The 1153433-nt window shown below is 47.6% G+C and overlaps 3 protein-coding genes across 7 annotated transcripts in view; 1 reads left to right on the top strand and 2 right to left on the bottom strand.

The window, feature by feature from the left end:
* Positions 1 to 185500: 185500 nt before the first annotated feature.
* LOC138525928 (protein LDOC1-like) lies at positions 185501 to 185887 on the bottom strand. Its single transcript, XM_069636215.1, has one exon. The coding sequence runs from the start codon at positions 185885 to 185887 to the stop codon at positions 185501 to 185503; it is 387 nt and encodes a 128-aa protein (XP_069492316.1).
* An 88273-nt stretch (positions 185888 to 274160) lies between these two features.
* On the top strand, positions 274161 to 915247 carry VPS26C (VPS26 endosomal protein sorting factor C). 4 transcript variants are annotated; one of them, XM_069636086.1, is made up of 8 exons: positions 274161 to 274334; positions 316260 to 316403; positions 412961 to 413110; positions 503827 to 503907; positions 648024 to 648098; positions 719479 to 719629; positions 780705 to 780857; positions 914800 to 915247. In XM_069636086.1, exons 1-8 carry the CDS (start codon positions 274176 to 274178, stop codon positions 914880 to 914882), a joined length of 996 nt encoding a protein of 331 aa, XP_069492187.1. In that variant the 5' UTR covers positions 274161 to 274175; the 3' UTR covers positions 914883 to 915247. The 4 variants fall into 4 exon arrangements, with proteins under 4 accessions (XP_069492187.1, XP_069492189.1, XP_069492190.1 ...); XM_069636089.1 differs by having other exon boundaries at positions 274254 to 274357; XM_069636087.1 differs by lacking the exon at positions 274161 to 274334 and adding an exon at positions 280624 to 280830.
* Positions 915248 to 1147678: 232431 nt separating this feature from the next.
* TTC3 (tetratricopeptide repeat domain 3) overlaps positions 1147679 to 1153433 on the bottom strand; it is a 2698168-nt gene continuing 2692413 nt past the window's right edge. For both annotated transcript variants that reach the window (XM_069636090.1, XM_069636092.1), the window contains exon 46: positions 1147679 to 1153433. This exon is cut by the window's right edge and continues 3248 nt beyond it. The gene's annotated coding sequence lies outside the window, so the exon portion shown is untranslated.

Raw genomic sequence — 1153433 nt, forward strand, 5'->3', positions numbered from 1 at the left:
AGGAATGCTTTTTTGAAGGCTGCGAAGTCATTGAGAATGGGGCTATTGGCAGACACCAAAGGGGCTGCCCATGCAAGTGCGTTCCCGGTCAAGTTACCCAGAATATACCCAATCTTGGCCTTGTCTGAGTTGAAATAGGAGGATCTGAAGAATAAATGTATCCTGCAATGGTTGCAAAACTCGGCCACATGTCTCGAATATCCATCAAACTTGATAGGTGCGGTATGAGCCATTACGCCTTGAACCTGAGGTGTGGCCCCGGTACCTTGTGCCACCATCTGTCTTAGACCAATGTTTTCTTGACAGAGCGCAGTCATCTCGCCTTGAAGGGCCCGCATCTCTTCCCAAAGTTCCTGGGCTTCATCCATCTCGGAGTCAGAAGGCAGGCGTCTCAATCTGTTAAGGAAAGCGTCTTGTGGGCGCTGAGTACCTGAAATTCCGGTTGATGGTCGTGGTGAAGTCGCCAAGCTGTTCGACTGATGATTGCTGAATGTGCAACACGAGGAACCGGCGCAACACCCACCCGGGAATCAGCAGGGTCAGAGGTGAACTGGCTCCCAACGCCACGGATGCGCAATTCCCTGATTTACGTGACGTTGGGACAGTGCAAGCACTGACAGGGAAGGCGGGTCTTGACTAAACGGAGATGGTCCACAAAAGGATTCAGCAGCAAACACTCCAAGAAGTCACAGCAGACTGAATAAGAGAACTGGAGTAGGCAGGAGCAGTAGGCAGGCTATGGAGGCAGAATGACCCCTGAGCAGGCAGGAGGGCAAGCACTGAGCAGAAGGCTGAGAAGGTCTGGGGAAAATCAGGAACCCAAGGGCAGTCAGGAAAGGGTGTCTGGAGTCAGGTAGGGAGCAGAGAAGGAGAGCCCCAGGGAGAACCAAAAGGCAAGGAAGGGAGCAGAACACTACCCCCTCAGGAACTGGCAAGGGAAAACCAGGAGGGAAGGCAAGGGAAAACCAGGAGGGAAGGCAAAGAAAACAAGGCTGAAGGCTGGCAAGGGTGCAACTCAGGGAGCTGCACAGGCGAGGACGCGATCAGGAAACAGACCACGTTGAGACGCGGTTTGTTCCAATAAACTGGCCCTTAATATAGGGCAGGCAGCACCCGGGAGGCTTGGAACACAAGCCGCGCTGTCCTCGGGTGCTGACGCGCCCAAAACGAGGCTTGGGAAGCAAGCTTGTGGTTTCCCAAGTGCTCTGTGGACAGCGCATGCGCGGAGGGCCAAACACGGCCTCCCGCGCATGCGCAGGCCCACGCAAATGGGAGACCCGGAAGCGGAAAGAGCCGTGAAAGACTGTGGTCCCCCAAACCTGAATCCGGGGTAGACACGCCAGGACGGGGCGTGCCGGGACCGACAGGCGCACCCCCGCACCCCAGGTAAGCGGCATGACACCAACGCAGCAGCAAGCAACAAACTTCTGAAACTTCTGGGAGGTGAACTCAAAAGTTAATAAGAAGAGTAAAAAGCCACCGTTTTCAGAGACGGCCAAATGTGGGCCTTGTCAAAACTGCATCATCAAGGGGGAGTGCCCCAGGCAATGTGTGAGAAGTCAAGGGAGGCTCCCTCCACTCTCAAGGGGTGTTAAGGTTAAGTCTGCAGTATGGTCTTGAGTTGTGGGGGCGGCCTCTGTGCAGGCAAGGATTCTGTGGGTCCTTGGTGGGGTGATAGGCCTGTACAGTACCCCTGACCTTAGTGACACGATCCTTAGCCAACAGCTGCTTCAGAACGCTGTTTACTTCGTTTTTGGAGACAATTTTGTAGTCTTCTCCACCGTGGGAGAATGAGTGTGAAAAAGGGAACCCCCAGCGCTAACAAATGCCTTTCTCTTGGAGCCATTGCGTTAGGGGCCAGCAATCCTTTTGTTCCTGCAGAGTCAATGCTGACAGATCTTGATAAATGTGGATGCGGGACCCCTCAAATGAAATCTCCCCCCGCTCCCTGGCTTTCTGCACAATGTCAATTTTTTGCGTTAAGTAGTGCCATTTGTCGAGCACGGATTGTGGGCCGTTAGGGGGGTGGCTCCCCCATACCTCCCTGTGAATCCAATGAAAAGAGATCTCAGAGGGTGGGGATTCTGTAAAGAGGCTCCCGGTGAGGGCCTTCACCCTGTGTTCTAGGGCCAAAGCTGTTTCTCCTTCTGATTCCTTCAGGCCCAGTATATGAATATTGGAACTGCGCTCCCGATTCTCCAGGTCATTCATTTCAACGCCAGGTTCAGCTTCTCTGTTCTAAGTCTATGAAATGGGCATCCACTCTCATTTCCATTAGGTTGGCGGAGAGTTGGTTATTCTCCAGGGACTCAACTTTATCTAAGACCTTGTCCATTCTTCCTTTAAGTTCTGTAACAGCCACAGCTAAGCCACTCGTCACTGATTTAATTTCTTCCAGGATCATTCAAATGTCTGCCTTAGTGGATGCCTCATGAATAATCAGCCCCCAAGGGAGACAGCCTTATTTCTGCGGCCTATGGCGCAGCCATGTCAGGGGCTCGCTGAAAGCTGTGCAGCTTTGTAGCTGTATTGGGGTGAAGCATCTGCTGCAAAGACACTCTGATCTAGGGAGTCATCACGTGTACCGCCCTGTCTGCTGCAGGGTATTGTGCCCCGAAAAAGAAGATCGTGCCGGACACTCCGGGCCTCATTACGAGAACGGCGGTAACCCGCCGGTACTACTGGCGGGTTGCCTCTGTCCTCGTAACACTGAATCTGACGAATCTGCCGCTTGACTTCACAGTGCCACCGGGACATTACAAGTCAGGCGGAAGTCAGGTGGCTGATTTGGTAAGTCCCCATTCCTGTGGAGTCCCTTAGGACTCCACGGGAATGGGTTCATGGAAGCACTGGCACCGTTGTTAAGGTCAGACCTGCTGGGCGCAGAGTTGTAGTGTGGCGGTCTGCAAAGGGGGTGGTACGGTGCGACCGGCACCCTTATTTCCAAGCCACCACACTTAGAATGAGGCCCAAGCCACCACACTTAGAATGAGGCCCAATCTGTCTCTTTGATATGAGCTTGCGTACCAGGAGGGGGCTTTGTCCCTGCGACTTGCCTCCAGGGTTGCTGGGGGGCCCTTATTTTGGTTAGATTAGGTTCTGGGGTGGATTGATTCCCCCTTAGTGAGTCACTTCTCTTTGTCCCTGCTGGGTGTGTTTTTAGGGTATTAGCTCCACTTCGTTGATGTGTTTCAGGTACTGCATGGCTCCAGGCTACCGCCGACCCCCTGGTATGATTGCGGGAAATAATTAGCTGTCCAATATATGCCACACTGCTTAGCACTGGCCCAAGGGGACTGTTGAGTCATTGTGGTTAGGATTCGTGTCCCTGTGGTGGCACAGAGCCAGGAGTGCTGTTTTTACCCTGGCACAGGGCTGTTGTGTGGAGGGCCACTGTCTGTAGGACCGCGGGTTCCGTGATATGGATCGTACCTGCTGGCCTGTTTCCTCAGCACAGTGGCGCACGCAAAGTCCACATTTATGAGTGGGGTTGGGAGTGCTCTGGTGCGTTAGGTCGGCAGCTGGCCTCTTATGGGAGCTTCAAACATGCATCAGGTGTCATCTTGATAAGCCCCTCGTTGGCGGGCCTGGGTTATACGAGCTGAGTTGATTCAGCAAATGGGGTCAGATCGGAGCCACTGATCCCATTCGGCCCCCTGACACCTTCACCCATACTACGCCTCGCTTCAGGATTGTGAGTTGTCGGCCTGTTGCTTGCTGTCCGCCATTTCTCCGTGTTGGGCAAGGGAGGCGACAGATCATGTCACCTGCGCCCCTTTTGGTGGTCTCTGGGTTATACATTTTTATTAAATGAAAAAGGGGTTGGAACGTGCCTGTCACGTGCCTGCCTTCCTGGCGCTTATGGAACAGGTAGAGGCTTGGCCACCATTAGAATGTTCCGTGACGTTGTCCACGCAGCCCAGCTTGCCGGACTAGTCTTTTTGTCCTTCCTCTTGTTCTCAGGTATTTAGCCACGCCTCTTACTTTCACGTTGCAACCCCGTCGCTAACTTAGCTTCGGGGTTCTGACTCTAGTTTTCCACTTTCTGCCCCCGGCTGCTTTAACTTTTATTACTCTTTGCTTTGCAAGGGCTTTTCTGGTAACTTGCTTTCTTTTCCCTCCTCTGCTGGATTCCGCTCAGTTCCGTTCAAGGTTACATCATTCTTCCTTTTGCGTCCTGTCCGCTGGTATTTTTCTCTTGTGCTTTCTGCTGATACCTCTGACATCCGCTTGCCTTTTTTCCGCTCTTACCTTTTTCTTTCCTGTTCCAGCTTCGCTTATGCTCCTCTACAGCTCTCGCTTGCTCAGGATCTCTCCTTTCGCTGCTCATTTGCCTCTCCCTCTTCCTGGATCAGCAAGACTCATTCCGGATAAGGGTTTCCACGTAAACGGAGCCATTAAAACAACAAGCTTGCCGAGATTGCGGTTTGCAGACTGCGCAGCTCCAAGGAAGTCACCTGTACACCGCTCAACCTTCCATCGGACAACTACACAGCTTTTTCCTCTTGCACAGGCGTTCTCGGGCGGGGGTCCGGTGTCTGCCCTATTTGATACAGTGACAATGTGGCTCCCATCCGGGGAAGGCAGTATCTCTTCACCAAGAAGAAGTCGGATCGGAGAAGGAAGGGCAAGAAGCCGCAGTCTTCAACTGAAGAATCAGGTGAGGAGGAAGGGGATTCAACAGTGCTTAGTGGCTCAGAAGCAGATATTACCGACAGTCTTGACAGTGCCTCACTATCCAAAATTTAGGAGGTATTTCCCTACCTGAACCGAAACAAATGGGTCTGTCCATCATCAAGATGTCTAGTATAAATATGTCCTGTGTCCGAAATCCTATTCTAGTCCTCACAGTCTAAAACTAACACTAAGGTGGAAAAGGGACAATGGAGGTCATTATGAGTGTGGCGGTAAGGGGTTAATGGCGCCGGTAAAGGTGCCAGAGCCGTCAACCCCTTACCGCTGCATTATGAGTCTGCTCGCGGGGACCTGCTAAGGACGCCTGGTTTTACCAGGTGCCCTTAGCGGGTCCCACGAGCAGACCAGGGTGCTAACAACGGGCCCGTTGTTAGTACCCTCCCCATTCCCATTGAGCCCTATGGGGGCTCAAATAGGAATGGGGATGGGTTCCTTGAATGAGGAATTACTGGGCCCTCCAAGGTCGGAATGGCCCGGTAATTCCCCATTCAAGGAACCCGGCCCGGTACCCGGTAAGGGGGTAACCATGCCGCTAATAGCAGCATGGTTACTGCCTAACTCGTAATGACCCCCAATGTCTCTGGTTCTAAAAGTGCAAATGTTCAAATTCAACAAAGGAATAAATCCAACCAAAAGTTCCATGTGAATGATACTCACAGTTCCAGGGAATTCTCCCTTCCCCAAATTTCTCTTTACCACAACTAAAGTTCCAACCAAGAATCATTAAGTTTCTTATAACCCAAGAGGGCAGTTCCCTCCTCTTGGCATGTCCACAGTTCTGGGGAATGCCTCACTTCCCCAGGTTTCCTCTTTACCACTTTGAAGACAGTTCAACAATTCCAAGGGCATATATCCTCTTGAGTTTCTCTTTCATGATATCACAATTTAAGTGCGGGTTCCAGACTCACAGGTTACCTGATATACTCCCCTGCCAGGTTCTCCTTTACCTTCATCACAATTCACAAGCTCAAGGGCATTGATCTTCCCTGAGATTCTCTTCTGTACTGAGGTTTGTTACATGTACTTGACTTGTCCTGGTATACTTTCCTGACAGGACTGTCACTTGACTCACAGTCTCTTTCAACCTCTTGACTTTGCCTGGTATACTCGCCTGCCAGGGCTTCTATGAAATCTCTCAAATACTTGCTCTCAAACACTTGGCTTTTCCTGGGATATTCTCCTGCCAGGACTTCTATGCAGTTTCTTAAAATACTTGCTTTCAAATACTTGATTTGTCCTGGTGTACTCTCCTGCCAGGACTTGCATGAAATTGCCTTTCTCTTCATCCATACAACGATATTTGCCAAATGTTGTTTTATACACTCTTGTTTGTAAATTGTAAAAAGTCTTTTTTAATATTCACTTTCCTGCTTTGGGCCTCTGCCCTTTTCACCAGACCATTTAAATATGAGGGATTCTCCTTCTTTATATATGGTTTCAATGACCTGCTAGCGGCTGCCGTCCCCTGGCCACATGGGGAGAGGCTATCCCAAGGAAAGGAGGGATGACATCATCAGATCATCACAAAAGTAATTTTACTATAACATGCCAAATTAAAAAGAATTATAAAAGTTAAAACAGTGATGGCTGTTTAATTAAGCATGTGAAACCAAGTTTAGTCAAACACCAATAACTAACCTGTGTTTCATTTGAGAAAGAGGAGCTGTGTTACTATTACTTACTACATCTGTTGTAAATAGGAAGGCAACCCAAACCTGAACAGTAAAAATAATCCAAAAGGCCAAATAATCACTGCAGCTTTTTGCAAGGTCACATAGAACCGAACTGACACAGAGCTTGTCACTTCCCAAGAGGTTACAGGTTATATAGTGGTAAACCGCAAAATCTGAATACATAGGTTACAATGTTACCCCACCACCCTCATTGACTACCACCTATAGAACATGCTAATACCCCCCCCTATAGACTCTGGACCAATTGGCCACACCTTATCTAAACCCATTCCCCTAGACATGTGGCCTACTAGAGCATCACTGTTGAATCCAGATACGGGATTGGTTGTTTGAACATATTGACATACTAATAAATTGTGACCATCATGTGATGTGCCCCCCTCTGATCCAGACGCGTTCAAAGTAACCTGGCGAAGCTAACTCTGCTTTGATAAGATAATAGACCTTCTCATTATGCCAGATGCTGCGGTGCCCACAAGCAGCATCCCTGAACTTGTACTGAATTTATTGGCATCACCTCTGCTCCTCCTATCCCAAATCATGAAACGTTCCAGACATGGATACCCCTTTATCGCCTTCAAATCCGTAGTGCCCAGTTATAACATGATGGGGGCACCGGTCTTGTGACTGAATTTCAGGGCTTTATTTGCCTTAGCTGTGCGTCTACTTGTATTTCAAATGGGAAGACCACTCCTTGGGTGGTGGCAGTAGTGCAGTAAATCGTCTCCTTGACTATTGGCATCACAAAACCTTCTGTCCTATTCTCATGAATGTGTCCTTCAAAGGGTGCATCCCTTCCAGCTCTCACCACAGTAAATACTCTATTCCAACCACGTCCAGGCCCTGCAGCTGGATACAATTAGCATTTATCTGTGCACCGCGGTTGTAACGCTCACCTGATTCCCGCAGAGGCGCCGGTCTTGACTGGGTGAATGCCGTATCTTCAAAGGTGATGAGTAACACACGGTTGGCTCTTTGGGCTGGACCTCTGTGCACTGTATGTCTGACTCGAAGAGTAAGATGTCTGCAGATAGAAAATATGGGATTAATGAACTGGGGTTATTGGGTGCCTCTCTCCTCTTCCCTTTCTCTTCTCCTGTAGAACCCCAAATGTTAACACCCTCACCTTAGGTAAGTGAACGCCGAGCTCTCCATCTGCCTCGGGGCAGGGTGCCGTAACCAGTTTCTTCACTGGATAAGGGTGCAGGCCTCTTGACCTCAGAGGACTGCTGTCCGTCGTTAACTGCACGAACGGTAAGTTCTGGGCACTTCAAATGTCTTAAAAGTCTTTTGTAATGATATCTCTTGTTTTGCAGGGTTCCGGCGATGGCGGATGGCGGGCTGATGAGAGTTGAGGATCGAACCCGCGTGAGGAATAGAAGCGCCTGGAAGCACGTAAGTAAGCGCTTGTAGCCTGCTTCACGATGCGCACTAACTGTCCCTTTTATCTTGCAGGTACAAGTTCGGAGCTTTAGAGAAGCTGAAGGGTGCTGGAATACCCACTGGATTCGGCGTGGGAAGGAGTAATGGCACGTGAGTAATAAAGTTGCCCAATGTCTTTAAACGCACCTTCTTTTGTCTTTCAGATGCGGGATGCAGCGCCGAAGGCCTCCGGAGCGTGCGAAGAGCTGGTAAGCTTTTGTCTTTCAGATGCCGGAATGCAGTGCGAAGACCTCTGGAGCATGCGAAGAGTAGGTAAGCCTTTGTCTTTCAGATGCCGGAATGCAGCGCGAGGCGTTGGTGACAGCCGATGGACCAGGTAAGAGATGCGCTGCCACTGAAGACCGTAGTGCTAACCTGTTCTTTCTTTGTCTTTACAGGTGCTGCTGAAGACTGGATTCCAGGATGGTAAGCCTTTGTTCCCTTAGGCCCAGGATCAGAAGCAGAAGACACGATGAGCGTTCTGCTGCAGAGAATGCAGAATAACGCAAAGCAAGATTCATCCATCGGGTGTGGTTTAAATAGCCTCCTGTAGTGCTTAGGTGTCTCCTTCCACAGCCACGCCTAAGAAAAGAGTTCCTGCTTTCCAGAAGAGTTCCAGTGTTCTGAACCTAGGGAGTGGCTCCTGCCCCACCCAACAGGAAAAGTAGTCCCAAACAGAAGAGGATCAGGGGTTCAACTGGCAGGTAAGTAAGCAGCATGGTCTGCTGCAGGTAAGTCCACCCAAGCATTATGAGCCCGGCGCTTCCAGCGCTGGGACTGGGCATCTTTATGAGCCTGGTGCCACTGGCGCCAGGACAGGGTCCAAAAGGTCCCAATTGGGACTGGCTGGCACTCGGAACCGGGGTTATGGGTCTGCTTCCAAGGGAGTCGGGCAAGTCCTGATCTTTTGGAAGCAGAGATCATGACAGCGGTTGCCTCTGACATTGGCTTCTCTCCTGGGGAACAGGAAAGGGCTTTCATTTTTGGAGCTGACCTAAACAGAGCCGCAGCTCCAAATCAGGCCCTGCGTTCTATTCTTTTCATCGTGTACTAAGCCTTAACCTCTGCTATAATAACACTCTGACCTCACTTCCACCACAGTACCTTTCGGACTCCATCTTCCACCTTTTTCAGCTCTTTTCCCGGATGTATACTAATTGACCTTTTCACAATTGATTGCGGGAGAATTGACCTTCTGCACAATTGATTGTGAAATGAAGGTCAATTAGGAAATATATGCGGGGGAAACCCCCCCCGCAATCCCCCAATCAATCCAAAAAGAAACGCAACCCATTACCCAATCCCACATTATATTATTTATTACCCCAAACCCACCCCATATATAAAAATAAAGGTAAAGGTCAATTGTGCAGAAGGTCAATTAGGACCACTATTATTAGGTCAATTAGGACCAAAGATAAATTGTAAAAGGTCAATTTGGGGGGTGGCTTGGAGCCATGATGGCTGGAGAGGCTCTCTAGGAGCTCCCGGCTCGCGCCACGCAACCGACTATGAAAAGCCGCTGAAATAGCCGGTTAGAAGCAGTAAAGGAGCGCTGTCCGTTCCCCATATGCAGGGGCCCACCCGGAAGCGCTTTCAGCCCTCTGCATCCCCCAGAGCCCGCGGTGCCGCTGAGGCAAAAACCCGCCCGCCAGCAGAGACAAGATGGTGGTCCCCCGAGGCATAGCACTAGCACCGGAGCCGAGACCCCGGAGCTAGCAACGGCAGCTGGGATCAACGGATCGGCTGCCCCGGATTGCCCTGATGCGGGTGTGAAATCATCTCCTCGGAGCTCCAGCAGGCCGGGTCAGGGGTGCCCTGCTCCACCAACGGGCGGTGGTGCTCACAGGCAAGGTGGACCCCTGGAGGGGTAGGAGGGCGCCGGCGGTTGGAGCTCGCCTGCTCTCCCTCTAGCCCGCAGTCTTCCTCACAGCCTTACCTGATCCTCCGGTGCCCCTCCTGCAGAAGCCAAAAGCAGCTGCCTCGGGGGCTGGGGAGTCGCCCCCCCCTGCACTGGACCACAGCCCTGCCTGACCCCCCCCGTGGTTCCGGGCAGGCCCAGCCTGGAGCGCGGCAGGGCCTGCGGGGGCCCACAACAGCTTCCGCAGCACTGTGTGCCGGCCGCGAGGAGGGAGCGGCAGTCAGGCACGCCAAAAGAAAGCAGAGACAGCGGCTCGGCGGCGGGTCCGTATCACGGACCAACATAACCATCACTGGGCTGCCTGGAGGGTCGTGTGGTGCCCTGTGGCCCCTGGGCGGCACCCAGCAGCACCGGCGGCGGCCGCAGCACCCCCAGCGGCACCTGTAGCACCCCATCAGCACCCTCGGCTGCATCTGGGGCTCCTACAGCACCCCAGCGGCACCTGCAATACTCCAGCAGCGCCCGCAGCACCCCCAGCAGCATCTGCAGCACCTGCTGGGGGGCTGCCGCGGACCAGCGGAATCTTCGCTGGGCCTCCCGGAGGGTCTCGTGGTGGCGGGGCCGGCCCGGGGCCCCATCAGCAACCAGCCACAGGTGGGTGAAGTGCCGAAACCCAACTCCTCTCCCAGGAACACTACATCTCAGCAGAGTCATCTCCAGGAACAGCCATAGCCACAGCTGAACCCCGGGAATTACGCAGCTCCGGGAACCCCAACCTTGCACCTCTGGGCTCGCCCCACCAAGCACCGGAGTGACTCCCCTCTGGCAGGGAATTAAGGTCCCCCCTTCAGCATTGTGCCCAGTTTGAGCGAGGTCTGCGGGGGCACAAGAGGCTGCTGTGACTTAATCTCCCTCCTGGGACCCTACACTTCCGAAGTGTTTACTCTCGTGCAGCCACTATCAAGCCTCAGCCAAACTCCAGGGACTGCCCAACCCCGGGAGACACAGGATTAGTCCCCCCGGAATCTCATCCTCCGAGGACCCGTCGCCAGGCCCCAGGGGCGGCCCCAAGGTGCTTGGGACTAGCCTTCCGGGACCCCATCTCTGCACTTTCAGGATCTGCCGCGCTAAACGCCTGGTCGGCTTTCCAACAACAAAGTTAGGACCCCCCCCCGAGGGAGGCCCAAGCCAGACAGAACCACAGGGGCATAAGTGAACCCCCCCAGAGGGGCCACAGGAACTCTTACTTTGCTCCACCCAGCATGGCCAAAACACTGAAAGCCACAAAACAGACGGACATCTCGACCCTGTTAGCAACCCCGAGCACAGACAAACCCAAGAAACGGGGCCCGCTCAGAGACACTAGCGGTAAGCACACACGCAGAGGCGGACCCGACCCGCATGGCGCAGGCAGTAACCAAGTCAGATTTGCAGGAGCTGCTGCAGGCCCTCAGAAAGGAATACCAGAAGGGCACAGAGGAGGTCATGAAAAAGATCACGACCCTGGATAAACGAATGGGGGAGGTGGAGGCGAGAACGGAGGAGGTGGAGATGACCCTATGCGAGCATGGCCATGAGATTGGGGAGGGAGCGGACAGGATCACAGCATTTGAGGCCAGATGCGAAGCCCTCAAGCTTCAGCAGGAAGACGCGGAGAACCGTTCCCGCCAGAACAACATCCGTCTGAGAGGGATTCCAATGGTGGTCTCGGACGCAGAACTGGGCCCCTACGTCAACGACCTGTTCCTATTCATATTAACCCTCCCGGACGGGGCTCCACTCGAGCTGGACAGGGTGCACCGAACAAGAAAAAGAGCAAACACGGCCACCCCACCCGACGTCCTAGCCAGAGTACACTTCTACAAAGTCAAGGTGGAAATTATGCAGGAAGCAAGGGCCTCCCCCCGCATCCTCTTCAGGGATGCCCCCATCTCCCTGTACCAGGACCTGGCTACCACCACGCTAGCAAAGAGGAAGGTACTGCGACCCATCACGGACTGGCTCAGAGAGAGGAAAATCACCTATCACTGGGCGTTCCCCACGGCCCTGGCTTTTACCTGGGAGGGCACTCCCCGCCTAATCCGCACGTTACAGGAGGCTGAAAAGCTCTTAAACCCGGAAGCGGACGACAACGATCCCGACAAGGACGCACCCCCCAGATCGGCCCGAACTGGAAATCTGAATCCTGCTTGGACGCGCGTGGAGAGACGATGGAGGCTCCGGGGCCCACCGCCCTAAAGCAAGCCGAAGGGCGCGGGCTGAGCGCACCTCACACAGTAGGGTCTAAACGATGAGCTCCGACCAGGGGTCCACGACACCACCTACCCCCCATGCAGAGCACAGAACATGCAAGCAGCAGAAGGCACGAGGGGCACCTGAATATCAGACCCCGCTATTTCACCACACATCAGTTGAGGCGCTGTTGCCTCCGAATTAGACAGTTGCGTTGGCCTTGCCGGATACCCCGTTGGTCGAAGGCTGGCCCTAAAGACCTGGTTTGAGTTGGGGAGGGGTGGGGGAGGGCGGGATCATGGACAGGGGATCAGGAACAAGAACTTGATAATCCACAGGGAGACCGGTTCACTGGCGGAGCATCAGAAGAGGCAATTAAAGGAACTCCTTTGCAGCTCCTCCCCGGACTATGGAGGCCACTAAAGAACTCACCATGATAACATGGAACGTACAGGGGCTGAATTCACCCAGAAAACAAAAGTCTGTGGAGCACAGACTGGCTCATCTGGAAGCAGATATAGTGTGCCTCCAAGAAACTCACCTCCTGGAACCGGATGAGAAGAGAGTGAACTTTCAACAATACCCCACAAAACTCTTCGCCTCATCGGGCCAGAAGAAAAGAGGGTTAGCCATCTTCCTCAGCCGTGCGGTGCCACTAACCCGAATCCCGGTCAAGCGAGACCCAGTGGGGAGATACCTTATACTTAGGGGGCTCCTGGTCGAACTCCCAGTAACCATAGCTGTGATATACGCTCTGAACACCGAACAAGGCCACTTTCTTAGCAACATCCTCCCAGTCCTCACCTCCTTCGCAGAAGGGCGCCTACTAATTGGAGGAGACTTCAATCCCACCCTGGACCCGAACCTAGATAAAACACTGCCGCCCTCCAAGGAGGACTTTTCCCGGGCGCTGGGGATGGCAGAGCTCTTAAGGGACACAGATACCATCGATACCTGGAGGTTGGCTCATAATGGGGACCGGAACTATACATTATACTCCCACGTTCACAGAGGCCATTCAAGAATAGACCTTCTGCTGGTGTCCAGTGCACTCTTCCCCTGTATTGAGGACATACAAATCGGCCGTAGAGTGATATCCGACCATGCCCCAGTCATAGCCCGCCTGCGAGTCGAAGGCCTCCCAGCACCTCCGCTGAGGTCCTGGAAACTACAAGACTATATTCTAGCAGATATAGCTTCCAGCAGCGAACTCCAGGACTCCCTTACAAATTACTTTAAGGAGAATGCGGCAAGAGGCACCTCCCAAGCCATGGTCTGGGACGCAATGAAGCCAGTCATCAGAGGAGTGGCCATCAGCTGCGCAGCGGCACACAAGAGGAGGCACCAACGCAAACTCTCCAATCTGGAGGCAGAGGTGGAGGAATTAAAATCCCAATTCAAGAAACACCATTCTGTGAAAATAGGCAGGGAATTCAAGAAAGCAAAGGCAAAGCTTGAAATGCACCTGACAGACCGGACGGCCCGGGCGTTAGCCTACACAAAACAATACTACTATGTAAACAGCAACAAGGCCAACCGACTGCTAGTGCAGAAACGGAAGAAGCTACACTCCCAGAACAGGATACTAACCCTACAAGACCAGAACATCAAGCCCTGTTGTACAGAAACAGAGAAATTGGAAATCATCACCGCGCACCACACAAGGATTATGTCTGGTCCCCCCACGAGTAAAGGAGCACAAATTCAGTACCTGCAAGCAACCCGACGGGCCCTCCCGTTCCCGCAGCTCGACTTCTTAGAACTCCCCATCTCTACGGAAGAGGCATCAGACAGAATTCGATCTTTGAAGAACACAGCCCCAGGTCCTGACGGATTAACGGCCCAGTTCTAGAAAAAATATGCCCACATCCTGGCCCCACATCTCGCATCGCTGTATAACTCTTTCCTAACCTCCAGCTCCATCACCTCCTCCATGGAGGAGTCTTTAACGGTCTTAATCCTGAAGCTGGGGAAGAATCCGGAGCTTTGCTCATCATACAGGCCAATCACCCTACTGAACAATGACGCCAAAGACTTCTCGAAAATCCTGGCTCGCAGACTGGCAAAGTCCTCCCGGAACTAATCCACCCAGACCAAATCCACCCAGACCAGACGGGGTTCATCCCAGGCCGCAGCACCTTTGACAACATCAGACGCACCCTAAATGTCATCGAATCAGCGGGCAGGACGGGGGAGCGGATGGCAGTCCCGTCGCTCGACGCGCACAAGGCATTTGACATGCTGGACTGGGGATACATAGAAGCTACGTTAAAGCACTTAGGCTTCAGCCCAAAGTTCCGGAAATGGACCCTAGCCAACTACCAGCACCCAACACAACACTGAGAATGAAGGGCAACAAATCACCTAGTATTCGGATCACCAGAGGCACGCGGCAGGGTTGCCCTCTGTTCCCGCTAATTTTTGCCCTGTCTATGGAGCCGTTCGCCTGCAGAGTCCGCGATAACCCCTCGATAGGTGGACTGACGGTGGGGGGGGGAGGCTTACAAAGTAGCCCTGTACGCCGACGACGTCCACCTGACCCTCTCCAAGCCCGAAACATCCCTGGAGGCCCTGTGGAGCGAATTGGCTTACTTTGGGGCGGCCTCTGGGTTTCCGGTCAACCTCGAAAAGTCAACGGCCCTCGGGATCAACACCTCAAGAGCAGTGGTTGAGTCGCTGGCCGCCAGCCACCCCATCCAATGGGTCAGCTCACACTTCAGCTACCTGGGGGTCCACATCCCAAGCAAAATAGAGAAAGCATACAGGCTAAACCTCCCCCCTCTTCTCAAGGAGCTGCAATCAGACCTGAAGAGATGGCAAAAGCAAGAGGTGTTGTGGCTGGGAAGAATAACAGCAGTCAAAATGAATCTGGTGCCTAGACTCCTATACCACTGCCAGGCCCTCCCTATCTCCATCCCCAGGAAGGACCTACAGAAACTCCAAGCAAACATCCTGAAGTTCGTCTGGGGGGGCGGGGGAAGAAGCCACGAATAGCCAGGAGGGTGATGCTCCGAAGCAGGGGAACGGGAGGCCTGGGGGTCCCAGAGGTGGACAGGTATTGCCTCGCGGCACAGCTCACACCGGCTTTCACCTGGACATTAAACTCCAACAGACCGCGCTGGATAAAATTAGAGGAGGACTGGTGCGGCGGCCCCCTAGAGCCACTCCCGCACACCGTCAGGCCTATTGAACCCCCAAATGCGTGACTACTGACCGCGACCAAGAACACTGTGGAAAGCTGGAGGAATGCAGCTAGACGATGGGGCTGCAGATCTGCAAATGGCCCACTGTCTCCAATCTGGGACAACCCAGACTTCACCCCCGGCAAGGCACGGAACAATTTCGACCACTGCAAGGTGGGAGGGCTGAAGCAGGTAGGGGACTTCTACGCAGAGGGAAACCCGCTAACCTTTGAGGAATGCAAGAGCAAATTTGGGGTGCCTGAAGCGGAAAGATTCCGCTATGCACAGCTTCGGCACTGGCTCTCACAGGAGTTGATGAAGTTGCATGGCAGCAGAGAACCGACGGCTTTGGAAAGAACTTTCACAGCACCACCCCCTGCAGGGACAATATCGACCATGTATAGACTACTGGACAAAGGAGACCCCAACAAGAAGGAGGCCTATATGCTGAGATTGCATCCCCGTCCCTGTCCTCACGCCGGGGAACGGACGGAGCGGTGCAGCCTCGGGGAAGCGGACGTGCTCTTGGCCGCACAGCGGGCTCTCCCGCCGACCATCGGGCAGGGGTGGCTGGCTGAGCCGGGGAGGAGGAGGAGACCCCGGGAAAGGAGGTACCTTCGGGACACACTGGAGGAGCCGCTATCGGCCCGGCAGCGTAGCCTCGGATCAGAGGTCTGCGGGGGCTGGGCGCATGCCGGGGGGCCCGCGCAAGTCCTTTGGAGCGGTGGCGATCTCCGGGCAGGAACTCCAGCCTGTGAAGCGGAGTACGGCCCCGGGCGGCGAGTGGATACTACCAGAGCAGTGCGGTGAGCGCCGAGGGGAGCGGGACCCGGGCCACATTTATGCTGGGCTGCTGGGCTGGTGTCTGTGCCCCGCGTGGCCTCACAGAGGTACTGCCCTACTACACGCAACCCCAACAGGCCCCAAGGCAACGTTAAGCACTGCAAGGCTGGGGATTCAGGCCTGGCCAGGAACAGCGAGGCAAGGAACTCAGACCCGGTCAGGAGTGACTCCCTGGGGAGGCACGGGCAGGATCAAAGGGGACCCCCGACCTTCGAGCCACAAATATGGCGGCTAAAAACAAGGGCAAGGCCAATAAGAGCGGCCAGTCACAGGCGTACGCCCCAGGCCCCATCATGGCCCTCTGGGCAAGCAAGGACGCAGCCGAGGAACGCAGGGCCACACAGGGGGGAAGTATGGAGCAGGAGCACACCGAGACCCTGGAAGCGTATGCTCAGATCTCACGCCAGGACCTGCACGGGGAGCTGCTTTCGTTCCAAGCATCTTTGGGGAAAACCTTTCAAGAGCAGGGAGGCGGGTGGACCAAGTTTTGAGGTCATTAGGGGTTAGGAGGGGGCGGGGGAAATGGGGATAAGGGGGGCGGGATCCTCAGGTGCTGTACGAGGGGCAAACTAGAAGTGATCCACGCACCCGGGTAACAGACATGGGGCAAATGAGTGGGAGTGGGGAGCTGTTGGGGGGTCTTGAACGGCAGGGACAAGTGTCTAATTACAATTCAAATGGGTAACGCATAATGTTAGGGGCCTAAATTCCCCGCTGAAAAGGAAAAAGCTGGAGCAATTTACGAAGCGGGGAAAACCGGACTTTCTGGGATTACAAGAGACACATCTGCTTCGCAAGGACCAGAGTCGCTTAAGGTTGAGAGGGTTTGATCAGGTGTTACAGGCGTCTGGTCCCACGAAATCGCGGGGGTGGCGCTGGCCATCAGGGGCACAGTGAACTTCCGCTTGCAAGACACCCTAAGGGACAAGGAGGGTAGGTTTGTTGTGGTAAAAGGCACAATTGCGCAAGAGATGTATAAAATAGGGGTGATTTATGTGCCCAACACAGGGCAGGACTCCTTCCTCTGCGATCTCATGGGGAAAATAGGTGACTGGGCAAGAGGCCAGATAATCATAATGGGGGACCTGAATATAGCTTGGAACAAGGTTAAAGACAGGTCAGGCGGGACTAAAAGCCGTGGGGGAGGGGCGGTAGCCTCAGCGGAACTCCGGGACAAAGTGGAGAGCGTAGGGTTGAGGGATGTCTGGAGGGAATTGAAAGGGGACGAGGTGGGCTACACATTCCTTTCTGAAGTTCATGGGACCCAGTCCAGAATTGACTACATCTGGATCTCGGCTAATCTGTTGGGTAAGGTCAAAGAGATAGAGGTTGGGCCCATGGGAATAGCAGATCATAAAATATTGTCGATGCAGCTGGAACTGGGAAAGAGGAGGAGGGGGCTGTGGGGTTGGAAATACCCGGAACACCTGCTGAGGGACCCTGTGGTAAGAGAGGAGATAGAGGGCAAGATGAGAGAGTTCTTCGATAACAACAAGAGAGGGGACACGGGCGAAGATATAAGATGGGACGCATTCAAGGCCACATTGAGGGGGGAAATTATAGCAGTTAAGGCACAGAGACAGAAACAGCTACAGGCCTTGCAGTCCCGGCTAGAAGCGGAAGTTGAGGAAGCGAGAGGCAGGGTAGCGGCGAACCCCAGCAGGATTAACCAGAAGGACTACAGGAGGGCAGTAGGACAATTGGGGATCCTTCGGACCAAAAAAGCGGAGGGGGCCTTGCTTTTTGTGAGGCAAAAGTTTTATGCAAGAGGGAATAAGGCGGACGCCCTGCTGGCTCGCCTCCTTCGGGGAGCTGCCTCTAGAAACACAATCACGGCTCTAAACACAGATAGGGGGGAAAGGGTTACTCGAATAGAAGATATCCAAGAGGCCATGGCCGAATTTTACGAGACCTTGTATGCTTCACAGCACCCCTGCGGCCAAGCCCAAGAGAAATTCCTGGAAAGGGTTAACCTGTGTAAAATTGAGGGGGACGCCCAGATTGGTTTACAACAAAAGATAACGGAGGAGGAGGTGAGGGGGGTTATTCAGAAGCTGACCGCCGGTAAGGCCCCTGGCCCTGATGGGTACACTGCGTCCTTTTTTAAGACCTTTGCGGGAGTGCTGGTTCCACACTTGACCTACCTTTTCAATTCTTTTTTAGGTAGTGGGCAAATCACTGCGTCCATGAAAGAAGCCAAGATCTCTCTGATTCTGAAGGAGGGCAAGGACCCCCTTGAAAGATCCTCCTATAGGCCAATAGCGCTCATTAACGTAGACGCAAAAATCTACACTAAGATCCTGGCGAATAGGCTCGAGGGGCTCCTCCCGGATTTGATCCATCAGGATCAGGCGGGATTCGTGAAGGGGAGGCAGACAGTGGATAATATTAGAAGGGTGGCCCATCTGGTGGAAAAGGCGGAAAAGACTCGTACACCGGCAGTACTTCTGTCCTTAGACGCTGAAAAAGCGTTCGACCGGGTGGAGTGGTCCTTCCTTTTCAAAACCATGGAAAAAATGGGCTTAGGAGGCGCTTATTTACAGATGGTCAAGGCGAACTATGAGGGCCCGCGAGTGAGGGAGGTGGTTAATGGGCCTTTACTAGATCATTCCAACTCCAAAGAGGTTCAAAACAGGGATGTCCCCTATCACCCCTGCTATATGCAGTTTACTTGGAGCCCCTCCTGCAGGCAATTCAGGAATCTGAAGGAATACAGGGAATACCGTTTGGGGGCAGGCAGCACAAGGTGGCGGCCTTCGCGGACGACATGTTGCTTGCCCTGACCAATCCCATAGAGTCGAGTACGCAATCCAGGCTACTACTAGAAGACTTTGAGGAAGCATCCGGACTACGCATTAACATGCACAAGTCTGAATTGATGGACCTGACATTGGCAAGGGAAGAGAGGGAGGAGTTAAAGGGGACGACGCCCTTTGCCTGGCGACCGGGGGGAATTACGTACCTGGGGGTGAGAATCACTCCGGCTCTACGTGGATGGTATGCAGCAAACTACCCCCCGCTCCTGCAAAGAATTAAGAAAGACCTCCTTAAGTGGCGGAACTTGCGGATCTCCTGGTTGGGTAGGCTGGAGGCACTTAAAATGGTTACCCTGCCGAGGCTGCTCTACCTCTTCCATGCTATCCCTCAAGCAGTCCCGGCCAGCTTCTTCAAGGAGCTCCAGGTGATAACAAACGAGTTTATATGGGAGGGAAAAAGGGCAAGGGTGAGTAGGATGCAACTTATGGCCCCGAGAAAAGGGGGGGACTAGCTCTTCCCAACTTCCGTCAATATTACGAAGCAGCCCAACTAAGGGTGATTAGGGAATGGCTGCGGGAGCGGGAAGGAAAACACTGGGTTCAGATGGACAGAGCGGTCACGCGACACGAACTGGGGGAGGTTCTGTGGCTACCCAGACAGCACCGTCCGGGCCATATGTACCTTAGCTCGATCACCAAACTAGTTGCAGATAATTGGGACAGACTGGTCCAACGGAAGGAAATTACAACCTATCCGTCCCCCCTCACCCCCATCTTCAATAATAAAACGTTACCCCGGGGTTGGAAAGAGGGGCATTCCGGAACTGGCGGGAGGGAGGATGCCGTTGGATGCGGGACATGTTTATAGGAGGGGAGATCAGTTCTTTTGTAGATTGTAAAAGGGATTTCGCACTGGGGGAAGGTGAACGGCTGAGATACTCACAGCTGCGACACTGGCTTCTATACCCCATAAATAAGGAGGCGGTCACTAGATCACCGACCCTTTTTGAGAAATTCCTGATGACCAACGACGGCTCGAAAGGCCTTATCTCGCAGCTTTATAAGATCTTGGATGAGGCTACCCCGAGGACGCAATGGGCATATATGGGAAGGTGGGAAAAAATTCTGGGCAGGGACATAGAGAAGACAGAGTGGGAAAATCTATGGAGGAAAATCCCCAAACTAGCGAGAGCCTTACAAACCCGGGAGGCCTTGTATAAGATATTATATGGGTGGCACTATACTCCAGCTCGGCTGCGCAGGTTCTACCCGGACTTGTCGGGAACTTGCTGGAGGGGATGCGGCCAGGAGGGCACTGCGGAACATATTTGGTGGCGATGCCCAAAAATAGTCCCGTTCTGGGGAGACATCAAGCAGGCGATGGAACAAGTGTTTGGGGCAGAGGGAGGCATACCCCCGGAATGGTCACTATTAGGCTTGAGGCCAGCAGAAGGGCCGGCGGGTTCGAGGGGCAGGGAAAGAGCGAGGGTGATGCTCACTCTGGCAGCAATGACAATCATAGCCCAGAGATGGAAGAGCTCGAACATACCAATGTTTCAAGACTGGCTTCGTAAAGTCTGGGAGATAGTAGCGATGGAATGGGCCTCCTACGCAATGAACAATACAATACAAAATTTTGCGGGCGAGTAGGGTGAGGTCCTTTCCTTTCTCAGAGACGATTTCAGGATCGGGTGGCACCCTCAAGGTTTAAGACTTCTGGACCTGGTGACAGGGAGCTACGGAGACTTTGGAACAGCACCGGGGGGAGGGGGGAAGGGACGGAGGGGGAGTTATGGGGATTGTTAAAGCTGTTGAAAAATTCAATAAAGAGAATTAAAAAAAAAATAATAATAAAAATGTTACAGGTGGTACCTAACCCCGGAAACTCTAAACAAGAGCAACCCAGCAATCTCCCCATTGTGCTGGAGGGGATGCACAGACACAGGCACATTGTTCCATTTGCTCTGGTCGTGCCCGATGGCCACGAAATTCTGGAAAGAGATCCTGGACCTTACCAAACAAATCACCGGCCTGTCAATCCCGTGGAACCCAGGGATAATCTTACTAGGTAGCACAGGGGACGGCCAACTTCCGCTGACCGGTAACCTGGCAAACCTATGCACCCAGCTCCTCACGGCGGCAAAGATCACAATAGCCAGACTGTGGAAGCATCCAGAGGGCCCAGCATTGGCCCTGTGGTGGGCCAAATGCTGGGACATCGCAGTGGCCGAAAAAATAACAGCCATCCGCCTGGGAAAGAGGAACAAGTTCTATGATACCTGGGCCCCCTTCTTGGACTACGTGGACCAGTTCCCCGGCATGGCAAGAATGCCCCCGTCCCTCCGCTGGCTGTCCAAATATGACTAGTGGCTCCCAAACCCCAGCCAGAGGCCCTCATGGAACACTCCCCCCGGGCCCCGACAATACGTTGCTGATGCACCGGCGCTCAGCAAGCACGCCCCGAGGCGCTCCTACCTCAGACGCTCTTCAGCCAGATCTCTCTGTGGAAATTAGCAGTTATCCCCCATGACGTACAGCATCCCTGCCCGATTTTACTTTTTCCCCCCTGCTCCCACTGTCCCCCCCCGATCCCCACTTGGTTATGTTCTTAATTTGTTGCGTTTCATCTCTGAACTCACTTTGTCTTAACCAAACTTATGCTTATGAGATGCTTGTTTATTGTCAAAATCAAATAAAAAGATTTGTTGAAAAAACAAAAAGTGGTCAACTTGGGTAATACCCCTGTCCACACACCTCACTAAGGAACATAACTTCAGATACAACAACTAAACACAGGGCCTATAATACTGCCCTACCTATAACCTCTACAACTTTAACATTAATAGGTGTGTTGCTCTTTCTGTGTTGCTATACGTGAGTATCTAATATGTGTCAAACCTAACTAAAAACAATACATGTTCCTTCTTCTGCGTAAAACTCTTCCTGCTCACATGGGGGCACATTTTTATAGGTTTTTCTCAGCCTGAATCTTTTTGCCTGGCTGGGACACTGTACATGCATCCCAACATTCTCCCATTTAGTTAATACTCCATTAACTAACCCTGCTGCCTCCTTCCTTCTATAGTCATCATCCTTGGGAACCCACGTCCTACACACATAACATAAATCCCCCCCCCTCGGGCATATTCTTCTGGGCTATGTAAGGAATTCATGTTGGCAACAGTAAAGACAGACATAAGTGATCACAGTTCAAGGTTGTTTATTAAACTGTATATGCGGGTTGGAAAAACGCCTAGTGTAAGCCTAAATCTAAGATGGGAGCAAGCTACGACCATCAAATAATAATAAGGTAGTCCTAGTGGCGTCTTGTGAAATATAAGGCCCTGTACTAAGAAAAAAAACTATTGCCAATCCGTACGCTAAATACAAACAAAGAGTGTGGGACAATTGTACACAAATAATAAGTCAGGACGCGGTAGTCAGGGTCTCCCTTCCCCAGGTTATGAGCACGGTACAAGCGGGACGCTGGAGGACAGCACATGCTCGAGCTTTCCTCAGCACAAGCCAACAGTTCCGTTCTCAGCTATCAGAACCTTCGATGGCTAAGTCTCTTTTCTACAAAATGTCTCTTGCCTCAGAGGACCTGAGGTGTTCTACAATCTCAGAACTCAAAGGGGGACTCTCAGAACTTACTGAAAGAACTCCCTGTTTTATGCCCGGACAAACCTCCTCCTCCTCCTCCTCACCTGTATTAAGGTCCTCCGAGGAATCCTCTGAAGATATGGTCCTCCTTTCTCTCCAAGCAGTTTCTGACTTTTTTATGATGTTCTTAGGACGAGATCGACTGGAGGCCACTTTGCCAAAAAAGCTGACAGCTTAGCAGAGGGACCCCCAGGGAGCAATTCCAATACCAGGGAAAAGCCACGCTAAAAAACCCTGGTGATGCGCTGGATTACTGTACCCACATGTTGGATGACTTGCATAGCGAACGGGAGCTTCAGGTATCCAGTAGCTGACATAATGCTTGAGCGCACCGTAAACAAACTGCTCCATCGATGCAGGGAGTGCCAGATAGAGTTGCAGAAGCAGCCGGAGGAATGAGGCTGGCAATGACTTGAGTATCGAACGGGAGCTTAAGGTATCCGGAAGCTGCCGTGAAGCTTGAGCGCAATGTAAACAACAGCTCCTTGGAGGCTGGAACTGCCGGTAAGTATAGCAGCAGGGGGAAGCACAAGAAGAGCAAGAAGGAAAGCAGCCAAGGTGGAGTCACTGGCTAAGCAGCAGAAGGCACACAGGACAGGATGTAGCAAAGGGAAAGGAAGCACGCAGGGATGGAATGCAGGATCGAAGGAAGTCGCTGAAAGCACCGGTAGACAAGAGCGGCGAACAGTGTGTAAACCCAAAGCGGACAAGGTTGCAACGCGTCGCCGCGCTGCGGTGGGTGTGTACTTGTACTGCCGGGCGCGCTGAGGAGCAACAAAAAAAAACAAAACTAGACCGCTGCTTCAGCTTCCCGCGGCAGCCGTTCAGTCCCTTTTCCATGTCGTCCACAGCCACCATGGTACACGCGTCATGACACACAAATAATAAACAAAAGTTCTGTTCTCCTTGCACATTTGGTGATGCGTTTTTACCTCTGGATCCCCCTCTTTCGGGCTCAGACCCCTCTAGAATGTCAGCCTCCCTCGGTCGGGTTTACTATGGCTTTCAACACAATCTCATCTGTGCCATTCACAAATCTTAATGTCCTTTTAAACAGTTCACTGTGGACACCCCTCTTCTGGGTTTATACTTGTCAACACACTGTATATTGGGACTTCAGATTCTGCCCCCTTTCATTGGCATCCCTCGGTTCACTCTTGCCAACTTTTACAATTCATATAGTTCCTTGAACAGTTCTTATGATGTGGGTATTCAATTCCCTTGGCATACCTTCAATTATCGGTCAAAGACTTTCGAATGTACAGAGAATTTTACTAGGCCCCTGTTTGACAACTTTGACCCTCTTCTCGCTCCGTTCCCAGTGCCTTCTGGTAATGGTAGTCACCCTTAAGGTACTCGACCAGAGCTTCTCAAGAGAACACCCACGTGGTGTCTACCTCTCCTGCCCGATAGTGTCCCAAATTCTTTTAGAATACCAAAATTCTGGTGGGCTCCAAGTGAATAAACAAAAAACTGTATACTTTCCAATCCAGGGGGGAGACGTTGCAATCCCTGAACATTGCCCGTACCCCATCTCGGTCAGAGGCTTCATTTATTTGGGTATACGTATCAGCCCACTCTTAGATGATTTCCTCCAGCTCAATCTACAGCCAGTGATAGACAGATTCGCATCCGATGTCTCCCATTGGCAGTCCCTCCCATTGTCACTATTGGGTAAGGCTGCACTGTTTAAAATGATGACACGTCCACGACTGTTATATGTCCTTCAGAATGCCCCACTCCCCATCCCCCATACAACCTTTGTAGCAATAGACAGGGTCCTTCAGGGACTGCTTTGGGGTGGGAACCAACCCTAAATTGCCCTCACGACATCACAGTACTCGGTATGGGAGGGTGGCATAGGACTACCAAATCCTTGCATTTACTATTGGGCCTCGCAAACGGGTGTGGTGAATGAGTGGTTACATGGGGATTCCGCGCTCCCACATATCAGGGTAGAATTAGACAACACAGGTCCGACCCCCCCCCCACTATGGATACTATAAGATGACCGTAGGAATATGGCAGGAATATCAAGAATGCCACTTCACATCCGCCAAGTCTGGAGGGAGGCCCACCAACACATTGGATGGTATGCATGACCAACACAGGCCCAGCCCCTATGGCATAACAAACACCTCCCGGAAATCCAGAAAAAGGGGCACCACGCAAACTGGAAAACACGGGGCATATGCACTCTAGCAGATATAGTGCAGGAGGGACGCCTTCTTGACTTCGAGACCCTGAAAGGGAAACATGGGTTACAACCATGGATCAATATAGGCACATACAACTCAAACATGCCATAAAGTCCAAATTCCCAAATCTCACCGAAGTGCCCAACTACTCCCCCCTGGAGACCAATGTTCTCCCTGACCGCATTCTGACTAAAGTCACCTCCACACTCTATCAAGTACTCAATTCCTTTGGAACCCGCGAACTGACTAGGCTGAAGGAAAAATGGGAAAGGCTCCTGGGCCCACTGGAAACGGAAGAATGGGTGGAAGCATTGATGTTCTCTTGAGAGATAGGTATTGATGCAAGGCTCTGACTGATCAAGTTTAAAATACTGCACCATTCATACTATTCCAGATCAATGATGGCCCGATGGGGGGTGGTGGATGACGGGGAATGTCTTTGATGTAAAGATGAAGAGGGCACCTTCTTCCACATGGTGTGGGAGTGTAGTGTACTACAGAGATTCTGGAAGAAATGCACTTGCAGGATCACCCGGGTACTAGGGTCCCCGGTTCCACAAGACCCAAAACTGATACTACTGGGAATATGGGGAGAGGTAGACTTTACTAAACATGAAAAAAAGTTCCAAGCAGTGGCGTTGGGCGCGGGGAAGAGGCTGACCGCCGCAATGTGGGGCTTGGCTGAAAAACTGTCACACTTACCTGTGCCTCTGAAGGAGCGATGGACGAGCCTCCCTTGACCCCGGGTTTTTACTTCCCCTGTTTCACCCGGAGGAATACCTTGATCTTTAGTAGGGTGTGCACTACATTTTTTTTTTATGCCTTCACAGCGAGGCCGAGAGTTCAAGGTGCCAGTTTCGTCACTGGCTAGAAAGTCCTTCCCACAAGTGAACGTTGCGTGGAGAATGTTGAGTGTCCAAAATTGTCTGTATTGTCTTTGTTTGCCGCTATTTTTGTGGGTGAGTAGCGCTGCATGTAGAAGCTAGCTGCTGATAGGTTTGCACAGCGCCTTCAATTCTAGCGCGCCTGGTAATGTCTCTCCCTTTCCCTTGCAGGAGAAATTATGTGGTATTAGCGCCTCGAGTCTGGGTTCAGCGCTACTGGAGACTTGGTGGTTAGATAAGTTTGCACGGAGGCTTTTGATAAGTATGCACCGCGTAGAGAGAGAGAGCGCAGTGAAATAAGTGTCCTCGTTATTGGAACGAGCGCAATGAATAATGTCTCTTCTTTCTTACAGGGGTTTGTGCGCTTGTGCAACTTACCTGGATTCCAGCGTCGCAGGAAAATTCAGTGAGTATGCGCAGCATTACTGATGTGTGCGTTTTAACGCTGTTCTTCTTTGTTCTTTCAGGTGCCGGTGTAGAAGTCCCGTCTTGACTGGAGATAGCTGCGGCGTGGAGTAACAACCAGGTAAACTGAAGTTGAATGATCCGGAGCGGTTAAGCAGAAATAGGATGATCCGGAGCAGGTAAGCAGATGCTGGCTAATCCAGAGCACGGCAAGTGTGTTGCTGATACAGCTCACAGTAAGCAACACGAAGCAATGGAAGAATCTTGGGTGTGGCTTATATAGCCAGCCACACCCAAACACTAGAGAGCTCATGCGTTATCATGCACTTCCTGTTTGGCAACAGGAAGTGGTAACCAGGAAGTTACTACAAACACTAGGAAGGAATGAAAGGAGGGATTTGTTATGGGTTCTTTGTGTGCCTATGCCAGGCCTGCCAAGCCTCCACCCAGCTTGCCCAACTAGCTGCCTGATACCCATGAAAGTCTTCCCCCTCAAGACCCCTCCCAATGGTGTGTTTGAGGGCTTTGATTTCTCAGGATGGTCCCGATGGAATTTCGGCACCAACCGGGGGGCATGCACGTGCGTGCTCGGTTCACATGATCTTTCCTGGGGTCCATACCCCTTCCAGTCAATCAAATAATCAGGGTCTTTCGTACTTGTTTGGAATCTAATATGTTCTTTACTTCATATTCTGGTGCTTCTTCACCCACTTGTATGGGTGCGGGAGGTGTTGAAGTTCGGGTTCCTGGGTGTGCTGGTTTTAATAGTGACACGTGAAATACGGGATGTATACACATATGTTGAGGTAAAGCCAGTCTCATGGCTACTGGATTAATTACTTTTTGTATTGTGTACGGGCTGATGTATCTAGGCTGAAATTTCTTGGGACCCTTTAAAGCAATGTGTCTCGTTGCCAGCCAGACCGAGTCCCCCACTTGATAATCTGGGGCTTTTCGTCGATGGTGATCAGCGTTGCTTTTCTGTGTTTCTTTGGCTTGCTGTAGGTTCCTGCTGGCTTCTCTGGCTGCTTTCATGATGCTGGCATGTAGATATTTTACTGTGGGCATTTCAATCTTTTCTGGCGGATCATAGATCGACGTTCTGGGGTTTCGACCATATATAGTAAAGAAGGGTGTTGCCTGGGTTGATAAATGTGTTGAGTTGTTGTAGGCATACTCTGCCATCCATAGAATTTCTGTCCAGCTTTGGCTTGTTTGGTGTAATAGACAGCGCAAATACTGTTCCATTGTCTGGTTTGTGCGCTCGGTTTGGCCGTCCGTTTGAGGGTGGTGACTAGAAGACAGATGGACTCCTACTCTTGCCAGGGCAAAACATTTTTTCCAAAAACGAGATGCAAATTGGCTGCCTCTGTCAGAAATTATTATGGTAGGGAATCCATGTAACTTGACGATTCGGTCTAGAAAAACCTGCGCCAGGGACTGAGCTGAGGGAATACCTTTTAGAGCTATGAAATGGGCCATTTTGGAGAAGAGGTCCACTACTACGAGGATGGTATTATAACCTGAGTTAGGAGGTAGATCAGTGACGAAGTCCATTGATACTGTGTACCAGGGCGCTTTGGAATGGTGATTGGCTGAAGGAGGCCGGCTGGTTTTTGCTGGATGTTTTGTATTGTGCACACACCTCACAGGTGCCTATGTAGGTGACTATATCTTCTCGCCAAGTTGGCCACCAATAAGATTTGCTTACTTTCTTCATGGTTTTGACTATACCCGGATGGGCTTCTAACAGCGAGTCGTGGTAGTCTGATTTGATTGCTTGTTGCAGATCCTTAGTTGGAACGTAGAGGCGTTTTTGGTAGTATGGTAGTTTGTCTTGAATGGTAAACTGATCTCCCTTCGTGTCCCAAGCCAGTAAGTCTTCTTCAGACATATTTTCTTTTATTGTTCCCTGCAGAGTATTTAACGGAGATGGGCCGATGCAGAGGCAGAGAATTTTATGGCTGGGTATGATCTCCACCGGGTTAGGGGCATTGTAGACTTCCTCTCCTGTGCCAATGCGGGTTAACACATCCGCTTTCGCGTTCTTAACTCTGGGGCGGTAGGTGATTACAAAGTCATATTCCATTAAGGATAGGGCCCAACAGAGCTGCCTAGAAGACTGAGCTTTTGCTGAGCGTAAGTATTGCAAGTTCTGATGATCTGTTATTATTGTGATGGTGTGTTTTGCTCCTAGTAAGTAATGTCGCCATTCACACAGTGCACTTTTGATTGCTAGGAGTTCTTTCTCAGAAATTGCATAGTTTAATTCTGCTGGGGAAAATTTCCTTGACCAAAAGGCAATGGGGTGAAGGCATCCGGTTTCACGATTTTGTTGAGACAATACGGCCCCCATGGCAATGATTGAAGCATCTGTTTCCACGATGTACAGTAAATCGGGCTGTGGGTGTTACAGAATTGGGGCTGAGGTGAATTTTACCTTGAGAGCTCGGAAAGCTTCTTCTGCCGCTGGTCACCATTCGAACTTTCGATGTTTGCGCAGCAAGGACGTTATTGGATGTACAATATGTGAAAATCCTGGTATGAAGCGTCGATAAAAGTTTGCAAACCCTAGGAAACTCTGTACTTCCTTTACAGACGTGAGTGAGGACCAAGTGAGGATTGCCTCCACTTTTCTATTGTCCATCTTAATCCCCTGCGGTGTCAGTACATATCCCAGAAACTCCACCTCAGTGACGTGGAAGGAGCATTTTTCTAGCTTTGCATACAGTTGTTTTTTACGCAGTTTGCAGAGTACAGTTTTCACGTGGGTTACGTGCTCTTGGGGAGTGGTCGAGTACATCAGAATGTCATTGATGTAGACGACTGCGCAGACATCGAGGAGTTCCCATAACACATCATTCATAAATTGCTGGAACGCAGCCGGGGCATTGCAAAGCCCAAAGGGCATGACCTGGTATTCGTACAAGCCATAGCGGGTACGGAACTCAGTCTTCCACTTGTCCCCTTTCTTCATGCGTACCAGGTGATATGCGCCTCGTAAGTCTAGCTTGGTGAAAATCTTCGCTTGTCTCACCTGGTCTATGAGTACTGGTATCAGAGGTAACAGGTACTTATTTTTTATGGTGACTTGATTTAGGGCCCGGTAATCATTACACGTTCTTAAGTCCCCCTCTTTCTTCAGTACGAAGAAAAATGGGGAGGCGGCTGGTGACTTAAATGGTCTAATGAAGCCATTGGCCAGGTATTGATCCAAGTAGGTCCGTAGATTAGTGTTTTCTTCCTCGGTTAATGCATAAATGTGGCTGCACGGTACTTGTACCCCTGGTTGCAGGTTGATCTGGCAGTCGTGAACTCGATGTGGTGGTAGTGTATTAGCTTGCTCCTTCGCGAACACATCCTGGAACTCCTGGTATTCCTCTGGTAAAGTGCCCACCAAGTCTAAACCTGCTATCTTTTCCTGTGAAGCTAACAATGGGCTTCCTTTAATGTCGTAACAAGAGGCGCATTCCGTGGAAAAGAGTAAAGTTCGAGCTCGCCAATCTATCTTTGGGTTGTGCGTCTCTAGCCACGGTATCCCAAGAATCAGCTGGAATTGGGGTGCAGCGATAAGGTTGAATCTAATAATTTCTCTGTGTCCATCTTGGCAGATTAATGTGATGGGTGAAGTACACTGTGTTACTGGTCCCGAAAGGAGTTGTGTGCCATCCACAGATGTCACGCTTTCTGCGGTGTCCTTACGGTGGAACGCTAATTCCAAGGTTTTTGCGGTGTGTATGTCCACGTACTTCCCAATAGCCCCACTGTCTATGAAAGCCTTGAGGGCATGCATTCAGGTGGGCTGTGAAGGGTCTACCAAAACCACAGTAATACTGAAATGTGAGATCTGAGTGCTCCGTTTCTGGTTCGACAGACCGACCTCTACATCTGCCGGGCGTTGGAGTTTTCCGCTGCCGCACCTGTGTCTTCCCCTGTGTTATCTAGTACCCCCATTGTCTTCTGTGGGGTTTTAATCGTGCAGTTCCGGAGGAAGTGACCAGATTGGCCACAATATAAGCAAAGTTTTTCCTGGTGCCTCCGTTCTCTCTCCACCTTGGTGAGTGGTCCCCTCAGATGCATTCACTGCAATCTTCGAGAGGATTAACTACTTGTGCCAAGACATCTTTTAATTCTCCTCTCAGTTCTCGATAAAATAACGTTATTCGTTTCTCCTCTGGCCAACCTTATTCGGCTATTAAGCGATTGAATGTGGCGACATATGAGATAAGATCCTGACCACCCTGTCGCAGAGAGAGTAGCTCATCATCCATGGCCTGATCTCGAGTCCGATGGGTAAATAGTTTTTCCAGTTCACGCTGAAAACCTGGGTAATTTCTCAGTAAAGGGTCATCCTTAAGCACTAACGGGACAGACCAGTCCGCCGCGTGCCCTCCTAAATAGGAGATGACTAAAGCTACTTTAGCTTGGTCGTTCAGAAAGGTGTCTGGTTTGCATATGAAATGTAGCCGGCATTGATTCTTGAACGCTCAATATTTCTTGGGATCCCCAGAGAAGCGTTCCGGGGGTGCCAAAGGGATGTTGCCTGGAAGCAATACCTGAACGGGTGTGGCTACAGGTGCCACGGTAGGCTGCCCCTGTGGAACTCCATCTGGTAGGGGTGCTAGACCAGCTTGGGTCTGTAGGAGCTGTCTTGCCAAATCATCTGTTTTATCCCTGTTGACTACCAGTTCGCGCCTTAAGGCATTTGTCTCTGAGCGGGCTGCATGCACCTCGGCCCGTAGTTCACCTAACAATAGGGAAAGCTGGTCTACCTCAGAGGTTTCCATCGCTCGGGCAGAGGTATTGAGGAGGCTTCGTGTTCTGTCGCACTCACCTGTGTCTCTGCAGGAGTGATGGACGAGCCTCCCTTGACACCGAGTCTTCACTTACCCTGTTTCACCCGGAGGAATACCTTGATCTTTAGTAGGGTGTGCACTCCATCCTGCATTTGCAGGGGCGCGATTCACTCATGTGATTGGTGCCAATGTCTGTAGGCTGAGTTCAGATGCCAAACGCCGTTTTATGCCTTTACAGTGAGGCTGAGAGTTCAAGGAGCCAGTTTCTTTACTGGCTAGAAAGTCCTTCCCACAAGTGAACGTTGCACGGAGAATGTTGAGTGTCCAAAATTGTCCGTATTGTCTTTGTTTGCCGGTATTTTTATGGGTGAGTAGCGCTGCGTGTAGAAGCTAGCTGCTGGTAGGTTTGCGCAGCGCCTTCAATTCGAGCGCGCCTGGTAATGTCTCTCCCTTTCCCTTGCAGGAGAAATTATGTGGTTTTAGCGCCTCGAGTCCTGGTTCAGTGCTACTGGAGACTTGGTGGTTAGGTAAGTTTGCACAGAGGCTTTTGGTAAGTATGCACCGCGTAGAGAGAGAGAGCGTAGTGAAATAAGTGTCCGCGTTATTGGAGCGAGGGCAATGAATAATGTTTCTTCTTTCTTACAGGGGTTTGTGCGCTAGTGCAACTAACCTGGATTTCAGCGTCGCGGGAAGATTCGGTGAGTATGCGCAGCGTTACTGATGTGTGCGTGTTAACGCTGTTCTTCTTTGCTCTTACAGGTGCCGGTGTAGAAGTCCACTCTTGACTGGAGATAACTGCGGCGTGGAGTAAGAACCAGGTAAGCTGAAGCTGAATGTTCCAGAGCGGGTAAGCAGAAATAGGATGATCCGGAGCAGGTAAGCAGATGCTGGCTGATCCAGAGCACGGCAAGTGTGTTGCTGATACAGCTCACAGTAAGCAACACGAAGCACTGGAAGAATCTTGGGTGTGACTTATATAGCCAGCCACACCCAAACACTAGAGAGCTCATGCGTTATCATGCACTTCCTGTTTGGCAACAGGAAGTGGTAACCAGGAAGTTACTACAAACACTAGGAAGGAATGAAAGGAGGAATTTGTTATGGGTTCTTTGTGTGCCTATGCCAGGCCTGCCAAGCCTCCACCCAGCTTGCCCCAACTACCTGCCTGATACCCATGACACAAACTGTGCATAGACCGAAGGTCCAACGATGTGGACAGATGCGCCTCCCTGGAAAGAGTGATCTATAAGGCCAGAGTATGGCCTACGAAATTCCAGAAAGTTTGGGGGAAATGGGAGGACTCTAGATGAGCCCCTGAAGGAGGATGCCCGGGCACTCCACATGCTCGTAAAGAGGACCTGAGACTCACTCCCATGGGCCTGAACCTAGACCACTGGAGCTACCCCTGGGATACTAAGATATTGTTCATGGTTGACACTGTGTATTGCATATCAAGTGACCTTGCTGATTGTTTATATTGTTTAGTACTCTCACAACTGTTTATATTGTTTAGTACTCTCACAACAAAATTAATAAACAGAGTTATTAAAAATAACAATGGCGATAAGGGGGTTTGCCTCGGAAAAACAGGGTGTTCGGGTGAAGGATAGGCCGTTCCGGCATATAGCGCGGCAGATGCCGTGGATTAACGCGTTCTCACACGCTCACCGAGCGCTGACATGGCGGTAAGGCACACCTCATTCACATGTGCCCCAGAGGTTGCGGCTCTCATGTAGAGTGCTCGTGCGCCTCCTGGGGAAATTTTTGAAGCGCCAATCAGACGCATATGACAAAGTATTATTTTAGGTCAAGTTCAGCTACATAAACATTTATCCCATGATACCACAGACTGGAGACATTTCACCTGCCTAACAAAGACAGTGTGGCCAAGATCTGAGTGGGAGGCCCTGCACCATTCCAGTGGGGAGGTACAGAAGAGCGGATTATCCTTGCACGAACAGCGTAGACACCTGGGTTGCGGCCTCTGTCAACGTAAGGGGTGCCTGTGCGCTCAGATGGGGACCAACATATGATGTGACACTGGTGTGACATCGTGGAGGCAAAACAAGGTGACACCCAGGCAGCAGCGGCAGGAAATGGCCCAAATTGATTCAACTGGGGCACTGTCCAGTCTGGGACTGAAGTGGAACTTAAGGATTGAGCAGCTAAAAATGTGCTTTAGGGCCACTGGTGAGGTAAGCAATGAAGCAAAGATGTTGTCCCTCATCTATGCGGCCGACCTAGCGGCGCATAAAATCTTCAAAACCCTGAGGCCGATAGATGACTCCTATCAGGCAGCGAAAACATGCTTAACAGAACACTTCATGTCACTTGCCAACCTAGACTATGAAAGGTTTGTAATGTGTGCAGCGAGGCAAAAGGATGACGAATCGCTGGACAGCTTCTGCGGATGCCTCAAGCATTTGGCATCCATGTGCACTTGGGACAACGAGGACAGCATGGTCCGCAATAAACTAATCCAAGGGTGCACATCTGGAACAATGAGACGGCAGGTATTACGAGAACAGGGGCTCACCCTATCATGGATTCTCTAAATGGGACGGTCATATGAACTAGCAGATGTGCAGGCTTCAAAAATGGACGCAGCAATCCGCTTGGTCAAAATTGATGAGGTGTGTACAGTGGATTGCCCCCAAGTGACGAGACTGGTAAAAAAAAGGATGGGCCCCCAGGAAGGAGAGAGGGAAGTGTTAAGGAGAATTCTCTGATAAGGCTAATTTCCCAAACCTAGTGAGTCCCCCAGCAGCTTTGCTGGATTTTTGGGGTTTGTTTTTTTCTCCTGCTAAGAGTGAGACTCTTTTACTCCCATTCTTAGACATGATTTGAGGTATGTTCTTGACTTGTTATGTGCTATGGGGTTCCTTTTTACTCCATAGGGTATCATCTGTTTTTCTGTATGTGTGGTACACAGCACCCTCAGTGCAGTACCACAGGGGTGTCACAGTGACCCCCAAACATAGACTCCATACCCTGAGACTGACTACTGTCTCCCAGGGCATGTCAAGTCACCATTGGCTTTACTAGTCCAAAATTGTGAACAGAACCAGTACAAACCATCATATTGTGGATGTACTGGTAAGTGGTAATTCGATTGCCCCTGGGTCTGTTTTCGAGGGGGCACTGTCCCGTCCCCCCTCGTCGAGTTTCTGGCTGGTGGCAGTGGTTACCACGCGAAATATTCCTCTGGAATATTCCCTATGGGATTTTCCCATTGATTTTAAACGCACCACTTTTTGGTGCAATGTTAAAGATACCGCCGGTTTATTTATTTAATATTAAATCACCTGTTGGGTCTTTTTGCCAGAACTCGATTCTAAAATGGCGTTTGTGTCCGTCTCTGTAACTTTGACCAAGGTCGAGCCCTTTGTTCCACTATTTTGGCGGGCTTCTCCACAGAAGCCCTCCAAATGGCGCCACTCTGTCTGAGTTCCACAGGAAGGTTGGAGGGGGGGATTGGCACCCTGGACTGCGTTGCCTTAGCAACCCAAGTCGCACTCTACTCTGATTGGCCCAGTGGTGAGCCGCCCGGCTCACCACTTAGCATGTGTGATTGACAGCTAGGCTTTTCTGCATAAAAGCAGGGCCTTTGGGACTGGAACTTCAGAAGTCGCCACAGGACCTAAGAATCCGAAGAGGGAAGAAGCTGACCCACCTGCAACCGACAACACCACCGGTGAAGCCCTGCTGAAACAAACTCACCACTTTTCCAACGACAGGAGAAGATCTTCTGCTGGAGAGTCTTCTCCCTTTGAGCTGGTAGGACCAACCAGTTCGCCCTTTTTTCGCTTCCAAAGAAGTCACTTGGTCGAATCGCCCGTTCCAAGCACCCCGGCGGCCAGATAGCCAAGCTCACCACTTTGGACCGCGAATAAAAGGACTGCACCTTTTAATCGGGAACTCCGCGGCTGGTTTCATCCTTGTGCAGTGCAACAACTCCCCGTTTCCTCCTCGACAAGATATTCTCTTCCCCTGGTCGGAACCATGAACCTCAACCACTGCCAGGAACAACTGCCCCCGCTGGAGCTTCCTTTCTCTTTAAGGTACTGTGTCCTGCCTGGCCTCCTTTTCTACAGATTGCTAAAGGGGACCCTTAAATCCTTGGCTTCTAAACTGGGTTGGCTCCAGGCCTTCTAACTATATGTTTTGACTTACCCCAACCTCTTTTGAACACTCTGCAAAGACTTTCAGTGCACTTTAAACCGTGTGATCCTGGGCACATTTGGCTTTGCTCCATTTAAAGTGGGCCTGGCCTATGAACTTTGACTCTACAGTATAACCTGCCTTTCTCCCCTTGCTCTGAAGTCTTAAAAGTGTTGGGAACTGTTTTATTTTATGCTCTGCCTTTTCTCTCCCTTTTTAACCTAAACTATTGGAGTGCCATCTAGGTTAAGTGCTCACTTCTGTCTTGACAAATAGTTGTGCTTTAACCCTGACTTGTCTGATAGTTATCAAGGGAGGTGTGTATACTTACCTGACTGTGTTTTAGATTACTTTTCATTGAGCGTGCTAGTGTATTGCCTAAAGTGTGTATTAAATAAATAACTATATACTTTTTATACAAAGCTCTGGTCAGTGTTTGTTTGCTCTACTGTGTTTTGACCCTATTGTGTATACTCTGCATACTGCCCTACTCTTCTTGAGAGAAGTCTGACTGGTCAGCCACAGCTACCAGGTAAATCTGGGTGGTGCAGACTGCTACCAATTGGGGTTACTGCTGCTCCTTAATCTTTTTGCAGTGTTCCCCAAGGGAACTGCACAGGATTCTGCCTAACAGGAAGAAGCCACAGACGCCATGCCCTTGGGAATGTCCAGCAAAGGGGAAAACCTGAGGGAGGTGCGGTACACCGGATCACTTAAAGCAGATGTGCAGGGCTCCGACTCCTGTCATAATACCAAGAGGCCCAGGAAAACAGAACTTCGGCACTCAGGGACGGTCTCAGAGTGTGGGGCAATTGGAACAAGAGGAGCTCCATGGGGACCAAGACATTGCCGAGGAGGAGGAGGAAGAAGTGGATGGAGAGATAGTTATAATTTCCAGCATAAGTGCACTGAAGATGAAGAAGCAGAAACAACCTGGATGCACCTTGAGTGTGGGTGGGTCGGACATACCGGTACTCATAGACACAGGCACCTCGGTGAACGTGATGGCTCTAAGAAATTATGAATTGCTGCTGGGTCTACCGGCCCTGAGAACATCTAATGCCAAGATATTCACATTCGGGGGAAAAAAATCCATCCCACTAAAAGGGGTGTTCATCTCAAAAGTTAGCTACGGAGACAAAGCCATAAAAGCATATTTTTTTGTCACGGACATTGGTAGCAACACACTGCTCAGCTGTGCTGTGGCAGAGGTGCTTGAAACTGTCAATTTTGCATACAGAGTATATATTGAAGACATTCACGCATTGCTCAAGATATCACATGGGTCTTCGAGGGCACTGGAAAACTGACAGGAGAACCAGTCAAGTTACACATAGACCAGTCCATTCGTCCAGTGGCGTTGAAGCATCGCAGGGTACCCTTCCATCTCAGGGCACAAGTCGAGAAAAAAACGGGACAACTTGGCACGACTGGCCATCCTTGAAAAGGTAGAGGATCCCACCCTGTGGGTGTCCCCTATCATCGTGCCAAGAAAGCTGAAACAACCAGACTCTGGTGGACTCGACTTCGGGTCCACGGGAAGGGACTCCCACTTTCTGCTACTCATAGACTAGTGGCTGTGATACTCTGAAGTCGATTTGGTGGAGTCTACCTCGTTTGACCACATATTACCCGTAATGGAAAAGGTGTTTGCTGCCTATGGGTTCTCCAGAGGAATAGGTTCGGACAATAGCCCTCCTTTTCAAAGGGAAAGTTTTGATGAGTTTCTGCGGGAATGTGGAGAGAGAAAACCGCAAGATATCCCCGGTGTGGCCGAGGGCAAATGGGGAAACAGAGTGTTTCATGCAAACTCTTAATAAGGTCTTCAGGATCACTGAAGGACAGGGTCAATGTTTGAAGCGCACCCTCTATCAGTTGTTGCGAGAATATCGATCCACCCCACACAGCTCGACGGGGGTGGCGCCAGCAGAGGCGCTATTCAAAAGGTGCCAGAGAGGCCTGCCCCCGACAGAGAAGGGAGGGATCCAGGGGAGATCAATTACATGCAGGTGTTTGAAGAAAGAAGAGCCCGGAATGAAAATGTGAATGTGAGGTGGAACCTCCAACCCCATGACATCTCTCTGGGTGACGAGGTGCTTGTGAGAAACAGGCACCCAGAAGGGAAACTATCTCTAACCTATGAACCTCACCACATGGAGGTGGTCAAGGTAAAAGGATCCAAGATTACTGCTGCTGACAACCGAGGGACAGTGACCCAACACCCAAGTGACTATGTCCTACATGGGTGATGTCTGGCTGCAACCGAGAAGCTGGAGGACTTGAGGGAGGGTGGATAACCCTGTGGACCAAGGTTAGTTGTGATCACCTGTTGTGCTCGTCTGTTTGTTGGTTTTTGTTAAGAAAAAGGAGAAATGCAATGGTGTCATGTGACCTTGCGCGACCGATTGATGTAACTCCGCTGCACTGTAATAAACAGGGTGTTTCCAGCACCCGTACAAAGTGCATTGCGTGTGCATCTCTGTGTGGGGGAGGGGGACGATGCTCACGGGCCCTGGCCTGGTCCATCAGCCCGCTAACAGATAGCAGCAAGTCCTTTGACCTCTGCAGTCTCTTTCCTTATAACAATGAGAAATGGCTCAATAGGCACCCACTTTACAAATACTCCAGACTATACCACAGCTAAGGGTACTGCGATTGAATGATATTGAGTGTGTGATATTGAGTGTGTGGAGTTGCTGAAAAATGCCAAACAAAACACCTTCATCCAAGGTTTACTGTTACGCAAGTGCCACAGTAGATTTGGTGCAAGCTTTCCAGTACACCATCTTAAAAATGGGATACGATGTGTAAGTGAAACACAAGGTGAGAGAGTCTCACAAGCAGAGCCCTGGTCAACTCTTTTTACAAAATATACCAATTAGGCCGCTTCAAGGGCCGTCTAAAGGATCAAGTACGACACAACCCACTAAAGATACAGTAGGATATAAAATGATTATGGGGGCACTAGGAAGATTGGTCACTTGGGATCAGAACATTCCTGGGCCACATATTGGTAAAAATAAATGGGACCGTCTTAGTTTATTTCTACCTGTTAACCCTCAAAAACAGCCTTGCCCACTTATGTCTTGGAATACTACTACTTGAGTATGACAAAAATTACAGGAATAAGAACAAATGGTACCTCTAATAATTATTAAACCGGAAAAAAAACATATATCTTACAAGAAAAAAACATATAATTCATTAAAGACCTTCCAAACAGCAAGATACTTGTCCATTCTTTTAATTCGTTGATAACTGGTTTTCTCTCTACTTGATAAAATGGACAGATCTTGTAGCCAGCTATCAACCCTTGGACGAGCAACGCTTTTCCAATTCTTCAAAATCAGCTTTTTAGCTAAAAAACGGCTCTGTAAACCCAGTAAGATTGATCAGACAAAAGATGGAGACACAGAGGGAATAACCCTAATGCACACATACGGAGAGAGCGAGGGAGTGATCGACCCAATACCTGCTCCATTTGTTGCAAGATCTACTCCCAAAAGTTCACCACCTTTGCACAGGACCAGAACATGTGCAGATAGTTGCCATCCTACTTCTTACAATTCCAACATAAATCTACCTGCAACAGCTTACATTGTTTCATCCTTGTGGGTGTCCAATAAATACCATGATTAACTCTCTGTTGGGTGAACCGCAGGTTCAAGTCAACCTTGTACCTAGAAGGTCCCGCGCAGATATGACTCCAATCTCTGTCTGAAAATTCAGACCTTTTGACGTTTTTTCTTTCATTCAATCATTAGCAAAAAGGGGAAATGCAGGTAGACCTATGGGGGTATGCTAATTGGTGCTGCAAGCCATAGCACGCTGAATAATATAGAGCTGAAAGAAAATAGTGCTAACATAATTGCCATTGAAATTAAGTTTCTGACCTTTGCCGGTTTGGCTGCACTAATGGTGATTAAGGTCTATGACCCTCCTGGTGGTCAACTAACAAGCAGTATTTGTTGTAGTGCTTCTCCTTAGGGGAGGAGTCCTTTCCATATGAAAGAGTATTGTAAGAAGCCTCTAGTGTGACGAGGCCATACATTATGATGTCATGGAATGTTGGTGCATGTTTCTTGTTTGGTTCTAGGTTTGTCAGTTGGAGGAGAGAGCTGAAGGGAAGGGAGCCCATGAGATGTGGGGTCTTCTCTTCTGATTTATTAACCTAAATAAATCCATATTTCTGACTTACCTGCCTCCGCCTCATCTTCATAACAATGGCGACGAGGATGGGATGAGATGCCATGGAAAGCAGGTGAAGAGAAGACCCCAGCCGGGATACGCCGCTCCGACGAGCCCCGTGTTGAGCGAGGTCCTGTGAACTGGTCCCCGCTCCCGCCGTCTGCCTTGCTCTCCAAGTCCACCCTGCGTGTGCCGGCACAGCGCTATAAGGCCAACCCATTTTGCCTCCCGTGTGCGGCCTCTGAAGTGGAACGCTGTCCACACGACGGTCGCTAAGAGGACTGTCCTGTGTCGTTCGTTGGCTGCCCGCTCAATTCTGTGTGACCGGCTGATGCGGAAAGCTGTGGAGATCAGCTGGCTATGCGAGCGTCTCAGCCCGGGCAGGGGCTGCCGCGAAGAAGAGGTTTGCCCGGCATCAGAGGAACGTTCCTTGCGAACTTTTTTGATTAGCCCCGAACTTGTTTGATTAGCCCCGGCGTATCGTCCACTGTGTTGCCGGGCATAGACAGTTGATGAAAGGCGTGGGGAGCGGACCCTGAACCAGAGTACCGTATCAGAGGAACGTTCCTGGGAGGGCCGCTCCGCTCTCCTGTAGCATCGAGCGGCCACCGTGCGGAGGCCTGAGTGTTGGCCGCTCCGCTCCCCTGTAGCGTCGAGTGGCCACCGTGCGCAGGCCTGCGTTTCTGCACCTCCCCAACGCAACAAAAGTAAGTGTCCGTGGTGATTTCTTCGCTTATCTGGGGTATTTATGCGAACTTGTTTGATTAGCCCCGAACTTGTTTGATTAGCCCCGGCGTATCGTCCACTGTGTTGCCGGGCATAGACAGTTGATGAAAGGCGTGGGGAGCGGACCCTGAACCAGAGTACCGTATTCCTCCTAACGGAGGGACAAGTGAGCAGTGAACTACCGTGGACTATAAAATAGAGGAGCATTCCCAATTTCAGTGAGGCGTCAGAACCCCTCATAACGACATTTGATGCCTCAAGGCAACAAGGAGATAACTGAAGGTGTTAGGGAAAAACACTTTTTGTTATCGTTAAGGAGGAAGAGCGGGACACTACTGCACGTGCACAGCCCTCAGGCAGGTAGACATCAACAATCACAAGAAATTGTGATAGTGAAGCTTTGCAGTGTTAGTCCTGACTGCGTGGACAAGCGAGCTGACAAGGGAGCATTATAAAAGACATCTAAAGCGCGGAAAGTCAACAGAGCACTAGTAGTACCCAGCGCAGGGAGAATATAATAAGTACACATCAAGTGACATTTTGCAATCAGAAGATATGGCAGCTTTGCCAGGGATATCTGGTCCCCCCATTTTTATGCCTGCCCCAGGCGCGGCAAGAATTGCGTGGCCCCAATGGCGCAAGGGTTTCCTGCACTACATGAAAGCAGCCGGCGGAACGGCCTATTCCAGCGAGAGGAAGTTGGCATTATTGTTACATTTTTTGGGTTTCGAGGGCCAAAGAATTTTTGAAACTCTACCTCAACTTGCGAGTGACGGAAGCGGGGATGAATTAAATGAGTTTGAATCCACATTAGTGAAACTGGATAAGCATTTTAACCCAAAAAGGAGTACAATTTTGGAAAGGTATAATTTCCGGATGCGCACACAAGCCCAAAGTGAATCTGTTGAGGATTATGTGACAGTGTTGCGACATCTGGCTCTTACATGCAAATTTCAAGGAAGTTTCGACGAACATATTCGTGATCAATTCATGACACATTGTCGATCTAATAAGATACGAGAGGAATTGTGGCTAAAGGATGAGCCAAGTTTAGATGAAGTATTGGACTTGGCGAAACGTGTGGAGCATTCCCTGGCATGTGTGGCCAAACTTTCCAAAACTGAAGGAGGGGAGCCCAAAGAAAGTAAACCGGAGGTGTTGTCTGTGGTCGAGGGAAAGAACAAAAAGAGAGGAAGAAACAGACAGTCAGGGAAGAGCAATCCGGAAGAAAGGAAGAGTCAAGATTATATGCAGAGATATGAGAAAAAAGAAGATAGGAAGGACGAAAGGCTATGTTATCGGTGTGCTAGTGCAACACACTTTGCATCCTCTGTTGTGTGTCCAGGGCGAAAGAGTACGTGCTCAAAATGCAAAAGGAGAGGACATTTAGCATTGTGCTGCAAGAACTACCAATTTGGACAGTCAGGCCAACGGAGGGTCCTGTATGTAAATGAGGAAGAAGATGGGAGGTCATCAGAAGACGAAGTTGTGGTGCCATTACAAAATGTTATCGTGAATACTGTTAATGTTGTTACGAATGGTGGGGACCTTGAGGATTGTGAACGGCCTTATGCTGTGATAACAGTGAATGGGCGTAAGGTATCAATGATGGCTGACTCAGGGTCGAAAATAACTTTAATATCCAGGGTTGCCTTTGAGTGCAAAATGAAAGGGGTAGTATCTGAATTATCAGAGCCCGACATAAATCCAGGAGGGTACAACCAAGATCGTATTGATTTACTGGGTTATGTATGGAGTAGATTTGAATTCAAGGGACGCAATTGTGATGGCAAAGTGTATGTTACTAAGAAGGGGCAATCTTTGTTAGGGTGGAGAGAACAAAAGAATTTAGGGATCTAACTCGATCCCAATCACCCAGAGCAAGTGCTGCAAATTTCCGAAGTGTCCGCGAGTCCCGATAGGTACATGTCGGAGTTTGGGAAAGTGTTCAATGAGAAGTTGGGAAAGGTGAGAGGGTTTCAGCACCAGATAACATTGAAAAAGAGTAGTATGCCCATCGTGGCGAAACTCAGGCCGGTGCCTCTTGCTTTAAGGGAGAATGTGAAAAAGGAATTGCAGAAGCTGTTGTAGTCAGGTGTGATTGAGAGAGCTGGGGGGGTTGAATGGGTATCCCCAGTGGTGATTGTGAAGACAAGTTCAGGAGACATAAGGTTATGTGTTGACATGCATGAGTTAAATAAGTGTGTGTTGGTGGACAGACATCCTCTGCCCAACATGGGTGAACTGTTGACCATGGTGGGTGGGGGAAGATATTTCTCTAAGTTAGATATGACGTCAGCTTATCATCAGGTCGAATTGGTGGAGGCGTGTAGGAAGGTTACGGCTTTTGTAACGCATGAAGGTGTTTTTCAATTTAGGAGAATGCTGTTTGGGCTGGCGTCCGCTTCATCAGTATTTCAGAAGATCATGGATCGTTTGTTGAAGGGACTGAAGGGAGTGTTCTGTTTTCAGGATGATGTATTGGTGAGTGGTGTGACAATGGAAGAACATGACAGGAATCTACGCAAGGTTTTGAGGATATTTGAGGAGAGAGGTATTACTTTGAGAGGTGAGAAATGTATGTTTGCGGTGACGAAAGTGGACTACCTAGGACATGAAGTGTCGAGGGATGGAGTTAAGCCCAAGGAAGATATGGTAAATACTATTAAGAGTATTGAGAAACCGAAAAGCAAGAATGAGCTGCGCTCTTTTCTAGGAATGACGGAATTTTATCACAAATTTGTGATAAATTATGCTGACAAAGTACAGGAGATGAGAAAGATCCTTAAGAAGGGCGCCGACTTTGTATGGAATAGCCAGTGTGACAGGGAGTTTAACAGGATAAAGGAAGAAATAAATATGGCCGGTCCATTAGGATGCTTTGACACGAGGAAGCTAACCATTATCACAGTAGACGCTAGTGAGAGTGGACTGGGAGCCGTGCTATCACAGAAGCAGGAAGATGGTTCTGAAGAGGTAATCGCCCATGCCTTGAGGGGTCTCAAGGGAGCGGAGTTAAGATATTCGGTACTAGAGAAGGAGGCTTTGGCATGTTTTTGGGCTGTGGAACGCTTCAGAAATTTTGTGTGGGGAGTAGAGTTTGTGTTGCGAACGGATCATAAACCCTTAAAAGCCGTTTTTGAAAATAAGGGCCTTGACAAAGTCTCTCGGAGAGTGGCAGGATGGGTTACCAGAATGCAGACACATTGTTTAGGATGGAGGTCATACTGTAACGCTCACCTGATTCCCACGGAGGCGCGGGTCTTGGCAGGAAGCTGTCTGTGACTCGAAAAGTGATGTGCAGGACTCGATTGGCTTCTGGGGTCGAACCTCTTCGCACTGTGTGTCGGACTCGAAGAGTGAGGTTTCTGCAGGTGAAAGAATATGGGGGTTAATGGTCTGGGTTGTTGAATGTCCCTCTCTCTCTCTCTCTCTTCCCAGCTTTTTCGTAGAGCCCCCAGGTCAACGTGCTCACCTTATATAGGTGAATGCTGGGCTCTGCATCTGCGTCTGGTGCAGGGTGCCGTTGCCAGTTCCTTCACTGGTGAAACACAGGCCTCTTGAATTCAGAGGATGGTTACCGTCGTTATCTGCACGAGCGGTGAGTTTCTGGACACCTTTTGTCTTTATAGTCTTTACATGCGTGGCACGTTTATATGCAGACTCTGTATAATGCCTTTCCCTTATGTATTGCAGGGCTCTTGAGATGAAAGATGAAGTGAAGCGCTTGGAAGTTCGTAAGTATGGCAAGCGCTCTAGCTGTCTCTTTCCTTGCAGCTTAGTTCGTGTTAAAGAGACGCCGGAGAATTCGCAGGCGTTTTATTGCGACGAGCGTGATGGACGTAAGTAAATACCTGCTTAATGTCTTTTCTTTTGCCTTTCAGATGTTGGGTTGCAGGGCCGGAGTCCGCGGAATGCCAGTAAGTTGTTAACGATACTTTGTCTTCACAGGCGGCGATGCAGAACGAAGAAATCCGGAATTCACAGCGTGCCGGTAAGTATGGCAATGCTTTTGTTCTTGCAGGTGGAGATGCGTCGTGAAGAAACGGCCGCAGCCGATGGATCAGGTAAGTAAGCACTGCGTGTAAAGTTCGCCTTGCTAACCTGTTGTTTCTGTTCTTTGCAGGTGCTGATGATGTCTGGATACTGAAATGGTAAGTAGGATTCTTGCAGGTCCAGGATCGGAAGAAGAAAGGCCGGAGCAGACTCGGTGAGCGTTCTGCTGCAGATGCAGAATAACGCGAAGCACGCTTCATCTATCGGGTGTGGTTTAAATAGCCTTGGAGTGATGAGGCGTCTTCTTCCACGGCCCCGCCTAGGTAAGAAAAGAGTTCCAGTTTCCAGAAGAGTTCCAGTGCTGTATCCAGGGAGTGGAGCTGCCCCACCCAGGTAAGAAAGTAGTTCCTGTTCTCAGATGGCTTCTAAGTGGCTGGTAAGTAAGCAGCATGGTCTGCTGCAGGTAAGTCCACCCAAGCATCTTCACACCTATTATGAGCCCGGCGCTTCCAGTGCCGGGACCAATGGTTTTGATGAGCCTGGTGCCACCGGCGCCAGGACAAGGTCCAAAAGGTCCCAGTGGGGACCGGCTGGTGCTTAGGATTAGGGTTAGGGGCCTGCTTCCAAGGACGTTGGGCTGGTCCTGGCTCCTTGGAAGCAGTGATCATGACACATACCCGGGAGGGAGAATGTTTTAGCTGACAGTCTCTCAAGGATAAGGGCGGCAGGACCTGAAAGTATGGAAAGTGAGGAAATGGAGTTAGTGTTTGTCAACACTGATGGTATTGTATCCAAGCAGGAGTGGTTGGATGAAGTGGAAAGAGATGACATCATAAGGAGGGTAATCACATATGTTGAATCTACTGTATGGCCGAATAAGGCGGAATTGGCGGAAGAAGTGAAACCATATTGGGAGGTGAAGGATGAATTATCTGTTAATGATAATATTTTGTTCAGATGGGGTAGGGCTGTGGTCCCGATAGGTTTGAGGAAGAAAGTGGTAGATCTAGCACATAGCGGTCATATTGGGGTTACCAAAACCAAAGGAGTGTTAAGAGAAGATTATTGGTGGCCGGGTTTTGACAAGGAGGTGGAAAATTGTTTGGCAAATTGTCAGTTTTGTGTTAAGAGTGGAAAGGGAGTAGTGGCCAGAAAACAACCGTTAGTGGACGTCGGTCTCCCGTCCAGGATATGGTGTGATATTGCCATGGACATACTTGGTCCCGTGGAACTTGGTTATGCCCGGGGTAAGTATATTGTTTTGGTTGTGGATCTGTTTTCCAGATGGGTGGATCTTAAGATCGTGAGGGACATCATGGGTGAGTGTATGATAAAGGTTCTACAGGAAATTTTTGCAAGTGAGGGTTTGCCTGAGACTGTATTGACCGACAATAGTCCCCAGTTTATTGGAGGAAGATTCTCTAACTATTTGAGGAAGTGTGGAGTTGGTCACAAAAGAACTTCATTGTACCATCCCGAGTCAAATGGTGTGGTTCAGAGAATGAATAGGTGTGTGATGGAGAGTGTACGTATGGGAGAGGAGTGTGGTTTAGACAAGCTAGCTTTGATACAAAATAGAATGTGGGCTTTGAGGATGGCGCCGCATTCTACGACTGGTATATGCCTGTTTGAACTCATGAGGGGAAGGAAGCCATATACTATGGCTTGTCCGCCATGGCTTGGAAGGTGTAGGGAGACCGATCTCGTTGTAGACGAAGTGAGAAGATCATTAGTGAGGAAGAAGTCAGATTGGGTCAAACGTGAAAACTTGAGGAGAGGAAAGAAGGAGTTACGTGTGGAGTGTGGTGACTGGGTCAGGATAAAGAGAGGAGTGATAAGGAGGAAGGGGGAGTCCCTTTATTCGGATCCTGTCAGAGTTGTGGCAGTCATGAAAGGGGCAGTGCAAGTTGCTGGAGGGCAAGTGTGGAATAAAGATAGAGTTGCCTCGGTGAGGAGAGGCCATATGTGAGAGCCATATGTGGGGAGATGCCCAGGAGAGGAAATTAAGGAAATGGCAACTGAGCTGCCCATGGCGCTTTGTTTTAGATCAGTTTTATGGAATGTTACCTAGTTATTGTAACATACTGAAAAGGAGTAAAGCGATCAGATGATATATGTATATAAAAAAAAAAAAAAAAAAAAAAAAAGAAAGGGGGGAGATGTGTTGTAGTGCTTCTCCTTAGGGGAGGAGTCCTTTCCATATGAAAGAGTATTGTAAGAAGCCTCTAGTGTGAAGAGGCCATACATTATGATGTCATGGAATGTTGGTGCATGTTTCTTGTTTGGTTCTAGGTTTGTCAGTTGGAGGAGAGAGCTGAAGGGAAGGGAGCCCATGAGATGTGGGGTCTTCTCTTCTGATTTATTAACCTAAATAAATCCATATTTCTGACTTACCTGCCTCCGCCTCATCTTCATAACAGTGGCAGAGAGGTGGGGTGGGGAAAGTGGTCACTCTGGATTACTTTTTGATGAATAGAGCTGACACAACTAATATACAATCTATGTTGGTACAACACACCAACTTTAGCGATCACCCAATAATAATGGTAAGTGTGCAAACTGATAGAATTCCACAATGCCCGAATAAAATCCGTAATATAGAAATAAATATGGGCGGTAACTGTATAAAGTGGACACTAAAAATGTTGAAAGCTATGAGTTGGATGTTTGTGAGTAATATTGATAAGATATTCCATAGGGGGCCTAGTATCCCTGCCAGTGAAATTGTTAACTGGATTTCAAAGTGTGTTGCGCAGTTCGTTGTCATGGGATATAGCTATGTATACTGTGATCCAGTAAAACATAAGCAAGCCTATGATCCAACAATACGAGAGGCCCAAATTACACTGCGCCAAGTAATTAGGAGGATTAGAAATATGACCACAGATTCGATAGAAGCACAACTTTGCATAAAGATGGTGAAATGCAAATATAGGAATTGAATAAAAAGGTGGTGACTTTCAATAAAAAACGCCCAATGGCTACGTATGATGAACATACTAAGTAAGGTGGATACTAGATGACTGTGGAAGACGCTAAACGATATTAAGAGAACCAAAGCTGCCATTGTTACTAACCCTATTAAGGAAGATACCTAGGTAGATTATTTGACAAGTATTTGCAGTGATAAGGCAAACTGAAATGCAAAGTGTAATAATATGAGTATAAAATGTATAGTCTCTTTTGATAGGTAAGAAATCATATTAATGATTAAGAAGTTACAAAAATCAAGAGTGCCGGGCCTTGACGCCTGGCTAGCATATTCATCATTGAAAACCCCTTGGTATGGAGGGAAATTCTTTGGTAACTGTTTTTTCGGGTTTGCAAGGAAGGAATAATTGCTAGATCATGGAGACAAGCAATATTAATATCCATTTATAAAAGAAATGCTTGCAATGATCCAGCGAACTATCGCTTTTTGCCCATGCTCGATATACCTGGAAAATTGGTCGCCTCAAAGATTCTGAAGGCTCTGAACGAGTGGACAAGACAAAATAATATCAGAAGCCCTTTACAGACAGGATATAGGGATGAACTGCTCTTGATGAGTACACTAATTAAGGAGGCAAAGACCAAAGGGAAACCTCAGTTATATCTCCTACATGTCAACTTTAAATGAGCCTTTGACACGGTTGATGGGGAAAGGCTGTGGGCTAAATTAGCAAAATGGGGTTTTCCCCCAAATTTGCTTTGCACATTGAGACAGTTTCATGAGGATACAAGTGTCTAGCTTAGGTTGGACAGTGCTGGTTCCTGCTCTAAAGAAATCCCAACATATAGGGGATTAAAGCAAGGATGGGTGCTGGCATCAGCACTGTTTAACTTGTATCTGGCAGACATGTCTGCTAGCCTTGAAAAGGCCCAAAGATTTCTGCAGTGACTTGGGAAGGACAGCATCCCCTAGCTCTCGTACGGCGATGATCTTGTTATTCTGGACCACACCATGATTGGTATGAGAAGAACCGTCCGGGAGCTGCACAATCAACTTTGACACAAACAACGTGATTCTAGTGGCTAGTTTGAGAGGGAGGGACCTGCTTACCCCTAATATTGGTGGTTTTATTGGAAATACCTCCCTTTATAAATATCTTAAACTCCCCATAAGGGCAGATAACAAATATACAGATATCACACACACTAAATCCTGATCTGCGTGATTTCTCCGTCACGGAACAGTCTTTGACGGAAAAGTTTGCATGGGAAATGTACGCACCACCAAAGGTTTGTACATTTTCCATGCGAACAAACACTGCAAACCACTACATACCCACACCCCCACCCACAACACACCCACAACACACCCCCACCCTCAACACACCCCCGCCCCCAACATAAACAAACCCTACTTACCTTTTTGTTCACGCTGTGTCCCTGCGGCACCAGTTCCCTTTCACTTCTGTGATCAGGAACCGGCGCCACAGGGACCTTTTCTTTTTTTAAAATAATTATCATTTTTTTTATGAGCAGCTGCAGGGGTTTCCCCCGCAACCCCCACTCACTATACTATGAAGTATAGTGAGTGGGGGACACCACAGCAGCCCCTGTTTTTCTTTCTTCTCTCGGGTGTTCTGCTGGGCTGTCCCCCGCAACACCCCGCTCACTATACCACACAGTATAGTGAGCGGGGTGTTGCGGGAGACAACCCCGCAGCCCGTTTTTTTTTTTTTTACTTACCTACAATGCATACCACCAAAGGTTCGAACTTTTTCTGTTCGGACCTTTGGTGGTATGCATTTTCAGACTTTTTGTACAGTCGGACCTTTTTTTTCGGTCCGATCGTACAATTCCCTAAATCCAGCAAAGCTGTAAACTGCACTATGGCCATGTGAAGGAATCATTGAGTGGACACAGGCACAAAAGTATTGTTTGGGCTATGCACTTTTATTTAAACAAAAAACGGGGTTGGTAGAAAGCCTAACTTGCCCTATACTAAGGGGGGATTTTCCTTCCTAAATTAAACTAAGGTTTTATGCCACTATTCAGGGCTTTTGGCAACACTTGTTTATTCACATGGCTCTTGGCAATGCTTATTTCAGCCTTCACATTAGTTCATGCTGACTCTTTTCATTTGTTTACAACTTTCTGGTATTTCCCTGAAGTTACATTATGTCAACTGTAATGTGGAAAAAACATTTCTCTCTAGAGCCCATTAAGAATCAATTTTACTCATACGCGATGTATGGCTTTCAAGATAAGGCTCAATTAATTTCACAGGTACTTCTTCATTCACTCGCGAGTGCTTCTTTTGTATTGGGCCGGTTAAATAAAATGGCTTGGGGCGGCTTTGCTTTTCCCACGGTCACATGCAAGAGCTTCTACTGGATACTGTTGCTTTACCCCATTTCAACAAAACTCCTGAGTGCTCGATTCAGTCACCGGCAAGCTCGGTAGCGACACCCTTTTAACTTCAGGAAAGTGGATTTTCAAACGGAAGGCTTACCTCACTCCAGAGACTACGGGGCACTTCTTAGACCTCTACCACCATCTGCCTCATGTCTTCTGCTGCACAATCTCTGCCCTTGGTTCTCCTGCAGATCGGCATCTTTGCTGCACGCTTACTGCTGCTCGACATCAGCAACCCTGCTTATGGGGAAGAGGCATCAACGTGGGACCGACAACCACACTCTGCTGATACCGGGTCGAGGTACTCTCATTACTTCCAGCCAGCTTCTGCGGACTGCCAGCTACGTGTCTGCTTTCATCAGCACAGCTGCCTTCTCCTCCTGTCACTGCCACGACTCTACTGGAGCTGCTCTCTCCTCCGATTTCCCGACTTCTCAGCTGAGCCACTTTTAAAGTTCCCAGCTCCAGGATAATGAGCTCAACAACTAGACCACTCATGTTGCTTCTTCCAGTCTTGCTTTGTTTTAATGGTGGCCTCCTCGTCTCAGTACCTACACAGTGTTTATATGAATAGGAAACACTGGAATGATAGGGAAGGGACTGGGAATAACCTATAAACATCTGGGGAAGGTCAGTTTCATTGGAATAGAGAAATGGGAATTCCACATCTCAACCTTGGGGTCCTCACTACAGCTCCCCAAATCTTCACTGCCCAGGTGATCTTCCTTCGAATATCCACCCCCAGTGTCAGGATTCAACAGCAATGGTCTTTCTCTGGCCACCTGGGAGGAGGATATCCTGGGTAAAAAGGTGAGGACGCCCTCAGATTCCTCACAGCCATCAAACTGTTTGCCGAGAAAACGGCTGGCTACAGTCTAAAGGGGATTATTTTAACGAATAAACAGAGCATTGTCCCAGCAGTACTTTATGGTTTGGAAGCCATGCTAATGAACACATTTGAGTGGCTCCACAAGTTAGAAGGGAAGGTTTGGCGCAGACCTTTAGGACTACCTCAGCTGTCTTCCCCTCTTTGTGCCACTGAAATGCTCGCCTCAGCGCCCGCACCTGCACCTAGCCACACCCCACCGCTGCAGCACCCCCCAAGCACTGTGACACCCACCTATCCAAAAGGGCCCTCATCCACGCTTCACGAACCTTGTACGACTCTCCCCGTACATCACACCTACTTCCAAGCCGTGGAAAGTACCGCCCTCACATCGAGCCACAACCAAGTGCAGGGCCCTGCAGCAGCATGATCGATATAGTGCACACAGCCCACACAACAAGCAACCCGGGACAATTGACTCACCTGAATCTAAGAAAACAGAACTGCAACATTCCATTGGCTCCGGCACCTCCTCAGACCAGCTTCAGGTACACCTCACACCGTACCAAGAACACACAAACCTCCAAACCCAATGGGTCGATCCCCACTTCGAACAATGATGATAGGGCTAGTTCTAAATCCAACACTTCTGATGTGCCTGTAATATGTTTGCCCTCACTATCTACCAAATGCCATGATGCTAATGCCATCATACGTAATCACGCTGCACATGTTAACCTATCGCCCACCACAGATATGGCCAACTCCACATTATGCACACCTGATTATGTTGCAACCCTACCTTCTGCCATATTCAGTAATGCCCTGTCACTGTCCTAAGAAATAATCCTAATCCTACATATGGTATGCCTGCTTGTGATGTGACCATGCCTGTCCCTACTACCCTAGCCAATGCAATGTCTACGAACCTGCATGTGCCTACTACCATAGCCAATGTAATGTCTACGACCATGCCTGTGCCTACTACCATAGCAAATGCAATTTCTACATTTTGTATAGCTGCCTGTGATATTACCATTCCTGCGCCCACCACCATAACCAATGCAATTTCTACATTTTCTATACCTGCCTATGATGTTACCATGCCTGCACCCACCACCATAGCCAAAGCAATTTCTACATTTTGTATACCTGCTCGTGATGTTACCATGCCTGTGCCCACCACCATAGCCAGTAATGCCCTGCGCACTGCCATAGCCACCACCCTCCCTACACAGAATACACCCTTGAGCTGCAGCCTCATCAATGCTCAGTCAATCAACGCTTACGTTCTTGACATCCATGACCTTATTACCACACAAAACCTGGATCTCCTCATGATAACTGAAACATGGCTACATGAAGCCTCAGGCCCTGCCCTCTCCCTCGCTCTTCCTACAGGGTACACCATTGTGGGACAGGACAGACCCACCAAGGGAGGTGGAGTCGCCATCCTAGCTAGAGACAGCCTACCCATTAGAAAATCAGAGAAACTATGGACAATAACAGGAATTACCTCCTCGCCAAACTTGACCTCTCCAATAACTGCACTATCTCCATTCACCTCGTTTACTGATCCCCAGGTCCATTAGGAGATTTCCAGTCTGCACACACCCACCTCCTCTCAGACAATTTGAAAAAATCGACCCAAGCCATTATCCTAGAAGACCTGAACCTAGGCTTCAACAACCCTAAGGATCATGCTGCAAAGTCCGTCAACACTGCCCTCTTAACACTAGGGTTCTCCAACACCACCACCAAACCCACACACTCTCTAGGTCGCACCTTGGACTGGATAGTCCACCACAACTGCCCCCTCTCTATCACTGCCAACACATAGGCACTGTGGTCAGACCACAACGTTATCCAATTCAACATCACCCCCACTAACAAAACTCACCACAAACGCCCACCCTACCACCAGCGATTGCCAGAAGCTCTCGTCAACTCACAGCTGAGAGACTACTCCCACACCTCCAAGGCCTGGCCTTCAGGCCTCCCTTCTCCAAGGATCCTGAAATCCTAGCAACATCCTACAACACCGCCTTGAAGCTTGCGGTTGACGCCATTGTGCCCCTCAAAGCGAGGAAAGCCAAACCCACCAAGCACACCAATGCATGGTTCACCGATGACCTTCTAGAACTTCATTCTAAAAAATGCACTGCACTCTCCCACTGGCAAACCACACAGTCAGAAGCAGCCAAGCAGAACTTCCAACTCCAATCCAAAATCTACAAAAAAGCCTTCACAGAGGCTAAGGCCACATCCTTCAAAGCAAGAATGCTAAATCCAATACCAAAGACACTTCTGTGTCTTTAGCGACCTTGAAACACTCCCCCCCTCAAAATATCACCAAAGACAAAACCTGGTGCGATGGAATCCAATCAGCTATGCTGAAGAAACTGGACACCCTACAAGCTAAAATCAAAGCAACTCAACTGACCTTGATTAACCCTCCCTGCACTGAACCTCCTCCAGCTAGGGAGGCCACTCCCATATTTTCCTTCAAAGAAAGAAATCCACAAGCAAGATATATTAAACATTATGAAATCAATTAAACCATCTAATTGTAAAGGAGATAGCTGTCCGGCGTCTATCATCAAGGAATGCACCAATACCCTCGCCCCCTTCCTGACAGCTTTCGTGAACGCTTCCTTCTCCACTGGAAAACTTCCCACCTGCCTCAAAGAAGCTTGGGTCCGCCCCCTTCTGAAAAACCTACTATGGATCCCCAGTCGCCCAATAACTACAGAGCCATCACGACAGTTACATTCTTGCTTAAAATATTGGACAAGGTCGCTTATTCACCAATCCAACTCTTCATTGAAGAGAATAAAATCCTTGGACTGTGACAATCCGGGTTCTGCCCAGGCCACGGAACTGAGACAGCATTATTTGATCTCAAAAATCAAATGGATGAGGCGAGAGACGCAGGCAACCATGTGCTTCTCTTACTCTTAGACCTCTCTGCGGCATACGATCTTGTCGATCACAATGTCCTCTGCCACCACCTCATCACCACAGCAAACTTCTCACAAAACACCACCACTTGGAACACATCATTCCTACAAAGGAGGTCCATGCAAGTCTTCTCCAACCTAGCATCCGCTTGCCCCACCATCATCTCATGCGGCGTACCCTAAGGATCATGCATTTCACCCACACTCTACAACATTTGTAAAAGGCCCCTCTTCTACATCCTCGACGCATTTGGGATCACATACACAAACTATGCGAACGACACACAGATCCTCCTTCCACTGACAGGGGACTATGAATCCGACGCCAAAAGCCTAAACACCATCTATGAGACTATCGAAGCCTGGATGACCTTCAATGTTCTTTGTCTCAACAGTGATAAAACGGAACTCCTCATAATTGGGTCCTCAGAAACCCTCAAGAACCTCGACCCCAAATTCAGTAATTTCTGTGTTGATAATAACTCAATCCCAGTCTCAGACTGAGTCAAAACACTAGGAGTACACATAGACTCCAAGCTATCTATGACCAGGCAAGTCAATGCCATTGCATTGGCTGCCGCCTACCATGCTAAACCATTAAATGCAGTCATACCATTCTTATCCAAAGAAAACTGCCTGACCATCGTCGAAGCTATTACAGGGTCAAGACATTTTTTTTTTATTATTATTTTTTGGGGATAAATTATTTTTATTGCTTTACAACAACAAGGCGGGCATACCCGTTGTCCAACAAGCATCCATAAACGGGATTAACCATACAGACATAGAGTTGGTCAGTCAAAATATATTAGACAGTGGTCAAAAAAGGGCCGGGTCATCGTGGATTGGATGGGTGTGGGCCAGTTCGAGGGGAGAGGCGGGTTGGCAGGAGGACAGTTCCCCAGGGGGGAGGGGTGAGGAACACAGACAATAGTATCAGAGTAGGTGGTGAGACACACTGAGTCATATAGCTCCAGTCCATTTACCCCATACTTTCAGGAATTTGCCGGGGCAACCCCTAGCGACGTATATGAGTTTTTCCATGGACGCACACCTGTACATCTCGTTGGTCCATCTGTCAATGGTAGGCCCGTCGGGCGCCCCCCACGTGGTAGCCACCAGCCTTTTAGTAAGGCCCAATGCTATGGCAAGAAATGTTTTTTCACCCTTTGCGTGGTCTGTTTCCCCCCGGATGCCCAATAGTGCAGCTTTAGGTTCTAATGGGGCTGGATTATCCAAGACCTCGTTGATTTCATGCATGCATTCCCACCAGAATTTATGAATGACATCACATTCCCAGAGCATTTGGTTAAAAGTGCTGGGTAATCTACGGCACTTGGGGCAGTGGGCGTCCTCTCTCAGTCCCCACTTGGCGAGCGCAGCCCAGGAATGGTAGGCCTGATGGAGTATTTTGTACTGTATTAACCTTAGCTTGCCATCTATGCCTATTTCGCGGGGGAACATCAGGGCCTCCACCCACTCCTCTGACTCCAGGGGGCCCACAAGGCTCTCCCATCTCTCTCACAGGCGGCTTAGGTCCTGAGCCCCGAATGCAGTAATCACCTGGTGGGGTGTCCGTCCCGTAGGACCTCCGTGAGGGTCAGTATGCCCCAGTCCTCCCAGCCAAGGAATCGGCCCATAGTGACAACCTCCGGGATGTACCCATTGCCCCACATTGGTTGGTACAGTGTTTCAGGTGGTTCAGGAGTTTTGATGTCAGGACCAACGGTCCTCTGCACACCCTCTCTTGTTGTTAGTTGGTTTTTAGCCTGCCGCCTGGCACATGGTTTGACTTGGGAGCCACTCCTAGGTTCCCAATTGGTTAGGAACTTGGTGGGGAGACAAACCTTTATTAGCAGTGGGCGCTGGCTGGGTTCGATAGTCCAATTGCGAAAAGGGTCAAATAGTAATTGTCCAGTCCTTGAGTCATGTGAGTTGTGATTTTATTGGTGTAAAAACAGCATAGATAATATCTATAGTACTTCTTGTGGCAATTTGGTGTTACAAAACACAGCCGATACGCGTTTCAACCTGGGTCTTTATCAAGGTAGTTGTCCGGTGGCAGCAGAATTGCTGTTTAGTGCTTGCGGCTGGTGGCCTAAGTAGGGGTTCCAGTTGGGGCCAGTTAGCCTGGTTTCAGGCCGGGATCGGCGCTGCGTGGTGGCTCGTTCGGTCCGAGGTGCTGTATTTTTTCACTAGAGGCAAGGTATACCCAGGCCCCCCTCCCAGACCGATCGCTGCAACGTGTTTCCCACTCCAGAGAAGTTTCCGGAGTCAATATTGGAGAAGGTCGTGGGGAGGATGTGAATGGGGGCGTTCTGAAGGACATAAAGGAACCTTGGGAGGGAAAGCATTTTAAACAGGGCGCTTTGCCCAGCAAGCCCAGAGGTAGGGATTGCCAGTGAGTGACGTCCGCTTCCAGCCTGCTCACCATGGGTTGGAGGTTAAGTAAAAAAAAATCCTCGGGATTGGGGGTCACTCTGATATCTAGGTAAACACAACTCTGGACGGACACGAGTAGGGACAGCGCAGTGGGATCGCGTTTGCCCCGTCCTGGAGCGGAAAGAAGAGTTTTCTGCCTGTTAACTTTAAGCCCGCAGAACACCTGGAATTCTGTGAGGATTTTGGTGATCTCGGGGCATGAGACCTAGGGCGGCTCATGTAGAGAAATCGTCAGCGTAAAGCGAGACCCGATCCTCGCCTCCCCAGGGCCACGTGAATCCAGACCATGTCCTAAGTCGCATTTTGAGGGGCTCGATGGCTAATATAAATAAGAGGGGAGAAAAGGGGCATCCCTGCCTGGTTCCCCTGCCCAACGGGAAGGGCTTTGAGGAGATCCCATTTTCTCAGATGGTCGCTTCAAGGGGCGTGTATAAAAGCTTGAGCCAAGACATGAAGTAGGGCCCAAACCCCATTTGCTCCATGATGTCCCACAGGGCAGACCAGCCCACTGAATCAAAAGACTTTTCAAAGTCGACTGCGAGAAGCGCGAGGGGCTCTTTGATATTGGGGGCCTGGCTGATTGCGAATTGGGCCCTGCGCAGGTTCATCCTAGTAGACTTGGCCGGCATGAACCCACACTGGTCAGGATGGACCAGGGAGCGGCAGGGTCAAGACTTGATTATTGCAATGCCCTATTTTTTTGGCACGTCAGCAAAAACATTGAGAAGCTGCAGGTTATTCAAAATAGCGCACTACGTGCAGCACTTGGCATACCCAAAAGGGAACATGGCTGCCTCCTAACCCTTACCGACTCCGCCCTGGTGAATGGAGCTATTACCGCCCCATTCCGAGGTTGGTGGGGGCAGTAATTCCCCATTCACCAGGGCCCGTCCCCATTCCCATTTGAGCCCCCATAGGGCTCAATGGGAATGGGGAAGGCGCTAATACCGTTATTAGCTCCAAAGTCCTTTTGCGGATCCCATCATTAATGCCTGGAAAAACCAGGCGTTAAGGGAGGACCCGCAAAGGGAACTCGTAGTAGGGCGGTAAGGGATTACCGGCACCGGTGCCCTTACCGGTGCCGGTAATCCCTTACGCCCACCTCATAATGAGGCCCATAGTCTTCCGCAAAGCAGTAAAGACCTTACTCTTTACCTAAAAACTCTTCAGCACCCAGCTGTCAAACATTCTGTTCACAAGGTACATATACTGTTTTACAAAATGCACTCTGCACTTATGGATCTAATCTTGTTGACTCCAACAGCATCTCCAATGCCCTCTGTAACTTAGCTTTTCATGTAACAGTGCCTCGATGACCCAGGGCTGTTTGTACACTATATCAATATAAATAAATAAATGATGTGTCCGATAGAAGCCAAAAGTTTAGAGTTAGGACTAACCTTAATGACTGGCGAAATATTGTTGAGACAGGGCCTAATATATATGAGCACTAAAAGAGCCTACCTGTCCATTATTAACATGGCTGGGTTTGGCTTTGAAGACACAAATGGGTATGCCTGTAGGGGACTGAACGAGAGACTATTTGATGAAATTGGGTGCTGCCCGAGATGGGATGATGATTTTCTTATTATAAGGAAGGACTTCTCAAATAAACTCAGGATGTGGGACTGGTCTTTAAATCATGCTCACTTGGTTAAGTTAAAAAAGTATAATGATTACTTAAGTGTGCAAGAGACAAGGGTATTTACCTCCTTACACCCTTATGCCGGGCAAAGGGATCCCTTGCCTCGGAATTAGGAATTTCCCCTACTCACACTCCCTTTTGCAGAGTGGAGGGATCCCAGGTCCTCTATATACTGGACATCACCTCTATTTTACTTGCAGTGCTGACTTTCCTAAGCAATGGAGTAGATCCTGTTTTGTCTCTCTTCTTCTTTTCTCAGAATATATACTGTGAAGTCACATTTCTTCTCGGCGGAGGAGATCCCTCTGGCTATTTCTATATACAAAAGAAACACTTTATATTGCCACGTGGTCTTTTACACTTCACACACTCACAATCAACTCACTTCACATACACACACTCTCCTCTTGTTGTTTTCTTCTGCAAAGGTGCACGTATATCTGTGCGTTCTCCCGAGGACCTTCGATATGGAGTCCCATCAATGGCCTGCACAATCTGGCGAGCAGGCAGTCCTTCTAGCAACACAGCACCTGCAAACCTCTTCACATCGTGCACGGTTGATTGGTGACTGCTGATGGCCGCCACACCCCAGGATGTGCAGCATTGACACTCCCGACTTCACAGAGAGTCTCGGATCACGTCGGGGCCACCAATTTGTAAAGCGGAAGGCAATCCAAAACCTGAATGGTCAAAATAATCCAAAAGGCCAAATAATCACTGCAGCTCTTTGCAAAGGAAAACAAGGTTAATTACATGCAAAAAGGTCTCAGACGGTCCCATAGAACAAAACTGACATGGAGCTTGTTACTTCCCAAGAAGTTACAGGTTATATAGCGGTAAACCGCAAAATCTGAATACATAGGTTACAATGTTATCCCATTACCCTCATTAGCTACCAGCTATAGAACATGCTAATACATCCTATAGTTCCTGGACCGATTGGCCACACCTCATCCATACCCATTCCCCTAGATACATGGCCCACTACATCATCACAATTAAATCCAGGTTTGGGATTGACTGTTCAAACATATTGACACTAATAAATCGTGACCGTCACGTGATGTGAACCCCTCCGATCCAGGTGCGTTCAAAGTAACCTGTTAAGGCCAACTCTGCTTTGATAAGACAATAGGCCTTCTCATTATACCAGCTGTGGCACCCAGAAGATGCACCCTCAACCTTGCACTGAATTTATTGGCAGCAACTTTGCTCCTCCTATCCCAAAATCGCAGAACGTGCCAGACACGGCTCCCCGTTATCGCCTTCAAACCCCAGGTTCCCAGTTATGATGTGACTGGGGCCCAGCTCTTGTGTCTAAATTTCAGGGATTTATTTTATTTAGTTGTGTGTCTATAATTCAAATGGGATGACCGCTCTTTGGGTGGGGGCAGTAGTGCACTAAATCGTATCCTTGCCCATTGGCATCACAAAACCTTATGCTCTAGTGGGTTCTAGCTTCTCAGCCCCAGGTTGGCTACGTGCTTGTTCAGTTCTTTTCGGTACATTTCTTCCACCCTCGTGTAGGGTCTTCAGCTTTTCAGCCCCAGGTGGGTTATCGGGCTTGTTCAGTCCAGTTTGGTGCATTCCTTTCACCCCCTTGTGGGGTCTTCAGCTTCTCAGCCCCAGGGGGTCTGTGGGCTCGTTCATCCCTGTTCGGTATCAGCCAGCGGCAGGAATCGGTACTGGAGTTGGATTCTCTGACACTTGCGGATTCACATCCTCGACTCCTCCTCAGTCAGCGCCATTGGCTGTTCAGTTTTCCTTCTCCCCATTCGGGACTTCAATGTTTATATGACGGGATGTTGGTACTTTGTGTTGCTTCTTTGCTTGCTTCCTGCGTCAGCGGCCCCTGCCTGGTTGGTAACTGGCATTTTGGAGGAAAGGAGGTGAGAATCAGTACCGTTGTGCTTCTGCCACTGTCTATGCCCTCACACCTTCAGGCAGTAGATGCTGATGCCCTCGCAGCAAAGCTCATGCAGCCAAGAGCACCAGTAGTTGGGAGGAAAGAAGGAGAGAACCAGAACCATAGCACGCATGTCCCTGGCCATGCCTACTCCCACCTTCACGGAGCAGAAGCCAGCTCCCTCCCAGCAAAGCCTGCACGGCCGAGAGCACTGTCAGTTAGGAGGAAAGAAGGGTGGAACCAGCGCTGTAGTGCCCCCACCTTCATGCAATAGGCACCAGCAGCCTTGCAGCGAAGCCTGCACAGCCAACTGCCCCAGAGCTTGGGGCAGTTGGCATATTGGCGAGTATTGTGAGCACCAAAAATTAAACATGTGACCGATGCTGTGACTGATGCCCTGGTGGATTTAGCTGTTCATGCCTGCTGCCTGGTATTAGTTACTGTTTAGGCTCATCAGGTTCGCATGCTCATGCTCCTGTTATTTGTTGTTACAGAATTTGCTGACTCTCCCTGGATCCTCTGCCTTTAAACTAAGATACACCTGCCTGGCAATATTGAATTTCTGGCACCCCAAGTTCTGGCGGGGGCACAAGTTCATACCCCAGTGCAGGGTACAAGAAACAATACCCCAAGGCTATGTACAAGAGATCAGGCCTCATGGTGGGGTGCAAGAAACCATACCCAAGATGGGGCCCAAGAGCTGGCACCCCAGGGCAGGGTGCCAGAAACCATACCCCAAGTCAGGGTCCAATAACTCATACCCTAAGGCAGGGTGTAAGAAATCATACCCAAGGTGATGGCCAAGAAATCATATCCCAGGGTGGGTGCAGAAAACCATACCCCAAGGCAGTGACCAAGAAATCATACTTCAGAGTGGGGTGCAAGAACCCATACCTCAAGGCAGGGTCCAAGAGATTATATCCCAGGGCAGAGCAAAAAGAACCATAGCCGAAGGTGGGTCAAAAGGAGCCCATCCACAACAAGAAACCTGATCCCAAGATAGGGTGAACTGACACTTGGAGCACTGTATGAACTGCAGATTAAAAATGGGAAGATACACCTATCAGAGCATGGAGTGGGGTTAGGAACCAGCCAACATTCACCAATTAGGCCTGAGAGCCGATATATATCTTTGTTTGGTTTGCATGTTTGGTTATAAGTGGCAGCGGCAGAATGTAGGTTAGTGTATGCTTACTGTTAGGACTTTATTATTTGTAACGACATCCTGACAAACACCCTTCAGACTTTCTGTTGTAGAAGAGTGTTGTGGCCCCTAAGGACGACAGGACGCTTAGGTGGGTCTTAAATGTCTTTATTAATAAGACAAACTGGTGGGCATAACTTGCACTTGAGTAGGGCAGGGGATTTACTCACAGTTCCAGTCTGGGCCTTCCAGTTGCTTCACTGGAGGCAAGGTGTGCTCATGGATGGCACGCTGTAAGCTTCCAGGGCCCCCAGGTGGCCTCCTGTTGCCTTGGATTTATGCCCTGGAAGCTGGCACTTAGAGGGTACTTGTGCCTCCTTTATAATGGCTCCTCAATAGGAGCAGCGCTGTGAGCCGACCTCTTGGTCTGGCGCTCTGCCAGGATCTGGCGGCAACGCTCTCTAACCTTTTCTTGGGAGCGCGGGCTCGCAAGATCTCGTTGCATCGATCACGTGTCGTCCCCACAAAGAGGCCAAGATCTTAGGTCTAGGGACAGAATAGGTTTATCATTGTGAATAAAAGAGAGACAGCAAAAGGTCACCTTGTCCGTCCCCTGATTCTGTGTTACCCCAGTGCCCAATTTCGCTTCTGTTCTTTCTCTCTCCTGGCTCCTAAAGTCTGGAATTATTTTCCTCTATTTGTTCTCTTACCTCATATTCTTCTTTCCATATATAGTTGAAAACGTACTTTCTTTTTTCTTCCTAAACAGACAATTGTAAAATAAATATATACCTTATTTGTACTATTGTTATGATCTATTGTTAATTGTTTTGGCAGTAAGCGCTAAATAAGCACAAATAAAATAAATTAAATAAATTAAATACCTATATATACTAGCCATGGATAAGCATAAAGCAAACACTGGCAATATACCTGTTCTTCTCGTGTGTAGTCATAGGAGTCATAATGATGACTGCCCATTACAGTACCATCCTTCAGTACAAGTGAATAGAGAAGTGAACAAAAATAAACATAATGTACAATTGCATGATGTTATACTTTCTAAGAGAAGTATGGATAAAAAAACAGACATAGCCTACTGACCGTATTGATTACTCCTCTCGATTTTCTTTTTTCTTTTAGGATATACGCAGAATCTAAATGCTTATCAAATACCTGTTGTTCTTCTGTACTGTCATATGGTACTGTAGTAAGAGTAAGTGCAGCTGTTTCCTCCTTGTTGGACAAAGAAAAACCATAGCTGATTCTAACCAATATTTATTATTGTAAAGAGCTTGTTGATAATCTATGGCCAATCTAGTGAGAATACACACACGTACATTGGTTAGATAAAGGAGGATGTCAGAAAACCAGTAAAACCCAAATAAATAGAAATGCATACCTGCTCACCATGGTCCATGCCTGATGAAATGGACCACATAGCTGACTTGATGATTTCATCCTTGTGAAATAGGTTGAAGATAGACAAGAACAAATGTCTTACATATCGATTACAACAAACAAGATGTATAATAAATGTGCATCTGGCAACACAGAATCGAGACCTAAAACATTCAAGATTCGAAATACACACAAAAGACACCTAAGAATACAAGGTGTCATACCTCTAGGTCCTGAGCAATTTGCAATGATGCTGTCACAGATAGACATCTCCCGTATAACAGACATCGAAAATGTCAAAATATATATTGTTCCTTCTGCCTTGTTTTTCGTTTGTAATTTTTCCATAATTGAAAACCAAGAAAGTGGCGTGGTTTTGTTCAAATCTATTTACAAAAAATAAAAAGTATAGCTCCTTCCAGAACAGTCATGCTCATGTGTATGAATCCAAAAAACAGTGGCTGGTAATGCACTCAGGATCAATTCATGAAAATTCCCAAATTTGATTAAACATGATTACTAGGTAATTCTATAGTAAAAATAAACATACTAGCTTAAAGGGGAAGTTTGCTCAGAAATATTATTGTCCCAATCTTTAGGGCATGTCTTTTTAAGCATACTGTAATAGATCTTAAAAAAATGTCCTATGCATCTTACCTTAGTTTTCCTCACATTTACATATGCAAAAACAACGGATTGGGCGCCGCCATCTTGTGCTTATCTTATCTGTTGATAAATCGCCCTAAGTTCAACAGCCCTTGCGTCAAGAATATAGATTGCCCGCCACTCAAACTGACATCACTTAGCCAATCGATATGCTCCACCTATTTTCATGAAGTTCGTGGCCAGCCCAGCCCAACGTCCCCTGTCATCACCCTCGCCATAACGTTACCTAACGCAGAACCGGGAAGATAAACACACACATCCTCTCAAAGCGCAAAACTTGTATTTCTTTTCACAAATAGAAGAAACATTTATTTTGAAGAAAATATCAATAGTCTGTAATGTTACAAGTACCTTTATTTTTCACATAACACTCAAAACAGAAGTTTTTGTCCACAAAGAAATGTATATATTTAGTCAATAGAAGTTATAGCTATCGAACATTGCATGCTTTGAATATTTTATTTAAGTTTCTCATGAAACGCTGATTGCGTTCAGCGATCGATTAATCCCTGTGTTTCATTTCTTCTCGCTTCCTTTTGTCCTTCAGTCCCATCGCCGATTTATTTTTCCGAACACACATGGTGTTCCATTATTCAGAAGATAAGGAGTCATTTCACTTTCAAATGCAACGCCTTGACATCAGCTCGTTTTGACATCATAAAAGCTGACAGGGTGCTCCTTATTGCTGCGACCGCTAAAGGACATATCGGTCCCTGGCGATCGTCCCACATAATGTTTATCACAGAAGTGCTGTTGATTATTATCGTCCGATGTTGATTGAAGAAGCCATCAGACGGGAGTTGGAAACTATGGCATGCGCAGAGCGGAAGAATATAGCTATGGAAATGACAGAATTAAAGAATATATTTCAGTAGCTGTCATGATGCCTACCTCCAAGGTGCCAGACAAGACCCAGCTACCCCAGAGGCAGACATCATGTCTTCAAGGGAAGTCACAACAGCCTCAAGTAGGGGCTCTTTGGACTCAGTCCTGGCGCCTTTGACGCCAGGCTCATATCGGGCCTCAGTCCTGGCGCCATAGACGCCAGGCTCATAAAAGGGGACTTTGTGTTAAAGGTGCTTAGTGTTATCTTACCTGATGCAGACCATGCTGCAACATCCAGGCCTTCTGAGGCCTGAATGGGACTACTTTATCTTTGGGACTACTTAACCACACGGGTGTGGTCAGGGGAGGAATACATACCTGAGAGGAAGGATACATACCTGGAACTACTTTGAAGGCTATTTAAGCCACGCCCAAGCAGCAACTCACGCTTCGCGTTGTTCTGCATCTAGCAGCTGGACGCTCACTGTGTTTGCTCCTGCATTCTGTCTTCTGCCATTCCTGCCAGCATCCTGGAACACCTGCAAAGAGAGAAGAGAAGAGAAAAGGGTAAAGAAGAGTCCTTACCTGCTAAATCCGCATTCCGGAGACATCTCGCCGACGGTCCTGAAAAGGAAGACATCCATTTAAAAGCACATCGCATCGATCGCTGCAGCGCCGCATCTCACTCACCTGTACAAGGTACCACCACGTTCTACGGCGACATCTGGACTCGCAGCCACATCACCGTGCCTAGGGAGAAAAAGACAAGAATAAAGGTGAGAGGGGAAAGAAAACAAGGAAACCTTAATTTCCATTACAAAGCTTACCTGTTGGGTTATTCCAACTTCATTTCGGGTCGGTGCCGCATCCTGGCATTTCCGGACCCCGGCCCCTAAGGGGAAAAAGAGACATCAGCGTTAGTGGGCGCATGAAAAGACGTTAGCCAACGCCCATTAAAGACTTACCTGATTTCTTTTGGATTGATCTTTGTTTCGGGTCGGTGCCGCATCCAGGCATTTCCGGACCCCAGCCCCTATGGGGAAAAAAGACATCAGCCTTGGGAGGGGGTACTGTCATGATGCCTACCTCCAAGGTGCCAGACAAGACCCAGCTACCCCATTGGCAGACATCATGTCTTCAAGGGAAGTCACAACAGCCTCAAGTAGGGGCTCTTTGGACTCAGTCGTGGCGCCTTTGGCGCCAGGCTCATATCGGGCCTCAGTCCTGGCGCCATAGACGCCAGGCTCATAAAAGGGGACTTTGTGTTAAAGGTGCTTAGTGTTATCTTACCTGATGCAGACCATGCTGCAACATCCAGGCCTTCTGAGGCCTGAATGGGACTACTTTATCTTTGGGACTACTTAACCACACGGGTGTGGTCAGGGGAGGAATACATACCTGAGAGGAAGGATACATACCTGGAACTACTTTGAAGGCTATTTAAGCCACGCCCAAGCAGCAACTCACGCTTCGCGTTGTTCTGCATCTGCCAGCTGGACGCTCACTGTGTTTGCTCCTGCATTCTGTCTTCTGCCACTCCTGCCAGCATCCTGGAACACCTGCAAAGAGAGAAGAGAAGAGAAAAGGGTAAAGAAGAGTCCTTACCTGCTAAATCCGCATTCCGGAGACATCTCGCCGACGGTCCTGAAAAGGAAGACATCCATTTAAAAGCACATCGCATCGATCGCTGCAGCGCCGCATCTCACTCACCTGTACAAGGTACCACTACGTTCTACGGCGACATCTGGACTCGCAGCCACATCACCGTGCCTAGGGAGAAAAAGACAAGAATAAAGGTGAGAGGGGAAAGAAAACAAGGAAGCCTTAATTTCCATTACAAAGCTTACCTGTTGGGTTATTCCAACTTCATTTCGGGTCGGTGCCGCATCCTGGCATTTCCGGACCCCGGCCCCTAAGGGGAAAAAGAGACATCAGCGTTAGTGGGCGCATGAAAAGACGTTAGCCAACGCCCATTAAAGACTTACCTGATTTCTTTTGGATTGATCTTTGTTTCGGGTCGGTGCCGCATCCAGGCATTTCCGGACCCCAGCCCCTATGGGGAAAAAAGACATCAGCGTTAGTGGGCGCATGAAAAGACATTACCCAAACGCCCATTAAAGACTTACCTGATTTCTTCTGGATTGAGCTTCGTTTCGGGTCGGTGCCGCATCCAGGCATTTCCGGACTCCGACCCCTATGGGGAAAAAAGACATCAGCGTTAGTGAGCGCATTGATACAAGGACACTGAGAGAACTCTCATCAAGCTCACCAGAGTCTCATTCTTCGGTTCCACAGCTCTTCTCGGAATAGTTTCCGCACCTGAAAAAGAGACAACGAACAATTATTATTGCGGAATCATACTCATTAACAGAATCCTTACGGTACTATACCGGGAAAACAAAACTTGAACCCTCTACAATCAAAATCCCAGTGAAGTAAATGGATACAACGCGCCCCTGCATGAGAAGCAGGATGGAGAGCTCAACCTTTCAAACCCTAAGGTGAGACTTCACGTAGGGGTCGCAGGAGGGTTTCGTAGAGGGGTGAGAAGGGAGCCGGAGGCTTATACTTTCTCCCGCAGATTGTTAATACTCCCATTTCACATACAGAAAGATATTCCTGCGAGCCAGACAAGCCAGATTCGAAGGTCCGGTCCAGTCCATCTTCCGGGTCCTGCGCTTCACCATAGAAGAAGCAACAACACTCCAAACCAGACCTGCGCCTCCGTGGGAGTCAGGTGAGCGTAACAGAACGCAAAGCCTACCTACAATTTCCCACCCGGGCGCTATGGAAACTTCCGAGACAGACCAGCTGGCTCAGCTTTTGGGGGAATTAAGGGCAGAAGTACACTCCGCCCGCCAGGAAACTAATGCTCTCAAAAGAGAATTAATCTTATCCAAGGAAAGAACTGATGACCTGGCCAAACGATTGTTGCAGGGTCAAGCAGGACAAACTCCTTTACCTAGTTCTGGGGGTAATGCCTCGTCAATGGTTTCGAATAACCCGGTACAAATCAATCTACCTGGAAACATGCCTTTGGCCTCGCCTGAACGTTTTGCGGGGACCCCAAGAAATATGCCGTTTTTATGAACCAATGTCGCCTACACTTTCTATGCAGACCTGGGGCCTTCCCTAATGATCAAACCAAGGTAGCCTTTGTATCATCTTATCTCAGTGGCTGTGCTGCCGATTGGTCTGTTCCGTTGGTAAGTCAGGATGACCCAATTCTCCAGGATTTTCAAAGCTTCCAGGCGAGCATGGAAAGATTATTCGCTCGACACTCTCAGGGACAGGCCCTTGACAACGAACTACTATCCTTACGACAAGGTAACCAAGATCTCTTATCTTATATTGCCACCTTTAATAGGCTGGTTGTAGAAACGGGGTGGCCCGAAAATAAAAGGATCACACTATTTCATCGAGGCCTGCGCGGAGAACTTAAGGATGTTCTAGCTCAAATTGTAAATCCACCTCAAGCCTGCGCAGAATACATAGACTTAGTGGTCCAACTTGACCACAGACTGCAAACTAGAAAAGCAGATCAGTCCAAGTTCGAAACTCGAGTGCTGATCAAAACTCACGCTAACCCTAAGAGTACCGACGTTTCAGAACCTATGCAGATCGGCGGTGTTAAAGGACCATTGACGCAGAAGGAACGAGAGAGAAGACGGCAAAAGCAACTATGTCTCTATTGCGGGGCTTCTGGTCACTTTCTACGAGACTGCCCGGTAAAGCCACCTAAGAAGGTGGTTGGAGCCACGGACAACAATTTAATAGAACCTGATTCGGGAAACGGTCAAGCCCGACAAGCGTAGAGGTCCGCTTGCCGAGCTTGAAAACAGACTCTTTGACCTCGCATTTTGTCATGCCAATGGTGCTCGTGGACCCGAAACAGCCTCAGCGGTTGCATGCTATAAAAGCATACATCGACAGTGGAGCTATTGGAAACTACGTAGATCGTGAATTGGCCTCCAGGATTAATCTTCCTCTCCGTCCGAAAGTTAACAAGGATGTCATTACTACAGTAGATGGAACCGAAATAGCCTCAGGGCCGGTAACACATTCCACTACAGAAATGACACTAGTGGGACAGGATGGACATCGGGAAGCAATTGTGTTCGATGTAATCAAGGCCCCACAATTTCAAGTAATTCTAGGAATCCCTTGGTTAGAAACACATAATCCTCGAATTGACTGGCGAGCAAAGAGAATAACCTTTCCTGATTGTGAACTGACTTGTTATCCAAGAAATCCAGATATGGGTCTGGCCACAGTAACTTCCACCACGATACAACTACCGGTTGAATACCAAGAGTTCCAAGACGTTTTTCAAAAAGAACAGGCGAACACGTTACCTCCCCACCGGTCGTACGATTGTCAAATCGACCTGGTACCCAATGCTCAACCGCCCTGTAGTAGAATTTATGCTCTTACTGAACCTGAGAACGTTCATTTGCGTCAGTATTTAGATCAGTACCTTGCCAACGGTTTTATTCGCCCGTCAAAGTCTCCTGTTTCCTCAGCTCTGTTCTTCGTGCCGAAAAAAGAAGGCGACCTTAGAACATGTATTGACTACCGCGCCCTAAATCAAATAACGATTAAGAATTGTTATCCTCTGCCTCTGAACCCTGAACTTCTTGACCAGGTAAAAGATGCTTGTATATACACCAAGTTAGATCTCCGAGGAGCTTATCACCTGGTACGTATAAAAGAAGGCGACGAATGGAAGACTGCATTCCGCACCAAATATGGGCTCATTGAATATCAGGTGATGCCCTTCGGATTATGCAACGCACCTGCCGCCTTTCAATACTTTATGAATGATGTTCTTCGGGAACTTATCGATGTTTGTGTCATCGTATACATCGATGACATCCTGGTATACTCCTCCTCGGAATCCGAACACAGAAAACATGTCAGGGCAGTTCTTGAGAAATTGCGCCAGCACAACCTGTTTGCGAAACGCGAAAAATGCGTTTTTCATACCACAGAGGTCGAGTTTCTCGGATTCATCCTGACACCTAAAGGAGTCGCAATGGATTCGCGAAAGGTGGATGCCATCCTCAAATGGCCATCTCCTAATTCTGTTAAGGGGGTTCAGAGTATGCTTGGCTTTGCCAATTTCTATCGAAGATTCATCCCAGAATTTTCTCGAGTGGTTCAACCCATAACAGCCCTCTTACGGAAGAATAAACGTTTCGAATGGACTCCTGAGGCAGAACAGGCCCTTTCAAGACCTAAAGACCAAATTCACCTCCGCCCCTGTATTGAAGCATCCGCGCCCAGATCTCCCTTACATTGTTGAAACTGACGCTTCCAGTTTGGCCATGGGTGCTGTCTTGTCTCAAAGGGACCCAGAAACTAACCAGATGCACCCTGTAGCCTTTTGGTCCAGGAAATTCACGGCTCCTGAAATAAATTACGCAATCACCGACGAAGATTTACTAGCTATTAAGTCCGCCTTCAAGGCTTGGCGTCATTACCTCCTCGGCACAAGACACACCATTACGGTGATTACAGATCACAGGAATTTGCAATATCTAAAAAGGGCCAAAGCCCAATCATCCCGCCAACTCCGATGGCCTTTATTCTTTGCAGAATTTGATTTCATAATCACCTGCCGCCCTGGTTGCAAGAATGGCAAAGCGGACGCTTTATCCCGGATTGGAATGGATGAAACAAATTCAAACTTAGAACCAGTACCAATTATACCCGAACAAAGAATTTTAGGCTTGACCTCTTTACAAACTATAGAGGACGTTCAAACTCGAGTTAAGCAACTTTTAAATTCCACAGCCTTGCAAGAATGGACTCAAAAGGGGTCACACTTTTCCGTTAATAACGATTTACCGTACTTCCAGGGGCGATTATTTCTGCCCAACAAAGAACTGCAAGAATTGGTCATTGCTCACTATCATGATACATTAATGGAAGGACATCCTGGTATCGCAAAAACTGAGGAAAAGATCAAACGACAATTCTGGTGGCCATCCTGGAGAAAAGACATAAAATCTTTTGTGATGTCTTGCGGAGTTTGCGCCCAAAATAAAGGTCAAAAGAAGAGACCAGCCGGTCTCCTACAACCCTTGGATATTCCACCGGCCCCTTGGCACACCTTGTCAATGGAATTGATTACCGACCTGCCTCCTTGCTATGGATATAACACTATCTTGGTAATCGTGGATCTGTTCTCCAAGATGGCCCGCTTTATCCCTTTAAAAGGGAGACCTTCAGCCTCCATCTTGGCCAAGGAATTTCTGGAAAACATAGTTCGTATGCATGGTTTTCCATCCATATTAATCTCAGACCGAGGAAGCCAATTTATTTCCCATTTTTGGAGAAAATGTTGCCAACTGGCACAAATTGATGTACGCTTATCCACTAGTCACCACCCCCAGACCGATGGTCAAACCGAGAGGACTAACCAAACCCTTGAACAATATCTTCGGTGCATGTTGCATCAATCTGAAAACAGCTGGAAAGATATTCTATGGATCGCAGAGTATGCATATAACAATTCTGTACATTCTGGAACAGGACAAACCCCTTTTTACACCTTGTATGGTCATCATCCTAGAACCTCAGACCTAGACCCTCCTCAAAACCTGGAAATGCCTGCAGTTGATCATTTGCATTCTACTATAACATACATGCCAACATTCTGTGACCAAAAATCTGTAGGAATCTTAAAGTTTCAAAAATAGTCAGTCGAGGAGGTAATGATAGGAATAGGGCGCGTCAGCAGCCCATTGTCATTGAATGAGCCCGCCGCCGCGGGTGCATTCAATGACAATGAGGCGCCTGCCACGCCTTCTGCCATCACGTCAGCTCGGGGGAGCCCTTGAAAGACTCACCAGAGTTGACGTGGTGGGGGGGCTAATGGCGCCTTTTGTGAAAGGCACTCGCGGCGGAGGGGCGCCTTTAGCCCACCGCAGTGGACGCCTTTTACATCAAAGGCCTGCATGCTGCGCCTTCTCCCGCTACGGCAGCTCGGGGAAGTCCTTGAAAGACTCCCCCGAGCTGGCGTGGTGGGGGGCTAATGGCGCCTTTGACCAAAAGGCACCCGCGGTGGAGGGGCGCTTTTAGCCCACCGCCGTGGGTGCCTTTGACATTAAAAGCCTGCATGCTGCGCCTTCTCCCGCTACGCCAGCTCGGGGGAAGTCCTTGAAAGACTCCCCGAGCTGGCGTGGTGGGGGGCTAATGGCGCCTTTTGCCAAAGGCACCCGCGGCGGAAGGGCGCTTTTAGCCCACCGCCGTGGGTGCCTTTGACATTAAAAGCCTGCATGCCGCGCCTTCTCCCGCTACGCCAGCTCGGGGAAGTCCTTGAAAGACTCCCCGAGTTGGCGTGGTGGGGGGCTAATGGCGCCTTTTGCCAAAGGCACCCGCGGCGGAAGGGCGCTTTTAGCCCACCGCCGTGGGTGCCTTTGACATTAAAAGCCTGCATGCCTGGCATTCTCCCGGTACGCCAGCTCGGGGGAGCCCTTGAAAGACTCCCCGAGCTGGTATGGGCAAAAAAAAAAAATGTAAAAAAAAAAAAAATTTTTTTTTTTTTTTTTTTTTTTTACAAAAAAAAATCGGTATTTGATGTCAAAAAATCGGTAGGCGGTAGGACTGCTTAAAAAGCGGTATCCTACCGCCTAAATCGGTAGGGTTGGCAAGTATGCTATAACCCGAGCCTTCAAGGAAGCTACAACTCATTTGCAACAAGCCAAGAAAAAATACAAAGAAAATGCTGATCTACATCGGAGTGAAGCACCTTCGTACCAGATTGGAGACCAGGTGTGGCTGGCAACCAAGCATTTGCCTCTCAAAGGACCGCTGACTTTTAATCCCAGATACATTGGACCCTATCCCATCAAAGCTATAATTAACCCGGTGGCCTTTAAACTCGATCTACCAGCCAACATGCGAATTCCTCCCGTTTTTCATGCATCACTGTTAAAACCGGTGCAGCCTGGAACCAGACTAAGCAAACCACCTGAACCAATTCAAATCGATGGGGAATTAGAATTTGAAGTTAAGGACATATTGGATTCCAAAATGTTAAAATCAAAACTCTTCTATCTAGTTGATTGGAAGGGGTACGGACCTCAGGAAAGATCTTGAGAACCAAGTGACCATGTACACGCCCCGTGATTAGTGCAAAGATTCCACTGAAAATTCCCAAGCAAGCCGAAACCCCCGGAAAGGACGACCTTGGGAGGGGCCTTGGGAGGGGGTACTGTCATGATGCCTACCTCCAAGGTGCCAGACAAGACCCAGCTACCCCATTGGCAGACATCATGTCTTCAAGGGAAGTCACAACAGCCTCAAGTAGGGGCTCTTTGGACTCAGTCGTGGCGCCTTTGGCGCCAGGCTCATATCGGGCCACAGTCCTGGCACCATAGGCGGCAGGCTCATAAAAGGGGACTTTGTGTTAAAGGTGCTTAGTGTTAACTTACCTGATGCAGACCATGCTGCAACATCCAGGCCTTCTGAGGCCTGAATGGGACTACTTTATCTTTGGGACTACTTAACCACACGGGTGTGGTCAGGGGAGGAATACATACCTGAGAGGAAGGATACATACCTGGAACTACTTTGAAGGCTATTTAAGCCACGCCCAAGCAGCAACTCACGCTTCGCGTTGTTCTGCATCTAGCAGCTGGACGCTCACTGTGTTTGCTCCTGCATTCTGTCTTCTGCCACTCCTGCCAGCATCCTGGAACACCTGCAAAGAGAGAAGAGAAGAGAAAAGGGTAAAGAAGAGTCCTTAGCTGCTAAAAAACCGCATTCCGGAGACATCTCGCCGACGGTCCTGAAAAGGAAGTCATCCATTTAAAAGCACATCACATCGATCGCTGCAGCGCCGCATCTCACTTACCTGTACAAGGTACCACCACGTTCTACGGCAACATCTGGACTCGCAGCCACATCACCGCGCCTAGGGAGAAAAAGACAAGAATAAAGGTGAGAGGGGAAAGAAAACAAGGAAACCTTAATTTCCATTACAAAGCTTACCTGTTGGGTTATTCCAACTTCATTTCGGGTCGGTGCCGCATCCTGGCATTTCCAGACCCCGGCCCCTAAGGGGAAAAAGAGACATCAGCGTTAGTGGGCGCATGAAAAGACGTTACCCAACGCCCATTAAAGACTTACCTGATTTCTTTTGGATTGATCTTTGTTTCGGGTCGGTGCCGCATCCAGGCATTTCCGGACCCCGGCCCCTATGGGGAAAAAGAGACATCAGCGTTAGTGGGCGCATGAAAAGACGTTACCCAACGCCCATTAAAGACTTACCTGATTTCTTCTGGATTGAGCTTCGTTTCGGGTCGGTGCCGCATCCAGGCATTTCCGGACCCCGGCCCCTATGGGGAAAAAAGACATCAGCGTTAGTGAGCGCATTGATACAAGGACACTGAGAGAACTCTCATCAAGCTCACCAGAGTCTCATTCTTCGGTTCCACAGCTCTTCTCGGAATAGTTTCTGCACCTGAAAAAGAGACAACAAACAATTATTATTGCGGAATCATACTCATTAACAGAATCCTTACGGTACTATACCGGGAAATCAAAACTTGAACCCTCTACAATCAAAATCCCAGTGAAGTAACTGGATACAACGCGCCCCTGCATGAGAAGCAGGATGGAGAGCTCAACCTTTCAAACCCTAAGGTGAGACTTCACGTGGGGGTCGCAGGAGGGTTTCGTAGAGGGGTGAGAAGGGAGCGGGAGGCTTATACTTTCTCCCGCAGATTGTTAATACTCCCTTTTCACATACAGAAAGATATTCCTGCGAGCCAGACAAGCCAGATTCGAAGGTCCGGTCCAGTCCATCTTCCGGGTCCTGCGCTTCACCATAGAAGAAGCAACAACACTCCAAACCAGACCTGCGCCTCCGTGGGAGTCAGGTGAGCGTAACAGTAGCTGTTTTATAATCGAATATACACATTAAAATATGCTAGCTAACAAGTTACGTTATAATTCAGTACCGGACGAAAACAAATCAGCAACACCCACACCAAACGGAATGAAGACAGAGCTGTCAAGACGGGTGAATAGGTCACACCACGACGTGCAGGGAAGTGAACAGAAGTAGTCAGATGACTGAATGGGAGGGAGACCCATGTGCACCCATTTCCAATAGTGGCCCCTACCTGAAACTAAGGACAGAGATAGGAACGTCTTAGGTTGAAACACAGACAGAGGACATTATAATTAAAGTGGAAAGAGTAGTGAGCGAACAGATAACCCCCAGGGCCCACGGAGCCCAAGGGCACAGGGAAAAGGTTCTTCCCCCACCTTAGAGGTGCCCAGGGATGCAATGGTGGCTGGACACCGGGATATGCCACGGGACAAAGCAGTGTAGACATCATTAGCCTGAACACAGGTTGTGGGTGCATATGTTGGAGTCATCACCACAGTGTAGGCCACTTAACAACCCACAACTCTGCACAAAATATATGATTGCGTAAGGCACAACAAACCTCAAGTGCAACACTTGGGCGGTTATAGAGCGCAGTATAAATATTCTTCAACATAACAATGTACAATGTGCATTCTTTTCGTCAAAATGTACATTCGCCCATCACATAGGTAGTCATCAAGCGCACAGCACACATGCCATTGTGAATCGCCCAAATATTATGTAAAGTTTTACTTACTTAATTTCAGGTTGTTCCATTCTCTCGATGTCAAGCAGAATAACCGCCCTGAACAACAAGTCCCAGAAATGGAAACTGAAGTTTTCTATGTCCACTTTCAATATAGTCAATGTTATCAATTCTTTGTTACTATTTGACACATTGGGCCTGATTTGCAATGCATTTTCCTATGGGACTGTGTCATTATAAAACACTTATGTGGATCAGGCCTGTTGTGTCCTTCGAACTGTTAGTGCGTTTCATTGAAGGACAAATAACAATGCCAGCCTGTATTCAATGATCTAAGCAAGCGAGGGGCAGGTTACGTTTTGGAGAAAGAAGGCCACAAAAAAAGATACAGCATAAAACCTTGCTTCTGACACGTTGTTTAGAAAACTAAGGACAGTTAAACACAGCTTTTTGCAATATGTGCCTCAACAGGGCAGGGAAAAACACAACAGAAAAGTATGTATTGCTGTTACCTCTAGGACTATCTCTGCGGTGTAGGAAAAGGAGATCCATCCCCCCTTCCCGCTCTTCCCTCACTCTTTCATGGCCCAAAGCATACCCCTGCACCTAGTCTCCTACAAACCTACAGACCTCCATTACCTAGTCCCTGGTCCACCCTTGATTTGTGCGTTCACTACTTACATTTCTGGCAGATATTGTACGCCTCTTTTTATAATTCCTGCATGTCCGTTCATGCTCACTTGCGCACCTGAAGCAGCCCTGTGTACCATCATTTGATACTGGGTGAGATGGCGTGCTCACACTTCATATGTCTTCTGTGTGTTTATTCTCATGTTAAATAGCCACATGCACCACAAGGTGAGGCTTTAAAATACTGTGGGCCTTATTACAACTCGGGCGGTACATACCGGTCATTACCGGCATGGCGCAAGTACCATGTCCATGCTGGCAATAGACCGCTAAAAGGGGCCTATTACGAGTACACGGGCACAAGCTTTGCGCCATGCCGGTAATGACTCCACGGCCATGCCGTAAAAGGGCGAAGAATCCCCCTTTCCGGCATCGTACATAGTGCAAATAGTTCCTCCGGCATCCAAGCCATCGGCATTAGCGGTGACCGCTAATAGCGGTCACCTCTAATAGCGGTAACCGCTAATAAGCGGAACCGGAAGTAGCATCATCGCACAGGAACGGGAAAGAGCACGGCAGCCATCTTTAAAAACACAATCCATTGCCATCCACCACAACCAGGAGCCATCTGACCCCCAGAACTCTGCCACACCTCCAACACTACCTGCTGCATCTCACCATGCCGAAAGCTGTCAAAAAAACCTCAGATCGCCTGCGCAAGGAGCGCTTCTCCCGAGAGGAGTTGACCATGCTGGCGGAGATGCTGCAGGAACATGCCAATGTCGTGTTTTCTTCAGACATGTCCCGCCCTGCAGTGCAGCGCAAGAAACAGATATGGGCGGAGGTCGCCCTGAAAGTAAGTGTCGTTGGCACCACACCCCGCACTCCCAAAGATTGCCGTAAGCGCTGGGATGATCTGGGTTTACGCATGCAGAGCATCCTCTCTGCCAACCGCAACCTGGGGATGGCGACAGGCGGAGGTGCGGAGTCCCCCATCAAATTGCAACCATGGGAGGTGATATGCGCCAGCACCATAGGGACGGAGGCAATTGAGGGAGTGGGAGACATGGAGCGAGGAACCCCGTCATTAGCCGATGCAGGTAGATGTCCCAAATGAAACAATGATAATACCACCACGATGATGTCCACCTGAACTGACAGTGCAATGATGTAGAGCAGGGTCCACCAGACACATATGTACAAGACAGCCTACAGGCAGTGCACAGCATCATCTTGTCCATATGCATAATGCACCCCATATGTGTTTCAACCCAGACGCCTCCATGCATCACCCACCCAAAAGCCAAGCAATCCGTATGTCACTCCCCCAATGTCAATCGTCTGCCATTCCATATGAATGCAGCCACCCCAATGCATGCCTGATGCCTGTAGACCCATCACTAACCCTCTCCCTCTACTGGTCCCCCACAGGCATGCATTCAGACAGCGCTGACGAGGACACCAGGGAGTAAGATGCCACACCACAAAAGAAGGCCAGGAGCGAGGAGGGAGATCACCGCCCCTCGACTTCAAGGGGTAGAGGCCAACCTGCACCACTGCGGAAGGCCAAGAAAACCCCAGAGACCACAGCACCAATGTGCGCTACGGCCCCCACAACAGCATCCACACCAGCCACCATCACCCAGGAGGCAGTGGCAGAAAGCACAGCATCGGCTGCCAGCAGCACAGTGGGTGAGACAGCTGCCACAGCAGCCGTATTGGACGATGAGGCAGATGTTCAGCTGCATGGCGCAACACTCGCCACAGGCCCCCTGCTCTCACCACAACTATCCCCATGCAGCTTGCAGAACAGCAGCATGCACGGGCTGTCACCTGGTAATTTATGGCCTGCAAGTGCCAGCCCCACATCAACTGTGCATGATGAACAAAGCATGGTGGAAACCCCTCACACATCCACCCCAGTTCCAACCAGCCAAGAGGGGATCAGGGCTATTCAGAGGCGCCAGGAGGAGCTCACAGGGCTGCTGACGCAGCATATAATGGAATGTGGCCGGGCAAGGGATGACATTAGGGAATGTGCTGCATCCCTGAAAACAGCAATCGAGACCACCTCGAAGGACATTTGCGCCGAATTGGCAGCAGTGCGGCACGTCTTCTCCGAAATGGTGGCAGCAATGCAGGCCATGCGTCCCCCACAGTTGCCAGAACAACCTGGGACATCTTCGAATGCAAGTTCAACCGGGACCAGCCCTGTGCGTAGGTCTGCCCGGAACCTGCGCAGATCGGACAGGGGTGCACCTGGTGCTGGAGGAGAGGGAGGGCTGTAGGTACAGGCAGGCATACTGGTGCCATGTGGACTAATGTTGCACGCTACTGCACACCATGTGTGGGGAAGTCAAGGGGGGAGGGGGAGAAGGTGTGTGGGGGAGTTGAGGGGGGAGAGGGTGTGTGGGGGAGTTGAGGGGGTAGGGGCAGAGGGTGTGTGGAGGAGTTGAGGGGGGTCGGGGGAGAGGGTGTGTGGGGGAGTTGAGGGGGGAGGGGTGAGGGTGTGTGTGGGGTGGAGGGCTTGTGCACTTTGTTATGTTTCTTTAATACACCTGTTGGGAAATCATAATTCACATGTGCGGACATTGCTTATTGTGTATGTGTGCTTCATTGGTGAACAGTCTACCTTGTCCATGTCCCTGAAACACCCAGTGCCCTGAGTGCCACCTCCATGTCACACTCCCCGTACATGTGTGCTAGAAACATTGGTTGATCAGAGTCTGATGCATGGCACGTCCCTCCTGTGCATCGCTGCCTCCCTGAAGTGCAGCCCCATCTCCACCCTCCTCATCCTCATCGTCAGGTGGTTGCAGTTCAGCGTCAGGGGGCATAGGCACATTCCGCCTGTTGCACATATTGTGTAGCATGACACATGCCATGACGATCTTGGCCACCTTCTCATGGTGGTACAGGAGTGCACCACCAGACCTGCTGAGGTAGCGAAACCGTGCCTTCAAGAGGCCAAATGTCTGCTCAATCACCACACGGGTACGTGTATGCGCACAATTGTAGTCCTCCTTGTGCCTGTTCTGTGGGTTCCAGACTAGGGTAAGGAGCCACCTCTTCAGGGGATAGCCTGCATCACCTGGATGTGGGCAACAATGTAAATGTGAAAGTCATCACATCATATGGGACCTGTATCAATAACACCATAGCATGCATTTATTTCCTGATTGCAACCACATTTCCATGCATGAATAGATACACACGATGTGACTGCTATGTATGTATTCCACTTATGTACAGGTGTGCGTGCCATCGTCTAGTGGGTGCAGGGGGGTCCTGTTACTTGTGAGTGCTCATGCACTGTGTTTGTCCATGCCGTTTGTTACCAGGATCTGGCTGATGTGCAGTCATTTGTATGCTTTCCTCCTGTCACCATTGATGGCAGCCTCATGATGATCTCACTATGCACAACAAATGGCGACATGCAGTTTTGTTGCACCTCTGTGTCAGTGTAGTGGTGTATTCATGTATTTGACCCTCATGTAACTCCTTTGTATGCAGTAATGGAGGACAGTCCTTTCTGTTGATGGTATTTGGTGCTGTGTATTGGCCATACTAATTGCTTGCAGCTGCATTGTGCTGCGGGGGATACGGTCTGATTGACTACAGTGCACACGTAGATGGCTATGGAATGGTTGTGACACTGCATCATTCACATGGTAGGGCTGCATACATCATGCATTATGTGGTCAGGTGTCAGGTCCGGTCTGGCCTGCTTTGGGGTATGAGCATGGTCCATTCTCTCAGGCACTCGCAGCCAGGTGAAGTATACATCTCCCCCCCATCTCAGCCAGGTGAAGTATGCATCCCCCCATCTCAGCCAGGTGAAGTATGCTTCTCTCCCCCCCATCTCAGCCAGGTGAAGTATGCATCCCCCCCATCTCAGCCAGGTGAAGTATGCATCTCCCCCCCCATCTCAGCCAGGTGAAGTATGCATCTCTCCCCCGCATCTCAGCCAGGTGAGGTATGCATCTCTCCCCCCATCTCAGCCAGGTGAAGTATGCACCCCCCCCCATCTCAGCCAGGTGAAGTATGCATCTCACCCCCCATCTCAGCCAGGTGAAGTATGCATCTCTCCCCCCCCATCTCAGCCAGGTGAAGTATGCATCTCCCCCCCCCATCTCAGCCAGGTGAAGTATGCATCTCTCCCCCAATCACCTACCCACATCGCATTTCCATGAGCCTAACATGCAACTCACCGAGAAGCCAGGATCTCTGCCCTGCATGTCGTTCCATGTAGCGTGGTATCGTGGAGTTCCGCAGGACCATTGAATCATGGGTTGATCCGGGGAATCGGGCACAACAATGTGTGAGGATCTTGTTTGAGTCACATAACATTTGCACGTTGATGGGGTGGTATAACTTACGGTTGCGGTACGCTACCTCCATGGCATGTGGGACCACCAATTTCACATGGGTGCAGTTGATGGTGCCAATGCACCCAGGGATGCCGGCTATTGAATGGAAACCAACTTTGGTGTTTGAGATCTCCTGGGCAGTCCGTGGTAAGTAAATGTGGTCGCCTGTGTGCTTCAGGAGGGCATCAAGCACTTGGTTCAGCGTACGTGAGAATAATGGTTGTGATATGCCATGCATGTGCCCCACTGTGTGCTGGTAGGTGCCTGTGGCCAGGAAGGGGAGCACCGACACTACCTTCATTAGGGGTAGGATGGCAGTGCGTGTTTCAATCAGGCTGACAATGTCGTCATGTATCATGTCCACAATGGTGGTGATGGTGTTCCGGTCCAGACGGTACAGGGTGTGGATCTGCTCAGGGGTTCGGTTGTATGGACTGGCTCTGATGCGAAGGATTGGGGGCTGCCTGCGTGGTACCACTGACTGCACTGGTGGTGCATGCTGGGCCTGCCTAGCCCTCATTCTCCTCCTGCGTCTCCTCTGTGCTGCCTGATGTTGTTGTTGTTGTTGTTGTTGTAGCTGGAGTTCCACCGCAATCATTTTCTCCAGCCCCAGCATTGCTAGTAGTATGGAAATCATTTTGGTGTGTGACTGGGTGTGGGAAGGGGTGGGGTGTGCTCCTTTTGTGCTGGCCCAGTCTATATTTCCTCCACCTGTGCTGATTGTGTTCACCTGTGGCAGTTGGGAACACTGCACATGGCCGTTTACGGGTGGTCCGCAATGCCGGTATTTGCTCCATGCCGGTAAGGTACTTTTCGGCCTTCAGTGGGCCGTTATTTGCATGGCTGCCTGACTTGTGATGTCCTCCTGTTTACGCCATGCCGGTATTTCCGACATGGAGGGTCGTGTGCCCGCGCCCATGCCGCTATTAGAGGCACCGTTAATTACGGTGCCACTAATAGCGGATTGGCGGGTCATGATCGTCCGGAGTGGTAAGCGATGCCGGTAATCCTTTACTGGCATCGTTGTTCCCTTACCGCCCGGGTCGTAATGAGGCCCTGTGTGCCTCATTACAAGTAAGCCGGTCCGGAAATAGCAGTGCCGGTAGCACCGTACCGGCACCGTTTTATGGACCGGCACATTCACCACAAAGTGACCCCACGGTGCTACCGGGGTGCAGTAGCACCACGACCGTAAACATCGGAAAGAGTTGCCGGATGTCCCTGAATTACCGGCATGGTGGAAGTACGGGCAAAATCAGAGTTCCACCTACACGGAAACACCACCATAAAAATAGCAGTGGCACCGTGACCACCGCGCCTGTAATACTGGCACCGCGGACCAGGCCTTAAACAGTACCAGGTGAGCAACAACAGGCCCCAGGTGGAGTAAATTAGCCCAGATGCACACCATTTACCAATGGGAATGTACAAAAGGACCACACCCAACCCAACTCCCAACACAACCATGCTGGCAATTTCTGTAGCAGCAGTTGTGCTGAGTAACCAGCAGGGAAGCAGAGGAGGTGACGTAGGCACAGGAGGCAAATGAGGAACCAGTTGGCCATGCCTAAAGTCAATGTCCAGCAGGTAGCACCCCGCAGGCAGCCACCAATACCCCGCATCAGGGCGTAGCCCTGGAACCTGACCAGAAGCCAAATCCACACCTTGTACCGGCTTGACAGGGAGACCATATATCAATAGTTACCCTCATTAATGACGACATCAGCAGCATGATAAACATACGGACTGCAATTCCACCCTTGCTGAAGGTAGTGTTGGTACTACACTTCCTTGCAACCGGCACATACCAGTGCATCATGGGTGAGCTGCACACGCTGTCATAACCCTATTTTTCCAGGATTTTGTTCCAGGTACTGGATGCACTGCTGTGCCATGTGGCAGACCACATTGCCCCACCCCTAACCTCTGCCCAGATGAATGCCACCAAAGTGGCCTTCCATGCCCTTGCAGGGATGCCCAATTGCATTGGTGCGTTGGATTGCACCCATGTGGAGTTGGTTGCCAGACATGCCATTGGGGTAGTGCATAGAAATCGCAAACAATTCCACAAGTCCAGTGAGTGACGTCCGCTTCCAGCCTGCTCACCACAGGTTGGAGGTTAAGTCAAAAAAAATCCTCGGGATTGGGGGTCACTCTGATACCTAGGTAAACAAAACTCTGGACGACACGGAGTAGGGACAGCGCGCGGGATTGCGTTCACCCCACCCTGGAGTGGAAAGAAGATCGTTTTCTGCCTGTTAACTTTAAGCCCACAGAACTTGTGGAATTCTGTGAGGATTTTGGTGATTTGATTATGTAGATAAGCAAATCGTCAGCGTAAAGCGAGACCCGATCCTCGCCTCCCCAGGACCACGTGAATCCGGACCATGCGGGGGATGTCTTAAGTCAGATTGCGAGGGGCTCGATGGCTAATATAAATAAGAGGGGAGAAAAGGGGCATCCCTGCCTGGTTCCCCTGCCCAACGGGAAGGGCTTTGAGGAGATCCCATTCAACTGGACGGTCGCTTCGGGGGGCGTGTATAAAAGCTTCACCCAAGACATGAAGTAGGGTCCAAACCCCATTCGCTCCATGAAGTCCCACAGGGCAGACCAGCCCACAAAATCAAAAGCCTTTTCAAAGTCGACTGCGAGAAGCGCCAGGGGCTCTTTGATATTGGGGGCCTGGCTGATTGCGAAATGGGCCCTGCGCAGGTTCATCCTAGTAGACTTGGCCGGCATGAACCCACACTGATCAGGATGGACCAGGGAGCGGCATGGTCAAGACTTGATTATTGCAATGCCCTATTTTTGGCACGTCAGCAAAAAACATTGAGAAGCTGCAGGTTGTTCAAAATAGCACACTACGTGCAGCACTTGGCATACCCAAAAGGGAACACATCACTGCAGCCAGGAAACAGGCACACTGGCTATCCATTAAACAGTGCATCCTCTTCAAGACACTCGCACTTACCCACAAATGTGTACTCCAAACCGCCCCGCCTTACCTGAATCAAAAAATACACTGACCCACGTCCACCAGACCTACCAGGACTCCTTATTCCAACATGCTAACGGTGCCCAGAATCAAGAAAGTCCGAGCAGGTGGAACCAGCTTCCCCTACCTCGCAGCCCAGCATTTGAACGCCCTCGCGTCAACACTCAGGGGAGAAAACTCACACATAGTCTTCCACAAAGCAGTAAAGACCTTACTCTTTACCTAAAAACTCTTCAGCACCCAGCTGCCAAATATTCTGTTCACAATGTACATATACTGTTTTACAAAATGCACTCTGTACTTATGTATCTAATCTTTTTTTTTTAATATATATTTTTATTTTCTGTAACAAATATAGCAGAAGCATCATCTATAGCATCTGAAAGGCATATCACAATGACAGGATGACATAAACACCCAACTTCCCTTTCCCCTCCTCCCTCCCTCCCCCCCACCAAGACCGCGGTAAGTCAATGGTTCTCAGGAGTTCAAAACCCTTGGGTCGGCATCTCCATCTAGTTCCGACTCAGGTGGCTCAGGATGAAGCAAAGGTACTGTTAGGGCCACCCAGCGTTGTAGCTCCTCGCTAGAGTCCAATCTCTGCACCTGAATAGCCGTCTCCCATGCCGCTGTTTCAGCCATGATCCATTTTAGAAGGTCGCCCCACCATACGGGTATAGGCGGTCCTCTGGGGCTTTTCCAACTCATGGCTATGCCCCTTTTTGCTGTGATGTATATGAGGTCTTTGAGCTTGTTTAGTGGTTTGTTCTTCCTGCTCCGCCTAAACCTGCCCAGGATACATGCTGAGGGGTCATCTGTCTCAATGTCAATGTCTGCCCCGGCCACCCTTTCCTTTACTTGCAGCCAAAATTCCCTGAGCACCGGGCAGCCCCAAAACATGTGTGCTACGCCAGCCTTGGGTTCAATGCATTTGGGGCAGAGTTGGATGCCAGCACCAGTGAATCTAGATATAGCTTCCGGGGTGAGGTATGCTCTGTTAGTGATATACATCTGGATGAGCTGTAAGCGAGCGTTACGGGAGACTTTCTTGTGGTAGTGGGTAATGTCACCCCAATCGGAGTCTTCAAAACCAAAGCCTAGCTCGGCCTCCCATTTGTTCCGGCTTTTTAGCTCATCCGCAGTGGAGCCCTGCAGTAGGGCCTCGTAGATATGGGAGGTCTCGTGGCCCCCTTCCGCAGCGTTCAGGATCATTTCGATGCATGCGTATTCCTCCCTTTGGTCAGCTGCCACAGGCCACCTGCTACTCAAGGCCCGTGTGACCGCTCTGTGCAGCAGAAATTGCACGGTGGGGAGACCAGTGGCGTCACATAGGTCGGGAAAGGCAATGAGTTCTTGCTCCTGAATCAAGTCTCCAAGCGTGGCCACACCAAAAGGTTCCCATTGTGTACGAGTTTCAAGCTGCCCCCAGGGTTGACTGAACATGAGTGCTGCAATAGGGATCTGTGGGGAGTACGGGTCTTTAGGCCCTACCAACTTACAGGCCTTTTCCCAAAGGTGAATCCCAAGCTTAGCGAGGTAAGGGCAGTGTACGAGGGCGCCCCTTCCAGTCCAGAGCAAGTCCCTGAGCAGCAGCTGGGGGAGGGCAGGCTGAAGAAGGCGAGTATCTATTGTGTCCTCGTCAGCCATCCACTGCATCACATGTCTCAATTGACTAGCGAGAAAATATAGTTCAAAGTTTGGGATCTTCAGTCCACCCTTCTCGTATGGCCTTTGGAGGGTCTCTAGTGCCACCCTGTGTCTGCTACCCCCCCAAAGGAAGCCTCTGCAAAGTTTATTGAGGTCTCTGAAGAAAGCGGGAGGAATGTTATATGGGACGTTGGTGAAGGTGTGTAGTAGGCGAGGGAGGGCAACCATTTTGAGAAGGCCCGCTCTCCCTGCCATCGAGAGCGGGAGCCGGCCCCAGAAGTCCATGGACTTTGAGAGTGAGTCTTTGGCCCTGACAGTGTTAAGGATATGTTCTGTAGCGGGGTTCCTGTGTATAGTTATTCCTAAATATTTGAAGGAGGTTTTTTGCCATTCTAGATCAAGAGGGGGGAGAGACCCATAATGTTCACTGTGCAGCGCGGCTAGAGGGAAGAGACAGGATTTACTCTTGTTGATCTGGATCCCGGTGTGCTTGTGAAAGCAGTCCAGAGTTTCCAGAATATAAGGTAGAAGGTGTTCGGGATCCTGAAGGTACAAGAGGGTGTCATCCGCGTACATGGAGATGAGGTGAGTCGCCCCGTCAATTTGAATGCCTCCGTCCCCGTATTCCTGGCTCAGGTAGGCTGCTACAGGCTCTGCATCGATGATGTAAAGCATGGGGGGAAGGGGGCAACCTTGACGGGTGCCCCTGCACAGGGGCCACTTATCGGAGTAAGTTCTGTTAGTGCGTACCCTAGCCGTGGGGTTAGCATAGACTAACTGTGTCCATTTTAGAAATACAGGGCCAATCCCCATTTTTGCCATAGTGGCGTATAACCAGTCCCACCTCAAGGAATCGAAAGCTTTGGTGGCGTCCAGTGACGCCACTGCGAGTTTCTGTGGTCTTCCCTCTGTACTATAAATAACATGATGCAACCTCTGCAGGTTTTCAGGAATGGAACGTCCAGGGACGTAACCAGTTTGGTCTTGGTGGATCAACAATGGGATCACTCTACGTAGTCTGTTAGCAAGCAATGCCGTAAGGATCTTGCAATCTACGTTCAGCATAGAGAGGGGCCTATACGAGCCACACTCGTTTCCGTCTTTCCCTGGTTTGAGCAGAGGTATTATCACGGCCTCACTCAGGGAGTCCGGAAGGGAGCCACGCTCGAATGCTTCGTTGTAGACCTGAGTCAATATGGGGGCGAGTGTGTCCTCGTAAGTCTTATAGAACTCCCCGGGGAGGCCGTCAGAGCCTGGGGTCTTCCCGGCAGGCAGCGATCTGATCACCATCTTGACCTCGTCTGGGGTAATAGGTTCGTCAAGGGTCTCAGCCATATGCGAGTCCAGTTTGGGCAGATTAATGGCGTCTAGGGCGTCATCGATCCCTGTGTCATCGGGGAGCGGGGTTTCGGAGTACAGGTTGCGATAGAAGTTAGAGAACACCGAATTTATTTCTTGCTGAGTATGCACGGTATTGCCATCAGGTGTGACTATGTGGCAAATGGGTGGGCTAGGAGTTTCCCTTTTATAAAGCCATGCTAGGAGCTTCCCCGGTTTATCCCACTTATGTATCTAATCTTGTTGATTCCAATACCATCTCCAACGCCGTCTGTAACTTAGCTTTCATGTAACAGAGCCTCGATGACCCGGGGCTGTTTGTACACTATATCAATATAAATAAATAAATGATGTGTCCCGATAGAAGCCAAAAGTTTAGAGTTAGGACTAACCTTAATGACTGGCGAAATATTGTTGAGACAGGGCCTAATATATATGAGCACTAAAAGAGCCTACCTGTCCATTATTAACATGGCTGGGTTTGGCTTTGAAGACACAAATGGGTACGCCTGTAGGGGACTGAACGAGAGACTATTTGATGAAATTGGGTGCTGTGCGAGATGGGATGATGATTTTCTTACTATAAGGAAGGACTTCTCAAATAAACTTAGGATGTGGGACTGGACTTTAAATCATGCTCACTTGAATAAGTTTAAAAAGTATAGTGATTACTTAAGTGTGCAAGAGACAAGGGTATTTACCTCCTTACACCCTTATGTCGGGTGAAGGGATCCCAGGCCTACACAACAAAATCACACTTATTTATACAATGGTTTAGACCCTTCCTCTGTCCCCTTGCCTCGGAATCAGGAATTTCCCCTACTCACACTCCCTTTTACAGAGTGGAGGGATCCCAGGTCATCTCTATTCTGGACATCACCTCTATTTTACTTGTAGTGCTGACTTTCCTAAGCAATGGAGTAGACCTTGATTCCCCTCTCTTCTCCTTTTCTCAGAATATATACTGTGACATCACCTTTCTTCTCGGCGGAGGAGATCCTTCTGGCTATTTCTATATATAAAAGAAACACTTTATATTGCCACGTGGTCTTTTACACTTCACACAGTCACAATCAACTCACTTCACATACACACACTCTCCTCTTGTTGTTTTCTTCTGCAAAGGTGCACTTACATCTATGAGTTCTCCCAAGCACCTTCGATATGGAGTCCCATCAATGGCCTGCACAATCTGGGAGCAGTGCCCCGCTCCAAAGAGCAGGCAGGCCTTCTAGCAACGGTATACCGTTCTTTTGCCGCGGGATTTTTCATCGCAGGATTTTTCATCGCCGTTTTTTTATTGAAAAAAAAATCATATTTCTTTTTTTTGTGGGGGTTTAAAAATTAAATAAATATTTGTGGGTGAAAGGGAATGATAAAAAAAAGGGTGGTTTGGGGGGGTAACCCCCCCCCAAAAAAAAAACAACGATGAGTTTTTTTCAAGAAAAAAAAACGGCGATGAAAAGTCCCGTAACGAAAAACCCGCCGCAAAATAACGTAGAACCCTAGCAACACAGCACCTGCAAACCTCTTCACATTGTGCACGGGTGGTTGGTGACTGCTGATGGCCGCCACACCCCAGGATGCGCCGCTGGGACACTCCCGACTTCACAGAGAGTATCTGATCACGTCGGGGCCACCAATTTGTAAAGAGGAAGGCAATCCAAAACCTGAATAATCAAAATAATCCAAAAGGCCAAATAATCACTGCAGCTCTTTGCAAAGGAAAACAAGGTACATTACATGCAAAAAGGTCTAAGACGGTCCCATAGAACCGAACTGACATGGATCTTGTTACTTCCCAAGAAGTTACAGGTTATATAGCGGTAAACCGCAAAATCTGAATACATAGGTTACAATGTTATCCCACCACCCTCATTAGCTATCAGCTATAGAACATGCTAATACATCCTGTAGTCCCTGGACCAATTGGCCACACCTCATCCATACCCATTCCATTAGCTACATGGCCCACTACATCATCACTATAGAATCCAGGTTCGGGATTAACTGTTCAAACATATTAACACTAATAAATCGTGACCGTCTAAATTGTATCCTTGCCCATTGACATCACAAAACCTTATGCTCTAGTGGGTTCTAGCTTCTCAGCCCCAGGTTGGCTATGTGCTTGTTCAGTTCTTTTCGGTACATTTCTTCCACCCTTGTGTAGGGTCTTCAGCTTTTCAGCCCCAGGTGGGTTTTCGGGCTTGTTCAGTCCAGTTTGGGGCATTCCTTTCACCCCCTTGTGGGGTCTTCAGCTTCTCAGCCCCTGGCGGTCTGTGGGCTCTTTGATCCCTGTTCGGTATCGGCCGGCGGCAGGACTCGGTACTGGAGTTGGATTATCTGACACTTGCGAATCCACATCCTCGAATCTTCAGTCTGCGCCGTTGGCTGTTCAGTTTTCCTTCTCCCCGTTCGGGACTTCAATGTTTATATGACGGGATGCTAGTACTTTGTGTTGTTTCTTTGCTTGCTTCCTGCCTCAGCGGCCCCTGCCTGGTTGGGCACTGGCATTTCGGAGGAAAGGAGGTGGGAATCAGCGTCGTTGTGCTTCTGTCACTGTCCATGCCCTCACACCTTCAGGAAGTAGACGCTGATGCCCTCATAGCAAAGCTCATGCAGCCAAGGGCACCAGTAGTTGGGAGGAAAGGAGGAGAGAACCAGAACCATAGCACTCCTGTCACTGGCCATGCCTTCTCCCACTTTACGGAGCAGATGCCAGCTCCCTCGTAGCAAAGCCTGCACGGCCGACAGCACTGTCAGTTAGGAGAAAAGAATGGAGGAACCAGCGCTGTAGCGATCCTGCCACTGGCCATGCCTCCCCCACCTTCATGCAACAGGCACCAGCACCCTTGCAGCGAAGCCTGCACAGCCAACTGCACCAGAGATTGGGGCAGTTGGCATATTGGCGAGTTTTGTGGGCACCAAAACTGAAACCTGTGACCGATGGTGTGACTGATGCCCTGGTGGATTGAGCTATTCATGCCTGCTGCCTGGTACTAGTTACTGTTTGGCCTCCTCAGGTTCCCATGCCCATGCGCCTGGTATTTGTTCTTACAGATTTTGCTGACTCTCCCTGGATCCCCCCCTTTAAACTAAAATACACCTGCCTGGCAATATTGAATTTCTGGCAACCCAAGATGGGGCCCAAGAGTTGGCACCCCAGAGCAGGGTGCCAGAAACCATACCCCAAGGCAGGGTCCAAGAACTCATACCCTAAGGCAGGGTGCAAGAGATCATACCCAAGGTGATGGCCAAGAAATCATATCCCAGGGTGGGTGCAGAAAACCATACCCGAAGGCAGTGACCAAGAAATCATACTCCAGAGTGGGGTGCAAGAACCCATACCTCAAGGCAGGGTCCAAGAGATGATATCCCAGGGCGGAGCGAAAAGAACCATAGCCGAACGTGGGTCAAAAGGAGCCCATCCACAACAAGAAACCTAATCCCAATATAGGGTGAAAGGGATTCGACCTCAGAGTGGTCTGAGAACAGCCATAGCAAGGCACAGTGAGTGAAACAGAACCAAAAGGCAGGAAACAAGAAACCAAACCACAAAGTGTGGATGATAGAAACCAGAGCCCAGGGAAGGACGTGAGACAAATTAACCAAGGTGGGGTTTGAAAAAGTGGGCTCTTAGGTAGTGGGAAGTGGTGAAGGAGTAGAGACATTTTTGTTGTTTTCTTGAACTTTGTAAAGGAAATTTGAACTGACCCTTGGAGCACTGTATGAACTGCAGATTAAAAATGGGAAGATACACCTATCACAGCGTGGAGCAGGGTTAGGAACCAGCCAACATTCGCCTATGAGGCCTGAGAGCCGATATATATCTTTGTTTGGTTCGCATGTTTGGTTATAAGTGGGAGGGGCAGAATGTAGGTTAGTGTATGCTTACTGGCAGGACTTTATTATTTGTAACGACATCCAGACAAGCACCCTTGAGACTTTCTGTTGTAGAAGAGGCAAAGATCCTAGGTCTAGGGACAGAATAGGTTTATCATTGTGAATAAAAGACAAACGGCAAAAGGTCACCTTGTCCGTCTCCTGATTCTGTGTTACCTCAGTGCCCAAATTCGCTTCTGTTCTTTCTCTCTCCCTGCTCCTAAAGTCTGGAATTCTCTTCCTCTATTTGTTCTCTTACCTCATATTCTTCTTTCCATATATAGTTGAAAACGTACTTTATTTTTTCTTCCTAAACGGACAATTGTAAAAGAAATATGGTTACCTTATTTGTACTATTGCTATGATCTATTGCTAATTGTTTTGGCAATAAGCGCTAAATAAGCACAAATAAATGAAATGAGATAAATTAAATACCTATATATACTAGCCATGGATAAGCATAAAGCAGACACTGGCAATATACCTGTTCTTCTCGTGTGTAGTCATAGGATCCATAATGATGACTGCCCATTACAGTACCATCCTTCAGTACAACAAGTGAATAGAGAAGTGAACAAAAATAAAAATAATGTACAATTGCATGATGCTATACTTTCTAGGAGAAGTATGGTTAAAAAACAGACATAGCCTACTGACAGTATTGATTACTCCTCTCGATTTTCTTTTTTCTTTTAGGATATAAGCAGTAACTAAATGCTTATCAAATACCTGTTGTACTTCTGTACTGTCATATGGTACTGTAGTAAGAGTAAGCGCAGATGTTTCCTCCTTGTTGGACAAAGAAAAAACATGGCTGATTATAACAAATATTTATTATTGTAAAGAGCTCGTTGATAATTATGGCCAATCTAGTGAGAATACACACACGTACATTGGTTAGATAAAGGAGGATGTCAGAAAACCAGTAAAACCCAAATAAATAGAAATGCATACCTGCTCACCATGGTCCATGCCTGATGAAATGGACCACATAGCTGATTTGATGATTTCATCCTTGTGAAATAGGTTGAAGATAGACAAGAACACATGTCTTACATATCGATTACAACAAACAAGATGTATAATAAATGTGCATCTGGCAACACAGAATCGAGACCTAAAACATTCAAGATTCGAAATACATACAAAAGACACCTAAGAACACAGGTGTTATACCTCTAGGTCCTGAGCAATTTGCAATGATGCTGTCACAGATAGACATCTCCCGTATAACAGACATTGAAAATGTCAAAATATATATTGTTACTTCTGCCTTATTTTTCGTTTGTAATTTTTCCATAATTGAAAACCAAGAAAGTGGCGTGGTTTTGTTCAAATCTATTTACAAAAAATAAAAAGTATAGCTCCTTCCAGAACAGTCATACTCATGTGTATGAATCCAAAAGACAGTGGCTGGTAATGCACTCAGGATCAATTCTTTCAATTCATGAAAATTCCCAAATGTGATTAAACATGATTACTGGGTAATTCTATAGTAAAAATAAACATACTAACTTAAAGTGGAAGTTCGCTCAGAAATGTTACTGTCCCAATCTTTAGAGCATGTCTTTTTAAGCATACTGTAATAGATCTTAACAAAATGTCCTATGCATATTACCTTAGTTTTCCTCACATTCACACATGCGAAAACAACGGATTGGGCGCCGCCATCTTGTGCTTATCGTATTTGTTGATAAATCGCCCTAAGCCCTTGCGTCAAGAATATAGGTTGCCCACCACTCAAACTGACATCACTTAGTCAAACGATATGCTTCACCTATTTTCATGAAGTTCGTGGCCAGCCTAGCCCAAAGTACGTTGTCATCACCCAAGCCATAACGTTACCTAACGCAGAACCAGGAAGATAAACACTCACATCCTCTCAAAGCACAAAACTTTTCTTTCTTTTCACAAATAGAAGAAACATTTATTTTGAAGAAAATATCAATAGTCGGTAATGTTACAAGTACCTTTATTTTTCACATAACACTCAAAACAGAAGATTATGTCCACAAAGATATTTATATATTTAGTCAATAGAAGTTATAGCTATCGAACATCGTATGCTTTGAATATTTTATTTAAGTTTCTCATGAAACGCTGATTGCGTTCAGCGATCGATTAATCCCTGTGTTTCATTTCTTCTCGCTTCCTTTTGTCCTTCGGTCCCATCGCTGATTTATTTTTCCGAACGCACATGGTGTTCCATTATTCAGAAGATAAGGAGTCATTTCACTTTAAAACGCAACGCCTTGACATCAGCTCATTTTGACATCATAAACGCTGACAGGGTGCTCCTTATTGCTGCGACCACTAAAGGACATATTGGTCCCTGGCGATAGTCCCACATAATGTTAATCACAGAAGTGCTGTTGATTATTATCGTCCGATGTTGATTGAAGAAGCCATCAGATGGGAGTTGGAAACTATGGCATGCGCAGAGCGGTAGAATATAGCTATGTAAATAACAGAATTAAAGAATATATTTCAGTAGCTGTTTTATAATCAAATATACACATTAAAATATGCTAGCTAACAAGTTACGTTATAATTCAGTACCGGACGAAAACAAATGAGCAACACCCACACCACACGGAATGAAGACAGAGCTGTCAAGACGGGTGAATAGGTCACACCACGACGTGCAGGGAAGCGCACAGAAGTAGTCAGATCACTGAATGGGAGGGAGACCCAGGTGCACCCATTTCCCATAGTGGCCCCTACCTGAAACTAAGGACAGAGATAGGAACGTCTTAGGTTGAACCACAGACAGAGGACATTATAATGAAAGTGGAAAGAGTAGTGAGCGAACAGATAACCCCCAGGGCCCACGGAGCCCAAGGGCACAGGGAAAAGGTTCTTCCCCCGCCTTAAAGGTGCCCAGGGATGCAATGGTGGCTGCACACCGGGATATGCCACGGGACAAAGTAGTGTAGACATCATTAGCCTGAACACAGGTTGTGGGTGCAGATGTTGGAGTCATCACCACAGTGTAGGCCACTTAACAACCCACAACTCTCCACAGAATATATGATTGCGTAAGGCACAACAAACCTCAAGTGCAACACTTGGGCGGTTCTAGAGCACAGTATAAATATTCTTCAACATAACATAATGTACAATGTGCATTCTTTTCGTCAAAAAGTACATTCGTCCATCACATAGTTAGTCATCAAGCGCACAGCACACATGCCATTGTGAATCGCCCAAATATTATGTAAAGTTTTGCTTACATAATTTCAGGGTGTTCCATTCTCTCGATGTCAAGCAGAATAACCGCCCTGAACAACAAGTCCCAGAAATGGAAACTGAAGTTTTGTATGTCCACTTTCAATATAGTCAATGTTATCAATTCTTTGTGGCTATTTGACACATTGGGCCTCATTCGCAATGTATTTTCCTATGGGACTGTGTCATTATAAAACGCTTCTGTCAATCAGGCCTATTGGGTCCTTCGAACTGTTAGTGCGTTTCATTGAAGGACAAATAACGATGCCAGCCTGTATTCAATGATCTAAGCAAGAGAGGGGTAGGTCACGTTTTGGAGAAAGAAAGCCACAAAAAAAAATACAGCATAAGACCTTGCTTCTGACACGTTGTTTAGAAAACTAAGGACAGTTAAACACAGCTATTTGCAATATGTGCCTCAACAGGGCAGGGAAAAACACAACAGAAAAGTATGTATTGCTGTTACCTCTAGGACTATCTATGAGGTGTAGGAATAGGAGATCCATCCCCCCTTCTCGCTCTTCCCTCACTCTTTCATGGCACAAAGCATAGCCCTGCACCTAGTCTCCTACAAACCTACAGACCTTCATTACTTAGTCACTGTTCCACCCTTGATTTGTTTGTTCACTACCTACGTTTCTGGCAGATATTGTACGCCTCTTTTTATAATTCCTGCATGTCCGTTCATGCTCACTTGCGCACCTGAAGCAGCCCTGTGTACCATCATTTGATACTTGATGAGATGGCGTGCTCAACTTCATATGTCTCATGTGTGTTTATTCTCATGTTAAATAGCCACATACACCACAAGGTGAGGCTTTAAAACACTGTGTGCCTCATTACAAGTATGCCGGTCCGGAAATAGCAGTGCCGGTAGCACCGTACCGGCACCGTTTTCCGGACCGGCACATTCAGAGTCACAAGTAAAGAAACACCATCACCACAAAGTGATCCCACGGTGCTACCGGGGTGCAGTAGCACCATGACCGCAAACAGCGGAAAGAGTTGCCGGACGTCCCCCTGAATTACGGGCATGGCGGAAGTACGGGCAAAATCAGAGTTCTGGCTACACGGAAACACCGCCATAAAAATAGCAGTGACACCGTGACCACCGCGCCTGTAATACTGGCACCGTGGACCAGGCCTTAAACAGTACCAGGTGAGCAAGAACAGGCCCCAGGTGGAGTAAATTAGCCCAGATGCACACCATTTACCACTGGGAATGTACAAAAGGACCACACCCACACCCAACCCACCTCCCAACACAACCATGCTGGCAGTTGCTGTAGCAGCAGTTGTGCTGAGTAACCAGCAGGGAGGCAGAGTTGGTGACGTAGGCACAGGAGGCAAATGAGGAACCAGTTGGCCATGCCTAAAATCAATGTCCTGGTAACAGGAGGGATAGCCCAACTGTGGCAGAACAACGGGCTAGAAGTAATTGGTTAACAATTGGGGTCTGTTCTGACATGTAACATTTAGGGGGGCTACTTATTAATTGTAGTAGGCCTTGTTGATACATGGTGTATGAGGTCACCCTTCAGCCTGGCTATAGACAACAAAGAGTTTTCGCATCTTTTGCTTCTGTTTGGATTGTCCTGTATTGAATACACATTAATCACTTGTCACAAAAGGTGGTGGTTACACAGTGCTCTTTATAGCATTACCCAGTTTTATCATTGAATTTTTTTGTTTGCAACTTACCTTATAAATGATTGTGTAAGGGTAAGGCTAAGACTAAGAATTAACCTCCCTTCACACCTAGCATTTGTGAAGAATTTATTTGCATTTGTGTCTGCTATCTTTACAAATACCTCTCTTTTTGAATACTATTGATGCATGACTACTAAATGCATCCAGCAGCAAAATAAATTTAAAAGCTGTCTGAATTATATCTATTTTTGTCTGAATTTCTGACTGTACATCTTCACATTGAATGCGTTTTTGTACTCTCTGAGACACAATAGAACTTAACAAGGCCTACTACAATCAATAAGTAGCCCCCCTAAATGTTACATGTCAGAACAGACCCCAATTGTTAACCAACTAAAATCAATGTCCAGCAGGTAGCATCCCACAGGCAGCCACCAATACCCTGCATCAGGGTGTCGCCCTGAAATATGACCTCAAGCCAAATTCACTCCTTGTACCGGCTTGACAGGGAGACCATGGGCCTCATTACAAGTTCTCCGGTCCGGAATGCGGTGTTTCCGTGACGACGGTAATAAAGTTTCCCACGTCCACGAGGTTGCGGAAAGATCGGGCGATTACGGGCTGTCAGTCGCACGCACCACACGGACGCGGAAACGGTGTCACCGTTGCCACGTAAACACCCACGGAAATGGACATAGCGGCCCCACAAGTAGTGTAAAAACCGTGTCCGCCGCCGTTCTCACGGAAATACCATGACCACGAAAACCAGAAATAGAGAGGCAGCCATCATATAAAGCCCAATCCACTGCCATCCAGAGTCAGCACAGGCTAAATCTGCACACTGAGAAGCCAAAAAGGACCACTGGCATGGCAGCCAGGATCCCTGCCAAGAGACAACGCAAACATCGCTTCAGTAGGCGGAGCTCACTGTATTGGTGGACCACATAGTGCAGCATGCCGAAATGCTGTTTAGTGCAGACCAACGGCGTGCAACACAGCATTATAATTCCTGCATGTCCGTTCATGCTCACTTGCGCACCTGAAGCAGCCCTGTGTACCATCATTTGATACTTGTTGAGATGGCGTGCTCAACTTCATATGTCTCATGTGTGTTTATTCTCATGTTAAATAGACACATGCACCACAAGGTGAGGCTTTAAAACACTGTGTGCCTCATTACAAGTATGCCGGTCCGGAAATAGCAGTGCCGGTAGCACCGTACCGGCACCGTTTTCCGGACCGGCACATTCAGAGTCACAAGTAAAGAAACACCATCACCACAAAGTGACCCCACGGTGCTACCGGGGTGCAGTAGCACCATGACCGCAAACAGCGGAAAGAGTTGCCGGACGTCCCCCTGAATTACGGGCATGGCGGAAGTACGGGCAAAATCAGAGTACTGGCTACACGGAAACACCGCCATAAAAATAGCAGTGACACCGTGACCACTGCGCCTGTAATACTGGCACCGTGGACCAGGCCTTAAACAGTACCAGGTGAGCAAGAACAGGCCCCAGGTGGAGTAAATTAGCCCAGATGCACACCATTTACCACTGGGAATGTACAAAAGGACCACACCCTTCTCCAGCATTGGATCTTTCATGGATTCACATGCTTTGAATATTCCCCGTCGTCAGGCTGGGAATCCCCGGTACATTATATAGACCCTTTCCCGTAGGAAAACTTTTTCGACGCTTATGCGTCCTATCCACCTCGTTTTGTATCATGCGTGCCCGTGCCGTCAGGACGTCATGATATAAATACAGGCCCCGCCCCCGCGCTCCCTCAGATTTCAACCGTCTTTCAAAGCAGTGGGATCTTCGTGTTACTACTAGTGATAACTAGATTGTTTTTTTGTCTGTTTCGCGTAAGCGAAGTTCAAATCTGGAGAATTATGTCTGGAAAGGCGTTATTTCGCCCATGTGCAACCTGTGGCCTCAAAAAGGTTTATGAAGGAGACGGCCACATGGACTGTATCTACTGTCTCCACCCGCACCACACGGCGGATACATGTGAGATATGCCAGGGTTTCTCCCAAAAAACCCTTAAGGACCGTAAAAGAAGGCTGGTCGACTGGCTTAATGACGGAGCGGGTGCCTACCCGGCTTCGGAAGTTGGCTCCACGGCCTCCAGGAGCAAGTCGGAGCCTCCATCGAAGAAGGTGCGGCCAGCAGAAATTCGCCCTGAGGACAAGCATAAGGGGAAACATGCTGGATCCTCCTCATCTCATAAAAAGCCCTCCTCCTCCTCATCATCTAAGACGGAGAGGCTGGCGCTGTCTAAATCCTCCTCAGGGGACCGTCCCAGGTCTTCCGTGAGTCGAGAAGCTTCAGCCGGGAAGTCGGCATCAAAATCGACAACGAAGTCTAAAGGCTCGACGACGACGACTTCCTCGTCGACCTCGGTGTCATTGACGATGCCTATTACCGTTCAAGCAGCAGCGGTTGGGATTCCTTCGTCGACGGAAACTCAGTCTATGGCTTGGCTGCCTGAGGTCTATGACCCGATCCCCCCTGAGGTCTTACTGCAGCCAGACACGGCCTGCTCGGCGGAAGGGGAAGGTGACATGGTTCTGCAGCCATTGGATTTAGGCTTACGGCCTTCCACGTCGACGACGACGGCGACGAGTGCGAGCGGGGGTATGGTACCTATATCATCCACGTTGCTGAACCCCCAGACAGTTTTGTCTCTGGATGTGCTTAATACTCTTCAGAAGCTACTACAGCGGCTGGATACCCAGTTCCCTCAACCTGGGACGTCATCGTCACTTCTGTCTGTACCTTCCGTCGACGAGCAAACTTGTACGGCTCGCTCGTCGACGAATCACCCATCGGCTCCCCAGGCGGTAAAAGATCGTCCTCGAGCTCAGGAGGAGGGTGAGTTGTCGGAGTCCGACTCTATACATGATGACTCTGGGTCAGACATCTCCCTGTCACCGTCGAGGGACCCGACATGGAATTCGGATGTAGAATTGGAGTCTACGAGGAGCCAGACACAGCCATCTCCCCCTGATGATGTGGGAGCCTTCCATGCAATGATGGGGAAAGCGTGTTCCGAATTCGGCTTGATTCCTGAGGAGCAGAGGAAAGACTGTTTCCTTTTTGACCATATGGGTCAAAGGAGAAAATCGGTATTTGCCATCCCAATCCTTGACCACGTGTGGCAAGAAGGTCTCAAAACGATGCGCCATCCGTTCTCGGAACCAGCCATAAAGGGACGGATCGAGAAAAAGTTTAAAGCTCCGGAGTCCACTCCAAAATGTCTAACATCACAGCCTTTGTCTGACTCGGTGGTGTCGGCGGCAGCAGCTAGGAAGGCCAGGGTCCAGCAAAAATGTTCAACGCCACCGGAAAGCGAGGCTAGGAGGCAGGACGCATTTGGAAAGAAGGTGCTCTCGGTCGGAGCGACGACAGTAAGAGCAGCCAATTCCTTAGCGATCGTGTCACGATATGATAGGGAAATGTGGCACAAATTAGCCCCTATCCTAGAACACCTGCCAGACGAACACCGAAAAGCAGCTATGTTACTGGTGCGGGACGGCGAGGAGGCCTCGAACCACGCTATTAATATCGCAGTGGACCTAGCAGAGTCTGGTTTCAAACAAATCAACCATGGAGTAGTGCTTCGTCGACAAGCGTGGCTCAAATGTACTACTTTCCGTCCTGAAGTACAGTACAAAGTCCTGGACATGCCATGCGAAGGGGAGCACCTGTTTGGCGAAAAGGTTGATGAAGCGCTGAAAGGGATGAAAGAAGACACGGATACTGCTAGGTCCCTCGGCGCCCTTCAAACGGGTAGAAATTTTCGCTCTTTTCGCCCTTTCAGAGGTGCTTCTGGAAACTCCCGCTTTGGAGCCTCGAGGGACCGTGGATTTAACAGGCCCTCGTACTCTTCACAAGGGTTCAGACGAGCGTCCCAGTCGGCACGTGGAAGCAGGGACTATCAAGCCTCCAGGCGGCGAGGCTCAGGTCCGTCGTCAACGAAGAACAAGCAAACCAGCAACCAATGACGGCCTTCGGAACGTCCTGGGGGGTCGAGTCTCTCATCACTTCGACCGATGGAAATGCATCACCAAAGATCGATGGGTCCTAGACACGATTCGCATGGGTCATGCGCTGCAATTCAAAGACAAGCCTCCGCGTCTTCCTCCTTTATTCTCGACACAGCCCCACCTCCAAATCCTACGACAAGAGGCGGAGCTTATGTTGCGAAAAGGGGCGGTAGAGAGAGTTCCTGTGGCACAGGAAGGCCAAGGAGTTTATTCCAGGTTCTTTGTTGTCAAAAAGCCAAACGGCAAATGGAGGCCCATTCTCGACCTGAGGGTACTCAACAAGTGGCTAAAGAGCCAAAAATTCAAAATGCTAAAACTCCAAGAGGTTATCAGATCGGTGCAACCCATGGACTATCTCTCTTCACTAGACCTTCAGGATGCTTATTTTCACATCCCAATACGCCCACGACACAGGAGATATTTAAGATTCGTCGTCGGGAGAAAGCATTTTCAGTTCAAGGTCCTCCCGTTCGGGCTCAAGTCCTCCCCCAGGACGTTCACCAAGTGCTTGGCCCCTATAGCGGCCCATTTAAGGAAGGATGGTCATCATGTCTATCCATATCTAGACGACTGGCTAATCAGAGGGTCATCCAAGGAACAAACACGAGACAGTCTACGAGCCACAATGTCCATCTTACAGGAACTGGGCTTCGCAATAAACTTCAACAAGTCCTCAGTAGAGCCTTCGAGGACCTTGGTCTTTCTAGGAGCGGAGTTTCATACGCACACAAGCCTGGTGAAACCATCCAGCGAAAGAATTCAGAAACTTCAAAACAAGGCGTCGGAATGGAGCGGCGGTACCAGAGTCTCTGTGCGCAAGTACATGTCCCTGCTAGGGACCATGTCGTCCTGCATTCCGTTAATAAACAACTGCCGTCTGTTTATGAGGCCTTGCCAGGAATTTCTAGCGGACCGTTGGGCACAGAGCAGAGGTCGCTGGTCCGACAGACTGGTCGTCGACGAACAACTAGTTCAAGCACTCGGCTGGTGGAAAGTGTCTACTCACCTAACGAGAGGGATGCCTCTACTGGAACCAGAGTTCCAAAAGACGGTGGTGACGGATGCATCGCTGAGCGGATGGGGAGCTCATCTGGATATGTTACAGGTACAAGGCCAGTGGTCTTTGCAGGAGTCCTCCCTGCATATCAACCTGCTAGAACTGAGAGCAGTGCGATGGGCTCTGAAGTCTTTTCTTCCGCAACTGAGGGACTCGGTGGTGCGTGTCATGACGGACAACACCACTACGATGTTCTACTTGAGGAAACAAGGAGGGACACGTTCCAGGTCCCTATCGACAGAGGCACAGAAAATCTGGCATTGGGCCCTTCAACACAACATACAAATCTTAGCATTTCACCTACCAGGAGTGAAAAACGTGGAAGCCGATGCCCTCAGCAGAGAAATGAACGAAGTTCACGAATGGGTGCTGAACGACCAACAACTTCAACAAGTATTCAAGGAATGGGGACACCCTTCCATAGACCTGTTTGCAACGAAGAACAACAAGAAATGCCATCAGTACGCAAGCAGATGGCCTCAGCAGGGCTCACTGGGGGATGCGTTCTCATTCCCATGGACGAACAAATTCCTGTACGCATTTCCTCCTTTTCCCCTTGTCAGGAGGACGTTGCAATGGATCCTCAGGTACCCATGTCGGGTAATTCTGGTGGCCCCATACTGGGCCAGACAAGTGTGGTTTTCAGACCTACTACACTTAGCGGCGGCGGAACCGATGAGATTCCAGAAGACCCCCGACCTTCTGTCTCGACAGGAGGGTGTCGTTTGGCATCACGACCCGGACAGCCTCAAGTTGACGGCCTGGCTCCTGACTTCGCCGAATTTGGTCGGCTAACGATTCCGGAGGACTGTCGACGTATCCTGCAAGCGGCAAGAGCACCTTCCACAAACGCCTCATACGCGTACAAATGGAAAAGGTTCTGTCAATGGTGTGAGGATCAACCAGGTTTGGCCCCGCAATCGATTAGGCCGGAACAGCTCCTTCCATACTTGCTGTTATTAGCTCAAATGGGCCTGTCGGTGTCGTCAATAAAAGTACACCTAGCAGCCATTTCCAGGTTTACTCGTCGACGGCACTCGGCACCATTGTTCAGCGACCGCCTGATTAAGCACTTCCTTAAAGGCCTCTTTCGGAGTTTCCCTCCAGAGAAGAAATTTCCACCGGAGTGGAGCCTCAATCTGATCTTAACGTCTCTTATGAAACCTCCGTTTGAGCCAATGTCATCATCGTCTCTGAAGTTTCTGTCGTGGAAATTGGCCTTCCTGGTGGCCATCACTTCAGCCCGACGTATCTCAGAAGTTCAGGCTCTAATGGTGGACCCACCATACTTACGATTTTTCAAGACCAAGGTAGTCCTAGCCACTAACCCACAGTTCATACCAAAAGCTCCTTCGGTGTTTCATAAACACTCTTCTATCGTGTTGCCTACGTTTTTTCCGGAGCCATGCTCGGGAGCGGAGCGCATGCTACACACATTGGATGTAAAAAGGGCTCTCAAGTTTTATCTTCATCGTACGCAACCGTTCAGAGAAACGAGACAGCTGTTTGTGGCCTATGGGTTGGGTGCTAGAGGAAAAGCCATTTCAAAGCAAGGACTTTCAAGATGGGTGTCATCTACCATCTCGTACTGCCATTCCAAGGCAGGGAAGCCTCTTCTACGACGGCCAAGAGCTCATTCAACTAGAGCAGCGGCATCGTCGACGGCACTGTGGGCCGGAGTCCCTCTAGGGGACATCTGCATGGCGGCTACCTGGGCGACTACACACACCTTTACCCGCCATTACTGCCTGTCGCAGCAACATGCCGAAGACACCCGGATGGGACAGGCGGTGCTTCGACACCTATTCCAGTAAGGTAAGCCCCGGCTGCGGGGTGGCATCCTGTGGAATTTATGACTGTATGTGGTCCGTTTTTTCCCTATGTAAACTATTACTGATGTATACATAATCTTAGGGAACGGCCTTTTGCGAAGAATGTATAGGGGTTTGCATGCACACCTCCTCTTGGGGGTAGTACTGCTATGTAATCTATTCAAAGCATGTGAATCCATGAAAGATCCAATGCTGGAGAAGGGAATAGTTTCTTACCTGTAACTCCATTTCTCCAGCATTGGTATCTTTCATGGATTCACATGCGCCCACCTGCCTCCCCTGATCATGCAAACCGGTTCCCCCACTACTTTGGGGGCCGAAATCTGAGGGAGCGCGGGGGCGGGGCCTGTATTTATATCATGACGTCCTGACGGCACGGGCACGCATGATACAAAACGAGGTGGATAGGACGCATAAGCGTCGAAAAAGTTTTCCTACGGGAAAGGGTCTATATAATGTACCGGGGATTCCCAGCCTGACGACGGGGAATATTCAAAGCATGTGAATCCATGAAAGATACCAATGCTGGAGAAATGGAGTTACAGGTAAGAAACTATTCCCATACCCAACCCACCTCCCAACACAACCATGCTGGCAGTTGCTGTAGCAGCAGTTGTGCTGAGTAACCAGCAGGGAGGCAGAGTTGGTGACGTAGGCACAGGAGGCGAATGAGGAACCAGTTGGCCATGCCTAAAATCAATGTCCAGCAGGTAGCATCCCACAGGCAGCCACCAATACCCTGCATCAGGGCGTCGCCCTGAAACATGACCTCAAGCCAAATTCACTCCTTGTACCGGCTTGACAGGGAGACCATGGGCCTCATTACAAGTTCTCCGGTCCGGAATGCGGTGTTTCCGTGACGACGGTAATAAAGTTTCCCACGTCCACGAGGTTGCGGAAAGATCGGGCGATTACGGGCTGTCAGTCGCACGCACCACACGGACGCGGAAACGGTGTCACCGTTGCCACGTAAACACCCACGGAAATGGACATAGCGGCCCCACAAGTAGTGTAAAAACCGTGTCCGCCGCCGTTCTCACGGAAATACCATGACCACGAAAACCAGAAATAGAGAGGCAGCCATCATATAAAGCCCAATCCACTGCCATCCAGAGTCAGCACAGGCTAAATCTGCACACTGAGAAGCCAAAAAGGACCACCGGCATGGCAGCCAGGATCCCTGCCAAGAGACAACGCAAACATCGCTTCAGTAGGCGGAGCTCACTGTATTGGTGGACCACATAGTGCAGCATGCCGAAATGCTGTTTAGTGCAGACCAACGGCGTGCAACACAGCATTATAATTCCTGCATGTCCGTTCATGCTCACTTGCGCACCTGAAGCAGCCCTGTGTACCATCATTTGATACTTGGTGAGATGGCGTGCTCAACTTCATATGTCTCATGTGTGTTTATTCTCATGTTAAATAGACACATGCACCACAAGGTGAGGCTTTAAAACACTGTGTGCCTCATTACAAGTATGCCGGTCCGGAAATAGCAGTGCCGGTAGCACCGTACCGGCACCGTTTTCCGGACCGGCACATTCAGAGTCACAAGTAAAGAAACACCATCACCACAAAGTGACCCCACGGTGCTACCGGGGTGCAGTAGCACCATGACCGCAAACAGCGGAAAGAGTTGCCGGACGTCCCCCTGAATTACGGGCATGGCGGAAGTACGGGCAAAATCAGAGTACTGGCTACACGGAAACACCGCCATAAAAATAGCAGTGACACCGTGACCACTGCGCCTGTAATACTGGCACCGTGGACCAGGCCTTAAACAGTACCAGGTGAGCAAGAACAGGCCCCAGGTGGAGTAAATTAGCCCAGATGCACACCATTTACCACTGGGAATGTACAAAAGGACCACACCCATACCCAACCCACCTCCCAACACAACCATGCTGGCAGTTGCTGTAGCAGCAGTTGTGCTGAGTAACCAGCAGGGAGGCAGAGTTGGTGACGTAGGCACAGGAGGCGAATGAGGAACCAGTTGGCCATGCCTAAAATCAATGTCCAGCAGGTAGCATCCCACAGGCAGCCACCAATACCCTGCATCAGGGCGTCGCCCTGAAACATGACCTCAAGCCAAATTAACTCCTTGTACCGGCTTGACAGGGAGACCATGGGCCTCATTACAAGTTCGCCGGTCCGGAATGCGGTGTTTCCGTGACGACGGTAATAAAGTTTCCCACGTCCACGAGGTTGCGGAAAGATCGGGCGATTACGGGCTGTCAGTCGCACGCACCACACGGACGCGGAAACGGTGTCACCGTTGCCACGTAAACACCCACGGAAATGGACATAGCGGCCCCACAAGTAGTGTAAAAACCGTGTCCGCCGCCGTTCTCACGGAAATACCATGACCACGAAAACCAGAAATAGAGAGGCAGCCATCATATAAAGCACAATCCACTGCCATCCAGAGTCAGCACAGGCTAAATCTGCACACTGAGAAGCCAAAAAGGACCACCAGCATGGCAGCCAGGATCCCTGCCCAGAGACAACGCAAACATCGCTTCAGTGAGGCGGAGCTCACTGTATTGGTGGACCACATAGTGCAGCATGCCGAAATGCTGTTTAGTGCAGACCAACGGCGTGCAACACAGCAGCGCAGGAAGGATGTGTGGGCCGAAGCTGCACGCAAGTGCACAGCTGTGGGTGTGACTACAAGGAGCGTCAAGGACTGCCACAAGAGGTGGGACGACCTCAGACTGAGGGTGCGAAACCTGATCGCAACACACCGGCAACGCAGCAGTGGCACAGGTGGAGGGCCCCCTTCCCCACTGAGGCTGCAGACATGGGAGGAGCGCTGCAGCAGTGTCCTCCACCTTGAGGCCATCCATGGGATTGGGTATGCTGAGGCAAGAGTAAGCCCACCTGCAGATGCTGGTAAGTGCACACATATGAATGCCATATGAGTACTTGTTGAGGCCAGGAGTGCTCCAAAGGACCCATTAACAACCCCCTACCACCCCCAGCCAGTGCATGAGTGCCCCAAAGGACCCATTAACAACCCCCCCAGCCAGTGCATGAGTGCCCCAAAGGACCCATTTACAACACCCCCCTCCCCCCAGCCAGTGCATGAGTGCCCCAAAGGACCCATTAACAATCCCCCCCAGCCAGGGACATCATTTCACCAAAATGCCAGGGGTAGCGGAAGTGACATCACAATGCCACGCCCCATGTGTGACATCACAGGAAGTGATGTCAGTTGACCCCGCTCCCACGTGACGTCTCAAGTTTGGAGGCGTGAAACGACAGAAAGGGACGAGCTCAACAAAGGTTAAAGAGAAGAAAATGCCAGTTGTGTGCAGTAACAGAAATGTGAGAGGAAAAAGAGAGAAGAGTCAAATAAGATGCCTAGATTGCAGGCTGGAGAAGAGGAAAGCTGGGACAGAGGAAAGGAAAGAGAAGAAGGAGGTGAAAGTGGAGGGGGAGGAGATGGAGGAAAAAAGAGTCTCTGTTTTAGACCGGTTAAGATGGAGGAAGTGGGAAGGCATAGCAGGATTGTATAGCGAAAGACATGCCCAGACATGAGAGTGAAGGGAGTCAGTGAATTCATAAAAGGGAAAGTAAATGTGAGAGTCGTCTGTATAGAAATGACAGGATAGGTTAAAAGATGAGATAAGTGAAGAGACAGGAACAGTATAGATGGAAAAAAGGACTGACCCTGGAGGCACACCGTAGAGGAGGGGGAGTAGAGAGACTGAAAGTTTAGGACACAGGACAAAAATGACCCATGAGATAAGATTCAAACCAGGAATGGACAGAGCGAGAGATGCCCAAAGAAGAAAGTAGGGTGGGGGTCCACAGTGTCAAAGGCTTCCAGCCAAGGACAGGAGAACAAGGGTAGAAAAAAGTTTATTGTGGCGTGCCGAGAGAAGTGAGTCTGAATCATGTAAGAAAGCAATTTCAGTGAAGTGGGCAGGACGAAAACCAGACTGGCGTGGAGGGAAAAGAGCTCTCAGCAGACAATGCTCCCCCAAAGTTAAGATAAGAAAGGGAGGCGAGAGATAGGTTGACAGTTAGAGGAAAGACAGACATTGAGAGTGGGTTTTTTCAGAATGGTAATGATAGTGGCATGCTTAAAAGTGACGGGGAAGAAAGACGAAGAAAGAGAGAGGTTGATAAGAGTAGTAAGATTGGGAAAAATCTGAGGGTAGACAGAAGGAATGAGTGCAGAGGGGAGAGGGACAGAAGATGAGGCCGTAGGGTGGGCACAAGTTAGAAAGTGAACTGAGAGGAGAAAAGACAGAAAGAGGCAGGTGGGAGGGCGGGTGAAATGGTGAGGGTAGCATCCTTAGAGGTCAAGTAATCAGCAAGGTCAGAGGCAGATAAGGCAGAAGGAGAGGATCAGGGGGGCGTGGATGGTGAGAAAGCGAAAAGGGAAGTGAAGAAAAGTATTGTTTTATGCGTCAAGAAGAAAGGATGTAGAAAGTTAGATACATATAGGTAGGTTCATGGGGATAGATAGGAGCGAGGTAGAGCGATATAGAGGTGCATAGAGAGAGGTGCAGGGATAATTGCTATTGTACAGACAGTATTGGGTTCATAGCTCATATTTCACAGAAATACAGAATTGGTGTGAATATGCATTTCAACATTTGTAAACATTGCATCCTATTTGGAAAATTTCATAACGTGAAAGCAGATCGTCATACACGCTACTAATAACCTATAAAAAAAAACACTGCCTTTCTCGCTTCCTGGTTTATGTTTCCGATACATGGGTACCTTTTTGATACAGTATTTAGCTGCAATGTTTCGATGCTTACAATTCAGGCAGGCAATGGCATCGAAGGCCCACGGATGTTGATTGATCTGCCGAGGATCAGCCAGTCTGCTAAAGTACGTAACCCACTGAGCAGCTTTCTAACGGGTGCCTGGCTAGACTGGCCATTATTTCCAAATAATGGCACATTCGCTGCCATGTTTTACTTCTGACCTGCATGGCACATGCTGGTGGAAATGGGTCTCGGTTTCCGGACACTGGAGGGCATGTGGGGAGGCGGCTTAGCCAGCCTGAACTGAAGCTTAACAGAAAACATGCGAGGAAATAGTCCAATAACTAAGGCAAACAACGCTCTGTTTAAAAGAAGCGTTTCCATTGCACTGGCCTCGGGGGCCACTTCTAATAGAGGCAGTGGTTGGTTCCTGTGGCCATTCCATCCAATGCCTCTTTGCTGACACTTGGTTTGGTAACATAGTTCCAGAAATCCTTTTTGTACGTGCTAACCAGCGCATGCATTACACACACGTTTTCTTATCAAAACGTTTGGGGAGAAGGTCTGTGCCATGATCACCTTAATCGTGGCCAGTCGGTTGCTAGCTTAGTGCAGGAATGGGGAGGGGTGTTATAAAAACCGTCCACCGAGCGATTTAATTTACAAAAATAACCTGGACTAGTGACATAACCTGGACTGCCAGGCCACAGGCAGGCGCAGCGAATTTGAGACGCACACTAGCACACGCGAGACGAAGACCCCAACGCAACCGTTCCCCCCACCCAGCAGAGCAAACTCACCATCACCCCTCATTTAGTCTTACGTGTTTTAGGAGCTCGCTCCGATGGCACGCAGCCACAAGACGAGGACAGGAAAATCACACGTGCTGCTGGAGCCCAGGCACACTGCACCTTGTGCTTGATAGCTGTGGCCATGCCCCCTGCATTCTCCGAGTGGAGAAAATCCAGAGGTTGCAGAAAATTGGCAGGGGTCGCCAGCCAATTAGCAGAGGTTGCTCTTGCGACCTCTGGCGACCCCTGAATGACGTCCCTGCCCCCAGCCAGTGCATGAGTGCCCCAAAGGACCCATTAACAACCCCCCCAGCCAGTGCATGAGTGCCCCAGAGGAACCATTAACAACCCCCTGACCCCCAGCCAGTGCATGAGTGCCCCAAAGGACCAAATCATGACCCAGACGATGAGCAACATCCCTACAATACTTGACCCCCAACAATCATATGCGTGTAAATGCGAATGTTCACTGATCAGCCTGTCTGATGCATGTGATGCACCCATCAGGTACCACCACACAACTAATAGCATGCCCTCTGTGTCCCCACAGCCATTTCAAGTGACAGTGACACCGCACAACAGCCGAGGCAATCGGCACCTGCACGTGTGCAAGCCAGCGCCCCTGCCCAGGAGCAACTCTGCCACCAGCTGCATCTGGTACGCATGTACCAACCACCAGCACCACCATCTCCACACTGCCTGCTGCCACACAGGTGCCACGGGCACCCATCATGCCTACACAACCCACCCCAGAAAATATCTGCACTGCGGAGGAGGCTGCAGGCAGCGACAACAGTGCCCCAGCAGTGCAGTCTGAAGTTTGGTCACAGGCGGAGGTGCCCAACCTGGATGACTTGGCATCCTTCCATGACCTCCAGTTCAGCCCAACATCACTACGCAGTCCGATGAGGTCGCCAACCCCCTCAATGGCTGAGCTGAATGCCAGCATGCAGCGGATGGAGGACCAGCAGGCTACCCTCACCCAGCTAGTGGAAAGGCAGCATGAGGAGTCCAGGCTGCAGAGGGAGAGCTACAGCACATCTGTATGTCGGCTCTCAAGGTCAATTGGACGCTTTGCCACCACCATAGTGACCCTAGCACGCCATGTGCGGGAGGGCAACAACACTTCCAGTATTGCAGTGTCTATGTTGCTTGCCCAGCAGGCATATATGGGACATTTGTCACCAATGCCAGCAACAGTGCCATCCACTAGCACCACCCCATCCAGCTCCACCTCTGCCAGCCAACGGAGGTGCTCAAATCGCCCAACAGGGCCCTCTAGCAAGGATGCCCGTGCGCAGAAGCGCACATGCAAATGATGGCATGTGTGTTTGGCACTGCAGGACACATAGGGACAAGATGGGTGTAAGGGGGTGGGTACGTTTGGGTGGTGGGAGAGGTCCATTAGGGGGTTAGTGATTTGGGGCCTGGTTGGGGGTGGGTATGTTTGGGTGGTGGGGGAGGTCCATTAGGGTGTTAGTGATTTGGGGCCTGGTTGGGGGTGGGTACGTTTGGGTGGTGGGTGGGAACGGGTGTACAGCTTCCCTACCCAATTGTATTGCTCTCCTCTAAAAAGTGCACTGAACTACCATAAATCACCAGTGCAATTATAGAGCAAATACTTCAACCCAAAAACAGACACAATAATTCACAGCCACGCACACTTTAGAAGATAATCAGCTCTTTACGGCTATTTATTCAAAGCTTACAGGTACATAGAAATAACTCGTACAACTCACATGGGCATAGATCACAGAAAACATAAAGAAGTCAAAGAAAGAAATACATCACCGTGGGCGTAGCTTAATGGAACTTCATCTGGCCAGAAGCGGCTGAAAGACCCCGATAACAGCCAGGCCAAGAGCACAACAACCCACAGGAGTGTCGGACCGAAGCGTCCCCCCTCCGACTGAAGTCTTAGTGCTTATCCCGTCTGACCGTTGAGGGCTTCCGCATATATGCCCTCCTCAACAAGGGGTGGCAACTTCTCGAACCTTCTGGCAATGCGCTTGCGCATTGATGGGTGACCGTTGGTTGCCAGCTGAATCAACCGACAGTAACCCCAAGGAGCAAAGCACTTCTCTCTCCTAAACGCCCCGGGAAACAATTCCATAACTCATCTCAAAACCTTGGCACAGGCCGAGCAAACCCAAAACAAACTTCGCTATCAGGTACCAGCCGGCACCTGCGGATCTTAGCTTTCCCAGCGCCGTGTCCTTGGCTGGGAATGCCTGCATTCCAAGCCCATCAGCAATAACGTTGAAAACATGTTGTTTCGCAAAGCAAGTGTAGCTTTCCACTGAGGCATGGATAAATATCCATCATGGCTCTGAGTTCCCCCAGAATGCACTGCGCACCAGCGCCATGTTTTAGCTCAACCATCACAATCCACCCTTGGATATTTACTTTCCATAGCCCAGTGGCAAAAGAGGCGGTCTTTAAAACCGACGAAATGTTAGACAACAACAACAAGCTATTATGATAGCTAATATAATACAAATACAAGCGAAAGCATAACGCAGTGTACCTCCAATATCGGGAACCCAATGAAATAACCAATCCCATCAATTCCCAGTATGCTCTTGGGACACTTGAGAAAATGAGAACCCTCAAACCTCTAATATGACTTTCAATGGATCTACAGTGGTCACTTAGATTAAAGCAACACATCCCTTCAACTGCGTTACAACCTAAATTATTTTTCAGCAATAGATAATCAACAGCAGCTCTGTTTTGCAAAGTAACTCTTCTAATAACTTCACTATCAAGGAGTAACTCTTGTAAAGCTTGCGAAATATGATTGAAACTCTTAACTACTAAACATGCTAATTTCATCAAAGATTTGGAACCCCACAGCAGCTAAACCCCAAACACCTACTAATGAAAGGGTTAATGCTAAAACCCTCAGCTTCTGATAACAAATGTACATGTGAATCACAGTCAGGAGATAATCCCATAGATTCAAAAGTTGACTTTTTACCTCGAGTTATCACTGAGTGTAAAGGAAACATCATTAGTTCCAATCAAGTCAAAGCACATGTTACCACATGGAAAGAGCCATCCTGTTTCAAAGTTACCCATCTCTAATTAGAGCTCACACACTTGGCAGCATTACTACAAATCAAAGGCCTTAATCGCACAGTTAACTTTGGTGTGGGCATTCATTTTATCTCAAAATATATTATGCTCCTGCTCGTCCAACCCTGCTGCCTAAACAATTCATGAATCATTTTCTGGCTACATGCAATGTAGTAATTTTGGAAAAGGCAAAACATATTAATCTCTGGTTAAGGCAATTCATGGCAAAACATTTCATTTTCTCTTTTCACATATTAATCTCAAAATGCCTTTAAGAATCAGGTTTCAACATGTTGGCATTCAAGTGCTGTGTCACACAGCTGTATGTGGTGCATGATGTCACAGTCCACAACTCATTGTCCACAGTCCTTTGAACAAAAAAGGTAAAACATATCAATAAGGTCATTACAACCGTCGACTGAATCATTCGAATATGCAGCATCAAATGTTTGACAATATGCCAAGTCCGCACCGTGACAGTTCAGCAAAAGTTATTACTTTGTTGGACACTTCTCACAGGTTGCCGAACGAATGTTTTCACTTTTCACGCACGTTAGCAGCCTTGAGTGCGGTGCAGGACAGGTTCAAAGTTGAAATAGCATGTCGCAGTGGCTCGCTTTCTCTGAGAATGCGTCTGCTTGACTGTTCAGTGTTACCCGGCAATTGCACACGTCTACCCCTTAATCTACTTTCTTGGTTATTTGCCTAGGCAAAATACAAACAGAAAGGTTAATATTTCATCAAAAGGTACACTATCAGTGTTATCCACATTAGGATGTCATCAAGACTTCAATATCAACGTTGTCCACCCCTTCCCTTAACACCACCCTTCTGCATGTTACTGGGGGCTTATTTGCACTCAACCATACGGGGTGTAACCGCCTACTCACAAACTCATTTGTGCAATGCGATCATAGTTGGTCAATGGTACCTCAGACTGATCTGTGATTTTACAATAGCCATATAATAAGTACCCAGGTCGCACTTCTCAATGGTCTTTTTCACCAAAGCAATCACGAATGCCAGGCACCAACTTGCTTCCAGTATTTCATGATCTTGATTTAGATTGCCCTGCTGGCATCACTCCATTTCTCATAGGTAAAGTCCTTTAGTCCAATACCGCCGGCAGTTGTACAAGCAGCCTTGTTTATTTTCTCTCCATACAGGCAGTGTCTTTCAAGCCTCTGGTTTTCCACTTGTCATTTTCCCAAAGGGTGTTTGCGGGCCACCCTTTTGAGAGCGATAGTTTGAGTCAGTTCCTTTATTTGCTTCAACAAATCATTCATTCTTGCACTAAGCCGTGAGGCTTCTGGATCATGGCTAATGTGCAGTGTTCATGTTATACTCCAAAGCCTCGCTCTGCATGTTGTCTCTTGCAAAACGGCTATCTTTGTCAGTTTGCTTCCATCTGGAACACCATAATGTCTTTGTCAGTTACTCCAGCCCTGGCAATGTAACTTGCATTTTGCCGGCTGTGTGACAGCTGTGTATTTTCACTCACAAAGCGCCTAGAGGTTTCTTCTCCAGTGCACAGCGCTTTACTTCAGTTCACATCACATGGGGCACTGGAATGCAGCTTGCATGGCAATGTCTCTTGAAATGGGCAGCTGTGTCTTTTCTTAGCCCATTCACAAATGCACAGTTTTCCCCAAATGTTCATATGCGCGATGCGCCCAGTCTGCCATTTGATACTGGGCAAATTCCTTGCTTGCGTACATCATCATGTGTAAGGTAGATTGCGCTCTTTTTCATCTTCACTCACAGCAATTATTGCCTTCAGTTCAATTTCAGCATTCTGTAATTGCACCCCCCTCCTCAGTTTTTGACAGTGTCTCTCTCAGGGGATGGAATGCAGGAATGTCATTGTTTATCTTTCGCGCAGCAAGCTTATCTCTTTGCTCTATAACTCTTAAACTGTGGCGGCTTTAATGGAAGGCACTCGTTTCAGACAGTTCACTCAGATTAACTCTTTCCTGCACTGTTCCAGCAACTTAGATCTGCCAGCTTCTGTAAACACCATTTCACCGAACAGGAGTGCAGCATTTTTCTTTTTCTGCCTTCCTTCAACAGTTTTTTTTTTCTTTCGCGCACCTCGCCCAAGACAGTGCAAGCTATCTCCAAGCCACAAGCTCCGCACAGCAAGACTCCCATGTTCAAAAGAGGCACATTTTCTTGTCATCAGATTCAACTTCATGTAATTTTGCAAAATGTCTTTTTAGCCTGTTTAAACTGATGTCCCATTTAAAGGCATACATTTTTTTTTCTTTTTCCTCGTAACCTTGAAGTTTGGCTTCACAAACTCAGTCCAATGCACTGTGCGATCTTTCAACCCACTAAATCTTTGTGCTGTCTTATCACACACAGATTTTCCATTCTGTTGTACCATTGCCAGAATATAACCACTTATGTCAGTGCATTTAAAACATGTCATGTGTAGTGCAGCTCCCTGCACGTTATCTACAAAAGCAACCCACACTCTGTATTGCTTGTGGGCCGTTAATTTGTCAACAACATTTTCACTATATATCACAATCAACTTGTCCTTGTCTCGTATAAAACATACATCCCTTAATAACAACAGTACTTTTGCTTTTAGCAGCAATTCCATGGTATAGCGTGCGAACAGTCAAAATACTCTAGGGGCAATTTAGAAAATATAAATTGTCTTTTCCCCCCCAAACAATTCCAAACTGGTTCTGCAAGTTCAAATCAATATACAAAAATCGAAAATTCAAATGCCATTCACTCACTTTTTTTTTTTAAGTGAGCCTCTCACCCATTGTAAACATGGCACAACAGGCAATTTTAGTGTGTTCCTTAAACATAATGCACCGCCAGCACATGGAATTTATAGTTGCCAAAAACAAACCCTTTAAGCTTTCAACACCGATGTTACTCTTTCTCCTAAACAGGGCTCATTCCCACGTTATCTTCAGGAATGTGAACACTTCAAAAGCATACATCATAAGAAAGGCGCATCCTCGCCTCCTTGATATTACAGCCCCCCACTCGCTAGCCCACTGGGGCTGAGTTGCAATGTTTAATGTTTAAACACTAGTTCACAATTTGCTCATCAAATACTTGCAATTGTTTCTTTCTCTGCTCTCATGCCAAAATAGAGCAAGCTTTCACTTTGCAACTTTGTCAAGGGAAACCGCATGAAAAAATTCTTTCCTAATTGAACATAAATCTTTAATTCATCATTCATCGGAGCACTGTGAACATAGACATTTTTTCCTTTCTGCTCACGGCTTTTCGGCTCCTTGGTTTCATTTCCCAGCAGTAAGTCAGCCACGACTGCTTTACTGAAGGGGCAAGATCTCAACCACAAATGCTATCGGCCACGGCAGGCCAACACAAAAGGTACTGTCTATTGGCTGTCTCAGAGCTGCAGTGAGACGACCAAGGAAAGGCGACAGCCTGCTCTGCACTCTCTCACACAATCGTCATTTCACAGCAAGGGAAAAGGAAAAAACAAACCAGCTTAACACAGTTCAACACTCACTGCCCAATTAAAACAACCTTTCACTCGTTCAAACAGATTATTTGGAACACCTCATCACAAATAACTTGGCTTCAAACACATTATTTGGAACACTTCATCACAAATATCTCTGCTGCATACAGACGGATTCTTTAATATTTGGAGCAATTCATCACAAATATCCCATCCTCGTCGCCAAAAATGTATTGCTCTCCTCTAAAAAGTGCACTGAACTACCATAAATCACCAGTGCAATTATAGAGCAAATACTTCAACCCAAAAACAGACACAATAATTCACAGCCACGCACACTTTAGAAGATAATCAGCTCTTTACGGCTATTTATTCAAAGCTTACAGGTACATAGAAATAACTCGTACAACTCACATGGGCATAGATCACAGAAAACATAAAGAAGTCAAAGAAAGAAATACATCACCGTGGGCGTAGCTTAATGGAACTTCATCTGGCCAGAAGCGGCTGAAAGACCCCGATAACAGCCAGGCCAAGAGCACAACAACCCACAGGAGTGTCGGACCGAAGCGTCCCCCCTCCGACTGAAGTCTTAGTGCTTATCCCGTCTGACCGTTGAGGGCTTCCGCATATATGCCCTCCTCAACAAGGGGTGGCAACTTCTCGAACCTTCTGGCAATGCGCTTGCGCATTGATGGGTGACCGTTGGTTGCCAGCTGAATCAACCGACAGTAACCCCAAGGAGCAAAGCACTTCTCTCTCCTAAACGCCCCGGGAAACAATTCCATAACTCATCTCAAAACCTTGGCACAGGCCGAGCAAACCCAAAACAAACTTCGCTATCAGGTACCAGCCGGCACCTGCGGATCTTAGCTTTCCCAGCGCCGTGTCCTTGGCTGGGAATGCCTGCATTCCAAGCCCATCAGCAATAACGTTGAAAACATGTTGTTTCGCAAAGCAAGTGTAGCTTTCCACTGAGGCATGGATAAATATCCATCATGGCTCTGAGTTCCCCCAGAATGCACTGCGCACCAGCGCCATGTTTTAGCTCAACCATCACACCAATGCACCTTCGTCCCTGTTGTAATGTTAAAAATATATCTTCATTGAAAAAAACATTCATGAGTGGACATCCATCATTTCATTTGCAGTCCATCATTTTATTAACTGGCATTGTCATATCCATGCAATGCTGTCAATGTGCAGTCTTTCAAAATGTAACACTCACCTGGTATCCACGGGGGCGCCACCCAGTCCGAACTTTTCACCCTTGGACCTCTTTCCTTTGGACCCTCGTGTGGCTGAAGACCAGGTCTGAAACACAGTAGTTAGATTTTAGCTTGGTTGTCTCCTCTGACCCGGGACCCATCTTCCATATGGACCCAAGAACCCCCTGGCGCACTTCTCACTTTGCTTCTTGATAAGGTGCGCTCTCCGTCGAGCCACTCGGTGCAGGGGTGCGTTGGGGTTGGGCTCGTCGCTGCCTAGTTACTTCACTGGAGCGACTCTTCAGAGTCCAGACCTGCTGCGACTCCGTTCTTCAGGTAAGTCTGTCTTGACTGTGTGTTCTTTGTTTTTGTTATTGTCTCTATTTAACTCTTTCCTTTGTTTATAGGTGTGGATGCTGTTCTCGTGATGTCGCGCAGTTTGTGCATGAGATGGTAAGAAAGTGCAGTGCGCAGCGCTATATGCTTTTCTCGTGCTAACCTGTTTATATTGTCTTTCTTGCAGGCTGCGGTGCTGGTCCGGAATACGCGTGCCGAGAAGATGGAGAGCGGTGAGTAGTGGTGAGCGAACTGCTTACTGGCACCCTGAATTGGTACCAGCCCGTCGGTTCCTCTGTAGGTGTTGGAGGCCATTCTATGCAGGTAATCAAGTGTTTTTTGAATGTGAAGAATAAACGTTTACTAATGTTGTTTTCTCTGTTTCTTTTCCCAGGTAGCGGTTTTCTTGATGGAGCGAGATCCGCCGAGATGTTGACTGTTCGGGATCCTGGAGCGGAGTACGAGAGCTGATCCCAAAAGGTAAGCGAATACTAATGTTGTCTTTTGTTCTTGCAGGTGATCAGGTCCGGCGTGCGGATGAAGATTCCAGCTGACCGCGGTGAACGTCACGCTGCAGCAAGCAGAGCAACGCAAAGTATGTTCTGCAATCGGGGTGTGGCTTATCTAGCCTGCAGGTATCCCAGGTGTCCCTGGGCCTGCCACACCCAAAATGCTAGACGGCATGACTCAGTTATGGAACTGAGCCATGTGGGAGCATCCATGTTGTTGAGAAAATGCCCTTATGGCCCGGATTATTGGCTATTCACATGAGCCTGGCGCCAAAGGCGCCAGGACTGACTCCAAGTGAGTCTGGGGGCAAATATCAATGCCCTTGAGGCCCTGATGGAGGTACTGGGTGCAGCCCACATGGTCTGACACCCCAGTCCAAGGGCAGGAGTCGTGACACAAAAGTAAATGCAAATAAGTGTATCCCGTGCTCGTTGTCCATCTTGTGCACCCCAAGGAGGAGGTGCAGCAATCCCATCCCCATCTCCATCCCCATCTTCATCCTCTGCGTCTGGGGGCAGCAGAATGTTCCTGCGCAAGCACAGATTGTGCAGCATGGCACAAACAAGCGTGATTTTACCCGTCTTCACTGGGCTGTAGAGCAGTGATCCGCCAGATCAGCTCAAGCAGCGGAACTGGGCCTTCAGTAGTCCAAATGTCCTCTCAATCATGCCACGTGTGCGGACGTGTGCCCTGTTGTACGCCTCCTCATGCCTGTTCCTTGCCCTCCGTACAGGCGTCATCAGCCACGGCGTGAGTGCATATCCAGCATCGCCTACATGGGATGTAGATGTGGGGGATATGTCAGTGTTTGTTGTATCACGTCTTCATTAGATAGTGCAATCATGTGTCATTGATCATTCATCCATATGTGGCAAGCAGTGGTTGGATCGGTGGTTGATTGTCATTCCTGGGTGATTGTAGTGGACGTTGGCATCTGGACATTGACCAACGAATTGATGTGCATGTGTAGTTGCCCCTGCGGGAAATATTGGTTGGTAAGTATGGCATTGTGCAGTGATGTACACACATGGCGGAGTCAATCAATTGACTGTGATGATGTTGTCGATGCAGGATGTCTCATGTGCAGGCATCATGTGCATTGGGGGCATTGGTGCATATTGTGGGTGGATGTATTGAGTGGCTCCAGGTGTATGGGCCAGTGGTAGTATTGGCTGTGTGTGTCATGTGGCAGGGTGTGTACGGGCACACTGTGGCAACCTGTCATGTGTAGCTTTGTGATGTGTGGATTGTGCTGACTATTCACTCAATGGGTGGGGGGTGATGCATGTGCAGTCAGTCGTAGCAGCCCACTCACATAGGTCATTGCCCTGGACACACACCCCACTTCCACAGGGACTGTGCATTTGCAGTTCTACTCACCCAATACCCATGTGCTTTGTCCAGTGTAGCGTTCCATGTACCGTGGCAATGTCCAATTGTGCAGAACCATTGAGTCATGTGTTGATCCCGGGAAACGTGTGCAGCAATGTGTTATCACTTGTGTGGCATCACATACCATATGTACATTTAGTGAGTGGTACAGTTTCCTATTGCGGTACACCATCTCGATAGCACGTGGTGCTGTCAGCTCTATGTGGGTGCAGTTTACTGCACCTATGCAATTTGGCATGCCTGCTATGGCATGGAAGGCCAACTTGGTGGCAATGACCTGGGCAAGGGTACGGGGTAGGGCGATGTCTTCAGACACATGGCGCAATAGGGCATCCAGTACCTGTACCAGTATTCTAGAGAAACAGGGTTGTGAAAGCCCATGCAGCTCACCAACTGTGTGCTGATAAGTTCCGGTGCAAAGGAAATGCAGTACCGACACCACCTTCAGGAGTGGGGGGATGGTGGTGGTGATGTCAATGTGGCTGCTGATGTCGTCCTCTATCATGGTGGTGATATACATGATTGTTGGACGGTCCAGCTGGTATAATGTGTCGATCTGTCTTGGGGTCAGGTTCCTGGGTGAGGCCATGATGCGTGGTATTGCAGGCTGCCTGCGGGGTCGTGCCGGCTGCACAATAGGGTTTGGCATGGGTACAGGGTTTGCTAAGTGCCGCCTGCGCCACCTCCGCCTCCTCCTCCTCTGCACCATTACCTCCATCATGTGCAGTGCTGCCTGTTGGTTCAATAGCCCCAGTCGAAATGCTACTAGAGCTGCTGCCTGCATAGTTCTGTTTGGAGTTGGCCTGGGTGTGGACCTTTTGTAGGCTCCCAGTGGCCTGCTGGGTCCAGCTGGGCTCATTTGGTGCATCTGTGGCCTGATTCAGATCACCAGGCACTGTTTAACGTCATGTTCGCGGTGGCAGCGATACCGTCACTGTGGTCACGGTTTTAGCGCTATTTTTGTGGCGGTGTTTCCATGTCCATGCTACTCGTAATGCTCACAGTGTTTCGTATTGCCGGTAACGGGGGGGTTTCCGTGCAGGCGAAGTTTACGGGTGCCTTGACTCCGCGGTGACGGTTTATGGTGGTGATATTTCCGGGTCCGTAGGTCATAATTTGGCGATCGCGGAAATTGAGCCGGTATGGTTATAACGGCAGCGTTAAGTCTGGACCGGAGAACTTGTAATGAGGCCCCATATATCAATAGTTACCCTCATTAATGACATTAGCAGCCTGATAAACATACGGACTGCAATTCCACCCTTGCTGAAGGTAGATTTGGCACTGCACTTCCTTGCAACCGGCACATACGAGTACATCATGGGTGAGCTGGACAGACTGTCATAACCCTGTTTTTCCAGGATTTTGTTCCAGGTACTGGATGCACTGCTGTGCCATGTGGCAGACCACATTGCCTTACTCCTAACCCCTGCCCAGATGAATGCCACCAAAGTGGCCTTCCATGCCCTTGCAGGGATGCCCAATTGCATTGGTGCATTGGATTGCACCCATGTCGAGTTGGTTGCCAGACATGCCATGAGGTAGTGCATAGAAATCGCAAACAATTCCACTCCCTCAACGTGCAGATGGTCTGTGATGCTGAACGCCTCATCACCCATTGCTGCGCACGTTTTCCGTGATCCATACACAACTCAATATTCTTGCAGAACTCCACGTTGCCACGGTACATGGCACGTCACATTGGAAAGAGCATCTGGATGTTGGATAAGTAGAATGAACAATGCTTGACTCTGTGTAGTGGGTGATGGGGTAAATAGTCACTCACCAGAGTGCACCTGGCTGTTGGGGGAGTAGAATGACCAATGCTTCACCTCTGTGTAGTTGGAGGGTTAATAGTCACTCACCATAGTGCACCTGGATGTTGGGTGAGTAGAACGACCAATGCTTGACCTCAGTGTAGTGGGGGGGGTTAACAGTCACTCACCATAGTGCACCTGGCTGTTGGGTGAGTAGAATGACCAATGCTTGACCTCTGTGTAGTGGAGTACGGGGGTAAATAGGCACTCACCAGAGTGCACCTGGCTTACCGCTGCATGAGGTCCATGGCAGTTTTCCATGATATGATATGATATGACATGGCATTTATAACGCGCCTATACACCAGTGTTCCATGCCACAGGAATCCATGTTCTGGCAAATTGAAATTCCCCCTACCCATGGAGTGGCACACTATGCAATGGTGACATGTACATGGGAGTATTGCCACGGGTGACAAAGTAGCAGGTGCTCCCATGTGCACAATGCCTATTGGTCCCAGTACGCACAGCAGTGTCTTGCCTCTTGTGCGCTGCGGGTGCAGAACGCAGATTGTTAGCACCATACAAGACATGAGGCTCCTAGTAGGCAGACACACACCTTTGTGTACATTGAAAGGAATAAGACATGTACTAGCATTGAAGGCCATATCATGACTGCAGACAGTGAACAGGCCAAACAGTCTCAGTAGGAATGAGTTGCCAAACATTGGAATATAGAAAAGTTGTGACATTCAAATTTTGTAAAATGCTTTGGGTCATCTGTGGCATATACTATGTTGTGTGCTAACAAAATCCTGAAAATGTGTACATGCTATCATCACCGACAACAAATTTCAACCACAAACATCCAATCACCTTTCTGTCACTCCCATGCAGGTGATACCGGATACCCCCTCACACTATGGCTGAACGACCACGGAACATGCATGAGGAGGCCTACAACCGGGCACACATCTGTACACGCGGCATCATAGAACAGACTTTTGGTCTGCTCAGGCCAGGTTCCGCTGCCTCAGCAGATCCGGCGGAGCACTAATGTATAGCCTCATCAAGGTTGGCAAAATTGTCCTGGCATGTGCCATGCTGCACAATATGTGTATTCGACAGAACATTGCACTGCCCCCGGACGTGGACCCAGCAGATGAGGAGGATGGGGATGACGACGATGATGTGATGGGAGTGCGACCCCAGTGGGATGCCATTGATGGTCAACATGCACGGGATGCACTGATTCACAATTCATTTTTAGCAATCCTCACAAGCACATGGAGCACAATTTCACACACATAATTTTTAACACTTTCATTAAATAATTAATACACACACAGACGTAGAATGTCCACTCATGATTCAGATGCACAACCCAGTGTATTATGATATCAAGACAAATGAAAACAGGTGCAACAACAATACCCTCCCAAACATACCCTCCCGCTTCCCAGGCCCTAACTATCTATCACAACTATGGAACCCCTCCCCATCCCAAACATACCCTCCCACCTCCCAGGCCCCAACTATCTACCCCAACTATGGCCCCCACTCCTACTCCCAAACGTACCTTCCTAGGACCCAACTATCTACCCCAACTATGGCCCCCACTCCTACTCCCAAACGTACCCTCCAAGGACCCAACTATCTATCTCAACTATGGACCCCCCTCGCACTCCCTAACGTACCCTCCCACCCCCCAGACCCCAACTATCTATCCCAACTATGGGTCTCCCTCCCCCTCCCAAACGTACCCTCCCAGGCCCACAATAGCAACATGTGGATGTTAGGGAGAATTCTCATTCAGTGGCTAATTTCCCTTACCTAGTGAGTCCCTCAGCAGCTTTGCTGGATTTCTGAAGTTATTTTTTTTCATTTGGTAAGAGTGTGAGCTTTTCCTCCACTCTTACCCATGTTTTGCCATGTGTATTTCATCTGTTTTTGTGATTGTGGCCTCTGGAGTGCACCACTTCAGTAGCCCCCTTCTTTTGTGTGTTACACACACCTTCATTGCAGTGACACAGGGTTGTCTTTTAGACTTCCCACCTACTCCATTTCTGGGGCTGACTACTATCCCCCAGAAAAGGGTAAAGTTGCCATTAACTTTACCTAGTCATTTAACCACAGATCCAGTACACCCCATTTTACATGGAGTATTGGAAAGGGTTACTTCTTAGCCCTTAATATCTGTATCCCCTAGAGACTTGTTTTGCTCTTTTAACAGTTAGACTTGGCTGGTGGCAGTGGTATCTAACCTAACATTTCTACCGCGATTATACTATATAAACGTGGTATTGTTTTAGTCTATTATATTAGCCTCAAACTTAAACCCGCTTGACCAAATACTTTTTCTTTTGGCTCTGGTCGGGTTTATTCACCATTTCTTTTTGTTAAAGTCCTTCTTGTGTTTTACTTTGCGTGGCAAGCCAGGTTTTCCTTCTTTGTTCACCGTCCTTTGGCGGGCTTCTGCTCAGAAGCCCTCCTCCAGGCGCCTGGGTGTCTAGGTGGGCTGAATGTGAGGGAGGGGTGTAGTCACCCCCTGCACAGGGTATCCTAGGAAACCCAAGTCGCACTTTGCCATGATTGGCTGAGGCGGTTGTCCGGGCTAGACAACCCCCCTGCTGCATGATTGACAGCCAGGCTGTGTGAATGGGGGATTTTCGCATAAAAGACAGGACTCTTGGGCTGGAAGTCAGAGTTGCCACTGGAACTACAAGGAACCGAAGAGAAGCGGAGAAGACGGCTGCTGCAACTTTCCCGTCCCGGTGAAGCCCTGCTGCAGTCTGAGCTATCTACCCTTCGACGACCAGAGAAGATCCAGTCCGGAGTCTTCTTCCCTTGAGCCTAGTGGGGTCAACCAGCTCAACTTCCACAGCCAGAGGATCCTCTTCTTGGTCAAAATCGCTGCAAACTGCTGTATTGGTCCGGATAGGCATCCGAAGAGCCTCTCCTGTTTTTAAGGAGTGCACCTTTTATTCATCGTTGCTGCTGCCGGCTTCATCCCTGGTTCGTGCAGACCCCTCCAGATGTCCTCCTTCACCTCGAAGCTCCAGGAACCGTGGGTCTGCAGGAAACCAACAGGCACAACTGCCAGGGCACCAGCTCACCATTGAATATGGTACTGTGTTCTGCTTGAGGAATTAGGGTGAATCCCTGTTCTTCATCTCCAAGGCTTGCCCTTGTCTTCACTCCTTCTTATAACTTTTGCTTCCTCTGTTGACAATATCTAAGTACTCCTGGCAACGTTGAATCTCGAACTATCCGACTGTGTGATCCTCGACAACAGGAACCCGCTTCCACTTGACACTGGCTCCGGCCTATTGACTCTTGAATTTCTGTTGATGAGTGTTCTCTGATTCTGTCTGCCTTGACAAAAGTATTGCCTGTGATTTTTGCCCCCAACTCTCTCTGGTTAACCCAGGTGCTAAGTGTGTTTTTGCCCCGATAACAATTCTTGCCCCGGATACACGTTTCTTTAGTAAGACCGAACTGTCATTCCTGTCAAAAGGTGATTGCAAGACTATTCCCGGTAACGTCTTTTGTTTCATAACACCGGTTCGTTGAAACACAGGGTACTTACCTTGAGTTAGAGTGTACCAAAGTGAATTGGTTGGTTGTGGTATATTTTGCGTGTGGTTTTGAATTAATAGAAGTGTTGTGTTTATAACAAATGGTTTAAAAATAAATGTACTTATATTTTTTACCTGAAACCTTGAGTCAGTGTTTGCTTGAGTCACAGTAATTGTGGTCCCTTTTTGTAACTCTTCTACTGCTCTTATACTCTTGAGATAAGCCTGTCTGCTCTGCTACTGCTACCACTTTAACATAGTAGTACAGGCTTGTACCAAAGATAAAACTTGTATTGCCACCTGTAGTCTTAATTGTGTGTAGTGGTCCCTAAGGGCACTGCACAGGATTCTGCCTAACACTGTCGAAGCTGTGTTGCCCAGAAGAGGGGACCGATTGACGCCGTGCCATCGACGACCGGAGCCGCAACGCTCCTTTGCCTAAGACCTTTGATTCACGAATGCGCTCGTCCGCACCGCCGCCCGCCTTATCTCGCCAGAGAAAGCCAGGCCCTTGGCGCACCGAGGAGCATTCGCCGGTCAGTTTCCCGCCACCCAACGACCGTGGAGACGCCAGACAACTCAATGCCCTTGCTGGGCACAGTTCTTCACAAACTCTTTGCTTTCCTGAACTATCGACATCGAGGAGCCCCACACGCCTCTTCCTTGCAGGACATCTTCACTCCGTTGTCGACAAGCACCGCTGGGACCGAAGCTGCCGCCTCGACGCCAAGTTCACTTTCTTCGAGGGATCTCAACAATCTGTGGCTCCTGCTTTAAAGGGAGCCGCTCAAGAAGGATCCGTCGATGACTCATCGTCGAACTCTGCTATTCCAGGTACATTGGGGTGGTAGAAACCTTATAGAAGGAAATAAGACTTATAGAACAATATATGGACTGGGCTTGTGATATATCATTACTTTACAGGTTGCCCAGGTGGGGGGATCTCCACACAGAACTGTGTCTGGTGGTAGGGGCAAGTATTCTGTCAATTGTTCTAACCAACTGCTTTTCCTCCTATGAACTAATGATTGTTCCACAATCGGGTGCGCTGTCAGAGTACTCCTTATGTCTTATAGTATTCAACGTAGTCATAGCCAGCTAATATACAAATCATTTTTGAAGAACGTCATAAATAAATTAGGGTATTCTTTAATTAGATTCAAAGTCCATATTCCAACATCGGCAGAGTCATGTGCCAACACGTGTTTCGACCTCACAGATCTTTCTCAAGGCAAAGCTCTGCTCCGAATAATACCCAACATTCCATTACATGTATATAACCACTGAGTAATACCCAACATTCCATTACATATATATAACCACCAATTCAAAAAGGGTCAGATAGTACAGGGAAAAACATCAAACGATACAGAAAAATATACATTACCCAACCAAGTTGTTATATATGTGAATACAGCAACATGTAATCAGCAACACATATAAAGAAATCAAATAAAATAAAAATATAAATTAAAATCTTTCAACTTAAGAGAAAAGTTCATAAGTCACATAACATATTATAAAACGGTCATCTAAAATTTACATTAATCTTGCCTCAGCTATTTATAGTGAATCCATGTGTGCCACCGTTTAGAGCCCAGTGTTACCAGCTACATGTGCCTTATAACCGCACCCGTTGAGCCAAACACATGCAAAATTACCCAACTCCATGTATATAGGATCCAATCCTCCCTAAACCAATGTGCAAGAGAGATGCTCTCCTGTGAAATGATCATGCTGTGTCACCAGGTAGTTATTCATCCATTACCCGTTGGGAAGTCTTGTCGATAAGTACCCACAGCTAATCACTTTAGTAATGTATCATTTAAATGAAGTAAATGTCCTATATTATGAGAAGAAGAAACGTGGTCAAAACCAACATTCACTGTGTATTCATTTTGTTATGGTGTCACCAAACTCTTAATCGGATGCAACCACAAGTGTTACCTGCACCGTTAGGTTGTTGAAACGCATCCAATGTGTTGATTCATTCTATCAAATAGCCTGCCATATATTGACATTGCCTAATAAAGAAAGCCATAAGTATTTGTCAGAATAGAAATACCAGTACCCATGTATCCACGTATTGTCTATAATAATAAGTAGCCAGACTTACATAATAGTCCTTTGCTCTTCATCCATCTGTTACATGATATATTCAAACGTGACCGATCTCGCGTTCTGTGTTAAAGAAAACCCGGCAAGGTTAGAAAAGCGCACTTAGCGTGTATCACTGATCACATGTCACACTGATCATGTGACTGAAGTTAGTCATGCTGCTGATTCAAAATATAAATAAAAGCTTGTAAGTATTATGCCTATTCTGACTATATCCTTAGTACCCTGGTATACATGCGTTTGCAACTTGAATGAAACCGATCTCGCGTTCCATGTTAAAGAAAACAGAGCGAGATTAGAAAAGCGCACCATGCGCATTTCACTGATCACGTGTCACACTGTTCATGTGACTCAATTAGGTCATGCTGCAACTTCTAAATCTAAATAAAAGCTCGTGAGTATTTTAACTATACTCGCTTGAGACTTAGTACAATAGTGAACACGCCTTTTTTCCTTTTTTCCTTTCTCTCTAAGTGTATAGTCGCCTGGCATCACTTTTTCACTATTGGGTAACAACACGCAAAATAATGTTTTATTCTTTCACACGGATTCACGTGACCACAACATAATTTGATATAAAATATCTATCTGCTAACTGCTGACATAGCACACATAATTATCCTTCCAATGCCTGAATATCCTAAGGCAAATTATCAAGATAATAATATTCGATTGTTAACTGTAAATCACTCAATGTGACATATAGGTCCTGTTATCCTCTATTGGCGTTAATAATTCAAGTATTAAATTTAGAAATAACATTCTCTCAACATCAATTGTGGATACATATGGGCAGGTATTGTCGCTAATGCGTCAAATTGTCAAATCCAGTTTATTATTACTTTTTAAAAGTACGAATGCTAGTGTGTTTGGCTCCCGGTCGCAGCCCTGGCATTTCACCGGTCCCCTAGACTCCAGCGGTTAACACACATGGATAAAGATACATTAGGCTTTGGTTCAAACATTAAACCTCACATCTACAGGAATACATGTAATTCCGTGTCACTGTTAAGTCCTAAAGTAGTGCATCGAAGCCTGCAAATGATGCGTGCTTCCAATTGACGTAACAGTCCCAGACGGTCCCCTCCTCTGGGATGGGTTCTTGCTTGCATTAAACCAATAAATCTAATATCACTAACATTGTCCATTTGGTGATGTTCTTGCCAATGCATTGAGAGCGGTAATTTTGAGTCAAATTTTGTTAAACTTGAAAAATGTTCTCTAATCCTTATTCGTAATTCCCTTATTGTGGAGCCAACATACACTTTACCACAGACACAAAGAATCGCATACACAATGTATTTGGTCTTACAGTTCATAAAATCATGTATTTGGATTGCTAAACCATTGTGACATGAAAAAGTATCAGATTGAATAACAAATTTACAGAAATTACATGTACCACATTTAAAGAAACCATTTGGCTTAGAGGGAAGCCATGATAGAGAATTTGTAGCAGGAATCTGAGAGGCTAAATAAGAAGGGCACAGGTATCCCTTAAGAGTACGATTTCGTGTAAAAATAACCTTGGGTTTATCCGTTATATATGGTAATAAATCGGAATCAAGTTGGAGTAAATGCCAATGCTTTGCTAACAGCCTGTATAACATCTTAGAGCTTTGCACATACTTTGTGATGATTCTTACATCTGAGAACCCAGTGGATTTAGTCTTCTCATGTTCAATCAACATATCCTCTCGTGAAATACTGCTGACTCTTCTAATACCCCTTTGAATACTAGAGTTCATATAGCCTCTTCTTTTAAACCTTTCATGTATCCGTTCTACTTCATCAATAAAGTCTGATGTATCACTGCAATTGCGACGAGCCCGATAAAATTCTCCAAACAGAATATTTTCTATAACCGATCTTTTATGACAGCTGGTAGCATGAAAAATTGAATTCACCGCTGTCGGTTTTCTGAATGTATGTGTATGTATTCGACAATTTGAGATGCTGATAACAAGATCCAAAAATTCTATTCTGTCTGTACTCACATGGCCCACAAATTCAATGCCAAAATTATTGTTATTGAGATATTTTGTGAATTGTTGGAACTGATCAATAGAGCCATTCCAAATAAGTAATACATCGTCAATATATCTCTCCCATATTATAATATGATCCCTGAACTGATGTGAATTGAAGATATAATGATATTCAAAATTCCCCATAAAGAGGTTCGCTAAAGAGGGGGCATACTTAGCCCCCATGGCTACTCCTCTAGTTTGCACATAGTATTGTCCATTGAAAAGGAACTGATTATGTTGTAGCGTGAAAGCCAAAAATTCCTTAATCATAATTATGTGATCTGCATAAGATGCTGAGTGATTTCTAAAAGAAAAATCAATAGTGTCAAGTGCTAACTCGTGTTGGATAGAGGTGTACAGTGATTTGACATCAAAAGTTGCTAACATATAACATCCAGACCATTTTATGGAAGATAAAATCTGTAAAGTGTGGGTAGTGTCTCGTAAATAGGCAGGCAATGTGGGAACCAAATCTTTTATAGCGGTATCAATATATTGTGAAAGACCTTCCGTGGCCCAACCTAAACCACTCATAATCGGTCTAACTTGTGGCAGTCCAACATATTCTTCATGAATCTTGGGTAAAAAATCCATGTCGGCATGACTGGAGCCGTAGACGTCAAATATTGCTTTTCATTGTCAGTAATAAGACCCCGTGAATGCCAGTTTTGAATCAGAAGCATTAAATTTGCAACTGTTTGACTAGTGGGGTTCCCAGGTAAAGATTGATAACACCCAGGTGTTGCTAGGTGTTCATTTGCCATTTGAATATAATCATCTCGGTTGAGTATGACAATATTACCACCTTTATCGGCTTCCTTAATAACTATACTTGAATCTAGCCTCAAATTATTCAGAGCTTGTTGTTCCAATTTCGAAAGATTATTATAACGTTGAGAATTTCTTTTTGGATGATCAATGAGATAATGTAAATCATGTGTAACAGCCTGATACAATGTGTCAATTACATTTTCATTTTGTGATGCCGGGACAAATTTAGATGGCTTCTTATGTTCTCTTAATGAAAGGTTTAGTTGTTGAATACCCAATTCTTGCTGTAATTGACCTTTCTGATAATCAAAAGCTTCAGACAAAGACAACAGTAAAGAGGTATCTTCTATGTCTGATAACGTGAACTGACTCGGTGAACTGTGAGTACTCTTAGATTTGTATTGCTGTACCTGTGTATGATAGTATTTTTTAAGCTTCAATTTCCGTATAAATTTAAAAAGATCTATTTGAAAATCAATGAAATCAGGTTGGCGACTTGGTGCAAAAGACAAACCTTTATTCAAAACTGACAGTTCTGTCGGAGTGAGGACTTTAGTGGATAAATTATGCACTAGGTTTTCAGAATTTATTTGGCTTGAAGACTCTTGAGACTGGCTGTCACGCCGCGCGCTCGCTCGCGGGCGCCGGCGCCACTTACCTGGGTCCCTGGTCCACGGCCACAGCGGTCTCCTCCTTCATGGAGGCTGTACCCGCGGTGGCGACTCTCTTCACGCCGACCCGCGGTTCGGATGGGCGCCATGGACGCCACCATCTTGCGAGGATCTGCGCATGCGCGGATCGTCAGTATTCGACGTCCCGCGCATGCGCAGCATCGGAACATGCGTTCCAAGCCTCGTTTTGACCCCGGACCATAAATAGGCACCGCATACACAGGGACAGCGCGTCTCAACGCGGTTGTTACTGTGTATGCGCTGCTGGAGCCCTGGTGCTCGGTTTTCAGTCCTCCAGTTTCCAGGTCTACCTTTTCCTGCTCAGTCCTGCCTCTTTTCTTACTTCTTCTTGCTTCCTGGTCCTCCTACCCTTTCTTCCCTTATTTCGTTACTAGCCAGTCCCTGGTTCAGGGTGGAGGAGGTTTGTCTGGGTTCCTAGTTGTAGGGGGGAACCCCTGTCAGTACTGCTTCTTCTTGCAGTTTGCTTTCCTTTGCCTGTCTTGTGCCCTGCCGGTACCTGTGCCTTACTGCCTTGGAAGTTCCTGAGTTCCTCCCCGTTTTCATCGGTGATTTCATCAAGCCTTCTCAGCCAGTGGAAACACTGTCCCGACGTCACGCTAATTCTGAGAAGTGCCATCCGTGGCGTTGGGAGTTGATTCAGTGCCGTCCTGTCATATACCGTCAGGAAGGGATTTGGCTAATTTCTCGCGTTACTCTTTCATCGGCTATCAAGACTTCGACAGACTGGCAACCTCAACTCCACGGTCTACAGGAAAAAGAGGTAAACCACGATCCCGTGAAGATTCGTTTAACACTGGCCCTTGTCTGGCGTCTGTTTGCGTTGTGCCCTGTATCTGACCCTAGATCCTCTTCCTCTTCCTCCTCGGAAGATGCAATGGGTGTTGGAGTAGTCCGTCCTAAAGGGACGGCAAATCTCACATGTTTGTTAGTGGTGGGATTATAATTGGAAACATTTCCTTTCCTATGTCTTTTAATTTCTGCCATAAATCCCCTTCTACGATGAGTTGAGGAAGGTGTAGCGTTCTCTCCCTCTGTCCCTTGAATTCTATTCAAGGCTTCTTCCTCTGAGTCTACCTCTGAGGATAATGGACTCCCTGTAGGTGTTTTAACCAATGGACCAATATTATCTCTATCATACTTTGCTTGAAACGTGTACACCCGATCATTGCTGTAATCTCTCTCATCTCTAAAGAATTTCCTAAATTTACGAATTTTAATCTCATCCTGCTTTTCCTCCTATGTCTATTGTTGGTTACCTTTATTACGTGATTTGTGTGACATTTGACCAGAGAACAGTTGATGCACTTTAATGAAATCTGATAATAATTGTGGTACCACTTAGAACTGTATATATTTGCCATTGTAGATTTACTGAGCACAAAGTCAGTTATTGTGATTATGTATACAACCTTGAACCTTAATTATACAAAGACTGTGTTTTAACTAATACAGTGTGTGGACATTGCTTTGTGGGGGCTTGGGGACTACACTGTACTTAGGAACCAGCCTGCATCACCTCCTGAGAAGCTAGGCCTTGATTGCTAGTCCATTGCTAACGTAATAGAGAATCTTGGCTGGGTCCTCTGTGCCTCTCCTCTACCATATAGAGAGCAGAAATACAGACCCCCCTCCAGTCTTTACACTGGTGGCAGTGGTGGGATGCTTATGGTTTTAAGAATCAGTGTATAACCGTGCCACTTACAAAATATCTGCACTTTGTTAAATTGAGGTTTAGTTGTATACAAGATAACTGCATTACAAGCAATGGAATCTATTGCAAATGGTAAATTGACTAGGATGAGTTTAGAGGCTCTCTAGAGTGCTTGTGAAGCCAAGGAGTTAGACTTTGTGGATAAGTCTAGGGCTGAATTGATAGCTGCCCTGGTGGACTACCAGACTGATGGTGAAACCCTTGAAAGGGGGGATGCAACCAATGAGGACTGTGCCCCTGGGATTGTTGCTGAATCTGTTTCTGGGAATGCCACCATTCCTGCTGCCTGTGTTGCAACCCCCAGCAATTCCGTGGAACTTGAGTTATTAAGGATGATATTGACCTTTGAATACCGCAAGTTGGAAATAGAAGCTGAGCTTAAGAAAGAGGAGCTGGCACAGGAAGTGGAAGTCAAGAATATGGATCTTGAACACAAAGACAAGGACACTGAATGTCAGAGAATCCAGCTAGAGAAGGCTAGAGTGGAGACTTCAGCTAAACCCATTGAGAGTGTCAGGTCCCCAGCCACCAAGTTTATAAAAGATTTGCTTGGTGTGTTTGTGGAGGGTTCAGATATCCTCCAATGGATTGAAGCGCTTGAAATGGCTTGTCCAATTCATGATGTAGATAAGAGAGATTGGGCTAAGTTTTTGTTAAGCAGAGTGCCTCAGACTGGATATGACTGTATTCTGAAACTGAGTGTGGAAGAAAGGGGTCAGTATGAGTGCATGAAGTCTGCTTTGATTGCCAAGTTTGGCAAGACACATATTCAAATATTCAATACCTTAAAAGGTTCAGGGATTTTAAGAAAAGAGAGAATGTGTCTTGGGTTGACTGGGTGAGTGCTGCGCACGTGAACATGATGAGGTGGATTGATGGATACAAGGTGAAAACATTTGTTGTGGGACCTTTGTTTTTTGAGCATTTTTCTGAAGCCTGTTCACCAGAGCTGCGTCAGTATGTTGCTGACCAGAACATTTTGGATCCCTTTAAACTGGCTAGGTTGGCTGACAAGTGGGTCTCCCACCGGGTGTCCCCTAAGGACTCGAGTGGGAAGGACAAGGACAAAGAAAAGGGGACCTCTCAGAAAGCTGAGGAGTCCCAAAAGCAATCACAGTCGGTTAAACCAAAACCTTCCTCTCCTAAGACCCAAAAATCTAGTGGGGATAAGTCATCTGTGGGTGGGAATAAGAGTAGTGGTCCACCTGCTGCAAAGCAGGCTCCCAGTGGTTCCAGTACAGTACCCCGCATTCCTGGCACTTGTTGGGAATGTGGGGCTCTAGATCACAAGAAGGGTGACTCCAAGTGTAAAGGTAAGGCACTTGGAGTACAGGCTGCCAGCCTGAGCTACCCTACCCCATGCCTGAGGTGGAGGCCACTCTCCTCCCCTCCTCTACAGGGATCACAATCGGTGCTCCTGTAGAGATTTCCCTAGTATCCCTTGGGGCTACTAGGCACCAGTACGCGTAAATACTGGCGACTATCCCACAGAACACCCGTAGGTTTTTGAGAAGTGTCCTCTTGAATGGCCAGCCTTCTACTGGCTTGAGAGACACTCGGGCAAGCATGACAGTGGTGGACAGGACCCTGCACAAGCCGGAGGACTATGTAGGTGCTCCTCTGAGAACCACCAGGTTACCTGATGGGCCTCCCAAATTATCGCATGTAGACTTAGTCACACTCATGATTGGAGACAAGACAGCAAAGCTTCCTGTCCGGGTTCAGGACGTCTCTGGTAACATTCTGTTAGGAAATTATCTAGTAGAGTTGGGGTTGATCTCGGATGGTCTACCCATGACGGCTGCTGCGGTCACTAGGTCACAGCTGACACCGGGTCTGGCTGTGAGTCAGGTACCCGAGCCAAAGGCAAAGCCTAAGGCAAGAAGACGGAAGAACAAGAAGGCCACCTCTGTGAAGGAGACTCCTTCTCTTCCTGCTGTTCCTACAGCACCCATTGGGATCCATGCTCCGGGTGGGCTGGGTCAAGTGGAAAACCCAAACTCAACTCCTAAGGTAGAAGAGGCAGAAGACCCTACTGCGGGAGGACCACCCCGACCTTCAATGCCGGTTGGCTGAAGGCGGACCCTCCCGGGCAGACTTCTGTAAGGGACAGAGAGAGTGCCACTCTCTCGAGGGTCTGAGGAAACAGGCCCTGTCCCAGGCACAAGGAGAAGTGCCTAGGACATTCCGGATCTATTGGGAGGGTGAGCTCCTTGTTAGTGAGCCCAGTAAGCCTGAAACTGGTGCCCTCAAGAAGTTGGTGGTACCACAGGTTTACAGCACCTTCCTGCTGCAGTTGGCGCATGAGGTGCCCTTAGCTGGTCATCTTGGGACCAAGAAGACTAAGCAGAGACGCTCTGCCCATTTCTACTGGCCTCAGATGGGAGTAGAAATGGAGTCCCACTGCAGGACCTGCCCAACTTGTCAGTTGCCTGGCAAGACTGGAGGCAGTGTCATTGGCCACTGCAGCCGTTGCCAGTGGTTGGCACACCGTTTGAGAGGGTGGGCATCGACATTGTTGGTCCCCTTGACCCTGGTCTTTGTTGATCATGCAGGTTCCCTGAGGCTATACCCCTTCAGACTGTTACTGCCAAGGTGGTTGCCAGGGCTCTCTGGGGCATTTTCACCCGTGTTGGATTCCCTAAGGAGGTTGTCTCTGACAGAGGATCCAACTTCATGTCGGATTACATGAAAACCATGTGGAAGGAGTGCGGGGTAACCTACAAGTTCTCCACCTCTTACCATCCCCAGACCAATGGTCTGGTTGAGAGGTTTAATACAACTCTCAAGGGCATGCTAGGCGCTTTGGAAGAGCCCCTAAGGAGGAAATGGGATCTCCTCCTGCCATGCCTGCTGTTCGCTTACAGAGAGGTACCTCAAGAGGGTGTTGGTTTCAGCCCCCTTGAGTTACTATTTGGACATCCCGTGAGAGGGCCCCTTGCCTTGATCAGAGACGGTTTGAAAGCCACCCCTCCAGGTCCCGACTGTCACGACCCTCGCCCAAAACCCCCTTTGGCAAACCCATTGGCCAGGTGGAGTCAGGACTCGGGCCTCTAGAGCCTGGCATCCTCTTCAAAAGCCCTCATGGGGCCAGTACTGGCGCCTATGGCGCCAGGCTCATACACCATGAAAAACAATGTGCTTGGGAACTACTTTATTGTATTGTCAGCTGGCACCACTCCGGACATGCTGTCATGATGCCTGCTCCCGAGGAGCCAGGTCAGGCCCAGCGTCCCCAGAAGCAGACTTCATACTCACCAAGCAGGACCCAGCAAACCCCTATAGGGGCTCTTTGGACCTTGTCAGGCTCATCATGGCAGAACATATGGTAATGCTTGGGTGAACTCACCTGAGGCAGACCATGCTGCATACTCACCCGAGGCAGACCATGCTGTCTGAAGCTCCAAGCCAACTAAGGCTGGGGAGGAACTATTTTCTTTCAGGAACTCTTTTCTTACTCGGGTGGGGCCAGTGGAAGAACACTCACCTGAAGCTCTTCCAAGGCTATTTAAACCACGCCCAGATGGCCACACGTGCTTCGCGTTATTCTGCATCTGCAGCAGGACGCTCACCGAGTCGGCTCCTGCATCCTGGCTCCTGCCACGCCCACCAGCACCTGGAACACTTGCAAGGAGAGAAAGGCAAGCATTAGGACATTACCTACCTTCATCCAGCATCCGGATTCTTCACTCTGTCGATCCTGCAAAAGAAAGTCAAGGGTTAGAAACGCATCTCATCGCTCGCTGCAGCGCCGCTTCCACTTACCTTCACGTGGCGCTGTCTAGCTCTTCAGCGGTCATAGGCGACATCGGCCGCATCCCAGCACCTACGGAAAAGAAAGACAATAGTTAGAAGCGCTCCGCTTCTCACGCTGCCACGCCGCTTCCACTTACCTTCACGTGGCGCCGGCAACCTTTTCAGCGCCCATAGGCGACATCGGTTGCATTCAAGACCTACGAAGAAAAAGGACAAAACAAGGTGAGCAACGAACTAATTGCAAAAGGACAGATTACTCACCTTAAGTCGTACCTGAATTTTGTTGGGACCTCAGTTCCCTTTTCGGGTCGGAGCGGCTTTTCTGGCTTTTCCGTACCCCGGCCCCTATGGGGAAATAGGACACACTCATTAAGGTGTCGGAGCAAACCACTACGGCACACCTTCATTAAAAGTACTCACCTAAGCTTACCTCGGCGAATCCATTCCTCCACACGGATTCCTCACCTAGTCCCTGAAAATTAAACAAAGGCCAAGGGACAAATAAGACTTGATCTTTTGAACTATATACTTACGGCAGCATTTTGGTAAAGGCAAGCAGACATCGAACCCTCGCCAAATCCGAGATCCAGTGAAGTAACTGGAAATCTACGCGCCCCTGCGTCAGAAGCAGGATGGAGAGCTCGTCCATACAGAAATTAAGGTGAGAGTCTGCGGAAGGCACAGCTAGGGTTCGAGGAGGGTGAGAAGGGGAAAAAAGGGGGGAATCTCACACACAATCTAGCAGACAGTTAACTCCCTTTTCCCATCTACAGAAGGATTATTCTACGGGCCAGACAGACGAGGTTTGGGGGTCCAGTCCAGTCCATCTTCCAAGCACTACACTTTACCGTGGAAGAAGTTGTAGCAGTCCAGAACGGGTCGGCGCCTCCGTGGGAATCAGGTGAGCGTTACAGAACGCGAAGACTACCAATAACTTCCTACCCAGGCGCCATGGAAACTTCCGAGACAGACCAGCTGGCCCAGCTATTAGGGGAATTACGGGCTAAAGTTCATTCCGCTCGCCAGGAGACGAATGCCCTCAGGAGGGAGTTAATTGTGTCAAAGGAACGAACTGATGATCTTGCCCGCCAGCTGTTGCAGAGTCAAGCTGGTCAAACTCCTCTACCAAGTTCAGGGGGTAGTTTCATCCCCGTGGCGTCAACTAATCCAGTGCAAATCAATCTACCTGGAAACGTGCCACTGGCCTCGCCTGAACATTTTGCTGGAGATCCCAAAAGATTTGCAGTATTTATGAATCAATGCTGATTGCATTTCCTATGCAGACCTGGGGCCTTCCCGAATGACCAAACCAAGGTAGCCTTTGTACTTTCTTATCTCAGCGGCAGCGCAGCTGATTGGTCAATCCCATTGGTTACTCAAGACGACCTGATCCTTCAGAACTTTCAAGCCTTCCAGACAAGTATGGAAAGACTTTTTGCGAGGCATTCTCAGGGACAGGCCCTGGACAACAAACTCCTATCTCTACGACAAGGTAATCTGGACCTCTTAGCTTACATTGCGACCTTCAATAGGTTAGTTGTGGAAACAAGATGGCCCGAGGATAAGAGAATTACGCTATTCCATCGAGGTCTATGTGGAGAACTTAAAGATGTCTTGGCCCAGGTCGTAAATCCACCCCAGGACTGCTCGGACTATATTGATTTAGTGGTCCAACTAGATCACAGGCTTCAAAACAGAAAAGCAGATCGGTCCAGGTTTGAAACCCGGGTTTTTGCCAAAGCCCAGGTTCACCCCAAGGGTGTCGATGCTACTGAACCTATGCAGATTGGAGTAGTCAAGGGACCTTTGACCCAAAGGGAGCGTGAAAGAAGACGGCAAATGCAATTGTGCCTCTACTGTGGAACTTCAGGACACTTCTTACGAGACTGCCCTGTAAAACCGCCCAAAAAGGCGGTAGGAGCCACGGATAAAGATCTGGTAGAATCTGAGCCGGGAAACGACCACGCCCGACAAGCGTAGAGGTCCGCTTGCCGAGCTTAAAAACCAACTCTTTGACCACTTCACCATGCCAATGGTCCTCTTAAATCCAAAGCAGCCTGAACGGTTGCATGCAATTAAGGCATACATCGATAGTGGGGCTATAGGAAACTACGTGGATCGTGAATTGGCTTCTAGGATGAACCTCCCTCTTTGCCCTAAAACCAAAAAAGATGTCATCACCACTGTGGATGGAACCGAAATCGCCTCTGGGCCGGTAACTCACTCCACCACGGAAGTGACATTGCTGGGTCAAGATGGGCATCGGGAGGCAATGGTGTTTGACTTAATCAAGGCTCCGCATTTTCAAGTAATTCTAGGAATCCCTTGGTTGGAAACACACAATCCTCAAATTGATTGGCGAGCAAAGAGGATAACCTTTCCAGAGTGTGTACAAACCTGCTATCCACGAAATACAAGCATTGGCCTAGCTACCGTAACTCCTGTCAGTTTGCAAATACCGCCAGAGTACCAAGAGTTTCAAGACGTCTTCCAAAAGGAACAGGCCAATACTCTACCGCCCCACAGGTCATACTATTGCCAGATAGATCTACTACCCGGTGCAACACCCCCTTGCAGCAGGATCTATGCCCTTACCGAGCCCGAGAATCTTCATTTACGACAATATCTGGACCAGTACTTAGCCAATGTTTTATTCGCCCATCTAAGTCTCCTGCATCCTCGGCTTTATTCTTCGTACCAAAAAAAGAAGGCGATCTCAGAACTTGTATAGACTACCGCGCACTGAACCAGATAACTGTCAAAAACAGATACCCTTTGCCTTTGATCCCTGAACTCCTTGACCAAGTGAAAGATGCCTGCATATACACCAAGCTAGATCTCCGGGGGGCTTACCACCTAGTGCGAATCAAAGAAGGCGATGAATGGAAAACTGCCTTCCGCACTAAATATGGGTTGTTCGAGTACCAAGTTATGCCATTTGGACTGTGCAATGCACCTGCTGCCTTCCAATATTTCATGAACGATGTCCTCAGGGAACTCATCGATGTTTGGAAATCTACGCGCCCCTGCGTCAGAAGCAGGATGGAGAGCTCGTCCATACAGAAATTAAGGTGAGAGTCTGCAGAAGGCACAGCTAGGGTTCGAGGAGGGTGAGAAGGGGAAAAAGGGGGGAATCTCACACACAATCTAGCAGACAGTTAACTCCCTTTTCCCATCTACAGAAGGATTATTCTACGGGCCAGACAGACGAGGTTTGGGGGTCCAGTCCAGTCCATCTTCCAAGCACTACACTTTACCGTGGAAGAAGTTATAGCAGTCCAGAACGGGTCGGCGCCTCCGTGGGAATCAGGTGAGCGTTACACATACGACTCGCGCTGAAGAACACCGCAACCTACAAGGAGGGAAAACACAGGTTAGCAAAGGCAAGACTTTGCAGCGCTGCGCATAGCTCTTACTTACCGCATCATAGCGCTCTTAATGCACCATCATTTACCAGCGGGGCTCAACCAAGCCAGTTCGCCGCGCTGAAGCTCCGCATACCTAAGGAAGAAAAAAGAGACATTTTAAACAAAGAAAGGCATGCAGAATAGCAACAAAACTAAAGAACAGCAATACGACCTACCTGAACAATATCAAACGGGCCGGCGTCAGTGAAGTAACTGGACCGCACTCGCCCATGAAAGACAACGCGCCCCTGCGAAGAAGGCAGGACGGAGAGCACACCTAATTCTACCACAAGGCAGAACCTTCCCCGCAGACCACATCAGGGAAAATCTGAGAAGCATACCAGCGAGTAACCCGGCTGGGTGGCGTCCCTGTGGATACCAGGTGAGCGTAAAACCGCCAAGCAAGTGGGGGACTATGTGTTAGGCCTCAGACGGAGGATGACACAGATGATGGGTCAGGCGACAGTGAATCTCAAGGCCAGCCAGGAATTGAATAAGTACTGGCATGACCTTAAAGCCTTGCAAGTGGATTGGACTCCGGGACAGGAAATCCTTGTGATGGAGCCTACCAAGCCTAGAGCTTTGGCAGACAAGTGGACTGGACCCTTCAGGATCATATCCAAGATGGGCGAAGTCAATTATCTGGTTGACATGGGAGTCCCTGGGGTAGCCCCTCAGGTATTCCATGTTAACAGGCTCAAGCCTTTCCACAGGCGAGCAGAGTTCTCATGTCTCTTGCTAGCTTCAGAGCAAGAAGAGGATGAGAGCGAGCCCCTTCCTGATTTGCTACATAGCAACCCTCAGGATGGCTCAGTGGAGGGAGTGCATCTCTCTCCAGATCTGATGACAGAGCAGCAGGGGCCCTGCATGGCTTTTCTCCGGCAGTATGCCTCTCTGTTTTCACTGACACCAGGCCTTACACCGTGGTGTAGGCACGAAATTGACACTAGTGACAGTGTGCCTGTCAAAAGAAGGTGCTACCGTATGTCAGATACAGTTAAGAACCACAGCCAGGCTGAGGTCTCCAAGATGTTGGATCTGGGTGTTATTGAACCCTCAACCAGTCCCTGGTCCAGTCCCTTGGTCCTTGTCCCCAAGGCAAGTTCCCAGACAGGAACCAAGGATTGGAAGTTCTGTGTGGACTACCGAGGAGTCGATGCCGTCACCAAAACTGACGCGCACCCATTACCCAGGGCTGATGAGCTCATGGACACCATAGGTGCTGCCAAATTTGTGAGCACCTTTGACCTTACCTCAGGCTATTGGCAAATAGCTCTGACGGACCCTGCCAAGGAAAAGATGGCGTTCTCCACACCTGAGTGACTCTACCAGTTTAGGGTCATGCCTTTTGGGTTGAAGAATGCCCCTGCCACCTTCCAGAGATTGATCAATCATGCGCTCTGTGGGCTGGAGGCCTTTTGTGTGGCCTACTTAGACGACATTGCCGTCTACAGTTCCAAAGCGCATTTGACAAATCTGGATAAGGTGTTGCAGGCCTTCAAAAGGGCTAACCTCACTATCAAGGCCACCAAGTGCCAGATAGCTCTGGGGAAAGTTACGTATCTTGGTCATGAGGTAGGAGGGGGTCAAATCCAACCTCTTCCCAGTAAAGTACAGGATGTACATGACTGGGAGACTCCCACTACTCAAACCCAGGTAAGAGCCTTTTTGGGCCTCACTGGGTACTATCGCAATTTCATGGCGGACTATGGGACCATAGCTGCACCTCTGACACCTCTGACTTCACCCAAACAGCCTAGGAAAGTTAGTTGGACTGAAGACTGTCAGAGGGCCTTTGATGGCTTGAAAGAAGTCTGTGTAGGGCACCTGTGTTGTGTGTGCCTGACTGCAGCAAACCCTTTATCGTCCAGAAGGATGCCTGCAACACCGGAATTGGAGCTGTCTTGTCCCACTTAGATGACAAAGGGAGGGAACATCTGATCATATTCATCAGTAGACAACTCAAGGGTAGAGAACTTAGGTAGGCTACTGTTGAAAAGGAATGTTTCAGCATAGTTTGGAGCTTTGGCCATTTTAGGCCCTACCTTACGGGGTCTACCTTCAAGGTCTAAACAGATCATAAGCCCCTGAAGTGGCTTATACCGATGAAGGGTGAGAACCCGAAACTGCTCAGGTGGTCCATTAGCCTGCAAGGGCTAGACTTCACCATAGAGCATAGACCAGGGAAGAGTCACGATAATGCAGATGGCCTTTCCAGAAGGTATGTTGTACGTCTGGATGAGGGTGTCTATCTCGCGGGAGATTAGGCACCCTAACCTAAGTCTGGGGGGGGGCGACTGTGATCCTGGAAATGCATTGGAGGGACACGGCCTCCCTGTCCTTGTCCTGTAGTCCTTTTTCATTTGTGTTCTGTATTGTTTTCTGCCCAGGAGTCCATGTGGGACTCCTGGCAGTGCAGCTCTTCCTGTTTTTGGTTTGGTGTACAGACCCATGGGATACCCTTATGGCACCCATGGGTGGGGGGTACATCCCTGTGCCCCTAGTGTATGTTTTTTAGCACCTGTGTGTAGCCCACCGAGCAGGGACTGGGCTGGTGGCAGCTCCATGCTGAATTTGACAGGTGCTCTGAGTATCCTCCATTTTGCGATACCGAGGCCCTGCCATTGGAATATGTTGATTCCTGATAGGAAACAAGATGGCCCCTGTGGCCTCTTGCTTTCTATTGCCTGTTACCTTGTTTTCCCAAAGTCCTGGGAAGTCCTGACTCTGACCCTTCCCCCTGACTGGCTGTTGGGTGGAAGTTCCCTATATGGTGTTGTTGTGAAGTCCAGGCCAGACTGGCTGGAGCCTTCCCAGTGACTGTATGTTGTGCGTACACCCTGTGGGTGTGCCCTGGGTGAATGGAGTGTGTGACAATATGCACTTCTTGTTGTGGATGTCTGATATCTGGTGCTAGACACAATGACTGAGACAACCCTGCCCGAAACTGGTATGAATGCAGTGTGTAGTGTTGAATGGCTGGGTACTTGTCCCAATACACATTCCTTGTTGTGAGTGTCTGAGAGGGAGGAGTATGGCCTCAATGTACTGTATGCCTGATTAGCTGACTGACAGTTGAATGCACTTCTGAGTGATTGGTTGCTGAGTGTGACCCAGCAGAATGAATGGGTGATCAACTAGTATATCTGTGGCCCTCTCACTGCTAGAAATCGTTCAGAAGCTGGAGTTGAAACTAACATTGAAACTGAAGCTGAATCTCGAAGCCGAGCCTGAAGAAGAAGATTGACTGCTGTCTCCCTTTGCTGAAATCCAAAAGCCGATAGCCGTTGAGACTGATCCAAGAGAGGACCTGGTTAGGCGCCCTCTTCCCGTGCTCCGAGGGACCATCGAGCACCGCTAACCTTCGCCGAAGCGCCCTGGAAGTCAGACCCTCGACAGGCTGCCGACCGGAGACGGGGACCGGTGAGGAGAACGAAGATAAGCACTGGACATTCCGTTCACCGTCGTCGACCAGGGTTCTGTTACGCTCACCTGGTCTCCGCAGGGGCGTTGGGGCATGGTTGGAGCCCTCCCTTGACTTGACTCCTCGGAATCGCCTTCCCCTCCAGATAGCGGTTGGACCTGCGGCTCGGGAGATGAGTGTTGCCCCTGTAGTTTTGTAATGTTGAGCTATCTGTCCTGCTTATCCTAGCAGGGGCGCGTAGAACGGACCAAGTTACTTCACTGGTCCGTTGGAGTGTTGATCCAGAGCAGTGTTTTGGTATGACTATTGTTCTATTGGACTGTCTGTAGTTTGTCTGACAATAATTCTTGCAATGTCTCATTCCATTTCCATAGGTACGGAGAAGTAAATCGGGACGAAGAGAGTCCGGAAGAACTTAGAGGCTGATGGAGTTTCAACAGTGACAGGTAAGTTGATATTTATAAGGGAACTCTAGTCTCTTGTATGATGCTGCTGTGCATTCGATATGAATTTGAGTTCTCACCTGTTGTGTTCTTATTTCCCAGTAGGTGCAGGCCGACTATGAAGAATGGTGTCTGGATTCTTGATGAAGATTCGTGGTTGCACAATGAAGACTTCGACTCCGACCGTGATGGAATGCCTGTGAGAAAGAAGACTTCAGCTCTGACCGTGATGGAATGCAGGTAAGAAGAAGAGTCTGGCTCCGGCCGAGATGAGTTGCAGTTAATAAGCGCACTCAGCGATGTAGTGGCTGGGAGCAGGTAAGTTGCGCACTCAGCAATGTAGCGGCTGGCAGCAGGTAAGATGCGCGCCCAGCGATGTAGCGGCTGGCAGCAGGTAAGATGCTGTCAAATGGTCTCTCCACACACTCCAAGTCTAGTTCTATCCCCTCCTCCTCACCTGAGCTTTGGGGTGTTTCTTGATTCTTCTTTCCCTTCTTCCTTCCGATGGATCCTTTTTTTTTGTAGAGATAAGGCCTGCTCCAAGGAGTAGCCACCGTGGTAGCTGATATTCTACAGCAAACCACTGGCTGCTCTCTCGGGACCTGTCCGCAGAAGGGAAAAAAAAGCCGAAGGCTAAAAAAATAACCTTGTGATCCTAGATGGGTATGGATCCTGTTCGGTAGTGGATAGCCGGAGACCAAAGATAGTGCAATTAACAGCTCTGGTGATGGACTCCAGAGCACTTCAGACTGCCCGTATAGTGTTTAGACAGCAAGGCTTGGCAGGTAAATAATGGGCAGGAAACTGTAGGAAGGAAGGATGGAAGAGGAAACTAGGAGAGATCCTGGCAGAGGAAACGGGCAGGATGAAGGAGTGCGGGAAGGAGCGAGAAAAAGGGGGGGGATGGGAGAACGGGCACAGGAAGGGGACGAGGGAGAGACAAGGAAGAACAGAAGCGGCTCAGAAGATCCGGGCACGGAGAGACCAGGACGAGCCCAAAAGCTGGGAGGAAAAAGCAGTGTGTCACCAGGACAAGTAGAATCCGCGGTGGCAACGCGACGGCCGCCGGCAAAAACAGGAAGTTAAATCCTCCGGCGGTTGCGCGTCGCAACCACTATACTGCAGACGAACGCTGGGCCCCCGAACGTCGCAGAACGCTCAATGGCTTCCCAGCCGCCAGCTATTCCACAAACGTCAGGGAGCCCTGCGTGCGACAGATGCACGCCCAGCGATGTAGCAGCTGGCAAAAGGTAAGGAGCACCCTCCGCGATGGAGTAGTTGGGGTGAAAGGCGCGAGCGGCGATGTAGCGGTCGACTGCAGGTAAGGAGCGCTCTCAGGAATATCTTCAGGATGGGGCTGCAGGAATCCAGTGATGCGCAGGTAAGCACAGCGGAGAGTGTTACGCTGCTGAAAGCAGAACAACACGAAGCAAAGGCACGTTGATGGGCTGGCCTTATATGGGCTGGCTCAGGCCCCTCCCTTTCGCCCCGCCTACCGACTCCACCTTGCCCTTCTTTGGGACTGTAGCACATGCCTTCCAGTTCTGTTCTATGGCCACGCCCGGCCCATGGACAAAGTATGCCAAGGAACCAGTGTTATGCTTAGGGGACGTAGTAATCCTGCAGGGCTGGTCTTTTGATATTTTCGCTGTGCGCAGACTCCGCAGGTCGCAATGAATTGGGCCACATCCCTTCTCCAAGTTGGCCACCAATAATTCTTCCTGATCTTGGCCCAAGTCTTAGTAATCTCGGGGTGTCCCTCCACTAGTGAGTCGTGGTAGTTGGCGATGATCTCATTTTGGGTTTCTTTATCCTTAATGTATAGTTTCCCCTGAAAATAGGGCAAGTTGTCCATGACGGAGTACTGATCTCCCTTATTCAACCATTCTTGTTGGCCGGTCTGATCCATTTGTGATTGGAGGTCAGTCTTTAATTCTTCCCAACAAGCGGTTATTGCAATCTGGTTCTGAATTCTGGTTCTGAATTCGTTCCTCCGGAATAATGGGTACTGGCTCTGATGGTATAAATGCGTCCTTGTTATCGCCCATTCGTGATAGAGCGTCAGCTTTTCCGTTCCGCACACCAGGTCGGTACGTGATTATGAAATCGTACTCCGCGAAGAAGAGAGCCCAGCGAAGCTGACGAGATGATTGGGCCTTGGCTGTCTTTAAATACTGCAAGTTGCGATGGTCCTAGCCCCCAGGAGATAATGTCTCCAGTTTTTAAGGGCTCCTTTGATTGTCAATAGTTCTTTGTCGGTTATAGCATAGTTCTCCTCAGGTGCTGTAAACTTGCGGGACCAAAATGCTATAGGATGTAACTGTCCGGTGTCTGGGTCTCTCTGTGATAACACCGCCCCCATGGCTACATTGGAGGCATCGGTCTCAACCACATAAGGTAAATCGGGTCGAGGATGCCGGAGAACAGGGGCTGAAGTGAAAGCCGATTTCAATTCCTGGAATGCCTTTTCACCGTCGGAGGTCCAAAAAAACTTTTTATTCTTTCTTAGCAAAGAGGTGATTGGGTGGACGATTTGCAAAAATCCCAGAATAAACCGCCAATAGAAATTGGCAAACCCGAGTACGCTCTGCACTCCTTTGATTGATGTCGGAGATATTATTTCCTGAAAGGTGTGCTAATACAGTTACTGGCTGTACTTTACTTGATCCATCATCTCCTAACGCAGCACTGCGATCGCTGCTCTTGCTGCTTCACTCGTTCCCTGGAGGGGGCAGGCCTTAATACAATCACGTGACAGATCACGTGATTCTAAGGAAGCTGAAATTGCCGGCCCATTCGCCCTTGCGGCGCTGATATTGTTTCCTGGAAGGTGTGCTAATACAGTTACTGGTTGTACTTTACTTGCTCCAGCATCTCCTAACGCAGAACTGCGAGCGCTGCTCTTGCTGCTTCACTCGTTCCCTGGAGGGGGGGGAGCTTAATACAATCATGTGACAGATCACGTGATTCTAAGGAAGCTGAAATTGCCAGCCCATTCGCCCTTGCAGCGCTGATATTGTTTCCTGGAAGGTGTGCTATTACAGTTATTGGTTGTACTTTACCTGCTCCAGCATCTCCTAACGCAGCACTGCGAGCGCTGCTCTTGCTGCTTCACTCGTTCCCTGGAGGGGGCAGAGCTTGATACAATCACGTGACGGATCATGTGATTCTAAGGAAGCTGAAATTGCCGGCCCATTCGCCCTTGCGGCATTAAGCCCTGGAAGCAATAAGGGCTGGAGCCTCTGTTTAGCTGTTCGGTGTGACCTGTGCCCTGGGTACACGGGTCAATACACAGACGTGGGCGCACAACATTAGTTGCTTGTACACTCTATCCAACGAAGGTGAGTCTGTGGGGCTTTAGTGGTGGAGTAGGATTATTGAACTTTGCCGGTAGTGCATCCTCCCCGTGAGTACCCCAGCAGCCTCCCCACACGACGTTGGCCTACACAGAGATATTGCCAAATAATCCAGACTGAATAAGGAGTCTTCTTGTTTCTCTACGCTAATTGTATCTCCAGGACGGGGGGAGGGGGACGGACTCTGGCGGCTCCCTAAGCTGTCAGGCGTTCCCCGGGCCTGTGAGTCTTTGGCATTGGAGTGACACTTTAAACCCCATTTCTGCCCACGTGGCGTACAGTGCACTATATTCTTGTTAAGCTCGACAGTGTTTAGGGTGTAAAGTCACTGTTTGCACTGTTTGAGACAGCGGGGGTTTCACGCCAGTATTCTTCATATTGAACCTATCTTACTGAGCACTTTCAGGCCCGGTGGACTGTGGGGTGTGTCTGTTGGCTTCACCCTTTGACTCGGAGCCTATTGGGAGTGTTGGTATCTGCATAATGTCAATGAGATCTGGCTTGCGAAGTGGGGCTGGCCGGCTGACGCCGGCCCAGGAGCATTTGGAGGCACCAAGCGAAGTAAGACAACCCCAGTGGGTCAACAGTCTCATTGAATATGAGAAGTCCACCTATGCTGGTGAATGCAGCCCTCTTATCTGAAACAGGGGTCAAATTTGCTGCTGATGAAGAGGTAAACACATTTGAAGCACAAGAAATGGCTATTAAACTCGTGCCAGGAAACCCACCTCTTCCTCTCGAACCAGCAGTGACAATATGCAATAGGATGAAGGAGGTTGAGGTAAGGGTGCAAAGCTTTCCAACCCTGAATAAAACACCACAGGTCCATAAGAAGGGGAGCCAAGGGGCACCTATTCACTTATTAGCACCCCGAGCGTCCAATCTCACTCGAGGGCCGATTTCTGGTCAAAAGATCATGGACCATTATTTTGTCAAATCTGCCACAGCAAGTACAGAGATTAAATCTCTCCCAGCACTAAAGGGAACAGCAATGCTTGACCCTTCGGTGATGGCATCTCAGCCCAATTTTGGGGGGCTAAAAGACCTGACCGATATTAGCATCATCGAATTGGCTGATCAAGCAGAAGGCGAATTAGAGGCTTTAAACATTGATCCTTCTAAACCTCAGCATCCAAATCCATGTGATGACCCCACGTTTGACTCTCCAACTCCCCTGGTTAATATAATAAACGAAGACTCTCCCTGCCCCTTCCAAGAATAGCGACAATCATCCTTCCAAATTGGAGATGTCGCAGGAGCTTATGAAGGTTCCTCTGAGTTACATCATATTTTAAGGGAGGTGGATGAGCGTATTCGCCTGTCTCACCCTACTGTGTCAGCCTTAAATATGGCGTTAAGCTCTTTTGCAGCTCTATACGATAACATCTGGGCGGAGTTGAAATCTACTAATATCATCCTGGCCGATGTTACTTTAAAACTTGAAGAGCTTGGGTCTGAGGTTCAATTTGTTAACCGGGTGACAAGGGAGTAGGTGGCACCTGGGGTTGGGCAGCAGTTGAGGGCAAATCTTGATAATGGCCCGGGATCGGTTATCGAAATTTCAGACGATCTAGGATCAAATTATCAAATTGATAACCAAGCACGTGTTATTTCTGGTACTGATGCTAGCATCATTGACATCACTAACGACCAACCCACTGTTGGGGAGGAAGTAAAAGCGGTTTTGTAGGGTGAAGGGGGTTCACCTAATGTGCAACCCAATTTCCAGATTCCAAAAAACTACAATAGTACCAAAGGGCAAAGCGTCGAAGCGGAGAGAGGGGGACAGAAAAAATAGAATTCTATCTCTAAGAATGGCTCATTGCACACTGTTTTGCGCTAGATTGTCTCCTGTTCCGGAACAAGTGATTCCAATTGCTGAACCTGTTTTAAATGCTCAAATAATATCAGAGAATGTACCAATTGTACTTGATCGACAGGAGGGTGCACGGATTCCTTCCATTTCAACTAATGAGCCACTTGTAAAAAATGTGGAATTTTCAGAGGGCAGTGGGACCCTCGATATGAACCTTGGCCTGAAGTCGATAGGCTTCCACGCTATTCCTTTCTCTTTTCCCTGCCCTCTTGGGATGGGGGAGAACAGGGAGGGGGTCCTCATCGATGTGGCCCATTTACCAACCAATTTCAGTCTATTTGGGGCCCATTGGAGGGAGCAAGTACCTCAATGCAACCGCTAGCGAATTGTGTGGCAGGAAAAAGTGTGCCTAGCTGTATTACAATTAACCCTCCGGTTAAATTTAATGAGGCGATTAACAAGGGCTCTAGTGTTGTAAATGATTTACTCCTCCCCAATTTGACCAAAGAGGGCACTTCTAACACACATTTGTTGACCCCATGCTCCAATCCTATTTTGACTCTGGATTGGGTGATGGCAGGTTCTGGATTGGGAAAATCAACATTCCTTAAAGAGGTGGTTGACCTACCCCATGAATCCAACTACCCCAGAGTCTCTGCAGGGATGAAGGATTTATTGCAGCGTCTCCACGACCCATCTAGCACCGGTGTGAGAGAATTCACGAAAGCACCTGTTAGGAGTGGTGACTCTCGTCAGGGCCCTATAAATGCCCCACCGAATACAAATTCTTATTATGATGCCCTCAAAGGGAAATTTGCAAAACATACCGAGAAGTGTGGGGGCCGTAAAATGCACCAAGTTAAGATCCACTGCACTTTGGGCCCAGATTATCAGATCTGTATGAATCGACCAAACATCTTAGCCATCTTTGCAGCTATTCCAAGTTTGGCTCTGAAGTCATCGGCCTACATTGGGTTTCCTTCCCAGTTAGAGAGGATATGAGTACAAGTATTATGTCTCTATCCTCTCCGCTGGTAAGAGAACTTATTTTTACCCAAAGTGAAGCATTGGCAGAATTGGGTTTTGTAACCTCTCAGAAATACAAACCGAGTTTGGGAACCCATCAGGTTGGTGTGGCTCAACCCCCGTGTAAATCTACCTAAGGCCACTGTTATCCCTGATAAATTGGCCCAGAGTGGAGTGTCAAATGACATGGATTTGGCATCTATCATCTCCTCCTTATGGAAAAAAACTGGTCCCATAAAAAGGACATCTCTTTGGGTGACCACTGGAAGAGTATTCCATTATGTTTGAAATCTTGTAACACCCGAGGTAATGCCCATCTTTGTTCTAACACTGAATGTATGAAATTATTAAGAATGGCCAATTGCATTTGCCTGCAGGAGACATGGTTAATTTCAGCACCAATTCTGGATGGATACAGTGTTTTCACCCAGCCTGCGAGGGATGGGATGGGGGGAGAGCCTCAGGCGGCCTTCTGACTGCAGTGGATGTTTCCTTGGGTCTTAGTGGGGAGGCAATTGCAGGCTTGCCTTTTGGTGCATTGGGGGTTGAATCCAGGTCAGAGGACGGATCGTTTAATCTCCTATTGATCAATATTTATTGGCATTGGGGTTGTGAAGGGGCTGATCCTTTTGTAGATGGGATCTGTCGGGTGGTGGATGAGTGGATGACAACCAATCCAGAGGGTAGGGTGGTTGTCATGGGTGATTTGAATGCGGATTGTGCTTACTCCAATAAATTATGGGAATTGGAAGAGATCTGTGGTGGCAACTCAGAGAAGCAATTTGTTGGACAGAAGTGGAGAATAGGTCTTGGCAGCAGGGAGTTGTTCCCCTTGGTAGGGAAAACTAGTGAACCACAGAATATCAGCGAGTGGTATACTTGGCACAGAGGGGATAGCTCATCCTTGATTGATTATATTTTTGTAGATACTTTCCTAATGAACTCTTGCCTGTCATTTCACATTTTTAAGAACAATTGAAGTGACCACTGTATTCTTATGGCACAATTCAATTGGGTTCTGAACATCAGGAAAAGTAGGCAAAAATGACAATTTACCGCTAAGGTAGGGCGCAATGCTGTTAGATGGACCGAACCAAACATTTGCTGTTTGAACTCTAACATACACCATGCATTGAACTGCTTGACCTATGACTGGAAACTCCAGAACTTTAATGCAACTGAGTTCCAATCATTTGTGGGTCAATTGATAGATAAGATCACCTCAAAGAAGAGAGCTACTAGTTTTGGCCAAGTTAGGCATGCCCACTGTTATAACGCCTATGTGGCATCTGCAAAAAAGATCTTACGGAGATCAGTGAAGCAGATCCAGAGCACTACTCAGGATGTAATTACCCATTGGCAGCTAGTTGGGAAGCTCAAGCAATTGTATAAAAACTACTGTAAATCAGTTAAATATGCAATGTTACAGAACAATGCAGAAAAAATGCTTGGGATCCTAATAGCAGCCGATGTAAGTGCATTCTGGTATCTGGTGAATGGACAGGACCCAAATCTATTCCATCTGTCAGTCTAACTCAATATCAGAAAAATACTGGATTGAGTTCTTGGGTGACGGATTTGGGCAGGCCTCAGTAGACCCTCCATTGATTTTGGATTTAACCAGAGAGGACAGGTGGAATCCTCAGGTCGACCCCGAAACCATCTTAAAATTGATCTCAAAATGTTAGCGATCGAGGGCCCCCGGACCAAATGGTCTTACAAATAATACGTTCAAGGACAACCCAAACCTATGGGCCCAGCTCTTGTGCCTGGAGTTTAGTGATATACTATTTTCAGGAGTGTGTCCTATATCTTGGAACACAGTCCATGTTGTCCCGCTTTTCAGGTGTGGTAGCAGGACTGATCCGGCGAATTATCGCCCAATTTCCTTAATTGATGCAGACTGTAAGATCTTTTCATCCTTCCTGCTATCTCACTTGGAGGATTGGGCACACAGGTGTCACCTGCTGGATAAATTCCAGACGGGTTTTAGAAGGGGTCATTTGACCAACATTAATGGGCTTGCCCTGAAGTGCGTGCAAGAGGTGGCGTGGTTGTCATCAGGGGGTTGCACATATATGGCCTCGATCGACCTGACGGCTGCATTCGATCGGGGGGATAGAGGCAGACTATAGCAAAAACTAGCCAGTTGGGGCCTTCCCTTGGGGCTATTGAGGCTTATCAGTGGGGTTTATGAAAACTGTGGGGTACGGGTCTGCTTGAATCAAGGAGGTGATCTGTCGAGGAGAATTAGATCATTTCACGGGGTTAGACAGTGTCATGCCCCGCATTCCTGTTTCTGGACTCTCGCGGGCGTTTACTTCCAGATGGAAACTGCCCTGGCGACTGTTTACAGCTCGTGGAATCCGCTGCACTACAATGTCCAGAGTTCCATCTGCTCGCGGTCACGTGAAACGTCCGCAACGTTCCTCGCGTTTTGGAACAGATTCCAGTACTTAGCACGGAGTGTCCCTGTAACGGGTGCTCCTAAAACTGAGTATACAGTTCGAGTGCTCGCCTCTCTGTTATTCTGATTCCTGTGATATTTCTGACCTGGTTTTGTCTAAATGACTATTCTGAACGTCTTCTGCTACGATTTCTGGCTCCTGACCCCCTCGGTTGCTTCCCCCTGGTAAACGAACTCCTGGCTCCCATTTCGGATTTGTCTTCCTCCTGTTCCCGTTTGCTGTGGTATTTTGGACTTTGCAAAAAACCTCCAGTGTAACCCTCTGCCGGAAATTGAAAGAAACCTAAACTGAATTTCCATGCACATTTCTTTCTTTCTATTTTTGCTGTTACTTTTGCATGGGTTTTCCTGACTCCCTTTACCTTCACCTATTACTCAGCACACAAGCAAAACTCTTTTCTTCGGACTGATTCGCGGCCCTGCTCGCGTCACAAGAAGACAACGCTCTACATACTGAAGTGGTCAAACCGACGCTCTCCTGTTTCTGGTGGTCACTTATTGGATTGGCTGTTTTCACTTGGGGACGCTCTGCTGAATTTTCTTGGGGATTATTTTGGACACTATTAGTTGCGCCCTCGTGCCGTTCGGGTTAGGTGGATCATTACACAGACTTCATTCAACTGGGACTTCCTTCCTCCTTCATCAAGTCACCATCTTACTGGACTCTCATAGGTTGCGGGACTTCCTGTTTTACTAAGCAGGTAAGAGGGGGTAATTGCGGGTGGGCAAGTACTGTACTTGCGAAACTCTTTGGCTGCTATCTTGAACTATCCTTTTCTTTGTTCCCTTAGCTCTGTTGTCGCTGCTCCTGCCGTTCCACTTAAGCCCCTGGCCTGTTAGTTCTAGTGTACTTTCTACAGGCTGCGCTCTTGGGGGGAAAGTCTTGTTTAAACATCGCGTTCAAGATATCCCAGAACCATCTTGGTGATAGCCCAGGACATCCCAGAGTGAAGGGGCTCCCAAAAGTGGATGCTGGTCTTGTATCCTTTATAAGTCTGTATCCTTTTTCCGATTTGCGTAAAGGTTTGTGACAGACAGGGTTGCACATTGGCTCCCTGGCTATTCAACCAATATTTTTCCGATGTAGCCATTTTAAGGAGTCCTTAAAGAAGGACTTCTAGCCCCTAAGATCAGCAAGGATAAAATAATTTGGCTAGCTTATGCCGATGACCTATTGATTTTTGAAAACACCAAGGTGGGGCTACAACAGTCTCTCAATAGTTTTGAAGCATATGCTAAAACCAATGGGTTAACAATGAATCCTCTACAAACCCAGATTCTATCCTTCAGGAAAATGAGGGTAAAGACTTCTTGCTACGTCAGCAAACTGGGCGAGATCCCCCCGAAATTGACTAAGACAGTGCGATATTTGGGGTTAAATATTTCGGCACTAAGGTATTATTTGAGTCCATTTTATATTAGGCGGAACTGCTCAAAGCACAGGTGGTCAGGATTGGCCGAAAGTTTGGTAGGTTTTCCCTGAAACTTGCTTTGATCTTTTATGAGAGTAAAATAGTGCCTAAACTAATTTATGGCCTGGAATTGCTACCTGAGAAAATGAGTGTAATTTTGAATCGTATAGAAGGCCGCATTTGGAGAAGATTACTGGGTGTGCCAAATGCGATACCTACCTCCGCAATCAGGTTCAAACTGGGTATTGTCTCAATGTGGACATGGGTTCAGTGGGCCTGTGTATCTCTGTACTCCAAAATTAAAACTGGAGGGCCGAATACACTGTACCATTTGTTGGGTGAAAACCTGGATCTCTCGTATACACTGATTTCTTTAAGGGACAGGTCGGAGGCGATTCTTGAAGAGATTGGAATGTCTATAGAAAGCCTGATCTCCAACCCTTTGTCTGTAAAACGTGCCCTATTTGATCTTGACTGGTACCAAACTGTTGATAAATTTCACTCCTACCGCTCCTGATATCATTTGAATCATGAACACAGAGCGAAAGGCTCGTCCACCAAGGTTATCGTACAATTTCCAGATAGACTGTACAGAGGCATCATACTGAGGGCTAGATGGAATATCTTGCCTACCAGAGATATCCTTGTTAGAAGAATGATGATTCCGGCAGATCAAGGTAGATGCAGGTTCTGCTTGACAAATGAGGAGTCTTTAAAACATTTAGTTATGGATTGCTGTCAAAGTCTGCAGTTACCTCCCCCTGTGTCTCGTCACCTGGAACCTCCGGAGTGTGGGTTCTAATGTATTCCTTCTCTCTTCTTCTTCCCTTCTTGCGGAGCTTCTGGTCTCCTTCTGTCTCTACGACCTTCTTTCCCTTCTTCCGTTCGTAGAGATAAGGACACTCTTCACCTGAGGCCACCTTGACTAGGTTATAACTACTGTCAGGCGGACCCAAGGGAGAGGGCCCCAAGTCCAGGGAAAAAGCTGATGAAGGCACAAAAAATCCTGCAGTGTTCTATGCGGGATCAGCAGATGGAGGTCTTTAATGGTGTTGCTTGTCTCCAGAATAGGGGGCAGAAATAATGGGTAGGTTCTTGATGCCGCTGAAGATTGCGTGGGCAAACCCCACATTGTGCCAGGAGGAGAGAAGTCAACTGGGCAGAAGGCTGACTGTACAACAAAGATCCCGAAGGGTAGAACCCCGGAAAAAAAAGGAAGAAAGAACAGGATACAGCTACAGGAGAGCGAAAGGAAGGAGGAGCTAAAAGGACATAAAGAGAAGGAGGCTAGAAATACAGAATAGAATTAATAAGAAAGCAAGCGAGTTAAAGCCTACCGAAGTAAGAGGGGAGCAGATCGAAAGGAGAGAAAGCAGCAGCAGCCAGACTAAAGGTAAGTAAAGAAACTGAAGGAACAAATAAGCAGACCGAAGGTAAGAGGATCCAGACGAGGGAAGACAGCCGGAGCAAGAGCCTGGAAAGGTAACAAGAGGAAAGGCGCCGACAGAGGCGGGCGGCAGAACAGAGTGAGAAAGGAAAAAAGAGGGGGCGCGTAGAGTGCAGACGAAGCGGTAACAGGAGGGAAAAAACTAACAGGGATAACGGAGCAAGGAGGAGGTACTGAGACCGGGAAAATGCCAGGAAGGCAAAGGTTGGGTAGCAGGAGGAAAACATAGGCACGGCAAAACGCTAGGATCAGTCCGAGAAAAACTGGCAAGACGAGTTGCAGCGCGTCGGGAAGGGGGCGTGGGCGCCCTAAGTACCAAATCCTCAGAGAGGCTAGAGCGTTGCTGCTGATCCCACAATGGCTCAGTGAAGCTGCCATTTTTGCCACAACTTCCACGGTCGAACCGTGACAACTGCGTGTCATTGCATCCGCTTACGGTCAAATAACTGGAGCCCCTCAATATTAATTCCATTATATATGATGAAGAGAGGGCATGGAAACGATGTCTGAGTATTCCATCCACTCATGAGGGCTTAGCCTTATCTGGGTTTATTAAAAGCCTAACTCTGTGAACTTTGAGCAAACAATTTTTCTCTCTGTGCTTTATACCATGTACTTTGAAAGTTACATAGTGTTAGCTGGATGGTTCTAGAGATAAGATTTTATTCCCTTTTTTGACTATGTATAAAGTTTGGTTATATGGATTATCGTATTGATTGCTTTTTTTCTCTTTCTTTTCTGTATTCTTGTTTTATTTATTGATGGTATTAATGGAACAGTTGATTTGCAATCTGTATTTTACTCTGTGAATTCTAAAACATTTTATGTGTCTTGATGTTTTGTAAAGGTTTGAATAAACCAAACACAAATTAAAAAATAAATTAAAAAATAAAATAAAATTGATGTCGGAGATGGCCATTGAAGAATTGCTTCCACTTTATGAGTATCCATGTGTACCCCTCGTGGGGTAAGCATAAAGCCCAAGAACTCGACTTCTGTAACGTGGAAAAACATTTCTCTAGTTTGGCGAACAATTGGTTCTTACAGAGTTTTTCCAAAATGGCTCTTACATGGGCCACATGCTCCTCTTTGGATGTCGAATAAATGAGGATATCGTCGATATAAACAAGGACACAGACGTCTAGCAGTTCGTGGAGTACGTCGTTCATAAAGAACTAGAATGCGGCTGGTGCATTGCATAGCCCGAAGGGCATAACCTGGTACGCGAAAAGCCCATATTTGGTTCGGAATGCCGTCTTCCATTTGTCGCCTTTTTTCACCCTGACCAGGTGGTAAGCTCCTCGTAGATCTAACTTCGTATAGATTTGAGCATTCTTTACCTGGTCCAGTAGCTCAGGAATGAGTGGCAGAGGATCCCTATTTTTTACGGTAATCTGGTTTAACGCCCTATAATCTATGCAGGTCCTGAGGTCCCCTTCTTTCTTAGGTACGAAGAAGAGAGCTGAGGAGGCTGGAGACTTGGATGGGCGGATGAACCCATTAGCTAGATACTGGTCAAGATATGTTCGTAGATGCTGATTTTCCTTAGTCAGAGCATAGATTCTGCTGCAGGGAACTTGTGCCCCAGGGACCAAATCGATTTGGCAATCGTAAATTCTGTGTGGTGGTAGGGTGTTAGCTTGTTCCTTTTGGAACACATCAGCAAAGTCTTGATATTCAGCAGGCAATGAGCCCGACATTCCCAGGATGGGTTTCTCCCTGTGTTGTGATCTCCTCACATCCTTAAGGTAGCAGCTCTTGGTGCATTCTCGAGGAAAGGTCAGCTTTCTGGTGCGTCAATCGATCCTTCGGTTATGGGTTTCCAGCCATGGCATTCCTAGAATCATTTGGAATTTGGGGGTCCCTATGAGATCAAACAAAATGCTTTCCCGGTGACCATCCTGACATGTCAGCGTTACATCGTCGGTGTGTTGAGTTACTGGCCTTGAAGACAGCTGAGAGCGATCCACGGCAGTGATTTTTTCTGAGTGCGGTTTTCACTGAAGTGGAAGGCCTATCCGTGCAGCCAACCCCTGATCGATGTAATTTCCCACCGCACCACTATCGATGTAGGCTTCTAGCGCATGTACTCTCGATGGTTGTTGGGGGTGGGCTATTAATACTGGAATGACCAGGTTTGAGGTTGTTACAACTTTCTTGATTCTGCTCGACAAGTGGACCTCTACACTTGCCGGGCGTCTGAGTTTTCCGGCTCCGGTTCCTTGTCTTTGTTGTCATTGTCCGTGGTACCTACCACCTTCTTGGGGGGTTTTGTAGGACAATCCCGTAAGAAATGTCCAGCTTTTCTGCAATATAAACAAAGCAGCTGTTCTCTTCTTTTTTATCTTTCAGCCTTAGAAATGGGAGCCCGTAATCCCCCTAGTTGCATAGGTTCAGGGGTTTCATGACCCCTGGTCTGAGTGTACCGAGGCCTTATGTAGACTGATCGCCCTTCAGCTCTTGTGCAGTCCATTTTTCGGTCTTGTAACCGGTGATCTAACTGCACAGTTAGGTTGATATAGTCTGCACAGAATTTGGGTGGGTTAACAACTTGAGCTAGTACGTCCTTTAACTTGCCACGAAGCCCCCGGTAAAACAGTGTGGTCCTTTTTTCCTCCGGCCAGTTGGTCTGTGCTACGAGGCGGTTGAAGGTCGCAATATAAGTCAATAAGTCGTGGTTTCCTTGCCTCAGAGACAGTAGTTTGTTGTCTAATGCTTGCCCCTGAGTGTGTCTGGCGAACAGTTTTTTCAATTCCCGTTGGAATTCTGCAAAGTTCCGAAGTATAGGATCATCCTTAGCCACTAATGGTATAGACCAATCAGCTGCGCAGCCTCCCAAATAAGAAAGCACAAAGGCCACCCTAGCACTGTCATTAGGAAAGGCTCCTGGTCGACACAAAAAGTGGAGGCGGCACTGATTCATGAACACAGCGTATTTGTTTGGGTCGCCAAAAAAGCGTTTGGGTGGAGCAAGTGGAATCACCCCTGGGAGTACCACCTGTACTGGTGGTGAGGGCTGCGGCAACAGAGTTGGTGTAATTCTGGGTAACAGGACTTGCGTGTGCCTGAAGCATTTGTCTTGCAAGGTCATCTGTTCGTTCTCGGGCTATAATAAGGTCTCTCCTCAGGGAGTTAGTCTCCTGTCTTGAGGTATGCACCTCAGCCCTTAGCTCTCCCAATAGTTGGGGTAACTGCTCGGTTTCAGAAGTTTCCATAACACCCAGGCGGAAAGTTGGAGAGGCTTTGTGTTCTATTACGCTCACCTGTTGATCCAGACCAGCTGCGACCAATCGACTTAGAAGGTAAGTCTTTTGTTATGACTATTGTTCTATTAGACTGTCTGTAGTTTGTCTAACAATAATTCTTGCAATGTCTCATTCCATTTCCATAGGTGCGGAGAAGTAAATCGGGACCAAAGAGAGTCCGGAAGACCTTAGAGGCTGATGGAGTTTCAACAGTGGGCCTCATCACGAGTTAGGCTGTAGCCCTTAAATGTGGTGGTAACGGTATTACAGCCGCATTTAAGGGCTGGCCCTATCACGAGTTGGGTGCTAAATGGGCTGTTTTACCTCCAGCCTTTCTCTGGAGGTGAAAATCCCCTGTTTTCGGCTGTATTACCGCCGGCTGTATTAGCCCGCATAATTAGCGCTGAAAATACCCCATTGAATCCAATGGACCCAATGGGGAATGGGGATTTACCGTTAACACCCAACTCGTGATCCGGCGGTAATACAGCCGGACCGGTCGGTGCTAGGGCTATTACAGTCGGCGGTATTACAGCCGGGAATACAGCCCAACTGGTGATGATGCCCAGTGACAGGTAAGTTGGTCTTTATAAGGGAACTCTAGTCTCTTGTATGATACAGCCATGCGTTCGATATGAATATGAGATCTAACCTGTTGTGTTCTTATTTCCTCATTGGTGCAGGCCGACTATGAAGAATGGTTTCTCGATGAAGATTTGCGGTTGCAGGAGGAAGACTCCGACTCCGACTGTGGTGGAATGCCGGTGAGAAAAAAGACTTCAGCTCCGACCGTGATGGAATGCATGTAAGAAGAAGAGTCCGGCTCCAGCCGCGATGAGTTGCAGGTAAGAAGAGCACTCAGCGATGTAGCGGCTTGGAGCAGGTAGGATGTGCACTCAGCGATGTAGCGGCTGGCAGCAGGTAAGATGCGCGCCCAGCGATGTAGTGGCTGGCAGCAGGTAAGATGCACGCCCAGCGATGTAGCAGCTGGCAGCAGGTAAGATGCATGTCCAGCGATGTAGCGGCTGGCAACAGGTAAGGAGCACCCTCAGCGATGGAGTAGTTGGGGTGAAAGGTGTGCGCAGCGATGTAGCGGTAGACTGCAGGTAAGGATTGCTTCACAGGTTTGCATAACCGCTGGAGGCCCGTTGAAGCCGTGTTGCCCAGAAGAGGGGACCACTTGATGCCATGCCATCGACGACTGGAGCCGCAACGCTCCTTTGCCTAAGACTTTTGATTCACAGATGTGCCTGTCCGCACCGCCGTCCGCCTTATCCTGCCGGAGAAGGCCAGGCCGTCGGCACGCTGAGGAGCATCTGCCGGTGGGTTTCCTGCCACCCAATGACCGTAGAGACACCAGACAACTCGATGCCCTTGCTGGGCCACAGTTCTTCACAAACTCTTTGCGATCCTGAACTATCGACATTGAGGTGCCCCGCACACCTCTTCCTTGCAGAACGTCTTCTCTCTGCTGTTGACAAGCACCGCTGGGACCGAAGCTGCCGCCTCAACGCCGAGTTCACTTTCTTCGAGGGATCTCGACAATCCGTGGCTCCTGCTTTAAAGGGGGCCTCGCAAGAAGGATCCGTCGACGACTCGTCGTCGAACTCTGCTATTCCAGGTACATTGGGGTGGTAGAAACCTTATAGAAGGAAATAAGACTTATAGAACAATATATGGACTGGGCTTGTGATATAGCTTTACTTTACAGGTTGCCCAGGTGGGGGATCTCCACACAGAACTGTGTCTAGTGGTAGGGGCCAGTATTCTGCCAATTGTTCTAACCAACTGCTTTTCCTCCTATGTCTATTGTTGGTTACCTTTATTAAGTGATTTGTGTGTCATTTGACCAGAGTACAGTTGATGCACTTTAATGAAATCTGATAATAATTGTGGTACCACTTAGAACTGTATATATTTGCCATTGTAGATTTACTGAGCACAAAGTGAGTTATTGTGTATACAACCTTGAACCTTAATCATATAAAGACTGTGGGCCTCATTGCGAGGCTGGCGGAATGAGATTAACAGCGCCGGTAATGGTGCCGGCGCCGTTAATCCCATTCCGCCCTATTACGAGGGTCCCTCGCGGGACCCGCTCTGGATGTTACCAGACGTCCAGAGCGGGTCCCGCGGGGGGACCAGGGAGCTAACAACGGGCCCATTAATAACAGGCCCGTTGTTAGCTCCCTTCCTATTCCCATTGAGCCCTATGGGGGCTCGAATGGGGAAGGACCGGGTCCGTGTTCCCTGAAGGAGGAAATACCGGGCCCTCCAAAGTCAGAATGGCTCGGTATTTCCCCATTCAGTGAACCCGGACACGATTTTGGACGCAGCCATTAAGGGCATGGCTACCTCCAAAGTCGTAATGAGGCCCACTGTTTTAACTAATACAGTGTGTGGACATGGGGGCATGGCTAGGCAGCCATGGAATAGGCTGTGAGCTCCGTGAGCTCCATGATCTGGCGAACTCATCTGACGTAGAAATGTAAATTTCTTTCACCTAAATGCAACTTCAAACATTGGAGAAGGCGTGTGAAGGCACCGAGCAGAACGTATGCAGGCTGACGGCGCGCCCAGAGCTTTGGAGTGGGCGAATAGATACTTTGTTTCCTGAAGCCAGCCGCGAGATGAACACTAAGATGGCGGCGGCGGCCGAGAACAAAGGGATCCCCAGGGGCGCATCCCCGTAATGGAGCAGCTGCCCCAGCCGATGGCTACAGTTGCCGACTAATCTACTAGGACACGGCTGCGGGAACGAAGGGCCTCTGCGGGGGCAGCTGGAGCTCCGGTCATCTACCGGGGGCTCATCGAGCGTGTGTGTCTGCTAGGATGCGCCTGCGGATGAGAAGGGACGGCAACATACAGATAACGCCGTGCCCGTGGGCATGGAACACGTAGAAGCAGATACGGGAAGATTGTGTGGGCGTCGGGCGGTGCCGGAGGTAAGAGGAGCAGCCGGGCCCTGCGGCACGAAGAGCCGCACATACACTGTGACCGCGGTGCGGGTCGGAAACATCCGTGGCGAGCATTGCTTGCCGCGAACAGCTGTGCTAGCAGGCTCCGCAGAGCCGACTTGCACACGGAGGGCTGCCGCCGCAGGCCAAGTTAAAGAACAGGCCCGCAATCGAACATTGACGTATGCGCAAGTCGGAGGAGGCGCAGGTCGCATAACAGCAAACTGTGCTCAAGGACAGTCTCACGTGGATGCATTTGCAAGATTGTAGGAGAACGAACAGGCAGGCTGCAAACGACCAGTGCAATTGAGCACTATTGTATCCTTCGATGTCGCACAGGGGGGCTACAAAAGATGGACTAACGGCCAGTTAGTGAGCGTGCCTAACGTAACGTCAGAGGTGCACCCAAACTCTGCCTGCATTATATGCGCCAACAAGGATTGTATATGTTGAATACACGTGGGAGGATACAATCCACCTGGAAGCTATTGCACGCGCCGTAGCACAAGCGGAAGTTGGAGGATTACAACCCCAACGACTTGAGAACCTGGAAGTGCCTCAACAACAGCGCATAATTAGATCTAGACACATAAGAAGGGTGGCGCTATGTCAGCTACAGGGCTAAGAACCAAGATCAAACAACCGACAATGGAGGTCTTCGCAAAAGTGCAAAGGACCCCACAACATTGGCGCAAGGCACGGTCGTGACTCCCGCGGAGGAAGCCCCAGAAGGGAACAAGCATCAGATCCTGGCGGCCATATCGGAGATGGCCACCAAATGGGGCTCAGCAATGGCGGACCTGCGGATAGCCCTAGAGAACAAAATTGATGCGGTAGGAACTGAACTCACCCTTCTACGACAAGACGTTAGGGTGCTGGCGGAGAGAACGAGTGGTCTGGAAAGCGCAGTGAAGACCAATACGGAGGTCAGCACAAATAACGCAAAAGAGGTCCATGTGCTAAAACAGCAGGTTGCCAATCTTGAAAATCGTGTGGAAAAGCGAAAGGAAGGGCGAGGAGAAATAACATACGGGCGGTTGGCCTCCCGGAGTGGGAAGTAGGCCAGGACCCCACTAACTATGTGGAGAACATGATCCTCCAGGAGATAGGAGCAGACAAGCTCTCACAGGGGTTCACGGTGGAGCGAGCGCATCGCGCCCTGATGAGGAAACCACGACCCGAGGCCCCGCCGAGACCGATAATTGCGAGGATCTTGAACTATAAAGACAGAGAGAAGATCCTGGAATATTTCAGTAAGGGCGGGACAATAGAGAAAGCATCTGCCAACATCACGGCATACCCGGACTACACGATGCTGGTGCAGAGGCAGAGGTATAGCTACGTGGCCGTCAAGAGGAGGCTGCGTGCAGCTGGCATTAAGTATATACTCCTGTACCCGGCGAAGCTGAAGGTGCTGCATAAGAGCAGAGTGCTTTTCTTTGACACACCGGAGCAGGTGGGGTCATGGCTGGACCTGCAGGGTTGCCCAGAACAAGAGGCAGATCGAGATCGTCAGGTGAATGACAACTGAGGTGCCGGTGTCATGGACATTGAAGGGGTATGTGGGAGGGTGGCCCTGTTATGGGGGAAAGGTGAGACCGGATGGACATTGTGTAGTCTTCGGGCCTTGTGCTCCGCACGGACTGGAATATAGTGGATAAAATGCATGTAGGAGCTGCATAGTGTTAACATGAAGCGTAATAAAATTGAAAATAGGAGCAACGGGACGGAAGCAACCCACCCCTGAGAACTAGTAGTTGAGTGGCCACTAGGACGACTTTACCCTACTGAGCCCTGAGCACAGGCTTGTGCGAGACAGGGCTAGATGTGGAGGTGCCTGAGATCCATGGATGGAGCTGGGCAACAGTTGGGGAGGGTGTGGTTGGGGAAGGGTAGGGAGGGGGGAGGGGAGGGAAAGGGGGAGTTTGGTGTGTATGTAGTTGTTGGGAGTTTAAGTTTGAACATGAGCCTACATAGAAGAGCCGTATGGCTGGATCTGTATTGCGCGGGCGGAGGGAAGAAGGAGGCTGGAGGGAAGAAGGAGGATCTTTATCGAGCCATGGGCGATCTTAAAATAATTACGTGGAATGTCAGGGGTCTGAATAGTTATTTGAAAAGGAACAAGGTCATGCTGTATCTGCGAAGGCAGAAGATAGATATTGCACTGTTGCAGGAGACGCACCTGACACGAGAAAAGATGGAGACGGTGGCGAAGAAATGGAAAGGGGTTGTGGTGGGCTTGTCATACTCTGTCTACGGTAGAGGGGTACTTACTTGGGTGGCGCTGCACGTCCCGTTCCAACTATTACAGACGGTGGCGGAGACGGACGGGCGGATGGTCATATTGAGGGAGCTGGTGGTGAATAAGGAGATAAGTATTGTAAATACATATGCCCCCAACCAAAACACGGCAGCATATTTTAGAACTCTGTGCACCAACCTTAGTATGTGTGTGGGTAGTGCGGTGATCTGGGGCGGGGACTTTAACTGTGTAATGAACCCCAAGGTAGATAGATCGGATGGCAAGATTGATAGACCCGCCCCAGCGGCTAAAGCATTGCGGACACTGTTAGATGACTTTGGCCTGGCATATGTGTGGAGAACAAAATTCCCTCAGGAAAGGCAATATTCGCACTACTCCGCCCTGCAACAGCTACATACACGGCTGGACTATGCCTTTGCCACGTCGGATGTAATTACAGAGATTACTCAGATAGAATATAAGGCGAGGGTCCTCTCGGATCACTCACCACTGGTTCTCGGGTGGCAATATTGCCCCCCGAGAGCACGGATTCCGACGTGGCGCCTCTGAGCAGAGGCGCTCAGGGACCCAGTCTTTAGGGAAGATATAGGGGTAGAGATCACTAACTACTTTGAGGTGAACACGGGTAGCGTTGACTCGGCGGGTACATTGTGGGAAGCCTTCAAGATAGTGATGCGGGGGGTTGCCATAGCGAAATAAAAGGGCCTGCAAGGTGGGGTCCTGGCTGACCTGCAAAGAACAGAAGGGGAACTGGAAAGAGCATTAAAGGGTGGAAGCGTAGACATGGAGTGGGCACTTAAGTTGCAGCAGGAATGTGCGGAACACTGGGAAAGGCTCTGCAACCTCAACTACAAAATATATATAGAAAGACAGCAAGCTGGAGGGGATAAAACAGGATGGCTCTTAGCATGGCTATATAAGAGTGAAACTCCCAGACCCCCGATCAGAACGATAACGAGGGAAGATGGTGGGTAGCAGATACCCAAGAAGGAGTTAACAGGGAGTTTACGGATTATTATAAGATGCAATATGGGGATGTGTTGGGCGGTTTATAGTCATAATGTCGACAACAAAAATGTCGACAGTCAAAATGTCGAAAAAAAAATGTCGAAAAAAAAAATGTCGACTTTTTTTTTCAATGCATTTTTTTTTTAAATGGGGGGGTTCCCCCCCCCCCAACCCCCCTTTTTTAATTTTTTTTTAAATTTTTCCCTTTTTTTTAACTCCCGAACCCCTAAAATAAATATATAATTTAAAAAAACGAAAGTCGACATTTTTCTTTTCGACATTTTGTTGTCGACATTTTTGTCTGTCGACATTTTTTTTTCGAAATTATGACTGTCCACCGTGTTGGGCTGCAGCCATGAGGAGATAACGGAAACACTAGAAGATATAGGACTGCCCAAGATAAGTGGAGAGGAGAGGGAGGAACTAGATGCACCAATCACTTTGGAGGAGTTAGAAGAAGTGGTGAGGCAGTTGCCTACCAGTAAGCCCCCGGGGGCGGATGGGTTCCCGAGTGAATTTTATAAGGTATTTAGAGAGGAAGTGCTCCCCCCGATGTTAGAAATGCTTAATGAGGTGTTTGAGGTGGGACAATTGCCGGAATCACTCAAAGAGGGGGTCATAGTACCGTTCCCAAACCTAACAAACCAGGGCATAGCTGTGGCTCTTACCGACCTTTGTCGATGCTGAACCAGAACAGCAAAATATTGACGGCTGTCCTAGCAAATAGATTGCGAAGAATAATTAATAAATTAGTACACCCTGACCAGACGCGCTATGTCCCGAATAGGAACATAACCCATAATCACAGGTGACTCCAACGGGTGGTCGAATGGGGTAGTAAGACCGAAGGCGAAATAACGATTGTGTCTTTAGACACGGTAAAAGCTTTCGACTCGGTCAAGTGGCCGTGGCTGCTGGCGGCCCTGGAGGGGTATGGGATAGGGCCCGGCTACATTAGGTGGGCGAAGCTGCTATATAGTGAGCCGCTAGCCAGAGTTCGCACGGGATCAGAGATATCCGAAAGATGGCAACTTAGTAGAGGCACCAGGCAGGGATGCCCTTGGTCCCCGATGCTTTATATTCTAGCCCTGGAGCCCCTTGCAATATACCTCAGGCAACAATATGATACGATAGGTATTGAGGTAGGGGGGAACACCTGATATCCTTATATATGGATGATTTGCTACTATACTTGAGGTACCCGGAAGAAAATCTCCAGTACATCCTGGAGGTGATGGAGAGGTATGCGCGGCTGTCCGGGATAGCGGCGAATCCTCAAAAATCTAGCATTTTTCCGCTGGGCGGAAAGGGAACCCCTGTGGGACGGTTACCGGTGCTGCAAATACCATGGACGGTTAGCTCTTTCCGATATCTTGGGATAGACGTGTACCACACGGTAGAAGAGGAACATAAGCATAACACCGAGGTAGCTATTGTGAAAATCGAGAAATGTATGAACTTCTGGGTGAAGTTGCCCCTAGCAATGGTGGGACGAGGTGTGATGCTGAAGATGGTGGTCCTACCTAGGCTCCTGCATTACTTTAGTAATATCCCATACATGATACCCAAGAAGTTCTTTGCTAAACTAAACAGTATGTGCAGTGACTTCCTGTGGCAAGGCACCAGAAAAGGAGTGGCGCTATGGAAGTTACAGAACTTTTATGAAAAAGCGGGGATCAAACTGCCTACTTTCGAGGTTTATTATGTGGCGAACCAGCTGCAATATGTGGCCAAATGGCTCTCAGATGAAGTGACCCTGGAATTACGGTTGTTCGGGCAGGATTGCGCTCCATTTCACTTCAAAGAGTTGATCCGGCTGCCTGAGTCAGAAATGAGAGGGCGTCCAAAAATGATGATGCTTGGGTGGAAGATGTGGCATAGGGCATGCCGGATGATGGAGGACCCATTCCCATGCTCCCCGCAAGTACCGCTGGTTGCATTGGCGGGGAAGATATGTAGCTGAGGGTGATTATCAGGGCTCACTGGGAATCGGTGGGGTTGGTAACGTTAGGGGACATGTGGCAAGAGGGAACCATTAAGGATTTTGAAGTGCTTGGGGAAGAAACGGGGCTACATACGGGCCAATATATCACATATTATAGAATGGTACAAAGAATTCAGAAAACGTGGCCTGAAACAGTATTGGAAGAAGAACCAGATGCTATCATGAGGACAATATATGATATATCGGAAGGGGGGCATGAGATTTCTAGACTGTATGAGATGGTGATGACTAAGGTCGGGAAGGAGCTGACACAATTGAGATTAGACTGGGAAGAGGAAGCCGGAGCCCTGATAGAGGATGGGATGTGAGAACGTGCCCTAGGATACCACAAGAAGGTGTCAAGGAATGCGAGATTAAAACAAATACAATTGTATGTAACGCACAGAGCATACCTGACACCTTTGAGGATATCCAGGTTTGCAAATGCTGGACGACAGGCATGTCCCAAATGCGACGAGGAAAAAGCTGACATGACACACATGTTTTGGTCATGCCCAGTAATCGGGTGTTTCTGGGGTGAAGTGGCACAGAAACTAGCGGAAAAGGGGGTTACGATCATCATAGACACAGCCTGGGTCTGTTTGCTGGGAGGGTTCCCCAGATCACAGAAACTTAAACATGTTGGGAAACTGAAAGATTTAGCATATGTGCTTGCTAAAAGAAGGATTGCCATGGGATGGAAACCGTGTCACAAGCCGCGGGTAGAGGTGTGGTGGAAGGAGTTGCAGAAATGGGCGGAGGCTGAAACTATGGTATGGCAAGAGGCGAGTAACGCGGGGGGGGGGAGAAGCGGGAACCTTGATGGCATGGAGATCATTAATAGCAGAATTATTTGGAACAATGCAAGACCTGACAGAAACCACGGGAAGCGAGACCCCGCCACAGGCAGCAAATACAGGGTGCGAGGTACAAATAGGCTTGTGAGGGGGGTAGGAGGGGGGGGAGCAGTGACCATGATTAAGTAACTGACAATTGAACTGTGTAAAATGCACTGCGTGTTTGGTTTGTATTGTTGTTTGGTTTGAAAAGTAATAAAAATCTTTAAAAAAAAAAATTAAAAAAAATACAGTGTGTGGACATTCCTTTGTGGGGGCTTGGGGACCACGCTGTACTTAAGAACCAGCCTGCATCACCTCCTGAGAAGCTAGGCCTTGATTGCTCATCCATTGCTACCGTAATAGAGAATCTTGGCTGGGGTCCTCTGTGCCTCTCCTCTACCATATAGAGAGCAGAAGTACAGACCCCCCTCCAGTCTTCACACCGAGATACCCGGGCCAACTTGTCTTTTAGTTCTTCCGCTAAGCCTTGTGAAACAACTTAATGCAGGCTTCTTCTGGCCAAGCTGTGACATCTGCTTGAACTTGGTTACGTATGACAGTACATCCCAGTTACCCTGCTCAAAATCCAATAGATTATCCTGCTTCGTGTATGTCAATTCAGGCCTGTCAAAAATTCCAGAGAAACCACCCAGGAATCCATCATAATAGTCCAATAACGGACTAGGGGCTACCACTAATGGGGTAGCCCAAGCCAGGGTACTACCAGACAGATGTGATATCACAAAACCAACTTTGGATCAGTCCGTGGGAAACGCTGCTTGCCTGAAGGCATCCAGAAATTCTTTGAAGCGCTTAGGTTTGCCGTTATACTTCTCAATCTGTGGTCCCCGGTATTGTGCTGCTTCTCCCGCCGCTTCTCTCTGCAGCAGGGTTTGCTGGAGTACTGCATTCTCTGCTTTCAAAATCTGTAATTCCACTGTCAGGCCCTGTACTGCGGCCATAAGTTCTGGTGCTTGTTCCATGCTGGCCTTAGCCTTCTTCTTTAGTTTTGGGCTTTGCAGGCGGTCAGGTTTTGGTCTCACCTGTCTTGTCTTGGTACCGGTGCCTGGGTCCTCCTTCTTCTTGGACTTGCCTTCCTTGGGCGCAAAAAGGTAAGGCTGATCACTCCAAGCCGCCACCGCGCCGTCCCAGGTATGACTGGGGGGCACGGAGGCCGCCCAGAGAGCTGGGTCTCAAAAAGGGGAAAAACCCTCTGGATAGAGGGAAAACCCTGTAGTCCAATATTGCAGAATATCGAAGAGTCTGTGAGTTCAGGTGCAAGCTGGAATCTGTAAGAGAGCTGAATTCCCAAGGCTCCATGAACTGAGGTAAGCAAGTTCACAGAACTGTCCCCAATATGAAAGGGATCCGATAGTAATTTCAGGAGTATCAACTCAGAAGCACAAGGGCGTGAGAATACACCACCAGAGCAGGTAAGGGCAAGCAGGGAAAATATAGAGGGAGAGCCAGGAGACAGCAACGGCAGCTCGAGAGCCCTGTAAAGCAGTAGCGAGACGAGAGCCGAGGAGAGCCAGGAAAACAACAGTAGCAAGGAACGAAGAATACAGGAAGAGGAAACACACAGAAATGCTCTAACCGAGCAGAAGAAAACTTACAGCGTTAATCGCAACACAGAGCAGTTGCAACACGAATCTCCCTGTTACTTCCGCCTACTTGTTCCGGCTGCATCGGCACGTCGAATGCTCGACAAGAGTGATGACATTCTCGCCTGACCATGGCAACCCACCATCTTGTAAAGGGCATGCCATCCCCAACGTTGCCATAGCGACGTGGTTTTGTGGACTTGCCACAGTGTTGTTATTCCTCGGGGGAAATGCCTAGGCATGACACCCTTGGGATACCCTTATGGCACCCATGGGTGGGAGTACGACCCTGTACTCCTAGTGTATGTTTTTGGGCACCTGTGTGTGGCCCACAGAGCAGGGTATGGGCTGGTGGCGGTTCCGTGCTCAATTGACAGGTGCCCTGAGCGTCCTCTATTTTGGGATGCCCAGGCCCTGTCATTGGAATTGGTGGATTCCTGATGGGAAACAAGATGGCCCTGGTGGCCTCTTACTTTCTATTGCATGTTACCTTGTATTCCTGAAGTCCCGGGAAGCCCTGACTCTGTCCCTTCCCCCTGACTGGCTGTTGGGTGGAAGTTCCATATATGGTTTTGAGGGGAAGTCCAGGCCAGACTGGCTGGAGCCTTCCCAATGAATGTATGTTGTGGGGATGCCCATGGGGTTGGACCTGGGTGAATGGGGTGTGTGACGAATATGCATTCCATTTTATAGGTGTCTAGTATCTGGTGGTTGACACAATGACTGAGACATCCCTGCCCGAAACTGGTATGAATGCAGTGTGTAGTGCTGAATGTCATTTTTATGCTCACCTGATATCCCCGGGGCGTCTGGAAGGCTCTGAAATCTGGAACCCTGGATGCATGGTTGCCCAGTGCTGAATAATGAATCTGCAATTACAGAAGGGAGGATTTGTAAAAACTGTCTCTAGTGGGGGAATCTCCCACCTCCCTCTGACCGATCCCCTTCCACTGAGTCTTTCTCACCTTAGTTATTTGTAGGGTGAGCTATCCGTCCTGCGTTTATTGTGCAGGGTCGCTTGACATTTGTTGGCGAGCTGCCTGAGTTGCTTCACTAGTGCAGTGTGCCTTCCTTTATTACACTGTGCCCAATCTGAGACAAAACCCGTTGTGCAGTTTCACTAACCTGGGTAGCGGGCAGACTTCGCATCAGCAACAATGCAGAAAGTGAAAGCTTCCCGGGAAGCCCTGCTTCCTCCCAGCCGTTAGTTAATTCGGCTGCAGAGGAACCACGGTCCCCAGGGAAAACCCTCCGGGGAAGAAAAACCCTGTGTTGCTGTGACGGTAAACTGTGGACTCTCGGGACGAATCTGCCAGGCTTCCTTCAAGGAGTCAGGTGTCGTCGAAGCTGATCCTGGGCGAGAGAAAGGAGAGGTGAGTCTTGTCCACCTTCGGTAGTCTGGAGTCTTGGTAGAAAAGTTATGACTAACTTACTCCGGGTACGGAGTCCAGGGGCTCGGGAATGCTGTGTGAAGTCTTCAAGAAGGGGATGTGTCCTATAGAGATAGTAAGTGTGTTTCCGGAAACCAGAAGCAGAGGTTAGTGTAATTGCTAAGAGTAGGGGTGACAAAAAGGGAATTATAGACCCCCGGGAACTCACTGTTCAGGCTGACTTCGAAACCTATCGGAGAGGTGACAAGTGGACTGACGAGAGGAAAGAGTCTAAGGTATTAAAAAGGGCAGATAGAACAGGATATTTTAGTTTCAGAAAGCTGAAGATAGGAGGACGGGATAGGAACCACTTTCCCTAGGAACGAACTTACGAAGCGCCGATCTGGAGAGTAGCGACGCATCTGCTGAACTTCCTGGTTGGAATATATGGAGTCACATGATCGTTGCGGCGTGAAAGTACAGAACGTGCAACCTCTGCACCGTGGCCCGCACAAACGGATTCAGAGGCGTCGGCCATCTTGGGTGAGTAAGGCGGCATCGTATTATACACACGATGTTGTCGCCAGAGCGACCATCGGTGCAAAGGTGTAACAGTATGCCCCCTCCTACGGGGGGAATAACCCGGTTTTCCCGGGTGCAGCCTGAAAAAGCGTCGAACCAATGAGGGAGCATGAACTCCTGATGCCAATTCCCATGTCCGTTCGGCAGGAGAATAACCCTTCCAGTCCACTAGGAATTGCAAGCGACCCCGGTGATATCTGGAGTCGCAAATCCCTGCCACTTCATATTCCGGACCAGTATCGGTCATTATTGGAGGGGGACGAACTGCAGAGGTGCGTTGAAATCGATCCTTAATGGATAATTTGATCTGGGAGACATGTAAGACCGGATGAAGACGGGCCCAAGAAGGAGGCAACTCCAATCGGACTGCTACCGGACCGACCAATGCTATAACTTGAAATGGTCCAAAATATTTGGGCGACAGTTTGGACGGCACCAAATGTCTCGGGAGAAACCGGGCCGATAACCAGACAGCGTCCCCGACTTGAATGGAGGGCAGATCTTGTCGATGGCGGTCTGCTACCCTCTTGGCTCGATCTTGGGCAGCTAGCAGCGCTATCCGAGCGAGCTGTTGTCCCTTTTGAATGCCATCGATTAGACTGTCAATTCCAGGACATCTGGAGGAGGACTTTGAGATAGAAGGTTCAAAGGATGGATGGTAACCATATGAACAGTAAAAAGGACTGGTTTTTAGCGCCGAATGGCTGGCATTATTGTAAGCATATTCTGCCAAGGGTAGGAGTTCTCCCCAATTATCTTGTGCTGCAGAAACAAAACAACTTAAATAAGTTTCTAATGTTTGGTTAAGGCGCTCAGTCTGTCCGTTGGTTTGAGGATGATATCCTGAGCTGAGGGCTCTATCGATCCCTAATGCTTGACATATACCCTTCCAAAATTGCGAGATATATTGGGGACCCCGGTCAGACACAATTGTGTTAGGAAGACCATGTCTGGAGAAGATTTCTGATATAAAGATCTTTGACATTAGAGGAGCCCCTGGGAGTTTCTGCAGAGGGGTGAAGTGGGCCATCTTTGTGAAATAGTCGATAGTCACCATAATGGTGGTGTAGCCAGAGGACAAAGGAAGATCGACAATGAAGTCAGTAGAAATGACTTGCCAGGGTTTGTCCGGAATAGGCATGCAGGTGAGTAAACCAAAAGGTGGACACCTTGGAGTCTTAGACTGCAGACAAATAGTACAAGCTGATATATAATCTTGAACATCCTTAGTTAGACCAGGCCACCAGAAATGACGAGTAATTAGCTCAAGGGTGTTTTGATATCCATGATGCCCTGCTGCTTTGGAGTCATGGCACATGAACAGGACTTCTCTCCGAAGGGTTGGGGTCGGAATGAACACTTGATTCTTGAAAAAGTAGTATCCTTTCTCCTGGGTAAGCGAATGAGTCTTTTGTAAGTTCCTGCAGATCGGATCCAGACATGCAGTTTCCTGTTTGACTGTATGTAGAAAATCAGTCACTGTTGCCAGAAATTTAGCTTTAGGAAAGAAAGGCTCTGGGTGGAACTTTTTAATTGGAGGGTCCTTTCGTGAAAGTGCGTCGGCTCGAAGATTTTGATCTCCCGGAAGGAAAGTAAATTCTATCCGAAATGGTAGAAAAAAGTGAGCCCAGCGAGCCTGTCTACTGTTCGTGGTGTGGGCTTGTTGCAACACTTTGAGGTTGTGATGGTCGGTTCGAACTTCGACCTGGTGGGCCAAGCCCAGCAAAAGATGTCTCCACTCCTCAAATGCTCGCTTAACTGCCAGCAATTCTTTCTCGAGGACCGAATAATTTATTTCCGAGGAGGAGAAGGTTTTGGAGAGATAAGCAACTGGTCTTTCTTCTCCTGACTCGTCTTCTTGCAAAAGAACTGCCCCTAGAGCATGGTGAGACGCATCAGTCTCAACAATGAATGGTCGAGACTGGTCCGGGGTGAGCAAGATGGAAGCGGACGTGAAAAGGCTCTTCAGGTCCGAAAAAGCTTTCTGCGCAGAGTCATCCCAAACGAAAGTCTTCCCCTTCTTCAGAAGACTGGTGATGGGAAGCACGGTTTTGGAGAATCCTGGGATGAACTTTCTGTAAAAGTTTGCGAATCCCAAAAATCGTTGGATCTCTTTGACGTTTGATGGTGAGGGCCAATCTAAAACAGCCAAGATCTTCCGAGGGTCCATGGAAATCCCCTGGGCAGACAACACGAACCCTAGATATGTCACCTGGTTCTTGTGGAATTCACATTTTGCTAGTTTGCAGTATAGCTGGTTGGCCTTAAGTCGGTCTAACACTAAATTGACATGACCGATGTGTTCCTCTATACTCTGTGAAAAAACTAGAATATCATCTAAGTAGACGATTACATAGTGAAGGAGTACATCGGCGAATAGATGGTCCATAAAACGCTGAAAAACAGCAGGAGCATTAGCTAATCCAAACGGCATCACCCTATACTCATAATGACCGAATGGGGTCCGAAAGGCAGTCTTCCACTCGTCGCCGGGAGCGATGCGAATCAAATGATATGCCCCTCATAAATCTAACTTGGTATAGAGAGAAGCCCCTTGGACGGCTTCAAGAATGTCAGGGATAAGCGGCATGGGATACTTATCCGGGATGGTAACCTTGTTAAGCCCTCGATAGTCTATGCATGGCCCCGTAGTTCTTCTGTATCTCTCTTGGGAATAAAGAACAAAGAGGCTCCGGCTGGTGATTTGGACTCAGTTATAAGACCGTTTTGAAGATTAGTCTGAAGATAGTCTTTGAGAGCCTTTTTCTCCGGCTGTGATAAAATGTACATTCGGCCGAAAGGTATCGGTCGATCCGGGAACAAATCCAAATGACAGTCATCCCGACGATGAGGAGGTAATTTAGGGAATTCTGGCTGAGAAAATACGGACTGGAACAGTTGATGACACCTCGGGATCTCACTGACCATCCCAATCGATGGGCCTTCACTCGGTTCAACCATCATGGAAGGAGCTTGAATCCCAACAGAGGAATGAGCAAGACAATGGGAGACACAATATTCGGAACCCAAAAACAAAGTTCCCGCTGCCCAATTTATGAAGGGATTATGGGTTCGCAACCATGGTAACCCCAATATAATGGGAAAATGAGCAGTCTTGATCAAGTCGAAGACTAACGTCTCCTTGTGGGCGGCAATCTGGCATGTAAGAGGGGTTGTCTGTTCTCTAATAGGTCCGGAACTGAGGGGGCACCCATCCACCCCCTGAATGGGGGTTATACAGGTCTTGGCGGATCTAATGATTCCATACTTTGCAGCCCACTGGTCGTCTATAAAGTTGCCAGCTGCTCCACTATCGATTAATGCTGGGACTCCTTGCAGCTCCAAGTCTGGTAATCTCAAGAGCAGGGGAAGTACTAACATAGTGTGTTCCGTCATCTCCTCTTTAAGAGAAGTACCAAGTCTTTTTGGGGAACTCCGTTCAGGACCTCCTGCCGTGGTTCCCCTTACGACAGGGTCTTGGCGTTTCCCTGCATCGGATTCCTGGTCCGACGAGGAGGAACGATGGGACAATCCCTTAACACGTGAGATGAAGCCCCACAGTACATGCATAGGCCCTGACTCTTTCGTCTTTCTTTTTCTCCATCTGTCAAGGGGCCTCTGGCAATCCTATTTGCATAGGTTCGTCGGGAATCTGTGATCGAGACAAAGGGGAAGGAGAACCGGAGAAGGGTCTAGAGGGTTTCCCTTTCTTCTTCTCCTGGAAGCGCTCATGGAGACGGTAGTCTATCTGTATCGTGAGCGCAATCATCTCGGCTAGATTGGCGGGATGAGGAACCTTTGAGACTTCGTCCTTCAGCTCCTCGGAAAGACCTCTGCGAAACAGCGTGAGGAGACCATCATCCGGCCACTCTGTTTTGGCCGATAGCTGTTTGAATTGAGTCACGTAACTCATGAGATCCTTATTGCCCTGCTTCAAATCTAGTAATTTTTCCTGAGTAGAAACTGAAATTTCCTGCCTACTAAACATAGATCGTAGACTATTAGTAAAGGCTGTGTATGAGTCTAGAATGGCATTTCCCGAGGTGACTAGGGGAGTCGCCCAGGCCAATGCAGGGCCTGTCAAGTGGGATATCAGATAACCTACTTTGTCCTTATCGGACGGGAAAAAACGGGCTTTAAAGGTAAACTGAATCATACAACTATCAAGGAACTCCTTGAGTTTGTGAGGATCCCCGTCATATTTATCGGTATGCAAGGCATAAGGGGGAGTCTCCGAAAAAGCTCGAGCGACTTGTTGTCTTAACTGAGCATTGTCTTGTTTCAGAGATTGCATCTCCAAAGACATAGACTGCATGGCTGCCATTAATTGCTGCATCTGTTGCTCCATCAGAAGTCTACCGTCTGCCCAGGAGCCTTGAATCGAATATTCTCCTTATTTGGCGTCGCTAACTATTACACTGTGCCCAATCTGAGACAAAACCCGTTGTGCAGTTTCACTAACCTGGGTAGCGGGCAGACTTCGCATCAGCAACAATGCAGAACGTGAAAGCTTCCCGGGAAGCCCTGCTTCCTCCCAGCCGTTAGTTACTTCGGCTGCAGAGGAACCACGGTCCCCAGGGAAAACCCTCCGGGGAAGAAAAACCCTGTGTTGCTGTGACGGTAAACTGTGGACTCTCGGGACGAATCTGCCAGGCTTCCTTCAAGGAGTCAGGTGTCGTCGAAGCTGATCCTGGGCGAGAGAAAGGAGAGGTGAGTCTTGTCCACCTTCGGTAGTCTGGAGTCTTGGTAGAAAAGTTATGACTAACTTACTCCGGGTACGGAGTCCAGGGGCTCGGGAATGCTGTGTGAAGTCTTCAAGAAGGGGATGAGTCCTATAGAGATAGTAAGTGTGTTTCCGGAAACCAGAAGCAGAGGTTAGTGTAATTGCTAAGAGTAGGGGTGACAAAAAGGGAATTATAGACCCCCGGGAACTCACTGTTCAGGCTGACTTCGAAACCTATCGGAGAGGTGACAAGTGGACTGACGAGAGGAAAGAGTCTAAGGGATAAAAAGGGCAGATAGAACAGGATATTTTAGTTTCAGAAAGCTGAAGATAGGAGGACGGGATAGGAACCACTTTCCCTAGGAACGAACTTACGAAGCGCCGATCTGGAGAGTAGCGACGCATCTGCTGAACTTCCTGGTTGGAATATATGGAGTCACATGATCGTCGCGGCGTGAAAGTACAGAACGTGCAACCTCTGCACCGTGGCCCGCACAAACGGATTCAGAGGCGTCGGCCATCTTGGGTGAGTAAGGCGGCATCGTATTATACACACGATGTTGTCGCCAGAGCGACCATCGGTGCAAAGGTGTAACATCCTTGGGCCCAGGCCTGCTGTGACCCTGACTCTGCTAATAGGCAGGTAGGTTTGTTTATTGTAAGTCTCTTGTTCTGTTTATGGTGGGAATTCGTTAAAGTCTTTATATCCTTCTTTCAGGTGTGGAGGTCTTGATGCTGGCGTGCCGGATGGAGAGGCACGTTTTTAGATAAGACACAGCGCGGAGCGCGGTGCCTTTATTGTCTTTTAAAGCTAACCCGTGTTTTCCTCTTCTTCTCCTCACAGGCCGCTGTGATGCTGCGAGTGGATGAGAGCGCGGTGCACAAACTGGCCCTGGAATCCGTTAAGGTAAGTAAAGCAATGTGCTATTGTTCATTATTGCAAGCGAACCTGAACATGTCTCCGTTTCCTTTGCAGGATGTTGCTGCGGAAGGGACCGCGGCATAGTGCGATGGAATTCAGGTGAGACTAATGGAAATCGTTGTTTTGGAAGCACGCGCGTTCTAATGTTGTTTTGTCCTTTTCTCGTTAATGCAGGTCACGATGTTCGAGCAGCAGCTATGGCAGCGGTTCACCAGAAGTTCTTAAACTAGTACTCACAGGTGAGCGATGTTTCTTCTTCCCTCGGTTTCCACAGATTGCAGCCCTGGTTGAGATGCTGAGTGTTGGATGGTGAATTCTCAGGTAAGGCAGAATAACCCTGTTCTTTTTCTTGCAGGAAGTTGCTGAAGACCAGGAGTAGGACACAGTGAGCGTCATGCTGCTAGATGCAGAATAACATAAACATATCTACATATCTACAAATAGAACCTACTTTATGTATGTAAAATATTGGAATATATTAAAAATTACAATGCCAATCAGATGTGATGATAAATGATATTTCAGATTATGCTATGTATACCTCTGCTCTATGTGTCTCTTCCATTTCGACCGCTTCAGTGGTACATTCCTTGGACAAAACATTCATTTATTAAGAGTTAATTGTCAAGGGCATTTCATTGTACAATCTTCGTTCTCACAAAGTACTTCTCGACAAAGTGGTTTTACATAATTGTCGACCTGAAATTATAAGGTTAGTCGCTGTAAAACAATTTGAACATTCTTAGCAAGATCACGTTGAACATTTGGAACGTGTGATGTTTTCAACATACATATTTTACATTTCACCTGATAACCTTTCCGAGATGTCACATGGAGTTGATGTGATATCATCCTGCAAAACATAAATAAAATATATGATTAAAATGTTGCTTCCCAAATTAGTTTTCCCTGTAACGTTTTCATTTTAATGTATTCTGCTTTGGGTAGGAAGTTAAATGTTATTAACAAAAACAGAAAACTTTCATACAGTGAAAGGTTACACGCATTTCAGTTTCATATGATGTTTTTGGGGAGGTTTTACTTTCATTGTTTCTTGTCTATGGGTAATAAAAGCAACAAGGTTGTTGATTGAATTTTTTGCACTTTTCTAACAGTATTGTAAATTGTTTGAAAAATAAAACACTTATGTTAATATCAAACCAAATAAAGTAGATCCACAACAACCGATGTAACGGAAATTCTAACTATTCATACCTCATACACCGGACTGGTTTCAAATGAGGAAGGAATGGATGTCGAAGTTCCAGCATCCCCCTAGAGCGTCATTGTTTTAGTACGGATGCAAAAGCAAAATAAAAAGAAAACATCAGATGCAGACGATGGTCCATGTTGAGAGACACTCTACAAGACACTTCTGGTCAATAACTAATATTATACATAATAATCTTCAATAGGTTTCAATTCGGAGTATGCCACATGCATGTGTTGTTCAGGCACATTTGAAGGATTAGTATAAAATAATTACTTGATAGGTGAGTGATGTTGCTGTTGACTCCTGAATAGTGATTGGTGATGAATTTTGCTCCTTTATATTATGTATATAATCAGAAAAGAGTACAATTGAAAAGGTACATTTGTATTATGAATTTGACCACATCCAATGCTAAAAAACATTCTACGTGCATGTGGCTTGGCCTCACCATTGGGATAATCGACTTATCTGTGGTTTCCTCATTGATGAAGGTCAGTACTTTCACCAGTGAGCTTTACGTAAAGAAAGACATGTTAACCAACAAATTAAAAAAAATTAAGCGAAAGTAGGGATAGACAAAGTAGTCTAAAGGGAACATTTTTAAAAATACAGTGCTTTCAGTCACGAGCACAACCTGTGTAATATAACATTGATGTAAATATTCCCCAAAAAGTCAAAAATGGTCTTCATGTTACCTTTTCCTCACACTAATTCATTAGATTGCAAGATCATTTATAAGACATACGTATAGAGAACATTCTTTTTATATACCAACATACTTAACAAATTCTTCGTCCACTACTCACCAGAGCTAGCGTGTGCTAAAATTTAGTTGGAACTGCATTTGGAAGTAATTTGCAAAGGTGTCTGGGGCGATGCTTTTTAGTGAAGTGGGATGCTTCGCACATATCGTCTGAGAAGTGCATACTACAGACGCGGAATCGATTGCCCCTCATGTCTTTCACAACATCGTTGGCTCTGCTTTCAATCTCAGACAATGTAAATCTGCAATTTGAAAGCCATGTTCTTATTAAATCTAAATTATTTGGGAATACATGCAGGACTGTGCCAGGAGTTTTGACATGGCTCACAGTAGGGCAATGAAAACGATACATGAAGGCATTCTTGAAATGTCCGTAAGATCTGTTAAAGAAATATAAATAATTATTCAAATGAATAAATTATCACTGTGAGCAAAGCAATGATCACATAGCTTTGTTGGTAAACTTTGTTTTACATTTTTTTTAACTATCTATCCTTGTCTAATTATCACAGCAATCAAATTAGTCAGATCTTATTGTTATACCGCATATTGTAATGTATTACTAGTTCAATAAACTTTGAGCCACCAAAAGTTAACATGCATTCAAAACATGGACCACGAAACATTATTTTATTTATTTTATTTTTTTTAACATTTGTATAGCACACAAGCAGCCCTTGGGCATTGCAGCGCTGTTACTTGTGCGGAGCTTAGTTACAAGGAAATGGTATTACATCTTAGTCATATATACATAGCATACAGTTGTACATTATTATCTTACAGGCATAGATCTCATATTTGCTGGGGGGTGATAGATGCTTAAGAGAAGAGCATCGTTTTCACTGCTTTGCGAAAAGCCAGGTGTCAGTTTTCACCTCGTTGGGGTGGTGGAAGGGCTTTCCATTGCAACGCTGCTGGGTAGGGGAAGCAAGCTCCTCCTGCTCAGACTCTCATGAATTTAGGAACTATGAGCATGTTCCTAATCGGTTCCTGATTCGGTCTTGTGGAGGAAGTAAGATGAATCCTTTCCAAGAGGTAGGGAGGGGCAGTTAGTTGGATACACTTATGGGTCAAGGCAAGGGCTTTAAATGTTACTCCTCTTTAACTTGGAGCCAGTGCGCCTGTTTCCTGGCGTCAGTGATGTGTTCCCTTTTGGGAATGCTGATAGCTGCTCGCAGAGCATTGTTTTGAATGACTTGTAGCTTTGCCATGTTTTTTGTAGACGTACCCAGGAAGAGGGCATTACAGTAATCTAGTCTAGATCCTCTAATAGCTCTAACAATGGTAATGCAGTTATCCTTGGAGAGGAACGGTCTGGCTACGTTCAGGAGTTTGGCGCGTTATGCCGCTGAGGAGGCAATGGCGTTGACTTGCCTAGTCATAGATAGTTTAGAGTCAAGATAGACTCCCAGTGTTTTTACTGATTGAGCAACTGGAATTCTGATGCTATCAATGATGAAATGGCTGAATTGTGAGTCAAGGTTCTTGTGTGTTTCAGGAGAACCTGCCAGGAGCAACTCCGTCTTGTCAGAGTTCAAACAGAGTCTGTTCGTCGCCATCCATTCTTGGATGGTGGTGCAGATGTCGTTGAGGGTCCTGGAGTTAGTGTCATAGACTCCTGTCAGTGTGAGGAGGATCAGAGTATCGTCAGCGTAATTGGTGTATGAGATACCCAGTGAGTCAAGAATGTGGAAGGGAGGGCGTGTAAAGATATTGTAGAGGGTGGGCGAGATGCAGGAGCCTTGTGGTACGCTGCATAAGATGATAGTAGGTGAGGTGCAGGCAATGTCGGAGAAGACTTGCATGGTCCTTCCTTATAAGAGCGATGATATCCAGGCAGTGGCTTTTGGTGAAAACTTGGCTGTGGCGGTTAGGTGGTGGCATAAGACATTGTGATCAATGAGATTGAATGCCGCTGAGAGATCTAGGAGAAGGAGAAGGGCAGGTTTACCAGAGTCTCTTGCATCATCCATCAGATTTTTCAAATCAAGTAGGGCTGTCTCAGTCACATGCCCTGGACGGAAACCTGATTGACGTAAACCAAGAAGTTTGTTCTCCTCAATAAATTGTTGTACCTGTAGGTAGGCAGATTTGTCCAATATTTTCAGCAGAAAGGGGACAGTGGTATGGGCCTGTAGTTATTTGGTGAGGTGGGGTCCAGTGTAGGTTTTTTGATAATGGGGCGGACCCACGCTTCCTTGAGGCAGGAGGGGACCTTCCCAGTGGCAAAGGATGCGTTTACGTATGTTGTCAGAAAAGGGGTAAGGGTGCTTGCGCAGTCCTTGATGATTCCGGCAGGGCAAGTGTCTCCTTTGCAGTTAGAAGGCTGAATGGATTTCATAATATTGATCATGTCTTGTTCTTCAATTTCCTTGAAAGAGAAGGAGGTGGAGGTGTCTGATGGTGAAGGTTGCGCAGAGCAGGGGAGGGTGGTGTTCGTCAGGGTCTGTTGGCTTGTCTGGATTTCAGTTTGGAGGGTGTTCAGTTTGCTGGTCATGGCTGCTTGGATTCTGTCGCACCAAGTCTTATCTTTGGTGAAGTTCTGCAGAGGGGGCGTTGGAGTTTCTAAGTCCCTAAAGATGGAGAACATCTCTTTGGTGTTAGATTGTGCTTCACCGATCCTGGTGTCAAATGAGGTAGCTTTAGCACGGATGATTGCTTTGTTATACTCTTTGGAGAGGGTTTTGAGATCCAGTTTTGCTGTGTCCGTTTGGGTTGTTTGCCATAGAGATAACGCTGAATGTTTCTTAGACCGTAGTTCAAAGAGGTCAGTGGTGAACCAAGAGTTGGTGTGGCTGGTAGGTTTAGCTTTCCTGGGTTTGAGTGGGGCGATGTTCTCAACTGCTGATTTAATGGCTTTACGATAGGTAAGTGCAAGGATCTCCGGGTCCACCGGAAAAGTGGGCCTGAAGGCTGGTCCTAGTAGATATGGCAGTAGTCTTTCTTTGGTGAGCTGTCGGGAGCATCTAGAGAGTGCTCGGGGCAGGGGTGGCGTAGGGAGTTGCTTGTTCCTTGCAGTAGGGATATTGAAATCAGTACCATGGTGGTCAGACCATGGGGTGGTGCATTGGCAGTGATAGTAAGGGGGCAGTTGTGCTGAACTATCCAGTCAATGGCGCGGCCTTGACTGTGGGCAGGGCCAGTGATAGAGTAGCTGAACCCTAGGATTTCCAGCGCAGTGTTGAAGGACTTGGCTGCAGAGTCTTTGGGGTTGTTGAGGCCAAGGTTGAGGTCACCCATTAGGATGGCTTTGGTAGATTTTTTCAAGTTGTCAGAGAGGAGGTGGGTGAGGGCTGTCTGGAAGTCGCCTATGGGTCCTGGGGGCAGTAAACAAGATGCAAGGCAATGGTACAATTGTGGGAGAGGTTGATTTTAATCAGGAGGTAGTCACTATTGTTGTTTATGTCTTTGTCAGACTTTCTTGATAGAGAGGGCGTCTTTAGCTATCAGAGCTACGCCTCCACCTTTAGTGGGGAGGTCCTGTCTGATGATTGTGTAACCTGGAGGTAGGGCTAGGGATAGAGCAGGACCTGAAGCTTCGTGTAGCCATGATTCTGATGAGGATGTCAAGGTTGTGGGAAATGATAAGATCATGTATATCCAGGGCGTGGGAATTGGTGGAACGGGCGTTGATCCGTGCACATCTCAGGTGTGAGTTGTCCCTCTTGCTTGTGTTGGTTGTGGTTTTAGTGGGGGTGGTATACAGGTAGCAGTATCTACAATGGTATTGACATTATTTACGGAGGTCAAGGCATTAGCAGAGTGTGGCAAATAGGTGGCATCAGTAGCGGTATTCACATTGTTAGCAGTAATATCGGGCATAAAGGTATAATCAGTGGCGGTAATCACATTGTTGGCAGTATTCAAATCATACGCAATGTGGGGCATACAGGTATCATCAGTGGCAGCAATCACATTGTTGGCAGTATTCAAATCATAGGCAATGTGGGGCATGCAGGTATCATCAGTGGCGGTACTCACATTGTTGGCAGTATACAAATCATACGCAATGTAGGGCATACAGGTATCATCAGTGGCAGTACTCACACTGTTGACAGTATTCAAATCATACGCAATGTGGGGCATACAAGTATCATCAGTGGCGATAGTTACAATGTTGGCAGTAATATCGGGCATGCAGGTATCATCATTGCAGGTAATCACATTGTTGGCAGTATTCAAAACATAGGCAATGTGGGGCATACAGGTAACATCAATGGCAGTAGTCCCATTCTTGGCAGTACTATGGGGCATACAGGTATCATCGGGGGGGGTTACATTCTGATACAATTCCAGAGATAAACATACATAAAACGTCAGATAATTAGATAAATTAAAGTGAGAATACGGTTTACATTGGGGATAAAACAATACAAACTTTCCGAGCAGTGATCGATGAAACAACAGAACAAAATAGCTAACCAACCCTTACTTGGACGCACAGGTGAGCCAACTGAGCAAGCCTGGTAACAAGTAGATCGATGGAGATATACCTTGTGGATTGCAGAGATGTTCCCTAGTGAACTATCAAGGTGTTTATGAAGGCTTAGCAAAGTGGGTGTGTATGTGAATGTGTGATGTGTTCGTTGACACCCACCAAGCCTCAATGCCAATGTTTGACATCCTCATACCATGCACGCAGCCCCCCTTGGGAGTGCACAGTCATAGGTGGGAACTGCCATTGATACTGGAGGGGGATGGATGGGCGGGAGTCGAGCGCAATAGGCCCGGAACAATGTTCAAGGGATACACATTTATGTTGATTGCTGGAGTGGGGTCTTCAAAGGGGAGTCTGGAGACACCGGGTGGAAGGAGGCCATATGGCCAATGGTCGCAGTGCAGAAGATTCCTTCGAGGTGTACAGAGTGTTTGGGACCTTGATCGTCCCGATCCACCCAGTCCCCTCGGGAGAGCACGGTCATAGGTGCAAACTGTCATTGATACTGGAGGGGGATGGATGGGCGTGAGGCGAACACAACAGGCCCGGAACAATGTTCAAGGGAGACATACATATGTTGCGCGTGAGTCTAAGGCAAGTCCAGTCTTCGCCAGCCAGCTCACGGTTTTCTTGGAGAGAATTGTAAAGCACTGAATTGGAACGTTTGCTTACTTTTTTTGGTGTGGTTTGGAGAGGACGCTGAATACTGGTGCAGTGTACTCACGCTTTAACTGGTAGACCCACCCACACCATACGACATGACTGACGGCGTGTAGCGCCCGCGCGTGAGTCCGAGGCGAGTCCAGTCTTTGCCAGTCCTCGCAGAGGAGTCGCGAGGATCAATGGCGTCTGTAGCAGCACCAGAGGATGTGAATCTATCCGCAGCCTCAGGCACAGCTGTCCGCCCCCACACAAGTGCAATATCACGGCTGCCATAACACCAGCGTGAAAGAGCAGTGACTGAACCTAGACAGTGAGAGAGAAACAGCAAACTTGTACAATGACAACGATGGGGGTGGTGAGGTTGGCGGGAGGTGGGAGGACGGTGTCAATAAAGACACGGGTAAAGACTTGCCTGAGACCAGGACGCCTGCCGGGATGTCATGCAGAGATGTAAAAGGTCATCAAGCGATCGACCTGCAAGATCAAAATAACAAAGCAATAAAAGACAAAAAAACAACGACACAAACAGAGGAACAACAAGGAAAAATTATGCCAATTAAGGATGTGGGGGCAGCAACCACAACGAATTTGGAAGAAAGGGGGCGGAGGCTAGTGGGTGAAAATTCTAGTGTAAATTCTAGCAAACAAGAATTGGCAAAGCGTGTAAATAATCTTGATAGCGACAAAGAAAGTACACCGCCAAGATAGACATCAAAACCAATTGAATGACAAGTACGGATCAAAATCATTGAAGAATCCAGTGAGATGGACACGATTAACGACTCCAGAGACTTGATTGAAGACGCATCCTTCTATATTGCTGAGGCGGCAAACATTTCTATACAAAATCCCAAAGAAGGTCGAGAGAGAGAACTACAACAGTTGAAAGCGCAAAAGATTGAAAAAGCAGAAAAAAAAGAAAGTGAGAGCACATAGGTCGATTCGGATGAGGAAGATTGTGAGGAACGAAGAGGGTTCATAACAATGGATGAGAAATTAAAGTTATTAAGCAATAAAAAAGAGTGGAGAGAAGATCAAGAGAAGAAAAAGGAAAGAACAAGAAAGAACAAAAAGATATGGAACCCGACACATCCATCCATGGATCAATGACATGGATAGGAAAGAAAAAGCATGCAAACACAAAAAGAAGAGTATGGACATATGGCAAAGAAGGTCCTGATTGAAAACATGCTGGCAGAAAATGAGGATGAAAACCTGAATCGTAAAAATGTGATGCACCTACTTCACTGTGTTGCACAACTAAGAAAACTGAGGAACGAGGATATAGCGGTGGTCAAATATACCAATGAAGAATGAGTTGACAGAGTGATACTGCACTTGAAGTCAAACTCAGACAAATAACTTATATGTCACAAATATCAGATATATCCAAGTCGCTCCCTACTTCTGTCACCTCCCCCTCCTCCTCATCTGAGGAAATGTCTTTGGAGAGCTTCCTTCTTCTTTCTCTGGCGGCGGATTTCTTTTTTAGGAGATATGGTCTACCACGGAACGACGCCACAATGGTTGCCGGAGTTTCCGGGAACCAGTGGCCCCGGATCCGTAATATCCGGAGGGGAAAAAGCCTGAAAGGCAAAAAACCCCTGGAGGACTCGCCAAGAGATGATTTCAGCAGACTGCGATGTCCGGTAAGTAATAAATCCTCGGAAGTTGGCGAGGGTATAAGATACAAGGGGCGAAGAGTACTGGCAGAAGACAACAGAGGAGCAGCAGGCAAAACGGGACGCCCAAGAAGAGACCCTGCACTAAGGGAGAAGCCACAGGGGAGAGGACAATATCCTCTAGCAGGTAAGGAGAAGGCAAGGGAAACCAGACTGAGAGGAGGCGCCGAGGGGAAAGCCCCGCGGGCCGGTAGGCGGGAAAAGAAAGAAAGAGAGGAGGCCGAGGGGCCCCAAGGACAGGAGGGGACTCAGCAGTGCCAAGCAGAGCACTGAGCGCAACAACCAAAGGAAGCGAAGAGCGAAAGTTGCAACGCAGCGAGCCGGCAGCAACCGGACGCCAATATGCTGGAGACGGCCATATTGGAAAAAAACTAGACCGCTCTCGGAATGCGTCTCAAGACGTGGCGGGACATTCCATGGCGACCGAGCCTCCATTGGTGCCAATGACCGACAAAAAAGGGTCGCATGACAGTATGCCCCCCTCCAGAGCGGAAGAACCCTGGTTTACCGGGATGCATCCGATAGAACCTTCTCACCAGACGGGGGGCACAAACATTGGAGCTGGGCTCCCAAGAGTCTTCGGATGATGGGTAACCTTTCCAGGAGAGCAAGAATTCCAATCTTCCCCGATGATAGCGGGAATCCTTAATGTTCGCCACTTCGTATTCCCCCTCCTCTAGTTTTTGTTCATTGGCCAAGCGAACCAAGGGTGCAGCAGGAAGGTCGGCAGGGGCCGGCCGTAATTGGGATGCATGGAACACAGGATGGATTCTCTTCATGCAGCGAGGCAGCCGAAGGCGAAAGGCCACGGGATTGATCTTAGAAGTCACAGTATAAGGTCCTATAAACCTGGGTGACAGCTTAGACGGGTGAATCCACCTGGGAAGAAACCGGGTGGACAGCCAGACCGTTGAGCCTTCTTCTATGAGCGGAGTATTAACCCGTTTCCTATCTGCCAAGCGCTTGTATCGGTCACGGGCTTGAGCCAGGGCAATCTTGGCGGCTCTGTGTGCCTCCACAATCTTATGCAGCCGGTCATCAACCGTAGGACATACTGAGGTGGTACCGGTTGTTGGCAAGATACCCCTCAGATGTCTACCAAAGGTAACGAAAAAAGAGCTGAGACCCGTGGCAGAATGAGTACAATTAGTATAGGCAAACTCAGCTGTGGGTAATAGGTCATACCAGTTGTCTTGTGCATGGTTAGTATAACATCTAAGGTATTGCTCCAATGTTCCATTCAGTCTCTCAGTCTGCCCATTAGTTTGTGGATGGAAGCCAGAGGACAATGCCCGCTCGATACCAAGTTTCCACACAGAGCAGTCCAAAACTTGGAGGTGAATTGGCTTCCCCGGTCCGAGATGATCTTGTTGGGCAATCCATGCAAACGGAAAATGTCCCTCACGAACACCTTGGCCATCTGAGAGGCCGAAGGTAAGCTTGGGAATGGGGAAAAATGCGCCAACTTGGTAAGTGAATCAATGGTAACCATAATACACGTGTGGCCTCGAGACTCTGGAAGGTCCACCACAAAGTCCGTAGATATCTGCTGCCAGGGGTTACAAGGCAGGGGAATCTGTTCTAGCAGACCTATAGGTTTTTTGTAACAATTTTTGCTACGAGCACCGTGGGCACATGCTTGAACATACTTCCTAATGTCTGAGGTCATTCCATGCCAAAAAAAAGATCTTTGGACCAGATCTACGGTGTTCAGTATGCCCCTATGTCCAGCTGTGGGATGGTCATGACACCAGGATATGACCTTTTGTGGTAGATCGGCCGTGGGCACAAACAATCTCTTATCCACAAAACACAAACCTTCCTTCATGTTAATCTGAGTTTGGGGGGAAGGAGGAGCCGGGGACGGCGCTTTGGTGGTAGCTGATCTTACTTGAGAGAGAAAGGATGTGACCGAGGCAATACACACTCGGTTGGGAAATAATTTCTCCTTAAGGCTCTGAGAAGGATCTTCTGTAGTGTATCGGCGAGAGAGTGCCTCTGCTATCAAGTTCTGACTTCCTGGCACATAAGTGATCTCAAAGTCGAACTGGGCAAAAAAATGTGCCCATCTGGCTTGCCGCGAATTGGCACACTCCATGTTCTGCAGAGTTCTGAGGTTCTTATGATCCGTTCTAATAAGGAAGGGGTGTCCCCCTTCTTGTAAGAGATGCCTCCACTCCTCGCAGGCCAGCTTAATAGCTAATAGTTCTCGTTCGATCACCGAATAATTCTTTTGGCTGGCTGTAAGGGTTTTCGCAAGATAAGCGATGGGATGTTCTGCGCCAGCCTCTTCTTGCAGGAGAACTGCCCCAACCGCATAGGCCGAGGCGTCAGCTTCCACGATAAATCTTTTGGCTTGGTTGGGCTGGATAAGAATAGGGGCAGAGCAAAATCTTTGTTTCAGGGCAAGGAAAGCTTCTTCTGCTGCAGAGGACCAAACAAAGGGTTGGTTTTCCTTTTTCAAAAGGGAGGTAATGGGGGCCACAGTAGCAGAACATTTTTGAATGAACTTGCGATAGAAATTGGTAAACCCCAGGAACTTCTGTACTTCCTTGGTGGTCTTCGGGGAAGGCCATTCCATAATTGCTGCGACCTTCTTAGTGTCCATCTTTATTCCCTCCTGGGACAGGACGAAACCCAAATACTGAACCAAAGAGACCTGGAATTCGCATTTACTAGAAGGTGATTTTCTTGTAGGCGGTGGAAAACCTCATGAAGATGAATGGAGTGTTCTTGAGGGGTCCTAGAAAATACCAGGATGTCATCTAGGTAAATAATAACAGAGTGGAACAACATATGCGAAAATGTGCGATCCATGATTCGTTGAAAGATCGCTGGGGCATTTACCAGGCCAAAAGGCATTACCCTGTACTCGTACAGCCCGTAGGGTGTTCTAAATGCAGTTTTCCATTCATGTCCTGCCCTAATGCGCAGGAGATGATGTGCATTTCTGAGATCCAACTTAGAGAAAATGGTAGCGCCCCTCACAGCTTCGAGTATGTCAGAGATCAGGGGCATCGGGTATCTATCCCGGATAGTAACCTTATTAAGCCCGCGGTAGTCAATACAGGGTCTAAGTTCCGTGGAGTCTCTTTTGGCAATAAAAAACAGAAGAGCCCCTGGGGGAGATCTCGAAGGTTGGATAAGGCCATTCTTTAAATTTGCGTCCAAATATTCTTTGAGTACTTCCTTCTCTTTGACAGAAAGGGAGAACATTCTGCCGAAGGGAACCAAGGCATTGGGTGCTAAGTCTATGGCACAGTCCTCCGGGCGATGTGGGGGTAGATCGTGTTCAGCCTTTTCCACGAAGACCTGATGATAGACCTGAAACTGCGGAGGGATCAGATGAATACTTCTGGGTTGAGTCTCCAAGGTCTGTATAACAGCTGGCTGATAGCCCGAGGATTGCAAACAGAATTGATGGCAATGGGATGAGTGGAAACTGAGGGTATTCTTAGCCTAGTCAATCGTAGGGTTGTGTTGACGGAGCCAGGCTATACCCAGTATAATATGAAAATGGGCAGCCCGGATAATTTTGAATGAAATGTCCTCTCGGTGTTGTTGAATGGTAAGGCCGAGGAGTTCAGTAGAATGGGTAATGGGACCGGAACAAAGAGGGGTTCCGTCAACTCCCTCTACTTTAAGATCTTCCTGGTTTTGGACTCGACGGATTCCCATTTTCTCGGCCCATAAGGTGTCTACAAAATTGCCGGCGGCACCACAATCTATTAGGGCTAATGTTTCCACTGCTTGCTCTCTCTATGTCAGCTGTATGGTAACCACCATCAAGCGGGTGTCTTCCCGTTGTGAAGATGGAGTGATGGATAATGATACATAGGGACCTTCCATAATACCTCAAACCATAGTCCCCCCTAGGTTCGAGGCGCCCCGTTTCCCGGCCGTCTTGGAGGGACTTCTGGACAATTCCGTAATAGATGTGAGGGAGAACCGCAATACATACAGAGACCTGCGTCTCGGCGTCCCTTCCGTTCTTCTGGAGTAAGTGGAGACCTCATAGACCCAATCTGCATAGGTTCTTCTTTGCTGGGTGAATTTGAGGATAGGGAGGGAGACAGAATAGGCCCCGGGAGACCAGTTGTACCCTTAACCTTCTTTCTTTCTTGTCTGCGCTCATTGATCCTATGTTCGATCTGTAGAACCACTGACAAAAGTTCTGAGAAAGAAGCCGGACAGGAAACTCGGGCCGACTCATCTTTCAGTTCCTCCTTGAGACCACGTCGGAATATTGTAAACTGTGCTTGTTCTGACCAGGCAGATTCCGAGGCAAGTCTTTTGAACTTCGTGATGTAAGTCAAAAGGTCCATCTGACCTTGGTGGACCTCCAACAATTCCTCGCATGCCATATATGTAATTTCTGGCCTTTCAAAGGTCTGTTTTAACTTGGTAAGAAATGCTTCCCAATCTGTAGGACCGGATCATTACCAGTAACTAGTGGATTGGCCCAGGCCAAGGCATTTCCGGACATGTTAGACACAGCGAAGCCTACCTTGCTCAGTCCTGAAGAGTAGGCGACAGGCCGGAAAGCAAAATATACGTTGCAGGCTTCAATGAATTCTTTAAGTGACTTGGGAGTGCCATCAAATTTACCCACTGACAAAGGCATAGAAGGGAGATCGGAGTGGGTTTCCCGATCGCTCACCAATTGACGGAGTACATTGTTCTCCACCTTAAGATTCTGTACTTCTTGGCTGAGATTTCGGACTTCCAGGTTAAGTGATTGGACAGCGGAAACTAATTCCTGAATCTGTTCAGGGGTAGCCATTTCGGTGTGGGTTGGGCGTTGCAAACTGTCACAAATATCAGATATATCCAAGTCGCTCCCTACTTCTGTCACCTCCTCACCTGAGGAAATGTCTTTGGAGAGCTTCCTTCTTCTTTCTCTGGCGGCGGATTTCTTTTTTAGGAGATATGGTCTACCACGGAACGACGCCACAATGGTTGCCGGAGTTTCCAGGAACCAGTGGCCCCGGATCCGTAATATCCGGAGGGGAAAAAGCCTGAAAGGCAAAAAACCCCTGGAGGACTCGCCAACAGATGATTTCAGCAGACTGCGATGTCCGGTAAGTAATAAATCCTCGGAAGTTGGCGAGGGTATAAGATACAAGGGGCGAAGAGTACTGGCAGAAGACAACAGAGGAGCAGCAGGCAAAACGGGACGCCCAAGAAGAGACCCTGCACTAAGGGAGAAGCCACAGGGGAGAGGACAATATCCTCTAGCAGGTAAGGAGAAGGCAGGCGAAACCAGACTGAGAGGAGGCGCCGAGGGGAAAGCCCCGCGGGCCGGTAGGCGGGAAAATAAAGAAAGAGAGGAGGGCGAGGGCCCCCAAGGACAGGAGGGGGCTCAGCAGAGCCAAGCGGAGCACTGAGCGCAACAACCAAAGGAAGCAAAGAGCGAAAGTTGCAACGCAGCGAGCCGGCAGCAACCGGACACCAATATGCTGGAGGCGGCCATATTGGAAAAAAACTAGACTGCTCTTGGAATGCGTCTCAAGACGTGGCGGGACATTCCATGGCGACCGAGCCTCCATCGGTGCCAATGACCGACAAAAAAGGGTTGCATGACATTATACTCAGAGAAGGTAACCAACTGAAGAAACGAGGCTGTGAAGTACGAGATGTAAACAGACAGTCAAAATCGGAGGCAAAGAACAAAGAAACAGCTATTCAAAGACAAGTAACTAAAAAAGAGAAGGAAAATCATCAAAAAGAAAACTTTAAGATAACGGTGGAAAACCGAAATCCGAAGTTGAGGGAGGGGAACAGAGACGAAGATAGAAAATCGGAGAAAGAAAAAGGAAGTAGAAAAGAGAGTCTAAAGAGAGGAATAAGCCTACAAGAAGACTGACAATGGTTGGCAAGCTCTTTAGCAGAAGAAGGACAACGTCAATAACAAAATAAGGACGAACAAACAAAACTGGATGTGGTGATTTCCTGGAACACAGGGGGTTTCAAACACCTTATGAATAAAGAAAACCCCGAACTTAACATCGACACAATAATATGTCTGCAAGAGACGTGGCAACATGATCTACCATTATGTAGGAAATTTGACATCTGTATTAACCCAGCGAGAAAAGGAACAGGGGGAGACCCTCAGGGTTCCATGTTATTTAATTGCGGGATGTTTTTTCATGGGGTTTTTTACCGCGATTTTTTTTTCGAAAAACCCATCTAATTTTTTGGGGGAGGGGGTTTGGGGGGGGATCCCCCCGAACCCGTTTTATAAAAAATACGATGGGTTTTTTCGAAAATAAATTTCCGGCCGGTGAAAAACCCTGCGAAAAAACATCCCGCGACGAAAGGATGTCGTACCACCCTCAGCAGGGCTCATCACTCTGGTAAGGAAGGGAAGAGGATTATGAATAATAGACAAAGGCAACCCAAACAACTTCATGCAATGGACACTCATACAAAAAAAAGCAATAACGACACCGAAGAAACATCACATACACTGGTGATAAATGCATATTGGTATCCAGTAGGAATAACAACAGATTTCTTCTTAGAAGCAATAACAGAAATAATGGTGTCCAGGCTGGAAGATAACCCGCAAACCAGGATACTTATATGTGGATACCTTAATATAAGGTGTTTGAACTCAAATGGCACGACACGCCTGGAGCAACTGTTAGGGAGAATTCTCAACTATGGCTAATTTCCCTCACCTAGTGAGTCCCCCAGCAGCTTTGCTGGACTTCTGGAGTTTATTTTTTTCCTCTTTGGTAAGAGTGAGAGCTTTCCCCCCACTTACCTGTGTTTTGCTATGTGTTTCTATATGTTTTTGTGATTGTGGACTCTGAAGTACACCACTTCAGTAGCCCCCTTCTTTTTGTGTGTCACACAGCACCTACAGTGCCGTGGCACAGGGTTGTCTTTAAGACTTCCCTCGACTCCATTTCTGTTGCGACTACTGTCCCCCAGAAAAGGGTAAGGTTGCCATTAACTTTACTTAGTCAATCTACCACAGATCCAGTATCCTAGGAAACCCAAGTCGCACTTTGTAATGATTGGCCAGGGTAGGTGTCCAGGCTGGACAACCCCCTTGCTGGGTGATTGACAGCCAGGCTATGTGAATGGGGGTTTTTCGCATAAAAGGCAGGTCTCTTGGGCTAGAAGTCAGAGATTCGCCACTGGAACTACAAGGAACCAAAGAGAAGCAGAGAGAACGACGGCTGCTGTAACTACCCCGTCCCGGTGAAGCCCTGCTGCAGTCCTGAGCTATCTTCCCTTCAACGACTTATAGAAGATCCAGTCCAGAGTCTTCTTCCCTTGAGCTTGGTGGGGATAACCAGCTCATCTTCTACAGCCAGAGGATCCTCTTGCTTGGTCGAAATCGCTGCACACTGCTGTAGTGGTCCAGATAGCCACCTGAAGAGCCTCTCCTGTTTTTAAGGAGCGCACCTTTTATTCCTTGTTGCTGCTGCTGGCTTCATCCCTGTGTGGTGCAGACTCCCTTCAGACGTCCTCCTTCACAACGAAGCTCCAGGAATCGTGGGGCTACGGGAAACCAACAGGAACAACTGCCAGGGCACCAGCTGCACCACTGGAACAAGGTACTGGGCCTCATTACGACCCTGGCGGAAATCGAAAAACGATGGCGGAAATGCAATACCGCCATCGAATAGCGCTCGGTGCGACTATGACCCGTCACCGCAAAGTACGAAGCCATTAGCGACACCGTAGTGAACGCCAACGCTAATTGCACCAAGTACGCGCGCGCGCGCCATGCCAAACCGTAAATACCATCATGGCGCAAGGGTACGCGAATTCCGACCCTAGCGGACATGTACCTAACGCCATCAAGCACGGCGGAAAGTACCATTCCGCCATGGTGAGAAGTAGGGCATCGCGAATCAACCGTAAACGGCCCCACTGAGTGCCTGTACACCGCTCCCTGCCCACAAAGTACAACTCCCCGTAGGTGCAATGAAGTCACAATGCAACCAGTGAAATGCACAAGTCACCCATGCATGCCAACGAACAAAAGATACACAAGGGCGGCCAATGGGAGCTACAGGGCACAGATGGCACGAATACAGAAGCCATTCCAATGGACATGACCACAGTCCCCCCCCAAGAAACGCACGCAAACACAGGCACCTGTGACCAGCAATATTCCGAAAATCACATCATTCCACCAGTCCGCCTGGCTGACCGGCATCTGTCACACAAAACCCAATCCCCCGCCCCTGAGCATGACAACATTCAAACAGTCATATTGGCAGCCCCCATCCCTGACCTCACTGGGCTACGTAGGCAAACGCGCCCAGCACAGTACCACGCAACTAAACACCGAAGCTGGAACCCAATGCAGGTCTCCTCACAAAACATCGCTCCTCAAATAGGAATATGCCACATCACTCGCAAAGAAGAACGCTACACGGCCCATATCAGAATAGAAATTTAATGCACAACAAAATCACCAAGCCCATACAGCCATTAGGCCATGAACTCCAAAACACATTTCACCATTGTGGGCTGCATCTGCAAGAAATGACCAGCTACTACTTGTGTGACGCCCTGTTCCATCATGGTACACAGAGCCACATTCACGTACGAAAAGGCAACATGGAAGCGCACAGAACCGCAGGGCCGTCCCAATGGGGAGGCACTAGTCCAGCTGAAAGGCCGAAATGTTGCTCCGAGCCACTAGTACTGCGTAAGGGCATGTGGCCCATTGGCGATCGTCCCATAAGATCGTAATGCTGCTCCACTGATTAACACGAAGCAGCAGGTGTCGGGAGTAAAAGCCATCTGCAGGAGTGGCATACAGATGGCAGTGGCAAAAGGGGAGGAGATACCTGTCAACCAAAAGAAAAGAAAAAGAACAGAATGGCCATCAGAACTACATTCCAACAACACACTCCAATGATCACACTAAATCCACAGCCATATGCATGCTAGCCCACTCCAAAGGATCATCACCACCCCAAAACCACTTGCGACTCATAACCATCTATATCGAGGTGCAAACACCATCACAAACGAGTGTACCTGTGCATGCGTCTGTTAAAACAGAATCCATCAGATGGGATTGGTAACGTGCATGGACACAAGTGTCTGAAGGCGCGTCGAGACAGGGAGGGCTCAACAAGGCCAGATAGACGATGGTCCCACTATGGCAGCCCTGCATCACATAGCGCAGGGGAGGCGGATAGATTCCAAGAAGCCCTGTACATGGCAAACTCTGTATCAAATCATCTGTCCATGCATCCATACATCATTCCCTCATCCCGTAATGAAAACGCCTGTTTCCATACTCACATAACATGTGAAATTTCCATTGAGTCTGTGCGTTATGCAGCCTGCAAAATCCACAGTGCCCCAGCCCGTAATTCCAGTGTTGTGAAGTAACATGTATTTGGGAACGTCCGGCCTCATCGCCCACGTCGCTATTGCGCATCCCAAACTATTCATATCAATCATTGCATCCTCGCCATGGCCCCTGTCTCAAGGACATTGAACAATAGAACGTTATATTTGCAGTCAGACCTGTGGGCATCTCCTCGCCGCTAGCTGAAAACCGAAAGCGCCGCCCTTCGAATTCCTCATTTGCAACATCACGTCGAAAAGGCATCTGTGGCCGTTTGAAATCACAAATTAATCCATCTAGTGCGGCTGTGTGTGAAAATGGCAACTGCCTTCACTCACAAATGGGACGCCCCGCCCGTCGTTGCAACTCGGTACAGTGATGCATGAGGGCCCACCGTTACTCGAGTACTACGTTCCACTGACCCTTCACAAGTCTGTTCGCGACTGCAAAGATTGTATGTGAAACAATGGGACCATAGCCGAATGTACATATCAACAAATGTTACACGGCCATCGGGTACAAATACATGATTGCTATAGCAAGATGCCATTACTCGAATTGCAGCGTTGTGTGCGGGACGTGCTCGGCCAAAGGGGAGAGCAGCTTGCACAGGTGGAATGAATCACCACAGGTGGAGGCCATACAGCCTGAAAACACATAAATTGCACACCCAGTCTCCTCCCACAACCACACCCACTCCGAAATGCTACCGGCAGGACTCGCGATGTTGGGCCTGGGGGACCTGATAGCACTGCAAGTACTCCAACTCCAAGAAGAAGACGAACACCAACTACAACCGGCCGCACGGAGGGGACGCAGGAGGAGGAGGAGGCCAAGGCAGGGCCAGCAAGGGCCGCCAGCACAGCCACTACCACCACGCAGGCAGCCCGCAATCCCACGCCTCCGAGCACATCCGTTCAACCTCACTGATGAGCAGATCCACACCCTCTACCGTTTGGACCGGGACACCATAACCGCCATTGTGGACATGACACAGGCTGACCTTGTCAGCATGATAGATAGCCCAACCGCCATCCCACCCCTACTGAAGGTGGTGTCTGTACTACACTTCCTGGCCACAGGCACCTACCAGCACACAGTCGGACAGTTGCATGGCATTTCTCAGCCACTGTTCTCACGGACACTATTGCAAGTGCTCGATGCCCTCCTGCAGCACGCAGACGACTACATCTCTCTACCACGCTCGGAGCAGGAAATTACCAACACAAAAGTGGGATTCCATGCACTTGCCGGCATACCGGGTTGCATTGGTGCCATCGACTGCACCCATGTGGAATTGGTCGTCCCACATGCCATGGAGGCCCAGTACTGCAACCGAAAACAATTTCATTCCCTGAATGTACAAATGGTGTGTGACTCCAACAGGATCATTACACATTGTTGTGCCCGATTCCCTGGATCAACCCATGATTCTATGGTCTTGAGGAACTCTACAATACCACGCTACATGGAGCGACACGCAGGGAACAGATCCTGGCTACTCGGTGAGTCTCATTACATGCATGATAATGTGGGGTATGTGATTCGGCAATGACCTGGCAGGAAGGGGGGGGGTGCGTACGTAGCAATGGCATTCCACATCATACGTTTATCGTCCACATACAGGTGATGCTGGATATCCACTGAAGAGATGGCTCCTCACACCAGTCCGGAACCCACGGGACCAGCATGAGGAGGACTACCACCATGCCCACTCACGTACCCGTGTAGTCATTGAACAGGCATTCGGCCTACTGAAGACTCGTTTCCGCTGCCTCAGCAGGTCTGGCGGGGCACTCCTGTACCGCCATGTGAAGGTTGCAAAGATGGTCATGGCATGTGTCATGCTCCACAACATGTGCGTACGTAGAAATGTGCCCATGCCCCCTGACGCAGAACTGCAAGCACCTGATGATGGTCATGATGAGGGTGGGGATGTGGCAGCACCTCAAGGAGTCTGCGAGGCACAGGAGGGCCGTGACATTCGTCAGCATCTCATTGATGCATGCTTCTAGCACTCACGCCTGGTGGCTGATACATGGACACGGTACTCGTGGCACTGTGTGTGTCTGGTACATGCACAATATGGACTGTACGCCTATGATGGCCTAGTACACAAAGATAATTGTCCACACATCTCATTGGTTGATCGTGCACTGTTTATGGCATATGTGATATCATGTTGAACACCCTATCGACCCGCCACCCAAGTGAGCCCAAAACACCCCCTCCACCCTCCTACCTCCCCCCCGAACACCAGTGTCCAAAGATGCTCATTGTCAGTGGGCAGTCGCTATTGCAAGCCCCCTCTGCGGGTATCAGGGGCACCCCTGCCTGTGGAGCGCAGGTTCCTCCCGGATCTACGTTGGGGGCTGCCCTGGACGGAACTTGCAACGGATGATGTCTCTGCCTGCTCACGTCCATGCATGTCCCTAAGGGTTTGTGAGAGCTCAGTGAGCACACGGCGCACTGCGGCAAGTTCGCCACATACGTCTTTGGACGTCGCATGCAGTTCCCCCCTCAGGCTCTCGGTGCTTCTCTCCATTTGGACTCTCAGGCTCTCGGTGCTACTCTCCATTTGGACTCTCAGGCTCTCGGTGCTACTCTCCATTTGGACTCTCAGGCTCTCGGTGCTACTCTCCATTTGTGCCCTTAGTGTCTCTGTACTCCTCTCCATTTCTGCCCTAAGTGTCTCAGTTGATGTTTCTATGTCTGCCTTAGTGCCCCCACATTCATCGGCATGGTCCTTGAGGAGCGTGGCCAGTTGCTGCTGTTGCACGATTAACTGGTCGAGGGACTGTTGCCTCTGCTGGGCCATGGCCATTTGCGGGGGTGTCACAGAGGGGCTGGTGACCTCATGTTGCCTTGCCACAGGGCTTGTGGGGGATGGCCAGTCGTCGTCTTGTGGGTGCCCCTGCGTGGTATCCTCATGTTGAACGGGATGGGACAGACAGGGGGATTGGGACAGGTCATGGATGGATCTGACTTCGACATCCCCGTCTTCTGTGTCGGAGCATGCTGCCATCAATGGGGTGTCACCTATGGTGCTGCTGCCACCAGAGGCAGTGCCTTCTGTGGCATCCGTTGGGGGGACCTGTGGTGGTGGTGTTGTGGGCATGCTGGCTGCTGGGGTGCCTGTTGATGTTCCCTCCTCTGTGCTGCCACCTGATTTGTGCTGCTGCCGTGTCTTGATGCGTGCAGCTGAGGTGGTGGGTCTTTGGCCGTTGGTCTTGGCCCTCTTTGCAGGTGTGCTGGTAGGGGTGTCCTGATGCTCGTCGTTTGGATCGGACCCTGTGGTGGAGTAAAGGAGGGCGAGGGTTAATAATGGGTCTGTGGGAATTGGAATGGCATTGTATCACATGCATTGGGGTGGTACCTGAGGGTGATTTGGGTCGGGCCTTGGAGGTGCTTTCATTTGTGTGTGGAGTGAGGGTGCAGTTGTTTGGCAGCCTGCAGTTAGGGTGTGCCTGCTGCACGTGTAGTGCGTGTTTTAGGGGTTTTTAATTATTTATGTATTTATTGTGAGTTTTAAAGTGCGCTATCAGGCCGATGTGTGTGGACGTTCTCCTGGACATGTGTTTCTGTTGCACTATGTGGACACATGGTACTTCACATGATTGGACATTGTGGATTTAGCATTGTTTTATTTGGCCCACCTACCTGAATCTTCGGATGTCTGCACTCCTTTCTCCATCCCTCCGACTCCCTCTATGGTCTCCATTCCAATGGTGGAGGCACAGATTTCTTCCCAGGGGGTCAACTTGATGGGTGATTCAGGACCTCCCCCGGTGGCTGTGGCAATGTTGCGGTTGGCAGACAGTATGCTACGGACGCGTATCCGCAGGTCGTCCCATCGCTTTCTGCATTGCTGTGGGTTGCGGGGTGCGGTCCCCACCGCACTTACCCGCTGTGCCACCAGAGCCCATATGGCCTTCTTGTTCGCAAGTGCCGTCCTGGTCATTTGCGTGGAGAAGACGACGGCAGCATTCTCCTGGAGGGTCTCTGTTAGCACGGTGAGTTCCTCACGGGAGAAGTGGACCTGCCGCTTGCGGTCGCACGCTTTCTTCGCTACTTTTCCCATTTTTCTTGGTTTCGCTAGGGTGGATGACGGGTTGGGGTGTGTCTCAGGGTAGTGTTTTTAGTGGTTGTGTGGATTTTGTGGTTTTATAGGTGTACGGCGGGATGTTTCCCGTTCCGGGCCCATGTTTTTACTTCCGTTTCCGTATATTTACGGTCACCGTACTTTCCGGTTGGCGCTCACTGCGGTGTCCGCTGAGATGGGTGGCGGTATTGCACCTAGGGCGCCGTACGGCGGCGGTGTGGGCCGTTTTGGGGTCATTTCCGCCATCGCGGACTTTGCACTTCCGCCATGGCGTGGTGCTCGTGCCCGATGGGTCGGAATGGGCCGCACTTTGCTCCTTCATGCAATGGCGGAAACGCTATTTACGCTGTGGCGGTCCGGTCAGTCACTTTCCGCCAGGGTCGTAATGAGGGCCACTGTGTTTTGTTGAGGAAACTGGGTAAATCCCTTTTTCTTCATTTCCAAGGCTTGCCCTTGTCTTCCCTCCTTCTTATAACTTTTGCTTCCGAACATTGACAATATCCAAGTACTGTTGGCTACGTCAAATCTTGAACTGTCTGACCGTGTGATCTTCGGCAACTGGCCCCGGTGTCTTTCGACCCTGGCTCCGGCCCTTTGACTTTTGAACTCCTGTCTCTGAGTGTTTCTTGATTCTGCCTGCCTAACCAAAATATTGCCTGTGATTTTTGCCTCCAACTCCCTCTGGGTATCTCAAGTGCTAAGTGTGTTTTTGCCCCGGTAGCATTTCATGTCACGGATACGCGTTTGTTTAGTAGACCGAACTGTCAAAAAGTTATCGCAATCGTATTCGTGGTAACGTGTTTTTGTGCCTAACACCGGTTCATTTCAACACAGGGTACTTACCTTGAGACTTACTGTACAAAGTGAATTGATTAGTTGTAGTATATTTAACGTGTGTTTTTTTTTTAAGTTTCATAGAAGTGTTGTGTTTATAACAAATAGTTTAAAAATAAATGTACTTATATTTTTATACCTGAAACCTTGAGTCAGTGTTTGCTTGAGTCACAGTAATTGTGGTCCCTTTGTTATATCCCTAGTCAATTAGCTAAGATACGCACCAATCACATCCACAGATTATACACAAGTGTAAAGATAAGAAATCCAACCTGCCCTTCAACAGCAACCGATTGTGGATTAGAGTGGTTTACCTGGCGCCTTTCCACCGGGTGGAGAATGTCCGCACTGTGTGAAAACACCGGGGAAACTCTCAAGGGGAAGAAAACCCTGAAGATGGAGTTCGTTGAGAGTAGGACGCGGAGTGTTTCAGATGGGCGTCTTCTGGGGAAAGCTGGTCACAGTCAAGTCGTCCTTGGGATGGTAGGAGTCTTTCTGGTCCCAGAAATTAGCTATAACGAAAAGGGACAGTTAGTTTGGGAAAAGAAAACAGGTAAGTTTGATAACTATTGGGAAATACTACCCTTGATGTTTAGAAGAAGTAGGAGGTATTGTTGATTGGAGTCCAATGGTGGGAGAGAGCGGGTAACTAAAATGAGAAGATAGACCCTTAACCAAGTTCTGTAAGGAAAGAAATAGACTAGAAAAGAGTAAGGCAGATCTTTGTACCGAAATCCTAACTGGATGCAGGAAAGAAAGATTCGGGAGATAATTCCGCGATGGGGTAGAAATGGCAGTTGGTTGTTGTAGTTCGAACCGGTCCGGATCACGTGAGTTGCTAAATAAGCGGAGGAAACAGATTGGTGAATGTGTTCGGGGATAAACTGAAGTTTGGATGACAAAGGGTAAAGATAGTATGTTTACCTAAGAGGTGTGGATCTTGAGAGTGTACCGGATCAGGTACTTCCTGAAAGCTCGAACAGGGATATTCGGTCGGGGTGTATGTAATCAAAAGAGTGGGAGAAAGAAGTAAGGAGACGTGATTGACGGGTAGCGAGTTCGTAAGGTTCTAGGATTGCCTAGTAGAGATACTCACGGAGTGTAGGCTCTGAAAACAAAAGCAACGCCAAGCAGTCCTGCGTTGGATGCCGGAAATACATTCACGTTGTGGATGGGCGTAGTCAGTTCAATCGCCTTCCGAACCTCTAGACTAACACCCTGTGGTATATAGCGGCCATTTTAGGAGTAGTACTCTGGATGTTTGTGACGCGACGCCAACGGCGCCATAAGGAAAACTGTCGAAAAATCCCATGAGGGTGAGGGTTCATAACAGTATGCCCCCTTTTATGGGAGACAAACCCCGGTTTGCCGGGATGAAAATGGTAAAATGCCCGTACCAGGCGAGGAGCTTGCACTGCTGAGGCGGGTTCCCAAGATCTTTTGGCTGGTGAGGAACCTTTCCAGTCCACCAAATATTGCAATGTTCCTCGCCTATAGCGTAAATCACAGATTCCTGAAACTTCGTATTCGGGACCATCGTCCGTAAGGATCGTAGAGGTTTCCTGGCAGCATGTGGATGGAAATCGTTCCGGAGGTCAGGTGTTAGTTGAGAGACAGGAAATGTCGAATGGATACGCTTCCAAGAGTCTGGTAGTTGCAATTGGAAAGCAGCTGGACCTTTTTGCTTAATCACCTGAAAAGGACCAAAGAATTTAGGTGAAAGTTTTGAGTAGAGTAATCTCCTAGGGAGGAATCTGTTGGATAACCACACTTGGTCACCTAAGCGAATCAATGGGGCAGAGGTTCGGTGTTTGTCCGCTTGTTTTTTACTTCTGAGTTGTGCCTCTAGCAGGGCCTCTTTGGCTTCTTTTTGTCCTTCTTGTATGGTCTTTACCATACTGTCAATGTTGGGAATGGAGGATGAAGTGGACCCAAGTGTTGGAAATACTGCAGGGTGAAATCCGTAGGTACAGAAAAAAGGGCTGTGACGGGTAGCTGAATGGGTGGTATTATTGTATGCAAACTCCCCTAAGGGCAGAAGTCCTTTCCAATTATCCTGTGCAGCTGAAATGTAACACCGGAGATAACCCTCAAGTGTTTGATTAAGACGTTCTGTCTGCCTGTTTGTCTGTGGATGGAAACCGGAGCTTAAGGCTCTGGAGATTCCTAGGATATGGCACATTTGCTTCTAATACTTTGAGGTGTACTGTGGACCCCGATCGGATATGATCACTTCCGGAAGCACATGAAGAGAGAATATACGGTCTAGAAATACATGAGCCATGAGAGATGCAGAAGGGATTGCCGGCAGAGGAATGAAGTGAGCCATTTTGGTGAGGGAGTCCACAGTAACCATGATGGTGTTGCATCATTCTGAAATGGGTAAATCTACTATGAAATCTGTGGAGATGATTTGCCATGGTCTTGTTGGTATTCGTGTACTTACTAGTTTCCCAGTGGGTGCTTGTCTGGGACTTTTAGTTTGTAGACAGATGGTACATGAAGAGATATAGTTCTGGACATCCGTTATGATAGTATGCCACCAGTACTGTCTCTGAATCAGGTCTAATGTGCCTGCCCCGATGACCAGCAGCCTTTGAATCATGATAAAGACGCAACACTTCCTTCTGCAGGTCTTTGTCTGGTATGAATACCTTCTTCTCTTTACATAAAAGACCTCGGTGGGGTGTCAGATGATACTTTGTTACTAGTTCCGGATGTGAGGATTCCCAATTCTTAGTCGTTTCTTCAATCTTTTGCAAGAAGTACCGTACAACTGGGACACAAACTGTCTTGGGGAAAATAGGTTCGGGATGGAATGGAGCATCTTCCACTGGGTCTCTTTGAGATAAAGCATCAGCTTTTAAATTGGTTCTGCCAGGAATAAAGGAAAAAGCGATGCGAAACGGAGAAAAAAAATGAGCCCACTGGGCCTGGCAGCTGTTGCATGTTTGAGCATATTGTAATATGCGTAGGTTGTGGTGGTTGGTCCTAACCTCTATGGGGATTCAAGCTCCCAACAACAGATGTCTCCACTCTTCAAAGGCACGTTTTATGGCCAGCAGTTCCTTTTTCAACACTCTATAGTTGATCTCTGCCTGTGACAGTGTTTTATTTATTTATTTATTTATTTATTTATTTATAAGTGTCTATCTTAGATAGATAAGCCACGGGTTGTTTGGTGTTATTAATCCCAGGTTGCAGGAGAACGGCTCCCAGTGCCTGATGGGACGCATCTGATTCAACAATGAATCTCTTTTGTTGATCTGGCATGATCAATATTGGCGCCTTTGTGAACAATTTCTTTAGTTGATCAAAGGAGCGATGACAGATGCAGACGGAATCCCTTTTTTAAGGAGATGCGTTAAGGCTTGAGTAATGGAGGAAAAGTGTGGGATAAATCGCCTGTAAAAATTGGCGAATCCCAGGAATCTTTGGATGTCTTTGACGGATTTAGGAGTCGGCCACTCGGTGATGGCAGAGATTTTGGAGGGATCCATTGAAATGCCTTCTCCTGACAAGATGTATCCCAGGTAGGCGATCGATGACTTATGGAATTCACACTTCTCGATCTTGCAGAAGAGATGATTTTGCTGGAGACGGGAAACAACTTCTTGTACATGGGAAACATGGTCCGCCAATGAGGAAGAAAAAAACAGCATATCATCGAGGTAAATGATTACATAGTGTAGGGATATATCCGCAAAGATGAGGTCCATAAACCGTTAGAAGACGGCCGGAGCGTTGAATAATCCGAACGGCATGACTCTGTATTGGCAGTGACCAAACGGAGTACGGAAGGCCGTTTTCCACTCATCTCCCATCTTTATGCGGATTAAATGATAAGTTCCACGCAGATCAAGCTTTGTATGGATGTTGGAACCTCGAACTGCCTCCAGGATATCCGGAATGAGGGGCATTGGATATTTGTCCGGTAATCTTATTTAACCCCCGATAGTCAATGCACGGACGGAGCTCGGTAGTATTCTTCTTGGGAATGAAGAAGAGGGAAGCTGCCGCCGGGGATGTTGATTCCGTAATAAGACCATTTTGGAGATGTGTTCGCAAATATTCTTTTAGCACTTCTTTTTCTTTGGCTGACAGTATATACATATGTCCGAATGGAAGAGGATTGTTTGGTATCAGATCTATCGCACAATCGTCCCTTCTATGTGGAGGCAACTCAGAATACTCGCCGTGAGTAAACACTGACTGACACCGCTGGCATTCTGGGGGTAGTGTTGAGACTTGGTTTAGCAGAGTACTCCCAAGGCCTGAACAGTAAGTTTCCCGATTCCCATTGGATTGAAGGGAGATCTTCTTTAGGCAACGTCGGACACAATTCTCTGAGCCCAGGAATAGAGTGCCTGCTGTCCAATTGATATAAGGATTATTTCTCTTTAACCAGGGTAGATCTAAGGTGATGGGGTAATGTGCTGTCCGTATTATATCCAACTCTAGGGATTCTTGATGGGAGGCTACAGTCATGATCAGGGAACCAGTTTGGTCCTTGATGGGGCCGGAAATTAAAGAACTTCCGTCTACGCTTTCTACCGGGACGGATATGGTCTTTGGATTTCTGGGAATGTTATGTCTTTGGGCCCAAGAATCGTCAATAAAGTTTCCTGCGGTTCCACAGTCTACCATTGCGGGTACGTTCTCTAATCGAAGTTTTCCCAGTAGAGGGATACTCCTAAAACAACCATCCCGTTGTCGGTTGGCTGGGTTGGGGATTCGGTAAAAGTACTAAGGAGGGAACTGTTTGTAGATGTCTTACCCTGCACCGTTGTTCCCCTTACGGCCGGGCACTGGCGTTTCCCGCCTTTTTAGTAGGAACTAAAAGGCACTCTTTTACTGTATGTGTATTGGCTCCGCAATGCATACAAAGTCCAATAGACTTCTGTCTAAAGCGCTCCTCTGGGGAGAGGGGACCGCGAGTGGCACCTAACTGCATAGGTTCCTCTAATGTCACAGTCTTACTGGAAGATGTATACCCTTCAAGTTGTGGTCGACTGTGTTTCCCTTTTCTTTTCTCACGATTCCTTTCTTGGAGTCTATAATCCAATTGCATTACCAATGAGATGAATTTGCTCATGTTATGGGGACTAGGTACTCGTGAGACCTCGTCTTTTAATTCTTCGGATAGACCTCTCTGAAATATGGTAATCTGAGCATCGTCCGCCCAGGTGGTATCAGCTGCCTTCTGCTTAAAACGAGTTATGTATGATAAGATAGGGGGGCGTGGCTACGAAGCCATGTGAGCGGACGTGCTTCTTGTCGGGCTCGTGGCGATCCTACAATGATCCTGGAATAAAGTGCAGTTGCACTGGACTGGCGGACACAGAAACATTGGTATTTGCCCATGAACATGCTGGGATCACTCGGTGCTCATGGTGAGCGGGCGTGACACTAGGAGGAAGCTGCCGGAGGCGCGCGGAGTATGGTGGACACGGGGGACGAGAAACACAAGATGGCGGCCCGCCGTGGCGGAGAAGAAGTCACCGCCGAAGCGTCGGCGGCGTGACCGTGAGACGGACTGTAGTGCCTGTGGAGCTGTAAGGGAGCCCTGGACTGTCGCCGGAGTGTGCTGGGAGCTGCCCGTTGCCTGGGACAGCGAGGAATACCCCCGCGGGCAGAGAGACACGGAGAGGCTGCAGGCGCTAGGACCGCGCGGGAGCCGGGAGAACAAAGTGATCCCCGCGGCCCGACGGCAGGAGCCCCCGCGGCTACTGGAGAGCGAGGAGGAGAGGCGGCCCCGAGAGGACTGCCAAGGGCTGGAGCCGAGACCGAGGCGCCCGCTCGCTATTCTCCTGGGACGCTTCTGAGAGAACGTAGTGCAAAAATCCTTAAAGAGGCGCCCCGGTCTCCCGTGACACTTCAGGGGGAACAAGCTGTGTGAGAAGCCTCAGAGTACTACGCCCCGGTCTCCTGTGACATGTGTTAAAATAAAAAAAAATAATAATAATAAAAACAAAAAAAAAACAAAAAAAAAACAAAAAAAAAACATTGAAAAGCCTCGAAGAGGCGCCCGGTCTCTGGAGCGGGGATAAGACTACAGCGGGATGGCAATTGTGCACTGAACGCCCGCACAAGCAAGGTGGAAGCAGCTAATTGACACCATTTTGCCCTGTGCCGCAATACCTCTTGGCACACACATGGGCTATCCGCTGGGGTGGACCCTGGGGGCACCACGAAGTGCCTATTGAATGTGCAGCCCATTCACATAGCCAAAGGGCTATGAGTCAACTGTAGGGTGCACCGTGCATGGGGCGGACCCCTGGACTGAATGGTGGTGGCGGGGCCCATGTGGGTGGCCTGACGCTCGACACGGGGGCACACAAGCGGGACAGTTACCCATCACAAACACGGGCTAAGGGACACCCTCGGGGAAGCATAAAGGAACGGTAGAGGGGGCTCTTGCGGTCAAGCGGGAGCGCATAACCCTCTGCTGTGATTGGGAGCGGAGCCCGGAATTTCTCTAAGGTGCCCCCCCTAAAACACGTGAAACTGTAGCGAGCTACACCTGTTGGCAAGGCTGCCTATGTCCTTTAGTGGTAGCGCCATGTCAAATAAGCCTCCAAGAACAAAGGCGAAGCAGCCTACGCTGGATGAATATGCCAGGACCCCGCCGGGTCCTGAGGGGGCCAGGGGTAAAGACAAGCCCCCCGTGTGTGGCATCGCGGGCACAAGTGCGAACCAGGAGGTCCTGGCTGCGATCGCGGACCTTAAGTTGGCCTGGGAGACGAAGCTGGAACTGGCTGTGACTGAACTGAAGACAGCACTGGACCGCAAGGTAGGAGAAGTGCAGGAAGAGGTGAACCTTCTGCGGCAGGACGTCCGGGCCCTGGCGGAACGTACGGATAACCTAGAGAAAGAGGTGGGCCCTAACACGGCGGATTGTGCATCGCACAAGTCTGAACTACACGCCCTGGTGCAGCGGGTGGGTAATTTGGAGAGCAGGGCGGAGGAAGCAGAAGGACGCGCCCGGAGAAATAACATTCGCATTGTGGGTATACCTGAGGGTGCAGAAGGGCACAACCCCACGGAGTTCATCGAATCCATGTTGCTGCAGGAAATACCTGGAGGGGTGCTGTCTCAAGGATTCGCGGTTGAGAGGGCACACAGAGCTCTGATGAGGAAGCCGCCGCCAGGTAACCCGCCTAGGCCAGTGATTGCCAAGATCCTAAACTATCGGGACAGGGAAAGGATACTGGAGCACTTCCGCAAGGGAGGGACAATCCAGAGAGGAGCGGCGAACATAACGGCTTACCCGGACTATACCCTGATGGTGCAGCGAAGTCGGATGAATTTTGGAGTGGTCAAGAGGAGATTGCGGGAGGCGGGCCATAAATATATGTTGCTTTACCCGGCGAAATTGAAAGTCTTTTATAAAAATAGAACTTTATTTTTTGATTCCCCGGATGATGCCATGGGATGGCTTGATATGGTAGGAAGCCCAGGCGAATGGAGGAGATGGCGCAGATAAGTAACCGGCAGCGGGCGCGCTTGCACTGAGGGCAGCGTGGAACTATGGGACTAGATTATAGTCAGTGATGTGGCCCGGCAGGCCGGTAAAAACTGAGGCAGTAGATGATGAGACTGAGCACTGTGATTGCTGCTTTATTAAGAGCCTGGCAGAGCTACTCTGCACACCCCCATTTAGAGATTAGTTAGGTCACCAATAGTGTGGTGACACCCCCCTGGGGTCTTGACCTGGGGTTCCAGGGGAGGTCCAAACGCGGGGGAGCCTGAGATCCAGGGATGGAGCTGGGCACTTTTTGGGGTGAGGTGGGGCGGGGGGAGGAGGGGGGTTGTGTGCAGTGGTTTGGTATTTTTGGGTTAAGGGAGGGGACGGGGAGTTTTGGGCGTTCAAGTTCAAATATGAGCCTTTGGGAAGAATTAAAACCAGGAGTCTGTTTGGTGTGGGAGGAGGGGCTGACTAGAAGGGGGAAGGGGAAATTACCGATGAATCATGGGGGACCTTAAGATATTAACTTGGAATGTGCGAGGGCTCAACAGTTATTTGAAGCGAAATAAGGTCATGCTATATTTGAAGCGACATAAGATAGACGTCGCCCTGCTACAGGAGACGCACCTGACGCGGGAGAAAGTGGAGCACGTTGGGAGGAAATGGAGAGGAACTGTGGTGGGTGCATCGTACTCTGCCTATGCAAGGGGGGTTTTGGTATGGGTGGCTCCGCATGTTCCATTTAAGCTTATGGAAGAAAAGGTGGACGAGGACGGGAGGTTGGTTATGTTGAGGGGGCTGATAGAGAACAAAGAGGTGTGCATTGTTAATACATATGCCCCTAACCAAAATACGGCGGCATACTTTAGGACGCTGTGTACCAAATTGAGTGAGTGTATGGGCGGTGCGATGATCTGGGGGGGGGATTTTAATTGTGTATTGGACCCTAGGGTAGATAGGTCGGATGATAGGACGGACAGGCCCAACCCGGCGGCTAAAGTATTGCAGGCGCTGCTGGATGACTTTGGCCTGGTAGACGTTTGGAGAACGAGACACCCCGGTGAGAGGCAATACTCGCACTACTCGGCCCCGCATCAACTGCACACGAGGCTTGATTACATCTTTGCCACTCCAGACGTAGCCACTGAGAGCACCCATATAGATTATAAAGCGAGAGTCCTATCGGATCACTCGCCTATGGTCCTGGGGTGGCAGTATTGCCCCCCCAGGGCGCGAATACCGACGTGGCGCCTCCGAGCGGAGGCGCTTAAGGACCCAGTTTTCAGAGAGGACATGAGAGAGGAGATTGTTGCCTATTTCGAGGTGAATACTGGGAGCGTAAAGTCTGCGGGTACTTTATGGGAGGCTTTCAAGGTTGTGATGCGGGGGGCTGCCATTGCGAAATCGAAGGGACTGATGGGTGGAGTTCTAGCTGACCTGCATAAAGCCGAAATAGAGCTGGAGAGAGAGTTGGGAGGGGGCGCGGCTGATACAGAAGTAGTGCTCAGATTGCAGCGGCAGTGCGCGGAATACTGGGATAGGCTCTGTAACCTTAATTACAAAAAGTATGTAGAGAGGCAGCATGCAGGGGGAGATAAAACGGGCCGGCTCCTAGCGTGGTTGTACAAGAGCGAGACCCCTAGATCTCTGATTCGGACTGTGACCAACGCAGAGGGCGTCACGGTGGACACCCAAGAAGGTGTTAATAGGGCATTTGCCGAATATTACAAGGTGCTGTATGAGGACGCAGAGGGGGGCAGCAATGAGGAGATAAATGAGGTACTGGAAGATATTGGCCTGCCCCAAGTTAGCGACGAGGAGAGAGAAGAGCTGGATGCACCGATTACTTTGGAGGAACTTAAGGGGGTCGTAAGGCAGTTACCCACTAGCAAGGCTCCAGGCGCAGACGGGTTCCCCAGCGAATTCTATAAGGTGTACGGGGAGGAGGTGCTCCCCCCCATGCTGGAAATGCTCAACGAGGCGTTGGAGGTGGGACGGCTGCCAGAATCACTTAGGGAGGCGATTATAATACCGCTCCCCAAGCCCAATAAATCGGGACACGATTGTGGCTCCTACAGGCCCTTGTCGATGTTGAACCAGGACAGTAAGATACTGACGGCCGTCCTGGCCAACAGAATGCGAAAAGTAATTGGCAAGCTAATTCACCCAGACCAGACGGGCTATGTCCCGAGCAGGAACATCACCCACAATCACAGACGGCTCCATCGAGTGGTCGAATGGGGGTGCAATAACGAGGGCGAAATGGCGATTGTGGCACTGGACGCAGTTAAGGCGTTCGACTCGGTTAAGTGGCCATGGTTGCTGGCGGCCCTAGCAGGATATGGAGTGGGGCCAGGCTATATCAGATGGGCTAAGATACTATACAATGAACCGCTGGCTAGAGTTCGAACGGGTTCGGTGGTGTCCGAAAGGTGGCGGCTGGGCAGGGGCACTAGACAGGGGTGTCCCTGGTCCCCGATGCTTTATATTTTAGCCCTGGAGCCCTTAGCAATCTATCTTAGGCAACAATATGACCCAATCGGTATAGAGGTGGGAGGGGAACGACATTTTATATCCTTGTATGCAGATGATATGTTACTATATCTGAAATACCCGGAGGAAAATCTTCAATATGTTCTGGAGGTAATGGAGAGGTATGCCAGGCTGTCCGGTATAGCGGTGAACCCCCAGAAATCTAGTTTGTTCCCGCTGGGTAGCTATGTGGGAATTCAGGCAGAAGGGTTGCCGGTGTTACAGGTCCCGTGGGCAGTGAGCTCTTTTCGCTACTTGGGAATAGATGTGTATCACACGGTAGAGGAGGAACATAGGCGCAACACGGAAATAGCCATTGGAAAAATCGGGAAATGCATGAGGTTCTGGGAGAGGTTGCCTCTGGCGATGATGGGCCGAGGTGCTATGCTTAAGATGGTGGTTTTACCTAGGCTGTTGCATTATTTTAACAATATCCCATACATGATACCTAAGAAGTTTTTTGTTAAGCTGCATGGTATGTGCAGGGACTTTTTGTGGCACGGCACCCGGAATAGAGTTGCGTTATGGAAGTTGCAGAACTTCTACGAGAAAGGCGGCATTAAACTGCCTAATTTTGAAGTTTACTATGTGGCGGCCCAACTGCAATACGTGGCTAAGTGGCTCTCAGATGACGTGACCCCTGAGCACAAGTTGTTTGGGAGGAACTGTACTCCTTTTTATTTGCGGGAAATTATCTGGTTGGCTAGCTCGGAATTGAAGGAGCGCCCTAGAATGCTGTTGCTGGGGCGGAACATGTGGCGGTGAGCCTGTCGGATGATGGGGGACCCTTTCCCGTGTGTTCTGCAGATACCGTTGGTCGCACTGGTGGAGGGGGACAGGCAGCTGAGAGTAATTATTAGGACCTACTGGGAATCAGTGGGACTGGTCACGCTAGGAGACATGTGGCGAGACGGGACTATCACGACCTTTGAAGGACTCGGGGGGGAGACGGGACTACACGTGGGCCAATATGTCACCTATCACGTACTAGTACAGAAGATTCGTAGTATGTGGCCTGAAACGTCGTTAGCGGAGGAACCAGATGCTACGGCGGGGGTAATATATGATATATCGGAGGGTGGGCATGAGGTCTCAAGGCTGTATGAGATGATGATGACCAAGGTGGGGAAGGACTTGGGGCACTTGAGATTAGAATGGGAAACAGAAATGGGAGCCCCGATTGAAGATGGGATGTGGCAAAGGGCTTTGGGATATCATAAGAAGGTGTCGAGAAATGCCAGGTTTAAACAAATACAGCTATATGTTACGCACAGGGCATACATGACCCCTCTCAGAATATCGAAGTTCCGAAATGTTGGGCGCCAGGCGTGCCCTAAGTGCGACGATGAGAGCGCTGACATGATACACATGTTCTGGGCGTGCCCGGTAATTGGAAGCTACTGGGGCGAAGTGGCGCAGAGGTGAGCGGCAAAGGGGGTCACGCTCCAGGTAGACTCGGCCTGGGCCTGCTTGTTGGGAGGGTATCCCAGAGCGAAGAAACTTAGACATGTAGAGAAATTGAAAGACTTGGCATACATACTTGCGAAACGAAGGATTGCTATGGGATGGAAGGGGTGTCACAGGCCACGAGTGGAAGTCTGGTGGAGGGACCTACAAAAATGGGCGGAGGCTGAAACGGTGGTGTGGCAAGAGGCTAGTAGTTATACTGGGGATGAGGAAATGGGTTCCCTCATGGCGTGGAAACTATTGATAGCTGAATTGTTTGGAGCAGTGTCGGATCCAGCTGAATCTGAGGGCAGCGATGCCCAACCGCACGGAGCAGACACTGAAAGTGAGGAACACGCAGGCTCATAGGGGGGGGTGGGATTGGGAGTGTAGTGTTTTAGGTTGTCAAACGTGTTTAAATGAAACGTTATAAGCTTTACTGAATGCTGGTTGTTGGTTGTTTGGTTCTAATAAAAACTTTTTAAAAAAAATAAATAAATAATGTATGATAAGATATCTAGGGAACCTCGTTTGAGATCTAATAGATGCTCTTGAGCGGCTATAGTTACTTCTTGTCTTCCAAACATGTTTTTTATGCTGTTGCAAAAGGCAGGGTAAGAGTCCAATATAGGGTTACTACTTGTCACCAATGGAGTGGCCCAAGCTAAAGCGGCGCCGGTCATTTGGGATATCATATGACCTACTTTGTCCCTGTCGGTTGGGAAGAAAGCCTCCTTAAACGCAAACTGGACGGTACAGGATTCGAGTAATTCTTTTACCAGATGGGGATTGCCATCAAACCTGCCGGAGGGGAGAGGACCCGGAGGGACCTCCGAACTCTGAGCAGACCGACCAACTTGATTTTTTAAGGACAGGTTTTCTTGTTTAAGAAACTGTACTTCCGCTGATAGGTTTTGCATGGCTGCCACTAGTTGTTGAACTTGCTGTTCCATTTCATATCTTTGATACCTGTGTAGGGAGGTGAGCTGTACGTTATCCGTGCATCGGGCGTTGCTTGCTGTTATATCCCTAGTCAATTAGCTAAGATACGCACCAATCACCTCCACAGATTCTACACAAGTGTAAAGATAAGAAATCCTACCTGCTCTTCAACAGCAACCGATTGTGGATTAGAGTGGTTTACCTGGCGCTTTTCCACCGTGTGGAGGAAGTCTGCACTGTGTGAAAACACTGGGGAAACCCTCAAGGGGAAGAAAACCCTGAAGATGGAGTTCGTCGAGAGTAGGACGCAGAGTGTTTCCGATGGGCGTCTTCCGGGGAAAGCTGGTCACAGTCAAGTCGTCCTCGGGATGGTAGGAGTCTTTCTGGTCCCGGAATTTAGCTATAACGAGAAGGGACAGTTAGTTTGGGAACAGAAAACAGGTAAGTTTGATAACTATTGGGAAATACTACCCTTGTTGTTTAGAAGAAGGAGGAGGTATTGTTGATTAGAGTCCAATGGTGGGAGATAGGGGGTAACTAAAATGGGAAGATAGACCCTTAACCAAGTTCTGTAAGGAAAGAAATAGACTAGAAAAGAGTAAGGCAGATCTTCGTACCGAAATCCTAACTGGATGCAGGAAAGAAAGATTCGGGAGATAGTTCCGCGATCAGGTACTTCCTTGAGAGTGTACCGGATCAGGTACTTCCTGAAAGCGCGAACAGGGATATTCGGTCGAGGTGTATGTAATCCTAAGAGTGGGAGAAAGAAGTAAGGAGACGTGATTGACGGGTAGCGAGTTTGTAAGGTTCTAGGATTACCTAGTAGCAATACTCACAGAGCGTAGGCTCTGAAAACAGAAGCAACGCGAAGTAGTCCTGCGTTGGATGCCGGAAATACATTCACATTGTGGATGGGCGGAGTCAGTTTCCGAACCTCTAGACTAACACCCTGTGGTATAGCGGCCATTTTGGGAGTAGTACTCTGGATGTTTGCGATGCAACCCCAACGGCGCCATAAGGAAAACTGTTGAAAAATCCCGTGAGGGTTCGTAACACCCTTTGTGTAATCTCTGCTACTGCTCATATGCTCTTGAGATAAGCCTGGCTGCTCCGCCACTGCTACCACTCTGACATAGTAGTATAGGCTTGTACCAAAGATAAAACTTGTATTGCCACCTGTAGTCTTGTGTGTAGTGGTCCCTAGGGGGACTCACAGGATTCTGCCTAACACTGGTGGCAGCGGTGGGATTTGGAAGTAGAGTGATTACACTTAGAGTGCTACTATTGCTTGGGTTCAGCTAACCACAAGGCTAACACCACTAATTCTATTTGACTAAGAAATCATGTCAAATATGGAAACTTACACTGAAGAGAGTCTTTTACTCTATACTGCTGAGGTTCTGAGAACCATGTGTAAGGATAAGAATATCTCTGGTAAAGGAAAGAAATCTGAAATGGTTGCAAAGTTAATGGGAAAAAGTCTGGAGAGTGGGTCAGAAGGACCTACCACTCCAGCAAATGTGGATTTTGATGTTTCTGATTCTGAGAGTGTTAATTGTGAAGAAGTAGATGAGTCCTTGCTAGGAAACCCTGCAACTCCCTTGCCTGCTCAGAATGCACAACCTCTGTCCACAGGGACCCCCACAGGTCCTACACTTACTCCTGAGTTTATTGCACTTGAGAAAATGACACTTGAATTGGAAGTGAAACGTATTGATGCACAAACTGCCATGAAACATCAAGATTTAAGGCTCAGAGAAATGGAGCTGAACCATGAACTAGAAATGAAGAAATTGTCTGTAGAAAATGCTTCTCTCCCAGAGTCCTCTAGGTCTTCAAGCCCTAAGAGACCCCGTATGCCAAAGGAAATTATTGGTATGTAGGAGACTAAACATGATATTTTGGATTGGTTAGCAATGTTTGAGTACAATCATGGGATTCAAGGTATCTCAGGGAATCAGTTGATTCCTTGGCTGTTCTCTAGGCTCCCCCCTGTTGCAAGTGATGCTGTAATGGAGTTGGGGGATGAGGATAAACAGGATTATAAGTGTATGAAACTAGCATTAATAGCTAGGTTTGGGAAGACCCCTTCCCAGTATCTTAAGAAGTTTAGAACACTCAAAAAGCATGATGGTACCCCTTGGGCTACCTGGGTGCGTGAATGTTTGAAAAACTTAGATGGTTGGGTTAAGGGTTACAAAGTGAACACTTATGAAGGTTTGAGGAATCTTGTAATGTTGGAGTCTATTTATGATGTCTGCTCTCCTGAGCTTAGACAGCACTTGGCTGATTCAAAGGAGATAGATCCTAAGAAGCTAGCTAAGGCTGCTGACTTGTGGGTTGTCAACAGGGCCACTCACAAGGATTCTGGGGCTACCCAGAAGAAGGATGAGGGGAAGCAGTCAAAGAAAGACAACCAAGAGAATTCCAATATCTCTCATCCAGAAGAGGTCCCCAAACATAACCAGGGTAAGCCACAAGGGAAACCAAACAGGGCTAGTGTACCTCCTGGTGCCAAACCAGAGGTAAGTCAGGAAAGACCCCCATTCCAGAGAGCATTTGGTAAATGCTTTAGTTGTGGGTCAACTCACCATATGAGAGGCGATCCCAGATGCAAGGGTAACCCTGCAGGGGTCAGCACTACCTCCTTAGCCTTCTTCCCAGAGGATGAAGTACAGATGTCTAGTGCTCACTTTCATCTGTTGGCTGAAGAACCTTTAGCTCTTCAAGCAACTGTATCCTTAAAGTCCAAGGGTCTGGGTAAGAAACCACATAGTGATGTGTATGACTCCATTCCTGAAAACTCTAGGGAGTATTATGTGGACATTGTTCTTGTCAATGGTCAGGACACCCCTGCCATGAGAGACACTGGGGCCAGCAGAACAGTTGTGGACGAAAGATTTTTCAGGCCTGAGGATGTTGCTAAGGCACCCACAGGCCCCACCAAACTTGCTGGAGGCCCTGTCCAAATGGATCCTATTCTACCAGCTCTCATTCAGTATAACCACATGACAGGGAGGATCCCTGTCAGTATTCAGAGTGAGGTGCCTGGGAGAGTCCTGTTGGGGAATGATCTAAAAACTCTAGGAGTAGTATCCAGTACCCCCAGGCCTCCCAGTAGGGAGAAGCAGAACCAAACCAAATTGGCTAGAGAGGCCACCTTAAGGGACCACTCTGAGCATGTGGGAACCTCTACAGAGACCCCCACTCAAAGCCCTGGTGTTAGTAAGTTGACCTCTAACCCAGGCAGATTTCAGGCTAGTATGTTAGGGAAATGGGAGCCCAAACCAAGCTCCATCATTGTTCCCCCAGTTTTAAAGTCTCTGACTCCCCCTGCTTCTGCAGAAGAGGTGGATAGACCAACTGGACCCCTCTCTAGGCCTAAGAGAACTGGTAATGCTCAGTACTGGTGGAAAACCAGAAAAGAAAAGTCTAAGGCCAAAAACCTTCAGACTGTTGGGCCTTCTACACAAGACCCCAACTCAAATCCTAATGTTAGGAGAGAAACTCCTAAACTAGGTAAGGTTAGATCTAAGAGGAAGGGGAAGCATGTACCTTGCTTGTCCCTAGCCCCTCCAACCAAGATGCCTGAGACTCAACCTGCTCCCAAAAGAGAGGTGGTGAGGAACCCTGGAGGCCACTCTAGATCTAAGGGAATCCTTTATAAGGACCCCTTGAAAAAGCCTATCACAGGTCCAGGAGTTGTACCAACTCCTGAGGGACTGGTCAACCAGATCCCCTATAGATTCAAAAAGAAAGATGTCTCTCCAAGGGTATGTAGGTCATACAGCTTACAAAGGAAAGCCTTTGATTGTAACATTGAAAACAGAGTAGGAAGTCACCACCAAAATGCTGATGGTCTCTCTAGGATGTTTGTAACCAACTAAAGGTATGAGGTCCATCCAGGAGTGGATTAAATCCTCCTGTCCCTTAGTCTGGGGGAGGCAAATGTTAGGGAGAATTCTCATTTATGGCTAATTTCCCTCACCTAGTGAGTCCCCCAGCAGCTTTGCTGGACTTCTGGAGTTTATTTTTTTCCACTTGGTAAGAGTGAGCGCTTTCCACCCACTCTTACCTGTGTTTTGCTATGTGTTTCTATCTGTTTTTGTGATTGTGGACTCTGAAGTACACCACTTCAGTAGCCCCCTTCTTTTTGTGTGTCACACAGCACCTTCAGTGCCGTGGCACAGGGTTGTCTTTAAGACTTCCCTCGACTCCATTTCTGAGGTGACTACTGTCCCCCTGAAAAGGGTAAAGTTACCATTACCTTTACTTAGTCAATCTACCACAGATCCAGTACACCCCATCTTCCATGGAGTACTGGAAAGGGTTAATTCATATCCCTTTTTATCTGTACCTCCTAGAGCATTGTTTTGCTCTTTTAACATTTAGACTTGGCTGGTGGCAGTGCTATCTACCCTAACTTTTCTACCGCGATTATATTAGATAAACGTGGTACATTTCTTGGCTATTATATTAGCCTCGAACATAAACACGCTTGACCAAATTGTCTTTCTTTTGGCTCCGGTTGGGTTTATTCGCCATTTCTGTTTGTTAAAGTCCTTCTTGTGTTTTACTTTGCGCGGCAAACTAGGTTTGCCTTCTTGGTTCACCGTCATTTGGCAGGCTTTCTGTTCAGAAGCCCTCCACCAAGTGCCTGGGTGTCTAGGTGGGCTGAATGTGAGGGAGGTGTGTAGTCACCCCCTGCACAGGGTATCCTAGGAAACCCAAGTTGCACTTTGTCATGATTGGCCAGGGTAGTTGTCCGGGCTGGACAACCCCCCTGCTGGGGGATTGACAGCCAGGCTGTGTGAATGGGGGTTTTTCGCATAAAAGGCAGGTCTCTTGGGCTAGAAGTCAGAGAGTCGCCACTGGAACTACAAGGAACCGAAGAGAAGCGGAGAGAACGATGGCTGCTGCAACTACCCCCCCGTCACGATGAAGCCTTGCTGCAGTCCCGAGCTATCTTCCCTTCAACGACTTAGAGAAGATCCAGTCCGGAGTCTTCTTCCCTTGAGCTTGGTGGGGATAACCAGCTCATCTTCTACAGCCAGAGGATCCTCTTCCTTGGTCGAAATTGCTGCACACTGCTGTAGTGGTCCGGATAGCCACCTGAAGAGCCTCTCCTGTTTTTAAGGAGCGCACCTTTTATTCCTTGTCGCTGCTGCCGGCTTCATCCCTGTGTGGTGCAGACCCCCTTCAGACGTCCTCCTTCACAACGAAGCTCCAGGAATCGTGGGTCTGCGGGAAACCAACAGGAGCAACTGTCAGGGCACCAGCTGCACCACTGGAACAAGGTACTGTGTTCTGTTGAGGAAACTGGGTGAATCCCTTTTTCTTCATTTCCAAGGCTTTCCCTTGTCTTCCCTCCTTCTTATAACTTTTGCTTCCGAACATTGACAATATCCAAGTACTGTTGGCTACGTCGAATCTTGAACTGTCTGACCGTGTGATCTTCGGCAACTGGCCCCGGTGTCTTTTTTGACCCTGGCTCCGGCCCTTTGACTTTTGAATTCCTGTCTCTGAGTGTTTCTTGCTTCTGCCTGCCTAACCAAAATATTGCTTGTGATTTTTGCCTCCAACTCCCTATGGGTATCTCAAGTGCTAAGTGTGATTTTGCCACGGTAGCATTTCATGTCACGGATATGCGTTTGTTTAGTAGACCGAACTGTCAAAAAGTGATCGCAATCGTATTCGCGGTAATGTGTTTTTGTGCCTAAAACCGGTTCATTCCAACACAGGGTACTTACCTTGAGACTTACTGCACAAAGTGAATTGGTTAGTTGTAGTATATTTAACGTGTGGTTTTTATTGAAGTTTCATAGAAGTGTTGTGTTTATAACGAATGGTTTAAAAATAAATGTACTTATATTTTTATACCTGAAACCTTGAGTCAGTCTTTGCTTGAGTCACAGTAATTGTGGTCCCTTTGTGTAATCTCTGCTACTGCTCATATACTCTTGAGATAAGCCTGGCTGCTCCGCCACTGCTACCACTCTGACAAAGTAGTACTGGGAATCATGGGAGGATAGCTCGAGCAGCAACGTGCTTGCCTTGGAAACAAGACGACATGAAGCAACACAGGTTCGATCCCCGTGTCCGCGCTTAGAAACCTCTGGTTATTAAGCGCGTTATAAATACGCAACTAAAACAAATTCCTGTAACAGCGCCTCGATTCCCCGGGCTGTCTGAGCGCTTTAAAAATGCAAATAAATAAATAAATAAATAGTACAGTCTTGTACCAAAGATAAAACTTGTATTGCCACCTGTAGTCTTAATTGTGTGTAGTGGTCCCTAAGGGCACTGCACGGAATTCTGCCTAACAGCAACTGAGTATGGGCACCTCAAATGCAGCAAGATGGGTGCAAATGGCAAATAGACATAATTTACACATGCTAAACGGCCAAAGGATGGGAGATATACCCGGAGCAAATACTTGGTAAAATGGTCAAGTGAAATCGACAGACTATGGGCCTCATTCCGAGATTGGAGGTAGCCATGGCGCTAATAGCCATGTAAAACCAGGCGGTCTTAGCAGGACCTGCAAAGGGACTTCGGAATAGGGCGCAAAGGGATTACCGGCACCGGTGTCCTTACCGGTGCCGGTAATCCCTTTGCGCCAGCTTCGGAATGAGGCCCTATATCTGGGTATCTTCTGCAATATTATGTGAAACAAAAAGCTTTAAAGTAGTGGAGCAGGACGACAGTGACCATAACTTATTGAAAATTACATTGTGGAGAGAGGAAAAAAAAGTAGCAACACAAGGGAAAGGAAAGACAAATAAACTGGAACTGAATCCGACTGTTAGCACAGGCTTGATATTCTTGCAAAGAAGTGGAGGTAACTCTTGACAGTTGAACCCGTTGTGTAGCCGACGAGTTCTTTCTGCCAATATACCCCTCAGAGGGACTCAGAAATACCCCCTGAACGATCCATTAACCAAAATATGGATGGAGGCCACAGGAACCGCCAACCAATGAAGGATACATGGAACGCTCTTACCATCTGTATGTTTCTTGCAGAGTCGTGAAGAAAAGGAAGAAATGGAGATCCAAGGTAAGTCCAGAAAACCCTAACGCCCGCCGGCACGAGGACGCCTGTATTACACAATCCCAATGTCCGCGTAAGAAGAGTTCCGTGATCCACCTACCCACCGCTGGCACGAGGACGCCTAATCAGCACTACGAAGCGTCTCTAGTTCAACACACCCGAAGGGGCTGAAGTCTGTGATAAGCTCCGTGCAGGTAAGGAAGAAGCAGGAGTGGCCGCAACAGATTGGCAAGTAGTCCGTGGTCAAAACCAGTTGAGGAAAAGAAAACAGAATCACAAGGTAAGCAGGTCGATAAACAGTCCGAAGTCAAAAACTGGTTCGAAGCTAGGAGACAAGAGGGCAATCCAAAGGAATCCAGTAAACGAGAGTATCAAGAATCCAGAACATGAAGACAAGGCAATACAATACAAATTCAGAAGTGAGGTGCCAAGTTTGAACGGTCCATTAATACTACACAGACCGGGCACGTGATTCGCCACAACTGGGCTCAACGTGAAAAGACACATGATCCCAACAACGCAGAGCATCCGCGTTGCCATGGCAACCCCCAGTGCTTTCGAAATGAGTGAAGACGTACCCTGTGAATATGGGTACGCCTACCGTAGGAAGAAGCTCTCTTTCCATGACAGTTGGGACTGATATGTGTGGGAACAGTAGGTGAAACAGATCTCAGTGTTTAGTACCGGGCTCCAGAGTGGTTTGAATACCGGATCCCTTTACGTTTCCTGACACCGACCACCAACCGGCTACGGCTGACAAAGAAGGACATATTGACATTAAAAGGTAAACTCAATGAGAAGGGTAACAAACTGATGGGACAGCTAAATTATGAAACATTGCTGGAGATGTATGTAATAAAGAAGACTGGTTTAAAACAAGATGCCATAACTCCCATTCATATACACAGCATTCAACTGGTGGAAAGAAGAAAACAACTAAGAAAGGAAATAAGAGAAATTAAAGGATAGTTCCGGGACTTTTTTTTTATTGTCCCTACGGTTCGGCCATATGTTCTTAAGCATAAATCGGTAGATCGTAGAAAACTTTCCTATGGACCATACCCGACTTTTCGTCCATTAACGCACTCGAAATCAGCCGCCATTTTCTGATAATCCTCTCACTTGCCGCATCGCCCTGGCTCACCTGCTTTTGCGGCACTAAATCAAATCCCCCGCCCCTGTGCCTGACATCGGCAGACGCGTACCGCCCATTTCCCAACGCCAAAGCACGTTTCGTGTCAACAATCGCTGCGCCTCAGCTAATGACGTGTCGCCATGGAAATGGCAGGACGCCTCTTTCCTCAATAAGTATAAACACACCGTTTCACAACACACAGCAGCAGATTTTCGATTCCATTATTCTCTCTGTGTTACTTTGAGTATTCTGTGACTCGTTTCTGTGCTCTGGTCAGCTACCTTCGCTACTTCTAGGCCTTGTGAACACCTGTACCATCTCTGTAAATTATTTTACTTTCTTTACCACACAATGGCTACAATAATGCCGTATATGTACGAGCCCGAGTACACCGAGGAAGAACTACTGGAAAGGCAAGCACGCGAAAACGATGGGGATTCGGACGGCAGTTGGGAGGACCAGTCAACGGATGAAGAGCCTGGACCATGTCGCATGGACGGCGTCTCCACCTGGTGCACGTGCAATCGGTGCGAGCTAATGCCAACTGAGGAGGAGAACTGCTGCTGCCGTGAAAATTCCGGGTGCTTGGCCTACATTTCGGAAGGCGAGCCAAGTCCGCAATGCATCACCGAGCTGCCAGAGTTCAGGGAAGCCTGCCTCTCACGGACCGTGTTGAGGATGATGATGGTGCTTATGCACGAACTTCGCGGCACTGTTCGTCCGCGTAATCCGAGTAACGAGTAAGTATACTCTGGTTTTGATGTCAGTGATGCCACTACTATGTCATGGTCGTCTCCCACATATAAATTTACATCTAGATATCATTCGAATGCATGTAAATTGGGTCCATATTGTGCATTTTCTAGATAGAATTCTTTTCAAAGCAGAATGATAAGAAAGTTTTGTCATTTTAATACAGTTTGCATCTTTCATTTTCACAGGTGGTACAGGCTGGTGGCCTATCGTTGCTTCACTTGGTGGCTTCACGGGAGGCTCGGACACCGCGTTCGGAGAGTAATACCTGCCTGTGCGGTACTTGCCATTAGACAACATTTCCCAAGCGACAGTGGACAATACCGCAGATTTTCCCTGGATGTGCTGCAACCGGAACTTTACAATGTGTAATGTTTATTATTTATGTTCAATTGAAATTAAGATCTAAAATAAAACCCAACATATATTTTAACAATGGTTGTTTTCATTTTTTAAATGAATCTAGTGTGTCTCCATTGAATAGTCTTCCTGTGCCTTGTCTTGTCACACCACATGTCTCCAGCAAGCATCCTCCCTCACGCTGGCCGCCCACCTTCAATCCACATAACCTTTGCACCCATATATTCTCCAAGTGGAGCTGTCAGGGAGCGATAAAGGCCAAGAGGTGCCAAAGACCATGTACACTTCAAAGTGGTCTATAGAGCATGGGTTGTTGTTCCCATGTCTACCTCCAGACCCCGTGTCTCCTGCCAAGCATCCCCCCTCACGCTGGACGGCCCCCTGCAATCCGCATAATGCCACGACATATAGACGTCATTCATTCACAAACACACCCCTGTTTCGAATTCTTTATAACCCACTTCATATTTCTAATGAGCACTTCTTTGCGCTTTGCTAGTCAACCCGTGAAGGTGCTGGTTATCTGCTCTTCGTCTCTGTGAACTTCCGTGACCACTCCGAGGAAACTCCTCAGTTTGCAACCGGTGAACTTCTCCCTGTTGTACGACAAGAAAGTACTCTGATCCCTGCATCTAACTGTTTGTTCGTCAAGGTAAGGCCATGTACCATAATCATTTTGCGTCCAATTTCTTTTTGTTCAAGACAGTACATGCAAGGAACTAGTCACATGTTCTGAGTTTACATTGGTATTCATAGAGAATTGTTGATCTTTACTTTTCAGAACTTTCCACAATGCCTGCCTGTTCCATTGGCGGTTGCCCTTCGAAGACCCATAATAAATCTGAAGGTACTATAATGCATGTTTTCCCTAAGACAATAGATCAGATAAGAGAATGGGTCCGATATTGGGGATATCCACCGTCTGAGCTTGAAAGTAGAGTCCTAGAAGTCTTTGCGGACAAGAGGGGTGATCGATACCGCATCTGCAGCAGGCACTTTAGCTCAGACATGTACTCCACATCATTGCTAATAAAGAAGAACACACCGCGAGCGAGGCGAAAATTGCTCTCAAACGCTATTCCCACTCTATTCGTCCACATCCCTCCACTGGTGAGTCAAGTTTACGTATTTATCTCTCGGCCTTGCGGTAGTGTGTAGCATTAGCTAACAATAATTTCCCCATTTATGTATCCACTCAATATGAAGGCGGAAGATTCTCCATCCGTGTCGTTATTGCAGTCATCAGCCACTTCAAGCGCCTATCGGGTAATCTTACTTGGCTATTCTGCCACTGACTTTTTTTAGGCATGTAAATCAATAGATTTAATTTATCGTGTAATTATTTTACCTAATGGTACACCCTTGTACTCGTCCTCTAGTCTTTGTTTTCAGTTATAATTATTGTTACCCAAAATAATGCAAGTACTGTCTTTCAGGGAGATGCTGAGGAGTCCAACGTATTGACGACAACCGTTGATGTCACTCAGAGGCTCGAGGTACGTTTCCGGACAGTTCCATCGATGGAGATCATCAGATCTTGCATTCTTGTAGCGTGATTGTTACACACAATGTTTCTTTTGTTTTTAGCCATTGATATGTCCTTCTGTCGTCGCCCTCCTATGTGTCTTCTTTTTTCAATATTGTGTTCATTACTAATGAAAGTCCTACGTTTCAGGGAGTCGCTGGAGCATTAGTCCAAGAAGAAGGGGGAGCATGCAGTTACGGGTCGGCGCAACAGCTTGCAGAAGTGTGCACCGCAGTTACATCGTCCCTTGATGTTCTTATGCATTTCGAGGTATGGATACTGACAGTTCGATCAAGCGAAATCATATGACGTGATTACATCCGCTATACTTCCTTCTTTATTAACGCAAGTACTATGTTTCAGGGAGATGACGGACCTTCTTCTACAAGAACATCACCCCTAGTAGTTGATGCAGATCTCTGGGTGGTGACACTTCCAACGATCGAGCAAATCGAATCATATTTACATATCCATTATTTATTTTAGACAACTGATCATTTGTGCAGGTCTATTTAGATGAGCCGTTGACGCCTGCACAAAGTTTCTGTTCTTTTTATCAAAATAGAAAACCATACTAATGCAATTACTGTGTTTCAGGGAGTCACTGAAGCATCATCTTCAATAATATCATCAATGGAAGTCTATGAGGAGCCCGAGGTATGGATCTTGACAGTTCCATCTAACTAGATCAACAATGCGTGAATAATTGTCGTTTGAATGTTCTACACAAAGCGTTCATTCGTGTTTTGCTATTGAGATGTACGTGGGTATTGGTCCCCAAGTACATTTTGTGTTTTCGATATTATTATACATACTAATGAATGTTCTATGTTTCAGGGAGTCGATGGAGCGTCAGTGCGTGATGGATGTGCTTATCATGAAAATATAGTCGTTGCAGCGCAAGAGGAAGTGGAAACATGCACACACGAGTCGGAGCAACAGCGTCCTGATGTTGAAGTTCGAGGCAAGAAAGTTTCAAAGAAAAGAAAGCAAAAGAAGGTTAGTGTCCTGGTCACTATATTATGTTGTTTTTCACTGTTAATAGTTCAATACTGTAAGTTGTGTTTAAACTGAACATCCCTTTTCCAATCTGTCCTCTAGTTGCGAGTGGGTGTACGAACTAGATCTACACAGACAGTGAAGCGAACGAGAGATGTTGCTTGTCAAACCTTTTGGCAGGGACTTGAGACTGGAGATGCATCGTGCCAATGGGAAGAATATGAAGTGATTGACAACGGAGCTATACCACATCCAGCCATTGATAGTGAATGTCCTCCTGGAAGTTCGGATGCAGTCGGAGATCAGTTCACAGAATCCACACCCGCAAAAACTAAGACCGCGAGAAAGTTGAAGAAATTGTCTTATTCACCCATCGCCGGAGAAGGAACAGATGTTGCAATGGAAGAGAATGAAGTGGACGACAATGAAACACCATCAATATCACTGAACATAGCGGAAGACGATATCATAGATTCTACCTTTCATGTGAGTGACATGTCCTCAACGTTACAGGCCGAACCAGCTGGGATGCAGAGTGACAGTATAAGGAAAGAGGCCAAATTCATTGTATTCGATAGTTGTTTGATTGATATTATTATTCGGATGAAATGTGGGCATTCGGTTGGTGGGGAAGTATGTGGGGAGCCATTGATTAATGTGACTCGTGCAATTCGAGGCACTAACCTTAAAATACATGCCACCTGTACAAAATATCATCCTTTCTCATGGTCTGCACAACCCATGCTGGGGCAACTGCCAGCAGGCAATCTACTTTGTGCAGCGGCTGCACTTTTTAGTGGTTCAAGTTTTAAAAAGTTAGAGTCTTTCTTTCAGTTTGTGGGAATCCAAATCATTGCGAAAACTCAGTTCTACAAATACCAAACCGATTATCTATTTCCAGCCATTAGCGAAGCTTGGAGAATGGAAAAAATGTCTATTGATAGTACATTCGCGGGCAAACGGTTCAGGCTAGCCGGTGATGGACAGTGCGACAGCCCAGGATTTTCAGCCAAGTACTGCACCTACCACTTTCAGGACATGGAAAGTAAGAAAATTGTGAGTTCGGTGGTCGTGCAGGTGTCACAAAGTACATCCTCAGTGGCCATGGAGAAAGTTGGCTTTGTAGCATCATTGCAAGAACTACAATCGCGGGGAATGGTGATCAACCTGATAGCCACGGACAGACACGTTTCAATTGGCAAGACAATGAGAGAAGAGTACAAAAATATAAATCACCAATTTGACGTTTGGCATCTTGCAAAAACAATCAATAAAAAAATGTCTGCTGCAGGTAAAAAAAAAAGAAATGCAAGGTATTTCACAGTGGTCCAAGTCAATCAGCAACCATCTTTTGTGGAGCTCAAAAACATGTGGAGGGTCGTTGGAAATTCTACTGGAAAAATGGCGGTCAGTAATGCTACACTGCACAAACGTTCACCGTTGGAACACAAACCAACATTTCCACAATTGTGAACATGGCCATTTGTCCACAGAGGAGGCACGGAAGAAGAAGTGGTTGATTCCTTCATCACCCACTCACAAAGCCATTGAAAAGATTGTATTTGATAAAACTATAACAAGAGATTTGAGGGGACTCACGGAATTCTGCCACACAGGAGATTTGGAGGTGTTCCACAATATGTGCCTAAAGTACAGGCCAAAACGATTGCATTTTGGCATGGAGGGCATGATAAATCGGACTCTTCTAGCGGTCTTGGCACATAACCATAATGTTGGACGTCAACAAAGTAGGACGACCGGAACTTTAGGGACGCTTCGCTACAATAAGGCCTTCACTAAAAGAAGTAAACAATGGGTGATCAAACCAGTGTTTGAGGATATGCAATATGAGTTTATTGAGAGACTTATTGTTGACGTCCTAGATAGGCACATAAATGGAGTTGTGAACGAACCTGTGCAGGGGACAACTGCATTGCCACCCAACATTGCCTCTGTTCCATGTCCACCTAAAGAAGAGCTCATTGAGAAATACACATCACGGTTTAAATGATTGTAATTCGATTGTCTGTTCTCTCGAGTCTCCTCATGTCGCAGGCCCATTGAATATGTGTATCTATGTAATGTGTAAATTAAAGTGATTGCTCAGTGTACATGCAATGTGTCTATCCAACCTTGTTCATCTGCGCATTAAATTAAACCAAACAGTATTATAAATCATTTTTCAAAAAATATAGAATGTCTCCGTATTTATGGTTCTTTGGGGCTGCAAAGCACGCAGACAAAATGCAAAAATGGAGTGTAAATTTCAAGTCCTGTGAGATGGCCTTACACTGAATGTTGCTAAATAGGAATGTGCGTTCGTTCGAAGTGAAGGTCAGCTGCTTTGATTTTTTGCTCGGGTGCCGGAATGGCCCACGACTCAGTATAAGGTTGTATTGTTATTTGACCTTGACAGGCCGGGACCATCCCGAAAGACTTCTTTTTGGGGGTGTGGGGCAATAACGTAAGAAACGATAATGAAGCCATTTCATGTTCGTTCATTAGAAGAAATAACGTCGGCATAGAAGGAGTGGTATTTCGGGGCTGCCCTACGCACAGACACAATGGAAAATGCAAATATAATGTAAGTAACTCTTTAGATGAGTTTATACCGCAATTTAATTACTATACAGTAGCTTTAAAGACGGGTTAAGTTGTACTTGTTCGTTCTATGTGGCATATTGTTTTGTACCGCCACTATCTTGAGGAGAACCATCTCCTTTTACGGAAGCACCTCAAAACCTTCCTCTTTGCTTCTGCTTTCTCTCTCCCTCTCCCCTGCTACAACTGGTCCACTGTCTGCGACCTCGGTCCTGGGCCCTTCCACTCTCCACCTGCACTGCCTCCCTGTCAACCCCTGCACTGGGGGACTGTCTCAGTATCCTACAGCCACCCCTTGATGTATAATACCCAGTTGCACTGTCCTAGCTATGAAATAATTTCCCGACCTAATATATAAAATGAATAATTTTAATAAAGATCTGATGGTGAGACTAATTTCATTTTTTATGTTTTTCAAACAGGTACATCATGCATTACTGCATGTGTCACGAGTACCAGACACCGGTGGATGGTTTTTTTAACCGCCAGTTGCTTCTCCGCGTGAACAACGTTACCACCCTGACCATTTTATGGGACGATCGCCAAGTACAAGTATGCCCTTACGCGGTACTAACGGCTAGATGCAACATACAGACCGTTGTGGTGGCCTAGTGCCTCGTTGTTGGAACAGCCATGCGATTATCAGTGCGACCGAAGAGCTTATTTTATCGTAAACCAACACCCTGTGTACTGCACACGAACATCGCTTGCCTCAAGACGAACTATTTTGGATCGAGAGCAAAGAAAAATGCAAATCCCAGAATATTCTCTAAACATTTGATGTCGAATAAATGTACTTTGCCAAATGTACAATCTTGCCGTTTGCTTTTAAACCACAGTTTCATATTCCGAATTGTGGCGCTGTATTGTGAGATGATCTAAGACCCTGTGTACAGCAAAGGAACATCGCGTGCCTCAAAACGAACTTTTTGGAACGTGAGCAAATAAAAATGAAAATCGCTGAATATTCTCAAAACATTTGATGTCAAATAAATGTACTTTACCAAATTTACAATCTTGAAGTTTAATTTAAAAGTACAGTTTCATATTCCCGATTGTGGCGCGCTGTGTTGTGTGAGCTCATCTGTGTTGATTTCCGGGTTCTGTGTGGAGTCGCGTAGAAGACGCCTGGGCGCGTTTGCCTACGCAGCTCAGTCACGTCACGGATAGAGGCGGGGAATATGAATGTTTTGATAAAGTCTGTTTCAGGGGCGGGGGATTTGATTTAGTGCCGCAAAAGCAGGTGAGCCAGGGCGATGCGGCAAGTGAGAGGATTATCAGAAAATGGCGGCTGATTTCGAGTGCGTTAATGGACGAAAAGTCGGGTATGGTCCATAGGAAAGTTTTCTACGATCTATCGATTTATGCTTAAAAACACATGGCCGAACCGTAGGGACAATAAAAAAAAAGTCCCGGAACTATCCTTTAAGAAAAGTAAAATGGTCACAAAGGAAGAAAAACAAAGAGAAATAAAGAAAAGACAAAGGGGGGCGTCATTACAGGGTAGGAGGTAACCATGGCACTATTAGCACCATGGCTACCCCCTTACCGCATTCTGGGTCCGTGTTCCCGGAATAGGGACTTACCAGGTCATTCCGACCTTGGAGGGCCCGGTAAGTCCCCATTCCGGGAACATTCCCCCCCCCAAAGGGCTCAATGGGAATGGGGAAGGAGCTAATAACGGGCCCGCTATTAGCGGGCCCGTTATTAGCTCTGAAGTCCCTCAACGGGTCCCTTCCTTAACGCCTGGTTAAAGTGCGAACTGCCATTGATACTGGAGAGGGAAGGATGAGTATGAGTTGAGCGCAAAACGCCAACAAACTTCTTTCATGAACCTCCTAGACGGTTATCAATGGGGAATTTCGCGCAAATGGCTCGAACGACAGAGGCAGGTATTACTTGTTTAACACGGAATCCAAGCCTTGCATGAATCCACCATGTAAACGCACGATAGCCCACCAGCCTGTACCACCTGTAAAAGAGAAATAGACATTATTTACTAGAATGAACCAGATAACTGTACTTATTTAGTATGAAACACCCCCTAAGTTCTATAGCATTGTTACCCTTAAAAAAGTAGCTTTCAAGATAAAGTACTTGTGATCTGAATATCGAAAAATTACAAATGTGAACAGCCATTGAAGCAAGGACAGTTTTTTTGGGATCTAGGGCAATACTGTTTTTAAGTTCAAGGTGAAAAAAATGTAATGTTTGTTAGATCCAGTAATGAATACTCTGGTCTTACATTAATACGAGAAATGTATTCAATTTACAGAAAAAAAGGGCCTCATTACACGGTAGGCGGAGGACCAAGGTGCTATTAGCACCTTGGTCCATGCCGGTAAAATACCGGCACTGCCTTGGAGGAAAGGGGAATTACCGCCCTATTCCAAGGTTGGCGGGTTGGCAATTCCCCCTTCCGCCATTGCCCTTCCCCATTCCCATTTTTGCCCCATAGGGCTCTATGGGAATGGGGAAGGCGCTAATTACGATGCCGCAAATTGCGGTACCATAATTAGCACCCTGGTCCCTTTGCGGGTTGGTTTTTAACGCCTGATAAACAGCAGGTGTTTAAGTACCAACCCGCAAAGGGACCGCGTAGTAAGGCGGTAAGGGTTTACCGGTACCGGTGCCCTTACCGGTACCGGTAAACCCTTACCGCACTATGTGTAATGAGGCCCAAAGACATTCATCAGTGATCGATGGAAGTTACAATGATGTAGGAGAGCAACATCAAATTTGAGGACTCTCAGTTGTCAAGCATACATCAGATCTAGAGTAAACATACTTATTACTTGGATTACAAGGGCGAACTGTTGGTCGAAGTTTGTGCATAAGAACCATCATCATTCACATCACAGATCTTGTGAGGCAGGCTACCCTGAAGTCATGCAGCTCGGTAGCGCATAGCAGTAGTGTGTCTTCTTTGGCTATGTAGGCCAAGCATTCAGAGTTTTCTCGGCAGCAGCAGTTCTCCACCTCGGTTGGCAAAACCTTGTAACCATCGCAGGTACACCAGGTGGAAACGTCTTCCATGCGACTGGGTTCAGGCTCCGGTGATTGATCATCACGACTCTCATCCGATTCCCCATCGTTTCCACTTCTTTCTCTTTCAATTAATTCCTCCTCTGAATATTTGGGCTCATGCAGGTATGGCTGTATTGTTGCCATAGTTCCTGAATATTGAATAAGTAGAAAATCAACAGTCAGAAAAATAAGAATGTGTTTGTATACAAGAACTACTGTTAAAGAAGAAATATACACACTGCCCTGTCACAAAAACCCATAGTGCAAAAACATGAACAATAGGCACCAACTATGACATTTCACATTCACACATGTACAAAACAAGCCTTGTAAAAGTACAATTCAAATATGGTTTGGCAAAGTCATTTGCACATAATATAAGAAATGTTTAAATAAAAAGCAACTACTGAGTTTAATCAGTTCAGATAGTGTATGTACATGCTCGCTGGGCGTCAAACTAGGGCGATAGCTGAACAGAGCAGAAACAAGTCACGGAGGCTCGAAACGAAATACACTGACATGAAGGAAGAAGAAATTCCTATGCTGTGTGATCGAAAAGGGTTTGTTTATACTTGTTGAGGAACGAGGCATCTTGGCAATTCCATGGACACGTCAATTGCTTGCAGGACGTTGACATGAGACGTGCATTGGCATTGTGAAAAGGGGTGTAAGTGTCTAGTGATGTTAGTTTGAGTGGCGGGTGATCTATATTCTTGCTGCAAGGGCACTGTAACTTAGGGCGATGAATCAACGGATAAGATTAGCACAAGATGGCAGCGCCCAACCCATTGTTTTTGCATGTGTAAATGTGAGGAAAACTAAGGTAGGATGCATAGTAAGATCAATTACAGTATGCTTAAAAAGACATGCCCGATCGATTGGGACAATAACATTTCTGAGTGAACTTCCCCTTTAAAGTATATCATTGTAAACAGAAATACAATTGTTATTGATAGGAGAATAGTATTGATCAAGTGGGAATATAAAAAATGATATATAAGTAAACAACATGTAATCGAGAAAAGCATACCTGAACTCCATGCTACGCGTCTGTTGTTTCAGGCAAACTATTAGATGTCGATGATAGACCTGTTGCCAACAGATAATACAGCCGGAGAAACTGAGTCAATGATACAACAATATTAAAGACAACACACAGAGAGTATCAATCCACTCCTCTGACAATGCAAGACATATAAGGGCTCATTTTCAAGTCCCTGCATAATTCAGCGGCAGGGACCTGTACGCTTTCACTTTGGCATGCACAGGCCCCCGCTGCTGAATATTGGTAGGCAGTGTATAAGCATCGTACAAGTATGTACGCTGCCTTTTTCCCTGCACTTTTGCACTCCAACTGTGCAAATAAAGTAAACGCTGCCTGCCATGCATACATGGCAGGCAGCATTTACAATGGATCCCTATGGAGCTGCCTGCTTTTTGCCGGTGCAAAAAGCCAGTGGGCTCCATTGGGATCCCCAGAATTTACGCCTGCATGAAAATGCATGCGGGCACAAATGCTGGAGTATTTGTATGGCAGAGAGGAAGGGAGCTGCCGAAACGCATGTTGCGCCCCCCACTCCTCTCTGTCATGCAACTGAATAACAATGTGGCGTGGCATGAATGAAAGGCTTAAAAGCCTTACGCAAGGCTTTTACACCTTTCATTCACATTACACCAAGGAGCAAAATTAGCTCCATGATACTACTACCTACCGATCAACTGAAGTGTCTGTCACTTCATCCAAAGTACTTGAAAGGCCTTCCTGTTGCTCTGTCTATGATAGGAAAGAGACCAAGAGAAAATACTCAAAATTATGGATGTTGATACTTTCAGAGGTTACAATGCATCTCTAATAACGATACTGATATTGGAAATAACAAATGGAATACATCCAACTTAATGATGAGAATGAATGCATAGAACATAAGGTTTTAAATAAAGATTATAACATTATTTTTGGAAGTATCAAATGCATTATTCAAGAAATATAAAAGGATGTCATACATATAGTAGAAGTTGAAACATGTAAAATATTATAGTAATAGACAAGGCATAATACATTCAAAACATTTTTCAACTTTATATTAACATCTCGCTGCATGTGTGCTGAAATAGAGTGGGAGCAGCATTTGGCAGCAACTTGTGAGTCTGTCTGGGGCAACCATTTTTTCTAAATTGTGTAGACAGATCTTTTGAGTAAATGTGCAGCACTAGACTGGGTGTCCTCGCATGTGTACAATTAGGACATCCAATTACAAAACAGGAAGGCTTCTTATTAGAGAAATAAATAAGGTTCTGAAAAAAAGGCATCAAAATAAAACTATGGCGTGGCATGAAAGTAATTAATTTAGAACAAATCGATTAGAAAGTGGAAGCAGAATCTTAATAAGAATCTTCTTGTTATACAGCTAAACAAAAAAAATAAACATTGAGATATAACAAAAATTAAAAATGTAGATACACTTTAAGGAAGGCAACAAAGAAAAATCAATACAATAAACAATAACAGTGGGAATATCGTCTTTGTCGTTTAATTTTATTCGGCCAGAGGGACATCTAGGTACAGACAAATACATCGTAAACAGTACATAAATGGAGATGGGCATGGCCAGCAGCCATGGAGTAGGCAGCAGACCTCTGTGGCTCCCGCCAGATACGACACTGATATGCTTTAAAAAGTAGATAAAGCTGAATGCCTAAACCAGCGACTAGAATACGCCGACGTTGGAATGTGGCCGGAGTCCGTTGAGAGGGCGACCGGCTAGAAACGGAGACCGGACGGCCAAGAAACAGCCTTGCATTGTCCAGCAGTAATGCGGGCAAGATGGCGGTGCCTGCCAGATGAGCTCTGCTGGAGCCCCAGGAGAAGTGGTGGGCGGTCGCTGGAGTGGGTGCCCTCCCCCAGCAGAATATGACACTCTCCCCTCGGCTAGCGGACTGCATGCGAGCAAGCAGAAGATACACTAAGGGTGCTGATACACCAGCGGTGACCCCGCAGAAGAGCCTGGGGGCGTTGGTGTCTGCGAAAGGCAAGAGCAGAGCGAGATGCCCCCACCCCAAGAACAGTTGACAGCCCTGGGAGCCTGGTCCCAAGAGTGGAGTGAGCCGACGGCATCTCGCTGGGAGGCAGGGATGCCCGGGCCGCGGTAGCGAGCTGCAGCGGAGAGCCTGTAGGTGGCATACATTCAGGCCAGTAGAACAACTCAGAGGACCTGGCTGCGGTGCCCGCCCCGTCGCTACGGCGTGGTGGGAGAGGAAGGCATTAAGAAGGCACTAAGAGGCACACACTCTTGACGCACAGGGGAGACGGAGAAGGAGCACAGAGCCCTTAAGACCACAGGGATTGAAGCAGACAACTGTTAGCCTGGCTCTGCCAACGGGAACCGGCAGGGTGACGGCAGTGCCCTGGAAGAGGTGGCAGGCTGCCACCTGGGAACCACAGCAAACCAGTACTGGTCTGGCTGCAGCACCCGCCCAAGAGCACAAGGTGAGGGGGGCTCTGTACATCCAGAGGATGTCGAGCGAATCCATCCTACGGTGCCTAGTCTGAGGGACCCACACGTACAGAGGCTGACTGAGTGAAGGGTACATCACCCACCCTAGACACCTGGTACCCATAAGGGCAGCGGGCGCATGAGAGGACTGCGTCCATGCCGGAAGAGCAGCACAGGGGCGAGTTGGAGCAGACTTAAACAGACAGGAGGGGTTCCCACCCCACTGTAAGGACAACAAGAGAGTGCTGACATAGCGGGCAGCACTGGTGAGAGGTGGATCAGGGAATGGACTGCAAGTTGCTGTAACAAGGGTCTGCGACTGCACCGGAAGACTGGCGCAATCTGTGGGGGGGAGCCACTGCGAGAGGTGACCTTGAGAGGTGGCCTAAGCCAGGATAACGCACAAGGTTGGAGCGCACCTGTAGAGGAGTGACTGCGGGCATGCGGCACCAGCTGTGGACCCCTCTTGCCCCGGGCACCCTCTTACGCAGACTGGCTGGAAAACGGCACAGCACCCCCCACCCCAGATAGCTAGTACTCACTGGGTAACTAGGTATAGGTGCCCAAGCAGGAAGAATGGGCTGCGCGCATGCCGGACAGACAGCACAAAGGCAAGGCCAAGCAGACGAAGATGGAGGCATTCACCTGCAAAGGAGAGGGAGGTGGCGAGACCTCACATAGCAGCACGTCTGTGCAGCCAGAAGAGAAAACCGATGAAAACTAGATCCTGAAAGCTATAGCCACACTCCAAACAACCCTAGAGAGGGGTAGTGACAAAGTCAGAATAGATGTGGGGCTCCTGAGACAGGATGTACGAGGGGTGGCGGAGAGAGTGCAGTCGGTGGAAACGCAAGTGCAGGAGAACAAGCAGGAAGTGGTAGTAACCCAGTCAGAGGTGCGGGATTTGAAGATGAAGGTGGCGGTGCTGAAAAACAGGGCTGAAGATGCAGAGGGGAGAGACCGGCACAACAACATTCGAAAACTGGGCCTACCCCAGGGGGAGGAAGGCAGAGCTCCCACGACATATGTGGAAAACATGCTCCTACAGGAAGTCGGGCAGGGAACCTGTCGCAGGGCTTCACGGTGGAGCGAGCCCATTGTACCTTGGCCAGGAGACCCCCTGACACCCTGGGTGCGGCGCCAAGACCCTTGATCACAAGGCTTCTAAATTACAGGGACAGGGAGGCAATCCTGGCATTCTCAAGGCAAGGAGGGCTGATTGAGAGGGGCTCTGTCAAAATAGCAGTGTACCCTGACTACACCATTAAAGTACAGAAGCAAAGGGTAGACTTTGGTCCCACGAAAGAAAACGGCTGCGTTAGGTGAACATGAAATACATGCTGATATTCCCGGCCAAACTAAAAGTGCTCCACAATGGCACTTCACACTTCTTCGACAGCACTAGTGGAGCGCAGGCATGGATGGCCTTGATCGTCGTGCCCCCGCTATGTGGGAGACAAGAAGCCACTTCCTGAGGAAGGCTGGTAGAGGCGACCGACATAGGTTTCTGAGAAATAGAGGCAGGAACTTGAGATACAAACAAGTGGCGGGAGGAGACCGCTGCATGCTGTGAGTAAACTGAACACACCTGGCGCCAGGGTGGAGGTCAGCGGACTGGCTGGTCTGACACCTGGCAGCGCCCACGCCTGAACTGATAGTTCATTAGGAGTACCAGTTAGGAGTTACTCGCTGCTGCACATCTCCAGGGGAGGGAGGGGATGGAGATGGGAGAAGTGGATCGGCCTGAATATGCCTGGAGCTATTGTTTCATGGTTTTGGGGCGGGCAAGTTGGTCTTCCCCAATGTTTCTGGTTCTAAGTTGGGTTAGTTTACACAGTTGAAAAGGGGATGTCCTGGGGGGTACACTATTGAAATGCTGGAAGGCGCCTACAACAGGACGCAACTCGAGAAGCGATGGAGAGAGGGAAGACATGGTTCCTTGGGGTGGAGTGTGGTCTGTGGGGAATCAGGGGGCCTGATGAGTAGGAAGGATGGCTAGCGAGGTGAAAATCATCACCTGGAATGTAAGAGGCCTCAATAGTTACAAAAAAAAACTAAGGGCCTCATTCCGAGTGCGGCGGTAAGGGGTTAACGGCGCCGGTAAGGATGCCGGTGCCGTTAACCCCGTACCGCCCCATTCTGAGGTCCTTTAGCGGGTCCCGCTAAGGGACCTGGGAGCTAATAACAGGCCTGTTATTAACGGGCCCGTTATTAGCTCCCTCCCCATTCCCATTGAGCCCTATGGGGCTCGAATGGGAATGGGGATGGCTTCCCTGAATGGGGAAATACCAGGTCCTCCAAGGTTGGAATGACCCGCTAAATCCCCATTCAGGGAACCCAGACCCGGTATGGGGAATGGGGTTAGCCATGGCGCTAATAGCACCATGGCTACCTCCATACTTGTAATGAGGCCCTAAGAGTACATACGTACTTGCGCAGGAAGGGAATTGGAATAGCGCTCCTGCAAGAAACTCATCTCACTAAAGAGAGACAGAATACGCTGGGTAAAAAGTGGGGCAGGAAGTTGGTGGGTTCACCTTACTCTGCATTTGCTAGAGGGGTCTTGGTCTGGGTGGCGTCTACTGTCCCCTTCAGGGTTTTGGTGATAAAACGGGACAAGGGACGGATGGTATTGGTGCACGGTTACGTGGAGAACCGCAAAATATGCAATGTCAACACATATGCGCCCAAACATGACGCTGGTCCTTTCTTTAGTTGTCTGTACCCACGTTTGTCTGCATATAGAGCGGGCCTTTGGACTTGGGGATTGACTTCAACTGCATGCTGAACCCTTCTGTTGATAGGTCTGATGATAAATATAGAAAACCGGCGCCTCCGGCTAGGACCCTGGCAGGGTTATTGGGACAACCGGAGTTAATAGATGCATCGAGGTAAGAGCACAGACAAGCACAAGGCTACTCGCATTCTTAAGCCCCGCAAGACATGCACACACGTATTGATTACTTGTTCACCGGGGCAGAGACTCAGGGGGAGTTTGAGGGCACAGAATGCTTACCAATGGTACTTTCAGACCATGTCCCACTGGTGACTGTTTGGTAGAGGACCACACATAGGCCAAGCAAAACACCGGGGGCAGACGGGCTGCTGGGGGAATTTTTAAAAGAATACTCGGAGACGTTGGTGCCCAGACTGCTGGAGATGTTTGGGGAAGCCTACGAGAAGGGAATCTTGTCGCAATGTTTACGGGAATCCATTATTGTACCAATTCTGAAATATGGGCAGCTGGTTTGAAATGTGGCTCTCATAGGTCGCTTTCTATGATAGACTTCAGAAGGTGATAGGGGCGCTGGTGCACCCAGATCAAACAGGCTATGTCCCGGGCAGGAGCACGTCCTGGAACCTAAAGAGACTGCATCACTTGATACACTGCACCAATCGAATGGGCGAGGATTGCACGGTGGCCTCCCTGGATGCTGTGAAAGTGTTTGACTCCCTCAGGTGGGACTGGCTGTGCGCAATGCTGGGTCATTTTGGCGTAGGACCGTGTTTCCTGAGGTGGGTGTGAGTGGTCTATGCAGCGCCAACAGCGAAAGTACGGACAGGGAAACATGTCTCGAATAGCTGTGAATTGAGAAAGGGTACAAGACAGAGGTGCCCCTTGTTCCCCATGTTGTGCATCCTGGCTTTAGAACCGCTGGCAGCGTTCCTCAGGGCAGAATATGTAGAGGTAGGCATCACAGTGGAAGGTGCAAAACATGTCATATCGCTGTATGCAGATGACATGCTGCTTTATCTGAGAAGGCCGGAGGATAACCTCCCTCTTGTGTTAGATGTCCCAGATAGATATGCAGCGCTCTCTGTGATACGGATCAGCCGTGGAAAATCTTGCCTGTTCCCGATGGGTGTTCTGAGGGACTGCAACAAAGGGCAGCTGCTGGTACTAGGGTTGAGGTGGTCCTTGCAGACATTTTGGTACATGGGGGGTTACCATCTGGCATAAGCTAGTAGATGCCCATGAGCAAAACACGCAAAGGGCAATGGAGAGTCTCTAGAGAACCATGTAATACTGGAAGAAATTGCCGCTGTTAATGGCGGGCAGAGCTGCCCTGATGAAGATGGTGGCGCTCCTTTGTGTACTGTATCACCTGGTGAATGTCCCGTGTGACATTCCTAGTACATTTTTCCGGAGACCGGAGAGAGAGTCACTAGGGAATCCTTATGGGAAGGGAAAAGAAACAGGATTGCGCTGAGCATGTCCCAAAGGGACTATATTGACGGAGGGATTAGGGCGACTGATTTTGAGCTATATTATGTATCGGGACAGCTGCAGTTTGTTATTGATTGGGTGACTGACGAGACATCGCTGGATACACAACTCCTGCAGCCTTGCATGGAACCCTATTACTTAAAAGAGGTACTTTGGGTAGAGGAAAGGGATCTACCGCAGGAACCGCACTTGCTAATCCATGGCAGGAAGCTGTGGAAAAGAGCATGGAAACTAATAGGGGTCAAGGACCCCTACTCCCCACACATTCTGTTGGTAACGATAGCGGGTGGAGACCGAGAAGTGAGGAAGGCCTCAGGATGCAATGGGTGGACAGAGGGGTGGCCACGATAGGGGACATACTGCAGGAAGGGAAGCTAATGGACTTTGAGATGCTAACTCAAGAGAGTGGTGTTCACACAGGGCAATTTCTGATGTATATGTGGTTGGCTCGGAAAGTCTTGAGGAGATAGCGAGACGTGCGAACTGGCATTGACAATGACAGGACACTGGAGACTATATATAATATGTCAGAAAGGGGGCATACATTGTCCCGGCTGTATGAGCTACTGGTAGGCCAGTGGGGCACAGCAGACCTATGAGTGCGTGTGGGGTGGGAGACGGACCTGGGCAGGACATTTACTGATGCAGAGTGGTAAAGGGTCCTTCTTTACACAAAGAAGGTCTCGAGGAACACTAAGTTCAAGCTTGTACAGCTGTATCTAACACATCATGCGTACATGAAACCACATAGGATATCTTTGCTCCCAGGAATGAGCAGACAGGGCTGCCGCAGATGTGATGGGGAGGGGGCAGGAATGCTACACATGTTCTGGACTTGCCCTGTGATCAGAACATTCTGGAGGTCTGTCACGGACAGGGTGACCAGGGGAGGAGCTGGGATGCATGGTTGATCACCTGAGGCTTGCTTGCTGTGCATGTTTCCTCAGGGGAGGAAAAGAAATGAACGGAAAAGGGCACTGCGCACTTGGCAAGAATGAAAGATCTAATTTGTATACTGGCAAAGCGCAGGATAGCCATGGCCTGGAAACTGGCGGACGGTCCTAATATTAATGCATGGGTTGGGGAGACCTAAAAAGATGGTCAATGGCAGAGACAATTGTATGGCACAGGGCAGTGCACAGAGGCTTGAGAGAAGGCAGTGAAGATGTGATGTATTGGAACATTCTTGTACAGGCGATGTTTGGTACCCCACTGTAATATGATGTGCGTGCAGGGGGGGCTCACTTCCCAATTGAACAACATGGGGATGGAAATGGTAGATTGTCTAATTGATGCCCCTCGTGGGGAGGCAGGATGTGCTGTGGGTAAGCACTAGGGAGCCTAAGAAAAGAAAGGGAACCATGGCCATGCGTTGGGTCGGCCAGGTACAGGTTGTTGTGTAAATATCCTGAGAGGTCTCGACAAACCGGGCGGACTTGCCACCCTATCATGGGAGAGGGATTTGTTTGGGCCACCTGAGTCGACACTGATATAAGACCTCCCACAAGGCATGAGAAATTGTATAGCTGAAGGACAATTTGCTACAAATAAAATATCATCATATCATATCAACTTACTTAATGAGACTAGTGGTTATTTCATGTGATGCTTTGGTGCACCCTGGATCATTGGGGGTAAGGGGTGGGGGTTGGAGGGGAGATTGTTGACTGTATTTTACCATGTAAAACCAATAAAACAAATTTAAAAAAAATAAACATTGTACATAAATCATATATATTTATAATAACATATTAATAGACAACAGCTGCCCCCGAACCTCCATCGCAAGAACAGTAACTACCGGTATCTACCACCCCAGGCAGTTCTGATATTAACAGCCTCAGAGAGGTTAGGATACTACATAAATAAAATGTATCAAGTACACCCACATCCATTGATAGCCTCCTCAGGAACTAAATTGGCTCCAGAGAACAGAGGGTACAGTGACCTCGTTCACATGGGGTATATAATTCCCAATTACGTCAGCATTCTTACAGGAGGGGGAAGCACTTATTACAATTGGGCTACTTCATAGTGGGCAGCATCTCATTACAATGGCCAATAAACCAGAAGCCAATCTTTAGTCCCTTAATTCAATCCAAATGGTGTCATTGGGGCTTCCCTCATTGTGGCATTGTCTTTTACAAATTATAATGTTCTCAGCCAGTGGGTACATTTGTTCGTGAGCAAGTCTCTGGCTTCCAGCTGGTCATTGGGGCGCTTGGGTACTGTATGCAAAAATATCACCCCCCCATCCCACTTCCTCATTGTTGTTCGCCCCATTCTGTGTCTTAAATTACTGCGTGATTTGGAGCACTGTGGGTGGCCAGTCTCGGGGGCCTCCCTGTGTTCTGCTACTTTGTCTCTGCACCCCAGCTTACCACCCTGTGGATGATGCTGACCCCTGTTGCTGCCCTTCCCCATGCCAGCCCGCCCAGATATTGGTGCTGTTTTGTAATGTGGTTTACTGGCTGTGGGGGAAATGCCATGGGCAGGTTACTTCGAGGTCCCCTCTCTTACTGACCCTCTTGGAGGTAGTTCAAAATGAGCAGGGGGCCTTTAATGGCAGGTTGAGACTCATCCTTGTTTGGGGTGTGGTGGGACTGCTTCACTGTAGGTTTGGGCCATCTTGATTTGGTCTTGGTGCTTGAGTAGAGCACCCCCAAGGTTCTGTCACCTATATATCTGCAGCTATCAAGAACCTGCATTAGAAGATCCTTCATAGCCGCCAGTTCAACAAGGACAAGTGGGCATTGGCGTCCCTGTGCTGGGTCTTCAAGAGTTATAATAGGGACAGGAGTGGGTGCAGAAATCGGTGCAGTTCCTGGCGGGGTTCCCACCTTGGGAGGGTTTACACATGGGAGAATCCCCTTCTCAGCCATCAAGCCCCATTCATCAACAGCAGTACAGGCAGCATTGTTTTCCGATGTTAGTAAACTGTTTCTGGTAGACAACATCCTCCTCCCTTGCAATCCTCTTTCCAAAGGGCTGGGCATTGTTGTATGTCACCCCTCCTGGGAGCATGGTAGCTCCAAGGATGGGCGTAATGGTCACATGGTGCTAACCATGTGACCAACCTAATAAATAGGACGAGCCGTTTCCGGCTCGTCAGTCGATCCCAAACTGACTTCTGTGTCCTTTGTTTCTGTTCACCATGCTGGTGCGGCGCAGCATACCAAGGGCTTGCCACGTGGCCCGGCATGAGGACGGTGCCCCTGCTGGGCAACACCGCCTCCATTGAATGTTGATGCCGTGTGATCACAGCTACTGGGACGACTCTGGCCTGGGTGCCCCCATGGCTGGGGCTGATGTGTTCTGGGTGCCCCGTCCAAGGTACGTGGCTCTGGTGCCCCGGAGCTCAGGAGGCTGCAGGGTGCCGCCCTGCTGTATGCCCTCTTATTGTTTGATGGATCCGGTGCTCTGGATGCCATATGATGCTCCCTGTGGTCCGCCCCTGTATGACTGCAGCAGGCGTTGGCCTGGTGATCCAGGTGCACAGAGCCCTGCCCATAAGGCAATGGGCAGGACTCTAACAATGGCGACAAAACTGTCTGGACCCTGTGTATGTGCGGGCTGCTGGAGGCCCAGTTGTGGTCCTGGAGGCAGCATTGGCCGCTCTGTGGGTGGCCCAGGGCCCCATGCTTTGTGTTGGCACGGGCCGCCTGGTGACCACTGGATTGAACGCAGCGTCGGCCGTAGATGAGGAGGAGGAGGCGGTGACCGCAAGAAGAAGGAAAAAGAGGCGGCAACGGCCGCTGGTCAGGAGGAGGCAGCGGTGGCCGCGCATCAAAGGGACAAGAGCAGCTAACGGGGCCTTGGCCGAAATGAAAGGAGGACGTGGCTGCAGTGCCATGAGGCCGGCACTAAGGAAAGAAGAGGCCGCTTTGAGGAGCAGACAACGGAAGTGAGATGAAGGGCACGGGGCACTTCTGGTTATCCCTGCGAGCCTGCAGGGAGGTGCAGCGGGTCCTCGTGTGCTCACTTGGAAAAATAAATAAGCACAAATGCCGAGTGGATAGACCCTGCAGTGAAGATTGGGGGCCTGGCCTGCAGACAACGGGCCAGCGATGGTGAGGAAAGAAACAGAGCATTGGGCCCTGTGGCAGCCCCAAAAAGAAGGGGCATGGCATATTTACACCCGGGCCGGCTGTGGTGAAAAACGGAAAAAGGAAAAAAAAAAGAAAAAAAGAATGAGCCCCGATGCGGCGAAGGAAAGTCTAAGCCTTTCATGGGGCTATCAAGAATATCGACTGAGGACTGCAGCAACCCCGAAAGGTGGCAAGTGGCCTGATAACACCGGCCCGGCGGCCCAAGAATGAGGGGGTATGTCCCATCAAGTCCTGGGGCTGCCGCAGTAGAAAATAAAAAAAAACAAATGTAAGGAAGAAGGACGTTGAGGTCCTCATCGCCCCAATGTAAGGGGCATGGTGTTACGCTCACCTGACTCCCACGGAGGCGCTGGCCTGGTTCGCGCTGTTGTGACCTCTTCTAAGGTGATGCGCAGGGTTCGGAAGACGGACTGGACCGGGCCCCCAAATCTGGCTTGTCTGGCTCGCAGAAGTATCCTTCTGTAGGCGAAAGTAGGAGATTAACTGTCTGCGGGGTAATGCAATCGGCCTTCCACTTCCCCTCTCACCCTCCTTGAAACCCTTCTGTGATTTCTCGTAGCGTCTCACCTTAGGGTCTGGAAGGACGAGCTCTCCATCCTGCTTCTGATGCAGGGGCGCGTTGGTATCCAGTTACTTCACTGGATTTTCGGATTGGTGAGAACCAAACTTGCTTGGCATCCAGGTAAGTATTTTGATAAGAGGTTCCCCTTGTGTCCATGCATTAATGTACTACTGCTAGTGTCTTTTTCCCCATAGGGGCCGGGGTACGGAATGCCGGGGAACAGGCACCGACCCGAGATGAGAGGTGAAATCCTTGTAGAAATCAGGTAAGTCTTTAATGAGCGTTTTTTGGTAATGTCTTTTCATTCGCTCATTAACGCTGATGTCTTTTTTTCCCCTTAGGGGCCGGGGTCCGGAAATGCCAGGATGCGGCGCGGACCCGAAATGAAGAGGGAATGAATCAACAGGTAAGTCTTATCATGGAGATTTAGCTTTCCTTATTCCCTTCTCTCTCTCACCTTTTGTTCTGGTGTTTTTCTCCCTAGGCGCTGGGGCGTGACTGCGAATCCGGATGATCACTGCTGAACATGGAGGCGCCCTGTAAAGGTGAGTGGAATGCGGCGCTGCAGCGATCGACGCGATGAGCTTTTAAAATAAAGTCTTCCTTTTCAGGATTGTCGGCGAGATGTCTCCGGGATGCGGATTTAGCAGGTAAGGACTTTTCCTTCTTCTGTTCTCTTCTTCTCTTCCTTTGCAGGTGATCCGGGATGCTGGCAGGCGTGGCAGAAGTCAGGATGCAGGAGCAGACACGGTGAGCGTCCAGCTGCTAGATGCAGAACAACGCGAAGCACGTGTGGCTGTTCGGGTGGGGTTTAAATAGCCTTGGAAGAAGTTCCAGGTATGTATCCTTCCTCCAATCAGGTATGTATCCTTCCCCAACCACGCCCGGATGGTAAATTAGTCCCACAGGTAAAGTAGTTCCTTTCAGGCCTCAAGGAGGCCGGGATCCTGCAGCATGGTCTGCATCAGGTAAGTGCACCCAAGCATTCCCATAATGAGCCTGGCGCCTATGGCGCCAGGACTGATGTCTTTTATGAGCCTGGCGCCATAGGCGCCAGGACACTGTCCAAAGGGCCCCTATATGGGGTTGCTGGGTCCTTCCTTGGGGACTGGATGTCCGCTTTCGGGGACGCCGGGCTTGAACCGGCTCCCCGGGAGCGGGCATCATGACAGCACTCCCCCCCAAGGCCCCTCCCAAGGTTGTTCCCTCCGGGGGTTTTGGTTTGTCTGGGAAGAGTCGGTGGAATTTCCTGACTAATCGAGGTGCATGCACATGGTCGCTGGGTTCCCACGACCTCTCCTGAGGTCCGTACCCCTTCCAATCAATTAGGTAGAACAGTTTTGACCTAAACATTTTTGAGTCTAAAATGTTCTTCACTTCGAATTCGGGCTCCCCATCTATTAGAATAGGTTCTGGAGGTTTGAGTAGTCGGGTTCCGGGTACCACTGGTTTCAGAAGTGACACATGAAAAACAGGGTGAATTCGCATACTAGCTGGTAAATCAAGTTTAACAGCCACTGGGTTAATTATTGCCGTAATAGAATAAGGTCCCAGATATTTTGGGTTAAAAGTTCGAGGCCCTTTGAGTGGTAAATGTCTGGTAGCTAACCACACTTGATCCCCAATCTGATACGGAGGTGCTTCACTCCGATGTAGATCAGCATTCTCCTTGTATTTTCTCTTGGCTTGTTATAAATGCGTAGTTGCCTCTTTGAAGGCTTGGGTAATTGTAGAATGCAGATGTTCTACTGTAGGCATTCCGAGGTTCTGAGGTGAGTCAAGGTTTGAGGTTCGAGGGTGATGCCCAAACAAAGTATAAAAAGGACTGTGGCCAGTTCCAGAGTGTACCGAATTATTATGTGCGTATTCGGCTATCCAAAGAATGTCTTTCCAGTTGCTTTCAGATTGCTGTAACATACACCGTAAGTACTGTTCAAGGGTCTGATTTGTCCTCTCTGTCTGACCATCGGTCTGAGGGTGGTGACTGGTCGATAATCTTACGTGGATCTGCGCCATTTGACAACATTTGCGCCAGAAGTGGGAAATGAATTGGCTTCCCCGGTCAGAGATTAGTATAGATGGGAATCCATGTAGCCGAAAAATATTTTCGAGGAATTCTTTGGCTAGGACAGAAGCTTAAGGTAAACCTTTCCAAGGAATAAAGTGGGCCATTTTGGAAAACAAATCTACAATTACCAGAATAGTATTGTACCCCGAACAAGGAGGCAGGTCCGTAATAAAATCCATTGATAGGGTGTGCCAGGGTGCTGGTGGTATGTCTAGAGGTTGAAGGAGACCGGCTGGTCTTTTCTTTTGACTTTTATTTTGGGCGCAAACACCACAGGACATCACAAAAGATTTAACATCTTTTCGCCAAGAGGGCCACCAAAATTGTCGTTTCACCTTTTCCTCTGTCTTGGCAATACCGGGGTGTCCCTCTATTAATGTATCATGATAACCGGAAATAACTAGTTCGTGTAATTCCTTATGTGGCAGGAATAAGCGTCCTTGGAAATAAGGTAAACCATTATCTATGGTAAAGTCTGATCCCTTTTGTATCCATTCCTGTAAGGTTGTAGGGTCCAGGAGTTGTTTCATTCTGGCTTGAATGTCTTCAAGCGTCTGTAACGAAGTCATGCCTAGAATCCTCTGTTCGGGAATCATTGGTACTGGTTCTGAGTTTGTATCAGATTCTCCCATTCCAATTCGGGATAAGGCGTCTGCTTTGCCATTCTGGCAGCCAGGTCGATAGGTAATCACGAAATCAAATTCAGCGAAAAACAAAGCCCATCAGAGCTGCCGTGATGACTGAGCCTTGGCGGTTTTCAAATACTGTAAATTCCGGTGATCAGTGATCACTGTGATGGTATGTCGAGCGCCAAGCAGATAATGCCGCCAGGCTTTAAAAGCGGACTTAATGGCTAACAGTTCTTTGTCCGTGATTGCATAATTAACCTCGTGTGCCGAGAATTTTCCGGACCAAAATGCTACGGGATGCAGTTGGTTGGTTTCGGGATCTCTTTGGGACAGGATAGCTCCCATGGCTAGGCTGGATGCGTCAGTCTCGATGACATAAGGGAGATCTGGACGCGGGTGTTTCAATATAGGTGCAGAGGTAAACTTAGCTTTTAAATCCTGAAAGGCCTGCTCGGCTTCTTCAGACCATTCAAAACGTTTATTTTTCCTCAAGAGTGCAGTAATGGGTTGTACCACGCGTGAAAATTCCGGGATAAACCTACGATAGAAATTGGCAAAGCCGAGCATGCTTTGAACCCCTTTTACAGAGCAAGGTGATGGCCATTTGAGGATGGCATCCACTTTTCTTGAGTCCATTCGGACTCCTTTGGGTGTCAGGATGAAACCTAGAAACTCGACTTCTGTGGTATGGAAAACACATTTCTCCAATTTAGCAAATAGTTTGTGTTGGCGCAGTTTTTCAAGTACTGCCCTGACGTGTTTTCTGTGATCAGATTCCGAAGAGGAGTACACCAGAATGTCATCGATATATACAACAACACAACATCGATGAGTTCCCGAAGGACATCATTCATGAAGTATTGGAAGGCAGCCGGCGCGTTACACAATCCAAAAGGCATCACTTGGTACTCGAATAATCCGTATTTAGTACGGAAGGCAGTTTTCCATTCGTCGCCTTCTTTAACTCGTACCAGATGATAAGCCCCCCAGAGATCTAACTTGGTGTATATGCAAGCGTCCTTCACCGGGTCAAGGAGTTCAGGGATCAGAGGCAGAGGATAACGGTTTTTAACCGTTTTTAACCGTTATCTGGTTCAATGCGCGGTAATCGATACAAGTTCTAAGGTCGCCTTCTTTTTTGGGCACGAAGAACAAAGCCGAGGATGCCGGGGACTTTGACGGGCGAATAAAACCATTAGCTAGGTATTGATCCAAATATTGTCTCAAATGCAGATTCTCAGGTTCGGTAAGGGCATAAATCCTGCTGCAAGGGGGTTGTGCACCGGGCACCAGATCGATTTGGCAATCGTACGATCTGTGAGGAGGTAACGTGTTGGCCTGTTCCTTTTGGAAGACGTCCTGAAAGTCTTGGTATTCCGGAGGTAGTTGCATGGAGGCAGAGGTTACAGATGCTAGATTAATCTTCAGGTTTTCTGGGTAGCAGGTTTGTGTACAATCCGGGAAGGTTATTCTCTTAGCTCGCCAATCAATTCGAGGATTATGTGTCTCTAACCAAGGGATTCCAAGAATAACCTGAAACTGTGGAGCCTTGATTACATCAAACACAACACCCTCCCAATGGCCGTCGGGACCAATAAGAGTCACCTCAGTAGTGGAATGTGTTACTGGTCCAGAGGCAATTTCAGTTCCATCGACTGTGGTGATGACATCTTTGCTGGTTTTAGGACGGAGAGGGAGGTTAATCCTAGAGACCAATTCACGATCCACATAGTTTCCAATAGCCCCACTATCGATGTATGCCTTTATTGCATGCAACCGCTTAGGCTGTTCTGGATCTATGAGAACCATTGGCACAATGAAATGCGAGGTCTGAGAGTTAGTTTTCAAGCTCGGCAAGCGGACCCCCACACTTGTCGGGCGGAGTCCTTTCCCGAAACAGAGTCTTCATGGTTTTTATCAGCGACTCCTACCGCCTTTCGGGGCGGTTTTGCCGGGCAATCTCGTAGAAAGTGTCCAGAATTCCCACAATAAAGACATAATTTTAACTGCCGCCTCCTTTCACGTTCCTTTTGAGTTAAGGGTCCTTTAACACCTCCAATTTGCATAGGCTCAGAGACATCAACTCCCTTGGGATTAGCATGGGTGTTAACCAACACCCGGGTCTCAAACCTGGACCGATCTGCTTTTCTGTTTTGAAGTCTGTGATCCAATTGGACCACTAAGTCTATATACTCTGTGCATTCTTGGGGCGGATTTACAACTTGGGCCAAGACATCTTTAAGTTCTCCGCGAAGGCCTCGATAAAACAACGTGACTCTTTTATCCTCTGGCCATCCCGTTTCCACAATTAGTCTATTAAAGGTTGCAATATAGGATAGGAGGTCCTGATTGCCCTGTCGCAGGGATAGAAGTTCGTCATCCAGAGCCTGCCAATGAGAGTATCGAGCAAAAAACCTTTCCATGCTTGCTTGAAACCTTTGAAAATCGGGTCATCTTGAGTAACCAGTGGAACTGACCAATCGGCAGCGCAGCCGCTGAGATATGACAATACAAAGGCTACCTTGGTCTGATCATTAGGGAAGGCCCCAGGTCTGCATAGGAAGTGCAAACAACACTGATTCATGAATACGGCGAATCGTTTGGGGTCCCCAGCAAAGCGTTCGGGTGGGGCCAGCGGCATGTTTCCAGGTAGATTAATCTGCACAGGGTTATTGGAAACCACAGGAGCGGGGTTCCCTCCGGAACCGGGTAGAGGAGTTTGCCCAGCTTGACCTTGCAAAAGCTGTCTGGCCAGGTCATCAGTTCTTTCCTTTGATATTATTAATTCCCTCCTGAGGGCATTAGTCTCTTGACGAGCAGCATGTACTTCGGCCCGTAATTCCCCCAGTAATTGGGCCAACTGATCAGTCTCAGAACTTTCCATAGCGCTTGGGTGGGAATTTGTAGGAAGGCTTCGCGTTCTGTTAAGCTCACCTGACTCGCACGGAGGCGCTGGCCTGGTTCGCGCTGCTGTGACCTCTTCTAAGGTGATGCGCAGGGTTCGGAAGACAGACTGGACCGGGCCCCCAAATCTGGCTTGTCTGGCTCGCAGAAGTATCCTTCTTATGGTCTGGAAGGACGAGCTCTCCATCCTGCTTCTGATGCAGGGGCGCGTTGGTATCCAGTTACTTCACTGGATTTTCGGATTGGTGAGAACCAAACTTGCTTGGCGTCCAGGTAAGTTTTTTGATAAGAAGTTCCCCTTGTGTCCATGCATTAATGTACTAATGCTAGTGTATTTTTCCCCATAGGGGCCGGGGTACGGAATGCCGGGGAACAGGCACCGACCCGAGATGAGAGGTGAAATCCTTGTAGAAATCAGGTAAGTCTTTAATGAGCGTTTTTTGGTAATGTCTTTTCATTCGCTCATTAACGCTGATGTCTTTTTTTCCCCTTAGGGGCCGGGGTCCGGAAATGCCAGGAGGCGGCGCGGACCCGAAATGAAGAGGGAATGAATCAACAGGTAAGTCTTAACATGGAGATTTAGCTTTCCTTATTCCCTTCTCTCTCTCACCTTTTGTTCTGGTGTTTTTCTCCCTAGGCGCTGGGGCGTGACTGCGAATCCGGATGATCGCTGCTGAACATGGAGGCGCCCTGTAAAGGTGAGTGGAATGCGGCGCTGCAGCGATCGACGCGATGAGCTTTTAAAATAAAGTCTTCCTTTTCAGGATTGTCGGAGAAATGTCTCCGGGATGCAGATTTAGCAGGTAAGGACTTTTCCTTCTTCTGTTCTCTTCTTCTCTTCCTTTGCAGGTGATCCAGGATGCTGGCAGGCGTGGCAGAAGTCAGGATGCAGGAGCAGACACGGTGAGCGTCCAGCTGCTAGATGCAGAACAACGCGAAGCATGTGTGGCTGTTCGGGTGGGGTTTAAATAGCCTTGGAAGAAGTTCCAGGTATGTATCCTTCCTCCAATCAGGTATGTATCCTTCCCCGACCACGCCCGGATGGTAAATTAGTCCCACAGGTAAAGTAGTTCCTTTCAGGCCTCAAGGAGGCTGGGATCCTGCAGCATGGTCTGAATCAGGTAAGTGCACCCAAGCATTCCCATAATGAGCCTGGCGCCTATGGCGCCAGGACTGATGTCTTTTATGAGCCTGGCGCCATAGGCGCCAGGACACTGTCCAAAGGGCCCCTATATGGGGTTGCTGGGTCCTTCCTTGGGGACTGGATGTCCGCTTTCGGGGACGCCGGGCTTGAACCGGCTCCCCGGGAGCGGGCATCATGACACATGGCCCATCAAGACGTGGGCTTGCACCACAGTGAAAAAGAAAGGGGGAGTAGCACTGGGCCAGTTTTGCCAGCCTATGGGACACATCAGGTGAGCCTGTGGGGGGGCGTGTCCACCCCAGAACAACAACCGTTGTGTGTGAGGAGGCTGGGGAAGCCAGAGTACCCTGATTTCCCCCATGCCAGATGTGAGGTCGCCACCCCAGAGCCATGCAACAGTGACTCGCAAGGGTAAAAGAGGGGTGGAGGGTTGTAGCTCTCGCGAGTGCTTGTGCGCCCTTTTCCACCAACAGTGTCCAGCAACACCCCAGGGCGGAGGGGGAAGTGAAGATAGTGGCCGTCATCCTGCCACCAACCCAGCACCCTGCCATGGTTCTCCCCCCCCCCATTATCTATAGACTAGGCCGAGGTGGCCCCGGGAACCTCCCAGTGCGGCTTTGCCGGCCCTGAATTTTCATCTTGCCACCAGCATTCGGCCATGATTTTGTCCCAATGTTTAGGGAGTAGTGTAAAGACTGGAGAGGGGTGTCTGTACTCCTGCTCTCTATATGGCAGAGGAGAGGCAAGGAGGACCCCAGCCAAGATTCTCTATAGGGTAGGGCAGGTCGAGCAATCAAGGTCTAGCTTCTCAGGAGGTGATGCGGGCTGGTTCTTAAGAACAGTGTAGTCCCAAAGCACCCACAAAGCAATGTCTGCACACTGTATTAGTTAAAGCACAGTCTTTATATAATTAAGTTTCACAATAACTCACTTTGTGCTCAATCTACAATGGCAAATATATACAGTTCTATGTGGTACCACAATTATTATCAGATTTCATTAAAGTGCATCAACTGTACTCTGGTCAAATGTCACACAAATCAATTAATAAAGGTAACCAACAATAGACATAGGAGGAAAGCAGTTGGTTAGAACAATTGGCAGAATACTGGCCCCTACCAATAGACACAGCTCTATGTGGAGATCCCCCCACCTGGGCAACCTGTAAAATACAGATATACCACAAGCCCAGTCCATATATTGTTCAATGAATCTTATTTCCTTCTACAATGTTTCTACCACCCCAATGTACCTGGAATAGCAGAGTTCATCGAGGAGGCGTCGATGGATCCTTCTTGAGGGGCTCCCGTTAAAGCAGGAGCCACGGATCGTCGATGGGCCTCGAAGAAGGTGAACTTGGCTACGAGGTAGCAGTTTCGGTCCTGACGGTGTTCATCGATGACGAGTTGAAGACGTCCTGCAAGGACGAGGTGTGCAGGGCACCTCGTGTTCGATAGTTCAGGATCGCAAACAGTTTGTGAAGAACTGTGGGCCAGCAAGGGCGCTGAGTCATTCGGCGTCTCTACGGTCGTTGGGTGGCGGGAAACCAGCGGATGCTCCTCGGTGCGTCGATGGCCTGGCCTTCTCTGACGGGATAAGGCGGTCGGCGGTGGGAACGAGCGAGTCCGGGAATCAAATGTCTTAATCAATGGAGCGTTGCGGCTCTGGTCGTCGATGGCACAGCGTCAAGCAGTCCCCGCTTCTGGACAACTAACTTCAACGGGCCTCCAGCGGTTATAGCAAACCTGCGAACCCTGGTCGATGACGGTTGACGGCTGTCCGGTACTTCTCTTCGTTTCTCAGCGGCGGTCCCTGTCTCCGGCTGAAAGTCTTTCGTAGGCTGACTTCCAGGGCGCTTCAGCAAAGGTTAGTGTTAGGCAGAACATAATCAATGGAATAGGCTCAATCACAGAGAACATTTCACAATATATTGACACACTTCTTCAGCCTTTGACCACCAATTTAGCATCATTTGTCAAAGATTCAAAACATATCATTCAACAGATCAATCTCATTCCATGGGAACATAACTACCTGTTTGTCACCGTGGATGTGGTTCAACTGTATATAAGCATTCAACATGAAAAAGGTCTAGAAAGCACATCTTTTTTCTTGAAAACACGCTCAATCTCCTACAAAGAACAAAACAAAATGATTATAGAGATGCTGCACTTTTGCCTCTACAACAACATTTTCTTATTCAATGGTACCTAGACAGACAACTTCAAGGCACTGCTATGGGGTCTACGTTTGCCCCTCATATGCAAATCTTTTCATGGGATTTTTTGAATTGCAACACGCATGGAAAAGTAACACACCATTGATCACATTCCATATGGGGAGATACTGAGGATCAAACGAAATTGCAGCACTATTCCAACCTTTGAAGACAACATCAAAAAAACTTTTTTTTAAATTCAAAGAAAGGGGCTATGAATCGAGGAATATCAAAACAGCAATCAACAAAGCAACTCAAATACCCAGAGAATCTTTGTTAATAGACAAACAGAAAATAGACACAAGACGTTCTACTCAGTTTATTACCACCTACAGTACAGAAGCCAACAAAATTGAAAAAATGTTGTCCAAACATTGGAACATCCTCTTAACGGACACAAGTCTACAAAAACATTTGGCAATTTCACCCAGCATATGCTTTTGAAAAGCACCATCTATCAAACACATGATCAGTCCTAGTTTTCTCAGTCCACTACCTGATGAAAGAAAAGCCTTTTTTCAAATTTCCACAAGAGGGACTCACAGATGTGGACACTGCAAATGATGTCCTCTTCTACAACAAGGCAAGAAGAAATAAAGCTTCTAAATGAAGACAACAAACAAGTTCAACAATTGATTAATTGCAACTCCACATATGTAGTCTACGGCATACAATGCACCTGTAACCAATTGTACATTGGTGTTACGCTCACCTGGACCCCACAGGGGTGTCGATCGGACCCGGACAGCTGCGGTCTCCTTCAACGTGATGCGTAGTGCAGAGATGACTGTCTGGACTGGCCCGCCTAGTCTTGTCTGCTGGACCCGAAGAAGTATTTTCCTGCAAGTGGAGACAGGGATTAAGCACCTCTGGGTTTTAGTGATGGCCTCCCAACTTTTCTCGCTCTCCCCCACTAATCACCTCTGACACCCCCTTAGTAATCTCACCTTATGTTCGTAAAAGATGAGCTCTCCATCCTGCGTGTCTTGCAGGGGCGCGTAGATACCAGTTACTTCACTGGTTTGAAGGCGTTGGGAGAGTTCCGGTAAGTATTGACCCTGAAGTCCCTAGCCGGATTGGTAAGTATCAAGTTCAAAGAATTCAATGTGCCGATGTTCACTCTTGTCCCCTTCCTTCCTTAAGTTGCAACTGAGTTCGTGAGAAGAAGGTCTCGTAGCTGCTGCTCGCGTTCAGGTAAGAGTCTGTGCTACCCAACGCTGTCCGGTAACTATTGCATGCGTTAACGTGTTGTTTTTTCTCCCTCTTTACAGATGCGGCATATGAAAATGTGGAGAGTTATGGAATAATACCGCCGGTGGTAAATCAGGTAAGTCTATGGTGGTAAGAGGTTGTATTTGTTGATTCCCTTGGCTCACCTTGTTTTTTCTTGTGTCCCCTAGGTGCCGGATTACGGCAAAGAAATGATGGAGACAGTGCCGGATTGAAAGATGCTGTGAGAACTGGTGAGTATGGCGCCGTGCTGGAGCTGGCAAAGCGACGCATGCAGGACTGATGTACTTTCCAGGTCCGGAGATGAAATGGTTCCGGAATTAGGTGAGGAATTTGAAATGAATTTGTTTTCTAACCTTGTCCTTTTCTTCTTCTTTATTCGAGGAGCTCCGGATTCGAGGCGGGCGTGGCAGAAGACTGGATGCTGGCTGCAGGCACGCGGGCGTGGCAGAAGACTGGATGCTGGCTGCAGGCACGGTGAGCGTCACGCTGCTGGATGCAGAATAACGCGAAGCATGTGCTGCTGTTCGGGTGTGGTTTAAATAGCCTCCAAAGTAGTTCCAGGTAAGAAGTTCCCTAGAGCCACGCCCGAGTAAAAAATAGTCCCTGTAACAAAATAGTCCCATCCAGGCCTCATGTAGGCTTGGACTCTTTTGCAGCATGGTCTGCATCAGGTAAGTAAAGTCTATGAGCCTGACGCCTATGGCGCCAGGACTGATTTCTATGGTGAGCCTGGCGCCTAAGTCGCCAGGACTGAACCCAGACAGCCCCTAGCCGGGGCTGCTGAGGTTTAAACAAATGTTTGGATGCCTGCTCCCAGAGCTGAGGGCCTTGGTCCTGATGCCCGGGGGTAGGCATCATGACAGCACTCCCCCCCAAGGCCCCTCCTAAAGTTGTTCCTCCCCCTGGCCCTGGTTTGTCTGGGAAGTTCCGATGGAATCTTTTCACCAACTGAGGTGCATGAACGGGGTCGCTAGGCTCCCATGATCTTTCTTGTGGTCCGTAGCCCTTCCAATCGATCAAATAAAAAAGTTTTGATTTAATCATCTTGGAGTCCAGGATATTTTTTACCTCAAATTCAGGTTCTCCATCTATCAAGATGGGGTCAGGTGGTTTGGTTAATCTTGTCCCTGGTTGAACTGGTTTTAGAAGTGAAACATGAAAGACAGGATGAATTTGCATATTAGAGGGTAATTCCAATTTGACGGCCACCAGGTTGATAATGGCCGTAATGGTGTAAGGTCCCAAATATCTAGGATTAAAAGTCTGAGTTCCCTTCAGAGGTATATGTTTTGTAGCCAGCCAAACTTTATCCCCAATCTGGTATTGTGGAGTTTCACTTCTATGTTGATCAGCATTTTTCTTGTATTTCTCTTTTGCTTGTTTCAAATGTTCTGTGGCTTCCTTAAAGGCTTGTGTAATAGTAGAGTGCAAATGACTAACTGTGGGCATTTCTAAGTGCTGAGGCGAATCGAGTTCTGAGGTTCAAGGGTGATGTCCATATATGGTATAAAAAGGGCTTTGTCCGGTTCCTGAATGTACAGAGTTATTGGATGCGTACTCAGAAATCCATAAAATATCTTTCCAATTGCTTTCGGTCTGGTGTAGCATGCAGCGTAGGTACTGTTCAAGGGTCTGGTTGGTCCTTTCCGTCTGACCATCGGTCTGGGGATGGTGACTTGTTGATAGCCTCACGCCGATTTGTGCCAGTTGACAACATTTCTTCCAAAAATGCGAGATAAATTGACTACCTCGGTCAGAAACCAATACGGAAGGGAATCCGTGTAATCGAACAATGTTTTCGAGGAACTCCTTGGCCAGAATCGAAGCAGAAGGTAACCCCTTTAAACGAATAAAGTGGGCCATCTTGGAAAAAAGATCCACAATAACTAGGATGGTGTTAAATCCATTACATGGAGGTAGATCTGTAATAAGGTCTAAAGACAAGGTGTGCCGTGGTGTAGGTGGAATATCCAAAGGTTGTAAAAGGCCAGCAGGTTTTTTCTTCTGGCTTTTGTTTTGGGCGCAAATGCCACAAGACATCACAAATGACTTTACATCTTTTCGCCAAGTGGGCCACATGAACTGTCTCTTAATTTTCGCTTCAGTTTTTTCGATACCTGGGTGCCCTTCCATCAGGGTGTCATGGTAATTGGAGATGACTAGTTCTTGTATTTCCTTGTGTGGTAGAAATAGTCGTCCTTTATAGTAAGGCAGGTCATTGACGACTGAGTAGTCCGGGCCTTTCTTTACCCAGTCCTGCAGGGTTGCTGGATCGAAGAGTTGTTGGATTTTTGAATGAATATCTTCTAGTGTCTATAGAGTAGTTATGCCAAGAATTCTTTGCTCGGGAATTATTGGCACCGGTTCCGGGTTTGCATATGCTTCTCCCATCCCTATTCAGGATAAGGCATCTGCTTTGCCATTTTTGCAGCCTGGTCGATAAGTGATCACGAAATCGAATTTGCCAAAGAACAATGCCCATCGAAGTTGTCGCGATGATTGGGCTTTGGCTGTTTTTAAATACTGCAGGTTCCGGTGATCAGTGATTATGGTAATAGTATGCCTGGCACCAAGAGGATAGTGCCGCCAAGCCTTAAAGGCGGATTTGATGGCTAATAGCTCTTTATCAGTAACCGCATAGTTTAACTCAGGTGCTGAGAACTTTCTGGACCAAAACGCTACTGGGTGAAGTTGACCGGTTTCAGGATCCTTCTGGGACAGGACAGCTCCCATGGCTAAACTGGATGCATCAGTTTCTACTATGTATGGAAGCTCAGGGCGTGGATGCTTTAAGACAGGTGCTGATGTGAATTTCGCTTTCAGCTCTTGGAAGACCTTTTCAGCCTCTTCGGTCCACAAGAAGCGTTTGTTTTTTTGCAAAAGTGCTGTGATGGGGTGTACAACATGGGAGAAGTCCAGAACGAATCTGCGGTAGAAATTAGCAAATCCGAGCATGCTTTGTACCCCTTTGACTGAACTGGGTGATGGCCACTTGAGAATTGCGTCCACCTTTCGAGAGTCCATTCGGACTCTTTTTGGAGTCAGGATAAATCCAAGAAATTCAACTTCCGTAGCATGAAAAACACATTTTTCCAATTTTGCATATAACTTGTGCTGGCGTAGTTTCTCAAGGACTGCACGCACGTGCTTAACATGGTCTGATTCTGAGGAGGAGTACACTAGAATATCATCTATGTATACGACGACACAGATGTCAATGAGTTCACGAAGGACATTGTTCATAAAATACTGGAAGGCTGCTGGTGCATTGCACAACCCGAAGGGCATCACCTGATATTCAAATAATCCGTACTTGGTGTGAAAGGCAGTCTTCCATTCGTCGCCTTTCTTGACACGTACCAGATGATATGCCCCTCGGAGATCTAACTTAGTGTAGATACAAGCATCCTTTACTTGGTCTAGTAATTCGGGGATCAGAGGCAATGAGTGTCGGTTTTTTACCGTAATCTGATTTAATGCGCGGTAATCTATGCACGTTCTTAGGTCACCTTCCTTTTTTGGCACGAAGAATAAAGCTGAGGATGCAGGAGACTTGGACGGACGAATAAAGCCATTAGCAAGGTATTGGTCCAAGTATTGCCGTAGGTGACGATTTTCAGGTTCCGTGAGGGCGTAGATTCTACTGCATGGGGGTTGTGCACCGGGTAGGAGGTCGATTTGACAATCGTATGATCTGTGAGGAGGTAATGTATTGGCCTGTTCTTTTTGAAAAACATCCTGAAATTCTTGGTATTCCTGAGGTAACTGCATGATTGGGTTAACGACTGTAGCCAGGCCTTTGTTCAAAGTTTTCTCCGGGTAACAGGTGTGTGCACAATCCAGGAAGGTTATTCTCTTCTCTCGCCAATCTATACAAGGATTATGTGTTTCCAACCATGGCATCCCCAGTATTATCTGGAACTGTGGGGCTTTGATTCGATAGTCTCTCGATGCCCATCTTGACTCAACAGTGTCATCTCTGTAGTGGAATTAGTTACAGGCCCCGAGGCAATCTCAGTTCCATCAACTGTGGTGATGACATCCGAAGTGGTCTTTTTGCAAAGAGGTAGATTCATCCTTGACACCAATTCGTGGCCCATATAGTTTCCTACGGCCCCGCTATCTATGTATGACCTTACTGCGTGCATACGTGATGGCTGCCTGGGATCAAGTAGGGCCATTGGGATGATCAGATGTGAGGTCTGAGTGTCCTTCTTTAAGCTCGGCAAGCGGACCTCTACGCTTGTTGGGCGTGGTCGTTTCCCGAATCAGGCTCTATGTGGCTTTTATCAGCAACTCCTACCACCTTCTTGGGTGGTTTTGTAGGGCAATCCCATAGAAAATGTCCTGAGGTTCCACAGTACAGACACAACTGCATCTGTTGTCTTCTTTCTCTTTCCTTTTGAGTTAAGGGTCCTTTAACCCCCCCGATCTGCATAGGTTTAGATGCATCTGTTCCTTTGGGGGCAACGTTGGGTTTAACCAATACCCGGTTCTCGAACTTAGCTCGATCAGTCTTTCGGTTCTGAAGTCGGTGGTCTAGCTGGACCACTAAGTCTATAAATTCTGTGCAATCCTGAGGTGGGTTCACAACTTGAGCCAAGACATCTTTGAGTTCTCCCCGAAGTCCACGATGAAACAATGTAATTCGTTTTTTCCGCCGGCCACCCGGTTTCCACCACCAACCTATTGAAGGTTGCAATATAGGTTAGCAGATCCTGGTTACCTTGTCGTATACTGTTTTGTGAAAAGTTCTTTTGAACTGAAACACAATAAAAAAAAAGAATTTACAAAAAAAAGTTCATTGTCCAGGGCTTGACCCTGTGAGTGTCTGGCGAATAGTTTTTCCATGCTCCTTTGAAAACCCTGAAAATCCCGGAGAAGAGGATCATCCTGGTTGACTAATGGAATGGACCAATCCGCTGCGCTGCCACTCAGATATGACAATACAAAGGCTACTTTGGCTTGGTCATTTGGAAAGGCTCCCGATCTGCATAAAAAGTGCAAGCGGCATTGGTTCATAAACACGGCAAACCTTTTTGGGTCCCCAGCAAAGTGTTAGGGTGGAGCGAACGGAATATTTCCTGGTAAAACAACTTGCACAGGATTGCTTGATGAAACGGGGGTTGGGCTTCCCCCATATCCAGGTAGGGGCGTTTGCCCAGCTTGGTTTTGCAGTAGTTGCCTAGCCAGATCATCTGTGCGCTCCTTTGAGACAATCAGTTCTCTCCTGAGGGCATTAGTTTCTTGGCGAGCGGCATGTACTTCTGCCCTAAATTCCCCCAATAATTGGGCCAGTTGGTCGGTTTCCGAGGTTTCCATAACATCCGGGTGGTTATTTGTAGAGAGGCTTTGCGTTCTGTTACGCTCACCTGGACCCCACAGGGGTGTCGATCGGACCCGGGCAGCTGCGGTCTCCTTCAACGTGATGCGTAGTGCAGAGATGACTGTCTGGACTGGCCCGCCTAGTCTTGTCTGCTGGACCCAAAGAAGTATTTTCCTGCAAGTGGAGACAGGGATTAACCACCTGTGGGTTTTAGTGATGGCCTCCTAACTGTTCTCGCTCTCCCCCACTAATCACCTCCGATATCCCCTTAGTAACCTCACCTTATGTTCGTAAAAGATGAGCTCTCCATCCTGCGGGTCTTGCAGGGGCGCGTAGATACCAGTTACTTCACTGGTTTGAAGGAGTTGGGAGAGTTCCGGTAAGTATTGACTCTGAAGTCCCTGGCGGGATTGGTAAGTATCAAGTTCAAAGAGTTCAATGTGCCCGATGTTCACTCTTGTCCCCTTCCTTCCTTAAGTTGCAACTGAGTTCGTGGGAAGAAGGTCTCGTAGCTGCTGCTCGTGTTCAGGTAAGAGTCTGTGTTACCCAACGCTGTCCGGTAACTATTGCATGCGTTAACGTGTTGTTTTTTCTCCCTCTTTACAGATGCGGCATATGAAAATGCGGAGAGTTATGGAATAATACCGCAGGTGGTAAATCAGGTAAGTCTATGGTGGCAAGAGGTTGTATTTGTTGATTCCCTTGGCTCACCTTGTTTTTTCTTGTGTCCCCTAGGTGCCGTATTACGGCGAAGAAATGATGGAGACAGTGCCGGATTGAAAGATGCTGTGAGAACTGGTGAGTATGGCGCCGTGCTGGAGCTGGCAAAGCGACGCGTGCAGGACTGATGTACTTTCCAGGTCCGGAGATGAAATGGTTCCGGAATTAGGTGAGGAATTTGAAATAAGTTTGTTTTCTAACCTTGTCCTTTTGTTCTTCTTTATTCTAGGAGCTCCAGATTCGAGGCGGGCGTGGCAGAAGACTGGATGCTGGCTGCAGGCACGGTGAGCATCACGCTGCTGGATGCAGAATAACGCGAAGCATGTGCTGCTGTTTGGGTGTGGTTTAAATAGCCTCCAAAGTAGTTCCAGGTAAGAAGTTCCCTAGAGCCACGCCCGAGTAACAAATAGTCCCTGTAACAAAATAGTTCGATCCAGGCCTCATGTAGGCTTGGACTCTTTTGCAGCATGGTCTGCATCAGGTAAGTAAAGTCTATGAGCCTGGCGCCTATGGCGCCAGGCTGATTTCTATAATGAGCCTGGCGCCTAAGGCGCCAGGACTGAACCCTGACAGCCCCTAGCCGGGGCTGCTGAGGTTTAAACAAATGTCTGGATGCCTGCTCCCGGAGCTGAGGGCCTTGGTCCTGATGCCCGGGGGTAGGCATCATGACAATTGGTAGTACAATAAGAAAATTAAAAGTACAGATTTTTGAACATTTGAGATCCATCAAAAACCAAGACCTCAGATCCCCCTTACCAGTACACATTTTGGAGAACCATTCCGTCTTTGAAATCTCTGATCTCAAGGTTTTTGGCTTAGAAAAAATCAGATTACCTCCTAGAGGGGGTAATAAGGAAGAACTGTTACGAAGACATGAATGCAAGTGGATTTGTATTATGGACACTTGTGTTTCTGATCTAAATAGCGACACAGAAATGTACAATTGAGTTTAAATACTGCTGTTATGTTCACTTAATATGCAATTTTATACTTACTTTTTTGCATTTATAATGTGCCAATCTGAATACCAAGCAACAATGGATATCCGTGGTATATATAATAAGAATATTTAGTTTATTATTAATAATTAGGTTAGTTATCAATATTGCGGTTCTTTATCTATTCAATGTTTTTTCAGATAATTAATGGACACGAAATTTGTTTCACTAATATTCCATTTTCACTTTTCCAACTTATATCCTTTCTTTGCTTTCCTTGAAAACACTCTTTTCATGTACACATATTTTCCATGTTATCTAAAAACATGGAAACCTGCACTTCATCCAATGTTTAAAGATATATACGATCGCGTATTTCTGTAAAACAATAACACACAGAATACTGTGGCTGTCGGACGCCTTTCAGGAGCACGATGATGTCATTGCGTGTCACGTTGTCAAACGTGCCGTGATGACGTCCTCATGTTACACTCAAACGCGTATAAAAGCCTGCGAAGTCTAAATGAATGTTGCTCGACCAGGCCATCGGGATCCTGCTGCTTATCAAGGAATCCAGGACTTTTTTTGAAGTGCCCTCACACAGGAAATACTACATTAAAGGTAAGAAAGGCCAAAACTTTGAAATCCTTTCCATTAACCTGACTTAGGGCCTCATTACACGGACGGCGATGGACCAAGGTGCTACTAGCACCTTGGTCCATGCCGGTAAAATACCGGCACCGCCTTGGAGGAAAGGGGAATTACCGCCCCATTCCAAGGTTGGTGGGGCGGTAATTCCCCCTTTCCCCATTGCCCTTCCCCATTTTTGCCCCATAGGGCATAATGGGAATGGGGAAGGTGCTAATTACCGCACCGCAAATTGCGGTACCGTAATTAGCACCCTGGTCCCTTTGCGGGTTGGTTTTTAACGCCTGCAAAAAACAGGCGCTAAAGTCTCCAACCCGCAAAAGGACCTCATAGTAAGGCGGTAAGGGTTAACGGTCACCGGTACCATTAACGGTGACCGTTAACCCTTACCGCCATCTGTGTAATGAGGCCCTTAGTCTCCTTTTTCCATTTAGATAAATTCCTCATTTATTTTGAACAAAGAAGGGAAATTTGCGTTTAAGTGATTTTGAAGCCCAACACTAAACAGAAGTGTCCACAAATTCTTTAAAAGACATTTACAATACAGTAAATAGGGTGAGTCAAATCTTTATTTACATACTATATGTTGGCCTTACAGTCAATGAACAAACTAAAAACTTTTTTCTGACATTTATGAATGCCTTAAACAAACTTTTCTCTCTATCTTTTCTTTACTCTTTTCTTTTAGAAATTATCTTTCTCTCCTGATGAACCATTGAACTAATCAATGGGGAAACACGTGTCGAGAGCAATATTTCTTTCCAATTCAATGCAACAATTTATATTATGAAGTTCAAGAACAACGTTTTTTGAAGAACCAAGCAACGGTGTATTTTCTGAATATTTGAAACAAGAAATATTTGAGTCTGAAAATGTAAAGTGTGAAACTTAACACTGGAAATCAATTTGATTTGTATGAAAGAAATTTTTATTACTCATGGTGTGAGATTCAACACCAAGATAAATCAAAATACAAAAAATGTTTTGTTTATACCTCTGGAATCAAGTTCGTATTTTCTATAACAACAGGATACTTTGAAAACTAGCATATTTGACTCACCAACCAAGCCTTATACCTTCAGAAGTTGGCGCATTAGAGTAACCTGCTTTCCCAAATCAAATTTAATCTTTATATAGTGTTAGGCAGAATCCTGTGCAGTTCCCTTAGGGAGCACTACAGAAGATTAAGACTACAGGTGAGAGCAATAAATCCCCTTTGGTATCAGTCTGTAGCACAAAGATTTAGTTGGTAGCTGTGGCTGAGCAGTCAGACTTATCTCAAGAGGGAGATGAGCAGTATTCAGGGTTTACACAATAGGCCTTCAGTACTATGGAACAAGGAAACACTGACCAAAGCTTTGTAGTAAAAAGAATATATATATTTATTTTATACACTTCTAGTTAAACACATCTATCACAGTTATTAAGCAAGTTAAATTAGGTCAAGAAAGTATACACAACTCCCTAGTTAAATTGTAGACAAGTTTGCGCAAGAGTGAAAACTGAGCAAAACGGCACAGTGCAAACCAAACACAAATGGTAGTCTAGCGATTTCTCACAAGGGAGGGAAAGCACAAGTTATTCAGAAATATCTTCTTACACAACCTAGCGACACTCTTCATATGTCTGTGAACCAGTTTAAGCAAGACAGTGCATCAGTATAGGAAATACTTACATGAAAACTGAGCAAAATGGCATTTCACAAGTTTTAAAAGTGGGAAGGTAAGGGTGGTTATAAGAAGTAGCTCCACCAACACAGTTCTAGTTGAGAAGCAATCTAGAGAAGGCAGTTCTAACAAATTTAGCCAGAGTCAGTAAGCCTGTGCCAGTGTCAGCGGTACAAGGCAAGGGCCCAGGAGCAAAATGTTCTTGTAGCTGCAGTCAAGTCTTTGGTTAACGATTTTGAAAAGGTGGATGCAGAAGGTGAAAGACAATGTTAAGAGAGGGGGCGGCCAACCCAACAGGTAGGTAAAGGATTTGAAACACCTTTAGCTCTACCGCGAAGAAATGGCGGCCTGGCGGAACAATGTACCTTTAAAATGAAGAAGTGGCTCCTGCGGTGGCGGTTGTTCCTGGTAGTTCCTGTGGTTCGGGGATCCAGCAGAGGAAGAGAGGCTCTCGTCATGGAGGAAGGTTCGAGTTACTGCACTACCCAGGGATGAAACTAGCCGCGGTGCTGCCCGATGAATAAATGGTATGCTCCTTTAAATCGAGGTCCGGGTGGACTGGTGCCTGGCTATCTAGCCTCCGAGTACAGGGTACTGGCGATTCGACCAAGGCAGGTCCGGGAAGGCGATTGGCAAACTGGTTGGCCCCACCAGCTCAAGGGAAGAAGGCTCTTTCGGATGAAGATCTTCTCTCGTCGTGTGGAGAAAAGTGGTGAGACGCTGCAGCAGGGCTTCACCGGTGGTTCAGTCATTGCAGGGGTCTTTGGCTTCTCTCCTCTTCGGCTTCTTAGTTCCAGTGGCAACGTCTTGCTCTTCCAGTCCTCAGGACCCTGCTTTTATGCAAAAAATCCCCATTCATACAGCCTAGCTGTCATTCACACAGTGGAGTGGTCATCTTGGCGGGAGACCCTCCAGCCTATCAAGATAGAGTGCGACATGGGTTGCGGAGGCAACCCTGTCCAGGGGTCCTACTCCCCCTCCCACAAAACGGACCCACCCCAGACTCAGTGGCGCCGAAAGGAGGGCTTCTTGGCAGAAGCCCACCAAAAGGACGAACAAAGGATCCCCGACCTGGGTTAGGAGTTTAGAGAAAGAAACGAGAAAGAAGTTATATTAAAGTTCTGGCAATAAAAACCTAACGGAGTAAAGTTAATACTAATATACACCAGAGGTATGCAAGAGGCTGTCAGAAAATGTGGTAGCCTCGAACAATGGGAAAGTCCCATAGGAAAATATTTGCGGTCGAATATTTATGGTAGTAACCACTGCCACCAGCCAGAAACTTTTGAGAGAGGGACTGTACGGTACCCTCTCGAAAATGAACATAAGGGAAAAACGATTAACCCTTCCCAGTACTTCCATAGTAAGATGGGTTGTACTGGTTTAGTTCACAAAAATTGACTAGTAAAGTCAATGGGGACTTTACATGCCCTGGGAGACAGTAGTCAGTCCCAGAGTATGGAGTCTATGTTTGGGGGTCACTACGACACCCCTGCATCACATGTGAATAAAGATGGTTCCTATGGAGGTGAGAGAAACCCCATAGGCATTAAACACAAAAATAGCCTAGAACAAACATAGCAAGAATGTCTAAGAGTGGGAAAAAAAGAGTCTCACTCTTAGCAGGAAAAAGAAACAAACCCTTCAAATCCAGCAAAGCTGCTGGGGGACTCTATAGGTAAGGGAAATTAGCCATAGAATGAGAATTCTCCCTAACACTCGTCCCCCCAGACTAAGTGTCACGTCCCTCAGGGCTCCGGGCATTTCCAATGTCCCTCCCCAAAACCTCCAGCCCCCATACCTCCACTCCGCCCCATCCACTTGCCCGGGACCCACGTGTGCTCTCCTCGAACTCCCGTGTTCCAGGGCGGGTGTTTCAACAGCCCGTCCATCCCTGAAGACGCCCGCCCCATTGGCGCATTCCGTGGCGGCTGCGAGATTGGCCTTGCTTCCTGCTTCCGCGTCACATGACCAACGCCTCCCGCTCACGTGTTACTAAAACACGATCACATGATACGGGTGCGGGTCACGTGACCAGAAGACACTCGTAGCGCCACTAATTAAACACTCGCATCATAGTGTTCAGTGCTTCACAGCTGTTTCTCTTGGACCCTGTTTGGTGCTACGTTTGTTTTGGTTTGGATCGTGTGGAAACTGACCTCGGATTGCTTCACAGATTGTTTTGGATTACCCTGATTACTGGCTCTTGAATTTTGGAACTTTTGTTACAGATCACAGACTGATTTTGGACTTCCATTTTTGCTACATACCTTGGTACTACGTTTCCTGGATTTCTTGTTTGGATTCCAACTGCATGTTGGCCCAGCGCACTCGGAACCCCACCTATCCTCCTTAGCTTACTATCCAATACTGCGAGCGAGACACTGGTGGGTCCCGGAACCCCTCCATAGGTTCAACTGAATCGCTGCTGTCATTCATTGGTAAGACCGCTCCATTCTTTGTTGTTTGGTTTGTGGATGTTGTTTTGGCTTGATACTTAACCGGTGATTTCTTGCAGTGGTCCAGGGGTTCCCAGAAGTCCGTGGTTCCGGAAGAACATCTCCCACCTGTGGCCTCAAAGGTTGTACAGAGAGTGGTTTGAACTATCTCTGTGCGACACTTGTGGACGGAGGTATCTTCTGCCTACACGACAGTCAAGACACAACACTAAGGGACAGGAGGATCTAATCCACTCCTGGATAGGTCTCTTACCTCTAGTCGGTTAGAAACATCCTAGAGAGACCATCAGCATTTTGGTGGTGACATCCTGACCTGTGCTCAATGGTAAAATCAAACCCTTGGAGGCAGATTGACCATCTTAGCAGTTTTGGGTTTTCCCTTTTCATTTGCATCAACCATCTCAAGCGTTGGTGGTCTGTTTGAATGATGAAAGTAGATCCATACAAGTATGGTCTAAACTTCTTCAAAGCCCACACAATGGCAAAGCATTCTCTCTCAATAGTTGCCCACCTTGTTTCAGGTTCCTTCAGTTTCCTACTGATGAAGCAAATGGGGTGCTCTCTACCTTTCTCATCCAGTTGACTGAGTACTTCACCTATACCTATATTGGAAGCATCTGTTTGTACAATGAAGGGTTGGTGATAGTCAGGAGCTCTGAGAACTGGACCTTGACAAAGGGCTTTCTTTGGGCTTTCAAAGGCCTGATTGCACTGCTCATTCCATTTGATCTTTTAATGGAACTTAGGAGAGGAGATTAAATTCAGTGGAGAAGCTGTGGGTCCATAGTTCTCAATGAAATTCCTGTAGTATCCAGTGAGGCCTAGGAAGGCTCTCACCTGGGTTTGAGTAGAAGAGGTTGTCCAATTTTGCACAGCTTCAATCTTGCTGTAACGCTCACCTGATTCTCGCAGAGGCGCCGGTCTTGACTGGGCGACTACCGTATCTTCAAAGGTGATGTGTAGCACCCGGTTGGCTCATTGGGCTGGACCTCTGTGCAGTGTATGCCTGACGTGTAGAGTAAGATGTCTGCAGATAGAAAATATGGGGTTAATGAACTGGGGTTATTGGGGTGTCCCTATCTCTTTCCTCTTCTCCTCTCCTGTATACCCCCAAAGGTTAACGCTCTCACCTTAGGTAAGTGAATGCCGAGCTCTCCATCTGCCTCGGGGCAGGGTGCTGTAACCAGTTTCTTCACTGGATAGGTAGCGCAGGCCTCTTGACTTCAGAGGACTGCTGTCCGTCGTTTACTGCACGAACGGTAAGTTTCGAGTCATTCAAATGTCTTTAAAGTCTTTAGTAATGATGTCTCTTGTTTTGCAGGGTTCCTGCGATGGCGGATGACGGGCTGAAGTGAGTTGAAGATGGAGCCCGTGTGATGAATAGAAGCGCCTGGAAGCACGTAAGTAAGCGCTTGTTGCCTGCTTCACTATGCGCTCTAACCGTCTTTTTATTTTGCAGGTACGAGTTCGGAGCGGCTGCAGGGTGCCGGAATACCCACTGGATTAGATGTGGAAAGGAGTAATGGCACGTGAGTATTAAAGTTCCCCAATGTCTTTAAACGCATCTTGTTTTGTCTTTCAGATGCGGGATGCAGCGCCGAAGGCCTCCGGAGCGTGCGAAGAGTTGGTAAACTTTTGTCTTTCAGATGCCGGAATGCAGTGTGAAGACCTCCGGAGCGCACGAAGAGTAGGTAAGCCTTTGCCTTTCAGATGCCGGAATGCTAACCTGTTCTTTCTTGTCTTTATAGGTGTTGCTGAAGACTGGATTCAGGATGGTAAGCCTTTGCCTTTCAGATGCCGGAATGCTAACCTGTTCTTTCTTGTCTTTATAGGTGTTGCTGAAGACTGGATTCAGGATGGTAAGCCTTTTTTCCTTAGGCCCAGGACCGGATGCAGAAGACACGATGAGCGTTCTGCTGCAGAGGTTGCAGAATAACGCAAAGCAAGATTCATCCACCGGGTGTGGTTTAAATAGCCTCCTGTAGTGCTTAGGTGTCTCCTTCCACAGCCACGCCTAAGTAAGAAAAGAGTTCCTGGTAAGAAAAGAGTTCCTGCCTTCCAGAAGAGTTCCAGTGTTCTGAATCTAGGGAGTGGCTCCAGCCCCACCCAACAGGAAAAGTAGTTCCAAACAGAAGAGGATCAGAGGCTCAACTGGCAGGCAAGTAAGCAGCATGGTCTGCTGAAGGTAAGTCCACCCAAGCATTATGAGCCCGGCGCTTCCAGCGCTGGGACTGGGCATATTTATGAGCCTGGTGCCACTGGCGCCAGGACTGGGTCCAAAAGGTCCCAATTGGGACTGGTTGGCACTCGGAACCTGGGTTATGGATCTGCTTCCAAGGGAGTTGGGAAAACCCTGACCTTTTGGAAGCAGAGATCATGACAGTACCCCCCCTCAAGGCCCCTCCCAAACCGGGCTTCTCCGGGGGTTTTGGCTTGTCAGGAAATGTTCGGTGAAATCTTTTGATTAGGCGAGGAGCGTGGACATATTCAGCAGGTTCCCAGGAGCCTTTCCAGTCAATTAGGTAGAATAGTTTAGATTTGGAGATCTTGGAGTCCAGAATGCTTTTGACTTCAAACTCGAGTTCTCCATCCACTAGGATAGGTTTTGGAGATTTGGTTAGTCGGGTTTGAGGTTGCACTGTTTTAATAGAGAGACGTGGAAGACCGGATGTATCTTCATGTGCGGGGGCAAGTCCAACTTGACCGCTACTGGGTTTACTATGGTAGTGATGGAATAGGGACCAAGGTATCTTGGGTTGAATGTGCCTGGCCCTTTTAGAGATAGATATTTGGTGGATAACCAGACTTGATCCCCTACTTGATAGTGAGGGGCTTCCTTCCGATGTTGATCTGCTCCTTTCTTGTATTGTTCTTTAGCCCTTTGAAGGTGAGAAACAGCTTCCTTAAAGGCTTGGGTGATTGTAGAATGCAGGTAGTCTACTGCTGGTGTTTCAAGATCTTGGAGGGGATCCAACTCCGAGGTTCGAGGGTGACTGCCGTACAAAAGAAAAAACGGGGTTTTCCCAGTTCCCGAATGGACAGAGTTATTGTAGGCATACTCGGCTATCCAAAGGATATCTTTCCAAGTTTTTTCAGTTTGTTGCAGCATGCAGCGTAAATACTGTTCCAGAGTTTGATTGGTCCTCTCGGTTTGTCCGTCGGTCTGAGGGTGGTGACTGGTCGATAGTCTCACATCAATTTGAGCCGACCGACAGCAACTTCGCCAAAAATGAGAAATAAATTGACTACCTCGATCCGAAATTAGAACCGAAGGAAAACCGTGCAGTCGGACGATGTTTTCGAGAAATTCTCGGGCCAGAGTTGCTGCTGTTGGCAAGCCTTTGAGCGGAATGAAATGCGCCATCTTGGAGAATAAGTCCACAATTACTAGAATCGTATTGTATCCGGAGCATGGAGGTAGATCGGTGATGAAGTCCATAGAAAGCGTATGCCAAGGGCGAGGTGGGATGTCAATAGGGCGTAAGAGGCCTGCTGGTCTTTCCTTTTGACTCTTGTTTTGGGCGCATACTCCACAGGACATTATAAAGTCTCTGATATCTTTTTTCCAAGACGGCCACCAGAAGTAGCGCTTGATCTTTTCTGAGGTCTTGGCTATACCGGGATGACCTTCCATTAAAGAGTCGTGATAACAAGAGATTACTTTTTTCTGTAAATCTGTGCTGGGTAGGTATAATCGTTCTTGGAAATACAATAAGTTGTCCTTTACTGCAAAGTCCTTTCCCTGCAGATGCCAATTCTGTATGTCTGCTGGAGTTACAAGTTGCCTGGCTTTATCCTTAACTTCCTCTATGGATTCTGTGGCGATTACACCCAGAATTCTTTGTTCGGGAATGATTGGTACAGGTTTAGGGTTGACCAAGTGTTCTTCCACTCCCATCCGAGAAAGGGCATCGGCTTTACCGTTCTTTGTACCAGGTCGATAGGTAATTATGAAGTCAAACTCGGCAAAGAATAATGCCCAACGGAGTTGTCTAGAGGATTGGGCTTTTGCGGTCTTCAAATATTGCAGGTTTCGGTGATCCGTAATCACAGTAACGGTGTGTCGGGCTCCCAGCAGATAATGCCGCCAAGCCTTAAAGGCAGACTTGATAGCCAGAAGTTCCTTGTCAGTAATCGTGTAATTGATTTCAGGAGGCGAGAATTTGCGGGACCAAAATGCCACGGGATGCAACTGATTGGTTACCGGGTCCTTTTGTGATAGAACTGCCCCCATGGCAAGGCTTGAAGCATCAGTTTCCACGATGTAGGGGAGTTCGGGGCGAGGGTGTTTTAAGATTGGTGCAGAGATAAATTTAGTCTTCAAATCCTGTAAAGCTTGTTCCGCCTCGGTAGACCATTCAAAACGTTTGTTTTTCTTTAACAAGGCAGTGATGGGCTGGACTATTCGAGAGAATTCGGGGATAAACCTGCGGTAAAAGTTAGCGAAGCCTAACATGCTTTGCACACCTTTTACGGAGGATGGTGATGGCCATTTGAGAACTGCATCGACCTTCTTTGAATCCATACGCACTCCGCCAGGTGATAATATGAATCCCAAGAATTCAACTTCAGTCACGTTGAAAACACATTTTTCCAACTTAGCGAAAAGTTTGTGTTGACGCAATCTTTCGAGGACCATTTTCACGTGTTTCCGATGTTCAGATTCCGATGAAGAATAAACGAGGATGTCGTCAATGTAAACAACAACACATACATCTATGAGCTCTCTGAGGACATCGTTCATAAAATATTGAAAGGCGGCCGGGGCATTGCAAAGTCCGAAGGGCATGACCTGATATTCAAATAGCCCATACTTGGTGCGGAAGGCCGTCTTCCATTCATCGCCCTCTTTTACTCGTACCAAGTGGTAAGCTCCTCTAAGATCCAGCTTTGTATATATGCATGCTTTTCTGACTTGGTCCAGGAGTTCAGGGATCAAAGGTAACGGATATCTATTCTTAACGGTGATCTGGTTCAGGGAGCGATAATCGATACAAGTTCTAAGGTCTCCTTCCTTTTTTGGAACGAAGAACAAAGCTGAAGAAGCAGGGGACTTGGAAGGACGAATAAACCCATTTGCCAGGTATTGATCCAGGTATTGTCGAAGGTGAAGGTTCTCAGGCTCGGTGAGGGCATAAATTCTACTACAAGGAGGAGTAGATCCAGGTATCAGGTCTATCTGGCAGTCATAAGACCTATGAGGAGGTAGAGAGTTAGCCTGATCCTTCCGGAAAACATCTTGGTATTCGGGAGGTAACTGGGGAGTCTCTGAAGAAATTGCGGCCAGTGCAACACCAGGTGGAGGGTGACAAGTAGAGACACATTCTGGAAACTGGACCGTTCTTGCTCGCCAATCGATCAGAGGATTGTGTTTCTCTAACCAAGGTATTCCTAGAATAATCTGAAACTGAGGGGCCTTGATCACATCGAACACGATCTTCTCATGGTGTCCATCTTGACTTACTAGCGTCACCTCTTGAGTGGTATGCGTTACTGGCCCGGAGGCTATCTCCGTACCATCCACCGTAGTAATGACGTCCTTTACAGCCTTGGGACAAAGAGTTAGATTCATCCTCAAAACCATTTCATGATCCACATAATTGCCGATGGCACCGCTGTCGACGTAAGCTTCAATTGCATGTAATCGATCCGGATTATCAGGGCTAATGAGGACCATAGGTATCACGAAATGCGAGGTCACGGAACTGGTTTTCACGCTCGGCAAGAGGACCTCTATTCTTGTCGGGCGAGGTCGTTTCCCTGCTCAGAGTTTGTAACTTTGGTAACTGCAGCTCCTACTGCCTTCTTGGCAGGTTTCACCAGACAGTCTCGAAGAAAGTGCCCTGAGTTTCCGCAATATAGGCATAATTGCAACTGTTTCCTCCTTTCCCGCTCCCTTTGTGTTAGAGGACCTTTCAGACCCCCTATTTGCATGGGTTCCCCGGAGTCTACTCCTTTGGAAGGAGTTGGCGGTTTGGAAAATACTCGAGCATCAAACTTGGAACGATCGGCCTTCCTGTTCTGCAGCCTGTGATCTATTTGAACGACCAAGTCTATATAATCCGAACAGTCTTGTGGGGGATTCACTACTCGGGCTAAAACATCTTTGAGCTCTCCACGTAGACCTCTATAAAACAGCGTAATCCTTTTGTCCTCAGGCCATTGAGTTTCCACTATTAGTCTATTGAAAGATGCAATATAAGCCAAAAGGTCTTGATTACCCTGTCGCAACGAAAGAAGCTCATTGTCCAAGGCCTGCCCCTGTGAATGTCTTGCGAACAGTTTTTCCATACTAAGCTGAAAGGCTTGAAAATCATGGAGAACCGGATCATCTTGATTAACTAGAGGGATCGACCAGTCTGCCGCATTGCCACTAAGGTACGAAAGTACAAAAGCTACTTTTGCTTGATCAGTTGGAAAGGCTGCTGGCCGGCATAAGAAGTGCAACCAGCACTGATTGATAAATACTGCAAACCTCTTTGGGTCACCAGAAAATCGTTCGGGCGGAGCCAGAGGTACATTCCCAGGTAGGTTGATCTGCACTGGATTCATAGAGGATGTTGAAGGAAGATTTGCCCCTGATGCGGGTAACGGGGTCTGTCCGGCTTGTGACTGTAGCACTTGTCTAGCAAGATTGTCTGTTCTCTCCTTGGAAATAATTAGTTCCCTTCTTAGAGCATTCGTTTCCTGACGAGCTGCATGCACTTCTGCCCTTAGTTCCCCAAGTAACCGGGCTAGGGGGTCAGTATCCGAGGTTTCCATAGCGCCTGGGCGAGAGTTTTGCGGTAGGCTTTGCGTTCTGTAACGCTCACCTGATTCTCGCAGAGGCGCCGGTCTTGACTGGGCGACTACCGTATCTTCAAAGGTGATGTGTAGCACCCGGTTGGCTCATTGGGCTGGACCTCTGTGCACTGTATGCCTGACGTGTAGAGTAAGATGTCTGCAGATAGAAAATATGGGGTTAATGAACTGGGGTTATTGGGGTGTCCCTATCTCTTTCCTCTTCTCCTCTCCTGTATACCCCCAAAGGTTAACGCTCTCACCTTAGGTAAGTGAATGCCGAGCTCTCCATCTGCCTCGGGGCAGGGTGCTGTAACCAGTTTCTTCACTGGATAGGTAGCGCAGGCCTCTTGACTTCAGAGGACTGCTGTCCGTCGTTTACTGCACGAACGGTAAGTTTCGAGTCATTCAAATGTCTTTAAAGTCTTTAGTAATGATGTCTCTTGTTTTGCAGGGTTCCGGCGATGGCGGATGACGGGCTGAAGTGAGTTGAAGATGGAGCCCGTGTGATGAATAGAAGCGCCTGGAAGCACGTAAGTAAGCGCTTGTTGCCTGCTTCACTATGCGCTCTAACCGTCTTTTTATTTTGCAGGTACGAGTTCGGAGCGGCTGCAGGGTGCCGGCATACCCACTGGATTAGATGTGGAAAGGAGTAATGGCACGTGAGTATTAAAGTTCCCCAATGTCTTTAAACGCACCTTGTTTTGTCTTTCAGATGCGGGATGCAGCGCCGAAGGCCTCCGGAGCGTGCGAAGAGTTGGTAAACTTTTGTCTTTCAGATGCCGGAATGCAGTGTGAAGACCTCCGGAGCGCGCAAAGAGTAGGTAAGCCTTTGCCTTTCAGATGCCGGAATGCTAACCTGTTCTTTCTTGTCTTTATAGGTGTTGCTGAAGACTGGATTCAGGATGGTAAGCCTTTGCCTTTCAGATGCCGGAATGCTAACCTGTTCTTTCTTGTCTTTATAGGTGTTGCTGAAGACTGGATTCAGGATGGTAAGCCTTTTTCCTTAGGCCCAGGACCGGATGCAGAAGACACGATGAGCGTTCTGCTGCAGAGGTTGCAGAATAACACAAAGCAAGATTCATCCACCGGGTGTGTTTTAAATAGCCTCCTGTAGTGCTTAGGTGTCTCCTTCCACAGCCACGCCTAAGTAAGAAAAGAGTTCCTGGTAAGAAAAGAGTTCCTGCCTTCCAGAAGAGTTCCAGTGTTCTGAATCTAGGGAGTGGCTCCAGCCCCACCCAACAGGAAAAGTAGTTCCAAACAGAAGAGGATCAGAGGCTCAACTGGCAGGCAAGTAAGCAGCATGGTCTGCTGAAGGTAAGTCCACCCAAGCATTATGAGCCCGGCGCTTCCAGCGCTGGGACTGGGCATATTTATGAGCCTGGTGCCACTGGCGCCAGGACTGGGTCCAAAAGGTCCCAATTGGGACTGGTTGGCACTCGGAACCTGGGTTATGGATCTGCTTCCAAGGGAGTTGGGAAAACCCTGACCTTTTGGAAGCAGAGATCATGACACTTGCTGAGCAAAGGCCTTATTTCACCACCTCCTACCTCATGCACAAGGTAGACCACTTTACTCTGACCAATTTGGCATTTACCTGCCTTTATGGTCAGATGGGCCTGTTCAAGAGCCTGCAAAACATATCCTAGGTGGTCAACATGTTCTTTCCAAGTAGGGCTGAACACTGCAATGTCATCCAAGTATGCCATGCAGAAGTCCTCCATCCCATTCAGAACCTGTTTAACCATCCTTTGGAATGTTGCAGGTGCATTCTTTAATCCAAAAGGCATAACCTTAAACTGGTATAAGCCAACTGGGGTGAAGAATGCAGTTGTCTCCTTGGCATGGTCAGTCAGGGCTATTTGCCAATAGCCTGATGTGAGGCCAAATGTGCTGAGGAACTTGGCTGAACCAAGCCTATCCACCAGCTCATCTGTCCTTGGCAAAGGATGGGCATCAGTCTTGGTGACTGCATTTAGAGCTCTATAGTCCACACAGAATCTCAACTCCTTGGATCCTGCCTTTGGTACTAACACAACTGGGCTAGACCATGGACTAGTAGAGGGCTCTATTACCCCGAGATCAAGCATCTTGCTGACCTCTCCTTTGATGTGGGTTCTTACATTTTCTGACATCCTGTAACCCCTGCTTTTGACAGGTAAACAGTCACCAGTATGGATTTCATGCTGGCCCCAAGGGGTCAAGCCTGGTGCTAGAGAAAACAGAGGGGCAAATTGATTTAACAAAACTTTGCACTCCTCCTGTTGTTCAGGTGTCAGACTAGAAGAGAGATTGACTTCTTCTATTTTCTCATCTTAAGGTCTGCCTCTGAGGAGGTTAGGTAGAGGTTCGCTCTCCTCCTCCTCTTGAGGTGAAGCTAGAAGCAAAGCTCCCAGTTCTGGTCTCGAGACATAAGCTGTTAGACGGTTGGTGTGAAAGACTCTGGGAGCCTCCTTAGGATTGCCCAAGTCCACCAGATAGTTCACCTCTCAAAGTTTTCCCACAAACTTGAAGGGTCCCATCCATTTGTCCTGCAAGGCCCTCTGCCTTGTTGGGACCATAACAAGAACTAGCTGGTCTTGAGCGAACTCAACCATGTTGGCCTTCTGGTCATGCCAATGCTTAACCAGAGCCTGACCTGCTTTCAAGTTATCACTTGCCTCAGCCATCATGTGTGACATTCTCCTCCGGAGTGCTATCACATAGTCAGTGACTCTGACTGGTGTGGGGGAAGGAGCACTCTCCAACCCCTCCTTGATCAGGGCCAATGGACCTCTGACCGGATGGCCATAGAGAAGTTCAAAGGGACTGTAACCCACTCCCGCCTGAGGGACTTCTCTATATGCAAAGAGAAGGCATGGCAGTAGGAGATCCCACTTTTTCTTAAGGGGATCCTCTAAAGCTCTGAGGGTGGTATGCTGCTGAGAACTTGTAGGTAACTCCACAGTTTGTCCACATGGCCTTCATGTAGTGGGACATAAAATGTGACCCCCTGTCGGATATTACCTCCTTAGGAAACCCAACCCTGGTAAAAATACCAAGGAGGGCCTTAGCTACAGCCTGAGCTGTAACAGTCCTCATAGGAATTGCTTCAGGGTACCTAGTAGCATGGTCTACTACAAGTATAAACCTGTTGCCTGAAGAGGTTGGAGGATCAAGGGGACCAACAATGTCGATTCCTACCCTCTCAAATGGTACTCCCACCACAGGGAGAGGCACTAAAGGTGCCACGTTCTTGGAACCACTTTTACCAAAAGTTTGGCAAGTGTGGCAACTCTTGCAATACTTATCTACCTCAGACCCCATTTTAGGCCAATAAAAGTGGAGAGAGAGCCTTTCCTTGGTCTTCTTGAAACTCAAGTGACCAGCCAAAGGTATCTCGTGGGCTAGTTGAAAGAATTGGAGTCTGTTTTCTTGGGGCACTACAAGTCTTTTGTAGTCTCCAGGGATTGACTCTGTCGGTTCACTATAGAAGAGGCCATGAGGCCATCTTCCCAGTGTAACCTATACTTCCCAGGCTCTTGCCCTTGAAGTTGAGAAGCTGCCTGGTGGCGAAGACCTTCCAGATTTGGACATTCTCTTAGTCCCCTACTGCAGTCTGCCCTGTTAGGGCCACCTTCTGCCAGTAAAGACTGCAGCTTAGGATGGTCCACAGGGTCAATATCTCCAATGAGTTCCTGGCCTCGTACTAGATCTGGAACTGGTGCCCAGTTCCCTTGTGAGAAATTGCTAGAGTACCATTTGTGTTTGGTTTGCACTGTGCCGTTTTGCTCAGTTTTCACTCTTGCGCAAACTTGTCTACAATTTAACTAGGGAGTTGTGTATACGTTCTTGACCTCATTTTACTTGCTTAATAACTGTGATAGATGTGTTTAACTAGAAGTGTATAAAATAAATATATATATATTATTTTTACTACAAAGCTTTGGTCAGTGTTTCCTTGTCCCATAGTACTGAAGGCCTATTGTGTAAACCCTGAATACTGCTCATCTCCCTCTTGAGATAAGTCTGACTGCTCAGCCACAGCTACCAACTAAATCTTTGTGGTACAGACTGATACCAAAGGGGATTTATTGCTCTCACCTGTAGTCTTAATCTTCTGTAGTGCTCTGTAAGGGAACTGCACAAGATTCTGCCTAACAGTTAGCAGTGCACGATGGTCCCTCGTAGCTCGGGAAGAGGGCGCCTAGCCAGGTCCTCTCTGGATCAGTTCTTAAAGACACAGCAGCTTTCAGCTCGACAAAGTAGAGCAACAGCAATATTTCTCTTCCAGCAGGGCTTCAAGGTTAAGCTTCAGTTTCAATGTCAGTTTCAACTCCAGCTTCTGAACGGTCAAGTGGCACAGCGAGTAGAGCGCTCGCCTTGACACCCGTGCAGAGCCTGTTATCGCAGGTTCGAATCCCGGCGGGGCCAAACTCAGCCTTTCATCCTTCCGAGGTCGATAAATGAGCACCACACACCGTGGGTAATAATAAGCAGCGCTCGGATACCTGAGGGTTTGTAGCGCTATATAAAAGCCTAATTATTATTATTATTATTATTATTATTATTATCAGTTTCGATATCAGTTTCAACTTCAGCTTCTGAACGATTTCTAGCAGTGAGAGGCCCCCAGGTATACTGTTGATCTCCCATTCATTCTGCCGTGTCACACTCAGGCAACCAATCACTCAGAAGGGTATTCAGGCAGTCAGTCAGCCAATCAGGCGCACGGTGCATTTAGGCCATTCTTAGACACTCACAGCACAGAATGTGGATTCGGACAAGTACCACGCCATTCAACACTTCACACTGCATTCATACCAGTTTCGGGCAGGGCGGTCTCAGTCATCGTGTCAAACACCAGATATTAGAAATCCACAACACAGAATGTGTATTCGTCACACACTCCATTCACCCAGGTTTCACACACAGGCATACCCACAACATACGGTCATTAGTAAGGCTCCAGCCAGTCTGGTCGGCACTTCCTCACACTACCATATATGGAAATTCCACCCAACAGCCAATCAGGGGGAAGGAGCAGAGTCAGGGCCTCCCGGGACTTCTTGAAAACCAAGGTAACAGGCGATGGAAGGCAATGGGCCACGGGGGCCATCTTGTCTCCATCAGGAATCTACTGATTCCAATGACGCTCAGGGCACCTGTCAATTCAGCACGCAGCTGCCACCAGCCCGTACCCTGCTCTGTGGGCCACACCCAGGTGCCCAAAAACATACACTAGGGGCACAGGGTTGTACCCCCATCCATGGGTGCCATAAGGGTATCCCATGGGTTTGTACACCAAACCAAAAGAGAGAGCTGCACCACCAGGAGTCCTACATGAACTCCTGCGTGGAAAACACGGCAGAACACATGATAAAAAGCGGTAAAGGACAAGGATACAGAGTCCCTGTCCCTCCAATGCATTTCCAGCATCACAAGTAGGCCGAGGTGGCCCCTGGTACCCTCAGGTGCGGCTTTACCGGCCCTTCAACCACAAACTGTCCTGAAGAGTTTCTCCATGGAAGTCGGACTGGTGCCCTGTGGACCTGCAAGTAATTAAAGTGGACCCAGTAATAATACACATTGCGGCTCGGCGCTTGCAGACCTAAACTGGCCAAGACAAAACATTGTGTGAAGCTATGTTCCTGTGCTTGTGGCTTTTGTAGCGAGGGGTGCCAGGTATGAGCTATGGTGTTGTGTCAGTGGTGCAAGATCCACTCACCCAGGTTAATAAAGGGTGTGCGTGCATGTGGAGTTTCCAACGTTTCAACAGTAGCTCACCAACCCTGACTGTCACCCCGCTAACCATGTGACTAACCTAATAAATAGGATGAGCCGTTTCCAGCTCGTCAGTCGATCCCAAACTGACTCCTGTGTCCTTTGTTTCTGTGCACAATGCTGGTGCGGAGCAGCATGCTGAGGGCCTGCCACGTGGCCCGGCTTGAGGACTGTGCCCCTGCTGGGCAACACTGCCTCCATTGAATGTTGATGCCGTGTGATCACGGCGACTGGGACGACCCAGGCCTGGGTGGCCCCAGGGCTGGGGCTGATGTGTGCTGGGTGCCCCCGGCCAAGGTACGTGGCTTCGGTGCCTCGGAGCTCAGGAGGCCGCATAGTGCCCCCTGCGATCCGCCATCTTATTGTTTGATGGATCCGGTGCCCCGGATGCCATAGGGTGCCCTATACTGTCTGCCCCTGCATGACTGCAGTGGGCATTGGCCTGGTGATCCAGGTGCAAAGAGAGGACTGCCGGAAGGCAATGGGCAGGCCTCTAACAGGCATGCTATTTGAATGAATAGCAATCTTGGTTCCCTTTAAGTTTATGTATCAAGATATTATGGGAACCGCACTAGCATCATTTGTACAAGACATCATGGGCTTAATCAAGTTCTTGTGATAACCATTGGGGGTGCTGACATGAATACGAAGGGCAGATCAATTGCAACAGTAGATGTAGTAGGTTTTAGTTCGTATGCCCCTAAAAAAAATCACTGGGACAGTCCAACGCCCCGCGGCTCATCAGATATAATGAGAAAACGTCACTTTTCCCAGGCATAACTGCAAAATGGGCAAAACAACTCTTCCCAACACTGATAGTTGTAGCTGCATGATCTTGCCTTTTGTCACACTTTAACAAGATTGCCCTCTAGCATAGGCTGACTTATATTACAAACCTTCACAGTCATAGCGTTTACCAGAAAGTGGTTGATTTTGTTGATTAGGTTGTACGCATTGCCCGTGATCATGCTACAAGCCCCGCCTTTGACACATCTTGATCGGGGGCTAAGATAGGCGGATCCTGCTTCTTTGTTTTAAAATCAAAAGTTCCCTCTTATATTTGTGTAGCGCAGAGGGGCTTTGTGGTGAGCAGGGGGAGGAAGTGACAACCTCCGGAACGGGCATTGCCATCGGCATAACAGGACAGTTAAGGGATAAAGAGAATTAAAAAAGGAAATATAACCAGGGCAACACGCCTGAGGCTGTAATAGCAGGTCGGGGTAAACTCCCTTATCGCACTCCTCACTTGGGCCCGGTGAATCAGTAAACAGGCGGCGTCCTTTGCACTTTAAGGTGCAGAGGGTTCTGGCAGATGAACAAGCCCCCTTTGGTCGCCTAACACGGTACGGTGTAAAACCTGGAACAGGCTGGAACGGTACCCTATTAAAGACTAGCCTGTTTCTCTGCCTCCGACTGCCTACTTCACAGAACAACCGTTTGTGTGGTGCTTTCTACGTAGATTTGTGTTGTAGTCTGGCACATGTGGAATGTTGGTCCGCTTCATGGAGCAACATTTCAGATGTGTCAGTTTGTTTTCTATTGAAGCTTGCCGGCCGCTGCTGCGCCGGGGTCCAGGATAAAGCTGTTATTTCACTAATACCTTACCTCGTTTAAGTTATTGGCGACGGGATCTTCTGGACCTTGTGCTCCCCTCTCACGTGTGCAGAGAGAACCGCATTGGAGGTGGCGGCCCACGCGGGGTGGCATCAGTGTTACACAGGGTGCCCGGCCCCTGTCATACGTGTAATGCTACCGGCACACGTTCATGCCCTGTGTCAGGGCGCATCACTGTTGCTGTCGGCCTGGAGTGGAGAGGGGCTACGCACCGTAGCGTCCCAGCAGCGCCGCAACTTACGGCGAAGAGGAGGCGGGGAGAAGCATGCAAATACGCTTTCTAATTGAACACGGTCACCCTAGCAGTTCCTGGAGGAGTCACTGCTCAGCCCACTGATGGCCGAGAGAAGGCAGGGGGAAGCGTGCGAATTGGATACTGTGCACCCCAGCACTTCCTGCAGGAGCGGCTGCCCAGCCAGCCGGTAGGAAGGCGGGCGGGGCCGTGAGTGGTCTGGGCCATGAGCAGAAGGATCCCTCATTGGCCGCCCACCCCTGCGTGGCCCAGCCCACAGCAGTCACTCTTAAGGAAGGTGGGTGTGGTTACGGTCACGCAAATTATCCAAGTCGCAGTGGTCCACTGCAGGAGCTGTGCCTGGTGTGTATCATCTCAGCGGCAGGTACTGATGATTTCAATTTTAAGGTAAACATACCTTATGTGATGTGCTAGAGTGTTTAGGGGCTAACTGTTTACCGCCTGAAGCACTGCTCAACCGAGCTATACACGGGGCACTCAAGGATCATAAACTGCGCTGTGGCGAGCACGGTTTAATATTGCTGGTGGGTGCCGCTATCCACAGTCTTGTCATTGCATATTGCGGGGCGGCAACCAAGATTAGCCCATTCCGTGCCTATACATTAATAGCTGCCATGCTGCACACTGCTGCTAGACCTCCACCAGCCTTCTTGCCTTCACCTGGTGAGCCTGCATCTCCATGGGATCAATGCATTGATGCTTTCAAAGTATATTTAAGGGCTGCTGGTGGTGGAAATTTTAATGACGATGAGAAAGAGGCTGCGCTTCTTAATTGCATTGGCACAGAGGGACTGCGCATATTCCGTCATTTACCAGGCGAAGATGTTTATATTCCTGAAGGTGCGGAAGGGACAGAGTAGTGAGTGCTTATGAGACTGCCGTAAAAAAAATGCCTGGAGGGGCAATTTGGCAGAAGAATCAATGTGGTGTTGGAGCGGTATCAATTCTTTTCAAGAGTGCAAGGTGTGGGAAGAGTCCATTGATTCTTACGTCACGACATTACACTGTTACGCTCACCTGGTATCCACAGGGACGCCACCCAGCTGGGTTACTCGCTGGTATGCTTCTCAGCTTTGCCCTGATGTGGTCTGCGGGGAAGGTTCTGCCTGAAAATACAGGAGGACTGAGTTCAAGACTGACCGACTGGGGTAAGTATCCTCCCTCTACCCCCGTATGCTTTCAGTCCCTCTGGCGCCCTCTCCTCACCTTGTGGTAGAATTAGGCGTGCTCTCCGTCCTGCCTTCTTTGCAGGGGCGCGTTGTCTTTCATGGGCGAGTGCGGTCCAGTTACTTCACTGACGCCAGCCCGTTTGATATTGTTCAGGTAGGTTTTATTGCTGTTCTTTAGTTTTGTTGCTATTCTGCATGCCTTTCTTTGTTTAAAATGTTTCTTTTTCTCCCTTAGGTATGCAGAGCTTCAGTGCGGCGAACTGGATTGGTTGAGCCCGGCTGGTAAATGATGGCACATTAAGAGCGCTATGATGCGGTAAGTAAGCGCTATGTGCAGCGCTGCGAAGTCTTGCCTTTGTTAACCTGTGTTTTCCTTCCTTGTAGGTCGCGGTCTTCTTCAGCGTGAGTGGAATCTCTGGAGTGGTGCCAGCCGAGAGGCGACCAGCCAGGTAAGCCTTTTGAGAAGTTCGTAATTTGTAAATGTCTCTACAGCTTTCTTTAATGTTGCCTCTATCTTCCTCTTTCAGGTCGTTCTGTCCGGGAGGCTAGCAGATTCGAGGAAGCTGTTCTCAGTAGCTGCGAGTGTTTAAAGATGAAGACTGCAGGTAAGATGCTGCTGCTAATGATGTGTCTTTTGTCTCCTTGCAGGTTCTGCTTCTCCGAGGTTCGAGGGAATAGCTGGACACGGTGAGCGTCACGTTGCAAGCTGCAAAGTAACACAAAGCATGTTCTGCAGCCAGAGTGTGGTTTATATAACCCAGGTAAAGTAGTACCCGGGAAAGTAGTTCCAGGCCTGCCACACCCAAAACACTAGACCGCATAGCTTGGTTCTTAGGAACCAAGCTATGTGGATGCCTCCATGTTGGCTGACAATACAATAAAGTAGTTCCCAAGCACATTGTTGTTCATGGTATATGAGCCTGGCGCCATAGGTGCCAGGACTGGACCCATGAGGGCTTTTGAAGAGGATGCCAGGCTCTAGAGGCCCGAGTCCTGACTCCACCTGGCCAATGGGTTTGCCAGAGGGGGTTTGGGGTGAGGGTCATGACATACACACATTGATGGCTAATTGCAACTTTACAGGTATCCTGGATGAATACATACGGGATCAGGTGATGATGAAAACTAGCAGCCAAACGATTAGAGAAAGACTCTGGATTGAGAGCGATCCACCTTTAGAGAAGGTTGTGGAGATAGCGAGGGCCATTGAAGCATCGAGGGTGAGTGTGCAAATCGTCACAGAGAAGGAGTGTTCTAAGGATACTGTACAAGCGGTGTTACCCCAAAATAGGAGGGGCGGTACAGATGTTAAAAGGAGATCTGAAAAGGGGGACAACCAGGGTTGGAAGTGGTCTAAAGGTAGAGAACCGTGTAAAAAATGTGGTTGGTTCAGTAATCAAACAGGTGCAAAGGAGTGCCCAGCTATCAGCATTGAGTGCAGGCGATGCAAATGTAAGGGCACTATGCAAGGTTAATAATGATGTGCAGCCTAAAGCTGCAGTGAGTATGGTGGTAATGTGGTGTGCCAGGATGCTGGTGCAGTTGATAAACCCAATCAAGGTGTGATATTACATGTAGATGGCACAACACGAAAAGGGATGTGGGAGACTGTTTTAGTCAATGGGCAATCCCTGGAGATGTTGGTGGATTCTAGCTCACCATATACCATGGTATCACCTGAGACATATGTGGACAGACAAAATTTTAAAAGCAGTTATCCAGTTTGTGTCCTTCAGATATAAGTCTTGCGCGTATGGCCAAGCACCCATTGAAATATTAGGGTATGAGCATGCTCACATAAAAGTTAAAGGGCGACACACTGTGGGGAAGCTTTACGTAGCTCTCAAAGGGGTTAGTGTATTAGGATGGGATGAGCAGGCTGCTCTCAATATGGTGATTCAACCAGGAAGGGAAAGGCCTGTGTTGAGTATTCAGGAGGATGCTGGTGACGAAAGGAGTGGATTAACCGCTGAGGTTTTGCGGGACACATATCCAAATGTATTCTCCGATAAGCTGGAAAAACTCAAAGGTTTTGCCCATCGCATTGTCCTGAAGAAGGGAGCGATACCTAAGGTGCACAAGGTTAGGAGTGTTCCGGTGCTTGCCAGAGAAGGTCTAAAATGTGAGTTGGAGAACCTTAAAGCAGAGGGTGTTATCGAGGAAATAGAGCGCTCTGAATGGTTGTTCCCTGTGGTGTTGGTGAGGAAGGGTGATGGGGGTTTGAGGATGTGTGTCGATCTCCGGGAATTGAATTCCAGCATATGGGTGGATCGTCATCCCTTGCCAAATATTAATGAGTTGTTGTTGACCATGGATAGAGCGAAATGGTTTTCAACGTTTGACTTGTGTGCAGCATACCATCAAATTGATCTACATATGAAGTTGCAGCCTTTAACTTCATTCATAACTCCATTTGGGGCTTATCGTTTTTGCCGCATGCCTTTTGGCTTGGCATCGGCATCTGCGGTATTTCAGCACCTCATGCAGGAATTGTTTAACAGTATTACAGGTGTGAGTTACTTCCAGGATGATATCCTGGTTTGGGGCAGTAGCCGTAAGGAACATGATGAGAGGGTGGAGGAAGTTATGAAGGTGTTAAGTCAGAAGGGACTCACTGTGAAACTGCCAAAGTGCAAGGTTGGTGTGACTAGTGTGTCGTATCTGGGGCACATGCTCAGTGCTCGGAGGGTCAGTCCCAAACCTGAACTGGTTAAGGTTATGAGGGAGACACCAGCTCCCATGAACAAAGATCAATTAAGGTCTTTCTTAGGGTTAACTGAATATTATGTGAAATGTATTCCCAAGTTTGACACGGAAAAGAATGAAGTGGATGGTGCCCCATGTTTGAGATCTTCTGATCCCAAGTGTAGAACGGTGCTCACTGTGGACGCTAGCGAGGGGGGTCTTGGTGCCATTTTGGAGCAGCAGTGTGGGAGTGAGTATAGTCCAGTCGCGTTTGCTGCCAGAGCCTTGCGTGATGACGAGATCAGGTATTCAGTGATTGAAAGAGAGGCTCTAGCAGTTACATGGGCCTCCAAGCATTTCAGAACATTCTTATGGGGTATTCCTTATGTGGTTAAGACGGACCACAAACCGTTGGTACATGTGTTGTCCACCAAGGGTATGGCATCAGTTTCTCCGAGGATATCCAGATGGGTAGTTGAATTACAAGAGTACAACTTCACCGTGGCGTATGTGCCTGATAGGAAGAATGTGGTTGCAGACTGCTTATCTTGTTTACCGGTGGCAAGGCCCAGTAGTGAACAGGAATCGTGTGAGGTGGGTGTACAGGTGGCGAGTATTCTTTCTGCAGTGGATAAGGATGAGTGGACGACGGACAGTGATAAGGATGCTGAGTTAGGCTGGATCAAAGAAGGTTTGCTCAAGGGATGGGATGCTGTTAGAGGGAGACCAGAAGGTAAAGGATATGTCCAGGTGCTGGATGAGTTAGCTGTTGGACCATGGGGTGTGTCTAGGGGTGACATACTAATTCCGCCCGTGAGTGTTAGGAATAGGCTGGTGGCATTGGCCCATGAGGGTCATTTAGGTCGCTCATTAACTAAAAAAAGGTTGCGGGAGGAATATTGGTGGCCAGCCATGGATCAGGAAGTGGAGATTCTCGTCAAAGTTTGTGGTGCATGTGCACTTAGCGATAAAAGCAAGGTGGTGCATTCGCAGCCAATGTATCCAGTGAAAGTTCCCAAAGAAGTATGGTCGAAGTTGGTACTGGATATCATGGGTCCATTTGAATGTTTACAACCCGAGTATAGGTTTTTGTTGGTGTTAGTCGATTATACCTCTCGTTGGGTGGAGGTTGCAGCATATGGCAGGGTGACTGCAGAGGCTGTCATTGCCTTTCTTAAGAACATTTTTGACAGGGAGGGTGTGCCTGCTAGTATAGTAACGGATAAAGGAGTTCAATTTTTTTCCAAACAAATGAGGAATTTTTTAGAGCAGTTTGGTGTGGAGCATCATCGCACTGCGTAGAACAATCCGAGTGCAAATGGGTTAGTGGAGAGAGTCAATGGCGTAATCAAGAGTGCCATTCAGCTTGCACTAGCCAATGGTCTAGACTGGCAAGAAGTGGTTAGAGTATTTATCTGCGTATCGGAGAACCCCGTCCTTTTTCACAGGGAGGACACCTTTTGAGTTAATGAGAAGAAGGAAAGCAGGATCAAAGTTAAGGTCTATGGCGTTGGGGGGCGGTGGCCCATGTAATATGGATCTCAGTGGCGTCCAGAAAAAAGGATTAGCGCGCCATGAAGAGGTAAAATTGAGTCAAACCAGTAAGAGGAAGTTGCAAGTGAGTGTGGGTGATGTGGTTTGCGTCAGGAATCCCAGGTTTGTACCGAAGGGTAGGAATGTATTTTTGCCTCCATTGAGAGTTGTGAATTGTGGGGAAGGGCATGTTCAATTGGAGGATGGTTCAAGGTTGAGTAAAAAACATGTGGTGGTTCTGGATGGTATCAAAGATGGTGTTTTGAAGGGTAACCATGGGGTGTATGATACTGAAGGGTTGGCTTTGGATTTTCATCCGGCGGTCCAGGCAGGTCCGGTGAATGTGCCTGTGGAAAATAGTGTGGGGTCTGGTGAGAGTGCTTCTGTTGATTCAGGTGATGAGAGTTCTGGGTCATGCAATGATGCAGTACAGGGTGGAACATGTCGTCCTGTGAGGAGGTGTGGTCCGGCTGCCATCAAGCTCAGAGATTATGTGTGCTAAGTGTATGGCAGGTGTTAAGTGTATGGCAGAGGCCTCATTCAATTAATGCCACTAGTTGTAAATTATGTTCTTTCAATTTTTACTTCAAACCAATTGTTCACATGCCATGTAGGTTGTGTTATTAAGTTACTTTATTTTGTGTTGAGGTTAAGGAGGGGAAGCTATGTTGTAGTCTGGCACGTGTGGAATGTTGGTCCACGTCATGGAGCAACATTCCAGATGTGTCAGTTGGTTTTCTATTGAACCTTGCCGGCCGCTGCTGCGCCGGGGTCCAGAATAAAGCTGTCATTCACTACTTCCTTACCTGGTTTATGTCAATTTTCCAATATGAAATATGCCGATGATGAGTTACCATTGCAGCATGTTTTTGTTAAAAATGCGTAAAGGAGAAATCTCAGGGTTTATGATTTTCAAACGGTAGGGAGGTCTGATGCCCCCCTAAATTAGTCCCTGCAGACTGCATGCTTTATTAGACACTGCCAATCCGTTATTTACCCATCGAATGTTGTGTTTCTCATCGTCCATACCGTATCTGTGGATGGATGAGAGAATGCTCTACATCCCCATCTGGTGCCAGAACGAAGCCCAGCTTTCTAATGGACTATACCATCTTGGAAAAATATGCCAATATTTCTCGCCAGTCGGACCTACAGACTCCACCAGAGAAACCGACCATAGCAACACAGCGTTGCCAACGCTCCGCTTCCTATCTTTTCACGTGACTTTAAAGCACGTTACGTTCTGGATAGTGTACGTACAGTTCTACGTCGCCTTGCCACACATCTTCAGCTGGAAGATGCCGGGCTGGTATTGTCTAGTTCTCATCCGAGAAGCGGACCTTAGCAACGCCCCGCCTGCTCTCTTCACGTGACTTTAAGCACGTTACCTTCTTTGACTGACACCACTTCTCTATTATGGGGACTGTTCTGGACATCAAGATCAAGCGGGCCAACAAAGTCTACCATGATGGGGTAAGCTGCTTCACGAGACCGAGGGATGCATATTGTATGTAGCTGTCACCAGCACACTCTTGTACCTGTAGCTTAACCTTTTTATTAGCAATTTAGGGCAGTCGCACTTTAAGCCTCACAATTGTATTTTTGTTCAGTGTGTACCTTTGTCTTCTTTGTGCATCTTAAACATCAATTTGCAATGCGTTTAAATGGAAGATCCATATACGTCACTGGCACAGATATGGCGGTTGATCAGCTCGGTCACGCAGGAACCGTCAGGCAAATAGGATATCAAGCAGTCTTTACCAATGTGTCCAGGGTAGTAAATGGGCCAGAAATAGACGACGCTGTGCTCCATACTTGCCAACATTCTGTGACCAAAAGGATGTAGGATTTTACAAGTTTCAAAAATAATACTTCGTATAACAATAACATCACAGGAAAATACAAAACATACATTGTTGCCACCACTGGAGCATTCTAAAATACACACCCCATCAAACAGCACAACCTGGAAAGATGTTCAAATGTTTTAAATGTATAATTCTGAATGGTAAGTTAACACCAAATTCGACTTCACATAAGGTAATCACACAGAGCTGGTAGGCAACGTTTGCCACTGCAATGTAGCAGCAACCGGGCAGTACATATTTATTCCTGCAATGCACGATGAATAACTGAACATGGAGACTGATACCCTCCTCAGTCTGATATGCAGATGCTGTGTGTGTGATGATGCTACGCTCTTCCACTTGCTACTGGTGGTTCACCTGAGGCCTATCCCAGCCAGAGTGCAGAGCAGAGTCATGTAGCTTTGAGGTCAGTGGATTGGTCTGAGCCCATCACTCAAAGTAATCACTTACCCGCCATTGCACAGACTGTGTTGCATGCTTTGTCCTGGGCCGGTCTCAAGCAGCCTGCCTTAGAGTCACATAAATTACCTGCCCCTGTAAAAAGCAGTAGGATCTGACATCCAAATCTGTAGTTGGTAGGCCTGCTTAAAAAGCAGTAACCTACTGCCTAAATCAGTAGAGTTGGCAAGTATGGTGCTCCTGGAAAAGTTTGCCTTGCGTTAGCGCTGTTCCGTCCTGAGGCCAAAGCTCCCTCAGACTACGCTAGCTAAGCAGTCACCAACATCTGTTCCTGGGAGCAGTCACCCCCCAAGCAATTAATACTTTAGGAGACATCCGCAAGTCAAATTGAATGTTTAACCTATGAGCTCTATGCACAAACAGTCCAAGCTTGACAACCCGTGGACAAGCTGTCCAAATGGATACATCTTTTTCTGTTAGGCTGAATATTGAGAAAAATGAAAAGGCGCTTGGAGACCAATTTGCATTTCTTAATGAGAAGGGTTTCCTGCTGGAAATGTGGTTGTTATATACAGTGTCTAGTTTTATGCTGACCTTTGGCTACTTCCGAGCACTTTGAAACACTCCAAGACGCTGCAATTCTACAGGAAAGTACAATTCAGAGAGCTACAGTATATGCTGTGAAGATAAGTATAGTGGCAGTGTTGCAGAAAGTTTCTGTGTCCAGGGAGCCAGAGGGAGTAGGAACATCTAGCAGCTGCTGGCACTGCCTAAATCGACAAGCTGGCAAGCCACTGCGTTGTAGGCATTTCCCATACCAAAGGGATCAGAGGGCGGAGGAACATCTAGTTGCTGCTGATGTTGCCTAAAGGAGTGAGCAGGCAAGCATAAGCATTGCAGTCAATTCCCCGCAAGTCTAATGGGTCTCTGTGGGACTCTGGGTCTCTTTGCTTTCAAACTCCATTTTCCTTTCCATCCAGATTCAGATTTGAAGATTTGACTTTTCCAAGGTAATGTGTTGTGAATTGCCCTATTCTGCTTGAGAAATACCTATTTAATGACTTAATTGAGCAACCCAAACGCAATAGAACAACAGTTCCAAAATAAAATGTCCGATTAAGGATTTTTAAAAATATATACTTTAAACAAATCAATCGTACAACTATCGATTAAACCCTATCAAAATCCCACCCCTTTTTAAAAGAAAACCGAAGCTGTTGAATGGGAAGATGTATGCACTCTATTTACTTTGTCAGGATGACGACGAAATACAGCCCCTTGTCTCCACTATTGTTCACCTTGGTGATTGAGCCGCTGGCTGACTTACTGAGGGCAAGGCATAGTCGAGCGGGGATACCACTGGCCGCTAGAATAGAGCTTATAACCCTCTACGCTGATGATATAATGCTATATGTGAGGAACCCAGAAAAACACCTGCTAAAGGTACTAAGAGCTGTATGAGAATTCGGGGAGTACTCCAGCCTAAGGTTGAATGCCGCTAAATCTGAGGTATTTCTACTAACGGATGCAATTAAATGACATGTGGAATTACACAGACTCAAATGGGCTCCCCAGAAGATGAAATATTTAGGTGTTGAAATAGCACTCACGACACAGCTTACACGCACTTTGAATTACGGTGAACCTATAGACATACTTTGTGCTAAAGTCTCCCATTGGAACCACCTCCCGATCTCGCTTATGGGCCGCCTAGCATTGATTAAAATGATTATACTACCCAAGCTATTCTACCTGTTCAGTACGGTGCCGATATGGCCGGGAAGAAGTCTCCTCACCAAAATTCAAGGAGCATGCTCAATGTTTATATGACACGGGCAGGCAAGGGTGAGCTTGATACGGCTCACTAGACCATATGAGCAGGGGGGACTCGCAGCCCCCGACTTTGAGCTCTATTTCCTCTCAGCGCAGGCCTATTATACGGTGTACTGGACGGAGGGAGGACCCGATGCATCACATGTGACACTTGAAACACAAGTGGAGGACCCAACAAGGTTTCTATGCAAATTGGCAGAAGGGGAATCGCGGAATGACAACCAGATGAACCCTACTCTGGTCACATGTAGAACATGCACCAGGCTAACAGGCAACCCAGAAACACTGTTATATAACCCAGGCATGACAATATGGGAAGCACTATACCTACCCCCAATGCAAGATGTGAAACTTGCTACACACTGGAGAAACAAAGGCATAAATCACTTCACTATAGATTTATTTATCTATAAGCATTTAATTAGCTGGGATGATATTAAAGTAATTGTAGATGATACCCCAATGCAGAAATAACAATACTTCAGGCTGCGCTCAGCACTAGCAAAATATTTGGGAGGGTTTCCCTGGAGAGCCCCCAACGCATCCAAGCTTTGGGTATGTACTTTTCCCTAGCAAGGCAAAGAAAACGGCCTCTACACTCTACAAAATCAAGCTGTCGACCAGGGAAGTCCAAGCCCCAGATGTTAATGGAGAGTGGGAACAGGACCTGGGAATCACCCTTACAGACGCACACTGGTCACAACTATGTGGACTGACTAAAAATATATCCTGTAACTCCAGGTATCGCCTGATACATTAGAGTCCACCTCACCCCAGCCCGTCTCAAAAGCATGTACCCCTGAGCGACACGAAAGTGCCTGAGATGTGGCAGCGAAGAGGCAGGCATATTTTACATGTTGTGGTCATGTAAAATGCTCACTGACTACTGGGCTGAGGTGTGGAAAGCACTGGGACAAATGGCAGAACCGACTATAGACTGGGACCCAGGGTCATGTGTGTTGGGCATTGTGTGCAGAATGAGTCCAGTTCGGCGCAAACATCTGAATCTAGGCCTATTATTAGCAAAGCGAGTTATATTAATGCGCTGGAAAAGCAGGGATCCCCCTGTGTTGAAAGAATTGGAGAAAGGCATGATCTGGGCGATTGATAACGAAGAAGTATACTCAAGCCTGCTGCCAGTGACATGTCGCCCAAAATATATCTGGGGCGGATTCAGGCAATACCTAGTCGATAAAAGTGCGAGAAGACGAATAAGAAGAACTGTGACGATGTATGCTTGATATACTTCAACTATGTACACAATTGTATAACTGTAACAAATAAGCAACGCAACTGCTGACAGTGTAATGTGGAAAATCTGTGCAAGTTAAATACGTGTTTTAAAATGTTTTTTTCAAAAGGATATGTCTTGATGGAAAAATATGCAAAAGGCACTTAAGCAGTCTCACTTCCCCAAAAAGGGGACAGGATCACTTGACTGTACCTAATTCTAATGTTAGGCGGTTCAGCTGTGTTGGACGTGGCTTCAGACTGTTGTGATTGCGAGTCAAACTGGGTTCTAAGGTGTCAGAGTTGCGTTGATCACAGGTGGTGAGTCAAGTGGGGTTCTAGCAGGTGCTCGGTGCGGTTTGAAGGCTGCATTGAGCAATGCAGGTCAAATGGATCACTCGGAGTGGTTGGATGATCCAGCATGGTTCGAAATGAGGAAAACCTCTGGTTCCGGTCAATGCATGATGCAATGCTGCAGCTGTTCAAAGTCGTCTGAACAGTGCGCTGATGCTCAAGCTGGACGAGTGCCGAGGCTCTGCTGGCGCGATGCAGCGTTGAGCCGGTTCAATGATTCAAATAGCAGTAGTTTGAAGTTCAAGTGAGTGCCAAGGGCAGCACCAGTGGGTCCTGTTAGTTCAAATGTGTTGAACATAGTTCAAACGACAATTACATGGGTCCTGACTCACTGCAAGGTGCGCCAGGACAAGGTGAGTCATTTTCAGTCTGTGCTCGCCCAACCTATGGAGGTTTGCTAGCAGAGTGTTTGGCTTTGGTCTTTGACAAGGGTCCCCCCACCACTCTCCCCCCATGTGCTCTGGGTGTGTGTAGGGAGCAGAGCTGCCTCTGTCTTGTAGTCGGTATACCCCGTTTTGGCGCGGGCCGATTCGCGACAGGATGTTTCGGCGCTGGGATGTTTTGGCACGCCGCACACCAGTGCACATCGCCTGCTGTTTAGGGAAAAGTGCGAGTTTTAACCTCATCCGACACTATTTTAAAATGAAACAGTTCTAGAGCGGTTTCATTTTAAAATAGTGTGGGATGAAGTTGAAACTCGCACTTTCAGTGCACTGCACTGAACGTTTCCCTAAACAGCAGGCAATGTGCACTGGTGTGCGGCGCACAGGGCAGATTATATCTGCCTGGCTCACGAGGGTGGGGGCTGTGCTGCTCGGAGCATAATGCTCCGAGCAGCACAGCCCCCACCTTCGCGGGCCCGGCTGTGTAGTCTGCGTGGCTGTGGTGCCTGCATGAAGAACTCGCAGGACATTTATGTGCGGCCAGTTGGGCACGGGCTGTCGCGCCGAACCGGCTCCTGCGCCGAACCGGCCGTGCCAAATCATCTCGCGCCGAACCGGCCACGCCGAAATGTCCTGCTCCGCTTGTAGTACTCCTTCACTTTGGAAAGATCAACTCTCCCAAAAGTGAATCGTAGAAAGAGGGGATGACCCGTTCCTTCTAAAGACTAAAGGACACTTTGGATTGCCTAAAACTGGCTTTAAGGGGCCAAATATCTGTTTAGGAAACAAGTTGGCTATGCCTTATAGCATATACCTAAAGGGCTTTGTGCTGTAGGGAAGTGTAGGAGACCGGTTGGAAAGTGAAATTCAGAGAAAAGCAAGATGGCGGAACTCTTCACCAACTCTGTTGAGCACCCTCTGACTACACTAACTCTGACCCCTTCCTAAGCCCACAGCATCAAAGGCCCTTTGGTGTGCAACAAAGGTCCTTTGATGAGGCTTTGAGGCTATGAGGCTGGCCCTTATGCTTAGAGTGAACACTTTAAGGCTTGCTTCGCAGGAGTTCCCCTGCAGAGAGTTTCCTGGGTGGGAGAGGTGTTACCTGACTTCACAAATGGTCAAAGTGGGGCATAGTCTTTCAGTCTATTGTCCTGCTTGCTGAGCGGGGACAGGCTGTCTGACCAAAATGTACCCAGCCCTTCCTCAGCCGTCCTGGTTTCAGTGTTGACATGTGTATGAAATAAATTAGATGTAGCTTTGATAATTACGTTAACAATATGCCACCATAGCAAAATGCAGGTATGGCCTTTATATTTTCAGATTATCCTGCCACCAGGTTGCTAGTTTTGCATAATTATGTGGTTTGGAAACAGCGGTGCATATTTAAATGAAACCTCTCTACTGCAGTGACTTTACTGTCACAACAGCTGTCAAACAGGGCACCTGTGAGCTCTGTGCCACTGGAGAGAAGGCATTGCAGACTATGCTTTTGGGATGGAGTTTGATGAAAGGGGGTCTGGTTATCAGGCCACCCTTTCTAAGGTGGAATTATGCACTTCATCTTCTATTGAATAAATCATACCAAGCTTTTACACCGTAACAAGATGGCAATTCTTCAGTCTGCTTTCCAGCGCCTGATCTTTTTGCCCAGCACCTCCACACCTGACCCACCTTTCATCCATCTTCTCCCTGGCTGCGATTTTCTAGCCTAGCCTATCTTGCACAACTATTCCTCTGGGTTCCCATTAGTCCCCTTGGTCACCTGCTCTATGGGGCCAGTCTATCTCTGTCCATTTCCCAGGAGGTTGGGTTTTCATGTTAGTCTTTAAAAACCTTAGTAAGGCCCATCTCCTATTTATTTATTTAGTGTTTGCTTGTTAGGCGCTAATACAGGAAATACATTCTGTTTCAACGCGCCCACAGGGCAGCAGAAAGGGAAAATGGGATAGCAGTACAATTAAATACACCAAATACGGAGGGGGTAGAAATGGCCGAACCTACTATGCCTTGTGAATATTCAGAATGTGACAGTACAGGAAGGAAGAGGAAGAGGGCAGTGGGGAAGGTGCTGTGGCGTCCGTGCTTGAGGGTGAGCCACAGATGAAGTCCAAGCAATGGTAAGTGCTATGCGGCCAGGAGCCGCTTTGGGAGGAAAATGCAATCCTCCACTGAGGAAGACAGATGCTGGGTAGATTGGGTGTGAACATCCAGAGGATGCATAAGGGCCCAAGGCACCAATCACAGCAACTGTGGCATTAGCAGAGGAAGGAAGAACGGAAGGAGGAGGAAAAGAGGAGAGTCTTGAGGGGCTTTTGGAACTTTAGAAGGTCCTGCTCAAGATGCAGAGAGATGGGGAGGCTGTTCCAGATGAGGGATCCAACTGAGGAAAGCGAGCAGCCTCCTGCTCTCTGTTTAGCGAAACGCTTTACACACAGATAGTTGGTGTCAGAAGAGCGTAGAGGTCTAGAAGGATAGCATTTGGGAAGTGGGAGTTGCAGATTGTGTGGTCCCTGGCCCCAGACAGCCTTTGGTCTTTTTGGTTTTTGGTGTGTTCTCTGCTGCTGCACAAAAGTTCAGTTTCCTTGCTTCAGTTAAGTTGCTATTCTGTTTTTTTCGGTCCTTGTTTTTGACAGAAGCGGTTTGGGGTCTCAAGGTGATATGCCACAGTTAAATGATGGTGAATGCTGCGCGGTGACCCGTTTGTCCTTCAGGCTCCGGTCTTCGTTTACTTTACGATAGCCAGGGGAATTCTTTGATCTTCATTTCTGGACAGGAAACGAGATCTGGCCAGGACAGAGACTGACCGGCATTGTGGATGGGACAGTGTTGCCAGTAGATGTACATACGAGGCATTCTGGGGAATGTGACGAATCAGGAGGTTTCGTCCCTTCTTCCTGGAGGTTTGGAAAAGTGGGACTTTGCTGGGAGTGACTTCTCCACCAGGGGACAGGCACTCCCATTCTGGCAAGGAGCTCCCTGCAACTGAGAGACATTGGCTCTCATTAGCTCGCCGGCAGCCATTTAAAATCACCTACTTCCTGTTGCCATCCGGACACGTTGATACCGGCATACTGACAGCAGTCATGACATCTAGAGTCCCTGATGTGCGGCAGCGGAAGTCACGCGTACGGAGTAAAAACTTTGCGTGCTGTGGGACGACACAGTGCAACATGCTGGTGAACTGTTTGCACCGACCACAGGCAGAGTACCCAACTCCACAAAAATGCCTTCTGGGAGGAGCTGGTGCAGTTGGTCCCGCCCCATCCACACAAAGGGACTGTCATAAGCGGTGGGATGACCTCTGCTTGAGGGTCTGCAACCTGCTGCCAGCCCACAGGAAGGAATGCCTGGCCACTGGAGGTGGGTTGGGGCCTCCCCAATAAAGCTCATGCTGTGGGAGGAGAAATGCAGCAGTGTGCTGCACCTCAATGGGATCGAGGGGAGCAGCAGAGGCTGGTGCAGGGACACATGAAGAGGACGGTGAGTACAACGTGCCACACCAAAACAACCATACACAGTGGACAGGCAAATGCAGCGCACACTACATGGAAACATGTCCAAGTGCATGCCACCAAAGCACATCCAACCCATGCAGTGGTTTGGCCGTTGCCCAGGGGTACACAAGCATGCCCTCTCAAACATCCAAACACACATATGGCCACAGGAGTACTGGCCATGTGTGTTAAAACAGATTTCTGAACTCTGACCTGGTGGGCAGAGGTTCAGAAGGCCAGCCTAGTTTCTTGGAACAGGGTAACCTTCTGGACAAGCCAGACCAATCATGGTAGCATTGGTGGCGGTCAATACTAGGTCTCGGGAGGGGTGAGGGTGACTGAAAGACCTCAATGAGCACACAGAGTAGAGGGCAGTTACAAATCACTCGCGCTTCAAGGCCGATGGGCTTCAACACACAAATAAAATCACAGTAATACTTCTAAGCCAACACAATCCTATCGATATACATATATACAAGACCAGTGGGGTCTAAAGGGTTAATGCACAAAATGGATCCACAACCTTAAAGGGGAAGGAAGCAGGCAGTGCAAATAGCAAAAAGTCTTTAGGCCCTTCTGCATCAAACACAATCCTAACTGAAAGGCAGTCCAATCCCTAAGAAGAGTGGAGCCTATTGCTCAAATGTACTTGCAATGCTGGCGCACACAGTAATGCAGATGGGCAAAACAGGATCCCTTGAAGGGTCTGTAGCAGTTCAGGAAGGTGGGTTCGGTGATGCAGAATAAGTTCCCACTATTCGTGGAGGGTCTCCCCAACAGGGCAGGGCAGGTTCCAGAGTTCGGGAATAGTTTGCTAGTTCGCACTAGCAGTGAAAAGGAGAGGGATGCTCGGGGGCCAGTTGTGTGTAAAAATGGATGGATGCACTAGAGGCCACCGGTTAGGGTTGCAATTACTCACCGATCCCCGGCGCACTCCGGACCAAACTTGGGCAGCCGAGTCCACTTCGGTTGCAGGTTCAAATGCGGCAATCTCGCGGCTCTGCAGCTTTCAGCGACGAAGTTACAGCGTTGATTCCCAAACGGGACAGGTTTGCCGCCCTGGTTTGAGGTGCTTTCTGGTGTATGGCGCACCCAGAGAACGAGGGCTCATCGGGGTTGACTGCAACGCCGGGGTCTCGTGTTAGTTCAGGAGGGTCCCCCAGGATGGACTGAAGGCTCGTCGACTAGGCAAGTGAGCCGGGAGTCGTGGGTCCAGACAGTAGAATGCGAGTAGGGTGATATGGTGGAGCGGTGCTTATGCTGGAGGCGAGCTGCGCCTCGTAGAGCGCTATCGTGGGAGGCACATCTTGTCCACGTCCAACCCTCTGTCTGGGACTGGGGCACCTCTCCCTTTCAGGCACCCCCAGGTTCTGGGGTGCTGTGAGGCTGGTCTCAGAGCCTGTAATCCCTGGGAGCGTAGAGCGGGACTAGTGGAGCAAGTCTGGAGGACCTGCTGTGAAGGTCCTTTAAGTGGTTGTCTGTGTCTTCCTACTGCAAATGATGTTGGTTCCCTGGAGGTGGCAGGGTGTTGGCGGGACACTTCCCGCTGACATGATGGTATCGCGAGGCACCCAATCCCTTAGGGTCTCCCAGGGCACCCCTCCGTCTGGTTCAGTGCGTGGAGGGCTTGCAGGAAGGAGCGTCAGTAAGGCGTGGGTAATGTTTCTTATTTATTTTAACCAATCCAGTCTGGTGTTGCCAGTTGTTCTGGGGCCAGGGGGATGGGGTGGGGGCTACAGGCTCCAGTCCAGCCGCAGGAGTGCCCCTCCCCCCAGGAGCCTGATGTGGCCGAAGCGGCGTAGTGTGGTTGCAGGTCGGCGCGGGTCCGCAGGAGCCTGGGGGTATAACACGAGAGGCCCTTCGGGCGTCAGGGGCCGCCTCACACCTCAGCCAGTGCTGGCCAGACTCCCCACACGGGCACCATCCTCCCCCTGGGCTGCTCCTCGCCTCTGGATCTGCGAGTACCTTTCCCTGTGGTCGATGTAAGGTGCTGGTAACGTGGTTTAGGCCGCATGCAGGGACGTCGCGCCCCGCAGTGAGCCGCCGCCTCGCAGCGCTTCCGGATCGTCGTTGGTTGGAGGTAGGGTCGCAGGAAGGCAGGTCAGGGCGGTACTCCTAGAGCTGGAGCGCTCACCAGCCCGGCATATGGCGTCAGGCACTCTGCTGCTGCAGCAGTCTAGAGGCGGATCTCCTGCCTACCAGGCGGGTGCGGGCCCCATTTCGAGTCAGCACAGACTACGTTGCCCCGGCCCGAAGCGATCATCACTAGAGCTGATATGTGGGCAGAGGCTGGTGATTCGCCATGTGGGCTACGTCCATCCTTCCCTGGCGGCCGACTGGTCGTCCCACAGTCATCCCGGAATACAGCAATCCCCCTGAGTTGGTGGCTTAGAGTTTCTCGTTGTGTGCATGGGGGTCTCCGCGGCTTGCCTGCAAAAGATCTGCCACTTCTCGGGGGTTGGAGTGGTCGATTCACATGGTGAGATGGCGGGCTTGCTCGGAACTTCAATGACCCACGGCCCTCTTCATTCGGGCTCTCGAGCGCCCCAGTGCTATGTTTTTAAAAAATATACTTTTATTGGCATGTAAAAAGAAAACAACATTCACCCCCCACCCCCAACGTAACGCTCCCTGGCAGAAGCAGTGGTCTCATTTCTTTCCACATCTATGGGATTACACACACTTACATAATGTCCAATATCCACAAATTGTGTGGGCACCACTGGCATACAACATGCCACACATCCATTCCCTTGGTGACAGATCTACATCAAGAGCTAGTCTTTATCTGGGCCGTAACCTCTTCCCAAAATACCCCAATGGCCGGGCACTCCCACCAGATGTGTTTCCAGTTCCCTCTCATACCACAGTCCTTCCAGCATTTCTCCGGGGTCACCGGGTACATTTTTGGCAACCTTTCTGGGGTATAGTGCCACTGGACCATAATTTTATGCCAAGCTTCCCTGATCTGAATCAACCTTGTCAATTTAGGGATATTTGCCCACAGAGGTTCCCAGTGTTCACTTGGAATAACAATCCCCAATGTATTTTCCCATTTATGCATATATCCCCATGTTTGGTCTGATCCCCCTTTCATCAGAATCGAATATAGCTTAAACACCAGCTGTTTATTACCAGTATGTGTAGTAAAACATTTTTCAAAAACCGTAAGTGCTCTCCCTGCAGCAACCCACCCCCCCGAGCTATCCAATGTCGCATCTGATAATATTCCATTCTATCCTTTTCATCTAGTCCCATACACCTTTTACAATCCATGAAAGTGCGAATTTCTGACCACTGCATCATATGCTGCAGCTTTGTACACAGCACCATCCGCCATTGTCTAAACGCTCCCTGTATAGTTGTTAGTTGAAATTGCGGATTCTCAAATAACTTGGTGAAGAGGGACAGGCATCCCTTCTCAAGTAGGCGGTCCCATATATCGCACACCACTGCCAATACCTGACTACTCCGTGTGTTCTGTGGTCTATCACGCTTATGTAGCCAGAGGACACCCTCCAGGGGGCAACCCGCCACCGCCCTATCCCACCTTGTCCATGGCTTAATGAAATCTCTCGTAAACCATTCCCTCAGTACTCTCATCTGTGTAACCTTCATAGTATTTAATAAAGTTCGGGAGTCCGGCCCCTCTTTTGTCTCTAGTAGCTATCAATACACACAATACTACCCTCTGGGTTTTATTTCACCATAGAAATCTCGAGACCATTTTATTCAATGTCATGTAATGAAAACCTCTGGACGGGGGCGTGACCAGCAGTGCCACCAATGTGGCAGCTCTGTTGATGGCCTCTGTGAGAAGCCCGTCAAAATGACAAATAATTAGCGTTTCCCATCTGATGCTGGTGTACGGAATACCAGCAATTGCTGGCTGAAGGTATCGGGCAGGCTCTGTCAACGAATGATGGTTTGAAATGGCACAGAGCCCGAAAGAAATGCGGGTCTCCGAGGCAGCATAGCACCCGTGGCATCCCTCCAAAATGGCGCTGCGCTGTGGGTAATGAAGCGGACTAATGAAGTTCCCATGGAAGAGCTGGCAGGAGCTAATCTACTCGCTCTCCTCTCTGCCGACTCCCCAGGTGGCCATCCGGTGACCCAGAGGGAAGGGTAACCCCCACTCCCTCGGGGGCAACGTGCCGCAATGCGAGGGACAGGCAGCATGGTACCGCAGAGACACTGGAGCACCCATTGAGCGCTGAGGCGGCTGCTCTTTCTTCTCTTCCCTCACCGCTCCTCCTCCAGTGGGCTCCCGATTCATACAGCCCAGCCCGCCTAACCTGGCCAACGGTGGAATGTTGACACTGTAAACGTGACTTGAGCCAGCAGCCCCCGAACGAGGGCTGACCCCCCGCACCAGCGCCTGGAACCCACGGCCCTTCCCAGGAGGGAAAGGTGACCCGCAACCTGGATTGGAAACACCCCTGGGAGCCCGGCAACGCAGGCTGACCAACCCGATCCTTCTTGTGATGCCTGCCCCAGCGGGCCTGAAAGGACCTACGCATCTGCTTATCTGCTACGGCATCAGTGGTCCAGCACTGGAGGGGTAACCCGGCGTCCCTCCTCCATGACAGGCGGACCAGAGCAGACCACAGCGCCTCAATCAAGGTAGGAAGCGCATGGTGCAGGTAGCGCCCTCAAAAGCGGGACACTAAATTTGAATCCGGACAGTTTGCTTTCCCTACTCCCTTCACCATCAGATTATTACGCAGGCCACCTGCCGCTGCAGCTGATTTGCCCAAAAGATAACTTTCTCAGTGGGCGTAAGCGGAGACTCACCTGGGCCCTACTCCCATCTGGGCCACACCAAGCAGTACACAGGTGAGGGTGCTTTCCTGGAGGCTACTGACAGCCTTTACTCATGTTACGTCCCAGGTGCCCCAGGCAGTGGAGATCCTTCAGAGTGATTTAATGAGGAGCCTCCTGATCTTTTTCAGCATTCTTCGGAGAGAGCCAACTACTTGCACGGGGGGGTCTAGTGCCGCTGGGGGGCGCCTTCAATACTCCTCTCCCCCTAAGGGAGGAAAAGCAGCCTGCCGGAGATACTGTAACGGCTGGGAGATTGGAACACACATAATACAGCAAGGCTCTACATCCTCCCCCCAGACCACAGCCATGTCTAAACACACTAAAGCCCAGAAATAGCAAAGTCCTCGCCTCAAGCTTCACCAAGCCCCTCAGGGCAGTTGGCCACCAAGGAAGACATCCAGTCGTTTATGCTCGACATTAAAACAGAATTTCGCAGCTGTATGATGGAACTCGGCACTAAACTGGAACATACTGATGAAAGAGTGACGGAACTGGAGCAGAGACTGGGGGAGGTGGAGGAGCAGGCTAGAGCGCAGACAGCCACCTTACTAGAGGTGCATCAGAAGATCTGGGCCCTAGCGGATAAGAATGAGATCCTGGATTATAAGCAGGAGGACATGGAGAACAGGGCCCGAAGAAATAACCTCTGGATTAGAGGAGTGCCCTCATCAGTTTAAGACAGAGACCTACCGGAGTATATAGGGGATCTGTTCCAATCCCTTCTGCCGCACCTTGAGAAATCTCGGCTCCTATTAGATCACACCCATAGTTTGTGCACTCGCAAGGGGCTGGAATCAGAATATCCTCCGGATGGTATCACCCGAGTCCACTTCTACACAACAAAGGAGGAGATTTTAGCGGTGGGCTGTACACACGACAAACTAACATTCCAGGGCTCCCCCCACCCCTATAGATTTTTCAAGACCTGTCCATGGCAACGATGCAGAAACAAAGAGGTCTCCGCCCCCTCACTCTCTTCCTATGGGACCAAAAGATCAGATACCGTTAGCTATTCCCTGCCACTGTGCAATTCTCCTTTTAAGGGTGTTTCCAGAGCGATCTCATGCCTGGAAATTGAATACCTCCTCACCAAACAAGGGAGGCAGCTCCCCCCTGTAGTCCCTCATAGAAACGGAAAGCCTTCAGCCAAATTCAAGTCGCTTGGCCTGGTCAAAGGTCCAGAGGAGCCACAACCCAACCAAGATGCCCTCTCACACCTGACGCACAGGGAACCACCTGCTACAAAGACCTACAAGCCTTTTCCTGTCATCTTAAAACCTAAACCACTGGCATCAATGGAACACCGCACACCATAGTTCTTTAGATGGGCTGCTCACGACCTGAACCTGACCTCAAGGAGGATGTCACCTGAAACCCCTTGGGTGTTTTTTTTTTTTTTCTTTATATAAAATTTATTTGTTTTGGTAGCAAAATTAATTTACACCTTTACAAATGTTACATATCACATAAAAACAAATAAACTCGTAAGCTCATAAAACTTGATTGACATTGATCAATACTTGAACAACTAAAACAACTAAAACATGATCAAACACTTGAGCATATTTCAATACATCTTTGCTAGTGAAAAGAGGAAATGAATCGCAAGTGAAGATCTACAACATCAGGTAACATACCTAACATAACATAGCAATGATAATGTAGCATCGCAGCCCTTCACCAACTGCAAATATTCCCATAGACAATTGACTAGTGCAAACCATCATAAGGGAGACGAAATCTCAGGCACCCAAAATTACCCACTCCAAAACCTCCTGTTAGTGCCAACAATTGTTCCTCAATTATTGCAACAAGTCTGACCGTTGCTAATATGATGGAGTTTGAGTTTCCCTGCATACATCTCAACCATACTAGGTGACATTCAAACCGGGAATAGGAGGTAAGATATGCATCTAAGCAACATTGCCTGTGCTTGCAAAAAAAGTTACAGTACATGAAGAGATGTTCTAGTGTTTCGGGCTCAGTTGTATTTAGACAAAATCTGCATCCTTCCCATTTTGCCAAAACCTTATAACAGTCCCACTTCCTAATACGGGCACCTGTCTGAATAAGGTCTAGGCGAAAACGCATATAAGACCTTCTTGCTGCTTTGTCTGGGAAACATAAGATATATGGCAGCCGTGGTGTAAGTGCATGCCTAAAGCTGGCATAGGTGGTAAAGGAGGAGTAGCCTCCAATCTGATCGGAATTATGCGCCCAAGAATTTTTAAAAAAGCGCCTTTTGACTTTAGCAGGAGTATTAATCAAATCCTCCTGGGTCATATTCAATGAAGTTAAGATTGCGTGTGTCATCTCTTTCACTTTAGAGAGTGAAATTGGACACTTTCCAGCAAGCATTTCCTGGAAATCCTCATAGAGTGAATTTGGCGGCGGAGAAATCATTTTAGAAAATGCATTAACAATCCGCCAACGATATTTGTCTTCTAGTGGATATAAACCCAATTCATGTATAATAATCGCGTTGGGTAGATATCCAGGAAGCCCCAAAATCTTCTTCCAAAGTTTACCTTGTAGGAGATTTAATAGGGGCCCCAGATTCAGAAGGCACATGTCAGTTACATACAGAAGGATGGGCTCTATTTTCATGGTATAATATTGTATAAGAGGCAGCAGGGAGTAGCGACAACATTTAATGAAAATAATTCTCATTTGAGCCAACAAAGGGTTAAACTTCGCGTTCAACACTGTCCGCCACTCGCTAAAGGACGTCCCATTCGATAGGTGATAGCCCAAATAGGTAATCTCTTCCTTTCTCAGGATCGGTTGGGCATTGATTGTAAAACCAAATCTCGATAGCTTTCTTTTAGCAGTGAAGACCATTATATGTGATTTGGCTGAATTAATGGTCATATTATTTAGTATACAATATTCACAAAACAGGTTTAATTTATTTTGGAGTCCGAACGGCACTCTATCGAATATTATGACGTCATCAGCAAATGCTAGCCAGTGGAGCCGCAAGGATCCCAGTATTGCTGGAAAAGAATTCGAACCCTGCCAAATCTTGTCAATGTCGGCAAGATAAAGATTGAATAGGACCGCAGCCAAGTTGCAGCCCTGTTTGACCCCTATATACGTAGGTATGTTATCAGTTAATAGCCCTTCCGCGTTGATACGGACCCGATAAGATGTATTCTGATGTAGTGCAGCAATTAGCGCTACTAGTGAAGATGGTATCCCGTAAGCCAGCATCTTTTGCCAAAGCCGAGTGCGTAGTACATTGTCAAATGCTGCCGAAAGATCCAATGCTGCCATATATATGGTGCCATTTGAGTTGGAATGTGCATTCCGAAGGAGATGGGCTAGAATTAAAGCGTTTAATTGAGTGCCCATAGATCTCCGAAAGCCGACCATGATTTCGGAATATTGCCAGTTTTATATATCAGCTGATGGCAGGGAAGAAGGTACCTGGCCCAGAAGTGAGGATCGTCTTTTAAGACGCAAGGGGGGAGCCCATCTGGGCCAGCTGCTTTGGAAAACTTCAATTGAGAAATTGCCCATATAATATCTTTTATGTCCCAAGGACAAACCTGCGGAAAAGGCAATTGCATAGTACTACTTTCTATTTCGGAATGTCTAGTTGGCAGAGCATATTTTTGGGAAAAAAACGTCTCCCATTCCGGTCCCGAGATGGTCGCCACCGAGCGGATATCCGCCTTACCTAACGGGTTTCTTAAGATGGCCCATATCCCTCGCGTTTATTTTTTACAAAGCAGGCTAATCGTACGTTGATTGGCTAAGGCATAAGCAGCCTTACGCAGAAGCTTTATTTGCTGCTTAAAGCGCGTAATGATGTAATTTTTTTCACGACAATAGTTAGGAGGGCTAAGTGACTTTTTTCTTAATTGGGTCAATTCGCGATTTTTTTGCTTTTTTAAGGTTGCAATCTGATTCGAATTTTACTGGGCATCCTGAGGGATACCTTTACACAGGGTGTCCTTCACTAAAGATAGAAGGTGTGTCTGAATCATCTTGATGTTTATTTTATTAATTTTTTCGATATTTCCCAGCGATATGGAGGCATCATAACATGGTATGAGATCTCTATTCACTAGGAACACCAATTTCCTACACACGGCAGGATTCCAGTTGACAGAGATGGTATTTCTGTCGGGAACCGCCAAAGAGGCAGGAGCAAAAGGCATATAGGCTTCACACCCCATATGGAGTTGCGAGCACAGCATATGGTGGTCGCTCAGACCCAAGTCTAATATTAGGACTGGGTCAAGCAACCCAGAACACACTTTAGATGCAAGGACATAATCGATAAGGGATGAGGCATTGCCCCGAGACCATGAAGTATGTAGAGAATGAGATGCCAAGTGAATTGGATAAATGCCCCATTTTTCAAAAAAACATATCAGTTGTCGCCCTCTTTGAGAAGCTTGTTGTGCATAACAGGAAAGCGGAGTAGAAGAGCATAGTATATTAGAAGACTGAAGATATGAGTTTAAATCCCCTCCGATCACAATTTCATGATTGGGGCACGAGACAGAAGCATGGCCCAAAATCCTGTCCAGATCTTCCAATAGAAGAGTGAGGGAAACTGACTTAGGATTCCAGTACAATGACATTAGAAGCATGGGCATGACCTTAGAGTGGGCAAACGACAACTCCACTAAAATGCATGAAGTCGAGGTATCCAATATAGCGGCCACTGCTCTTAGACCATTTTTAATAAGAACCGCAATACCCCCCGAAGGTCGACCTGCCGCTATGCGGCATGCTGGAACAGAAAAGCTGGAATAACCATCGATAGAAATCTCATTTAAGGTCATCGTTTCCTGAAGGAATAAGATGTCTGGTTTCTTATCAGGGACAACACGCTTATGCCATCCTACCAGATTAGCCAAGCCACAGCAGTTCCAAGATGAGATAGTCAAACTGGCCAGTCATGAGCCCGGAGTGGGCCCTTTAATGGCAGCAGCTGTTTTCATCAGTGGTTCCAGCCAAGCTAGCCCACTCAATGCTTGGGTTAGCGATGCTAGTTGGAGTGACAATTGGGTAACCTGGGAATCGGACGAATCTATGCCTGCACCCACTGGACATACTGGCAAAGTGGGTGGCACCCAATCAAGATAAGCCCATGCGATATCCATATCAGGAAAAAGGCACGGAGTAAGACCAATAGAACAGAAGTCGTCAGCAAACTCCAATAACATTTTAGTTATAATATGTGATTGGACTCTGCAGAGGGCTCTATGATTGTTGAAAGTTGCCAATTTGACCCAGTCAAGGTCCTTAGATGAAAGATTCCTAAGCGCCGGAATCTGGAAAAACGAGTTCATCAAGAATGACCTATTTATGCGAGCGGGGCCATTTATCTCTGGATTACTAGTCCAACCAAGAATTAATTTCATGTCCTTTGGTGTATGCATGAAGGACAGGACGTCAGGAGTAGGTTTTCCAGCAAGTGTTTGCGGGGAGTGCACGACCTCCACAATAGGAGGCCGTACCAAAGATGCCACAATCTCAGGCGCTTCTGGTTGGGGAATAGGACAGACGTGATCTTCAACTACCACAGTGGAAGGTGGGGAAGGAATAGCAGCTACTACCGTATCATCCAAGGACGCTTCCACCTGTACGGGGGCGCTACTTGGGCTCACAGCAGATGGCAGTATTGCATTAACTGAAATCGTGGTGTTCGCCTTTCTAGGCTGAATGATGGGAAAGAAGGAATGAAGCTGAGATTGCAGCTTGACCAAGGGAATTCCTTGAGGTCCACGAGGGGCGATCTGAATGTTACTATTTTTCAAAGCTGCAATCTGTAGATGTTTCCTGCTTTCCTCATCAAGATCGCATAACACCAAACCAAGGTCATCATGGCTAATGCCAATACCCGGATTTGCTTTAGGTTCAGATAACAACTGGGCGCCAACAGGAGTTTGTGTTTTAGAAAGAGCTTTCTTCTGGCTAGCCTTGGTAAGGTTTAAGCGTTTTTGGGCTCTTAGAAAGGATTTCCTTGCTTTACGCGAAACAAAATGTCGTCCTTTATGTACCACAGGTCCTTCCTCCAAGTCCGGGAATGAGTCCGCCACCGTTGATACCGGATTAGGCAGGTCCTCAATGATGTCGACCAAGGGAGAGGGACTGTCCGGAGGAGCAACAAAACCTTGAGTAACTGCGGATCCCTCTCTTAGGGAGTCTATGGGATCCAATTGATGCTGGGTTACAGCCAGCTTATACAGAAGCTGTTCTACTTGTAATAGACGTTCATGCTGGAGGTTAAGAACCTCTACCAAGTCTATGGCCTCCGAGTTTATATGCTCCAGCACGGCTGGCTGATCTCCTTTCACAACCTGAGAGCAAGAACTCTGAGGAAAAACTGTGAAGCAACAGCCCGAATCAGTTTGGGAGCCTTGAGTAGAAGTCAGAATAGTAGTAGGGAGCTGAATTGTTCTAGCTGGGACATTCTCCAGGATTTTTTCAAAATGGGCCAGATAAAAGGATCTGGAGTGTTCTTCTGCAAGAATAAAGCCTTCAAGTCTGGCCATCTTATCTTTTATAAGAGATAAAGAAGACTGCATCTCCCTTATGGAGCAATGTGTGAGCTCATGCCCCTTGTCCAGCAAGTTGAGAATGCGTGAAAATACCGGAAAGTTGAAGGAGTCATTGCACTGCTTGTGAGAACAAGAATCCTCTGGGGTAGAAGCCGATCTAACGTCACCCTTTAGGGCTGCAGGGTCTATCTCTTCATTTACCAAAGAGAAAGGATCGACACCTCTTGAAGGAAAAGGCCCTACCGGCAGCTCTGCATCAGCCTGAATAATGTCATAGGGATAGTCGGCTCCCCCTTTCAGAACCCTGTTGTGGGAGGACGACGGAACAATCCCGTGACCACCGTCTTTTTCACTATTACTTTCTGAGGGGAGGTGAAAATGGACTTGTTCTCGGAAAGGAAAAGCAGATGACGCAGGAGACGAGGGGCCCAGGGAAAGCCGTACTCTTTTGCTTAATTCGCTGACAATAGTGGGTGCCAAGATAGAAGTGTCAGCGATACAGGGGAGGCCTCGAAGGCCTTGCATAGGAGAGCAAGCAGATTCGTGGCCATGACCAGTCACACCACCCTCATCCCCATCATATTCATTAGCTTCTTGTACTGAAAAGGTTGGCACTGCCAAAGTCGGGGGCAAACCATATAGAGATAAGGGGGTGGCTAATGGTGGTACAACCATTTTGACATTTTCATTACGCCCCTCTTGGCCCAACAATGCCCCCCTCTCTAATAGTAAGGAGGACATCGATAAAGAGGATTCGTTTGCTGCCGGAGACTGTGGGGGGAGCGTGAGTGGAATGATGCTGACCGACTCTAGGGCGGGTTCCGGCGGTGAGGAGCCGGTTTTGCAGCCACTTCTTAAGGTCGGGCTCATGCTCAACTGCTGTGCACACCCCAAAACCAAACCGTAAGACCACCCCTTTTAATCCAAGAACCGGGACTGTACCAAACAGCAAAGGGCCAGGTAATACAATAACACAGGCCCACACTTCAGGAATATCCTCTGTGAATACACCCAGAGATTTACCCACAGGTGTGCATAAACTCTAGACCCATGATGAAAAACATATTAGAGTTATGCCAGAGAGTGGTACACTTCTATCTACCCCTGGACACAGTATAGAAGACGCCCCGCACAAGGAAGCTCCCAAGGACCTAAGCCCCACTTCACAGACTAATATGCAACAAAATTCCAGTGCAGCGATTGGAAACAAGACTAGCAAATGAATTGCACCTTACTTATGGTAGAGGGAATACGTATAGACACGCCGCACTGAACCATGCAAGACGCAGCTGGAGGGTCAAAAACCAGGCTCCGCGCGAACCGCGAACAGCCAACAGTACTTAGAAGGTACTTGGCAGGTGCGTGGCGCGGGTGCGCGAGGAGGCTGGGTTTTAAGGAAACCTCCTGAGCGTCACACGGCGCAGGGGGCGGGACTTCCTCCTAGACGAAGACCTAGGGGGAAGGAACGAGGAGAAAAAACATTAACCACACCTCCAAAGTAACACTATTAACATACACAGTTAGAGCAGTAGAGCAACTAAAGAGCTATAACAAAGGAGGTTCCCTTCCCAGGGGACAAATCAAATGCGAAGAGACAAATCAAGTGGGCAGGGGCTAGTCAAGCTTTATGAGAACAGTCACCTCCTTTCCTCGTTCGAGGGCCAGGCAAACTGTGTGTCACACAGTAGTACGTCCTCCTGGCTTGCAAGGAGATCGAGCCGTCAACACGGCAACAAAAGAAGGAAGCGCGGCGCGGCACGGCGCTGCAGAAAAGGTCCAAATAGTCCAAAGACAGGGCAATCCAATCCAACAGCCAACAGTACTTAGAAGGTACTCGGCAACAAAAGAACTCCCACACCCCTTGGGTGTTTGCTGCCAATTATTGGCAATTTGACAGTTTGGAGTCCACGGTTTGGACTCGGTTTGACGTTTTGGGGTTTTTGTTTAAATAATTTGGTTGGAGCAGAAGAGCCGGAGTTCTCACACTTGGGATGGCAACCACCACTCGCCTGACTCCCTTCTTAGTCCTCCCTCCTCCTGTGCATGGGGAGAAACCAGGCATACCACACCAAACTCTGAATTCCATCTCACTGAATGTCAAAGGACTAAATTCTCCTGTAAAACAGAAATCTATTCTGAAGCGACTGAGGAACCTGGAGGGTGCAGTAATGTTCCTTCAGGAGACGCATCTTCTCCCGGAGGATTACACCCATCTTTGAATTCGAAGTAGAGACTTTCCTAAACCGTTTCTGGCCTCGAGGGGCAGGGGGGGGGCAGTGTTGATGGCGGGGTGGTTGTGGGGAACAGTGATTCTGATGGCGCAAGGCATCCAGTTTGAAGAGTTGGACACGATTAAAGACCCTGGAGGCCGGTTCATCGGAGTGAAGGGTATGCTCATGGGTCAACTATACTCACTGATTTCAATCTACGCCCCCAAATGAGGGCCAATAATGATTCCTTGGGAGCCTGGAAGCATTGCTCCTGCCTTTTTTTGGAGGGACAGGTCATCATTGGGGGCGATTTCAATGGTGTACCTGACCCAGACAAGGACAAAACGAATACCCCTTACCCCAAGAATTCAAAATAGCCCTGAGTATTCTCCAGTTTTTTAGATCGCTGTGGTGGTTGATGCCTGGAGAGTACTCCACCTGGATGAAAGACTATTCCTTTTTTTTACTCTTCATCTCGTATTGACTCGCATCAGCTTATGTCATTTATGATCAAAGTCGACATTGCCCCGAAGGTTCTCTCGGACCATGCCTGTAGCCCAGCTCGGTCGACCAGATGACAATGGCGTCTATTTGACCCAATCTTGAACGATATGGCCCTAAGGGATGGGGTAGCGAAAGTGATCAGAGACTACTTTCAGGAGAACTCCACGAAACAAACCTCCCCAGCCACAGCGGCATACTAAAAGCAGAAAAAACAAGCCAAGCCTCTCCTGGAGGGGGAAATCTCAGATTGAGGACAAATACAAGAAGGGGTGATTTCCCCCCCCCCCCAATCCAATCGGCCCTCTGTATAGCTTGGAATAAATTAGAGGCCTATATGCAGAGGAAACGGCACAAACCCTGATTTCTGTTAAACAGGGTTGTTTGGCAAAGAGCAACAAGGCCAACCGATTTTTAGCAATGAAACTGGCTCGGACCAGAAAACGTAATTTTATCATAGGTCTCAAAGATCAGCATGAGGGTAACCCAATATGGGGAGCGGGATAAACTACTGCTAGCACAGGCCAATTTACTGGAGACCATGTCCAACCCAGGTAGGTTGGTCTCGTCCCAGAGAAAGTGCATTATGAAAGCAGCCCTACCTCGTTTAGCCCATGAAGAGATGGAGGCACTAGAAGTCCCTATCTGTCAGGAGGAGGCGGAGGCGGTAATAAAGACTCTAAAACCCCTGGCCCCAGGCCCTGATGGGTTTTCACCAAAAAGCTGTAAATTCTTTAGTAATAAACTTCTTTCGCCCCTAACGGGCCTGTTTAACTCCTTTTGGAGAGGCGGGTAGTGGACCCCCCCCCCCCTCCATGCAAGTTTCTCCAAGAACCTGTTATTGAAACCTGGCAAGGATCCTAAAGAGTTTGCCTCTAATAGGCTGATCTCTCTCTTGAATATTGATGCAAATATCTACTTGAAGGTGCTGGCATATCGCATAGCCCCTCTCCTCCCGGCACTAATTAACACTGATCAAACAGGCTTTATTGAGGTAAGAAAGACTGGAGGTAACATCAGGCGGGCCCTAAACCTAATTGAGTTCACTGTGATGAGTAAAGGGAAGTTGGCCCTCCTAGCTTTAGATGCAACCAAGGCATTCGATAAGGTAGATTGGTCCTTTATTCATTAAACCTTGGAGGCGTTCGATTTTGGAACTGAATTCAGAAAGATGATAGCCACCAACTATTTCTCCCCGAGCACCTTACTTCAGGTTAACCGTGAAAGTTCTTCCTCGATTCCCCTTACATGTGGCACACGCCTCTTCTGTTTGCCCTCATTATGCAACCACTGGCGCAGCACATACGTAGGAACATGACAATTCAGGGGGTTGGGGCTCAGGATTCTTCCCACAAGGTTTCTCTGTACGCCGATGACTTACTTCTCTCCATCACCAACATTCAACCTTCCCTCAAAGCGGCCTTACAAGAACTTCAGGCTTTCGGCTTGGTAGCCAGGTTCGAAATACATTTTGGGAAATCAGTAGCACTGGGGATGGGGCTGTCATCCCGGGATATCACTTCTATCCAGGCACTATACCCGATTTCACTGGGACACCACATCTAATTGAATACTTGGGGGTCTGGCTTAAAGCTTCTCCAATGGACCTCTGTGCGGTCAATTTCCCCCCCTCCCGCCTTTTAAATCATTAGAAAAGGACCTAGAAAGATGGGCAAGCCAGGTGATCTCTTGATGGCTCGAATCACAGCAGTAAAAATTATCCTGCTCCTTCGCCTGCTCTACTTTTGCCCATCCCTCTCAGTGGTAATTCCGACTAGTATTGGATCTGCTCCAATCAAAACTTCTAGGATTTATATGGCGATGAAAGAAATCTAGGATCCCTAAAGAAGGTGATGATGGGTGGATACCAGCTGAGGGGGTTGGGGGTTCTTAATCTACGCAAATGCGCGGCCCAGCTTTATCATTTGCTTACATGGACAGCCAAGGGTCTCGCACCAAAATGGGTGATCGAACAATCTAAAAGTCCTCTTCCCCCTCTGCTTTCTGCCCTTCCCCCCCACACAATACAAAAGCAATGGCCGCAACTGCTCTCATCCACAAAGGCCACCTTAAAGGTTAGGGATGTGGCGATGAAGGGGAGGAAGATTCCCAGGGGTATGGGCCCACTTTCCCCGGTCTTTGGAAACCCCGCCTTTACACCGGGCATGCACCCTATGGTCTTCGGGAACTGGAGAAAAGGGGGCTTACTCACACTGGCACAGCTATTCAACAAGGGCCAGCCACGCTCATTCGAAGACTGTAAAAGGGTATTCCACCTCTCAGTCGGATAGGTTCCGGTACACTCAAATTACGTCATTGGATCACGCACCCGGAAATAAGACAGTTCAAAAGGGCTCAGAGCTCAAGCTGCTTTCTGACTATCTAGGAGGGCTTGGGCAAAGGTGGGATTTCAAAAATGTATAAACTCTAGAGGGACGAACCTCTGACCTCTCGTCGCCCATACTATATGTCCCGATGGGAGGCAGATCTAGGTCACCAACTGGAGGACATAGAATGGCTGGAAATTTGGGCCTGGGGACACGCCCCATCCCAGATGCGTGACCAACAATGAGTGTGCCTTAAAATCGCTGTTTCGCTGGTACTATCACCTGGCACAGATGCATCATTTCCAGACCTCGGCCTCCCCTGCCTGTTGGTGAAACTGTGGGGCCCACGGCTCCTACTTCCACATGTGGTGGGATTGTACCCGAATTCGTTCCTTCTGGGAAGCTATTATGGAGACCATAGAAGATCTCAGGGGAAGCAAACTCCCGGTCTGCCCCAAAACCTTGCTTCGGACACCCACTGGCGAAAGTAGATCTGAAATCTGGGGCACATGCGAAGCTGCTGATACACTTGCTGCTGACGGCGCGCATCACAATCACTTGACTCTGGAAGGCTGTGGAAGGCCCGGACATGGTTCTATGGTGGATCAAGGTCAGGGACGTGCTGGTGGCGGAGAAGGTGAGGGCCGCAAAGGAAGAAAAACTCCACCAATTTCAATCAATCTGGTCACCACTATTGGAATATGATCTTAAATATCCAGCTTTTTTCTTTAAACCCCACCTGGCACGACTTTATCTGTGCCCAGGTGAAAACAGATTACGGGCAGGCCGGGAAAGAGGAAACCGGACGAACTGGGTGGGGCCTGGGAGGGAAAACAATACACTGTCATCAACCAGGTGTGAGCAATGAGACTCTTGTTGATTACTGTAGCTCATATGTAATGCTTACTATGTCATGACAGATGCTAATATTGCATGCTCCAACCGATTAATAATAAAAAATATATTTAAAAAAACAAAACCCTGGACAGTTATCAGGAGCACCTGGAAATAATAGAGTACCCTTGTAAGCGTTACCATCTTAATGGTGGCCACTCTACTCCGCCATAAGATACGAAGTGGGGACCATTTCCCCAAATCTTCCTTCACTTATTCAAGCAATCTTGGATAGTTGTTCTTGTACATTGGCGGTATTGCATTAGCTATATTTACCCCTAAATATCTAGTACTATTCTTTGCCAATGCAAATGGAAAGTATAAAGGTAACGCTTTCCTCTGTGTTTGCGAGAGCCCCAGTACCAACAGCTCCAACTTTCCCATGTTCTCCTTCAGTCTCGCCACTAGTTTATTTCTATCGATTCCGCCAACAGTACCGGTATTGATGTCTCTGGGTAGGTCATTGTTATCAGCATGTCGTCTGCAAAGGCAGCGATCTTATGTGTCCCTCCCCAGCTCCCCTCCAAAAGGGATGCCCCGTATCAACGACTGATGTCAGAGTTTGACCAAGAATGGTTCTAAATATATCGCATAAAGCAGTGGCGACAAGGGACACCCCTGCCTTGTACCCCGACCTAATTGTATTCTATGGGACAATTGTTTGTTAACGGACAAGCGCATTATGGGAGCCTTATTGTTTGCCTGTACCATCTGTATGAACTTTGACCCCATCCCTATACGCTCCATGGTTGTAAACAAAAAGGGCCAGTCCACGCAGTCAATCACCTTTTCAGCTATTAGCGACCCCCGTATCGATGGGATCTGCTTTGCGTTAACCTTTTCTTTCAAACGAATAAAGCTGGTAGTGTAATCCCAGGTCTGTCTCCTTGTGATGAAACCGGATTGGTCAATTTCAATTAAATTCAGGAGAAGAGGTGCTAGCCTCACCACCAGCACACCCGTGTACACCATTGCATCTGTATTCATTAACGCTAAAGAGTGATACGACCCGCATTTGGAAAAGTCCTTGCTTGGCTTCCCAAACGCCACCACTTTCGCTTCTGCCATAGATGCTGTTACCCCTCCTTTAGCCCCCAACAAGTTAAATAGCCCTGTCAGTCTTGATGTCAATTTCTTAACATACTTGTAAAATGCTGCCGGCAAACCGTCAGTCCCTGGCGCTTTATTCATGGCTAATGCCCGGATGACTGTCTCCACCTCCTCTTCCCTTAGGTCTCCTTCCAGCCCTTTCCTATCCATAGGTATTATCTTGTGCTTTGATATATCTAACAAATATTTCTCTACTGCCCGAGGGTCTGGGTGCCCCAACGTAGATAATGATTCATAAAATGTATCAAATACTTCTATTATAGCCTCCGACTCCGTAACAATTGAATCATCTGGCTGCCCAATTTTCTGGACTATCCTAGCCGCCCCTCCTGATACCTTCAATTGCTGAGCCAACAGCTTGTTTGCTCTATTGGCCTGCAGATAATACCTTTGGTTGGTTGCTAACAAAGATCTCTCTGCTCTACGGGTACGCAGCAGGTCTAAATGTCTCTGGACTTCCTTTTAGTTTTTTGTGCAATACCCTCGTCCTATGCTTATTTATAGCAAATTGAATATCCCTTAGTTGAGCCTCCAAATCTTTTTCCATAACCATTCAAGATTTCTCTGTGTGACCACGTAGTGCAATGAGTTCCCCACACATCACTGCCTTGAAATCGTCCCAGACCCCCTCCGGTGAGACCTCTTGATTATCAATAGCCCGAAAATACCCATCTATTTTGTCCCCAATCACCTCTGGCATCACAGTCAGTCAACAATTCTCCTGGGAATGTCCAAGCCCACAGCCCATTGCACGGTCCTCGTGGCATGATCGTCACCAGGATTGGGGCATGATCAGATAGTGATATTGATCCAAACTCTATTTCCCTCACCTCTCCCATTAGCCTAGCCGTTACCCACACATAATTCTTGAGAGGGATTGATAGACATGTGATAAACGAGTATAACCCTTCTCCTCTCCCCTCCTGACCTGCCAGACATCTCGTAAAGTCAAATTTATCAAAGCTGTCCTTCAATGGTGCTGATCCCCCCCCCCCCCTCCCGGCTCCCACACTCCTGTCCTTGATGGGATCTCATGCCAAATTGAAATCTTCCGTGAGTAGGATCTCTTCCTTTGCAAAGCACTCCAGTTTTGTTACCACCTGCCGCAAAAAACTGTCCTGCCCAGAATTGGGTGCATATATTGATGCCATGGTAATTTATCTATGATCCAACTGTACTATTACAAAGAGATGTCTTCTTTCCCCATATGCCTGGACCTGTATCACCTTAGTCCTCGGTGTGTCTCTAAACCCTATCAAGACACCCAAGGTCTTCCCTACCGCCTAAGATTTGGAAAGCCCGGGAGAATTGCCACCATCTCATGACAGATTTGTCTGCCTTCTTTATGTACGTTTCTTGTAGCATGATATCCACCTTTTCCCTTCTCACCAGGGCTTCCACCTTTTTTCGCTTCACAGGGAAATGTAACCCCATCACATTATGTGATAAAACTTTGAATGAAAAACTTGGTAATATCTTCTATCCCTGCCTTTATTAATCCCATATCCACAGTTGGATCTCCCCACCCACCTGCTTCTGCCCCCTTATCCCTAAGACTCCACCACCCCAACTGCCCCACCTACACATCATCTCAGGACCAGTCAGAAGAGCCTATGATTCCTTCGGGGACCAACCCCAAAGCTTTGGTCCATGAACATGCCTGAGGTGACCCCCCATTGTGAGGTATCCTAACACCTCCCACTGATTCCAAAACAGTGCTCACCAGCACTCCACTCCAGGCTTGATAATCGGTATCCGCCCCCTCAAACACTTCCCCCTCCTTCACCTAACTTGCCTCCTTCCTTCTGAAAGGCATCCCCCTTCTTCCCCTCCAGCTCGACCCCCCCCGTCCTCTAACCAGCAGACATTTCAATCTTACCCTCCTAAATCCCCTGCACCGTAGACCAGTCCCACAGTCGCTGCCCACATAGGGCAGAGAACCTTGATCGGCTCTCACCATGTCCATCCTCTTCCTCCAAGTTCATCACAGCCAGGCCCTCTGCACACGTTGTTTTGCAATGTTGCTGTCCCTCCAAAGTGAAAAGCAGTCCAAATGGAAACGTCCACTTATAAGGGATATGCTTTGCAATAAGAGCCTGCGTCACTTGGCCCATGTCTCTCTGCTTTTGTAGTGTTATCAAAGCCAGGTCCTGAAACAGCTGTACCTGTGCCCCATTCACTGTAATGTTCCCTTCGGTTCTCGCTGCTCGCAGGATATTCTCCTTCATACCATATGAGGTGAGAGCCACCAGCACGTGTCTCTGTCTAGTTCCTGGCTCCCTTCTCCTGGGCCCCACTCTATGTACTTGATCATTCCCAATATCTTCTGGCTGTACATCCATCAATAAACTCCCAAATCATTGTTGAACCATAACTTTTAAGTTTGTGTCTAGTATTGATTCACTTAAGCCCTTTACATGAATATTGGATACCTCCGCCAGGCCCTGTTTGGTCACATCCACTCTTTTCCCCCATTGTCTTCACTCCCTCCCCCACCCCCCTTGAATTCAGTCAGGGAGGTTCTCGGTTCTTCCCGCAACGATGTAAACTGCTCCTGAACCGTCTTAGTTATTCTCCCCTCCATTTCATTGAGGCATTCCCTGAGATCCTCCTTGCTGAGAGCCATCTCATCAGTCTCTTGTTCACCCTGTTTCTTCTCCTCAATGTCCCCTTTCTCAACCACTAGCGTGCCCGCCCACCTCTCATTGCCTCCAACAGTGTTCCAATTGACCTTCCTGACCCCCTGGGGGTTGCCTCCTTAGGTGCAGGGTGCCCTTGCCTTTTGCTCCTGGCATCCGTTTGTCACCTCTCCACACGACCACCTGTATCTGGAGATTGCTACCGTACTATTGATCAGCCTTGATGAGCCTCCCCCCTCTTCTGTACTTCTTGTATGCGGATGCCCAGCTGGTGTATGTTCTAATCCCTTTGTGTGCGCTTCACAGCTTTCCCCCGCCGGTATTTCCTCTCATTATATCTTCTCCCCACACACCAGTAGTCTCCCTCCTGAGGCAGCGACACGTGGGTGCCCGGCCACACTCTTGCGCACTAATATGTTCTACGGGACCCCACCATCCTTACTGCTTCATTCAATGGGGGAGCTTCTGTCCTGCCTCAGAGCCTTCCTTCCACTCCACGCTCTTAGGTTGCACCACCTGTCTCTTCCCGGCACCGGGATCGCCACACTTTTCGGCTCCTCCTCCACCGCCCGTTGCAGTGCTGCTCACAGTACTGCAAAACTCACACAGGAAGTGCAAAGACCACTCCCTGGATCCAATATTATCCCAGCTAAGCGGCTCTCCCTCACAGAGGTCTTCTCCCGTGTTGTCCTTCCTTACCGCCAGGGCCTCTGATTCTATGCTCCCGCCCCCCTGCGCTGCCCGGGGCGAGGAGGAGAGTTTGTCAGCAGCTGCACCTCTGCTTTCGGTGGCTCTGCGGCACTTTCTACTTCTTGCCGGTGCCTTATTACTCCCTCTCCCATACCGCTACCATCGAGCAGGCCGCATCTCTTGATTCTTCTTGCTGGTGGTCTTAGGTCGCAAGATCACAGGTTCCTTTTTGAGGTATAGCCAGAACCTCGTTTGTTTGCAACATATCTAGCTAGCACCAGTATTACAGTGGTTTTCGTGGCTCACTTTTTTAAAGAATGTGTAAGGTGTGCAGCTACCTTCTCCTTCATTGATTAGATCTCCAAAGCAACGTTTGGAATAGATCTACAATTTAAGGAATGTTATGATCGAACTTAATTTTTGTAATAGTGGAGTAACTGTGGGTTGCTTGGTTCCCAGAAGGGACCGAAGGCCACCCTAAGAGTACCCAAAGGTAGGGAAAGGGCCGGGCTGGCCAAGGAGACTGTGAGGGAGCTGAAGGAGCTCATGAAAACATGTCGAACAGCCCAATGGGGGTGAGAACGAGAAGATACAATATAATACGAACTTTGCAAACTTTTTGAAAACACCCTGAAAATTACAAGAAGGTGAAAAGGAAACCAATCAAGTATACACAAACCTTATAAGTCCAATAAGAACATCCTGAAGAGCACAAGGGGGTGAGAGAGACTATACAATATAAACCGTACTGTGTGATGCAGATGAACATGTCCCGAGGGCCACAAGGAAATAACAAAAGAGGCAAATGGACAGATACAAACATTGGGAGTACACCTAGAGGGGCAATACCTGGCAGGGGAATATACCAAGTTTTTCCAAGTGGACAGTAGGTAACTAAGGGACAAGGAACCGGCCAAATCAAAGGAACAGATTCTGGGACCCATTTGAGAATGGGCAAAGCCCACCAGTGGAATACATAAGGGTCAAGGACCCACCTGAAAACCGGAAGATTTATAACCAGCGGGCTGAAGCCCAAAACACTGGGATCTCTGAAGTTGAAGGTTGTGGAAATCGAGTCTGGCAGGCAAGTAAGCCAGACTGGATACACTGTTGGAAAAGTCTATGGTAAGGTCTAGCAGGTTAGTGAACCTGACCTGTCAAAGAGACTGGGAAAGAACATTTTCTTTGTGCTATGAACTGGGGGAAGAGGAATTCCCCAGAGGATTTGGTAAAGAATGCTATTGTGAAAACAAGTAGAACCCTGGAAGAAGTTTCCTTCCGGGAGAGCGTGGAACTGAGTTATGTTTAAGTTGGATGAACAGTATACATTCTTTTTGGTTTAGATTGAACGTGTAAGGGACAGAAATAGGTTTAAGACACAGGAGGGTGGACACTTTTTGTTTGACTGATAGCTTGACCTGGTCCATAGTATTCTTTTGTTGAGGCAGGGCAACACCCTTCATATTTAGCTAAAGTTAGGCCTTCACCCAACCCATTTTCCTTTCTTTAAGACAAATAAAAGTCTATAATGATCATTTCCACCAACCTTGTGTCAAGTTTCTTACTTCTGCCCCCTTACACCTCCTACTGAGTCTGTTTTCTATTCCCATATCATGTGCATCACCAGTAAAGCTTGGAACATCTACTACACTGTTGAATCAACAAATATGTCATGACCAGACATTGAAATCTGCCAACTTCACTCTCCTCTCAGGCCCGACATTCTCTAAATAACAACTGCAGATGAACATTTGCCCTGAAAATCTGGAACTGTGTGAACTATACAAAGGGTTTATATAGGGCTTAGATGGAAATTCCCTAATCATTAACTTACATGTCACTCGATGAGATGTACGTCAGTCAATGCCCAACTATGGTACCTGCCATTAAATCTTGCCTCATGTTCATATTCAACAGAAACTTCTCGTCATCAGCATAAAGTTTCAATAACAATGCTTTAGAGTCTATTGACATATCAACTGTACGCAAGCAAGGTGCCCAATTAGTCTGGTCACTTTGTACATTGCATCAAGGACAAGATGCTCTAAATGGCAACATTGCTATATCAATTCAAACTGAAGCGTGGTTCTCTGATGTCTACTCGCAATGATGAATCCGATTATATCATCACTCCTTTCCCAGAGATAGCCTCTCCTTATGTGGCATGAGGATGGAAGCCTCTACCAGGTCCTCATGCTGGGGGTGGCTATATGAGGGAAGGCCACCTAAGTGGAGGTGACCCTCGGGGGGAATGACATGACACCATTGCAGTAAATCACATGCCTCCCATTCCCTTGTGTAGGTGTTCCCACCATTCCTCATGCCTCAATGGCATACTGTAACACTCCCCCCTCAATCACTCACCAGACACACTCTTAGTATTGGCCAACCTGACACAAAGGCCAGTATATCAATTACTGAGATGATGAAGAGGCAGGGAGCAGTAATGATCACTCCCAATAAGATCTCATACCAGCGTCCACAACATCATATAAATAATGATATGGTAACCACTGAGATGAGGAAGAGGGACAGAATAATAAAGATCACTAAGAACGGTAAGCCCACACAGCGGTTTAATCTTTGGAGATTATTCAGTTATGCCTGGAAGTTTAAAACCAGCAAAGCTGACAGCAAGCAGAGAGAGCTGCATACGCTGGGCTGCACGGCGACTTGTACAGATACCGACCAGTACACTGGGGAAAACGATGCAGCATGAAACGGTGTTGAGGCTGATCCAAACAGTGGAAGAGGAAACCGGAATGCAGTCGGCTCACCGCCCGACAGTGCAAAGCAGCGGGAACCGCACATAGCAGAAAAGGACATGATGAAGGTCTAGCGGCTGACTGGGCACACGCCAAGCCAGCAACATGGAGGAAAAACAAAGCAGAAAAGCGTGAGGGACACAACAAGCACCCATTAAACCCAGGGAAGGCAGACTGGTTACCAGGTTGCCCAAAAGGGTGCACCACTTTATAGAAACACGGGCACAACGTGAAGAGGTTTACCTACCTGTAAACCCTACCACGAATAGGTCGCTGAGCCCATATACCGAAAGAGACGGATTTCAGAAAGAAAGTCAAATAAACAAGAATTGACTTGGAAGAGGGGCAAAAGCCCATTGTATGAAAAAGAGAGCTGTTATTGAAACAAACATTGTTAAGCAAGGTATAATACAGCAACTTTGGGCTAATATTTCATGGATAAAAGGAAAAAGTAACGGTGTGAAAGCCCTGGCAAGTGAGTATACCAGGGGACCTGCGAGTCCAGGACCTACACCCAAATTGTAATACAGTAAATAAGAGAATCCCTAGGAAGTCGCACAACCTTAGGATTATACACTAGCTGAATCCTGAAGAGAAAAACTGGGGAAGGGATTAATTCCCCAAAACGTAGACGGAGCTTGATTATTCTTTGTTGGAACATTTGTTGTCGTGGAATCTGGGGAAGGGAGCCATTCGCTGGAACTGTGAACATGTGTCCACTTGGAACTTTTTGGTTGGGTTTACATCTTTTGTTGAATTTGAACATTTGTGCAACTTGAAATCCAGAAGCAATATTCTTTGCACCTTAGAGTTAGTTTTGAGTGTGAAATCTTAATGAAGGACAGACCCATTGGTTTTGGTTGAGGCAGGGAAATACCTCCTAGATCAGGGATAGTGAGCCATTTTCCAGCCCCTTTTATTATTTCAAATACAAGTGTCTAGCCAAAAGCATGAGTCCTCTATGGCCGCTCTCATTCCTGGCTCCTCACATCGCCTAGTCTATTCACGTCATCAAGCTACTATTGCCAAGGAAGGCCGGCATCGTAATGTGCTAAGTGAAATGTGAATGCCTTGCCTTGTTCAGCTGTTTCTTAGCTTCTATTTATGCCAAGAATAACATTGAATTTGCTTTCGTTTCTTGCTGGTTCACTGTGTAGGTGAATGGGTAAATCATAGGATTCTATTCAGAATTAAATATATGTGTGTGCGTGTATGTTTGAATAAGCAAAAGCAATCATCTATGTGTAAGTAATTTATACATGCACCACGTACTAGAGGCAGCTTTGTAAATGTAAAGCAAATACTAATTAATAAAGACATCTAGCACTTTGAGAGCTTCCTGTTATTTCAAAGCACTACATTCTACTAACAGACCTTGTTCTAGTCTAAGCTAGGTTACATATATGAGGGAATTCTTCAGGTCATGGCATTTTATATGCAGCTATCCTACCCCTTTAGGGGACAGAATGTGCACCCACATGACAGAAGGAACCCAACATCCTCCTTCTCCAAGACACAGAACCAAGAAGGGGAAGGCTATGATGAGGAACCCTAAAATGGGAAATTTACCAATTAGGGTTTGAAATGAAGATTAGATGAGCGGGAGCTAAAACAAGCTCCTGAATGTCTGCCATTACCCAGTAGCCATGAACTACAGCTGACGAACCGGGAGTAAGTATCCTCCGACCGCAAATCCAACTTCCACATGAGATGCGCACCTGAACTGTTAACCCATTATCTATGATTTATTATGTTTAAATGTGTACAAGATGTGTTCTAATTCTGCTTTAGTAGCACTTCTTACGTGCTAATATTTAATGTCACACATGCATGTTTTTAAGCCACCAGTTGCCCTGGAAAGCCAAAGGGAGCTCTTGGTAGCTGTTGGTTTCAAGCTAATCAGGATCTCCTAGGTTAGAAGCAGGCACTAAATGGCTGCAGCAATTTCGAACCCTAAACATAACTAAATATTTAGACAATTTCCTGGTATTGAATCTCAAAACCTGACTGAAAAAACCTAACTGAAAATTAAAATTAAAATTATCTACCTTAAGAAACTACTATCGATATGGAGATTATTTTGGAGGAAGGAAAAAGAAAGGGCAGTTATGAGGTGGGTAAAGGAGACGCATGTTTATGTGCTTAAGGATGTCCCGTTAAGGACGATCCATTGAATTTGCCTGCTATTACAAATTGCATGCTATTACAAGTAGTTAGGCTATAAAACATGAATGAAATAGAATGGTAGGCGACCAGTGTACTTAAAATGTGTGTATATATAGTTAAACATTCAATAAAAAGGTAATCAACAATGCTATATCGATGTATGTGTTGTGTGGATTTATGCAAGTGTTATGTAACATGCTGTGTATCCTTTTAGTGTGCTTTATTAACCATTTTGAAGTGGCTGGAATTAAATGGTCAGCCTTGTTTTGTTGTACCGATGGCATCATGAAGGATGTCTGATGACTGCTCTAGTAGCTCTCTGTTGAAGAAACGGGTGTGGGATCAAAAAGCAAGTGATTCTATTTTGGGTGGCAGGGCCCAGATACCCCTAGGGAGGGTTGAGTGTGGGAGTGGGAAAAGTGTTTTATCACCTCTATTATGGGTGTGACTGTTGGAAGAGAAATGTTAATTATAAGCCTGTCCAGAATCTTTGGTGGAAACCTTGAGATCACAAAGAGCTATTCAGATAATTTCAAAGCATAACCCTGATCACACTCACCTTTTATCCCTCTGTTTATGTTTTACTTTTGAGCCTCTTTGGCCTAATTTATGTACGTTAAGTAGCAGTTATTGACTTAAGATATAGTTTGATGGTTTCTATATAAAGGTTTTTTTTTTTTCATCTGATTTTCAGGAAGTTCTTTCCGGAGTGGTGGTTATCATGAGCAAAGACACAGTACAGCATCAAGGCATCTCGTTAACGATGGAGGGATCAGTAAACCTGCAGCTTAGTGCCAAAAGCGTTGGCGTGTTTGAAGCCTTCTATAACTCTGTTAAGGTAAGGACCAGAATTTGGCTATTTGAGGCTGTATTTGTTAGTGTTTACGTGAAATGTTCTTGTATCTATTTTTCCACATATCCACCATTTTTTAAATCGCCTCTAGTTTTGTATTTTCTCTGTTGCTTATTTTTTTCGAACAACTGCAGCGTAGCACAAGAACTAATTCTTTTGTTGAGAACAACATCGATGTCAATGGCTTAATGTCTGTGTGTCAGGATTTGTCCGTGGCGCCTATGGAATAGGTGGCGCCGCCATTGAAGGTGCCAAAACGTTGATGAGAACGTTCACTTCGGCGGTCTAGTTGATTTCCAAGATGGCCGCCGCCAAATGAAAACGGCCTCTGCAGTAGGATCGGAGCGTAGCAACTGTGCACTCCGCCAGAACGCTCTCTTGTGTGAACTTCTCCATTTACCTGCCAGGTATTCCTCCTCTTGTTGCTCCCCTGGCTCTTGCTTCCCCCGCTCTCCTTCCCTCTTCTGCTTGTTTACGTTGCTGCCTCCCCAGCCTCCTGCTTTCTGCCATCATCGCTACCGCTTCAAACCCTTTTCTTCCTCACTTCATATCCACCGGTGTATCGCCTCATTCTTCAAGTGCTCTCCTCTCAGTCCTATGGAACTCCTCCATTCCACGGACGTACGGCAACTTACGAGGCTCCGCAGTGGCTACAGGTTTTTTTTTGCCCACAAGGCTTTTTTTCCCTGATTACAAGAGGATTGGCTCCCCGGGGTTTCCCCTTGCCTGCAGTGTTGTACCTCCACGACCGAAAAGGGAGAAAGAAGAAGACTGAGAGAAGAGAAGAAGAAGACCCGAGAAGATACTTCAGACCCCTCATCGGATCCAGGTGAGGAGGGAATAGAAGAAGGGGATGCGAGTTATAACACTGTGACACTTTGGGTCTTCGCGCCATTTGACAATATACATTCTTTCTTAAACTTCATGTTTGGGAGGCCCATAGGGGGGGACCTCGTATGTTGCTACTGCTGCACCATACCATCTGTAAATTAACGTAGGCCGAGCGCATCCCAACACGTTACTCCCCACATCCTCTTTTTTTTTTTTCTTTTTTTCTTCAATGTTTTGTTAACATTGGGGTTGCTGCGGGCCCTTCCACTAATTATTGTTAAATATGGCAGATTATCTGAAAAACAGAGAGGTGGAGAGAGCTGCCCTTTTTGCTCCACGAGGGAGCACTTTCAAACCATTTAAGAGTACATACAACACCACGGAAACACTCGGTCAAAAATTCATTAAGCTGGAAAGATTATCTAAAAAAGAGATGAATTCTGGGAACAGGCTTCACTTACCAACTACCTAGAAAATAAGAACATACCTAGAGGTTTGAGAATTTTAATCTTCCCAAATTTTGATAAACAAGAAGATCAAGATTTGGCGAATGAGTCGGAATTGAATCTGGAACAGAGTTCCAAGAACATGATCAAATTATTAATTGAACATGCCAAGAGGGAGCACACACGAACACAAGAATCTATTGACGTACTAAAAGAGGAAATCAAGAGCATGTCAAATCCTCAATCCACTAACGATAAGAATTATGACAAGATGTACCAGATCTTAGGGGTATATCAAGATGAGGTTAAACGTCCTAAATTTTGCAAATATTTCAGAGATGACGGGGATTATAGCGAGGACCGGGTTTACACCTTCCAGTCTAAATTTGATGATTGTTCCAGGAAATCTAGAGATAACACGCCTAACACATTGACGGGCAGCTCTGACATAGACTTGGATGGGGATGGTACAAACACCACAGAACCTTTTTCAGAAAAAAAAAACCAATACGAATCGGGGCAGTTTTTTTTTTTAGAACAAATACAGGAAAGGAGCCCAACAAGGGAGGGAAACGGGTCCGATTTCAGATGCCACTTGCCTCAAATACATAAATACATCAACATGGAACAACTCCTCGGGGGTAGTCGGGGGAGGGGGAGTAGGAGGAAGCGGAGACGCAACCAGACCATTAACCAGACTATTAACCAGAGCCGGGTCGAGGAAACCATTATGGATCTGACCAACAAAAGTTTGGTAATCTATCGGACAGGTTTTTGACTGAATTGGAAGAACAAGTTCTAAATAAAGGCTTATCATTTGCTCCGTCTATAGGCACGGATTTCACTGACTTTCAGATTTACCTTTTTAAATTTACACGCAAACTTAAGTTTAAGACATTTTTTGCAACTCAGACTAGGCAGTATGTTCCTAAAGAAATTCTAGATCCTCCCAGCACATTCTCCATCAAGGATATTAAGAACACGCATCTGCTGATGTCGCTAGCTTCTGATACCGACAAATGGTTGAGCGAGACCTATTCAGACTTCGGGAAGTCCGCAAACCTAGGAGTAAAGGAACTCAAAAGCAAATTGAAATTTACACCTCAATTGGCTAATGAACATATCATTGAAACATTTCAACAAGCAGTGATGAAGGATATTCATAGCCATATAGATAGAATTGGCAAAGACCATTTATCTATATATAAAGATAATCTGACTAAAAATGAATGGATAGTCTTAGACGATTTGGCAAATGATAAGAACCTGGTCTTCAGAGAAGCAGGCAAAGGCGGGAATGTAGTTTTATTAAACATCAAAGACTATTTGAGCATGGGCAAAACGCATCTCATGACACCCGGGTGTTATAGGAAACTACCAAGTAACACAACCACAGCTACCACTAATGATTTATACTTACTAGTGGACATATGGCATGGTGAAGGGATAACTGATGATGAAATGTCATTCCTGAAAATCAAGAATCCTGTTATGCCAATTATGTATTTTTTTGCCCAAGATCCACAAAAGATTTGAAGCTCTACCTGAAGTCCGACCCATAATGAGTGGGATAAGTTGGGTCACTGAGGGATTATCTAAGTACATTGATAATGCACTTAAAGATGTGTTACGAATGCCCACCTATCTCAAAGACAGTACTCATGTTCTCCAGACTTTATCTACAATTGAGTGGAAAGATGATTTTTTTTTGTTGGCCACTATGGACGTGACTCCTTTGTATACTTCCATTAGCCATGATTTGGCCATCCATACAATTGATTGTGTCTTTCAGGATCATTCTGCTTCTTTTTAGGTGCATGTGGAGATGTTGAAGGAATTCCTTAAATTTACACTTGACAACAATATGTTTCTTTTTGATGATGTATACTATACCCAAATCAAAGGAATGGCAATGGGGGCGAAGGGGGCTAAGTACGCACTGTCCTTGGCAAACCTTTTCATGTCCATCTATGAACAAACTCATGCATTGTGCAAAGGTTGTTTTCAGGAGAATGTGGTACTTTGAAAACGTTACATAGACAATGTCGTACCGATTTGGACGGGCACTAATGTTGAGTTCCGTACGTTTGAAGAGTACCTGAACAACAATAAATTTGGTATTAGTCTCACTGCGGAATGCAGCAGAACCTCGATTGATTTCCTTGACCTGATTATTTACATTGCACAGGGCAGAGTTGAGACTAAAACATTCTGCAAAGCAATGCAGGTCAACAGCACGTTGCATGCGGACAGCTGTCATCGTAAATCCACTATTATGAATATCCCAGGGGGAGAATATTTCAGAGCACGCCTTAACTGCAGTGAAGATGATGCATATCTACAGGAGAGTTCACTCTTAGCTAAAAGATTCAGGGAAAAGGGGTACAAAGGACCCACCATTTCTAAAGCTTGTACCAAAGTTGAAAAAAAGTCAAGAGCAGACATGCTCACAATTGTCAACAAAGATTTTACATTCATATTGCAAAGGAAGTGCATTGATATTATTACAAGATATACTAGAGATGCTCATGTACACAATTGTACTCAAACATTGGGAAATTTTGCAATTGGATAGGGATATATGTCCCTTTCTTAATGAGAGACCATCATTTGTGTATAGCCGAGCTCCGTCACAAAAAAAAACAACTTTGCCCTCATTTCTGACTGATACTGGTCCTAAGGGCACTGATTGCCTAAAACCTGCTAAGGGATTTTTTAAATGCGGAACCTGCAGTATGTGCAGGTTTGCACATCCAGTCTGCTGAGAATTTGTCAACCAGCTGGGTATTAAAAGATTGATTAACGACTTTATTAATTATCGGACCAAATTTGTGGTCTATGCAATTATATGCGTCTGTTTAAAGGTGTATGTAGGAAGCACCATTAGGCAGCTGCGGACTACGATCAGGGAACGCATCTCGACTCTTAACAAACAGGATCAAAGGTTGCCCTTCGCCATCCGTTGGCAAGAGTGTCACCAAATGGACAATGTAAAGAACATTCAATTCATTGGACTGAAGAAAAGTCCAATTAGGTAAAAGAGGGGGTGACCTCCAGCTCAAGTTGCGACAGACTGAGGCCAAACTCATCTGTTACTTACGGTGTGTTCAAACTGGGCTCCATTCTGAGCACGAGATGAATGTCTTTTTGTAAAATGTGGGCTATATTTTATGTATCCAATGAAAATATGAACATGAACGTCTTGCCAGTTTCCAGCAGTACAGTACACACTGAAGTAACCACCCATCGCCAGTGGACTACATATGAGTAAACCTATTACTGTTGATGGATTTATGTCTACGTATAGCTTAGACTCACCTACCATGACATTATGTCCTCACAGGTTTTCTCAAACCTTATTTTCAATTTCCCCATTTTGTTAGGCTTGGGCATTATTCATTCACATCATGTCATTTTTACATCCATGTTCTGGTGGATGGCGGACCCTAGACCTCAGTATCACCAGGTATTGACCCCTGTTAAGTTTGAAAGTGGAGCAGCCACTTTAGTGTATGCGGTCACTATTTTACTTCTACATCCTCACAGGAAATATAGGTAAGGACACCTTTATGCACTACCAGTTGTGTACCAGATATGACTGTCCAAATATTTGCGCATTTCAATGGGTGCATTTTAGGAATTACCTATTGGGTCTCTTGGATTGTTCCTTCCAGTTCCTGTATGAGGCAATATTGCAATTGAACCTTTGGAGTAATTTGTGGTTGTTTTGATTTTACATGTCCATCAATCTAATGGGAATGTTCCCTATTCATTTTTGTCTACTTCAGAATTTACTTTGAACTGGTGAGTCTAGTGTTTTCTTTGTTTTCACTATTCCACGGGCATGTGACTCTTCACCAAATATTTTGGCACGTCCCACCAGAATAGAACTTTTAGTTCACAGTTCTCTGTTTCTACTTAAAAATGTAGGGGACCACAGCCCATGTCTAAATTCTTTTGGGGCCACCATGACTGAGCACTTACCAGGACTGATGGAGGCCACCTTTAGAGTAATCCATTTGGATTTCGACTACATTCTAGCTGATCCACAATTTTAATCATTCGTATGTGGTGTTGCAGGTCACGCTTGGCTTGGGGTTATTTTGTTTGGCTACTTATTGGAGCTATCAGAAGCCCTTAAAGAGGAAACTGGCATTTCTTTCATGATTCTCTTTTTGCTTGGAGTTAGTATGTATGTTTTCTTTTTAACTTTCACTTTTGTATCGGGCATCTAATTCGAAATCATATCCTTGCATCATGCCTGATTACTACAGGGTAGTCACCCAGAGCATAGGGAGTCTCAGATTCAACAATACATTACAATAACCAATCTGACTGATATGTCTTTCTTACTCCACTGCTCCTGCTTTGCACGTCTATCCCTGACATGCAATATGGTATGTAACAAATTTAATTTGCCAATATTACTCTGTTGATTGTTTATATATAAACAATTTTATTATGCAGTTCAACACATGGAATTTCACATTGTATGGTGTTCTATATTTATTTTATTGGCTATTGTGTATATAATAACATCCTTGGGGACGACCGACTGGTCGAAACACATGTCGGCTGCAGATTGGTTGGACTCCACCAATAAATCATGGAAAAATTTTGTTCCAGAACTAATTTGGCTTTGACTACATAAGAATTTTCACACCTGAACATAATGGCTTAATGTCTGTGACACTTTGGGTCTTTGCGCTATTTGACAACATACATTCGAAGGGATTGTGTCCTCCGACGTATTCCTTATCTTGATAGATTACATCCCAGCTTGCTGGCCTCGGAAATTTCTTCAGTAGACGGCGCTGCGCGTCGACGTCCCTCGAGCTGGTGACCCTCGACAGCCTCCGTCTCAGCGCCGACATCATCGTGCGTATAAATAGACTTGCGCAGCGACCATTGCTCAGTTCCGTTTTTCCGCGCTTCGTGGGCCTCGGAATCGTGTCGCTCAGTTCTTTCTTCAAGAAGATTAAACTTATTCTTCGAAGATATCATCTTAATTCGATGGCTTCCTCATCTGAACCGTCGACCCCACGTTCCGGCTTCAAAAAGTGTCGTGATTGTGGAAAGAAAATGTCGTTGACGGATCCTCACAGGATTTGTTTGTGGTGCCTGGGATCGGAGCATCACTGTTCGGAATACAAGGACTGTATGTCCATGACAGCGAAAGCCTTGAAGGAGCGTAAGGGGAAGCTAGAAAGGGGTAAGACTCGTAAAACTTTTACTCCCTCGAAAGTTTCTTCGGCAGAGTCGAGACATTCGTCTCCTCGCCGTCACAGGAAACATTCCCGTTCAAGGTCTCGAAGCGGTTCCCATCAGTGTTCAAGATCGAAACACTCTAAGAAGAGGCGTCGTAGATCTCCCTCTTCTTCGTCTTCTTCTGTCTCCCCGGAAAGGGTCACCTGCCCCACGAAACACAGCTCTCCAGCTAAGTGGGAGGAATTCCGTATGAAAATGCTTAGCGTCTTTGAGAAAGCGGCCTCGCCCCCCTCGGAGACGGCTAAAGGTGATACCCTGGGCGAAAGACCCGAAAAATAAAAACACAGCGAGTCATTGCACCTGGCGAAAGAAACTACCCGAGAGCGTCATGAACCCTCCAGTAAAAGCAGTAAGACCGCGTTATCGACGCCGTCGTCAAAGGTTTCTTCGACTCATAAATCTGCGTTGACGCCTTTGTCGAAGGGTCCGTCGAAGTATAAATCGGTTGCATCGACACCGTCTTCGATGCCGCTGTCGACTCGAGGATTTTGACCATGACCTCGAGGATGCCGTCGACAACTTCGAAATGGGTTTTAAACCATATCCTAGATCTGATTACTTTAGAGCTTTGTCCTCTACATATGAGGCAGGGGAGGATTCCGACCATGAGAGACCTTTTGGTTTACAAAGGACCACAACACCCATACCAGAGGAATTTATCTCTGAAGAGAACAGGTTAAAAGATCTTCAAGACTCTTTACATGAGGCAAGTGGTTTAGATACTTCTCCAGAAGTAGAGTTTGCTAAACCGGAGCATGCTGAGACCCCTTATAGGGTTCTGATGGCTAGAATAATAGAGTTCATGGGGTGGTCTACACCTACACCTTCTTTTCAGCAGGATGACCTTACTGACATTTTAGTTAAAGGTCCACAGGAAGATCCTGTTGTTCATTTTCATACTGCTCTGCAAAGAAAAATCTCTGCTAATTGGGGAAACTCCTGAAGTTATCCCTGCAGTTAACAAGAAACTATCTGCCAAATATAGGGTATCTGCTACAGACCCTGAATATTTGAGCAAACATCCAACTCCAGAGAGTTTGGTTGTCCAAGCAGCAGCTTCATTAAATAGTAGATCTGCATACCCTACTATTCCACAGGCCAAGGATGATAAAAGGTTTGATGCTATGTCAAAAAAAGTCTTTTCGGCATGTAGCATGGTGCTTAAATCTATTAACGCCACTTGCACGCTTGCAAGATTCAGCCATACACTTAGGGAGTGTGCTTCATCTGCGGCTGACTGTCTCCCAGAAGGAGAGGAAAGGGAAGCATCTTTAAACATCATCAAAGATGGGAAAGATGCAATGTGTGAGTCCCTTCAAATAGGCATTGATTCTGCTGACAGTATCAGCAGGGCCATGGCTGCAAGTACCACAATCTGCAGATTTGCGTGATTGCGGAAGTCTGGTTTTGCTCCAGATGTACACGCCAGACTTTTGAACATGCTCTTTGATAGCACTTCTTTATTTGGTAAGAAGGCTGATGACAGCCTGGAGAAGTTACAAACATCCAAGGCAGCAGCAAAATCTCTTGGGGCTGCAATCCGACAGACTCCAAATCGCCCCTCAGGAACCTCCTGGAGGGGTAGGTCCTTTCGCTTTTACTCCGCATTCGGAAAAGGCAGAGGACAGCCAGCTCAAAGGGGCCAGAAACGATTCACCTGTGGTGGACGGGTTAAAGGTACAAAAACGGCAGCAGCAGGTGCCACTTTACCCTCAGCATCTGCGTCAGCCGCTTCTAAACCCCTCTGAGGTCTCCCCTCACACGACACCAGTAGGGGGCAGGTTAACTCAACATCTGGCAGAATGGCAGGCTATTACGTCAGATGCTTGGGCATTGGAGACAGTTGCCCAAGGTTACTGCCTGCCTTTTCTACACACCCCTCACTCATCCACCGGGGAACAACTCTTTGAAGTTTCCAGATCCGCTCATTGTGCAGGAGATCGTAGACCTGCTAGAGAAAGGTGCCATAGAACTGGTACCTGCAGCGGAGAGGAACAAGGGTTGGTATTCCCCCTACTTCCTAGTACCAAAGAAGGATGGAGGACTGAGACCCATCTTGGACTTAGGAGAATTGAACAAATTCCTCAGGAAGGACCAGTTCAAGATGGTAACTCTTTCTCAGATCCTTCAGGCCCTCCAGCTTCATGACTGGTTGGTATCTCCTAGACCTTCAGGATGCTTATTTCCATGTGTCAATCCATCTCAAACACAGGAAATACCTGAGGTTTGCAATTGGCAACTCTCACTATCAATTTCGAGTTCTGCCATTTGGGCGGACCTCTACCCAAAGGTCTTCACCAAGCTAATGTCTGTAGTGGCGGCGAGTCTAAGGAGGGAAGGGATCCATGTTTACCCCTACATAGACGATTGGCTGATCAGAGCGGTATCATCGGGACAAGCTCAGATCCAACTAGATTATGTCTGCCACTTCCTTCACAAGCTGGGCTTCTCCCTTAACTTGATGTCACAGATGATACCATCACAGAGACTCCAGTTCATTGGAGCGGTCCTGGACACTTCCCTGGGGAGAGCCTCGCCACCAGAGGTGAGGGCCCAAGATATTCTGCAGATGGTAACCACATTTCAAAATGCCCAACTTCTTCCAACCTTCGACTTTTTGAGGTTGCTAGGCCTCATGGCATCCTGCATCATCCTAGTGCCAGAGGCTCGTCTGAGAATGAGATCTCTCCAGTGGACGCTGAGAACTCGATGGTTGCAATTCTCAGGTAGAATGACAGATCTCCTTCAAGTCCCGGACAGAGTGGCTCGAGGCCTTCAGTGGTGGGCCTGTCGGGAGAACATTTTGAAAGGAGAACAGTTTTGGCAACCATGGCCGGAGATAACGGTAGTCACGGATGCGTCACTCACGGGGTGGGGAGCCCATGCCAACGACTTGACCATCAGCGGTCGTTGGTCTCCATCGGAGTCCAGACTACATATCAGCCTGTTGGAGCTGAGAGCAATCAGACTAGCGCTGAAGGCTTTTCTGCCATCTGTACAGGGGAAAAATGTCCTAATAATGACGGACAACACAGTGGCCATGCACTACCTCAACAAAAGAGGAGGCGTAGGATCACTGCCACTGTGCAGAGAGGTGATGCAGCTCTGGTTTTGGGCAATTCAAGAAGGAAGCTCTCTATCGGCAGTTCACTTAGCCGGAGAGAAGAACTTGACAGCAGACGCTCTGAGCAGGCAGAGCACAGTCACCAAAGGGGTGGGAGCTAGTTCAGGAAGTCCTTCAAGAGATCTTCGCCCTTTGGGGAACCCCTCAAGTGGATCTGTTTGCCACCAGTATCAACAGGAAGTGCGATCAGTTTTGTTCAAGGGAATTTCCCCCGAGAGGAGCTCTAGGGGACGCGTTCGTAGTAGACTGGGAGTTTCCACTTCTATACGCGTTTCCGCCAGTCCCTGTCATTCCTCAGATGATCAGGAGGTTGAGAAGATTCCAGAAGACTATGATCCTAATTGTCCTGGATTGGGCCAAGAGAACGTGGTACCCGGACCTTCTGGACATGTCCATCTGCCCTCCGATTTGTCTTCCGCAAAGAGAGGATCTTCTCTCGCAGAAGGGAGGTCAGGCTCTCCAGCCAGACTTCAGAACCCTCAACCTTCACGCTTGGTTTCTGAAAGGTTGAGATACAAGGATTAGGACCTCCCGGATGACGTCATGGAGGTGTTGCTTTCAGCTAGAAGGACAGTAACAAAGATTTTATACCGCTGCCGTTGGAACAGATTTTGCAGCTGGTGAGAAAAGAATATCGAACCCTTTTCATGCAGTACACCAGTGGTGTTATCTTTCTTGCTCTATTTGGCGAATTCAGGTCTTCAAGTTGGTACGATCAAGGGCTACCTCGCAGCGCTGTCGATCTTTAAGCGCACTGCGGAGGAGCCATCATATTTCAAATTACCTCTAGTAATCCAATTTCTGAAAGGGTTAACTAATGTCTATCCCCCAAAGCCGTTCAAGTTCACTTGTGGGACTTCAATCAAGTCTTACATTTTCTGATGAGTACTCCCTTTGAACCACTCCATTCTTGTTCATTAAGATTTCTCACCGTTAAAACAGTCTTCCCCGTGGCTCTAACATCTGCCAGAAGAGTGAGCGAATTACGAGCTCTATCTTGCAAACCTCCTCATACAATTTATCACAAAGACAAAGTTGTCTTACAAGTGAAGGCTAATTTCCTCCCAAAGGTGGTCTCTGAATTTCACATCACTCGGAAAATAACCTTACCTTCATTCTATCCTCCTCCCCATCCAGGGAAAGAGGAAAAGAGGCTACATAGGCTGGATCCAAGGCGTGCCTTGAGTTTTTATATCAACAGACTTGCTAGGATAAGGCAAGCAGACCAACTGTTTGTAGGTTATGCAGGACACAAATTAGGATTGCCAATCACAAAGCAGACCATTTCAAGATGGATTATTTTAGCCATTCTAGAATGCTACAAATTGGCAGGGAAAGAGCCCCCTCAACATCTTAGGGCTCATTCAACCAGGGGTATCGCAGCCTCTTCGGCTCTCCAAAGAGGGGTACCAATTCGGGACATATGTGTGGCTGCCACATGGGCATCCGCACATACCTTTACAAAATAAAATTCTACAGTCTGGATTCCTCCTCTAGCCAGGAGACAAGATTTGGCAAAGCTGTGTTACATTCTGTTCATTCTTAAAGGGAAATATTCCAATTTTACTCCCACCTCCTCTTTCACACCACTGCTATGGGAGTCTATCAAGATAAGGAATAAGTCGGAGGACACAATCCCTTCGAAGAACAAGTTACTTCTTACCTTGTAACGTTCTTTCGATGGGATGTTCCTCCAACGTATTCCTTATCGCCCCTCCCATCCATCCCCGCAGTAAAGCTTCCCTTGTAGTTGCAGTTTACGCTCTTTCAAGGTCAATAACCAATTCATGCACAGCTAATTTCAAGCTTCAAAACGGAACTGCGCGAGTCTATTTATATGCGCGATGACGTCGGCGCCGAGACGGAGGCTGTCGAGGGACACCAGCTCCAGGGACGTCGACGCGCAGCGTCCTCTAGTGAAAGAAATTTCCGAGGCCAGCAAGCTGGGATGTAATCTATCAAGATAAGGAATACGTCGGAAGAACATCCCATCAAATGTTACAAGGTAAGAAGTAACTTGGTCTTCTTTCTTAAACTGAATTGAGAATGGTTCTCTCCAAGAAGCAGGTAGTACTTTCACCATAACAACAACAAACCAATTATACAAAGTAATTACCAGAAGTTGGCAGGGCCTTAAAAACATTTGCCAGACCCCCCAGTCCTGGTGCACTAGAGGATTCAAGGCTAGAGATTGCTGTTTGTCATCAATAGAGAAATTGATCTTCTGTGGGGTGAACTCATAATGTGAGGGGTCACTATGTAATTCAAATGTCTTTGTTTTATATTACTTTCCCATTCTGCAGAAGAGATGAGGTTTAGTTGCAAAATAGTTAATTTTGTACTTGCCTCATTTACAAGGGACCAAAATCGGCAATAGTCCCAACTATTTATAACTTGCAGCATCTTTACCCATCAGCTGGATGACCGTTGCCATTTATACTTCTAGAACCAGTTTTTAAATATTAGTTTATACCACTTAGTTTCTCTTATTTTTTCACTGTGAACTAAGCCCTGTATGGTTGGACGTACACCTTAATATACATTTTTGCGTTTAGGTTTCCTAATCAAAAGGGGTTGTGTGCAGAGTATCCTCAGATGAGATATCAGGACACTGGCCCTAGTTATTAGAAATCTCAAAAGCCCATTGTGCGAAGTACTTACGTTGTATATATTGTAAGTGTAAGAGGCCTGGTTGGTCCCTGCCTTTTTTAAGTTTAAAGATGCCAACTTGGGACCATTTCTTTGTACTAGTTCCTCTAACTCCCAACCTATGATGGCGGAAAGTTTTGATTTATTGCTGTAAATATTGTTGCAAGTACTTTGCACTTTTTCTAAATAGGGCAAAATGTACAGTACACTACTACTCCCTACTTGCCCTGGTGAATTCGCTCAGAATGTCCCCCACAACTCTGGTGTTTTTCCAAAACCAAACTCCCAAGCATCTAATGGGAAAGCATCCCATTTGAACGTACTTTGCTTTAAGTTTGGTTCAATTGGAAAATTCATGTCTTCACCCATTTCTTCTTGAGAATGAAAGGCAGATATTTTGGCCTTTATGTTCCCCACCAAAAAGACATGTTCAGCACTAAAATTTCCAGAATCCACAATTGAAGACACTGGATCCACTATATTAGCTTTGTACAAATAAGGGGGAAATCGTACACACTTCTAAAAAATAAAGTATAATTGCTAGGTTCACGGGCAGACACTGATGTTCCCACAGATGGCTCGAACTAGTGGGCTTTTACTGACTGTGCCCAATCCCAGGGAATATCGCTGTATTATGATTTCGTAATAAGATGTTGCTGTTGCCTTATTTTCTATTTTATGTGGAACTGTTATTTCTTTTGTTAGATAGCCCAAGTGGATTTGGCGATTAACACTGTAAGCAACAGTTGAAAATACATTAATTTGTGACATTTCCCTGAAACTAATTGAATTACTTTGCCATTATTTTTGTAATCTAAAGTGAGACTGATATCTGTTAAAAATCGGATTAATTGAACAATGTATTTAATTGTTCAAATTGATGGACTAACTGTTTTTCAAAATGGTAATTGTATAGCTACTAGGCATGATGGATATAGATGTAAGATCCAGAACGGCTTGTGAAATGGAAAGAAACCTCTGAAATGCATGTCGGCTAGAGACTCTCTTTAACCTGATGTGGAGCTCAAAATCAAATATGTCTTGAAACAGTTGTGTTGCTCTTATTTCTCAAATGAGTTTGTTGTGATGTACAAAATCAGAAACCAGCTCCGACGTTGGCAACCAGAAATGAGCAGGCCATGAGTTGGAAAGCCAGTGGTGACAATCTAAACTCGCTTCAGCCAAATCTTTATGCAAAAGATACTGTAGAACAATCAAGAGGGCAGAAAAGTCATATTAGGATAACCGCATTAACAAGGCTACCAATCGCTTGAGAGAAATATTTAACATCCTCAATGAATTAACAGATCCTGAAGACCGGAGTAATGCACCTAGCCCCTACCAACACCAGTGTGAAGACCTGCTCACGTTCTTTGAGTCAAAAATAACAAAGATCTTAGAGGACGTAACTAACAACTCAATTCCCAAACTCTACTCTTCTTTAAAACCACCTTCTAGATGCTCAAACCTCTCCTGATTCAGCCCAATAGATGTAGAAGTGAAAACATTGTCTGACAAAATCAAAGTTTCCAATTCTCCTGCAAAACACTAGCCTTTATGCTTCAGTGCCTACTCTCTACTTGGGCTTTCTACCCCAATTTCACTAACATTTTAATGCATCCCCCAATGAGGTTGAGTGCCTGCTTACATTAACAATTTGGTACTTGTACCCTCCTGATGAAACCCACACCCAATCCTAACAACCTTGTTAACTACAGGCTGATTCCCAACCTTCCCTTAAGTAAAATATTGAAGAGGGAAGTAATATACAGTTAAAACCATACTGGCAATTGCACAATAGGACCTCCTTATCACCTTTAATTTAGAGCACCTGCAATCCTTCGTCTGACCTATCTGGAGCCTGTAATACTGTAGACCAGGGTTGTCCAACATTTTTGAATGTGGGGCTGTGAGAGGGCGTCGGATATTTCCCCAGGGAGCCGGTCATACGCTCCAAGTAGCCAGCCCTGTGTAATACCTGCCATCCCTTTGAATCTATTACCAGTGTCTGAGTCCTTCCATGCAATGCAAACTAGTTACTGCAACTCCCGTAGTGCAATGCGACTCAGGGAACCAGCCTTGTGTTATGATTACCAACTCTAGGAGTCACCCGTGCAACACATCGCCCATAGTGCACCCTGGTCTGAGCACTACGAGTCGCTTGTGCGCTACAACGCCCATATAGCAATGCGGTCTAAGCACTGCGGATTATGTTTCAATGAGCCAGCCGTGCGTTAGACCTGCTGAACCTTTGATTCCCTTGTACGCGCCGTCTCCCCCTTTTTCCAAGCGACTCCTGGTTTCCCGATTTGAAAGTCAAGAAGCATGCACGGTATTGCCGTATAACTACTGTCAAGATGGCATCGGACATTTTTCTCTATACAGATCCCACTCTATTATCCTACCGAGGTCAGCCACCAGGAAGGTCTGGAGCCACACGGGGAAGGGGTTAAGCAACACATGGACCGTTTCTCGATGTGGCAACAGGGGCGGGATACAATCAGCTGTGTATTTCCATGTCAGAGAACGGGGAAGACAACTGATTGGATGGAATGGCGAAGGGTTGTGTTTCAAAGCGGGAGCTTTGACGCCTGTTGTGTTCTTTTTCTTTTACAAGAACGCACTGAATGCAGCAGACGCCAGCCCGTTGGTCGAGGATGGCGAGGACTACGCTGGCCTTGCTACTTAAGATAACGCTCCGAAAACATCCATACCTTCGGAATAATACATTTCTTTTGAACTTTAAATACCCTTCAAGTCACTATCCGCCTCGTGAAGGACACGTTTTGCTACCCTGATGAAAGGAGTTTTTGTTCAGGCAATCACGTCTACCGACTGGTTATTTTACAGGGACTGAGCCATTCACTTTTTGTCACCCCGGGGACTGGCGAGCCAAAATTCAATGACCACACCGCAAGCAGTATACAGTATTACATTAGGAAGCAATATTGGTGACCTTTGATATAATAGCACAGGCAGTGATGTGCCATCCAGTCCCAAAGATAGCTTTTGGTGTCAGGGGCCGTGAGCATCTAAGCAGGGGCCCCCCCATCATAAATGATCAAAGGTCAGTGGCTTGTGATTTCTTTAAGTGTGTAGGTGGTGTTATTCTCCTGAAATAGTGGGAGCGACGGAGCATAGCAAGGGAGCTATAAGGATCTAGAGATTTTGGGGGGGCCTCCCCCCAAGAATTTGTTTTCCAATATTGGGTTGAAATGGTGCATTTTACAGCAGAAAAACGGACCAAAAAGCCATATAGTTTACAATCAGCTCGATGCGTAACAAGACAATTCCATATCACCAACAGCACACAAAAACATTTTACAGCATAGTACATTTTAATGATCAATGTGTCCACAGCGTAAGCCAGCACTGCCACTGACGTAAAACATGTTTATGCTGGCTGTGCCCAATTTATGCCAGCATTCTCCTGTAAAAGCATGTTTGATGTTGCCTCTGCAGTTTGCCCAATATATATGCCAGTATAGCTCTGTAATACACATTCATTACTTCTGTGTTAATGAAAGAAGCATAATCCAATTCAACTGATGAAATGTGGAAAAGCAATCGCCCAAAGCAGAGTCATTGAAGAAAAGGAATCGGAGCATTTTAGGACGATCTTAAAGTAAGAAGAACTATTTTTTTGTTGCATGATTAGTAACTTGTTGTTAACCTTTCCTGAGCATGTTTGACCACACAATCAAAAGAGAAACCTAAGTAAACAAAAAGCAAACAATGGCCACAGTAGGTTTTTATAAAGAGCTGGGATAATTTGCTCCCAAAATCTTGCGCATATTATTAAGTCTTAAAAAAAAAAAAAGCATTCAGCACAGTTAAAATGACTGCAGGCTCATAATCATGAACATTCCAATTCAACTGGAACTACGAGGCAAATGAGAGGCAGAATACAACCATTTTAATTTCTCTAATAAAAGCACTCTTCAATGCACCCTAACTTCATACTTGCAAAAACTGTTAAAAATATAAAATTATGAAAAGTCTTCTGCTAACACTGCAATTAATTCTGTTTTTAGTGCGACACTTGGCATTGTTTTTGTTTGCACATGCTCTTTATATCTGCTAGCACACTTGAAATGGCAATGCGAAATATTCCAGATAGGTGTCCATCTGTCAAAAGTGATCTTGATTTTGTTTTTATGCTCTTGATTCTTGAGAAAAGCTGTTCACAGCAGTACGTGCTGCCAAAAAGTGCAATGAAGCAAAGTGCATGATTTGACAGATTTGGGAAAGAGTCCCATGTAACCTATTGACTATAAAATGTATGCAAGTTGTGTTCTGAAAAGGCTCTCTTCAGGTTGCCATTATTTCGGATGTCAATTCCATTTGAAACATGTCCGGGGCTTTGGTGACATTAGTACCAAATGGATCTGAAAACATGCTAAGCTCATAACTGTGCTCCATGAAATCTGAACATCTGTTTTTAAATTCATCCAACAGATTCCTTTCAGTGCAGAATACTTGTCATAGTTGATTTTGTGAGCAGATCTTGTTAAGTATTGTGAAATGGGTGGCATTTTAATTCAGCTGTTTCTGAAACAATTGCAGCTTCTGAACAAAGGATTGGATGTGCTCATACAGCCTGTTCACAAACTGATCCTTCCCTTGCAGTTTTATATTAAGGTCCCGAGAGATATGTTATGTCAGCAAGGAATGCCAATTCATTCAACCAGGTATCATCCTCAAACCAAGAAGCTGACATATTTCCCTTTGTTGGTCATCAATGTTTTAATTTCAATAAGCAGTGACCAGAATCTGTATAGAGTGGCTGCCCTACCGAGCCAACAAACCTGGCAGAAGTAAATCACATCATCATTGTCTGCTCCTATCTCTGCAAAAAATGCATGGAACTGTCAATGATTAATTAAGTCCTTTTGCCCTTATGAAATTGATTGTACAACCTTTTCCATCACAAGCTTCATCTCCAGGGCCTTTGCACACAGTTGTTCCCAGTGAGTGATGCAGTGATGCGTGATGGCATTCTGGGGAACTAACTTTGCCAGTAAACTGACAAATCCTTTGTGTTTGCCGATCATAGCAGGCGCCCCATCAGTTGTCGGAGCACAGAGTTTGTCCTCTGGCAGATTGAATTTCAACAAGACATGTTTCACTTCATTGAAAATGTCTTCTCCGGTTGTTTAACCTTTCATTGGACATAGGTCAAGTAGTTCCTCAACAATTTGCAATTGTTTGGTCAGTCCTCAAACAAAGATCGCCAGTTGAGCGATATCACTCACATCTGTGCTTTCATCAACCCCTAAACTGTAAAACGCACAGGCACTTAGTCTTTTTGTCTGTGTGTCTGCAATGTTTGATGACTGGTCATCTACTCTTCTAGCAATTGTCTGATGTGAGAGACTGGTTTTCTCCACCATTGTTTGTTTGTTTGTCAGGGAATGAATGCCACGGATGTACACATTTGTATGCAATCTTTCATGAATTCTCCGTCAGACAATGGTTTCCCTCTCCTAGCTATGGCCTCGGATATCAAGTAACTTATCTTGGTTGCTGCCTCAGAGTTCTGCCTGACAGCTTTGAAGAAAGATTGTTTCCCGATCATACTCTGCTTTAGTGAGTTGACCCGATCAATCCTAATCTGGCCAATCAGGTTGTCAAATTCAATTGCATGTTTTGTAGTATAATTCTGCTTAACGTTGTATTCCTTGCAGACAGCCACTTTTTTCCTGGCAAATCAGACGCAGGATGTTCCCGTTTTCTGTTCGAACACAAAGAAATCCTTGGTCCAACTGTCTTTGAAAAAACGACATTCAGCACTGGGAATCCGTGTAATCCGTGGAAAGTCTCTCAAATGGATAGCATCCTTCCTCGACAATAGGAACCAAATAACCCTACTCTCCACCTATGCGTCCCACGCTCGACCATTCAACACTGGAGTTCCACAAGGAGCATGCCCATCAGCCCTCCTGTTTAACCTCTATATGTCCACCCTCCAACGAATAATCCACTCGCACAATATCCTGTGCTATAACTACGCAGATGACACACAACTAATCCTAAAACTCCTGAATTCAAAACCCAACCTTCAACCCGAACTCGCTTCCTCCCTCCTCGACATAGCTCACTGGATGTCCACAAACCACCTCTTGATAAATCCCTCCAAAACTGAAATCATGGTATGTGGCAACAACGAACTTCTTCTGCACCCGCTACCCTGGCCATCTGCCATGGGAAATTACCTGACACCCTCAGATTCAGTAAAAAACCTTGGATGTACCCTAGACTAAGACCTAACCCTCTCGCTCCAAGTCAACAACGTCTTCAAGTCCTGCCACTACCACCTTAAAACTCTTAGGCGCATTTTTCCATACCTCTCCTTTCCCAACAGACTCTCCGTGGTCCAATCAATTGTTATGTCAAGACTGGACAATGCTAACCCACTCTACCTCGGAGTCCACGCGTACCAACTGACTAAACTACAAAGAGCACAAAACGCTGCAGCCAAACTGCTACTAGCCCTCAAAACTCTGCACTGGCTTCTGGTTGCCCGAAGGGTGACCTTCAAAACCTTATGCCTCTCTCACCGAGCAATGCATAAAACCGGACCTCGATATCTTCAAGACAAACTAAAACCCTACCATCCTCCACACACCCTAGGATCAAGCTCTGCCGGCCTGCTAGTCATACCAAAAACCAACTCGGTCAGGTTAGGTGGATCATCATTCTCAGCCCTGGCCCCCACTCTGTGGAACGCACCCCACATCCGACTCGACTCACCGAGGACCTCATGTCTTTCCGCAAATTACTGAAAACATGGCTCTTCCCCTAAAATCGACTCTTAACTCTAACTGGATAACCGTAATCAATGACCTTAGCCCAAAGCTGCTTTATCATAAATAACATTCCAGCATCATGATCCGAGCGAGAAATCGAAAGCTAATAACTGCCAATGTAAATTAAAACCGATAAACTGAATAGAAAGAGTGAAGTGGATGAAAGCAGTCAAGTGGATGAAATTAGGGAAATGGATGAAATCAGTGAAATGGAAGAGAGAAACGAAGAGGACGAGAGGAATAAAGTGGATGAGAAGATGGAAAGGATGAGTACATGATATGGATGGAGTGCACAGAATAGATGGAGAGAATGGAACGGATAGATGACATGGAATGACAGAGTGCATGGAATGAACGGAACAAATGGAATAGATAAATCAAGTGCATGACACGGATGCAGAGTGCGCGCGGCGGCTGATGTGTGCGGAGCGGCTGACGTGTGCGGACGGAACGGATGAGGTGTGCTGAGCGGATGAAGCGACAAGAATGAAGAGTGTAAAAAGGAAGACGTGTGGGGAGCGGATGAAGAGGGTGTAACTGATGAGGCAAGTGGATCGGATGGAATGCATTGATCGGACGAAGTGCATGGATCAGAAAGAATGCACGGAACTGATTGAACAGATGGAGTGAATAGAACTGAGGGAGTACATGTGACGGATGGAATGCATGGAACAGATAGAGGGGATGGAATGGGCATTATGCAAGAACGGTTGGAGTGCGTGGAACGGTTGGAGTGCATGGAATTCATGAAGCATGAAGGCGCTCTATTTCAAGCATCTACTGAAAACCACTATATCACATCACCACGCTTACTCTCTTCTATACACCACCACTCAACTAGATCACAGCGATACTATGACACATTCGGTATAGCTGTTCTCATACCAACACCTGCCACATACTCCCCATCATCCTAACTAAACACACCTGGCTGCACAACCGCCAGCCTAGGCGTTCTCCTCAGGCCTAACACAGCCACAATCGGTCTGGTATCACCCTGCCAGAACGAACACATACACCTGATCTCCCAACCACCACACCTACCATTTAAGAAGCAGCTATTGTACAAGTGCGACACCTACTGCTCTCTCTCTCTCTCTCTCTCTCTCTCTTTCTCTCTCTCTTTCTCTCTTTCTCCTCCCCCATCCCCCACCCCTTGAACTTCGGTTCCCAAGGGCGTTCAACCTACCAGCGCCTTGAAATCATAACAATGGTATATAAGGCGCTATATAAATGCAAAGTAACATTAATTTTTCTTTTCTTCAGATTCACCATCTTTCGAGCGTTGGGTAGGGCCTGAAACTCAGAGGATAGTGCTTTTGCCTGGTGGTGGGCAGAGAGGGAGGTCAGTGATAGTATCAGGTAAACAGGAAAAGGTGTTGCTGAGGCCGGCTGATCGAGTTGGAGGTGGCTTTGCTTACTCAGTCAATTAGGCCTGTTGAGGAGAACAACTACATGTTTTATTTATTTAGCCACTGCTAACTGGATTCACTATCTACTATGCTCTGTTTTCCTATGGCTGTTGCTGCCCCACAGACTTTAATGTTGTTCTGCCTCCCCACTGCCCTAAAACTCTGCGTGATCATTTTTTGACACCCAGTCCTATGCCTCTTGTATCCTACCTCTGGTTTGATTGCCCCTCATCTTGCAAAGGTACCCCAGAATTCATGGACTCTTCAAACATAGCTGTGTGTGTGACTGCATTAACTCTCAAGATGCCATACTTTAGTAGTCTAGCACAAGCGCAAACCATTTGGCCTCGGACCGGCCTGCCTCAGCCCTGACAAATCCATGTGAGGCAGCATTGCCCCTGTGGAGGTTCTTATTGTCAAAATTAAGGGAAGCCACTCTTGTGACCCAGGCAAATCACTTTAGTTTTCAGTGTGAATGTTGCTCAAAGGACTAACCGAAGGTTGCGGTCAAGCCATGGTGGAATCAAAAGTAAAAACAAGCACTGGCAATGCCAACAGTTTGGGCTTATGTGTGTGTTTGGGAAAGACACTTGGCAGGCACAACCGTAGTGCTGTGAAATATCTGTTGTTGGTAGCAGGTGCAAAATGCTGCAAGTACCTGGGCATCTAATAGCAGTGCTAGCCAAAAATGTTGGCTTTGCCAATGCTAGTTTTTGACAGGACTTCACAGTGAAGGACACAGAGAGTGCTTATAAATCGAGTTGCTGAATGTTTTACCAGGTCTGTTTTGAAGACCGGCCTGGAAAAACAGCGTGTTTACAACTCCAATTTTCAGAATGACACGTACCAGTTTTGCTGCTCTGCATTCTTGTGCAGATTTCGAGGCCAGTAAAAGGAAAGCACGATGAAGGTGGAAAATGAGAAAATCATTTCCTCTTTCCTGTCTTCATCGTGCTTTCTTTTCGGTTTCATGGGCAGGACGACGCAGGTAGCAGCTAGGTGGAACCTATCACCTGCTGCACCAAATGGACGTTTCTTCAGAACGTGCTCATTAGCTATGCTTTGCTGGGCTGGATTGCCTGGGCAGAGATGGGCAATTGATTGCTTCCCTAACGCTATGTAAATGTTGACTGTGGAAAGTCTTCAGACAGCATTTTAAATAAACTGATTTTTAGTATGTGCTGTACGCAAGTATATTTTTATGTGTGAGACAAAAAGCAAGTAGGGGGAATGGGGCACTGACTTTTGTTGGCCCAGGCTAGTTGCTAGCCACGGTACTGGCTGCTCAGCACTTGCACTTTGACTCCTGCACCGGCCCGTGAGGTGGTGTAGTAAGGTGGAGTATCCACACCCCAAATCTCTGCCCAGGGGCTATGGACCAAGTGGGGACTTGGCTCCCTCCTTCCTTCTGCAGCACTCACATGGTGCTGCTATCCCTGCAGGAAACAACCAGCTCTCCTCCCAAGAAAGGCTTTGCTCGCTGCCGACAGTCTTCTCGACTCAAAGTCCGATCATGGAAGAAGAGGAAGGTTCGTGGGATTCCCCATGGCCGGGGTAAGCATGCTGCATGTACCGCTTTCTCCACTGCTTCTCCCGCTCTGTCCGCCTCACCCGTGTTCTCCCCCACCACCCTCAAAACACGCTCTCCCGCCTCCGACTATGTCCAGGTCCAAGGCGTGGCCTTGCCAGTTTTGCTGCTCTGCATCTTGTGCTGATTTCGAGGCCAGTAAAAAGAACGCACGATGAAAGTGGAAAGTGAGAAAATAATTTCCTCTCTTTCTGCCTTCAGTGTGCTTTGTTTTCTTTTTCACGGGCAGAGGAGGACGCAGGCAGAGTATCTAAGTGGAACTGTCACCTGCTGCACCACCGGGCATGTTTGTTATTATCGCCAGGGCCGGTTTCTAGGGTCATCTGGAAACAATGCAGACCCAAAGTTGGTAATCAATAATTGTCCACAAGAACTGCGACAATCAACGTTTGCATGGTGTAGGTAGGTGAAGGACTGCTCGCCACGCAGTGAGTTGGATTTTGTTATAGGAAAAAAAAGCAACACTATGACGGAACGGTGGGCAGGGCGTGCATTTATAAATTTTGTGCACATTCAAGTTAGTTGCTGAAATCTGTTTTGATGTGCAAAGGTTCCAAGTTACTAACCTCCGATGATCAATCTGCAGCTCAATCGACGTGGGAGGGGCTGCCCGGGCTAGGGCAGTTGGGCTTTGGCCTGAGGAATGTTCTCCTTAGCTGAAACGGCCCTGGACCGTGCAACGCAGCGTTACAGGCCTAAATCCGCACAGTGGCAATCAAGGGAGGACCGAAGCTCAGCGTGTGCCGTTCTCTACATTGAATCTGGAGTAAGTTGCGCGCAAGACCAGCATCTTTCAGCCAATCGGATGCTTGAGAGGGAGGAACAGCAAATCCAGTTCGCCACTTGGCAGTCTAGGAGCAGGAGCTCCTCTTCACCTGTGAGCTGTAGGCGCAACCCACCAACATCCGCCATGTCTCCAGCACACCTTACGGTAAAACTGTGGACTGAACGCCACTATCTGCGTGCCTCACTCGACGACAAACAACCTAATATATACTTATGACCATTGTCTCACAGGGCTCTACTAGTCCGCTCTAACTAAGCAATATATTCTGTTTGGGTCATATACATGTATTATTGGGTGAATCTCTGCTTCCAAACCACGAGGCATGACTGTTCTAAGATGGCCGCCGTATTGAAGTCTGCACCCCCAGTGCAGGAAAGTGCCCCCGGCCTCGGATTGGCCAGCCATCCGCCTTCTTAACCAACCAAGCGCCATGGATAGGCGTGAGCCGGCATTCGACGAAGGCAGGAGAATAAGGCTCCTGACTGAGCTGACCAAGTGTGCCGAGCTTGACGCGCTCCTCCCCTTACCAGCTCTGCTCTACACCCCTCCACCCACACCTCCATTCTCTTTGCTGCCTGCTCCCCTCATACCTGCCCTTGTGCGAGGAACTCGATGTTCGCCCCAGGTGATTGATAACAACGTAGTGCTCTCCTAACACTCGGACGCACCTACGGTGAGACCTCTATTTGGTGCTGTACGCCCTCCTTTGAATCTGCATCCTAGCACCTAGGCACTCACTTCCGTGCTTTCTCCTAGCTTATGTACCAGTGCCCTATACGTCTAACATGACGGAGCTTTGCACTTAAGTGCCGCACATCTACTGCATTACCACTAGTACCTGGCTCCTCCTGGCCAACGTTCCAATCCTATACTGGAAAGATACAGTGCGCGTCCCATTAGCTGTGGCTGCCCCCACATAGCACTAAGTCTGTCGACAGAGTCGATCACTCGCCTCATTATACCCGGGTGATCCTGCTTCACAGCTCAGCTAATCTTTGTACTACTGCATTTTGCTATATGTCTGAATTTCTTTGTACCATCCCGACTATATTAACCCGTGCCAAACAGTAAATTGACACCTGACTTGACCCAAATAGCCCAGGGAAACTAATGTTACTCTGCAACTGTGTTCTAGCCGGTCCTAACGTAGCATGCTTTGCAAATGTGCCGTCCCTAATTGGATTTTATAAGTGCCACTATGCAGTTAATTACCTTGCATTATAAACCACTCTGACACTGCTCATAGCCTAATATGTATGTATAACCGCCCTTTTAGTGGCCAACTATCTTACAATGTTTGTGATTGATTGCTAGCTAGCTGAACTATAAATTGTGCCTAATCTGTATGAACATGCATTGTGCCTACACATATTAATTGCTGCAACCTACTAGCCAAAGGTCTATCTGTGCATGACTGTTCTTATAACTCACTTCCAATTATTATGTCTGTGTGATGGGCCTACATTTAGACAGCTTGGCAAGTTAATAGCCTTGTCCAACTGTGCACGACTGCTCCGACAAATGTGCTCCCACTATTCCTGACTAGTTATCCGATAGTCTCTATGCCAGCATTTTCTCTCTCTCTCTCATATATATATTCACTCAAAAAAACTTTAAGGGGACGTTATGGTTCAAAGTAAAACCGAAAAACCCTTGGCATTCGCTAGTTATGGTAAGCTAAGCCACCTACGTGCATTGCTAAGACTAACACCTAGGACATCAAAGATGACATCACTAATACATTTTATGGGTTTTTAGTAGGACAACTTAACCATAACGTCCCCTTAAAGTTTTTTTTTTTTTTACTGAATTTCACTTAATCATAACATTGCGTTAATAAAGTTTTTCTACTGAATATACACTTTCATCATGTGATTTTTGGGAGTTGTGTACGATAATTTCCTTACTTTATATACATGTAACATAGAACATACTGAACCCACTCGCTAATGATATTTGAAAGGCACGGACTGAGCGCCTGTCTGCGGATGGGCGCGGACGAAGTCAACACTACCCAAACAGTCAGGGGGTATCTGAAATTGTATTATTGTGTTATATAAAAAATGCACTACTTTGAAAAAGAACATATAAAGACATTATAAGTACTAATAAATAAATAAATGAACCTAAACGCCTGAAACATTAACCATGCATTTAATGGCCATGTAGAATTAAATGGATTGTACCATAACAAAAAAAAGGTATGCCTCCAATGTAATTACCTCACAGAAACTGTGCAGCCAGGAGTGACAGACACACACAGTACAACGAAGACCAATTACAACAAAATAGTAAGTGACCTTCATTTTTCTGTTGTTTTGACACAGAAATGTGCAGTACGTTGGAGTGGCTGGAGGAGAATTTTACGCACGGGGAAATGTCGGAAGATCGCGATAAAAAGCGTACACAGAACTTTGCATAAGCAAATTAATGGTCAGTATTTTATGGGCATTTAATATATATATATATATATATATATATATATATATATATATATATATTTTTAACAGACCAAGTACAAAAAGAAGAAACGCAAACAAAGGACACAGAGGAAGACCGGCTGAAAAGTATAGAATTGAAAATGGACATACTAAATGACAATTTTAACAGTTTAAGGCAATTTGTGTAGGAGTATGTGAGAGGAAAAATGCGATATCACTGTCCCACCTGTACTTGCCCCCCTTCTCCATTTCCTACTGAACCATCCACAAACCTTCAAGAAGAAAATAAAAGTTTTGATGAAACATCCATCCCTTCATCCCCTCACAAATCATCCCCTCCCAACAAGCCTGTGTTAAACCCCAATTCCCCTATATTCGTTTCAGTATCTGCTTCACCCTGTATTTCTCTTGATTGATGTGTGTGTGTGTATTGAAATTGTTTTTATGTTAGTTCTAGTGGAAGGGTGTGAGGCATACATTTTTTTAAAAAAAGAGTTAAAATGTCCGCGGACAGCGCGCCTGTTCGAACTGGACGTAAGCAATAGAATATGGATGGTCTAATGGCAATACACCTACCCGTACCAATCGCAACCAAGATCGATATGATCTGAGAACGGACCAGATGTTCAAGTTGTGCGTAAATTAACAGAATGCGGCGTCCTAAGGACGTTATACCTCTCTATACCGCTCACAAACAAGATAAAACATGTTCTTAGAACACACCAGGTGTCCGGGATGTCTGTAAATGAACAAAATGGGAGTGTCCTAAGGACACTACCTGTCTGTAGCGTCCGCAGCCAAGATGGAACTGTCCATAGAACAGGCGCGGTGGCCGGCATGTTCGTAAACAAAATGGAGGTGTCCTAAGGACACTGTGCCTGTCTGTACAGTCAGCAGATCATGTACTCACATGCGCACAACATCCATAAGTACTGTGAACATCGCGCCTATCCGTAACTGTCCTTGTCACTTAAGTCGCACTTTTAATTAGTTTCAGGAGCCGAACACTGTCCTTAGAACACCCGCGCGCATGCGCACGTCCGTTACTCTGCATTTGCTGTCCAGCGGGCATCCATTTCCCTCGTGGATGTGTTCACAACGTCAACATGTGACTGCAACCACACTGAGCGTGTGGACTAATTTGCGCAGTTTGTCTGCTTCCGCAACATTTCAAATGAATTTATCCAATCATGGCAAATTATTTTACAGTATAAAATCACCATTTCACATGTCCCATACAATTGGCCTACCTTTGAACGTATTGTTTAGAATTTTTGCAACGATTTTGAGTGATCGATGTGGTCACGAGCCGCACCCCTCCACCCCTATAAATGGCCACACCACCGAGATCCTCTTCATTGTGCTTCTGGCTATAGCAGATTGAGTTGTGCTGCCTTTACTGCTGTAACGAACATTAGCCGACTACTCCTTATGGCATCCATGGCTACTGTTGCTTCATTAGCCTCAGGACCACCCCCAAACCCTCCACCACCACCATCACCTCCCCAATGGCCTGCAGAGGGAAATACGGGTGAGGATTTAGGGATCGAGGAAGAAGAGAATGAGGTGGAGGAACTCCGCACTACAAGCACTCGCCGGGAGTCGTGGGTGTGGCGGTTGTTTACCGTTTTTGGGAACGTACCAAAAGCACGTGCAAAGCTGGTCAGGGGTAGCCAGTGCCAGTTCGTGCTGAGTCGCGGGAGACTGTCATGATCTCTGCTTCCAAAAGGTCAGGACTTACCCAACTCCCTTGGAAGCAGACCCATAACCCAGGTTCCGAGTGCCAACCAGTCCCAATTGGGACCTTTTGGACCCTGTCCTGGCGCCAGTGGCACCAGGCTCATAAATATGCCCAGTCCCAGCGCTGGAAGCGCCGGGCTCATAATGCTTGGGTGGACTTACCTACAGCAGACCATGCTGCTTACTTACCTGCCAGTTGAGCCTCTGATCCTCTTCTGTTTGGGACTACTTTTCCTGTTGGGTGGGGCAGGAGCCACTCCCCAGGTTCAGAACACTGGAACTCTTCTGGAAAGCAGGAACTCTTTTCTTACCTAGGCGAGGCTATGGAAGGAGACACCTAAGCACTACAGGAGGCTATTTAAACCACACCCGATGGATGAATCTTGCTCTGCGTTATTCTGCATCCTCTGCAGCAGAACGCTCATCGTGTCTTCTGCATCTGATCCTGGGCCTAAGGGAAAAAGGCTTACCTCGCGCTGCATTCCGGCATCTGAAAGACAAAGGCTTACCTACTCTTCGTGTGCTCCGGAGGTCTTCGCACTGCATTCCGGCATCTGAAAGACAAAAGCTTACCAACTCTTCGCACGCTCCGGAGGCCTTCGGCGCTGCATCCCGCATCTGAAAGACAAAACAAGGTGCGTTTAAAGACATTGGGTAACTTTATACTCACGTGCCATTACTCCTTCCCACGCCGAACCCAGTGGGTATTCCGGCACCCTTCAGCAGCTCTGAACTTGTACCTGCAAGATAAAAGGACAGTTAGTGCGCATCGTGAAGCAGGCAACAAGCGCTTACTTACGTGCTTCCAGGCGCTTCTATTCCTCACACGGGTTCCATCCTCAACTCACTTCAGCCCGTCATCCGCCATTGCCGGAACCCTGCAAAACAAGAGACATCATTACAAAAGACTTTTAAAGACATTTGAAATACTCGGAACTTACCGTTCGTGCAGTAAACGACGGACAGCAGTCCTCTGAGGTCAAGAGGCCTGCACCCTTATCCAGTGAAGAAACTGGTTACAGCACCCTGCCCCGAGGCAGATGGAGAGCTCGGCGTTCACTTTCCTAAGGTGAGAGCGTTAACCTTTGGGGTTCTACAGGAGAAGAGAAAGGGAAGAAGAGAGAGACACCCGATAACCCCAGTTCATTAATCCCATATTTTCTATCCGCAGACATCTTTCTCTTCGAGTCAGACACACAGTGCACAGAGGTCCAGCCCAAAGAGCCAACCGTGTGTTACACATCACCTTTGAAGATACGGTATTCGCCCAGTCAAGACCGGCGCCTCTGTGGGAATCAGGTGAGCGTTACAGAACGCAAAGCCTACCGCAAAACTCCCGCCCAGGCGCTATGGAAACCTCGGATACCGACCGGCTAGCCCAGTTACTTGGGGAACTAAGAGCAGAAGTGCATGCAGCCCGTCAGGAAACGAACGCTCTAAGAAGGGAACTGATTATTTCCAAGGAGCGAACGGACGATCTCGCTAGACAATTGCTACAGTCACAAGCCGGACATACCCCATTACCCGCATCAGGGACAAATCTTCCTTCAACATCCTCTATGAATCCAGTGCAAATCAACCTACCTGGGAATGTACCTCTGGCTCCGCCCGAACGATTTTCTGGTGACCCAAAGAGGTTTGCAGTATTTATTAATCAGTGCCGGTTGCATTTCTTATGCCGGCCAGCAGCCTTTCCAACGGATCAAGCTAAAGTAGCTTTCGTGCTTTCGTACCTTAGTGGCAATGCGGCAGACTGTTCGATCCCTCTAGTTAATCAAGATGATCCGGTTCTCCATGATTTTCAAGCTTTTCAGCTCAGTATGGAAAAACTGTTCGCAAGACATTCACAGGGGCAGGCCTTGGACAATGAGCTTCTTTCGTTGCGACAGGGTAATCAAGACCTTTTGGCTTATATTGCGTCTTTCAACAGACTGATAGTGGAAACTCAATGGCCTGAGGACAAAAAGATTACGCTGTTTTATAGAGGTCTACGTGGAGAGCTCAAAGATGTGTTAGCCCAAGTAGTGAATCCCCCGCAAGACTGTTCGGACTATATAGACTTAGTCGTTCAAATAGATCACAGACTGCAGAACAGGAAGGCTGATCGTTCCAAGTTTGATGCTCGAGTATTTTCCAAACCACCAACTCCTTCCAAAGGAGTAGACTCCGGGGAACCCATGCAAATAGGGGGCCTGAAAGGACCGCTAACACAAAAGTAGCGGGAAAGGAGAAAACAGTTGCAATTATTCCTCTATTGCGGAAACTCAGGGCACTTTCTTCGAGACTGTCCGGTGAAACCAGCCAAGAAGGCAGTAGGAGCTGCAGTTACCAAGGTCACAAACTCTGAGCAGGGAAACGACCTCGCCCGACAAGAATAGAGGTCCTCTTGCCGAGCGTTAAAACCAGTTCCGTGACCTCGCATTTCGTGATGCCTATGGTCCTCATTAGCCCTGATCATCCGGATCGATTACATGCGATTGAAGCTTACGTCGACAGCGGTGCCATCGGCAATTATGTGGATCAGGAAATGGAAACTAAACTAATCTAACTCTTTGTCCCAAGGCTGTAAAGGACGTCATTACTACGGTGGATGGTACGGAGATAGCCTCCGGACCAGTAACGCATACCACTCAAGAAGTGACGCTAGTAAGTCAAGATGGACACCATGAGAAGATCGTGTTCGATGTGATCAAGGCCCCTCAGTTCCAAATTATTCTAGGAATACCTTGGTTAGAGAAACACAATCCTCAGATCGATTGCCGAGCAAGAACGGTTCAGTTTCCAGAATGTGTCTCTACTTGTCACCCTCCACCTGGTGTTGCACTGGCAGCAATTTCTTCGGAGACTCCCCAGTTACCTCCCGAATACCTAGAATTCCAAGATGTTTTCCGGAAGGATCAGGCTAACTCTCTACCTCCTCATAGGTCTTATGACTGCCAGATAGACCCGATACCTGGATCTACTCCTCCTTGTAGTAGAATTTATGCCCTCACCGAGCCTGAGAACCTTCACCTCCGACAATACCTGGATCAATACCTAGCGAATGGGTTTATTCGTCCTTCCAAGTCCCCTGCTTCTTCAGCTTTGTTCTTCGTTCCAAAAAAAGAAGGGGACCTTAGAACTTGTATAGATTATCGCGCCCTGAACCAGATCACCGTTAAGAACAGATATCCGTTACCTTTGATCCCTGAACTCCTGGACCAAGTCAGAAAAGCATGCATATATACAAAGCTGGATCTTAGAGGAGCCTACCACTTGGTACGAGTAAAAGAGGGCGATGAATGGAAGACGGCCTTCCGCACCAAGTATGGGCTATTTGAATATCAGGTCATGCCCTTCGGACTTTGCAATGCCCCGGCCGCCTTTCAATATTTTATGAACGATGTCCTCAGAGAGCTCATAGATGTGTGTGTTGTTGTTTACATTGACGACATCCTCGTTTATTCTTCATCGGAATCTGAACATCGGAAACACGTGAAAATGGTCCTCGAGAGATTGCGTCAACACAAACTTTTCGCCAAGTTGGAAAAATGTGTTTTCAACGTGACTGAAGTTGAATTCTTGGGATTCATATTATCACCTAGCGGAGTGCGTATGGATTCAAAGAAGGTCGATGCAATTCTCAAATGGCCATCACCATCCTCCGTAAAAGGTGTTCAAAGCATGTTAGGCTTCGCTAACTTTTACCGCAGGTTTATCCCCAAATTCTCTCGAATAGTCCAGCCCATCACCGCCTTGTTAAAGAAAAACAAACGTTTTGAATGGTCTACCGAGGCGGAGCAAGCTTTCCAGAATTTGAAGACTAAATTTATCTCTGCACCAATTTTAAAACATCCTCGCCCCGAACTCCCCTACATCGTTGAAACTGATGCTTCGAGCCTTGCCATGGGGGCGGTTCTATCACAAAAGGACCCAGTAACCAATCAGTTACATCCCGTGGCATTTTGGTCCCGCAAATTCTCGCCTCCTGAAATCAATTACACTATTACTGATAAGGAACTTCTGGCTATCAAGTCTGCCTTTAAGGATTGGCGGCATTATCTTCTGGGGGCCCGACACACCGTTACTGTGATTACGGATCACCGAAACCTGCAATATTTGAAAACCGCAAAAGCCCAATCCTCTAGACAACTCCATTGGGCACTATTCTTTGCCGAATTTGACTTCATAATTACCTATCGACCTGGTACAAAAAACGGTAAAGCTGATGCCCTTTCTCGGATGGGAGTGGAAGAACACTTGATCAACCCTAAACCTGTACCTATCATTCCCGAACAAAGAATTCTGGGTGTAATCGCCACACAATCCATAGAGGAAGTTAAGGATAAAGCCAGGCAACTTGTAACTCCAGCAGACATACAGAATTGGCATCTGCAGGGAAAGGACTTTGCAGTGAAGGACAACTTATTGTATTTCCAAGAACGATTATACCTGCCCAGCACAGATTTACAGAAAAAGGTATTCTCTTGTTATCACGATTCCTTAATGGAAGGACATCCCGGTATGGCCAAAACCTCAGAAAAGATCAAGCGCTACTTCTGGTGGCCGTCTTGGAAAAAAGATATCAGAGACTTTATAATGTCCTGTGGAGTATGCGCCCAAAACAAGAGTCGAAAGGAAAAACCAGCCGGCCTCTTACGCCCTATTGACATCCCACCTCGCCCTTGGCATACGCTTTCTATGGACTTCATCACTGATCTACCTCCATGCGCCGGATACAATACGATCCTAGTAATCGTAGACTTATTCTCCAAGATGGCGTATTTCATTCCACTCAAAGGCTTGCCAACAGCACAAACTCTGGCCCGAGAATTTCTCGAAAACATCGTCCGACTGCATGGTTTTCCTTCAGTTCTAATTTCGGATCGAGGTAGTCAATTTATTTCTCATTTTAGGCGAAGTTGCTGTCGGTCGGCTCAAATTGATGTGAGACTATCGACCAGTCACCACCCTCAAACCGACGGACAAACCGAGAGGACCAATCAAACTCTGGAACAGTATTTACGCTGCATGCTGCAACAAACTGAAAAAACTTGGAAAGATATCCTTTGGATAGCCGAATATGCCTACAATAACTCTGTCCACTCGGGAACTGGGAAAACCCCGTTTTTTCTTCTATACGGCAGTCACCCTCGAACCTCGGAGTTGGATCCACTCCAAGATCTTGGTACACCAGCAGTAGACTACCTGCATTCTACAATCACCCAAGCCTTTAAGGAAGCCGTTTCTCACCTTCAAAGGGCTAAGGAACAATACAAGAAAGGAGCAGATCAACATCGGAAGGAAGCCCCCCAATATCAAGTAGGAGATCAAGTCTGGTTATCCACCAAATATCTACCTCTAAAAGGACCACGCACATTCAACCCAAGATACCTTGGTCCCTATTCCATCACTACCATAGTAAACCCAGTAGCGGTCAAGTTGGACTTGCCCCCTCACATGGAGATACATCCGGTCTTCCACGTCTCTCTATTAAAACCCGTGCAACCTCAAACCCGACTAACTAAATCTCCAAAACCTATCCTAGTTGATGGAGAACTCGAGTTTGAAGTCAAAAGCATCCTGGACTCCAAGATCTCCAAATCTAAACTATTTTACCTAATTGACTGGAAAGGCTACGGCCCCCAAGAAAGATCCTGGGAACCTGCAGAATATGTCCACGCTCCTCGTCTAATCAAAAGATTTCATCGAACATTCCCTGACAAGCCCAAACCCCCGGAGAAGCCCGGTTTGGGAGGGGCCTTGAGGGGGGGTGCTGTCATGATCTCTGCTTCCAAAAGATCAGGACTTACCCAACTCCCTTGGAAGCAGACCCATAACCCAGGTTCCGAGTGCCAACCAGTCCCAATTGGGACCTTTTGGACCCTGTCCTGGCGCCAGTGGCACCAGGCTCATAAATATGCCCAGCCCCAGCGCTGGAAGCGCCGGGCTCATAATGCTTGGGTGGACTTACCTGCAGCAGACCATGCTGCTTACTTACCTGCCAGTTGAGCCTCTGATCCTCTTCTGTTTGGGACTACTTTTCCTGTTGGGTGGGGCAGGAGCCACTCCCTAGGTTCAGAACACTGGAACTCTTCTGGAAAGCAGGAACTCTTTTCTTACCTAGGCGAGGCTGTGGAAGGAGACACCTAAGCACTACAGGAGGCTATTTAAACCACACCCGATGGATGAATCTTGCTTTGCGTTATTCTGCATCCTCTGCAGCAGAACGCTCATCGTGTCTTCTGCATCTGATCCTGGGCCTAAGGGAAAAAGGCTTACCATCCTGAATCCAGTCTTCAGCAACACCTATAAAGATAAAGACAAGAAAGAACAGGTTAGCACTACGGTCTTCAGTGACAGCGCTTCTCTTACCTGGTCCATCGGCTGTCACCAACGCCTCGCGCTGCATTCCGGCATCTGAAAGACAAAGGCTTACCTACTCTTCGCGTGCTCCGGAGGTCTTCGCACTGCATTCCGGCATCTGAAAGACAAAAGCTTACCAACTCTTCGCACGCTCCGGAGGCCTTCGGCGCTGCATCCCGCATCTGAAAGACAAAAGAAGGTGCGTTTAAAGACATTGGGTAACTTTATACTCACGTGCCATTACTCCTTCCCACGCCGAACCCAGTGGGTATTCTGGCACCCTTCAGCAGCTCTGAACTTGTACCTGCAAGATAAAAGGTCAGTTAGTGCGCATCGTGAAGCAGGCAACAAGCGCTTACTTACGTGCTTCCAGGCGCTTCTATTCCTCACACGGGTTCCATCCTCAACTCACTTCAGCCCGTCATCCGCCATTGCCGGAACCCTGCAAAACAAGAGACATCATTACAAAAGACTTTTAAAGACATTTGAAATACTCGGAACTTACCGTTCGTGCAGTAAACGACGGACAGCAGTCCTCTGAGGTCAAGAGGCCTGCACCCTTATCCAGTGAAGAAACTGGTTACGGCACCCTGCCCCGAGGCAGATGGAGAGCTTGGCGTTCACTTACCTAAGGTGAGAGCGTTAACCTTTGGGGTTCTACAGGAGAAGAGAAAGGGAAGAAGAGAGAGACACCCAATAACCCCAGTTCATTAATCCCATATTTTCTATCCGCAGACATCTTACTCTTCGAGTCAGACACACAGTGCACAGAGGTCCAGCCCAAAGAGCCAACCGTGTGTTACACATCACCTTTGAAGATACGGTATTCGCCCAGTCAAGACCGGCGCCTCTGCGGGAATCAGGTGAGCGTTACAGAGACCTGGTGCGTACAGCTTTGGTACGCGACAACCATGAAGTGACACCTAACTTTGTTCCACAGTGCGGACATTCGCAAGGTGGTGCCATGTGAAGAACGTAGTAGATTGAGTTCCTCCACAGCATCCTCCGTGTCCGATCCTCTTACCACAAGAGACACTCCTGTGGGGGAGCGCATCCCTCCAGCAGCCTCACAAGCCATTCGCGGTGCTGTTGACCCTTACCTTTCGAGGGTCACAATATTGTGTATTTACTGCGATGCAGTACTCTGCAGGGGGAAAGAGTCTTCGAAGTGCTTTTGAAGCTACGGTCACGGAGCACCAGAAGAACTGCGTCCTACCAAAGTAAAGGCCACCCTACATCTTTCTCTCTCCACCTGCCCTTTCTTATCCCCGTGGCTGGTGTCCCTTCCTTACCCTCCTTTGCCCTCCTCTCCTAGTGTGTCGTGTGCTGAAAAGCAATACACTTGAAAACAACAAATTCCAAAAAAAGCTCTTTTCAGAGCCGCCTTTCTCAGTTTAACAATAGAACTATCAAGTGACCGTTGTAGGCCCCCGCGCATTTTTCAAAAAGTCAGCGGACAGTGGTAGGACGCACAAAAATGGAGGGTGCAAGCGGAGCAAAAGCAATGCAATTTCGCTGGGAGTAAGTGGTGGCTCTTAAAGGTGCCTTTCGGTGGTGTTTTGTGTGTTTCAGAAACTGTGGATTCGAAAAAACGGGTTGCCAAATAGGTGACTATGAATCCAAAAAAGGTTGCAATGCATTTTGTACATTGCGAAGAAAAATCTGATTGCCAGCATATGTGAGATGGACTCCATCTCTGTGAAAAATGAAAGTCCTGCGAATCAAAATGTTTTCGTTGTGGAATGAGGGCATGCCAACATCTCTTAGAAAGGCACAAACAGCCTTATTGACATTGCGCCTCGCTTTCTCCATTTGTGGACCAAATGCAGAAGAAAGCAGCCATATTTGTCTTTGTGCAATACGGGAAAACACTATTTGGCAATTTGGAAACATGCCCATCACCTTCGCAAGACCTTCCTTCATTGCAAATTGCAAAGAAATTCCAGAGACATGGCCTAAACGGTTTCCTCCGCAATGAATGATGAGTATATCAGGATGACGCTCTGTCTGTAAAGTAGCACAGAGAGTTACCAAGTCCAGCCACCTCATTCCACGCACGCCATGCCAGTGCATCCAATATCTGCAGATAGACCACAACTTTCTGCATGCAACTTCAACCAATGTATCCATGAGTCTCCTAAATCCAGATAATCTGTTTTCGAGCACACGTGGCTGCCTGGTCCCCTGTCAGGGAAAAGACCTTCTCACTAAATTTCTCAGTTCAGAACACACCCACTGAACTTTACTGACCAATCCGTACCTTCGCACATTCTCATTTGCATGCGTCTCCACCCCAGAATCCCTGTTGGTAATACGCGCTGTCTGCAAACTACCGCCATGTCCGCGGACACATAGAGGATCACAGCGTGAGGACTGTACATTTAAATATTTTTCCCCTTGAAGGTGGGTTCTGAAAAGAACCGTTTTTTTGTTTTTTGGGCAGATGCTTTACAGAGACCTGTTATTTTGTTTAGTTTTTATATTTTTTTCTTCTTACTTTACTCCCCAACCATTACAGAACCTTCTCCAAAGCAAGCCTTACATTCCAAAAGAACATTGCATTTCCCAAAGAAGATAACGCGACACCATCTGGTTCAAAATAAGCTGCATAACTGGGAACAATGTTCTCGTGGCTGCAGGAAAACATACCAGCTCGTAACATGAAAGCACGCATGCTGCGATTGATGTTACACTTCCCAATACTTTGATCAGGACAGAAAACAGAACTGTTGTCCCATTTTCCTCTAGGGAGTAACCCAGAAAAAATTACTTTCGCAGTTGGAAAGATGTTAATGACTGCTTGCACCAACTGTTCCAAATTTTCCAACAAATTACGTGAACTCACGTAGCCCAAATGGCAAGCACTGCAGTGCAAAAGTACCACATGGGGACTGGTTATCCTATGCATGTGTCTGCAAAGTTGAAGAATTGCTGCAACTTTGCGATCAGTCTCAGCGCTCCACACCACCTCCACTCCTCTCACATCGAAATTGTGTGCCACATGCCTACTTTCGGAATAGTGCTGTAAACCATGGACATAAATATCTCCAAGCACCAAAACCCTGACTCTCTCCACCTCTGCCATCTTCAGTATACACACTGTCTTTCGACACGAAAGAGCAATGTGAACATCTGATTGGCTGATGCCTACAGTCCCCTTTCCATGCTGGATTTGCTATAGAACCCCGTATGTGACACGCCCTACCCGCGGACAAGCACTGTCTATGTGCGACATGTAACTCTTAGGCAGTCCTTCTACCCTTTCCACATCACTCGCGAATCCATTCCCTCATTGGACACAGCTAAGCAGTCACACAACCATCCACCAATCACATTCAACATCTCTACATCTAACTCCGTCATCTAAATTTCGCACTTCAAATGTACTATTGATCACTCTGAATGCAAGTCGCATATCATTCCAAAGCACCTACTTCAAAAACTACTGTGCAAGTGTCGTGGATTTCTACGTACAACTCCATGCATGCGCACATGCATGAGTATAAAGTACAGGTATGCATATTTTATTCAGAGAACATGTGCAACCTTTATGATTTCATTTAAAATCTGCATAGCCAATACATACCAACGCTCCCCCTTTAAGTGGAAGACGTACGATTTTTCATTGACAAACTGCACTACTTCTGTCTCCCGCATAGCCTATACATACGTAACAACCCTCCCTATTTAGCGCGAAATTCGATTTTCCATTACAATGTCACAATTTTTTACTGTGTACCGCCTACATTAATGCTACTTCCAATGCGATCGTATGAGAAAAATAAAAGCTCCCGATTGCTGTGGTGACCTCTGCCTCTTGAGGGTCTCCCGATTTTTCAGATTCGTACTTATAATATGAAAATAGTGACATTTTTCCCATCTAATATAATGACCTATTACTTACAAACCTCTCTGCTATGGATAACACAGCTTAAAAAAAACAAGGCATTTTCATAAACTAAAAATTGTACTCCTTTCCGAATCACGTTCAAGTAACATACTGCAAATAACATACACAGGCAGCACATAGTGAAGTGAAATGCACACATGCACTGTGCTGAGATATCAAAGGAGAATACTTTGACGAAAGATGAAAAATTAACATGTACAGTAACATCACTGCTTTAAACACACAAAGTTACTAACTTCTTCTTTTTACAATCGCAGTGAAGACTACTCTCCTGAAAGTCAACAGCATCTACACTGCAAACGACATATCCGATGAAACCTGGTCACTCTGCAAAAAAAAGTAAGTACAGTACTACCTTTTTATTCTTACTGTTCCTCAAAGAAACAGTGCAGGTTATTTTATTTAATTTGTGCATCAAAACAAACTTTGATTCCTGAACCATTCAACCCACAAATCCGCATTTATTAAACAAAGAATAACAGGCAGAATGGCTCACAAATCCCTGTGTTTTTGGAACTCAAATAACATACAGAAGCCTTAGAATGTAAGTACTAGAAAACAAATAGCTGTTTCAATTTTATACCATTACGTTTACTATTAATGCTTCTCCTCTCCACTAGCTCACTTTTTACTCTCATCTGAAGCACAGTGTAGTAGTATACAAACAGAAAAAATCCTTCCCAACTCATTGTAACAGCCCAATGCACATTCACCCACCACCACAAAGAGTATCCCCATCAAACTCATGCACACAGCACATATATATTGTACAACAGACCAAACCATGCCTTCTTTTTTTTTCAACAGACCCCAAAGAATGCCTACCAAAAAGCAAGTCCGTAGAAAGGAACCCAGAAATAGAGCAAATAAAAAAATAAGTGTCCAAAGTAAGCATGCTTCTGTAGCAGAGTTTGTAGAGAACGTTGGAACAAAATAGCTAATAGTCGTTTAGCGAAACAAAGGAAGCTTCAACTACCAAAACTTTACCTCCTCTATCAAAATGTGGCACGAAACACAAAACGCTTCACAAAAAATTGGCTACCAGTACTGCTAACAATGCCCCTATTAATCCTGATATAGTAACAAGAACCCATAGTTAAAGTATTTTAGCAAAACTGTTTCACCACAGAGTCCTTCAGAATCTAATAAGACGAGGACCGAAATCATCCTCAACCCTTAAAACCTACCGTAGAAAATTAATCCTACCAGCTCTCATAGACAGTGCAATCCTTCTCAAAAGGAAGTTGTTCATATTAGAGTTAAATAGGATGAAACCACTAACAAAACTAAGTACTAAACTACAAAAGAAACTTATCAATAAACGGAATGTCAACAAAAATAACTTCTTAAACATTTGTGGAGGTGAATGGAGTCACACAACAACCACAGAACCATATTTTAATGAAGAAGCATACAAACAAAATCAAACAAACACAATTGCCATCCATAGCAGTGGACGAGGTTATGAAAAAATCAATAATACCATCATGGAAAAAGAAACACTGCTTAGAAAAGTGTCCCCTGAAAACTCAGATTACCTCTCGATTCAACTGAACCAGACCCTCCAGTATACAAATGGCTGTGCATGTCAATGTGTGACATTCCTAACAAATCTTTCAAATCTTTACGTCAGTTCCTCAATCACTATGTGAAAGGTAAGGAAAAAATTTAAATGAAAGTGCTGCAAAATATTGATATCTGTCCAGTGTGAAAATACACAGGACTACAAGGACATTCATTAGCCTGCATTTCAGGACCTATTTGCAAAAGCACCTTCCGTGATATCAAAAGGATATCTAATACATCATTCAAAAGTAAGAAATGTAGTGTATAAAATATACTATGCTAAAAGTCCAGCTTTAGAATTAGCCAATTTAAATAACACTCTTCTGCATGTTGCACCCAAATACCTACAAGAAGAAATCGACCGTATCCAGAGAAAATATTTTGCAAGTGAAAGCCACTTACAAAATGCAATAGTTTAGAACAGACTAACAACAATTCTGCACATAACAACCTTCTATTACACACGTACAAAAAAAACACACTAACATTTAAAAGTGCGTCGGTTGAAGTACCAAACCGTGTGTGTGTGTGTGTTGCCGCAGAAGGTTTTACAAAAGGAACACACAAAATATAGACATAACATACAAAATAGAAGACAATGAAGATTCCAAATGATTTGAATTAGCTCTCTACCTTTTATCAGAAAACTAATACCAAATAAGTTGAACCCCTAATATGTTGCAGTTACTACACTACAAAACTGGACAACAACCAAACTCCTTCACGTGCTATCACAAATAATTTGGAATTGCTCCCACTACCAAAACCTGTGCAACAACTCAATTTGTATGAAAGCATCATAATTCAAACAGTTCACCCATTTCAAGCAATTCTACACCTTCAACCAAAAACAGCAAAATTACCTCCCTCTGAATTGGTGAAAGGCATTTGTGGCAAATTTAGTTTATTTGCCATTAAATCTAACAGAACATGTACATACTCTAGGAGTGCAACGTCCAATAGAGCATTCTTTAATTGTCTTGGTAAATGGTGTACCAACAAAAGACAAAAAAATTTGGCAACAACTGGTGGACTTAAATAAAGTTAGACAAGCCTTGTAATATTTGAAAGACAATAACGAATACTACAAAGAAATAAATATTGAAGAAAGCTTAAGGGAAACAACTGAAATAATTCAAGAGTCATCAGAAACTGGTCAATTCGAACTCCTGCTGCAGTATCCACTCTTTTAGACCATTACACAATTAATCCATTGTATTCCAATGAAAGCATAGATGATGCACTAGAAACTTACCAAATGCGACAAACCAAAGGGTCACCAATGAGCATATGGGAAAAAAGTATAGAAGCACATGCTTTTCCACTGCTATTTCCTACTGGCAAAGGCGGAAGATACGATGATAGACCCACTCAGATTACGGCATCAGAATACCTCTCATTACGAATGTATTCCCAAGATCCCAGATATAGACAAAATGTGGAATACATATTCCACCTACTCTTTGAAAGTGAACTAGCAACCCTATGTTACGGAGTTGCACACATTTTGAAATCTGGAACCCACTTTCAAAATATGTCAGCTACGCAATTAATACAAAAAAGTACAAGAAAAACATGAGGTTTTACAATCAAGTATAAAAAATCTGTTTGCAAACATGTGTGGTACAAAAGAATACTGGTTCCGACGGCATGGAGACATATGTTGTATGATCAGAAACCTTGGACCACTGACTTGGTTTGTTACGCTAAGTTGTGCAGAATATGCTTGGGAAGATTTACATGAGTTCCTACGCATATCAAACAACAACAAAACCAACATAGATATATTAACACCTGGAGAACTTTGCTCGCTAAATTCAGTTAATGTGTCAAGATATTTCCATCATCGTTTCATTGCTATGCTACACTTTATTTGCAATAGAACTGTTCCTCCCCTCGGAGAAGTGCAACACTTCTTTTGGAGAAAAGAATACCAAGCGAGAGGAGCACCACATATTCACATGCTTTTATGGATCAAAGGTGCACCTAAATTTGGTCACGACAGTGATGCCACTGTTTTGCAGTTCATCCAAAAATATGTCACTTGTGAAATCCCTACACAACGGACCTAGTGACCTGCATGGACAGATTTTACATTTTCAAAGACACAAATGTGGCAAATATTGTCGTCGCAAGTACAAAAGCAAAGGGAAATACTACACCAAATGCCGCTTTGGTTTCCCTAGACCAGTTACAGAAACAGGTGAAGTGAACAACTTCATGTCTTCAGTTCGACATAGTGTTAAAGGTAAATCACCTAAGGACACGTATTACATAAAAAGTACAGAAGAATCAAAATATATCAATGACTACAATGCAATCATTGCCCTCTTATGGAATGCAAACATAGATGTGCAGTACATTGCAGACAATTCCACTGCAGTTGCACGATATGTTACAGCCTACTTAACAAAAGCCAAAAAAACAGAGCTTCAAGACCTGTGGAATGACCTATCATCAGACAAAACACGATCTCAGAAATTGTACAGCATAGGCATAAAAATGCTCTCTCATAGAGAATGTGGCGCCTATGAAGCGGCAGATCGTTTAACCGGTACTGCTTTGTATGGAAAATCAGACAACATAGTATGGCTAAGTCTTGGTCCTGCTAAATCTAGAAAAAGAGTTCGGAAATCATATGAGGACATAGAAACAATTGCCAGAAAGGATCCCAACAGCCAAGACATAAAAAAAAAAAAATGCTGGACACATACTATCCGAACAGGAGTAGTACTTTGGAAAGCATGTGTCTATATCACATAGCTCAAAACTTTGCATACAAAAATAATATAAAACCCGATGAAAGCAAAGGTAGATATAGAGTGACAGATTGTGAAGGCAGCTTAGTGGAATTTACCAAACGAAGCTTAATTAATCATGTCAAATTGTCATTAAAAACTCCTCAACAGAAAGAACTATATTACTTGTCTCTGCTACAACTTTTTAAACTATGGAGAAAAGAGCAAGAGATACTAGATAACTATGACTGCTATGAAGATGCTTTCAAAGCAAATGAAAGCGCTATCACCGATGTGAACTTTACGCAGTACAAAACAATGTTGCACAATGAACAGCAAAACAAAGAAGAACTTCAGTCCCAACTAGATAAGGACACTTCCGACAGTAGTCAACCTTCTGTAACAGGAAGCCAAGAACCACTAGGATAGCCACCAATGGCAAATGAGGCAGAATTAGGTATGTCAGAAGTGGAAAACACCATGTGTCACTATCAAAAAGATATAGAAGACTTAACTGTACAACAAGCAAAACTTAACAAAGATCAGCGCACCATTTTTGAAGAAGTAACAAAACAAATTGCACATGGTGTACAACACGAAAATACGTCGGTGGTGAAGCTAGATCAGGAAAAACATTCTTAATCAAAATCATCAGCAAGTTCCTTCAACAATTGACAAACGACAAACTGTCAGCTGTTGTAACTACCCCCACAGGTTTAGCTGCCTACAACATAGGCAGTGTCTCTTTACACTGCTTACTACTACTTCCAGTAGAACGCCAAAACAAATTCGACTATTACAAACTTTCTGCAGAAGCTGCAATGGAACTACGCAGAATATTAAAACAAATGAAAATGCTATTAATAAATGACGCGAGCATGGTCTCCAACATAATGTTGGCTTTCAATTCACCTCAGATTGCAAGAAGTACTTAAAACAAACTACGAAGAACTCTTTGCAGGGAAACACATTATCGTTTTCGGAGATCTTCTACAATTGACACCAGTGAAAGGTGAACCCTTTTTTTAAAACCTTAGGACCAAAACTCTGCCGTAAAACTGTTGGCAGCATAGGAAATGTCAACCTTTGGCAACATTTCCAATACAGAGAATTAACAGAAAACATGCGACAATCTGCAGATCTCACTAACGGCAACATTTTAAAAAGTATTAGCGTTGGTGTACTATGTCAAGAAGCACAAGCAATATTGAAAAACCGGCCCATTCATGCACTTTATGGCGATAAAGCATGTGATACTGATGTTATGGAACAATTGGCACAAAAAAATGTAAATTTTATGGCCTTAATGCCAACTCTAGCAAGCTGTTTCAAATTCAATGAAACAATGTTAAAAAAAGAAATGCAACCAATAATGGAAATTTGTGACACTACCCATGTGTGAGTAAGCCACAACAAGACTAAATTCCTTAGAAAATTCAATCTCCAACACAGCTGGGTTGGAAAAAATATTACAATTATCCTTAAATTGTAGAGTAATGCTTAAGCGTAACCTTGACGTGGAGCAAGGGCTAGTTAATGGGGCACTGGGTACAGTTGTTGGCTTTCAAACGTACCCACGTGACAACAACATTCAGTTTGTCAATATTCGCTTTGACAAACTTTCAGAAGTGAAAAGGATAGGGCGCTCAACTGCTCGATTCCTTCTCTTCAAAGAGAGATGTATGTACGTAGAGAACAATTTTCTCTAACTCTTGCATATGCAGTCACCATTCATAAATCCCAAGGTCTTACCTTCGATAAAGCATTGATAGATATAGGAAACAGTCTTTAAAGAAGGCATGAGCTACGTATTACTATCACGCTTACGTACACTTGACAGTCTATTTCTAATCAACTTTGATGCAAGTAAACTGAACGCTGATATTCCTTGCATTTTAGAATACAATGGACTGCGTTCACTGTAAACCGCCCATCTCAAACCATATCCTGTTCCAGAAAAAGTAAAACGTGGTAAAAGAAAACTAATTCAAACAGAAATGCAACAGAATCTGACGGCAAATCCTTCAAAGAAAACAAAAGAAGCTAAAACTTCATCAATTACCACAAGCAAAGAACAACCTATTAGGGAAGGTAAATCAGGTACTTCAAAGAAGGAACAGAAACTCCAAAAAAACGACTCGGAGACAGAACTACCTGGTCAGTTCAAATTTTCATATCAAACTGATGTAAGTTGCTATGCAAATGTAGCAATGAATATTCTATTTCAATTGCCACCAATTGTTAACAATATTTACTTACACAGTACAGACCAATTGTGTTTGCAAATGTTAGTCCTTCATAGAAACGCAACAAACAATCCTGAAACACATACAGTGTTCACGGAATAATACAAGAATTGGACTACTGTGCTGGAATGGTGAGATTCACTATAAACTTACAAGAAGAGCCACAAGAATGTCTAATGTACTTACTACAAGTACTGGAAAACAAAAACATACCTATAAATGATATCTTCCAGATTTCATACATGTGGAAACATACATGCACTCTCTGTAACAATGTGATACAGGAGGAAATCCCAAATGAGCGATGTGTGCATGTATCCATACCTAATTGTGAATCCATTCCATTTCAGCAACTTGTACAGAATGCCAACCATGGCAGATAATGTACTATGTGCAATTCAGATAATCACTCCACCTTACTAATACAAACACATAGTAACTACATAATACTTATGCTTCTACGTTATAATGCAGATGGTACCAAAAACAACTGCAAGCTGACTGGATTCACACACGGAAAAGAGTGGTTGTTCCCAAAAGGTTTGGGAACTCTCGTCCCCTGCACACTGTCGAATAGCTGTAAATACAGATCAATAACTAAAGGGAGTTATAGATACTCGTTTTATACATTGTTTCAGGAAACATTTAGCATAAAATGTTTTGTAGTAAGCAATTTAAGTGGTACATAAACCATATTCATTGAACAAATAAATTTTTTGAAGAAACGAAGATTGTAGAAAATATTGGTTGCTTTATTGTACATAGTACATGATGGTGCCCAACGCGTTTCGAGTTATCAACTCTTCTTCAGGGGCAATGGCACAATTTTTCAATTTTTGTAAAAATAACGAAGAAAACAAATTCTATTTTAACCAATTCTATAAGTTCATATAGCCTATAAACGTTTTAAACTCGGAAAAATGACAATACAGCCATCATTTCAGCAGATGATAATGATTTGAAAAGTAATGTTGGGATACAGATATCAGATTACAAGCAAATCCCTAGACTAGACATTGTGATTTGTTGGACAAAAGAACAAAAGGTAACTCTCATTTTACTATTTAAACATTTTAAACAGATCCTGTATCTCTAGGAGAGATAGGTAATATTTCCGTACATAATCCAAATGACATATTAGTTGTTAGTCAAACATATGAAAAAAGCGCTTTCCCTATAGGGTAGAAAGTTGTGCAAGAGTAAGTTTTTAAAGAAGTGCTTCAGGTCAGAGTGTTCAAATTTCTTTCTTTGAGTCTCTCTATATTATGTAAAAAAGAGTGTTACGAAATAGAAGTCCAAGTACCGATAAAAAAGGAGAAGATAAAGATAGGCGAATGGCAATTTACATGTTGCTCGTGAATCAAAATGCTATTTAGCATATTCCATCGGATGGTTATCTCCAAAAGGGAATGGTAACAGGTAATGCCCAGGAGGCGGCAGTCGGCTGAGTATTAGAAAAAGGACAGGTAAAGAAAAGAAGATGAGTATATATAGTGGCCTATAGATTGGAGGTCAAGTATTCGATGCCGAAGAGGCAAAAGTACTTACTTAAATCTAGAGAAAAGGAGCTTGGAGTCTTCACGGTGGGTCGCGTCTACCAGGCTGGAGATGCGACTGCACCATGAGGCGTCTCCTTTTATACTGTCATCAAATGGGTTGTCACAAGAGTCATGCGCGGCAGATACGCTGAAGTGCGCATGTGTAGATTTCTACCGTCATGTTTGTTGAAACGTGGTGTGCGTCAGACGAGTGACGTCACAATCACGTTTTGCATAAGTAAATAGAAACCATCGCGCATGGGATGCTTGAAAGAAAACTGGCGTGTTGCATAGTATTTTTAATGTGAAGAAATTCAAGTAGTGAAGTTGTGAAAGTGATGTGGGCAATCCGATACTGTGGTCAAAAATAACCGTACAATATTATATATCGAGTAGTCAACTGAAGTGTGCCATTAAATGTATTATGCGAAAAGAAATAAGAAGTGAGCAGAATTGCCTGAATATAAGCGCAAATAGACATAAATGTTAACATACACATGAGAAATACATATTGATATAAATCAGACAATGCTCCATCAGTGGAGAGTAATTGTATGCTTACATATTTCCTGTCCCAAATTGGATGCACATTCTCATGGCCAGAACCTAGTCTTTAACACAGATAGTGGATGCTAAGAAATAGTACGGATTGGGAGAGTTCTTAGGTGCCAGATGGGTGGTATGTCTATTGAAGAAATAGTTTTAAAAGGAAAAAAGGCAATAATGAAGGATGGCTAATTATAAGAAAGGACCTAGATAATAATAGACCTAGATAATAATACCCCTGGCATTGAGCACACTATTCCTCTTTCAGTAAAGGCTATGGTCATGTTTAACTTACTGAGTAGGTCTCGTCCCATCAAATTGATTGGCGCGTCTTCGTAATACAATAAGGGTGCACGCACTGTTTTTCCCCCTACTGTTATATCAAGATCTTTTGTATAAGGAACTTTTAAAATAGCCCCAGAGAACCCCTGCGTCTCCAAATTTCTTCCCGAGAGCTGAAACCGCCCTTCTGTGAGGCATGATTTTTCTGCTCCAGAGTCTACCATAGAGATAAACTGCTTGTTTCCCATCTCTGCCGCCACTAGTGGTTCCTCATTTGCACTTTGTGTGGTGGATAGGACTGGACACGCAAGTGCTCCCTGTGGGCTGTCCTAGTCTTGGTATCTTTGCTGACCTGGCATTTAAAAAACGCCACCCATGACCGTTACGCCGCGGAATGGTGCAGGGGCACCGTCTGCGGTCGCTGCAAAAGGGTTATTGTTTATGTTCCCTACTGGGTTTTGCCTCGCCATGGGCTGTAGTGCGTTTTGCTGTTGTGGCTGCTGCTGCTGTTGCTGCTGTTGTGGGGCTGGCTGTCTCTGTTGCATTTGGGGGTCATAGCAGTATTGGTCCTGTTGTCCCCCCCTCCCTATTGGAGCTCCACAAGGGCTACCTGGGTGTGGGCAGCCCCACCCCTGTTCATTGTTCATGGCTGTTGTTGCTGCTGTTGAAAATACCCTGATGGTCGCATTCTACAATCTCGTGAATAATGTCCCCATCTTCCACAATTCCAACACAACCCCTGTTGTCCTCCCCTTGGTCCTTGCCCACCATACCCTCTGTTTCCCATTCCTCCGTATCCTCCCCTTTGCCCGCGGTACCCACCTCTTCCTTGGGCCGGCCTGTTCTGCCACTGTGATCCTTGGCATGGCTGTTCCTCTCTGTTCCACTGTCCTTGGTCCTCTCCAACCCACTGCGCTGCTATCCCGACGGGCCTTCCTCCCGCGTTTTCCTCTCCTTCGTTACCTCTGTCTGCTGTTGCACTGGCAGTAATGGCGGCGACCTTCACTAATTTCGTCTGTACCAATTTTGCTTCGTCAGCCAGCCTCTTTTGCGTGACCTCCTTTTCCTTCTCTTTGATCCTCCTCCAGTGGTGTACAATTATGCTCTGAATTTCAGGCCACCCTTTGGCTTCGATCCCAGCTATTTTGTCCAAGGCCTTCTGCACCTCTTTCGGCAATCCCTTTTTAATGATAAAATAGATTAAAGCTGTTGATTGATTCCATGCCGTACCAGTTTCGCTTCTCCATAAATCTTGCACTCGCAAAATTAATTGCGCAGGATCCTCGTTCTCCTCCATCGTGCACCGCATCACTGCATGTAAATCTGGAACGTCTGGAAATGCACGCCGCAATGCATCCCACACTTGTGCTCGAACATTGTTAAATGGTGATCCATCGTGTCGGTCACAGCTCATCGTTACTCCCGGGAACCCTGCCCTTTCCCAGATTGTGTCTGCTTGGTCCCTGATTGCTGAAACTAATAGACTTTTGACATCTTCTATAGCTAAAGGCACGCCTGCCGTGTTCTTCTCAAATACATGTATCCACTTACCTGCCCCTCCCGTCAGCGGGGGGAGGAGTTTTAACAAGTTGGTTTGGTCCATTTGGGCCCACGGAATGTAGTTTGGCCTACCTGCTCCTTTATGTATCAGTGGCATTTGTAGTTTTTGTTTCTTTCCCGTTCTGCTTGTCTTCCCTTTTTTCGTTTTACTTACCAATATGTTTCCTATCCTCCCTGTTCGTTGTCTTAACCTACCTTGCCATAATGGTGGCAATAGTGTGTCTGGATAACGGCGGTTTGGCAGAGGGGAACCCTCCGCGGCAGCTGCCTCTTCGTATTCATCTAAATCGTCCCATGTCTCTTCTATTTCTGACTCTAGCTCGTTATTATCCTCCCAGTTTTCCTTGGGTCCACTTCCTTGTTTTTCACCCTGGTCTCCACTTTGTTGACTCTCTGGTGTATCTGGGCGTATAATTCTCACTGGCTTGTTATTCAATTGGAACAGGAACTGTCCTGACTGCCACTCTTGTTCTTGCCTCTGCTGCGATGACGTCCCTTGCGATACTATAGACTGCCCTGATACCGAGGCTGCTGGGGTTGCATTGCTTGCTGCCCCGATCGGAGGTGTGAGATCTGCCAGTGACAACGGGGGTACCTCCCCTCCCACTGGCAGCATTTGCCCTTTGTCACATAAAGCTCTTAACTGTGTTATTTCCATTTGTGCGTGTGCTAGCTGACGGTTTAAATCACCTGTTAAACGTGCTATATCCACAGAAGGCGCACTCGTGGGGCCATACAGGCCTCCTTTGTCATATGGTGGAGGTTCGGGGGCTGTTGCCCCGCTCTGGGCAGTGGTGGTCGGAGGTATATACAGGGGTTCACTAAACCCTACCGCTGGCCTAGTCATTAAGGGATAGATTTTTGTTACTTCGTTTTCAGTTGTAGTTGTTGAGCATTCCCCTTTTGGTGTCCCGCCTACTTCTTCAGGGTTTTTCTGCTTTTCTGTCATTCGGCTTGTACCTACCTCTGCTGTGGGGGAAGCTTCCTCAAACATTCGCCATAAATCTAACACTTCTCTCCGGTTCTGTAACTGTTTCCCTTTGTATCGTGCTAGCAAATGTGTTGATACTAGGTCCAACACTCTTTTGTCAAATGATCCTCCTTCTGGCCAAATTGGTGTAACCCCGTCTCCCTTTATCTCAGTGATCCACTGATCGTGATACTTCTGTGGAAGGTGCTGGCAAATATGTGCCAGTGGTGTTATTCCCCCCATGGCAATGTTTCTTTTTCTTTCTTGTGTATTCTAGTACCTTTGAATCTCTTCCCACCTCTAACTAGGTATGTCAGTTACAATATGTGGAAATTATACGTTTTTTATCAATGCTTACAATTACCATATGTCACATTAGCTTTCTGAGAGGTGTTACCTGATCACCCCTCACAGTTTATTTCTTCTGCTTTACCTTATATCAATCACAAATTACTTGCATTAAAATACTTTAGCGTGTTCAACAAGACATATACATAAAAGCAGACCAACAAACATATAATATATGCAACATACACATGCACTGCTTGCGCGCGTTTGTTCTTTCCCTATTCCCGTTACTGTCCCTGTTTTTTCTTCTTCCCTATACTACCTACTATTTCGCATTCACGCCCCACCTCTGTCACCTGTATTATGTCTCAAGATTTCTTACTTCCACGGAAAAAGAATATTCTAAAAACGACTCCGAGCCTACACGAGACCCCTACTATTTTTCACTTTATCTCTATTCTGCACTTGGTTTGGACAAATGCTATGCGGCGCCGCCTTCTACCCCCTACGGGCTAGGATACCACCGCTCTTCTTCTTCTCACTTCTTACAACACCTAATGGCCATATAAAGGATAGATCAGAAAAGCCTCACCGTCACTCACGCAGACCCTATTCTTGGCTACCTTCCCTTTGTTGCAAATTCCCTTCTTCCCGTATTTCCCCGTACCTTCCTTTGGGGTCTTTGCAACCGGAACTCCACGTGTTCAGTCAGGTACTCTGAGGGTCGCCGCTCATGGCCGGACCTCGCTCAGGTCCGTCCCCCAACCTTGGTGCGCAGCTTTTTTCGATCGGGTATTCGTCAACCGGGAACCCTTGACCCTTTCTTCTTGGTGTGCACAGTCTGGTCAACCGCGGAGGTGATGGTTCTGCTGGGGGGCGCCCTGGATCTCGCTGCCGGGCGGCGCAGGCCTCAGGGCACCTCTCTAATTCACGTTGCGGGGTCACCAAAAATGTAGGTACCTTTCCCCGTCTTACTACGTGTGAGAGAAAAAATAAAATAGCAGACAAAACCCCTTGTCGGGGAAAGAGGCACTGAGACCCGGCTGCAAGAGTTCAAAGGATGGTTTATTTCTCCAGCTAGGAAATAACCCAAAAAACTCTCCCACATTTACATCAGTGCCAACATTTATATTAGTTAAAGTAACTTAACAAAAAATACTAAATGGACCCAATTGGCCAGACGGTGTGGTGCTGTAGGTGTGGGTAGCATCTCTTCGTCCTCCTTGACTGAGTAGCTGACGGACGTCAAACATCTTGTGCTCCATGCAGGTCAGGGTCCGGTCACTGTGGTCACTACCTAAGCTAGTATGTTACATACTAAATAACAAATTATTTAAAACATTTTATGCTACTTGTCACATTTCTACCTAAGTTACACACAATGGTTATTGTCAGTACAATTGGGTCATTCGTGGCTTTAATTGAAGGCCTTGACCTTTATTGTGCATGTAAAAGAATCAGGCTATGTTTCGCATCTCTTCTAGGTTTCAAACTCATTAGTACAAGTAAAAACATATATAGTAGTAGAAATGCTTGAGGTTAGTAGTCGGCGTGTTGGGTGGGTTTCGCAGCACAGGCGAGGGTCTGGCACTTGAAAGAAATACCTTACAGGGGGTGCAGGGTCAGGATGGCAATAAATTGTTCTAATGGGGGTGGGTGGCTTGCACGATTATGAGGACGAATCGAGCAGAAAGTGCTTAGCTCATCCTGGTTCACATACCGGTTCTCAGACGAACAGTGATCTCAGAGGAAGAAAACTGTAGCAGATTGATTGTTGCAAATTTCTCCAGCTTCAGCGTGAGAATGGAAGCGCAGAGCTTTCCTTCGCAGGGGGAATGCAAGGGTGGACCCCTCGCTCCCATACGCTAATTATAAGAAAGGACCTAGATAATAATCCTCATCCATCCCCAACGGGTAAGTGAGTCAAGGAAATGTATCCAATAAAGTTCTCTTTGTGACAGGATTTTTTGTAGGTCATCACCTCTTGGAAGAGGGTGTACAATATCGAGGATTACAACTCTCATTTGGGCCACAGTATGTTTGTGGTCTCTGAAGTGTCTGTAGACTGGAGATTTTATATTTTTGGTACGGATATTAGATTTATGCTCCGTCCAACGTTCTTGTGCTTTTCTCACTTTTTTCCCCACATAGTATAGCCCGCAAGTGCGGCGTAGAGCATAAATGACGTTTTTCGAGTCACAGGTGGCGTATTGTCTTAGTGGTATTTTTTGCCACTGTTGCCTTGTCTTATATGGTCTCCCTTTATCACAATGGAGCAATGCTGGTAGTTCAAGCAAGGAAAGGTGCCATTTTTTGGTTTCTTTAAAACGGTTTGTTTAGGAATTTTCAGTTTTTCTGTTTTGATTAACTTGTCTCGAAAATTCCTACCCCTTTTGTAGGCCAACATGGGTGGTTCTGGGAACAGCTGATTGAGCTGTGGGTCTGATTTAATGATGTCCCAATATTTGTAGATTATCCGTTTTATCTGGAAACTCTGGCTAGAGTATTTCAGTGTGTGTATCAAATTGGATTTGGCCTCCTTTGGTTTACTGTCCAGTAGGTCCGTCCGGCTGTGTGCTTATGTTCTGAGTATGGCCTTGTCGATAAGTTCAGTTGGAAAATGTCGATCTTTAAATCTGGACTTCATGATTGAATACTCTTCTTGAAGTTTGTCAGCCTCTGAGGTGATTCTCTTCAGGCAGAGGAGTTGACTATATGGTAAGTTCTCTTTTAGATGTTTCGGATGAGAACTATAGAAGTGTAGGGTACTGTTAACATCTGTGGGTTTTCTGTAAATTTGTGTCTTTAAGGCTGAGTTGGAAATTTCTATAGTTACATCCAAGAAATTAATGGATGGTTTCCCAATTTCAATTGTCAACTTGATCCTGTCGTTGCATTGGTTTAGGTAGTCCCAGAAGGTCAGTAGTTCCGATTCCGTGCCCTTGAAGATGCCAAATATGTTGTCAATGTATCTATACCATTTTTTGATTTTTCCTTTCCATGATGGATTCTCCAAGACATAAGTATGTTCGAAATAATACATAAATATATTGGCATAGGAAGGTGCCACTGGAAACTCCATCGATGTCCCTGAGGTTTGTAAGAAGTGTTGTCTGTTGAACCTGAAATAATTGTTGAATAAGATGTTAATTCAATTGCAAAGGTCTTTTGTATCTTGATTTCATGGTGTTGAAGGAGGAACCATTCTAATGCGTCAATTCCTTGGTTGTGTGGGATTGACGTATACGTTCATGTTGAGATCTTTGATGTTTTGTAGGAAGTGGGTTGTGTCCTTTAGATAAGTATTAGTTTTTTGTATTAAAGGTTGTAGTGCTGTGTCGAGGTAGATTGCAAGGGGTTGAAAAATACTTTCCGTCCCTGAGACAATAGGTCTTCGAGGTGGATCAGTTCTGTGTTTGTGGATTTTCGGGAGGCCGTAGAACACCGGAGTCACTGGGTGTTTATTAATCAAGAAGTTGCTTGTGTTCTCTGAAATCCAGTCTAGTTCTTCTGCTTTTTCCACAGTTTTTTTGAGGGTTTCCTTCATGTCAATGATAGGGTCATGATCTAGTTTTAGATATGTGTTTTGGTCCGCCAGTAATTTAAGACAACCTTCATTGTAGAAAGAGGTGTCCATGATAACCAATGCTCCTCCTTTGTCTGCTTTTTTTTATTGTAATCCGATTGTCCTCTACTAAATTTTTAATGATATTCAGTTGGTGTTTTTTGATATTTTGTTTACTTGAGGATGTGAATTTCAATTTTTTTAAAGCCATGGTTGTCTTATTTCTAAATAAGTTAACCAAAGGGTGATTGATTTGTGGGTGAAAATTGCTTCTGTTCTTCATTTCCAAAAAGGGGCATTTTTCTTTTTCTATAGTTTCAAGATTTAGTTTGTCGAAGAAAATTTTAAGCTCAATTTTTCGTATTAATTTAAAAAGATTCACCACTTCTTTGAATAGGGTTGAGTTGTTAGTTGGTATGAAGGACACACCTGAATTCAGGGTGTCCATTTCTGATTTTGATGATACTTTGGAGGAAATGTTTACAATTATTGGTTCCTTCAGTGTTTGTTCTTTTGACGGCCTTTTCTTTTTCCCTCGTTTTGCTTTTCTCCTCCTCCTAAAAAAGGTTCTGATACTGGAGTAGGTTCTCTGACTACAGGTGATACCACGCTGTGGGGTTGTTCTGCTGGATTTGTTATGAGTGGTATGGCGCTACTAGTGGAAGGCCTCTCCTCCAATTCTCCGCTGGTCACTTCACTGCTAGCCATATTATTATTGGTAGGGCCTGGTCTGGGTTGTCTTGGGGTGAAGTTAGTCGGTTTGTTGAAAAATTCCTGCTAAGAATAGACAATATCACTGGCGTAATCAAGAGTATCACGTCTGAACTTCCTGACCTTTCTCTGTTCTATTTCCTTTTTATAATTTTCCAATTTGTTGTTAGTGTCTTCTAGAATTGCCTGTAGTTTCGCTGTAGTCTTACGTTTGGATAATTGTGAGGAAACTTCCTCAATTTCTTGATTTATCTGTGTTAGTGATTTTGACAATGCTTCTATTGTCAGCAATATGAGATCCAGGGAACACTTGTTCAATATTTGTTCCCAACGTTTTACAAATTCAATATTGTCCTTACAGAGAGTAGGGCGTAGATAAATCCGAAGTCCTCTAGGTATTCTTTTTGCTTTAAAATATTGTGCCAGGGTCGTGGCATGAAGTTTTTGAGAGATTTCTCTGCGTATTAGTCTTTCAAGTTTTTGAATCAAATTTTGAGGATTGTCAGCACTAAGGGGTCGATTCATGGAAATAATGTGCGCCGAAAATTCCCGCGCAGAGGTGCCAAAACGTGCGAAAATCGCAGTGCAAGTGCGAAAATCGCAGGGAAACCAGCGCACATCGATTCATGGAAGTCCGTGCGCGAGAAAAACATTGGATGTGCGCTAAAATTGTGCGCCGCGCACGCCGGCGTACAGGTCATCCAACAGCGTGCGCCACGGCCACATAGCGCGGCTCACCTCACAAAAGTAGGCGGAACACGGGGCGTAACTCGGAATGGGGAACAACGCGTGAAAATATGGGCGTCACGGGGGAAGTACAGGAGGCAAGTGCGCGGAACGCCCACACGCTCGCCTACAAACCGTATTCATGGAATCGAATAGGGCAAACCAGCGCACGGTCAAAGACGCGCACAGGGCCAAACAAGTACGCCACAAGAAAGCAGGCGGTAGCGCCCCTGTGACTGAAAAAAATGTGTGCCAAAATGTGCGCTAACAAAAAGCACCCATATACAGCCATGATGGTGCAAAGGGGCACCGTCAAACATGGACACCCGCTGTGTGAAAAATAGCGTGTGCGTGTGTTCCTGGGTGCGCGGGAAGTTCCACACGTGGTTGGCCTGGGTACGTGTACTTCGGGGTGCGCGGGAAGTTCCAACCGCGATTAGCCTGGGTACGTGTACTACGGGGTGCGCGGGAAGTTCTACGCGCGATTGGCCTGGGTAGGTGTACTTCGGGGTGCGCGGAAGTTCCACACGCGATTGGCCTGGGTACGTGTATACCGAGGTGCGCGGGAAGATTCACACGCGATTTCAGCAGGGTACGTGTATTTCGGTGGTGCCGGGGAATGCTACACGTGATCTGGCCATGTGGGTCCTCCCAGGTGTTCCCTCTACACCCTCCATGGCCCCTGCAGGCAGCCCACACCACAGGGTACTACCCTGCACCCCTGCTCATGTCCCACAGGCAACCCATCCACCATGGCCATGCCCACCAGCCAACCCACATGTCAACTTGCACTACTGATCACCAACACATGTCTCCCATCACCCCCACCCCCAGCAGTGCAGGGGCAGCCACCACCAGGCTCCCACACATGTCCCCCTGCACCCCCACCCCCCAGCCACCAGGGGCAGCCTCCACCAGGCCCCCACTCATGTCTACCACCACCCCCACCCCCCAGCAGTGCAGGGGCAGCCTCCACCAGGCCCCCACCCATGTCTACCACCACCCCCACCCCCAGCAGTGCAGGGGCAGCCTCCACCAGGCTCCCACACATGTCCCCCTGCACCCCCAGCCACCAGGGGCAGCCTCCACCAGGCCCCCACTCATGTCTACCACCACCACCACCCCCACCCCCAGCCACTAGGGGCAGCCTCCACCAGGCCCCCACTCATGTCCAACTCATGTCCCCCTGCACCCCCACCCCCCAAAAACCAGGGGCAGCCTCCAAAAGGCCCCCACTCATGTCCAACTCATGTCTCCCTGCACCCCCACCCCCAGCAGTGCAGGGGCAGCCTCCACCAGCCCCCCACTCATGTCCAACTCATGTCTCCCTGCACCCCCACCCCCCAGCAGTGCAGGGGAGCCTCCACCAGGCTCCCACACATGTCCCCCTGCACCCCCACCCCCAGCAGTGCAGGGCAGCCTCCACCAGGCCCCCACTCATGTCTCCCATCACCCCCACCACCCAGCCACCAGGGGCAGCCTCCACCAGGCCCCAACCCATGTCTACCACCACCCCCACCCCCTAGCAGTGCAGGGGCAGCCTCCACCAGGCCCCCACTCATGTCTCCCATCACCCCCACCCTCCAGCAGTGCAGGGGCAGCCTCCACCAGGCCCCCACTCATGTCTCCCATCACCCCCACCCCCCAGCCACCAGGGGCAGCCTCCACCAGGCCCCCACCCATGTCTACCACCACCCCCCAGCAGTGCAGGGGCAGCCTCCACCAGCCCCCACTCATGTCTCCCCTCATCCCCACCCCCCAGCAGTGCAGGGGCAGCCTCCACCAGCCCCCCACTCATGTCTCCCATCACCCCCACCCCGCAGCAGTGCAGGGGCAGCCTCCACCAGGCCCCCACTCATGTCTCCCATCACCCCCACCCCCACCAGTGCAGGGGCAGCCTCCACCAGGCCCCCACTCATGTCTCCCATCACCCCCACCCCCCAGCCACCAGGGGCAGCCTCCACCAGGCCCCCACGCAAGTCTACCACCACCCCCCATCCCCCAGCCACCAGGGGCAGCCTCCACCAGGCCCCCACTCATGTCTCCCATCACCCCCACCCCACAACAGTGCAGGGGCAGCCTCCACCAGGCCCCCACTCATGTCTCCCATCACCCCCACCCCCCAGCCGTGCGATTAGCCTGGGTACGTGTGTTTTGGGGTGCGCGGGAAGTTCCACACGCGATTGGCCTGGGTACGTGTACTACGGGGTGCGCGGGAAGTTCCACACGCGATTGGCCTGGGTACGTGTACTTCGGGGTGCGCGGGAAGTTCCACACGCGATTGGCCTGGGTACGTGTACTACGGGGTGTGCGGGAAGTTCCACACGCGATTGGCCTGGGTACGTGTACTTCGGGGTGCGCGGGAAGTTCCACACGCGATTGGCCTGGGTACGTGTACTCCGGGGTGCGCGTGAACTTCCACACGCAACTGGGCCTGTGAGAGTGGGGTATGTGTATTCCAGGGGTGGGCGGGAATATTTACTTGTGACTGGGCCTGGGAGAGCGTGCTACGTGTATTCCTGGGGGGGGCGGGAAGATTCACACGTTCGTCTACGACGTGCCAAAAAATAAATGGTCCAATCCTGAAACACGTACGCCAGCATGAAGCAGGCGTACGTCGACCCGCGCAGCATAAAAGTGCGCGCAAACAACAAACAAGCTCATACGCCAGGATGAATATACCGTTCCTAGCAGCAGTGGCCGCGGGTTACAGGAGGAGGAGGAGGAGGAGGAGGAGCCTTTTTGGGATGCCTGATGACCAGGTGTATGGGAGGTACAGGTTTCCACCACACATAATACTGGACCTGGTCAGTGAGTGGGAGGATGACCTCACATCACCCACCCTGTGCTCCCAAGCACTCAGACCCCTGGAGAAGGTCCTCAATGTACTGCACTTCTTGGCCACAGGATCATTTCAGCGGATAAGTGCCATAGTGGGTGGGGTGTCACAGGCCACGCAGTCACGCTGCGTACACCAGGTCTTGAACATCATCACTGCACGCCCATCAGTCCGTAGGCACATATACCTGCCCAGGACACCTGCAGAAAGGCAGGCTGCCACCCTCGATTTCTACGGTGTGGCACAATTCCCAAAAGTGCTAGGTGCCATTGACTGCACCCATGTGGCACTACGTCCCCCCAGGGCATCTGAGCACATCTATAGGAACCGCAAGCACTGGCATTCCATCAACGTGCAGGTAGTATGTAATGCTAAGGGAATCATCACCTCAGTATTTGCCAACTATCCAGGGTCCACCCACGACAGCTTCATTTACCGAATGTCTACCCTAAGCCGGGACCTAGAAGCTGGGCGGCATGGCGATACATGGCTGCTTGGTGAGTATGAATGCCACTGTGCATGCATGTCAGATGCAGAGTTATGTCACTACCCCACTAATGATACCCATCACCTCCTCACCAGGGGACAGTGCCTACCCTCTGAGCACCCACATGATGACGCCAATTCGGAACCCCATCACGCCTCCAGAGGTAAGATACAACACAGCCCATATTGCAACCCGGGACATAGTGGAGCGCACATTCGGAGTGCTCAAGTCACGCTTTTGCTCCCTTGACCGTTCTGTCGGGCAGCTGTTATATGCGCCCCCAGTAGTGTGCAGGATCATAGTGGCAGCATGTGTCCTGCACAATGTTGCAACACGCCGGGGCCTGGCTGTGGACATGGTGGTGCCCCCACATCCCCAACCACATGCACGCCCGCTGCGCATGGGAAGGGAGAGGGCACGGGGTGAGGCAGCCCGTACGCAGCTGGTGGCTAATTACTTCACATAGAAATCACACCCCAGTGGAGTGCACACAGCCCTGGCACATACCATCTGATAAGCAATGATGACTCGACCTGACAATTAAGATGAACAAAGGGACAGTCAACTGTCAGAACCATAGCAGCCTGAGATTGTTCACCTGGAAGTGTCACAATGTGTGCATCTCTACCTACACAAACACCACCAATGCAGTGTCATCAAAAGACACTTCCATGCTGCAGAAATGAATACCCACTCGCAAAATATTATATGAAAACAGTGCCATGTCACCCAACCCCTCCCCGGCATGGCCACACAACACACCATGGCATGTCATGCTATGTGAGAGGAAAGAAATTAATCCCCACAACATGCCCCAAGTGTCACCAGCTACAGTGTCCCTAATGGAAACATGTCCACACATGAAATGCTCACAGTAATGCAGGACCTACAACACACATTACCAAATACTTACCAAGAATACCAATCACCTACACAACCTCCAACCTACCTTAAACATGACATTACAGACTTAAAAATTTGCTAGCCTCACTACCTGATGATGACAGCCCTCCGAACACTTCCAAGTATACAGTGTTAGCGCCACGCAAGAGTGTAGGTGCACTGCTTACAACATGGACTCCAGTTCCAAGGTGGACCGCATTGTGAAGACATGAGGAATGGACCTGCAAATTAGGAGGATGAGATGGATGCAGAGGCACATATCAATACACCATGCAGTGTACAATACAACAACAATATGCACTATGAATGTATACACAGTATTGACTACAGACTGCCCACACAGCTCATGGGAGTCCAATGTCACCATGTACGTCAATGTCACTTTGGCACTCCCTTTGCAAGCCCATGGAAACGGGAAGCAGGAGGGGTGTGTCACAAAAACCCAAGCATCTGAACCAAATTCATGACAAGCCTGCATGTGCCCAGCCACAATGCAGCGTATGCCCACGGGAGCCACACAAGGCAACACACTGTCCCAACAAAAAAATAAATAAATAAAAAATAAAAAAATAAAAAAAAAAATGGCCATTAATGGGCCCGGGGGGGTGGGGGGGGTGGGGGAGGCCACCCAGGAGGTCCGAGGACAGGGTGCACACCAAAACCCACCTGTGTGGATCTTGCGAAAAAAAAAACACCTCCATGGGCTCATGGCCTACACGGCAACCCTACTGTGGGAGTATCACTGCTGTCGCTCTCCTCACCCTCTGCAGCTGCATCAGGAGGTGGTGGCACTATGGGAGGCAGCCCACGCAAAGCCCTAGTCTGTTCCTCCATGGGGGGGGTGGGGGGGTGGGGGGGTGGGGGGGTGGGGGAGGCCACCCAGGAGGTCCGAGGACAGGGTGCACACCAAAACCCACCTGTGTGGATCTTGCGAAAAAAAAAACACCTCCATGGGCTCATGGCCTACACGGCAACCCTACTGTGGGAGTATCACTGCTGTCGCTCTCCTCACCCTCTGCAGCTGCATCAGGAGGTGGTGGCACTATGGGAGGCAGCCCACGCAAAGCCCTAGTCTGTTCCTCCATGGCTGCAAGCATGCGGGTGTGGTAGGTCTCGTTCTGGAGGATAAGTGTGCGGAGGTCCCCATGCAACAACTCACGGGATGCCCGGACCTCCGCCCTAGTTGCCTGCATCTCAGCTGAGAGCGTACGTGTGAGACGCTCCAGCTGCTGTTCTGTTTGTTGAAGCCTCAAGCTCAACAAGAGTCGTCCTGAGGTGAAGGAGTTCCACCCTCGGGGCTTCCCTGTGGCCCTGGGACTCAATAGAAAGGGCTTCCTGCAGAGTCGCCAGTGCCGCCCGCCTGTCCCTGTTGGACGCCAACATGTCCTCCCTGTGTGACTGGCAGATGGAGTCGGTTGCCTGCTGTAGTCGCTCCATCAGCCTTTCGGGGGGGACAATGGAAGTGGCCACCCTATCCATGGCCTGAGCCATCATCTCTGATGATGCTGCCTGTTGAGTTGCCATACTGTATATGGATTGCTCCCATCCGGTATTGCCAGGTGGCGGACGGCCACCACGTCGGCGGGCACCACACCTGTCTGGGGCAAGGCGAACTGCGCCTTGCTGTGCCGGCACTGCATGAGGCTGCAGGACTGCATTCCCCCTCTGATCTGCTGGCCCAGGAACAGGATCAGATGTCGCGGAGTGTGACCCTGTTTCCGTAACCACCAAGGGCGTACCTGCCAACACTGACATCCCCATTGAGGGTTCTAACCCTGGTGCAGGTCGGTCGGACAGAACAGAATCCCTCCCAGGAACACTCACCTGCGACGGGTCATAGGTCTCATCATCCGAATCGACACCTGAATACAGCACAGGGCAGGTGCAGCCAGAGACACCCCTTGAGAGCACGACCTGCAGCAGTTGTGGGTTCTCACCCACTGCCACACCATGTCCCTCACTGGTGGTCGGTCGGCCCTCAGACCTCTCCTGGGTCTGCACCATCTCCACAACTCCAGCAGTATCAAGTGCATCATCCCCTGCAAAGACATAAAAGAAAACACATGGAAACAGGCATTAGCACTATGGCACACAATTAGGGCTGAAAGGCTACAGAAACATTACTTGATTGACACATGTCCCACATGACTAAAACCCTCCCATGCATGCACCATCACTGCGTGTGAAGGGGAGGCAGATGGCACACATTGATGACACCAAGATGGAAGATGAACACATTTGCTGCATGCTGCCTAGCAGTGGCATCACGCATTGTCCAGTGATTGGCAGGTCAAATACACATGCCATCACACAGATGGCATGTACCCTAGCCATGAAGTGAAGAGGGAGAGGAGGTCACCAATTGTTCATTCAGTCCAGTTTGCTCATGTCATTGATTTTTTCATTGAAATGGTTCAAATGTTTAACCTGCAGCTGCCAGTCCAAAATGGTCCTATAGCACAGGGACATGTCTAAACTAATCATGTCCAGGAAACTAAGCCAGTCCACTGTACCATAGCCATGTCAGACATGTGACAATAGGACTGAGAAATCCCGAGTAAAAGTGGTGGTATGCAAACAATCTGCCTGAATAAACAGAGGTTAATAAGCAACAATGTTGTGTCAAGATGACACTCCAAGGGCAACTGGTGTGGTGTTGGGCTGGATGTCTAATGTTGGCAGAAGGGATGCTGCTATACCCAAATGCTGGTGCCAAGAATGTATAGGAAGAGGCACATGGGTGACCCAAACCACTCAGGCACACACACCCTCACCTGACACCCAAACAGAAGCCCTCCCACACACACCATGCACATGGATGACACACACATGCATGTGCACTCACCGGACAATGCCTCGTAATCTGCCAGTTCTCCCACGCCTTGGATCTGTTCCTCCGTGACGTAGGTCCCAGCAACCTGCTCATGTGGAGTGAATTCTATGTCGTCTGCTGGAGACCCACCTCCAGTCACTAAAGTTGCGGCATGACTTGAGGCCAGCTTATTCTTTGCCCTGCGCTACAGGTCATTCCAGCGCTTGTAGCATTCATTAGCTGTGCGCCTCACGATTCCAAGGGCACTTATGATGTCCGCAATGGTCTGCCAGTGTGCCTGACGTTGTGCAGATGTGGTTTAGGGTCCTGCAACAATCACCATTTCGCGGTCATGTGCGGACACATACTCTACAAGTGCATTCAGTTCGGCCTCATTGAAGCTGGGCTTCCTTGATGGGCCGGACTGTGTAGCCGTGTCTGGGGCATCAGCCTCTACTGGACGAGCACTCTTCCTCTTCCGCTTGGAAGGTGGTGGGGATCCTGAGTGTCCTACGCCGCTCTGGACACTAGGGGCAGGAGCGTGGGATTGCACACTCAGCATGGGAGTTGGTGCAGGCATTAGCTCAAGTGTGATGGTGTCAGGGGGAATGTCAGCATGATGGACTTGGACCGACACTGTCCTGGCTGGGTGTGTGAGAGGTGGGGTGGATGGAGCCGCAGCTGCCACTGCAGCCTCCCCAGCCTGCCTACGCGGGGCAGCAGATGACCTAGCTGCCCCTGATCCACGTGGCCTGATGACACCAATGTTCACCGGCGCACGTGGCCTAGACCTGCTGACCTGGAAGTCAGCCATGGAGTCACCCTGTGCCAGGTCTGGTTCCACAGTGGGCTGGTCCAACAAGGGCTGAGCATGGATGGTGTCAGCCACGTTAACCTCAACCAGGGGGGGAGGGGCATGGGTGTCCCTGACTGCTCCTCCACACATGGGGGGCTAGGGGCACCCTGCAAGTCACGGCCACGTCCCCTACCGGATCCACCACTGCCACCACTTGGGGCTCGGCCACCTTTGCCACCCTTACGGCTTGGTCGCCTCCCAGCCATGGCACTGATGTTATTGTGCGTATGGGAGTTGATGTGAACTATTGTCCTGGGCAATTGGGGGTCAAAGGGGTTGGGTACCAGATGGTAATCGTACCCTAGTGCTCTAGCAAGGCTGTATGTCACCCCTGGGGAAAGATGACGGGTCATGCAACGCACAGGCACCCCAAAAAAGGGAAGTAAGGTGCACGCAACCCCTCCTAGACCACGTGCGTGGAAAAATAAACCTGCACTACGCTGTGGCACCCAGAAACACAAGAATGAACGTATGCGTGTCACACGCAGCCTAGAATGACCTCTGAAGGGGTACGTGACACACGGGGCAAGCACAGATGTTAAATACGTGCGCGACTCACCGTCTGCCAGGAACAAAAGCATGAAAAATATATGCGCGTGTGCGCGTTGGCAACAACCCCGCCAAAAGAAGAATTGTACGCTGTCTGAGGAGACAGGACAACAGTAGAAGGGAACGCTGTTTGAGGAAACAGGCCCAGGAAAAAGAGGAAACGAGAAAAAGCTGTCAGAGGTAACGGGGAGTACGAACTGGAAACGCTGTGAAGTAAATCACGTGTGAACCGACAAGAAGTACAGATTTCACCCACTCGCTCTCCACGAAAAGCACGTACAAGGAAATGGCGTTCTACACGTACCTTTTATACACACGTCACAGATGCGCATACGCGATGAGGCCATTTCCACCATTTACGCGCTTTGACACTCGGACGTGTATCTCTTTTTTTTTTACACGCGCCATTCTCTACGGCCATGCACGTGACGTCACAGCTGCGCATGGTGGCCTTTGGGCCAATGAAATTGCATATGCGAGCACACGTGGTAAAACTGCACGTCCGAGTGTTATCGCGTGTAATCGGAGGGAAGTGAGCGTACACGCGATTGGCCTGGGTATGTGTATTTCTGGGGTGCGCAGGAAGTTTCACACGCGATTGGTGGAAATCCACGTGTGCTCTGTCATCACGTATAATGAGGGAAACCCCCGCGCGCGTCACGACACAGACGCGCTTACGCGCTAAGGGCCTTTGGTCCAATGAAATCGCATATGCATGCTGACGTGCATACGCGCTAAGGGCCTTTCCTCGATTTACACGCAGACGTGCAGGATTTTCACGTGCCAAATCACTCCGTATCAAGCTGGCCACGCGTAAGCACACGGAAGACCACGCTTCTGCCCACAAGGCCGAATTACTGCCCCCCAGAGCCCCGAGCACGCTCCCACCTGCCATCTGCTGCTGCCTGACTGCTGCCCACGTGCCCTGCCATTTGCTGCCTGCACATCAGCCAGGGGTGCTGTTGCTGTAACCACCCCTGCTGGAACCGAAGACTCCCGACTGGGATTCCATCGCTCCACAGCCCAGCCCCAGGACCCAGTTGCCCACCCACTCCTGCCTCTGGGGTTGTCATGTCGGGCACTGCAACATCTGGCACCACTGACAACCCCCGGCCAGAGAGGCAGAGGGGCACCAGCTTCAGTGCCAGGGAAGTTGGTGTCCTGGTGGAGCAAGTCCTGGGGCAGTATGATGCCCTCTACGGGAGTGTGCGCGCCGACAAGGAAGGACGGACTCGGATCTGGACGGACATTGTGACTGCCATCAACGCGGAGGGGGTGGCAGTCCGCGACTTCCAACATGTCAAGAAGCGCTGGGAGGACTTCAGGTCCAGGACCCTGAACAAGGCCCAGCACCTCTTGAAGGCAGCGGATGCTAAGGGGCGCCGGGGCCACTTGTCGGAAGATCAGATGAGGGTCCTGGAACGCATATCCCCAGCGCTCCACGTCCAGTTCCTTGAGAGGCAGACCCGTCTGGAGTCGAGCGGTAAGTGTACATGCATCATGATTGTAAGCTGTGCGTGTGGTGATGTGCCAGTAGTGTGCCGGTTGCACATCTGTTTGTATGGGGCCGAGTATGGGTGGGGGTGTACAGGACCGTGAGGCTAACACATGCGAGGGCTGTCATGTGAGACATGGATGGTGCTTGTGTGTGTAGGCTTGCATGCCAAATGCAGTTGTGTGGGCACACATGTTTGGATGAATGTGTATGTAAGTGGGCATGTTCGTGATGTCACACATGTATGTTGTTTTCAGCTGCATGTATCAGCACTGTGTACATGTGTGTGTATTTGACAAGGGTGCAACAGTGATGCAACATGGATGCATGTGACAGCGGGATGTGGAAGCCTGATTGGCAGATGTGACATGGATGCCCATCGGAACACTGCGACAGTTGGCTGAGGTGTACACATGCATGCATGTGTGGTGGTGTGCGTGCATGTGTAGTGCACTCCCTGTGTTGCATGTGATGTCTGGCTCACCTTTGCCTGCTCATGCTGTTGTATGTGTATGGATGGTGCTGGCAGTTGCGATGTGGCTGTGGTATGGCTCATGTGTGCAAGTTGAAATGACGTGTGATGCCATGTCTGAGGTTTGCCAATGCCACTCATGTACAACTGTCATGTGTGTATGTGTCCATTGTACAGTGCCCTGATGCCTGTGTTTTATTTCTCCCTGTCTGCAGCGTCAACTGATGAAGAGGGCGGAGAAGGTGCTGTGGAGCACAGCGGCGGGGATCGCACCGCCAGCCGGAGACGCAAGGCCCGACTCCCCTCCCAGGTTGTGATCTCGTCGGGGAGTGTGGAGTCCGATGCCGCGTCCCAGGCCGCAGCTGCCGGGGGGAGGTCCAAGAGGTGGATGTCGGAGTTGGACTCCTCGGCAGCAGAAGGGGCAGCTGGGACCCCACAGGGCCCAACGGGGGAAGATGGCACGGAGTCATCCAGGTTGGTGGGGGGTTTGGTGGAGGAGGAGGCCGTGCAAGCAACAGAGACGGGGTCTGGAGGTGGGGATTCCACTGGTGCTAGTGGTGCAGTGCAGGACCAGGGACAGGAGGCAGCACAGGTCGCTGCGGAGGTGCCTGTGTGCAATCCTGTCCCTGATCCTGTCACTGCATCATCTTGCACCAGCAGGGATGCCTACGTCCAGACCCGTTTTAAGGCAGGGGATGAGCTCACGACAACTGGCCTTCCTCTGCCTGCGGACGTGGCTATCCGGGTCTGGGTTGAGCCTGTCCTGACTGGTGTGGCGTTGCGTCAACGGGCCATGCGAGGTGACCTGCAGTCTTTTCATGAGGAGACTGCACGTCATCTCGAATGACTAGTTGACCGCGTCGGCCTATTGGGACAGGTCACCCAGGCCGGATTCCTCCGTTTGATGGGGCTTGCTACGACCCTCTCCTCAACTGAACCCCCTATGCGCCAGTCGTCCTCCGTGCCATCTTCCCACCCATCCGTCACCTGGGTGCCCTGTGGAGCTGCCTCTGACGGTGCGGCCAGGCTGGTGGAGGAGGCATCCCTGCCACAGTCGGGAGTCGGACGTCCAGCAGGGGTGGCCACATCAACGACTGCACCCCAGCCAGCGGAGGATGTGCAGGCAGCAGGAGGCAGTGCACGGGCAGAGGCTCAGCAACGTGGTGGGAGCCATGATGGCTCGGGGCCTTCCACATCGGAGGGGCAGGCATCGGCCGGAGGGCAGGAGGACCCAGGATGGGAAGTGTCTTCCGTGTGGCAGCGGTTGGGCCACGCCATAGATGCGGAGCGGCAGCGGGCGGAAGAGGCACGGCTCACGATGGTCAGGGCGGACAACTCCATGCGGAGGGCCCTGAGGCGTGCCGAGTGCCTCGAGGCAATCCGCAGGGAGTTTGGGGGGAACATGTGGACGGCCCTGCGGACCCTCGGGGCCATGGAGGAGGAGCGCCTCCGGGACATTGAGCAGGAGTTCGATGATGCTCTGGCCCGGAACATCCCGAAGTGAGCTGTTGGACTAGCCCGCTGCCCTTGTAAATAGTTCTATAGTTAGTGTTAGGTTTCCTTTGGTTTAGCATTTTTTTTTGACCTTTTGGACAATGGGCCACATTTTTGTATATAGTTATTTTTGTTAGGTAGTGTTATTAGATAGGTTTTATTTCTTCGGTTGGGATCATGGACCCAGGATTGTTGATCTGTACATAGTTGACTTTTGGATTTTCAATTTTTATTATGATTTCGCCATGGAGCAATGGTTTTCGATTTTAATTTTCCATTGGATTTACTTTTGTGGACTGTGACTTTGGAGACCTTTCCTTTGCATTATGATTTGTGGTTTTGCATTATTTCACGGACCTGCTGTTTTTTTTTTTTAAATTTCTATTATTGTTTGTTTATTTTTGATTCAATTTATGTTGCTTTTAATACATATTTTTTCTTCAAATTTCAATGTGTAATATCATCTCATTGGTTTCATGCATATCATGATATAGGTTTTGACATTCACTGACACCCATTGGGTGTATGTGAGGGACATGTGTTCATTTCCAAACTTGCAATTGGGCTTCTATCATGTTTTTGCCAAAGTGGGTGGATGCAATACTCGGGTGGGTGTTTGGCATTTGGAGGCTGACCATAAGGGTCAGGGATCTACATTGTGGTGACATGTTGGCTGGGGGACATGAGTGGGGGCCTGGTGGAGGCCGCCCCTGCACTACTGGGGGGTGGGGGTGATAGGGGACATGAGTGGGGGCCTGGTGGAGGCTGCCCCTGCACTGCTGGGGGGTGGGGGTGGTAGGAGACATGAGTGGGGGCCTGGTGGAGGCTGCCCCTGCACTACTGGGGGGGTGGGGGTGGTGGTAGACATGGGTGGGGGCCTGGTGGAGGCTGCCCCTGGTGGCTGGGGGGTGGGGGTGATGGGAGACATGAGTGGGGGCCTGGTGGAGGCTGCCCCTGGTGCCTGGGGGGTGGGGGTGATGGGAGACATGAGTGGGGGCCTGGTGGAGGCTGCCCCTGGTGGCTGGTGGCTGGTGGCTGGGGGGTGGGGGTGATGGGAGACATGAGTGGGGGCCTGGTGGAGGCTGCCCCTGGTGGCTGGGGGTGCAGGGGGACATGCGTTGGTGGGCAGTAGTGCAAGGTGACATGTGGGTTGGCTGGGGGGCATGGCCATGGTGGATGGGGTGCCTGCAGGACATGTGCAGGGTAGGCCCCTGTGGTGTGGGCCACCTGCAGGGGCCGTGGAGGGTGTAGAGGGAACACCTAGGAGGACCCACACGTGCAATTCACGTGTGGTGCTCCCCGCGCACCCCTGTAATACACGTACCCTGATGGAATCGCGTGTGATACTTCCCGCGCACCCCTGAGATACACGTACCCTGCTGCTTTTGCATGTGATACTTCCCGCGCACCCCTGAAATACACGTACCCTGCTGCTTTTGCGTGTGATACTTTCCGCGCACCCCTGAGATACACGTACCCTGCTGCTTTTGCGTGTGATACTTCCCACGCACCCCTGGAATACACGTACCCTGATGGAATCGCGTGTGATACTTCCCGCGCACCCCTGAGATACACGTACCCTGCTGCTTTTGCGTGTGATACTTCCCGCACACCCCTGAAATACTCGTACCCTGCTGCTTTTGCAAGTGATACTTCCCGCGCACCCCTGAAATACACGTACCCTGCTGCTTTTGCGTGTGATACTTCCCGCGCACCCCTGAAATACACGTACCCTGCTGCTTTTGCGTGTGTTACTTCCCACGCACCCCTGATGCACACGTACACAGGACAATCGATTGTGGAACTTCCCGCGAACCACTGAAATACACGTTCCCCGCTTGGCGTTTGCTGTTTGCCAGCCCTGTGAACTGGTCCAGGGTTAGCGCAGCCCTTTGCGATTATTTGGGGATTTTGAAGGCTTTTCCTTGCGCTGGGCGTTCTTGGGGGCGTAACTGGCGCTGCTGCAGGGTCGCTGCGCCACGGCTGGTTTTGGATGTGAAAATCCATGAATACGCTGTGCGCGGAAATCGATTTTAGCGCACGCAGCTGGCGCAGACTTTCGCACGGGCACGCTGTGCGCCAGCCGCGTGCGCCACTTTTGTGCGAATGTCTATGAATTACCCTGTAAGTGTTTCTTTACTAGTATCCTTAATTAGACCAAGTATTCTAATTGCTTCTTCATCCAAAAAAGCTAATGTAGTTGCCGACATATCTGTAAGTGTGTTGATTTTCGAAAAAGACATTACTTAGTGGGTCAGGGTGCCGAAATTCAAAAGAGATGCCAACCCCTTCTACAATGGAGGAGGGGAAACAAACAATAAGAGAGGTGTATAGAACCTGGAGGCACACCTGTGTAGGATGTTTTACAGTTAGGTAAACAATAGAAGTCAAGGTTTTGAAAATAAATTTGAGGTGCGGGGGGAGAAAGGCTCAACCTTGGCATCTAGGTTGGATACGTATATGGAAAAGAGTGGTTGTTCCCAAAAGGTTTGGGAACTCCCGTCCCCTGCACACTGTCGAATATCTTTAAATACAGATCAATAACTAAAGGGAGTTATAGATACTTGTTTTATACATTGTTTCAGGAAACATTTAGCATAAAATTATTTGTAGGATTCACACACGGTCAAGTGTCACTTGGAAAGAAAACCTTTACAACAATAGGTATAATCTACCACGCAGGAGCTACAACCAATGCAGGTCACTACACTGCGTACATTAAAAAGAAATGTGGATGGTTCGAATGTAATGATAGCACCATTACTCTAAAGCAGAAATTGCCAGCTAATTTAACAAATGTGTATTTAATCTTCTTAAAGCCAAAATGTAATAACTAATGTCTACTTCAACATTACCAAAAATTCAAGTAAAAGGCTATAAACAGTTAGAATACACCAACAGGTATCTAACTCCCCAGGAGTGTATAGCGACCACACAGATAAATGAATACCACAGATCCGTAACAACAAATGCACAGTTAGAATACGCCAACAGGTATCTAACTGTTTTTAAAAATCTGCAACAAGCCAACAGACATAACATTAATCAAAAAGAACAAGGAAACACTCAAAACAAAGATAGTTTGTAGCATAGCAAAGATTTTTTTTTTTTTAATCCAACAATGATTTTTTTTCACCCAGACCCAAGGATTTGAAAAACAAACACAGAAACTGAGCAAAATGTACAGTAAACTGGTTTGTAAAGTAAATATGAGGGTAAAAAAAAGCTAAAATGTCTATTGTACAATGTAATAATTCTTCATAAAATACAAACACTAACATGCTCTTTTCTTTTATCACAGAAATTAAAAAAGTATATTTCCGCCAAGTACTATAGTCATGTAAGAAATATATGGATTCTCAACAAAGTAAACAGTAAGTATAATTACACTCATGTCATACATATTTGAATCTGCACGTCTAATCTATGGCAGTAATATGGTGCAGTGGCTGTAGGCTGGGCCTAGCATCTTGGATGTATACCCTACCACCTATGCCCTGCGGCCAAGCAACCAAGACTATAGGTCTTACCCACAACCATCGGAGCATATCCGAGCCATGGTGCTTGTAATTTCACTACTTATAAGTTTACTCTTGGGTGCATGGTCTGCAGCCATGCACCCAAGACTCTAGGTGGTGCACACAACCACTGCACCACAGCACACCCATGCTCACTTATAACCTCACTGCTTATGACTTCAGTCTTGGGTGCATGGCCTTTGGCCATGCACCTAAGACTCTCAGTCCTGGCCAGAACCACCACAGCATATCGCACCCATTGTGACTTCTAACTTCACTACGTATAAAGTTGGGTTTGGGAGCATGGCCTTTGGCCATGCACCCAAAACGCTAGGCCCTCCCCACAACCACCTGAATGATGTTTCATGCTATGGGTGTACCTATATCTGTAATATGCTACAGTAGTTGTGGCCACAGGATACAGTCTTGGGTGTAAGGCCATAGATTTTTCAATGTATGGGTATGAAGTATATAAAACCCATAGTGGCTTATAACTCCAGGCCTTATAACTTTAAACTTGGGTGCATGGCCTTCGGCCATGCACCAAAGAGTCTAGGTCCTGGCCACAACTACCACACCATATCACACCCATTGTGGCTTGTAACTACACTACGTATAAATGTGCTGTTGGGTGCATGGCCTTCGGCCATGCACCCAAAACGCTAGGCCCTCCCCACAACCACCTGAGTGATGTTCGATACTACCAGTGTATCTATAGCTGTGACATGCTGCAGTGGTTGTTGCCAGGGCCTAGAGTCTTAGGTGTATGTCCATACATATTTCAATGTATGGGTGTGTAGTGGCCTATAACTCCAGTGCTTATAACTTTGTTCTTGGGTGCATGGCCTTCGGCCTTGCACCCAAGACTCTGCACACTCCCCACAACCATCTGATCGATAAGCAATACTACAGGTGTATCCATTGCTGTGACATGCTGCAGTGGTTGGCGACAGGGCCTAGAGTCTTGGAAGTAAGGCCTATGGCCTAGGGCCAGGCACCCAAGACTCCAGGCCCTGGCCACAACCACTGCAGCATATTACACCCATGGTCGCTTATAAATCAGTAGCACACCCATAGAATGAAACATTGTAACTGTAGCATGTACTCAATTTGTACCCAGGACTCTAGGCCCTGACCAGACCTACCAGATACATAATCGATTGTATGGGTGCGATGTATGAATGTGATATGGTGCAGTGGTTGTGGGCAGGGTCTACACTCTTGGGTGTATGGCCTACAGCCTGCAGCCATGCACCCAAAAGTCTACGTCCTGCCCACAACCACCGCACTATATAAAACCCATGTTGGCTTATAACTTCAGAGCTTATAACTTTGTTCTTGGGTGCATGGCCTCTGGCCATGCACCCAAGACTGCAGGCCCTCCCCACAACCAGCTGAGAGATGTGCGATACTACGGGTGTATCTATAGCTGTGATATGGTGCAGTGGTTGTGGCTAGAGGCTAGACTCTTAACTGTATGTCCATAGATATTGCAATGTATGGGTGTGCAGTGGCTTATAACTCCAGTGCTTATAACTTTGTTCTTGGGTGCATGGCCTTTGGTCTAGAGTCTTGGAAGTATGGCGTACGGCCTACGGCCATTCATTCAAGACTCTAGGGCCTGGCCACAACCACCGCAGCCTGTCACACCCATGGCGGCGTATAACTCGGTAGCACACCCATAGAAAAAAATAATGTAACAACGGCATGTACTCAATTTCAATGTTCGCTAACACCACGCGTGTCCTTGGAACAGCTTCAAGTTGCCTGCGCACAGCACAGACTGAAGTACTACCCTTATGAGACCTCTCATTTTCTGTGGTTACAAACATTCCGAACAGGGCGGGCATAGGGAATACATCATTAACACCTACCGCCGGAACAAATACAGTTTTTCACCCATCTCTTACTGTCTGAACCTCCCCAAGCACTCTGACACAGCAAAACAGTTTCCAAAATAGCATTTTACCGCTGGTCGCCGCTGCGCTGTCGGTGAATCCAAGATGTCGGACGCATCCAAACAATCTGACGCAGAACATGGCTCACTGCAGCCAATCGGCGGAGACGTCGCGTGTCCGCGGTCACGACGCCAGCCCCTTAGCCAATCGGTATCTTGTCCGCGGAGCGAACAGGGAAGTGTGACCGCGGACCGGACATAGATATGACACATTTTTTCAGACCTACTTTTTGATCGTATTAAAGAAAACTACTGAACGGATTTTCACCAAATTTACAAAAGCACGCTTTTGGGACCAAGCCGCTGGTCCTGGCGCAAATTTGGTGACAATCCGTCCAGCAGTTTGGGCTGTAGGTATGCAGAAAGTTTTTCCCCCATTCAGTCTATGGGAAAAAAAGACGTTTTGGGACCCCCCCCCCTATAACCTTTCCCCCCCTGGACCAAACATCACCAAACTTTGTAAAAAAAAATTCAGAGTGGGCCATATACTTATTTTGCAAAGTTTGGTGAGGATTTGTCCAGGGAGAACGAAGTTATACGCCGCCCAAAAAGTGCTCTTCCTATAGAAACAGCAACTTAACCATAACTACACGGCCACTACCGTGGCCGTGTAATATATATATGAGAGAGAGAAAATGCCAGCGTAGAGACTATCGGATGACTAGTCAGGAATGGTGGGAGCAGATTTGTTTCTATATTATATATATATATATATATCAATGCTCACATAGCCCTACATGTTAATATTGAAGGATATGCTGTTGGTGCCTTACTTGTGCAATGCTGAAATATCCAGTCTTTCTACAATAAGTATTGCCTACATACTTCAGCGTAACCGCACACTAGACGTGCTGTTGTGAATAACTGTTAAAATTGGATCAAGTGCCACACTGCTGTAATAAATGTAGGCACTATCCCTATCTTAATCGAGCGTCATAAGGCACTAGCTTTTCTATGACGTCCTACCTTAAAGACTCCTGACCCTATCCTACTTAATAGAGCCATGCTGACCATGGGGATCTAGCTATCCTTAAATATGGTGCATGCCTTGTTTCTATCACTGGTAAGCATACTCATTTTGCTCTACCAGTTCCTCTTTATTACATACGGTGCTCGGTCTGCACGCCACTTCTGTCCAACCATGCCTTGTGATTCTAAGGAAATCAAGGCTACGCCATTCTTACCTGCCCTAAACTATAACTCCTGGGATTCAACCATGAAGCCAACGTACTTCCTACCCAAGTTAAGTTTAGACCTTAACTATCAAAATCCTGATCCCTTGAGTGGTGAGCTTCAACCTTTACCCTGACCTATCCGGTACTCAAATGGATCCCATATCGAGCCTACGCCTCCAAGTCACCCTTGCCTGACGACAGACAGAAATTCTAGACTAGGCAATAGACTCCAATCATTACCTAACTTCCACCAGGACAACAGAGCTTATATCAAATCTGTGTCCTCAAGTAATCCTTGCCCGAAATCTGTGTCCTCAAGTCACTCTTGCCCGAAATCTCAGACTCGGAGCCAGACTCCAAACATCGCCAAACAGACCTCATGCTAAATTGACGCCAAATATCCCTTTAAACTGTACCACTGTACCTTGGAAAGACTCAGCTAAAAATACAACCATCTATAATAAGTTACCTAAACAGTATAAACATAGCACCTTCCCAACTAAAGTCGGCACACAGTCTATTAAGGGTGCGTTTATCAATGCCAGATCGCTTGTAGCGCACGTGACGGACATTGCTGATCTAATCACTGGTGATAACTTAGACTTCCTGGCCATTACAGAATCCTGGCTGCATGCTGCAGTAGGACCGTCAATCTTACTCGCTGTACCAGACAATTACACAATTGTAAGAGCCGACAGAGTAGATGCCAGAGGCGGCGGAATTGACATCATAGCCAAATCAAACCTAGACCTTAGGTTAGCCACCTCACCTAAACTTTCATCCTGTGAAATATTGACTGCCAAAAAACCAACTGAAAACTCCCACACCATAACCATCCAGCTAATATACAGACCCCTGGGCCCACTGGTACCTTCGAGGAAGATCTGATGCTTCTATTGACGGATAACGTCAAAATGTCTTCCCAAATTCTAGTACTGGGGGATTCTAATCTAGGTCTGAACGACCCGAATGATCACCAAGCACTTGCAATTGCCAATACTGTTACAGAACAAGGCTTTAACCTAAAAGTCGCCCAACCTACCCACAACGAAGGCAGGACCCTTGACTGGGTAGCCGACCTTAACTGCGACACTGTAATTACTGCCATCACTCCCCAATCTTGGACAGATCATCACCTTCTATCATTTACCCTCCCAGTAAACATCCAAAAAATGAAACTAAACCTGATAGCACCTCCATGCCAGGCAAGGAACAAAGGTAATATCATGGTGGATGCTATCCTGCCACTTGTGCTCCCTACGCTGAATGCATCTGAGGGTATCACTGACCCTAACAAGCTAGGAGAGATATACAACTCCTCCATTACCAAAGCTCTGGATATCATCGTCCCCCCTTAAATCGCGCAAAGCTGAACCAAAAGGGCATTTGAACTCCTGAATTCAAAACTCTGCGTGTTGAAAAAAGAAAATGGGAAGCTATATGAAAGTTCCTCCCTTCTGTGGAGAACAAAACTAATCTATTAAATATATCTGCAAAATACAAGGAAGAAATACTCTGCACTAAACGTGAGTCCTACAACAATAAAATCAATCAAGCCCGCTCTAGTACTAAAGAGTTATTTGTGATGATGGAGACGAATATTACCCCTGTGGATCCTTGCGTAAAGGGCCAACTCCGGTGTACGAATATTCAGAGTGCTCTCACTAACAAAATAGCCACAGTTGTTAGGCAGAATCCTGTGCAGTTCCCTTAGGGAACACTGCAAAAAGATTAAGACTACAGGAGTAAGCAGTAAACCCAATTGGTAGCAGTCTGCACCACCCAGATTTACCTGGTAGCTGTGGCTGAGCAGTCGGACTTCTCTCAAGAAGAGTATGGCAGTATATAGAGTATACAAAATAGGACTAAAAACACAGTAGAGCAAACAAACACTGACCAGAACTTTGTATCAAAAGTATATCATTATTTATTTAAAACACACTTTAGGCAATACAATAGCACTCTAAATCAAAAGCGAGTAAAACACAGTCAGGTAAAGTATACACACCTCACTTGATAACTATTAGACAAGTCACAGTTAAAACACCACGATTTGTTAAAACAGATGTGAGCGCGTAACCAAGATGGCACTCCAATAGTTAAGTGAAAGGGAGCAAAAAAGGCAGAGCATAGAAATAAAACGGGTCCCAACACTTTTAGAAGTTCAAGGCAAGGGAGTAAAGGCAGTATACACTGTGGAGCCAAAGTTCATAGGCCAGGCCCACTTTAAATGGAGCAAAGCGAAATGTGCCCAAGATCACACAGTTTAAAATGCACTAAAAGTCTTTGCAGAATGTTCAAAAGAGGTTGTGGCGATTCAAGAAGTTAAAGTTAGAAGGTTTGGGGCCAACCCAGTTGGAAAGCCAAGGATTTAAGGGTTACCTTGGGCAAACCGGAGTAAGGGAGGACAGGCAGAACACAGTACCTTAAAGAGAGAGGAAGCTCCAGCGGTGGCAGTTGTTCCTGGCAGCGGTTGCAGTTCATTGTTTCGACCAGGGGAAGAGAGGATCTCGTTGAGGAGGAAACTTGGAGTTGTTGCACTGCACAGGGATGAAACCAGCCGCAGAGTTCGTCGGTTAAAAAGGTGTGTTCCTTTTATTCGCGGTCAAAGTGGTAAAGCTTGGCAATCCGGCCGCCGGGGTGCTTGGCAAGGGCGATTGGACCAAGAGACGTCTTTGGAAGGCGAAAGGGGCGAACTGGTTGGTCCCACCAGCTCAGAGGAAGAAGACTCGTCCATCAGAAGATCTTCTCTTGTCGTTGGGAAAGTGGTGAGTTTGTTGCAGCAGGGCTCCACCGGTGGTGTCGTCGTTGTAGATGGCTCAGCTTCTTCCCTCTTCGGATCTTAGGTCCTACTTCTGAAGTTCCAGTCCCAAAGGCCCTGCTTTTATGCAGAAAAACCCCCATTCAACAGCCTAGCTGTCACTCAAACATGCTAAGTGGTGAGCCGGGCGGCTCACCACTGGGCCAATCAGAATAGAGTGCGACTTGGGTTGCTAAGGCAACGCAGTCCAGGGTGCAAATTCCCCTCCCCACACATCCTGTGGAACCCAGACAGAGTGGCACCATTTGGAGGGCTTCTGTGGAGAAGCCCACCAAAAAGTGAAACAAAGGACTCGACCTTGGTTAGAGTTACAGAGACGGACACGAACGCCATTTTAGAAAAGAGTTCTGGCAAAAAGACCCAACCGTTGATTTAATATTAAATAAACCGGCGGTATCTTTAACATTGCACCAAAAAGTGGTGCGTTTAAAATCAATGGGAAAATCCCATAGGAAATATTCCGGTGGAATATTTTGCGTGGTAACCACTGCCACCAGCCAGAAACTCGACAAGGGGGGACTGGACAGTGCCCCCTCGGAAACAGACCCAGGGGCCATCGAATTGACCCCTTCCAGTACCTCTACAAAATGATGGTTTGTACTGGTTCTGTTCACAATTTTGGACTAGTAAAGTCAATGGTGACTTTACATGCCCTGGGAGACAGTAGTCAGTCCCAGGGTATGGAGTCTATGTTTTGGGGTCACTATGACACCCCTGTGTTACTGCACTGAGGGTGCTGTGTAACACACACATAAATAATAGATGATACCCTATGGAGTAAGAGACCCCATAGCCCATAAGCACACAAAGAGTCAAAGACATACCTCAAATCATGACTAAGAGTGGGAGGAAAAGAGTCTCACTCTTAGCAGGAGAAAAAAAAAAACCAAAAATCCAGCAAAGCTGCTGGGGGACTCACTAGGTTTGGGAAATTAGCCTTATAAGAGAATTCTCCCTAAAAACACTGCAAACTAAAATTGCTGAAAAACGACTAAACCATCAAAATGTAGGTAACCTCCACCATAGCATAAAACACTAAACCATCCCAAGACTTTAAATTCTCTCAAATCCCGGCTTTGGAGGTACAAAAAATCATTGCTTCCCTTAAACCGTCAAGCTGCCAAGATGATAGTTGCCCGGTGCAAATAATTAAAGACGCTGCTAGAGACCTAGCACTCTTCATATCCAAACTAATGAACGCTTCATTCACCCCGGGTATAGTACCAAATAACAAAGTAATCGTGGGTTCTACCCCTCCTTAAAAAACAATCTTTGGACCCGATTATCCCCACAAACTATAGGCCAATCACGACAGTCCCATTCTTATTAAAGATACTGGACACGGTAGCTTATCTACAGATCCAATAATATCTAGAGATTAACCACCTTCTAGGGACCCGCCAATCTGGATTCAGACGTCAACACGGGACTGAAACGGTGTTGATTGACTTAAAAGCACACATTGATGAACTTAAGGACAATGGGAAAATGGCCCTACTACTATTCTTGGACCTATCGGCAGCGTTCGATCGGGTTGACCATAAAGTACTATGCAACCACCTTGCTTCAGCAGCCCATTTCTCCCAGAATGCCATTACCTGGATAGAATATTTTTTAAATAACAGGACAATGAGTCTTCTCTCGCGTAGCAGCAGCTGACCCCATTCCCATTACATGTGGAGTCCCCTAAGGCTCTTGTATATCACCTACTATGTACAACATCTTCACAAAGTATTTGTTTGATAAGCTGGACTTTCTGGGTGTCACCTATATTAGGCAGATGACACCCAGATCCTTCTTCCTCTAACAGGTATTTATGAGGATGAACTAGCACTAGTGAATAAAATACATTTCATCATTCAGGCATGGATGGCCCCACACGAACTCTCCCTGAATGATGATAAAACTGAATTGCTGATTGTGGTATCCACAGCTAACCTGAAAAACCTGAACTCGGACTACACCTCCTTCAATATCGATGGAAATAAGATCCCAGTGGCCAAAGAGGTAAAAACTCTAGGTTTTTACCTCAACGCCACACTGAATCTACATAAACAAGTTAACGCTACGCCTCGGCTACTGCCTATACAAGGAAACTGGATCAGGGCATACAAACCTCTGCTCTCTAAGGAAAGTTGCATCACCCTTGCCAGAGCATTAATACTGTCCAAGCTGAAATATTGCAACAGGCTTTATTTGGGCGCTAGTAAATTTGTTCTCAACAAACTACAAACCTTGCAAAATAATGCTCTTAGGTCCGCTCTGAGCATCTCAAGGAGAGCACACATATCGGAAACAAGTAGACAACATAAATGGCTGTTGATCAAGGACAAGATCCAACTCAAAACTATGTCCCTCACATATAAAGCATTGAATCATGCGGCCCCCATACACTTAACAGAAAAGTTCAACCTCAAAGTACCTACTTGAGTCACCATGTCATCCAACACTCTCGGATTGATAGACCCCAGATATACATTACAAAAGTCAGGAGGGGGGGGTGGGATCAGTTTTCCAGTCATGGCTGCTCAGCTCTGGCACTCGCTCCCTCTTTCCTAGAAAACCTCGAAGTCACACTCAAACTTCAGAAGTAATTCCATCAAATGGCTAACTGAGAAGTATTAACATTAATAATATTCTTATACCAATCCATCTTTGAACTTCCTACTTCGAACCTAGGACTGTACATCTTCTGTAACTTGGTGTCCTTATTGCGGCATATTTCTGCAATACTGTATTCTATGATCGTCATACTTCTGCAATTCTGTATTTCTTGTCCTATACCTGTAACACTTGCAACTGTCGAACACTCCCAGATACATCTTTGTAACCTAGTGTCTTTATTACGGTATATTTCTGTAATAGTGTATTCTATGATTGTCACACTTATACAATTTCTGTACTACATATCCTCTGTACTACATATCCTCTGTATACTTGTAACACTTGCAACTGTCAAACGCGCCCAGATACCACCGGGTTAAGGTGCGCTATAAAAAATAAATAAACAAACAATATTAGGTTATTGTTCCACCCCCTGAAGTATGAGATTGCGCTGAGAGTGCTGACAGCAAGCTGTCGATCACTTGCTGTACAATCCGATTGGCTTTCCTTGCCTTCATCAGTGTTAACTGAAGGAAATGAAAACCAATCTGGTTTGAAACCATTTTTTCATTTAGGAGTCGGGAGGGTAATCAGATTTTCGGGAGCCTCCCGCACAAATCGGGAGGCAGGCCTTATGTTGGACAAGCCTGTTGTAGACCATGAGGTTTTGCTAAAAAGACTAAAGTAATGGATTGGTAGCCCTGTGTCTTCTTTCTATTGGAAACAATCCTTTCTTGGTAATTCCAGTTGGAAAATAAAGTGTGAATCTTCCAAAGCCTCCCTACAGACACTCCTGTAATGTTCATATGTCTCTTTATTAGCTCCTGGCCTTTTGTTCAACATGCACATGTGCCCCTCCTTTTTTTTTTTTTTTTTTAAATAAAAAAAAGAAAGTGGGCATCTGGAACATCAGAAGATGCCTTAAATATCTATATTGGGCTGTGCAAAATATATATATTTTTTGTATTTGTGTTTTTAGTATACAAAATATCAAAGTATTCAAAAACAAATACATTCATTTCATATATTTCATACGCCATATTAACAATATAAAACCCATACTTATCTTAAAATGTCACTAAAATCATACTCATTTATTTTCAAACTTGTTTATTGCCATTTTTCAATAATATCAAACAAGTTGTGTACAATGGAGCCAATCTCAAATAGTTCTAAACATATGTTTAACTTAACATCAAAAAATTACAAATACAAAAACAAAACAACCATAACTGTCTCCATATTCTGTCCGTTTCATATATCGTTAACTGTTTCCGGGGAGGGTGGGAGCGAAGGGGAATCATCCGGCATCTACAACAGGGAAAAGGCTTCCGCAAGGTCTCTGTCCTCTGCAGTACTTCTGCTGCTGCTGGCTTTATGACAGGTCCCCCATGGGCCTGGATTAAGTTCCGATTCAGGGGGGTTTATCATCCGAGGGGTGGAACGTGTGTCTGGTGAGTTCCTTCCATGCCTCGAGTGACATACTAGAATCATCCGTGGATCTGGCCACATAGTCCTCCCATGCCACGGTCTCGGCCAGCACCCACCGTTCAGTCTCTTTGTGCCATAGTTTGAACTGAGGGCCCATGGGTTTCTTCCAGGCCATTGATATAGTTCTTTTGGCCAGTATGCACAATATGTCCATGTGCCTTGTTGCATGCTTGAGTTTGGCTGGTCTGGGGAAGGTTCCTAAGAGGCACTCGCCGGGTGTCCAATTATATTTACTCAGGCCTGCTTTTTCGCAAGTTTGTTGGACCCTGTCCCACAGAGCCCTTGTCCTGGGGTATTCCCATAACATGTGGATCAGATCTGCTTTTTCCCCCTTGCACCAGTTGCAGGACGATTGTGCCTGGGGATTGAAGGTGGCTATGCGGCATGGGGTCAGGTAAGTTCTGTGTAGTATGTTCAACTGAATCTGCCTAAATCTATGATTTCTGGACACCGTTTTGGGGAATGTGAGAGCTCTGTTCCACTCCCCTTCAGTCATTTCCCGGCCTATATCGTCCTCCCATTTGCTTTTCATTTCCATGCTCTGAGGATTTGGCATGTCGATCAGGTGGCCATATATTTGCGAAACGGGTTTACCGCCCTCTCCCAAGTTGTACATCAAGGTGAGGAGTGGGTCTGTATCTGGTTCCATCGGCCACGAGTCCCATTTGCGTCGGGCCACAGCACGGGTTCTTTGGTACCACAGAAAATGGCCGGTATGTATGCCTTCCGTCTCCGGCAGCGAGGTGAACTCCCTGAAAGTGCCTTCATCATACAGATCTCCCCAGGTGTAGACCCCTGCCCTCTCCCAGAGCCTGATATGTTTCAAATCCGAAAGTGTTGTGCATAGGTCTGCGATCAGGAGGACTTCTGGGGTATAGGAGTTCTGTGAGTTAGTGAGCATTTTCGCCCTGTGCCAAATTTTCCTTCCCAGGTCAGCCAAAAAGGGTAGAGTTCCCAGCAGTTTGGACGGTGCCCAGACCAGTTCTTTCAGATGGAATTGGGGCAGCATGGCCTGTAACAATGGTGTTTCAGATGTGGGTTTATCATCTAGCCATTTGGTCACAAAACTAAGCTGTGCTGCTATGTAATATTTTTCTAGGTTTGGAAGTTGAATACCGCCTTGGCTATATAGTAGGGTTAGCAATTGCAACGCTATTCTATGCCTGCCTTTCCCCCATAGGAACTCTCGCAGTATGGTCTCAAGCAGTTGGAAGAAGGGCTTGTGTATATAGTAGTGTACATTTTGAAACCCATAAAGGAAACGTGGGAGAACGATCATTTTAGTTATCGAAGCCCTGCCCATCATCGAGAGGGAGAGTTTCGCCCAGAACGCCATTGATTTGCGCAGGGCGGGGAGTGCTGCCTTTGTGTTTCGTTCGTGCATTAGCTTTGGGTATGCATAATGTGCATGACGTATTTTGCCACTGGATCCCAACTTCAGGGAGTGCTTCTAAACTCTCTGTTTTCAGGGCCGCTAGGGCGAACATACAAGACTTTGACCTGCTAAAACTTATCCCAGAGACCTTGGAATAATTGTCCAGCACTTCTAACATGGTTGGTACGTTGAGGTGTGGGTCCCTGATGTATATGAGAACGTCATCCGCGTAGAGCGAGATGATGTGATCCACGTCTCCCAGTCTAATGCCTGCATCGAAGAATTGCTTTCTAAAGTAGACGGCTATGGGTTCTTGTCCCAGTATGTAAAGCATTGGGGATAGTGGACAACCCTGTCTAGTCCCCCTGCATATATCCCAGGCCTCCGACACATACTTCCCAGATTTCAAGCTTGCCTTAGGTTTAGCATGCAAGATGTTAATCCACCTGATAAACCCGGGACCAAAGCCAAACTCCCTAAGCACTACCACAAGCCATTCCCAGTAAATGGAGTCAAACGCTTTGACTGCGTCTAGGGACAGCAGCGCGTATGAGTCCTTGTCTTTATCGGTTTGCGCTATAATGTGCTACAGCCTGCGTAGGTTTATGGACGTATTTCGGCCCGGCACAAAGCCGCACTGATCTGGGTGAACTATGTCTCCTATTATTCTAGACAGCCGCTTCGCTAAGATCGTAGTCAGGATTTTAACGTCATAATTTAACATTGCAATCGGGCGATATGAGTCGCATTGATCTGCCGGTTTATTGGGCTTGAGGATCGGAATCACAAGCGTCTCCCTCATACTTTCGGGTAGTATCCCTTCTTCGTATGCCTCCTGGTATACTGCGTGTAATAGGGGGGTCAGGGAGGACTCATACGTTTTAAAAAACTCAGTGGGCAACCCGTCTGTTCCCGGTGCCTTGCCTGTGGCCAGGGATCTGATTGCATCAGTAATGTCTTCGGGCGTGATTTCTGCTTCTAGGGAGTCGGCTTGCTCAGGGGACAGCCTGGGGAGCCCTATATCTTCTAGTGTTTCTATCAACCGTTCATGGGGGACCTGCTCCTCATGTGAATACAGGTGGGTGTAAAAGCGAGTGAAAGTGTCATTTATGCCCTGCTGCGTTCAGTGTGTTTCCATCCTCATCTTGTAGTGAGGTAGTGAGGTGGTGGGGTGTTTGGGGTGCTCTTTACGGCAGAGCCAGGCGAGTAGTCTGCCCGGTCTGTCGGCCTCAACATGTGCTCTATTTGTTCTGGCAGTATAGTCGAACTTTTCCAGCCTGTTCCACGCAGTTATGTTCTGCTCTCTAAGTTTCACAAGCTCCTCTTCCCTCTGTTGGGTGTCTATGGGGGTAGTCTCAAGTCGCTCAATCTGCCGTTCCACTAGGTCTAGTTCTTTCCTGAGCAGCTTCTTGATACCTCCCGCCTTTGCAATTACTTCTCCCCTGGTTACCACCTTTAGAGCCTCCCACACTGTGCTATTGTAAGCTACACTACCGGTGTTAACCTCCTAGGTATGCATCAATAGAATTGCGTAATTCTTCTCGGAAGGCTGGGTCCCTGAGGGCGTATGTGGGCATTTTCCACATGGGAATGAGGGGTCTGGGCCCTCTATGGTTCCATGTTATCAGAAGCGGGGAGTGATCAGAGATAGTCCTCCCCAAGTATTGTGCTCCCTCCACCCGGGGTAAGTGTTCCCTGTCTATGAATATATAATCTAGTCTTGTGTGTAACTTATGTGGGGATGAGTAGAATGAGTATTCACGTGCTTCAGGATGTTTTTCCCGCCACACATCCGTCATTTCCAGCCTCCCCAACATGGCGGATAGTGCTGTCGTAGCGGTCGATGGGCCTCCTAGCTGTGGTGTGGATCTGTCCAGCCGTGGGTCATGTACACATTTAAAATCCCCCCCCCCCCAAATAAAGAGATCGTTCCTGTACTGTGCAACTCTAGGGTACAGTGAGTTCAGGTAGGACGGTACGTTATTGTTGGGGAGATAGGAGTTCATGATGCATACTGCTTCTTGTTCAATGAATCCCCAAATTACGACGAACCTACCTTCCGGGTCTATCTCAGTTTTGTCCACCTGGAATGGGAGCTGTGGGTGAATCCAGGTGTAGACCCCTCTTGCGTATTTAGAATAAGTGGTACCAAACCCCTGTCCACCCCAATGTGTTTGTAGCTTGGCCACCGAGTCCGCCGTGCAGTGGGTCTCCTGTAGTAATGCTATCATTACCCCGTTTCTGTGCAGGTAGGTTTTAATCCTGTTCCTTCGGAGATAAGTCCTTAGGCCCCTTACATTCCATGTCATTATTTTTATGGTGGTCGCAGCCATAGGGGTTTAGTAACGGATCTGTTGCCCCCCCCTTTCCCCGCCTCATGCCGCCCCCGGGTCTGGACCTGTTAACCAGGGATCGGTGTGTGTTGGGGTTGGGGCACGAGCCTCAATGTTTCCTCCCTCCTTTTCCCTCCTCCCTCTCAGTGTCAATTGGAGACCTATTAACAATCCTCACTCTAGTGAATAAGGGTAACAAACCTTTCAACTCAAAACTGCCCCCAGCAGTTGCCTCAAACTTGCAGCGCTCGGGGGCACCCGGTCCTTCCAGGCCTTTCTGGACTTCCCGGTGCGGGTGGTGTGTCGGCAGTCGGCCTCCACGTGTTGCAGGGTGGGTGCGTCAGCTTCGTTGTAATTTGCATGGGTCGGTGCGCTCCTGCCCGTCATGGTGTACGTAGAGTTGTAGATCTCAAGCGGTCCGGTATTCATTCGGCAGTTGTGCGGACCTTCATTTTCCTGTCGTTTGGTGCTTTCAATGGCCTGTGACTTCATGCGTAGTGCTTTTCTTATCATCAGCAAGGTTGTTGTCCTCAAGCCACACATTTGCCGCTGCCGGAGTCTCAAGAAAGATAGCTTTCCCCTTGTATAGTACCTTAAGGTGGGACAGGTACAGTAGCATGTACTTGAGGTTTAGCTTGCGCAACCTAGCTTTCACCGGTACAAATGAGTTCCGTGCTCGCTGCACCGCGGGGGTATAGTCTGGGTAAATGACTATTTTGGCGCCATTTTTCTCGATCTCCCCTCCTTCTCTTAAGAATCTCAGTATAGTCTCTCTGTCGCGAAAGTTCAAGACTTTTGCAATAATAGGGCGCGGTCGGGAGCCCGGAGGGGGCCTCTTCTGAAGTGATCTGTGGGCCCGTTCTATTGAGAAGCCCTGGGTCAGTTTGCCGGCCCCGATTTCTTGCAATAGCATCGTTTCTATGAATTCGGTCGGGTCTGGGCCCTCAGTGTCTTCCGGTACCCCCAGGATTCGGATGTTGCCGCGGCGGGCACGTCCTTCAGCGTCCTCTGATCGCGCCTCTAGCTGCGCTATTTGCAACTCAAGGTCTTGGACCTTAGATTTAAATTCTGTGGTGTCGTTAACATTGTCTTGGAGCGTTGCCTCCGTTGTGGTCACCCTTTCTGTAAGGTTACGGGCGTCCTGTCTCATCAGTTGCATGTCCTACTTGATTTCATCGATCCTGATTTCGATGGACGTTCGTAGCGCTGCTATGGCTTGTAGCACTTGCGTATTTGTCCGATCGTCCTCCTTAGCCGTCGGGTCGTCTGCTGCCTCTGTCCCCTGTTGTTGTTTCGCCCTGACCGTGGTGAAGGAGTCCATGGTCGCGGTTTTTAATTTGATTTTGGGGGGCGACATCGCCTGCCTTTGGGCGTGCTCCGCGGCCTTTTCCCGTTCAGCGGGAACCGGGAACGTGTATGTAGGGTCGATTGCGAGGGCAGTCGTTGCAGATGGGGAGTCGTCAGCCCACGGATGTTCCGGAGGGAACCGCCCGTCGCCTTCTCTCTTCTTCGTGTCTCTTCGTGTCCTCCCGCCAGCCAGCGCCTCTCCTGCATGCGGTCTCGCGCGCTGAGGGTCCCCCCCTTCGTCTCCTCCCGGCACTCGGTCTCGGAGATAGAGACCCGGGTCACTGCCGGCCGGCCGCGGGGGTCCCCCCCCCCCCCAGGGTGTCGCCTGATCACTGGGTTGGACGCTGTGGGCCCTCCTCTCTCGCCTCCGGAGGCTATCCGCCCTCCAACGGTGCGTCTCAGATGGGACCGGCGGGCGCCGCCATTTTGTTGGGCCGGGGCCTCCTCTCTGTTCGCTTCGGATAACTGTTATCGCGGTCCGATTTTCTTGCGGAAACTTCGTTGAGAGTAGGGAAACGGTTCTTCTTCCCGTAGCTACTTCAGGCGTGCTTGTTCAGCTTAAGCAGGCCCAACGATTCGGTCCGTTGTAGGATCTTGGGCAGGAGCGCGAGGAGAACACGTCCGCACTCCATGCGCGCTGGCCACGCCCCCAATCATACTCATCTTAACATTTTCACTAAAACCCACATTAGCAGTTATCGCATAGATAGACTCAAAGGAATATCCTCACCACTAGTAATCACTTGCTGTAGATCATTAAAAATCTTTAGAAAAAATGTCACTATGGCTAGTATACGTGAGACTTGTGACGTTGTCATTAGTCTGTTCCAAAAGTCCATAGAAACAACTGCCGAGGGCGAATGCACAAAGGACCCAAGAAATTATGTCCGCTCAGGAGTAAAGGGCGCGACTGTTTCTGCTGTTCGGCTGGGACCCTGTCATTCACTCATTGCAGCATTTTGATTCCCTGAACTCACTATCTTATCAGGAGGAAGCCGCTCCGACTCGCGTGAGTCTGCCAGCAGGGGCTGGCAGCAGTTGAAGCGAGCGGCTCATCGTTGAGATCCCCACGTGACATCGGTCACGTGACTACTTGGGACACACCTCCAGGAAGCCCTCCTGCATAAAAGCAGAACAGCGCAACCCTTGCGGCGTGAAGCCCGCTCAGGAGTAAAGGGCGCGACTGTTTCTGCTGTTCGGCTGGGACCCTGTCATTCACTCATTGCAGCATTTTGATTCCCTGAACTCACTATCTTATCAGGAGGAAGCCGCTCCGACTCGCGTGAGTCTGCCAGCAGGGGCTGGCAGCAGTTGAAGCGAGCGGCTCATCGTTGAGATCCCCACGTGACATCGGTCACGTGACTACTTGGGACACACCTCCAGGAAGCCCTCCTGCATAAAAGCAGAACAGCGCGACCCTTGCGGCGTGAAGCCCGCTCAGGAGTAAAGGGCGCGACTGTTTCTGCTGTTTCCGGCTGGTCCCGGCGGTTCGTGGGTAAGTGTTGAGAAATTACGACTCAAATATTTTCCAGTGTTTCAGCTGCATAAAATCATACAAGGAGTGTGGTCTGGCAAACCGACTCGGAAATCATCCACCCATAAATTAAAATCAGCACAACCAAATAAAAGAAAAACCGTAAACACCACAAACTAACATGAAGAAGGTAGAGATGGCGACCCAGAGTGTCAAAGACAGTTGCCCGCTCCCAGGAGAACCCCTATTTAACATCATCGACGAACCAGGTCGTATATTACGAAGTGGCCTCATAACAATAAAAAACCTGCCTGAAATGACCTGCACACCCCCGACAGCAATACTGTCACCCCCAATACCCCCTCTTCGATCCCCACACAGATGCCACCTACCTATTTGCGACGATGCAGGCTCATCGGACACGCCAGGTACTGACGATCCCTCTGGGGTCCGAGAAGGGAGCACATCTGGTTGCAGCACCGCCTTGCGGGCGGTAGCCGGTGGAGGGGAAGGAAAAGGGTGTTCGGATCCAAAACCAGGGGAGACGTCGGGTAGTGAAAGAAGTCCTACACAAAATATAAAATCCGCACAGTTCCCGGCCTCGCGACCATCTGTGAACCAAGAAGAGGCACAACGAGGCAAGACGGAGGAGGAAAAAGAGGAAACATCGGTCGGACCCGGCAGAGTTCCACAGACAACGAACTCTGCATTCACCATCGTAAAGATCCATAAGACAGAGACTGGCGAAAAATACAGCCGGACCCCGGTCGACCCGAAACTTAATACTTTCAACACAGCTAAACCACCACAACAGACTTTCCTCACAGAAAAAAGTCTAAAAAACTTACCAGACCATTCCTCTTTCAAGAACCAAAAAGGGAGCAATACGTATCCCCCTATCCTTGAAATGTTGACTCAAACAGAGATACACCCAGTAACAGCCAGGGCAGATCTATCAAGCCCTGAACTGAATATAACCAACTGGAGAGAAAACTGTTCAATGAACGGAACTATATCCTACTTGACAGATCAAGATGGTCAAGAAACTGACGACACTAACATCTTGAGAGAACACAACTGGGTCAAACTTCAAACATACCCAGCCATAGACCCAAGTAACAAAATCCCGTCCCAAAAGGATTTGAACCTCTCACGTGTCGACCAGAACGACAACACGGGCAAAGAAAATATTCAGGAATTAAAAACCAAAGAGCTTGAAAACAATAGAAATTAAAAAAAAACAGAAGTCAGTATTCCTGACGCTACTTTTTCATCAACTCCAATTTCCAAATCCGTGCTGAAAGCACATAAAAAAAAACAAGGTAAAATGACGCCCCAGACAAACAACCCGATCGGAAGATTCTTTGAGAAGTTAGGGAAAACTACGAATCGGTTTGAACTTTCTGATATGGAAATACTAGAGGGAATCCCTCCATCCCCTCAAAGAATTCCACTCAAACAAATACCAGCAACGCATTCCCTGGCAACAGGAACCCCGACACCTCAATTACGATGGCACTTCGGCCAAATTGAGACCCCTCAAGATAAACCAGAAAAATCAAAATTAGACACTGAAACTTGGACATGTGCAAAGAAAACGACTCAAAACAAGGAACAAGAAAGTATTTTGGAACCCAAAGTGTCATCTGACGAAAATGAGAACAACCAGAAATCGAGATATAACCTAAATAATCAAAGTATGAATAACAAAAAAACAGTCACATTGACAGAAGAATTTTCAAAGGAAAAAACTATACTAAGTGAAAAACCTGCAACTGAAGAAATTAGAAAACCAAATCAAGAAGCGCTAACAACGGAGGCAAAAAAAAACCATGAGAATATACAGAAACCAACTACCATTCGTGAAAGAAGTGAAGAAGAAATACAGCTGACAGAAGCCATACTAAACTATAAAAACATGGTTCGGCGCAGAGAATCGAATCCAGATTTGAAACCTACTTGCCAGCAAAGAAAAGAAGATTCCTTGGTGGAGGCTCTACGCCCACTCTATTCGACCCCAAACAAAACCAAACCGGGACAAGAAAACACAAAAATAAAAGAAAAAAACTCACCTGGAAAAAAGCCAGACCTACAACTAGTAATGTCTGCAGTAACAGTTGGTCTAACACCATTCGGTAAACTATATGAGACCATCAACGATACGTTAAAGGACCACACCTCTATATTAGCATCTGTAAACTCAAAGCTGACCCATTTAGAAGGATACATTCTGGCTCTCGAAGCGTGGAAGGCTAGCACAAGAAACCAAGGAACACAAACGGATAAAACAGATCAAGGAAAGAATGGCGTGTTTCAATTCAAGAAAAAATCCGTGAATAACAGCACTCAAACTATACTGATGAAAATAAGTGAGATCCCTAACGGAAAAGAGCTACCAGAAGCACTAGAAAAGCATGCTGAGAGATCAGCACAAAAGTGCAACAAAGATAAACCCAAGATAGACACACGAGAACAAACTAGTATTAAAAAACATACGAACCCGAGAGATCAGCTGAATGTAACGGAGCAACTAACAAAAAGTGAAATGAAAGCCGATCATTCAAAAACTCCACAAGAACTGGAAAACGCCAACATACAACAGGCCAAGAGGAAAGTGGAAAAAACAACCAAAACAAACAAACTAATGACAAAATGGATAACAATCACAGACAAAAAATTATCCATGAAAGAAAACAGCAACACTCAGATAAATCAAAAAGATCTAAATCAGGTGCCAGATGAGAGCACGATCGACATATCTAACATCAGCACTTACTCAATCGAAACTTCTGAGTCTGAAATACCTCCCTCCATGACAAAAAAGAGGAAGGTATCATTTGCGGAAAATGAAATACCAGCAGAAAACCGAAGGGAAAACCAATATAAAAAACAAAAGAGAAATGCTGAACAAAAAAGAGAAAAACTAGAGGATTCAGAACATAAAAAAGATCGGATCTCCCCAGAAAGAAAAACGCTGTTCCGTCTATCAAAAAGAAAGCTCAACAAACATGAGTACAGACAAAGATCTAACGAGGAAGCTTACCCAAAGTCCAGCAAAAGATCGTTCGAAAATGAGAGACAAGAAGAAAAAGAAAAGAGAGGCGATAGACGATATCAACAAACTTACTTGACCCCCATAGGACAGAAGGACAAGGCAAGCGAGATAAGAACACGAAGAAGCCAAGCTACCGAGACGGGCGACAATAGAAGAAGAGATAAATCTTCAGATAAGAGAAACAGGTCTAATCAAAGACCCTTAGACCAGTCTTTTCAGCAAAACCGAACTAGAAATTCGGCGATATTTACTCGCAAAAGTAACTTGACACGAACATTAAAACTTGAAAAAAGATCCACCTCAGAAGAGAAAACCATCCTGAATAGAAGAACAATGCTGAAGCTCCTGGACAAATTCACAAATGGAGACCAAATCAAAAGCATAGACATAAACATAGTAGAATTTGCGCATAAGGGACGGACAGACAGCATTTATCTACACATCACGTCCCAAACTGTAAAAAAACTCTTGCTTCAGATGACAAAAGAATTTTTGAATCGGGGCTACCTCTTGCGAGAAACGACAGCAGAAGAGAGAGGACAAAAGATCCAAAAAACGAACGAAAGAAAACAAAAGGACAGCTATGAAGATAAAACAAGTAAAACCAATGACTGGACAAAGAATACTTTGAACAGAAAAGATAATCAGAAAGAAAAAAGAAAATATCCCGCAAGCCCGAGGAATTATGAACATACGAAAAAAGTAGAGAGAGAAACAACTAGCAAATTTAAGGGCTCAAGCTCAGCAGAAATTACAAAAGAAACAAGAAAAGAAATCTCAAGAGAAGATCATCATATTAAAAGATACCGCAAAGACGATGACGAGGATACAGAAAAAACCAAATCCAGGAAAATATATGGCCCAATCAGGCCGCAGGAGGGTACAGGAACAGAAAAAACCGCTATGAGAGAAACATCCTCTACCCAGAACCGACTAGATCTAGCGAAAAAAAAGTTCAAAAATATGGACATGGCTCCCTCAGGCATTAACACGTTATACTGGAAAATAGCAGTCAAAGAGCTTCTCTTCGGGTAAAGAAAGGGATCAAACAAAGATGGCAAATGCTCTGTACAACAAAGAGCAAACAATCACTATCGGATCATGGAACACTAGAGGCCACATCCATCTGACAGAACCCGGGGAGATAAACTTAGGCGGATTCGACCTACTAAGCCTACAAGAAACCTGGCTGCAGTTGCCACCCAGCATGGATGGTTACGAGATCCAACTGTCTCCGGCCCAGAAAGGTGAAAAAGGTTGCCCAACTTCGGGCCTTTTAACAGCCGTCCGTACGGGCGGATCACTCCGAATAGTCCATAACCTGGTATCAGACACACTAATCCAAGCGATTGTCCTAGAATGGGCAAAAGAAGAAATCACAACGAGAAAAAAGAACAAAGATCTTATCCTGCTGCTGAACATCTATTGGAACCCGGCCAAAACTAATATAATCACTTTTTTAAAAGAGATAGAAAAAATATTAACCTTGGCTACAACAACACTCAATGTGGACCACATTTTAATATGTGGAGACCTAAACTCGACCTGCCCAATGGTAGAAGATGTGAAAACTTTAGGAAATAAAATAAACACTTGCTCAAAATCAACAGCAAGAGGCCTTGCATGGGCAGAACTGATGGAATCCAGAGATCTGTACAATCTAAATTCCCTGGAGATAACTAGACCGAGAATTCCAACCTGGAAGGGAGAAGGAAACGCAAGTACCATCGACTACATATTTGTATCCAGGGATCTATACCAACTAATCAAAAGCTTTGAGATAGTAGAATCCACCCGGAGTGACCATAACCTACTCAAAGCGACATGGTATGCCAACAAACCCCCGCAACTTAGCATGTCAACCAAGATGGCCATAAATACCCAAGGAAACCGACTACGAATCACAAAAGAGGGAATAGCCTCGATTACAGAGTCTGACAAACAAAAAGAGCTAGGGGAAAACAATAACACATTGAAAAATCTGGACTACCGCCCGTTGCTCATACCTTACCTTCAAACTAGGTACGCAAGGAAACCAGAAAAAAACCATCTGCATAAATACAACGACGAAATCCGCTCAAAGAAATCTGAGCTACGTAAGTCATTAAGGAAAGCCAAAAAACACCCCACACCGTTAAACTTAGATCTCGCGAATAAACAAAAAAGAAAGTATAAACGGTGGCTTCAAACATTCAGAAGAATCTTGTACCGAGAAGACGCAGAGACTATGCTTAGAGCAGTCTGCAAAAGAAATTCGAACGATTTTTGGACTCTACTATCAGGTCCAACAAAAACAAGCACCAACAACGTCCCAGAAGACAGATGGCTAAAACACTTCACAAAACTACTTGCAGAAACTGAGACATCGGAAAAAAGACCACCAAAACCTGCAAAAACTAAATGGGTGGCATGCACGGAGGAAGAGATTCGAAAGAAAATCACTAAACTAAATAACTCCCGTGCACCAGGTCCGGACGGAATTACAAACTTACATCTCAAACAAGAGATGGAAACCTGGGCCCCGTTAATTACAGAAATCTTTAAAAGATGTAGGACAACACAATCTATTCCGGCTACATGGCGAACAGCTAATATTCTTCCAATTTACAAAAAGGGGCTGAAGGATGATCCAGGAAACTACAGACCTATCGCACTATTGGACGTGCTGGGCAAACTCTTCGGATCCCTGATGCTAGAGAAACTCCAAGACTGGCAGAAAATGGCACACACAGCAGATCCCCTACAAACAGGCTTTGAAAAAAATCTAGGTACCGCGGTCAACATTATGATGATTAGTATTTTGAAGGCCAGAGTCTCCGAGGGCTATCCAACAATCTTCATAGCATCGATCGACCTGGTACAAGCCTTCGACCGTGTAAACAGGAGAAAACTATGGTGCAAATTGGAAAAACAAAGGTGCCCTACTTCACTCCTCAACCCTATCAAAGCACTGTACAGTAACACCTCAATCAGAGTTCGCCTGAACGAAGCTGGCCTACTATCAGAAAGTATACCAACAGCAAGAGGAGTCAAACAAGGATGCCCTCTAGCTCCGGCCCTTTATAAGGCGTACATGGCTGACATAATGGATGCAGAAATCGACAAACGCTCCTTCCCTCCAAAAATAGGAGAATCGAAAGTGACAAGACTGCTCTATGCGGACGATATCCTTCTGCTGGATCAAACACCAATCGGTCTGCAACGCCAACTAGACAGTCTTGTAAGCTATCTAAAGAAGAACGACTTGGATCTGAATACTGCCAAAACTAAAATCATGATCCTAGAAAAATCATCCAGGCCAACTAAAAGACAACAATGGTTTGCCAACTCGGAGAAGCTGGAGACAGTGAAAACCTTTACATACTTAGGAGTGAAAATATCTCGCAGCCAAATAGAACTATCGATGCAAGAACACCTTATCTTAAAGATGAAAACATTGGCTGCACAAGCAACACTCCTGGAAAGGAAATTTGGAAAATTTACCATCCTCCCAGTACTGAAATTTTTCAAAGCAAAAGTCACTCCAGCACTAACTTATGGGGCCGAAGCAATGCCTTATCTTCCTTCTACACTGTGGAAAAAATTGGAAGGCGCGTTTTGGCGCAAAGTCTTGCGACTACCCAATTCAACCCCAACAGCAGTAATCCGAAGAGAACTATGTTTTCAATCACTGGAATCAGTAGTAATCAGAAACGGACTCCTGTTCCTGGGAAAAATTTTAAGAACTCCACGACCTATTATTCTGAATATCATCTACCAAGAAATGACGAACCAAAAAAACAACATGCTGACTAAATGGTACAAAAACTTATTACAGCACTCAGAGAAAATCGGATGTTCGGAATGGGAGATAGAACGTACCCCAGAAAAAATCAAGAAAAAATTAAAAATCTATGATTGGATCGAGACCTTGGAAAAAGCAGAGGAGCACACATCACAGAGTCACCGCACAATCAACACACAAAGGATAGACGAGACAAGGACTTATCTAAAACAATTTCCAGACAAACCTCTGCGTATAATCTTTTTGAGAGCACGTCTGAATATTCTAAAAACGAAAGAAATCTTATACCTCAGAAATCAGGTTCGAGACACAAACTGTCGGTACTGTGACACCCTAGAAATCGAAACAGTGCAACACCTACTTCTTTACTGCCCAGGTACAAATAGTCTCAGAACGACCTACCTACGACCACACAAAATGAAACATCTCACCACCAGTGATGAAGACTGGTGGAACATGCTAATGAGTGGAGAATCCACAACATTGACAGTAGCAACAGCTAAATTTTTCGAAGGTCTAAAACTGGAAGAAAAACTAAGTCGAGAGTAAACAAAGAAAAACAAAAAAAAAGAAAAACATGGATTTTAAAGAAAGAAATATAGAAACAGGGAGAATTTTAATTTCAGTAACCAAGGATCCGCAATATAATTGGCGGAAAAACAACAGCCAACAGAAAGTTTTTGCAAAAATTGTAAAACAATTAAACGCAAAAAAAAAAAAAAAAAAAAATTATGTTCGATCAGAAGCAGTCACAGGACTTTTCATGACCACATGTTTCAAAGTCCTGACATCCTCATCCTCTATTTTGCACATTCGACATTTCCACAATTCCTTTGGGATATCCAAACTCTGAACAATCCTTTCCAATGTGGGTAGGCAATTTAATCTAAATTTGAAGTACCACCTGCAGAACTTCTGTGCAGGGAACTTTCCCAAGTAGAGTCTAATGTCCTTTGTCGGAGTATAATAAAGCACGTTATTGCAATAAATCTTATGTCAAGGTCTTCCAGGTCTTTAATCACGTCCCATTGTTTGATTTTACTTTTCATGACTACTTGTGAGTCTATACTCAAAATATTGACCCTTTTATAAAATTGGTACAGCGCTTGTTATAATGCCGAAGAAAGACATTGGCTCCACCATCCATCATTTCTCTTAAATGTGCCCCCAAACTTGGTCTTTCCATGTTGGCCACCTTATATGCAAACAGGCATTGCTTCAGATATTGAGCACACCACGACTGAAGACCTAATTCAAGGCATATTACACTCATTGGCGTGGATCTAGGCAGGCCCAAAACCTCTCAAGACCCTTCCCTCCAGGATATCTAAGTTATTCCTACTGGTGAAATGTATCCATTCCGTTACGTATAACACCAGAACGGTCACCTTAAGGCGATAGAATTCTGTTAGGGGGATCTAAGAAAATGCACACATCCTACCTTCTATGACCTTCATTAAGATTATGCATGATCGCTGGTAGGTCTTACTTAAGTCCACCGATCTACTCTTGTCATGTAGACTCTTAAAATCACCTTTCAATAAAAGGTCTTTTAGCTCTTTGAGAACCCCGGCTGTCATATATGCGTAGTAAATATTGAAAACCAGGTTTCGTGCCAGTAAAGGGCTATCGCTGCTTCTTATGACATCCTCTGTGTCAGTCATCGTGCAATACACTGCTGAGGGCGGGCAGTTCCCATTGCCCCCAGACATAACCCTCGCCCCATTACCGGTCGGATGAATCTCGAGATCACTCTGTACATGACTCGCTTCCAACTCATCCTTATCCGGGGAGTCAAAACATTCTTAGGGACTCACAGGCCGATATCTCGTCTTCCAAATGGATGCATATCTCTTTAAACAATGCACTGGCTCATCTTTCTGTGTCCTGTAGCCCCGGGCCAGATATTTAATCTACATAATCCGTGGCCAACCATATCATTGATGCATCAGCAATGTGAGGACCCACTAAAAGTTCTCTGCGGTGCCGATGGAAATAATACTGTAATCTTCCCCAAAATCCTACCTTTTTGGGCTAAAAGATTGTTTTCCATAAGTTTATCTAGGGGCGTCTGCTCCGTGCTTCTTAAATTGTAGCGTTTTAATTTCCTCTGTATCACATTTCCTACACTTGACATTTGGCGACTCACCCGCTGATTTGCACAAGCCTCTCTTGACCCTAAACAGACGCTAGCTCACTCTGCCAAATACCACCTTAGCACAGTATTTAAATCACAAATACTGCTAGCTCCATAGGTGGCAATACCTTATCGTGAAAGCCACTTTCAAGATACTGAGCCTTTGACCATGCCCCTCCAACCCCACACCGTTTTCTCCCGCTGACTAAATCCGTTCCTCTGGCAGGGTGCGGAATTCACTCACTGCTCGATTCGGGCAGCGACTATGGCTGCAACTACGGCTGTGGGTGAACAGCTCGGTTCAGAGCCAAATAAAATGATGCCAATCGGAAAGAGCTAAGGACTTTGAACGCAGCAGGGACAGAATAGGAGATAAATACCAGGTACTGTTGTATGCCTGGGAAAATTGAGCATAACAGTTCCTCCAAACTCCTTAGGCGACCGCTCGCCTTCTGTGGGACAGCCAGCAGCAGATGATACAACCCACAGAATACTCAGCGCACTCTTATTATATTGGACTATGGGCAGTTGGGGAAACAAGTGCGAAATGAGTACTCTGGAGATACGCTGCTGTAAACGGATGGAAGCAAGCCTAAGCAAGCAAGCGAGTAAACCAGCAAATTAGCGCCTAATGCGAACTCTCCAGCGACCAGCTGATACACCACTGATAAACGCTGCTGCCCCGTTCACCTGAGTTCTTCACGGCGTTTGAGTGCCATATGGACAATGCTCAACGCAATGTTTCTCCACCCCTGAGAGCTTTTACACACTGTTGTACTGCGTTGTTCCGTGCTATTGTGCACCAGGCACACCTGCTCACCACTTGCTGCCAGCCGCCACTCAACACAGTTGTGGCAGCTCCAATGCTAGCCTCGTGCAGTGGTCCGCTGGGTTGGACTCGATTAGAGTAAAGCATCTCGTGGCATCAAGCCGCACTGTAGAAAGTCAGTAACAAATGGACCAACTTAACTATCTTACCAACTGAAAACGTTTGATAGATTACTTATCTTGTGGCAAAAATGAGTAAAACTTTTCTGGCCTGGACTCTTACCACAGATAATGCATTTTTACCTATTCTGGTCTACTCCACCTTTTACCCTTAGTAACGCTACTTCGTATTGGCCCAGTAGGGGATGTGGCCAATCGCCACCCATACCTTTTCATTAGAACCTAATAATGATTAACAAATAACGTTTGTTGATATTGAGCTGTTATTTTTTGTTTTTTCCTACCACCTATTTCAAATTAGTGTTGGTTTACATGTTGCATGTTTCTTTTATACAACCAGTCTGGATTGGCCGCAAGGCAACATCTGCGGTGCCTAAGAAAACACCATGAATACACTAATTAAACTGTTCTCGAATGCTTCACCGAATATGGAAAGAATGATTCACTTGATTTTTCCTTTGCACATATTTTCTTGTAGAAATATACATGAAATGTCCTGGAGTTTAATGTGTCCACGTATTGTACTTCAGCCAATTCAGGTTATCAGCAACACTATAGAGATGGTAAAGCAAGGGAAGCTTCCGAGTGGCAAGACTGAAATCCCCTTTGAGTTCCCACTTCACGTGAAGGGCAATAAAGTTTTGTATGAGACCTACCATGGTGTTTTTGTCAATATTCAGGTAAGGCATAATGTCCATTTGTATTGAATCTTGGGTAAAGAAACCGCTTTACAATATGCTCTACTGCTAATTCTTTGTGGCAGAATAGTTGAAGTGTGGTGGGTTTGCCAGGTTCTATAGTACTTATTTTAATTTTTAATTTATTTTTTGTTTAATTTGTTTGGTGACTGTAATACACTTGCTGATTTTCTTTTTTGCATTGACATTTTCTTTTAATGCTCTTTGTCCTTTTATAAGGAAATGTATTGGCTGACTTTTGTTTCGTAAGTCTTGTCTTTTCCTTCAATTGTTTACTTAATGGTGCAGTTTGACTGAGCAGATTCTCTATGTGTTTAACTGATGGGTGTGGCTACACTACGATTTACTCCTGTCATTTGCTTGGTGCTAGACAATTATTTGTGGTGAGAGAGCTCAATAGACATTGATTAACTAAACAAGTTGACCCTTATTTCAGTACCTTGTCCTCGGTCATTTCACATCGTGAATAAGTATGGACAAGGAAACGAAGAGAGGGTCAACCCATTTAATCAATGTTTATTGATTCTAATTGTGTATCCCTCCTGCTGCTGTTAACCCATTTCCTAGCTCCCTGTGTACCCTTTCGTTACTGTCCCTGTCTCCAGTGCATCTGACATGCAGCTTTGTTTTCATCTGGCCGACATCTTTGTTCTGCATTTGTACATGCTTAAACAAAATTTTGATACGTATGAAACATGCCTGTTTTTTTCAGTGGACAATGTTTTGATGAGAGGGTTGTTGGCAAGTGTTCATCATGCCAGTTCATCTGACAGCCATTTTGATTGAGATACAGCAACCGTTTTCTTTTGCTCAGCGGCAACGCGTTCGTCTTCGAGGTTTGAATCCCAGTCTTGCTAGAAACTGGCTCCGTTATTAATCGGGTTATAAAAGCACAATTATAATTATAATCTTGCAAGATGATATACTAGAAGGGTTGATACATTTTTGTTGATATAAAGTTGTTTTTCTCTTGTCAAACATAAAAATGAGTGGCTCTTCTGTCATCACCCCACCGTTTTCTTTGGGTCTTCATTTATGTATTGTGACATAGGATCAACAGAACAAATAAGTCTTAAGTGTAGTCACACCTCTATTTGCAAGTAACAGGATGGATTGGATAAATGCCTGTAGAGCTTAGCGTTTTCTATCCAAAACACAAGTAGCATAACTATTGAAGGTGTCAGGATGGATACATCTGCTTGTTGCTGGATCTTAGTAGTATGATAGGGGACTACCTTTTGTTTCCCCTATCACTGGACTGCATATAGATAACACTGAGGATATCAGATTGGGGTAACCCAAAATGGTGCTAGTCTGCTGTGAGGGTGCAGGAGTAAGGCTCATAAATAAGCAAGGCATTATTTAGGTTATAAACTTATATTCTTAAAAGTAAAGGGGTTTGAGAAAAGCCTTTTCAATCCCTAAAATTAAGAGGGGTTTCCCTGCTCAAGGAAAAATGAGGAAAACTGTCAGAATGCCCAAATGTCTTCACAAAGCACTACTTCTTCCCTAACTCGATTAACCACAGACTAACGTGCAAGGACTCCACAACTCTAAAGTAAACTAATAGTGATGGTTCTTGCCACTTCAGACTTTGGGAACTGCTGAAGTGTTCAAAGGAACATCAAATGTTCTGTTTCTTAACAAACAATATTCCAGTGACCAGGGTTTGGCCCTTTCCTGTGCCTTCAGACTGGTGCCGTTTAGGAGCTTATCTTCTCCTTTTCCATAATGGATAGCTTCGGTTTCTCGTAGGGTCCCAGACGCTCTTATTTGGCTCTCATATGGGTGGAGGTCCCAGATTCGCAAGACTGTAACACCAGGCCTTGGTTTACTCCCCTGCCAAGCACGTGTCACTTACATATGGGTGGAGGTCCCAGACTCACAATGCGGCAACAACACGACTTGTTTTACTCTACTGTCAAGTATGTGTTCCTTTTCAAATGTCTTAACATTCTTCAGGGTCCCAGACCCTCTTGTGGTTTTCAGGAATGGTTTCTTATATGGGTGCGGATCGCAGACTCGCAATTTGTATTCATCATGGCTTGCTTCACTTCCCTGCCAAGCCTGTGGTTCTCTTTCCCTTCCTTCGATTACTTTCAAGGTCCCAGACCCTTTCATTTTCTGTTCTCATGGGGGTGCCCGTCCCAGGCTCTCACTTTGCTTTTAGCGTCCCTGACCCTTTTCAAATGATTTCCACACTTCTCCCCTGGCTTCCCTCGACCACCCACCCTTCTCTGTATGCCTGCGTACCTTTTCTCTTGGTTCACATCTCCCGAGGAACGGAGCCTTCCCGTGAGGGTTCGGCAGCACTTGGGGAGTTGGCTTTGCTGTTCGTCGCTTCGCAACCTTTAGCGTCCTTCTTCTCCACATTGCAGCTCTCTGCTTTAGGGGGCGCCCGTAGGTTGATTCGGTGCTTGCTCACTCAGTCCCTTCTTCCTGCACTTCCAACGGTGTAGCTCCATCCTCTGTGCAGGTCTTCTCCACCTTCTTTACAGGACTCGCCAGTGTGGTCCTCATGGCTGCTCATTGCCTTCCAGCTGCTCTTGGCTGTTTTCCTCGGAGGGTAGCTCTCTCTCGGCGTCCCAGCTGACAGGTATTTGTACTCTTGCACTTCCCTGTTGAGCTGCTCTGCACCAATCTAATATGGCAGAAGACTAGACCGTTCACTCCGTTTCTGTGGAGTGATCTGCATCATCCTGGGCATCTTCTTCACAGTACTTGTGTGATCTTAATATGGAAAAATAATAGTGTCACCTGGTATTCTAGTCAGATCTAAAGTATTAAGTTGACTGACTGTGCAACTAAGAATGTTAGCCCTATCTAAAGATGGGAAAGAACAGTTTGTCTTCAGTAAAGAGGAGGTTTGAGATTAAGCAGGATTATACTGCATTCTCTGGGAAGGGTCGTCCCTAATCCCATAAGGGGCTTCTTCTCCCATGTGATCCTCCCCTTGTGTACTACCCCAGGGGGTTTATTGTACTTTGGAAGCACCACCGTGCCTTCATGGGCAAGGTCTCCCCCTAGGGGAGAAGTGACAACATCCTCAGATTCGTCATACTGCCTAGGAAACTACTGGTCCTATTGGTATTTTCTATTCTTAAACATATTGCCTGTGATCAGCTTCCTCCCAGCAAATATTTCTGCTCCCCCCACTATTATGGGTACAGATTTGGCATATAGATCTTCTCACCCTCTAAATGCAGGGTCGCCTGGTGATACCTTTTGATGCACTCCTATGAGCAAAAATTTCCTCTGAATTGCTTGGAGCTTTTGTCAGGCTGTGCTGTTTTCACTCACCAGACATGGGAAGCCCTCGTAGGCAAATCTGGCTTCATGTTTTCTCTCTACAACGTGTTTATCCAGGGCCTCTGTATTCTAGCCCGTAATAAGCTTGTGAGATCCCACTTCTCCGTTTTAGGCACATGTGAGGGATGTGATTACCCCCTAAGCGTTTAGTGTTCTCTTCTATGTATCAGATCTCTGCCACAATCAGAGATTTAGCCCTCAGCAGGCTTTTATGGTTCTCTTTTTTCCCTTTATGGCTGTCTCCTGTCTCCTGTTTCAAGGTCGGTAACACAGTCTGACACACACACCTGCCACGGACTGGGACAGTTTTTATTTGTCTTGATCAATCATCAATGTCTCTGATTGGTAATTCTCCAGTCTCTTTCACTCCCCCATTCATGAATGGGCCCGCCCTGTCTCCCTGCAATCCTCCTGAAGTGTATTAAATCCACTTCATTGCTGATCACTCAGTGGTGGTGGAGGGCTTAAATCCCAGATAGGCCATCTTAGAGTCAGGTGAAAGTGCATGTTTGGTTATGCAGCACAGCAGGCCTGTGCAAGGTCTCTTCACTGGCCCTCCGTGGAACTCTGTCAAAGTTCCATCTGGTAACTGTTTTTCTTCCACCTGTAAGCTGGCTCCTGGGTGCATACGGAGGTCACGGGTGAAATTCTGCTTTCCTGTCCTCCATTCTGTGTCCATGTAAGAGTGGTGTGATGCTGGAAATGCTTTTAGAGGGACAGGGCCACCTCATCCTTGTCCTACCACTTCCCTGTGTGTCTTTTTTTCTTTTTTTTTAAACGCGTTTTTATTATTTTTCACATGTATAACTGGTTACAAGTAAACAACATTCCCCCCCAAACACCCCCCCTCCCTCCCCTACCCACCCCCATCCGGAAGAGCTTCAGGGTTCAGTTGTTCTCAGGATCAATTATGAGGCAAATAGGTCCGTAACTCTGATGTTGTGTGGGCACCATTGCTCCATATAGTCTGATTGTAGGTATTCTACTACTCCCCCCCTCCCCCCGACCCCATTCCTTCATGAAGGAGTCCAGTGTTCCCTGGAGCTTACGTGTGATCTTTTCCATGGTCATTTGCGACCAGACCTTTTGTAGCCATGTGGATCTTGTTTCTTCCAGTTCTGCGCTATTGTGGCCCATGCCGCTATAACCAGGCCCATGAAACTTCTCCATTGCGCCCTGGTGTATTTTTTGGGAAACTGCCCTTTCAGTCTGCATAGCCACACTTTCTCCTCTAGTTGGTCCGCCCCTGGGAATATCTTTTTCATTTCCGAGATCACTTAATTCCAGAACCCTTTGACTCCTTGGCACTCCCACCAGATGTGTCTCCATGTGCCTGATTCCGTGCAGCCTCTCCAGCAACTGTTTAACTGTTTGACGTTTGAGGATACATGTTGTTGAGCCTCTCTGGTGTGTAGTGCCACTGTGTGATTATCTTAATCCACATTTCCCTGGTCTGGGCTGCTCGCGTAAGTTTGGGGATGTCCGCCCATAAAGACTGCCACTGCTGGGTCGTGATATCTTCTCCCAATGTTCGTTCCCATTTTTTCATGTATGCCCATTTTAGGTCCTTTTCCTGAGTGTTTATGAAGTTGTATAGGGCGGAGACTAATTTCTTTTCCCTTGAGTTAGTAAGAAGGAATTTTTCAAAGGCGGTCAGTTCCCTTGTCGCCGCTTGGGTTATCTCAGGTGTTATTAACCAATGTCTGAGCTGTTATTTGTACCTGTCCGCGTTTGTGAGATTCCATAGTATCTTGCAGTCCGCAAATGATCTCACTTCCTCGTCCAGGAACATTTCCCCTATTTTCCTGCATCCAGCCTCTTCCCAGTTCTTATATGCGCTGTGGTCTAGTCCCGGTGGGAATTGAGGGTTTCTGCATATAGGGGTGAACGGGGCGGTTGCCGTGGTTAAGATTCCTTTCCTCGTCTGCTCATCCCAGATGTTCAATGTTGCTTTCATGATCTCGCTGATACGTAAATTTGGGTGTCTATGGAGCTTCGGCTTCCATAGGAGATACTCTAGAGGTGTTCTTGCGACCGCCCTATCCTGGGTCACCCAGATTGTACGCTGGTTGTCCCCTAGCCATTCTTTCAGGATCCATAATTGCGCCGCTTGGTAGTAGTTCCTAAAATGTGGGAGTGCAAGTCCCCCCTGTCTGATGTGGGATGTGAGGACTGTTCTAGTGATTCTTGGGGGTTTCCCATTCCAGATGAACGATAAGATTGACTTTGCCAGAGTCTTGAAGTAAGATTTCGGGATTGTTATCGGGAGGGCCTGAAAATAGTACAGTAGTTTAGGAAGAGTGTTCATTTTCACCGATTGGATTCTCCCCCACTATGAGATTTTTAGCGGGGACCACCGTTCTAGGTCTTTTTTTAATTTGGTTAGTAGTGGGGGATAATTTCTTTTGTATAGGGAGTCTTTGTGCGTGAGTGTTATACCCAGGTATTTAATACCTTCCTCTGCTATTTTTAGGCCTAAATGCCCTGCATCCCTATCCAATGTTTCTCTATTCCCGGCTAGATGTAGGATTTCCGATTTATTCTTATTAATTTTTAAGCCCGATATGTCCCCAAAAGATTCAAGCAACCGCATGGCGCCGGACAGGGTAGGTGTTGGGTCCTCTAGTGCTAAGAGCATGTCGTCTGCGTAGGCTATCACCTTGTGTTGTCTGCCTGCCATTTCTATACCCTTAATTTGGTTTGTTTCCCTTATTTTAATTAGCAGCGGTTCCAGAAAAAGTGTGTAGAGGAGGAGGGAGAGCAGGCATCCCTGTTTCGTTCCCGTAGTGATCTTAACACTCTCAGTGACTTCCCCGTTTATTGCTATCCTGATCGATGAGGAGGTATAGTTGGCTTTGACCATGTCAATGTATTGTTTCCCAAACCCCATGCGTTCCAGCGTTTTAAAGAGTATGGACCATTCTACCCTGTCAAAAGCCTTTTCGGCATCCAATGACAGTAGCACTGCTGGGGTATGGGAAAAGTTTATCTTTTCAATTAAATGTATTAGCCTCTTTAGGTTGTCATGCGTCTGCCTCCCTGGGATAAATCCTGACTGATCCGGGTTTATTAAAGAGGGGAGCAGTGGGGAGAGTCTAGCTGCCAGGATTTTAGTGTACATTTTTGAATCTAGATTTATTAGAGCGATGGGTCTATAAGAGCCTGGAAGGGAGGGATCTTTCCCTTGTTTATGAAACACTAATACCTTTGCCTCGTTTTCATGGATGGGGTTACATTCCCGCTGTCTTTGAAGGAGTTTAGCAGTCTGGTAAGGATTGGGGTTAAAATGTCATCGTATTTTTTGTAAAATTAGGCTGTGAAGCCATCGGGGCAGGCGCTTTGTTAAGCGGGAGATCTTTTATAGCCTTCTTTACTTCGCTTTCCCCTATCTGAGCATCTAGTGACATTTTGGCTTCTTCTGTTATTTTTGGGATGGGGATTGACTCCAGGAATCTTTCCTGATTTGCCTCATCTGGGCGCTCTGTTGTGTATAGGTTTTGGTAGAATGCCCTAAATGTCTCTCCAATATCTTTGGGGCGCGTTAGCGTATCTCCTTGTGCATTTTGAATGTTCCAGATGGTCATAGTCTTTTGCTTCACAGCGAGTTGTCTTGCTAAATATCGATCTGCCTTGTTGGCTTTGATGTAGTATCTCTGCTTGAGATAAAGGAGGGATATCTCTACCTTTTTGTTACGAAGGAGCTCAAGTTGCCCTTGCGTGTGCTTCTATGCCCTTTTTAGGGCTTTGGTGGGGGTGGGGGTTGTCACCAATTCCTCTCGGATTTCCGATAGTTTCTTTTCTAGTTCTCGTTCCCATTGCAGTCTTTGTTTGTCCCTTGTTGCTTTCAGGGCGATCATGTGGCCCCTGATAACCGCCTTGAACGCTTCCCACACTGTGCCCAGGGGAACTTCTCCTGTGTCATTGTGTTCGAAGAATTCCGCGATTTTATCTCTTATGGTCTCTCCCATTACTGGGTCCGATAGTAGTTCCTGCGGAAGCCTCCATCGCCAAAGGCCACCCTCTTTCCCAGGGGCAGCTAGCTCCAACCAGAGTGGTGCGTGGTCTGACAAAGATATGGGGCCGAGCTCTATCCCTTGGACCTTACCCAGAATCCCTGCCGAAACCCAGAAGTAATGAATCCTCGACATCGTATTGTGCACGTGCGCATAATAAGTGAACCCCTTGTTTTGGCCCTTGTGTTCCCTCCATGCGTCACAGATTACCATATCTTCCATCCTTTTTTTGAGGCGTTCAGATGGGGCATCCTGCTGATGGGGTCCCTCCGCACTCCTGTCTATCCGAGGGCACCAGGCCAAATTAAAGTCACCCCTTATTATTATTCCGCCCTTCACATACCACTCCAACCTCCCCATTGTATCCCGCAGAAAGCCATCTTGGCCAGAGTTTGGTGCAGAAATGGATGCTAAAGTGAGCATGGTATTATGTAATTTGCTATTGGCGAATGCATATCTTCCTTCCTTGTCCGTCTGCTTGTCAATCAGCGTTGCTTCCATTCCCCCTTTTGTTGCTATCATCACCCCTGCCCGTTTCTCTAATGCTTTAGATTGTGCCAGTACATTGTAGCCTCTAAGGCGAATTTTCCCCCTGTCCCGTGCTCTTATGTGAGTTTCTTGAAGCAGAAGCACGTCTGCCTTTTCCTTCCATAGCATATTCTCCACCTTTTTTCTTTTCACAGGGGAGTTCAGGCCCCTAACATTCAGAGTTAAGATTCTTATCTTCCCCATTTCAGCCTGCCCCTGTGAGCTATCCTATTTGCACGGGCGTTGTGGCTCCCATGCTCTTCCGGATAATCCCTCCCCTCCACCCCTCCCCCCCATAAACCCCAACTGTTCCCCAACTATTAACCATAATCCAACTTTGCTCCCGAGGAGGGCCTGGGTGCCTATGGTAGCTCTGGCGTTCCGCCTATCGCTCCCTGCCCTCGGTTGGCTCGAGGTTAACTTTGCGGGGAGTCCTAAACCCTGCACCTTCCTCAGGCCTTGATGCAAGTCGCTCCTGATCCGTACCGGGCCTACTAAGTCCTATGATATTGAATCCCTTCATTGGGAACCGCACCGCATACCTTAGAAGCAAGAAGGATCCCCTCCCACATATTTCCGGGTTGGAGCCTCTACTCTTGTGTGGTTGGTCTGTAGTTTCCTCTCCCATTCCGTTTCTTTTTCTGTCGGACCGTATCCCACCCCCTTGGCCTCTTTTGTTGTTCCCCTTTTGTCTTATCGGCCCCCGTCGAAGTCCCCTCTGCCTGGATGTCCATCATGTGTAGCCCCTCTTCCCAGGTAGTCACCCTTCTCTGCTTTCCTTCCCAGTCGACCAGCAGACCGAAGGGGAATGTCCACTTGTACTTTATTTCTCTCGCAACCAGTTCCCTTATCAATGGGGCCATTTCTCTCCTTTTTATGAGCGTTACTGCAGACAAGTCCTGATAGAGCTGGATGTCCACCCCCTTCATCCTAATATGATCTTGCTGCCTCGCTCTCCGTAGGATGAGTTCTTTTTGCGGGTACGAAGATATGGCCGCCAGCACATCTCTGGGTCTTTTCCCTGGTGCCCCTGTGCGTTTAGGGCCCACTCTGTGGATGCGGTCTATCCCAATGTCCTCCGATTCTTGAGTTTCAATAATGTCCCTAAAGACTTCCTGCACCGTTCTCTTCAGGCCCTTGTCCAAGATTGATTCTGGCATATTTTTTATTCGGATGTTTGATCTGCGGGACCTGTTTTCTAGGTCCTCACATTGGATTTCCAGTTTATGGGTTAAACGGACTGTTCTTGTGTTCTTGTGTCTCGCTGTATTGTAGGGCCTCGTCTTCTACATTCTGCACTATTTTTTCCAGGGTGTCTGTCCTTTCTTCCAGGTTGGCGATATCGTGTTTTACCTCCTGGATTGCCTGTTCCATATCATTATTTGATTGCACAAATTGGTTCTGAACAGTCGACATGAGCTTGTCCTGTAGTTCTACGAACCAGGCATGCATATCATCTTTTGACGGGGATTGGGAGCCAGAGGTGGTATGACTGGGGTCTGTTGCATGCACTATAGAGTCTTCCTGTGATCTCCCTCTGGTTGTCACTGGGGTGTCCGCTGCCCACATCTGTAATAGGCTAGAGTCCTGTTTGGCTGACTGTGGGTGCTGGTGCCCCCCCCCCCCCCTTTCCCTTTCGTTCTGGACATTGGCCCCTCTATGTTGCTCTGCCACCTTTTTCCCCAAAGACTTTCCCGTTTCTTAGGGGGTGGCTGTGCTGCGCTCCCTTCCGGGTTGCCTCCGGGGATCGCCTCCAGGTTAGGTTGTGCTGGGGGAGGGGGGGGGTCTGGTCCCGGTCTCTTGCTTAGTTCAATCCCCTAGGACTGGACCCCTTGGGTATGTGCCTCTCGGGTATTACAGCTGAAGGGGTGAAATGTCCTTTCCCTTCTCTCCGTTGCTCTGTGGCCCCCTTCTGCCCGTATAGTCGTTCGCAGGAAGTTAATGGGGGTGGGCCGCGGGTGGGGGGAGCATGGGAGCCTCTAACCTGTCTGACCGCCGGACTGGCGTTTGCCGCTGAGGTCCCCTGCCTCGCGGTTGCAGAGTGTGATCGGTTCTGTCGCCGGGACTCCGTCTTCTCCCCTACTTCTTCTGCGTAGTCTTTATGAGCTGGGGACAGCCTGATCCGTCCTTGGGGCCGTCCGCTTCCTTTTCCCCGGCTTGATTTGAGTGCCGCCTCCACTCGCGCCCCTCCCGAGGCAGCCTGCCGATCCTCGCGGGGGAGGGAGGGGCAGGGGGTGGAGTCGGTGCTCAGCCACGGCACCACTCCTGCTCACGGTGCCGCCGCCCCAGCAAAATGCCCGGCGGGGTGCTCCGCCCCGTCGCCCCCGAAGCGCAGCAGCCCTCAGCGCCGCGCCGGAGGAGCCGTAGTCTCGGTGGGGGAGGGGTGCTCCGCTCCTACTTCGAGGTTGCGGATCCGTTCTCGGGGAATTATTCCCCTGATCCGACTGGTATCCCCGGCGACACTGGGGGTGGACAGATGCTCGGTAGCAGAGCGGGAGCCCTCCGGTTCGATGCTTCGTATAGTGCTACTGACAGGCCCGCCCGGAGCGAGACTTACACACGTCTCCCTGCGCCGGCGGCCATCTTGGAAGTCTCCTGTGTGTCTTTTCTGTATGTGTTCTGCACAGGTGTCCAGTTTGGACCCCTGGCAGTGCTGCTCTTGATCTTTTTCTTTTGGGGAACAATACCCATGGGATACTCCTATGGCACCCATGGGTAAGGGTACACCCTTGTACTCTTAGTGTGTGTTTCTGGGCACTTGTGTGTTGCACACAGAGCAGGGTATGGGCTGGTGGCACTTACGTGCTGACTTGACACTGGCTCCGAGTGTCCTCCATTTTTGGGGCACCCAGCCCCTGCCATAGGAATCGACGATCAACTTGTTATAATTGCGGCTAAGAATGACGATCCAGAAACTGTGAATGTAGTTTGCGTAGCACCCGATATTCCCCAGAGCAATCACTTTGCGCTATTGGACAAGGTTCATAATGCAGTGCAAGAGCCGTGAGGACCATTAGAAATTTCGGATCAAAACAGGAGGTATGAAACTAAAAAGGCAATGTGCAATACTATACCAAGCATACTTAGCACTTTGCCAAACTCCACAATTGTGCCTCTGGGAAATCGGACGATTCATCATTCAGGCTGTAATTGTACTCACAGTTGTAGTGCTGACCTGAAGGAAATTCTGAACGAAGTCAGGATTTTAAGCAAAGTTGTTTTGCAGCTGACAGATGCAATCTGGAAGTTGTCCAATTCTAGCGCTGCAGTTACTTCCTCCCAGAATAGCAAAACTTCAATTGATGAATTTGCCCAAAAGCCTGCCAGTTGTGATCATCCTGAACCTTGGAATCATTTGGTACCATCAGCAACTAATAAATCCCATGGGATAGGAAACAGGCCGGGCACTACTTTGCAATCACAACCAGTATCATTGAACCAAGAAAGAGAAAAAATTAACCTGCCAGGTTTAGAGGTAATTACTGAAGCTATAGATAAATATTTGAGATCAAACCCGCCATATAGATAGCTGGCTGCTAGTGTATCTCTGTGGTTAAGAGACAATAAACCAATGTTACAGCAACCCCAACGAAAGAAGGAAAATCCATCAGCTCTGTCTTATTATGCACAATGTGCTAAGATTACAAGACGGCTGCTATGAGAGTCAGGAAGCCCTGGTCAATAAATCTATTCATTGGTTATGCCACGTGTGAGAAACCTGAAGGTGTCTCACTCACTAGTCCCCAGGGATCTCTCATCCAGGTGTCCAGGACACGGCCATCACTATTAGATCCAGTTCCTGGGGATGGGCCAGTGCAGAAGGATCACCTGGATGAGGGGTCTTTGGGGAGTGCAAGTGGGATGCCAAAGGGTGAGATGCGGTATCCCCTTCCTTATGACACCTTTTCCCCATCCTGCCAAGTAGGATATTTAGAAACTCTACCGCCCGCCTTTCCAACACAAACACTTTCATACACCGCGAACGACAGCGGACTAAAACCAATGCCGTTTACCTGACCTGTCCCAACACAAGGGTCAGGCAGAGTCGGGCAATTGCTGACAACTACACAGACACCTGACTGCCCTTTTCCTTCCCCAGATGAATAAAAGGCAGAGCATGAGAGCACGCTCTGAGCAAGGCTGAACGAATGAGGAAGCAGCTATTCCATGATGGCAGTTCAAACAAAGGAGAAAGGCAGCGTGACCTAAAAGGACGCCCAAAAGGGAGTTGCCCTTGCCCTTTTCAACCCAGACCCGAAAAGCCTCTGACCAAAGAAACATAAGACCATGAATCGCAGCTGGCGATTGGTGTAACGGATGTCAGTGGTACATGCAACCCTCCCGCACTGATAGCCAGGGCGGGGGGGGACGCAGTTGCCATTGTGGTACCGTCCTTGACTCCAGCAGAAAAAGAAAAGCCAACGAGTTCAGCACAGCCGGTGAGTCGGAAGAAACTGATAGTGGGCCGGACTATGTTAGGCTCAAGGTTGCAGTGGCAACATTAAGAAGATTAAGATACAGAGGTCTTTTGTCAACGAACTTCGTACCAGAGATAGAATGGTCTGGCGCCATGTGGTTGTTCATTCAGAGGTCACTGGCTGGTACCCCTGCCTGAATAAAGAGACTGTTGAACTAAAAGAGTATTGAAACTACAAGTACCAAGAGGCCATAGGGAAGGCTGTTGTGAGGTGCCAAGGTGGTTATATAAGGTCAAGCCAAACCCAGTGTATAAACGAAAGTCCTTGACGCGTTGCTAAAGTTTTGATGATTGGGAAAGTGTGAACCCGACTGAGGGAAGTGAAACAGGCATTTGCTCCCGGCTGATGGCAACGCTGCGCTAACTGTGATTGTGTAAAGCCTGCACTTGCCATATATGCTAAGAGTGAGACGTGATCGCCCTTCGGACGTCTGTTTGTTTAAAATTGGCAGGTGCTTTGGAAGGTCTGAGCAGGATGAGGGGGACCTAATGAAAACTAGCCGGTTGTTTAAAAATACATTGGGACTTTTGAATATTACAAGTGAGGAGATTGTGATTGAAAGGTGGTAGTGAACCTGACTGAGGGACGTCAAGAGCAAATTAAGGAAGTGAATCCCATATTTTGAAGAAGCTAAGTGAACTGTGTTGTGATAAGTATGAACCCGACTGAGGGATGTCCACAGTGAGTGGTTGGTCTGAGCCCGACAGAGCGAGGTTGATGACTGAGAGAAGGACCGTAGCACGGCTGAGGGGGATCCAAGGGTGAAGGGTAATCACCCGACGTGAAGATTAACTGAAGGAACGTTGTTTGTGTGTGTTTGATTCATCAAACACTCTGAAGTATGAGACATTTTGGATAACCTAAGAGACTTGGCGTAGAAGGCCCTGATATAGAGAAAAGCCCAGGAGTGTGCTGTGCTCAAAAGTCCCGTCTTGTCTTGTGCTAAAAAAAACATGGGGAAGGGAGACCCCCTCCCATAACATCCTGACTTATCATTTTGTGAACACTTCTTTCTTTTCTTGTGAAAAGTATCCCACACTTGTTTTGTAGCATAGCAGCAAGGATTGGAAATGGGGTTCTCTGCTATAGCCCCTTTTTATTTTACTAGACTCCACTAGGACTGTATTATGATTCGATGGTCGAAGCTTGCTCCCATCTTAGTTTTCGGTTTAGATTAGGCATTTATCTCACCTACTTTACTGTTTTATAAACACCCTTGAACTGTGATCACTTGTGTCTATCTTACTTTGATACCATGCCTTCCTTACATATATCAGGGGCTGCAGATCTATAATAAGAGAGGACATTCTTGGGTGTGAGATCTAGTATGCCTGCAGGCGATGACGTTTTTATTAAACTGAGTATGACCAATGATTTTTTGCTGAATGGGCTGCTTTCAGTTGAACTTCGATCATACCCACCTGAAGGCTTGACTATAGCCCTACACCCGTGCGCTCCTGATACAGCAAGCTACCAGAATCTGGGTCGGCAGGTAGAAATCCTACACCTAATCAGGCAGTGGAGGATAATGGAGAGAAGGAAGGTCTGGAGGAAGGTCTAGAAGATGTGGACTCGCCACCATTGCTGACAGCCCCTTTGCCTCCATTGCCTTCCCATCAACCTACCCAGTTCCATAGGCTATGGCAGATGTAGAATTACAAGGTTTTACTTCTTATACGATTCCAGCTAGACAAGGACAATGAGGAAGACCAAAAGGAGGACTGCAGATTGGGATTAGCCCTTGCTTAAACCTTTTGTTTACGAACAGACCCACAGGCTCTGATGATCTACAATGTTTGGTGTTCACTGTGCGTGAACATAAGACACTGATATTCTTTAATATTTATAATAGACCATATGGTACTGCACCTCTTGAGAGCCTTCGGCTAATACGAGAGATAATTTGGAGTTATGAAAACAGGGCTCCGATTCCACCTTTTAGTGCTAGCGATGGCGGACCTGAACCTACAAATGGAGCCTTTGGGAGATCTAGAGGGGTTGTGGAAAGATCTGGATAGCGTCTGGGATATCCCCCACTTGTGAGTGATATACAACCCAAAACCCACAAGCTGGCTATTGAGGAAGCTTGTATGCTCTTTGATGCAAATTTGCGAGCCTGTAATGGAAGAATTAAACCAGATCAACCGGCAAAGGCAAAGTATGTTGGGCATACAGGTAGTTCTAGGATCGATTTATGTTCTTATTAGCATTAACGAATGGGAAGCTGTAGTTGACTGTGAGGTTTTAAGGCACACTGAAAGTGACCACTACCCGATTTATTGTATCATCTGGTTATTGGGAATAAATGGACATAATAATGTGTGTGTAGAGAGAGTTGTACGCATTAAATCTGGTTATGCTAGGAGTTGCAGAAAATGGTCCAATATTGATCTATCTATTGTTAATCCCAGCATATATGCCATTGTCGAAACATTTTCTGACCATCATCTGTTGTGAGCAAATTGATGGTAATAAGATATTGACAGCTTATAAAGAGTTGGTCAGTGTTTTATTTCCCATCTTTGCAAAACCAACCAGGATGATAAAACAATAGACCATGATGAGTAAAGGTTGGTTTGATGCGGATTGTATCATAGCCAAACATAGGTCAATAGATTACCTTAAGAACCCAACAACAGTTAACAAGCAACATTTACGAAGTTTGAGAAGCCAATATAAGGACACTCTTCAGGTACCTAAAAGCGCTAACGCCAAGGCACCCGGCGGATAATCCGCCAGATCACAAGTTATTGTGCACGCGCCCCGGTCCAAGGCGTTAGCGCGAACCCTTGAATCCGGCGCACCATGCGCTACCGCCACCTCGCACTCATAGCGCGCGGGAAACGCGTCACCGCCGGAACGGGAAATAAAGCGGCGGCCATCTTGGAAATCACAATCTGTCGGATATCACAGCCACTGGAAGCCATCCACGCGATCTGAACCCTGAAAATGAGTCAAGAGCGCACTAGGGGCAAGTCTGCACTGGACAGGGTCAGAAAACCCAAGTTCAGTGACCAGGAGCTTGAGGTACTTGTGGAGGAGGCACTGACGTACCATAATGAGCTGCAGCAGCGTAAAACCAGCTCCCAGCGCAGAGGTCAAATATGGAGATCCGTTGCACAAAGGGTCAGTGCAGTGGGGCGCGTGCCCCGGGATGGGGAGGACTGCCGCAAGTGGCTGAATGACCTGCGAGTGCGAGGCATCCTGTCCCAGCACAGGAGTGCAAGCAGGGGCACAGGATGAGGGCCACCACCTCCTCCCCCACCTGACCTCACACCATGGGAGGAGAAATTGTCGGGCCTCATCGACGTCGGAACCATTGAGGGCATTGGTGGAGCAGAGGCAGGGACTGGCATAAATCCAACGGCAGGTGAGTCCCATCCCCGAATACATGCATATGAATGAGAGTGAAGACATGTGTCTGAGGCACTGCATACACCCGTAAGTGAGGGCCACATCCCTAGAACGGTAGTGCTGCCTAGATGATCCTGTACGTGCAGTGCATGAATGACAGGGACAGGGAATAGACTCCCATACCCATAGGACAGCTACGTAGAGTGGTACTGTGCATCAACACAACCACAAAAGCCTGAGTGCAGTCCACCCCAACCACGCGTTCCCATGCAGTGTACCTCCATGCACATCCACAACAAGCACCACATTGTGACTGAACGGGATGCAAGTTGACTGCGTCATTGTCACGGTCTTCATTCACACTTGTTTGCATGACCTGCATCACACAAATGTATGTAGCATTGTACTCAAACCACCCCCTATGTACCCCACAGGCACACATCGATCCCAACAGCCTGGTGATGATGGCGATGAGGCCACACCGACAATGCGCCCACAACACCGTGCCTGCACCAGCTCCCCCCAAAGACGCTGCACCCATGGGAGACCACACAGGGGAACACCCACCTCACCCCAACGCAGCCCCGCCAGACAGCAGCGGCAGCCACATGGCCACAGGGAGGCGACCGGCAGCTCACCAGAAGCCACCATCCACAGCCCCGTTGCCAAGGTAGAGAGGCCTGAACTGGAGCCCGACGTGGGAGCAACACCTCCACGTGGGCATCATGCCAGCGCACAACACTCGCAAAGCAGTAGTGATGGAGAAGGGGTGTCAACACCCCATGGAAGCCCAAGCCCAGGCAGACACCAGGCAGGGAGTCGACATGTGCCTGTGCGTCGCTGCAGCACACCGCATCCCGACGTGGACACTCCGTCCTATGGGAGTCCAGAGGGCCAGCGATCTGAGCCAGGCAGCCCAGTCCAGTCTGGTGGCATGTCGCCATGCAGCCCCCCCCCCCACAGCACCCAATTCACTGTCCACCACCTGACGCACCAGGAGAGGCCTTTGTCACTGGGGCAGCAGTCATGGGCCGACTGGATATCATTGAGGCAAAACAGGCCCGGGTGGAAGGAATGGCAAGGGTCCAGAGCCGGCACATAAAGGCCGTGAGTAAATCCATCCGGCATTGGTGCAAGTACATTGCGCGGGACAATGCGCGCACACGGCAAGTTGTGCAACAATGCACCGCTGCCCTGACAGGCTTTGGGCACCGAGTCCGCAAATTCACGGGGGCAGTGTCAGCACTGGCAGAACAGCAACGCGAGGCCAATAACCTCATGCGCCAGCACATGATGGCCAGCGCTTCCATACCCTCTACTTCCACAACACCCACAGAGGGTTCACTAGACCCATCTCCGAGGCGCCGGTCCATGCGCCACCTGAGGGCACGCACACCAGAGGGTCCTGGGAGAAGGAAGCGCCCGCGCCCATCCTAGTGGTGCATGGCAACATTGTTGTTGGCCTGATGAGGCAACTGCACAGTTGGGGGTTGTACACTGGGGGGAGGGGGGATTGTTGGGTGTTCACTGGGGGCAGGGGGGATTGTTTGAGGGAAAATAAATCACATTACAAAAAACACAATGCATGGACAGTAGTAATTGTAACAAATGCAATTTGATGTTGAAGTGACATGTTAACAATTTACCTATTACCCATTTCTAATGGAATCCATCAATCAATCCCTGTCTGGCCAACCTCCCTTCCCTCTGCCCAACCCTTTGTGCATGTGCAACACCTTCTGGCACTTCATCGCCCTCACTACCATCATCAGGTGGCTGCACATGTGCATCAGGGGGCAGTGGCACATTTCTGCGACAACAGATGTTGTGCAGCATGGCACATGTCAGTGCAATTTTTACAACTTTTTCTGGTGCATACATCATTGCCCCTCCCGTGCGGTCAAGGCACCGGAAGCGTGCCTTCAGCAGTCCAAATGCCCTCTCCATGCAGATCCGTGTACGGGCATGGCCAAGGTTGTATGCTCACTCTGCTGCCGTGTGTGGGTGACGCACAGGGGTCATGAGCCACGTGTACTGGGGATATCCAGAATCACCTGCAGGGGAGAGGAAGCCGGTATGGGGACAAGTTAAGTCCAGTGGGTGTACAGAGCCCTGTCATCAGTGTGATTTTGCCATAATTGGCATCTGGCCTATAACACTGTGGGGTGTGCTGTCCTACAGGCACGATTGAATCAAAGGGGTACTCCACTTGGTACGCCTATGTTTCTGTATGTAACAGTACTCATTCACTTGTCGCAGGATGAGGGGGCCCTTCCATCTACTTCTGCTTGACAGAAGTGGCTGCCTCATGTGTCATTGCAAATCCATTTGGCTGCAGTTGCATTTGCTGCTCTTCACTATTCTGTACTGTTCTCCATGCAATTCCATGGCCATTTTGGGACAGTGTCTGTGGGATGTGCATTGTCAATACTCGGCCTACTTATGTGTGGAGCATTCGTGGATGTGCCAGCTCATGGTTTGGAATTACATTACTGTCGGATGGCCAGGGTGGGATATATGGACTGTGTCAGTGTTGTGAGCCATGGTGCTACTCACACAGGAGGCTTTGTTGTGGTGGGGATTCCATATGTCACTGTGCCGCCTCATGTCTTACATCCTGCATGGGTGTGTTCTGCTGTGTAGGACATGTCCAAGGTTCATCGTGCAAGGTGCTTGAATGTGTATGCTGCTGTGATGCTGCTGACTATTGGGAATGATGAATTCTGTGACGGGCACCATCAGTTGTGGATTGACATGCTTTGTGGGATACATTTGTACTCACCCAGTGGCCATGTGTTTTGGCCTCGGTGCCTTTCCATGTACGCTGGCAGGGTACTGTTGCGTAGGACCATGGAGTTATGGGTGGATCCTGGGTAGCGGTCACAGCAGTGGCTGAAGGTGAGGTCAGGGCCACATGTCATCTGCATGTTGAGGGAATGGTACTGTTTACGGTTTCTGTAGGCAGCCTCATGTGCCTGGGGTGGTACAAGTGCCACATGTGTGCAGTCCAGGGCTGCTATTAGATTTGGTACTTGGGCAATGGCATAGAATTGACCCTTAAGATGGTGCACCTGTGCCTGTGTGGCTGGCAATACAATGTGTTCGTTCACATGATTCAACAGTGCATCCAGTACCTGTCCCAGCATGGCACTGAATGTGGACTGGGCCATACCATGCATCATGGCAACGATATGTTGGTAGCTGCCAGTCCCAAGTAATTGAAGCACAGACACGAGCTTCACTAGGGGAGGTACTGCCATGCTGGTGGCTATGCGGCTGCATATGTCACCCTGGATTGTGTCCAGCAACTGGTTGATGGTTGCCCTGTCCAGCCGATCTTCTGTCACCAACTGACCATCAGTTAGGGCCCAGGGTGTTGGCCTGACCCTGGGGATGGCTGGCCGCCTTGCTGGTGCTGCTCTCCTCCTCCTCATCCCCACTGGCCCCTGCACTCCCAGGGACCTGGTCTGGTTGACTGGCCTCTGTAGCTCCAGACGCAGCTGGTAGAAGTTGACATCAAGGCTCCTGGCTCCAAATGGCAGCATGGTGTTGGGGAGGGTGTGTTGTGCATGGGTGGGTCCTTTGTAGGCCTCTGATTTGCATTGCTTCCATCTGGGCCCTCATTGCTGTCTCCTCCCTGCTCCTGCTGGTGTAATGGGGTTGGGGAGGGTGTGTTGTGCATGGGTGGGTCCTTTGTAGACATCTGATTTGCATTGCTTCCACCTGTGCCCTCATTGCTGTCTCCTCCCTGCTCCTGCTGGTGTAATGGGGTTGGGGAGGGTGTGTTGTACACGGATGGGTCCTTTGTAGGCCTCTGATTTACATTGCTTCCACCTGTGCCCTCATTGCTGTCTCCTCCCTGCTCCTGCTGGTGTAATGGGGTTGGGGAGGGTGTGTTGTACATGGGAGGGTCCTTTGAAAGCCTCTGATTTGCATTGCTTTCACCTGGGCCCTTATTGCTGTGGCCTGTGTTCTGTTACCTCCAGCTTTTTGCTGGAGGTATTTTCGGCGGATTATCCGCCGCTTTTCTGGTGTTAATAGCGCTTACGCCGGACTCGTGATTGATGATGTTTTAGCGCGAATGGTTCCTGGCGCTGTTATGGCCGGCGCTTGTACAGCCGGCTGTCCTTACGCCGGCTGTTATTGCGCCGGCGGTATTTGGAGTCGTGATCCGACGGACCCTTAAAATCGGCGCTAAGAGCGTTACCGCCGATTTTAAGGGTTACCGCCCAAGTCGTGATGAGGCCCAATGTCTAGTAACTCATAACATCTGGCGGTCACATTTTAGTGAGCTATATAGGGATACACAGGAAAATCGAATAGAGATGTATTTACACAAAGATAACAGCCCAGCTAAGGAAGCTGATGTACTGATAATGATTGGGGAGGTTGAGGATGAAATCATGAGCCGAGTGCTGGAAAAGTCCCAGGTCCTGACAAAATCCCTACCAACCTCTACAAGGTTGAGATTTCAATCTGGGCACCAATTCTTTGCTGTGCTTTAAATTCGATTCTTGATATCAGTGAGATTCCCACAATATGGGGAGGGGCAGAAATTGGCCCCATTTATAAAAAAGGTGACAGGACCTACCCTGGGAATTATAGACAATTCTCCCTGCTAGATTCTGTGGGCAAAGTACTTGCAAAGGTGTTGCCTGTGCATTTACAACAATGGGCTAGTGATAGTGATGCTATTAATCATCTACAGGCTGGATTCCAGCGCAGTTGAGCACAATAGATCAGTGCTACAGGCTCGACCTAATCCTTGCTAAATATGCCATTCATAGCCTGGTCAAAGTTTATGCTATATTTGTTGTCCTACGGACAGCTTTTGCCGATGTCCCACGAAGAGTATTATGGGACCTTCTTTCAGAAAAGGGCATACCAGGGTATCTACTAAAACACATTAGATCTTTGTACACAAATAAGGCTGCAGTAAGGTGCTGCCTGCCGGGTGAGCTGACCGAACCTCTGAATGTAGAAAGGGGGGTAAGGCAGTGGTGCGTGCTGGCCACCCTGTTATTTTGCCTCTAGATCAACAAGATTATTGAAGTGCTAATGGTTGAGTGCTCTGATCTGCCAAAATTGGTATTAGACAGGTTCCCTGTGTTGTTCTTTGTGGATGACGCAGTGATCCTGTCTACCTCACTACCTCACCCATGCGTTTCAGACATAATTTAGCTATCTTTATCAGGAAATGCAAAGAGGTGCTCCTCAAATTAAATATTGGTAAAACACCCCAAATTGAGCATCGAAGTTGATTGTCTCCTCCTGGAGCAGGTAACCGCATATGATTATTTGAGAATAAGTTTTACACAGTTCCTGGACTGGACTAGTCACCATTTTAAAGCAACAGTAACCCTGGATAATTATTGTGGTGGCATCCCAGAGGTTTTTCAATTCCCTTAGTAGAGGAGAAATCTCCTCCGCCTTATGGAGCACAAACAACATCAGCAACTCGGTATGACAGTGAGTTGTGGGGACATACGAGGGTGCAGTTCTTGGGTGTGGCCGAAAACAAACTTCTTAAGGGCCTTTTAATGTTTCCTCCGGGTGTGTCCATGGCTTCTGTAAAATGGGAATGCAATTTCTGGAGCTTGTGGATCTGCTTAGATCTCATGCTCTGCATAGTCTGACATCTAGTGGAAGTCGCAGAGTATTACAAGATTTGTTTTCGAAACTCGAAAATGGACAACAGGGTGTGATTAGTAATACTATCCCTAGTGTGATGTGTACTGTACCCATGGTCCTTCACGTGTCGAGGTCCCTCAGATTGTTTTTTTTCCTGCCATCGAAGTCGGTCGCAAATGCAGAGTTCTCTTCTAGGCTGATGCCTTTTGATTTACTAAAGTTATATTGGTAGAATTTCTTCCGTTCCTTAACTGTTCGCCTCACTGCACGACTGCTCAGTCACTCGACGGCTCCCGACGAACCCCCATACAAATGCAAATAGCATCAACGACTGGTCGATTGACGACAGACGCAGCCTTACGGGCTTCTTCAGGCTTTGGCCCATTACAGTATGGAGAGAGGGGGGAGGTTCTCTATAGTGACTCCTTTTAGAGAATGTTTATCCCATTATCCCCTTTCTTCTTTTTTTGCCCAACTGCTCTGTTTAAACATAATGGACAAAACCCATTTAGATTTTGTCCCTCCTGTCACCGTACATTTCTGTGCAAAGTTACACAATGAGTGTGCATCCCCTGTGTCCTGAGGGATCACGCCGAAAAGCACTTTAAATCTTGTCAGCTTTTCCAGCCGAAAACCCTAAAAAATTGGCAGAGAAAATGCTGGGCCGCTCAAGCTATGCAGGCCGAGGCTTCCATAGATGTGACAGAAGACTCCAGCGAGGGCAGTTACAGAGTCATGAGTGATGCCGAGGGCGATCGGGATCCGTCCGGAACCCAAGTGCAGGCCCCACACTCCGAGAAGCAGGCCGGCGGTCCTGTGATGGAGAAGACACCAGTGGCCACGGCAAACACAAGCACAAACACGCTAAAAACATACCCCACGGCCGACTCTCAAGGTACCATCTAGCGTCCAGGCCCATGCAGTGAACAGGGGTATAGCCTCAGGTTTATCACTGTCCTCTGTGCCATTGCGCACGCTTTTGCCTATTGACAGTTCCCAAAAACCCGAAAGCAATTGTCGGTTCGGACATCGCATATAAGAAGGCCCTCCTTTTGCGAGCCGAAGAACAGACGTTGAAAGGAAGTTTGGCGTCTCCTAAAAAAAAGCACAGAAAATACAAGCGATATCTAAAAAAGAAGTTAGCGCCACTCTACTAAAGGCAAGGTTGCTGAAAAAACACACAATTTCGACACCCTTAACCCCTGAGGTCATCCAGACAGTCTTCCACTTCCTTAGGCACCCTCTCTGGGGCTATGTGCCATAAGGATAGCATTCTTATAAAATCCACCCCCACTAAGGATGTCGCCCCTTCTCTGGCCCTGTCATCTCCAGAATGTCGTTTCACCCAAGATCTTAGGGAGAATGTCCTGTTTCGTGGACTTCATGGACAGACACCCAGATCAATTAACAATACTCAGAGATGCCTCATATCCAGGGGCATCAGCAGAGCCACCACCTGCCAAAAAGTCTTACCTTCAACCACAGCCCAGCACCTCTGCTCTAGGCATTCTGGCCTCAGCATCCCAAAACATTACTCAGTACCAGGACCCATCGCAAGACTCATTATGTTGACCAAGCAGGGTCTCAGGGGGATCTCTGTAGCCAGGATCAAGACCAGTACTACAATGATGACGATATTTATATAGTACAGTCACCAGACCATCGGGACCAGCCGGTTGCAGACTCGGCAGTTGACAACCAACTACAGTGTAACCAATTGTTACAGAAGGAGGCGCAACATTTCAGCATTGACACTGAGGAGACACAAGTTGATAAGGACTTGGTGGAAAACATCCTGGGGGACAAAAAGGCAGCCACACAATTCATAACTCTCCTGCAGTCAGTCCAGAGGTATTTTCAACCATCCCTCCTAGTCTTACAAGGCCGCTCAACCCAGAGATAAAAAAAAGCTGTTCAGGAACGCACCCACTGACCCCCTGTACATTAGGGGCCAGCTCAAACCAGATTCTCTGGTATTTACCACCACCAGAATGAGGGCAGGCACTTCCCTGATCTCAACGGAAGCCCCACCAGACAAGGAGAGTAAAACGAGGAAAACATTTGGGAGAAAGGTAGTTTCTTCTGCAGCGTACCAAAGAACAATTGCTAACAACACAATCCTGTTAGCTAGTTATGGCTGCCACAAATGGGATGAGCTGGAACAACTACAGGCCGTCCCAGAACCACTAAAAGCCCAACTGCTTAAGACTGTTTAAGAAGGCAAACAAATCTCAAGCTGCATCCTGAAGAACAACCTCGATGGGGCAGACAACGCATGACGCATCATAGTCCAAGGGACGCTCATTAAGCGGCATGCCTGGCTTAGGCAGTCAGGGTTTAAGTTAGAGACCCAAGCAACCCTCCTGAACATGTCAATAGAACCAAATGTCCGATTCGGTAAGGTCGTAGAGAACGACCTAAAGAGAACCAAGGACGAGTATGACCCTCTTAAGTCCCTTGGGCAACTGACTAACAGACCTTATTCCCAACCGGGTTCCCCAAACTCGATGTGATTTCGGGGCCAGAGTGGTCAACATTCCTCAGGCTACTCTCAAGGAGAACAGTCCTCATCCTGGAACCAGTCTCAAGGTTAAAGTTCCTCATCTAGCTTTCAAAGGGGGAATAAAAGAGGCAGAGGCAGAACCTCACCTGGAAGAGGCTCAGCCCCTCACAACCAATGACACGCCCCTTCGGGTCCCTTTCCATGACACTGAAGTAGGAGGCCGAATTACTCAATTCACCCACGCATGGGAGGGGATAACAACGTGGCAGGCAGGTACTGCATCGAGTTGCTTCAGAAATCACCTTAACGCCTGCCAAGACAAAGGAAACTAACAGCAAAAGAAACATCCATACTGCTGGAGGAAATAAAGGTGCTGCTCGTAAAGGATGCAATGGAAATCGTCCCTGCGAACCAGCTAAACAAGGGTATCTATTCAACGTACTTCCTTGTGCCAAAGAAAGACCTTACTATGCACCTAGTACTAGATCTGTGCCCGCGAACAAATATGTCAAACTACAGAACTTTTGCATGACCACGCTTTAGGAGGTGATTCCACTCCTGAAACGGGGAGACTACATGGCGACATTGGACATGAAAGATGCATACTTTCATATTTCAATGCACCCAGCGCACAGAAAATACCTGCGCTTCAAGATGGTGGGAGTACACTACCAGTTCACAGTACTCCCATTTCGCATCAGCTCAGCACCAAGAGTGTCCACCAAGGTGCTCGCAGTAGTGGCAGCACACTTGCGCAGAAAGTCCATCCCGGTATACCCTTATCTGGACGACTTGCTGAACACTGGGGAATCTCCTCAAATTTGCAAGTTAAGTACACAAAAAACGAGACCTTCTGTTCAATCTGGGTTTCTCCATCAACGAGAAAACGTCCAGTCTAATCCCCAGCCAAACAAAACAATTTCTGGGGGCTATCCTAAACTCAAGAGGAGCTGGCATTCCCCTCAAGCGAGAGAGTACGAAATATGCTGCTGCAGGTACCTCAATACAAGGTTGGTCGCCAGATAACGGTATGCAAAGCAATGCGCTTGCTAGGGATGATGGCCTCTTGCATTTATTGAGAAGCTCACGCGTGCCTGCGCATGCGTCCAATGCAGGAATGGTTAGCAAAACAGTGGTCTCAGGCAAGCGGACAGTGGGACGATCTAGTGGTTGTTTCGCTAACCCTGGTTCAGGCCGTTCGCTGGTGGTCCAAGGACGACCTGTTAAAAGGAAAACCTTTTCGCACTCCACCAGCCCAAGCGATCTGAACTACAGACTCCTCACTCGCAGGTTGGTGGGGTGCACTAACTGTACCAAACAGCCCAGGGACAGTGGACACTCGCGACTGCCCAAAGACATGTCAACTTCCTGGAGTTCTTGGCAGTCCTCAAAGCTCTTCAGGCCTTTCAGCAACATTTCCAGGGTCAGATAGTGCAGGTCCTCACAGACGGCACCACAGCGATGTTCTATCTGAACATGCGGGGAGGTACACACTCTCTAAGTCTGTCCAAACTATCCCAGAAAATATGGAGGTGGGCACTCAAGCACATCCCAAAATGTTCCAGGGGAACTCCATTCTCTGGCAGACACGTTAAGCAGACACCCTCTACCAGAAGAACACTAGTGGCAACTCGACAGAGATATCCTAGACAAAACATTCTCACTATGGGGTTACCCACCACTAGACTTGTTTGCCACAAAGCTAAACGCTCAATGCTCAGACTTTGCATCCAGGTTTCCCCAGCCGGGGTACAAGGAGAACCCCCTGTGGATGAACTGGTCAGGGAAATTTGCTTACACTCCCAGCCCGCCCCACCCCCCCCGACACCACAGCTGAGCAGGATAGTGCACAAGATGCACGAGGAATAAGTAACCCTGATCCTGGTTGCTCCTAGTGGGCGAGACAGCCTTGGTTTCCACATCTGCTCAAGCTGGTGATGTGCGACCCTATCAAGCACCCATGCCCGTACAACATGTTGACACAACACAAGGCAGCATCCCTCCACCCACGCCCACAATCAATGAACTTGGCAGCTTGGCTCCTGAAGTCAGTGTGGCCACTTAACCTTTCCACAAAGGTGTATGGATATCCTCAAGGAGGCACGAAACCCCAACACCAGGCACTGCTATTTTAAGTGTAAAGGTTTTGTGATATGGTGCACATCACAATCACTAAATCCCTCCAGCTAACATTCTATACTACATGCTTAACTTACTAGACTCCAACCTAGTATTCAATTCCTTAAAGGTACATCTGGTGGCTCTATCGGCTTAAACCACTTAACAGAACAAGGTCTCCTGGTGGAAAGTCCCTATCATTAAGGCATTCATTGAAGGGTAAAGAGGCTATACCCCCCCAATGTCCAACCCTCCTCCGGCTTGGCATCTCAATGTTGTGCTCATGTGGCCACCCTTCGAGCCTATGCACAAGGCCAGCCTAAAGCATCTTACATATGAAACTGCATTCCTGGAAGCGATCACCTCTGTAAGACTAGTCAGTGAGTTACAGGCTTTATCTGTACAAGTCCCCTTTTTCATCATACCCAAGGACAAGGTTATCCTCCGAACACATCGTAGGTTCTCACCTAAGTTCATTTCAAAGTTCCATGTAAACCAATCCATAGAATTTCCCACCTTCTTTCAAAATCCATCAAACCGAGCAGAAAGAAGCCTACATACACTTGATCTACAGAGGGGGGTCTTGTACTATGTAAACAAAACAAAACCCCTACCAACTCTTTGTTTCCATAATGCCTGGTAGAGAATGCGATCACATATCAAAGGACGCCATCTCCAGAACGATAGTCAAATGCATACAACTCTGCTATTTCCTATCCAAAAAGGTTCTACCTTTTACCCCAAGGGCGCACTCTACCAGAGGTACAGGGGATAGCTTAGCATTCATTGTAAATGTCCCTCTAGACGGCATCTGCAAAGCTGTTACATGGCGTTCCGTCCGTACGTTCACATAGCATTACTGCATTGACACACATTCTAAAGCAGATTTACAGGTGGGGCAAGCGGTTCTAAAACATCTCTTTGCCGTTGTACCTTCTCAGTTCCCACCTCTTTCTCCAGAAACTGCTCACTAATCTATGCAGAGCATGTGATGTAAGCAGATCCACAAGCTCCAGAAGGGATACATTACTCAACGTAATCGTATTTTTTGTCTTGTATCTGCTTAGATTCACATGCGCCCATCCTTCCTCCCCTACCGGAGTAGAAGGCGCAACGATGTTTTCTGAGTTATCACTGTTTCTGCTTTACAAAATCTGTACTCGAGCTATACTTCATGCAACCTCATGTCAGAAATAAAAAATCTGAGGGACCTCGACGCATGAAGGACCATGGGAGTACACGTCACACTACGGATAGTGTTACAAATCTTGCCCTGTCGACGTCTCGTTTTTGAGTTTTGAAAACAAATCTTGTAATACTCTGCGACTTCCACTAGATGTCGGACTATGCAGAGCATGTGAATCTAAGCAGATACAAGCACCAGAAATACGATTACAGTGAGTAATGTATCCCATTCATCCCATCGCTGCAACCATGGTATTAAAACTATTGCTGTATTGGTTACGTATTTGGACGAATCCAATTTACTTGGAAATAGCCTTGCCCTGGAAAGTGTACTGTCTATTAATGATGCACGATCGCTCCCTTGGTTTAGGTTTGTGCACAAGACTACATTTGACACAGCTGTGGAGTTGTCCAGAGTCTATGAGCACCAGTGCAAAAGTTTCAGTGAAGCAAGCGAGCCACAAAAATAGTTGTAGGTCAATGTAGCAGGAATGCATGAAGCTTAGCACAGGCTATTGTTAAGTACAACACCAGCTCCTGGTTATGAGGCTTAATTGGATGTGATCAGACCAGGGTACGCACGTGCCCTTAATATCCAATTGCAAAACAACTGTCTGAACATTGGTTCCTATACTGCCAAATGGAATACTTTAAGCAATCCCAAGGGCTCGATGTGTGGAGAGATGGAAGAGACGGTTCATTTATTCATTCTTTGCTAGCGATCTGAACACAGTTTTTTACATTGTGAAATTTTTACACCTGGCATGGCTAATGTAGGGAAGGCATGGTATCACATGTATGACACGGACACAATGGGTACAATTTGTAAAACCTTTATTGAAAATTTTGGGGCTGGAATAGCTCATACTTTGCCCTATAACTAAGATGGGAGCAGTCTCGACTATCAAACGATAAACAAAACAGTCCTAGTGCAGTTCGTCAAATCAAAATGGCCTATGCTAACAAAACCTAATCCCTGCCCTATCTCTTGTATAAAGGAGAAATGTATGCAAAGGAAAAATTGGTGTTCAAAAGAATAAATGTGGTTGAACCAGCTCTCCTCCCCTCGTTGGACTTCAGAGTAAGGCTGTCCCTGGAGGCAGGATGACGCACTCTGGCTTGGCTTTCAAAACAATAAAAAGTTCCAAAACGTGAGTCGAGGCCCGCCCCGCCTTCCACGTTGGTCTCTTTTCCTGACTTCCAAATAATGTTTCAACAAAAAGTTCATGTAGGTCCCCTTCTGTTGGGCTCAGAAACTCACAACTAAGTTCAACAAAACTTGCAAGGGGGCTCCCTTCCCCAAGCTTATTACACTTCGGGTCTCCCTATGTTGGGCTCGGACCACTTTTGGATTTCGAAGACTTTCAAATGTGCGTGGCTTTCTTTACAGACCACCGCAGGAGCACTCCGACTCAAGGTTCACGGTTTAATTTTCACTCTCAACCTTCTCTAGGAGTTAATTTAGCTTACTTTTGCCGTTCAGAGACTTTCGAGTGGGCCACTTCCTTTCGCCGGACCACTCTGTTACTTTGTATTGCTGATTTCACAGCCGTCCTTACTTCAAAGTTCATTCATGGGTCTGCCTTTCTTCGCGTCTCATCCACACACGTGCAGCCTTCACTTGCAATATAATGTTGCTACTTCCAACTTTAACACAGCCCGGTCTCTCAAGTCACTTGCCAACTCAACAGCTTTGTGCGTTTCTTTCTTGGTTTTACGATTTCCAATTCATGAGTCAGTTAGTCCCACAGGCTTGACTTCGCCTCCCCAACTCTTAACGTTCACGTGCGAGAGTCGCTGGTGTCCCTGGAACGCAATGCAGCCTTCTGATGTGACATCTGGCCTTCTCCACATGTCTTTCACGGCCAGTCTGAGGCTACAACCTCCATTAGGGAACCCTTGTGGTTGTTGGCCTGCTGCTTTCATCCCTTGGTCCATTGCTCTGCTCCAGTAGGTGTGCATTTTGTCCCAGAAGTTGTGCTCGTACTCGTGTTCCACCTTGCTCAGTGTGTCTTTAGGTGTTGCCTTTTATTCGTGTGAGGAGAGCTAACTGGTATCAGGTGTATGCACTTAGCGTCAAGTGCTTGACCCGATTAACGGGACATGTCCAGTACGATGTGAGAGAGTTAGTCTGGTTACTCTGTCACCCTCTTCCTCAGCGCAGTGTCTGTGTAAAAAAGGTTTTATGGGGGAGTTGGGACTTCGGAAAATCCTAAAAAATAGGATGTGGTAGATGAACATAAAATGGGGTGGAGGGAGGAAATACTGCATCTCACCATCAGCTGCCTCACCCTCATTCCCCGAAGACCCCTCACCCAGATGATCCTTCCGCCCTGGTCCACCCCCAGGAACTGGATCGAAAAGTGATGGCCGTGTCCTGGACACCTGGATGACAAATCCCCGAGGACTAGCAAGTGAGACACCCTTTGGTTTCTCACAACAACTAAAGAATCCAGTAGGTCAAAGAGGGGTTTAGTATAAGTATTGTAAAGCGTGGGTGAGAGGCAAGATCCCTGCGGTACACCTTAGGGTGCCAGGATAGGGTCTGCAGCAGCTTCCCCGATGTATTTAAAAAAATATATATATTTTATTAAGTTTTTGCAAGTACAATTAAACATGGTTGATCTTTGTTCATGTGTTTCGCATCTGTTCCCCATTCAAGCCCTCCCTTCGGTGCCCTTTCTTACCCCAACTTTAAACAGTAACTGTGTCACAAAGCCTTATTTCTTGGAGTTGCAAGTTCTTTAGGTTAAATTGTCTTTAAGGATGTCATATGATTGTAGGTGGTATGTTCAATGGGGTTTGTCGTCCGGTGAGGTGAATAATGTTTGTACTAGCGCATTATACAATGTAATGTCCGCAGAGCTTTCTCTCCCTAGTGCTTCATACCACACTGCTGTCTCTGCCGTTGTCCACCTTTTCATTTCCTTCCACCATGTTTCCACATTTGGTTTTTCTTTGGCTTTCCACATCATTGCTATTCGCTTTTTGGCCAATGCCCACGCTAGGTCTATCATTATTTTCATTGCCATGTTCTTATTTGGGTATTTGTATAGGCCTAGGAGGCAAGATTTGGCTGTCCAGTCTTGGCCCTTTATCCCATTTTTACACAGACACTGTTCTATTGCTTGCCAGTACGTCTGGATTACTGGGGGCATAGTATTCTGCATTCTCCGCCCCACACTTTGGGCAGCTGTGTGTGCCTGCATCTGGGAAACATGCTATCCTTTTCGGGGTCAGATATGCTCTGTGTAGTATATAGAACTGCAGTTGTTTCAGTCTGGCATTTCTGTATATTGGGTACAGTTTGCTTTCTTCCATTCTTTATCCTTAACCGTGATTTCTCTTCCGATCTCCATTTCCCATGCCTGTTTCCCTTGGGATAGGTCTTTGGGTACTTTGTCTAAGAGCATTTGATAGATCCTGCATACCATATGGCGTCCTTCGGTGACATCGTACAGCAGGCCTAACACATGGTTTGCAGTTTGCAGGGCTGGCGGGGATGGCCATCTAATCTTTAGTTGTCTTCAGTATGGTTTGTTTACTTTCAGCATTTTCTTCGTCCTGCTCCATATCTGTTGCCCTAACTGCAGGAGCATAGGAGGGTGTGCAATTCTGTTATTCTCCAGCCCCAGTATTTCTTTAAGAAAATAGCCATCTTGCTTTGTGTTGGAGTTGTCCTGCTAAATAATATAATTCAAAATGTGGGAGGCGCACTCCACCCTCTGTGTAGTCTCTGCATAGTACTTCATGGCTACTCTTTTCTGGCCTTTTCCCTGTGCATAGCTGCTCAGCACTGAATTTAGGTCTTTGAAGAATGCCTTTGGTATAAGGTATGGTACATTTATAAAATCATATAGTAGCCTGGGTAGGGCTATCTTTTTCACCAGCGATATCCGTCCCATCACTGACAGGGGGAGTTTCTCCCAGAACTTTATGGATGCTTCTAGGCCTTTTTTTGCCCTCAGTGTGTTGGCGATGTGGGCGTCTTGCATGTTGTGGCATATATTCATGCCCAGGTAATGAAACTTGTGTGGGTTTCCAGCAGAGGTTGAGACTGGGGGTTGTTCTTCTGATTTGCCTGCCCATCCTCCTAGGGGAAATGGACAGGATTTGTCCTTGCTTATAAAAATTCCTGATAGTTGTGCAAAGTTGTCTAGTACTTCTAGGTAGGTCTCCAGGTTGTCCTCTGGGTGGTTCATATACAACAGTATATCATCAGCATAGAGGGATATGATGTGTGTGGTGCAACCCTGTGTCTGAATGATTGTCTCATGTAAATCGCAAGGAGTTCTAGTGCTAGGATATACTGTAGGGTTGACAACGGGCAGCCCTGTTTAGTGTCTCTGCGGATCGGAAATGGGTCTGAAATATGTTTACCTGTTGTGCATAGAGCATGCATATCCATCTCATGAATCCCTGTCCTATCCCCTAATGTTCTACAGTAGCAAACGGTCATTCCCGTCACACAGAGTCAAATGCCTTAATGGCATCAAGTGCTGCTACTGTGCAGGCTTCTGGCCTAGATTGTGTCCTGTCTGACTGCCTGAAGTCGCCTTAGGTTTGCCGTTGTGGCCCTACGCGGGACATACCCTGTCTGGTCTAGATGGACCGGCGTAGCGATTATTTATTTATTTATTTATTTTTAGTTTTAAGAAATCGCAACAAATACAAACATCAAAAGTTTTGTTGCATAAGCCAACATTGCGTTAAAGGAAAACTGTTCTGCTAATACTGCTTTGAGGATTTTAATGTCTTGATTTATCAATGCGATTGGTCGATAGGATTCGTATAACTTTTTATCTTTGCCTAATTTTAGGATAGGAATTATCGGGGCATGTTCCATCGTGTCTGGGAGGGCACCTGTTTCTTATGCCTCTTCTAGGACCTGTAGTAATTGTGGGGCTAATAAGTCTGTGTATTCGTTATAAAATTCGGGTGGTAGCCCGTCGCTACCTGGTGTTTTCCCAGTGGGTAGTTTTCTCCTTGTATTTCTCCTAGAATAAGGGGGCTGACTAGCATTTCTCGTTGTTCTAGCGTTAATGTTGGCAGTCCTATATCTTCTAGGGTCTTTTATTTCTGTTTCTCTAGATTGTGTGTTATCTTCATATAGCTTACTGTAGACATTTCTGAAGGTACTATTAATCTCCTTTATTGATCACCATATGTGTCCGCACTCATCTGCTATTTCTACTACCCCTTCTCTGGTATCTAAGCCCCAGACCAACCAGGCTAGGAGTCAGCCTGGCTTGTTGCCCTGACCATGTATTTTTTTGGTATACTTCGCACAGCTGAAGTTGCCTAGTTTTTCCAATTGCTCAATGTATGTGTGTCTTAATATCATAAGGGTATGTTCCTTACTTTCACCCATTCCATTTTCGCTAGTTTTTTTATTTCGACTTCCAGCCGTGCCATTTGGTTTTCCCGGTCTTTTCGGACTCCTCCTGCTGTAGCCATGGCTGCCCCCCATATGACCACCTTGTAAGCCTCCCACAATGTTCATGTGTGTTTGACATTTCCCAGATTGTGCCCAAAGAACTGCTCAGTTTGGGAACTCCGGTCTTCTCTACAGCTGCCATCTTGCAATGATTCTGCTTGAAGCTTTCACGTGCGGATAGGTGCCGGGCAGTCTGCAAGGTCCCACTGTACTATCACGGGTGAGTGATCAGACTGGGTTCTGACTTCATACGTGGATTCTACTATACTTCCTAGATGTTCCCTTCCCTTAAAGACAGTATATTCCTGTGTATATTTTGTGTACCCCTGAATAGAATGATAATTCCTGCTTATCTTGGTGTAGCCAACGCTATATTTCCTGGAGCTCTAGGTTTCGTACTAACGTTTTCAGTGTTCTGGATGAGGGGAGGGGGGGGAATGGCCGCTGTAAATGTACCAATCTGTCTAGGGCTGTGTCCAGTACACAGTTAAAATCTCCCCAGAGCCAGTGGAGTATAATGAGCGATAGAACGTCGCTGCGTTCTGGTTCGGTGCATATGTATTGATTATGCAAAATGCTTTTCTAGCTATGTTTCCATCAGTAATATGACCCTCCTTTCTGAGTCTGAGTGCTTGTGTAATATTCGATGTGGTACTCCTGGGGCGATCCATATGAGTACCCCCCTCGCGTAATTGGAGTATGCTGAGCCGTACCCCTTACCTCTCCATTTGCTGAATATGTATGATTGTTTGTCGGGTGTCAAGTGGGTTTCTTGCAATAGTGCAATTTGGACGGTTTTCCTGCGCAGATAGGACATTACTCTCATCCTTTTAACAAAGCTGTTCAGGCCACGCACATTCTACATGATCATTTTCAGTGTATCCTCCGTTCGATTAGTTTTATTTGAATTCTATCTCGGTTGCCAGGTTTTCCTCGCGTTGTGGTTCTGTGCTGTCCTACGGCATATTTGTTTACTCTCGTGCTTCATTTTAGTCTTTTGGCTATCTTTAGTTCCAATACTACACTTCGTTTCTGTAACCTGTTTTTTGTGCAGTTGAGCTGCAACCGTCTTATTGAGCATTGTATGTGTCTGTGACCTACAGTTTACTTTCAACTTGCTGTTGTTACGGTCGCCTTGTCCATGGTTTGTTGCTGTTTGTCACTTTAAGGACTGATCTATATAACAGAACGTTTAACATGGTGCCCACTGGCATAGTTCCGTAGAGGCGTCTCCACCATCTCCACGTGATTCTCTGGAAGTCGGTGGCCAAGTACTCCAAGGTACTCTTAGTCCATTTGAGATTCTGGTGTATGGCTTGGTGTCCTGGTCGGTCGGGAGAATTCCGATAGGAGTGTTGTAATCTTGTGGTACGGAGTTCCTGCTTACCTATTTTCTTCATTTTATTGTGCTAGTAGTGCCTAGGTTTTAGTTGTTGCCATCTCTTGCTTTATTTATTATGGCGGTGTGTGTCTTATTTGTTTTGCCAGGATCTGATCTAGGTTCTGTTCATCCATCCATCCATTCGTTTGTTGCTTCTGGCGTCTCGAAAAACAGTGATTTTCCTTTGTAGAGAATTTTCAATTTTGCAGGGCATAGGAGCATGTATTTGATTCCCTGGTGTCAAAGTCTTTCTTTGGTGGGTACAAACTGTGCTTGCCTTTTTTGGACTTGGATTGTATAATCTGGATATTTTGCCAGAGTTTCTTAGTCTCTCTGGATCACTCTGCCTGTTCTAGAGAAAGCTAGGATTTCTTTGTCGCGATAATTGAGAATTTATGTGATGTTTGGCCTTGGAGGGGCTCTTTGGGGGGAGGGGGGTTTCTCGTGAGAGCATGGTGGGCTCTTTCTACTGTGAACTCCTGTGACGGGGCTCCTGGCCCTATCTCTTGGGGAAGCTAATTTTCAACATAGTCTGTGGGGTCTCTCCCCTCTGCTTCCTCAGGCATTCCTAGTATTCTAATATTACTCCTCTGCGCCCTTCCTTCTGCAACTTCTGCCCTTTGTTGGAGCATTCTTAGCTTGCTCGTCAGCTCCTGGGCTGTCTTTTAATTGTTTAGTCGTAGATGCTGTCGCTTTTTAGTTCTTGTTCTGTTTCCCCTATTCTGCTGGCTAGGTTACGCACGTCCTGGCGTAGGAGGTTCACATTAGATATTATTTCCCCAATATGGGTTTCCATAGAGGTGTGCATAGCTGCAATTGCTTCCAGGATCTTGATTTCGTCATCTTTTTTGGCAAAATTCTGAATCCCTGTTCCCCTGTGGATCTCGGTGTGGGGTCCGTCTTTAGTTCATTCTTCTTTGAGTAGGTGTCCCTCGTTGCCTGTTTAGATTGCGTTGCTATCTTTCGCCTCTGACATTTGGGATGGGCTGTGCTTCCTGTTCCTGGGGTCGCTACTGATTGTCACCGCTGTGGGTGCCTTATCCCTGTGGGGGAGTCTGTTTCAGTGTTGATTTGTCAGAAGTTGTATTCCTAATTTTGATCATGTCCCAGTTTGATGCTTCACTCTTCTCTAGTCTCACTTGCAGTGTCGCTCCCTATGGCTCAACTTTGAGTGTCTTATCAGATTGGCGCCTTCCCACAGTGTTCAGCACCTATATAAGCCACTTGTGCGATTCTAGCGTTCTGTGAGGTTACGCGCTCTTCCCCCTGCTCCTCTGCGTGTTTGGGGTCTTCTGAATGAATACTCCTCTCCCAGTCCATGATATATTATGTGTTGTCAAGCAGTGTCCTCTGTGGTGTGGGCTGTGCGGCTATCTAGGATCTTATATTGCTGCTTTCCACCTTTTCCCAACTTCTTTGCGCTTCTCAACTGAACGTCTGCTTGTCGCCTTGCGTGCGGTATTGAAGCTAGCTACAGCGTGTCCTCTCTCTCCACTGGTGGTTGGCAGGGTTTGCGTGCTCTCTGTCTGGGGGACTCTACAGCCTGTGTCCGGATAACCGTTCTTCCTCCTGTTATGTGTGTGTCCCCTTGTGTATTTGTTGTTTGGAGGGGGCCCAGGAGGGTTTCTGGGTCTCGGTTCTGTCTGCCATGTGAATGAATGCCAGGGCTGCAGGGTTCTTTATCTGCTTGCCTGGCTTGGTATGTCTAAACGCACGCAGAGGGTGGGGTTGACTTTCCTGGATCGCTGCCACTGCTTTGCTTTTAGATGCATTATGTCACGCAGGGAGCCGGGTTTGTCACAAAGCCATTTGCTGCTACTGGTGCTTCGCTGCAGCATAGTGTTTCTCCGCGCACTGTGCGGTTTTCGCTTTGGTTGTGGTCAGTGCTTCTATGCTCTTACCGCTCTTCGTCGTGTTGAAATCTGCCTCAGGTCTCCTCCAAGTCTTGTGTGGGCTGATACACGTGTCAGCCAGGGTTTCAGTTGCTGTCTGGCAATTGCTCCGTCTTCCTGATCATACGGAGCCCCACAGTGCCATTTTGTAGGACTCTTCCTCGCGTCTTCTGCAGTCGTTTCTTCTGGTTATTTTCTCCTTGCCTCTGCAAATGTTAGCGTATGCTGCTTGCACGCTACCGGACAGTTAGGGATCACTTTTTCTATGATTGATCTGCTCTGCTAAGCACAGGATCACAGTATTTCAGATCGAGCAGGAGAGCTTGTTAAAGGCATGTCCGGTCTACATGCCGGGTGGCCATTCCCCCATCTTCCCCGTTGTATAATGCTTGTATCCTAAATCCAGCTGGAGGAAGACTGAACCAGTGAGGTCCTGGACAGGCGACCTCTTCACATAGCTACGAGGGAACATCATGCAACTGCTGCTCTTCACCCAAAGTGTCCTGGAAGCCAGTCGTGTGTGCCTGCCGTCCTGCAGAGGTGTCTTTGTGGGTCCTGAAAAGGAATGTCCAGACATCTTGAGCCCAAGAAGTCCTCCAGGGATTGGAGGCTGTTTGTGACAGTTGGGAAGCCATGTTGCTGTGTATCGCCCAGAAGAGGGCCCACCTGGCATAGTGCTGCCTGAGGCCCGGAGATTGACAAGTTAGAACCAACTGAAGAAATCTTCAAAGGGTAGTGCAACCACAACATCTTTCCACTTTTCCTTGGCTGAAGAAGTCCAGTGTTGCTGCCTGCAGAGAAGTGTTCGCCAGTGGGTTTCCTGCCGTTCCGAACCAAAGATCGAGTCCTGAAGGTCCAGACTTAATGGAGGTCTGCAGAGCAGTCCAGTTCTCTGGTCCGACTCGCCAGAAGCCATCCTGGCATCCGTGCTGCAGCTGCAACACCGAAGAACCAAACAATGACAAACCACAAATTGAAGAAACCCAACACCTACTTCTGTCACTGGACCTGCCACCACCGAAGGTCATCCACGGAACCCAAAGAACGTATCATCACCTTCCGAGTCTTGTCGATGTCCACAGCAAGTTTCATCTCAGTGGGACATCCACAGCTTGTGTAGCAATCTGGCAAAGGAGACCCTACCGTGACAGACCTTTGCTGCTGCCTTTTTGACACTACTTGGTTCCCTTCTCCTGCTCGGCACTGACGCCCCAGCGACTCCTTCTACCAGAAGGGTCCATCTTTGAGGGGCATTGTCGAGTGAAAACGAGAAACTCCACCACTTAGCCTCCCAAGGCACCCAAGGTACTGTGACGAGGAAGAGCATCTTCCATCCTAAATGTTTATCCAAGAGTCCCAAATTCTTCTTGTATCCTGTTCGCCTGTGGCTTCCCAGGTGCTTTGGGATGGTGGGATTTGTAGGGGAAAAAGCAGACCATTACTGAACATATAAGGACAGGGCTGTAATATACAAATGAAAGTACAATTTACATTTTATTACAGGTAGCCCAGTGTGGGGGATCCTCACACAGTATTGCATTTTTATTCTCAAAGAAAGCATTCTGCCAATGTTCTAAGTATGAACTGCATATCTACATTTATGTCCATGAGGTTAAACATTGCCTAATAATTGAATGCTTTTTAATAACTGTCAGCAGTTGGTGAATTATCACTGAGTATAAGGGTAACTGTGGTACCACATAGAACTGTATATATTGAATTGACTATTTGATTACAGTTCAGATTACAAAGTTAGTCTTATTTATTTGTATATATCCACCTAACTCATTTAACTTGTATGTTAGTTTAAAAAAGATCAAGGTTAGCACCTAACATATTGTGTAGACATTGGGCCTCATTACAACTGTGCCGGTCCGGTAACAACGGCACCGGTAAGCCTACCGGCACCATTGTTACCGGACTGGCACATTACAACTCTGCGTGCGGGTGCCACCCCACCCATCAGGGTCAGACCTGCCGGGCGGGACGCCATCCGCTCGCAGAGTTCTCAATGTTACCGGTTCTCCCGTGTCCCCATTCCCATGGATTACTATGGGACTCCATGGGAATGGGGACTCGCAAAATTACCGGCGCCTGACTTCCCTGCCACCGGACTTGGAATAGCCCGGTGGCACCGGGAAGGCAGGCGTCGGTATTCATTACAGGTCCGGCGGCTACCTCCCGGTTTTACCGGGACGGTTACAGCCGGACCCGTAATGATGCCCATTCTTTTGTGGGAGCGTTGAGATTCACTGTACCAAAGAACTAGCCTGCATCACCTCCCTCACACTTGCTTTCCTCTTCCCTTCCCCCTACCTCTATCAGGCCCCCTCTGGCCGCCTCTCCCTCTCCTCTTCCTTTTTCCTCCTTTGCTCTGACAACACCCGACGGTGTTTCTAGAAAAGTCTGATCTATGAAAGTGTCTTCCAAACAGCTGCTCCTCTGCTCCTCCAGACCCATCAAGGACCACATTGCCACCCTCGCTCCAGCCTTGGCCGATTTCTGCAATCACTCTTTCGCCACTGGATTTTCCATATCCCTCCTCAAGCACTCCCTTGCACACTCCCTCCTAAAATACAGAGAGTCTGTTTTGCCTTTGGAGCTGGCTGCAGGCCACTTACAGCAATGGTGATGGTTCACAAAGGACCGTTTGGTCTTCTACATCCAAAGATCTGGTTATTCTCTTGGGCTCCACAATTTCCATGTTCATCATCTTCATGCGATCAAGCTGTAATAACTGGGTGCATCAGAGGTTCGATTCTGAACTTTTTACTTTATAAATCTTTTCTCGCCTGTTGGAAACCTTCCACATGGTAAAGATTACAGACATATTGACGTTTTTGCAAGAAGAGGGTTGGTTAGCAGCTCTGGATCGCCAGAGCACTTAATTTCACGTTTTCATTCAGAAAGATCGTTAGAAATTCCTGAGGTTCACAATTTTCTGCTGTGCAGTGTTTTCTGCTCATCATGAATGATGTCCTGGGAGTTTACAGCAAATTCTCAAAAGTTATATTGGCAAATCATGGGACCCATTTGTATCCCCACCGAGATGACAGGTTAATCGGAGCTCCCTCCAGAATTCTCCTACTAATGAATGCTCTGAGAATGTGCAGCACAGTTCATTTGGGGAGGTTAAAAAAACAGAAGTCCACGCTGGCGCCAATACAAATAATTACATTACTGTGAACTCTTCTCGACACTTCTATATTGTTAGGCAGAATTACATGCAGTACCCTTTGAGTCCACCAGTCGTGGGGACAAGAAGGAGGACGTCGGGAGGTTCCTGCACTGCCCAGGGAAGAGGCCACAAGCTTGGCTAAGCGTCGGTTTAATGTGTGAGTGCCTTAAAGCCCACAAACTGGTATCCTTCTCACTGGCTATCTGGTTTTCAACAGCACTTTGAAGAAAATTCAATCAGTATGGAGACGGTGTTCAGGCGGCTTACGAGTTGTTTGTTCCCACCAGCTCAAGGGAAGAAGTCGTCCTTGAAGGAGCTTCTCTGTCGATGGAGTTTCATGCAATTCGGACCTGCAGCAGGGCTTCACAGAGCAAACCAACGGTCCAAGAGTTGCAGCAGTCGTCTTCCTTCAGCTCATCTTCGGTTCTTTCGTTCCAGTGGTCGACTCTGCCCTCCAGTCCTGGAGACTCGCCTTTTAAACAGTTTTCTCCCATTCATCCCAGCCTAGCTGCCACTCACCCAGCAGGGTGGCTGTCCTTGCCGGACAGTCAGCCAGCCAATCACGCCAGAGTGCATTCAGGTCTCCTATGAGAATAAGCACAGGGAGTTTCAGGCACCTCCCTCACATCCTATCCACCCCAGACACTCGGGCGCCAGAGGGGGGCTTCAGCACTGAAGCCTGCCAAAGGGCATCGAACGAAGGGACCAAACCTGGTTTGGCTCGCAGAGTTAAACACAAGAAGGACCTTTCCTAAAAACGGCTAAAATAGATGACCGGAGTGTGTTTTTACAGAGGGGTCATGGGTGCCATTTTGAAAAACATGGCTGATAGGATTTTTTTTAGCTACCAGTGTTCGCGGTCGGGAAAAATCATGGTAGTTTGTTCTAAAACCACTGCCACCAGCCATTTCAAGAGGAAAGGGTAACATTTGACTGTTACATGAGTGTTTAGACACAAGGCATTCTAAGCAACCCTTCAAGCATTCTATAGGAAGATAGTGTGTTCTGGGTCTATGAATTTAAAAGGACTAGTAAAGTCAATTTAACTTCACATGCTCTGGGAGACGGTAGTCCGTCCCAGAGAAGGTATTTACCTTGGAGTCTGAAAGACACCCCTATGCCACTGCACTGAAGGTGCTGTGTGACACTGAAGAAAAAGATGATGCCTATTAAGTTTGTTTAAAAACACCATATCCAAAGAACACAAAAGTAAAACACTCATCAAAATACATGAGAGTGGAAAAAAGGCTCACACTTTTTGAAGGTAAAAATTGAAATCCTAGAAATCCAGCAAAGTGGCTGGGGGTTTCAAAAGGTAAGGGAAATTAGCACATTCTTGAGAATTCTCCCTTACATATATGACTAGTGCTTTTTTTCCAGACAGGATTCTGTCTATTCAAGAAACTATCATGTTTTTTCATGTCAAACCTTTATCCATGAATTTTGGATAAAAAATATCCTGTGTCTCAAGGCCTTCTGCATTCAGAAGTGTGCTTTGTGAGCCTCTAAATGCGAGTGGTTCCGATGCAGATGTCCGGTCAGTCCATTCAGCATTCAGTGCCCCAGTACAAGCTTATGAAGCTCACTAACGGGTCTGTCCCCAGCTGCTGAATATGTTTTACTGGTGGACACAAGATGAGAATTCCTTGTTGAAGTTGCTCTTCTCAAATGTTGATTACCTTGGAACCTGCAGATTTCAGAAGGGCGAAGGGGTGGTTCATTGTGTGACCTTTCAAATTCACAGCCTATTGTCTGTACAGGAAAGGAATGATCACTTAAATGTGCTGGAGCTAAAGGCAATATTTATAGGCATGATACCTTTCACACCTGTCTGTTCTTCGAGACTAAGTAGTGCAAGCTGTATATTCATACAGACATCCCACCTTTGATCTATGGCAATTAATCTCTAGCACTTGTTAGTTACGTACAACAGTTTTCCAGTGGCAGTACGTGTTCAATGGATGATGAGGCAGACATAGTTATCAGTCATCGTCATCAATTTGGATTTATTTCAGTAACCAAGCACCATAAAATCACATAAAAAAGAAAATACAGTTCATCAACTCATTTGAATCAGATGTATATTGTTACAGTAATAAAAAAGCAACTCTGCAGTTTCATAAATATCTACTGCCCCCTTAGGATGTGTATTTTGAGAACTGCCCAATCACTCTTCATTGTCATAAGTTCATGTTGCTAGTGATACCAGTTTAAACTATATTGGTCATCGCAAACAGGGTTAAAATCTTACCGATTACTATCCATTTTACAGTATATTCAATTTAAAACCATATGCACAAACTCTTAGGGTTCAGACATGAATACAATTAAAAGACAGTTACATTTTAAAATGTACTTGTCCTAGTCTTCTTATTTCTCATGCTTTCTTTATGTATTGTGAGGTAACCCATAGAACCAGATCACTATTTGCGATATAACAGAATAATACATCTTGTCTTACTGTTCCAGTATTGAATCTCAAGAATATCGGTTTGAGATATTTGGACCTCCGATTAATGTCGGCTCTACAGAAAAGCAGCTAATGGTCAATATTTTCTTCTTTGCCCGAGCAGAATCTCCATCTCCATTCCTTTGTAGCCACAGTTTTCCACTTGCAGGAGAAACTCCCTACTGGCAGTATCCTTAACCGGAACTTTAAAGAAAAAAAATCTTGTCTCGCTGTCTTCGATCAGTGAGAGGTATGGTTGTTAGGGAGAATTCTCATAAATGCTTGATTTCCCTTACCTACTGAGTCCCTCAGCAGCTTTGCTGGATTTCTAGGATTTATTTCTTTCACCTGGTAAGAGGGTGAGCCTTTTTTCTCACTCTTACATGTGTTTTGCTATGTGTATTTCTACTTTTTGTGTGATCTTGGGCATTTACTCCAGGGCACCACATTTTTCATGTGTGTTACACAGCACCTTCAGTGCAGTGCACAGGGTTGTCTTTTAGACTTCCCACCGACTCCATTTTCTGGGGCTGACTACCGTCCCCCAGAAAAGGGTAAAATTGCCATTAAATTTACCTTAGTCACTTCAAACCACAGACCCAGTACACCCCATCTTCCATGGAGTATTGGAAAGGGTTAATTCTTATCCCTTTTTGTCTTTGCATCTTGGGGAATTGTTTCGCTCCCTTTACATTAAGACTTGGCTGGTGGCAGTGGTATCTACCCTAATTTTTCTACCGCGATTATCTTATATAAACGTGGTAATGTTTTAGGCTATTATATTAGCCTCAAACTCGCTTGACCAAATACATTTTATTTTGGCTCCGGCTGGGTTTATTCACCATTTCTTTTTGTTAAAGTCTTTCTTGTGTTTTACTCTGCGCGCCAAACCAGGTTTGGTACCTTTTGTTCATCGCTTTTTTTCAGGCTTCCACACAGAAGCCCTCCTTTAGGCACCTGAGAGTCTGGGTAGGCAGGATGTGAGGGAGGGGTTTTAGGACCCCTGCCATGGGTTCCTTTGGTAACCCAAGTCACACTCTGGTCTGATTGGCTAAGGGGACTGGCCTTGCCAGGCCAGCCACCCTGCTGTGTGAATGGGGGGGAAAACTGCTTAAAAAGCAGGTCTCTGGGACTGGAAGAGCAGAGTTGCCACTGGAATGAAAGAACCAACGAGGAACTGGAAGATGAGGACCCCTACAACAACTGAACCGCCTGATGAAGCCCTGCTGCAGGTCCGAATCTCCAGAATCCTATGACAGAGAAGATCCTCAAGGAAACGTCTTCCCTTGAGCTGGTGGGACCAACCAATTCACCCAACACTGCAAGCCAGTACCCCTCCTCTGGTCGAATTCGCTGTACAGAGCTACAGTGGGCCGGATAGCCAGGAAGGTCGGACCCTGCTTGGGTTTTAAGGAGCGCACCTTTTATCCGTTGTTTTGCTCTGCTGCTGGTTTCTTCACTGGGTAGTGCAGGGCCCTCCAGTCTTCCTGCTTCTGATGTGTCCGACAGTCGCTTCAGGAACCGTGAGCCTGCAGGAACTATTAGGAACTTCTGCCTCAGCTACAGCTCCCTCTCCGTTTTAAGGTACTGTGCAAATCTGGTTGTGCGTTTCGTTCAGCCGCGGTGCAAGTGTTTCAAATATTTCTCCAATCCAAGGGCTTGTCCTTCTCTTCTCTTTGAACTAACATTTCTACCAACCAACCTCATCCGGAAACCGTGCCATGAACTTTACCGCAAACTACCCTGAACTGTATTATCTTGAGCAAAAGTCTTTTGAACCATCCTTTTCTATCTGATTTTACCATTGTAGTCTCTCTTGTTCGACTGCCCTGCGTACGTACTTGTTGGTGTGATTCAATTTCTGTTAACTTCTCTCTTTCCCTCCCTTTTAAATTGCTGGTGTGCCATTTTATTCCCACTTCATTTTGTGAGCTTAACTTGTCTGGAATTTAAGGGAAGTGGTGTGGTGTATGTATGTATTTGTATGTATTTAATTTTTGTATAGCGCCGGTAGCCCGCGGGCATCAGGGCGCTTGTACATAAAACACTGGTACTGCAAGACAGACAACAAGTGTGAGACGGACGATGAGTACAAATAGCTATTGCGTAACGAAATCCCTGAAAGATGTCCTTCGCCCAAGTTCTCATCTAAAGAGGTGTGTCTTCAGCATCTTCCTAAAAGCGGAGTGATTAACTTCAGACCTAAGGGATTCGGGGACGCTGTTCCACAGTTTAGGAGCCAGCACAAGAAAGGATCTGCCCAGCCCAGTTTTTAGCTTAAACTTGGGCACGTGCAAGAGGCATTTTCCACCCGAGCGTAGGTTTCTGCTGGGGTTGTAGGGCACTATATGAGTTTTCAAGTAGGCAGGCGCTGTGCCATAAAGGCACTTGTGTACCAGGCAAAGAGCTTTGAACTTGATGCGCTCTTCTACTTTGAGCCAGTGCAGAGCAAGCCTCTCTTCAGTAACATGGTCTTTCCTTTTCAGATTTTTCACTAATCTGACCGCGTTGTTCTGGATCACCTGACAACTAGATAGATCCTTGGATGCGGCCCCCAACAGCAGGGCATTCCCGTAGTCGAGCCGTGAGAGAATAATGGCTCTGGCTATCGTTGCCCTGTTTTCCTCATTAAGCAGTGGTTTAATTGCTTTCATAAGCCTGAGATAGTATGCTAAGTTTTTTTGGAGGAAATTAGTCTGGGCGTGAGAGTCGACCACTGAATCGACCATCATACCCAGAGTCTTCACCTTGGGAACCACCTGGATAGTGGCGTTTTTAATTTGGAAAAAGTTGTACTCTGCCCCTAGTTTTTCCAACTGACGACTGGAGCCGAACAACATCAGTTCGGTTTTAGAGTCGTTCAGGCACATCCAGTTTGCCTGCATCCAGTCGTCAATTAACTTGTAAACCCTGGTGAGCACTTCACTGTCCGTGGCATGATTCCTACCCCCCAACTCCAATATGAGTTGGGTGTCATCTGCGTAATTTGTAAATGACACTCCGGCTTTCACCAGAAGGCTACACAAAGTGCGCATATATATGTTGAAAAGCATTGGAGATAGGCTAGCCCCTTGAGGCACTCCAAATAAGATGTCACATGGTTCGGAGAAACTGCTACCCCAATGTACTCTCACTTGGCGGTTGGAAAGAAAGGATAGGAGCCAATCGATAGCTCCCTCCGAGCAACCAACGTTCTCCCCAAGCGCCTTGATGAGAAGGTGGTGATCCACCAAATCAAACGGTGCACTAAGGTCTAAAAGCATCAGCATCCCCAATTTGTTATCGTCCAGCAGAGTCAACATCTGATTCTGCAAGTCTAGCATAGCTGTTTCAGTGCTGTGGGATGCTCTAAAGCCGGATTGTTGCTGGTGCAAATCTCCTGGTTCTCTACAAAGTGTTGGAGTTGCTGTTTAGCTACCTTATCCAACAGTTTGAGAACAAAATTCGAGTTGGTTATGGGAGGAAGATTTGCGGGATCCTTGGGATCTAGTCCCGCTTTTTAACAAGTGGGGTGATAGTGACTCTCTTCAGATCTTTAGGCACCATGCCCTCATGAAATGAGGCATTCACTATTCTCCGGAGGATGGGAGCAAATATATCCTTGTGTAGAAGAATAATACCAGGGGGCAGGATATTTTCTGCGCAGGTGGTAGGTTTCATATTTTTCATCACCTCTAGCATCTCTGCTTCTGAGATAGGGTCGAATTTAAAAAGTTGTTCTCTGACAGATACTTTCCCTTTGGTGGGGCAGATCTCCTGATTTGAGGAAGTTCTGGCCTTAATAATGTTTTGTCTCGCCTTTTCCGTTTTGGCTTGGAATGCATTGAGCACTGTATTACAGTCCTCCTCAGATGGCGTGAATGGGGGAGTAAGAGATGCAGGTTTTTCTATACTCTTCAAAATATTGAAGAGTTTGCTTGTATTGTTATCAGCATGCTCAATTTCCGCGTTAAAGAAATTAGCCTTGGCTGACTTAATTTTCACTTTATATTCCCTATCCTTCCTTTTCCAGCTCGCTTTACTATCTGCCGATTTATCTGTGACCCATTTTCTTTCCAAAGTCCATTTTTCCTTCTTCAATAAAAGAAGCTCTGGTGTGTACCATTTTTGGTGGTTACTGTTCCTCCTAGTTAGCTTGGTGGTGAGCGGCGCCACGGTTTCTACTAACTCATGTAAGTGTTTGTTATATTCGTCTAGCAATTCGGCACATGAGTCCTGATCCTGAAAGGAGCACAGAATTTTCTCCAAGCAAGGCTTTAGCTGGAGTTCATTTAGATTTTTAAAATTTCTGATTGCTGCCTTAATGTGAGGGTTATGCTTATGTGCATAGCAGGGCAGCTTTAGGTTGGCCGATATCAAATAATGATCACTCCAAATGCAGGGAGTGGTGCTACAGTTTTGTAAAGAGATGTTGTGACCACACAGCCAGTCCAACTGGTTGCCCTGGGGGGTAGTGGGATCTTTATTAAGGACTATGAAGTCAAGATTATTCAGAGCTTTTTCCAATGCTATAGCCCCTTTGTCCTTGTCGCCAAAGGTTCCAGTCTCCCATAGCAACCGTAGACGCGTTGACGGATCTCAAAGTGTTTAAGTGAGAGGAAAGTTCCAGTGAGAAGTCTGAGACCAATGATGGTGGTCTATAGATAGCTATCAAGTTGAGACAATTGTTGGGGGAGAAAATCAGTTTGAGGTGTAGTGCTTCGCACCCGCTAAAACCTACAGATACCTTAAAAAGTTTGAGGCTGTTTTTGGCAATAATTGCTACCCCACCTCCCCTACCCTGTACTCTGTTGTCGTAGTAAATAGTGTAATCTGCTGGAATGGCCTGCTCACATGTAGGCCCTACTGGGTCTTTGAGCCAGGTTTCTGTTATGCAGAGTATATCGAAATTATTGGAGGATATCATGTCTTTGATGTCGATAGCGTGTTTGGTTAGGGAGCGTGTATTGAGAAGACCAATGTTCAGGCACATCCACTTCTCCATACCATCCCTAAGGGTGTCAACAGAAGAGTTCCCCTCCCTCTCATGGCTAGTGGCCTCCTCCCCCCTCCCTCAGGCTCACTTGTGTGTCTACAATTGGTGCCTGCATGTCTCTCGCCCCCGCTTACCAAGGCACTAGGGCACCAGGTGAACTCGAGAATCCCGTGGGACGGGTAGAGGAAGATTATGGTCCCAACTCAGAGTTGCACCGAGTGCCGATACGTCCGGCCATGGACCGGCACAGACCGGCTTGCCCCCTTCGAGCCGGCGCATTCGTGCCGAGTTTAAACGGATAAGGCAGCCGAAAACTACAAGGCTGCTGGGAAGTGTAGTTCCACTACCCAGATAGCACGAGTAGGGAAACAATCAGGTTGCAGTCAAACTGCGCAAGGATAAAACAAGTACTGGCACGTAATCAGCAAGCACACTGTTAAAAATATATGTGTGAATTCTTTAAAAGCAAAACTAAAATTACCAGATGCGACGAAATACGGCAGCGTTTAAAATAAAGATCCTTTAAAAAACAAGAGTATTAAGAGTGTGATTTTTAGACTGCTTATAATGGTGTAATGTTATACAACTGAAGAGTGAAGTAAATGTATATTCTTTTACTTGAAAACCTTGAGTCAGTATTTGCCTGAATCGTAGTAATTGCTGTCCTTTGTGTAACTATTTGATACTGCTCACTTACTCTTGAGATAAGTCTGGCTGCTCAGCTACTGCTACCACTTTAACTGTGTAGTACAGGCTTGTAACAAAGGTGAAATTGTACTGTCACTTGTAGTCTTAATTGTGTGTGGTGTTCCCAAAGGGTACTGCATATAATTCTTCCTAACAATGGCTCAGGAGTAAGTATAATCTTCCTACCTAAGTAGCTGGTGATGATACCTGCATTGGGGATTGTGGCAAGTTTACATGACATATAGCATTCTTCGTAGATCTTTTTCAAGGTCTCTTTTGTGGGAAGATCATATAACTCTTTTGTACACACTGAATCCCATGGTTGTTTAAGGCCCAGTCATCTTGAACACTTGTAGATGCACTTGAACCAAGGGAGATTTTGTACACCCATTTGCGTTAACACATCTGTATAAACTACTCTATAGGGCTCTGGGATCTCGCTCATCCACAGTTTTTGCCAGAAGAAAAGCGGTCCAAGGCCTGCTTCAAGCTAATTCCCTGGTTCCCAAATTCCAATTCCAGTGGGTGAAGAGTTGTACTCCTAGGAAGAAAAAGGAAATAAAAATACCACCACAGGAGGCGTGAGGGAACAAAACCACAAGCAATCCCTCCAAAAGGTTAACTACCTTTTAATAATCAAATAACAAAATGGTTGTGGGTGACAATATCTGTTTGTAGGAGAAGGCCCTTCTAGCCAAACAGTCAAAGGAAAAAGTCAAACTGTGCAAGTCCGATTCAAAACATCACATATTTTATTATCACATCATTTAAAAAAAAAAAACATTTTCTTATATAGATTTCATAGATCCAAGTGTAACTGCAGCTGGGGAGCAGGTGTAAGTGGATCTAGGTCACCTGGCCTAGGCCCCGCCCACCTGGTGCCTTCCTGCTTGCTGCTCTTTTTCACCACTTAGCAAACCCCGCCCACCTGGTGCCTTCCTGCTTGCTGCTCTTTTTCACGATTTAGCAAGCCCCGCCCACCTGGTGCCTTCCTGCTTGCCGCTCTTTTCCCTACTTAAGGAGCCCTCCAGCCTCTTTTCCTTTGCAGCTGGGGAGAAGGTCTAAGTAGATCTAGGTCACCTGGCCTAAGCACCACCCACCTTCTTAGCCCTGCCTCTTCCTTCCTGCTCTTAACTCTTAGATCAAGGGCATCACTCGCGTCCAAAGAGAAGGGCAGTCAAAGAAAATGGCAATTCCTGTTTGGACCCGTTCGGACGAGGAGGATCCAGGATTCGACCCCCTGCTAAGACAGCAGGTAAGCATACACCAACATGTGTTTACACCCTCTGTCCCCACAGGCCATCCCCACTCTCTCTGCCCCCTGTGTTGTTCCCTTGTGCCCCCCCTTCCTGCACACAGGAGCCTGTCCTGATACATTCTGGTTTCACCATCACTGTCTTGTGACCAATGCTGGATTTTACTTTTATGGAATTCATTGATTCACAGTGTGTCACCCTTTCTCAACTCTCATGCTGGACTTCCTTTGCATCATGTACTCATGGTGGCCTGAATCATGTTGTTCCCATCTTCATCTTGTATCCTGGCTTGGAACATTATGTGTTATTACTGACTTCTGCAGTTGTATTCGTTCTCCCCCTCGTGCTTCTCCACTCTTTTTGACTGCTTACTCTCTGGTCTCTCCTCCCCTCCCCTCTCCCTTTTCCTATCTCCTCCCCACCTCCCCTTAGTTTCTTCTATGCACTTACTCTATCAGAATTGTCCCTGGACCAAGTATGATGGCAACCTCTTCTGTCCCTCCCCCATCCCCTTACTGGTCCCCACCGCCTCCCTCTAGCACTATCTGAAACATTGTCAGGCCTAGTACGATAGTAGCTTGTTTTGTTTCTCCCCTCCCTTTCTGCACCCCTCTCCCACACCTTTTGTTTTCCTCCGGCTCTACCAGAAATGTTGTCGGGCCTAGTACGGTAGTTGCCTGTCTGTTTCCATTTCCTTCCCACTCACCCCCTCCCTTCCTTATCTATGTCTTCGCACTTGCACCATCTGAAATGTCGTCAGGCCGAGTACGATAGTTAATTTCACATCCTTACTGTTCATGGCCTGCAAGAATGTTGTATTTTCCCTTGTTCCTGCCCTTGCCTTGAAGCTCTTTGAAACACATTGTGTATAGGTGCTATATAAATAAACTAACATATAACAGTACAAGGAAACTAGTGCAGTGGGAATGGACAAACGGTTCCCATAGTTTTTCAATAAAGTTCCTCGTGCTGTGCAAATCTCAAACACTACTCAAACACACCATTCATACTGGTTATATCACAATCATACCGGTTCATAAAACATACTAAAACCCAACATGTTTCTTTCATATGATTATTGATTTACAAATACAAGGACATTCTTCAGGGGCTACTTGTTTCAACAAAAAACGATTGTTCAACTTTCAAAGTGCAACCAAAAAATCGATTTTGGTAGAATGTGCTGAACAACACAAATTGTATTCAGCTCTTAGTCCTTCAAACGTCAGCGTCACCTTTATCTTGACTAGAGCGAAGAATCTTCCCCTACAACAGAATGAACATTGGCAATCAATTACCATATGCGAGTGAGGTTCAATCTCATCGCGTCAAGCTCCTTTTATGGAGGATGACGGTGCATCTAAATTACACTTCTAAAGATTGTGTGCAAATGAGTCGAATACCTTAAAGAGCATGGACTATGTCTGCGCTATATGACACATGTGATAGGTCTATGCCGACTCCAGAGAGTCTAATCTCTTATATCTAACTTGGAGCATTGACAAAAGCTACAGCACCAACGAGGTAACTTCAGCTTAAACACATCATAAAGCCATTTTACCATTGCGTGCCGAAATCATTAAATGTCTGTGGGTAGTTAGAACCGACATTGAGGTAGACCAAATGTATGCTCGCCACGTCTTGAATTAGAGCATGCCGTGGTGCGACGAAAACTGTGTGGATACAAAGAACAGATGTTACCTGAAGTGTTTACTCAGCGTATACATCAAGGCCGACATGTGATACATAGAGGACAAACATTGTTGTGTAAGGGCGGTATCGCGCCACAAATCATCTTACCCGACTTGCTCTATCAGTATCCAAATCAGCAAATGTTAATTTCAAGTGATCCAGTCCATAATTCGAACAAGCGTTGGTAAATTACTTGTGTGTCAAGAAGATGTGACGGGCTGCGCCTGAAAAGCATGTAAATAGAATATCATAAAGAAGGGTCAGAAACAACCTCTCCTACATAATTGTCACTGAATACAACTAGTGACTAGATGAACCCACTAGCGTTTGTGTAGCTTTGAGAAGGGCGCATAGTACCTGCTCAGTCAGAAAGCAACGTAGAGACAGGGTGTCTTTGAAAAAAAGATGACGTCAGCCGTGCTAAAATAGGGGTGGCGCGACCTCGTAGACCATCGGTCAATAAACAGTCTTGGACGGTTCCTTCTACCATCAACAATGGTAATATCTGGGGTTGTAAGTATCTAAATATGCAGAAAGAAAGCGGAAAACGGCATGAATTAAACGAAGCAAATGAAGCATCGAAAACCTGAGAAAAATGCCTGGATATCTATGTTGTCAGTCATTCTACGTCCATGATGCTTACCGAATTTGCCGTAGTCTCGTTGTGAAAATCTTGTATCTCGTCCTTCTTCGAACGTTTGAAGGCTTGTCAGTTTGCGTTGACCCTATTTGAATGTGGCGCTGTAACGTCTGAGCCATGTTCTGATAGGTTGCTGTTGGGAGTGAAAACTCCTGCATGCATAATTCCCATCAGGGTTGACGTCAGTCTTATTTGAATATGGCGCTGCAGCGTCAGAGCCCTATCCTGCTAGGATGCCGTGGGAGTGTAACCCCCGGCATGCATTATTTGTGGTCACCAGTTCTATTCTGTGTTCTAGTGTGTCACGCCGCTTCCCCCTTAGAGGACCCGTGACCAGAATTAAGTGGTAGGAGGAATGATGCACGAGTTGAAATAGGGACTTGATCTGACTGTGTACGGAATGTTGCATGGCCTGTCAAAATAACTGGTCAATTCTACTTAGCCTACCAATCGAGTCAGAGAAATCAGAAACGTCATCAGTCGTTCGCAAGGTCATTGCACTGTCAGATCTTATCAAACTGCCCATTCTATTTTCTCATTAAGCCCCTCTGCACGCTTTTTGTCAGAAAAATTAACTGTTGTTCCTTTTTCAGGAGTGTTTTTTTATCACAGTTACTGTCCATGCTGGGTCTGAACTTGTATATGATAGACCATTTCAGGTCTTCTGGTTTATGAACCCTCTATCCAGTGGTCCACCAACAGAGCGTTCTGTGTGAGTTTTCTGAGGCAGCTCCTGTGTTTCTCCAGTCAGTGGCTGGCCCCACCCACTGTTTAGGTAACACCCATGATCAAATGTTTTCCCCTTCGTCTCTTGTTGCTACTTGTGCTCGTCTGCCCGTTCTGTGGTTAGATCATGTAATTATTCTTTTTTTTGGTTAACTCCCCTCTCATTTCTTGCCTTCCAGTATTACCCAGTCCTCCTAAAAGGCACTGGGGTAAGATTAAACACTCAGACATCACCTTGGCTATTGCTCAACGGCAGCCAGGGGGTGCCCTCCGCAATTTTCAGACTCTTGCTCTGGCCATGTCCCCCGCAGCTGACTCACTGGCACCTCTTTAAGTCTGTAAACCATGTGCCCATCCCTCTGAGCTGTGTTTTTCAGCCGATTTGGCTATGTTGGGGTTTGCCCGTAGGTAAGCTGAATGCAAGTGGCGCATTTCTTACCGCGCTTCATCCCGTCTCCATCTCCGTCAGGCTACCACCTCCTACCAGTTGGCTGTTACGCAAGCCAAGTGTGCGTTTCTTGCATCCCGTTTGGAAGCCTCCGTCAACTCCTCTAAGGAGCTATTCAAGGTAGTTTGTTCCCTCTCTTCACCTACTGTCCCCCATCTGGTGGCCCCTTCTCAAAGGCTTTGTGATTCTTTGTCCACCTACTTCGATCTCTACCATCTGTCAGAAATCCCCGGACACCGCCGCCCCGTCTCCGCTCCCTGTGGCACAGGTGTCCCCAGCTTGTCGTAATTGGGCTGGTCCTCTTTTTCAATTTTCTCTGCGTCTGTCGTGGTCACGCTTGCTCTCAAGTTGGCCTCTCCGGCCGATCCTATTGCACTTAGTATCCTGAAAGATTTCTGCCCTAGCATCTTGCACCTTCTTACCGCTGCCATTAATGCTTCTTTTGCGTCAGCTCACATCCCCAACTATTACTCTCCTCACCTTTTCTATGAAGCTCCTAGAAGCTCTGGTCAATCTGCTTCTCTGGTCTTTTCTAGAGGACTCTGGGTGCCTCGACCCTTTCCAAACCGGATTTCTGACTGGCCGGGAAACTGAATCGGTCCTGATGGCAGTGGCTGATGATCTGGCCCAGATCAGGCATCAGCTGCTGGATCTCTCTGCAGCTTTTGACACTGTGGACCATGACATTCTGCTTGAGAGATTGTCCTCTGCCGGTTTCTCGGGCCCCGATCCTGGATTGGTTCGCTTCATTTTGTACTGGTCAGTTTCAGTCCATTTCTCTTCCTACTTTATTTCTGCTGTTAAACCTCTCACATGCGGGGTCCCTCAAGGTTCTTCTCTTTCTCCTCTTGTCTTTAATCTTTACATTTAGCCCCTCGCTCACCTGATTCACTGTTTTGGTTTTCGGTGTTTCTCTTACGCTGACAATACTCAGATTCTGGTGCGGCAAGACTTATCCCTTCCTGCCTCCGCTGAACGCTGCCGTTCCTGCCTTCTGGCAATACACCTCTGAATGCGCAGGAACTGACTTTGCCTTAATGGTGATAAAACTGAGGTGTTGGTTCTTCTCCGGCTTCCTCCGGCTGGTCTTCTGCTTTTTGGCCAACTGAATGTGGTCCTCTGCCCATGCCTCCTTCTGTCGTCAAGAGCTTGGGGGGCAGAGGGGTCAAGCTTTTCGACTCTCTTTCTATGCAGAACCAGATCAGTGTGGTCTGTCAATCGGTTCATTTCAAACTCTGCATACTGTGGAAAGTCCCCCACTATCTTCCTATTCATCTTCGATCACCGGTCGTGTCCTCCCTCAAGCCCGGTTCTCTATACTACTGCAATGCACTGAATCTGGCGCAGCCGGTTTACCTTCTTCAGTAGCTGCAAATGCTGCAAAATTCTGCAGCCTGATTAACAGTGGGGGCTACTCACATCTGCTCGATTACCTACCCCGATTCTGTTCAAATTCAAGGCCCTCTGTGTGGCCCACCGAGCTTTCCACGGTAGAGAGTCAGACGTTTTGCAGGTAAATTCCGACCTTATACTCCCGCTCAGCCCCTGTGCTCTGCTTCTTCCCTGATGATCACTGTCTCCTGCTTCAAGTTGTTCGTGTGGGTGACCATTCTTTCTCAGTTGCAGCAGCCTTCCGGTGGAACGCCATGCCTTTGTCATTGCGTGCCATGGAGGATCATCTCTTTTTTCGCCGCGCCTTCAAGACCCATCTTTTCACAGTCTAACTTTGGCTCTTTTTTACATCCCAGGTTTTCCTTTCCTTTTTCTTTTTGTCTAGTCCCTTGACCTTGTAGCACCATGATGCCCTAGCTGGTTTAGGTGTGCTTTATACATTGTTTTTACATTACATTACATACATTATGGCTTATTGTAAGGGTTCCCTCCCACTACCCACAAAACCTACTGATAACCTCTTACAATATCATGTGAGAAGATGACCAAGAATTGCCCAACATTTCCATGCATACAAGAATACTTAGGTAAGGAGGCTGAATGGAGTAATGGGGATCCATGAGGCTGAGAAGTGCAGAACGAGATCTAGTTATTATGAGCGTGTGATGGGTGTGGGGACATTTAAAAGGCAGAACCTGAATGGAGCTAGGGAGCACTACTTGGGGAAGCAGTATCTTCAGGGCATTGACTGAGGGAATAGTGAACCGCTGAAAAGAAGTCTGCGTAGCCAGCGGCTCCAGGGGAAGGCTGCAGGAAACTGTTTACCGCACTGGGATCACACCAGAAGAAGGCAAGTCTGGTTGGCGGCCACGGGAGCTGAAGAGGTGCCCCTACACTGCCCGTACACAGACAAGAGTTCAGCAAGCAGGCGGGAGCAGCAAAGGACATGGAAGCCGGCGGGTGAAGCGAGTGAGCCTGCGAGATGGATGAAACCAAAGAACGCCACAGAAAGCCGGTGTGTCCTAAGGAGGGAGATTGGGACACTGAGGTGCTTCGGCAACGCTACCACAGAAAATATAATGACAGTGAAGTAAATGAAAGAGAATGAGATTCAATATTACCAAAACAGAAATAAAAGAGATGAATGTAACAAAGCCAAGTTTGCAAGTGTGTAAAGGAAATCACTTGAAAGCCCTGGCAGGAGAGTATACTAGGCCAAAGTCAAGTTTTCAAGTGTGTAAAACAAATCCCGTAAAGAAGCCATGGCAAAGGAATACCAGGCAAAATTCAAGACTGTGAGCGAAGTTAAATTGAAGTAGAAAAGAGAGCACACCAGTAGTCCTGCAAACCTGGGACTAGCATCTAAGTTGAGTTGAAAACACAGTATTGTATTTTGTGTGTTGACCAGAGAACTCCAAGGAAGATTTATACCCTTAGGAGTCTTGAAGTCTCTTGAAGAGAAACCTGGGGAAGGGAGCCAGTCGGAACCTTTGTGTTGTAGTACAGATATATAATTCTTTCGAACTGTGCACCTTTCAAGACAGAGACATTACCCTTAGCACCTTAGAGTTACTTTTAGAATGTGATGTAGAGGATAGAATTTCGGACACAGGACAGTTTGCTTTGGACATCTTGACATTGGACAAACCTTTAGTTTTGGTTGAGGTAGGCAACTACCTCCTGGAGTATGGACAGTAAGGCATTTCCCAACCCCTTTTTATTTAACTAAATGTTTATAACCACAACCATGAATCCTGTGTCTGCGTCTCTTTCCTGGTTCCTCACAAAAGTCATGAAAGGCTACCCTTTCCGTTCTATTATCATACAGCTCTAGATTAATGTATTTTGATGGTTTGTTGGACCATATTAGATGTTTGGTTTCAAATGGATTGTGTCCTCCCACGTATTCCTCATCTTTGATATTCATTATCCAGCTTCAGCTGCGTCAAAGGTTTTTTAGGCAGAGGGTGCTGTGTGTCGATGGCGTCGACTCTGTGGCTCACGGGTCCCCATCTTGAGCATGTCATCAAAGGCATATATAGCATGCACTGGTAACTGGAGGGACAGCCCTAGGGCCGTCGGAGCAATGGGCTAGGAATACTAGGTATACAAAGGGGGTCTGCTCTGACGTCTAAACTTTCTGGGGACTACGTATTGACTGCAGTAGGCCTAGATTTATTTTGTCATGTCATATACATGCAAAAACACTTTAAATGTGGTAGTGCTCATGAAGTTGAGAAATTCAGACAAAAATAGATGTCAGTAGTACAGATTTTGTTTTATTTACTGTTGAATGCATTTCATAGTCATGCATTTATAGTTTTTTTTTTAGATTCTTTTGAGAAATAGAAAATACACAGGTGTAGTGTATTAAGGGTAGTTAATTTGTAGTCTTAACCAATCCTTAATATAACTGGTTTAGCAACTGAATTGCAAATATCCAAAGATAGAACAAAGTAGTGCTTTGATAACAATGTTTAACCATCACCTATAGTGACAGTACAGGTATTCAATACAAAACAACCAAACTGAAAACAATAAATGGTATAACAATAGGTTGTATGTAGCCAGGCTAAAGGGTGACCTAACACGTGGTCGTTTGGAGTCAGGGGGCCAAGGAAGTGGTTTGAACTTGGTGACCCAAAAATTGTTCCCAAAATGGTTGCCATCCTGTGGAGTGGAAAAGGGCACACACGAAATTAGTAATGCGGCGTATGGGGGCCCTGCGGTGAACCAATGGATAGGCCAGGGTGCGGGATTACCTGGAAATGAAGTCCGGAGCTGGTATTTAGAACTCCTGTGGAGCCGCGTTTGCAAGGTCTGACTGGAGCGCCGCGTTTAAAAAGGAAGAAAGAGAGCCGAGCTGTATGCGGCAGGAAGTGCCGCGAATGCGCAAGGGGAGTATTGTTCCCATGAACTGTACGGCTGCGCATGTGCGAACTGAAGAAGCGGTGACGCTTCTGGGTGTGAGTGGGGGAGTAGTGTAAGAGATACTATACTCCTGCGCATGCGCGGTGAGACGAAACGTCTCCAATGGGGCTATGGAGGCAGCAATGTGGCAATGGGGCCAAAAGCTTGGGTGTGTGTTGGCCGGGGCTCAGCTGCGGGTGACATGTCTACATGAAGATAGTAAGACTATGTAGACAAGGTGAAAAGAGGGCACCTGCTTGCAAAAGGAGTCGTGCTGTTGGAAACAAATATACAGGATTGGATGCAAGGTTGAATTGCCAAACAGGAGAGAATAGAGGTGATTGGAAAGACATGGGGGCTGCGGAGTGCAGGAGTGGCCAAAAGCTTGGTGAAGGGCCATTGGGCTGCCGGGACATGGTAAGGGGAGCCCTGTGAGGAAATAATTGGGCCGTGCATGGCATTAGGAATACGCTCTGGTCCAATGGGTAGTTACATGTGTGATGGCTAGGAGCCAAGAGAATGGAAGAGAACTACAAGAGGCGTGATTATCTGCGGTACCCTGTGGGTTCTGTCTCATTGAGTCCATTGGTAGTGCTTTTCAATTTGAAGATCCACCAGGCCTCTTAATGATTGAGTGAGTTGATAGCATTGCTGGTGTTGGGTACTGAGTCTGCTATCCACCACAAGATGTCATCAGGTCCATGATGGTTTTCAGTATAGTGTTGGACCATGGGGGCTGTTAAAGATTTACATCGAATCCGAGATCTATGTTCTCCTATTCTTTTGTTGATTTGGCGGATGGTTTGCCCTACATAACGGAGGCCACATGGGCATTCAATAATGTATATCACGTTCGCTGTTTTGCAGTTTGTGAGTTTTTCTGAGTCTCCGATCCTAAATGAGTTCATTTTCTTGGTGAATCGACACACTGTACATGTGCCACATGGGTGGTGACCCTTTATTTCGCGCGTGTTCCATATCGTTGACCTTTGTGTCTTCTTCTCTATTCTGGCATGTGATAGCATGTCCTTGAGATTTTTTGATCTTTTGAGCGCCATTCTGGGTACTTTTTCATCCGGCAGGCTCAATTGCACCAAGGGCCAGAATTTTTTCAATATCCCTTTCAGTTTGGTTGTATCGGGTCCGAAGGTGGAGACGAATGTGAGAGTGTCATCTTGGTTGGAGCTCTTTGTATTTGGTGTTAACAGGCTTTCTCTCAAATGGGTCTCATTTTCAGATACCTCGAGCTCTGACTCATCATCAGGAGACCCCAACCAAAACAGAAATAAAAACAGACAAGGGCAATATCAGCGACCACAACAGATGCCTTTTTTAGGGCAAATGGCCCCCAGAGGAGCATACTGGGGGCCACCCCGCATCCACAAGCAATGCAGTTTTACAACTGCCCCCAATGGGGACAAGGCAATCAGAGGAGGAGGACCAACCGCAGGTTCTAACTGAAATCCCAATATTCAACCTATCGGGACACACACTTTCCAATGAAGACATTTCCATCCTTACCAAATGATTATCCTTTGTACCCACAAAACATACAGACTGGTTCAAACTGGACACAGAACTATTCAATCTATTTAGAAGTATCAGAAGAAAAGTATACTTCAAAGATGCCTTCTGCCCAGAACTAGATGACACAGGCTTCAGAGTTAAATCAACATTCAATCCCATGGAAAACGAGGGACCGGGTTTGTTAGGGAGAATTCTCTGTTTAGGCTGAATTTCCTAACCTAGTGAGTCCCCCCAGCAGCTTTGCTGGATTTTTGGGGTTTATTTTTTTCTCCTGCCAAGAGTGAGACTCTTTTACCCTCACTCTTGGACATGATTTGAGTGTGTTTCTTTGATTCTAGATGTGTTTAATGGGCTATGGGGACTTTTACTCCATAGGGCTTCATGTGTTTTTGTGATGTGCATTACCCAGCGCCCTCAGTGCAGTAACACAGGGGTGTCATAGTGACTCCCCAGTATAGACTCCATACCCTGGGACTGACTACTGTCTCCCAGGCTCTGTAAAGTCCCCATTGACTTTACTAGTCTTAAATTCTGAACAGAACCAGTACAAACCATCATATTGTGGACGCACTGGCTGGGGCAATTCGGTTGCCCCGGGGTCTGTTAGTCGAGGGGGCACGTCTCCGTCCCCCCTGATCGAGTTTTGGCTGACAGCAAGTCGGGTGGACTCCTCACCTGAGTTGGTGTTTGGAGACCAGAGGCTGGGGAGCATGCTGATGCATTCTACAGACAACTCATGTCCAAGGTAGTGGACTACATGGGGTGGAGTAGGCCTCCATTGCCCTTCAAACAGGATGATTTAACAGACATCCTAGATAAGGGTCCTCAGTCAGATCCTATATTACCTTTTCATATTACATTGCAAAAAAGGGTGCTGATGAATTGGGAAACACCGGAAAACAATCCGGCTGTAAATAAAAACTTGACCAAGAAGTACCACCCTTCCAGTAGTGACCCCGACTACCTGTTGAAACACCCCACTTCAGAGTGTCTGGTGGTGCAGGCAGGTACTGCAACATCTAAGCAAGTGGCTTACCATACCATCCCTCCAGATAGGGACCACAAAAGAGTAGATGGATTCGCAAGGCAGGTATTTTCTGCAGTGAGTATGGCACTCAAATCTGCGAACTCCACATGTGCCATTGCAAAATGTACGTTCACTCTATGGGATTGCATTTCCATGGCGGCAGAGCACATTCTCGAGGGGGATGAAAGAGACGGGTTTTTAGCCATAGTTAGAGATGGCAAAGAAGCCATGTGTGAGTCTCTTCAGTCAGGTCTGGATTCTGCTGACAGCATCAGCAGAGCCATGGCTACTAGCACCGTTATGCGCAGGTTTGCGTGGTTGCGCAAGTCGGGTTTTGCACCGGATGTGCAATCCAGACTTCTCAACATGCACTTTGACGGGTCTAACCTTTTTGACTACAAGGCTGACGAGAGTCTTGAGAAGTTGCAGACCTCGAAGGCGGCAGCCACATCCTTTAGGTGCCACTGTTAGGCAACCTCAGCCTTTTAGATCTAGTGCACAACCTTGGAGGGGTAGATCTTTTCGCTTCTACTCCTCTGTTGGAAGGGCGAGAGGAATGGCTGGTCAAAGGGGCCAAAGAAAATGTCCTTGTGGTGGACGAGGAAGAAGTGCAAAGCCAGCTCAAGCGGGGCATGTTTACCATCTGCCACTGCATCAGCCGCCTCAAAACCTCTCTGAGGTCTTGAGTCACAGTTCACCAGTGGGAGGCAGACTGTCTCAGCATCTAGAAGAATGGCGAGACATTACTTAGGATGCTTGGGGTTTGGAAACTGTAACCCGTGGTTACTCACTTCCTTTTATACAGGGACCTCGCAACAATCCACCAGGATCCACTCTTGGAGGATTCCAGATCCGTTCCTTGTTCAGGAGATTTTAACAATGCTAGAGAAAGGAGTGTAGAGGAAGGGCCAAAAAACCCTAACGGAAGCTTTGCCCCCATGTTGCGTACATGTTGGGAACCGGAAATTGCGACACGTGCAGTACCAGTGAGGATGCCTGTACCGCAAATAATTCTTGAAACAAGGTATCCATTGAGAAACCCTATATGCATTCCAGAAGAAATTATGGTCTTCTGGACGGAGTCCCTGAAGAAGTGTGAAAATTAGCAAGAAGGAAGACTGGTGACTTAATGCGAAGCAGAACTGATGCACCTTGAAAAGATACGCGAGACAAAAGAAAATGGACATTCTATCAAATCTGAAGAGGAGGTGTCAAAGATGAGCAAAATTTCAGGCTTGAGATATAGATGCTCATGCTAAAGAAATGCTGAGGAAAATGCAAAGTCATTTTACACTTGTACAGATGCAGTAACGCAAGTATAGAAAGTGATCTTGAGGCTGGCTACGTAGTGAATAGATTGCAGCGTTGCACCAGTGTAAATACATAGGAATGTATAGAACCTGGATGTTCCACTATGCACTTCAGCAAAGCTTGAACCCTGTGAATGGAAAGGGTTTCAGTGTGGCAAAGTGGGAAAATAGCTAACGGCGAAGGAGAATTCCAGACAGGCTGGCTGGCCCAGCACCAAGAGTCAAGGCCACTCTGAGCCTGGTTGTCTGTTAAGAAGCTACATGAACGTGAGAAAGAAACAAACTTTTGTTTGAGGTGGAATGAAAAAACAGTGAAGGTTTCAAGAGTTCATCATTTAATAGTATTAAATGCAGGAAAGAGCTCAAACATGGCCAGATCAAAATAGACTTTGGGTCGAGCTACACCGAAACCAGAAGATAAAAATGCCATACTCCCTTTTATTCTCAGACACAGAGAGCTTCCGCAAGGCCAAGTTCAAAACCTTCATTGAATGGCAGCCTGCAACAGTGATGATAGATATTGGGCTAATTGGGAGGGGAGGCATGATCAGACCAAACCCCCCCACCCCTAATCCTCCACAAGCACCTGGGGTACCAGCCTGCGTGCTGCTAGCGTGTGAAATATTCCAGAAGGGTACAAGCGTGCCAACCAATTGTAGAGGGCCACGTAACAGAGAGCCCTATAGTTTGTATAATCAATGAATCGTCGTGTATTTTGTGACGATGAAGATGACTTGCACTAGAGGAGGGCTTAGTTGTACACCTGATGTTAGAAGCGCAATCATAACCCCTGTTAGTATGGAGCGTATACTTAGATGTTCCTTGTAAGCCTATCACATCCCCAAGCAGGTTTTTGAAGTTTTCCACATAGTGTGACGTCAATGATGATGAATTTTGACTATACAAGTTGTTTTTTATGAAATTCATTGAGAACTTGTACTATACGACGTCCGTCAATGTCCGTTGTAACTACCTGTTTTAGATAATTGAAAATAAAATAGTACTAAGTTTTGCCAACTACCTGAGTATGTTTGATTATTGATCTATGAGTAAGTTCTGAAACCACATCCATCTCTATGTAAGCTGAAAAGTGAATGGTGAGTAGATTGAGAACGGTGGCAAAAAACGATGCATGCATATTAAAGTGGGGAAAGTGATAATGGGAAGAAAGTAACAGAGGGTTGGTGGGCTAGTTAGTAAACGACGAGGAGCGGCATATAGAGGTACTTAATAGATGTGCTTAGTTAATGACGAAGAGCATCACATAGAGGTGTATATATATACTGCACCTAGACAGCAGGATGGATAAGAGGGGAAGAGGCCAATATGCCGGACAAGGAAGAGGTATTGCAGGAAGAGCAAGAAAAACAAGACAAACCGGGGGTGCCAACACAAACAACCCGCCCAACATGATCACGCGATTTGGCAACAACCCGAGGGGGAGACCGAGAGGCAGGAAGACCTACAATTAAAGATTTTTAACATCTCTACTAGAGCTCTCACGAGTGAAGAAACATCGGTGTTATCTTTAGGGCTATCCTTTAGCCCCACGTATATCTACAACTATACATCGACAAGGGTGGATCTCTTTAAGTTCCTTAGAAAGCTAAAATTAACTAAATTTTATGCTACGAAGGTCAATGAAGGACCAAGGAATAAAGACAAACCACCCAGAGAAATTTCCCCGCTCACAGACAAAAACATGACGAGTCTTATGTGTCTGGCAAATATGGAACAGCAAACTGGACTGGACTGGGAAATGGTTTCCACATTGGACTATTTAGGTGGTCCCTAAGGTGAAGACCCTGGGTATGGTGGTCGACTCAGCGGTCGATTCTCATGCCCAGACCAGCTATCTTCAAAAAAACACGGCGTATTATCTCAGGCTTATGAAAGCCATCAAGTCGTTCCTCAAGGAAGGAAACATGGCCACGATAGCCAGAGCCATCATCTGATCACGGCTGGATTACGGGAATGCCTTGTTGTTAGGGGCCTCATCCAAGGACCTATCCAGCTGCCAGGTGATCCAGAACAATGCGGTCAGGTTAGTTAAGAATCTGAAGAAGAAAGATCATGTCACCGCAGATAGGATATCTCTGCATTGGCTTAGAGTAGAGGAACGCATAAAGTTCAAGGCTCTTTGCCTGGTACACAAGTGCCTTTATGGCTCAGCCCCGGCCTACTTGAAAAAGAGCTTAGTGCCCTACATTCCCTGTAGAAGTCTACGCTCGGGGGGAAAGTGCCTCCTGAATGTACCTAAGTTCAAGTTGAAATCCGGGTTGGGCAGATCTTTTCTGGTGCTGGCCCCTAAATTGTTGAATAACGCTCCTGAAACTCTCAGGGCCGAAGCAAATCATCTTGTTTTCAGGAAGCAGCTGAAGACACACCTCTTTAGATGAGAAACTGGGGGACGGTAGTGCTCAGGGGCACTCACAAGGCCGCAGTAACCGCTAGTTATTGTCTTTTATGTAGCTGTTGTGTTGTAAGTTTAAGCGCCCTGATGCCTTCGGGCTACAGGCACTATACAAAAATAAAATACATACATACATACATACATACAATGTCACTTTAGAAGAACAATTTGGGATATCAACTGACATTGCTTGTTCGAGCAACTTTAAACCCAAATCTTTTTTTTTGTCCCAACATTGTATGTGGTCCTATTGATGCCTTTGAAAGTCTGGTCATGCAAGATGTGAAGAAATTACCTGCAAAAAATGCCACTGTCATCCAGAAATCTCAATTTTCGGCAATACAAGGCATTGGAGAACTTGAGGAGTGATCACTCCATAGTCATACGCCCATAAGACAAGGGAGGGGGTATAGTGATTATGAATAGTGACACAATGTGGCAACACTAACCCAAACCCACTTCTGCCACTCTATCCTGCAACCATATACTTAAGCATGCCTCTCTATGATTTGCATTACCTGTAACCATATTCTTAAGCCTGCCAAAATCCAGAACTAATCTCTCGAGCATTCTGATTCTGCATCCATTTCCTTAAGTCTGTTTACCTAGCCACCTAAGGGCTACTAGGTCTACCCTGTAACCATATTCTTTAAGCATGCCTATTTATGATCTGCATTTCATTTAACCACTCCTTAAGTCAAACCTGTAACCAATCTCTTAAGTTGTTGTCTCTGTAACCAGGTTCTTAAGATTGTTGCGCCCAGATGCCCAAGGGTTAGGCGCTCCTTACAAATGTAATAATAAAATAGTGAGAAATATAATATGGAAGCCAGTAGACAATTGAGTGTTACCAGTAATTATATCCTGGAGGGTAACAGTGTGCTAACTGAGACCAATACACTATACTTCTCCATTTTAATTAAGTGGTGTGATTTAGATTTGATCAGTGATGAAGAATACCGGTTTCTGAAAAATCCATTCCCAGTCACACCTCTCATTTACTTTAACCCTAAAATTCACAAAAGCCTAGTTGACCCGCCTGGTCGTCCAATAGTCTACTCTATGGGGAGTCTTCTTGAAAACACTTCCACATTTTTGGATCATTTCCTACAATCATTCGTTACTAGTCTTAGTTCCTACATACGACATACATCTGATCTACTTACTAAATTGCATGACATCAATTGGGAACCAGAATACATGTTGGTTTCCCTTGATGTGGTCTCTTTATACACGCCCATCAAACACAAAGCTGGAATCAAAGCTTGTTAATTTTACCTGGAAACAAGATCCTTTAGTCATCGACAACACAATGACATGCTCTTGAAAATGTTGCAGTTCTGTCTAGAACATAACTATTTTCTACACAAGGCCTCCATATATAAACAAATCCAGGGTACGGCTATGGGGTCTTGTATGGCCCCAATTTATGCCAACCTTTATATGGGGTGGTAGGAGACCCAAGTAGCCTGGACTGAGGATAGGGAAGAGTTTACAAAACACTTAGTGGTATGGTACCGTTTCATAGATGATCTTTTCATAATATGGGACGGTACGGAAGAATTATTGCATACCTATGTTAATATCCTGAATGTGAATGATTTAAATTTGGAATTAACACCTGTCCAAAATAGAAAAGAATTGGTATTTTTGGATGTTAAGTTTATAGTTGAACACAACAGACTGACATCCAAGCTATTCCGTAAGAAAACCAGTTAAAATTCTACTTTACATGCTATGAGCCATCATCCGACGGCATTGAAAAATGTGATCACTTATGGAGAGTTCTTGAGAGCAAAAAGAGCTTGCATTAATGAATCAGACTATCAGGCTGAAGCCAAACACATAGGCCAAAGGTTTGTCAAACAAGGCTACAATAAGAAGGTAGTGGCAGGCTGCTTTGATAAAGCCGAAAACACAGAGATCAGAACTCTTTAAAGCTCATAAAGTCAAGAAAAAGGAGATCAGATTCATCACTAGCTTTAACCATCAAGCTAGAAATATTAAAAATATCATGAGCAAACACTGGAATGTTCTTTTAACAGATCCAGATCTCAAAGAGGTGTTGGAGATCGCTCCCAATGTGACTTATCGCAAGGCCCCAACTTTGAAAACTATTTTATCTCCAAGTATGGTGGTTACAGAAAGCAAAACTCCCTCGAGCCATTTTTTGAAACTAGGCACTGCTGGTTTTCTCAAATGAGCAAATTGTAAAATGTGCGATTTTGTGTCCAAAAAACCCTTTATCAGCTGTAATGGTTTGAGATGGAGACACAAACACAAAATAACTTGCATGACCAAGTTTGTAGTGTATGTCATCACCTGCACGTGTGGGCTTCACTATATTGGTTCAACTATAGGAGCCCTAAAGTTATGCATTTTGCAGCACTATAGAGCAATAAAAAATGGTGATGTAACTAACCTTCGAACGGGACACTTTATAGAAAAACATGGGGGCGATGTAAGGGAAATGTCAGTTCTGAGCCTTGCTCATGTCCCACAACACAAGAGATTGGGAAACAGAGAACTCAAACTGCGACAACTAGAGGCGTCACTAATTTGTAAATTTGATACATTGAGACCCCAGGGTCTCAACATTCACCCGAAATGTTTGTGTTTCTTGAATGAACCGGTTAAATTAATAGTATCAAGTGGGCATATAGTATATCATCTAGAATTATTTGCACGTGGACTTTATCCCCATCATGGATATGATGTCTTTCATTTTCTGCTTTCTTCTTCTTTTTCTATTTTCATATGGTCATTCTATGGAACTACAGCGCTTAGTTGGAATGCTGGTTCACATTAGTAGTTGTAATGTAATATAATGTTGTGACTGCATCTGCACTTTATTAACTGTGCTATTCATGCGAAGTATGATGCGGTTGGATTCCCAACAGCATCACTGATGCACTTGCACTTTACTTCTTTGAATATGCTGTTAGAATGTGAACTATGTTGCCAACATCTTAGAATGATGCACTTGCACTTTATTTCATTGAACATGCTGCCCTAATGTGAATGATGCTGCTAACTATGCACCTATGTACTTTGTCCCTTGTATTTCACTTCGCATTTCATTTTTTCACGATGATAGCAATATGCGGGTAATCGGCACTATGCCGTTTAAAGACAGAGATGCATTGTGAGTGTCCATGTGAAAGATGGCTTTTTAAATATGTATCGTGCACAATTTCGTGTTGCGGCAAAACAGATATAAGGAAGGGGGATGCTGCGCTATGTTCCTGCTTTAAAATACTCCAAACTCTGGGGCGTATTGGTTTGGTTTTCATCATGGATGATTAATCCAAACCAAGTTACAACTTGGCGCACTAGCGCGGATAAACACATGATGAAGTTTTGTAAATATTTTAGAAGGTATGAGAATTCGGCATATGGTAGGGCGCTCAACCCTAATTATCTCGCAAATCCCACCGATCTGTATTTCATGGTGCAGTGGGAAGTATTTACACTTATACTCCTATTTGACTATTCACAGATGGCTGCCGCTTTACACTTCAGTAAATGCAGCCACTTGCGATCACGTGATCGGAAATTAAAGGAGAGGAGCCTAATGCCAATGCCAGTTGTCTTCCTGTTTTGAAAGTAATGGTGTTTTCACAAACGTGGAGTAAAATAGCCTGAGGCAGCTTGGTGTTGCAAGCGGAACGCGTGGCGATTTGCACCCTAGGGGGGTGAGTGTTTTATGACCTGTAGGCCATTAAGGGAGGCTTGTGATGTATGCCTGCCCTTTTTAAGCCATTATGCATTGTTGGTTGCACATTATTATAATGAAAGAAATACTTTTTGAAGAAGGTGGTTTGGTCGAGTGTGCAGGGATCACTTTGTGACATGTTGTTTAGATGGTTTTTTGTAGTGCTACAACTCACTTTACACTTGTGTTTTTTACATATATATATATATATATATATATATATATATATATATATGCACACACACGAGTACGAGGAGCGTTATAAATTAAGCCCATAAATCCTACATCCAGGGATGTCTAGAGGAAGTTATTTCAAAATCCAAGTGGATACATAGGCTACAAACACAGGTCTGTTCAAGGGAATAACTTGCACTCCGATCAGAGTAATTTTAGGGGCGGAATAAGCAGCGAGGAGCGCTGAGAAGAGATATATGTTTAAGGCCGGCCTGTTTGTTTGTTTGTTTGTTTTTTTGTTTGTATGTTGTAGTAGTGTATGTATTAAGGAAATAATGAAATGTTGAAGAGCGACAAATAATAGATTGTGGTAAAAGGCTGAGAGTAGATTATTTAGTTAATGGTATTGACGGAATAGGTAGATTTACGTGAAGTGAGACATAGAGGTGTAGAGAATCGACGATTGGTGCACGCTCATATTATATTGTTTTTCTGAAAAGTATTTTCTGTGTACAATAACGGTAGGTATTGACAGTCGATTGTGACTTGTCATGATGGAGGATGTTACTCCGCTCATGCACCTGTGTAAACTGCTGCCAAAACATGAACCCAAACTTAAGCAATATAGTGCAGAACGGGTTAAGGGCACAGCAGATAAAATGTTCATGCCATGGCCACAAGGGGGGGGGGGGAGTCACTGTCAAAAGCAGTTTTGTAATACATGACCACATACTTGCACGCTGCGTACATGAGAAAAAAAATGGAAATTGGAAAAAAGGTTAACTAGCCTAGAGCTTTGGGAAATGTATCAGGAGGAACGGGAAGACCCGCCTCCTGAAGACTGGATGCTCAACCAGTGTGAAGAGGGGGGTGTCGAGCCTTCTGCTCCCCCTCCTGCGTCTGAAGTAAATGGCGATAGTGCGAAAGATGAAGGATTGTATCCATTAAGAGAGCTTAAATCAGCGATAGGATACAGTAATCCGATACATGAGCCGCCTGCGTATAGCAGTGATAAGAGTCCAGAGAGAACTCTAGAAAAAGATGTGATCTCTAAAGTCCCATGGGACAAAGAGAAAAGTAAACAACCAAGTGTGACCCTAGATATAGAACGAGAAATTAAGAGATGGTTGGGATTAAAAGACAAAGCTGGTGAGATAGCACTCATACAGAACAAATGGATGGGTGGTCAGATTTTGCTCAAACTTGATAGGAAGAGCATCGAGGAAGTACGGCAAGGGGAAGATCAAGATGGGCAAGATAAAGACAGGGAACGAGAGAAACGATTGAAAGAAGACAAGTATAAAAGAAAGAGTAGAACTAGACGGGAACAAATATATCAGGAAGAACTATTAAGAAAGGAGGAGAGAGCAGAAGAGCAATGAAAAAATGACAATAGGCAGAGAGCAATCAAAGAACGAGGCAGGTTAGAAAAGAAGAGAAGAACAGAAATTAAAAGATAAAGAATGCAAAGACGCAGATATGAAGAAGTGAGTAGGGCAAATGAGAGAAGGGAAGCGAAAAGACAGGAAGAAGGAAGGGTTAGGAAGGAAGCCAAGAAACAAAGAGAATTTGATGAGGAAATGGAACGACAGAGAAGACAGAGGGCACGTGATATTGATCACATTGAGAGAGAACTAATGGAACCAAGTCCAGTAGTATTATGGGAGGACATAGGAGTTCCTCCCATCACAGGAACTGATGCCTGGACCCTCTAGAGTAAATCTAGAGGAGAATTCTGAGATAGGAAGTATCGGAGACAGAATCGAATAGGCTTATCAGGAGATGAGGCCAAAAAGTAAAACGAGAAATAAAGGGAAAGACGATTGATCTGAAATTGCCCAGTCACGAGGCTAGGAGGGAGGCTTGTTTAGTCTCGAGCATAGAGCCCTGTCTTTGGACAGGCTGACTCTAAACAGAGACAACAAAGATGACAGCCATACTAGTTGGGAACAAGATGTGTCAGACAAACAAAGGGAAACCTTCCGTGGGGAGGAGGGTGTTGGTGCGTGCGGCCCTGAGGGGTGTTTTTAGACTGATAAAGTGAGGTGGTCGTATCTGGACCTGCCTGAAGAAAGGACGCCAGAGCCAATGGCTCGGCCAGAGTGACCTAAAGGGCAACCTCTTAGTGAGGGGGGGGGGGCTTGCCAACCTAGGTGAGCAGACTGAGGTCATTACCAGGAAGAAGGAAATGAGGAACCATTACCCCTACTATGGATAGGCAGACGACGGAAGCCAATTGCGATTTTGGGATTTCACAATTTCCCTTGTTGGATAAAGGAGGGGCCAGACAGCAGTATATCCCATGGCCCCAGATGGATAAGGACAATTTAAGATGTAAACTGCCCAGTTTAACGTTGGGGGCGGGGAAATGGATTTATGAATTGGAAAAAATGACAGGAGGAAACAAGTTAGCTATAGGGGACATCAAGGGTCTTCTAGCAGTTTTCCTTGGGGAAAGGGCTGACGACATTTGGACGAGAGCAGGATACTCAAGTGTTACAGCACAGAACACAGCGCATGATGGAGCACCGTTTAATAATTGTAGAGCGGCAGTCTGGAAAGTGCTTAGAGTACAATATCCTGATACGTCTGATATGTGCCCAATTATGGCACCCCAGATGCAGGAAGGCGATGATCCGCTTGCTTAAATTCCGAATTTTCAGGAGTAGTGGTCTTTGGAAACTTGAGAGCCGTGGGCAAAGTCAATACCTGTATTCAATCATATTCTATGTTAGGAGCGATTGCCAGACCAGGTACAGAGACATCTTAAGAAGCTGGTGGGTATGGAGGCAATGCAGCTGACCATTGTCGATTGTTGCAAGAGAAAAATCGAAAGAGAGAAGATGCTAGGAAGCTTGAGGAAGCCAAACTAGTGCAGAGGAAGCTGTCGAAATATGCTATAGAAGAGGCAATGTTGACTAGCGGAGAAGGGCTAGGATCACAGACAGCAGGTATGCCGCAAGTGAATAACCAATGGCAGTTGGATCAAGGAGAGAATGGATTTATTGCGAGAGGGAGGGGAGGCTTCTGTGGAAGAGGAGGCTTTCAGAATAATCGAGGAAACTTTCAGAATAACCAAGGTGGTTTTCAGAATGTGCAGAATGATAATCAAGGCATGCAGGGAGGGCAAATTAGAAGACCCCCCTCCTGTGTGTTGGACATGTGGAATGACAGGACACATTGCACGATCATGTGGGAGCCAAGGGTATGTACATAATAAGCAAATCTCAAGAGGTGTACAGCTTATCCTCCAGCATATAGCTCACAAAGCAGGGACGGCTTTGCCCAAGATCAGACCGTATATCAAGCACAAGCACCGCGAACACAGCAGGCTTTGCAACCACAGCCAGCACCATTGAATCCGCCGCAAAGGCAGTCGCAGCACGTACCCATGCAGATACTGTAGAGCGCAAACACAGGACAGTTATTGACTCCTCGAGTAGGAGTGTTGCTATCGACTGTGGGAATCTTTTCACGGGCACAGGAATAAGTATGTACCCACAATAGAATAGCTCACAAGGTGAGGCAAATCCTTTTCTTTTTTAGTAGACACTGGGGCAACCCGCTCATGTATACGAGAGGGAAACATTTCATTATCTGGAAATGCCATCAATGCTCAAGAGTTCTCTGGAGCTACAAGTAGAGTTCCTTTTACTGAATAATTGCCAGTCTCTATAGGAGAGTGCGATATGTCTGTCCCATTGTTGTATTCAAAGCAGACACCAGTTAATCTACTGGGCCGAGATTTAATGACAAAGCTAAATATGACGCTTTCCTTCACTGATGAAGGCATTGTGTGTTCAACACCAGGAATACATTATTTAAATGTGGGCAAATTCATGATGGCATTTACAGGGCAAATAGCTCTGCGAGGAACGCAGTTAGAGCCAGAGGTTTTTCACTATGGGGTATGCATTTTGTTAACATGGTTACCCGGTTTAGTGGGCAAGATTATGAGAATGCCTGCTGAATTTCTGTTCAGGCCACAGATACCTATGGACGGAGAGGGGGGGAACAGTTTTTTTTCCCCTTGGAGTTACAGGCATCCATAGTGTGAGGGGAGTTGGCCATGCTCGAAGGATTTGATGATGAAGGCAGGCCATGGAGAACAGTGATTGCTATTGGGAAGGGAAATAGACTGACTGATGTGACTGACAAGGATATGTTTAAAAACGACCTGTCGGATGACGAAGTAGTGTTCGAAATGAGCATTACGTATTGGATCAGGACAGAAAGAGAGATTCCACAAAAGATAATAGTGCAGCAGCGTCCTGCATTATTTGATGAAGATATGGAGAAAGGATAAATGTCTTTATGGACTACGGGCCCTTATGACATAGGCCTGTTTAAATGGGGTGGGAGAAGTTCAAATAAAATTGAAGCCAGGAGCAATTTTACCTTGAGCAAGGCAGTATCCCATGTCTCAAGAGGCAGACAAGGGTATTTTCAAAACTACATCGGCCGTGATGGATCAAGGCATTTTAGTGACATCAGAGTCACCATGTAATACTGTAGTGTACCCTATCAGAAAATGAAAGGGTGGGTCATGGCGTTTAATCCAGGACATGAGACTGATTAACCAGATTGTAGAGGCAGAGTATCCTCTAGTTCCGAATCCTGCAACGATTTTGGGCAGCATTCCCCGAGAAGCACGATATTTCACAGTGATTGAATGGAAAATTGCATTTTTCTCAATCCCGTTGCATAAAGATTCCCAAGATTTTACGTCATTTACGTTCCGTCAGACTAAGCTGAAAAGTACACGTTTGCCCCAGGGGTAACGTGAGCCTCCATCGATCTTCAATAGGGTCCTGTAGATGGACCTGAGCAATATTGATCTACCAAGTGTTGTGTAACAATACGTAGATGATATTTTGGTCTGTAGCACGACAGAGGAAGAGTGCAGACGAGACTCGATTCAGCTAATGATTATTTTAGTAGACAAAGTATATAAAGTGGTTAAAGAGAAATTGCAGTACTGTCACCAAGAGGTGTTGTACATAGACCAGTCAATCTTGCATGGTGGAAAGAAAGTTACACCTGAAAGAGCTGAGGTGATTTTGAAAACGTCAAAACCGCACACGATAAAGCAAATGCAACAGTTTCTTGGACTATGTAATTATGTTAGAGCATGGGTATTTGATTATAGTTCATATAGAAGGCCCTTGTTGCAGGCACAGGTGAATAAGGAAAACATTGAATGGACTGAGGAAATGAAGGAAGGGTTTGATGAGTTAAAAAAGGCAATTTGTACAGCTACAGTTTTAGGAATTCCCAATTATTCTGAGGAGTTCTTTTTATTTTCGCACACAAATGGGACAGTCATGACAGCAGTACTCGCACAGAGAACTACATTGCGGTACAAATCCTTAGCATATTATAATGGGATTTTGGACCCAGTTATGAGGGTCCTTTCCCTCGCGAACAATCGCTGGCAGCAGCCGTGTTCGCTATTGAGAAATCTGCAAGCATAGTGATGGGGTGTTCCATGACGTTTTTTGTTGAGCATGCTTTGTTTGCTGTTTTGCGGAAACATAAGGGTACACTAACGTCTCAAAGAGCTTCTGCCTATGAGGTGGTTATATCGAACCTAGCGATCAAAATAGTCAGGTGTAAAATGGTGAATCCTGCCACGTTTGTAGCCGAATCACTGGCAGATGATGAACAAGTGCATGATTGCTCAAATTATGAGGAATTTCATGACGAGATCCCGAGAGTGAAGGAAAATGCTGTAGCAGCTGGGGAGGTTCTCTTTATTGATGGTTCTTCGAAGATCGATCAAACTGATGGAGAAAGGCATTCAGGCTCAGCTGTGGTAAAACAGCCATGGGGAATTTGAAGTAGTAGCAAGTGCGAGACTACCTCTCATTTTTCAGCATAGGCTGCAAAATTGGTGGCGCTTATTGTTGCGCTTGATAATCACGCAGACCAGGAAGTAAGTGTACAGTGACTCCGCCTACGTGAAATCAACCGTGCACGCAGGGTTAGCACGTTGGAAAAGCAAGGGCTACCTCTGAGCGGACGACGGCACTCCAGTGTAACAAGCCACCTTATTGGATAGGCTTATTAAAGCACTACAACTCCCAGTAGCCATCGCAATAGCTAAGTGCGCAGCACATACTAAGAGAACTGACTTTATTTCATGCGGAAACCAAGCTGCAGACGAAGAGGCCAAAAGGGTTGCATATTCTTCTGATATTTTCAGTTTTGATACTCCTGATGTGAAAGAGAAAATGGTTGTAATAATGGTTGTGAATGAAAGTTTTAATCATTTGTCACAAACGGAGTTAATGGAAGTTCAAGGTGGAGCTCCACAGGAAGAGAAAGAACTGTGGACACGGAGGGGGTATTCTTTATCCCCTTCCGAAGCACTGTGGCGACAAGACAGCACTGGTAAACCGGTGATGCCTGTAGCCTTATTAAGGGTGGTGTTGGAACAGCTACACTACCTGCGCATGTCACTAGGGAGAGCCTCGCAGCAACCATTGCAAAGGACTGGTTTGTACCGAACCCGTTAGAACATGTTTTTTTTTATGTAGTAAATTGCATCGTATGTCAAAAGTTTACTGCTGGGCACACGCTGCGAACAGTCCGAGGAGCAATTCCTCTACCAAATGGTCGTTTTTAGCATTTACATATAGATTATGTTGATATGCTGCATATTTGTAATGGATACAGGTTTACGATAGTGGTAGTGTGGCTGTTTTCAAGATGGATTGAAGCTGGTCCATACACATATCCTGATGCCACTTGTGCTGCGAAGTTTTTAGTCTGAGAAGTATTTCCTAGATGGGGGGGGGAGTATGTGAGGTGTTGCGATCAGATAATGGCCCCCATTTTGTGAATGAGGTATTTGAACAGATTAGGTTATTGCTTAGCTTAAAACACAAGTTTTCTTCTGCTTATCACCCGCAAGCGAACGGAATATGTGAGAGACTGAACGGTCTGCTTAAAGAGAGAATAGCCAACTGGAAATTGACACTGAAGAAGGGGTGGCTGCATTGTCTGCCCCCTTGCATTATATGCATTGAGAAATCAGCCCGGCTCTGACCACCACCTCACAAATTAGTTGCAGGGAGGCGAATGAGAACGCCTCTCACTCCTCCATCGAAGACTAGAAGTGATGCCAAGACAAAAGCAGAAAGGTTAGGAAATGACCTACGTGCGTATTTAACATGTATGAACGCTAGTATCTCTGTCATTTCAGATTAAGTCAAGCGGACGGGGCATCGGTCTCAGAACACAGATGAAGACCATACAGCAACCGGACCTGAGACTATGTATTCCTTAATTGTTTGCTGGAGATAAGGTTCTAATAAGGAACTTCACAAGAAAGTGGCACAAGCCCAGATTTAGCAGCCCTTTCATTGTGGAGGACATTACTCCGTCAACAGTCAAGGTCCAAGGGAGACGAGCTTGGATACACCTAGGAAATGTGAAAATCTACGCTGGAGAGACCGCTGCACCCCCAACCCATTCGGAAGCAAGTCAAGGAGAAGTTCAGCACATGCAGACTCGATTGTTGACGAGGAAGGACGACACAAATACTGTCCAGTAAACGGATGGAAGTTTACATTTGGACTGTGGCTCCCCTGAAACACTCTTTGCAGCTGCTATAGCAAGGAGTGAGAAGGCTACTGTTCTTGAGCCACAGGAGTTTACTGACATTGGACTGTGGAGTGCTGAAGTCAATGGAAAAATGCCTGATTTAGACTTTCTGTTTGACGACTGGAAGAGAGGGAGCAGTTCCCCAACTCGTTTCTCACTGAGTTTCTAATTGGAAGTGCCCATGGTGCTGTCAGATGTTGATATACACAGACTACTTCTTGCTGTTTTCATATTTATACTCCGAGCTTACCCTTCTCTTGTTGGGAGGAGCACTGATATATGTACTTTTGTCCAAGATCCTAATGAAGGGCCCGACGATTATTGGCTGCAATTATAGAACAGATCAGACTATTACCTGAACATCTTTTCGGAGTGTTAGGGAGAATTCTCTCTTTAGGCTGAATTTCCTAACCTAGTGAGTCCCCCAGCAGCTTTGCTGGATTTCTGGAGTTTGTTTTTTTCTCCTGCCAAGAGTGAGACTCTTTTTCTCCCTCTCTTGGACATGATTTTTGGTGTTCCTTTGACTGTTAATGTGTTTTATGGGCTATGGGGTCCTTTACTCCATAGGGTCTCATGTGTTTTTACTATGTGTGTTACACAGCATCCTCCGTGCAGTAACACAGGGGTGTCATAGTGACACCCCACCATAGACTCCATACCCTGGGACTGACTACTGTCTCCCAGGGCATGTAAAGTAACCATTGGCTTTACTAGTCCCAAATTATTAACAGAAACCAGTACAAACCATCATATTGTGGACGTACTGGTCGGGGCAATTTGATTGCCCCGGGGTCTGTTAGTCGAGGGGGCACGTCTCCGCCCCCCCTGATCGAGTTTTATCTGGTGGCAGTGGATACTACTTTTTATATTCGACCGCAAATATTTCCCTATGGGATTTTCTCATTGTTCGAGGCTACCAACTTTAATTATTTAATTCTCATAGCCTCGAACATACCGCCGGTTTATTTATTTAATATTAAATCGCCGGTTGGTATTTTTTGCCAGGACTCGATTCTAAAATGGCGTTTGTGTTCTCTTCTGTGACTCCAACCCAAGTCGAGCCCTTTGTTCCACTTTTTGGCGGGCTTCTCCACAGAAGCCTCCAAAAGTGGTGCCACTCTGTCTGGGTACCACAGGGGGTGTGATTGCAAGTCGCACTCTTGTGTGATTGGCCAGCTAGGCTGAGTGAATGGGGGTATGCTGCATAAAAGCAGGGCTTTTGGGACTGGAACTTCAGAAGTCGCCACAGGACCTGAGAATCCGACTAGGGAGAAGCTGAGCTGACCTACCACGACGACACCAGCGGTGGAGCCCTGCGGAACCCACTCACCACTTCCCGACGACGGAGAAGATCTCCCGGCTGGAGAGGCTTCTTCCCCTGACTGGTGGGCACAACCAGTTTACCTTCTTCTCTTCGCACCCCAGACCGGTTTGTGGTCGAACTGCCCGTGCCAAGCACCCCGGCAGCCGGATAGCCACTTACCTCTGAACCGCGAATCAACGGACCGCTCCTTGTACCTGAGAAACTCTGCGGCTGGTTTCTTCCCTGGCAGTGCAACGGACTCCCGTCTTCCTCCCCGACGAGATCCTCCCTTCCCCCAGACGAAGCACCGACTTGCATCCGCTGCCAGGAACAACTGCCCCCGCTGGAGTCTTCTCACCACTTTAAGGTACCGTGTCCGCCAGGCCTCCCTTTCTAAAGATTGCACAAGGTAATAATAACCCCTTAACCTTCTGGACTGGGCTGGCCGCCTTGACCCTCTAACTGGTCCCTTTCTTTGGTCCAACTCCTTTTTGAACCTTTAGAAGACTTTTGTGCACTGCAACCGTGTGACCTTGGACACATTTCGTTTTGATCCTCTTAAAGCGGATCCGGCCTACTGACTCTGAATTCACGGTGTTACTTTGCCTTCCTCTCTTGTTGTGTTTGTGAAAAAGTGTTGGCATCTGTTTCAATTTATTCTCTGCTTTTCTCTCCCTTTTTAAAACAAACTATTAGAGTGCCATCTACGTTAAGCGCTCACCGCTGTCTGAAAATAAGTGGGGTTTTACTTAAGACTTGTCTAATATTCTTTTAAGGGAGTGTATATCTTTTAGTGACCGTGTTTTTGAATTGCTTACCATTAGTGCCTGTGTGTTTTTCTAGATGTGGTTTTAAATAAATAATTATATCTCTTTTACACCAAGCCCTGGTCAGTGTTTACTTGTTCTATTGTGTTCTCTTGACCTATTGTGAATACCCTGTATACTGCCTAACTCTTCTTGAGGGAAGTCTGACTGCTCAGCCACAGCTACCAAGTGAATCTGTGTGGTACAGACTGCTACCAAGTGGGTTTACTGCCAACACCTGTAGTCCTAAATGTTTTGCAGTGGTCCCAGAGGGAACTGCACAGGTTTCTGCCTAACACGGACGCACAGATGGTCCTATCTAACGACGATGCCCACAAACTACTTGCTATGATCTTTTACTATTTGCTTCAAGGACACCCTTATCTTGTTTGGCGAAACACCAACACTTATGTGTTTATGCAAGATCCTATAAATTGTCCTGCAATCAGCCGATTACTTGTGGAGATCGTAGAGTAAATTTGACAATTGCTGGAGCATTTAACAAGATTGCCTGAATAAAACAAGTTTTTCCTTCCTTAAAAGTAATTACAGGCAATCATGTGGTCTATTGAGCACATTGCAGTGCCATAAAGTGAGCCGAGTCAAGGATGTGTGGAGGGACCTTGATGGTGGAGCCTAATGTATTGGTGCATAATATATGCCTGTTCCGCATTTATCATTGTTTTTCTGATTCTGCTAATGCTTGGTCCCAAGAAATAGGGAGTTCCTTTGATTCTTCCTACCCCAGTGAACTATGTAGAGCCAGATATTGCATGAAGGCCTAGGTCTTATGGGATTGTTCCTACTCCAGCAGCACATGAGGAGGTACCCATGTCTGTGATAAGTGGCCCTAGGTTTCCCTTTGGAGGAAGTTCTGTGTTTGACTTACTCCATAATCATTATGTGAGGAATCATTTGCCAAAGAAGAGCTCTAAGAGAAGTGCAAGGGAGGATGATTATGAATTAAATGATTATTTAGACAATACAGCGCATTTGGGGAACAACATGTGGTATCAGCACAAGAAAGAAGTGAGGAAAAAGAATTTCTAAGGAGGATTGCTATATGTGCCCTCCTGCCTTATGCTATGGGAAAGTCTAAGATATTCATAGCCATTGAAATAGATGTTCAAACGGCTCATTGCCTCACTCGCCTTGCACTCTGTCATACAAGAGATCAGTTCCAGGGTCGAACAGCATCCTTGGTATGGGTGACAGAATGGTCCGCCCCAAATTAAGATGAATCTGTCCAAGGCTTAAAGATGAGAGAAGGAGCACACACCAGAAATCATGTTATCAGATATGAACAACCTGGCATGAATGGAGCTGGAATCAGATGGGAGATAAACCGGAAGTTTAACTGCCAAGGAAAGACTGATGAAGAAATTTGAAGGTACAAGGAAAGAGGCCAAATGCGAATCTGGCGAACAGTACTTTGTCCAGACGGCTGGGAAGAAAGCATAGTTGTTTGCAGAGCTGTGGCAGTAACTGGTCATCACAAACCAGTTATTGAACAAGTGGAGAATGGATGCAAAACTCTCTGGCCGAAGCTTGCAAAGCTTCTGACGTGGGTCAAAGACAGAGGAGGTCCATTGCAGATAGTGCTTTTGGCTATTGCAGAACTAGGTTTCAGAAACAATGGCACGAGAAAAGTTGGTGAGAATCAACAGTGTGGGCGAATTTTTGATGTGCCAGGAATGTTGGATGGGACAATAGGGATAATGGATCACTACTGTGCCTGCAGATCCAGAGCATACATGAGGCTGCCCAGAGACCGAGGAGGACTATGTTCCATCGTGATTGTTCATGTTCCAGCATTGGTGATTCCAAAGAGTGATCTGAATATGAGGAAAAAGAGATCTGCTGAACTCCTAAGTCGAATGAAGAGATAACATTATTTCTCAGCCAAATCGATAGAAGCCTTTGATGCCATTCCATATGAACACAGATTGTTTAGCAAGACTTCTTCAGTTTTCACTATTATCTTTATGCCTGGGATCCAGACAATGACAAATACCAAATGGTTACAAATAACCAGATGGGAGCTTCTGCAGATGATCAATACCACCATAAAGGGATTTAATGCTATCAGAGAGGAGCTAAGAGCCATACGACTAATGACTCTGCAGAACAGATATGTCTTGGATATGATTACAGCTATGGATGGAGGTGTTTGTGCCAAAATCAGAGAATCATGTTGCACATTCATACCTTCTCACGATGGCGAGAATGGCACCTTGACAAAGGCCATAATGATGTTGACAAACCTATACGTTATGATGTAAGATGAAGTGGAAGACATTGCTGATGACGGCTGGTTCGCGTGAATCTTCTCATGGGTTCCACAATTGATGGCGAACATTTTCAAGTTCCTTGGAGCCCTGTTGGTGATGATCATGTTTGGGTTCTGTGTGATCAGGATAATAATCACACAATGCAAGAAGACTCCGAAGAAAGCAGTAGGAATGAAGATTGTAATTGATGTTGAATCGGGATTCAAACCTAAGGGGCTGACAGATTAAGAAATCGGAGACTACGTACAGGCCAGCATTCATGCCCCCTGGCGGAACGAAGTTCCTGTATCTGACGAACCACAAGAAATATGTGGCAAGATGGATTTACTGCAGTCCTAATGGACAATGCAGTCTTATGACCTGGAGTGTGGATGAACATGTAAAGTCAGCAGGATGCCTGAAAGGAGTCATAATGATATGGACGCCAAAGATGCATTTCTTCAGACAAGGATGTCTTGATGTGAAGAGTGATGAGAGAGTGGCGGATATCACCTGGGGCGGGGGGGGGTGTGTGAAGAGGAAGAGCCAAAAACCCCTACCAGAAGCTCAACCCCCATGTTGCCTATATGTTTCCTGAAGTGGCCAGCCGTCAACCAGCAACGACTAAGGCAGGTAGGAGTAGCCGCATTTGGTTTGGAACCTCTCTGTACCCTGCAAACCAGACCATATAGCATACTCTCAAACTTAGGTGTGTTTTCTCCTGTTTTTAAAATTGCATTGTGAAAGTGTTTGAAATTGCTTTGTGAAACCTAGGCCTTTTTCCCCCACTATTCAGGACTCTCAAACTTAGGTGCGTTTTTCTCCTGTTTTAAAATTGCAGTGTGAAATTAGTGCCATTCTGTGGCTTTGCCTCCCAGCATATGCACTCTTCTAGCAAACCTTTCTACCACTATCTAAGCCTGTCCAATTGTCTACTTGTCGCCGTCTGCTGCACCCTGCCCTTTGTCCTTCCCTAGTGTTCTTAACCTACCCCTTCCCACACCCTTCCCATTCTCTCCTCTCCAGACCTACTCTATGGTGCTCTATGTCTCTCCTATCTTTTCTAACTGCTTCTCTATTGACTATCCAGCTCTCCTCACTAAATCTGGTAAGAAGAAGTTTTAAAAAGGACACCCTGGTCTCCAACCCAGACCTCCCTATCGCTGACACATATACCAGTGCCTCCTCCAGGCAAACCTTCACCGACATCCTCTTTGTCCTTCCCTCACCAGACCTATGGACTCTACATATGGTCTCTGTGCTCTCTTCCTTCTCAAACCACGATGCCGGCAGACCCAGGCCTCAAAGAACACTGTCCATGTTCACAAAAAGCAGTAAGGCAAGCAGGGCTTGCATTGGTGGTGTTCCCCTCCCTAGAGGCGGAGCAAAACCCACAGCAGAAGCAGTCAGGAGCAGGCCACTGGTGAGTGTCAGAGGGACACGCGAACACCGGTGAGCTCCAGGATGACCTGCAGGCAACAGGAGTAGACCGCTGGTGAGTGTCAGGGAGCTCAGAACAGGACCGCAAGCAAGTGCCCATCCACATATTGAATGTCAAACTATATGGAAACGGATCTATGTGATCACTGCGCCGCCCTTAACTGCGATGGCTGAAAATGCCGACGCCAGTTACGGCGCAGCGCAGTGATCATATAGAGTACTGTGCCCGCTTCCCCTGGCCTGCTTTTACCTTCCCACCCTGCCACCCCACTTACCTTTACGGCGGCACACATCTGTATGTGTGGCCCACACCCTCCTATCCCTGCAGCGCCAGCTCTCCCCACTAACATGGGTTAAAGCTGACGCCGCAGTGTGCTTTCCTTTTTCTTTTTTTCTTGTCCCACGCTTACCAAAATGGTAAGCGGGGGACACCCCCGACTCCCATTACAGCACCCAAGCAGAGCGGGGGACACCCCCGCAACCCGTGCTCTGCTTGGATGCAGGAAATGTCGCCCTCATTTTGTGCAGGGGTGCACAAATGAGGGTGACATTTTAGTATGATACCTATGGAAACGTAATCTTGCAAGTAACCAAGGTGTACTGAATACCGAACTATATGAAAACATTACAAGGACATGCAGATATTCTTAATACTGACCTATATGAGACTTTGACTTTTGAACACTGTATTATAGGGAAACTTCCCATTGAAATAAACAAACCCATTGAATTGCGAAACTCTAAAACACCTTTACCTTGAAACAATGCAAGTGTGCCATCAAACTTGATTTTGATTAAGAAACTTAATACTTTTGAACTCTGAATTGAAACTGCAATCAAAGTAAAGCTGTGTTGCACATTGAATTACATCTAACTCTACAATTGACTACAGCAAAGACTAAAGAAAGCATGAACAATAAATTGTAATGGATGAATGCAGTGTGGCAAGACAACTGCTTGGTGAAGGTTGTGGGATACATGGTGGCAGGGCTGCGAAGCAATCCAGGAAAAGCCAGAGGATATAAGATTGCACCCTAAAAGCCAGGAGACCAGCACAGCAGAGTCAATTAAGGGAGACTTGGCGCACAGGAGCAAGTGCCAAGGAACTTGCATGTTGGGCTGAGAAGTCTAGGCACCCTCGTTTCGCGACCTGTGATGGGTGGACGGTGTGGTCTGACAACTCCGCCTAGACCAGAGAATCCTAATTGGTGAGAGCTAAAGACATTACGAAACAAGCTCAACCAAACCATTGCAACACTTTTGAATTATACTTGTCTTGTGGCTAGAATCCTGAGACCCTTTTAGTTCTGGATTATGCTACTTCAAACTTGGGGAAGGGAACGCCAAGGATTTGTCTTGAACTATATTGTCTTGAACTGAAGAAGGTAACCTTTGAGATTTTACATTCATCGAACTTTCTTATGATTTTGGGAAGGGTAGCTGTGAGCTGGAAGAAGCTCAGAACTTTGAGTTAAACACTGTCAGGGTAATTCATGGAATAATTGCGCCGAAATTTGTGGTGCAAGCTGGCGCAAGCGTGCGATTCATGGAAGGCCCTGCGTGTGTTTTTCCCGGGATGTGCGCCAAATCCGCGCTTACCTTACACGTCACTGCGACTTTCCAAACGCGTGCGCGACAAGATCAGGGAAAGCGCACAACTTCTCGTGCACACACCCAAAAAGGGGGCGGAACCCGGGGAATGGGGAACAACTCATGAAAATGTAGGCGTAACATGGGAAGTATCGCTGGGAAATGGACGCAACGCCCACACGCTAGTGAACAACACGTATTCATGGAATCGAACAGGGAAAACCTACACACGTCAAAACGCAAGAACACGCACAAATACGTCTGCTACACGAAAGCAAGCAGAAGCGCCCATGCGCAGCATAAAAGTGCGCGAAAACAACAAACAAACATATACAGCTATGATGACTGTCACATTCCTCGCAGCAGTGATCCTGGGACACCGCAGGATGAGGAGGAGAATAGCCAGGCCCCGCATTTTTTTTGCCTCGGACCAGCCTTTTTGGGGATGCCTGATGATGAGGTATATGGCAGGTATAGGTCTCCACCTCATATCATCCTAGAGCTGGTCACTGAGTGGGAGGATGAACTCGCATCACCCACCCTGTGCTCCCAAGCATTGAGCCCCTTGGAGAAGGTGCTCAATGTACTGTATTTTTTGGTCACTGGGTCATTTCAGCGGACAACTGCCATAGTGGGGGGCGTCTCACAGCCCATGCAGTCACGTTGCCTACACCAGGTGTTGGCAATCATCCCTGCGCACCCCTTCAATCCACAGGCAAATATACATGCCCAGAACACCCGCAGAAAGGCAGCCCATGGTCCAGTATTTCTACAGGGTGGCACACTTCCCCCAAAGTGCTTGGTGCTATAGATTGCACCCATGTGGCCCTGCGTCCACCTGGGGCCACTGAAAACATCTACCGCAACCGCAAGCACTGGCATTCCATCAACTTGCAGGTTGTATGCGATGCCAAGGGAACCATCACCTCTGTCTATGCAAACTATCCAGGGTCCACCCATGACAGTTTCATATACAGAATATCCGCCCTGAGCTGGGCCCTGGAAGCTGGGAATCATGGCGACACATGGTTCATAGGTGAGTACAAATGCCTGTGCACATGCATGCATGTCACACACAGACAAATGCACAAGCCCAACTAATGAAAACCATTATTATCTTACCAGGGGACAGTGCCTACCCTCTGAGCACCTACATGATGACGCCAATACGGAACCCCACCATACCACCCCAGGTAAGATACAACGCAGCCCATATTGCAACCAGGGCCATAGTGGAGCGCACATTCGGAGTGCTCAAGTCATGCTTCCGTTCCCTTGACCGCTCTGGCAGACAGCTCCTATATGCACCCCCAGTAGTGTGCAGGATCATTGTGGCAGCATGTGTCCTGCACAACTTTGCAACATGGTGGGGCGTACCGGTGGACATGGTGGTTCCCCCACATCCCCAACCACACGCACGGCCGCTGCACATGGAAGGGGAAAGGACACGTGGCGAAGCAGCCCGTACCCAACTTGTGGCCACATTTTTCACCTAAACTCAACCCCTGCGGGGTGCACATAGCCTGGCACATACCAGGTGACAATCGATGATGAGAAAGAGACAGTTAACTGTCACAACCTTACCACCCTGAGAATGTGTCCACGGAAGTGCCACTTTTTGAGCATCCCTAGCTAATTAAACGTAATCAATCCCATGTGACCAAAAGGAACACATGCAAGGTGCATATCCCACCCATCCCCCTGAAAAACGGCATGAAAGTACTGGTATGCCACCCAAACCCTCCCAACCCCCATGACCCGCGTCTGCCACACCATGCCATGGTATACAACGGCAAAATATCAAAGCATATGCACAACACATGACACAATTGAAGTGCCACGTGAGAAATGTAAATAGGCACCAGGCAATTACACCTGACATGGAATCTGAAGAAATGACTGACCAAAACCTTACACCCCGAAAACTGTGGCACAAATGCATGCCACCAGTGGTGCAAGCAACAAAAGTCAGAATACATGTTGCCATGCACATTGGACAATAGCAAATTGCCAGTACAAACACTGTGTGCTGTGTGTGTGTGTCCTGCAACACACCGCTCACTGGACAGCACAGCGAGTGTGCATTGCGTTGGGGAAACCCCTTGAGCATCATGAAAAATAAGTACAATCAACAAAATAGTACCCTGTGATGCATGTACACAATCAATGAATTGGAAGTGAACATGGATTGTAGGGACACAGCATTCCTGAGAAGGCAATCTGGGTGCACGTGTGTGCATGGTGCTGCTGTAGTTGGTGGGGGGGTGTTGCCTAAGTGTTTGTGTCAGTAGGGACATGCATCGAATACATGCATGTGAAATGAAGTGAGCCTCTGTGTCCTGTACACAGCACCTGTGAACATTGCACTCAAGGACCCCTCTGTGTGTTAAACCACACCAATCCCCTGACGCCTCAAAATCAAACCCAACATAGGATCAGCCATTGACCAGCAGAACATATCATGTACAGAGTACCCCACATACATTGACAATGGCAGACAGTGAGCAATCACTGATTCATTGAAAATCTGTATAGCCCCTACACACAAAGTGCATCAAAGCGCCTCAAGGAGGGAGGGAACAAGGGAGAATAACAGTACCTTCCTACAAGTCCTTCAGACAGTCCAGAATGTGAAAAATAACAATCAAAGTAGAATGTACAAGTGCTTGTAACAATAATGGAGAGTCTAGGGAGGGAATGTGGGAAAACAAAACTAGCATCAACATTGCTATGCCTGACGGCAATAGTGGCAGTGCAAGAGTCACATAAGGGGGGGGTGAGGGAAGAGGTGAGGAGAGTAACAAACAATGGAAGGTGGATGAATAATCAAGATAGTGCTGGGGAGGGGGAAAAGAAATGCAGAAGGGAAAGGGGGAACAGACAAGCTGTAATCAGTGGTGGAGGGACTGATGATAAAAGTAAGTGCCAAACTAAAACTCAAAAAGGTGAAGGTGGGTGGGGGGTGGATGGACGGAGGCAGAGGGCGAAGTCTCTGCAAAGAACAAGTGGCTACGTATCACCATGCCTGACGGCAATTGGGGTAGTGCCAAAAAAAGACAGAGGACAGGGAGGAAGGGGAAAGGGTGGTGAAGAGGGAAGGGAGGAGAGAAGGGAGGAGGGGGCCAAGGTGTAAAGGCAGGAAGGGGGAGAGGGGGAAAGACAGCACACACGGGGCAGAGGGAAAGAAGAGGGTGCAGAAGGGGAGGGGGTGTGACAGTGAAGGGGGGAGACAGAGGAAGACTGGCGGGAGACAGGCGGGGCAAGGGAGACAGGGGGAGACTGGCAGGGGCAAGGGAGACAGGGGTAGAATGGCAGGGTGCAGGTGGAGACAGACGGGGGAGTAGGGGATACAGGGGGACAATCGAGGGACCCAGAAGGGTGGTGTACAGGGGTAGACGGGGCCTCCATTATGGGCCTTTGGTAGTGGTGGCTGGCTCCAGCATTCTGGTTACCCGGATTGTCACAAGGGCCAAGTGCAACCAATGGGAGGGGGAGCAGGGCCAGGCCACAAACGGGACAGTCAAGTCAAAAGCAATGCGGCCATATTTCAAATGGCACAACAACACACCAGGCAGGGCTGCAAGATGGCCAAAGTAGGGGAAGCGAGGAATTGGGGGGGTCAATGAAACACGTGGTCACAAGGATAACTCGGCGTGCAGCGTTCATGTGGCATATCAAAATCACTGTAGGCCAAGTGTCCCAATGCAACATTGTTCGCACACTGGCCCCTCCAACCATCAGTGTGTTTGACACAGCCAAAGGGTGCATGGTACCGCCTACAGCAGGAAGTGCATGAACATAGACAGTCAAGTCATAAAAAAAATCATAAGCAACATGATGAAATGCATAGTCAACAGAATACTCACCAAGATGAAGTGCAGGCATGCATTGGAGAAGCCATCCGGAATACCCACTAGGGGTGTACACACAAGTAGGACTGCATGCTGGCCACAGATATGACGGAAGCCCAATGCCCCTGTGTAAGATGCTGTCACACCGAGCCATCCTTGCAAGCCCATGGAAAGGGGAAGCAGGAGTAGCATATGTGTCAGGACCCCAAGCAAAACACATACACGAGACAAGCCTGAATGGGCCCCGCTGGAACACACAGTGGATGCCTTCAAATGTCACAAAGCACCTCACTGTCAAATGAATGCACAATAGACAAAACATAAAATATTATTTGCAGGAAAAAAGAAAAAAACATCAGAAATGGCCACATATGTCCTGGGGGGTGGGGGTCACCCAGGAGGGGGGAGGTACAGGGTGCACCTGAACACCCACATGTGTAGATGTTGAGATTAAAAATTAAAAACCTCAATGGGCTTCGTGCCTGCACGGCCCGACCTATGTGGGAGATAGGCTGTCATCGTCACCCTCTGGATGGAAATCAGAAGGTGGATGCGGCACAGTTCCCTGACCACGTCTATCCGTGCTTGCCACTCAGCGGCAGCAAGCATGCGGGTCTGGTAAGCCAGGTCCTGCATGGCAAGGACACGTAGGTCTGCATGCATTACCTCACGTGTCACACGTGCTTCCTCCTGCAAGGACTTGCGTGTAAGACGGAGTTCTGCCTGCATGGCATCACATGACATATGGAGCACCTGCCTGCTTGCATCCAGTTCAGCTGAAATGGTTATTTCAAGCTGCTCCATCCTGTCTTCTCCCCTCCTACTGTCGTCCATCATGAGCGCACCCAGAGTAGATCGGAGGGTTTGGTGATGTTCGACCCTCAGTGCATGTTGAGGTGTGTGCACCTTGGACGTATGTGTGGCATGCACAATATATGGATGTCTGTGTGCAGGGACATGACAGTAAAGCATGTGAGTCCACACAAGCATGTGCAATGACAATGGTGTGTGTGTTGATATGCATGATGTTCACCTGCATGTGACGACGCACACATGTTTGCATGCCTGTGTCAGTACCTGGCCATGTCTGTAGTGTGAATCATGGATGCTGATGTCGCCCTCATGGACATGCATGGTGTACATGTGCGTGTTACAGAGTGGTGAGTGTGTGACTGGGAAACGCCATGGGTGCATGACACATGCACATCTCAATGCGTGCATTGACTGTTGTGGACTAGCTGTCCATGATTGCACTGTGATGGGAGTTGGACACGGATGGATGCATGACTGTGCAGTGGTGTATGTGCATGTGTGTTGCTTGCAAGGACCAGTGTGTCGTGGAAGGTGATGTCTATGACATACGACAGTGCCACTCGTGTGCATTTGCTTTGTGTCTGGCAGCCTTACGTTCAGTCACCTGATGCTTGTCTTCAATGTCTCCCTTTCCACAGTGGCGAGTGAAGAAGAGGACAGAAACGGCGCTGTGGAGCAGAGCGGCGGGGATGCCTCCACTGGCCAGAGACGCAAGGCCCAGTCACCCTCCCAGGTAATGCCATCTTCCGGGAGCGAGGGGACTGGTGCCGCGTCCACCACTACGGCCGCAGCTGCTTAAGGGAGGCCCAAGAAGCCAAGGTTGGAAGTGGGCTCCTCGGCAACGGAAGGGGCAGGTGAGCCCTCACAGGGGCAGGACAATGCGGAAGACGGTGTGGAGGCATCCAGGTTGGTGGTGGGTTAGGAGGAGGAGGCTGCTTTAGACCCACACATGGGGCCTGGTGGGGGTGATTCCACTGGGGCAAGTGGTGCAGTCCAGGGACAGGTGCAGGAGGCAGCACTTGGTTGCTGTGGAGGTGCTTGTGCGTAATACTGTCCCTGATTCTGCGACTGCATCTCTCTGCACCAGCCGGGATGCCTCATTCCAAGCTCGTCCGCAGGTAGTGGATGTGTCCACATCAACTGACCTTCCTTTACCTGTGGACGAGGCAATCCATCACAGGGTTGAACCTGTCCTAGTCGGTGTCTCGATGGGCACACGCGTGATTTGTGATGATGTGCGTGATTCCAGGAAGGACAAAGCACATCATCACGAGCAGCTGTGTGCCATCTTGAACTGGCTAGGACAGCTCATTGTTGCAGGGTTCCTCCATGTCCTGTCCATTCTTGCGACCCTCTCCTCCTCTGCACCTGCTATGCGCCAGTCGTCATCATGCTGTCTTCCGGCCCAGATGCCACCAGGGCACCCTGTGGACCTGCCTCATCCACCACGGCCAGGCTGGTGGAGATCCCATCCCTACCACAGTCGGGAGTAGGAGGTTCAGCATAGGTGGTCACCCAAGCAACAGGATCCCTGGCAATGGAGGATTGCAGGCAACTTCCAGCAGGGCACGTCCTAGACAGGCCTGGGGGTCGTCAGCATCCCGGAGCCAGTCGTGGTGGCACATGCAGATGACATCAAGGCAGCAGCACCAGGCTCCATGTAGGAGGCTTCTGGACTCAGGGCATTCAGCATCACAGGGGCAGGCATCGGCCGAAGGGCAGGAGGACCCTGGACTATGTGTGTCTTCCGTGTGGCAGCGGATGGGCCAGCAAATGGTTGCAGAGCGGCGGCGGCGGCGTGCTGAGAGGGCATGGCTCACCATGGTCAGGGCGGAGAACTCCATGGAACGGGCATTGAGCCGGGCACAGTTTCTCGAGAAAACTCGCAGGGAGTTAGAGGAGACCATGTCAGCATCCCTGCCAGCCCTTGAGGACCGAGCCCAATCCCGGCTCCAGCACATAGACTCGGAGTTCGATGATGCCCTGGCCAAGACTCTTGGTAAGAACGGCGAGCCATAGGACTAGCCCGTCGCCATTGTATATAGTTAATTAGGTTTAGGTTTCCTTTCGTTTTATTTTTAGTTTGGAGTCCATGGACATTGCTCCACCTTTTGTACATAGTTGTATTTTTGTAGGATTTTTTATAGGTTTCATTTGGTTGTGGGATCATGGAGCCTGAGAACTTTCATTATAAATATTTCTGTAACTGTGGACTTTATTTTGATTTTCTGACACACATGATGGAATGGGTTTTTTTGATTTACCCTTTGGAATCTGCATTTTGTTTTCTGGACATGGGTCACTGGGAGCTTTTCCTTTTGTTTTTATCACATTTATTTTTTTTATTTTGCATTTCAGTCCAGTTCACAATCATTTATTTTTCCTTGTCAAGGTTGTTTTTCGTTTGTGAGATTTCTGTTTTTTAAAACATTTTCATCAATTCACATATTGGTGTTGTATGCTCTCATTGGTTTGGTCCATGTCAGTCATTGCCTCAGTCATGTGTCGTTGCTGTGCGGCCATGTTGGGCATGTCTTTGGGTGCATACATGTGTGCTTCTGTGCATGACATGCCATGGGGCCTGTACTGGGAAGTGGGGACAATGGATGGGTGTGGAGTTGCACTGTGGGGGGGCAGCGTGGGGTGGGATTTGTGTGGACATTTGCCACACTGGCAAATTGCGTGTGAAACTCCTCACGCACCCCCAGAATGCGCGTACCCCGCTCGCGCCAGCCCATTTGCGTGTGAAACTCCTTGCGCACCCCCAGAATACACGTACCCCGCTCGCGCCAGCGGAATCGCGTGAAAAGCGCACTCATATAATCCCATATTCGTACACCCGTGTGGTGTGGGGCCACATGCACCCCCTGCAGGCAGCCCACACAACAGGGGAGCCCCCTACAACCCTGGACATGTCCCACGGACAGCCCACCCACCCTGACCATGCCGCGCCAGCAGCACATCCGCCTTCCCGATGCCACGCAGGCAGCCCATCCACCCTGTCCATGCCCCACAGGCAGCCCATCCAATCCGCCCCATGCCCCGCTGCCAGCCCATCCACCCTGACCATGCCCCACAGGCAGCCCATCCACGTCCCCATGCCCCGCAGCCAGCCCACACCACACGGGGGACTTTTTCCACACGATTGGCCTGGCACGAGCAGGGTACGCGCATACCGAGGGGTGCGCTGGGAGTTTTACACGCGATTGGCCTAGCGTGAGCGGGGTACGCGTATACTGAGGGGTGCGTAGGGAGTTTTATACGCGGATGGCCTGGCACGAGCGGGGTACACGTATTCTGAGGGGTGCGCAGTGAGTCTTACACGCGATTGGGTTGTCGCGTGAGGGCTGAGTGGCGTCTTTAGCGTGATTTCGTTGTTGGGGGGGCTGTATGCTGGTTCACTGGCCTTCGCGCCATGTAGGGGATTTGTGCAGATGTTTTCGGCACACAGGGCGGGTTTGGGTGCGTAACTGGCACTGCTGCAGGGTCGCTGCGCCTCGGCTGGTTATGGATGTTTGAATGGGATGGGTTTTGGCGCATGCAGCTGGCGCATGCTCCCTGAATCTGCGCTCAATTCTATGAATTACCATGTGTGTCTTTTGAGTTTGATATCCCTGCACATTGGTTTAATGTAATCCCATTTTAGAATAGGGCAAGTTAGGTCTTAAACCATCTTGGCATTTCAGTTAAATAAACATCTTTTGTTTAAACTTGGAAGTCTGTTGTCTGCATCGTACTTCATGATGCCTTCACAGTACGTTGCTTGTACGTTTTCATTACAAAAACATTAGCATGCATCATACATAGATAAATCTGCAAATGGTAATATCTTAAATATCAGCAGTTACAATTAGATTTTTTTTTTCAGTGCACCAGTTCATGGTAATATCTATGTACAGACAAGAAAGCTAGGAAATCAAAGCGTACAACTTTAAGAGCTTTTTTTTTTGTTTTATTTTTGTTTTTTTTTTTGTTTAAGGCTATTTGTACCACACACTATCACCACCTGAGTGGCCCACTGGCACTCTGGCGGATCTGAAAAGCAAGAAGGTAGGGTAGGTTAGCAAGAAGACTGAGCAGGAAAAAGCACAAGAGATCTGTGATGTGCTGTTGGCAGCTTCAGTTTGGTTTACACTGTTCGCTTGAGCATAGGTATGAATTTTTTTGTTCGGTAGTTGTCATGTGCTGTTGTGCGAGGTTTGTTTCGTTGTTGCAGTGTATTGAAGTGCGTGCGGTTTGTTGTGCTGTATATGTATAGTTGTGTTTTGTTTTGGGTTTGAGAGGTGTAAGAAGAGGAATGAGTTTTTTTTTTTGTGGGTTGGTTAGTGGTGTCGCTCCATGGTAAAACTCAATTTTAAAAGCAAACTTTTTTTAAGCTATGACTTCTTTCATGAAAAAGTCTGAAATCTTGCATGCATAAGCGACTACCTCGAAAACTTTACTGTACATTTATTTTCAAAAGTTTTCATGCAGAACTTCGAAACTTAAGAAAAGTTATTTTCTTAAACTCTAGAGACTTTGTCTTAACCTTAACGTGTGCTATCGTGATGGCATAATATAATGTCCATAAGCAAAACTGGACTATTTATTTTGGACATGTATATCTGTTCAAGAGGATGTTAAAAGGTTAAAGGCAATAACTCAATGTTTTTTGCTTTCTTTCCTACAGTACACTCTTCGATGTGACATGCGGCGCTCTCTACTTGCAAAGGACCTGACCAAGTCCTGTGAATTCATCATTCATTCTTCGGTATGCAAGTTTATTGTTCTGCTTTGATTCACAATGGACTTGTGCTGAGTCCAAGGCCGTTAAGTCATTGATGTTCCTAGGAGATGGGCTTTAAGTAGGCTGGGGCGCCACTCTAGCAGGTCCAGAACATTTTCTTGAGCCAGGGTTCAATTACTCTGTGTGTTTAAAGCCAATTCAATGATGATTAGTGACCATACTGCTCTTGCACAGTAGATGTTACAATCACACCATCAATAACATATGTTGGGAGTTTGATTATTTGTTTTGTAATACTCTCAAGAGATAATATAATTTCTGAGGCTTGTGGAATCTGCTTAGATCACATGCTGTGCATAGGCCGACATCTAGTGGAAGTTGCGAAGTATTACAGTTTGTTTTTCGAAACTCGAAAATGGGCGTCGACACAGGGCGTGCCAGTAATACTATCCCTAGTGTGACGTCCGCTGTACCCATGATCCCTCACGTGTGTAGGACCCTCAGATTGTTTTTTTCCGCCATACAGGTCGGAAGCATTCAGCAGAGTTCCCTGGCATTAGCCATACTTTGACAAATATTGTTATATTTCCCCCTTTTTTCTCCACCCTAACGTCGAGCCACTGAAATTCGACACTCAACGCCGAACCGGAGAAGAAGGCGACCGTCTAGAGCTTCACGACGGAGTGGGCCTAGGAAGGCCTCATTTTCTCAATTATAACCCCGACGGGTCAGCACCCTCAGGCTCCAAGGATCCTATTCCCCCCAAGTAAAAAGTCCCGGTTTGAAACAACACGGTCTTCAGATCCCTTCCACATTCACCCTTATTCTCAGGAACAAGAAGATCCTTCCCAGATTTGGGCATGTTGGAAGAACAGACTGGGACAGGCTACTATGGGGATGATGAGGACCAAGAGGAGGAAGAGGACGACCCAGAAATATACAGGGTAGATTCCCCGGTAGATAAAGAACCACCGGTTACCGACTCCCCTGTCGACAACTAGCCCCTCCTAAATGAGGTCCTATCTAGACCAGCAAACCACTTTCACATTGACACCCAGGGTGCTCAAGAGGAAAGAGATTTTGCCGAAGAGTTGGTGGGAGAAAGGAGACCTGTTGTGCAGGACATCCCTATCCTTAAGTCCATCCAAAGAAGAATAGACCCTCGACTGGTAAACCCCAATCTCACCAGGGCAGTCAATCCCAGGATTGAGAAGCTATTCAGGGCAGCCCAATCAGACCCACTGTATATAAGAAGGCATCTGAAACCTGACTCCCTAGTCGTTATAAACACCAGCAAGAGGGCAGGAACACCCTTATCATCAGAAGCTCCTCCCGAGAAGGAGAGCAAGAAAATCTATGGGTTCGGCAGAAAGGTTGCCTCCACTTCCGCCTACCAAGCAAGAATCGCCAACTCCACCTCCCTACTGGCGAGTTATAACTGCCACCAGTGGGAGGAAGTCGCGGCACTCATAGATTCCACCCCAGAGCCCCTAAAGAGCCAATTGGCACGAGTCTCCGCGGAAGGGGGAGCCGTATCCGGTTGCATTTTAAAGGCAACCTTTGATGCCGCAGATAATGCCGGTAGATTGATAGCAGAGGGTACTGTTATCAAGAGACACGCTTGGTTACGGCAGTCTGGATTCAAGGCCGAAACACAAGCATCATTGTTAGACAAACCGGTGGAGCCAGATCTATTGTTCGGTAAGGCGGTCGAGGACGCGCTGAAAAATGCCAAGGACGAGTATGAAACACTCAAGTCCCTAGGTCAACTAACCACCAAACCCCCTAATCAAAGGGGTAAAGGCAAATTTCGCCGCACACGTGGACAAAATTCCCAAAGAGGGTCAAACTATTCCCAGGGCCAGGGTACGCAGTGGAACAATAACCAACAGTCTACCCAAGGTTATAGTAGAGGGAATAAGAGAGGACGGGGTAAAGGTAGAGGCAGACCCAGTAGAGGCGGCGGCACGCCTCCACCAAAACAGTGACGCTCCGTTCAGGGTCCCTTCTCACGCATCCCCAGTAGGAGGACGCATTTCCAATTTCACCCAAGCTTGGGAAGGGATCACATCAGACAGATGGGTGCTGTCCACAGAGTCCGCAGGATACTGCATAGAACTCTTAGAGCGTCCCCGAAACCACCCTCCACGACAAAGAACACATTCTCTAGACCACCAAACAATCCTCCTCGAGGAGATCGTCAATCTGCTAGCAAAGGACGCGATCGAAATCGTCCCGGGACACCAGGTAAACAAGGGTATTTATTCAACTTACTTCCTTGTACCAATGAAAGATTTAACAATGCGCCCAGTATTAGACTTACGGCCTGCAAACAAATATGTCAAGCCCCAAAAGTTTCGCATGACTACTCTCCAAGAGGTAATCCCCCTCCTAAAAAAGGGGGGGCTACATGGCAACATTGGACATGAAAGATGCCTATTTTCATATTTCCATGTTCCCTGTGCACAGAAAGTACTTGCGCTTCAAGGTGGACAGTCGGCACTACCAGTTCAAGGTACTGCCCTTCGGTATAGCCTCGGCTCCAAGGCGGTGGCGGCAGCACACCTACGCAGGGAGGCAATCCCGGTGTACCCTTACCTGGACGACTGGCTCATCAAGGGGGAAACCCCAGCGATTTGCAGAACGAACATTCAAAGAACAATTGACCTCCTCTTCGAATTGGGTTTCTCAATAAACGAGAAGAAGTCAAGTCTGGTGCCAAGCACCTCCAAACAGTTCCTAGGAGCTATCCTAGACACACAAGAGGGGTTGACCTTTCCATCAGAGGAGAGAATTCGGAATATACTACTGCAAATTCCTCAATATCAGGCCGGTCGGCAGATAACGGTACGCAAAGCAATGCTTTTGCTAGGCATGATGGCGTCATGTATTTACCTAGTCCCCCATGCAGGAATGGTTGGCGAAACAGTGGTCTCAGGCAAGTGGTCAGTGGGACGATCTAGTGGTCGTTTCGCCAACACTGGTACAAAGCCTTCACTGGTGGACAAGAGAAAATCTTTCCAAGGGGAAACCCTTTTACGATCCCGAGATACAGACGGTAGTCGCAACCGATGCATGCCTGACAGGGTGGGGAGCTCACCTCCTCCACCACACAGCTCAGGGGCTCTGGTCTCACTTAGTGGCCAAGAATCACATCAACCTATTAGAGCTTCTGGCAGTATTCAGAGCGCTTCAAGCGTTCCAACTCTACCTGCTGAATCTGTCAGTGCAGATCCGGACGGACAGCACTACAGCCATGTTTTACATAAACAAGCAGGGAGGGACTCGTTCGCCAAATCTGTCCAAACTTGCCCAGAAAATGTGGACATGGGCACTCAAACGGAACATCTTCCTGTCATTGCAACATGTTCCAGGGGATCTCAATTCTCTAGCAGATGCACTAAGCAGAGATCCCCTCCCAGAGGAGCATGAATGGTGTCTACACAGCGAAATCGTAGAAGATCTCTTCTCTCAGTGGGGTTCCCCCACCATAGACCTATTCGCCACAAGCGAAAACAGACAATGCCCAAGATTCACGTCCAGATTCCCACAACCAGGATCGCAGGGGAACGCCCTGTGGATGAACTGGTCAGGAATGTTTGCATACGCTTTTCCACCAACTCCTCTCATCAGGAAGGTGGTGAACAAGATGAACAGGGAATCGATGACGCTCGTCCTAGTTGCTCCCATGTGGGCGAGACAACCGTGGTTCCCACACTTACGCAGACTAGCGACGTGCGACCCCATCAAACTCCCGGGCTGGTACAACCTACTGTCCCAGCATCAAGGTCAAACGGTACATCCTCTACCCAGCTCAATGAACCTAGCAGCATGGCTCCTGAGGTCATAGAGTTTGGACGGGGGGGCGTGGCCAGCGCGCATGGAGTGAGGTCGACCTCCTAGAGAGCTCCTGCCCATGATCCTGTATCACTCGACATTGCGGCATTAAAACCGCAGATGCAGAATTAAAAAAGAAACTGAGGCATTGAGGAACCCTTTTGACACCCTCGACCATGTCGGCGGAGATAATCGGCAATGGCAACGCAATAAACGAAGCGTCCGAAGAGACCCCCCTGTTGCACCCAAAATGGCGGCCGCTCCTAGCGGTCTGTAGCAGGGAGACGTTTTTGGAACCACGGAGCTGAAGCGCGATCGGGGGCCTTCTGTGAGCTGTGGAGGTGACTCGCCTTTGAAGCCGAGGGGGGGGCATTCCTGCTGCGATCCGATGGCCCCAGACCGTAATTGAAGGTGAGGATCCTGAGACTGCATCGGAGCGCCACGGGACTACGGGACCCTGAGGACCCCGGACAGAGAGACTGTGCGGAGCCGCCGGGGCCACCCATCGCTGACCCTGCCGGTTCGCCCAGGAGGGACACCGACACCCCAGTGCGACATCTCCCCGTGAGCAGCATAGCTGCGAAACCGGGAACTAGAACTGCGGGTCCAAGGGAGCACCCGAGCTTCCCCAGCACGCACCACGTCGGGAAGCACCCGGACACTGGAAAGGAGGACCGGGACGCTTGGCCCGCACAAAGCCACCGCGAGCCCGAGAGGCGGCCAGCACCAGCAGCCCAGAAGCACACGGGGCACAAGACCACATACAGGGCCCGGTGGGAGCCATACCACACCACCCGGCCCACAGAATCTGGAGATCCAGCTCGGGTGACACCCGCGGGCGCTCCAGAAACTACTTGATCTCATTATCTCACTATATGCGGATGATGTACTGATATATGTTAATAACCCACACCTTAATGTGCCAACAATACTAGATGTCCTTGACAATTACGCCCAGGTTTCTGGCATCCAATTTAGCAAAACTAAATCCTGCTTGTTCCCCTTAGCAGGCCTGAAGAACAGGAGCGCTGAGGAGCTCCCCTCGGTGGGCGTAAAATGGCAAATCCCTTCTTTCCGATACCTCGGGGTCCAGATAATGCACACCCCGGAGCTGATGCACGAACATAACACGAAAGCAGCTATACCCACATTACGTAAATCCGTAAAATTTTGGACGAAGCTACCACTATCCATGCTAGGTAGGGCCTCGATAGTTAAGATGATTATCCTCCCTAGATTCCTGCACGGGTTCCAAAATGTGCACTTCTACATTGCAAAACCCTTTTTCCACTCCTTGACACAATAATCAGAGAGTTCTTATGGGGAAGAGGCAGATATCAGGTGGCCTTGTCCACCTTAATCTTACCATACACACGGGGTGGAGTTCAGCTGCCTAGCCGGGAAAAGTACTACCTTGCAGCCCAACTGAGCCATGTGTCCAAGTGGTTAGCAGATGAACCCACCTCTGAGACTCCTCTGCTACAGGTGCTGATCTCCCCAATTCGACTTAAGGAACTGATCTGGGCCCCCCATAATTTGCTACGCAGAACACCATTTCTGGCAACCCTTGGTAGGAAAATATGGCACAGAATTAATATGGCTTTGTGTTTGAAGCAACCATACTCCCAAGAAATGCCATTAATTTCAGGGCTTGGTAAATCTGATACCAGCCTACTTAGCATTAGGCTTTGGGAGAAAAAAGGGGTGTACACTTGGGGTGACCTATATGCCGAAGGCGTATTCAGGGAGTTCACTGAGCTACAAGCTGAGGATGACATCCATGCTGTCCAATTCCTATGGTACCAAAAGATCCGCAAAATTGCTTGCACAAAATGGACCACCTGGCCGGAAGAACCGGTAGCAGATCCCTTCTTGACACTGATGTATAATTTGAGCGAAGGAGGGAGGGCAGTATCTCAAATTTACAGCCTCCTAATTGACAACCCCAACTCTCGTAGCACTGCATTGAAGACCTGCTGGGAAGTAGACACGGGACAAGAGATGTCAGAAAAGAATGGGACAGAGCACTGTCGTTCCCAAAAGAGGTCTCCAGGAACCAGAGATGTCGACTAATACAGTTAAATGTACCATACCGCACTTACTTAACCCCAAGCAGAATAGCAATGTTCAACAAATCCACACAGGCACAGTGCACCTGGTGTGGGGCTGATGGGGCAGATCTGATCCACATGCTATAGAACTGCATCAAGGCACAGAACCTCTGGTCAAAAGTGAAAAAAACTTGCGAAGACGCAGAAGTAACTAGGTACAAATGGACCCCAGCAGAATGCCTACTAGCCACTTATCCCAGATTGGCCAAACTCAAATACGCTGTCAAACTGATGGACTTACTGTGCATAACGGCCAAGAGAACTATCGCCATGGCCTGGAAAAAGCCAGCAGGACCTAACTATAAAGTATGGCGCAAAAAATTTGAAAGATGGGCGAACGCTGAAACAAGAGCCTGGGAGGACAGCGTAGCCAGATCCACTGAAGACTCGAGCATGGCCCTAGCAGCATGGAAAGACACCATGTCTAGGCTGTCCCGCTCCTCTGACGATAAACCCCCCTGAATGATTCACCCGGCAGACCATTTGACCCACATGGCCAGCTAAAATACTGAAATCTAGACCACAGCGGCCCCAGCTGGGTGCCGATAAGATCTCACCTAAGTTTATTTCCAAATTCCACGTGAACCTGGCCATCGAGTTCCGGCTTTCTTCCGAAACCCACAAAGCTCAGCTGAGGTGAAACTACACATCCTAGATGTGCGTAGGGTGGTCCTCTACTATGTAAACAAGACCAGACCGCTAAGGAAAACAGACCAACTGTTTGTCTCCGTAGCTACAGGCAGAGAGGGGGATTGCGTCTCTAAAGGTGCCATCTCTAAGTGGATTATTAACTGTATCCAGCTGTGTTACTCCCTTTCTGAAAAAACTCTGCCTTTCACGCCAAGAGCCCACTCTACAAGAGGCATTGGGGCCACTCTGGCTTTCATTGCAAATGTACCCCTTGACAACATTTGCAAAGCAGCTACTTGGAGCTCTATTCACTTTTACTCAGCACTATTGCATTGACACACATTCCAAGACAGATACACAAGTGGAACAAGCGGTTCTAAGACATTTATTTGCTCATGACCCTTCTCACATCCCACCTCCTCCTTCAGGTACTGCTCGCTAATCTATGCACAGCATGTGATCTAAGCAGATTCCACAAGCCTCAGAAGGGATACATTACTCACCGTAATCGTATTTCTGATGCTTGTATCTGCTTAGATTCACATGCGACCCACCCTTCCTCCCCTCTGAGAGAAGGCGCATGGATGCTTGTAGTCTTACCTTTCTTTCTATCTGCTTGGATTATCTGTACTCGCGCTACTCCTCATGCTACCTCATGTCAGAAAAATACAATCTGAGGGTCCTACACGCGTGAGGGATAATGGGTACAGTGGACGTCACACTAGGGATAGTATTACTGGCACGCCCTGTGTCGACACCCATTTTCGAGTTTTCGAAAAACAAACTGTAATACTCTGCAACTTCCACTAGATGTCGGCCTATGCACAGCATGTGAATCTAAGCAGATACAAGCATCAGAAATACGATTACGGTGAGTAATGTATCCCATATAGAATTTGTTGTTGCCATTAAAATAATTTCATTCAGTTACTAAATAAGAGTCTAATTTCCTTAAATGACTGAAGGGCTGCAACCTTCATTGACATATTTTGATTCCAGGTTTTTATTTTGAATATTTTAATTTTTGTCACTTTTTATGATTGCTGATAACTTCTTTTTCAAACACCTTTTTAAATAGATTTTGCTCGGATGTGCCCGGTACAAAAACTGTGCAGTGTCTTTAGACCACATCCTTAGTTACATAGGTGACAAAGTGCACAGTAAATAAAATGTCTTTATCATCTTAATTTAGCTTTTTTGGATAAGTGTGAAAGTCACCTATGTCCAAAATGGAATGTATTAAAATGAAAGATGCTAAATCCAAGATAAAAAGTTCAAAGAAGTGTGAAAAAAGACATGGGCGTGTAAATATCCCCACACTTTGCTGGCCTGCAGCTTTTACACCACCCTTTCTCTACTCTTGTAATGGTGGCCTGCACCCTTAAGACAGTATACTTTGTAAATAACTCCCTTTAGTTTGGTCTTCCAGTGGATTCCAAAGACAGCCATATAAAATACAGTGGAGCCTTGAATGGAATTGCCAGAATACCAAAACACTCATGCTTGGTTCCTGCAAAGATCAGTATACTATGTGCCACATTGATCATATATTGCTATACTTGCTTAAAGTTGTAGATCTAAGGAAATGACTGCCATGCATGAATGAATACAGGCGGAGGGATTGCTGGCCGAGTCTTCTTCCTACATCATAGGGACAACCTTGCCCCCTTACTCTCACCTCTTCTCTCATTCCTTAGTGCTGTAGTGTTTTAATGGCTGCAGGTGGTCAGTGTTCTGTTTTCCTTCTCTTGAATTTGAATCATTCCAGACCAGGAGATGAGATTAGGAAACCAGTTGAATGCAGACCAGGAGACCAGACCACACTTGGAGATCAGTATTCTGAACCAGCTTATACTACACCTCAATAATCATCCTGTGCTCAGTCCCCATCAGTCCGGTTTCAGAGTTGGCGTCGGTACTGAAGCTGCTCTATTAGAACTAAAATCTAGGTTCATAGAGCGCACAGACAGGGGCCTCGCTTTTATGTTAATGTTCCTTGATTTATCTGCTGCCTTCGACCTGGTTGACCATTCTATTTTGGTCGACAGGTTGGAGGCAGTAGCCAATTTTTCCCCGTTGGCAGCACAATGGATCGCTTCGTTTCTGAATAGCCATGAAAGCAGAGTGTTCGCTGGGAAAGCGGAAGCCCCCCTATTCCTATTCATTTTGGTGTCCCACAGGGCGCTTGCATATTCCCTTGCCTTTACAACATTTTCATGGTCACCTTCTTTGCCTTGCTGTACCAGGAGGGGGATCACGTTCACCAATTACGCGAAAGATTGCCAGTGTGTCATTCCATTGGTGGGTACTCACTAAGTGGACGAGGCCAAACTAAATCGTGTGTGTTCGTCCATAGAGGATTGGATGTTGAGGAAGAATCTTGCTCTTAAAAAGAGCAAGACAGAGCTCCACATTGTGGGTTCTCCATCCTCATTGTCCAAGCTGGGCTCGTCCTATCTCAGTTTTCATCTTAGTTACTTTGAAAAATGTTAAAACCCAAGGGGTTGTTAGATCAGCAGCTATCAATGAAAGCCCATGTGGGAAGCTTGGTCTTTGCCGCAGCTTTTGACATAAAATTGCTTGCCCATCTTAGGCCTTTTATTAATCAAACTAACGCCGAAACCATCGCTCGTGCGATTATAGGAGCCACAATTGACTACTGCTTTAGTCTTCTGGTGGGATTAAATAAGACAGAAATTAACAGACTTCAAGTGGTTCAGAATGGTGCTGTCCGTGTCGTGACAGGGCTTAAACGCCGCGATCACGTCTCTGTTGCTAGAAGGGGTTTGCATTGGCTTCCAGAGGAGGCTGGAGTGCAGTATAGATTACTAGTGATTACCTTCAAATGCATCCAAGGGAACATGCCCAGGTACTTTAGGCAACTCACTATGGATAAAATCCAAGGTCATGCCTTGAGATCCAGCAATCAGAAACTCTTGAGCATCCCTGGATCCAGGACTAGAAGGGCCAAAAAAGGAGCCTTTTATCTCGCCGCCCCTACAGTTTGGAATAGCCTCCCTCTGGATCTCAGAGCTCAGCCTAACTTAGAGTCCTTCAAAAAGAACCTTAAAACTTGGTTATTTAGGTAATCGACCCTGACAGTTCACGATTCTTGGATCTTCCTTTGGCTCCCTCTTGAGCTCTTTGCCTTGCTTTTTGTTTCGTCAGTGCCCTAATGCTCAAGGATCCATGGCTGCACTATACAAGTGTTTAAAGTAAAGACCAGTCCAGCATGCATGTCGTCCACTCCCCACCCTACCTGAGACTGGGTGATCTGCTCCCCACTGGTCCCTCCCCTGATTTTTCGTAGATACCTTACTACCAAACTGCCCGCCCTCCCCTGTTAGCTCCCGCCGCCATTGTTTCTCTGCTTCCCTGTTTCTCTGCTTCCCTCACCATGTTCTTCCCCTATGATCGTAACGCACTCCATTGCTTACGGAAGCTAGGTCCATGCTCAATACATACTGTAAGGGTGCAGAAGGAGGAACCTGACACACAGGTGGCATTGTTGTTGGAATATACATTTCTCCAGCATGGGGTCTGGCATGGATTCACATGCTCATGAATATTCCCCGTCGTCAGGCTGGGAATCCTCGGTAAAGAAAAAACCAGTATCGGTTTCGTTTCTGATCTGTCTTTCGTAGTAATAACCAATCACTGGTCTCTGCGTCATACTGACCACAGCCAATGACTGCCCTCTACCTAAGCACCGCCTCTGGCAGCCATCTTCAGATTTTTACCGCACGTTCATGTGTTGGGATCCTCGTGCTATTGCTCTCGAGCGTTAGTGCTATTTTTCGCGCTTTTTCACAAAAAACTTCGGTTCTTTCGGTCAAAAGAGCCTCAAGCTCCACCGATCCTACATCCGATCAACGGGGACCCGTGTCGGATTCATCTGTGCCCCTCAAGGGTGAAGATTTCGTCGAGCTACACTTCGGAGGACTCCAGAAGCTTCTCAGGCCCGGTCTCGGAGATGGCCCAGGAGAAGGGAAGCTCGACGCCCGGAAAGCTGTTCAGGGTCTGCCCTGGATGCCAGCTGCAGAACGTCTTCAAGGAGGACGAACACTCTTTCTGCCTTTACTGCCTTCATGAGGACAAGACGCACGTGGAGAAGGACTGTGCGTTTTGCGGCAACATGTCGGAACGGACCATGAAGGACCGCCATCAACGTCTCGCCAACTGGCTGGAGGGTAAGAGCCCGTCTGGCGAGAAGAAGAAGAAATCCGAGCGGTCTTCTAAGACCTTTGAGGGCGCCCCGGCGACGGGGGCCCAACATAAGGCCAAGCACCGCGAGTCCGCTGGCACCGGGAGCGCCGAACGGTCGGGCTCTACGGGCGCCAGGCAGGGCGCACCCTCCCCGGCACCATCAACCACGAGCCAACGCTCTGGGTCGGGTAAGAGGAAGGCCGAGCACCCGGCGAAGCTCCTGGAGAGGCCCCGGTCGAGCTCTAAGGCAGAGGAGGAGCGTGGCAGTGCCCCCTCCCTCAAGGATAAGGCGGTGAGCGCACCTAAGGTGGTGAAGGCCTTGATCCATCCGACGAAGCCCTCTATCGAAACGGTCGCGGCGGCCCTGGCTCAGCCTGTGGTGGCTGCACCAGTGGTGGCGACCTCAGGGCCCAGAATCTCCCTGCCTCCTCGGAGGGAGTCTTCCTTTGTGCCCATCGATAGGACCCCCGTGAAACCCTCCGTGGGGAAGAAGGGGGGGCAGGGCGTCGTCGTAGATTCGGTCTCAACCTCAGAAGAGGAGCTGATCGAGGTCTTAAGCCACGGCCTAGGCGTGGGAGAAGGCCAGCCCGTCGGAATGGACCCCGACGCAGGTGACGACGACGACATCGTCGAGGATACCGACGGGGCCCCTGCTCGCCCGTCGTATTCCCCTCTGCCAGCGCTGCAAGACAACTCGGCGGCCATTTTGTTGGCCATACAGTCCTTATGCTCTGAGATAAGGACGAGGCTACCGTTACCGACGGAGGAACCTCTCCCGTCGGGGGATCCAGAACCGGGACCTTCTGGTGTTCCCCCTACCAAGAAAAGAAGGATCCATCCACCACCTCCTTTTCAACCGTCGCGCCCCGTCCAGCCCTCCTCCCCGTCCACCCGAGGGGATGATACGGGGACTGACACGGCAGCGACGGGTACGGACGACGAGGCATACGACGAGGATTTTCCGTCGTCGCCTCCCACCAGGGCTTCTCCGCCCAACGAGATCGGATCTTTCCACTCCATGATCTCCAGGGCTTCCGAGCTTTTCCAACTCTGCCCTGAGGAGAAGAAAAAGGAAGGCTTCCTTTATCAGCGGCGCGAGGCCAAGAGGAAGACGGTCCTCGCAGTGCCTCTGTTGGACGACATTTGGGATGAGGGCCTTTCCCTCCTCAAGAACCCTTCCACGACGCCAGCTAGAAGAGACCGGTACGAGAAAAAGTACCGGGTCCCGGACACGGCCCCCCTATGCCTCCGGGCGCAGCCTACCCCGGACTCCGTCGTCTCCGCGGCAGCCAGGAAGAAAGCGGGGGGGGGGTGCGGCCTCCACATCGACTTCCCCGCCGGACGGCGAGGGAAAGAAATTGGATGCTATGGGACGTAGAGTCATCTCGTCGGCAGCGACGACGATTAAAGCGGCCAACGCCTTGGCTATCGTGGCCCGCTACGACAGGGAGCTCTGGTACAAGATGGCTCCCCTGCTGGATTTTCTGCCGGACGACAAGAGGGCGGAGGCCCTTGAGATCCTGCAGGAAGGTGAGGTGGCCTCGGACCACGCCATCACCGTGGCGACGGACATCGCCGACACTGGGTTCCGCCAGCTGGGCAACGGCGTTTGCCTTCGACGTCGTGGATGGCTCAAAGCTACGGACTTCCGGCAGGACGTCCAGACCAGAGTCCTGGACATGCCCTTCGACGGGAACAACCTGTTTGGGAAGACAGTGGACGATTCCCTTCAGGCCATCAAGGCGGATACTGAGACGGCCCGGGCCCTTGGAGTCCTGCAACGACGGACACCCTTTCGGAGCGGCGGAGGCAAGGGCGCCTCCAAAGGTTCCGGCGGCGGTTTCGCTTCCTACCGTCAAGCGGCCCGCTCGTCGTCGCAAGAGGCCTACAGAGGACGAGGCAAGTCTAGCGGACCCCGCCGTCGTCGCCAAGGAGGTCAAGGCGGCAAGGCCGCGTCCAAGCAGGATTGAACCGGCCGTGGGGTCGGGCCCCCACCGAAGCACCCCGGTGGGAGGCCGGCTGGCGGGCTTCGTCAGCGTGTGGGAGTCCATCTCCACCGACCGTTGGGTGCTGGACGCCCTGGCCCGGGGCCACGCGCTCGAGTTTCAAAGAAGGTGCCCGCGCGTCCCCCCCCCGTGGCCAGGAAAGAACTTCACGCCCCTCAACTTCTCCTGGAGGTAAAGGCGATGCTCAGAAAGGGCGCCATCGAACTCGTCCCAAAGAGGCTTCGGGGCTCCGGAGTCTACTCGAGATACTTCCTCGTGAAGAAGAAGACGGGAGGATGGCGCCCCATCCTAGACCTGCGACGTCTGAACAAGTTCATCAAGGCGCAGAAGTTCCGGATGGTCACCCTCCAGCACGTCCTGGGTCAGCTGGAGGAAGGAGACTTCCTATCGTCGTTGGATTTGGAGGATGCCTACTTCCACATTCCCATCCTAAAGGGGCACCGAAAATTCCTCAGATTCGTGGTCCAAGGGCGTCATTACCAGTTCAAAGCCCTTCCCTTCGGACTACGGTCGGCACCCAGGGTATTCACCAAGTGCCTCGCACCGGTGGCGGCGCAGCTGCGCCGCGAGGGGATTCACGTCTACCCCTACCTGGACGACTGGCTCATCCGCGCCAAGACGAGGGAGCTCGCCGTGGTCCACACGGCAAGGACCGTCCAACTCCTCACGGACCTGGGATTCTCCGTGAACTACGCCAAATCCCACCTGGTGCCCGCGCAAGTCGCACTGTTTCTGGGAGCGAGGCTCGACACAGTGTCCCTTCTGGCCTCCCCGTCGGAGGAGAGGACCAGGACCATCTTGGGCAAGGTGCAACGGATGTTGGTGGCCGACGCGGCCAAAGTGAGGTCCATCAAGTCCCTCCTCGGGATGATGTCTTCCTGCATCTACCTCATTCCCATGTGCAGGCTCCGGATGCGCCCGTTGCAAGAATTCCTGGATGCGCGCTGGATCCAGACGACGGGCAGCTTCGAGGAAAGGATCAAGCTCGACGAGAGTTTCCGACGAGCGATACGGTGGTGGGGCACCCGCGCGCATCTGACGGCGGGCATGGACTTCCAGACCCCAGCCCACCAGGAGACTGTGACCACGGATGCCTCCCTGGAAGGGTGGGGAGCGCACACCGAAAATCTGCACGCAAGGGGACTCTGGCTCCCGACGGAGAAGTCCCTGCATATCAACGTCCTGGAGCTCCGTGCAGTGTTTTGGGCCCTCAGGTCCTTCCTTCCGTCCCTCAAGGGCAAGGTGGTGAGGATCTTCACCGACAACACCACCACCATGTTTTACATCAGGAAACAGGGCGGAACCAGGTCCCCAGCGCTGTCCAAGGAGGCGCAGGACCTGTGGCATTGGGCCGTCGCCCAAGGGATTTTTCTGGTGCCGTTTCATCTGGCAGGGATAAAAAACACCATCGCCGACTCACTCAGCAGGGAGCTGCGCTCGTGCCACGAGTGGGAACTACGGCAGGATCTGGTGGATCGCCTCTTCCGACGGTGGGGCACACCCCAGATCGACCTGTTCGCGACGGCGACGAACACCAAGTGCCGGAGGTTCGCCAGCAGGTTTCCCCAGACGAGGAGCATGGGCGATGCTTTCTCGTTCCCCTGGGAGGGCCTGTTCCTCTACGCGTTCCCTCCCTTGCCTCTGCTAATCCGGCTCGTCAACCAGCTCAAGAGGTCACGGTGCAGGATGATCCTCGTCGCACCTGCGTGGCCGAGGCAGATATGGTTCCCGGACCTTCTGGACTTGTCAGCGTCCCCGCCGATCAAGCTGCCAGCGGACGCGGATCTACTCTCCAGGGAAGGAGGCGCCATCCTCCACCACGACCCGAAGTCGCTGAACTTGCAGGCCTGGCTCCTGCAGCGCTAGAGTTTGGAGGATACGACATACCGGCCGATTGCAGAGAGGTTCTTGCAAAGGCCAGGGCGTCCTCGACTCTTAAATGCTACGGACACAAATGGAAGAGGTTCTCTGTCTGGTGCCACGCACAGAAGATTAACCCTCTACGGATTACGGCTCCCCAAGTACTGCCGTACCTGCTGACGCTGGCCAAAGCTGGTCTGGCACACGCGTCTATCAAGATTCATCTTGCTGCGATCTCCCGATACACCAGAACCACGGGGCGGACGTCCTTGTGGTCTCATCGTCTGGTGAAAGAGTTCATGAAGGGACTGTTCAGATCGTTACCGCCGGTGAAGGCTCCGGCCCCGGCGTGGGAGCTCAACGTGGTGCTGACCAAGCTCATGGGACCTCCGTTCGAGCCTCTGCACTCGGCCCCGTTGAAGTTTCTATCGTGGAAAACAGCTTTTCTTGTGGCCATCACCTCCGCACGACGAGTGGGAGAGATCCAGGCCCTTTCCTGCAAGGCCCCGTACTTGACTTTCCACGACACGAGGGTAGTGCTCAGGACGCACCCCTCCTTCATGCCCAAGGTACCGTCGGACTTCCATCTCAACGAACCCTTGGTGTTACCTGTGTTCTTCCCGTCGCCTTCGTCGCCGGCTGAGAGGACTTTGCACTCGCTGGATGTAGCTAGAGCGCTGAAGTTCTACGTGGACCGCACGAAGGGTTTTCGGAAGACGTCACAACTCTTTGTGAACTTTGGACCTGTCAATCAGGGGAAGGCTCTCTCGAAGGCTTCCATCTCCAGATGGCTCTCCGGCTGTATCATGTGCTGTCACCGGTTGGCAAACCGACCGCTGCCTGGCCGTCCGAGAGCCCATTCCACCAGAGCGATTGCAGCTACCACGGCGTTCCTATCTGGTGTGCCCCTGCTGGACATATGCAGGGCTGCTACGTGGAGGTCGACGCACACCTTCACGAAATTCTACTGCGTCGACCGGGATTCCAGGGAGGAGTCCAGGGTCGGCCAAGCAGTGCTGCGCAACCTGTTCGCCTGAGGTGAGCCTGGTGAGGAGGTAAGATGCTTAATGTTGAGTTGATGTGATGCTTAATGTTGAGCCTTTGCCACCTCCCGTGGTTGTGCATGTGTGTACTGCTATGTATTCTTTATTCATGAGCATGTGAATCCATGCCAGACCCCATGCTGGAGAAGGAACAAGTTACTTACCTGTAACTGTTGTTCTCCAGCATGGGTCTGGCATGGATTCACATGCGAACCCTCCCGCCTACCCCTCTGCGGCTCTTCACTTGGTCATACTGCCACTTCACGTGCTTCCAAATCTGAAGATGGCTGCCAGAGGCGGTGCTTAGGTAGAGGGCAGTCATTGGCTGTGGTCAGTATGACGCAGAGACCAGTGATTGGTTATTACTACGAAAGACAGATCAGAAACGAAACTGATACTGGTTTTTTCTTTACCGAGGATTCCCAGCCTGACGACGGGGAATATTCATGAGCATGTGAATCCATGCCAGACCCATGCTGGAGAACAACAGTTACAGGTAAGTAACTTGTTCCTTATTATACTTGAAAAGAAAGAGTAACCCTATCGCTCATTAACTCTAAGAGGGCTTCCCCTTCCTCAACTAAAATACTAAGGAATCTGTCAGGATGTCCACGTAAATCAAGGGTCCACCGTCCTGTGCTATAAACCTATTTCGTCCCTTACATTTGTAACCAAACTAAAGAGGATCTTCTTGGTCCAGAATAATGGCTCCCTTCTTCTGGACAATGGATCACAGTTCCAGTTGTTAGATGGGAGCTTTATCTGAGGGAATTACCCACTCCCCCAGGTTCTAATCCCTCTTCAAGGCACAACACAATGTCCCAGATTATCAAGCAGTAAAGTTCCCCATTCAAACTCTAAAACGTAACGTTCCAGTTTAAACATCAACACTCCTTATTGTGCATAGTTGTTTCTTCACTTTTGGTTCCATGGAGAATGCCTCCCTTCTCAGGTATCTTGCTCTGTATTTTCACAATGCCAGGGGAATGACTAACTTCATCTGACCCTTCCACAAGCTTACTTTGCAGTTCCCAACACCAGGGGAATGTCTCCCTTCCCCATGCCTTTTCTCAGGCTTGCTTTACACAGTTCATAAATGTTAAAGCGGTCCCAGATCCGCTTCTGCCTCTCTTTGGTTTGGCCCACTTGGTTCACTCTCCTTCCAGGTGTTGCTTGGAAGAAGACACGTTTTTGCATGTGGGCCCCAGACACTGCTTTCTCATCCGGTTAGTTCGGACCTGCTTGGCTCCCTCTCTCGCCAAGTACTGTCACAGGGAAAATACCTCATTTTTGGACATGGGCTCCAGACCCTCATTTCCAAGCACCTACCCTTTTACCTTCGCAGGCCTCTGGGCGCTCTGTCAATCCTCCTTCGGTGCTTATAGTCGTTCGCCGGGCTGCGTAGGTGTTTCTCTGCCGACCGGCTCTGGTTGCCCGTTTCTAGTTCCCGGTAACAGTCTCCCGCTCCCAGGGCTGCTCTATGCTCGCTCCACATCACTGGGTTCTTGGTTTCTCAGAGACTGGAGGGATTTCTTGTTCTCTGCATCTCGTTCGATTCTCTCGGGCTGGAAGGTCCATCTTCTTTGGCTGCTGGTGCGGCTGTGGGTTTTCACCATGCAGGTTCTCCAGCTTCTCAGACTCCTCTGTAAGCACTTTGTCCGTTTTTATTTTAACCTTCCCATCCCGCATCTGCGGAAGGCTAGAATGTTGATTACCCTTCCACCAGATATTCTTCATGGCACTGCGCCTCCTCTTCATCAGTAGGTGTCAGCCCTATAGCCCTACACAATGCATGGGATCATTAGGTAACCAGGAGGTTGAGTGTAAGGAATATGTGGATGTATGGGAGGTGGGTGTAGGGTTCAAATACTTGTTTCCCTTAGATGATCATCCTTGTCCATAGAGGGGGATCTCTCCCCATGAGATCCTCCTGCTGAGTACCACCACCAGGGGTACTATCGGGTAGCAGCCTCACCCCCTGGCCTCATGGGAAGGGGCTCCTCTCTGAGAGAAGTGCAACATCTATGGATTTGTCAAAATACCCTAATAATGTCCTATCAAGGACATTGGACCAGACCTGATGAGGATACTGGACCGCAGCAGGACACTGGACTGAACCGGACACTGGACCAGAGCAGTGCATAGACAAGCATGAGGCTGCAAGTGCAGATTGAACTGTGTGAAACAAGACAGCAGTGACTAGTCTCAGCTGAACTTAGTTTTTTGGCATATAGCCCAAGGGCAGGCTCTTTCTAACAGTTCAGCACCTATCCTGATTATATGCTGAAGTACAGTTTACTTGAATTAGTTCGACAACGTTTGGTATTCTTGTTGTATTAGTGGAGCTCCCTAATTTTAACAAGCAGTGTACTTTGTTTCTTGCCTTTTACATGGTAGGAAGGAGAACAGCACTGATGCATTTTGAATCCACATAATGCCATTTAATTATATGGCACATATGTAGTGTCCGTTATGCTATCTGGTCCTTTGTGGAGTGCCAGATATGATGTGGTCTGTTGTGTAGGTTGTCTGGGTGATGTCAAGTATGGGACCAGGAAACCAGGGTTTGAATCCCAACTTTCCCCACTTGACCACATTATGTGATTTCTGCAAATGAGTTTACTTAACTGTGCTTGTGTTCCTTAATGAGAGTATTTCAGTTAAGTGTGTTCTATAGAAAGTCTCACTCATAAATGGATTAGTAGGTTATAGTGTTGCCCCATATATTGTTCCAAGAAGTCACATGTGACATACATTGCACTTCACAATTAAGCCATACCATTACTAACAAGAACTTTAAGCATTTATAAAGTGCTCACTTAAAGCTGAATGCTTTCCCTTTTCAACTTATATGCCAGTTGTTTTTAAATTCAGCCTGCTTTTATGTTTTCATTTTAACATGCCAACTCCCATATTGTCTACAAGCCAAGCCATCATTGCATTATGCACATCGAAAGATAATTCTTATGAGAATAATGAAAATAAATAGCATGGTCTTTCTAAGTCGGACACTATCAGACCAATATGAATAGTGTATGGTCCTTTTTTGTGTAAGGACATTTGATTGTGTAAATTTCTCCCTGATCATTCCTGTTGATTTTCCAAGAAAGAAATGGAATCCACTGTTCAAAGTAGGACTAATGCCAAACTGAGCTGCAATAACAGAGCTCTCATACCAGCCAATAAGCAGATCTTGAGATTGTGGAGAGATGGGACTAAGTCCCTGTATGTTGACTGGCTGCATAGCCTGGTGATTTGTTCAGCAAAGGATGACGTCTCTTATCAAAGACGAGATGAGATATAAGACTAAAAAGAGATGTGGGTTACACTTTTATGAATTTGGTTGATTGGATCACATCAATGGGACATTTTAGATTTCTATTGTCATTAAACCTGTCTTCCCCCTCTTTTCCCACTCCCACCCCTTGACCCCCCTCGCTGCTCCTCTTCATGCCCTTAACCTTTTCCTCTCCTTCCCAAGATAAAGTTTTGTAATGTAGACTTTTAAGTATTTCTTTGATTGTTTGAAATACAATAGTTTATTTTGTAAAAATCACCTTAGGTGCTGAAACAAATTACATACTGGGTCTGAAAATGAGTCATTTTTTACCATCCTGCTCGAATGTGATTAATTTAAAAGGCACCAAGACAAAAGAAAAGTTTTTCAAATCGATGAAATGTGTCTTTGTCCTCGTGTATCAGATGAGTTATCCCTGACTTCACTGCATGCAAGGATTGTGTGGAGCTTACTGGCCCTATATCGAAAGACTTGAGCGTGAGTAAACATCTTGCAATTTGAACTTTTTCAAAGCGCAACGTCCCAAGGTCCGAACCTGGTGGCTTTATGGATGCACAGATGCGAAAGCTTACTAGTAGAATTCGACATCAAGCCCAATTTACTCCATGAAAATCCAGTCGCTGCTAAAACGAAAATTTGGCACTTGGACTGTGAGAAAACCTGTTCTGAAAGATCAACGGCAAAGCTGATGTCGAATGCTCCTTTGGAAGTTCGCCCCTTTAACACGCCTCAAGGTTACATCAATTTGTTCCCGGAACCAAATGCACGAAGACGTTTTATGTTATTTCGTTTAAATCTGTTTAAAACGAAAGAGCGGCTACACAAATGGAAATGCAACAAAAGCATAAACCTCAGATGTAGATTTTGTACCAAAGTACCAGAGACGCTGAAACATCTAGTGTTGTTTTGTAATAGCTTTCGGGACAACAGAACATTGCTTTTGGGACCTTGGGGGGCCAATCACCCTTCATTGTGTGCGGAAGAATGGTGGGATCATATGTTTAACGGTACGGCCCGAAAACTGTTACTTCCGTTGACACAATTTCTAGCAATAATTGAACACCAGCTGAATATGGTTGTTGATGATTTGGAAATGTATAAAGGGCCATTGTCCATCTTGAAAGCTGATGAACTGGGGGAAAGTTAGATGGCGATGGCGATCCCGGATGAAGTATTTTGAGGAACGTTGATGTATGTAAGAAATGTTTTTAAAGGTTTTGTAAAAACCGTATAAAAAATAAAATAAAAATAAATAAAAAAAAAAAGTGTCTCTTCTCCCCAAGGGGGAGCCACCCCAGTGTGAGGCTAGGGAGGTCAGTCAGCTCGGCAATACCCTCCCTAGGGGTAGAGACAAGTGGGATCACACAGGGAGAGACTTCCCCCTTTGGGGACAAGGAATCTGTTCTGACAAACTCCTTAGATAACAAAGCAACAATACCTCTTCAGATGTATTTTATAAAGATTTACGTCAAGAAAGTATCTGTAGGTATTATTGTCAACTGGAAACTGTGACTATACCTTTAAATAACAAATTCCCATGGACTGAGAAGAGGAAGAGGACCTGTGAAGGAGAAGTAAAGCAATACGAGACAGCGAGAAAGGAATACAACACTACTTGGGGAAGTCCCATGGCTACGTAGTATGAAAGGGGAGGAGCTTGGAGCAGTAAGAGAGAAAACCACAAGTTACAAAATTGCTTGCATGCCAGCATTGAGCAGAGGCTGGCCGCTCGGTATCCTGAACGAGTGAGTGAACAGGAACCAGACTGAGGCACACAGCGTCTCACACCGACACAAAGAAGACAACTGAAGTTGGATGCACAGTGTCCCAGAAGTGAGAAAAAGAATGAAAAGGAAAGTGATGGTGTAACCACAGGAAACAGGTGTTGGACCTGCAGTGCTGATACCGCTCAAGCAGAACGTAATAAACTGGTAACCGAGAGACTGGAAATCCTGCAAGCATGGCATGGAGTCACGGAGGAAGAGACGTGAAGGAAATCGCCAAGGCCAAATTGACTAAGCAAAGCAAAGCACAGAAGAGAACGAACACTGTGGTGACATTTCCCCTACCATTCGCAGGTAACTGGGACTACGGGAGACCCGGGAGGGGGACGGAGAAGCCTTATGGGAATGCTCATACTCCTTCCAGTACAGATAAATTAACTATAATTTTAAAAGCCAATGAAGTAAATGAGAAGCCTTACAACAGTGAAGCCAATAAGAATAATTATTGGAATACTCTTATTCCTCCCAGTAAAGAAGAAGAGTATATCAAATTGATGTTTAGAAGAGTGAATAAGGATATTGGAAGATGGCCCCCATACCGTGAGGTCTCACGGCCTCCGGCAGGCCCTAAAGAAGATGGCCTTTTGGCTGACATGAAGCACTAATATCCAGACCCTAAATGCGCAGAGACGATCCCTCCCCAGATCGGGTGAATAAGGAAACAGCAGATAGTCTGCCCAGCGACACTGCAGTGATTGCAGAATTAAACAAGATATCAGTCGCCTAGGAATCTGCCGCCTCAGCAGATCATCTGGAGCTACTACACCTCTACCCCCTCCCGGTGCGGCTGCCGTAGGGGAGGTGTGAGAGGGGGAGCACAGAGCGGAAGTGCCCCCACGGAGCCCCTACATACAAAGTGTTGGCACTGCAAACCTCAGCGGGAGAGAGAGGAGGTGGAGAGGGCTTGTTTGGCAGCACGAGAAGAGTAGGGAAGAAGCGAACCACAAGCCGCCGGGCCCTGCTCCCATGAAACGGTAAGGAGCAGGCACGGCACCCTCAAGAGGCGCAGCAGGAAAAAATACATTAACGAGGAAGTGGGACAGCCAACTCTCGAGCGAATCTCGGGCCCCGAGGGGTTAAAATTACACCTGAGAGACAGGCACTGACTGGGAAGCAAAGGGAATGAGACAACCCAGTGGCGTCGGGACTCCAAAAGAACACTGGGAAGGAGAAAACATTCCAGAAGGAAAGGGGAACTTGAGAGCCCCAGGTGGAATCTCCTCTAATACTCGCCCACTCACAAGGAAGCCAATCACTCCTACAGCACCCACCAGGGCAGGAGGGGCAGTTACTCACTCAAGGTTGGAGGATAGCAACAAGGGGGAAAAGGAGAAACAACTCTGGAGACCATGGGACACAGAGCAGCAAAGAAGCTGATCACACCTCCACACCAATAATGGCTCTCTACCCGGCCAGTGAAAGGAAATGAAATAAAAGGCAACATCAGCAGAGGAGTGGTCCACCAACGTAGATCATCAATAGACCAGAACTAAGATAACGAATATGAACCCCTCACACTCCAGATCACTACAGGAGTTCAAGTACAAGTGGGGAAGGCCTACATACCGGGGGGTCTGAACGAAAGAGCTGCATCCCAGACAGCAGGTAGCAGCGGAAGGGGTAAAACCCTCCAAATGCCAGGGGCACGCAGCAAAAACCTGCAGAGCAAAAGCAAAACGTCCAATGCCCCCCCCCAAGCAGGACCACTAGAACGTTGCTGTGGCCAACATCAAGAAGAAGGGTTCCAGAGTGATGCAGAAGCCTTCCAAAAAGTGGAAAACAGAAGAAAAGACTCCCACACATTGAACGCACTGAACAAAGAGGACTTAATGGAGTGTCTGTAGGGCATGGAAGATGGAATGCTTAACTCGTTCCAAGACCAATTGAACAAAATGCAAGTGGACTTGCGAAGCTCCCTACAAGAAGTGCGTTGTGAGATCAACAACCTGAGAGCCAGAGTCGATGTGACGGTGCAGGGTCTTTCAAACATTGCGGAAGAGGTCAGACAACACAGTGAACTCTTGGATCAGGTGGCCAAAGCGATACACAGTCTAGAGATAAAAGTGGAAGGCCTGGCAAACCGCTCCCGTAGATCTAACATCTATGTGAAGGGCCTCAGTGAGGCGACCCTAGAGGAAGATTTGAAAAGCACAATGCAGCAATGCTTCGGGGAGCTTCTAACGGACACGCGTCCAGAAGACGTTCAAATGGATTGCACCCATAGAGTAGGCCCGAAGAGGATGCGGCCAGGTCTTCGGCCTTGTGATGTTCTGATTGCTTTAATGTCGTTTACGGTGAAGAAAACAAATGTAAGGGCAGCCAGAGCTTAGTACAGAGTTGGTGAATGGCTCTCCGGTCCAGCTATACCAAGATTTAGCACAAACCACTCTACAAAAATGGCGAGAGATGTGCCCAGCGACGACAGCACTCCAAGCCAAGAAAATTGCTTATAAGTGGACCTTTCGATTTGTCCTCCTCTTCGCCTGCGGGGGCCGACAGCAGAGAGTGTGCACATGCGAAGAGGGGATGTGAGTTCTGAACATCGAGAAAGGACAAGACCTAACAACACAAAGCTCCACATCCGCTTCCATGGAAAAACTCCAATACTTGGGAATGGTTCAGAGTCCGCAGAGGGAGAACCAATAGAGAAAGAAGGCTTCTGGGCCCTCCACGCAAGAAAGGAACACCAGGATCCCCAGAATAAGAGCAAGCCGTAGTTCCAGTCCATCATCAAAGACCGAGGCCGCATGATTCAGAGATATGTCTTGAAAGGAAGGGAATCTACAGACACTACATCCGGGAATGGATGTTGTGACATTAATTTTGGGCTGACCCGGAAGGACATGGCCAGCTGTTTTTTGGAATCGCTAGAGGGGTGTAGTTCACCCCTCGCAGGAGTATCCCCAGGGATATACTAGATCCGATACCCCAGATTAGAAGCTGGGGTGTTTCTCTGGACCACAGGCCCTGACCGGGGTAGGGGGGAAGGGAGTTGGGCAAATGGGGAGGGAGGGAGGGAGGGAGGAAGAGGAAAGGGAAGGGAGGGGAGAGGAGGGGTGAAGGGAGTGTTGAGTGGGGGGCAGGAGGAACATCCACACATCGCCAGTAACAGACGGCCCGCTATAAGAGCAAAGCCCCAGAGAGATATTTGGCGTCAAAAATACACAAGATACAATGGGCTACAATATGTTATCCTATAATGTCAGGGTGTTGAACTGCCTGGTAAAGCGCAAAAAAGGTGGAGGGACAAGTGAAACATGTGAGGGCCGACGTCATATTGCTCCAAGAAACTCACATAAAAAGATCTAATAAAACAGTCCTGCACTTTCATGCCTTTATGCAAATATACCAGGCGAATGCCCTGGGGGAAACAGCTTGTGTACTTATTGGGCTTATAGACACACTTCACGCACAGGTCCGGCAAACTATGAGAGATCCTCAGAGGCGATATGTCTTCATGACAGTACTGATGGATCACAAACGGGGAAATTGTTTTAACAGGGGACCTTAACTTAGCATGGGAACCAGAAGCGCAGGCAGATCCCAAGGGGACTGACCAGTATCTAAGAACCTAAGAGAGGCATTTGATAATTTCACCCTGAGGGATACTTGGTGTCACAGGAAAGGAATGGAAACGTGCACCAGACACTATCCAGAATAAACTATGTGTTGATGACCCCAACAATCCTGGGGGAGGTCGGGGATATTCAGGTTGGGGCCATAGCACTGTCAGTCCACTCCCCGCTGACTGTAAAAGTGACGAGACACAACCAACACAGGGGCGTATGGGCCTGGACGTTTCCCAGGGAAATACCGGAGGACAGGGTGATGGCAGATATCATAGGGGAGAAAATAGATGAGTATTTTCAACATAATGACAACCAGCGGACCACGCAGGAAGGGATCTGAGATGCCTCGAGAGGGGAAGCTATCACGATCCAAGCTCAGAAACGTAGACTGAGGAAAGCGATGGAAGAAGAGTTAGAGGGCCAGCTAAAGGAGGCAACGGTAGAGGTGACTGGAAACAAGGCCAAAGCGGCGATGAGGCAGCTGAAGGAGATTAGAACCCAGATTGAGCTACTAAGGAACCGAAATGCAGAAAGGGATTTGATGTCGGTACGCCAACGGTACTACGTTGGTGCCAACAAAGCAGGGAGGCTGTTAGCGAGACAAGTATGGATTGCAGAAGCAAAACGCACTATACAAGGTATTGGACAGCAGGATTGTATGCTAGCAAAGGATACAGGGACAATTATAAGCTCCTTTGAGAAATTCTATGGGACCTTGTATTCCTCAGAATACCCGGATTGCACCGCAATAAAAGATTTTCAACAACCTCCACCTACGCAAAATTACCCCCCCAGATTGGGACCATCTCAAAGAGGATATAACCAAGGAGGATGTAGATGCAGTAATAAAAAACCTACCATCTAATAAATTGCTGGGACCGGATGGATTCCAGGCAAGTTGCACCCAAAAACTGAGCCCCAGACTAACAAAGCTCTTCAATTCTATTGGACGTGGGGGCATAGTGACACCATCAATAATGGAGACGAAAGTAGTGGTATTCCTTAAACCTAATAAAGAGCTAATGGCATACACCTCTTATCGTCCCTTAGCCTTACTGAACCTGGATGCTAAGATCTACACGGGGATACTAGCAGCTAGACTCGGGCCCCTTCTCCCAGAGGTGATAAATACGGACCAAACAGGCTTTATAAAGGGGCGAAGAACCTGGGATAACACAAGGCGAGTGATCCACCTAATAGAGAAAGTGGGAGTGAAGCGGGAACAGGTACTGCTACTGGCACTAGACACCGAAAAGGCCTTTGACCGGGTAGAGTGGCCTTTCCTGATAGAAGCTTTACGTGAAATGGGGCTGGGACCTAAATTCATACAGATGGTGGAGGCATATTATGCAGACCCCTCTATGAGGATTGCATTTAACTCCCACCTATCGAATAAGATCTCCATCACTCGCGGCACGAGTCAGGGATGTCCGCTGTCGCCCTTCTGTACGCTATGTATTTAGAGCCACTCCTGGCCACCTTTAGGCGTAATCCAGCGATTCAAGGTATGAAGTTTGGGGGGCAGGAACACTAGGTAGCGGCCTTCGCTGGCGATGTGCTGCTAACAATGACGGAGGGCGACACCTCTCATCCGACCCTGGTCCAGGTTCTGGGGGAGGTGGAAAAGGTCTCCGGGCTAAAAATCAAACTAAATCAAAACTCTTGTGGCTGGGACCTCAGAGGGTGCATAACTGGGAGAACATATTGGCAGGGCCGTTCAACTTAGCAAAGGGCACCATCACCTACCTGGGCATAAAACTGACACCACTAATCTCCAGACTGTATGAAGCAAACTACCCGGCACTCCTAGCTAAAATAAAAGCAGACCTCAAGGTATGGACCGCCTGCAAATTTCTTGGCTAGGGAGGATAGCTACAATTAAAATGATCATACTACCAAGGTTATTATATCCTTTCCAAGTGCTCCCCATTCCAATACCGAAGAGGTTCTTCAAAGCGCTCAATGGAATCATCTCGCAATTTGTATGGCAAAATAAAAAACCGAGATTGTCCTTGCAAGCCATGATGGCCCCCAAAGCACGAGGTGAGCTGGGTCTTCCGAAATTCAAAAAAGTGGCACGAGGCAGGCAAACTTAGGGTGATAAAGGAATGGCTAATGGAAGATTGTACTAGGCAATGGGCAAGGATGGATCGGGCAATGACGCCACTAGCAAGGCTTTTGTGGCTAGATAGACTGGATCTTCCCCCCCCCCCAAAATTGGGCATAGCCAGATACTAACGGTAACGTGCAAGGTTTGGGATCGCTTCCTATTGAAAGGGCACCTGTGAACGCAGCCCTCTCCTTTCACCCAGCTCTACTTCAATCCACAGTTTTTCCCTGGGATGAAACAGGGGACATTGCATAGATGGAGGGCAAAGGGATGTATGAAAGTGGGAGACATGGTGGGGGAGGATGGGGGAATATGACATTTGAGGAGTGCAAGACTAGCCTAGACCTAACTGAAAGAGACAGGTTGAAATATTACCAATTATGCCACTGGCTGATGCAGATCAGCATTAAAACTGCGATAAGAACCCTGACGCCGTTCGAGAAGTTCATAATGACGCACTCGGGTGATAAACAACTAATCACGCACCTATACTCGATTCTAATTATTGAGGAACACAACTCTACCTGGCCATACATGAACAGATGGGAGAAGACACTTCCATTCCATCATATGGAATGGAAGTGTCTCAGAGTTGTTTCAGTTAACCCCCGAAGTGACCAAAAAGGAAGGCTTTCTTTATCAACTGCGCAAGTCGAGAAGGAAGACGATCATGTCTGTTTCATTCCTGGACGACATCTGGGATGAGGGTCTGGCGCTGATGAACAACTGGAGTACAGCCCGACCTAGCGAGACAGGTTGAAGTGCAGGGTCCCAGATTCAGGTCACAGGTGCTTAGGGTCTCAGCCCTCACCCGACTCGGTGGTCTCGGCAGCAGCAAGGAAACGCTCACCAAACCAGTCGTCGGCAGCCATGGTACCTCCGGATTAGGAGTAGAAGAAGCTGGATGCAATGGAAAGAGAATAATTTACACGCCAGCCTCTACCATCAAGGCAGCTTACGCCCTAGCCATCTTGTCCTGGTACAACCCGGGAAGTATGGTTCAAGTTGGGTCCTATTCTGGAGTTCCTGCACAAAGGCAAGAATGTCAAGGCACTGGAGCTCTTTCAGGAGGGTGAAGTGGCCTCGGATCACACCATCACTGTAGCAGTGGGCATCGCGTACACGGGTTTCCGCCAGATGGGGAACGGGGGTCTCCCTGCGCAGTCATCCCTGGTAGAAGGAAACTAACTTCCACCCAGACGTGCAGACTAAGGTACTGGATATACCATTCGACGAGGAGAACCTCTTCGGAAAGGCGGTCGACCAGTCTTTACAAGCGATAAAGACCGACACAGAGACAGCACGCGCCTTGGGACCCTTTCAGCAACAACAGTAGTCGTCCTTTAGTTCTTCCAAAGGAAAACCAGGAAGATCCTTGAAGGGAAATAATACACCATACCGACAGCCTCCACGCTCCTCCTCTCAGGAACCGTACAGGGGTTGCTCTCAACGCAGCGTAGGACAGTGGCGGCACCATCCACAGGGTAGAGCTTTGACCCCCAAGCAGGCCTGAACCGGCCGTGACATTGGGCTCCCACCTGGGCACCCCAGTGGGAGGCCGGCTGTCAAAGTTCGTCTGGCACGCGGGAAACGATCACCACGGACAAATGGGTGTTGGATGTTCTCCGGGACACACCTTGGAATTCCAGCACAGGTGTCCGCGTATTCTGCCAGTTCAGCGACGAGAACAACACAGACCACAGCTTCTGTAGCAGGTGTTGGCCGTGTTAAAAAAATAGGCAAAAGACCCCCATCTCCGGGGCTCCAGAGTATACTCAAGATACTTTCTGGTTCGAAAGAAAACAGGGGAATGAATGCCGATCCTAGATCCTCGTCATCTCAACAAGAACTCACAAAAGTTCCATATGGTCATGTTGCAACACGTGCTTGTCCAGCTGGAGCAAGGAGATTTTCTGAAGTCTTTGGATCTGGAGGACACCTACTTCCACATACGCATTCACAAGAAACATTGCTAGTTCCTACGGTTCGTAGTTCAGCTCAGCATTACCAGTTCAAGGCCCTGCCTTTTGGCCTGAAATCGGCTCAGAGGGTGTTTACAAAGTGCCTGGCCCAGTGCCAGCACATCTTCATCTGCAAGGCATCCATGTATACCCCTACCTGGGCGAATGTCTGGTGCGTTCCTGCTCAGTTATGCTGGCGGTGGGGACCACACATCGAAGACTGTGCGTCTGCTGATGGAGTTGGGGTTCTCCATAAACTATTCAAAGATTTGCTTGACGCCATCTCAGGACGCGCTGTTTCTAGGTGCCCGGCTGAACACAGTGACATTCGGAGGAGAGGTGAGAGCCATACAGGGAAAGGTACGGTGCTTGTCGTGTCCATCAAGTTGCTGCTGTGCTGGGCATGATGTCCTCCTGCATCAGCCTCGTTCGTCAGTGCAGAATTCCCATGAGACCTCTCCAGGAGTTCCTGGATGCGAGGTGGATGCAGATGTCAGGGAATTTCGCAGACAATTTCTCGCTCAACGAGGAGTTCCGTCAGGCGATTCAGTAATGGGGCGTATGGCCACACCTCCTCCAGGGAGCTCCATTTCATGTTCCTCCTTACCAGGAGACTGTCACCATGGATGCCTCTTTAGAGGGATGGGGAGCCCACAATGGACGGTTGCATGCCAGAGGCCTTTGGCAGCCGGAGGAAAAGGACCCACACATCAACGTCCTGGAACATCTAGCCGGATTCTGGGCCCTCAAGTCTTTTCTGCCGTCATTATAGGGCAAGGTGGTGAGGGGGTACTCCCTCATCGGCACTATCCAAAGAGGCCCAGGACTTGTGGCAGTAGGCCATCCATCAAGGCATGTTCCTCAAACATTTCCCCTGGCGGGAGTCAAGGATACCATTGCAGATTCACTCAGCAGGGAACCACGTTCTTGCCACGAGTGTGAGCTTCGCCAGGACCAGGTGGATCATCTGTTTGATAAATGGGGACGGCCTCAGATCAATCTCTTTGCGACGGTGGTGAACACCAAGTACCAGAGGTTCGCCAGTAGGTTCCCTCAGTCGAAGAGCATGGGGGCTGCGTTCTCGTTCCCGTGGGAGGGACAGGGATCAACACATTCACAGTGCCACTGCAGGATGATAATTGTCGCCCTGGCGTGGTAGAGACAAATCTGGTATCCGGACCTGCTGCATCTGGCAGTGGCCCCGTCCATCGGGCTACCATGGTCCTCGGACCTTCTCGCCAGAGAAGGGGGGGGGATATTCTGCATCACGAATCAGAGTCTCTGAACCTGAGGGCATGGCTCCTGCAGCCTTAGAGTTTGGGCGTTATGCTCTACCCGATGAATGTAAGGACATTGTGCCCAGGGCCTCGTCAACGTGGCCAGGAGGCCATGGATTGAGACGTGCTGCTGCAGTAGCTCCCGCAGATCCGTCAAGATCCTGGGCAAGAAAGTGCACCCACAACGCGAGTTTGTGCACACAAACGCAAGCACAGGCATGCGAAATATGGGAGCACGTCTGACGGGAAAGTGGACCGCTGAGGACAGCACGTGAGCGCAATCAGGCCATCGGAAAGATTGAGCGAGTGGAAGAAACGGAAACAAAATGGCCGGCGGCAGGAATCAAAGAACAAAGGAAGACTGTTGAAGAACGGACGGGTGTGTCGGAACCACCGTAGACGCGATCCCCAGGACTAGCAGAGTGAAGCACCCGGGCGCAATAATAAGGCATGGATTCTTATGGGCAGGGATGCGCAAATGAGGCGCGTTACTGCTGCCGTTCGGCAAGAAGCTGAAGCCCCAAACGCAAAGATGGGCTGTAAGAGCAGCGGACGAAAATAAGAGGCAGGGCATGTGGAGGACAGCGGAGATAAACCCTCGCGGTGTGAGCCGCTGAAACAATGAACGGCGGTCGCTTAGTGGCTCGGAACACCAGCAGACACTGAACACCTAATGGAGGTGCATGGAAAGTCTGCAGACCTATGGTGCTTTATTTCGTGAGAAACCAGTGCTCACGCAACTAGGATCGTGGACTGAGGAGGAGCACCACTGTGTACGCCAGGGCTAAAGCAGAGACAGCCAGTGTGTTGGAAGAAGCGGGGACGGAGGGAGCAGAGGCAGGATACCTACAGGCGACTTACGGTCGGAGACATTGGAACAGCAAAAAAATCGTGGCGCACTGCTGGAGAAGAGCAGCGGCGCAGGACTGCACAGGTGCCTGCTAAGGAAAAGGAACCAAGCCAAGGCAGATAGCCCAGGAGAGGGACCCGGTGCCCGACAGGTGGGTGAAGCACCCGGGAGCCCCCTCCCACAAAACCCCTCCCCAGACCGTCTCTGGGTTACTAGGTGGGCCGGAACGTTAGTAGACACGGTGCCCACAGAAGTTAGCTAAGACACTGAGGCTCACAATAAATAAGGCGGAATATGAGAAGCAAGGTGCACAATTGAAGGGATCTATAATGAGGACAGCTTGAGGCACGATCTATGCAACAGTTGAGGCATGCACACAAAATATGGCATCAACAGCTGTACACACAACGAGCTTGCAGCACGCCTGAGGACACACAACCAGGGGCAGCCCGTGAGCGAACCTCAGAACATCACACAGGATATATAATCACTGTCCTCAACCTATGAAGAGGAAAGCAACCAACGCATGTGCTATGCTTGCACCCAGACTGTTAGGCAGAATCCTGTGCTGTTCCCTTAGGGAGCACTACAGAAGATTAAGACTACAGGTATGAGCAATAAATCCCCTTTGGTATCAGTCTGTACCACAAAGATTTAGTTGGTAGCTGTGGCTAAGCAGTCAGACTTATCTCAAGAGGGAGATGAGCAGTATACAGGGTTTACACAATAGGACTACAGTACTATGGCACAAGGAAACACTGACCAAAGCTTTGTATTAAAAAGAATATATATATATTTATTTTACACACTTCTAGTTCAACACATAAATCACAGTTATTAAAGCAAGTTAAAATCAGTCAAGAAAAGTATACACAACTCCCTAGTTAAATTGTAGACAAGTTTGAGCAAGAGTGAAAACTGTGCAAAACAGCACAGTGAAAACCAAACACAAATGGCACTCTAGCAATTTCTCATAAGGGAGGGAAAGCACAAGTTATACAGGAATATATTCTTAGACACCCCAGCAACACTTTCCAATAAGTTTGTGAACAAGTTTAGGCAAGGCAGTACTTTAGCATGTAGAATACTTGAATGAAAACCGAGCAAAATGGCACTTCACAAGTTTAAAAAGTGGGAAGGAAAAGGTGGTTATAAGAATTATGTGCACCGACACAGTTCTAGTTGAGAAGCAATCTAGAGAAGGCAGTTCGAGGGGATTGGGTCCTCTGACGTATTCCATATCTATGACGGGTAATGTCCACAGCTGTGCTGCTTTGGAAAATCTTCAGCTCCTGCGTCGATGCGCCGTCCCCGAGGACCTCCTCCGACGGCCGACGTCACCCGATGTGATAAGTAGGGCGCACGACGCCCATAGCCTCAGTTCCGTTTTTTCCACGAACGTGTTCGCTTCGTGAATCTCAGTACGCCTCGACTCTTTGGAGTTTGCTGTTTTCTTCTCGGTTCGACCTTTTCGTGGCGATGTCTACTTCGTCTTCAACCCCGCGTCCGGGCTTCAAGAAATGCGGGGACTGTGGGTCCAAGATGTCGGTCACGGACTCGCACGACGCCTGCCTCTAGTGCCTCGGGGAGGCTCACGATACGGACGACTGTGTCGACTGCCAGTCGCTCACAGCAAAGGCCTTGCGGGAACGCAAGAAGAAGCTGTCGGTAGGTCGGGTGTCTAAGCCCCGGAAGTCGAGGTCTGCGGGGCTTTCGACGGATGACTCGAGAGGCGATTCTCCGCGTCATCGTCAGAAGTCCAGTGGGTCTCCTTCCAGGAGTCGGTCTCCCCACTCCTCAGCCTCTTCGAGGCATTCTCAGAAGTGCCGGCATCGTTCGGCTTCCCCGTCCTCTTCCGAGGACTCCGCCCGTCGGCGGGTTGCTTATCCCTTCATGCAAGCGACACCGGAGGAATGGGCTTCCTTCGGGAAGCAGATGCTAGCGATTCTTGAATCGCAGGGCACCGGTCCGTCCGCGCCTCCGAGTGGGGTCGGTCGGCACCGGTCGAGAGACACCGCTCGTACGCCTTCGGGCTCGGGTGGTCGGCACGGCTCGCGGGAGAGGTCCCGCTCGGACAAGGGTAGCCGTTCTCGCCATGCCTGTTCCAGGTCCCGGTCCTCGACGCGCTTGAGACTGTGTGATCCTGTGCTGTCATCGAAGAAGAAGTCCACGCCTGTGGCGCCGAGGTCGTCAACGATTTCTCTGTGCCTCCGAGGGGGTCGTCGACGCTGTCGGCGCCTAGGTCGTCGAGAGACACGCTCGGAGCTCCGGCTTCAAGGCCTTTGTCGACGCCGTCGATGCTGGCAGCGCTGCAGCTGACGTCGATGCCGTTTCTGTCGACGCTGACTCGTTCGGCGCCCTCGATGCCTTTCGAGGCGGTGGTGTCGGAGGGGCCCCGTGGCACGGGGTTAGCCCCTAGAAAGGCTCTGGCTAAGGTCAGGCACAGCTTTGGTCCCCAGATGTCTTCCTCTCACCATCCTTGATCTTGGTCCCCCCACTTACCCGGTATTGCCATTTCATATGGCTCTGCAGAGAAGGGTGGCGGCGGCTTGGCCTGCTCCGCAGAGTCTCCCGGCAGTGGGCAAGTCTTTGTTGCGAAAATACCGTCCAGCCATTAGCGACCCCTGCTACTTGTCCAGGCACTCCACTCGGGAGAGTTTGGTGGTTCTGGCGGCTTCGGCCCCGACAAAGCAGGCGTCGTATCCTACCATCCCTCCGGATAGGGACGACAAACGTTTTGACGGCTGGGCGAAGAAAGTGTTTTCTTCAGGGGGTATGGCGCTTCAGGCGGCCAACTCCATATGTGCCTTGTCTCGTTTCACACACACTCTGTGGAACTGTGTTGCATTAGCGGCTGAACATATTCCCGAAGGGGAAGAACGGGATGGTTTCATTGCTATGGTTCAGGATGGCAAGGATGCCATGTGTGAGGCCGTTCAGTCGGGTTTGGACATGGCAGATTGTGTCAGCCGGTCCATGGCGGCGAGCACCATAATACGCAGGTTTGCGTGGTTGCGGAAGTCTTGGTTCGCTCCTGATGTGCAGTCCCGGCTCCTCAACATGCCCTTTGACCTTTGACAGTGAACATCTTTTTGGCAGCAAGGCTGATGAGAGCCTTGAGAGGTTGCAGACCTCCAAAACTGCAGCGGACTCGTTGGGCGCTGCAGTTCGACAACCTCCGCCTTTTCATCCTAGGGGACAGCAATGGAGGGGAGGTTCCTTTCGCTATTACTCGTCCTTCAGTAAAGCGAGAGGAGCTAGCAGTCAAAGAGGCCACCGTAAGAGTGCCAGAGGTGGAAACAAGGGTACTTGAGGTGCCAAGGCCGCTCGGGCAGTTGCCTCTTTGCCCTCAGGCAACGCCGCAGCCGCTACCACTCAGTCATGAGGCCAGGTCCCATGGTTCGCCGGTTGGGGGAAGGCTGGCGCAGCATCTTGTAGAGTGGCGAGCCATTACTTCAGATGTGTGGGTTCTGGAGATCATAACCCACGGCTACTGTCTTCCCTTTCGGCAGAGGCCTCACGACAATCCACCTGGGAACCTCTCTTTGAAGAGTCCGGATCCGCTCCTTGCGCAGGAAATTCAAGCCCTGCTGGAGAAAGGCGCCATAGAACTGGTGCCTGTAGCGGAGAGGAACAAGGGATGGTGTTCCCCTTATTTTTTGATTTCCAAGAAAGACGGGGGATTGAGACCCATCATGGACTTGCGCGGTTTGAACAAACTCCTCAGGAAGGACAAGTTCAAGATGGTTACTCTCTCTCAAGTCCTCCAGGCCCTTCAACTTCAGGACTGGTTGGTGTCTCTCGACCTCAAGGATGCTTACTTTCATGTGCCGATCCATCCCAAGCACAAGAAGTACCTGAGGTTCGCGGTTGGCGACTCGCACATTTAGTTTCGGGTCCTCCGCCCTGAGGGTTTTCACCAAGCTCATGGTGGTGGTGGCAGCGCATCTCAGGAAAGGGGGGATTCACGTCTACCTGGACGATTGGTTGATCAGAGGGAGCTCTCCCGAGCAAGTCCTGGATCATCTGCCCGTCACCTGCCACTCCTTTCACAAGCCGGGCATCTCCCTCAATTTAAAGAAGTCCCATTTGACACCAACGCAAGTGCTCCAGTACATCGGAGCAGTGCTCGACACATCCCTGGGGCAGTGTTTTCCTCCCCAGGTGAGGGCTCTTCACATTCAGCAGATGGTGCACAAGTTTCGACTTGCCCAGAATTCCCAGCGTCTGAGTTTTTGAGACTTCTCGGCCTCTTGGCATCCTGCATTCTTCTGGTGCCAGAGGCTCGTCTGCGGATGAGATCTTTCAGTGGGTACTCAAGCTCCAGTGGTCTCAGTCCTCCGGCAGGCTGTCTGACCCTGTTCAGGTGCCGCCCTCGGTCGCCCAGGACCTTCTGTGGTGGGCCGTCGAAGGCAATCTGATGAAGGGGGCCCCATTTTGGCTGCCCTGGCCGGAGGTGACGATCGTGACGGACGCATCCCTCACGGGATGCGGAGCTCATACCAACGAGTTGACAGTCAGCGGTCGTTGGTCTCTGTCGGAGTCCAGACCCCATATCAATCTGAGGGCCGTCAGGCTTGCCCTGAAGGCTTTTCTGCCGACTGTGCGAGGAAAGAGTGTCCTGATTCTAACGACACACGGTGGCCATGCACTACCTCAACAAAAAGGGAGGGGCAGGGTCACTTCCTCTGTGCAGGGAGGCGATGCAGCTCGAGTTCTGGGCCATCCAGCAGGAAGTTTCGATCTCGGCTGTTCATCTGGCTGGAGACGACAACGAGACGGCGGATGCTCTGAGCAGGCAGAGCACGATCTCTCACGAGTGGGAGCTGGCTCAGGAGATTCTCCTGGAGATCTTCGCCCTTTGGGGGGACCCCTCAAGTAGATCTCTTCACCTCCAGTGTCAACCGGAAGTGCAAAAGGTTCTGCTCGCGGTAATTTCCTCCGAAAGGAGCCTTAGGAGACGCGTTCGTGGTGGAGTGGTCATTCCCACTGCTGTATGTGTTTCCTCCAGTCCCCGGCATCCCGCAAGTACTGCAGAGGTTACGAGGTTCGGTTCCCGGATGATCCTCATTGCTCCGGCGTGGGCCCGGAGGACGTGGTACCCGGACCTTCTCGACTTGTCCATCTGCCCTCCACGTCGTCTTCCCTACCGAGACGATCTGCTCTCACGGGAGAGGGGTCAGGTTCTCCATCCAGAGGTCAGGTCCCTCAACCTTAACGCTTCGCTTCTGAAAGGTTGAGGTATGAAGATTGGGACCTCTCTGAAGACGTGATGGAGGTGTTGCTCTCGGCAAGGCGGCCGGCAACAAAGTCTCTGTACCGTTGCCGTTGGAGAAAGTTCTGCGACTGGTGCAGAGTTAAGAATGTGGATCCTTTGGAATGTGACATTCCCATGGTTCTGGCTTTTTTGCTGTCCTTGGCCCACAGGGGCTTGCAAGTGGGGACCATTAAAGGTTACCTGGCGGCGCTGTCCATATTTAAGCGCTCGTCTGAAGAATGTTCCTATTTTAAGATTCCTTTAATTTCTCAGTTATTGAAAGGGCTCACTAATGTGTTCCCTCCGTCACCTTTTCTGGTGCCCGGTTGGGATTTGAACCTTGTTCTTAAGTTTCTTATGGGTGCTCCGTTTTTGCCTTTACATTCTTGCCCTTTGAGACTGTTAACTCTGAAAACTGTGTTTTGGTTGCGGTTACTTCCGCTCGCAGAGTGAGTGAGTTACAGGCACTTTCAGTTAAGCCACCCTTCACTGTGTTTCATAAGGACAGGGTTGTCCTTGGAGTTCGTCCTTCCTATCTTCCGAAGGTGGTTTCGGAATTTCATTTGAGCCAGAAGGTTGTTCTTCCGGCGTTCTATCCTCCTCCACATCCTGGTAAGGAAGAGGAGAGGCTCCATAGGCTTGATCCTAGGAGAGCGTTGAACTTTTATATTTCGCGCATGTCCCGGGTCAGAGTGGACGATCAACTTTTCATTGGTTACGCTGGAAAGCGTTTGGGACAAGCTGTGACGAAACAGACTTTGTCTCGTTGGATTATTTTAACTATCTCCGAGTGTTATCGCTTGGCCGGTAAGGACCCTCCAGCTGGCTTGCGGGCCCATTCTACCAGGGGAGTGGCTACGTCTACTGCCCTGCAGAGGGGTGTTCCTATTCGTCACATCTGTGATGCAGCCACCTGTGCTTCAGTACATACTTTTGTACGGCACTACTCCCTCGATTCCATCCAAGGGCAGGATCTGGCCTTTGGCAAGGCAGTCCTTTATTCCGCAATTTGATTGGGCATGCTAAATTTGTGTTCTAAATTATTTTCCCACCTCCTTGCTTGGTACTGCTTTGGGAGTCTCTCATAGATATGGAATACGTCGGAGGACCCAATCCCCTCGAAGAACAAGTTAATTTCTTACCTGGTAACGTTATTTCGATGGGATGATCCGACGACGTATTCCATATCGCTCCCTCCCTACCTTCCCCGCTGCAGAATTTCTTTTGCGATTGCAGCTTGCGTTCCGCAAGGCCTTGTGTGTCTGACTGGCAGAAAACTGGTGGCACACTTTCTGGGGGAAAAAACTACAACTGAGGTTATGGGCGTCGTGCGTCCTACTTATCACATCGGGTGACGTCGGCCGTCGGAGGAGGTCCTCGGGGACGGTGCATTGACGTCATCGACACAGGACGCAGATGCCGAAGATTTTCCGAAGCAGCACAGCTGTGGACATTACCTGTCATAGATATGGAATACGTCGTCGGACCATCCCATCGAAAGAACGTTACCAGGTAAGAAAGTAACTTGTTCTTCTAACAAATTCAGCCAGAGTCAATAGGCCTGTGCCAGAGTGAGTGGTACAGGGCAAAGAGCCCAAGAGCAAAATGTTCTTGTAGCTGCAGTCAAGTCTTTGTTAAACAATTCGAAAAGGTGGATGCAGCAGGTGAAAGACAATGTTAGATGATAGGGGCAGCCTACCCAGCAGGTAGGTAAAGGATTTAAAACACTTTTAGCACTACTAAACGAAAACGGAGGCCTGGCAGAATAAAGTACCTTAAAATGTAGAAGAGGCTCCTGAGGTGGCTGTTGTTCCTGACAGTTCCTGCAGTTCGGTAGATCTAGCAGAGGAAGAGAGACTCTCGTCGTAGAGGAAGATTCGAGTTACTACACTGCCCAGGGATGAAACCAGCTGTGGTGCTGCCAAATGAACAAAAGATACGCTCCTTTAAATCGCGGTCCAGGTGGACAGGTGCCTGGCTATCCGGTCTACGAGTGCAGGGCACTGGCGATTCAACCAAGGCAGGTCCAGGAAGGCGATTGGCAAACTGGTTGGCCCCACCAGCTCAAGGGAAGAAGGCTCTTGAAGATGAAGATCTTCTCTTGTGTGGAGAAAAGTGGTGAGACGCTGCAGCAGGGCTTTACCGGTGGTTCAGTTGGTGCAGATGTCTTTGGCTTCTCTCCTCTTCGGCTTCTTAGTTCCAGTGGCGACGTCTTGCTCTTCCAGTCCTCAGGACCCTGCTTTTATGCAAAAAGATCCCCATTCATACAGCCTCGCTGTCACTCACACAGTGGAGTGGTCATCCTGGCGGGAGACCCTCTAGCCTATCAGGGCAGTGTGCGACATGGGTTGCTGAGGCAATACCTGTCCAGGGTCCTACCCCCCCCCCTCCCACACAATGGGTCCACCCCAGACTCAGTGGCGCCGAAAAGGAGGGCTTCCTGGCAGAAGCCGGCCAAAAGGACGAACTAAGATCCTAACCCAGGTCGTGGATCCTTTGAGAAGGACACGAGAAAGAAGTTATATAAAAGTTCTGGCAAATAAAACCTACCGGAGTAAAGTTAATATAAAAATAAACCGGCGGTATGTTAGAGGCTGTCAGTAAATGTGGTAGCCTCGAACAATGGGAAAGTCCCATAGGTAAATATTTGCTGTCGAATATTTTTGGTAGTAACCACTGCCACCAGACAGAAGCTTTTGAGAGAGGGACTGTACGGTACCCTCTCGAAAATGAACATAAGCGAAAAACTATTAACCCTTGCCACTACCTCCATAGTAAGATGAGTTGTACTGGTTTTGTTCATAAAGAGTGACTAGTAAAGTCAATGGGGACTTTACATGCCCTGGGAGACAGTAGTCAGTCCCAGGGTATGGAGTCTATGTTTGGGGGTCGCTACGACACCCCTGTTTCACTGCACGGAGGGTGCTGTGTAACACATGTGGATAAAGATGGTTCCTATGAGGGTGAGATAAACCCCATAGACATTAAACACAAAAAATAGCCTAGAACACACATAGCAAATATGCCTAAGAGTGGGGAAAAAAGGTCACACTCTTAACAGGAGAAAAAAACAAACTCTTCAAATCCAGCAAAGCTGCTGGGGGACTCTATAGGTAAGGGAAATTAGCCATAGAATGAGAATTGTCCCCAACACAGACCAGAAGCAGTGTGAAGGCGCACCAAACCAGCCGGAAATATAAGGTCAGGAGATAGCACCCTAGATAACCCAGACATAAGGCCCAGCAAGTAGCCAACACCAAGCCACACCCTGGACATATAGCACCCGTGTAGAGCGGGGGAACACACCAGCAAGTAAGATGGCAGAAGCAGGGCGCAAGATCACACCGAAACTGGACACTAAAGTGAATGCAGCCATGAAATAGCTAACCCGGACACATCTAAATCCGAGCAGCGGACAAAGCACCGACTTCCGAAGATTCACCCTACAATCAGCAGACCCTGGGCACAGCCTCAATAGACCCGAGCATCAGCCGGGCAAGCAAGAGCGGAGAGCCCGGATTATCAGACCATTATCCGGGAGCCGACACTGGAGACACTGGAATGGTGTCAAAGGCACCCAGAGCAAAAGGAAGGCAACCAACAATGGACGAATTCACGAAAATACCCCAGTCAGCCGATGGAGTCAGAAATAGAGACCGGAACCTGCAAGCCGACATTGCATCGGCGCGGAATGATCAACAGATCCTGGATGTAATTGCGGACCTGAAAATTGCGTGGGAAACCAAACTGGAGGCAGCAATGGCCGAAATCAAAGCATCAGTGGACCTTAAAATAGGAGCGGTACAAGAGGATGTTAACCTACGACAAGATGTTAAGAACATACCGGAATGCACAGGAGAACACGAAAAGGAGGCAAACTCAAACACCGTCGCCTGTACATCACAGGCTTCGGAGATACATATATTGCAGCAACAGGTGAGCAATCTGGAAAGCCGAGCGGAAGGACCGGCCCGTCGAAACAACATACGCATTGTGGGGCTTATGGAAGGAGAAGAAGGACCAAACCCCACGGACTACGAGACCATGCTACTGCAAGAAATAAAAGGTGGGGTGTTCACCCAGGGGTTTGCGGTAGAGAGAGCGCACAGAGCCCTGGCAAGGAAACCTCTGCCAGAAGCCCCCCCTGACCCCAAAGACCAATCATTGCCAAGATCCTGAATTACCGAGATAGGGAGAAGATCTTGGAATTCTTCCGTAAAGGAGGAACAATACAAAGAGCATCCGCGCCTATCACGGCATATCCGGATTATACTCTCCTGGTGCAAAGAAAGCGGCTGAACTACGGGACAGTGAAAAGAAGGCTGCGAGCGGCGAATTTCAAGTACATGCTGATGTGCCCGGCGAAACTGAAAGTGTTTCATGAGAACAGGGTCCTTTTTTTGACACTCCAGAGGATGCAACGGAATGGCTGGACTTACAGAACTGCCCTCCTGCGACGGACACGCAGAAGGAGGACAGATCAGAAAAATGAGGCGGTTGTTCCAGAGGCTGAGGTGCTGTATGAATATGACATTGGGTCTAGGATATAAGAAAGAGCACATAAGCAGCATAAACAGTTAATTCAAGCAGAAGTATTTGGACGCACTGAATATATTGAGGCATAAGAGCGGGAGATATAGCGGCCTCCCTCTCACACCCCTACAGCTAGGTTTAGATAGGTTACCGATAGTGTGGTAACCTCCTGCTGAGTTCCTAGTACCAGTGATCCGAGATGGGACTAAATGCGGGAGCGCCTGAGATCCAGGGATGGAGCTGGGCAACAGTTGGGAACGGGAAGGGTGGGGGGTGTGGGGAGGGAGTTGGAGGGTGTGTTTTTGGTTTTGGGTAGTGGCGGGTGGACAGGGGGCGGGGGGGTCACTTGGGGGCTTGAGGGGAAATTAGATGGGGAGCAAGCTTACATCTACGCCAAGCACACTTGTAGAGAAGGACAGGGAGGGAGGGAGAGGGGACGGGATATGGATAATAATGGGAGACTTTAGAAAAGTAACCTGGAATGTCAGAGGACTCAACAGCTACCTGAAGAGAAATTAGGTAATGTTGTACCTGAGAAGGCAGAAAGTGGACATAGCCTTATTGCAAGAAACCCACCTCACCAAAGAGAAACAAGAGGTGGTAAAGAAAAAGTGGAGAGGGACCACCAAAGGAGCAAGGTATTCGGCATACGCCAGGGGAGTAATCATTTGGGTGGCGCTGCATGTGCCCTTCCAGATGCTACAGGCCACGGTGGAGCCGGATGGGAGGATTTTAGTGATTCAGGGGTTGCTACAGAACAGAGAATTGTGCATCATAAATACGTATGCCCCTAACCAAGATAGTGGCCTATTTTAAGACACTATATAGCAAAATTAGTCCCCACATAGGAGGCGCGGTCATATGGGGATTTGCTAAATCCCAAAATGGACAGATCAGACACGAAACTAGAAAGGCCCACCCCCGCAGTGAAAAGGCTACAAGCCCTGCTGAGCGATTTTAAGCTGGAAGACATATGGAGGCAGCAACACCCGAATGATGGGCACTACTCACACTATGCCGCCCCACCCAACCTGAACACGAGACTGGATTACATGTTCGCCACTCCGAAACTTGTGGGGGAAATGACGGTTCAGAATATAAGGCGAGAATATTGTCTGACCACTCCCCGCTGGTCCTGTCGTGGGGACATCACCCCCCCCCCCCACACACAGAGCCAGGATTCCAACATGGAGGCTTAGAGCCGAGGCACTGAAGGATACTGCATTCCGAGGAGATAATTGGGTACTTCGAAAATAATACTGGAAGCGTGGAGTCAGAGGGCACCCTATGGGAGGCCTTTAAGGTGGTAGTTAGGGGGGCGGCCATATCCAAATCTAGAGGGCTCCAAAGGGTATAGTGCGAGAGTTCCAGGAGACGGAAAAGAAACTAGAAGTACTTATGAAAAGAGGGGGCACCTCACAGGAGGACGCAGAACATGTGAGCCAACTACAACAGGCATGTAGTGGGCTCTGGGAGAGGGTATGCAACCTGAATTACAAAAAATACATTGAAAGCCAACACGGAGGGGGAGACAAACCGGGGAGGCTGCTTGCATGGCTATACAAGAACGAGACACCAAGGTCAGCAATCAGAGAGATAACGGGAGAAGCGGGCCAAGTCTGGAACACCCAGGAGAGTGTGAACGAGGGATTCCTTAGACTCTACAAACACCTCTATGAGGATGCAGGAGAGACGGCAGAGCAGGAGACTCAGGAGATGCTAGAAGATATAGGGTTACCCAAACTGAGTGAGGAAGACTGGGAGAACCTGGATGCCCCAATCATATAGAGGAATTAGAGACAGTGGTAATACATTTGCCTACGAGCAAAGCCCCTGGGACAGATGGGCTCCCCAGCGAATTCTATAAAAATGTATAAACAAGAAGTGTTCCCCCCGCTACTGCCAATGATAAACGAGGCCTTCGAGAAAGGGAGATTGCCGGAATCTCCGAGGGAGGCAGTAATTATTCCACTCCTTAAAGCTGACGAGCCAAGCACAGACAGCGGGCCGTACAGACCACTATCCATGCTAAACCAGGACAGCAAAATACTCACGGCTGTGTGGACGAATAGACTTAAGCGGGTAATAAATAAACTCATACACCCTGATCAAACTGGATATGTCCCAGGTAGAAGCATATCCGATAACCACAGGAGGCTCCACCATATCATAGAACAGGCGTAGGGTGACCCAAGTGAAATAGCAGTAGTCTTGCTAGATGCAGTGAAAGCCTTCGACTCCGTCAGGTGGCCTTGGATGATGGCGGTTTTGAAAGAATACGGGATGGGACCAGGGTACCTGCGGTGGGTGAAAATGGTGTATAGCTCCCCAACAGCCAGGGTCAAAACGGGAGCGATAATTTCTAAAAAATGGCAGTTTAGCAGAGGCACGAGACAGGGCTGTCCATGGTCCCCGATGCTGTACATCCTTGCATTAGAACCACTAGCGATCTGTCTGAGACAGCAGTACAAAGAAATAGGGGTTTATACTAAGGGGGGACCGCACTTGATATCTTTGTATGCGGATGATATGCTGCTATACCTGCGGTACCCAGAGGAAAACTTGCAATACATCTTGGAGGTGATAGAGCGCTACGCGACTCTCTCGGGCATAGCGGTGAACCCCAAAAAATCATGCATGTTCCCCTTGGAGAAGTTTAGAGGAGTCCCACAGGAGAACTTACCTATTTTGCAGATAGCCTGGCAGACCAGAACATTCAGATACCTGGGGATTAACATATATCACACGTTGTAGACGAGCACAAATATAACACGGTAAGGGCAGTGGAAGGTATTGAGAACAGCATGGGGTTCTGGGCAAAGCTCACCCTAGGCATGGTGGGAAGGGCGGCCTTGCTCAAGATGGTGGTCCTGCCTAGGATTCTACATTTTTTTGCACGCATACCACACATGCTGCCCAAACGCTTTTTTATTAAACTCCAGAGTTTATGCAGAGGTTTCCTGTGGCACAACTCCAGAAAGAGTGGCCCTATGGAAATTACATAATACCTATGACAGAGGGGGTATAAACCTGCCGAACTTTGAGATATACCAATTGGCAGGGAAGTTACAATATCTCGCTAGGTGGCTGTCGGAAGACGAGACAGCAGAATCCAGATTGCTGAGGGGGGAATGCGACCCTTATTTCCTAAAAGAACTGATATGGCTAGCCAAACCAGATAGGCATGGGCGATCGAGATTGCTGAAACTGGGCTGGAAGACATGGCACAAAGCGTGTCGAGGGGTGGGGAAACCCGACCCCATTCTCCCCGTAGGCGCCACTAGTGGTGCTATGCGGGCGGATAAGCAACTGAGGAAAGGGATCCACAAATACTGGGAGCCGTTAGGCCTAGCGACCTTGGGAGATAAATGGCAAGAGGGGATGGCACTGGACTTCCCAACGATAGTGGACGAAACTGGGATACATACGGGGCAATATATCACATATACTAGAATAGTTAACGGGTGAAGGAAAAGTGGTCTGAAATAGCACTAGCAGAATAACCTGATACTGCCATAGAAACGATGTATGATATCTCGGAGGGAGGGCACGAAATATCCCAGATTTACGAACTGGTGATGTCAAGAGTGGGTAAGGAGCTGCTCCAATTGAGACGGGACTGGGAGAACTTATGCAAGACGGGCAGTGGGAAAGAGCTCAGAGATATCATAAAAAGGTGTCCAGGAATGCCAGGCTGCAGCAGATTCAGTTATATGTCACCCATGGGGCATACATGACCCCCCGAAAGATCGCCAGATTTGGAAGTACAGAAGTACAAAAATGCCCCAAGTGCGGGGAGGTGGATGCCGGGATGATCCATATGTTCTGGGCGTGCCCGGAAGTGGGAACATTCTGGGAGGAAATCAAGCTACAACTATCTGAAAAGGGAATCAAGCTAGATGTGGAATCTGTGTGGGCATGCATGATGGGGGGATTTACCAGACCACGCAACCTGAAACGCGTATGCAAACTCAAGGACCTGGCCTACATTCTGGCTAAAAGGAGAATAGCCATGAGCTGGAAAGCAGCCCATAGACCCAGATTAGAGGTATGGTGGAACGATCTCCTGAAATGGGCAGACGCTGAGACAGTAGTATGGTATGAGGCAGCCAACAAAGGCGAGGATAATGAAGTGGGACCTCTGATCGCATGGAGACAAATGGTGACCACATTGTTGGGATCCCCCCATGCCAATTCCAGTGAATATGACCCGCCTGAGAACGGCGAAGGGGTTTAACCCCAAGAGAAGGGAAGTCAGAAGAACTGAGGAGGAAGCTCGAGTTAAAGCAGGGGGGGGGGGAGACAGAAATAAATAACACGCAAATGTATTCTAAGAAGCTTGTAACTGAAAATGTCCGGTGTGATGGTTATGTTTGGTTTGTTGTAAAAACCAATGAAAAAAAACCCAACTTTGAAGTGCTACGGGCATAGATGGAAATGCTTCTGTGTGGTGCAGGAAGATTGTTCCGCTTCGAGTCACGGCCCCTCAACTTATACCATACTTGATTTCCTTGGTCAAGGCGGGACTGTCTCATGCCCCTATCAAGGCACATCTTGCTGCCATATCTAGGTACGCTAGGTCTCCAGGCAGACCTTCACTGTGGTCTCGGACTCGTCAGGGAGTTCCTCAAGGGACTTTTCAGGACTTTCCGTCGGGTGAAGGATCCTCCCCTGGCTTTGGAACTCAATGTGGTTCTAAATAGGATCATGGGAGCGCCTTTCGAACCTATGCATCAGGTCCTGCTCAAGTTTCTCTCATGGAAGACTGCTTCCCTCATGGCTATCACATCTGCCAGAAGGGTTGGGGAGATTCAGGCCCTGTCTTGAAAGCAGTCCTATTTAGCTTTCCACGCTTCAAGGGTGGTGCTGTGTACACACCTCACCTTCATGCCAAAGGTGACTTTAGAAATTCACCTCAACGAGCCTTTGGCGTTACCCATCTTCTTTCCGAATACATCATCGCCGGTGGTAACTGCTTTTCCTTCGCTGAACCTTACTTGTTCTTTGAAGTTCTACGTGGCATGTACTAAACATTTGCGGAACCCTTCTCATTTGTTCGTCAACGTTGGACCTGTAAATCAGGGAAAGGCCTTGCGAAGGCTTCCATCTCTAGGTGGCTCTCCGGCTGCGTCATGCACCGTCATCGACTGGCAAGCAGGCCTCTGCCAGGTTGGCCAAGAGCCCATTCCACCAGAGCCATCGCAGTAAAGGCAGCATTTCTTTCTGGTATGCGCTGCTCGACATCTGCAGGGCTGCTACGTGGCACACCTTCACAAGATTCTACTGCGTCAACAGGGATTTCAGGGAGGAGTCCTGAGTCAGCCAAGCGGTGCTACGCTACCTGTTTGTTTGAGGCGAGTCTGTTCCAGAGGTGAGTGTTTATTGCTTCTGATGAGCCTTGCCACCACCCGTGGTTGTGTATATGTACTGCTGTGTAATTGTTTTTCATGAGCATGTGAATCCATGCCAGAACCCATGCTGGAGAAGGTTTAGGTTACTTACCTGTAACAATTGTTCTTCAGCATGGGTCTGGCATATACTTGCGTGCAAATCCTTCCTCCCTCCCCTCTGTTGCTCTTCTTGGTTCATACTGCCACTTTACGTGCTTGCAAAATCAGAAGATGGCCACCAAGGGTGGAGCTTAGTGAGAGGACTGTCATTGGATGGGGGCAGTATGACCCAGAGTACAGTGAATGTTTTAAAGGAGAAATACAGTTTTAAAGTGAAACTTTTTTTCTTTTATCGAGGATTCCCGACCTGGGAGCATGTGAATCCATGCCAGACCCATGCTGGAGAACAATAGTTACAGGTAAGTAACTAAAACTTTATCCAACAAAGCACCCTTCTGCTGAATTCCATCACCCCAGTACCTTTCAGTCGTGAGATAGCATGCTATGTCATACCACGAGAGTTGGGTCCCCCGGGTCACTGTGTGGCAGTTACGGTCACTGAAGGCGGTTCTCCCATGTTCCTTCCTGTGCTCTTACAGCTGCTGAATCAGTATTTTCTTTGTTGTTAATCCAAATCAAGAGTTACAGCTCCTGTCCCAAACTGGACTTGTATCCGCACCTGCATCGCCTGTGCCTCTGGGTCAAACTGAGGCTTGGAAATCAAACCTCTGATGACCCCCTATAGACCTGCCAAGTCTGGACCAAAGCCGAGCTAAGGGCGGTGAGTAGTGAAGTCACTTACGGTGGCCCTTTGTTCATCCGCAAAGCATTTACGATTCATTTTGGCCTTCTCTTTAGGTTGGGTAGTATCCGCGTCCTAAAGCCCTCCAGAAGTCGGGAACAGCTTTATCATAGCAGATCCTCTCCTAACTCTTGGAACCCGTTTCACCCTTTCAGAATTCTTCCCCTAAATTTGTCTTGCTCACTTAGAAGTACTTTGAACTTTACGCACAACTGAGTTTAGAAATCCATTGCAAGAAATGGGTGTACATCGTTGCGGATAAGATCTGAGGTACTCCAGTGTTGTACACTGGTGCAGTGCCTGAATTATAGTTGCACAGAAAAATTGTGATGTTTGATCGCTTAGTAATTATGAATCGCCTTCTAAACTAATAATACAGACAGTCATTGCTATTACTTTAAGTGCTTCCAAATCTGAAACCTTAAGAAGGCTGTGTGCTGAAAGAGGTATGTCTACCCTGGAACAAAAACTGAGTTAATCCAAAAGATTATAGATTGACAAAGTAGGATTGTACCTCCCCCTCTAATGGTAGTGCAGAAGGTGCTGGGGCTGTTCCCAGTAACAGTTATGGTATTGCTGTTGCTGCCATCACAGAGAGAGAGGAGGAGGAGGAGGAGGAGGAGGAGGAGAAGGAGGAGGAGGAGGAGGAGGAGGAGGAGGAGGAGGAGGAGGAGGAGGAGGAAGAAGAGGAAGAGGAAGAGGAAGTACTTTCCCATGTTTCATCTGTCTCCTCTGATGCAGAAGCCATGTTGGAGCTTAAGAAACAAATGTCTACACTCTTAGAAAGAGATTGCATTCAGAATGGGCAAGCTTAAGTTGGAGACGGTGTAGAAACAGAAAGACTGGGAACATCAATGCATTGCAGCTTGCAAGGATACAGGCTGCCAATGGTTCCTTCAGAGGATCTGGGGATGGTTCTGGCCCCTCTTCACATTCTAAGATTCATAACGATCTGCTTAGTGTGTATGATGAAAAGAATAACATCATGGACTGGCTGACTTTATTTGAGTTTGCTCGTAAAGTGCAAGAAGTAGTGGATTCTGACAAGATTGCATGGTTGCTCAGTTGACTACCCCACTCTGGCTGCAGTGCTATTGTGGAAATGTCAAAGGCTGACAGAAAAGACTTTGTGAAATTGAAGCAAACTCTTATCTTAAGGCTTGGGAAGACTACTGCCCAATACTTGAAGAGATTTATAGAGTACAAAAAGAAAGAAAGAAGGTAGTACTTGGCTCACATAGGTAACTGAAAAACTTGACTGGTTGTGTGGAAGGTAATAGGGTACCTGTGAGGGTATGATCCATTTGGACATGCTTGAGCACGTTTTTGCCTCATGTTCCCCTGAGCTAAAGCAGCATTTGGCTGACTCTTAGGGGTTGGAGCCTAAGAAGCTGGCCATTGCAGCTGACTTGCGGCAATCCCACAGGGTGTCCCGTAAGGACAAACCTGCTTCAAGTAAGCATGAGGAGGGGAAGAAGCAGAAAGAGAAAGAGGGTGGATCATCTGAAAAGTCTCCTTCCCAGAAGGGCCACAAGAGGTTTAAGAAGGGTAAGTCACAAGACCATGTACAGGGTAGTGGGACTAACCATCCCAAGCACAACTCTGGTTACTCTAAACCTCCCTATGTCCCAAGAACCAGTGGATCTTGTGTGGCTTGTTGAGTAAGTGGCCATGTGAAGGGGGACCCCAGTTGTAAGGTCAACACCTTGGGGGTCCACTCTATGAATCTGGTCTTCTCTCTATGATGAGGAAGAGATACTTCAAGGGGCATCCTTCTCTTCAGTCTCCTTACCAAGTGGAGTTGGATCTGAAGTAGTCTTAGTTTCCCTGGGATCCTGCAGGAGTTGTACGACTTTCCAGATCTCTGGAACAAGTGGTGCAACAATTCAGGCTCCTCTGGTACCATACCCTTTAGTGGGTGTACCATTTGAGACGATCGGGATTGTCATTGTTGGTCCCTTTTGACCCTCCAACAGCCTCTGGCAGAAAGTTTATTCTGGTGGTTGACCATGCCACCGGGTATCCTGAAGCCATCCCACTCAAGGCAGTAACAGCTAGATCAGTTGCTAAAACATTACTTGCCATTTACACCAGGGTTGTCTTCCCTAAAGAAGTTGTCAGACCGGGCAGCAAACTGTATGTCAAAGTACATGCAAGCCACCTGGAAGGAGTATGGTGTGTGGTCTCTTATAAGTTGTCATGTGCTTATCATCCACATACAAATGGCTTAGTTGAGAGGTTCAACAGAACTCTCAAAAGTATAAAGAGGAGAAAGTGGGATCTCCTTTAACCAAGCCTACTCTTTGCCTACAGAGAGGTCCCTCAAGAAGGGGCTAGCCACAGTCCCTTTGAGCTTCTCGGTCACCCTCTGAGGGGACCACTAGCTATAGTCAAGGAAGAATGGGAGTTCCCCACTCCTCCTGTCATTGCTAACATAGTGAACTATGTGCTAGGTTTGAGAAAGAGAGTGGCCTTTCTGATGGCTCAGGCCAGTGACCCGTTGAAGGCTGGTCAGGCTTTGGTCAAACATTGGTATGACCTGAAGGCTTCTTTTTCATGTTCCGCCAGTTAGGAATTCCTGGTTATGAATCCCTTAAAGGAATAGTGCGCTCAAAAATATTATTGGCTAAAACAATGGGCATCAGTCTAAAACATAGTTTAAACATATTTTGAATGAAAGTTCCTATGTAAACACTTTGAGCACCCAGTGGTAGCTTTTGTTTATTACAGCTGGCTGGCTGTTGCTTCATTAGTGCTGCAAGGGCAATCACAGGAGGCATCCATTTCACAAAATGGATGCTTCCTAGTGCTTCTCTTTTTGAAGTTTGAACTTCATTTGCTCAATACTTTATACAAAAAAAAAGAATTTAGATATATTTTTGATTATTGCCCATCTTTTTAGCCAATAATATTTTTGAGCGCACTATTCCTTTAAGGCCTAAAGCTTTACAGGATATGTGTCAGGCCCTTACAAAGTTGTGGAGCAACTTGTTGAAGTGAACTGTTTAGTGAATCTTGGGAGGCTTGGTCAAGCTCTCAAAGTATTCCACATAAATAGACTAAAGACATTCATCACTAGGATTGATATGGCTGCTCTGGGCACCAGACAGGGAGGAAGAGTAATCTGATGTCCTTCCTGATCTGTTCCAAGGCAGTCTTTCAAATGGCTCGGCTTAGTGTGTCAAAATGGCTCCTAAGCAACAAAGTGTGGTGAAAACTTTGCAGAGGCAATTCTCCCCCTTGTTTTCACATACTCCGGTTTGACACCTTGGTGTACACATGAGATTGGCACTGGAGATAGTGTGGCAAACAAAAGTAGTAGTTAGAGGATGTCCGACAAGCTAAGGTCCCACATCAATCCTGAGGTCAACAAGATGTTGGATCCAGGGGTGATTGAACACTACAGTAGTCCATGATCCAGTCCGGTGGTTCTGGTGCCAAAGGCAAGTAGCTCTGAGTTGAGGTTCTGTGTGGATTACAGGACTGTGATTGCTGTCAACAAGGCAGGTGCTTGCCCCCTACCAAGAACAGATGAATTGGTAGACCTGCTGGGTGCTTCCAAGTATCTCAGCACTTTTGATCTCACTGCAGGGTATTGGCAAATTGCCCTGTCAGAAAATGCCAAGCAGAAGACTGCATTCTCAACACCAGAAGGGATTTACCAGTTTAGGGTAATGCCATTTGGACTAAAGAATGCACCTGCCTCTTTCCAAAGGCTAGTCAACCATGTTCTGAATGGGTTGGATGCATTCTGCATTGCATATTTGGATGATATAGCCGTCTTCAGCCTCCCTTTTGGGAGGAACAAGCCCCACTTCGGAATGAACATGTAAGACACCTAGAGATAGTGTTGCAGGCCCTTCAGAAGGCCCACCTGACCATAAAGGCCAGCAAGTGTCACATTGGTCATGGCTCAATGGTCTACCTTGGGCGTGAGGTTGGTTGGAGGTAAGCTTCAGCCTCTAACCAGTAAAGTACAAGCAGTACAAGACTGGATTACCCCCACAACCCAAACTCAAGTGAGAGCTTTCCAGGGCCTCACTGGGTATTACAGGAACTTTATGGCAGACTATGGTTCCATTGCTACTCCTCTGACTGCTCTCACTACTCCAAAGAAACCCAATAAGATCACTTGGACTGAGTGTGAGAAGGCCTTCCAAGGCTTAAGACTCCCTGTGCCAGGCCCCTGTCCTCTGGGCACCTGGCTATCAGAAACCTTTTATTGTGCAGACAGATGCCTCTGACACTGGGATAGGTGCAGTTCTATCACAGCTAGATGAGAAAGGCAGGGAACACCCTGTCAGTTCTATCAGCTGCCAGCTTAAGGACAGAGAGCTCAGGTGGTCTACCCTGGAAAAGGAACGTTTTTCCATAGTGTGGGCACTTTGGAAGCTGAGGCTCTACCTCTGTGGGACCCACTTCAGTGTGCAAACTGACTATAGGCCCTTAAAGTGGCTGATGAATAGGAAGGGTGAGAATCGTGGTCCTTTAGCCTGCAAGGCTTTGACTACACTATTGAGCACAGGCTAGGCACACAACATTGCAATGCTGATGGGTTGTCCAGAATGTTTAACCAACCTGAACATGAGACCCATCCAGGGGTGGATTACCCCACCCCCCCCGTCCTAGGTCTAGTGGTGGGCGAGTGTTAGAAAAGATTTCTCTAGAAGTCACTTTTCCTCCATAGTCCATGGACCCCCAAACATTTTGCATTTGTTTCTGTATCGTAACCTGACTTTTTACAGTGGAGCACAGCCTTCAGCTGCACTCCACTGGGCTTTCACTCATTGTTATGGGGAAACTGACACGTCCTCCAAGCTGCCAGTACTTAGAAACTTTGTGTCTCTTAGTCTTTCTACTTTTTTGCCACTTTTTGGCAACATTCTATCATTGCGGTACAGTGTAATGGGGTCTGTGTGTTTTATGGCCCTAGACACCCTCTAAGGAATTACTGGCGGTTGGGCATTGTGCCATGGGACAGGCTGGTGGCATTAGTAGCTCTTCCTTGCATTTGTGTAACTTTTTACCAAGCCATATCGGATTTACCGCATTTGGTTCATGACTGTGGCTAGTGTCTAACATGGCCTTGCCATGAGATCTTTTCTGTCCCTTTGGCCATTTTGTCCCTTGGCCTTCCTTCTGTCCTTCCAGGGCCAGGACTTTCCTTATTTGGGCCTACAGTTGCCCACAAAAGCTGCTTTCGTGGGTCCTTGCAGGTCATGTGTGTGGGTACCCAAGAAGTGGACTGGGACTGTCTGGTCCCAATTCACACTACTGTTGCCAGAGTATCTGGTGTGCACGCGACCATGAGAACCCCAGTGGTCCCTGATTGAACCACTGCTGGTGTACAGGCATTGTAAGAAAGGCATGGTATCAGCAGTAAGACGGACACAAGTGAGCACAGTTCAAGAGTGTTTATTGTACTTCAAAAAGAGTTTGATAAACCCCCTTTTAACACAATCGGTCTCCCTCAGCCGGGCTCGGACCAATTTCAATTTACTTCAAGTATTGAAGACTTTTGAATCTGCACAGGGTTTGGCTTGGCCCGTGTGCAGGACCACTTCAATTTCACAATTCCTCTTGTTTTAACATTTTGTCACCTTTTTGTCAGATACCTACCAGAGACTTTCGAATTAGCACCCACGTGGTGCCGGACCACTCATGATATGGTATTTGCTTCAAAGTTCAATCACTAATCTGCTGTTTTTAGTTATATTCTCGTTGCTCGCCACATACACTTCATGCATTGTTCTCTTCAATATTCTTTATGCAATGTTGCCACTTGAAACCTTTGTTTCCACACAGACCGGTCTGGTATCAGTCTTCCCAACTCACCGGCTGTGCTGACTTCACTGGTGCTGCTTTGTTGTAGGAGCCAAGGACAGTACCACATGGGCAAACGATTCTCCCTGCTTTGACTGTCGACGCGGGAGAGCCTTGGTACCTCCGAAACACAATGCAGGATTCTTCAGCTTTGATTCCAGGTCTTATATTTTCTATTCCCGAAGGCTCATGAAAGATAGTCTTTCGGTGAAAAGATCAAGGGCACTTTCCTCCTTGCAATCCTCTTCGGCCTTGCCGTCTTCCGCCTTGTGTTAAACTGCCATCTTGGAACTGCTGCTTCTTCGTGTGCTTTGCCTTGCTCAGACTGTACTTTCGTGCTCCACCTTTCATCCGTGGCTGGCAGTGCGATGGAAGTCAGGTGTGTGTGTAATGATCAGTAATTGCCTGACAATTGTAGTGGGCCACGTCAGGTATATGGCTCAGGTGTTAGTCGGTTTTCTTTCACAATGGGCTGTCCGTGAGAAAGTGTTTGTGCTGTAAAGGTGTGCGGGGGGTTGAATTCCTAAGTATCCTACCTTGTAGAATGGGTTAACAGTGCTACAGGGAAGGGGATAACACGTCTCGCCATCCGGTGTCCCACTTCCACTCCCCGAAGACCCCTCATCCAGGTGATCCTCCCGCACTGGTCCACCCCCAGGAACAGGATCCAAAGGCGATGGCCTTGTCCGGGCCACCTGAATGACAGATCTCCGGGGACTAGTGGATGAGACACCTTCAGGTTTCTCACAGCATGGAGCAGAACTTCCCATTTGTGGGCCGGGTTCGAGCACTCGTCTGACTGGATATGAGGCGGGGTCCTGCATTCATTCCAGCAGATCAGCAACAGGTCATAACTGACCTGCAGACAGAACCAAGTATCCTGAAGAACCAAGTAGAACAAAGGGTTATCTTGAAACGCACTGAAGAGGGCTGGCACCTGGTATTACCCGAATTGACCTTTTACAATTGATCTTTTGCACAATTGACCTAATTATAGTCGTCCTAATTGACCTTCTGCACAATTGACCTTTATGATTTTAGTTATTTTATATATGTATTGGGTTGGTTTTGATTACAAATAATATGAGGGGATTGGGTGGGGAGTTGCAGGGGGCTTTGGATTTAGTGGGGGGGGGGGTTCCCCCCGCATATATGTCCTAATTGACCTTCTAAATTAGTTCAATTCTCCCGAGGTCAATTGTGAAAATGTCAATTAGTATACAACCTGGCACCCAAATCCCACTGTCCTGGTGGAGCCCTGCTTTGCGCTTGATCTCAGAAGACGTGCAAAGGTGCTTTGAACCTTTTGGAGTGATGGCAACAATCACTCTCAACGTCTCCTGGTAACCCTGCAAGTGAACCTGTTAGCAAGTGTTCCTGGGCCATCCAGTGGACTGTCCAGCGTAATCCTCGGTTGTCGTGCAGGAGTGTCTCTGTTTCGAGTTTCGACGCAAAACATTGGGGAATCCCATCTTATCCAACAAAGCACCCTTCTGCTGATAAGAGGCTGTGTCACACTGTCAGAGTTCGGTGCTCTCTTGTCACTTTGCGACAGTGACTGTCGCTGGAGGCGGTTCTCCTGCATTCCTTCTTGTGCCCTCAGATCTTCTCCATAGGTATTTTCTTCGTTCCTCATCCGAATCAAGAGTTGCAGCTCCTATACAGTTACTATCGCCTTTGTTTTTGCTGCAGTACTTAATTTCGCCCTCCAACAGGTGGCTACCGTAACTCATACTGTTTCCTCTTAAATGCAAAGTTTGCCCTCTGTTGCCATTGCTCGTGTTATACATCCCTTACCGTTCTGCCTTGACTTGCGATCTGCCTCACGTAATAAGTACAGTATGCATACATTCCCCAATCTACAATCACTGTTATACCTGACTACAGCTAAACCTATTTTTTTTTTTTTTATTCATAGGCCTTTCCTTCTTTGCCTGACTTGACTTGTATGGTTATCTACTTGCTGAAGTTCCCTATAAAAGGTGAACATTCCCAGTACATTCTTTATCCTCTGCCTGACTTGTCCCATAATATGTAACTGCCAAAGCACCCTATAAGAGGCGTACTTTCCTATTATATATTTTAGCCACTGCCTGATTTGACCTATATGTAACTGTTTAAGTTCCCTACAAGAGGCAAACTCTCCATCTATGTACTTATGTGCTAGCTATCCTGTACTATATATTTTGTCAAAGTTCCTCCCTAGAGATGAACTCCCCATGTATGCATTTACCCTCTGCCTTCACCTACACTTATTGTATTATTACTGTAACCTTTGTCCTAAATTAAGCGCCGAGATGCCAGAGGGCTTTGTGCACTATACAAAAAATAAAACTAACAAATAAGCACCTGTCCCAAACCAGTCCTGTATCCGCACCCGCAGTGACTGTTCATCTGCAAGCTGAACCAAGGGCAGGAAACTGAACCTCTGATGACCCCCTCTAGACCTGCCAAGTCTGGACTAAAACCAAGCTAAGGGCAGTGAGTAGTGAAGTCACTTATCGGTGGTCCTTTGTTGATCCAAACGCATTTATGCATTGAAGGTTAACTTTGGCCTTCTCTTTGGCTTGGGTAGTATCCTCTTCCTAAAGACCTCTCGAAGTCAGGAACAGCTTTGTTCATCGTAGCAGATCCTCTCCTGACTCTTGGAACCCGTTTTACCCCTTCAGATTTCTTTCCCTAACGTTTTCATTCTCCCTGAGAAGTACTTTGGGAACTTTATGCATGACCAGTTGCTTTTACGTGCCACACACTCTCAGAAGACTACTTTGATATAACATTGGCAGGCCCTTATAGGGAAAGGTTTGATGTTATCGCTTAAGAGAGCTTCATCAAAGACATCCCAGGAAGATATGTTTTGGTTGTCTAGGGGTAGGTAGTGGGTGGGAATGGCCATGGGGGTTGGCATGGTAATAGACGGCCAATGGGTGGGTAAATATCCAAACTTCACCCACAAGCTGTGTGTGCTATGAGACGGGCATGGTATCAAGAGAGACACAGACTCAAAAGTGTTTGTTTCAAAACCTTTGTTTAGTAAGGTTCCTGGATTGGTGTAATACCTAACTGGCCCTAACTCTAAAGGGATGGTTCCCTTAACTGATGTTTCTAAAGGCTGTCAATGTCTAATCCCAAATAAATGTCTGTCTGTCTAAACCTGTGCTTTCCCTCACTCTTTACAAACATGTGATTGGTAGTCATTAATAAGGAAAATAGTGGTTCAATAGAAAATGGTAAACCAAAATTTGTTTCAGGTGGTCTTTTAGCCAGGTGTAGCTTAGTCAATGCCACAAAAATGAGTTCAATAAAAAAGGGCTGTTCGTAAAACCTTCTACACAGAACTCTTGCAATATTCTCAAATGCCTTCAGTGTCTTTGGATTCCTTGGGGTTCCCTTTCCCAAGCTTCAACTTGTTCAAGTTACAAACACTGTTAGGGAGAATTCTCATCTAAGGCTAATTTCCCTTACCTGTAGAGTCCCCCAGCAACTTTGCTGGATTTGAAGGGTTTATTTTTTCTCCTGCTAAGAATGAGACCCTTTTTTCCCACTCTTAGACAGATTGCTAGTGTATGTTTTAGGCTATCTTGTGTGCTTATAGTCTATGGGGTTTTTCTCACCCTCATAGGAATCATCTTTTTAACATGTGTGGTACACAGCACCATCCGTGTCGTACCACAGGGGTGTCGTAGCGACCCCCGAACATAGACTCCATACCCTGGGACCGACTACTGTCTCCCAGGGCATGTAAATTCCCCATTGACTTTACAAGTCAATATTATGAACTAAACCAGTACAACCCATCTTACTATGGAAGTACTGGAAAGGGTTAATAGTTTTCCCCTAGTGTTCATTTTCGAGGGGGTACCGTATAGCCCCTCTCTCAAATGTTTCTGGCTGGTGGCAGTGGTTACTACCGTAAATATTCGACCGCAAATATTTCCCTATGGGATTTTCCCATTGTTCTAGGCTACCACTTTTTCTGCCAGCCTCTAACATACCGCCGGTTTATTTTAATATTAACTTTACTCTGGTAGGTTTTTATTGCCAGAACTTTAATAATTATTATTTCTCGTGTCTTTCTCTGAAATCTTAACCCGGGTCGGGGATCCTTTGTTCGTCCTTTTAGCGGGTTTCTGCACAGAAGCCCTCCTCTCGGCGCCACTGAGTCTGGGGTAGACAGGATGTGTGGGAGGGGGAATAGGCACCCAGGACAGGGTTGCCTACGCAACCCAAGTCGCTCTCTGCCCTGATAGGCTCGGGGGTTCTGCCGCCAGGAGAGCCACCCCACTGTGAGAGTGACAGCTAGGCTGTATGAATGGGGGTCTTGCTGCATAAAAGCAGGGTCCTGAGGACTGGAGGACAAGACATCGCCACTGGAACTAAGTAACCGAAGAGGAGAGAAGCCGAAGACATTTGCAACGACTGAACCACCGGTGAAGCCCTGCTGCAGATCCTCACTACTTTTCTCCCAACGACTTGAGAAGATCTTCCTCTGGAAGAGTCTTCTTTCCTTGAGCTGGTGGGGCCAACCAGTTCGCCAATAGCCTTCCAGGACCTGCTTTGGTCGAATCGCCAGTGCCCTGCACTCGTAGACCGGATAGCCAGGCACCCGTCCACCACGACCGCGATTTAAAAGAGCGTACCTTTTATTCGTTTTAGCAGCACCGCGGCTGGTTTCATCCCTGGGCAGTGCAGTAACTCTAACCTTCCTCCACGACGAGAGTCTCTCTTCCTCTGCTGGATCTTCTGAACTGCAGGAACTGCCAGGAACTACCGCCACCGCAGGAGCCTCTTCCACTTTAAAGGTACATTGTTCCGCCAGGCCTCTCGTTTAGTTGGGTATCGCTAAAGTTGTTTTAAATCCTTTACTTACCTACTGGGTTGGCCGCCCCTATCATCTAACATTGTCTTTCAGCTTCTGCAACCGCCTTTTCAAATCGTTAAACAAAGACTTGACTGCAGCTACTAGAACAGTTTGATCCTGGGCACCTTGCCTTGTACTATTGACTCTGGCACAGGCCTATTGACTCTGGCTAAATCTGTTACAACTGCCTTCTCTAGATTGCTTCTCACGTAGAAATGTGTTGGTGCACCTAACTCTTATAACCACCTTTTTTCTTCCCCTTTTTAAACTTGTGAAGTGCCATTTTGCTCGGTTTTCACCTCAGTATTGCATATGCTAAAGTATTGCCTTGCCTAACTGTTTACAATCTACTTGGGAAGTGTTGCTGGTGTGTTAAAGAGTCTAAACCTGTATAACTTGTCCTTTCCCTCCCTTTTGAGAAATTGTTAGAGTGCCATTTCTGCTTGGTCACTGTGCCGATTTGCTCAGTTTTCACTCTTGCTCAAACTTGTCTACAATTTTTAAATAGGGAGTTGTGTATACTTTTCCCGACTGATTTAACTTGCTTTAATAATAGTGATTTGTGTGTGAACATCAGAGTGTGTAAAATAAATGTATATATTCTTTTTGATACAATGCTTTGGTCAGTGTTTCCTTGTTCCATAGTACTGAAGCCCTAATGTCTAAACCCTGAATACTGCTCATTTCCCTCTTGAGATAAGTCTGACTGCTTAGCCACAGCTACCAACTAAATCTTTGTGGTACAGACTGATACCAAAGGGGATTTATTGCATATACCTGTAGTCTTAATCTTCTGTAGTGCTCCCAAAGGGAACTGCACAAGATTCTGCCTAACAAACACCACAAAAGAAATAGAACACAGTTCCTTTTGAAGCTCCTCAGGGTTCCCTTCCCAAGCTTCAATCCTTTCAACACTACAAAACAATAAGTCTCCAACTTGATTAGGCCTCTCAGAGTTCCTTTCCCCAAGCTCAGGTCCCTTCCAGTTTCCAACACAAATTCAACTTGTCAGGATGTACCTTTCCCTTTTAAACACAGTTCTTTAACACATACTTCACTTGTGGGGCTCAATCAGAGACTTTCGAAACAACCTGGTTCTTTGCTCTCCCTAGGCGTGATCCCTCTGATCTGCAACCCCTCTTTATTCCTTGCTCTTTTTTTAAACCTTTCACCTTCAGGTGCTTCCTGCACCCCTTCTTTTTTTTGGCTTCTTACTCGTGCACACTTGCACCTTTCCTTTGCTATTCCTTTTGCTCCACAGTGCACTCTTGCACTTTCCTTCCCTTTCTTATCATGCCTCTTGCGCACCTCACATCCTTTTTGTTTCACTGTGCACTCTTGCACGTGTCCGTTTCTTTCTCGTACTTCCTGCACGCTTGACACACTGTCCTCTTTAATGTATAAGCTTTGCACTTGTCTTCATCGTACATGCTTTGCCCTCTTTACATGTCTTTCTTTTGCTTCTCCTTTTCTTCTATGGCGCTAGTGCACCTTTTCTTCCATCTATTTCTCTTCGCCTGTATGCTTTGTACTTTGTGCACTTTCAAACCTTCCCGCTGCATGCTGCTTTAAAACTTTCTTTCTCCTGTTCCGCTTCAGTCAAACTCTCTTTCTTACCGGGTAGTGTTGCGTTGACAAGCGGTTCCTCTGGATGCACAGGTCTGAGGTCAGGATATCACCACCTGCCCCTCAAACACCCTGGGGACCGGCACACGTCCCAAGGGAACGAGCATTCTCCCAAATGCCACCAGCAGGATGCAGGCTGCCTTACACCAACTGCTTCGAGGCACGGCTCCCTAGCCATGCTGAAGTCCCTCACAAACACTGGGCACGCCGTTGTCCTCCAGGCTTTTACTCTTGCTGCTCTCTACTCCTTGGCTTCTCGGGTCCTGACAGCATCCCCAGCTCGCTCACCTTCTTGTGGAAAACCTCACCTTTTATAGTTGCTAAAACAGTCAAGTGGAGTCAGGTGTGAATGGTCATTATTAAATGCTTGACCCTGCCGGACTATTAGTGGGACAACTTGAGTTCTTTCTACAGTAGGTTTCCCTTACTTTCACCATGTTGGTTGGAAATAGGGAGGGGGTGATGGAAGGGTTTTGGAGGATAGATCTATTTCCCCCTCTTCTGTCAGGGAATCAGCAATGGACTTGGGGAAATCCTGTAGCCTGGTTTTCCCTAAAGGGGATGGTTGCCCCCTTCTATATCCCTGATGGCTGATGCAAGCATGAGTTTGGATGGTCCCTGTGATTTAAGTTGGTAGAAGGGGTCTGGATATTAACTTCAGACTCCTGGCTTTGTTTTAGTTTTTTTTTTCCTTCCCCACTTTGGGCAATTGATAACTGGATAGGAATTCGGGAATGTGAAACTGGATTAGGGTGATGGGAATCGGCGTATCCCATGAAGGCGCTTGCGAGTTCCTCCTCCTCTTTTGACGCCCTGTCAGAATACTGCATCTCGCCTGGGGTATTTGCACGAAGGCAACTTCGAATTCCCCAACACAGATGATCCTCCCTCGCTCGTCCACCCACAGGGTTGGGATCCAAGAGTGACGTCGCTCCCCTGGCCACCGGAATAGAGTGATCTCAGGGTCTTGATGGGAGAATACCCATAGGCTTCTCACACTGCCTCCTCACATACCATTTCCTTACCCTCTGTACTCCATTTCAATGGTTTGGCTTACATAGGGAGCTTCATTGCCACCTAATTGCCAAAACTGAAAACGTGTAGTACAAAGATGGAGAAAACTGACACCTATTAACTTGAAAAGATAGAATTAAGTTTGCGATAACCATTACATTTAAGACTTTCTTCCTGCCAAGCAGTCTTACACTGTCTATTAACGTTGGGTACCTGCACCGCTCGCCAGTGCAAAGTTCTCACACTGCCCACTAGTGAGCTTTCCACCCACCCCGACAGTTTGTCGTATTGCAGACCAGTGCCAGCTTCCCACACTGGTCACCAATGTTACGGTCTCACCCTGCAACATCAGCACCAACACTTCAAGTTTGTGCCCTCATCTCATTGTCTGAATAAAAGGTACACTCCTTAAATCCACTAATGATGCATTTGTGAAAGAAATTGAATGCACTTCCCTAGAAAGTGTGGTGAAATCCAATATTCGCACCCACCTGAGGAGAGCAATGCCCGTCTTCATCTGAAGGTGTGTGGGGATGTGCCACTCTGAGGAGACTTTTGGCATTTTAAGGGAAGATGCCAAGTGGCTTCATGTTAAACTGCATTCCCCAAAGCCTCCCTAATCCTTACAGTGGAGCGAAAGGGGTGAGTTTGCGCCAAGATTTGATCTACACCCGGTGTAGAAAGTGGGACTTTGAAATCCGTATTTACCATTGGAGTAAAGAAATACTCCAGAAATGCACATGGTGGCGTCTGGGAAGGTGGTGGGAGCTGTAAACTGCATTCCTCTCTTCAGCAACAGGGAATGCAGCTGTTACAGAAAGCAAAACCCATGTGCTTTCTTTGACTGACCTGCCCCGCCCCCCACCTCCCGCCCGCCTCCCTAGCAACAATTGGTGTGCTATGGAGAATTTATTTGAATTGAATGCAGTTTTTTGGTTTATCAGTGCAGCACCTCTACATACAACATGCTTGCACCTAAATAGGACCTTCTGGATGCTGTTTGTACCAAGGGGGGCAGGGGGGTTATCCTGTCTACTAACTAATACAGTGCCCGAAAATGAGATATGCCACTTGGGAAAGCGAGCGGAATTTGCTGTCTTATAGGGAAGGGAGGGCTTTCCAATAGAGAAAAGGTTCTTGGACTACCTGTAGAAAGCATTGGTGAGGCTTCATGTATGGCCTTGAATCCAGTTCTGGGAGGGGCACATTGGCAGTATTTTGTGCAGTACTCAAGGGAAGGGATCGGGATCGCCACTGCAAGGGAGGAACACACGTAGAGGAATCTTGGGAGTAAGTTAATCTTAGCAGCTGTGATCTGGCCCATTAGCGAGATTTCCTGAGTGGCCCAGCGTTTTAGGTCCCCCTCCAGTTCCCGGAACAGTCTGGGGAAGTTGCCCTGGTATGTGTCTCGCAGGACCGCCGTGATGTGGACTCCCAAGTAGGGAATAGATCGTTTCTTCCAAGCGATTGGGCACAGCCTGGACAGGGCTTCTCGATCCTCCCACTGGAGGCCAACGCCCAGGGTCACCGATTTAGCGAAGTTAACTACAAAGCCAGTGACCTTCCCAAATTTTGGCAATTCGCCCAGGGCGTGTTCTGCCGAGATAATGGGTTCTGAGAGCGACAGTAGGACGTCATCGGCGTATAACGCGATTTTGTGTTGTGATGGCCCTACTTGAGGGCCTCTAATGAGCTTGTTCCGTCTGACTCTATGGGCAAAGGGTTCCATTGTTGGCGCAAAGAGAAGGGGTGACAGTGGGCAGCCCTGCCTTGTCCCGCAGGTCATAGGAATTGGGGTAGATAAGGCTCCATTGATCCTCAGGAGGGTTTTGGGTGATTTATAGTTGGCCATTATCATAGCTCGGATGGTTGGGGCGAAGGCAAAGGCTTCCAAGGTAAGCTCCATGAATGACCAATCCACTCTGTCGGATGCTTTAGTAGCATCTAGGGCCATCAGCGCAAGGCCCTGGGAGCGCCGGTGGGCTATTTCGACCAGGTTCAGGGTTCGCCTGATGTTGTCCCCCGCCGCTCTTTTCCGAATGAAGCCTGTTTCGTCAGGGTGAATTATAGTCGGGAGAATGTGCGATAGGCGATTGGCCAGGATCTTCGAGTAGAGGTTTGCGTCTATATTCATCAGAGCGATTGGTCTGTGTGAAGCTGGGTTTCTCGGGTCTTTCCCTGGCTTGGGGAGGAGGATCGTCGTAGATTCCTGCATGGAGGGGGTCACCGCGCCTGTCTCCTTGAATGAGTTGGAGAGCATCACCATGGTGGGGATTAATTGGAGTTTGAAGATCTTGTAAAATCTTGGGGGAAACCGTCTGGGCCCAGAGTCCGAGCTTTAAGGGACTTGATGGCTTCGTCGACCTCCTCGGCAGTGATTGGGGCCTGTAGGCTCTCTCTCATTGCGGCAGGCAGCTGAGGCAGGGCCGCTCCCCGCAGGTATTCCCTCTGTGCAGCCCGGTCTCGTGAGGGTGCAGTCATTACTTGGGTGATGTGATCTGTGGCCAGCTGTTGTTTCTCCTGCTCAGGGTAGTGCATCCTCCCTTGTGGGTCGCACAGCCCCGCAATCGTATTGGAACGCCTTGCTTTGGCCAGTTTGGCTACGAGGAATTTGTTAGCTTTATTGTTCTTGGCGTAATAGAGTTGTCAGGTCTTGGCCATTAGTTGTGCTGTGTGTTCCGCGTAGTGGGCTTCAAGTTTCTTGCTGGCTGTGCGGATCGCACGCTGCGTTTTGGGGGACCACCCCTTCCTCTTCTGCGCCTCCTCTGCTACTTGCAGTTCCTCCTCGAGGGCTAGCCGGGCTTGTCGGCGATTCCGGTGGAAGGCCGCCCCTTGTGCTATCAGGGCACCCCTGATCACAGCTTTCATGGCATCCCAATTGTTAGCGGGGGAGGTGTTTGTGACCATGTTTTCCTCGAGGAAGTTTTTGATAGTGGTTGCGATTCTGTCCCTGACCAGCATGTTGTTAAGAATCGGGTCGTAGAGTGACCATCTGCGTGCAGGATTGGCTCTGGGGTTTTGGGTTCGAAGTTCCATGATTATTGGTGCATGGTCTGACAAAATTCTTAAGCCGATGGAGACCTCATTTACATATGAGAGTGTCTGGGGCGAGGTTAAGAGGAGGTCGATCCTCAAACGTTCGGTGGATATGGGAGAAAAAGGAAAAATCCCTTTCGGTAGGGTGGAGCACCTGCCATGCGTCTATCGCATCCAGGGTTCTGAACAGATGTAGGAGGCTGAGGGCCAGTGTGAAGTCTCCCGCGGTGGGGGGGTGGGATTTGTCTTTGGTGGGATCTGGCACCCCGTTGAAGACCCCCCCATCACTGTTTGGCCCTCCGTGAATCCCGTGAGGGAGGCGCCCAGAGCGTCGTAGAAGTCTGCTTGGCCCGAGTTGGGGGCGTAGACTGAGACCAAGGTGAAGAGGTCCCCCATTAAGATGCATTTAACCGCCACAAAGCAGCCTTCAGGGCATGAGATTGAGTCCAAGATCTGGGGGTTTAAGTCTTTGCTGAAAAGAATCGCTGTGCCTCCCCTCTTGGTTCCTCCTGAAGTAAAGAATTGATGGGGAAATAGGCGTGAGCGAAGGCGCCCAAAGTCTGCTGGGAGGAGGTGGGTTTCCTGAAGCAAGGCCACTCCGGCCCCATCGTTTTGCAACTTTTGTAGTATCGATTTGCGTTTCGTGGGGAATTCAGCCTGTTGACATTTAGGGAAAGGCATTGTAATGTCTGATGCTCAAGAACCTGTGTCCCTTCTGTGGATTGCGCCGGTGGGATGGTCCTGGGGTTAGGCTGTCATCCGTCGCCATAGGTGAGGGCTAAGAGTGAATTGTCCTGCTCTTGGGGTTTTAACAGGGGCCCCCAACGGGGGGCCAATCTTTTAACTGGCGGGGTAGGCAGCATTGTGTATGCGGCCGGACCCCTGGCCAACAGGGCCAATTGAGTCAACCGGGTAACTTGGATTTCCAAGGACATGGAGATAGTACGAACCTTGGAATGGGCATGAGCCGTGGATGAGGCCCGCCGTGTTAAGAAGCAAGGTTGGCGGATAAGTCGGGCATGATGGTTTGGTGCATCAGGTAGTTGGGCGCTTAGTCCATAGGTGTACTCCAGAGTCCACAATCACAAAAACAGATGAAATATATACATGGCAAAACATGGGTAAGAGTGGGGGAAAAGCTCACACTCTTACCAAGTGGAAAAAATAAACTCCAGAAATCCAGCAAAGCTGCTGGGGGACTCACTAGGTTAGGGAAATTAGCCATTGAATGAGAATTATCCCTAACAGGGGGCCCTGGCAAGGTTCCACTTTCAAAGCAAAGACACCATGGCGGAGGCCGGAGGGGTCAGGGGTACAGCTCCACCCCCAGCTGAACTTGGCTGGATTAAGAGTGACATACAGACTATCCTGGAGGAGATTAGGAGCATGAGGGCGGACATAGAGGTAAGACTGGCAGACCTATCGGCCAAGGTGGTTACCATTGAGGATATAATGGATGGAGTCGAGGCTAATCCAGCATCCTCGGGCCTCCTGGAAACGCAGATGGAGGCACGCTTCATGGAAATGGAAAGATGCGAGGAGGAGCTCTGCCTCAAGGTAGATGACTTTAAAATCCGGGAGAGACGGAACAATCTGAGGATCTTTGGACTACTGGAAGCAGAGGCAGAGACCCTGGTAGGCTTGGAACAAAAGGTACAGGAGATAATACAGATAGTCCTAGGCTCCGGGTAAGGTGAAACGGTTATAATGGACAGGGTGCACAGGGCCGGGGGGGGGGGGACCCGCGGATGCATTCAGTCCTGGCACGTATGCATTACTACAGGGACAGAATGAGGATTCTGGAACAAGCGAAACACATGAAAGAAGTGCACAATGGCCACTACTTGGTGGCCCTTTTGCAGGACCACTCGGGCCATGCACTCTTGAGGCGAAAGAAGTGTGGGACCCTCACTGGATGGCTGAAAGAGAAGGGGGGGAGGTACCGCTGGGGCTACCCCTTCTCACTGGTGTTTGAATGGGAGGGTGAGCGACACTATCTGGTCTGGTGATAGAGGACATGTGAGTCATGGAGGACTTGGTGGGCCACTGGGAGGTGCCTGCTTCAGGAAGCAGCGGCCATGGGGTGGACCAGGACCAGAGGCCCTGGGGCATGGAATCGGCACGAGGAAAGCACAGGACAAAAGGAGTCTGAAAATACTAGAAACATAACACCCCCCGCAACCCCTCCTTGGAACGATGATGCTTGAAAGGGGGCAACGCCAATCCGACACTGGCTTTTTGCCGTTTTCATGGATGGCTCCTGAACCATTTTAGGGGCCTCAAGGGAGGCTGACCGAGTTTGGGGGAGGTTTTTCTCCGGCCGCCGGAGTGATGGGGAATACAGTTGCCAAAATTTGAGAAAGGCGGTGCAGATGGTGAGCATGCGGTTAATGAAAGGGGTGGGGACTGGGAGTTGGGTGACTTCGTTCACTGTTCAATTTAGAAGTTGGAGGTGGGTATTGTTTCCCCCAGCTAGTTTGGTAAGCGGGGGTATGTAAGGGCTGTTCAACATGATGTTCAAGGGAGTGAACAGGTCCTGGGTTATTCGATAACTGTACCCAGTAAGATGTGGGTATGGGATCGGACACCTCGACCCAGGTTAGGGGAGGGTGGGTAGGGTTGGGATGGGAGGCGGTGTGGGTTAGGGTGGGGAACCTCATGCACAGAAATTCATATGCTAAGGAGATCTTGTACCTCATAGGACATGCTAGGAGTAACGGGCGAAGGGTAAAGATGGGGTATGGCTGAAGTGGCGGTAGGTATGCTGAAAGTAGAGGGATTGAACTCTCAAAACAAAAGGTCACTGACTAGTAATATGTTCCGCAAACAAAGATTGCTGGTTATTTTCCTTCAAGAAACCCACTACAGGCAGGGGGCGGAGTCACCGATAAAAGGTAAAGAGTGTGGTAGGAACTTCTGGGCCTCCCACAAGACTTCCACGAAGGAAGGGGGGGGGTGGTATATTGCTTGGTAGTTCCTTCCACTTGACAGAGATTCAGGTTAAGAGGAGATTTGGGAGACGGTTCCTGGGCATAAAAGGCATGCACAGGGGTGTACGGATTATGCTCGCTACACTGTATGCACCGAATGTGGGACAGGTGGGGTTCCTGCGCCAGGTGTTTAAGGTAATTGATGGGCGGAAGGTGCAATGTTACGGGGGGGAGACTTCAATTTGATATTGGACCCCAGGTTGGACAGGTGATCGGCAAAAGGGACAGGCACGAAAGGGACCACCAGGGATAGTGTGGCCTTGAGGGATCTCCTGTAGGACCACTTCTGGGTGGATGTCTGGCGGAAAAGATGGCCAGGCCCGGGAGGTCATACGTTCTTCTCTCCCCCGCACCAGACGTATACAAGGATTGACTTCCTCCTGATCCCGAGTGAGCAGCGAGGGGTACCCAGAGTGAAGGCGATCACATGGTCGGATCATGAGCTTGTGGTGGTGAACTGGCGGCTCCCCGAGCTACGCCGGGGTTTTCGATGGAGGTGCAATGACACCCTGCTGACAGATTGGGTGTTGAGGGATATTTTGGGAAGGGAGATATGGGTTTACTTTGGCATTAATGATAACGGGGAGGCAAGTATGGCAACAGTGTGAGAGGCGGCCAAGCCATCTTTCGGGGATTACTCATCGCGGAGGCGGCCTGTACGAAGCGCGAAAGGGGGCTGATTGAAAGCAAGCTCAGAGAAGAATTGAAAATGCTGCACTCCCACCTGACTCAACGGGAAGCAGACAGGGTGGCTCTATTGGGAGAGATGAGGGTTAAGAGGCAGGAACTCCACACGGTCCTTATGGGGGAGGCTGCGAAGAATATAAGATACACCCGACAGAAGTACTTTGAAAGGGGAGACACAGTGGGGACCTTACTGGCGAACAGACTGAGGGGTTGCAGGGCAGAAAAGAGGTTAGTGGGAGTGTGGGATGCAGGGGGACGGGTGAGGAACGGGGGAACTGATATTGCAGCCTACTTTGCAGAATTTTATAGGGAGCTACATGCTAGGCCGCCAGAGCTATCGGTGGAAGAAATCCAGCAGTACCTGGCCTTCCGGAATCTCCCCAGGCTCACAAGGAAGGAGAGCAAGGCGCTGGAGGGGGAGGTAACCAGGGAGGAGGTTTTGGGGGCCATTCAAAGGTTGAAGACAGGAAAAGCTCTGGGGGATGACGGCTTCACGGGCAATTAAAAAAAAAAAAAATGTATAAGCAATATCAAACCTTGCTGGCGGCGCCCCTGACCAAATTGTTTAATTCTATAGTGGGGCAGGGTACGATACCACCAACTTTCCTCCAGGTCTTAATAGCAGTCATCCCAAAACCTGGGAAGGCTTAGTGAATTGTGCCTCATATAGGCCGATTTCCCTTCTCAACTTGGATGCAAGGGTCTTTACCAGAATCATAGCGACGCGCTTGGAATCTCACCTCTCCCGACTGATTCACCAGGATCAGGTAGGCTTCGTGTTACATAGACAGGGAGTGGACAGCATGCAGAAGGCAACACGCCGGGGGCAGGGGAGGAGGGGGTGCTCTTGCTGTCCCTTGACGCTGAGAAGGCTTTTGACTTGGTGAGCGGGGCCTTCATGGGCAAGGTTTCTGTGTCCCTGGGGATGGGTCCCAGGTGGATGGGTTGGATAGAGGCCCTGTATTCAGAGCCTACAGCTAGGGTGGTGGTCAACGGGATTGTCATCATCCTTTCCATTATGGCGTGGTACATGTCGGGGATGCCCTCTTTCCGTTGATTTACGCGTTTGTAATGGAGCCATGGGCGGCATCAATCATGGACAATGCAGAGATTAGAGGTGTCACGGTAGGCAGGGTTGATTGTAAGGTCAGTCTCTTTGCGGATGACGCCCTGCTCTACGTTACTAGGCCTTCTCACTTGGTCCCTCCTTTGTTGGAGAGCCTGGAACACTATGTGAAGCTGTCAGGGTTTAAAGTCAATCTGGAGGTGGCTAGCCGCGGGATGAGAAAGACGTAGGTCTCCTCGGCTCCCGTGACCGCAACAAACATCCTGGTAAAATCGCCTGAAATTCGACGACATAAGAGCTGATAACTCCTCCGTGTGGTGTCGGACACCCTTGGGCACACACGAGGTGTAGAGCAGAGGAAACCGCAGCCGTTTTCAAGAGAAACGACCACAAGAAGTTTGGAGGCGTACGACATCCAGCCTCAAAAATGGCTGCCGGCGCGCACGGACCAACGCACTGAAGCGGAGCAGTGAGGCCACGCTGCAACGGAACCCAGCCTGTTACTGATCCGCAGACTACATCGGAGGAAGAGTGCGGTCCCAGTGAGGCTCCGGCTGTGTCCCCTCCCAACTGGCTGACTACAGCGGACCCGTGCGGATATGAGGGTGGGGCGCGTATCCACTCGCGTGGGATGCCCGGGACGCCCGCCGACAGCGCTGCTACTCGAGAACGAGGGACGTACCTCCCGAGGGGCCCAGCGTGTGAGGCAAGCCTGCGCGCCACCGAGGGAGAATAAGAACCAGTGCGGCTGGGAGGCGTGGGTGAGTATCCCTGCCCGAGCCCTGCTCCCAGTGGCGACGGCGAACAAGACAGCTCGGGGGAGAGGTGGAGGGCTGGGGTGAGCCGCTAGAGCCCACACGGCCCCGTCTACTGGCGAACTTTGCAGGCACCGCAAACCTAACAGCACATACGCGGCACTAGACTGGAGGTGTGCAGCCACAAAAAATGGAAATAGGCTCCCTGAGGGCGTGGGCCTGTGTGGGCCCGTGGCACAGAATCCCCCCGGAGTGGGGGTGAAGTGCTAATACTGATCGAGCCAAATAGCCCACACCGGCCCACAAATTCATGCTGTATCTAGACCCTGGAGGGCCACCGCTCCCCCATATAGTTAGCAGTGTTGCAGTGGAACATCATCAGGAGCGGACTCCGCGGGGTAGCACCAACCCACGCATCGCCAGGCCTCCCTGCAGCAAATGCACCGAACCAGCCTCAATTTGCATTATTGAAGAAGGGCTAGACGTGAGGGGGCCGTACCCGAAGTAGGAGTAGTGGCCGGGATAGCTGGAATACGCGGACCGCTCCCAGACTAGCTGAAGCTGTGGTCCTCACAACGCCTATAGGGTGCGGTCAGAGCACGAATACAGCACGCAGTGAGACGATAACACCTACAAAAGGCCAAGCACGCAGAACCATACGCAGCTAGTGATATTGGTACCATGGGGAAAGACAAGTCAAGGAAACTCCCCACACAAAGCAGGATGGATCAATACACTATCCCTCTGCCCCAGGCGTCAGACCTCCACCTGCAATCCGCGGACGAGATGGAAACTGACCAGGGAATTTCATTGAAGGACATTATGGCTGCGATAGCCGACTCCCGCACATCAATGGAGCAGAAAATGGATGGGATAAGTATGGATGTATCCCTCCTCCGACACGATCTCCAAAAACTAACGGCACGCACCGGGGAAGCTGAACATTACATATCCAATACAGAGGATAGAATGCATAACATGCAACAGCAGCTCCAAAATGACACAACCAAACTGAAGGTACTGGAGGACAGAATTGAAGATGGAGAAGGCAAATCTAGACGTAACAATGTGCGCATACTCGGCATACCCGAGAAGGCCGAAGGCCCCTGCATGGAACCCTTTCTAGAACAGTGGCTGACTGACCTGTATGAGCCAGATGCCTTCTCCAAGTTCTTTTCCATAGAGAGGGCACACAGAGTACCTACAGGCAGACCTCCGCCCGGCGCACCTCCACGCACTGTAATTGAAAAGTTCTTAAACTACAGGGATCGTGATGCCTTACTGCAACATGCACGCGCAAAAGGGGCCATCACATTCAATGGCTCCAAAATTGCCTTTTTTCCCCGACTACACCAGGGAAGTGCAAAAGGCGGGCGAGGCAATCCTTCGACCACCTCAAAAAACAACTGCAAACAATGGGAGTGAGGCATGGCCTGCTCTTCCCTGCGCAACTCAAGATTTATCACAAAGGGACAACAGTCCACTTCAATGATCCCAAGGAGGCTTGGCGCTGGGCTGAACAAAACATAAACAGAGACTGGTCGACCCCCAGCGACAACAGGGGGAGGAACAGAAGGCCTCCACCAGACCAACAGTGAGAGGCCTGTCGACCACCAGCGCAAGACCCACCAGAAGATCAGGGGGGCTGACCACTGCCTCATCGCCTGCCGGAAGCCCGAGATCCCGTTGGGTCACCCAGGTTGAACTACTGAATCATTTGTCTACACACACACACACACACACACACACACACACACACACGTGCAACAGCAGGCTACACGCACTTACCTGATGCGGCCGCGGTATGCCCCAAGACCGCGACACAAGGATAGCCCCCTCCCGATAGCGTAACAAACTCCACGTTTATTATACGTGGCGGCTCCCCCCTGGTCACACCCCCAGGGGAGGGCTCCCTCCCCCTGGGGATCCAGGCAGGGGGAGGCCACCTGCACTTGAAGTTAAGTTAAACGCATGTAGGGTGTCCAGTTGATACCATGGGTTTTTTGTTCGGGCAACCGATGCTTCTAGTTGGGAGGAGTATGGGGAGGGGGGTTGAGGATTTGTTAAGTTTAGTTACAGACGGGACCTGTCAAACGTACAAGATAATATGGCTAGATAAGACTGTGTTAACCCACGGGCCTATTCGCAGCTGGCGCATAACACCGTCAGTGGCAACACAGGCAGTGACTTTCACAAGCACCCATGGCATCACATAGCGGTAGTAGCGACGCTCTCAGAACACTGAGGCTTATAACATGGAACGTTAATGGTCTGGGCAATGCAGTCAAGCGCCGGTTGGTGCAGCAATTTCTAAACAGGCGGGGTGCTGACATAGTGTTCCTGTCTTGAGACCCATCTTGCGGGCACAGACTGTACCCTATTCAGACATACAAACTACAAGCTGACACTCCACTCAGGTTTCACGATGGCTCAAGAGGCGTCATGATCCTGGTACACAAAAACCTCCCCTTCCACCTTACGACGGTAACCCATGACACAGGTGGCAGATAGGTATATGTGGCAGGCAAGCTATGGGATCACTCCATAGCACTGATAGCCACCTATGCACCCCCAACTCTACTAGAGCCACTACTTACTGACATTGCCCCGTTAATCGCAAACGACACTTCTAACCTCATGATACTGGGAGGTGACTTTAATGAAGTCATGAATGTAACCCTGGACAGATCACACTTGCGGAATAGAAACCCCAATGTTCCCACCAGACTTGCCACGTTTGCCAACGCACTAGGCCTATGTGATGTATGGAGAGAACTCCACCCAGACACGAGAGCATACTCCTTCCACTCAGGAGCACATGCCTCGCTCTCCAGGCTAGATTATCTCTTCACACCAGCAACTGATCTACATATGGTGCAAGAAATAAACATACTTCCCAGAGGCATCTCTGACCACTCCCCGCTAGAATTGACACGCATAACATCCAGGCGGATTCCGCTGCCGAGCTGGCACCTGATTAGCTACTACCTGGGTGACCCCGAGCTTGTGGACAGGCTACAGGAGACCACCAATACATATTCGAGCTCAATGCACAGACGGCAATGAACCCAGGAACACTGTGGGAGGCCTACAAGACGGTGTTAAGAGGTGAACTAATATCGTGGACGACCGCAAAAAAAAAGACAGCACTGGAGCAAGACACTTGAAGCCGAACAGGTTAAGCAGGCAGAGGAGAGGCACATAATTGAGGACACACCGGCCTCTAATCGGACGTTGCTACTAGCACAGAAAAGGCTGCAAAACATAGCTATGGACAATGCGAAACAAGCGCATACTGCAATGCGTGCAAGACTCTTTGAAACAGGTGACAAGGCTGGCGAGATGCTGGCTTGGCTGGAAAGGAAGGAGCAGGGACGCAGTCATGTCTGAAGGCTCGACACAGGAGGGTCGAACGCAGGGGTGACGGATCAGTAAATAAGCCAAGGCTTTGCGGAATACTACGCTGAGCTGTACAGAAAACCCACGACACAGATGGACGTCACGATCATGGACCAAATTGACATCCCCACCTTAAATGAGACGCAACTGCAACTGCTGGAGAGGGAGATCACGGAAGATGAGATCCTAAGTGCCATGTCGGGCCTCCAAGCCAGTAAATCCCCAGTACCTAATGGCTTCCCGGTTGAGCTATGGTGAAAGGTGGGAACCAATGTGGTGGCCCCCTAACTACTCCAAATGTATCAACATGCGCTAGAAAAGGGCATTCTCCCACCAGATCTGCGAGAAGCAACATTAATAGTGATACCCAAGCCGGACAAGCCCCCGGAAAGATGCAGTTCATACAGGCCCATTTCACTCATCAATAGCGAGACCAAAATACTGGCGAAATTACTTGCGGACCGTCTGCAACAGGTTATTCCCTCCCTGATACATCCGGACCAGTGCGGCTTCATGCCACAGAGATCAACTCGTATGAACCTCCACAAGCTATATTCAGCCCTGGAAAGGGCCAACAGCATACGGGACCCACTAGCCCTACTAGCAATTGACTTTGAAAAGGCCTTCGATTCGGTGAGATGGGAGGCCATCTGGATCATAATGCACCGCATGGGCTTCGGTGAGAACTTCATGAAGTGGGTGCGCCTGTTGTACGAATCCCCGGTGGCCAGGACCAGAGTCAATGGCTGGCGTTCGGACCTCTTCAATCTGGGGAGGGGCACGAGACAGGACTGACCACTGTCGGCCATGATTTTCGCAATCGCTATGCGGATGACCTGCTCATCTATCTGAAGGACCGGAGCAACTCCTGCCCCAGAGTCCTGCATCTGTTAGTGCAATATGGGGCATTCAGCGGATTACGTGTGAACTGGTCCAAATCCATCCTCTTCCCTATAGGAGACACCTCAATGGCAAACCTAGAGGCTGGCCCTTACCAGATTGAGAGGGAACAGTTCAAATATCTGGGGATGCGTATCACAAAGCATCTTACTGAATACACAGCCCTGAACCTCTCCCCCCTGGTAACAAGATTTGCAGAAGATACTCGCCATTGAATCTCCTTGCCACTAACGCTGATGGGCAGAGCGGCCCTGTTCAAAATGATAGCTCTTCCTAAATTCTTATATATCCTGCAAAACGCTCCATTATACATCCACCAGCGAGAATTCCACAAAATCGAGTGCACCCTTCGGAAATTGCTCTTGCCACGCTCCAAAGGTCTATCTGGGAAGGAGGGGTTGGACTGCCCAGAATGCAGTCATATTATTGGGCCAGCCAGATGGCGGTAGTAAATGATATGCTCCATGGGGATGGAAGCCTCCCACACATCAAAGGTCTTATCTGCAATGCCACGACCACGCCTCTAGAGCATCTAAGAAGTGACTTGACGAGCTTTGAGAAGTTCTTGATCACACAAAAGGGATCCAGGGGGTTGATAGCTGGATTGTAAAGGCAACTTTTCCTGGCGCATCCGAGGGACCTCCTCCCTTCGAGAGTTAAATGGGGACAGGATCTGGGCAGGGATATCGAAGATACTTTGTGGGCTCAGATGTGCAGGAGGGCTTCTCGCTCCACAACATCACTCCAGTATAGACACCAAGCCTTGAAATTACTTAATAGATGGCACTACCCCCCAACGAGAATCGCCCGAATGAGGGAGGGATATGACTCATGCTGCTGGAAGTGCTGCAGGGAAAAAGGGGATTACATACACATTTGGTGGAGTTGCCCGAAAGGTCGACTGGAATCGGAGGGAGCCCTCACCATGGCTTATTCTCTTTGGCGTAGGCACAGAGGAGGAGGTTGAAATGGAGCAGGGGCATATGTTTCAGATCTTGTTGGTGGCAGCGAGATGCTGCCTGGCCCAATTGTGGAAAAACTCACAAATCCTGGAGGAAAAGGAGTGGGTCTCGAAGATTTGTGCTATATACGATATGGAGTATCTCACTCACCTCATGGATGAGTCAAGGTCTGATATTGAGGGTTTCTGGCTCCCCTTCTTTGAAAAATATGGGCGGTTAGATCGACGGGGTTGAAGAATGGTTAGAGAGGTGAGGGAGGGAAGGGGAATGCCTGCCACGAGGGAAGGTTACGGTGATCAGAGCACATCATGGGGAGTTGCTGAGAAGGTTCTCCCTTTTTGCGTAAAAGCGTACCCAGAAGAAGCCTGACTGAAAAGGAGAGATTGTCTTGTGTCTGAACTTTTCAGGGACAATTACAATTTCAAAGCATGAGGGGAGGGGTGGAATGGTTTAAATGTTTTGGTTATAGGGGAATGCTTAACTGCTAACCTGTGTTGTCTTCATAAAAATGACAACAAAATTTGATTTTTTTTTTTAAAAGAAAGCCATTATGCTTGCACCACAAATGGCGAAGATCAGCAATAAATATGGGAAATTCTAAAAAAAAGATTCTATCAGGGAAGTGTGTAAGGCGAGCAGTTGAAGTACACACATCACTAAGGCTTACTCTTTTAAAATGCATTATCGATGACTTCTACAAAGAGTTTGTTGAAATCAAGGTCAAGGATGGAACCTCAGTTTAAGAAGTTACTCAAAGGTTTACTACTGGATGATTCGCAAGAAACAAAATCAGTCCATGATTACGTTGCGACAGTTTTGACAAATTTGAATGTGATGTTCAAAATGGAAGCGTTTGAGGCTATAGAATCATGAAAAACCAACACTACGAGTTACTCTTCAGTACATTCATATGGTGGACACAATGCTTTCATTTATCAGATCCGTCAGAACTGCAAACTGGGATTTACACCTTGCATCATTTGAAGAGTTTAACTACTGTTTCACCCTCAAGTTGATAAACCACTAAAGTATGATAGCATGGTACTTAGCAGAAATGAAACGGCTTGAAAGCAAACACCCGGACTCGTGGAGTGAGTTTTAGAAAGAAAATTGGGTAGCAAGTAACACAAAGGTTCAGATGAAGCTCTGAACATCAAAACAGCGCAATGAAAGTACTTGGTGGTGTGGTTAATATTACTGAAAAGAAACTGGCTCTAGCATGATTCTTTTTAGCCTCTCCTGAGCTGTCAAGGCTGTTTGTTTATTTATTTGTAATGCATACCCATCTCTACAGAAGCAAAAGAAATTCTAGAAATCGCAGATTAAGAACAGTCAAAACATCACTACCTAACAGCACCCAAAGCAACTCACCAAAAGTAAGTTGATCAACAGATCTAAAGCTCGAACATGACATTGACTAACCCTGTGAATTATGATGGAAAAGAACTGGACATCTCGACAAAGGCAGTTTTTGAAGAAAAAAAGGTTGCCAAATGTACAACAGCTTAAGCCAGGATTGAATCAGAAAATTGTAGCCCGTGGGCACAAGTGAAGAAAGAGAACCTTCAGCTGTGTAAAAGTGAACACAAAGGGCCTGATTCACAGAGCGTTATCCTATGGGATTGTTCCATTATAAAACACTTCTGTGAATCGGGCCCAAAGTTGTACACCAAAGTACACCATAGGGTAGGTGAAGGCAGATCATTTTTTGATCACACGTTTGCCGATTGCTTCACGAAGTCGAACTGACATTGCTCTACAGGAATGCTTGAATAATTATGAATTTTCTGCACTACCTCTGTCAATGTTCAACTTAAGAAGCACAAAGATTTTAGATGCAAATAAAAGCAAGAGGAACAACATACAGAGGTTGATAACATGACGTATGTCTCCTCATTTGTTACTGAGGACAGAGTATATGTACCAGAGCAAACCTCTTCAGCAGCTGCTCTTGACGGAATGGCAGAATTCCAAGCACTGCAGAAACCTTCATATGTGAAGACATGCCAGGACCTTAATTAAATTCAATAAGAAAATAGAACCTGATGAAACTAATTTAGTATTCGATACTCTGGTAAATTGTGCATCTTACTACTCTTAGACCTCTCAGCAGCGTTTGATTTGGTCGATCATGACAAACTATGCCAAACCCTTTCCACCAACTTCCATTTCTCCCAGAAGGCCACTGCCCGGATAAAATCCTTCCTCTCCGACCGTACTTCAAGAGTCACCCTAGGGGAAGTTGCAGAGGACCCCATCCCGGTGCCACTAGGAGTACCACAAGGCGCCTGTCTCTCTCCCACTCTATACAACGCAAATTACTCTTTGCTGCACTTAATGCTATCGGAGTAATTTACACAAACTTTGCTGACGATACACAGATCCTTATCCCCATCACAGGCAACCTGGAACAGGACACGGCCACTATCAATACTATCTATTCCCATATACAAAACTGGATGGTGAATAACAGCCTGTGCCTTAATGGAGAAAAAACTGAGATCCTCATAATCGGTTCTCCGACCAGACTCGGCAAACTCCATCCAGACTACACCTCCATAGTGATTGATGGCACACCCATCACCATCTCCCACAAAGTCAAAACACTAGGAGTACACCTCGACTCCAACCTCACGATGAACAATCACATTAGCGGTCTCGCCTCCTCGACGGCCTACACCGCCAAACTCCTCACTCTAAGCAGGCCTCTCCTATCTACGGACAACTGCCTAACTCTGGCAAGAGCCCTCATCCTAACCAAAATAGACTATTGCAACATCTTGTTGTTAGGCACTTCAAAAAAATACCTAAACAAACTCCAACTTCTACAAAATAAAGCCCTTAGAGCAGCACTGGGCATCAAGAGAAGTGAACACATCACACAACACAGAAGAGACGCACATTGGCTCCCAGTGCACGCAAGAATCCTCCACAAAACATTAACCGCTACCCACAAATGCATATTTGATGCTGCTCCCACGTACCTCCATAGCTGCATTACACGCAAAACCCTGCCCAGAACACTCAGATCCAATGTTAACATCCAGTTACTCATTCCACGCTTCACCACCACAAGAGCAGGTTACGCCAGTTTACCCATTGCAGCCCACTGCATCTGGAACTCACTCGCCCCTCACCTGTCCAACGAAACTTCCTTACCTAAGTTTAAAAAACCTCTCAAAACATGGCTATTCAACAAATACTAATAATCCTGCACCAGTTCTTCAATGGAGTGGGTCACCCCTCTCAGTATCATTAGCTAACCGCAAAGTCAAATGATAACCAAGCTGTATATATGATTGTTCCACCTCAGTAAAACAAAATGTATGTAACCCTGACATGAAAACGAGGATATATGTAACCTACGCCGTGATACCCAAGGGAATCAAATGCAATAAATAAATGGATACCTACCTAGAAAATGAACTCCATGCGAAGGAAAAGAGCAGGAAAAACAACACCTGTTGAGTACAAAATCACAGTTTCTACAAATATTGAAACAATTTTCATGAGAACCCTCCTATTGCATACTGAAACTAAAGATCAGTTAAGTTTATCTCTCAAATAAAGCATTTCTGCATGCACAGAGGATAAAAAGAAGCCTAATAGCCATTTGGAGAAATTAAGCTAAATTATCAGATGGAAATGATGTTGGAGTCAAAGCACACATGAGGAGGCAGACACAAAAATAATTCTTCACTCCCTTTATGTATCCGGTCTTCCTGCTACTACCCTCCACATTTTTTCTTTCACCTGATAGTGATGTTTTTGCTCTTTCACTGTGGTGGTCACTGTTTTTCCCATCTGACAGCATGTTTGTCACAGGAGGTGTAATTAATAGAAGATGTATAGATCTCAAACGTGTGTGCTCCTTCTTGGGGCCTACAAAAGTGCAGGCATTATTAGGCCTTCATGCTCTTTCAGGGTGTGATGTTACCGGGTGCTTTACGAAGAAAGAAAACCTATCTATCTGGAATGTTTTCAAGACTTCAAAAAAACAAATCTTTGAAACTTTGGGAAGATTTGGATGTCTAGAAGAATTTAAGAAGGCAGATAAATGATTGATGGAACGATTCATTTGTCAAGTCTACTCGCCAGGAACAAAGATTTTGGACATTGGTCAACTGCGTTGGTGGATTCTCACAAAAAAAGATTTTTAAAAAAATGTGCCGCCAACAAGATCCTCTCTAATACACCATACATCTTAAGGACTCCTTACCAGGCGATGGAGTGGCGATGCGCTGATCAACAACACCTGAATCTCCCAGAGCCATCACAATTCAGGTGGGAGAAGGCAAATTATCAATATTCTCCTACTATGTACGTTTTTATGTGCACAACAATCAGTCATACAGCTGGTATGGTGTGCTGTGCATACAGTCGAAGGTTTGCGATGAATTAGCAGTTTACGAGTCCATATCTCGCAAATAGTAAAAGGAATCAAAAAATTCCTTATATGAACTTTTCTATTCCTTTGATCATGTTTTACAAAAACCCTGCTTATATTTTTTTCATAGAACCATCCGAAAAGCAGTTACAGCTCAAAAACGAAATTAGTATTTGTAATGGTGGTCGTCTTGGATTAATAACATCACACAGCTTTGCTCCCACAAATTCAGACAAAACACCTGGTAGTACATGATGGTATGCTTCATTATCAATGCATCCCCAGTAGGCATACCTTCCCTTCATTCTAAATCCCACTGACTAGGTTATTATAACAGATGCCTCTCAACTAACAGAGAATCCGGGAATGTATTGTACTCCCGCTGTCAGACAGCAGAACCCCCACCCGAAGAACAAGACCTAGTGTAAGAATTACAAAGCTTCCTTCAACCCAGACCATATAAGTTAAATGTGCTAAATGAACTCCTGTCCGTACAATATAAGCCTAAATCAGATTATTTGCAGAGTGAAGAAGTGTAAGACTGAAAACAAATACCACCGTTTATTGTCACCCTGATTTACCTCGGACCCCTCCCTGTGAACTTGGACACATGCTGCAATCTGATCCATCTGCATAGTGCTGCAAAATACAGCGTCACGACAACCCTCATTAACATGTTTCCCCTGTAGTGCAACGCCCAGCTAGAGGTTCCATGCATTGTCCTTCAGCAAGTGCCAAACCCACTGATCTTTTCTAGCAACCAAGATGTTGTATACATTTTTGACATTTGTACATTCTGCAACCTGTGCCCACATTCTCAAAATATATGCAGAACTTTACTGCATAGCAGTTCATTAAAGATAGCAAACAATACACTTGAGATTTGCATTGTATTGTGCATACTTCAAATAAGAGCAGTCATTTGGTAACCTTCAGGGCCCTAGGGCAGCATTCAAATAATGTAGAGCAAAGACACCCAACATAAGCAGTAGGGAAGCCCTTCTCAGTTTATTGCCAGCGGAACACCAATCAACTCCAGCTCTCTAATAAATCAAGTGACTGAAGAGACACTTTGTTAGGACAGTTTTAGTACACCAGCAGCCGGATTATAGCTGCAAATAAGGCATTACCTTTCAGAAGGCTGCTCAGAAAGCACAAAGCAGAACTCTGAGATCCAAGAGGGGGTGTCTTCTGTGCAGAGTTGGGCATCTAGTAGGTGGCAATGGATATAGGGGCAAGCATGGCCATGGGTAGTCCATAGGTGTGCAAATAGCCAAACACCCACAGGTTATGTGCCCCTTGTAAGGAACTCATGGTGGCAACAGTAAAGACAGACACAGGTGATCACAGTTCAAGGGTGTTTATTGAAGAATGTATGCAGGGTGGAAAAATGCCCATGCCAAATCTAAATCTAAGATGGGAGCAAGCGTTAATCATCAAATGAAAAATAAGGCCGTCCTAGTGGCGTTGTCAAAGGGCCTAGTCTAAAAAGACAAAAAATATTGCCAATTCCTTCCAACTAATTACAGAGAGTGTGGGATAGGGTATCGAAATAAAGGAAACAGTGTTCAAATAATACGTCCAGATGTGATTGCCTAGAGATTACCATTCCCCACGTTTTTAGCACGGGACAAGGTGGGACTTTGGAGCACACCACACGTTCGAGCTTTCTCAGCACGAGCCGACGGTTCCGTTCTAGCTAGCAGGTTCTTCGATAGTAAAGTATTTTTGCATTAAAACGTCTCTTGCCTTCAAGGCCTGATAAATCCAACAAACAAGCATAACGTTCTGCTTCACGTATACTTTGGGTGATAGCTTTCCACCCCTGGATCTCCCGCGGCTGGGCTTGGATCCCCAATAACAAGGGGGCGATTCCCTTCCCCTTGTCTTGCAATACTAATTGCTTCGCAAATCTTAATGTCTTTTTAAACAGTTCAAGTGGACATCCCTCGGTCGGGTTCACTCTTTTCAACACATTGTTTCTTGGGACTTTAGTCTTTGCCCCCTCTTCGTCAGCATCCCTTTTTCCCGGGTTCACTCTTGCCAACTTCACATTTGTTTTCAATGTTTACAGGATTCACTTCCCTTGCTTTCTCACGAAGCGGGATTTGCTTCCCTTACTTCCTCTTCAGTTCTTAGGTCAGAAGCTTTCGACTGTACATGGATTTTGCTTGACCTCTTGTATGACCACTTTGACCTATGTTGACGGCTCTCCTATGGCCTTCTGGAATCTGTAGTTTCACTCAGATGGGGACTGACCAGGGTTTCTCGGAGCAGCACCCACGTTGTGCCAGTCCCCTCCTGCAGCTTGTCTCCACTTTACTTTTTTACAGTTCTTTGAAACTCTCACTTTGCCACTTTCATTCACCACAGCCTGTTTCTTATTGGCTCTCCCTTCAACTCACCGGCTGTTATGAACTGCTTGGCTTGTCCTCGTATCTTGAGTCAAGGCCGGTACCACAGTAGCTGGAGCTTCCCTCGCTCCTGCCTATCAGCGTAGACATGCTCCATGTACCGTCTGCATCTGTTGCAGCACACTTGGGCTATTGTCCTCGGTCTTACGATTCCGATTGCGGAGGTGTAGCTGGGTTTTGTCGAAAAGGGCAAGGTTGTGTCTCTCCTCATCAGCCTCTCAATATTTACCGCCTTTCTCCTCCTCTTGAAGGGCTGGGTCTGGATAGCTGTCTCGTCGTGCGGTCTGCCTTGCCCGTACTGTGCTCTCTTGCTCCACCTTTTATCCCTGGGGGGAAAGGAACAGGCTGTCGGGTGTGTGATTCTTGTCAATTGCCTGACTTTGCCTGACCCTTGTATTGGGACATGTCAGGTAAACGGCTCTGGTGTTAGTCCGTTGTGCGAAGGTGTTCGTGTTGGAAAAGGGGTTGAGGGGGCAGTGCTTTGGAATGTCCAAGTGGTAGGATTGGGGAGAAGGTGTTGAAAGAAGGGGGATACCGCGTCTCCCCCGTCGGTGTCCCACTGCCACTCCCCAAAGATCCCCCATCCGGTGATCCTCCCTCAATGGTCCACCACCAGGAACTGGATCCAATAGCGATGGCCGTGTCCTGGCCACCTGGATGACAGATCCCTGGGGACTAGCTAGGGAGACACCTTCAGGTTTCTCACACCCTCCTCACATGGCCTCTGTCTCCTATCTCTATTTCACGTGATAAATGTTTCGGCTTATAGGCAGCGACACCTAATAGCCAAAAATAAATGATTTGCACCCGGGGTGCAAATAGCTATTGCCCCCTTGTCAGAGGCAGATATGGGTGGTAACTGCCCACAGCCCTCTCCAAAGCCTTCGCTTTGCCTGCCTTTGCTCGGGCTGGCGGGCTGTTACCGGCCATGTCTGGCCCCTGATGCAGAGGTGATTGCTATATTATTTTGTAAACTGTAGTTCCAGCAAAGGGCTTAATGGTACTGTGTAATGGCATGCATTAGTACACAATGGAAGTGAACCCATAGATTAGCTCGCTGATGGACTCACATTGTTTCCAGAAGGTAAAAAGCACCTCTTGTGCAATTAGGATAAAACTAGACACTCATGTTAAGTTAAAAGTCCTTGTTTCTGTTAACTGAAAGTAAGCAAAGGAACAGATCTGATCGGTACCTTTTTGTGGAACGGCTATCTAAATGAGAGCTCAAAATAGCTTGCGGTTACAAGTATTGGTTTATGTAGTCGTGTTCCTCAAAGACAATTCAGATGAAACCCACTGTTGCAGAGTCCCAATTGTGCTTAAGCATAGTTCGTGATTTCTTCTCACGGGCATTCAGAGGTAGACTAGAGCATATGTTCAAGCATAGCCTGCAGAGACAAAATCACTTGCCATTTGTGGCAACAAGGAGAGCATCAAACACCATAAAGACCTACACGTATTGGACTGTGGAAAGCTGGTGAGAACAATACCAGCTGGAGAGGACAATTTTAGAATAAGAGGGCCATCATATAAGGGCTGCCTGTTTCCAAAATAGTGGACCCAATGCTTATTGACTTGGCTTATGGAGCTGCAGACCAATTATTCTAATTAAGGCACCAGTGGACACACATGGGTAGCGGCTGGGAGTTAGAATGCAGATCCATTTGTACTCCAACAGAAACACTAGTAACACAGTTTCCAAGAAAACCTGAGTATAAGGTGAGGCATAGCCACGCCAAAATGTGGGCATTTGGAGACGAGGAACCAGTGTGGATGTGAGCAGAGAGAGTGTGCCGCATAGTGGTGGAAGGAGGTAAGCGAAGGGATAGGAAATCATTAGAGGGGAGACACCAGGAGACAATAGGAGGAAGGATTGCAAGGGAGAAGTTGGCCTTTTAAAAGGGACAGAGAATCGGAACCAGGAGGGCTAACCCGAGCCAGGAAAACTCCTTAAGAACCATAGTCAGAGTTAGCTCTAGAACCAAAGCCACAAATGCTCACTAGACACCCAAAACATGGCCTGACTCTGGAGGGATTAGTCTGCTACTGGGCCTCATCCATGCATCGCCCTCCTCTGGGAACTATGTCAACTGCCTAAAAATCGCCCCAGGACAGACCAAGAAGGTTTACACTATCCTCTTCCCAGAAGGACTAGCAGCTGCCCGGCCGGTATTGGAAGCCCTCACCCTTGAGGACTGTTATTCAAAACTTGTATATGGAAGGTTCACCCTTAGCACAAACTATTGTTTAAGAGGAATTCTAGAATTAGGACTATCGTCTTATCAGGATCCTATCTCTGGTCTTTCAGCCATCTTTGCACTTATTATTTTGATTCTGAAGCTTCATATGCTTTCCGGGAGTTTTAGCCACCTTTTGGTTTTCCAAACTCCAAGCCTCCCTTTGTATGGACAAAATATATTTTTGTTCAATCTTTAAATTAATCTAAGGTCCTTTGTTGATCCTTCAATCTTTGACAACGCATAACACACATTGAAGTAGGGATTCACACAGCAGTCAATATCAACACTGGAGGTAAGCCCTTGCCCCTTGGAGATAGTATAAACAACATGGGGGACCCAGTTCTTATACAAGACAGTATTTTCCCTGGTTCTCCACCATCTGGATTACTCTCATCCATACAACCTAGATTAACTTGGGGTATTTCTTTGTAGCCAAGTTCAGTTCTGGACCTTGAGCATCCACACATCTCAGATGATGTTAGTCGCTGGTGTTTGTTTTGTTTATTTATTTCTAATGCGCACCAAACCCGTAGGTAACAGGGCGCAGCAGTAAGAATGTACAAAGCTTACAGGGTTACAGCATGTTTCACAGTATGACACATTGTATTTACAGGAAAAATTACAAAGGCAATATAGCAGTATCTCACAGTATAGCTACAAATGTACAAGTTATAAACAGGTTAGATTCTCCATTTCACTAGACTGCGAGAAAGAACTAAGGCAGCCCAGACATACAATAGTATGGCTAGTAGTCAGTAGAGTTGAGCAAGTTGATATAGTTCTTTCTAAAATGTGGATATAGTTGGTCTACTCTAAACTCGTGGGGCAGGGAGTTCCAGAGTTTGGCCGCCTTCAGAGGAAAGCTGCTACCTCCAGTCTTAGTAAGTCTAAATCTCGGTACCATAAGGCAGTTGGCATTACTAGCTCTAGTCGGTCTAATAGAATTTCTTATATTTAGTTTGTCTACTAGGTAGCTAGGGGCCACATTATTTCGTGCTTTATGGGTCAAGGAGACCATTTGTAACAGTATTTTATTATGGGTCGAAAGCCATTTATGTTGACGTCTGATAGAATAACCAGGTTACTCACCGTAGTGACCACCTTACTCCTAGTCCATAGTCCCCTTTCCTCCATACTTATGGGACATCTCTCCGTCCTGTGGGACGGGACCGGAGCACTTTGTAAAAAGCATCAAAAATGTGTCCTTCCTCTTTTTCTCTTTTCTTCGCGCATCAGTCCTTTTCTATCGCTAGGTCAAAGACCTATTAGCAATAACAGAGGAACCTTATTAGAGGGGTCAGCGGGTGGGCCTATGGAGGAAAGGGGACTATGGACTAGGAGTAAGGTGGTCACTACGGTGAGTAACCTGGTTATACTCCTACGTCCCGTCCCCTTTCCTCCATACTTATGGGAGATTCCCAAGCACTCCTAACAGGAATTACCGGTGAATGGAAATGCCCATTACTGAAAAAGGTTCTTCAGCACAGCCTGACCAAACTGAGCATCAGCTCTTGAGCTCATGTCAAGACAATAATGCTTACAGAAAGCAGATGGAGAGGCCCAAGTAGCTGCACTAGCAATGGACTCCCAGGGGACATATTTCTGAAAAGCAACAGCGGCTGCTTTGCCCCACACCAGGTGTGCATGAATACCTTTAGGATGTTTCAGCCCTTGGATGGTGAAAGACACTGTAATGCAGGCAGCGATCCACCGGGAAATAGTCACCTTAGACGCCTGCTTACCCTGAGGGTTACCAAAAGTCACAAATAGTTGAGAAGAACTCCTAAACTCGGATCTTCTGTCCAGATAGAACTTAAGAGCCCTTCTGACATCGAGACAATGCAGAACCCTTTCTGCCTCTGAGGTAGAGTTCGGACAAAAGACCAGAAGGGAGATCGACTGGTTCAGATGGAATTCAGTTACCACCTTCGGCAGGAAAGCAGGATTTGTCCGTAGGACTACCTTATCCTTGTGAAAGACCAAGAAGGGATGCTCCACCGACAGGGCCTGGAGCTCACTCACCCACCTTGCTGACGTAACGGCGACCAAAAAGTACACTTTGCAGGATAGGTACTTGAGGTCCACTGTGGCCATGGGTTCAAAAGGCTAATGGCACAACGCCGTGAGGACTACATTTAGATCCCACGGCGGGTGCGGAGTACGAACTGGAGGGTAGAGGCGTGTCAAGCCTGCAAAATGCCTCTTAACCACTGGATTACACAAAGAGTAAGAACATTGGTCCGTAGAAAGATAAGCAAAGACCGCTGAAAGGTAAGTCCTGCATGATAGAACGTGAACACCCGACTCTGCTAGGAAGGATACGAAGGACAGCACCATATCAACCGTAGCCTCCCTTGGGTCCAACCAGTTTCCCAAACACCAATGACAGAACCTGAACCATTTACTTCTGTATTGGGACCTAGTCGAGGGTTGCCCTGCTGCCTGGATAATACGCATGTTATCCGCAGACAAGTTAAGATGTTCTAAAGACTTGAACTCGGGCACCATGCCGCCAAGCTGAGCGATTGTGGGGAGGGGTGCCACATCTGCTGTTCCCCCTGATGAAGAAGATCCTGGGTCACTGGTAACCGGACACATCGACAGGTGTTGAAGTTCTGAGAATCAAAACCTGGCCGGCCACCACGGGGCTATGAGTAGGAGGGAAAAGTTCACCGAGTTCTTCAGCTTCCAAATTGCCTGATGGACTAGAGGCAGAGGCGGGAAGGCGTAAGCTCTCATGTTGTGCCATGGAATCTCGAGAGCATCCCCCAGAGAGGTGGCTCCCAGCCCCCCTCTGGAGGCATACTGAGGAAGCTTCTTGTGTGCCCCAACGCAAGAAGATCCATGAGAGGACCTCCGCCTTCAACTCCCACTCGTAGCTGACCACTGTCCGCCGGCTGAGGGCATCCGCTGTGACATTCAGCTGGCCAGGGATGTGCACTGCAAGCAGCCAGACACCATGAAGCATGGCCCACTCCCAAATCTGGATGGACAGGTCCACGAGGGGGGGAGACTTGGTTCCCCCTTGCTTGTAGATGTAATACATCGACACCGCATTGTCCGTACGTATGCGGACCACCTTGTTGGCAATGATCGGTCTGAACGCCGTGAGCGCTAGGAAGATCGCCATAAGCTGTAGATGATTTATGTGGAGGAGCTTGTCCTGAGGCGACCAGAGATCCGAGACCTGAAGATCTAACGTCGCACCCCACCCCAGGAGGGAAGAGTCCGTCGTGATCGTCACCGTAGGGGCAGGGTCCTGAAACCCCGCACCCACCGACAGGTTGCTGAGAGATGACCACCACTCCAGGTCCACTCTCATGGATGCCGGAATCATTATCAGTTTGGAATCCGGGTCCACAGCCTGACGCCAAGAACTCCGAAGAGCCATTTGGGTCCACCTCATCTTGAGACGAGCAAGAGGAAGAGCCAACATGCACGAGGAACCACCAGGCCGACATGCTCTCCGACTGCGCAAACATCTGACACGTGGCTAACAGATCCGCCATCCTGTCCCCGGTCAGGTACACTCTGCAGTCGATCGTGTTCCAGTGAAAACCCAGGAAAATCAAGTCCTGCGAGACCGTCATGGAAGATTTCCGCCAGTTCACCGACAGCCCAAGATGGAACAGGAGCTGAAGGAGAGACTGAAGATTGCCCGCTGCTTTCAACGGACAAGGGCTGCGTAAGAGCCAATCGTCCAAATACGGATACACATGGATACCCTGCAGACGAAGATAGGCCGCAATCACCAACATCATCTTTGTGAAGACACGCGGCGCCGAGCTGAGGCCAAAAGGAAGCACTCGAAACTGGAAGTGCTCCTCTCCCAAAGAGAAACAGAGATATCTCCTGTGTGGGTTCCAAATCAGGATATGCATCCTGAAGATCCACCACACTGAGCTAATTGCCCATCTGCAAGGAGGACCGTATCTGGCTGGGCGTGATCATCTTGAATTTCTCTTGGGGTAGGAAAAGATTGAACTGGGAAAGGTCTAGGATGGTGCGCAGGCCAGCCTGGTTGGGTTTGGGCACCGTAAACAGCCGGGAGTAGAAGCCCTCCCCTCTCTCCCCGAGGGGAACGGGTTCCACAGCTCTAAGCCTCGGCTTTGAGGGAGGACGAGCCCGACAGCTGAAAAGGAGGGTTGAGGGGTGGGGTAGGTGGTACGGGTAAGCGTAAGCCGGCTCGAGCGACGGACAAGACCCATCTGTCTTCGGTGATGGTCTGCCACGCCTCCCAATGAGACGCAATGCATCCTCCCACCGGGGTCTCGTGCGAGCGCGGAGAACCCTCATTTAGTAGGTTTTTCATTGGTGTTACAACCTGAACCTGAGGAGGAGGCTGAGGAGCGGGAGAAAAACCGAGTCCGTTGTTGCCTACGATGGTTATTCCCTGAAGGGGTATCCATTCTGTGAGATTTCCAGTCGAGGAAGCCCCTAAAGCCAGAGGAGGGTCGGCTTTGGGACAACGGTCTCTGGGTTTTGAAAGGGGCCTTAACAAGGACCGACAAGGACTTAGCTGTCTGAGTGCTATCCTTCGTCTTGGTGAGCTCTACATCCGTTGTAGAATGAAAGAGCTTACCATCGAACGGAAGGTCCAACACCTTGTCCTGCACTTCTTTTGAGAATTTGGTGGCATGCAGCCACGCCTGCCGTGAGGTATCAACCCCCAGCATAAGGCCCCGACCAAGGTGTCTACGTGATGAGCCGCAGCCTCCAGGAGATCCTGGGCCAAGACCCTGGCGTCAGATAAACCACCCTTAAAGTCTCCAACTTCTCGACCGGGATGAATTCCTCAAACTCCGACAGATCTTTCCACATCCGCAAATTAGCCCCCGCTAACACCAGTTCGGCATTGGCCTGCCTGAGCTGCAAGGCCGAGTTGGCAAAGATTTTTCTCCCAAGGGAGTTAAGGAGCTTGTTCTCCTTTCCCAGAACCTGCGTAGCCGTGGTGGAAGAGGATGCTGCAGGCCTGGACTGCAAAGTGGCCGCAGCCACCACTGTGGAGGAGGGGGGCGGACAAGATGACGGGGCCACCTCTTCCGAAGAATTCAGCCTGTATCTCGCGTCAATTTTCTTATTGACGAAAAGTCCAGAGTGTGGCTTTTCCCATAACCTGCGGTCCTCGGCCAGCACGTCCTTCTGCAAGAACAGGCCGGTACGCTCCAAAGGAGATAGGGTGAACGCCCCAGAAAGCACGCCCTCCTGCGGAGCGGGTGCCTCGGGCACCGGAACATCTAAGAAGCCCATCATGTCCAGTACCCGGTCATGAAAAGCTCTAACAGAGCGGGGCAAGTCCTCGTTGTCCTGATCGCCTAGCACGTCATCCGACAGGTCAGGATCCTGCTGAGCCATGTTGGGCGCTGCCTTGTCCACGGGGGACAATGGGGGCAAAGGCGGAAGAGTCGGGGAAGGCACCGTAGGGAAGGGAGGCGCCAGCGGAACCACCAGAGGAACGGGTGGGGCCGGAGGCGCGGGCGGACATATCTCCCTATAAAGCCCTTTGAAATATTCCCTCATGGGGTCGGTACGCATGAGCGTTTGAAATTTACCGAAAAAGGCATCCTCCGCGGACTGCTTTGGAACCTGAGGAGGCATCTCATGAGGTGGACAAGTCCAGGGACGTAACTGGGACGGGTGCCAAACTGGCCCCTCCACCGACGTGTCTACGTAAATCAAAGGCCCCGACCCCACAGGCAACGAAACATTGTGTGGAAGAGGCATCCGGGCGTTCCAATCATAAACTGGCCAATAAGGATGCGCTCAAGGGACTCTATGGTCACCCAAGGAACCAAACCCTACACCTGAGGCCGATGGCGTAGTTGTAGGGATAGCACCCAAAATGGCCGCCGCGGTCGTGGCGGGAACGGGCGCCATTTTGTCATCGCCTGAGGGGAACTGCAGCACGTGAGGAAGTGAGGCAGGGGTCCCCGTCGATGGATCAGGGGTCTTAACTTTAGCCTTAACATAAGGAATCTCGGCAGAGCCGGTACTATGAGGCCTGGAATGTTTCTGCGACATACCAACTGCCAAATAACCCTTCCCAGGAAGGGCCTTGGCACTACCGGTGAAAGAAGAACTTTCCTTCTTTGCCCCCTCAACAGATCTGGTGTCGCCGCAAGAGCAGGAACGGTGAGAAACAGCCTTCACCGGCAAGGCCTTGTCAGGCCTCTCAGGAATGTTGGTAGCTTTAGCCTCTGAAAGAGTGACCTCGGACCCACGTCCGGTGACAGCCTTATCTGCGTGGGCCTCGAACATCCGTTCGGTGACAGCAAGCCCCACCAAGGCCTCAGGGCTCACCCCGGTCTTATTTTTGAGGGAAGCCAACAGAGAGGCCTCAGAGCGAGCTCCGGTATCCCACGATTCAGTAGAACTGGGTCTACAAACTGGCCCCTAAGGAGGGGCCTCAGAGCGGGCTCCGGTATCCACAGTCCCCTTACGGAGACCCTCAGAGAAAACTCTGGTACAATTATTAGGCCCAACAGGAACCTCAGGGTGAACCCCGGTGACAGAGCGATCAACGGCCCCCCATCCCGAGAGGAACCTGGAAAGGTATCCCCCGGCTGGGGTGCTCTGAAAAGTAAAGAACTTACCGATGTTGTTTCTTCTCGTCGATGAATGCCTGTAAATGCGAAGGAGGAGTTTGTCAGAACACCTACTCCCACCGCTCCAACCGACGTTGAAGTGCCCGGACCGAAAGGGAGTCGCAGTAAAAACAGGAGTCCCAACGGTGATCCGGACCCAAACACTCTAAGCTAAGAGGATGGGGATCCGCCCTCGCGAAACGACGGTGGCACGATGAACAATCTGGAAAGTCTAGTTTGAACGACATAGACAGACTAGTACACGATCGCTAGCGAGAGCCAGAGAGGAAAAAAGGAAGAAAATCTTCCGAGGATGCAAGTACGTCCAGTCCCGAATGAGCGAAGAAAAGGACTGATGGGCGATGCGCAGGGCAGAGCCAAGGTGGGCGGGGTTACGGCCGCTAGCCGGGCCCCGCGCAAGAAGGAGAGGAAGGACACATTTTTGAAAAACATTTTTGGGTGCTTTTTACAAAGTGCTCCGGTCCCGTCCCACAGGACGGAGAGATGTCCCATAAGTATGGAGGAAAGGGGATGGGACGTAGGAGTAGAAATATGTACTCTTATTTATGCGTAGTGCAGCTCTTAAGGCATTGTTTTGAAGGATTTGTAGCCTCTGGATAGTGGCTTTGTTAGCACCACTGTAGAGGGCATTGCAATAATCTAGCTTGGAGAGTATTAGCACTCTTGCCAGGATCATGCAACTGTCATTTGAGAGTAATGGCCTACCAGCTCTAAAAAATTTACAGGTGTAAGCAGTGGTAGAGGCCAGCGATTTTACTTGTTTGTCAAAGGACATAGTTGAATCAAGGTAGAAACCAAGGGTTTTTACCTCCTTAGTTACTCTGATAATGTTTCCATTGATGGTGAATGAGGAGTATTCATGGCCTAGTTTATTGATGTTAGTGTGAGTACCCAGGATTATCAACTCTCTCATCCTCATTCAGGCATAAACCGTGGGTAGCAATCCATTCCTGGATGATGAGATAGACCCTGTTCACCAGCGCCAGGTCCTTGCCATGATCCCCGGAAAGAGGGAGGAGAATCTGTGTATCATCTGCATAGTTATTGTAGGTGATACCCAGAAGGTCCAGATCATCGAACAAAGGTTTGGTGAATATATTGTATAGGGTAGGGGAGACAGAGCAGCCCTGAGGTACACCACACTGGATGGAGGTAGGGTCCGCCGCTGCCGATTGGGAAAACACCCTCATGGTCCTCTCGCTCAGGAAGGATTCTATCCATCTTATAACCTGTGTAGAAAAGTGAGCTGCTGAGTCCAAGTGTCTGCATAGGACCTTGTGATCCACTAGGCCAAATGCAGCTGAGAGATCAAGTAATAGGAAAAGGGCTGTCGCTCAGCTCATCAACCTGTGTTTTTAGGTCGATCAAGGTAGTTTCCGTCCAATGTAATGGGTGAAAACCGGATTGTCTCGCTCCCAGGAGCTTGTGCAGTTCAAGTTATTTTTGTATCTGGTTATATGCGACTTTGTCAAGTATTTTAAGTAAAAATGGTACCGTCGTGATCGGGTGGTAATTAGTGGGAATAAGTGGATCTAGAGTTTGCTTTTTTCAGGAGTGGGGGTACCCAGGATTGTTTAAGGTTGGCAGGAATGGTGCCAGAGGCATTAATCAATTTGGAAATAAATGGCGACAGATCTCTACAGCATCTTTTATGATCTGAGCTGGGCAGATGTCACCTTTGCAATTGGATGATTTAAGAGATGAGATAGTTTTCTCTACCTCTAGATTAGTGGTTTTAGTGAAACAGAATCTGGTGTTCTGGGCCGTAGGTATATCACTGGGTAGACGGATGTTTGAAGGATGCTGTAAATTCAGTGCATCTTTTTTTAAACATTTTATTTTGGAGTGTATTTATTTTGTTGGCTAGTGCATGTTGGATATCTGAATACCAAGTCTTATTTTTGATGCATATGTCAGGTATGGGAATCGGGGACTCTAGTTCTTTTAATATATTGAACAGTTCCTTCATACTTGAGTTGGATTTGGCAATACATTTGTTTTGCCATGCAGACTTCATTTTTGTAATGCATAGAGATAGTAGTTAACTTGCCTTTGTTTTCATTGGAAGGACATACTCTCCAGGCAGTTTCACACTTCCTTTTTAAAATGAGTAAATCCTTTAATTGTGGATTGAACCACTTGTTTAGGTGGGCTTTTGGTTTGCTTGCTCTCAATTTAAGTGGGGCAATGTTGTCCAGTGTGGTAAGCATGATTTTGTTATATTCATGGACCAGTGTACTGGGGTCTAAATTATCAGCCAATGAGTTAAGAGTCGGGAGAATAGCAGGGATCACTTTGCCCACTGTAATATTCTTTTTGTTTCTAGTCAGGCAGGGTGGCGCCGGTTGTGGGGCCATAAATGGAGATCTGGTGGTTGATAGTGTGAAGGACACTAATGAGTGGTCTGTCCACAGTTGTGGCGTGATATAGGTAATAGTGGCTGTGCAGTTATGATCAGCTACCCAGTCTAAAGTTCTACCTTTACAAAGGGTAGGTTTGTTAACTTTTTGTGATAGTCCTAATATAGTAAGGATATTAGCTATTTCAGAGGCGTACTTATCCGCTGGATCATTAAAGCCTAGATTAAAGTCGCCTAGTAATAGTAGTTGAGAAGTTGTTTTCAAGTTATTGGCTAGTATGCTGTGCATATCTTCCTCGAATGATCCAAGGGGGCAAGGTGGTCTGTAAAGTAGATGGATAGTGAGTCACTGGGAGTTCATTAGAGGGAGTTTGGCAATGAGGATTTCACAAGATTGCAAGGTTTGTGGGGGGGCTAATCTCAGTTATAGGCTCGCTCTGGAAATAATAGCGATTCCTCCACCTCGGGTTCCGTCTCTATCTTGTCTGGATATCGTGTATCCATCTGGGATGGCTAACATAAGCAAGGGTCCTGCGGCATTATGTAACCAGGACTCCGTTATAGCAAGGAAGTCTAGGTTTTTTTCTATTAGGTCGGCGATGTCCGTAGCATGGGCAACAAGGGATCTCACATTTAGGAGTGCTCCTTTAAGGGAGTGTTTCATTTTAGATGTCGCGTGGCGAAGCGTTGATAAGTTTGGGACAGTTAGCTTAGTATTGTGAGTCATAGTCGTACTGGCAGTGGCGCAAGGAGCAGCTGAAGACATAGACCGGTTAATATTATTAAGCTTCCTGCTGGCGTGGCAATTAGTTTTCTTATTTATCGGTGGTAGTGATCTTGTGAGTGGTTCGTACAGTTTGGTAAGCCTCGCACAGAGTTTAAAGTTTTTGTCATTAATAGTACATGGGAGAGTAGCATAGGCTCCTGGACCTGTATCACAGAGAAATTTAGGTTGGACAAAACTAGGGCTGTCTGCTGCCAAATTTGGGAAACTGGGTGGGAGTGGTTCAACCTCAGGTGGAGTGACCCTGTTAGTGTTCTTCAGTGCAGAGTGTGGTGGCCATCATTATTCAATATGACATTCTTTGGAATAACATGTTTGACAGGAGGTATAATATGTCCACTGCAAGTACTAAAGGAGGTGGTCAAGGCGCGCAATCAAGGTCAAAAGTTCCGGACAATTTGGGAAGGTCAATTGTCAAATGAGACCCTTGAGGTAGTGTTAGGCAGAAACCTGTGCAGTTCTCTCTGGGACCACTGCAAAAGATTTAATACTACAGGTGTTTGGCAGTAAACCCACTTGGTAGCAGTCTGTACCACACAGATTCGCTTGGTAGCTGTGGCTGAGCAGTCAGACTTCCCTCAAGAAGAGTTAGGCAGTGTACAGAGTATTCACAATAGGTCAAGAGAACACAATAGAACAAGTAAACACTGACCAGGGCTTGGTGTAAAAGAGATATAATTATTTATTTAAAACCACATCTAGAAAAACACACAGGCACTAATAGTAAGCACTTCAAAAACACGGTCACTAAAAGATATACACTCCCTTAAAAGAATATTAGACAAGTCTTAAGTAAAGCCCCACTTATTTTCAGACAGCGGTGAGCGCTTAACGCAGATGGCACTCTAATAATTCGTTTTAAAAGGGAGAGAAAAGCAGAGAATAAATTGAAACAGATCCCAACACTTTTTCACGAACACAACAAGGGAGGAAGGCAAAGTAACATTAGGAATTCAGAGTCAGTAGGCCGGATCCGCTTAAGAGGGTCCAAACGAAATGTGTCCAAGGTCACACGGTTGCAGTGCACAAAAGTCTTGTAACGGTTCAAAAAGGAGTTGGATCAAAGAGAGGGACCAGTTAGAGGGTCAAGGCGGCCAGCGATTAAGGGGTTATTATTACCTTGTAGCAATCTTTAGAAAGGGATGCCTGGCGGACACGGTACCTTAAAGTGGTGAGAACACTCCAGCGGGGGCAGTTGTTCCTGGCAGCGGATGCAAGTCGGTGCTTCGTCCGGGGGAAGAGAGGATCTTGTCGGGGAGGAAGACAGGAGTCCGTTGCACTGCCAGGGAAAAAACCAGCTGCAGAGTTTCTCAGGTAAAAGGAGCGGTCCGTTGATTCGCGGTTCAGTGGTGAGTGGCTATCCGGCCGCTGGGGTGCTTGGCACAGGCAGTTCGACCACAAACCGGTCTGGGGTGCGAAGAAAGAAGGTAAACTGGTAGTGCCCACTAGTCAGGGGAAGAAGCCTCTCCAGCAGGGAGATCTTCTCTGTCGTCGGGAAGTGGTGAGTCGGTTCTGCAGGGTTCCACCGGTGGTGTCGTCGTGGTAGGTCGGCTCAGCTTCTCCCTCGTCGGATTCTCAGGTCCTGTGGCGACTTCTGAAGTTCCGGTCCCCAAAGCCCTGCTTTTATGTAGCATACCCCCATTCACTCAGCCTAGCTGTCAATCAAACATGCTAAGTGGTGAGCCGGCCGGCTCACCACTTGGGCCAATCACACAAGAGTGCGACTTGAGTTACCAAGGTAACTCAGTCCAGGGTGCCTAAACCCCCTCCCACACCCCCTGTGGTACCCAGACAGAGTGGCACCACTTTTGGAGGCTTCTGTGGAGAAGCCTGCCAAAAAGTGGAACAAAGGGCTCGACTTGGGTTGGAGTCATAGAAGAGATCACAAAGGCCATTTTTGAATCGAGTCTTGGCAATAAATACCAACCGGCGAATTAATATTAAATAAATAAACCGGCGGTATGTTCGAGGCTATGAGAATTAAATAATTAAAGTTGGTAGCCTCGAACAATGGGAAAATCCCATAGGGAAATATTTGCGGTCGAATACAAAAAGTAGTTTCCACTGCCACCAGCCAAAACTCGATCAGGGGGGACGGAGACGTGCCCCCTCGACTAACAGACCCCGGGGAAATCGAATTGCCCTGACCAGTATGTCCACAATATGATGGTTTGTACTGGTTTCTGTTAATAATTTGGGACTAGTAAAGCCAATGGTGACTTTACATGCCTTGGGAGACAGTAGTCAGTCCCAGGGTATGGAGTCTATGGTGGGGTGTCACTATGACACCCCTGTGTTACGGCACGGAGGGTGCTGTGTAACACACATAGTAAAAACACATGAGACCCTATGGAGTAAAGGACCCCATAGCCCATAAAACACATTAACAGTCAAAGGAACACCATAAATCATGTCCAAGAGTGGGAGAAAAAGAGTCTCACTCTTGGCCGGAGAAAAAAACAAACTCCAGACATCCAGCAAAGCTGCTGGGGGACTCACTAGGTTAGGAAATTCAGCCTAAAGAGAGAATTCTCCCTAACAGGTAGTTTAGCTAGGCCTTGTGACACGATAAGGTGAGAAACATTACCCATAGCACTTATGATCAAGGGCCCAGAGGGAGGCAGGAGGGAATAGTGGAGAAGAGGTGATTTAAACGCACGCATGCAAATTACAAGCACATATGCACGGGGGTACCATACGCTCAATCAGTGCACCGGCACACATAATAATATCAATCGAGACCTGATCATTACACAGGGCATAGGTGCACAAGATGTAATATGTACACAGTTGGACCGCCATAGAAAAACACACAGTAGCAAATGTCAGATGAAGCATGATGTGGAGATTAGACTGGGCAGTATGACGTGATCACATGGTGGGGAAAAAAAACAGTGCACAGCATGCACATTTTCGAGGGTAGGTTAGGCGAGGCCAGTCGGGTGGGCACAGTGCCGTGTGAGTGTAGGGACATTCCGGTTGTAAACTGGAGGCAAAGCGCAAGGCACAAGCGCAGAGAAGCAATATACACACAATCAATACGTAGTAGGCGGTACACACTAGTTCTGGAGATGTATATGCAAGCAGGTGTTTAGGGAAGACAGTGAGGCAGGTCAAATGTGCGATACATAGTATGATCGAGTAGTCAGAGTAGTGCACAGAGCACACGTTCACAAAGGGTAAAGGTGGTCACAATCAGGCAGGTAAGAACAATGCAGTGAAATCAAAATCGGCTCAATCAGATCGAAGGTTGCAGGTAGCCGTAACAGTACGCTAATAACAGGACACGGAGCACAATAACGAGGCAGGAAGCGGTAACGCAATCGGGAGGCCAGTGAGTTCAATGGGCCAGTTCCGGAGGCCGGTGAGAGCGATTGGCAGCAGACAAGGCAGATGAGCAATGAGAAAGGTCCCCAAGTTTGCAAATGGCATAGTGAGCAGGTTAGGGCATGTGACAGCGTAGTTCAAAATCGGTGAAAGATGTAGCTGTAACCTTTAGGTGGCCATTCTGGCTGTAGTGGTTATGGCCTAGTGTGCGTTGCCGGTGGGAATGACGGCGAACTTCCGGGCTCATTGGCAGTGTGACATGGGAATGGGCATGTAGAGGCAATGCATTAAGGCAAAGAAGGCGTTATGTGTGTTACCTTAGATATGGCTGTTGAGCAGGGGTACTGGCAGACAGCATGACCGGCTAGTGACAGGCTCGGGACAGGTAGTGAGCCTTTGAGGTTCTGCCTTAGAGGGCGGGCAGGCTTCTCGCCTGCCGGCGAATGGAAACGAGGTAAATAGGATGGCTGCAGCCAATCCTGGGAAGCCTTGTAGAGGCTGTATAGCAGCACAGATTGTTCGGTGCTTCGTGCATTTGGTGCCCTCGTCTTTTCGTGTCAATATCTGCACAGAGAGAAGGCAACAGGAATTCCTGAAGGCTGGGATATTGGGATTTGCCACTCACCTAGTTCCACCAGGTCAAGGGAAGGAAGGACCAAGCTTGGTGCAGGGGGCTCAAGCTTGGCCTTGGTAGAGTGAAGCCTGGTACTGTCTGTGCCAGAGCAGTGCTTTGCTTTCAGAAGGGTCTTGGGAAGTTACAGGTTTAAGCAGGGCTTCTTTACATCAAGCTCCAAACTTGACATCTACTTCCATGCTGCATATCTTCTCCCAATGTTCTATATGGTAATGGAACTAGCCCGCCACATTCATGGGGAAATAAACTTGGTAAGGGAAACAAGGCCTCGTTACAGGGCTGTATCCATCCATTCATCCAGTCTGGAGGCACCCAATCAAAGGCCTACATGTCCAGCGTGGATGCAGAGTTGAATCCCAGAAACCGTTCGCAAACTAATGATAGCTGGCCTTGGCATCTGCAATCCTTGTTTTAGAAGACAAGCAAAAGCCATGAGAAGTACGGCCTTGCTCCTTTTTAATTAACTCACTCTTTTGAATAATTCCTAGCCGTTGAACGCTAATGTATTTTACACAAGGGCTCTTGCAACTGACACCCCTGCGATAAGAGCACCCCCTCTCATGGAGGAGGTCGCAATATACAACACAGAGCCCAACTTGACAAGTTCTTTGATATGAGAGTGCATTTATAACGTGCCTATACACAAGTGTTTCAAGGCGCGACGAGGCAAAGGAGGGGGACAGAGGGAAGACAGACAATGATCCTACTAGGCCAGGTGTCCTTCAGATCGAGCAAGTGCATGGGAAGGGGGAGAGGGGAAAGTGCAGGGGGAAGGGGAGGGGACAGTGCAGTACATGGGAAGATAGAATAAATAACAATAGTACAATGCTAAGGTACGGCTAACAAGGCAAGGGCAAGGGTAAGAGCATGTATCAGGTGTCAAGTGCTGGTAGTGGGACAATAGGGATACAGAAAAACAGTTCCCAAGTGCGGGGGTTGCCAGGAGGGCAATGCAGGAGTGCGACTGGCAAAGGAGGGGACCTGGGCCCGAGGTCAGAGGGTGTCCAGGTAAACCAGTGCAGTTTCAGTATCAGCCAGGAAATCAGCAGGGGAGAGGAGGAGAAAAAGCAGAAAGAAAGGTTTTGAGGTGCTTCCGGAACCGGAGATGGTTCTCCGCAAGTTTCAGGGGGGCAGGGAGGCTGTTCCAGAGGGAGGCCACAGCTGAAGAAAGAGATCTACCACCAACTCGTTGCTTGGAGAAGCGACTGACCCTGTGGGATTTGGAGGCGGATGAGCGAAGAGCTCGAGAAGGAAGATATTTAGGAAGAGAGAGTTGAAGGTATTGAGGCCCGAGGCACCAGAAGGCCTTGTGGACAATGCAGAGGGTTTTGAACTTAATCCCTGCAGCCACTGGGAGCCAGTGCAGAGATTTCAGTCCTGGAGAGATACGATCCCTGGGCTTGAGGCCAAGGACAAGTCTCGCAGTCTGGTTCTGGGTGCGTTGCAGAGGGCGGAGAGTAGAAGCAGGCAGATTTAGAAAGAGGCTGTTGCAATAGTCCAGCCTAGAGAGAACCAGAGCTCTGGAGACAGTGAGTTTCTGGGGGGAAGGAGAAGAAAGGAAGAATACCTCTGAGGAGGTGCAGCTGGTAGTGCGACTTCTTAGAGACGTCAGAGATGTGAGGAGAGAAGGAGAGTGTGGAGTCAAAGATGACCCCAAGGTTTTTAGCCTCACAGGTGGGAGCAGGGAGAGGGCCAAGAGAGGGCGGCCAGAGAGTGACAGGAAAGGAGAGTGTGGGTGTGCCGATGAGGAGAATCTCAGTCTTACTGGCATTAAGGCAGAGCTCATTGGCGGCACACCACTCCTGTATGGCGGACAGTCGGAGATGAGGGAGGGAGAAGAGGTGGCTGAGGGTATCCTGAAAATGAGCTCAGTGTCATTCGCATAGCACTGGAAGTTGGGGCAGAGCGCGGCAATGCGGTGGGCAAGAAGTGCCATGTATTGGTTGAACAGCCATGGAGAGAGGTTAGACCCCTGGGAACATCACAGGTAGAGATGGCGATGGAGGAGAGGAAGGACCCGAGTTGAACCTGGGAGGGTCGATCAGAGAGAAAATGTTATTTTTGTAAAACAAAGTGCTAATGGATTGGGTTGAAAACAAAGAGAATTGCACTATCAGGCAAACAAATTTACTTATTCAGGAATAAATTATGAAAACTTCTTTGGTGAAGTTTCAATGGAATATTACATAACTTAATGTGGAACAGATGAGAAACAACTTAAGTTTTTTTTACTTACAATATGTAGGTTTTTATTTAATTTCAACAGAGTATTTACTCACTGTGTATGGTTACACACATATACCTCTGTTATTTTTGAAGCATAATAGACAAACAATATATACATCATTAATAAATATTAAACATAAACACATGACTGGTTTCAAACAAAAGCGGGATGATGGTGCAAGCAAGTGCTAGGCACGTCCTTATGCAGGTTGGTCTTTTAATTGAACCACTCAATCCTGTCACTATAGCCCTTCCTAGTTAAGCTAAACCTCTCAAATGACCATTATAAGGTCTAAGGACAAAGCCATGGGACAGGGGGTCTGCGTAGGGCACAGCTGATCCAATAAAGGCTGTGTCCCCACACTATTGTATATTGCGGGTGTTCAACAGCTGGCTGTATGTTTCGGCGGCTTGATGGTTTGTACTCCACCTGTCATGACGCCTACCCCAGGGCATCGGGACCAAGCCCATCAGCTCCGGGAGCAGGCATCCAGATACTTATTAAAACCCCAACAGCCTTAGGCGACAGGCTCATCATGGAAATCAGTCCTGGCGCCATAGGTGCCAGGCTCATAGACTTTACTTACCTGATGCAGACCATGCTGCTAGTGAGTCCAAGCCAACGTGAGGCCTGGATGAGACTATTTTTCTACAGGGACTATTTTTTACTCGGGCGTGGTTCTAGGGAACTTCTTACCTGGAACTACTTTGGAGGCTATTTAAACCACACCCTAACAACAGCACACGCTTCGCGTTATCCTGCATCCAGCAGCGTAACGCTCACCGTGCCTGCAGTCTGCATCCAGTCTTCTGCCACGCCCGCCTCGAATCTCGAGCTCCTAAAACCAAGAGGAAAGAAAAGGACAAGATTAGAAAACAAACTATTTCGAATTCCTCGCCTGATTTCGGATCCATCTCGCCTCTGGACCTGGAAAGAACATCATTTCTGTACGTGTCGCATCTCCAGCTGCAGCGCCGCGCCATACTTACCAGTCCTCGCAGCATCGTTCAATTCGGCGCTGCCTCCATCATTTCTTCGCCGAACTCCAGCACCTGAGGGACAAAAGAAAACATCAAGGTGATCCGAGAAAACCAACAAATAAAACACTTATCATAGACTTACCTGATTACCACCGGAGGCATTATTCTATAACTCTCCACATCTTCAAGTGCCGCACCAGCAAAGGGAGAGAAAACAACACGTTAAACACTGGCAACATTTACCGGACGGCGCCGGGTAATACAGACTCTTACCCCTCGTGGCAGTTGGTGGCGCTCAGGTATCTTCTCACGATCTTAGTTGCAAGACAAGGAAGGACGGGGGGACAAGAGTGAATCATCGGACATATTGAACTCTATGAACTGGATACTTAACAAACTTTGCCAGGAAACCTCAGAGTCAATACTCTCAGGAACTCTCCCACGCCTTCAAACCAGTGAAATAACTGGCATCAAAGGCGCCCCTACAATCCACGCAGGATGGAGAGCTCACCATTTAAATACATAAGGTGAGGTCCCTAAAAGGGGATATCGGAGGTGACAAGAAAGCGTACAATTCAGATCACTGCATGGTGTGATGAAATCACAGCACCACTGTGATCATTTATTAAAACATACAACTCATGCATAAAAGGAAAAGAAGAAAAAAGTGACTTGAGATTCCTCCACCAAAAATCAAAAGCATAAGTTAGGACATCGAACTACCTTTTTGGTGACTGGGCTTGCATTGGAGAAACCCATTGGGATGTGAAAAAAGGCATTTGCCTTGGGAAAGACTTACCCTCTATATTGCGAGCGGTATTGGTTCTTAATTTAGGAGGGTTTTGGACCTCCATAGGCGCAAATGAAGTGCCCAAATGAAAATCACTTTATCTGGAACATGGAATAGGTTCTGGAGGGCAAAGAAGTGTATAGAAACCCAATTAGTTAGAAAGACACTAGGTCTCTAAATTGTAGAGAAAATAGCTTGATGCTTAAAAGATGTCGCCTCTATTGATTGAACGTATTATAAGACAAAACGTTTTCATTGCATGAATGCCTATTTGAAAGGCGGCTTTGCTCTCTGATGAACTTCTGTACTCGGCTGTCGGTTACAAAAATAAAACGGAGAAAGGGGCTGAGAAACTGAATTGCCCCATTTTACATATATACCCTAGGACAGTGTCCAAGACATTGACTTACCCGTCTCTAAGGCAGTAGCACTTCAGTTCCAAATTGTAAGTTGCCATGGGGACCTCGCCCAAATAGAAAGCTGCGGATTGGGTTGGACTTGAAACGGGGTAATGGGAAACATAAAATACAACGATGAGCCAATCAAACGTACTAAATGACAGTAGACCCTCACTGCTTCCCTGGCCGATGGTCTTGTTTTTTCTGGTTGATGTCTTTACTTTTGTTGAGCTCGTTGCTCTCTTCTGTGGAACTTTCCAGAATCTCTGGGTCACAGGTTCCACAGCTTGCGGCCTGGTTTCACACAACTGGAGACCTTGGACAAGATCGCTGCAAGGCCTTTATTGGAACCTGCAGTCTCTTTTGTGCTGTTGGCATACTCTGCCACAATCTCCACCCACACCAAACCTTTTCTTCCAGCCTTCTACTCCTCCTCTCAGGAGCCTCTCCCTCCTTCTGATCTTGCTCTCCCTCCTCATCGCCAGTCACTGACTTGTTCATGCTCCTTTCTGACTCAATGGCTTGCAGTGCTCTGTCTTTCTCATCCTCCTGTTCCTGTTAGCTCTTGTTGACTCTGCTTCTTCCTTTTCTTCTGTGCCTAGTCAGCTGTCACCATGTCCTCTTTACTTTCCTTCCCCTATCTTTCCTTACCTTTCAACATGCCCTCTCCCCACCTGTTTTTCCGCCCAACTCCTTTTTCTTAGATGTTGCCTCCTTCCTTCCCTCTTGATGTCTCATCTTTTTTCTCCTCTCCCCTCATGGCCTTCTTCTCTTGTAGATGTCACCTTCTTTGCCTCTTCTTGCCTTTCTCCATCCTCCACCTCCTCTCGTCTACTTGTCTGCATTCTCTTAGATGTTTCTCCATTGAGCTCCCCTTAATGAGTGTGCTCTTCCTCCTGCACCATCTCCTTCTCTTCCTTCTGTTCTGCCCCACCTGAACTCTTTCAACCACCTTGCAGCATCGATTTTATATTCTTCCCCTCCCTTTGCTTCCAATCACTAACTTGCACACCTGCCCTTATGGGCTTAGTTCTTTTAGACCTTGGTGACGTCCAGCTGCAGGACGAATAATTGAGTGTTTACCTTTAGCTGTCTGTAAGACGCTAAATGTGTAATGCACTCCTAGCGTGGGGACTTCTCACTCTGGATGCAGCTACTAATTATCCAGATGACTAATTGACTTGGATGCACGAGAGTGGCTCCACAGAACTGACTCTTATCAGGGAGGTTTACCATCTTGGATCATTCCTGTGGTGTTGCACTGCCATGTTCATATCCTAAGGGCCCAATCTTCTGCTAAAATGTTGTGGCAACATTCCAGATCTGTTTTGTTCTGGCCACAAGCAAACCTTTTTCATCCTGGCTCACAAAGCCTTGCATGAGCGGGGATCTGCTGTTACTCTTCCTCAGTCCCTCTGTCTGAAATGCTTGATTTGGTTTGTCCACAGAGACCAGGGCCGCTCACACGTCCAATAAAGGAGGCATCCACTTTGAATGGGTCTCTCTTACTGAAGGGTTTGTGGTCTCGCAGATGATGGCATTTTTGTAGAAGACCTTTGCAGACGTGTGCACTACCAGTAGTGCTGTGCACATTCCTTTGTATTGTTGTATTCTTTTCAGGGTTGGGCGACGACTCATAATTTGGTGGGTGTTTCAGTGCTACTAAGTATTTCTTTAGATGACTGGCTTCTCTTGCTTGCTATAGTTTCCCCTGCTCACTTTCTGGTTACCCTTGTTTTTTGATTGCCATAGATATTGCACACAGCTTAGGGGTGCTGGCGAACTTGAGTGACTTGCAGTGTCTTGCCTTTGGGTTTGACAATGGTCCTGTGATTGTCTGACACCCCTAGACTGCGAATCGACTCCGGATTCTCTCTGTACCTCCTCCGTGCGCTGCATCATAAAGCAGGTAGTGATGCCAGGTGGCCATGTTCTCTCCCGTCCCATCACATAGCCTTTAACATCTGAATTCGACACACTCCTTAAAACCACAAAAGACTGACACACACACACACAAACGCATGCATGTGCGTGCGCGCCAGGAGACTCCCTGCTGAAAGAATAGATTGTACCCCATCCACATAGAGCCTAAGGTCCCTCATTGAACACATACAGAGTTTGCGTCTCTGTTGAGGCCTCACAAGGTTCAAAGTCAGGTAACCTAGTCAGATAACTATGCAAATTACAGGGGCTTTGTGCCAGGGTTGCAGGATAGGACTCTTATAGCAGGGGTGGTTGGATGGAGAGTTGCATGTTACAGAAGTTGAAAACAAATATCAGTCTATCATTTTTTAAATGTATTCCCTTCCATTGAACTTTTTTCCTAAGGGTATTATTTATTTATTTATTTAGTTACTAGCGGAAGTACCCGTTTGCTGAACGGGTTCTGTAGACAACATGATAACACCGATCCTGTAGGTTGTTGTTCCGATTCGCTTATCGCTTCATGTGCTTTGCACCCTGAAGTAAACTGCACTGAGAATGGGCATGTGTGGCTGGCTGACATACCCCAGAGCAGATGTTGGCGAGAGTTTGTGTGCTGATACACACTGCGACCTGGGTGCTCTCTCCCCACCTTTCATCTCACCCAGTTCGTTGTTGTGCATTGTGGTGCAAATATCTTGGAAACCGTGCATCCTAGGTCCTGAACCTCGGTTTTGTTCTTCGTGTCTGGACCAGTCTCATGTGTGAAGGTGCCAAAATCCAGAAAAAGGGGTGGGGTGTCAAAATGTCATGGAGCCAGCAATATCCGGAGGGTCCTAACAGGTAACTATGCAAAATGTGGTGCAGATTGGTGAAACTGTGTGGAATTGTATAAGGAACAATGCTTCGCCACAAATCCCGCCACAAACAAATGTTGACATATATATATATATATATATATATGAAAAAAAGAAGGACTCCAAACCGCACTCCCGGCGAGAAGCAATCTCCACTGTGTTGAGTCAGAGAATTAAAAAAAACCTGACTCGCATCGTAAGCAATTCAGTATTCCGTTTGGGTGATAATACACAGGAAACATAAAATGTATTTTAAACCGGACCCTTCTCTGCACTGCGTTAACTGGCTAAACACCCACATTTGTCCACTCATGTCAATCCCAGCTCAGCTCGGCATCAAATTCATACGGGTTTCCAAATACATCCACAAACCTGTATTGATAGTGGATAGCAGCATTTCGAAAATAACGTGCAGATTTGTTATCACGTTTTAAAACTAGCAGCATACATGGTAAAGTGTAGCATAGTGCATCAGTGCAATCATTGCTTTTGAAACATCACATTATTTTAAAAAATGAAGGGTAGAATAGTAAAGTGCATAGTGCATAAAAACAGCAGACCGCTAGCAGCATTCAAAATCAATTATTGCACAATAAAGGAAGACCGGAAATGACTAGCATATGACTGTAAAAATGAAAGCGCCTCACAGTTGAGCAAATCCGTAATCAAATGCAAGATATCATAATAACAAATTATTTAAAATTATATATAACCAAGTCAAAAAGACAAACTGACATGCAAGTGCAAACAGTTAAATATATCTGTCAGGAAAACCTCATGAGTGCATCAAGTTAATTCACTGATGTGCTAATCGCTGCTCAACAAAATGTTCACAATTTCTGCTAAGGTTTACAGAATGATAAATGATGTTAAAAACAAACCTCATCATTGACAATTAATGCACTGCATTACAGAAATGCTCCAGCGACAAAATGCATGCATTTGGAAAGTCGAGCACAAAAGAGCTCAAAAGGAAACCCAAGGGGAAAAAAAGGGGGAAGAGAAGACGACAATGTAAACTTCAACCTTCAAAAGATGAGAAATAAAACAAAGATCCCACACAAAGCTAAGCAGTAGTGGCAGCCCAAAGAAACGTGATTTTTCCTTAGTAAAAAAGCAAAAAACGCAGACAGTGGCCAAAGAGAACCTAAACGAAAAGGGAAAAAATAAAAAAACCCAATGTAAAGGGCATGAAATACAGGATAGATCTAATTATATAAGGGACCAGTGAGACAAGAGCAGGTATTTATACTCGAAGAAAGGTATAGAGTTCCTCATCTATATTATGACCATTGTGGGTTTTGGTGTCAAAATCAAGAATAAACTTAGTTTCTAACTGTCATAAGTTCAAAGTCCGGTCGCCGCCTCTTTGATGTATGGGAACATGTGCCACTCCAAAAAGGTCAAAAGACGGAAATCATTGCCAGGATCCTGCTTAAAATGTTTTGCCATAGGATACGTAGAGTCAGTATTTTTTATAGCTCTCAAATGCTGGAGAATTCTGTTTGAGTTTGCAGGTGGTACTGCCTACGTACCATTTCGAGCACGGACATGAAAAAACAAACTACAAATGCAGTGTCCCAATTAATAGAATGTTTTATTTCATAGATGACATCAGTGATTGGATGTTTGAAAGACTTTTGCACCGTTGCACGAGCACACACCTTACATTTATAGCACTTGGTAAAACCCTACGGAACACCAGACATCCAGTTAGAAAAATAATTATTTTGTAAGGGTGGGGCAAGAAATTTGAAACCAATCTGTCTTTAAGAGAGGGTACTCGTTTATAAGTTAATGTTGGATGTGCAGAAAGCAGAGGACACAGATCTTTTTCCAAAATGAGTACACGCCAATGCTTCTGGACAATACTGCGAACTTTCGAAGAGGCATCGTCATAGGTCACAATCAAACTGAGATCATCATTGTTGGTTGATTTGTTGGAACTTGTGCCATATAAAAGTTTATCCCTAGAGAGACCATGTGCCCTCATATAGGCAGATTCAATTGTTTTTTTCTCACAGCCTTGTATTAAAAAGTCCATGGCAGCCAGAGCACAGCACCTGTCAAATTGTTTAATATCGGTGCAATTGCGGCGAAAGCGAATACATTCGTGATATGGAATACTCTTTTTGCAAAATGGTGGGTGGCAGCTACTGGCATGCAGTGGAAGGCCAGTGTTCGAGGATTTTTTGTACAGGGATTTATGGATACCCAGAGTATCAAGGGTAACGATGACATCAAGATATACAATTTCATGATAACTATGGCATTTCGTAGACTTCAAGTTAACCTAATTATTGTTGATACTTGTGACAAATGATAACCAGTCAACTTCAGTGCCGTTCCAGATTATAAAAACATCGTGTACCGCCACCATGACACAATCTGTGTTAGAAAACTGAAAGAAATTCAATCAGACAGAAAGGTTTCATCCCACCACCCCATGGTCAAATTAGCATAAGAGGGAGCAAAGATACTACCCATCGCAGTACCTCTAACCTGTCGAAAAAAAGAACCTTCAAACAAAAAAACATTTCGAGGATCATGGTACTATGGCCCAATAAATTCAATGATCGGGTATCCAGGAAATGTTTACAAGCTGCCATGCCCACGTTATGGTCAATCGAGGTATACAGAGAAACCAGATCAAGTGTGGGCAAAATAAAACCATCCTCACACGGTGTATCAGTAACGTGCTGTAAAAAATCTTTGATATCTCGCAGGTAGGAAGGTAATACTGAGACAAATAAAATCAGAGTCTCATCGATGAACTGTGCCAAATGCTCAAACAGTGAGCCACATAAAGTCACAATTGGTCTCCCAGGAGGAGGAGTCAAGGATTTATGCGTCTTGGGTAGAAAATAGATAGTAGGAATAGTGCAGCTTGAGGGAACCAGAAATTTTACTAAATCCTACTCGAGTAAGCTTTTTTCCACCCACTCGGCACAAAGAGAAACCAAATCAGAATATATTTCAGAAAATGGATTGTTGGCAGCTCATAATAACACAGACTATCTCGTAGTTGTCTATTAGCTTCTGATATGTAGTCACTCCGATTCTGAATTACAATGTTAGAGCCTTTGACGGCCGGTTTAATTACAACATTAGACACATTTTGTAATTCAACAATTGCTAAACGTTGAGCAGCAGTTAGATTTTGTTTAAGACCAACAGATTGCTTGCGTAGTGATCTTAGATCATCAACACACAGATCATGGAAGGCCTCAATACAGCCCCCCACTGAAAACTGTGGGTTAAATCTGGATTTATTTTTTAGTTTGGCGCGAACATCCTATTTAGGATTGATGTCAACATCAGATAGGTTAAGGTAGGAAGGATCAAAGGAAACATCATCCAGGCAAGCCAAATCCACTAATGATGGAACATCTGAAATACGCAAATCGGTACGTCCTGTTCGTACTTGAGATGGTTTCATTACAGCTGGATTGGAGGCAAAGAACTTTTTAAACTTTATTTTGCGAAAGAATTGATCAAAGTCAAGGCGTGAATGGACATAATCAAAACTCATAGTCGGGCAGAAGTTAAGTCCTAATGAGAGGAGTGATTGTTGTGGTTTTGTGAGCACATGCTAGGAAAGGTTAATAATTTGGCAAAGTTTCATGGTGTTCTGTTTTGAAGTTTGGCCCCAGAGCGCATTTGTCTCTGCTGATCCACTTTTAAGCTGTTTCCCACGCTGGCCTCTGCGGGTGTTCTTCCTTCCAGAATTTCTTGTCCTCTCCCGCTGCCATTGCCGCGCCCCCTGCCTCGTTTTTGATTTTTTCCGTCTTGACACAGGAGCCACATCTCTTCTAGAAAATTCAATTTAATCATTGGCTCATCATTCTCTGAAGCCGAGACATCAGATTTGGAAGAGAGAGTCCCCATTTCAGAAGGTAAGGCTGGCAATGATTTAGTGTCAGGAATTTTTCGTAGTGAGTCCAAACATTTAGCAAAGGTGAAGACCCTTCCTGACTCATAATCAATTTTGGCCCTCATGAACTTTCTATGTTTCCGTTGTTATCATCCTCATATGCAATTAAGCCTTCTTCAATTCTGATAGGCAATTTCTTCCCCTCTTCTTTACTTGGTATAGCAGTTAATTCAGTTTCTGTTGTTTCCAACTGTTGAAGCGCTGCAGTGCGATCTTGTTTGGCATGTTTTACCAAAATGGTCAAAAACTGCTCTGAACAATGTTTGCTGGCTCCACCCCACTCCTCAAGCATCTGTGGATCCTGATCTTCAAACGATCAGGCTGTCGTCATTATACGGAGGCCGTGAGGTACACGGCCAATATCCAGGTAATTTTGTAGTGAATGTTCTTCCAACCACTTGGAGATTTCTTTTTTTCGTAATTTTTCAATGTCTTTTAGGAGCATTATCTCCTTACCCACATTGGTGTCTCTCTTTTTAGTACCAGCAACAGGGGTGGCTGAGGGTGCATCCTGTTGTTCATTAAATAAGTCTTTGGCCTGAAGAAAGCGGGCTGCCACCCAGGCATCCTGCATGTTGAAAATTGTCACTAAGCACAACGTATGACAAATTATATTGTTAGGATGTGGAGTTAACTCGGCCCATATACCAACTTCCTCCTCTGAAATAGAGGTGGGGTGGTCAAGCACAGAAAATCTGGTGTGGAGATAGTAGACGGGCACAATGCCACCAACTAGAGAAACAAATGGAAACTGAGGATTCACCTACCTTACGACTGAAATCTGTGCGTCCTTCGGCACACGTCATGCAGCCCAGGGAAAGGGCAAGACCGCTCCAAACTCTAGCGGGTGCCAATGTCAAACTCCACTGGACAATCTGTCACCAGTGGCAGCGGGGCAGTTTACAGTAGCGAATGTAAAAAAAGACGCGCGCCAAAATATATGTAAGCCCGGTGCTGGTTTGTGACATGGAACGCTCCATGTAGACATATACACGAAATCCGCACTCCAGGTGAGAAGCAATCTCTACTGTGTTGAGTCAGAGAATAAAAAAACCTGACTCAAATAAATATATATATATATATATATATATATATATATATATATATATATATATATATATATATTTCTGAGGCTTGTGGAATCTGCTTAGATCACATGCTGTGCATAGGCCGACATCTAGTGGAAGCTGCGGAGTATTAGTTTGTTTTTCGAAACTCGAAAATTGGGCGTCGACACAGGGCGTGCCAGTAATACTATCCCTAGTGTGACGTCCACTGTACCCATGATCCCTCACGCGTCTAGGACCCTCAGATTGTTTTTTTCCGCCATGCTGGTCGGAAGCACTGAGCAGAGTTCCCTGACTTAGTCAGATTTTGCTAATATTGTTATATATTTCCCCGTTTATTCCACCTCTACGTCGAGTCTCTGAACATCGACGCCGGATCGGAGAAAATTCAACCGTCGGACTACAGCGACGGATTTGGGCCTGGGACGGCCTCTGGCCTCGGCCCGGGCCTCGGAAGTCCTCTGGACTCGGCCCTGCAAGTAGGGAGTGTGGGGGGTGGCACATATCCTACACTCTGTTTAATATAGGTACATTACTTATATTCCTACACTCCCAGCCCACTGCCATAGGGTGCGTATGGAGGGTACCCCCTTTCAATTTTGCCCCAAGTGCAACCGCAAGTATCCTTGGGTTGACAGACACGCCACGTGTAGCCTCTGCTTGCCGAGGGACCACCCCGAGGCGAATTGCAGAGCGTGCAGTCAGTTTAAACCGAAGACCCTTAAGGACTGTTCAACAAAGAGTTGGGCCCACCACGCCAGGCGACAAGAGGCCACGGCCGCGGAGGGTGCCTTCAGCGATGGCAGCAACGCCGTACTTTCGGACGGCGAGGGCAATGTGGCGTCGATGGACAGCCAAGCGCAAGTCCCCGACCTCGGAAGGTTGTCCGGCAGGGCAGCTATGGGGAAGACCCCTGGCGACACGAGCGCTACCCACACCACTTCCAGCAAACAGAAGTCCAACCGAGACTCGACGCGCACATCGAGTTCTCGGCAAGAGGCACGTAGAGAACGGTCCACCGAGTCGGTGTCCTCTGGGCGTTCGCGTTCGAGATCGCCTCATGACACCAAGCAACCCTCCACTGTTGCTAAAAGTGCCTCGCTCCCCTTAGTGACTGAGGTTCGGTCGTCGGAGGACGACGCCGACCTCTACCCCCAAGCCGCACTCCAGGAGTCGGCGTCTGCAGGCAGCGGCAAGGCTGCTACCGAATCCCTTACACTCTCCAGAGACAGGGACTCTACCCCCGAATTTCGATGCCATGCATCGAAAAGCTCTGATAGGGCCCAAAAGTCGGGGAAGCACTCTTCCACCCATGGGGAGGGGGGAAAACAACGAAGTAAGCAGTCCCAGCCTACTTCCTCTCCTAAACTACATTCTACTCCACCTAAACAGACGGACAAGTCTCAAACCCCTGTCCTTAAGGCCCCTGTTCAGGCCAGTAGGTCTAGCCAGGACAAATCTCAATCTGTTGTCCCTAAGACCCCTGTTCAAACCAGTAGGTCTAGTCAGGATAAAACAGAGAAAGCACTCCAGGAAAGAGTTATTCCCAGTTCAAAGGAATGGTCCAGTGAGGATATAGACAGAGTAATGTCAAGGATGTCATCATTGGCAGGTTTCTATGCCAAGAACCCGGAACACTTTCTCTCTTATACACCAGAAGGGGCATCTCCCTCAGGCTCAAAGGATCCAATACCCCCAAGTAGGAAGTCCCGGGGTGAAGCACTAACTCTAGCTTCAAACCCCTTCTATATACAGCCCTATTCTCAATACCAGGAAGATCCATCCTTTGTTGAGGATCCAGACGTGGGCATGTTCGAAGAACAAACTGGGACAGGCTATTACGGGGATGATGAGGACCAAGAGGAGGAGGAGGAAGAGGACGACGCAGATACATACAGGGTAGATTCCCCAGTAGAGAAAGAGCCCGCGGTTACCGACTCCCCGGTCGACAACCAACCTCTCCTGAATGAGGTCCTGTCCAGAGCGGCACAGCACTTCCACATTGACACCCAAGGTGCTCAGGAAGAGAGGGACTTTGCAGTGGAACTGGTGGGAGAGAGGAGACCTGTTGCTCAGGCCATCCCTATCCTTAAGTCAATACAAAGGAGGTTAGACCCTTCCCTTGTTAACCCCAATCTCACTAGGGCAGTAAACCCCAGAATTGAAAAGCTTTTCAGGGCAGCCTAATCTGACCCACTATACATAAGGGGACATCTCAAACCGGACTCCCTGGTTGTTACAAACACCCGTAAGAGGGCGGGAACACCCTTGTCATCGTCTGAAGCTCCCCCCGACAAGGAGAGCAAGAAGATTTATGGCTTGGGCATGAAAGTAGCCTCCACTTACGCCTACCAGGCAAGGATTGCAAATTCCACCACCCTGCTGGCTAGTTACAACTGCCATCAATGGGAAGAAGTCGCGGCTCTCATAGACTCCGCCCCAGAACCCTTAAAAAGCCAATTGGCACGAGTTTCGGCCGAGGGGAGAGCCGTATCAGGTTGCATTTTAAAATCAACCTTCGATGCCGCGGATAACGCCGGCAGATTAATTGCTGAAAGCACGGTCATCAAGAGGCATGCTTGGCTGCGACAGTCTGGTTTCAAGGCCGAGACCCAAGCATCATTGATAGATAAGCCGGTGGAGCCGGATCTATTGTTTGGAAAGGTGGTCGAGGACACACTAAAGAATGCCAAGGACGAGTACGAGACACTCAAGTCCCTAGGGCAACTAACCAACAAACCCCCTAACCAGAGAGGGAATGGCAATTTTCGTCGGCCTCGCGGACAAAACTCCCAAAGAGGCTCTAACTATTCCCAAGGCCAGGGTACTACATGGAACACCTAACCAGCAGTCTACCCAGAATTATGGCAGGGGTAACAAAAGAGGTCGTGGTAGGGGTAGAGGCAGTCCCAATAAAGGAGGGGGGCACGCCTCCACCAAAACAGTGACGCTCCGTTCAGGGTCCCTTCTCACGCATCCCCAGTAGGGGGACGCATTTCCATCTTCACCCAAGCTTGGAAAGGGATCACATCAGACAGATGGGTGCTGTCCACAGTGTCCGCAGGATACTGCATAGAACTCCTAGAGCGTCCCCGAAACCACCCTCCACGACAAAGAATACATTCCTTAGACCACCAGAAGATCCTACTCGAAGAGATCGAAATTCTTCTCGCAAAGGACGCGATAGAACTCGTCCCGGGACACCAGGTAAACAAGGGTATTTATTCAACTTACTTCCTTGTGCCAAAAAAAGATTTGACAATGCGCCCAGTATTGGACTTACGGCCTGCAAACAAGTATGTCAAGCCCCAGAAATTTCGCATGACTACTCTCCAAGAGGTAATTCCCCTCCTAAAAAAGGGGGATTACATGGCAACATTGGATATGAAAGATGCCTATTTTCATATTTCCATGTTCCCAGCGCACAGAAAATATTTGCGCTTCAAGCTGGACAGTCAGCACTACCAGTTCAAGGTACTGCCCTTCGGGATAGCCTCGGCTCCAAGGGTATTCACCAAGGTACTGGCGGCGGCACACCTACGCAGGGAGGCAATCCCAGTGTACCCTTATCTGGACGACTGGCTCATCACGGGGGAGACCCCAGTAATTTGCAGGACAAACATTCAAAGAACTATCGACCTCCTCTTCGAATTGGGCTTCTCAATAAACGAGAAAAAATCAAGTCTGGTGCCCAGCACCTCCAAGCAGTTCCTAGGAGCTGTTTTAATACTCAAGAGGGGTTGGCTTTTCCTTCAGAGGAAAGAATTCGGAATATACTACTGCAAATTCCGCAATATCAAACCGGTCGCCAGATAACAGTACGCAAAGCAATCCATTTGCTGGGCATGATGGCGTCATGTATTTACCTGGTCCCCCACGCACGCCTGCGCATGCGTCCCATGCAAGAATGGTTGGCGAAACTGTGGTTCCAGGCAAGTGGTCAGTGGGACGATCTAGTGGTCATTTCGCCAACACTTGTACAAAGCCTCCACTGGTGGACAAGAAACAATCTATCCAAGCGGAAACCCTTTTACGATCCCGAGATACAGGCGGTAGTCACGACGGACGCATGCCTGACAGGATGGGGAGCTCACCATCTCCACCACACAGCTCAGGGTCTCTGGTCTCACACAGTGGCCAAGAATCACATCAACCTGCTAGAGCTTCTGACAGTTTTCAGAGCACTTCAAGCATTCGAGCCCCACCTATTGAACCTGTCGGTGCAGATCTGGACGGACAGCACGACAGCCATGTTCTACCTGAACAAGCAAGGAGGGACTCGTTCGCCAAATCTGTCCATACTTGCCCAGAAAATTTGGATATGGGCACTCAGACGGAACATCTTTCTGTCATCTCAACATGTTACAGGGGATCTCAATTCTCTAGCGGACGCTTTGAGCAGAGATCCCCTTCCGGAGGAACACGAATGGTGTCTACACAGAGATATCGTAGAAGATCTCTTCTCTCAGTGGGGTTTCCCCACTATAGACCTATTCGCCACAAGCGAAAACAGACAGTGCCCAGGATTCGCATCCAGGTTTCCCCAACCAGACTCCCTGGGGAACGCCCTGTGGATGAACTGGCCAGGGATGTTTGCGTACGCTTTTCCACCAACTCCTCTCATCAGGAAGGTGGTGAACAAGATGAACAGAGAGTCGATGACGCTCGTGCTAGTTGCTCCCATGTGGGCGAGACAACCGTGGTTTCCACACCTACGCAGACTCTCGCTGTGCGATCCCATCAAACTCCCGGGCTGGTACAACCTTTTGTCCCAGCACCAAGGTCAGAAGGTGCATCCTCAACCCAACTCCATGAACCTAGCAGCATGGCTCCTGAGGTCATAGAGTTTGGACATCTCAATTTACCACAGAGGTGAATGGACATCCTAAAAGAGTCTAGGAAACCAAACACCAAGGCATTGCTACTTCGACAAATGGAAGAGATTCGTTATCTGGTGCCAGTATAAACAAATCAACCCAGTTGATTGCACTCCTTCCACAATCGTGACATACATGCTGCTGGACGCAGAGTTGGTTTTCAACTCACTAAAGGTACACCTGGCAGCACTGGCAGCGTACACCACCTCACATAGCAAGGTGTCTTGGTGGAAGGTACCCGTGGTTAAAGCCTTCATGGAGGGAGTAAAGAGACTTCATTCTCCTATATCTAACCCACCACCAGGATGGGACCTGAACGTGGTGCTATCTAAACTCATGGGCCCCCCCATTCGAGCCCATGCATAAGACAAGTCTCAAACACCTGACCTATAAGACTGCCTTCTTAGTAGACATTACATCCATAAGAAGGGTCAGTGAAATTCAGGCTCTGTCAGTGCAGGATCCTTTCTTTATTATTCATAAGGATAAACTGGTTTTACGGACACACCCTAGGTTCTCACCTAAGTTTATTTCCAAATTCCATGTAAACCAGTCCATCGAGCATCCGGCTTTCTTCCAAAACCCACAAAGCTCGGCTGAGGTTAAACTACACACCGTAGATGTGCGTAGGGCGGTCCTTTACTATGTAAACAAGACCAGACCGCTTAGGAAAACAAATCAACTGTTTGTCTCCGTAGCCACAGGCAAAGAGCGAGATCGCGTCTCTAAGGGTGCCATCTCCAAGTGGATTGTCAACTGTATCCAGTTGTGTTACTCTCTTTCTGACAAAACTTTGCCTTTTACGCCCAGAGCCCACTCGACAAGAGGCATTGGAGCCACTCTGGCTTTCATTGCAAATGTTCCCCTTGACACCATTTGCAAAGCAGCTACTTGGAGCTCTATTCACACTTTTACTCAGCATTACTGCATTGACACCCATTCCAAGACAGATATTCAAGTGGGACAAGCGGTTCTAAGACATTTATTTGCTCAAGACCCTTCTCAAATCCCACCTCCTTCTAACACTGCTCGCTAATCTATGCACAGCATGTGATCTAAGCAGATTCCACAAGCCTCAGAAGGGATACATTACTCACCGTAATCATATTTCTGATGCTTGTATCTGCTTAGATTCACATGCGACCCACCCTTCCTCCCCTCTGAGAGAAGGCGCATGGATGCTTGTAGTCTTATCTTATCTATCTTCTATCTGCTTGGATCATCTGTACTCTCGCTACTCCTCATGCTACCTCATGTCAGAAAAAATACAATCTGAGGGTCCTAGACGCGTGAGGGATCATGAGTACAGTGGACGTCACACTAGGGATAGTATTACTGGCACGCCCTGTGTCGACGCCCAATTTTTCGAGTTTCGAAAAACAAACTGTAATACTCCGCAGCTTCCATTAGATATCGGCCTATGCACAGCATGTGAATCTAAGCAGATACAAGCATCAGAAATACGATTACGGTGAGTAATGTATCATATATATATATATATATATACATATATATAATTTCTGAGGCTTGTGGAATCTGTTTAGATCACATGCTGTGCATAGGCTGTCATCTAGTGGAAGCTGCGGAGTATTACAGTTTGTTTTTCGAAACTCGAAAAGGGGCGTCGAACTAGGGCGTGCCAGTAATACTATCCCTAGTGTGACGTCCACTGTACCCATGATCCCTCATGCGTGTAGGACCCTAAGATTGTTTTTTTCCACCATACTTGTCGGAAGCATAGTTGCAGAGTTCCCTGGCTTTCAGCCATTTATCATAAATTAACCTAAAATTCCTGTTCCTCAAATCCCACGTCGAGACTGCGAAGATCGACGCCAGTACTGGAGAACGAGCAGCCGTCGAGACTGCACGACAGACTTTGGGTCTCGGAAGGCCTCTGGCCTCGGCCGGGGCCTTGGAAGGCCTCTGGCCTCTGGCCTCGGCCCTGCAAGTAGGGAGAGTGGGGGGTGGACATACTCACTCGTTTATTTTCCTACATACACTCGCCCGCTGCCATATATTAAAATATGGAGAGTACTACATTTAAATTATGCCCCAAGTGCAACCGTAGGTTCCCTTGGGTAAAAAAGCATAACACCTGTAATCTGTGTCTGCCTAGGGACCACCCCGAAGCAAATTGCAGTGCGTGTAAGCTCTTTAAAGCTAAAACACTTAAGGACCGCTCCACCAAACGATGGGCCCATTACTCCAGGCAGCTGGAGGCCATAGACGCTGTGGGTTCCTTCAGTGATGGCAGCAACGCTGCTGTATCAGACAGCGAGGGCACAGGGGTGTCGTTAGACACCCAAGCACAAGCCCCGACCTCGGAGGACTGTCCAGCGGGGCAGTTATGGGTACCACACCCGGCAGCAAGATCGCTACCCACACACCTTCATCTAAGCACACTAACCCCACCCGACACTCGACTCGCGTGTCAAGTGATCGGCAGAAAAAGGCACAGAGAGAGCGGTCTGCAGAATCGGTGTCCTGTGGGCGCTCCAGGTCACGGTCGCCCCATGTCACGCAGCAACCATCTTTGATTGCTAAGAGTGCCACGCTACCTAAGGTCACAGAGGTATGTTCGTCAGAAGACAAATCCGACCTCTACCCCCAAACAGCACGTTCAAAGTCGACTCCGGCAGTTTGTTCTACGTCTTCCTCTGAGTCTCGACATCCCTCCTCTAAAACTCCAGAACCTCTTGTACTCGCCTCCGAATCTCGACGCCAGGCGCCAAAACATTCAGGGAAAGCCAAAGAGTCAGGGAAACATGCCTCTAAACATGGGAAAGGGGACAAACAGAAAAAAGCTTCTGAACACCAGGTCCAGAAGGAGAAACACAACTCTTCTGAGATGTCCAAGACCCCTAACCCTGTCACTAGGCCTAAAGTTGTCCCTCCCACTCCCCAGGATATGGGAATAGAAGAGGAACCACAGCAGGAAGTGGTCATTCACAGTTCCAAAGAAAGGAGCTCTGAAGACATCTACAGAGTGGTGAGGAGAATGTCTTTTATGGCGAATGTTTACGAGAAAAACTCGGATTACTTCCTGAGCTATCGGAATACCCCTGCTACCTCTGCTCCTTCTGGATCCAAAGACCCTCAACCACCTAGTAAGAGACCCCATACTGAGACTCCAGTTCAGGGCCTGATTTCTGACCCACTCACTATTGAACCTTATCAGTTTGGTGAAGATCCAGACATACAAACACTGGACGACCTGGCAGGGGTGGAATATTATGGAGACGATGAGGACCAGGATGAGGAGGAGGAAGACGAGGCAGAGGCCTATAGTCTCGACTCCCCTATTCCCAAGGACCCACCGGAGAATGACTCACCTGTGGACAATCGGACATTGCTGAACGCGGTCTTAGCTAGAGCTGCAGACCACTTTCAGATAAACACTGAAGGGGCTCAAGAAGAGAGGGACTTTGTAGAGCAAATTATGGGGAATAGAAAATCCATTGCCCAAGCCATACCAATTCTGAAATCTATTCAACGCAGAATTGACCCCTCTCTGCTCGCCCCTAATCTGACCCGGGCCGTTAACCCAAGAATAGAGAAATTATTCAGGGCCTCTCCCTCCCACCCACTTTATATAAGGGGTCAGCTTAAACCCGACTCATTGGTGGTTACAACCACCAGGAACGGGGCAGGGACACCTCTAGCATCCTCTGAAGCTCCCTCAGACAAGGAGAGCAAAAAGATATATGGGCTAGGAAGGAAAGTGGCTCCCACTTCCGCTTACCAGGCAAGAATTGCTAATACCACCACTCTGCTGGCAAGTTACAACTGTCACCAATGGGAATAGGTAGCTGCCCTCTTTGCCTCCGCACCTGAACTTCTAAAGGGCCAGTTGGCCCAGATTGCGTCGGAAGGGAGATCTGTGTCAGGATGCATTCGCAAGGCGACTTTTGACGCAGCAGACCATGCAGGCCAGCTCATCACAGAGAGCACAGTCATCAAGAGACACGCTTGGCTGAGGCAGTCGGGGTTTAAACCCGAGACCCAAGCCACACTAATCGACATGCCAGTGGAACCAAATGTCTTGTTTGGGAAAACGGTGGAGGAGGCACTCAAAACAGCCAAGGACAAATACGATACCCTAAAGTCCCTTGGACAATTAACTAATAAACCCAAGAACCAACGAGGGAATAATAATTTTCGTCGCTCTCGCAGCCAAAATTGCCAGAGAGGGCCTAATTACTTTCAAGGGCAAGGAGCATCGTGGGGAGGCAACCAACAGACTTTACAGGGTTTTGCCAGAGGTCAAAAGAGGGGCCGTGGTAGGGGGAGAGGCAGCCCAGGTAGAGGCACTACACCCCCCAACAAACAGTGACATTCTGCTCCGGGTCTCTTCCAATGCATCCCCAGTAGGGGGGTGCATTTCCACCTTCACCCACGCACGGGAAGGGATCACTTCGGACAGATGGGTGCTGTCCACAGTGTCTGCGGGATACTGTATCGAACTGTTGGAATGCCCCCGCGACCATCCTCCAAGACAGAAAATACACTCCTTGGAGCACCAAAGAATCCTCCTCAAGGAGATTGTCATTCTTCTTGCAAAGGACGCGATAGAACTCGTCCCGGGAAACCAGGTAAACAAGGGTATTTATTCAACTTACTTCCTTGTGCCAAAAAAAGATCTAACAATGCGCCCAGTATTAGACTTACGCCCTGCAAACAAGTATGTCAAGCCTCAAAAATTTCTCATGACTACTCTCCAAGAGGTAATCCCCCTACTAAAGAGAAGAGATTACATGGCAACATTGGACATGAAAGATGCCTATTTTCATATTTCCATGTTCCCAGCGCACAGAAGATTCTTGCGCTTCAAGGTGGACAGTCAGCACTACCAGTTCAAGGTGCTGCTTTTTGGTATTTTTTTTTTTTAAGTATTTTATTGGCATTTATATAAATACAACACAACCATCAAACGGTAACACAACAAACTAAGTCAAATTAACTAATTAACTACCACAGTCTTCGTAGCTCAATATATTGTTCGTAATTGTGGCGGGGGGAGAGGGGCTGGTGTGCGGCACACCCAAGGTCACAGGGGCCGGGTTATCAGGTTGACCATTCTTGGGGGTAAGTCACAAGCAAGTCTCTAGTAGGGGTGAAAGCTCAGGGGGGTTTGTGGTCGGAGGCAAATTGGATGTCGCGCACCAGGGTCTTCCATGAGTCTAGGGTGTCGTTGGAGTCATCATCGTTTGAGCGGATTCCATCCTGCCAGGCCCTGGTCTCTGCCTCCGTCCACTTTTCCAGGTCCCTAAGCCAACGTCCGTGCCTTGGGCCCCTTGGGGATTTCCATGCCATTGCTATGGACCTTTTTGCGAGAATGCAGGCTAGGTCCATTAGTTTGACCAGGGGTTTGTATTTGCTAAGTCTGGGATGGGCTCCCAGTAGGCATTCCTTTGGGTTCCACTCATATCTCGTGAGTCCCGCTTCGGTGCAGGTACGTTCCACCATGGACCAGAAATTCACTGTTTTGGTGCAGGTCCAAAACATATGGATCATGTCCGCTTTGTCATTTCCGCACCAGGGGCAGTTCGGCGGTGCGGGAGCGTGAGTGTGGGCAGGGAGATCTTGTGTCTGGACGACCCCCATATGAAGTCCTTGATTAGAGAGTCTAGTTTTTTGAAGAAGGGAAGTCTGATGTAGAAGCATACATTCGTGAAGTGGTATAAGAAACGGGGGAGAACTATCATCTTGACTATTGCCGCTCTACCCATCACTGCCAGTGGTAACTTCGACCAGAAGTTCATAGATTTGCGGAGGGCTCTTACTGCTTTTTCTGTGTTGTTTGTGCGTGAGCGCTGGGGTATGACACACCTCGATTCCCAGGTATTTAAACTGTTCTGGTTGCCATTGTATCCCGACATCTGGGAGGTCGGGCTTATCCAGACCCCTGAGTCTGGCCAGTGGGAACGCACACGACTTTAGTTTGCTAAATGTTATTCCAGAGTATCGGGCATAGTTGTCGAGGATGTCCAACGCGACTTGTGCATTGAGCTGGGTGTTATTCAGGTACAGAAGGACGTTGTCCGCATACATGGATATTATGGCGTGATCACTGCCCAGTCCAATGCCCGCGTCGAAGTGTTGTGTCCTGAAATAGGCAGCCACTGGCTCCAGGCCCAGTATGTATAACATTGGGGATAGCGGGCATCCTTCCCGCGTGCCCCGCTATATCGGCCAGGCTTCGGACAACGTCTTACCAGTCTTCACTCTCGCTGCCGGCGTGTTATACAATACCTCGACCCACTTTACAAAGCTCTCGCCAAAGCCGAATTCTTTTAGCGCTTCGATCAGCCACTCCCAGTAGATGGAATCGAAGGCTTTTATGGCATCCAAGGAGAGTACTGCTAGGTCCTCGTCCCGATCATAGGTCTCTGCCATGATGTGTTGGAGCCTCCTCAGGTTCGCGGTGGTGTTGCGTGCTGGCACAAAACCATTCTGGTCCTCATGAATCAGGGTTCCAATCATCCTCGCCAGCCTCTTAGCCAGGATTGTGGTCAGGATCTTGCAGTCATAGTTTAGCATGGCCATTGGGCGGTATGATTCACAGTTGTTGGCGGGTTTGTTGGGTTTGAGTATAGGGATGATAATTGTCTCTTTCATGGAGTTGGGTAAGTTTCCGTTTTCATACGCCTCCATATACACCTTGTGGAGTGTCGGAGTAAGGGTCGCTTCGTACGCTTTGTAAAATTCAGGCGGGAGCCCATCGTTCCCGGGGGTTTTGCAGGTGGTCAGCGATTTAATCGTGTCCGTCACGTCCTCTGTAGTGATTTCCGCGTCCAGTAACTCTCTTTGGGCCTCCGTCAGTCTTGGGAGCTCAATCTCAGCCAGTGTGGCCTTTATGTCGTCCACTGGTATTTTGGTGTCGTGGGCATACAATCTGGAGTAGAAGGCCGCAAAAGCTGAGTTAATGTCTCGCTGCGTCCGGTGAGTTATCCCCCTTTCATCGGTTATTTCAGTTGGGAGGTGTCTTGGGAACTCGCGCTTACATAGCCAGGCCAACATTCTACCAGGCTTATCCGCTTCTTTGTGAGCTCTGGCTATGTAGGTCGTGTAGTCAAATTTGGACAGTCTGTTCCAGGCCAAAAGGCACTCCTCCCGGGTGCCCTTCAGTTCTATTTCGGCGTCCGGCATGATGTTGATTTCGGATTCCAGGTGGGTGATCTTGTTCTCCAGTTCCTCCAGTTCCAGTCTCAGGTGCTTACGGATACCACCGGCACCTGATATAACTTCACCCCTTGTTACAACCTTCATGGCCTCCCATAGTGTGCTCCAGCTTGACACTGAGCCTGTGTTAATGTCTAGGTATTCCTCAAGTTTGGTGCCAAGTTCCTCCCTAAATGCGTGGTCTGTGAGTGCTGCGGGTGGCATTCTCCATAGCGGGATAGGCGGTCTGTGTCCTCTAGGGGCCCATTGCATGATCAGCGGTGAGTGATCGGATATGGTTCTGCCTAGGTAGAGTGTGTCGTCCACTTGTTGAGCCAGCTCACGATCTATGAACAGATAGTCTATTCTCGTGTGGACCTTGTGCGGGGCAGAATAATAGGAGTAGCACCTCTCGGTGCGGTGTTGTTCCCTCCAGATGTCCACTAGGTCGAGCTGTTCTATTGCAGTGTTTAGCGCGTTGGATGCAGGGCTATTTGAGAGACGGGGGGGTCTGATCTGTCCACAGCACCGTTCCTGATGGAGTTGAAGTCGCCACCCCATATGAAAGCACTCTCTCTCCGAGGAATCATTTTGGCACTGAGCGTTGCAAGGTGTGCGGGTATTCTGTGTTGCGGAAAGTATGAGTTCACCATGCAGATTGGCATGGATTCAATGGTACCCCATAATATTAGGTATCTGCCCTCTTTATTGGCTTCATAGCCCAGTAGGTGGAAGGGCACAGTCGGGCTCACCCACGTAAACACTCCTCTGGCGAATTTGGAGTATGGCGCCCCTTTCCCTATACCTCCCCATCTATCGGATAATTTGGCCGTGGTTTCTTCCGTGAGGTGGGTTTCTTGAAGCATCGCTACTGACACCTTTTTCCTACGCAGGTAGGAGTGGATCCGGTTCCTTCTCAGGTACGTGCCCATGCCCCTCACATTCCACGTCATCACCTTAAGTTGGAGTGCCATTGGGCTTGTGTCTTAGTTTCATCTTCCCTGTCGCCCCTGTCTTCACGGGGCGGCCCTTCTCCAGGTGGTGCGGCTTTCCCTCTGGGTTCTGGTGTTTTCTCTTCCGCCGCCCCCAAGGGCCTCCGGTCCCATGTTTCCGCTCCGCTGATATTCTGAGGACTGTGGTGTGAACAAAAACAATTAACAAAACTGTAACTGGTGCGCCCAGCAACGACAAGGTCTCGCTGGTGCTCAGGCGCTCTCGTACCGTCAGGACCCATCCGGATGTCGGGCACAAGGGAGGTCGGTCAGGCAACTGGCCTGTCCTGTACTGTTCGTGGGGGGTGGGGCCCTGTGCCTGGCGTGGGCCGAGCGAGGGCCGCATCATCATTGCTAACTGTTGGGTGATTTTACTTTCTCTTAGGTCATTTGCCTTACGTCCGAGTTGGGTTTATGAGTCACGGCATCTTCGATGTCTCAGGCGCGGGGGGTTCTTCAGTTTTTAGTGGGTTGAGGGTCTTTATCTGCAGCTAGATTGTTGTCTTCTAGCCACATGTTTGCAGCTGCCGGGGATTCCAAGAAGATCGCCCTGCCCTTGTGGATCACTTTCAGTCTGGAGGGGTATAGCAACATATACTTCAGGTTCAGTTGCCTGAGTCGGGCTTTAATCGGCACAAATGAGTTCCTCTCCCGTTGGACTTTCGGGGTGTAATCGGGGTAGATCGTGATCTTCGAGCTCCCGCGTTCAATGGGGCCCTCCTCTCTGGAGTGTCGGAGGATGATCTCTCTATCCTGGAAGTTGAGAACTTTAGCAATTATAGGGCGAGGGTGTGAGCCCGGCGGGGGTCTCTTCTGTAGTGATCTGTGCGCCCTTCAATCGAAAATCCTTGCGTCAGCTTTCCAGCGCCCACCTCCTGTTGTATCAGGGATTCTATATAGGCCGTCGGGTTCGGGCCCTCACTCCCCTCCGGTACCCCCAGTATTCTGTTGTTGGCGCGTCTGGCTCAGCCCTCTGCCTCCTCAGCCCTGGCCTTGAGTGTGAGCACCTTCTGTTCTAAGTCCAGCACCTTAGCTTTCAGCTCTGCTGTATCTCCCGACGTCTCCTTTATGGTTGATTCGGCGGAGGTTACTCTTTCTGTCAGGTTGCAGGCATCCTGGCGCATGAGTTGTAGCTCGGATTTGAACTCCCCGATTCTGGAATCTATAAATGCGCGCAGTGATGCAATTGCCTCCAGCACTTGAGCTTGATTTTCGGGAGAGTCTGCCGGTTTTGCTCGGGGAGGTTCGGGAGTGGAAGTGCATGGCTGCGGAGGAGTTTTTACTTTAGCGGACACATACGTGTCCATGGTGCTTGCCTTCGTCTTGTTCCTGGCCGCCATGGTGAGAGGCGCCACTCGGTCGTGTGGAGGTGAATGACGGTGGGCGAGATTGGGGAGCTTATGGTTCCGGAAGCAGGGTGGTCCGGTATACGCAGAGTCAGTGATCAAGTTCTCGGAGGAATATACAGTGGCACATGTTCAATTGGTTTATGCCCTCGCCCAGCGCTCTCCTCACCTCCACCTTCTTCTGCTGTTGATGGCAGGGCTCCCCGCACCGGGGGGTCGGCGCAGCCTCTCTCGGTGCCGTAGTCCAGGGCACGGGCCCGGTCTCCTCGGTCGGGAGCTCCCAGTTGGCTCCCCGCAGCAGAGGTTCGGACCCGGGTGGAGGTAGAGTCTCTTCTCCCCCGATTCAGTCGCAGCAGCAGTTTATAAGTCGGTTTCGCTGCAAAGGCGGCTAGCGTTCTCCTGCGACATCCGCTTCAAAGATGGCAGCCATCTTGGGTCCCGCCGGGGGGGGGACCTTTATCGGGAAGAATCCATGGGTTTGGAGGTCCGAGTCCAGGGGAAGACCACAGTAACGTGTCTGGGGTCGGTTCCCCTTCCCTCGGAACCGGTTCTTTCCGTCTCAGGTGCAATTTTAGGCAGGCAAAAGGATCAGGATACGGCGCCTCGGCCGGAGCACGGCGACTCAGCTTCCACTCGCCATGAGCTCCAGGCCACGCCCCCATCTGCTTTTCGGTATAGCCTTTGCTTCAAGGGTATTCACCAAGGTACTGGCGGTGGTGGTGGCGCACCTATGCAGGGAGGCAATCCCAGTGTACCCTTACCTGGACGACTTGCTTATCAGGGGAAACCCCCGTAGTTTGCAGATCCAACATTCAAAGAATGATCAACCTCCTCTCCAATTGGGCTTCTCAATCAACGAGAAAAAATGAAGCCTGGTGCCAAGCACCTCCAAACAGTTCCTACGAGCCTTTCCATCAGAGGAAAGAATTCGGAATCTATTACTGCAAATTCCTCAATATCAGGCCGGTCGCCAGATAAGGGTTCGCAAAGCGATGTGTTTGCTAGGCATGATGGCGTCATGCATTTACCTGGTTCTCCATGCGTGCCTGCGCATGCGACCCATGCAGGAATGGTTGGCAAAACAGTGATCTCAGGCAAATGGTCAGTGGGACGATCTAGTGGCCGTTTTGCCAACACTAGTACAGACTCTTCGCTGGTGGACAAGAGAGAACCTTCAAAAGGGGAAACCCTTTTACGATCCAGAATTACAGGCCGTAGTCACTACAGACGCGTCTCTGTCAGGGTGGGGCGCACACCTCCTTCACCACACAGCTCAGGGTCTCTGGTCTCACACAGTGGCCAAGAATCACATCAACATGCTAGAGCTTCTGGCAGCCTTCAGAGCGCTTTGAGCGTTCAAACTCCACCTATAGAACCTGTCAGTGCAGATCCTAACGGACAGCACGACCGCAATGTTTTACATAAACAAACGGGGGGGGGGGGCACTCGTTCGCCAAATCTGCCCAGGCTTGCCCTGAAAATTTGGATATGGGCACTCAGACGGCACATTTACCTGTCGTCTCAACATGTTCCAGGGGATCTCAATTCACTAGCGGACGCTTTGAGCAGAGACCCCCTCCCAGAAGAACACGAATGGTGTCTACACCAAGAAGTCGTAGGAGACCTTTTCTCACAGTGGGGTTTCCCCCACTATAGACCTATTTGCCACAAGCGAAAACAGACAATGCCCTGGATTCGCATCCAGATTTCCCCAGCCAGGCTCCAAGTGGAACGCCCTATGGATGAACTGGTCAGGAATGTTTGCCTACGCTTTTCCACTAACCCCTCTGATGAGGAAGTTGGTCAACAAGATACACAGGGAATCGATGATGTTCATCCTAGTTGCTCCCATGTGGGCGAGACAACCGTGGTTCTGCACCTGCGCAAACTGGCGGTGTGCGAACCCATCAGACTCCCGTGCTGGTACAACCTACTCTCCCAGCACAGAGGACAAACAGTACATCCTCAACCCAACTCGATGAACTTGGCAGCATGGCTCCTGAAATCATAGAGTTTGGCCATCTCAATTTACCACAGAGATGCATGGATATCTTAAAAGAATCAAGGAACCCGAACACAAGACACTGTTACTTTGATAAGCGGATAAGATTTGTTATTTGGTGCCAGAATAAACAAATCAACCCAGTTGATTGCACTCCTTCCAATATTGTCACCTACATGCACCACTTACTGGATGCAGGGTTGGTATTTAATTCACTCAAGGTACACCTGGTGGCGCTGTCGGCCTACACCACCTCCCATAACAAGCTGTCATGGTGGAAGGTGCCAGTTGTCAAACCCTCCAATTTCTAACCCACCACCAGGGTGGGACTTTAATGTGGTGCTTAGTAAACTCATGGGACCTCCCTTTGAACCCATGCATAAAGCTAGTCTGAAACACCTGACTTATAAGACTGCCTTCTTAGTAGCCATTACATCCATAAGAAGGGTCAGTGAAATTCAGGCTCTGTCAGTGCAGGATCCTTTCTTTACTGTTCATAAGGATAAACTGGTTCTACAAACTCACCCTAGGTTCTCACCTAAGTTCATTTCAAAATTCCATGTTAACCAGTCCATTGAGCTACCGGCCTTCTTCCAAGAACTCAAAAGCTCTGCTGAGGTGGTTCTGCTGGGCCGACTACAAATGGTGTCGAGATCTGTCCCTATTCTCTCTAAAACACTTTCCTGGTGTCTAATACGTGCACACAGAGTGGAGGTCGATTCCTTTGTTTAATTTGTCGCCCCCAAGGTGTGTGTCTTATCATAAAAACAAAACAACTGATTCTATGGATGGTTGCCAATAGAAAAAGATTTAAAACAAAGGGAAAAAAAAAACGGTATTTTTCGCCAAACCAAAGATAGGTGAAACAATACGTGTGGATAACAATTTCAATTTCTTGTAACAAGCCCTCTATTTTCTTTGTAAGGGAATTGAGGTCTGGGTTATCCACCAGACCAATTAAACAGTCCACCAGTTTCAGCGGGATTCTCAAGTTGCCGCTTTCTTCAGGACGAATACTTTTTTCAATTCTTGTATTCTCAACACTATCTTCAGCACTGTGAAGTATTAGAGGTTTTTAGGCCCCGAGAGGACGTGGCAGAGCCAGAGGATGGTGGCCGAACCAATCACCCAGGGACACTGGGAACAGAGGGAAAGGGTGGTACCAACAGAACACCATCCCACAATACAACCCCTAAAACCTGAGAGAAAATCTCTGGTGGTCAATTTATCCACCTTCACCCCCTTGCACACCCAATTGAGTGTATTACAGAAAGGCCTTTCGTTTGTTCCTACATCTCTCCATGATCCATTTCAGACGAGAATTGAAATTACACAACTGATGAGAAAGATTCGACTTAAACAATTTTTCGCGGAGAACACACATAGTGGAGCGACAGATGTGACAGGACTACATAATAAATCATATTATCCTCCATCACATAGCATAAGTGTAGAGTCACAGACTTTTGAAAAGCTGATTCTCAAAAAACTCTACGAAATTGAGGCAGAAGACAACTCGGGAACTTATCACAACTTGACCAAACTCAAAGACCTAGCTCTAAAGGAATTGAAAATGAACACAGATATAATCATAAAACCCGCTGACAAAGGGGGAGCCATCGTGATCATGGACAAAATAGATTATGACAGAATGTTGAACACCCTAATAGATGATCAGACTACATACAGAAAACTTGGGAGTGACCCGACAGAGCGGCTCAGGAATCTGATTAATCCGATTATCGAAGAAGCAGAGGCAGAGGGACATACAAGTATAAAATAATCAGCTTTTTTGACTCCAAAATATCCCAGTCGCCCTGCCTTTTATGCACTACCCAAAATACATAAAGCCGTCCACCCAACACCTGGACGCCCTATCGTATCCGGGATTGGCTCCATCCTAGAACCTCTCTCGCAATTTACTGACTTCTTTCTGAGAGAAGAAGTCAGCAAAATGCGCTCCTATGTTAAAGATACCACAGCTGTCTTGGTCTATTTAGACAGTCTTGTCCTGGAAAGTGATGACATCTACATAGTAACCATGGATATAGAGTCACTATACTCTAAAATCCCTCAAGGAGAAACATTGAGGGTCATCGAAAGTGTATTACGAACTAAAACACTGGACATGCCTGTGACATTGATCATGCAATTGGCAGAAATAGCCCTAACTAAGAACTACTTCATGAATGGAGACAGTTTTTACGAACAGACAGCCGGAACAGCCATGGGCGCCACATTTGCACCATGTTAGCGAACTTATACATTGCCAATTTTGAAGAAAAACATATATTCTGTCAGGGATGGCACTCTATTAAGAGTGGCACAGGACACCCAGAAAGGGTTTGGGTGGTTGTGCCAAAATAAAGTGGACAGATTAAGTACACACACAGCTGAAAGGAAAGAGAACGAAGAGTAGGCAAGAGTAGCAAGGAAAAAGGTACAGAATGAATTCCCTCTTGGGGTGTATGCAGATATAGGAAAAGAGTATTCCACGAACCTTAGGAAAAAACTCTAGCCTTCTGCACAGTTTGCTATAACAGAGGCCCACGCTGTTTGCTCATGGCTTGGAACAGCAGCTATGGGTGTCTGTAATGTAGAAACGAGACAAGGGAAGGGGCAGAGGTTGACTGATGGGAACCAACAGACAAGCTCTGTACAAAAGGGTCTACAAACAGTACAAGAGAAGATACTTACAGACAAATCCAGGAAAAGGGGGTTGATAGCAAACTAGCAGAAGGAAATGAAGGGAAAGTCGTGTAACAGGATAGGATAGCAGAGGACAGTAAGGAACAAGGTTGAGAGCTCAGAGGAGCAGGAAAGCAATGAGCAAGCCCACAGGAGCAGGGCTGTAAGGTAGAGAGCCCAGAGGAAAAGGGCTTAGGGCAGCAGAGTAAAGCAGGCTGCACGGCAAGGAACCCAGAAGGGCCGGGCAGCAAGGAGTGGGCCCTGAGGGGCAGGGCCGCTGACCGTAGAAGGTTGCAGAGGACTGTAGAGGGCTGCTAGGCCGAGAACCCAGCGGAAAAAGGTAGGTAGTAGGCAGCGGAGCGTGATAAGCTGCAAAGTAGGAAGCCCTGAGGACAAGGGCTATAGGCAGCCGGAGTGAGGCAGGCTGCAGAGCAGGGAGCCCAGAGGACAAGGGCTGTAGGCAGCCGGAGTGAGGCAGGCTGCAGAGCAGGGAGCCCAGAGGACAAGGGCTGAAGGCAGCCGGAGTGAGGCAGGCTGCAGAGCAGGGAGCCCAGAGGACAAGGGCTGAAGGCAGCCGGAGTGAGGCAGGCTGCAGAGCAGGGAGCCCAGAGGACAACGGCTGAAGGCAGCCGGAGTGAGGCAGGCTGCAGAGCAGGGAGCCCAGGGGACAAGGGCTGAAGGCAGCCGGAGTGAGGCAGGCTGCAGAGCAGGGAGCCCAGAGGACAAGGGCTGAAGGCAGCCGGAGTGAGGCAGGCTGCAGAGCAGGGAGCCCAGAGGACAAGGGCCGCGGCTGGAAAGCAGCAGAGCGTGATCAGCTGCAATGTAGAGAGCCCGGCAGGGCAAGGGCGGAGGTTGGAAGGCAGCAGAGCGTGATCGGCTGCAATGTGGAGAGCCCGGCAGGGCAAGGGCGGAGGCTGGAAGGCAGCAGAGCGTGATCGGCTGCAATGTGGAGAGACCGGCAGGGCAAGGGCGGAGGCTGGAAGGCAGCAGAGCGTGATCGGCTGCAATGTGGAGAGCCCGGCAGGGCAAGGGCGGAGGCTGGAAGGCAGCAGAGCGTGATCAGCTGCAAGGCAGGAGCCTGGAAGAGCAGGGCTTAGGCAGGGAGCCCAAAAGGCTAGGGCTGTAGGCAGCAGGGTGTAGCAGGCTGCAAGGCAGGAGCCCACCAGGGCACTGGAACAAAGAGCAGGTGAAATCAGGAAACAGCATACAAAGTTTGTAGCTCGAAGCAAATAAGGTGCCGGAAGGACACTCAATGCAAGAGACTGAGCTCTCGCAGGCAGCAGCCTTTATACTGCCCAGCCCAGCACAGAGGCAGGCTAATTGGTTGCACCTGGCTCAGCACACCTGCAGACAATCGGCCACCTCCCTCTCTGTTCCTGAGCTGGTGGAAGCAGAGCAAATCCCTAGGGCTTCTGGGGATTGTAGTTCTGATGAAGAAAAATAGGAATAGCCAGGAATGGATGATTATAGCCAAGTGCATTATGGTAAGTGTAGTTTTCTGGGAAAAATAAAAAAGCACCAAAGTCTTGCAAATGGGAAATAAAGTCCAAGTAGTGAATAGCGGTTGATCCAGGAGTTTTCTGTAGATAAATGAATAACAATTTGTCCATATTGATCGCCAATGTATGCGCCCATGGCGCAGGCATGACATATTCCCAGAGACGAATCCTTTTGCAACCAATCTAATAAGTTGGCGTCGATATATTGACGATGTCTTTTTACTTTTCAATGGAGACAATGCCACTCTAAATAACTTCATAGAGTGGATTAACGGACTGAACCCTTTCCTCAAATTCACCTCGGAGGCGAGTAAAACCTCAGCCACGTTCCTTGACCTGAAAATTACCAGGACAGGCCAGACATTTGAGACTACGGTTTTTCCAAAACCCACTGACAGAAACTCTCTTTTGGACTACAACAGTTTTCATCAAAGGTCCCTGAAAGAGAACTTACCCTTTGGGCAGTTTCTCCGATTTAGGAGGAACTGTACCTCGAGAGTTGAATATGATACACAAGCAACAAGGCTCTCGAATAATTTATTGGAGAGGAGCTACCCTTATAAAATCATCAAACAAGCAAAGAAGCGGGCAAGAAACATACCAAGAGAAATAACCCTCAACCAACATGGGAGGAGAAAAAGAAATGACGAAACCATTACAGCGGTATTTAGTCATTCGCCTATAATTAATCGCTTGAAGAAAGAAATTCGGAAGGCTTGGCACATACTCAATATAGACGGAAAGCAACTACCAGAACCACAGTTTGCCATAAGGAGGAGAAAAAACCTTTAGAGATTCACTGGTACATACTTACAAAGAACCATCTCGCATTGCTGGCACAAACACTCTCTGGAATTCATCGAGACCCCAGGGCCACACACCGTGTGGAACTTGCACTGTGTGTAAATACACACAACGCACTACAACCATAGACATAGGCTGGAAGTACCCTTAGGAACAGAGAAATCTGACCAATTGTAACACCACCAATTTAGTGTACCTCATACAATGCCCCTGCAATAAAAAATACATTGGCATGACAACAAGGGCCATAAAGACACGTATTGGGGAGCATCGTTCAAACATCAGGACCCAAAAAAGAACGGCCTCTTTGCTTGAGAAACACCATACTGAAGATGATATTATGTGGACTATGATAGAGAAAGTGAGAGTACCTAAAAGAGGCGGCAATATCACGGCCCTCTTATTAAAAAGAGAACAACAGATGATATACAGAACCCGTAGCCACTTGGTTGGCCTAAATGAGGAGATTTGCTGGCAAACTTTGGCGGTCCTATAATGTTGGGTTCATCAAGTTGCCTATCCCTAGAAACAAACCCCAACAGGTAGACACCGATTCCATCATTTCCCGAAGGGTTTAATATCATCCTAATATAGACAAAATAAAGGTGTCTAATTGCCACAATTGTAGTCCATGTGGAATAGAAACTACAATTCCCAAGTAACTGCGGCCATAGCGGCGTCTTGAACTCAAAAATAACACTCTTTCCTGCTGGAACTGTAGCCCGTTCAATGTACGTACTACAGTCCCGCAGTTACAATTGCGACCCAGCCATGTACACGTGATGTAACCCGATCGCATGACAGGATATTGATGCACTACAATTCCCAAGCAACCCCGTACCACACGTCTGCATAGGTGCGGCCGAAGCGGCATCTTTAGATATGGATTCGGAATTGTAGTGACATAACCTAATCGATACTGCGGTCTACCAATCCACACGAAACACATCTTTCTAGCGAATTACTGCAGTCGGATCACGCACACGTGACGCGATTCCGCGATCACGTGATGCAGTACCGATGATCATGTGCCCGTGACTCAGAAATAAAAACATACAATAAACAAGATGGCGCAGTACCGGACACGATTGGAAACGGACAGACCAGCACTTGGAGGTAAGCAGCAATAAAACATGCTTTTGACCCTGCAAAAGCCAGTTTGGGGCCCCACACACTCTGGGGACAAGCTTTATATAACGAAGGCTCCAAGACTACGAAGTTAAATATATCTAGAAATTAACAAATCCCAACCATATGGGGGAATCTCGATACGACCCAAAACGAACCTTGAGCTTTTAAAAAAAGATGAAAATAGGACACTCCCCACGAGGAGACATTTTGAAAAATAGCAACGCCATAGACGAAAAAGGAGAATTAGCTGCTGGGAGGTGTCCACTCATGGAAAAGTGCGAACAAGTAGTTGTGGAAATTTAAGAACACCTATATGTCCTTTTTCTATTTTTTAACTACAGGGTATAGGAGTGAGGAGAGACAACAGAACAGACCCTCTCCACATAAGAGTCAACAGCTAAGACATCTAGCTGCAGTAGAAACTATTCGAGACATACAGCGCATTACAGATTCTGGGACTCTGCCACAGAGGTATGAAAAACATTATCTCGAGTAGGTAGAGTCACCAGTATTCTTCATTTTTAATAGATTATGATAGTACTTGAGACTGATATTAGCCCCATTGTCTCTCTTGTCTTTGTCCATATAGGATCAGGAATTATTTACCCTATCCAGTTTTGGACCCTAGAAGACACCCTCTAATACTTCACAGTGCTGAAGATAGTGTTGAGAATACAAGAATTGAAAAAAAGTATTCGTCCTGAAGAAAGCGGCAACTTGAGAATCCCGCTGAAACCGGTTGACTGTTTAATTGGTCTGGTGGATAACCCAGACCTCAATTCCCTTACAAAGAAAATAGAGGGCTTGTTACAAGAAATTGTTATCCACACGTATTGTTTCACCTATCTTTGGTTTGGCGAAAAATACAGTTTTTCTTTTTCTTCCCTTTGTTTTAAATCTTTTTTTATTGGCAACCATCCATAGAATCAGTTGTTTTGTTTTTATGATAAGACACACACCTTGGGGGCGACAAATTAAACATAAAGGAATCGATCTCCACTCTGTGTGCACGTATTAGACACCAGGAAAGTGTTTTAGAGAGAATAGGGACAGATCTCGACACCATTTGTAGTCGGCCCAGCAGCACCAACTAGGGAACAGACTCGCTTGGCACAAGATTATTCACAGAGTGGGTCATTTAAGTGTTTGGCTAGGGACCTGGCCACAGGAATAACTTTATAATTATTTAGCCTACTGTTTTTTGAGTGTTACAATAATTGGGCGTAAACGGCAGGTAATTGACTTTAAACTCTCCTTTGTGGTTACTTCATGATTCAACATAGCCAAACGTACTTCGATATTGTCAATGTTCGGAAGTAAAAGTTATAAGAAGGAGGGAAGACAAGGGCAAGCCTTGGAGATGAAGAAAAGGGGTTCACCCAGTTTCCTCAAGCAGAACATAGTACCTTATTCCAATGGTGCAGCTGGTGACCTGGCAGTTGTTCCTGTTGGTTTCCCACAGACCCACGGTTCCTGGAGCTTCGTTGTGAAGGAGGGCGTCTGAAGGGGGTCTGCACCACACAGGGATGAGGCCGGCAGCAGCGACGAGGAATACAAGGTGTGCTCCTTAAAAACAGGAGAGGCTCTTCAGATGGCTATCCGGACCACTACAGCAGCGTGCAGCGATTTCGACCAAAGAAGAGGATCCTCTGGCTGTGGAAGATGAGCTGGTTATCACCACCAAGCTCAAGGGAAGAAGACTCCGGACTGGATCTTCTCTTAGTCGTTGAAGGGAAGATAGCTCAGGACTGCATCAGGGCTTCACCGGGACGGGGAAGTTGCAGCAGCCGTCGTTCCCTCAGCTCCTCTTCGGTTCCTTGTAGTTCCAGTGGCAACTCTCTGACTTCTAGCCCAAGAGACCTGCCTTTTAGGCACAAAACCCCCATTCACACAGCCTGGCTGTCAATTACCCAGCAGGGGGGTTGTCCAGCCTAGACAACCGCCTCAGCCAATCATAGCAAAGTGCAACTTGGGTTTCCTGGGACCCCCTGTGCAGGGGGTGACTACACCCCCCCTCAGATTTAGCCCACCTAGACACCCAGGCGCCTGGTGGAAGGCTTCAGAGCAGAAGCTCGCCAAGACAGTGAACAAAGAAGGCAAACCTAGTTTGCTGCGCAAAGTAAAACACAAGAAGGACTTTAACAAAAAGAAATGACAAATAAATCCAACCGGAGCCAAAAGAAAGACAATTTGGTCAAGCAGGTTTATTTTCGAGGCTATATACAGTATTCCATGGAAGATGGGGTGTACTGGATATGTGGTAGATTGACTAAGTAAAGTTAATGGTAACTTTACCCTTTTCTGGGGGACGGTAGTCGCCTCAGAAATGGAGTCGGGGGAGTCTGAATGACAATCCTGTGCCACTGCACAGAAGGTGCTGGGTGACACACACAAAGAAGGGGGCTATTGAAGTGGTGTACTCCAGGCCCACAATCGCAAAGAAACAGGTAGAAACACATAGCAAAACACAGGTAACAGTGGGGGAAAAGCTCACCGAGTGGGAAAAAAAATAAACTCCAGAAGTCCAGCAAAGTTGCTGGGGGACTCACTAGGTGAGGGAAATTGGCCATAAATGTGAATTCTCCCTAACAGCGCTGTCCATATTTAAGCGTTCGTCTGAGGAGTGTTTTTATTTCAAAATTCCTTTAATTTCTCAGTTTCTCAAAGGACTCACTAATGTGTTTCCGTCGTCACCTTTCCAGGTGCCTGATTGGGATTTGAACCTTGTTCTGAAATTCCTAATGGGTGCTCCTTTTGAGCCTTTACATTCTTGTCCTTTGAGACTGTTGACCCGTAAAACTGTATTTTTAGTTGCGGTCACTTCCGCTCGCAGAGTGAGTGAGTTGCAGGCACTTTCAGTTAAGCCACCCTTCACTGTTTCATAAGGGCAGGGTTGTACTTAGAGTTCGTCCTTCCTTTCTTCTGAAAGTGGTGTCGGAATTTCATTTAAACCAGAAGGTCATTCTTCCGGCATTTGATCCTCCTCCGCATCCTGGTAAGGAAGAGGATAGGCTCCATAGGTTGGATCCTAGAAGAGCTTTAAGTTTCTACGTTTCACGCATGTCCCGGGTCAGAGTGGACAATCGGCTCTTTATTGGTTGCGCTGGAAGGCGTTTGGGACTTTGTCTAGATGGATTATCTTGGCAATTTCTGAATGTTACCGCTTGGTGGGTAAAGACCCTCCGGTAGGCTTACGGGCCCATTCGACTAAGGGTATGGCTGCCTCTACTGCCCTGCATAGGGGGGGTTCCTATTCGTAACATCTGTGAAGCAGCCACGTGGGCTTCGGCCCATACTTTTGTACGACACTACTCCCTAGATTCTATCCATGGGCAGGATCTGGCCTTTGGCAAGGCTGTCCTTTACTCTGCAATTTGATTGGGCATTCTAAATTTCTATATTCTAAATTCTTTTCCCTCCTCCATACATTGGTACTGCTTTGGGAGTCTGTCATAGCTATGGAATACGTCAAAGGACCCAATCCCCTCGAAGAACAAGTTACTCTCTTACCTTGTAACGTTCTTTCGATGGGATGGTCCGACGGCGTATTCCATATCGCTCCCTCCCTACCTGTCCCACTACAGAATTTCTTATGCGATTGCAGTTTACGTTTCCGCAAGGCTTTCTGTGGTCATACTGGCAGTGGTCTAGTGCCACACGTTCTGGGGAAAAAAACTACTGAGGCTACGGGTGTTTTGTGTCCTATTTATAACATCCGGTAATGTCGGCTCGACGGAGGCCCTCGAGGACAGTGTATCGACGTCATCGACGCAGGACACAGACGCCGAAGATTTTCCGAAGCAGCACAGCTGTGGTGATTACTGTCATAGATATGGAATACGTCGTCGGACCATCCCATCGAAAGAACGTTACCAGGTAAGAGAGTAACCTCTTCTGATGCTTGTATCTGCTTAGATTCACATGCGCCGCCCTTCCTCCACTCTGAGAGAAGGTGCATGGATGCTTGTAGTCTTATCTATTTATCTGCTTGGATACTCTGTACTCACGCTACTCCTCATGCTACTTCATGTCAGAAAAAATACAATCTGAGGGTCCTACACGCGTGAGGGATCATGGGTACAGTGGACGTCACACTAGGGATAGCATTACTGGCACGCCCTAGTTCGACACCCCTTTTCCAGTTTCGAAAAACAAACTAATACTCTGCAGCTTCCACTAGATGTCGGCCTATGCACAGCATGTGAATCTAAGCAGATAAAAGCATTAGAAATACGATTACGTTGAGTAATTTATCATGTGTATATATGTTTCTGATGTTTGTTAATCTGCTTAGAATCACATGCTGTGCATAGTCCGACATCCAGTGGTCACTGCGGAGTATTGCATTTTGTTTTTCGAAAGTCGAAAAGGGGACGTCGACATAGGCGTGTCTGTAATACTATCCCTATAGTGACGTGTAGTGTACCCAAAATCCCTCACGCGTCGAGGTCCCTCAGATTGTTTTTTTCCACCCAGAATACTGGTCACCTTATGCGGAGCTTGTAAGAGACATTGCCATTACCATTTATTCGACCTTTGGTCGATTTGCCAGTTGTTGTTTAATCCAACCGCCTCCAGCCCTCTTTCGACGGCCAATCAACTTCCCCGCCGATTCAAGATCTTCGACGGCAATGGTTTCGACGGAGGCGATCGTATCGGCGCTGCCGATTACGTGGCCCGGCCTACACAGTAGGGAGAGTGGGGGTTGTTGTGGACATTTCTGTTTTCTTATAGAATGCCTTTCCTTTTCTCCCCCCTTTCCTTCGGGGCCGTTATTACTTATTACATCCTCAGCTATGGAGAGGACTCCTTTTAGATTTTGCCCTTGTAACGGCAAATTCCCGTGGAAGGACAAGCATAAGCAGTGTAACCGCTGCTCACCCCGCAACCACAACGAGGCCGGCTGTGCAGCCTGTAAACTCCTTCGTCCAAAAACTTTGAAGGAACGCAGGGTCAAAAGCTGGGCAGCCTACGGCATGTCGAAGGCTGATTCTCACCCGCGGCGGCTGCCGCCGAATGTGATGAGGGGGGATAGTGATAACACTACCTCCGTAACGGAGGTTGTCGACCTCTCTGTGGAGCTCCACCACGTCTGTCCCCGGCCCCGAAAAGTTCGGCTCCGGCCCTACTTATGGGGACGTACACCCCGGCGACGCCGACGCACACGAAAAAAAGTCAAATCTAAACACACAACCCATGGTTATTCCTCGAGTAAGTCGAAGAAGGCCCCAGTGCCAACGGAGACGCCGAATCTACCAGCAGCCTCCGCTGACCGTAAGGGCCGCCAACCCTCCCTGCAGACACATACGCGTGTAACGACTGGGCCGTCCGCAACTAAGGGCGTTACCACCAAAACGTCAGTCGAAACGCCTCGTAAGAGAGCATCCGTCGACGATAAGGTTCCGGCACCGCCGAAAACCATTCACGACCAGTCCTCAACGGACAAACTAGTTGTGGAAAGCTAGCTAGAATAGTCTCCAAGGACACTCAGAAACGGGTGGTGAAAGAGTCACCGAAGCCCACTCACAAGGTCAGAGAGACAGAATTCTACGCAGGGTACGCCGGAACCTCCCCCCACGTCGAAGGGAAAACCCAGAGATACATCCCCAGTGCCGGGCCCCCGAGAAGGGTTCTCAGAGGGCAAAGGGGGTATATCCTCCACGCTATGGGAAGGATCTCGACACATAGAGGCGGATGAGCAGACCTTTCCGCCACTAGACCGTTCAGGGTTATCCCAGTGGACTAGGGAAAGATTTGAATCGTGTATGGACAGACTAGATAGGTTTATGTCCACCTCAGAACATATTACACCCAAAAGGCCAATAGAGGTACTCCATGAAGAACCTAGGGCCAAATTTCCAAGACTCTTTGACCCACTTGAGGAAGAAATTGATACATATGACCTCACTGAAGAGGATTCACATTTTCAGGAAGATGAATAATTCCTAAATACTGAGGATCTACAAGACCCTGTAGGGGACTTTGAGGAAGACCCAGACATGTGTTAACCACAGCCCTGGCAGTCACCTGGGGCATCTACAGACCCTTTTAGATCTGCCCTCTCCTCAGACCACACCGGTCAGAGACCCTTCACCGGTGGATGATCAACCCACTTTCAATGCAATGCTGCGCAAGGCGGCAGCACATTTTGAAATTGACACAAGGGAAATTACCCCAGAAGTAGATTTTGTGGAGAAAATAATTAAGGAAAAGCCGCCTACTAGCCAGGCCATACCCCTTCTTGCCTCAGTCAAGAAACGCCTCTTTCCCTCTTTAACTACACCTGCATTGGTTCGAAGGGTCAACCCAAGAATAGTGATGCTTTTTAGCCCCTCACCTTCTGATCCCTTATTTATTAGGGGTCACTCCATACCTGATTCCCTTGTTGTAACCAGCATGAGGAAAAGGGCGGGAGTTCCGCTATCTACTAGCGAAGCACCCCCAGACAAAGAGGGGAAGAAGCTTTATGCCTTGGGAAAAAGGATTACATCCTCGGCAGCTTTTGCCATGCGGATTGCCAACAACAATACTTTGGTGGCAAGCTATGCTGATGCCCAATTGGGATTGTTGCGCGAAGGCCTACAAGAAGCCCCGGAGCCCTTTCGAACCCGCTTGTTAGCCATTGTGACAGAAGGTACTCGGGTAAACCAAATCATCATCAAGAACACCTTAGATGCTTCAGAAACAGCTGGCCGGTCACTAGTCCAGGGTGTACTTCTTAAGCGTCATGCTTGGCTATGAAACTCAGGTTTCAAGACTGTGGACCAAATCACAAGACCTTCTAATAAGCGAGATTATGGAAACGGGCGCTTTTTTCGTGGCCAACGACAAAATCAACAACAACAAGAATACTCCTCAGCCGGCAACTGGTCCTCCCCTCGGGGAACAGCTCAGAGAGGACAACGTCGTGGCAAGGGAAGAGGTCGTGGCTCCACTCCTAGAGGCTCCCCCGGCTACCAACACCAAATGACCCAAAAGTTCGGGTCCCCTCCCATGTATCTCCGGTCGGGGGCCGGTTAACATCATTCCTACAAGCATGGGAGGGAATTGCCACAGACCGCTGGGTACTGTCAACAATAGCCCAGAGTTACTGCATCGAATTCAGTCGGTCCCCAACTTTCAGACCCCCAAGGGGAAGACGCCTATCACCGGAACACCTCTCCATCCTTCTTCAGGAAGTCGAACTGCTGCTGGAAAAAGGAGCAATAGAGGTCATGCCTCTATCGCAGGTAAAGGAGGGCATTTATTCAGTGTACTTCCTTGTACCCAAAAAGGATTTAACCATGCGCCCTGTACTAGATCTGCGCCCAGCAAACAAATTCATAAAACCTCAGAAATTTTGTATGGTGACTTTGCAGGAGGTAATCCCCCTGCTCACACAGGGGGATTACATGGCAACAGTGGACATGAAAGATGCATGCTTTCGTATTTCAATGCTGCCAGCGCACAGGAAATAACCTCAGGTTCATGATAGAAGGCAAATACTATCAGTTCAAAGTGCTACCCTTTGGCATAGCTTCAGCGCCAAGGGTATTCACGAAGGTACTGGCAGTGGCACACCTGCGCAGATTGTTCATTCCAGTCTACCCTTACCTCGATGACTGGCTCACAACGGGGGATTCTTACGAAACATGCTTCTCAAATACCTTTCGCAACCCCGCAGTGGAAGCCACTCTAACCACAGACGCATCCCTCACAGGATAGGGGGGGGCTTACCTATCCCATCAGACTGCACACTGAGTTTGGACTCCGAGTGTGGCGTCCAAACACATAAACTTGCTGGAACTACTGGCGGTCTTCAAAGCACTGAAGGCTTTCCAGACACACCTGCAAGGGAAATCAATGCTGATCCTCACAGACAGCACCACGGCCATGTACTACCCGAACAAGCAAGGGGGCACTCACTCTCCAGGACTGTCCAAGCTGTCCCAGAACAGCTGGAAGTGGGCTCTCAAACACATGTTCCTGTTATCTCAGCAGGGGAACTCAATCTTCTGGCAGACGAACTCAGCAGAGACTTCCCTCTGCCCGCAGAGTACGAATGGCGACTACACATAGACATAGTCTCCAACGTTTTCGCAGAATGGGGCTTCCCAGAGATCGACTTGTTCGCAACTCTGGAGAACACCCAATGCCAAGATTACGCCACCAGGTACTCCCAGAACCGCTCCAAGGGGAACGGTCTCTGGATAACATGGTCAGGGAAATTTGTCTACGCTTTTCCCCCGACCCCCCCCCCCTTCTCAACAAAAAAGTGCACACGATGCACCAGGAACCAGTTACCAGGATACTGCTGGCCCCCATGTGGGCCCGCCAACATTGGTTCTCTCATCTAATGGAGATGTCACTGTCTCCTCCAGTGAAACTACCCTGCCCGTTCAACATGCTGTCACAGGACAGGGGCCAAACACTGCACCCATGCCCACAGACTCTGAACTTGGCAGCCTGGCTCCTAAGGTCATAGAATTTGGTCATTTGCAGCTCCCTCAGAGATGCATGGATATTCTCGGAGAAGCAAGGAAACCGAACACTCGTTACTGCTACTCTAGAAAGTGGGAACGGTTCGTCATCTGGTGTAAGTCCAAGAGCATCAACCCTGTTGACTGCTCTCCCACACAGATTGTTCTATACCTGACTCACTTGTTGAACTCAGGTGTAGTCTTTAATTCTATTAAGGTTTACCTATCTGCACTCTCCGCCTACACTACGTCTCAACATAAGGTGTCATGGTGGAAAGTTCCAGTTATTAAAGCCTTCATGGAGGGAGTGAAAAGGATTCACCCTCCTATATCTAACCCAATGCCAAGATTACGCCACCAGGTACCAGGCATCTAATTTTTTGCCAACATTACATTCACAACCCCTTGTATGAAAAGTAAATGCACATGTGATGTCATCAGTGACGTCATCAATGATATTTGTCATGTCATCATTGATGTCCTGGGTGTTAGTCTTGGCAGGGCACGGTGGTGACGTGAGTTATGGTTGCTTAGCTTACCATAACTGGTGAATTTCAAGGGTTTTTAGATTTTACTTGGAACCATAACGTCCCTTCAACAACGTTTTTCGACTGAATGTCATAGGTTTTTATTAGTGCAACTTAACCATAATGTCCCTTTAACAAAGATTTTTTATTGAATTTCACAGGTTTGTAGTAGGCAACTTAACCATACCACATCTTTAAGAACATTTTTTTGCTAAAGGTTATCGATTTTTAGTATTGGCACGTAACCATAGTGTAAAGTGACTTCTGACTTAATGACACACCTTACGTAGAATACCACATGACCATATGCTGGCGTACAGCACGGTGACGTGTCCGAGAATCCGTACACACTTCACAATAAGATGTATGCCTCGTGGACAGTGTGGAAATATATTTTATATTGATGTAGGAAAGTTCCACCTTCAACATTTCCCTTGCACAGCTCCAACACGTATTAGTAGTCCGCCATTAGCATTGTAGTACAAATTACATACTTTTATCAAAAGGTCTACTTATCTGAAAACAACATCAGCTAAAGACAACCCTTCTTCCCAACGAAACAGCACCACTGCTGTAATGAAGGAGCATGAGAAACACTGCCCCTACCTTTCAAATAACAAACGCAAAACATTTTTAGCAGTCCACCTACCCCCGCATATTACTGTTTGATGCCTCTTTCCTCATTGCCGTTCGCAAATTTCCTTATTAGCTGTCCTACCAAAAAAAAACGCCATCCGTAAACTAAGTAACTGTTCTTTAAAGAACCACCTTTCATGTAAACATATATTTTTTTTAAAAATGGGATGCACTCCATCTACCTTATATTTCTCGGTAAAGGACATAGACGTAATAACATTTTCCATTAACTATCTAGATTTGCAAAGCACTAACGTGTGCTACTAAAAAATAGGATTTCTGGTTATAATCCATCCCGCCGCATAAAAAATCATTTTTCAAGATGGCCACCATAGAAAGGGAAGGCGGTTGTTCCATACATGGGCCCTGTTCGCTTACCATGGCAGCCTGCAAAAAGCAAAACTTTGTGCCGTGACGCAGAACCTGAAAATTAACATACAGCAATTTACAACGTAGCACGTGGCATTTTGAAATAATACACTGGTATTTAAAATAAAACATTAACATTTTAGAGTTTGTAAAGTAGTTTTATTTCACAAGAAACTGTCCAAGACCATTGGACTTTGCCCATTTTCAATGAAATTGTAACATTGTCTCTATGTGCGTCAGCAAAAATGTCATGGTGAGTCACACGTTGCTCTTTTCCCATACACAAAGTATGCGTTTTCAATAAAGCAACTGCTTTGTTCGCACAGTGATTTCCAAGACATTGCCATGACCTTTGGCCTACACCACCATAAAACATGTAATGTTACTCCTTATGGCCACTTCAGCGTACGGACACAAGGGTCCGGGGCTATCATCCCACAAAATTGAGACTGACAGGTAGTCGGTAACGATCAGTTGCATCTGGCGTCCAAAGAAACCACCACCCAGCATCTGGAATCCATGACACGCACAGTGAGGCAGGATATAGCTGGTTGGAAAACGTAAGAGAAAGTACGTATCAATACCCAGCCTTCAGCAAACAATTTCAAAACAGAACAGAATAACGTGGAAACTAATACACAAATCGAAGTGCTCGTACAGGACCTTTTAAGGAAATATTAGCGTTGAACATGGCTAAATCTAGTGACAGGCTACAAACGCCGAAAATCTGCACTCTCCATAAGTTTTAAAAAAATGACACCTACACAGAAAGATGTTACTTCAGTTACAAAGCCAAAAGTAATGTCCAAGTAACAAAAAATTACATCTCGTCATTACAAAAAAGACTAAAACAACGTGCAAATTGCTACACAAAGCGATGTGGTCAAACATGACATTTTAAAGCAGAAATAGTGGCGTTGAACAAGTGTAAGTCTAGCCATAGCTTGCAAACGCGGACAATCTGCACTCTTCGTAAGTGAAAAAAAATGAGAACTGCACAGTGAGATAATACTTCAGTTATATTGTCAAAATTATTGTTCTGCTAAAAACAAATTTAAAGTTGGTCCGGTGTAGAGTCGTCAAAATTTAACTCGCATGATATTTACCGCCTCCATTGGTTTTAGATAAAGCAAGACAGCAATCTATTTTCACCAAAGATTCAGCGTGAACTGATATTTCATGTGCCTTACAAAGGTTTTTAAAACATAACCTTATCAAATGGTATTTTTTTGCAAACTTTCACTCCCTGCAATGTTGCTTATTTTTCCCTTTTGCTCAAGGTCAAAAAACCTGGGCCTACCGAGCTCGCAACGTAAAAAGCACATCAAGTGACCTTCACTCAGAATGCAAATACATTCTCACTTCACAACAACATATGAGAATCCATTCATGAGAACCGCGACTCCCATACACGTGCAGAACCCCTGTTTCCATCAAACAGTGCAGGTGGCTGGATCATATTTAAAACTGTAGGACGACAGTATGACTGCAATAGTATTCTAAATACATTTTAACTGAGACGCAGTAACTCTTGGCCATATATTGAGCATGAACTTCCAATTTACCGTATGGCTTTGGTGGCACTAAAGCACCACTGCTTGACTTTCTGCTTCCGTATCCCATCCCACCCTCATTAACGCTCACCTTCCGAAACAGTATTTTATAAGTGAAAGAAGTGCAATAGTGTCTTGTTTTATGTGTTACCGCCGTACAACAAAACATGAACAAAAAATGGCGGACGCAGCGAAAGAATCTGACGCACTTCACGCTGTTCCACAACCAATCAGTGAATGCGTCACATGTCCGCGGACATGACGCTACAGATTAGCCAATCCATTTCTTGTCCACGGAGCGAACACGGAAGTGTGACCGCGGAACGGACATAGATATCACTAATTTTTTCAGACATACTTTTTGGTCGTTTTAAAGGAAACTACTGGACGGGTGGTCACCAAATTTACAAAAGCACGCTTTCGGGCCAAGCTCCTGCCCCTGCCACAAATTTGGTGAAAATCCGTCCAGCGGTTTGGCCTGTAGCCGTGCGCAAAGGTTTTCCCCCATTCAGTCTATGGAGAAAAAAATACGTTTTGGGACCCCCCCTATAACTTTTCCGCCCCTGAACGAATCCTCACCAAACTTTGCAAAACAATTCAGAGTGGCCAATATACTTTTTGTGCAAAGTTTGGTGAGGATTCGTCCAGGGAGAGCTGAGTTATAAGCCGCCCAAAACGTGCTCTTCCTATGGAAACAGAAACGTAACCATAACTACACGGCCACTACCGTGGCTGTGTAATATAGATAGATAGATATATATATATAGATATATTTAGAATTTAAGATCTCCCTATCCCCGGGACCCACCTTTCTTTTTTTTAATTCTCAGTCTCTACTTAATCTGCCAGCAGTTATTTTTGTTTTCTTCTCTCCCTTATAAATGCCCCGTCCCGATGCTCATTAATGGGAGGAACAGCAGTAGATTTTGTCACCTAAAAAGTTACAACTGTCTCATGTGATGGAATCTGTATGTGTTTGCACTATTTTTCATTGTCTCAGTACATGAAACCAATTGAATAGTGAGTGATATGTTTGGTATTGATGCTTTAGTCATTGACATTTTCACCACATACCTGCTGGAATAATTTTAGTTGGGCTGGGCCCCAACACACTTCTTGTGGCCTATCCTAATGCCCAAAACACAGAACAGGACAACTGTTCTTTAAGTCACACTCCAAGGCACCACCAAAGGCACTCAAAAGGATGGGAGCAATGAAAGGGAAGATATTAGTATGCTTTTACAACTGGGTAACTTCCATAAATGAGATCAAAAGACCTGTACAGCAACGATTCTATTTGAAGTAATACTGAATAAGCAGAGATGGTGCTATTTAGGTTTTTAGCTCCTTTCCACTTCTTCGGCATGCTGAAATGCTATTGATTGAACTGTTTTTAAAGAATTGATCTCACGCCACACATACACTGTATTCATTGCTCTTTCAAGCCTATGCCCTTTTTTCCAAAAGTAATGAATTTAAATTTCCAGTGTTTGTTACTTGTTTTAATCCTATTTCTGTTTGTTTCAGCCTCAGAAGGGAAAGTTAACGGCAAGCCCAGTAGACTTCACAATTACACCAGAGACCTTACAAAATGTCAAAGAGGTAATTATGTATTCTGTCATCTGGTTATTAATAACAGTGTGTTGATATGGCTTTTTTTTATTTTTTCCAACATTCTTTTTTTTAGATTAGCAGCCAAAAATATAGCTGCCCTTGTTCTGTTGGTTTCCCCCAGGTCACAGATCTGCAGCTCCTAGGCAGACAGATGTTTTGGAGGTCCACCAATCTGCTGACTGACTGAAGTGCTTTGCTGGAGCTTGGTATAGAATCATAGCCATCCTTCCGTCAGGCAAAACAAATGGCTGGTGCTTGCCGCTGGCTTTGGCCCTGCTGGTGGGGTTCAGCAGATAAGCATGGCCCTACTTTTGACTTTCACCCACATTCCGATATGGTGCTCTTTCTGGATGTCTTCTCCTCCTGCCTGAGCTACAATTGGTCTTCCTGATCCCTGATATAGAGTTGAAGTTTCATTCCTCTGCCCGCCTGCATGCACTTTTTTGGACCAACGTGTTACTGTGCAATCTCTCAATGCTTGCTAAATAGGAAATGGGTCTCTCCTTCTCTTTCCCACCTTAGATGGTCTAGCTCTAGCCTCCTTACTAGCGGCCAACTCTCTTCAGCTCTTTCCAGATGGTTTCTCTCTTCTACGGCATAACTCTTTCCTGCCTCCACAATCAACTTCCAGCCAACTCTACCAAGCAGCCTCTCCGCTAGTCTCTCCCAATCAATCTCTTGCTCATCCCTCTCTCAGGTGGTATTGTTTCTTCCGGCCTCCTTCTTTAGTGCTCTCCTTCTTCTGCAGTCAGATTTCCCACTCCTCCTTCAACCCCCCAATAGCCTAACCTGACTCTTTCCCTAAACAGCTGCTCTCTTGCATCAGAGCTTTGTTCCCCTTGCAAATGGCACCCCTCACTCTGTCCTCCAAGATGATACCTCTCTGTGTCTGTGGTCCACAACAATCCCCTTCTCTGTCTCCACCCAAACAGGACCTCCTTGCTCCTCGGCACTCCTACTATTCCCCTCTTGAAATGTTGCATGCTCTGCCTTTGACTGCCAGAGGCAGTCAGGGTTCTGCAAGGTGCATATTACAGAATCCGCCTTGCTCGATCTTAAGTTCACTGTGATGGAAATATTGGACAGTGGGTGCACAGCACTTCTTATGCTCATCGATCTCTCAGTGCTCTTTGACTTGTTGGCCCACAGTATGTTGGTCACCAGGCTCATGCACTTCACCCACTTCTCATCCTCAGCGGCAAGGTGGGTGGATTCCTTCTTGACGGGTCGCACGGCTAGAATATTTGCGGGTTATCACAAGGCTGATGAGGGTGTGTTGACCTGTGGTGTCCCACAGGGGTTGTGCTTGTCGCTGGCCCTCTTTAGTATATTTACCATGCCATTATTTGAGCTACTGGATGCCCAAGGGGTGCTGTATACAAATTATGCTGACGATACTCAGTGTCTCATCCCCTCTTGGGAGATTACCTCAGAGACACTGAGGCTGCCAACACAGTATACTGCATAATACAAAACTGGATGATGGACAATGGTCTTGCGCTCAATGATGCCAAAACAGAGATTATGATTGTGGGCACAGCCGCACGTTTAAGAAAATTGAGCCAAGGCTACAATGAGTTTCCTATTACTGGCTGTGTTATCACTATTCTCCCCAAAGTTAAAACATTGAGAATGGTGATTGAGCAGGAGCTTAACATGAAGGCACATGTAAGTTACCTTGTTTCATCCACCTCCTACTATTTAAAACTGTACAGCTGTGACCCTTTCTGTCCCGTGAAAACTGTGTCGATTGCCCGGATGATTATTGGAGCCAAACTAGACTACGGCTAGAGCCTGCTACAAGGCATAAACAAAGGGGAAATCATTTGTCTCCAGATCATTCAGAATAATGCTGTCAGGGTGGTAGAAGGAATGACTAGGAGGATCACATCTCAGAAGCCATGAGAGCACTGCACTGGCTCCCTATAGGTAGCAGAATCTCTTTTCGCACTCTGTGCATCATGCACAAATATTAGTACGGAACTAGCCCAGCCTATTTGTCCAATTGTCTTGCCTGCCAGCCAGAAGGACCCTGAGATCTAACAATATGGCCCTGTTGCTCACCCCTTTGGGCCAAGCTGTATCTTGCGGCTCAGGTATCCTTTACTTATGCTCCTCGCACAAGCTGAAATGCATTACCCCCGGACCTGAGACGGTGCCAGTCTCTTATGAAGTTCAAACAGGGGCTAAAAACAATTATGTTCTGCTGACCAACTGCCTAAGCCCGGATACAGTGCTGCTTTTCAAACTCTTGTTGTGTTTTATGTGCGTATGTTTATACTGTTTTCCCTACTATGCCCATGGGCCGGTCTCATGCCCCATATAAATAAAAATAAATCTAAGTACATTTGAGATACACTCCCCCTTCTCTCCAAGGATCTTTGTCCTCTTGCTCTACTCACTCAATCTCCAGGGCAGGGCTCTGCCAGGATCTGCTGCTCTCCTCTTGTCAGCTTTTCAAGGATCCCGTCAGTCCCCACAACCCTTGGGGACTGCTGCTGTCCTCCTGCAAGCTTTCCCTAGGTGTGACAGACCCTCAATATCCTGGCTGCCTTGTAAAGCCTGTTCTCGATTCCCATGGTAACATGAATTGCAACTGTGTTATAGCGCTCTGGTTGTCTCCTGATTGGGACATGTCCTGTGATTATATTAAGGCCATCTGTCATTTGCATTCCTTTGTGGCCTTGGGCATACAGATGTTCTCTCCATCTCCTGCAAGCTATGAGGCTACCTCGTATGGTATGGTACTGTATTTGTTAAGCACACATATTCACCTCACCAGGAGGTATCAAGGTGCTGAAACAGGTGGTACAGAGTGACCCAGACCAGAGCTGATGAGCCAGAGACCCCTACCCCGACTCCACGCAAAGCATCCTGATGAAGGTGGAAATCTAGTCCCTCTTTTCTGCCAGTATGTGGCATTTTATTCTGAAAAAACTCTGGTAAGCAGTGGAGATGTTCTTCTATATTTAGAGGGCCTTCGGTGTATACAAATTATTTAAATAGTCCCTAGGCCCAGAAGGGTATATTACACACCCAGGAGGGAACGAGTAGCGAAACAGTGTATATCCTATGCAGCAGTGTAGCATACAGATTTTTAAAATACCTTGACAAATAAGGGAAAATCTCTAAAAATCCGAGCTTGGTGGAGAACTCAATTACCCCTGTGGGTATGCTGAAAAGCCAGATACACCCCAGTTACTTCCCATGGGTACACACAAGAAAGCAATTAACCCCTTGGGGGACACCTGTGGAGACCCAGGTGGAGTACAGGATTCAGTGGGTATCTTGTATAACCCAGCAATTAAGGGCCTTAGAGGTAGGTGCTTACAGTGTTGGTTCCTGAAAAGACAGTTTCAGGAAAGTAGAGCAACCAGATAAGTAAAGGCTTTTTTCTACAGGGTGAAATGAAAAACCTGGTTACTGCAGGTCTTGAACCCTGAGTCACCGGGGACACTGACAGTCCAAAGAAAGAACAATTATTCTTCACCAGAGTATTACCTATCATCCAGAAGTGAAATTAGCGACTAAGATGTCCCCAGGAGGATGGCTAAATCTGCACAGAGCATAGTCCGACAGCTCAGCAGTCAAATGTGGCTGGCACAGCAGCAAAGTCGGCCCCTGCAGCAGGACAATGGTGGTGGCGACCAGAGATGGTCCAGTCAAGCAGATGAGTTGGGGTATTGGACTTCTAACACCCTTCCAGGCTGCCAGTTTCCAAAACCAAGGCAACTGACCCTGGTGGTAAAATGTGGTAAAATGACCTAAAAACAGTCCCCGGGTCGATGACCTGGCATTAGCAAATGAGAACTACTAGCAGTATGAGGAAAATTCAGGAAGGACACTCAAGCAGCCAATAAAAAAATCAGAGACACGCCCATACCACTGCATCCAGCCATTTCCACTATATATCCCGTCACTCACAGGTGCTGGCTTCTGTCAGCCCACAATCCCATTCAAGGATTTAAAACAAAGGTTTTGGTGGCCAGCCAATCTGTTTATCCCCAAAAGTTGCCAAAAACCCGGACCCAAAGGAAATGTAATGGCCTGCCCAGGAACAGGAACCGGTCTAAACCAGTTCAAACCGCTGTGGATGCTGCCATGTTGAGCTCAAAAAGTTAACACGTGGGACGAACAGCCATTTTTGGGGCTGTCTGGTGGTTTTCCTGAACAACGAAAGCACCTTAAACAAAATGTCAAAGAGTAGGACTTAAAAAAGAAACATGAGATCCAAGATGGCTGCCGAGTAGAAAGGACGTGCTAGTGATCGCTCCGCCCGAAGAAAAACGGCTAAGTCGAGATATAAAGACCAAGGCGGCCCCCTTCGTACACTACTGACATCAGGAAAGGACCACATCAATCCCCCACCCAAGCAACATCGAGATGTGGTGGAGAAACAAGACAGTGTGTGCAGAGCAAAGCGAGCCCCGCCCTACATATCCTGCAATCAGATGCCCCCCCCCAGTGGAACGTCTCCCACACGGGCACAATTTTCAATCCTAGACGGAACCACAGCAGGCTGGGGGCAAGTCAAGCCAAGTCCATGGAAAGCACAGAGACAAATGCAGAGGCGAGGGCCGGGAAGGGACAGAGAAAAAAACAGGCAGTGGGAAAGATCTCCCGCAACACAGCCACACGAAACAGCTCCCAGCTGTAAAGGTCCGAAAGTGGTCAACCTCCTGACCGGAAACGGGTATAATTTCTCCTGATTTTTGCGGTAAGCATGTGCTGCATTCTAAAGCGACAGGCCTACAGTATGGCACTTTAATAATGTACAGTGCTCCAAGGGGACCATATATACTTCACAGCATATTTGCCCATGGGAAAAGGGTTATTCAGGAAGCAGAGGACTGGATGCACCTTGGAAAGCACTGCATATCCTTGGAGGGCCAGCAGTACGGGCACCTGCATTCCCACTGAGAGAAGTCAAATGCACGGCGCATTAAAGGTTGGCCCCTTTCCACAGAAACAAATACATCCTTATCTCATAACAAAAGACCTATGTCTGGCACAAGGAAGAAGCTCACTCAACTGGGACAAACTGACTCTCAGAAAAAACAACCCAAATCCCTGGAATCACTTTGGGCAAAAAACAAAAGCCTGACTGTGCCGTTAGTCAAACCAAAAACCCAAGACCAGCTGGAAATACAACTGGGAGCAACAAATATGGCAACATCCAAGGATGACTTTTTGAAAAGCTTTCAGGAATTTCAAGACAAATTTGCCTCCTGTTTTCAGCAACAGTTCTCGACATTTACTTCGGAAATAAGAGGGGCACGCTCTGATTTCAGCAAAGAAATGTCCACTCTATCAGAAAGGGTAGACTTCAACAATTCAGGAATTGACGGAGGGGAGCAGGCAATCGTACATCGCTTTAGAAGAACATGCAAGAAGGACACACCCTGTAATTGCAGTACGAAGACCATGAGAATCGCTCAGGGCGCTCCAACATTCGAATAAAGAATCTTCCAGAAACAATGTTGGACTCAGATCTGAAAGAAACAGTCATTCATATATTTGCAGACATTATACCTGAAAATGACCCCACAAACATTCTACTGAACAGGGTTCACAGAAAGGGACCCAAGAGGTCAGAACCATGTGCCCGCCCCTGTGATGTACTGGTAACCTGTGCACTTTACCCACAAAAAGAAGAAATATTAAGGGCGCTAAGATCACACACAATGGAACAGCGATTCAGCTGTACCAGGATCTGTCCCGGTTGACCCTCAAAAAGCGCAGGGACGTGTACAATGTGGTAAAGACCCTTCAGACACGTGTAATCGGGTACAGATGGACCTTTCCCTTCAGATTAATCTTTAACCTGGATTGTAGACAACAAAGGATCACATCAAGGTATGGAGCTACTACACATCGAGGAGGACACTCCCAGAAGAGGCACAGGCTACATCAGAGCAGCAGATGGCGAGTTTCAAAGCAGGAGAATGGACTTCCAAGAATCGACACAAGGGGAATCACACAGAGGCCCTCAAAAAGAAGACTGAAGAGCTTGACTAAGAGGCCCATCCCACAATTCCGGTACTCTATGCCGCTGAGGTCACTATTCTCAACAACTTCTTTTTGAAGCATGAATTTGGCCAAAGTAAAGAACGACAAGCAGATCGGACGGTCCGCAACATCTTGGACTCGTATCTGGGGAAGCTAGGACTCTCCGCATATAGCCCTGGGATGAAGGCTGAGTCGCAACTGGGGGAGATGGCCCTGGGATACAATAGGTACTGTGCCTCACACCAGGGAACTTTTCAAGGGCAGGGAAGAGGGTGGGGAGAGGGTATTGTTAACAAAATAAGTAGCGATGTTAAGAAGTTAATAAGGGAGGGGGGAATAAAGAGTTAAGGGCCCATTTTGTAGACCAATCATTTTGATGTTGTGATAGGAATATGCTCTGATGTATCAAGGTCAAGGTGTAAAACCAACACAGAATGCAATTCAAATGCTTATCTCCGAATTTGAGGGGCCTTAATACCCCACAGAAGCGTAGGAAAGTTGAGTTCTTCTTGAGGCGTCAACAACCATCCGGACTTGGTGGCGCTCCAAGAAACCTGCATCCGGAAGCCGGCTAAGGGTAAACTATGCTTACGACAATACCCGATTATTCTACATGCAACAGCTGACAGTAAAGTTGCAGGTGTCCTAATAGCCATAAAACAAGGATCGCAGATCCAGGTTGTCAGTACGAAGCTCCATAAGGAGGGCAGATTTGTATTTGCGATTTTAAAGTTAATGGCTGTGAAAATGACGGTAGCTTCAATATATGCCCCAAATGCAGGTCAAAATACATTGTACCTCATCACGAGTTGGGCGGTAGCCCTTAAATGTGGTGGTAATGGTGTTACCGCCACATTTAAGGGTCAATCATGTGTATGTCGTGTTTAACCCCAGCTCAGAGCTCGGGGTAAACACGCTGGAAAAATGCTGATTTTTAGTGCAATTACTGCACAGTAATACTGCCAGCGGTAATTTCACCGAAAATTCCCCATTGGGCCCAATGGGGAATAACGTTTACCACCCAACCATGATCTGGCAGTAATACCGCCGGACGGGTAGGCGGTAAACAAATAAAGCTGGGCAGTATCCCAGTCGGTATACCACCCAACTCCATTTTGTGGCAACTGGAAGCATTTATAGAAGGTGAATTACTGATACTGGGGGAGTTTAATATAGCTTAGGATCCGGACCGAGATTGCAGCAGGTTAACAAGATATGTTACACCTTTTCCATTGGTATCCTTGAAAAAGAAATTCATAGATCTATCTATAGTAAATGCTTGGCTTACCTTGAAGGAGGAAGAAAAGGGATACACATTCTACTCCCACGTACACCGATAATTCTCCCGGATAGATTATGCATAGATTTCCACCTCACTTCTCAGATCAATCTCGGAAATTATGACTCACACAATTGCCCTTTCAGATCACGCCCCAATCACAGTAGATCTCAAAATCCCAAAAAAGACAAACTATGGTCATGGATATTCCTGCTAGCATTACTACAAGACCAGGTGGTTAAGGAAGATATTGCTTGGCAAATACAGGATTTTTTTTTTAGCTACACCAGGAGGCGAGAGTTCAATGAACACCATTTGGGACGCCTTTAAGGCAACACTGAGAGGGTTTCTCATAGCAGCAGAGGCCAACAGACGTAAGCCGAGTATAGCTTTAGAACTTAGAGGGGGAATTAGCACACATTTTGAAGAAAATGGGGACGAATTCGGGTCCATTGACATTGAAGAAGTTAAGGACTGTGGCTGGGAAATTAAACCTTCACACAACTAGGAAAGCAGAAAAAGCCCTACTTTATTTAAAACAAAAATATTATATAAAAGCCAATAAAATGGACCATCTATTGGCAAGTAAGCTTCGCCAGAGAGCAGCATCAAGGATTATTCAACAAATTAAACTGCCCTCGGGGGAGCTTATCTCTCCAGCAATTTCACTCCTTCTACTCTAATTTGTTATACATTCGCAAAAAGAATATTTAGAGTCGGTTACCCTTCCTCAACTGACACTGACAGACGGTCAGTTATTGGAAGCACCTAGAACTCAGGATGAGGTATTCCCTGTTATCTGGGATCTTCCCATGAATAGATCAACAGGTCCAGATGGCTTCCAGGCTAGGTTCTACAAAACATTTAGCAGTTTATTAACTCCTACGTTGACCAAATTATATAACTCCTTCACAGACACAGGCCAAATTTCCCATTCCATGTATGAGGCGAAAATAATTATTTTCCCAAAACCTGGCAAAGATTTAACTAATTGTGGGTCGTATTGCCCAATAGCCTTACTATAGATGCACAATTTTTTTTACCAAGGTGCTGGCTAACCTCTTAGTGGATCTCATACCTTCCCTTATTGACCCTGACCAAACAGGCTTCATAAAACATAGGCAGACGCATGACAATATCCGGAGAGTGTGCCATATTTTGGAGAAAGTGGAAAAGAAGCAGATCCCAGCAGTGCTTGTCTCTATCGACAGTGAAAAAGCTTTGGACCGTGTGGAATGGTAATTTCGGACCGAAATTCATAAGCATGATCAAAGCAAATTATAATAACCCAACCGCACGGTTATCAATAAACTACCATATATCCCCCTCTTATTTATTTAAAATGGCTAACCAAACAAGGTTGCCCACTGTCAACCCTGATATATACACTCCCTTTAGAACCACTATTGGCAACATTTCGACAGACAAAGGATATAAAGGGGATACATTTCAGCTGCATTTCCCATAAAATCATGGCATATGCTGATGACATGTTACTTATGGTAACAGACCGAGCTAACTCATTGCACACGGCCACCCTGGAACTAGAGAACTTTGGCAAGGTGGCAGGATTAAAGATTAATGTAGCCAAATCCGAGATCTTAAACTTCTTTGTCACCTTTGGAAATGCGGGACCTACATGAACTTATGCAATTGGATGGGTACCGGCTGGAATTAAATTACTTGGGGTGGTAATAACCTCTACACTTAAAGGTTTATACACAGCCAACTATCCCAGAATGTTAAACGTAATAGAGGAGCAGTTAAAGAGGTGGGATCCCCTTACCATCTCATGGTTGTGTAGAATACATTCAATAAAAATGGTCACCCTCCCCAAAGCTTTATACCTCTTCCAAGCACTACTGGTTAGGGTACCTATATATTTTTTTCGCAGAATACCTAGAGCTATTTCTGCATTCATATGGCAGAATAAAACCCTGCTCGTCGCACTAAGTACACTAATGCTTCCAACGTAGAGGGGCAGGATGGGACTTCCCAATTGCGCAGCCCAAATAAGGGTGATTAAAGAATGGTCTATGGGTGAGTCGGAGAAAAGATGGATACAGATGGAACAGGCATTGGGGGGGGGGGCAAGACTCCGGGTAGTATTATGGCTTCCAAAAAAAGACCACCCGGGTAACATACACGCAAGGGATATATTTTATGTTAAGAATTTGTAATGTGCGTTTCCATAGATTAAATCAAATCATATTACTGAGTAGCATAACCATATAGTGAGATTGTACACATTTATATGAACAGATATGTTTTCAATTTCTTCCTGAAAACAGCTATAGATTCAATCTGCCGAAGATGAGAGGGAAGCAGATTCCAGTCCCGGGCACCGCCACCAAGAAGTGCCCATCACCCAAAGTAGTTTTAGAAGAGGGAATCATCAACAAGCCCTGATCCAAAGATCGCAGGCACCGTGTAGGTTTATAGATATTCATCTTAGTTGACAGATATACCGGTGCCAGTTCATGGATGCACCTGAACACGAGACACAGTAGTTTCAATTGAATCCACCGCTCAACCGGTAACCAGTGACGTCTTTTACAGAAATCAGAGACTGGAGATTTCCAGGGCAAGGAGAAGATCAAATGTACAGCTGAGTTTTGGGCCACTGCAAGGCGCTTTAGTTTGTATTTTGGACTGCCTACCAAAAGTGCATTGCAGTAGGCCAGCCTGGCAATAACAAGAGTGCCTACCACCACAGCCCGGTCATGGAAGAATTGGTTTCAAAATCTTCAGCTAATAATATACAGACTAAATAATCTGGTTTACCTGTAAATTGCAATCCAAATTGGATTGCCAGATACAGCCTAGATTTCTCAGTCTGAATTTGGAAGCGATTCCAAAAAGAGTTGGACATGGTAGTATGGGGAAGAATATTTCCCAGTTGGTTTTTTTATACAAATGTAATTATTTCCATCTTACTGGGATTCAGCTGGAGTTTATTTTCAACCATCCAGAGACTGATTCTTTCTGTGCACCGTAGGATGCGCTCTGTTGACTACAATGGTTCTTTTAGACTTGCATACCTCTGGGTATCGTCTGCATATGAGTGGTATTGGAGATCAAATTCTGCAAAGTTTTTGAGCAATGGAAGTATACACACATTAAACAAGACAGGTGACAAAGATGAGCCCTGCGGCACACCCCAAGGTACCGCCAGCTTTTCAGAAACATACTTTCCAGTCTTAACCTGTTAAAATCGTTTAGTAAGAAAAGAAGTAAACCACTTCAGTGCTTTTCCAGATACATGTGCAAGAGATGTTAACCTAGAACTAAGTATATTATAGTCCAAAGTATCGAAAGCCGCAGACAGGTCTACCATGACTAGCATGCTGATGCCCCCCCCCCCCACCACCACCTGTCTGCGTTTCCAAGTAGATCATCCCAAACTTTTACCAAGGCAGTCTCTCTCCCATGTCCCGGCCTAAATCCTGACTGATGGACATCCAGGATTTTATTGGCTTCCAAATGATCTTGAAGCTGTGAAGTAACATCTTTTTCAAGGATGTTTGTTGGCCATAACAATCCTGAGATAAGACAATAGTTTGGCAGGACCTTAGGATTTAGGGTTGGTTTTTTCAACAATGGTGTCAAATAAGATTTTTTTTAACTCCCCTGGAACATAGCCCTGATCCAATAAGGCATTTATAAATGGTTGGATAGGTCCACTCAAAGCCTGGCCATGTTTTTATGCCAGATATGCTGGGATTGGATCATAAAACAAATGAGTTGGTTTGAGATGTAACAGTAGTTTTTCAATAACTTCTTTATCAACCGAGGTAAAGTTAAACTCTGCTGGGTCTGGGTGAGTCTCTTCCTCTCTACCCTGGACTCTAGTTTAATGACAAGGTCATATTTACATGACCATCAATGTCAGTTCTAATCTGTTTGTTATCGAGGAAGAAGGTATTAAAGTCATTTGCCATCTTCTGAGATGGAGACATACTAGAGTTTATACAACTTGGGTTAGAAATAGATCTTAAGCTGAAAATAGCTCTTTATGTCTATTGACTGATAGGTTTATTTGTTTTGGAAGGCTCTGTGCTTTTTCCTGTACAATTACATTTTTGTACTTTTTTAAAGCCTGCTTGGCTATTAAATGATCTGCAGGGACTCTGGTCATAAGCCACTTTTTTTCCGCTTTCTTATAAGCTGCTTGATGACACTTACGTTTTTTGTCAAACGACTGATTCCTAATACTCAATGTTAATATTAAGGCTTTAACATGTGCGATGGTATCACAGTTTGCTTGAAGTTGTCGCATTAGCCTCGTATAGATGTGCGTCCCTATTTCACCTTCACACATACTGCAGGTACCATTCAAAAGATAATTGTTGGAGATACAATGTAGATATTTCTTCCGACGCTGAGGTTCTAAAATAGGAAGTGTATTACTTCCAACAGTATTTACTTCTCTAGACCATGTGAACCGGACCATAAAGTGGTCCGACCAGCTCATGGGTTCAACATGTAGGTCTTGCAGTGTAATCCCTTGTGATAAAAATTGGCTCTAAGCAGTCGCCACTTAAATGGGTAGGAAGAGTAGAAACAATACAAAGATTATGAGAATCCAATATATCTGTTAGATGTTTACAGTCATTATTTAGATCTGCCAGTATAAGGATCTTAGATTGTGTACTAGCTTCCATCCCTAAGAATGTGTACATATTATCCAGGAATATAGTGGCCGATCCTTGAGGTCTATAACACAGAATTATTTCAACAGTCATTGGGAGTAATCTGACCGGAGCATGTCAGAATCTGGGAAACGGGTGTCACAGAGGAAACATGGGACGTAGCAGTTAAAAAGTATATTTGGACAACATATCCCTCCCCACTCACCCCTGTATTCTTTAAGCCGCAATTTATCCCGGCCCAAGAGCCTAATGCATTCAAGGAATGGAAACGGGCAGGCTGTGTAAATCCTATTGATATGTTTCAGGGGGAGGAGGTTAAACCATTTACACAATGTAAGCAAGAGCTGGGCCTATATGAAAAATCCAGATTTCAATATTTTCAAGTGAGACACTGGATTCTCGCCCCACCGGTTCAGGCCGCAGCGGTAAGAGAGTTAACACCTCTAGAAAGTTTTGTAACATCAGATCTGGGGGACAACGCTCTTATTGTGAATTTACATAAGTAAAGGCACGTCTAGAACTAGGCAAGGCATTATCTGAAACCTGGCTCCATGCTGCTGCAGGTCCCTCGCTAATGCTTGCAATTCCTGACTACTATACCATTATCCTAGCGGATAGGGAAAGCCCAAAAGGCGGAGGGGTTGCCTTCATAGCTCGTGCCCTCAGCTCGTGGCACTCAGACCCTCGTCCACCCCTATGCTCAAGTCATGTGAACTCCTCACAGTTAAATTAACAACCTCCCATACTAGCACCCTTACGCTCCACCTTATATACAGGCCTCCGGGTCCTACTGGAGACTTTGAGGATGATATCATCACACTGCTCTCAGACAATACCAAACCTGCGTCACAAATCTTAGTCCTAGGTGACTTCAACCTAGGCCTGACCAACCCTAATGACCAGGCTGCTAAGTCATTAGAAGAATCCTTGAGTGAACTTAACTTTACGCAAAGAATCATCCAACCTACACATGTGAAAGGACGAACGTTAGACTGGCTGGCTGACCATAACTGCGCCACCACAATAACTGCCATCAAACCCCAGGCATGGACTTACCACTCTCTGATTACCTTCACCATTAATGTTGCCCGACCTCCCACCAAAACTAAGACTTTACCGCCACCTAGGAACCTAGGAACAAGCGCAACATCACAGCTGAGAAACTAACTCCGATCATGATCCCAATAATGAACTGTACCACGACTGAAGACCCAGAAGAACTAATCAATCTTGTTAACAACACCTTGACCAAGGCCTTAGATTCCATCGCCCCATTGAAACTCTGCAAAAGCAAACCTAAAGCCCACCTCAACACTTGGTTTACCCCACACCTGAAAACCCTCTGAACTGAAAAGAGGAAATGAGAAACTACCAGGAAAAACTTGCCTACCAAAGAGAACAACGATAAAGTTGCTGAAATATCCACTTTATACAAAGCAGAGATTATTAGAACTAAATAGGAAGCATACAACGACAGGATTCAGAACGCCAGTTCCAGTATCAAGGAACTATTCGGAATTCTAAGAGAGCTAGAATCCCCTTTAGCCCCTGACTATTCTCACCCAAAAAACAAAGATTGGTGCACTGGCATCCAAAATGCCCTGGCCAACAAAATTGCCACTCTTCAAAATAAGATTGCCACAAAACGACGTAACATCAACACTACTGATTCCTCTCAGAAACCGGTAATAATATCTGCCCTCAATACTTTACAAGAATTCAAATTCGCCCAAGTTACCTCACCTGAGGTCGAAATAATTATTGCCTCTCTGAAACCTTGTCGATGCCAAAGTGTCATCTGCCCGGCACAAATTATAAAAGATGCAGCTAGAGATCTCGCCCCTTTTATCACGAGGATAATAAACTCATCCTTCAAATCATTCCAAGTTCCTACCAACCTCAAAGGCGCTTGGGTACTCCCTTTACTAAAAAAAAGCTTCCCTTGACCCCACCATCCCTACTAACTAGAGACCAATAGCCATGGTCCCCTTCTTACTGAAAATTATCGACAAGGCAGCCTACGTCCAAATCCAGACTTAACTTGGGACTAACAACCTTCTAGGGCTTAGACAATCTGGCTTTAGTCCATCTGGCTTCACCGAACAGAAACAGTCTTAATTGACTTGAAAACACAAATTGACCTCATAAAAGATAACGGACAATGCTCACTACTCCTCCTGCTTGACCTCTCTGCCGCCTTTGACTTGGTGGACCACAACATACTTTGTGAACATCTGAGATCCTCAGGCAACTTCTCACAAGAGGCTGCAAATTGGATCAAGTCCTTCCTAAATAATAGAACAATGAGAGTTTTCTCTCCTTCTTATTCTGCCGACCCTATACCCATCACCTGTGGAGTGCCACAAGTCTCCTGCATCTCCCCTACATTATATAATGTTTTTACCAAACCTCTTTTCAAAATCTTGGACCGCCTGGGTGTCATCTACACCAACTATGCAGATGACACCCAGATACTGATACCATTATCCGGCCACTATGACACTGACAATGCCTTACTCAACAATATTTACCTCGTCATTCAGGCATGGATGGCTACCCACAGTCTCTGCCCGAATGACGTGAAGACCGAAATTCTCATTTTAGGTGCGTCCACCTCCCTCAACAAACTAAATCCCAAATATGTGTCCTTTAACATAGACAGCAACATGATCATAACTGCCAGAGAAACTGAAACCTGTGGTTTTTATATCGATTCCACCCTGAATTTGATGAAACAAGTTAACGCCACTGCCTTGGCCACAGCTTCCACTTGTAAGCTTATCCATGCCTGTAAAGCCTACTTATCTACAAACGGCCGCATCACACTAGCTCGAGCACTAATCTTGTCTAAACTTGATTACTGCAACGCATTATATGCAGGAGCTAAGAAGCAAGTGATAAACAAACTACAAACCCTACAAAATAACGCCTTGAGTATTCCAAGGAAAGATCACATTTTCAAAATAAGACAAAGCCACAAATAGTTATCCATACGGGACAGAATTTACTTTAAACTCGTCTCCATCTCCCACAAATGCCTTAACAATGCCGCCCCTATGGGATATATTGACCCACTCAACAGTATTTCACCACATCACCAAGCTGCATTTGCGCAAGAAACAGCAAATGGCTGCGCTGGTTCCTGTGCGCACCAGGACCTCAAAACTGCGTTTTTGCAGCAACAAAAAGATGGCTGCACCGTCCTGCCAAGCACACTTCAGGCAGGATGGAACAAGAGGACACACTGAAGGAGCGTGCCAGTGTGTTCTGAAACATATACAGGGTAATTCATAGAATTTCGCACAAAAGTGGCGCACGCGGCTGGCGCACAGTGTCCCCGTGCGATACACTGCGCCAGCCGCGTGCAATAAAATCCATTTCATCGCACAGCGTATTCATGGATTTTAGCCTCCAAACCAGCCGTGGCGCAGCGACCCTGCAGCAGTGCCAGTTACGCCCCCAAGAACGTCCTCGCGCAAGGAAAATCCATCAAAATTCCCAATTCATTGCAAATGTCTGCACTTACCCTGGACCAGTTTACAGGGCTGCCAAACAGCAAACGCCAAGCGGGGAACGTGTATTTCAGGGGTTCGCGGGAAGTTTCACACGCGATCCCAACAGGGTACGTGTATTTCAGGGGTGCGCGTGAAGTTTCACACGCGATTCCATCAGGGCACGTGTATTTCGGGGTGCCGGGAAGATCCACACGCGATTGGCCTGGGTACGTGTATTTCGGGGTGCGCGGGAAGTTTCACACGCGAATTCAGCAGGGTACGTGTATTTCAGGGGTGCACGGGAAGTTTCACATGCGAATTCAGCAGGGTATGTGTATTCCAGGGGTGCGCGGGAAGTTCCACACGCGATTGTCCTGGGTACGTGTATTCCAGGGGTGCGCGGGAAGTTTCACACGCGATTCCATCAGGGCACGTGTATTTCAGGGGTGCGCGGGAAATTCCACACGCGATTGCCCTGGGTACGTGTATTTCGGGGTGCGCGGGAAGTCTCACATGCGATTACAGTGGGGTACGTGTATTTCAGGTGTTCCCTCTACACCCTCCACAGCCCCTGCAGGCAGCCCACACCACAGGGGACTACCCTGCACCGCTGCTCATGTCCCGCAGGCAGCCCATCCACCATGGGCATGCCCCCCAGCCAAGCCACATGTCACCTTGCACTACTGATCAACAACGCATGTCTCCCAGCACTGTGGGGCACCTGCCAGCAGGCCCCCACACATGTCCAACTCTTGTCCCCCTGCACCCCCACCGCCCAGCAGTGCAGAGCACCCTCTACCAGACACCCACACATGTCTCCCAGCACCCCCACCCCCAGCAGTCAGGGGCACCCTCCACCAGGCCCCCACTCATGTCCAACCCATGTCCCCCTGCACCCCCACCCCCCAGCACTGTGGGGCACCTGCCAGCAGGCCCCCACACATGTCCAACTCATGTCCCCCTGCACCCCCACCCCTCAGCAGCAGCAGTGCAGGGCACCCTCCACCAGGCCCCCACACATGTCTCCCAGCGCCCCCAGGAGTCAGGGGCACCCTCCACCAGGCCCCACTCATGTCCAACACATGTCCCCCTGCACCCCCACCCCCAGCAGTCAGGGGCACCCTCCACCAGGCCCCCACACATGTCTCCCAGCACCCCCAGCAGTGCAGGGCACCTGCCAGCAGGCCCCCACTCATGTCTCCCAGCACCCCCACCCCCCAGCAGTGCAGGACACCCTCCACCAGGCCCCCACTCATGTCCCCCTGCACCTCCACCCCCCAGCAGTGCAGGGCACCTGCCAGCAGGCCCCCACTCATGTCTCCCAGCACCCCCACCCCCCAGCAGTCAGGGGCACCCTCCACCAGGCCCCCACAGATGTCTCCCAGCACCCCCACCCCCCCAGCAGTCAGGGGCACCCTCCACCAGGCCCCCACTCATGTCCCCCTGCATCCCCACCCCCCAGCAGTCAGGGGCACCCTCCACCAGGCCCCCACTCATGTCCAACTCATGTCCCCCTGCATCCCCACCCCCCAGCAGTCAGGGGCACCCTCCACCAGGCCCCCACTCATGTCCCCCTGCATCCCCACCCCCCAGCAGTCAGGGGCACCCTCCACCAGGCCCCCACTCATGTCCCCCTGCATCCCCACCCCCCAGCAGTCAGGGGCACCCTCCACCAGGCCCCCACACATGTCCCCCTGCTCCCCCACCCCCCAGCAGTGCAGGGCACCTGCCAGCAGGCCCCCACTCATGTTTCCCAGCACCCCCACCCCCCATCAGTGCAGAGCACCTGCCAGCAAGCCCCCACTCATGTCTGCCAGCACCCCCACCCCCCAGCAGTGCAGGGCACCCTCCACCAGGCCCCCACTCATGTCCCCCTGCACCCACACCCCCCCAGCAGTGCAGGGCACCTGCCAGCAGGCCCCCATACATGTCCCCCCAACACCTCATGACGATCCATAATCATGGCCCCCCATGCCCGCTCAATACACTGCCATGCCACCCCAGTCCGAACCCACGACCAGGTATGACATCCACCCCACAAAGAAATCACCACCACATGATGCATCCCAAATGGCTAGTCTGCACATCAACATATATCCGTCAAACCCACACAATGACAGCATGTGAATGATAAAACACACATTGTGACATGCATGAAACCAAAGAGAGAATACCACACATTGAAGTACCAAATGATAATGTATTAAACAGAAAAGCAAGGCAATGAAATGGAACAGAAGAAAATGGAAATAATAAATGAAATCCAGCATGTCCAATAAATGAAAAAGATGCATGAAATCCAAATAAAAAGCAATCCAAAAGCAAGTCTCCAAAGTGTCAGTCTGAGAAAAGAAATCCAAGGTGCAAAAATAATAAAAAACCATTGATCCATGGGAAAAAAAAATCAACAATCCAAATCCATTGTCAAACTATGTACAAAGTGAACATCCAGGGTCCATGTGCCCAATCCTTTAAATGAAACCTATAAAATAAAATCCTACCTAATGAAGAACTATATACAAGAAGTTGGGGCATTGTCCACGCGCCCCAAAACAAAACAAAACAAAACCGAAAGGAAACTTAACACTAAAGAACTATTTACATGCGCAGCGTGCTAGTCCGACGGCTCACTTCTGGATGTTCCGGGCCAGAGCAGCATCGAACTCCTGCTCAATGTCCCGGAGGCGGTCTTCTTCCATGGCCCTGAGGGTCCGCAGGGATGACGATATGTTCTCCTCCAACTCCCTGCGGATTGCCTCGAGACACTCGGCCCGCCTCAGGGCCCTCCGCATGGAGTTAATCGCCCTGACCATCGTGAGCCGTGCCTCTTCCGCCCGCTGCCGCTCCGCATCTATGGCGTGGCCCAACCACTGCCACACGGAAGACACTTCCTATCCTGGGTCCTCCTGCCCTCCGGCCGATGCCTGCCCCTCCGATGTCGAAGGCCCCGAGCCATCATGGCTCCCACCTCGTTGCTGCTGCTGCTGTGCCTGTGCCCGTGCCCTGGCTCCTGCTGCCTGCACATCCTCCACCCGCCGGGGTGCAGTCGTTGATGTGGCCACCACTGCTGGACGTTCGACTCCCGACTGTGGCAGGGATGTGTCCTCCACCAGCCTGGCCGCACCGTCAGAGGCAGCTCCACAGGGCACCCAGGTGACAAATGGGTGGAAAGATGGCACAGAGGACGACTGGCGCATAGGGTGTTCAGTTGAGGAGGGGGTCGGAACAAGCTCCAGCAAACGGAGGAATCCGGCCTGGCTGACCTGTCCCAGTAGGCCGACGCGGTCAACGAGCCATTCGAGATGACATGCAGTCTCCTCATGAAAAGACTGCAGGTCACCTCGCATGGCCCGTTGACGCAACACCACACCAGTCAGGACAGGCTCAACCCGGACCTGGATAGCCACGTCCGCAGGCAGAGGAAGGCCAGTTTTTGTAAGCTCATCCCCTGTCTGAAAACGGGTCTGGACGTAGGCATCCCTGCTGGTGCAAGATGATGCAGTGACAGGATCAGGGACAGGTTTGCACACAGGCACCTCCGCGGCGGCCTGTACTGCCTCTTGTCTCTGGTCCTGCACTGCACCACTAGCACCAGTGGAATCCCCACCTCCAGACCCCGTCTGTCGCTTGCACGGCCTCCTCCTCCACCAAACCCCCCACCAACCTGGATGACTCCGTGCCATCTTCCCCAATTGGGCCCTGTGGGGTCCCAGGTGCCCCTTCTGCTGCCGAGGAGTCCAACTCCGACCTCCGCCTCTTGGACCTCCCCCCGGCAGCTGTGGCCTGGGACGCGGCACCGGACTCCTCACTCCCCGACGAGATGACAACCTGGGAGGGGAGCCGGGCCTTGCGTCTCCGGCTGGCGGTGCGATCCCTGCCACTGTGCTCCACAGCACCTTCTCCGCCCTCTTCATCAGTTGACGCTGCAGACAGGGAGAAATAAAACACAGGCATCAGGGCACTGTACAATGGACACATACACACATGACAGTTGTACATGAGTGGCATTGGCAAACCTCAGACATGGCATCACAATCGCCAACACACGTCATTTCAACTCGCACACATGAGCCATACCACAGCCATATCGCAACAGCCAGCACCATCCATACACATACAACAGCATGAGCAGGCAAAGGTGAGCCAGACATCGCATGCAACACAGGGAGTGCACTAAACATGCACACACACCACCACACTTGCATGCATGTGTACACCTCTGCCAACTGTCGCAGTGTTGAGATCGGCATCCATGTCACATCTGCCAATCAGTCTTCCACATCCCAGTGTCACATGCACCCATGTAGCATCACTGTTGCACCCTTGTCAAATACACGCACATGTACACAGTGCAGATACATGCAGCTGAAACCAACATCCATGTGTGACATCACGAACATGCCTACTTACATACACATTCATTCAAACATGTGTGCCCACACATCTGCATTTGGCATGCAAGCCTACACACACAAGCACCATCCATGTCTCACACATGAGAGCCCTTGCATGTGTTAGCCTCACAGCCCTGTACACCCCCCCCATACTTGGCCCCATAAAAACACATGTGCAACCTGCACACTACTGGCACAACACCACACGCACAGCTTACAATCAGGATGCATGTACACTTACCGCTCGACTCCAGGCGGGTCTGGCTCTCAAGGACCTGGACGTGGAGCGCTGGGGATATGCGTTCCAGGACCCTCATCTGATCTTCCGACAAGTGTCCCCGGCGCCCCTTAGCATCCGCTGGCTTCAAGAGGCGCCGGGCCTTGTTGAGGGTCCTGGACCTGAAGTCCTCCCAGCGCTTCTTGACATGATGGAATAGTCGGACTGCCACCCCCTTCGCGTTGATGGCAGTCACGATGTCCGTCCAGATCCGAGTCCGTCCTTCCTTGTTGGCGCGCAAACTTCCGAAGAGGGCATCATACTGCCCCAGGACTTGCTCCACCAGGACACCAACTTCGGTGGCAGTGAAGCTGGTGCCCCTCTGCCTCTCTGGCCGGGGGTTGCTAGTGGTGCCAGATGTTGCAGTGCCCGACATGACAGCCCCAGAGGCAGGAGTGGGTAGGCAACTGGGTCCTGGGGCTGGTCTGTGGAGCGATGGAATCCCAGTCGGGAGTCTTCGGTTTCAGCAGGGGTGGTCACAACAACGAAGCCCCCCCCAAGCTGATGTGCAGGCAGCAAATGGCAGGGCACGTGGGCAGCAGGCAGTCAGGCAGCAGCAGATGGCAGGTGGGAGCGTGCTCGGGGCTCTGGGGGGCAGTAATTCGGCCTTCTGGGCAGAAGCGTGGTCTTCCGTGTGCTTACGCGTGGCCAGCTTGATACGGAGTGATTTGGCACGTGAAAATCCAGCACGTCTGCGTGTAATTCGAGGAAAGGCCCTTAGCGCGTAAGTGCGTAAGCACACGTATGCGAATTCATTGGCCCAAAGGCGCCCAGCGTGTAGGCGCGTCTATGACGTTACGCGCACGTGCTTTTTCCATGGCGCGTAGAAAAAATATGCACATCAGATTGTCATAGCGTGTAATTGGTGGAAAGGGCCTCAGCGCGTATGCGCGTCTGTGACGCTATTTTTCCAGGCAGACGGTGAGTCGCGCACGTATTTAACATCTGTGCTTGCCCCGTGTGTCGCGTACCCCTTCAGAGGTCATTCTAGGCTGCGTGTGACATGCATACGTTCATTTTTGTGTTTCTGGGTGCCACAGCGTAATGCAGGTTTATTTTTCCACGCACGTGGTCTAGGAGGGGTTGCGTGCACATTATCTCCCTTTTTTGGGGTGCCTGTGCATTGCGTGACCCGTCATCTTCCCCCAGGGCTCAGCCTTGCTAGAGCACTAGGGTACGAATTCCATCTAGTACCCTACCCCTTTGACCCCCAATCGCCGAGGACAATAGTTTACTGCAACTCCCATACGCACAACAACATCAGTGCCATGTTTGGAAGGCGAGCACACGGTAAGGGTGGCAAAGGTGGCCGAGCCTCAAGAGGTGGGCTTGGTGGATATGGTAGGGGACGTGGCCGGGACTTGCAGGGTGCCCCTAGTCCCCCATGTGTGGATGACCAGTCAGGGACACCCATGCCCCCCCCCCGGTTCAGCCCTTGTTGGACCAGCCCATTGTGGCACCAGACCTGGCACAGGGTGACTCCATGGCTGACTTCCAGGTCAGCAGGTCTAGGCCACGTGTGGCGGTGCACGTTGGTGTCACCAGGCCACGTGGATCAGGGGCAGCTATGTCATCTGCTGTCCCGAGTAGGCAGGGTGGGGAGGCTGCAGGGGCAGCTGCGGCTCCATCCACCCCAGCTCTGAGTCTTCCAGCCAGGACAGTGTCGGTCCCAGTCCATCCTGCTGACGTTCCCCCTGACTACATCACACTTCAGCTAATGCCTGCACCAAGTCCCATGGTGAGTGTTCATTCCCACACTCCTAGTCCACAGTCCACCGGGGCTCCTGCCCCTAGTGTCCAGAGCGGCGTAGGACACTCAGGATCCCCACCACCTTCCAAGCGGAAGAGGAAGAGTGCTCGTCCAATACAGGCTGATGCACCCGACACGGCTACACAGTCAGGCCCGCCAAGGAAGCCCAGCTTCAATCAGGCCGAACTTGATGCACTTGTGGAGTATGTGTCCGCACATGACAGCGAAATGGTGATTACTGCAGGATGCAAGACCACACCTGCACAACGTCTGGCACACTGGCAGACCATCGCGGACATTATAAGTGCCCTTGGATTCGTGAGGCGCACAGCTAATGATTGCTACAAGCGCTGGAATGACTTGAAGCGCAGGGCAAAGAAAAAGCTGGCCTCAAGTCATGCCGTTACTCTAGTGACTGGAAGTGGGTCTCCAGCAGAGGACATTGAACTCACTCCACATGAGTATGTTGCTGGGACCTATGTCACGGAGGGACAGATCCAAGGCGTGGGAGACCTGCCAGATTACGAGGCATTGTCCGGTGAGTGCACATGCATGTGTGTGTCATCCATGTGCATGGTGTGTGTGTGAGGGCTTCTGATTGAGTGCCAGGTGAGGGGGTGTGTGCCTGAGTGGTTTGGGTCACCCATGTGCTTCATCCAATACATTCTGCGTATCAGGATTTGGGTATTGCAGTATCCCTTCTGGCAACAGTAGACATTTAGCCCAACCTCACGCCAGTTGCCCTTGAAGTGTCATCTTGCCACAACATTGTTGCGTATTATTCTGTGTTCATTCAGGCTGATTGTTTGCATTCCACCACTTTCACTAGGCATTTCTCAGTCCTATCGTCACATGTGTGACATGGCTATGGTACATGCCATCTGTGTGATGGCATGTGTCATGTATGTGTATTGGACATGCCAATCACAGGCCAATGTGTGATGGCACTGCTAGCCAGCATGCAGCAAATGTGTTGGTCTTCTATCTTGGTGTCATCAATGTGTGCCATTTTCCTCCCCTTCATACGCAGTGACGGTGCATGCATGGGAGGGTTATAGTCATGTGGGACATGTGTCAATGAAGTACTGGTTCTGTTGCTTCTCAGCCCTAATTGTGTGCCATGGTGCTAATGCCTGTTCCCATTTCTTTTCTTTCATGTCTTTGCAGGGGATGACGCACTTCATACTGCTGGGGTTGTGGAGATGGTGAAGACCCAGGAGGGGGTCTCAGGCCCGACCAGGCACCAGTGAGGGACGTGGTGTGGTGGTGGGTGAGAACCCCCACTTGCTGCAGACCATTCTCTCGAGGGGTGTCTCTGGGTGCGCCTCCCCCGAGCTCTATTCAGGTGTCGATTCGGATGATGAGACGTATGTGCCGTCGCAGGTAAGTGTTTCTGGGAGGGATTCTGTACTGTCCAACCCACCTGCACCAGGGGTAGAACCCTCAATGGGGATGTCAGTGTTGGTAGGTCCGCCTTTGGTGGTTACGGATGCAGGGTCACACTCAGCAACATCTGATCCTGGGCCAGCAGATCAGAGGGGGAATGCAGTCCTGCAGCCTCAGGCAGTGCCGGCACAACAAGGCGCAGTTCGCCTTGCCCCAGACAGGTGTGGTGCCCGCCGACGCGGTGGCCGTACGCCACCTGGCAATGCCGCATGGGAGCAATCCATATAGGGTATGGCAAACAAACAGGCAGCATCATCTGAGATGATGGCTCAGGCCATGGATAGGGTGGCCACTTCCATTGTCCCCCAAGAAAGGCTGATGGAACAACTACAGCAGGCAACAGACTCCATTTGCCAGTCACACAGGGAGGACATGTTGGCGTCCAACAGGGACAGACGGGCGGCGCTGGAGACTCTGCGGGAAGCCCTTTCTATTGAGTCCCAGGGCCACAGGGAAGCCCTGAGGGTGGGACTCCGTCAGCTCAGGGTGACTCTTGTTGAGCTTGAGGCTTCAACTGACACGAGGACAGAACAGCAGCTGCAGCGGCTCACACGTACGCTCTCAGCTGAGAGGCAGGCAACTAGGGAGGAGGTCCGGGCATCCCGTGAGTTGTTGCATGGGGACCTCCGCACGATTATCCTCCAGAACCAGACCTTCCACACCCGCATGCTTGCTGCCATGGAGGACCAGACTAGGGCTTTGCGTGGGCTGCCTCCCATAGTACCACCACCACCTCCTGATGCAGCTGCAGAGGGTGAGGAGAGCGACAGCAGCGATTCTCTCACAATAGGGTAGCCGTGCAGGCCATGAGCCCATAGAGGTGTTTATTTTCTCCCAAAATCCACACAGGTGGGTTTTGGTGTGCACCCTGTCCTCGGACCTGCTGGGTGGCCTCCCCCACCACCCCACTGGCCCATACATGGCCATTTTTGATTTTTGATTTTTTTTACAGTGTGTTGCCTTGTGTGGCTCCCGTGGGCATACGCTGTATTGTGGCTGGGCACATGCAGGCTTGTCCTGAATTTGGGTTAGATGCTTGGGTTTGTGTGACACACACCCCTCCTGCTTCCCATTTCCATGGGCTTGCAAAGGGTGTGCCCAAGTGACATTGACTTAAATAGTGACGTTGAACTCCCATTTGCTGTGTGGGCAGTCTGTAGTCAATACTGTGTATACATTCCTAGTGCATATTGTTGTTGTATTGTACGCTGCATGGTGTATTGATATGTGCCTCTGCATCCATCTCATCCTCCTAATTTGCAGGTCCATTCCTCATGTCTTCACAAGGCGGTCTACTTTGGAAATGTAGTCCATGTTGTAAGCAGTGCACCTACACTTTTGCGTGGCGCTAACACTGTACAGTTGGAAGTGGTCGAAGTGCTGGCATTATCAGGTAGTGAGACTACCAATTTTTTAAATCCGTACTGTCATGTTTATGGTAGGTTTGAGGTTGTGTAGGTGATTTGTATTATTGCTAAATATTTGGTAATGTGTGTTGTTGGTCCTGCATTACTGTGAGCATTTCATGTGTGGCCAGTTTCCATTAGGGACAATGTACTTTGTGACACTTGTGTCATGGTGTGGGGATTACTTTGTTTGCTCTCACATAGCATGACATGCCATGGTGTGTTGTGTGGCGGTGCCGGGGAGGGGTTGGGTGACATGGCACTGTTCTCATGTTGTATTTTGCAAGTGGGTATTCATTTTTGTTGCATAGAAGTGTGTCTTTTGATGACACTGCATTGGTGGTGTTTGTGTAGGTAGGGATGCACACATTGTGACACTTCCAGGTGAACAATCTCAGGCTGCTATGGTTCTGACAGTTGACTGTCCCTTCATTCATCATAATTGTCAGATTGAGTCGTCATTCATTGTCAGATGGTATGTGCCAGGGCTGTGTGCACTCCACAGGGGTGTGATTTCTAAGTGAAGTAATTAGCCACCAGCTGCGTACGGGCTGCCTCACCCCGTGCCCTTTTCCCTCCCATGCGCAGCGGGCGTGCATGTGGTTGGGGATGTGGGGGCACCACTATGTCCACAGCCAGGCCCCGGCGTGTTGCAACATTGTGCAGGACACATGCTGCCACTATGATCCTGCACACTACCGGGGGAGCGTATAACAGCTGCCCGCCAGAACGGTCAAGGGAGCGAAAGCGTGACTTGAGCACTCCGAATGTGCGCTCCACTATGCCCCGGGTTGCAATATGGGCTGTGTTGTATCTTACCTCTGGAGGCGTGATGGGGTTCTGAATTGGTGTCATCATGTGGGTGCTCAGAGGGTAGGCACTGTCCCCTGGGGAGGTGGTGATGGGTATCATTAGTGGGGTAGTGACATTACTCTGTATCTGACATGCATGCGTGTGCTGTGGCATTTATACTCACCAAGCAGTCATGCATCGCCATGCCGCCCAGCTTCCATGTCCCGGTTTAGGGTTGACATCCTGTAAATGAAGCTGTCGTGGGTTGACCCTGGATAGTTGGCATATACTGAGGTAATGATTCCCTTGGCATCACATACTACCTGGACGTTGATGGAATGCCAGTGCTTGCGGTTTCTATAGATGTGCTCAGATGCCCTGGGGGGACGTCGAGCCACATGGGTGCAATCAATGGCACCTAGCACTTTGGGGAATTGTGCCACCCCGTAGAAATCCTGGATGACAGCCTGCCTTTCTGCAGGTGTTCTGGACAGGTATATGTGCCTGCGGACTGATGGGCGTGCAGTGATGATGGCCAACACCTAGTGTAGGCACCGTGACTGCGTGGCTTGTGACACCCCCCCCACTATTGCACTTCTCAGATGAAATGATCCGCTAGCCAAGAAGTGCAGTACATTGAGGACCTTCTCCAGGGGGCTGAGTGCTTGGGAGCACAGGGTGGGTAATGTGAGGTCATCCTCCCACTCACTGACCAGGTCGACTATTATGTGAGGTGGAAACCTGTACCTCCCATACACTTGGTCATCGGGCATACCAAAAAGGCTGGTTCTGGGTGTAAAGATTCTGGCCCTGACTATCCTCCTCCTCCTCCTGCGGTATCCCACGGCCACTGCTGCTAGGAACGGTATATTCATCCTGGCGCCTGAGCTTGTTTGTTGTTTGCGCACACTTTTATGCTGCGTGGGTCGACGTGCGCCTGCTTCATGCTGGCGTACGTGTTTCCGGATTGGACCGTCTTTTTTGGCGCATTGTAGGCGACCGTGTAAATCTTCCTGCCCACCCCAGGAATACACGTAACACGCTCTCCCGGGCCCAGTCGCATGTAAATCTTCCCGCCCACCCCAGGAATACACGTACCCCACTCTCCCAGGCCCAGTCGCGCGTGGAAGTTCACGCGAACTCCGTAATACACGTACCCTGCTGATGTCGCGTGTGGAAGTTCACGCGAACCCCGTAATACACGTACCCTGCTGAAATCGCGTGTTAAACTACCCGCGCACCCCTGAAATACACGTACCCAGGCCAATCGCACTGCTGGGGGGTGAGGGTGCTGGGAGACATGTGTGGGGGCCTGGTGGAGGGTGCCCCTGACTGCTGGGGGGTGGGGGGGCTGGGAGACATGTGTGGGGGCCTGGTGGAGGGTGCCCCTGGATGCTGGGGGTGTGGGGGTGCTAGGAGACATGAGTGGGGGCTTGGTGGAGGTTGCCCCTGACTGCTGGGGGGCGAGGGTGCTGGGAGACATAAGTGGGGGCCTGGTGGAGGGTGCCCCTGGATTCTGGGGGGTGGGGGTGCAGGGGGACATGAGTGGGGGCCTAGTGGAGGGTGCCCCTGACTGCTGGGGGGTGGGGGTGCTGGGAGACATGTGTGGGGGCCTGGTGGAGGGTGCCCCTGACTGCTGGGGGGTGGGGGTGCTGGGAGACATGTGTGGGGGCCTGGTGGAGGGTGCCCATGGATGCTGGGGAGTGGGGGTGCTGGGAGACATGAGTGGGGGCCTGGTGGAGGGTGCCACTGGATGCTGGGGGGTGGGGGTGCAGGGGGACATGAGTGGGGGCCTAGTGGAGGGTGCCCCTGACTGTTGGGGGTGGGGGTGCTGGGAGACATGTGTGGGGGCCTGGTGGAGGGTGCCCCTGGATGCCGGGGGGTGGGGGTGCTGGGAGACATGAGTGGGGGCCTGGTGGAGGGTGTCCCTGGATGCTGGGGGCTGGGGGTGCAGGGGGACATGAGTGGGGGCCTGGTGGAGGGTGCCCCTGGATGCTGGGGGTGCAGGGAGACATGAGTGGGAGCCTGGTGGAGGGTGCCCCTGACTGCTGGGGGGTGGGGGTGCTGGGAGACGTGTGGGGGCCTGGTGGAGGGTGCCCCTGACTAATGGGGGGTGGGGGTGCAGGGGGACATGGGTTGGACATGAGTGGGGGCCTGCTGGCAGGTGCCCCTGGATGCTGGGGGGTGGGGGCACTGGGAGACATGAGTGGGGGCCTGGTGGAGGGTGCCCCTGAATGCTGGGGGGTGGGGGTGCAGGGAGACATGAGTTGGGCATGAGTGGGGGCCTGGTGGAGGGTGCCCCTGGATGCTGGGGCGTGGGGGTGCAGGGAGACATGAGTGGGGGCCTGGTGGAGGGTGCCCCTGACTGCTGGCGGGTGGGGGTGCTGGGAGACATGCGTTGGTGGGCAATAGTGCAAGGTGACATGTGGGTTGGCTGGGGGGGCATGGCCATTGTGGATGGGCTGCCTGCTGGACATGTGCAGGGGTGCAGGATAGTCCCCTGTGGTGTGGGCTGCCTGCAGGGGCCATGGAGGGTGTAGAGGGAACACCTGGGAGGACCCACATGGCCAATTCACGTGTAGTACTCCGCGGCACCCCCGAAATACATGCTGCTGGATTCGCGTGTGGAACTTCCCGCGCACCCGAAGTGCACGTACCCTGCTGAAATCGTGTGTGGAACTTCATGCGCACCCCGAAATACACGTACCCTGCAAATTTGCGTGTGAGACTTCCCGCGCACCTTGGAATACACATACCCTGCTGAAATCGCGTGTGAAACTTCACGGGCACCCCGGAATACACGTACCAAGGACAATCGCGTGTGGAACTTCCCGCGCACCCTGAAATACACGCACACGCTATTTTTCACACAGCGGGTGTCCGTGTTTGTCGCGTACCCCTTTGCACCTCATTTGTCCTAGAGGGCCACAGTATGGATCATTCATCATAGCTGTATATAGGTGCTTTTTGTTAGCGCACATTTTGGCGCACATTTATTTCAGGCGCAGGGACGCTACCGCCTGCTTTCTTGTGGCGGACTTGTTTGGCCCTGTGCGCGTCTTTGCCCGTGTGCTGGTTTGCCCTATTTGATTCCATGAGTACGAGTTGTAGGCGAGCGTGTGGGCGTTCCGCGCACTTACCTCCTGTACTTCCCCTGTGACGCCCATATTTTCACGCGTTGTTCCTCATTCCGAGTGTTACGCCCCGTGTTCCGCCCACTTTTGTTATGTGCGCCGCGCTATGTGCGATTTCGCTGTGGCCGTGGCGCACGCCGTTGGATGACCTGTGCGCCGGCGTGCGTGCGTACTTTTTCAGCGCACATTCAATATTATTCTCGCACACAGACTTCCATGAATCGATGTGCGCTGGTTTCCCTGCAATTTTCGCACTTGCACTGCAATTCGCACGTTTTGGCACCTCTGCGCCGGAATTTTCGGCGCACATTAATTCCATGAATCGGCCAGATAGATGGAATCAAGTAAAAAGGCAGCACTGCTTTGCTAAAAACCAAAAATTCCCCTTCAAAATGAAACTTTTTCACCCTTTAAAAATGCGGCTTTGATGCTAATTCCATCTGTTATTTCTGAAACTACTGTGATGAAAAAGGCCCTGCCATGCCGAGGATATTTCCTTGTGCCTCAGCAAAACCAGGCATAATTTCTGAATGACAGGCCCCGTCAAACCTACTCTGAGAGAAATCAACAAGGATCTTCATGTTTCCCTCGCACGGGAACACGCGTTTATTTCTTTCCAAAAGTATCCAAAGCTCAGCAGTTCAAAGAGAGTCTAACTCTCCGAGTCAGGTCACTTTCAATATATCTGTGCTTCAGACAAAATTCCTGCTTTCAAGAAAATGACTGGCTGGAAAGACAGTGTGGGAATCTGATGGAGCAGCCAAACCGAATTAAAGAAAGAAGTGCTAGCTTTTCATGACACATGTAAAAATGGGCCTTTGCAAACTGAAGAAAAAAAATGGCCTGTTTAAAAGGGAAATTGTTGAATGAAAGCTTGCCTTATTTAGCAATGTAAAGGGGTTTGTTGTTGGTGATAACGCACACATGGGCTATTTTATTTTACAGGTTTGTTTAAATCAGGACCCAAAATAAGAAAATAAAGATTTTAAACACATGGGCTGAATTTGCAAGCTCCCAAAAACCAGTTATTCCAGTTGACAGCCCTGAAACTTCCCCTTAAGGAAGAGAGCCACACCATAAACTCTCAGCAGATACGAACACCTGAATGATGATTACGGGGTTGGAAAGAATCTTGCCTAAGCCAGCCCACTGACAATGGGACTCCTAGGGCAAGGAATTTGTGAAGGGGCAGTAAAACCTTCAATCAGGCTGAGAAACCCCCACCTTGCTTTGAAGGAAATGACAGTTGGTTACAGTTGAAGGAAGGAAAAAAATGATCCAGTGACTACATTTGTTTCCAAAGACTATTTCATAAAGAAACTTTAAAGCCTTTTATCTCTGCAGCAAGACTTTGTAAACATTTTGCAGTGTAGAGTGAATTTTTGGGCTTTATTTTAAGACTTGGTAGAATTCATTGACACCTTGGGGACACCTTGGGGACAGAAATGGCGATGTATGGCGGATTACAAGAAAATAATTAATGTTTTAAATGCAAATGGTTTGTACATACATCCCTTATGAGAATCCACACCCATGTATCAAGTCATAGAATTTTGAGTAATATAAATGCCATTGAAAAGTGCGAAAAACTGGTAGAAGGGCGAAACAAGGTTTCACGGACTGGAGGATTGGACTGCAATGTACTGCGCACAATATGTAACCTATATATATAATTTGCTAAGAGATTGCAATTGTATAAATGTATGTTTGTGGCAAAATCGGATTTTAGTTAAAGTAACTATGGGAGGTTTTTGGACATTGTAAAGTTCATCTCATAAATCTGACATCATTTTCCTGAAATCCAACCAACTGAGAGTGAGGCGAGACTATCACCCTTGCCCATTCCCATTGTTAGAGGCGTGTTTAGTTAAGCCTGCCCCAGTCATACACTCTGATGATATCACTAGGCATTATAAATAAGAGTCCCTGACACACCCTCTCTCTCTCTCGCTCTCTCTCTCTCTCTGTCTCTCTCTCTCTCTCTCTCCCTCCCTCTCTGCCTCTCCCTCTCTTTCTCTCTTTCTCTCTTTCTCTTTCTCTCTCTCTCTCCCTGACGTTCCTGCACTGCGTTCCTGTTTCATCCATCCAGACTACGGATCCCAACTACAAGGCCAAAGCATTGCTGACCCTACTCCAGGGCCCACTGCAAAACCCAAGCATTGCTGAACCTGCTCCAGCAAGGCCCAGATCTGAAAACCCACTAAAATTCCCAAACAACCAAAGGGGAAAGCTGTGGTGTTTTTAGAAAGCATCCTGATACCACTAACTGCATGCATCCTGCCATCCAGCTGATCTTTAGTATCCAGTCACCAGAATTGCCCTTCTAGTCCAGTGCCATCCGTTGACCAGAACTGCCCAGCTGTTTGCCAGGTGCCCTGCTGTGTAGTGACCAGAACCGTTGACTGTCCCAAATCCAAAAACTAAAAAGTGGACTGCGAGTCCAATTGCCACCCCATCTAAACCTATCTTGTCTTTGTCCTTATCCCACTCTCCAAGTCATCCCATCCTTATCCTGATACCTTGTTTAAACCGTCACAATCATTCTTGCAACCCTGCCCTTGATTTCTAGTGCTAGCTCCATCTCTTTAGTAATTTTGTCTTGTGTAAATCCTAAACCATTAATCCTATTTCGAGTGATCGGACTGGTTCCGCCAGGGTTGGGTGCTGGGTTGATGGGGTTGAACTCGCAAATCAACACTGGAGCTTACTGTGTCCCTCTTTGGTGGCCTAGCCTGAATACTCTAGTGTAAAACTGTTCTTGTCCCAACTGATTTCCTTTCCTTTTTCACCGCTCCATTTTACTCAAAGCACACCTTTTTATATCTTGTATAGCTTACTCAATTTACGAGCTAGAGACTTACTTTCACTTCCATCTTGTACCTGTAGCTACACCCCAACCAAAGAACTGCACTCCAAATAAGTGTATTTCACCCGTTTTTATTAAAAACCGTTTGGTTAATTTTAGGCAGTAATGAAAAAAAATGCAATTTTCATACATGACTTTCCACTCATTTTTGAACTGTATGCTTTTGGTAATCCATTCTTTGTGAGTGTTAGTGTCTCTGCATTGTTGCTTTAGTGAGGTATTATATTTGCTTCAAGGTTTTTAACACTCATTCATTATTTGTTTGTCCATTTCCGAGTGTTATTTTATAACATTGCATGGGGTTTGAAATCCGTTTCTCTCCCCTATTTGGGAAGGGAAGGTCAGATTTGTATTCCGATTTGTGGGTTAAGGGAACATTGCAGGGGGAAATCCTGACTTGGGTGCGATCTTTCCCAAACCAAAAAGTGCTCCTATTCTACTGTGCTGTGTATCTGTTTCACTAGAAGGTTAAATCCAGTGCATTTGTTCACATTCTCATTGTAATTATCACCCCATTGGTGATTGCTGCCCCATATTAAAAAGTGTATGATTTCTTTTGAATTTTAAAATAAATAAATATTGTATTTTACCAACCAGCCTGGTTCATGGTCCATTGTGACACTGGGTATTTGCAAAGGGGGTGTGAAATGAGTGGTGAACCATTGAAGCAATATGAAAAGATAAGCATTTCAGTCGTGCGCTGCATACTAGGCCGAGACCAAGGTGTGTGTCGCCTGATTGAAATCCTTAACACCCCTCAATACCTAAAAGACCAAAATCATCCCAAAAACCTCCTCTAGACCGACCATATCAGCAAACTCTGGCTGAATCATCACACCTCGCTTTAACCTGAAGAGAGCTGGAGGCTCCAGCTTCCCCGTTCAAGCGGCCACAGCCTGGAATGCCCTCCTGCTCAACCTACGGACATACCAACCCTTCCACAGCTTCAGATCTAACACTAAAAAATGGCTCCTTAACAATGATGCCCCGACTGCATCTGTTGGTGATCAGTAAGAAAGCCATTCCATGACTATCTACCTGCACTTATGACTCTTTCTTTAGTCAATTCAAATGCTGTATTTCCTTCTTATGATTACCTCATACAGTCATATGTATACAATGTAAGCATCGTCCTGCCTCCCATAAGGAGGCTTTGCTCCATGTACTTTGCCGATATGCAACTATGTACCTTTGCCATGTCTTGATATACTCATGTATACACGTTTTCCAAGCTGTCTTGTATTGCGCCCAGATACCTCAGAGTGAGGTGTGCGCTATAAATAATAAACAAACAAACAAAACGCTGGCAAACAACCCTGGGGGAAGAGATCTCACACCTAGATTGGGTAAATCTGTGGGAAATAATCCCCAAACTCACCAGATCAATACAGATCAGAGAATTTGGGTACAAAATAATGGTGCAACTGCACTATACCCCAGCTCGCTTGGGGCAAATTAAACTATCATTGTCGGATAAATGTTGTAGGGATTGCAGTGGGGTGGGGCAATGGGAACGTGTATGGTGGAGCTGCCCAGTGTTGACTCCGTATTGGAAAGCAGTGAATGAACACAGGATAGAAATGTTTCCCTTGCAAAAAGGTAAGATCACCGCATACATGCCTTTTTAATGCTGATGGAAGAGGACTTTAGGCAGCAAACAAAAGCTACGCAGAAGGCATATGTAATACTGCAATTGACTGCAATGTTAGCGATCGCTCTAAAATGGAAAATGAAAGAACCCCTACACATCCCGGAATGGTTCACCAAAGTTTGGAATTTTCTAGCGATGGAATGGATGATGTACTCAATACAGGGGGAACAACACTGCTTTTTCCAATGACTGGAAAGAGGTGTTAGACATTTTACATAAGGACTACAATGTAATGTACTGTTCGCAGAGACTGCGCGTATTAGGCATTGCTTGAGCTACTAAGAAAAGTTGATACATATGATATGGCATTTATAACGCGCCTATACACAAGTGTTTCAAGGCGCAACGAGGCAAGGGAGGGGGAACAGAGGGAAGACAGACAACAATCCTACTAGGCCAGGTGTCATTCAGATCATACAAGTGCATGGGAAGGAGGAAGTGCGGGGGGGGACAGTGCAGTACATGGGATAATAGAATAAACGATAAGTAAAAGTACGGCCAGCAGGTGGCAAGTGCAAGGGTAAGTGCAGACATCTGGTGTCACGTGCTGGTACTAGGACTGTAGGTGTACAGAAAAGCAGTCCCAAAGTGCAGGGGTTGCCAGGCAGGCAGTGCAGGTGTGCGAGTGGCGGGAGAAGGGACCTGGGCCCGGGATCAGAGGGTGGCCGGGTAACCAGTGCAGTTTCAGTATCAGACAGCAAGTCAGCAGGGGAGAGGAGAAAAAGTAGAGGCAAAGAGAAAGGTTTTGAGGTGCTTCCGGGAACCGGAGATGATTCTCCTCCAGTTTCAGGGAGGCTGTTCCAGAGGGAGGCCCCTGCCGAAGAAGGAGATCTACCACCAACTCGTTGCTTGGAGAAGCGACTGATCCTGAGGGAGTTGGAGGCAGATGAGTGAAGAGCTCGAGAACACAGTTGACGGTAGTATACTCGTCACTAGAGATGGGGCTATTTCACAAAATGGGTGGAGAGGGTGGGAAGGGGGGGGTTTAAAGGGAGTTCAGGGGGGAGAGAGGGGAACGTTTGTATTTGTGTACTAAGTAAGAAATGCAAATAAAATACATTTTAATTATTATTTTTTTTAACGTTAAGGTACATTGGGCTAAATTGTCCCCCTGGTGAAGTCAAAACTAAATCTTAACTGCCATGAGCCTACTACCTAAAACAAATGTACATTTATATAATCACCCTAAGACATAGAGGGGATGCTTTAAAAGCACCCCTGGGGCTGGGTGCCTTATGGATGACCCAAGATGTATACTTGTGTAAAAAAAACAATTAAAAGAAATTTTTTTAAAAAAGGATGGAGTTGCGGGAGGACTTGACCAGAAGTCCATCTTACCACCAAAATAAATTAGAAAATCCAAAAAATAAAGGTGTAAAAGCAAAAGGAGTAGGGGTGCCCTCACATGTGACTCTGGTTTGTGTTTGCCTGCAAGCAGATCACAGCTCCCTCCACCTTATGGGGTTTTCTTGCCTTGGCCTGCATTTCAAGACACAAATGGCTCTTTGGGTCACCATCGGGGGACCTTAGGGCCATATTGTGGCTGTGTCTTCCCCACAGGCAGGGGGCTTAATCACAAAAGTGATACTGGCTTTGGAAGCTGCACTTAGGCTGGACATGTTTTATGCTGAAACAGATGCAGCCTGCAGTATATTTCCAACAGTAGATATGAATTTTGACAATTGATTTCTTTCATATGCTTTCCCTCTGTTTTTCAAAAATTACATTACATAAAAAGATGTCAGTGTGATTTAAGGAAAGGCTAGTGATTTAGAACATGCAAGCAGGATCTGTGGACTGAAAGTGATACAGGCGTGTGTTGAAGCTGTAGGGTAAGAAGGTAGAAGCCTTGGTGACAAAGATTCAGGTAAAGACAGTGTCTAGGACAGAGAGGTGCAGGACTTCCTGATCTACCGCTCTTTAAAATGTGGTTTTCTGGCAGCTGGGGATGAGAGTTTAACCAGATGGAACGGGACATGCACTTTAAACTGTTAGGTGCTGGTCGGAAGCCAGTGCCCATGTAGCTGCACGTGCATGCATACAGTGCCAGCTCCTAATGCCTACCATTATGCAGCCTCCGATCATTGGAAGGCAGTCTTTCGACCCTATTCTATTCTTGTAGTGCTTGTGTACACTGATGTGTTTCCTCAGCGCTTGCTTCAGATAATGTCCAAATGTTAACGTAATAATCCATATTTTAAGTTTGCTTCGAAAAACAAGGTTGGGCGAAAAAAAACCTAGCTGAAGGGGGGTTCAAGAACAAGTGTAAGCAAGAACAGGAAAAGAGCACCCGCCTTTCCTGGCCTATTCAACTCTGTATACAGCCAGCCATCTGATTGGTTGAGTGAAGACTTCTACATGTGGAGGAAACCTTGATATGTTTAGATCTAAAAGGAAGGGGCAGCATTAGATAGACTATTATCGACAGAACACAGGGACTTGAACTGCACTCCCTGCTTAATCTGAGGCCAGTGCAGAACAATGAGAGATGATATGAATAGAGCAGCAAAGGGCAGATAAATTCACAGGAATTGGAGTTGTTGCAGCTGGGTACTAAGCCAAGATGGAGAGAATTGGACCAGTATGAATGTGATTTTGGAAGTGCAGTGGAAGCCGAAATATGATCAGAGTGGGAAAGAAAAGGTACACAATCTGTCATAGAAGATGAAGTTAATACCAACAAAAGGGTTATATATGACCGAGCTGAGGGAGAAAAGTAAGCAACGCATGACTATGAAGCCACTGATCTTTACTACAAGGACATGTGTAGGACATGCAAAGGGAAGAAGTCCAGAATTGGGAGCATTGCAGGTTCAAAGGGCCACCAAAGACCATCCCCCTATGCCTTGGCTGGGGGGTAGTAGAGGCTGGCACTAGATGCTAAACACATAACTCACTTTTCTTTTTTAAACATATTTTTCAATTTTCAGTGTTGAATACAAAAGAATGAGCATTAAAGAATCAGGTAGGCATATCGGCAAGCTTGGGCTATTACTTCACAAACAATAATATCTTCCCAGTAGAGCTACACAGGGTACAGCATAGACCAGCGCTTAAATCATATACCCAACGCACTGTGCCACACACATCCTGGGAAACCATTTAACCAGTCATTTAAATATATATATGTATCAGCTAGTATAGCTTAGCCGCTCCCGTGTAGGCTATTGTGCCTACTCAGTATCTGCATCACAAAGGAGATATGATCAGAAGAGGGACCAATAATCCTTTGGACGAGCCAGAGGAATTACCATTTCTCTGTAATATCCTTCAGCCAATCATCTGCTATAGCGGTTTGCTGTGACCACCAGGCCTTTGCCACACAGCGTTTGGCAATTAATAGTGCTAAGCCCAAAAACCTGCGGCCACGTCTCTGGGAGCTGCAAGTGAGGCCTAGTAAGACCATCACATTGGTTCGTAAGGTCCCTGAGGGTTCTCTATATTTTTACCCATTATGAGGCTAGCCCTGGGCAGTGCCAGGTCATATGTAGGAAGTCTGTATCATGTGATTTACACCACTGGCATGCACCTTGGGAGGTTGGATTGAATATTTTTATTTTTTTAGGGGTGTTATTGCTTGAAGGATACATTTGAAATGGAGTAACTTATCTTATGTTTTAATTCATAGGACATTTCTAGTTTGTTCACAAATATATTTTCAGTCCATATTTCCGATGCTGTGTCCTAAAGAGCTTTCCCACTTCCCACTGGCTTTCATAGACTTGCCCCTTTGCCATCCCTGGGCCATGTAGGGCCATAACTCACTTTTTGACCTTTGCCCCTGACCAATGGAAGGCACTGTCCTCCGAATCTGTGGATAATTGGTAAATATCAGCAAAAATCTGGGACACTTTTGGGTATCTGGTCAAATTGGGATCAAGGGTCAGACATCTTAGACTGTCCCTGGAAAATCATTTACTTAGGGTTACCTTCTACTTTTGGAGGTAACCAATGTGTCTATGTGCACCTGTGCACCCCTGTTACTTCTACAGCCTAACAGTGCCAGATCCTTGTGTAGCACATGATCTCTAGATCTTTCAAATTTGGGAAGTGTTCCATTTGCATAAAAGTGTGGGCACACTGACAGATCCACAAATCCTCACTGGCTGCATGCACAACACATAGTCTTGGCAGGAGGTGACCAAACACCAGTCCTCCTATCCTGTTTCTGTAGTGTTTTTAGCACAATGGCAAACCTTATTAACCATGTTGTTGTTTACCGCGCGTCGGCCGCCCTCTTCTACTATTTACTTGCCATCCATATGTTTGTTTCCCAAAACCTCTTTAGGAGAGGCAGTGTATGCCAGGGAAATTGAGCAAGGGTGTTTGATTCTGATTATTGTTTAACACTTTCTTCTGAGAACCTAAGCTGCTGCAGCGAGCAAGGCAGACCGGCTTTCATAAAGTTGATTTATGTTACCACAAACGATAGAGGTACTTAAATTCTCCACATACACATTAGTGATGCATTTCCTGGGAGATTTGCTGCCATCATGCTCCTCATGGTTTCCCTGAATAAAGCTTCTCCATGTACAGATGAGCACCACTTGAAATATGGATTTAATCACTGCTTTTGATACAACAGCCAGCCAGTCCTAAATCACTATCACAACTGACCTCTGCACACACTGCTTCTGCTGGCAGCGCTGCATAAACCAGTTTCCTTTATCACTGACATTGGATCAGTAATGCAGCAATTGCCTTAGCTTTTGTCCATTTGTAAAGGCGTATTGCATAATACATGCTTAGCTCTGCTGTTGAGCCCTCAATAAACCTAGGATGTTACAGCTCTGAAACATGTGAAGCCAGTTGTTTTGTGGTGCGATGTGTACACCTGGTTCTTGGTACGATTATATATTTGTGAAGGATTGGCATCTGGTAAGGGTTTAAAACCCAAAGCGTTTTGATTTTTATTAATAAAATGATGTGGGTAATCTATCTGAGAAAGGGTGATCTGGTAAACAGACCCCCTTTTCAGCAGCTCTGTGCCAAAAGCATAGTGTACACCTGTCCTCTGCTGCATCAGTCTCTTAATTTGCTGATCCTGCTCTTCAGTGGCACAGATCAGTTTCAAAGGTTGCAGTTGCACTGACTGAAAAGTCATGACAGACAGAGGTTTCATTTAAGTCTGCAACTCGGATGATCCAAAATCAGTATTGTGATCATTATGAAGAACTATCCATCTGCCTTTGGCGCTTCTTCTTCACATGTTTGACTCAAACACCATCTCCCTGCTGCAGACTACTTCGAATGGATGCCACTTTAAACTACTAATCAAACTACCCAGGTCACAGCATACAACTGCACCATACCTTGACTCAAACCGGTGAAAGCGGTGTCACTCGCCTACTCAACCCAGTGATAACCATTGCCTCAAACTTGCTCAGCTTTCGGTCGGATCCTAGTGGGCTCACTGAACTGCATCGCTCAGACCGCCTTCAGACCACACAGAGCTGCACTTTGAACCAGCTCAACACTGATTCGCCCATTTGAACCTTGTATGTCCCGCAAAGACAGCAACTCGAAGTCTAGTTGGCTGCTGTTGAACCACTCAAGAGCAGACCCGGGCACTTTTGAGTAGTCCAGCACATTTGTGCAGATTGCACTCTTCTGCTTGACATCTACGTTCGTATTGCTTGAGGCCAACTCGGCGACCCACGAGGCCTACCAAAGTGGCCGCCTTCGTTCTTTATTACTCCGGTTGCCTAAGCGACCGGAGCAACACACTCCCACAGACGCCGCCGCAACCCCATTGGCCACCCAACCCTCATTTAGTCTCCGGAAGAACCGCAAGGCGAGAGCCGGCAGGCCCGCCCATCAAAGGCCCGACATCTAAGGCTGGCTGGCTGTCTGCGGCTGTCCGCGGAGGGGCGCGGCTAGAAACGCCAAATAACAAGGTAACACTACTTTCTCGCCGAAAGCCACACATTGCGTGGAGAAATCTACTCATACCAATCCCCGATATGTTAGTGGTGTTAATCCACCGCTGCCTTATGGTCTCAGCGTAGTACTTGCCCTACAGCTGCACCGAACGCTCCCACGAGGCAGCCCACTCCAGCTTAAAGCCTGCCCGCCCGGGCTGCACATGGTCCTCACAGGCTATCATCATGCAACTATAATCTATTGTACCCATTGTAACCTGCATTGACCCAATAGTCATGATGCATGCGAGCGAGCCCGCTATTTACTATTATGGTGCTACTGCCGTACTTGTATTAACTTGTTGCTAGTAGCACTCCAATGTACTTGATAAACCACCTATTGGGCGTTTTAATTGTCCACTGCTCTGTGCTTATAACGGACACAACCCTCACCAAAGTACGTGTTCCCAGGTACAATACAGAGTGAAAAGTGATAATCATATATTTTGTTATGCAGCACAAATAGGTTATGGAATATATATACACTGCTTGATTCTTGCACACTGCATTTCTAGCCGCTATTGTGAACTTTGAATCTAGATGTGCCTTTATTGCCTATGTGTTCTTTGCCCAGATGCTGCCCCCTGCATCTCAGCCAATTGCTTTATCCTAAATATAGGTACTGCCCATTGCATTTTAGTCATTTGCTTTTATCTTGAATCTAGGCGCTGCCCATTGCATTTTAGTCATTTGCTTTTATCTGAATCTAGGCGCTGCCCATTGCATTTTAGTCAATTGCTTTTATCTTGAACCTAGGCATCGTTCCACTGCATCTTAGCCAAATGTGTTAATTGAACCAAGGCGTTGCCCTACTGCTGTTTTAGCTTGTGATCTACTGTGAATCTAGGCGTTACCTAGTGCATTGCTGCTTAAGTGTACCACATCAAGCCGAGGTGCTGCCCCACCGCTTTCTGCCAAGTGCATCATTTTGAACCTAGATTTTGCCCCATTGCTTCTTAGCTTAGATGTACTATTCTGAAACTAGGTGCCGCCCTATAGATCTGCTCTATACCATTACCAATTAGTTTTCACAAGCCCTAGCTAATCTGCCTCTAAGCCTGACTGTGTCGTATTAGTTAGCGTTCCAATCTGATCCGTACACTCTGAGTACCTGATCAATCACAATACTCGCCTACAGGCACCTCATACCTCCATTATGTACTGGTGCCTAACTACCCTCCTTCACATACTGTACACCTACTCTAGACGTTGGACACCCCAGTCTCGCGTACATACTGGCCACTACACGCCCACCCCCACACCGGAGGTAACTATCACCCACACCTTGTGGTTTAATACTATGGTTTGTGCTAACCCATATCTGTATGATCCGGCACTTTGGATACACCACTTTGGTACTAGACCAACACCGAATCAACCCTGTTCTATTACTAATAGAAACCTTAGACTAAACTCCAGAGCCACCCCACTAAAACGGTGCTCATATTCAAAGCTTTATAACACTTCACCCTTACCGTGCAACATTATCACAAGCAAGCATGCTCAAACCACACCACGCTCCTATCACCCGAGCATCACATTCAGAAACTTCAGATTAGGAGCTCGACTGTGGACTAAAACTACTCAGCCCCACCTTTTCAAGAGAAATAAACACCTGCGTCGGCATAACATCCCAGCCAATCAGGCCAATGAACCATACACTAATCTGACTCTTATCATTCCACATGACACACCCCCACCACCACAGAAAACCCCTGCAAAGGACACCTTCAAAGCAGCCTTGGTGAATGCTAGGTCCCTCCCTGCCCATGCACTGGACATTGCTGACTTTATAACCTCAGAAAAGCTTGATCTCCTTGCGGTTACAGAAACCTGGTTAAATGCAGCTTCTGGGCCTTCACTAGCTCTAGCAATACCTAACGACATTCAGGACCTACAAATCCCTTCTGCTGAATCCTTGTTTATCAAACTACCATTATCACCCAACCACACAGCAACAGTGCACCTTATCCACCGACCTCCTGGACCTATCTCCACATTCACTGAGGATATTGTATCCCTGATATCTACCAATACCAAACCCAACTTTCAATGTATCCTACTTGGGGATTTTAATCTTGGTCTTAACGACCCCATGAACACTAACGCCCTTGAACTAGCCAATACCCTATCTGACCCTGGTCACACCCACATCATTCATGAGCCCACACATATTAAAGGAAGAACTCTGGACTGGCTCGCCAACCTTAATTGCACCATTGATCTTCTATCCAACGAACCATGTATTTGGTCTGATCATCATAAAATAACCTTCTCCATCGAAGCCACCACACAACGTCCTGTACCAATCATTGCCCCAGCCACCCACACTAGGAACAAGAAAGTCATTACGCCCGACAAACTCCTCCCTTTATTACTCCCCCTTCTCTACAATACTGCCACCTCTGACCCCACAGTCCTAGTGGACACTTACAATCAGGCAATACTTAAAGCTTTGAATACCATCGCCCCACTAAAAGTGCGAAAACCTAAACTACAACATCATCTGAATTTGTGGTTCACTGCGCATCTAAGAAAACTGCGTAAAACTAAGAGAACTGCAGAAGCGCATTGGAAAAAGTGCCCTTCAGTAACTAATAAGAATGAGCTAACCCTAGCATCTGCTAACTACTAAGAGGCCATTATACTTGCAAAAAAGGACAATTACAACAAAAGATCATACAAGCAGAATCAAATACAAATAGAACTTTTTAAGATCCTAAAAGAACTAGAATCTCCTATCGCCCCTGTTGACAAATGTATCACAGATGCATCATGGTGTACTAACATCCAGAAGGCGTTACTAGATAAAATAGCTCTGCTACAATCTAAAATTAACGCAAAAAAATGCTCGCTATTCTCTGACCCTGAATATAAACAATATCCTAATAAGACCTCCACCTTTGAGCTTACCTGTAAACCATTTAGTTTCTCACCCCTGTCAATTTGGGAAGTGGAAAACATTATTAGGAAACTCAAACTTTCGAATTGCCAAGGTGACGCCTGCCCCGCTCTGATCATCAAAGCAGCAGCACATGACCTTGCCCCATTTATCACTAACCTTATCAATGCCTCCTTCAAAACTGGAGTAGTGCCTGATAACTTGACGCTTGGGTCATTCCTCTAATCAAAAAAACGACTCTTGACCCTGCCAACCCATTTAACTATAGACCGATAACAATGGTACCCTTTCTATTAAAAATATTGGATAGAGCAGCCTACCTGCAAATACAGGCGTATCTAGAATCTAACAATCTATTGGGATTAAGGCAATCCGGTTTTCGACCAAGACACGGCACGGAAACTGCCTTGATAGATCTCACCACCCAAATTCAAGTATTAAAAATTAAAAGACGATGGTAAACTAGCACTCAACCACCAAACGCTGTGCCACCATCTGAAATCTGCAGCACATTTCTCCGACTCAGCCACATCTTGGATCAGCTCCTTCTTGGCGAACAGAACTATGAGGGTCTTCTCTCCTACTGACTCTGCTGTACCTTCTCCGGTACTTTGTGGGGTTCCGCAAGTTTCTTGTTGTCCCCACGCTCTATGTCTTTACGAAGCCCCTATTCGATATCCTTGACTATTTGGGGTTCACGTATACCAACTATGCGGACGACACCCAGATACTCATTCCCATCTCTGGAGACTATGCAACTGACAGCAAAACCCTTAACGAAATCTACTCAGTAATACAAGCATGGATGGCACAACATGGTCAGCCCATTACAGTAGGGAGAGTCAGGGGAGGTCATACACTTCTTTATTTTTTAGAGAATGCCTCATCTGACTCCTTCTTTTCCCATTCATCGCTGTGCTGCCGTTCCTACCAACTATGGAAAACATGCCTTTTACATTCTATCTATCTTGAAATCGGAAGTATCCCTGGAAAGACACGCACAAGGTGTGCAACCACTGTCTTCCAAGGGACCAACCCGAAAAGAATTGGAAATCTTGCAAGCTCTTCCGTCCAAAGACTTTAAAAGGACCATCGAAATAAATGCTGGGCCGCCCACGCCATGCAGGCCGAGGCCTCCATAGACTGCATGTCTGAATCCAGCGATGGCAACGTCCTAAGTGACGCCGAAGGCGATAGGGGTTTAGGAGAATTCTATGTGCAAGCCCCTGACTTGATTAAGCAGGCCACCGGTCCTGTTACGGAGAAAATACCCGGCAGCACAAGCACACACTCACACCACACCACAATGCACTAAAGACATATCCCACGGCTGAAGGCTGACCACGTTGTTGACCGTTCATTGCCACGCGGTGTCGAAGGAGAAGTCTTCCAGATAATTTCTGTCCTCTGGGCCATCACAATCGCGTTCGCTGCACGACAGGTCTTCAAAACAAGCGCCGACCAGGCCTGTTTCAGACACCACGGCTAAAAAGGCCTTCCTTTCGCATGCCGAACACCAGGCGTTGAAATCCGAAACCTTCGCCCTCTTCTAACATGTCAAAAAAGTAGGAATTATTCAAAAAACATGTCCCGGTAACGCTTTTAAAGCCCAAGAAGTCAAAAACCTCAGAAATGTTGACGGTTACGTCATCTCAGCCCCCTCCCTCTCAGGATAGTTGCTGTACTCCTTTTAAAGACACCCTATCAGGGGTTTTGAGTTACAAGGAACATACACCCCTTAAAGTCACTCCTGCCCCTTCTGTCTCTGCTAGGTCCACTGAGTGGACACCTGAAAGCTTTGACAGGGTGTTGAGGGGGATATCCTGTTTTGTGGACTTAATGGACCGTCACCCTGAAGAGTTTACAAGCCCTCAGGGCTCTGCACAGGGGGAGAGGGTAGCCAGGGGTGAACCACCCTCTAAGGTGCCACGAATAGACCCTTCCCAGCCCAGCAGCCAAACTCTGGGTCCCTCGCAATTCCAAAGTCCCTCACAGGATCTATATATTGTGGACCCCTCAGACTCTCAAGAGCCAGGTTCCCAGGGTGACCAGTATAGTCTGGACCAGGACCGATAATACGACGATGACGACCCTGATAACTACGTCATCCGGTCACAAGACAATCAAGATCAGCCAGTGCCTGACTCACCTGTAGGTAATCCGCTCCAGTATAACAAGCTGCTCATGAGGGCCGCACAAAACTTCAAAATGGATACTCAAAAGGCCCAAAAGGACAAGTATTTTGTGGAGGACATTCTGGGAGACAAGAAGTCCGCAACACAATTAATTCCCCTCCTTCAGCCGGTCAAAGGCGTATTCAGCCTTCCCACCTAACACTGATCCTCACAAGATCGGTCAACCCCTGCATTGAAAATGTGTTCAGGCTAGCCCCTAACGACCCACTGTACATCAGAGGTCAATTAAAACCCAACTCCTTTGTCGTCACCATGACCAGGAAGAGAGCAGGCACACCACTGGCTTCCACTGAGGCACCACCTGACAAAGAAAGTAAAAAGATGTATATCTTCAGCAGAAAGGTGGTATCCTCAGCTGCCTATCAAACCAGAATCGCCAATAATACCACACTTCTGGCTAGTTATGGCTGCCATATGTGAGTCTCGTTAGAACAGCAGATAGAAGTCGTCCCTGAGCCACTCAAATCTCAGCTTAAAAAGACAATTTCAGAGGGCAAGCAAGTGGCCAATTGCATTCTAAAGAATAATTTAGATGCCGCTGACAATGCAGGCAGCATCAAAGCTGAAGGCACTCTAATGAAGCGCCAGGCCTGGTTAAGGCTGTCAGGCTTCAAGCTGGAAGCGCAGGCCTCATTACTTAATTTGCCCATCGAGCCAAATGCCTTATTTGGCAAGGCAGTTGAGGATTCACTGAAAAGTGCCAAAAAAGAATATGACACCTTAAAATCACTAGTCCAAAGAGGGACATTCAACACTAGATGATTCTTCCATGGACAAGGCCCACAACGCTCCTTTAACTACGGTCGGGGAAACAAGTCTCCTTTGGGGGGTAACTCCCAGGGACAGTCCCCCTGTGGTTTTCAAAGAGGCTACAAAAGACCCAGGAGTAGAGGTTGGGCCTCCTCCACCAGAGGCTCCACTACCTCCAAACAATGATGCCCTACTTCAGGTCCCCTCCCATACTACTCCAGGAGGTTGCATCTCTCAATTCTCTATCCCAGTGTATGCTTATATAGATGACTGGCTGATAACAGGAAAGACTCCACAAATATGCAAATACATCAACCAAAGAACAATCGCTCTACTGTTCCAATTAGGATTGTCTATCAACGGGAATAAACCAAGTCTCGTCCTCATTCAAGTATTACAATTCCTGGGAGTGATCATAAACTCAAGACGACTTAGTCTTCCCCTCAAAAGAGAGTGTACAAAACATGTTGTTTCAGGTACCTCATTATCTAGCCGGTCACCAGATAATCGTACGCAAGGCAATGCGCTTGCTTGGGATGATGGCCTCATGCATCTACCTAGTTCCACACATGCGACTATGCATGTTCCCAATGCAGGAGTGGTTAGCAAAACAATGGTCTCAGACAAGCGGTCAGTTGGATGACCTAGTGGTTGTTTCGCTAACACTAGTACAAGCTCCGTCCCCTCTACCGGCTGGTTGGGGTATACTCAACAGTAGGTAGATGTGTTCCTGGATGGCAGCAGCGAGGAACACACACGCCAGTGATACGGCGCAGGACTCTACACAGATGCGAGGAATAAAGCCCACTTCGACACAGCCAAGTACTGGCTGACCGAGTGTGCGATACACCCTCCATTTACCTGCTGTTGAGTATCTTCGACCAACTGGCAGAGGAACATACATGCCAGTGATACAGTGCACAAATCCACACAGATATGAGGAATACAGCTCATTATGGCATGGCCAAACACTGACTGACCGAGTCTGCGGTACATCCGCCATCTACTTACTGTTGAGTATCTCCGACCAGCCGGTAGAGGAGACGGAGGTGGCCGTATAATCCGCTAATGCGGACAGACGCCAGAGCTATGCAGCTATCAGAATAATTGGGGCTGAAGAAGATGAGATCACTAGCTACAGTCCTCAAAACCGGTCGACCTTGTAGATTATGAGACGCTGGGGACTGAGGCAGAGAGAGTCCCAGGCAGCGTGGCGTGGGAGCTGGGGCTCCGTGGAGCAGACTAAGTGTTGGGAATGAAGCTGCGTTGAGAGGCTATCCCTTTCTCATGCATCACAAATGCTTGTTCCCCTGTGTGAAGCCACCAACACAGCAGTTTCTCTGGGGCAGCATTTGGACCCCTGGGAGCTAGAACCAAAGGCTGTATGTCCCTTGCTGCTGGAAGAGCTGTCAAGGCGACCAGTGAGTTTCTAGCAAACAAGAAACCCGGTGCACGAAGGTTGGAACATTACCATTGTTAACAAATATTTTGTATCGGAGTGGTCGCGTCTCTCAGGGAGCACGTTTTCGTTAGTCTCCAAGTGCTGGCCATTTCAGTTGAAAACAAATAAATGAATGCTGAACTGTGTTAACATCGGGCTGAATCGAAAAGGCCTCTTAAGCCCCATTAATGTTAATTGAATACTGAACTGAATAAATACTTTTCAAATTAAGTAAATTACAGAAAATTGAATTCCAAAGTGAACGGATCTTTGAAATTAAGCAAATCTACCATTTTGAAATGCAAAGTGAACAGAACTTTGAAACTAAGCACATCTATTATATATTGAATTCTAAATTGAACGAATCTAATACATGGTGAATTTTAAAGTGATCAGAATCTCACAATTAATCAAAACTGATGTTTGTGTGATCTTGAATTGAATGGAACTTTCAAATTGAGCCAAGGAAAGGGCATATTGATACTGAGCTGAGGAAAGCTTCAAATGGCATGAATATCCATTGAAGGACATTTTTGTGAGGAAATCAAAGTCTTGGGGAAGGGAACCATCACACTTGAATAACTACCTGTGTTAACTTGAGGACGGAGCCTCAAGTTTGTTAATATTTATTTTGATTCATTTATTTATGGTATTTGTTACATGCCCAAACCTGGAGGTATCACAGCGTCAGTTACAAGGAATGCTTATCTGGTTACACAGTTCAACACATATATAATAATTGATGACAGAGTTAATTTACAGAACAGGAAGTACTTGTCAAGGTACAGGTAAGTTCTTCTAATACAATTATTTACAAAATATTACAGCAGCATTGGGGGCTATGCTAATGGTTAGAATTTGTTGAAAAGCCAAGTCTTGATGTGTTTCTTAAAACGTTGATGAGAGGGCTCATTTCTGATGTGCATGGGAAGGGAATTCCAGATCTTGGGCGCAGCGACTGGGAAGCTGGCTCCCACCGCCCTAGAACACTTGAATCTTGGGACAAATAGGTGAGTACTCAAACCTGATCAGAGGGGTCTTCATGACATTTTCTGGGAGACACATTTGTTGCGGTAGGCAGGTGCATCATTTGAGATACATTTGTGTGTGTGATGATCCGTGTCTTATAAAGGATTCTAGCTTGAATGGGTAGCCAGTGCACTCCTCTCCTAATATGGGAGATATGGTCATTTCTTTTTAGTCCTACTGCTTCCCGTAGGGCTTTGTTTTGAAGAAGTTGTAGTTTGGCTAAGTTGATGTTTGTAGTTCCTAGCAGGAGGATGTTACCATAGTCCAGTTTTGAGAGTATGAGGGCTCAGGATTAAGGTGAGACAATTTTGTGGGGTGAGAAATTGGCGGCTGAGTGCAAAGAGTTTGGCTGTGCATGCTGTAGCAGAGGAGAGGGCACTGATATGTTTGGTCATGATAAGATTGGTTGGTATCTAGATATACTCCCAGTGTTTTACCTGTTTGAGAACTGGGATGGGTGTTCCGTCAATGGCAATGGATGAGTAGTCGTAGTGGAGGGTTTTTAGTCGGGAAGGGCGCCTACAATGAGGATCTGTTTTTTCGTTGTTTAGACACAAGCTGTTAACGGACATCCAGTTTTGAATGATGGCATAGATATTGTTGATGTTTGTGGTATCTAGATCATGGTTGCCTGTAATAGGGATTAGTATCTGTGTGTCGCCTGCAAAGTTGGTGTAACTAACGCCCATGGTGTCAAGAGCAGCAAACAGGAGTTTAGTGTATGCGTTGTAAAGGGTGGGTGAAAGGCAGGAGCCTTGGGGTACCCCAAGGGGTACTGGGATAGGATCAGCAGCCTCATCGCCTATGGCCACTCTTGAGGTGCGTTCTGATAGAAAGGACTTAACCCAGAGGGTGGCATCAGGAGTGAAATTGAAATTTTCTGATAGCACTGTACATAGTTTGTCGTGGTCAACCAGATCAACGCAGCAGATAGGTCCAGTAGAAGGAGGATGCATAGTTTGCTTGAGTCTTTTAGGGAGTCCATCTGAATTTTGAGATCTAGTAGGGCCGTTTCTGTACTGTTACGGTCGGAAGCCATATTGTCTGGATCCTAGTAGGTGGTTTGTTTCTGGATAATCTTGACTTGGGTGTACGCTATTTTATTTTTAATCCGAAGGGGACCACGGGATGGGTCGGTAGTAGTAGGTGTGTCCGGGTCGAGTGAATGTTTCTTGAGAAGTGGTGTGACCCAGGCTTCTTTGATGTTGGCAGGGACTCAGTTTGTGGTGAAAGAGGCATTGATAAAGTTGGTAATGTTGGGTGCTAGTGTGGGGACACATAGTTTAACTAATCTGGCAGGGAAGCTATCCCTTTTGCAGTTAGATGGTTTCAGGGTGGTGATGGTGTTGAGGACCTGGTCTATGGTGACAGTGGCGAATTTGAATTGAGGGGCTGTGTTTCCAACACCGTCGTCAGGTAGTGTGGACAGGGTGCTTTTACTGCCCAATAGATTCCTTTTTTTTGGTATTTTCTGTTGAAGAGTGTGTATTTTTGTGTTAAGTGCGTTCTGGAAGGTGGTACACCAAGATTTGCTAGAGGAGGCAGGGATGGTGCATGGTGTTGTGGTTTCCAGTTCTCTAAGAATGGCATAACAGTTCTTTGGTATTGGAGGAGGCGTTGTGTATGTAAGTATAAAGTGAGTTGGCTGTATGGGCTATCGCTGCTCGTTTGTCGTTTTTGTTAGCTGCTAGAAGTCTATTGGTTAGGGCGATCGTTGAAGATTTTTTTGTGTTGGTGCTCAAGTGATCTTTTGCTGCGACGCAGTGTCCTGAGCTCTTCATTGAACCAGAAGTTGGATTGTTTGGCAGATCGGGGTATTTTCGTAGTGAGCGAGGCTACTACGTCGATGGTGGCTTTCAAGCATGAGTGGTAAGTCGTGGAAATGCTATCTGGGTTGGTGTTTGTTGGTGGGTGGGCCTTGAGTGCATCAGCCAGGATAGGGACGAGATTTTCTGTTGTCAATTTGTGGGTATTTTTGCTACGCACTGATTTGCACTATTGAACCCTCTCCCGGTCCTTAGTGAGGCCTCTGGTTAAAGTTGGGTCTGCAATATAGGAGAGCTGGATTCAATACCAGATTGTCTTCGTTTTCCCACCTCCCTTGGTCTCAGCTCCTTCCTCCCCCTTGGGCCTTATCCTCACCTTAATATTGTAAGAGGTGGATTCTCTGTCCTGCTCCTCGTGGCAGGGGCGCGTAGATGTGGGGGGGTGAGCAGCGACCAAGTTACTTCACTGGTGCAAGCCCCCCTGTGGGAATCCAGGCCTGCTGCGACTCCGTAGATTTGCTGCTTTACAGTCTTTATATGCAGTTCTTATGTTCCTCTTAGTTCGAATTATAATGTCTTGCTTCTTTCCTTTTAGATATGGAAAGGTATTTTGGTGTTGTCATGCAGTTTGAAGATGAGCATGGGCCGGTAGGCGAAAGCGCGGTGTGCGCGATGCTGTCCAGTGAGTAATGCGCGATGCGTGTCCCTGTTTCGCCTTTTATATTGCTAACCTGTGTCTTTTCTCTCCTTGCAGGTTTCGATGTTCCTCGCCGAGCGCCGAAATGTTCCAGCAATGATACTGACCAGGAGATGACTACCCAGGTAAGAATTGCGTGGCTTTCTTCATTCGGGAGGAAACGTGAGTAAATGCTTACTAATGCTGTCTTTCTTTCTCCTCTTTCCAGGTTATGGTATTCCAGGATGCATGTGGTGCCGGATGATGGAGTTCGTACCTTCAGGTGAGTGGAACTGAAGTCATTGATGGATTGAAGACCGGATACTGTTCCAGGTAGGTTTTGTAGTGTTGTTTCTCTCTCTGCAGGTCCTTGGTTTCAGGTAAGCTGGCATCAAAGAACTGGACACGGTGAGCGTTATGCTGCCCACAGCAGAATAACGCAAAGCATGTTCTGCTGTTTGGGTGTGGTTTAAATAGTCTCTGGTAAAGTAGTCCAGGTAAAATAGTCCCAGGCCTGCCACACCCAAAGTAGTCCAGGTAAAGTAGCCCCAGGCCTGCCACACCCAAAAGACTAGACCGCATAGCTCAGTTCTTTGTAACTGAACAATGTGTGTGCCTCCATGTTGGCTGAACCCCCCCCAGGTTAAATAGTCCCAAGTAAATAGTCCCATTCTAATGTTGGTCATTATGATGGTTATGAGCCTGGCGCCAAAGGCGCCAGGACTGACTCCAAGAGAGTCTTGGATGAGGTTTCAAGGCCTTTGACCTGGCCCTAACTGGAAGGCTGACTTGCCAGTGAGGGCCAGGGGCAAGGGTCATGACAGTATTTCTCACTGAAATGGGGAGTGGAGTGGAGTGGAGTGGAGTGGAGTGGAGTGGAGTGGAGTGGAGTGGGGTGTGGTTGGCTTTTTTGTGGACAGTACATCAAAACATATTAGGTGGTGGTCTGACCAGATGATTTCGGTGATTGATTCAAGCTATAAGACTAGATTGAGTGTTAGGATCCAGTCTAGAATTCTGCCTTTGGAATGGGTGGGGGTGTTGACAATCTGTGTAAAATGCATTTCCTTGAGGGCCATAGTGAAGGCAGTAGCTTTCTGATCTGATAGGTAGTTTCATCCCAGGCTGAGGTCACCTAAGATAAAATTGGTATTTGGCTTAAGGATGGGAGTGATGATAAGTGGAATGTCTAGTTCAGGGTGGTTAGCAATATTTGGTTGTTGTCTGTAGACAATGAGGTTGTTTATGGTGGTTTTGTGGTGTGCTGTGAGTTTAAGGAGAAGTTTGTAACCTGGCATCATATCTAGTGGGCAGGATATAAGCTGTCGTGAATATTTGGCTAAGATTTGAATTGTGTTACTTGGATTAGTTGTGTTAGTTGGACCTTGGGGAAGGGAAACGCAAGGATTGTATAAAACTGTACCATCCTGAACTTAAGAAAGGTAAAACTTTGAGACTTTGTGTGGAACTATCTTACACTTCGGGAAGGGAGTTGAATGGAAGCTGCAAGCTGGAAGAAGCACAGAAACTTATTTCGAACACTTTCTTTGGTTGCTGACATCCCTGCACATTGTATATATGTAGTTGTGAGGGCAAGTTGAGGCTTTGGACACACATACACACACACACAGACTTGTAAATTGAACTCTTTGACTCAGACTTTCCTTAGTTAATTTAGGTAAGTAAATCCCACCTGAGCGTATGGCAAGTTAGGCCTTTGTCCATCTTGACATTTAAGTTAATAAAGTGTTTTATTTTCAATATTGAATCTGTTGGATATGTCTTACATCCTCATGCCTTCACAGGAGGCACACACTCTCTAAGTCTGTCCACGCTATCTCAGAAAAATGTGGAAGTGGGCACTCATGCGGTACATATTCCTAGTTTCTCAACACGGTCCAGGGGAACTCAATGCTTTAGCAGACACTCTGAGCAGAAGTCCTCTTGCCGAGGAAAAGGACTGGCAGATCCACAAGGACCTCATACATAATCTTCTCACTGGGGGGTCATCCACCGGAAGATTTTTTTTGCAACAAACCTAAACGCACAATGCCCAGACTTTGCATCTAGGTTTCCCCCACCAGGGTCCAAGGGGAACGCCCTGTGGATGTGTTGGTCAGGGAAATTTACTTAAGCTTTTCTACTGACACCACTCCTCAGCAGAATAGTGCACAAGATGCACTAGGAGCAAGCCATTCTGATCTTAATTGCTCCTATGTGGGCAAGAGGTTTCCACACCTACTCAAACTAGCAATGTGCAAACCAATCAAGCTTCTGTGCCACTTCAAGATGCTTTCCCAGCACGAGGGGACAACACCATCAGCACCCTCAGTCTATGAACTTGGCAGATTGGCTCCTGAGCTCATAGGGTTTGGGCACTTCAATTTTCCTCAAAGGTGTATGGATAGCCTCAAAGAAGCACGGAAACCCAACACTAGACACTATTACTTCAACAAGTGGAAAAGGTTTGTCGTCTGGTGCAGATCACAAAACCTAAACCCAATTAAATCTTCACCATCTAACATTCTCCACTATATGCTTTACCTACTAGACTCTGGTTTAGTATTTAATTCCATCAAAGTATACCTAGTCGCCCTGTCCGCCTACATTACTTCTGTTACGCTCACCTGGTTCCCACGGGGGCGTCGACCGGAACTGGGCCGCTGTTATTTCCACCAGCGTGACGTGTAGCGCCGAGATGACTGACTGGACTGGCCCGCTCAGCCTAGTTTGTCTGGCTCGCAAGAATATTCTTCTGCAAAGGAGAAGAGGAATTAACCACCCGTGGAATTGAGTGTCAACCCACCTTCCCCACTCCCGTTGTCTTCCCACTGATCACTCTTGATGTCCCCTCCTTAGTCTCACCTGATGGTTTGGAAGGATGAGCTCTCCATCCTGCGTCGACCGCAGGGGCGCGTTTGATGACCAGTTACTTCACTGGCGTAGAGGAATTGGTGAGTTCCAGTATTGACTCTAAAGTCCAATTGTTCATAAGAGTTCAAATGTCTGCTCTTCACTCTGTCCGATTCCTTGCAAGTTGCCGATTAATCCACTCGAAGATTTCCAAATGGCACTCGGTAAGATTCAGGTAAGTCTATTGTGTTTTTCCCCTTAGGGGCCGGGGTACGGCGATGAAGCAGAGTTGACTGTGCCGACCCGAGATGAGCTGAGACCCCTGTGGTAAATCAGGTAAGTTTTGTGGGGGGTAACTGGTATTGTCCTTGCTTTCTCCCCTTAGGGGCCGGGGTACGGCGATAAAGCAGAGTTGACTGCGCCGACCCGAAATGAGGTGAGCACCTCCCGTGGTAAATCAGGTAAGTCCTTGGGGTAGCTTGTATGGCCTTAGAGAGTCCCCTTGCTCACCTTGCTGTCTTTGTCTCCTTAGGTGTCGGAGGGCGGCCGCGAGATGGAGAGAGCGTGATGGAATGCTGAAGTACCGCCAAGCAGGTGAGTTCAGTGCGGCGCCGTAGGAATGCGAAGCGATGCTTCAAAGACTTCTGTCTTTCAGTTCTGTGGTGAAATGGATCAGGATTCAGGTAAGGATTAAAGTTAAAACTCCTGTTCTAACCTTTATCCTTTTTGTCTTCTTGTTTCAGGAGTCCCAGGACTGAAGCGGGCGTGGCTGAAGACTGGAGCTGCTGAAAACACGGTGAGCGTTAGGCTGCAGCAAGCAGAATAACGCGAAGCATGTGTGGCTGTCCGGGCGTGGTTTAAATAGCCTTGGAAGAAGATCCAGGTAAGTATTCTTCCACAGCCCCACCCAAGTAACAAAATAGTCCCTTCAGTAAAATAGTCCCTCCTAAGCCTCATTTGGCTTGAGTCTTCATGCAGCATGGTCTGCCTCAGGTGAGTATGCAGCATGGTCTGCTTCAGGTAAGTTATCAATAATGAGCCTGGCGCCCATGGCGCCAGGACTGACTTTATCTTTATGAGCCTGGCGCCATAGGCGCCAGGACTGTACCCAAACAGCCCCTAACTGGGGCTTTTGGGCATGCTCCAAGTGGCATGATGCCTGCTTCCGGGGCTGCTGGGCCTGGTCTGGTCTTCCGGGGGCAGGCATCATGACAACTTCTCAAAACAAGGTGTCTTGGTGAAAGGTACCGGTTATCAAAGCATTCATTTAAGGAGTAAAGATACTATACCCTCCCATTTCAAACCCTCCACTGGGTTGGGACCTTATTGATGTACTCTCAAAGCTCATGGGTCCACCTTTTAAGTCTATGCACAAGGCCAGCCAGCCTAAAACACTTATCTTACACAACTGCCTTTCTAGTAGCTATCACCTCGATAAGACGAGTTAGTGAGCTACACGCACTATCAGTACAAGACCCTTTCATTGTCATCCATAAAGACACACCCTAGATTCTCACCGTAATTCAAATCCAAGTTCCATGTTAACCAGTCCATTGAACCACCTACATTTTCTTCTAAAACCAAACCATCTAACTCAGCTGAAATAAGCCTCCATACTTTAGATGTAAGGCAGACTGTCTTGTACTACATAAACCTTTTAAATCCACTCCAAGGAAAACCAACTGTGGAGTACCACAGGGATCGTCCATATCCCCTCTGCTCTTCAGTATCTACCTAAATAAAATAATGGTTGTACCTAAGTACCAGGAAAACAACCACTACATCCCATGGCGCAAAGAACTAAGAACAGCACTGGCGCCATCGAAAACAGTCCAAAACTTTGGAGTCCTAATGGACAACGAACTAACACTTGAACCTCAAGTAAATGTAATAATCAAGAAATACTTCTTCCTCCTGCACACAGTAAAAAAGGATCCAGGCATTCCTCTCCTTGACCCATAAAACACTCACCATCATCTCCCTCATGTCCAGAATAGACTATGCCAAGACTATACCAAGACTATGCCTCGGAATGCCGGAACGTCTGCTAAAGAAACTGCAACATATCCAAAATGCAGCAGCCAGACTGCTCCTTAGACTACTGCAAAGGGAACACACCACCCCAGTGCTAAAAATGCTACATTGGTGCCAATGAAATAACGAATCGTGTTCAAAACAATGTGCATAACGCACAGAGCAATCCATGACCAAGGAGCAGAATTCCTACAAAAGCAAAAACTTGGAACACCCTCTCAAAAGAAATGCGCAATACGAAGGATTACCAGAAATTCAGAAAACTACTTAAAACCTGGCTTTTTGGCTCAGAATTAGAAGGAAACGACTAGGACTGAGACACCACTGGAAATAGAACACGCTGCAGCAAGCACATATGGAAGGAAGAAGCCATGGAGGGACATGAGAAAACACCCACCCCCGAACAGTAACCCCACTCTAGACATCACCCCAGGGACGCACACGATAGCTGCAGAGAGAGGAGCATTACCTAATTAACTGGAACCCTGGAGGCCTTAAAGCACCTTCCTCGGGAGGTGGGGACCCTGCACCAGCGGCTGGGGGGAGGCAAGGGTAGGCACACCCATGGCAACCTAAGAGCAAACCATTCAACTATATCCATCTCTATCCACGGATGTGGGGAGGCGTTCACCACCTCATTACCATAGACCGCTAGACAGCTAAAGAGGAAAGCCACCACCATGCGAGGAACCCGGCTAATGAACCGCTACAAATGCACAGCACAGGCATAGACGCTGAGCACAGAAGTCCGAACCAACGCGGTAAGAAAAGCCCCACTAACCCAACCCGAAAACCTCAATTTTCACACGCACCTCTTAAACACTAAACAAACACAACCCCTTCTCTGCACAGCAATCCACATGCACATGACTACACTGCAACAACAAAACAAACAACATATACATAGTCCCGCACAACAGCACATGGGAATCTACTGAGCCGTAATCGCAACTCGAACTCAGCGAACGGTGCAAACCGAACTGAAGCTGTCAACAGGACATCACAACTCTCGCTCTACTGCTAACTCTTCCTGCTATGCCCTGCTAACCCACCCCACACTCCATCCTTTTCAGATCCGCCAGGGGACCACTCTGATGGTGATAGTGCGCAGTATAAATTATCTTTAACATTAACATAAAGAAAACCAAACCTCTAAGGAAAACAGACCTGCTCTTTGTTTCCATAGCACCTGGTAGGGAAGGAGATCACATTTCAAAGAACGCTATCTCCAAATGGATAGTTGAGTGCATATAGCTTTGCTACTCACTATCAAAGAAAACTACCCTTTACACCAAGAGCTCGCTCTAACAGGTACAAGAGCTACTCTAGCATGTATTGCAAATGTTCCCTTTGACACAATTTGCAAAGCAGGTACATGGAGCTCCATACATGCATTGACACACACTCGAAAGACTCACTGGTGCGACAAGCACTGCTAAAATCTCTATTTGCCATGGTACCTTCTTACAACCCACCTCCTTCTCCAGGTACTGCTCGCTAATCTATGCATATGCACAAGCCTCAGAATGCATACATTACTCACCATAATAGTATTTCTGATGCTTGTATCTGCTTAGATTCACATGCGCCCACGCTTCCTCCCCTCCTGTTGTCAAAAGTGCATAGATGTTTTAGCTCTACTTTTCTGCTTTCTTATCTCTGTACTCTCGCCACACTTCATGCAACCTCATGCCAGAAACAAAACAATATGAGCGACCTGGATGCGTGAAGGACCAAGGGTACAGAAGGGGTCACACTAGGGATAGTATTACTAACACGCCCAGTCAACGTCCCTTTGCGAGTTTCGAAAACAAATCTTGTAATACTCCGTACTAACGCTAGATGTCGGCCTACATGTGATCTAAGCAGATTCAAGCATCAGAAATACGATTAGGGTGAGTAATGTATGCAATATATAAATATGTATTTCTGTGGCTTGGGGAATCTGCTTAGATCACATGCTGTGCATAGGCCGACATCTAGTGGAAGCTGCAGAGTATTACAGTTGTTGTTTTTGAAACTCGAAAAGGGACATCGACAGGTCATGCCAGTAAATACTATCCCTAGTGTGACGTCCACTGTACCCATGGTCTTTAGCGCGTCGAGGTCCATGAGATTGTTTTTTTTCCGTCATCATTGTTGGACTCTGAAAGCAGAGTTCCTTTCTGGCTAACGCCATTTATTATAACAAAAGATTAGAGCTAGTTACTCTTTCTGTCCGGTCTTAGCCGTTCCTTACAACAACTTCAGCAACGGTTTCGAGGACTTCCTTCGTCGGCTGCAGAACTTGCCTCGACGAACTTCCACACGGCCTCGGAAGGCCGCCCCGGGCCTCGGCCCTCACAGTAGGGAGAGTGGGGGGTGGTTCATATCTTAGTTGAAATACGAGAATGCATATTTCCCCTTCTTCCCACTTTACTCACCAAGCTGCCTTTCCAATTCAAAATGGAAAATACACCTTTTCAATTTTGCCCTACATGCAATAAAATATTTCCCTGGAAGGACTCGCACTCGGTGTGCTATTTGTCTTCCAAGGGACCACAACGAGGGCCACTGCAAAGCCTGCAAGCTCTTTAAACCCAAAACTTAAAGGTCTGCAAATCAAGCGCTGGGCCCACCACGCCACGCCATGCAGGCCAAAGCCGCCATGGACGTTGAAGGTGCTTCCAGTGATGGCAGCATCAGTGTCTTCAGTGATGACGACGGCAAAAGGGATCTATCGGATTCCCACGTGCAAGCCTGTCAATGAGAGATCTGTGACATTAGAAGACACAGGCACTGCAAGCACATGCTGTCCACAGCTCATATTTCAGCCATCATTAATTTATTTTAACTAGGTGCTGCCCTCATCTGTACATCTACCCCTTCTCAAGCTCTCTGCGATTCTCTCTCTGCCTTCTGTTTATCTAAGATCTCTTCCATCCGGCGCTAATATTAATAATGGAGCGACACCTTCATCGGCTGCCTATGCTTCTACTGAGCCCTCTTTGGTTCTGGGGTCTTGATCTTTCTTCCCTATTTTTGCAGAACCTGACATCTTGGCAGCTGCTCAACGTCTAGAATCTGCCTCCCCGACTGATGCCATTCTCCTGGCTCTGTTGAAGGAAAATTCGAAGGCCATCATCTCCCATATTACTGCTGCAGTAAAGGCCTCTTTCACGGATGGAGTGATTCCCCACACACTTAAACATGCACTTGTGAACCCGTTATTGAAAAAACCTTTGCTTGACCCAGAGGTACTGGCCAATTATCGCCCCATATCATTACTGCCCTTTCTCAGGAAATTGCTGGAAGCCCTGGTCTCTACTCTGCTTTCTACGTTTCTCGAATCCTCTTCTTATTTTGATCCTTTTCAATTGGGTTTTCGGCCTGGTAGGGGAACTGAATCTGTCCTTCACGCAGTGATGGATGGCCTGGCTCGCCTGGTGGATCATGGTGGTGTCGACGCGGTTGTCCTATTAGATCTGTCAGCTGCGTTTGACACAGTTGACCATCCCACCCTGCCTTTTCGTTTTTGGTTTTATTGATAATATATTCAATGTCATCAAGGCCAATTTTCCTTCCCATCAGGATAGATCTTTGAAGTTGTAAAAAGGAGTGTAGAGGTACATGAGAACTAAAAAACATTTCTATGAAAACGACCCAGTATATTTTGATAGCACGTTCAAGTCAAGAGCAGCAGCTTGGTCAATGGCCATGGAACTTGGGAATCTCCATATGCTGAATGGACAAACAACTGGGGACTCTCGAGTAAGACCCACCTGGTCAAATGGAACAAAGTCAAAGACTTTAGAATTCTTCTTTGTTTGCCAGGACACCAGAAACCATGCAAAATACTTAAAAGTAATCAAAACAACAAAAAGCGATCATTCGCTTTTGAAACTGACAATGGACATAAAACTGGCACAAATAATAAAAAAGTTCTCCTCATAAGGGCATAGCAATATCTGAACGAAGAAATCGAATCTACAGTCCTTTGAATGGTACTAACAAACTTCCGCTTAGGTACGTTATGCAGAATGAGCAGTAGGATGGAGTAAACTATCTCCCCCTCAAGGTTTCGTCCAATACATCTGGGAAAAGCAGAATAATACACAAGCATATAGAGGATGAGGCTCTTTCCTGAAAAGAAATCGCTATTAAGATCTGATCTCTGAAAAACTCGAGATGTATACCCCAGAGTGGAAAACAGAAGCCTTAAGGAAAAGAAAGCAAAAGTGTAAAAATCGGCAAATTGTGTACTGAGCACAATTAAATCAGACTGATGCAGAGTCAATGCTTAGATCAATGGCATCAAGAAAAATCAGAGGCATATGGCAACTAATAAATAAGACCTCAACAGCTCAGGATGCAATATTGACAAATGCAGTGATGGAAGAGAACTGGGTACTCTTTTACCAGAATGTGTATCCAGTGAAACATCAAAACAAGATCTAATGCCAGAACCAGGACGAAACTGGATCATACCTTTTTGATGAGATGGACTTGGAAGCCCTAATAAAAAAGCAAATAGAGCGACCCCCCTGGCCCAGACAGCGTGTCCTATAGATCTCTAAAAAGCTGATCCTGCAGCGTGGATACTGTTCATTCCTAGACTGTTTGAGGATGCCTTGAGGAAGAGAGAGATACCAGACCCATAAAAAAAAAAAATAAAAAAAAAAACCCATAGTAGTCACAATTTATAAGAAAGGAAACTGATCAGACCCAAACAATTATCGGCCAATTGCCTTGCTAGACGTTCTAGGCAAGCACTTTGCAGCCATGATATTGAAACATCTTCAGGCATGGATAATGGAGGCAAAAAGGCAAGATCAGCAACATTCTGCCTTTACCAAGGATATTGGAACAGACTGCAACTTATTCCTGATCAATCTCTTGAAACTAATGTCAATCAAAAACGAAACTAAAATATACTTGGCATTTATTCACCTCAAAAAGGCATTTGACAACGCTAAAAGAGAACATCTCAGGGGAGAAAATGGCAAACTGGAATTTGCCCTTCTCATTTACTTCGAGCAATAAAAGCACTTTATATGACCACCAAAGTCCAGCTAATACTGAGGGCATGCTATCAAGAGAAATTCCATCACTGAAGTATTAAAACGAGGCTCTAGCCCCAACGCTGTTCGGTCTTTTCCTCTCCGATTTACACGAATTCTTGAACAGCGTTAGTGCCCCCCCACCCACCCGGACCCCTTTGAGTCAATAGAGTCCCCTTGGCATGGATGCTCTATGCCGACGATCTGGTGCTGATTGATCTGAAACCAATCGGATTACAGAGAAGACTGGCCAGTCTTCATGAATATATCCTCCAAAATGGGTTACAATTCAATGAGGGAAAGTCCAATATTATGATGTTCAAACAAATGAAGGGAAGGCAAAAGAACTTGTTCAGATGGACTCTGAACCAGGTTGAGCTCCCAGTAGTTAATGAGACTGTCTATCTGGGAATCTCTAGAAGTCCAAGTATGGAAGACCAGCCCAGACAGTTAGAACTGAGGTCACGGGTAAAAACCCTTGCAGCACAACAGGCCATGGCATTCGATAAGAAATATGGTAAGTTCACGATTCAACCAGTCTTAGATTTTTACAGGATGAAATGGTCCCTATACTGACATATGGGGCGGAAGCGCAGCTATCATTCCCATGGCAAAATTGGACAATATTAGAAGGCCTATTCTGGTGACTGGTCTTAACAATACCAAGAAGACACGTGGGCACCACTTATGGACTACTCAGAAAGCTACCCAGCTCTCACCAGAAGACCCCGCTAACACGCAGGCTGCAAAGCGATCCGTACTATAACACAGATAGAGGAACTGAGATGTAGAAGTAACCAAAAACAATATACAGAGACACGGCGAAATGGAGCAATCCCCCTCACCCCCTAATGTCGTCTATCCTGTAGTGGACTGTGACACGGTTTGAGGACCCAGGTTAATAACTAATTGCTTAACTAAATGCCATGTTGATGTCAGTGTACATGTATGCCTTTGTTGAAATGCTTAATAAAATGTATTGTTGAAAAATAAAATGCCAAGAAGAGTGTCACCGGCGGTCATAAGACACGAAATGGCATTAATTTTGTTTCACAGAATAACTGCTTGGAAAACGTTGGCACTGTATGGTGACTAGGTATTTTTTTTCTTATTTCTTTTTTTAAATGTTTTATTCATTTTCACAACCACAACAAACCATAACCAACAATAATTACATAATCATGTGCTTCATACTTGTTTCAAATTGTTCCCCTTAAACTACCCAACCCCTCCCCGTCCCATTGTCTGTTCATTGTTCTAACTTTTATTCATTCTACCACACTGTCCCCAATTTCTTCTTGTGTCCCTTGGGTAGCACCATCAGTCTCTTGTTGATCAAACAATGTCACAGTCAATGCAATTCATTGGAAAATGTCCGTTCCAAGTTCCTGCTGTCCCCCCCCCCGCACCGCATCCCTGTTTCCGCCATTGACCGCTTCCGCAGATCTTCCCACCATCTTTCAATGCTTGGCTCTGTGGTAGCTTTCCATCGCATTACTATGCTGAGTTTAGCTAGTATGTAAATAAGGTCTTTCATCTTTGCCAGTGTTTCTGTTTCGCGTTTCTCTTAAACGGGCCCAACATGCAGGCATCCGGGGATTGGATATCCAAAGTAATATCCCCTCGAGCTACTTTACTCGTCACCCTCCCCCCAAAAGGCCTGTATCACTCGACAACCCCAAAACAAATGAATCAATCCTGCATTTTCTTCATTACATTTGGCACACACACGACCCTTGGCTCCTTTAAATTTTGCTATAGCTTCAGGTGTGAGATATGCCCTTTGTGTAATGTACAATTGGATTAGCTGTAGCCTGGCGTTCCTAACTCTGGCGACCAGGTTATTCTATAACCTGCTCTGTTTACAATAATGTTTGTAAGACTTTGGAATGTGTTTAGCTGGAGGTTCTGGGACTGGCAGCTTCTCTGGACTTCAGCATGAGACTGAGAGCTGGAAAGATACTTACTCCCTGTGTTCCCATCTAGGCCTTAATCTGTAACAATTGCTCTTTTCGCTATATTGCCATGAACAGGAGTCAAAAACATCATGTTGAAACAGAAGTTTGTACTTATCACTTACTAACACGAATCTCGCAAGATATGATGTATATGGCTGTGTAAGTAACATAAAAACAGTTCAGTTTATGCTGTCTCAATAAACTAGACACCTGTTTATACAAGCTCTTTAAATACCTCCACAAACATAATCACTAGGAAACTAATCTACTAAATAGAATCAGCGCGGTTTAAAGGTCGGTAAACCAACCATGTCAATTTTTAACAAACCTTATTAAAAGCTGGTTCAATCTGGTATTGACGGTACCACTTGTTCCCAGGAGCAGTCTTTCTGAAGGTCGCTCAAGAGCAGTACTTAATTCTGCAGCCAACTTGACCTTTGATTGGATTGGTTATTCACCTCTGAGTAGATAAATTGCCATTGATTCGTAGTTGATTGGCGTACAAGCCATCTCGCAACTCATCCTCTAATTGTATATCGTTAATCGTAATTCCTGATGCACACTTGCTTTTGTAATTCAGCAGAGGGCAACGTTTTCAAATATGGGAGGATTGATGGATTCATATTGGATGTAACAAGATCACCCTCCACATTGGGAAACTTAGAGGGCCCTGCAGTAGACTCCTTTTTAGAGTTTGTTTTCTTACACTTTTTGTTTTGGATTTTTTTCGGTAGATGTAGAATCTGGAATATCGTCACCTGATAAAGCCATAACTTTGTTTGAGTCAATATTTTAACCTCTGAGGAATTTCCTCGAGTTGCTGCGACTAGGTTTTTGCGAGATGGTTGGCTGCTTCACTTTATTTTTGTGTGGCTTTTTTTCCTCTTACTATTGAATTAAATAAACAGAGGGTTGTCGCATTTTGGAGTCATTGAACCTCATCGTTATCCTATGGAGGAATGGAAGGAGACAATTTCAATGCCACTTGGATATTGTTCTCTAATAAAATTGATTTAGGTCCCGTTAGGTTGTAATTTGGGTCCTTTCATGGGCTAAACAAAAGAGTTGATGGCTGGAAGGTTTAGAATAAATCTTGACCTCTGGCATTGCTCTGGGCAACCCCCCAGACCATCGTTCTTCGCCTGCCAAGCCATTACAAAATTGGAAAAACCATATGCAAATCGGGCTTGGTCACACCCCCAAAGGGATAGTCCAACCCGAACTGCTAGGTCACAACCCTTTTGCACGAGACCACAAGCATCCCCAGACATGTTTCAGCCTTGTTGGGCTTCATCAGTGAGGAGTAGCTTGGGTCTCTAGGCCCAGCAGGCAAGGGACCCACGTCTGGGCATACCCTTCCCACTCGGGGTGACAATAGCAAAACAACAGAGTTGATGGCTGGAAGGTTTAGAATAAATCTTGACCTCTGGCATTGCTCTGGGCAACCCTCCAGACCCAAGCTACTCCTTGTGGTCTCGTGCAAAAGGGATGTGACCTAGCAGTTCGGGCTGGCAGGCGAAGAACAATAGTTGCCCCCTACCTCTTTATAGGCATCGCTATGGCTCCTTTCAGTAGGTAAGAAAGTTGGTTCCAAGTTGCAGATGGGTTCCGGTGTTTCAGAGAGAGAAGTTGCATTGTGCGAGCATGCTTCAGTCTCCAAGCTGCTCCATAGTTCAAGAAAAGAGTTTTGATTGATCTGGGGAACCATTACCTCTTCAGTGCAGGTGCGATCGACCAGCATATTAATAGATTGGTTGTGTAGGTGGAGCTGCATCGCCTAACTATTCTGGTTAGTCACAGATGAATCGGTTTTCACGGTTGGAAAATAATTTAGTTATTTTACTCACTTCATTAGTAGCCGAAAGGGCGGTCAGTGTTGCTAGTTGTGGAACTATTACCCTTGGCTGTTTTATTTTGATTGACTGAATTGGGGTAGGAGATGTGACAGATTTCACAGGTTTGTTTGAATCGACCAGACCACTTCTCAGATTGTAACAGCAAGTTTTAGTGTCGAACATAGTGTTACCCAGTCAAAGTGTAAAATACTTACCGTCAAGCCGCTAATCTTGAAGAGGCACGGCGATGGCCCAGGACACCACTGCAACAACTGCACTTCCACACGGACTGGATCCTTTGCAAAGAGTGGGTTGTTCTTTGTGTAACTGTTAGATGCGTTCTTGCGGAGGATAGCTGTGCAACATCTACACTTTCTCCCACACTGGTCTGGATCCTTTTCAAAGAGTCAGTGGAGATGCATCCAAGTGGGAACTGTAGCTGTGCAACAACTGCATTTTCTCCTGCACTTCAAACACCTGCTGTTTAGTTTCCTTTTAAGTAGCCTAGCTTCAGAATGTGTCACAAATTGCTGTGGAAATTCCAACATGCCTGTTGCCTCCCAAGCATGCAAATGGTGAAGTATGTTTGAATTGCAGGTTTTCCTAAATTACACTAGCAGATTACAGCAAGGCTACAGATGAAGCTGTGAAAGACTTTAGTGTAATATTAAGTGCTCACATCCTGGTGGCCAATTGCGTCTTCCTACTCATTAACAATGGTAGTGATCCCATTAATTAATCATTGGCATGTTGGCTGGTTGCACCTTTCTAGTCAGTGTGATTCCCTGCAGGGTCTGAGTTCAGTATCTATGTTCACGCACAGCCGCTGCTGCTCTAGTAGCATAAACGGGGCCAGGACTTTGAATGGGCCAGGGCTAACCAGGGCCGAACCTTGGCAGTCTCCAAAAAGATCTCCCAAGCCTTGACCCTGTCAGAGCTTCCCACGACTAGCCTCAGATAGGCTGACCTCCTCAGGTAGCCTGTTCAGCCAAGAGCTGCATTATTAAAGAGCTGCCTGCATTAGGCGATGCCTCTCCTTTTTTCTAATCGGAAGCATCAACGTGTTTCAGGTGGGAGTTCTCAGGACCATGTATACAAATTTAGTAGGAAGTCAAGCTTACGTAAGATACCCTCAACAGTGAACATAGAGCCAATAGATGCATTGCATAACCACTGAGAATCATACTAGCATAATGGTGCCTGGCGTATACACTGCATTGATTATAAATATGCACAGCCATAAATACGCTTCTGAAGACTGATCGGGAAACACTGAGCAAGTGTTTTTGAACCTAAGAATATTACACGTAAGAAGATTGAGCATATTCAAATTATTTCACTGAAGAAAATTACTATGGAGGACATGACTAGCAAGTAAACATCACTCAATACAGAAAGAAAACCTATACATGGGCATTTACCCTTTTTTAAAGTTTCTTCTGAATTGTGTGCACCTCACTCCTGTATAGGTTCTATCCAAGCATTATGTTTCCATTATTTTTTATTGTATCGGCTGTATAAACTACCTTTCAATGTCACAAAAAATGTAAAAACTATTTCATAATATTCACATAAGCAGATTATTAAACAATTAGCAAACTAAATTCATTAAATTATTAAAAGACAAGACTCATTACATTCACAAATATTCTAAAATGTACAATTAATATTATTAAAAGAAGATTCTTAAGCTTTGTTCATCTTTCATTATTGTTCATATGAATTCTCTAAATCTAGAAATTCAAGAAATTGAACGGTAGCTATTCTCACAGATGTCAGCTTAGTACTAAAAATTTGAGTCCATAATACTTCTGTATGCAGTATCTCGAAACCAATAAAATGTCGTTTAAAATGCGAGCAACGTTTATCCTTTAATTTCACACATTCAGCAATTAAGTGTTCTAAGGTTTCTTTTTGGTTTTTATCCTTGCAAAAGCGGCAAAAGTTATCTTCTTCAGTTATTATGCTTCTACATGCCATAATGTCTTTCAAGTGGACTAAATTGAATCTGAATCTAAGATATAAGTTCCTAGATCTAGCAGACGAAAATGTTAGCATATAAGGTTCTGTATCATACAATTGTTTTTGTGCAAACCAAGTGCTACTAAAGTCCGATATTGTCCACATTTGTGCAAGGTGTTTATCCAATCCATTTGGTACAGTTTTGTTTGTGTACAATCTGGATTCTGAATTAAGAGTTCTATAGAAATATGATACTCTGATAGGGCATTATAAATGATTTCTCCATTTCTCCATCAGACGATAACTTGCTAATTTATAAAATACATTTTTCCTATATTCATTCATCACACATGTTCTCAATAGGCTTCATAGCTTCCACATAGTAATCACATATAAGGAAGGGAGTCCTAATTCGAACCTAATTAGGGATATTGGTGCACAATTTGGCTAGTTGAATGCCCTTCTCCAAAATTTTCCTTCCTTTTTATCCCAAAAAGACTGATTTTGTGGATATTTGCTCTCTACACCGTATATTAGTACAGTTACGGCTTTTTGTCTATAAAAAGTTAGAGCTGAGCCACATGAGAATTTGCCATATTTGTACAATATTATACGAGCTTGCGTGGAGAGTGGCATACGTTTTGAGTTAATATTGTCAAAGTACCGTCTATCGTTACTTAAATTGTTTATATTAATTGCTAAATATTTATATTGACCAACTTCTGTCAAAACAATATCTTGTTGAGTCCATGTGAAGGTTTTTGTATTACAAGATTTCGTTTTTTCCGCATCGCATTGCTTGTGTCTTCTCCTGATTGATTACCAATTGGTTTTCTCGCGCATACCGACTTAGTGCATTTAGTGATGTTTGTAGACCACTTTGAGTTTTTGCCAAAAGCATGAGGTCATCCGCGTATAGTATCCACAGAACTGGATGTGGACCTAGTTATGGAGCATCTGACTGAATGGTGGTTGAAAATATCTTTAAAATCAAGTATACAAAAATTGAATAAAATAGATGCAAAAATGCATCCCTGCTCAAGTCCCGTAAAAGTTGGGAAAGAAGCTGATAACAGACCTTCTAATGTTAAACATACTTGCATGCTAGTGTTCGTATGTAAAATATAAATGAGTCAAGAGAGACGGAGGACAATGTCTATTTTCCAACTTTTGAAAGAGCAGGTTTCTGTCAATAGGATCGAACGCCGTTCGAAAGTCGACGTAAAGAGTGGTTGCTAAATGGAGCTACAGTATGACTTCAAAGCATTCATGATGTTAATAGCAGTACCCAATCCAGCAACAACCCCATTTTCATGGGGGTCACAATGATAAGACTCTAATGTCCAAGCATTTAGGGCACGAAGAACCAAGCAGGCATAGATCTTCCCGGGCACATCAAGAAGGGCGATCAGTCTATAATTAGATGGAATTTTCTGATCGCCCTTCTTAAATATTGGCACAGTTATTGAATGTGCCCAGGAGTCTGGAGTACTGTTTAACAGATTTACATGAGTAAACAAATTCAATAGAATTTCAGCCCACAATTCCGGGTGTTCTTTTAGCATCAGATTCGAGAGCCCCGGGTCCTTGATCTGCTTATCTTTTTGATAAGTTGGACTATAGCGTCTTTGTCAAAAACCAGATGAAAAGGGCTGTCAATAAAGTTAGCAGATTTGCTGAATTTGTTTATCGTAAGGGTATATAAATCTGAGAAATAGGTCATCCACCGATTTTCAGAGACCCCGTTTATTTGGGTTGCCAGTTGAGATTGTGATGTCATTTGGTTTAGTAAGGTCCAGATTTGAGTGGTATTTTAGTTAGCCATAGCCTGCAGCATGGCTTCGCCACCTTTCTGATAAATGATGGCACTATGAGCCCGCATCCAGTTTCAGTATCTTGTCTTGATCAACCTCAGAATAGCAAATCTTTGTTCTAGAGGAAGACACATGGTCCTTCTTTTCTCTCGTCGGAACCAAGACTTTTGCTTCTTCACCAAGGGGTTGACAATAAGAATATTATTGAATATTCTTTTTTTTACGGTATTATTGGTCTTATATAGTTGTAATAATTCCTTAAATTGTAGCCCTTGTTGAAATAGCTGTCTGAATCGGTTCTCATTGATCGAGAGAAGAAAATCATTGAGACTACGTAGGGAATTCTCTGACCAGCAAAATCTTGTTTTGCTATTGTTGATTTTTAGAGTACCTTTAAGATGGCTTCCAACAATGTAAATTCAAATCACCCACTAGAATGATTTGAGAGATTTTAGGTGCAGTGTTGAGAAGTTCAAATAACTTATTTAAATCCATAAAGAACTGATCATTGTTATGCCCTTAGGGTTCCAATATAAATGTATAAGTGCGATTATAACATTTTGATTTTGAACTTTAACCATTTCCATGAATGCATTTGGGGCACACCAGGGCTCAATCACAAGTCCCGAGTTAATTTTTGCTGCTATCGTCAGGCCAGACATCGGTCTGCCCTTGGTCGGTCGAATAGCTGCGTGGAGAAGTATGTAATGGTTATCCCAAGTAGGTGTGTCTGAAAGCCATGTCTCTTGCAATAGAACCAAGTCAAATGTATGCAAGTTATTTAATAGACGAGTATATCCTCTGGTATTCCAGCTTGCTAAACTCACTCACTTTTTGATTATATTTACATTTAGTTAGGCTCTATTCGAGCAACAGCAACAAGGCACTTGCTCTTTGTTAGCAGCTCAATTATGCCTTAATAAATCAGATTGACAAAAAGTTGTAGTCTTGGACATATCTGAAGTTCGGTCAGGATATGATCTCACTGCTTTGAAAGATGTTGTGGGCACTCTCGCTACAGCTGGCACATCATATATAATCTCAAATCCCATCTGATAAAATTCTGCTTTTGCCAGCAATATAGTATTCAAGACTAGTCTTGATGAGATCCATAGTTTCGATTCTGATAGTTTATCATGGCTGAGGAAGTCAATTCGGTTTATATCTAGAGAACATAAATCCTCTAAACTCGGAATCTCAGCAAAAATAGCTAATATGCTGGCTCTATTAAGATCATAGCTGGGAAATAGTGTCGGTCGGCATCTTATAATTAAGCTATAAGACTGTTCTAAATTAGTTTTTTAAGTGGTTATGACTGGGTAAATTGGGTCCAGGTGAATCACGTGTTTCAGCTGCATTAAATCCAACTGAGGAGGAGGCATTGTAGTATTTCTCTATACCAGAGTGTGTGTTAGGGTTAGAGACACACGCCTCAGTGTGACCTACTGAATTGATCACTAAATTTTGATGTTTAGGGATTTGAGACATATCATTTTCAACAGCCTGATTGGTAAATTAGTGCGATTAGTTTCTTGAGAGCAATCGGCTATACAATTCACACCATTTAGATTTTTAGAAGCAATGCTATTTGAGGATAAAGAAGAGCATACTTTCTGACAAACATTCAAGGAATTTCCGGAAGACTCTATAGTAGCAGGTTTAATACATGAAACAATGGGATTAAGTAATTTGTTTGAGGTGGCTTCTTGCAATATTACAGGCACTGGTTTTCTTTGAGTCACCATGTATTTGTCAACTTCTTTACGTATCTCAGCACGCATAGTTGCTGCATTTTGTGATATTGGTTTGCACACCTGCGTCTAAAGGTATTGTAGGCTCATAGAGCTCTTTATCGGCTGCAGCAGGTATTAAGTTATCTAAAGGGCCATAATCTTGCACAGGTGATTTCCTTATTTCTCTCATTATTTCTTTAGTTTGAGTTATATTCAAATATTTTTTTATAATTGTATCAGATGCCTGTTTGTGTTTTTTTCGGATTCGTAATCATTTTCTGTAACGATTTATAACTTTTGTTTTTTTTCATCTGTTTTGCTTGCTTTTCTATATTACAGGTCGTTTTTTTACAACTCTTATCATTTATTTGATTAGTAGGTGTAAACATTGTATAAGTCGGTTTAGTTTTTGTAAGGTTAGAGCTTAAATTTCTGCTTACAGCATCAGTATTGACTTTTTCTATAGCATCTGCACTGGGCTGATGTGTAGTTTCTTTTTCAGAAGGGCCAATCATTTTTTCCATTAAAGGAACCGGACATTGCTCACAAAAAGATATATTGTGATTAAGTAAACTCATTTCATTCGAGCCATTTGGTTTGTTATTTTTAATCAGCAGACTATCATTATTTTGCAAGATATTAATTGCATTCGACTCCGACAGTAATTTCTAAGCTGGTTAGGGTCTAAACACACGTTTTGCTTGCCACGCAAGAACCTTTATTAATTTGTAACGTTTGAGCATCTATCTTAGTACTCCGTGTTTCATAAAGCTTAGCCAAGGACAAGATGGTCATGTTCATGGCATTGAAAGTGATTTCGATTAATGAGCAAGGGATTAGAAGAGGGAAAGGCACGTAAGGTTTATATTTTTCCGGCCGTCTCTCTGTTGGTGCTTCATAAAAAGACATGGGAGCAGAGTCAGGTTTTGATAAATTATTAAAGGAGAAAATGTCCGATTGTGATAAATCATACAAATTATTATGCTCGGATACAATCAAAAGATTTTGCTCATTTTTAATAGTTCTATGCTGGTAAGAGACATCTATTCCAAAAGATATGGGCGACAAAGGGTAAACAGAATTCAAAGAGATATGATCGTCTCTATCCAACAATCCAACAATATTGACGCTGTTGGAGCGATTTGATTAGCGTCAGTTTCGCTCTCTAACGCGCTAGTTGATTGATGTCTGTGCGCTGCTTATAGGCTCAGCCTGCAATTCAATTGAGTCTTTAACAGGTTCTTTCAAGGCAGCAGATTCGCTTGGTGTACAGATGAAGCCTGCTGAAATAATTGAGTTATTTCCTGCAAGAACATCTGATACTTGAGAATTGGAGGCGGCAAAGGTTAAATGCAGTTGTTTCAATGTTGTGTTCAACGTCATTGCAGCTGGAGTTTTTTCCGATGCTAGTCAGTTTCTTTTCAGAAAACATAGTCTTTCGCTTACCACTCCTCAAAGAGTTGACCGAAATGACTTGATTAGCTGCCGGTGACGATTCAGCAGGGAGGTTATTTCCCAGCACACTTCGAATAAGATTAACACAGGGCTTTGGCATTTTAGTGATTTCAGAAAATGGAATACAAGAAGGCATATCAGGTTTTAGTGTATAAAGCTTTCTTCCCATTCATAAGAAAACGAAGAAGAAATATGGCCAGATGATTTGAGTGATGTACAGATGGAAGAAAGCACAGGAATTTGTTGTGCAGAGGCACCCGGAAGCACCGCCGCCCGACGACCGTGGCTTAATGGCAGAGCTCTGCTTGTTGCACGGGCGATGGTGTGCGTGCCCCTCGACAGTTATAGCTTCCTGTTTAGAGGGGGCGTGGCTTCACAATTTGCTCGTTCAGAGCAGCTAAAAAGTAAAGTAGAACAGAGTATGAGTATTTAAAGCTGTTCTACAAGATGTAAAGGGAAATATAATACTTCTGTTATGTTGTAAAGTAGTTTGGCAGTAGCATACCGCCAAGTCAGGAAGCAGTTCAAAGAGGGAGTCCAATCCAGTAGACCAGTCCGCAGCGGCAAAGCAGTGCTTCAAGGTGCTTCGCTTGGTGCATGCATATTATTGTTCTTCCTGACAACGGCACCAAAAAACTGCACTGAGAATATTTAAATGCACTACTATAGCTATAATAAAGCTTGTATCAAATGTTAAATTACAATAGCAATCACCAGTTAAGGGCCCATGTTAGTAAAAGGTACCATGTGTGATGCACTTGTATTTGTAAACAGTTTGTATTGCATGTGCAAACAACGTGTACTTCAGAGCTTTGTTTGCATTGCCTGCTTGATCATTATCCCCTCTTTCCTCAGAGAGCCTCGCTCCCCAGGTTCCTCATTCGGGGCCATTTGAACTCTACCAACTGCATTATCATGCAGCCGCTGACCGGGGAGCTTGTTGTTGAAAGTTCAGAAGTTGCCATCAAAAGCATTGAACTGCAGTTAGTGCGGGTGGAGACTTGCGGTAAGTTCTTACATGTTCAATTACAAGTTCAGCCCTAATGTAAAGTAAAGTTATACCAGTGTAAGCTGGTGATTGTTGAAAACTGATTTTATAGCAAGATAGGGAAATTGGATCAATTACTTTAACTTTTCACCTGCTCCGGGCCTTGCATGCCCCATTTGCCAAAGACTTTTGTGAACATACACTCAAGTGTTGCTGATAGCACACATTGTGTCCATTCCTTCAACATTTAGGAAAGGAGATGCTGGAATGTTTGTAGAGATTCAACATTAACATCGCATTGCTTGAAAGTAGTGCCTGATCACCACTGCTTTCGGGTAATACGCAAGTACTAAAGGTAGTGCATGATCACCAGTACCTTTGGGAAGTGCAGGAACGTTAAGAAAATGTTCACCATGTGCAAATATTTCCAATGCTCGAGTTAAATGTTTTGCATTGGAGTGAAATATGTTGTATGTGTGCATTGGTTGGTTGATGAACCAGTCACCCTGGGTGAGTTGAAATATAGGATGTGTAAGTGTTAACATGAGTAAGTGATTGCCACCACTCGGTAGCAGTCAAGTTATTGCTGATTAGGGTTAATGGAGTTGAACAGTGTAGCACTGAAAGTGTTAAAGTTCTTAAGATAAATGAGTAGGTGTTCAAGATGAGCGAAATGGTTTGGACTTAATGTCTTCAGATTGTTACCTTTATAGATGGCGATTGTGTTAGTCATGAGCAAGGTTGTATGCCATGAAGAGTAATTCAATTGTTTCGACTTGTGCGCAGAATGAGGCGAGGCATGGGTGGATGCCATCTAGCATTTAAACACAGAGGGTATATGATATTGGTGCATGTAGGAGTGAGTATTGAAATTGTCTAGCACAAAAGGTGTAGAAGCTTTGTGGGTATTGTAGCTTTCTAGCACTAAAGGTATAGGACCTGTGTTAGTGTTTTTCGTTTTTTAGCACAAAGTGTAGAAGCTTATTGATGTGGTGTATGCGCTAGTAAAAAGATTTTTTTGAAGTATTTAGCACTAAAATTAAGCACAATGGAAGGTGCACCTAGAAGTGTAGAGTGGGTGTTGTGCATCACAAGTTAAGTTTTTTTCCAACTTAGATGCAAACTTGTGAGTTTTTTTAATCGTCCATTGTTTGTCTGTTATACAATGTGCTGCTTCTCCGCAGCTACGTCTGTTTCATGTGACCTCTGTCTTATGAGTTGCTTTTTCTATCCGTTTCATTTCTTTTATCTGTTCAGGGAGATCTCTCTTTGTGGTGCAAGCTTTAAAACTGTGTATGCAAGTTAGTTGGTATATCTTTGTTGCATGTTCATCAGTGGTTTCATACATGCTGTCATGGCTGGGCGTGTGACGGGTTCTTTAGATGTTCAGTAAGGTTATGTTTGTGCAGCAGACCAGAGGTCAGGGTTTGCAGACCCCGACTTGCAGGTTTATGCTTGAGCGTGGAAGGCTCGAGATCTGGGGGTTGAAGACACAGATAAAAGGAGAATAAGTATATGCAGATGGTTATGAGCATAGATTGATTTGCTCCATATAGAGCAGGTTTGTGCTTGAGCATTGCAGGCCTGGGATCTGAATGTGGCAGGCTTAGATAGGTGGTGAATACGTTTTCTGCTATTGGTTGAGAGAGTGGGTAGGCTGTCTCGGGTGTGCTGGTATATGTTGCAGTGGGTTGTCATTTTAGGATGCAAAGTCCCTCTCAGTGCGTGTACGGATGTGAGTGAAGTGCGTGTAAGTGTGAATGAATGCTACGTTTTATTTGCATATGTTAGGGTAGGGAGGTGTGTAGTATCTTGAATGCATTAGTTAAGTGTGTGGAATGTACTGTGGAACCTAGGGGTATGTAGATTCCAGGTCTGGCTTTTAGGGAAGGATATTCAGGATGGGAGCTACACTGGAAGGATGTACATTACTTACTCTCCTGTCTAACCTTCTATACTGATACCAGTAACAATAAAGTACACTTCTTTTTGTTCTCACCTGGTCCTTCGTGCTTCCTGAGTCCTTCATGTGTCTACTTTGATCCAGGACACTACAGGCCTTTGTATACATGCTGAGGCAAAATAAATCCACTAATAGAGAGCATGTTTTTTGTAGCGTGAATCAGTTTTAGATTCACATGCTGTGCTTAGTCCGCCCTCGATTGGTGGATCTGGAATATTATGCACTTTTACTACATTTTGAAGTGTGCATCGAGATAAGCATATAACAAACCAGATGCCAGTATGACATTGATACTCAGCCCATTTGTGTCCCTTTACTTACCATCTTCCGTTTTCCTCCATGGGGTTTTGGCAGCGAAGAGCAAGGGGGAAGATTTTAAATGAAGCTTCTATCTTGTTTAAGCTGCAACCAGCAAACGTAAATTGTAGTTTGACTTCCTCTGTGGAACATCAAAACAGGACTTCAAGATTCAAGACAATTCAACATTGATGAAGTCCTACTTGGGAATGCTTATAATTATTTTGGTTAATTATAACATTCTCTTCACTTTAGAGTTGTGGCCTCCTGGAATAGACACCCTTTAAGTGTTGCCTGTCCTATTATCATGAATTTTTGTGGATAGACAAACTGAGTGTGCAGCCATTGCAAACCAAGGGATCGTTCAGAAACTCATTAAGCAGCCTGTAGAAAATTGAAGCCCAAAACGTTAAAGTTGAGAAAGTAAAAACGGTATCTACTCTGAAGGAGTTAAGGTCTCATGATTTGTAATCGAAAAATTCAACCCCTACAAATTACAGTTGCCAATACCATGGACACCAGAAATGGGTGTTAAAGAGAACCATGGAGGAATCCCACGGATCCCCTGTAGCAGTATTGAAATGGGAAAATACATCCTAATCAAACAGAGTTAAAAATCCAAAGCAGTTTGTGCTCCGTACAGGTTCAAATTATATACGCAACAAAGAAAATAACATAATTGAAAGTACAAGTACCTTGGAAAGATTAACAAGGACCCATCTCCTAAAACCACAGATAATCCTTTAAACCCCCCTTCCAAGACATGATATATTGCAAGAAGAGATTGATGGTATTAACAAGAACTTAGCAGGAGCCCCCTTTGAAATCACTGATGGAAGAACAGCATGGCATCTGCTCATTAACAGTAGAAAGGGGCTTTGAGGCATGGTCCTCCTAATAACACAGGATTGTTTTTTTTTCACAAATCATCTAAAGGGCACAGAAGTGTAACGACGCCCAAATAAGCACCTAAATTGCGCAGAGAAATGGTGGCAGAAATCCGGATGGGCTCTGTACTCTGAATACATATGCAGCACAATACAACTCCACTAACCACCCCTTTCACCTAACTAGAATAAGGGAAACTCCAATGCTACCAGGCATGCAACTCTGTTAGCTGTTAGAGAAGTCACCCCTGAAATAAAAGGAAAATACACACAGACAAGTAAATTCCTCGTCCATATGGTTAATGTCATCATTAACTCACACTAAAAACCTTGAGTGACAAAATAAAACAGACAAGGAGGCGCAGAGATCGGAGGATTAAATCTTGAGTAACTGTTTTGAAGCGCATAATAAAGATTGCCCCATTCATTGAGGAACAGATTAGTTGAAATTGCAAAGATGATGTAAACTACTGTAGTAGAGATTAGTTATATGGCAAATGAATATGTTGGGATATTGCCGATCATCAATCAATCAAATTACTAATTTCAGGGAAGCTTAAACTCAGTTCCTTACCATCAGTAACTGGAATATACAATGAATGAAGTAGCAAAGTTTTGCAGAAAAAACAGCAACAAGAAATTGTTTTGAAAAACGTTCATGATATCACAATCCTTTGTGAGATGGCACAGATCCTCAGCAGATGGTGTCTGCAACTAGGGATACCAGGGATTTGAGATACCCTTCACCTTAATGAACAGGCAAAAACAAATGACAGTGAGGCGGTATAAAGATCTGTAATGTAGGTGGTCTTGTATAGCCCTGTCTGCCACTGTTGGTAGCATCACTGTGCTTGGCTCTGTCAGAGAAAAGGGGGGTGAGGTTCATTAGTGGGACAGTAGGAAAGGCAGATGCAAAACCTGTGGTGTTGATGGTGGCCGGTCGGATGTCCCGGTTCCTGAGTCCCAATCTGCCCCCTAATGGGTTTGGCAGAAGAAACTGTGGCACATGTTGTCCATACAGAAGAGCACAAGATCCGATGGACAACTGCGCTTTGGGTCTGGTTAGCAGCTGATGTGGGAGATTGCAGCAAGGCTAAAGAGGCGAGCATAGTTGTGGTTCGGGTAGTTTTGATGTGCTAACAGCTAGCCCTATGGTGGCCTTCTTTGGGGGGGGTTTGGTTGTGTAGTGTAAGGTGGTAGATGATCTTGGAAGGGAGTTGGGTAGTCGGGAGAAGGCAGGAGAAGGCTTTACAAAGCAAATGCTGCAACTCTGCACTCATACCACTTGCCATTTGCAGACCGGTCCCATATCTCTAGCTCCCAATTCCATCCGTCTCTCTCTCTTTCTATCGTAGAAACATTGTACCCCACGGGGAACAAAACAAGCATCTGTGAGTTGGCAGATGAAGGAAATGGGCAGTGTGGAAACTCTAACTTTTCTTTAACCTGCTTAAACGTTTGGGAGGCAGGAACTTAAACTTCAATGGAAGGACAGCTTAAAACGTGAGGACCACATTCCCCCATTTCACCTTACTTAGTATGTTGATTAGCAGCATTCTGCGGACCGATGCCTCAAACCATACTCTAACATGCTCTGGTGCTATGCTCAGTGGCCTGGTGCAACATTTACCTGTCGAAGTCAGAGCAACGAATGTTTCAGGCTTTCATTAGAGTGTTGACTGGGGCGGGGGCCAGAGTCCTTGCCCATTTCGCTCAGAGGTCTATCCTGCTGTCTCCCACAAGTCCCAAACTAATCTCTCACAGTCCAAAATGAACTTCCTCCCACACAACCAACAGTCACAACTCGCAGTTTTTGATGTATCACCAAGCCTTCAGTATCAGAGTGCTAACTCAATCCTGCAGAGGATTATTCATGAATAAACGAGGAGCAGAAAAGATGGAAGATGGAGTGGATTCCTCAAAAGAAAATAGCCCACCACGGAGAGGTGGGACAGCTCCACGATGGTGAGTCACAAAGTTTTTAGGAATGGAGGATATGATGGACATTCCAATAAGGCTGCAATCTTGAGTTTGTAGCCTCTCGCCCCTTGCTAGCGAATAGTCAAACAAAACTATACTGGCACATGAAACAAGTAAAAGGAGCCTCAATACACATATGGATTAATATTTCTGCAGTACTGATCAGACTGTAAGCAGACACGTATATAACCCACAGCATAGAGGCAGAAAGCTTCCACTGTCAGTACACAGGGAACATCGAGTAAGCTGTAATTTGAATTTAAGAATTGGAATGGATGAGACCGCACCTCCATTGAGGAAAATATGCATTTCATCGACATTGAAAGACCAGACTTGTGGTCAAAGAAAGGCACAGTGCATTGGTGCAATAATGGATTCCTCTCAATCTAAGGAAGGCCGTCATTTAATCTAATAAAGTAGTGTCTCCCACTCCCCTTGTCTCCAAAAACGATAGTTGAGGATCTCGATGACGGGGGACATACTATATTGAACTAACACATTTTACTTCCAGACACATTGAAGAATGACTGAAGAGCATGATGACAAAAGGTTAATTTGTTGGCTGCTTGTTATAAGGACTCACACGATTAATTGACAATTTGCACCAAGGACCTTTTGGAATGGAATGCTCACAGGGTGAAGGGGCTTGTCTGGTGGCCAGGGCATTGTCAGTTATCTGACAGATCGGACATGGTGGCACAACTTGCTCTGTTAGTCTACAGTGAGCCACTTCGTGTTTCTACTTACCCTTCCTTATGAAATAGTGATACCTGGGTGCCCCTGGTGAGCACCCTGTAGTCATTTGTTTTATGCCTATGGGTGGTACAAGTTGATCAGCCCAGCAAAGTACCTATCCCTTTGACACCCTTCTGTTGACAGCCCATCATAGTATACCATTCTGCACCAAAGTTTCCCCCTTTGCTTTGCAGAGTTGTAAGCAGCTATGCTCCACTATTTCTGAATACATTGACCTTCCTGAGGATAAGATCTTGCAGCCTTAATCGAACCACTCTTCTTTAATGATGCATCTCATGTGAACCCATAGATATTGCCTTTTACTATGATGATACCAATTTTGGGGCCTGCGCCATCATCAACCAGTAGGCACAGCAGTCAGCCATGACATCGCGCTGACCGGATTTGAATTGACCCTTGCAGTTAAATTCTTGGAGCCTCAAAGGGAACCTTGCCAGCCTGAGAGAAACCTTGCGTGTACGCAATGCTGTCAGATCTGTGATGAGGTCCCCTGCCTGGCTCTGGTGACCAGGGGATGATTCAGGGGGCCAGGAACCTCCCGTAACCATTGGATGATGGGCCTAGAGAATAAATGAAATGGATGCACATATCAACTTGCTTTTGTCCACTTTGCGTTGCAGGGCACAGTCACCAGGACCCCTCTTGCCAACTGAACAAGCCTTAAACCAACTAAGCAATGTCAAGTCCTAGAAAGCAAAAGCAGACTCCTCTGATTTGCAATGTCCACTTTCATTCACACATTTGCAGCGCTTGCTGGAGTACCAACTTCAATTGGGTGCTAAAACTTTTATATGAATATGTTCTATCTACAGTGCTTTCAATTCTACTTTTGGAATCCAACGAGTAGTGTCCGAGGAGCCACTTCAATACCCCAGCGAGTTGCACCGTGAGCTCTGGAGACCAACCCTTGATATAATGTTTTGCGACTTTCCAACCTCTGGCATTCCTGCATGTGAGAGAAACTTAGCAATTCATTGTCTCCTAGCAAAGTGTTCCATATCCGAAGATACAATGTTACCAATTCATAGTAGCTTAGCGTTCTCTAGCCATTCAGAGGGTCTAAACAACTTACTCCTGTTTTTCAAGCATACCATTCCTACACTGAGGAAACAGTCATCTCTGGTCCTTTGCACACAGTGTTTGGAGATGGGGCGGGAACATAGGAAAGGGACAGTGGCATATACAATGGCAACTAGGCCAGCGAAAGCTTGGTCCAGACTCTTAAACCCAAAGTGAGGCCAGGTGTGCCCAGGAGGAGCAGCCAAATCCAACCCTGCCCCAATTACAGGACATACATGCAGACCCTGAACAAAAAACCAAACACCCCGGAGGAGGGGGAGAGCGATATAAAACTCAGACCCCAGTCATCCACTGTGAGTTGTTGGAGGAGGTTGTGTCAGGAAGTAGGGGAGCATTGTAGAGTGATTTGAGGAGCATGAAGTAAGTGCAGCTGACTAAAGGGGATGAAAGAAGAGGAGGTAAGTTCAAGACACAAAAGTGGTATAAAGGAGGCAGAGGTGAGATCGGGAATTGTAGGTGGTGCAGTGGAGGAAGAGGAGTTAGCATCAGCAAGTGGAGATGTAACAGAACAGAAGGAGGTGGCAATGATAACATCAGGAGGTGTGGAAGATATAGAGAAGGAGAAAGGTGGCAACATCAGAAATTGGGGAGGAGGTTGCAACATTCTTTGGGGAATCCTTCACAGTAGCAGCCAGACATAAGTGGGAAGTGGGAAAGCCCATAGCTATCCAGAATAGAAGGGCCCGAGAGTGCTGGGTTCAACCAAGACAGGCTCAGGAGGAGGAACAAGATTCAGGCAAAGGATTAGTAGGTGTGACCAAATGGAGGGGTGGTCTGAGCTTTGTGGAAGAAGGGGGGACCAGCCATGAGGATACATGGGGTGTCGGGAAGTAGAGAAGCAACTCCTAGCTCTATCTCACCCTGATGGAGAAGCTACTGTTATATTATTGTCTAGTCAAGGAGACAACTTATCTGGAGAAGTGCTGTTAAGATACTCATCAGGGTTCGGGAACCTGTGCAAAACCTCCAACAACATACGAGAAACTTTTAAGGGTTTTGGAACCCATGGAAAATCTGCAACGCCCCTGTGACATGAAAGGCATCAAACTCCAACTTGGAGCCTTTGTCTTGGTTTATCACTTTCTTGTTTTCCAATTCATTATCTGCCATTTTTGTAAATAAACTCCTGTGAACCAGTTCCCAAGTCTATGTTTTTGTGCATTCCAGTGGGCTTCTTGATATGTGGTGAGTGTGATGGCCAAAGACTGTTATGGAAGTATGCCCCGCCCTTTACTGAAAACTGGTACACCCCAAACATATAGCTCCGTTCCCCACCTGAGTCACCCCAGGCTTAGCAGCATGAAATGTATATGACAGACGCAGTGGATATACCATCTCGGGGATGTGCCTTTTATCTGCACAGGTTAGGAAGTGCCACTGCCAGAATATACGCATGGTTGTCTCTCCCCAAAGTCTATGCTGGTTGTTAGATATGGGAAAGATGTTGATATCCGGATTATCAACCTGTACTGTAGAGGGGTGATTAAGGTCCTCCTTTTTAATAATAGTACTGAGAGTTTCTTGGTACAGAAGGGGATCTTAACACATAGTTGATTTGTGAATACTATAAACACACTAATGCAGGTTAAGTGTGGAGTTTGGTTCCTTCTATCAGATGGGTGAAGAGGTAGAGGGGAAGACTAGATCCCCATTCCTCGCCTCACCACTTCCAGAGACAGGATTCCTCCACGTCCAGGTAACGATTCTTCACAGCGTCTTTCTTGAAGTCCATGGGTGATGCTGCTGTCTCCTAAGAAAAGCGTTTACCCCTGAGTAGGGGGGGTTGCTTTGTGGAAAGCAAAGTATCGCCATGCTTAAATTGGCATGTGGTCTGAGACGCAGACTAGGCCTTCTGCTTGTGCCAAGTAAACGCATTTATGCTTAGTGTAATGCAGGCCTTCTTGCTACAGTGCACAGGGTGATGTAAACCCGTTTATATTTAGTGAAACGTAAGCCGCAAGATTTGCTTTTCCATGTTGCGATGAAGTACAGTAGAGTTTTTCTTTTCACCTTCTGATTGTATAAACAATGGGCCTCATTACACAGATGGCAGTGAACCATGGCGCCATTAGCGCCATGGTTCATGCCGGTAAAATACCGGCACCGCCTTGGTGGAAAGGGGAATTACCGCCCTATTCCAAGGTTGGCGGGGCGGTAATTCCCCCTTCCACCATTGCCCTTCCCCATTCCCATTTTTGCCCCATAGGGCTCTATGGGAATGGGGAAGGCGCTAATTACGGTACCGCAAATTGCAGTACCGTAATTAGCTCCCTGGTCCCTTTGCGGGTTGGTTTTTACCGCCTGCAAAAAGCAGGCGTTAAATTCCCCAACCCGCAAAGGGACCTCGTGGTAAGGCGGTAAGGGTTTACCGGTACCAGTAAAATACCGGTACCGGTAAACCCTTACCGCCTACCGTGTAATGAGGCCCAATGTCTGTTAACTGCTATGGAAGTCCATTCCTGGAAGGCAGCCAATGTGCTCGCAAAACAAAAACATAGATAGCGAACACTGCGAACTATAGAATTCAGGCCTTCTGCAGTTCCATTATGAAGGACAGGGCCATGCCCTGGGTCATGCTGTGCACAAGAAGGGTGCGGAGAGCCAAAAATACAGTTTCTGGCAAAATTCCTAATTGCAAGTAAAGGGCAGAGAATTATCCTTGACTGGTCAAGTGCACTAGTATAGACAGTTAAAAATACAGTCACTGGCAAAATCCCTAAATGCTATTGAAGGACAGAGAATTGTCCTTGACAAGTCTGAGTCCAAATACAGAATACCGGATTCCCTCGACTGTGTTCTCTTCTGGGTCCTGGTCGCTCGACCCGTTCTGAGTGGGCCCAAACAGTGTGGCTATTAAATGTTTACAGGCTGTCGGGGTTTCTGCTTCTTCCTCCCCTCCAGTGTTACTAGCTACCTGCCATACTGCAGTTTCAGCTTCTGCCCATTTTTGAAGGTCTTTCCACCATATTTTCATCCTTGGTCTATGGCAATTCGACATTTCGTAAGTATATATGCCAAATCTTTTAGTTTACTTGCATGTTTAAGTTTACGTGATCTGGGAAACCCCCCTACCAGACATGCCCATGCTATTTCAACAATTATCTTAATCCCTTTTTCTTCTAATTTGTGGGCTACTTCTCCCCAAAATTTCTACATTTCTGGGCATGCCCAGAACATATGCGTCATCCCGGCATTTTCCTCGCTGCATTTAGGGCATGTTTGTCATTCTACGTTTTTGAATTTAGCTATCCTCTGGGGTGTCATATAAGCCCTGTGGGTTATATACAGTTGTATTTGCTGTAGTCTTGCATTCCTTGACACTTTCTTATGGTTCCCTTGGGCCCGCTCCCACGTCCCATCACTCATAGGGGTACCCACTTATTCCTCCCAGTCCTGTCTCAGTTGTACCACTTCCTTCCCCACTTTGGACATCACCAGCTCATATATCCTGGATATCTCGTGCCCTCCTTCTGCTATATCATATATCATTTCTATGACGGAGTCCGGTTGCTCCTCTAATACTATTTCGGACCATGGGCCTGATCACGACTTGGCCGTTACCGCCGGCGGTATTACCACCGGCGGTAATAGCCCTACCGCGGAACTCCCCAGCGCTAATAGCACCGGATCACGAGTTCGGTAGTAAAGTGATTCCTCATTCCCCATTGAGCCCATTCGGGAATGCCCCATTCCCCATTGGGCTCAATGGGGAATTTTCGCGCTCTTACCGCCGGCGGATTTCCCGCCGGCGGTAATAGCGCAAATTTTCGGCGGATTTCCCCCCAGTTCGGCGGACCCTTAAATCCAGAGGTATTAGCACTACCGCCTTGATTTCCCGTCAATGCGACAAGTGCCACTTACGGGGACCATGGGGCTGGGTTCTCCATTATCTGACAGGCCCTATGCCATATATTCCATCCCAGTTTCATCATCTGAGTGCTCCTTCATATCTGATTTGGGCAACCATATCATTTCTTTCAGGAAGAATGGGCCACATTCCTGTCTAAACAACCTAGATTTTGAGGTTGGATCTTCTGATAGCCACTTTGCCACATATTGTAGTTGGCTCGCTAAATAGTAGATCTCATAGTTTGGCAGTTTTATTCCCCCCTTATCATACGAATTTTGTAACTTCCAAAGGGCAATTCTGTTCCTCGTCCCGTGCCAGAGAAATTCCCTACATATGCTATGTACCCTAGCAAAAAATCGCCTTGGTATCGGATATGGTATGTTCCCGAAATAATGCAACAATCTCAGCAGCACTACCATTTTCAGCATTGCCCCTCTTCCCATCATCGCCAAGGGGAGCTTTACCCAGAGTTTCATAGTATTTTCGATACTCCTGACCGCTTTCTCAGTATTATGTTGGTGCTCTGCCTCCCCCGTATGGTAAATGTCTATCCCGAGATATCTGAACGTGGTTACCTCCCAGGGTATTTGTAGAACTGGTAATTGATCCCACGGGATCCCTACATACCTACCCAGCGGAAATATACATGATTTTTTGGGGTTCACCGCTATGCCAGATAGCGACGCAAATCGCTCCATCACTTCCAAAACATATTGGAGGTTTTCTTTTGGGTATCGCAAGTACAACAGCATATCGTCAGCGTACAAGGAGACTAAGTGCAGCTCCCCTTTTATGTTAATTCCTATTATGTCATACTGTTGCCTTAGATATATCACCAAGGGCTCTAGTGCTAAGATATACAGCATAGGGGACCATGGGCATCCCTGTTTAGTACCCCTACTGAGTTGCCACCTCTCCGATGTTATTGCTCCCGTTTTAACCCTGACCAGCGGTGCGCTATATAGCAGTTTGACCCATTTAAGATATCCAGACCCTATCCCATAACTGGACAGGGCTGCAATCAGCCAAGGCCATTTGACTGAATCAAAGGCTTTTATTGCATCCAACGATACAATTGCAATTTCACCCGCGTCCCCTTTCGTGTGTTCTATGACTCGGTGAAGTCGTCTAAGGTTATTGGATATATTCCTGTTTGGCACATAGCCAGTCTGATCGGGGTGTATTAGTTTAGTAATGATCCATCTCATTCTGTTTGCTAGAACCGCCGTGAGCATTTTGCTATCTTGATTAAGCATTGACAGCGGTCTGAAAGATCCACAATCCTTGCCAGGCTTATTAGGTTTAGGGAGCGGTATGATAATCACCTCCCTCAGGGACTCTGGCAACCTTCCTGTTTCGTATGCCTCATTTAGCATTGCCAATAGTGGGGGTAGCACCTCGTTTCTATACATTTTATAAAATTGACTAGGGAGTCCATCGGCCCCCGGGTTCTTGCAGGTGGGTAGCTGCTTTACCACCTCTTCTAGCTCCTCCAAGGTTATCGGGGCATCTAAATCCTCTCGCTCCTCTGCGCTGATTCGTGGCATGCCTATGTCCTCCAGTGTTTCCCTTATTTCTCTGCAATCACTTCCCCCTTCATCCCCATACAATTGTTGATAGTACTCTAGGAATTCACGATTCACGCCCTCTTGGGTGTCCACTATACGTCCATCCTCCTTCGTTACTGCTCTAATTGTAGGTCTGGGAGTCTCGCTTTTATATAACCATGCCAACACCCTCCCTGGTTTATCTCCTCCTGCATGTTGTCTTTCTACATACTTTTTATAATTTAGATTGCATAGTCTCTCCCAGTGTCCTGCACATTTCTGTTGCAGCCTTAGTATGGTTTCAGTATCTTCCTTGGTGTTACCCTCTCTGCTCAGCGCTGTTTCTAGCTCTTTTTCCGCTTCCTGTAGTTCTGTTAATATCGCTTCTTGTAGCCCCTTGGACTTAGCTATGGCTACCCCCCTCACTACCACTTTGAAGGCTTCCCATAGCGTGCCAGCCGACTCAACACTGCCGGTATTGGTCTCAAAGTAATTTATTATTTCTTCTCTTAAGTCCTCCATGAACATTGTATCTTTTAATGCCTCAGCTCTGAGGCGCCACGTTGGTATCCTTGCTCTTGAGGGTCGGTATTGCAATATTGGGACCAATGGCGAGTGGTCTGATAGGACCCTCGCTTTGTATTCTGTCTCTACTATTTCTGCCATTAGCTCCTGTGTGGCAAACTTATAATCTAGCCTAGTGTGCACATTTTGTGGGGCTGAGTAATGTGAATACTGTCTGTCCTGCGGGTGGCGCAGCCTCCATGCGTCCTCGAACCTGAAATCCGTCAGCAGTGTCTGCAACACCATAGCAGCTGGGGTGGGTCTGTCTATTTTGTTATCTTATCTATCTACTTTCGGGTTTAGTGTACAGTTAGTCACCCTCCCAAATCACTGCCCTCCCTAAATACATGCTCATTTTGTGGTACAGGGTTTTAAAATATGCCACTGTGTCCTGATTCGGGGCATATGTATTTATGATGCATATTTCTTTATTTTCCACCAACCCCCTTATTGCAACCATCCTCCCATCTGCTTCCACTGTGGACTGTAGTAACTGGAATGGGACGTGCAGTGCTACCCAGGTGATCACCCCTCTAGCGTAAGCAGAATATGTTGCACCGACAACGGTCCCCTTCCACTTCTTCCGGATCACCTTTAATTTTTCTTTTGTGAGGTGAGTCTCTTGTATTAGGGCTATATCTATTTTCAGTCTCGGCAGGTACATCATAACCTTATTCCTTTTTAGGTAGCTATTGAGCCCTCTAACATTCCAAGTGGTTAGTTTAAGGTCCCCCATAATCCAATCACATCCCGCTCCTCCCTTTGCAAGTCTCCAGATCTTATTTGAAGGCAATCGCTCGTGTAAGTAGGCTCGTTCCCCAACTTCAAACTGTCCCTCCCCTTTATCCTAGCTACTACTCCCAACCCATAACACTTAAACTCCCCCAACAATGCCCTCAACTCCCCCCCACCCGTCCCAACTGTTGCCCAGCTCCACCCCTGGAACTCAGGCGATCCCGCATTTAGTCCTGTCTCGGCTAGCCGGTACTAGGAACTCAGCAGGGCGGCTACCACTCTATCGGTAGCCTATCTAATCTAAACTATTGGGGGGTAAAAGCGGGTTCACTTTGTTCCTGCTTTATGCTCAGTGTGTTGCGCATGCTAATCCCTTATGTTGGGCCTAGAATGCTCTATTACGTCTCTGTGTGCTCTGTCTTATATTCTAGTCCCATTGTCTCAGGTCATACAGCACCTCGGTTCTCGGCGACACTGCTTCACTTCTGTAGTCAATCCGCCTTCTGCTGGTCTGTCTCGTCCGGACAACTCTGGCCGTCCAGCCACTCTGTCACTTCCTCTGGTGTTGCAAAGAATAGGGCCCTATTCTTGTGGAGCACATTCAGCCTAGCTGGGTACATCAGCATGTACCTATAGCCTGCATCTCACAGCATCTTCACAGTTCCAATGTTCAGCCGTTTCCTCTGTACCTGGAGCGTATAGTTTGGGTATGCCGTGATGGATGCTGTCGCCCTGTGTATTGTGCCTCCTTTGCGGAAGAATTCTAGGATCTTCTCCCTGTCTCGATCAAGTGGCACAGTGAGTAGAGCGCTCGCTTTGACATTTGTGCAGGGCCTGCTAATGCAGGTTCGAATCCCGGCTGGGCCAAACTCAGCCTTTCATCCTTCCGAGGTTGATAAATGAGCACCACACACCGTGGGTAATAATAAGCAGCACTCAGATACCAGAGGGTTCGTAGCACTATATAAATGCTAAATTAAATGCTAAAGTATTATAATTCAGAATCTTGGCGATTATTGGTCTAGGAGGGGCACCTGGTGGTGGTCTTCTAGTGAGGGCCCTATGCGCTCTCTCCACTTCGAACCCCTGGGTGAGTTCTCCTCCCTGTATCTCCTGCAGCAACATTGTCTCTATATATTTCATGGGGTTTGGGCCTTCCTCGCCTTCCGGGAGCCCAACTATGCATATATTATTTATGCGGGCCCATCCTTCGGCTTCCTCTGCTCTGCTTTCCAGGTTGCACACTTGCTGTCGCAGTATGTGGATATCCGAGGCATGCGTTTTGCAGGCCCCTGTGTTGTAGCTTACCGCATTTTCCAGTTTGCCAGTGCGTTCCGCCACTTTTCTAACATCCTGTCGCAGAATGTTCACATCCTCTTGCACCACTCCAATTTTGAGGTCCAGTGATGTTTTAAGATCCACCATGGCTGCCTCCAGCTTGGTTTCCCAGGCCACCTTCAGGTCTGCAATTTGCTGGTCACTTCTCTCTGGCGCTGTGTCCAATTGCGTATTTCTGTCCTTCTTCCTGGCCCCTTCTGTTGCTTGGGGTGTCTTATTAAAGTCATCCATCGTTGCTTGTTTTCCTTTTGATTTTGGTAATTTTGAAGCCATCCTGGCACCCTTCAGTGCATCAGACCGCCGCCGAGGGTTATCTTACTGTTTTGGGTTAGTTCAGCCCATTAGTGCACCGGCAGGGATCGCTTTGATCGATTGTCAATTTCTCCCCCTCCACGTATTTTCTGTGAGGCCCGGCGCTTCCACTAGATATGTGGGGCTCAGGTGTATGTGACGATCGTGATCCAGCACTTTACCTTCTGTCTTCCAATACGTTCTGCACCATAAGGTGCCCTGGCAGTACACTTATGTCAGAGGACCCTTGCCAGTGTTTTGCAAGTCCGTCTTTACCTCGCTCCTGCTTGCATCCCCTGTCTCCCAGGTCCTTCTAGTCCCAGTTGCTCAGTCACACCAGTAATGGGCTGGTTTGCTTTTTTATTTTTTTATTTTATGTATCTGTGTCTCCTGGACCTGTGTTGAGCTCCACAGCTCTGGTACACTCCGGCTGGGTCAGTTTGTACCTCTTACTGCATGACGTTCCAGGGCTTTTTGTTTTTTTTAAACTACTTTTACTCGCCAGGGGTGTGCGCTTCGTTTCCCTTTCTATTTTGGTGAGACTGTAACATTCAAGCACGCCCTTGCTCAGGTGTCCCCTCTTATGCAACATGTTGCTCTGTGCTCCCAGTTTATATGGATCCACGTTGTGCGCCCATCCATATGCTCACCATTGTTGGTGTTAGGCAGAAACCTGTGCAGTTCCCTTAGGGAACACTGCAAAAGATGTAAGACTACAGGTGTTGGCAGTAAACCCACTTGGTAGCGGTCTGCACCACCCAGATTTACCTGGTAGCTGTGGCTGAACAGTCAGACTTCCCTCAAGAAGAGTGAGGCAGTATGCAAAGTATACACAATAGGCACTCAGATACAATAATACAAGCAAACACTGACCAGAGCTTTGGTATCAAAGTATATAATTATTTATTTAAAAACACACAGTTTGAAACACTCCAGCACTCTTATTGTAAAATATTCTAAACACAGTTACTATTGTAATATATACACCCCTTTTTCCTTATCAGATAAGTCACAGTAAAACACCACTTATTTTCATACAGAGGTGAGCGCTTAACTAGATTGCACTCCAATAAGTTTGTGAGAAAGGGAGGGAAAAAGACAGAACATGGAAAGGTACACCACTCTAAGATTCAGGAACACTATTAGCAAGGCAGAAGAGCAAAAGTCACTGGTGAGCCCAAGTCCAAAGCCTGGGCCCACTCTTAGAGAGAGCAGAGCACAAATGCGCCCAAGATCACACAGTTACACTAGGCTTAGAAAGTTTTGCAGAGGGTTCAAAAAGAGTTTAGAGAGGCTTTAGGAAAGTTTAGCCAGGGTGTCCCAGGTTCGAAAGCCGGGGGCTAAATCTACCCCGTACAGTCGGTAGCAAGGGAAGCCAGGCGGGACACGGTACCTTAAGTGGGAAGGATCCTCCAGCGGTGGCAGTTTTTCCTGGTAGTGGGTGCAAGTTGCGTCGTCGTCCAGGGGAAGAGAAGATCTCGACTTGGAGGAAAGATGAAGGTCGTTGCACTACCAGGGCAGAAACCAGCCGCTGAGTTTTCCGGTTAAAGGTGGTACCTTTGTTTCGCGGTCGTGGTAAAACGTGGTATCCTGGTTGCCGGGGTGCTTGGCACGGGCAAGGCGGCCACAAGGTACGTCGGGAAAGCGAAAAGACGGTGAAACTGGTTATCCCCACCTGTCAAAGGAAGAAGACTCTTCGGCGGGAGATCTCCTCTGTCGTTGGGAAAAGTGGTGAGGCAGTCCAGCAGGGCTCCACCGGTGGTGGTGTCGTGGCAGGTTGGCTCAGCTTCTCCCTCGTCGGATTCTTAGGTCCTGTGGCGACTTCTGAAGTTCCAGTCCCCAAAGCCCTGCTTTTATGCAGCAAACCCCCATTCACTCAGCCTAGCTGTCACTCAAACATGCTAAGTAGTGAGCCGGCCGGCTCACCACTTGGGCCAATCAGGATGGAGTGCGATTTGAGTTGCCTAGGCAACTCAGTCCAGGGTGCCTAAATTTCCCTCCACCCCTCCTAAGTACCCCAGACAGAATGGCACCACTTTGGAGGGCTTCTGTGGAGAAGCCCGCCAAAAAGTGAAACAAAGGGCTCGACTTGGGTTGGAGTCACAGAAGAGAACACAAACGCCATTTTAGAATCAAGTTTTGGCAGAAAATACCAACCGGAGAATTAATATTAATTAAATAACCCAGCGGTATGTTCGAGGCTACCGTAAATAATTAAATAAAGGTAGTAGCCTAAAACAATGGGAAATCCCATAGGAAAATATTCGCGGTTGAATATAAAAAGTAGTATCCAGTGCCACCAGCCAAAACTCGATCAGGGGGGATGGAGACGTGCCCCCTCGACTAACAGACCCTGGGGCAATCGAATTGCCCCAGCCAGTACGCCTGCAATATGATGGTTTGTACTGGTTCTGTTCAGAATTTAAGACTAGTAAAGTCAATGGTGACTTTACATGCCCTGGGAGACAGTAGTCAGTCCCAGGGTATGGAGTCTATACTGGGGGGTCACTATGACTCCCCTGTGTCACTGCACTGAGGGTGCTGTGTAACACACATCACAAAAACACATGAAGCCCTATGGAGTAAAAGACCCCATAGCCCATTAAACACTTCTAGATTAAAAGAAACACACTCAAATCATGTCCAAGAGTGAGGGTAAAAGAGTCTCACTCTTGGCAGGAGAAAAAAACAAACTCCAGAAATCCAGCAAAGCTGCTGGGGGACTCACTAGGTTAGGAAATTCAGCCTAAACAGAGAATTCTCTCTAACAGTTGGTGCGTTCCCTTCGCTTGTTGGGAGAGGTCCAGAGGCCCAGATTGCGGGTCTGCTTGGGAGTTGGGGGTTGTGTCCTGATCAGCCTGCCTTGGGGTTGTAGAGCTCTCTGCAGGGCAGTAACTGAGCATGGCTGGATTCTCTAGTATACTTGTGTGCCCGCTCTAATGTTCCTCTGTGCATTGTCTTCATACTCCATGTCACGCTCATGGGCCATGGTCATCATGGGGGTGCTGGGCGCAGTACGTCTTTCTCCCTCTCCACAGCGGGCTCTGCACTGCCTCTGTCGTGCAGTGTCACCTCAGTCCCCCCCATTTCAAACCTTCTACGGGATACCCAGAGTCCGGGCTGTTGCCTTGCGTGGGTCGCCAGAAGCTGTTCTGCGCACGGGTCCAACCTGTTCTTGAAAGCCAGGAAATTGGGGAATTCATCACAGCAAACTATTTGTTCCTAGCTCTTACAAGGAAAAAACCACAGGCTTCTTTGTACATCATTTTATTCGCATTTTTTGAAAAAATACAAAATTTCCGCCCTTTTTGGTTATTTTCTCTCACCCCCCCTACAGCAACCTAGCATTCCTAGGTGGCGTTACAACCGACTACATGGGGGGGAAAAAAGGGGCCAAATTTGGCTGAGATATCTCATGTAAAAACAAAGTTACAAGGCATTGAATGGCCACTGTTAGGGAGAATTCTCTCTTTAGGCTGAATTTCCTAACCTAGTGAGTCCCCCAGCAGCTTTGCTGGATTTCTGGAGTTTGTTTTTTTCTCCTGCCAAGAGTGAGACTCTTTTTTTTCTCCCACTCTTGGACATGATTTATGGTGTTCCTTTGACTGTTAATGTGTTTTGTGGGCTATGGGGTCCTTTACTCCATAGGGTCTCATGTGTTTTACTATGTGTGTTACACAGCACCCTCCGTGCAGTGACACAGGGGTGTCATAGTGACACCCCACCATAGACTCCATACCCTGGCACTTACTACAGTCTCCCAGAGCATGTAAAGTCACCATTGGCTTTACTAGTCCCAAATTATTAACAGAAACCAGTACAAACCATCATATTGTGGACGTACTGGTCGGGGCAATTCGATTGCCCCGGGGTCTGTTAGTCGAGGGGGCACGTCTCCGTCCCCCCGATCGAGTTTTGGCTGGTGGCAGTGGATACTACTTTTTATATTCGACCGCGAATATATCCCTATGGGATTTTCCCATTGTTCGAGGCTACCAACTTTAATTATTTAATTCTCATAGCCTCGAACATACCGCCGGTTTATTTATTTAATATTAATTCGCCGGTTGGTATTTTTTGCCAGGGCTCGATTCTAAAATGGCATTTGTGTTCTCTTCTGTGACTCCAACCCAAGTCGAGCCTTTTGTTCCACTTTTTGGCGGGCTTCTCCACAGAAGCCTCCAAAAGTGGTGCCACTCTGTCTGGGAACCACAGGGGGTGTGGGAGGGGGTTTAGGCACCCTGGACTGAGTTACCTTGGTAACTCAAGTCGCAGTCTTGTGTGATTGGCCCAAGCCGGCTCACCACTTAGCATGTTTGATTGACAGCTAGGCTGAGTGAATGGGGGTGTGCTGCATAAAAGCAGGGCTTTGGGACTGGAACTTCAGAAGTCGCCACAGGACCTGAGAATCCGACGAGGGAGAAGCTGAGCCGACCTACCACGACGACACCACCGGTGGAGCCCTGCGGAACCAACTCGCCACTTCCCGACGACAGAGAAGATCTCCCGGCTGGAGAGGCTTCTTCCCCTGACTGGTGGGCACAACCAGTTTAGCTTCTTCTCTTCGCACCCCAGACCGGCTTGTGGTCGATTTGCCCGTGCCAAGCACCCCGGCAACCGGATAGCCACTTACCACTGGACCGCGAATCAAAGGACCGCTCCTTTTACCTGAGAAACTCCGCGGCTGGTTTCTTCCCTGGCAGTGCAACAGACTCCTGTCTTCCTCCCCAACGAGATCCTCTCTTCCCCCGGACGAAGCACCGACTTGCATCCGCTGCCAGGAACAACTGCCCCCGCTGGAGTAGTCTCACCACTTTAAGGGACCGTGTCTGCCAGGCCTCCCTTCCTAAAGATTGCTACAAGGTAATAATAACCCCTTAACCTTCTGGACTGGGCTGGCCGCCTTGACCTTCTAACTGGTCCCTTTCTTTGGTCTAACTCTTTTTGAACCTTTTCAAAACTTTTGTGCACTGCAACCGTGTGACCTTGGACACATTTTGGTTGATCCTCTTAAAGTGGATCCAGCCTACTGAACTCTAACTTCACGGTTTTACTTTGCCTTCCTCTCTTGTTGTGTTCTTGTAAAAGTGTTGGGACCTGTTTCAATTTATTCTCTGCTTTTCTCTCCCTTTTAAAACAAATTATTAGAGTGCCATCTGCGTTAAGCGCTCACCGCTGTCTGAAAATAAGTGGGGCTTTACTTAAGACTTGTCTAATATTCTTCTAAGGGAGTGTATATCTTTTAGTGACCGTGTTTTTGAATTGCTTACTATTAGTGCCTGTGTGTTTTTCTAGAAGTGGTTTTAAATAAATAATTATATCTCTTTTACACCAAGCCCTGGTCAGTGTTTACTTGTTCTACTGTGTTCTTTTGACCTATTGTGAATACTCTGTATACTGCCTAACTCTTCTTAAGGGAAGTCTGACTGCTCAGCCACAGCTACCAAGTGAATCTGTGTGGTACAGACTGCTACCAAGTGGGTTTACTGCCAAACACCTGTAGTCTTAAATCTTTTGCAGTGGTCCCAGAGGGAACTGCACAGGTTTCTGCCTAACAGCCACATACCAGAATCGCCAAAAAAGGCCATGGCACTGGGGGGAAATACCCATGGCAAATAAAGGGTTCATTTCTTTGAGAAGATTGATCAGTCTCAGTCTTGATTTGTGGTAGAATGCAATAAACTATTAAAGGAAAAGCTGAACCATTGTAATTGGCCTCTAAGTGTGTTGTGTATAGTGATAACAATGATGTTTCTTTATTACATATTTCTTATAATTAAAAAGATGTATTTTTATATGAGAGTGTAAGATACATAAATTGAATGTCCATTACTGAGTGATATCAGATGACATTGAACATGAGTATGTAGTGTGGGGCATCTATTTGAACTACTATGTATTGATGTGTTATACAAGGTACATGTCTTTTAATACTCACCAAGGTTTAATGGATGGTATGAGCAGTGGACTATCAATATAAAAGTGCAGTCATGAGTGTGACACAGTCTGGGCAGTCCACTCTCTTGCTGCACTGCTTTGAACAGTTTTTCTACGCTCTCCATAGTTGCTGGAGGAAGAGCCCTGTACCTTTTTAATCTGCTCCAGTCCGCAGAGCGGGCCGCAGAGTTCGGTCGTGAGTGTGACAGTCTGGGCAGTCAGGGCCTGGACGGGATAAAGGCCCGTGTAGCCCCCTCCGCTTATCTTCAAACCGGCGGCCAACAGATCAGCGGGAACCTCAAAAAACCTCACTGAGAGAGGTAAGCTTCATCTGGGGAAACAGTATTATTAGTGAAGAACTTAACTGTATTCCAGATTTATCCCCCCAAAAATCATAAGAAAGCGAAAAAAGGATTGCTTGACACTGCACAGTCACCTCATAAACCCGTGCCTTAGGGCGCCGGTGGAGACTGCGGGCTATACTAGCCTTTGATCCACCCGCGCATACCCTAATGAGTACTCTGTTCCCTGCGCATACGCATATGAGTAATGAGTAAAGCGTCGCTGCAAAGATCAAAGAGCTTCTACAACCTCTGCCCAAGCTACGGACTTCAAACCCATGCACGAGAACTAATTTTCATTACCCACCTTTCCTTATCTTGAATCCTGATACCTCTCCCAGGCAACTAGGTGCAGAAACAAGGCGGGACGTAGCCGGCAATATGGAGTGACAGTAAAACTCCCGGAACTGGGCCGGCCCGCAAGTTACTCTGCCACGACCAAAAGAAAGAACGTGACGTGCATGACTGGCAAGTACAAAGGCTAGGCAGTCATAAAGACCTTCCGTCAAAAAGGTTTGTCTGTTGGTACGGAAACTGGAAGCAAAAGTCCTATGGTGACCTATAAGAAGAAAAGTTAACACAAGCAAACAGTGACTGACAGCGGGAAATGACACCGCCGCAGACAAGGCTATGCACAAAGACCATGGCAACTCCAGGCATGGCTATACGAAACATCAATGACCAAGATAGACATGAGGCCGCACAGCAGAGCTCACTGAACCAACGACATGACAACCATGCTAACGAAAGTCGTCTCAAGTCACCACAGCAAAGCGAGCCCCGAAAGTTGTCAAAAGCCGCCGCAAATGTGTGCTGGAAAAGGAAATACTGGGCAATTAACCCCGCACAAAACAGAGAGACAACAACCACATATAATGACAGAAGAGAAGGATAATCATGAAGAAATAATGATTCCGATTACCGAAAGAGAAAGTACAGCGCTGATAGCTGTAACACTATAACAAAACAGCAAGCAGACACCAGCAGTTAGTTATTCCAATGCACAGCGCAAACAAACTATCTAAGGCAAAGGAACTTGAATGTACAGATTGCGTTTTGGAAAGCAAACTCCCATCAATGATTGATGCAACGGCCAAGACGGTCTCCCCTCCAGTTGAACCGTCTTTGGATGTACAACTGCTGGACAATTCTAACGGACAGGATACTGGTAATCAACGGGAGCAGCAATTGAAACGGGGAATGAATACACCAGAACTAACCCAAAAAGATAAAGCAAAAATAGCCAGAAGGAAATGACAATCATTATACGAGAGCAGAAGGCACTCCCAATTACCATCAGAAAGGAACCCTGCACAGCTAAACCCAAAAGCAGCTCGACTGTCATTAGACATATTAGAAATCGAGAATCTAATGAAGAATTATGAAAAAAGAAGGGATGTTTTCGGGAAGAGACAGTATACAGGGATGCCATTTTCCACAGAAATATCGGTCTCCGATCGACCAACCAGCAGAGAACAAGACCACAGCGAACCGAGACCTAGGCATAACCATGCAAGTGACATTAAAAAAGAGAAACAGATGCACGGAATGTGCCACAATGACACTGGAATGTTTCACCAAGATGATGAACTCACCCCCAAAACAGATGCAGATGTGAGACAGTTTCCAACCACGATATGGCTTCAATTCCAACGTCAATGCTCGACCTCCAAAATATGTTAATCACAACTACATCACAGTCCTTGATTCCATATATGAAAATTCAAGAGGCGCTAGTGGAGACTATCAAGGATCAAGCGACCCTGCTTGCACTAATTCATTCTAAAGAATTTATTCAGAAACATGCATGAATAAAATACAATAACTCCTTGAGAAAGAAGCCCAAGCTTGCCTAATGTGGCAATCAAGGCTATTTGATATTGCAAGAAGCGACGGGGTAAAAAAAAACGAACCTGCCGCACGCTCTGATCACAATGATGACATCAAATAACATACAGCAGAAAACTACCACAAAGGCCTCGTCAAATTATAACCAGGGAAATGGCACCTTGTCAAGCAGGATATGTGATGACGATATCATACCATCCAAGACAAATCCAAGGGTGGAAATAACGCCCAGGAACGGAACTAACTTCCAACACGCCATTGATGAGAATCTAATCGATCTGAATGATGAAGTGAATCAACAACCAAAGAACAACAAAACAACGAAGATGCAAAACGAAGACCATCTAATCACGGAGAATAACGAGAGAACAAAGATGAATAATAAAGGGCCAGAAGCCTATGGGATTTTCACTAAGGGAAACAAACCTGCAATGGTAAAAGCAACCAAAAAACAGGGTCTAACCCAAAAAAAAGGCAGACAGATTTGTGTGTGTTTCTGCAAAATCTAACACTTACAGCAAAGGAGAGTCAAGGGAATAAACTAAAGAAGATCCAGCATAAGCACAAGCCATCACAGCAGAAAATGATCGTAGACAGGAACTCAAAAGCGAGTGAAAACACAACTGAAAACAGTCATGAAAATATAACAATAGAAGAGCTGATGGATATGTCAATACATATGGAAGAAGAGAATGACCAATCAGAGGAAGCGCAAATACAAATGAGTCAAGATTCAATTATCATAGATCAATGCGACAAAGGTCTCTCCCAAGATGCCTCAAGAATTGATCTAACGCTCAACGACATATCGAACTCAGAGTTTGAAGATGATCTAACAGAATCGTCAGAGGAATTTGAAAGGATAATGCAACATGAAAGCTCACATGATAGGTATATGCCACTAAATCAGCAGGCAATGAGAAAGATACCGAGAGCTATCCCAAACAACGACTGTGAAACGATACTCAAACTCCTCACTTTTGTTGACCCATAAAAAAAATCAAAAGGAAAGGTACATAGGATAAAACTATGAAGAATGGTGACGCAATGTGACGATTTAATATTGAACAGAACAAATGTCCTGTGGCTATTCCATGTCATACCTGAAATGAAAGACATAACATCAAAAGCCATACAAACCATACAATTCATTGATGATGCAATTATGGACCAAGTTTGGATAGACTTTACAGCCGCTAAAACGCTCTGCTTAACGATGGAAAACAAGAAACTATTTCTCTAACTAGTAATTGAACTCACGCAGAGCGAAGGAAACACCACAACCGATGTGAATCAACCTGACAAGTCAAATGCCAATGGCCACCTGAGTCCAAATTCTTGCGCGAACCACAACTCCGATGAGCTCAAGACAAGGTCACGCGAGTACAACCGAAGGAGGAGCTAGATCGAGAGTGTGAGCCATGTGGACAACCGCATATAAATGCAATACGTGGTGCACACAAATCACGGTATACGGAGACAAATGGATTATACATCAACTAATGATCATGAGATGTATAAACAAAATAGGTAACAATTAAACAAAGAGAAGCCCCGACGATCTCGCTCTGCTCCTGGAACACACATGGACACAGATATTTATTTCGGACAACAGACCATGAGCTCAATAACCATAACTTAGTTTGTACATAAGAATCTTGGCTATCTGAGCAACCGGTTTGCAATGGATATTTCGTGTTAATGAATCCAGCAATTCAAAGAAAAAAGGTTGTCCATCGGCTGGACTTTTGACAATGGTTAAAAATAAGGGAAACATTGAAAAACTGAAAATCTGCACACCTGGGCACAACTAACGATTGTCAAACAAATGAGACCTAGCATGAAGAACATGACGCTGAAGTCCATCGCAACTAAATCAGAAACATGGGGCATAATGAATCTGTATTGCAATCCCATGTCCATGACAGAGGAAATTTTCATCGATAGTTTTTTCAGCAATTGATCAAGCCAAGACAAAATGCATTGACATATAATTCATTATCTGTGGTGATCTAAATATACAACTCTGTGATACTGACGGTGTTAACCTTGAAGAATACAAGCTACATTCTCAAGCCAAAAAACTGGAACAAAGAAGTAGCAAACAGGAACATGTTCAGGTCTGACAGTATAGGTATAACTACTGGTCGTCCCCTGGAATCCTGGGCGCGAGAGAGGACAACTGCAACAATTGACTACATATATATGTCGAAGGGAACCACCAATGGAGATCAGCAATGGTAGGAATAGACTAAGAATAAAACAAAGTATGCTAGAAAAGCTACCGAGCATCCTACTGAATTCTAAGATGGAAGACGCACAGAAAATGAACTACAAATGGCTGCTTTATCCTTATGAAACCTATGAAAATAAAACTAACTGCCACATGCAAACGTATCCATGCATATAACCCCAAGTTGGTAGAGAAGAATAAGGAACTGAGGCGGAATCTAAAACGGATAATAAGGCAGAATCTTTGTGACAAATTTAACCAAATCAGATTGGCTAAGCAACGACATAAAAACTGGCTGAGAAATAACAGAGTGAGCCTCCAACAAGAGGACGCAGAAAAGATGCTACAAACCCTGAAAAATAGAAATACGAAGCAGCTGTGGTCCCTGTTAAATGGTCAGACGTCCATACCAGACTCAATGATTGTCAATGTACCTGGGGCCTGCTGGACGGAATATTTCACTGATTTATATAGACCACAGACAACTCAAAACGAGTATACACAGCAAGTGAAGGATCAAAAATGGCAATTTGACTGGGAGCTTGCCGATATACAGAGTCTAAACCCATCAAGAGCGCCAGGCCCCGATGGCCTCTCTAGCGTGATCATTAAGCAGAACCCAATATGTGACGGCATATTCAGGCTAATTCAAAAGACCAACAACATTCCATCATCGTGGAAGCAAGCAAGTCTAATCCCGATTTATTCTGTGGAATAAATTACGTTTATGGGGCTGTCAGAGTAACATCCTAGAACCTATCAAACTTTTATATGAAAATACAACCATCAGAATTAGAATGTCCAGGGACGGAATTCTTACAGACTCTATAAAGACATGCAATGGCCTGAAACAAGGCTGCCCATTGGCAGCCACACTTTAAAATTTATTCACAGCTGATTTCCAAGAAAATATTTACACTTCGTTGATGAATCCACCGAAACTTAACAACACAAGAATATCGTGCATCATGTATGCAGATGATATTGTACTATTAGCCAAAACCCCAAGAGGGCTACAGATAGCACTAAATAAACTAGAAGAATATATGATTAAAAACCAGCTTGAAATCAATCTACAAAAAAATAAAATCATGCCCCTGGCGAGGTGCAACAAACGAAAAGAGCAAATTTCCCTTTTTTTCATCGGGAAGCAAAAACTACAACAAGTAAAGGTCAACTACCTTGGAGTATGGCTAACACAATCCTCAACGGAGAAAGAATGGTTTCAGCATCTTAAAGTTAAAGCGCTATCGCTAGCGCGACAAGCCAAAATACTTCACCGGAAATTCGGAAAGTTTTCTCTGACTCCATAAATAACTTTTTATAGACAATAAGTGATGGCAATCCTAACGTATGGAGCAGAAACAATGATAAATATCGAAAATTTGACCTGCTAACAACCAGAAGGCATCGCATCTTCTGGAGGAAAGTATTGGCATTACCAGCCTTGTTTCCAATGCCACATATATGCTCTGAGCTCACTCTTCAATCCTTGGCCTTAACTGTAGTATGGAAACAACTCAAATTTATTTGGGAAAATAATGAGTGACACATACGTACCAGCACTTGAAATGTTCTGATGCAGAAAAAACAGAAACAATGAACAACCACTGGCTGTCTGGAAAAAATCTGTAGACGCCAAAAGAGAAGCAGCCGACATTTCATTGGATATGCTGCTCAACAGACCGCAAAAGGCAAAAAAGAGAATTGCGGACAATGATTGGATACAGACGAATGTCACGAAAGCCACATACCAGCATGATCTCACTTGCCAATTTGACATCAGATCACTTAACAAGCTGCCATGGTACCTAAAGACATTTCCATCGTATAACATACAAAATACTTTAATGAGATTGCGGTTAAATATCTTACCGACGCGTGAAATTATGGCAGCAAGGAAAATAATTCCAGAGAACCACAAAATTCCGGTTTGCAGCGACAAAGAGACAATTGAAAGCTTGCAACATATTATGATTTGCCCCGCATTAACGGAAAAAAGAAACCTATGCAGAGGATGGTTCATTAATAATCAAACACAACTGTCCCCCGAAGAGAGATGGGCCCAAATTCTCTCGGGGAAATGAAAATAAAATGATTTTCGCAGTTGTTTCATTCTGGAATAAGATCATGGAAAGCACTCAGCTTGCATGAGAAACAATAAGGACAATGGAATCAGGATAATGAAGCAAAATGTACAACCTTAATATGAAAGACTTGAATTGACGCTATGTGAATATGATGATATTAAGTAAGAGTTATATACGATCTTGTTATAAGATGAAAGGGTTGATCTACAAGCCAAAACAATTTAATAAAAAAAATGTATGTGACATTGGTAAACCTCTCCTGTGTTGGCAATTGAGAGCAGCTGCCTACTACAGGGGTTGTTGCCTGTGACAGGAACATGATTTTCCCTACCCCTACACCTACCACAGCCCCTGCTGAGGTGGTCATTGTAAAGACTGGAGGGGGGGGGTCTATACTTCTGCTCTCTATATGGTAGAGGAGAGGCACAGAGGACCCCACCAAGATTCTCTATTACGGTAGCAATGGACGAGCAATCAAGGCCTAGCTTCTCAGGAGGTGATGAAAGCTGGTTCTTAAGTGCAGTTTAGTCCCCAAGCCCCCACAAAGGAAGGAATGTCCACACACTGTTTTAGTTAAAACACAGTCTTTGTATAATTAATATTCAAGGTTATGTACACTATCACAATAACTCGCTTTGTGCTCCGAAAATCAACAATGGTAAATATATACAGTTCTAAAGTGGTACCACAATTATGATCATTTCTCATTAAAGTGCATCAACTATACTCTGGTCAAATGTCACACAGATCACTTAATAAAGGCAACCAACAATAGACATAGGAGGAAAGCAGTTGGTTAGAACAATTGGCAGAATACTGGGCCCTACCACTAGAGACAGTTCTGTGTGGAGATCCCCCCCCCACCTGGGCAACCTGTAAAATAAAGATATAACACAAGCCCAGTCCATATATTGTTCTATAAGTCTTATTTCCTTCTATAATGTTTCTACCCCCCAATGTACCTGGTAGAGCAGAGATCTTCGAAGAGGTGTCGATGGATCCTTCTTGAGTGACTCCCTTTTAAGCAGGTGCCACGGATCGTCGAAAGGCGTTGAAGAAGGTGAACTTGGCGTCGATGAAAAGTTCGAGGGTCCCGAGACCACAGCGGTGCTCGTCGGCGACATCCTGCAAGGATGAGGTGTGCGGGGCACCTTGGCGATTGATAGTTCAGGACCGCAAAGAGTTTCTGAAGAATTGTGGCCCGACAAGGGCCTTGAGTCGTCCAGTCTTTGTGGTCTTTGGATGGCGGGAAACCCACCGGCGGATTAAAGCAGGCGACGGGGCAGACAAGTCCTTCGATTCAACAGTCTTAGGCAAAGGAGCGCGCGGCTCCGGTCGTCGACGGCACGGCGTCAAGCGGCCCCTTCTTCTGGGCAACACAGCTTTTTGACGGGCTTCCATCGTTTACGGCGATACTCCGAACCCTGGTCGACGGCAATGGACTTCGACGGCCTCGATGTCCGGGTGCTTCACTTTGCTCTCCTCGGCGGTCCCCGTCTCCGGTCGGCAGCCTTTAGAGGGTCTGACTTTCAGGGAGCTTCGGCGAAGGTTAGCTGTTCTTGATGGTCCTTCGGAGAACGGGAAGAGGGTGCCTAACCAGGTCCTCTCTCGAATCAGTCCTCGACGAACTCGACGGCTTTCGGATCGGGTCAAAGGAAATGCAGCAGCAGTTCTTCTTCTTCCAGCTGGGCGTCGAGGATAGGCAGTTCCAGTTACTCTTCAAGTGTTAACTCAGCTTCTGAACAATTTCCAGTGGTGAGAGGTCTGCAGATATACTTTTCTGTCCCTCATCCACACTGCTGGGTCACACTCGGCAGCCAATCACACAGAAGGGCATTCATGCAGTCAGTCAGCCAATCAGGCATACTGTGCATTCAGGCCATGCACCTCCCTCTCAGACACTCACAACAAGGAATGTGGATTGGGACAAGTACCCAGCCATTCAACACTACACAATGCATTCATGCCCGTTTTGGGCAGGGCTGTCTCAGTCTTTGTCTCTCATACCAGAAACCAGACATCCACAACAAGAAGTGTATATTGGTCACACACTCCATTCACCCAGGTCCCACCCACAGGGTGTACCCACAACATACAGTCACTGGGAAGGCTCCAGCCAGTTTGGCCTGGACTTCACAACAACACCATATATGGAACTTCCACCCAACAGCCAGTCTGGGGGAAGGGACAGAGTTGGGGCTTCCCAGGACTTTGGAAAACAAGGTAACAGGCAATAGAAAGCAAGAGGGCGCAGGGGCCATCTTGCTTCCTATCAGGAATCAACGGATTCCAATGGCATTGCCTGGGTATCCCAAAATGGGGGATACTCGGAGCACCTGTCAAATTCAGCATGGAGCTGCCACCAACTCATACCCTGCTCTGTGGGCCACACACCGGTTTCCAAAAACATACACTATGGATACAGGGTTGCACCCTCACACATGGGTGCCATAAGGGTATCACATGGGTCTGTACACCAAACCAAAAATAGGAAGAGCTGCACTGCCAGGAGTCCCACATGGACTCCTGGGCAGAAAACAATACAGAACACAAATGAAAAAGGACTACAGGACAAGGATAAGGAGGCCCTGTCCCTCCAATGAATTTCCAGCATCACAGTCATATACACTCCCTCACGCCATACTGACTGTCCAATATTATTAAGGGTGGAACGGTCAGACAAGAGATCAAGTTTGAGTCCCTTCACAATTTTGAAGGGCTGTTCGAGACCTCACGCATTTCTACCTCCCTGAGTCAGTGGATGATAGGCACGGGGGAGAGGTTGGATGGGTAGGATCCCCTGGTCATCCTCCCTTGGTCTCTGTTGCATGGTTGAGGACAGTCAACGGAATTCGTATTGTGGACCCCCTTCCCTAAGTCAGAGAGCCTGAAGCACTTTTTGTCAGATCCAAAGTTCTAGAAAATAAAAGCAAACTCACTTTAACCAGAGTCTGTTTCATTCACATGAAACTGATCCTGTTAAAGTGCAACCTGCAATGTCAGACGAGGCACTTCAAAGGCCCAGTGAGCTGCCCTGCAAGGTTCGGAGACCTGCGCTTGATACAATGTTGCACATTTGCAGCTTTCCAGCCACAGGTTTTCCCATGTGTGACACAAGCTTAGCAATTCATTGTCTCCTGGCAGAGTGATCACTCACCTTAGATAGTGTTGCAAATTGACTGCAGCCTAGCGTTCACTAACCATTCATAGGGGTTAAATTAAACAGCTTACCAAGAGCTTTTCCAGTTTTCCTGCATACCATTTCCACATCGAGCCCTGGGTCCTTCACAGGCAGCACTGTGGGGGCATAGGGATAGGACGACGACGTCTAAAATGGCTTGTAGGGCAGATGTAGGGAAGTCTAAAAAACACATATGCAAGGAAAAAGGGAAATATTTGCAGTTCCTCTAAAATAGAAATATCACTGACAAGGCCAGAGATAAGTATTTCCAAGTGCCAGAAAATATCCTGCAACTTTTGCGTAAAGCAGGTATCTGGCTAATCACATCAAGTATCACTGGGCGGTTCATTCTTATCTTTCCCAAAGTATCTTGACAACCTATCCATCCAATAATAATATGGGAAGTTTTCTTAGATTCAACCACGTCTTCAGTATGACTTTTGGTAGATGGAGAACTTTTTGCAGAAGGATTTGTTAAATGATCACTCTTCCTAGCTTCTATGATAGGCAAACATAATGAATCAGTGTGATTTGAAAGACTAATAGAAGATGAAGCTTTATTAGAACCAGCATTAGCCAAAACAGGATTGGATAAAATAGCATTCAGGTTGTTAATAGACATTAGACCTTCAAGAAGAGCCTGTTTCAAAAATACGATCATGGATGGTTCTTCATTATTTGAACTTGGGACTAGGGATGTATTCGACATAGGAGGTGCCAGTTGATTTGATTTTTGTTCATCACTTGGTGTTGAGTCGATACTCGGGACTCAGGGGCTTTAGCTTGGACAAATGCAGAGCACATTTTCATCTCCTCAGAGCTCCCACAAACATGCAAGCAAGGTGGAAGATAGACAGCAGCCAGTTGGGGCATATCCTTAACAACCGGAGACTTCGAGCCCACAGCCTCCGCATATGTTTTTTCTAAGGCTATGTTGTCAGAAGCCAACGTCATTCTAGACTGGCCAATAACCTTCAAGTTAGCCAAGCTATTCAAGAACACTTTTTTTGATGCATGTTTAATCCCTTGGCTCTTAAAATATGCTGGCATATCAGATTTAGAGGTTATGCGTGCCATTAAGAAACATATGAGCAAGTTGGCATTATCCTCTAACTTAGTCATCGAAGGTAAGGCGTTCTCCTGGATTTGTGGGGTTTTTAGTACCCCCATTCCAGTTAATTGACCATTCAAAGGGATTGTGTCCTCCGACGTATTCCTTATCTTTGATAATACGTTTCCAGCTTGCTGGCATCGGCAATTTTTTCTGTAGAGGGCGCTGCGTGTCGACGTCCGCCGTGTCGATGTCCCTCGACGGCCACTGTATCGGCGCCGACGTCACCATGCCCATAAATAGCCACGCGCTGCGTCCGTTGCTCAGTTCCGTATTCCCGCGCTTCGTGGGGCCTCGGAACGTCGTTGCTCAGTTCAGTCAGGATAATTATCTATTTCTACTCGAATATACCTTATAGTTCTCGATGGCTTCTTCATCAGAACCGACGACGCCGCGATCCGGCTTCAAGAAATGTCGAGACTGCCGTAAAAAAATGTCAATAACGGACCCACACAGGATCTGCTTATGGTGCTTGTGATCCGAGCACCATTGTTCGGAGTATGAGGACTGCATGTCCATGACAGCGAAAGCCTTGAAGAAGCGCAAGGGGAAGCTCGAGAGAGCTAAGTCAGCCAAAACCTCCTCGAAAGTTTCATCGGTCGAGGCATTCGTCTCCTCGCCGTCGAAACATTCCCATTCTAGATCTCGAAGCAGCTCCCACCATTCGTCGAGATCAAGACACTCAAAAAAGAGATGTCGAAGGTCCCATTCCTCGTCTTCTGTGTCCCCAGAAAGAGTCTCCTGTCCCACCAAACACAGTTCTCAAGCTGAGTGGGAGGAATTCAGAAAGAAAATGTTAAGCGTCTTCGAGAACGCGGCCTCGACCCCCTCGAAGACAGCTGAGGGTGATACCCCAGGTGAAAAACCCAAAAAATCAAAATGCTGTGAGTCGCAGCACCCGGCGAAACATTCCACCCGAGAGCGCCATGAGCCATCGGGTAGGAAGGCACCGTCTTCGACACCGTCATCGAAGATTCCTTGGACGCACGGATCGGCGCCATCGATGCCGTTGTCGAAGGGTTCCTCGACGCATCGGTCGGTCGATCGACTCGACGCCATCGTCGACGCCGACGTCAACGCCGATGAAAGAGAGGACCAAAGCCACCCCACAGCCAACGGTGATTTGAAGGGTCTCCGGCACGACACCTAGACCGTCGTCGATGCCCTCGAGTAGGATCCCGATCCTCTCGAGTTCTTCGAGAACGCTTCCAGTTTCTTCAACGCCGTTTTCGGTGCTTTCGAAGCCTGTTATATCGGCGTCAACGACATCGATGTTTTCTCGTCCAATAACGACGAGTTTGGCTCCTTCTGCCTTAGAAATGGGTTTTACTCCATTTCAGAGGCCAGAATACCCTGGACTTTCTTCAATGTATGAAGAAGGGGAAGATTCTGACCAGGAGGCATTCGGGTTACAGAGGACCACACTGCCTACTGCAGAGGATTTCAACTCTGAGGAAAGAAGGCTGAAGGAACTACAGGAGTCTCTACATGAAGCAAGTGGGCTGGACACTTCCCCAGAAGTGGAATTTGTTAAGCCAGACCCAGGGGAACATGCCGAAACACCCTATAGAACCCTGATGGCAAGAATAATTGAGTTTATGGGTTGGTTTGCGCCTTCACCTGTTTTCCAACAGGATGACCTAACAGATATATTGGACAAAGGCCCACAGGAGGACCCGGTGGTCCCCTTCCATGCAGCCTTACAAAGGAAAATTGCATCTAATTGGGAAACTCCCGAAGGTATCCCTGCAGTCAATAAAAGATTGTCAACCAAGTATAGGGTAGCGGCTGCTGACCCTGAATACCTGTCAAAACACCCGACCCCAGAGAGCCTGGTGGTTCAAGCGGCAACTTCATCTAGCAGTAGGACGTCTTACCCTACTGTCCCACAAGATAGAGATGACAAGAGGTACGACTCTATGGCAAAGAAAGTCTTCTCTGCCTGTAGTATGGCGTTGAAGTCCATCAACGCCACCTGTACGCTCGCCAGGTTCAGTCACACACTATGGGAGTGTGCTTCATCAGCGGCTGACTGCATACCCGAAGGAGAGGAAAAGGAAGCCTTCCTTAACATTATTAAAGATTACAAAGATGCCATGTGCGAATCACTTCAAACTGGCATCGATTCCGCTGACAGTATCAGCAGGGCCATGGCGGCAAGTACAACAATCCGCAGGCATGCGTGGTTGCAAAAGTCTGGCTTTGCTCCTGAGGTACAGGCCAGACTTTTGAATATGCCCTTTGACAGCTCTTCATTATTCGGGAAAAAGGCTGATGACAGTCTGGAAAAGTTAGACTTCTAAAGCAGCAGCAAAATCTTTAGGAGCTGCTATCCGCCAAACTCTTTTTCGCCCCTCAGGAACCTCTGGGAGAGGAAAGCTCTTTCGCTATTATTCCACATTCGGGAAATTCAGAGGACAGCCGGCTCAAAGAGGCCAAAGGAGATCCACCCGTGGAGGACGGGTCAAAAGTACTAAGACCGCAGCAGCAGGTGCCTCTTTACCCTCGGCATCTGCATCAGCCGCCCCCAAACCACTCTGAGGCCTTCCCACACAATACACCTGTAGGGGGCAGGTTAACTCACCATCTGACGGAATGGCAGGCTATAACGTCAGATGCTTGGGCATTGAAGACGGTTGCCCAAGGTTACTGCCTACCCTTTCTACACATTCCTCAGTCATCCACCGGGGAACAGCTCTCTAAAAGTTCCAGATCAGCTCCTCTTGCAGGAAATTATAGACCTGCTAGAGAAAGGTGCCATAGAACCGGTACCTGTAGCGGACAGGAACAAGGGCTGGTACTCCCCCTACTTCCTCATACCAAAGAAGGACGGAGGACTGAGACCCATCCTGGACTTATGAGAATTGAACAAGTTCCTCAGGAAGGACAAGTTCAAGATGGTAACTCTCTCTCAGATCCTTCAGGCCCTCCAGCTCCAGGATTGGCTGGTATCTCTGGACCTTCAAGATGCTTATTTTCATGTGCCAATCCATCTCAAACAAAGGAAATACCTAAGGTTCGCAATTGGCGACTCTAATTATCAGTTTCGAGTTCTGCCATTTGGGCTGACCTCCGCCCCGAGGGTCTTCACCAAGCTGATGTCGGTAGTGGCGGCGAGTCTAAGGAGGGAAGGGATCCACGTCTACCCCTACCTGGACGATTGGCTGATCAGGGCCGTATCTTCGGAACAGGCCCAGGCTCAGCTAGATTATGTCTGCCACTTCCTTCACAGACTGGGCTTCTCCCTCAATTTAAAGAAGTCACAGATGATACCTTCACAGAGACTCCAGTTCATTGGAGCGGTCCTGGACACTTCCCTAGGAAAAGCCTCGCCACCAGAGGTGAGGGCTCAAGATATTCTACAGATGGTCACCAAGTTTCAAAATGCCCAACGTCTCCCAGCCTTCGACTTTTTGAGGTTGCTAGGCCTCATGGCATCCTGCATCTTCCTTGTGCCAGAGGCTCGCCTGAGAATGAGATCTCTTCAGTGGGCACTGAGAAGGGAGAATGACAGATCTCCTCCGGATTCCGGACAAGGTAGCCCGCGACCTGCAATGGTGGGCCTATCCAGAGAACATCTTGAAAGGAGAACTGTGTTGGCAACCATGGCCGGAGATAACAGTAGTCACAGACGCCTCACTCACGGGATGGGGAGCCCATGCCAACGACTTGACCATCAGCGGTCGTTGGTCTCCATCGGAGTCCAGACTACACATCAACCTATTAGAGCTTAGAGCGATCAGACTAGCACTGAAAGCTTTCCTGCCATCAGTACAGGGGAGAAATGTCCTGATAATGACGGACAACATGGTGGCCATGCACTACCTCAACAAAAGAGGAGGAGTAGGATCACTGCCACTGTGCAGAGAGGCGATGCAGCTCTGGTTTTGGGCAATCCAAGAAGGAATCTCTCTATAGGCAGTCCACCTAGCCGGAGAGAAGAACTTGACAGCGGACGCTCTGAGCAGGCAGAGCACAGTCTCCCATGAGTGGGTGCTAGCTCAGGAAGTCCTTCAAGAGATCTTCGCCCTTTGGGGAACCCCTCAGGTGGATCTGTTCGCCACAAGCACCAACAGGAAGTGCGATCTGTTCTGTTAAAGGGAATTTCCCCCGAGAGGAGCTCTAGGAGATGCGTTCGTAGTGGACTGGGAGTTTCCACTCCTTTACGCGTTCCCACCAGTCCCTGTTATTCCTCAAATGATCAGGAGGTTGAGAAGATTCTGGAAAACCATGATCCTAATTGCCCGGATTGGGCCAGGAGAACGTGGTACCCAGACCTTCTAGATATGTCCATCTGTCCTCCAATCCGTCTTCCACTCAAAGAAAATCTTCTCTCGCAGAAGGGAGGTCAGGTTCTCCATCCAGACACCAGAACCCTCAACCTTCACGCTTGGCTTCTGAAAGGTTGAGGTACAAGGATTGGGATCTCCCTGATGACTTCATGGAGGTGTTGCTTTCGTCCAGAAGACCAGCAACAAAGTCTTTATACCGCTGCCGTTGGAACACATTTTGCAGCTGGTGTAGGGAAGAGAATATCGACCCTTTTTCATGTGGTACACCAACGGTGTTATCGTTTCTACTCTGCTTGGCAAACTCAGGCCTTCAAGTGGGCACTGTAAAAGGCTATCTTGCAGCTCTTTCTATCTTCAAGCGCACTGCGAAGGAACCATCGTATTTCAAAATTCCTCTAGTGGTACAATTTCTCAAGGGACTAACTAATGTTTACCCTCCAAATCCATTCCAGGTTCCCTTATGGGACTTAAATTTAGTCTTAAACTTCTTAATGGGCACTCCATTCGAACCACTTCACTCTTGCGCGCTGAGATTTCTCACGCTTAAAACTGTCCTATTGGTAGCACTAACAACTGCTAGGAGGGTGAATGAGCTACAAGCTCTCTCCTGTAAACCCCCACATACAATCTTCCACAAGGACAAAGTTGTCCTACAGGTGAAGCTTAATTTCCTCCCAAAGGTGGTTTCTGAATTTCATATTACTCAGAAAATTACCTTGCCTTCGTTCTACCCTCCTCCCCATCTGGGGAAAGAGGAGGAAAGGCTACATAGGCTGGACCCTAGGCGAGCTCTCAGCTTTTACATCACCAGAATGGCCAGGATCAGGCAAGCAGACCAACTGTTTGTAGGATACTCAGGTCACAAGTTGGGACTACCTATAACAAAACAAACCATCTCCAGGTGGATTATTTTGGCCATCCTGGAATGTTATAGACTAGCAGGGAAAGAGCCACCACAAAATCTCAGGGCTCATTCAACCAGGGGTATCAGAGCCTCTTCGGCTCTCCAAAGAGGGGTACCGGTCCGGGACATATGTGCGGCTGCCACATGGTCGTCCACACATACATTCACAACATTTTACAATCTGGATTCCTCCACTGCTCAAGAGACCAGATTTGGCAAAGCCGTATTACATTCGGTCCATCCCTAAAGGGATACATAATACTATCACTTCCACCTCCAATTACATGCCACTGCTATGGGAGTCTATCAAAGATAAGGAATACGTCGAAGGACACAATCCCTTCGAAGAACAAGATACTTCTTACCTGGTAACGTTCTTTCGACGAGATGTTCCTCCGACGTATTCCTTATCGCTCCTCCCAACCATCCCCGCAGTGATAACTTCCCTTGTGGTTACAGCTTACGCTCCTTCAAGGTCACTAACCAATTCAGGCATGACTTTTCTTATGCTACAAAACGGAACTGAGCAACGGACGCAGCGCGTGGCTATTTATGGGCATGGTGACGTCGGCGCCGATACGGTGGCCGTCGAGGGACATAGACTCGGCGGACGTCGACGCGCAGCGCCCTCTACAGAAAAAAATTCTGAGGCCAACAAGCTGGAAACGTATTATCAAAGATAAGGAATACATCGGAGGAACATCCCGTTGAAAGAACGTTACCAGGTAAGAAGTAACTTGTTCTTCTGTGGTAAGAAAGTATTTTTGGGTAGCAAATGTTGTTGACTCCCTTCTGTTAATTGATTCAAATCTATCGTTGCATCATCCATAGCTAAAGACCTTACCTCTTTCGAATTTTTCAAGTCATGGGAAGACATGTGAGGCAGCACTTGGTCTAGGTTTGTAGCAGTTTTGGATTTCTTTCTAGAGTTTCTCCGTTTGCCTGCTTTTCTTAAGACAATTTTGTCGTCTTGACATTGGCATGGAGGACTCCATTTGTTGAGATTCTTCCAAAGCTGCACTTTCTATAAGATCGGTCAAAGCTGTTGGACTATCAGGATGAGATAGATTCGAAACACTTTTTGCTGGACTGGTCATATTACTTTGGCCTGAATTTGCTTCAACAATACGTGAATGGATTTGAGCTTTAATATCTTTCATTTCCTGTACATTATCCCGAAGTTCCCGATATAGGCTTAGCAACATGGTATTCAAAGAAGCATGATCAGAAATGTGCTCCTTTAATATCTAAATGGGGAGATATGCTTGTACATGAAATATTCTAATTATAAATTCCTTTGGTTGAGATGTTAATACGGCCTTACATTTGAGAGCTTGAATTCACATGTACTAATTTGACTGGATTAGTTGTACATGCAATGATAGGTTGTTTTAGGTCATCTCGAAGTTCAAGCTCCATTTGCCTACAGGATTCGCCTGCTGTCATGAACCCTTGTAGATGGTTGATTATGTCTAGAATGCTAGAAATGGAATGCTTCATTTCCCTAATTTCTAGGTGAGTGACTTCGTGGCCTTTATCAAGAAGGTCTAGTAGCTTTCTAATCACCGGGAAAGTATAAGGCTCCTCAACTTGTTGGATAGGTGAATGCTCTATACTTATTAGAGGGGTCAGATTGTTATCATTTGCACTATGGGGGTCATTCTTAAATTCATTTTTATTCACAGGAATGCATGGCATGTTAGTAAAAGAACTCCTAGGCCCATTGTGAGAGTCTGGCATAGTAGAATCAATGCCATTAGAAATTGGTGAAAGCACCTCAGGATAGTGTAATGGAATGTGAATAACCGGTAAAGGAATTTTTGTATCATTTGATGCAAGGATTTTTGCTGCCGTGGTTTCTCTGGGCTTATTTGTATAGGGATAATAGCGAGAATACAAAGCCACTTCATCCACCCCGTTCCTAGGGGATTAGTGTGGAGTTCCAGTTCCCAAAGAAAGCCTAGGGCGTTTGTCCAATTCTTCAACAACCGCTGGACCCAAGATAAAACAATCACTTATGGGATTGAGATCCAGGTCTTTGGGGTTCAAGGAACAACTGAGAAGTACCAGACCACTGTTGTTACTAGTGATTGCATTGGCCAGCATAGAACTTGAAGATTAACTTGTTTAATTGAGTATATATATGGAATTGGGGGGTAATCTATACCAGTAGGTGATAGACAAATTGATGCCTCACACAGGTTATTAGTGGAGGCTGAGACATCATACAGCAGGCCCCCATTATTGCATTCAATGATCAATGATTTATCAAATACCAAAGGTCCATGATCAACTGTCTCTACTAGACTCATGGAATTATTGTTCCCCGGTCTTTCAGAAGCGATTATATACCCAGTTCCATCTTTACGGACTGTAAGTATCTCAATACAGTGACCGCTTTGTAAAAACACTCCGCCTACCATGGTAGATGTTTACAGGGCAAGAATGACTGCTTAATCTAGACGATTTTACAACCTACACAAAAAAACGTCTGTTAAATAACACAAAAAATATGACTTACTGTCTAGACTTTAGTACAGTCCTGCCGCTCCGCCGAACAGCCAAACAGTCTGAAGACACTTTCAGACACTTGCTGTGCGCGTGACCGGAGTATTAGTAGCAACGTAGGTCCAATCACAATACAAGAGGGGAGGGGCTGGCGGCGGGAGCAGCGAAGCGGGGAGAGTTGGCTGAAATGAAAGAAGTAAGTCAGCAAAGAAGGTCACTAGCGCTAGCATCACTAGCGTCTAAGCACAAGCTGTAACAAGCTAAGTAACTAAGTATTGTCTCATTGGGATCAAAGATATTTACTTGAGTCCACAATTGCGCACATCGACCGCTGAAAGTTGCGATGGCAATATAACTTATCCTCGCCGACGGCGACCTCATATGCAGGATTCAAGCAGAAATAAGGCTGTCAATAACAAAGAATCCCCCAGCCAAACAGTGTCAAGGCACTTTCAGACACTTCTGGTGCCTGCAACGTTTATTAAAATGGAAAACTGCTCAATTTAATTTTAAAAGGAAAGCATTGAAAGTGACAGAAAGAAAAACAAATATGGGCATTGCTGTTTTTATGCCTTTACAGTATTAAGACTCTGTATTCGCTGGGGGTGGAGTGGGAGCTTTGATATTGTTAGACCTCTCTGCTGCTATCGACACAATCAACCTCTCCATCCTGCTGTCCTGCCTGGTCTCGGCGGATCTCTCTCGGCTCGTTCTGGCGTGGTTTATATCTTTCCCGAGTGATAGGGTCCAAGCAGTTACTCTTCCCCCTTCCCTTTCTCTTCTCCTTCTCATGTGTTTTCTTGTGGTGTTCCCCAAGGCTCCGTAACATCTATGTCAAGCCTCTAGTCTGTCTCATCCACTCATACAGCTTCCGGTGTTACTTCATTTAGATCTTAACCATGCTGAGGTGTTGTTTTGCTTGTGTGAGTGCTTGGTGGCCGTGAGGGGATGCATGAACATCATCTGGCTCAAACTTAATGGGGACAAGTCTGAGATTCTCGTGGTTGGTTCTCCCTCAAATCCCGCTGTATGGACTCCTGTCTTTTGTTCTGGGTGATTTTCCTGTGCCAGTGCCGGTAAAGAATTTGGGTGTCTATCTCTCTTTGTCACTTTCGATGACCTCCCAGGTGAGTGCGGTTTGTAAAACTGCCCATTTTCTTCTTAAAGTGCTTCGTAACGTATTACCATTTCTACCTAATCATCTGAACCCTGGTAGTTGCCTCGTTAGTTGTAGGTCATATCAACTATTGCAATGCCTTGTTCTTGGCTCCGTTCACTCCACTGGCACTGGATTGAATTTAAATCTCTTTGTCTGGTTCACTGGGCGTACTATTGCCAGGGGGCAGGCTACCTTCAAGAAAAATGTGTTTGCTATATTCCCATGCAGCCTTTTTGTTCTGGTAATGCCGGTCTAGTCTCAGTTCCTCAATTCTTCCTATCTATGGTTGGGCCGTGTATTCTCAATTTCCACTGGTAAATTGTGAAACAACCTACCTCTCGCTCTTAGATGTACTCATTACCACCTCGAATTTACGGAAGACAGTTTTATTTTAGCTAATGTTGTGTTCTAGCTCGGCTGTGTGTTACCTAGCGCCAAGATGCTCTAGGGTGAATGTGCTTGGTACACATTTGTTTAACATAACATAACATTCTGAGTTAGCAGCATAAACACTGGATGTTTTGGTTAACAGGCAGAAAAAACAAAGGCTGCCATGTAATATTGTACACAGAAAAAAAAATGCATTAGGATAATACATTTAATTCATACTTCTGGTGATAACTTTAAAATGAAAAATCGCAGAGAGATTGTTTTTCAAATGTTCAACTTGTAAATGTGTATTAAATGGACCAAAAACAAAATTGACCTTATGTTGTTTTCATTATGTAAATTAGGCAAATTTGTATTCTGTGGAGCAGAAACAGTGAATCATATATTCTAGCGTTCATATTGGCAAGCCCGTTTCTTTGCGATGGACAAATAATTTATGCTTAAAGGTATAAGTGAGTTAAGTGAAGAAATTAGTTAGTCATTAACCGTAATTTGTACAGAGATTAAAATTGCATTATTTCATTCACGCCAGAGATGGTAATCTGGTGAACCTATTGGTAACATGTGTGGAATATACTATTTCAGTACAAAATCTGTAGGATGACATCACAAGGAGGGAAAATGGGTTTAGAAGTTACTCCCTTTATTAATATACACAATGGCAATGAATGGATAGGTCTAATGTGATGTCACTTTTGAAACGCTGCCCAATTCCATATATTGACCAATTTGATGGAGAGACACTCGCTCACTCACTCACTGACTGATAGAGAGGAAGAAGGAGAGAAAGGATAATAGATAACAGCAGGACGGTGATGGAATAGAGTGTTCTCGTTTTGACCCCATTATAGATGGATTATTAGAAGATCGCTGTAAGTGGGGCCTGCCAGAAGTTAGTCACAGACATCCTTCTGTGAAAGAGGCCGCAGCCAGACTGTAGAGGAAAGCTGATCCCATTTTGCAGACTGACTCCCACCTGTTCCTAGAGGGGGAGAATTGAACCAGTCCTTAAGAGGGTACTCGCTTGTCTGTAACAGCCAAAAGAAATTCTTATGGGAGTATGATCTAAAGGGGAAGTAATCCTGAGGGCAGCGATGCTATAAAGGAAATTAGGTTAAACAATGGCCCCTTTCTTTTGTAAATACTGAGGGTCGGGGTAGATAAATTGACTGTACATCCTGGGAAATAAGTAAATCTTTCAGAAGCGTATTTGCTTCTGGAATTATAGATCTGATGAAAAAGATTCAATGGTGTGTATACGGGAGATCCCTTGATTTCTTTTCTGTGCAATGTACAAGCATAGAAAACCATAGGTCCTCTCACTGTGTGCATACGTAGACAAGTAAAGTAACTCAAGTCACTTCCTGGTTATGCCATCAAGCAGAATACTGGTATTAATGCTGAGTTGCTCAAGACAAAAGGGAATGGGTGATTATTTGTTACCCGCTTTCCCGCTTTTTAAATTGCCCACTGAAATTGAGAAAGGTACACTTTTACACAATAATTAAATAGAAACAGCACAGAAGGACATTTAGCCCACATACCTGTTGAACATACATATTTCTTTCCACTAAAAATTTACATGCAGGAGGGTCCAATAGCTTGTTGCAATTGAGCTTTTTAGAATGCTACTAAAGTTCTGGCATGTCTGTCAAATAAGTAGGCTGGTATCTATTTTCAAAAAAAGGGAAGTAGAGAGAATTAGGTAGGCTGGGATGTTTTGAATTAATCTTCTTTTTAACAAATGAAGATTCATCTTGGACTCTTGTGCATTTTTCAGTCCATGGTGTATGCACACTGAGGGTGAATTAGATGTACAGATACATATGGTGATTTATGTGTTACAAGTCACTATTTCTAGAACTGTAGTATTGAAAACTGAGGCGACGAGTGTATTAATCATTTTTCATCATTGGCATAGGATTTCATGGATGCATAACTTGTTTATCTTTAAACTGATTCACTTATTTCTATTTTGTATTCAACTTTTTATTGATGTTTTCAAAGGAAATAACATAGGCAAAGTCATATCAGTCAACATCACGACGTACAATGGACAAAATTCTTGTTTCACAACGTATACTTCAGCTTAACTGGTTAAATCTTGGGTGTACAACAACCTCCTCCCTCCCACCCTTCCCCGCTCTCGCTCCCTCCCCTTTGTCCACAGCACGAATCACTCTTACTTCATGGGTGACGGTTCTCCTGCCTCTTAACAATAATGGGTGGTATTACTTACAACAAGTTCAAAAGTCCTAGGGCCCTAAGTCTGGGAGGGCAGGTGCAGTCCTTATTTGAGTCCTTAATGTATTGTAAAAATGCTTCTATTTGTTGAAGAATTATGCAAGTCATTTTTTCACAAATAAGTAATCTCCACATGCCGCCTACCCAGTCATCTAATGTGGTGATTTGTGTGGACTTCCATCGAGCTGCGATTGCGTTTCTGGCAATCAATAGCATCAATCTGATCAGCCGCAACAACCGTTCTTGGTTGCTTGTTATCTTAACTTGGCAAGGGGACCACTAGCCCAGTAGACAGAGCTCAACAGAGCATTGTAGTGGGATGCCCATTATCAACCATAGTTAGTCAGCTACCACTTCCCAGTAGGGTCGCAGCTTGGGACACTTCCACCAAATATGTATGTAAGTGCTCGCAGCCTCACAGCCACGCCAACACAACTCGGAATCACTGGAACCCGTGTGCGCCTCTCTCACTGGGCAGACATACCACCTCGCCAGCATTTTATTAGTCTGCTCAGCATACTGCGCACTAACTGTCATCTTCGTGGCTCCCTGCCATATTGCGGCCCATTGTCCTCGGTCTACCTCCAAACCCAGATCTGTATGCCATCCCTTAGCATAGGAAGGATGCCTGGCTAGTGCCCGTACGTTAAGGCAATGATATAGCTACGATATCAGACCAGCTGATCCTACCTGTGTGAAGATCAACTTTTCAAAGGCAGTAAGGGCATTTGTAGCTCCCCTTTTATCGCCCCCTTGTAACACCCAATGAGGTAGCTGCATGTATGTAAAACATGCACCTTCCGAGACCCCAAAGGTCTCTTTGCACTCTGGGAAAGACCTACTGTTGCCCCTCTCAAACATATGTACAATGTATTCACAGCCCCCCCACCCCCGCCTGCCAAGACCGGAAGGTGTTCTTCCCATATGCTGGTGTGAAGCTACTGTTGTGGTAAATTGGTGGGGGGGGCAGGGCCTGGGAATTAAGTTAAATCTAACCTTTGCGCAACTGCGTCCCATACTTTAAATGCTGTGGAAGGTAATTCATTTAGCTAGATGGGGTGATCCCGGTGCAGGATCCACAGTATAAATCGCAGAGGCCAGCTCGCTACATGCTCCTCAAACTGTTTCCACAGTTTAGTGGACTTGGGGTCAACCCAATCACACAGGACCCGCAGCTTTGTTGCCTGAAAATATTTCCAGAGGTTCGGAAACGCTAACCCTTCCTTCTGTCTTGGCCTTCAAAGTCTATAGGCAGCAATTCTGGCTGGCCGGTTGTTCCATACGAAAGTGCTCAAATCCTTTTGGAGGTTCTGTAATGCTTGCCCTGGGGACACCTATGGGTAATCTCAGAACAGAAACAAGTACAAGAGGTTCGGCAGGATAGTCATTTTAATAGCCGCTATTCTGCCCACCAAAGAGAGCTCCTGCAAGCTCAATTTTAATAGGTCATTCCTGATCTCTCTGAGGGTCCGTGCGTAGGTTGCATCGTATAGGCCACTTGCTCGCACTGTGATGTATATCTCAAGATACCAGAGGTTCCTCTCAGCCCACTTAAATAGGAAGATCTAGGCGTTTCATTTCAAATGAAGAAAAAAACTGCTGTCACTTTGTGTTCTCTGTGTTGTTTTGGGTCATTTACCCCTCAGCCAATAGGCAGTGCCTCCTATAGCTCCACCTCTGGAGACCATCTTCAGGCTCTTTACTGCACGTTCAGTGCTGGGAGTCCTCTCCAAAGCTCTCACTTTACTCGACGTGTTCTTCAAGAAAATGTTAAACATACAACTTCAACTTTACATCTTCTGAAAGCTACAGATAGACACAATTTACTATTGTGGGGTTTGGGAGCTTCTACACTCTTGGTAGGGTACAGGTTTACTCTGTTCCTTAGGGGAGAGTTCATTGAAGTGTGCCTTCCTCTCCTCGCCATGACGGATCTTAGACAGCCTTTCCAAACTTGTTCTAGTTAGTCTTTTAACAAAGATATCTGTGTAGAATATAGTCAAAAGAGAAGTCTTTACTGCCTTTGCTCGGCCTATAACTTTAATTCTGGCTCTTTAGTCCATCTTTGTTCAAAGATTTTACCACAGTAAAAAGGTTTGTACACAGAATACGAATGATGCATCAGAAACCCCTTCTTAAAGTGACTTATCTAATTTACTATTCATTTTATTTCAAAGGTATTATGAAGGGCATATCTCATGTCTCGTAATCAGTGTAGTCAAGTGAGGCATGGCTATACATGTAGCATATTGTTTCACAATAACCGTAGTCAAGTGGAAGACTCGGGTGCCACGGGGCTTCGTCTACAGAAAGCCTACTCTCTGAAAAAGCTTCATCCATGTGAAAGGCTTGTTTACCTGAAAGGCGTGTCTACTAGAGAGCCTCATCAATGAAGGAGCCTTGTCTAAGAGAGCCTTGTCAAGGACAGGCTCGTCCATGAGAGAGCCAAACAAGCATGTGCATCTATGAAATATCCAATGCTGGAGAAGGTCAAAGTTACTTACCTGTAACTCCAGCATTAGATCTTGCTGCTCCAGTGCTGCAGAAATGGAGTTACTGAAAAGCAACTATTTCCTTATGTCCCGATGCTCAGCATTCCACAGGGAGATATTCAATGCTTCACATTTGTTGAGATTTACTTTGAACCCGGAGACGGCCCTGTACCTATCGAGGAGCTAGAGTATCTGAGGAAGTGAGTCCTTTGGGTTTGATAGCACTAAAAGAATGTAATCTCTGTACAGCACTATTTTGTGTTCTGCCTCCCTGTATTTGATCCCTTGAATTTCCTTCTTGCTCCTGACCAACTTTGCTAGTGGTTCAACTGACAGTGCGAAGAGTAAGGAGGACAGCGGACATCCCTGCTGTGTCCCCCTGCACACTTGAAAGCCCTGTAAGAGCTGTCCGTTGACAGAAACCTATCCTGTTGGGGCTTTATATATAAAGCAAATATACCCTTTTATAAATTGATCGTCCAGCTCGAATTTATGTAGCACCTGCTGGAGATGGCCCTATTCCACCCGATCGAAAGCCTTTTTGGCATCTAGGGCTACCAGCATGGCAGGGGTTTTGGTTTTTAGTGCAATATTGATAAAGTTCACATCAAAGTGGGTGTTGTCCTCTGCTTGTCTCCCTGCCACGAATCCTGATTGGTCTTTTGACACCAGAGAAGGAAGAACCTGGTCTAGCCTGGCTGTGAGGATCTTAGCATAAAGTTTTCTGTTAGTGTTTAGTACCGCTATGGGGCGATAAGTGCATTGGTTTTGGTCTCTGCCCTCCTTTGGGATCACCGTCATCCTCGTATCCTCCATCGTTTTCGGGACAGAAGCCTCACTCCATATCACATTAAATAACGCTTGGCGCGGCCCCAGCAATGCCCCTACATAGGTCTCGTAAAATTCTAGTGGGAACCCATAGGGCCCCGGTGCTTTCCGTAGTTTAATGGGACTGATGCCTTGAGAATCTCCTCCTTTGTTACTTCAGCATTTAACCCCTCTCTCTGCGCTGCCGTCAGTTTCAGTAAGCTGCATTTATTTAAGAAGGCTTCAATATTCTTTGTTTTGGGGAAATCAGACGTGTAAAGCTTTTTATAAAAGTCATGATATATCTATGCTTGTCTTGCTCTGTATCTGGCAGACCACAACCCCCCCCCACCCCCCAGGCGCAGTTTGCATTTCCCCCACCACTCTCTTGTTGGGGTGAGCTTTACGTTTCTAGGCTAACAACGTACTTGCCTTATTTCCATACATAATAAAGCTGCTTTGTTTTTAAGAGGGTGAATTCTGTTTTGTACCCCTTGATTAGATGGACCTGATTCCTGTAGACCTTACACAAACCTGTTTCCCTTTACTTCCCCTCATATTCCTTCAGTTGCACTACCAGGGCCTGTAGCTCTAACGCTCCTTTCTTCCGGAGACCTCCATCCCCCTTTGAGATTGTCACGCCTCTAATAAAGGCCACGAATGACTCCCAACGTGTCTCCTCCCTTGTCTCCCCCTGGGCATTCTCCTGAAAAAAGTGCACTATCTCCTCGCTTATCTCCTGCTTGCATGCTGGCTCATTAAGAACAGAGGTGTTAAGCCTCCAGTACGAGGTCTTGCGTTCTCTCGGTTGCAGGTCCCAAGCTATTATGACTGGGGCATGGTCCGAGTAAGTAATCGTACCTATCTCTGCTGACCTCACCCTGGTTGTATTGTGCCATCCCACCATAATATAGTCCAGCCTCAAATAAACCTTATGCACATGTGAATAGAATGAGAAGTCACGCCTGTGGGATTCAGGTGTCGCCAGCTGTTCACTAGCCCCGCCTGATCTAACCCCCTAAAGAGTGCTTTGGCTGGTTGTCGTTCCTATGTATGTGCCTCTCGAGACATCCCAGTTAGGATCAAAGGAAAGGTTGAGGTCTCCGGCAAGCAGTATCACCCCAGATAAGAAACCTACCAATTCTTTTAATACCGCACAGCAGAATTCATTTTGGCCTGAGCTTGGGGTGTATATCGAGGCTTTAGTGATGAGCGCTCCATGGAACCACCCTTCTATGAAGAGATGCCTCTCATGCTTGTCTGATTTGGTTTTCACTAACTGAAATTGGACTCGCTTGTGCAGTAGTATGCAGGCCCCCTTAGCCTTATTCTTGGCACAAGTGAAGAACTGGTGCAGGAAGTCTTTCGAGCAAAGTCTGCCCATGTCTTTATGAACAAGGTGTGTTTTCTGCAGACACTCGAAGTCTATTTTTAGTTGAGAAAGCTCCCGCCACAGTCTGCCTCTCTTATGAGGGGTATTCAAGCCCCTCACATTATACGTCAGAATTTTAAATAACATTGCCCAGTTTGTTGGGCCTCCTCGCCCAGTCATGATCCATCCTCCTGCTCTTGTCCATCATCCCTTCCAAGGAAATGTGCTGTCTCTATGGACTGTCCCTCCTTCCCACCCACCCCTGCTTCCGATGTCGCCCCAGCCCCCAACCGAACACATGAGGTGGTCCACCCGGCCCATCTCTCTGGGTCTTCCTAGCAATGGATGGAACCAAGGCCCCCAATTCGACATTGCCGGGAGGGAAAAACAGCATTAATTGTTACCAACCACTTCCTGCAAGGTTCTCATGTGCTCCACTTGACCAACACGCCTAACCACCCAGCCGAAGATTCCGAGCAGAATGTTTGAAGCTCCAGGAATTGAAAAGACTGGGGTATCTAAATGTTGTTTCTGCCTCTTTTTGCTCTTGGAGTGTGGGTACTTCCATCGACCCACTCATGTGCGGGATCCCAGCAGAGCTTGCAGCCGCTCCCAAGGCTCGACTCCATCCCATGGGTATGTCTGTTGTGGTTGCCTGCCGCCTCTGTGTCCTTGCTATTTGGATGTCCTCTGCACACTCCCTCCAGGTAGGACTCGGTCACCCCAGCACCCCTCTGCCTCTGCGGTGCCTCTCTCCTGCAATGCTGAACTGGATTGAACGCCTGGCAGTCACGGTGGTGCTCCTCCTTTCCTCTGTTACTGTGTCTGGGGGCTCTGCAACTGCTCCTCCTCGTGCTGGCAGATGGGGCCGTCAGCAGCGCGCCCGGCAAGGATCAGCCGCCGGTCTGTAGCGACCCGCTCTAGGGATTGTGTAAGGGCGCACCACAGGGACCCCTCACACTGCCTCCCTGGTGCCGTGCCTGCACCTACTTGCTTGTGCTGATGCCCGCAAGTGCGTCTAAGCTCGCCGGGCTGAGGGCGGTCCTCCAGGTGTGGATGCCTCAGCGGTCATGGGGTGCCCAATTTTCACCTGCAGCGCAAGTCTCCCAGGCCTCCCCTGTGACCCATGCGGTCCGCACCGGCGAGGTACCGATCGCCAGTTCTCAGTCAGTGAGGCTGGTGAAATTCGCCCCACCGCTGCCTGAGGGCTCACAGCGTCCGGGCTCACATTTCTTTTCGATTTGTTGCTGTGGTCTGCACTTTGTCAGCTTCTGCTCTCCCGGTGATGTCGGACCAGTTAAGGCAGTCATCTTCAGGGGCCGTTAGCCACGCCCCCCCAATTATTTCTATTGTGTTAATAAATAGACCTTCTGTGCAACCCTGTGCATTTCTTGTCCTGAGAGGCGAGGGAGGCTGTAAGGAATAAATGCTGTTAAATTTGGGGTCCCAGATTCATAAAAAGAACTTAATTAAATAAAGGAAAATTGTGCGTGCCTGGTTTGGGGTGGATGGAAAGTTCCCCTGAATTGGATGTTTCCCGATTAAAACATCATACACAGATGAAAGTTTGGTCTTTGCCCCCTTAACCCACAGTGAGTTCAGTTGCACCATGGAAACACCAATCCAATTTGTCTCCCAATTACAGGACTCGGATGCAGACCTTCACCAAATGCCCAACCCAGGGGGAGGAAGGAGAGCACTATAAAACTGAGAGACCCCATTCGGTCAGTGTAGGTTGTGGAGGTGGTGGTTGTGGCAAGCAGTGGATAGTGCTACAAGAAGTATTGAGGAGTTGCTGGAGGTCTGAATGGGGAAAAAAGAGGATGAGGAAGTGATTAGATCAGGTGACACGTGGTATAGAAATAGTTTGGGCTAAGATCAGAAGGTGAAGGTGGTAAAGAGGGGTTTAACATCAGCAGGTGGTGATGATAAAATTAAGAGGTGAAAGTGGTATAGAGGATGAGATGGCTGTTAGGGAGAATTCTTTCTTTAGGCTGAATTTCCTAACCTAGTGAGTCCCCCAGCAGCTTTGCTGGATTTCTGGAGTTTTTTTTTTTTCTCCTGCCAAGAGTGAGACTATTTTTCTCCCACTCTTGGACATGATTGATGGTGTTACTTTGACTGTTAATGTGTTTTATTGGCTATGGGGTCCTTTACCCCATAGGGTCTCATGTGTTTTTACTATGTGTGTTACACAGCACCCTCCGTGCAGTAACACAGGGGTGTCATAGTGACACCCCACCATAGACTCCATACCCTGGGACTGACTACTGTCTCCCAGGGCATGTAAAGTCACCATTGGCTTTACTAGTCCCAAATTATGAACAGAAACCAGTACAAACCATCATATTGTGGACGTACTGGTCGGGGCAATTCGATTGCCCTGGGGTCTGTTAGTCGAGGGGGCACGTTTCCGTCCCCCCTGATCGAGTTTTGGCTGGTGGCAGTGGATACTACTTTTTATATTCGACCGCAAATATATCCCTATGGGATTTTCCCATTGTTCGAGGCTACCAACTTTAATTATTTAATTCTCATAGCCTCGAATATACCGCCGGTTTATTTATTTAATATTAATTCGCCTGTTGGTATTTTTTGCCAGGACTCGATTCTAAAATGGCATTTGTGTTCTCTTCTGTGACTCCAACCCAAGTTGAGCCCTTTGTTCCACTTTTTGGTGGGCTTCTCCACAGAAGCTTCCAAAAGTGGTGCCACTCTGTCTGGGTACCACAGGGGTTGTGGGAGGGGGTTTAGGCACCCTAGACTGAGTTACCTTGGTAACTCAAGTCGCACTCTTGTGTGATTGGCCCAAGTGGTGAGCCGGCCGGCTCACCACTTAGCATGTTGGATTGACAGGATTGAATACCAACCATATTGATTGTGATAAAACCTTTAATAAACCTATTGCATAAATCATGATTACTAAATAAAAATTTGATATCGGAGAATTACGTCCCCTCTTAGCCAGGTAAGATGACTGAGTTAAATTGTAAATAAACCAAACCATTTTGGTGAATCACAATTATTAACATGAAATACTAGAAGTTCCAATACAGCCTCTATACTTATTCTGTCTTTAATAGTTTGGATCTTATATTCAAAGAAGTGCTGGTGGGGAATAGTATAGACTGGACAAAATTAGATTAATACATCTTCTATGTCAGCAATACAGGTAAGATTAGTTAAGATATTCCCTGCCCACTTTGCAGTGATTCCATTCAAGAAGATGGTATCATATGTGGCTTGTGTGAAAAGAACACTGTCTCTACTAGACCTGGCACATATTAGATAGCTTGGTAGCTGAGGCTCAGAGAGAATTATGTAGCTTCTGAATGATTGTTTCTCTGGTTGTCTTTTTTTTTTTAACAAGATTCTATTGGATTTTCTAATCATAACAAGCTCTGGAGTCATCCGGTATTGAATGTATAAAGCTCATAACAACTTGGAGAGAACCTCCACTGCCCATCCCACTTCCCCACTCCTCCCTCAGGAGTATACTAAGTGGAAGTCATATTGGACATTTCAGTAGGTCGCTTACATAACAAAACACACAGGGTTTCAACATCAAGGTAGATCAATCGGGTTCCACGCCCGCAATCTCACCGGGCAGGAGAGGGCATTATAGTGTTTTTGCATATAGGTCAAGAAGGGCCCCCATATAGTCATTAATAGCATCAAGGAGTCTTTTATATTGGCCTCCAGTTTCTTGAATGCTAGTATATTCCAAACTTTGTCAAGCCACGCACTGATTGTTGGAGATCCTGCCTTTCTCCAGAAGGATAGAAAGTTCGGCCGCCAGCAGAAAGTAAGTCACCAGCCTCTGATCAGCCGTGGTAGAGTCTTGCTGCAGTGCAATAGTGAGTCCCAGAACGCACACTACGGGGTCATCCGGAATGCATATGTTGAGGGTCTTTCAGCCTGGATCTCACCTCCAGCCAAAGATGTTGTATCAGCGGACACCCCCCGCCCCCACAGAACATGCAACAGTGTACCTTTGAGACTGCATCCTCTCCAACATAGCTTGTCGTTGTTCAGGTTGACGCGGTATAGCCGCCCTTGGATTTTATACCAACGTGTCACTATTTTATACCTAGTTTCTTGCCGACACCGTGAGACCCCACAGATTCTTCCCCAATCCTCCATGGGAACACGAGACCCCAAATCCCACTCCCAACCATCACAATACGATTAGCGGTCCACCCCTTTGGGTGAAAATTGATTTGTAGAGTTTGGAAATAAGCCCTTTGGCGTCAGCTGCTTCCTTGGACACCCTTTCTAACTGCATCAACACTCTGGTTGCCAGTGTCCCATTGACAGGGTGGAGGAACCAATGCCTTGTCTGCATGTACCAAAATATATCAATTTCCTCTAACCCTCCACACCCTCACAGTCTTGAAATGTGTAGATTTTCCCTTTGACAAATGAATACCCCATCTTGCTCATCTCTCTTTCTGCCCACGTCAAGAGCCCCCCGTCAGTCTTCCCGGGTGAAAAGTCCTCATTATGAAGAAATGGGGTGAATGGGGAGGGGAAAGTAAAGGTTTCCCTCTTCCTTACAATACTGTCCTAGACCTCGAGAGAAACCCTTGTAATAGGGTTCAGGTAGAGGCTAGGCGCCCAAGTGTGCTGGGCCAGCCACAGTTGTGTTCATAGATGTCTCCCCGCTACGGCTTGTTCCATATTACCCCAAGCTTCTCTGAGTCCCTTTGCACCCAGTCAATCAATGGGTGTATTTGCGAAGCTCTATAGCATTGCCAAAGCCTCTACAGTCCCTAGTTGCATACAATGCGGTCCTGCTGACTCTAGGGGAGCCCCCCTCCACAGAAAATGTAGCAAGATAGCATCCCAATTCCCAATCGTGCCTTTAGAGTAAAAATAGGGATTGACTGAAAGAGGTATAAGAATCTTGGGAGGATTTCATTCTGACTAGTGCCATCTTCCCCAACTGTGACTGTCGCAAGGCTCCCAAGCGGTGTAAGCATCTCCTGATGTTTCTCACTCTCACTAAGGCCAGGTAATTAACTCTGAACAGATCCCCAATTTTACTAGTTTTGTTGACCCAAGATATGCTATACTTTTAGCAGCCGAGGTAAAGGGGAACCTCTGCTGGAGGTCCTCGCTCAGGCAGAGAGGAACATTTAGACCCGGGATCTCTGACTTGCCGTTGTTTATTTTAAATCTGTAGGCCCTACCATAGCTGTTGATTTCCTCTGCTACATTTCGTAACGAGTCTAGGGGATCCGATAGCGTTAAAATCACATCATCCGTGAAAAGCAGTGAGAGGGGACATCCCTGCCTGGTACCTCGATTAAGCGGGATCGGTGCAGTCACTGCCCCGTTGATCAACAACTTTGCGGAAGGAGTCTCATTATTGGAGTAAATCATTTGGATCATTTTGGGCCCAAAGTTAAACTTCTGCAATACTTCCAGCAGAAAGCCCCATTCAACACGATAAAATTCTTTTTCAGTGTTGAGCGTCAACAAAAGCGTATGATTGGGGCTTCTCCCCAATTTGTCTATTAGGTGTATGAGCCTCCTTATATTATCAATGGTACCCCATCCCCTAATAAATCCAGACTGATCTGGGCTAATAGGAATAGGCATGAACCTCTCCAACCTAGTCGTCAGAATTTTCGTGAATATCTTGGAGTTTAGGTTTAATAATGGTATGGACCTATAGGATAAGCAGAGCTTGGGGTCTTTCCCTGGCTTGGGTATCAGGGTCACCTGGGCCTCTTATCATTGAGGCCGGACGATGGCCACCATTTCTCACTGAGCTAAACACAACCAGGTGCTTGGCCAGTATCTGACCCAAGGACTGGTAAAAGCTGGCCGTGAGGCCGTCTGGGCCAGAGCTTTGTTAGGTTTCAATGCTTTGATAGCCTGAATAACTTTGTGTGCGTCGATTGGAGCTTTCAGAAATTCCTTCGCCCCTCCTGCCAGCTGAGGCAGTTCCACTCCTTCTAAGTATGCTTTTATATCCCCCTGGAGTGCTGGAGGTGTAAAGTTCTGTATCAAAGGCATTTAATAGCTCACTCTTTTTGCCCTCATCCCCCCACTCCTTCCCCTGAGTGTCGGCAATGGAATGGATGAATGCCTGGCTTGTCACCTGCTTAAGGAGGTGTGCTAAGAGTGTCCCTGGAACATTTCTCTGCTCGTAGAATTTGTGGCGAACCCGGAGCATAGTCCTTTCGGCTTTTTGAGGCCTCAAGAGTCTCAAGTGATTCTTAGTTACTGCAGAGCCCTAAGATGTCACCTGCTAGGATTCAAAGCAAAGGCTTTGTATGCCCTCCTCACCTCTCCTATTAGCTGCTCCTCCGACCTGGCCCAGAGCACACTTCATCGCGGCTGCGCTTGCTGATCTTACTCACCTGGCAACTGTTTTCCGCGCATCCCAGTGGATGCCCTCTGCTGTGTCCTCAGGGTGATTATTGGCAAGATATTCCCGAATAATTGCTCCTTTTAAGTCCTCTAAGCACCCCGGATCTCACAGGATACTGGGCGGGAGCCACCATTGGTAGGTCTTGCAGTGATGCAATAAGTCTTTCATTCTCACTGTCACCATATCATGATCTAAAAGGGTCATGGGCTCAATGTCTTTGGAGAGGACAAAGTGAGCCATACCTGTCGGGATAAAATATAGTCAATTTGTGATGCCGACAAGTGTACATGCGAGTTGTATATGTAGGCAGCACCATCCGGGTGTAGATTTTGCCATACATCCACCACATTCAGGTTGGTTTTGTGATTCTTGAGAATGGAAGATGCCGAGCCTGTGGTGGAGTTAGGTGGTCCGAGTTGACCCCATCCATTACTAGGTTCATGTCGCCCATTAGGAGAACTTCCCCTTGGCCCCTTTTCCCCACCTCCTCTAGCATCCTCAGCATAAAAGGTTCCTACGCTGAGTTAGGGCCATAGAAAATATAGTGATTCCCCTGCCCTGGAACTCCCCGTCAACCATTGTATACCTGCCCTCAGTGTCTTTGTTGGTTGCTATGTGCGTAAAACCCACATCCTTGTGCATTAGTAGCGACTCCCTCACCCCTTTACTGTTTGAGGAGTGATATTGGTGTGGAAATGATCTATGCTCAAAGTCTTCCCTGGTCCTTTTTTAATATGTGGGTTTCCTGGAGCCCTATTATATGCAGCTGCAGTCTAGTCAGCACCCTAAACAGCAGTGTATGTTTACCCAGGATGCTCAAGCCACAGGTGTTTATAGTCCCTAAATTAGTCACCATGGTCCACTAATGAGTGTCCTACTACCCGTGAGATGTAATTGACCATTGCAAACCCTTTCTTCTCCTAGCTCCCCATTGTGTCTATGTAAGGTATTGTCCATCTGCAAGGTAATACTGCTTAGAACCTGTGAAAAACCGTCCCTGTGGTAACTTATGCCTTTAGCACCTCAGGTAGCACCCCTCTGGTAACTCCCAAGGTACCCCAGTATATCTGCCAGTCAGTAAAATACCTGATCTGAAAGATAAACCTCCCTTACCCACCCCCCCCATACGACCCAGCCTATCAGTAGGTTTCGGTATGCCGCGAAAGAATCGCTGCAGGTCTCGTCCCATCTAACTAAACAAATTCTACAGATTACAACAAAAACATTGTGAGATCCTCAACTTGGAGAAATACTCCTTAACACTGCTAAACAGTTCTTCGCCCATGGGTAATGTGGTGATCGACATGTAGTCGGGCACAACCATCCTGCCGGTCCCTCGCCGAGGCCCGGTACAAGGTGAGCAGTTCCAATCACTGCCTAGTCATCGGTCGGCTCTTTTTCCCTGATTGCACCATGCGCCAGGAGCCCTCTCCTCGGGTCCTTCCAGTGCTTGCTGCGGGCTGTGCTGTTCCCTCCTCACTTAATGTGATTTTCAATCGTCAGGCTCCTTCCTCTGCCGAGAATTCTGTGTGCACTGCATCACTCATCTTGAACTGGAGGGCACATGGATACGTCCACCTGTATCAGATGTGTTGGCGCCGTAGCTCCTCCGTGATGGGTTTCATAAGCCTTCTATTTGCGAGAGTAGACTGGGAGACGTCTTGGAATATTTGGACTGTGGCGTCCAGAAACTGGATAGGATTTACCCTTCTTGCCTCCCCCAGGATTGCTTCCTTGACTTGGTAATCCTGGAATTTCACCACAATATTTCTCTGGGGAATTGAGGGGAGTGCGGTTTTTGTCATCTCTCTTTGGGGGCATTCTATACACCCTGTCCATCTTAATATTTTCAGGGGGGTTGTCCAACATGACCTACGATGGGAGCTCTCGAATGCAGTCCTCAATGTCTTTGCCCTCGGTTCACCTCACGCAGGAACTTCACTTTAAGGTTATCTCGCCTCGCCTTGTTCTCCAGGTCATCACATTCAGCCTTGAGACTATCATTACTATCCTGGAGGGCTGACAGTCTTCCTTGGACCTCACTTATGTCCGTCTCAAGCGTGGTGAGGTAGCGCTTGTTGTGGTCCACCCTGTCTTCCAAGGCCACTACCTCCCTCCTGATCTCGGTGGTGGACTCCATCATCTCCTTTCGAAGCTCAGTTATTTCAGAGTGTAGCAAGTTCCTTCTGTCCTGTCAGAGCAGGTCAAGGGACTGGGTGAGAAGCTCTAGCGTGAGAAGCGGCACACTGGGCGTGAAACGTAACTCCTTTGATGTATCTTCAGCGATGGCTTCTGCTGGAGGGTCCTGTGTTGCAGGAGTTGACAAGAATCCCTGTACTGGAGCCTTTCGATTTTTTTAGGGGCCTTTGACTTTCTGCTTCATTCACAGGACGTTACCCTTGCTCCTGGATGGGGCCAACTCCGGTCCACCCCTCCTTCTGCAGCAGGCACCTCTCCTTCTATGCCCAAGGTCTATGGGGAGTAGGGGGGGGCCTGGCCCACCACACACAGAATTATTGAGGTATTTGCTGGCGGAGCAGGGTGTTAGGCAGAATCCTGTGCAGTTCCCTTAGTGAGCACTACAGAAGATTAAGTCTACAGGTATGAGCAATAAATCCCCTTTGGTATCAGTCTGTACCACATCGATTTAGTTGGTAGCTGTGGCTAAGCAGTCAGACTTATCTCAAGAGGGAGATGAGCAGTATTCAGGGTTTACACAATAGGGCCAAAATACTATGGTACAAGGAAACACTGACCAAGGCTTTGTATTAAAAATAATATATATATTTATTTTACACCTTCTAGTTCAACACATAAATCACAGTTATTAAAGCAAGTTAAAATCAGTCAAGAAAAGGATACACAACTCCCTAGTTAAATTGTAGACAAGTTTGAGCAAGAGTGAAAAGTGAGCAAAACGGCACAGTGAAAACCAAACACAAATGGCACTCTAGCAATTTCTCACAAGGGAGGGAAAGCACAAGTTATACAGGAATATATTCTTAGACCCCCTAGCAACACTTCCCAATAAGTTTGTGAACAAGTTTAGGCAAGGCAGTACTTTAGCACGTAGACTACTTAAATGAAAACCGAGCAAAATGGCACTTCACAAGTTTAAAAAGTGGGAAGGAAAAGGTGGTTATAAGAATTAGGTGCACCAACACAATTCTAGTTGGGAACCAATCTGGAGAAGGCAGTTCTAACAAATTCAGCCAGAGTCAATAGGCTTGTGCCAGAGTCAGTGGTACCGGGCAAGAGAGCCCAGGAGCAAAATGTTCTTGTAGCTGCAGTCAAGTCTTTGTTAAACGATTTGAAAAGGTGGATGCAGAAGGTGAAGGACAATGTTAGACGATAGGGGCGGCCAGCCCAACAGGTAGGTAAAGGATTTAAAACATCTTTAGCACTACCACACGGAAAGGGAGGCCTGGCGGAACAAAGTACCTTGAAATGTATAACAGGCTCCTGCGGTGGCAGTTGTTCTTGGCAGTTCCTGCAGTTCGGGAGATCCAGTAGAGGAAGAGAGACTCTCGTCGTGGAGGAAGGTGCGAGTTACTGCACTGCCCCGGGATGAAACCAGCCATGGTGCTGTCAAACAAATAAAAGGTACACTCCTTTAAGTCGCGTACCGGGTGGACGGGTGCCTGGCTATCCGGTCTCCGAGTGCAGGGCACTGGCGATTTGACCAAGGCAGGTCCGGGAAGGCAATTGGCAAACTGGTTGGCCCCACCAGCTCAAGGGAAGAAGGCTCTTGCAGATGAAGATCTTCTCTCGTCGTGTGGAGAAAAGTGGTGAGACGCTGCAGCAGGGCTTCACTGGTGGTTCAGTTGTTGCAGATGTCTTTGGCTTCTCTCCTCTTCGGCTTCTTAGTTCCAGTGGCGACGTCGGTGTCCGCTCATTTGGTCGAAACCAAATGGTTGAAAAAAAAATGGTCGAAATTTTTTATTTTTATTTATTTATACATTTTTTCGTTTTGTTTGGTTAAAAAAAAATATATTAAAAGGGGGGTTGGGCGGGCCCCCCCCCACCCCCCAAAATGTAATAAAAAAATTCGACCATTTGGTGTCGACCAAATGACTGGTAACAGCGACGTCTTGCTCTTCCAGTCCACAGGGCCCTGCTTTTATGCAAAAAGATCCCCATTCATACAGCCTAGCTGTCACTCACACAGTGGAGTGGTCATCCTGGCGGACCTGTCCAGGGGTCCTACTCCCCCTCCCACACAGTGGTTCCACTCCAGACACAGTGGCGCCGAAAGGAGGGCTTCTGGGCAGAAGCCCACCAAAAGGACGAACAAAGGATCCCCGACCTGGGTTAGGAATTTAGAGAAAGACACGAGAAAGAATTTATATAAAAGTTCTGGCAAATGAAACCTACCGGAGTAAAGTTAATATTAAAATACTGATGCTGTCAGTAAATGTGGTATCCTCGAACAATGGGAAAATCCCATAGGAAAATATTCGGGGTCGAATATTTTTGGTAGTAACCACTGCCACCAGCCAGAAACGTTTGAGAGAGGGACTGTACGGTACCCTCTCGAAAATGAACTTAAGGGAAAAACTATTAACCCTTTCCAGTACCTCCATAGTAAGATGGGTTGTACTGGTTTTGTTCATAAAGAGTGACTAGTAAAGTCAATAGTGACTTTACATGCCCTGGGAGACAGTAGTCAGTCCCAGGGTATGGAGTCTATGTTTCGGGGTCGCTATGACACCCCTGTGTCGCTGCACAGAGGGTTCTGTGTGACACATGTGGATAAAGATGGTTCCTATGGGGGTGAGATAAACCCCATAGACATTAAACACAATAAAATAGCCTAGAACATACATAGCAAATATGCCTAAGAGTGGGAAAAAGAATCACACTCTTAGCAGGAGAAAAAAACAAACCCTTCAAATCCAGCAAAGCTGCTGGGGACTCTATAGGCAAGGGAAATTATCCATTAAATGAGAATTCTCCCTAACACAGGGGCAGCTGAGTGTTAATGACCCGCAGAGTTTGCTCCTCACACTCGATCAGCTCATCTTGCACCAATGGGCAGGGTTCAGGGGCCTCTCTGCTGCCTGCACATCGGGTCCACCGCCTTCTTCTGTAGCCAGACTGAAGGGCTTCTTAGCGAGAGTGCACCTCCGACCTCCGCACTACCACCCAATGGGCTTTGATGCTATGGATCCATAAGGCAGGGGGAAAGTGCCCCCCTCACAGCTACTCCAGGCATTGACCCTCTTAAACGTTTTTATAAATCAGCGGGTCCCAATAGCCTTCATGCACCCCGCATTCATCGCCTCTCCGTAGTGCTATCTTTTGAAATTCTGGCACAACCCAGGTCACGTAGCCAGGCCCTACGCTCTCCCCACACAGGGGGCGAGCCACCTGACTTCTTCTTGTGACCTGTCCACAGACATTGCCTTTGGCCTCCCAACTCTTGTCTCTGGCCGGCACAGGGGGCGGCGTGGCTCACGGCTGACCCCCTTGAGTCAGCTCATAGTTCGCGCGTCCCACTACAGCCGGCATGATGGCACGCTGGGTGCCTTACCGGCTCCTCAGCGCGTTCTTTACAACCTGCAGCAGCGGTCTCTGGGCTCCCTCAGTTGATCGCTGCGACCTCTACCTCTGGTATAAATGCGGGAGACACAGATATGCAACTTCATTTCACTGGCAGCATTACAGTCAGGTCGATGGTCGGAGCAGGTAAGGGTTAGGTGTCCTACCTCTCTGCCATCTTGGCCACGCCCTGCTTGTTTCTCTAGTTCTAGTTCTTTGGTCATCTTGTATCTCATTCGGATGGTGGAAATGCTGGAGTCTGCCATAGCTTTTGTAATGGGCCCATCGAATAGAGAAGCATTGCAGTTTGCCATCTGCAGATCTTTTTTAATAAAAGCCACATCAGGTATTTTTACAACATTTCATTCGCTTCCCACCACAGAAAACATTATTCTGTTGGTCAGCACTGCTTTGTCAATCAACCATACCCTTAACCAAACTTTCACTGGTTCCAGTTTCAGCATATCTTCTATAGGGGAAATACAAAGTTCCTGGTGGACAGCATAGTTTGGTAATGATTGTGGCAGACCCAAAATGTGTTTTAAGAAAGAAAAATGTCCACAGCATAAAAGTGACATGTCTTGGAAGCTCCGAAATACTTGCCCTGCATATAGCGATGGCCTTAGGTTTGGCATTGTACACCCTTAGTATGATTAGAATTGGTTGGGCCTCATACCGGTTAGAGAATCTTTATAACTGCCTATGTTGACTCAGCAAGGTTCCACCTTGAAAAATGCCAAGGATAACGTGAACATTTTACCAGCCCTTAACCTGCTCCATCTGGAGAATCTGTAATATCACTCTGTCCATCATCCATTCCAGCCCTCAAATCCATCCATCTGATCTATCTAGCCCAACGAGCAACTGAGCATTACCTAAAATAAATATATGTTTATGTAAATGTGTTTTCATTGTACATTTACGACTTTATAATTTTTGATATGCCACAATTTTCTTTTTATTTTGTTCAAAGGATGTGCTGAAGGTTATGCCAGAGATGCCACTGAGATCCAGAACATTCAGATAGCTGAAGGAGATATCTGCAGAGGTCTACCCATTCCTATTTACATGGTCTTTCCCAGGCTGTTTACTTGTCCCACTTTGGAAACTACCAACTTCAAAATTGGTAATATGTTTATTTTGCTACTTGGCTGTCAGAGTGATGTCTATTTCTGCAAGGTTCATAATGTGCAGTGCTACGGTAAAAAAGAAAATCAGTAAAAGTGATTGAAAGCCTTCTGCTTTGCTTCCCTTGTAATTTTGCTCATTATTATAGGGAAACTGATTAGTCCATAAGAATATTAGTACAGAAAGATGATATCTCTCTTTGTGAATATCTTGTATTGTTACAATTGCACACATCACCCTAAAGTGATGTGCGGTTGGGATACTTTGATGAGCTGGTGGCAGCAGATATTTTTCTACCATGCTTTATACATTTTACTTGTGTACTTTTGCATTTCCCGCAAAGGGCTACTAAAGGTAGCTAGCACCGGAAGGTGGCTGTGCCACAAGGTTTTTGCTTGTCTTTTGGCAATGTTCTTTGGCATTCTTCCTGACTTCTCAGGTCAGGAAATGCCATATGTGGAATGCCCTTTCCCAGGGAAAGCTACTGCTTTCACAGGAAAAAGGTGTGTGAGAGCTTGGATGCAGGGGCTGGTCCCAGTACTCCAGGTGCATGAATGCCTGTTGTTGGACGGATGTGGTGGCCAGTGGCTATCCCCAATTGGATAGCCACTGCTTGTTTCAATGTTGCAGAACCTTACAATTGCTGGACTTGGGGAGCTTCCTGTCCATAAAAAAAATATGGATAAAAGCTGCAGCCATTCTTCAGATCATCATTGGAGCCAAGTCCTCTATGAAGAAGTCAGCCCGTTGATGATCCCTGCAGCTGACCAGCACCAACTCCATTGAAGTCCAGGTGAAGCCTTGCTCCTCTGCCTGATCTCAAGACACCCCTCATAGGTGCTTCGACACCTGGACTGGTGGAAACCACCAGTCTCGACTCCCTGCTCAAGGATCCTTGCCTTCTGAGCCTTCGGACGTGTTCTGGGACCAGCTAGTGGACTGACCAGCTCCCCCCTAGGCTACCGGAGGGTCTTCAATGTGTACAACAAGACGCCTGCTCCTGCATTTTAGCCTTCTTGCATCAAAGGAAGCAGGTTGCTCCTTTGTTCATTCCTGGAAGATCGCCGACCCCTGGGCCTTCCTCGACCTGACCCAGCACAGAAGATTGTGTCCCCAAAGGATTCTGGAACCTCAGCAGTGATCCCTGGAGAAATCAGAGTCAGGGGGTAAGTAACATACCTGTTGCTTTTACCCCTTTTCTCAATAGGGTTACGTGGGCGTAAGGTCCTGTCCCTTAACTAATCTTTCCTGACTTTGGATCAGTGGAGTCCTGCTTTAAGATACCTTCCTAGGCCTATCCTAGTGACTGGGATTGAGTTTGTTTGCTATCCTGAAATTTTACTTACCTTTTTGACTTTTTGTATTAACGACTGGCATCGTCCAAATCTCTTAATAAAAGTACCTGCGAAGTAGAACTTTGGAACTGGTGACTTTAGGGCACAAGGCCCCAAACCCCCTTAGGGTTGGACTTAAGTGTCAGGGGAAGCGCTTCTGTGGTTATTGTGTCTGTACTGAATGTCATGCATATAAGTACTTGCCTGTATTTAATTGGTTATGGAAGTATATGCTTTTTGTCTTCTATAGTATATATAGAATATATTATAGAATATTGTGTAAATATATATATATATATATATATATATATATATATATATTTTATAGAAAGTGTGAAAATATTTGACTAGAGGTTTAATTTGCTTAGTGTGTATTTTAACCCCTTAACTGCTGAGGGTTTTCCCTCCCAGTGCCGAGCCCTTTTCTGGTGATTTTGGTATGCAACCATTCAATTCCTTGTAACTTTCTTGTTACATCTGATATCTGGGCCTCATTTGGCCCCTTTTGTTCCCACATGTAGGCGGTCAAAACGCCACGAAGGAATCCCAGTTTGCTATATGGGGGTGAAAGAAAATACCAGAAAAGAGAGCAGATGTTGTGTCTTTTTAGAAAATGCCAATAAAATGATGTACAAAGAAGCCTCTGTTTTTTTCTTTGTAAGTGCTAGGAACAAATGGTTTGCTGTTCTGAATTTGACATTTTCCAGACTTTCAAGAACAGGTTGCGTGGAAACAAAAAAAAAACAATTTTATAAGGTTTTGTGAGAGGCAGGTGATTTCTTTCTCTTTCTTTCCAATAGGACATGCTTGGACGGAATGTAAGAAGAGGGTAGGAAAGCTGAATGGGAAGAGAAAGGGGCATATATTTCTGAAAACTAGACAAAATTCCAAGTTTATGAAGGGGTCACTTGCGCAGGACAGGCAAAAACTATGTAGGTACAATTCCCATAGTTTGGGGAAAAATTGGAAAAATCACAGAAAAAAAGGTATTTGTAGGACATGTTTGGACCTGTAAGGTAATGGCTTCTGGTAATGGCTTCTGTGCATATTGAGAAAAGCAATGCACCGCTACATTCCCCCGACTTTTCTATTCAGGAAATCACAAATATTTCATCATGTTTCACAAAATAAGCAATACCACAAGCCAAATACTGAAACATGGTACACAGGGTTCTTATGCTGACGGCCAAAACAGACGTACTTAGCGTGTGGAAAAAGGAAAACAAATGTGGTGAGGAATAGTAAGAATACATTTCTAGAAAGAGCACAGGCAGACCTTTTGAAGGATAGGTGACTTGAGCAGTTTACAAAAGCATACAGTGCCTAAAGCAGCGACAAATGTAGGTTATATTTGGGAAATGAAAGAATTGTGTACAAAGTGCAGTAGAAAATGTAGGGAAACATTATCAAAACCAAGAGAAAACAACAAATGTCTCACCTTCCCACATTCCCACAGGTGTTCCGACGAAAACGGTACCTCACATGTGTGGGTGCACCTACCTGGGTGCAAAGGGAAAAGGCTAAACCACTGCTATCCCCAAAGGGTTTCGAGAGAGGAAATATTTAGGATTTTGCTCTTGTGGCCAACCTACAGATTTCAGCCTGGGGTATCGCAGCCACCAAGGAAAGCAGGGAACCCCATGCATTTTTTAAAAGAAGACACCCGCGGGAATCCACAGAGGTCTGACCTACGCAAATCACCCCAGAATCTATTATCCACAAGCCCTGGCAAAGTCCAAAATTTAGGGGAAAAAAACACAATTTTCAGACATTTCCCACCATGAAACCACCAAACCACAATGTCCTACCTTCCCACATTCCCACGGGTGTCCCGATGAAAACGGTACCTCATATGTGTGGGTGCACCTACCTGGGCAGAAAAAGTGTCGACCGTCCACAAGTACGATGACAGTCCCAGGGAGCCCCGACAGTGTCCCCATCCTTACCCTGAGTAAAAAGCTCTAACGCAGCGCAGCCAGAACTCCCGGACAGTCGGAGTGATGTACCAGCAATGGGCACCCGTCTCCCATGTGGATTGATCGTCCCCAAGCCCAGCGGTGGTTCCAGGGAGACCCGACAGGGTCCCCATCCATTCCCAGAGGGAAATTCTGTAACGCAACCCAGCAAGAGCTCCAGGATGGTCGGGGGTGATGTCCCCAGCCTTGGTCAGCTGTCTCCCATATGGGTTGAAAGTCCCCAAGCCCAGCAATGGTTCCAGGGAGCCCCGGCAGCTGTGACTGGGCTGCCTTATAGCTATTCCCTCCAGGAAGGGACGGGGACCCAGCCGGGGCTCTCTGGGGCAGCCGCTGAGCTTGGGTGCTGTCCATCCAAATGGGAGACAGGCACCCAAGGCCGGTGACATCACTCCCGACCATCCTGGAGCTCTGGATGGCCTGCATTACAGAATTTCCCTCTGGAAAAGGATGAGGAACCCTGCCAGTGCTCCCTGGGACTGCTGCTGTGCTTGGGGCGGTCAACCCACATGGGAGACAGCTGTCCAAGACCAGGGACATCACCCCTGACCATTCTGGAGCTCTGGCTGGGATGCATTACGGATTTCCCCTCTGGGAAAGGATGGGGACCTTGCCAGTGCTCCCTGGGACTACAGGGACATCGCCCCCCACCATCCTGGAGCTCTGGCTGGCCTGCGGTACAGCTTCTCCCTCTACCGCTTTACCAAAAAAATGAACTTATTTTGGATTGGCTAATAGACAAAAGGCACTGGTACCTTTTGAACACAGAGAAGCAGGCTTCATTACATCCGTAGTGCATAGAGCAACCCCACTACCAAGAGTCTCCTCCCCATTTCCATACCTAACGCTGGCGAAACACTAACTTTTTCAAGTACAAACTCATTCCTACTGAACAGTACCCAGTGCAACATTTTGGCTCCAGATTAGCGTCGCCATGATGACATTCACTACAAATGACTAAAAGACAAGTCCGCTAAACACGCCCACCCAGAAAGGTATGTTTTTGTTCGGGCAGCTAACATGGTTAATGTAAACTGTGTACTACACACTTTGTACATGCATAGTGTCTGTACAAACCATGCACTTGTGCATTTCTTTGTCCTACTGCACTCAGGATTTTGAAAACTTTTGACTCCCATAATGCTCTAAGTTGTATACGTGGAAGATACAATCCAAGGATATACCACGTGGAATACTTCAAATGTCAGTCTACCGCTGCCCTGTTTTTAGACTTTTTTAGGTGTGCCATAATGTAAATTTTTGTCATGTACAGTTTCTCAAACAACACTTGGCACTTATGGAGCCCCTGACTTATTTTATGTCCTACTTATAGGGAGACCTACTCCAGGCCCAAGAAGAAGCCATCTCGCCGAAATGTCTCGGGACAGTGCATCTCAGTGCCTCTACTGTCCCCATAAACGCATACAAACTGTTTGATTGACATCAAGACGTAGACCACGTGTTAGGTCACCCTCTTGCCTGGCATTGCAACTTAGCTTGTTATTATTAGTTGCATTTCATGGATGAAATTAATTTATACATGTTATATCACAAGTTACTGTAGGTGATGGTTTTACACAATTTTCACTGCACCACTCTGTATATTAAAGTTAAAACGTTTTTTGGATGAGTCTTTTCAAAAACAGTGCGTAAAAAACAGAAGAAATAAGAAAATAAGAAAATGATACAGAAAGATGTATACTAAAAGAAGCAAATGAACAGCTAAATAATTAAATGCTGATGCTGCTGAATATTAATGTCTGACTATTTAGTCACTTGAGTTCTATTGCACACAGAATAAGTTGGATTGTGTTAAACATGACAGAATAAAATTGAGTTTACAGAAACTTAAAGGTAAACCCTTCTTTCCAGACGTCAGGACAACCCCCTTGTGTCTCTAGTTTGTTCAGCCCATAGTCCTGCTGTCCCTAGGGCTGTGCTTCCAGTTAACAAGTCCCAGGGAGCCCCAGCAGGGTCCCTGTCCTTTCCCAGAGAGTCTCCCCTTTCCAACGACACCTCCCTCGATCAAAACGGCATAGAAAGGCCTGAGATCGAGGGAGGAACTTACCTTCCATTTCACCGCTGAAGCCAGAAATGGCGGTGAAATTTACATTCAGTGTCACGTCAGCCCTCATTACGCATGCTGACGTGACACTGAAGGAAATCCAACCCCCGGGCCCTGAGGAGGAACAACCTCCTCACATAGCCCGGGGTTTGGATTTAGAGTTTGTGCCAAAAAGGGCAAGCTATCTCGTCCTCGGCACTGGAAACATAATGCTGAGGATGAGATAGCTCGTCCTTGGCACTTAAGGCATTGCAGGCTTAATAAATCATTGTTTCTCCTGCATGGGGTCTAGCATGGATTCACATGCTCATGAATATTACCTGTCGTCAGGCTGGGAATCATTTTTAAAAGAAAAAGCAGTTTAACTTTCACTTCAAAACGGTATTTCTTCTCTACACCAATCACTGTCCTCTGGGTCATACTGCCCCCATCCAATGACGGTCCCCTCTCTAAGCCCCGCCTCTGGCAGCCATCTTCAGATTTGTACTGCACGCTTCGGTGTTGGGAGTCCTCGAGTTGCTCTCCAAACTATTTGTATGGTTTTCCGTGTTTTTCGACAGAAAAAGTTCAATTTTAGTTTCAAAGAGCCTGTGTGCTCTTTTCTTCATCTGCTGGCAGCAGGGACCCGTTGTCGGTGAAGTTCCGCGCCCCTAAAGGGCGAAGATCCATTGAAGATTCTAGAAGACCATCTTGGGCCTACTTCGCTCCCTTCGACCATGAAGGAGGAGAAGGTGGGAAGGTCCCTCTTCAAGCCTTGCACCAAATGTAGGCTACGGAATGTGTTTGTGGAGGACAAGCACCTACAATGCCTCTACTGCCTTCACCCGGACCATATGGAAGTAGAGTGTGAAATATGCCTTGGTTTCTGGAAGAAAACGACGGACAGGCATAGTAGGCTGGCAGCAATGCTTAACACGAACAAGGCCTCTGACGCGTGCTCCGAGTAGGGTCATGCCTCGTCCAGGACCGGCCGGTCCGAGGAGCGGTCTTCTAAGTCCTTAGAGGGTGCCTCATCCATGGGGGCCAAGGAGAAGGCCAAGATCCACAAGTCTGAGTCCACCGGGTTCGCCGCGGAAGTGGGTCCTAAAGTGGATAGGGCGTGATTCGCATCACCTTCCGCCTCCATTGCCAACCTACCATCAAGCTCCTCGTCAAAGAGAAAGTAGTCTACCCTGGCTAAGCTACGGGAGAAATCTGAGAAGCCGCAGACAGATGAGAAGAAGCCCGCACAGCCCAAGCAAGCTAAACCGGCACAGGCAAAGATCTTGTCGGGGATTCGGTCAACAGCTACTACTACCACGGCAGCTACGGGCGCTGATCCTACAAGGTCGGCTCCCAAGGCGTGACACCACTACAGAGACTTTGGCAAAGTCTGCAGGCACACCAGAAGGGGTGAAACTGGCCCAGGTCCTGGTTCAGAATCCTCAGGGAGGAAAACCGGGGGATGGGCGATGAGGCCCTGAAACAGCCCTCTCAGGTCATCGCCCAAGCTATGGAAGTCTCTTCCACGGACTACGAAGATCAGAAGTCCTTGCATACGGTCTACGAGGGCGCAGGGCCTACGTTTCCTGTTCTACCTTCTCATCCGAGGGACATTTCCTTGGATATTCTATCCATTCTACACACTTTGGTGTCAGAGATCCAGATGAGAATGCCGGTACCTATGGTCCCTCAGGCCCCTGATTAGCCTCTGCTGAAGAAGAGGAAGCATCATCAGATGCCCCCATATTAACCTTCTCTTCCAAGTCGGGGCCCAATATTAACCTCCTCCTCCACGTCGGGGCCCAACTCTCCCAGCTGACACAGACATGGGTACAGGAACGGATACGGCCACAATGACGGATGATGACCAGGACATCGTCGCATCAGACAGTGAATCACCACATTTGGATGCCCAACATCGGATTGCCCCACGGGATGAGGTGGGTTTGTTCCACTCCATGATCGCCAGGGCCTCTGAGCTATTCCAGCTGGTACTCGAGGAAACCAAGAAGGAGGGCTTTGTGTATCAAAGGCGCATGGCCAAGAGTAAGACTATCATGGCTGTGCCCTTTCTGGACGATATTTGGAGAGAGGGACTGGCCCTCATGAAGAAACCTTGCACAGCTACAGCCAAGCGGGATAGGCTGGAGAAGAACTATAGGCTGCCAGACTCCGCACCCAAGTGCCTGAGGTCGCAACCATCGCAGGGCTCGGTGGTGTTGGCGGCTGCGAGGAAACTGTCGGCTAACCAGTCTTTGTCATCTTCGGTACATCCGGATAGTGAGGGGAAAAGGCTGGACGCCATGGGGAAGAAGGTGATTTACACTGCGGCGTCCACAATCAAGACAGCCATCGCGCTGGCGATCCTGGCCAGGTATGACAGGGAATTGTGGTACAAGCAGGACCCATCCTGGAGTTCCTCCCCGACATAAATCTGTATCCTTGTTACGGCTCCTGCACCTGCCAACATCTCTGAGGTAGCCACGCCCCCACCCTCGGCCTCCTGCCGTCCCACTCGCTCACACATATACCCAAATACACGCACCTTCAGGCGCCCATTCGGGCATCGTACCCAGGGCTTTGCTCGTACACCTGGCACCTACCTTCCCTCCCGCTCCTGGCAGTTGCGATGGAGGCTCCCAGGTTACCGAGGTGCCCTGAATGGACCTAGGAGGATCCGCTCGTCACGTGTCACGTGACTCTCCACCACTGAAATGCTTCCGTATCACGTGATTTCAGTCGTCCTCATCACGTGATACGTCTTCGCTGGATAAAAGTGTCCGGAAATCAATGAGCGTCGCTTCACAGCTGTTTCCAACGGGATTCTGCGACGCTCGTTTTCTTGTTCTGCTCTACGAAACTTCTGGACCACGTTTTCTGCACCACGGACTGCCTCTGTCTTGCCCTAAACATTTACCTTTGGATTACCAGTTGCCGGACCACCTTTTCTACATTGGATTCCTCGTGCCCTTCGCCTCTTGTTACCACGACCCGGAACTGTTGGGATTATTGCTGCCTGACCTTTGGACTGTCCCTGGTTTTGTCTTACGGATTGTGTTTCTGTTCCTGGATTCTTGGCCTCTGGCCTCACGCTGGGCGCTTGCCTGTCCGCTTACATACCATCTGCCCTCCACCATTTGGGGTTCCCAACGCCTGCTGGGATTACACTTCTTTGACTGACACATAGGTAAGCCGATTAGGATCCTTACCCTGTTGTTATACTCTTGCCAATTGTTCTGTGCTTACCTATACCTATAACCTATTGCCTTGCAGCGATCGGGGGGTCCTTTTCCGGCTGTTCCCGAGTCCAGGTCAACGAACTTCTTCACCTGTGGCCTCAAAGACCGTGCAGGCAGTACTATTGGTGTTGTCTGTGCGGTACTTGGGGACGGAGGTATCCTTACTCTGCACGACCATCAAGTCTATAACAATCCTCCACTGCCTATATGCCTGCCAAATTGTAACTAAGAGCCTCTGGCACCCGTATGTAATCTTAAATCTGTGTATCCTCTGTAACAGCTCCTTGATGCCTTTTGGGCTGCAAGTGCGCTTAACAAATGCAAATAAATAAATAAATAAATATTATGGACTACCTCGCTCTCTTCCAGGAACGGGTGTCAGACCACGCCATCACAGTGGCAATGGACATTGCCGACACAGCGTCTGGCAAATGGGGAACAGTGTCTGCCTTCGTCGACAGGGATGGGTGAAAGCCACTAATTTGTCAGGAGGTCCAAGTGAAGATGCTGGACATGCCCTTCAACAGGGAAAATCTGTTTGGGAAGGCCGTCAACGAGTCCCTCAAGGCCATCAAGACGGAAACTGAGACGGCCCGTTCCCCCGGCACTCTCCAGCAGCACTGCTCGTCTTTTCGCTCCTCCAGGGGAAAATCAAGCAGGTCTTCAAAAGGGTTCTCCATGTCATACAGACAGCCTTCCTGATCTCGATGCAAGAAGCCGATCGAGGCTGCTTCCAGGCCTACGGTAGCGGAGGTCAGGGTCTCCGTCGCCTGCAGGGCAGGATGCCGGCACCCAAGAAAGCCTGATCTGGCCAGGATGTCAGGCCCAGCTCATGCGCTCAAGTGGGGGGACGGCTGTCGTGGTTCATCAGCGAGTGGAGAAAGATCACCACCAACAGATAGGTGCTGGACGCTCTTGCCGAAAGACACACTTTGGAGTTCCAATGCAGGTGACCGGGTGTCCCTCTGGTTCCCCGTCAGGAGCAGCACATACCTCAGCTTCTGGAAGAGGTGCGAGCAATGCTACAAAAAGGGGCAATAGAGCTAATTCCCCAATGCTCGGCCAACTAGAAAAAGGAAACTTCTTGACATTGTTGTACCTGGAGGATGCCTATTTCCACGTCCCCCTTCACAAGTAACATCGGAAATGTTTACGTTTCGTGGTGGAGTGCCCTACCATTCGGCCTGAAGTCGGCCTCAAGAGTCTTCATGAAACGCCTGCACCAATGGTGGCCCATCTACAGGACATACTTGTATACCCGTACCTGGACGATTGGCTGATACGCGCCTGCTTGGGGGAGCTTGCAGACAAATACACTGGGACGACCGTCTGACTATTGACGGATCTGGGATTCTCAGTCAACTATCCGAAGTCTTGCTTAATGCCACCGCAGAATTCGCTGTTGCTAGGCGCCAGACACAATACATTATCTTGCCTGGCGTCGCCCTCAGAGAAGAGGCTAGCAGCCATTCATGGAAAGGTGCAACGGCTGTCGTCGGCGAAGACCACCATGGCGCAGGCCATCAAGTCATTACTGGGCATGATGTCATCCTGCATCTACCTCATCCGTCTCTGCAGGTTGGATATAGGTGTCCGGAAGCTTCACAGATAAGATCCCTCAACGAGGAGCTCTGATGGGCGATAAGATGACGGGGTGTCCTTCTCCAACATCGCCCAAGGCATGGGATTTCAAAACCACCCCCCGATACCAGGAGACGGTCACCACGGACGCCTCCCTGGAAGTTTGGGGACCGCACACGCCTGTGGCTGCCGGCGGAGAAAGATCTGCATGTCAACATCCTGGAGCTACGGGCAGTGTTCTGGGCCCTCAAGTCGTTCCTACTGTCTCTGAAAGGCAAGGTGGTGAGGATCTTCATGGACAACACTACCACCATGTTCTACATCAGGGGGGGCGCTCTATTCCCCTGGGGTCTCTAAGGAAGCGCAGGACTTGTGGCATTGGACCGTCGGACAGGGGATGTTCCTTGTCCCTCCTGTCAGGTCCTGATTCTTTTTCCACGGAAGCTGCTGGCCCCACAGGTCCCCCTAAAATGTGTAGTCAACTACTGAATTGAACAGCAGAAATCTCCACACCCCAGAGGGAAAAGGGGAAGTGGAGAAAATAAAAACAGAACACAGGTCGCTCTCTCTCTCTCTCATTTACAGCTGAACACCTGCAGAGGGTGAGAAAATTATAGAATTAATTTCTCCTAAGCAAATCTTCCCCACCAAGGTACCCAAGAAACAATTAATACCTGCTTAGCCTTCCTGAAATCTGAAAGGCTTTTCCTTATTATACAAAGTCTTTTGTATTTTCAAATGGTGGGTGCTTAAACAGATAATTCCTTCCAGAATAAAAATGTTCCACTATTTAACTTCTTTAGTCATGGAAAACTGATGAGCAGATTGCAAGTTCAAGCTGACTGACATCCAAATGTTCAATTCCAAAATGACTAGGGTTTTCTTTTCTCCTTAAAGAACAAAAAGTCTGTATCTGCGTTTCAAAAGGAGGTATTTGAAAAGACTTATGAAATTGACTCTTCTGTTGCATTTGATCCTTGTTAGCTGCCTGAGATTTGCTTAATTGTGCATTTGAATATTTCCTCTTTTCTGATGTTCAGTCACCCAGACCAAAGTATATAAATTTCGAAGGGATTGTGTCCTCCGACGTATTCCTTATCTTTGATATAAGTTTCCAGCTTGCTGGCCTCGGAAACTTTTTCTCTGTAGAGGGCGCTGCGCATCGACGTCCGCCGAGTCGATGTCCCTCTACGGCCACCGTATCGGCGCCGACGTCACCATGCCCATAAATACACGTGCTGCGTCCGTTGCTCAGTTCCGTTTTTCTGCGCTTCGTGGGGCCTCGGAACGTCGTTGCTCAGTTCAGTCAGGTTTATCTAAATCTATTTCGACGAATATTCCTTATCGTTCTCGATGGCTTCTTCATCAGAACCGACGACGCCGCGATCCGGCTTCAAGAAATGTCGAGACTGCGGTAAAAAAATGTCAATAACGGATCCACACAGGGTCTGTTTATGGTGCTTGGGGTCCGAGCACCATTGTTCGGAGTGTGAGGACTGCCTGTCCATGACGGCGAAAGCCCTGAAGGAGTGAAAGGGGAAGCTCGAGAGAGGTAAGTCAGCCAAAACCTCCTCTAAGGTTTCGTCGGTCGAGGCATTCGTCTCCTGGCTGTCAAACACTCCCATTCTAGATCTCGAAGCAGCTCCCACTATTGGTCGAGATCTAGACACTCAAAAAAGAGACATCGAAGGTCCCATTCCTCGTCGTCTTCGGTGTCCCCAGAAAGAGTTTCCTGTCCCACCAAACACAGTTCTCAAACTGAGTGGGAGGAATTCAGAAAGAAAATGTTAAGCGTCTTCGAGAACGCGGCCTCGACCCCCTCGAAGACAGCCGAGGGTGATACCCCGGGTGAAAAACCCAAAAAATCAAAAAGCCGCGAGTCGCAGCACCCGGCGAAACATTCCACCCGAGAGCGCCATGAGCCATCGGGTAAGAAGGCACCGTCTTCGAAGCCTTCGTCGAGGGTTCCTTCGCCGTCGTCGAAGATTCCCTCGACGCACGGGTCAGCGCCATTGGTCGATCGACTCGACGCCATCGTCGACGCCGATGAGAGGACCAAGGCTCCACAGCCAACAGTGTTTTCAAGGGCCTCCGGCACGACGCCGAGACCGTTATCGATACCCTCGAGTAGGATCCCGATCCTCTCGAATTCTTCGAGGCCCCTTCCAGTTTTTTCGACGCCATTTTCGGCACCTTCGAGGCCGGTTACATCAGCGTCGACGACTTCGACATTTTCTCGTCCAATAACAACGAGTTTGGCTCCTTCAGCCCTAGAGATGGGCTTTACTCCATTTCAGAGATCAGAATACCCTGGTTTTTCTTCAATTTATGAAGAAAGAGAAGACTCTGACCAAGAAACATTTGATTTACAGAGATCCTCACTGCCTGCTGCAGAGGATTTCACCTCTGAAGAAAGGAGGCTGAAGGAACTACAGGACTCACTTCATGAGGCCAGTGGACTTGACACTTCCCCAGAAGTGGAATTTGTAAAGCCAGACCCAGGGGAAAATGCCGAAACACCATATAGAACCCTGATGGCAAGAATAATTGAATTTATGGGTTGGTCTGCGCCTTCACCTGTTTTCCAACAGGATGATCTAACGGATATATTGGACAAAGGCCCACAGGAGGACCCAGTGGTCCCCTTCCATGCAGCCCTACAAAGAAGAATCGCATCCAATTGGGAGACTCCCGAAGTCATCCCAGCAGTCAATAAAAGACTGTCGACAAAGTATAGGGTAGCGGCTGCTGACCCTGAATACCTGTCAAAACACCCGACCCCAGAGAGCCTGGAGGTTCAAGCGGCAACTTCATCCAGCAGTAGGACTGCTTACCCTACTGTCCCACAGGACAGGGATGACAAGAGGTACGACTCTATGGCAAAGAAAGTCTTCTCTGCTTAGTATGGCATTGAAGTCCATTAACGCCACTTGTACGCTCGCCAGGTTCAGTCACACATTATGGGAGTGTGCTTCATCAGCGGCTGACTGCATACCCAATGGAGAGGAGAAGGAAGCCTTCCTTAACATCATTGAAGATGGCAAAGATGCCATGTGCGAGTCTCTTCAAACTGGCATCGATTCCGCTGACCGTATCAGCAGGGCCATGGCGGCTAGTACAACAATCCGCAGGCATGCGTGGTTGCGAAAGTCTGGCTTTGCTCCAGATGTACAGGCCAGACTTTTGAATATGCCCTTTGACGGCTCTTCGTTATTCGGAAAAAAGGCTGATGATAGTCTGGAAAAGTTACAGACTTCTAAAGCAGCAGCAAAATCCTTAGGAGCTGCTATCCGCCAAACTCCTTTTCGCCCCTTAGGAACCTCTGGGAGAGGAAAGTCCTTTCGCTATTATTCCGCATTCGGAAAAGGCAGGGGACAGCCGGAGCAAAGAGGCCAAAGAAGATCCACCCGAGGTGGACGGGTCAAAGGTACTAAGACCGCAGCAGCAGCAGGTGCCTCTTTACCCTCGGCATTTGCATCAGCCGCCCCCAAACCACTCTGAGGCCTTTGCACACAAGACACCTGTAGGGGGCAGGTTAACTCACCATCTGACGGAATGGCAGGCTATAACGTCAGATGCTTGGGCGTTGGAGACAGTTGCCCAATGTTACTGCCTACCCTTTCTACACATCCCTCAGAGTCATCCACCGGGGAACAGCTCCCGAAAAGTTCCAGATCCGCTCCTCTTGCAGGAAATTCTGGACCTGCTAGAGAAAGGTGCCATAGAACCGGTACCTGTAGCGGACAGGAACAAGGGCTGGTACTCCCCCTATTTTCTCATACCAAAGAAGGACGGAGGACTGAGACCCATTCTGGACTCAAGAGAATTGAACAAGTTCCTCAGGAAGGACAAGTTCAAGATGGTAACTCTCTCTCAGATCCTTCAGGCCCTCCGGCTACAGGACTGGCTGGTATCTCTGGACCTTCAGGATGCTTATTTCCATGTGCCAATCCATATCAAGCACAGGAAATACCTGAGGTTCGCAATTGGCAACTCTCATTATTAATTTCGAGTTCTGCGATTTGGGCTGACCTCCGCCCGAGGGTCTTCACCAAGCTGATGTCGGTAGTGGCGGCGAGTCTAAGGAGGGAAGGGATCCACGTCTATCCCTACCTGGACGATTGGCTGATCAGGGCCGTATCTTCGGAACAGGCCCAGACCCAGCTAGATTATGTCTGCCTCTTCCTTCACAGACTGGGCTTCTCCCTCAATTTAAAGAAGTCACAGATGATACCATCTCAGAGACTTCAGTTCATTGGAGCGGTCCTGGACACTTCCCTGGGAAAAGCCTTGCCACCAGAGGTGAGGGCTCAAGATATTCTACAGATGGTCACCAAGTTTCAAAATGCCCAACGTCTCCCAGCCTTCGACTTTTTGAGGTTGCTAGGCCTCATGGCATCCTGCATCTTCCTTGTGCCAGAGGCTCGCCTGAGAATGAGACCTCTTCAGTGGGCACTGAGAAGTCAGTGGTCACAATTCTCAGGGAGAATGTCAGACCTCCTCCGGGTTCCGGACAAGGTAGCCCACGACCTTCAGTGGTGGGCCTATTCAGAGAACATCTTGAAAGGAGAACTGTTTTGGCAACCATGGCCGGAGATAACAGTAGTCAGACGCCTCGCTCAAAGGATGGGGAGCCCATGCCAACGACTTGACCATCAGCGGTCGTTGGTCTCCATCGGAGTCCAGACTACATATCAACCTATTAGAGCTGAGAGCGATCAGACTAGCGCTGAAAGCTTTCCTGCCATCAGTACAGAGGAGAAATGTCCTGATAATGACGGACAACACGGTGGCCATGCACTACCTCAACAAAAGAGGAGGCGTAGGATCACTACCACTGTGCAGAGAGGCAATGCAGTTCTGGTTTAGGGCAATTCGGGAAGGAATCTCTCTATCGGCAGTCCATCTAGCCGGAGAGAAGAATTTGACAGCGGACGCTCTGAGCAGGCAGAGCACAGTCTCCCACGAATGGGAGCTAGCTCAGGAAGTCCTTCCAGAGATCTTTGCCCTTTGGGGAACCCCTCAGGTGGATCTGTTCGCCACAAGCACCAACAGGAAGTGCGATCTGTTCTGTTCAAGGGAATTTCCCCCGAGAAGAGCTCTGGGAGACGCGTTCGTAGTGGACTGGGAGTTTCCACTCCTCTACGCGTTTCCACCAGTCCCTGTTATTCCTCAAATTATCAGGAGGTTGAGAAGATTCTGGAAAACCATGATCCTAATTGCCCCGGACTGGGCCAGGAGAACGTGGTACCCAGACCTTCTAGATATGTCCATCTGTCCTCCAATCCGTCTTCCACTCAAAGAGAATCTTCTCTCGCAGAAGGGAGGTCAGGTTCTCCATCCAGACATCAGAACCCTCAACCTTCACGCTTGGCTTCTGAAAGGTTCAGGTACAAGGATTGGGATCTCCCTGATGACGTCATGGAGGTGTTGCTTTCGGCCAGAAGACCAGCAACAAAGTCTGTATACCGCTGCCGTTGGAACAAGTTTTGCAGCTGGTGTAGGGAAGAGAATATCGACCCTTTTTCATGCGATACACCAACGGTGCTATCGTTTCTACTCTACTTGGCAAACTCAGGCCTTCAAGTTGGCACTGTAAAAGGCTATCTCGCAGCGCTTTCTATCTTCAAGCGCACTGCGGAGGAACCATTATATTTCAAAATTCCTCTAGTGGTACAATTTCTCAAGGGTCTGACTAATGTTTACCCTCCAAAACCATTCCAGGTTCCATTATGGGACTTAAATTTAGTCTTAAACTTCTTAATGCGCACTCCATTCGAGCCACTTCACTCTTGCGCATTAAGATTTCTCACACTTAAAACTCTCCTACTTGTAGCACTAACATCGGCTAGGAGGGTGAGTGAGCTACAAGCTCTCTCCTGTAAACCCCCACATACAATCTTCCACAAGGACAAGGTTGTCCTCCAGGTGAATCCTAATTTTCTCCCAAAGGTGGTTTCTGAATTCCATATTACTCAGAAAATTAACTTGCCTTCATTCTACCCTCCTCCCCATCCGGGGAAAGAGGAGGAAAGGCTACACAGGCTAGACCCTAGGCGAGCTCTCAGCTTTTACATCAGCAGAATGGCTAGAATCAGGCAAGCAGACCAGCTGTTTGTAGGATACTCAGGTCACAAGTTGGGACTACCCATAACAAAACAAACCATCTCCAGGTGGATTATCTTGGCCATCCTGAAATGTTATAGACTAGCAGAGAAAGAGCCACCCCAAAACCTCAGGGCTCATTCAACCAGGGGTATCGCAGCTTCTTCGGCTCTCCAGAGAGGGGGGTACCGGTCCGGGACATATGTGCGGCTGCCACATGGTCGTCCGCACATACATTCACAAAATTTTACAATCTGGATTCCTCCACTGCTCAAGAGACCAGATTTGGCAAAGCCGTATTACACTCGGTCCTTCCCTAAAGGGATATATAACACTATCACTCCCTCCTCCAATTATATACCACTGCTATGGGAGTCTATCAAATATAAGGAATACGTCGGAGGACACAATCCTTTCGAAGAACAAGTTACTTTCTTACCTGATAACGTTCTTTCGACGGGATGTTCCTCCGACGTATTCCTTATCGCCCCTCCCATCCATCCCCGCAGTGATAATTTCCCTTGTGGTTGCAGCCTTCGCTCCTTCAAGGTTACTAACCAATTCAGGCATGTCTTTCTTATACTACAAAACGGAACTGAGCAACGGACGCAGCGCATGTCTATTTATGGGCATGGTGACGTCGGCGCCGATACGGTGGCCGTCGAGGGACATCGACTCGGCAGACGTCGACGCGCAGCGCCCTCTACAGAGAAAAAATTTCCGAGGCCAGCAAGCTGGAAACTTATATCAAAGATAAGGAATACGTCGGAGGAACATCCTGTCGAAAGAACGTTACCAGGTAAGAAAGTAACTTGTTTGTCTTGGTTATTTCAAAAAATTGTTAAAATTATTATTTATATTCATATTATTCAGAACAAGAAATATCTCAAAAACTGTTTACAGAAATCATAAAACCTTTTTAGGCAAAATCAATCCTTTCTTGTTAACTGCACACAAGCATAAAGGAAACAATAGATCAAAGACTCTTTTACGAGCGTGCACGGTAAGAAGTGTTCAAACAAAAATCAATTACACAGATTGTCCGAAACACTTCTTCTCAGTTGCTCATGCACGTAATGAAACTAAAGTAACTGACGCTTTCTTGCGCAAGAGCAGAAAGAAGTATTTACCAAAGACAACACTTAACTATTGCACACGCGCGTTGAAAACCTGATAAAGACTTAACCTGACACGCGCTTGCGCTAATAGGTGTTGTCTCCATTTAATTATTTGCGCGATGACGGGAATCAAACCTAAACTTCTCTGTCTCATGGGCATACGTTAACAGGTAATGTCTCCTTTTCAGCACATGCGCGATGACTGGAAAACTAGTGCAGTCTACTCCGTCTCTCGCGCATGCGCTCTTAACCAAAAAACATTTCAAATGCGCAAGACTGAAAACAAAGTAGAGCCGTCTCACGCGTACGCATCAAAACTATTCAGGGAAATTCTACAAATGACCAACGCCAGCGACGCTTGTTCCTACTAAGAAATACCTCCTCAAAAACAAACAGGTCACTAATAACGTTTCAAATTGCACATTACATTAATGCTTAATAATACAATAGTTGCGTGTGTATAATGCTTCGAGATCCTCTCAAAATATCAGTCACTGAAGAGCAGATTCAACAAAACCTAACTAAATACCTAAACTAATTAAAGATACTGCTCCTTAATGTCCGATTTACTTTCTTCTTAAAATAGTTTGAAATTAAACAACTTCGCAATTAGTCTCAGCTCATCTCCTATGTACTAGAGCGCTGCGCTCCCACCAATGTGTCCGCTTGTCCTGTCCCGCGGCGAATTTCCTCAAAAGTGGATTCAGGTTCAAAATAGTTTGTCTTTAAGTTACTAGGATTAGGCCAAAACTCAGACTAAAAAAGAAACGGGACCTTCCTGCTTCAGGTATGACAATGAAAGGCAGTTTAGAATTCTGCTGATGCTCCCTTGCCTCATTGTCACCCAATCACAATACCACTTGCTAATGACCAATGAAACCCCAGCTTCTTTACCCCCATGTTGAATTGGGACACTCTCCCCCTGTAATAATGAAAGTTAAGGATAAATATAATACAAAGTTTAAGAAACCTGACAGGAAACCTGACACCTCCTCACCTGGCAGGAGTCAAGAACACCATTGCAGACTCCCTCAGCAGGGAACTGCGATCCTGCCACGAGTGGGAGCCTGGTCAGGATCAGGTGCACCACCTGTTCGTCAAATCGGGCAGACTGTGCATCTATCTGTTTGCGACGGTGGCGAACTCCGAATGTCAGAAGTTTGCCAGCAGATTCTACCAGCCGAGGAGCCTGGGGGATGCATTCCCCTTCCCGCGGAGAGGGCTGTTTCTGTGCGTGTTTCCTCCGTTCCTGCTACGAGCTATCAACGCACTCGGACAGTGTCAATGCAAGATGATACTCATCGCCCTTCTCAGCCTGTTGGCGGCGCCTCCAGTCAAGTTGCTGGTGGTTCCGGATCTTCTCACCAGAGAGAGAGGCGCAATCCTTCATCACGACCCAGGATCGCTGAACCTGAGGGCTTGGCTCCTGCAGCCTTAGAGTTTGGAGGTTATGAGTTGCCAGCGGACTGCAGGGTGGTCCTCGCCAAAGGCCAGGGCGTTGTCGACCTTAAAGTGCTATGCCCATAAGTGGAAGGGTTTAGCTACATGGTGCCGGTCGCAGCAGATTACCCCTCGGAGGGTCACGGCTCCACAGATCCTCTCATATTTGCTATCCTTGGCAAAGGCGGCTCTGGAACACACCTCCATCAAGGTGCATCTGGCGGGGGCGTGGCCAGCACGCATGCCATGAGGACAGGCTTCCACAGAGCTCCGTCCGTGATCCTTCGTTAAACGAATAATTATTGCCAATTCCAGGTCTGCAATACGAGGCAAAAGCAGAATATTGCAGGGGAACCGATTGCCGGCACTCGCCAGCAATCTGGGGCAAAATCGGAGAGCAGACGCCAGAAAACAGGAAACCTGAGCCCCTGGGACTCCAAGATGGCGGCACCTACCGGAGCGGAGCGGAACTAAATCAGCCTCGGCCCCAGGCCATCGGGGGCGCTGATACGGACGAGCCTGGTGCCTGCCGCCTGCTCCACCGGCCGCATCCCGGCCCAGGCGGGCAGACACCTGAGAAGGGAGAACCGGAGCTGGGGATCGCAGCGGCTGCGGAGTCCCGCAGAGGTAGTGATGCACGGGCGCAGCCTGGAGGAAGACTCGCCCGCCGAGGCCGGGGGAGCAGGGGACACAGAGCTTTGCCCGCGACGCTGACTCGCCCGCACGCAGGTGAGTCCGGGTGGGCTCGCGCCTGAGCGGAGTCACAGGAGCGCAGCGGAGGGCGGCGGGCCCCCACATAACGCAGCACACGGGGTCGAGACCCCTCTGCATCATTCCCTAACGGGATCACCCGACCTCGCCTCACACTACCACCCAGCATTTGGGAGTGGGGGGGAGGCCTGCTTCATCTTGGCCCCTGGACAGTGGGAAGGCGCGGGGGGCCTGTGCCTAACAAAGCAGCCCACAACGAACGCATCACCGCAGTAGCTGAAGGCACAGGAGTGGCCTGGGGACCCCCCTGGGGACCGCACTGAAAACGGCTGAGGACCGCCAGCTTACCAGAAACCCGGTGTCCCCCCAACCACACATTGGTCATTACTGGCAGGCAAATGCCCTCCCCTAGATAATGGCAGCAGCAGGATAACCAAAGGGGCAATTGTCACCGCCTGACACACGCCCACGGGGATACCCTCCACTGGAACAAGCCTCAAGCAAACATAAGGCACCCGGGGCTGGGGCACTGAGAAAGACAAGGCCTGCCCAATACCAACTTGAAAACCAGATTGAAACACAGCCTACCAGCACAAACCAACGAGCAAGATTTGAGGCAGAGAAGCCCGTATTACAACCTAAGCGGCTGGGTACTGGCCAGATAGGGAACCCCGCCCAGGGACCCCACCAAACAACACCGGATCCACAACAACACTAACTAACCGCAGTAAATAGGGGCCATGCAACCTGTGGATCAAGACCTGGAACAGACCACCGAAGGGTCCCCGGGAGGGAGATGTCCCCCCCCAAGGGCAAACTGAAACTGGTCACAATGGACTCTTTCACGACAGCCAAACCCCAGAGACAACCACAACAGGCCCAGGAAACCTCGGGGGAACCCCCCCAGCAGGAAGATCTGAAACATGCGCAGGTCCTACAGGCAATATCGGCCCTCCGCACATCGGTGGAGGGGAAGATAGAGGAGGTGAAATCGGACATACAGCTCATGCGTCAGGATGCTCGCAACCTCACTGAAAGGGTCACAATGGCAGAAAATACGCTCCAAGACACAGTGGAGGGTACCCAGGAATTGAAAACAAAAGTACAAGACCTTGAGCAAAAGGTGGCGGGGCTGGAGGCGCGCTCAGAAGATGTCGAGGGCCGAGCCCGCCGAAATAATATTCGCATACTAGGAGTTCCCGAGGACTTGGAGGGCCCAGACCCGACCAAATTCATTGAGACATTGTTACTACAGGAGATAGGCCCAGGGAAGCTATCCCAGGGGTTCTTCGTGGAGAGAGCCCACAGATCCTTTCAGAAACGCCCACCACCAGGCTCACACCCAAGACCAATTATAGCCAAAATTTTGAATTTCCGTGATCGCGAAACCATACTACGATACTCGAGAGGAGGAGGAGAAATCAAACGGAAGGACTCGCCAATAGTCATATATCTGGACTATACACCCACTGTGCAGCCAGCAAGGAACTTCTTCATTCCAATAAAAGCACAATTACGGAAACTCAACCTAAAATACATGCTACTATACCCGTCACGCCTCAAGGTCCTCCACAAAGGAAGAGCGATATTCTTGGAGAATCCTGCCGCAGCAAATTTGTGGCTGGAACATAACAACCTGGCTGATGGCAAAGATGACCCACCGAGATCAGAAATGGGATGACACCCTACCCGCCGCAAAAAGAAAAACAGTGAGACCCCCCATGCGAAGCCACCAAAGCGGACAATGAAATTACAGCGGAATTATACTGAGACGAAAGCTGGACCGGACGAGAGCTCGAAGGATCACACGAGCACGAAAAAGCGACCCACCCCTACGGACACTGTGTAGGTAATCCACCTACACGCATCCTGATCCGGAAGGCCAGGAATGGCCTGGAAGGCTCGGGACCCCCTGAGCGTTGCAAGTTGGAAGCAACTGCTGGGGGCAGTTCAAAGTTGCACTGTTTGCCGTTTCCATTCAAAAGAATGGACGTTACTACTGTTGGAAAGTCTCCGAAAGTGAAAAGAGGGAGGGGATGAACTGACGGAGGAGGAAGCCTGCACCCTGTCCCACACAGGGAAAGAATCATTAGCACCAGTACCATGCACATGGACACAAAAAAAGGGAAGAACAGAGCGACCAATATGCCCGCTTTAAACCACCATGACTTCAACGGCAATTAAAATATTGACATGGAATGTGCGAGGTCTGGGGACATATATCTGCAGAAACAGAATCAAGACCTATCTGCACAGAAAAGGGGCGATGATAGCGCTATTACAGGAGACCCACTGCATGGCGGACTCACTGGTCAAACTCCAAACACACTGGGGAGGGCAGGGATTTGGCACAACACTCCAAATATGCCAGAGGAGTGTACACCTGGATACACCCACAGCTCCCCTTTCGCCTGACTAAATCAGAAGTAGACCCGGAGGAGAGATATGTAATGCTATGGGGGCACATAGAGCAGACAGAAATATGCATAATGAACTCCTATTTTCCAAACAGCAATGTACCGGCCCACCTGGACTCACTATACCCCAAAACTGTGCAACATAGAGATATGGGGGGGCGATCTTAACTGTGTATGTGACCCGGCATTAGACAGATCCATTCCCCACCCCAAGGGCCCATCAGCAGCGACAATGGCACTGACCGCAATGATAGACAGGCTGGACTTGGCAGATGTATGGCGGGAAACACACCCAACACTAAGAGGATACTCATAATACTCGTCCCCACATAAACTATACACAAGATTGGACCACATCCTCATAGGTAGGGAACACTTGCCCCAAGTGGAAGGAGCGCAATATTTGGGAAGAACCATATCTGATCACTCCCCACTTCTAGTAACATGGAATCACAATGGCCCTAGACCCCCGATTCCCATGTGGTAAATGCCGGCAGAAGCTCTCAAAGACCCAACCTTTAGAGAGGAGTTACAAGACTCCATAGACAGCTACATAGAAATTAACGAGGGAAGTGTAGAACAAAGCAGCACAGTATGGGATGCCCTGAAAACAGTGATAAGGGGGGAAATCATTGCGAAAGCAGGGGGAATCAAAAGACAGCTCAGGAAGGACCTAGATCAGCTGGAGAAGGAGATAGAAAAGCTGGAAGCAGCGCCCACAAGGGCTCGTAATAGGGAAACAGAACTTCGGAAACTCAGGGAGGAAAATGATATGGCGTGGAGTAGACTAGAAAAGCTCGACTACACGGCCAAGACAAATAGAACGCACACAGAGGCGGACAGACCGGGCAGGTTGCTGGCCTGGCTATGCCGAAGGGAACACCCTAGACTCCACATCACCTCACTGCGAGATGAGGAAGGGAACACACATCACATGCAGTAGAACATAAACAACACTTTTAAACGCTTCTATGCACAACTCTACTCACATGAGGAACAAGTCCCTCCAGAACAGATCACTGATACTCTGGATGAGATAGGGCTCCACAAGATGCCCCCAGAACAAGCCCTAATACTAGACACTGAAATCACGCCTGAAGACATAACAGAAGCCATCAGGTCCCTGGCCACATGCAAGGCGCCTGGCACGGACGGTCTGCCCTCAGAGTTTTACAAAGCATATGAGCCATCCCTTAAACTCCTGTTACACAAAGTATACCAAGAGGCATATGAGAGGGGAGTGCTGCCCGAAAGCATGAGGGAAACACTAGTGGTCCCGATCCTTAAGCCAAACAAACCGGCAGATCTGTGTGACTCCTACCGCCCATTGGCAATGTTAAATTACGATGCGAAAATCTTAACTACAATACTAGCCAATCGATTGTCCAGAATAATAGGGGATGTAGAGGGCGGATGACTGTGGAAGGCGGATGACTGTGGAAGGCGGTTGACTGCGGAGGGCGGATGACTGCCGAGGGCGGATGACTGCCGAGGGCGGATGACTGCCGAGGGCGGATGACTGCGGAGGGCGGATGACTGCGGAGGGCGCATGACTGCGGAGGGCGCATGACTGCGGAGGGCGCATGACTGCGGAGGGCGCATGACTGCGGAGGGCGGATGACTGCAGAAGGCGGATGACTGTGAAGGGCGGTGAGCGTACAGAGCGAAAGAACATGAAGAGCCAATAAATGTGGTGGACAGATGAATGTGGAGAACACACGAGTGTAGAATGCGGCTGAACGAATATGGAGAGCACATGAATGTAGAAAACGGTTGAGTGTAATGAGGGGAAGAACACAAAACAGTTAAGTACATTGTACGGAAGAGTGAACGGAGCTGATGAATGCAGAACTGACAAGTGGCGGATGAGCATCTGATGCGATTGAGTGCGTAACAGATCAGCCTGGGGAGCGGGTGAACGCACGAAACAAATGAATGAATGGACCAGAGCGCATGATTAGATGGAGGAGTACGCTATACGGATGAATTCGCCGACCCGATGAATAGTGCATAAGAGCAGATGAGAAACAAAACACATCGCACGGACCGGACCGGTCTGCGTAATGTGCAGACTTTGATGTGGAACGCAAGAAACCGTTGTAAGAGCATACTTCATTTCACACCCCACGCTTACTCTCTCCTTACACCACCACTCAAGTAGAACACAGAGATACTATGACACCATTCGGTATATCTGTTCTCATATCAACATTCCGCCGCTCACTCCCCATCACTCTAAGTAAACATTGCTGGTTTCTCACCCCCAGCTAAGCGTTCTCGTCAGGCCTAACGCTGCCTCACTCGGTCTGGATAATCCTGCCAGACCGAACACATACTCCTGATTCCTCAACCACCACACCTATCGCTAGGAAGCAGCTACCACAGAAATTCCGCACCAGCTGCACACATACCTGGTGCGCACACGCACCCTTGACCCTCTCTAATCTCTCCACTGACCCGAACCTCGGTTCCCAAGAGCGTTCAACCTACCAGCGCCTTCAGACCATACCAATGGTATATAAGGCGCTATATAAATGCAAAATAACAATAACAATAACATAATACACATCGACCAGAGCGGCTTTATACCAGGCTGAAACACATCAATGAATCTGCGCAGGTTACAACACATCATAGCGCAAACTGATGAAGACGGGAGCTCATATGCATTAATGTCCCTAGATGCCATAAAGGCGTTTGACTCCATCTATTGGGAGTGGCTTGTGGCCGTACTCAAGGGATTCGGCTTCGGACCTGGGTTTATTAGATGGGTTCAGATATTATACACCAGACCAAGAGCTAGAGTGAAGTCCGGGAAACATGTATCAGAAGCCTGGGACATACAAAGAGGGACCAGGCAAGGCTGCCCGCTATCCCCAATGCTGTATATACTGGGGCTGGAACCCATAGCGATATACTTTAGGAAGCAGTTTTTTGATGCTGGCATAAGGCTAGGAGGGGTAGACCACACCATATCGCTTTACGCGGACGATGTCCTCGTATATGTTAGAGACCCACACATCAACGTGCCCACCATGCTGGAAGTTCTGGATAATTACTCTAAAGTATCTGGGATACAATTCAGCAAGTCAAAATCTAGCATGTTCCCTCTGGCGGCCCTGAAACGTGTAGACATGGAGGCACTCCCGATGGTGGGGATAAAATGGCAAACCACCACATTCAGATACCTAGGCATCCAGATAATGCATACCCCCACACAGATGCATGAATACAACACAAAGGCAGCTCTCCCGGCTCTGCGCAGGTCCATGAGCTTTTGGTCGCGACTCCCCCTGTCAATGATGGGGAGGGCCTCAATAGTCAAAATGACTATATTACCGCGATTCCTATATGGGTTCCAAAATGTACACTATTATATCAAAAAACCCTTTTTCCGACTGCTGGAGTCACTAATAAAGGAGTTCATATGGGGAAAAAACAGGCACAAAATAGCGCCGTCGATACTAACCCTACCATACGCCCAGGGAGGCATTCAGCTTCCGAATCTAGAAAAATATTACTTAGCAGCCCAACTCAGCTTTGTATCTAAATGGTTCTCTGACGAACCTACCGATCAAAACCCCCTGCTACAGACTATGAGTCTCCCACTCCACCTGAAAGAACTGGTCTGGGTACCCTCTAAACTGCTGGGAGCAACACCCCACATAGTCACCCTGGGGAGGGACATATGGCGCAGAGCGAGAACACTCACTCATACGCAGAATGCTGACGCACCAGAAATCCCACTGCTTGCAGATCTATACACAACGGCCACCGACCTGAACCAAATCAGATCATGGGAAAGGGAAGGGGTCTATGCTTGGGGAGATATATAAGAAGAAGGCACCTTTAGAGAGTTTACCACGCTACAGGACAAAGAAGGCATACACCCGGGACAGTTCCTTTGGTACCAGAAGGTCCGAGCCACGGCACGAAGTAAATGGGAAACATGGCCAGAAGAACCGGACACTGAATCACTATTAACTCTGCTGTACAACATGGGAGAGGGATGCAGGCCAATATCCCAAATATACAGACACCTGAGCGATACACCTAACCCCTGAAGCATGGGGATGAAAAGCAAATGGGAAACAGATATAGGCAGAGAACTGACAGAGGGGGAGTGGAGTAGAGCGCTCATATTTCCCAATGAGGTGTCAAGAAACCACTGATTCCGGCAAATACAGATGAATGTACTGCATCGAACTTACCTAACTCTGAAACGGATAGCCAAATTTAGCAAACAAACGCAGTCAAACTGCACCTGGTGCATGAGGGAGGAAGCAGACCTAATCCATATGATGTGGGAATGCCTCAAAACGAAGACACTGTGGGAAAAGGTGAAACAGACATGCGAAAAAATAGGCATGACCAAATACAAATGGTCGCCCGAAGAGTGCTTGCTGGGAACCTATCCCAGATTAGCCAAGCTAAAGCACACAGTCAGACTCATGGACATAGCGTGCATATTGGCCAAACGAACTATAGCCATGTCCTGGAAAAAAACAGCTGGACCACAATATAAATCATGGCAAGGAGAGACAGAACGATGGTTGCAGGCTGAGACTAAGGCCTGGGAAGAAAGTGTGGCCAGATCTACCGATGAGTCCAGCAGAGCCCTCGAGGCATGGAAAGAACTCACTAGACACATGCTTCTCCCCACTAACGACGAACCACCCTGAGCCAATGCCCCGAAACGAACACACCTGCAAGTCAGGCAAGGAGACCCAACGAGACCCAATAAGAGACACTACGAGCCCCAGGAAAGCACCTCCCATATCCCATGAGCAACCTGATCGGCCTTACCCGCACTCCCCCTCCCCCTGGCACGAGGGAAGCTGAAACATGTGAACTTATTAAGGAGACAGTTGTTGTGGTTTGTTAAAGTTAAAAGTAAGCTGTATTGCATTTGAACATGACTAAGGCACAATGTGGAAGATATGTAACTGCTATTACTGAAAATGCCAATAAACAAATTTTAAAATAAATAAATCAAGGTGCATCTGGCGGCTATCTCCCGCTACAACCGATCCCCAGGAAGATCCACCCATTGGTCCCACAGACTCGTCAAGGAGTTTCTCAAAGGACATTTCCGATCGTTCCTGCCAGTGAAGGCTCCCGCTTTGGCGTGGGAACTCAACGTTGTTCTGACGAGGCTCATGGGAGGCTCCCTTTGTGCCTATGCATCAGGCGCCACTCAAGTTTCTCTCATGGAAGACCGTGTTCCTTGGGGCCATCATCTCTGCCAGACGTGTAGGTAAGATCCTTGCCTTATCCTGCAAGCAACTGTACCTGACTTTCCACGAGTCAAGGGTGGTATTGTGTACGTACCCCTATTTCATGCCGAAGGTTCAGTCGGAATTCCATCTCAACAAGCCTTTGGTCTTACCTGTTTTCTTCCCAAAACCTTTGTCGCCGGCAGAAAGGGCCTTGCACTCGCTGGACGTTGTTCGTGCTCTGAAGTTCTACGTGATGCACGCAAAGAGTTTTCAGAAGACTTCACAACTGTTCGAACTTTGCTCCTGTGAATTATGGGTAGGGCTTGTCCAAGACTTTCATTTCAAGGTGGCTCTCCGGCTGCATCACCCATTGTCATGGGTTGGCGAACCGACCGCTGCCCGGCCGTCCGACAGTCCACTCCACCAGAGCAATCGCTGCGATGTCCACGTTGCTGTCGGGTGTGCCCCTTTTGGACATCTGCAGGGCTGCTACGTGGAGTTCCACGCACACCTTCACAAAGTTCTACTAGGTCGACAGGGATCCCAGGGAGGAGTCCACAGTCGGCCAAGCAGTGCTACGCAACCTGTTCGCTTGAGGTGAGTCTGTTCCAGAGGTAAGAGGTAATTGCTTTTGTAGAACCTTGCCACCTCCTGTAGTTGTGTAATGTTGTACTGCTATGTATTTGCTATTCATGAGCATGTAAATTAATTCCAGACCCAATGCTGGAGAAGGTTTAAGTTAATTACCTATAATTATTGTACTTTTACGTCCCATCCCCTTTCCTCCATACTGCATGGGCGTCTCTCGCTAGGGACGGGAGACGGAACCTTTTTCACCAGAAAAAGCCTTCTTCCCCTTTAAATTTAGAGCCGTGCAGGGGCACGGCCCTGGGAGCATGCGCTCCCCTGACACCACCCACCGGCGCCACTCCTCAGTCCCCTTATCCGCATTGACGGGAACTGGCCGATTTCACCAGCGCTCATGGGTTTGGCTTCAGCCATGTAATACCACACGCTCTTCCCTGGATACTTTCTTCTGTCTTTTTTGTCTTCTTTTATCAATCAGGTACTTGGTCCTCTGGTGCCACGCTCCTCCCCAGCGCATTTCGCCTTCAGCGAGCTTCAGCAGGTGTCCAACCTGGAAGGGGTTCTTCCCTACATCAGATCCCCACGCTCTTTGCCTCTGCTGCCTTGGCCCCGAAAACGGATGGGAGGGTTGTACCGTGTGCGACGCACTTTCTTCACATGCTCTGAATAACAGACTAGCTAGGTGGAGGGAGCTCTTCGAGTGGTCGCCTCCAGAGGACTTGAAGGACTTCGTCAGACCTAAGTCAAGGCTCCACTGAGGGCAGCTCTTTTCCAGTGCACCCCGAAAGGGTGGCTACTTCCCAAGGAAACGCCCTGACGGGAGGAACAGCAGAGGTTCTCACACCAGCACGGGTACCAAGGCTAATTCAGCTACCCCCCACCCCCCCGTCAGGCCGAGGGGCCTTTAGATCCTTCCACAGACAGTGCTGAGGGACCGCAAGTTTCTTTTACCAGATGTACACCCGAGGGGCTGTGTCCTTGTGCTGGCAACATGTTCGAGGGGGCGCCTGCACGAAGCACTGCCAGCGATACTGCTGAGGGCGACACGTCTACCAGGCCTCGGCCTGAGGTGCAGGGTAGGTCTCATGCTCCATCACCAAGAGTCCTGGAGGAGACTGGGCCCAGTGAGCCAAGCACCACGACTTTGGTACGTGGCATGCAGCTCGACAAGATGGCCGCCGTGCCAGACAAGCTAGCCGCTTGTTAGGCAGAATCCTGTGCAGTGCCCTTAGGGACCACTACACACAATTAAGACCACAGGTGGCAATACAAGTTTTACCTTTAGTACAAGCCTGTACTGCTATGTCAGAGTGGTAGCAGTGGCGAAGCAGCCAGGCTTATCTCAAGAGTATATGAGCAGTAGCAGAGATTACACACAGGGACCACAATTACTGTGACTCAAGCAAACACTGACTCAAGGTTTCATGTAGAAAAATAGAAGTACATTTATTTTTAAACCATTCGTTATAAACACAACACTTCTATTAAACTTAAACAAAAACCACACGTTAAATATACTACAACTAACCAATTCACTTTGTACAGTAAGTCTCAAGGTAAGTACCCTGTGTTTGAATGAACCGGTGTTACGAACAAAACACGTTACCGCCAATACGATTGCAATAACTTTTTGACAGTTCGGTCTACTAAATAAATGCATATCCGTGACATGAAATGCTACCGGGGCAAAAACACACTTAGCACCTGAGATACCCAGAGGGAGTTGGAGGCAAAAATCACAGGCAATATTTTGGTTAGGCAGACAGAATCGAGAAACACTCAGAGACAGGAGTTCAAGAGTCAAAGGGCCGGAGCCAGGGTCAAGTGACACCGGGGGCCTGTTGCCGAAGATCACTCAGTCAGACAGTTCATGATTCAACGTAGCCAAAAGTACTTCGATATTGTCAATGTTCGGCAGCAAAAGTTATAAGAAGGAGGGAAGACAAGGGCAAGCCTTGGAGATGAAGAAAAGTGGTTCACCCAGTTTCCTCAAGCAGAACACAGTACCTTATTCCAATGGTGCAGCTGGTGCCCTGGCAGTTGTTCCTGTTGGTTTCCCACAGACCCACGGTTCCTGGAGCTTCGTTGTGAAGGTGGATGTCTGAAGGGGGTCTGCACCACACAGGGATGAGGCCGGCAGCAGCGACGAGGAATAAAAGGTGTGCTCCTTAAAAACAGGAGAGGCTCTTCAGATGGCTATCCGGACCACTACAGCAGCGTGCAGTGATTACGACCAAGGAAGAGGATCCTCTGGCTGTGGAAGATGAGCTGGCTATCCCCACCAAGCTCAAGGGAAGAAGACTCCGGACTGGATCTTCTCTTAGTCGTTGAAGGGAAGATAGCTCAGGACTATCGTTCTCTCCGCTTCTCTTCGGTTCCTTGTAGTTCCAGTGGTGACTCGCTGACTTCTAGCCCAAGAGACCTGCCTTTTATGCGCAAAACCCCCATTCACACAGCCTGACTGTCAATCTCCCAGCAGGGGGGGGTTGTCCAGCCTGCACAACCTCCTCAGCCAATCATGGCAAAGTGCGACTTGGGTTTCCTAGGATACCCTGTGCAGGGGGTGATTACACCCCTCCCTCACATTCAGCCCACCTAGACACCCAGGCACCTGGTGGAAGGCTTCTGAGCAGAAGCCCGCCAAAAGACAGTGAACAAAGAAGGCGAACCTAGTTTGCCACGCAAAGTAAAACACAAGAAGGACTTTAACAAAAAGAAATGGCGAATAAACCCAACCAGAGCCAAAAGAAAGACAATTTTGTCAAGCGGGTTTATGTTCGAGGCTAATATAATAGCCAAGAACAGTACCACGTTTATCTAATATAATCGTGGCAGAAAAGTTAGGGTAGATACCACTGCCACCAGCCAAGTCTAAATGTTAAAAGAGCGAAACAATGCTCTAGGAGGAACAGATAAAAAGGGATACGAATTAACCCTTTCCAGTACTCCATGGAAGATTGGGTGTACTGAATCTATGGTAGATTGACTAAGTAAAGTTAATGGTAACTTTACCCTTTTCTGGGGGATGGTAGTCGCCTCAGAAATGGAGTCGGGGGAGTCTGAACGACAACCCTGTGCCACTGCACAGAAGGTGCTAGGTGATGCACACAAAGAAGGGGGCTACTGAAGTGGTGTACTCCAGATCCCACAATCACAAAGAAACAGGTAGTAACACATAGCAAAACACAGGTAAGAGTGGGGGAAAAGCTCACACTCTTACCAAGTGAAAAAAATAAACACCAGCCCGCAGGTCAGAAGTCCAGCAAAGTTGCTGGGGGACACACTAGGTGAGGGAAATTAGCCATAAGTGAGAATTCTCCCTAACACCGCTTGTCCAATACCGCCCAGAGGAACGGAGCAGGTGGGAGAACGAGCTGCAAGGTGGGACTGGTGCTTATCCATCAGCAGCGCAGGGCGGGTTTACCCTGCAAACAGCTAGACAGAGTATGCACCGGCCCCAGCAGCCTCCCGCTACCCAGTCAATATCACCTGCACCCCACCGGCTTGCGAGGACAGGTTCTTTGAAAAGTTCCTCAGTCTCATGAGATTTCCTCAGAGGGGAGCCATCCTTAGGAGTGTGATCAGGGACATGCTCCCTGCGCCTATAGTCGAACACATAGTTTCGAAATACAATAACTTCGAAACAAAAGGATCGAGAGAAAAAAGTTTGAATAATTTTTTTTTTAATGCACATGTTTTTTTTTGTTTTTTTTTGGTTCGTATAGTAAAATTAGTGGTTTTTCCCCAAAAAACAGGTTTGGGGAGGAACCACCCCCCCCCCCCAAAATAAAACATGCATTCAAAAAAAATAAATCGATCCTTTTGTGTCAAAACTTTTGTATTTTGACACTGACTGTCGAACAATTGATCATAAACCGGCTCCAGCGATGCAGGCCCCGCTGCAGCCCCTGCTGCCCAAGCCAGCTCCTTTGATTCTGGCTCCCCTGCCTCCCACAGTTCAGGCGGTTCCATACCAACCCTCGTGGCAGCCTCCGGTCTCCACACCTCAGGCATCGGCGCCCAGCACTCCACCCGCTCCGTCCCATGCGGACACCCTGGTGGCCACAGACGAGGAAGAAGACCCCGAAACACCATCGTCAGCCTAGGCCTTCCACAAGCGACTCATAGATCTGGCAGAGTACTTGGGCCTTCCTCAAGCTGAAGTTGAACAACCGGAGGCCTGGGTACTTGCCGATGTCCTCACTCTACGCCCCGCGGCTAGAACGGGGATCCCAATGCAGAATGACGTTGTCGCCTTGGCCAAGAAGGGGTGGCTCAAACAACACTCAGCTCAGACTGTCATTCAGCGCGTGGATGCCAAATATAGGCAAATGGAGGGGGATCCACTCTTGCTGTCGGACCACCCTGAACCGCACTCTTCGGTGATTGCTGCAGCGTCTCTCTACTCAAAGCCTCAGTCGTCCTCAGCCACCTCGTCCTTGGCGCTCTTAGGCAAGGAGGAGAAGATCTTGGAGGCGTACAGGAAGAAGCTTTATTCCAACACTTTGCTGCATCTTCTTCAATACAACGCAGATGCCATGCTGGCAGCCGTTAACCAGAGGCTTTGGCGGTAAATAGCTGACTTTGTTCCAGAACTTCCGGTGCAGAGACAGTCCGATTCAAGGGGGACTGGCAGAGGCATAAATGGTGGCGCAAGACATCATGGAGTCCACCGTGGCCCACATTGACACCTCTGGCCAGGCCATATGCATTGCCACGGACATGAGGACTGCCTGGCTTTGTGCCATTAAATTCAACCCAGATGTACAGGAACGCATATTGGACCTTCCATTCGAGGGTGGTGACCTCTTTCATTCACCACCGTTGAGGAGCTAAACAGTTTGCAAACTGCAAAGTCTTTATCCTTGCGAAGGCCACGCCCAAAGTGTACACCCAGTCACATCAACGCTCCGACAAGGGGTGGACGGTCAGAGGGTTCCGTGGCTTCTAAGAACGGAGGTTCAGGCAGCCTGATCGCTTGCCGAGTCAACACCGGCACAAACAACAAAAGGGAGGGGCGGGGGAGTAAGGGCTTTTTTCTGCCCCCCCTCCTCCGCAACAGCCAAAGAGGGAAAGAAGGCATGACACATCCCTTCGGGTCCACTTGTCTCTGGTGGGGGCAGGATTGCCCTTGATGCACAGTTTTGGCATCAGAAGTTCGTGGACCCCTGGATACTCGGTAGTATCCACAGGGTACTGCTTACCGATCACTTCCTCTCCTCCCTCCTCCCCTCCACTCCCAAGATTGGGACAGCAACTCTGCTGGCAGAGATTTGGTTGCTCGTCGAGAGCCAGGCAGTGGACGAAGTCCCAGCTCCCAAGCGAGGATTGGGCTTCTGCTTCAGGATTTTCGCCATACAAAAGAAGAACCAGGCTGGCCTGAGAATTGTGTTGGGCCTCTCCACCCTCAACCTCTCCCTACCTCTTCAAAAATTCAAGACGGTTATGCCACCACTCATTGTGCAAGGGAGACTGGGTGTGTCTGAAGGACGCTTATCTACCCGTCCCGGTTTGGCAACTGCATCGCTCCTTTCTGTGATTCAGGATCATGGGCTGCCATTTCCAATGCAAGTTGCTTCCCTTTGGCCTCAACTCGGCCCACAAGGTGTTTACCAGACTCATGAATGCAGTGGAGGCCCTCCTTAGGGCCCAGGGCCACCACGTCTACCCGTACCTGGATGACTGGCTCGTCAGGGCAAGATCTCCAGAGGTAGTTCACCACCCTTCCTCCACAGTTATGATCACCCTCCACGAGCTGGGATTTTTGCTCAACCTCAAGAAGTCTCTGCTGCAGCCTACGCATCTGGGACATGAGCTCTGAGAGAATTTACCCCTTTGGAGGACACGATCACAGCCATCAAAGGGGCCACTACTCACTTCCTCACCCGAGAAGTGACATCGGCCTGGTGGTAACAACATTCAGTAGGTATCATGGCAGCGGTCCTACTGGCCGTAACCCACATGAGACTCAAGAGGAGGACATTGCAGCTGCACTTTGCAGCCTCATGGAATCAGGAGCGGGGCTCCCAAGCAGAGCTTGTCAACATTCCTCATTCTCTCCACTCGGACCTCACATGGTGGTCCAGGGATTGCAACCTGTGGGTGGGCAAGCCCTTCCGGCAGCCAGCCCGCAGGTCAACATCACTACGGACTCCTCCCTCAAGGGGGGGAGGGGGCGCCACTCTGGACAACCACAGTGTCCATGGAGTCTGAACCCGGCAGGAGCAGGAGTCTCATAGCAACTGGCTGGAGCTGAAAGCCACAGCCATCTCTCAAAGCTTTCCTTCCGCTCATTGGGGGCAAAGTTGTCCTCATCCAGACCGGCAACTCCACCAGCATGTACTATATCAACAAGCAGGGGGGGTACCAGGTCCCCTCCACTGTGCAGCCTAGCGGTCAGCATGTGGGAATGGGCCCTGGAGAACCTCATCTACCTCACGGCCATCCACCTGCTGGGGGAGTTCAACTTGGAGGCAAACAGTCTTAGTAGACTGGGAGTGGACAATTACGAGTGGCAATTGAACAATCAGATGCTGCTGGAGATCTTCAGCAGATGGGAGCATCCTCAAGTGGATCTTTTTGCCTCCTGGGACAACAAGAAGTGCCAGCAGTTTGCGTCCTGGCAGGGGCAAGGCCCCGGCTCCCTGGGCGACGCATTCCAGATACAGTGTAATGGCATGACATTGTATGCCTTCCCTCCTCCACAGGGTGATCTGCAAGATAAAGGAATCTCGTCACCTCAGCATCATTCTGATAGCTCCACCGTGGCCGGCGGGACCATGGTTCTTTGAGCTTCTCAGCCTCGGACAGGCTACCCATTCACCTTCCGATGGGCCCAGCTCATCTTCTGGCACAGCGGGGGGGCAGGGTCATTCACCCCACCACACAAAAATTAGCCCTCGCAGGAAGGTTCTTGAGCAGGTCATGCAGAAGCACCTGAACATATCACAGGCTAACGTAGAAATCATTCAGGGCGCTAAGAGTAAGGCTACCAGAAGCCAGTACTAGAGTAAATGTACTAGGTTCTATCACTGGGCGGACTAGATCTCCCCCGCCCCCCTACGTGCACGCTGGATGATGTGCTCTCCTTCTCTGCTCACCTTGCTCACTCAGATGTGCAGGTGGACACATGCCGCATATATTTGGCAGCCATAGGGGCCTTCAGAAATTCAGAGGAGGGGGTCTTCTCTTCTTCCAACCCGATAGTCAGGAGACATTTGGCGGCCTCTCCAGGCTCTACCCGCCCATCAAAAAACCACACTTGTGTGGGACCCTATTGTAGTGTTGGGCCCTTCGAGCCAATGGCGGACATCAGGCAGGTCCCCATTAAGACAGCTCTGTTAGTGGGCCTCATCTCGAGATCCAGGCTCTGGTGGCTTCAGAACCCTATACTACTTTTCTCAAGGATAAGGTGCTCCTGAGTACACATCCCACGTTCCTACCTAAGGTGCCCTCTGCTTTCCATCTAAACGAGGAAATAGTCTTACCTATGTTTTTGCCGACCCTAAGGACGAGACTCAGAGGGTCTTGCACTGTCCGGATGTCAGATGTGCTCTGAAATTCTATCTGGACAGGACCAAGGGCTTCCGCAGGTCAGACACACTGTTTGTCACCTTTGGGGGGTCAAGGCCCAGTTTAAGGCATCCAAGGCCTCCATAGCACGGTGGATGGTTTTGGCCATCTAGGAGGCCTATGAGGGGCAGCACAAGCCACTTCCAGCTAACATGCACGCCCACGCCGTCAGAGCCAAGGGCAGGGCCATTGCATTCCAACGGCCGGTCCCGTGGTAGGTCATCAGCAGGGCGGCCGCCTGGGCTACCCCTTCGGCTTTTTGTAAGCATTACTGTTTGGATGCCGGCTCTAAGTCAGGCGAGGCTTTCGGACAGGCGGTTCTAAGGAATCTGTTTTCTTAAGGACCCCAGAGCTACATTCAGTTGTAATCGCCCATGCAGTATGGGGTAAAGGGCACGGGGACGTAAGAGTAATTAAAAGTTACTCACCGTAGTGACTAACGTACTCTTAGTCCATAGTCCCCTTTCCTCCATACATCCTACCATCCTCCCCCCTAATAATACTGGTGTAATTAGGCAATGTTTAATATTGTCGACGTGTCAATGAGGACTGAGGAGTGGCGCCAGTCGGCGGAGTCAGGGGAGCGCATGCTCCCAGGGCCACACCCCCACGCACCTCTAAATTTAAAGGGGAAGCAGTTTTTTTCTGGTGAAATAGGTTCCTTCTCCCGTCCCTAGCGAGGAATACCCATGCAGTATGGAGGAAAGGGGACTATGGATTAAGGGTACGTTAGTCACTACGGTGAGTAACTATTAATTTCTCAGCATAGGTCTAGCATGTATTCAGATGCGAACCCTCCCTCTGTCCCCTCTGGGGCTCTTCTTGGTTCATACTGCCACTTTACATCCTTACCAAATCTGAAGATGGCTGCCAGAGGCGGGGCTTAGGGAGAGGACCCTCATTGGATGGGGACAGTATGACCCAGAGGACAGTGATTGGTAAGGAATAAATGCAGTTTTTAAGTGAAAGTGAAACTTTTTTCTTTTACTTAGGATTCCAAGCCTGACAGGGTATATTCATGAGCATGTGAATCCATGCCAGACCCATGCTGGAGAACAATGGTTACAGGTAAGTAACTTAAACCATATTTTTGTACTTCGCAGTCTAACGTGAATTATTGGTGGTGTTCTGTGTGGACTCATTGTAGCCCTAGACACACTTACAGCCCTTCTAAGACTAAGCCTTGCCGCTCTGCTACCTTACCTTGATTGGGTTTGTCTCTTCCTCAGTGCAGGGTGGCCTCCCAAAATCCACCCCCAGGGTTTATTTTGGAAAACCATTTTAACACTTCTAGTTCCAATAACAAAGGACACACGTGTCTCAAAACTCAAAATCTGCATATTCTGCAGCTCCCCTCCACCCGCGGTCCACCTAAAGCAATTAGACGATGTTCAAGCCCACATTACCTGCTAGTAAGAGTGCCGAGCAGTTTAATTGTCCCTGTTTTCTCACTTGCTTATGCCTTTCAAGAGTTGTGCAAGTTCTTTAACCTGGCCTTCTCCCATAGCCCCTTGTATTCTAGAGAGCACACACTAGTCTGACGCATACTAAGGCATAATCCTGTACTCTTCCTTACCCTTGCAAGTTACCTGGTTTGACCATTGTTTCCTGCAATTGCTTCTATCTATTCTTTACAGATCCTCAAAATCCCACAATGACTTTTTGATGATTTAAAACATAATGTTTGAGTACATCACTCTTTTTTTGGAGCCGCTCTCAAATGCTTTATCGCAGCCCCTTGGATTGGGAAGTGTTAATTACGTTATTTGTACATGGCACGTTTAGCTCCACGGCAAGGCTTATTAAAGGCCAGAACAATCATTTACTCGTCTTAGTAAGGTTTCTTCTACCTTCATAAATATGTTCATCCCAATTCTCTTCTTCGATCTGCTATGGACAGGTAAACACTGTGGTTGTCAACCTTTTCAAACCCCCACGATGTCTCTCTTTAATTGTATTGATTTGTATAATTCCCTTGTTTTTCATCTGTTTTGCTTAGGAACTCGTATGTACCCGTTTGCTTTTTCCCTTCCGGAGTTGTAGCTGCCAACTCTGGCTCCTGCCTCAATATTATAGAGAGCAGGTTTTCCAGGGACTGCCACGGGCCACCCCTGATTCGGATCAGTTCTACCGAGCATAGCTTCCCTCAAGGTCTGTCTTTCATTGGCCTTCATGGACCATCAAACAGAGATGAGGTGTAGTGCTTCGTGACAATAACCAGTCTGAGTCACTAATGTCCCCTACTGTATTACCAGCACAAATGATGCTTTGAGCCCCACAGATTAGGGCTTTATTAGCCACTTTTTCCCCCCTAAAAACGGGCAAATACTCAGTAAAACAAAAAATAGGGAGTAAAAATAATCCCAACAAAAATAGAAAACCAACAAATAAGAGCATGTCCCCCTTCTTTCAAACACACAGCTCCAACAGCTCCATGGATATCTATCTTTAGACCACTAGTGCAGGTATTGCCACGGGAGGAAACTACTATTATTACTGTTTTATCTTAAGAGGTAAAAACATATCTTTTGATGTGCGTGATTAACTAAGTACAAACAAATGTTTATTACCAAAATATTTCTGTTTTATAGTTTCATTCCAAACATTGAGGAGACGCTATAATTCTTATGAAAGGGCCGCCCGTAGACCCAAATTACAAATTAACAAATGGAGCCCTTTCATCCACTCAATGCAGGTGGCCATACAGGTAAAAAAGTACACATGTATTCAGCCACATAAATCCTTCCTAGATTAGTATAAACTGACACTGATTTCATACAATACATACATAACATCAACATTTGCATGACTTGGTCTCACTTCTCTCATTCCACTGCATACAAATACACATTTATTGACATATCTTATTTCAACAAACATAAACATATCTCATTATTGAATTTCTTTTTGCTAAAGAGCAATTTGATCTCAAACCAATATTTTGTTTTTTTTGGCTTGCATAACACATTATATGACATTAACAAGTCATTTTTGTCATTGATTCCATATTAACGATGATCAAATTAAAACAACACATACCCAATTTGTTTCTTTCCTTCTCAAAAGACAATTTCTGGGAACTTCTTCAGGGGAGACAAAAACTAATAATACGATTACACAGTTGTCATTCCTACATTTCTCTTTGTAAATAAATCAACAGTCTTAAAACATCCCTATGGCCAATCCATTTGCCACACAAGCAACTCCGTGGTCCTTGATGCAACCAGAATCCCCCAGTTCCTTGGAACTCTGATGCAGACATATATTCTATTCTATTCTATTTGATTTTTGTAAAGCGCTACCTCGCCCACAGGCCTCAGACAGACAATACAGAACAGATAAACAGTCAGCATATAAAACATTGAAAGGGATCAGGATGATGTTAGATCCACGGTTCCAGTAGGTAGGTCCAAAAGATTGATCTAAACACCTCCACCATCAACCAGACTGGTCTTGATGGACCTTCTGAATTGAGCACATGACGGCAGTTGCCTGAAGGAAAAAGGGAGGTTGTTCTAAACCATTGGGCCCCATGCATTAAAGCTGAGGTCCCCGTATGTTTTTAATCTAAAGCGTGGTTGTTGCAAAGGGTCCTTTTCATTAGACCAAAGGGTGCGTCTGAGGAGCATTCTCTTAATGTGATCTTGTAGGTTCCAAGGTGCAGTACAAGCAAGGCACTTACAGACCAGGAATTAGGCTTTAAACAGGATCCTTTGGGAAACAGGGAGCCAATGCAGCTTCCTCCGGGCGTTGGACACATGGTCTCTGCGCCTTATTCCACAAACAGCCGAAACTGCTCCATTCTGGATGGTTTGCAGCTTCTTTATGTTTGTAGTTGTGGCTCCTGCCAACAAACCATTACAATAATCCTTCCTTGAGGTGATAGTCGCGGTAGTTATTAAGGCTTGATTTGCTTCTGAGAGATGGGGTCTAATCTGCCATAGCAGATGAATTGTATAGGTGCAACTGGAACTTATGTAAGTAACTTGTTTGTCAAAATTGAGGTTGCGGTTAAAGACTACTCCTAGTGTCTTAACTTGGCTAGAGACCAGAACAATGGCCCCTCCAAATTGAAAGGCTCCGTATCGAGGGTCCAAAGACTAAAGCTTGGCCGCACTGCCCACAATCAGAATCTGTTTTTTAAAATCTTTTAGTGCTAGGAAGTTATCTGTCATCCAGGCCTTGATTTGTTTTTTTATTTTTTTTTAAATGTTTTTATTGGCATTTTTTCAAATAACAAGAACAACAACAAGCAAAAACAGGAGCCAACTGCACATCATATTGCTATAAGTCGTTCGGTTGAGTAAAAGAAAGATAAATAAAACAAAAACTAGCAAACACACCAACCAATTATGCCGCTGTAGTTTGGGTTCTCCCCAACTCCGCTAGTATTAACTCGTACTCAGATATAGATGCAAGTCTCTGTGTCCACATTGACAGCAATATAAATAAGAAAAAAAAAAGTATACCATGCATTGGGTATCCAGGGTTCACGGTGGTTTATCATCTAAGGTATATAAAACGCTGTATTAACCAAGGACTTCCATGCCTCAAAGAGGAGGCCCACTTTGCCACCATGTACGTCTATGGCCCGGCCCCAAGCCATAGTTTCCGCCGCGCTCCAGCGCTGCGTTTCACTCAGCCACACCTCGTACTTCGGTCCCTTACTTGACTTCCACATCATAGCAATACATCTTTTACCCAAAATACAAGCCAAGTCCATAAATCTGACAGTGTGTTCATGTTAACCAACCCTGGGATACATTCCCAGAATGCATTCTTGTGGGGTCCATTGGTACCTGGTAATACCCGCCTTAACACTGGTGTGCTTGATCGCACTCCAGAAGCTCTGCACAGACTCGCACTCCAAAAACATGTGCCTCATGTGAGCATCTGCTCTGCCACACCTGGGGCAGTTAGATGTTGACTCTTTGTTGAATTTCACAATCCTAGCCGGGGCTAAGTATGTGCAATGTAACACATTAATCTGCAGGAGCCTAAACCTTGCATTGCGTGAGACTTTCTCTCAGTGACCAAGTACCCATTGCCATTGTTTGTCTGTGAAAACTATGCCTAGGTCAGTCTCCCACCTAGCTTTAAGCCATGTATGCTCAGTGAGCGTGCCATCTATAAGGGCTTTATACAACCGGGACACAGGCCCTCAGCCACTTTCTAACTCCTACAGAAGCGACAGTAGTGCATTTGGCTCTGGTTCTGTCAGCCAATTTGGCCAGGTTAGTTTTGCGTATTTGGTAATTCGCATATGTCTCAAGAATTGCCCTCCAGACAACCACTCTTTTTGCATAAGATCAGAAAACTCTCTGAAGGCACCATTCTCATACAAGTCTCCACATGTTGCAATGCCCACCTCCTCCCAGCGCCTCATTACCATTATTTCCCTTGGGTCCCTTTTGTCAGTAATCAATTTTGGTCAATGCGCGAGTAGGGGTGAGGGGTCTTCAAGATTTTCCATGTCCTCCAGATCTTCCTACCTACAGATAGTAACAAAGGCTGTGCATATAGTGTGCCGGACGGGTGCCAGAGTGTTTCCCGCAACCGCACTGGGTGTATCAGGGACCCAAGTAGGGTGTGCTCCGTGTTCTGATCATCCGCCATCCATTTGGCAAGAAAACGGGTGTGCCGCTAAATAGTAACATTCTAGCCTAGGCAGTTGTACCCCATCATGTTCAAATGGAAGTGACAGTGTGTTAACGGGTAATCTATGCCTTGTGGGACCCCATAGAAAATCTCTGATTACTGTTTCCAACTCCCGGAAAAAGGGGACCTTGATGTAATAATTGACATTAGTGAAACCGTATAGCAGCCCTGGCAGTATAATAATTTTCGTGATATCTACTCTGCCCATAAGCGTAAGGGGGAGGCACGACCAGAACGACATGGATCTTTTCACTCCCTCCACTTTCTGCAGTGTATTCGGTATGTGCATCCATTCTGGTGTGTGTGCTACCTGTAATCCTAGATACTTTAAGCAATCGTGCTTCCATTCCAGCCCCCAGTCTAGCGTGGAAGTCCGTCGTACATCATTTACTTCTGCAAGAGAGAAGAGACATGATTTATGTTTATTAAATGTAATCCCCGACAGACTGGCAAAGTGATCTAGTATTCCCAGTATTAGGGGCAGATTGTGTTGTGGTTGGCAAAGATAGAGTAATACGTCATCTGCGTATAATGAAAGTAAATGAGTAGTATCACCAATACGTATCCCGGCTTCTAGATACTCCTGCCTGAGGTACACTGCAATGGCCTCAAGTGCTAGGATGTATAGCATCGGCGAGAGGGGGCACCCCTGTCGTGTCCCCCTCTGCATATCCCACAGCGTGGATATGTGTTTCCCCGTCTTAACCCTACCGGTAGGAGAGGTGTAAAGAATTCTGACCCATCTCCGAAAATGACCCCCAAATCCAAAGGCCTTCAATGCTGCTTCCATCCACTCCCAATAAACTGAATCGAAAGCCTTCACTGCATCTAGTGAGGCCACTACATACTGCCCTAAACTATCATTCGTCTGTTCAATAATGTGCTGCAGTCTGCGCAAGTTTGAGGTAGTGGAGAGGGCGCCAGAGAGCCGACCAAGATGGCCGCATCTCAGTGAGCTCCCACGCGGCCGCAACTAATCCTGCAAGTTCTGGCTGTCTGCCACCATTCTGCTAAGAGAATAGCTGTCGGGAAGCCTGCAACTACAAGGCGGTGAAATCCTGTACAAAATCGGAGGTCTGGGCCCTTCGTTCTTTGCCTTGCGCAACTACGCGCCAACACCAGCACCGAGGATCGACGGGCAGCCGAGGCCCTCTGCTCTCCCCCAAAAGCCAAGCAAAGACCACGCGAGGAGGGGCGTCCTTGCCAGCCGCGGTCTGTAAAGGCGGAGTAGAAAACTGCTTTTTGTGCCCTTTCTGAGCATACCACAGACTTCATAGAGCGCAGAGGTTCCGTTCGTGACCGTACTGGCTGTGAACGGAGCCATCCCTGGGCATTACCGTGCGGCGGACCCCCCCAAACCCAGCCGAGAGCAGCCGCGTACATCAGAGAGCGCAGAAGACCCGATTTCAGCCAAGTCTTCCCGCAAGCCAGCAGACCGGTGAAAGGCCGCGGGGTGGCGGGGACCGCTCGGATCGCTGGTAGCCCCTGCGACCCTGGCCCCTGCGTCCCAGACCTAACGGAAGCCTCGCCGCTCCAGCCACGCGGGCGGGTGGAGACGAGAGAAAGCAGAGATCTGGAGTCCACAGGCGGAACACCTCCCGCGGCGCACCGAAAGAGGCCCTGCTGACGGCTCACACCCGGACCAGGCAGCGCAGAGGACTGGACAGGTACGGCGCGCACTGGGGTCAGCTTCCAGCCGTACAGCAGCCCTAGCAGAGCTCATAATCCGTGGAAGCAACTCCACGCTTCCTAACCCACCCTGTCATACTCTCCTGCAGAGCGCCTCCAAAACAGAGACCCTTAGCCCAAGAAGGCTCCAAGAATGCTGCCGGAGGAACCATCTGCGCCGAACGTGAAACCACGAGCCTACGCACCAACCCCCGACATAGCCAAGGGGGGGGAGAGGAGGAAAAACCCAGCTAATGAGACGCTTGCATAGTGCAGAGGAAACGTGCCAACCGCTGCAGGCGGCGGGCCGGCAGCTTTTGTACCTGTACCACCCCTAAGCCTGTTGCACCACTACTCGGCGAGTACGAGGGGTTTCAAGCTGCCACTGGCTACTCCAGTGGGGGCTGCCCAGTCAAGAGACACCGCTATAAACCTGAACAGCTGCCATAAGTCAACCATAACGCTTAGCCATCAAATAAAAGCAGCAGACTTCCAGCCCGGGCACAGGTGCCAAACCCTGTGAATAAATACCCCCCAGCACGCAAACAAAACGGGGAAAACCGACAAAATGCAGAGAAGGTTAAACTTTGAAGCCAGTTCGGTGCCCAAAACTCCCAGACTGCTGGAAGACAATGAGCCCCTGACAGGCAACGCACACCAAGAGGACGGAGGAGCGGGGGCAACAGACATCAGGGAGCTCTTCTTGGATTTGAAAGCAGGCATAGCTAGCTTGAATAACAAGATGGACGGACTGTCCTCCAAAGTAGATCTCTTACAATATCGGCTAGACACTCATACAGAATGCCTAAATGAGGTGGAGCTTCGTGTGTCCAACCTTGACGATGGAGCATCAGCCCTCGAAGCTCAAATGAAGGCAGCTAACGCCCGGAGCGAGGACTTGGAAGGCCGCTGAAGATGAATTAACATCAGGATTGTCAGGGTAAGAGAACACCAGCTACAAACGAAAATGGAGGACTATGTAGAAACACTGTGCACCACTATTTTTGGTCGTAAATCTCTAACTCACCTCTTCATTATCGAGAGAGCCCACAGAATCCCATCAACCAAGCCCGCCCCAGGCGTCCCCCTCCCTGTCCAATTATTTCAAGAGTGCTCAATTACAGGGACCGAGACGCCATCCGTAGACTCGCCAGGGAAAAAGGAGCACTAGACAATGACAGCGACAGAATTCACTTCTAACCGGACTTTTCACCAGCGGTTCAAGCCCAGAGGAGATCCTTCGTTAACATCAGACAAAGGCTCTGAGATAATCAAATCACCTACTCAATGCTCGTCCCAGCTCGGCTCTGAATACAACATGGTGGGAAAATCCATATCTTCCACTCACCTGAAGAAACCAGCGCGTACCTAGACCAGGCTGGATGTGATGCATCAGATCCCGGCCGTGCACGCACACAAAGAGAAAGACACCAAAAAAACCCAACCTAATCAACCTGAGTCAACGGCAAGATAGAAGTTCCCAGAACGCAAAGTCAGCCAGATCTACATTTGGAGCTAAGTACTCCAGGGACGTGCAACTTGGGGGGTGGGGGGCCCTGGTGCCCCTTGCACAGCCAAAAGTTCACTTCAGTTTAAAGTTATTGGAAAGGGAAAGGTGCGACGGACACGCAGCGATGCAGCCACCGCTCACAAAGCAGTATCCAAATGGACAAGTTGGGGGTTGTCCGTGAAAGGAAAGTTATGAGGGTTCAATTGGGAAACGTGTCACCCACCACCCCGACCCCCGGCCCCGCTGGGAACCACAGAATACTGCCACAGACTACCAGAAAGAGCTCCTGCACCCTTTATCCTTTGCACAGCCCTACAACCCCTCAAAACATGCCAGGTAAAATCTGCTTATATATGAACACCAGCGAGTTAATTCAAGGTCGCCACATGGAACATTAGGCGGGGTAACCTCCCTTCCAAAACAAGGAAAATCCTGCAATACCTGAAGAGACAGGAGCTAGATGTTGCCATGATCCAGGAGACGCATCTCCTCCCTGGAAAGGAACACCACTCCTCATACTCATCCTACGCCAGAGGAGCGGCCATTCTGATCAACCGCAGAGCTTGCTTCCGTCTGATAAAAACGGAGAAAGACACCGAAGGCAGAGCACTGTTGGTGAAAGGAGTTTTGGCAGGCAAGGAAGTAATTTTTGTCAGCTCCTACGGGCCCAATCTAGACGGAGCAAATAATTTCGACTGAGTGTTCACACATCTAGCGCAGACAGGTTCCGCGACAGTCATCTGGGGAGGGGATTTGAATACTACTCTAGACCCTACGAAAGACAGGTCAAAGGGCACAACTACATCTACTCCCAAACTGGCCTGCAGGTGCAGGAGATCTGTAGAGCCTATGATCTTGTGGACATATGGAGACACAGTAACTGGGAGGAGCGAGATTATACTTTCCACTCGATAGTACACAATACAAGCTCCCGGATTGACTACCTGCTGGTCTCCTTGAGAAGCCCTTTCCTGTGGGGCAACTGCCACATTCTCCCTAAAACATTTTCAGACCACGCTGTTGTGACCCCCAACTGCGACCCCTCCAACTCCAAACCCAATCGACCACAATGGTGCTTCAAGTCAGGAGAGCTGCAAGACCAAGTGTTTGCATCCGAGCTAAGAGACGAGATCGCAATGTTTTTAGAAGCAAACCAGGGCACAGTGACTTCGGCAAGCACGCTATGGGAAACCCTGAAATGCTTTGTCAGAGGGGTATGCCTGCCTAAGGAGAACGGCATCCTTAAACTAATTGGTCACGAATTAGCTACCAGCGAGAAGCGATTGAAGCGCCTCGAACGTCAGAATTCCGTTACAAGTGAGCCACATACCCAAGCAGCTCTTAAAGAAGAACTGCTGTCATTCAGAACCATAGCAGACCGTGAGCTAAAATTTCTAGGACGAAGACGACTGGTCCGTCAATACGGAGAAGGCCAAAAACCGGGAGCTCTCCTCGCAAAGCTAATCAATGCCAACAGGAAGCCGACGATGGTCGAGAGGATTCGCACTAAACAAGACACTATGGTACATACGGAGGGGGAAATCTTGGAGGAATTCAGGAGTTTCTACCAAGAACTGTACACCTCTAAGTACAACTCCAACTCAGACGCTTTACGTAAGTACTTAGCAGACACCGAATTATACTAGGTAGAGAGAGACCTACGTGAACCCCTTAACAAACTCATCACGGCAGAGGAAATTACAGAGGCGATCAAAACCCTACCCAATACGAAAGCACCTGGGCCTGGTGGCCTTACAGGGGAATTTTACAAAGCCTTTGCAAGCTCCCTGGCCCCCCTACTTGCAGAGCTGTACGAAGAGGCACGAAACACCAAATCCCTGCCTCCGACCCACGCGAAGCCAGCATAATCCTACTACACAAAACTGGCAAACCCCCTGAGGAGTGTACATCATACCGACCCATTTCCCTACTAAACCTCGACAATAAAATCCTTGCAAAAATACTGACCCACAGGCTGCTCCCCCTGATGCCGGCTCTGGTGCTTGCGGACCAGGCGGGATTCGTGCCCGGACGCAACACGATCTTCGGCATCAGAAGGCTGTTTGGAATCATTGAAGCACTCGACCCCTCCCATCATGCCGTTGCAGTCCGGCTTGACACCGAGAAGGCCTTCGACTCGGTCGAGTGGCCTTTCCTCTTTGCAGTACTTACCCAGTTGGGTGTCGGGGCTCATTTCATTAATTTAATCTCCTTGCTGTACACTAAACCCCAAGCCACCATTGTCCTAGGGTCAACAAAATCCGATCCGATCAATCTTCAATGAGGCACCAGGCAGGGCTGTCCACTCTCGGCACTGTTATTTGCATTGATAATGGAACCCGTGGCCTCTAACCTGTGTTCCCAACAACTCCACACAGGGCTTACTATCGGGCCACACAGGCTAATAATATCCCTTTACGCGGACAATGTAGTGTTGTTCAATCATGACCCCAGCGAGAACCTAAACCCGGTTATGAGGGAAGTAATAAAATTTGGCGCAGTTTCCGGCTTGAAAATCAACCATACCAAATCAATCATATTTCCACTAAGTCCTTCACTGATGACTACCATTTCGCGTGGGAGGTCTCACATGTGCGGTACCTGGGGATACTAATGTCACTAAACTACCAAGATATATTTCACGATAACTATGAGACAACGCTGAGGTCGTTGCAAGAGAGAGTGACCCGTTGGAGGACGCTCCCGCTAACCTTGTGGGGTAGGGTTTCACTGGTAAAAATGGTTATTCTCCCGAAACTACTTTACCTCTTCTCCAATATTCTCATTATACTACCGCAGCCCTTCCTAAAAAGAATCAAGAGTCTAATCCTAAACCTACTCTGGGCAGGCAAACCAGCAAGAGTAGTTTATTCAACGTTAATACTGCCAGTGTCCAGTGGTGGTCTTGCACTTCCCGATGTGGAACGATATTATTGGTCGGCTCAGGCACAGTTTCTCGGCCACTGGTACGCTGTGCACTTCATCAGGCCGCACATACAAATTGAGCGAGCCCTAGCGTCGCCCCACCTGTTGAGAGCGGTCATTATTAGTCACCTCCCTGTGCCCCACACCACCATGAACGTGGTTCTTGCAACCTACGGATCTGGAAAAAGATGGCCCAGAAATGCAACATTCAGGTCAGATTCTCCCCCCGGCTCCCAATTAAATTTATTCCAGGGATTCCCTTGACATCGGAAAGGGTCTTCCATCAGTGGGTGGTGAAACTCCAGTTAAGCACGCTGGGGGACCTATTTACCGAAGGTACCTTCATTACGCCCCAACAGGCGACTGAGAAGGGGAGTGACACTTCCCTGGACACTTTCCTTTACTTCAGACTCCGGTACACCCTTCAAGCACTCTTTCCCTCATTCCCACAGCAACCACCAACTTGGCAATTACTACACATTGTGATCCAGACACAGGGTGAGGGACGACTGGTCACCTCTATCTATAGATCTCTTGTAACTGACACAGTACCAGCAACCACACGTGCGAAAATGAGATGGGAAAGACCCCTGCAAGCATCAATCCCATATGAGGAATGGGCATATGTCCTAAGGCAAACACAAAAAATTGCATTAAACACATGGCTCAATCTCATTCACTTTAACTTCCTCCATCAAACGTACTTCACGCCGGCGAAGAAATGCCTACAACAACCAGAATCTACTGCGGCGTGAGAAAGGTATGGTGCCCCCGCTGCAGACTTTTTTCATCTGGCGTGGGACTGCCCCAGACTGACCACATTCTGGACACAGGTCCTACATAGTACATCGGCAATAGTGAGGGAAGACCTACAACTCATCCCGACAGTGGCGCTGCTCGGGATGACCAAGCACCTGTCACCTGCAATACGGAAGCTAGCAGGAATACTGCTGACACTGGCTTGCAGGAGGATAGCCTTGTCATGGGGACAAGGCCCCGCCAGTAGAAAACTGGCGCAAAGATGTCCTCTACTGCCAAGATGCAGAGACTGACTTTATTAAGACATTACCTCAACATGCTCATCCCCCAGACATATGGGGACCATTTATCGCATTCCTAATCAATGAAGCAGAGGAATCCACAGCATCCTCGCCAGAAAGACTAAGCGGACAAGACAATGGGCCTCATTACAAGATCAGGCGGTCCGGAAATAACGGTGACGGTAAACCCGCCGCCACTGTTGTTTCCAGACCTCCTGATCCCGACTCCTGCAGGCGGGAGGTGATGTTCCCGCCAGGTCTGACCTGGCGGTTTTAACACCGCCCGCATGCAGGCGGACGAGGAAACACCGGCAGCATTACGAGATGCTGCCGGTGTTTCCATAATCCCCATTCCCATTGAGTCCCGCAGGACTCAATGGGAATGGGGATTAACACCATTCCGCCTCCGTGATTCCCGGGAAACCGGGGTTGTAATGCCCCGGTAATTCCGGGAATCACGGAGGCGGAATGGTAATACGAGTCCGGTGGTAACCAGGTGGTTTTACCACTTCGGTTACCGCCAGACTCGTAATGAGGCCCAATGTCTCCTAGTATGCCCAATCACAGGGGTTGAGATCCTACACCTATACCGACTGAACTGCCGCGGACACATCAGCGAACCTGGGGGGTTTGTGAAGGGGTGGGTTGGTGGGGAGACTTGGGATGGCGCAGTAATGTTGCACCCCGGAATGGGTGCGGTTGTTTTGTAACATTTTATGAAAACTGAAAATAAAGTTTTTTTAAAAAAACGTTTGAGGTAGTGCACCGACCAGGCACATAGCTTGTTTGGTCTTTGGTCTGGGTGTATCAGTGCCGCGATGTAACTTCTAAGACGAGACGCCAGCATCGTTGTCAATAGCTTGACGTCAGCATTTAGCATAGCCAGGGGTATATACGAGTCACAGGTTTGAGAATTGGAACGACGCACGTTTCCTAGCCTAGAGTCCGGGAGTATCCCAATTTCAAAGGCTTCCTCAAAGACCTTCAGGAGCGTCGGCGCCAATTCCTCTCTATAAGTCTAATAAAACTCGGCTGGGAGACCATCACCTCCCGGCGTTTTGCCTGTAGCAGTTGCAGCCATTGCTTCCTCCAGTTCCAGCACAGTAAACGGTTGGTCTAGGAGGTCGCGTTGCTCACTGTTAATAGTGGGGAGTGTGATTTCGGCGAAATCTGTTAACGTTGCCGCTGAAATATGCGTGCCAGGACTATAGAGCTTGGTATAATAAGTAGTAAATATGTCATTAATAGTGGATTGCGCTTTCCAGGGTTCTCCACATTCATCTTTGAGAAGTGTGATCGGTGCCTTGGGATGCTCGCTCTGGCATAGCCACGCCAGGAACCTCCCAGATCTATCTCCCACTGCATGTGCACGCGCGATCTTTGTGGCATAATCAAATTTTGACAGCCGTTCCCAAGTGGCCTGACACTCTAGCCGTGCCTCTCGAAGTGGGCGTTCTACTATCTGTTCTACTGGTAGCCTGACTTCTAATTCCCGTATCCTATCTTCAAGTACATCTAACTCCCGTTTGAGCTGTCTGCGGACACCCCCTGCTCTGGCAATATCCTCCCCCCTAGTAACCACCTTCAGTGTCTCCCAGACCATCGGCCACCTGCTCAAACTTCCAATGTTCTCTTCGAGGTATAGGGACAGGCCTTCACAAAGCTGTTCACGGAATGCCACGTCTTGCAGGGCATCTGTGGGCAGGCACCACATCGAGACTGGGGTCCGAGGCATGCCAAGATCCCAAACCACCACCATGTACTCCGCACTAGTAAAACCCGGCAACTGTTCTACACCTACAAAGATATAATCCAGTCAGGTATGAAGATTTTGCATTGGGGAATAATAGGTGAATTCAGTCCGATCTGGGTGTATCTCCCGCCAGACGTCTATGACGGCTAGTTCCGTCAGTGCTCTATTAAGTGCTGTTCCCGCTGCGTTGTTGCGTGACTTAGGTGGCTTAGATCTGTCTCTTATATTGTCTCGTACACAGTTGAAATCGCCCCCCCCTCCACCCCCAATATGGAAAAGGCGTCCCTGTGAGGTGCTAGCTGAGCTGTTAAACTCTGGACATATGATGTTATGGCATGAATTGGGAAATAGGAATTGACTATGACCACCTGTACCCCTTCAACATACCCTCTAAGGATAACATACCGGCCATCAACATCACTGTCACAGCTAAGGTACTGAAATGGGAGCGTCCCACTAATCCATGTAAGGACCCCTGTGTGAATTTGGAATAGGTGGCCCCGTATATCGCTCCCCCCAGTACTTCACCACTGACTCTTGCTCTTTAGCCGTTAGGTGTGTCTCTTGCATTAATGCAACTGTAATCTTCTTCCGCTGGAGTTATGACTTGACCCTATTTCTCCTCATATATGTGCCTAGGCCTCTCACATTCCATGTGATGATGTTAACCTGTCTCATATCGTGTAGAATAAAATGCCCCAGTACTCAGCTTGCCCATGAATATATGTGACAACTCAGGTCGCGCAAAACCATCCTCAGGCCCAACAATCATTCACACTTCCTTACATTCTGAGCGGAGTGAGGTGTTGTACCTGTGAACTGTGTTTTCGTTGGGTAAAAAAACATACTATACAGAACAAACAACCCCGGTAACGTGGGGTACCAACTGTGCCCAGCAAATGCGGTCTGCTGGGGCCTGTGAGTGCCGGCCAAAGTGGACTGGCACCCACCAAGGGTCGCTGCAGGGACTGCCTGTCGTCCTTCCATTCTGGTTAGGGTGGGATCCTTCAGTTCTCAGATGAGCCGGATTACCGGCTCTGGTGTAATAGCTACTTTAGGGGATTGGGTCCTCCGACGTATTCCATATCTATGACATACAATCACCTCAGCTGTGCTGCTTCAGAAAATCTTCGGCGTCTGCGTCCTGCGTCAATGACGTCGATACGCCGCCCTCGAGGACCTCCTCCGACAGCCGACGTCACTGGATGTTATAAGTCGGACGCACAACGCCCGTAGCCTCAGTTCTGTTTTTTCCGCAAACGTGTTCGCTTCGGAGATCTCGGCGTGCCTCGACTCTTTGGAGTTTCTGTTCTTTCTCGGTTCTTCGAACCTGTTCGTATTGTGTAGTATATTCTTCGTGAAGATGTCTACCCCGTCTTGCACTCCGCCTCCGGGCTTTAAGAAGTGTGGGGACTGTAGGTCCAAGATGTCGGTGACGGACTCACACGACGTCTGCCTCTGATGCCTTGGGGAGGCCCATGACACAGATGACTGTGTCGACTGCCAGTCGCTCACGTCCAAAGTCTTGCGGGAGCGCAAGAAGTTGTCGGTAGGTAAGGTGTCCAAGCCACGGAAGTCGAGGTCTGCGGGGCTTTCGACGCACGATTCGAGGGGCGACTCTCTGCATCGTCGTCAGAAGTCCAGTGGGTCTCAGTCCCAGAGTCGGTCCCGCCACTCCTCTGCCTCTTCGAGGCACTCCCGGAAGCGCCGTCATCGGTCACCTTCCCCGTCCTCATCCGAGGACTCCGCCCATCGGCGGGTCGCTTATCCCACCAAGCATGCGACGCCGGAGGAATGGGGGAACCCCTTAGAAAGGCTCTGGCCAAGGTCAAGCATGGCTTTGTTCCACATTCTGTGCCTTCTTACCGCCATCTTGAGTTTTTCAGAGGTGGATGAGGGCTCTGATGATGGCATGGTTCCTGATACGGTGCCAGACGAGATTCTCTCGGGCCATAGCCAAATTGAGGACCTGCGGCAGTCCCTGCACGATGCCAGTGGGCTGGACACCTCTCCGGAGGTGGAGTTTTGTAGGCCTGAGCCTGGCACTCATGCCGACTCCTCGTACCGGCGTCTTATGTCTAGGGTCACTGAGTACTTGCGATGGTCTGCTCCCCCAGGGGATTTTCTTCTGGATGACCTTACGGATATCCTCGACCAAGGTCCACCAACTGACCCGGTACTGCCGTTCCATATGGCTCTACAGAGGAGGGTGGTGGCGACTTGGACTGCTCCGGAGAGTCACACGGCAGTGGGCAAATCTTTGCCGCGAAAATACCGCCCAGCCAGTAGCGACCCTTGCTACTTGACCAAGCACCCCACTCCGGAGAGTTTGGTGGTGCAGGTGGCTACGGCCCCGGCAAAGCAGGCGTCGTATCCTACCATCCCTCCTGATACGTACGACAAGCGTTTTGACGGTTGGGCGAAGAAAGTGTTTTCTTCAGGGGGTATGGCGCTTCAGGCGGCCAACTCCTTTATGTGCCTTGTCACGTTTCACGCACACTCTGTGGAAATGTGTTTCCTTAGTGGCTGAACATATTCCCGAACGGGATGAACGGGATGGTTTCCTTGCCATGGTTCAGGATGGCAAGGATGCCATGTGTGAGGCCGTTCAGTCGGGTTTGGACATGGCAGATTGCGTCAGCCGGTCCATGGCGGCAATAACCGTGATACGCAGGTTTGCGTGGTTGCGGAAGTCGGGGTTTGCTCCTGATGTGCAGGCCCGGCTCCTCAACATGCCCTTTGACGGGGAACATCTTTTTGGCAACAAGGCTGACGAGATCCTTGAGAGGTTGCAGACTTCAAAAGCTGCAGCGAAGTTGTTGGGAGCTGCAGTTCGCCAACCTCTGCCTTTTCGTCCTAGGGGACAGCAATGGAGGGGAGGTTCCTTTCGTTATTACTCATCCTTTGGTAAGGCGAGAGGAGCTGCCAGTCAAAGGGGCCACCGTAGGAGTGCCAGAGGTGGTAAACAAGGTACTCGAGGTGCAAAGGCCGCTCGGGCTGTTGCCTCTTTGCCCTCAGGCAACGCCGCAGCCGCTTCAGCTCAGTCATGAGGCCATGTCCCACGGTTCGCCGGTTGGGGGAAGGCTGGCGCAGCATCTTGCAGAGTGGCGCGCCATTACTTCAGATGTGTGGGTTCTGGAGATCATAACCCACGTCTACTGCCTCAAGACAATCCACCGGGGAATCTCTCTTTGAAGAGTCCAGATCCGCTCCTTGCGCAGGAAATTCAATCCCTGCTGGAGAAAGGTGCCTTAGAACTGGTGCCTGTAGCGGAGAGGAACAAGGGATGGTATTTCCCTTATTTTTTTATTTCCAAGAAAGACGGGGGATTGAGACCCATCATGGACTTGCGCGGTTTGAACAAACTCCTCAGGAAGGACAAGTTCAAGATGGTTACTCTCTCTGAAGTCCTCCAGGCCCTTCAACTTCAGGACTGGTTGGTGTCTCTCGACCTCAAGTACGCTTATTTTCATGTGCCGATACATCCAAAGCACAAGAAGTACCTGAGGTTCGCGGTTGGCGACTCGCACTTTCAGTTTCAGGTCCTGCCGTTCGGATTGACCTCCGGGTCTTCACCAAGCTCATGTTAGTGGTGGCAGTGCACCTCAGGAAAAGGGGGATTCACGTCTACCCCTACCTGGACGATTGGTTGATAAGGGCGAGCTCTCCCGAGCGAGTCCTGGATCATCTATCTGTCACCTGCCACTCCCTCCACAAGCTGGGCTTCTCCTTCAACTTAAATAAGTCCCATTTGACACCAACTCAGAGGCTCCAGTACATCGGAGCTGTGCTCGACGCGTCCCTGGGGCAGTGTTTTTTCCCCAGGTGAGGGCTCATCACATTCAGCAGATGGTGCACAAGCTTCAGCTTGCCCAGTCTCCCGGCGTTCGAGTTCTTGAGATTGCTCGGCCTCATGGCATCCTGCATTCTTCTGGTGCCAGAGGCCAGGTTGCGGATGAGATCTTTGCAATGGGCACTCAAGCTCCAGTGGCCTCAGTCCTCCGGCAGGTTGTCGGACCCGGTCAGGTGCCGTCCTCGGTCACCCAGGACCTTCTGTGGTGGGCTGTCGAAGACAATCTGATGAAGGGGGCTCCATTAAAGGCTACCCTGGCCGGAGGTGACGATTGTGACGGACGCATCCCTCACATGATGGGGAGCTCATGCCAACGAGTTGACAGTCAGCGGTCGTTGGTCTCCATCGGAGTCCAGACTCCATATCAATCTGTTGGAGCTGAGGGCCGTCAGGCTAGCTCTGAAGGCTTTTCTGCCGACTGTGTGAGGGAAGAATGTCCTGATCGTGACGGACAACACAGTGGCCATGCACTACCTCAACAAAAAGGGGGGGCAGGGTCACTTCCTCTGTGCAGGGAGGCGATGCAGCTCTGGTTCTGGCCAATACAGCAGGAAGTTTCGATCTTGACAGTTCATCTGGCCGGAGACGAAAACGAGACGGCGGACGCTCTGAGCAGGCAGAGCGCGATCTCTCACGAGTGGGAGTTGGCTCAGGAGATTCTCCTGTAGATCTTCACCCTTTGGGTTACCCCTCAAGTGGATCTCTTTGCCTCCAGTATCAACCGGAACTGCGAGAGGTTCTGCTCGCAGGAATTCCCTCCAAAAGGAGCCTTAGGAGACGCATTCGTGGTGGAGTGGTAATTCCCACTGCTGTACGCGTTTCCTCCAGTCCCCGTCATCCCGCAAGTACTGCAGAGGTTATGGAGGTTCGGTTCCCGGATGATCCTCATTGCTCTGGCGTGGGCCCGGAGGACGTGGTACCCGGACCTTCTCGACTTGTCCATCTGCCCTCCACGTCCTCTTCCCTACCGAGACGATCTGCTCTCACGGGAGAGGGGTCAGGTTCTCCATCCAGAGATCAGGTCCCTCAACCTTCACGCTTGGTTTCTGAAAGGTTGAGGTATAAGGATTGGGACCTCTCTGAATACGTGATGGAGGTGTTGCTCTCGGCCAGACGGCCAGCAACAAAGTCCCTGTACTGTTGCCGTTGGCGTAAGTTCTGCAACTGGTGCAGGGTTAAGAATGTGGATCCTTTTGCATATGACATTCCCATGGTTCTGTCTTTTTTGCTTTATTTGGCTCACAGGGGCTTGCAAGTGGGTACCGTTAAAGGTTACCTGGTGGCGCTGTCCATATTTAAGCGCTCGTCTGAAGAGTGTACCTATTTTAAAGTTCCTTTCATTTCTCAGTTTCTGAAAGGGCTCACTAATGTGTTCCCTCCGTCACCTTTCCAGGTGCCCGGTTGGGATTTGAACCTTGTTCTCGAGTTTCTGATGGGTGCTCCGTTTGAGCCTTGGCATTCATGCCCTTTGAGACTGTTAACTCTTAAAACTGTATTTTTGGTTGCGGTCACTTCCGCTCGCAGAGTGAGTGAGTTACAGGCACTTTCAGTTAAGCCACCCTTCACTGTGTTTCATAAGAACAGGGTTGTCCTTGGAGTTCGTCCTTCCTTTCTTCCGAAGGTGGTGTCGGAATTTCATTTAGGCCAGAAGGTTGTTCTTCCAGCGTTTTATCCTCCTCCACATCCTGGTAAGGAAGAGGAGAGGCTCCATAGGCTTGATCCTAGGAGAGCGTTAAGCTTTTATATTTCACACATGTCCCGAGTCAGAGTGGACGATCAACTCTTCATTGGTTACGCTGGAAAGAGTTTGGGACAAGCTGTGACGAAACAGACTTTGTCTCGCTGGATTATTCTGGCTATTTCTGAGTGTTACCGCTTAGCGGGTAAGGACCCACCGGTCGGCTTGCAGGCCCATTCCACCAGGGGTATGGCTGCCTCTACTGCCCTACAGAGGGGTGTTCCTATTCGTAACATCTGTGATGCAGCCACCTGGGCTTCGGTACATACTTTTGTATGTCACTACTCCCTCGATTCCATCTGTGGGCTGGATCTGGCCTTTGGCAAGGCGGTCCTTTACTCCGCAATTTGATTGGGCATTCTAAATTTCTATTTTCTAAATTCTTTTCCCACCTCTTTGCATTGGTACTGCTTTGGGAGTCTGTCATAGATATGGAATACGTCGGAGGACCCAATCCCCTCGAAGAACAAGTTACTCTCTTACCTGGTAACTTTCTTTCCATGGGATGGTCCGACGACGTATTCCATATCGCTCCCTCCCTGCCTTCCCCGCTACAGAATTTCTTATGCGATTGCAGCTTACGTTTCCGCAAGGCTTTGTGTATCAGACTTGCAGAAGACTGTTGCCACACGTTCTGGGAAAAAACTACAACTGAGGTTACGGGCGTCGTGCGTCCTACTTATAACATCCAGTGACGTCAGCCGTCGGAGGAGGTCCGCGAGGGTGGCGTATCGACGTCATCGACTCAGGACGCAGATGCCGAAGATTTTCCGAAGTCGCACAGCTGTGGTGATTGTATGTCATAGATATGGAATACGTCGTCGGACCATCCCATCGAAAGAACGTTACCAGGTAAGAGAGTAACTTGTTCTTTAGTTACGGAGCCTTAATCCAGGAGCTCCAATGAAGGAGGGGGCAGTCACTGGCGTCCCCCGTCAGCGTCCAGGTCGCAAGGGCCAGCAAAGGGGACCAGCAGCATCTAGTCATGTACCCCACTACTTTGTGGGCTCCGCCCCCTGGGATGTCGTGCTGTCATCTGTATCAAGGTTGTTATGTTCTAGCCACATAGTCACAGCTTCAGGACTCTCGAAGAACCTTGTCCTACCACTATGTATCACCTTAAGACTTGCGGGATACGTGAGTATATATCTGAAGCCCTTCCTGCGGAGCCTGTCTTTAACAGAAATAAATCTGTTCCGCTGTTGCTGTACCTGGGGAGTATAATCTGGATATATGGAGGCCCTCGAGCCACCACGTTCACTAACCCCTCTGTCTCCAGAAAACTGTAGCAGCACCTCTCGATCTTGAAAATATATAATCTTGGCTATGATCGGGCGAGGGTGTGACCCCGGTGGGGGTTTCTTCTGGAGGGACCTGTATGCCCTCTCAACTGAGAATCCTTGCGTCAGTTTCCCTGCACCAATTTCCTGCTGGAACAAGTTTTCAATGTACATTGTAGGGTCTCTGCCCTCCTCTCCCTCGGGAACGCCTAGGATTCGGGCATTATTCCGGCGAGAGCGTCCCTCCGCCTCCTCGGCTCTCTGCTCCAGAAAGCGTTTCTGGGTTTCCAGGGTCTTTAATCTGGTGTTCGGGTCAGTGGTAACATCTGTTGTCTGCTTCAGTTGTTCCTCTGCAGTTGTGACTTTCTCCACCAGGAATCTCGCATCATGTCGCAAAAGTTGAGCATCAATTTTGACTTCATCAACCTTGTGTTCCAACGAAGTCCATAATGCGGCTATCGCCGTCAGAACCTTATCTTCGCATTGCTCCAGGGACGGCTCACCATCCACAGGTTCCACTGCACTTTGCGACCCAACCGGACCCTGCATCTTCCCACGTCCTGCGAAGGAGTCCATGATAGTGCCTTTCTGCTTTTGCTTATTGTTGGGCATATCTCCGCTTAGTGAGGCTGTAAGACACTGCACCACCAGCCAACGCCGTGAATGACGCTGCAGGTGCCTCAAGCAATCAGGACGAAGTCACCCCCACCGTACTGCAGCACACTTCCAGATTCAGGGGTCGTCACCACACGTTTCCAGGCTAACCGCAACAGCGCAATCCCTGAGTGGCAATCTGGCACCTCGTTCTATACTCAGCTGCTGTATACCAGGTGGGATCACCTGGGAGCACCTCAATGGGTAGGTCAATGCTGCCTTGTGATTAAGTATAGCCACTGCTCATCCCAGCTACAGCCCGACTCATCCAAGTTACAGGGACCTGCAGGAGCAATGTTTCTGAACACGGTTCGCTTGTCAGCCTAGTTGTGCAATGCTCTTTGCCTCTGGTTTCACCTGCCCTGTGGTATTTCGCCCAACTTGATGTGCTCCAATCCTCAGGGAGCACAGGTCCACAGTCTCAGGTGCTGTCTCTCCACATCGTACAGCGCAGAGGCAGGGTCTACTGCCACCATGCAGGGGGGACCAGGCTCTCACACTCGCCCCAGTCGGGCACGGTCCGCTGCCGTGATTAATTCAGGCTTGCCTCTACAGTACCAATGCTCCACCTTATGTGGAGTATCTCACTGTCCCCCGTGTCAAACGCCTGCACAATCCAGCATGTTGTTGTACTGCTGCATTGTACTGGGAACAATGCTTAGGGGAGTAATGCGAGGAGGGCAAGTGGGCGCCCTACCTGGTGTTTGTCAGGCGAGCAGTGCCATCTGCTTTCTGTGCCCCCAGCCGCTTCAGTCAGTGTTGCGTGGTACATAGGTGTATGATAGGCAGGAGGCCCAGGCTTCATGCTGTGCAGCGGGGAGGCAACCAATTCTGTCTTTCGCCCGCCCCCGGGCAGCCAGGCCGCATCCTGCTCCACGCACCTCAGCCGCCAGTTGAGTCGGGCCGCGTGGGTTCAATAGCTCCGCCCACAGGGATGCAGGTCCGAACTTGGAGTCCGCTCCTCCGTGTATTATGCTCAGAGCAAGGGAACATCAGTCTCTCCTCCTGTCACAGCTGCCTCAGATGCAGAATCCTGTGCAGGGCAGTCGCGGCTTCTGGTGCACAAGTACACCTCCCCTGTTACACCAGCCAGCGCCGTCCCAGCCAAGGCTGCGAGTGTGGTGCGGTTCACCAGGAGGGAAAGGAGATTCCTTCAGCTGGCCACAGTGCCCATACACCACGAACCCCTGCAGTGCAGTCACAGCGCACAGCAAGTGCGCGGATCGGCCGCCATTTTCACTCCGTATGCTACGTAGCACAGGTCGCAAGCTTTCCATGATACTTCCCGTGTAGGTTTGTCAGGAGCAATCAAACACCAGCAGCAGTGACCCGCCGGCAGCACCTCAGCTTGTAGGCTGCAGGTTGACAGCAGAACAAGCCTCCATTGTAAAGATGTATAGAGGATTCAGACCAGAGCTCAGCCGAAACACAGCCTCACACCATGAGCTCTAGGCCACACCCCCACCTCGTCATCCAGACCTTGATGGCGTCAAAGACTCTGGAGACCAACAGGGAGTCTGCCTCATAGGAACCTGTACGTTCCAAGACAATCTGCGTGTCATCAGCATAGTTTGCATAATTGACTCCTATACTGTCCAAGAGGTCGAAAAAGAGCTTGGAATAGATTATTAAGTAATGGAGACACACTAGAACCCTGAGGCACTCCACAATGATGGATCGCCTCTTCTGACCTAGACTCACCATGAGCTACCCTGGCCCTCCTAGGTACCAGAAAGGATCTAAACCAGTCCACAGCTGGTTTAGAACATCTGCCAAATCCAGCATAGCTACTTTATCTTGATCTACTATCCCAGTTAACATTGATTTAACCGCTATAAGCGCAGTCTCAGTGCCATGATGTCTCCGGAAACCGGATTGTCTGTTAGATAAGATACCTTTCTCCACAATTAAAGTGTTGTATTGTGCACAGGCAATCTTGTCCATAATCTTCAAGATAAAAGGCACATTAGTTATGGAGTGATAATTTATGGAGCCCTGCGGATCTAACCCTTCCTTTTTCAACTACCCCTTCATGAAAGGAGCAGTTATAATAGATGTAACAGGAGTAGCTATCCTTGAGAAATATTTTTTTAACAGAGTTGCAGGGAATATGGCACCCTTACACGAGGTGGCCTTTATTTTTTCAACAATTGACAGTGTTTCATCTACTGAAACCTGCATGAATGAAAAAAACGTGTCCTTATTTGTCTCATTGCCACTAGTGATCGGGACTTCTGCACCAGTGGAAATACGAATTGCATGGTTATCAGAGAAATTTGACGCTATGGTCCCTTGATGTTGTTTGACCTTAACCGTAAAGCAATCATAAATATTTTGACACCATGCATCATTCACATGCGGTGGAGGTTCCTGGGGTTTCCTTTTAGCTCTCCTAAGATGTTAAAGAGCTCTCTGGTGCAGGATCTAGCTCCCAGAATGCGCTCCTCCAATGTTGATTTATTTGCTCCCAATATAACATTCTTATAAGGTTTGGCTGTCTCTTTATAGAGGGCCAGAGAATTTGTGTTGGGGAGCTTCTGCCAACCTCTTTGAGCTGCTAGTTTAGTATGTTGAGCTGCTAGGACATCGGAAGAAAACCAGTGACTTGCACTTGGATGTATGTCCTTTCTTTCTTAACTGGCTTTAAGTGGCGGTAACTTGTCAAAGGCCTGATTAAGAGTATTGCGCAGTTGAGTTGTATAGGAATCTAGGGAGCTAGTTTCCCCAATCGCTGAGAGTAAAAGAATACAGATACGAGTAGATACCTCATAAGAGACATTGCTGGTACATCTAGCAAAGGTAGATTTAGTAGGTGCACAAACCTTCTTTATCATGGAGTCTGGTATGAAAAGTGAAAATAAAATAAAGTGGTGATCTGACCAGCAGCAAGTTGTAACCTCTATAGGTGACATTAACTAATATCTAGACAGGGGGGCGTGGCTACAGAGCCATGTGAGAGGACGTGTCTGTGGAGGAGCTCCTGATGATCCTGTATGCCGCGGACGAAAACGGGCAAGAAATGCGGCGCACGGCGCTAGAAAAGTAGGAGCAGTCGTGTGAAGTTCCACTGCATACACGTGGAACGAATCACGACGAATGCAGCCGGCACGCAGAAGATAGAAGCAGAAACATCAGCCCGCTTCTCGCCGGATTGAGATCTAAAATGGCGACCCATCGGAACAAAGAAACGGGTAGGCGCCGAGGAGGCTTGGCGTCCGATCGGCACTGAAGTGGACGCCGACACCGTGGGCTGTGCGATGCCGATCGTACATGAGATAGCGGCGCAGACGGGCGGAGATACTGCTGACCGGCATCTGTTGGATGAGAGATTGCACACAGCAATCGGTAACCGTGAAGTGCCCCCCAGGCGGAGACGGCTTGAGGCGAGTGCGGGACGCGGACATGCTGATTCGCCGGCGCTGCGGATGAAGAGTGCGAAGAGGATCGCGCACGCTGGCAAGATACATTGTTGCAAGCGCCGGCGGGATTCGGCGATAACACGCGTTCCGCGCTCAGACCCACGCGAGGTTGCAACGTTGCCTCGAACTAAATTGCTCGAGCGGAGTGAAGTTAAGCTCCAGGAGCCCCGGAAAACATTGCGGAGGCACGCGCGACTTTCGTGCGCATCCGCACTACGCTGGGAATTACTTTATGGCAAAGGCAGGGGAGGTGCCCTTTGTGCCATTGGTTTGACTTCGTCGGAGTGGGAGCCCCATAACGGAGCCCACCTACAACACGTCGGGCGGTGGTCTGTTGGCCTGCCAATAATAAGGAAGAGCAGAGGAGCCCGCAGGACAGGCCACGTACATGCTGCAGCATAGGGGGCCGCACCACCCCCCGAGATACACCGCCGGAGGGGGTTGCGGCAAGGCAATACCGCATAACATTGGCTCCAATCACGAGAAATGACCTGCACTGCAGTCACTCGCCCCGATAAGGGTAAGAGAAGGTAGCGGAAGCTGGGACCTGCATGGTCTATAACGAGGGGCAGAAAATAGCCGAGCTCCGTGCAGGCAATAGGCCGCAGGCGAAGACACGCTTAGGCACATCACCAAGAAACAGTGTCGGAGGGGGAGGGGCGCACTATCCGCTTGGGTCACACAGAGTGGATCGCCCCCGGAATTTCAAGCTTGAACGATAGACTGTTGCTAACGGAAGAAATGGCCAGCAAGCCCCCGAGAGCGAAAGCTAAGCAGCCTACGCTAGATGAATACACCAGAACGCCGACTGGCCCAGAAGGAGCCAAGAGCAAGGATAAGACCCCAGTAGGTGGAATGACCGCCGTGAGTACAAATCAGGAGGTCCTGGAAGCAATCGCGGACTTGAAGGCGGCCTGGGAGTCCAAGCTTCAACTGGCTGTGTCGGAATTGAAAACAGCGATGGAGCGGCAAGTTGGGGCAGTACAGGAAGATGTGAACCTCCTCAGGCAAGATGTCAGGACTCTGGCGGAGCGCACGGAGACCCTGGAAAAGGAAATGGGCCCGACCGCTGCAGACTGTGCTGCACACAAAAGGGAGCTACATGCCGTGGTGCAACGATTGGGCAATCTGGAGAGCAGAGCTGATGAGGCAGAAGGGCGCGCTCGGAGAAATAACATTCGTATTGTCGGACTGCCTGAAGGAGCCGAGGGCCATAATCCGACGGAGTATGTGGAAAATATGCTGCTGCAGGAAATCACCGGGGGAACCTATCACAGGGATTCGCTGTAGAAAGGGCGCACAGGGCCTTGACCAGGAAGCCACCTCCGGGTAGCCCGCCCAGGCCATTGATTGCCAAGATTCTGAATTATCGAGATCGCGAACGAATCCTTGAACACTTCCGTAAGGGGGGAACAATACAACGGGGTGTGGCGAACATAACTGCTTATCCGGATTACACCCTGCGGGTGCAGCGAAGCCGCATGAACTTCGGATCGGTCAAGAGGAGATTGCGGGAGGCGGGCTACAGATATATGCTGCTCTACCCGGCTAAATTAAAGGTGTTCCACGGAAGCAGGATGCTGTTCTTTGAAACTCCAGAAGACGCCATGGGGTGGCTAGACATGCAGAGCTGCCCCCAGGAGCCAGATATTCAAAAGCAAGATGCAGTTTGACGGAACGAGCAGAGGGATGGCGCTAGCTGGATTGAGATCTGTGGGACTTGATTATAGTCATTGATGTGGCTAGGCGGCTGGCACACTTCGGCTGGTAGAAAACATGAGCTGTGCGCATGAAGAATGCTATGTAAGGTAGGAGTCTCCCGAGACCGATCTCTCTACCCACATTTAGAGGTTAGTTAGGTCACTGTTAGTGAGGTGACGCCCTGCTGGGTTCTCAATTGGGTAGTCAAGGGAGAGCCAAACGCGGGAATGCCTGAGATCCAGGGATGGAGCTGGGCAGTTAGTTGCGTTGGGGTGTTGGGGTGTTTAAAATATATATATGAGCCTGGTGGACGTTCTATTACAGGGAATCTGTTTGGTGTGAGGGTGAGGGCCGGGGGGGGGTGGATGTGGAGTAATCGACAGACCATGGGTGATCTCAAAATATTAACTTGGAACATTAGAGGGCTCAACAGCTATCTGAAGCGTAATAAGGTTATGTTGTACTTGAGGCGTCAGAAGATAGACATTGCCTTGCTGCAGGAGACACATCTGACGAAGGAGAGGTTGGAAGTGGTGAAGACGAAATGGAAAGGAATAGCGGTGGGCTCATCGTATTCTGCCTATGCAAGGGGAGTGCTTGTCTGGATAGCGCCGCATGTCCCATTTAAGATGATTGAAGAAATTGTAGATGCAGAAGGGAGGTTAGTCATAATCAAAGGACTGTTAGAAAACAGAGAAGTATGTATAGTGAATACTTATGCCCCAAACCAAAATACGGTGGCATACTTTGACGTTGTGTACTAAGCTGAGTGCGGGGGCGGGGGCTGCGGTGGTGTGGGGAGGGGACTTCAATTGTGTCTTGAATCCAAAAATAGATAGGTCGGACGGGGGGGCGGCTAGGCTCAGCCCAGCGGCCAAGGTGTTGCAAGGATTGCTAACAGACTTTGGCTTGGCTGATGTGTGGAGAGTGAAACACCCCGAGGGGAGACAGTATTCGCACTACTCGGCTCCGCATCAGCTATACACAAGACTTGATTATATCTTCGCCACCCAGGACGTGGTTACTGAGAGTACCCACGCAGAATATAAAGCTAGGGTTCTCTCGGATCACTCGCCCCTGGTCCTCGGGTGGCAGTATTGCCCCCCCCCAGGGCGCGAATACCAACATGGCGCCTCCGTGCGGAGGCGCTCAAAGACTCTGTTTTCAGGGAGGATCTGAGAGAGGAGATCATTGCTTATTTTGAAACGAACACTGGCAGCGTGCAGTCAGCGGGCACTTTATGGGAGGCCTTCAAAGTGGTGATGCGAGGGGTTGCCATTGCTAAGTCAAAGGGGTTGCTGGGTGGGGTCATGGCAGAACTACAAGAGGCAGAGATTGAACTAGAGAAGAAGTTGGAGGGAGATGAGGCAGACACGAAGGAAATATTTAGACTACAGCGGAAGTGTGCGGAATGCTGGGACAGGCTCTGTAATTTAAACTATAAAAAATACATAGAAAGGCAACATTCGGGAGGAGATAAAACGGGCCGGCTCCTGGCGTGGCTATATAAGAGCGAAGCCCCCAGATCCCCCATTCGGACTGTAACCGATGAGGAGGGTGAGACGGTAGATACTCAAGAGGGAGTAAACGGGGCATTCGCGAAATATTATACTGCCTTATATGTGGATGATGGGGAGAGCAACCAAAATGAGATTGAGGAAGTATTGGAGGACATAGGCCTGCCCAAGGTGAGTGATGAGGAAAGGGAGGAACTTGATGCACCAATCACTCTCGAGGAACTGAAGGAGACGGTGAGGCAGTTACCTACTTGTAAAGCCCCCGGGGCAGACGGGTTCCCTAGTGAATTCTATAAAATGTATCAGGAAGAGGTGCTTCCACCCATGCTAGACATGCTTAACGAGGCGTTTGAAGTGGGACGGCTGCCGGAGTCGCTTAGGGAGGCGATTATTATACCGCTCCCCAAACCCAATAAACCAGGACATAGCTGTAGCTCTTACAGGCCTCTGTCGATGTTAAATCAGGACAGTAAGATCCTTACGGCGGTTTTGGCAAATAGAATGCGGAGAGTGATTGGGAAGTTGATTCACCCTAACCAAACAGGCTATGTCCCTAGCAGAAACATCACTCACAACCATAGACGACTCCGAGTGGTCGAATGGGGGTGTGGACAGGATAGCAAAATGGCGATTGTGACGCTGGACGCGGTCAAGGCGTTCGATTCCGTTAAATGGCCGTGGCTGCTGGCGGCCCTGAGGGAGTATGGCATGGGGCCGGGTTACATTAAATGGGCTAGAATGCTATATAGCGAACCGCTAGCTAGGGTCCGCACGGGGGCAGTGGTGTCTGAGAGATGGCAGCTAGGCAAAGGCACTAGACAGGGATGCCCGTGGTCCCCGATGTTATACATCCTGGCCCTGGAGCCCCTGGCGATATACCTCAGGCAACAATATGAGCCGATTGGCATTGAAATAGGAAAGGAAAGGCATCTCATCTCCTTGTACGCGGATGATCTGTTGTTATATTTAATGTACCCGGAAGAAAATCTTCAGTATGTTTTGGAGGTGATGGAGCGGTACGCCAGACTGTCGGGTATAGCAGTGAACCCCCAAAAATCTAGCCTATTCCCGCTGGGGAGGTACGTGGGAAAGCCTGTGGAGAGGCTACCTGTGTTACAGATCCCGTGGGTAGTGGGCTCCTTCCGCTATTTGGGGATAGATGTATACCACTCCGTTGAGGAAGCACAACACTGAAATTGCTATAGGAAAAATTGGGAAGTGTATGAGGTTTTGGGAAAGGTTGCCCCTTGCGATGATGGGCAGGGGGGCTATGCTTAAAATGGTGGTCCTGCCCCTACTTTTACATTATTTCAACACTATCCCTTATATGATCCCTAGGAAATTTTTTGCTAAACTACACAGCCTGTGTAGGGACTTTTTGTGGCATGGCACCCGACACAGAGTTGCATTATGGAAGCTGCAGAACTTTTATGAGACAGGCGGTATTAAACTGCCCAACTTCGAGGCTTATTATGTAGCGGCACAACTGCAGTACGTAGCTAGGTGGCTCTCTGATGAGGAGACCCCGGAACACAGACTGCTCGCGGGAGATTGTGCTCCTTTTTACTTGCGGGAAATAATTTGGGTGGCTAGCTCTGAGGTGAGGGGGCGCCCTAGGATGCTGTGGTTGGGATGGAGCATGTGGCGCCGAGCCTGCCGAATGATGGGGGACCCCTTCCCTTGTGTCCCGCAGGTGCCGCTGGTCGCACTGACGAAAGGAGATAGGCAAATGAGGGTAATCATTAGGACTTATTGGGAGTCGGTGAGACTAGTCACCTTGGGAGACATCTGGCAGGAAGGGGCTATCATGGAGTTGGGGGAACTTGGGGTGATGTCGGGACTGCACAGTGGTCAGTATGTAACTTACCACAGGATAGTACAGGAGATCCTGAGCAGGTGGCCCGAAGCCAGGTTGGCGGAGGAACCGAACACCACTGTTGAGGTGATATACGACACTTCAGAGGGGGGACATGAAGTGTCCAGGTTGTATGAGATGCTGATGATTGGTATCGGGAAGGACCTGGGACGCTTGAGAACAGAATGGGAAACAGAGATGGGAGCCCCGATGGAAGATGGGATGTGGAAACGGGCTATGGGATATCATAAGAAGGTGTCGAGAAATGCCAGGTTTAAGCAACTACAGCTGTACATGACGCACAGGGCCTACATGACCCCTCGGAGAATATCAAGGTTTAGAAATGTTGGGCGCCAGGCTTGCCCCAAGTGCGACGAGGAGGATGTAGACATGATACATATGTTCTGGGCATGCCCGGTAATTGAAGCCTATTGGGGGGAAGTGGCTCTGAAGTTAGCGGAAAAAGGGATCACACTAGCAATAGACTCGGCCTGGGCCTGCCTGTTGGGGGGGTATCCCAGAACGCGGAAGCACAGACATATTGAAAAATTAAAAGACCTAGCATACGTGCTTGCGAAGCGCAGGATCGCCATGGGGTGGAAGAAGTGTCACAGGCCGCTAGTGGAGGTGTGGTGGAAAGACCTGCAAAAATGGGCGGAGGCGGAAACAATTGTGTGGCAAGAAGCCAGTGGCGCTGGGGGTGAAGAGGAAACGGGTTCTCTAATGGCATGGAAACTGCTGATAGCCGAAATGTTTGGAGCGGCAGTGGCCCCAGCAGGATCTGAAAGCAGTGAAACCCTGACACACGAAACAGATATCGAGAGCAAGGAATAAACAGGCTCATATGGGGGGAGGCGGGGGGAGTGCAGTGTTTATGTTGTTTCTGGTTTTATGCTTATTTGCTGTTTAATGTATTGTTTGAGCACAATAATAATAAAAAATTATTTAAAAAAAAAAAACTAATATCTAGACAATATCCAATCTAAAGTGTTCCCCCCTTGATGGGTGGCAGTAGTAATACATTGTTTAAAACCCAAATTCGCCAGAAGATTCAATACAGAACTTGCCTCCAGATCAGTGACATTATTAGCCCATAAGTTGAAATCTCCTACCGCTATCAATGGGGTCAACGGTTTAATAAGGGGGCCCAAGAAAGCCAGAAGTTGCTCACGAAAGTCTGGCAAAGCAACTGGGGCACGAAAGAGATTTAAAAGACTGAGGGTAATAGTAGGATTAAATTAAGTTTGACAAACACACACTTGCAGGCATTTAACATCGTTGTACTTGATATTAAAATAATTAAGAGTATCTTTAAAAATAATGGCAACACCCCCACCCTTCTGACCATAGTGATCCGTATGCAAGGCTCTGTAGCCCACAAGAGTGTCAAGTTCAAGAGAATGTAGATTGGCCTCACACAGACATGTCTCAGTGATGAGCATTATGTCCACCTCAGCTGACACAATATAGTCTGCTACCTCTGTAGCATGTCCTGGTAAGGAGTGTGCGTTTAGCAACACTGTTTTAAGTGATGCACTAGCCTGAGGATAGCAATTAGCACTTACAGAACTGAGTGGTGTAACAGTAGCATCCTCCACCGTTTCTCTGCCATCAGGCTTATTCATGCTAGTCATTATTCCCCCGTTGGCAGACTAATATGTGGAGTTTCAGTATTAGGTGGAGCAGCTATTGGAGAGTCTTGCGCTTCTGCATGCAAACTAAGTTGTCAGGCGTGCTGTATACGCCTGATAAGATCGCTACGTGACATAGTTGACTCATAAACTAAAGTGTAAATAGTGGAGTTATAGGGGGCGTAATATTAAGCATACTCAACTTAACTGAGGATCAAAGCTTAGTGCCTCTTAGCCTCCCTTGCACTAACCGACTTGCCTTGTTCGTGCCTGATGTGGGATATATTTAGCCTTTCAGCAGTACATTACCCCCGCCGCCCCCATCGTCAAGCTGCACTTCAGCAGGACCTGCAAAATGGCTGTGCTGGCTCCTGTGAGCACCATTGCATCCAAACTGCATTTTGCAGCAACAAAAGGAGGGCTGCCAAGCGCCATTGGGCATGATGAAACAGGGAGCACCCTGAGAAAGGCTACTAGGGTGTGTTCTTGTTTGTCTTAAAGAAATGGGGTGAAAAAGCAGCGCTGCTTTGCTGCAAGCCCAAAGTTCCCATTGAAAAAGGGAATATTTCACCTTTAAAATAATGCCGCTCTGATGCTATTTTTCCCTGTCCTTCATCACCCTACCTTTATCAAAAAGACCCTGTCATGTCCAGCCATATTCACATTGTGCTCCATCAGAAAAGAGCCTTATTCCTGAATGGCAGGCTGTGCCAGCCAAATCTGAGAAAATCAACAAAAGCTTTACTTCAGATGCACGGAAAAATGCTTATACTTTTGCTACAAAATGTCAAAAATCAATGCTTGAAAAGAAATTCTAGCTTTCTGTGCACATGTCAATTTCAGGAGACCTTTGCCTGGAGCAGACTGTGGTGTACATGAAGCTAACTATGGCTACAAAACAATGTGGAAATGCAGAGGGAAGGGACAAACCGAATTGCAAGGAAAATAAAATGGGCTTTCGCAAACAAGAAAAAAATGCCTGTTTTCAAAGTACCATGTTGAACAAAAACGTGTCTGTGTCTAGCAATGTAAAGGGGTTTGTTGCTGGGATACATATAGGGGATGTTTTATCCAATAGTTTGTTTTGATCCATGACAAAATAAAATAAAAGGAATCAAACTGCATTGGCTGAAGTTTGCAAGCTCCAGAAGAGGTTTTTCCCTGCTGGCTAAGCTAAGTCCCCCCCCCAAAGGAACCACCATAAACTTCCAGGACATGAAAGTGATAATTGCTAGTTTGAAAAACTTTGAATGGACCAAGATGAAGAAGTTCACCCGCTCGTCAGACATTCGTCTGTGCTCCAGGCTGGAACAATAGGATTTCTGGGACATGGATGTGCGAAGTGGATAAGGGGCAATAAACCTTCAAACAAGCTGGCAAACCCCCACCCTCCCTCTGGGGGAGATGACAGCTGGTGGTAGCTGAAGAAAAAAAATGGTCCAGTGAAGGACAAAGGCCAGCCCATTTGCTTCCAAAGACCAGGTTATTTATAAAACTTCTAACACTTTTATCTTTGCAACAGGATCTTGCAAAAATGTGAAAATTTAACAGTTTAAATGTGATTTTATGGGCTTTCATTTAAGACCTCATAGACTTCACTGCCACATGGGGAATCGAAATGGCAGAGAATTGGGTATTATAAGGAAAGTATCCATGATGCCGTGGCAAATTTTAATACTTACATGCCAAATGATAATCCACACCCATGTATAAAGTTATAGAATTTTAGGCCGAAGATTTCTCACTAAAACGATGAAAAACTGTTAAACGGACGAAACAGAGTCTCACAAACTGGAGAGTTGGACTGGCATGATCTGCACAAAATATGTAATCTGCCTATGCAATTGGTTAAAATGCCACAACTGTACACATGTGTAAATTATGTTCAGGTTGATTTTTGGCAAAAAGGTCTGTGGGAAGTCTTTTCACCTCATAAAATGCAACCTCATAAACCGAGTTACCTCCTAGTGGAGGCAACCAACATTGATTGGCCTATCGGGTTCTTGGGGGCGTACCTAGCTCATTTCTGCCCACCTATAATTTTGTGATGTCACCATGCGCTATATAAAGAGTGGTTGACAAAACTACAGACACTCTTTCCTGAATTTCCTGCGCCTGTGCTCCTGATCTGCTACATTCATTTGCCTGATTCCAGATTCCACTGAAAGGACAAAGCATTTCTCATCCTATCCCAGCCAGGCCAAAGCATAGCTGATTCTATCCCAGCAAGGCCATTGATCCAGAAAAACCCACTAATATCCCATAACCAAAGGGAAAAGCTGTGGTACCCTTTTTTTGGGAAGCATCCTGAAACCAGACCGACTTCTTGCCACTACCTGCACGCCCGCTGACCTTTAGTATCCAGTGACCAGACCTTTGCCAAGTGGTCTTTTGCCAGGAAAGTCCGCGATCCGGTGAACAGAATCTTTTGTGACCAGAACCTGTTGACTGTCCAAAATCCCAGATTCAAAAGTGGACTGTGAGTATAATCCCCATCCCAGAGAAACATATAGTCTCCCCATCCTGACCCTTTTGTCTTTATTCCACTCTCTAAGCAATCGTATCGATACCCTGGTAACTTGTTAAAAACTGTTAAAATTCTCTGTGCACCCTGTCATTGAATTTCCAAGCGTTAGCGCCACTTTCCTATTTCCTTTTGTCCTGCATAGGCATATTTTGAGTAATCAAAGTCATTTCCACATAAGGTTGAACATTGCGGTGACAAAGACTTTGCAAATCAACCTTGGATCTTACTGTGTCCCTCTTTATCAATATAGTCTTGATAACCTAGTTTAAGTCAAACCTGCTCTTTTCTCAGCTGATTTTCTTTCCTCTCTCACAGTTTCATTTTACCCAAAGCAAACCTTCTTCCTTGCAATTCTCCCTCAATTCTTCACCTATAGCCCTACTTTCACCTCTATATTATCCCTGTGATATACATCTGTCTCCTAGTCCAAAAACCGCATTGAAATCCCAGTTATCTCACCCGTTTCTCATAAAATGAGTTTGTCAGTTTAAATGGGAATTGATAAAATGCAACTTTCCAACGTATGAATTTGGCTGCAGCATGTTTGAACTTTCCACTCGCTTTAGAATTACATGCCTTTTGTTGATCCATTGCCTTGTGATTACTAGTCTTTATGCATTACTGCCTTTGTGAGAAATCATATTTGCCTCAAAGATTTAACCGCACATTAATTATTTGTCAGTTTCCGAGTGTCGTTTTGTGCCATTGCCCTCTTATTTTGTGAGGGAAGGTCGTATTTTGATTCTGTTTACTGCCTCTTATCCCTGACTACCTGCTGCTTCATTCTATCCACTGAGAGTTTGATTATTTGTGGGTTGAGGGAACATTGCAGGGGGAAACCTTAATAGAGTGCTATCTATCCTAATTCAAAAAGTGCTCCTATTCAATTGTGCTTTGGATATGTTCATGTAGAAGGTTAACCAAGTGTAGTTCAGTAGTTGTTATTGTAATTATCACCACATTGGTGATTGCTGCCCAGTATTAAAATGTGTTATTTTTGTGAATTCTTAAAATAAATAAATATTGTATTTTCTTTTTTATTTATTTATGTTGTTGGTTTTGAAACATACATACAATATAGATATAAATCCTATACAAGTTTATCCGAATTCTGCATAAATTCATCTTATAAATCGAATCTTATAAAAAATCAGTTTACATATCAATCCTTTATAAATTCAGATATTAAGCAATAATACATAAAATACATAAAATCCTCTTGCATGGCTAGTTACCTTGTGGCATCTAGTTACATATATACTACCAATTTGAAACATCAATTTAAAAACCTCTACACATTTTTCAAAATACAAATTCTATTAAACTTTGTCCCAAAACACGATGCAGAAAATATTGTATTCTGAAGTAGCTGTTCCATCCTCCCACTTTTTGATAATCTCTTTCCATATATAGTTGGCTGCACTGACATACACAAGAGGAGTAGCCATATAGATGTTACAAAACTGGTCTGTAGCAATCACCCTAGCATCACATATCAAATCTTTATAACCTCTATTATCTCTGATAATTTATCACAGTTTGTTATCAAATGTCTGATAGTTTCTACCTTATCTTGACACAATCTACATACTCTTTTCTCTCTAGGAATGCCTGTCCAGCCTCCGACTCAAAACATGGCAGAAAGTTAAATCTTAATAGCATGATAAATCTAGTCAATTCCCCATTGACTACTTTAATTATGTAGCTTCTGGGTTTGGAAGCTTCAAATCCCTGCAAGCTATATTCTATAAATCGTTTCTTTTTTCCAGAGAGATTCCACATTCTTATATACATCCCACTGTATTGCTTTTCTTTTTAAAATTTTGAAGAGGTATCCTGTTTCTACCACTTCTGCAGGGAGATTTAAGTTGATTTCTTTTAAAAAGGTCATAGATGTATATATAAGGTCTTTCAAAAAAACATTATCCATCTTAAACATACAGCTTCCGACTAATTTCAGCAAGCTATCTTCTTTCTGAGATAGGATTTGTGTGTATAATATATATATATATATATATATATATATATATATATATATATATATATGTAAACACATGGAGGATAGAAAAAACCTGCACTCCATGCAGGAGGTCAGTAAATCCCAACAAATGAAGAAAAACTCGAATCCAGATAAGTGGAAAAGTCGAGTTTAATGAATGGTAAAAAATACAAAATAAATGGCAAAAACACACAGCAAGCAATACAGGACGCCTAGGCAGTGTCCTTAACGACGCGTTTCGCGCTTCCCTGAGCGCTTGATCACGTTAGGAGGACGTGTTGAAAATGAAAGTTAATATTGTAGACTGGTCCTTCTTCCATGTTGCCAACCAACCTAAGCTCACAACCTTGCATGAAACCATAGCGGCCATTTTAGAGTGTGGTCAAGAAGCTGCTTTAGCCATAGAGAGTGCAAGTTTAGATACAACAGTAAAATACAGAGCACATTAAAATCCCACACTATAAATGCTGAAACGGAAAGTTGATAAAAAGACAAGTCAGACAATACAGTGGATGTCAAAACACATTGCTGTACAAGAATTAGTACACATGAGCAAAAATTAGAATTAATAAAGAGTCCGTAGCTGTGACATGGTACAAATATTTTACTATAAGAGCTTAAAAGCTAATCATGCCAGTGGCAAGCAAGTCTAAATACATAAATGTGTAAGGATGAAATGCAAGTGCATATCTTCGCTAACCATGGCAGTATGTAATATATGCTCCCAGAGTAGAAAACAGCTTGGACAAACCTATATGTACCTTGCACGATAAAAACATATAGCAAACTGCAATATAAAGTGCTAGTGCATTGGACCGTAGACGTAACACATTAACTATGTAGCCTAATCAACAAGGTAGGCATAAACAATTCATGGGGGATTTAAGAACAGTCAGTGAATGCATGCTCAGTAATGAAACATGTAGCAAGCTGCAATTTAAAGTGCAAGTGCAATAGATCGTAAACATATCACTCTAGCAGCATAGCCTAATCTAAAAAGGTTAAGTAATCATAAAGTGCAAGTGCATTATTCATTGAGGATTTAGCAATCAGTGAATACAACCTTTAGGATAAAAGCATGTTGTAAACTGCTATATAAAGTGCAAAGGCATGTCACTCTAGCAGCATAGCCTAGTTGAAGAAGGTTAAGTAATCATACAGTGCAAGTGCATGACACAATATTGGAGCTTATTATGGAAAAAGTACAAGCAATCATACCATGGAGGAACAATATCGACCACCAGACTTTCACAGTACAGATATAATCATGTACTCACTAACTTCAGACCCCCTAAACACAAAAGAAAAATTTTGAGAAGACAGCCAAAATTCACCAACTAAACAATGAAAAGAGTTGGATGACATAATAAATAAGAGTAAAATCAATAAACAATTCCAGGCCAGGTCAAAAAAACATTTTTACAAATAAGTACAAACGAGAAGAGAGCAGGAAGCAGTGTGCAAGTAGCAAAAGACCAAGATCAAATAAAACTGAGCAAGAGAAGAATAAAAGGGGGAGATTTGTGCAAATGCATAAAGGAACAAAATAATTAAAATAATTAAGTTCCCACAAAAGTATATAACTCCTCATCCACATTGTGCCCGTTAGGATATTTAGAATCAAAGTCCAAAATAAACCTGGTTTCAAGCTGTCTCAGTTTTAGAGTGCGATCACCACCCCTTGGGTCAATCGGTACATGAGCGACAGCAAAGAATGTAAGTAAATGGACATCACTGTCATGTTGCTGCCTAAAATGTTTGGCCATGGGGTACGTGGGGTCAAAGTTCTTAATAGCTCTGAGATGCTGTAGGATGCGGAGCTTAAGAACACACGTGGTGGATCCCACGTACCATTTCCGGCAGGGACAGGCTAAAACATAAACCACAAACGGGGTCTCACAGTTGATAAAATGTTTCAGCTTAAATTCAATGCCCGTAATAGGATGTAAAAAGGATTTACAAATAGTTGCATGAGGGCAAGCTTTGCATTTTTGGCACTTTGTGAAACCCTTAGGTAAACCAGGTAACCAATTGGTCCTGATGGAATTTTTCTGGACCGGGGGCAAAAAGCTGGAAACCAGTCTGTCCTTTAATGAAGGTGCCTGTTTGTAAGTTAACGTGGGGCATTTGGGGAGTAAAGGACCAATATCTTTGTCCAGCCTGAGGATGTGCCAGTGTTTAACAATAATCTTACGGACATCACATGAGGCCTTATTAAAAGTAACAATAAGGCGAGGATCATCCTGGTCCTTATTTTTACTCCTGCTAGCAGAGCCATGTAATAACATTTCTCTTGAGAGTGACCGCGCTTTTAAAAAGGCCATCTCAATGATCTTTTTTTGGTACCCTTGAAGTAAAAAATCGGCTGCAGCCACCTTGCAACAGTGATCAAATTCCTCAATATCTGTGCAGTTGCGCTGAAAGCGAATAAATTCGCCATAGGGGATGCTGTTTTTACAGGAGAGCGGATGACAGCTCGTGGCATGGAGTGGCAGACCAGTGTTGGTGGGTTTTTTATGTAGGGAAGTATGGATGCCTAAATTGTCCAATCTTACATTAACATCCAAATACACAATGTGAGTAAAACTGTGGCATTCAGTGAATCTCAAATTCACATCATTGGTGTTAATGCTGTTCACAAAACAAGCCCACTCGTTCTCATTTTCCTTCCAAATAATAAAAATGTCATCAATATACCGCCACCAACCAATAACTTGTGTGGAAAAACAAGCTAAAAGTAACTCAGACAAGAAAGTAGCCTCCCACCACCCCATAGTAAGGTTAGCATACGATGGCGCAAAGGCACTGCCCATGGTGATAGAAGGAACCCTCAAAAAGAAACACATTGTTAGTTAAGCAAAACAAAAGCATATCCAAAATCATATCATTGTGCCCCAAATAATTCAAAGAACGGGTGTCCAAAAAATATTTGCAGGCTGCCAATCCGATCGTGTGATCTATAGAAGTATATAGGGAGACAACATCTAAGGTTGCCAACATTAGGCCCTCCTCCCAAGGTATATCAGAAATATGACTCAAAAAGTCCTTGGTATCACGTAGATATGAAGGCAGGACTGACACCAACGGGAACAACGTCTCATCGATAAATTGGGCCATATGTTCGAGGAGGGAACCACATAAGGTAACAATCGGCCTGCCTGGTGGATGAATCAAGGATTTATGAATTTTTGGCAGAAAGTATATAGTAGGAATGGTATGACTCACAGGCACATATATATATGTAGCTTACAGCAATTTATCTTCCATATTGTAGTGAGAGATATAAGTCCCAATTCATATCTAATAGCAGCGATTGGGGTAGATCTAGGCATTCTCAATGCAGGTTTCCACAATTTCCCTTCAATTTTGTCTAGGTCCACCAAAAATCTGGATGTAAGTGATTCAGGAGCATATAGAGCTCTCGGGACAATACAGCTCTTCTACATTTCCAATAGTCCTTCGACAGAATACCCTCCCTCTGATGCAATGTATGTTCTAATCACAATCTATTTCTTAGAGGCTTTGTTCATTATCATCTCATGGTAATATTTGAGGGTAGGCTTTTCACAAACGAGCATGCCAAGATACAGCTATAATTCCACTATTTCAATGACCTGAGTATCAATCTTCCATTGAAATTTTGATTTCTTTAATTTCCCTTTTTCCTCTCCCAAAAATCACTATTTTGGTTTTTCCCACATTCACCTTCAGGTTGTTTTCAGCAGCGTACCGTTGTAGTTCCTCCAGCGACCTCTGCAGTCCAACCAGGGTCCTATCCATCAACTAACGTGACGTCCCTCGATCTTAGGAGGGAATCTTTTTATGTTGTCAAATCTTTTCCCCCATATTTGCTACTTATAAATTATATAGCACAGGAGAGGTAGCATATCCTTCTTTTAAGCCCAAATAAGTTAGTATAGGTAAAGATCTAGTTATACCTTTATTCAGACAAATACTAACTGATGTCTCTCTATACATTTCCCTCAGCAGATGTAATACTAGTGGATTCATTTTCCAACGTGCTAACTTACTCCGTAGCTTATCCCTGATGACACAGTCAAAAGCTCTGGAGAACTCTATGAAACAGACATAAAGCCTGGAATCTTTATTTTTCCATGTTTCCCCAATTATACAATTAAGAGAGATCCTATTATCTAGGGTACTAAATCCCGCTCTGAAGCCTGTTTGGTAAGGTGAAAGCAGGCTGTTATCTTTTATCCATCTATTGATGATAATAAGTAAAAGTGAGTAAAAAATCTTACAGCTAGAATCAGCCATAGCAAGTAGTCGATAATTACTACAACAGTTTCTATTCCCTTTTTTGAAAATAGGGATAAACAAAGCTTCTCTCTAGCTCTCGGGAATTATTCCACTTTTCCAGATTTGTGTATACAATTTTAGCAATACTTCTGCCCATTTCAATGAATTTCACTTTATAACAATGTTAGCTAATTTACCTTATATTCGAAAAGTGTGTCCTTAAGGAGGTCCAGGATCTGGAACAAAATAAACATCATCTCAGGTATAACCTCACAAACATGGAAAGACAAGCCATCAAATCTCGATCGGAAGACCCCAACCTGGTCATCAAACCAGCTGATAAGGGGGGTGGGGATAGTGATCTTTAACCAAGAACAATATCACGTGATGGTCTCCAACCTTTTGGATGACACAGTGAGTTACAAAAAATTAAGGAAAGATCCCCACACTGATTTAAGTCTGGAAATACAGTCAGTTACAGCTTTGGCATTGGAACGGGGGTGGCTGACACAAGATGAGTTTGAATTTTTAAATACCTCAGAAGGGCGCACCCTTGCGTTTTATGCAATCCCTAAAATACATAAGTATGCAGATAATCCACCAGGGTGTCCAATCGTTGCAGGATGTGGCTCAATTCTTGAGCCTATACGTAAATACATTGATACATTTTTACAGCCCCTCAGCCAGAAAATAAATACATATCTATGTGATAGCTCGTCAGTGATCAAATTGGTCGAAGGTAGACCCTTTAACAACAAAGAGGAGATCTTGGTCACTTTAAACATACGAGCGCTCTATACGAGCATTCCGCAGGAGGAGGCTATTCAATGTATACGAGAAATATTCAGCACTGAAATACCACCCCGCAACATTTCGGGGGAATTCATTTTGGAGCTTCTCACGATTGCCCTTGAAAGGAATTACTTTATGTATAAAGATCAGTTTTTTTTAAAGACTCTGGGCACTGCAATGCTTGCGGCATTCGAGCCCAGCCTAGCCATACTGTATATGGCTATGTGGGATCATCATTTTGTTCTCACAGACACAAATCCATTTCTGGACCATATAAAATTATGGCATCATTCTATTGACGATTTCATGATCTGGCAAGGTTCAGCTATTACCCTTCAAGAATTCTTTCTATGGCTTAATCTGCGGCATGCGCAGATTAAATTTACGATCAGCACCAGTACACAGGAGATCCATTTTTTGGATCTTAATATACAGTGAGAAAAAGATGGAGGTATAGAGTGCTCGCTTTTCAGAAAACCTACGGATAGCAATACATTATTCAATTTTTCGAGCTTTCGTCCTAGGAGAGTTAAGGAGAATCTCCCGTATGATCAATTTCTGCGTTTGCGTAGAAACTGTACCTCGATCTCAGATTATGTAACTCGAGCTGACAATCTCAAAGCACGACTGGTAGCAAGAGGGTACCCAACCAAATTGATCTCCAAGGCGGCTAAAAGAGCGAGATTTACGCCAAGGGAAACCCTCCTTATTCCGAAAGAATCCCGCACAGAAGAAAAGCTGGTCTGCATTTTGCCATATACCATGCATACCTATGCGGTAAAGAAGGTGATTAAGAAGTTTTGGCCCCTTGTTAAATTGGAGCTAACTGATGAACCCTTGCCTTTGTTTGCTATGAATTGGCAGAAAAATGTGAGTGACCTGTTTGTGCACTCCAAACCACAGGTCTATAGGAATAGAACCACTGGATGGGATTTACACCCACTTGTAGGTCATTCTCCCTGTGGAGGCTGCTCAGTTTGTAGATACACAAAGAAAATAAAGGAGTTTCAAGTGAGAGGCAGAAAATGGAATATTCAAGCTCACACTAACTGTAAAACACCCAATGCCTCAAATATGAAGGTCAAACTTCTAGACCAGCCCACATATGGATCATGTGGCCTCAAATATGAAGGTCAAACTTCTAGACCAGCCCACATATGGATCGTTGAACACAGGTCTCGGATTAGGTGCAAAAATATCAACGCAGCCTTGGTGTCCCATTATATGGAACATGGTCACACATTGGAAGATGTGAGTTGGTGGATCTTGGAAGCTCTGCCAAGGAAGGTAATTACACCTCACAGTCTGAATCTGGCAGATGCGAGGTGGACACCATAGAAAGGGGCCTAAATGAAAGCAATCCCTAACGTTGGTGAGCATTTCATTATATATCACCTAGTATCTGTTTCCATGACTCTCTGGTTAGTCCTGTTTGATAAGAGGTGATACTTCCAGCTCTCCCCACTTTTGTGTCCCCTCGAGCCACAGGGCTTGTGTAACCCTCTATAGCCTACATCTGTATAACAGGATTTTTTTGACTTTGCTTCATGCAATTTGATACCTGCTTTTACTTTAGGATCTCCTCAGGGGGTCATCGTGTGATGCATTCCATTGAGTCTGTCTCTCACTGCAGCTATTAGCATTATCTGCATTATGTTGAGCTTGGAGGTATCAGCAAGCAGTATGATTTGCACAACAAGGGCCACGGGAAAGGATGGAACAATAGTAATGCAACTAGTCCCATTTCTTTCTCCATATACCATTTTCAATACGAGGAGAGGGAGTGCTTTGCCGGTATTCTTCTGCCCCTTTTTGATTTTTCCTACATGATTATTTTTTTCATGTTAGCCCTGCAGATACCAGCGAGCAGCAGGGTGTGCAGAACAATATGGGTAATGGGCTAGTAAGTATATGTCCCATTTCTTTTTCCATGATTGACCTTCCTCACAAGTGTATGCAAATTGCGGGCTCTCGCTTGTCCTATTTGGTTTTCGGTCACTCACACGACAGTGGGTGTGTTTAAATGCGCCGCCAGCACTCATATTGAGCGTGATGATGCAACGGCAGCCCCTAGCATTTTTGCCATACTGGCGGTCTACACGGGGCACGCAGCGACTTACCGCAGGTAAGAGATTTGGATGCTTCATTGATACGCTACACCCACATGGCCGGTATTATGATTATTGTGCATTCCATATGAGATTGGCCAGTTCCCTTATCTCAGCCGCACTCTCAGACAAGCAGCAGTGGGCCAGTGGCGATACGCCGTCTGGGTCTCTGCATATAGCCTAGTTGTGCTTGAATTGTTACGCGACTCAGGTTGCTACCTTAGACCATTTTTAGCATCTCTGTTATCTAACACTCTTTGCCTTGTGGGCAATTGAGGGCTCAGGGATGGCAATATGGAGCTCTTAGGATTTATGTCACATAACAATATTTCCACTTGATTTCAGTTTGGGACATGTGATTTGTGACCATCCAATCTGCTCCGAGACCGTGTTTCCTCCATGTAAGGTTGGCTCCCACCTATGGATCCTATGAATAGGATGACATTTACGAGCATTTTCGCATCTTTGATTCAGGTGAGCCGCTCTACGGTCCCTCCCTCTGTACCTTTCCCGTCCTCCTTTTCCTTTTCTTGTAATTCAGGTAGGAAGGTGATTGAAACCTTCATAATAGACTAGACGAATACACTCTATTCTACAAGTGATGTAATGGACTTCTCTCTCTTCCCTCTTTTAGTGATATTACAAGCCATGAATCTTGGCATTAATGACAGGAGTATACATATGGTGTTGATATCTTTGAAGTAACAACCCATTTGGGAGCCTTCAGCTATCCCATATAGTAAGTTGAGTGTAATGACCAACGTGTGGACAGTTCATGTTGTGGACGTCTTGGGCCTTGTCTTTCCGGCAAACTGCATGGTGATGTTGGATCCTATCCTCTGCCACACGACATCACGGGGAGGTTTAGCTCTTTCCCCTTTCCCCTTCCCTGCCTAATAAACAGTTTTCTGGAGCATGGTTGGGAAAAGTCTGTATACTTCCATGGTGGTGGATTTCAATTTCGGTGAGGTCACGCATGAAAAGACCGGTAGGGGGTGTCTGTACTTCCGCTCTCTATATGGTGGAGGAGAGGCACAGCGGACCCCAGCCAAGATTCTCTATTCGGTAGCAATGGACGAGCAATCAAGGCCTAGCTTCTCAGGAGGTGATGCGGGCTGGTTCTTAAGTACAGTGTAGTCCCCGAACCCCGACAAAGGAATGTCCACACACTGTATTACTGAAAACAGTCTTTATATAATTAATATTCAAAGGTATGTACACGATCACAATAACGCACTTTGTACTTGGAAGTCAATAATGATAAATATATACACGTCTAGAGTGGTACCACTAATGTTATCAAATCTCATTAAAGTGCATCAACTGTACGGTTAAAATGTCACACAGATCAATAACGAGTAAACCAGCAATAGAGCTAGGAAGGAACGCAAGATGGTTGAAACAATAGGCAGAATGCTGACCCCTACCTCTAGGCACAGTTCTGTGTGGAGATCCCCCCCACCTGGGCAACCTGTAGATAAAGATATATAGCACAAGCCCAGTCCAAATGTTCAATAGTCTTACTCCTTCCTGTTAAGGTTTTACCCCCCCAATGTACCTGGTGGAGTAGAGTTCTCCGACGATGCGCCAACCGATCCTTCTTGAGTGCCTCCCTTTCAGGTGGGAGTCACGGATCGTCGAGAGGTGTCGGGGAACTTGATGTTCGGTGTCGGGGAATCGACGGCCCTTCTTGAGTGCCCTCCCTTTAAGGCAGGAGTCACGAGTCGTCGAATGTCCGACGGTGAACAGGGTGAACTATGGCAGGGAAGTGGCAGCTTCGTTCCTAGCGGTGCTCGTCGACGACCGCGCGTTGGCGTCCTGCAAGGAGGAGGCGTGCGGGGTACCTCGGTGACAATAGTTCTGGACCGCAAAGAGATGATGAAGAACTGTGGCCCAGCAAGGGCGTCGAGTCGTCGGCGTCTCTGCGGTCTGTAGGTGGCGGGAAACCCACCAGGGGATGCTCCTCGGCGCGTTGACGGTTGGGCCTTCTCCAGCGGGAGACAAGCGGATGCCGATGCAGACGAGAGCGTCCAATGATCAGTTGAAGTTCTTAGGCAAACGGGAGCACTCAGTCGGCGGTCGTCGACAGTGGCGGACAACAGTCCGGGTGCTCCTCCTTGGAGTTCCACAGCAGTCCCCGTATCGGGTCTGCAGCCTGTCGAAAGGTCTGTCTACCAGGGAGCCTTGGCAAAGATCAGCTGTGCACAATGGTCCCTCGTAGCTCGGGAAGAGGGCGCCTTACCAGGTCCTCTCTCGGTCAGTCCTTGGGGGCACAGCAGCTTTCAGATTGTGAAGTAGAGCAACAGCAATTCTTCTCGTCCAGCAGGGCTTCAAGGTCAAGCGTCAGTTAATCCAGTTACTCGTCGTAGTGGACTTCAGCTTCTGAACACGATTCCTAGCAGTGAGAGGTCCCCAGATATGCTGTTGATCTCCCATTCATTCCGCTGGGTCACACTCAAGCATACAATCATGACTACAGGCATTCATGCAGGCAGGCAGCCAATCAGGCACACAGGGTATTCAGGCCATTCACTTCTCTCCAGACACTCACAACAAGTTGTGTATTGGGACAAGTACCGAGCCATTCAACACTCCAAGCTGCATTCATACCGGTTTCGGGCAGGGTTGTCTGTCATTGTGTCAACCACCAGATACTAGACACCCACAACACAGAATGCATATTCGTCACACACTCTATTCACCCAGGTCCCACCCACGGGAGGTACCCATAACATACATCACTGGGAAGGCTCCAGCTAGTCTGACTGGGCCTTCACAACAACAGCCAGTCAGGGGGAAGGGACAGAGTCGGGGCTTCCCAGGACTTTGGGAAAACAAGGTGATGGGTAATAGAAAGCAAGAGGCCACTGGGGCCATCTTGTTTTCCATCAGGAATCAACTGATCCCAATGGCAGGGCCGGGGTATCCCAAAATGGAGGATACGCTGCGCACCTGTCACATTCAGCATGGAGCTGCCACCAGCCCATACCCTGCTCTGTGGGCCACCCACAGGTGCCCAAAAACATACACTAGGGGCACAGGGTTGTACCCCCACCCATGGGTGCCATAAGGGTATCCCACGGGTCCGTTCACCAAACCAAAAGAAAGAGAGCTGCACTGCCAGGAGTCCCACATGAACTCCTGTGCGGAAAACACGACAGAACACACGATAAAAAGCAGTAAAGGACAAGGATACCGAGGCCCTGTCCCTCCGATGCATTTCCAGCATCACAACGCATCATGGGTTAAACAGCCCATTTTGATTCCACATACATAGGGTCTTGGTGTTTTTGGTGGAGGTTTTTCCTCACATTTTATTTTCATACTTTTTTTGTCTCATAGTTAGGGATTTTGAGTATATTTTTAACAATTTTTAGATAGGTTTCTTTTTTTTAATAAAATGGAATTCTCTACATGTCAGTAAATATGTAATTTATCATATTCACAGAGCTCCATTTCCCTTGGGGTCCTGATGAAGCCAGTATATCTGATGTTCTGCCTAAACGTCCTTCTTACAACTTCGTGCTATCAAGTTATGTTGCACGGCTCAACATCGAAACCGAGGACGTAGACCTGGAATGTGCTTTTGGTCATGAATAATGATTTTTTGAATTTAGACTAAGTGGCACTTTTGAATTGAGGATACCTGTGATTTATTAGACAGATAGGGCCAGTAAGACAGTCCTTGCCTGTGCTTCCTTGATCTGTATTACCATATTGTGTCACTTCAAGTTTGAATTGATTAATTCGATATTTTGATGTGTGAATGTATGAATTTTCCATACTGTTCTTTGTATTTGTTTTGATTTATCTGCATAATTACAAACAGATTTAATTAGTTTTTTAAAGGTTGTAACTGTAGGACCTATGGCCTATGCAATAAATTATAAATTTTGTAATGTAACAAAAACACTATTCTCTGTGTGCACTGTTCTTTGAGGTAAATTAGCAACCCATGGAATAGGGCCAAGTTGAAGTAAAAACTTGGTCTTTGAACCATTTGGTTAATGGTTCATTTGCGGGACTCCCCTATGCTTGTTAGCTAATTTATCCGGACCAGTGGCCCTTGATGCTTTCATCTTATTTATAATTGCCAAGATGTTATTCAGGCTGAATCCTATTTTTTGTTTAACAACAGGTAAATGTTCTATGAAGTAAAGATTGACAATAAACTTGGTCCATATGTCTAGCGAAATCGTGTTAACATCCGAATCAGTTTCCTCAGTAAGATATTGTCTATATAGATACCAGAATTTCTTCGAGTCATGAGTTGGGCATAAAGGGAAAATCATTTTCCAATTTGCATTTTGTACCTAATCCAATTCTTATATTTGGTGCATACATTTCTGATGGCTGACATTTTCTCTATATTATGGGTACTCAAATCTTTTTTAATTTTTTTTATATCTGTCTTCAATGACATTTTCTTTTCCTGGATCTGGCAATCATAAAGGTTCTTATGTCTCTTTAGTTTATTATCCTGTATTTGAGTCTATGTTATTCGCCTATTTGTCTTCATCACCATAGATAAACCAGTTTGATAGATCTCCTGTCCCTCTATAGGTAAGATGTTAAACAACTCATCAAATTTGATTACGTTTTTTTCAGTCCAATATATGCGATTTCCCGCTCCATTACTTTGAACATTCAAACTTTCTCCAACATAACCCTCTCTTACCTTATATCTTTTGAAAATACCTTTTAGAACACTATGGTCACTAAATGAAGTAGGGACATGCTCAAACCTTTTCATTGTGCTTTTTAATCTATGATCTATAAATATGTAGTCAAGCATGTAACTCACAGTTCAATTACTCCATGTGTTATATTCGTTATCACACTTAGTTGGTTCTGCAAAGCTTAAATCCCAATTCTGCAATAGGTTCAGCCAAGCTATACCATTACCAATTTGTGGGGATGACTTAGCACCAGCACCCAAATTTCCTATAATAGGGGAATAATTTCATAATCACCACATTTTTCAGTCCATTCCACCATTTTTTTAAGGCTTTATCACAGTAACTATTTAAATCTCCCACCAATATTACATAGCTATTAATATGGTGATTCCTCTTGCCATCCATCAATGGTATCTCTAATGATCTTTTCTGTTTCCTTAAAATCACTCCCTCCTGGCCTATTGATAAATGTTTATTCCAGAAGATCTTTGCCAGAGAATTTTTTCTATAATAGCACACATTACCCAGTTTGAAAAACCCCATTTTTCATCTTTTTTGCTATTAAAGAGAGATTTGACGCCAATACAAAGGCCTCCCATAGGTCTACCCCTATCCCCAGCGATTGCAGGTTTTATAAAGACATTGTAATCATCCATCACTATGGTACCAAGAACCCATGTTTCTTGCAATGAAAAGATTTCACAACTCTTTAATAATTGTACACTTTATTTCTGAAAATGGAGCGGAAGCCTCTGATATTACATGCTATTACCGTAACTGTGGGTTCCTCATCTCAATTTTCCAGTCTATAATTAACATCTGGAATCCATATTGTCGATTTAATTTGATTTTCAGGGCCAGGGTTTGACTGAACATTATCACCTGTCAAATATTGTCTATTGAGGCTCAAGTCTTGTATTTTGTTACACATGACAATTTCATAGTCATTATTCCAAATCTCCCTCGAGTATTCTCTGAGCAGTTCAACTATTAAAGCGGTACCAAATTGCACAATTGTCCCAAATCCCAACCTTGGGCAATATGATTCTTTCTATATCAGAGGATTTTAAAATATGTAACTGCAGTATCTGTCCTAAACATTCCAATAGCCATTCTCTATTGAGGAAAGCACTATCTTCTATAGGATTTTTTTCAATAATTTTAATACTTTTGCCTCTATTTCTTGCCAGTAAATGTCTATCTCTACCCACTTCCTCCATACGCATCTCATTATACCTACTATTTTCACTCATGGCTAATCTTGCTATTTTCAAGTTATAAATATCCCTATCTCTGGGTTTAAGGACACCCCTTTCTGGATTTACCAGGATATCCAAAAATCTCATGTTTAATTCTCTTTTTCTTTTAGTAAGGTTCTTATTCTGCAGCACATTGTTTGCCTCAATATCCAAGATATTTTCATTTAATTGAGGATCTGTAATCTTCTCAATGATAGGCAATTTACTGTTGTTTTTCCTTTGATTTATTTTTTTTAAAACACTGATTTTATCTAAGGTGTTATCATTTAATTCAAATCTATTTGTAATTTCTATACATTTTATGTCAGTAAGTGTGGTTTCTGCTAGAGCCAAGCTATTTTTTCTAATATTAACTTTCTTTTTAGCTTTAGCTGATTTACCATTGTTTTTAGCTCCTTTCTTATAATTTCATTTGCAATGTAATCTGTGTCTATGCCCTTGAGATTTTCCTAAAGAGCTTCACTTTCTATTTCGGCTACATTATTGCTTACTCATAATAGCTCTTTGTCAGAATTCAATGAACTAACTACTGATTCAGTTCAACTATTTCTTCATTTACCAATAGGCACAGTTCGCTGAGATCACCCCTTTGTTCAACTATGGAGCCATTCTGAGCGGCTGCATTTTTGAATTTGGACCACTCCATGGGGATCACAGTCATCAGTTCTTTCGTATTTTCATTTACCTGAGTCACAAGATCTTTCACTACTTGTTGTTCATTTATCAGCTTAGTGCAAATGCCTAGCAGAATATCCACTGTAACAATGAGTTTTCCCCTCTCATAACCAGTGTATTATCATCAGCTATCTCAGAATCATTCCAGGTGTCATTTATATCATCTACTGCCGGTATAGAAATATCATCCTGTGCCAGCTTTTCTAAATCTGGTGTTGTGCCAATAATGTTATTCATGCTACTGGCTACTTCAGTGCTTTTCTCTAGCTGTGATGAGCCTACTTGGAGGCTCATGGATTGGCGTCGGAAATCATGACAAAGGTTTAATAAGGAATTGTTATCGATCATTGAACTATTCCCAGGAATGGGGATAATATTTCCTCTGGTAAAGTCTTTGATCAGATCTATTTTTGTTAAACAATCTGATCATTTTGGTTGCTCAAAGACTGTATTTTCCTTATTGTTTCTGGTCTCTTTCATTACAGGTGTATGTGTCTTGGAGGCATGTATAGTAGAATTATTATTAGTGCCCCTATTCTTAATATTTTTGTCTGATCTCAATTGGGGGCCATTCTCTGATGAGATGGTAAAAAAAGTAAAATTTCACAGCTTTACTAATTAAAAGTGGAGGTATATAGTATAAAAAAAATGGTTATGCCAATTCCCACATACTAAGGGTTCTACCAATAAAAACAGCACAATATTATTCTATAGAAATCTATAGATAATAACTGTTTAACACATATCCCTTAAAAGCCTTTTCAGAATTCAAAAGACTGATAACAAATAGGTCGCCCAGCCACTATCAATCAGATATAGTGTATTCGCAAGAGGAAATGAAAACAATAAGGATGCTGAAAACAATAAAGATGCAGTCTGTGGTCACTGACTAGCAGGTAAGTGGGAGAGAAAGCCTTGCAGCCCTCACCGTTAAATAGGTCTGAAAAAGAGATTTTACCAATCAAAAATCAGGTTACATCAGTAAATTAATTACTAAATGTGACTTTAAACCATGCCAGAAAGAAACCATCAGCCGGGCGAGGAACGCCCGACAGCTCGAGGAGCAGCCAGTGTCCGTCTCTACCCCCCCTCGCCCTGTCACATGTCAACAGATGTAGAAGTCGATAGTTTGCTGTTGCACTATGATTCCTATCTTCCAAGTATTAGAGGAATCAAAGATCTCAGGCTCTATCATGCAGTTGTAGCATGTCGTAAAGATTCAGCTGCTGTCGGAAAGCATGCAGGATCAAGTCTTGAAAATAAAGTGAATATTCAGGCAGCGTCCACACGCCCAACAGTCAGGACAGTGCCCTTCACGTCACAGCGGGTTTAACGCCACAAGGGCGGCTGAATCCAGTTTTTAACTGCTTGCTTCCTTCGTGGGCAGGGTAAGCAGCTTTTATATGTAGAAAAGACAGAATGCTCTGTAAATATGCAGCGCAGCCGAGCCCAACAGTAAGAACAGCGCCCTTCACGTCACAGCGGGCTTATTGTATTTTCACCAATCGGCCTGGTTCATGGTCCATTGTGACCTGGGGTATTTGTAAAAGAGGGTGTGAGATGGGTCGGGTATTTGCTCAATTTGAATTAATTGAAATGAAAGAAAAAGCATTCCTAGTGAGCGCCATATCACAGGATAAGACCAAGTGTCGTGGTCTGGTTTGTGATGCCCGATTGGTATCCTTAACAAATTGGTGGCTCGTAAACTGGATATTGAGTTTGTTTATTCAACTGTGATCGCCTAACACAGCAGACTAACCTTCAAGGTAGGGATACTTAGTGTAGTTGGAATACTGGGTTACACTGTAGAAGCGCCTCCCCAAAACAAATATTCTAAGTACCAGGCCTGTGTATAAAATTAAAGCTAAAGCACCCCAAAAAATAGACAAAAAGCAATAGAATACAGATTACCCTTCCATAAATAAATGAATAAAGAAAGAACACTTTTCAAAATGGCCACTGTAGAGATAAATATAGCTAGGAAGCACCTTCTGCACAAGTTATTTGTCAGGGGGGAATGGCCAGAACAAGATGAAAAGGTTTGGCTAGAAGAAATGATGCAACAGGTCACCGCCATAGACATGGATACATGGCGAACGGTGGCCTATTACATCAAGCTTTGAGCAAGTTATACATGACTCTGAAAATTAAAGAGGAGCAGAGTAAAATTGTCAGAATTGCGGCATATATGTATCTTCATATGGGAGTGATGTGGGAATAGCATGAGGAAAATAGAACTCTTGTGCAAAATCAATCTGAATGTTTAGCTCAAATTCAGACTGAACTAAAATTAGCGGAACAAAAATTGCAAAAGAGCCAAGATTTCGAGGTAGAATCTGGAAATTACATTCTAAAGCTAAAAGAGGACTTGGTTCTCCAACAGCAGAATAATGTAGACCAAGAGACCCTATTAGATGCATTGAAAGAGGAGTGTAGGGAAAAGGTTGACTGTCTGCAAGAGAGAGCCCTTAAATCAACAAATAAACTATACTAGAGCCTGCGCAGATCAGGAGAAACTAGGCGCCGTAACACAACAAAGGGATGGCCTGGCAGAACAAAGGGGCACTCTGTATCAGGAGAAAGAGGCCCTCCACCAGGAAATGTGTAATTGAAAAACCAATCTGGAAAGAAGGGAGTCAGATCTTCAGGGAATGACTGGCCTAAAAGAAGAATATGATAAATTAATGGGACAATAGGAGACAGATGGAACTAGAGTTCGGCGGGCCATAGAGGCTGTAAATGTGCAGAAAAGGGAGGCTCACCTCCTACAACAAAAATTGGCCCATACTATACAGGCAGCACAAAGAGTTAATGAGGCCCTCTGTGAGGAGAATGATAAACTTCATAGAGTATGCCAAGTGGACGTTTTCTCCAGAGTACTCCAGTTTCTTTGCGGGACTGGAGGACTAGATCCATTCAAGATGGTCCACCTACATGGCGGCCATCTTGAAACACATTTCCACCCACAGAAATCCCCAAGAGGCTCGCAAAGCGGCCTACAATTTGCAGTGCACGGAAGGTCAGGCCCCACGAGAATTTGTGCAGGAGCTAAAACGTGCCTTTGCACAAACCACTAGGAGGGTGCGCACGGATAGCAGGGAGTTTATAACCACTTTGTTTCATGCGCTCCCAAAGTATATTATGACCCAGCTGGTGGGTAATAGAGCAGGCGTCCTGCATTTATGAAGTCCAAAAACCTGCAGAAAATAAAAATCTGGGTAAAAACTTCAAGCCAACCAACAACCCCGCTGCTGCTAAGGTGGCGGAGGTGAAGGTTGCCCCCATTTTAGACCTAGAAATGGGGTAACCTAAAAATGCACCAATCCAGCAAAACTAGAGGCCAAGAAGGCCTTCAGGCCAATCACAAACAGGTGGCAATCAGGGAGGTAATCGCACTAATGGGACCCCTAAGTCTCCTGAGTATATAAGTCCCAGGTACAAGGGCAACCAGCCTATCTTGGGGTATGTCTGGACTCCTCCAGGCCAAGGAGGGGGGCCCCGCCAGGTAAGTACTCCCCCAGGAAACTTCCCTCCTAACTCCCCTCAGGAGGGCAGTAATTCCCCAAATCCCAGGTTAAGTTTCTTTCCCCAGTACCCTCAAAACCTCAACCTGCAGGGCAACCCTCCTTTCTTTCCCTGGTTTCAGGAGCCCAGACAACCCAATCCAGGAGAGGGGAGGCCTACCAAAATCCGTCATATCCAGGGTACTACGGGAGAAGGGATAGTTACCCTTCCTGTGAACAACCAAGGTATGAGCAAAGACCCCCCATACCAGCCGGAACGGTTGTCTCAACTGGACCGCCAGGTCCAAAACCTCACCCAGGATCTGGGTCGCATGTGGAGAGCTCAACAGAACCCTCAGGTGAACATGGCGACTCAGAACCCCACAAACCAAGGGTCTGGCACCCCAGAACAATGATGGGGAGAGAACCCCGACAACTCACCGGTTCCAGAGGAGGCGGCACGGGGGGGGAAGGAGGGTGTAAAACCCTAGAGGAAGCTTCCTTCGTCACCCGTGAAAAGCCCTTGGACACCCAGGAGCCAGAACAAAAATCTCCTGCCCCTGAAAATCTGCCACCCAGGCAACAGAGGATGGGTAGGAGAAATAGAGACCTCAAAAATGCCCATTTTGGGGAGGAAGTTGGTGTCCTCCAATTTGAAGGGGAAGAATCCTTAGAGGATTCGGGGAAAGCAATCTTCTCCTTCAGGGATGGGGGAATTCCTCCAAAAGAAAAATGGGTCCCAAGAGATCTAAATGAAGACTGGGTGAGTGCAGAGACCGATTCAGAATCGCCCATCCTTGAACCCAATACAGAGCATCCTTAGAATCGAATGTTAAAGGAGGTATCCCAAACCTCACAAACCGATTCTGGTGACTGCCTCCAAGAAGTGGGGTGGGGCGCGCAGCCCAGAATCATAAAAAGAGGATTCCCAAATCAATTCTGGTGACTGCCTCCTAGAAGCGGGGGGGGCAGCCCAGAACCAGCACAAGAGGCTTCCCAAACATCCCAAACCAATTCTGGTGACTGTCTCCAAGACAGGGGGGCAGCCCAGAGTCAGATAAAGGGGAGCCCAAAACTCCCCAAATATCAGAATTTCAAATTTTGCTTTCAGATTCCCAAACTCCAACACAGAATTATGGCCAAACTATCCCTGTGTCGGAGTCCAAAATAAAGAAGTTGACCACCCAGCATGCCCGGAATGCCCATTACCTTTTGCCATTGGAGGAGAAAGAAGGTAGATTCTATGCCTCTGTCCAAGTGCAAGGGCAATGTGCATTTCCAGCACTGGTGGACACTGGATCCCAAGCCACTCTTCTGTCAAAAAGGGCCTTTGAACAGCTAAATTCAGGAAGTGGGGAGAGATACCAGATCCCTTTCACCCTTCTTACTGGACAACTCCAGAACTTCGACTGGAATTAAATTCCTGTCATGAGAACTGCAGAGCTGGAAATTAAAATGGGGCGACACAAGATGAAGCACCCGGTCATAGTCGTGGCTCCAGAGGGAACCACCCTGTCTATTAGGGAATGACATCCTTTGTAGGTTGTCTCCCCTAATCGACTGTGTGAACAAGGTACTCTGGACCCAGACTCACAGGCCAAGAAAATTAAAACAGAGTGTCAACCACATTAATCTAAATGGCACATGCCACATGGTTGAACAAAAATCAGATCAAATTAACTTTAATCTTCAAAACAAAAAAAAATCAACCTTCAGTTTCAAGTGGCATTCCACACTGGAAGGAAATACTTTGACATTTTATACTGATTCGCAATCTGAAAATCCCAATTCTATAGCCGAAATTGATGAAAAACCAGCACAAAGCGTAGCTGGCATTCAGAAAAAGGGCGAGCAGCTCTTCTTCCCTATTCAGTTAAATGACGGGAAGGAGTCTGTTCTCGTCCGAGTTGACTTGAATAGCGAAGAAAGCTTCATCTGCAAAGTATTCAGGAAACTCCCAAAAGACCAGACCCTGCCTCCTGTGGAGTCAGTTTATCAGTGGTTATAGGGCCTGGAAATTCCCCGCTCCAAACATCTTCTGCTTAGCAGTTGTATGCTAAAAATGTCTATAGGTGGCAAAAGCATAGAACATAATTGTTGGGTCGTGCAAGGTGTTCCTTCCGCCTTTTACATGGGCAGTCATATCCTAAACCGACTCGAAATTAATTTGGATCCCAGTTATTGCCAAGCCCGGTCCCAACTGGAGAGTAAATCTCAGGGCCCTGGCAGTCCTAAAGAAAGCCTTCCGGTCAGTCCCATTGCTACCGTAGGCAATGGAAGTATAAAAATGGAGAAGCGGTCACCATCCCAGGCCTAGCCTACAGAATCCGCATCTCCAAAGGAAAACTGACAGATGTCATGATGCCCGCTCCCGGGGAGCCGGTTCAAGCCCTGCGTCCCCGACAGTGGACATCCAGTCCCCAAGGAAGGACCCAGCAACCCTATATAGGGGCCCTTTGGACAGTGTCCTGGCGCCTATGGCGCCAGGCTCATAAAAGACATCAGTCCTGGCGTCATAGGCGCCAGGCTCATTATGGGAGTGCTTGGGTGCACTTACCTGATGCAGACCATGCTGCAGGATCCCGGCCTCCTTGAGGCCTGAAAGGAACTACTTTACCTGTGGGACTAATTCACCATCCGGGCGTGGTCGGGGAAGGATACATACCTGATTGGAGGAAGGATACATACCTGGAACTTCTTCCAAGGCTATTTAAACCCCACCCGAACAGCCACATGTGCTTCGCGTTGTTCTGCATCTAGCAGCTGGACGCTCACCGTGTCTGCTCCTGCATCCTGACTTCTGCCACGCCTGCCAGCATCCTGGATCACCTGCAAAGGAAGAGAAGAAGAGAACAGAAGAAGGAAAGGTCCTTACCTGCTAAAACCGCATCCCGGAGACATCTCGCCGACAATCCTGAAAAGGAAGACTTTTAGTTAAAAGCTCATTGCGTCGATCGCTGCAGCGCCGCATTCCGCTCACCTTTACAGGGCGCCTCCATGTTCAGCAGCGATCATCCGGATTCGCAGTCACGCCCCAGCGCCTAGGGAGAAAATGACCTGAACAAAAGGTGAGAGAGAGAAGGGAATAAGGAAAGCTAAATCTCCATGTTAAGACTCACCTGTTGATTCATTCCCTCTCCATTTCGGGTCCGCGCCGCATACTGGCATTTCCGGACCCCGGCCCCTAAGGGGAAAAAGAGACATCAGCGTTAATGAGCGAATGAAAAGACATTACCAAAAAACGCTCATTAAAGACTTACCTGATTTCTACAAGGATTTCACCTCTCATCTCGGGTCGGCGCCTGTTCCCCGGCATTCCGTACCCCGGCCCCTATGGGGAAAAAGACACTAGCATTAGTACATTAATGCATGGACACAAGGGGAACCTCTTATCAAAAAACTTACCTGGAAGCCAAGCAAGTTTGGTTCTCACCAATCCGAAAATCCAGTGAAGTAACTGGATACCAACGCGCCTCTGCATCAGAAGCAGGATGGAGAGCTCGTCCTTCCAGACCCTAAGGTGAGACGCTACGAGGAATCACAGAAGGGTTTCGAGGAGGGTGAGAGGGGAAAGCGGGAGGCCGATTGCATTACCCCGCAGACAGTTAATCCCCTATTTTTGCCTACAGAATGATACTTCTGCGAGCCAGACAGGCCAGATTTGGGGGTCCAGTCCGTCTTCCGAACCCTGCGCATCACCTTAAAAGAGGTCACACCAGCGCGAACCAGACCAGCGCCTCCGTGGGAGTCAGGTGAGCGTTACAACAGAAGAGAAATTGGTCCATATTAATCAGTTAAAAAGTTGTCACCCTAGGCACACTTTGCAGCTTATTGAGGAGCCACGAGAAAACCAAATGGAGGAGACATCTGAAGCATGAGAATAAGAAAAAGAAGAACCAGAAGGGAACAGATAGATTTATAGGTATAATTATTTAACAGGGAGTATTCTTCATCATTTGTCTTTATTGTAGAGAATAGTCATTATTAAATGTTTGTGTCCCACTGCTGTCCACCCCCCTGGAGGGCAGTCAGTGGGAAAATGTAGTAACCGGTTCTTTAATTTATAGATTCATACTGGTTGCGTCCTTCAAATATCGAGGAGGACCTCCCCTGGGACCTGGAAAGGTGAGATCAGAGAAGAAGCTAGGGGTGTCGATCCACAAATAAAGATCCAAGAGAAAGCTGCAAGTGTCGCTCCACACTACAACTAGAGACAACGGGAAGATCATAGAGTACCGGTCCCTGATGACAGAAAGAATCCACCTGATGAACCCCATTTTGCCCCATTGATGAATCCCACTTTCCCCTACTCTCCCTTGACAAGGAATCTCAGAAGAGTTGGGTGGGGATTTGTGGGATATATTTACCCACTCAGCAGTACTTCCCCACATCACCAAGCTGCACTTCAGCAGAACCAGCCAAATATGTGTGCTGGCTCTTGTGAGCACCATTGCATCCAAACTGCATTTTGCAACGACAAAAGGAGGGCTGCATTGTTTTGCCAAGCGCCATTGGGCAAGATGGAACAGGGAGCACCCTCAAAAAGGCTACTAGGGTGTGTTCTTGTTTGTCTTAAAGAAATGGAGTGAAAAAGCAGTGCTGCTTTGCTGCAAGCCCAAAGTTTCAATTGAAAAAGGGAATATTTCACCTTTAAAATAATGCTACTCTGATGCTATTTTTCCCTGTTCTTCATCACACTACCTTTATCAAAAAGACCCTGTCATGCCCAGCTATATTCCCATTGTGTTCCATCAGAAAAAAGAGCATTATTCTTGAATGGCAGGCTGTGCCAGCCAAATCTGAGAAAATCAACAAAAGCTTTACTTCAGCTGCACGGAAAAACACTTATACTTTTGCTACAAAATGTCAAAACTCGCTGCTTGAAAAGAAATTCTAGCTTTCTGTGCACATGTCAATTTCAGGAGACCTTGTCTGGTACAGACTGCGGTGTACATGAAGCTAACTATGGCTACAAAACAATGTGGAAATTCAGAGGGAAGGGACAAACCGAATTTGCAAGGAAAATAAAATGGGCTTTTGCAAACAAGAAAAAAATGCCTGTTTTCAAAGTACCATGTTGAACAAAAACGTGTCTGTGTCTAGCAATGTAAAGGGGTTTGTTGCTGGGAAACATATAGGGGATGTTTTATCCAACAGGTTTGTTTTGATCCAGGACAAAATAAGATAAAATAAAAGGAATCAAACTGCATTGGCTGAAGTTTGCAAGCTCCAGACTGGGTTTTTTCCTGCTGGCTAAGCTAATGCTTTCCCCCAAAGGAACCACCATAAACTTCCAGGACGCGAAAGTGGCAATTGCTAGCTTGAAAAACTTTGAATGGACCAAGACAAAGAAAGTTCACATGCTCCTCAGACATTCGTCTGTGCTCCAGGCTGGGACAATAGGATTTCTGAGACACGGATGTTCGGATTGGATGAGGGGCAATAAACCTTCAATCAAGCTGGGAAAACCCCATCCTCCCTCTGGGGGAGATGACTGTCGGTGATAGCTGAAGAGAAAAAAATAGTCCAGTGAAGGACAAAGGCCAGCCCATTTGCTTCCAAAGACTATGTTGTTAATAAAACTTGTAAGACTTTTATCTTTGCAACAGGACCTTGCAAAAATGTGAAAATGTAACAGTTCAAATGTGATTTGATGGTCTTTAATTTAAGACGTTATAGACTTCACTGCCACATGGGGAAGAGAAATGGCAGAGAATTGGGTATTATAAGGAAAGTATCCATGATGCCATGGCAAATGTTAATATTTACATACCTAATAATAATCCACACCCATGTATAAAGTTATAGAATTTTAGGCCGAAGATTTGTCACTAAAAATGATGAAAAACTGTTAAACGGACGAAACAGAGTCTCACAAACTGGAAAGTTGGACTGGCATGATCTGCACAAAATATGTAATCTGCCTATGTGATTGGTTAAAATGCCACAACTGTGCACATGTGTAAATTGTGTTCAGGTTGATTTTTGGCAAAAAGGTCTGTGGGAAGTCTTTTCAACTCATAAAATGCAACCTCATAAACTAAGTTACCTCCTAGAGGAGGCAACCAAAATTGATTGTCCTATCCGGTTCTTGGGGGCGTACCTAGCTCAGTCCTGCCCACCTATAATTTTGTGATGTCACCATGCTCCATATGAAGAGTGGTTGACAGAACTACGGACACTCTTTCCTGAATCTCCTGCGCCTGCGTTCCTGATCTGCTACATTAATTTGCCTGATTCCAGATTCCACTGAAAGGCCAAAGCATTACTGATCCTATCCCAGCCAGGCCAAAGCATTGCTGACCCTATTCCAGCAAGGCCAAAGCATAGCTGATTCTAAGGACGAAGAGTGTGGAGTCACAATTGGAGTACCTGTGCGCTAGTTATCACCAATATGATATATCATCGAAAAATATATAGGAGGGAAGAAGTGTTAGCAGCAATCCAGTTCCCACCGGCCAATCCACACAGGCCGGTAATAAAGTAACAGTTATATAAAAAAAGGGGGGGGATAGGATTGCGCTCAACACTATTACAATTTGACAACCAGAAATCAAAATACAGTATTTTAATAAAGTTGATTGAGTAATAAAGTTGATTGAAAGATAGCCGACACGTGTTTCGACACTCGGGTCGTTTTCAAGGCTAAATGACATACATCAGTGACATCACAAAGTCAGCATATTCAAAAAATAACAATTATACAAAAAATATGTAAAAGAGTAAACAAACATACCAGGAATCAGGTAAGGAGGGTAGTACAGCAGTGGCAGATGGATATAAATAAACAAAAACAAAGGAACACAAAATCGTAAAATGAATTCAGTTAAGTCCTTGTCATTTTCTCAAGGTTAATTGTGAACAGCACCCCGCGGCACAACCCCCATGCAAGCCCAAGTGCCAGCCAAAAAAAACTCCGGTGGTAACCAACAATTAACTTCATGAGAATTAGTGATGTCCAGTAGACAAAACAGATATAGTTACAATAACCAGTTATTATTGACATCGATCAAACCACACCTCAAATAAAACCAAATAAAGGCAAATTGAGGAGTTACTGAGTTAAAGAATTTTGTTGAAGAAAATAAGGTAGGGTAGCTTACCCTTCAAAATAGTAAATAACAGCTGTTATGGCAATATCCTGTTCAAGGAAGAACTCGAATTAGAGTAAGTTATAAGCTTAAGTAAAAGTTAAACAAATTGTTATGAAAAAATATAATAATAAAACCACTCACCCCATCAGTCCGGGTGGGTTATGTATGGGTAAAAGAATATCAGAAGCCACAAATGTCCGGCGTGAAAGTATACCTAAAAGCTCAAGCAATTTCTACAATTTGTCTTAGCAAATAATGTTTTTCTTTTCAATGATCATTTCTACTTACAATTGAAGGGGGTGGCCATGGGGGCTAAATTTGCACCCTCCTTGGCCAATCTCTTCATGGCATATTTTGAAGAAACACATATTTTGAACCATAACCAGTATGCCGCCAATATTGTCACTTGTCGAAGGTTTATTGATGATATTTTCCTAATTTGGAGAGGTACTGAAGAGACCTTTAATGACTTTCTAACTTTTGCTAATATTAATACATTTGGTATTAATTTCACGAGTAAATGTGATTTCAAACAAATTGATTTTTTGGACCTACACCTTTATATTGAGGATCAACAACTTTACACTTGTACTTATAGGAAACCCACTGAGGTGAATTCTATATTGGCAGCACAAAGCAACCATAGGAGAACCACTATCAACAACATTCCTACCGGAGAATTTCATAGGGCTAGACGAAATTGTACTCGTTCCGTTGACTTTGACAAAGAATGTAATATTATAAATCAACGCTTTCTGAATAGGGGATATAAAACATCTGTTATCAATGATGCTCATGCTAAGTTCACTAATGTCACTCAGCCAGACCTCCTGACTAAGACGCCAAGACCGAAAGACCCTTTACCACATATTTCTTTGGTTACCCCATTTACGGCTGATTCTTCATTGTTGTATAAAATGGTTGCCAAGCATTGGCACATTCTGAGACTCGACAAGGATCTTGAACCATATCTATCACCTAAACCGAAATTTACCTTTCTGAGATCCCCCACTATCAAGTCACAGATCAGTCCCTCATTTTTTGATAATCAAAAGTCTAACTCCTCTTGGCTACAACAACCTACTGGCTTCCATAAATGTGGGAACTGTAATCAGTGCCCATGGGCCTCTCCTAAATGTCAAACTTTCACTGACAAATTTGGTTCCACAATCACGATTAAGGATTTTATTAACTGCAGGACTACTTTTGTGGTCTATGCCATTATATGTGTGTGGCAAACTTTACGTGGGGAGTACTATTCGCCAACTCAGATTCCGCATTAGAGAACACTTGTCCAGTCTCCGAACATGTGAACCAAAATCGCCTTTAGCGATTCATTGGCAATTGGAACATCAAATGGACTCAATCTCGGATTTACGGTACATTGGACTGCTGAAAGCACATAAGGGGAAAAGGGGCGGGAATCTCCAGCTCAAATTACGTCAAATGGAAGCCAAATTAATATGCCTGTTGCGATGTACTACACGTGGATTAAATTCTGACCACGAAATGCATGTCTTCTTGTGATTGCTAGTCTATCTGACCTAGTTGTTTTACTGCAAAACTATCGCATGGTGCCATGTTCAGTTCATATTCCCATGTCCTCATTTCAGGATTTTCTGCTACTTATGGTTTTGTCGACAGTTACCACTGTGGCGCACCCCTGATGCGCGCTCAAGTGCCAGCACCTATATATATTTTTTGTTATATGACAAATATTCCTTTATTGCTGGTTGAGGGGTTGTCTCCCCTGTACTATTGATAATGGTTATGTTTCCCATGACTTCTCAAAAATATTCTTTTTTATTACCCACGCTCATTTCGATTAAAGATATTTACCATATTTGTATCTTAATATGTTACTGAGTTACTTCCGGCACTTGCCGTCACGGTGCTTCCCGTTTGGTGCCTTGTTTATACTGCACGTCATTACCTGCGACCGCATTCACCAATCTTCTTCTTGATCGTTACTCTGTTGACATTAGACGTCACTGTAACGACGTAACGTGCGAACGTATTCACTCTGTTGACATTATACGTCATTGTAACGACGTAACGTGCGAACGTATTCGTCGGCGTCACTTCTGTGACGGACTTGACGGTAGTCCTTAATACGGAGCTTTTTCTGGTACACGTTGATTGGAATTGTCCAGATATATTAGGATTCTTTCTCGATTAGTCGAGTAAGTAGCTCTTCCCATTTGACCTTGGATTCTCTTCTTTTCTTTGTATAAGCGCAAGTTTTAGCTTATGCTTTGTGATGGTTTCGCTTTTAGGTATACTTTCACGCCGGACATTTGTGGCTTCTGATATTCTTTTACCCATACATAACCCACCCGGACTGATGGGGTGAGTGGTTTTATTATTATATTTTTTCATAACAATTTGTTTAACTTTTACTTAAGTTTATAACTTACTCTAATTCGAGTTCTTCCTTGAACAGGATATTGCCATAACAGCTGTTATTTACTATTTTGAAGGGTAAGCTACCCTACCTTATTTTCTTCAACAAAATTCTTTAACTCAGTAACTCCTCAATTTGCCTTTATTTGGTTTTATTTGAGGTGTGGTTTGATCGATGTCAATAATAACTGGTTATTGTAACTATATCTGTTTTGTCTACTGGACATCACTAATTCTCATGAAGTTAATTGTTGGTTACCACCGGAGTTTTTTTTGGCTGGCACTTGGGCTTGCATGGGGGTTGTGCCGCGGGGTGCTGTTCACAATTAACCTTGAGAAAATGACAAGGACTTAACTGAATTCATTTTACGATTTTGTGTTCCTTTGTTTTTGTTTATTTATATCCATCTGCCACTGCTGTACTACCCTCCTTACCTGATTCCTGGTATGTTTGTTTACTCTTTTACATATTTTTTGTATAATTGTTATTTTTTGAATATGCTGACTTTGTGATGTCACTGATGTATGTCATTTAGCCTTGAAAACGACCCGAGTGTCGAAACACGTGTCGGCTATCTTTCAATCAACTTTATTACTCAATCAACTTTATTAAAATACTGTATTTTGATTTCTGGTTGTCAAATTGTAATAGTGTTGAGCGCAATCCTATCCCCCCCCCTTTTTTTATATAACCATAGCTGATTCTATCCCAGCAAGGCCATTGATCCAGAAAAACCCACTAAAATCCCATAACCAAAGGGAAAAGCTGTGGTATCCTTTTTTTGGGAAGCATCCTGAAACAAGGCCGGCTTCTTGCCACTACCTGCATGTCCGCTGACCTTTAGTATCTGGTGACCAGACCTTTGCCTAGCTGTCTTTTGCCAGGAGAGTCCGCTATCCGGTGACCAGAATCGCTTGTGACCAGAACCTGTTGACTGTCCAAAATCCCAGATTCAAAAGTGGACTGTGAGTGTCATGATGCCTACCCCTGGAGCACCAGGCCAGGCCCAGCAACCCCGGGAGCAGGCATCATGCCCCCGGGTAAAAGCCCAGCGGCCCCTTATATAGAGGCTCTTTGGACTCTGTCCTGGCGCCTTTGGCGCCAGGCTGATGTTGGACATCAGTCCTGGCGCCATAGGCGCCAGGCTCATAAAGGAAAGTGTTTGGTGCACTTACCTGATGCAGACCATGCTGCATACTCACCTGATGCAGACCATGCTGCATGAAGACCCAAGCCAAATGAGGCTTAGGAGGGACTATTTTACTGAAGGGACTATTTTGTTACTTGGGTGGGGCTGTGGAAGAATACTTACCTGGGACTTCTTCCAAGGCTATTTAAGCCACGGCCGGACAGCCACACGTGCTTCGCGTTGTTCTGCATCCCAGGAGCTGAATGCTCACCGTGTCTGCTCCTGCACCTGGACTCCAGCCACGCCCACCTCGAACCTGGAACACCTATAAGGAAAGAAGAGAAGAGAAAGGTGAAAACCAAGAACTTATTCAAACTTCTTACCTGCATCCGGAATCTTCACGCCAGCATTCTTGAAGAAAGACTTCCATTTAAAAGCATTGCGTTGCTCGCTGCAGCGCCGTGCTTCACTCACCTGTCCTCGAGACATCTCCCGGCTCCATCGCGGCTGTCCGCACCGGTCGCCACATCTCTGCACCTAGGGGAGAGAAGAAGAGACAAAAGGTGAGCAGAGGGAACACAGGAGGAAAGCCGAATTTTCAGCCATAATACTTACCAGCTTTTCTTGGTGAACCATTCCACATTTCGGGTCGGCGCCGCTTCGTTGGCAGGTACCGCACCCCGGCCCCTATGGGGAAAGGACAAAAGAGATTACTGGGGAATTATAAAGACATTTAGAGGGGTCGCCCTCATCACTTATTCACCTGATTTTACCATCGGCAATTTAACCCCTCAACGCATCGCCTTCGTTCTGCACCTGAAATAAAGGACAGATCACAGGTTAGGAAGACAACATAAAAAGAGGCTCACACTTGAACTTTTGAATCTTCATACTTACGGCGTATTGCTCCGAAAAGTCGAGTGGATTTTGCCAGCGCCATTCTGAAAACCAGTGAAGTAACTGGACGAACGCGCGCCCCTGCACCAGAAGCAGGATGGAGAGTTCATCCTTCCAAACCATAAGGTGAGCTGAAACCGGGGGTTTTGGAGGAAGTCGGAGAAGAATGAAGGGGGAAAGGGGGGAGCAAGCACACTATTCTGCAGACAGTTAATCCCCTTTCTCATCTGCAGAAGGATATTCCTACGGGCCAGACAAGCAAGATTTGGGGGTCCTGTTCAATCGGTGGTCCGAGTTCTGCGCATCACGCTTGAAGAGGCCACAGCAACCCAGACGAGACCAGCGCCTCCGTGGGAGCCAGGTGAGCGTTACAGTGAGTGCAATCCCCATCCCAGAGAAACATATGGTCTCCCCATCCTGACCCTTTTGTCTTTATTCCACTCTCTAAGCAATCCTATTCCTACCCTGGTAACGTGTTAAAAACTGTTAGAATTCTCTGTGCACCTTGTCATTGAATTTCCAAGCGTTAGCCCCACTTTCCTATTTCCTTTTGTCCTGCTTAGATCATAAATCCTTAGTCATATTTCCACAAATGCAAAACTAGCAAATGGATAAGTAAGTTCCGCATAAGGTTGAACACTGGGGTGACAAGGCTGACTTCGCGAATAAACCTTGGATCTTACTGTCCCTCTTTATCAATATAGTCTTGATAACCTAGTTTAAGTCAAACCTGCTCTTTTCTCAACTGAATTTCTTTCCTCTCTCACGGTTTCATTTTACCCAAAGCGAACCTTCTAGCTTCCAAATCTCCCTCAATTCTTCACCTATAGCCCTACTTTCACTTCTATATTATCCCTGTGATATACATCTGTCTCCCAGTCCAAAAACCGCATTGGAAATCCAAGTATTTCACCTGTTTTTCATAAAATGTGTTTTTCAATTTAAACAGGAATTGAGAAAATGCAACTTTCCAACGTGTGAATTCGGCTGCAGCATGTTTTAACTTTCCACTTGCTTTAGAATTGTATGCCTTTTGTTGATCTATTGATTGCTAGTGTTTATGCATTACTGCCTTTGTGAAAAATCATATTTGCCTCAAAGATTTAACCACACAATAATTATTTATTTGTCAATTTCCAAGTGTCATTTTATGCCATTGCAAAAGGGCTTTTCCCTCTTATTTTGTGAGGGAAGGTCGTATTTTGATTTGTATTTTGATTACTGCCTCTTATCCCTGAATACCTGCTGCTTCTTTCTATCCACTCAGAGTTTATTTGTGGGTTGAGGGAACATTGCAGGGGGAACCTTAACGTGGGTTCTATCTATCCTAATTCAAAAAGTGCTCCTATTCAGTTGTGCTTTGGATATGTTCATGTAGAAGGTAAAGCAAGTGTAGTTCTGTAGTTTTTATTGTAATTATCACCCCATTGGTGATTGCTGCCCAATATTAAAATTTGTTATTTTTGTGAATTCTAAAAATAAATAAATATTGTATTTTCACCAACCGGCCTGGTTCATGGTCCATTGTGACCTGGGGTATTTGTAAATGGGGGTGTGAGACGGGTCGGGTATCGCTAAATTTGAATTCATTGAAATTAAAGAGAAAGCATTCCTGTTGAGCGCCATATCACAGGATAAAACCAAGTGTCCTGGTCCGTTGTGTGACGCCTGATTGGTATCCTTAATACTGAGCTGCAAACTTGAAGGCAAAAGAACTACAAAACAGGTGGGGTTTGTAGTTCACACGCTCTTGTCTTCCAAAACCCAAATATGGTGGCATTTTCTATCATATGTCCCCTGCAGCACATTGTTCTTAAAGGGATCCTTCAACATTGTCTGTAACCAACTCAAAACAAACATCCTAATGAGCTGGCTACTAATGCTGATACAGTTTCTCACATGTGCGTTCATATATGCACCACAAACATATGCAGTCCTTTGCCTTAATTTACCTTCAGTGCGCAAATTATATATTAGAGATGGAGATGCCATTGATCTCTGCTTCGGCACAGCGCAAATCTGACATCTGAAGGAAGCCATGACTGGTGCCCGAGTTTCACTTCCTTTTGCACGTTCAAGACCATTGACTTCACAGCATCACTATATGTCTTGGGGTGCTTTACTCTAGACTGAACCTCGGGACATGGTTTCGTTCCCATCCACTCCTTAAAGGTCCTAGGCAATACATTTAGCTTAATTATAGTTTTTTCTGTTATAATGATCCATGATAAAACTTGTTATGGGCACACAATTAAGAACGCACATCCATATATTGTACATAGTCATAATATATAACTCATTGTGCTTTATTCCACTCAATGCACTTGTTGAGCCCCCGTTCATTACTTTTAGTAAAAAAGATCAACAATTTGTGGACTATTTTTTTCTAGTCTGCCTCAGTATAACCTCTTTTTTTCTATTTTCTACAGGATTGTCCATCTATAATCTGTACATATGTGTCCTTTAGGTGCAAAGTGCTCGACCAAGGGAGCTGTCATGACTCTATTTCTTATGCAGCTTTTGTGTTCTGTTATTCTGGTTTTTGCATTACAATATTGGTGATGAGTTAAAAAGAACCTACCTGAGTTTAAGACCAAGGGTGTCTGGGGGGCACAGCAGAAGACCAGAACAGCGAGGAAAGAGACATCCACTGGCGTCCCCCAAGAGTGAAGAACTGTAACGCTCACCTGATTCCCACGGAGGCGCTGATCCCGGCTGGGCTGCTATTGTTTCTTCAATTGAGAAGCGTAGAGCTCGGACGACTCTCAGGACTGGGCTTCTTCTTATCGAATATCTGACTTGCAGGGTAAGTTTTTCTGCAGGTGGAAGAAAAAGGGTTAATCACCGTTTGATGGGATTCCTTCTCCCACCAATCGCCAGTTTCTCCCACGGCCTAGCTTTCTACTTGTCTCGGCGAGCTCTCACCTTAGGCGTATAAATGCTGAGCTCTCCATCCTGCATCTGGTGCAGGGGTGCGTGGATTCCAGTTACGTCACTGGATGAGTTCAGTGTTGAGGCTCAAGTCTTTTGCGGCCTTAGTTGTGGCACTGGTGCTGGGATGCCGAAGAGCGATGCCGCCGTTACTGCACGAGCGGATGCCTGTAAGTATACTGTAGTCTTTAGGCTTTAAAAGATGGGCACCTCAATAATGTCCCTTTTCCTTTGTTTCAGGCCTCGGGATGCTGTGGGCGTAGTTTTCCGTTGCCGCTGCACGTGCCGATGCACGTAAGTATAATGTTCGTTGGCCGCTTTTAATGGCACTTCTAATAATGTCCTTTTTCTAGTTTTCAGGTGCCGGATGCTGCGAGCTTTATATCCGTTGCCACTGCACGTGCCGATGCACGTAAGTATAATGATCGTTGGCTGCTTTTAATGGCACCTCTAAATAATGTCCTTTTTCTAGTTTTCAGGTGCCGGGATGCTGCGGTTGATGCGGCCGCTTCTGCGCGTGCAAAAACTGGTAAGTTAAGATGAATGCGACTGCCTTCACCCGAACCCCTTTTTAATTATGTCCTTTGCCTTTCAGGTGCAGAGAAGCTGCCGAAGAGAAGGCCGCGCTCCGTTGCAATCACGGATGGATCAGGTAAGCGGGCGCGGCTGCGAGCGAGTTGCACTTTTCTAACCTTATGTTTATTCTTTGCAGGTTTTGCCAGTGACTGGATTCCGGGATCTGGTAAGTATTGTTCTGTGTCTTTCTTCATCCACAGGTTGCTGCGCGGAAGCTGAAGATGACTCTGGACCTGGAATGCAGGAGCCGACTCGGTGAGCGTCCTGCTGCTGCTGCAGAATAACGCGAAGCACGTGTTTTCCATCGGGCGTGGTTTAAATAGCAGAGAAGTGCTTCCAGTGTGTGTTCTTCCACCGGTTCCACCCAGGTAAGAAAAGAGTTCCTGAATGGAGGGAATAGTTCCTCCCAGCCCTGATGGCTGGGGACTTCAACCAGACTGGATTGTTCTGGGTAAATATGCAGCATGGTCTGCCTCAGGTTAGTCCACCCAAGCATTATTACACTGTTTATCAATATGAGCCCGGCGCCTATGGCGCCGGGACTGAAACCCTTCATGAGCCTGGCGCCAAAGGCGCCAGGACACGGTCCAAAGGGCCCCTGTAGGGGTCTGCTGGGTCCGGAGTAGTGGAAGACGGGTCTGCTTCCGAGGGCGCTGGGCCAGTCCTGGCCCCTCGGGAGTAGCGCCCATGACAAGAACCTTCTCCGCCAGTGTGTGGTGGGCGGCAGCCTGGAAGGATCAGCTGGACTACAGAGCCAGCTTGAGTGGCTGTCATGCATTGATGACTTTTTTCCTGTTTTTTTGTCTATTTTTCAGAGAATTCGTTTTGATTCTTCATCTTCTTTGGTCATATTTTGAAAACCAGAGACAGGGACCTGTTGCTGGAGGAGGTCCTTATCCATCATTGGATCTCAGACTCGTGGTCATCACAGACCCAGGCTTGGGTCTTTGCTTCAACACCATGGTGGATGCCACAAAGACACGTCTCTTCAGGGCCTGTGAAAACTGCGGCCTGAAGAACATCTTCGAGGATAGACACCTCAGGTGCATCTAATGCCTAAATCCTGACCAGGATATGGACGGATGTTCGATATGCCAGGTCTTATCCTCCAAGACACGAAAGGACCGCCATAGGAGGTTAATGGCATGAATCTAGGAAGGGAAGCACTCTGACGCAGCCTCCTGCCATAGTAATGCCTCCTCCAGGAATGGCAGCTCCAAAGAGTGTGCTCCCTCTGACAAAATGAGGTTGAGATACTTTGAGAATGCTTCCCTGGGGAAGATCCCAAAAAAGGCAAATTATTACACGCTCCAACACCCACTTGTTGCAGGATTCAGATCGGAGGAAGGCTGGTCGCCATCGACGGTCGGCCTACCAGTGAGCGGACAGGTTCCGTCTGCGAGGAAATCACTGACGCCAATGGCCAAACACAAGACCTCGTCCAAGGGCCCATTGGCGGCTCCAACATCACCCCATCGTAGACGCAAGCCTCACTGACGACCTCACCCATCAGGGCTGTTGCCCCGTTGATGATTCCACGAAGGGGCTCATCCATGACCGTCACCATTGCCACTACTATGGTTCCCATGCCCAGTGTTTCCTTCTCGCCTAGACCTCTGCCGGCGGTACCGGCGGCAGTCCTGTCGACAACGGCACCTGTTCCTTCTCTGCAGGTTCCAGTCATTGCCTTTTTCCCAAAAGGCTCGGATTTGGGGTGGTAGATGCCTGCAGCTCAGGATATCCTGCCTAGACTCACCAGGACCACACCACTTTTCACCCTGGCTCCTCTGGGATCTCCCAGGCTGTCCCCAACAGACTCAGCCAGTTCGGAGGAGGACCTGCCAGAGTGATTTTACTCTAACAAGGAAGGTGGTCAAGGGAAGCCTGATCTCATTATGTCTATACCTCGACAAGGGGCACCATCTCACCTGCCCTCTCTGCCTTTTAGCCCTTCCCTTCAGGGACCACTTTGCACACACTGGTGGCTGAGATCCAGCAGTGTCTACCCACTGCTCCCATTCCTTTTCCAACAAGAAAGTCCTCTGAGGCTTTCTCGAGCTCAGCCGGCTCTGCTTCATCCGGCCCCTGTTACCCCTCGGCCATTGCCGGTTACACCGCTTCCTGTGGTGCAGGAAGCAGCTCAGACAATGATGCTGTAACAACCGGTACGCAAGGCGTCGAGTTCAACAACTATGTTCCCGCAGATGGGTAACCCCCCTCCCACTCCCCCGACATCGAGGTGCCCTCCAGGTCCTCTCTGCCAGACGAGATTGGGTCGTTCCACTCCATGATCTCAAATGCAGCAAAGCTTTTCAACCTTGTGCCTGGGGAAAAGAAAAAAGAAGGTTTCCTATTCGAAAAACGGGAGTCCTCCAAGAGGACCGCCATTTCAGTTCCCCTGTTGGGTGGCATTTGGGAGGATGACCTGTTGGTCATGAAGACCCCTATACCACTTTTGCGAAAAGTGTTGCTTGTAAAAGAAGTACCGGGTTCCGGGCTCGGCCCTTAAACTGCCTCAGGTCCCAGTCCTCACCAGACTCTGTGGTCTCAGTTGCGGCTAGGAAGAGGTCCTCAACCCATCTTCCCTGTCTGTGGTTCCTCCGGACCAAGAGGGTAAAAAGCTGGATGCAACAAGAAAGAGCATAATTACAACGGCAGCATCTACGATCAAGTCCGTCAGCGCCCTCGCCGTTCTCTCAAGGTATGACACAGTTATGATGCAAGTTGGGGCCCATCCTCGACTTCCTCTGAGGACAAGAAAGCCAAAGCCCTAGCCCTGTTCCAGGAAGGGGAGATGGCCTCAGACCATGCAATCACTGTCTCCCCCGACCTCGTTGATTCAGGCTTTCGCAGATGGGCAATGGAGTAGCTCTCCGCTACCAGGGTTAGCTCAGGACCACCAACTCCCACACAGATGTGCAGACAAAGGTGGTCGACATGCCGCACAATGGTGACAACCTCTTCAGCGGTCCACAAGACTCTACAGGCCATAAAAATGGTCACTGAGACAGCACGTTCTTTTGGCACTCTGCAGCAGTGGAGGCCTTCCTTTCGCTCCTCTAAAGGGAGTCTCAAGATCCTATAATGGGTTCACCCCCCTATCGCCAGCGCTCCTGTTCAACCACCCAGTAGGCTTTTAGGGGATGCTTGTAGGCTTACAGGAGTGGCAACCACTGTTGTTTTTGCCCCCCACCCCAATCCAGGACGTATATGGCGAAGCAGGCCTGACCCGGCCCGGGACCCACACCCCCAATTCAGCACCCCAGTGGGAGATCGGTTATCACAATTTGTTGATCAGTGGTGCAAGATCTCCACAGACAAATGGGTGCTCGATGTCCTTCAGCAGGGGCACACTCTGAAATTCCAGGACAAATGGCCTCACATTCCTCACCGTCCCATGACACAAACAGCACATGGCACAGCTGCTAAAGGAGGTTCAAGTCATGCTGGGCAATAGAACCAGTCATTCACAGACTCTGGGGCTCTGCTATGTACTCCAGATACTTTGTAGTACGGAAGAAGTCCGGAGGTTGGAGGCCTATTCTAGACTTGCGATGCCTCAGCAGATTCCTAAAAATCCCAAAAGGTCAGGATGGTCGCACTGCAGCACATACTCAACCAGCTGGAGGAAGGAAATTTCCTGGCAACCGTCAACTTGGAAAATGCTTACTTCCACATCCCCATTCATTGCAAACACTGGAAATTCCTGTGTTTTGCCATTCAGGGGCGCCATTAACAGTTGCTTGGCTCCAGTGGCAGCGCACCTGCGTCGCAAAGGAATCCACGTCTATCCTTAGCTAGACGATTGGCTAATCTGATCCTGCTCTCATGCGCTGGCAATCCGGCACACCACAGAGATCGTACAGACCCTGACTTCTCTGGGATTCTCGATAAACTATCAGAAATCCTGAGTACCGCCATCCCAGAACATGCTATTACTGGGTGCACACCCCAACACACTCTCGTGTCTTGCGACTCCTTTGGAAGAGTGAGTGAAGGCCATCCTGGGAAAGATCCAACGACTATCGATGGCAGCAGTCCGGTCCATCAATTGCCTGCTGGGGACAATGTCCTTAGGCATCCACCGAATTCCCTTTTTCAGACTGCAGATTAGACCCCTTCAAGAGTTTCTGGATGCCAGATGGCAACAAGTCACTGGCGCATGGAACAACGTGATCACCATCAATCGGGCGTTCCGTCAGGCCCTGCTTTGGTAGTCAGTTTGCCTGCATCTCTTTGAGGGCGTTCCTTTTCAGATCCCACGTATCATGCGGCAGTCGCAACCAGCGCCTCTCTGGAGGGTTGGAGAGCCCACACAGGACATTCTCACGCCAGAGGCCTCTGGCTGCTGGAAAAGGAGTTGCACATCAACGTCCTGGAACTGCAAGCAATTTAGTTGGACTCTCAAGTCTTATCAGATTCAGCTCCAAGGGAAGGTGGTACGGATCTTCACAGACAACACCACCACCATGTTTTACATCAGGAAACAGGGTGGGATGCACCCCCCCCCCACTCGCTCTCTGGAGGCTCAGAATCTGTGGCACTGGCCCATTGCTCAACAGATGTTTCTCATCCCATTTCACCTGGTTCAGAACACCACTGCAGACTCTCAGCAGGGAGCTGCGGTCCTGCTCCGAATGGAAGCTCCAGCAAGATCAAGTCTCCCTCTTCAACAAGTGAAGTCCCCCTCAAATCAACCTGTTTGCGACAGCTACTAACACAAAGTTTCAGAAGTTTGCCAGGCGCTATCCTCATACGAGGAGTCTGGGATGCCTTCTCATTCCCTTGGGAGGAACTTTTCCTGTACCCTTTCCCGCCAATTCCACTATTGCTACGAGTGATCAACACACTCAGACTTGCACCAGCGTGGCCCAGGCATAACTGGTACTCGGACCTTCTACATCTGTCGGTGGTTCCAGCCATTCGACTGCCTCCACTTCCAGACCTGCTCGCTGTAGGAGGGTCAATCCTGCACCACGTCCCAGCATCTCTGAGCCTCACGGTCTGGCTCCTGCAGCCCTAGAATTTGGGCATTACTCGCTACCTTTGGAGTGCAAGAAGATTGTAGCCAAAGCCAGGGCCGCCTCTACGGTGACTTTCTACAAGCACAATTGGAAGCATTTTACAGTGTGGTGCCGGCCACTGATAATTTCTCTACTACGCGTGACAGCGCTGCAGCTTCCCCCATACCTGCTCTCGCTGGCCAAGGCTCGCCTTGCTCATGCATCTGTCAAGGTCTACCTGGCCCCCATATCCCAGTACACCCAGGCTCCAGGCAGGCACTCTCTGTGGTCACACAGGCTATTTAAGAGTTCAGCGAGGGTCTCTTCTGAACATTTCCTCCTGTGAAAGCTCCTACCCTTTCGTATGCGCTCAATGTGTTACTATCCAAACTGATAGGGCCTCCGTTTCAACCTATGCATCTGGCCTCCTTGGTGGCAGTCACCTCGGCCAGGTGGGTGGGGGAGATGCAGGCTCTCTCCTGTAAGCCTCAGTGTTTGTCCTTCCCCTCAGCTAAGCTGGTTCTGCGAACTCCTCCTTCCTTCATGCCAAATGTCCCTTCGGAAGTCCATCTAAAAAAGCCTTAGTTCTGCCAGTTTTCTTTGCGAACGCTTCTTCACCTGCTGAAAGATCCTTGCATTCACTGGACGTTGCATGTGCCTTAAAGTTCTATGTTGCACGCACAAGAGACTTCTCAGCTTCTCGTCAATTTTGGCATGGGAAGGCCCTGTCTAATTCTTCCATCTCCAGGTGGCTCTCCGGCTGTATCACGCTTTGTATTTGCCTGGCCAACAGACTGTTACCAGGCTAGCCGTGAGCCCATTCCACCAGAGCCATTGCAGCGACTACAGTGTTTCGCTCTGGTGTTCCCCTGTTTGACATCTGCAGGGCTGCTACATGGAGGTCTACCCACACCGTCACAAGATTCTACTGTGTCGACAGGGATTCCAGGGAAGAGTCCTGAGTCGTGCTTTGCAACATGTTTGTTTGAGGTGAGTCTGTTCCAGGGGTAAGTGTATTGCTTCTGTTGAGCCTTCCCACCTCTCATGGTTGTGTATATGTACTGCTGTGTAATCGTATTCATGAGCATGTGAATCCATGTAAGATCCTGTGCTGGAGAAGGAACAAGTTACTTACCTGTAACTCTTGTTCTCCAGCATGCTTCTTAAATGGATACACATGCAAACTTTCCCTCCTGTCTTCCTTCCTTCCCCTCTATGGCTCTTCTGGGTTCTTACTGCCACTTTAAGTGCGCAACCAAATCTGAAGATGGCCACCAGGGGGGGAGCTTAGGAGGACGAGTGTCATTTGCTGGGGCAGTATGAACCAAAGTGCCAGCAATAGGCTAAAGAAGCGACTAGCAGTTTTAAGCTTTAAAGCTAAACTGCCTTAATGTTATTGAGGATTCCCAGCCTGATGATAGGGAATATTCATGAGCATGTGAATCCATGTAAGACCCATGCTGGAGAACAGGAGTAACAGGTTAGTAAGTTGTTTGTCGCTAAATGGAATCAATGACAAAAATCACTTGTTAATATCATATAATGTGTTATGCAAGCCAAAAAAACAAAATGTTGACTTTAGCAAAAGAAATTCAATAAATGACATATATTTATATGTATGGAGTGGAATGAGAGAAATGAGAGTGAGTCTTGCATATATTTATGCTATGTATTTATTATATGAAATCACTGTCTCTTTATTCTAACCTAGGAAGCATTTACTTGTCTAAATACATGTGCACTTTTTTTACCTGTATGTCCAACTGTGTTAAGTGGATGAAAGGGCTCTATTATGTTTGTTCATGTTTTATAGTTCAAACATTTTTACTTGCTTATAAAATACTCCCACTGGGAAAGGGTAACCTGTTTACTTACGCCCTAAGAAATCATTTTACTCCCAACTTTCAAAAATGGAGGGCAAAATACTCCCACTTCGAAATTTTATCTAGAGCACTGGATGCATTTCCCCATGTTAATTTGTCCCGTTTGTCTTGTTTAATGGCAGTTGTAACCTCTTCTTGGGTAACACAAGGAACAGATATTCTGTGCTCCCTCACTTCTTCCTGCTAAAGCGTTGGGTTTTCTGTCCCCCAGCGCCACTACAGCAATTGACCTTGACTTTGAATAGAGGAAAACGTATTCCCCTCTGCTGATGATGTGCGCTAACAAGAGAAAATGATGGCCATTCACAGTGAAGTGCCTTAGTTCCATTTGATTTGCTCTGCCCAGACTTGAAGAGCCTTTAAACCGTCTGAGGTATTTAGTTAATCCTCCTATTCCAAGTCCCCTTTAGCCCCGTCTACCGCCAATGCCCCCAGAATCTTGAGGTTTCGGTAATCCCAACATTGCCCTCATCTTCCAGCCATGAGCTGCACATGAACGCCCATCATTCTGGGAATGTAAAGCACGCTTTGAGCCTGCTGCCAAGCGCATGCGCCCACCTTCACATGTGGACAAGAGTGTGCCATATTCTGCCACTAGTCGACGCATACTTTGTGTTTTCAAAAGCATATACAGTAATATGCTGGATCTAGAAGACTGGATCCTGGGATTCTCGGGTTTACATGCCACTATAAAAAAGAGGCACATGTTAAAACTGGGAGGTACAACACTCCCCTACAATAAGGGAATACGTGACGCCAAGTGAGGGCTAAGAGCGGAGATTCGGGGTCTCAAGAACTTGTACATAGTGGGAGCCGCCTATTATGATAAAGTCAGAAAAGCCAAAAATAGATATAGAGCCTGCATTAGGAGCATCAAAACAATAGAGAGGAATAATAAAAATCAAAGGCTCGTTAAAACCATCTGCTCTAGAAATTCGCGTAATATATGCCTACTTTTAAACAAGAATAGAGAGAAGGTCAAGGGACATTTAGTCAATCCAATTGGTGAGGAAGTATGGGTTAAATTTCTATTAGGTCGTAATTCTGGAGAGGCGGAGGATCCTAATATATCTGTAGTGAAGGCTCCCTTTCCCCCGCCTGTTGATGTTTCAGAGGAGGCCATATACAATAAAATAGCCACACTTAAAGCTTCTAGAGCCCCAGGCCCTAACGGGCTGGCCAATGTATTAATTAAGAACTACCCTGCTTTTTGGGCTCATCTCTTCTCTATTCTTTTTTAAAAAGTCTTAGCCCAGGGGACGACTGTCATGATCTCTGCTTCCAAAAGGTCAGGGTTTTCCCAACTCCCTTGGAAGCAGATCCATAACCCAGGTTCCGAGTGCCAACCAGTCCCAATTGGGACCTTTTGGACCCAGTCCTGGCGCCAGTGGCACCAGGCTCATAAATATGCCCAGTCCCAGCGCTGGAAGCGCCGGGCTCATAATGCTTGGGTGGACTTACCTGCAGCAGACCATGCTGCTTACTTGCCTGCCAGTTGAGCCTCTGATCCTCTTCTGTTTGGAACTACTTTTCCTGTTGGGTGGGGCAGGAGCCACTCCATAGGTTCAGAACACTGGAACTCTTCTGGAAAGCAGGAACTCTTTTCTTACCTAGGCGTGGCTGTGGAAGGAGACACCTAAGCACTACAGGAGGCTATTTAAACCACACCCGATGGATGAATCTTGCTTTGCGTTATTCTGCATCCTCTGCAGCAGAACGCTCATCGTGTCTTCTGCATCTGATCCTGGGCCTAAGGAAAAAGGCTTACCATCCTGAATCCAGTCTTCAGCAACACCTATAAAGACAAGAAAGAACAGGTTAGCATTACGGTCTTCAGTGACAGCGCTTCACTTACCTGGTCCATCGGCTGTCACCAACGCCTCGCGCTGCATTCCGGCATCTGAAAGACAAAGGCTTACCTACTCTTCGTGCGCTCCGGAGGCCTTCGGCGCTGCATCCCGCATCTGAAAGACAAAACAAGGTGCGTTTAAAGACATTGGGGAACTTTAATACTCACGTGCCATTACTCCTTTCCACATCTAACCCAGTGGGTATTCCGGCACCCTGCAGCTGCTCCGAACTTGTACCTGCAAAATAAAAAGACAGAGCGCATCGTGAAGCAGGCAACAAGCGCTTACTTACGTGCTTCCAGGCGCTTCTATTCATCACACGGGCTCCATCTTCAACTCACTTCAGCCCGTCATCCGCCATCGCCGGAACCCTGCAAAACAAGAGACATCATTACTAAAGACTTTAGTATTACTCGAAACTTACCGTTCGTGCAGTAAACGACGGACAGCAGTCCTCTGAAGTCAAGAGGCCTGCTCCCCTTATCCAGTGAAGAAACTGGTTACAGCAGCCTGCCCCGAGGCAGATGGAGAGCACAGTGTTCACTTACCTAAGGTGAGAGCGTTAACCTTTGGGGTTCTACAGGAGAAGAGAAAGGGAAGAAGAGAGAGACATTCAATAACCCAGTTCATTAATCCCATATTTTCTATCTGCAGACATCTTACCCTTCGAGTCAGACATACAGTGCACAGAGGTCCAGCCCAAAGAGCCAGCCGTGTGTTACACATCACCTTTGAAGATACGGTATACGCCCAGTCAAGACCGGCGCCTCTACGGGAATCAGGTGAGCGTTACAACGACTCGCTGTTCATGGCAAACGGCTATTTTGGTTCCGGTGTTTAAAAAGGGTAGCCGTATAGATCCAAATAACTACAGGCTCCTCTCCATGCTTGACACCACTGGAAAACTCTTTGCAGCATTACTGCTTATTGAACTGCAGAAGTGGGTAGAACAGACCAACATACTTAGCAAATTCCAATGTGGTTTTCGGCGAGATTTCTCAACCACTCATAATCTTTGGGTGATGGATACGCTCCGTACACGGGCGCTTAGCAAGGGGCAGCCCCCGCTCTATGGGCTATATATTGATTTCAAGGCTGCCTTTGATTCCATCCCGAGAGCAAGGCTGTGGACTAAGTTGGAAACTATGGGCTGTCCGCCAGGTCTTCTATACTATCTAAGACAGTTGCACCATAATACCACGGTGTGCCTCAGATTAAACCAAGAGGGCAGTATGACTAGACAGGTGAAACAGAACAGGGGGGTTAAGCAAGGATGCGTAACGGCACCCCTTGTTTACAATTTATACGTTTATGATATCCCAGCAGTACTTGCCGAGGCTAACAACTGCCCACCTAAAATTGGGGAAGCACCGTGCACTGTCTTAGCATATGCAGACGACCTGGTTGTTTTTGACAACACCATAGCTGGAATCAGGCACTCTGCGATCACTCTATGGGAATACGCCAAGACCAATGGATTGACCCATAATCTAGATAAGACAAAGGTGCTCAGATTTGCGAGGAAAAGAGTATCCCGAGACGCTCTGTGGGTGTATAATAATCATATACTCTATGCTCCATCTTATTGGTATCTTGGTGTGGAAATTGAACCGCTGGGCGACTATCCCCTGTGCAGACAAGGACGTATAACCAGGGCGCAGCAAGTAACAGCATTAATAACGTCATTTACCTGCAAGCAGGGCGGTTTTACCTTGTGGGGGACGAGACACTTATACATCCAAGTGTTTGCGCCCATGATTACTTATGGGCTTGAGGCCCTTATTTCATTCGATCTGGCCTGGCTACAAGTGATGGAGGGTAAATTCTGGCGCCGGATACTGGGATTACCTCCGAGTGTCCCAGTGGCCCTGATTAGGCTTGAGTTGGGCCTTCCCTCACTTAAAGCACTGGTACTTAAAAGGAGGGCGGGTTTCGATCTCAAAATGAAGAGCAGTTCTCCCAACCCGTTATCGGCTGTGATCCATCAAGAAGTGAACAAAAAATACACCACTTCCCCCCTCCAGAAAGATATGACTAAATTTCTCAGAGACATAGGCTGGACGCATAGAGGGGTAACTGTCTCCCAGGACGTTTTAAAAGCGCTTGGTAAAAAGGTGGACCTATGGGATTGGTTAGAGAATTTCTCACACTTGAGCAGCTTAAAGTCTTTTCATTTTGTTAAATATAGACTTTATAATTTTATGAAACCCCAAGCATATTTGTACCTCTGCCCCACCAAAAGGCTCAGACGTTTTATTATTCTGTTCCGTTTGGAGCAATTACCCACCCTGTATAATGTAGGAGCCAGGAATAAGATCCCCTGCTATTGAGCAAGCTTGTCGTTTATGCAAATTCCCTGAATGCCTTGAGACAGCCAAGCATTTATTGACTGAGTGTTATCTATTGGGTTCCTCAATCTCTAAATATCTTGGGGAATTTGTACATGATCCTCAAACCATTTGTGAAAGTCAATTCTGGCTCTACTGCACTAATGCTTCCAACATGCATCTATTTATTGCGCTGTATAATGTGTGGCTGCAGATTGAAAAAGTTCTGGGTGCCTTGATTTGAAACATCTCAATAGGGTGGGTCAAATATTATTTGAGTCATTCTGATTAGGAAGAGGTCTCACATCTCTTACACATTTAATGGGTTTTAAGGCATGGTGTCTTTTGTAGAAATGTATAACTCTTGCATAAGTGGCCAAGCATGTGCTAATTTGTAGGCAAGGCTAATTAGCCATATATTATTGCTTTTTTCCACTTTTTTCCTGAGTATTTTTGTGTTTTTTTAAAGGAAATATGTAGCAATGTTTATTTATGTCTTCTTTTAAAGAGTATATTTTAATGTATGTAATTTGTAATATGTGTAAAGTTTGAATTATTTTCAATCTGTATCACATTAAAGTATTATTATTATATACAGTAATATGCCTTGAGGTTTAGGACCAGATTTGTCACAAGCATCAACAATTGATAAACGCTTAGCAACCATTTCGTTTTTCATCCAGCTGTTCCCAACTTGCATTATTTTTCATTGGAATTCAAAATGGGTTGTCTCAAACACACACTGGATCACATGGACTTCCATCAGTTTGTTCCTCTGAGACGATAAAACATGCTCCCCATGACAAAGGACTTCCAGTAATGCAGCTGAGCAATGCCTGTATTTGGTAGATTTCCATGATGCATTCTTCTATAGCCTGATTTATGATGGCTATTGGAATATTCCTCTGGGCTGTGGTTGTGAATGTTAACAGTGCAAATTCCTGCCCTATGGCATCATTGCATCCAGAAAGTGTCCACAGAAGTGCTCGCTTTGTTGATTGTGCGTTGCTTTCTACCAGCTCGCCACATCTATTCCAGCACATCTAACTGGATAATCCTATCTTTATAAGAATGAACGATTTTTCATTTGAATACCCCCATTGTGTGTGTAGGATCCTAGACATAATGGCCTAATACAGCCATTTGGTTCCATGCAACAGGGTATTTATTGTTAAGTGTCTCCTCATCTTCCTGGGATTTGTCCATAAGCAGATAGTCTAAGCTCCTTTCACTCAGCTTCCAGATTGTAGTTTGTGGTCCCATTGCAGGAGTCCTCAAACCTCGGTCAGCAGCAACTTTCTGAAGTTCAGCTGAGGGGAAGGGCAAGATGAGTGTATTGCAATCCCTGTGAAGCTGGCATATTTTAGGTAGTATTGGCAAAATGCCACCATATTCACTGGGAGACTTAGACCATTATTGTGGCTTTAAAATCCTTTCTCCCTGTTTCCTCTGGGAGACTACCCTAGATACATGTAGTCACCACTGTGTAGAGAAAAATAGCATCTTCCCTCTTTTTGCTGGATGTTCGTCCGCTGCTGGGAATCTGCTTTGCAATAGCACATTCCTTCTTTGCAATGAATAATGCAGGAGTTTACATTGTGGCAGTGCACTGTTCGAGCAGAGGGGCAAGGGGCATTGTCCTACACAGCTGAAGCATAAAGGCATTGTTTCCTATTTGAGCTTTGATCTGAGGTCTTCCTTCTGATAGACTGCTCTTCCTATTTTATCAATTCCAACTCCTGCCTATATGCCTGGCAGGCAAGGATCAGGTCAATCTGTGCATGATTAACGTATTAGTATGGTTCTTGTGTCTTCCCCCATGCCAATGATAGTCATTTTTGCTTTTACTCTCATATTTGCTACAATCCAGGAAGTCTTTTACAATCAAAAGACCTTCAGTCATGAAAGAAAAGAAGCAGCTCTTGCCTGTCACTTTTTACTGGGGTGGAAAGCTTAGCTCCCAAGAAGAGGCAGGCAAATGCCCACATAGGTCTGTCCAATATGGTGGCCATGTGTGCTGCTCAAAAGGACTACTGAATGGCAGAGTCTGGCATTCAGCATAAGTCATGAAAGTGTTATTGGCCATTGAGCTGGCCTTCTCCATTGATGCAATGATGCTCCGCATTAAATATTTTCGAATGTTTACACCAGTTTGAGCACAAACCATAGCCAAGTGAATACATCCAACTCCTTGATCTATGCAGCTTTCATGGTGACTATCGCATACACAAGTGAGATAAAAGGGTAAAAAAACAAGCAGTTTCAGATACTAAGCCTTGTTATGTTTATCATAGAAATTAGGTCATATGTGGTACAGAGCCCTCTTAAGCTATTTGCAAGTCAAACTGTTTATTTCAGAAATCATCCATAAAACAATGCATAGAAACAGAAAGAAAAATAATCAAATACACTTAAAAAACATGGTCCGATTCATCAATGAAATAGAAACTTGCTACAAGTTACGACAAACACTCAAAATCCAAAAGTAGCATCTGGTTAAAACAGCCAAAAAGGGATATAACAATCAAAACTAACACCACATATAAGGTGTGTTTGGGCATTGTACATAAAAGCATTGTTTTATTACCTGACATATTTTGGGTGCTGAAGGTCTAAGAGTGGGAACATATACCAGACAGGGACTGAAGGACATCCTAATATTTTTTTTACATACAGTGACCCTGGGGGCAGACTGCAGTTTAGTTTAGGTAGGTAGAAGGGGGGGGGGGCAAGGTTTGAGAGGGCTCCATCCATCACTAGCAAGTTGAGTTTAATCCACATTTTGAATGGTTCCACTGAATAGATGGCTCGTGGGAGTATTCCAGTAGAGGGGGCAATAAGAAAAAAGGAACAAAAGCTTGAGAAGTCACAGGCAGAATGGGATTGATAGGTTGTGTTGCGACGAAGAGTTAGAGAGAGAGTGCAGCTATACGTACGTAGTCGGCGTGTTACTTCTGGGCAACAATGGATGGACATATAGACTAGTATCAGGAATGAAAGAGTTATTTTGCATTGAGGGAAAGGTTGAAAAGGGTGTGTGTTGCAAAGTTGAGTACTCTGTTGAGGAGACTAGAAGAAAAATAAATGGTCATAAAATACTGAATTCTGTTTTTTTTTTATTTGGAGGGTCCCTCCCCCCCCAACTTGTAACACCACCCAATTGAACTCCTTACCACACTCCCCCATATATATTTAAGATTTTCGGTATTTGATCGGTGTTATGGTTTTCTGTAAAACGTTTTGTTTTCGGTAAAATGTCTGGGTACCAAATAAATGAGTAGAGTATACCAATAGGTGGGTTTGTGCATTTGTTCAATTTACTGAGTACTAGAGTAGAAAAAATTATTTTAGTTGAGTGATTAATCAGGCTTGTGCAGATTTTTCTGAAGTTACGAGGTTGAAGCTGGTTGTGTTGAACTGTTAACAAGAACTGATAGGTTGTGAGCCATGAGTGAGACGTCAGTGAGACATATTTGGGAGAGTGGGATTGGCATGGAAATGGTTCAGAAATTCTAGAGGTGATATAAGTATAGTCCGCAAAAAGGTGATTGCTAAACCTAAAGGAGGAAATGAGATTTCTGAGGGAGAAAGACATAGTCCTATGACTAATTCTTGAGGATGGATTCGAAGTTGGGCTCCCAACTCATCATTGCCTGACCACGGCCACTGGATAAAGAAATATACAAAAGCACGAGGTGGAAAGCTGCTTGCAGCTTTTTTAGATCTGTAGCAGGCAGGCCTCAGTTGACAAGAGAAAACAATGTCGAAAGCTGGTAGGCACCAGGGACCTGGCCAGTTTACTTAACTACTATAATTGGCTTAGAGCATTATTACTGCATCAGTCCACTGTGGTAGGCGCAAATGACTTGGCATTTTAAGGTAAACAAAGGGGGGTTGTGCAGGGGTGCTTTTGGCCAAATTATTATGAAATTTAACTCTTATCAGTTTTCTACCACGCTGTAACATAGTAAAATCAGATCCGCCATCTTTAAGTGGAACACAATATTAAGTATTAGATCAATGAACAGTGTCATCTATGTATACTAACACCGAAAGGCCTCCAGCAAAATTTGGGAGTGATCATGGATTATTTTAGAGAGATATAGAAATATGTTTAAACCTTGAGTGGAGGGTTTGTTTGGATGGGTCAGCCCACATGCAAGTGGTGTTTGGAAAATAATGTAAGTGGAATTAGGTAAACAGTAAAATTACCTCTGTACTACTTTACCGTAGAATGGTCTGTGAGATGGACATATAAGACGAGGGTTGTATTGAGGTTTTTATAGATCAAATATCTCTGCATTTCTCTGCGGTGCTCAAGTGTGGGGGCTTTCAGGTGTGGAGACCTTAAGCATTTTGCAGAATAATTTTTGAAGGCAGTACTCCGAGTTCCGATGTGCACTCTAGCTGTGCAATGAGACAGGAAGTTTGGTAACCCCTGAGTATCTGAGCAAGCAAAAGTGGCACCTCTTTAAGGTTTTTCCTTTAAAGATGTGAGTTTAGAGATGAACAATATCTTATATTCTCCAATTTTATGGCAAAAGTTAAGGATGTCCCTGGAAGAAAAAGGTATCCTTAGTTACAGCACATTCAAACAATAGCCAAACAATGGTAACTACTTCCTCTCTTACCTGCCACAGGAGTGCATCGAGGAACATTTTAGGGTATCAGCGTGTTAGGGAGAATTCTCTGTTGAGGCTAATTTCCCAAACCTAGTGAGTCCCCCAGCAGCTTTGCTGGATTTTTGGGGTTTATTTTTTTCTCCTGCTAAGAGTGAGACTCTTTTTCTCCCACTCTTAGGCATGATTTGAGTATGTCCTTTGACTGTGAACGTGTTTTATGGGCTATGGGGTCTTTTACTCCATAGGGCTTCATGTGTTTTTGGTATGTGTGTTACACAGCACCCTCAGTGCAGTAACACAGGGGTGTCATAGTGACCCCCAAACATAGACTCCATACCCTGGAACTGACAACTGTCTCCCAGGGCATGTAAAGTCACCATTGGCTTTACTAGTCTCAAATTGTGAACAGAACCAGTACAAACCATCATATTGTGGAAGTACTGTTAGGGGTAATTTGATTGCCCCTGGGTGTGTTTTCCAAGGGGGCACTGTCCAGTCCCCCCTTGTCAAGTTTCTGGCTGGTGGCAGTGGATACCACGCAAAATATTCCACCGGAATATTTCTTATGGGATTTTCCCATTGATTTTAAAAGCACCACTTTTTGGTGCAATGTTAAAGATACCGCCGGGTTATTTATTTAATATTTATTCCCCGGTTGGGTCTTTTTGCCAGGACTCGGTTTTAAAATGGCGTTTGTGTTTGCCTCTGAAATTCTTATCCAAGTCGAGCCCTGGTGTTAGACCACTTACCTGGGGGACAGCGAGACGCTGCCAGTCTTGGTGGGTCTATCCGAGGTTTCGGCTAGTCGGGAGAGGAGTCTCCCGACATCCGAAACCTCGGATTGTTTTCAGGCGCGCGCATGCGCCGCAATACGCGGAGGCCGGCGGCTTGCGTGTCAAGCCTCGTTTTCACTCCCGGCCAGGGCGGCTGCGCATGCGCGATCCAGCCTGCACTTCAGGCCTCGGCTTCACGCCGAGGGCCGTAAATAGCGGCTGAGTCAGAGAACGAATCGCGTCTTAACGCGGTTCGTTCCTGACTCGCCGTAGTAGCGCCCGTATCCTGTTCTGCCAGCAATCACCTGTTTCCAGCCTTCTCCAGCCGGTTTCCCTGGTTCTCTGTATCCTGCTCTACCTGCAATCACCTGATTCCAGCCTTCTCCAGCCGGTTCCCTGGTTCTAGTCTCCCTTGGTTCCTCTGTGGGTCCCTTGGGGTATTCCGCCTGTGCTGTCTGCCCTGGGGTCCAGCTTGCCTATTAGCCACCTTGGTTGGTTACGGACTTCTGCCTTGCCTCGCCAATTGGTTCTCCTCTCCTGTTCCCCTTGGTATCTCAAGTTTGCCTGCTACTCCATTTCTCCTGACTCCTGAATACCACGTTGTCAGGCTCTGCCTTTGCCCCTTTTTTGCTGTGGTGTCCATACTCTGCAAGAGTATCCAGTGCATCCTCCACACCTTTCGTCTGTTGCATCTCCATCCCTCCCAGTGCAGTCACTTGTCTACATCAGACCCGCAGGGGAAGTCTTGTGACGTCTGGGGGGTTCCTAGCTCCCCTGTCCTACCGGGCAGGGTTGCAGTTGCTACTAGCGTATACCATCAGCTGGTGACACTACTCCACCAGCCTGGCCTCTCCAGTTCGGACGCCTTCCAGGAATCCTGTTTCCACAGGTGCAACCCGATCCCGGGACACACACCTTAGCACCTTTGTTCCACTTTTTGGCGGGCTTCTGCACAGAAGCCCTCCAAATGGTGCCACTCTGTCTGGGGTCTACAGGATGTATGGGAGGGGGGGATTAGGCACCCTGGACTGAGTCACCTTGGCAAATCAAGTCGCACTCTTGTGTGATTGGCCCAGTGGTGAGCCGCCCGGCTCACTACTTAGCATGTGTGAGTGACAGCTAGGCTGTTGAATGGGGGTTTTTCTGCATAAAAGCAGGGCTTTGGGGACTGGAACTTCAGAAGTCGCCACAGGACCTAAAGAATCCGAAGCGGGGAGAAGCTGAGCCATCTACGACGACGACACCACCGGTGGAGCCCTGCTGTATGAACTCACCACTTCCCCGACGACAGAGGAGATCTTCTTCCAGGAGAGTCTTCTTCCCTTTGAGCTGGTGGGACCTACCAGTTCACCTTTTTCGCCTTCCTGGAAGTCTCGTGGTCGAATCGCCCATGCCAAGCACCCCGGCGGCCGGATAGCAAAGCTTCACCACTACGGCGAATAAAAGGGTTGTACCTTTTAATCGGGAACTCCGCGGCTGGTTTCTTACCTGGTAGTGCAATGACTCCAGCTTTCTTCCTCGTCAAGATCATCTCTTCCTCTCGTCGAAGCCATGACTTGCACCCGCTGCCAGGAACAACTGCCACCGCTGGAGCTTTCTCACCATTTCAGGTACTGTGTCCCGCCAGGTCTCCCTTGCAACGGATTGTCCAAGGTGTCCCGTAAGTCCTTGACCTTCCAACTGGGTTGACCTCAGTCCTGCTAACTTTGCCTTTCTGAACTGATCCAACCTCTTTTTGACTTTTCTGCAAAGACGTTGAGTGCATTTCCACTGTGTGATCTTGGGCACATTCCGACTTGCTCTCTCCAAGAGTGGGCCTGGCCTATGAACTTTTGGCTCTACAGTAGACCCTGCCTTTCTTGACTTGCTGTGGTTTCTTAAGTGTTGGTACTGTTATTTCCAAACTCTGTCTTTTCCCTCCCTTTTTAAACAAATTATTGGAGTGCCATCTACGGTTTCGCGCTCACCCCTGTTTTGCTAATAAGTGGTGTCTTAACCTAGACTTGTCAAATAATTAACTAGGGAGGTGTATATACTTATAGTGACTGTGTTTGAACTTGCTTGATATATTAGTGCCAGTGTATTTTCATAAGTGTGTTTTTAAATAAATAATTATATACTTTTATACCAAAGCTCTGGTCAGTGTTTGCTTGTTCTACTGTATTTTTAGCCCTATTGTGTATACTCTATATAGTGCCTAACTCTTCTTGAGAGAAGTCTGACTGCTCAGCCACAGCTACCAGGTAAATCTGGGTGGTGCAGACTGCTACCAATTGGGTTTACTGCTTACTCCTGTGGACTTAAACTTTTTGCAGTGGTCCCTAAGGGAACTGCACAGGGTCCTGCCTAACACAGCGGAAACCAAATAAATGGGAGGTGAATGCGTGATGCCTGTAGCTGTGTGTGCAGGTAAAAGACCCGCTTGTGGCCAAGACATATCTGTTTGCCATGAAATCTCTGGATTTAAGAAGGTTAATTACCACTATGCACTTGAATGTTATAAAAATATGTGATAGAACATGGTGCTGGAATAAAGGATCTGTGAGATCAGTCACCCTCTGGCTATTTTTTTAAATATTAAACATTGGTTTATGAAAGTTGATTTTATCCTTTGCATCTTTTATTGATGAGAACGAACTAAGGTTGATAATTGATTGAAAACACTGGCAAGGGCATAAGGGCAAGGGCATTCTCCACTTTGAGAGAAGTGGAGAATGTTTTTGCTCTCAGCATGGCACAGTATTGGAAAGTGGCATAGTACTGAATTTCGCAATGTTGGGGGAGAAAAAAAAGAAAATCCCTCCTCCCACTGTAGTTTTCTTTGCCATTTTTGGATTTTTCTCCAAGGGTTTTCGTTATACAGGTTTTATCTTCTGAACAAACTATTCTAAATGTATCCACATCACTGTGTTCTAAAGTGACAATATTATTTCTCTAGATGAACTAACTATACATCTTATATACAACTACATTACATGTAATCCGAAATGTCATTCATTGCACCTAGCTAATCAGTTATCCACCATTGCCCTCACATTAGTTTCAAACTTCAGAGAAGCTACATTGTCTTCCTGTCCACAATGTGTGTACTAGCTACAAGACTTTACGTTAATCAGTTTTATAGTATACCATGTGAACACAGATAGGATTAGTAATTCTTTCCATAGATTATCTGTGTTTGTGATCTTTGGTGACTCCTTCAAAGCCGTTCCTTCAGAAAATTTGACTAATAACTTTGAATTCACTATTCTGTGAAACAGGCTGTAACAAGGATATTCAGTTGTGCATCTTTTATCTAGTGTTTCAGGATGGTTGGACTGGCTTATACTGTCCCTCTAAACTTTAAAGTGTTTGTTTCTGGTCTTCTTTCCTGTAGAACCCTCAGGTGAGTGTATTTCGCCATCCTCCACCAGCAGGGCCATACGCCGCCATATTTAATTAAAAAACCTGTCTTCCCCAGATGCGGCGCACCCTCCACACTCCCTCCCCCCCAGCCTGCTTTCACTTCCCGGCCACGTCCTTGTTCCCACCTCCCCAGCCCTCCCACCATCCCTGATTGGCTGCCCTGCAGCTGTGTCTTCACTGCAAATTTCAGCCTAACGAGGGATCCTGTCCTGGTGAAGATTATTCACCCGCGTCTGGAAAGATGCCCACCTGCTGTCTGTGTACAGTGGCCGTCGCTGGAACTCTCCTTCTCCCGTCCTGTGAATTGTCCTGACAAGGACTGCATTGGTTAATCTTGCATTTCTTCATCACCAGGGGTTATATCTTGCACCTGGACCTGACCGGAAGAAGCCTTGACCGGGACCTCCTGGGTACCTCTCACCAGAACCAACGGTATAAAATCCTACCTCCAGCAAACACCAGGCGACCCATCAAGTCATCTATGAAAATGGGAGTCAGGGGAGTAAATAGGCGCAAAGCATTTGTCTCCCCCTGTCCTCCAAACGATAACATTGGGAACCAGTCCCTTTGTATCCTAACATTCCATTCCACTGCCTTTTGGTCATCAAAACTGGATAGTACCATCTGACGGATAAGGGCACATTTTACTTACCTAGTAACCCTGTTGCATCTATTTTGAACAATCACCAACACAAGTAACTTACCTGCTACAGATACATTCTGGGGGGAATCATTGTGACTTTTGGGCACAGGGCACACATTTTTCAAGAGACCGATGTTTGGTTTTATGTAACTAAATGTATTGCCTTTTGTGTTGCTATTTTGAAATGTGGTATATTCTATGAGGTCCTGCTCAGTACCTAATGTGCTAGTCAATATAGGTGTAGGAGCCATTCCAAGATGGCACATGAGTCTATAAATGTGTGCTCGAGTGATAGCTTTATATAAAGCAAGAACACAAAATGGCATGATTCATATGAAAACGCTGATGTATGCCGAAAGGCTATGCTGCTTAATCCAGGTATGTGTGGATTAACTCAAAGAGAGAGGGATGCTACCCATGAAAACTATTATAGGATAACATGGATTAAATATATATTGTTATATTTGTTTACAGAAAGTATCCAGAGAAATAAATAATGTATTTGGAAAACAGTGAATCAAAAAGGATGAAGCTTCCATTTGTGGGGGTGTGGCTAACCAGCCATGGAGTAGGACGCATCTTGTGAGGCAGCTCCTGAAGATCCGACAATTGATCCGGAATAATACAATGTAATAGTAACCTGCGCACTTCACGAATAGCAGCAAAGGTGTCGGAACTGGTGGCCAGTAATTGCTGCAAGAAACTCTGAAGCGGAGCGAAGTCCCATGGAGAAAAGGAACTTTTAATCATGCAGCCGCATATATACGAGTGGGCAGGCACGATGGCGGACAACAAAGAAATCATACCCGCGATCGAGGAGGAAACTGAGCCGTGCCTGGGAAACTGGGATGTGGACCGGCGCTCGAGGCCCAGGTGGCGCTTGGTTCTTGTGCCCGATCAGCACAGCATCCCACAATTTGAGGGCACCTGCGGCTCTTCGGGCGGTGGAGTGCACCGTGAGGCAGGCACGGCAGACGTGTACAGCGGATGCCCGCTACAATAGTTACAGTTGCAGGCACGGCAGTAGTGTTCCGGGCACCTGTACGCGCAGTGGCAGCCGCGGATTGACTGAAAGGATACATTATTGCAGACTGCTATCCCCAACTAACACTGGCAAAGGAGCCGCGCTGAGCGATGCAGTCAGCGTGGCTCGCATAGAAATGGTATGCTGGGATATTGATCAAAGTGCACCGTAATTGCAAATAAAGTCACCTGAAGAGGTGTCCTGTGATGTCGGAGTGAAACGGGAGGAGCAAACGAAAGTTGGAAGATAAGAGGAACTTCTAAGTACACGGCTGCATACTCACCGAAAATACAATATGGCGGACAACAAAGGGCCCGCAGCAGTGACAATAGAGGCAACGGAGCCGTGCCTCTGAGGATGATTCAGAGATCTGACTTTTAACACTTGTGTGGAACCTAGGCATTGTCCCCGCTCGCTCCCCACATGATGAGCAGCATGGGCTCATAATAGCAGGAGAGCTGCTCTACATCACAGTGATTTACTGGTGCATAAAAGACATTGGGCTTGGCAGAGTGGGCGTTCTTCTGCTTTGGTTGGGAGACATAGGCTCAGAGACCAGAGCTGAAGTGGCCATCCCTAGGAGTAGATGGGACTGATACAACGAAGTGGGACACGCTGCTATGCAAATGAAAGCATAGGACGACATTAGCATCACTTAACCTAAAAGGAGCAAGAACCCAATTTATCCTGGACTGTCGCGATATGACGGCATAGCAAGAAGGAAGCGCCAAGCAGGCTGAATGCTGGCACTGCAGAAAAGTTCCCATTAAGGTGCATACACAACACTAAGTGCCATATAGGCCTGCGGCATAGTGGCAGCGGAGTGGAAGGTGCATCTACAGATCCTCGGGGAAATGCAAATGGAGTAGTGATCACAATAGGCAGAAAGGTACGTGGGAGGACACAGCCCACGCGAAATGTAACTTTGCACACCACAACATATCGCAGCCCCCTGAGGACGCTGCTCCTGGGCCTGACTGCCCTGGGGGAGTTACAGTAACACCAGGAATAAAACTAGCATGACGCAGGGGAGCTGGAACTGGATACGCATGCAGGATTGCATGATGTTGGTTAAGGGAGCGAGGGCCAAGAGCAAGCAACCTACAATGGAGACCTTCACCAAGACGCAGCGGACACCAACTGCCTCGGCTCAGAGCGCAGCGGCGACCTCCGTGGATGATACCCCAGTAGGAGAAAACCACCTGGTTCTAGCAGCTATAACAGAGCTGAGGGTCACATGGGGGACAGCAATGGCGGATCTACGGACGGCCCTGGAGAATAAAATAGATGCAGTTGGAATTGAAGTCACACTGCTGCGACAAGACGTCAGAGTGCTGGCAGAAAGGAAAAGTGGCTTGGAGAGTGCGGTAAAGGCCAATACAGATGTCAGCACAAGTAATGCGAAGGAGGTCCACATACTAAAGCAGCAGGTGGCTAATCTTGAGAACCGAGCAGAAGAAGCGGAAGGCAGGGCAAGACAAAACAACATCCGGGTGGTCGGCCTGCAGGAGGGAGAAGAAGGCCAGGACCCCATGGATTATGTGGAGAATATGATCCTGCAAGAAATAGGAGCAGACAAGCTTTCACAGGGGTTTAGGGTTGAACGTGCACATCGGGCCCTGATGAGGAAGCCACGACCTGGGGCCCCACCGCGGGTGATAATTGCGAAGATCCTGAATTACAAAGACAGAGGGAAGATCCTGGAGTACTTTCACAAAGGTGGAACGATAGAAAGGGCATCTACTAACATCACGGCGTACCCTGACTACACCATGTTGGTGCAAAGACAGTGGTACAGCTATGTTGCGATCAAGAGGAGACTGCGCACGGCTGTTATCAAATACATGTTGCTGTACTCCGTGAAGCTAAAAGTCTTGCATAAAAGTACAGCGTTCTTTTTTTGATACCCCAGAGGAAGCGGCGGCATGGCTGGACTTGCAGGGCTGTCCAAAGCGAGATGAAGAGCAGGACCGTCAGGAGCATGATAAGTGAGGAGGATGTATTGTGAATATTAAGGGGATAAAATGGGAGGGGATTCCCAGTAACTGCATTATGGAACTTTTGGACTCACTGACCCTGTTGGACTGGAATATAGTGAACAAAAGGCACCAGTGAACTATGTGGCACTAGGCGTAGTGAATTTGAAGTAAGCAGGATTAAGGCAACCTACCCCCAGGAATTAGTAGTAAGGCGGCCATTAGGGCGACTTCACCCTGCTGAGCCGAGAGTACAGACTATTGCCAGAAAGGGCTAGATGCGGTGCTGCCTGAGTTCCAGGGATGGAGCTGGGCAACAGTTGGGGAGGGTGTTGTTAGGACAGGGAAAGGAGGGGGGAGGGACAGAAGGTGGGGGGTTTGTTGTGTTTTTAGTTAAGGGGAGTTTAAGCTGAAAAACAAGCCTATGTAGACGAGTTAAGCAATTGGTTTTGGACTATACAGGAGAAAGGAGGAGTGGGACTCTACCATGCCATGGGGGGACCTTAAAGTAGTTTCCTGGAACGTTAGGGGGCTCAACAGTTATATGAAGAGGAATAAGGTCATGCTATACCTACGTAGACAGAAGATAGATATAGCCTTACTGCAAGAGATGCATCTGATGCGAGACAAGATGGAGATGATTGGGAAGAAATGGAAGGGGACAGTGGTGGGTTCGTCATATTCGGCGTATGCTAGGGGAGTGATTATCTGGGTGGCGCCACACGTCCCATTTCAGCTGCTTCAGACGCTGGTTGAGACGGATGGGAGGATGGTCATAATGAAGGGATTGGTTGAAAATAGGGAGATAAGCGTTGTAAATACGTACGCCCCGAACCAAAACACAGCAGCATATTTTAAAACATTGTGTAACAACCTCAGCATGTGTGCGCGGAGTGCAGTGATCTAGGGGGGCACTTTAACTGCGTATTAAACCCTAAGGTAGAGGGATCAGATGGGAAAATGGATAGACCTGCCCCAGCTGCTAAAGCGTAGCAGACACTGCTGAATGATTTTGGGTTCGAAGATGCACGGAGGGCGTGGCACCCCCAAGAGAGGCAATATTCACATTATTCAGCCCTGCAGCAATTACATACAAGGCTAGACTGTTTTTGTCAGACCATAGATAATGACAGAGATCAAGCACGCTGAATATAAAACGAGAGTCCTTTCGGACCACTCGCCTTTGATCCTTGGATGGCAATATCGTCCCCCAAGGGCAAGGATACCGACATGGTATCCTTGCCCTCGGGGGCGCTGAGAGACCCCCTCTTTAGGAAGGATATGAGGGAGGAAATTAACTATTTTGAGACAAATACTGGCAGTGTGGACTCGGCGGGCACATTGTGGGAGGCCTTCAAGGTTGTGATGAGGGGGGTAGCTATAGCGAAATCTAAAGGACTGGAAGGAGGGATCCTAGCTGATCTGTGGGAATCGGACGGTGAATTGGAAAGGGCACTAGAGGGAGGAAATAATACTAAAGAAGACACTGAATTGATACTCAGGCTGCAGCAGAAATGTGCTGGGCACTGGGAGAGACTGTGTAACCTCAAATACAAAAAATATATAGAGAGACAGCATGCGGGAGGGGATAAACCAGGGAGGATTTTGGCATGGCTATATAAGAGTGAAACCCCTAGACCAACGATTAGAACGATAACAAGAGAAGACGGTAGGGTGGTTGATACTCAAGAGGGAGTTAACCAGGAGTTTGCAGACTACTACGGGCGGCTATATGGAGATGATGGGGAGGATAATCGCGCAACGATTATAGAAACATTGGAGGACATAGGATTGCCACAGATTAGTGCTGAGGAAAGAGAGGAGCTGGATGCACGGATCACTTTAGAGGAGCTAGAGGAGGTGGTGAGACAGTTGCCCACTAGTAAGACCCCGTGGGCTGATGGACTCCCAAGTGAATTCTATAAAACATTTAAAGGAGAGGTGCTTCCCCCGCTGTTGGATATGTTGAATGAGGCATATGAGCTGGGCAGACTGCCAGAGTCACTCAGAGAAGCGATTATAATACTGATAACCAAACCTAATAAGCCTGGGCAAAGCTGCGGTGCATACAGACCCCTATCAATGTTAAACCAAGACAGTAAAATACTGACGGCCGTTTTGGGAAATAGATTGAGGAGGGTCACTAGTAAATTAATACATCCTTGCCAGACAGGCTATGTCCCTAATAGGAATATATCCGACAATCTTAGACGGCTCCACAGAGTCATTGAATATGGAAACGAGAATGAAGGTGAACTGGCAATTGTGTCACTGGACACAATAAAGGCCTTTGCTTCGGTAAATGGCCATGGTTGTTGGTGGCCCTGGCTGGCTGTGGGATGGGTTCTGGATACTTACAGTGGGCTAACCAGAGTTAAAACTGGAGCAGTGATATCGGAAAGGTGGCAACTCCGTAGGGGCACCAGACAAGGCTACCTGTGGTCCCCTATGCTCTATTTATTGGTCCTGGAACCCTTAGCGATCTACTTGAGGCAACCATGTGACGCGATAGGCATTGCTGTGGGGGTGAACGACATCTGATATCCTTATGTGATGATGTGCTGTTGTATCTGCGACACCCGTAGGAAAACCTCCAATATATTTTGGAAGTAATGGAAAGATATGCGGGGATGTCTGGTATAGCGCTGAACCCTCAGAAGTCCAGCATGTTCCCATTAGGCGGATATAAAGGGATCCCCTTGAAACAACTACCGGTGTTACAGGTACCATGGGTGGTTAGCACATTTCGCTATCTAGGGATAGATATATACCACACGGTGGAAGAGGAGCATAGGTACAACACAGAGGTAGACATTAAGAAAATCGAAAATTGCATGTGGTTCTGGGTAAAGCTGCCTTTAGCAATGATGGGGTGTGGGGCAATGTTGAAGATGGTGGTCCTGCCTAGGCTTCTACACTACTTTGGGAACATCCCGTACTGGATACCAAAGAAGTTCTTCACTAGATTGGACAGCATGTGTAGGGACTTCCTGTGGCATGGAACACGGAACAGAGTGGCCCTCTTGAAGCTACAGAATTTCTTTGAGAGAGGGGGTATTAAACTGCCTAATTATGAAGTCTATTATGCAGCAGGCCAGCTGCAATACATGGCCAAATGGCTCTCAGAGGAGAGTACCTCGGAATCCAGGTTGTTCAGACAAGATTGTGCCCCATTTTACTTAAGAGAAATTATGTGGCTGCCCAAAGCAGAAGTGGAAGGGCGTCCCAAGATGATGGTACTTGGATGGAGGATGTGGCACAGAGCCTGCCAGATGATGGAGAACCCATCCCCGTGTTCCCCTCAAGTACCAATGGTTGCACAAGCGGGTGGAGAAAAGCAATTACGGATGATAATCAGAAACAATTGGGAACCGGTTGGGATAGCGACCATGGGAGATATTTGGCAAGAGGGGACCGTAATAGATTTTGAGGTGTTGAGGGAGGAAACCGGGCTACATACAGGCCAGTATATCACCTATCATAGACTGGTGCAGAGAATTAAGAAAACGTGGCCTGAACTGGTACTGGAGGAAGAACCAGATGCTACTATAGACTTAATATATGACATAGCAGAGGGGGGACACGAGATATCTAGAATATACGAGATGGTGATGTCTAAAGTGGGGAAGGAGGTAGTACAATTGAGGCAAGACTGGGAAGGAGAAGTGGGATCCCCGATGGATGATGGGATGTGGGAACGAGCTCAAGGGTATCATAGGAAGGTGTGGAGGAATGCTAGACTAAAGCAGATACAGCTGTATATCACACACAGAGCGTATATGACACCCCAAAGGATATCTAGGTTTAAAAATGCAGGATGGTAAGCATGCCCTAAATGTGATGAAGAGAATGTGGGCATGGTGCATATGTTTTGGTCATGCACGGTTATTGAGCGCTTCTGGAGCGAAGTGGCACACAAGCTAGCAGAAAGAGGTATTAAGATCGTGGTGGATACAGTGTAGGCCTGCTTGTTAGGGGGGGTTCGCTAGGCCACAGAAACTTAAGCATGTGAGCAAACTAAAGGACCTGGCATATGCACTTGCAAAGAGAAGAATTGCTATGGGATGGAAGACAAGCCACAAACCAGGTATGGTGGAAGGATGTGCAGAAATGGGCGGAGGCAGAAACTATGTTATGGCAGGAAGCTAGCAATGTGGGGGGGGGAGACTGAGACCCTGATGGCATGGAAATTATTAATAGCAGAGTTATTAGGGTCAATGCGTGACCCACGGAACCCATGGAAGAGAACACCCTGGCGCAAGACGCGGGAACAGAGCATTAGAGGAAGTGGGCTCGTAATGGGGGGTGGGATATGGGAAGCAGTGAACACAATCAAGAGATGTATAATTGAAATGTTATTGTATGCACTGCAAGTTTGGTTTGTATTGTTTGTTTAAATAACTAATACATTTTTTTTAAAAAAAAGCTTCCATTTTTCTGTTTAGGAGGTAAAGACTTAGAAAAAGAAAGGAATGTTTCGGGTCAGGATGGCAACAAAGATGATCAAATAAATATTAGTGGCACCGGAATATCAGGTGGCCGAATCGGTGTTACGGAGTTGGTGGCAACCCGCCGGTTACCGCCAACCTCGTAATGAGGCCCAATGTCTTGTATGGTTTGGTATGTTATTTCCCTAAATATTTTTAATGGTGATTTCTTATTATAAGCTTATTCTAGAAATTATGAAATAATTGTATCTTTGGAATTAAAGTACTGTCTTGACATGTGCAGATGAGGCAGTGTTAGCAATTGATACTCAGCATTATGCTTTTTATTGAATTACTTGATTTATTATATGATTAATTGTATTAGTTTGTAATGTGTAAGGTTTACTTTGTTGAACCAATTTACAAAATACACTTTAAAAAAAAACAGCACCACCTCGGTTAACGCTATTGACGTTATTCTTTTCTCAATGTAGGAGATATGATTACTCTGACCTCACATTTGATTGTGTAAGTTTATTTATTTTATAATTTTTTATTTATTTATTTGTAAAGCACCGACTGCCCGCAGGCATCGGGGCGCTTACAGGTAGACATATACAAAGCTCAAGAAGGAGCCAAAAAGAGGCGACAGGACAAAAACATAAAGATTCCGGTTAACTGATTCAGTGGGGCCTAGACATGTGGTTACTTGAAAAGCTCTGTTTTAAGTTTTTTGCGGAAGACCAAAAGATTGGGCTCCAATCTAAGGTGCTTCGGCAATTTGTTCCAATTAGAGGCTGCTCGGTTAGGGAAGGCTCTGCCCATGCCAAGTTCCTTTTTGTGTTTCATTGGCGTTATGAGCACGTTTGCTGCTGAGCTTAATGCCCTGGACGTGTGGTAGAAAGTGAGTTTGGACGTCAGATATGCTGGTGCCTTGCCATATAAACACTTGTGAGTTAGGCACATAGTCTTAAATTGTATGCGTTCCTCTATTTTCAGCCAATGAAGGTCCCGTCTAGCTTCACTGATGTGTTTGTTTCTTGCTTTCTTTTTGACCATTCTGATCGCTTTATTTTGGAGCAGCTGAAATTTTTGGATGCTTTGCTTACTAGCGCCTATCAGGAGAGCGTTACCATAGTCCAAACGTGACATGATTGTAGCTCTTGCAATTGTGGCGCGGTTTTTCTCACTCAATAGTGGTCTAATGGCTCTAAGTAGATGGATGTAATAGTTGCAGTTTTTACTAACCTACGTAGCCTGAGCATCAGAATTGAGGGATGCTTCCATTGTCATGCCTAATGTTAATGTAAATGGCTCGACATTGATTGAAGGTTGCACCCTAGATGGAGGTTTAAGTCAATTTAAGAAGCTTCCAAAACGTATGTAATATTTAGAAACAGAAATACCTTTTCTTTCAAAGCTTTGTGGAAAATAAATGTAAATGTGAATTGACTAATACTTTGTAAAGTTTTGCAACTTAAGTAAGGACAAAGCTTGTCCATGCAGAGTAGATTGGATGGTTAAATAGGGCGTGCTTATTAATTAAAGATAGGAAATCATTGTATCTTTTCCTAATGTTTTCTCCCATTCGGTGCAGATGAATAACAATCCCGTTTTTTTTTTTTTAGAGTTTGAAGTTAATGTGGTGGTTGGCCTCCAAGATGACCACCTTATCACAGAGAATTTCCCCCTAAAGCTCTGCAGAATGTGAACATTCGGAGGCCTGAAGGAAGAGCCAGGAAAAACCTGTAATGGAGCATGGGTCACAGTGCCCCTGCAATATTATCTGATTCATTTCAACATGCTCATTTTGCTTTTGGCCCACTTTGAAATGATCAAATCGCGTTTCAAGGCAACTGTGGTGACCAGTAGATGAAAATGATTTTCAAATTGTTCGCATCTAAAAGGAAAATGATGTTATACATTCCTACATACATTGCACTTTAAGAAAACACATTTGACATCGTTGGACATTGCAGCTATTACATATAAATAATAATAATTGACCTTGTTTTCTTCCTACATTGAATAGTGCATTCTTGTGAGTGTGATAAAAATACATAAACATGTATTCTATTTGTTTTGTTGTAGTATATGTACCTAATACCAGTTGCGTACACATTTCTCAAGAGCAACTCTTTAGGTATGAGGGTTTTGTGCTTGGATCTCTATAGAAATGTCGCCTATCACTGACAAATGGTGTAAGCAAATGGCACATTCTCTCAACACGTTTTTCTCCTGATTAGTTTTGGCTATTAGGTGACACTAATATTCCATCTTGTAACCCAAAACTATTGCATTGGATTACAGGGAGGAGAGATAAGCCATGCAAGTAGGATCATACACCTTGTGGCTGTTATTTTGTTATTTGCACACCCATTGACTGCCTTTGGCCATGCTAAACACTATAGCTTGCTAACCCCTATCTGTCCCTCCTTACCCAAAACACATTCTCCTGGGATCTCTTTGATCCAGCTGTATCAAGCAGGAACTTCAAACATTGGCCTGATCTTGTTATTTCTAAGAAGTCTGCTGAGATTTAGGGGGTAATTCATAGAATTCAGCGCACAAGGGGCGCACGCGGCTGGCGCACAGTGTGCGCGTGCGAATCCCTGCGCCAGCCGCGTGCGCCAAAACCCATTTCCGCGCACAGCGTATTCATGGATTCCAGCCACCAAAACCAGCCGTGGCGCATAGTGGCGCAGCGACCTTGCAGCAGCGCCAGTTACGCCCCCAAGAACGCCTTCCGCGCAGGGAAAAGCCATCAAAATCCCCAATCCAGCGCAAAGGGCTGCGCTAACCCTGTACCAGCACGGCAAGCGGGCTACGTGTATTCCAGGGGTTCACGTGAAGTCACTCACGCGATCGGGCCTGGGGGAGCGTGCTACGTGTATTTCAGGGGTTCGCGTGAACTTATTCACGCGATCGGGCCTGGGGGAGCGGGCTACGTGTATTTCAGGGGTTCGCGTGAACTTTTTCACGCGATCGGGCCTGGGGGAGCGTGCTACGTGTATTTCAAGGGTTCGCGTGAACTTTTTCACGCGATCGGGCTGGGGGAGCGTGCTACGTGTATTTCAGGGGTTCGCGTGAACTTTTTCACGCGATCGGGCCTGGGGGAGCGTGCTACGTGTATTTCAGGGGTTCGCGTGAACTTTTTCACGCGATCGGGCCTGGGGGAGCGTGCTACGTGTATTTCAGGGGTGCGCGAGAAATTCTACACGCGAATAGCCTGGGCGCGTGTATTTCAGGGGTGCGCGAGAAATTCTACACGCGAATAGCCTGGGCGCGTGTATTTCAGGGGTGCGCGAGAAATTCTACACGCGAATAGCCTGGGCGCGTGTATTTCAGGGGTGCGCGAGAAATTCTACACGCGAATAGCCTGGGCGCGTGTATTTCAGGGGTGCGCGAGAAATTCTACACGCGATTTCAGCAGGGTACGTGGATTTCAGGGGTGCGCGAGAAATTCTACACGCGATTGGCCTGGGTACGTGGATTTCAGGGGTGCGCGAGAAATTCTACACGCGATTGGGCCTGTGCGAGTGGGGCAGTGTATTACGTGGGTGTGCGGGAAGTTGAAGAGGTGAATTGCCAGTGTGGGTCCTCCCAGGTCTCCCCTCTACCCCCTCCACGACCTCTGCAGGCAGCCCACACCACAGGGGACTACCCTGCACCCCTGGTCATGTCCCGCAGGCAGCCCATCCACCATGGGCATGCCCCCCAGCCAAGCCACATGTCCCCTTGCACCCCCACCCCCAAGCAGGCCCCCACTCATGTCCCCCTGCACCCCCACCCCCCAGCACTGTGGGGCACCTGCCAGCAGGCCCCCAACCATGTCCCCTTGCACCCCCACCCCCCAGCAGGCCCCAACCATGTCCCCTTGCACCCCCACCCCCCAGCAGGCCCCCACTCATGTCCCCCTGCACCCCCACCCCCCAGCACTGTGGGGCACCTGCCAGCAGGCCCCCAACCATGTCCCCTTGCACCCCCACCCCCCAGCACTGTGGGGCACCTGCCAGCAGGCCCCCAACCATGTCCCCTTGCACCCCCACCCCCCAGCAGGCCCCCACTCATGTCCCCCTGCCCCCAGGTCCTGACGAAACGCAATCATGGCAGTAATGGGCAGCATACCCAGCACAAACACCCAGCCAAGGATTGCATCCACCCACAGAGTAGATGCAATTACATGATACAACCCCAATGGCAAGTATGTAAATGAACACATGTCCGTCACACACACATACACAATGGGTGCAAGTGAATGTCAAAACCCATATCATGCATGAAACCAATGAGAAAATACCACAAATGTAAGTAGTAAATATATGTATTAAAGATGAAAATGAAGTAAAGAAAAAAAACACACAACAATGGGGATGACAAAACAAATGGTCCATGTCCGAGAACTAATAGAAAAAATCAAAAAACAAAGGAATCCAAAAACTAATGTAGTCCAAAGCAAAATAATGGGGGGAAAAAATAAGGAAAAACCATTGCCTCATGGTGAACAGAAATATAAATCCAACAAATGTTTTCCAAACATCAAACTATGTACAAGAAGATCCCAGGGTCCATGAGCCCAACACCATAAATAAAACCTACTACTACTAACTAATGAAAAAAATATATACAGAAAAGTGGCCATTGTCCGAGCGGTCCAAAAAAAACTTAACAAATAAAGGAAACCTAACACTAACTAACTAAAGAACTATATACAATGGCAGCGGGCAAGTCCTGCGGCTCACTCTGTGATGTTGCCGGCCAGGGCATCATCGAACTCCATGTCGATGTCCCGGAGGCGGGACTCTGTCCTGGCCCCGAGGTCTCGCAGGGACAACCCCGTGTCCAGCTCAAACTCCCTGCGAGCTTCCTCGAGGCACTCAGCCCGCCTCAACGCCCGACGCATGGAGAACTCCGCCCTGACCATGGTGAGCCGCTCCTCTTCCGCCCGCTGCCGCTCCGCACCTATCCGCTGGACCAACTGCTCCCACACGGAAGACACTGCCATCCCAGGGTTCTCCTGCCCTCCGGCCGATGCCTGCCCCTCTGATCTTGATGGCCCCGAGCCATGATGCCTCCCACGTCGAGCCTGCTGCTGCCTCCGACGCCACTGCCTCTGCCAGCACGACGGCATCCAGGCTGATGGAATCCACCGATGCCGTCGTGCACGTGCCCTGCCAGATGATGCCGGCACATCCTCCATCTGCAGAGGGACAGTTGCTGGTGTGTCCACCCCTGCTGGACCTTCGACTCCCGACTGTGGCAGGGATGGGGTCCCCACCGAGCTGGCTGCGTTGGTCGGGGCAGGTCCACAGGGGGCCCTGGTGGCATCTGGGCCGGAAGACGGCATGGAGCACGACTGGCGCATAGCCCCCACAGAGGAGGAGAGGGTCGCCAGAAGGCCACACACATGTAGGAAACCCCCGACCATGGCGGCTCCCAAATGGTTCACGTACGCACGGTGCTCTTCGTGATGATGTGCATGCTCCTCCCGGGAAGCATGCACCTCATCACGAATGCCAGCCGTGCGCAACGCGACACCAATCAGGACCCTCTCCACACGGCCAGGGGTCCCCTCGTCCGCAGGTAGAGGAGTGTCAGATGACATGGACATCTCCCCTACCTGCGGACGGGCCTGGGATGGGGCATCCCTGCTGGTGCATGGTGGTGCAGTCACAGTGTCAGGGACAGTGACATGCACAGGCACCTCCACGGCGACCTGTGCTGCCTCCTGCCCCTGGCCCTGGACTGCACCACTTGCACCAGCGGGGATGCCCCCACCAGGCCCCATGTGTGGCTCAGTAGCGGCCTCCTCCCCCTCTGTGGAAACCACCAACCTGGATGTCTCCACGCCGTCTTCCGCCGGTGCAAGCCCCTGTGGGGGCTCACCCACCCCTTCCGCTGCAGCCGTGGCGGCATCCCCGCCGCTCTGCTCCACAGCGCCTTCTCCGCCCTCTTCTTCACTTGCCACTGTGTAGAGGGAGACATAGAACACAAGCATCAGGGTACTGTACAATGGTCCCCTAGACAGGAAGCAACAGCAGATGAGTGGCACTGTCATACATCACTTCCATCATGTCCCTCCACAACACATGGGTCAGTGCAGGCAAAACACATACAGTAACAGGCATGGCGCATGCCATGGACATTGGCATACATGACCAAGGGACGCATGATTCATACAATGTTGGTTTTAAACTCACATGCATCATGGGTCTTGCCATCACATGCACACACCTCACCGTAGTTCCATCCATCTGGCCTCGTACACCACAGACGCAGTGGATACAAGGATGACTAGGCTGCATCAGTGAATCTGAACATTGTCACAGACATGTGTCATGCATCCATGGCATTTACAAGTCACAGACACGCACGTCAGACACACACACATGGACACCATACATGTACATGGGACCAGCACCCATCCCTCACCCCCACCCATGTCCAGGAACAGAGACTGCCATGCTTCCATGTGTCCATTCCGCACAGAGCCCCCCATGTTGCAATAGAACACATGCACCAACCATGTGGTTCACACATCACTGTACTCACATGCCTGACCATGATGTCCCTGCACACAAACATACGTACATGGCCTATGTCACACATACAGGCAGGTATCAGACAACCAGCACACTGCAACATGCCCTGTCTCACACAGCAATGCTTGGCCACTTACCGGCCAACTCCAGATGGGTCTGCCTCCGAAGGATCTGGGCGTGGAGCGCTGGGTCTACGCGTTCCAGGACCCTCATCTGGATGTCACTCAGGCGTGCCCGGCACCCCTCCGCGAGGCGCCGGGCCTTATTGAGGGTCCTGGACCTCAAGTCCTCCCAGCGCTTCTTGATGTGCTTGATGTCGCGGGTTGCCACCCCCTCCGCGTTGATGGCAACCACTACATCGTCCCAGATCCTCTCCTGTCCTTCCTTGTTGGCGCGTGGTCTTCCGAAGAGGGCATCATAATGCCCCAGGACATGCTCCACCAGGACACCAACTTCCTTCTCACTGAAGCTGGTGGCCCTCTGCCTCTCTGGCTGGGGGTCGCCACTGGTCTCAGATGGTGCTTGCCCCGACATGGCGACCCCCGAGGCAGGCGTGGGTGGGCAACTGGGTCCTGGGGCTGGGCTGTGGAGCGATGGTATCCCAGTCGGGAGTCTACTGTTCCAGCAGGGGTGGACACAGCAACTGGACCCCTGCAGATGGCTGATGTGCAGGCACCAAATGGCAGGGCACGGTGGCAGCAGGCAGGCAGGCAGCAGCAGATGGCACGTGGGAGGCTGCTCGGGGCACTGGGGGGCAGTAATTCGGCCTTCTGGGCAGGAGCGTGGTCTTCCGTGTGTTTTCGCGTGGCCAGCTTGATACGGAGTGATTTGGCACGTGAAAAATCTGCACGTCAGCGTGTAATTCGAGGAAAGGCCCTTAGCGCGTAAGCGCGTCAGCACGCGTACGCGATTTCATTGGACCAAAGGCCCTTATAGCGTAAGCGCGTCTGTGACGTTTTGCGCACGGGCGTTGCCCTGGCAGGGCTTGGAGATCCCGCGTGCCTTTATGTTCTGTACGTGCTTTTCGTGCGGTGCGTGTGTTTTCCATCCGTTGGGGTTCACACGCTATTACTTCACAGCGGGTGTTGGCTACGCGTTCTACTACACGCAAGGCAGACGGTGAGTGGTACCCCGCTCCCTCAGGCCCGATCGCGTGAGAAAATTCCCGCGCACCCCTGAAATACACGTACCCTGCTGAAATCGCGTGAGAAAATTCCCGCGCACCCCTGAAATACACGCGCCCAGGCTATTCGCGTGTGAAACTTCCCGCACACCCCTGAAATACACGTACCCTGCTGAAATCGCGTGTAAGACTTCCCGCGCACCCCTGAAATACACGTAGCACGCTCCCCCAGGCCCGATCGCGTGATGAAGTTCACGCCAACCCCTGTAATACACGTAGCCCGCTCCCCCAGGCCCGATCGCGTGAAAAAGTTCACGCGAACCCCTGAAATACATGTAGCCCGCTCCCCCAGGCCCGATCGCGTGAAAAAGTTCACGCGAACCCCTGTAATACACGTAGCCCGCTCCCCCAGGCCCGATCGCGTGAAAAAGTTCACGCGAACCCCTGTAATACACGTAGCCCGCTCCCCCAGGCCCGATCGCGTGAAAAAGTTCACGCGAACCCCTGTAATACACGTAGCCCGCTCCCCCAGGCCCGATCGCAGGGACTTCCATGAATCGCACGCGTGCGCGTGCGCCTCTTTTTTTCCGCTTGCGCCTGCTTGCGCGTAGATTTTCGGCGCATGTTTGTTCCATGAATCGGCCCCTTAATGTCTTATTTGTAGCAGTAAATGTGCTTCTGCTGCAATAAAAATGTCTTAACCAAGTGTGCCCTATCCAGTTGATTTACATCTGTCCCCTCCACTGAAGTCCTGTTAAAAACAAGCATGGGCCAAGCTAGCAGTATTGGACTGTATATAGTTATTTGATGGGCCTTTTCCAGGCATTGATATCATATGCTGAATGAATCCCAATATTTTCCAGCTTTTCCTTTTTATGGTCAGGTAGTACCATTATGGCAGCGCTTGGCAAATGACTAGCCCATGCCTACACAAAAGACAGTATTGTTGGTTTTGCCAGTGCTGGTCTTTATTTTAGCCATTCAGTTATAATGATAAGTTCCTATATTTTTGAAAATACATAATTAGACCCCGCCACCCATCCCCAATAGTACCGTATGCGCATAATATACAGTTTCTCACTCTGATCAAGTCCTGTTTAGATCCCTTTACTCAGTGGGCCTCATTACGAGATTCGCGGTAAAAACCAAACCTTACTGGCATGGAGGCAATACCGCGTCCGTGTAGCACTGACGCCGCTAACAGTGGCCGATTACAAGAATGCGTGCATGCGCGTAGCGGCATGCCGGTATCGTCTGTACCGGCATGCTGTAAATGACCCCCAAACCCCTGTTAACGGCATCAAGGAAAGTGCTGACACCTCCTCCGCCTTCCCCACCCCTAAATAACAGGCACCGGCAATACCGGAACCGGAAGTAACGTCATTGCGTCAGAACGGGAAATGGCATGGCGGCCATCTTAAACACAATCCATTGCAATCCTCGAGATACAGGACCTGGAGCCTCGCACCACCAGCTACATCTGCACCTACACCTCCAGCACAATGCCAAAGGCCATTAAAAAAGGAGCATCCCACCAGCGAAAGGAGCGATTCTCTGAGGACGAATTAAACATGCTGGCCGACACTCTGGCAGAGAATGGAAATGTGGTCTTTACATCAGGAAAGCTGCACAACTGAAAAAGAAAAGTATGGGAGCTAGTGGCCCAGAAGGTCGGTGGGGTTGGCACCACCCCCCGCACTGTATAGGATGTAAAAAAAAAAGTGGGATGACCGGCGCCTCCGTGTGCGCAATATCTTATCAGCTACTCGGAGCCACGGACTGGCTACTGGCGGGGGGTCCAACTCCCCCATAAAACTCACCCGATAGGAAAAAACCTGTGCCAGCTCCATTGGAATGGAGGCCATAGAGGGAGTGGGAGATATGGAACGTGGAGCGCCGTCATCGGCAGATGGAGGTGAGTGTCCACACAAACCACTGGAATGCAAAGTATGATGGGCCACCAATCCGACAGTGACATGAGCCAATGCATGGGCCATCACACACACATGGACTCATCCCTGCCTAGATGCTGTCCCCAGCACCGTCACATTCACATGCATGCAGCATGCCATTGCCATACCTGAGACACACCCCACAAACAGGGAAACGGCATTTGTCACAATGCACGCAGTCCACAACACAAAGGCATGTCCCACAGCATACACCACCTAACACATGTGTGAACCAGATGTATGCTTGAATAACCCCACCATATAACAAGCAACCTGTATGCCGCAACTGTAACACAGCAAATCATCAAATGTGTACAACTGCACTAATAGCATTCTATGCATGATGCATGTACAACCATCACTGATGCCGTCCCCCTTTCGGTCCCCCACAAGCTCAGATTCCGACAGCGATTCACAGTCCACGTGCAAGGGCACTGGCAAGCCACATTAGTCACCGAAGGCAAAGGCGACACAGGATGGCAAGGCACAGGGGCGTCAAAGGACAGCCGCAATGCCAACAGTGCAGACACCGGTGGAATCCACTGCAGTTGAGCCAGTGGCAGATGGGAACCTGTCTGCTGCAAAAGGGGAGGCAGCTGCCACAGCGCCTCTCAACGGAAGTTGTAGGCACACCCAGCCCCGGCCAAACACCCCAGAACACCCCAATGAGCACCCCCAATTGCACCACGCTCGACCAGTCTGGAGGAGAGGCAGTACCAGAGGCCTGGAGCCCCACAGAGGACCCACCTGAATTGGGCCCGTTGCAAGATGTCCCATCCACCTCCACAGGGGTCCGGGATGGGGAGTTGAGAATGGCACAAATGGAGGGCCGGCAGCAGGAGCTGACAGGGCTTGTAAAACAGTACGTCTCAAACGGTGACCTGACAAGGAAGAAGCCTCGTGAGAACACTGCAGCCATGAAAGGGGCCATTGAGTCTGGCACCTTACGCATCTGAGGAGCTGTAACCAGTGAGGCAGGTCCATGCCAGGATTGCAGATGCCTTGGAGGCTCAGCGTCCTGCCCTGACAGTGGAGCGATCGGCCACGGGGTCATCGTCCAGCTCCACCCAGACGAGCCCCCTGCGCAGGTCTGTGCGCACCATGCGGCGGCCCGGCATGCCACCCCCGGAGTCTGACAGAGGACAGAAGTAGCAGGGTCGGCCTGCATGTGCAGACTCATGTAGCATACCATTGCACACCATGTGTGGGGGAGTTGTGGAGGAGGGGGACGGGGGGAAGGGGTGTGTGGGGGAGTTGTGGGGGGAGGCAGAGGGGGTGCGTGGGGGAGGTGGAGGGTCAGAGCACTTTGTTCATATTTCCTGTTTAATACACCCGTTCTGTACCAAAAAATCACATGACTGGACATTGCTTATTATGTATGTGTGCTTTATTGGTTTACAGTGCATGGTGTCCATGTACCCCTACACCCAGTGTCCTTAGTGCCACATCCATGGCACCCTCTGCATCCATGTGTCTTAGAAATATTGGCCTATCACAGACTGGCACACAGCACGTCCCCCCTGTGCATCGCCACCTGGATGATGTGCAACCCCATCTTCTTCATCATCTTCATCCTCACCTGGTGGTTGCTGTTCAATGTCAGGGGGCAGAGGCATGTTCAGTTGGATGCACGTGTTCTGCAGCATGGCACATGCCATGATGATCTTGGCCACCTTCTTATGCCCGTACAGGAGTGCCCCACCTGACCTGCTGAGGCAACGAAACCGTGCCTTCAACAGGCTAAAGGTCTGCTTGATCACCACACGGGTATGGGCACAATTTTAGTCCTCTTCGTGCCTGTTCTGCGGGTTCTGGACAGGGGTGAGGAGCCACGGCTTCAAGGGATAGCCAGCATCACCTGCATGGGTGCAAAATAAGGTAAGTGTAAGTAAATTCCTAAAATGACACCTGTACTTATCACTCGCATGCCTGCAGATATTTGTTGTTCACATGCACATGTTCCTGGATGTATGCACACATTTTCACTTGCCACAATGTGTGCTGTCCCATGGTCTACAGGTGTGGGTTGCGTTGTCCAGATGATGCAGGGTGTCCACTTCCTTGCTGGTGTTCATGCACTGTGGATGCCTACCGCTGTATTTGCTATCATTAATGTGATGTGTAGTGATTTGTACGATTTGTTTACTAGCAGCATTGGCACAAGTCTCATCATGATTTCTCATTCAGCACTTATTATTGCCATGGTGACATGCAGCGCTACTGTGGTGGTGGCCCAGTGACAAGCAGTGTATTCCCTTGGTGGGATTCATTTGTGTGCACTCATGGTTGCATGTCCTGTGTTGTGTTTTGCTGCGATCATTTACATTGTGCATACTCACAGCATGTTTCTGCATTGTGTTACAGAGGGTAAGGTCTGATGATGTGCAGTGGACTTGTTGTGAGATGTGGGCTGGTTGCAAGTCAGACATATTGTCATTGGTGTGAAACTTCCATCATTGCTATCAGGTTTGGGTGTCATGTTCAGTTTGGGATGCTTTGGGGCACAGTGTTTTGCAGTAAGGACATAGTCCAGTCACCACCCCAATCACACCCAGGTGATGTGTGCACCTCTCCCCCCCCCACACACCTATTACATTGCTATGTGCCTGTCATGCAATTTACCAAGCTGCCAGGCACGTTGCTCTGCATGTCGCTCTTTGTAGCATGGTAGCTTAGAGTTCCCCAGGACCATTGAATCATGAGTTGATCCGGAATATCGGGCACAACAGTGTGTGATGAACTTGCTGGAGTCACATACCATCTGCACATTGATGGAGTGGTATAGTTTATGATTGCGGTACACCACCTCCATGGCATGTGGGACCACCAATTCCACATGGGTGCAGTCGAGGGCACCGATACAGTTTGGCATGCCTGCCAGTGCATAGAAGCCAACTTTAATGTCAAAGATCTCCTGGGCAGTCCGTGGTAGGGATATGTAGTCGCTTGAGTGCTTCAGGAGGGCATCCAGCACTTGGTTTTGCATGCGTGAAAAAAAAAGGTTGAGATGCCATGCATCTGCCCCACTGTGTGCTGGTAGGTGCATGTGGCCAGGAAGTTGAGCACAGACACTACCTTCAGTAGAGGGGGGATGGCGGTGCGTATTTCAATCAGGCTGACAATGTCATTGTGTATCATGTCCACAATGGTGGTGATGGTGTCCCGGTCCAGGCGGTACAGGGTGTGGATCTGCTCAGGGGTTAGGTTGAATGGACTGGCTTTGATGCGAGGGATTGGAAGCTGCCTGCGTGGTACCACTGGCTGCACTGGTGGGACTTGCTGGGCCTGTCTCACCCTCCTTCTCCTCCTGCGTCTCCTCTGTGGTGCCTGTTGTTGTTGTTGCTGGTGTAGCAATGCAAGCATGTCCTCCAGCCCCAATATTGCAACTGCAAGTGGGATCATTTTGGTGTGGAAAGGGGTATTGTGTGTGGGTGTGCTCCTTTTGTGCTGGCCCAGACTCCATTGCCTCCACCTGTGCTGATTGTGTGCACCTGTGGCAGTTGGAAACACTGCACATTGCTGTTAGTGGGTGGTTCGCGATGCCGGTGATGCCGACATCCCTTATTACCATTTTTGTGATGTCCTCCTGTTAGCGGCAACCCGGTATTGCCGGCCCGGAAGGGGGTGCACGGTCTCAGCGGTGGAGCCAATACCGGGTTGTCGACTCGTAATAGGGTGGAGCGGTATGCGGTGCCGATATTCCCTTACCGCCATCGTTTTTCCATTACTGCGAATCTCGTAATGAGGCCCATTGTGTCTCAAAGTGCATAAAGTTCAATTTAATGATGAACTCCCCCTGATGATGACATTTGAAAAATCAAAGCCATTCACAGTAGGGCAGATTTGCCTGTTCTACTCTTAAAACGAATCAGTGTTGCAAAAATCCACTCCTTTTAAGCAGCTATCCTACAAGGCGAAAGACACTTTTCATAATCTTATACCACAGGGCGTTTATCAGATTGTCGTAATAAGAGTTAATTCCAGAGGAAATATCTTTAAGCTCCCTCAGACAGGTTTGAGTAGACAGGGTTCACCGTTCTTTATTATTGAGGGCCAATTAAGAGCTTGCCAGAATGAGGCTTCAGCCTCCCTATGCCAAGACCAATTAATTTGGTGGGGGAGTCTCACCTAACTTCTCTGTTGGAAACTATGCTTCGTTGCCACCCCCACTAAACCAATAACTAGAAACTGATGTTTAATACAACCACTTCTTTTTGGTGCTGGTAACCTCCCTCTCCCACCTCTTCCTAGTATTTTCAAATGATCTAATTTTATACCATGATTATAACTTTGTAAAACGTGGTTAACATTATTTTAGCCAGACAGGTTTTTATGCTTGGAAACTTAGGTGCTCTGTTTAATCAAATGAATAATTTGACGGCGGGGAGCCGTTGCGTTAAAACTTTAACATAGGATACTTGCTGCTGCCAAATTTTCATCATTTGGTCTGCGGAGTGCAAATCTAAAGGACAAAAGGTGCTGTACAAGCACATGTGGCGCTTTTGCACTTTTTTTATGCTGCTTTTGCCCTTCACATTTGCACTCCGCAGTGTAAAGTGAATAAATGCCGCCTGGCATGCCAGGCAGTCTTTTGTTTGTTGTGAGCATTGCTTGCCATGCTCGCATGGCAAGCTGTGCTCACAATGGAACTTAAACCCTCTCCATTGTAATTGTACACTCTCGCTGCCATGCTCGCCTGGAAGATGGAGTGTACAATAGGTGCCTATAGGGTCCGCCTGCTTTGTGCCTGTGCATAAAGCAGCTGGACCCCATAGGGATCTCCAGCATTTTGCCCAGCACGAAAGGCCATGCTGAGGAAGATGCTGGAGCATTTGTATGACGATGAGGAAGGAAATGGTGGGAACGCATCTTGCGTTCCTCCTCTCCTCTCCGCCATACAAATGCTTGAAAATGGGGCATGACGTGAATGAAAGGCATTCAAGCCTTAAGCAAAGCTTTTTCACCCTTCATTCACCAACTCCTAAGTCCCGTCCCCTTTCCTCCATACTGTATCGGGCGTCCCTCCCAGGGACAGGAGACAAACCTTTTTCATTAGAAAAATCATCTTCCCCTCTAAATTTAGATGCATGCAGGGGCATGTCCCTGGGAGCATGCACTCCCCTGACTCTGCCCACTGGCGCCACTCCCCAGTCCTCTTTTCTGTGTTGACGGGAACGGACTGCTTTCACCAGCACTCCTGGGTTAGGCCTCAGCCTAGTAATTCAACGCGCTCTTCCCAGGAGAAGTACTTTTGTCTTCATTTTTCTTGTCTTTAATCAGATACCTCTGTCCTCTGGAGCGACGCACCTCTCCGGCGCAAGTCGACGTCCGCGGGCTTCAGCAGGTGTCCAGCCTGCGAGGGACTCTTCTACGTCCGACCCCCCCCACACTCTCTGCCTCCGCTGCCTTTGCCCTGACCATGGCTGGGAGGGCTGTACCGCGTGTGACGCGCTAACACCACACACTCTGAAGAACAGGCTAGCTCGGTGGAGGGAGCTGTTCGGAAGGTCGCTTCCAGAGGACTTAAAGGAATCTGTCAATCACAAGTCCAGGCCCAAGGTAAGGAGCACTGGTTTCATGTGCACCCCGCAAAAGTTGAAGCGCATGAGTGGGAGGGACCTATCAAGTTCTATTATCAGTGCAGGTACCGAGGCTGCTTCAGCTACCGGCCTCCAGGCCGAGAGGTTGCGAGATCCTACCAGTGCCTACACTGAGGGACCGCAAGGTTCTATTGTTAGGGAGAATTCTCTGTTTAGGCTGAATTTCCTAACCTAGTGAGTCCCCCAGCAGCTTTGCTGGATTTTTTGGGGTTTATTTTTTTCTCCTGCCGAGAGTGAGACTCTTTTACCCTCACTCTTGGACATGATTTGAGTGTGTTTCTTTGACTCTAGATGTGTTTAATGGGCTATGGGGTCTTTTACTCCATAGGGCTTCATGTGTTTTTGTGATGCGTGTTACACAGCCCCCTCAGTGCAGTAACACAGGGGTGTCATAGTGACCCCCCAGTATAGACTCCATACCCTGGGACTGACTGCTGTCTCCCAGGGCATGTAAAGTCACCATTGACTTTACTAGTCTTGAATTCTGAACAGAACCAGTACAAACCATCATATTGTGGACGTACTGGCTGGGGCAATTCGATTGCCCCGGGGTCTGTTAGTCGAGGGGGCACGTCTCCGTCCCCCCTGATCGAGTTTTGGCTGGTGGCAGTGGATACTACTTTTCATATTCAACCGCGAATATTTCTCTATGGGATTTTCCCATTGTTCGAGGCTACTATCTTTATTTATTTAACTACGATAGCCTTGAAACATACCGCCGGTTTATTTAATTATTATTAATTCTCCGGTTGGTATTTTTTGCCAAAACTCGGTTCTAAAATGGCGTTTGTGTTCTCTTCTGTGACTCCAACCCAAGTCGAGCCCTTTGTTTCACTTTTTGGCGGGCTTCTCCACAGAAGCCCTCCAAAGTGGTGCCACTCTGTCTGGGGTACTTAGGAGGGGTGGAGGGGGATTTAGGCACCCTGGACTGAGTTGCCTAGGCAACTCAAGTCGCACTCCGTCCTGATGGGCCCAAGTGGTGAGCCGGCCGGCTCACCACTTAGCAGGTTTGAGTGACAGCTAGGCTGAGTGAATGGGGGTTTTCTGCATAAAAGCAGGTCTTTGGGGACTGGAACTTCAGAAGTCGCCACAGGACCTAAGAATCCGACGAGGGAGAAGCTGAGCCGGCCTGCCACGATGACCCCACCGGTGGAGCCCTGCTGGACCGTCTCACCACTTTTCCCAACGACAGAGGAGATCTCCCGCCGGAGAGTCTTCTTCCTTTGACTGGTGGGGATAACCAGTTTCACCGTCTTTTCGCCTTCCCGACGCATCTCGTGGCCGCCTTGCCTGTGCCAAGCACCCCGGCAACCGGAATACCATGTTTTACCACGACTGCGAAATAAAGGGTAATACCTTTAACCGGAAAAACTCTGCGGCTGGTTTCTTCCCTGGCAGTGCAACGGCCTTCATCTTTCCTCCAAGTCGAGATCTTCTCTTCCCCTGGACGATGACGAGACTTGCACCCGCTGCCAGGAACAACTGCCACCGCTGGAGGATCATTCCCACTTAAGGTACCGTGTCCCGCCTGGCTTCCCTTGCCACCGACTGTACGGGGTAGATTTAGCCCCTGGCTTTCGAACCTGGGTTAGCCTGGGACACCCTGGCTAAACTTTTCTGAGCCTCTCTAAACTCTTTCTGAACTCTCTGCAAGACTTTCAAAGCCTAGTGTAACTGTGTGATCTTGGGCGCATTTGTGCTCTGCTCTCTCTAAGAGTGGGCCCAGCCTATGGACTTTGGCTCACAAGTGACTTTCGCTCTTCTGCCTTGCTAATAGTGTTAGAGCGGTGTATCTTTCCATATTCTGCCTTTTTCCCCTCCCTTCTTCATAAACTTATTGGAGTGCCATCTATAGTTCAGCGCTCACCTCTGTCTGGAAATAAGCGGTGTTAACTAAGACTTGTCTGATAAGGAATACGGGTTGTATATATTATAATAGTAACTGTGTTTAGAGTGTTTTACAATAAGAGTGCTGGAGTGTTTCAAACAGTGTGTTTTTAAATACATAATTATATACTTTGATACCAAAGCTCTGGTCAGTGTTTGTTTGTATTACTGTATCTGAGTGCCTATTGTGTATACTTTGCATACTGCCTAACTGTGCTTGAGGGAAGTCTGACTGCTCAGCCACAGCTACCAGGTAAATCTGGGTGGTACAGACTGCTACCAAGTGGGTTTACTGCAAACACCTGTAGTCCTAAATATTTTGCAGTGTTCCCAAAGGGAACTGCACAGGTTTCTGCCTAACATCTATTACTGGGTTTCCGCCCTAGGGGCTACACCCTAGTACCGGACAGATGTCTGAGGGGGCATCTGTATGCAGCGCTACCGGTGACACAGCCGAGGGCAATCCGTCTACCAGGCCCCGTCTTGAGGTGCAGGGTAGGTTTCAACCTCCACCTCCAAGAGTCCTGGAAGAGGCTGGGCCCAGCGCAGCTAGCGTCACGACACAGGCACATGGCATGCAGTCCGACAAGATGGCTGCAGGGCGAGACAAAATGGTGGCTCGCCTAACACCATCCCCCTTCGGGGACCATGTAGGGGAACGAGTTGCCAGGTGGGACCGGTCTTCACCGGGTACGTGGCCCATAGCATACCCTTCAGCGTTGCAGGGCAGATACACCCCGCAAGGAGCAAGGGAGCAAGGCAGAGTGTGCCCAGGTCTCAGCACCCCCAGGGCCCAATGCCGGTGCCACCAACCGCTCCACCGGCCTGTGAAGGCAGGTTTTTTTTTAAATTCCTGACTCTTATGAGATCTCTGCAGATGGGCATCATCCTCAAGGATGTGATCGAGGACATGCTCCCTCCGGTTCTGCCGTTAGCACCCACAGCCACTCCACCCTTGGACCCAGCGCCTCCGATGCAGCTCCAACTGCCCACTCTAGTTCCCACTACACCGGCTCCCATGCCTCTGACAGTCTTGGCAGCCTTGCACCAGCTGCTGCACCAGCCGGCGCCCAGCACCCCTCCGGCTGCACCTGACCAACAGGACACATTGGTGGACACGGATGAGGAGGAGGACCCCGAGACACCTTCGTCCACCAAGGCTTTTCATGAGCGACTCACAGGCCTGGCCGAATACTTGAGGTTTCCACAGCTAGAGGCGGAACAACCAGAGGCAGGGGGTCTTGGTGGAGGTCCTCTCTCTATGCCCCATGGCTAGAACGGGGATTCCAATGCAAAAGGATGTGGTGGCACTTACCAAAAAGGGATGGCTTAAACCTCATTCGGCACAGCCGACAAACGGGCTACTCAACGCCAAGTTTAGGCACCTGGGGGGGGATCCCCCCTCTTGCTGTCGGCACACCCCCACCACACTCCTCTGTGATCGCCGCAGCTTCAATCTACTCCAAGCAACAAACGTCCTCGACTACATCCGCCTCTGCATTCCTGGGTAAGGAGGAGATCATGGAAGCATACGTAAAGAAAATCTATTCCAGCGCTTTCCGTCATCTTCGTCAGTCCAATGCAGATGTTATGCTCGCTGCTGTCAACCAAAGGCTTTGGTGGGAAATCGCTAACTTTCTTTCGGAACTTCCGGTGCAGAGTCAGGGGCACTTCAAGGCAGGGCTTGCGGAAGCCAAAACTATAGCGTAAGCCGTAATGGAGTCCACGGTGGCTCACATTGACACCTCAGGTCTTCCCATTTGCATCGCTACAGATATGAGAAGAACAGCGTGGCTACGGGCAAACAAGTTCAACCCGGACGTCACTGAGCGTATACTAGACCTTCCCTTCGAGGGTGGCGATCTATTCCATTCCACTACAGACGAGTAACTGGATAACAAGTGTTAGGGAGAATTCTCTGTAAAGGCTAATTTCCCAAACCTAGTGAGTCCCCCAGCAGCTTTGCTGGATTTTTTTGGGGTTTATTTTTTCTCCTGCTAAGAGTGAGACTCTTTTCCTCCCACTCTTAGACATGATTTGAGGTGTTCCTTTGACTTTGTATGTGTTCTATGGGCTATGGGGTCCTTTTCCCCATAGGGTTTCATGTGTTTTTAATATGTGGGTTACACAGCACCCTCCGTGCAGTAACCCAGGGGTGTCAGTGACCCCACACCATAGACTCCATACCCTGGGACTGACTACTGTCTCCCAGGGCATGTAAAGTCACCATTGGCTTTACTAGTCTCAAATTGTGAACAGAACCAGTACAAACCATCCTATTGTGGACGTACTGGTCGGGGCAATTCGATTGCCCCGGGGTCTGTTGTTCGAGGGGTCACTGTCCAGTCCCCCCGACCGAGTTTTGGCTGGTGGCAGTGGATACAACTTTTTATATTCGACCGCAAATATATTCCCATGGGATTTTCTCATTGTTCGAGGCTACCACTTTTTAAAATAGCCTCGAACATACCGCCAGTTTATTAAATTAATATAAATTCGCCGGTTGGTATTTTTTGCTGAAACTTGGTTCCAAAATCGCGTTTATGTTCGCTTCTGTGACTCCAACCCAAGTCGAGCCCTTTTTTCCACTTTTTGGCGGTCTTCTCCACAGAAGCCTCCAAAAGTGGTGCCACTCTGTCTGGGTACCACAGGGGGGTGTGGGAGGGGGTTTAGGCACTCTGGACTGAGTTGCCTCGGCAACTCAAGTCGCACTCTTGTGTGATTGGCCCAAGTGGTGAGCCGCCCGCCTCACCACTTAGCATGTTTGAGTGACAGCTAGGCTGAATGAATGGGGGTTTTCTGCATAAAAGCAAGGCTTTGGGGACTGGAACTTCAGACGTCGCCACAAGACCTAAAGAATCCGAGGAGGAAGAAGCCGAGCCGACCTGCAACGACGATACCACCGGTGGAGCCCTGCTGAACCGTCTCACCCCTTTTCCTGACGACAGAGGAGATCTCCATCCCGGAGAGTCTTCTTCCTTTGACTGGTGGGGATAACCAGTTTGCCCGTCTTTTTGCCTTCCTGGACCATCTCGTGGCCGCCTTTCCCGTGCCAAGCACCCCGGCAACCGGAATACCACGGTTTACCACTACCGCGAAGAAAAGGGTAGTACCTTGTAACCGGGAAACTCTGCGGCTGGTTTCTTCCCTGGCAGTGCAACGACCTTCAGCTTTCCTCCACGTCAAGACCTCCTCTTCCTCTGGACGAAACACCGACTTCACCCGCTGCCAGGAACAACTGCCCCCGCTGGAGCATTCTTCCCACTTTCAGGTACTGTGTCCAGCCTGGCTTCCCTTGCGACAGATCGTTCGGGGTGACTGTAAATCCTCGACTTTCTAACCTGGGTTAGCCTGGGACCTGTTAACTAACTTTTCCTGACTTGATCACAATCTTTTTGTGAACTATTTACAAAGACTCTTTGGGCATAACCCCACTGTGTGATCCTGGACGCATTTCTCTTGCTCTCTCTAAGAGTGGGCCTGGCATTTGAACTTCCTTGCTCTCCAGTAGCCTTTGCCTGACCTGCCTCACTGTGGTTCTTTGAAAAGTATTGAAATTTGTGTGCTTTCATAACTCTGCCTTTTCCGTCCCTTTTTAATAACTTATTAGAGTTCCATCTTATGTTAAGCGCTCACCTCTGTCTGAAAATAAGTGGTGTTTCTCATTTAGACTTGTCTAATAAGTAATCAGGGTTGTATATATATATAATAGTGACTGTGTGTTGAATTTACTTACCTCTCTTTGTGCTAGTGTAATTTACAAGTGTGTCTTTAAATAAATAATTATATACTTTTACACCAAAGCTCTGGTCAGTGTTTGCTTGTGCTACTGTATCTCTGTACCTATTGTGTATACTCTATATACTGCCTAACTCATCTTGAGAGAAGTCTGACTGCTCAGCCACAGCTACCAGGTAAATCTGGGTAGTACAGACTGCTACCAATTGGGTTTACTGCCAACCACCTGTAGTCCTAAATCTTTTGCAGTGGTCCCTAAGGGAACTGCACAGGTTTCTGCCTAACAACAAGAACAGTTCTCAGACTGCCAAATCATTATCCATCCTCACTAAGGCCACTCCCAAGGCATACAGCCAGACTCACCAGTGTTTAGACAAGTGTCAGTCCTTCAGAGGTTTCTGGGGATTCCAGGAAAGACGGTCCAGGCAAACGGGCAGGTCCCCTAGCAGCACCAGCGCAAGCAACACAAGGTGGCACAAAAGGGCTTTTTTCAGTCCCCCTCCTCCGCCCCAGCCTCAGATGGTAAAAAGGCATGACACGATAATACGGATCCAGAAGTCTCTGGAGGCGGGCAGGTTTGCCTTTCATTCCCAACGCTGGCATGCAAGGTTCGCGGACCCCTATATCCTCTCTGTAGTATCCATGGGATTCTGGCTACCTATGCCCCCTTATCCTCCCCTCTGCTCCCACAGATTGGGACAGCAAATCTGCTGGCGGAAATTTGCTCGCTCGTAATTTAAGGCAGTGGAGGAAGTCCCAGCCTTTCAGCGGAGTCTGGGCTTCTAATCACAGATTTTCACCCTACACAAGTAGAACCAGGAGGGCCTGACAGTTGTGTTGGACCTTTCCACCTTGAACCTTTCCCTTCCTCTTCAAAAGTTCAAGATGGTACCCCAGAGTTTATAGCAGAGGCATTGTGCAAGGAGACTGGATATGCTCCCTGGATTTGAAGGATGCCTACCTACACGTCCCAATTTGACAGCCCAATCGGTCATTTCTGAGGTTCAGGATCATGGGTTTTTCATTTCCAATACAAGGTTCTACCCTTTGGCCTCAATTCAGCCCCCAAGGTCTTTACAAGACTGATGACCGCAGTGGCAGCCCTGCTCGGGGACCAGGTTCACCACGTCTATCCGTACCTACATGACTGACTAGTCAGGGCAAGGTCTCCGGAGGCAGTCCACCACACTACCTCTGCCCTCATGAATACATTGCACTAGTTGGGATTTTCCATCAATCTCAAAAAGTCACAGCTGGAGCCCACGCAGTGTCTAATGGTCCTGGGCCTCATCTGGGATATGAGCTTCAAGAGAATTTTCCCCTCAGAAGACAAGATCACAGCCATCAAGAGGGCCACAGGGCATTTTCTCAGCAGAGCAGTGACCTCAGCATGGTGGTACCAACACCCTTTGGGCATCATGGCAGCATGTCTCCTGCCAGGGCCGCGTACAAGGCTCAAAATGAGACGGTTGCACTTTGCAGCCTCCTGGAGTCAGGAGAAGGTTCCCAGGCGGAGCTGGTCAGCATCCCACTTCATCTCCACCACAGGACCGAGTCAGGTGGAGCATGGACAACAACCTGTGGATAGGCAGGCCCTTTCATCAACCAGCACTGCAAGTTACCATCACTACAGACTCATCCCTAGAGGGCTGGGGAGCTACCTTGGACAGCCACATTGTCTATGGGGTATGGTCCCGTCAGGAGCAGGCGTCCCACATCAACTGACTCGAGTTGATGGCCATCTGGCTCGCTCTCAAAGCCTTCCTTCCGATGATCAATGGCAAGATGATCCTCATACAAACGGACAACTCCACCAGCATGTCTTACATCAATAAGCAGGGTGGCACAAGGTCTCATCCCCTCTGCACTCTAGCAGTCAGCATGTGCGAGTGGTCTCTGGTAAACAAAATGCACCTGGCAGCGATTCACCTCCCGGGCGAGTCCAACCTGGAGGCGGACAGGCTCAGTAGGCTGGGTGCAGACAACTATGAATGGCAGTTGGACGAACAGGTCCTTCAGGGGATCTTCGACAGATGGGGTCAGCCTCAGGTGGATCTAGTTGCCATGCGGTCCAACAGAAGGTGCCCCCAGTTTGTATCCTGGCAGGGACAGAGCTAGGGCTTTCTGGGCGATGCGATGCAGATCCAGTGGAACAGCATGAACGCGTATGCTTTCCCTCCCACTCCCCTGGTCCACAGGGTAATCTGCAAGATCCGGGAGACCCAGCACCTCTGTATCATCCTGATAGCTCCATGGTGGCCAGCAAGGTCATGGTTCTCGGAACTTTTCAGCTTGTCGGATCCGGCTACAGTGCACCTGCCGCTGGGCCCAGCTCACCTACTCTCACAGCAGCGAAGCACTGTCATCCTCCCCGCCCCCCAGAAGTTATCCCTCTTAGCATGATTCCTGAACAGGTCACACTAAGGCATCGGCAGCTGTCACAGGCTAACCTAGACATTATAGGAGCAAGGCTACCAGGAGCCAGTACAAAAGCAAATGGACCAGGTTTTGCCACTGGGTAGAATCAAAGGAGGTCGATCCTTCTCTGCTCACCTCGCACACTTGGGCGTGGGGCGTTGTGGTTTATGAGTTTTGTGGGGGCAGGTAGACGCATGCTGCAACTATCTGGCGGCCATCGTAGCCTACCAACTCGTCGGAGGAGTTATTTTCTTCCTCTTATTCTGTGGTTAAAAGACGCTTGGCGGGCCTGACTAGGCTTTACCCGCCTATCAAGAAGCCACACCTGGTGTGGGACCTCAACGTGGTCTTGGGTGCCCTTGCACATAAACCATTCGAACCTATGGCGTGTCTGGGCATCAGACTAGTCACCATTAAGACAGTCCTCCTGGTGGGCCTTATATCTGCATGCAGGGTCAGTGAAATACAGGCACTGGTGGCGTCGGAACCCTATACTACTTTTCATAAGGACAAGGTGGTGCTTGGAACTCCCCCTGCATTCTTACTTAAGGTGGTCTCCTCTTTTCACCTGAATGCGGAGATGGTGGTACCTACATTCTTCGCGGATCCTAAGGATGACGCTCAGAGGGTACTGCACTGTCAAGATGTCAGGCGGGCTCTAGAGTTCTACCTGGAGAGAACCAAGACCTTTCCGCAAATCATATGCTCTTTTTGTCACCTTTGGGGGGGGGGGTCAACGCCCGGATATCAGGCTTCCAAGGCTTCCATAGCAAGGTGGATGGTTACGGCCATCAAGGAAGCGTACGAAGGCCCAGGTCCCCTCCCCTGCCAGTCACACTCCAGCACTGCCCTCCTGGCAACCCCCGTGCTTGGGGACTGTTTCTGTATCCCTACAGTCCCACTACCAGCACTTGAAACCTGGTGTTGGCACTTATCCTTGCACTTGCCACCTGCTGGCCGTACTTTTACTTACTGTTTAATTTTGAATTCGTTTTTTTAGTTTTTTTTTTTAACCCAATGTACTGCACTGTCCTCGCCCCTTTCTCCATCACACATCTCCTCCTTCCCCTTCCCATGCACTTGCACGATCTGAATGACACCTGGCCTAGTAGGATCGCTGTCTGTCCTCCCTCTGTTCCCCCTTCCCTTCCTTGCCTCGTCGCGCCTTGAAACACTTCTGTATAGGCGCGTTATAAATGCCATGCCATATCACATCAGCACAGGCCACTTCCAGCAAATGTGCATGCCCACGCCATCAGAGCTAAGGCCACGGCGGTTCCTTTCCAGAGACATGTCCCATGGGAGGTCATCCGCAAGGCGGCTACATGGGCGGCTACGCCCTCTGCCTTCTGCAAGCACTACTGCATGGATGCCAACTCCAGGTTGGACGCGGCATTTGGTCAAGCAGTGTTAAGGAACTTGTTTTCTTAAGAGGGGCAACTATCCACCCTGGGGCTATATTCAGTTGTCATCGCCCATACAGTATGGAGAAAAGGGGACGGAACGTAGGAGTAATTGTAAGTTACTCACCGTTGTGACTAACATACTCCTAGTCCATAGTCACCTTTCCACCATACATCCCACCATCCTCCCCTCCAATAAAACTGGTGTCATTAGGCAATGGTAACATTGTCAACGCGTCAAAGGGGACTGAGGAGTGGCGCCGGTGGGTGGAGTTAGGGAAGCGCATGCTCCCAGGGCCGCTTCCCAGCACGCATCTAAATTTAGAGGGAAAGATGATTTTTTCTGATGAAAAACGTTCTGTCTCCCATCCCTAGGAGGGACACCCCTATACAGTATAGAGGAAAGGGGAATATGGACTAGGAGTAAGTTAGTCACTACGGTGATTAATTTATAATTTATGCCCCTAACCAACATGAGCTCCATAGAATTTTCCACTAAACATGACATTTGCTGGAGGGGGGAACACTTTTTCATCCACATTAGTGTTAAGTGTGAGCCTTTTTTGTAGGGTGGCGGACCTTTCTTTTATAGTAAATATTTCCTTGGCATACCCAGAAAAAAAGAGTGGAACATAAAAAGTAGAAATCTTGCTACGCCTTTCACACACAGGTGTCAGCTTGCCATGTGTTCTTCTGAAAAAGGGCACTACGTGGTTTGATTTTACCTGGAATTCTCAAATTCTAGGCTTGTTATCTGGAGAGTACATGGGAACTGAAATGTGGGAATGGAGTAAGGCAGTATTGTGGGATTTCCTTTTAAACTAACATTAGGTTAAATGATTTGCCTTGTCACTGGGGCTAACAGCAGAAAGGTCCAAGAAAAACACAGGTTTTGCTTCAAAGTGCTATGCGGAGCATAGATTGTCACTAGAGCATCATACATGGCTTTGCCACTTGGTACCTTTGTCCAAGAAGGAATTTATGCTAAGGGATCGGGCAATTGCACTAAAATAGCATTTAAAAGTAAACCTACTGTGCACTAAGGCAATGAAGCTAACACTGAAGGGAAGTTCATTAACGTTGGATGCCTAGAACTGTGCCATGCTTTCCATATTTACCTTCCTACAGTCTCAAACATATACATATATAACAGTCATGTTTGTGGGTTTGTATGTGGTGTTCTTGGGGATGTGAATTTTGTATGGAATATTCTTTATTTCATTGCCGAATTAATGCAACTACTTCTGGCTTGATAGGTCATCCCGTTCCTAAGATAGTTCATCTTTTTTGTTTTTCTGCTTTGTTTTTCGGCATTAGGTTTTATGGTGTTACACCGCCATCCACAGGTCCTTTGTAGAAAGTGCTAATCATTGCGCATCAAAGCTGAAACATGATCAACACCTGATTAATTTCCATCGCAAAATTTTGTAAAGGACAGGTACTTCACCCTCATGACATCAAAATGAATTTTGCTGCAATATGAAGAGGACATAGTTAAATCAGTTGATTTGAATCAGGTTCCATGTTTAACAAAAATACTTTTCTGTATTCTCTTAATGCTTTCATCACATGATAAACATTGTGAAGAAGGAAGATCTGAACACGATGAAGCAGATCAAATTGAACATGATTTCAGACAGAACAATGAAAGTGCTCAAGAACCTGAAGCAAGACTTACTAATCAGAGAATTTGTGCTGCTAAAACACAAAGCAACGAAACTGCTGGAGAAACTGAAAAACAACTTGCCGTTTGGATAATAAGTGCTGCTAAACAATGAATGAATGAAACTGCTGAAGAAACTGAAGGGAGACTTGCTGATCAGAGATTTAAAAATCTGAGAATTGAAATTCCGGGTGAAGCCGGGTAGTTCAGGTAGTATTCCATAAACACACATTTATTTATCTTTCATATTTGTTGTAAGGGTGACCTATTAGCTGGAGGGAAGATGACTGCATGCTATTGATCAGGACAGCTCCATTGAGATATGTGAAGAATCGCAATTAATATTTATATTTCTGAGGCTTGTGGATCTGCTTTCATCACATGCTATGCATATGCTGACATCGAGTGGTAGTCTCAGAGTATTACATGCTTTGTTTTCAAAACTCGAAAAGGGACGTTGACTGTGCATGTCAGTAATACTATCTCTAGTGCGACATCCATTGTACCCATGGTCCTTCATGCATCAACATCCCTCCGATTGTTTTTCCGCCTTCGCAATCAGACGCTAGTTTGCAGAGTTTTTCGTGCTGATGCCTTTGATTAGAAAAAGTTTATTATAGTCTTTATTACTATTCTTTCGCTAACAGACCATCGTCCGCCGCAAGATCGCCTGCAGCGAATTTCAACAAATAGAGCAATTGACGACCGAACAATCGTCCCAACGAACATTGACTGTGGCCTACACAGGCCTCGGCCCAGTGCAGTAGAAAGAGTGGGGGGAGGCCATACTTTCTTCTCATTTTAGAGAATACCTAATCTCTTCTCCTCATTTCCTTCTCTTCGCTGCGCTGCCTTTTCCACTAATCATGGAAAATGCACCTTTCATGTTTTGTCCGTCCTGCAATTGGAAGTACCCGTGGGTAGACACACAGTGTGTGTAATCACTGTCTCCCATTGGATCAACCCGAAAAGAACTGCAAATCCTGCAGGCTCTTTTGACCAAAGGCATTGCAGGACCGTAGAACAAAACGCTGGGCCGCTCACACTCTGCAGGCCGAGGCCTCCAATGACGTGGAGGGAGCTTCCAGTGATGGCAGCGTCTGTATCCTAAGTGATGCCGAGGGCAAATGGGATTTGACTGACTCCCACGTGCCAGCTTCTGACTCCATTAAGCAGGCCTGCACTCCTGTTACAGAGACTACACCCGCGACTCAAGCACGCACACTTCATGCCACACCAAGCACACATCCCACAGCCGGCAGCGCTGTCGACCATTGAAAGCCACATGGTGTGAAAGGAAAGTTCCTTGAAAACATCCCTGTCCTCTGGGCAATCACGCGCGCTTTCGCTGTATAACAGGCTTCCAAAACAGACACACAAGTAAGTTTCTGACACTGTGCATAAAACAGACTCCTCTTCACCCGTCTAAAGGTGTTTCAACAGCCCCTTCCACTACCTAAGAAATTAGAGATTTCATTAAGAAACACGTCCCGGGCCCTCTTTTAAAATCAAAGATGTCAAAATCCACGAAATGTAACGCTTCTACTGTCTAAGCCCTCCGCTTCCCAAGATAGTGGCCTCTCTACATCTAAGGACTCCCCTGTACCCTTAGACACTCCTTCTGGGACCATGAACCACAAGGAGCCTACACCCACACAGGGCACTCCTAGTTCAGTATTTCCAAAGTCATCTGAGTGGACCCCAGAGAGCTTCGATAGGGTCATGAGGAAGATGTCCTCTTTTGTAGACTTCATGGACCGGCACCCTGCAGAACTGTTTAACCTTCAGGGCCCATCGCGCACAGTAGTAGCTAGGGATGAACCAGCAGCTAAGAAGGCACACCTGGACACTTTTCAGCCCAGCACCTCCGCCCAGAGCCAGGCTACCCCTCGGCTCTCCCTCACCTTTCAGGACTTATTTTGTAGACACTGCAGGTTCACTTGAAGGAGATCAAGGGGACCAGTATGACCAGGATGACGAAAACCAATATCACGACGATGACTATGTCTACATCATCCAGTCACCAGACCATCAAGATCAACCAGCGGCTGACTCCAATACATTGAGCAGCTCCTCAAGGGCACAAAACATTTCACCATAGACACCCAGGAGGCCCACGTTGATAAAGACTTTGTGGAGGACATTCTTGGAGACATGTCCCCAACCTAATTCATTCCCCTCCTGCAATCTATTCAGAGACGCATTCAACCCTCTCTCCTAACGCTAAACCTTACTCAAGCAGTCACTCACTGCATCGAGAATGTGTTCAGACTGGCCCCTACCAACCTTCTATACATCCGGGGTCAGCTGAAACCCGACTCCCTGGTGGTTACTATAACTAGGAAAAGGGCAGGCACACCTCTAGCCTTTGCAGAGGCTCCACCAGATTTTAAAAAAAGTAAAAAGATTTACACTTTTGGCAGAAAGGTGACTTCCTCGCCTGCCTATCAAACTAGGATAGCCACGAATGCTACCTTTTTGGCTAGCTACAGTTGCCATAAGTGGGACGCACTGCAATTACAAATTGAGACAGTGCCAGAGCCCCTAAAATCTCAGCTCTGAAAGACTGTAACCGAAGGCAAGCAGGTGGCCAACTGCATCCTAAAAAACCTTTTTTTAATTTTAAATATTTTTTTGGTTTTTCACAAACATAAAACCACAACCTTCAGTACATATCATAGTTTCCAACATTTTGTATTTATTGTTCAATATCTACTGCCTAACCCTTACCCTTCCCCCAACTCGAGCCTACTCCACTTTGCGGTCAACATCCGCTTCTTCCGAAGGGGTGTCTTTTTCTTTATCCTCGGCAGAGTCCCAGTCTGTCGGGCTATCTTGGATTGGCCCATACAGTGTGGCCACTAAGTGTTTTTAGGCCATCAGGGTAACTGCCTCTTCTTCCGCGCCCTTATCTCCCGCTTCCTGCCATACCTCTGTTTCTGCTTCCGTCCATTTCTGCAGGTCTCTCCACCAGACTTCTACTCTTGGTCTGCTACATGCCTTCCATCCCACAGCAATCCTACGCTTGGCTAGTACACATGCCAAGTCCTTTAACTTGCTTACGTGTTTCAGTTGATGTGGTCTAGGGAACCCTCCTATCATACATGCCCGCACTGATTCAACATTTAGCTTAATCCCTTTCTCATCTAACCGATTAGCTATTTCAGCCCAGAACTTCCCAATTTCCGGACATGCCCAAAACATATGCATCATCCCAGCATTTTCGTCCCCACGTTTAGGGCATGTTTGCCGTTCTGTATTCCTGAATTTAGCTATTCTTTGGGGGGTCATATATGCCCTGTGGGTTACATATAATTGTATTTGCTGTAACCTTGCGTTCCTTGACACTTTCTTGTGGTACCCCTGAGCCTGTTCCCACATTCCATCACTCATTGTTGCCCCAACTACTTCTTACCAGTCATGTCTTAGTTGTACCACTTCCTTTCCCACTCTGGACATCAATAGCTCATATAATCTAGAAATCTCATGCCCTCCTTCTGCTACATCATTTATCGTTTCTATTTCCGAGTCTGGTTGCTCTGCTAACGTTATTTCAGACCATGTCTCTCTGATCCACCATACCACTCTGTTGTATGTGATATAGTGCCCTGCTTGTAGTCCAGTTTCCTCCAACAACCTTCCAAATTCTATTACTTCCCCAATCCGCCATATTTTTCCCACTGTCGTGACTCCCACCGGTTCCCAATGCCTCCGGATCGTCTTCAATAATTGTCCATCTTCTCCCGTCAGAGCCACTAACGGCACCTGCGGAGAGAACGGAGTTGGTGTCACGACCCTTGCCCAAAACCCCCTCTGGCAAACCCATTGGCCAGGTGGAGTCAGGACTCGGACCTCTAGAGCCTGGCATCCTCTTCAAACGCCCTCATGGGGTCAGTCCTGGCGCCTATGGTGCCAGGCTCATACACCATAAACAACAATGTGCTTGGGAACTACTTTATTGTATTGTCAGCCAACATGGAGGCATCCACATAGCTTGGTTCCTAAGAACCAAGCTATGCGTTCTAGTGTTTTGGGTGTTTGGGTGTGGCAGGCCTGGAACTACTTTCCCTGGTACTACTTTACTTGGGCTATATAAACCATACCCTGACTGCAGAACATGCTTCGTGTTACTTTGCAGCTTGCAACGTGACGCTCACTGTGTCCAGCTATTCCCTCGAACCTCGGAGAAGCAGAACCTGCAAGGAGACAAAAGGAACATCATTAGCAGCAGCATTTTACCTGCAGTCTTCATCTTTAAACACTTGCAGCTACTGAGAACAGCTTCTTCGAATCTGCACGCCTCCCGGACAGAACGACCTGAAAGAGGAAGATAGAGGCAACATTAAAGAAAGCTGTAGAGACATTTACAAATTACGAACTGCTCTAAAGGCTTACCTGGCTGGTCGCCTCTCGGCTGGCGCCACTCCGGACATTCCACTCGCGCTGAAGAACACCGCGACCTACAAGGAAGAAAAACAAAGGTTAGCAAAGGCAAGACTTCACAGCGCTGCGCATAGCGCTTACTTACCGCATCATAGCACTCTTATTGCGCCATCATTTACCAGCGGGGCTCAACCAAGCCAGTTCGTCGCGCTGAAGCTCCGCATAACTAAGGGAGAAAAAAAGAGACATTTTAAACAAAGAAAGGCATGCAGGATAGCAACAAACCTAAAGGACAGAAATAAGACCTACCTGAACAATATCAAACGGGCTGGCGTCAGTGAAGTAACTGGACTGCTCTCGCCCATGAAAGACAAGGCGCCCCTGCAAAGAAGGCAGGACGGAGAGCACGCCTAATTCCTCCACAAGGTGAAGAGAGGGCGCCAGAGGGACTGAAAGCATACAGGGGTGGAGGGAGGATACTTACCCCAATTGGTCATTCTTGAACACAGTCCTCCTGTGTTTTCAGGCAGAACCTTCCCCGCAGACCACATCAGGGCAAAGCTGAGAAGCATACCAGCGAGTAACCCAGCTGGGTGGCGTCCCTGTGGATACCAGGTGAGCGTAACAGTTGGGTTCTCCATGGTCTGACAAGCTTTATGCCATAGTTTCCAGCCCAGTATCATCATCTCTGGACGCCCTTTTAATTGCGATTTGGGTAGCCATATAACTTCTTTCAGAAAGAATGGGGCACATTTTAGTCTCAACAATCTGGATTCTGAGGTCGGGTCTTCTGATAACCATTTGGCTACGCATTGCAGTTGGCTAGCCAAGTAGTAGATCTCATAGTTAGGCAGTTTTATTCCCCCTTTGTCATGCGGGTTCTGCAACTTCCAAAGGGAAATTATGTTCCTAGTTCCGTGCCATAGGAATTCCCTACATATGCTCTGTAGTTTGGTGAAGAACCGTTTTGGTATAAGGTAAGGTATGTTCCCAAAATAATGTAATAATCTCGGTAGCACCACCATTTTCAACAGCGCCCCCCTTCCCATCATTGCTAAGGGGATCTTAGCCCAGAACCTCATGCTGTTATCGATGCTCTGTACCGCCTTGTACCGCCTTTTCGGTGTTATGTTGGTGTTCTGCTTCCACTGTATGATAAATGTCTATTCCTAGGTATCTAAACGTTTTTGTTTCCCATGGTATTGGCAATACTGGCAATTGATCTCTTGGGACCCCCTACGTACCTCCCCAAGGGGAATATACACGATTTTTTAGGATTCACTGCAATGCCAGATAGCAGCGCGAAGCGCTCCATAACTTCCAGGATAAATTGGAGGTTTTCTTCAGGATATCTTAGGTACAGCAGCATGTCATCTGCATACAGCGAGACCAAGTGTGGTTCTTCCTTTATTCTTATCCCTATTACTCCATGCTACTGTCTCAAATATATCACTAGGGGTTCTAGTGCTATGATATATAACATTGGAGACCACGGGCATCCTTGTCTAGTGCCCCTGATTAGTTGCCATCTCTCCGAAATGGTAGCTCCTGTCTTAACTCTAGCTAGCGCTGCACTGTATAGTAATTTAATCCATTTTAGGTATCCAGGTCCAAATCCATAGTTAGTCAAAGCTGCGCTCAGCCAAGGCCATTTGACAGAGTCAAAGGCTTTTATTGCATCCAACGACACAATTGCAATCTCGCTCAAGTCTCCTTTTGTATGCTCTATGACCCGATGAAGGTGTCTAAGGTTCTCCAGCATGGGGTCTGGCATGGATTCACATGCTCATGAATATTCCCCGTCGTCAGGCTGGGAATCCTCGGTAAAGAAAAAACCAGTATCAGTTTCGTTTCTGATCTGTCTTTCGTAGTAATAACCAATCACTGGTCTCTGCGTCATACTGACCACAGCCAATGACTGCCCTCTACCTAAGCACCGCCTCTGGCAGCCATCTTCAGATTTTTACCGCACGTTCATGTGTTGGGATCCTCGTGCTATTGCTCTCGAGCGTTAGTGCTATTTTTCGCGCTTTTTCACAAAAAACTTCGATTCTTTCGGTCAAAAGAGCCTCAAGCTCCACCGATCCTACATCCGATCAACGGGGACCCGTGTCGGATTCGTCTGTGCCCCTCAAGGGTGAAGATTTCGTCGAGCTACACTTCGGAGGACTCCAGAAGCTTCTCAGGCCCGGTCTCGGAGATGGCCCAGGAGAAGGGAAGCTCGACGCCCGGAAAGCTGTTCAGGGTCTGCCCTGGATGCCAGCTGCAGAACGTCTTTAAGGAGGACGAACACTCTTTCTGCCTTTACTGCCTTCATGAGGACAAGACGCACGTGGAGAAGGACTGTGCGTTTTGCGGCAACATGTCGGAACGGACCATGAAGGACCGCCATCAACGTCTCGCCAACTGGCTGGAGGGTAAGAGCCCGTCTGGCGAGAAGAAGAAGAAATCCGAGCGGTCTTCTAAGACCTTTGAGGGCGCCCCGGCGACGGGGGCCCAACATAAGGCCAAGCACCGCGAGTCCGCTGGCACCGGGAGCGCCGAACGGTCGGGCTCTACGGGCGCCAGGCAGGGCGCACCCTCCCTGGCACCATCAACCACGAGCCAACGCTCTGGGTCGGGTAAGAGGAAGGCCGAGCACCCGGCGAAGCTCCTGGAGAGGCCCCGGTCGAGCTCTAAGGCAGAGGAGGAGCGTGGCAGTGCCCCCTCCCTCAAGGATAAGGCGGTGAGCGCACCTAAGGTGGTGAAGGCCTTGATCCATCCGACCAAGCCCTCTATCGAAACGGTCGCGGCGGCCCTGGCTCAGCCTGTGGAGGCTGCACCAGTGGTGGCGACCTCAGGGCCCAGAATCTCCCTGCCTCCTCGGAGGGAGTCTTCTTTTGTGCCCATCGATAGGACCCCCGTGAAACCCTCCGTGGGGAAGAAGAAGGGGGGGCAGGGCGTCGTCGTAGATTCGGCCTCAACCTCAGAAGAGGAGCTGATCGAGGTCTTAAGCCACGGCCTAGGCGTGGAAGAAGGCCAGCCCGTCGGAATGGACCCCGACGCAGGTGACGACGACGACATCGTCGAGGATACCGACGGGGCCCCTGCTCGCCCGTCGGATTCCCCTCTGCCAGCGCCGCAAGACAACTCGGCGGCCATTTTGTTGGCCATACAGTCCTTATGCTCCGAGATAAGGACGAGGCTACCGTTACCGACGGAGGAACCTCTCCCGTCGGGGGATCCAGAACCGGGACCTTCTGGTGTTCCCCCTACCAAGAAAAGAAGGATCCATCCACCACCTCCTTTTCAACCGTCGCGCCCCGTCCAGCCCTCCTCCCCGTCCACCCGAGGGGATGATACGGGGACTGACACGGCAGCGACGGGTACGGACGACGAGGCATACGACGAGGATATTCCGTCGTCGCCTCCCACCAGGGCTTCTCCGCCCGACGAGATCGGATCTTTCCACTCCATGATCTCCAGGGCTTCCGAGCTTTTCCAACTCTGCCCTGAGGAGAAGAAAAAGGAAGGCTTCCTTTATCAGCGGCGCAAGGCCAAGAGGAAGACGGTCCTCGCAGTGCCTCTGTTGGACGACATTTGGGATGAGGGCCTTTCCCTCCTCAAGAACCCTTCCACGACGCCAGCTAGAAGAGACCGGTACGAGAAAAAGTACCGGGTCCCGGACACGGCCCCCCTATGCCTCCGGGCGCAGCCTACCCCGGATTCCGTCGTCTCCGCGGCAGCCAGGAAGAAAGCGGGGGGGGGTGCGGCCTCCACATCGACTTCCCCGCCGGACGGCGAGGGAAAGAAATTGGATGCTATGGGACGTAGAGTCATCTCGTCGGCAGCGACGACGATTAAAGCGGCCAACGCCTTGGCTATCGTGGCTCGCTACGACAGGGAGCTCTGGTACAAGATAGCTCCCCTGCTGGATTTTCTGCCGGACGACAAGAGGGCGGAGGCCCTGGAGATCCTGCAGGAAGGTGAGGTGGCCTCGGACCACGCCATCACCGTGGCGACGGACATCGCCGACACTGGGTTCCGCCAGCTGGGCAACGGCGTTTGCCTTCGACGTCGTGGATGGCTCAAAGCTACGGACTTCCGGCAGGACGTCCAGACCAGAGTCCTGGACATGCCCTTCGACGGGAACAACCTGTTTGGGAAGACAGTGGACGATTCCCTTCAGGCCATCAAGGCGGATACTGAGACGGCCCGGGCCCTTGGAGTTCTGCAGCAACGACGGACGCCCTTTCGGAGCGGCGGAGGCAAGGGCGCCTCCAAAGGTTCCGGCGGCGGTTTCGCTTCCTACCGTCAAGCGGCCCGCTCGTCGTCGCAAGAGGCCTACAGAGGACGAGGCAAGTCTAGCGGACCCCGCCGTCGTCGCCAAGGAGGTCAAGGCGGCAAGGCCGCGTCCAAGCAGGATTGAACCGGCCGTGGGGTCGGGCCCCCACCGAAGCACCCCGGTGGGAGGCCGGCTGGCGGGCTTCGTCAGCGTGTGGGAGTCCATCTCCACCGACCGTTGGGTGCTGGACGCCCTGGCCCGGGGCCACGCGCTCGAGTTTCAAAGAAGGTGCCCGCGCGTCCCCCCCGTGGCCAGGAAAGAACTTCACGTCCCTCAACTTCTCCTGGAGGTAAAGGCGATGCTCAGGAAGGGCGCCATCGAACTCGTCCCAAAGAGGCTTCGGGGCTCCGGAGTCTACTCGAGATACTTCCTCGTGAAGAAGAAGACGGGAGGATGGCGCCCCATCCTAGACCTGCGACGTCTGAACAAGTTCATCAAGGCGCAGAAGTTCCGGATGGTCACCCTCCAGCACGTCCTGGGTCAGCTGGAGGAAGGAGACTTCCTATCGTCGTTGGATTTGGAGGATGCCTACTTCCACATTCCCATCCTAAAGGGGCACCGAAAATTCCTCAGGTTCGTGGTCCAAGGGCGTCATTACCAGTTCAAAGCCCTTCCCTTCGGACTACGGTCGGCACCCAGGGTATTCACCAAGTGCCTCGCACCGGTGGCGGCGCAGCTGCGCCACGAGGGGATTCACGTCTACCCCTACCTGGACGACTGGCTCATCCGCGCCAAGACGAGGGAGCTCGCCGTGGTCCACACGGCAAGGACCGTCCAACTCCTCACGGACCTGGGATTCTCCGTGAACTACGCCAAATCCCACCTGGTGCCCGCGCAAGTCGCACTGTTTCTGGGAGCGAGGCTCGACACAGTGTCCCTTCTGCCCTCCCCGTCGGAGGAGAGGACCAGGACCATCTTGGGCAAGGTGCAACGGATGTTGGTGGCCGACGCGGCCAAAGTGAGGTCCATCAAGTCCCTCCTCGAGATGATGTCTTCCTGCATCTACCTCATTCCCATGTGCAGGCTCCGGATGCGCCCGTTGCAAGAATTCCTGGATGCGCGCTGGATCCAGACGACGGGCAGCTTCGAGGAAAGGATCAAGCTCGACGAGAGTTTCCGACGAGCGATACGGTGGTGGGGCACCCGCGCGCATCTGACGGCGGGCATGGACTTCCAGACCCCAGCCCACCAGGAGACTGTGACCACGGATGCCTCCCTGGAAGGGTGGGGAGCGCACACCGAAAATCTGCACGCAAGGGGACTCTGGCTCCCGACGGAGAAGTCCCTGCATATCAACGTCCTGGAGCTCCGTGCAGTGTTTTGGGCCCTCAGGTCCTTCCTTCCGTCCCTCAAGGGCAAGGTGGTGAGGGTCTTCACCGACAACACCACCACCATGTTTTACATCAGGAAACAGGGCGGAACCAGGTCCCCAGCGCTGTCCAAGGAGGCGCAGGACCTGTGGCATTGGGCCGTCGCCCAAGGGATTTTTCTGGTGCCGTTTCATCTGGCAGGGATAAAAAACACCATCGCCGACTCACTCAGCAGGGAGCTGCGCTCGTGCCACGAGTGGGAACTACGGCAGGATCTGGTGGATCGCCTCTTCCGACGGTGGGGCACACCCCAGATCGACCTGTTCGCGACGGCGACGAACACCAAGTGCCGGAGGTTCGCCAGCAGGTTTCCCCAGACGAGGAGCATGGGCGATGCTTTCTCGTTCCCCTGGGAGGGCCTGTTCCTCTACGCGTTCCCTCCCTTGCCTCTGCTAATCCGGCTCGTCAGCCAGCTCAAGAGGTCACGGTGCAGGATGATCCTCGTCGCACCTGCGTGGCCGAGGCAGATATGGTTCCCGGACTTGCTGGACTTGTCAGCGTCCCCGCCGATCAAGCTGCCAGCGGACGCGGATCTACTCTCCAGGGAAGGAGGCGCCATCCTCCACCACGACCCGAAGTCGCTGAACTTGCAGGCCTGGCTCCTGCAGCGCTAGAGTTTGGAGGATACGACATACCGGCCGATTGCAGAGAGGTTCTTGCAAAGGCCAGGGCGTCCTCGACTCTTAAATGCTACGGACACAAATGGAAGAGGTTCTCTGTCTGGTCCCACGCACAGAAGATTAACCCTCTACGGATTACGGCTCCCCAAGTACTGCCGTACCTGCTGACGCTGGCCAAAGCTGGTCTGGCACACGCGTCCATCAAGATTCATCTTACTGCGATCTCCAGATACACCAGAACCACGGGGCGGACGTCCTTGTGGTCTCATCGTCTGGTGAAAGAGTTCATGAAGGGACTGTTCAGATCGTTCCCGCCGGTGAAGGCTCCGGCCCCGGCGTGGGAGCTCAACGTGGTGCTGACCAAGCTCATGGGACCTCCGTTCGAGCCTCTGCACTCGGCCCCGTTGAAGTTTCTATCGTGGAAAACAGCTTTTCTTGTGGCCATCACCTCAGCACGACGAGTGGGAGAGATCCAGGCCCTTTCCTGCAAGGCCCCGTACTTGACTTTCCACGACACGAGGGTAGTGCTCAGGACGCACCCCTCCTTCATGCCCAAGGTACCGTCGGACTTCCATCTCAACGAACCCTTGGTGTTACCTGTGTTCTTCCCGTCGCCGGCTGAGAGGACTTTGCACTCGCTGGATGTAGCTAGAGCGCTGAAGTTCTACGTGGACCGCACGAAGGGTTTTCGGAAGACGTCACAACTCTTTGTGAACTTTGGACCTGTCAATCAGGGGAAGGCTCTCTCGAAGGCTTCCATCTCCAGATGGCTCTCCGGCTGTATCATGTGCTGTCACCGGTTGGCAAACCGACCGCTGCCTGGCCGTCCGAGAGCCCATTCCACCAGAGCGATCGCAGCTACCACGGCGTTCCTATCTGGTGTGCCCCTGCTGGACATATGCAGGGCTGCTACGTGGAGGTCGACGCACACCTTCACGAAATTCTACTGCGTCGACCGGGATTCCAGGGAGGAGTCCAGGGTCGGCCAAGCAGTGCTGCGCAACCTGTTCGCCTGAGGTGAGCCTGGTGAGGAGGTAAGATGCTTAATGTTGATGTGATGCTTAATGTTGAGCCTTTGCCACCTCCCGTGGTTGTGCATGTGTGTACTGCTATGTATTCTTTATTCATGAGCATGTGAATCCATGCCAGACCCCATGCTGGAGAAGGAACAAGTTACTTACCTGTAACTGTTGTTCTCCAGCATGGGTCTGGCATGGATTCACATGCGAACCCTCCCGCCTACCCCTCTGCGGCTCTTCACTTGGTCATACTGCCACTTCACGTGCTTCCAAATCTGAAGATGGCTGCCAGAGGCGGTGCTTAGGTAGAGGGCAGTCATTGGCTGTGGTCAGTATGACGCAGAGACCAGTGATTGGTTATTACTACGAAAGACAGATCAGAAACGAAACTGATACTGGTTTTTTCTTTACCGAGGATTCCCAGCCTGACGACGGGGAATATTCATGAGCATGTGAATCCATGCCAGACCCATGCTGGAGAACAACAGTTACAGGTAAGTAACTTGTTCCTTATCGGATATGCTCCTTCACAGGATATATCCGGTCTGATCAGGGTGTATCAATTTATCTATGACCCGCTTCATCCTATTTGCCAGCACAGCTGTGAGCATTTTGCTTTCTTGGTTTAGCATCAATAGCGGCCTGTACGAACCGCAGTCCATTCCTGGCTTATTGGGTTTAGGGAGTGGTATGATTATTGCTTCTCTCAGAGATTCAGGCAACCTCCCAATTTCAAATGCCTCATTTAGCATTGCCAACAGCTGGGGAAGCACCTCCCTTTTATACTTTTTATAGAACTCACTGGGGAGTCCATCCGCCCTCAGGATCTTACTAGTAGGCAGACCTACTACCACCGCTTCTAGTTCTTCCAACGTAATCGGGGCATCCCGCTCCTCTGCACTTATTTTTGGTATACCCATGTCTTCCAACGTGTCCATCATCTCTTTGTGATTGCTCCCTCCTTCGTCCCCATATAGCTGCTTATAATATTCCAAGAACTCCAAATTTATTCCCTCTTGGGTGTCCACTATTTGCCCATTTTCCTTTTCTATTACTCTGATCGGTGATCTGGGGGTCTCTCCTTTATACAACCATGCCAACATCCTCGCAGGTTTGTCTCCCCCTGCATGCTGTCTCTCTATGTAACCTAAATTATAAAAAATACGTAATCTCTCCCAGTGGCTTGCCCATTCCTGTTGTAGTCAGCTTATGGTTTCTGCTTCTTCTTTAGTGCTGCCTCCCCTGCACAGCACTGTCTCTAATTCAGTCTCTGCCTTTTGCAGCTCTCTGACTATACCTCCCTGCAACCCTTTAGATTTGACTATAGCTAATCCTCTCACCACCACTTTGAATGCCTCCCCAGCGTACCCGCTGACTGAACACTCCCAGTATTATTTTCAAAGTAGCTTATCATTTCTTCTCTTAGTTCCCCTCTGAATACTATATCTTTTAGTGCTTCCGCTCTAAGCCGCCACGTTGGGATCCTGGCCCTTGGGGGTCAGTATTGCCATGTTAAAACCAGTGGCGATAGGACCCTCGCCTTGTATGCTGTCTGTATTATTTCCGCCGTAACCTCCTGTGTAGTAAACATGTAATCCAGCCTTGTGTATAAATTCTGTAGGGCACAGTAATGCGAGTACTGCCTATCCCAAGGGTGTTGCGCTCTCAACGTGTCCTCTAACCGGAGATCTGTCAGTAAGGTTTGCAGGGCTCTGGCCGTCGGGGTGGGTCTGTCTAATCTTTTATCTGACCCGTCTACCCTCAGGTCTAATGTACAGTTGAAATCACCCCCCCCATATCATCGCCTTCCCCAGGAACTGGCTCATTTTATCATATAGGGTCTTAAAATATGTTAGTGTCTTGATTAGGGGCATACGTATTTATTATGGATATTTCTTTATTTTCCACTAGCCCCCATATTGCCACCATCCGCTTCAACTGTGGACTGTAGCAATTGAAATGGGACATGCGGTGCCACCCAGGTGATCACCCCCCTGGCATAGGCTTAGTATGTTGCTCCTATGACAGTCCCCTTCCACTTCTTCCCGATCATCTCTAGCTTTTCTTTTGTGAGGTGAGTCTCCTGTATCAAGGCGATATCTACTTTCTGTCTTTTTAAGTACAGCATGACCTTGTTCCGCTTTAAATAGCTGTTGAGCCCCCTGGCCTTCAAGGAAATAACTTTAAAGTCCCCCATCTTCTAGTTTTGCCCAGCCTGTCCCTAGTGCCTCTCCCTCCACCTGTGGAAGTACTAGCGCTCAGTTATGTAAGCTCGTTCCCCAACTTTAACTGCACCCTACCCCCAAAACTACAACTCCCTCTACCTTTGTCCCTCCCCCACCCTTCCCAGCTCCAATTCAACCCCAAACTTCACACTTTCCCACCCCCCACCCAACTGTTGCCCAGCTCCATCGCGGGATCTCAGGCTCCCCCGTATCTAGCCCTTTCCTGGTAACTGCCAGTACTCGGGACCCAGCAGGGTGATACCGCCCTATCGGCGCACCTACTACTTCAACTATTGGGGATAGGTTACGTATATCCTGTGTTTCCTATACTGAACTATAATTGCAGCGCTCTTGCTTCTTATGACTTGTTTACCCGGCGAGTGTATATGCTATTTAGTTCCATATTTCTCTCCCTGTCCCTTTCATTTTCTTAACATTTCGCTGCTGTAACATTGCTTATCCCTCCCAACAACATGCCTGCCGTCGGGTCACTTATCCTGTCCGTTTTGCTCCAGGCCTTCTTCCGACTCCGGGCAACCCTGTGTATCCAACCAGCATGCCGCCTCCTACGGGGTTTCAAAAAAGTGTGTTGCCTTTGTGCAGGATCTTTAGTTTCGCTGGGTACAAGAGCATATATTTGAATCTGGCGTTTTGTTGTCTTCTTTTCACTGCCACATAGCCGTAGTGCTGACTCTGCAGTAACATGGTGTAATCCGGGTAAGCAGTGATTGTTACCGACGCCCTCCTAAAAACAACCTTGATGCCGCGGGCAGCTCAGGTCGCATCAAAGCTGAAGGCACGCTCATTAAGCGTCATTCCTGGTTTAGGCAATAAGGTTTTGAACTTGAAACACAGGCCACGTTACTTAACATGCCTGTTGAACCAAATGCACTGTTGGGTAAAGCGGTTGAGGATGCCCTTAAAAGCACCAAAGAAGAGTATGACACCTTAAAATCTCATGGGCAGCTATTCAACAAGCCATTTTTGCAGAGGGGGTCTTTTAACACAAGACGGTTCAGTGGGCTGGGCCTGCAACGCTCCTCCAGTTATGGGCAAGGTAACCAATTTACATCATGAGGCACCTCTCATGGACAATTTTTGAAGAGGCTACAAAAGATCAAGGAGCAGAGGTAGAGCCTCTTCTGCAAGGGGCTTCACTCCTTTCAAACAATAACGACCCAATCCAGGTCCCCTCCCATGCCACTACAGTAGGAGGTTGCATATGACACATCACCCACGCATGGGAGAGGATCGCCTCAGAAGTGGGTGTTATCCACCGTGGCAGGCGGATACTGTATAGAACTTCTAGAAAAACCATCCAACACAAGAGAAAAACCGCATACTACTGGAGGAGGTGAAATCACTGCTGGTCGCAATAGAAATCGTCCTAGCAAACCAGGTAAACAAGGCTATTTATTCAATGTACTTCTTGTGCCAAAGGCAGACCTAACAATGCACCCAGTACTAGACCTGCACCCATCAAACACGTATGTCAGAGGGCGCTAGAGAGCCATCCAAGATGGCCGCCTCCTAGAGAGCTCCGTGTGGCTTTCCATTTATCCTGCGACATCCTTGCCTCTGCGGCATCCGATTCACCCAAACCTACCACCGGGTGCGCTCGGCAGGCGCCACTGATCACCCTGAGCCCAAAATCCTCTCCAACGGCGGAGCGCCTGCTGAGTTCCAGCCCGATCGCCAAGGCCCGCGGACCGCGCCAGCAGCAGGCCGAGGGGGGAGGAGCAGCCCGGGTACGAAGTACAGAAGCAGCGGCGTGCCACCAGCGGCTGGGTCAGAGAGCGAGGCCACGTCAAGAAACGGGTGGACGTGCGCACGACAGCGCCAAGAGACACACGGTCTCCGTCCCCGCTACGGCCTGGCAGAAAACCCGGCAGGGAGCACGAAAGTCTACGCCACCCTCGTCGGACACGCAGGTAGGATCCCCATTCGGCGCGCACGGTCGGCTTCTCGACCCACCAGACTGCATGAGCCCCTGCGCTTTCACCAGACACCGAGAAAAGCTCAGGCCTCGGCACCCATCCGAATAACGGCCACGCTCGACCTAACCTGCACATTGGCAGCATAAAATAAAAGGGGTCCTCCACCCCAAGAAAGCAGACAACAACTGGAGAAAATTCCCGCTGCCCCCACCATCCCCTCGCCACACAAGCCCTATTACCTGGCGACAACTCCCCACTCCAAGTTCCAACAGACTGTAGCCGGAACGCCCTCCAAGAGCAACGGAGGTCGCCCCCGCCACCAGGCGCCACGAGTTCCCCTCCAAAGTCGGACACCAGCCACATAACACAAGAGAACCAGGCCCCAAAATCGGCCCCGCACTCAGATCGACAAGGGTGAACATCGTCGGCCTATTCTACAAAACAGTGTAAAACCCACCAACACTAGAGAACACCCTAAATCTCTCCCACACGGCGGACAGTACGACCAAACACCGGCACGGTGACCACCCTTCACCTCCAACGCGTCGGAAGCACCAGACACGTTACAAACGCCAGTGTGAAGCCGCCAGCTCCTTACCTACCGCACTCTCAAGCACTCAAGGCAGAAACAAGAGCATAATGGGGAAAACAGATAAAATCCAAAAGAAATTGAACTTCGAAGCTAGCCATACCAGCAAACCCCCCAACGAAGGGAGCAGAGCAGCGTCCCCAACACCCACTGCTTCCATGCCGGAGGAGCAAACACCAAGCTTCGACATTAGGGAAATCCTGATGGACCTCAAAGCGGGAATAGGCGACCTAGGCAGCAAACTCGACAATCTCTCGTCTAAAGTTGACCAACTCCAACACAGGCTCGACAAGCACGCCGACAGGCTGGACACTGTGGAACAACGGGTCTCCGACATAGATGACAGCACGTCGGCCCTGACCACGCGTATCTCCACCCTTGAAACCCAAATGAAGGCAGTCTGCGCCAAAAACGAAGACTTAGAAGGGCGCTCAAGAAGGAACAACATCAGAATTATAGGAATCAGAGAGAAACAACTTCAAGGGAAAATGGAAGACCATGTTGAACAGATCTGCATGGCACTCTTCGGGAAAGAACTCCTCTCCCAGTTGTTTGTAGTCGAACGCGCCCACAGAATTCCAAATTCAAGACCAGTCCCAGGCGCAAACCCACGGCCAATTATTGCAAAACTACTAAACTACAAAGATCGAGATGCGATACTCAAAGCAGCCAGGGAAAAAGGGAAACTCCAGTACGACGGAGATTCAATTCAGTTCTTCCCAGATTTCTCTCCCAATGTACAGACACAGAGACGCTCCTTCACTGCCGTAAAGAGGAGATTGCAAGACAATCAAATACTTTACTCAATGCTATACCCGGCAAAGCTTCGCATTAAACATGATGGGAAAGCACTTTTCTTCCACACACCTGATGATGCCAACGACTACCTGGACCGTGCCGGTTGCAGACCCGCCCCAAACAACCCCAGGCCTCAGCGCGAAATCCAAAGGCGCAGAGACCCACCATAATAATCGTCCCGGGCAGCCAGGAGAGATGAATTCCTGCCTCCAACACATCTACACAAGCTCATGCCGCAGAGATACACTCCTAGTTCGTAGGAGAGCCACCCTTACCTCTCGGGAGGCATCTAGTGCCCCAAGCACAGCAACCCTTATTGTTTGTTAATGGAAGGGGAACATTGCGGGTCTGTTGGGGGTTGCCCGCGCGTGGGAGGGAAGTTACGTACACCACACCACCTCCAGTTGAGGTGTGCACCCTCACAATGGTTTAACAGTGAGGAGCGTCCAGGTTCCGCGCCATCTCCCCCACGCCCCCCCGTTTCACCAACGCCAGCACAGCGTCCAACCTCCGAATCTCCTGACTCCATTCAATCCGCTGAACTGTTCCTAGCTGCAACACCATCAACCTTGGGAAACAAACGTCGAATCAACATAGACCCTAACTCATTCCATTCAAAGTCATAACCTGGAATATAAGAGGAGGCAATGTCCCATCTAAAACCAGGAAAATCCTCCAATACCTTAGAAGACACGAAGTGGACATAGTCATGATTCAAGAAACACACTTGCTCCCAGGGAAGGATCACCAGTGGGCCAAGGGTTGGGGGTGTCACAGATACTTTTCCTCATACTCTTCATATTCCAGAGGAGTCGCAATCCTAATACATAAGAGGATTGGCTTCCGCCTTGTCCACACATCAAAGGACTCCGAAGGGAGGGCAGTCCTCGTAAGTGGCATCATAGAGGGTCAGAAAATCACTCTCGTCAACTCCTATGCACCAAACGTAGACGGCCCCGACAACTTCAGCTGGGTACTATCCCGTCTCTCGTCCCAAGACCCTGCAACCATAATCTGGGGTGGAGACATGAACACAGTACTGGACCCGGTGAAGGACAGATCCCACGCTACCCCATATCCTCCGTCCAAAGCCTGCCTCCAAATAAAAGAAATATGCAAAGCATTCGACCTGAAAGATTCGTGGAGAGCATCAAAAGGAGAGCTGCGGGAATACACATTCCACTCCGCGCCACACAACTCGAGCTCCAGGATCGATTACCTCTTCACCTCAAGGAACGGCCCATGGACCAGCGGCTCATGCGATATCCAACCAAGAACTCTCTCGGACCATTCCCCGGTAACTCTCGTCCTCAACCCAGCCAACCCCAAACCTCCCCTACTGAGGTGGCGCTTCAAAACAGGCTCCATGCGAGACAAAGTCTTTGCCTCAGAACTGAAAGAGGAGATCTCAATGTTTCTAGAAGCCAACACAGGGTCAGTTTCCTCAGCCAGCACTCTCTGGGAAACTCTAAAGTGCTACATCAGAGGGGTCTGCCACGCCAAAGAAAATGGCATTCTAAAGCTCATATGGCGGGAGCTGGCAACCTGCGAAGAGAAACTAAAGCAGCTAGAACTTCAATGCTCTAACACAAACAACCCAACAAGATCAGTCGCCCTGAGGGAAGAGCTACAAAAATTTAGGAACGCTGCCGATCGCGAAGTGAAATTTCTAAACCGCGACAGACTGGTCAGGCAATACGGCGAAGGGCAAAAACCAGGCGCTCTTCTGGCAAACTTGGTCAGAGCTGACAACAAACTGTCCCCGATAGAAGGGATCCGGACCAAACAGGGACAGATAGTCCACACCGACGAAGAAATGGCAGAAGAATTCAGGCTTTTCTACCAAGAACTCTACAGCACTAGACATAACGGAGACCCAACCGCCGCATTGGAGTACCTAGAAGACACTGAGCTGTACTGGGTCGAACATCCCCTGCGGGAACCGCTGAACGAGCTAATTACACAAGAGGAGATTACTGAAGCCATAAAAACCCTCCCGAACTCCAAGGCTCCCGGCCCAGACGGCTTATCCGGGGAATTTTACAAAGCGTTTGCACCCACCATCGCTCCCCTCCTGGCGGCTGTATATGAAGTGTCGTTGGATAAGGGATCCCTCCCCCACTCCACCCGCGAAGCCAACATCATCCTTCTGCACAAACCAGGCAAACCACCAGAGGACTGTGCATCATACAGACCCATCTCCCTCCTCAACCTTGACAACAAGATACTCGCGAAGGTGCTAACCAACAGGCTACTACCACTGATGCCCACCCTAGTGCTGGCAGACCAGGCGGGTTTCATACCAGGCCGCAATACAACCTTTGGCATCAGGAGGCTGTTCAGCGTCATCGAAGCACTAGATCCTTCAAATCAAGCTATCGCAGTCCTCCTCGACGCCGAGAAGGCATTCGATTCTGTGGAATGGCCGTTCATGTTCGCTGTACTCACCAGAATGGGGCTGGGTGCCCGCTTCATCAAACTCGTCTCTTTATTGTACAACAAGCCACGCTCCAACGTCATCGTAAGCACGGCAAAATCCGCTCCCATAGAGCTCCAACGTGGCACCAGACAAGGCTGCCCGCTCTCAGCACTCATCTTCGCCTTGGTAATGGAACCGTTGGCCTCCAACCTAAGAGAGCATAGACAACGAAGAGGACTCACTATTGGACCACACAAGCTCATCACATCCCTCTACGCAGACGACGTGGCACTGTTCATTCGCGATCCCGAAGAAAATCTGAACCCGGTCATGAGGGAAGTGGTCAAATTTGGGACAGCCTCCGGCCTGAAGGTCAATCCAGCAAAGTCCATTATATTCCCGTTGACCCCTGCTACCAAACCATTTGCTGATGACTATCAGTTCACTTGGAAAACGTCCAAAGTCCGATACCTGGGAATCCAAATGTCCCTGAGTTACCACGAGGTGTTCCGCGACAACTACGAAGAGGTAGTCAAGTCCCTCCAGGATAAAGTGACGCGATGGAAGTCCCTACCACTAAAGCTCTGGGGGAGAGCCTCCCTAGTTAAGATGGTGATTCTTCCGAAACTGCTGTATCTATTCACCAACATCCCTATACTTCTATCCCACACCTTCCTGAAAAGACTGAAGAGCATGATTCTTGAGCTGCTTTGGGCGGGCAAGCCAGCCAGAGTGGCACACGCAACACTGACACTCCCAGTGACGAGCGGAGGTCTCGCCCTCCCAGACCTGGAGAAGTACTTCTGGGCAGCGCAGGCACAATTCCTCAGCCACTGGTACGCCACCCATACAATCAGACCTCACGTGCAAGTGGAGCGAGCCCTGGCTACACCAAACCTGTTAACAGCAGTCGTCTTCAGCCAAATTCCCGTTCCCAACTACACCATGAATGCAATGCTCTCAACATACAAAGTCTGGAAGAGACTAGCTCAAAAATACGGGGTACAAACACGATACTCTCCCCTATTGCCCGTCAAGTTCATCCCTGGGGTTCCGCTGACATCTGAGAAAGTATTTCATCAGTGGGTTGACAAATTACGAATAAAGACCCTAGGAGACCTCTTCACAGAGAACGGCTTTTTAACACCACAGCAAGCAAAATTGAAAGGCGGCAACACCGCACTTGACGTATTCCTATATTTCAGGACCCGGTACACTTTACAAGCTCTCATGCCGGACTTCCCCCGACAACCCCCAACCTGGCAACTGCTACACAATGCCATACAGGCGCAGGGCGAGGGCAGGTTGGTGTCGCAAATCTACAAATCCATCATTATAGATACGACACCTAACCTTATCCGGGCAAAGACCAGATGGGAAAGGTCCCTCCACAGAACTATTCCAGACGAAGACTGGACCTACATCCTGAAACAGACACAAAGAATAGCTCTCAACTCTCGCCTTAAACTTATTCATTTCAACTTCCTCCACCAGACTTATCACACACCAGCAAAAGCTAACAGGCACCACCCTGAGGCGGCTGCGAACTGCGAGAGATGTGGGACACAACCAGCAGACTTCATCCACCTCGCATGGGACTGCCCCGAAATAACACCTTTCTGGAGCCAAGTCTTAGAGACGACAGCGGCAATAGTTGGAGAGGAGATACAGCCGAGCCAAACTGCAGCCTTACTTGGTATGACAAACTTACTCTCCGCCCCGTCAAGGAAATTGGCAGGACTCCTGTTGACACTTGCCCGCAGGAGAGTGGCCATGGCCTGGGGTCGCGGCCCCCCTCCATCATTCTCCGCCTGGCGCAGGGACATTCTTTACTGCCAGGATGTGGAAACGGACTTTATGAAATCACTACCCTTACATGCCCGCCCACCTGACATCTGGGGCCCACTGGTACTATTCCTGCTAAATGAAGCTGAGGAGACACCTGACGTCCGAGTAGACACCTCTGGCACAGGAACAGCCCAGCCGTGAAGACACTGTGCTAGCAGCACCGTCCCCAAGTCTCAAGTAATCGGAACAGGACAGCTCAACCAAAGGAGTCACAAAATTGACCGGGGAGACGGGGGGGAGGGGAGAGTGGAGGGAAGTGGGACATGGCGCAAAGTTAAATCCACCCTAATGTGGGTGAGTAGTTGTTTTGTGTTCCAATAAAACCAAAAATAAAGGTTAAAAAAAAAAAAAAACACGTATGTCAAGCCACAAAAATGTTGTCCGACAACCCTTCAGGAAGTGATTCCCCTTCTAAAGCAGGGGGGACTATATGGCAACATTGGCTATGAAAGATGCATACTTTCATATTTCTATGTTCCCAGCGCACACAAAATACCTGCGCTTCCAGATAGCGGGAGAACACTACCAATACAAGGTGCTCCCCTTCGGCATAGCCTTGGCTCCAAGGGTGTTCACAAAAGTGCTAGCAGTAGTGGTGGCGCACCTACGCAGCAAAAATTCCATGTGTTAAAATTGCAGCAGAAATGGCCGTTTACACACAAAATTGCAGCAAAAGGCAGTGGTTTTGCTGCTGCAATCCATGTAATGGATGCGGGGGACACCCCTGTAGCCCCTGGTGGACCTTTTATACCATTTAAGGTGAGCGGGGAACACCCCTGCAAACCCTGCTCCCCTTAAATGGTATAATGGGTACACCTTTACGGGTCAAACCACAGCATTTTTGCCACAATTTTATTACTTCACACCCGCAGAGAGTCCATCCCAGTGCATCCTTTTCTAGGCAACTGGCTGATTAACAGAGGACACCCCTCAAATTTGCAAATTCAACACCCAGAGAACAATCAACCTTCTGTTCCAATTTGGTTTCTCCATCAACGTACCCAGTGAAACAAAACAATTCCTGGGTGCAATTATAAAGACAAGGGAAGGTCTGGTCTTTCCCTAAAACAAAAGATTTCACAACATGCTGCTATGAACACCTCATTCTCTAGCCGGTCGCCCGATAACCGTATGCAAAGCAATGCGCCTGCTCGGGATGATGGCCTCATGCATCTAGCTAGTTCCACACGCACAGCTGCGCATGCGCCCAATGCAATAGTGGTTAGCAAAACAATGATCTCAAACAAGCGGACAATGGGATGATCTAGTGGTTGTTTCGCTAACCCTGGTACAGGCTCTTCGCTGGCCAAAGACAATTTATTGAAAGGAAAACCTACTAATGAAGGGCGCCTCACTCTCCGGATGGGGAGCCCATTTCCTTCACCACATAGCTCATGGGCAATAGACACACACCACAGCTCAAAACCACACCAACCTTCTAGAACTTCTAGCAGTTCTCAAGGCTCAGCAATCTTTTCAGCAGCGTATGCTAGGTCAGACAGTACAAGTCCTCACAGACCGCACCACTGCCATGCTCTATCTAAACAAACAGGAATGCACACACTCTCCAAGTCTCTCCAGATTGTCCCAAAACAATTGTAAGTGGGCACTCAAGCGGATCATGTTCCTAGTTTCTCAACACATTCTAGGGGAACTCAATGCTCTAGCAGATTCTCTGAGCAGAAATCCTCTTCCAGAAGAACACGAGTGGCAGCTCAACAAAGATATTGTAGACAGTCTTTTCCCTGTGGGTTTATCCCCCTTTAGACCTGTTTGCCACAAGCCAAAACAAACAATGCCCAGACTTCGCATCCAGGTTTCCCCAACCAGAGTCCAAGGGGAACGCCCTGTGGATGAGTTAGTCAGGGAAATTTTCTTACACTTTTCTACCGACACCACTCCTCAGCAGAATAGTGTACAGGATGCATCAGGAACAAGCCAAGCTGATCCTAATGGCTCCATTGTGGGCAAAACAACCATGGTGTTCCCACCTGCTCAAACAGGCAATGTGAAAACCAACCAAACTCCTGTGCCCCTACAACATGCTGTCCCAGCACGGGGGGACAACACTCCATCCACATCCTCAGTCTATGAATTTAGCAGCCTGGCTCCTGAAGTCATAGAGGTCAGGCACTTAAAACGTCATCAAAGGTTTATGGATATCCTAAAGGAGGCACAGAAACCCAACACCAGACACTGTTACTTCAACAAATGGAAAATGTTTGTAATATGGTGCTCGTCACAATCCTTAAATCCAATTGAATGTTCCCCTTCCAACATTCTACACTACATGCTTTACCTACTATACTCTGGCCTAGTATTTAACTCCATCAAAGTTCACCTAGCGGCTCAGTCCACGTACACCAATTCACACAAAAAGGTGTCTTGGTGGAAAGTTCTGGTTATTAAAGCTTTCATGGAGGGAGTAAAGAGACTATACCCTTCCATTTCTAACCCTCCACTAGGTTGGGATCTTAATGTTGCGCTCTCAACACTCATGGGTCAGCCATTTCAGCCTATGCACAAAGCCAGCCTAAAACACTTAACCTACAAGACTGCCTTTCTAGTAGCCATCACTTCCATTGTCTGTACAAGACCATTTCTTTGTAATCCAAAATGACAAGGTGGTCCTTAGAACACATCCTAGATGTTCACCTAAATTCATATCGAAGTTCCATGTCAACCAATCCATTGAACTACCTTCTTTTTTCCAAAATCCATCCAATTTAGCTGAAAGGAACCTCCAGACACTAGAAGTAAGGAGGGCGGTCTTGTACTACATAAACAAAACAAAGACTACGGAAAACAGACCAACTCTTTGTTTCCATAACAACTGGCAGGGAGGTGATCCCATTTCAAAAAACCCCATCTCCAGATGGATAGTCAACTGCATACAACTATGCTATTCATTATCAAAAAAGACCAAGCCTTTCACACCAAGAGCTCACTCTACCAGAGGTACAGACGCTACTTTAGCATTTATTGCAAACAACCCCTTAGATGCTATTTGCAAAGCAGCTACTTGGACTTCCGTACATAACTTTACTCAGTATTACTGCATTGACACACATTCTAAAGCAGATTCACAGGTGGGATAAGCGGTGCTAAAACATCTATTTGCCGCTGTACCTTCTCACAACCCACCTCCTTCTCCAGATACTGCTTGCTAATCTATGCATAGCATGTGATCTAAGCAGATCCACAAGCCTCAGAAGGGATACATTACTCACTGTAATCATATTTCTGATGCTTGTATCTGCTTAGATTCATAGGCAGCCACCCTTCCTCCCCTCCTGGAGTCGAAGGTGCATGGGTGTTCTTGCTCTTTCACTATTTTCTGCTTTATTACATATGTACTCGCACTACAATTCACGCTACCTAATGTCAGAAACAAAACAATCCGAGGGACCTCAACGCATGAAGGACCGATATCCCTTTTCGAGTTTCGAAAACAAATCATGTAATACTCTGTGACTATCACTAGTTGTCGGCCTATACAAGTTCCCAAAGGTATGCAAACTCCCGTCCCCTGCACACTAAGGCTAAATAAACCAAACTACTTTATTGTATGAGGTCGGGTATCAAGCTAAGTAAAGTGTGTTCAACGCAGTTATTCTCTTCACAACACATTTTACATGATAAATCTCACAATGATAAAATTCAAAATATGAAGAATACCATTTTATTTAATGGGGAACTCAAAGCATTTTGAGATTTCCATCTCTTCATCAGGGGTGTGAGTCATTCACATTTCTGAAAGTAATTAATAAATAGATTTCCATAAGTGTGTTGGCAGGGAACATAATGCAATCTTATCTAAAATGCAACAAAAAAATATTTTAAAGGAGTACCATAAGCATGGTAATTCACCTCAGTGATTTCATGGTCACATTGGCACAGTGGGATACAAATAGTAAATGGAAACAAATTCTGCATTTCTGGGGATTAAATGAGGCTTTGTAAGGGATTGTGAAGTTGCATGATGAGATGTCAAAATAATCTATCCCACAGAAAAAATAGGGCCGTGAGGTCTGATGAAGAGCCTAGAGGCTTGAAACATGAGTTGGCATTTGCAAAATACAACATGTATCGAAGATAAATACATGTCTTTTTCATGGAATATGTTTGGGACTTTGTGTATGACAGTAAAGATGGAAGGAAGGGTGCAGTCCTAGGCATCCAAGAAAACAAATGTGCATGACAGGAGTCTTGGGGGAGGGAGGAATAAGCTGCAACGCTTTATTGAGAAGCCACCCTCAACACGTGGAGTCCCTTCCCTCCCCACTGAAGTGATTATTCAACAAACTGTTTAACAGATTTTCTTTTTTTTTTTATTTTATTTTTTTAGCCATATCTCCTTCTCCCCTGAGCTACCAATGAGCCAAGAACCAGGCCTGTGTACAGGAAATATATTGTTATTTATTTAAATTAACAGTAATTAAAATTAGCACAAAACTGTTAAACACCACTTTATCCGTGGCACACCACAATCAACTTCTCTCAGCGTAAATGAATCACAAAAGTGAGTTAAAAAGAACTCGGACACAATTCTTACTTTCTGAAAATTTTACTTCACAAAATGATTACACTGATCAATGACAAAGGCTCTTATGTACTGTTGTGCGATTTTGATTTTCCTGCAGGCTTACAAGGCTAGCAGTAGGATTTCAAGATTGGTAATCATGATTTCACCCAGATTTTTGGTTTAAAATAAACACAGGGGAATTTAACGGTTTGTTTTCAGGTCCCCTGTCCCCCTTGCTTTGGTCTTGGTTGGGAAGTTAGACAGAAAAATTTGAATGCTTTGGGGAATTTTTGATTTCAGACCTCCCTTCCTGAAAGGCCTGTGTTGGGGAAGCTGGATAAAAAGGTTGGACTGATTTAAGAACAAAGACACCCCTCTTCCTTAAAGAAGTCGATATCAGCTGGACTACAGGGATTACCCAATTAAATTATAGGCTATAGTTTTCAGCGCACACTGCGAAGTGAGCTTTGTTAATTTCGAATTTTAACAAAAGTCACTGCGTAGTGCTCTGCCAAATGGGGAATTAATAAAATTAATATTTTTGGTTACATAGGCTAAGGATCTACACAGTCCCTCCCCCCCCGCTATAAATGGAAAGGATTCAAGGCAAGAAGACCCCCCCTCCCCACCTTTTGGTTTTCCAGGGCTTAGTTCTACTTACATAGCAAGCCTCTGTTTAAGGTTCAGAAAAGCCAGCTGCATCTAAGGACACTCTGGAAAGATAGGCCAGGGGTCTGGTCACTCCACTCTCAAAGATGGCCTCCCGCTCTCCACCACAGGACCCAGTCAGCTTTGAGGCCTTCCTAGAAATAGACAGCTGCATCCAGATGCACTCTCAGCAATCTCCTCTGGTGTCTCCTTACAGCTGTCAGAGGGTAAGTTTCAGCAGCCTTACTGATACTGTCTCTCTCCTTTTTCTGTCTCCGTTGTTTTTGTGTGTCCCCTGTCCTAGTGCAGTCCCCCTTATTTAGCAGCAATGACATCACCAATTTCACAGTCTTGGAAGTACCCTGCACGAGCCCTGCCACTAGGATTGGACAGTTACCCCTGTCCTCCCAACCTAGCTTCCAAGTCAAGATTTGGTTTAGGGATCTGGAGCACCATATGGCATTTCCCATTTGTAATCGGCCCTTTGTTTTCCTTTCAACTTTTTGGCAAAAACGAGTTATGTATCACAACTTTACTATCAACTACCATACTAAACATATTTTCTGATTTAGCTAATCATGGAGAATTAGATAAGCCGAGCACCAAATCCATACGATGTAGCATGGCCATGTGGCACATTTCTGACGTTTCCATAAAAAGCACAACGGTTATGAAGATTTAAGTTATTAAGCATATCCCTAATTTCATTTTTCACCCGCTCACCAACTCTCACATTTGGAACATGTTCAGATCAGCCAGAAACCTAGTTTAACTGTCACGGGTAGATGCATTTTATATCCCCAAAATCACCTAGAAATTACATTAAAAAATGGTACGAAAATGAAATCAATCCACATTATGGTTGCTGAGAAAAAGGCCTAAATGATAATAGTCCTTTTAACTTAGTTGTGAATCTTCCTGTGGGACAAATGCCAATTTCTGCTTCCGGCCATTTGTTTGCAGTGGGTCAGCCTGTACCTTAATCATTCTCCTATGTGTTGGAAGCTTACTGTTTGAAGTGGGTGCCCCCACGTTCACACATATTAGTCGTGCTGCAGCCAAGGGTGATTTTATTTTGAAGTCCCTGCTTTCAGAGCCAGCAGGTCTGGAGAACACTGGGCTTTCAACAACTTCAGCAGGAAATTTTATTGCCGGTGGTCAGTAGATGGGAGATGTAATATCCAGGCTGGAAGTGGGAGTTTTCCTTTGTGAGGTTTTGCCTACAGCCAGAAACAGGGTCTGCCTTTTCCATGGAGACAAAGCGGCTCTTCAAATGTCACTGGAGTTTTTTAGGTGAACCATAATATACATTGCTTTTGTCAACCCACACATCATGTTTTATTTTTCTGAGATTTTTTCCACTTTATCTTTTTAAAGCCGTTTTTATTTGCACACACGTGTGCAGGCTGTTTTTCTTTTCAATGTTTAAAAATCTTGTTTTCCATGTGACAGGGATCTTTGATTCCTCCTCTCTTTGTAAATTAAATGCTGCTTGTCCATTGGTAATGACAGGTAGGCCGCTTTCCACATGGCTCTTCAAACTTTCCTTGAAAAACAAAAACAAAAGCCGGGCCGTTTTTGTTTCAGTGTTTAACATCTTGCTATTCATGTGAAAGGGACTTCTGTTTGTGGCCTTTAAATGCACCCACAATGCCCTTTGTCTTGGTTTAGGGCTACAAACTATCCATGCAACATATATGAACCTAGCACCGATGAGAGTATCTCCCCTTTACAAAACAGACATCATACCGAAGCGACTTTTCCATGGTTTGTGTTCGTCAACATCATTTGTTACACTATCAGTTTCCTGTCCTATTGGAGGGTGATGCTAAAACACAGAAAATAAAGTAGTGGGCTTACAATAGACTTGCAAAAAAAATGACAAAGCTGTATTTCAGACTAGCCCACTAGTTTAGGACCAAGGCATCCAAGTTGCTTTCTGTTGATACTGCCTTTATTGTCCATTGGTTATGAAGGTATTGGCCAGAGGAAGCATAACCGTTCTAGGCAAATCTGTACCTGCTGTTGAAAAGCTAACCATGTGATGTATGCATACTGGAAGCAGTTGTATTGAAATGAAAGATAATAATGAAAGCAGGACTGCATAAATGAGATGCTTGCAGCATGGAAACTCTTGGACTGCGAGACCATAGCTATACGTTTGTTTGTCTTATTCATTTATAATGCGCACCAAACCCGAGGGTAACAGGGCGCAGCAGTACAGAATATGCGAAGCTTCAGGTTACATGGTTACAGATAATGTACAGGCAATAGCAGTTACACAGATAATAATATACAGGCAATAGTAGTTACACAAATAAACAGGAATGGAAATGTACAGATAAGGATGGAGAGTATATACAAGCAAGGTGGTATGAAGAACTGGTAAGCACTGGCTAGTTGTCAGAAGACTTCAGCAGGTTGATATAGCTGGATCCAAATTTGAGGTAAGATTGCTCAATGCGTAAAGGATGTGGCAATGAGTTCCATACTTGTGCCGCTCGGACGGGGAAGCTGGCACCCCGGCCTTGGTCAATTTGAATCTCGGAATGAGGCTGTTGACAGAGATTATTGATGGTCTGGAGGAGCTTCTTTTTACAAATCTATCCATAAGATAGGGGGGCACAGCATCATTCATCGCTTTATAAGTGAGGGATGCAACTTTTAAAAGGATTTTATCTTGGGTAGAGAGCCAGTTGTTATGCCTTATCTTCGGTATATGTGATCTTTTAGATATACCGAGAGCTGCTCCCAAGGCATTATTTTGTAGAATTTGGATTCTATTTGGGATAGATTTGTTAGCACCAATATATAAGGCATTGCAATAATCGAGCCTTGTCAAAATAATGGCTCTGGCTAAGATAATGCAGTTGTCGTCTGAGATAAAGTGTTTACCTGCTCTAATGAGCTTACATGTGTAAGCTGTAGCTGATGCTAAGGAGTTCACCTGTTTATCGAAGGAGAGGGTGGCATCCAGATAAAAGCCAAGTCTCTTCACCTCCTAGGCTACCTTGATAAGATTCCCATCGATCTCGAAAGAGTAGTAGTCCTGGCCTAATTTCCTGAGATTGGATTAGGTACCCAGAATGATTAATTCCGTTTTATCATCATTCAGACATAGACCGTGAGTTGCCATCCATGCTTGGATGATGAGATACACCCTATTTACCAAGGCCAAATCCCTGTTGAAATGGGTTGGTTTTGGCTTGGGGTGATTGATTAAGTGAGGCTTTCTTTGTAGCTATTTTCTTTTGGAGCATGGCTACTTTGTTAGATAGTGCTTGTCGTATTTCTGTGCACCACGTTTTATCTTTTAGGCAGGTATCTGGAATGGGAGTAGGCGACTCTAATTCCTTAAGGATGGCGAACAGTTCCCTCATACTTGAGTTAGCTTTAGAAATGCGCTTGTTGTATTAATTGCGCTTGGCCAGGAGGATTTCCTTTTTGTAATGGGAGGAGATTTCTAAGTTTGTTTTTATGATCTTCTGAAGGGGTTAGCCTCCATGTGGATTCGCAACTCCTCTTAAGTTGTTGTCGATCCTTTAGTTCAGGAGTGAACCATTTATTGAGATGGGATTTGGGTTTACTCGGTCTGAGTTTTAAAGGGGCAATGTTGTCAAGAGTTGTTAACATGATTTTGTTGTACTCTTCAACAAGCATTTCTGGGTCTCGGTGTTGCTCTAGTTGGTTTAGAGAGGATAGGATAACAGGAATCACTTTATCCATTGTGATACTCTTTTTATTTCTGGTTGGACATGGTGGGGCCATGATAGAGACTGGAGGGATTGGTCTAGAGGTGGAGAGTTCGAAGGTCACAAGGAAGTGGTCCGTCCACAATTGCGGGGAGATGGATGTGATGTTGGCACTGCAGTTGAAATCCGCTAACCAATCAAGATTTCTCCCTTTGCTGTGGATAGGTTCTAGAATGTTTTGAGTTAAACCTAATTCAGTAAAGGTGTTGGCCATAGTGATGGCATATTTGTCTAGTGGGTCATTATAACCCAGATTAAAATCCCCCAGAATGAGCAGTTGTGTAGATATTTTAAGATTATTGGATAGTAGACCATTGATATCTTCCTCAAATGTACCCAAAGGGCCATGGGGTCTGTAGATGAGGTAGATAGTCAATGTCTGGGAGTTGTGAAGAGGGAGTTTGATTGCGAGCACTTCACAAGAATTGGAGACTAAGGTGGATGTAGTTCTCATGCATAGGCTGATTTTGGTGATAATGGCAATGCCACCACCTTGCATGTTACTTCTATCTTGTCCGACTGGTATAACCATCCAGGATTGCTGAAGAGGATTGCTGAAGAGGTCCTGCTGCATGAAGTCCAGTTTATCGGTCACTATAAGATCTCAGATATCCGTGGCATGATACTTTTCTGCATAAAGGGCAACGCTTGGAATAGCCAGGATACCATTTTCTAGTCAGAAACTGGACGATAATGGTCAGCCAGAATGGTAATACAGTAATCTCTTTTGAGGATTTGTGATGGAGTTACGGTATAACCCCAGACCAAAGCTGCTTTTATATTCCAGATATTAGGCTACAGTTTAAACTGTAAAATGTCAAGGTAAGAAATGGCCCGAGGCCATGAACCATAAGGAGACTTCACTACTATAATAACTTTACTTGTTATTGTTATTTCTTTTTTCCATAAATGCCCACAGCCTGTGTTGTTTAAAGTCACTTTGATTTGAGTTGGCCATCTCCTTTTTGTCACATGTCCCAGATTATCTCCTTATACACAAGAAGCTCCTTGATTTTATTAATTCGGAGTCAGAATAGGCCTCAATTGATATTCATAAAGAAGCGGGCATAAATCCAATTCCATATATATTACAATAGTTCTAGCGTTCTTGGCTAAGTGAAGCAGTTTCTTTCACAACTTCCTCTCTTCCAGTTCTGATGCATAACCCCAAAGTTCGGTCCCAAACAGGGTCACTGATCTGGCCTAAGCCTTATATGTCTTGTGAGGAGCCAGGAATAAGACACAGACAAAGGAAATTCATGGTTTTGGTCAAAGACTTTTATAAAAATAGAAGGGGGTTGGCAAGTGCCTCTCTGTCCCTACTCTAAGAGGTGTTTCCCTGCCTAAAACCAAAACTGTCCAATGTCAGGATGTCTACAGCAAGCTGTCCTGTGTCCAAAGTACTATTCTGGCCCCCATATCTAGGAAAAATAACTCTAAAGTGAAAAGGGAAAATGTATTTGGCCTTAAAGGAATGGTTAGGTCAAAAAATGTAATTGCCCCTACGGGTTGGCCATGTGTTTTTAAGCCTAAGTCGCTCGATTTTAGAAAAAATTCCTATGGACCTTACCTGGGTTTTCGTCAATTAAACGCACGCGAAAACAGGCATCAGGGAGCTGCCATTTTGTGATAATCCTATAATTTCCCCCATCACCCTGGCTGACCTGCTTTTGCGGCACTAAATCATATCCCCCGCCCCTGAGCCTGACATTATCAAAATATTCATATTCCCTGCCTCTCTCCATGACGTTTCTATGCTGCGTAGGCAAACGCGCCCAGTCGTCTTCTACGCGACTTCACACAGAACCCGGAAACCAACACAGATCAACTCACAACACAGCGCGCCACAATTCGGAATATGAAACTGTACTTTAAAATCAAACAGCAACACGGTACATTTGGTAAAGTATATTTATTTGACATTAAATGTTTATAGAATATTCAGCAATTGCCATATGAACTCCTCTATCCGCAAATCCGTAAAAGTTTATCGTGAGTCATGCGCTGTTCCTTTATGGTACACAGGGTGTTGGTTTTCGTTAAAAGAAGCACTTTGGTTGCACGTTGAACCGCAAGGCTGTTCCATCAAGTAGGCACTAGGCCAGCATAAAGGTTGATATGTTGCTTCTAGCCGCTAGTACCGCATAAGGGCATATGGGCCCTTGGCGATCGTCCCATAAAATCATCAAAATGGTGCAGTTGTTTACATTAAGCTGCAGCTGGCGGTTGAAAAAACCATCTGCCGGTGTCTGAAACTGGAGGCAGTAGCAATAGGGAAGGATATACCTGTTTTGAAAACATAAAATGTATAATTAGTCTCACCAGCCGATCTTTATTAATATTATTCATTTTATTTATTACGGCCGAGCCGAAACTATTTGCTTTCAAGGATAGTGCAATGGAGTATGTTCGGCTCTAAAATCAATGCAAAAAGTAACGAAATAAATCGAGGTTAGTACACAATGAGAAACAACTTTTTGTCTACATGTGTGTGGAATGTGGACCTGCATGCCCATGTGCCCGCTACAAGGACGATCCCACAAACTTTTTCCAAGCTCTTCATTCATTCATTTATTCATGCATCCATTAATTAATTCTTCATTCCGGTATAAAAGCGTCTAAAGAGTTACTTACATTATATTTGCAATTTCCATTGTGTTTCTGCATAATGCAGTCCGTAAATCCCACTGTGCTCTTGACAACGATTTTTCGTCTACTGAACTAACATGAAACTCGGTCTAGTTTCAGAATTTTCTGCCTTATCGTCTCTTACATTATTGCACCCCCCCTTCAAATGAAGTTTTTTCGGCATGGTCCCTGTCTCTCAAGGTCAAAAAAACAATAGAACCTTATACTGCCAGTGCAAGTTGTGGGCCTCTTCAGGGCGCGAGCTGAAAATCAAAGCCGCTGACCTTCACTAGAAATGAGCATACATTCTTTCTTTGCAACATCCCGTAGTAAAGCCATCTGTGAGAACTTGAAGTTTCGAATCCATCTATGTTGTGCGCCTCAATGTGCAAATGCAAACTGGTTTCTCTCCCATCTGCAACGGCTCGATTGGCGCGTTCTAAGGCCCCCCAATTTTGTCCTCGTTGTCTGCAAGCTCTGAAGCCCCAAAGAATCATAACTATTGAGACTTTTAATATTTTGGGGAAGGTCAGGGAAAGTATAAAGTACACGAGGAGTAGAGTTGAAAGTGAGATTTATTTTTTGTTTGTTTTATTATTTGCAATACGCAAGCCTCCCCTCAGTTAAAAGTGCGCAGCATTTACATGAGATTGCGAACATTTGTTACATCAACAAAAATATATACATAGACATATAGACAAGGTCAGCAATATGAGATGAATAGAGAGAGAATTCAAAGATGACACCCAGGTTGTTCGCCACACAGGATGGTGAAGGTAGGGGTTAGGGTTAGCGTACTTTGTATGCACACTGTACAATAACTTTTATTTACAAAAAGACAATTGTATTACAATTATTTAAACAGGGATTTGTACTTCACAGTGGCAATGTTGGGTGGCAATGGATCAGTGCTCTGCACACAAGCGTTCAAAATTCCATATCTGTGCTTCTCTAATACAGCAACAATAAGGCTTTTGGCAAAGTCGAACTCCATTTCCTCATAGACTGGTTTGATCACCCATTGCTTACTTCTTTTTGAAAAGGCCTTAGTGTAGCGAGGCATCCTTACATTACCCGTAGTCCTAGATTGTTCACGGCCGAGATTCTCGTTATGGGCCAAGACGGCAAGTAGAGTCCTATGTCTCATTCCCTGTATGCTGAAATGCAAGCGCTTTGGTCTGTACTTTAGGCACATATTGTGGAACACCTCCAAACCTCCTGTGTGACAGAATTCTGTCAGTCCCATCAAATCTCTTGATAGAGTTTTATCGAAAACAATCTTCTCAATGGCTTTGTGTGTCAGTGAAGATGGATTCAGCCACTTCTTCTTCCGTGTCTCCACTGGCCATGTTCACATTGGTGGAAATGTAGGTTTTCTGACCAGCGGTGCACGTTGGTACAGTGGTGCATCAGTGACCGCCATTTTTCAAGTAGTATTTCCACTGACCCTTCACAAGTTTTGGAGCTCCACCAAAGATGGTTGCTGATAGACTGGGACCACTCTGAAATACTTTCCAAACCTTTTTTTTTTCCCTGCAGCCGAGATTTTCTTATTGATTTGGCAAGATGCCATACATCAAATTGATGTTTAATATGTGGGAACTGCTCTCTCATTGTCTTGGCAATTGAAACGTGTCTGTCCGTGGCTATGAGGTCGATGTGCATTCCACTCGATTGTAGATATTGCACTGGTTTTATAAATCTAGTTTCTCCATGGCCACTGAGGATGTACATTGTGTTACCTGCACAACCACCAAACTCACAATTTTCTTACTATCCATGTCCTGAAAGTGGTAGGTGCAGTACTTGGCAGAAAATCCAGGGCTGTCGCACTGTCCATCGCCGGCTAGCCTGAATCGTTTGCCTTCGAATGTACTTGCTAGAGACAATTGTTCAATTTTCCAAGCATCACTAATGGCCGGAAACAGATAATCATGTTGGTATTTGTAGTACTGCGTTTTTTAAATGAAATGGAGTCCCACAAACTGAAAGAAAGACTCTAACTTTCTAAAACTGGTGCCACTAAAAAGTGATGCAGCTGAACGCAGTAGATTGCCTGCTGGCAGTTTCCCCTGCATCGGTTGTGCAGACCATGAGAACGTATGATGTAATCTACAGGCGGCATGTATTGTGACGTCACTGCCTTGTTTTTGACAAGTCACATGAATCAATGGCTTCACACATACTTTCCCTCTGACGGAATGCCCACATTTCAGCATACTTATAATATCCATCAAACAACTGTCGAATACTATGTAGTTGCCCTCTTTCATTAGACTGTCATCCTGCGTCAAAGTTGTTTCGGCCTGTGACGTTGAGGACATATCACCACATTTGAAAGAAATATCGCTGCTATCAAATTCTGATGCGTCAGTGAATGCTGCTGCTGGTTCATTCTCTGTCATTTCAACATCTGCTACCTCAACATTGATCGGAGAACAACAATGTTGACAGCTTTTTGGCTGCAATTTTTTGGCGGGTGTAGATTGTGTGAATTGATCTGCGACTACTTCAGAGCTTTCTTCAATACATCCAGTATCATGTTGTTGCAGTGGTGCGGTCGTACTGTAGCAATGGTCTAATACAACTTTGCTGGATTCTCCGGACACATTAATTTCATGTTCTGGCCATTGGACATGAGCATCCCGAGTCTCAACACGCTGCGTCTGAATTAATAGTTCCTCCATAGTGTAAATGGTCTGGCAAGCAACATCTCTCATTCACTTCACTGTCTGTGTATGTATAGTTCGTAGACCCACGGGTAACTAGAGGACAGATTGGAAAAGGGATGTTCAGTTTAAACACAAGATGAAGTATAGTACAATTGACTGGAAAAAAACATAAAATAGTCCCCAGCACAAAAAAATTTCTATAGTTATGAACTGTTTGTAACTAACCTTATTTTTGTTTCTTTGCAACTTTTTTGACTCGACCTTCAACATCTGCACGCTGTTGCTCCGATTCGTATCCGCATGTCTCCCCTTCCTCTTGTGCTGCAACGACTATATTTTCTGTATCCGCATAGACAGCGCGGAATGAGGCTCCATCGACTCCCTGAAACATAGTATTTTCATTACTGTGTATCAAAATATTGTGAGCATAAAACACAAGTGAGGACGAACACACATGTACATCTCAATAGCCAAACACGATTTAAACATTGTGTGGAACAATCAAACGACAAGTATTCGAGCTCTGATGACCTAGTTCAATGGAGCTGTCAGTATCCATACCTCTGGCTCTGCATGGACTGCCACGAATGATTGTATTGAAGAGGAGGCATCAGCAACTCCCTGAAACACAGTACTTGCGTTAGTATGGTTTTCAATATTGTAAACATACACACACTTGGGGTCGACGGCACAGGCACATATAAAGAGATAACCACAAATGATGCTTTGTCTAAAAGAATCAAGGAATATTTAAATACGATCAGATTTAATCGACTTATTTCTCCGATTTCTTTACATCTGCATCATCTAAATGGGATCTTGTGATTGTAGTGGAAGCTCCATCGTCTCCGTGAAACACAGTACTTGCCTTAATAGGGAAGAAAGTATAGCAAATGGAATCACGTTATATGATCACGCTCGAAGGAGCTGTCAGTATCCATACCTCGTGCTGCTGAAGAATATCTATGGATGTTGTAAATGCGGTGCGCACTTCCGAAAGCTGTTGCGCTGATTCGTATCCGCATGGTCCCGCTTCCCCTGGAATTACTTGAATGTCAGGCTCCGCATCAAGTGCGTGGGTTGACGCTTCAACAACTGCCTGAAACATAGAATTTGCATTAGTAAGGATTACAATATTGAAAACACAACACACACTTGGGGTCGACCGCACAGGTACATATCAGTGGCTAACCACGAATGAAACATGGTGTAGAACAATCAAACGACAAGTGCTCCAGTCCTGATGATCACGGTCGATGGAGCTGTCAGTATCCATACCTCCTGCTGCTGAAGAACATCTAGGGCTGTTGTCAATGTGGTGGACGCTTCAGCATCTCCCTGAAAGACAGTACTTGCATTAGTATGGATAACATTAATTATAACTGAAAACAAACACCAGGGGATGACAACTAAGGTGTATATCAATTGGAAAGCACTAACCAAACAATTGGTAAAATAATCACACGATACATAAAAACTATTACTTCACATGCATAAAACAAGTCTGTAGCGGAATAGCCAAGTATGATTACCTGATACGCGCTAGAAGTGGTTGATAACTGCGAGCACGTCACGGAAGTAGAATGTTCTTGCTTCAGATTCAAGGGATAGTCAAAAAGTTGTAAAGGTAAATTATTGTTTGATAATGAAATGCCAATATTTAAAATTGCCATGTAAGGAGACGGAATACTTGAGAGTAATGCTATTGAAAATGCGCAATATAGCACAGTTACCTGTGACCATATATAGATTTCCTTTGGGGGTTATAAAATCGAAAAATAATTTATTGATAAATGTCATTATTGAAAAAGCTATACACTCATATCAATATCGAAAGTATTACAAGTGAGTATTACAAGGGACACAACACCTAAAATATCAATTAATCCAATCGGCTACCTACACACTACCGCAAGGCCAAAAGCTAAATCCGGACACTTTACTCACCAGTGGCGGAATGTGGACGAATAGAGTTGGAATAGCGTTTGCGAGCAATTTTCGTGTCGTTCGCCGTTTATTCTTCTTTGTTACCCAAGATGTGGCGAACATGTTCGAGGAAAAGTGCCGGCTACAGATGCGGTATTGATCACCCCTCTTGTCCTCTAAGACTTGTTGGACTCTACTTTCCAGCTCATCCAGTGGATATCCGCAATGTCTGACCCATTCTCTTATTCGATCAACAGTTTTCGGGAATACATGCATTGTAGTGCCTTCAGATTTAGCATGGGTCTTCGAAGGGCAACCGCTAATCGAACAGGCAGGCATTGTTGAAAATTCTAAAAAGTAAATATCAAGATTATTATAAAACCTTGATAAATAAAAAGGTCATAAAAAAGTAAATGAACCATACCATGCTCAATGCAAGGTTTGTTTTGGTCGCCGGAACTATACCCGTTCATCATGTGCGGCTTAGTATTTGCATAAGTTACAGAATTTTTTTTAATTATGTGACTAAACTCTGAACATGTGACTCGTCCCTTGGATGTTCTGTCTTGCACAAAGAGGAAACATGCTTACATTATAGACTGGACCCCCGAAGGATGCAATTCGATGACAAGTGACACAGATGAAAATAAATAGATCTATTGATAGCATAACAATTGAAACTCAAGTCAATAGCAATGAGACCAATGACCATAGCTCTATTGGGTACTGTAATCACAAATAGATAGAAATGTAAAAATGACCGAAATATGACTAGGATACATGGCCTTCCCTTGACCAACAAACAGTTGGATTCAGCAGGCCGAGCAGTATGTTGCAGAAGAACAGGTAGATGGCCACAGGTAGCACACTGACGAGTTTGCTCAAAGCGGTCACAGATAGCACGACGACGAGCAGATTAGCATAGATCTCAGTGCTTCTCAGGTAGAAGGTTCAGGAGTTGACTTGCAAAGCACAAAGATGTTCTCATGAGACATCAAGTGGTTTATAAAGTATTAGAAACAGTGGTGCGTTTGTGAATGAATGACTTGTGTATGCCGTGGTATTATGTGGTTTGCAGGGGGTGGCCTGCCTCAGGGGAGGCCTGCCTGGAGACATTCATCCCCGGGTGCGAACCGCCTTTGATAGAGGGGGGTGGGATGGATGGGCCTGGGGCGTGCAGATAAGGCACAGGAAGACTGCTGAATGGAGACACACTTATGTGGATTGCAGGGGGGCGGCCTGCCTCAGGGGAGGCCTGCCTGGAGACAAGGGGTCTGAGGAGGCCATGTGAGCGATGGCCCCTGGGCGTGGGATACCTTTTGAAGTGTACATGCTGTTTGGCACCTTGGCCGTTTGCGCCCGTGACAGCCCCCCATGCCAGCGCTCATCCCCGGGTACGAACCGCCTTTGATAGAGGGGGGTGGGATGGATGGGCCTGGGGCGTGCAGGCAAGTGTGTGGGAGCGAGGGGCCACCAGGCCCCTCTCATCCTTTACTTCTCAATAGAAACTCGGACCAAGTGCCTCCAGTAGTGGGTTCGCCCCTTGCCCTTATGTGATGTTAACTTTGGTTGACATTCGCGTAGATGGGACCACTGAGCAGGACACGGGGCATCCATTTTTGTACCCCCTTTCCACTCCATCTTGGTGACCAGGCCTCACTGCGCAGAGCACATGGCCCCCACCCTCGTTCCCACTCTGACTGGAAAACTCCAGAGGTATTTGCAACAGCTAATACATGTAACACATCACTCTTTCTCTGAGATCACTGTCCTGCATGTGAACCAGCCTGAACTAAGCACATAGCTTGTTCATCTCCACAAAAGTGTCCTTGCCCACGCACCCTCGCCAGTGGAAACTTACTGCCATTCTGACCCTGTGTCCCTGCAATGTATTCTCTTCATGTGCCAGACCACTGACCACGCCATGATGCCCACCTAGCAGATCCCCAACTAACATTACACCCCTACTGCAGTATATCGTTGCCTATCAATAACAAATGCCACATACCGGAGATTCTTGTGAGCACAGACCCACACTTCAAACAGTGTATTATAGTGGTCAAGACCCTTAACCTAAGGCCTGTATAATCCAATGTTCATTGATAGTATAGATATATGTGTGACTTTTATAGAGACAGAACCGACTGAAAGACTTTGAACAAGTGTTATTTAGTGCATGCATTATTGAGAATATATTATGTTAGTTTAGATAGTGACCACCCTGCTTCACAGCGACCTGACCTTCACCCATTCGGAGCACAGATGTCTGACGTCCATCCTTGAATGGAGACACACTTGATTCATTTAAAAAATCGAAACAACCATTGTTAAAATATATGTGGTGTTTTATTTTGGATCTTATTTTGATGACACAAAAATACAAGACTTTAAACATTGTACAGGTCAGGTTGCAGCACAGCGAGAGAAAATCCCCTGTACTGACCGCTGTCACTTGGGAACGTTTCTCTTATGGCACGAACGGCACAGGCGGGTATCACTCTTCGAACGCGGTGTCCAAGCCTCCCGTGAAGCCACCATGTAAAGGAACGATAGGCCACCAGCCTGTACCACCTATGAAAAGGAATGACCAAGATAAGTTTAATAAACGTTTGTTGTCAATGACAATTCTTGTAACTAATGGCATTCTGCTCGGACAAATGCTATCTAGACACTGCACACTATTGAATGACTTTCATGCGTTACAATGATATGTATATGTAATTTTGGATATAGTAGAAGACCATGAAATAGGAGTGGCATGACAAGCAGAGTATACTTACTCGGATTACGAGGACGAACAGTTGCGTGAAGTTCGTGCATAAGCACCATCATTATCCTCAACACGGAGCGTGTGAGGCAGGCTGCCCTGAAGTCTGGCAGCTCGGTGATGCATTGCGGTCGTGGCGCGCCTTCTGAAATGTAGGTCACGCATCCTGAATTTTCACAGCAGCAGCAGTTCTCGTCCTCGGTTGGCATTAGCTCGCACCGATTGCATGTGCACCAGGTGGAAATGCCATCCATGCGACTAGGTCCAGGCTCTTCAGATGTTGAATCGTCCTCCCAACTGCCGTCCGAAGACCCATCGTTTTCGCATGTTTCCCTTTCCAGTAGAGAGAGAGGAATGGAATCAAAAATCTGCTGCTGTGTGTTGTGAAACGGTCTGTTTATACTTATTGAGGAAAGAGGCGTCCTGCCATTTCCATGGCGACATGTCATTAGCTGAAGCGCAGCGAATGTTGACACGAGACGTGCTTTGGTGTTGTGAAATGGGCGGTATGTGTCTGCTGATGACAGGCTCAGGCGCGGGGGATATGATTTAGTGCCGCAAAAGCAGGTCAGCCAGGGCGATGGGGCAAGTGATAGGATTATCACAAAATGGCAGCTCCCTGATGCCGGTTTTCGCGTGCATTTAATGGACGAAAACTCGGGTAGGGTCCATAAGAAATTTTTCTAAAATCGAGCGACTTAGGCTTAAAAACACATGGCCGACCCGTAGGGGCAATAGACATTTTTGACCGAACCATTCCTTTAGGTAGTACACAAATGTTCAAAAAGGAAATGCAAAACTCAAACACAAAAAAGGGTCCAGAAGGACTATGCTCCTTGTTCCAGAGAGTGGTTCCCTTCCCCTGGATTTCTCCTCTCTCTCTCTGTCTCTTGTATTTTCAGGAACGTCAGTTCCTCAAGTTTCTTTTGATCAACCACACAAAACAACTTGGATGTTACTCTGTATCTTACTTGGATACCTGGTGTACTCACCTGTCAGGTTTCCATTTCTCTTTAAGGTGTTTTCACAGCCTTCTTGCTAGTACTGATATAGCCTATTCAGGACTTTCTCAGGTACTGCATAGTACACACTGTTGAACTTGACTATGAATGGTATGCTTTTCCTGCCAGGGCTTTTTGACATAAAGATACTTGCAACTTGTATCTGCCTGGTATTCTTTCCTGCCAGGACTTTTCTTTTTTTTTTTTTTATTGTGTTTGGTTAACATATCTGTTTACAAAAACAACCAAAAAATAAATAAAAAAACAGTCAAAATTATCTAGATAAAACAGAAAAACAAATTACATCTCTCAATTTACCAATCGCATTTTGAAATCCAGTTCAAATAAAATACATCCCTACCACACTTTCCATTCCTCTTTCATCCTCACATACTTCATACTTAATAACAATCAACAATTTTCTGCCATTTCCATCTAGAAGATCATACTCCTAACCAATCAAAATACAATATTACATCTTTCAAGCATCTGGATCACTGCTATTGTCATACCCTGTGAGTGACCAGCAGTCAACCTCTCCCAAAACATTTCTGGGATATAGTGTGGTGATTCAAAACCGCATTTTCCAAAAAGGACAGATCTTGCTTGCCTTGTGCCTTCACATTCCATTATTAAATGTCTGATAGATTGAGCTTCTGGATTTTTGCAGACCTGGCACAGTTGGATAGCAGAGTCGCCTAGAATCGCCCCTGTATGTATAACATTCAGCCGCAGTCTCAGGAATTTCTTTCTGATCCTCCAGTCTGGAAATTTCACCAGATATTTATTTAGGTTTCCTAGTTTTTTTTCCACTTTCTGGAATGGATTTGGGTTGGCTGCAAAATGAACTTCCTCGATGGTTTTGATCCAATTCATCTCATCCCATCTTTTTTTGCTTTCACTGGGTTCTCCATTAGGGTTTGTATATCAATATTAGCCTTGAGCAGCCAATCTTCCACTTGAGTATGTAACTTTGACCGCATTTGTGATTTGTTATTTTCCATGTGGACCTTTATACCTGCATGCAATGTTCCTTCTTGGGCTGTTGTTATGAGACGGAAAAGTGAGGCTAATTTCCAACCTGCTTGTGCTTTTAACGATCTTATACCCAATTCAAACCTGATATTCGACATCGGAAGGCACATTGGCAACCCAACAACATTTTTTTAGAGGAATCCCTCCCATGTTTGCCATGTTCCATTCCATACCTGTGGCTTTGCTTGCACCACGTACAGTATAACTGGGATTACCTTAGCATGGTAGAATTTTATTAACGGGTATGATAGAAAATCTGCCATACCTCATTAATATTTTTTACATATGAGCAAACACTTGCTTCATTTTCACCAGGATGTCGTGCTCTACTTTACATTGAGCCGGTGAGGCATAGATTTTGTACCACAGGTATAGCAATTCTTCTACCCTTGGGATCTGCTGGCCCCCATTGACCATTGTTGATAGACCACTTTTTTGTTCCTCTGTCTGCAGACTATTATCTTCTATTTATTGGGGTTCACGGCTAACCTGTTTTCTTCTGCATAGCAATGCAAATTGTTCAGAAGACGTTGCTACCCTATGGCTGTCCTATCTAGCAGGACAACATCGTCCGCATAGGCAAGCCAGTGACTCTTTACCCCGTTCAACACTGGACTTGCCAATGCCGATGGAGCCAGATACTCACCCATGTCAGCCATGTATAAATTAAAGAAGAGCGGTGCCCCTCAGACAACCCTGACTGACTCCCCATTCCATTCCCACTGGCTCTGACAGGTGACCCTCTTCATCTAGACGCACTCTGACTGTGTTGTTTTTATGGAAGTCTATGAACATCCCCAGTATTCCTTCTGGGATCAACCTTGCCCTATGTTTTAACCACAGCCCCCCTCGGTCCACCTGGTCAAAGGCTTTGGAAAAGTCTATGCACGCCCCAAATAGCTGCTGCCCCCCTCTACTTCCTGAATTTTCACTCATTAGGTTCAGCACCACACCATTTAGAGCTGTGGGCAGGCCCCTCCTAAAGCCTGTTTGACATTTCGAGAGAATCCTCATTTCCCTTTCTCAACAGTCCAACTCACCCAATAGAATCCTCATAAAGATTTTACTTTCTATGTCCAGGAGGGCGATCAGACGCTTTTCCCATATGTATATTGGTGTACTTTTAATCTTCCTGGTATACTTTCCTGCCAGGGCTTTTCCCATATGTACATTCTTGTACCTTTAGTTTGCCTGGTATACTCCCCTGCCAGAGCTTTTTCATGTGAGCATTGCAGACACTTGAAGACTTGATTTTCTCTTATATCTGTACTGTCCTGTCTTGAATCCCCTTGGTATATTGTCCTGCCAGGGTTTCTCTTATAGGTGTATTGCATACACTCACAAACTTGACAGTCTATTCTGCATATTCCGTTATGCCTCTTTAAGAGAATTTCACTTGCTCGTACTTTATCTGCTTTATTTGCATGTATTTGGTTTTGCAGGCTTGCCAATAATCCCTGGTGTCCCTGCTTCCCTTGGCTGGACTCACCGGCTTTGGCTGGTGTATGTCGGTTTTTCCGAGCGAGGGGAACAAGGGAGAACAAAAAATAAAATCTTACTAGGCCCAGTGACATTGAGAACGCGCAAGTGCACGGGGGAGTGAAGGGGGAAAAGTGCACGGGGGAGTGAAGGGGGAAAAGTGTGAGGTGAGGGGAGGTGGAAAAGTGCAGGGGGAAGAGGTGAAAAGTGCTGAGAAAAGGAATAAAACAATAGTAGTAGTGCAGCCGGCAAGTGCTAGGTTTAATGCACAAACGGGGGGGGTCTGATAAGTGCAGAAAAAGGAGGGGGGCTGTAGGTTTACAGATAAAGACCCAAGTGCAAGGGTTGCCAGGAGGCAGTGCGGGTGCGTGACAGGGTGAGCAGGTATCTGGGCCCGAAATCGGAGGGTAACCAGTTGCACGATGCCAAAGCGGAACAGATCAGCAGGGGAGAGGTGGAGCAAAGAGGGAGGTCTTGAGGTGCTTCCGGAACGTAGATGGTTCTCCTCAAGTTTTAGAGTGTCAGGGGGGCTGTTCCAGACGGAGGCCCCGGCCGAAGACCGAGATCTACCCCCAGCTCGTTTCTTTGAGAAACGACTGACCCTGAGGGAGTTGGAGGTGGAGGAGTGAAGAGCTCGAGAGGGAAGGTATTCACTGAGGGATAGTTGAAGGTATTTTGGATAATGCACAGGTTCTTGAATTTAATTATTGCATTCACTGGGAGCCAATGGAGAGATTTCAGGGTTGGAGAGATAAGATCACAGGGCTTGAGGCCAAGGACAAGTCTCAGAGTCCTGTTCTGGATGAGTTGCAAAGGGCGGAGAATAGAAGCAGGTAGATTTGGAAAGAGGCTGTTGCAATATCGAGAATCAGGGCTCGAGAGACAGTGAGCTTCTGGGGGAAGGAGAGGAAAGGCAGAATACCTCTGAGGATGTGCAGATGGAAGTTTGACTTTTTAGAGACATCAGAGATGTGGGCAGAAAAGGAAAGCATGGAGTCGAAGATGACCCCTAATTTCTTGGCCTTGCAAGTTGGGGTAGGCAGAGGGATGCCGACCAGAGAGTGATAGGAAAGGAGGGTGAAGGTGTGCTGATGAGGAGGATCTCCGTCTTGCTGGTATTCATGCAGAGATAGTTGGCCGCACACCACTCCTAAATGGCAGACAGGCAATCAGAGATGAGAGAAGGAGAAGATGTGGCCAAGGGAAGCCTGAAAATGAGTTGAGTGTCATCGGCATAGCACTGAAACTTGGAGCAGAAAACAGCAATGCGATGGGTGAGAGTTGCCAGGTATTGGTTGAAAAGCCAGGGTGAGAGGTTATACCCTTGGGGAACACCACAAGTAGAGAGGAGATAGTGGAAAGGAAGGACCCAAGTTGGACCTGGGAGGGTCGATCAGAGAGGAAAGTGATCATCCAGGCCAGAGCCTGATCAGTGATACCCATGTTATCACGGAGACGGTTGAGCAGGATGCTATGTTTGAGCGTGTCAAAGGCAGAAGAGAGATCAAGTCGGATGAGGACAGAAGGGACGTTAGAGTCAAGGTTGGAGAGCAGATCTTCATGGGTGTTCCGAAGAGCAGTTCCCATGCTTCTGGCAGCTCTCAAGCCAGACTGATGATTATGGAGACAACCGACAGAATCAGAGTGAAGGTTAAGCTGCAAAATGGCCAGCTTTTCCAGAGGTTTGCCCAGGAAAGGAGTGATGGAGATAGGGCGATAGTTTGCCGGGCGAGAAGGGTAAGCTGTGGGTTTCTTGAGAAAAGGATGCACAAGAGTGCTTCGGAGGGGAGGGGAAAGCTCCTGAGGCAAAGGAGAGTTTGCAGAAATCAGCCAGGGCAGGAGCAATGGTGTAAATGTGGTCCTTGATGGTTTTGGAGTAACAGGGAAGAACATGTTTTGATGAGACTTTCATAGATCAGACTTTTCTAGAGACCTCGTCGGGGGAGAAAAGAGGAAAGGACGAAAAAGAGTGTGGGTGGGTGGCTGCAAGAGGGCCAGGGTTCACAGTAGCAGGGAGAAGAGGGGGAGGGGATGAGAGGGTGGACAGGATGTCCTGAGTTTTTTAGGTGAAGTGAGAGGCAAGGGTCGTGCAGTGGGCCAGGAGGCGACAGGATAGGTAGAGACTTCAGCAGGGTTGGCCAGCTCCTTGCAGATTTTGAAGAGTTCGGCCGAGTTATTAGATGCTGCAGAGACAGGCTTGGATGTGGGGTCTCTTCTTGGTATGGACAGAGAGTCGGTATTGCCTTTGGAGCAGGTGGCAGGCCAGTTTGTCAGAGGATGAACAAGAAGCCCTCCATTTCCTCTCAGCCACCCTGAACATGTGTTTAAGGGTAGCTAGGTCGGAGTTGTACCAAGAATTGCACTTGGCTTTGGGCTTCAAACTGATCCTTATGACAGGGGCAAGAGCATCAAGCGTATCGGAGATAGAAGAGTAGAGCATGAAAAGGGCTGTCTCAGAATGTGAGTCAGCCAGAGGCAGGCGGGGGGGGGCGGTTTGGTGGAGATGGTTGCAGCAAAAGTCTGAACTGACACACGCTTCATGGGCCAGATGTCCGAGAAGGTAGGTGGCAGTGTTGGGGTTGGCTTGGCCTGGGGTTAGAGAGGGAGAGATGAGAGGAGGGAGTGATCGCTTCAGGAGAAAGGAGTGGTCAAGGGGATGGAGAGGGCGGGGAATCGGAGGCGATCAAAGCATCAAGAATGTGCCCTGCAGAGTGAGTTGGGCCAGAGTGGTGGATAGAAAAAAAGAGAGAATAATCGCAGAAGTCACGGCAGAGTACAGAGGAGGAACCGGGAGAGTCAAGATGGATATTGAGGTCACCAAGGAGTAGTAGAGTGGTTGAGGCCAGAAGGGAGGAGGAGAGGTCAGCCCACTCAGAGAGAAATGGGCTGATCTGACCAGGAGGCCGATGGATACGAGCCACGGTAAGAGAGTGGTCAGGAGAGAGAGATAGCCTGCAGACAAGGCATTTGAAAGAGGAATGTGTCTCCGTGGGAATGATAGAGACAGGAATTCACTCAGGAAAGATCAGGACTACACCTCCTCCGGACCGGGTGGATCTGGGTGCGGAGAGGATCTTGCCATCAGGAAGCAGTGTGTCAAAACGTGTGACGGAGCTGGCCGTGAACCATGTTTCAGTGAGATCGAGGACATTGAGGTCAAGTTCTTCAAGGAGGTGGCAGATGTCAGAGGAGTGTTTGACGGCAGAGCGAGCTTTGGGAGTGGCAAGATGAAAAAGGTTTCCAGCATTAAAGGCCTTCCGGGGAGGAGTGCAAATCAGAGGTACGCTCTGCGGGGGTGCAGAAGGAACCCGATGGGGGGGACGTAGCCAAGGAGGGGGCAAAAGGGACAGCAGGAGATGAAAGGAAATTGATGAGGTGAGGGAAGCGCCTGTCAAAGAGGAGATGGGCATGAGGGCCTTGGACCATGACAGTGCCATTTAGGTAGACATTAATGATGACCTTAGAGGAGTCGAAGGAGGCCATGAGGGCTTCCCAACAGGTGCCACCATAAATGGGTGAGCAGAGAATTTAATTTTCTCCAGCATGGGGTCTGGCATGGATTCACATGCTCATGAATATTCCCCGTCGTCAGGCCGGGAATCCTCGGTATAGAAAAAAACCAGTATCAGTTTTGTTTCTGATCTGTCTTTCTTAGTAGTAACCAATCACTGGTCTCTGGGTCATACTGCCCCCAGCCAATGACTGCCCGCTCCCTAAGCCCCGCCTCCGGCAGCCATCCTCAGATTTTTACCGCACGTTCAAGTGTTGGGAGTCCTCGTGCTGTAGCTCTCGAGCTTTTGCTGCGTTTTTGCACTTTTTCAGGAGATTTTTCTCATTTTTCGGTTAAATAGAGCCTCAAGCTCCACCGTTTCTACATCCGATCAACGGGGATCTGTTTCGGAGTTTTCTATGCCCCTCAAGGGTGAAGATTTCGTCGAGTTATGCTTTTGGAGGATTCCAGAAGTTCCGAGGCCTAGCCCGGACATGGCCCAGGAGAAAGGAAGCTCGACGCCCGGGAAGTGTTCAGGACCTGCCCTGGATGCCAGCTTCAGAATGTTTTCAAGGAGGGCGAGCATTTGTTATGCCTCTACTGTCTCCATGAGGACAAGACGCACACGGAGAAGGACTGTGCATTTTGTGGGAACATGTCGGAGCGGACCATGAAGAATCGCCACCTCCGTCTCGCCAACTGGCTGGAAGGGAAGAGCCCGTCAGGCGAGAAGAAGAAAAAGAAGTCCGAACGGTCTTCTAAGTCCTGTGAGGGCGCCCCGGCAACGGGGGCCCAACAAAAGGCCAATCACTGCGAGTCCGCGGGTACCAGGAGCGCCGAACGGTCAGGCTCCTTGGTTGCCAGGCAGGGCGCATCCTCCCCGGCGCCATCAACCACGAGCCAACGCTCTGGCTCGGGTAAGAGGAAGTCTGAGAACCCGGCGAAGCTTCTGGAGAGGCCCTGGTCGATCTCGAAGATTCCGGCAGAGGGGGAGCAAGGCTCGGACCCTCCCCCCCAAGGTGAAGGTCCCAGGCGTACAGAAGGTGATGATGGCCTTAATTCACCCTGCTAAGACCTCGATTGAGGATGTTGCAGTGGCCCTGGCTCAGCCTGTGGAGGCTACGCCAGTGGAGGCATCCCCAGGACCCAGAGAGTCTCCCTGCCACCGCAGAGGGAGTCGTCTTTCAGGCCCATTGAGAAGACCCCCACAAAGTCCTCGTTGGAAAAGGTGGGGGAGGGGCAGGTGGCCATCTTGGATACGGACACGACCTCAGAAGAAGAACTCATCGAAGTCGTGGAAGAGGCCCAGCCCATCGGGAGGGATCACGACGAGGGCGACGACAAGAGCAACGGTGTCGCCGACGAGGTTCCTCAAGAGCCCTCGCGCCTGTCGTTTCCGGTGCCGCAGGACTCTTCGGTGGCCATTTTGTCAGGGATTCAGTCCTTATGCTCGGAGATAAGGACAAGGTTGCCCCTCCCCCCGACGGAGGTACCTGAGCCAGACCCGACGGGGGAACCGGAGCCGGGACCTTCGGAAAGTCCACCGCATAAGAGGAGGAGGACGCATCCTACGCCACCTCTCCCACCTCTGCGGCCTGCTCTGCTTTCCCCCCGGTCTACTACCCATGGGGATGATACAGCACAGACACAGCTACTACAGGTACAGATGACGACGGAGGCGACGACGGGACGTGTCCCCCGTCATCCCCTGCTCGGGCTTCCCCGCCCGACGAGATTGGATCCTTTCATGCCATGATTTCCAGGGCATCCGAGCTCTTCCAGCTCTGCCCAGAAGAGAAGAAGGAAGGGTTCCTTTGCCAACGGCGCGAGGCTAAAAGGAAGACGGTCCTCGCCGTACCACTTCTTGATGACATCTGGGATGAGGGGCTCGCCCTCCTCAAGAACCCTGCCACGGCGCCGGCAAAGAGGGACCGGTACGAGAAGAAGTACCGGGTCCCCGACGCTGCCCCCTTGTGCCTTCGAGCGCAACCTACCCCGGATTCGGTCGTCTCGGCGGCGGCAAAGAAGAAAGCTTGGGGGGCATCGGCCTCGACATCAACTTCCCCGCCGGACGGCGAGGGCAGGAAGCTGGACACGATGGGACGACGGGTCATCTCATCCGCAGCGACGACTATCAAGGCGACCAACGCCCTGGCTATCGTAGCCCGCTATGACAGGGAGTTGTGGTTCAAAATCGCCCATCTGTTGGACTTCCTTCCGGACGCAAAAAGGGCTGAGGCCCTTGAAATCCTACAGGAAGGTGAGATTGCTTCGGACCACGCCATCACGGTGGCAACGGACATCACCGCCACCGGTTTCCGTCAGTTGGGCAACAGCGTTTGCCTGAGACGACGAGGATGGCTCAAGGCGACGGATTTCCGCCAGGACGTACAAACCAAGGTTTTGGACATGCCCTTAGACGGGAACAACCTGTTTGGGAAGGCGGTTGATGAGTCCCTTCAGGCCATCAAGACAGACACGGAGACTGCCCGGGCACTGGGAGTGCTCCAACAACGACAGCCGTCCTTTCGGAGCTCCGGAGGCAGACAAGGTGCCTCCAAGGGATCCGGCAGTGGCTCCTCCACGTACCGCCAAGCGGCAAGATCTTCGTCCCAGGAAGCCTACAGGGGACGCAGCAAGTCAGGTGGTGCCCGTTGTCATCGACAGGGAGGTTAAGGAGGCAAGGCGGCCTCCAAACAAGATTGAACCGACCGTGGGGTCGGGCCCCCGCCGAAGCACCCCGGTGGGAGGCCGGCTGGCGAGGTTCGTCAGCGTGTGGGAGTCCATCTCCATCGACCGTTGGGTGCTGGACGCCCTGGCCCAAGGGCATGCCCTCGAGTTTCAGAAGAAGTGCCCTCGCGTTCCATCCGTGGCCAGGAAGGAAAATCACATCCTTCAACTACTGTTGGAAGTAAGGGCGATGCTCAAGAAGGGTGCCATCGAGCTCGTCCCAAAGAGGCTTTGGGGCTCCGGAGTTTACTCAAGGTACTTCCTCGTAAAAAAAGAAGACAGGAGGATGGCGCCCCATCCTGGACCTGCGACGACTGAACAAGTACATCAGGGCACAGAAGTTCCAGATGGTCACCCTCCAGCACGTGCTGAGCACGTGCTCCTCCTGGAGGAGGGCGATTTCCTGTCGTCTTTGGACTTGGAGGATGCGTACTTCCACATCCTCATTCTAAAAAGACACCGAAAGTTCCTCAGGTTCGTGGTCCAAGGGCGGCACTACCAGTTCAAGGCCCTCCCGTTCGGATTGAAGTCGGCACCCAGGGTGTTCACCAAGTGCCTTGCACCGGTGGCGGCGCGGCTGCGCCTACAGGGGATCCACGTCTACCCCTACCTGGACGACTGGCTAATCCAGGCAAGGACAAAGGAGCTCGCCGTGGAGCACACTTCGAAGACTGTCCAGCTGCTCACAGACCTGGGATTCTCCATCAACTTTCCAAAATCCCACCTGGTTCCGTCGCCCTGTTTCTGGGAGCCAAGCTCGATACAGTAGCGCGGCTGGCCTCGCCGTCGGAGGAAAGGACCAGGACCATTCTGGGCAAGGTGCAGCGTCTGCTGGCCACGGACATGGCCAGGATAAGATCTATCAAGTCCCTCCTCGGGATGATGTCCTCCTGCATTTATCTGGTGCGCCTTTGCAGGCTTCGGATGCGCTCCTTACAAGAGTTCCTCGACGCCCGCTGGGTCCAGTCGACGGGCAGCTTCGAGGACAGGATCCCTCTCAACGAGACGTTCCGTCAGGCGATCTGGTCGTTGGGTACCCGCTCTCATCTGTCTGCGGGCACGGACTTTCAGACCCCAGCTCACCAGGTGACGGTGACGACGGATGCCTCCCTGGAAGGTTGGGGAGCGCACTCCAGAGATCTTCACGCGAGAGGCCTTTGGCTCCCGGAGGAGAAGTCACTCCACATCAACATCTTGGAGCTCCGCACAGTGTTCTGGGACCTCAGGTCTTTTCTTCGGTCCCTCAAGGGCAAGGTGGTGAGGATCTTCACCGACAACACCACCACAAGGTTCTACATCCGGAAGCAGGGCGGAACCAGTTCCCCTGCCCTATCCAAGGAAGCCCAGGATCTGTGGCATTGGGCCGTCGCCCAAGGGATGTTTCTGGTGCCTTTTCATCTGGCAGGAATAAAAAACACGACTCACTCAGCAGAGAGCTGCGCTCATGCCACGAGTGGGAACTACGCCAGGATCAAGTGGATCGACTCTTCCGACGATGGGGCGAACCCCAAATCGATCTCTTCGCGACGGCAACAAATTCCAAGTGCCAGAGGTTCGCCAGCAGGTTCCCCCAGCCGAGGAGCATGGGCAATGCTTTCTCGTTCCCCTGGGACGGCCTATTTCTTTGTGTTCCCTCCGCTACCGTTGCTGCTCCGGCTCATCAACCAGCTCAAGAGATCCTGGTGCAGGATGATCCTCGTCGCACCGGCGTGGCCGAGTCAGATCTGGTTCCCGGACCTTCTGGACTTGTCAACGTCCACACCAGTCAAGCTGCCGACGGACGCAGATCTTCTCTGTAACGCTCACCTGATTCTCGCAGAGGCGCCGGTCTTGACTGGGCGACTACCGTATCTTCAAAGGTGATGTGCCGCACCCGGTTGGCTCTTTGGGCTGGACCTCTGTGCCCTGTATGCCTGACGTGCAGAGTAAGATGTCTTAGGTAAGTGAATGCCGAGCTCTCCATCTGCCTCGGGGCAGGGTGCTGTAACCAGTTTCTTCACCGGATAGGTAGCGCAGGCCTCTTGACTTCAGAGGACTGCTGTCCGTCGTTTACTGCACGAACGGTAAGTTTCGAGTAACTCAAATGTCTTTAAAGTCTTTAATAATGATGTCTCTTGTTTTGCAGGGTTCCGGCGATGGCGGATGACGGGCTGAAGTGCCTTGAAGATGGAGCCCGTGTGATGAATAGAAGCGCCTGGAAGCACGTAAGTAAGCGCTTGTTGCCAGCTTCACAATGCGCTCTGTCTTTTTATTTTGCAGGTACAAGTTCGGAGCGGCTGCAGGGTGCCGGGATACCCACTGGATTAGATGTGGAAAGGAGTAATGGCACGTGAGTATTAAAGTTCCCCAATGTCTTTAAACGCACCTTGTTTTGTCTTTCAGATGCGGGATGCAGCGCCGACGGCCTCCGGAGCGTGCAAAGAGTAGGTAAGCCTTTGCCTTTCAGATGCCGGAATGCTAACCTGTTCTTTCTTGTCTTTATAGGTGTTGCTGAAGACTGGATTCAGGATGGTAAGCCTTTTTCCTTAGGCCCAGGATCAGATGCAGAAGACACGATGAGCGTTCTGCTGCAGAGGATGCAGAATAACGCAAAGCAAGATTCATCCACCGGGTGTGGTTTAAATAGCCTCCTGTAGTGCTTAGGTGTCTCCTTCTACAGCCACGCCTAAGTAAGAAAAGAGTTCCTGGTAAGAAAAGAGTTCCTGCCTTCCAGAAGAGTTCCAGTGTTCTGCATCTAGGGAGTGGCTCCAGCCCCACCCAACAGGCAAAGTAGTTCCAAACAGAAGAGGATCAGAGGCTCAACTGGCAGGCAAGTAAGCAGCATGGTCTGCTGCAGGTAAGTCCACCCAAGCATTATGAGCCCGGCGCTTCCAGCGCTGGGACTGGGCATATTTATGAGCCTGGTGCCACTGGCGCCAGGACTGGGTCCAAAAGGTCCCCATTGGGACTGGTTGGCACTCGGAACCTGGGTTATGGATCTGCTTCCAAGGGAGTTGGGAAAACCCTGACCTTTTGGAAGCAGAGATCATGACATTCTCTCCAGAGAAGGAGGCGCCATTCTTCACCACAACCCGGAGTCGCTGAACTTGCAGGCCTGGCTCCTGCAGCACTAGAGTTTGGAGGTTACGACATCCCGGCCGACTGCAGAGAGGTTCTTGCAAAGGCCAGGGCGTCCTCAACTCTCAAGTGCTACGGACATAAATGGAAGAGGTTCTCTGTCTGCTGCCGTGCACAGAAGATTAACCCTCTGCGGATTAGGCCCCTCAAGTATTGCCGTACCTACTGTCATTGGCCAAGGCTGGACTAGCTCACACTTCCATCAAGATACATCTGGCCGCCATCTCACGATACACCAGAACTACGGGACGGGCGTCCTTGTGGTCTCATCGACTGGTGAAGGAATTTATGAAAGGATTGTTCCGATCATTCCCGCCGGTGAAGGCCCCTGCCCTGGCGTGGGAGCTCAACGTGGTGCTGACCAAGCTCATGGGGTCCCCATTTGAGCCTATGCATTCGGCACCGTTGAAATTTCTGTCGTGGAAGACAGCGTTTCTCGTGGCCATCACCTCTGCACGACGAGTGGGAGAGATCCAGGCCCTATCTTGCAAGCCGCCATACTTGACATTTCACGACACGGGGGTGGTGCTGAGGACGCACCCCTCCTTCATGCCCAAGGTGCTGTCGGACTTCCACCTCAATGAACCCTTGGTGTTGCCAGTTTTCTTCCGTCTCCGTCGCCGGCTGAAAGGACTCTGCACTCGCTGGACGTAGCTAGAGCGCTGAAGTTCTACGTGGACCGCACAAAGAGTTTCTGGAAGACATCACAGCTGTTTGTGAACTTTGGGACTGTGAATCAAGAGAAGGCTCTCTCGAAGACTTCCATTTCCAGATGGCTCTCCGGCTGCATCATGCACTGTCACCGGTTGGCAAACCGACCGCTGCCCAGCCGTCCGAGAGCCCATTCGACCAGAGCGATCGCTGCTACCACGGAGTTCCTGTCTGGTGTGCCCCTGCTGGACATCTGCAGGGCTGCGACGTGGAGGTCGCACACCTTCACAAGATTCTACTGCGTCGATCGGGACTCCAGGGAGGAGACCAGGGTCGGCCAAGCAGTGCTGCGTAACCTGTTCGCTTAAGGTGAGCCTGGTGAGGAGGTAAAAGATGCTTAATGTTGAGTTGTTGTATTGCTTAATGTTGAGCCTGTTGCCACCTCCCGTGGTTGTGCATGTGTGTACTGCTATGTATTCTCTTATTCATGAGCATGTGAATCCATGCCAGACCCCATGCTGGAGAAGGAACAAGTTACTTACCTGTAACTGTTGTTCTCCAGCATGGGTCTGGCATGGATTCACATGCGAACCTTTCCGCCTACCCCTCTGCGGCTCTTCACTTGGTCATACTGCCACTTTACGTGCTACCAAATCTGAGGATGGCTGCTGGAGGCGGGGCTTAGGGAGAGGGCAGTCATTGGCTGGGGGCAGTATGACGCAGAGATCTGTGATTGGTTACTACTAAGAAAGACGGATCAGAAATGAAACTGATACTGATTTTTTTCTATACCGAGGATTCCCGGCTTGACGACGGGGAATATTCATGAGCATGTGAATCCATGCCAGACCCATGCTGGAGATCAACAGTTACAGGTAAGTAACTTGTTCCTTTACTTGGATGCAAAATCCCAGCTAAATTTGCCTTTAAACCAAAATGCAAAAACACTGCTAAATTTGCCTTTAAAACAAAATGCATATTTCTGTAATAACTAGAGCGCAGCCTGCCCTCTTGGCCTCCATTGATCTTCATTACTCGGCTCATCTTCGTCACAATACTTTCACACTTGGGAAAGTAAAAATCTGTTTCGAATAACTTGCATACAAAATTTGGTACAGTGTTCTTGGTGATCTTGAAAGGCAAGGCAGCTCTTGATGTCTTGTGTGCAGAATCTGGGAAGATGTCTCCATTCCACTTTTTAGGTAGCAGTGGGGAGGTATGCCATTAGGGCATGGGGAATGGCATCAGTATCCTCAAATGAAAAAAGGATCCCATGTCTTGTCCGATGATGTCATAACACATATCCCTGAGGATTGCAGGCAGATTTAGAAAAGAGGCTGTAGCAGTAGTCCAGCCCAGAGAGAACCAGAGCTCTAGAGACAGTGAGCTTCTGGTTTTAAACCCTGCATGAAGACATTCATGATGAGCAGCGTGATCCCCTCCTCTTTTCGTTTGACCCCTGTGCCCCTGAGAAGTTGGGGATTTCCCAGATGAATTTTATGGAGATGGTAGAGACTTGGTGGATCTTGCATCTGATTTGCGAGTGGTATGTGGTCGGGACACCACCAGAATTCAACATTCTCCCTGCTCCAACCCCGGGTACGCCTCAGGCACATGATAGCTAAAGTGGTGGATACCTATGAGCTATCTGCCCCATCTAGACCCAAGGTACAATAAGACATGACCATTATTCTGGATGAGGGTCCACAGAGAGAGAACCCTACTGCCTTTCAAAAAAAAGTTGAGGCACCAGTTTTGGAATTAATTTACCACATTCAATGCCTCAGCATTACAGGTAATCAAACAGTGATGCTGTCTTCCCCTTCCTCAACCCACTCCTTACCATTCCCCAGTTAACCAGTGCTTGCCTCTGCACCCCCTCCTGCTGGAGGAGGTTTGTCAGCTTTTAGCAAAATGGGACATAGATCTGGTAACCCACTGGGAATGAGGCAAGGATTAGTATTCAGCTTATTTTCTGGTACTGAAGAAAGACGGGAGCTTCCACCCCATCCTGGATCTGTGGTTCTTGGATCTGTACTTGTGCAAGGACAAGTTCAAGATGGTAAATCTGGCTCAGGTCCTTCAAGCCCTCGACCTGAAAGACTGTCTAGTCTCCCTGGATTCACCAGGACTCCTACTTCCATGTGCCTATCTACAGAAGGGATAGGAAGTACCTGGGTTTCACAGTGGGGCACTGCCACTACCAATTCAAAGTCCTGCCATTCTGTCTATGTTCGGCACCTAAGACCTTCACCACCCTGCTGGCAGTGGTAGAGGCTTGACTCTGAAGAGGAGAGGCATTCATGTCTTTGCCTATCTGGAAGACTGGCTTGTTCGAGCTCACTATCCAGAACAGGCTGTGGCACATCTGTTCTGCACATGGAAGTCTCTTGTTTCATCATCTCAGTCCATCTAATTCACAGGAGTGGGTTTGGACACTCACCTGAGAAGGACCTTCCCGCCCAAGGATCAGGTAGTGAACATCTCCAAGATAGTCCATGACTTCCAATATCTGGAAAAGGTTCCAGGCCCAGCTTTCCTGTGCCTGGTTGGTCTTCGGGCCTACTGCATTCTTGTAGTGCCAGAGTCCCGGCTGCGCATGAAGAATGCTTCAGTGACTTCTCAGTTTCATAGACATACCTGAAATCTTCTTCAGGTCTTGGGGAAAGTATTCAGAGAACTGGAGTGGTGGTCCATGTGAAAAACCTGTTAAAAGGGGCTGTATTTCAACAATCCTAGCCCCAACTGATAGTTGTCATGGGCGCGTCCTTGAAAAGCCTGCAAGATTTGTTGGTGTGAGATTCTTGCCTCTGTGCAGAGAAGCAATGCATTGGTTCTGAGCGCTGGGAAATGGTGTATCTCTGATGGCAGCTACTCTGGCCGGCAGGGATACTGTCATTGCGCATGCCTTGAGCAGACAGACTTCCGCCTCTCAGGAGTGAGAGCTCTGTCAGAAAGTTCTACAGGAAATGTTCTCCCATTGGGGGAGTCCTCGGGTGAAATTCTTTGCCTCTATTGTGAGCAGGAAGTGCAAGTGCTTCTGCCCCAGGAAATGTCCTCAACATGGATCTCTGAGGGATGTTCTGACGGTCAAATGGACATTCGACTTGCTCAATGCGCTCCTGCTGATCCCTGTCATTCTGCTGGTTCTCAGGGGGCTGTGCCTGTTCGGTTCCACGATGATCTTGCTCGCTCGGGACTGATACCCAGAGTTGCTGGACATATCCATCTGCCCTCTCTAGCGCCTTCCGTGGGGAATGGATCTGCTATCCCATTTGGGAGGAAATGTCCTCCACCCAAACTCAGCAGCCTGAACCTTCATACTTGGATGCAGAATGTTTGGTGTATAATTAGTGGGATTTGTCAGACATCTTAGACATCCTCCTCTCTGCCCAAAGGCCCGCCACCAAATCCATTTATGCTTGCAGGTAGTGCACATTTTTGGCCTGGTGCCAGGAGAAAGAAGTGGATCCTTTTACTTGCTTCACATCCTCAGTTCTGGATTTCTGTGTTCTTTTGCTCAGACGGGCCTGCATATTGGCACTTTTTTTTTTCCTCTGCTTCATCCTCCTAAGGCAGAGGAACGATTTGGACCCCATGCATGCTCTCAGCTATTACATCTCTCAGACGAGGGAGACCAGGACAGATTACCAGCTTTTTGTTGGTTATGCTGGTTCTCGTGCTGGCAGGGCTGTGACCAAACAGACCCTGTCAAGGTGGATCAACCACTGCATTTCAGAATGCCATGACCTGGCTAGTAAGAATGTGCCTGGTGCATTCCACCAGAGGGCTGGCTTCCACCCCTGCTCTGCAACATGGAGTCATGTTCTGGACATTTGCAAAGTCGTATTTGCGTACACTTGAAAAGCATTAGTGCTTGGATACTCAATCTGTACACAGAATGGGTATATAGGTACACTCCAGTATACTAAATAAACAATTTGATATAGTCTTATGAACGTACGAGAGTGCAGGGGAGAAGGTAGCAGCCTTGGCACTAGGCTGTAGAATCACAATAAAGAAGAAACCGGTGTCCATTGGCTGTGGACCACTCGCGTCCCCTGCACAAATATGCAGGGGACGCGAGTGGTCCACCAAATGTGTTTGTATATGTATAACAAACAGTAATAAGATATTTGTCTCAACAAGTCTTAAAAATTAGTTTGATCACGTGGTTTTATACAAAGGTTAGTTATTAAAGATAATCATAACATTTGAGTTTATACAGATATGTACAAATTAAATCAACAAAATCAATTAATGCAATACATATATTTTCATAAAAAAATCTTTGCTCTACGTGTTTCGGGACATCCATCCCTTCCTCAGGAGCGCAAGTTCCCACTGTTAGTCCTTCATCAACCTTCACAGTGATCTAGAATTTCAGATAGAGAATGGAGAATATAACTGATTAGTTGTAGAATATTGCTTTAGTCATATATGCTATTTTTATCACATGGTTCATCCTTGATCATTCCCGGGAGGATGGGATAGCATGTTCTTGATTGCTAGGTGAGCAGCTCAAAACCTGTAGCATGAACTTGTGGTTACTGGGGTCTAGGATCAGTTTAATTGATGATATGTATTATGCATCTCAACTAGAGAGTGTGAAATGCCTCTTACCTTACTATAGGGTGATCTGTAGACTGATAATAACCGTTTATGGAATGTGATTCTGCTTTCAACCTACTAAAGGATAGTATTCAGTCAGATCACTAGTATTCTCTGTGCATAGATGAAACCCATAATAGCTGGAAGTATATAGTGTGAAGATCATACCTTTATTTTCATGAGTTGCAGAAATCTTGTGGTGAGAGTAACCTCACATGAGATGAGGCGTAAAAACGTGGTGGTTGGCTCAGTCCTGTCTGGATGAGAAAAATGAAGTACGTAGCCTGTGTTGTTCCTGCCAAATCAGTAGCGCGTGTTGCATATCATTTCATGCGCTTACCATGTGACCGTTCTCCGGTAGTGTGTTGTGGTGGGGGGCGGGACAGGGAGCACCCTGGATTCCCTTTAACAACTGTGTAGTTGACTCTAAATGGAAAAAGGGTATTGGGGTGAGTGGAATATCTCTTTATGTAACCAGTGGATCAAGGGTGGGAAATTAAATGGGTGTCATGGTCTACCTCCACTTCTCCCTGTTGCCGTGACAGTGTCTCTGTGATCCTGTTGGAGCGAGCCCTACAAGATGGCCTCTAGTTTCATTGTGTCATGGTGGCGTCCAAACGCGCTGACGTCATATGTGAACAAATGACTAGTAGATGCTTGTAATGAACACAAGAGCAACATAAGAACAAGGAATGTACGCCCACCAGTTGAGAGACACTTGACAGAAAAAAGACTTTCAGTATCACAATTGAGATTTAAGGTACTGGAAATGGTACATAAATCCACCAGGGGTGGAGATCTGACTTAGAAATTACACCAGTTTGAGCTTTATTGAATTGACAAGTTGGACAGTTTGAGCCCAAATGGGATGAATGAGGACTTTTATCTGGCGCCTTTTTATAATTCTTATGATTGTGAAATAGACCAGTACGACTAATTATGCTATTACCAGCATCTATATGGGAAGAACCAATTGACTGTAAGCATGTGCACACATTTGGTCATCCACTTGGAGGAATCTTAGTATATTTCTGGACACTCGCACATGGATATTTGACATATCCCCAGTCATCCCCCACCTGTATGGATGGATCCCTTACTTCATTTAGACTCCCCTGGCACATCCCCTATACGCAATCTCCGTGTGAGACACTCCCATCTACGTATTCTTACATGCACATTCACACACATGATGCATAGATCAAGGGACTTTACCGTGCCTATCATTCAATACATTCATCTATATTCTATCATTCAGTCTAATCGCGACATGGTCCTGTGTTTCTCCCCTTTCTTTTAACACAAGCATCTATTAGTCATCGTCATATACGCGCAACATCGTTTGTTTACATATGACGGCAGCGCATTTGAACGCCACCATGATGCAATGTGAATATCGACCATCTTGTAGGGCTGCTCCAACAGGATCATGGAGATACAGTCATGGCAACAGGGAGATATGGAGGTAGAACATGATGCCCACTTAATTTCCCACCCTTGATCTATAGGTTAACCTGGTTATCTAAAAAGAAATTCCACTGAACCTAATCCCCTTTTCAATTTACAGTCAACTACACAGTTTTTAAAGGGAATCCAGGGCGCCTCCCTCCCGCCCCCCACCCCAATGCACTACTGGAGAACGGTCCCAAGGTAAGCGCATGGAATGATACGCAACACACGCTACTGATTTGGCATAATAACAGCCTAACCCAGGCTCTGTACTTCATTTTTCTCATCCAGATAGGACTGGGATAACCCCCACGTTTTTACCCCTCATTCCACATGAGGTTACCCTCACCAAAATATTTCTTCAACTCTTGAAAATAAAGATATGGTCTTCACACTATATACTTCCAGCTATTATGGATTTCGTCTATACACAGAGAATACTAGTGATCTGACTGAATACTATCCTTTCATAGCTTGAAAGCAGAATCAGATTCCACAGATGGTTATTAGTAGTCTACAGATCACACTATAGTAAGGCAAGAGGCCCTTTAGACTCTCTAGTTGAGATGCATAATAGATATAATCAACCTAACTGATACCAGATCCCCAGTAACCACCTGTTCATACTACAGGTTTTGAGCTGCTCACCTAGAAATCAAGAATGTGGGATCCCTCCAGAAATAGCTGACCCTAATTTACACCAGGCGAATGATCAAGGATGAACCATGATAGACATAGCATGTGATAAAAATAGCATACATGACTAAGTGAATATTCTACACCTAATGAGTTCTATTCTCCATTCTCTATCAGAAATTGTAGATCACTGTGAAAGTTGATGAAAGACTAACAGTGAGAACTTGTGCTCATGAGGAAGGGATGTTTGTCCCGAAATGCCTGGAGCAGGGATTCTTTATGAAAATATATCTATTCAATTAATTGATTAAATGATTTTGTCTATTTTGTACATATCTGCATAAACTCAAATGGTATGTTTATCTTTAATAACAAACATTTCTATAAAACCACGTGATTGAACCTATTTTTAAGACTTGTTGAGATAAATATCTTCTTATTACTGTTTGTTATACAAACACATTTGGTGTGCAGGGGACACAAGTGTTGCACAGCCAGGGGACACCGTTTTCTTCATTATTGGATACTCAATCTGGACAGGATTATCGTTTTGGCAGAATAATCCTTCAGAGTTTTCTGGTGTAGATTGTCCTTGCTCTCCTCCTCCCTCTTTCAGATCAACCTACTGCTATCAGAGTCTATAAAAGAGAAAAAATATGTGGCACGAAGGATTCCATTAGACAAACAAATTACTTCTTTCCGATAGATGTTCCTCCCACTGATTACTCGTTGCCCTCCCAACTTGCCTCACTTGGCAGATAGCTAGTACCACTTGGTTCTATGGTCCCTCCGCATCAGAGTAATAGGGGGAAAAGGAAGGAAATAAGGGCATGTGGCCCGGTGCCTCAATATATACTTACCCTGATGTCCTGTCCAGTGCGTGTCATGTAGATGTCTAGGGTGGAGCTGGACTGCGACCCCTGGCACCAGAAAAGTTTCCGAATAGCAGCTGCTGTAGGGAGATAGATCACAAAGATGAAGAATCTGTGGGAGAAACATCCATCAGAAAGAACATAACTGAGAGGTAAGTAATTTGTTTCCGTTCTCTAGCTGCCTCCCGGTCTCCTCCCTTCGCTCCTTAGGATTAGCAAGGTAGGGCATGGTCCGACACAGAAATAATGCCCAGTCCTGTCTCTGTCACTATTTTATGTTAGTCTTGGGATAGTAAAATGTGATTGAATCTTGAGTAAGAGCGATGTACATTTGAAAAGAAAGAGCAATCTCTGCCTTCTGGATTCGCAGTCCTCCAGCTATCTGCCATTCCCAGTTTGGACATCTTATTTTTCAAGTTAGCAGACATTGCGCCACAAGAATAATTTACATTATTGCATGACCTATCCATATTAGCATTGCATAGGAAATTAAAATGACCTGCTTTTACTAGATCTCCTTTTCCTTTCTCTACTAACTGAGCATTGCCCTAGAAAAGCGTCCTGCTTTTTATTGGATGTATATACTGATAATAGTTATCTCCTGGGTTTTCAGTAATCCTGCCAACAGGATATATCTACGCCCCCAAACCCTCCCCCCCCCGATCAGACTTAGAAAATGTGACTTGAAATGGGTGTTTTTGGTGTAAAAATATCATAGCATTGAGTCCTGTTTGCTCAATGCTGTCGATACTGCTTAGAAGAGTCCCTACATTTCAGTCAATTGATGCCCCACCTTAAATTAGTCTCCTGAAGGCAGTCTGTATAAGTCTCATGTTTGCCAATCTCTCTAATCAATTTTCTCCTGTTGTTGGGGGGCATTGAGTCCCCTTGCATTAGGAGACTATGGGCCTCATTAAGAGTTGGACGGTACCGCCCAACTGAATTACTGTTACTGCCACTTAGTTTGCCGGTAGCAGTGTAATTCCCAATTTTTTATGAGTCCATAGGTCTCTAAGGGCGGTTTTGGGTGGAATTACTGTTGTGGTAATTCCGCCGATTTTGGCGGACAGTTGGAGGATCAACCGCCAGCACGATGCTGAAGGTAAATCCTCCACTTTAGGGCCATACTCTTAGTATATCGGAGTGGGAACATTGGCGGTAATTCCAACCCTTTCGTCTCCACTTTTTATGCCTTGGTTATCACCATTCCTTACATATAATGTAACCTGCCTTCTAAGGTACATGGTGTGAACCCTATCTAACCCCAATATCCCATCCCTCCAATTCCCGAATTGTGACACTGAGTGTAGTTTTTCAGTTTTTCTAGCATGGCCATTCCCACAATTTGCCTTGTAACCTGCCCGACCCCCTTGTTTTTATTTATACATCTGCCCTCATTCCTTTGCAAGACCTCTGAGAACAGCCTAGGTGGATATCCCACTTCAGCATCCGTCCTTTTCTCATCTCTGTTTCTTTAGTCGACTTCAGGTGATTCCTTATACTTCCAAAGGGTTCCTCTTGCCTTGTCCTCTGTGTTGATGGTGATGTGTCCCCCCTCCTTCAGTCGGTTCCATCTTTCTTAAGGGGATGCCACAGTATGTGTTTTCCCTGTATATTGAAACTGCAAACCAAAGTGTAGATCCAGCCGTTCCTGATCTTCATTAGGAGAATGTCTGTAATTGGCTTGATCACCCTTCTTTGGGCTAACGTCACCGGTGAGATGTATTGAAACACCTGGATTACACGTTTAAAAAAAATGATTTTTGAATACTCCCTCGTTGCAGCCAGGATCTTTTCTTTACTTTAGAAGTCATGAAATTTGACCAAGTTTTATCTTGTTCTTGTTCCTACTTCCATTTGGTGGTCTCCTTATCTATGTACTCTATCCATCTTCTGTGTTATGTCAGGTGACTCTTGGTGAACATAACAAAAAGGAGATGCATACCCGTAGTGTCATCGCTCTGTCTCTTCTGTCAAAAATGTCATGCAAAGGTTCTCCATCCGCGTTCTGTTCTCTAGATCGTCGCATTTGTCTTCTATGGCACAGAGGGAATCTAGCAAGTCCTTTACCTCTGCTTCCTAAGGGTGGTTCGTGCTCTGAATGCGCCTCAAATCTGCCTCACATGCGCGTATTCTTTTACCAATGGCAGTGGTCAAAGTGGATGGGAGCGGTGCTCCTAACTTTATTTTTATTTTTTTAAGTTTTACTGTTCCTATACTTTTTTTTTTCTAGTAACCATTATGGAATGGTTTAGTTTTAAAATAAGTGTAGGAAGAAGTTTAATCTTGCACTTCAGTGCACTGCACGGAACATTCCCTTAAATAGCAGGTGTGCTTGTTTGAGGTTTTGTATTGTGCGTTGGAGGGGGCGTGGTGATGGGGTTTGTGGGGAGCAGGTCAGGCCAGCAGGGAACATACTTCCACCACTTCTTTTCGTACTCTTGGCTCAGATCTCCGCCTTCTTTTCTGATATGGCTTTGTTGAGGTTCGCTCTAAGAGGTGCCATTTGCTCTTTCAGCAGAGACCTTGTGTCTTCTTTAAAAAGTAGTAATGAAGACTCTAGGTCCTGTGTGAGTGCTGGTGCAGTCCCCATCGAGGTCGTAGGGTTTGCCATTTCACACACTGAGGGGTCCTTAGAGGGTTATGTCCCCTTTCTCACATCCGATCGGTGCGCTTTCAGGAGGGTTTATATATCACTGGTAGTTGGCATGGAACCCCTTATCTTCTCAGTATGTATAGCAGTGCCTGCGGCACTGTGTTTTGTCAAGACGTTTATGACTTTTATAGGTCTCTCAGTGCTTCAGGGTGTCTGCACTGCCTTTATTTTCACCCCAACAGTAATTGTCACTTATTCTTTCTTCACGGCTCATAGTTCGGGCCAACCCTCTGGTGTTACGGGTTCCAATTTCCCTCTTCACTCACTTCACCACGTGGCCGCCATTTTCTGTCTTTATCAGTGGCTGTCCACCTCTCTGGCTCACTATCATTGCGGGTCTCCCCTGGAGCCTCGTCAGCATCGGATTGTTAATGCTACCTGCCAAGGGATTCCCATAGTTTCCTAGCCTCTTTTTCCCCTCCTCTGTAAACTTCCACGTCACCCTTGCGGTGTGTTCTCACTGTGCGGGTTGCCATCTTGCACCCTCCTCCTCAGCCCCTGGAGCAGATTCACTGTCGTGCTTCCAACAGCCACCTGTGGGGGATTGTAGTGAGCATCTCCACTCTCTCCAAACGCTTCACTTTGGCTCTTGCCTCATTGCTCGCTATAATCGAGGGAGGTACTCCGTATGGAGGGAGTCTGTGCAGAGATCGTGGAAAGCCATCTACGGCGCCATGTTGGGTTTTAAGGAGTCACCCTGCAGAATAACTATTGACCCTGTTCTCCTAACTGCTCTGCAGGGCAAATGCAAATTGCCAAAATGGGTGAGCTACATTTTAGGGGATATTGCTGCATTAGGTTCAGAGCATTCTTGTACTCCCATGCCCCTAGCTACAATATTCCAAAACATTTGTCTTTGGATAAAGCTGTGTCCATTAGGACCTACAAGGATCAACATTAATTCTCCAGTATTTTCATTTTAATTAGCTGTTTGTAGTCTCAACAAAGTCTGGAAATAACTTCAACATCCCTAACCATCGTCACTAAACATACTTCGTCCAACCATATATTTCTGTTCCTGTAACGCACTTTCATAATTCTATTAACTTACCTTTAACTTACTGTTGGTGTCAGTGGCGTGATGAAGTAGGACAACCACGAGGCTCCCGCCACTGCCTGCTATCATCCTGACGTTATCATGGTTATAAAGCTGATCGCCAGCCCAGAGGGACAGATCCGTGCAGCAGAAGGTGGGTTACGCCGTGAGCTGCCCTCTGCTTTAAGAGGGACACAAAGCCCGGCAAGAAATCTGTCCCGAGAAGAAAGACGCAAGGAGGGCTGGTGCCACACTAAAATGGCTGCCCAGGGTCACTAACTGGCCGAGGTGAACTAAGCGAGCCTACCGTGGTAGCCAGGGGTGGGAGAGGCTGCATCAGCTGCTTTCTGCTCCAACTTTCAGTGCTAGGCGGATGACACTCAGCTCGCTTTCAGGCTCCCCTCAGCCGCCTCTTTTCCCTGTCTCATCCCAAATGCTCTGTCCATAATCCAGGAGTGGTATGCCGCCAATAATCTCTGCCTTACTGCCAGTAAAACGGAGATTCTCCTCATCGGCTCACCAGCATCTGCCTTTCCTCTCACTCTCTGGCTGCCCACTCTGGGCCCTCTTCCTGCTACTACCTGTGAGGCTAAGAACCTCCGGGTCATCTTGAACTCCACACTCTCCTCCTCTTCTCACATCTCAGATGTCTCTAGGGAGTCAAACTGCCAGCTGCACCTCCTCAGAGGTATTCTTCCTTTCCACTTTTGCCCAGAAGCTCACTGTCTCCAGAGCTCTGGTTCTCTCTAGGCTGGACTACTGCAACAACCTCTTTCTAAATCTACCTGCCTTTGCTCTCCGTCCTCTACAGCTCATCCAGAACAGGACTGCAAGACTTGTCCTTGGCCTCAAGCCCAGGGATCGTATCTCTCCAGAACTGAAATCTCTTCATTGGCTTCCAGTGGCAGCAAGGATCAAGTTCAAGACCCTCTGTATCGTCCACAAGCCTTTCTGGGGTCTGAGACCGCGATACCTCCAACTCTCTCTACCGGAATAACTTCCTTCTCGAGCTCTTCGCTTCTTCACCTCCAGCTCTCTGAGGGTCAGTCGCTTCTCCAAGCAACCAGTTGGGGGCAGATTACTTTCTTCGGCTGGTGCCTCCCTCTGGAACAGTCTCCCTGCCTCTCTGAAACTTGAGCAGAATCATCTCTGGTTCTGGAAGCACCTCAAGACCTTCCTCTTTGCTCCTGCCTTCTCTCTTTCTCTCCCCTGTCTGATACAGGCACTGGTCACCTGGCAACCCTCTGAATTCGGGCCCACGTCCCTGCCTGTCCAGCTTCAAACCTGCACTGCCTCTTGGCACCCTATGCACTTTTGTGGTCTGTATCTGTCACCCTACAGTCCCCTCTGCTGCACGTATTAGCCACTTGTTGTCTGCACTTCCAACAATAGCACTTTCCACCCATTGGCTGCACTACTTGTTGTTTCCTGATTCCTTGTCCAGCACTTGTCCATCCTCCCAAACCACCCCAGCAGTTCTCCCCTCCCTACTCCCCTGCATTTGCGCGATCTGATTGTCACTAGGCCTAGTAAGATCGTTGTTTTTGTCCTCCCTCTGTTTCCCCTCCTTTGCCTTGTCGCGCGCTGAAACTCTTGTGTATAGGCGTGTTATAAATGCCATATCACATATATCATATCATCAGGCTGGGTAGCACCTGAAGGCGCTCATGGAGCCAGCAGAGCTTGGCACAGCTGGTGTAACTGACAGCAGAGCTACAGCACTGGGACCCGGCAAGCTGTAAGCCCTGCATCGGAAAACGCAGCAAGACTGAGTGCCAGAACTCTGTTGGCCATGGACCCCGCACAGGAGAGCGTACATAAGGTGGGGATGAGCCACGCAACCTGGCTGGGGACTGTAGCAGAGGGTGAGCAGCAGCGAGGAGAGGACGCCCAGCATTGTGAGACAGTGCCCTGGGGGGTGCAGGTTCCACTTCCCACTTGTAAGGTCCCGGGATATATTGACGTCGGAGAGTGGGAGCTTCCTGTTTGCAGTGGGGCGAGCACGAGCCCACGCAGCAGAATGCCCTACAAGTGCTGGCAAAGACTTGGGGGCTCTGGAGGGGCCGGCCTGTGCCCGTACAGACAGTTGGACAGCTGTGAAGCCACAGAGAAGCACGAGGGAGCTGCTCGGCCCATGGAGAGGGTGCACATCCACCATCACAGCTCTGAGCCGGCAAGGAGGAGATAAGGCAGGGGGTGGCAGCCCCTGCCACACGGGGTGTCGGGGAAACCATGCGACCTACCTAAAGTAGGTGCACAGGGGCAGGACTGGAATCACCTCGGACCATAGGAGAGTGGGGGGGCCCTGAAGCAGATGACCTAAACTATGGAGGTACATCACCCTGCACAATAAGGGCACAGGGTGGAGGCCTAAACACACATTGGCGGCAAAGCGCTGGGGAGGACCACCCCGAGAGATAAGGAATGCGTTCCAGGGCACTGTATATGGAGGAGCGCAGAGCTGAGGGACTGCCAACCCCATAGTACTCAGTGCGAGGAGCTCAGGTGCGCATACAGCCAACTGTGATGGTGGAGCCCGTAACAACTTGGCCACTCTGAGGAACCAGCTGCAGGCGGACAGGCACATGGGCAGGTGAAAAGGACACTGCCAAACAGACACTTGCAGGCATCCAGAGGGCCTCAGGGGGTGACAGACACCAAAAGTGTCACCAAGACAAGCCTTGATCAGACACTTGACACACACCCCTCTAGAGGGAGGAGTATGGGGACCCTCTGGGGGATTGGCAGCTATCCAGACAGGAGACCAGCATGCTCCAGCCGTCCAGGTGAGTGAGCGGACCATGATGGCAGGAAAAGCAGGCAACCCAAGATGGACAAGTACACACCCCCCCCCCAAGAGTGTTGCCCCCCCCACCCACCAGCAACATGCGCAAACAACTACCTTGGAGGGGAGAATTGCTGAAGTCCTACAGGGGGTACAGAGCTCCAGAACCGTCCTGGAATGAAAGAGAGGGACCATAGGGGAAGAATTTAACCTTATCAGAGCAGACATGCAAATATCGACAGAGAAGCAAAAGGCAACCAAACTGAGGGTCACGGCAACAGAAGTGGAGGTACAGACCCTCAAGAAGCAAGTGGCCACTACTGCAGACGACTAAGGTTCTGGAGGCTTGGGTGGAGGATGCTGAGGGCCGCTAGAGTAGAAAAAACATAAGACTAGTGGGCCTCCCTTAAACCGCAGCAGGAGGCTCCATGGAACTGTTCCTAGAAAAATGGCTGCCAGAACAGTTGGGTGAGAAGGGCCTCTCGCAGTGGTTTGCAGTGCAGCATGCTCATAGGGTCCCAGCGCAAAGGCCAGTGCCCAGGGCTAGACCTAGACCGGTCGTGGCCAGGATATTCAATTACTGAGATCGCAATGTTCTTCTGAAGGCTGCCAGAAGAAGGGGCCAGATCGGATTCTCAAACTCATCAGGAATGGTATTCCCGGACTATATGAGGCAGGTCCAACAACAGCTGCAGAGTTTTGAGGAAGTTAAGAGGGTCCATCAGGGACAACAGAATTAGCTACTTACTGTTGTACCCTGCAATGGCTTAAAATCATCAAAGGGGACCGCCATTGGTTCTGCAATTCCCCAGAGGCAGCATGGGAATGGTTGTAGGCTGAGGGCAGCTGGTCCACAAGCATGCACCCAGGGAGATGCGGCAGGAACCCTGGCAGGCATGTAAGTATGAGGCTGCCGGAGAAAGGAGACAGTCATACCTTGGCCGACCAGGATGAGGAGACAGAGTTATACAGGCAGAGGTGGATCCCTCCAACTATGTGAGGGAGGTGAGCAATTGGAGGTGGACTTGGCCGGGACTCAAAGCAGCTCTGTCCCACAGACGTAGAAGACCACACAGGCTCTGGATCCTCAAGGTTAGCACTGGACTAAAGCCTAGAGGATGACAAACTGCTACAACAGAAATTGGGGTGGTGGGAGCAAGGGGGAGCCTGTTGTCCCGGGCAATGTACCCAAGAGCCGGATGCACCTTAGCGACCCATCACGTTACGGACTGGGCATGCATAGAATCCGTGGCTGTGAGCAAGAAGAGGCACTATCTGCAGTGCAGAGTGAGCAGAGTGAGGCTGCTCAATCAGCACTGCACAGTGAGGAGGAGGCAGTGTCCCCAGGCCACAGCCAGCATGAGGATGCTGACGCAACACCACCCAGGCAGCAAGCACAGGTGCCACACCTGAAGAAGGCTCTGATGCACACAGCGAAGACGCCGGGTTCAGTCCTGCAAGCCCTCACAGCCCACCTCCCCTTCCAGTTCTTTGTCTGCAGGACATCAGGGACCTCGAGGGGTGACTGTCACGCATGGAAGGACGCCAGCAGGCAATGCAGCAATGCAGGCCCTGGTGATGCAGTATGTGTCAGACGCTGAACAGACTCGCCAGGCAAAGCAGTAAGCCCTGCAAGACACGGCAAGGATGGTCAGCAGAGCCGTCTACCGCATGGCCAGGCGTGTGCGGGAGGGCAATGCTGTGATGTCTAACATGGACCAGGCCATCACATAGTTGGCTACCGCCATTGCCGAAGAGCGCAACACCACCACAACCCCACAACCTGGACCATCCACCAGCACAACACCAGCCAGCTCAACCCAGACGAGCCTGTGCGACGCTCACAGCGACTGGTTCGCCGCACAGACGCTGAACTCCCTCCTCCAAAAAGGGGGCGTGAATAGGACTGGTCACCAGTGCATGTGGGGAAGGAGTAGTTGTAGAAGTGTTGTGGGGGAGTGGGTGTTTCGGTATTGGGTGTGGAGGGTAGTGGGGGAGGGGTGTTGGGGTATTGGGTGGCGGGGGTTGTGGGGTCAAGTAGTGGTAGGTAGTAATGCATATTTGTAAATAGTTTTTAAAAAAAAGATTTTTATTGATTTTATTTAAACCAAACAACAATACAAACAAACTCAACACGCAGTGCAATTTACAACAGTTCCATTAAAACACCATTTCATTTTTTTCTTTTTTGCCACTGCCTTCCCAGTCCCACCCTCCATTATGAGCCTATTTGTACTTCGCATTCAGTATCTGCTACATGTGGCAGGGTCTCACTTCCCTCGGATTCCGTTGGGACCGATATAGATCCGAACAATTCCGCTATTGATAATTTTCATGCCATCAGGGTACCCACTTCCTCCTCCCCGCTCATGCTGCTCGCCTCCTGCCATACCATCGTTTCAGCCTCCGCCCATTTCTGCAACTCTTTCCACCATACCTCCACCCGTGGCTTGTGGCACTTCTTCCATCCCATGGCAATCCTCCGTTTTGCTAGCATGTATGCCAAATCTTTCAATTTCCCAACATGTTTAAGTTTCCGTGGTCTGGGGAACCCTCCCAGCAAGCAGGCCCAGGCCGTGTCTATGAAGAGCGTGACCCCCTTCTCTGCTAATTTTTGTCCCACTTCACGCCAGAAACACTCAATTACTGGGCATGAACAAAACATGTGTGTCATGTCAGCGTTTTCCATATCGCACTTAGGGCACACCTGTCGCCCAGCGTTTCCGAACTTGGTTATCCTCAGAGGGGTCATGTATGCTCTTTGCGTTATATACAGCTGTATTTGTTTTAGTCTTGCATTTCTTGACGACTTCTTGTGATATCCCAGGGCACGTTCCCACATCCCATCTTCCATCAGGGCCCCCACCTCCGCTTCCCAATCCAGTCTCAAATGTGTCAATTCCTTCCCAACCTTGGTCATCGCCATCTCATACAATCTAGAAATGTCATGCCCTCCCTCTGATATGTCATATATTACCCCCATAATAACGTCTGGTTCCTCTGTCAACACTGTTTCAGGCCACGTTTTCTGAATTTTCTGACCCATCCTATGGTACGTAACATATTGGCCCATATGTAATCCCGCCTCCTCCCCAAATTCTACAAAATCCCTAATGGCCCCTCTTGCCAGCTGTCCCCTAACGTTACCAGCCCCACCGATTCCCAGTAGGTTCTGATAATCACCCTCAACTGCTTATCTCCTCCTGCTAGAGCCACCAGCGGTACCTGCGGGGAGCATGGGTATGGGACCTCCATCATCCGGCATGCTCGACGCCACATTTTCCACCCAAGCATCATCATCCGAGGGTGCTCCTTCATTTCTGACTCAGGCAACCATATCATTTCCCTTAAGTAAAATGGGGTACAGCCCTGCCCAAACAACCTAAGTTCAAGGGTCGCTTCATCGGAGAGCCACTTGGCCACATATTGTTGTTGACTTGCTACATAGTAAACCTCAAAATTAGGCAGTTTAATACCCCCCCTTTTCATAGAAGTTCTGCAACTTCCATAGCGCCACTCTATTCCGGGTACCATGCCATAGGAAGTCCCTGCACATACTATTCAGTTTAGCAAAAAACTTCTTGGGTATCATATGCGGGATATTACTAAAATAATGTAGAAGCCTAGGTAGGACCACCATCTTAAGCATTGCCCCCCTGTCAATCTGGAAAAATGAATACCCTTCATTTGGATGATAGACGTATGTTGATGGCCGAAGGCCAACCGTCTTATACACAGAATTATAGAAATATAGACTGCTATGCTTGACCAACAAGCGGCCATTTTAAAAGTAGCAAGAATCGCCATTTTGCTTGTTAACAATTGCTCATTGGTTTCTGTCTAAACTGCTTTGCAGCTTGCAATTCTTGCAAATTCTGCTTACTCTGCTCAACTGTTAACATTGTTGTCTGAATATGAAAGGGCAAGGCCGCGGGACTGAGGAGTTCGTTGAAAACTCCTCATGAGCAGCCCAGAAAGGAATGCCCACGCTCCCTCTCTGTAGCCTTGAGGGAGAGTTGCAGGGCATTTAATCATTTCACAGCTGCCAGCCAGTCTCATACTGTGGTAGAATATGTTAGAATAAAGCAGCTAAAGGCTTGAATTATGCTCTTCTTATGGCCCCCCTTCACAAAACCCTTTAGAGCGTGTCGGCTCCCAGGACACGAATAGCACCTCATAGATAGCAAAGCTTGGAATGTGACTCTTCCCCCGTGTGCAGCTTGCTTCCAAGAACAGAAGCACCATGTTCTGTTTAACAACTGGAGATGCCTCCGCACTTTCTAAATTGCACATTGTTACTAGAATAGACATTGAAAGTGTCATAATTGTCATACTCGTCGGAAATGTCCATCATCATCCAGAGTTCAAAGAAACTCAATAAAAGGGGGGTGTTAAACATGACATAGCCGATTGTATGATATGCATTTTGTATATATGTAACTGATGTACGTAATTCGCTCTCTTGCGTCCCTTAAGGTCTAGAGAATACACGTCGCGGGGCGTGAGACCACAGTTGGCCAATTGGGACTATTTTGCTTGCAATAAACCCTAGCATTGGGAATTTGAACCTCGTGTCTGGCGCATCCTTTCGTGTATGGTTATTGCCACGTTTCCATATCGCGAAGGACACCTAAGGGCCCCTTTCAAGATGGCGCCCAAATAGGGACCCTCCCCCACTTGCCCCATCGTATACGTTGTAACGGAGTAAAGGCGGAGAACGGCGAGGAAGGGACGATCGAGCCAGGATCAAGAGGTGTACGGGGCGCCCTGTAGAAGTGAGGAGAGATTCCTTCCGCAGATCTACACACATCTGATCCCTGATCGACTTACCGGGCCAGAGGGCAAAGGAGGCGAGGGTCCCGAAATGAGGCAGAAGCAAGAGAAGCGCAGACACGACGTTGGGAGAGGTTGCGTCAGGAAACAGGCGACTTGTTTTATCAGGTGAGTCATTCCCCGATTCAAACGAAACCCTGATTATTGGTAGAGGATTGATTTTGCAAATTCAAACATCCAGAGTAAGGTTGATTAACGGAAGGTTAAAAACATGCCTGGAGTACTGTCCACTTTAGCGGGGCTTTTCCGCTGCGGTAGACAGTCCTTGGAAAATGGCCAAAGTGCACCGCCTGGGGGAACGCCGGCTTATGACATGTATGCAAAATATGGTGTGCGTGCGATAATGTTTTGTGAAATTTGGCATAGGCAAACTAGAAAGCAACAGGACCATCAGTGGCCGATTAATGGCAGCTTTGAGATTGCGAGGATAGATAACTTAGAAAGGGTGTTGATAAGGGAAAAAGCGCGACCCGCAGCCTTTGAGACTATCAAAGATTGGAGGAGGGAAGCAATGCTCCGACTTAGGAATAGAGAGAAGCATGCGCGGAGGCACAAATCGAAGCTTGAGGTAGCAGAAGAAAAGGAGGAGGAGGAGGAGGAGGAGGAGTGGACGGCAAGTCTAAGACGGGAAGGGAGACGTGAGCAAATGAGCATAAAAGGAATATAACCGCAGCAGGAACTACACATAGCAGACGAATTAATGGAAAAAATACGGGTCGAGGCCCAAAACCAGGATCGAAACCAAAAACGCCAGTAGTGACTGCGCAGGCCCAACCAGTAGCTCTCATACCCCCTCCCGCAGCCCAAGCACTTCCCCTCACGCAAGCATTAACCCACGCCCCACCCACAGCTCGAGCCATCCCAAAAGCGCAGACCGCAGATGCGCAATTCCCCAGCACCCAGGAAGGCCCTTCACAGATACCACCTGTGTCACTTGTCCCATCCGCACCTCCCGCTCCAGAGACAGATTCAGCACCATCCGCCCCTCCCGAAGTCGAAATTGAGACTGGGGAGGCGAGAGGCGGGGCTGAAGGAACAGGATTTGGATGGGTAACTCGCAGTGCGATCAGCAAAGAAAGAAAGATTGAATTACAGCAAGAGGCAGAAATCTACATAGAAGGAAATGATGGGACGGCAGCATTGGCCTCATTATATGGGTACCGAAGAAGCAACGAGAGACAGGTAGTGTTGGAATCCGTGGGGGAATTTTTGGTGGGAGAATGGAAAAAGATACTTGGGAATTTACCACCACAACGATTGTTAGATTTGAATAAGTTAGACGCAGTGAGCAAAGAGAAGAGGATGTAAGAAAACGTGTACAAACTCATTGAACTGAAAAATTAAATGGAAGATAGATATGCTGAAATGTTTGCTACACCTGAATATAGTCAGGAGTGTATTAAGAAAGGTAGGAAGGAGGCATCGAGGTTGTATATGCAAAAATCGTTGCAGACAGTTTTTCCAGGTGGTGCAAAGCATTTGCCGGCACCGGGACAAATAAGTGATAAACATTGCAGGCATGGGTGGGGGAAACAATGCGATGGATGTCGAACAAAGGAACGTCAGTGAAAGAAGTAAGTGAAATGTGTAATGGGTACCCATTGGAGATGAGAAAAGAAGCGATGCGAACGATAGTAGGGGTGTTACTGCCGCAGGTAATTGGATACAATAGAGGTAGAGGAAATGCACAAGGCAGGGGAAATTTGAATAATATGCATGGGGTGTCATTGGGATTAAATCAATGTGCGTACTGTAAAGAGGAAGGACACTGGCGAGCGCAGTGCCCGCACCTACAGAATAGAGGTGGGTTTGGCCAGAGAAGGCCTCAAAGAGGACATCAGGGGTCAAATGGCCCAAGCAGAAATAGCATACAGCAGCAGCAGGGATATACCAATGGAGGTACTCAAAACCAATCCTATGGTCAAAACCAAGCTCAACAGAATCGGGCACTGAACCAAAGTGTTCCGAACCAAAATCAGGGCGGGCAGGGCCAACAGAGAAATGATCAGAGTGGAGGGCACCGAGGGGGAAATGGAAATATTTTTGATACACAGCCAAACACGTATTATAGTAGCAGCAGTGACTACACATCGGACGATGTGTTATTTTCACAATAGGACAGCCCACGGCAGGGGTTGGAACCAGTGTCTATTCCCATGAATCAGAGAGGACGCTGCGTAGAAATGAGAGTCGGGAATAAGGAGCACCGTTTCCTTGTAGATACAGGGGCACAGAAGTGTTCGATAGACCACCACTTGGTTCCGGAGATCCCACTGTCGGGGCAAAAGAATGTTTCTGTAGGGTTCGCAGGTACACCAGTAATTAACCCCATGTCCGAAGCTGTCCCAATTACAATAGGACCATCTACGGAACAGTGTCCATTTCCTCTGACAGAAAATTATGGGGAGAACTTGCTAGGATTAAATTTGTTGAGAAAATTGGGGGCAGGTATACATTGTAAGGCAGATGGGGTGTTCCTCACGATTTGGCCTCACAATGCACCGGTGACGGAATTTATGTCAAAAGCGTTACCAGAAGAGCTAAGTAGAGTACCAACCTGTCTATGGGCAATGCATGATAACGATGCAGGGTGCCTGAAAATAGAGCCAGCAAAAATAATTTTGAAAGAAGGTGTTACATTACCACGAATTCCCCAGTATAAAATTTCTGTTGGAGGTGAGAAGGGATTAAAGAGTATTGTTACTGACCTGGTGAGATTGGGGGTGGTTGAAGAAATTGCAGGCAGCACGTGCAACAGCCCGATTTTTCCAGTTCACAAGAAAGTAGGCAATGAAGTACCATATCATTTCATAATTGATCTGCGCGCATTGAACAAAGTGGTAGACCCACAATTCCCTTTGGTCCCAGATGTCACAACAATACTTACAATGATACCGGCCACTGCAGAATACTTTAGTGTAGTTGATTTGAAGAACGCGTTCTTTAGCATTCCAGTGGATAAAAGCAGTAGATATCTGTTCGCGTTCATTCTAGGAGGTCGATCATTCACATTCACACGCATTGCACAAGGATACACAGAAAGCCCGAGCATTTACAGCAGAGCGCTAAAAGAGCAGCTAGACATGCTAGAACTACCTGAAGGGTGCGTACTCTTGCAGTACATAGATGACTTGTTACTAGCTGCTGACACAAAAGAGATCTGCAATGAAGGTACTATATTACCATTGACACACATAGCGGCCCATGGTCACAAGGCAAGTTTGAAGAAATTCCAGTATAATCAAAAGGAGGTGTCTTATTTGGGTTACCTACTTACGAAAGAAGGGAGAAGATTAACACCAGAACGCGTAGAAAGTATTTCTAGTATGCCTATTCCAAAAACTCAAAAAGGAGTGAGAGCTGTAATAGGCATGGCCTCTTATTGTCGGCAGTGGATCAGTAATTTTGCATTGATTGTGAAGCCGATGATAAAATGAACTAAAAAGGATGCAGTGATGCCTTTGCAGTGGGATGAGGAATGTCAGAAAGCCTTTGAGGAATTGAAAGCTGCATTGTGTGCTGCGCCAGTTTTAGGCACTCCTAACTATAAAAAGATCTTTAGACTATTTGTGAGCGAGAGTGAAGGATGTGCATTGGCGGTTTTGACACAGGAACAAGGTGGAAGAAATAGACCGTGCGGCTATTATTCTTCCGCGCTGGACCCTGTAGCACGCGCACTACCAAGATGTTTGCGATCTGTTGCAGTGGCTGCTGCGTCAGTGAAACAAACGGAAGGAATAGTATTGGGGCATACTTTAATTCTGATGGTGCCACATGCCATAGACGTTCTATTAAACCAGAACACAGACGCAACACCTCACCGCTGCTAGACTAACAAGATATGAGCTCATCTTGTTTGCACCCCACATCCAAATTATGAGGTGTAGCGCATTCAATCCTGCAGAATTAATGCCACTGCCCATAGCAGAAATTGGTGACAACGAATCACCACCCCATGATTGTTTAATGGTCACTGAAGAAGAAACAAAGGGAAGAGTTGACTTGAGCGACATCCCACAGAAAGAGCCAGATGGGGAGTTGTTTTGTGACGGCTCTTGTTTTAAATTACCTGATGGCACATCAACGGCCGCATATGCAATTACTACCCTAGAGAGTGTTGTAGAAAGCAGAAGAATCCCCTACAATTCGGCACAAGCCGCAGAAATAATAGCATTGACCTGAGCCTGTGAACTCTCTGAGAATTTGAACGTGAATATTTATACTGACAGCCAGTACGCCTTTGGCGTGGTTCATAACTTTGGCCGACTCTGGGCTGAGAGGGGCTTCTTGACATCACATGGGGCCAGGATTCAGCATGGCCCTTGATTGTACGATTGTTGTCTGCACTCAGACAGGATTGCGAAACAAACAGCCACTGATTTGATCACCAGAATGATGACAGTACAAACAGAGGAAGTACCTTGTATGATAGAGAATGGAATTGCCACAGTCAAAGAAATGCAGGCTGAGGCCACAACCGGAGAGATTCAGGGGTGGGCTGAGGGCTCTGCTGAGTTAGATTTGGAAGGATGTTGGGTGGACAAAGAGACCAAGAACTGGATGTTGCCAAATTGTTACATAACCGCAATGGTTACAATGGCGCATAGCCCTACCCACATTTGCGCAAAAAAAATGGTACAGCATTTATCCACAGTATGGATAAATGAGCACATAAAAACGAATGCAGAAAGGCTAGTGCAGAATTGTATCACGTGCCTGCAACACAATGTAGGGAAGGGAACCGTGACTCCAGTAGGTAGTTTTGGCCCACCCTCTATGCCATTCAAGGTGATCCATTTTGATTTCATAGAAATGGAAAGGTGCCAGAACTACAAATGTGTTAGTGGTGATTTGTGCATTTAACAAGTGGGTGGAGACATATCCTTTAAAAGACTGTACTGCCATGTCAACGGCAAAAGTAATGTTGAAGGAGTATTTCCCCCGGTTCGGGCTGCCCCGTGTCTTGTGGTCAGATAACGGCCCACATTTTGTGGGCACAGTAGTACTACAGATCTATGCAGGTCTACAGATAGAGAAATGATTCCACAGTTCCAGGCATCCGAGTTCCGCCGGACTTGTTGAGAGACATAACGGTATCTTAAAGTCAAAGATAGCTAAGATTTGTGCTGGGAGCAAGTTGAGGTGGGTGGATGCATTACCCCTAGCGCTATCATGCATGCGCACGTCTGTGCAGGCTAAAACTGGGCTCTCTCCCTATGAAATTATCATGGGGAGACCGGCAAATGTATGGTGCGCACCGCAGCCCAAAAGATTATGTGAGGTCGAGCATCCTGTGTTAAGCACGTACTATGGCCTTTTAATGCAGAAATTGCGTTTGATTCATCAGCAGGTGCAGGAGGCGTTACTATTGTGATACACCGGACCGGGGCACGCGCTGGAGCCTGGAAGCTGGGTCCTGATTAAGAACTTTGAGCGGAAGACAGCTTTAGCACCCAGGTGGCGCGGCTCCTATCAAGTGTTGCTGGCGACACAGACGGCCATACGGGTGGACGGCCGCAAGGCCTGGATTCATGCTACCCATGCCAAAAGGCTCCCAGTTTCACTGAAAACTTTGCCTGATCCAGACGACCAGAAAGAGACAACGGTCCTGAAAAAGAAAGAAACTGTTGCCAGTCGACTGCCACAGCATCAGCCTGAGCGAGAAGTGAGAGTTGAAACAAAGCCTGAGCAAGAAGTGAAACTCGAAACAGAGCCTGAGGAGGCTGCCAGGAAGGGGAAAGGGCAAAAAATGCCCTAACGTTGCTCAGCAGAAACAACATCACTGCCGAGCGACACAAACTCAGCATTACAAACACGAGCAGAAACAACGCGTGTACCCCTTTGGCGCCCACCAGCTTCTGCAAACGCACCAAAGCCAAAGAAAGAAACTACATCATTGCCACGGCGCTCATCGCTACCCATCATTGCACCGTGGCTGACACTGAGCCTGATACTGGAAGTGCATCGGCACTGTTTACAGATCACACAATACCAGGAGTGAAACAATATGATCTGCGGCCTCGACAGGCAAAGTGATGCACAGATCATTGGTGCTTTTTTTTTGCCTTTGGTTCCACTTACGGACGGAGTAGGAACCAGGGGCGTAGAGGAGAGAAGTGTGAGAGTTGTGCAAGTCGGACAATTCAAGACTCAAGACTCACGGCTCCTTGGTGTGCTTATAATAAAGTACATGTGTCAGGAGCCAGAGCAGGACAAGCTGGGCGCACATAGGTACTAAGGCTGATAGAGTACATGTGTCCTAAGCCAGAGCGGGACAAGTTGGATGCACATAGTACTCTGTCAATAACTGTTCAGAAATCATCTGAGCAGTGGGAGAAAGAACAACTAATCTTGCTCGGAGGGGATAAGTGATCTAGGCTGTGAAAGTGTTGGCAGAATTGAACTGTGACATTTTCATTGAACTTTTTGCATCAAGAACGAGAGACCTTTGCGACGAACATTGCCAGCAAGAAGAAGGACGATCAAGAACAAATCAAGACCTGTTTCAGCCTCTTCCTGCACCCCTGCTGAAAAGATGATAGTTTTAGAGACTGTAAATTTAGGGAAAAAGCATGGTAAAAGGAATAAGGTACTGATTTGGACATTGGTCCTGTGTTCTCTAAGTATGGTAGTACCAACAATAATAGCTATTACACTATGGTTCCTGGAGTCCGAGCACCGATTAGAAACACTTTTGCTAAAAGCAGCTAATGAGAGCCCGGTTCATGTAATCACTGGTACTTTGTCCCCAATGGAAGAAAGAGATAGAGCAGGATATGACAACAATACATTGTTGCTCATCATGAACATGACCCATGCGGTTTTAAAGAAAAAAGATTGCTGGGTTTGTGCCCATTTACCACAGCACGGTGGGAAAGGGATAGGCTGGTATGTACAACCGTTATCATTGGTTTATTCATGTGAAGTATCGTTGAGTGCAATGTTCTTTGGGAAATGGAACAAGAGTAATACGGGTCAGATAGACGAGACCAATATGAATGAATTCGAGGAAGTGATCATGAGACCTATGGGTTGTTCCATATTCCACAAAGCTTGCGTGTTATCACCAGATCCCATGAGGAAAAATACACGAAAGACAACAAGACTAGATAGATTACATAGGCAGAATAGACCGACCCCGCCAGCAGATGAAACATCAGTAATGAGATTCCAAATAAGGGATGAATGGAGTTAAGATGCTGTGCCCCCTGCCTATACAGTGGATTATAGCCCCAAAACTGCTCCCCTATGTTTAAAGAAAAAAGGTGCCTATAATGTAGGAACGTTTAACAGCTGGCTGAACACAGTGGTTTTAAAGCACGAAATAGAAACCGTGTACGTAGGGGACCCTGTTTACTTTGTATGTGGGGAAAAAGCATATGCATGGTTACCCAGGAACTGGGGAGGTACATGTTACTTGGGTCTATTATTCCCAGGAGTGTTCCTCTTAGAAACTGCAGAAGAAGTGAGGCGATTAAAAGGTAGAACCCGAAGGAGTAGTGAAGATGGAATGATAGCAATGGATGTAGCCAAATCGTTTATACCATTCTTGGCCCAAATAGAAAATTCCTATAACATAAGGAAACTGTCCAGAATACAAAAAAATACAATAGATACAACAACGGATATCTTGTACAATATGACGTTGGAAGAAAAAGGAATTAGGCTAATGGCACTACAGAACAGAATGGCTCTTGATATAATATTAGTTGATCGTGGGGGAGTTTGCAAAATCGTAAAAACTGCATGCTGTGTGTTTATAGATGATTACTCCCCTACGATATTTAAAGCAATCCGGAAATTACATGTCCTAAGTTCCACACTCTCTTCTGAAGAAGGGGGTTGGGGGGATAGGATCCTGGTTTTGGGGACTATTGCGGTCCTGGGGGTGGAAGCTAATTTCGATACTAGTGGTGGTATTTGGCATATTCATAACATGTTGCTGTTGCATACAATGCCTACCAATAGTTTGCACTGAGATAACTGAGGGATGTACTAAGGGATGTATGCACATGGTGTCGAGAGGAAAACAAACGCATGACCGAAATAACAGAGACACTGATGAAACAATAAAACAATTCATGGCTATAGACAATAATGATGAAAATGATGCTTATGATAACATGAAAGGTTTAGACTTAGATACCCCAGACTTATCCTCATCAGAGGAGGATACAATGAATGAATAAGACGTTTGGCATACGGCCAAAAGGAGGGTTTGACAATCTGGAAAAATGAATACCCTTCATTTGGATGATGGACGTATCTTGATGGCCGAAGGCCAACCGTCTTATGCACAGAATTAAGAAATACAGATTGCTATGCTTGACCAACAAGCGGCCATTTTAAACGTAGCAAGAATCGCCATTTTGCTTGTTAACAATTGCTCATTGCTTTCTGTCTAAACTGCTTTGCAGCTTGCAATTCTTGCGAATTCTGCTTACTCTGCTCAACTGTTAACATTGTTGTCTGAATATGAAAGGGCAAGGCTGCGGGACTGAGGGGTTCGTTGAAAACTCCTCATGAGCAGCCCAGAAAGGAATGCCCACGCTCCCTCTCTGTATCCTTGAGGGAGAGTTGCAGGGCATTTAATCATTTCACAGCTGCCAGCCAGTCTCGTACTGTGGTAGAATATGTTAGAATAAAGCAGCTAAAGGCTTGAATTATGCTCTTCTTATGGCCGCCTTTCACAAAACCCTTTGGAGCGTTTCGGCTCCCAGGACACAAATAGCACCTCATAGATAGCAAAGCTTGGAATGTGACTCTTTCCCCGTGTGCAGCTTGCTTCCAAGAACAGAAGCACCATGTTCTGTTCAACAACTGGAGATGCCTCCGCACTTTCTAAATTGCACATTGTTACTAGAATAGACATTGAAAGTGTCATAATTGTCATACTCGTCGGAAATGTCCATCATCATCCCGATTTCAAAGAAACTCAATAAAAGGGGGGCGTTAAACATGACATAGCTGATTGTATGATATGCATTTTGTATATATGTAACTGATGTACGTAATTCGCTCTCTTGCGTCCCTCGAGGTCTAGAGAATACACGTCGCGGGGCGTGAGACCACAGTGGGCCAATTGGGACTATTTTGCTTGCAATAAACCCTAGCATTGGGAATTTGAACCTCGTGTCTGGCGCATCCTTTGGTTATTGCCTTGTTTCCATATCGCGAGGGACCCCTAAGGGCCCCTTTGACCCCGTCCCATCATTGCTAGGGGTAACTTCTCCCAAAACTTCATGCATTTCCGGATTTTCTCTATAGCTATCTCGGTGTTGTGCTTATGTTCCTCTTCTGCCATGTGATACACGTCTATTCCAAGGTAACGGAAAGAACTAACCACCCATGGTATCTGTATTACCGGTAACCTTTCCACAGGGGTCCCCTTATAGCTGCATAGCGGGAATATGCTAGATTTTTGAGGATTCACCGTTATGCCGGACAACCCCGCATACCTCTCCATCACTTCCAGAATATATTGAAGATTTTCTTCCGGGTATTTCAAGTATAATAACAAATCATCCGCATATAAGGATATTAGGTGCCGTTCCCCCCCCCCTACCTCAATACCTATCGTATCATATTGTTGACTGAGGTATATTGCTAGGGGCTCCAGGGCTAGAATGTAAAGCATCGGGGACCAGGGGCACCCCTGCCTGGTGCCTCTACTAAGTTGCCATCTCTCTGATCCCGTTCGAACTCTGGCTAGCGGCTCACTGTATAGCATTTTCACCCACCTGATGTAACCCAGCCCACTCCGTATCCTCCCATGGCCGCCAACAGCCATGGCCACTTGACCGAGTTGAAAGCTTTTACTGCGTCTAAGGATACAATCGCCATTTCGCCTTCATTCGACCACCCGGTGGAGTCGCCTATGGTTATGAGTTATATTCCTATTCGGGACATAGCCCGTTTGGTCTGGGTGGATTAATTTGCTAATTACTCTTCGCAATCTGTTTGCCAGAAGAGCTGTCAATATCTTGCTGTCCTGGTTCAGCATCGACAAAGGCCTGTAGGAGCCACAGCTATGCCCTGGTTTGTTGGGTTTAGGGAACGGTATTATAATTGCTTCTCTGAGTGACTCCGGCAACCTTCCCATCTCAAACGCTTCGTTAAGCATTTGAAGCATTTGGGGGAGCACTTCTTCTCTATATACTGTATAAAATTCACTAGGGAACCCATCTGCTCCTGGGGTCTTACTGGTAGGCAACGGTTTTACGACCTCCTCCAAGGTAATTGGTGCATCAAGCTCTTCTCTTTCCTCATCACTTATCTTGGGCAGTCCTATATCTTCTAGTGTTTCGGTTATCTCCTCTAGAGTGCCCCCCTCCTTGTCCCCGTATAGCACCCTGTAATAATCCGCAAATTCCTTGTTGACTCCTTCTTGGGTGTCCACTACCTCACCATCTTCTCTAGTTATTGTCCTAATCGGGGGCCTAGGGGTTTCGCTCTTGTACAGCCACGCTAAGAGCCTACCCATTTTAGCCCCTCCCGCATGCTGTCTTTCTACATACTTTTTATAATTGAGGTTGTAGAGCCTTTCCCAGTGTTCCGCACACTGCTGCTGTAATTTAAGTACTAGTTCCGTATCCACACTGCCATTTTCTAATGCTATTTCTAGTTCATCTTCTGCTCTTTGTAGGTTAGCCAGGACCCCGCCCTGCAGGTCCTTTGACTTAGCTATGGCAACCCCCTGCATCACCACCTTAAAGGCTTCCCATAGTGTACCCGCCGAGTCAACACTACCAGTATTCACTTCGTAATAGTTAGTGATCTCATCTCTTATATCCTCTCTAAAGACCGGATCTTTGAGTGCCTCTGCTCGGAGGCGCCATGTCGGAATCCGCGCCCTCGGGGGGCAGTATTGCCACCCGAGGACCAGGGGAGAGTGATCCGAGAGGCCCCTCGCCTTATATTCTATTTGAGTAATCTCTGTCATTACATCCGGCATGGTAAAGACATAATCCAGTCTCGTGTGTAGCTGATGCGGGGCTGAGTAGTGCGAATATTGCTTTCTATTAGGATGTTTTGTTCTCCACACGTCTACCAAGCTAAAATCATCTAGTAGCACCTGCAATGCTTTAGCCGCTGGGGTGGGCTTGTCGATCCTGCCATCAGATCTGTCTATCTTGGGGTTCATTACACAATTGAAATCCCCGCCCCAAATAACCGCACTGCCCACACACATACTAAGGTTGGTGCACAGAGTTCTGAAGTATACCGCCGTGTTTTGATTGGGGGCATACGTATTTACGATACATGCCTCTTTATTCTCCACCAGCCCTCTCAATATAACCATCCTCCCATCAGATTCCGCCATTTCCTGTAGTAGCTGAAACGGGACGTGTGGCACCACCCAGACAAGCACTCCCCTAGCGTAGGCAGAGTATGACGTACCCACCACAATCCCTCTCCATTTTTTCCCAACTAGCTCCAACTTCTCCCGCATCAGATGCGTCTCCTGTAACAGTGCAATATCTATCTTTTGCCTTCTCAAATACATGACCTTATTCCTCTTCATAGAACTGTTAAGTCTCCTGACATTCCACGTTATTATCTTGAGATCTCCCATAGCTCGTTAATACTTTCCTCCCTTACTTCCAGCCAATCCCTCCCATTCACTCAATGCAGATACAACCCTTTGGCTCTTCTATGTAGGCTCATGTTTGAACTTGAACTCCCCATAACTATGTACACACCAAACTTCCCACCTCCCGTCCCCCCCCCCCAACCCATCCCTTTCCCAAAAACTCCCTCCCCAACTGTTGCCCAGCTCCATTCCTGGATCTCAGGCACCCCCACATCTAGCCCTGTCTAGCACAAGCCTATGCTCAGGGCTCAGTAGGGTGAAGTCGCCCTAATGGCCACTTAACTATTAGTATTTCGGGGTGGGTTGCTTCCCTCCTGTTGCTCCTATTTTCGAGTTTATTACGCTTTTATGTTAACGCTATGCAGCTTCCAATTGAATTTTACCCACTATATTCCAGTCCAAGCCGAGCACAAGGCCCGAATGCTACCCAGTGTTCAACCGGTCCCACTTTCCCGGTATATTCCGAATCACCCTCGCACTTACCCCCTCAATGTCCGTGGCACCAGTTCTTCAGTTGTCCTGGTCCTGCCGGTCACGGTCCACTTCTTGTTCTGGGCAGCCTTGCAGGTCCAGCCACGTCACCACCTCCTCAGGAGTGTCAAAGAAAAGCGCTCTGCTCTTATGTAGCACCTTCAGCCTCGCCGGGTACAGAAGCATGTACTTGATGCCTGCTGCTCGCAGCCTCCTCTTGACGGCCACGTAGCTGTATCTCTGTCTCTGCACCAACATAGTGTAATCCGGGTACGCAGTAATGTTGGTGGATGCTCTCTGTATTGTTCCGCCTTTACGAAAATATTCCAGGATCTTCTCTCTGTCTCTGTAATTCAAGATCCTTGCGATAATCGGTCTCGGAGGAGCCCCAGGTCGTGGTTTACTCATTAAGGCGCGGTGCGCCCGCTCCACCGCGAACCCTTGCAAAAGCTTGTCTGCTCCCATCTCCTGGAGGATCATGTTCTCCACGTAGTTTGTAGGGTCTTGGTCCTCCTCTCCCTCCGGCAGGCCGACCACCCGTATGTTATTTCTTCTTGCTCTCCCTTCCGCTTCTTCCACCCGATTTTCAAGGTTGGCAACCTGCTGTTTGAGCACATGAACTTCCCTTGCATTATTTGTGCTGACATCTGTGTTGGCCTTTACTGCACTTTCCAGACCACTCGTTCTGTCTGCCAGCACCCTGACATCTTGCCTTAACAGGGTAAGTTCAGTTCCCACCGCATCGATTTTGTTCGTAGATCCGCCATTGCCGCGCCCCATTTAGTGCTCAGCTCCGTTATAGCCTCCAGGATCTGGTGCTTGTCTCCTTCTGGGGCTTCTTCCGCTGAAGTCGCGGCCGTGCTCTGCCCCAATGTTGTAGGGGTCCTCTGCGCTTTCGCGAAGACCTCCATTGTGGGTTGTTTGGTCTTGGCTCTTAGACCTTTCACCGACATAATGCAACCCTGAACTCGTGTCTGGCTCCGGCTCAGTGCTGTATTGTTGTTATTCCTGTCGGTGGGGTCTCTGTCTACCAACCTACATCTGTTATGGCACATGAAATTGTTATTCGGGTGGATTGTAGCTTCCCCCGTATTGTTTTCTTCACATAATTCTCGTAACACACGTGTTCGTCGACACCTCCCCCTGTGGTCAGGTTAACTAGGCACAAGCAGTGTAAGCCGGGTTGGGCGTCCTTTGAGGTTGTAATGGGCACTCTCACTTATTGATTTTTGCCTGCCCTCAGTGTCACTAAGTGCCGCTTTAAGGAGAACGTTGGTGTTACACTCATGTAACTGGCATCCCTGCCCTCTCAGGCAGGTTTCCGATGAATTTTCGGCTGCATCCACATCTGCATATTTGTAAATAGTTATACATTCTTCAATACAGCTGGTGTGAAAAAGAAAAACCCATGAGTGGACATTGCTTCCTGAGTGTGTGTCTATTTAATTGGGTCCAGCGCCCAGTGTGACCCATGCCCAGTGCCTTCTCTTTTCCACTCCATCAGAAGTAATGGGCAATTAAATCTTGCCGTATTGCCGTATTGCACGTCTTTCATTTACATTGTGCCGCTGGGGAATTCCACCATCTTCCTCATCATTGTCCTCCTCAGGTGGCATTATGTCCATGTCAGGGGGACGTTGCGCCGGATGCACATGTTGTGTAGCATGGCACATACCAACACAATTCTTCCCACATTCTTAGGGCCGTACATGAGGCCCGGCATCACCTGCAAGGGAGGAAGAGTATGGATACTTGTGGTTATTTTGCTAAACCCATGTTGGCACTGCCTGTACAGGGTTCATCATCAAGAGCTACTAAGGATGCATTACTGTACATGACATGTCATTTTTTCAATGAGCCAGGTAAGTGTGCTTGGGGGTGAACCATGGGTAGGGGGGATGGGTGCAGGTGGGGTTCCAAGGACCTTTCAATGTGAATCTGCACTCTCACATATCTATTCCAAATTTCCAAGTTGGGCTCAGTTTCAATTGATGTTACCAATGGAAATGAACTGTGCATGTACAGTGGATAATCACGCATTGGCCTAATTGGCTTCATGTCACACAGTGGTCTCCCCAGTATGCATTCTACTCATGCATGTCTCCATTTAAATGTCTGTCGACACCCTCACCCATATGAATAGGTCACTTTTACATTGCTGGTATGACCCAAGGGTGAAGGGTTACATTTGTGATACGGCTGGGTGGTGTTTGGCATGGTGGAACAAAGGTACTTTGGATGAGTCCTACTCCTGTCAAACATATATTGGTGGTAGTCAATGATAGCTGGTTGTAATCTTCATCATACTTGACCCATTGTACTTGGAGGTGTCCCTTAAGGTGACGTGACAGGCATACAGATCTGTGGTGTGCCTGTGGACTGAGTGTGGTGACTGATATTCCTCGGTGTGGCAGATGTGTTTCTCTCAGGCAGGGCAGCATGACCCGTGATTCCTCTGCTAAGATCATGTACATTGTGGTGCATGTGGGTCATATTTTCTGATGTTCCTGATACATGTGCTGGTGTGTGCAATGTGTCTGTTCATTGCATGTGCACACAGCTGTGTAGGCATTGCACATCTAGAAGCATTGGCTGTGATGCACATTCTGTTTAATTTTCTAAGGTCACAGTTGGGGTCACCCAGGACGTTGTGTGTGGTGTTCTTCCATTTGATTGTGTGTGGTTGTCGTTGTGCTGGTCGGGAATGTGGAGGTTGCAAGGTCTGATTCCTCATCCGACTTTACCTTCTATTGCCCAACCCAGTGCCTGGCAATGTTTATGCCTATTTGCAGCAGTGATGATGGATTACTGCATGCTGTGTGCACTTGTGCTCCTCATGCATGCATTCCTTCGCTATGTTCCAACACACCTCATGTCCCAGCCAGCAGACACGTTCACTATGCTTGGGAATCCCACCCCCCAATCAACACCTCTCATGTCCCAGCCAGCTGACACGTTCACTATGCTTGGGAATCCCCACCCCCCACTCACATGGCCCTGTGGTTGCACTCACCCAACAGCCAGGTACATTCTGCAGTGTGTCGTGCCATGTAGGGGGGAAGCGTACAGTTGCGCAGCACCATGGTGTCATGTGTGGAGCCAGGGAATCTTGCACAGCAATGAGTGATGATTTTGCGTGCATCACACACCATCTGTACATTGAGGGAATGGTACAGCTTCCTGTTGCGGTACACTACCTCCACAGCATGCCGCACAACCAGCTCCACATGTGTGCAGTCAAGGGCACGGATTACATTTCGCATGCCTGCCAGTGCATAGAATGCTATTTTGTCTTGCATTCACCTCCTCCGCAGTCCCTGGTAACTTGATGTGGTTCCTTGCTTGTTTCAGGAGTGCTTCTGTCACCTGCGTCAGGACACGGGAGAAACAGGGTTGTGAGATTCCATGCAGCTGCCCACTGTGTGCTGATATGTGCCTGGGCAAAGAAGTGTAGCACAGAGACTACCTTCAGCAAGGGCGGGGGTTGGCTGTCCAGATATTGATCAGGCACACCTGGTCATCATGAATGAGGTCCACTATTGTGGTGATGGTGTCCCTGTCCAGCCGGTACATGATGTGGATCTGAGCAGGGGTTAGGTTGAATGGGCTGGCCCTTAGGCGAGGGATTGGTGCTGCCTGCGGGGTACAACTGCCTGCGCATTGGGTATGTCCTGGCCCATTCTCACCCTCCTTCTCCTCCTGCGCCTCTGCTGCATTCTCTGCCTTCACAATGAGTAGCAGTGCAGGCATGTCCTCCAGCTCCAGTACTGCAAGTGCTAATGGTAGCATAGTGGATTTGGGAGGGGGTGGTGTGTGGGAGTGCTCCTTGTTTGCTGTGCCATACTCCATTGCTTCCACCTGTGCTCATTGTGTGCATCTGTGGCAGGGTTTTACACACCTGATTGCTGTTCATGCCTGCGCCGCGATGCAGTGTTAACAGCATCATTGAATCCCTTATTACCGTCTGTGCCCCTCCTAATGTGCACTTGACTGCGGCATGCCAGTGTCACTGGCCCGGCTGCTACGGGTCGACGCTCATAACGGCAAGGATGAGGCTGGTCACAGCGGGTCCCTGCCGGTGACACTGTCATCGTGGCACATAATACTCCAGTCCGGTAAACGATGCCGGTAGTAATGTACCAGCATCGATTTTTATTTAAAAAAAAAAAAAAAATGTCCAGACCGGGAACCTTGGAATGAGGCCCATTGTCACACAGAGGGCCTCTCCACACTCGGGTAAAGCAGGCGATCAATATGTGCACGTGGAATTTAACTGTATGAATGGCGGTCATGAGAGGAACTCATAATAGATATAAAATGCATACATAATGGTACACATGTATGGGAAGTGTTTTTTGAATGTATTAAAACACATTAAATATATCAGTTGGGATTGGTCTGTGTATCATGGGTCTCTGCATTGTGGATCAATCAGAAGAGTGTTTTCGCCATCATGGCAAGGTTTGCAAAGGCCCATTAGCAGTCAGGGAACAGGTTTCATAAGCTGCTCAACGGGGTGGTTGTGGTCAGTTTGCAGATGGCTCAAGTGCTGAAGGACAAGTGAAGATATAATCTCTGGTGAACTGGACAGCTCATTATTGCGAGAGATAGGTATCTTGTGAATTCTTGCGGAGACCACTAGTAATACATTTTAGGAGAAAGATTGTGTTGTCAGAGAGTGGGCGAAACTCATGTGAATAGGAAAAGGTCAACCACGTAGAAGTCATAAAAATCAGACACCGGACAGGTCAGGGCAATGCGGTTAACAAATACAAATAGGTCAAAAGGGAATCTATGCGTCTTTCTCTTATCTTCAGTTTCTTAGGTATATTCTGGGTAGGGCTGTGTGCGCCATTAACAGGAATTCTGTTACTTTGTAACTAAGAGGCAAGGTTGCCGCCAAATATGGGTAGGCTTTTGGAAAGGGGTGTGGTTAAAATGTAAACCTTGCAATTATAAGTTTTAGGGGATTGTGTTATGATGTCTGTGTCCAATGAACTGTGTGGGTTTTAGATTTCTCTGTACAGGGCAACCAATCATGTTTGTGGGGATGACGCTATCTGGGGGAGTGTATTAACTGTTGTAAACTGTATATAATATGTGTTCTTTGTGTGGTTAAGGGAGACCAGGGTTAGTTTGACTCTTAGATGTCATCCAAGCCCCCCTCCTGGCCGTTGTACAATAAAGCTGCTTTATGGACAAAAGGCGCACCTACTAGTTTTAGTTGTGGGCCTAATTTGGGTGAAGGGGTGATGATAAAGGTCCACGCCTACAGGCAAGCAGTGGGAGTGAGAGGGTTTCCACAACAGGAACTATGGGATCATTGACGATGCTCACCTGGAATGTGAGGGGTTGGGGCGGAGGTAAACGTAGAGAAGTATTAGGGTTTCTGAAGAGATGGGAATGCAGGTTGCAATGATCCAAGAGACATATCTCAATAGGGCAGAACTCAAGAAGGTGAAGGCTAGATGGGAGGGGAGGGGGTGAAGTGCATGGCACAACCTACTCTAGAGGGGTGTTGACCTGGATAGTGAGAGGGGTTCCCTTTTAGGTAACCAAGATTCAGCGTCACAAGGAAGGCTGCACTCTTATTCTGCTTGGGTTACTAGACTGGAGGGAAATGTGTTTGACAAACTCATATGTTTCTGATATCGACAATACCATCTACTTTTCCGGGGTAGTAGGCATGATGGGAGTGCACAGACATAGAGCGCAGATATGGGAGGGAGATTTTAACTGAGTACATCAACCACACTTAGATCGGTCAGGCGCTAAATCCCTGGGACGCATGCAATCAATCTTGGACATGGTCGATCTATGGTGCGAGACACAGGGTGATGAGGGGCTAGTCCTTCTATTCCCACCCACAAGGCACATACTTGCAGCTAGATTATATCTTCGTGGGGGGGGGGGGGAACAGTTCGCCCAGTTCCGGGAAGTGGGATATATGGGAAGGACAATATCGGACCATGCCCCCTTAAAAGCCACAATGGTATGGGGGAAGAAGAGCGGGGCATCCCCCATCTGGCAGCTACGAGCCGATGCATTGACTGATGTGGCATATGCAGAAGAGCTTAGGCGAGCAATAGGGGACTATTTTGAGGTCAATGAAGGGTCAGTCAGTGACTATGGGGTGTTATAGGAGGCGTTTGAGGTGGTAATGAGTGGCAAATATATAGCTGTCACACATGGGGTCCGCTCAACATTATTGTCCACCTTAAAAGACCTGGAGGACGCATGAGGATACTTGAGGTAGATATGGTTGCCATGCGGGCAGAGCTCCTCTGGAAGAGGTTACACAGGTGGCAGGCACAAGAGCGGTTTTGTAAACATGACTACACGCACCACCTGACGAGGATTCCTGGGAAGCGAAAGAAGGCAGGCTGACTTTTGGCCTGGCTTCTCAGGCAGGAACGACCCCAGATCTTAATCACCCGGATGGAAACTGAGAACGGGGCCCTGACCACCACACAGGAAGACATTAAAGCAGTGTTCCAAAGATTATATGAACAGAGGAAAAGGGTGGGGAGCAGGGGCATACCCAAGACATGGAGGAGGTGCAGTTGAGTGAGGAAGCAATTGCAACACTAGAAGAACACTTAGCAGAAGACGAAATTATATGGGCAATAGAATCACTTAGGAGTGCGAAGACGCCCGGGGGCGATGGCCTCCTGGCCAAATTTTACAAGGCATACGCAGACCTAGTAGTCCCCTGTCTCCAGCAACTCTATGTGTGGGCCTTCCAGAAAGGTAAGGTGTTGTGGGCCAGACTCATTAAGAAGGTTGCTCACTTGATCCATCAAGACCAATGCGGTTTTGTATAGGGTAGAAATAAAACAATGAATCTCAGGAGACTCTAGCACGTCATAGAAAAGGTTCAGGGGTTACAGGAGGAAATGGCAGGGGTCTCCCTGGACACGGTTAAGGCATTTATCTCTGTTAGATGTGAGGGGCTCTTCCGAGTCCTTGATAGAAATGGGTTGGGGCCAAACATGCTCAAATGGATCTGGCTGCTATACCAGGAACCCATGGCGCTGGGCTCTTTGCAAGGTAGGGCATTGCAGGACCTGCTGCAGTTTGGGTTGTCCTGGGAGGACGAATCCTTCCACTGCCTGGGTGTAAAGATTAATCATTTCTCGGCGGACACCGTCCAGTATAATGTCAGCAGGGCACTTACAGGGATAGACGATGGGATTGCTTTCTGGAACAGACTACCCCTGTCCCTAATGGGCAAAATAGGGATCTGCAAAATGCTGATACTCCCCAGATTGCTTTACCGGTTTGCAAATATTCCTCACATGACCAGGGCCCGTTCTTCACGATACTAGACAACAAATTTGCAGACTTAATATGGGGAGAGAAATGACATAGGGCGTCGCTGGCCACATTACGCAGGAGATATCGGGAAGGGGGGCTGGCCCTCCCAGACTTTGAGCTATATTTCTTGGTGGCCCAATTACAGCACGCCACCAGATGGGAGACAGGAGAGGAGGGGACTGGACCGACAGCTGCTGGGGGAAGTCAAGAGGCATTACATGGGGATGGAACTATTATAACGGGAAACAAGAAAGTCAGAAGGCTCCTGCCTGAGTAAGGTGGTGAGGCAGGCAAGGAAAAGGACACACATTAAGTTACGATTGAGAGATGGCTACAGCCCCGAGATACCTTTGATGTCCGATGCCAAGGTGGCCAGGCTAGTACGTGTCATAGGGGATGCAAAAAAGTGTACGCAAGGATGGTGCTGGGTGACCTCTTGGAGGCAGGGATGTTAATGCCATTTGATGCATCGGCGGGAACGTTTCAGATGCCCAGGGGGCAGTTCTTAAACTACGCTAGGTTAACTAGTGTGCTTGTAGGCAAATGGGGCACAATACCGGATGAGCCACTGACTACTCCGTTTCTACACTCTCACTATAGTGGATGACCGGCGTGCCGCATCGAGGCTGTACGTGGTACTACAGGATAGTGGCCAAATAAGTAGAAGCGGGACATGGAGACAACCTTTGAGGAGGCGGATTGGGAGAAAATGTGCATGCACACTGGCAAAGGGGAGTGGAGGGATCGGAAATGGTTGTTCATGTTATTTGTTTGGCGAAAACTAATAAAGAGATTTAACAACAAAAAAACCTTACTATTAGTGTCAGTCATAAAAGGGGCTATTATTTCACAAATAGCCCTGAAAGTTTAATATCAAGTGTTTTAGTAGATAGATACAGAGTCAAAACAATATTTTAAAAAAATACCGAAGCAAGATTGGCATTGATACAAGATAGGTGGTTGGTCACATCGTGCGAAGCCAATTTGACTTTTCTTCTCGTACTGGCCACAGATACATTTCTATTCCTACTTTGTGTATCTGCATTATTATAATACATATTAAGAACCAAACTTAAAATTCCCAGGACATGGCCACTTTCTAAACCACAAGACTTTTAGCAAGATGCCAGCTCGCTAAATCTACAAGACTATAGTTGATGTGTGATGTGTTAGGCCCTCTCTTAAAAGTACCATTTCGCTGGGCATTCCTTCCTCGCTAGTTTGTAACACTCTACAGCTTATGTTGTGTCCCCACCAGGTTCGGGGAAGACCCGTTCCTTAATAGACGAAGCAGAGCCCAGATGCGTTGCAACTTATCTTTATTTCTTACATACGGCAACTGCCGGAAACCCGTGCCCGCCCCTCCCTAACCCCAACGTCATGTCCTCTTCCTTCCGCGCTCTCGGGTGGCCTCAACTAGGCCACGCCCACATAACAGTGTGGACTCGCGGACATCTCCCCCCTTTTTAACCTCAGCGTCCTTACCCCATTTCTTCTATGAGCCGGACTGGCTTCATGCGGCTTCTCTGCGGGCGACGTGAGCTTCTGGGGGTGACCCACTCCCTTGCGGGAAGCTCAGTGTCTCGCTCCCCTTCTGACTCTTCTCCATCTCCTTGGTACAGCTCGTCCCGCATTCTTTCTTCTTCGCTTTCGCTGTTCCTTTCCATTGTCCCATTATGGTTGGAGACCACCCGTTTGAAGTATGACACGTTTCTGGTTATTGGCGAGCAGTCTTTTCCTTGGGCGGTGATCATTGTGCCTTTCTTGTTTGTCACTACGAGTGGGATGGGTGCAAACGTGGCGTCTTCTTTCCTTATCTTCGGTTGCCGAAGCCACACTTCATCTCCCACCTGTATTGGTGCTTCTCTTGCACGTCTCTTGCGGTCTGCTGCTTCTTTCATCTTTGCCTTGGCTGTTTCATCATTCTGTTTGGCTTCTTGTTCCAATCCGATCATTTCAGGAGCTCTGGGGTCTTCCGGTAGTCTCGTCTTAACTGGTCTTCGGAACATTAGATCCACCGGGCATATCCCTGTTGTGCTGTGGGGTGTGTGCCGGTATTCTCTCAGCAGTTGGTTGATGGCTTGTTCGAATGATTTGTTCTGAATGTTTGCTATCTGGAGTGTTCTTTTAATGCTGGCCATGAATCTTTCGACCATGCCATTTGCCTGCGGCCATCGCGGGGTGATCTTGCGGTGTTGAAATCCCATGTATTTGGCAAAGTTGTGAAACTCGTGACTTGCAAATGTGGGGCCATTGTCCGACTTTGACTTTTGGTATTCCATATGCTGATAGCATTCGGTCTAGGGCCGGGATGACGCTGGCGGTCGCGCTGCTTTCCTTAATCTGCACGTCCGGGAACCTTGAGTGCTCATCCATGAGGACTACTACATGGGTGCCATCTCTGAGAGGCCCAAATAGGTCCACTGCGAGTTCCTCCCAGACCTGTTTAGGCAGTGGTGACATTTGTAGTGGGTTGGGGTGTGGAGGTGGCACTACTTGTGCGCAAATGTTGCATCCCCCCACAATGTTATCCACCAGCTTGTCGAGTTGTGGAAACCACACCTTTTGACGGAGGAGGCGCTTGGTGGCTACCACTCCTCTGTGACTCGTGCGCCAGGTGCACTGTGAGGTCGCGGAGTTCCTTCGGAATCAATACTTTGCAACCTTTGAGCACTATGTGGTCTTTGACCACTGTCAGTTCATCTCGCACCTGGTCGAGCCATTTGACATCCTCTCGCACTGTTTCGGCTTCCGACCTGGCTTGTTGTCTCATGAGTGCTTTCTTGTTTGATAGTAGGCAGTGACGCACGATCCGAAGTGCTGGGTCTTGTTCTGAGTGTTTGTTCAGTTCCAGCCATCCTACCGGTAGGGGCTGCAGGTGGTGGATTATGTAATTTATGTAGGCATCCGCTATGGAGGGTTGTGGTTCTGCTGGCCCCGTGGGGTGTCGGGATAGGTAATCCGCCGGGTTTTCGTCTTTTCCTGGGCGGTGTACCACCGTGAATTTATAGTCTTGCAAGCATAGGCCCCATCTTGCTATCCTTGGGGGCATTCGTGCTCTTGGGTCACCGTAGATGGTTAATAGCGCCTGGTGATCCGTTACAATCGTGAATTTTTTTTCCGAATAAGAACAGGTGAAAGTACTTGCACGCCCACACAACTGCCAAGCTTTCCTTTTCCGCTTGGGAATATGCCTGTTCTGTGGTGGTGAGACTCCTTCTGGCGTAGGCCACTATTTAGATGTTGGGTGGGTCTGAGTGATCTTTCTGGGTCAGTATGGCACCAAGTCCGACTGGGCTGGCATCTACGATGATTTCAGTGTCTCTCTGGGCGTCAAAGTATGCCATGTCCTCCGCATGTGAGATGGCATCCCTGATGTTCTCAAAAGCCTGCTGACACTCCGTGGACCATGTGAATGGAGCGTCTTTGCTGGTGAGCAGGCGTAGCGGGTTGCTAATGGTGGCATAGTCCTTCAAGTACCTGGAGCAATAGCTGGCTAGGCCCAGAAATGATCGCAGATCTGACGTGTTTTTGGGTGGCGGGGCTGAGTCTAATGCTGTGACTTTGTCCAGGTCCGGGCACATCCCTTTTTCCGAGAAGATGTGCCCAAAGAATCTCAGCGCTCCTTTGGAGAATTTGCACTTTGTCTTGTTCAGTGTGAGTCCCGCCTCTTCTAGATCCTGGCATACCCGGTGCAGAGCTCTGTCATGTTCTTCTTGTGTTTTTCCGTATACAAGTACATCATCAGAGTAGTTCAGGCAGTCAGGGACGGGTCTGATTACTCTATGTATTTCCTCCTGGAATATCTCGGCTGCCGACGAGATGCCGAAGCTGAGTCGTTTATACTGGAATAAGCCGAGGTGTGTCACAAACGTGGTGATGTACCTAGATTCTGGGGCAATTTCAATCTGGTGGTATCCTTTAGTTAAATCCAGTTTGGAGAACATTTTTGCCCCGTGTAAGAGGAGAATCATGTCCGTTATTCTGGGTGACTGGTGTCTTTCTCTTTCAATGGCTACGTTTGCCCGGCGCATGTCGACACACAAGCGTATGGACCCATCAGGGGATTTCTTAGGGATGGGGACAATGGGTGATACCCATGGTGTGGGACCTGAGACGGGCTCGATGACATTCATTTTGATAAGTTTGTCCAATTCCTCCTCAACATGCCGCTGAATGTTGATTGGTCTGCCGCGGAAGTGCTGCGCCACAGGTTCAATATTCGGGTTGATATGTAGGTGTACCTTTCTATTTAATCAGTTTTCCGAGACCGTTAAACAGTTTGGGGAATGTCTGCTCAATGGCTTCCTCTTGGCAAAATACTTGTGAGCCATTAGCTGATATAATTATGTGCACGAGTCCCATCTCTACAGCTGTGCGAAAACTCAGGATGCATCCGCTGTTGGTTTCCGTTTTCAGGATGTGCAGGGGAATTTTGGCTGCATGGTCCTTGTGCGTGCACCAAGCCGTGATCATGCCCTTGCAAGGTAGTGGTGTTGTCGCACCATATGGGTAGATGTCGACCGTGGTCTGTTTGACCTTTGGGGGTTGGGTGAGCAATTCATAGGCTTGCTCGCTTATTATGTTGACCGTTGCCCCCGTATCGATCAGGAATTATAGCACGGTGTTGTTGACATGCAACGTGAGGATTGGGCTGTGTTGGGTGGCCATGGAGTTGTTGAATGCCCATACACACCCCTTCTACCCCTGATCCTCTTCCGACGATGGGGTGTCGCTGCTGGACGGAGAGCGCATCTCGATGTATCGGACAAAGCGTCTCCTTTGCGAGCGTCTGGATCCTTCATGTGATCGCCTGTCCTCGTGGGGAGGTGGACCCGGGCGGTCTCTGTCCTCCCTTCTGGGTGTGGCTTGTTCATCCTCCCTCCTTGTGGTCGGTAGGCTGCGTCGTGTATACCTTCGTCTGTCTTGGGTACGATGCTTGTGTGTGGAAGGACTTGGTGCGTTTTTGCACATTGCTCTGTAATGGTCCATACCCCCGCAAGAGGCGCATTATTGGCCCATGGCGGGGCATTCACCCACGTGCGGGTATTCATAGCTGCATCTGTAGCAGGTGGCATCAGGGTGCTTGCCTCCTAGGCTTGGGGCTGTGTACAGTTTGTTTATGGTGTCGGGATTGCTTGTGGGTTGTTGGATGGTGACTTTGCCCAGGCTATCCAGTTGCGACACCGCAGCTTCCATGCGAGCGAGCGCCAGGATCTCATCCAGGGATCTTTGTTTTTGTAGAAGTTGCTTGCGGAATGGTTGTGACAGGCATCCAGCAATGACCTGTGATCTCAGTGCTTCGTCATTCGAGTACCTGGAGTCGCATTACAAAATTGTCCATGGATATACCTTTTTCTTGTCGTGTGGTATGGAATATGTGGCGTTCATAGTCGATGTTAATGTGTGGGGCAAAGTATTGGGAGAGTTTGTCATGGAGTTCTCCATATGTTACTGTTTCAACATTTAATAACTCACATGCAATGTCTCTTACCGCTGGTCCCACCGCCATGAACAGCGTGATTTTGAGTCTCTCATCTTTGAGCCCTATGGCACCAGCATAGAACTTGAAATCTCGCAGCCACGTGGTCCAGCGGGGTCCCCGGTTTGAGGTGTCTCTTATTTCAAATGGGCCTGGCATGTGCATGACTTGCGCAGCGCCACTTGCCTCCTGCTTCGGTTCGCCATCTCCTTGTGTGTTGTCTGCGCTTCCTGATGAGGATGCGGTGGCTTGTGCTGTGTCCGACATGTTTGAGTTTCAGCTTCGTGTTGCCTTCTGTAGTTTGTGACTTTTGTGTCTTCCAAGATTATGTTGATCTCTGTAGTTGGCGTATATCAGGCGTTTTCCTTGGCTTTGATGTGAACGTTTCCTTGTGGTGTTTCTCCTTCCTTCATGGAACGTTTCCTTTGCTTGCTTTGATCAGCTGCCGTGACTTTATGGCCTTCGCAGGTGTCCGCCAGCTGGGGGCGTGATCGTGTCACGTTCTTTCCCACCCCCCCACGATGGTTGTGTGGGCCGTGATGCCCGTTCCTGCTCCTCTGCTTCACTTGGCTGGTGCAGCAGGAGCGTTGCTGGAGTGTCGGGTGGCTGCGAGTGAACGGTGCTGCGTGTGCCTGACACACGCGTGATACGCGTGTCTGCGCAGCGGGCCTAGTCTCTGCCGGTACGTCCGATTTCGGGAGGCGCGCCGACGCACTGAACTGCCCGACGGCAGGCCTCACTCCTAGGCACGAGAGGGTTGGGCACCCCTCGTCGCCATTGTTGTGTCCCCACCAGGTTCGGGGAAGTCCCGTTCCTTAATAGACGAAGCGGAGCCCAGATGCGTTGCAGCTTGTCTTTATTTCTTACATACAGAAACTGCTGGAAACCCGTGCCCGCCCCTCCCTAACCCCAACGTCATGTCCTCTTCCTTCCACGCTCTCGGGTGGCCTCAACTAGGCCACGCCCACATAACAGTGTGGACTCGCGGACAGCTTATAATCCATCTAGATAGTGTCTGTTGAGACACTGCAATACGTGGTCTTGCACCTGCATAATTTAAGAAAAGCTGATCATCCTTTCTGGAACGCCTGGATTTAGTGACATAGAAGCTTACTGCCCTGTTAGGGTCTAGTCTGTGCAACTGTTCTTCCTTAGAGGAATGCGGTGGAGGGTAATAAAACGGGCAAATTGATTTTCTGACTGAGGTGGGAATCCGAGATGACCTTTGGTAGGAAAGATGGTCTGACTCCTTTCTTGGGGCCTTTTGATTTGAAAATATCAAGTAGAGAGGTTTCACCGACAGAGCTTGCTGCTCAATAACTCTCCTAGCTGATGTAATCACCACCAAGGAAACCGTTTTTAACATCAGAAGCCAAAGAGGCCAAGAATGAAGTGGCTCAAAAATGGCACCCACCGGAAAAGTGAGGACTACATTAAAGTTCCCCGAATGGAACTTCCTTGGAGGGAACATGTTGACAAAATCTCAGAGGAAGTGCATACCCATATGTTTCCCAAAATAAGAGCCTTGTTCGGGCATCCTTTTGAACCAAGAGATGGTGTCCAAATAGCCCTGCACTGGTCCAATGTGCAAACCCCCACAAGCTAACCACAACAGGAATTGGAGGATTGAAGCTGTGGGATAGGCTATAGGGTCCAGATCCATCTTACTCACCAGGAACATAATGTCTACCATCTGCAGTTGTAAATGGCATTGGTAGCCAGTCTGCGTGTGGAAAGGAGCACCTCCACCACCTCATCGAGCAAGTCCCAGTCTCCGGATCTCACCTTGCAAGAGCCAGGAATGCAAACTCAGGGTGTGTACATTGGGGATGGCGAGCTTGCCCCTCAGATTGGGAGAGACGGTCCCATCTCTCTGGGAGGTGCCAAGTATGTCTGGAAGATCTGATTACCACATCCTGCGCACCAATCCAGGACGATCAGAATTATCATGGTCTTGAATTGCCTGAAGTTCCTGAGAACCTGCAGGATGATGGGTGTCAGTGGGAATGCCACTCTACTAAGGCTGCATCCACCAGTGTCCCTCTTACTCTTGGAGGAAGTTCCCTTGAGCAGGATAGCTCACACTTCTTGTTGACATTGGCTGGAAACAGGTTCACCTGAGGAGATCCTAAAGGTTGAAGATGTCCACCTCCTGGCACAGATTTCCACCTCCTGGCACAACTCCCACTGTGGAAGACCGCAGTGTGCCTGCTTGTTCGCCACCACGTTCTTCCAGGCAAGATGAGCTGCCAACAGGGAGATGTGGTTTTCCAAAACCCAGAATCATAGCTGCATCGCTTCCCTGCAAAGGGTCAGTGACCACACCGACTCTTGTTCACTTAGTGCATGGCCACTTTGTTCAGCAAACTTAGCATTAGCCCCAACTGGTCAGAGGATTGACCAAAAGGCTTCAGGTCAAAAGGTGTCAGGTCCCTGTCTTTGAAAATCTGTTGTATCGTCTAGAAATACCAACTTCCAGTACATACTATGATATGTCCCCAAAACGTGTGAGAAACTCTTGATTCACTGTGCTTCAAAGCACTCAGCCAATTTGGCTGCTCAATCTTTGAGAGCATTGGGGTTCATGTCCTGACCAGAACTGCACTATGAGACATTGTGTCACCTACCAAAACACCACACACAGGTCAGGTGAGGGTTGGTTACCGATATCTTGGACATGAAGTCCCTGCAGCGCTTGAACCCCAACATTTAGGACGAACAAGACATGATTTATTTTGTAAAGATTAAGTGATGCAGAACAATATTTCTCAGAGGAAGAGAGTGTGTACAGGAGAGAGTCGTCCTGATACAATGTGCTGAACGTGAAAAAAACAGGAACTGTGGTCATGGGCGTGGTGTGCCATATCCATATTTAAAACAGATGCTGTCACTTTGGGATTCGAGGAGAGGACCACTGGTCAGCTCTCATGCAGCCAACACCACCTGCTGGGAGAAATGTTTCTGATGCCCGCTCTGCCAGCCAGAACATATCTAAAGATTAGCAATCTGTGGGAGGATACTATTCATTAGAAATTGTTGTCAGTTATAGGAATGTTTTCGTATTAGCTATAATCAGTTTCTGGGGTTGTGCTTGGATAGAGTCTAGGTTTTTTTGGGAGATAATGAGTATCTAATAAATAGCAGTCTCAGCTGATTTAGCCATTAAGTCCGATGCTAATTTATTTCTTGGGCAATATTTGTATCCGTATTAAAAAGGAGTGATTCAAATGTATTTATCTATTCATTTAACATTTCTAGCAGCGCACAAAAACCTCAGGCATCTAGGCGCTAGTTACAGTAGTACAGATATCAGTGCATATAAATCAATAATTACGGTGAGGTACGTGAATCAAAGTAAGTCAGCAGATGGAAAGGTATTAGCAGAAACCCCTCTGGCTAAGTTCAAGTTGAGCGCAAGATACGGAAGAGTAATGCAGTAAATTACGCCAGGCACAGACTGGGAAAGTTTACAAGGGCTCCAGATTACAGGGGTTACATTATAAGTACAGAACACATGGTTAAAATGCAGATATGAAGGCTGGTAATACAGCAATTAAGGTGAGGTGTATCAATGTTTTCTGTAATCAGGCCCCAAGTGGAGGGCTCTGGTCTATTTTCCTTCAGATTTTTGGCACGGTTCTCTGTTAAGGCATTCCCGAATGGTGCTGTTGGTAAGGACTTTAGACTGTCAAAGTGAGAAGGTTACCTCCTTCCTGATTCACTGGGCAGGCGATCTCACCGTACACCAAATAGATTGGTATCGGGTTTGCTTGCTTCCGGCTTTACTATGGCCTGGAGACTTTTCTACTGTCACTCCTCCCTCTACATGAGCACTGTTCAAATCTTCTAACAGCCCTCAATTTCTGATATCAGGCCATTGGCTTCTGTAATTGAGGCATTTATAACAGCTGACTTCTTGGGGAATAAGGTGAGGAAGTCTGATGTTCGCAGCAACATAGATTCGAATCCCGGGTTCGCGCTTAGAAACCTCGGGGTATTAAGGGGTTATAAATAACCTATCATATCATATATAACACTAATAACAAAGGGCAGATAATAAAGTGAGCGGCAAACCCCAAAGCAGACTGCAAGCCCCCACCTTGTAGCTAATGCGTGTGCTAGTCTTTCCATGCCTAACAGTTATTTGTAGGCCCCTTTTCCCTTAAAGTAGTTTCCCCATATCTGGAGCTCTCCATCCTCCACAATTAAATAGCAAAGCAGCACAGACTTTGTGATGGCTGAGCGCGGAAATGTAATGTGGATGCAATATTAAAACATCTGGCTGTGCTCATCTGCGGTGTATTAAAATGAAGAACACGTGACAACACTCGATGTTTGAAGTGGGGAAGGAAGGTCCCGGAGGTGGGACATGCCTTCTGCTATTTTATGTCGACCATGGAGGAGGTACGACAAGTGCCTGTCTCCCGTTCCCAGCCTCTACATGTGGCGCAGCCAGCAACCACCCGTGCTCAGTATGCTGCCGAGGACTCTGCGCACGCGTGAATTTAGACTGCAGGCCGCAAGTCTGAACCAGAGACTCAGAAAGGTGACATGCAGAAGGAGGTTGGTTGAAATAAGCAGAAGGAGGGTTAGGTTCAGTTAATGTGATTTATACCGCCCCACTGCCATTTTCCCAATCTTCAGGCACCCTGGCGGATCTGAAAGAAAGATGTGGAGCGGAACACGCAAGAGTGCTTTTACTGTTATGTTAGTAGCTTTAGTTCGTAAAAAACGGGCACTGTAGGTTGGGTTTGCTTCTAAGTGGTATTCGTTTGGTGGGGGTCGCCATATGTGAGTTTGTATTGGTTGTTTTGTGTGCATGTGGCATAATGTTGGGGTTGGAGGCTGTTGTGATTAAGTGAGTTCTTGGAGGAGGTGGGCATTTTGCTGTATCATTTTAAAGCTGCTGCTGTGATAGTTGTGTGCAGAACTTGTGTTTGGTAATTGTGTGTTGTGTGTGCAGGAAAATTGAGTTTTAGTAGGGTTGATGTCAATGTTGTGTAGGTTGTTGCCAAGGCGTGGCTTGCAGCTGAACGCAGCGGATGAAGGCGGCTGAGCTCCTCACCTAGACCGAAGAAATCATGGTACAATCCTTTCCACTGCCAATCCGGAAGATGTTCCCTAGACCTGGTAGGTGCAGAGCTCCTGTGGCGTGGCCCTACTCTTGGCTTGAAAGCCGCACGGACTAGTGACGAGCGGGTGCTTGCAAAGCGCCTGAGGCGGGCAGTCTTTGTAAAGACGGGAGGGGGGTATCTGTACTTCTGTCCTCTATATGGTTGGGACAAAGGCACAGCGCACCCCAGCCAAGGTTCTCTAAATGGTAGAATGGATGAGCAACCAAGACTTAAGCTCTCAGGAGGTGATGCAGGCAGGTTCCTAAGAACAGAGAGTCTCCAAGCCCCCACAAAGGAATGTCCACACACTATGTTAGGTGATAACACAGCTTCTTTATCTAAAATAAGGTTGCTACCACTATATACGCATACATAATAACGCTTTGTACTCAGGCAGTTCTATTCAAAGAATGGCAAATATATATATTCTGTGTGGTACCACACAATACTTAAATTCAGTAATAATTGCACCAACTGCAGCCAGTTTTAAATAGGAATGTGAATTCTTAAGTGAGGTGTAACAGCACAGAGGAGGGAAGAAAGGCAGGTTAGTTAGGAACAGTGGAAGAATGCTTTCTTTAAACTAGATACAGATTTCTCTGTGAGGATCCCCCCCCACCTGGGCAACCTGGGAGTAACTTATCTCGTCTTTTACAGCCGAGTCCAAAAATGTTCAATAACATTCTACTTTCTTTTTAAAGCATCTACCACCCCAAAGTACCTGAGAGGCCACATGAGAATAGGCCCCAAGACAAATCTTAGACCCTTGGACGACTCCAGAGGCTAGAAGATGCTCTTCCTCGTCAGTCACTTTGGTGCCTTGGCAGGCGAAGTGGCAGAGTTTCTCAGTTTCACTCGAGGATTCCCCTGGAGGATGGCCCCCCTTGGAAGAAGGAGCCACTGGGATGCTGATTCCAAGAAGAAAGATGGAACCAAAGACTTTCTGAAGTGCAGCAGTTTGGCTCTTCGTGGTGCTCTCTGTTGGTCAATGATTTCTCCGACTGTAGAAGTCCTGGGAAGACGAAACTTGCCATGGACTCCTTAAATGCTTTGCAGATGAGAGTAACACCCCTGGGGACCTACGATGACTTTTCTTTTTCTTTAAACTTTATTTAACTTCGCACAGGGAAATAACATTGCGTATGCATACAGCAAGATGGTATTTGTACTGGAATCAGTACAGTTATACATGAAATGTACCAAGGTGCATAGCTTTTACGAACAAAGTTACACAGTGCATAGCTTTTACGAAACATTGTCATCATCACATTTCCATCTCTTCAGTTAACTCTCTTTATTAATCAGGTATTGTCGGAAACCCCCCAGATATCTTTGGGTCTATTCGTAATGGGTAGTAGGCTGGCGTATACTTCCTCCTTGTCATTCGCCCAGATCGTATCCCTCTCCCACTCCTCAAGTGTTGGTGACATAGCACTTTTCCACTTCATCAATATAGCACATTTTGCTATCAGCAGACCAAAATTTATAAGTTTACGTCTCAATGGGTTCATTTTCAACACATACCCCTGTATACATATTGCTGGTTCCCAGCTTATCGGCTGATCTGACATCACCTCTAGCGCATCACATACATTGTGCCAATATTCAGTTAGTACCCCACAGCATGTGCAATATGTCAGCATCCTCACCACAGCATCTTGGACATCTCCCATCAGCGGCAGCATACATTTTCCTAAGACAGACTGGGATGAGGTGTACTCTATTCAGTACCTTAAAGTGGATTAGTGTATGTAGAGTTGTACGACACCTGTTTTATTATCATACATATCTGGAGTCAGTGTGTATCCGTGAAAGACATGTTTAAATCTCTCCCGGGATGATAGCTCAGCAGCAACGTGCTCACCTTGGAAGCAAGACGACACAAAGCAAAACAGGTTCTATCCTCGGGTCCGCGCTTAGGAACCTCTAGCTATTTAAGCGCGTTATAAATACGCAACTAAGATCAACAAACAAACAATTACGCAACAACAAACAATAAAATTCTTGTAACAGCGCCTCGATGCCTGCGGGCTGTGTGAGCGCTTTAGAAATGCAAACAAATTAAAAATTAAATCTCTCCCAATCACCTTTAATGTCTGCTGCATGGATCTCCCTAGCCGTCAATGCCAATTTATATACTTTCTTGGTCTTGCCTGGGGAGACCGCCTAATTCAGGCTCTGCTGTGATGGGTGCTCCTGTGGGAATCCAGCCCATATTGACGACACTGCTGATCAGTCTGTAATACTGCAGCTTCTTAAGTGGGTTATCCCCTACCTGTGTTTTCAGATCTTCCCAGGACACAAACACCCCATCACGGTACAAATCCCTGAAATGTATTATACCGGCTTCGCGCCAATGTATAGCCTGCACTGCTTCCCTAGAGGGGCCCAGGTATTGAGTGTCCCATACTGGCAAAACAGGACTGTATAGTGTTGAGTGTTTGAGCATTTGGGTTAACCTCCACCATGCCTGTCTCGTGGCTAGAACTGGGTCTAGGTGATTCCTGTTTCTCTGTCCTCCCATTACCACCCTCTACTCTTCCCTTGCCTTTCCAGTTCTTTGCACAATGTGTGTGGTCCATCCTCCACCCAATGTGTCACGTAATACGCCTGAGCCGCCAAATAGTACAGCTCATAGTCTGGGGCTCATAGTCTGGGGCGGCTAGCCCCCCTTGGTCATACGGAAATGTGAGACAGCTTCAGCTGACCCTTGCCTGACCCTTCCACGCGAATGTGGAGCAAGCTTCGGTTATCTTTGTGAAGAAGGACCTGCCTGGTCATAGTGGTATAGTGCTAAATAAATAGAACAATTTAGGTAGTACAATCATCTTTACCAACGCCGCTCGGCCCATCAATGAGATAGGGAGGTGTGTCCATCTTTCCAGTTTAGTACACAGCTCTTTGATCAGCATGTCATAGTTCAGAGAGCGCACCAAGTACACACAGTGTGCCACTGCCCCACAACCCCCCAGATACTTCACCTGTGTAGGTGACCATTTTAGCCCCAACAAGTTACTGGGTTCTTTTGTGGCTTCCGTCAGCGGGAAAACACCTCTGATTTATTATTGTTCAGGCGGAGGTCCGTGGAGGTCCCAAACTCCTGAACCGCAATTATTACCCTCTGTAGGTACCTCTCTAGTTTCCTCACATACATTAGGATGCCATCTGCATAAAGTGTTATCAATTCTGCCCGACCGGCTATGACTATGCCAGCACGAGCATGGCGTGCTCTCATGACATCCGCTAGTGGCTCCATCACCAGGGCAAATAACAACGGTGATAATGGGCATCCTTGCCTGGTGCCCCCAGCTAGTGTCAACACCGCAGACAGGACCCCGTTCACACATACCCTGGCATATGGTTGTGTGTACAGAAGTCGCACCCATTTTATAAAGTTCGAGCCAAACCGATAATTGTGTAATCCCCGAAAAAGAAACTGCCAACATACTGTGTCGAAAGCCTTCTGCATGTCCAAAGACAGTGCAACCCGCTCAGCGTGCTTTGGTATCTCTGCCAGAACATTATATAGTCTCCATATATTGGATGCTGTCGATCGCCTTTGTATGAAGCCTGCTTGGTCCTCGTGCACCATGTAGGGCATCAGTGGAGTAAGTCGAGATGCTAGTATCTTTGCAAATAATTTCACATCCATGTTTATAAGAGACAGTGGACGATATGACCCACTCCGGTGGTTTCTCAGGTTTCAATAGTAAGGTAATGCCTGCCTCCCACATTGATTCCGGTAAAGTGCCAGTATCTAGGGCCTCATTCCAGACTGACCGTAAGTGAGGAGCCAGGATGTCTCTGAATTCTTTATAAAACTCTGTGCCCAGTCTGTCAGAACCAGGTGCTTTACCTCCCGGCAGACTTTCAATCACCTTCTTTATGCCTTATAATGTTGTGGGTGTTTTGAGTGCATCACAGGCCTCGGTGGATAGCAGCATTTTAGGAAGCCCAGCTAAATACTCATCTATCTCCTCTTCCGATGCCTCACTTTGCGGTGAGTACAGATCCCTATCGAATTCGTGGAATACTGCGTTGACCTCCTCAGTTTTATTCACCACCCTCCCGTCCGGCCTGATTATGCATGGAATGGACGTATTACCTCTCTCACCGCAGACCATCTGTGGCAACAGTTTACCCGGCCTCTTTGTTCCCCGTATTTACGCGCTGCCCCTGGTTTATCAAAGTAGCGTAGCTCCCTGTCCGCCGCTTCCCGAGACTCATCTAGTTTAGCTTTAATTTCACGGCAGATATGTGGTTTCGGGTTACTTGCATATTCTGTCTGCAGTTTCATCAAGGCCACCTCCCGCCGTTTAAGCTGGGCTACAAGGAACAGCTTCTTCTTGATTCAGCTTCTGAACAATTTTTTTTCTTTTTTTTTTCTTTTTTTTAATTTATAGTTACAAAGTAACTTTTACAAAAACATCTTTAGGTTCCAACTAAAACAATACCGGCCTAAGCTTGGTATAGACATTAATTACATTTTAGACATGACATACAGGACAATATTGGCATTAATTCCAACCTTTGCTTAATAACACTTAATAACATTATATCAACATTCATTACATTTTAGGCATAACATACAATGACAGTATTGACATTATTTTCCGACCTTTGCTTAATAACAGTGCGACAACATAATTAAAATATAAAAATGATGCAATTCTTCATCATAATAAAACCATTTTAGAAGTATAAAAGATACTTAGATTTCCTATGAATAATGATATTTATCTGCCCTTCATCTCGGCTCATTTTTTCAAATTATTCCCCCAGACCTAGATTTCCCAGAGGATTAGTGCAAGAAAATATCATGTTGAAGTGCCAAATGGTTTCGTGATATTACACACGTTACAACACACTTTCAGAAACCTCACCACCGCAATCTGTAGCGTCACTCTTTCCCCATGTAACATGTCACACCACAGTAGCTCCAAATCAACTCTCTCAGTATTGGGCACAAACTTACTAAAATACCCAATATGCTCTTCTCTGAGCCCATCACAAGTCGTCAGCCAGTGGCACAGTGATTCCACCTTGTCCTTTTGTTTACAAAACTTACAAAAGGAAAAACCTTTATGATTGCTGTGCCTGATGTCCATAATTTCACCTGTTTCTAAGGCATTAAATCTAAACCTCAAAGGCTTGCCTCCAATCTCTGTTCGGAAATTTTAATAGGTATGGAGCAGGTTCGGCCATCTTTTTATGGACATTTATGATTTGAGGATAGAGCTTGGTTTTCTGAATCTCTTCGACGGTAATATTCCAATCTGCATGTGCTAGTAGTAATTTTACTTTCATTGGATTACTGATTAGGAGGTCTCTTGAGACTCCCAGGTTGTCAAGTATGTTGTTAACTTCCTCCATCAATTCGTTCAAATAGATTGAGGAGGGAGCGCCTTTCTTGATGTTCCTTCCCAAGATATAATAAAGTGTACATTCATGGCTCGTCATCAGTTTCCGATATAAACATAATCTTCTCCATTCAAGAATACTCCTCAAGGAGTGAAGGCCTAGCTCATACCTGATTGCCCCGATAGGGATACATTTAGGAAGGCAACTTACCATGGATTTAACCAGTTTAGATTCATATTTCCCAACCTCGTTTCTACACCAGGACGGTACCAACTCCAGTCCATAACACAACTGTGCTACGATTTTGCTGTTATATAACCGAATGATAGGTAGGAGGGAAAACTTGCCATATTTCAAATCAATTTTACAGATTTGAACAATCATATTTCTAGTCTTCGTTTCCAGGTACTCTCTTAGGTTCGCTTTTTTTTTGTTTCCAAATATGGGATAACCAAGATATTTGAGAGAGGAACACCTTAAGAGTTTTTCGTGGTTTAGAAACCAAGAGGGGTATTTGGAATTCTTCTTACTCGACAAGCATATTATTACCGTCTTAGTGAGATTCATTTTTAAGGCATTTTGGTGGATATATTTGCTAAAGGCTGATAAAAGTCGCTGTAGACCAATCGGGGTGTGATCAAATAGGGTAACGTCGTCGGCATAAGCCGTCCACATTAGCTTACACCCTTCTATTTTGGGTGAAAAGACATTTAGATTTACAGTTGTTGCCTAGATCTGAAAAGTATAGATTGAAAAGGGTAGGGGCATATATGCACCCTTGCCTAAAGCCATTTGTAACCTGAATCTCCTGGGTTAGGGTTCCCTCAGCACTAAGTCTTACTTTCAATCTGGAGTTTACATGCATGTGATAGAGAATCGATAGCAACTGAGGCGGCATTCCCAAAAGGTCCAGTTTAGCCCACAAAATTGACCTGCCTACAAGGTCAAATGCGGTAGTCAGGTCAATAGATGCGACATAAACTGGACTGTTGCCAGGAGTCCATGCAGTATTTTGTAGAATGTTAATTATTAGGCCTCCTGCATCAGTGCCTAGATTCTTCCTGAATCCGAATTGATACAGTGATAACATTTTAAATTTGTCAATCCATGTCTGGATATGTTCCAGGACAATTCCTGCAAAGATTTTCGAGTCGACATCTAAAAGGGCTATAGGCCTATAGCTACCCGGTACAGTCCTGTCCCCTTTTTTATATATGGGAATAATGTAAGACATTTTCCAACTGGATGGCAGATTCCTCGTGCGAATAACGTCTTTGTATAACAGAAATAACATTTTAGCCCATAGTCTGGGGTTGTCTTTCATGACATTGTTACTAAGCCGATTCGGCCCCGGCGCCCTAGAGGATGCGCATCTGGTGATTCTATTTTCAACATCATTTACCCCAAATGTGATGTTCCATGGTGTATTTGCAATGTAAGACGGGGGATTCCAGGTTCCGGTTGGGGTGGAGTATAATACTCCAAAATGTCCTACCCATTTCTCTTCACTTACGCAAGTTGTTAAGGCTTTACTCTGTGAATACCCGGTCTTATTAAAGTCCAGAACCTGCGGGAATTCACTTCCTTAAGAGATGACAACATATCTGTAGCGTCCTCCCGATATAATTGAGCTCTTAAGCATTTGACTTTTGTTTTCCATTTATTTTTTGCACGATTTAAGTCCCTCCAGTCTATATTCGCTAGGCCTTGTTTGTGGGCACTTAGTATGCCTCGTATTTCGCGATTTCGTTTTTTTTAAGGCATTGCATCTCTTCAGAAAATGCATGTTTATGGGGCTCTTGTCTCCTCAGAACTATTTTATTATTTTTTTTCTTTCATTTTGAGTGAATTGCAGAAGAGACGTACCCCGAGAAAGAGTTGTGGGTATACAATGATTTTTTGTGCCCGAAAGTAGAGCAATCAAAATCCTCCTGAAAATATCTATTTATTTTGGCTATATTAGCCTTGTGCCACACAACTCTATTATATTGGGCGTTAGAGAGAACCAGAACATCGTAAACAGGGTCCTTACCCACGCTTTCCATCATTGCCATTGTAACAGTCAACATCTTGTGATCACTTTCCATGGAATCAATCAGGGTGAATCCCTCGATAAGAGCAAAGGTTTTTATACAGACGAAAATATAGTCTATAGCGGTGCTCCACTTCCCACTTGACCATGTAGTAGTGGCTCCCAATCCCTCCATCAAATCATTTGCACATCTCATCCCCCAACCTCCGAGAAACTGTGCCCATAGATTCCCTTGCGCAGATTTTCTCGAAACCCACCCTTTATTTTTACACATACTCCCCAGGTCACTACCACCTTCCTCTTCAATACAAATTTCTGAATTGAAATCTCCGCATAGGATGTAGTATAACTCACTATCCACTTCAAGGCATTCATCAATAATAGAGCCAATCGAGTCAATAGCAGATTTTAGGTCCCTTCCTTGTTGCCAATATATATTGATGATTAGTAGGTGCTTCCCTGCACCCTTCCCGTCCACCTTTACAAAGACCCCTATACAGCCACTATTTATCCGAAAATTCTTAATAATATCAAGATTAATGATGTTCTTAATGGCAATTAATAGGCCCCCTACGGGTCTACCCAATGGTTGTTTAAGGGCTGGTTCTTGGAAAATAGTATATCCGTCTAGTGATATGTTGTTTACTGCCCATGTTTCCTGGATAGCTAATATGGAGTAATTAAGCAGGTCCGTACATACCTTACCCGAATATAGTAGCGGACGGGATCCTCGAGAATTCCACGACAGCAAGTCCAACCTAGTAGTGCTTTAGTTGGAATTTTTCAATACCTGTATCTTCCCCAGAGCTTCCTTTAGGGACTCTGCCAACATTTTGAGTTCTGCCACATTGTTTAGAACTTTCCCCGGAAAGGTATTACCCTCATCTGTGTTATTCTCATATGGCCTTAAGGGATGACCCAGTTTTTCCCGGGCTACCTCGGATTCTGTACCTTTTCTGAAATCAACTATATCATACCCAAATCGTTGTAGGGATGCCCCTTCTACCAAAACAAGTTCATAGGTTACCCTTGAATGAAATACAATCCTCACACAATCGTATCTTGTAGGGTGAATAAAATCTATAAGCTTGATGTCCCCTGAAGTTATTAAAGAGAGACGTGGAATTTCGTTAAACAAGGAGAGAATTCTCCCTCGGTGTAGAGATGGCGGCCCCCCAACTGTAAGTACAAAGTTCAGCATCACGCTAGGATCTTCAATGAACTTTGGTTCCCTCCAGTCTCTATTGTTTTCGAACCCTACCTCTTGAGACATAATGTTAGGTTCTTCCCACTTCATTTCTCTACCATGTCCCCCCCTACTCCCTACCCCCTCTCGAATCACAGGCGGGTTGTCGGGCTCATTATTGGAGTCTTTTGCTCTTTCCCTGTCTTTATCCTGATTCCACAAGTCAAATTTTTCTCTGATTCTGTCCTCAAAATCCTTATCTCCAAAACCAAAGGTACCTCCCCCTGACCATTCTTGTCCGGCTTAGGCGCAGACACCGAAGTCCTTTCTGGCTTCACTTCCTGTTTTGTTGCTGTATCAGATACCGTTTCCATTTCCCCAGGTGTTTCTTCCTGGGAGATTTGAGGTTTAATTACTTCTCTATCCATAACAGGATTATCTGTTATCAGCTGTGGCAACATGCTCGATAAAGAAGTGCCATGATTAGATGTATGCTGGAGAAATTTGACAAGAGCTTCCTGCACCAAGTTTTTTATATCCTCACTAGGGGCCAGGGGATGCACCTTTACATTTATCTCTCTCCCATCAGTTGCACTTACATCTTCACTCCCCTCTTTCATATCCAAGGTACATGGAGTCTCTATCTCCGTAACCAAAGCCATTTTTACACTTTCCCCTTTATCCGTTGTTTCATTTACACACGGGGTCCTATCTTTAATTTTGGTATTAAAGAATTGTTGAATACTTCGCTTGTCTTTACTCGTTTCCGTTTTATTCGAATTTGCTGTTATTATTTCATTCTTATTCTTTTTGGAAACATCACTTTTTTTTTTTTTTTTTGCAGATTTGGTAGTTTTCCCTTTATGATTCATAGCTTCTGATAGGGTGTTTGTAGCTTCCCCAAACTCAGGCCTCAAAGAGTCTACCATAATTGATGTTGAATGGTTTCCCTCCCTCCCGATCGGCGGGGTCCCTAAGACTACCTTTACTTCAAGGGCCATCTTGCTTTGTTCATTTAGTTGGGCAAAGTCGAGGATTCCCTCTTCCCCCGAGAGGGCACAGATGTCTTTGATGTTAGAGGTGGAATTTTTTATTTTTGTAGCCGGTTGGTTTTGAGTTTTCTTAGTTTGCATTTCTTTCATTGCTCCCTCGCTCTTTGCCCTTCTTTTGAGTGCCCTTGCTCTCATTTTCTTCTCTCTACGAGATATAACATGCACATATGGGTAGTCTATCTCCTGATTTGGTTCTTTGTTCTGGGCCTCCTCCTTCTCCATTACATTCAGTAATGTGGAGGGGCTATCAGATTTATTCCCGGGGCTTGAATCAGGAGTATTTGTAGCTGTGTTTCCCTTAGATTGCGGTGTACAGGCCCTAGAGGCTTCCACCAATTTAATTTTTTCTGAGTTGATTAATATGAGTCTTAACAATTCCTGTGTTTCACCCCCCTTATTTGCCAACCATGGGTAGCTATCCCTAGAGTCAGGGATAGTTTTAGTTCGATCTAAGTTCTCCTTGGGCGCTTTACAGTTTAGCCAGGGGTTTAGGGAATATCTCATTTCCATATTCCCACCATTTGTTACCATCTCCTCTGTTTGAGACCCTACTTCATTTTTCGACATTTGGACTATTGGGTGTTGTGGGGTAGGGTAGATACTTTGGGCATGTACAAATCCTTCCAGTCTACTAAGTTTCCCAGAACACTCAGACAACATACATCTCAGTTCTTGTATGTCACCATGGGTTCTTTCATGCCCTTTATCCAGGAGGTTCAAAATCCTTGTAAGGACAGGAAAGGATTCCATTTGTGATTCATACTCCTCCGCCAAAAGTTCCTTTTCCATCTCATTTGGGGACGATTCCCTAAAATCATGTTTTTGGGGGAGAGCGGATGTGGTGGGGCTTGAGCATGCATGGGAGCCTGGGTTGGTCACCCCTATGTTAGTGGGACTAAACGTGCAGCTTTCTCCTTTCAATGAATGCTCATATGAGCACGTTTCCTCCTCTGGGCTACCCATCTGTGGTTTGTGAAGATGTATGTTTTCAAGCCCTGCCGCCCTTGTTCTTACCGGTGTTGAGGGGGCCATTGAAAGTCTTACCCTTCTATCCAGTTCAGCTGAAATCACTGGAGCAAGGAGTGATGTATCCTGGTGTGGTATACCTGGTGGGGAGTTGTCCAGATTTAACACAGAAGGTTTTACCGGGGGGTCAAGGCCATTCATATACTTAATAGCCTCAGGGTCGGCTTGGCTAATCGCTTCTTCCCTATAAACTCTTGGAGGGGGTCCCCCTGGATTTGGAAGCGGGGGGAACTCGATGTTGCTCAGCTCCCACTTTGCAGCCGCCTCATCTCTCAATTTTTCTTTTAGTTCGATGGTACTCATTGTCCCGTCAAATAATACAGTTATCGAGGGATTAGGGGTATGTGGTTGGTTTGGGAATACAAAGGTTCCACAGGCAACAGGGGTGGGTTTTTCCTTTTTTTTTTTTTTTTATTAATTCTCCACCCAGCATAGGAATTGTCCCACTCCGTAGGATTCCTACCATGCTCTACTGTGTGAAATACAGAACAGCCTTGGGAGTAGCACTTGCTACCACTAACTATTTATAGTATTGTTCCTTTTCCCTTATAATTCACAACAGGTTTCCAACATAAACATCAACACATACGTGCCTTTCTAACATCCCAATTACATATCCTGTAGCTTTAACAATATGAAAAAATAGAACGCCCCTACTGATGACTGTATAGCACCACAGCCGAGTGAGCGTATGACCGGACAGTAAGTCCAAATTAAGTTGGATCCAAACTACTCAGAACTACAATTCAATGCATTTACCTATTTACACATGCCCCAGCGCCCCGCGAACAGCACTTGCAGTGCTTGATCGGTGCGCGCGCGGGTGCCTGTGTTTTTATGCTCCTCCTCCCAGGGAGAGCATGCGCGGGGGGAGGGCGGAGTCCCCACACTCTGGTCGCCCTTAAACAAATTAAAGAAAAAAAATAAATCAGCACAATGCTAATTAAACGTGTGCGCAATAGGCACAACAGTCACCTTCTTTTGTTTCTGCAGGTCAGGCAAGTTGGTGTAACCAAAATAGACGTCCTCTCCTCACACTCAAGACGGCTCGGCAATGTGAGCTTGCAGTCAGTCCACAGTCCAGGTCCAAACTCAGACAATGAGTCTTGCAAAAATGCGGCGGCCCCCAGACGAGAGTGCTTCCCCAGCAAACAGTACTTGCAGTGCTTGATCGGTGCGTGAGAGGTCCCCTGGTATACACACTTGGTCCCCATTCACTCCAGCTGAGCCAAGCTCAGTCAACCAATCACGCAGCAGGGCATTCATGCAGACAGGCAGCGAATCAGGCTCACAGACATTCAGGCCATTCACTACACCCAGACACCCATAACAAAGAATGTGGATTGGGGTAAACAGACAGCCTTTCAGCACACTACACTGCATTCATGTCAGTTTCAGTCAGGGTTATTTAAGGCTTTGTGTCACACACAGAAACCAGACACCCATAACACAGAATGTAAATTCACTTCAGACTTCATTCACACAGGTCCCACCCCAAAGGTGTACCCACAACACACAGCCCCTTGGAAGGCTCCATTCAGTCTGACAGGAGGCAGCGCCAGAACCATATAGGGCACTTCCACCCAACAGCCAGTCAGGGGGAAGGGACAGAGTCGGGGCTTCCCAGGATCTTGGGAAACACGGTCAAAGGCAATAGAAACCAAGAGGTCACAGTGACCATCTTGCCTTTCTTCAGGAATGCATTGATTCCCATACCCTGCTCCGTGAGCAACACACAAGTGCCCAAAAACACACATGAAGGGTACAAGGGTGTACCCCCACCTATGAAGCCAGTTTGATGATTATAAATTATTTGCAGGAGGGCCTCCCATAGCCTGATAGCTTGGCTTTTACTATAAGGTTTTGCATTGGTATTGAGGGGGGGCTATAGGGCGATACAAAGTGCACTCCTCTGGATCCTTTCCAGGCTTTAACAATAAGGTCATGGCTGATTCTGCCATGGAAACTGATACCTTCCCCGACTTTAAGAAAGAGTTAAAGAGTTTTGTGAGGTGCAGTGTCAGAGAGCTTGCAAATGTTTTGTAAAATGTATTTTTGAAGCCATCTGGCCCGGGCGCTTTGCCCATTGGGTCTGAGTGGATTGCTTGGGATACTTCTTGGGAGGTTATTTCCCCTTCTAGGGCCTCTCTAACCTCTACAGGAACCTGGGGGAGTTGCACCCATTGAATTATGTCATGAATACAAACTAGGTTCCCCTGATCTGGAGCGGACATCGCCCAAAAGAAGTTCTCCAGTACCTGTAGTTTCTTTTCCTCTGTGATAACCAGTTTCCCCTTTGTGTCCCTCAATGCCCCTAAATAATTAGCTTGGCTGCCAATCATTTATTAGCTTTATTCCCTTTAGAGTAGAAGTATTGTTTTGTCCGGAGTATCGATTGGGCAGCCTTCTCTGTCAGGTGTGCCTCTAAGGCCTGCTGAGCTACCCGAGATCTTGCAGAGACCGCGGTCACCCTTTGTTAAAGGTTCCTTCTTTTTCACCTGGACTATGTCTTCTAGTACCACCGGTTGCTGTTTTTGAGCATTCCCCCAGGCTACAGATTGTTTGATAATGACCTCCCGCAGTACCGCCTTCCCAGCATCCCATACCGTCCGAGAATCCAGTTCCCCAATATTGTTATCTTGTAAGTAATTCCCTGTAGCTTCCTCAATGTGGTCCCTCAGGGCGAAATCTGCCAGTATAGAGTCGTTAAGCCGGCATGGGAGCTTATGCTGAGGGGTAGCCTGAACCCAATCTAGTGTAAGGCTAAGAGGGGAATGGTCTGACAGGGCCTTCGACAGAATGTTTATCCCCTTGACTGCCGGAACGAGTGTGTTGCAAACCAAAAACATGTCTAACCTAGAGAAGCCTTTGTGGAAAGCCGAATAGAAGGTATAATCCTTTTCTCTAGGATGGAAAAAGAGTCATGCCTCTGTCAGAGAGTGTACTCGTAGTAATGTTGTCATGGCGTAAATGTTTCATTTGTCATTAGGGGTAGGGGATAGTGATTTGTCCATGCCTGGGTTTACAACACAGTTAAACCCCCCCCCCTGGCCCTCCAGGATAATTTCACCTTCTGCAAACTCAGCCAGAGTATCCGGAAATCCTGCCAAGAACTCAGCTTGTTTATCATTCGGACCATATATGGCTGCTAACGTAAGCTTGCTGTCGTTCATGAGAGTATCAAGCAATAGAAAGCTCCCCTATTGAGCCAGCCAATAAATGCTTCAGCTTCTGTATTGGTTCCTTTCCACAGTATTGTCACGCCATCAATGCAACGTTCCCATATAGCGATGTTGTGGTCAAATGGATTATTCTCAGGGTAAACAATGGATTTTTTGAAACTATGGCTGATTAAATTGCCCACACCATAGTGGCACACATAGCTGTGCCCTCTATTTGTTGGAAAAAACTTCCCATAAACTCAAAGTAGCTAGATGTTAAGGTCAATTCAACACACCATAACACGAATGAATTGGGGATGGAGTCACTATCTGTCCTGTTCAATAGCACCTCTTCAACCACCTCCAAAGTGGCATGTTGAGGCATCTGTGTATATAATGACACAATGCCTAACCCCATCAGAAGATTTTCCGGGGGGCCAACATCTAGGTTTTCAAAGAGAGTTATCGCATGTCCAGTGCCCTTAATGTAGGACCTCATATTTTTGACCAATGGATTGATGTAATGGTCGGCAAATTTTTAAAGTGGTTCCAATATAGAGTCAATGCCCAATACAAACGGGCGGCCCAGAGGTTGTTGCACATTCTTATGAATTTTAGACAGGCAGTAAAAATGGTTCGATGTGATTATGCCCCTTTATGAGGGGTATAATTATATATTATTACCTCCAATCCTAGAATATTTGGGGAAAGTGTTTGGTTTGATTGTCTGGAGGGTGCATTTGTTAGGGAAATGTCGCGACCTGGTGGCCATTTTCACAGCAACATTATCACTTGATATGGTAAAAATATGGTATGCACCGATTACTATTCATTAGAAAGTCAGCTTCTTGTTTCGTTATTCACTGTCTTTCAGCCGCTTTTTGTACCTTGATGGAAATACTTAGTTTGAGATTCTCAGTAGGATTATCCTCCAACCGTTTATAGCGATTGGTGTAAGCAAATTGTCAATGACATTCCACAATATAATCCCTGGAATTTTGGAGAATATTAGCTCCTCCGCTGTCTACAATTTTTATTGTAATCTCTGTATTATTCGAGAGACTTTCCAGGACAAATCTCTCTTCTCGACTAAGGTTACAAAATATTTGTCGCCGAGTCTGCTCTAATCTATCCACCTCTTCTAATACTTCTTTCTAAAAAACTAGGGATTCTAGAGAGGAGAGAAAGAATGAAAGGGGGGTACAAATGTAGATGGTTTCCTCAACCCCATAGGAGTATCAGACTGATCCGAATCATCATTGGCAAAAACCTCTATTGTGGCGCTTTTTCATGAATTCTTTAAATTGGATTCTGAATTCAAAAGGGTTGTGTCGTTCAGTGACAACAAATCCTAATCCTTTACTAAGAGCTCCTTCTTCAATGTTGGACACTGCATAGTTTGAAATATTGATTATGAGTGAGTCCCACTCGGTGTCTGCCTCGGTTCCAGAGCCGAATCGCTTTGATTTTGGTCTGGTTGTAAAAAAGGCCTATATCCTCGACCTTGATTTCTGCCATCTAGTCCTCTAGTCCTCTGCAGGTATAACACAGAGATATGTTGGAAAATATTCTGCTATTCGAGGAGCCAATAGTCAATGGCGGCTAAGCTCCAAATATCTGGTGGCACACGCTCCTTGCGCATTAAAATGGACCAATCAGTTTCAATCACAACTTGTCCATAAAGAGAGGACCCTCAAATAGTCCTTATCTTGTCATGCGCCCCCCTTTGGAACTCAATCTCAGCATCAGCCCAGAATGCCCCCACAATACTCCAATTTTGCAAATCTCTCAAAACGTGGCTCTCTCAACAACACCTGACCAAGGTCTAATTCCAATGGATGTATATACCGACGCACAGACCTCACAGTACTGCGCTGCTGTTAAAAGATCCCAGCCCAAATGCCGGCTACCCATACTCTGTACAGCGCTCTGCTGCTATCGAACATGGTCTGCGCTTTAAACAAAATAAAAAAATGTATCCCTACCTAGACGACTGGCTTTTCTCTGCCCTTGACCTCTGCTGGGGTGTGAGATCCTCTTCTGGCCCCTGTTTGGCCTTGCTTCTGTTTTGGCCTGGGGCAACTGCATCGTCCCAAGGGGGGGTGGTGTAGCATCAAAAACCTCTGCCTCTCTAAATGAAGGAAAAATATTGTTTGGCAGGCTGTTGGACCGCCATTGCCAGCAATTTCACTGTAATATTTTACTCCTGAAATCTCTCCAGAGACTAGCTCGCCCTTAGTCCAAAATGATGCTTTCCATCCAAGGGCATGTTGAGGAGCTTCGACGGCCCTCTGGTGAAAGTCCAGAGAGTCTAATGTATGAAGCTCTGTGGAGTAACGTTGGCATCCCCATGGACCTCCCGAATCAATCTGCCCATGTCGAGGCCGCCCTGGATGGCTTGGCATGCTGCCTCCTTCCCATGTTTATTATATCCAGAAGCTGTCCCTATTCTTGTCTTCAGGTAGTTGGGGGCTGCTTCTGATGTTACCTTCCTGAGAACATAGGAATACTTTTCAAAAGCGCAAGAAGCGTTGATCAACTTCACTGCCATGCCTCTAGACACGAAGATCTTTTTTTGAAAGTGCATCACCCTTTTCCGATGCCCTACCTGTAAGAAGGTTTGACATCAAGAACTGGAGTGTAGGGTTGCCGGCTGAACAAGCGGCCCCTTTGGAGCGCAGGTGCATAGAGAGAAAAGGCCTATCACCCCTGGTTGGTTTGTATTTTTTCGTAAACTCTGTCGTTCGCTGGCGTCAAGCAAGAATGGTGCCATAGCATTGTGAATGGATCAGCTATTGCCGCATTAAATTGCAGAGCCATCTCTGAACGTGGCCCTTTGTCCAAGATATTGTGAGCTTGCATTGCAGAAGGGGACTCGATGAGGTGCCGCTGACAACCAACTTCTCAACAACCTTCCAATATTGGGCATTCAGGTGCACATATGGCATAGCCTGCTGGAGTTTGATGTTGGGAGACTTATCTAGCCCATTTGCGTCATAAAGGCCTGCTGCAAGCTCCATGGGCTCTGCTTGCTCAAACAAAGTCCAACACACGATGAAGCCCAGCACCTATCAAAAGCTCCACCCATGAGGGGGATGGGTTCCCCTTAATCGTCAAATATAGACTGCATGGATTCAAAGAAGACCGCCCTGGATTCAGAAACCTAGCCGCAGTCCTGCGATGGGACCAACACCGAAAGGGAAATCATGGCATGCATGTCCAATGCTGACAGTGTCAAAGTTGGCACCTTCTTCGGTTTGGTAGAGGACGTATGACTCTTCTTCAACACCTTTGTGCAGGTCATTCCGTTGTGGTCATCGATAGAGTTACCCCCCTTTCCTCTGATGAATCTGAGGTGCACCTTTGCCTGCGTTTCTTTTTATTCTTGTGGAAGGTTGACAAAGAGTGGCAGGGCTAAATACTAGAGTGAGACCTTCTTTTAATATTTTATGCCGCCTGTCATCTTTCTTCTAGGGGGTGTGCCCCTCTGTGTCAATACCTGTAGATTTAGTGGCTGACCAAGCCCGTGACTTAGAAGGGGGCTTACCTAGCGGCAGTTTGGCTGAACATTCCCTCAAGCACTTTAGGTTCATAGACTGACAAGAGTCACATTGCCCCGTGCCATGCTCCAACCCTGGACACTACACACAAATATCATGCAAGTCCACGATGTAGATTTTATACCTGCAGTCCTGCTTGAATCCTTAAGGTATGGGTCCTGACATAATGAGGCTGAAAAAAAGTGTAGGAGCGAGCACACCACAGTGTGGACAGAATATATCAGTTGGAACACTTGACAATTTTCCATAGAGGGTGCCCAGTGGTAGGATTCCGAATATCATTTTAACCAAAAACTATTTCATATAACAATAACCTCATTTAGTTATAGGATTCTATACCTCATTTCTTTTTATTTTCGAAATAATCAGACAACATACAGCTGGAGTCACTCTGGGCTTCTATCTCATGACCATTCAAGCACAATGAGCTGCCTTCAATCTAGCTTGGATCAAAGAGGGATGGTTCTGGGTGTATCCCAAATATTTCTCATCTCCAATACAATCCTTCCTGCCCCAACCAGGGAGTATCATGAACTCCAGGGCAGGCCATGAAATCAATAAGAGCCCTCTTGTTTTTGGTCAAGATTGGTGAGCTCCAAATCTTATACCAATAGAGCATTATTATGGTTACTTCAAATGTCAAACCCTAGTTGTCATGTTCACATTCTAGGCACATAATTGGAGTTATCTTGGGTAAATGTAAGATTGTAAAATCATGTTGCCAGCTTTATAAATCAGAGAAAGGTCTTCATGGCTGCATACTTTGATCCAATAAAATAAAGCACACAGGATCTTTGCTCTGTACCCTCCACAAACTGAATCAAACCACGCCCACCAAAGTGGTTAAAAAATGAACAAACCAGCCTCTTGGAACAGCCAGACGGATTCACTCTTGTTTGCGGGACCCATCTCAAAGTGTTGGAGATGGGGATAGCCCAAATAATCATATTGCATCTCATACTCTGGGTCTTTGCCCGAGGTGGCTTAAGTGTGGCCACATTTTCGGTTTCCTTTTCATGGAACAAAGCCTGCATTTAGTTTTGTTAGTATGTGTCACAAATACTTTTTCCTTGCAAAGAACTTGAGTTCCCAAAAACAGATTCACATATTCCTTCACAGTTGTAGAGATTAAAATTGTTCATCTGCATACATCAAAGGCTCATCTTCTCACTGGTTAACACGGGGGCATCGCTATTCTATCTGGTTAATAGTCAATATATAGGAATTGAAGAACAGTGAAAACAGCATGGGAGCTATAAAGCACACCTCAAAATTGACTGGCAATCTCCTCAATGTTCCCATTCCCATAGCATAGCGAAGAACTGCATAGTTGCCATGATAAAGGCCCTCTACCGCTCTTACAATCCCAGAAGGTGCACCAAACAATTGTGCAAAAATGGGTGCCATGGTACTGAGTCACATGTCGATTTTAGGTCAATAAAAGTAAATATTGATTTTGTTTCTTCACCATAACGAGTTTCTGCAGAAGGAGATTGATGCAAAATACTTTGTCATGAGCTTGTATCTGAAAGAAACCCCGCCTGATTGGTTGGCAGTGAATTGTTTTCCTCCACCCAAACTACAAGGTGATTCAACAGTTAATTGGCAAAAAATGTAGCTTAACTGTCCAACAGTGAACTGGGTCTATAATTAGAGACCTCAAACTCATTTACTTTTTTGAGGAGTGGAACTAGAATTGCCCCTTCCAACTATCTGGGTAAACCTTTGTAAAGTTCATTTAATAAAAGGTTTAGATAAACAGGTACGCAAATGAAAGGTTCACTGCGAAATAAGTCCACAGGTGGTATGTTAGGACCAGGAGGCTTTCTCCTCATTTGTGAGTCTAGCACCTGCAGTCTCTCTGCAAAGAAGAAAATTACACTATTACTTTCTGATTGGCCGGAACCTACTTTACCACTAATATCATTAACCATTTTCTTTGTTGAGCCCTACATTTCGTGATTTTGGTACAACACTCTGAGATGGTTGTACCAATACTGTTTAGTATATTGGGGTCAGGTGGGATTGCATCCACCTCGTAGCCAAAATAATTTGGAATTATTTGAATCTACAGCACTTTTTAACCTTTGCGATTACTTGGATTGGTGCTCCTTTTTCCTAGGTATAAAATGTTATAATCCCTCCATACTTGGGTGAGTACAGTTTTGCAGGTGAGCCTGTCCGCATAATCCTGCCTTGGGCTACGAGGATAGATTTCATTTGTGCATTTCCCTTACTTGTTTGCTCTGCTTCAAAGCCTCACTTGCTAAATGTACAATGTCAGAAGTAAATCATCTTCTAGACAGGGCAGCCTTTCTTTGGAAGGATTACGACTGGGATCTCTAAAACCTCTCAATACTAAAATGCTGAAAACACACCAGAGCAGTACTTCTGCTAACTTATTGGCTCCTACTAATCATAGCCCTCCTTCCTCACATTTTTTTCAGATGCCTAAATAAACTGAGCAATAGGCAATAGAACAATCTAGAGACTACCACTGCCTGAATATAATCTTAAATTGATTCTTATCTAATATTTCATTACGCCAATCAATGTCATAAGGGGGAAATGTGAATTTTTAACAATCACATTACTTTGCGGTAAAAATGTAAGTTGATTATCAAGACGTACACCAATGTTCCTGGCCACTGTCACTGGGATTTGGACTGACCCAAGGCTAGAGGGCCAGGAAAATGAAGTTGGGCTCAGTAGATCAACCTAAACGTTACCTCCATTCAGACAAACAACGGTCTTGCATCCAACGCTGGACTGCACTCAGACCCTGTTACCAGTTTGTCTCTATTTATTTCCCCATAGAGATCTATCAATATCTATGTATCGGTTGCATAGAGTTGACATTGCAGACCCCAGATCTCAATAACTTGCACCAATGGGCACATACAGGACTCCAGATAAGCGACGTACTGGCCCTTTTTCTTTTTCATAAGTATGTTTATTGGCATTTTGTCATACAAATAACAGAATTTCCCCTTGTAAAGGACCTTTTTACGCATTCAAATCTTATAAATACAACGCAGAGCGCAATGCAAAAGGCAAGTGATTAGATGGAAACTAGAACACCGCCTTTGATTCTTATCTGCATGGATGAAATTGCAGGATTAGTTTAGACATTTGCCTCTGTGCTCCACGCACTGAGCCTGTCACAAACTGAATAATCTGAAAGGATGGATAGTTTCTTTCTGTTTATCTTCTGCTGTGTTTAGAGTGTGTAGATGCTCATGGAAATGACATTTCATTTCATAATGCATGCATATTTATTTACCTAGCATTTTAGGATCATAGCAGTAATAAAATGAACAACTTAATACAATTGGGAAGTATTCTTTTAACAAACAAATGATGCTTTTTAGTGAATGTTTGCATTACACCAAAGTAGTTTTCAGAGTTCCTGTGTTGTGTGCATTTTTCATCAATGATAATTACAATGATGTGTTTTTATGTATGGCTTTTGCTAAAGCGCTGTACACAGAACATATTTACATACAATTAACAGCCAACTGAAGTTAATGCTCATTTATCGACCTCAGAAGGATGAAAGGGCGAGCTGGCCTTGCTGGGTAATCGAAACAGTGACTTGCAGATCTCTGACATCGCAGCGAGTGCTCAACCTGCTGAGAGATCTTGCTGGTGCCTGATGCAGGAAGATGACTATGTAATGGGTTCATACATATTAATGTGTGAGGTAAGGTTTTTCACAAATGTAATTACTTGTTTGAAGCCAGACATCTTCATGGTATTTACACTCTTGCTAAGACACATTATTTGTACTCTTACAAATGAATTTACCCAGATGAGTATGCAATGTCTAGTTTAAATGTACATTAAACCTTAACATGCAATTAATGTTGTAACTGGTACTATAAATAGTAGGCAGCATCAAGGCCCTTGCTCAAGTGTGAATGGTTGTCATTACAGCAATCGTAGTTGTCAGTCTCTTTCAAATCTTCAAAACTACACTTAAAACCTTAAATATCTATCTGGATTCCCACTGAAGTGAGTTTCCATTTCATTACAAATGTAAACATTTCATTTTTGTTTTGTAACAGTGCTTGCCCTGACTGGAGAGTCCGATTTTGAACTGTTTTATGTAGCGCTTCATGCAGGGTTCCTTTCACTTCTAAGCAGTGTGATTATTGTTACCTCAGTCAATAGTTTAGTGTGCTCTGAAGGATGTAAGGGTAACTCGGGCCAGCAAACATCTGACCAGGAGATTAGATATAGATTTTAGCATTGAGCACTTGCCTCTCTGCGCTGTTGTATCACAACATTGGGATACCATTAAGTAGAACTAGTTCGAGTAAATACAGACTTTAATAATCAGAAAATTCTACAGTTTACCTCAAAACAAAGAACACAAGCCCTCTTGCTTTACTGTGTAATTGGCCAGGTTTGCCTGCATCTTAAAAATTCAAATATATACAGAAGAGAACAAATGTGCAGGAAAAATGAAAGTCTTAGTGAGTGACATATCCTACTGTAATGTTAACATAACCTTCTGCAACATGCTTACATGCTTTAGGTAATGTACCAGCTGAATAGTAGCTGGGAATTGGTTCACAAATCATTTGTTGTTCTAAAGCTGAATTCCTTCTAATTATAGTTTACTAACTTCCTACTATGTGACGTTTTTCTGATTCTGGAAACAGAGTTAGCCTTCTTACGTGAACTAGTAGCTCCCAATGCTACATTAGTTCTATCAGTGAGGAGTTTGCACAGCAGAGGCAATTAACTGTTCCTATTCTATGTGGGTGATGCTCCCATTGCTAGTAAGCTATTCTTATTCTATTTGAAGGGAGCTTGGATCGCTTAACGCCTGCTGGGTTAGACCCATGACATTCCTGTTCCATTCCTGTTCCATTTGAGGAAATAATTATCTCCTGAAGCCCATGGCATACCCTTTCTATATTAGGGTGGGTGCACTCCTGAAGAATATGTTGCACCTGTTCTATGTGAGGAGCGCTTTTACTGCAGAGACCCATTCCTTATATTTACGGTGTGGGTATCTTCTACCCCTTGCTTTGCCTTGCATGTATTAACTCCACATGTTCTACATGATGGTTTGTGTCGGGTGGCAAGGAAAGGTCCACAAGATCAAGAGGGGTTTATGTTACGCATGCTATATTTGTGACTGAGGTGCAGGGAACAGGGTGCGATGTGGCAATTTCATATGTATCCAGTGTAGTTCATTATGAATGGCATATGCTACTGTAGTGTTACTTTTTCCTTAAATTAATACATATTAGACTTGCACGCACATTGAAAGATAAAATGTTAAAACCGCCAAATTAAATGTAAACGTGATTCAGACAATGTGCTATTTACATGGAATGCCCAGAAGCAGGCACAACAAGTTCTTAAATGCGCATGCAGGAAAGGGGGCCTGTTCTGAAGAATCCACTGTAAAGGAAAGATAGTATTTATTAAACTTTCATGCACACTGAGAATACATATAAAGGATATTTATGAATCTACATGTAATGGGCTCTTTTATAAACAGATTAAAACACAGCATTTAGGGTTTGACTTTGAGAAACTGGTTCTGCAGAGTTTTAAAGGCCAGAGAATGAGTGAATAAGTAACAACAACCTTAGTGATGGTCAACTCAGCTGAAGGAGGCGACCATGGTTTTTATGGTCTGATAAGTATCACAGAATGCAAATGTAATCTCTTGAATGCATGGGAGCTTGATAGAGGGTTTTCGATATTTGTTTTTGACCAGCAGTAAAACATGGGGTGAATCAAAGCTTGAGGCTAAAGAAATGGAAACCCAAGAGTTACAATTGTATTCTCAAGATGTGCCATGTGCAATGAAATGGCAGTTATTTAGATTGGAATGTTCCAATGGAGACGGGGAACCGGGTGATGACCTAGTTATCACTTAACTCAAGGCTTCTTCATATCGCTTGAAGTATTTATGCGAACCATGTGCAATTAAGAGTTACGGTTTAAAAGGACTCAGGCCAGTTATTACTAGTAATGAATTATGTTTGCACACAAATGTTTAACTAGCTGATGGTGTCATGACCTACCACGGACAAATCCTAAAAGCAGGTGTGTTTTACTCGAGCTGAAGATGGTAGTTAAGATAATAGCTAGCAATGAGAATGTAGGGATTGGAGAAAGATGGGCATTTTTTTTAAGAGGTTTTGTCCAAACACATGTGGGGGGGTGAAGTGTAATAAAATATATGGGAGTGTTTTAACTGTTGCAGAACTATATTTAAAGTGTCAATTCATGTGGTTCAGTGAGACTTGAGTTTGTTTGACTCCACAGCATCACCACAACTGTTCCACAGACGATTGTACAATAATCTTGATTCGTACAAAACATTCACTCGTTCCTCAGGTGGTGGGCCTGCTCGAGTTAAGATGATTAAGGGGCCCACCCCCACATTTGCATTGCTGTTTTCCCGATTTACCATCCCTGTCTGAGGGAAGTCTGAACGGCTCCTACTCAAGCTGACCTGTTCTGCGTGAAGGAAGACTTAAGCAGCTTATGCTGCTGCTGTACCTTTTCTCGGCATGCAGGAGAAGCTAACCATGTTAGTGCTCATCTGTTCCATTTGTGAGAGAGTGCTTGTGCTACTGCACACTGTGCTTCATCTGTTAATTGTGAGCACGCATCGGCTAGATGTCATATGTTCTACTCCCTTGTGAAGGAGGAAACTAATTTTTACACCTTTCAAATCACGTTTACTCTAAACGTTTAAAAATACGGAGTCAAATGCTGCCACCTCTAAATCATACCTAGAGCTCTGGGTACATATATATATATTAAAGAGAAGGGGGGACAGAGCTGACCTCTGTGGCACTCCACATGTCGGGCGACTACTAGGTGAGATAACATTCCCCAGTTTCACTTTCTGAAATCTGTCTTGCAGAAAGGATTCTAGGCATGCCAGAGCAGAACCAGTAATGTGTGGCACTGTCCCCAGACACTGGACTAGGTTCTTATGCTCGACAGTCTCAAACATTGCTGATAGATCCAAGAGAATCAAGGCTGCTGGCCTTCCCTGATTGCAGAGTTCCAGAAGTTTCTCCTGCATGGGGAGTATGGTTGTGTCTGTGCTATGTAGTAATCGGAAAACGGTTTGGGAGACACCCAGGTAACCACCCTTTTCGAAATGCCAATAATAGTTGACAGGTCACCTCCCCTTCCAATATTTTACTAAGGAAGGGCAGGTTCCAAATGGGTCTAAAGTTAGATGTGCCTTTTTTAAAAGGGTGTAACTTGAGCTGCTTTCAATTGTGCTGCTCCGAAGTGAGGCATTCAATAAGATAGACAGATCTTACGCTAACAGACCAATGTGGTATTTAATAAACATGAGAGGGAGGGGATCTAGTGTAGAGCCTGTAGTGAACAACACTGATGCACTCCAGCTCAACTCTAAACCACAGCGGTTTGTTCCATCTCCTATAACTCAGAGTGATCCACTATCTGTGACTCCTACTTTGTTCCAAGATTGACAGGAATCATCATCAACATCTTCTACTATAGAATATAGTTCTGTATGCGAGATGGTAGAATCCTTGCGAAACTCAATAATACAAAATCATGACTCATTTACCAATTTGAACTTTGGCTTAACTTCCCTTGAAAAGTTATACAACAATTTGTCTGCAGAGCTAACATCTCATACCGTAGCTCTTAATGAGATTGAACAGTAAATGAAATGTTGGGACAACAAAATTACCTCAGTAAAATCACTTACTGCTGCTGTATCTGACCTCAGTCTGGGCAATTGCCTGGTGGAAGTTCTTAATCTTTCAGCATCTAAGGAAGCCATGGCAGTACAAAGGGAAATAATGACCTGTGCTAGTCTGCCAACAGAGGCCCCAGATCCCCAGCCAAAAGCTACTAACTCTGCTAAAGCTTTGAAACCTCAAGTAGTGAAAAAAAAATAATCAAACACATCTCCAAGCTGCACAAAGAAAATCCTACAGGAAGTTTTGAATAAACTTAAATGAAAGCATTCCTAGAAAAGAGACTCTACCACAGGTGCAACTATCAGAAGACTTTGCAGACCTTCTATCTTCTTCCAAAAAAGGAAAATAAACATCAAAATATAAACTGCAATGAAGATGACTAATTGCAAAGTGGCTACTAATCCTACTCAGAATAGGACCACTATGTACTGCGAAAGTGCAACTGTACTTTTGGAGCGAAGAGGAACTTCTTTATGAGAAGCAGGAACTGCTGCACTTGAGTTGCTGTTACAGGACACGTCCATCAGTAGCAGGAGAACAATTATGAACAGGTCAGTGACTTAACTCAGGCTGATAAACAAGATGTCTGTCAAGAAGACTAAGTAAGCTTCTGATGAAACGATTCACATTGGTACACTACTTCTTTGCATCCTGCAATTGCAATTGCCGGCCCTAAAGGTCATCCTGCAGGAGGTTTCTAATTGCATTTAGAAATTCTATGTTTATGGAGGTTAAGATGCTGATCGGCCCCTGTACAGGTATCCTTGGTTCTGAGTGCAAAAAGCAATTTACTTGGGGCCTCATTATGAGTTGGCTCGGTGAGTGGTAAAAGGGGCCGTAACAGAATTACTGCTACTTTTACCACTCAGCAAAATTAGGGCTACCTGGAAATGGGTGCTAATTCCACAGGCGGAATTAATACCAGCGGAATTACTGCCAGGGGAATTAACTCTTAAAACCGGCGGAATTACTGCAATGAATAAAAATGGTAATTCTGCCACAGAACAAGTGGAAATATCGCCAAAACACAGTGCAGTTACCTCCACCTTTTAGGTGTATTTGAAAATCTGTTTATTGGTATTCACTTATTATCACATTACAGCAAACAATAGGACACTATGGCACCGCGGTATAGATGTAACATAAAACACACAAAACGGGGCAATTGTTTCCAAACACTCTAGTACAAGCTGTGGGCCTCAGGGCTTCCATGCAGGTATTCTTGCATGTTACACAAGGAGACGGGGGGGTCGTGTCCGATCGCTCTCGAGGCTCCAGCATCACCGTGAGTCAGGGACGTAACCCAACGATGGAAGCAGTCTAGCCCCTCCACCTATCATCAGGCAGTGTGATCAAAGAATCCCAGCATCTAAAGGGGGTTTGTCATCAGGTGAGCAGACCCTTGCTAAAAGGAGCGCATTGCATGCCTCTATATTAGTGGTTTGCTCGCTGAGGCCCCTCTGTATGGCCCTGTGCCACATCAGTGTTGGCAGTACTCCACAGTTGTATGTCCTGCAACCACAACAAAATCGGGCCTCCCGTCTGCCTCCACGCCATCGCCATTCTCCTCTTTGCGAGGACGCATGGCAAGTCCATTAGCCTTACTGAGTGCCTTATTTTGTCTGGCCTGTTGTAAATCCCTAGGAGACATTCAGTCGGGGTCCACTTGTAACTGCACATGCTAGCATTTTTCTAGAGTTAATTTAACCATACTCCAGAAGGCTTGTACATTCAGGCATCCTCAAAACATGTGCATAAGATTTGCAGGTACATTTCCATACCATGGGCAGTTAAGCAATACTTGGTCATTACATTTGGCAATTTTGGGAGAGGCAGGGGGGTCATATTTGTCCAAGGTAGGACACTGAGCTGCAGCCAGCTAAACCTTGCATTTCTAGACACACGTCTAACAAAGAGTAATGCAGTTTCCAGCGGGTTATCCTCCAACTCCAGCCAAAGTTCCAACTCCCAAGCTGCTCTAATTTTCAGGCTACGAGTGCTTTTAGCAGACAGGAGCCCATTATATAGTCGTGGAACGGGTTTCAGCCCGTGCTCGAGATCATACATAAGTGCCAATAACCAGCTATGCTCCGGCTCCGCGGGCCATTTCATTCTCGCCAGCCTAGCGATCCTCAGGTACCTTAGAAATTGATCTTTATGTATCTTTGTGGTGGAGATTATGGCATTGAATTCTTTAAAGAGAACTTCCTCATACACACCGCCCCAGGTTGTAACACTCACACCCTCCCATTGTCTGGAAATCGGAAGGTCGCTAATATCGTGGCATAAATCAGCCGACATCGGCATACGGAGAGAATAAGTGTCTCTGACCTTGAGTACCTTCACCGCTCTGGCCTATATCTGTTGGCCAATCGGAGCATACAAGGCATCACGTGAATACATTTCTCATCAAGCCATAGTACTTCCTTCATTGTGGCTGGTTTAATATCCTCCAGCATCAGTCTGGCAACACTTGGAGACACATCAGCCAGCCAGCCGGCCGACCACAAACTGCAGCTGTGGCGCCAAATAGTAAAAGTTCGAGCCATGTGAGCTGCACCTCCCCTTCATATTTCATTTATAGTGTTGCTATCGCAACCTTTTGATGACCTGTCCACCAGATAAAGCTCCCGATTATAGATTCAAGTCTTCTGAAGAAACTGGCCAGGCTAAGAAATTGTACGTTAGCGAAATAGTATAATAGGCATGGGCGTACAATAATTTCCACTATTGCAACTTGTCCCATTGGGGACAGAGGTAATCTGCCACAGAAGTCTATAGATCTTGTCACACCATTAAGATCCCTGAGAGTGTTACGTGTATGCATTGCATCACCCGAGTGTGAGCTGAGTTTTCCCAAGTACGGAAACTCGCGCGTATCCTACCGTAGGCTCAGGTCTGTTAGGTCCCAAGAATCTAGTTCCTGCAACTTGGCCAAGGGGAACATGTACGACTTGTCTCTGCTACATGTGATGCCAGAAAGACCTGCAAAACTACTCAACACCTCAAAGATCAAGGGCAGATTATGTTCTGGTTCGCATAAATACAAAAGAACGCCGTCCACGTAGACTGATATTAAGTGTCTGGACTTCACAGCCCATATCCCAGCCTCACCGAATTCTGCCCGAAGGGATACCGCGAAGGGCTTCAGTGCTAGAATGTACAGCAGTGGTGACAATGGACAGTCCTGCCAAGTACCTCTCAGGATGCCCCAGGCCATAGACACGTGCTTGCCTGTGCGGACCCTGGCTATCGGTATCGTGTATAAAAATCACATCCATTGTGTGAAGCCTGGTCCGAACCCAAATCAAAGAAGCACAGCATATATCCATTCCCAATAAACAGAATGAAATGGTTTAATAGCATCTAGTGATAACACAGCACACCACGCATCTAGGTGTGCAGTCCTGTCTATGATATACTGCATCCGCCAGAGGTTCGTGGAGGTATTCCTGTTGGATCCTTTTTTTATCAAAGACCCCATAATCCAGTTGAGGCGACCAGCCAGCAGTGCCATAAGAATCTTGATGTCCTGGGTCAGCATGGAGAGGGGCCTATTAGAATCACACAGAGTGGAGTCTTTCCCAGGCTTGAGCATTCGGACCATCATAGATTCCGTCATGCTGCTTGGTAAGTGGCCGAGCTCATATACTTCCTCATATACTTTGTGTATTATGGGATCAATGATATCTCCACATTATTTCTAAAACTCTGAGTGGAGACCATCTCCCCCCCAGAGCCTTCCCAGTCTTAAGGGTTTGTATCACGCCCAGGGTTTCCCTCTACGTTTACAGGCTCGTCCAAGGCACCAGCTTGTTCAATGATGAGCCTCGTCAGCTCGATTTGGGACAGCGTATACTCCACATCATCTTTATTAATGGCCGTGCGTTGTCCGTACAGGGTGTTATAGTATGCGCTAAAGGTGGAATTTATTTCTGCCTGCGAGTGCCACAGCAGACAGCATTCATTTATGACCATCGTGATCAAACGTCAGGGGGGCTTTGTTGGTACACAGCCATGCAAAGAGCCTCCCCAATTTATCTCCCTCACCAAGGAGTCTAGAGATATAGGTATCGTAATCAAATTTGCGTAATCTCTCCCATGCCATAGTACACTGAAGCCCCAGAGTCACCAGCTCTACCTCTGTCCCAGCATCTAGCACCCAGCTATTTTCAAGGGCACAGATACGATCCTCTGAGTTCTGAAGTTCCCTTCACAAAGACTTTCTAAGGTCCCCTGCCTTAGCTACCATTTCCCCCCCGAACCACCACCTTGAGAGTCTCCCATACCATCTCCCATCCCCATCTGTCCACAGTGCCCACATTTCTCTCCAGGTAATCCGTCAATGTTTCATCAACATGGTTCCGGGAGGCCTCATCCAGTAAGGCCCCTGTGGGCATGCGCCACGTTGGTATTGGTGGCCTAGCCCCAGTACATACCCAGGCGATTACAAGTGGGGAAAGGTCCAATAACGACGGACCGCTATATGTAGCTCTTACAAACTCGTCAGCATTTTCCCTTCTCACAAAGATTGAGTGAATCCTTGTGTAAAGAGTATGTGCTGCAGAGTAATATAAGTAGCTTCTGTTTATCACCATTGCAGTTCCTCCATACCTCCTCCAGTGACAAGCCCTTCGGCACCTTATTAATAGCTATAGAAGTTGGCAATGGTCCCAAATGGGTGGAAACAAGTTCTGTCCTTGGTAGGGCCTAGTACACAATTAAAATCCCCACCCCATATAAACAATGAGTCCCTTAGGCATGCCAATCTTCCACCCGGTGAACGCAGAAATGTGGCCGTCCGATGGTTAGGTCAATAGTAATTAATAATGTGTACTATGCTTGACGTATCCAGGAACAACAGCAAGCCCGTCGCTCCTCGTCTTTCTTGACATTTATTAACTGGAAGGAGTTTGCACCACTAATCCAGATGAGAACACCTCTAGCATACCTAGAATAGGGGAACCATACCCGGCACCACCCCATCTGGTCACCACCCTCTCGTGCTCATCCGGCAACAGGTGGATCTCCTGCAGCAGCGCTATTGAAACGTTCTTCCTGTGCATATATGATCTAATTCTGTTCTGCCTCACATAGGTATTGATCCCCCTTATGTTCCAGGTCATCACCTTAATTGAGGTCATTGCAGCTATCTATGGTCCACCCCGTTCCTCCTGCCCCACATACGTCCACCCATGTGTCCCATTCCGATATTCATTCCATGTTGCCACCCACAGCCATGGGGCCCCATATGTTGCCCTTCCCTTTCTTCAATTTCCCATACAAATCCCAGTAACATAAGAACCAAACTGAAACAGTCCAACCGAGACTGAACACACATGCCAGGACCTCCCTGGCAACCTACAAACCAAAGCCAAGTCCTCAAACACAGGGCAACTTGACTCCATGTTTGCTCAACAGCAACACACCATTTGAGCAGACCCACCTCCATGTGGTGGAATGTCACCATTAGGATGGCAGGTGGAGGTGGCGGCAGCGTGACACCCTCCTCAGTGGTCAGGTTTATGAGGTTGCTAGAGGGTGTCCTGCCATGAAGGTCAGCGCAACTCCCACACAATGTAAATAATGCCCCATCAGGGGACTTCAGTGCACAATAGAATAATCATGTCTTCAATGTACCGTAATACAAATTTGCAGCAGTGCATCCGTAAATGTTTACAGGAACTCAAGGGTTCTGCCAGGTGTTCTCTCATCTCCAGCCACCTTGTCCACCAATCCAGCGTGATCCATCCAAGCATTCACATCTTCGGGATCATCAAAAAGGTGGGCTTTTCCTTTATAAATCACCTTAAGTTTAGCAGGATAGAGGAGCATATATTTAAGCCCCAATGCATGAAGCCTTTGTTTTGTCAGGACGAGCATGTTCCTTTTTTCTGCAGTAGCGGTGTGTGAGAAATAGCGAGTTTAGCATTGCCAGGCCTTATTAATCCTCCCTTGCTGGAATGTTGGAGGATCACCTCTCTGTCGCAGAAATTAAGTATCCTGGCAATGATTGGTCTGGGGTTGGTCCCAGATGGTGGTCTACATTGCAGCGACCAGTGTGCCCGTTTTCACGGTAAACCCCTGGGTCAATTTGCTGGGGCCAATTTCCTGAAGTATCATGTTCTCGATGTACATGGTGGTGGCATACCCTTCTTCGCCCTATGGCAGGCCTAGCACACAGATATTATTACGTCGGGACCCGCTCTCAGCCTTCTCTGTGCGCAGCTCCAAAATGGCATTCTGTTTCACCAGGTCTTTGACCACAGCATCCATGTCATTGTTGGTGGAGGTGCATTCAGCAAACATTGCTTCGTTGTTGGACACACGTGCACACAGGGAGCAGATGTCCTGTCCTGCCGGAGTAGGCCAACATCAATCTTTACTTCATCACCTTTGGCCTCTATGGAGCTGCGTAATGCTGCGATTGCTGCCAGGACTCTGTCTTCATGCTCTTGCCCCAAAGGATCCGAGTTCTGCGAACCATGCAAACCCAAGGGCGCTGCAGTGTCTTTTGGCACAGCTTTGGCGGTAAAGGAGTCCATAAGGTGCCTTTTGGACCACCCTGGTTCTTAGTGGCCGGCGTAACAGGTGTCTAGTAGCCAAGGGGTGCAGCAGCTGCCGTGTCCCAAGCTTATCTGGGGGAGGCGAGTGGGGGGAGAGGGCCGTTATGTCACTGCACTGTCTGCAGAGCGCACACTGCTCCTGCAGGAACACAGGATCCAGCTGCAGGCAAGCGCACTGTACGGAGCACCAGCAAAGCGTCCTCTGCCACCCACGGGCTGCCGGAAGTCATGGGTCTCAGCTCAGCTCTCCATGGCTTGCAGTCATCCAGGTCTGGGCAGTCACACAAGCCACAGCTGGCTGTCCCCCACAGGCTCTCACAGTGTCAATCTTGCACACTGGATCACAGCTGTTCACCACAGTGCAGGTCTCAGCGCTCTCCTGCAGGTGCTGTTGGCCATCTTGGTAGTCCACCCACAAACCACACACAATCACCTGTGGTGAGGCAAAGCAGCGAAAGAGGGCATCTGCTCTTGAAAATGCCTCAGAAAGTTGGGCACATGTCCCTTATGCCCTCCCTGGCAGGTATTTAGCAGTTGTCTTAGCTTAGGCATTTATCTGCTGCCAAGTTTGCTGCGGTTTATGTTCTCCAGGAGTCTAGTTGCAATGTGAAGCGCTCCAGCCACATCTCTCACATTAGACAAGAGGCACACTGGCTTCCCATCAAAGCCTGCATTGACTTCAAACTCCTTGCCATCACTTACCACCCGCATCACCAGAACAAACAATATGCGCAATCTCTGCTCTTCCACCACATCTGCCCTGATTATACCGAGATTTGTGAGAAAGAGAGGTGGGGGCTCCTTCTTCACCACCATTGCTCCCACACTCTGGAACACCCTCCCTCAGAAGATCCAAGATGAACCTACCTATGCAATCTTCCGTAAAACAGTAAAAACTGCACGTTTTAACACATCTGTAAATAAGAATGACTGCCCTTACCTTTAAGTTGACTCACTATTGATGATGTAACGCAACCAGCTTATCTGCTTGACTCACTCACTATGTTGTATGCATGCACCATATTGTCAACTTCCTTTCCTAACTTTGTACCACTAGCGCCGTGAGGCCTACGAGCAGCACTGTCTTTAGGGTGACCAGCTTGATGTCCACGGACGCTACTGGCTCGAACGGTTTGTGTGCCAAGGCTCCCAAGACTACATTGAGGTCCCACACAGGGTGTGGCTTCTTTATAGGTGGGTAGAGCCTGTGGAGGCCTGCCAGATGCCATTTGACCACCGGGTTAGCGGCGCAGAAGAGACCCTCCTCCGAATTTCTGTAGGCTCCTATGGCTGCCAGATAGGTGTGGCATGTGTCCACCTGAACTCTGGAGTGGGCGAGGCGTGCCGAGAAGGACAGTACGTCGTCCAACGTGCACTTAAGGGGGGTTGAGCTCCTTAGAGTCGGCCCAATGACAGAATCTGGACCATTTACTGTTATATTGGCTCCAGGTAGCTTTGCTTCAGTCGCTCTGGATGTTCTCCAGGTTAGCCTGGGATAGGCTCAAGTGTTTCAGTGTGACCTGCTCAGGAACCACGCTGAGAGGGCTAGCTTGTGAGGAGCAAGGTGGAGTACCCTGCCCCCCTGCTGGGTCAGGAGAGGAGCTGGGCCCAGTGGTAGGTGAATGGGAGGCCTGTCCCATAGGCTGAGCAGCTCATTGAAACAAGGTCTCGCAGGCCACCAAGGAGCTATCAGAATGATGCTGAGATGACAAGATTCCTTTATCCTGCAGATCACCCTGTGTACCAAGGGTGTGGGCGGGAAGGCGTATGCCGTCATGTAGTTCCATTGTATCTGGACTGCATCGCCCAGAGAGCCCGGGCCCTTATCCGGTCAGGAGGCGAACTGCTGGCATTTCCTGTTGTCCGGGGAGGCAAATCGATCCACTTGGGGTTGCCCCCACCTGAGGAAGACCTTCTTCAGCACTAGGTCATTCAATTGCCACTCGTAATTTTCCGCTGCCAGTCTGCTGAGCCTGTCCACCTCCAGGTTGGACTCCCCCAGGAAGTGGACAGCAGTGAGGTAGATGATGTTCTCCAGAGCCCATTCCCACATGCTGACAGCTAGGTTGCACAGCGGAGGGGATCTGGTACACCCCTGCTTGTTGACATAGTACATGCTGGTGGAGTTGGCCGTCTGGATAAGTACTGCCTTGCCCTCTATCAGAGGGCCTTGAGGGCCAGCCAGTTGATGTGACTCCTGTTCCTGCCGAGTCCAGACTCCATGGACGCTGTGAGTGTCTAGCGTGGCTCCCCAGCCCTCTAGGGAGGAGTCTGTAGTGACGGTGACCTGCGGGAGAGGCTGCCGGAATGGCTTGCCCTGCCCTAGCTTGTAATCCGCAGACCACCACATGAAGTCCGGGTGGAGAGATGTAGGTATGTCGACAGGCTCCGCTTGGGAGCCCCTCTCCTGATTCTATGAGGCTGCTAAGTGCAGCTGTGATCTCCTCATCTTGAGTCTTGTGTGGGGTACGGCCAAAAGGACTGCCGCCATAATACCCAGCAGGTGTTGGTACCAACAGGCCGAGGTCACTGTCCTGTAGAGGAAGTGAGTAGTGGCTCTCTTGATAGCTGTGATCTTGTCCTCCGATGGAAAAACTCTCTCAGAGGCGGTGTCTCAGAGGAGGCGTCTCAGAGGAGGCCCAGGAAGTCCAGGCTCTGTGTGGGTACCAGCTGAGACTTCTTGAAATTGATAGTAAACCCCAGTTCGTGGAGTGTGCTCATAAGCGTGGAGGAGGTGTGGCAAACGCCCTTCTGAGTTGAAGACCGGACAAGCCAGCCGTCCAGGTATGGGTACCGTGGTGGCCCTGGGCCCTGAGGAGGGCTGCCACTGCATTCATTAAGCTGGTAAACAACTTTGGGGCTGATTTGAGGCAGAAGGGTAGCACCTTGTATTGGAAATGGACACCCATGATCCTGAACCGCAGAAAGGACCAATGTGGCTGCCAAATAGGGACGTGTAGATACGCGTCCTTCAGATCCAGGGAGCACATCCAGTCTCCCCTGTTCAGTGTCTCCGCAATGAGTGCTGGCTTAACCATCTTGAATTTTTGCAGAGGAAAGGAGAGGTTGAGGATGGAAAGGTACACTACAACTCTCAGGCCAGCCTGGCTCTTCTTCTGTATGTCAAAAATCGTGGAATAGAATCGCAAATCGACCAGATATCCACCAGTATAGTTGCTGTCCCAATCTGTGGGAGAAGAGGTGAGGAAGGTACCGGTAGGTGTTACCCCATGGAGACTACGCAGAGGATCCAGGGATCCACTCAATTCTGGTGCCAAAATTGCACGTGAAAGGCAAGCCTGCCCCCCACCGGAGACACGTGGACACGAAGGGCCGTGTCATGCCTTTTTTCCCTCTGAGGCAGTTGCGGAGGAGAGGGATTGGAAGAAACCCTTGCCCCCACTTTCTGTTGTTTCCTCCGGTGCTGACTCCGAGAACGGTCCGGTAGCCTGGACCTTCATTCTTGGAAGCCCCGGAACCTGCAGAACACCCACCCCTTGTCAGAGTGTTGCTGTGACTGGGAGTAGGGCTTGTGCGGGGCCTTTGTAAGAATAGATAAAGACTGTGTGGTCTGCGAGCTGTTCTTTTTATCTAACTCCTCATCCGTGGTGGAGTGGAAGAGGTCACTGCCCTAAAATGGAAGGTCCAATATGCGTTCCTGGATATCAGGATTAAACTTAGTAGCCCGGAGCCAGTCCGTTCTTTTCATGTCCATGGCAATGCAGATGGCCCGGCAAGATGTATCGATGTGGGCCACTGTGGACTCCCTGATATCCTGCGCTACCAGCTTGGCTTCTCCTAAGCCCACCTCGAAGCGCACTTGGCTCTGTGCCACAAGTTCCAGGAGGAAATCTGCAATCTCCCACCAGAGCCTTTGGTTAACAGCCGCCATTATGGCATCCGTGTTGGCCTGATGCAGGTGCAAGGAGGCGTTGTAGTACAGCTTTTTCCTGTACGCCTCCAAGACTTTCTCCTCCTTGACTAGCAGCGTCGAGGACGAGGTGGCCGAGGACGACAGGCTTAGAATAGAGTGACGCTGCTGTGATTACGGAAGAGTGTGGTTGAGGATGCGCCGACATCAAGCGTGTATCCCCCTACAACTGCCTATACTTGCCGTCAAAGTGCAGATTGGTAGGCTGGGCTGAGTGTGGCTTGAGCCACCCCTTCTTGGCCAGAGCGACTATGTCTTTCTGCATCAGGATCCCCGTTTTGGAGGGGGGTCTTAGGGTGAGGACTTCTGCCAAAACCCCCTCCTCAGGCTGCTCTACCTCGGGTTGAGGAAGGCCTAAATACTCTGTCAAACTTGCAAGGCGTTCGTGGAAGGCCCTGGCTAAAGATGGCATGTCGGGGTCCTGCCCCTCATCTGTGTCCACCAGCGTGTTTGGAGGGTCCGGAACTGGAGGAGTGCTGGGCTGCGGAGTGAAGACCAGAGCCGGTGGCGGCTGCAGAGGCTGGTGTGGAACTGCCATGCTGCGGGAGGCAGGGAAGCCGGAATTGGAGGAGCCGGGTGGGGCAACAGTGACTGCGCTGGGGCCTGTGGCGCCGGAGCCATGGGAGGAATGACTATGGGCGCTGGTGGGGTGACCTGGGGGAGCATCCCTAATGGCATCTCAGAGGATGAGTTTGCATCAGCCCTAGGAACCTTTTGAAGAACCTGTGCTCTGAGACTGTAGATGTGGCAGCAGATATTGATGGAGTGGCCAACGGCTGCTGGGGCGCACATTGCCTGGGGTGCAGGGGAAACCTGCCCTGTGCTGCTGATGGATAAACTGTAGACCACGTAACTGGTTGACACCAGTCATACCTGGTGACTCGTTCCTCCACCCGCTCGGCCAGAGGGGGTATCGGGCGAGCGGACATCTTGTCAGGCGCGGCTGCCATTTTGTCGAGCTGCTTGCCACGTGCCGAACTCGTGGTACCTGGCTCGCTAGAACCAGCCCCGTCCAAGACGCTAAGTGTTGGAACATAAGGCCTATCCCGCACCTCAGGTCGTGACCTGGAAGGCGTATTTCCCTCGGCAGGACTGCCAGTAGTGCTGCTTGAAGGCGCCCTCTCGGACATGATGCGGGTACTAGGGCGTAACCTCTCGGGCAAAAGCTTGGTAAAAGAACCTTGCGGTCCCTCAGCACTGACACCGGAAGGATCCGGAGACCCCTCGGCTGTGAGGCCGGTAGCTGGATTAGCCTCGGTACGTGTGCTAGAACCCGAAGGGTTCATCCCGGTCGGGCGCTTCTTTGGGAATGAGTCACCTTTATGGGGTGCAATGGTAAATAGAGGCTTTACCTTAGGCCTAGAGCAATGTTTGACAAAGTCCTTTAGGTCCTCCGGAGGTGACTTCTGGAAGAGCTCCTTCGACCTAGCTAGCCTGTTCTTCAGAGCACGTGTGGTCAGAGCTTTGCACGCGGAACAACCGTCCCAGCCGTGGTTGGGGCCAAGGCAGCGGAGGCAAAGGGCATGGGGGTCTGATGTAGGGAAGAGCCCCTCGCAGGCTGGACACCTGCTGAAGTTGACATGCGCTGGGGAAGAGGGTGGCGTCAGAGGACCAAGTACCTAATTGAAAAGAAAAAGACAAAGATGGAAGAATATCTGGGGAAGAGCGCATGGTATTACATGGCCGAAGCCAAACCCAGGAGCGCTGGTGAAACCGGGCCGTTCCCGTCGATGTGGGAAATGGGACTGAGGAGTGGCGCCAGTGGGCTGGTCAGGCGAGCGCATGCTCCGAGGGCTGCACCTCTAAATTTAAAGGGGAAGAAGATTTTTCTGGTGAAAAAGGTTCCGTCTCCTGTCCCTCGCAAGGGACGCCCCATACAGTATGGAGGAATGGGGACCGGACGTAAGAGTATCATAAATAAAAACAGGACCTGGCTCTTTGACCTCCCGAAGGAGGCGCAGGCATGGATGGACAGAGAGAAGATAGGTTCTTGCGAAAAGACAGAGATGAAAACGGAGCAAGATGTAAGGGAGGCTCTACACAACCGGCAGCCAGGAGCATCTAGGAACTTCGGACAATATATGTAGTACGGCATAGTGCTCCCGCGAATCCGCAGTTGGCCAGACACCTTAAGAGAAATAGACATTCGCTAGGCGAATACTTCTCCCCAGAACAGGCCTTTGATGCTTGCTTATTTTTTGTTTATTTCCACAAGGCGGGGCTCACTACTGGTCTGCGTCTTACATCATGACATAGGAGACCATACTTGCGGCTTGGGGTGAATGCGAGAAGCGGACATGCCTGAGCAAGAATAACACTGCTGGGCAGTTGTTCATAGTTGGGGATGTTCTGATGGGGAGCGATGGCGAACTAGCACATCTCATTACGCACGCTCGGCACAAAGGTAGGGTCTTATCAGATCATGCCCCGCTCAGTCTACAATGGCAATATGTGCTCCCTGGAGCTCTGATACCTATCTGGTGGCTTAGAAATGAGTCGTTAAAAGACCCTTCATTTCGAGACTGCATTAAAGACAGCATCACTGAATCTGAGACGATTACATCACATGATAGATAGCACAGCATCCTGGGATACTCCATAGCCACACTAGACACGGTCCAAGCGTTTGATTCAATAAGATGGGACTGGCTTTATTCAACCCTGCGTAGATTTGGCTTTGGACAGATATATCAAGTGGGTTCAGTAAGTGTATACTAGACCGATTGCAAGGGTCAAAACGGGAAGATGCATTTCGGAAGCATGGGAATTAGAAAAAGGGACAAGACAAGGTTGCCCATCATCACTGCTGCTTTACGTCCTAGCCATGGAACTTATTGCTCAGTATCTCAGAGCTGAATACATGGAGGCAGGTGTTGATAATAGACAGGGCTGGTCATTTGATATCCCTGTATGCTGACGACACGCCGTTATACATTCAGAACCCTAAATACAATTTGGTACTGGCAGCCATGGCGCTCTTCACGAAATTGTCAGGGATTACAATCAGTATGGACAAATCAACCATGTTTCTCATAGCGGGACTACGTAAGATGGAACCAAGAGCACTGCCCGTTCTTGCCTTACAATGGAAAATGCCCACATTGAGATATTTGGGGGTTAATGTATATCTTGACCTAGTGGAGGAACACATACATAACACGCTGAGTGCCCTAGAGGGCATTAAGAGCTCCATGAAGGTCTGGGCCAGACTGGAATAGAATAGCGTTATTGTCGCTATACAGTCTGTATACCGAAGGTGGCATTAGGGTCCCACATTTTGAACTATATTACATAGCAGGGCAGGTACAATTTGTAGTAGATTGGCTGGCAGATGACCCAACCCCGTACACATTGATGTTGCAACCCACTGTGTCGCGTCATTACCTGAAAGAACTAGTGTGGATCAGGAAGCCTCGGGGCAGCCGATGGACACACCTAGTGTCCCTAGGGGTGAAAATGTGGGATAGAGCTCTGGCTCACAGACACAAATTCAGCGCAGATTCCTTTGGTTTCAGTGGTAGCATCTTCTAGAGGAGAATGGGAATACGCACAAATTAGGAAACCTGCGGGGTGGCCACAATAGGGGACTTACTGCAAGAAACTACTTTCATACCCTTCTTAGAGCTGCTAGGACACACAGGCATACATACAGGCCAATATTTGCTACATAGCTCTATCAAGAGAGAGAGATCACGCGTAGATGGCCCACATACAACAAATGGAGAAAAGTTTGGTAGTGGACGTCCTATATGACATAGCTGAAGTGGGGCACACCATATCGTGGATATACAACCTTTTATTATCCAATGGGCCTCCCTCCTCTCTAGTTGTAAAGGGCAAATGGGAAGACAATCTAGGGGCAATATTCACAGATGCACAATGGGCGGAGGTACTGGGATACCATAAGAGGGTGTCACGGAATGCGAGACTGCAGCTTATACAACTGCTGGTAACACACACGGCATATATGACGCCTCAGAGGTTCCCAAGGTTTCCAGGCGCAGTGGCACAGGCATGCCCCAGGTGTAAAGCGACAAAAGCTGGGATGTTGCATATGTTCTGGGCATGCCCTGTGGTGGGGCTATACTGGCAGAGGGTGGCGAGTAGACTACACAAGGGGGAATTGAAATTGGATGCGCTTTCCCCGGTAGCATGCCTGCTGGGCCGTTTTCCACATCCCAAGGGCATAAAATGAAGGATTTGGCGTGCATCCTAGCCAAACGTAGAATAGCTATGACATGGAAATCCCCCAAAGGCCCCAATGTAGAGGAATGGTGGCGGGACCGGAAACGGCAGGTGATGGCAGAAACTGTGGCATGGATGAGGGCGGTATAGGGCAGCCATGGGGAGGCCACGGTGGGCATTGCGGAATGGGAGGTCTTGTTGCAAACCCTGTTGACCAAGGAAGACACAGAAGCAGAGGAGGCGGATTAACACCAACAAGGGTGTGAGGTGTTCCAAATTATGTAAGATTTGTGAGTTGATAGTACAATTGTGCATTAGGGCAAGGTTGGGGGGTGGAAGAAGGGAGGGTGGGGGGATGTTGGGGAAGGGATTATGATACATTATAATGTGATGGCTGTAGACACTGGTCAGGACAGTGCTGTGAAATGTTGCTACATATGTACCAGTAAAAAACAATAAAACAAATTTAAAATAAATAATTAGGGTAAGTCAATGATAGCCTTTGGATTTCTTTTTTGATAAAAATCTGCCCGATTCCGTGTGTAGCTTGACTTTTACGGCCCTTTTTGATTGGTCATGCAATGCGGAGCAACGTACAGCTTTTTGCTTATCACCCCCGTTACTCTAGTCTTCAAAACTCCTCTTGTAAGTTAAATGAGGGCTTCTTATATCATCCAGCCTGCACTTGTATTATGGGTAGCCTTGTCCTTGTAGTTTTGGGGGCTCGGTGTAAGGTCTTCTAGATCGTCTGTGCATTTCTTGCAATGATCACTCTTTAGGGGATTAGTCTTCAATGATTACAGGTGCTTGTGTATGTCTTTTCTGATCATCCGTGCCTCAGCGAGTCAAAATTCTCACTGCTTTGCATTCAGGTGCCTCTGGAGCTCCGACTTCGTCTTTCTTCCCAATAGAATGGCTTGCAACTAAGTAACTCGTTTTGCCAGATATTTTGCAGTTCAGGTTGCCATGCATTCAAGTAGGAAGGATCAAATAAGGATCGATCTGGGAGCTCACAGCGGACACGTCTTCACTGCATGGTCAACAGCCACGCCCCCTCTAAAAGGTAGATGTAAAAGCATCCATGTGAGGAAAATGACTCCAGAGGTGCCAATAATAGCCACCAAAAGGGTATATAAGGCCTGCACCTTCCCCAAAAACACTTTCAAGCAACATGCAGCCACAACCAGACATGAACTACGGGATCCACAATCTACTCCTGTTCATTGAGCTACATGCACCACAAAGGCAGAGGAGACGTGTGTTGCGGAGGCCGCCCATACCACTTGTTAATCCATCCCGTTGGACACTGACTGATAATTACTCACACCATAGCTCGGACTGGCATTCCATTTCAGACCTGCTGACTCGGATTGAGGCTGATCTATAGAGTGCCATCAACATCAGAACTGCTATCCCACCCATGATGTGATATATTTTATTTGTATCATGCTCATACACAAGTGTTTCAGAGCGCGACGAGGCAAGGGAGGGGAACAAGGGGAAACAAAACAGCAATCTTACTAGGCCCAATGACATTGAGAATGCACAAGTGCAGGGGAGAGAGAAGGGGGAAAGTGCAAGGGAGAGGAGAGAAGTGGAAAATGCTGAGCAAGGGATAAAACAACAAAAACTGGTAGTGCTGCCAGCGAGATGGCAAGTGTGAGGTAAAGGCGCAGACAAGGGGTGTCTGATGAGTGCAATTAGGGGGACTGTAGGGTAACAGATACAGACCCAAGTGCAGGGTTGCCAGGAGGCAGAGCAGGTGTGTGGCTGGGTGGGCAGGGACCAGGGCCTGAAAAACAGAGGGTAACCAGGAGCGAAGGCAGAAGCAAAGAGGAAAGTCTTGAGGTGCTTCTGGAACCAGAGATGGTTCTCCTCAAGTTTCAGAGAGGCCGGGAGGCCGTTCCAGTGTGGGGCCCCAGCCGAGGAAAGTGATCTGCCACCAGCTTGTTGCTTGGAGAAGCAACTGACCCTGAGGGAGCTCGAGAAGGAAGATATTTACGGTGGGAGAGTTGAAGGTAGTGTGGACCCAGGCCCAAGAAAACCTTGTGGACAATGCAAAGGGTCTTAAATTTAATCCGTGCAGCCAATGGGGGCCAATGAAGAGATTTCAGGTCTGGAGAGATATGATCCCAGGGCTTGAGGCCAAGGACAAGTCTTGCAGTTCTGTTCTGGATGAGTTGCAGAGGGCGGAGAGTAGAAGCAGGCAGATTTAGGAAGAGGCTATTGCAGCAATCCAGCCTAGAGAGCACCAGGGCTCGAGAGACAGTGAGCTTCTGGGGGGGAAGGAGAGGAAAGGAAGAATACTTCTGAGGAGGTGCAGTTGGTAGTTAGACTTCTTAGAGACGTCAGAGATGTGAGGAGAAAAGGAGAGTGCTGAGTCGAAGATGACCCGAGGTTCTTAGCCTCGCAGGTAGAGGGCCAAGGGAGGCCGCCCAGAGAGAGACAGGAAAGGAGGGTGCAGGTGTGCTGATGAGTAGAATCTCCATTTTACTGGCATGAAGGCAGAGATGGTTGACGGCACACCACTCCAAGATAGTAAACAGACAATCCGCGATGAGAGATGGAGAAGAGGTGGCAGAGGGAAGCCTGAAAATGAGTTGAGTGTCATCCGCATAGCATTGAAAGTTAGGGCAGAGAGCGGCAATGCGGTGAGCAAGGGGTGCCAGGTATTGGTTGAAGAGCCAGGGAGAGAGGTTAGACCCCTGGGGAACACCACAGGTAGAGAGTGAGATACAGGAAAGACCCAAGTTGGACCTGGGAGGGTCGATCAGAGAGGAAAAAGGTTAGCCAGGCCAATGCCTGATCAGTGATACCCAGGTTATCACGGAGACGGTTGAACAGGATGGCATGGTTGACCATGTCAAAGGCAGAAGAGAGATAGTGTAGGATGAGGACAGAAGGGATGTTAGAGTCGAGGTTGGAGCGTAGGTCTTCACGGATGTTAAGGAGAGCAGTTTCTGTGCTTCTGGCAGCTCTGAAGCTAGAATGATGGTCATGGAGACAACTAACAGAATCGGTGTGAAAATTAAGCTGGGAGATGGCCAGCTTTTCCAGGAGTTTGCCCAGGAAGAGAGTGATGGAAATCGGGCGATAGCCGGGCTTGAGGGGTACCATGGTAAAGCTGGTGTCCATTCTCAACTTCTGTGCCATGGGCGTATTCCAGCATTCTGTTGGGATGCTGCATGGGATATCCCAGCCGTGGTGGAAAGTTTGGGAATTGAAAAGGTTATGTACTCACCTTACATATTACTACTTTATAATGTTGAATAGGGACTGCAAACTGCCATGTTTAAATAACTGTGTCTTGCTTGTGCGAGGTGAGGCTATAGGATTTACTGTGCATGTCTTTGCAATGAAGGCTCTTTGACTAGCATGTAGAAATGGTCACCTTCACATCTCGCATTTCTGACTTGTTTCCCTTTTGGCACATCTAAGCGTGTTTTAGGCTCCCACTTTCTTAAAAAGTGGCATTAGCAGACAGAAATCAGCATACTACAAGTGTTCTCGTCTGCCTCAGAGCATGTCTGAATCTTTAAGGAGTATATTCACGTTGACTACATATATTTAGATATGCTATCCTCCCTGATAGCACTAACTAGCATGACAGAATGCAGCGGGTATCAAAGGCTTCCATAATAATGATTGGTTTTCTGTCAGCAACAATTTTGGGACCACCCCTTCCATTGAAACGCATGTGTTCCTTTGGGTATAAAAGAACGTTGAACAGAGAGAGGGGAGTTGACTTGCGCTGAAGTCTCGTGCTGCTGTTGGTTATGTTTTGTTATTGCTTTTTATGAATAAATTGTTCACCAATCCACCAAAATCGTGAGTGGTCTTTTTTCACCACAAGTTTGGTGCCGTAAGACATCGGATTCCTACTGCTCTGCGGCCAGGTCCAAGGGCTGGCGGGTGCACTTCCCAGTGATCCCGTAAGCCCAGGAGGGACAATTATGTCAGAGGGGGAGATCTGGCCGGAGTGCCCGAAGACTTGAGGAGGGTGGGAAAAGCAGGTGCGGAAGAAAGAGCAGACTGAAAAATCATGGGTTGGCTAACACAGGTAATTGTGTCAATGTATTGTTATGTCTTGTATTGTGTTGTCTGAAACAGGTTGGGGTAAATGTCTTTGAAATCTGAAACATGAAGTATGAAATCTGTTGGGAGTATCTGAGAATACAGGAGGGAAAGTACCATGACTATAGAACTGCTTATCTGAATAAGGAAAGAGTAATAGCAGCAGGCCATCACAGTTTAAAAGCAGAGCATCCATGCTTTCTACTGACTTGGGAACATGATCCTGCTGTGTCGCCAGACAAGTGTAGTATCGATCAGGGATTAGGATGAACGTGTTCTTATCAGTGTGAAGAAAACATTTTGGATGAGAGCCCCATGATTGTCTTGTCTTAACCGGTACCATGTTACTTGACACCCTATATGTGCAACTCAGTTACAATCATGCTTTATATTTCCACTATCCTAGTACTGGAGCTGTAATAGGCTGTTTCTACTTAGTATGTGTCTGGTCTTCAACCCTTACTTACCCATTTCTCTGAAATGCTGAATAACGATCTGCATCATGGGTAGCATAATGGGGGATATAGGCTGATATTAAGCTAAGCTAATGATCCGTACCCACACTGCCAGCCACGGGACACAACTGCGTCCCGATGCAGACAGGGTTAGGAACAGACCTGGATCCGTAATAAGCCCTACCTTGTCTCATCCCTGTGAGAATGGGTTCAGGGCAGTCTAGACAAGTGCCACTTCCTCTTAAAAGAAGTCCAGCACACTTCACGTGTACTCACTACTCCCCAAAATCATGTAAGTATCTGGAAAAATGGTATGAATATACAGTGTGAGTCACTTAAACATTTTCCTCAGGACGGTACATTCAACTTAAACAGGACAACGAATGTATATAAGGCATTAGAAAAGAAAGGTGCATGTGTACACCAACACCGGTGAGATAGATATCACGATTGGTATACTATAGCTACTAAGAAACATACTGAAACCAATACCCGGGCCGAAAGACACTCAAGAAAAGCTATAGGAGCAAGTAAAATCCCTTAAAAACAAGCACTCATCAGGTACTGACCCATACAGCCAGTTACAAACGATTATATCCTGTAATCCAAGGGGAGCTCCTGTTAAAGGAAATTCCTGAAGATATTTTGGACACTTATAATCCTTCTATTTTAAATGTTGTACCCGATCAACGACCAGCTAGACCAGACACTACTCAACCACCAACCTATCATCACTCCGCTCCAATAAAGCTATGGTCGGTCCATTCACTACTGAAATACGAGCTCAGGTTTTGAAACAAACTCTTTTCGCCGTCCTCTGGCTACGTTTGAAGAGTTCCCGAATACAATGCTTAATACCAGTACTGGTGCATTCCGACTCAGACAGCTCCCAAGACTAGGCGATACACTAGTGACTATACATGCCCCATGGAGTGCTACCGATTTGTTTAAAATGTTCAAAGATACGAGAAGATTATGTTAAGTTCCAGGAGGAACTTCAGTTTATCATAGAATGCTATCAACCCACTTGTGTTGATTTGAATCAGTTGTTATGAGCAGTGCTAGCCACAAATGCATTTACTTTGCTTAAAGTGCACGCAAATTGGCCAGCTGAAGAATCTCCTAGGCATTTGAAGACATTCACTGATAGACTGGCGCAAACTATTATCGAAATGTGTCCTCTAAAACAGACGGCTCCAAGATTAATGCATGCAAACAAGTCAAGGGATCAAATCCTGAGGAATATTGCGAACGTCTGAAACGAAGTTTTGAACAATATTCTAGGATTGTTGATACCAGGCTTATATCGCCTCAAGCCATGGAGGCTCTGTTTGTTTTGGGTTTACAACCAAAGGTATCTGAAGGAATCAAGACAGCGCTTATAGAATAGGAAGGAAAAGGTTTGGTTTTAGTGTTATTTGCTGCACAGCACTTTAATGAAAAGGTGGCATTGCAAATACAGTGTTTACAACCTCCTCAGGGAAGGGGGGGCTCTGCCCGGCTCCAGGAGGGCAGGGAAGAGGGAGAGGAGCACCCCAGTCATTTGAGCCAGGGCAAACTGCTGAAATATAGTACACAAACACATACAGTCATCAGTATAACTACTGTAAAGAGGTTGGCCACTGGAAAGCCAAGTGACCACATTGGCCTCAGTACGACGGTCGAGGCAGACAGCCAACTGCACTGAGCTGAATGACCTGGTCTCCACCCCCACGGACACTACTACTACCAAGAAATGTATAGGATTACCAAAGGCTCTCTGGGCTTGTTGCACCACTTATATCGATTGTTCCTACTGGCCTGTATGTTGACCGTATTGTTGCTGGTCAAAAGATTTCACGTTTGTTGACACAGGAGTATCACACTCTACACTAAAAGCCTCAGAGTTTCCCCTGATGAAGCATTCTGATGATGTAGTAAACGCTGTAGGTATAGGGGGTAGTCCAATACCTCATCCTGTATCCACTCCGCTTAGGGTCATGATAGGCCCAATTTCTGACCAACATGCACTTTTGCTGAACCCTTGTTCCCCTGTAAATCTATGTGGATTAGATTTATTCTGGAAACTAAGCAGCTCCATTTATTGTTCCCCTGATGGCGTATATTTTGATATCCCTGCATACAGAGACCAGAAGGTGCTGGCAGTATTAAAGGAAATTACCCATTCGAACCCCGAGAACCGGGGTGACACTTCCCGTCAATGACAGGGAATGTTGGACCGAATCCCAGTCAAATTATGGTCAATCTATGCAAATGGCACTGGCTATATGGGTGATGCTGAGCCAGTTAAAATCACTTTGAATCCTGCCAAGCCCTCAGTATCATATTTCCTGACAGGCTGAAACAGGTATCCTCCCTGTTATAGAATCTCTTCTCCAACAAGGCATTATTGTACCAACCAGCAGTCTCTGCAATACTCTGATTTTGCCTATGAACAAGCCAGGTAAAGAGGTTTATTCAGGATTTGCATGCGGTTAATGCAGCAGTGCTACCAGCTTTTCCAGTAGTACCCAATCTGGTTACCATTTTGCCATGTATTCCCTTTACAGCCAAGCATTTCACTGTTGTGGATTTGTGTTCAGCCTTTTTCTCCATACCCATACATCCTGATAGTCAGTACCTTTTCCCATTTACCCATAAATAAACACAATATACGTTCACTAGGCTTCAAATGGGGTATGTAGAAAGCCCTACTCTGCTTTCCCAAATTTTAAAGAACAATCTTAATTTGCGAGTTTCCAGAAAGTTTGAGGCTGGTGCAGTGCGTAGATCTGCTCCTAGCCCTCCCTTCTTGGAAGAGTGTGAAGAAGACTCGCATATCCTTTTGAAAGCGCTTGCTGAAAAGGGTCAAAAGGCATCTAAAGACAAATTACAGTTGTGTATGCCTTATGTGCAATATCTGGGCCCTGAGGGGTCAGCTGGGGAAAGAGATCTGTCCCAGAATCAGATTGCAGCGATCCAGAAAGTGTTTAAGCCCCAGACCAAGAAGCAGATAAGGGGGTTCATCAGGATGGTCAGTTACTGCAGGTAATGGGTCACGAGATACGTATTCATAGTTAAGCCCCTTCAGAACCTCACGCATGAATGAAACCCCATGCCCATGCTGTGGTCTCAGGAAGCAGAAGATACCTTTGTCATCATTAAGCAAGCACTCGCAACAGCTCCGGCTTAAGGTCTTCTGAATTATAGTAAGCCCTTTGTCTTGATTTGTGATGAGCGCAATGGGTATGCTCAAGGGATGACTCAGTTACACAGTGATAAGCACAGGCCCAAATCATACCACAGCGTAGCTTTAGATCCAGTAGCCGCAGGACTCCCAGCATGTCTGCGAGCAGTCACAGCTGCTGCCCTGTTGATAGAGAAAACAGACTCCCTGGTCCAAGGGCATCCTGTCATGATTGTGGTTCCCCATGCTGTATTGTTAAAAGGGAAGACACAACAGGTGTCAAATTCCCACTTTACCGGATATGAAAAGTTGATCATTTCAGCTGCCAATGTAACCCTGAGTCGCTGTTCAGTTCTGAATCCGGCCTCGTTATTACCAACCTCCTGAGGATGGGGAGCTGCATGACCGTCAGGTTGTTGTGGAGACCCCATGGTGATCTATGTGATGCACCTTTATTGAATCCTGACCGGATTCTCTTTGCTGACCAATTTACTATTTGTGTCCCGGAAACGGGGTGATTGGCTTCTAGATATTCTGTATGTACCCCCATGCTGTTCTAAAAGCATATCGATTACCAAAGGCAAATTCAGCTCAGGTCACTGATTTCATGGCTCTCACCGGTGTGTGCTCTAGCTTGAGATACATTGGCTATAATCTATACCGACTCCAAGTATGCCCAAGGGGTGTTCACAACTTCAGAGTTTTATGGAAGCAACATGGATATTTAACCTCTACGGTCACCCCAGTATTCAATGTAAAATATGTTTCAGCTCTATTGAATGCATGGCTACTCCATGCAGCTATATCCATAGTGAAATGTAAAGTGCATGACCCCTCACAGTTCTTTAATGCCCAATTAAATGCATTAGCTAATGGTGCAGCTCGCTCAGCCGCCTTAAATGGACCCCTGGCTCCTAATGAAGTTCTTGTTTGTGTTGCAGTTTCAAGTTCACCTTTTCCTTCCCTTTCGAGTCTAGCAATCCATCAAGATCAAGCCCCAGAAGCCAAAAAGGTGACCTGGACTCAACGTAAGTGCAGGCTGGGAGTTGACTCCCTGTGGTGTTCCCCAGACAGCTACCTGGTGGCACTCAAGGTACTTCTCCCCTATCTGGTCAGTGAAGCTCATGGCATGGCCCATTCAGGTAACACCACCATGATTGTTTTGTTTCATTGCGATTGGATGGCTCGTGGTTTAGCCTCTATGTCTCAGAATGATTCTGAAAACTGTGCAATATATTTAACGTATAACATTGGGAGAGCGATGCCTCCCAAGCTGTCTGCACATTCTATACTGGATGGTATGTTTTTACACATGCAGACAGATTTACTACAGCTCCCCCCGTGAATTACTTATATATATACTGATTAGTCCTGGTGGATGTGTTTTCTGCGTGGGTGGAGGCGTATCCTTGTAGAAAAGCAGACACTGTTACTTTGACCAAGAAGTTGTTAGCTGAGTATATACCTCGGTTTGGATGCCCCTCAGTATAGACAGCGACTGAGGTACCAATGTTACTGGTCAGAATATTAGAGAAGTGTGCAAAGCTCTAGGAATAGCACAACATTTCCATTGTGCTCATCACCTCCACTCAAGCGCACATGTTGAATGCTGAAACGGCAACCTCAAGTTGAGGCTGTCCAAGAAATGGCCCCAAGCCCTGCCCCTGGTTTTGTTTGCCATGGTAATAACCCCCACCGTAAACACAAACTGCTAATAAAATCCTCACTGATCGTCCTATGAGAATGGGAACTGCCCCTCCAGCAGTTCTCCACATTCAAAGTCTATCATTGGAGGATGACAGTTTGATTAAATTGTCACATGTTCAATAAAACAGTTTGGTCTCTTCCCATGACCGTGAAGCTCTGCCCGAGATCTACTGAGCCTTGACAATCTCTACAACCAGAACAAGAGTCAAAAGTTATCAGTATAACGGCCTGGATCCATGTGGTGCATTGCTGAAAAGTCACCACCCCAGTCGACGACATCACCACTGCATCCACCAATCTTCCTCGGGTTGGCTGCAGTTCCACTGTAACCACCAACACCACCAACAGTGACTCTCTGATTGTTTGCTGATATCAGACTCTTGCAGGGTTCCTGGACAGAGCAAACAGCATCAGAACGCAAGGTCACAACCATTGATCAATCAATACATTTACGTGCTGAATCAGTAGCTGCAGCTTCTAAATCTCTTTCACGCAGTGAGGTCTCTGTAGGAGCTGCTGTTAAGGCTCCTTCGTCAGGCGGTCTAAGTTCCAGAGGGAACAACCCCTGTTTGCGTACCATCTTCAGCATCTGACCCCTCTGGAACTCACAACACAGCCTGCAAGAGGTATGCTCTACAATCCCAATGGAAAGATACTAGAGCTGGTAGTTTTGAACAAAGTGGCAGCTGGCCAAGTTAGTCGCCTTTGGATCTGACCTCTCAAAAGTGAGGAATCCCTCTGAGGTGGCGGTGCGCTGGCAAAGAGTAGATGCCACTGCAGTGGATTCACCGACATTTGCAAGTTATGGCCCCTGCGGCTATCATTTGTTGGTCATTATTTTTGTTATAATAACCCTTATAGTCATTTGGCTCTGGTACCTCAGATATTTGTAGTTTGGACTCTCAGGTGGAACTCTTGATCATAAACTGTGAGCCTTGGATGTTGTTGTCCAGTACCTGAGTCTTGGTGGACCATTGGAACATCGATACATACTTTGTTGCTTCTTCACAGAGCCCTAAGCTTTGAACTGAAAGTGTGCTGTAGCAGATTGCTTTCTGCCAGTGTCCTGCATCCTACCAGCTTTGATTAACTAAAGCTAACTTTGTCTGCAAGCCACAAACTGTTGTCCCGAGGGTACGACTCACTTTCAGGATTTGGACATTCGAAGAGTATGCCTGTTGTGCAGAATATCAGACCATATATCTGATATTGTTGCTACTGTTAGAATCTTGATATATTCCGGTTTCACTGTGACAGACACTTTCCACACCACTTGCCATGAAATTGACAGTCCCTCTGCTCATTGCTGGGTTTACAGTGAAAATACTTATTTACTCCTCTAATAACAGTATGCCTGTTTCTTTAATTTGACCGATTGTTGGGTTGTGCCAATTTGCCACATGATCTAACCCCCAGGTTTCCTATTGCACCCATCCCCTTCCAGTGGGGGGGATGTCAGTTTAGATCTCACGTTGCTTACCCAGTCCTAGGGCCCAGGACCTTGTTGGGATGCTCATTCCCACTTGGGTTTTACTGGTCCTCTGAATTTCCCCACCCCAGACCAGGTATGCAACAAAACAGCAGTAATGAATCTTTTCTCCTCAGCAGTTGGTCTCATATGTTGTACTAACCAATGTTATTGTACAGGGGAACTAGCAAATGCCAGTATTATTGGTGTACTAATTCTAGTGTAGTGATTAATAATGTTACATTCGCCTTTGAACATAATTTGTCCTTCTCATATTCCGGAATTTACTTCGTTATGCCATTGTTTCTTCTATAGTGCACTATCACCCAGAGGTATACTGGCACTGAGAGCAGAGGAAAGGCAGCAAGAAAGAAAAAGTGAAAGGTCAATGAACAATGGAAAAAGAAACGTTTTGAGGAGTTTCTTGAAATGCGGGAAGTCCTCAGTTAACCTGAGATAGAGGGAATTCCAGAGGCGAGGAGCCGCCACAGAAAAAGCATGACCACCAAATGTGGCTTTCTTAAACCAAGGAACCGTTAGCAGCCCAAAGACTAGCTGATTGAAGAGCCCTAGTAGGAACATAGGCCGAAATGTTGTCCTGCAGATAAACCGCTCCCTGCCTGTGTAATGTACGATGGGTAAGGCAGAGAGTCTTGAACTTAATCTAACACTCAACCAGCAGCCAGTGGAGTTGGGTCAAGATAGGCGGGGCGTGGGAAAAATGAGGCAGGCCCGCCACCAGACATGTAGCTGAATTTTGCTAAATCAAAAGCCTGCAGATGTGGTATTTGGGCTGAGCGAACAGAACCGACTCCAGAAATAGCAGTAGCAATAATGGGAGCACAAAGGTGCTTAGGAAGGAAAGGAATCGCCCTCTTGAGTATTTTAAGTTTGAGGAAATCCGATTTGCATGATACGGAAGAGCAGATTGCAATCCCCAGGTTCATCGTGGGGACAAAGCTTACCCCTGGTTGTCCATCAATCGGGGGGAGGGGGGACTGTTGGCAGTGGTTACATGGAGTGTATTCTGCCCACAGTGTGTCATACCCCTACTTTTCCTGCTTAGCCCCGTCCTAAGAGAAGCACTGCCTTGGAAAACTGTTGCAGGAGTGGGATATTTGATACCAGTCGTTGGGGTTAAGAACAATTGAGACCATTGGACTCAGTTGTCATGGTTGGTGGAGGATACTGCAAATGCCACTGCATGCTTCCCAATACTGTTGTCTTGTTAATAAGCAGCCATCTGAACCATGGTGCTTCAGAACCGTATGGCATTAGATATGGTTCAGGCCTCAGAAGGAGCCGTCTGCTGTGCATTCGTGAAGAGTGTGTGCTGTACTTACATACCAAATTACGCAAGTTATATTACTGTCTTCATTACCCACATTTGCCATACTCTAAGCCTTCTTCTCACTAGTCCTGAGGCTCCTGGACTGTTGGGTCATGTATTTTAGGTCTATTGTGACCCATGGGTACATCTCTCGTTCAAATCCTGCTTATTGCAGTAGTTGGAACAAGTTACTTACCTGTAACTGTTGTTCTCCAGCATGGGTCTGGCATGGATTCACATGCTCATGAATATTCCCCGTCGTCAGGCTGGGAATCCTCGGTAAAGAAAAAACCAGTATCAGTTTCGTTTCTGATCTGTCTTTCGTAGTAATAACCAATCACTGGTCTCTGCGTCATACTGACCACAGCCAATGACTGCCCTCTACCTAAGCACCGCCTCTGGCAGCCATCTTCAGATTTGGAAGCACGTGAAGTGGCAGTATGACCAAGTGAAGAGCCGCAGAGGGGTTGGCGGGAGGGTTCGCATGTGAATCCATGCCAGACCCATGCTGGAGAACAACAGTTACAGGTAAGTAACTTGTTCCTTCTCCAGCATGGGGTCTGGCATGGATTCACATGCTCATGAATAAAGAATACATAGCAGTACACACATGCACAACCACGGGAGGTGGCAAAGGCTCAACATTAAGCATTACATTAAACTCAACATTAAGCATCTTACCTCCTCACCAGGCTCACCTCAGGCGAACAGGTTGCGCAGCACTGCTTGGCCGACCCTGGACTCCTCCCTGGAATCCCGATCGACGCAGTAGAATTTCGTGAAGGTGTGCGTCGACCTCCACGTAGCAGCCCTGCATATGTCCAGCAGGGGCACACCAGAAAGGAACGCCGTGGTAGCTGCGATCGCTCTGGTGGAATGGGCTCTCGGACGGCCAGGCAGCGGTCGGTTTGCCAACCGATGACAGTACATGATACAGCCGGAGAGCCATCTGGAAATGGAAGCCTTCGAGAGAGCCTTCCCCTGATTGACAGGTCCAAAGTTCACAAAGAGTTGTGACGTCTTCCGAAAACACTTTGTGCGGTCCACGTAGAACTTCAGCGCTCTAGCCACATCCAGCGAGTGCAAAGTCCTCTCAGCCGGCGACTAAGGCGACGGGAAGAACACAGGCAACACCAAGGGTTCGTTGAGATGGAAGTCCGACGGTACCTTGGGCATGAAGGAGGGGTGCGTCCTGAGCACTACCCTTGTGTCGTGAAAAGTCAAGTACGGGGCCTTGCAGGAAAGGGCCTGGATCTCTCCCACCTGTCGTGCGGAGGTGATGGCCACAAGAAACGCTGTTTTCCACGACAGAAACTTCAACCGGGCCGAGTGCAGAGGCTCGAATGGAGGTCCCATGAGCTTGGTCAGCACCACGTTGAGCTCCCACGCCGGGGCCGGCGCCTTCACCGGCGGGAACGATCTGAACAGTCCCTTCATGAACTCTTTCACCAGACGATGAGACCACAGGGACGACCGGCCCGTGGTTCTGGTGTATCGGGAGATCGCAGCAAGATGAATCTTGATGGACGCATGTGCCAGTCCAGCTTTGGCCAGCGTCAGCAGGTACGGCAGTACCTGGGGAGCCGTAATCCGTAGAGGGTTAATCTTCTGTACGTGGCACCAGACAGAAAACCTCTTCCATTTGTGTCCGTAGCATTTAAGAGTCGAGGACGCCCTGGCCTTTGCAAGAACCTCTCTGCAGTCGGCCGGTATGTCGTATCCTCCAAACTCAAGCGCTGCAGGAGCCAGGCCTGCAAGTTCAGCGATTTCGGGTCATGGTGGAGGATGGCGCCTCCTTCCCTGGAGAGCAGATCCGCGTCCACCGGCAGCTTGATTGGCGGGGACGCTGACAAGTCCAGAAGGTCCGGGAACCATATCTGCCTCGGCCACGCAGGTGCGACGAGGATCATCCTGCACCGTGACCTCTTGAGCTGGTTGACGAGCCGGATTAGCAGTGGCAAAGGAGGGAACGCGTAGAGGAACAGGCCCTCCCAGGGGAACGAGAAAGCATCGCCCATGCTCCTCGCCTGGGGAAACCTGCTGGCGAACCTCCGGCACTTGGAGTTCGTCGCCGTCGCGAACAGGTCGATCTGGGGTGTGCCCCACCGTCGGAAGAGGCGATCCACTAGATCCTGCCGTAGTTCCCACTCGTGGCACGAGCGCAGCTCCCTGCTGAGTGAGTCGGCGATGGTGTTTTTTATCCCTGCCAGATGAAACGGCACCAGAAACATCCCTTGGGCGACTGCCCAATGCCACAGGTCCTGCGCCTCCTTGGACAGTGCTGGGGACCTGGTTCCGCCCTGTTTCCTGATGTAAAACATGGTGGTGGTGTTGTCGGTGAAGATCCTCACCACCTTGCCCTTGAGGGACGGAAGGAAGGACCTGAGGGCCCAAAACACTGCACGGAGCTCCAGGACGTTGATATGTAGGGATTTCTCCGTCGGGAGCCAAAGGCCTCTTGCGTGCAGATTTTCGGTGTGCGCTCCCCACCCTTCCAGGGAGGCATCCGTGGTCACTGTCTCCTGGTGGGCTGGGGTCTGGAAGTCCATGCCCGCCGTCAGAGGCGCGCGGGTGCCCCACCACCGGATCGCTCATCGGAAACTCTCGTTGAGTGTGATCCTTTCCTCGAAGCTGCCCGTCGTTTGGATCCAGCGCGCGTCCAGGAACTCCTGCAACGGGCGCATCCGGAGCCTGCACATGGGAATGAGGTAGATGCAGGAAGACATCATTCCGAGGAGGGACTTGATGGACCTCACCTTGGCCGCGTCGGCCACCAACATCCGCTGCACCTTGCCCAGGATGGTCCTGGTCCTCTCCTCCGACGGGGAGGCCAGAAGGGACACTGTGTTGAGCCTCGCTCCCAGAAACAGAGCGTCTTGCGCGGGTACCAGGTGGGATTTGGTGTAGTTCACGGAGAATCCCAAGTCCGTGAGAAGTTGGACGGTCCTTGCCGTGTGAACCACGGCGAGCTCCCTCGTCTTGGCTCGGATGAGCCAGTCGTCCAGGTAGGGGTAGACGTGGATCCCTTCGCGGCGCAGCTGCGCCGCCACCGGTGCGAGGCACTTGGTGAACACCCTGGGTGCCGACCGTAGTCCAAAGGGGAGGGCTTTGAACTGGTAATGACGCCCTTGGACCACAAACCTGAGGAATTTTCGGTGCCCCTTTAGGATGGGAATATGGAAGTAGGCATCCTCCAAATCCAACGACGACAGGAAGTCTCCTTCCTCCAGCTGACCCAGGACGTGCTGGAGGGTGACCATCCGGAACTTTTGCGCCTTGATGAACTTGTTCAGACGTCGCAGGTCCAGGATGGGGCGCCATCCCCCCGTCTTCTTCTTCACGAGGAAGTATCTCGAGTAAACTCCGGAGCCCCGAAGCCTCTTTGGGACGAGTTAGATGGCGCCCTTCCTGAGCATCGCCTTTACCTCCAGGAGAAGTTGAGGGACGTGAAGCTCTTTCCTGGCCACGGGGGGGGGCGCGCGGACACCTTCTTTGAAACTCGAGCGCGTGGCCCCGGGCCAAGGCGTCCAGCACCCAACGGTCGGTGGAGATGGACTCCCACACGCTGACGAAGCTCGCCAGCCGGCCTCCCACCGGGGTGCTTCGGTGGGGGCCCGACCCCACTGCCGGTTCAATCCTGCTTCGACGAGGCTTTGCCGCCTTGACCTCCTTGGCGACGACGGCGGGGTCCGCCAGACTTGCCTCGTCCTCTGTAGGCCTCCTGAGACGACGAGCGGGCCGCTTGACGGTAGGTGGAGAAACCACCGCCGGAACCTTTGGAGGCGCCCTTGCCTCCGCTGCTCCGAAAGGGCGTCAGTCGTTGTTGCAGAACTCCAAGGGCCCGGGCCGTCTCGGTGTCCGCTTTAATGGCCTGAAGGGAATCGTCCACTGTTTTCCCAAACAGGTTGTTCCCATCGAAGGGCATGTCCAGGACTCTGGTCTGAACGTCTTGACGGAAGTCCGTAGCCTTGAGCCATCCACGCCGCCTAAGGCAAACGCTGTTGCCCAACTGGCGGAACCCAGTGTCGGCGATGTCCGTCGCAACGGTAATGGCGTGGTCCGAAGCCACCTCACCTTCCTGCAGGATCTCCAGGGCCTCTGCCCTCTTGTCGTCCGGCAAGAAGTCCAGCAGGGGAGCCAGTTTGTACCAGAGTTCCCTGTCGTAGCGGGCCACGATAGCCAAGGCGTTGGGCGCTTTAATCGTCGTCGCTGCAGACGAGATGACTCTGCGTCCCATAGCGTCCAATTTCTTTCCCTCGCCGTCCGGTGGGGAAAACGATGTGGAGGCCGCACCCCCCCCGCTTTTTTCCTGGCCGCCACGGAGACGACGGAGTCTGGGGTAGGCTGCGCCGGGAGGCACAGGGGGGCCGTGTCCGGGACCCGGTACTTTTTCTCGTACCGGTCTCTTCTAGCTGGCGTCGTGGAAGGGTTCTTGAGGAGGGTGAGGCCCTCATCCCAAATGTCGTCCAATAGAGGCACTGCGAGGACCGTCTTCCTCTTGGCCTCGCGCCGCTGATAAAGGAAACCTTCCTTCTTCTTCTCCTCAGGGCAGAGTTGGAAAAGCTCGGATGCCCTGGTGATCATGGAGTGGAACGATCCAATCTCGTCGGGCGGAGAAGCCCTGGTGGGAGGCGACGACGGTACATCCTCGTCGTATACCTCGTCGTCCGTACCCGTCGCTGCCGTGTCAGTCCCCGTATCATCCCCTCGGGTGGACGGGGAGGAGGGCTGGAAGGGGCGCGACGGCTGAAAAGGAGGCGGAGGGTGGATCCTTCTTTTCTTGGTAGGGGGAACCCCAGAAGGTCCCGGTTCTGGGTCCCCCGACGGGAGAGGTTCCGTCGGCAACGGTAGTCTCGTCCTTATCTCTGAGCATAAGGACTGTATAGCCAACAAAATGGCCGCCGAGTTGTCTCGCGGCGCTGGCAGAGGGGAATCCGACGGGCGATCAGGGGCCCCGTCGGTACCCTCGATGTCGTCGTCACCTGCGTCGGGATCCATCCCGACGGGCTGGTCTTCTTCCACGCCGAGGCCGTGGCATAAGACCTCGACCAGCTCCTCCTCCGAGGTTGAGGCCGAATCTACGACGACACCCTTCCCCCCCTTTTTCTTCCCCACGGGGGTCCTATCGATGGGCACAAAAGAGGACTCCCTCCGAGGTGGCAGGGAGACTCTGAGCCCCGAGGTCGCCACCACTGGTGTAGCCTCCACAGGCTGAGCCAGGGCCGCCGCGACAGTTTCGATAGAGGGCTTGGCCGGATGGATTAAGGCCTTCACCACCTTCGGTGCGCTCACCGCCTTATCCTTGAGGGGGGGGACACTGCCTCGCTCCCCCTCCGCCTTCGAGCTCGACCGGGGCCTCTCCAGGAGCCTCGCCGGGTGCTCGGCCTTCCTCTTACCCGACCCAGAGCGTTGGCTCGTGGTTGATGGTGCCGGGGAGGGTGCGCCCAGCCTGGCGCCCGTAGAGCCCGACCGTTCGGCGCTCCCGGTGCCAGCGGACTCGCGGTGCTTGGCCTTAATGTTGGACCCCCGTCGCCGGGGCGTCCTCAAAGGTCTTAGAAGACCGCTCGGATTTCTTCCTCTTCTTCTCGCCGGACGGGCTCTTCCCTTCCAGCCAGTTGGCGAGACGTTGATGGCGGTCCTTCATGGTCCGCTCCGACATGTTGCCGCATAACGCACAGTCCTTCTCCACGTGCAGTAAAGACAAAAAGAGTGTTCGTCCTCCTTGAAGACGTTCTGCAGCTGGCATCCAGGGCAGACCCTGAACAGCTTTCCGGGCGTCGAGCTTCCCTTCTCCTGTGCCATGACCGGGCCTGAGAAACTTCTGGAGTCCTCCAAAAGCGTAGCTCGACGAAATCTTCACCCTTGAGGGGCGCAGACGAATCCGACACGGGTCCCCGTTGATCGGATGGAGAGTCGGTGGAGCTTGAGGCTCTTTTGACCGAAAAAACGAAGTTTTTGAGAAAAAACGTGAAAAAAATAGCACTAACGCTCGAGAGCAATAGCACGAGGATCCCAACACATGAACGTGCGGTAAAAATCTGAAGATGGCTGCCAGAGGCGGTGCTTAGGTAGAGGGCAGTCATTGGCTGTGGTCAGTATGACGCAGAGACCAGTGATTGGTTATTACTACAAAAGACAGATCAGAAACGAAACTGATAATGGTTTTTTCTTTACCGAGGATTCCCAGCCTGACGACGGGGAATATTCATGAGCATGTGAATCCATGCCAGACCCCATGCTGGAGAAATAATTTTGTTTGTCCTGTCTGTCGATGTTTTGTAAGTTACTCTATTAAAGGTTATGCAATACCTGTTCTGAAGTTATGCAAAATGCTCAAGTGCTTTACTCTCATGTTACTGAAGATACTATTTGTTATAATATGCTGGGATGTGATGTTTGTACCCTTAGAGATGCTTGCAAAGTGAGACTAGATGGAAGGTCTCATAGGAGGGACGGGGGAATGGGGGTTAGGGGGGAGTTCCGGAATTGAAAATCTTATGTACTCTCCTTACATATTACTGCATTTTAATGTTGAGCAGGCACTGCAAACTGCCAGGTGTAAACTACTATTTCTTGCTTGTGCGGAGGTAAGGCTTTAGGCTTTACTGCGCATGTCTTTGCAATGAAGGCTCTACACCTAGCCTTCTCTCACTTCCGAAGAGGGTTTCCCTTTTGGAATATGTAAGCATGTTTTAGGCTCCCACGTTCTTAGAAAAAGCACCATTAGCAGATGTAAATCATATTACAAGTGTTCTCGCCTGCCTCATTAAGAGCTGGATGTTATTCTGGGGGTAGATCTGCCAGAATACTGCCCAACGGAATTACCGTTACTGCCACTTGGTCCACCAGCTTTCTCACCAGATTACAAGTGGTGATGGAGGTGTAATTCCAAAGGATTCCATTGGGGATTTTGGCAGGATTACTGTGGCAGTAATTCCACCAGCAGTAATTCTGCAAATTTTTCTGCGGAAAGTGGGAGAATTTACATCCAAAATGATACTGCAGGTAAATTCCCCACTCCAGGGCCAAACTCGTAGTATGGCAGCAGAGTGGTAAAATGTGGCAGTAATTACGTTACTGCCACTTTTTTCCTGCACGCCATACTCATGAAGCCCACTGTCCTTTCAATTTGTTGTAGGTGACTCAGGCTATACGCAGTTACCATGGTTGATGACAGCTGTGAACAACCCTGGTACAAAGCAAGAGATAGCCTATAATGAGGCACACTAGAGGACCAGAACATGCACTGAGCACACATAACTGGGTGATAATTCTGCTGGACAACACAACGGTAACAGTAATTCCGCCTGGCAGAAATACTGCTGATTTCACTATCATACTCGTAATGAGGCCCTTGGTCCTTATATGGAATTATTGATCATACATATATATCGGAATCACACATGTATGGTTTTATATACGTACAGACAGACATTGTACAGGGGGAATGTCAGCCAGCCTGACAGCACCAAGTTCTAGAATGGTTCTTCATTGGAGCCCAGAGAGATAGAGTGTTGATCTATGAAGGTGGGGTGGTTCGCAGAGATGAAGAGGAGGTTGGGGCTGCTTCATGTTTGAGGCTGACTACGATTACAAGCATGGCATAGTAAAGAAATGTTGCTCCTCAGCGTCTTGCCCGTTTAATATATGGAGCTTTACACCTTCCTTGACTACTTAGCTGATATTCTCTTGATTTGGTTGGAGCAGGGGCATTCAGATAACAGTTGTAGGAGAGGACCTTAATTATTGTTGCCCCGACATTGACAGCAGCACCTCCTACTTATATCAAGGTGAAATCTAAACTTACCTCAAATGATTACGCATTGGCTTATTTTTTTCTATTTTAGGTTTTAGGAAACTTAATGGAAATCTTATTGGGGACTCTCCTCCTACCCCTACTTGGCACAATGGTGGATTGATCGCCCATATATATCATACTGTTGTTGCTTTGTCTATTTGAAAAATGTACGTATTTTGAAGTTGTATATTCTACTCTTTGTGACCACAATTCCTTTGAAGCGACTTTGGACATTGATTTTCTGCAAGTAGAAACATCTATTGCTGCTCACACTTTCTCGGTCTCTTGAAGAGGTAATTGCATTTTCTGGTATGATGAAATCATCAAATTAGTTATCCTATTAGTGTAGTTACTAATCAAGAGATGAGTGCTCTGTTCCCTCCCTACAGTTTCATTGTTTCCTTCTGAAAGCTACAACTTCTTTCTATACTCCAACAGTAAGTACTATAATGAATCCAATGATATCATTACTCCCCTTCCCCCATGTGGCCAGGGGATGACAGCCGCTACCTGATCCTGACTCTAGGAGTGGCTATATGAGGGAAGATCACATGCGGGGTGACATCCTCCGGGAGGGAGTGGTGGTATCAGGGGATGAGCAATAGTATCCCCCTCTTTCCCCTTGCAGGATGAATCTCCCATACAAAATACCTTAATGGACCATTCTGATTCTTTCCCTGCGCTCTCAAAAGGAGTGCTGAATTTCTCTCAAACCAATCTGCAGATCAACTTTCAAACACTGACTTGCCGTCAGAACATGATAAAAACCCTTCCTCCAATGTTTTCATGCAAGTTAGTTAAAAGGAACCACAGTTTCCAGAAACACCTTAACACTACGACGAGGAAAATTAATGGAGTTGTACAGAGCAGGAGAAATCCCTGAGCACAGGCAACACTCTAGTTGTTGGGAGCGTGCACCTGTGCCTGGGGTGTTTAAAACACGATTGGCATAAGGAATGGGACACTGTTGGTGGGAGCATGCTACTGCTATTCATGTTACTGAGGAGTTGAGAGGAAGACTTAAGAGCCAACCAGCTCATAGATTGACCAGAGGAAGACAGAGGAAAATTCCACATGGGACTACCAGAAGCAAGTGTAGGGCTCCTGGATGTTTGCCAGTGGAAAGAAGCAGCAAGACACTTACCGGAGACCCGCGAGAAGAGAAACCCAACCGGAACAACAGGAGGCACGGAAGCTGAAAGCAGAGCAGCGCGAGAAATAGAGCATCCAGCTGCAATCTACGGCAGGCTACAGGCAGACCAGGAAACGCCACGAAAAAGTGGGTGAGTCTACACTGGGACAAAGGGAACACCAGTTCGTATTGGCGAGCATGCTGCATGCTTTAAGTTGAACAACCCAAAACGGATATTGAAAGGAAGCCGTTTGTTAACACCTAAAGCAAGAAAGTAAAAGTACATTTACCACATAAGGGAACCTTTGAATTTTGTCCCTATGTAAAGAGAATAAGAAACAGTAGCAAGTTAGTATTTACCGGACAATGTGAATTAGCCAATAGTGGTAAGGTGGTGAATTACCAAGATTGGAAGTCTGAGCAAAACACTGACAAGGCAATATACTATGGACAAAGGGAATTAGCTAAAAGGGTTATAGTGGTGAATTGTCAAAGGTGGAGTTGCAGAGACAAGCAATTAAAAGTGTGTGAATACAAGAAGCCCTGGCAGGAGCGTATACTAGGCACTTACAAGTGTGTGAATATAAGGGAGCAGAGAAACCCTGGCAGATGAGAATACTAGGTATTCATACAACCCAAATGCTAAGGATAATTGCATCCAGTGTTGGTATTGATCAAAAGGAAAGATCAGCTTTGTTATTTTCAAGAGACCATGAAGAGGAATCCAGGGGAAGGGAAACACCCTCTGGATTAAGGAGCAAAATCCTTTAAAAACTTTTAGTTGAAAATTATTTATTGTGTTTTCCATTTTCGAATGTTTATAAAATACTGAAGGCCCAAAACAAAGGCCAAAGATAGTTGAGTATAATGTTGGTATTAACCCAGAGAAAAGACAAGGGGGCTCATTCCAAGTGTGCTGGTAAGATTACCAGCACCGTTGTTTCTGGACGAGAACACAACTCTGCAGGCAGGTCAGACTTGTTAAGCGGAACGGCACCTGCCCGCAGAGTTTTCACAGAAGGACCGGCACCGTTATTAACAGTGCCGGTGCTTCTGTGGTCCCCACTCCCATAGAGTCCTATATGGGGATTTACAATTTACCGTCACCTGACGTTTCGGTCTGCCGGGATTGTAATCCCCCGGTGTTGCCATGAAGTCAGGTGCTGATAAATCATTACGGGTCCAGCGGCAACCCACCGGTATCACCGGCACAGTTACCATCGCACCCGTGTTGAGCCCCAAGAACTGTTGTTTGTAAGAAAACAGGGAAAAGGATCCAGGGGAAGGGAGATACCTCTGGATTAAAGAACAATATCCTGCCACCAAAGCCCTGAACAAAATATTCCTCCATCTATCAGTACCAGAAACAAGAAGGTCATTACAAAAGAGAAATTGCTCCCTCTGATCCTTCCCCTCCTCAACAAAGTATAATCATCCTGCTCAGACCCTATCGTACTGGTAGATACTTATAATCAAACTATCCAAAAAAGCGCTAAACATCATAGCCCCTCTGAAACTGTGGAAACCTAATGTAACGCTCACCTGGCTCCCATGGAGGTGCGGGCGTGGCTGGGACTGCTGTGACCTCTTCTGCAGAGATGCGTAAGACCCGGAAGATGGACTGGACTGGATTCCCCAACCTGGCTTTTCTGGCTCAGAGGAATATCCCACTGTGTGTGAAAAGGAAGGGTTAATAGTTGCGGGTGATGTTCCGACCTCCCACTTCCCTTCTCTCCCTCTGTGAAACCCTTTTGGGATTCCCTGCGAAGACTCACCTTAGGGACCAAAATGACGAGCTCTCCATCCTGCTTCTGATGCAGGGGCGCGTTGTGATTCCAGTTACTTCACTGGATTGATGAGTTTAAACTAGTTTGTCCATTCCCGTCGTACCGCAAATGTTTATGGCAAGTTTGGGTTTATATTCGCTCATCTGTTCTTTTCTTTCGCAGGTGCTGGAGAAGATTCCGGGCTGCAGACGATTTGGATGAAGCCAAATTCTGGTAAGAATTCCGATGAGAGATTCCTTTGCAGTTTTAAGTATCTCCTTTAATGTCCAATGTCTTTTTCCCCATAGGGGCCGGGGTACAGCAATGCCGGAGGTAAGGCGCCGACCCGAAAAGAGCTGCTGTGTCTCTCTTGCAAATGGGTAAGTCTTGAGTGAGCGTATTGCTAATGTTCTAACATGCTCTCACTAATACAATGTCTGTTTCTTTTCCCCTTAGGGGCCGGGGTGCTGAGATGCCGAAGGTATGGCACAAACCCGAAGGCGGAGAGGGAAGTGAACCACAGGTGAGTTCTACTTAGATTCGTGTTCCCCTTCTCACCTCTCTTTCTCCTTCCTTCCAATAGGTGCTGGATGGCGGTGGAAGCTCCGGATGGACGTCGCAGGACTCGAAAACGCCACGTGCAGGTGAGTGAAATGCAGCGTGCTGCGCGCGACGCGATGCGCGTTTAAAATGTTTGCCTTCTTTGCAGGATCGTCGGCGTGCAGAATCAGGAGTGCAGATGCATCAGGTAAGGTTCTTGTTTTCACCTGTTCTCTTCCCTTTTCTTCTTTAGGTGTTTCCAGGATGCTGGCAGGCATGATGGAGGACCAAGGCAGGAGCAGGCACGATGAGCATCCAGCTGCTAAGTGCAGAACAACGCGAAGCGTGGTCTGCTGCTTGGGTGTGGCTTAAATAGCCTTTCAAGTAGTTCCATGTATGTATTCTTCCCCCAGAAATATGTATTCCTCCACCGGTCACACCCTAGAGATCAAGTAGTCCCTAGAAAAATAGTTCCTTCCAGTCTTGGAAGTTGCAGCATGGTCTGCACAGGTAAGTTTACACCAAGCACTACTCCCAACCTACTTCTGTATGAGCCTGGCGCCGATGGCGCCAGGACTGATGTCCCCTATGAGCCTGACGCCAACGGCGCCAGGACTGAGTCCAAAGGGCCCCCATCTGGGGCTGCTGGGACTTCCCTTGAATGCATGGTGTCTGTCTCTGAGGGTGCCTGGCCTGGTTTGGCTCCTTGGAGGCAGGCATCATGACACCTAACTCCGCGCTCATCTTAATTCATGGTTCACACCTCACCTCAGAGATCTACGCAAAGCAAAAAGAAACGCTGAGGCGTGTTGGAAAAGTCTCCCGATGGATACTAACAAAAGCTCCCTAATCCTGGCCTCCTCCAAATACAATGAAGTAATATTACTTGCAAAAAAAGATACGTACAATAAGCGCAATCTTCAGGCTGAATCTAACACCAAAGAGCTCTTCAAGATCATAAAAGAACTTGAATCTCCCATAGCCCCTCTTGACAACTGCAACCTTGACACCGACTGGTGTACTAATATCCCAAAAATATCCACACTCCAAAATAAATTCAATGCCAAAATATGCAGTCTTCCCTCAGATTCGCTACCTAACTTCCACCTTAACAAAATACCACTAATAACACACTCCTTCAAACTCTGAAACGATCAAATTGTCAAGGCGATTCCTGCCCGCCCCATCATCAAGGAAGCTGCCCATGACCTTGCCCCTTTCATTACCAACTTTATTAACGACTCTTTCGAATCTGGCATTGTGCCTGACAACCTTAAGGATGCGTGGATCATCCCACTTATAAAAAACCCCACCTTAGATCCTAGTAACCCATCCAACTACAGACTGATCACCACGGGACCCTTATTATTGAAAATCTTGGACCACACTGCATATTTACAAATTCAGGAATACTTAGAAAATAATAAACTCCTCGGCCTCCGACAATCTGGATTCCGACCGAGGCACGGAACTAAAACTGCCCTCATTGACCTCAAATCACAAATCAAAGACCTAAACAACAACAGTAAAATGACCCTCCTACTCTTATTAGACTTATCAGCAGCATTTGATTTGGTCAACCACCAAATTCTCTGCCACCACCTTAAAAATGCTGCCCACTTCTCTGTTGAAGCTACCTCTTGGTTCAGATCCTTTCTGGCGAACAGAACTATGCAGGTCTTTTCCCCATCTGCATCTGCCGAACCCTCTCCAGTCTTGTGTGGCGTCCCGCAAGGGTCTTGTGTCTCGCCCACACTGTATAATGTCTTCAAAAAGCCACTCTTTGATATTCTTGACTATCTGGGTGTCACCTATACTAATTACGGTGATCACACTCAGATACTCATCACTATCACTGGTGACTCTGCGACCGACTCGAAAGCCCTCAATGATGTTTACTTAGTAATCCAGGCTTGGATGGCATATCATGGGCTCTGCTTAAATGATGTAAAAAATTAGTTACTTATCCTAGGCTCCCACCACAGACTCAAACTGGATCCCGCCTTCAAATAATTTGTCATTGAGGGCAATACTATCAAGGTATCCAACGATACAAAAATTTGAGGTATCTATCTTGATTCTACCTTCTCCCTCACAAGACAAACTAACGCTGTTGTCTCGGCATCAGCATATACATGCAAACTTATCACTGCATGCAGACCCTTCCTCACTGCTGCCAACCGCATCATTCTGGCCAGAAACTCTTATTATGGTCAAAATCGACTAATGTAATGCCCTCTACCTAGGGACTAGCCAAAGGAACATCAACAAACTGCAGCTAACGCAGAACAATGCTATCAGAGCAGCTCTTAACATTCCTAGGAAACTTCACATCTCAGACACCAGACGCAGCTTACACTGGCTCCGTGTTGCTCACAGAATATCCCTCAAAACCCCTGCGCTCACCCATAAGTGCCAGTCCAATCTGGCCCCTGCATATCTAGCCAACCGTTTCATCCCACACTCCTCATCCCACCCGCTGAGACCTGCCCAAGCCCACACCTTATCCACGCCCAGATTCAAGTTGCAAAAAGCAGGCAGGTCTAGATTCCCAGTCCTCGCTGCTAAATTATGGAATATACTTCACAATTCACTGAGAGCTGAACCATCTCACCACTCATTCAAGAGTAAGGCTAAAATCTGGCTGTTTGCTCAGGACCATGCTCCCTAAATGTGCCTAACTTGTATCACCACGTAAATTTACTGCACAACATATGTATCCGATTGTAAATTGGTGCACTATACGCACATCTACTTGCTCATTATTTCCGTACTCTCGTGTAACCTTATCTATACCGAGGTTGTACTGTATGTAATTTACTACTTGTATTCTATATACCTGTAAATCTCAGCCTGTATACAGGGCGACACTTGCCACCCTACACTATTTATACTGTTCTGTTTTCTGTAACCATGTATTCCTGAAGAAATGCGCCCGGATGCCTTTGGGAAAGGTGCGCAAATCCTTGAATAGACTTTTTGGTTAGTTATTTATTCCTTTTTCCCCATTTGAACATTTTTGAAAAACTGAAGGCCAAAGACATTATCCTTTTCACCTTAAGATAGATTTCCTTAGAATGCGAGTGTCAGAATAGTACTTTGGATCAGACTTTTAGATCAGAAATTGCGTGTCTTAAGCAACATTACAAAAATTGGCTTAAAAGGCACAAATTCTTCCTGTGTAATAGACATAGGGCCTCATTACGGGTCGGGCGGTCCAGAAATGACAGTGGCGGTAAACATGCCGCCACTGTTAATTCCGAGCCACCCGATCCTGAGTTCTGCAGGCAGGAGGTGGCGTTCCCGCCAGTTCTAACCTGGCGGGTTTTACACCGCCCGCCTGCAGGCAGACGAGGAAACACCGGCACCATCACGAGATGGTGCCGGTGTTTCCATGGTCCCCATTCCCATTGAGTCGTCAATGGGAATGGAGATTTACACCATTCCGCCTCCGGAATTCCCGGGTCACTGGGGTTGTAATGCCCCGGTAATTCCGGGAATCACGGAGGCGGAATAGTAATACGAGTCCGGCAGTAATCAGGCAGTTTTACCGCCTCGGTTACCGCCGGACTTGTAACGAGGCCCATAGTCATCTTATGCTGCATGTTCTATTATCTAAGGAATCAGATGAATTTTGGGCCCTGACTAATATGAAAGAAAGAAATCAGCAAACTCCAACTTAATCCTATTTCTGCAGATGTTTGGATTAAACATTTCTCCCGTTTCTATACATTAAACAATGTTAATATCCTCTAATCAATTGTTATTTTGACTTTTAGTAGGTCTTTTCATTTCAATCAAGAGGATATTTTTCTTCTTACAACAAAATCAAAGAATTCTTGCTCACCTCGTCTTTGCAGGGTGCCCAATTGTGGTTTAAAAAGCTCTTTGATTGCGGGTGGAAATTCTTACTACTTTAGTCAAGCAGATTTTATTCACTCAAATAATCCCACCATCTTGCTCAGAAGCACATGTTGTACCAATCTTTTAAAAAAGTAATCATTTACTGCCTTCAAATTATCAACCTATTACACTGCCTGATGCTTTAGTACAATTTTCACCTCAATTTTAAAAGATCTTGAGTGGGGGCACTTTATCTGGAGGACTGGAATGCTTCCATACATGTTTTTGAAAATCAGTAGGTGCTCAACTTTATGGTTACATTCTAGCCGGCTTACAGAAGCAATTTTAGCTTAAGAACTCTCCGGATCTTTTTGTACCTAGTGTAGACTTGTCCGCAGCTTTTGACTATGTAAATCGAGATAGACTGTGGCAGAAGCTAACAAAGCAGAGACTTCCTGATGGACTCTAAACATCATTGTCTAATTACATACGAATACATCAATCAAAATTAAAATCTGACAAAACAGGTGGTTTATCCAAAAACAAAAATCCTACCTGCTGAGAAGAGAGGGCTACATTCTGGTGCTCTGTCTTGTACCTTTGTTTCTGACCGGAGATATTCTTTTACATCAATTCAGTTCTGCCAAAGATTGGTGAGCAACGTGCACAGTTTCTTTCCTTGCATAAACAGTTTAAATAATGTTATTTGACTATACTTATGTGGGTCTACAGCATGCTCTATCCTCTTTAGACACTTATTTAGTTGAAAACAAGCTCAAGGTAAAGATTATGTATTTTTCTAGTTCAAAGAAGCCTGCTGGGTTCTACTGGGTAGTTCAAAATGTTTCCTATTTAGGATTTCAGATTTTCAACAAGCGACATCATATCTTTGCTTTATTCCCTTTTAAAGAAAAACTTGCCCCTGTTTATTTTAAACTCGGTTTATTGGTCTATGCATCCGTAATACAATATCCACAGTCAGTATCATAATAAACAGAAACGCTATGGATTACATAGCATATGGTGTACAAATTGTAACAATGAACAAAAAACCTGTGTACCCAACACTAGGCTCTTTAAGACGAGGTAGCAATAGTTTGAGATGGATGGGGATGTAGAAAATACTCAAACATCAATAATCGGACTGTCTCAGGAAGTTGGCAAAGTACGTTTGTTTCAGTATCAATTGTCTAAAACAGGAAGTATAACGAACATCCGCTCGATATTCGCAACTCAGCGAGTTTCATAAAAAATACAGGTTAGATAACAAAAACTCGTCATCATCGATGTCAATCTACGTGGCAAACTACAAGAACCTATTTGGGAAAGTGATAGGCTTAAAGGGAACATCTAAATATACATTCCATACTTGTTCGGGAAAGTGATTGGGTTTCTAACATCAGGTGAGCAACTAAGCATTCTTCTAGTGCAAGTCACTACGAACGTCTTCAAATACACAACATCCCATTGGTTAAATAAACTAGAGGGCTCTCTATTACGTGGTCCTCTACAATTGGTTGGCACCCTTGTACCCCTCTGTAATATTCCACGCAGGCTGGCACCTGTGGGCTGGTCATGGCTATAGCCTCCCACCTAATAAACCTGCCATCTATCATCAATGTTGCTGTCTGCCAGTCAATTAGCCTTTGAACATGGCCTTGGGCATTTTCTCTGTGCCTGAGAATAAAAGGGAGTATAGGCATACTCTGTCTCTTGGTTTCGATACAGCTCAACTCAGTATCTATTTTCATCCGACCATGTGACTGGAGACCATGTTCCAGAGCTTTTCTGTATTTGAAATACTATTAAATGATGAACCTCCAACGTCTTCAATGTTCTTGCTCCTCACCTCAGACAGGAGTATGATCTTTTCACACGTTTTGTAGCTAATGCATGAACATCCAAACTCACGGCGGCCTTGACTTGCTGGGCAACCAAGCCTTTATTGAATCCACCTGCGTGATTAAGTCGTTTTCCAACTGCGCCACACTGAAAAAGCCTTTCTATACAAGGGTCCAGACTCTGCTAAAGTGCGTTACATTCCTAAGTCTATACTTTCCTTTGCATATACGTTGGCGCATCGCTGCAATCTATTTACTACGTAACCAGCCTTAAGAATACTTTGTCCGCTTGCGTTACTGCATCTGTACACTTGTAAAATGAGTTTGCATTTTCTTCATCGTTTCTGTAGCATGAGCATCTTCATTTCGAGCCCGAAACGTTGCACACCTTTAACACCTCCTCCTTAAATCTAATAGAATGTTTATGGCCTTCAGCAGCTTTTCTGGATGCATCAGCTCTGCCTCGCATGACGTCATCAGTCTTCCTTCTCGTTTATTTTCACACTTCCTCCGGGATTTCATTCAAATGACCATCATATTGCCGTGTGTGTATATATGGCTTCCTCAATGGGTACCTTACTTCTAGGATTCTTTTCGGTATAGGTATTTTCACTGGTAGTGCATGTGTCTCGCACTCTGGCTCCCAGCATATAGGCATCATGGGGGCAGAGCTTTGAGTGAGGGTACTTGGCTCTACCTCTACACTCCCCACTTTGGGCGATTCATCAACCACTCTCCCATCATCCTTCACATCTAGACATCCTTGTCTGAAGAAATGCTTTTTTGGGACCCATATCTTTATGACTCCTTTCAGGCATCCTGCTGATTTCCCATGCTCATCTTTATTCCAGTACATAAGCATGCATTGTCCATTTGGACTTCAGTAGACTCAGTAAATCCACTTCCCCACATACTTCTTGTGGTTCTTCAGGTACAGGAACTTTGTTCCCTCAGGTGCATGAAAATTTGGCTTTCACATAGTCTCTGATCTCTTCATCTGTCAGTTCTTTAGTTTTCCATTCTGATTCGCCATCAATCATGATTTTCATTCCTAATGCCTTCTTTGCAGTCTTCTTACATTGTGGGATTATTATCCTGATCACACAAAATCCAAGCAAAACCATCACTATCAGGGCTCCAAGGAACTTGAACATGTCCGCCATCCATTGGGGAACCCATGAGAAGATTGATCCAAACCAACTGTCATCAGCAATGTCTTCCACTTCATCTATCATCTGGATGTGTAATTTTGTCAGCAGTGTTATGGCCTCTGTCAAGGTACCATTCTCGTCATCATGAGAAGGTGTGAATGTGCAACATTATTCTCCAATTTTTGCACAAACACCTCCATTCACAGCTGCAATCATGTCCAAGACAGACATCAGTCGTATGGCTCTCAGCTCTTCCTTGATAGCATTAAATCCCTTTATTGTAATGTTAATCGCCTGTAACAAATCCCACCTGGTTATCTGTAACCACTTGGTATTTGCTGCTGTCTGGATCCTGGGCATGAAGATTATCGTGAATATCGATGCAGTCTAACTGAATAATCTGTATTCATATGGAATGGAATCAAAAGCGTCTATTGACTTAGCTAAAAATAGTTGCCTCTCTTCATTCGATTTACCAACTCAGCAGATCTCTTCTTCCTCAGGTGAGCATCTGCTTTTGGAAATTCACCAATGTTCAAGTCACTTTTAGGAATCACCAACGCTGGAACATGGACGATCACTATAGAACACCGTCCACCCCAATCTCTGGGCAGCTTCATATAAGCTCTGGATCCACAGGCCCAGTAGTGATCCATTATCACTGCTGTTCCAATGCTCATTCCCGGGACATCAAAGTCTCAACCACAATTTTTATTCTCTCCAACTTTTCTTGTGCCATTGTTTCTGAAACACAGCTTTGCATTGGCCAGAGGCACTATCTGTAAAGGTCTCCTTTGTCTTTGACCCACGCCAGTAGTTTTGCAAGTCTTAACCAGAAAGGTTTGCATCCATTTTTCACAATGTCAATGGAGGATTTGGGTGGACCCATTACCACCCAGGCTCTGCAGATAACCAGACCTTTCTACCAGCCGTCTGGAGAAAGTACTGATCCCCAGATCTGTATCTGGCCTCTTTCCTTCTAGCTTCAAAATTCTTCTGCAGTCTTTCCTGGGCTCTCAAGCCTTCTGTTTACTTCCCATCTGATTCCAGCTCCTTTCACTCCAGATTGTTCACATCTTATCACATGATTTCTGGTGTGTGCTCTTACTCTTGTCTTTGTGTCTTGGTCATAATCATCTTCATCTGGAGCTGTCCATTCTGTTGCCCATACCAAAGATGCTGTTTGGCCCATGAACTGACCTCTTGTCATGATCTCTGCTTCCAAAAGGTCAGGGTTTTCCCAACTCCCTTGGAAGCAGATCCATAACCCAGGTTCCGAGTGCCAACCAGTCCCAATTGGGACCTTTTGGACCCAGTCCTGGCGCCAGTGGCACCAGGCTCATAAATATGCCCAGTCCCAGCGCTGGAAGCGCCGGGCTCATAATGCTTGGGTGGACTTACCTGCAGCAGACCATGCTGCTTACTTGCCTGCCAGTTGAGCCTCTGATCCTCTTCTGTTTGGAACTACTTTTCCTGTTGGGTGGGGCTGGAGCCACTCCCTAGATTCAGAACACTGGAACTCTTCTGGAAGGCAGGAACTCTTTTTTTACCAGGAACTCTTTTCTTACTTAGGCGTGGCTGTGGAAGGAGACACCTAAGCACTACAGGAGGCTATTTAAACCACACCCGGTGGATGAATCTTGCTTTGCGTTATTCTGCACCCTCTGCAGCAGAACGCTCATCGTGTCTTCTGCATCCGGTCCTGGGCCTAAGGAAAAAGGCTTACCATCCTGAATCCAGTCTTCAGCAACACCTATAAAGACAAGAAAGAACAGGTTAGCATTCCGGCATCTGAAAGGCAAAGGCTTACCTACTCTTCGTGCGCTCCGGAGGTCTTCACACTGCATTCCGGCATCTGAAAGACAAAAGCTTACCAACTCTTCGCACGCTCCGGAGGCCGTCGGCGCTGCATCTCGCATCTGAAAGACAAAACAAGGTGCGTTTAAAGACATTGGGGAACTTTAATACTCACGTGCCATTACTCCTTTCCACATCTAACCCAGTGGGTATCCCGGCACCCTGCAGCCGCTCCGAACTCGTACCTGCAAAATAAAAAGACAGAGCGCTTTGTGAAGCTGGCAACAAGCGCTTACTTACGTGCTTCCAGGCGCTTCTATTCATCACACGGGCTCCATCTTCAACTCACTTCAGCCCGTCATCCGCCATCGCCGGAACCCTGCAAAACAAGAGACATCATTATTAAAGACTTTAAAGACATTTGAGTTACTCGAAACTTACCGTTCGTGCAGTAAACGACGGACAGCAGTCCTCTGAAGTCAAGAGGCCTGGGCTACCTATCCAGTGAAGAAACTGGCTACAGCACCCTGCCCCGAGGCAGATGGAGAGCTCGGCATTCACTTACCTAAGGTGAGAGCGTTAACCTGTGGGGGTCTACAAGAGAGGAGAAGAGGAAAGAGATAGGGACACCCCAATAACCCCAGTTCATTAACCCTGTATTTTCTATCTGCAGACATCTTACTCTGCACGTCAGGCATACAGGGCACAGAGGTCCAGCCCAAAGAGCCAATCGGGTGCTGCACATCACCTTTGAAGATACGGTAGTCGCCCAGTCAAGACCGGCGCCTCTGCGAGAATCAGGTGAGCGTTACAGAACGCAAAGCCTACCGCAAAACTCTCGCCCAGGCGCTATGGAAACCTCGGATACTGACCACCTAGCCCGGTTATTTGGGGAACTAAGGGCAGAAGTGCATGCAGCTCGTCAGGAAACGAACGCTCTAAGAAGGGAACTAATTATTTCCAAGGAGAGAACAGATGATCTTGCTAGACAATTGCTACAGTCACAAGCCGGACAAACCCCGCTACCCGCATCAGGGGCAAATCTTCCTTCAACATCCTCTATGAATCCAGTGCAGATCAACCTACCTGGGAATGTACCTCTGGCTCCGCCCGAACGATTTTCTGGTGACCCAAAGAGGTTTGCGGTATTTATCAATCAGTGCCGGTTGCACTTCTTATGCCGGCCAGCAGCCTTTCCAACTGATCAAGCTAAAGTAGCTTTTGTACTTTCGTACCTTAGTGGCAATGCGGCAGACTGGTCGATCCCTCTAGTTAATCAAGATGATCCGGTTCTCCATGATTTTCAAGCCTTTCAGCTTAGTATGGAAAAACTGTTCGCAAGACATGCACAGGGGCAGGCCTTGGACAATGAGCTTCTTTCGTTGCGACAGGGTAATCAAGACCTTTTGGCTTATATTGCATCTTTCAATAGACTAATAGTGGAAACTCAATGGCCTGAGGACAAAAGGATTACGCTGTTTTATAGAGGTCTACGTGGAGAGCTCAAAGACGTTTTAGCCCAAGTAGTGAATCCCCCACAAGACTGTTCGGATTATATAGACTTGGTCGTTCAAATAGATCACAGACTGCAGAACAGGAAGGCCGATCGTTCCAAGTTTGATGCTCGAGGATTTTCCAAACCGCCAACTCCTTCCAAAGGAGTAGACTCCGGGGAACCCATGCAAATAGGGGGTCTGAAAGGTCCTCTAACACAAAGGGAGCGGGAAAGGAGAAAACAGTTGCAATTATGCCTATATTGCGGAAACTCAGGGCACTTTCTTCGAGACTGTCCGGTGAAACCTGCCAAGAAGGCAGTAGGAGCTGCAGTTACCACAGTTACAAACTCTGAGCAGGGAAACGACCTCGCCCGACAAGAATAGAGGTCCTCTTGCCGAGCGTGAAAACCAGTTCCGTGACCTCGCATTTCGTGATACCTATGGTCCTCATTAGCCCTGATAATCCGGGTCGATTACATGCAATTGAAGCTTACGTCGACAGCGGTGCCATCGGCAATTATGTGGATCATGAAATGGTTTTGAGGATGAATCTAACTCTTTGTCCCAAGGCTGTAAAGGACGTCATTACTACGGTGGATGGTACGGAGATAGCCTCCGGGCCAGTAACGCACACCACTCAAGAGGTGACGCTAGTAAGTCAAGATGGACACCATGAGAAGATCGTGTTCGATGTGATCAAGGCCCCTCAGTTCCAGATTATTCTAGGAATACCTTGGTTAGAGAAACACAATCCTCTGATCGATTGGCGAGCAAGAACGGTCCAGTTTCCAGAATGTGTCTCTACGTGTCACCCTCCACCTGGTGTTGCACTGGCAGCAATTTCTTCAGAGACTCCCCAGTTACCTCCCGAATACCTAGAATACCAAGATGTTTTCCGGAAGGAGCAGGCTAACTCTCTACCTCCTCATAGGTCTTATGACTGCCAGATAGACCTGATACCTGGATCTACTCCTCCTTGTAGTAGAATTTATGCCCTCACCGAGCCTGAGAACCTTCACCTTCGACAATACCTGGATCAATACCTGGCAAATGGGTTTATTCGTCCCTCCAAGTCCCCTGCCTCTTCAGCTTTGTTCTTCGTTCCAAAAAAGGAAGGAGACCTTAGAACTTGTATCGATTATCGCTCCCTGAACCAGATCACCGTTAAGAATAGATATCCGTTACCTTTGATCCCTGAACTCCTGGACCAAGTCAGAAAAGCATGCATATATACAAAGCTGGATCTTAGAGGAGCTTACCACTTGGTACGAGTAAAAGAGGGCGATGAATGGAAGACGGCCTTCCGCACCAAGTATGGGCTATTTGAATATCAGGTCATGCCCTTCGGACTTTGCAATGCCCCGGCCGCCTTTCAATATTTTATGAACGATGTCCTCAGAGAGCTCATAGATGTGTGTGTTGTTGTTTACATCGACGACATTCTCGTTTATTCTTCATCGGAATCTGAACATCGGAAACACGTGAAAATGGTCCTCGAAAGATTGCGTCAACACAAACTTTTCGCTAAATTGGAAAAATGTGTTTTCAACGTGACTGAAGTTGAATTCTTGGGATTCATATTATCACCTGGCGGAGTGCGTATGGATTCAAAGAAGGTCGATGCAGTTCTCAAATGGCCATCACCATCCTCCGTAAAAGGTGTGCAAAGCATGTTAGGCTTCGCTAACTTTTACCGCAGGTTTATCCCCGAGTTCTCTCGAATAGTCCAGCCCATCACTGCCTTGTTAAAGAAAAACAAACGTTTTGAATGGTCTACCGAGGCGGAACAAGCTTTCCAGGATTTGAAGACTAAATTTATCTCTGCACCAATCTTAAAACACCCTCGCCCCGAACTCCCCTATATCGTGGAAACTGATGCTTCAAGCCTTGCCATGGGGGCAGTTCTATCACAAAAGGACCCGGTAACCAATCAGTTGCATCCCGTGGCATTTTGGTCCCGCAAATTCTCGCCTCCTGAAGTCAATTACACGATTACTGACAAGGAACTTCTGGCTATCAAGTCTGCCTTTAAGGCTTGGCGGCATTATCTGCTGGGGGCCCGACACACCGTTACTGTGATTACGGATCACCGAAACCTGCAATATTTGAAAACCGCAAAAGCCCAATCCTCTAGACAACTCCGTTGGGCATTATTCTTTGCCGAGTTTGACTTCATAATTACCTATCGACCTGGTACCAAGAACGGTAAAGCCGATGCCCTTTCTCGGATGGGAGTGGAAGAACACTTGATCAACCCTAAACCTGTACCAATCATTCCCGAACAAAGAATTCTGGGTGTAATCACCACAGAATCCATAGAGGAAGTTAAGGATAAAGCCAGGCAACTTGTAACTCCAGCAGACATACAGAATTGGCATCTGCAGGGAAAGGACTTTGCAGTAAAGGACAACTTATTGTATTTCCAAGAACGATTATACCTACCCAGCACAGATTTACAGAAAAAAGTAATCTCTTGTTATCACGACTCTTTAATGGAAGGTCATCCCGGTATAGCCAAGACCTCAGAAAAGATCAAGCGCTACTTCTGGTGGCCGTCTTGGAAAAAAGATATCAGAGACTTTATAATGTCCTGTGGAGTATGCGCCCAAAACAAGAGTCAAAAGGAAAGACCAGCAGGCCTCTTACGCCCTATTGACATCCCACCTCGCCCTTGGCATACGCTTTCTATGGACTTCATCACCGATCTACCTCCATGCTCCGGATACAATACGATTCTAGTAATCGTGGACTTATTCTCCAAGATGGCGCATTTCATTCCGCTCAAAGGCTTGCCAACAGCAGCAACTCTGGCCCGAGAATTTCTCGAAAACATCGTCCGACTGCACGGTTTTCCTTCGGTTCTAATTTCGGATCGAGGTAGTCAATTTATTTCTCATTTTTGGCGAAGTTGCTGTCGGTCGGCTCAAATTGATGTGAGACTATCGACCAGTCACCACCCTCAGACCGACGGACAAACCGAGAGGACCAATCAAACTCTGGAACAGTATTTACGCTGCATGCTGCAACAAACTGAAAAAACTTGGAAAGATATCCTTTGGATAGCCGAGTATGCCTACAATAACTCTGTCCATTCGGGAACTGGGAAAACCCCGTTTTTTCTTTTGTACGGCAGTCACCCTCGAACCTCGGAGTTGGATCCCCTCCAAGATCTTGAAACACCAGCAGTAGACTACCTGCATTCTACAATCACCCAAGCCTTTAAGGAAGCTGTTTCTCACCTTCAAAGGGCTAAAGAACAATACAAGAAAGGAGCAGATCAACATCGGAAGGAAGCCCCTCACTATCAAGTAGGGGATCAAGTCTGGTTATCCACCAGATATCTATCTCTAAAAGGGCCACGCACATTCAACCCAAGATACCTTGGTCCCTATTCCATCACTACCATAGTAAACCCAGTAGCGGTCAAGTTGGACTTGCCCCCGCACATGAAGATACATCCGGTCTTCCACGTCTCTCTATTAAAACCCGTGCAACTTCAAACCAGACTAACCAAATCTCCAAAACCTATCCTAGTTGATGGAGAACTCGAGTTTGAAGTCAAAAGCATTCTGGACTCCAAGATCTCCAAATCTAAACTATTCTACCTAATTGACTGGAAAGGCTACGGCCCCCAAGAGAGATCCTGGGAACCTGCTGAATATGTCCACGCTCCTCGCCTAATCAAAAGATTTCACCAAACATTTCCTGACAAGCCAAAACCCCCGGAGAAGCCCGGTTTGGGAGGGGCCTTGAGGGGGGGTACTGTCATGATCTCTGCTTCCAAAAGGTCAGGGTTTTCCCAACTCCCTTGGAAGCAGATCCATAACCCAGGTTCCGAGTGCCAACCAGTCCCAATTGGGACCTTTTGGACCCAGTCCTGGCGCCAGTGGCACCAGGCTCATAAATATGCCCAGTCCCAGCGCTGGAAGCGCCGGGCTCATAATGCTTGGGTGGACTTACCTGCAGCAGACCATGCTGCTTACTTGCCTGCCAGTTGAGCCTCTGATCCTCTTCTGTTTGGAACTACTTTTCCTGTTGGGTGGGGCTGGAGCCACTCCCTAGATTCATAACACTGGAACTCTTCTGATAGGCAGGAACTCTTTTTTTACCAGGAACTCTTTTCTTACTTAGGCGTGGCTGTGGAAGGAGACACCTAAGCACTACAGGAGGCTATTTAAACCACACCCGGTGGATGAATCTTGCTTTGCGTTATTCTGCACCCTCTGCAGCAGAACGCTCATCGTGTCTTCTGCATCCGGTCCTGGGCCTAAGGAAAAAGGCTTACCATCCTGAATCCAGTCTTCAGCAACACCTATAAAGACAAGAAAGAACAGGTTAGCATTCCGGCATCTGAAAGGCAAAGGCTTACCTACTCTTCGTGCGCTCCGGAGGTCTTCACACTGCATTCCGGCATCTGAAAGACAAAAGCTTACCAACTCTGCGCACGCTCCGGAGGCCGTCGGCGCTGCATCTCGCATCTGAAAGACAAAACAAGGTGCGTTTAAAGACATTGGGGAACTTTAATACTCACGTGCCATTACTCCTTTCCACATCTAACCCAGTGGGTATCCCGGCACCCTGCAGCCGCTCCGAACTCGTACCTGCAAAATAAAAAGACAGTTAGAGCGCTTTGTGAAGCTGGCAACAAGCGCTTACTTACGTGCTTCCAGGCGCTTCTATTCATCACACGGGCTCCATCTTCAACTCACTTCAGCCCGTCATCCGCCATCGCCGGAACCCTGCAAAACAAGAGACATCATTATTAAAGACTTTAAAGACATTTGAGTTACTCGAAACTTACCGTTCGTGCAGTAAACGACGGACAGCAGTCCTCTGAAGTCAAGAGGCCTGCGCTACCTATCCAGTGAAGAAACTGGCTACAGCACCCTGCCCCGAGGCAGATGGAGAGCTCGGCATTCACTTACCTAAGGTGAGAGCGTTAACCTGTGGGGGTCTACAGGAGAGGAGAAGAGGAAAGAGATAGGGACACCCCAATAACCCCAGTTCATTAACCCCGTATTTTCTATCTGCAGACATCTTACTCTGCACGTCAGGCATACAGGGCACAGAGGTCCAGCCCAAAGAGCCAATCGGGTGCTGCACATCACCTTTGAAGATACGGTAGTCGCCCAGTCAAGACCGGCGCCTCTGCGAGAATCAGGTGAGCGTTACACCTCTTGCTCAGCAGAGTGCTATATGAGATAGGCAGTGTTCTGTCTGAACATCTACTTCAACAGCTATGATTATCTTGGACTTTCCCATACTATAAGGCAGGAGTGAACACATAGCATTCCTCCTCTGAGGTTCTTTTTCCTACCTCTTTCATGTGCTGATACCACATGTTATTCCCCAAATGTGCTGTGCTATCTAAGTAGTCATTCAAATCATGATCATCCTCCCTTGCACTTCTCTTAGGTCTCTTTCTCGCCTCATGAGCTCTTATAATCATCTCATGAAGTATATCACCATAGTTCCTTCTTACTGGAGGAATCATAGGGACATTTGTCAGTGGTATCAGTGTTTCTTCATTAGCTACTGGTGTATGAACAATCACATAGGGCCTTGGCTGTCGTATAACTGCTATATATGTATCTTCCTTCTGCATAGGAAGATATATAGGAATTACTGCTGTCTTGGGACCAATGAAATAAACAGCATGTATCGTGAGAAACAGAAGAATAATGATAAATATAATGCATGTACATATTATGTACCAATAAATCCAACTCCAGCAACAGTGGCTTCTTGCACATTGCTGTGATCCCTCGTTGTTTGCCACAATTTTATTATTGCTATCAATATTTCCCATCTTGCCTCGGATTACTTTTAAGGAAGGAAAAACTAATTTTAATCAGGCAATCTCAGGAAACATTCATGCAGTTGTTGAATCTGTTCCACCAGTTCCACAAGCAGCTGGCTGATTGCAGGAAGATTGATAGGATTCCGAATGAACACAAAAGTGTTATCCTTGTGCCAAACTAGATGAGGATGAGCTTTAAGCAAGTAGTAAAAGATCAAGGCCAGTAAATTGTGAATGTCGTCACTTGATAGAATCATTCATTCAGTTTAAGAGAGGTTCTGGCAGTAGACAAACCTTTTCGATGATCTCATGTATCAGCCAATTTATTACAGGTTGATTCCTAGGATCCCTCAAAAATACACGAGTACTGGTCTGTCGTCCAACAAGATAAGAATGCTCTTGAAGCAGAAAAAGGATCATGCCAAGCAGTTTGTGGGCATCTTCATCTGATAGGACCATCTGTACTTTCCGTACAGAACTCAGGTAGCTGGAGGATCTGCTCAATAATGGCTGCAAACAGTCTCCTCACAGTAGGACAATTTTTAGGATCTTGCAGAAACGGGTGAATGTCACAAGTTCTCCCAACCAACGCAGGATATGCATGTAGAAAGAAGAGGAAAACAGCAAAAACAATCTGATGAGTGTTGCCATTAGACACCACCATGGGTGCCTCCAAAGAGAAATTCGTAAGAAAGGAGTCGGGAAACTGCTCCCTCTTCCAGTTGTCGAAAAGAAATTCAAGATTTGGCATTTTTCTTCTTCAGGATCTTAATGCCTCACAGTCCAAGGTTAGCAAACTCCTGTGGCTCAAGATCAATAACTCTTTCACTCCTTCCTTGCTTAGCAGCTACAAAGAGTGTCTTGGCAGAACCACAGTTCAATGTTCTCTTTATCGGTCTACTTGACAGTCTCTGCGTCCTTCCTCATCATCATCGAGCTAGTCTGCACGTGCTGAACTTCTTATCCGTGGCTTGCTTCCGAATGGGGTGGGGGTCTCCCCAGCACAGACCTTTACGTCCCCAGGTGCATCCATGCACGTCTCCCTAGTACCTTCACTGCCGATGGAGTAACATCCACTACTATGAAAGGGCTGTTAAATCTGGGCTTGTGCCACTTTCGCGTAAAATTCCTAATCAGTATTTTGTCACCTGGGAATAGTCTAGGTATAGATAATTCTTGAACTCTGGTTGCTGCATGGTCTTCATCTGTGTTTTGAGACCGGCACCCCATTCGTTTGACTTGATCTGAAATGACATCGATACTATCGGTCATACATGTTAAATTCTCACATAGCTCATTTCCTAACAATTCTGCTTTTGTCTGTGCATCACTTCTAGTCCTCGATGGAGGATTGAGAGGCGTTCTCATTCGCCTCCCCGTAACAAGCTCATCGGGTGTGAGGTGGTGGTCAGAGCCTCGATAGTTCCTCAATGCATATAATGCAGGATAGTTCCTCGATGCATATAATGCAAGGGGCAGGCAATACAGCCATCCTTTTTCAATGTTAATTTTAGTTTGGCTATCGTCTCTTTGAGCAGACCATTGAGTCTCTCACATATCCAGTTCGCTTGCGGGTGATAAGCAGAAGAAAGCGTATGCTTAATACTAAATAAACTTATTTGCTCAAAAACCTAATTCATAAAATGTGGGCCATTATCTGATCTCAACACCTCACATATTCCCCATCTAAGAAATACTTCTCGGACTAAAAACTCTGCAGCGCAAATGCGCATCAGGGTGTATGCATGGACAGGCCTCGATCCACCTAGAGAAGTGGCACACCACCACTATCATATACCTATATCCATTATAGACCTGTAGCATATCAACATAGTTGATACATAAATGCTGAAAAGGACCATTTGGTCGAGGAATAACTGCTCAGAATATTCACAGTGTGTGCCCAGCAGTGAACTTTGACATACGATGCAATTTACTACATAAAAGGAAACCTGTTCTAACAGGTTCGGTACAAACCAGTCCTCCGTAATGGTTGCTGCGAGGCTTTCTCTAGTGACATACGCAGGGTAGCGTAGCTGCTCCAATGCCACCCTTAATAAGGCTACAGGCATCACCGGTTTACCAGTGCTTTCGTGTTGCCACAGTGCCTCAGAAGGGGATAAAGAACACCCCCTCCATGTCCACAGATCTTTCTCATCCTGTGGGGCTCCACCTTGAACTTCCATCAATTGTGTTTTCGACAAATGGTTACAGCTTTCATTCGCAATCATCTTCACCACCATTCTTTCTTTCACATCAGGCGTATCAAAGCTCATATCAGGTGAACATACAACTCTTTTTGCTTCTTCGTCTGCGACTTGGTTTCCGCGTAAAATAAAATCTGCTCTCTTAGTGTGTGCTGCGCACCTAACCACTGTGATGGCTGCTGGGAGTTCTAGTGCTTTAATAATTCTGGCCAATAAGGCAGCGTGCTGCACTGGCGTGCCACCCGCTTGGAGGTAGCCGCTCCTTTTCCAAAGTGCTAGCCCTGAGTGTACGGTTGATGTCACGTAGGCAGAGTCACTGTACACAGTTACTTCCTGGTCTGCGTGTTACTCAAGCGCAACAATCAGCGCCACTAATTCTACAGCCTGTGCTGAAAAGTGAGACGATAGTCGTACACTTGTCATTACTACAAATTCCCCATTAGCCCTGTGTTTTACCACAGCGGTACCTGAATATCTTTGTCCATCAGTTTGATCGATCTACGAGGAACCATCAAAGAGAATTTCCCCCACTGCTAGAGCATTTTGCTTCGCCCTCAGGATCTCATCATAAAATTCCTGATAATTCAAGCAGTCATGTACCTGCTCGTCCTCTGCCAATGGTTCAGCTACAAACATGGCAGGGATCACTGTTTTACATCTGACTATTTTGATCGCTGGATTAGATATAACCACCTCATAAGCAGAAGCTCTTTTAGATGTCAGTGTACCTTTAGGTTTCTCCAAAACAGCAAATAAAGCATGTTCAACAAATAACGTCATGGAACACCCCATTACTATACTGGTAGATTTCTCAACAGCGAACGCGGCAGCTGCCAACAATTGTTCGCAAGGGAAGTGACCCCTAATTTCTGGATCCAAAATCCCACTGTAATATGCTAGAGGTTTGTACCTCAATGTAGTTCTCTGCGTGAGCACTGCTGTCATGACTGTTCCATTTGGGTGCAAAAAATAAAAATAATTCCTCTGAATAATTGGGAATCCCTAAAACTGGAGCTGTGCAAATTGCCTTTTTTTTTAACTCATCAAAACCATCCCCCATTTCCTCAGTCCATACAATCTTTCCTGATTCTGCTGTGCCTTTTTCAGGGCTTTCAACAATGGTCTTGTGTAAGAACTATAATCAAATACCCATGCTCTGACCTAATTGCACAGTCCTAAAAATTGTTGCATGTGCTTTATCGTGTGTGGTGTTGCTGTTTTCAAAATTGCCTCAGCCCGTTCAGGTGTAATTTTCTTTCCTTCATGCGAGATTAACTGTCCTATGTATAACACCTCTTCTTGGCAATACTTCAATTTCTCTATGTCCACTTTATATCCCTTCTCAGCTAGTATAATCATGAGCTGAACTGAGACACGTATGCATTTTTCTGATGTGCTGCAGACCGAAATATCATCTACGTATTGCAACACAAAACTTGGAAAATCAATATTGCTTAAGTCCATCTGCAGGACTCTATTGACAATCGATAGAGACTCACAATGCCCTTGGGGCAACCTTCTGCTTTTCAACTTAGTCTGATGAAACATAAATGACATCAGATCCTGAGAATCTTTATGCAACGGGATTGAGAAAAACGCATTTTTCAAGTCAATCACCGTGAAACATTGCACCTCAACAGGACTACTACATAGGAATCGTCGCCGGGTTGGGAACTAGAGGAAACCCGGCTTCTACAATCTGGTTAATTGACCTCATATCTTGAATTAAACGCCACAACCTCACCTTAGATTATTTTGATAGGGTGCACAGCGGTATTGCAAGGTGATTCTGACGTCACTAAAATTCCCTGACCCATCATGGCGGATATGGCCTAAAAATAACTCTGTCTGCCTCTCGAGACATGGGATACTCCCTTGCTCGAGGTAAAATTTCTCCTGGTTTTAATTTAATCTGAACTTCTCCAACCCCCTTTAATAGGCCTACGTCGTAGGGGCCCATAGTCCATAAGGAAACTGGCAGTTTCGCCAGTTTCGTACTATCATTTTCTGTGGAACCTCGCATCTTTCTGCCCTAACCCAATATGTAATGCTCATCTCAAATACTACATCGTCGTCTGATGGATCATCTTTAAATGTCCTCAACAGTGATGTCAGTCAATCTGTAACCCTCTCCAATAGCAATCACTGTGCTCCATGATGTGCCGTCATCATCAAATCTGATGAGCATGGGCAATTCTCCAGGCACTACAGCAGCTTGCAATTCTAAGGGAAAACCCTATTCCCCCCCCTCTTCGTCCATGGGAATCTCTGGCCTAAAAGCGAAATTCATCAGGTATTCTCATCGTCTTACCCACAATACCAGGCAGCCATTTTAACAAAATGCATACCCCATAGTGAAATATTTCTGGTTCTAATGGCACTCCTCGTATGGCTATTTGTCCTGTCAATGGCATAATAAGTTTTCCCACGTTTTCATAATGTATTCCTGGCATTGAACACACTATGCCTTTTCAGTGAGAGAAATCGTCATGTTTAGTTTCGTCATTAAATCTCGGCCCAGTGTATTAACTGGTGTCTGTCGTGAATACAACAATGGAACAGACATATCACATTCTCCTATAGAGACCTGGCAATTTTTCAGTAAAAGGACCTCTACTTGGTGCTCCTGAGAATCCTTGAGCATTCATGCCATTGCCCGATAATGAAAACTTTCCCTCTCATATTTGCACCCGTATCTACTAAAAAAAGAAAAGGATTTGCCTCCTATAGTGACGGCAACCCTCAGTTCCTCTTGAGGATTGGGAGTCACAGATAGTACTGAACACATCAAGTCACCCAGTGAGCTTTCCTATTGAGGTTACATACTTATTCCTGTGCCTGTGAAAGGATTGCCACCCTCGACAGCGATACCCCCTATCCTAGGAGTCAACAACTGTCCTGTTTGCGCTCTATCTGCATAGGTGCATGCTGTGACTGCCCTTGCAGTGGATTCTATGGTTGCAAAGCCTGTTGCATTCTCGGCACTTGTGCTTGATACACTGTCTGATCTTGGGCGAACCCGTCCCTACTCTGTGAGCTATATGCAGCCGAATAAGCGGTCCCCCCTTCTGAGAACTGCCCATTCTATACAAAACCATGCCTCCCACATGTTTGCACTATGTGCCCTGTCATTCCACATGTCCAACATACATGAGGGAGTCTTCTGATTTGTTATCCTTGCATGCCTTGATTATCATTCTGCGTAGCCTGAAACCCACCTTCGTTACTCTGATAATACCCTTGATTATTCTGAAAGCCTCCTGTTCAGCGGAAACATCCCCTACCTCTTGGTACGAATCTGCTCCCTCCTTGATCAAACTGCCGTTGGTTATTCACCTGCAGCATGCTCGTTACTTGTTGTGAACCTGGCCCTTCTCCACTAGTTAACATCGTCCCTTCTATAGCATACTTTGATAACTTCTTCTGTACTAACCTAGCCTCCTCGAGCTTTCTAACATTGTCTGTCTTTTGATTTTTCTCCTACAACTGTCGGCTATGATGCACAATGGTCAGCTGTATTTCTGCCCATGGTTTCACCTCCATACCCACCAGCTTCTTAAGCTGTCCCTGTACCTTATCTGGTAGTCCCTAACATAATAAATGATACAATACAGGTATTAGTTTTCCCCACGGCTTCCGCGTTTCCAAAAACCACTGCTCTTGAAAAATCTGAATGTAAACAAGTGGCTCTTCCCCTTCATGCATCTTTCGTGCCATTATAGCTCCCATATCTGACGCATCAGGATATTGTACTATAAATGCTTTCCAGACTGCCGCTCTACAATTATTAAACAGCGCTCCATTGTGCGCTGTGTTGTGTGAGGTAACACTCGTGTATCCTGCTCTTGACCAAAGAACATCCGCTCTCTCCCCAAGGATAGCTGCTAGAAGACCCTTAATGTCCCCTTTGGCAAGCATATTTCCTCCTGTAATTTTTTCCAATTCATAGATCCATTTTCCAGCACCTAGTGTTAAACTCGGGAATTTACACCTTAAATTATCCTTATCCATCTGGGGCCACGGTATATACTGTGGTCTGGCTTCTCCTTTTTCTAACAAAGGAAACCGCAAAATCCCCAAATCGCACTAGTCTCCCATCGTCTGCCTGTCCATAGCAGGGACAATGGTTCTGCACTGTCTTCTTCCTGGTAATGACCATAGCCTACTCACATATGGTGGAGAGTCCCCCCTCTCACTAAGAGATCGCCTTTTAGTTCAATCTGGCCGGGCCAGCGGCTGTGGCGTCCTCACTTTAGGTAGGTCCAGATCTGACCATCTTTCTTCCCTATCTGTCGGAGAACACCCCTTGGGACCACAGGCACTAGCGCCCTTCTCCCCACGGAAGGTTTCTCTTTCTTGATCCGACATATCTTGTCCCCAACTAGTTTGACTTCCCTCTTTCCCGTCTGTGTTTAATGTTAGTTTGTCCAAAGACAAAGCTCTGTGCTCGAAGTTAAACAAACATCCTTCTTTGCCTTGCGACTGAACTCCCTGAAATCGAAAGGCTTTCTCTTTATTTCTCGATTCACTTTTTGTCCTCATCTCCTGATAAGCTTGCTCGATTCTGTCACCAATAGCTCCTATATCAAAATTATCTTCTAATTCTGCTTAAAGGGTCCTGGCATTGGTTCTTGTTTTGGGAAGAACTCCTCTATGTCTTCCCTTGCCACTACTGTATTAGTTCCCATTAATCCTTTCTCTATGCGATCAATGCTGCATGCTCTTGGACTTCTCTTGTGTTCCATTTCCTCTTCAAACTCTCTTCGTTTCTTTGCTTCCTCCCTAACCTTTTCCTCTTCTTGTCTTTTCACCTCTCTTCTCATTTGCTATACACACTTCTTCATCTCTGTGTCTTTGCATTCTTGTATCTCTTATTTTGTTCTTCCTCTTCTCTTTTATAACCTATCTCATTCTTCAATTGCTTTTTGGCCGTTGTCATACTTTCTTTGCTCTTCCGTTCCCTCCTGCTTTCTCAACTGTTCATCTTGATACAATTGTTCATCTTGATACAATTGTTCCCGTCTTTGTCTACTCTTTCTTTTAGCCTCGTCTTTCAATCTCTCTCTCTTTCCCTGTCTTTTTTACCTTGCTTGTACCGATATTCCTTTTACCTTACTTCCTCAATGCTTTTCCCATCAAGTTTGAGCAATATCCAACCTCCCATCCATTTGTTCTGTATGAGTGCTAACTCATCAGCTTGGTCTTGCTCTCCTTTCCATCTTTTTATTTTTCTCTCAATATCTAGAGACATACCTGGTCTTTCACTGCTCTCCTTGTCCCGTGGGACTTTAGGGATCACATCTCTTTCTGGAGTCTTTTCGGGACTCTCATCACTGCTACATGCAGGTGATTTATGTGTCGGGCTACTATAGCTTTTCCCTACCTTAAACTCTCTTAAAGGATATAATCCGTCATCTTTCGTACTATCGTCATTTACTTCAGGCGTGGTAGGGGAGCAGAAGGCTCTTCACCCCCCTCTATACACCGGTTAAGCACCCAGTCTTCAGGAGGTTGGTCCTCCCTTTCCTCCTGGTACATCTTCCAAAGCTCTAAGCTAACTAACCTCTTTTCTAGCTTCTTTCCCGTGTACACTGCGTGCAAATTTGTCATGTGTTCGACTGTGATCCCCCTTGTGGTAATGGCATGAACATTTTATCTGCTGTGTCCTTAACCCATTCTGCATGGTACAGTTTAAAATTGGGTGCGTGTTTCGGCAGATGTCTGCACAAGTGTATAAGCAGAGTTACATCCTCCAACATGACTAGTCACAATCGACTGTCAATACTTACCATTATTATACACTAATAAATATTTTTCAGAAAATAAATACAATATGAGCGTGCACCAATTGTAGCATCTATAAACCTCTATGTTTCAGATAGGAGTATAAATTGTTCCGTTTCGTTCGTAGCCTAGGTATGTCCACTTGGCCTTTAGAACAATTTCTTCTTAAAACGTCACTTGACGAAGGATTCTGGGCTTACCATATGGATCGCTCCTTGTCCATATACTTTAAACTATGATGTTCTTTATCCTTAAACTAAACATACCCCAACCAACTCTCCATTACTCTTTCCCCATTATCCCTTTATCACTTTCCCCACTCAATACCTATTCATCGTTTGCCCTCTCAGTCTACTCATCTTCTGATCCTCGAGATTGCCTCCTCCTCAACCAGCCACTTCGGCCTTCGGTGCGCTCAGCTGCCTGTAGAAATTGGGAGGGGAATTTTGTGAAATGAGGGACCCGTCTCATCTGTCTTCAGTGATTTGAACGTTTTTTTTACAAATGCCCGCTATCTACAGGGAGCTTCACGTTCCTCCAGCTAAGTGGCGGAGGACACTCGATATTTCTAGACCCATAAAAGCCTACTTGGTCGATAGGTCTTTAACCATGCTCTTTCTGCTACCACGTGAACCCGTGTACCCAACACCAGGCCCTTTAAGATGAGGTAGCAATACTTTGAGATAGATGGGGATGTAGAATATACTCAAACATCAATAATCAGACTGACTCAGGAAGTTGGAAAAGTATGTCTGTTTTAATATCAATTGTCTAAAACAGGGAGTATAGCGAACATCCCCTTGATCTTCTCACTCAGCGAGTTTCATAAAAAATGCAGGTTATATAACAAAAACTCGGCATCATTGACATCAATCTATGTGGCCAACTACAAAAACCTATTTGGGATAGGCTTAAAGGGAACATCTAGGTATACGTTCCATACTTGTTAGGGAAAGTCATTCGGTTTCTAAAATCAGGTGGGCAACTAAGCCCTCCTCTAGTGCAAGTCACTACGAACATCATCAAATACACAACGTCCCATTGGTTACATAAACTATAGGGCTCTCTATTACGTGGCCCTATACAATTAGTTGGCACCCTTGCACCCCTCTGTAATATTCCACACACGCTAGCAGCATGCAGGCTTGCACCCAGGTGCTGGTCATGACCATAGCTTCCCACCTAATTAGCCTTCCATCTATCATCACATTTGCTGTCTGCCAGTCAATTAGCCTTTGAACATTGGCCTTGGAATTGTTCTCTGTGTCTGAGACTAAAAGGGAGTATAGGCGTACTCTGTCTCTTGCTTTCGATACAGCTCAATTTAGTATCTATTTTCATCCGACCATGTGTCTGGAGATCATGTTTCAGAGCTTTTCTGTATTTGAAATACAATTAAATGATGAACCTTTGATGTCTTGAATGTTCTTTCTCCTCACCTCAGACAGGAGTTTGTTCTTTTCACACGTTTTGTAGCTACTGCATGAACATCCAAGCTCACGGTGGCCTTGACTTCCATAGTGCTGGAAAATCTATAACCAGAGTATCAGCTAATTAATAAAAAGGTGACATTACCAAAAATCAAGGATATATGTGTTCATTAGCAGTGTGCTTTTGTCTCTAATGATGAATGCCCCATTTAAATGGGCTTTTACAAGGGTTTAAAATCAGTATGCACTTAAACTGTTTTGCATGTCTTTGAATTGTAGAGGGTAGGACAACCCCCCAGTTATAGATTTTCAGGCCCTCCAGTCCTCCCCGCTCCCGGGCAGCCTCTTATTGTTCAATTGTTCCATGGTGCTGGGCCAGCCAAGCCTTTCTTGATTCCACCTCCGTCATTAAGTCGTTTTCCAACTGCGCCACACTGAAAAAGCCTTTCTATTCAAGGGTCCAAACTCTGCTAAAGTGCGTTGTGGAACATCCATAGTCTATACATTCCTATTCATATATGTTGGCGCATTGCTGCAATCTATTCACTACGTAGCCAGCCTTAAGAATACTTTGTCTGATTGCGTTACTACGTCTGTACACTTGTAAAATGAGTTTGCATTTTCATCGTTTCTGTAGCATGGGCATCTTCATTTCAAGCCTGAAATGTTGCTCACCTTTAACACCTCCTCCTTAAATCTAATAGAATGTTTATGGCCTGCAGCATCTTTTCTGGATATGTCAGCTCTGCTTCGCATGACGTCATCAGTCTTCCTTCTCGTTTATTTTCACACTTCCTCTGGGATTTCATTCAAATGACCATCATATTGTTGTGAGTGTATAAATGGCTTCCTCAATGGGTACCTTATTTCCAGGATTTTTTTCGGTATAGTTATTTTCACTGGTACTGCATGTGTCTTACACTCTGGCTCCCAGCATATAGGCATCATGGGAGCAGAGTTTTGAGTGGGGGCACTTGGCTCCACCGCTACACTAATAAACAAAAACAGGTCATTCTAGATTTCTTGGACTAGTGGTCGGGTGGGGACAGTTCACGTCCCTGGTGTGTCCATAACATCAGAGACATCCAAATAAAAAAACTAATTCAAGCAGGTGGTGAGAAGATCATCACATATAAGTAAGAGTCCAGTTGAATACATGATGAACAAAAACTAATATAATATTCTAGTGCTCACAGAGGTTTGTTGTCTGACGGGTGGAACACCACCAGGAGAAGAGCGTTCCATGCCTCTACATTGTCCGTGGACTCCCGCATTCAAACTCTGAAAGCTCTATACCAAGGAGTGGTTTCTGTCATGATGCCTACCCCCGGGGACCCAGACCAAGTCCTCCAATCCCGGAAGCAGGCATCAAGTTATCCCAAGCAAGCCCAACAACCCCTGCTAGGGGCTATTTGGGTGCAGTCCTGGTGCCTATGGCGCCAGGCTCATATAGAGAGTCAGTCCTGGCGCCATAGGCGCCAGGCTCATAGATTAAAACTTACCTGATGTAGACCATGCTGCAAACTTACCTGATGCAGACCATGCTGCTAGAGCTCCAAGCCAAAAGGGGCTTGGAAGGGACTACTTTACCTAGGGACTATTTTTTACTCGAGTGGGGCTGGGGAGGAATACTTACCTGGGACTACTTTGGAGGCTATTTAAACCACGCCCGAAGAGCAGAACACGCTTCGTGTTATTCTGAATCCAGCAGCGTAACGCTCACCGTGCCTGCAAGTCTGCATCCAGCCTTCTGCCATGCCCGCCTCGAGTTTGGAGCGCCTAGAAAAAGGGAGAAAGAAAGAGAAAAGGTTAGAACAAGAGCAATACCTTTAATCCTTACCTGAATTCCCGATCCATCGCGCCTTCGAGCTGGAAGAAAGAAGTTATTTCATGCGCGTCGCCTCGCCTGCTGCAGCGCCGCGCTGAACTCACCGGTCTTCGCAGCATCTTCGCATTCCACTGTTAGGCAGAAACCTGTGCAGTTCCCTTAGGGACCACTGCAAAAGATTTAAGACTACAGGTGTTTGGCAGTACACCCACTTGGTAGCAGTCTGTACCACACAGATTCACTTGGTAGCTGTGGCTGAGCAGTCAGACTTCCCTCAAGAAGAGTTAGGCAGTATGCATAGTATACACAATAGGTACAGAGACACAGTAGCACAAACAAACACTGACCAGAGCTTTGGTGTAAAAGTATATAATTATTTATTTAAAGACACACTTGGGATTTACACTAGCAAAAACGAGGTAAGTAAATTCAGCACACAGTCACTATCATATATATATGCAACCCTATTCACTTATTAGACAAGTCTTAGTGAGAAACACCACTTATTTTCAGACAGAGGTGAGCGCTTAACATAAAATGACACTCTAATAAGTTATAAAGAAAGGGAGGAAAAAAGGCAGAGTTAAGGAAGCACACAAGTTTCAATACTTTTAAAAGGAACCACAGTAAGGCAGGATAGGCAGAGTTCTACTGGAGAGCCAGGAAGTCAATTGCAAGGCCCACTCATGGAGAGAGCAAGCAGAAGGGGTCCAGGTTCACACAGTGGGGTTATGCCCAAAGAGTCTTGTAGGTAGTTTGCACAAAAAGGATGAAATTAAAGTCAGGAAAATTTAGCTAGGTTGTCCCAGGCTAGCCCAGGTTAGAAAGTCGAGGCTTTACTGTCACCCCGAACGATCTGTCGCAAGGGAAGCCATGCGGGACACAGTACCTTAAGTGTGAAGGAAGCTCCACTGGGGGGCAGTTGTTCCTGGCAGCAGGTGCAAGTCGGCGTTTTGTCCAGAGGAAGAAGAGGTCTCGCCATGGAGGAAAGATGAAGGTCGTTGCACTGCCAGGGAAGAAACCAGCCACGGAGTTCTTCGGTTAAAAGGTACTACCCTTCTCTTTGCGGTAGTGGTAAACTGTGGTATTCCGGTTGCCGGGGTGCTTGGCACGGGCAAGGCAGCCACAAGATGCTCCAGGAAGGTGAAAAGAAGGCAAAACTGGTTATCCCCACCAGTCAAAGGAAGAAGACTCTCCGGACTGGAGATCTCCTCTGTCGTCGGGAAAACTGGTGAGACGGTTCAGCAGGGCTCCACCGGTGGCGTCGTCGTTGCAGGTCGGCTCAGCTTCTCCCTCCTCGGATTCTTAGGTCCTGTGGCGACTTCTGAAGTTCCAGTCCCCAAAGCCCTGCTTTTATGCACCACACCCCCATTCACTCAGCCTAGCTGTCAATCAAACATGCTAAGAGGTGAGCCGGCCGGCTGACCAATTGGGCCAATCACACAAGAGTGCGACGTGAGTTACCAAGGTAACTTAGTCCAGGGTGCCTAAACCCCCTCCCACACCCTCTCTGGTACCCAGACAGAGTGGCACCAGTTTTGGAGGCTTCTGTGGAGAAGCCTGCCAAAAAATGGAACAAAGGGCTCGACTTGGGTTGGAGTCACAGAAGAGAACACAAACGCCATTTCAGAATAGAGTTCTGGCAAAAAATACCAACCAGTGAATTAATATTAATTAAATAAACCGCCGGTATGTTCGAGGCTATAAGAATTAAATAATTAAAGTTGGTAGCCTCGACAATGTGAAAATCCCATAGAGATATATTCGCGGTCGAATATAAAAAGTAGTATCCACTGCCACCAGCCAAAACTCGATCAGGGGGGACGGAGACATGCCCCCTCGAACAACAGACCCCGGGGCAATAGAATTGCCCCGACCAGTACGTCCGCAATATGATGGTTTGTACTGGTTTCTGTTCATACATAGGAGTCTATGTTGGGGGGTCGCTACGACACCCCTGGGTTCCTGCACAGAGGGTGCTGTGTAACCCACATTAAAAATACATGAGACCCTATGGAGTAAAAGACCCCATAGCCCATAAAACACATGGAAAGATAAAGGAACACCTCAAATCATGTCTAAGAGTGGGAGTAAAAGAATCTCACTCTTAGCAGGAGAGAAAAAATAAACCCCAAAAATCCAGCAAAGCTGCAGGGGGACTCACTAGGTTTGGGAAATTAGCCTTACAGAGAATTCTCCCTAACATCCACCGCATCCTCCTGCATGTTCCCGCCGCACTCCGTCACCTAAGGAGAAGACAAGAACAGCAAGGTGAGCCAAGGGAATACACAGAGGAATATTAGTTACCCCCCATAGACTTACCTGATTTTACCGCCAGGGGTACTATTCCTCTTCACGGGTCGGCGCAGCTTCCAATGCATCTTCACCGAACCCCGGCCCCTAAGGGGAAACAAAAGGACAGCAAGGTGAAACAAAGGGACTAACAAGGGGAACCCTCCTCACCATAATAGACTTACCTGATTTTACCGCCGGAGGTATTATTTCCCGAGACTTCATACTTTCTCTCAGCGCCTGAATAGGGGAGAAAGCAACAGGTTACATATTGACATTATTTTATCGAACTGTGTTGGATAATACAAATCCTTACCAGAATATTACCGGTTGCCACGAGGAACTCTTCACTAGGGTCAAGCTGCAACCTGCAAGTAATCGGACAAGAGTGAAAGTCAGGCATTTGAACTCTTACGAACTACATACTTACGGCGTCTTGCCGGGAGTCTCGGAGTCAATATTGTTCTGGAACTCACCAATTCCTTCGAGCCAGTGAAGCAACTGGTTATCTACGCGCCCCTGCGCTCAATACAGGATGTAGAGCTCATCTTTTCAAACCATCAGGTGAGACTATAAGAGGGGACATCAAAGGTGATCAGTAGGGAGAACAGCGGGGGTGGAGGGATTCACGCTCAACTCCACGGGTGGTTAATTCCCTTTCTCCATTTGCAGAAGAATATTCCTACGGGCCAAGCAAACGAAGTAAGGTGGGCCAGTCCAGTCTGTCACCTCGGCCCTACCCGTTACATTGGTGGAGACTGCAGCTGTCCAGTTCAGATCGACGCCTCTGTGGGAGCCAGGTGAGCGTAACACTCTTCCACACTCCATCTTGCAAGGTCTTTGTACCAAAGAGAGTATTGTGGTCCCCGTTTCAACTTCTAGGTCATTGCTATGTGTCGTTTAGCTGAAACACATGCTAAAGCCATAAATGTAATCACGTTTCTATGATTTTCCAGTCTGGGGTATGCATCTAACAAGCATTCCACCCGATCCAAACAAAAGCGTGACCCCAGCTTTAACACATGCTGTTTTTATCTGGTTCACTGAGATCCCTAAACGTTCCATATTTATACATGTCCCCCCATGTGGTGAGCCCCAGGTCACCCCATCGCCTGGCCACCACCAGTTTGTCTAGCTCCGAACACGCATCCGCCATCATGGGAACATGCAGCGAGTACGGGCTTCACAACTCTAGCCCTTTCACCACTCTTTTCCAGACTTGCCACCCAAACTTAATCAGCAGTGTCATTCAGCCTACGCAGCAATCTGCAACCCACAGGGCTTCCTTCAGAGCTGTCGGGTGCAGCATATCTTGTAAAAGCCTAGACTCCAAAGTAGGCTCATCTGGCAGCCAGTTTGCCACATATTGAAGCGGCACAGCAAGATAACAAAGCTCTAGCCACAGGAGTTTCACACCCCCCATCCCGTTAAGCAATGCATAAGGTATCAAGGGTGAATTTCTGTCTCCTTTGGCCCACAGGAATCCCCTGAGTAAGGTGTCTAGCCGGCGTTTAAAATCCTGCAGCAATGAAATGGTGCACATTAGCAAAGGAATAGAGCAGACAGGGCAATATTATCATTTTCACTATTGCAACCCACCTAGAAGAGACAGTGGCAGCTTACCCCAGAATGTCATGGACCGCCTCACCCCGTCCACCGCCTTAACCGTGTTCCTCAAGTGCATGTCTTCTGCTGCGTGGGCTATGTGTATTTCCAGGTATTTGAATGTGCTGACCTCCCATTGGCAGATCTTGTGCATCATATCATCACATTCCCACTCAGGGAAAGAGGCATGATTTCTGTCTGTAAAATGAAATCCCAGACATCTTACCAAAGTCGTCTAGGACCTCTAGAATAATGGGCAGGTTGTGCTTCGGCTCGCAGAAGTACAGGAGGACACTGTCCGCATATTTGGATATAAGATGAATAGACCCTCCCACCATCACTCCTGCCGCAGAGAATTCTTGGCATAAGAATGCCACCAGCGGTTCCAATTCCAGTATATAAAGCATGGACGACAGCAAGCATCCCTGCCAAGTTGCTCAGTGTATGTCCCATGCCCCTGACACCAGTCTCCCTATTTTCACCCTGACCACTGGATGTGTGTATAATAGTTTAACCCATCGTATGAAGCCTTCAATTCCAAAACTCCTCAACACAGCCCACATTAATTTCCAATAAACAGAATCAAATGCCTTAATAGCAGCAAGAGATGCCACTACATAGGGAGCATCCCCAAAATTATTTTGGTCCACTATATGTTGCAGGTGGCGGAGATTGACAGAGGTGCTCTGTCCGAGAACAAATCCTGCCAGATCCTCGTAGATTATGGCGCTGATTAGTTTCCAAAGGCTCCCGGCAAGCATCCCAGTCAATATTTGAATGTCCTGATTTAACAGAGCCTGGGGTCGGTATGAATCACACATCTGTGCAGGCTTCACAGGTTTAGGGACTATTGACGTTTACTGCATACTACGGGGGAGTAGACCCTGATCATATGTTTCTTCATATACTTTTAGCAGGACAGGGGTAAGGGTGGAACCAAATGCTTTGTAAAATAGTGCAGGAAGTCCATCTCTTCCGGGGGCCTTCCCAGTGGACAGGGATGAAATCACACCCCTCAGCTACTCAGTTAGAGGTCTTTTGTAGTAACCGAATCTGGGAAAAGGCCAAGCATAACTCTGCACAGTCAACCAGTGTCTCATGCTTATATAGCTTACTATAGAATTCACTAAAAGTCGGAGGCATAGCCAGGATCATCTAACAAGTGGGGCCCAAAGTTAACATAGTTGGGCCCACTACAACGAAGTTAACATCTGTAAATGCCCACACAGCGCTGCTGAGTGGGCATTTACAGATTATGGGTGGGCCTTGCCAGGCCCTACCCTGTCTATGCCTCTGCTAAAAGTGCTGTTCATCTTCACCTGTGACCGCCAGTCGTGTATTAGCGTGATTGCTCATCAGGGCTGTTCTGCCTTACACAGTCACACTAACAGCCTCCCCGATTTGTCCCCTTCTTCATGTATACACGCCATGTGTACTGTCTAGTCAAACTTACTTTGCCAATTCCATGTTTCCACACATTTGGTGCGTAATAGGTGAAGCTCAGTTTTAGTGGCAGGGTCAGCGTCACCTCTCAATTCAATTTGGATCCATTCTTCCAAGGACCCCCGATTTTGCCACAATGATTTCCTGATCCCCACAGCTCTGGCTATAACTTCTCCCGTGGTCACCACCTTCAGAGCCTCCCATACTGTTCCCCAACTGTCCACACTGCCCACATTAGTCACAAGGAAGGTAGTGAGGACATCCTCAAGTTGGCCCCTGAAGTTGTCATCTTGCAGTAACTCAGACCAGGAATATCCCAGTGTACCGATAGTGGAGAATGGTCTGAAGTAGTGTGTCCCAAATATTCCGCTCTTGAGAATTCAGCTTAGTGTTCAGCTCCCACAAACTAGTAATCAATTCTGGTATAAAGTCTATGAGGGGCTGAATAGTACGAGTATTACCGCCCGCTAGCATTCTATTCTCTTCAAATGTCTACCAGCGATACCAACGTCAACATAGTATTAAGGACCTCAGAGGCTGTTAACGACCCTTTCAGCATGGAATCAGATATATCCAGGGTCAGGTCCCTAACGCAGTTCAAGTCCCCTCCCCAAAGAAATAAGGCATCCCTCATGTGGGCCAGCTTGCTGGCCAGGGGGCTAAGGATGGTGGGTGCCAGCTTGCTGGCCAGGGGGCTAAGGATGGTGGGTGTAGCATGATTAGGGCAATAGGAGTTCACTATACATACCTCCTGATGATCCACATACCCGTGCACAATCACATATCTGCCCTCTTCATCCACCTCAACATCGAGAAACCGAAAGGTAACCAATGATCTACCCACACCATGACCCCTCTGGCAAGTTTTGAGTAGGTGGACCTGTATACCCCCTTCTAGCAACCACCTTCACTTGTCCGGCAGGAACAAGTGTGTTTCTTGCAAAAAAGCGATTGTTCTTCTCTACCTGCGCAAAAAAGATCGTTCCAGGTCACTATCTTAATCTGAGATATCTCAATAATACAGGAGCCCCCCCGAGCCCCTAGTCGCCCAGGACTACCTCCATCCTGGCGTGCAACGTCTGCCCACAAAACAGCCATCCCCCCGTTCCCAGATCTCCACTGCTTATATACAGGCTTTGTATTTTGCCCCCCTCCCATCCATCCATCCATCCACTCACCGGCCCCACAGTACCCATGATGCCAACATTCGCATGGAAGCACAACAACCATATGTAACAAAACAAAGTAAAAGTCCCTGCCAACGGGGCCAAAACAATGCACAACTGCATCAAGCCGTTTGGGCATACCCATTCCCCATCAGACGAAACTTTGCAGTTTGGGAATCAGGTGAGAGGTGCCAGTGATCACCCAGCACCACCTGCATCCAGTACGCTGAGGGTGACAGATATATCATGCCCTGGGCAGCAGCGCTGTGCTCCTGCAACTAAGCACCTCCCCAAGCAGCAGTCATATACCAGTGCCAATTGTGGTCTGTGAAGTACTGCACGACCAGTTATAACTAGTTCAGTACTTTTTCCTACTTCTGTCCGAGCCATCTTCAGAGGACAAGTCAGACATGTGATTGTGATCCATCCATAAGTTTGCAGCCTCCATGGTTTCCAAGAAGAGCGTTTTTCCTTTGTAGCGCACCTTTAATATGGCAGGATAAAGGAGCATATACATATGCCCCTGACTGCAGAGCCTCTCTTTTGTAGGGACAAACAGGTTTCTTTTTCTCTGGACCGTGGTGTGTAATCCGGGTAAATTGCGACCATCGAGTTACCCCGCTGGATAGTGCCTCCCTCCCTGGAGAATTGTAGAATCACCTCTGTCTTTAAAATGTAGGAACCTGACGATTATAGGCTGCGGGTTGGCCGCCAAGGGTGGCTTTTTCTGTAGCGAGCGGTGTGCGCTTTCAATCGCAAATCCCTGGCATAATCGTCCGGGACTCTCCTAGAGTTTCAGATTTTCAACATAGGAGGTGGGGTCTGATCCTTCAGTCCTCTCCGGCAGGCCCACCAGTCGGATATTATTTCTGTGCGACATTGCTTCAGCATCTTCAGCGTGCATCTCCAGTTCAGAGTTTTTCACTTCCATGGCCTTCACTCTCAATTCCAGGTCAGTGGTGATTGTTGCAGTTTCCTTCCAGCGACATTTCTGTAGTCTTATCCCTCTCCACCAGGGACCGAACATCCTGCCTCAAGAGGTGTACATCCACTTTGACTTACTCAGTCTTACCCTCTAAGGAGTTCCTTGATGCCGCAATCGCAGCCAGGATCTTGTCTTCTTGCGTTTCTGCCAGCTCTGGCGTCTCATCTATTAATTTCCATTTCATTTTTTTCCATTGGGTTTGGGTCACAGTGTCTGCTTTTAGCCGTACAAGCCTCCAGAATTGTGCCCTTGTTGCCTCCTTTAGATTTGATGGTCAGCTTGCCAAAAGGGAAACTATAAATCCTCTGTTGTGTGTAGTGCGCCTGTGATTAGTATGTAATGTTGAAGACTCTGGCCTTGGCCATGATGTCCTTTCACTCAGCTGGCAAAGAATATCGGCCACATTCTAGGGCTGCAGGAGCCAGGCTGCAGGAGCTGCAGGAGCCAGGCCCTGAGGTTCAGCAATGCTGGGTAGTTGTGCAGAATCGACCCTCCCTCTCTGGAGAGAAGATCGGGACGGAGCCAACGGATGAGGCAGGTCTGGATACCAGATGTGACGTGGCCACGCAGGAGCAACGAGCATCATCCTGCAGTGACACTGAGTGCGTTGATCGCTCGTAGGAGGAGTGGAAATGAGGGAAAAGCATACAGGAAAAGTCCCTCCCACTGGAATGAGAATGCATCCCCCATGCTCATCGACTGCGGTAACCTTCTGGCAAACTTATGACACTTGTAATATATCACAAAAAGGACGATCTGGGGTTGACCCCATTCGTGGAATAGGAAATCCACTTGGTCCTGGCGAAGTTCCCACTCTTGAACGTAGCTCCTTGTTGAGGATGAGAAGCATGTCTTGACGAATGACTGAGTGTCACATATGCTGGACCTCCCTGGAGAGAGCCGGAGAGTGCGTCCCGCCATGCTTCTGATGCAGAACTTGGTGGTCGTGTTGTCTGTGAAGATCCTCACCACCGTGCCCCTCAGTGTTGGCAGTAAGAACGTGAGGGCCCAGAGGATGGCCCAAAGATCCAGGACGTTAATAAGAAGTGTCTTTTCTTCTGGCAGCCAGTGGCCCCTGGCTTGCAACTGTCCGTTGTGAGCTCCTCAACCTTCCAGAGAAGTATCCATGGTGACCGTCTCCTGGTAAAAAGGGACTTGGAATGGGTCCCCTTGCGTGAGATGAGTGTGCACGCCCCACTTCTCCATTTCTTGTTGGAATTCCTTGTTGAGGGCGACCTTGTCCGTCCAGGATCTCGAGACTTGCAGCCACCTCGCATCCAGAATCTCCTGTAGGCATCATCCGCAGTCTGCAAAGGACAAGGTTAATGTAGGAGGACATCATGCCCAGCTGCGAATTGACGGCTTGCCCAGTGGCCGACAGCGCCAACGACAGGCGTTACACCATCCCCAGGATGGCTATCAACCTGTCTTCCGAAGGGGAGACGCCAGACAGGTCACTGTGTTGAGTCGGGCTACAAGAAACAGAGTTATGTGATGGCTCCAAGCAGGATTCAGACAATCCCAGATCTGTCAGCAGACGCACAGTCCTCGCTGTGTGTAAGCTCGCCAGAGCGTGGGAGCGGGATCAGACGAGCCAATCATACAGTTAAGGGTAGACATGGATACCTTCTAGACAAAGATGCATCGCCCTCGGACCAAGCACTTTGAAAAGATCCTTGGGGCCGATTTAAAGCTGAAGGGGAGCGCCTTATACTGATAGTGTCGCCCCTGGACCATGTACTGCAGAAACCTGCAATGCTTCCGGTGGATGGGGACGTGGTAGTAGGCATCCTCCAAATCCAGAGATGCCAGGAAGTTGCCTTCCTCCAATTGGCTGAGCACATGCTCAAACATGACCATCCTGAATTTCTGTCTCAGGTCCAGGATCGGCCTCCACCCTCCTGATCTTTCAGACCAGAAAAGTATCTGGAGTACATTTCGGAGTCCTGGAGGCGCTGGGGGATGGGCGGTATAGCCCCCTTCTTCAACATGGTGTGGACCTCCTGTAGCAGCTGTGCCACATGCTTTTCTTGTCCAGCCACCAGGGGAATACAAGGACACCTACGTTGGAACTTCAAGGTGTGTCCCTGTTCGAAAGCATCCAGCACCCATCTGTTGGTGGTGATGGTCTTCTACATGGTGATGAACCTCGCCAGACAGCCTCCCACTGGGGTGCACAAGTGGGGGCCAGAGTCCACGGCCGGTTCTGGCCTGTTTCGGGGTCAGAGCTCTGCCCTGCAATCAGCGATGACGCGGTCCTCCGCCGCCCAATGCCTGCGAGTGCCTTCTGTAGGCGTCTTGAGTCGGGGAGTGGGAAGGCTGCAGATAAGGAGTGGTATATCCCTTGGAAGACCCGCCGGGCTTTCCTCTCGAGGAACGAAAGGACGGCCGGCGTTGCTGCATGGTACCCAGTGAACGTGCCGTTTCAGTGTCTATCTTGAAAATTTGCAGATACTCGTCGATGGTCTTGCCGAATAGGTTCTCTCCATCAAATGGCATGTCCAACACTTTGGACTGAATGTCTGGTCTGAAGTTGGGGCTTTCAGCCATCCCTGCCGCCGAAGAGGCACTGTTGCCCATTTGACGGAACCCAGTGTCCGGGATGTCCATCGCCACTGTGATGGCGTTCTCCGAGGCCACTTCCCCCTCCTGGAACAGCGCCAGAGCTTCTACCGTCTTGTATTCAGGTAAAAAGTCCAAAATAAGGCCCAGTTTATACCACAATTCCAAATCATAGCGGGGCAAAATGGCCAGGGCATTAGGGACCTTAATGATGCTGGCAGCAGTATAGATGATCCTTTTCCCCATAGCGTCCAGCTTCTTCCCCTCCTGGACTGGAGGCACCATGGACGAGGCATTCACAGAGCATTTCCTGGCCGCGACTGAGACCACAGAGTCAGGTGAAGGCTGGGACCTCAGGCACTTGGGGGCAGGTCTGGAACTCTATTTCTTTTCAAGCCTTGTGTGGAGGGGTGCTCGGATTCTCATTAGGGCCAGGCCCTTGTCCAAGATATCGTCTAGCAAGGGGATGGACATGATGGTCTTCTTTTTGGACTCATGACGCTGGTAAAGGAATCCTTCCTTGTTCGGTTTACTCAGGCATCAGTTGGAAAAGTTCTGAGGCCTCGAACATCACGTGGAAGGAGCCAACCTCATGCTTCAGAGAGGCCCTGTGTGGTTCAACTGTGCCCACAGGTTCCCCGTCAGCTGGTATGAAGTCATCGCCTTTGTCGGTGTCCGTCACTGCAGCCGCCGTATTCGTGCAAGGATCCACAGTCGGGGTCAAGTCCCGAGGTGGAGGTGGTGTCGGCTGACTCCTTGGATCAGCAGAGTCCGTTGACCTGCGCTTGTGCTAGGAAGGTCTTCCGGGAAGCAGTCTTGGGGGACTCCTAGACAGAGCAGGGCCTGGCGTGGGCGGCAGTCGCTGTTGAATTTCAGATAAAAGCGTTTGCAGCAGGGACAGAATGTCCAAAAACATTTCCCTCAGCTGAGGTGTGGAAGGAATGAGAGGTGGAGGCTCTGGACTTGTGTGCCTTTTCTGGTGAGGTAGAGGACCGGGCTAGCCTTGTGTTGAGCCACCCACAGACACAGGGCTCTGACCCCCTTCGTGGTCCGAATAATAGTCTTCGGGCAGACTGTCGTCGCCCTCATCAGAGCTCTTATAAATCTGTACTGGTCTCACCGGCGTAGCCTGTGCTTTTGTACCCTTCTTAGGGTCCGTAGGAGCTTTACCCTTTCACCTCTCTGGGGACTTCTGGGGAGGAGCGACTGCTGTCCCCATTCCAGGGGCATTCGCTGCAGCAGCTGCTTCATGCCGTGGCGGTAGGGAGACCCACAAGGCGGCCATCACCGTGACTGTGGACACCACCTTCGTGGCCAGCCCACGTCAAGGGAGTCAACAGGGTAGTAGCAGGAGCCTTCCTCGACGTGGTTGCGACCGTTGAAGGAGTAGTTTCTTTGGCCGGTTGGGCTGCCGATGGAGTTTCCGAGGGAGCAGCGAAGGGCCACCTTTGGATCGCTCCTTCGTCACCGTGTCCGCTGATGCCAAGTATAGCTTTGAAGGAGTCAAGGACTTTCTCTTAGAGAAAGCGCCCCTCACTGGTAAGCTCACCGTAGAAGTGGTTGTTGATGGCGACCTTGTCCTTCCCGAGCTGGGACCTGCATCAGCGGCCAACCCAGTGGGATCAACGACGTGTAGCGTTGCCTTCTTTTGGACCCCCGAGGGTGGGGCGTCCTCAAAGGATCTCAACCTCTTTTTTTTCGGAGGGAGTTTGTTCGTGGGACCAACCAATCCTGGGGGAAGCATGACCATGCCCGGAAGCAGAGTCAGAGGCCTTGCCCGATTTGAGCAACACTGCCAGCCTGCTATAGCGATCCTTCTTTGTCTTTTACGAAAATCCACGGCACACCTTGCATCCCTCATCATGGTCCGGATGTAGGTAATACAGACATTTATGGTGTCGATCTTCAACATGCACATTCCTCAATCCACATCTCACGTATAGTTTGAAGAGGCATCTCTTCTCCTTGCTCATGGTTGAAAGGCGCGAAATAGGCCCAAGCCGGACCTTCTCGAAACTCGATGAAAGATCAGCGATGTAGTGTGATCTTCACCGACAGCAGGTTCCCACTGCCGGTAGTCGACCTCTGTTCGAACGATTAGCCACAAATCGGTCAAGAACCTTTACTAAAATTTGCCAAAAACTTGAAATATGAAGAAAAAGCACTAAGAGGACTCTCAACACGGAAGCGTGCAGTAAAAATCTGAGGATGGTCACCAGCGGTGAAGCTTAGGGAGAGGACCGTCATTGGATGGGGGCAGGATGACCCAGAGGACATTGATAAGTCTAGAGGAGGAATACAGTTTTCAAGTTAAACTGAAACTTTTTTCTTTTACCGAGGATTCCCAGCCTGACAAAAGGGAATATTCATGAGCATGTGAATCCATGCTAGAAAAATATAAATTCAAACAAAGCAGTGTTCCTGAAAAAAGCAGAGTACGTTGGAAAAAAAAGCACTACTGTCACAGGACGTGACGCCTCGATATATACTGATGTGAACGTCATATCTGGTGTTGGGTTATATAGAGTTGTTTGGCAGAGGTGACACCGAGCAGAAGAAATAATAGACCAAGAATCCGTGGAAGGAAGGAATCCATTAGAAACAGGGATACAATTATAGGAATACTGATCAGTTTTGATAAACAAGCCCTTATACTCCAATCACTAGATGTGGACTATACAAAGACTGTGTACTTACAACGGAGTTACACGCTGCCAGTACCCCAACATCTCACTTCCTTTTTCTGAATGCCAAAATCATGGCTCTGAACTTTGCTGCATGGTATTCCACTGAATATGTAAATGATTCCCCTGAAAGCTACAGGATTTAAGCCTTGCAAGGAGTGTAAGCGACAGATGCTGGGGTCTATATGCACTGCATTTTATATGGCTCCTAGGAGTGGCCCATGAAACTAATGCCTGCAATTAAGACCATGTAACACACATGAAGGACTTCAAAGAGCTGATTGCAAAGATGTTCAACATGCTCTAAAATTAGGGAGAGAGGGAGATTCCACCCCAACTCATCCTGATGCAAAGGGTCAACTCAGCAGTACCCTGATCTGGGTGAGGGAGAGAGCGTAAACAGCAAATCCAGGAAGAGGAAACACAGGTAGTGTCGATCTAGAATTGAGGACCCAGTCAACACACATCGTGTCACAGGTGGAACAGATTATGATCCGTCTTTGAGAATATGAAACAAAGTGTGCTTTCCTACCAATAACTCCTTCCTCTAGCACCTGCTTAACAGAACATTGCTGAGTGGCCTGTACAACATTCAGGATCTATTCTCGGGCCACCACTATCTCAGAGTCCAGCTCAGCACCAGCCAGATTGGAGGCTCTTTGCAAGGACCCCTAGACCTAGATGTTAGGACCCAGACCAAATCCCAAAACAGAGACCATCACCAGCACCTCATCTGAAGCTGAGTGCAACCTTCCCTCCTGTGTTAAAGTATCCACAGAACAGTTGTGTTTGAGTTTGAAGTAATATATTTACACAATGGTGAAGGGTCTGTAATTGTCTATATCCTGCAGGATACTTCAGTTGGTGGTGTGGACATTGAAGTCCCCCATTGCCTATGCCCCTTTTGGGGAGAGGTCTTAACTCTGGGATCCATGCGACTAAGGGAAGGCAAGTGGTTTACAGAGCTGGGGCAGTTGAAAATTGGTGTAGGTAATAGACTTGGTAGACTAGCAGCTGAAGTCCACTCCATAAATCATCCAACAGAGAGGTAAATAACCTCACATCACCAGTTACTACATTACCACATATGCTTATATTAGTTGCTGGCCTATTTTCCTTGAAAGGTATACGAGTCTACCAAGTTATAATGCAATGCATGGCACTATTTTTCTTTTTGTTTGGGTTAATAGATGGCACTTGCGCCACTTATAAGCCGAAACTATTCCATTACAGTACAGATAGGAATAAATGACATATGAGGAAAGGCACAAAGCTTTTAGGTGTTGTTTAATTATTTGCCCACCTATTGACTGCCCATGGCCATGCGAACACCTACGACCATTACCACCCAGCTCCTCCTCTTCCCCACCCAAAACACCACCTCATGGGAACACTTTGAGCTCGCTTTAATCAAGGCTTACCATCAAACTTTGCACTCAAAGTGCCTGCCAGTGTTTTTCTAAAGCAGTCTTCTGAGAGTGAATGACTTAATTGTAGCAGTAAACGTGCTACTGGTGTAATATGAATGTCTTCCCCAGGTCTGCCTTCAACCACTCGATTTATAAGCATGATGCTTGTCCTTCACTGAAGTCCTGCAAAAAACAAGCATTCGCAAAGGCAACAGTTTTGGCTTGTATACAAGTATTCAGCATTTGCCAGGCACTGCTACAAAATGCCCGGGGTAGACACACCATTTTGCACCTGCTACCATCAATGGCCAGTTAATACAACTATGGTAGTGCCTGGCAAGTGACTTTCCCATGCAAAAGCCACAACTGTTGGCATTGCCAATGCTTGTATTAAAAATGCTATGATGTGTAACGCAATGGCCAAATGTATTGTCCTTTTCAACACACCGTAATGGTTGCTGTCTAATTACATCTTAAATAAAATGAGTAATGCCTGTTGTACTGGAGTTACTTACCAGTAACGTTACCAACGGGTAACGTTATTTCGACTGGATGTTCCTCCAACGTATTCCACATCTTTGACATGTAATGTGCACAGCTGTGGACATTACATGTCAAAGATGTGGAATACGTTGGAGGACGGAATCCATTCGGAATACGTTTACCTAATGGGACTTCTACCTTCAGATGTTGTGTAATGGACATTCAATATTTTTAAAAATTAGAAAATGGTGCAACAGAATAGGAGAGCGATTAACATTGCTTGACATGGCATGTGGCATCCAAAGGAAATAGTCTATTTGCAGTACAAAAGAAAACACACAATGAAGAGTTATATACATATATTTTTTTTACTAAAGCAGCAGGAGTTAAAAATGATGAGAAAGGTACAAGATTGCAATACGAAGTACAACTATCTTCCATAGTTGTTTACATTAATTTAGCTTAACATGTTTTCTTACACAACTTAATTGCTTTCATCCTTTCCTTTTTTGCTACCCATGCAAATATCCTATATATATATATTTCCAAACCTGTAAAGCAATCTTGTGACCTGCAAAGATCAGTAGGTTTTGATTTAAGTCAAGGATGTCTGCAAGAAGTGTAGATGCTTTATTAATTTAATAAAATGTTTTTTTTAAACAATTATAAAGGTGCTAAATGAAAGGCTGACAAATTAATCTAAATAAAATAACAATACATCATAATTCATTTGGATAGAAAGAGCTCCCTATATACAAAACTCTCCCCTGCTCTTTAAAGAGATACCTTATGTTAACTGGAACTGTAGGCAACCATGTTAAATAAGGTGTTGGCACTCACATTCCACAATGTGCGAGGTGAACTACCAAGTTAGATTAAATGTTTGGTGAGGACTCAGCTGGGGTTAACTTGGAACTACACAAAGTTCCTTTTACAAAACCAAACATCCAACCTTCACAGCATTGCTGCTTCCAGGTCTACATTCTAAGCCTTTTGAACAGGAAGCATATTCGATGACCCAAACAAAAAGACCCCAGGTAGGTGGTGTGCAAAGGCTATTGCTTTCCTTAAACTGAATGCAATACAAGTGTTGGGGGCAATGGAGAGTTTAGCCAGGGGTAGAAATGGAACAAGGTCTGGGCATCTTTCTATTAAAATAAAGGAAGCCGATTCCAAGATGGCCGCCGGCAGCGAGTAGACGTGCCGACGGCCGCTCCCGCATCCTGAGGCCCCCGTTCGGGACCCACCACCCCCCGAGGGCGATCAGCGGCTTGTGTGGAGCGGAGCTCCGTTGGGCGAGACTGTGCGGCGTGAGGTGCCGGGGATTCGATTCTCCTGCAGAGGCGGCGGCGGGTGTTGGCGGCCGCGGGCGAGCGGGCCCGCCCGCACCGAGGAGAACCGCCGACCAGTCCTGGGCGGGCGAGAGTGTCCCTGGGGCGGGGCGGCCCCCGCCCCCGGTGTCTGCCCCACCGGAGTGCAGTAGCAGCGCTTGGAGGGCGCCCCCCGACGCGGTCCCGAGGCCTGGGAGCACCAGTCGGGAAGCGGGGGCGGCCCGGAACGGACCTGGCCTGCAGTGAGGAGCGCGGACGGACTCCCCCAACGGCACAGAGGCGCGGCGCTGTGCTCATCACAGCGTCGGAGTGAAGCGCCAAGCTCTCGTGTAGGTGAGGAGCGGGTGAGCCTTCGGGGGGGTGAGGGTTGGAGGCGGCCCCCCCTTGGCCCCGCTCCGGAAAGTAGAGGGTGGTCTGACCGGTCCGGCCGCCCTCAGGAGAGGATCCAAGGCAGCAAGGCGGGAGAGCGGACTTCTGTGAGCCCCGACCCGGTGCGTGACGTGGGGGGGGGGCCCGGGAGAGCTGAGCACCGGGCTCCTTCCCCACCCTGATGGCTGTGGAGCTCCGGTGAAGGGGCTGGGCTGGGGGTGGGCCCCCCTGCCTGAGACAACCCCGGGAGGGGGACCTCAACTGACGCCGCAGTAATTACTGCCACTCTCCGGGGACTGACTGTGGAGGGGAGGTGCTCACGGCGTTGGAGAGGGGCCCGGTGTGTACGGTGATCTGCCTGGGAGGGGGCGGACCTCCTTCTCCCGCGTTGATGGGCCCTTCAGAAGTGTTAAGGAGCTGATGCCCCCCAAGCCTACGAGTAGAGCGGTGCGCTCCAGCCAGCGGTCGGGGGATCCCACCTGGTACCCTCCCCTCCATGTGGTCGGCGATGGAAGGCACTTGTAATGCGAGTAACGATGGAGCGACTAATGGGCATCATACCATGCACGCGGCCCTTGAGGGGGCGGGGAGTTGGGAACCTCTAACGAGGGGGGACCTCAAGGGTGAGATGCACGCCCTAAGCGAGACTTTAGCCAGAACCTTTCAGGATCAGTTTCAGCTGCTGCGATCCGATTTGAATATGGCCCTGGGGGAGCTGAAACAGGAGGTGGCCCACCTGGGGGAAAGAACGGACACATTGGAGAGGGGCCTACAGGAAGTGGAGAAGGATGGAGCGGCCAATGGGGAGGCTATCGATCGCCTAGACCTAGCGACTCGCAACCTAGAAATTCAACTGGAGGACCTCGAAAATAGGTCAAGGCGGATCAATATTAGAATTAAACTCTTGGCGGAGTCGGTGGCGGACAGGGACCTGAAGGGAGAAGTTCAGAGAATTTTCATGGACTTGCTTGGCGAGGAGGACCCCGAGGCAATAGAGCTGGACAGGGTGGGCCAGCTCGTCCGCGGCCCTGACGCTAGACCCCGGGATGTACTGGCTGCGTTTGCGCGCTATGCCCAAAAGGAGGCGGTGCTGCGTGCTGCAAGGCGCCGGGAACCGGTCCAATATAGGGGCCAGGAGATCACCCTATTTCAGGATTTGGCGAACAGTACCCTACTGAAAAGGAGGGCCATGCGACCTGTCCTCAGAGAACTCGCTAGGAAAAATGTCAGGTACAGGTGGACTTTCCCATTCGGGCTGGTGTTCGAGTGGGATGGGGTTCAAAGGAGGGCCACGCCTCTGCAGGAGGTGGCTGCGGTCATCCACCTTGACCTAGAGGGAGAGGGGGGGGGGAGGTGCTAGGGGACCCCGCTCGACCCAATCGTCTCAAGAGGACATGGTCAGACCTTGGGCTTGGTCGACCGTGGGGGATAAAGCAAGGAAGAAAAGGCCCTGAAGGCGGACACAGGAGGGAGGAGGGGGGGCCGCTCGGGAAGGGCAAGAGGAGAGGGTTCCTGGGCTAAGATGACTCTGGATATTTGAACTAGGTTGAAATACTAAAGGGTGTGGTGGGATGTTGGCTTTTAGTGGAGTCGGGAGGGGACCGGAGGAGTAACTCTTGGATCGTGCAAGGACAAGTGAGTCTGGGGGTGTGCGGGGGGGTTTTCGGTCCACCCTCCAAGTTGGGGTTGGGAGGGGGAAGGGTTGGGAAGGGGAGGGATACCCTTCAGGAGGAGGGGGAGGGGGGGTGGGAAGGGGGGGTGGTTTTATTGGTGGTCACAGCACCCAACAGGGAAGCAATGCCCTGCGGTTCTGGTTTTGGGGTCGCGCGAGAGCGTGGAGGAGTGGGGTGGGGATTGGGGTCCCGTCCCAGGCGGGAGGCGGGTGGCTAGATCTCATCCCGGGCCTCTGGGGGGTCTCCCGGTAACGGCACAATATGCCCGCTCGATATCTTTAAGTGGCAAACACATAATGTGAGGGGGCTTAACTCCCCCCTTAAGCGTATGAAGCTGGAACAATTTGTTAAATCTCACAAGCCAGATGTGTTGGCATTGCAGGAGACTCACCTGAGGAGGCGGGATCAGGCGCGGCTGCGTCTCAGGGGTTTTCCCCTGATATGGTTCGCGTCGGGCCCTGCGAAGAGGGGGGGGGTGTAGCCCTTGCCTTTGGAAGGAGTATTGACTTTAAGCTGCAGGAGGTTCTCAGGGATACCAACGGGAGATATGTGGTGGTAAGGGGGACTATAAGGGACGCTTGCTATACTGTTGCGTCTATATACGCACCAAATGTGGGTCAAGACCAGTTCTTACGGTATACCCTGAACATCATCGAGAATTTCACCAGGGGCCAGGTGATTTGGATGGGGGACTTCAATTTGGCCTGGGATAGGGTTGGAGACCGCTCTGGACGCGGAGAGGGGTGGGGGGGTAGCGTGGCCTCCCCCCAACTGAGGGAAGGGTGGGCAGGGGCTGGCCTCCGCGATGTTTGGCGCTCACTGCGAGGAGGTGAGGAGGGATTTACATTCCTGTCTGACGTCCACAAGTCCCAATCCCGAATTGATTATATTTGGATCTCCGCTAGTCTAATGGGAGGGATTGAGTCGGTGGAGGTGGGCCCTCTAGGAATCGCCGATCATAAAGTAGTACAAATGGACCTGAGGCTGGGGAGGCGCAGGCCCGGGGTGTGGGGATGGAAATTCCCGGGGGAGCTTCTAAGGGACCCAGTGATATGCAAAGAGCTGGACGATAGGATCCAGTGTTTTTTTGTGGAAAAACACGGACACGAGTCTGAACACCAGGTGGGATGCTTTTAAAGCTACCTTGAGAGGGGACCTCATCGCCTTGAAGGCGGAGAGGACTAAACGTTTAAGGGAGCTGGAGATCCAGCTGGAACGGGAGGTGGAGGAGGCTAGAGCCCAACTGCGGGAAACCCCCACGAGGAAGGACTTTAAAACGTATAGGTTGGCAGAGGGTAAACTAGGGATTTTGAGGAATAAGAAGGCGGAAGAAGCTATGCTGAGGATGAGGCAAACCTTTTATGCTAAAGCCAACAAAGCAGGCCCCCTCCTAGCCCGCCTCCTGAGGGGACAAAGGGAACAGAGGGTAATCAAGGCCCTTAGGGACCAGGGGGGTGGGCGACTAACTCGTGCTGAAGAGATAAAGGAGAGAGTAGTCGAGTTCTAGGAGGCCCTTTACTCCTCTCAGGAACCGGCCCCTCTCCCGCAGAGGGAGTTCTTGGGGAACTTGCCCCTTCCACGGGTTTCCAGGGAGGTGGCAGAGGAGCTGGGCCGACCTATCACCGAGGATGAGGTGAGATCAGTTATCGTCTCCCTCCCCCGGAACAAGGCCCCGGGCCCCTATGGCTTCCCTGCCTCGTTTTATAAAGCGTTCTCCCACCTTTTGGTCCCGCATCTGATGCAGTTATTCAACTCGTTCCGTGCTGAGGGGGAATCACCCCGACGATGGAGGAGGCCAAGATTGTCCTCATTCACAAGGTTGGGAAGGACCCAGAGGAGTGTACATCTTATCGCCATATCGCTCTTATCAATACAGAGGCAAAAATGTTTACAAAGATCTTGGCGAAGCGCCTAGAGAAGCATCTTCCCTCTCTGATTCACCAAGATCAGTCAGGTTTTGTAGTGGGAAGGCAAACGCGGATAACATTAGAAGGCTGGCGTATTTAGTAGAGAAGTCCCGTAAGACACCCACCCAGGCGATCCTCTTAGCGCTAGACGCCGAGAAGGCGTTTCACCGGGTGGAGTGGTCGTTCCTATTCCAGGTGATGGAGAAAAAGGGGGTAGGGGAGGGATTTATTAACATGGTTGCTGCAAACTATAAAAACCCCACGTCCCGCATTCTAATTAATGGGGAGATGTCCCGGTCTTTTAGGCTTCGGAGGGGGTCAAAACAGGGGTGCCCCTTTTCCCCGTTACTCTACGCCATTTACTTAGAACCACTTCTGTTGGCGATACGCCAAACAGCAGAAATCACAGGGATTCCCTTCGGTGGGGAACAGCATAAAGTAGCGGCCTTCGCCGACGATATGCTGCTCACACTGACCAAGCCGAGAGAATCTCTCCCAGCCTGCGTTGCGCTGCTATCTACTTTTGGAGAAGTTTCGGGCTTACGGGTTAACTTTCAGAAGTCTGAGTTGATGAATCTCTCACTGGGTGGAGAGGAGGTGAGGGAGCTATCCCCATTCAAGTGGAGCCCTTCTGGGTTACGATACCTAGGAGTGAGGATCACCCCCTCGCTGGCGAGTTGGTACGGCGCGAATTATGAGCCGGCTCTCATAGCCATCAAAAAAGATTTACAGAGGTGGGGTGCTCTCCCTCTTTCTTGGCTGGGCAGGGGGGCTGTTCTTAGGCTGATCATACTCCCCTGGCTGCTCTACCTTTTCCAG

Source organism: Ambystoma mexicanum, chromosome 7p (genome assembly GCF_040938575.1).
Source record: "Ambystoma mexicanum isolate Mex_15411 chromosome 7p, UKY_AmexF1_1, whole genome shotgun sequence".
NCBI lineage: Eukaryota > Metazoa > Chordata > Amphibia > Caudata > Ambystomatidae > Ambystoma > Ambystoma mexicanum.

What these genes read in the sequence shown, in the direction of transcription:
- LOC138525928 (XM_069636215.1), bottom strand. Translation starts at nt 185,887, where the DNA reads ATGGCTACCCCTGAACAGATTCAGGAATTAGTTTCCGCTGTCCAATCA.
- VPS26C (XM_069636086.1), top strand. Translation starts at nt 274,176, where the DNA reads ATGAGCAGAAGGATCCCTCATTGGCCGCCCACCCCTGCGTGGCCCAGC. An exon ending in GTGTATCATCTCAGCGGCAG is followed by an intron (nt 274,335 to 316,259) that starts GTACTGATGATT and finishes TCTGATTTTCAG; the next exon opens with GAAGTTCTTTCCGGAGTGGT. An exon ending in CCTTACAAAATGTCAAAGAG is followed by an intron (nt 648,099 to 719,478) that starts GTAATTATGTAT and finishes CTCTTTCCTCAG; the next exon opens with AGAGCCTCGCTCCCCAGGTT.